Consider the following 1,061,042-nt stretch of genomic DNA (forward strand, 5'->3'; position numbering starts at 1 on the left):
AAAGCTCAACAAAGATAGGAACAGCACCAGCTTCAATTACGACTTGTGTTTGGGCGGCGCTTCCGCTAGCGATATTGGTGAGAGCCCAGGCGGCCTCGAATTGGACGAGAGTGTGGGGGGATCGGAGGAATTCGACGAAGCGGCTGACGACACCAGTCTCGATGACTTTCTCGATGGGCGGGTTGCGTTCTTTGGACAGGAGTTTCCGGAATTTTGTGGTGGCTTGAATCTGAGCATCGATCTGGTCCGAGAAGACTCCTTTGACCATTTCTGGCAGTTCGGTGCTCAACTGTGGACACCGTTAGACACAGGTTAAAGCGGGAGACAACAAAAGGATTTGTTCTCACCTCATTCTCAATATTGGCCGTCTCATCATCACTATCTGGCTCCGTGAGACCACCAATACCGATCTCGCCATTTCCGCGCTGGACTCCTCTTCGCTTGGCTAGATTTTCCTCTCTCTTCTGGCGACGAATTTCGACTTGTTGTTCTTCACGGCGACGACGCAGCTCATCGGGCTTGAAACTGCCTTTCGCCTTGTACTGGGTTCGCCGATGTTCGGGGATATATCTTTCCGCCATAATTCCAGTGACGTCTCAGGGAAGGCCTCAAAGACGAGATGTTTTTCAGAGCTGCTCAGGGTCGTAGTTGACCCAAGACACACCGCAGAAGATAGATTCCGGACTTGTGAAAGGAGGGGTTGCGCGCTGTGGCAAGTGAAGGCGGTCAGTGATGAGGCTGCGCCGGCTGTGGATAAATAAATGGAAGCAAATGAAACGGGAGTTGCAGTTTCGTAGGGTGGATGTCGTATGAGATGCAGTCACTGTTTGTCAAGGCGGAAAGCACATGCCACTATTGCTTGGCATTTATCACGTGATTGCGCGTCGCGCCTTGGCTCATGAAGCAGCCAGCAACACGTCGAGGACACGTCGCGACCCTTACAGCAACCTGGAGATTCATCAATGGCCAACAACCAGACCACAAACCTGAAGCCACTGCGGCTCTCAAAGTCTTCTGTTCTGACCCGCTCCAGGGCGCAAACCGGCATCAACAATGCGCTTCTGAGAAAATGCCCTGCACAATGCCTTTTGATTTCGTCCCCGTGCCCCCGAAGTTCATCGACCTCGCAAACGCCTGCAACATCAATCTAAATTCAGAACAATTTCACGTCATCGGGGTTTGTGTTGACTTTCTCAATCCGACAAGATGCCAGGGTGGTAAACGGGACTACAAAATCACATTCACGTTACACGATCCAGTATGGCCATATGGTATAGGGCTGCCCTTCGCATTCTTTCACAGGGAACTTGAACAACTTCCGGACATAAGAGACCAAGGTGATGTCGTCATCCTGCGAAATGTGAAAATGAATAAGCACAAAGGCCAGCTGTCAGGGTGGTCGAACTCCACATCCAGTTGGGTTGTGCTCCCTTTCGCCGAGTTAGAGAAGATTCGATCTATCCAAGATCTGAAGGACAAGGCCAGATGGCAGGGACGAGGATGCAAACCCAATGGCCCGTGGAGCAATTCTTTTCCAAGAGGTCAAGCATCCCTTCTCAACGAAGCCGAGTTGAGGTATGCCAAGTGGATTGCTGAGCAAGAAGACCCATGTCTGTGGACACAACAACAACCCAGAACACGGTTAGAAATAAGCAATACGATGGTAGAAAACGGCGGCACCGCTCCTGCCCGCAAAGAAAAGTTCCGTACACTGGACCAACTCGACTTGCCCCGCGGCAAAGATTATATATTTGCGGATCTTTTGGGCGAAGTGCGCAAAATATTCTCTCCCAACGACTTGACCACCGAGCTCTATGTGACTGACTATACGACCAATGACGGGCTCCGAGACTACAAGTGGTCCAACGACGACTGTGGCCAAGACGGTGATCCGTTCGGCTATATTGAAGACAAAAACTCAAGCGAATGGCCCGGTCCATGGGGAAAGATGACGATCCTGGTCACATGCTGGGGCAGGCAGGCTTCTGTCGCGACGCGCATTGCGAACGTGGGCAATTTTGTATACCTGCGTAATGTGCAAATCAAAATGGACAGGAATGGCTCGAAGTTGGAGGGCAATTGTCGAGATGATCGCAATTATCCGGAGAAGGATTTGATCGAAGTGGCGAATTCTGGCGATGAAAAGCGGAAGGAAGTGCTGTACCGCAAACGAGCATATGAGCAAAAGGTAGAGGCGGAAGGCCTCAGCTTTCTCCGAGTCCCTAACCAGGTGAAGAAGAAGCGGCAGAGAGACAAACCTACCGAGCAGCAAAATGAGGAACCGAAGTGCAAGAGGACCAAGGCAAGAAACCGAAAGAACAAGAAAGCAAAGTTCGAGGCTGAACAACGGGAAAAGATGGCTGCAGCCACAGTTGCGCGACACGAGCACTCCCTCCTGAAAGCCAACCCCCATATCCGATGCAACCAGTATGAGGGAGTGTCATGCAAGTCTATTATAGACATCCTAGACCCAGACATTTTGAACCGCACGACGGCAAAGGGCAATACCTTTCGACTACCCTTCCAGAACTGCACCTACAAGTCAAAAGTTCGGGTTGTGGATTTCTTCCCAGACAATATTGCCGACTTTGCTGCCCCACGAAAAGTCGACCAGTTTGATGATTTGTCCGACAACGAGGACCTTGACGAAAATTTGGATATCGATCTCAGTCGGATGAACGAAGGCGAGGAAGTGCAATGGGAATGGCGATTCCTCCTCCTTGTCGAGGACGCCCGCGCGCAGACAGGCACTGATGGGCGGCCGACCCAGATGGAACTGCTCGTGGCGGCCACGGATGGAGACTTCCTCTTGAACATGGACGCCTGCAACCTGTGGGACAAGGAGAACCAAGGCGAGCTGGCGACACTGAAGGAGAAGCTGTTTCACTTGTGGGGAGATTTGCAGGAGAGGAAAGAGGAATCAGGAACCACCGCCGAAGAAGGGTGCCATGTCAAACCCAGCGCAAGGCCCTTTGAGTGTCTGATCAAGGAGTACGGCACACCTGTTGTTCATCCAAAGGGGCAAGCCAAGAATCATGTTGTTTACGACCGACGCTTTCGTCTCTTTGGGACAGCCCTGGCAACTTGAATCTTAATCGACGATTGACCCCCTCCCGAGACGTTGTTCCACGTGCACTCTCCCCCTTTGGGATTTGAGCATTTCTCACCCCGTTCCGCATCGGTTTTGTATGTAACCAAATCCCCGCCATTGCTTGGCTCCGACGACCACTAGTCCGGAGTACGTAGGTACGGACTCTCGAGTCGACTCATGAGGAAGGAACAAATCCTGGACCCATGGGCAGCTCCGAGGAGGCTTTGCTTGGTGGCTTGCTGTTGGCTTGCTCGCTGCCACGAAAGGAGACAGCCTAAAGAGGATGCTGCTGCTTGGCTTGCTGTGGAGTACTGCTCATTTCTCGGTGACAGACGCCAAGGCCAAGAGGCAGTGACGAGGGTCAGGGTCAGGGCCAGGGGACAGGGACAAGAAAACTACGTGGAAATAAGGGCCAGGATCAGGACCCTGGGAAGAAAAGAAAAACTCAACGAGAGGGAGAACGCTTGGCTGGGCTGGACTGGACTGCCTCGATTGTGGAGGCAGCAAACCGATGTCTTGCATGGTATGATGGGGCATCCGTCTCGCCGTCCGTCCATCACATCCATCGCATCCATTCCTCAAGAACGTCTGAGCGAGCGAGCGCACGAAAGAACGAAAGGACGATCGAATGAACGAACCTACTCACTTACGCATGCACGCATGGACGGGTACGAAACTTACGAGTAGGTCATGTATGTTCGTCGGACGAAACAACCACGTACATCGATGAAGCCCATGCCTGTGGACCATCGTATACGACTAACTTCCGTGCTCTTAGGCGCAGAGTACTAAGTATGGTCCACATTGGTGGTTGGGGCCCCGTACCACCCACAACTCATGTTCTCGTATCGCAGGGGACGTTTTAAGAGTACTCCGTACCTACCTAGGCGTGGATGTAGAAGCTTCGATGATTTTCGAAGCGACAATTATGTCCAAGTATGTGGTTGGTGGGGAAAAGGGCTCTGCCAGTAGAAGTTCTGTATTTCTTCCCGTCGGAATCCCACGAACTGCCGATTTCCTCGGGCTAGTACGGTTGGTCAAGAGTGGGCTAGCCCGGACTGGCGATACGCAGGCTTGCCATTGTTTTCGCCACAAGATGGTACGAGTAAGCATCCTTACAGTCACGAACACCGACTGTCCCAAGTGGCCGAGAAGAGCTTTCTGGGTTCATTTGTCGTGTAGGTCGGGCCTTTAGTTGAAACACCGTTTCTGTCCCCGTGGACATTCAAGAAACGACATTCATGATCCTAAGGTGTGCAAGAGATGTTCATGTAGAGGGAAGGAGAAGTGCTGCCGGGCATTTGACTGTTTACTGCTCTGTCCTCGGTATAGGTACAAGCTGCTCGCAGGTGTGGTAAGGCGCCATATACGTCGCGGTCGGATCATGTGCGTTGCTAACTGAAAAGTCACGATATGGTAGACCAAATCCCAACAAAGCTGCGGACGTCGATAGAGACGAGTCGAGCCGCCCAAACCATCTGCGCGGTCCCCGTTCCCGCTTCAGCCATTCGATTCTCCCTACCTGAAACAGCGGGACCATCTTCGCCAATGTGGAGGATCCCAGCATAGAGTTTGGCAATTCCAAGACTGGGAAAGGGCAATTCGACTCTCCGTCGCTTTGTCAAGGGTTTCCTGCAAACGGACAGCCTTCAAGTCCCCCCATTCTAGGGAACCACAATATGTCTCTTTTCGCCACACTAACGGTTTCTTGTACTCGTACGGTGGTCTCTTGTAGACTCGACGGCACTGCTGCCGTGCGGGAGTTTGGCCGGTTTCCCGTCCGTTAGAGGGTGAGGTTTACGATGCTGTTTGTTGTTTTGTAATTCAACATGGGGCGCAGTGCGTCCGGAGTGGAATATGCTCTATACGATCCCATTCTCTGACGAGATTTAGACCTCCATTGTCCGCCGTTAGCTCCAGCCTTGCGCATGCAGCCAGGGGATCTGATGATGCACGACGTGGGCCGTCTGAACATTGAAGATGACTGGCACAATGTTCATGAGTTTGCCGGGCACAGTGAAGCGTTCAGAAAGGAGGATGATATGTCCGGCCACCCAAGGTTGATAGACCCCTCGACCCCTCTTCGGACACAACGCTGGCCCCTCCATGCACGTGGAAATAGTCTCGAGTACAAGGGATCAACGGCAAAAGGGTACTTTGCCCAAGCTAGTCTCTAGTTCATGCTAGCAAGCCACCCTACCGTGCGCATTGGTACGGGGTACGGAGTATGTTGCTGCCAACGCCTGCAGTCTCGCACAGGCCACTCGAGTACAATCGATACACAATCAGAGCCGCGTTCCTGTCCGAGTTCTTGCAGACAAGCATACTTTTCACTCGAATGTCCTCCGGAATTCCTCGAGGTTGCAAAAACACACATGCACAAGCCCATGTTCCGGTAAGGCTTAGAGTTAAGGGATCTTTGAGGTAGTGAGCGCTGGTGACGAACATCGTCTTGCACATCTGACGATCGTTGCCTTCAACAAAATGTAACGTCATTGAGTTGATTTAGATGCTTTTTGACCCGACACTCGAAAGGGATTTGTTGTTCCTTCTCGTTTTGTGGCCACAGATGAGCGTCATTGCGCAGACGTCATGTCTGTTGGATCGGCTGCATGAGGACCAAGCCGCTGATGCAGCACTGAGTCCAGCATGCCATCAAGCCCATGCCACATGTAGCAGGTAGAAACTCGGAATAGGGCATTCTAATTTAGAATGGATTCTAGTGATGGTCCTCATTCGTGTCCACGCTGCAGCCACCTCCGCATTCGTGGTTTGAGAGGTTTGGATCTCACTGAGAATCGTGTTACTCTGAAAAGCCACCTACGAAATGATGGAGACACTGTGGCCAGCAGTAGTTCAATGTCGAAGCGCGAGGTCGTCCAGGCATCAGCAATGTATCTCTCCTATTCGGAGTCGACCTAACGGGCGGCTTATGCAGTGTTCACCTAAATCCTTCATATTCTGGCCAATCGAAACATAACTCGCCTTGGGATTATACCGAGACGTCCGCAGCCTTCCCTTGGTCTTCACAAAGTTTCGACCAATGCTGCTTGGAGGAACGGTTCAAAACTCCTAGCGGCATTCGTGGAAAAAATGACGCCGAGGAACATGTCAGGTGCTCACTTTTGCAGTACTGGATTTCTCGAGACTGTTTGTTATTGGTGACGGGAGCGAAGTGAAGGCCGCTTTGCCGCTTTTTTTCTCTTCAAAATGTCTCCCAAACGCCCAGGGCGGATAGGACTCGTGGCCTTGCTGGATCTTCTGCAAACCTATTGGATGAGACCGCTCGTTCGAGTCAGGTCCCAAGACTTGGAAGTGCTTCCCGAGGTCGATGTCCCTCGAGGCTGAGAGATATTTAGCCAATGCAGACAAAGCTCTGATGAGGACCACGTAAGACGGTTCATCTTCCCAAGGCTCCAGAAGCGTATCGCTGCGATTGTCAGCATATTGACCCTCGCCTGGTCGCATCGGCAGACAACCTGGTAAGCGCATTGAGCAACCGACGAATCCTTTGTTGTATGGGGAGGGTGGATTTGCGGCAATTTTCAACACCTAACTTGGCGGCGACATATCGCTCCTTCGGCGAATTCCAACAGTAAGCGAAGGAGGCCTTTATGCCAACAAGTCTTCAGAAGCGCCTGGCACACCTCTGAAAGCAAAGGGTAACACCGCTGATTGTGGGGATGGGCGCCGTGAATTGACTATTCGGATCGGAGTACATCATTGATCGTGGCCGGCCTCATGACCACCCCAGATTTGCACGCAGTTGCGGATTAGCGCCGACACTCGGACCACCCTAAGGGAAGGGGGATTCGGATCACCAAATCTTCATTCGAGGTATTACTACTTGGAAAGCCCGTCCAGAACGCAAGTCGTATAGTACTCCGTTGATGCTCAACCCTCCAGGATTAGCAGATACGGCATCCTGTTTCTTCTGTGGCGACCGTCTAGACCCCAGAGCTAGATCACCGAGCATCTGCACGAAGATCAAAACAAAATATTTTCATCGATCCTTGAGGGCCTCAGAGGAGTAGGAGATCGATCAATGTTATAGCCAGTCTGGTACTCCCGGTGGAGCTCTCGAAGTGTTCTACCTAAGTAGCTCCAGAGGGCCCCTGCCAGTAAATAGTATCCGACGTTCGTCGTACCACCGTTATCGAAGGCCTCACAGACACTGGCGAATGCCAGCTATCCCCCGAACGGTTTGTACCATTATTAGCGCGGTTGACAGACCCTTCCGTCGTTGGAGAGTTGATGAGGCATGTTCTCGAAAGATGGTAATTAGATCAATCCCGGTCTCCAGGCAGTGACAAGAGAAAGCAGCCCCGAGCTAGGAAACGTAGCAGGTGCATTAAGTTGACAAGCGCCGGCAACAACTGGTGTAGAGACCCTTAATTATTTGGAAGACCAACCCGGCAGCAGGTTGCAGAAGGTGTGAGGGTTTCAAGGATGGGAGCAAATGATCCTAAGCAGAGGGAGGAGCTTGGGCCACTTGCAAGCTGGTGCTGAGGGTGGGAACGGCAGTGTGGATCCGCATCATCCATGTGTCGAACGAGTACGAAGGCGGGTTGATTTCGATGCACCATGTAGCAAGCACGTAGTTTTCTCTGGATTAGACGACAAGGATACTTTCTGTTCATACTTATGGGAGACGTTGAATATGTTAAGAGCTGGAAGGAATTTCCGGCAAAGTTCTTGTCCACAGCTAGTGAACTGTTATTAAAGCGTTAGTCACCGAGCTGATCGTGATTGCATTCAACGACACGACCATGATGGGGCCAGAGGCTGGTGATGCTCACCTGAAATCTGGGGGAGAGATTGACTCGAGTGACAGACAGACAGGCGACAGAGAGAAGACACCAGGATTGCGCGTTGATCTGAGAACCCTGGAGATGAGCTGCATGTTGGTCTATGCAAGAGGGAACGTTCCACTCTGAATCCACTTCTTCGTCCTCCTCCATCCAGCCTAAGGAGATGCCTTGACCTGGGTCACTTGAACTGGGGTTGTGCTTATTTTCTGCGCCACACATGGTTGGCATTTGACGGCGCCTGCAAGGAGAGAGACGCTGGGAGAAAAAGGACCCAGTGCTCAGTAGTTGCGCAGCTAAAAGGATCAAGGAACGCCGGGAAGGGAAGAGCGAGAGAGAAGTTGTCGCTTCGGGGCCTGCATGTCGCATTCCTTCCCGTGAAGCCGGATCTTGCCTCTGTGTTCAAGTACCGAAGTACATGTGCATAAAAACGGGCTTCGTGTCGACAGGAAAAGTGCATAGTACGAGGGATGTAGGGAAGAAGTTCTTGAAACAAAAGTGACTTGTGCGATGGAGGGTGCGGAATGGAGACCGGAGACGGGGGGGCCACCTGTACATACTGGGTACAGTGAGTAACTTGGGTAGGGTTTGTCTGCCAGTGTGGCGGCGCGCAAACTGTGGAACCGAAACCCACAGTGCTCGCAACCCAAGGAGGACGTAGAGTACGAATCTTAGGTCAGGGAGAGTCAGTCAAAGCCTACTTATTACTCTTACCTACCTAACCACCCATCGGGACCGGGTCATTCAAGAAAAAGGTACTTGTACGAGGACATGGACCTAAGCAAACAAACAAGTACCTATGGGTGGGCTGAAAGCAGAGTAAGTACTTGGTACATGCAGGCAGCTACCGGTTAGGTGCTCCGTACATGAACGCGCCCCTGCGACTTTTAGCTTATAGGCATAGGCGTGCCTGGATATACTCGGACTCGAGACACTGCAAGCTGCAACCCAGTAATTTTTTTTCTGTGTATCCGGCAGCAGCTAGCCTGTTGCATGTAGCTGGGGCCACCAGGTCTTGATCCCCATTGTGGATGCGGCAACAGTCCGCCCCCCGGTCCCCGGGTCACAATGGGCGCTGCCCAATAACAGTCACAGAGCCTAACGAAGGGCCTGTAGGCCTGTCCATGGGCATGTCGCTGGCTGCCGTTCGATTCGGTCGCTTCTGTCACTCCAGACTCCGGACTCCCACTAAAAGCTACTCCAGAATCTCTCCCACTCAACCTCTCCGTTTCTGCTGCTCGCCCGCTGAGAAAATCTCATTGCAAATGCACACTGTGCACCACCAATTCTTGCAACGAGAATTGTTCTCTAATCTTTCTTCTTTTTTTCCCTTTTTTCTTCTTTCTTCCCCTCTCACCCCCCCTTCTGCCATCTCCCGTCAATTTCCCGATCATCTCTTCCCCTAGCTTACCCATTCCCTCACCTGGTCTCGCTTTGTACTGCACCCTCGTCGCGCCCTTGCGGCCTGGTTCACTCAACCGAGTAAGAAAGAGAAAAGGGAAACAAAATCCAAGAGCAGAGAGAAAAAGAGACTTGAAATTTCCCCGAGTCTTCCCCCGCTTGGTGTCCTCTACTTTCTTCGCGCAACCTGCGTCAGAACAAACCGGCGTGGCTTGGACACCTGCAAAAGCTATACCTAGGCCCCCTCCCCCATCGACCATACCCGACGACAAACTGATCCTCGGTCGGGACTACCTTTCTGCTACTAGGGTCCCTCCAGAAGACGGCCTATCCTCTAGCCAACAGTGTTCCAGAACGGACAGCTACCTGCCAGAAGTGGTAGCCTACCAATCCCCTTGCTTCTTGGACTGCCACCCTGCACACTTGCGAACATCTGTGGCCGCCAACCACCGTTGCCGCCCACCCACCTGTGACGTGCAAAATCTTTGAAGGAGGGTTTGTCTCGCTTTTGTCGGCCTGTGGCCAAAGTATCTATTTTTCTCCTCGGTCCTCGACCTCGCGCATCTTTCGCGACTTTGTTACTCTTGGTGTATATTCTCAGGTGAGTGTACGAGCCTCGCAGCAGCGTTGTCGTTCTCTTAGAGCATGCTCCATGTCGCCAATCCGTTACCCCGAGTACTAAAGGCTGCATAGAATACTAGACTCGAGCTCTGTTCATGTACATGATCTCTTGAAAACTCCCGCCGGTCTTCCTTAATTGCCACCTTTCTGGAATCTTGTGCACAGTCTTTCACTATTTTTGTCTGGAACATCAGATTCCTCATTCAGAACCGCCTGGAGCGCGACAGTTCCTGCGACTCTACCAATCTTCTTGCCGTTAGGCGCACCTGACACTGTCCTCAAGGATTGGATACGGATGGCGAATTGATTTCGCCCTCCACCTACCCCCGAGGAACTTTTCAGAGTGTTACGTTAAATCAGGAGGGCCCAAGCGTACTACTAGCGACAAACCGTCCTCCGCGCATGCGACCTTCCCAATTACCTTCTCTCTCCTGCTCCACAGTACGCGAGGCTTCACCAAGTCGAGAGTGTGTAGAGAATTTGGTTCTCAGGCACGGTGCTCAGCGCCGAACGCAACAGACACTTGAAGCTGATGACAGCGATGGCGGAAGAGGAGAATAGCACACTCGTCGACAGTATGGAAGCGACTTCCCCAGAGGCACCTTCAAATGAGATCGAGGAAGGTGCCGTCCCAGAAACCGGTAAGTCATTTCAAGAGACAGCCCGACTATCTGTGTTGGAGGCTCATCCCCACCTCTCAGCAAGCAAGACGCCAGGCGACAAGACGTCGATCGACAAGGCTCCAGCCAACAAGACCCCATCAACCAAGGTCTCTGCTGCGTCCAAAAACATAGCGCCAAATCCGGCTGTTACTCCCCTGAAGACAGACAAGCCTCGTCCTCATGTGTGCTTGACTTGTATGCGTTCCTTTGCTCGCCTGGAGCATCTCAAGAGACACGAGCGATCTCACACCAAGGAAAAGCCATTCGCGTGTCCAGAGTGTACTCGCTGCTTCGCCAGGCGTGACTTGTTACTCCGGCACCAGCAGAAACTTCACTCTTCCACGACACCGTCAGCACGACCCCGATCTGGACGTAGGGAAAGTGTTGCGGGAGTCGCCAGTGGTCGTGTCCGCAAAAATTCTACCACGAGCGGCACGACAACAATGAGACCGAGAGCGAACACGGTCAGTCATGTGGATTCTACCACTAGGAGGCTGAGCATGTTATCCGATTCCGTCGCTCACCTTGGCCGTCAACCCTTAATCACTCATAACCACCACAACAGCATGTCGGCTCTATCGGGTATTCACCCCTATCAATACCGCGGTATAAATGGAAACCAGCATGTCTTTCTGCCCAAGTTAGAGACCCTTGGACTGCCGTCGGATACATCAGGCGGCCTCCGCACCGCGCCTCCCTTTGGAGGGTTTGGTGCCGAATATGGAAATGGGTTCGACTGCGACCAGGGAAATACTATTAACCCTCACGCACTACATATGACCAACCTACAAGGGCTGGGGATTGACCCCTCGGTTTCACCATTTCACCAGATGTTCCCCGGCATGACTGCCTCCCAAGCCATGGCTGAGGATGATGCAAACTTCGACTGGATGACACTGGGGTTCGAGAACCAAATGTCCTTCGCTCAAGCCAATGAGAACGCTATTGATGACTCCTCGCCCTCGGCCATGAGTACCAACAGTCCAGCTCCTATAAATGATATGAACGGCGACCCCAATATTGCAGCCATGCAGCAAGCTTCAGCCACTGCAAGCAATATGTGGTCTACTACTCTTGCGGCCCACGCCCCTTTGTTGAACAGTCCTATGAGCATTGAAATGTTGTCCAACTTCAACGATGTTGTCAGTGCTACAATGGGGACTGTGTCGCCGAAATCCTTGTTGGGTCAAGCAACCGCTATGGATATGAGTCTTCCAACTCCGCCGGATTTTGCCTCAATGGATGCTTCCGCTATGCACTCGACACCTCAATTTACCGGTTACCAGCTCCCCTTCGCTGGGGACGGACCTGCCTCTACTACATCTACCACCTCGATGGATAGTAGTCTTCGTCAGAGCTCGGTTACAACAATGTCCTCAGATTTGGTCAATGATCATATTCGGAATGTCTTGATTGCCGGTCTTTCTCAAAACGCAGGATTCGGACAGCGCAAATACTCCCAACCTGCAATCAGTTCGCCGCTGTCTCCAAGCTCCAATAGCCGCCCGAAAGGATTCAACGCCAGCACCTTTCCAAGCACGCCTGAGTTGCAGCGATATGTGTCTGCCTATATTAAATACTTCCACCCACACCTTCCCTTCCTCCACATCCCGACCCTCAATTTTGAGTCGCCGGACTATACAACTCCAATCAGGCTAATTTCCGGTCAATCTCAATTTGGCCAGGCTACTGTAGCCGGAGGAGGCAGTTGCTTGATCCTAGCAATTGCTGCCATTGGGGCTCTCTATGAGCATGAGGTGTCTCAGTCTAGAGAACTCTTCGAATGTGCCAAGCGTTTGATTAGCAGCTATCTCGAAGAAAGGCGCAAGGCTAACTTGACAAAAACCCAATTCGGCCCCCGGCATTCTGCTGAGCGGGAGGATACGCCACTCTGGTTGGTCCAGGCTATGCTGTTGAACGTAATTTATGGCCATAACTGTGGCGATAAAACAGCAGCTGAGCTTGCAAGTAACCATTGCGCTGCCCTAGTAAGCCTTGCTCGCGGTGCCGAGCTAGCAAAGCCTTCTCAGGGCTACAGCGGAACAGGGGCCAACGATACCAACGTCAACATCCAGATGGGTGGCATGCCGAACAACGGCTGGAGCTCAATGATCAGCGAAAACGACGATTCGGACTGGTTTGAGTGGAAGGTCATGGAAGAACGTAAGCGAACTCTGTATGCGGTCTTTATCCTTTCAAGCATGCTTGTGACGGCTTACAACCATCCACCGGCACTCACCAATTCTGAGATCCGACTGAATCTGCCCTGCGCTGAAGAACTCTGGGCTGCCGAGTCTGTGCAGATGTGGCGCCATTTAGGAGGAGCGAGCGCGGAGACGGGCGCTCTCACCTTTGCCGCGTCATTGACACACCTACTCATGTCCGCACACCGAAAGCGACGGCGGAACAGTAATGTAACCGCAGTCGCGCCGACAAGCGAGCTAGAGCTCACACCAAGTTCATTCGGCTGCTTGATTCTGATCAACGCGTTACATAACTACATCTGGGAAACACGACAGCGGCATCTGGGACGACAATGGACCGCAAGCGAGACGGAACAAATGCATGCACACATTGAACCGGCACTCACTGCTTGGCAAGCGGCATGGGCGAGCAGTCCTAAGCATAGTATTGAGCGACCCAATCCATTTGGCGACGGGCCCCTATCTGCGGACTGTGTCCCTTTGCTTGACCTGGCTTACATCCGCCTTTTTGTCAATTTCGGCAGGTCAAAGGAGGCATTCTGGCAACGGGACTACGATGCCATGGCGGAAGAATTGGCCAAAGGCTCAGAGGCGGTCCCAGGCCAGGAAACGGGCAAAGCGGAGCGCAACAGCAACTCTTCATCTCAAAATCCAGATAGCAAGAATCAAGAGCAAATGCCGACTCCCGTGGAAGAGGGCATGAAAGTGGAGCCAGGAGAACAGGAGCAGGAGCGGCTGCAATCGCACTCTTCTCGGCGTGAACGACACCTTCGGAAGGCAGCATTTTACGCCGCCGATTCCCTGGCCATGTCTGACAAACTCGGTCTGAGTTTCGCTGAACATACCTCTCGGGAGCTACCAACACAATCGGCGATGTGTGCATTTGACTGTGCGCAAGTCCTCGCAGAGTGGATCGCGACTGTACAGGAGCGGGTTGGCAAGTACCTGGGTGTCATTGGCCGCGACGTCATGAACCTGATAGAAGTACCGGGCATCCTTCTCCTCGAGGATGAAGACCGGTCACTGATTCACAAGATCGACGAGATTCTGACGAGCGCCGAACACAAGGTCGAAGCCCAGGGCGGATTTGATCTTTCGGCGGCACGAGAAGGCGGCCATGGTAGCAGAATCCTTGCACTGACGGCGTACATACTAGGAAGGGACTCTGTGTGGCCTGGTGAGTAAATGCCTACGCGTCGGGATACAGTATGCTAAGCCTTTGACACAGTCTTCAAGCTCATGGCGCGATCCCTGGAGACCCAGGCAGGGCACATCAAGGAGCGAGCATTAGCTTCAGTTTCGAAGTCGTAATGACATGCAGCAAACCCCAGACACCTATCTCGAGGTCACGTCGACCAACCTAATTATCTTTTTCTTTCGCAACTGCGACGGATGCATGGTGGATTGAGACACTTGTTTTAATTTTGACTCGAATCTTGACGATACCAGTCGATATGATTATCAGGACATATGATCGCGATATACCCCACAGCAACAAAATCTGTGATGCGAAAAGTCTGCGGAGACGAACCATTTCTGGTACAGGGACATTCCAAAAGTTTGGGAATCCTTTTGATTGCGGAGTACATATGGGACATATCATGGGAAGGCCGGACTGTGGATCTCTCTTGGTGGGAGGCTTGATTTTTACACGAGCGACGCAGTCGATGAAATGTAATTGTACGTTGGAGGAAGATCTTGATGGACAAAAGCAAAACGTCGACGGGGACCAGCTTGGGGGTCGCCCTGGTGAGGGTCAATGAAATTGGGATGGATTGATTTACTATTTGGGTGGCCCCCCCCCACCAGCTTTGGGTAGAAGGGGAGCCGTATGAGGATCTGGCAGTCTGCAGCCTGCAGCTACGACGAGGGCAAATTTATGCAGGGTCGAGCCAGGTCAACTGCCCGTATGCGGCCAGAGCTGGATGCTTTTTGTTTTTTCTTTTCCCAGCATCTGCAGGACCAGGTCATGCGCCGCAACGGCAGCAGGCTTCTGTTTCTTCTGAGGGATTGATATGCAGCACTGGCGGATCTTGACCACGAATGGACGATCGTTGTTATCGAGCATTGTCACATGTTTGCTTTGGATACCGTTAGGTAAATTCAAGCGACTGCCGATTTACCAATAAACGGGGAGTATGTTGAGGCGATACAGCCTCGATGTACGTGATTAGTCCTTGTCCCGTCGAGTCGGTCAGTCTCGTAAGCGGTCAGAGTGATCTGCTACCGGAAATGGCGGTTCAGGAGGTCTTGTAACTTCATGTAGCCAAGGCGGACCATTCTTCTTAAATCTAAGACCCTTGGAGGGAGACAACCAACCATGGGGCGCTGCTGTAGAATCGACGTCCCGCTCTCATCGGGATCGATTTGTACGGAGCATGGCCTCAAGGGTGGGGGAGTGGAACACCGAGCAGAAGCGGCCAGAGATAAGCCGGCCAGATGCAGCGGCTGAATGATATCTACATATCCCAATTTTGCCTCCTGTCGGGTGCCAATCATACCTAGGTACATGTAGACTGATGGGAGATGGATGGAAAGGAAGTACGAGGTACCGAGGACAGGGTACCGGGTACAGAGCAATTGTTTAGGTAGTACTCGGTACCTGGTAGAAGTGTTGGTGGTTTAAGCCGAGTGCCCGATTGCCTACCAAGTAGGTATGCGTGGGCATGGCGTGGGCGTGGCGTGGGCGTGGCGCAGGCTTGTAGTTGGTTCGGGCCCCGGCACCTCAACACTAACCCCATAATTCAAGAACGACACCAGGCCAGTGGCCACGCGCAGTGCCACGCGCAGTGCCATGCTATTCCCCCAGTGCCCCCCAACGCCCCCAAGACCGCCGGATCTGCATTCGACAAGGCTCGGCGACTTAATACGATCTCTGCTCAGCTAATTGCCGCCCTCGAAAAAAAGAACTCCTCACGTCAACTTGGCCTTGCTTGGCCGTTGCTCCTTCGCTATCACATAGACACCCAATACCCAAACAAGACTACTTCCAAGATTCTCTTTGCTGAGTGTGCTTCCTTCACTTGCTACAACAGTTTCTCATCTTTTTTGCCCAGTCTGCACGAACGCCGTACCAACAAGAGCCTTCCCTTCCCCACTCTGTCAACTCAGCATCGGAATCCCACCACAGTACATATAGCAGCCCTCCCCCGTGGGCTTTCATTCATCCCCTTCCGCCCCTCGATCCTTTCATTCGCCTACCGCCGTACTGTCCCTCTCTATTCCGGAGTCTCTACGCTCACTATCGAATTCCCCTGTCGCCGCACCCGATCGCCACCTCCCTTGGAGATAGACTCCTTACTATTACGCTGCTTCAACCACAAATGCTTCCAGACGCTCTCTGAATGCGGTGGGTTCTGCATCACGATCTTCACCAAAGAGAAGGAAACGACTGGGGATAGCACTGCTTAGCACAGGCAATATAACTATACTGTCGATATAAATCCAATATCTGTGCATATTCTAGAAATACATGCGGAGGGAATCTGTCGCTTGAAGCCCAAAAATTCTGGCTACAATTTCTCTTGCAAGCCGAATCTGACACCAAAGACTTTTGCGACTCTGTACGACTCCTAGGTTTCACGGCATCGGTCCCAGATGGCGTGGCACCAACTCAGCATAGACAAACCGCACTTGGTGTACATCATCCTGGGGGGTTTTACTAGCATATTCATGCTATGCTCGCTCTTCATCAAGGAGAAACTGTACATTGGCGAAGCTACCGTGGCTACAATATGCGGTGTCATATTTGGACCTCATGCCGCAAATCTCATCAACCCTCTGACATGGGGTAACACCGACCAGATTACTCTCGAATTCTCCCGCATCGTCCTGGTTGTTCAGTGTTTTGCCATCGGCGTCGAGTTGCCGAAGGCCTACATGGAACGACACTGGAAGTCGGTGGTCTTCCTCTTGGTTCCGGTTATGACTTTTGGCTGGCTGATCACCAGTCTGTTCATATGGTGGATGATTGTTCCTCTTAGCTGGCTGGAGTCGCTAGTCGTCGCAGCTTGTGTCACGGCCACGGATCCGGTCCTGGCTTCGTCGGTCGTGGGAAAGGGCAAGTTCGCAAAAAGAGTTCCCAAACATCTTCGAGATGTCCTGTCTGCCGAATCCGGTTGCAACGACGGAATGGCCTTTCCATTCATCTATCTGTCTCTGTACCTGGTGAGGTACCATCTTCGCGCCAGAGAGGTCATCTTTCATTGGACGTGTTACACTATCCTCTATGAATGCATTTTCGGCGCGTTCTACGGGGTCATGGTCGGGTACATGGGCCGTCACGCCATCAAATTTGCCGAACGAAAAGGTTTAATTGATCGCGAAAGTTTTCTCGTGTTCTATTTCGTCCTGGCCTTGTTCTGCGCCGGCTCTGGGAGTATGTTGGGAATGGATGACCTTCTCATTGGATTCGCTGCTGGAGTTGGATTTTCGAACGACGGTTGGTTCACCGAAAAGACGGAAGAGTCCCATGTCTCCAACGTGATCGATTTGCTTCTCAACTTGGCCTACTTTGTCTACTTTGGGACCATCATCCCATGGGATCAGTACAACGCGCAAGCACATGGCCTTACCCCTTGGAGGCTAGTCGTCATTTCCATCATGGTTATCTTGTTCCGTCGGATACCTGCAATGCTGGCTCTCAAACCCCTCATTCCCGACGTCAAGACTTGGCGGGAGGCTTTGTTCGCCGGTCATTTTGGACCCATTGGGGTCGGCGCCATCTTTGCGGCAATCCTGGCTCGTGCAGAATTGGAAACAGATAGTACGACACCGTTAGCCACGCTTCCTGAAGAAAACGAGGAATATCAGTTGATCTACCTCCTATGGCCTGTGGTCACGTTCTTGGTCATCTCGTCAATCCTCGTGCATGGTTCCTCGATTGCCGTGTTTACCTTGGGCAAGCGGATCAACACTCTGACAATCACTCTGTCGTACACTCAAGACAACGAAAAAGGCCCCGCATGGATGCAAAGACTTCCCAGAATTACGTCTCAGTCAAGATCTATGTCGCGCAGGGAGAGCTCGGAGCTGGACATTGACGAGAAGCTGGAAGTCCCTCCCGGAGAACTCCCGCCAATTGGAATTCCCAAGCTCCATCTCAGGCGACAGCGGGAAGACGAGTATGAGAAGAGGCCGGGCTCCAGGTCTTCGAGTCTTGGCAGAGCACGGAGACGGAGAAGGCGGGATAGAGATCTTGAAGAACGACTGGGAGGTCCCGTCAGTCAAAGTGCCATTGCCCCGTCAAGACTCAGTGAGCCTGCGCTCGTGCAACAGGAGTCCGGTTCGGATACGTTGTTTGACAAATCCGGCGAACCTTCGCCGCAAAGTCGCCAAGAGCGCCTCGGGGCTGTGTCGCCGACCTCTTCCCCAGAGCGCCGTCAGCTTGAAGCTGAGCGGGAGACTGGGGTTGAGCGGGTGCCCGTTCGCCGTGCGCGATCTCCGCCACCTGAGGGCGCAGCTGCAGATGTCGAGGCATATGAAGAAGGTGACAATATTATCGTCGAAGACGTGGAAGGAAACGTGATAGATACGATCGATGCCAGGCACATGTCAGCTGAAGAAAGGTCTGAGGCTATCGAGAAAGCCCGAAATCGCTTGGCCAAAGACGAATCCGGGAAGTTTACAAAACACAGCCACGAGCCACATGCCAGAAATGAAGGTGAGGAGCTGGAGGAGGAGATTGAACAAGCTGTTATACCAAAAAGTATGCGGCAGAGATTTGACCAGTGGAAAGGTTTCGGCAGACGGAAGGAGGGAGAAGCCGGACCTTCTGGCACCAAGCACCCTGAACGGAAGAGAGGTCCCGCTCATGCCTACCAATTTGGCAACACTGTCATTGTTGAAGACGAGGACGGCGAAGTTATCAAGACATATAACATTCCTAGCGAGACTGGGGGTGGCGACAAGACAAGGGAGCAGCAAGTGCGGGATGGGCTGCGCCGGATGAGCACATGGGTTGGTTTGGGCCGACAAGCTGGTCCCGCAGGCCCTGCAGGACCCGGTACTGCTGCTCCTGCGACGTCGGAAAAACGAGACAACTCCCCGAAAGAGGAAGCCGAGAAAAAGCGAGATTTCAGGAGGCACATTAGCGATGCATCCTCTGATGATGGTTTGAGAATGACCATCTCCAGGGCTGATCAATACGGTCTGACGGGTTTGCAAAAGAAGACTCGGGATGCTCCCGGGACTATTGCACTGGGGTCTGGCCGACGACTATCGACGAAAGACTTTATCAGGCAAATGCAACAACTAGACTCCAAGAATAAGATTCGAGAGGTCGAAAGGAGTGACGCTACAGAGGATATCAAACGAGAAGTGCGCAGGGTTGCGAAGATGGAAAGAGAAGGTCTTGACGAGCCGACGTCGCCTGATGAAAGGCCAGTGCGTGGCCGAACCGAGACAAGTATCGGAGGCACCGCAGCTCTTCGCCGCCCGGGCGTTAGCCGAAGAACTACGAGTGAAGAAGAAGCCGAAGACTATTTCAGCCCTCAACGGCGTCCGAGACCCGATCGACTGGCCACCCATGGCCGTCATCGAACTTTGAGCGAGGGGAGTGAAGAAGAGGAGGAAGAGGAAGAGGGGGAAATTCCAACTCATAACGTGAGGTCGAGTGTAGTGAAGCATGGCAAAGGTCAGACTGCGGCAGACTTTCGCAGGCGACACCTGGCGAGGATCCGGTCCGAGGGGGAGGAAGAAGAAGAGAACGAAGACGAAGGAGAAACCGCCGCGGAAAAGAGACGTCGGCTGGCCGCATTGGGTTTGGGTGGCGGAGATGAAGATTCTAGCAGCGAGGGTGACGAAGACGAGCCTCGTCGAACTGAAGCCGCCGTGCCAGAGCCCACCTACGAAGCATCCTCATCTTCGGCTCAACCTAAAGCGCGTATCCAATGGGGCGGTGAGAGGGGACGAGAGAAGAAAGACCCTTATGACATCTACGCGGGCGATCCCATTGTTGGTGCTGCAAGGAAACTGAGAAGGATGATGAAGAAGAAAAGTTGAGCAGTTTATGTACCCCTTTTGAAGGCTATCTGTCAGCAGCGGGTTTCACTATTTTTGTCGCCTTTTGGAAAGATGGGTCCATGACAAGCACGATGATGATGTCGTCTGTGGTGCACATATTGAGGTCTTGCAATTTGAATACGGTATATCTTGTTGGCTTTTTTAAGGAGTATGCATGTAATGCCTTTTGTGGCTAGGTAGCAAACCATGTAAAGTGGCTTGACGACTACGATGACAACAACATGGCCGCCGTATCGATCAGGCGGGTACGGATAATCTCAAAGACTAGAGAGCACTGGTTCAATGGATAGGCGCAGTGTTTATTATGAACGGCGATCGCCTCTAATCTAACCTGCCGCCATGCTGGTGGCTCCTCTGCTGCTGCGCTGTCCCTTTGTTGCGCCTGTTAGAAGTTCATTCTTGATGCATTCTTCAACAGAACATGTGTCATGAATATACCACCATACTCAGCGACGGGATCTTACACTTTTGTGAAATGAGCTGCTCCTTGGACCGGAGAAAAAAAGTCCAAGATGTTGGAGATATTCTCCACCATATTGGAAATACATTGTCCTCCAACAATCACTCCTTCATCCGGAGACGTTCGACAGTCATATTTTGAGCCGCCGCGCCCAGCGCCGTTTTCCAATCATCTAATGGGAGAGTCTTTAGACGCACCCAATTAGTTCGCCTGGGAAAACAGGGCATCTTTCTCCTCGTCTCGCGTAATCTTGACCGCATCGACGCTGGCAGTGGGCCATCCTTTCTGACGTGTGTCTTCAGCCTCGCCAGTTCCTGTTCATTTCGACCTACGGCAATGACCCTGGCGCCCATGGCAATGGCGACTTGCACACGGCACTGCCAACCTCTCCTGTGAACGGACAGATAACATTGGTCTCACCCGGCTCAAGCCTGATGTCTCGGGGGCCGCCGAAAGGCGCGAGGAGGTGGCTCATATATACCAGATCCTGAGCGCCATAGCCCAGGTCCTGGCATAGCCTGACTTCGTCAAGGGGCACGCAGTTTTCTAGGGCGACTTTGGTGAACTCGGCAGACATACCATCGCGCCAAACACCTTTCATGAGCTTGGCAGCGTTCGCATTCAAGGCCGTCCGGGTTCGCTGACAGAATGATAGCTTCGGGATTATCACGCCCCCGTATGACGCAGTCAACGCGAACCAGTTTTCCAGACTATTTGCGATACCGCATCTGGTCCTACTGCAGCGACTCGTCCAATGGCGCTGTACCCGCCAACCAGTGGCTTGGGAAGAGCATGGTCGCGTGTCCCGTCGCAGATGTCGCGTTGGTAGGAGAGCACGCCAGCTGCGAGGACGCGTCCGTTGTCGCGTGGTCGGCGTGACCGTTTTGCAAAGAGGCTGAAGAGATCCAATTGATGGTACGTATTTGAACCGAAAGCTGGGTAATACCCGAGAAATAGCACGGTCAGACGACGCAGTCTTGGTAACAAAGCAAAAGTGATTTGCAGGTTGATCGAAGGTGCCTTTCATTTGCCATGAGCATTTCGTTTACCTGGTGCGCTGGTCTCGTTGGGAAAATAGCGGTGCCCTATTCTTTGTCTATGCTGTTAGCTACATTGACATCAGCGGCCGTCTTGTCGTGGCTGAACTCCCTTTGGCTGCATTAAATACGGCGTGCATTTTGTGTCAGACTGGGTTTTGGCCCTGTGCTCAAAGGGAGCCCTGTAGACCTATCACAAGTTGACTAACCTGGCCCGCATCGGGAGTTAACAATCGAGTTTATATATTGCACTACCAGAAAACTTCGTAGATTCCAGCCACACAACTGGCCTCCATTCTGGTCGTATAGTGTAGCGGTTAGCACAGCGGATTCTGATGTTCAGAACGTTCCGCTAACCCTGGTTCGAATCCAGGTTCGACCTCATTTGTTTTTAGACATGTAAACTCTTTTTTTCCGGCTCCTTAAAAAAATGTATTTAGCTGGTTTTTTTTTTGGTTTTTTTTTTCTTTCATTTCATTTCAATTTTTTTCCTTAGTTCTTGACAAAGTAGAAAATAGATATAGTGGAGACAGGACGGGCTGCGGCGCAAGGAGACCTGATCCTCCAATCACACGACAGACCCTTCAGCCTTGGTGAAAATTACTGCAAATAAATTCAAGCATCAAGTTAACCTTCGTACACCTTCCCCCATTCCACATTTTAACATTGACCTCCTCGGCCCAAATCGTTTTATTTCAAAGTCGGAGTTTTTGGCGCAACATGATCATATCATGTCTGTAGCCAATGGAGAAAGATCGCGGAAACGGAGAAAGGTGGAAGCCGATGCTCCTTTGAATACCACTTCCATCAGCAGTTCAGATCAACTCCACCAGCTGCTCCAGTTTTCGCCTTCGACGTCTCCGGAGGATATAAAAGCAGGTATGTTTGGGTGCTACTTGTATAGGTAATCCCGGCTGGTAACAGGTACAGCGGTCAATCGATTTACAGAATTTCTCTCCAATTTTGCAAACGAGGAATCGCCAGAAGGGACTCGCCAGCTGAAGGTGTTGAAGAAGTACTGTGACGAGCAATCCTCAGCTTCACACGATCAACTCGATTTCGCCAATCTTTTGTCCGCATGGTCCAATGCCAGTCAGTCCAACGCAGAAGCCGTGCTCGCCGCCATTCCTCGTTGTCTTGCACAATTCTTCGAGACGATCTCGAGCCATGTCGAGTTTCGGGAATTCGGGATCTCCTTGTGCCACAGCCTGCTGAAACGAGACCAGCTGCGAATCATCGATCGAAGCTTATCGTCTCCAAGATCCAAGGAACATCTCATCACGCCGTGTCTGCAACTCTTGACAGAAATCATCAGTTTTGACGGTGGCGCCCTCGCAAGCAATGTCTTCAGTCGACGCGATTTCCTCTATCGGAGGCTCGAGGGAATCCTTAGCCAGACGCCAGCAACTTTGATCGAAGGATCCTCGGTAACTGCACAGCAGGTGTCTTTGGAGTTCATTCTAGCAAATCTTAGGTACCTTGACTCCACCTCCAAGTCCGAGCTCATTACGCATGGTAAAACAATCTTCTTGGCAGTCCGCAATTTGCCCAACTTGCCGGTAGATATTGTCATCAATATCTTGAAGGGCTTGGAGAGGTCGATCATTGGGGATGGGAATCTCAGCAAGCAAATAAAGATTCGATGCTTCAACTCTGGGGTCTTATCGGCGCTCGCTAAGCTGTACGGTTACAAGACCCAGGGAAATGATGGTCCTGCGGTAGAAGTACGGAATGCTCTTCAACAGCTGCTGTTGCAAGTTTGCACAACCCCAAAGGGAGTCTTACTTGCTCAATCAGGTTGGTATCCTACCGGGACAAACCCCGAAACTCCGGGGCAAGACGAGAATATGATTGATCTGGGCCTGGACTCTCCATTCTACTTTGATGACTACGCTGAAAAAGTACCAGTCAAAAATGGGGCACTGTCTGCTTTTATCCAAACTCTGAGACCCGAAAGTGACGTCCAGCAAGCTGACCTTATCGTGGCATTATTCAATGCCGCCCCTGAACTCGTGGCCGACTACCTCACCAAAAAGCCAAAATTCGTTGTCCCTCCAGGAGACGATCCAAAATGGCGCGGCCAGTTCGCTTTCCTGTTCTCCGTGGTTCAACTACCTGTGCCGCAGAACTGCGGCTGGGATGAAAAGCTGCCTTTGAACCCCCCTCCACTGTCGGTTGTCATTGAGAGTATCCTCCCACGACCGCTAGATCGAGCTACGATCGGAAAGTGCCTCCGGATGAATGACGAGATCATGACCATTTCGGCAACACGATTATTGACCATGGCTTTCGAAAAGCTCGACTCGGTTCTCAAGGTCTTCGAAAAGGCACCAGCAGAGTCCCATTTATGGAAACAAGCGTCCGGCAAACTGATCAGTCTTTTTGTCGAGCGTATCCCACCCCTTCAAGACGTCATTACCGCTCTTCAAAAGCTGGAAAAGGAAAATGAGCCAACACGCACGGTAGTACTTGAGTGTATCGCCGCATATCACACCATCCTACCTTCTATAACCGCGGGTTCAAAATTCGACTTCGGTGTACCTTTGAGCAAAGGGCTCCAATCTTTAGAATCTGACGCGCTGGATACCGCAACAAAGGACATCGTACTGGGCCAAATAGTGCATATAATGCAAATTGCGTACATATCACCCGCGACGAAGTGGTTTCACAAAGCCGCATCGGAAGATGTGTCACTGATTGTGCAGCTACTCAGACGTTGTGTCAAAAACCCCGACAAGCTTGTCACGAAAGAAGCCCTCCCTATTCTCAAAGGGGTGTTGACCAACAAGGGAATATTGAACACCAATGTCCGATCTACCGATGCGCTGATATCGAGCCTTAATGCGACAAAGAAATGGCAGCCAGAGCTTGTCGCTTATCAGTTTCTGGACAACTGCATGTCACGCACGGTGCAGAGACCCGTCAAGTATCTGGATCAGCTTGAACAAGCCCAGCAGTTTTTGTCCGATTCGACACCTCTAAGTCTCCTTGCGTGCTGCGTGGCAGAGCAGTGGATACATTTGTTGAAGAAAGAAAAGAAGCAGGGCATCAAGAATGTTGCGGAGTGGGTCGCCGGGTTTTTCTCTGCCCTTGATTCTGCAGGCGAGAATTATCGCGTCATGATGCACTTGAAGGAGGAAATGCTGAAGCAATGTGATGGGAATGAGAAGGCAAAAGAAACATTGGAAAAGGCGTTTGAGAAGCAGCGCAAGAGACATGTTGTTTTATCAGGGGAACATCTTGGCGAAGCAGATAGCAAAGAGCGCGAGGTCCCTGAGGGTGGTGCAGATGGCCCAGCACAACAGCAGCATGCTGGCGACCTGGATCTCGTTGAAAACTTCCCTCCACCGCCCGCCATTCCAACATCTCTGGCCGGCCTCGACCGCTGGACGAAACCGGATTTCGAATCTGAGATTCAAACAGGCCGCCTCGCCAATCTGATCCGCTCTCTCATCTCTCCTGAGCCCGAAGTCCGACTTCAAGCATTCCATATCCTCCAACATATCATACACGCCGTCCAACAGTCCAGCTACGACGAGAAGACACAACTCTACCTTCTTCTAGGCGAATTGTGCGAGACGATCAAAAGCCATGTCCTCTCGAACTCACAGCCCACAGCAACTGCTCCACCACCACCACCCTCCATAGTGGCGGAATTAGCGATCCACTTCCTCCCAACCATCTCTGACCCGTCGTCCCCATTCTACCGCAAAACCAACTCCTTCCTCCTCCGCGCCCCCCAATGGTCCGTGCCACACATTCTTCCTTACTGGCTCAAGGAGACATTCCTCACCGAGCCCGAGATTGATGATCCAGACATCCCCGCGACGTTTCAGCAAGGCAGTGGTGGTGGTAGCGGCGGAAATATCAACGCTCAAGCGCTGGAAATCGAGCATTTCCTCGACCTACTCCTCAAATCCCTCCGGACAGAGACGGACATGGACCTACTCCGTCGCGCACAGGTGTTCACGAGATTGTTTTCGCACTACCTTGCGCCTGTCTGCACCAAAGCCATCCGGACGAAGATCCTGAGGGTCGTCCACTTCGCCACGCGGATAAAAGGCGGGAGCGAGACGCTCATTACGCGCACGGGGGTCAGGGAGTGGCTGTCCGTCGCGAAGACGCTCAGGGGACATAGCGGGCATGGGATCGCGGGGTTTGGGAAGATGGACCACGAGCTGGTCGGGCTGGTGCAGGCGGTCGAGATGCAGGTGCTGGGCACTTCTGATGCTGAGGCGATCGCGCGGTGGGAGGCTGAGAGGAGGGTGTTTAGGGAGGCCGAGCACGCTGCGAAGGACAATAGAGAGGAGAAGCAGGATCTTGCGAGCAAAATCCGAGCGGAAGGTGCGCGTGGTGAGAGCGAGAGCGAGAGCGAGAACGAGAACGAGGATGAAGATGGACGATGAAGACCTGAGAGGAATGACGGAGCGGAAGAATGAACATATAGCAATGTCAACGAGACAGAAATCGACCTGCTCGAGCAAGATAAGAAGGCTGCTATACTAATACGCAGTGAGAATTGGATTAATATCCGCAAGCCTTACATGCTCCATTGGGATAGAGAGTGACTGGACTGGCTAGCAGGAAAACAAGGGCAGAGAGGAGAGAGGCAAAATGGAAACAAAAAGGCCGCAAGACTGAGAGAGAATGAAAATGTGCCATTCGACTTGTCGTCGTTCTCTTCCTCCTCTGCCCTTATCCCCTCGCGGCTCTTTCAACTGCTGCCGTCTTCATGGAGTCTTTCAAGAGTACCTCATCATTTGTTTCGCCGTCTTCCTCTTTCTTCTAGTATCAACAGCTCTAGTCTATAGTCTCTCTTCTAGACAGGACGGACCTAGGCTCTCATCTCATCTCTCCGCCCAGATTTTCACTTCTTCACTGCCCCAAGAGGGCGTCATAAGTAATCTTCCCGGTCAACACCGTCTGAGACCCTACACTGATCGGAATCATCGGTCTATCCAAACGCTTCTTTTCTTCGATGCGAAAGATTGCGATTGTTGTCGCTCTGAAAGCAGGGAGGCAACTGGGCGCATGGAGTGCAGCCGTCGGCTTTTCCTTGCATCGCCCTTAGGCCGGATATAGGAGAACTGTTCAGAAGCTCATCAAATCTGTTCAAGCCATCAGTCCTAACCCTCACTCAAGGCCACAAAGGAGAAACGGTTAGACTCACCTCTTCCAAAAAGTGCCCTCTTACTCCAATCCATCGCCAACAACATCCTCGTCCGAAAACTCACACTTTGCGCAAAATAAATACTCCTCCACAAGTAAACGGCCATCAACCCACCGCTGAAATTCAAACCGCCGAAATCGAAAATGGCCGCGTTTCCAATGTAAGCCAGCGAACCCATGTGGTGGTACTCGAAAGCCTTGTAGACGGCTTCGTCTAGGTCGCCAAAGTCGACCTCGTTGGCTTTGAACCCGGGGATAGCGGCTGCAATCTTGTTGAATTTCCGACCGAGGTACTGGCCTTGTTGATTTGCACGTTGGGCGGTGGCGGGAAGAGAAGTCAGTTTGGAATCGATTTGGACGAGCAATTCGTGCAATTCGCCGAAATCCAACGTGCCCGATTTATCCTTGTCATATTCTTGAAAAAGCTTGTCGAGGCGTTTGAGATGGCCCGCCGCTTGGGGAAACCTCTTGCGCACCTTTTGCGCGACACTTCGCCAATCTTGAAAGGTGATGTGCATTTTCTCTGGGTCTTTACCCTGTTCCCACGCCATCCCCCGCAGAAATGTGGTGAGGTGGTCGGCGATGTTGTTTTGGACCGTTGCGCAGTCCCCAATAGCGTAGACCTCTCCCAGCGGTGCTCCTAGGAGGCGCAGATGTGAATCGGTCTCCAGAGCGTGTCGGTTGTTCTGGAACTCGCCCAACTTTCCGGCGACCTTGCGGCTCAGGTCAGTCTGCGCGACACCAGTCGACCATAAACAAAATCCCATGGGTAGTTCCTTTGTCACCGGTTTCCCGTCCTCCATCTGTGAGAAGATGATTCGGTCAGAGGTTACCTCCTTGACTCGCGCATTTGTGAGGACTTCGACGTGATCATGTTCGAATCTCTTCTCGGCGTAGATCGACAAGGCTTCGTCATAAGTGTTGAGGATGTGCCCTCGTGACTGAATGACATGCACCGACACTTCGTTCCGTAAGATCCTGGGGAATGATTTCAAGAGGTCTTCGTTCAACATGTCGTACAATTCGGCGGCAAACTCCACACCTGTAGGGCCACCGCCGCTGATAACAAACGACAGCAGTCTTCGTCTTTCCTGATCAGAGGTGGTAGGCAGACAGGCAAGTTCGAGATTCCGCAGGACTTTATTCTTGATGAGGCGCGCATCTTCTATGGTCTTGAGGAAGTTGCAGTGCTCCAGGCCTTTGACACCATGGGCATTTGTCGTGGAGCCGACCCCAATGACCAACTTGTCGTAGGGAAGGTAGAAATGTTGCCGGTCGCCGTCCGCATCCACCTGAGCTACCTCCACCAGCCTTTCTGTGAAGTCGATGTCGACGGCCTCGGCCTTCAAGAAATGGCCCCTCAGTCGATTGACAATCCTGCGGACCGGCTCGACAAGTGATCGCAGTTCAAGGGTTCCCACTGTGGCAGACGGCAACATGGGGGTGAACAGGAAATAGTTGTCTGGGGAGACGACAGTCACATGGTAATCGCCTGGGTGAAGTTCTTTCAACATGGCGACACTTCCCCAACCTGTGCCGAGAACGACCAATTTAGGCTTGTCCTTTTGCTCTCGCATGTGGTCACAATCCTCGTCATCAACTAGCACCTCCGCGATGGGTAGGTTCTTTGGCCCTCCTCTTCTGGGTGATAGAGCAGCTTCCGACACGGCGATGTCGCCCGTCGGCTCTGGTTCTTCGCGGTATGTGGAGGCATCGTAAAGAAAGAAAGCGAGGACCAAGGTGCCGGAGAAGACGATGAAGATGCCCGTCCATGCGAAAATGCGGTAGCAAAGGCGAATAAATGGTCCCTTGTTGTTGGGGAGCTCCTTGGTAGAGATGTATCGAACCGCCCCGACAGGGGCACGATAGATGAGCGGAGACGGGAGCTTGGAAGTCCCCATGTGCGGGTTTCTAGAGGACAATTGAGATATGCGCAGGGTCGACAGGGGCCTTGAGGATTGCAGGCATGTTCTCAGCGGTTGGGGAGGCGCCAGTCGAGGAGAGATGTGGAGGGTGGGAACAGGGCGCAGGCGGAGCTGGAGCTGTAGATGTCGCCGGCCGCTGCGGGCAAATCGAGGAAGGACCTCCATTGTCGAGGGGAGAGAAGGGCGATTGAGGTTTACCTCATGTTGGAAACTGTGGTAGATATCCAAAAAGGAGAGAAGAAAAGAAGCAGAAGCAGAAGAGCTAGCAATACTGTAGGAAGATGGACCAAAATTCAAGAAGCCAAAAGGGAAAAAAAGAAACGGGCGGAAGATAGATATGATGCTATACGTGGATATGACGGTACGTATGACGGAATGACGGCGAGCTTATGTACCTGGTGCTGTTTGGGCTCATTGGGAGCCCGGGAAGGGAGAGCAGAGGGAACAGAGAGAGGGCCAGTGGGAAAACGAATCAACCTGCTACATACGTAGGTAGAACAAACAAGCCACAACACCGATCAACCACCCACTTGTGGCGCGATCGGAAGAGCGGCAGCAGGAACAACCTTTGGCTCCAATGGCGCCAATGGCTCCTGTCAGGGGACCTTCAAGATACTGTATGTATTACTCGGGAGATACATACAACTTTCTCATCGCTTATCAAATCTCTCAGCTCTTTTTACTGTACTCGATTCGGTCCAATCGCTTCCCAGGTCTCATTCTACTCTCTCCCCTCTCTTCCGGCCCTCTGTATCTGCAGTCCTCTTACCATCTGGCATCAAGCAACCACCCCGGCACCAATCGTTCCTCAAAAGAAAGCTCTGTGGGGGTATCATATATAAGAATGCAAACCCAGTCCCAGGCGCCAAAACACCTCGTCCCGTGTCCCTGCCGCCCCCCACCCAGCTTGTCCTCCAAACTCCTCTCTTTCATGTACCACAAGCCGTTGCTCCTTTTTCACTGTCCAGAGAAATTCCGTTCAACTGTCATCATTCATAATACTGATTCAGCCATCAAAATCTGCGTCAAGCTCATGGCCCACTGATGAGGCCACACTCGACGAACGTCTCGCGTGTCCATTCTTCTGAGGTCGACCTCGAGCTCTTTTCGGTGTCCCTCCAACTGACCCGGGTCCACTCTTGCGCTTTCGACCGCGTTGCGCACTCATGGCTTGCTCCGGAGCAACGTCCAGCATGGCGTTGATTGCCGCTTCCTCCTCGGCTATCTTCACCTCATCATCCACGGCCACAAGATCAACAAACTCTCGGCATCTTGCAATCATCGCGCTCGCACTGCTGAGTGATTCCAAAACTGCGTTGGAGTTGTGCCAGAACTTATCCCCACTGATTCCGTGCACCTTGACCGGTTCCTTTGCGACCTCCTTGGTTTGCTTGTTCTGTTGCATCGCCGTTTTAACATCTCGCGATACCCCGTACTGTCGCTTCAAATAGTTTCTCGCCTCGGAGATCAATGTGATCGCACAAGCGGCCGTCGCCAGTCTCTTCAACACGACCGGGTCCACAACCACGTCCGGGGGTGCTGGCCCCATTCCGACCAAATCTCCCGCGTCGTTGTCGATGTGGCTGACAGAGGCCAATCGGAGATCCGTCTCAATCGCCTGCGCAGTCTCGCCACCATTTCTGCCAAACGCCAGCTCTAGTTGTAGCACAGTATGCAGCAGCTCGTCCATCTTCTTATACTCAAAGAATGCCAGGTTCTGTGTCACAAACAGCACAAACAACAGATGTTCAGGAATTTCGTCCCCAGCCACATCCAACTTGGAGGAGTCGGTGTTGAGTTTCGAGATCAGGTTGCTGAGGAACTTCTTCACGTACTTCGAGCCACTGGTGCTGATTATTGCAAAGGCTGCTGCAAGTTTAGCTTGGTGTCCTGGAACAGTGCCTCCTTGTGGAGCCTTGAACACCTCATTCTGATACCGAAATGCGGCATACACGGCATTGATATACTCCCTTTCACAGACGGACTCGTGCTGTTGATGCAGGTGCTCATGGGCAAGCCGGGAAACACTGGAAACTTGGGGGTCTGTGCTGGTCTCCAGTGCCACAAACGCCGAAGTGCTTTGTTTCGGATGTATCATGCCCTGGTGGTCAATGCTGGCCAGTGTTTGAGCTGCGAGCAGCGCTTTTACACCGGTCTCGGACATCACAATTCGGAGGAGGAGGTCGACCAGAGTATTGGTGATGATCGAGAGGGCACTCTCATCTTCGCGCGTCTTGCTGTCCCCGCCAATGTTTTTCAACGCCTGGACTTCGACTTTCTTGGCGTCCTCTTTGACGGTGGCACGCTTCCTGTACAGTTCTTGGAGTGACTCGAGCACTGTGACCTGCATCCTCCCAATTTCTTTTTCGTCCAAACCGCCAAACGACGATCCCTCCAGGACTTGGAAGAATGTTTCGCGAATATGTCGTTTGTTAAATTGGCCCGGCCATGCTTGACAGACGAGGCCAAGGCTCTCCAAAGCCCTCACTCGGGTCTCGATAGGACGACCTTTGAAGGTGTGTTCCATAATGCAGTCCGCAATGAACCCTGCAACCGAGCCCGTTTTGTATGTAGGACAGTAGGTTTGAAATTCTTTGAAAGAACGTTCCAGATCAAGATGTTTCCCCACGGCGCCAAGCAGACGCAGGGATTGCTCTCTCATTTTGTCCTCTTTCGCTCTGAGTTCTCTTGATTTGCTTTCCTTCTCACTTGCCTCCGCAGTCTCCGGAGCCATCCCCGGTCGCTGCAAATTCCTTACTAGTGATGTCGTGAACCTAACCATCTTGGTGGCATCTTGCAAAACACCACCGATGCTTCTTAGACAAGACATGACCTCCTCGATAACTTCGCGTTGTGTAAGCTTCCCACTAGCTTTGAGAAGATCCATCTGAACCTCTTGCAGCAGCGGAGCTTGAGTGCTAGACAGATGTGGTAGAACTGAACGGAATATAGCCACCACTGAAATGAACTTTGGCATGTTGTCCTGCCTTGACAAGTCTTTCAGATAGCTCTTCAAACTGGTTAGGTCTGCAGGCACCACTGTCTCCGGTCGAGCCTCCACAAATGCTACAAGGGTCGTCAATTCTGCCGGTCCCACCTCTGAGCTATTGGCTGCGTCTAGCAGTTTCTTGACAATACGGGCACAGAGCTCTCGGACGTGATCGGCGGCCTTGGAATCCTTCAATTTCCAAATCAAGAACCCTTTCAAGAGGGGGGCTAGACGAGCGACTTCTGTGTCAACGCATGCAACAATGTGCGATTTGAGATCCCCAATCGCGACGTCCAGACGTGCAGACTCGGTTGCGGAGCCCAGCATTGTCAGGTGGGAATCAAACCAGACCTCTGCCAGAATCTTCTTAGCAAGCTCAGCCACGGAACTTTCTTGATCGGCAGTTCGTCGCAGGAATTCGACCGCAATGGCTACTTTCAATTTCGGTCTCTCTTCTTTCAGGTAGACGTCTTTCAAATGGCCCATGGCTCTTTTCTGAACTCCGACGTTGGGATCAGCAGTGCATTTGCGAAGCATCCCAAACGCTTTCGCTTGAAGTGCGGACCTTGGCATGATGAATTTGGCAATAAGAGACAGGGCAGAGTCCCTCACCAAGGAGGAGTCGTCAGAAGCACGCTTGAGAACTGCGTCCGCTAGCGATTGTTCCCAGTCGAGAAGACCCGAGTCAATCTCTAACATCGCGGCAATGCTCTTCAAGCTGCGGCTCCGGACTTGAGCCTGATCACTTTCAAGAGACGAACTGAGCGTTTTGGCAATGTGTGGGAACAAACAACAGAATTGCCCGTTTAGAATACTGAGCATGTAGGCCAGCTGAGCCTCTCGATCGGTAACTTCAGCGTAATCATCCACGACTTCATGATACTCCATTGATCCGGACAGCTGTTGAAGTGTTGCCAAGAGGGTGTCCGTAAGCCTCGCGTCGATTTTGAACTCCCGGTCTCCATCCCGTGGGTGTTTGGAAATTTGGTTCAACAACGTGGCATACTTCGCAAGGAGATATGCTCTCGCAGACTTTGTTCCCAAGCTCTCCCCTCCTTTTTGGCTCAAATAGGAGTTGATGATAGAAAATGGCCCACGCGCGGACACAAGTTCCTGAATTTCAAGCGAGAAATGAGGCCGATCTCTGACTGAATCCGACAGATCTTGGGCGATGGTAGTGGGGCGTAGTTCTCCGTCTCTGGTGATTGATGAAAGCAGGCTTCGAACAGACGCACGAGTCTGGGAAATAGCAGCCCCCATGACCCCCAATGATTCGAGAGCCATATTCTTGGTGGAAGCCGCCTTGTCTGTCTCGGCTAGTGTTTTCATCCGGTGAGCCAACACAGAAAGAAGCAATTCAGACGCTGGCCAGTCTGGTGATGGAAACACTAGGGTGAGGTCTTCGACGAACAGATCGAGAATGTTGCGGTAAGGCGAATCTCCAGACTTTGTGACCTTGGAGGCCTTATCAACCATCCACATCACAATATGCTGGGCACTGTTAAGCGCGTCATGCAGAAGATTCTGCGCCATTTGACCCAACTGTGATAGTGGATTCCTTTCATCTTCATCCACCCTAGGGGCAGAATCAACCTCCATGTCACTGGCCGATTCCTCACTTTCTTCTGGGCTGTCAGGATTCAACGATCCCGTCCGCGGCGGGCGCCGCAACTTGCGCCTCTTCTTCACGCCTGATTGCATAGCCGAAGTCTGAACCAGCTGCATGAACAGAGCGGACACCAGTTGGATATTTCTGCCAGCTCCAAGTTTATATTGTCTAGCGCTCCGGCTATTAGAAGGCAACTTGTCCAGGGATGTCAAGACCTCGTCCAATATTGCGGATCGCTCGTCGGGGAACGCTGCGTAAAGTTTGGCAACAGCCGCCATGGCATGCTTTCTCAATCGTTCGTACGCTTGGGATCCAATTGCTGATGCTTTGTCGTTGTAGGCATTCTGAACAAAAATAAGCTTCACCGCTAGGAATTCAGTGGAGTTGACGACGGGTCCGGCTCCCTTGATGTCCACACACAGTCTTGCAACAAGGCCCAGAAGTTTGCGGCCGGCATCTAGCAAGCGTTTCAATGGTTCACTGTGGACAGACGAATACCTGAAGAGTTGACCGCTTTGTCCATCTGGGCGGGCCTCGACAGTGGGGATCAAACAGTTCTCGAACAAGTTTACGAGCACGTGAGGTAGCCATTGTAGTGCTTCTAAACTGATGAGATCTTGATTGTGAGGAGCGCCGAGGACGGTGTAGACTAGAGTAGAGGCTGATGCAGCACCATTTTCCGCTTTGTGAAGTTTCGACAACCATGCGGAAATGTTCTCATCTGTTGGGTCCGAAGGGAGCTGCAAGTTGACTGTCTGCGCAGCTTCTATCGCTGGCTCACATATTCGTTGGAGTCGTCGAAGATATTCCACAGAAGCATCACCCAACCGACCAGAGGACAAAAGTTGGCTCATGGCCGACTGAAGTTGCTCATGTAAACGGATCGAAAGACGTGGCTCAGTGTCGTCTTCACCACCTGGTACTTCGAACACAGCATTGTTGATTTTGACTCGCTCTGTCGAGATGTGGGGGCCTATTTGATCTTGAGCTTCGAAAATGTCGATCAGATGGCTCTCAAAGCTCGCTAACAGCTGGTCGTCCTTCTGTTTCTTGGAGCTGGTCGCTAAAGCGCGCTTGGTGTGTGGTGAAGGATCGCTCACTTTCTGTCCTTTCGGAGAATGTTGCCAAGTGACATACTCATCTCTGTTAAAAGACGGAGGTGGCTTAGGTATTTCGACGACGAAGGCCGGTTTAGTTATGGGCATCTGGAGAGTTTTCTTCTTGACCATAGCCTGCGGAGCAGTTGTCGATGGTAACGCATACTCGACTTTTGACATCTTGAGGACCATGTTCTGTATGGGGTTTAGGTCTGTCTCGACCGATTTTTCATTTTGAACCGGCGGACGAGGGAATTTGATCTTAGATAGGCGGCTGGGGTCGAGCAAGACGGAAAGACGTTCTTTGGTCCTCGAGGAGTACAGTTCGCTTCGATATACTGCCTGACGTTCGGAGGAAGAAGTGAGGCGCAAGTCATTGAGGCGACCGACTTGTGGGATAGGGATGCGATCTGCGAAGTGAATCAGCGTGGGACCAACACTCGAGTGAAGTGGGCATACTGTAAGCGGGCAGAATCGACGTTGTCATGGGAGTGTATTGCAAAGCCTGATCCACCGAGAGTTGCCTCGCATTGGAATCACGTTGCGGCCGTCGCGGGACGACGACCTCTACGGTATCCCCCGTAAGATCCATGGGCCTGGGGCAACTTCTGAACGATAGATCTTGCGTCGATCTGCCGCCGCGGCTATCTCGACGACTTCGCGGGTGATGCGAGAGGTGTCGAACCGGGGAAGATTGGTATCAGGACAGAAGCCATCAACCGCAGATCCAACAAACAGTTGGCATCGGGCTGTGGACTGCCGGTGGATTGTCTTGACAGAAACCTCACCAGCCTGCCGCACAACGATGCGGAGGTGAAAGAGAGGCCTAGTTACAAGTTAGGACTGGGCAAGGACTGGGGAAAGGATGTCAAGGATCTCCAGATGGCGGTGATCCGCTCGGTTGAACTGCGGTTGGCCTTACCGTACTGGTCCCAGCCGAGCGGCTGCTGCAGGAACAGCCTTTTCCAATCCAAACCGCCTCGCTACCTTCACGGACTTGACAGTCAGCAAGCATTAAAATTTTGTTTCTCTACGATAAAGAGTCAGCCACGCTCTTCCCACACACTTTTGAGTGTCACAATGGTCGCAATAGGCAGCCTACTATTCTGCGACGCCTGTGGCTCGCTTCTTCCGCGAATAGTCCCAGGCGAAAACAAAGACGACATGGTCAAGTGTGACGATTGTTTCCAGTACACCAAGGACACTTCATCCAAAGTCATAACCTCAAAGTCAAAGCCCAGTGCCTTCCCATCTCCTCTGCGGGCCAAACATTCTGAAGTGCAAGCTATCAATGCCGAGGATCTGCAGGTCGAAGCTGTCATCTCCAGGGAGTGCCCGGAGTGCCATCGACCAGAAATGTTCTATCATACCAAGCAACTACGAAGCGCAGACGAAGGCACGACCGTCTTTTACAGATGCGAATGCGGGTTCAAGGATGTACAAAATAACTGAGTTGACGCCAGTCCATGTCTGAAACGCACCCTGTCCAAAGCATTACCCAATTATGCAGCAACCTCTGTTGGAATGGTGGCGTACTCCATTTCCCCGGTTTTCTCATATGCGGCCATATCAAGAGCAACAATAACGCTCTCACGAACGACCTGCTCGGGGTCATCCAGGAATTGCCTCAGCATATCCTCCACACCTGGCTCTTCTCCCAAACTACCCAGTGCCTCTGCAGCCTCATGCCGCACCATACTTTCTTCCTTGGTATTTTCGAGCACGGCCAGCAAAGCGGGTATTGACGCCGGGTGGGATAGTTGCCCGAATACGAAAGCCACCTCGTGTCGGAACAGGGCTGACGGATCTTTGAACCCGGAAGCAAGGGCGTGGACGGCGGGTTCTGCTGTGGGAAGGTCTGGTGGAGAGGCGAGATCTCGAAGCGCAAACATGGCACGATATCGCTGGAAAAGTGGTAATGACGTGTCGAGGAGGGCCGTCTGTAGAGTCGGAATTGAAGGTGTTTCTGAAGATAAAGGGAGAGGAGGCGCAGGATCGATAGAGGCAAAGTCGCTGGACTTCAAGCTTTCGGTATGCCGGCTCTGAGAATGTGCCCAATTAATGCGGTCGACAGCAATGTCACAAGTCTCCCTAACCACCACGGGCTCGCGATCGTCGTTTCGCATCTGTTTCATGATTTGTAGACTAGACAGGTCTCCCAGCGCCCCCAGCGCCTCCGCTGCCTCATGCCTACACATTGCATCCTCCGACCTATTTTCGAGGACCGCTCGAAGGAACGGTACCGCTTCTAGGTTCCTAGTCTGTCCCAAACAATATGCCAACTCATGTTTCAGGAGTGCTGAAGGAGAAGCAAAGGCGGCCGCGATTGCTTCTATTGCTGCTGTTGCTTGTGGCCCAGAAGCCTGCGAAGCAACGTGTTTGAGAGAGAATAATGCGCGAAATCGTCGGGCAAGTGGGACGTTCTCAGAAGTCAAATCCCGCCGCAGGACTGAGACGGTCATGTCTATATCCGAACTAGGCTCTCCAACTGCTGCCATTTTCAACTTTGGGCCCTCTGGCAAACACTGCGACTCCAATGAACGGCGCAAGAAGATAGTGGGATGGGCTGCAGAGGAGATGTGGTATGCAATCCCATAGTTCACTTGGCTCACCCAAAATTTTCGCGGGGAAAATCGTTATCGATAACACCAGCCACTGCCAAGCCTGCCGCTGCCACCGTCGCCTCGTCGTCACGTGGACGTTCGGGACGCATTCTTGAATCTTCTAAGCCTCCTCGCTTCTACTGTATTATTACCAAGTCCTCGTACAAGTACATATTTGGACTTGTAGTTGCGTGCTTCTTTAACAGTCTCTCATCCGCATCGAACCTCCTATTCTACCGCAGAAACATTGCAACACGATAGCCGCAACGGCCGAATCTCTCTACGGACATCTTTTTGGACGCAGCCATGGGTTCCGTCGTCATTCCTCACCTAGTCACCGGCTGGCACGTTGATCAGGCCATTCTCTCCGAAGACGAGCGCCTTGTGGTCATCCGCTTCGGCCGCGACTGGGATCCTGACTGCATGCGTCAGGACGAAGTCCTCTACAAGATTGCGGACAAGGTCAAGAACTTCGCTGTCATCTACGTCTGCGACCTCGACCAAGTCCCCGACTTCAAGCAAATGTACGAGCTCTACGACCCGGTAACTCTCATGTTCTTCTTCCGCAACAAACACATGATGTGTGATTTTGGCACCGGCAACAACAACAAGCTGAACTGGGTCCTCGAAGACAAGCAAGAGCTCATCGACATTATCGAAACAATCTACAAAGGCGCAAAAAAGGGTCGGGGTTTGGTGGTTTCGCCAAAAGACTACTCGACAAGATACCGATACTAGACAGCGGCCACAGGGATTGGTTCTCCTGCGAGACAAACAACCCGTGCGTCCTTTCCCGATGTTGCGAACATCTGGGTCAATGACGGACTGGACGAGCGCGGTCTGGCGAGATTAACTCAGCCTCCGATGGTGGTAGGCATCCTTCTGCTGACACGGAGAATCAACAAAAGATTCAACAGTTAGGATTTCGTATGGTATTCTCTTCGGATGGCACTGGCCACAAGTCGCACGGAGGAAACGATTCTTGAAAGTGAGAATGTGGAGTTTGGAGCAGCCTTGGTTTGTCTCACTTGCATTCAGACATTCTAATGAAATTTTTGCTGACACGACTTTGGACTCAAAGTCCACCATAAATATGCCTCCGGGAGTCAGCGATTGTCAAGTTCTCCTCTCCAGGTACATTTCCTCAGCTGCTTCTTCCCGATTTACGAGGGTCGTCGTCTCTGCCGTACAGGTAATAGCGCGCCCTGAATATCTCACTCGCAGGTTATTGCCCATGACGTCCGAGTTCACCTCTTGCAATGCTCGCGCCCTTCGCTGCCCTCTGGTATATCGAAGTTGTTGTACCGAGTATCCACGCTAGGAAACCCATCCGCGTGACTGAATATCGTCTGTGGCCACTGAGACTTGATGCTGAACGGGCGGGAATATCTCGCACAAGTCTCTGCTGTGATAGGGTCACTGTCCAGCTCATGATTTATTCCAACCGTCACAACTGTAACCAGAACAGAAAAGAAAAGAGGATATAAATACCACAGGACCTCGTACTCCCTCCTCCTTCACAAACGCTATCTCACGTGACCACAGCCTATCTCCCGGCAAAGGCTGTGGGTGATTTAATGATTTAATTTGGCGGCCAAGTGGGGGTGATCCAAGTGATCCTGGCTTGTTCTGGTGATATGGATGAAGCGAAACCATCCAAAACCCACCCCTTGCAACGCCGCTTCATTTCCATTTCCATTGCACCGTAAATGTATTATCCCGTCTATTGAGATCTGGCCACCTTTACCGCTTTTTCGTGTTCAAGTTCAATTGCAACTCCACCGGTTCATGCATGGCTCGCAACGACTTTTCCCGGATCGCACTGCCTCTCTGCTGTCTAGTTTCTATTTAATTTTACGCACATGAACCTTCCCACCATGAAACTTCGCCCGCTGCCGTCGTCACCTCTGTGCCGCATATAGGACTGGTTGGGATGAAACACTCTCGTCCTCTGGACTGCGTCAATCTTCTCTCACACTCTGCGGTACCGTTGCGCGGCGAGACTGCATACTGCTGTCGTCTAATAACACAGCTCACCGTGACTTCAGCGACTCCAACATGGCCTTTGGAACGATTGTTACGTTGACCGTCCTACCTGTCCTCATCTTCGCGCTTTGGCATCTCACCTCGACCATGCTTCCCCCTATGCCTGCCCTTCTACGCAACAAGCGTATCATTCTGCTCATTGCTCACCCGGACGACGAATCCATGTTCTTCTCGCCGGCCCTACAAGCCCTCACTCGGCCCTCCCTTCAAAACCATTTGAAGATCCTATGCATGAGCACTGGCAACAGTGAAGGCCTGGGCGCCACACGGAAACAAGAATTAGAGAAGGCGGCCATGACACTGGGATTGAGGCGGAAGGAGGACGTCTTTGTGCTAGACGATGAGAGGTTCAAGGACGGAATGAAGGAGGAGTGGAAGCCCGAGGAGATTGCGCTCGTGCTGGCCAGTGCATTTGCGCCGCATCTGAACTCTCCGTCTGCTCCAGCTGTCCCTGCCACCCCGACGCCGGAATCCGACAAGGAAAAGGACAAAGACAAACGAAAATCCAAATCACTGCCTTCGAAACACACCAAATCCTCCTCCCGAACATCCATATCAACCCCACCATCTCCGGCGCAAAAGGAGGCTGACGGACCCCGCGCAACCATCGATGTCCTTATCACCTTTGACAAAGGCGGCATCTCAGGTCATCCCAATCACGTTGCTTTGTACCATGGTGCCTCTTCATTCCTCCAGAAAATCATGAAAGGTCACTCCGGTTACGCCTGCCCGGTCACACTCTACACTCTACCCTCAATCAGCATTGTACGAAAATACTCCTTCGTGTTCGACGCCATACCCACCCTCCTCATGGGGATTTACGAGAGCATATTCGGCAATCTATTCGGAACGACGACGAAAGGCAAGACCGCTACGGGGAGCAAGAGCGCCGCAGACAGGGTGATGTTTGTGAACGACATTTTTCGGTATTGGAAAGCGCGCGAGGCCATGATACGCGGACACAAATCTCAGATGGTTTGGTTTCGATGGGGCTGGATCGGGTTAGGGAGGTATATGGTTGTGAATGATTTGAGGAGGGAGCGCATCGTTGCGAATTAAGAACCCGGAGGGAGGGAACAAAAACACCAATCTACAGAACAGACACCAGTAAATCAGGAGACGAATTGCCATTACCAACTTCTTTTTTTTTTCACCCCCACAGGCGGAGAAATGGAGCTCAAACGAGAAATCCTGGCAAGGGAAGGGAGGGGAAAGGAAAGGGGAAGGATCAAACTATTCATTTTCAGGAGCTCCGCGCCGGTCACCGGGTGGTTTGTGGATGCGCAAATGGGAGGGATATTTTTGATTGCTTCTTGTTCTTGCTTGTCTTGTCCATGATATCCAATTTGACTTCATTTTTCCTGTTTGGATCTTGTCAGAGGGAGCATTTCTGATCCGGGCGATTGGTCTCCTCTGCGAAGACAGGAATCTACAGCCAGTACTTACCTACAAAGGAAGTCGTTCGCGAATATGTACACACACATGATGGATGATGTTACATTTGATACACTTTCTGTATCACACCCGGCTAATCCGAAACTCCAGCGTCACATCACTCCTTCTGCTTTTCCTCCTCTTCTTCGTCCTCATCCCGATCCCCGTCCCTCGTCGCCGACCCCTTCCGCCCAGGCCCACGTCCCAACCTGCCCTTCCCCAAAATCCCACCCCAGGGCCTCCAGTCCTCGCTGTTGTGATCGGGTCCTGGTACTTGCGCGCCAACGACCTGGCGGTCATTCAACCTCTCTTGACGGACAGCCATCTCAAACCTGAGAACCCAATCACTCAGGCGTCCTGAGGAATCGTTGCGGACTTCATCTTGGAACTTCGCCAAAGCGTTTCCCGTAGGCCCGCGATGAATGAATCCAGCTGCGTGCCGGAGACGAGTTGGCGAATAGGAGTCGAGCAGCATGCGCATTGTGCCCGTCCTTGTCGTCTGGAGGGAATTCGCACTTTGGATGGCTGCGTGGCGCGACTCCCTTCCCCAGACACTCACGTGACCGGTGGGTGTATAATAGGGGACGACATTGGGCAACCAATCCGTCCACTCTGCGATGATATTGGGAATACCTCGGTGAGGCCAGTCTGTGCCTTCGTCATGCGACGTCCAGTCTTTACGCTTGATGGTGTTGCGCACAGCAATAGAGATGAGTTGGATGTGACATTCCAGCTGGAGGGAAGCAAGCACGTATTTGTGTTTTAATTCGAGGAACGCGGCGGATGGCAAGCCATCGTAGAAGATGTAATGATAATCTGCGTCTTCAAGGAGATGACGAATTTGATCATACATCTCGGAGAGGCGGGTGCGTTCTTCCTCGAGTAGGACCATGCATTCGCGGAGATCTTCGACAGCCTTGTAGAGCTTTCTAGCCTCGGACCTGGCTTTGACGCGAAATATCAGATCCTCAATTTTCGGTCGGACATTGTACGGTTCATTGTGAAAGACATGATAAACTGATTCGACCGCCCTTCGTGCTATGCGGCCTTCACCATGTCCTCTCTCGATCCTCGCCTTGCTGTGTTGGATTGAAAGCACAAAGGTCCACTCAAGCAAATGCGTCCAGATGTATTCCGGGATTTCCAGATTGTAGTTGCGTGAGATGTAGTCCAGCAGCATGCCTCCCAATGCGACTTCATTGTTCGTGCCGAAGACATGGACCACCGTAAACAGCAAACGTGCAGAAGGCCGAAGAGGTGAGCCTTCTTCATAGAATGTCGGGCTCTCCAATTCCTCCTCATCGTACTTGTCCAGGGCATCAACGTCAATGTTCCATGCCGATTTTAGGACGCTCTTGACGCTGCCTAGATCTCCTTCACGACCCATTGCGACCATCAGATTGCAAAAGGTCGCCTCGTTGCCATTCAACCCCCGATTCACGAGCTCGTTGAAGATACCCAGCGTTTCCAGCCTAATTGATTGTTCGTTTTTAGGATTTTTGGGTGAGGCAACTCCATGACCGAAGAAGCCGAGTGGTCTGTTCTCCAAGGACCGACGAAACATGTTATGCCGGACTATCCTTAATCGGTACCTTTCATGTCTGTTATATGCTTCGTTCCAGGTGAGGGCCTCCATGAAGTAGTTGTAACAGTCCAAATCAGGTTCGACATCGTCTTCTGGCATGGCCTTGCGGAACACATTCCTGGCAAAAGATCCCACTCCAGCGGCCGCTGTGCAGCGTAACAAATGGCGATATATGTCAAGGCCAAGGGAATAGCCATGTTTTTGTCGTTGGGTGACTAAAGAGTCGAGAATGTTTATAAACGTAGCTACACGCTCTTCCAATGATCTGACGATTCGAAACTTTGGCTGGGTTTCCAGACTCGGCTTTAGGTAGCGAAATAGCTTTCCATAAGGCACGATGAAATGTTCGGGGTCCAACGCGCATATAGCTCGTGCAAAGGTCTCGTCATCCGCATTTTCGATGAAATCGTCCCCGATCCGAGGAGTCACCAGTCCCAAGAGTATCCGATCAGGATTGTTTTCTTCCAACAGTGCTTGCATAGACACCAGTTTTCTAGCTCCATGAGTGGAATCAGCCGCCGAGGCCTCTTCGATCTCATATTCTGACGGCGCAAGGTCATCGCGTTCGTCCGGCAGGGTCGAATGCTTCGCTAATATGAAGTGAGAAAATGAAATGGTAGTGGACGATGAGCGCTTGAAACATCGTGAGTAGCGAGGATTGGGAAGACATAGTCTTGTGTCCCAATGCGCCGAAGAAGGGGACTGTCGACGAAGAATGTGAACGGTCAAGTGAGGAATCCGACTTTGTGAGGGTTGCGAGAAGCCATTGATCAACCTCACCAGAGGCAGGGAGCCATGCATCAATACACCGCGGATAGACGGCGACCTGGGCTAGAGCTAGAAAGAGTGGCAGCTAAGTCATTGAAAAAGTGTTCAAGTCCTGGAGTCGAAGGGAGTGAAATGCGCAGTTGGCCGCATTTCACTTTGCCAAACAGCTCAAATTTCAAATGACGCCAAGTCCACGACACAGGGCCGAACCCTTCCAAGCCCTTCACATAAGGATCAGGCTCTGCTATCTTTCAGAGCCCATACACCAATCGACACTGTATTTATTTAGCATAACGGAAGTCCAGCTTTGTCATGGCCGATTCAACGGACGAAGGCGCCAATGCGGTGTCTGAACCGCTTGACCTTGTGCGTCTATCCCTGGATGAGATTGTGTTTGTCCGGCTACGTGGAGATCGCGAGCTGAAAGGAAGACTACATGTATGCTGCATAATGGGTATTGCAGCGAAGTGATCCTGATACACCACTCCTTCTTAGGCATATGATAGCCATTGCAATCTTGTGCTCGGAGACGTCGAAGAGACAATCTACACGATTGAGGAAGAAGAGGACGGCGAAGAGGCCATCAAGGTAAGTTCTAACCAGCGCAAAAGTCAACTGAGCAGCTTCTCACTGCAGCAGACAACCAAGAAACAATCAGATATGCTGTTCGTGCGAGGTAACTGCAGGTCTAAGAAGCCATTATTGCCATCGCTGACAGTCGAGCAGGAGACTCGGTTGTACTCATCTCTCCCCAGCCTGGGTCATGAGATTGTGTGATCCACGTCGATCTGGATTTTGGATTTCAGGCAAGCAATAGGGCCGTTGAGAAGACTTTCAGAAGTCCGCTCCCAGGTCATCATGGGGCATAACAGAGCGTGGATTGCCAATCTCAGGGTCCCGGGCAGGAAAGTGCCCTTATAAATGAGTCACTGGAAGCTGCTGGTCGTGAATCGACTGAGAACAGCATGGGAACGAGGTCTCGCGCCTTGCTAAGCGCCCTGCCCGGCTGTAGTACAGGAGTCACTCGTCTTTGGCGGGTGATGGTGCATGAGGCTCCCAGGCTCCTAATTAGCGGAACCACGAGATGAGCGCTGCTGACGAGGCTGAGGCGCGTGGGTGGATGACTCGAGTAGACGCCTCAACGCCTCGCGGGTTCCCCGCTTGATACTGTCATGACTCCAACATTGCCTCCACTTCATCTACAAGTACATATGCTCAGTCCATACACCTCTCTGACCTCTCTCCCTCACATCTTGTGACTTTCCCCAGCAATCCTCTCTCGACAGTACCACTTAGGATGCATCATCAGCACTAGAGCAATGGTGCGCTTCTCTGCTGCTCACAGCTTAATCATGATTCCTCGAATACCTCATTGACCGCGGGGGCGAATCCACTACGACTTCCTTCCACCTCATCTCGCATTCAACATACCACATAAATATGGGCAGCCGTAACAAACAGACACCGCAAGATCGTCGGAAAGGGGAGCTGGTGAGGAGATGTCAAGTCATGAATCATTTCCGCCTCTAATTTGCTGTCAGGCGCTCTCCGATTTCGCGGATTATGTAGAGAAACAGCGGGCAAGAACGCGCATTCAGTATCCCGAGTCCATCGCTGGCGACAGCGGTTACGGTACCGGTGCACACTCGTCGGTCACCGAAGATCATGCAGAGCTCGACATCCTCGATCAGTTAGACCTTTCTGACAGTCCAAGCCGGGCAAAACTGAAAGACTGGCTGCTTGATACCTCGGGCGATGCATCTGCGACGCTTCAGGAATTGTCAGGGCTGGTGCAGTCCAGAATAGACGAAGGCCATGGCGAGACACTCTTTGATCTAGGACTTGAGGACAGCGGTGAATCAATGGGATTCACGAAAGAGCAGTGGGATCTTGCTATAAAACGCATCATTGAAGCGGCCAGCATGCTCAACGCCGCAGTCAACGTCCTTCTGACATACAATGTTGGCGGCGACAAGGAGGCTCAGCCAAGCACGACCAAAGACAACTCGAGCCACGGCAAGCTCCTCATTCGACAGACGCCAGCAACGGCTGAGGAGGTCATCGAGACACGAATAGCGGTGGTAGGCAATGTCGACGCAGGCAAGTCTACCATGTTAGGTGTCCTGGTCAAGGGAAACCTGGATGACGGCCGTGGCAAAGCTCGCGTCAACCTATTTCGCCACAAGCATGAGATTGAATCCGGCAGGACTTCGTCTGTGGGGATGGAGATCATGGGCTTTGACACCCATGGTGCAGTTGTCACATCGAGCGTGCCAGGTCGCAAACTCACTTGGGCGGAAATTGGAACTCGATCAGCAAAGGTCATCTCGTTCACCGACCTAGCTGGGCACGAGCGATATCTTCGGACTACCGTTTTTGGCCTTCTCTCTTCCGCTCCCAACTACTGCCTGCTCATGGTGGCAGCTAACAACGGACTGATCGGTATGTCGAAGGAGCACCTCGGCTTAGCATTGGCTTTGAACGTCCCTGTCATGGTTGTCATCACCAAGATCGACATCTGCCCTCCCCAGATCCTCGAACAGACGGTCACCCAACTAACGAGGATACTTAAATCTCCCGGGGCGCGCAAAATTCCAGTCTTCATCAAGACGTACGAAGAGACCGTTTTGACAGCCACACAGTTTGTATCCCAGCGAATCTGCCCGATATTTCAAGTATCCAATGTCACCGGGGAGTGCCTGGACCTTGTTCGAACTTTTCTCAATATCCTTCCTCATCATGGTCACTATGATAACCAGGCCCCTTTCGAATTTCATATCAACGACACGTTCTCTGTCCCCTTTGTCGGCACAGTGGTTTCGGGAGTCGTGAAGTCTGGAGTCATCCACGCAGGAGACACTGTCCTCGTCGGACCAGACTCACTCGGTCAATTCCAAACCACGAACATTCGATCCATCGAGCGGAAAAGAATACAAGTACCAGCATGTAGCGCTGGCCAATCCGCCTCCCTTGCTCTGAGAAGAATACGAAGGAAAGAAGTGCGCAAAGGCATGGTCGTGCTCCCAAAGATCGATGGCCTTCCCCCAAAGGTTTACAGAGAATTTGTTGCGGAGGTTTTGATTCTATCCCACCCTACAACCATACGACCAAAATACCAAGCAATGCTCCATGTAGGTCCCATAAGTCAGACCTGCGCCATTATTGAGATTGACCGCGAGTACATTCGAACTGGAGATCGGGCCACAGTGGCCTTTCGATTTGTGCAGAGGCCCGAGTTCCTTGCGGTTGGGGATAAAATATTATTCCGCGAGGGGAAAACTAAAGGCTTAGGGATTGTCAAGTCTTTGGAATATGAGGAAGGGTCCTTGAGCAAGCAAGTGCAACAGAGCGTACAGGGAACGGGATCAAAGGACAAGCAGGAGGCCGAGGAGAAAGAGAGCATTACCTCGAAGATTTCTGCAACAGCAATAACGGGCTCAGCGCTGAATGAAAGACGACCTAGGTAATTGAGCAACATAGGCGTTTGTGGTAATGTGCGAGGACACATTATGCACTTGGTGCTATGTACTGGAGGCTCTGTGCCGAAACACAACTATGTTTAAGCTAATCTCAATTTCTTGCTGAAACACTACGTAGTACAATATTATTTAACAAGAATCCGTCACGTCTCTTGTAGGCTCAAGGCCGCATGGTTGAAATGAACTGGAGGTTCTCATCCCAACCTGACGGGTGTTGTATGACTTGGGTGAGGTAAATAGACCAGCTCCCCACCAATCAACACGCGCCCCTTCGATTGACAGCCTTGTGGCAGCCTTGCGGGAGCTAGTGCTAAGCACCGTCCATCTCCACGCCCCGATTTTCGAGCTTCCATTATTTCAAAATGTCGCAGCAGGCACGACGACGCCCTGTCACTGGACAGCGCGAGAAGGCCCAAGGAGGACCCGGAGAAGGCCAAGGGATCCAGGACCGCAGTGACGAGGATCAAAGAAAAGGCGAGGGCGAAGAGGCAGGCGATATGGATCAGTCTCCAATCATCCGTGCACTGCGACGGCAGCCCGTCTGGATCGTGCTGGCCGTCTCGAGCGGAGCGTGTGCGGCCTTCAATGGCGTCTTTGCAAAACTGTACGTCTACGGGTTCTGGGCTTCTTGAAGTTACTCAAGCTGTCTCTCTATCTGGACTCTAACCCGGCCCCCTTCCTTGTGTCGCTCCTCCGGTGTCCCCCAATTCCGTACACCCAGCAAATAACTAACCCCCATCTCTGTCCGTCAAACGAATAGAACAACAACATCTCTAACATCCAACCTCTCCTCCTCTATCTCTACCTTTTGCTCGCTCTCCCCCAACAACACCTTCATCGACCTTCTCGTCCGGGGCACTTTCTTCCTCCTCAACCTCCTCTTCAATGCCCTTATGTGGGCTCTTTTCACCTCGGCCCTGACTCGCGCGGAGTCAACCACGCGCGTCAGCATCGTCAACGTCTCTGCGAACTTTGTCATCACTGCCGCGCTGGGTGCGTTGATATTTGGCGAGAAGCTGGGCGGGAAGTGGTGGGTGGGCGCGGGGATGCTCGCCGCCGGGAATGTTGTCATCGGGAGGAGAGGGGAGGGCGGGAAGCCTGGTGGGAATATAGGGCTGGACGAGACGAGGGAGGAGGCAGAGCGTTTGATGGAAAGAGAAGGAGAAAGAGGCGGCCGGCGCGGCGACGGCGATCTGGTAGAATTAGATGATCATGTTGAGGGACCAGGTGAGGGGGAAGAGCAGAGTAGGTTGAAAAAGGGAGAAGAGGTGGATTATCCGATCTGAATCTAGGGAATGCGTCTCGATTCTATCCTGTCACCACACTTCGAACCCATGATGAAAAGGGTCTTTTTTTTTTGGTAGTTGGGACACGATGGACGCTCAACGACGACAGCTTCCGTGAATGTTGTATTGTCGACCTTCAGCCGTCGAACATCTCCGGCGGAAGCGGCCGATGATATCTCGATACGAGTGTCGCCGAAGCTCTACAAGTACGTGTGTGGTGTTGCTCCCACTAACAAGTACATGTACGAGCATGTTCTCGACAGCACGGGCATACTCCGTTGTGCTTGGTGCCGGGAAGACAAGGCCCTTCCTGCTCTTGTAGAGCTAATCCGGTTTCAACTTCCGCCTCCAACCATCTCACGATAACCGGCCTCTCGAACAGAGACAGCACCACTTTCAAGCCATCAGGCCAGCACATGTACTTGTTACAAAGCATAACTACCTCGTGCGCTTCTTAAGTGATCAGGAGACGAACAAACCAAGAAGGGCTCCACGGCTGGCTGGCTAGCTGGCGTTAAGGACCTTCATGGTGCGCCACTTTACACCATCAGGCTACATACCAGTCATTCCTGGTCACACCGCACTACTCACACCACGGCATGGGAAGCTCGCCTTTTGTTCCTGAGAAATCCCGCCCATTTCATCATCAAGGCCGATACCACAATACAAGTAGCAAGTACTTGTTACAGGTTTTCGACATTCATATCCCGACCCTGAGAGATCTCGAAGGACGCCTGCCTGGATTGCATGCATCTTCAGGGACGTCCTTTCAGTACGGTCGGCGCCGTGCCTTGCTGATCTGGGGCGCTTTTGTGGCTCCTGACCTCACATGTGAAGATGCAGGGCTGAGGACTTTCGCAACTAGCTGTCGAGGTACTTTTGTTAGATGTATCAAGCATTCAAATCAAATGATCAAAATCAAATGATCGCTTAACTCTACAGTGTACTTGTGCTGGTACAGTACGACGGCCTACCAAGTGAGTAGCACGCTTGAACGCATCCTTGTGTAAATTCTAGTCCGCCAAATAGTCGCGGCTTTGACAAAATGCCGTGAGATTTGGTAGACATTGCAGTGCTGCTCGGCCTGGACTCTGAATATCTCTCAAACAGCCTGCATGCTTCGATACCTTCCTCATGACCCCGGCTCCTACATGCCGCTCGTGTCCTTCGTCAATGAGCGCTGACAAGGGAGAACCTGTTCGCGCCACAAGGGAGCAGGAGCTTCGGAGGCTCCTCTGCTGACCCATGACCCTTCGTTCTCCTTCGGACGAGGTCGATCGCTCTGCATTGACTAACAAGTACTTGAAAACGGCAGAATGTAACCGGCAGATGAGGAGTAAAAGTTGTCCATGTGACTGGTCTCCTGACAGTGCAGCTCAATTGGATCCCATTTCGAGCAAGGGACACTGTCCACACAGTCTTGGAATTTCAAGCTCTTTGACTTCGAAAAGCGATCATCCGCTTGCACACAGACATGCCCCGAGTAGGAATAAGAAAGCCGCAGTTCTGTAGTGTTGGCCGATATAGATTGCATCACTGAGTGAGATACCCGTGCTTCTAGAGGTGGAAAGTTTAGAGAGAACGGGAAACTGCCAGCTTCAGCCTCATGCCTGACAACAAAAGAACGGTCAAAGAGAAAGCTGCAATTACTTGTACACAGTGGGTAGAGTCGAAAGCTCTGCAACGAGAATCCGACAAGATGATTAAAGCACAACAGATTTCAAGCCGATCTCGATTATTACCTGGATGTCGCACCTTACAAGTACTTGGACAACTGGTGTTGGGGCACTGACTCGGAGGCATAACAAGTAGAAAGACGGATAACTCTCGGCAACTCCATTTTATGTCGCCCGAATAAGGCCGCTTGTGACATGCTTGTTAGTGGCAGCAGATTATGAGAGCAAGAAAAAGTTCACTGGTGCTCCTGCACTACAACATCCGGGGTAACGTGCTTGAGATGAACGAGTTTCTGGAAAGCGAGGAAGGAATAGCCGGCAGGGGAAAATCCTTGATCCGAGCGACTTTGTCCGCGGTATTTCGTACGATATACCTCGTATGTATTGTCTGATCTGCGTCAATGGCGCAAAAGGGGTTCACAGATTGGCGGCCGGCCGTCCACATCTCAGGGGTTGATTGGACTTCCTCCAGGCCCCGACACCCTCACAGCGTCGTCAGCGTCATTGGCGTTTGCTTTGCTCAGCCTGCAGTGCCCAGTGGAACATTGGTTTCGAGGCCCAGACTGGCCAATTCTGACAGCAAAGCCCTTTCCCGAACACCAACTCTTCTGGGGCATACGAGGGAGATGGACAAGAACGACCACGGTTTCTCCCGCGTGCCTTCTCTGCTGCCGACAACCGAGATGTTGGGAACAGTAAGAGCAAAAGTTTCTCTGTGTGCGTACTTGGTAGGTAGGCGTACCGAGTTCATCGTGGTTGTTAAGACAGGGGGAGATGAAGTCGGTTGTTGAGGCGCAAGGGGTGTGGGGTAACCGTGTCTGATCACTGAGACGAGCCATCGTATCACGCGACAAAGAGCAATGAGTTTGTACTTGTTACGGAATATTTTGTACCTCGTAGTTGTTAGGGGATGGTGTGTTCGGTTTTGGAACATTGAAGCATGCGCCGTCTTCGCAGTCTGCTCCTGTAGGGCTTTGCCTTCCCCGTCGTTGGAAAAAGCTCGGCCACGCCAGGCGCAGATAGCACAAATCGAGGCCGGAAATGCAGTGCTATTCCCTGATCTGCAAGGGCCAGACGCTTCTTAGAGCAGCTTTCACGTTGGCCGAAATAACCCATGCGACGCGAGAAGCGTCCGAGAACGAGGGCCAGGACAAACATCAAGCGGATTGGGCGACACGCGGCGTGGATGGAAATGATTCGTGCACCAGTTGAGTCGTGAGTGGTGAGATGCATGAGGGACAGGTGAGAAGGGGAAAGGGCTGCGGCGCAAGCAGCGATTCTTTCCACATCCATCATCGGAGGAGGGGCGCAGGGCGTGTACTGGGTACTTGGTAGGGACTCGGTAGCTACCTGGGAGCAGTAGGAGCAGCTACGAGGTAGCTGGCAGCTTCCAGGCCAAGTCTGGGGAGGAGGGTGGGCGGTGGTGGGAAAGAAACACGCGGGCACCTCGGAGGAGGCAGGGCGAAGACGATTCGTGCAGAAAGCGCTCGTCCCTAGGCTCGAAGAGATTAGCGGGATTGGCGTATGGTGGGTGGGCGACGGGTTAGGATCAAAACAACTCTGGCCCCGTGGCCGTGGTGGTCGGTCCCTGTGCTCAGAACTACGCACGGAGCAAGCACGCCTGCGCGCAGGGCGTTGGACTATTCCGAGACTGTGGAGCCGGGAAGAGGCAAATTTCATGGCAGCCCCCGGCAAATTGAAGCCCTCGTCGCGGCCTAGGGCGCATTAGTCGGCCACGCCTGGACGTTTTGGCAGCGAATGGGCGCCGCCGTTCCAGGCACCGCCAATAGGCACCAATGGGCACCAATGGGCACAAAGCGGGTCTTGTGCCCAAGTTTGTCCTGCACTTTCAACTAACAGCACTAGCCCTGGCTGGGGCTGGTCGCCCTGATATTTCCCGCCCTCGCCGGCTTCCTGCGCTCGTCCTTCCCACTCCCACCACCCACCTCTCACCTCTCCCGATTTCTGCCTTTTTCTCGCCTTCTCGCCTGTGCTCCCTCCACCGCCTGTTTGGCCAGCCAGTTCGCAAAATCGACCATCACCATCCCACCGCTGCTTTCCATCTCACTTACATTGCCATTATCTACAACCTGCCACCCGCTCTCGTCCCCCCTTCAGCCTTTTCCTCTCACGCCTTGTTCCTACTTCCTCCATTGACGCCTTTAACAACATTCCTCCCGACCCAGATCTGTTCAGCATAGAACCCTCCTGCGCTTGTTCCCAAGAGGCTCCTTATTGATCAGCTGACACCTTTGTTTTTTTTGCCACTGTTTGCTTAGCTGGCATCCCTCTCGACAATACAACTGTACCGCTACATTCCGTCCTAGACCTCTCTGCATCCTTTCCCGGTCGTCCTCATAGCTGCAAATCAGATCCAACTACCTCCGCCATGTCGACCTACTACTACACTGCCCATCAGCAACACCAGGCAACCAATCCGCAACCAATGCCCCAGACTCATAGCCACCACGGCCGGTCTCGACGAGCACCCCGATTATCGGCCGCTCAAAACTCCCATCGGCAGTTCCGTGCGCCCAAGGCGGTCAAAGAGATTGTTGTCACCGAGCCTCCAAGCATGACTGCATACCGGGCGCGGTTTGAGGCAGGACGGTCGTTTGATCTGGATGACGATCTAGAGTTCTGCCCAAACCTCTTGTCTTTCGATGAGGTGTGTGGCGAGCCTCTCTCCACAACTTCATCTCTTACTGACTTCTTCGCAAAGCGTCAGTCGGTAACGTCAGGGTCGTCGGATCGCTCATCGCTGTCAAGTGGCTCACCCGATTCGTCTCCACTCCAATCCCAAATACAACCACAACAAATAACACCCGCCTTGTCCATTTCCTCTGCCGCCACGTCTGCGTACATGTCCCCGCCATCCTTCATCGGCAACCACAGCAGTCTTAAAATCCATCAGCCGTCTGCGATCCGTTCTCGCAACAACGCCATCCCGATTGTGAATCCTTCCACCGGCAACCGCATCGCAAGCCCGCCGTCATCTATCTCGCCAGGCATGATGCAACAAACAACTGCCGCCCGCCGGTGGTAAGAGAATCTCTGTCCTTGGATTCCTCTACCTCCGTGCTCGTTGTCGTTGTGTCGCTGTATTCGTTCTGGCCGGTGTTATGATGTGTCGCTTGCCTTGTGCTTTCCAGTGCCTGACAACCTCCCTCCCACGCTACCTCCCTTCTCACACCCCCACTTTGCTTTGTACATATGTATCTCACGACGAGGAAAATCTTTGTTCATTTTTCAAACGAGCGGCAAGGCATAGCGATTCGACGAAGTTGACATCATGATACCAGCTATTTGTGGAAGATAGGATCAATGGGGAGTACGGTGGCACAGCGATTTCAAAGACACATTCTGATTTTAGCATGGAGTTTCCCGAGCATATCCAAGGTCAAGAGGATCATGATAGACAACGATCATCATCATCATATTGGCGGTTTTTATTTCCATGTTGTTTACGGGAGTTGGCACATTCGGCACCTTGGGCGAGGAAATGACAGATGAGAAAACATAAAAGATACCAGATGGGTTGATGCGGGTTTTCTGGTTGGGTATGTTGGTTCCACAAAGGATGGAACAAATGCCACATCTCACGGTTGACGGCTGGCTTAAAACGATATCGGACTTTTTATGGGCCACATTCTTGTCCAGCACAACGGTCGGTGGGGATATGGATATCCGCCGTTATGAGATGTATTTCTAGTTGATAGAAAGCTGAAAATTTTACGAATCTGGGTTCTGTTCAAAAGTGGTCCATTTCTTTGTAGGCCTTCACCAGGATTCTTGTCAATGGATGGCCTTTGTTTGGGATGTTCCCAACACGGTTGACTTCCTATGTACGGCGCAAGGCGGTACCTAGATGAAGTGTCTCATGCATAGCCTCGATCTTGTTTCCACGGTTCAGCTCTGCAAGGTACCAAACGCATGTTGACTCATCGCTTGTTATTCGGCGTACGTTCACCGGTGGCAGTGCAGATAAGTACCTCTGCGGATTCAAATCGAACAATTGGTCAGATTCCACTTGGGGTAATGAGGCTGGTAACCTCAGTGGGGTGGGAAATGTGGCTGGTGCCTACTATCTGCAAGACTTTCGTATGCCTACCACTCCCAACCGTCCCGCCTTGGATGGATCAAGTCACCTACATTCGAGAGCGTTGACATTTAGAGGGTGACGTACGAGGTACCGCCCAACTGATGATATGTACATATTTCAACGCTTGACGGGGCTCTCAATAAAGGCCTGAAAAGCAGGGCCAATGCCATCTTGGCGTTAACATTCCTCGTCAAAAACATAATCCCAATTCCTGACCCCACCGCTTTTTGCGCTTCAGAGACACCAACTACCTCTTAGTCAAGGCTGCGGCAGTGAGCCATGGCTCTATTCACGCGGAATGTCGTGCTCGTGCTCTTCCTGGGCTTGATGTTGTTTACCCTCCAAGCTCATGCATTTGGTGCTGGCAGTACGGTGACCCAAGATATCTGAGATTACCCTTCGCTGACGCTTTGAGCAGATATTGCCTCGATCTCTGCTGTAGAGGGCAAGAACTGGCGTCATGGCGATATTGAAGATGTCTTGAAGACAGTAGCGTGTATCCGCCATCACAAATGGAATTCGATGATGATCAAACGTGTTTACTTTGGGTATACTTTCGTTCCGTTTGGAGTGAATATGCCAGGCTAAGCGCTCGTGTCTAGGAACTGGCTTCGGGACTATTCCCAGGCTATGGATACTGGGGCTTTGAAGAAGGCACAACCAGAAACCATTCGCATCTTGGTTTGGCTGCTGTCCTTCCTTGGATTCGGTTATGCTACGGCCGAGTTCGAGGTCACCTCAGAGCGCTTAGGCGTATATCGACCTGAAGAGCACATCGAGTGTGTTACTCTCTCCGTCAGTGTCAAAAATAAATGCTAACAGAGTCCTCAGCAATCCCAAAGACTACAATGACAATGAAGACGCTCGAAAGTTCGATGTCCGCCTCCGAGGCCCGGTTAGAGACATTGAACTTCAAGTCGATATGGAGACCGGTATGAAGAACTATATTGCCAACGGGAAAGGTGACTGGGCTACCAGCGCGGCTTTCGTCAAGTACAGCTTCGAACGCAGTATCCACCACGGCCGTCTTTATACAAATGGCCACGGATTTTTTAAAGGGAAAGACGAAGATCTCGCTGAGGCTCTGAGATGCCTTGGGCAAGGGTTGCACACACTGGAAGACTTCGGTGCTCACACAAACTACGTGGAACTTGCACTTCGGGAAATGGGCTTCCACAATGTGTTCCCTCATGTTGGGGCGGCCACCGCCATTAACCTGCGTGGAAAGCACGTTTTCCCTCTTGTCACAGGCACTTTCGGAATGGTTGATTTTTATCACTCCGTCCTTGGGGAGGCTACTGACCATTTCACCCAGAGCGAAGTCAATGAAATGGACAACGCTCTCGGCACTGCTCAACAAGCGGCGCAGTCGTCAAATCCCTTGACGACATTGGTCAAACTTCTCTCCAAGGTCCCCGGAACCAAAGGTCTCTGCGATGAGGCCGAGCAGTTGCAGGCGAGCTCTCAAGCCCAAGCACGTGCTAATCAACAAGGAGGGTACGGGATGCAGGGCGGATATCGTGGAATGGATAATTATGGGGAGTCTTCAAGGGGCATAGATGGCTGGGAGAGTAGCCGGGCATCTCATCCAAGTTACCCCCCGCAGCCTCAAGCATATGATGCGAACGCTTGGAGCCAACAGCCTCAACCCAATTACCAACCCCATTGGGATCATAATCCACCTCAGTATCAACAGCAACCGCAATGGCATGATCAATCGCAGAATTTTACCAATCCGCCGCCTCAACATCAACCTCGGTGGCACGATCAAGGAATAGCCCAAAATTATAGTGCACATGACCAATATTCCGACGCGAATCAGAGTTGGCAGCAACCATCGACGGAGCCATGGCAACAGCAACAACCACAACATCCAGATCCTCATAATTCACAGCTCGAGCAATCAGCTGCTCCACCACAAGTGCCATCCCAATCATCACAGACTGGAAAACCTGCATCAAGCGCTCTTGAAGGCCTCCCCAACTTTGATCCGGCCAAGACGGTCGCTCAGATCTATCCGATCCTTGCCTTCCGCGACAAAGTTGTTCGGACGATCAGCGGTATCATTGAAAAGATTCCTGGCCTCGAAGCACTTGTCGACCGCATCACCGAGACTTTGACAGTCTTTATTCTCTCACTCTTGGCGCCTTTTGTGCGACCCATTCTTAACGCAATCTCGAAGGCGCTTCAAACTGGAAGTGAGGGTGTTCTAACTTCGTCTGCGAGACACCAATACGAGGTCTGGACGGACCCGCACTCCACCGATCCCACGCACTCGATGCTGAGTAAGGACCACTTTAGCAATATGCTGAACGAACCTGCCGGTAATGTGGCGGCCGAGATTCTCAAGTTCGTCGCTCCACGGGTTCTGTATGCTTGGGAACACCCTGATGTTCCCGTGCAACAGGTCATGCACGACGTCGAGAGTATATTTCATCATCCCGCCATCCGAAATGAAGGGCTCGAGGTTCACCGGAATATGTTCACTTCGGTCAGAAGATGGGTGGACGGCCTCCCTGACAAGGGGCACAGTCTCGAGACTTTGTTGAGTTCAGACGGGGTGCGGACAGGCAAAAATCACAAAGCTGGCGTCAATGAGCATATCCAACATTCCACTCCCAGCGCAAGCGGAGGGCACCAGACAAATGCTGGCCCACTAGGAGGACTTGCCAGTTTCCTTCCAGGCCAACAGCACCATGGTGGAGGCGGAGGTCACCAGCCGTCGTCCAACGCTGGGGGATTTGGTGGACTGGCCAACCTCATTCCTGGAGGAGGACATCAAAGTGGTGGCCACGGGAGCAATCCACTTGGGATGGTAGGTGACGTTCTCGGCAACTTCACAGGACATAAACCAGCACAGCAACACGGTGGAGGTGGCGGCTTGGGTAATATGCTGAGCATGGCCGATAAGTTGCCTATTCCCGGCGTACACGGTGTTACTGGCTCACTCAACAAATACACGAAGTTGATGGGCGGCTTCCCTGGAAGCGGCGCACGCGGCTTGGACGAACAGGATCTTGGTTCAAGTGGCAGTGAACTAGGTGGATCAAGGGAGTTGCACGAGGCTGCATTGCTGGGAGACCGCTCGGCTTCCGGTCACAGATCGCCCAGTCCCATGCCCATGCAGCCGCCGCCTGGATATGAGCAATACGGTCGACAGGAGGTTGGTGATTATGGATATGGTCAAGAAAGGCAAGACTATCAACATCAAACAGCCTATCAAGATCCATACCAGGCTCAGGGTCAGTACCCTGGTGGCGGCGAGAGCGCTGGCTATTATGGGGGACGTTGACGAAAAGAAGCAAAGTAGAAGTTATGAGACAAGATCCGTAGGCAATTCACCGTGTCATGAATGACCCCAGCCTTCCAAGAAGGGTGCTCACGTCATAGATGAATGAGTCGTTGACACCGGCTAGAACCAGCGAAACTGCATGGATCACAACTTATCAAATCCACCGTGTCTCCCTAGGCCCGCCGCAAATCGAGCAGCACCAGGGATACTTTCCGACTGCAACACCTTCACGCCGCGGTCATATTCATTCCTCATTGCATCTTCAAAAGTCGCACTGTTATATGCCGCATAATAGCATGAATTCCGATCGACATTCATACACCCGTTTGGAAATCTCAGCAACGACTCGGCGATCTTGGCGGCTTCTTCAAGCGCCTTGCCCTTGGGGACGACCCTATTCGCTAGACCCATTGACAGAGCTTCCTGCGCAGAAACTGGTCGTCCGGTGAGAATCATATCCAACGCCCGTCCCAGGCCAACAATGGCCTGCAAGCGGACTGTGCCGCCGTCTATCAGGGGCACACCCCAGCGACGACAGTAGACGCCGAATATTGCGTCCTCTTCGACAACCCGCATGTCAGCCAAAAGACTCAGTTCGAGACCCCCAGCGACGGCGTGGCCCGCCACGGCAGCGATGACTGGTTTCTTCACCTGCAGCCGCGAGGGACCCATCGGACCGCAGTTGCGATCTTGGACTGGTTGCAGATGATTCCTATCCAGCGGATCGAGCGTGGCCGGGTCTTTCTTGGATTGGGCCGTCAGATCGACAAGGTCTGCACCAGCGCAAAAAGCCCCCTCGGAACCGGTGAAAACGGCAACTTTCTGAGAGGCGTCTTCCTCGAAGTTAATGAAGGCAGCGTATAGGGCGCGGGCAGTGGATGGATTCACCGCATTGCGGCGATGGGGCCGGGTGATTGTGATTGTCGTTATTCCAGACGGGCTTTTCGACACAGCGATGGGCGATTCGCTCATTTTTGCAGAGAGGAGGACACTAGTGATATCAAGGGCAATACAAAGAGGAAATCAGGCTATTGGTCGCTCCTTGTCATGTTGACAAAAATGTTGTTGCAGGAGAGCTGAGTATTAGCTGGATCCACAGCCTTGCGACGTGCAGGAGGCAAAGGAGGTTAGAGGTTTCTTTTGTCCCGAGGCTCACAAGGCTGCGAGCAGAACGACTCAATTTACCTCGTATTACCGGGTACACATGCAGATGCACAATTTACGAGTACTCGGTAAAGAGACTACTCCGTACTCGTACATGGTCATGGAGATTTGAAAGGCTCGCATGGATGTTTCATGTTTCTCCAGCCGTTGAATTTCAGGTAGGAGCTTTGTGCGGGCGTCTCGCCTGTCTGTCGCTTGTCGGTAGGAAATGCTGAATCTGTCACCAGTCGATCAAGTGAGATGCGTGCTGCGCCACGAGTGTTGGCGCATTGCTACAGTTGGACAGGCCAGGATTGAAACCTGATGGCAGCAGCTGGTGGTATGTAGATGGCGGTTTGAAGCTTTGCCATGCGCCGCGCGCAATGCGATGTGGGCCCTCGGGCGCCAAACGGGCCGCCTAGACTAAAAGTGACCTAGGCGTCCCTAGGCGTCGCACCGCTGCTTGGACACGGCCTGCTGCCCCTGGACTGATTGGCTGTCGACGCCCCTGGCGCCCTGAAGGCCTCTGCGCGCGTTTGGCAATGCGCCCAGCCACGACGTCACTCCAAACACCTAAAGCATGCGATCCTCACACGTCTATCTCGATCTTGGTCCCTGCCTTCGATCGTCACAATACGTACCCTCCAAGCCCTTTATCCAACTTTGATCTTGCTTGCTTTGTGTTGATCTTTTCTCCATTATTCATTTCTTACAACTACCTTCATTAATCCTTCCCTTCGCTTTGTCCCTCTACTTATTTCGAGCCCCACGAAAGGACGGCCTCTTTGACCAGCAACTGCGCCCAGTTTAATACCGCCCTGACATTGACGTCGACTGACCTTCTCCTTATTCCAAGCGAGCACGCACGCCTTCACAAGAGAACCAGTCATGCTTCTACCAATCCTTCACAACGAGCCTCAATAATACAATACCTGTTTCCACAGATAAGAACAAGAAATCTGCAAGGGAATCAATCATAATACAAAATGTCGTTGAACGACACATTAAATCTGGGTGGTAATACCACCGCGGCTGAACAAAAAAATGGCCAAAGCGCAGGTCAATTTGCTGCTTCTTTGGTGACTGCCATAGCGGTGTTCGGCATCCAGGTCGGGTTATTTCTCGTCATCAAGGACCGCTTCGCAAGAATATACCAGCCCCGAACATACCTTGTTCCAGAAAGAGAAAGGACGAAACCCTCACCTCCAGGCTGGTGGAAATGGATCAAGCCAGTGGCTGCTACCTCCAACTCTGAATTCGTCCAAAAGTGCGGCCTGGACGCCTATTTCTTCCTGAGATATCTACGTACGCTACTCAAGATCTTTGTCCCCGCTGCGTTGGTCATCTTACCAATTCTCATCCCTCTCAATCTGATCGACGGTCGTGGGACTCAGTTTGCGCTCGGAAAGAACGTAAACGCAAGCAATGTCACGGGTCTGGACCAACTTGCTTGGGGCAATGTGGCTCCCAATCATACCGGGCGGTATTGGGCTCACTGGCTCTTGGCCCTATGTCTGATTGTCTGGATTTGCTATGTCTCTTTTGACGAACTACGCAACTACATCCGGATGCGGCAGGCTTACTTGACATCTCCTCAACATCGTCTCCGTGCTTCTGCTACCACTGTCTTGGTGAGCTCGATCCCTCAGAAGTGGTGCACAGTCGAGGCGCTCGACGGCCTCTATGACGTATTCCCTGGTGGACTTCGAAACATCTGGATCAACCGAAACTTCGACGAGCTCAGTGACAAGATCAAACGGCGCGATAAGCTAGCTGCAACTCTCGAAGCCGCCGAGACCGAGCTCATCAAGAAATGTTTCAAAAAGCACGAGAAGAACGTCGCCAAAGCAGAGAAGGGAGCTGGCACGAAACTCACCAAGGAGGAAAAGAAGCTGCGAGCCACCATTAGGAATGAAGCTGGTGATCGAGCAGCCCATGGCCATGGCACTACAACTGGAAACCCTCATCAGGTGGAGCATAACCTTCACGATGTCATTCATGGTCATCAGGCTGCCGCTCCCTCAGACTCGGGCGATGATGAGGAAGAAGAGGCCTCTAAGCCTCAACGGGACAGATTCAATATCCCCATTATTGGCGAAGGCATCTCCGCAGTTACTCACGGTTTGGACAAAGTTGGCAAAGGAATACTAGGTGGCATTCGTGGAGTCAACAAAGGAGTGAATGAGACTATCGACACTGCCAATGGCTTCGTGGCGACCGATGCGGAACAAAACGAAATGGGACGCAGTTCCCACGGCGAAGAAGGAGAGAGCGCTAGCCCAACAGCACCCAAAAATCGCAAGGTCTTCGGACAGCCGCGAACAGCAGGTGCCAAAGATACCTCTGCAAAGAATGAAAGCTCCTTTGGTGACCGGGGAAGATCAATGGAGAAATCGCCTCGCGAAGAACCACCACAGAGCCCAATCTCTCAAGGTAGTACAATGGGGGGTGAGAAGGCTCGACCAGCGAAACAACTGACGAAATTCGAAAAGTTCAAAAAGGCCATTGGCCTTGGCTCAGACGAAAAAGAACCAGTCGAATACCCGTCTGCGTTTGAGTGCAACTTCGAACACAACCCCGACGATGCAGTCTGGCGACGTTATTTGAATGAAAAGGAACGCGAAACTATGAGACTGCCAATTTTCGGCTGGCAATGGATGCCCTCGCTCCCTCTGATGGGAGAAAAGGTTGACACGATCGAATACTGCCGGAAGGAGGTTGCTCGGCTCAATGTTGAAATAGAGGATGACCAAGCTCATCCCGAACGGTTCCCTCTTATGAACTCTGCATTCGTCCAATTCAACCATCAGGTTGCGGCACACATGGCGTGTCAAGCTGTCAGTCACCATCTGCCCAAGCAGATGGCTCCACGCTTGGTTGAGATCGATCCCAATGATGTTATTTGGGACAACATGTCGATTCCATGGTGGTCAGCATACATCAGAACAGGTGGGGTTGTGGCCATTGTGGTTGGTATGATCATCCTCTGGGCCATTCCCATCGCCTTTACGTCGGCTCTTTCGCAGCTCGAAACTGCTGCTAAGACGTGGACCTGGCTTCATTGGGTTCTCAAAATTCCTGCTTGGTTCCGGAGTGTCCTTCAGGGTGTGTTGCCGGCGACCTTACTCGGTCTACTATTGTTTCTCCTCCCCCTCATCCTCCGATTCTTGGTACGATGCCAGGGCACACCGTCTGGTATGCTGGTCGAGCTCTCGGTTCAACGCTACTACTTTTGCTTCCTATTCGTCCAGCTGTTCTTGGTCGTCTCAATTGCCTCAGCCTTGACCCAGTTCTTTGCGCTGTTCACAAGTGTGGACGGCTGGACTAACGTTCCGAGTCTCCTTGGCACCAACATCCCTAAGGCCAGCAACTATTTCTTCTCCTACATGCTCCTCCAGGCCTTGTCAGTGAGCGCTGGAGCACTACTGCAAGTCGGGTCACTCATCGGATGGTTCATCCTTGCGCCGCTATTTGACACTACAGCGCGGGCCAAATTCAAACGACAGACCCAATTACAAAATATCCAGTGGGGAACATTCTTCCCGGTGTATACCAATCTGGCTTGCATCGGTTTGATCTATTCCGTTATCTCGCCTCTGATCCTGCTTTTCAACATCATCACCTTTACGTTGTTTTGGTTTGTCTACAGGTACAATACCCTTTATGTCGACCGGTTCACTCGCGACACCGGTGGCCTATTGTACCCTAATGCCATTAACTTCACCTTCGTGGGAGTCTATGTGATGGAAATTGCTCTGATTGGCATGTTCTTCCTGGTCAGAGATGAACATGGGAACGTCGCCTGCACGGGACAAGCGATTGGGATGATTATAATTCTCATCCTCACCGCCGGGTATCAATTGCTGCTAAACAACGCTTTCAGCCCATTGTTTAGATATCTTCCTATTACTCTTGAGGATGATGCGGTTCGGCGTGATGAGGAGTTTGCCCGAGCGATGCAAAAGAAACATGGCCTAATCGAGAACGAGAACGAAAATGAGGATCTTGAAGATCAACTGGAGCGTAATGAGCGACAGTCCGTGGAAGAAGACCGCCAACAACATGAAATCGAACTTCAAGACATTGAAAAGGATAAACAGGCCAGGCTCGGACGACAAAGGTCTCAAAAGTTGCCTGACCTTGAGCCGTACGAGTTCCAGAATCCAGAGATTGCCATGAATTTAGACCAAGAAAGCAGAGGCTTCCGAATGATGAAAGCAGCAGCTCAGATGACTGCAGGCAAAACCAAAGGCCTCGTGCCACGTACCATTTCGCAAAGAGGCCACCACAAGTCCTGGGCCGACAGGGACAACGCAAGGAATCGACACGCATCGAATTTTGGTGACTGGGAAAATCCACCACTAAGCAGAAGTGTGACGCAATCCGAAGGTGCGTCTGGGCCTCACAAGCGCCACGTGCAACAACCTAAGGACGTCTTTGACAAGCTTAACAACTTTAATCCTTTGACTGGCACTGAAAAGGACGTCGAAGCTCAACGAGCGGCTCGGAATCAACTTGCTGATGCACTCTTTGGTGGAGTCAACGATGAATTGGAGGACCTGACGCCTGACGAGCGCGATAAACTCGTGCAGAGGGCTTTCCAACATAGTGCACTACGAGCCAGAAGGCCTGTCATCTGGATTCCTCGGGATGAGCTCGGTGTTAGTGACGACGAGGTGCACCGAATGGGCCGCTTCAGCAGTCACCTCTGGGTCAGCAACGTTCGGCAAGGCCTCGATTCCAAAGGTCGCTGTGTGTACAGCGGCGCCCCGCCCGATTTCAGCGAAGTGGACGTGATCCAGCTCTAAATGCTTGCATTAGAGTATTTGACGAAGTTGGAGGATGATGCAACCGTTTACCAATATTAGCGAGGCGTTTTTTCCCCGGTGTCGGCGGGTTGATTTCGTTACGAAGCAACGGAAGCGAAGATTGATGTACTCAGTGAGGAGAGAGTGAATTGTTTTCCACTGGGAGACGATGTCTGCATAGAGCTGTGACAAGACCTGCCGAAACTTTGTAACGATATTGAGAATACATCAGCAATGATCAGTTTTTAGTTTTGTACCCTATACCTGACTGTACAGCCTAGTAAGGTACGGACGGATACTGAATGCAAGATGTTACCCTCACTCTGGCTCCTCGCCTTTAAGAGCCCAACTGAATGTTCAATGCGAAACTCTCCCTCGCACAAGGTGTGCGCCGCGAATGAGATGCCGAGCCCACAAGGATGTACTCGGAGCTCAGCTCAGCGATTAAAGAGGCGGCAAGGCCAAACAAAGCCTATGTACCGAGAGTAATTACTCCGCAGTCGTATCCCTTCAGAAGTAAAAATATCCTCATTGTGTCACTGATGTGGGACTGCGTTTGTTACCGGACGAAAGAAATAGAATACCATTACCCGTTCCTTATATCGGGATGAAGAACCTCTTGCTTTAGATTTGAGTGACAGCTATACTTTCATGCTATGATGGTATCCATACTCCGTACTATGCTCGGACATTAATTCCATCGCAACGTGCACGTCGCGCCAAAGGGGAAGGGGGGGGAGGGTTGCTAACATGTTACATCTCGACGTAAACACTCCCCAATAACTCCCCGCTCTGTTTTCTTTTCTTTTCTTTTTGGGTTTCTTCACGCTCCCAGCGAGGTGAGGACGACACAGGAAGAATTCGAAGTCGTATTGCAGACATTTGCCCTCCCTAGGCCCTTGAACTTGGGACCCGTGGGCCCGCTCACGTACTTGATCTGTCCGATCAGGTCGATCTGGCCGGTCGCGTTAAGCGGGAGCTGCACGTCTCCCCAGATGCCGTTGAAGTCCAGCCAGCCGGTGGGATCTAGCCCGTTGTACGCTGTGAACTTCTGCGTCGCAGTGTCGAACGAGTAAAAATATGCGTTGTCATTGGCGAGAGGGTCCCAGAGCGTGCCCGCGCTGGCAAAGTCGGTTATGGGCGAAATCGGAAGGCCGGTCCCGAGGTTGAGTCCTGTGATGTTTAGTGGGTGTGGACCAGGCGTGGCGTAGTTTGCGTGTGTGCCGTTGGCGCAGTACACGATGGGTCGCAACCCGTTGTTGAATTTCTGGACCGCGCCGAATGTGAAGGCCTGACCTGAAGAGTGTTGACTGTACCACATAGCCTGGGGAGTTTCGTTCTGAAACCGCACCATCACGTGTTCCCAGTCGCCGACGTGATCGCCTAATTCGAGGACAGGGAGTCCAAAGATCCAGTCGCCGCGGTTGTAGGCGTAAAAGAAGAAGAAAAAGGCGTCGAGGATGTTGTTGGGTTTACTCACGGTGACGACGGCGGTGGCGGTCGTGTTGCTAGCTAAGGAACCGTTGGTGGGTTTCGCACCGTTAAACCACAAAGGCAGGGCACGGATGCCTTGATTGGAAGTGAGAGACACGTTGGTGCCATTGTCGCCAAAGCTGTCCAAGGTGTTGAGATTGGACAAGGTCAAAGGGGCACGAGGAGTAATATTTTGCCCAGCGAAATCTTCGGGGTGCGTGTTCGCCACTTGTGAGGCAATGGAACTGGGGAAGAAAGCTTCCGTAGAATCGAGAAATACCACCGGAGCTTTTATGAGATTACTCTATCAGCTTTCTCTCCTTAAGGAATTCACACTCTTTCTTTCTCCTCCTCCGAAGACGTCAACGAGAAAGAGACTGAATCAAGAAATGGAAGATACATACCGAACTGACGGACGAAAGTTGGGAGTGTTGCTCGTTTCTGAAGTCCAGCCCCCGATGCGGAAGCTGCGATGAAAGAGAACAACACCAACGAGACTTGATAGACAAGCATTTTGATCTGTTGAACACGGACTGCGACGTTGGAGCGTCTCGAGAGAAACAGCTCAAGGGTGCGTTGAGGCATGCTTATAAGAAGGCGCATGCGCGCATCAGAAAGAGGCAAGGGATCACAAACCTGGGCACTTACGTCTGCAAATCCATTTCCGAGATGTAACTATTACTGGGTATGGTAAATCTGAATCTAGTCATTGCGCGGGTCGAGTCATCAAGTGAGGCTTGGCTTTGGCGTATGATACGAAGTATTCGTACTCTGGGGTTCACCAACGTCACAGGGCGTCGTTGGAAGAGGCTCAGCTGAAGCGCGTAGACAGAGAGTATACGACGTCTCAATAAAGCCGTGCTCACAGGTAAGTGACCGCGAAGGTGGAGTTGGGCGCGTTTGATGATAGTGGGGGCAGTTTCCAAAGAAACTGCCAATCACAGCGACCAAAAAGCATTGCCCTAAGCAGGGTGGTTCTTCCCACAGGGACAGCAATGCTAATGCTCGGGAAAAAGAGCATGACGCTTGGGGTCCTGTGTCGACGGAGCCCGAAAAGAGCCTCAGACTGAGACTCTTCCGAGGGCTTGGTACGGCCGAGAACACGTGAACGAAGCCGTAGATGCCGAAATCTCGATCACCTCTCGGTCAGCTGAAGCCCTCAATCGCGCTAAGACTGCAGCGGGAGATTTGTTGAAGAGGTTCTTGTCGGATGTCAAATCCAACGTGGAAGGTCGGGCTGGAGATGCTGACTTCGGGATCTGTCCGTGAATACAGAGTACACTTGGTCAAATCCACGACGTGCTGTGCACAGAGCATCCCATTTTAATGTTTGATGCCTATGTGAATCGTCCATTCAATGCCGTCGGTTGTAGGAGGACTGACATTAGTATGCACTCAGGTAGATCGCAGGGGCCCCTTTGCGGAACAGGGCAGGTTGAGCAGTCTCGGATTGGAGTCGGAGCGGTCGCAGCTCGACAGTCTTCGCCAGGTCCTTCTCTCCTATATCGTGCAGATAAGGGCCTGTTTCATGCTCTGACAGAGACTGCTCGGACTGGTGCAAATAAAAACTGCCCCAACGGCTTGGTGATGCCTCGGACTGCTGCTTACCGTCATGGTTCTTTGACACCACATGGTAAGAGGCTAATCCCCAGTAGGCGGACTGTCGTCAATGAATGCTGTTTTGGTGGTGAATGGCTTGACATGATATATCTGGAAAGAGAGAAATTATTAGGGTCGGTGAAGTTACCTGGAATGAGCCAGCGGCATGTGACTGAAACCACACGTGATTCGAGAGACGCCCGCGGTATGTGATCAAAAGAAAGGCTGAATCGATGGTAAACGCGGGAAAAGATGTCGCGATCTGTGGAAGAACATTTGATCAGACATATTGCATTGAGATAGAGATAGTAGCGGCTTCCGTGTATGCCCTCCATCATTGGAACTAGTCTCCTAGGTTTCCTGGTTGATGGAGTCGCTTCGTGCCACTCTCTGTAACCCGATGTATATGCTGCCTTTCCCCTCGCTGGCCCGCGATTGCTACGCTCGGCTTGCCCTATAACGGGCGTATTCCCTTGAACCTCTCACATTTTCTGGCTCCTAAGCCATTTCCCTGCCTGTGTCCCTTTGCCCCCTTCAATGTTTGCATTGACCTTTTGCCGGGCCTGCGAGTTTTGGAGAGCCAATGGATAATCCAAAATGATTCATAAGGATTCCGGTCGTTCGGCATGATAGAAATTACAGGGAAAGGTCCGTCAATTGGAAGGTAATAGCCAAGTCGAACGTTGTTGCCCGCTCCACTTCCTTCCACGCTTCAGTCAAGTCTTTCCCTTCCATGCCATCTCCCATGATGCCTGCTTCTTTGGTCGGAGACGAGCGCTGCTGTTTATGCTCTTCGGAGTTTTGTGGACTCGTGTGCTGCTCGAAATGCCATGTCGACTCATATACTCCGAACTCAAGGGCGATCATAGCCACGGCCGGGACAGTTGAACGCCGTTGTCGACGAGGCAGCAACCTGGTCGATTAGGCACCTCTTCTGATTGCATCTCATCTCTTCTTGCGGAATCTCCGGCTCGCTCCGAGGACTTTCAGTCGCCGACCATGCCTCGAACTCTCTCAATCCGGCTCACAGCCCTCTCCAACCGTTCCAGTCTCTTCCTCTTCTCAACATCTCTCTGCTCTAACACTTTGACCCTCTCTTCTAACTTCGCGCGGGCCTTCCTTTCATTCGCAACCATCTCGTTTGCCTGTCCGAATAATTGTGCTGTGAGTTCTTCCAACTCGGTTTGAGTCTGTGACAATGAAGATTCCGCACGTAGGCGGAGGGTGCGTTCTTCTTCAAGAGAGGATTGTAAAGATGAGAGGCTCACGGCTGATTGGATATTGTCTAGGGTTGAGGAGAGGGTCGGTGTAGAGTTATTGGGTATCGCTCCGACTCCAAAGAAGGGTGTTTTCGGAGGAGACAACGTGTTGTTGGCGTAGCCTGCGGAATTGCTCTGCGGAAATGTACCTGTTGCTGGTGTCAAGGGGATCTGTCCTCCTACGCTGGTGTTTGCTTCCCTTCTCCGTCCCGGAAGGAATGCACTGATGCTTGCCAGCCTTGACTGCTGCTGCGGTAGCGTTTGGCCTGGTGTCAAAGGTGCTATTAACGACCCTATTCCTTCCACTGGTGGACTACTCAGCCTAGGATTTGATCCTGCTTGTTGCTGCTGTTGGAGAGAATTGGAGTGTGCATCTCGCAGATATGCAAGTTCGTCCTCGTAGTCCGCAAGCTTGTCTGCTGCAGCAGTGGCTTTGGAGTTTAGGAGCCGTACCTGCGCTTCGAGATCACGAATACGGCGATTGGCTTCGACGGCTTCCGCAGAGGATTTGGAGGGCGGGGGGAGATGGTAGCCGCAATGCGGACATGTAGGGTCTGGAGAGGAGTGATATGAGGCTGTGGAGTTCGTAGAGGAAAGGTCCATGGGTGTGCTATTGAGAAGGATCGAGGTGGCCATGAGACATGCTTAATGACTCGAAGGGGGGAATCTGAAGACTGGACAAAGGGGAGTGTCATATGAGCCCCGTCTGGTAATTGCGGCCCAAGAATAAGAATATTTATTATTCAACAAAAATTAGGCGCCGTGAACAGCCACCTGAAGTGATGTTTGGCCTGCGTTGGGCGCCTGCGTCCGCCGGCACGTAGAAGGAACGAACGACTCGCAGGCCTATGCAACGATGAAAGCCAGCATTGGAGATTTTGCGACGCCAACAAACAGGAACTCGCACAAAGCTATGTGCGGAATTCCATGGCTCCGATAGTGTACGGAGCACCGAGTACGAGGTAGAGAGGAGGTATATTCGAAGTCCGTCACATGGCGTGTTTCAGCCGCAGTTGAGAGCCAAGTGACGTCCCTGGCTGGAGAGTTTTGTGGAACGTGTCGTTGCGCCTAAACAAGCCACAGGGACACCACGTGACTACGTGGCTGGACGTGGGTGGAAGTGTTCCTTTACCGGCGCGAGCGAGGCCTGATCGCTCGTTGATTGCATGCCGATCAACTCCAGCTGGCGGAGGAGGGTGAAACGGCGTCCTTCTATCGCCCAATCCCGGCCTTGCAAGTCGACAGGTCCAAGAAGGATATTTGTTTGATCCAAGAGCCGTTATTTTCTTCAACAACAAACTCGCATTTTAAAGGGTGTCTGCACCCCGTACTGGTTACAACGACCTGGCCAGCCCAACTGTGTTCTGGATCTCTGCATTCATCTGGTCGAAACCGACATCTGGTCTTTGACCCTGTTGAATACTTGGAGGACGGGGGACCGCCCGTGGCTTTCTTTTGAAAGGCAACTGTCAGACCATGTCCAACGACTAGTCAACCGAAAAGGGATGTCCGTCTTCATCCTCCTGTGCAATTCATCCTCAAAATTTGAAGCCCCCTCTCCTGGAAATTTCGACAAGTGGTATCTCAAGCAAGTATTTGAAAACAGAAGCGGAAATAAATGAAAGGTTCCTCTCAGAAAAAGTATGGAATTGCAGCGCTGCAAATGTTAGCACTCGAACAATAGTGGAGGTGGAAAACTCACGCTATAGCCAGTGTCGCCGTGACTCCGAAAATTGCCCTGGTCCTCACCTTTTCTCTCTTCAATTTCTCCTCCAACACTCTCGCCTTCTTCACAGGCTGTACTGGAAGTTCTGCATCAATATCACTTGGCTCTGGTTCTTGGGCTTTGCGCTTCTTCGAGACCTTCGGGGAGCTTTCTAGAGCCTTGGCCTCTTCGACCATCTTTCTGGCCGTCTCAAGCATCTTTTCGGTGTCTTCTGGAAGTGGTAATTCTGGGACGCCCACGGGCATGTCCACCGTGACGGTAGTGTGCGTAGTTTCCGTGGTGCCGTCAACTTCAATCGATTGATCTACTTCAACCTTGACCATCTCCGGCTCGGGGTTTGTCACGGGTTGACTAGGCAGAGCCGGTGACTCTGGTTTCGATTCTGTTTCGGCCACAGATGCGGCGTCGTCTAATGCTGACTGAAGCGTGGCGCTTGCAGCGTTTGCATTTGCTAGATTGGCCTCTTTCTGCGCCTTTGTTTGTCGTTTTCTGGGAGATGCTTTCACTTTCGTCGGGCTTGCAACTTTGGCTGGAGATGAAGACCTCGTCGCTCTCGAACGAGGCGCTTTAGTGGAAGCAGGGGGTTTAGCCTTGTCCGCTGGTAGCTCAAACTTGGGAGGCGCGGCAATTGGTTTTTTTGCACTTGAAGGCGTTTGCGTAATGTCTGTCGGGTCGAGAAGTGCTCGAATCCATTCCGATAGACCATACTCCTCGGCGAGCTCTAAAGCTGAAGATGTTGTTAGCCTGACGCATTTTGCTCTTACGCCCAACACCATACCAAATTTCGGGGCAACCCAGACATTGCCCGCCACTTCATCCTGGCTGGTTGTTTCAAGGCTCTTGAGATAGTCGCGCTCTTCCTTTTCCTCTACATGCGCCGCCCAAGGGAAAGCGATCTTGAACATGCCGGTCGCGCTCACAAAGCCATCTTTACTTCTCCTCTGCGAAAAAAGGTCAGATGCGGCGTGGGACGGTTTGCCGATTTCTTTCGTACCATGAGGAAATATGTTTCTGGATGAGCTTGGTTCGACTGGCTAGCAAAAATCTCGGAACCGGTGAGGTCTTCTGGCAGAGGAGCTCGTAGATGGGCGTACTCGAACGGGCCCAGATTCTCTGCTTTGGTTGCATTCGATGTTCCCACTTGGCCCGGCTTGACTGTCAATTTTGTCTTGCCCAGTCGCCGGCGACTGACCAGCTCTTCATCTGGACCAAATGTCAGTTCCTCCCACGAGATACAGTCCTCAAGCGATTGACGTACAGGACGGTGCCGCGCCGGACGCAACCAAAGGGTTTCTCTTGGTGGGCAAAGGTCGCATGGTGATCTCCGTGTGCGCACAATATACCGGCGGTGACTTCAGCGCAAGAGGAGTTGCACGCGCTGCTAAGAGGCGAGCTCAATGCGAAGACGAGAAGGAGAGCGAAAAATGGGTGCTAGGAGGACCGTCTGATTCAGGTGAAAATAGGTCGGTGTCAGAAAGACGAGATAAGAAAAGAAACGAAAAGGGATGAGTTGTCCACTTCTCAGTGGGTGGACGAATTGAACGAACACGACAACACAGAAATGGGAAGGATGGGAGAGCGCATTCGGAGAGGGAGCGGGAAAATGAAGTTGAAAATGGGGGGGAGGCAGAGGGTGAGGGAGAGAGCTGGAGCTGAGCTGGGCTGGGCTTGGAGCTGGGGAGGGAGTCTAGCAGTAGTGGCAGCTGGCGGCAGTGGGTGAGCGAGCCTCCCCGAGGCAAAGTAATTGGGTCATGATGACTTTGTTCTAGCCAGGTCCCCCAATCGGAGGATTTCTAGGTGGCTGGTAAGCAATCACATCGGTGCTGGTCACCGGCTTGTGGTGTGTTGGCTAGCATGACGCCCATCAGGGCGCCCAGGCATAGTGTACTGTACTTGGTACCGGGGGATGATTCTCCTGTCACCCTTCCTCGAGCAGTTGCATTGTCTCGCCCACCAGTTACGTAGGAGGTACTCGGTACATGACGGCATGAAAACTGTGTAAATGAGACTTCGGACTCTAATACCTAGTAGGAGATGCGCTCTTGCGCAAAAGAACTACCCCTTAGAGAGCTTGTTCGCCTTTGTTCTTCATCAGTCCACTTCGATTCTTCACCTTTTCATCCTCTCTCTCGTCGCCTATGTCAAGGATTTCATCACCACGATACTCCCAAGGACCAATCTCTCTTGGCCCATCAACACCATTTGGAGGCAATGCCCACTGTGGTGCAGGGCTGCGATAACTCCAGCTCCCTGCGGCCACATCAGCGTACGAGAGCGCATGAAGATATATGCCCAACTCATGAGGGCCGGGATCCGAGTACAATGGAGTATCGCACACTGGACATTTCTCCCCCGTCATCTTCTCTCCCTTCCGCTTGTTATAGTCGGCCACCATCTCATCGTGCGCTTTCACGAACGCCCCATATTGAGGGTCATTGTGCATGGCATCTTCGTCAGATCCCGTCAGAGATCCAGCATGCAATGTGCCTGCTGGTAACGGTTTGAAGTACGGATCCTCCCCTGCTGATGTAAGTGAGCGTGCTGCATCGCTCAGCTTAGCCGCCCCAGACACAGTCATTTGTTGCGTCTGGTCCACAAGTTTCGCAAGTCGCTCCTGCTCGTAGGATACGGAGTCAGAGACCTCACTTTTGCCCATTAGTTTCAGCTTCGCTATAATCTCCTCGTCCCTCTCTCCACTCGAATCATGCTTCGCAAGACTGGGCCCAAAGACAGCTCTATTGCTGTAGATTGGATCGTTGGTGATCGGATGTCCGAGAAACTGTAGGTGTACTCGAATCTGATGCGTCCGCCCGGTCAAGGGGAGACAGTGAACAATGCTATAGCCTTCATTCTCAGTGCCCGATATTGCTGGTGCAGGCTGGCCCATTGGTTGGCCGTCTGTCGACAACTCTTGAGAATTTGAGGTGGCCTCCGAATTCGTCGACGGTTGCGGTGTGTCAGGATAATATGCCACTCGTCTGAACAACGTCTTCGCGGATCTCCCGCTCGCTCGGGCTCGATTGAGTCCTACAATGGGACTGATTTGGAGGATACTCTCCTCGCATTTCACAATGCCTCCGCGCATTGGATCTTTATCCCAGCCGTCTCCGTCTGGGAATCGACCTTTGACCCTCGCGACGTATTCCTTGCGTACTGTCCGCGAGCGCAACTTCTCACTGATCGCCTCCGCTTCTTTGCTCGTCTTCCCAATAAACATGACACCACTCGTCAACCGATCCAGTCTGTTGCAGGGTAAGGGCTTGAACGAGAAATGGCGCTCGGCCTTCATGATCTCGACAACGGAATTGTAGTTATAGCGACCTGCAGGATGCACAGGCACACCTGCGGGCTTGTCGATAACAATCATTTCTTCCGTTTCGTTGATGACTCGAATCGGCTGCGCCGTCACCGGCGGCTCGTGTCTGTGGAGCGTATGTGAGATGACATCGCCATTCTGGACAATGGTATGGACGTCTTTACATGGCTTCCCATTGATCGAGATCTGGCCCGTCTCTATTGCCTGCTTGTAATACTCTCGCGTCCGGTCTCGGAACTCGGCCGCGAAGATGTCGAGGATTTCGCGTCCTCGCCATCGTTGTTTGCAGTAGGTGTTGTACGTGAAATGATAAGGGGCCACGCGCCGGAGGCCATTCTCGAGATAATACGGTCGAGGCCACGGATCGCAAGGGGTTATCGCGACTGATGGAGGATTTGTGAGCGGCTTCCTGTCATCGAAGAACCGGGGCGCCTTTGTTTCGGTCGCGACCATAGCCATGCTAGGGCTGGGATACCGACCGCGACTTGCCAGGTAGGCAAGAACGCGAGGTGAAGGAGCCAGCGATATGTGCGAGGGTGAAGAGACTTGGGTATATCCCTGCAGTCATGACATGGAGATCTGGGGGAAGTTCGGGGTGCCGTACAAAAACTTTTGGGGTGGGATGTCTCGACCCCGGTACAACTGATATTTATTTGGCCTTAGAAACCAGGCGGTCGACACTGCTACTTACACATGGATGCATAAATTCGACTCCCAGCAAAAGAGGGATCATCATTGCAGGTTGACTTGCTTATAGCAAATGCCCTTCTGATCGAGAAGAGCAATCTACCATCAATTCACGGTAAATTGCGCCCCCTGGTCATGAGAGTACCTATATTGCGGTTCCTCCTTTCCATAATCTCGCACAAGTCGTCGAGCGGGAGTGTCGAGTTGTCTCCTCAGCAAAGAACCGGTCTCACGCAACATCTAGAAACCCTGAAAAGGGGAAAAGAAAAGGCAATACTAGGAGGACCTAAAGACTAAGCACTGGACAAGACCAGTTTAAAACATCGAGTGGCAGACATCCAGCATAGGATCTTGGGCGAAGAAACAAAAGCTCAGATATAAGGCCGGGATCTGTTGGAGTCCTGAAATGGTATCGATTTTTGTTTGGTTCTCATACCGCCGGGTGCTCCTTGTTACGGTGCACACATGGGCGCTTAGCCATAGCAAGGTCGCTCTCTAAACCATCTTCCGCTGCTGTAGACCTGTTTCGCAATAAAACGTCGTGGCCAACTCTGATTGATTCATGTCCACGAACGGAACCACAATACCCACTCACTTCCGTGCTCATGATTCCTTTCTAATCTTCACGTTGGGGTTGGTAACCTTGACACTCAACGCCTTTGCCTTCGCAACAATCTCAATTCGCTTTCGTGATGAAACAGCAGACGCAATCTCGGCGGCGTATGTTCGGTTGTGCATGAGGAGGAGTTCGACGTCGCGGGCGTTGTGGACGAGGAAAGCCTTGTGACCTGAGGGCATCATGTGTCGAGTCTTCTTATTTGAGCCGAAACCGATCTGTACAGAAGTTCCTATCAGTAAAGTGTTCGCGTGTGCCATACAACTTCGCACTCAAGGGGTGCTCTGTGCATGCGCTCGAGGACTTCCTTCCCTAGCTGCGGATTCGAAGATTCGGACGTACCGATGGCATAACCATTTGACCCTTGAACCGTCGTCGAACTCGATTGTCGATACCCTTTGGCTTTCTCCATGCTGAAGGCACGCACTTAAAGGTGTCGGATTGGTGTCGGTGCCAGGCCTTTCTGTGTTTCTTGATGATGGGAACGTGCTTCTTTGCGGAGACCATCTGCGCGAACGTTAATTGTCGGCCAGAACTTCGGAGAGGGGACATCATCTTACCTTGTCAATTGTCTGGTCTTGACACCTGAAGCAGTTATGGACTTGTAGTGAGAAGTCGTCGACAATGGCGTCCTCGCTGAAAATCGGGGTCGAATTTCGCACATTGCCAAGAGTGACATTCTGTGCGTGGGAAGTATCAAACTAACTAGATATAGAATAGCGCCATAGCCAGCTTGGGGTCCTTGGGTCCTCACCGTCCCGCCTTGTACGGAGGAGCTATCGACCATTTCATGCTGTGATTTCAGTGTGAGTGGCTCTCCAACAAAATGCCAGCTCTTCTACAATTCCTGATATTCTAATTTGATGGGGACCCCTCCCTGCTTTCCACTTTGCAACATAGCTTCAATCAGCTCAAGATCTGCCAAAGCTTCTTCAGGAGATTGTCTTTCGTTGACCTTCCCAGCTACTAATGCCTCTCCCCACGCCCTCACTTCTCCCGGTACGCCTGTCTTTTCATCCTTGACCTCCTCAGTCTTATCATCATACGTTACCTTATTGCCGGAGAGGCTGACAGAGCCTTTCTCACATCCAACAGCCCATTCACTCCCCTTGTGAGTCGTCCCAAATGAGATGGATATCGTGCCCACGGTACCTTTCTTGCTCTTTGCTGTGGCTTCAACAGTATCAACTGGAGGGAGATGTTCTTGAAGCTGTGCAGAGTGAGCCGATAGGGTTACCAACGGATTATCTCTGCCCATCATCATTCGAAGCCCGGCGGTGAAGTGCACACCGCCGTCGAGCAAAAATCCACCCTGGTGCGTCGGACTCTTCCGCCATCTGCAGAGCAGTCAGTATCACTCGACGGTCCCGGAGCAGACGAAATGCTTTACTCAGTCTCAAAATACTTCCCACCCTGGACAAGCGTCTGCAGTCGGCATCTGAAAGTCAGCTGCCTACCCTTTGTCTCCACGACCTCTGCAGCACGAATAAAAGAATTCGTGTATCGAATATTTTCAGCCACGCCCCAGGTCACATTTTTGGGCTCTATCTCTGACCGATACCATTTAATCAATTCCGCAGCGTCCTTCACATTCTCGGCCACGGGCTTCTCCGAGAGGACATGCTTGCCCGCCAACAGCGCCTTGCGAATGTAGTCCGGCTGGTTCTTGATAGGTAAGGCGATGATGACCGCCTGGATATCCGATCGGGCCAGGAGATCGTCCAAAGATTTGCCAGCACCCGAGTCGTCTGAGTAGAGATCAACTTGTGCTACATCCACCTCGAGACTCTTTGCGGATTTTAATGAGCGAGAGTAGACGGCCTTCAGCGTCAAGTCCTTGGAAGCTTCCACAGCAGGCTATTGAAGCGCGCATCCCGGTCAGTAAGAAAATCGAGGACATTCCATTCCGCGCGCACCTTGTGCTCCTCTCGAGCGAAGATACCTATGTTCTATCAACATTGTGTGCCGGATGCATAGAAGAACCCAGTTCAGTCCGTACCTCCGCCTAAAATGGCTACTCCAATCATATCGATATAGCGTCTGTATTTGATGTCTCCCGGGTAATACTCCAGTGCAAAAGGTCAGATAAAAACTCGACTTTCGAGCGTCACGAAGAACGAGAGTCATTCATATCCCACCTCACGACTCCAAAAATTTCCATGGGAAGCAATTTAGGCTATCGGGCCCTCTCCGGCTCAATGCCGTTACACGGTTGCAGTTTGCAAGCGTGCTCGATTCATATCCGTATCACGTGTTCGGGTATCTTGTATCGTCACATCCGCGTGGTGCTTGTCGTTGTTGTTGTCGTCATCATACAGGAAAATTGGGTCGTTCTGGGATCCACAGGAACGCAAAGCAACTTGGATGGGCCCGTGTTTTGCATGTCCTGGAGCGGTGGGCAGAATAGGAACATTTCCTGGGAAGGCCCGCGACCTCGCGAGCTACAACATCGCCCTCATCCTATGTTATCATTATTGGTGTCACCATCTCCTTCGTCAATATTACGGTCCTATCTTACAACTACACTCCTACCAGGGCGCCCTCCTACTTGCCGCCATCAACAACGTCAACAAACTTATCCGTTCGTTTATGATCACCTTTTCAGGACAGAACCACGGAAGACACTCGACACCAAACATCAAAAAATGAGCTCGCAGTTCAATCAGGAAGAAGGCGCGCAGACTTCTTTAGCGGAAGAGTTGCGCACCACCACGCGACAGCAACACCACGCTTTGAACGCGCAGATCACTCCACGTCTGCCACTATGTCTGCCTCCAATCGCAGATAGTCCACTCATTTATGTTAAAGGTATGATAGTGTTTGGCCAGATATACATCGCCTTCGAAGGATTTTGGGAGACACAACTCGCTTTTCCTCAGTTAAATCAGCGACTGCTTCAGATCTATGAGAATGTACACTTTCCATGGCTGCTCAGGTCCCGCCAGTTACGACACGACATTGACGCCCTGAAGTCAGACCTCTTACGGTCTCAAATTCAAGAACTTGAAGTTTTAGTCGACGAGTCCAGGGGGTTTCGTCTGCAAGTTGAAAGGTCATTATCAGCGAGACCACATGTCCTGCTGGCTTATACTTGGACGATGTACCTTGCTCTTTTCAACGGCGGTCGTTGGATTCGAGGGCAGCTTGTCTCCGCAGGCCCAGAGTTCTGGCGTGGAAGTACACTTCCGTTGTCCTTTTGGGAATTTCGAAAGGAAGGAGAGGTCGATGTTGGCGATGAGCGCCTTAAAGAAGAGTTCAAAGAGAAATTTCAGGGCGCAGCTTCCATCCTCACCGAGGAGGAAAGTCGAAATGTCGTTGAGGAGACTATGAAATTATTCGACATGTGCTCACAAATGGTGGAATTTCTAGACAACAAGACCGCGACGTCCCCGTCCCAAAAGGCTTTTGCTGAGTCCCCGTCGCTTCTCACTGCTTCCCAACTCAAGGACTCAATTGTTGCGAACTCGACGGCGCCTTCTCTTTGGCAATGCCTGACCTCTGTTTGTTCCTCGATAAAGACAACGACAAGCACAGCACTGCGCGGTAAAGCCTCCTCGGCAGGCTGAGACCCGTGCACTGCTCTTTATGGACACCTTGAACCAGTCTCTCACCCTTTCATTACAGGTGAAGGTCCTAGCTCAGCTGACTCACAACCAACACGCAGCATGACAAAATGAGCAAAGGGGTGTGGAAACATTGGAACTGTGACGGATATCATTTGCGAAGGAATGAGTCAATTTTCAATCTGGCACGCCACAACACTAACTTGACCTGCCAGAGGGAAAAGCAATCAATCCAAGTCCGACGTGGGGACCAACTGGTTCTCGTCAAAGGGTGTGGAAACCTCGAGGAGGGCACAACCATGACACTCTGTTCAAGGGTCGACCTTTCTTAGGTACATTTCAACGGGTGAAGTAGGTCGGCCCGGGAAAATTCTGGGGACGAGAGCACAGAGGCTCGAGTCATACGAACGTGTTTCGACGATTAGACCCTAGAGAAGTTTTCGAGCAAGTCTGCACCTGAGAATGAAGTTTAAGCATTAAAGCACGAACATAAGGGGCTCCTCACTTCGACTTTGGTCCGTTTTGCGGTTACTGGTAGGGCTGAAACAAAAAGGATCAGACCATCTAGAATCGTGCGTTTGAGCAGTCGTCCTTTGTGATTGTGTCGGCCAGGGGCTTAAGAACTTTGATGCAGAATCTGGCAGACCCGCAAGAGGAGACCACAATTGCCTGTGTCATCTCGATGTGTCCCTGCCATTCTTCCAGAGGAATTTGGTCTTCCACCAGAATCTCGTAGTGGATCGTGCTTTGCCTTCCTATTCGGCCAGACAGACACACTGGCTTCTTTGGAACCAATGGAAAGTAGTGGTGCGTGCGCCGCGTGTTAGCAATCCAATACCACGCTAGATCCTTGCCCTTTTGCCCTTGCCCAGTTGACGGATCGCCCGAATTTCTTTTAGGTTGGCCTGGTGCGTTGCCACGAGAGCCACTAGGGAGGTGATCCGGGGGAAGGCCTGTGCACGATGAACACTTCGCCGGATCTTGGAACAAGATTTGATGCTTACAACGCCAACCACTCAGAGGTTATCACGCGCACATACATATCAAAGACATTAACATGTCAATTTCCTCTCCCATGAGGTGGTTGAACAGGATCCTCGTCTGCAGCTTTCGACGGCTGCCCGGGCTACGGGTACAGTACACGATTCTATCATTAAAAGTCTGGGCGCGCCCGAAGCAGGCGTGCCAGGATGCCGGGCCCTCACTTTAGAGATTCAGCTAAGCACTCCGTAGAAAGGTCGGGCTTGGCTGCTCTCTCTGCGGTGAAGGGGCGATGCCAACAAGAGCCGTAGCAGCTAACTTGGCAGTTCAGAGCTGGGGCGCAACCAGCTATGAGTGGACTATTTCATCATTGAAGATTGGTACTGAGTACTCCGTATGTATAGGCGCATGTCCTCCCTGCAAGAGTTGCAACCCAAGTACGATGGCGAGCTTAGAGAATTGCTAAGTATGCTGCTGTCTTGTCGGAGCCACCCAAGGGTTCGATGACTTTTCTGGCCCAGAGACATGCAGGTGTACTCGGTACTCCGTACCAGCTTCGAAATGCCCAACGTGGCTTTCCTTGTTTGCTCGGTTGCTCGCCGAAAAGCAGTTCGCTAGAAATGTCTGGGGGAAAAACCCTGGTCCGTGTGGAAGCTTTAGGACAAGGTTTAGAACGAATGTGTAGGAACTCCCTCAGTATGTGTCTCTGTTACGTATGCAAGGGACGGAGGCGCCTGTCAAAATTCAGTGTTCCCCGCGCAATTTGTCTTTGTCTTTAAGATTTCAGTTTCGTTCAAGATCATACGCTGTAGAGCCGTCCTAATGTGCCTCCGTCCTGGTACCGCTGGTATGGGCCGTAACACCGATGGATTCGTCAAGCGAGGTTGCAGAACGCCAGGTGGGTTTGACAGCTGGAAAATGCACCGAATCCGCCACGCCGCCAATGGTCGAGGCAAGAAATAGTTTGGAGATGTGCAGCAAAAGGTATGAGGCTAGAGTGAAGAAGGACTGGGCTGCTGCAAGTCGCCTGGGTATAGAAAATTCGACGGAGCTGGCCGCTGGCTGCTCATCCGTACTTCTGGGCCATCGGCGTAATTGGGACCGGCGGAGGAATCGTTGCTGATTATCTAGGTGAGCAGGAGTCAGACGGTGCTTGCGGCAAGTCGTTTACATACTTACCTTTTCAGCAGGTGGACAACGCAAGACAAGTAGGGAGTTGTCTGCGGCGCAGTTGTGGTTGCAGGAGGGATTCGATCGCAAGGGAGATCGAATACGGCCTGTTGCATGGTTAGGCATGAGCTGGTCAATGGAGGCGAGACGGCAAAAGAGTTCTCAAGTGGCCTTCCACATTAGCGGGTGTTGTTGCTGCGCGGGACAAACATTCATCTCAACGGGCTTCTGAAATTTATACTGTTGCAAGCCCATCTCTTGCACCGGATTCAGCAGCTTGCTGGGCCTGCTGGGTGCCTGTACGAGATAGTACCCAGTATTTAGCATGCCTGGAGCTGATAGGTGGCTCGGGGTGCTGGCAGTGCTGCCACGTACCCGAGGCCATAGCACCGGCGCTCTGGAGACGCCCAAGGACGCCTGGTGAGCCCCACCAGCTGCAGCGGGACTAAACCTGCACAGACCCCAGCAGCTCCCCGGGCGTTCCCCTAACCTTAAGCAAGCTGGGTACTCGGCAGTGCCCTTTGGGTCTCGGGTCGCTTCTGTGCAGCAAATGTTTCTTATGCCGCTTTCGCCGTGGCCTCTCTCCCCATAGGTGGTGTGATGAAATGGGCTCTCCTTGGTGCAATCCACTGCACCGACAGAACGGCATGGGGCACGGCCCCCCCCCCAACACTTCCCTATCTAAGCTTAACCCTGAACGCTGTCCAGCGTCTTACTGCCTAACTCCTTGATTCCCAGCCTGCATCCCCCCTCTGAAGCCCATGACTCTTGCACCCACGCTTTGCAGTTTCCACAAGATTATTAGGCTGGAGTCTGCCACTTAGCCCGGGCTTCTGTTGGCTGGGGCACTGGATTCCGGAAGCCTAACTGAGGTAGTTCGTACCCTAACTGCATGCCGGTTCCCAGACTCACGAGACTGTGGGTGCCAAGTGCTGCATCATCGTTGAAGCCGCAAGCTCAATGCTCGATGCTCACTCAGTCTTCAATGCTGCCTTCCCATTCCATTTCCACACACCCGCGCGTGCTTTCTCCTCTTTTTCTTCCCTTATCTCCACACTCCTCACACACCATCCAGCTCATCGTATCTTCTTCGACCCTTTCGCCTCTTTCGACCTCTTCGTCGCCTGTTGACGTCCCTTTTCTTTCCCAGCTATCATCATAGCATCGGCTGCCAAACACCACAACAACTGTCGACCGCTCACGTCGACCACTGTGAGCGCTGGGCCTTATAGGAGGGGATATCGCCCGACACCGGTACCTTTAGCCGTGGTCTACCACGGACGATCAGTACCGACCCTCAAATCAGACCCGCGACTCTGGCTAATATTCGATCTTCTCGCTGGTCTGCCTCAGCCTTCCCTCAACTCCTGGCTTCCATCCATCCTACACAAAATCACATCATCTTACGGTACCTCGCCGGCTTTCTGAAGGAGCCGCGGTGCTGAAGGTTGACTGGGCAAGTCGATGGACCGCAGCATTGGGAACAGGGATCTCGCTACCCGACAAGTCACATTCCAATCCACTCCTGCGGAATTCCACCACCAATAACTGACGCCTGGCATTTCTTCATCACCCTCGCAGTTCCAATTCCTTGGGTCAGCCGAACAACCAATAGTCGCACCATCAAGCCACCCGATCTTTCTCTTTCAGCCCGTTGTTGCGCTCTCGTTGATTGCCTTCTATCTCCTATGACACCATATCTGTCAGGCCATCCGTTCCACTCTGCCAATGGAAGCGGCGGAAGCACCACCGTCGAAGAAGGGAAAGAAGGGATTGCAAACGGTCTGGAACAAGTTCAAGGACCTCTTTAGAGATAAACCCACCTCTGCAGAAACACCTCCAACCGTCAGCGATACGCCACCTGCTCCCGCTGCTGCTGTCGCTCCACCGAGGGAAGGAGCTGTAGATAGTCCAACACCGTCAGTGGGATCCAATTTCTCACAGAACTCATCACTAACTCTTCCCAGGGAGCCTCTCGTCGAGCACTCGCCTGGACAAGAAGTCGACAATACGCCCAAAGAGCCTGAACAGCCTGACGAACCTGGCTCGGTATCGTTACAAGAACCTGTCGAGATCAAGGACTCCCTGGCCGAGTCACAGATGCGGTTCAGCAAAGCACAGGCAATCTTTGCTAGACACAACCTAGAACTGGATGAAACAGAATGGGAGCCGAAATACAAAGTGCCCCATGAAAGGGTGTACAAAAATATACGAATGAGGGTCAGATACACCTGTCACAACTGCTCAACGACGTTCGGCCGCGATCGAGTCTGCATTGGATGTCAACACCGACGCTGTACTCGATGTTCACGGTACCCGCCAAAGAAAGACCGCACGAAACATTCACAAGACTCCACAGCAGCTGGCCCTCCGGAACTCGTGACTGACGCACCTCGACCAAGCCCTGAGGGTGGATTGTGTCATGAATGCCGGAGTGGTTTCGAGGTCGATGCTGAAGAGTGCCCCAATTGCCATCACAGGATTTGCGAGAGATGTCTGCACGAAGCCACCATTACTGTTGAACCTGGTCACGAAGCCGCTCAGGAAGCAACCCAGGAAGTGTCTGAGGTCAAACAGCCTGAACAAAGGAACCCCATTCGACAAGAGTCAACCGCTGTCAGCTAGCATTAGTCCCTGTTCGCTTCTATCGCCGTTATCAGGGCAATAGCGCGGCCCCAACAGCGCGGCTTCTCTTAACAGCCTCATACTTGACATTTTCTGAGCATTTTGATGATGCGATGACGACCTTTCTACGACTACTTGTCTTTCTCGATCTGAGCGTTCCAGTCCTAATTCTCATGGGTTGGTGTTCACGGTGTTCCATTCGCAATATTCCCCTTTTGACATTACTTTTGATCCCTTTTGAGCGCGAAAAGCGAATATGTGTTCGTCCGGAGTTGGGAGTTGCTTTTCTTGAGTTGGTTCGATACCCTGCTAAAAGCAGAAGGGCTTGGTCTTACATTGGAAGAGAAAGAATCAGGGTATCAAGGGACGTTGAAAATGGGAAGTCGGCAAAAGAAACGGGTGATTAGGATCTGAAAGGTTCTGATGCGACCACCGTACAGCAGCAGGAGTACATTTCTAAGGGTACAAATTGAGGAAGGATAAGGATTGGGATGGATTAGAGCAATGGCGATTGTTGCTCAGCAAATTGGACGGCGACTCTGCAGCCTCGACCCTGTCCTCTTCTCGAGGCTGGTCTCTACGATACAAATGAAGAAATAACAGCGCCACTCCACTGCCTACACTACAGCCAGTTTTCCAGCTCCAGTCTGTTTCCAAGTTTTTTTTGTTTTTTTTTATATTTCTATCTTTTCCTCCCATGATACCGCTCTACTGACCGACGACTTGAATTCTCAACTCTAGTGTCTTAACGTTCTACTTCAGATTCTAAGCCAGACCATGGATTCCCGCACAGCACCATGGGGCCCGCACTACGATAAACGGATTCCAATGCTGTGAGAACCCAAGTTCGCGAGAGACCTATCGGAGTGGCTCACCACCTCGGGGCGTCATCAGGTTGAAACCATCTTCCCCTGTCAGCACTGTACGGAACGTGGGTTCCCCTTTCAAAAGGTTGGACGCGAAATAAGCAAGACGAGCACGTTTTCCGTCGAGTCCATGTCTGACAGAACAATCCGTCCGTTCAGGGACCCAAATGGTCGGCCTCGACATACGAACTCCTTCGCACGATGACAATCCCGGGCGTCGGCGGACGAGATTACGGGAAGAGATCATCAGGTTGCGCAATCATATCGTAGGGACAGGCACCGAGACAGGGCCATAGATTGGAGTGGATCTCTCGGTTCTTCAAGACGGACAGGACCGGTTGTCAACCTTGTCTACCATTCTACTTGTTACCATGGATCAACCACTGCCCGACTGTACACAAAGGACATGGGGATAGATACATGCTAAGGCGCTGGCGCTTACTCGATGATCAAGATATGCCGTGCTCACTCGCTTCCCCCTTCTAATACATATCCAAAATGATCGCTCTTCTCCTAGTGAGTGCAAAGGATTGCCCTTGAGAAAACCGGGACGCAGGCAGTCAGGCCATCAGCAGCAAACACTTTTGGCGGTTCAAAATGGCCGGCGACATTGTCCATGCTTGGAAACTGCGCGGCATTCGGCCAGAGGGAACATTGTGGACGGCCTTTCATCACCTGATACGTCACCTTACGGACAGAGAATGGCTACGATGAGGCGCATGCGCCAGAAGGACAAGTCCCTACTCGGTATGCTGGGGTGTGTTGCGAATATGAATGGAGACGTCGAAGTGCGAGACGGCGGCCCCCTAAAAAGGCCCGCGTAACTAGGACCGGACAATGCGAAGGTGCTTGACACGACGCGCCAAGCGGAATCTTTCTAAGACCGCCCTGAGCATCGTGGAAGATTACCAAGAAAGGGGGGGGGACAAAACACAAAAGGAACAAAACAGACGAAGTCTCTTGGGGCAGCCATCCCGCGTTATGCATGTCGAAACTCAAAGGGGCCCAAAGAACGAAGGCCTTGACCTTCAAAAAGACATGCTGGCTCGCGGCGACTGGCCTGTCAGCGACAAAAGATACACCCACAGGCAAAAGTGGTGTCTTTGATATTCGTCACTTCGGTTCCTCGAGGCGAGAGCATTGGCACCCAACTGGCATCGCTAGGCTTGCACTTAGCGAGACATTAGCGCTGGGCCTTGAGGGATGTTCGGCACGAAGCACAATCTTTTGGATTGGACAGCTCGCGTGGCGATCGCTGATGGGCACCTTTTGGGATGCTTTGGCGGATGGGGTTATTTATGCACGAGTACCGAAACTTGATTCCATGGATGGATCTTGTGGGCGGCGGTCAGGCCATCCAGCATCCTTGCACCTAAGGACGAGTTAATTTTCTCAGGGTTGGCCTGTATCGGCGGCCCCATCGAATGGCAGCAATGCGTTGGGAACAAGGTACTTGCACTCGGTATGTACTTGTACTTTTGTGATGGCGCCTGTTGGGGGGGGGGGGGGGGAGGGGGAGTTCCTTGTCTGTGGTAGGTGTCTTCCTCTCCGGTCCATTTCTGTCAGTCTCATATTATCACGATGTTCGGATGATCTACCTACAATTAGATAACTTTAAGTATAACTTCCCATCGACATTGATTGAGCAGCTCAGAACCGAAATTTCAGATAGCGCGTGCGGGTATCATGGCTCCGCTGCTACTGATGCTACTTCACCCCCTGCTCGAAACGAGGCTGATCATCCGGAGGATCTTCGAAAAAGAAAGAATACCTAAATAGGTAAATCCGTCTCCGAGTCTCCATGAAGAGACGATTGGATACCCTGAACAACGCGAGCACTCGGGACATACTTCTACACGTGCCAAGAGACCTTCCGGCGTTCAAGCAGCAAGGAAGATCGCTGCAAAAATACAGGGGCATTTGATGGATTGAAAGCAAAAGCTTCACACCACCAGAGTCCACTTGGGAGGAGATCAAGGCTTATCCCGATTCCTTTCGTTCCTGAAGGGGAGTATTTATGGCTCTCTCGCCCGTAAAGACCCGCGCTGATGAGATGAGGGACGAGATGACAAGGCTGCGCGAGGCGCCCCCTTCCTTCAGCGGTTCAACGTGTTTCAGAAAGGCTCCCACAAACAAAAGACGTACTTCGTATTACTGCTATCCCACCACGAACTCGGCATCGGGAGCATTTTCATTCCTGTTTTAACGTGAAAGAGATCCGATCCACCAGCTTACTGGCCACTAGGGTACTGCTGCGAGTCCTACCACTGATACCAGTACTACTGCTGGAGGCCCCTCTTTCTTGAAACTTCTTCCAAGCGAGATAAACCCGTGCTTTCTTTCGGCCGAAGAACCCAGAGAACAGAAAAATGCGTGTGCCTGTGTGTGCTTTGTGTCAGCACGGACCTTCGCAGCCCAAGCAGTGAGCAAACGGATGTGGAACAGACATTGCTTCCGGCCATATTCAGTAGTACACCCTTGCGCGCCTGTTCGTTGTTACAAGTCCTCTGTAATTACTCGGTGCAAACATGCTAGAACTGCAGCAGCAGCAGCAGTGGAGCTTCGGAGAGACCGTTTGTGGTTCTCCAGACGTTTTGCTCTCTTTAGCCTTAATCAAGCCCCCTTGTTGGCTGGGCTGGTTGGCTGGTCTTTGATAAGACCTCTCTGAACATGTAACAAGACTAAGCAGGACGCTTGTTCACCCCTCGTGCTAACAGGTGCGCGGTCGGCCTGCCCAACAGGACGAGTCTCCCCAATGAGCTGGGACCAAGAAAAAAACGGTTCAGACGCGATGATGGATAGGACCTCTCTTAGGCTCTCCTAAGTAACTACAAACACACCAAGTGGTTATGCAAGCGTGGGGGGAGAAGAACAACAGCACCGACAGCAGGAACGATAATAGCGCCAGACGGCTTTCGTTCGATGTTAGGAAGGGATCAACGTCCTTTTTCTCGACACTACACCGGGAAAATTGGAAACTAAAAGCGAAAAAGAAGCCCGCCCGAGGACCATACTGCATGGACCTCCTACTCCGTACACTCCCCTCTACCTAGGTACTGGTCAGTGGCCCTGTGCATAGATTACAATGATGCATGGGGAAAGAAATCCACATATTCTTCTTCTGCGTTTTCGTCGTCTTCCCCCTTCCCGGTCTGTGCGTCACCAACGGCAGTTGGAAGTTCCCAGCGCCATGGAACCCGATGGACGGACCGATCCTCCCGCTAGCAATGCTAAGGGAACGACCTCGTTGGTACGTACAAGGTACGTAGTACGGAGCAGTACGGAGTTATACCTAGGGCATGTACATACATGACGGGCCCCCATCCCAGCGACGAACCACTTTTGATACGGGTACTGTCTCGGTGGTCGAAGAGTTCCTAGAACCTGGACAAATGAGGCAGAAAACGAGATGGCCCTAATCATAAATCCATCATTTCGTGGAAATCGATCCACAGAACACAAAGCACAACCCCAAGTACATACTGCGCGAGTACAAGGGACAGGGGCTCCGGTCACACAGCTATACGCCCATACCATTGCTCGTGTGGGTATGCATCAATGAACATGAGCATGAGAGCGAGCGCGAGTACGAGTCCCTCCCACCATACTTTGCATGTCGACTCGTACCTTCGATCAGCTCGACAGCGCAGCCAGGGTCGTTTGCGGGGCCAGTTCTCCTATGAAATTACACTGCACTACACTAGAAGTTCGATCGGCTGCCTGCCTAGGTAGGGAGGGAGGGAGAGAGCACAGCGCCGAGGATGTCAAGGGAGTAAGTAGCTACTTGGACGAGGACATAGCACCCCAGCAGGTATATTCACAGGTACGTAGGTAAGTAGGTGGGCGGGCCGAGGGAACGGACGGGGACAATAACAAGAAGGGTAGCGACGGTGATAGGAGCGCAGAGCAAAACGGGGTTTCGGATCGTCTTGAAGGACGCTTCTTTGGTATGTATATACCTATGTATGTGACACCACGCGGAAATTCTTACTCTGCTCTGTCAACTCTTTTTCGGTGTCAAGCTTCAAGGGCCGAGTTGGTTTGCACAGAAAATAGAAAGAGATCATCAATGATCCACGAGCAGGATCGGGCACTGCTGCTACGAGAATTCGTCCTATATCGTTCGTGTGTCAGGAGGAGTGCGAGGCGATCAATCCCCTCGTCATTCCTCTCTCGTCTTCCTCGTCCTCGGTCTCCCCCTCGGTCTCTCCTTCGTCCGACTCCTCTTCGTCCGTCTCTTCGCTCTCGGTCTCCTCCTCAGTCTCCTCTTCTTCCTCTTCCTCTTCACTCTCGGCCAGCCAATCGTCCAGAGTTCTGGGCTTCGCATTGGCCTTAGCCGTCCCCGCCGCAACGACTTTTTCCAACCCGCGCTCCTTGACAGCCTCGTCCAATCTCCGACTTGCCGCGACAGAGCTCGCTGTCCTCCCGCTCATGGGCACATATTCTTCCTTCTCGCCGCCATCGGCTGCGTCGCGGAGTTTCGGGTCCGGCTCGAGGCCGTCGCTTACCCAGTCGGGTAATTGCTCGTAGCCCGCAAGTCCCAGAATGCCCGCCGTGTCTGTGCCCAAGACGAGTGTGGTGCTGCCTAGCATGAGCCCCCTTCGACTTTCCGAAGGTGAAGGAGAGTGCGGGACTGGTTTGGGAGCAAGGAGCAGGAGAGCTGCTAGTTGGGTCGATGAAGGATTGGCAAGCAAAGCCTTGAAAAGCCGCGCTCTGTCGCGCAGGTCGTACGACGTGTCATAGCGAGCGAGGAGCTGGATGTAATTCCATAGTTTTGAAATTGGGTGGTCCAAGTCGGCTGGGGCGTGCGATTCCTCTGCAAGATTGCTTTGTGATTCCGCGGGATCATTCTTTTCGCCGCCGGAAGCAGCGGTCTCCCTCTGCAAAAACAGCAGGTAGACTTTTGCGGCCAGTAGCACAATCTGTTGTTTGGCAGATTCACTCTCATCCGCAAACCCTTTGGCCAATATCCGAAGAACGTCAGGCGCTATGTTGTTCTCGGGGTCGAGGCTCGCGAATTCCCCTACAAGCCATATGATTGTAGCTCGAGCCTCCGGACTCGTGGTCTTGTCCAAGTTCCTGGCTAAGCGCACCACGGTCTTTCGATGAGAGGAAGGGTCCTGTTGGATCAAATGACGCATGACGGTGAGTACTTCAGAGACTAAAGTATTGTCGAAGCTGGATATTTGGTTCAGAAGTACTCGGAAGCATCGGTGGGCGTCCTTCGGGTCAGATTGTGCGCATCGCCCGATAGCACGGACCGATTCGCGCGTGAGCTCAACGTCCGACGAATGAGAGAAGTGCTCTAGCTCACTTAGAATGATGGACTTGAGATGTAATGCCGCGTGAGCAAAGATGAGAGTCTGCAGTTCGATCTTTAGTCTCCATATCTGCGGAGAGTCCTGTGTCCGGATCAGAAAGTGTGACGCATAAGGGACGAACAGATCTGGTGCAGACAAGGCAACCAACACAATGTTGCACAGTGCCACTTCCTCTACTTCGGGAGGCCCACGCATCAGTCCTATCAATGGCCCAACAGCTTCTCGAAGATAATCTGGAGTGCCTAGGTACAGAAAGCAACTGGTGACCGAGATGATAACAGCCGAGCTCCGGCTTTGTAGCAGCGGCTTGCAAGCGTTGAGGAACAGTTCTAGGTCTGGATCCAGTACCTCTATCACCTCGCCTGTTTCGACTGTCTCATCAGGCTCATCCTCGTAGAACCCTTGTTTGTTGACTTTGGTGACTTTTTGGGTCTTACGAGAGAAGCAACGTCGACTGTAAAACAGGAGTAGCTTCAAGGTTGCTAACTGACTCCATTCATCCATGTCAACCAGTTTCTTGACAAGACTCCTGTAATGCATGTGGACAAGGTCGATGCGGTCGGGACACACTTGGAGATATGCCTGGACTGCGGGACCAACAACGAAGTACTGCTTATCGCCTAACAGAGCAGAAATATAGTCGAGCAGTTGCGGGAGCGTGTTAGGGTCGAGGTTGTAGCACTTCGGGATGGCGAGAGCAGCAGCCTTTCGCACATGAGGGCTCATGTCACCTACGCCGCGTTTGATGGCCAGAGAAACGATCTGGCTGATTACCGGCACTCGCATCCCAGACATGGTGCGCAGGGCGAGGGCTCGGACCTGAGGATTCTGGTCTGTAAGAGACTTTTGGATAGCGTTGACAGAAAGCAAAGCCAGATCTGGATCGGACTCTGCGTAATGCAGTAAATAGATGTAGACGAGCTTCTTGACCTCAAGGTTGGGGTTCGCAACATTCTTGACGACCGACGAGAAGTATGGTAAACATGGCTTGTTTTGATAGATCATCTGGACAATGTAAGCGAGGGCACCGTTCGAGGCTCAGCAAGGAAACCGTACAGAGACTACTCTTTTCAGACCATCAAGGATATCGCGATCGCTTCTGCTGTCAAGAAGAGCCTTGAGTTTCGCAAACGGAATGTTATTCCGAGCAGATGAACTTCCTCCTCTGATGGCCTTGGATATGCTTTGGGCAGCCTCGACCGTCAGGTCTCGTGCTTTGGTTGGGTCAGTGTACTGCAACCAGGAAGGGTCCATATCAGCTGACCTGGGTCCATCAAGGACGAAATGCGAGAGATAGATTCCATCTTCGCAAGACCTAGGGTGTCAATTCTGTGTCACCAGAACATGTTTGTACAACCCGATGTCCCAGCGGTTGAGAAGGATGATGTGATTTCCTGGCCGATGTCGAGCATGTCGAGGACCTTCCCGCCGGCAAAACTCATGCCGAGCCTCCGGCACGTTGCCAAGCTCTGCCAAGAGCCCACTTCAACCTACTTGTAAATTAAACTCCTAGAGCGGCATGCCATTGTTCCTCACACGGGGCTGAAGCCGCAGCATAATTACCCAGTACTCCGGACTCATCTATATGCCCGTCACAGAAGGAGTGTTATAATCGCCAAAAGCCTTGAGAAACTCAAGTGGGAGCGCTCCTTGCACTTGTGAGAGACGATGGCCCAAACGACGAAGCGCGGCCCTCATTCCCTCACTCCTTCATGAACTCCATAATCCTCAAGTATGACTACGAACTCGAGCTGCTCGAAGATATCCTCAATCAGACATGCCACATACCGACAGACTTATTAGTATGCTCATCAAAGGCAGATTTTCTCGAACAACTTGTTGTCCAGCTTGGTCGAATAAGCATTCAGTCGGAAGCCCAGACACCACTGCCCCAGGAAGAGGCTAACACGCAGTTCGGGGGGCACTCGTGCAAACCCCAACCCATCCTCCTGTCGAAGACTCTGCATGCCTTGAGCGCAAGCCAACTCATCAGCCTGGTCTTTTGTCCCACGATTCCTCCTCTTCGAGGCTATCTCTCGGGCTATGTCTCAAGATCGGCATCTCCCTCAACCCAGTCTCCTGGTCAGATAATAATCCTGAATTTGCTGGCGATGCACCACGGGACTTCCGAATTCACCTTGCAGGGTCTCTCCCAGACGCTTGCCGCCGCAGTCTCTGCCGGTCACCGGACAGATCGCGTGCTAAAGCTAGTGGAATGCAAGGACGTCAACGACCCTTCAAACCCTAACCGAGGTCCGGGTCTTTGGAAGACCGAAGTCCAACTTCTCAGTGCGGCGATAAAGATAGGAGAGGCAGGTCAAAGCTGGGGTCGTCGCACCATATCGGTCATGAGGATTGCGTCAAGGTGGTTTAAGGCAGAGCAACAGAAGGAACGTCGCCGAGAAGAGCATAACCCGGTCATGCTTGCCAGGAATAGCCCTGAGAAAGAAATTCTTGTTTGAAGAACAATAGGGAACATTGCTTGCCTATCTGCAGCGTACAATCGAAACAGACAGCGGCCAGCCAACAACATCGGGTATCTTCAGACAGGAGCGCCATATCCTTCATAAACGTCGTGACAAACTGCAGCAAATCATATGCTTTGCTCCATTTCCGTAATGTACAACTTGATGTGAGACTCGAGTTTCAGATACTCCTCGTGCGCCGAGTGTACCTCCTGTTCGATGTTATCCTTGAGATCGGCCATCTAAAGAATCGTTAGCAAGGGTATCATGATAATTTTGGCAGCGAGACGCACCTTCTTCTCAGTTTGCTCGATCCTAACTTTCTTCCTCTCCATCTCCCGCCCCTTGTCGGCCCTCTCATCTCGGAGATGCTTCTGAATCTCCCTCAGCTCGTCCATTTTGGCCTTGTTGGCTTCATCTCGATCCTTGTGCTTCCGACGCAGCTCCTCTATGCGTTCTTCCCACTTTTTGAGCTGCCGCTGGAGCAGCTTCTCATTCTGTTCCACCTCGCGCACGTTATTTCCACGCTCTGCAAGAGCGTCGCGGTTCTTTGCCGCTCGGGCGTCTTCTTCCTCCTCCTTCTGCAGCTCCACTGCAATCTCCTCCAGAACTTTGACACACGCCTGCACGTCGTTTTGAACAACAGTAAAACTGTCACCTGAAGTCTGAAGGGCACGACATCTCCGCTCCAGCGCATCAATCTGGGCCTTCTCACGCACAAGGTTGTCCGACAACTCTGTCAGGGAGCTCTGCAAAGCAGCCGGGCTTTGCAACACGTACGGTCTTAGCTTCTCACTCTCTTGTCGCGCTCGCACGAGTCTTTCAGTCTTCTCCTCTAGCATTGCCTGCGAACGTGATTTCTCGGCTTTGGCGCGCTCTAGCTGCTCTGCCACTCTTTCCTGCCCTTTTCGGAGTTCCAACAGCCGCGCTTTCAATTCGTCATTTCGTCGCATCTTCTCCTTGACTGCCACTTCCATTGCCTTTCTATTGCGCCTCATCTCTTCCAATCTCTGCTCCATGTCCTGATTCTCAGTATACAACGTCTCGATCCTAGCCTTTGTGGTTTCTGCTTTGTTGAAGTTCTCATCTATAACGCTGGTATGAGTCTCTCGGAATCGGATGAAGTTGATGGCGTAAGAGAGGATCTTGACAAGGCGGTCATGGGTCGGGCGAACGAGGTCGTTAAAGGAGAAATCATGGATTCCGCACTGTTCAAGCATAGTTCGCAGTTGTACGAAGAAGCCCATCAGGAGCCTCGTCTCCACGGGTACTAGTTCAGGAAACTCTGAACAAACATCTTCGGCTGCAGCGCGCAGGGCGGGATCAAGGCTGTCTCTGGTGGCATTCATGACGAGCTCGCCGAGGTGCTCGAAGACCATTTGGATGACTTGCGGATTGGGTCTCAGGATGTCGGAAGGTTGAAAGGGGATGCCCATTTCGCTGATACATGATGCGATCTCTTTCTCAGACTGTAGACACTGTCAGCACATTCTTCCCGAGAAGTCGCGGACAACGAACCAGTCGCATAAAATCGGCGGGATCTTCTTCCTTCTTCTTGACTCGCTGTTGTTGTTGGAGCGAAGTGCGGTATTGCGAGTTCATTTCGATGGTGAGAAGAGTATATCTATGGCCTCGAATTGTAAGAATCGAAAAGGTACATAACAAAAGGACGATCAATCGAAAGGGCAGACAACGCTGTATTTGCTTTGTTGACATCTCCGAAACAGGAATAGGCGTGGGGGTTGTATCCCCCCACGCCAAGATACCAAATGAGGCGAGGAGGCTTCGACAGAGCCTTGCTGATTTCAACTGTCGAGGAAGCAGAGAAGCTAAAATACATGAGTCGGTCTCCCAACACCACGTTCAGTCAACAATTGAAGGTATTCTGCATCGGGCCGATGATATAAGAGTATCAACTCTGTATTCTGTCAACAAAGACAGTGTTCCGCCATGGCGTCTGGTAAGGATATCTACCACATTCGACTTTTCCCTTGCTATGACTCAAAGACTCTATATTCCCCTTCACACTGGTTTTGGCGCGAAAAAGGAGTATGGAAGCGACTTGGAATCTCAGAGGATGACAATCCAATACGCTGCTCTATGCTAGGTACGCCGCGCTCGATTTTCTGAATCGCTAACCGTTCCCCTTCTCAGCACCGCTATCAACACCGCCGACGACACCCAAGCTCTTAACAGCTGAAGAGTCGCCGTCAACGACATTCGACATTGTCGCCTCCTACAACTCGCTGATCGAAAGCGATCCAAATATCACACCTCCCATCGCGGCCATTGAGTCGCTGATCAATCTCCTTGCAACGTCGCCATTGACGACAATCTCCGAAACCCTCGCCCTGTTATCCAGCCACTCCCGCAAACTGCTCGAGTCGCAACGCAACCCGATACCGCTCTCTGCTGGAACAGAACTATTTCAGCGGTACTTGATCAGCTCGTTCCAACAACGCCCGTCATCTCTTGCGACCTCCGACTTCTCCGCGTTGCGCCATCACATTATAGCCCAGTCGTCTCTGTTCGTGAAACGTGCTAATGAAGCACGCCTCAAGATCGCCCATCATGCCTTGCCGTTCATCATAGAGGGCTCGACGTTCATCACTTACGGATACAGCCGCGTGGTTCATGCTGTGCTTACTGCAGCGGCAGAATCAAAGCGCTACTTCAACGTCATTTATGTCCTTCCCTCAACAGGCGTCTCGGCACCGCTTGCCAATGCCATCACCTCCCTCCACAACCTCTCCATCTCCACCACCACAATCCCGCTACACGCACTAACATATGCCCTGGCATCCCTCCCTCCCTCTCCATCCTCACCACCACAGTTTCTCATCGGTGCCACCGCGGTCCTAGAGAATGGCTCCATCGTCACAGAACTCGGCACGCACCAAATCGGACTCATCGCCCAGGCCTGCTCCATCCCCTTGCACGTGTGTGTGGAGTCGTACAAGTTCGTGGGCAACTTCCCACTGGGGTATGGACCTAGTGATCTTCGGAGGATGGGGGTCGAACAGGATGTGTTGCGCTTTTCCACCACCAGCGGGACCGCCGCTCCAAGTTCGGACGGCGGTGGCCAGAAAAAAGCAGGAGAGTCCTCCGGCTCTGGAGCTGCAGGGTCAAGCAAGGGGAAGCGAGCGGCGCCAGAAGATGCGGACGATCGAATGGTGGAAATCACGCCACCGGAGCTGATCTCGGCGCTTATCACAGAAAACGGCATCATGACCCCGAACGCCGTCAGTGAGGAGTTGATCAAACTGTGGTTCTAGTCTGATCTTGATTCCGAGTGTGCTCTTGCTCTGCGACCCGCGATTGTCCCCCTACCTGATCAGAATGATGCATATGCGTGGAAGAAACAGAGGCTCAACCATTTATCTCAACAGAGGGGAGACATGTTCAGCTTACATGCTGATTTAGACCAAGCTCAGCTTAGCTCTTTTCGCGTTTGCCCGGGGCCAGGACGGCCTTGGAGACAGCGGGGGAGGTGATCAGCTTCAAATGGTACGTTTATAAGACGTATCTACAAAGGTAAAATAACAGCTGAAGAAAAGGGAGCCCCAAGGGGGTAAAGGAAAGGAAGCTCGAACGGCTGAAGGAAAGGCATTCCCAGACAGGAAGCGCTTGGGGCAGAGGTATCATTGAATTGCGGAGATCCACCCGTCTAAGAGCCTTTACACTCGGCGGGCAAGGGGTGTGCCTACCTTGGAGTGATGAGCATCAAGCCTGGTCTGCTCTGGTCAGGTTAGGTCGGCCGCACCAGCACCACGGCCGCGAGACGTGATCGACCTGAAACTGGGAACCCCTGGCTAAACAAGTCCAATCCCGACTCAAGCCGAACTATTCAAACCCCCCTTGAATACGAATCGAACCGAAATGAAGCGCAGAAAGAACAGGGCGCTGTATGGCATGGCGTGTTGGGTGGTGATACCCACTAACTACATAGAGATTACATAAGAGTGTCAATCAAAAGGGCAGCAGGACTTCGCCGAAGGTCGAATACAGCAAGCAAGCGGGTTTATCACGGACAGGACAGCGAAGAAGAGCAAAGTGCCGTTCTACCTACACCAGATCGCACGGAGTGCTTCCAAGTCCGAGGCCCTTGCTGCAAGGGGAGGAGAAGAAAGGGGCAGACAAGTGCACGGGTCTGATATAGTTTGGGCGGGTGGCGACATGGAACTGTCTGAGAGCAATGACGGGCAAGATGCGGCGGCAGAAACATGTTAATTCTCAGGTATCCCGCCTCGTGGCCCAGCAATAGCGCATTCGCGTTTTGTACCGGGCTGAAAGGACTTCCATAACCAAAATCATCCCGGCTCTTGTGACGGGAACACCCACTGAGTGTAGAAGCCTAGATCGCCGGAGGGGACGATAGCTGGATATGTCGCCTTATCTGGTTTGATCCCTGTCTGCACACACACCTTCCGCAAATGATTGATGTTTCCTCCAGCGCCATGCTGTGCAATATGTACTCGTTAAACCATTCAGAATCGTGACACTTCCCCAACAATGTCCGCCTGTGGGTGTTTATCAACAAGAAACCCACAGCCGCGTCGATATGCAGTCCTATGATTCACAGACGTCAAGTAAGATCATCGATCTCCCGTTCTTTTGCACGTAGCGCCGCCCTCATAACTTCCGCCTCACGCATAAGCTGGGCTCTTCTTTCCGCTCTCCAGGCTATTCGATCTTGCCCAGTCGCACCTTTTCTATGATCTTCGGGTTGCTGCGTCGCTGTAGCGTCATCTTCCTGCTGACGACGACCGGCCTCCACTAGTGCGGGGTCAAGTTGCATACCTCCTGCTGCTGCCGCTGCCCGTTGAAGATGAATGGCATAGTCTTCATTCGTGTCACGGGCGGTGCGCTGGGCCTCATTCACGGCTGTTTGCGGCACGTATCCGGTATAATCCACCGTCGGAGGCGGCCGTCTCCTCTTTGGTGCAGGTGAAACGTCTGTAGACATTTGCTCTCTGGCTTCTGCTGGTGGGGTGGATTCTGGCGACGTCGACTGTTGCTGTTGAGAAGTAATGGAGACCGGTCTGAGAACATCTGGGTGTGCTGGTACAACCCTCTTCCGCCTCTTGATTGTTGACTTCTTCATTTCCACCGGCCGATGCGAACCATGTAATTTGTGATACAAGCCGCATGCATTACATATGGGATGGCCTTGTTCATCCCGCCGCCACAGAGGAGTCACTGTTGTTCCGCAATTCTTGCACGCAACGACCAAGGCTACATGTCCGGGAGATGCCCGTGGCTGTGGCGCAGGATTTGATGCACTTGGACTGGTTCCCGGACCAACCTCACTCTTTGCGTCGTTCCCGTCATCGAGTAGTAAGTTGGCTAGAGAGGATGTGTTGGTGGCGGTTCTCGCGACTCTGTTGTTGTACGCAGGGCATCCTCCACAGCCCTCAGCCCCGCCTGCCCCATTGCATTCTCCCCTACCTGGACATGTACCGGTGGTGTGCTCTGGAACTCGGTACGGGATGCTCGAGGGTTGACTTTGCGCTGATGCCGATGTTGTCGACGCGGCCGGGGATGTCGTGGTTCTCTGGCGAGGGCTGTCAGCGGCGGCGGCTGACTTTGGATGCTTGCTTTTTGTAGGCCTGGGGACGTTGCGCGACTTGAGGTAAAGTCCACAAGCATTACAGATGGTATGCCCTGTGGGAGACCGTCGCCATAACGGCGTCTTAGTCGTCCCGCAATTGCTGCAGGTCGCATCAGTGACAAACCCCGCCCAAAGCGAAGAAAACAGGTCGAGATGAGGAGGGCAAAGTGCTCGCGGAGATTAACATACCTGCAGACTTGGCCCTGTGCCGACGCATCCTCTCTCGGTCCAGGATGTTCAGCTGAGGACGATGGTGGTGGTTCACAGGGCTCTGGTCTGGAATCGGCTTGACCCACGGGAGGGCTGTCGGAGGCGACATCACTCGCATGGTTTTCATGGGTTACATGGGAACCGTGGCGTTCTCCAAGAGCGGAAGACACAAGTTGATGAGCCGCATCAAGGTCTTCAGCAGAGGGTTGACGCATCATACTCTGTCGCTCAGAACCAAACGGGGTGCGACGGCGCAAGGGATCCATAGCACCTCGTACGGCCAACATGCCGGTCGAACTTTGGGCGTCTTGTTAGCTGAAGGCACCCGCCATCCAGCGGAGAACGACAAGGAGGCGAGAAGGAGACGAGAATCGTCGCGAATCCACAAGAAGCGAGAAGCTTGGGAGACTCCAGATGGGATTGAACTCGTCGTTCTCACTTCGGCTTGTAGATACGAGAGGGAGAGTCTTGGCTAGGACGAATGTAGGTGACTGTGGAAGTGATATCGGTGAGAAGAGAAGCGCTGAAGAGCCGAGTGGTTCAGGCCGTGGGCTCTGCGATGAAATATTGCTGGCTGTGAGAGCGAGATTACTCGGCAGGTTGGACAGGGGAATCGGTGGTATGGTGAAAAGTCGAGAAGCTTGATCTATCCACGTCAAGCAACGGCCAGGCAGCCTCTGAAATGGAGGGAGTGACGGCACAGATGCAGTCCAGGTTGAATTCGTGAGGCGCGACATCCACTCTACGCATCCTGCTGGCGTAATACTAAACATCTGTCTTCTGGTTGGCTGAGACATCTAACTCAATCACGTGGGGACAGTGTGCGCCCAGAGCTAGGCTGTACTGGGTATTGATCACCACACCTAAAGCAGCACGGCCACGTGGTCCGAAAGTGCTCTAATCGGTATACAGCATGTCGCTTTTGCGTCGAGTAGAGTACACAGCCCTTGTACCCGCAACAGTGAGGACGGCCATGTCTCGATCCAACCGGACGACGTCCACAGTTGGATACCAGATTGCCGTCCTCGCCTCAGTTCGATTTTCATACTAGATTGGCTCTGTGTATCCTCCTTGCTGCTGCCTGTAGTATGTCAGAGCGTCCAGAGCTTCCAATACCTCAAGAAACCTGGACGACAGATACACCACTAAAAATGTCTTGATGATTTATCCATTCCAGGCCAAGTTGCGCTCTCCCCATTCCACTCTCCCAGCATCCCATTCCGGCGATGATTGGGACGTTTGTCCTCATAGTCGTGACCTACCAAATGTTTCTCATCTGGCTTTACTTCCCACCTGCTAGTCGACCAGACCAGACCTTGACCAAAATTAAAATACATCGACCGTGTCGATAGCCGTTCCTCCTTCAACCGAGGACTTGCAGGCGGGCAGTCTTAGACCTGTTCAGCGCCCCAGCCAGCATCGGCGTCCCGCATGTTGGATGGTGGCTCAATCGAGGGCGCAAACTCCAGCGCACAGTAACCGACGCCAATGACGGCAACAATGCTACCAGCAATGATTCGCAAAACGTGTCCCTCAAGGATGATGCAGCCAACGAAGATGTAGACTGCTGAATGTTAGGATCTCCAATGAAAAGGATCGCGAGGGGAGACTGACAGATGCCGCGACCGAGGAAGGAAAACAGGAAGCTGGCGTATTTGGGGAGGTATGGTGGGACTTGTGGCAACATTTCCAGACCGGCGACAGCTGCATGTACAGTCAATATTTTGTGAGCAGGTCTTTGAAGCGGTCTGTTTCATACCCAGCCCAAAGATGATTACATAGATGCCCACGATGATACTTCGGCTGTCGTAGGTTTAGTATTCGCGCAGAAGTTAACGGGAGGACAGAACCGACAATCCAATGGGAAAGAACTGGCTGATTCCTGTCGCCTTTGTTAGTACGCGTCCTTGGTGGCTGCGCCGCTGATGGAATTGGACTCTTTCATACCTCCAAGAACCATGATCGCCCCCACAACCAGGTTAACCAGCCGACTGTAGGTTTGTAATTAGCACGGGTTCTCGAGAACCTGCCAGCAGCGGGCAGCATGCGCCCAGGACTCGAAACGTACAAGATGTTGGAGAAGTCCATGATGACCGTTGAAATGCAACTTCAACAAGGCTCGCCCGTGGGAGATTTGCTCAGAGTTAGGAGCTGAGGGGACGTGCTCAAGGAGACAGAGATAGAAAAGGGTGTCTCGTGGATTGTCAAAAGGATTCTTGCTTAGGGAGGATGTTCGAAGTGAATCGTCCGTGGAGTTAGCAGAATCCAAACTGCGCTGCGCAGGCAGAACAACAAAGGGGAAGCTGCCGAGCGGCGATTATGGATCACTAGGTAACTCTTTAATTTACGTAGAACAGGCAAAGCTGGCAAGCTGGCAACTTGCAGCCCACACGTATGCCAAGCGACCAACTTGGCCGAAATCCTTCGACTCGAGGTCCGCAATACCAACGAGATCCTCCCCAGCTCCCCCGGCCGACCAGACGGCACCACAATGATCGAGCCGATATTCGAACTTGGATTCAATTATTATTCAATTAGCTCATATTGCCCGCTTTGCGAGTCAAATTGTAAGCCAGACTGGTGGAAGACTGGTAGCAAAATTCCAATGAGCCGCTCTTCCCTTTACCTTGTGACCTCGAGTGATGAGCTTTTCTAATAATGTAAGACCGTTTATCATAAATCATCTGTGATATCAATCACGGTCTGGTCTCTAATGGTCCATTCCGGACCGAAATTCTTGGAATCTGCCATGTGCCGCCGACGCTATGCTATGCTGGGGTATCAAAAAGTGCAAACCCGTGCTATGCAGAACACCTCACCAAGACTTGTTGGACAAGTAATCTCAACCTGTACTCCAGTAGAATCCCTATGCTCGCAATGTAGGTTTAGGCCTCTCGGCAACCGACATCAATCGTGAGCTGGACGACTCTGAGACAGCGGCGGCTGCTTTGTTGGCGACGAGATTGAGTGAGATGCGAGGCTGACTTTTGGTCGGTGGCTTCGCAGGATCGGCAACAGTCTCAAGATTAGTGCTCTCCTCCTCCGGTGTAAGGGGCTCGGCCTTGATCGTGGCGGGTTTGTTCTCTTGAGCCGGACTGTCTGATGATAATTCCGTTTCTTGTGTGCTTGGAGGCGTATCTGCACAAGGTGAGTCATTTGCCATCGGCGGAGAGAGATCATTGTCGGGTTCGGAGATTGCAAGAGTCATGTCTGCACGTCGTCTGGTGCTTTTCCGTCGATCTGCCCGTTTGCTTGCACGAACAGGCTCTCCATCCTCGTCCAATGATCTCTTTGAGCTCGAGCTACGTTGAGAAGAGGTCACAGAAGGACTTCGCGCGCGATATTTGTCACTGAGCTGGTCCAGATTGTTCTCGACATCTCTCTTGCTCTTTTGGAGGAAGTCCTGGAGGAACTCCGACGCGAACTCCGACCTGCTGCCCCGGATCGCTCTGGTACTAAGGAGGAGATGTGGCGAGGATGGAGAACCGACAAGGGCGTTTCGAGTGGTGTCTTGAGGTTTGAGGAGAGGGCTGTTCTTGTGCCTTGGAGTGGAACCGTCTCTGCTTCGGGCTGAGTCGTAGTGTGCTCGCGTGACCTCATCTCCGCCGTAGCAAATGTGAAGTGGTGGCACAGTATCAGGGTCCACTCGGTGCTCGTTTTTGTAGAGGATTGAGTCTCTGTCAAAGTTTTTGATACGTGGTAGGTGCACTGTGACATCCTGGTCGAAAACCTGACAGAATGCTACCAGTTCAGGCTCTCCGCCGTAGGTCCCACTGCGTGACATGAGAGACAAATATTCCTCAAACGCGTCCTCCGGCTCTTGACGGGAAGCGACTGTGGCTGAGCGGAGAGTACGTCGTTGTTGCACGTCATCTTTGTGAACATACTGTTCGAACAGCGGTCGATAGGTCCGCATGTGGTCAATGATGCTTGCACGTATTTCGGGGTGTTTTGCCGGCGTGCCGTAGAGTTGGTCCGAAAGAGAGGCAAACAGACAATTGCCTGAAAACGAGTCAGGTTGAAACGAACGTGAGAGGCGAGGAGAGAAGAGTACATACCGTCGCCTGCTATCTGCTTCTGATACATACCCATCTTGACCAGACCCGGCCATACAGCCTTGGGCTTTCGAACCATGCTGGGAAGCTGCGTGGATGCATGGTCAGCCATGGTCGAGCCAGATCCATTGACCCAAGCATTTGGAAGAAATAAAACAGAGGAGAAAGAGGTATTGGGTGATCACAATGACATGACGGGGCCTGCAAAAAGAGGCAGAGTTGAAATCGACAGAATGGTCGCCTGCTAGGGGCTTGCTTTCTCTGATGGATGATTTCAGACACCACGTCAAGCAATAACTAGGGGGGACGAAGACGGTCTTTCCCAATTGCACCGGAGGACGCAACGGGGCTTGGAGAGGGCACCAAGCCAGCAAGGGGGGAGCCACGCTGCACGGAGGGCGACGCAAAACACCGCCCGTTGTTTGGCTGGTCCGCTGCGGCTTACCTTCTGAACTGGCAACCACCGCCTAAGTTGCCCAGGCAGGTAAACAGGCTAGGGGGCCAGTAGCACTAGCCTGTCTTCGGGGTTCCGGGGAGACCAACACTTGCCTTGCGATAGGTGGGATTGAAGGAGGGGCTAAGCAAGGAGGTCGACTGACACCAACTGATAAGCCCACTATGCGTGTTATCGTCGCTCGACAGAGACCTGTACCTGAGAGAGTGGTGGGGTTCAAGTTGCAAAGAAAAGCTTGTGAAGCTGCGTTCTCCGTATGTGTCTGTCTCTCGCTTGAAAGTCGGACGCCCTGTGAGTATACTAGAGATGATATTTGTTGGCGGGAGATGCCACTTTATTAAAGAGCAGACTTGGAGCCGCAGTCCACGAAAAACCTTCACTTGCGGTCCTCATCCATTATATTGTCTACCTTATTGTGAGGCTGCAATAGCTAGTGCGGCAGAATTGGCCTATTCACCCATTCACGGTCCATCCCATTGACTGGGCGCCCGAACAATACGATCCGAACCACCAGGCCCTTCTGCCTGCCCATTCACTCTCAGGACCTCCCATTCATTCGCACTCTGACCAGTAACAATGGGTGAAAAAAACATTGTCGTTGTAGGGTAGGCATGAGTGACTCAAGCTTCTCAGTGCGAACGCAGCCTAACACCTCTACAGAGCGGGTGTTGCTGGTCTGACCACAGCCTTCCTGTTGTCCAAGAATCCGCGGTACAAGGTCACAATTGCTGCAAAGCACATGCCGGGAGACTATGACATCGAATATGCGTCACCTTGGGCTGGCGCAAACTATATGCCGTGAGTCGAGATACCCACCTTTTTGCAAAATTGTCACACTTCACTGACAGGCGAGACAAAAAGGGTGTCGGCAAAGGGGACACCGGCGCAAGAGTGGGATAGGAATACCTGGCAACCGTTTTTGGACTTGGCAAAGAACCATCCCGAAGCTGGTGTTCACTTCCAAAGAACAGAAATATACAATCGTAAAAAGGACGTCTCCTCAGCCACGGCTGCCTGGTTTGCTGACCTTGTCAGTCCCAATCCATGGTTCAGTACCCTCTTCGACGATGTGAGTTGCTGTACAGTTCCCCTTACCGAAATCAAGATACTCACACGGCTTTGATCAGTTCCGCGAGATCCCCAAATCGGAGCTCAAGGCCGGAATCGACAACGCCACGTGCTTCACCTCAGTTTGTATCAACACTGCAATATACCTGCCTTGGCTTGTATCCCAATGTCTAAAGAATGGTGCCATTGTCAAACGAGCGGTGTTCAAACATATCGCAGATGCTGCTGCCCCTGGCGTCCATCATTCAGGCCGCCCAGCCGACCTTGTCGTCAACTGCACCGGACTTTCGGCGGCGAAACTCGGTGGCGTTGAAGACAAGTCGGTTGTGCCTGCTCGAGGTCAGATTGTCATTGTCAGGAACCCGGCGCCCGCGATGTATGCCACGTCCGGGACAGATGACGGTCCAGATGAAGCCTGCTATATTATGACTCGGGCTGCCGGTGGCGGGACAATTTTGGGCGGTTGTTATCAAAAGGGAAACTGGGAATCTCAGCCCGACCCGAATCTCGCCATAAGGATCATGAAACGATGTGTCGCCATCTGCCCCGAGTTGACGGGCGGCAAGGGCATTGAGCACCTCGACATTATTCGACACGGCGTTGGGCTAAGACCCGTGCGGGAAGGAGGAACTAGAATTGAAAAAGAGAAAATCAACGGCGTCTGGACGGTACACAACTATGGTGCAGGCGGTAAGTGATGGCCGTGGCCTTCCCCCGTCGTTTTGCCTACCTCAATTGAAGTCAATCTCTTCGACCTGATCGTTGCTTGTCCTTCCCCCACGAGATGCCTAATTTTTGTTCTGTTTCGACTCGACTTTCCAAGGCAGATATTACTACTTTGATTGCTAATGCTATCCAGGTGCCGGATATCAGTCGTCATATGGTTGCTCTCAAGCAGCCGTGAAATTGGTGGACGAAGCTCTCGAGGATAAGGCCAGGCTCTGAGGGTACAGCGGAAAGTACAGTAGCAGTAGAAGTAAGATTGGACCACGCGCACGCCCTCCTCTCGGTACCATTGCCGGAGTCTCGATCAATGGTCTTGAAGGGTCCCATTTCCATGTGCAGATTAACTGATCAACCTAAATGCATGACAACCGACTTCTTTGTACTCTAGGTACTTTATAGGAGGGATAATGCTACACAAGGTCCGAAGCCCGCTTTCTCCACGCAGCATGGTTGTAGGGTGGCCTGCCAGCTGGATGAGGGTTCACAAAATGCAAAGCTTTTGAGGCCCGTAACTTGACTCGCCAATCAAGAGATTGCCGACAGGAGACATGGGCGGCGCCACTGGCGGCTGAAAATGCTCCGGCGGCGAGGCGCCACAGCCGTTAGCTAGCAGAAGGGTCTCAATCCAGATTTTGATTTTGATTCCTGTCTTCTTGGTTGCTTCTTCGTTCCTGCTGTAGTTTCTGGTCTTTTTCGCATTGATGCATTAATATCGCTGGCTTCAAGGCAGTGAGAGTGTGCAGGCAGGGCCCGGTAAGAACGGCAAGTGGTAGCGATTACTGGTCAGAATATCCGAAATAGATCACCGGTGTCTCGAAGCAGGGTTGTCGAGTCTGAGACATGCGCTTGGAAAGGAAGCGATCAGATGCAGGAACCCAGCCATCCACGCCACATCCATGAACTCGCTACCAACTAGCCAGAGTCCGCTGCGCAGGGATTGGAGGTCGATTTGACCTGGCAAGGCGACTTGGCTCGGGTACCTGGACGGTCTTGTCGAGCTATGAAGGTCCGTTGCAGGTTTGCCAGGAACGGAAAGCAAGGAAATACAGCAACGTTGCAGCCACCAACCACACTTGGTGAACGTCATCGAGACATGAAAGCAGGAACCACTGTGCATTTCGGTGATGCAAGCTGGCAGCACGGGTCGAGAATCATTCGGACTCATTCTTATCCATGCCTTGGAGAGTCACCACGGGCGCAGTGCGATTGAGGGCGTGTTGTGCTGAGAGGGTTCGTGATTTGTCCACTTGGCTTTCTCCAGCCCCGCGCTCTCACAACAGTCTCGGGGGCTTTCTCGCTGCAGGGAGAACGCTGACAGGAATAACTGCTGTGACTCGTGGCATGGCTTCGTACACTGCTGGATGATGGTTGTACCTGTGCCTTAATGTCTGTTGTGTTCCTTGCATGTCAGTAAGACGTTCCCTGACCTCCTGTCGCCTTCCCGTCGCGTACACCCTTGCCACGGGAACCGAGCCTCGTATTCTGACCAAAAGGCGTAGACTCTCGCTGACAACACACCGTATTCCAATGGGCAGTTTGGCATCGAAGCTCGGGTCCGGTTTCGACGAGAGACAGTTGCACCCTGGTTCCTGGCAGCAAGTTAGCTTGAAGCAAAGCTGCGAGAGGATTGAGACCGTCTCTGTGAGAAAGGCCCTTTGAGCCCTCGCAGTGGTCGGCACAGACGGCCACGAATGATTGGAGTAATATCCCCCGAATGATGGTGGTTGACCAATGCGAGCTGCCAGATCTGTTGTGATGCCGCTTCATGCAGATGAGGTTGATCTCTGATGGAATTGCTTGAAACAACAGGAGCTGTGATGCAAAAGGCCTTTTCCCACGCTTGATCTGCATCGAAGTTCAACTGATCATTCCGGAAAGGAAGATTGGCTGGAAACATAGAGGATCATCGATAGCTCCGGCGCTGTTCCTTACCTAGCTGGTGATGGATGCGTCTCGAGGCGAGGAGGAGGCGTACTTGGTAGGGCAGGCTGGTGGCTTGTTAAGGGCGGGTGGGTGCCTGTGAGAAAACCCAACACCCCCTCCTGCCCTCCTTCCCTGAAACGGTGCAGCTGTGGTGGCTTTTGGTTAAGGGTGGATGGGCTCCCTAGGCTTATTGTGGGCTTCGGGTCTGCCATGGCCCATGGGCATCAGGGGCTCCACTTCAGCCCGCATCGATCGCCTAACATTTCTCAGTAGCACACCGAGCAGATGTCCACCATGGCAGCCCGCCTACAAGACTAAATAGTCCGTAGCTTAAGCTGCCAAATCTGACTTACTCTTCGCCTCCAGTTCATTTTCTTTTTAGCACCTGCATGCCCCTACGGTAACCAGGTCGGTCCCCTACTTTGTGCTGCTGCCGCGCCCGCCACTCGCTCATCATTCGACATCATCGTCACAGTTCGTCACTGGCACCTGTGCGCTGCTCTGAAGCCACTCGCCATCCAGCAAAGCACCTGCGTCCAAGTTGCCTCGCTTCGTTCCTCTACCACGTTTTCCGCCCATTATTCATTCACGCTCATTCCTAGCTGCTCTACACTGCGGGCCCTCTATTTCCATTGTCCAGAATATCACTTACTCTATCTCAACCCATCGAATCCAGCCTCCTCAGCTTCGCGTCTCGACAGGCCAACCGTCCTTCTGCCTGTCACGACTCGCTGAGAACCCGTCACTTTGCCCCCCCTCTTCCAGAAAAGCAAGCATTGCGACCGCGACCGTGTGGCTTTGCCGCCCCTATGACAACCAAGTCGAAATAACAACATCGCATTTCCGGAATCCGTCTGTGCCACGGTCGGTTGACCTCGCCCTACTCCTTATACCGACATTGCAATTTGTCTTGTTCGCCAGTCCGGGTCGTGGTTGATGTCTCTAATCAGGGTTTGCGAACCTCCGCCTCGACTAAGCCCTGTCCCTTGACTGAGCCGTCCCTTTCCACCGGCCATCTGATCTGCTACTGTTGGGCTCAGCATGGGCTTTTGGCCATTCGGGGGAGGCAAAAAGAGCCGGATAACTCAAGGCGAAGACCAAGGACGACACACTCTTCTGGAAAAGACACGGACAGATCTCCGCGCCAAAAGAAACACAAGCTCCTCTCAAGAATTCGTGACCATGGGCCACACAGCGACTCAGCGCGGTCAAGACGAGAAGCCTCGAAGACTTTCGAAACAGCGGCTCCCTTCTCACCCCGGAAACGTCCCTCGGGCCCAGACGTTACCCATCACTGGCCCTGGACGCGAGTCGCTCGGCTACCAAAAAGGCTCCAACGGGGGAGGCGGTGGCATTCAAAGCACTGATATCTATTCGCACAATCCAATGTCACAGACAAGTATTGGCCCTGAAGATTTCACGGCACTGCCACAGGCTCCCACGCTGCTAGCGAGGCGTCCAGGATACGATCCGACACTTCATCGCAGAAAGTCGAGTAAGAGAAAGGCTGAGGACTATGCTCGTGAGAGGGAGGTGCGTGCCATGAGCTCTCCGATCCAAGCCCTGAAGAGGCCGATCACGTACTCAGGATCTGGGCCACTACGACGAGACACTAAACAGATTCCTGGCGACCTTAACAGGAGACTGCAACGGCCCACATCAGAAGTGTCTTTACCGCTCCCGGAAACAATACAAGAGTCTGAAGATTTTGCCAATCAAGCTTCTTTTAAGATTGGAATTCTAGCAGCATTGAGCCCCCGCCCCACGCTTACATACGTGGCAAGCCCTCGACCTTCGGCTGGAAAAAACCCCGCCAGAGTAAAGCCTTCCGTTCAGCAAGCTATAGAGGAGGAGGATCCTTCGTCGAAGAAAAGGATAAATGAGTTGGCGGACGAGCTCGACGCAGGAGGGTTGAGGGAGTTGATGGACAGAGATCGAAGACGCAAAGAACGAAAGAAAGAGGCCGACCGTGCTCGATTAGAGCGAAAGCTTCAGCGCAAGGCTGATCGGCAACGGGAGGAGGAATTGCGTGGTCGCCGGGTCAATGATGCCTCTGGTGATCTGACAGGCGTAGGTGAAGACGCTGAAAGAAGAGGTCGTGCAACATTTGGCAATTATGGAGAAACATCACAAGCAGCCGTGGCACGAAGGCCTCCAAGTCCTACACACAAACCGACTAATCCATTCGGTGATCCGGGAAGCTCACAGGCTCGCCCGGTCCAGTATATTCGAAATCCATTTGAAGATGAGAAAGATATTGATCTCACACAAGAATCATTTCTCCACGAAGAAGAGGAAGAAGAACCACCGGTGCCCGTCAGATCACCTCTCCGAACGGTTCCCCCCACCGAAGTTAGGATCGAGCAGAAAGCATCCCAGGCAACCACAATATCCCCTCCCATTTCTCCCGTGCAACGACCCATTGACCGCCAAAGCCTGTCTCAAACCAGCGGGTTGGCTCGTGAACTCACACCTGACATTCCCGAACATGGATTGATTGATCGACGCGCTTCGGACCAGAGCAGTCAACAGCTCAGCTCTTGGACCAGCTTTTTCAGACGTGGAGGGAGACGGAAGACCAGTAACACTGAACGCGGTCGAAGCACGCCTTCGGAGTTCTCGAACACATCACGCGAGTCATTTGCCGCTCGAAAGCAACAGCCGCCGCCTGTGGTGGTTCCTCGAACGTTTCGCAGATCTGACTCCTCTTCAGTTCCTCAAAGAACCATGTCGAAATTTCGGGAGGATCTGCCCGAGCTTCCGATTTCGCCCCCAGACTCTCGTGTTCAGTCTCCTGAAGTGATGACTAGTCCACAAGCTGGTCAGGCGTCCCGGCAACCGCGACACTCGCTGTCCGGGACACTGGATAATCGAAGTCTCGCCACCAGCTCGAGCAATGCAGCATTGGATCGTGGGGCAGCTGAAGCTCGTCAGGCTCAAGGTATTGACATTGAGATGAGCGGGACAACCTCCGGCCTGGTGTTGTCCCAATCACTGGCGTCAGTTGACTCCGAAGGATCTTGGTTGTCAGGCAAACCTCCCAAGAGGCATTCGGGCGGCATGAGCCACCCGCTTCGACAAAGCCAATCTTCCATTCCGCCACAATCCATGCCTGGCTCTTTCGAACCGGAGGATGATGACCTCGCAAACGATGAATACCTCAACAAGTTGTCTCCGGGCTCGAGTGGACGGCGAGATTCGGTTGCTTCTGCGGGTCGAAGAGCAAGCAGTAATGTGATCGACCTCGAGCGAGAACGCCAACAAAGCCCCGTTCCCAACATCCCTCCAATCTCTGCCGCCCCAGGTGGAGATGAGACATGGCACGCCGGCGTTGGGCGCCAAGCTACCGTGGTCCGGCAGCCTAATAGAGCAAGGTCGAAGGAAGGATTATTGAAGGAGACAGGCAAGGACGACACAGGCACATCTCGAAGAGCTAGCTCGGATGTGGAGGACGAGGGGGAACTGGCAGAAGGCGAGGCGGCTGGAACGGAATTACACGAACCAACGCTCTTGCGAGCAAGGAGTGTGGATTACAAAGGGCATGCGAGGCATATGAGCGCTGGAAGTGCGCGGTTACTGGACATTCGGCGGTCGTCGACGCAATCCGAACGTGCACCGCCGAATGCCAGCCTGCCCCAGATTGTACCACCAACCCGACGGGAACAGCCCACACGACTACCGAAAGAGTAACAAGGCTGTGCCAGCCACTGACGCATATCTCTTTTCCTTTGTCCATTTTCTTTGTTTTGCCCGCGGCAGCAAAAGAACTGGCAGGTGCGGGAATACCGTCAGGACGGTTGGTCAGGACATTCCTACGACATTCACGATGCGCAAAATTGATACCCAAGATCGCTCTTTAAAATTGGTTTTTTTTTTTTTTTTTTTTTTTTCACATTGGGGGACATAAGGCTTTTTCTATCTCTGTGGGCGGATTTTGAATTGGATCACATTAGCGGGGAGAGTCTGGTCGAGGGGCGCGAGCGGTATATAGTCCACAAAGCAATTGATTTGCGAGCAAAGGAAGGGGTAGTTAGCGGTATCAATTTCCAGCGAGCCGGATCCTGGGTGATTTGGCATCTTTTGACTTGGACCACAGGTATACAGCTGTACACAGAATGGGGAGCAGGGTGGTTAGATTGTGTACCTACAGTACAGTAGCTAGGTACTTGTGTAACAAGTACAGTACATACTTGGTCCATGGAAGGGAGATCAAATACCGCAATCAGCAGCCACCAGGATGTCACGTGTTGGAAAGATGACGTCAACATGGAATTGTCATCCGTTTCATGGCCGCGGCTTCGGGGACTACGAGAAGTGCCTAGTATGTGCTTCACTAATTAGCAGAATTCAAATATTTTACGAGGGCGCCTGTTGAACTGGATTTCTAATCGCGTCATCTTTTCTCATCTTCGTCTTTCCACCACCATCACCCCTCCTTGCCCTCCTTATCTCATTCACCATTCACCGTTCACCATTCACCATTTACCATCCATCCCGCTTTCCCCCCCATTCCAGACTCCCTCAGCCTCACGCCTGCGTTGCGCAGTTCTCCCTGTATATAACCTTCACCCTGGCCGCCTCAATCCGTTCCTCCTCCATCACACTTCAGCGCCTGTCGCTCACGCTCAAAACTCCACTTCGAACCAGAACAACTCCCTCGACCCGTTACTTCTCAACCACACCCTCAAAACCTTTTTCGCACTCGTCCTCCAAGATGGTCGTCCACAACCTTGCAGAGTACGTAGCCTATCATCAAGCAAAGCTGCGTGAGGAGCAAGCTCGCAATGCTCCCAAGCCTGCAAAAAAGTACGGTGTTAACCCCATCCACAGCAAATCCTCCTACACCACCTCCATTATTCAAGCCCCCGCCGACAGGCTCGTGGTCCTCGACTGCTTCGCCACCTGGTGTGGCCCTTGCAAAGTCATCGCCCCCGAAGTCGCAAAGTTCTCCGAGTCCGATGACTTCAAGGATAAAGTGGATTTTTACAAGGTCGACGTCGACGAGGTCCCCGACGTCGCTCAAGAACTGGGCGTGCGCGCCATGCCTACTTTCATGATCTTCAAGAATGGCGAGAAGGTCGGAGAGGTCGTCGGTGCCAACAAACATGCTCTGGAGGCTGCGATTAGGAAGAATTTGTAAATCCTTTTTCTACGGCCTCACCAGACCCGCACCTTACCTCTTTCGAACGAGTATCGATCGCGGTTCCTTTGTCCAGTCAATATTTTTGAAAGATGTGTCAACCTCACGCAGGTGAAAGTCACGAGGAAATGAAGAAAGACAAGCTGCACGGAGAGAAGACGAAAAGTCCACGGTGTTACAAACAGCGTGCTGGCTTGAGCGAAATGGTGCTGCTTCGCGTTAAACAAAACCGTAAAAGAATGGATATTTACCACAGGATTTCTAACCATTCCATTTCTTCACGTTGTCCTTGTCTCGGTGGCTCTGAATATCGGTGTATCTTCTTTGACTGGGCTCATTTTTTTTTTAAAGAAAAAAAAAAGATTCTCTGCCTGGGACCTGAATGATGAACTATGACTGAAGGCAAGGCAACTAGAAATCAAGGATGATCACGCATTCGGATGCAAACCTGCAACTGCGTCGAGTTTGGTCACACCCTGAAGCCTGCACGAAGAATAAGTACCCGTCCAACGCCAATGTCAAATCGCACCCTTCCTTTTTCCCAACGATTGAACTCCGCTGCACAAAAAGGCAAGTGTCGCAAAAGCAGGACGAAATTGTGTATCCGTACTGAGTACCCGGTCCTGGGAGAAAGGAATGAGCACTTGTAGAGTACTTGTTTTCCGTTGCATAGATATTCTTCCGGTTTTAGTCGGAAACACTAGTCCATCATGCCCCTGACCGAGCTCGGCCCTCCCCAGGGCCCACGATTTCAAACGCTCCAGTTGTTTCGTTTTCTGTTGTGTTTTCTTTCCTTTTCTTTCTTTTTATGGTGGAGGAAACTGAGCCTGATCTCATGCTGACGGGCAGGAGTCTGCTACATCGGGAACTGCTTCGAGTACATGAAATTCTTCGTGCTTTTTTGACTCTTAGAAGTGTAGAGATAGGAAAACAAATGGGGATTCCTGGGGGAAATTTGACACGAAGCCAATCAAAAATGCATGGTTTCTGGCCAGGGATGTATACAATTGTTCAGCCAGCCTAGGAACCCAGTGTGTTGGTAGTGGGATGTAGAAGTGGAGCTGGTGAAAGGATTCCGAATTAGGCGTCCCTGTATTACGCCGTCAACGTCTTTAAAGTGTACGGTAGAACTAAAGGGACGGAGAAGAAGATAGAGAATGTATGCCGTCTTGATTTTTATTTTGCTTGGACCTGTATAATATTGACATTACATTGATATTGACATTGTTGATACTTCGATATTCGAGAGCGAGAGACCTCGGGTCATCCCGAAAAGGAAGGGAGATTCGACTGGTTCCGAGGCGAATGCAGTAAAATCGCGACCAAGAGCAGCCCAGTAACGGGAATTCTGGAGACGAGGTGAGGTGTTGTGCCCATGCAGGTGACAGCCTTGCGTACGAAAGTAGACCTCGATCTGAGGTGGAATGGACAACTTTGGGTCTTTGAACACTGGGAGCTCGTCATTGATTTGGAGGCCGGGCGCTTGTACAGTAATTGTCACCGTGGCTCGACCTAGATTAGACCGTAGATATCCCTGTGCACGTGATCATCGCCCTGAAGCGGATACACAGCGAGACAGCTGTCTGAGCCTCGAGAAGTGCGTCCTTGTACAAGTACTTGGTAGTACCGAGTACTGGGTACACGTAGAGGTGTGCCACAGTCGAGCTGCCCCTTTTCCCCGGATAGTGTACGAAAACAAATCGCAATCATGGGTGACGGCAGCTCGTCGGTCTTCGGAAGTATCCAAGTCGTTAGAATTCGGGCATCTGGATATTACCTAGGCATGAACTCCGTACTAGGGACTGATCCCGGGCAGACACAAGCAACGAGGATGGAAGATTTAGGGATCTCGAGGGACTGAAGTCAATGTTGGTTTAGCGCATTGCCCGATGTGGCTAGCGGCTCACTAGGGGCTGGCTGCTCACCGTAATTTGGCATTTTGGAGATGACGCCGCTTCGTTGCGCCGCTTCCCCTTCTCTTCCCTTCTCCAAATGGAAGACGGAATCGGAATGCGGAAGCCCAGAAGCAGTCAATCCAGGCTACCTACATCAGCAAGCACTGTGCTTCCTTGCTCTCACTCACCTTTGCACATTATTCTCAAGCGCAGTCAACTTCTGCTATTCACAACATGCCTCGATGTCTGCGTCTAGCTCGTTTCGTCCCTGCCCTTCCCTCTCTGAACCCGGTCCTGCGCAGCCATTCAATATCCCGTCATCCGGTTCAATTCCCTACGGCGCCTTGAACTCCATGTGGCGACAAGCTACTACGCATTTGAGACTCTAAACACTGTATCGAGATGCTGGGGAGATTGATTCAAGGCTACGCCAGAGGCAGCCAGCTCGAGAGCGCTACAGAAGAAACACACACCCGCAGTCTGCTCTGGCCAGAATTTCACGCGGATGGACGTGCCAGTTCTTTATCACCGCCTACCACCCCATACGGCTCCCCCACGGCCCGGGTCTCGCCGTTCGATGATCGAGTTGGGCTCGACCTGAACGAATCCAAAGACTTGAGGTTAATTGTCGCCCAAGATGCTTTCGGAACGAATGACCGTCCTTTGCTGCTCTTTGACACCCACTTTGTCGAATCTACGGAGCCAAACTTGTGCCAACGCACAAATGCGTCCGCTGCTGCTGCCCCTGGAGCGCCTCATCGCGCTGGACCTGGCATTCCCATTCTCGGACATATGAGGAATCGAAGTTCTACCATTTCAGGAGCGTCGGCGGCTTGGGCGCGCCCTCACAAGGAGACGGAGCCGGCGGACCACCTCGGCAATGTTCTAGATTGTATGTTTGGTGTTAGCAGTGCCACGAAATCTGGTTCTAGCACAAAATTGCACTTCCTTCCAGGCGACCGAGGTCCTGCGAGCGACCTAAGTTCACGTACACCATCCTCAAATCTGCCCAGCACAACCCCTTCTCGTGCTCCCCTGTTGCGGGCGAGGACAGCTACGACTGCTGTCAACAACCAAGGCCAACACAACCCTCCAAGAGAATCCGAATCAGAGCCCCGGGACGCTATTCTGGTCACTCGCATGTTTTCGGTTGCGCTTCCCGACGCCCAGGACGATTTAAGACAGCGCCGAAGGTCTTCTGCTGATCCGTCCAGTTCAATCAGTCCGCTGTCGTCGCATGGCCCTGAGCACCAAGCGGGCTCTCCCGTGCAAAGCAAGAAACCCAAGCTCGTAGAGAAGAAGATTCCAGTCTTTGCGATCGGCCTACTCTTCTACTTGCCCCGCCCTGGCGACGCACGTCCGACCACTTCATCGGTTCGCCCACCTTCAAGAGCCTCATTTACGCCGTCATCGACTCCAAATTCTCAAGGATCGGGTTCCTTTTCGTCCTGGACATTCTTGAATGCCATCCCCGAGCACCTGTGGTCCAACGAGGCCGCTTCCAGCCAGTTGACCGACCGTGGCATCGAAATCATTGTCAGAAATTGGGAGGTCGTTCTCAGGAGTCTCGCTGTCGTTGAGACGCTAGCCCGCGCCGAGATTGCCGAGCTTTTGCAGGAAGTCAACTTGGCGTTGATAACCTCCGCTGCCAAAGCACCAAAAGGTCCTTCGGAGCAACGTACAAATCAGCGTAACGTCTATCTTCGCTCTCCAAATAGACTGGCGCAAGCGTCCGAGCTACAACGCGCCGCCCGGCATACTTTATGGAGAGTTTCGTATGCGCTGCGTATTCCTCGTGTTCTTACGGGCTTAGGTCTTGACAACGGTGGCCACTGGCTTGACGAAGCACGCTATCTCGTCCGAATCTGCGGGAATAAACAGCAAAACTTCTTTCTTTTCAATCTCTTGACTGCGTTTCTCGGAAATCATACCGAATGGCTCGAAAGGTTGGGGCCAGACTGGTATCGAAGACAATTCAGAGCTTTAAATAAAGGGAAAGCTCGACCCAGCAACCTCGCCTCTCGAACCGTCATAATCTGTGACAACCGATCAATGGCTCGCCGAATTATTTTTTTGCTGGCGTCGTTTTTACCACGGAATGCAATCACGAAGCTTCCAACCGAGGTCATGTCGCCGCTCCTTACGCCTGATATAAGCTCCTCTTCGCCATTCAACAGAATCCTCAACGAAGGGTCACTTCGTCGCCATGCTCATAGTAAGTCTCGAGATGGAACTGTCACATCTTATCGTCGTGATGGTGCTGGGTTGTCCAGTAGCGTCTCGTCGTCTGAGAGCGTTAGTGGCATTGCCCAAGCCTTTCGTGGAAGCTCTCGGTCGAGGTTCTCAAACGCCGAACTTACCATTGGCCTCAGACACGCATCCGTGTTTTCCCCAGCGGATAACGGTGGCCATGTCCACAAAACAGATGCCACTAGTTCGACAGCCACGCCTGGTATCGGTACACCTGTGCCGCACTTTGCGACAAAGGCTGATGACAGCTACTTTCCTGCAGGCGCAGTCATGGACAGTCCAGAGACTGGTGCCAGCGCTGACCTTGCGCGAATCTTGAGGCGAGACAGCGTGAGTCAGTCCCAGTCTCACCAATCGAGTATGAACTGGGGCTCGTTAATCAGTAATGTCTCTGGACTGTGGAACAAAAGACAAGACTCGACCGCTTCGACAAATGAGATCGCAAGCACGTCTACTACTGGGAGCTTGAGCGATCGCCGTAGACTTGCTCCTCGATCAGTACCAATCCAGGGCAGACGGCCAAGCCAATTGGAAGCCATGGTTGATGAAGTCGGTCGCCTCCCAAAGAGTAAAATGCTCAGTCCAGAAGGCGACCCCGCAATGTTGTGCCGGCCGTCCACATTTCCAAGTGAAGTACATCCACCACGGCTCACCGTTGATGAGAAGGACGGAGTTGTTGATGTGGATATAAACATTCCTGGTTTCATAGGCTGGAACGAAGGCAAAGGTTCTTCTCCTCCATCATGGCTGCATCATCGTTCCGCGTCATTTGCGAGTGCGGACGAAGCTGGTTCATCGTACAGCTCACAATCTTATCGCGGCGACTTGATGGGGTCGAAAACTCCAAATGTTGCAGGCTATCTAAAACGATATCATGAAGACTTTATTCTACAAGGAGTCAAGTCTTACCCCGAGCTTCAAGAGGAAATCAAACAAAGCATGGCAAGAGAACCAACTCCAAATGATGACATATCTACTTCACTCTCAGACACGCACAACGGAGGGGAAAGATGGGTTAATGTTTGTACGACATTAGTTGCTGACCTTCGGACTTTTAGCATTCAACGTCTGACCTTGAGACGGCTGGCGCACCAAGGGGCCGGAGGGGGTGCTCCTGCCAGTGCTCAGAACCAGTCAAAATCGGAGAACGCCCCGGGAATCTCAGTGGCATCATCTAGTGACCATTCAGGGTCGACAATAACTCAGCCGGAGCAGTTCGACAGTGAAATAGTTATGGACTTCGACACCACTCTTACTGATGCAATCGAACGTGTTCTAAACGAAACAGAGCCGGGGAAACACAAGTCGGTCGCCCAAAGCAGGACACACTCCCGGACTGTGTCTGCCGCCACGACTTCTTCTATCAAGTCATTGCCGTTAGAGATTTCGGGCTCCAGGAAAATGAGGGACTTGCCTCGCACATCTGTGCTGTCGCAGTCAGATTGCCGACAAGCAGTGGTAGGCGCTCTCGAGGAGGTCGTGAAGAGCGTCAACGATGACTTGGCCAAGCACAACAGAGGCCGAGACGCTGACGGACACGTCAAGGTTAATGGTGACGCCTTGAGTCAGGAAATGAGGCAGGACAATGTGTTACGCGAGGGAGTGAAGAAGTGGCTGCTCAACGTCGAAACGAGGAGCGTGTGGTAAGTATGCAGGAGGTAATGCTAGGGATGGACCTATGATGAGTAACGATTTTCTCCCACCCACAGCGACGATACCCTTTAGAGCGCATGTATTATTAGTGCCTTTAGAATCCTAGATGAACAAAAGATCCGATGGGTTGGAGCCATCGGTAACCACTTACTTGTTCGGCTAGCTGCCAAAATCTGCCGTGGTGTCACCACTGTCCTTTGTGTACTTGTAACCTCCTCTCGTGTCGTTTGACTCCACATAGCGCGAGTACCCAATATAAAGCGGCGTCATCTCCTCCCTAAACGGGGGGAGCGGGCGCGTCAGTTTTTATTGCTGGTCTTGGCACAGTTTCCCTTTCTCGACGACATGGAATCAAGTTCACATCATTTCGTCGTCAGCCGCTACACCATTGGTTCAAGATATACGAAGGCGAGCAATTATCCTACACCCTCTCCCGTCTTGACAACCTTCCTCCTCGCCTACGAGCTCCAATGCGTTTGCGTCCGCGCCCGTGGAGGATGAGTTGTCCATCTCCCCGTAGTTGGCGACTCGATTTGGGAGATGAAGATCAGAGTTTGAGAGCCCAAAACACCTAAGGTGCAGTACCTTCCTTTTCGCCACAGCTTCCAATATGGATCAAACCACAGCGCATCGAAGGACCAGCAGCGGCTCCACAGTCCGAGCAACTGCGAGCTCTCAGACAGGGTTGCATTCTGGCACCCAGTACACTCCGGTCACCCCGTCAGTTCGTGCGTCTCTCTGGGTACATGACGACGCATTCTCCTCTGAAGATGTTCTCATCAATGAAGCCATCTTGGCAGGCTCAGATATCCGGGAAGGCGGCTTGATCAAGATCTTCCCAGCTACCGAGACTTCAGAGATCCGAGATTTTCAATCACCCAACAGTGACCAGGCTGATTCCAGGCGCAACACTGGCTCTTTGACCGAAACTAGGGATTTATCTAGCCGAGATGACTACTACCTGTGCATCGCTAAGTTTGCTTCTGCCGAGTTCAAGGCAAAGCAGGCCAACCTGCAAGTCTCGATCAAGAGTAATATTGCGACGGCTTTCGGATTTAGGTCGCGCTCCCACGTGCGCATAGTCTCTGCTTCCTTTGAGGAATCCACGGCATCTCATGTGGAATTCAGCTTCAGGGATACCTACCTCGCAAGATCGGACATGTGGCGTCTCATTGGACAAGAATTGGCGGGCACGACAGTTTACGCCGGTCAAAAAATCACGTACTTGGGCAGCATCAAGCTCACAGTAAAATCTATTCATGTTCGAAACCACAAAGCGCCGACTGCATATTTTGCTGGGATCACGATCCCGGTCTTCCGCAGTGAAGCTGCACGGTACGTGCTCTTCATACAAATGTCCAGCGAAATGTGGGATTTTGATTCCGAGGGCAATGGCGAGATCATGTTCAATCGGGTCATTAACGGTTTTCTTCCTGAGCTTTTTAAAAAATGGACCGATTTGGATGTTCGACACCTTGTCAGCATCGTCCTTTTTGGGCGGCTGGAATACGACCGCTTTGATCTAGCACGGAATAAGGATAGAAGGCTAGAAACGGCACCAATGTCAGGGTCTCCCAACATGACGGCTCGCCAATACCAGGACTTTTACAGGGTGGTCGTCACAGATATGGCCAGTGCACAATGGACAACAATTTTGGACGAACTCAAAAAAGACTTTCGTGTCTTCTTAAGAGACATTTCCCTACACACTTCCAACAAGAAGGGGATCATAGTAGAAGATGCCAAGGCCCCCCCTACGCGCATTGCTGGCAGGCCAAGCGCCGCACTCAAGGGAAATATATTGGAAGCCATTAACATTGCCAGCACTCAGTTCGCCCATGACTTTGAGGACCGAGACCTGATTCGGACCGGTGTTTCAATCGTGGTCGTCACAGCTGGGACAGGGGTTTTCGAAGTCAACCGAGATTTGCTAAACCTAACGTCCCAGAATTTGACGAACAATGGTGTCGGCATTGACATTGTTTGTCTGTCTAGGATGCCTTTGCACTCTGTACCTCTGTTCAAATACCGGACTTCTGGAGTCGAGGAATCATCTCTGTCCTCGGTAGTTGAGGATTTTAGCGCAACCGAACACAAATACGGATCTGGGCCAAGCTTTTTCGATTCCAGCCAGCCTCGAAAACTCTCCCCAGCGCTGTCATCTACGGCCACGACTAGCACCCAGTACTTTGCGAGCTTTATTTCAGGGCGAAGTCATGAGAATTCCCAGGGGTGGAGCTACGGCATTCCGCAGTGGGTTGATCTTTCATACTGGTCAGCCGAGGCCGAGCCCTCAGAGACGAGATTTCCGGAGGAGGTTCCGAAGGATGTGGACGGTATCTCAAAACGCAAAAAGGGCTCTTTCTTGCCTCGAGTGAGGATGTACGAGATCCAGATGATGGGACTCATGGAACTAGGCATGGCAGACATGATCATCCCATTCATCACAGAAACTCAAGCACCGCCCCCGGGTTCACACAAACCCACCAACTCGAAACGCAAACGAGCAACCGGAAGCAGGAGTCTGTCGCATTCGCCTACTCTATCGCGCAAGAGCCGTCTTGGCCCAGAGCCTCCGCGGGTGGCCCAGGGATTACTGTCCATAAATGCCAAAGCATTGGGAGACATATTCGAACGTATGGACGGGTATGACTTAGCATTGTTTGAAGTACAGTCAACCGCAGAGACCAAGTCTAAAGCTAGGAAGGCAGCAAGCAACCGTCTGGCAGGGAGTGATGCCGCCTCCTCGACCCAGCCAAACAAGCTTGAGCCTGGGAACGCAGCACCAAAATCGGGATCTGGATTGACGAAGGTGCTCACCAACAAGTCTTTGAATTCGCCTTTCCGTCCACAGCTCCCGTCCCTGATCTCGGCAGATGCTTCAAGTCCTCTACTAGCAACTACGAAAGCCCGGGAAGCAACAAAGGTTAACCGGACACTGAACTATTCTTTGAGAGGGTTGGCTCCACCTATTCGTGCTGTTGCTAGTACCGAAGTAAATGTCACCAACGTAGAGGCTCACTCGCCATTCGGTAACCTTGGCCACTCGCGACCGACAGTGTCGACCTCCGCTGCTAGCATACGCTCGGTCTCCACGAACAGCGTACTTGGAGACAAGCATAAGGAAAACTCTGCTTCTTTGGAAAGGTCAAACACTCGGTTGTCTGGTCGGCCAGAAGACACGCCGTCTAAGCCAATTTCGATAAATACGCCTTTGCGGAAGATTCAAGACGATATCCTTGCTGGATCTCAAAGATCAAGTTCCACAACCCGGCGAGTTCAGAGCCATCTGTCCACTTCGAAAGATGATCTCAGATTGAACAAAGAAGCGGACAGCGAGTCATCACACTCTTCGGAAAGTGATGGAGGAGACGACTCGGATAGCGTAGAGCCGACTGAAAGTCAATTCGGAGCATCGGTCGCCAGTTCCGTCCCAAGAAGTACTCTCCCGTTTGTACGCAATGTCAACGCGTCAAATCCTCTGAAGCGACATCCTGAAAGAGAATCGTTCTTCGGCAGGTGGCAGCATCTATACCCTCGAAAACCACGTGCCGCTACCGTTAAGTGGAAGTCTCTGTGCACTCCTGCGTCGGTGCCTCTGACAACAGAGGATTTTCCGACAAAAGATGACCTTGAAATGGATTATGATACTGAAATCTACGACGTCATTTTGGCTAATCCCAACGACATGCTCGAGGAACCGGAGTCACGCGACATACTCCTAGGCGAGATGTTGGCCCTAAGGTTCGCTCATGGCTATCAACTCGTAGTTGGTCCGTCTTTACTCGAAGCCGTTGGCCCCGGTACGTGCGACACTTCTTCGTTCTTCACACCGAATCTTATTCGCCCTGATGGGTCCTTCATTGTCATGTCAATGGGGAACACGATACAAAAGCTGTCCCTTGAAATGAAAAATCGCATTCAGGTGACCAAGTATATTCGGAGACCACCAAATGTCCAGCCTCCTTTTCCCCAAGAGATCCACTACTATCCCAATATCAGGACCATTCTATCGGAAGCATACAGGATACGAGATATGCAGTTCAACGGATTTTCCGAGCAATACCCATGGGAAGCGGCCGACAGGTATTTGGCCGACTTCAGGAAGAAAAATGATGTAGACGTCAAAGCTCTTCGTTTCTGGCGAGCAAGATTTGTGCTCATCCCAGTCGCGCCACCAGCCAATTCCTGGAGGCCAACACTCTCCGAAGCTGAAGAAAGCGAAGAAGAGATCCACTTGCGCGGCATTCGAGCACTAACGCAGATGTGGCAAAAAGCACGATATGTGCCTCCAGACGAGAGAAGACCGGCCCACACTCGGTCAGCGACCATGAAACGGAAGGACAGAAACCCACTGAGGATCAATCTCGAAACTCTAAATCCATCTGAATTGGTGGCGACAGAGCTCGACAAGCTTATCGCGGCTGAAGAGGCTGGCGAAGTACAAACTACGCAGCTTCTACCCGAAGCCGAACAGTTCGAAAGGGACTCCTTCAGTCTCCCCAAGCTAGCCCAAGCCCTACAAGGTGAAAACGGGATTGAGATCAAGACACGGCGCTGGCATTTGCGTCTGTACTACAGTTGCTTCATGGGCGAAGATCTGACAAATTGGCTGGTGCACAATTTCAGAGACGTTGACACGAGGGAGGACGCCGTAGAATTGGGCAATGATCTTATGAAGGAAAACCTTTTCGAACACGTTAATAGCAAGCACAATTTCAAGGACGGGAACTACTTCTATTCCATCAAGCCCGAGTTTCGTACCCAGCGAACAGAAGCCAGACAGTCATGGTTTCCCGCCAGCCGACGCTCGGACCGATCGATCCCCCCAACCCCTGCGACAGAACATCCCACCCGAGAGTTGCTCAGTGGCAGATCACGCTCGGGTTCGAACCTCGCCAACCACGGACAGGTTGCCTCTGAACTTGCAAAGACGTTGGGCGACAAGAAAAGACGAACTGTGACCTTGAGCAAGATGATCCGAATCGACGTGGACACGAGAAAACGGTCCAACAGACCCGAGATCATCAACTTGCATTATGACAGACTCCACAATCCAGAGAACTGCTATCATCTCGAACTGTCTTGGTTCAACGTCACTTCGAAATTGGTCGATGACGCTATTGTCAGCTGGACTACACAAGCCGAGAAGTACGGGTTGAAGCTCGTTGAAGTCCCCATCGCAGAAGCGTATAAGGTACCTGAGCACGAACCATTTCGTGCCGCCTACCACATCAAGCTTGCTCTCGAGCCTCCGCAGCGCAGCTCGGTCAGCACCATGTACTTTACGGCTGTCTCCTTCGGGCCGCAAGCGCCAGTCAATCCCGATATTCACTTCTACCAAAAGGCTCTACTTAAGCGCTTCAATTTTGTACTCGATCTCGAAGCGCCCTCAGAGTTTCCAGAAAACGTTGAGATTAAGTATTCCTGGGGGGACTTAGACTACCGCTATACGCAATTCGTACACCGCTCAGGAATCGTCCTCGCCCAAATCACCGATGAAGGCGACATCCTCCTCCTAGCAAATAGGCTTTACAACTCTCGTCAAGCATCTGCAAAAGACACATCTTCAAAATTCGACAGCAGCAAGAAAGATCTCACGCCCAATGCATCCAGCACCATGCTAATGCGTCCTCAAACGTTGTCCTCGACCCATTCTGCGCCCAGCATGCAAGCATCAGGGATTATCGGATTGAACGTACAATCTCCCCACGCCGGACCCTATGCATCACCACTTATTCGCCCCCTAAAACCGACGCCCATTCCTCCAGTGCAGGCGGGAACAGATACGACAACATCCGCCACTGCCACGTCCGCTTCGAGCGTCTCCTTGCCCCCTCCGCCTACGACGCCGAAAGTCACAGCCGACGTGCTCGGCACGCGCCGGGCTCTCATTGCCTCCGGGTTCACGCACTATGTCACTCCCGAACAAATCAAAGATGATCTCGAAGCCTTCTGCGGCGACAAGGACCGTTTGGAACTCTTTTACCGAGAAGTCAGCGCGACGCTGCCGACCCAGCAAGCCGCGCTGAGAGAACGCGAGCGCGACCGAGAACATGGAGGGTACGTGGGAGGACCATCAATAGGAAGGGACAGGGGATACAGAACCGCCGGAACGGGCTCAAGCTTGCTCAGGCCGATCAGGGAGCCCGAGACAGAGAGGGCCATTCCGGAGTTTCGATTGCCGGACCCGTTGAACGTGGGCTTGAAGAGGAAGGACCGGTCGGGCTCCGGGTCTGGTGGCGCTGGCGCGACAACCAACTCATGATTATTTTGTCTTTTCCCCTCTTTGTCCTTTCAACACGCCGTTGAAGATGGATGGTGGATGGCCATACATGCCATGCATGTCATTGACGCTAGGGAACGTTGCACGGACGTTGAAGCAGAACATGGAAGTTCAAGTCGATGTCGATGTTGATATTACCTGCGCTAGGGATCTTAGCGCGAAATCCGGCTGCGCGCAAAGGTGCTCCTACTCCTCCTGCTCGTACTCGTACTATATGTACCACCACGCCACCGTGCCACTGTACCACTAGTCTATATTACCACACTACGGACCCCTATACCCTGCACCATTTGCTATTCCGTACTTATATTATATACTTGTACTCAACGGCGTAGCGGTTCATGACAAAGTAAGTATGCAACCATGGAGGTCCAAGGCACTGTCATGGAATTTCAATCACAGGATTCCTCGTCTTTCTTAGATAATAGTCCTTTTCTTCGGCATAGGGCTGTGGCTGAATTCTGTACATAGACTTCCGTACCGCCCTCTATTCTCTACCCATCTGTCTGTCCGTCTGTCTGTCCGTCTGGTGGCGGCTCACGTCGTTTGCTATATATATATATATATCTACATACATACAGATACATAGGTAGAAAGATATAGAGTTACAGAGCTTTCACCAAGAACTTCCACCATGTCCGGTGAGGAATTAAAGTGTATAATATCCATTGTTCGTCTTAGTATAGTAGATCAACAATTTTATTTTGGTATTCAAACAGACGAAAAAGACTTCGTTCTTCATCACATTATCCTGGTTGGGCTCCCACTCCTACTCTTGGACCGTCCATTGACACTCGCATCTCCGCCCGCCAGGCTCTCGCGACTCTCGGTCCTCACCACCAATCCCGCGCGGTCAATTGAATTCAGCGGCCTCAATCTTTCCGCGCCGTGGCGCTTGTTCTGGAAAGGCGAGTTCCTGCCCTGGGACGTCGGCCTGGAAGGGGTTGACTTGAGAAAAGCAACGTCAGGCTCCAGGGCCGCGATGTCATCGTCGGACATGTTGTCCAGCTCAAAATCGTTCGGGTCATAGAGCTGCTGTGAAGTTCCATCCTCTAGGTCACGATCTCTGTCGAGGTGCAAGACGCCGCCCTTGCGACGATTAAGGAGGGCATGGAGAAAATTGAACGGCGTCCTGAGTTTCGGAGTCGATGAGGGCGGGAATGTAGAGGACGATGATGGTCGAAGGGAAAGGTATATCCTAGACCGTCGTTCGCGGCCGCAGAGGTAAAAGGCCGCGATGATCAGGATGAGGAGAAAGAAAATGAATCCGGGGAGGCGGTGTGGGGCATCAGAATTGAAGAGAGTGTCGTGAATGTGGTCGGTTATGCTTTGGCCGTTTCCGTCACTACTACCAGCAGTCTCTTGTAGGTCGGTGGCAGGTGGTTCGGAGTGGTTACCTGGAGCGGCTTGGAGTAAGCCTCCACCAGGATACTGGAAGTCTTCGGGTATGCCCAGCATGTTGCTGCCAAATCCGACAGGTAAATCTCCATCAGAGGCCGGTGGAATCTCCGCGGATGCATATAGGAGCATTTTGCCCATTGTCCAGCTGACCTCCGTGGACTTGATTTTGTTCACGGCCTGGAAAGCATCGAGAAATCCTTTTCCTTTTGCACTCTCCAGAACTTCTTTCGTGTCATTTTGCGACGAGACATCGGTGTCTTCGAGTCCGACTCTGGGAATTCCAATACCATCATGAAGCATATTAATTAGCCAACTAGCCTTGAAACAAACTTCCAGTGCGCTCTTTTCGTCGACTTTATTGCCCCACATTTTGTCCTCGACACCCTTTTGAATATCGGACCAGTCTTGCTCGCAGAATTCCTTGACTCTTTTCTGATAGGTGTTGAAGTCATATGCTTTATCCTTGTGGGCCATCTCAAAAATCTCATGAGTAGTGTGCCAGTACTCGCTCACGCCAATAAAGTGATTGACTTCGAAGTCGATGGCAGGGACGTGGACACCATGAATCAAGCACGGCTCGTCTGGGCAGGGGATATCCTTCTCGAGCAAGGGAAATGTTCGTCTGAGACATTCATCAAATTTCCCGACTCCCCGTAGATAATGGTTCGAGAGCGAAGGACCGTCGTCTGATATGATGGTTCCATCGAAGTTTAGTCGCAGTCCGGTGGGTAAACATGGATCTGGAACCTCTAGGACACCATCAATTGCGTAGGATTCCTCGAGGTCCTCCACATACCTCCGTCGTGCCTCATTCGCGCCGAAACCAAGCCATGTTGTAACGAAGACCTTATACTCTTGCGGCATGCCGTTGATTGTGCGAAGCCGTAGTAGGGTGAGATCGTTGGCGTGTTTCTCTGCTTCTGTGGCATTCGGTGCAAAAGCAATCTGAGCGGACGCGCCGCCCATGTCCAGAAAGCCGTATGTATGGTGTCCCTTGCCATGATCGTGGTCTTCGGGCGAGTCAAATCCTCCAAGCAGATAATTTGCAGCAATCCACCCATACAATCCTTCTGTCTCCCCAGAAATTACTTGTACATGAACATCGCAGTCTGGTATTAAGAATTTCGTTTCGGATCGTATATAGGAGCAAATGTTTCGCAAAAGGTTCTTCTGTTCTTGGTCAGGGAGAAGGCGCATGCCAGCCGTGGCAAGCAGGAAAACAGGCGTGTTAGGGACTGCATCTTCAGGGATATATTTGAGAGCGTGTTCGAGTAGGAGTTTCAAGTGATCTGGGCCGACTGAGTCCGGTGTTTTGTCAAAGGTCGACACACCCGGGTGCACTTTTTTCGTCCATTTGTCCTTTGTCTCCAATTCTGGTAGCGCGTGCAGGGAGGGATGATCAAGTCGAGCGACCGAGTTAGAGAGCCACCGGTAGATGTATACTCTTGTCCCAGATGAGCCAGCATCCAGGACAACCCCGTACCGTTTATCAGGCCCGTCGACCATCGCGGGGACCGCTCATCGCATGATGGAGTGACAGACTAAAAGTTGAACCAGTCAACCGCCGAAGATTGGGGAAGAGAATCGTAGGAGTGGATAAGCCAGGTAGGGTATGCAAGAAGGAGCGAAGAGGGTGATCGCAGTCAATACTGTAGGAAAGTGGAAGAGACGGTTCGAGTGTTGGAAATTAGAACTTGCATTGTGCTGCTTGCATGAAAATGACAGCGAACAAAGTTACGTAGACACACGTGATTATTTCGGTTAACATCGCCGCTTTGAGGTTAGCGTACATAGTCTCCTTCAGCCTTGTCGAGCCTCGAGGCATGTTGTCGTTGCTTCTTTATGCTTCACCTGGGTCTGCACGGCTCAGAACCTTCTATGAAAGAACAGCTTCGGTAGAGGGGTTGCTTGTTGCCACGAAACGATCGATCGTAGATTGTGTAACACAAAACTCAAATCCTGATGTTTGTCCATCCAGACGTTTATCATGCCTTCCTGAAATGGGGTGTCATCAGTTCTGATGTATATCCATCCACATTGAAGGACCCCAAACAAATGAACTCACTCCCCCCAGCAAACAGCAAAGAATTGGTCTCGTGCATAGTTATCATGGTGCTCGGTTTTCAGTTTTCTGATGTTGTGGAAACGTCCATCACGCCTGATAAAGGATGGTACTGTTAGTGAGACAGACTCCTACGTCCAGATGGTCGTGAAGGATTTCTACGCAAATGTCCTTCCCGTGTGGGATTTCTCATGCTCAAAATGCAAGAGACCAAGTGCCCGAGTCGAAGCCGCAGATTCACTCAGAAGGCTTTTCACCTACCGGACAGTGCACCAGATTTGCACCCAAAAATGAACGAGGCTGCGCCTACCCAGTAAATATTTGAAAGCGACAGATGATATTTCAAGCTGTGAATGACATGTCCATCAGCCGCATCCTTCTGCATATCGTACTACTCAACGCCAGGTCAAGGGAGCCGGGCATGTGGGAAGCTCGGGGTAACCGATGAGATGAGAGGTTCCTCCTGTCCCCAAGCAAATTTGGCTGTTCCCGACAATGCTTTGTGCAGCCAGCCCCTGATTTTGCAGAAGCACAGACTCTGCAAGGAGGACAATAAAGAGCATTTCCAGGTAGCCTGCACATGCATCTCAACTGAGCGGCGAGAGGACTATCTGATCTAGGCCGCCCTTGTTGTCGTTGACCGTTGACCGTTGACCGTTGACGGTAGGTTCTTTGACCGTGCCTTCTGAAGGCGTAGCAGTGACTTGAGCGTTATTCCTCCACCTGGAAAGGGAGATCCGTATTCCACAACAAGATTCTCCTTTTCCAAGCAACTTCAGTCATTTCTGTATGTCCTGTGAATACCAATACCTTACCAAACCCTTACAGAAGTGACAGGCAAAGAGCGGTGAAGGGCGCCTATTGCGGGAAAGGCAGCTGAGAGTAGGCAGCATGCAAGGCCCAGGCCCCTGGGATCCTCTAAAACCTACCGGTACCTGCAGAAGCCTCGGGGAGGACAACCGCTTGTTTTGACGTCCTTGGAACCCCCCTTGCCCCCTTTTCCTTGCATGCTGCCAGCCTTGCATCGTCGCCACTGGCGGTGAGCATGTTCATGCAACCTGTCAAAGAACTGGTTTGACAACGCAAGCCGTGTGCGTGAGGCGGCACAGTGCATGGCCTCCTCTTCGGGCTTTCAGCTTCCGCGCATGTGAAACCACGACGGGTCGCCTACGGCTGGTCTGTTCGTCAGCAGGGAGTGGCAAAGATTCCAAAGTTCCAAAGAAAGAAACCTAGACCAGACATCAAATCAAGCACCGGTCGCAGCCCGGTTGCAGGCAGCAGAGCTGCAGCCTACCAGCGCAGTTGAGAGTCCCCCCCCCCAAAAAAATACAACGACGCGATCAGTTGAATGGACTGGACATGAGCCGCCTTTTCTCGCGATACGAGTCGATAGTGGATCGGCAAGGGGGAGGGGGTCGATATGTTCCCGTCGATGCAAGGCAGCATTTCGCTAGCTTCAGGGGGCGTTTGTTTCAAGTCTCCCAAGCGGAGGTCTCGCCTTCTCCCAAGGGCGCTTCCCGCCCTGCCCTGGCGTTAGGTGCTAAGGCAAGTACGGAGTGCATAGCTTTGAGCATTTCATGGTTCACGGAAGCGATTGGGCAACACGCCTCCAGTGATTGCGCTCGATAATCTCGAGTCATCCAAGGCAGCAGGATACGAGCGATCCAGTGCCGAGGCTTGAGGCTTGACATAGACAGCGTTTCACCATCTCGTCTGCCGTCTGCTCTCTGCCACAAACGCCCGAATTTGCGCGTGGCGCGAAAACCACCAATCACAGAGACGGCGAACACGACTTGTACTTGGTATGTATTCAGGCCCCTGGCCGCCTGACGCCTACCGCCAGGGGAGTCTTATCGTGGCTATCCTATACTTGCTATCTATCTACGGAGTCCACACCGCACTATACGTCGGGTTGCCTTTGCGATGGGCATGTGAACAAAGGCGCAGCGCTTTTGCGACTTACACAACACCAGCAACTATCACACCCTCCACGACCATTGGTGGCGAGCGGCCATGATCAGTAGTTCATGCACGTCGCTGGAAGAGTTGAGGCGTGGGTCACACAAGCTGAGTCTAGTCTCCTCTGAGCTCCTCGTCCAGCGTGTGTTGGCAGTCATCCGCCCCTTGCTCCTCGCGCAGAGATCCATTCCCACGCATACCTACACTACCTCGTACTCATGTCACACACGTCACGCGGGATCCAGCGGGTTTACCTGCTTGTTACAGCCGTGGCATCCCTTCGGATCCTTGATATGGCGACCAATCAATCCCCGATCCAGACCGATGCTAAGATCTGATTAATCCTGACACGCAACTCCGGACGCCTTGCCACTCCTTCCCCCCATGTTATTTTTCTTCCCGTTCATCCTATCACTCAGAGTTCAGGCCCTGGTAAGCGAACCAACGGCAAAAACCGTGGCTTTGAGTGCCCAATCACCCCTTCGTTCCCCCGGTCTCTTGCAGCCGCTGACGATCGCGTGCATGCTGCTTCTGTGCTTCCATGCAGTTTTTTTTGCAAGGGCCAGCTGGGGTTTGAAAAACCGCTCATCCTACTATTCCCCGTTGGATGTTCGGGTTAACAATTGGAGACTAGGGTGAAGCATGAGAATGGATTGGTTACTTTCCATGACGGCTTCCATACTTTAGCTGCGACGCTAACTGATGGACTATCTACCGTACATATTACTCGTTACAGGCACCTCTACTCGTTACGGCTGAACAATGAGCAACAGGAGGGGGGGGGAAGCTGCTTTTGAGGGGGCTCACTAAGCGCCCCGATATCTCTTTCACCCGCACCCCCATTACAGACCTTTGCGAGGGACGAGCTGGGCAAAAGAACAAGGGTTCCTTGCCTCCTTCCCTTCCCTCACCGAGGTTTACTATATTTGAATTCCATGTCGTTTGCCGCCCTCGTGGAGACGACAGGTTGTGATTTGTAGAGAGAGGGGAGGGGTCACGAACCCCGAGTTCAACTTTCTAGCTAGCTGTGTATCACCATGTGCCAGGAGGACCAACCGAATCCAGGTGATCTAGTATGTATTTGACTTTACAAATGCCAATAATTACACCCATTCGATACGCCCTTACATATGTACGTCGCTAGCAGGAGGACCTCTACGCGAACATCTCCTCGTTCTTCCACCTAGCTAGTTAGCCAGAGGGTGGCGAGGAGTGCTGAGAAAGAAAAGCTCAATAACTTGCTATTCCGATGCTGGCTTCGCTGCTGTGCCACACTGCGTTGCGCCGGTCAAGTTCTGAACCCGAGTACGTCGTAACTGGTCGTAATTGAACTTGTCGATGGAGAAGCCAACCCTGATGGACCTAGAAACCGACCTACACAGGCTGCCTGAACCAACCCAACCTGAGGTATTCATTCTAGAGCAGGTGTACACGAGAATGTCTCTTTCCGTGTATGTGTGTATGTACCAGGTACGTAGCACTCCTGGTGTAATGGAATAAGAAATGTGGATACGGCGCGTGGGCGGGGAAGGAGGGGCTCGGCCAGTTAAGGAGGGAGCGGGAAGGGCAATGGTCGCCGTGATATTGATCGTTGATGGTGATGGTGGTGGTGGTGGTGGTGATGGGGAGCTGGACAACTTGAGCCGGCACGCCTGAGCTTTTGTCCTTGTGGTTCTGGTAGTTTGTCCTTGTCCGTTGTTGTGACTTTCAGTCGCATCACGTTCCCCCACCCCTCCTTGCACTCCTGGACTCTACGAGCTGAGTTGAGCTGGACTAATAGGTAGGTTGAGTTGACTCGAGCTGGGTTCACTCCACCCGACTCTACCCCAATTGACTCCAGAGGCACTCGGTGAGTTGATTGATAGGCTTTTGACTTGGCCCCCATACTCGTAACTTCTATCCCTACCTAGGTAGTTTCTCACTTCGATAGTCAAGGACTCCTTGCATAGGTAGGAAGCGGATGCCCAGAAAACTCTAAGCAACTAACCACTCCGTACCTCGTACCTCCCTCCTTTAATTCCTACCTAGGTATTGCGGACTCGGAGCCGAGTCATGGTACATAAGTAACCTTTGACTACAAAAGGACGATGGATCTAGCCTGGAGGCATTCATTTAGTATTGGGGGGGGGGGGGGGGGGGGAATCCGGGTCCGCCAGCAGCAGCAGAAGAAGCAGCATCGAACTTCGCGTCAATCAAATTACATAAATGTATTCCGTAAATGTATCTGTATCTGCATACTCATACGGTGCGTGTTCGCATGACCATGTAACTAGGTATCTAGCTAATTCACCCGTGACGCCATTCCATCCTTTGGAAGTACGTTTGTAGCCCCAGTAGCCCAACAAGTACGGAGTCCATTAGTGCCCTCCCCAAATAGCAGCCCGCCAGCGAAGCGAGTACAACGCTTACAGCGCTTAACGAAGATTACCTACGTCGATGACGATGATGAGCAGCGCGACTTGATGACGGGACTGACCTACACTGCAAAACCCACGGACTTGCGTCGCGTGACTGACAAACCGTGCATCTACGTGGGTGGGAGGGAAAGGAAAAGGTTGTAAGATGTTGGCTGTGGGATTGCGACTTTGCTGAGTAACCGCCCAACTAAGAGACTTGCGCAAGTGAATCATCGAAGGGGCAGAGAAGGAGGAGGGTCACCCAAATGAGACGATAATCGTACGGTAGAATATGCACAAAGACACAGAGATCAACTCCCGAGGAACAGAGAGAGCAAAAAAAGACACTCCGCAAAATCAAGTGATATTAGTACAGAACCCTGCAATTACAACAAAATCACCCTTGTATCTGGTGGTCCATAATCTTCCAAGGTCCCGCGAGTCCTTGAAGTAATATCCTCCATGATAGCGAGAATTCCCCGCGGACCTGAACTCCGCCCGAAAACTCCAAATCAATGTTTATCCTTGTGACCTTGTGGCTTCTCCGAAATCATCGAAAAAGTCAATATCCCCAAACTCCCAATAGCCAAATATGTTGAATAAACCGATAGCAAAGCTGATGAGCAGTACATGAGGGGGTATCTCTGTGCCAATAAAACAAGAAGTACGCCAACAGAACCTTGACTGCCTTGTCCGTAACATGTTGATACAGGGATCAGAGTCATTCTGTGGTCATGTGTTCGTCCATCATGGCTTCATGACAGAACTTTTGGTGTCCCTTGAAAGAAAACTCCAACGAGTGTACATTTGTGCCCTGGCCGAGCGATAAAAGCGAATGACTCATAGCGAACCCTCCAATGCAATGCCTCAATGTGAATATTGTTACAGGTTGCCTAACCCATGAGCGCCAATGACCTCACAGAGGCCATGGCTTGGAGGTGGATGTAGTAGTGGTGATAGTAAGTCTTGTTGATGTCGAGTCCAGTTGGTTGTGGTGAGAGTGGCGACATGTGTGCAGTGTGGCGGAGGCAGTGTAAAAATTTGCCACCGTTCAAGTTCCTTGTTTCCAGCTGGCCGTCAATGGATGCGCTCGGCATTCCCGAGTCACAATCTAGGCAACAGAAGGCCGGCGTAACGTCTCCTCGCAGTTGACATCGAAGCGCATGTTCCAGAGACGGATCTGGTTCATGATCTTCTCCGTCGACTCGAGGTGGCGATCGCGACCGAAGATGGAGTCAACGAACTCGGTGCCTGCCCTCTTGCCCATGGTCTTGGTGCCGTCACGTTTGGCAGCCTTGAGCATGAAGTGTTCGCAATCCTTGAGGAGCGCCTTGAACTTTTCCCAGAGGCGTTTGCCACTGATGATGAAGTCCTCGACGGTTTCCTGTTTCTCAGGGTTGCGGATCCGGTCCACACATTCTTCGGCTCGCTTCATCTTGCCGGCGAGCTTGATGAGGAGAAGCCAGAGTTCGCCGGCAATATCGGCGATGGGAGTAGAAGCGCCGTGATGGAAGACGGTCCAATCATAGATCCATTTGCCAAGTGAGTTGGCATCAAAGACACTGCCCAGCAGAATGATGGGCAACTCGGTCGGATCCCAGTGCTTGATGGAGTAGCCGGCGGGAATCCCGGCGCGGATAGCGTCTTCCTCGGTCGCCTGCGGTGTTGATGATGTGGGCTTGGACTTCGGGGACGGCTTCGAGGTGGTCGAGGCACGTCGAGCCCTCGAACGCTTTGGCTGTTCGTCGATAATCTGCTCCTGCCCATAGTAAAAGTAGGTGTCAGTGCTTGGCTTCCTCGCATGCTTTGGCTTGGACTTTGGTTCTCGGTAGACGTATTCTGGCTGCACTCCTGCATATTCAACTTCATCGTCGTAGACATAGATGGGCTGATTCTGCTTGCGCGATGAGGAACGGGTATGATATCTCGAGCCAGGAAAGGTGCTGTAGCTCTCATATTTGCGGGTCTTGCCCCTTGCCTCACTCACATAGACATCCTCCCGCGGTGCAGAATACTGGACGTTGGGCTCATAGTATGGCGGTGGCGAGCCCGCAGGCGAATACCAGCCTCCGACTGGGGGGGACGGTGTGTAGCTGGTTTTTCGCGCGTGTTTCTTCGGTGTTGAATCGTACTGGGGAGCGTAGTGGACGTACTCGCCGCTGCTGTAGGGCGACGAATTTCCGTAGTATTTGGTGTAGTGCGACGGCGGCACGCCGTAGTGGTAACTCATTTTGATCCTGATAGACGGGACTCTGCTTCCGACTCGGGGCGTTCAACTCTCTCCTCACTCCTGCCCCTGTCCGCAACAATCTTCCCCCCGATCTGGGTCTATGTCGGACTGCTCTGGTCGGGTTATGTGTTGTCGAGAGAAAAGGTGTGTCCGGAAGATGTTGGACTGGCTGAATATCATAGCGTGGTAGGCCTCGAAAGGGTGGCTGGTTCAAGTCTGAATTGAGCCTGGCGACTCAATTTGGGACGTAAAAGTGGATAAGCTGCTTCGTTCGCTGCAGTGTGCAGGCTCTGCGATGACGCGGAAGAGGTGGTTGAAGTGAGGAGGAAGAGAGAAAAACTTTTCGATGGCTGGTAAAGGTTGGTGGGAGTATATGTTGATTTTCCTGGAGGTGGTTGACTAGGCCCCAAGGTTGTGTGGATTCCGACCAGGGGGGTCGCGGAGCAAGCCAGCCGGTGTGAGTCGACTTTGACGATGAGTCGACAGTGGACACTAGGGTCTGATGAAAAAGAAGGCTGTTCTTCTTGGAAACTGGAAATCCGTGTCCGCGCGTCTGAAGGTGATGAACGCGGCTGTACCTTTGCCGGTTCAGTGCTAGGCTAGTGTAGAAGCCGGTAGAAGGGAATGGGACCAACTGGAGCCAAAATGCTCAAAGTGGCCAATAAGCCGCGTTGCAGAAGGACGGAAAAGATCGTTGTTGAAGGGGAAATTGATAGCAGTGCTGGGAAATCAGGGGGGGCAATTAACGTTAAAATGGATTTTCTGTGAGAGGGAGACGATGGCCCAAGATGAGTGGATGCCCTTTTAGGTTCGACGGTATCGAAGGGGTCGAAGTGACAGAGAAGGAGAAGTGGGTGCAGCGGATGGCTTGATGGCTTGTCCAGACTAAGGCTGGTCCATGCTCCTGCCTGTGCGTGCCGTGATTCCAACTCTTTTGGCTGCGGTCAGGGATCAAGGGTTGAGGCCTCTTAGCGCAATGCGAAGGAAGCCCCTGGCGAGCGGGAGAGGCTGCGAGAGGATGGCAGGAAAAGAGCGAGAGGACCCAGAGGGGAGGCCAGAGGTGCCCACTTTGGAGGGGGAGTGTGTCGGTACAGGTAATGTACGGTAAATACTGATACGAGGTGAAGTTGATGGAGTTGGTGGGCGCGAGGCAGGAGGAGGCGAAAAAGGTGTGAAGGTCTTGTACCCAGTATTTGAAGGGAGTTGAATGAAGCGTACTTGTACTTGGTAGTCACGCTGTGATGGCGCAGATTGACTGTAGCCTAATCAGGTATCTTCCTGGTGCTTCTCTTTCTTCTTCTGTTGCTGAATAAACAAAGAGAGATGATGGAAGCGCCAGCGATGGTAGTGGCAACAACTTTGAACCCGAGCGTGGTGATGACGGTGGTGGTGTTGGTGATCAGGATGATTTGGCAGAACGCACGAGGGTTGCGGAGGATGGGCGCTCCGAGTCTTGGTTGATGTCGTGCCTTTAAGCACGTATAAGGCCTCGCCCAGGCGTCATAGGCAGTCGAGAGCCTCCGGCTTACCTGATCGCTCTCGCTTTTGTTTAACCAGCTTAACCACAATGGTTAAAGAGGGCAGCGCAGCCCATGCCCAAAACCCCTCAGTACTTAACAACACCTACCAAGTCCGGAACAGGGCGATTTCACTGCCACTCTCCCCGGGAGCCGCTGCTTAAGCCCGTGCGCACTCCCTTCTCCCTTCTGGAAGCCCTCGGGAGGGGCTAGATATGCCTAGAACCCACGGCTTTACGGAGCCCGGACCAACTTCTGGGCAACCTGGGCCCCCATCGACCTCACTCTCGGCACCGAAACGGGGTCGCGGGAACTGCGCCGCTTCCATGTAATGTAAGCTGACTGTCCGTCATACTTCCTCGCACATTGAGCAATCCTCGACGCCAATGGAACAAATAATGCACGACACAAGCTCCGATCGCTGAGCGTCGCTATACCCGAATCTGCTCTTTTTTGCGAAGCATGCCCTTGCACGATCCTTCATAAATAGCATCATCAAGCAATCCGCCATCACCTTCATCGTTCGTGACGCCTCTTCCTTGCGTTGCCTTTGGGTGGCTTCTCTCCGCGGCTCTATCTGCCGACGTATCCAGATACTCGACAAATTCTCTCTTCCTTCCAAGTGACTCAGTTTCCGTGGCTGTACGAGGTAAGTCCTATCAATTGACATTTGGCCCTCAGATCCAGATCGAATGCTTTCTTCGACGCGAACATTGCCCACCGAACGATTGGGGGTTAGCGACAAGGTCAAGGTTTTGTCAAGTTTGACGCAGGGTATGTCGGTCTACGGAGGGAGCCTTGGGAGTCTCAAACAAGCGGGTCACTCGGCCATGTTCAGCTCGCCATCTAGCAGGTTTGCAAACCAACGAGAAGGATTGATATCGAAAGATCTCCTGTAAAATATTCGCCTCCTGTCCTCTAGTCCAATGCTTGTCCAGACTCGCCCTGATTGGCGACATGCCAGCCAATCATTCTTCCGATGAGAGGCGATTTTTGTGTCAATCGATCAAACTGAGCTGAAATTCTCGACGATCAGATCCAATTATGCACGATCAAGCCTCGTCAGGCCTCGTGTGCTGTGGAGCTCACAGGCTGAAGTCGTCCTTCACCGACAGCACTTGGCCCCAATGTCTCCCGTAGGGCAGCTGAGTTTCCGTATGTCGCCGCGAAGGACCGGAGGTCGAGATCACCTGCGCCCTTGAAGCCTCGATTGGCTCGCAGAGATTCTCCTCAAGAAGCCTACATGACACAAGCAACGTGACTCGTGTTTGTGCTGTGCTGCCGTCCATTCTAATGCAGATGACACATATCACCTTTGATGCCCTCCTGCAGTCGGCCTTTCAATTGAGACCCATGAAAGGAAAAGGGTTGATCAGCCCGTATGGGGGGGAAAAGGATGACTTGTTGTCGAGTCTGCCCAGTGGTGCGGCAACGCGCATTAAAAAAATGAGCTTCCGTCCACCAGGGATGACGGTCCGTGAATCAAGTCCTCTTGAGTCTGTGTGCCACCATCTCCCACCCTTGGAAATGGTCCATCCATCCGTTTGCACTCTGCACTTCGCATTGCGGTGCGCTCTTCCGGCGCGGGGGGTGCCTAACAACCGTCCTTGTGGCTCCTTGTGGTCCTGTTGATAGGTACTAGGTACTAGGTACTGTATGTTCGGTATCAAAGCAGTTCTGAATATTACCTTACCTCGAGAAAGATTTGGATCGGTGGCCGACTCCTTCACCCAGTATAGGTTCCTCTGTTTGTCTTGGCTGGGTTGTTGATTGGAACGAGCGAGTGAGCGAGTGCCAGCGCATTCCAGCTTTACATTAGCCTTGGCGCTGGTTTCGGGCATCATTGTCATCGTCTTCCACCACTCCAGTCGCTCGTTTCTTACCGCCTCATTCCCGTCTGCTTCCCGCTGCATCTGAGAAGACGGCAGTCTTCCCATTGATCCGTATACTCTGGGAATGAGGCAAACTCGCATGATTCGGCTCCAGAAACCAGCAGCGCCCCGATCCGCTGGCTTCGACCACTTTGGGTATCTACCTGGTTATTCTGACGCACTTATGACTGTTGTTAATATCAATCGGCCACTGAAACTGAACAGGCGGAGCCTCTATCAGACTCCTAGAAGGTTCTGAATCTTGTAATCCTTCAGAGTTGCACCACCTTTACGGGCCCAAGGCTGTGTTGGGTAGCAAAATAACTTTGCACAGTGGAATCATATACTGCAATTTGCTAAGACTCGGTGTTGCCCCAAACTCGATGAGTTTGGCTTTCTTGCTACCACTAAAAAAAAATCAACATGGATCTGAGGCCTTGTGAGTTTGGTCAGAGCCTGGTCTTCCATTTCCAATTTGACTCATCAAGGATTCACAGCGTTATGGCTACTGGACCGGTGAAGATAGCGGATGGGAGGTCATCGAGAATCCCACTCACAACTATCACAATTTGTTGAGGAATTAGGAATTGGGTTTTGATCCTGGAGAGGCATTCCATCTGCAGTGGACTCTCCGAGCTAACGTTTGCGCTTTTTTGTGGCTTCGTTCGTGTGTTGCTGTGGTTTACTAGGGCCTGATCTCTGATCTTTGCGGACAGGACCTATTATCTCGAGAGACCAATAATGACTCATAGCTTCCAGACCGTATGAGACGTCATTTTCAACACGGTACGAAGGACACACGCAGGTGTAACAGAACGCAAAGAACGTGCTCAACGAAACCCAAGTCGAGGTCCACGAGGCTTTGGCATGGCGGGCAGACCCCTGCGAGAATAGAATTGGAAATTGCGGTGGCCCAACATAAACCCCGGACGGCAATTTCCTGCCCCGGCCGCACCACGTTTGGCACCGTCACTGACAGCCTGATGCCACCAACGCCGCAGGGACCATGGGATTGATGAGGCCTCGAGGCTGTAGTGGGGCTCTTGTTGATGTTCACAATACCTAGGCGTCTCTAAGCCAGACGCCAGATGTTTCGAAAGGTTGACTGAAAACACTTGTGGCTGCGGAGACAAGGGAGATCTCGGCATGGACAAGACCGGGCGCTCAAACAAAAGAGAATACTGGCGCCCGGAGATTGGTAGCTGCTCTTGTTTGATGTCTGACTTCTAAAATCACTTTCCCTATTACATACCTGCAACAATTGCTTCTTGGGTACGAGGTAGTGTCCAGCGTACCCAGCACTGCCATTTTTGCACCCAGTGGAGGTGGACAAAGGTGGAGCAACGCGGTGCAATTGATGACCGACCCATCTCTACAATATTAGCCGAAATCCTAGCTCTGAATAGTGCACAAAAGAAGTGGATAGTGTCTGACAGACCCCATTCTCTTTGTGGATCGCGCAGCACACGGGCTCGACGGCCCTCTGAGCCGGCGGGGCAGCCTAAGGGAGGAATAGATCGCGAAGAAAAAAAAAAAACACCCCAAAACTCGTCCTACTCAAGTAGCAGCTCGGTAGTTCTAAAAGCGCATAAAGGGCTCAGACGAAGAGGAAACCAGCTCGACGTTTGTCCTAGGTGGTAGTTGACCTTTCTTCTTTTCCTTTCCCTTATGAAATCCGGGATATGGAATACCGGGTACTGGGTATACTGCTCAGATTGATAATGAAAAATGCTGTTCTAACGCACGGAGTGTAGCCTTGTGTGAGAGGATGTTGGCCAGGCTAGGGCAGATTCCACCAATACTGCCTTGTGGTGCGAGTTTCTCCCGGCTCCAATCTTAGTGGTGGAAGAGTTCCCCAGCCCTGTCGGATTGTTTTCTGCAAGATAACAGCGTCACACCCAAAGAGGGTTTGTTCTGTCGACTTTGCCCAGCCGAGGAGCGCGGGAGGGTTGAAGCAGTCGAGAGTACCAAGGGATTGTGCCCGTAGATGGGGATACATAGTACATATGTAGATGGCTGATAGTGGTATCATGATTGTGGAAGAGTGCTCGGTACCTATGTACCTACAGTACTTAGGTGGGTATGTCAACGTCTGTTCAGTAAGAGAAGAGCTACTTATCTCCCCCCGCCGGCAGTCTTTCCCTTCTGGTCACCATGCAAAATAACTGCCGACTGGCTGGACAATCCAGCACGGCCTACGTACCGAGTACAAGGCCTAGACTGCCTATCAGTGGCATGTCCAGGTGGCAGTAGAGGCGATAGGGCCTGCGGGAGGCACCTAAGACCCCTAATAGAGGCATAGTGAGAGGAGGCAGAGGTGCCCTTGATTGGCCTCGGCGTCCTGTCGTCTCCCGCGCCCGCACTTGCGCACCACCACTGCCACCTCCTCTCCAGCTTTCAATTGTCCTCCCATCAGTGCCATCTTTCCGACCTTCCACGGCTTCGACGCCTTCGATCCATGACGCCGTTATCCTTCTCTGCATTGTAGATCCCTTCTTGGTGCGCACGCCCCATTCCTTTATGGGGTGGTTGGCTGCCCGTGGACTCAGCATTCCTTCCGCTCGTTCTTGTTTCTGTTTCTTTTCCTGTACCTTTCCTTGCTGCTTTGCTACGATCTCACCTATCTCCATCATCTTATGTCCTGGCCGATATATTCCCCGGAATGCAGATCTTGGGGTTTCACCCGCTGTTCGAATGAAGTTGAATTGAAATCCTCGACTCTGCGAATGACGTCTTAGCATTCTCCGTCTCACTCCTCCTCGTCACGCCAGTCGTCAGCTTATACATCGAGTCTACGATCGTTGTCATAATCATGTCCAGCTCCCAGTTCGCCGCTCAGCAGGATATTGCGTCTGCGCCTCCAGAAACCAATGCTTCAATCCCGCCACGAAAGAGGAGGAAACGTGCGCCTGCTGCTGGAGCAGCTGCGGACTGTTTCACCTGCACAAGTCGCAGTGTTGATTGCGACCGTCGGAGACCCTACTGCTCCAGATGCTTGGATGATGGGAAAGACTGCGCTGGCTACAAGACTCAATTGACCTGGGGGAATGGAGTGGCAAGCAGGGGCAAGCTGCGTGGCCTTTCACTGCCCATTGCTGGCACACAGAAGCTTTCGTCGCCCAGTTCACCACCGAGGCCAAAGAGGACACCGGTGCCGCCGCCGCCACCCCCGCCGCGTCCACCACAGCTGCATCACATTCTCAATGCTGCTCCAGAAGTCCTATCCGCATCCACTCCGGCTGTGCGATCCCCAGAATCTTCTACCACCGGCAATGCGCCCTTCCACTTTGGTCCACCCCATCCTCCAATTCCACCCTCTTATGCCGCGACTCCGAATTCGTGGAGCCCCCAACCAGAACTCCCCGGTATCAAAACAGCGCTGGGAGTGTGTCTGTATCCAGCTCCTTCATGGGCTGCCCATGAGGTACCTACCGGTGCTGGTCTCAGGCGGCCCAGTGCTGCATACAGCGGGAGCGACCGAGTGTCCCCCATGTCTCACTCTCCTCGTTCTCCCGATTCGGCATACTTTGGACGAATCTTGAACCATAACCCGCCTGGTATAACAGCGACTTTGCCTACGTATCCTGAGTCCCCTCAAGTTACCCCCTCATTTGGTGGGTCATATCCCGATCACGGGCAGTTTCCCATTTACCAGAGACAGGACGAGTCCGCCCGGGTCCTTCTACCCCAAGAAGTGGAACTAGCCCCCGCCCAACTCGTCGACGAAGCTGCTAATGAAGAGGTCGAGGAAGTTCTTCGAAATCCATACGAAAACGAATGTGCCATTGTTGAAGATGAGTCCATAGTAGGCTTTTCCCGGTGGTCGCTCCACGACTACAGCCTTTTGCTCTCGCCTTTTGCAGGTGTAACAGCTATCGGAGCAACGCCACGGATGCAATACCTCATACAATATTATACTGAGGTCATCTCGCCCGTAATTGTTGCGTTCGATGGTCCTTCAAATCCGTATCGGACACAAATTCTGCGGCTAGCTGGAAGGAGCGAAACTCTCCAGCATGCGATCGCCGCATTGGCGGCGAGTAACCTGAGACAACGGCGCGAAACAGGGCTATCTACGGGCAAAACTGATCCGGCGAGGCGGTCCTCTATGGCACATCTCACCCTCACGAAGGAACAGTGGCATGAAACGGGCTTGTTGACTCCGCAGGAGCAAGCACGTGAGGAATCAATGCATAAAGGGATTGCCATTCAATCCCTAAACATGCAGCTTGCCAATCCCATTCAACGAATGGACGATTCGATTCTGGCCACACTACTTATCTTGTGTCTGTTCCATATCTGCGACTCAGGGGTTGCTAAGTTCCGGACACAGTTCGCTGGAGTCAAGAAACTCCTCTCGCTGCGCAAGAATGATCCAGGCTTGAATACGAAGGAGGCGAAATGGTTTACACGGATGTTTACCTGGTTTGATGCAATGACTGCTACAGTCAACGATCGTGAGGGGCAGCTTCAGGGCTACCATTTGGACGTGTCCGCCGTTTCCGATGAGGAATGGGCATTGGAGAATCTTGCGGGTTGTGATGGGCACTTGTTCAAGATCATCGCCAAATTAGGCAGGCTAAATGTGTTGAGCCAAGGTAAATCTGTCGAAGAGTATCCTACCATTGTTTCTCGACCACCGCCAACGATCCCATCCGCACTGAATTTTGACTATAGCAAATTTGATGGCAATGGATGGATGCGGATCACGGAGGACGAGGAATTGTTCTCCAGCAAAGTATCCCAACCCGACGTGAAGACGCAGTTCTGGCGAGAATGGAGGGAAATTCGACAGTCATTGTTGGCTTGGCAGCTGGATACTACCATCTTCGACTACCCGAACCCTAGAGCGCCCTATTTGACCGGCGAGCAGCACGTGGATCTCGGCAATATATCTGAGTCCTTCAGGTATTCTGCACTGCTATACACGGAACGCCTAGCCCATCCACAAGCTCCCAGTACGGACTCAGCCATACGCGATTTGGTCCAAGTATGCCTCAAGTACATCAAAGCCGTCAAGTCGGACGTATATCTTCTCTGGCCGTTGTTCATCACAGGTAGCGAGTGCGTGGATGACCTTGATCGTGAGGTGATTCGCCAACGGTGTCTGGATATTCAAAAAGACAGTGGGTTTCTCAACAACAAGAGCTGTTTGGAGCTTTTGGAAAAGGTGTGGCGCAATTACGATGATAAGAAGAAACGACATGTGGCTGACAGTGAGCGCGGGAATTCCGAGAGAGATGTGGATGACGAAACTGGCTTCAGGTTCACGACTATCATGAAAATGGAGAACAACCAGGGCGAGTATATTGTCGTCTGATCAGGATATATAGGATTTGGAAAAGCCGAGGAAGCTCGCCGGGCCAGACGCAACTGGTCGTGATATACAGGAGAAGATTTGGGACACTCCTGACGAAGGGATGATGATATATGCTCATAATTGGTTGATGTATAGTACGAAAAGTTTTTCGAGGCTTCATCTACAGCTGTATATCCTTTACTAGTGTCAGTGGTGGACAGTATGAGGACAAAATGCGACGTTCACCGAAATATAGTCGAAGTCATAACAATATGATTTACCACTATCGGTCCATGAGTTTCCACATTCAAAGCCCCATCTCCAGGACATGCAAGGCTGAGCATTTTAGTTCCTGATTGGCTGACCACACAACGATGGACTTCCCGCATACTAACTTCATTCTTCTTTCTGTTCCTTCGCACCTCTTCATCCTCCCCCCCGTTCCGGATTGTCAACATGTCCAACTCCAACCCTCCCTCCGGTACCTCGACGCCGCGCGCATTCACTGCGCAGTCCGCCACCGCGGAGGACCTACTCAAATCGCAAACGGTCGGCTTAGTGAACTTGGCGGACTTTCGCAAGAGAAGGGCAGATGTGTTGGAATTGAAAGAGAAAGAGGCGAGAGAAAGGACTGGAACGAGGACACCGGAGAGTGATGGGTGAGTTGTGTGGCTCGTTTGCGCTGAGATTGTGGTCGTCCACTACCTTTTATTTCTTCGCTTTGCAGATTTTCTTCTTAGAGGGTTGCGAGAGTGGGGCTAATTTGCAAAGCACAGTGCGGCGGCGACACGAAAGACTGATCACGACGGACCTCCGAGTAAGAAGTTGAAGAAGAAAAAAGCTGCAGCGAAAGGGCTTCTATCCTTTGGAGGCGACGAAGACGAAGACGCAGATGGCGGAAGCGCGGTCTCGACGCCCGCGGCGCGAAGCCTCAGGACGTCCGCCGAACCGTCGCCTGAACCATCCGCGATTACTCGAAAATTAACGCCCAACCCAAAGTCAACACTCCCTCCACCCAGGGCAATCACAAAAGCCGCCTTGGCCGCCGACGCTCTGGAGCGAGAAAGACTCCGGAAGGAATTTCTTGAGATCCAAGAACGGGTGAAGGAGACAGAGATTGAGATTCCCTTTGTGTTTTACGAAGCTGGGGCGAATGTTCCAGGCGGGAGCGTGAAAGTGAAAAAGGGCGATCATGTGTGGTTGTTCTTGGACAGGTGCAGAAAAGTCGGCGCTGAACTCGGCGTCTCTGGGTCTGGCTCGGCATCTGGTGCTGGTGGGAGTGCCGCGCAGAAGAAGAGCAGGGAGGACTCGAAGAAACAGTGGGCGCGCGTGGGCGTAGACGACTTGATGCTCGTAAGAGGCGAAGTCATAGTACCGCATCACTATGAGTTCTACTATTTTATTGCAAACAAGATTCCCGATCCGAGCAGAGAAGGGAAGTTGCTGTTCGAGTACTCGGGAACAGCAGACGTCAGGAATACCAGCCCGGGCGGACAAGATGGCGAAAACATTGGCCTGTTAAGGGTGCCCAGAAAGAAGCAAGAGACGTTGGAAGGGCAGAATGACGATCCGACGTTGACCAAAGTCGTGGATCGGAGGTGGTACGAGAGGAACAAGCACATCTATCCGGCAAGTGTATGGAAAGAGTTCAAGCCTGGGATGGACTTTGAGGAGATCGCTAAGGGAGGCAGAAGAGATCCGCAGGGCAATGCCTTTTTCTTTGGCTGAACTGGACTCGGTTCTGAGGACGATATTCTCTGCGGAGATGGTGGATGCTGGATGGAAGCAATTAGGAATGGGACTCGCCAGAGTGAATATCACATGGAAGATGAGCTGGGCCTTGCGGAGACTCAAGACAGGAGGCAGGTGCGGACAAGGCTGGTGGGCTGACGGGCAAGGCTGATTGGGCAAGGCTGAGCTTCAAGGTCGTTCTGTCTTGGGCTGGACAAGAAAGTAGCCGACCACCTCCCTCCTCCCTCCTCCCACCTGCTGATTTTCTGACACACGGTCTCTGCCGCCTCTCCTCTGCCCGTCTCTCATCCCGCCGCGATTCAACCACTTGCCAGATCTCCTCTTTTTAAGCCGAAGCAATGGACCAGCACCTCCGGTGCAACAGCCAACATGGGGGCAGTTGTCGAACTGCGCTCACGACAGAAGCGATTGTCACAACTTGCGCGCATGTTCTCCTGATAATCACCTTGCCATCGTCATTCTGACATCTTCCAGGCACATCTTTTGCGTCCCCTGTGCCGAAAAGACTGGCTTATCTACCGCACCTCGGGACCAGCGTCGCTGTCCGGTCTGCAAAACCGACCTACCAAATGCCCATGACGCCGTCCGCAATCTGGTGAACCCCCCCGAGGACTTCAAGACCAGCGTCCTCTGTGGCCTTGACCCTGCGACTATCATGGAATGTACTCAGAGGGCGCTTTCGTTCTGGACATACCAGAATGCTCAGGAACAGTGACGTTGAACGCATTTGTCCATTGTGTGACTCTTCTGATAAGAGTGACAGTGCATATCAGCAACACATTGCCAGAAACCTGATGCAGAGGTACCACCAGCTCAATGCAGAAGTTGAAAGGATTGTTAATGATGCCAATACTCGAATCCAAGCTCTAGAGACGCAAAATCAGGGTACAACGTGCAAATTATGTCCGCTGAGAAAAAGCCCACTGACCTCTGCGAAGAACTCACTGCTGATCGACATTCAATGGACCAAAAATATGCTCAGCTTTTCGATCAGTATCAGGAAAAGAGCAAGAAGCAGGCACAGACTCAGAAGCTCTACGATATTCTGAAGCAGAAAGTCATGTTGGAGAAAATGCAACCACTCGCTGACGACGACGTGGCTCAGACGTTACAATCCATGGATGCCTTACCACATACCAAGAAGGAGCAGCCCATTATTGCCTCAAGACAAGCGGTTTATCCACCAGAGCCTCTCAACATTCCACAAAGGTCAATTCCTGACTACGGCCGACTGCAAGAAGGACCAGGCCGACTCCATCCTCATCAGAGATCCGGGAGTAGCGTCAGCGGCAGCGAGCAGAGAGGCATGCTGCCACCGGAGAGACCGCGGATATCTAGAATATGTACGTGGCCAAAGGTGACCGGTCTATTTCTACTAACCCGTCATAGCAAATCTGGTGACTACTTCAGGAACGCCTCTGCAACGAGTAGCCTTACCGGCTCACTCTCGTCTGGGTGTCAACCAAGCCGGCGTTCCAGCGACAGGGTCGCGTTCTCAGCTTCCGGCTAGCCATCACCTGCCAGGCTGGTCTCGTCGTCAGAACAACCACTCTAGCAAAGTCAAACATACAACCCGAAACTACAGTCCAATTATTTCAGGCATGAAAGTCGGTCGAGCAGGGACCTCTGGATCCCTAGGCTTGGGGCCAAGGTTCAGTGAATATGCTGTTATGCCTGACCCCCTCGGCGCGCACTGAAGGCTGACGGCAAATGGACAAAATCTTGTATCCGCCGCGGCAGAGTATGGATCAAACAGGTTCGGCTGTGCCGTATTCGGCGGGCTATGCTTGAGCTCAGATAAGGTGCGAAGTGCTACGACCGAGACAAGCAAGTCATACAAAGTTCTCCTGGCAAACGTCGAAGTTGTTCTTTCCGTGGAGCCGGCAAGTTGTTGCTCCTGCATTTGGCCTCCATCTCGGTTATTCACCACAAAGGCACGATCCATCGAAGAATCTGGCGCATTCCTATCTCTGCAGCGGCCGTCGATTGGTTTCACGAGTGTTGCGCCAACATAAGCTCGTCATCGTTCCATAAATGGCGCCTTCCACGAATGCTGTCGTGGAGTGACAACAAGGCTTTGGGCAGGAAATCATAGCCAGCGACAGGACGCAGCGATCGAGAGTTTCAGCCCCAATTCAAAACTATCTTCAGTCCGTTGCGCCATCAAAGCTCGCTTACAGGCTCCTCTTCGTGCCGATGTGGTGATGGCGGATGTTGTCAAGGTAGATTCAATGGATATAAATGGGAAATGTTTTGATCGGCTGGTTTCATTCGGAGGCAAGATTACGAACCTTGAGTGTGAAACAGTTCCACAGAGGCCAACAGGGATTGGTCTCCAAGTCATTTTCAACAATCCGATCTTGTTGTCCTCGTTCTGGATAGGAAAGACTACCCCAGGCTTGCCGAACTCGCAGCTATTATTCCTGATGTCGAACCATGGCCTGGCTGGAACCCTCCTACTCAACCTTGGTCCGTATGGACATAGCCTTTCGCCATCAAGGATCTTCCCGTTTGATGTCACAATCTGCGGCCACAGATACAACGACTTGCACCTATAGAATCCCCTCTGGCTTCGTACATTGAATGCGAATGGAAGGAACCGGTGGATGCGATGAGCTGGGGAGAGTGTGACTCGTCAGGGCAAGATCAAGATCTGCAACCAGAGCCCGGTCCAAATTCTGAGAGGGCATCGGAGAGAAAGCCTATAGAATAATTCGTCGAATGAATAGGCCACAGGTTGAAAATCAGAGATCTTCCCCGGCCGATGTGAAGAATGCCACACACGATTGCAGCTTTTGCCGGAGATATGTTCCTTCTCGAGCGATTTGATACGAGCTGTAGTACAGTTATTGGAAAGCGACGCATCTCCTGAACCATTGCTGGTGGATTTGCACGGGCTACATGGCTCTGGTCTGATGGTATGCTCGAGATGTGCTTGGAAACGTCGACTTGGTACGTCTCGCTCAGCATTTGTCTCTAGGAATATGGCCGAATAACCCCGCTCTGTCGAGAGTGCTCTGAGAATCCTTCAGCGGAGCTCTACAAATTCAAAGCAGCTATTATCTCTGCTCATCACGCACTGCGATGTTCTATATGCTCATCTAGTTGCAACGCAAGTTGAACGAGGCCTCTAACATCTATCCCGAAAACGCTCCGTCTGAGGCCACAGAGGTAGGCGATCCTAGTAGTTTATATGGCCGCACCTTTTTTCCCATGTACAAAAAGACAGGCACCGACTTGTCAAGACTTGGAGTGGTATACCTGAGGAAGAACAAGACCAAAGAATCTACTGTCTCTGGACGTCCCGTTTGGGACACATTCCGTGCAGGACGATCATGATCGCGTAACCGACCAATTGTCTCTGAACGGTGACCGTGCGTGCACTCGAGGTTGCAGTGGCCAGAGCATCAATATCCAAGTGATATCAATGTCCAGCGATAGACATCCACACAACTCGACGCGGGGTTTGAAGATGGGGCGCTTGGACGATGGAGCTCTTTGGCTCTTGCTCTTTGCATTTGAGCCCGCTCGAGAAGATCCGAGACGATCAATCTGCAGGACGAACCTATGAAGATGTGTGCATTGGCTTGGGGACTGTAGTACTAGCTCGCGACAGAAGCACAATCTATCTGTCGTACAGAGCGTTAACGAGGCTGCGTCTCACGTGGACCGTACCTACTTTACTTTAGGAATCCGATATTGATATTAATACCTACCTGTATCAGCGAAAGGGCTTCTACCCACTCTTTCCCCCCTTCTTCCTCCGTCTCCGTCTTCCGTCCTCTCCTGCTCCTCCTGTTTGTTTGGTATCACCGTCCTCTCTTCCCCTCTCCTCCTCTCTCCAGTCCAGTCCAGTCTAATCTAATCCCACCATCTATCTACCTCCTCAATCTGGGACTGAGACTCAGATATAGACTGAAACCGGGATCTAGGTCGGGCGTGAGGCAGTGGCCGAGGCAGGGAGACTAAGATTAATCGGCCCCTTTAGTTTATTCCGCGGATCGTAGTGCTTCTTCAGCGCGAACAGGTTCGGGAGGTGCTCGGCGAAGACCTAGGTAAATGGAGATTGTCAGATGTTGGGGGAAAAGGTGAGAATGGGAGAGTGGGTACGGGATCGAAGACCGTTTTCCCTCAACCCATCAATCAATCCACCGACCTACTGATCGGTCGGTTGGTCGATATGTGGGCGGAAGGATCTCGGATCTCGGGTTCCCAGACCTCCTCTGACTCTGGCTCTGCCTTCCAGAGGGCTTCCTGAAGGGATTGCATTTTTCGATTTGAAGACAGTTTGTCGGGAAACCTTGCCCGACGACACAGGTAGGGATGGAGTCTCGAAGGGGGGAAAATGGAGGGAAGGTGGTACTATCTGTTGCTAGACGCTTTTGGGACAGGAGGGGGGGTGTGGTGATGAATGAATCTAGGTCTGAAGGTACGGCATATACTCACGTCTTTCAGGTCGTGATACTCCTCCAGCGCATTCGGCGCATATCGGACAGGCTCGCCGCCCTCTTGTTGTCCGAGTATCATCACCGGCGCGTCCAGACAAAGCCGTCGCGCAGCTGCAAGGCCGTCGTCGTCATTGTCATGTTCTTCTTCTGTGCCTTTGCCGGCGGCATCGGCGTCGCACCCCGCCGCGCAGATGATTGTGTTTTTCATCCCCTTTGGCCTCGGCCAGGCCGACCCAGAAGGACCGCTCGCCGAGTCCCGCGTACACAGGCATTCAAATACAAGTTGTGCGCTGTTGGCTATCGCTCCGCCGGACGCCGCGCCGACGCGGTCGAGCCAGCTCACTGCATTGAGGATGGTTTTCTCAGTAAGTGTCGTGACGGTCAGGGGCTGCCAGTATGTTTTGAATCGGCCTTTGAGGGAGGTGACTTGTTCTGTAATTGTTCCTCCACCCCAGAACAAGACGCCAGGTGGAGGGGTTATGTTAGCTTTTTCCTCTCTCTCCCGGTTTCCATATGTACCTGTAGAGTTTTGTTTTCTTTGGCTGCATGCTTGGGTGTCCGTCTGTCTGCTGTGGAGCTCATAGCCCTCACTGCTAGACCCTGACATGGGTTGGGAAGAGTTACAACGTACCATGCATCTGTGAGACGCCCCGGAGATTGGTGACCTTGGTCATGTCCACCGCACCGGGGATCGCGAGCGCCCATTTGAATCCTTCCTCAGACCTTCCGTGCTCCTCGCCCAGGGAGTCGAATGCTTGTAAGATGAACAGGTCCTCCGTGGCGCCCATGTGCGCCGCTTGTTCTTTCCTCACCACATACAAGTCCATGGAGACTTGTGGGGCGAGGGTGGTCTCGGAGAGGGCGTTCATGGCCGCAATGCCCCTCACGACAAGAGGGAGCTGGCGGCGCGGGATGATGATGGGCCCGGCGTAAATGTCCTGGGGCACTGAATAGGCACGGAGTTTGAACCTGGTGACGACGCAGAAACTGGCTCCGGCGCCTCGCAAAGCCCACAACAGGTCAGGTTCGTGCGAGGCCCAGAGGACGGTCCCGTCCATCTTGACGACCTCGGCGTCGAGCATGTTGTCCGGGTCGGAAGTGTTGCCATACTGGCGGGCGAGCCAGGAGAAGCCGGCCGAGAGGATGCTCCCTCCGATCCCGAGGGCTGGTGTTCGTGCGGCGATCACTGTTCTCGTAAGACGGACACAATCTTCAGTCAGCCTGGAACCAGCTCATGTGGAAGGGGAGATTCCCAACTTTAATACATACCGTGATGATCTGGAGCCTCCCTCTCCATCTTGTTATAATAATCTCTCCATAGCTGTCCCGCGCCTAGTGTCAAAACCTCATTCTCCTTATCATAGTCAAATTCGTCAAAGGACTCCATATTAATGACCACGTCCCTCGCCGACGCCGAGCCGTACCCGGAGCTGCGGACGGCCATGTCTAGGTCAGTGTTTGATAGGTATCGTAGAACCTTTGAGAGAGATTGTGTTGAACTGGGCCGGACAACGAGGCGCGGATAGAGGTTCTTTTGAGCCGCCCATGTTGAAGTGTGCGACTCGTAAAGCTCTGATGACGGTAGTATGACTTCCGACTTGGAGAGCAGCGATCGAAGATGCTCCAGTTGTTCAGTTACGGAGTCTGCCATCGCCATAGATGTTTTCTCCAACACGTTGTTAAAAAGCTAGGTAAGGGTTGGGCTCGAGCGAAGATGAACGCAGAAATGGGCTCTGATAGTTCTCTTTGGATTTTCCTGAAGTTTTGTCGCGAGTTCAGGAAGGGCCTGAAAGGAACCGACATTGTGAGAAAGCTGACCCTTTGATTGTTATTGACAAGAAGACTAAATAAACTCTCGGTAGCAAGGCCCGCGGTCATTTTTGACCTCTGTGTTTGTAGAACTGCATGATTACAGCTCGTCGAGCCCAAAAGATCTGTGGGAGAACGAGCGTAACGAACGATGTGGGTGTTCATGAGCTCGACAAGCAGTTCAAGTGTCCCAAAAGGGCACTTCGAATTGTAAGTTTTGTAGAAGGCCATCTAAAGAGTCTCCATTGGGAGCTTGTCGCGCTCCGTTTTCTGTTACGTTGGGGCCTAGACTTTGCGCAACAAATTGTAGAATGGCCGGCCTGATCAGCTTACTCACTAAGAAGCTCGTTCCCGACAAGATATTGGGTTGACTTTACGTATTAGACGAGGCTATTGCCGAGGGGAAAATGCCTTATGTGGCCAACATCATCCAAAGTCGGGGCATTGCCTGGAGAGGGAACAAAGGGTGTGGGTGGATACAGCCTTGGAAGTGCACAAGGCTGAGATCGTTCAGGAGTCAGACCAAACGGCAACAAAGTAACTTTGAGCAATACACTCCTTTGGAATAGGGTGCTTTCTTTGTTGATACATGAGACTTAGTCTCGCTTCTTAGACCGCAAGCCGGGTAAGACCAAATCTTTTGATAAAGCCGGTCCCAACCTCAGGATATGGCTGTTGCGATGCCTTCTGATGAGCCAGCTCAACATATTACTGCGCGGTGTTAGAATTTCTACCTTGTTTCTCGGCGCAATTCGTTAGGCCTTAGAGTGGTAGCTTCTAAACCGTGGTAGCAAATCTGAAAATCGCCGACCCATATAGGCGCAGCGATCTATGAAGTTCTTTCGCCGTGTCTGAACCGCTTCGTCAATGCGTGCATAGTAGAGCTGGAAGCAAGCAGGGCGGTAGGACGACACAGCAAGTCGTGATCAGTGGTGGACGGGTGAGTCCGGATGACGAAACTGTCGCTACCAATTTCTCCTCCCGCCTTTTCCTCTTCCACGGCCACCAAATCCACCACCACCTCCGCCTTGATCGAATCCACCGCCTACTCCACCCCCACCCCCGGCAAATGAAGCAGAAGGCCCAGTAGGAGGCTGTGGCTGGCCCATCATCGCCGCTCCTCCACTTGCCATGAATTGCATGAACTGAGAAGGGTCCATACTCGTCGGATCCAGACCCTGGGATGTCATTGCCGCGAACATTTGCTGCATCTGCGCTTCATTGGGCATCGCCATTTGTGACATATCTGCTGCGGGCGCACCTGGCATGGGGGGCATTCCTGGTATGCCACCTCCCGGAATACCTTCTACAAATGCTTTCATTTGTTCTGCTTGCTGTGTGATCTCTTTCACTTCTTTGGGCATTTGTTGCTGCTTGAGGCAATATGATGCCCATGTAAATTCGTCAAATCCGTAGTTGAAGTAATCTGTTATATCTGCACCGGGCTTGCGCCACGGCTTGGAAGATTCCGAGGGAAAGTCAACGTCAAAGTCTGTGGATATGATGGGCTTGCCCGTGGCTGGGTGTACGGGATTCCCGTTCGGATCGATCTTGGACGTATGTCGAGCCGGGTAGTCGGTGCCAGGGCGTTCATTGGGGGGTTGGGATCCGCCTCTTGCATCTGCGGCCGTTCCTGCTTTCATTGCTGGGGTTGGAGTCGATGACGATTTCCGTATATCTGCCCCAGCTTGTCCAAGTCCAGGTAATCGCCTTGTCTGCGAACCTGGTGCTGAGCTTGGCTCCGTCTTTGGTTCATCTTTCACGTCAATGATGAAGTCGACATCATCCTGAGTGCAGTCAGCCTCTCGCGATCTCTGATTCCTGAGGTATATTTCATACCTCGTCGTCTTCCTCCTCAACTTCCTCGCCCTCCTCTTCGTCGTCCTCAGCATCCTCCATCTTCACCTCACCCTGGTTCGTATGTCCGTTCGCCTCGTCGTGCTCCGGGTAAATATCATCTTCGTCCGAGTCCATCATCTTGTCAATCGAACAATGCTCTTTGAAGGTGGGGAAAGGGTGGGCTGGAGGTTGGTATTTGGCTGGGAATTGATGAAGCGCAGGATGTTTGCCTTGTTTGCTTAATTTGCGCTGCGGCTTGGAAAGTTTGCGGCATTTCCTGTCCAATCATTATCGGAGCTCGATCGAGGAAAGTCTACCGAGTAACGAGCGGATGGTTCGAGAAAAAAGTCCCCGGAAACCTTTCAAAAGTGATCATCTGTTTACTTGTTACAGACCTTTGCGTGAATCTGCTCTCCCATACCATAGTTGATCCAGTTTCCCGCTGAGCCTTTCCAATCACGTCAAGATGGTGAGTTCTTTTCCCTCTAGGAGAAGCTTCGAAAGCTTCTGTTGCGACGCAGTTCCTCGCAAATTCAGTCGATTGACAAACACCTCTACAGACTACCGCACTCAAGAGCATCCGATCCCTCGTCCCTCTTCTCGACCGCGTTCTAGTCCAGCGAATCAAGGCCGAGTCAAGAACAGCTGCTGGTATCTATCTCCCCGAGAGCAGCGTCAAGGAGTTGAACGAAGCAAAGGTGTTGGCTGTGGGACCCGGTGGATTCGACAAGGAGGGAAGGAGAATGGCAATGAGCGTCAAGGAGGGGGACAAGGTTTTGATTCCTCAGTACGGCGGAAGCCCCGTGAAAGTGGGAGACGAGGAATACCATTTGTTCCGAGATCACGAGTATGTCCGAATTGTAGGTTTGTCAAGGATGCATCTTTATGCTAACGGTATCAAGGCTCCTCGCAAAGATCAACGAATAAAGGCAGCTCCGATACCTCCCAATGCCAGAGTCCGGCTCCTCAGACAAGCCCAATTTGCTGCTCCACGAGCATTGAAAGCACAGACTCTACATATGTACACCATGTATCATCATCGCAGTACTCCTGCGTATCAACATCAAGCTTGCGATCGTCCGACATGAGGCAATGCGGAAGGAAAAATTTTCAGTTCCAGCACGAGCGAAAAGCGCCAGGAGTCTGTTGTGCATTTTTGCATATACCTTGTGTAGATTCGAAAGTGGTACCAATATATTTGCCTTCTCCGCTCATCATGCATTTCCTCACGTAGCACTGCTACCCCCTTGGCCGTGACTTTGACCGGTTCTCCTCTCGGCTCCCTGCAGAAGCGCCAGTATTTCCTCCCTGCTTTCCAGTGCTTGGAATATCCCTGACCTCCAATTCTCGACCAATAACTTCTCTAAAATCTAGTCCGGAATCCCCCAACATCTCCCTCTCATGCTGCCACACGACGTCCATACATTCTCTCCACAACTTCCCTTGCTTCTCGATTGCACTCAACTGCCTCACTAGTAGTGTGTTAAACGTCTCCAAATGCATATCCGCCCATTTAACACACGCGCTGATCGTCAACGGCGAAAAGGCAGCTTGATAGATAAGCACAGTGTTTTTCACAACAGTGAAATACACGTAGGAGATGGAGAAGACATAGCGGTGCAGATCGCCTTCGAAAACGCATTGTCGGGCTCGTTTGGTCAGTGTCTCACTTCGAGCGTTCAGGTAAGCTTCTCTTGCGCGGTCCTCAAATCCAAGGCGGATGAGATAGCCGACCTTGCGTTTCGTGGCTTCCATGAAAGACGGGGTCTCGACCAATTCTCGACTGAGCACCGTGGCGAGCTTGCCGGCGCGCTCGTCAACTTTGACGATGATCAACTCTTGCGCAATCGAATTACCCTTCAAGCTCTTGGCGATCTTGCGCAGTTTCTCAACCTTTTCGACGGCTTCGTTGAAGCGTTGTAGGGAGATTTCAATGTCCAAATCGTCGATTTGTCCCTCAACCCAGCGAAAATTCTGTTGCCGGCCGTCCACCTCGATGAGGATGTCGGGCTTCTCCTTGGAGGAGTTGATGCTCTCGATGATTTCGGGATTTTTTGCCGACGCCGGATCGCGAGCTGCGAAGTAGTTGAGACTTTCGGTTTGGAGAGGCTTGCTTTGCTCTTCCTGTGTTTTGGCGGCTTTTCGGACATCTTCGGTTGCTTTTCTGAGCGCCATCAAGAGAGCCCCTTTGGCCTTTTCGTCACGCTTCTCGTGTCTGTAGGTGAGCGACCGCCCACCAGATCTGATCGCCAGTGCAGAAGCAATAGCTTTTTCCTCAGCTGGTGTCCCGGCCCCGCCATTTGCCACATTGGCCGCCATGTCGATGATTTCAATGTCCTGGAGCGGCCAGCATTCCTCTGCGACCAGTTTAGTAGGGGCGGGACCTTGTTGAGGTGAGTTAGGGTCTACCCTCTTGCGCTTCTTGGACGCAACAAGAAGATGATCGTTCAAAAGCACAATATGGACCGGCCGCTTTGGTTTCCAAGTGGCCGAGTCCAGCTCGATCCAGGTGCCCGTTTCTGCTACGATATGGCGGCCAGGTACAGCGGGCAAGAACTTTTGAGATTTCTCGATATTCTTCCATAGTGCTTGTAGCTGGATATTCCACATCTGCTCCAAATTTGCGACCGAAGTCCTATTCGTATTTCTTCTGGGTAGGGAGCTGCCATTGAGCTCGGGTGATAAAGGGCTGCTTGCAGAGCCTGTGTTCCCCGTTCCCAGTGTGCCGGTCAGCTCCGACATGAGACCCTGTAGGATGGCCATCTCAGCCTTTAACTTCTCCGCCTCTTTGCTGATCTTGATGAATTGTGTTCGGTTCTGATAGACGCTTTGCTGGAGCTCTTGAGAGTTGCGGTTCTTCAGCCGCTGCAAATTGTTCTGATATGCTTGAATATCTTGTTCTGAGGCATTGGAGAGGAGCTCGGTAACATAACGTTCATGTTGAAGGTTCGGGTCTCGAAGGGCGTCATTGTCGACGACAAGTGGCCGTGAGGTCGATCCTGCTCCCGGCCGACGCGGAGAACCACCTCCAGAACGGCGCTTGAGGGTGCCAGGACCAGGGAGGGAGGGGACAGCTGGGGCTGCAGCGTTGCTAAAGTTGGGGAGTTGGTTATATCTTGTCGAGTACCGGCGTTTGACAAGGTCGGATGTCTCGGTGGGAGCATCACGTTCTCGCGGTACAGTCAGGGTGTTAGCAGACTTGTTCTGCGAGGGGAGTCCTGGTCTGCCGATGCCTGGGCCTGAGGCATTCTGAGGTGCACTGATGGTTGGGCGGTCCTTGCGTTTCTTCCTCAACGTGAGACCTCTTGGATCCATCGCGATGATTCAACAGGAGACGAGTGTAGCCGAAGAGGCGTGGCAGGAGAGTGATTCAGAGCCTGGCGCGGGAGAGCGGACCTGCTCGGATATCACTCCGTCTTGAGAGGAGGGTGGCACCAAGTCATTTATTGATTGAGTATGCTGAGGTTGGGAGACTGCAAGCAACACATCCTCGTAGCCTACAAGCTCAGAACAAGGTACGAGGTACTCCAGAAAATGACACCGAGCGCACTTTGCTGAATCCATGAGAAGAACAGGCTGCTTTACAGGTGTGGTTACTAGCGCTTTTGCTGGAATTCATAACCCCCCACTAAACCCGCTATAGTGCATAAGTTCATAGTCTAATACTAACGATAATATGTACGTTTAGGTAGTCTTTATTCTGTGTTGATTTGCCTAGGCAGTGTTTTGTCCTTTACTATCTTTCGACTTTCCCCTTATTGTGTGAGGCGCCGCCTTAGATGGCCATCTTTGCCTGAAGCGCCAACGCCCCTTGAGGCAAGTCAACCGAACGAGACAACTTTACCGGGTAGGGATAAGGCTGAGTCAGGTCACGTGAACTATTAAAGAGGAAAGAAGTAGCTCGCATTCCGGACTCCGTACGGGGTGGAATGATACAGTAGAAACCGAGTCCTCCGTTCTGTAGCTACTAGCGGCCTTTCCCTGCCTGTTTTTGCAGGCTCACTTACAGGACCACGCGGCCTACTAGGGAATCCATTAGTCTAGCTGTTTTCCGCTCGGGATTTTGTTTGGCGCACAACGGCTGAAGAAGGATAATGACGCCTCTCCCTGACATCACGCTTTTTAGCGAAAGCTCAGCATGCATAAATGTCTCATCGTCGCTGTTCTGGCTGCGATCCTGGTACATACGGTAGGAAGTACTGGGTAGCCAGTAATGTACTACCGAGTAATGAACGGAGAAATAGTGGATGTAACTCGGGAGGCCCGCACCTTCCGCATCGGCATTAGGCCTTCTTGGCCCCCACAAAAAGATAACCTTAACTGGCCTTAAGCCACAACCATCGTCCCTTGGCAAGTTACCCACTTGCCCCCTTTTGGAGACAACAGCCTGTCGAGCATGTATAGTCGAATGATGATTGTCTGAGATTGCATCTGGCCAATGATTCGGGCAGAAAGCCTCGTAAAAGAAAGATCGGGGTTGCCATGCTAATGCCCATGCTACCATCCATGCAAACATTGAGGCTAAGTTCTTGCCTTGCCCTGATGCAGCGACTCAATCTCGTCCCCCATTCGCCCGTCGCGAACGCCTATCTATGCAGCTCTCGCGGGCGTAGATAGAGCTTGGAGTGCTTATCGCCCTCTAAGCTCAATGCTTGGTTGTCCTTTATCTTGGGCGACTCTACCCTCGTGGCTGAACTCCTCTGACCTTCACCTTTTCTCTTGAATTTCTAGAAAACCTTGGAACGCGACCTCGTGGAAGTGCCAAGATGAGCACCGGGAAAGAGAGTCTCTCTCTGCAGGATCCAGAGAAGGTGGCCAAGGCTGGTGATGTCGAACCGGCCAGTTTGGGCGAGCATTTGCGTGGGCGCCAATTCAGCGTCGATGCCCACGATGTAGCCATTATCGAAACCGATCAAGGCAAACTGCACCGGAATCTGCAAGGGAGGCATATGCAAATGATTGCCATGTGAGTCTCCTTTGCTAAATGGTTTCTCCTCTGAAAGGCACACCTGAATGTCGAGTTTTGACACTCTTTCGTCACTCGACACCCAATCCCCCTTTCGTCTCGAAGACTTGTACCAATGAAGACGCTGATTTGACTACAGCGGCGGCGCTATTGGCGCAGGTCTCTTCATCGGAAGTGGTGGTGCTTTTCAGACTGGAGGTCCTGGCGCCGTACTGATCGGTTTCATGATCATCGGTGAGTGCCAGACGATTCAACTTTCCATTGACAATTCTAATGTTTCATAACAGGTGGTATGATGTACGATTCACGAATTCCTGGTGACTGGTTTCCCGTGGCAATATTCTAACCATCATATGTAGATACCTCATGATGCAAGCGCTGGCCGAACTGGCTGTCATGTACCCCATCAATGGAGCATTTACCATGTACATCTGCAGATTCATTGACCCTTCGTGGGGATTTGCCTGTGGATGGGAGTACGGCATTGGTTGGCTCACTGTGCTTCCTTTTGAAATTTCGGCAGCTTGCAATGTAAGAATGATCCCGGGCATGCTTGATCAGATCTGACGCCAACAAGATCATACACTATTGGACAGCTGTAGAGAACGTCAACGACTGCGCTTGGATCATACCACTGCTGTTCCTCCTTACCGTCATCCAGTACTTTGGAGTACGAGGCTATGGAGAGGTGGGTGATCACACATATCGACGATCAGTATTCGCTACTTACCAGCTTAGGTCGAGTTTGTCCTCAGCGCAATGAAAGTCATTGCCTGCATTGGATTTATGATATTGGGAATCATCATCGACTGTGGCGGTGTACCAACCGATCATAGAGGCTACATCGGGGCCAGATACTGGTACGGATATTTTTGTGCGATTTTCCCGACACATACTGACTGGACGGACTTACACTAGGCATCACCCATACTCTGCATTCCTCAATGGCTTCCATGGATTCTGTACCGTCTTTGTCACAGCCTCGTTTGCCTTTGGCGGAACCGAACTCACTGGACTAGCTGCTGCCGAGACTCGGGACCCTAGGAGGGAAATTCCCAAGGCTTCGAGGCAGGTTGTCTGGCGCATTTGCATCTTCTACATCATCAATCTCTTCCTTGTTGGCCTGATTGTCCCTGCAAACAGTCCGCTCTACAGCGGTGAGGGAGCCGAAAGTCGGCACTCACCGTTTGTGATTGCTATCCAACTTGCAGGCATCAAAGCACTCCCGTCCATCTTCAACGCCATGATTTTGATTTCTGTGATGAGCGTTGCCAACTCGTGCACGTTTGCCTCGACCCGAACCTTTCAAGCGCTGGCTCAACATGGTAAGCCTTTCGACATTCAGGCCCAACAAAATCCCTGACGCTGATTGCTGCGAATAGGTATGGGCCCAAAGTTATTCGCCTACGTCGATAAGAAGGGACGTCCCCTTGTCGTCACCATCCTTCAACTGCTTTTCGGATGTTTGGCGTTCCTCAATCTGGATAAGACCGGAGGAGGCAACGTCTTCAACTGGCTCCTAGCCCTGTCCGGTCTCTCTTCGTTCTTCATTTTCGGCAGCATCGCGGTAGCCCACATCCGCTTCCGGGCCGCATGGTAAGATGGTCCCAGCCCTCTTTCAAAAACGTCAGTGTTTCAACTCCGCTCTAAATCTACATTTCGCAGGAAATACAACGGCCACAGCGTCGAGGAACTCCCCTTCAAAGCCGCGTTCGGCATCTACGGCTCTTACGTCTGCGCCATCATGAACTTCGTCTGCTTGGCCGCCCAGTTCTACGTCGCCCTCTACCCGGTCGGCGGGCCCTATCTGAACGCCAACCTCTTCTTCCAAGCCTACCTTGCAGGCCCGTTCCTCCTTTTCCTGTACGTCCTCTGGAAGGGCTATTCCTGGTTCAAGGTCAAGGAACACCGTCCGTTGTACGTCAAGATCAAGGATATCGACATCTACACGGGTATGCGCGAGGGACAGGCCGAGCTCATCAGTGGGCCGGGAGTCACGGAGGAACAGCGGAGGGAAAGCATCGTCGAGATTCAGGCGGAGCAGAAGAAGGGCGTCATGGATTGGACAAAGGCTGCCGTCAGAGCTGTATTCTGATTCCATCTCGGTTTCGTCAATACTAACTGCACTCTGGAACCCCTCAAATTGAGGCGGATCAAGGGTTTGAACCTTGGAGAGGGCAGGAGGTCAATGAAAACGACAGGGTCTTCTTAAGTCTTATCAAGATAGCCCAGAGAAGGCGTAGTCCACGATGAGGAAAAAGAGATACCGGCCGGGGGTCGAAAGCATTCAGAAGATTGCGAAAAACATACATACTCACATGCATACATATGCATATCTTCTCAGGCTGAGGATTTTAAATCCATTGTTCGAATTCAACAAAGATATTTCGCTCCTCCCAATTTTGGGTGCCGGATCGCATTCGTCACTTCCCTATCCCCCAAGGCCCTCCCTGGGCCTGGGGCATCGCCCTCGTGCTCACAAAATCCACCAAGTCAAAGAAAGCCTTCTTGTAGCTCCTCGCCTGCGTCGTCCTGTTGACGGCCTGCAGACCAAAATGCGCGCCGTAGTCGCCAAACTCCCAATTATCCGCGAAGCTCCACGCAAAGGCGCCCACGACGGGCACGCCGTCCTCCCATATCGATTTCAGGACTTCGGTCATGTACGAGAGGTAGTAGATGGAGCGGGGCGTGTCGTAGAGTTGGTCGCTCAACGCGGTTTTCTCAGCCTCGGCGAAGACGGGGAACCCAAATTCCGTGATCACGATGGGGCTGTGGAACGTGTTGTACAGGTACGAGAGGTACAGGCGCAGGTAGCGCGGCGCGATGTAGACGTAGGATTGCGAGCGGTAGCCGATGTTCCACCCCGTGGTGGTCAGTGTGCTTTGATTGACGCAGTAGGGAAAGTATGTGCTCGACGTGTTGGAGCAGCATTCGAGGATCGAGTCGGTGGAATTCATCACTGGTGGAGACACCACGGTCGCCTGTTCGAAACTCTTGTTAGCTCACAGCAGTGATACTGACGGCATCATAGGCCAAACGCTGAACGAGTGTGCTCGCAAAATGAGAAGGGGACTTACAGTGTATGGGTCAATGCCGAGAAAATCGGCGGTGCCATTGATATATGCCAGATCCTCTGAATTGAGAGGCACGTAATCTGGAACCGTCCGCTTGTAGCTTTCCGGATAGTCCAGTCCCAGGAATATCGGGTGACAGAACATGCCAAGTTGGAACGAGTTGAAATGATCGGCTGCGTAGACGTCGCTTGGATTGGCGGGATCACGCGGCACGCCAAAGTTGTCGTTGAATTTGAGGGAGATCTTCCCCGTCCCCTTGATCGATTCTTTGTAGAAATGATAAACCTGGGCATGAGCCTTGATCACATGGTCGACCGACAAGCCGTTGAAGGCATATATGAACGGCTCATTGAACGTGAACCAAATGGGCACGCGGTCTGCATAGTGCGTCATAACAATCTTTGCATAATTCACGTAGGCCTCGACGAACGTCTCGTTCTGATAGCCGCCGTTTGAATAGCCGATCAAAGGCTTCGCCTGGGCGGCCGAGAAGTTCGCGGCAAAGAACTGTGCTGGAGTATCGAAATGGAGAATGGTGACCACGGGGATCATGCCTTTCTCGAGCACAAAGTCGATCAGGTCAGAGTAGTGGTCGAGTCCCTGCTGATTGACAGGAGTTCCCGGTAGCGCAAAGGGCAGGATTCGACTCCACGCAAGACTGAAGGAATAGTACTTGACGCCCATCGAGGCCAGCCTTTCAATTTCCTGCTTGTAGTAGTAATAGTTTTCGTTTGTGGCGTAGTCCTTTGGTCGATCGTCCTGGATCAAGATGTCCATGAGCGAAGGGGATTTGCCTTCGTCAGCCGTGGCCCCTTCGATTTGAGCGGCAGACCCTGCAACACCAAATTGGAAATCGGCCGGGAAGTAATAGCAATCGGTCGGTCCGAAGTAGTCCGGAGGAGGCAGAACGAGCTCACTCGTTGGGATCGGAGTTGGTGAGACGGTGGTGCTGAAGACTGATGTCTCGGTGAAATTGGGAGGATTGGCGACTTCCATAACGCGGTCCACGCAGCATTTCCGTAGGGATTGTCTGTGTCCGTGGCCGAGACTGTGGCGTTAGGATCCCACTTGCCCCAGGTTGTGTAAGAAAGCGAGGAGATGAGGCTTGTGAGTGAGGCCGCGGGTGGCGCATACGTGGTGGTAGGGCCTGGCTGGACTGATGTGGCGGTCCGTACTGTCTCGGTCATGGAATATGCAAACGTAGAGTATGGCGAGTATGTGGGCTGGGAGTAGGATGGTGTGGCCGTGCATTGAGGCCTTGCTGATGTGCCTGCTGCTGGGATATAGATTTGTTGTGCAATGGCCGAGCCCAGCACAAATAGCAACAGAGCTATCCAGGGTGCCATATTGGATGAGTAGGGAGCTTTCGATTTGCTTCGCACACTCTTGGAGCCATGGTGGACGTCAAGGGCATTTGTATCTGCCTGGGCGACCAAGTTTGTGGTCTTGAGGCGGTGGTTGTTAGCAATCGTGCTGAACACAGCAAAGAGATTGCCGCCGCAGTGTAACCTTCTCCGCAACGAGCTGGCAAGACTGGGGCCCCGGATCCGGATTTTTCTGATCCAACAGCAACGACGTCGTCATGGTCAAGAGTACTTGGTGGACTCGCCCTGTCTTCAGCCGAAAAGGAGGAAGGCCGACTTGGGCTTTGCTCCACGTGTTGGGGCTCTCGCTTCGGAGTCCCTCATGCAGACAAGACGATCGTCTGGTAGCCGAGAGATCGACAACACGTCAACCCAAAAGTCGGTGTCTTTGAAGATCAAACCCATATGTCGGGGGAAAGAAAAGCGAGGTTGGAAATGCCACCGGCCCGATATGGTTCGCTTTTCGTTTTGCTGCTCTGCTCAATGTAGCTGGCGGTCGGCTTTGCACGGAACACGTAGATTTTCAAGGGGCAATAGTGATCCAAACAATAACACATCCTTGAATTAAGTTGTTGACGGTCTCCGCGGGCGATAGTGGTGGAATCTAGAGGATGTCTCTTGTTAACAATTTAATATATATATATATATAGCATACTATCCGGGCATTCCTGTTCTTGACGTACGTCCGCCTCCTAGCTACGTACTGCCTAGCCCAGTCTGATCCGTGTCCGTGTCTTCCGCAGCTCGAGCGGCCTCAGGAACACGGGGAAGTCGTTCTTAGGGGTCGCTAATCTGATCTGCTCGCACTCGTCGTCCCACACGCGGTGGGCGAGATTCACGAACCCGATGCGCTCGGCGGAAGCGATCCCGTTCCCGTCCCCGTCCCCGTCCTTGAGTGGTTGCTGTGTCTTGAAGGGCGATAGCACCACGACGCAGAGGTCTGTGAATTTGTTATCGTATACCTCATGGTTGGACCCGACCCAGCGGTAGTATGCCAGCTGGCCTAGCACCAGGCACTCCCATGACGACGACGAAGACGAAGGGGAAAAGCCGCTGGCGTCGACATCACCAGAGAGCTGCAAGGGTGAGTAAATCGCGTAGGAGTCGTGACATCGGACGTACAGCCCGGGCCGGTAAGGCCCATCGGGCGCGTAAGCCCAGGAGTGCTGGGGCGGGTCCACGAGCCACTCGAAGCGGAGGGGAACGGTGTACGCGTCGAGATGGAGGAAGTTTGACAGATTCGCCGGCAGACGGTCGGCGACAATCATGCCTCTGAATTCCTTCCATGGGATGAGAGCCCCATCAGAGTTCTCGACAGAGGCTTCCATGCTCTCGGCAGTGAACGTTGGATGGTACCAGTGCTGCACGCCGCTGAGCTCCAGGTACGAGATCTCTCCGATCCAGCCCGCCCACGACCAGCTGGGGAAACCCTGACGGCGACTAGAAGTTCTAATGTGATACCAGAGGAAGCTATGCTGCAACGAGCCGTCGTCGGCCGGGGAGCCTTCTCGCGCGATGACGGCCGGAAGCAGAGCGCCCATGTATTGATACAGCACTTTCGCGTGCGCCATGGCGTTGAAGAGGCCCTGCATGGCCTGGATCACGTCCGATGAGAAGGACAGCTGGCGCCGCGAGTAGTCGTTGAGCTTGTAGATCTCGTTGAACGCACTGGTCAGCGAGCTGTGCGTGTGGATGCGGCCGATGTTGCTGAAGGGGTACTCCCCCCAAGCCTCGGCGTGGAAGACGTTCCACCGCTGCTCCATGTAGACCTGCAGGTCAGTGAAGATCAGGCGCGATCCCGAGAAGATCATCTCCTGATACGTCCATGCTCGAGTGTTCCATTTGGATTTCAGGACCAGGGCCGGTCCATCCGGCATGGTCCAGGTGAGCAGGTGCCGGTCGACTTGTGCGCATGGTTGCCGGCCATTTGCCCTCTTCTTGGAGACACCGGGGAGCCCGTGGTCTGCGCCGTTACCTGCGGCAGCGAATATGGTCAGCGAAGCACTGCTGTAGATAGGGCCCATTTTCTTGATCTGGGCAGCCTTTTCCGCCAAGTTGGTTTGCGAGATGCAGTACCGATCGACCCACAGGTAGGGTATCCCAACCCGTTTAGCGACCGTGAGAGCATCCTCAACCACACGCGGCAAATGCTTCGGCAGCCGATCGTCGTCAGGAATAGACTCGTCTGACCGACCCCAGACATAGCTCAGTGTGGCGTATGGACATCCTTCGGGCGGCTTGACGATCTGACTGGTCGCACAGTCGATGAGCCTAAAGTGAGGGTTGTCCTCGAGAGACAAGCCACTCCAGGTCCTAGTGTCGTTCATTCCCCCTTGCTGTATCCAGCTCCTGACGAAGGTAAAGTCGACATGGTCGCCAACCAGCCCGACAGAATGATGCCCGATCGAACCGTGGGCTTTCGCGGCAGCCCGGGAAATAAACCCCGACGCCGCGCAGTCTGCATCCAGCGTGTCGAGAGAAGGTGTTGGTAGGACTGCCAGGCCTGTCGATTGATAGCTCCTGAACGCGCGGAGGGTATAGCGCGTAGTTTCATCGTACTCGGCAAGCTTGTTATTGTGTATGGTCATAAACAGACAGCAGAGGGCACATTGGGTCGGATTCCACGTCGCCGGCGTGTCCAGGGCAGCAACCTCCCAATTGGTGTCTCGCGAGCTGTAATCGTCTTCTGTCTTGCTGAGACGGGCTAGGCTGTCGCCGATGCCTTTGCGCAATCTCAGGCATCGTCGGCAAAGATCTTGCGGTTTGGGAGGATTCCCTGGAATGGTCGGGGTTTGGGGATGGTCCTCCCAATAGCGGATCCAGCGTCGATAGGTGTCGTTCATGGCTTCACCACCACACTGATTTGGGTCGGCAGAGTAAGAATCAGTCAGTGTCTCCCTCTGGGAATCCAGAGGGATTTAGAGCATTTCAGCTGGACGACCGTCGGATAACTTTGAGTCCAGCCGCAAGGGAAGAGATGCAGCCATGCAGCAATTGGACCACTGTACGTACATTGCGGAGCGCGGCTATCCTATTACTCCGGTCCACGTCGATGGAGCTGGTGTGTCGGGGGGAGCACAAGAGACTCAAGGGGGAATCATGGAAAGGAGAGTGGATGCCGCACAAGAGAATGGTTGTCAGAATACATAGCCAGAGAGCCAGTCTCTTTGAATGTTCCTCCTTGATTCGTAGATCCTTGTAGTTCGTCATTTAGGCATCACTCGGTCGATTTATATGGGGAACTCGAGGCCATTGTTACATTTCAACTAGAATTTGGCAGCGAAATGGCCCTGCTGCTGGTCCGATACACGGCAAGCTTGATGTGTATATATATACATATAACATTGAGGTAGTATTCTGTTTATGAATGTGACTGGCTCGCTCTTTGAAGAGAGCTTTGAAGCAACAGCCACGACACCACATGTATGCATGATATGATCGATTGAGTTGAGGACCTCTGCATCTATCTATCAGTTGACATGTTGACTTATTGGACCAATTGTTGACTTGACAAATCCTGCCCGCCATCTATGTATCCGTCCCCGATTCTATCAAACGTGATGGAGTTCTGTCTTTTTTTCCCAACACAGAGACCCGTCCCCGATATCTCTCTGCTCCACAAATAATTGTGAAGAAAACGTACTCCGCCCGTGGTCCAGCAAGATATCAAACACAGCACGACTCCACGATTAGAGTAATATTAGTACATGCACCAAACGAAATTCAAGCCTAGGCTTCAAGCCACCCACGACGGTTAGAACTGGGGTGCTGTAACGAAGCGTTCGGTGGTAGGTCGCTCTGTCGGCTCCACAGCAGCTTCCTCTGTTGTTGTTCCGGCAGACGATGCCGCGGCAGCTTCTTCTCTCTTCTCCGCCGTGTAGGAAGCCCCCTTTTCCTGATGAATAGATTGATCGCTCTCGGTGTCCGAATCATCCGTGGAGGGACTGGCGCGACGATCCTTCTCTGAACCACCAAGCACGGCGGTACCCTTCTCATCAAAGTTAGTAGCACCGACGACATGCTGCTGCTGCCCTTGGCTCGCATTGCTCAGAGTTTTCACCAATGCCTTGCTCTTATCTGCATCTTTGCCGCCCGCATATTTCTTCCCCTTCGGCACCCTGGCCAACCAATAAATCGTCACCGCCGCAAAGACATTAAAGGCAATATACACAAACAAAATTCCAAAGTCCCGCCATCTATGCGAGAACGAGATGCTGACCAATGACAAAAAGGTGTTGGTGTTGTCAACCGTGCAGAATTGACACTGCGTAGTATCTGAGTTTAGGAGATAGCCGCCCGCTGTTGAGATGAAAGGGTCGAGATATTGGCCGCATGTTTCGCCGGCAGGGGCCGTGAGATGGAGGTATTCGTTGGCGGCACATGTAACTGGTGCGTTCGCAATTCCCACACTTAAGAGTCCTTCGACCAGATACGTGAAAGGACTAGGGTTCACGAGTAAGCCTCTGTTCAGGTCCAAGAGAAAATGCGTCACTTACCTCACTCGATACATAAAGATCCAGAACCCGGGCATGGCTTTTGGACCAACCAAGACGCCATTGAACAGGAGACAGAGCGAAAACAAGACGTTTGCGATATTGGAGGCGGTCTCTGCCGTCGCAATCCCTGCAATCATCCTGCCTGGCTGTTAGCACTGGATTTCCTTTTTTGGGGAGGACGGCGGTAAAACCTCTTCCAACACTCGGGGGTTAGAGACTTACATATGGGCGAAGGTGCTGCTGAACAGGATAAACTCCAACACAAACAAGAATTGGGTTGCTCCGCGTGAGGCCACTGAATCGGTGTACGTTGCGTTTTGGTAAAGTCCAATGGGATAATACCAACAGAAAAACAATATCACTGCCCCCAGCGTTGCCCAAGGAAGCTCGACGAGGATATTCGATAGCATAAATGCCTTCCATGAGTAGGTCTTCGAAGGTCGCTCACGCACTTCGTAAAGGCTGCGCTGTGTGACGAAGAGAGGCATAATTTGCTGAACAAGCTGCGAGAATAGGACCAACAGCATGAAAATGCCAAAAAGCTGGTTTTGAAGCCCCTGTTGAGTATTTGGTGCCTTGAAGAGCGAGAAACCGATAAATAGGCCCTGCCGATGCAGTTAGTATCATGTAACTTAAAGCATAGGGCGATACACATACGGTGAGGCAGCAAAGTAAGAGCTTGGAGTAGATGTACTCCGGGGTCCGCCAATACTGCTGGAAAACCCGCTTTTGTGTTTCCCAAAATTGTAAGAAGAAAGGCGCAGCAAACTCGAAATAATCTGCCTTGTTCGAAGAAGTGGGGGCCACCAACTGAGATCGTTCAATCTTCATCTCCTCTAATTCTCGCTGTACCTCCTGGTACTCTGGTGAGTTGCGCCAGACTTGAAACCAGTCGATATCTGAATGAGACCCGGGCGCTGCACCAATCGCTTCGAGCATATATTCGGCCGGGTTGGCGCCAGGTGGACATTCATGAGCGCCATTTTTTTGGAAATAGTCAATCAGGATGCTGGAATCCTTGCCAACTGGACCGAAGTACACGGTCTTGCCACCGGCCGCGAGAAACAGGAGTCGGTCGAATCTCTGAAATAGAATAGCCGATGGTTGGTGAATAGTGCAAAGAATTGCTTGGCCAGCCTTTGTGAGCTTCTCGAGAAGGTTCAAAATGGACCAGGAAGTCTGCGAATCAAGTCCTGACGTAGGTTCGTCAAGAAAGAGAAGAAGTTGAGGTCGGGCAGCAAGCTCCACTCCAATTGTCAATCGCTTCCGCTGTTCCACGTTTAGGCCTATGATATTTCGAGTCAGAACGCAACGACAAACAGAGTCAGGGAGTGGTGAGGAAGAACAGATCGACATACCTTCACCTGGAACACCGACCACAGCATCGGCGTACTCCTGCATATCCAACAGTTTGATGACCTCTTCAACATAGGCAATCTTTTCATCTTGAGGCGTGTCTCTCGGTTGTCGCAAGAGGGCGCTGAAACGCAAAGCCTCTCGTACAGTGCTCGTCTCAAGATGCAAGTCCTGCTGTTGCACATAACCCGTCTTTCTCTGGAAGGACTCGTCGCGTTGACGTCCATCGACCAGCATCTCGCCCGTGATAACGCCCATTGTTACACGGGTTGCGAGACAGTCGAGTAAAGTGGTCTTGCCGGCACCTGAAACTCCCTGTTTGCAAGTGTCAGCGTATTTCGAAACTCAGGATTGACAAGGTAACACATACCATGAGCGCTGTCATTGTGCCTGGTTTGACCCAACCGTCGACATGATCGAGAATGCGACGCGGCTGGCCTTTAATCTTAATGTCGTAGCAAACATCCTTCCACTGGAAGATTGCCGTCTGCTTCTGAATCACAGCACTGACTTGTCGCGTCAACTGTTCGTCCTTCGTCTGCCTCCTCTCGAGAGCAACAAGGTTTGGATCGGAGCCTCCCGACTCCATATCGGACATGTGCTCTTTCAAGAATGCCGGCTTGTGGCCTCGGCGGAAGAGCAGCACTTCACCCTTCGACTTTTTCGCCGTCACCGTCTCGGTTGCAACCAAATACAGAACACAGAGCCCAATCATAAAGACGAACAAGATGCCGATGTTCCGCCATTTGTGAGCCGCAAAGTATCTGTAGGAAATGTTGATATAAGCGTCGCCATCGACAAAGGGTCGTCCAGCCACAGATCCAACGACAGTACATATTTGTGAGGTGGTCGACCCGTTTCCGAACTGTGGCGCTGGAGGGACGAAAGTCGAACACGGATAGTCACGATTGTGGAACTCATTCACCATGAGACTTTCAAATCCATACGCCGTCGGATTGACGTAGTTGATCCAACGCGCCCATCCATGCATATAGTCCACAGGAATAACGAAGCCTGATTGAGCGTCAGATCACAACCTTGCTAAACTCGTGTACAGGGATTCCGAAACGGGGATTAAAGGTACTCACCTGTGTAGACGACAATAGCTATCATCAAAACAGCTGTTGGGACCAAGGCTTCGACCAGTGACCTCGACACCGACGCGATGAACCGGAACAACATGCTCATAGTAAAGGTCAAGATGTATGAGGTGAACAGAAAGAAAAAGAAAGCACCAGGTGTCCGTCGGAGATTTGTCATGAAGTAAAGAATTAGGTTGAAGCCAATGGCGTTGAGAGTCTTTGAAGGGACGTCTGTGAGCATTGATGCAAAGGCCTCCGCTGACGGGTGGTAAAGTGCGTATCGCTGATGTTTTTCAACAATCGGGCGCTGTGCGTATAGCGTCAGGATCTCAAGAGCACTGCCAAAAGCGTTGAGCAATACTGCGAAAAAGATGAGTGAGCTTCTGGATCGCATTGAATCGGTATTCGCCGGTAGGTTGTAGAACAATGAAGAGACCACAAGCGCGTTGATACAATTGGCGAAAAGTTGTGTGAGAGTAATGGCCGGATCATCCATGAGTCGCTTGAAGCCCCGCCAAAGACACAGTCTGACCTGACCCGCATATGACAACGTGTATGGAGAAGACTTCCGTTGGGCTTTTGACTGTTGGACACGACGGGATTGCTTGAAGGCTTCCAGGTTGGGCCCACCGATGGGATTAGCTTTTTCGAAGGCATCCAGCTCCTGCAACATTTTCTGTCGTGCTTCGCTCTGTTGCCATCGTTCGGCGAATTCGTCGGGAGTCCGCGGCACTTGCGACTCGTATCCCTTCTTGACCAGACGTTCAATCGGATTGGTCATGGACGTAAGGAAATCCGGGACTGTCTGACGTTTAGCACACTCGAAGCCCATGTCCTCGAAGTATTTCTGAGCTTCGGTAGTGCGGCCGAAAAAGATCTGACGACCTTGATAGAGGACAAGAACCTTGTCGAAAAAGTCATAGGCACTTTGTGGCGACTGGTAGATGGCGACTGCCGCAGTCGTTTCATTCAAGTCGGTCGACGTCCGAAGAGTTTTGCAGAATTCGATGGCGTTGGCTGAATCAAGACCTCGAGTGCTATTGTCCCAACATTGAAGAGGGGCATTACTCAATGCTGCCTCCGCAATAGACACTCGCTTTCTTTCACCACCGCTGACTCCCCTGACGAAGTCATTGCCGACTTTGGTATTTATGGTGTGCCTGATACCGAACGTTGCCATCACCACGTCCCGTAAGTGAGCTGCATACATTGTCTTGGTCACGCCCGGGGGCAGCTTCATGTTCTGGGGTGTTCGAGCTCGGGCGGCGAAGAGCAAAGTGTCACCGACCGTCAACATGGGGAAATGGACGTCCTGTTCTGCCGTGTAGATAGCTTCGCCCTTGAAATTATTGTGCATCTGCCTGTAGCTAATGCCCTGGTAATTGATGTATGAATCGTCGCTGAGGTTGAAGCCGTGAGTCTCGCCCGTAATGGTCTTGAGGAAGGTGGAACAACCGGAGCCCGGGGGTCCAAGCACGACGAGCATTTCGCCCGGTTGCACCACGCCTTCAAAGTTGCGCAGAATATCCACCCGTTGGCCTTTGTGGCCTAATATGCCTCGCAGCATGTCCATCAAGGCCAGGGGATAGTTGTCTACCGTCTTCTGAAAGTCACTGCCCTTGGTGTAGCCAAAGGCGGAGAGGTTTCGAAAGGCGAAGCCCGCGGTCCGACCGACATTTTGGCCTGTCTGCTTCTGGAGCTTCAGCATGGCTTTCGTCCAGGCCCTGCCATTGAAGTTCTCCGAGCTGGGATCGATCTCGGTGCCGACGCTCGCTTCATCGAAAGGGTGGTAGCTAGGCTCTGCGGTGGTTGAGACGCGGGAATACTGCCGGGCAAGTTGCTGGATCTCTCTGTTCGCATCCTGGCTCTCGTCCACGACAGCTCCACCACCCGAAGACATTGATCGGTCCAGGTATGGGAAGTCTGTCGCTTGGTTATCGGGTGAAGCACCAGACATTCGACGGCTTCGGTCGTAGTTTGTTGTAATATTGCCGACGAGAGGGGTCGTCATTTTCAATGCAGTCGTGTCAAGTCATGGACAACAGTACTACGGAAGGTCGATTTGAGGTAGGAAATGGATGAAGCTAGGGAGGGATTGAAGTTGAGGCAGCAGGGCAATGAAATAAAAGCCTGATAAAGTGAAACAAGTCGACTCATAAAACCACCATCTGAATCGGGCAGAAGAGATCAAGGAAACCCGGGCGACCGGTGAGGGGAGAAGGGAACGACAGAGAAGAGGATAGAAGTGTGTTACTGAAATAATGCAGCGTGTATCACGAAGGATGTTGTTGTTGTGGTAGTCGGGGTGTTTTTTTTTTTTTTTTTTGCCCTTTGACGGGGACATTCGGTCGAAGTCGCCGCGCATTCACAGGCAGAGTGACGACAAGGGAATGTGGCACACACAGCATACGTTGCACGCGCATCAATCAATCCCAAGTCGATACTAGTTCCCGCCGAGGGGCAGCTTGAGCAAGTAACTTAGATACGTGATTTGCACCATGCAAGACTCAGTTCGCACCTTCGCACAAGAGGGCAAATGAACAAATGTCCTGCAGCCCATATTTTTACCGGTTCAAGGCAAAGTGCACCACGAGCTGGGCATGGTATACGTCGAATACGAAGCCAAAGCGCATGGATTTCCGTGGCCATGGCATCTGAGTGGCCGATAGGGGCGCCACTAGATGCTCTAGGCACTGCCTGGCTGGCTGCTTGGCGCCCTCGGCTGTGGTTTGTTCCAGGCATTGCAGGCACCGACTCTGCCTACCGACTACCTAATAAGAGACAGGCTCCATCCGAGCCCCGCAGGGATCCAGCAGACAGCCAGATGCCCGGAAGGAACCATCCCCACACCCGGAATCCCCAAACTCCCCCTATTCTGTTTGGCTGTAGCCTGTCTTGTGCAGTGCCTTGTGCCAAGTCGTTTGTTCCGGTGCCGAAGTTATTCACTCATTAGCCGTGCATAAGGAAGGTGCAAACCACGTGATCTCGTATCCCCTCGAATTCCTTTCCGAGATGTGCAACCCTGACAATATGATGGGTCTTAATACGCACTCGGCCTCCGCGGACTCCATCGAATGTTGCTTCGGATGATACTGGTTCCCCGGTTGCCTTTTCAGCCCTTTCAGCCCGTTCAGCCTCTTGCTTGTCCTCCCTCAATCCATTGACACGAGGCTGTCCGGTCTCACATCAAAGTGTCAGGTTGGTTATTCCTGCATTCTGCCCCAAATCATCCCCAGCATGCACCTCGCCGCAGTAAGCTATTGTCATGATGATTGATCTATGGAGTATCTGACGATCTGACGATTTGATGAGAGATGCCAACAAATGCTTAGCTGACACCTTCCTTCAGACCATTTCCAATTACATCTGCCGGATTTGCTACTTGTGAACCAGCGCTGTTGGGTTTGGTGGAGTGGCCCATCCTTGTCGCTCTTTCATGCGTCCGTCCTTCCCGTCTCGAACCCTCAGTACTTCTTGCGTCTTCGACTGCGTTCTTCTGCGTTCTTGAATGTGGCCAAAATATTTGCCCGATTATTTCAAGGTCTTTGTCACATCCCTATCTTGCCGAGAGCAGAAAGCAGATGCGTTGATCTTGTTCTTGAAGACACCGTGCTTGAATTGCGCTCATCGCTGCAATGCCCGATGTCTGCTGCCATGCGTTCACCACGTTGGTGGCTTCATCGGTACCAAATGGCAGCAACCGCAACATCGTGAACTTACCCAGATCTACACCATATCAGCTTCGGCTACGGATCGAGGTTGAAGAAGACATCACTCACTTCGAGGAAGATCGAATTGTCTGGCGCCTACGCGGTAGTATAAAGATTTCCTGCTGAACAGACGAGCATCGGATGAGGAAACAGGAAAATAGGCAGGACGGTTGAGATGTCGGTGAGTTTGTTGGCAATCACTGCTTTTACGTCATCTTGGTTTGATTCGAGGTTCAAACATAATGAGAGAAAGAGCTCTCTAATTGAGCTGATGGAGAGCAGCGATCGCGGCTTTGGATGTTTTTGTCTGTGATGTTGTCTGCGCAAGTCTGCTCTCCCTGACGATGTTCATCGCGTCTGATTCACAATCAAGGCTCTCCCTGAGCGCGCCTTCAAGGCTGTTGCCATTCGGTACCTCGCCCGTTCTGTCGTCGCTCTTGCAATTTTGAAGATTACTTCCTAGTCACGGCAAGACTTTGCACTCGCTAACCTGCTCCCTCCCTCTCAAGGCTTTATTTCGGAAGCACGAAATCATTCTTCGCGATGCCTCCTTTTTGCTCCCCTCCTGAACTATACATCCAGGATTCCCTAGCCCCATCGGCTCGAACGCCACGGTTAATGGCGGCTTATATTCAGCCGATCAGGGGAGCGAGCTACAGGGCGCAGGAGACACCGCCCTGCAATGAAACAACCCATTGCTGAGAGAAGCGTCTGCCTGTGTGTATCCTCTGCCAAGCCTACGTTAGACTTTCTTGCCTTCGAACCAAGATTGAGATTTGCTTCGTCTGGATGGGAGGTGGTGTGCGTGTAGGTTCTGTATGTGGCCATCAGAAACCGCCCGCCTCGGAAAGGACCGTTGTCGAGAACAACTCTTTACGTGTTGGCACCATGGGGCAGGCTCGTCAGCAAGCTGCTGCGACATTTGCGGAGGTCATGCATAGCATACGTCGAGCTGCTTCATCATGGCATCTCGCACATCTCGCACATCTCGCTATGGTGGCTGGGAACGAAACGGTGAGCGCGCTCATAACTCGCCCGGAGCCCGTGCCAGGATCCCTTTATTCGCTGTGACGCTGCTAGTCTGCACTCGAACCGAGTATGGCGCTGCGCGCTGCACACCAGCGTGGGCCGTCTCTGAACCGAGCCCATCGATTGCTCCGTCACCCGCGAAGAGACAGAGTGTGCTGTGGCCGGATAGTCGTTGATTTCAGTCTTCTCTTGGGGATGGTGCAAGTAGACAGAGAAAGTGATGGAAAGCGTGGAATCCGGGTGCCACTCCTCGTGTCTTCTGCAATCTGCACCGGTATGAAAGATGGGCGGTCATGACTGAGGTGCTCGTATCTACAAAAGCGGAGTCTTCCTAGAGCAGCGCCCTCGCGTAAGGCCATTGCTGCTTTAGCCAGAGTGTGAAATGACTCGTGTATCGATAAAAGCGGCAAATTATTCTAGCCCAAAGAGTTCCTCCGAGCCGTTCGTTTTGTGCAGTATCAAGTAATTGTTGCTTGGAGGAGGCAACCTTCAATCAACCATCCTCGGGGACTCTGAATGCAAGACTCGACTCGTTTCACGGTGCACAAGTTTCCCATTATTGTCGGGAGGGACAGTCCTCTATTGACCTGTCCTCGAACCAGACGTCAGCCGCACTTGGCCGGCCATGGCCAATGACCCCGACACAGGCCCGTTCCATACCCCAGAGAATGAAGGCTTTCCTTACCACGATGTGTATTCACCCCTGAACATGCAAGACAAACAGATACACTTAATCTCCCTCGCACCTGGAGTTGACGATGACTCGGTCTACTGCGAGGTGTTCCCATGTTCATTTCTAAATTCGCCACAATATGAGGCACAAGGAGCTAGCTCCCAGGGCTCTCCTTGGCCTGCCCGGATCATGTATCTCGATCACCGGAAAAAGTCTACAAACTCCCTGACGAACGATTTAGCCCTGACTGAAAATCTCGACCGCTCGAGGGCTTCATTCTTGACCTGTGCAATCTCAATCTGTTTCTGCAACTCCGCCAGTCGGCGCTGGTGTTCGGCATCTGTTTTGGCCTTGGCTGCTTGCAGTTGCATCTCCAGATATTGCTTCTGCATAGCCTCCAGACGCCTCATGTGCTCTTGCCGCTCCTTCTCCCGCTCCGCCTCGCGTTGATCCCAGAGGGCATCTGCTTGCGCTTGCATCTTCTTCCTCTCTTCGAGTTCTCTCCTGATGAACTCTTCGCGCTCCTTCCTTTCGGCCTCGAGCGCCTGCCGGGCGGCCTCATCACGGTTCTTGAGGTGTTCCTGCATCTCCTGCTTGATGTCGACAATCATCTGCTCATACTTCCGACGCATCTTGTCCATCTCGGCCTGCACTTCAGAACCTGCCGCGGTCTCTTCAAGGGTCTTTTTCTTGTTGACCATCTCATCTTGAATGGCATACACCGGCTTGTCTCGACGATCCAGGAGATACTGGATAATCGAGCTGCCCGACTGCTCCTCGAAATCATGTCGGAAAACCTGACTGCCACGGTTGACCATGTTGCCCCAGAAAGCAGGTGTTGTCTTGAGTTGGTCTTCTCGTTCTCGTCCTGTTTTCTCATCTACTTTGGCCCAGAAAGTGGTGGCGAGCACGACCGAGGCCAGGTTGCCATCGCCACAGAGCTTTTTGAACATGGATAGGTTGCGCATCGCAGCGCCGCTGAACCTTACATCTATGATTCTGTGCAAGTAGATGATTCCGGAAAGTCGGATATTTTCCGAATATGTCTTGGTAAGCCAGCTCGAAAGCTCGCGAAGTATCTCTTGGTCTGGTCGATTGCTATCATCAAACCCAGGCGTGTCGACGAGGTAGAATGACTCATCGCTGTTGGGCATCTTGCATGGGAAGATGGCCACTTGAGTGGTGACTTTGAGAGGTCAGTGAGGCCCGGTGTAAGTCTTGGTCTTCGAACTTCCTCACATGATTCTAGGTCATCACCCACTCCAACCGTGTCGGGTGTGAACAACTGAATGAAAGAGCTCTTTCCAACTCCAGTCATACCCATCAGGGCGATGACTTTGTCATCGGGGCTTGCGTGTACGGTCAGCCGCTGCGCATTGGAGCCGCCTAGAGTACGAACTTACGTTAGGGTCACAGCCATCTTCCCAACCACTGCTTTACTCGACGGCGATGAGATGGTGAGGATTGAAGAAGTTGTGTCGCAAACCACAGGTACGGTCGAGTCTTTCTGTTGGAATCAGGCTTTGGAAATCAGGCTTCGACGATGGGCGGGCCATATTACCCTCTACCGCGGCTGCCGAGAGCCTCACTCACCCGACCTTCCTCGCGTGTTCTCAACAATGGCTTGACAAAGACGGGACATGCATGGCTGCATTTGCCTTTTTTTGAGGCTCTGGACTGGGGGCCGTGCATGACACTTGTCTCGTTTATGCACTGCCACCGCCCATCTGAGTTCGAGCGAGCCAAACTTGGGTAGGAGATACAGCCAGGTCGTGGAGCAGCCGGGGGTTACCTTCGTAAATGTGGGCCCTAAAGCGGCAATGACTGACCAGACCCCGTTCGAGCAGGCGCCAGCTTCCGGTCTCGACTCTCTCGCAACCTGAGTGTCTAAGATGCCTGGAAACGTGGGCACTGGGACACGATCCAGCACTGCCAGCTTCCACCTTCGCGCCTGGCCCTGGTGCCGCTGTTGGCTCCCACGCCGAAGTTTTCCTCTACGGCGGATGAGTTCCCTCCTTTTTTACTCCAACCCCAGGATGCTGTCGGCAATCGAGTACATAGCGATCTGTGCCTTGCTCTTGGTTGCATGCTTTCGATCATCGGATGTTGTAACGTCGACCGTTGGTTTTTGTGAAGCAGCGTTGTGCGTGTTCTTTCTCTGCGCGCTATGCTTGGCACTCAAAGCAATTGCACAACATCTCGGAAGACTAATTTGGAAATCTGCAATGAAGACTCTGATATGCAGGGACGAGTTCTCACTAGACGACGGGATCGGCCTGCCTCCACCACTTCCTCCGCGAAAGAACAATGTTGTTATCGCAGTCATGGGACCAACGGGAGTTGGTAAGAGCTCGTTCATCAAAGCTCTTACTGGCGCCGAAGATATTGTTATTGGCCATGGATTGACATCAGGTGAATGACTTCTCTGACCGGCCTGTGGACCCTGCCTGCTAATGATATAGCTACTTCCAAGGTCCAATGCTACAACCTCGCCCACGAGGGGACAAACTTTCTTCTCGTCGACACCCCTGGATTTGACGATAGCAGTGGACTGGACAACGATGTTGTGCAAGAGATTCTGTCATGGTTGAAGTCATCCATGGGGGAAGGCTTGCTCTTGAATGGATTGATCTATCTACACCGCATTATTGACCCAAGGATAACTGGGACAGCGCGTTCTAATATGCGTCTATTCAGAGAACTTTGCGGAAGCGACAACTTGCACAAAGTCGTCCTGGCCACCACTTTCTGGGCAGCTGTCGACGATGAGCTGGGCCAGCGGCGTGAGGCGCAGCTTCTTGAGGACCCGAAATTCTGGAAGCCAATGGCCGAGAAAGGATCCAGGGCTTTCCGACTGAGGCAAGACCGCACGGCATACCTACAGATTTTGTCACACATCGCTCGAAAGAACGACAAGTTTTTGGTCCAAGCTCAGCAAGAAATGCGCCGTGGCCAGGAAGCACATGAGACAAGCGCCGGCAGGGCTATGAATCTTGGCCTTGAGCGTCTCAAACAAGAGTACGAAGCCAAAGTGGTCGATGAGAGGCGAAAGCAGCAGGCCGTGCTTGATGAGGCCGACCGTCGACGTCGTACAGAGCGCCGGAAAGAGCAACGTCGACTTGAGCAGCAGCGTCGTCGCGAAATGGAAAGACTGGAACGAGAAGCGAGAGAAAAGGACGAAGCGAGACGGGAGAGTGAAGCTAGACAAGATCTGCTTCAGAAGATGCAGCGCGAGGCAGAGGAGCGAGAAATGCGTCAAAGATTAGAGACGGCCGCTCAAGTTCTCCGACAGCGCCAGGAGGAGGCGGCCCGGCTCCGACAGCTCTCTTCCTATGTCTGCCAGAACTTCGACACCAAAAGAGTTCGCTGTAGCAACTGCAACACGCGTCTTGATCTCGTTGAAGGTGGCAAATGGTGTTACCGTGAGCACATCCCACCGGCCGCCCCTTTTCGGACTGAGCTAATATCATCCAGACTGTTGCCACTGCGATAATGACAGGCGATATCATTGCATGAGGTGTGGAAATCGGTGTCCGTGGAGCCACTTGCATCCCCCTATGAAAACTCGTGCTGTAACTCAAACGTTCATTGGGATTCTGCTGGGTTGATATATTAGAGAGAACAATCGGAATCGTTGCTTCTTGATAGATCTATCCCATCAATATATCAAAGAGGCTAGTACCACGCCTTCTCTTCAACTGTTTGTTCTTCTTTTTCAGACGATGTAGCTCGCCCCTCAACTCGTGACTTTCGTCTTCGTAACGGTTTATCATTTGTTGGATGGCCCGCCGGCTCTCAACACGCTGTTGCTGATTCTGTTGTACCATGATTTCCTGCAATCTTGCCATCTCGACCTGGTGCTTTCGTTCGGCTCTGACAAGTCTCTCTTCCAAATGAGTTCGTTCAGAATGCAACAGCTGATTCTCAGATCTCAGCGCCACAGAGCTCTCGTCACCTGAAGTAGACCTAGCGTCACCTCGGAGATTCCGCTCATAGACTTGGTCATGTAGACGTTCAAGCTTGACATTGAGCTGCGATTTCGCAATGAGCATGGTCTCTTTTCGGCGCTGATATTCCATTTCCTCGGCGGCCAAGGCCTCAGCCAGTTCGTGGTCTTTGTCCAGTAAGGCTTGTTGGCGTTCCTTCTGCAACTTCTCGACCTCAATTTCGTAGTGCTTTCGGAGTTTGTCATTGTCATCAGCGATGAAGCGCCCCGCTGCAGTGTCGAGCAATGATCGCTTCTCGTCCAAAATCTCCATCACGATCGCAAGCTTAGGAGGGGGGTCCCTTCTCGCGAGCAAGGACGAGATCACTTCCTGCGCCGACTCCCGATTCCCCAAATGGCGATGTGTGATCGCACCGTTGCGGATCAGCGTCGCCCAAAACTTATCCGTCGTCCGCAACTGGTCTTCGAGTCGGTAGGCCTTGTCCAAGTCTGGGCCGATCATATCGAACTCATTCCAGCGAGTCGTCACGAGACGGACAATGGGCATCGCCGAGGCACCCGTCAAGAGCTTGAAGATCTCCAGAGTCTTCAGCGCCGAACCCCCCATCCTCGGATCTGTGATACGGTGCAGATATATCATCCCCGAGACCTTACCGCCACGTTCATAAAGCTTGGTCAAAGACACGATGAATTCTTCCAGGATCTCAATATTCTGTCGCCCGGTGTCGTCGAATCCTGGCGTATCGACGAGCCATGCCTTACGGCCGTCGGGGCATCGAAACCTGTGCGCCGTGACATTTTTGGTTTCTTCGTACAGGGCGTTAGCAATCGGTCCGTCTAATCGGAATGGACACCGACTTACTCGACTGAAGCCCATGTCCAACTTCAACGGCATCCTCTGACAAGAGAGAGATAAAAGTGCTCTTCCCGGCCCCAGTAACCCCCATGATCACAAACAGCGGGTCGGCTGGGTTGAAGGCATCTTCGTCAGGGAGGCTCTCGGGCTTATCGTCATCCTCAACCGCCACAAAAGATTCCGGTCGTGCATTTGCGTCTGGCTTTGACGATCTGGACGGCACCGGCGGCGGCTCACGTTTGCGCTGCGTACTTGGTATCATCTGTCTGTCCGCCGTGGCCGTTGGTTGTCGCATCATTGCCGCATCGCTCCTGACTTCTTCGCCATCCTTCGGTGGCTCAAGGCCGCTCGGCCGGTTTGCTACATGTACCCTCGCGGAATCATCCCAAACACCATGACTCGAGGCTGGTCTTTGGCCATCTCGGGGTCGATCTTCGCGAGGCCTGGCTTGCTGCGCAGAGCCCGAGTCCCGATATGCAGTGGTAGCTGCTTGACGCGCTATTGATTTATTATCCATGAGCCCGTTTGAGCAGAGTCACGGTTCTGTGCAGCTGCTCGAAATTGTAAAGCCTGATTCAATTTCACTACGGATGTCCCAGATGTCCTCAGCATGGCCACAACAGTCGACCTCAGGCTGAATGATTTCACTCCATACGGTCCCTCTGGCCCTCGCTGCTTTAGTGACACGAAAACGTGGCTGCAGTAAAGGCCTCGCATTCTGCACGCCTTCCTGCAGCTCGGCACGCAACGGTGCCGCTGAGCGACACAAGCCAGATCAACCAGGTGCGGCTGAACGACGCAGGACCGAGGCGCAGCGGGAGCCTGAGACCTGCAGATCAGGCATCCAATTATTTCTTAGCAGGTGCCTCGGGGGCCGCAAAGGGCGCTCGTGGCCCAGCCGAGACCCCGGGGCTGGTCTGGGAAACTTCAGTCTCGTCCTTTTCACCTGCGCAGAGCCTCACAAAGGTGGATGGCAAATTGATGTGATAAGCCCCATGGTGAGAGCAGAGGGTGGGAAGTCAAGAACTGGTCGAACGCATGTTTCATCGATCGAGTCTCAAGCGAGCCCGTCCGACAGAAACTTGCACTATTCTATCCAGGCTCCTCTTATGGTCAGCGGAATGGCGACCTCACTTTACGTAAAATCATGAGGCTGGATGCAGAGCCATACAAACCTCTTGGTAGGTGCCTTTTGTGATGTAACAAACAATTTGTCCGCAGAGCGCCGGAGAAAAAGGCCCAAGTAACCAGGCCTTGACAAATGCCATAACACAGCCCACAGACAAGATTTCCCGAATTGGGGGCCAGCCTGATGCGTTGATTTCACTCTACCGCGCACTCTGGACCTCGTTCGCTTGGTGGTCAAATTGGCCATCTCGTCCCTGCGAGTATTGTCACTGACTGGACTTCCTCACGCTACTCCCGATTGCAGTAGTGGACTGCACACACGAGACCTTTTACAACAATTAACTTGGTTTGAGCGAACACGAGTCCAACGATTCCCAGGATGGACACAGAACCAGAATTGGTAGACTCCGCGCAAATTCTGAAGTGAGTAGAAGCAGGCTGAAGATGGCCGATTGGAATGCTCTGACAATCACATCCAGTCCCCAAGATGTCTTCATTGCGGTCATGGGCCTTACGGGTGTGGGTAAATCTACCTTCGTGACCTTGTGCACTCAAAAGGAGATCCAGATTGGCCACAAACTTGAGTCCTGTGAGACGCCCTCGCAATGTGTCAAACGCCCGGCTTGCTAAATGTCATGCCCAGGCACGTCCTCGGTATCAATCTTCTCATTTCGGCATAAGTCCAAGACTGTCCATCTCATCGACACACCCGGCTTCAACGACACCACGCGCTCCGAATCAGAGGTGCTGCAAGAAGTTGCGTACTGGCTGTCGACAGCATACGGCAAGGCCGACGCAAAGCTGGAAGACAGGTTCCGCCTCAATGGCATCGTCTACCTCCACTCCATCGCGGACGTTCGATGGAGTGGTTCCACGCGCCGAAGCCTGAATATGCTTCGTACCATCTGCGGCCCCGAAAACTACGATGCCATTGTCCTGACCACCACATTCTGGGACCAAGTGGACCGAGAGACAGGCAAGGTCCGCGAGGCCCAACTCATCGGAGACATGAACAAATGGGGCCAGCTTGTCCACACATCCCCCAAAAGCTCGGTCCGAAGACACGACCAGGGGTATAAGACTGCCATCAACATCATCGACGGCATCATAGATCGAGGCGTCAAGTACGAATTGCTCATCCAGAAGGAGCTCGCGAAACCCGGTGCCACGCTGCACGACACCACCGCCGGTCGCGAGGCCCAACTGCTCTGGGAGAAGGACATTGAGCGCTTTCAACAGGAGCTCGGCTATGCCAAGGAAGCAATGAAGGAGAGCCAGCAGCAATCCGACGGAACCCTCGTCACTGAGATGGCCAGGCTCAAATCGTCCATCAACCAGGGCCGGGCCGCGCTCAGCGAGTTGTACCTGCCCAAAAAGGAGCTCGAGAACCGCTGGGTGTCGAGGAATACTCGCGACGTGGAACTGCTCCAGCAACAGATCGTCAAGTGTCAGAAGACCATCGAAGACTTGTTCAAGCGATCTGCCAGCACTTTGTCCCCGTCTTCAAATGGCACTCCGCCACCGGCCTACTCGCGGCGGACGAGCGACGAGTCTACGGCGTCGTCGGCGAACAGCCTTCTCGAGCAGGAACGCCGGTGGAAGAAGGACCTCATGGCGCAGAAGATGGCAAAGCTGGCCGCGAGGAGCATGCATATCAATGTTGCGTCGGCGTTGTTTGGCGGCGTGTCTGCCGGAGTCGCCATCCTGCCCCTTTTGCCTTACTTGGCAGCCTGTTGCGTTATGTGAACTGATTGGAATGATGTGTGTACATAGGTAGGCTGGCGCGGGCGAGGATTCTAGCCCCGCGGCTGGCGGAAATTCTCTCGATTTGGAGTCCTTGCACAGGTGTATCTAATTTTGGTAGAACTTGGCTGCGAGTATGATTTCGAAACTGCCAGTTGCCGCGTGCTTCCTCTGCTAAGCTGGGGTGGCGCCGTGGGAGGCATTAGAGCAGAAACCTCGGTGCATGAGCCTAACGAGAAGTCCTTCGTGGTAATTTAAGCGGTTTTTGATCAACTGAGCTCATGGAGGCTGTTCCCCTTTGTCACAATGGTCGTGCCGGATTGGTGCATTGAAATGAAACAAAATGCACGGCATTAAGCATCTTTGGCCGTCATTGGTGCTGCGATGATATACTGTGCCACATGGACCTGAGAGTTATAGGTTCACTCAAATCGCTATAGCGCAAGGCATGCTTTGCGGGTGCCGGAAATGTGCAGTCGGAGCTGGAACATGTTGTCGCGAGACGTGCAGAAGTGGCTCGCAGAAGCCCCTCTTGACCGACTGGCATCATATGAAACAAACGGACGGGTCAAAGAGCCGGGGGGGGGGGGGGGGACGAGTAGGGTATGTTGAGCCGCGATAAAGTAGGAAAGTATTACATATGTACTTGTAGAACAGCCATCCCCGATCGGCTGTCATCGGAGAGGGTGTTTGTTAGCAGGCTTTGGAGGAGGATTTGTTATTAATAGAGAGGTCGGCGACTGGCACAGACTTTGGCATCGTTCGCTTGGAGATCCCCGCAGCGAAGAATGAAGACGCATGTTCAGTTCAACCACGCTCCAGAGATTCTAGAGATAGATATCTCTGCCACAGCAGCGCATTGATCGCGACGCTGAGTCAGTTCAGCTACCGGCAGAGCAGAACCTGAACTCGGGGAGCACTTCGAAAAGGAAGCCTTGCTCATGAGGAGCCTAGTGGGCATTCTACAGAGGATAAAATAAATAATGACGGCGGCCTTATTGCTGCGTAGGAGAGAATTCTGCGCTGAACTCGCACTAACCAGGATCATTCAGCCGCTTTGATCAGACGCACCGATTTACTTTGCGAACTTGTACAGCGAACCAGAGATACTATCGGTCGAGTCGGTTGAGCCGGTCTTGCTGTTCCTGTGGCCTTGGACTTTCAAGGTTGGCTGAGTGGAGCGCAAGGCTATTGTTAAGCTTAAATTGAGCCAATTAGATCGCGCCATTTGCAGATAGACGTTCAGTCTATACATCTACTGGGTACCCGCATCCGCGTCAGTTTTATGAATTCATTCAGTATTCTTTAAACCGTCACAATCGCCTTATCGAGGAGAATTCAAAAATTTAAAATATATTCCCAAAATCCCCAGTAGATATTATCCTTGTACGACTTGAGGGAGTTTGACTGCGAATTTTAGAGTTCCTCACTTCCCCGCAAGAGGAGAAGGAAATGCTTACCCAGTAGCTGAGTTCAGGGCCACTTTCACAGCGGTTGCACATGGGATATATCTGAATATGCAATCCAGTATTACATCAAGTGCACCGGAGCCCATTAACATGATTTGGCCCGCCCTTTCGTCCACATCGTGCTGATTTGTATCAAAAAACAGACATCCCAGAACGAAATCTACAAGGCAGCACGATGATGAGGGATATATGTCGAGGTGTGGGCCACCACCTTTGGGGGGGGGGGAGCCAGGTCTTGATAACGATGCAGCCTTTGACCTTTTTGGACGAGTTCTGTGCCACTACAAAAGGCCGAGTCCTCGAAAGTGTTTGGCAACATAAGGCAGATCAAGAGCGCCTAGGTCGAGTCCCCAGACGGCATAGATTTTGTTGTTCGTTCCATATGTGGCACGGGTTTCAAAGTTTCAGTGGATGGACACTTCATCCCAGAGATATCTCGCAGGAGATTTCTTGGAGAGCCCTCAGGGACCTTTCTCGTCGTCCGTGGTACGGACGCTGTTGGGTTCTGCAAGAAGTCGCCGTCTGGCCACGTCTTGTCCTCAATAGCAGGACCAGATTTTTCAGCTAGGACAGCCTCTTGGTATTTGGACGATGATTATGCATTCTGGAGGTTCATGCACGCCATCTTTGCCGAACACCTAGCGAGTCTCTGTCCGAGGTCCTTAATTCTCTGTCTAGGCTGAATGTTCTCGATGCCATCCGCGGTCAGAATTTCCATGCCTTCCTGGGCTCCAAACTTCTCCAAGCTCCGCTGCACAATTTGAAGCGATGACTGGATGTCGGCGCCGGCCAAGGCAGGCGGGACGGTGTTTACGCAACCCGTGTTTCTCGACAATGGTACCTTTATGAGACTCCCTGGCCTAGAACTGAAAACCCTGGACGGAGGTCGTGCAGCGAGATACGAATACGGCAAGGGTAATGCTGGGAATGAGACACTGCGAACCTGGGTCAACATAATACTAGCATATGTTCCTGAGTGCCCTGAAGTCTCAAGCCACTCGAGATTTCCTAGAGATCATCTCCCTCTCCAATCGGCCTTTACAAAGGGCGCTGACGCAACTCGACAGACAGCGGGATCTCGCAGGGCCTTGATCGATATTGTGACGGGCGTTCCGTTCCGTACCTCAGAGCATCTGCGCAAGTTCGATTCTTCCCTCTCCAAAATGGAACCATGAGCCTAATAGCGGGACATTCAGGGCCAGGAGATCTGATCTTCGTGCCGTGCGGCGCAAGATTCCCGATCGTGGTTCGAGAAACCGAGACACAGGGACGCTTCAATGTGCAGGGCATCATGCGCGGAGAGCTCTTGGGGAGAATCCTGAGGAGAAGTGCGAGATAATGAACGATCGACTTGGTCTAAGCTCGGTCAGCTCGGTCGCCTTCTCGCATAACTCGGCGAGGCTCGCGTCGACGTCAAGCGACAAGAGGAGCAAGATCTGGAATGCCGACAGCAGTGAGTGCCTGCAGATGCTCGAGGGCCAAAGTACCATGCCCGCGCGGTCGCCTTCTTGCACGACTCGGCGCGGCTCGCGTTGGCGTCAGACCTCAAGGCGATGAAGATCTAGGATGCCGGCAGCGGCGAGTGCCTCTAGACACCATATATTCGCACGGTACTCTACAAGAGATCATTCGACGCCATTAGCTCGTATCTCCTTACGGATATTGGTGCTATCACCCTTCAAGCTCCTTCGGGTCCAGATGTAACGCCGGATGGAAGAGAACCTTGAGATCCGCGATACTAAGGGATGATTGTGAGTTGGGACAGAGAATGGATAACATGCAATTCCGAGACCCTGATTTGGTTGCTACAGAGAGCAGTGCTTCAAGAGGATGCCTGGACCACGTTCTTGCCCTGTCAAGGAGGTTGATCGGACATTCCAGGTCGCTTGATGACGGTTGGGCCGCGGTAGGGGCTGGATCAGAACCCTGCTTGAGTTTGCGACATGTATCCTGCAAACATCAATCCACAAAACCCGCTCGGCACGGCTGGCCCTTGTCATTGTCTTTCGTCGCGTGAGCGAAATCCACTTCTGCAAACCAAGAGTCATGAGAGCGGTTTGTTGTTGTTCTTGTTGTGACCGGCGCATTCTTCAAAGGTAATCACAATGGATAGAGCCTGGACCTTGGACAGGCTGAGGGGCTCGAATGCCTGGAACGCCAGCGGGACGAGGACAAGGCCCAAGAGCTGCGTTTGCATTATTTGTTTGGACAACACGTGAGAATAAAATGATCATCTGCAAAAGGAACACGTACCTTAAAAGGCGATTCTAGCCTTCGGACTGGACAGTGCGGGATCCGACACGATCGTATGACTCGTGCAAATGCTCCAGGTGTCCTTGGATGTGCCGTGCCCAGTACATTCCAGACCCAGCTCCGGTACAGCTGAAAGATGATCCTTGTGATCCTGTTGGTTGATCTTCCTTGATGGTTGTTTGGGCCGTATGAACGTCCGTGCGACATTCGGCCGATCTTCGCGGCATCTCTGTCTCTCCTACCGCGGGCCATCTTTGGGATCAGAAATCAGGCTTTCCCGCTCGGAATAGAGCCAGGAAACTAACTCGTCGGGAGCAGGCTCAGAGTCTCAAGGCGACATACACCCGATGCCAACCGCCATCGACGATGAAATGAGACAAGGTGCAGAACTTTTCCGATGCGGAGAATCAATCCCCAACTGGGCGAGGCAAGTCCTGGCCTGCTTGCTGTTTAGTGAATTGTGGGGGTTGCGAGCCCGATTAGGGCTGTCGACGGCTGAAGGTCTGGAGAAGCGGGGAGTCGACATTTCCGTTGCCCCCCCCATCGATCTCGCAGGCACCTCCGCATCTAAAGAGAATAATCCGGAGAGAAGAATAGGCGCGCGAATGGAAGTGTTTGCCTCGCTACGCACGAAAGCAAGAATGTAAGCCCTGGAAAGGCACCTTTTGTCGTGCGGACAATGGCCGCCCGAGCCGACTTTCTGACCTCGACAACTAACAAGAGCAGGGCCAGTATGACTATTGATGATTGTTCGCCGTGTCTTGCCTGTCGAGACATGTGGTTGATGCCTGAAGCGACATGTGTTCAATCCTGCTGCAAGTCAGAGTCGTATGCTCTCTCACATGCTGATGTGCCAGCACATGGACACGACGCGCCTCCAAACGAGGCTCAGCTCGTGCCAATGTCAGCTGCACTTCGAAGGGCTGTGGTGTCAAGTCACGTTGGACATGTTGTGAGATGGGCTGGAAGACCCTGCATATCTTACAAACATGGCTGCATGCGCATCATGTGTCAGCCACGCATTTGCTATCTTGAGCGCAAAGATGTTACTCGAGGCCGGGGTCATGAACAACACCAGTATGTCGGTGCCGAGCCGCGGTGTGAGTGGGCTGACTCTGAACCAAGCGAAGGGTCTTTTGTTGACCAGACCGTCGGATTCAAGGCCGAGGCAGAGAATGAGAGGCAGCAATAGGAGTTGTTCTCTATTGGTTCGTCTCTCTTTTCGAAATGACCAGACTGAACCCCGTATTTGTGCGCCAAGAGTCAAAACGCGTTCCGTGGTCTAGTGCCGCGACAACTGCCACAGCTTGTGGACTGGGTGGTTTTATGCTGCTCGTAAAAAAAAAAAAGGACAGGTGTGAAAGTCAAAAGTCTTTGGTGTTTGAAGCGAACTATTGATCGTCTGTTCAACGCCGACAACGGAGCAGACTCTTTTTGTTAATCATCGAGGTAAGAGCTTAGGCCCGCGGCGATCAAGAACACTCCCCGTCGGCACCTCGGTTTGAGGAAATTGTCCCGAAGTCGAGTGGCTGTCGGAAACCTCAGCCATGAGAATTCGAAAAGCAAACCTTGTTTTGTCGGAGTGAAGAAAACTCGGAACAGCCTTTCGACACGAAGCATTAAGAGGGCTTGTAGCTGGAAACAACAGGTGTTGATTGGATTACAAGCGAGATTCGATACTGTGCCTACGATGAATCCGTCTCTCCCGGAGAGCTGGGCTTGATGGAGACCAACAGTGGGTAATATCTGACGGGGGTTTGAGATGGCACGGAGGGTCTGATGGCGGGTTGAGAGGTGGCGCCTTTGGGCACTTTAGCACCTCCGGCTTATGGGTCTTTTGGCTGATTTAGAGCATGGGGACTTTACCCAGGAGGCTGAATGGAGTCCGTGCTCTAGTCGGTTGAAGGAGTGGGAATATTGCCTGCGCCGCCGATCCACCATCTTGTTCCCCGTCGTAGCAACGCCCTTGAGAAATGTTCCATAATCCTTCTGGAAAATTGGTCGTTGCCACAGTACTGGATACTGGGCACGGAGTCAAGTACTTGGAGAACGGCCCTTGCAATGTCCCCATCGCACAGGGGATCCGAAGATAGGAGAATACTAAGTACAATCCACCTTGGTGTGGACTCTCTTTGATGTCACAATGAAGGAAAAGGACACCCACCAAGGGAAAAAGAGGAAGGCAAAGGGGCGACAAGAAATTTGCATTGATTGGCTGAAGTTCACCGAGGTATCTCCAGATGCGGTGAAGGTACCTCCCCAGCCAAATTTTGGCGGGAAGATACTTGGGGCTAGTTTCGGGGAACCGCGAGGCTCCCCAATGGTCTGAATAACGCAAAAACTCGACTTGTCGATCTGGCGGGCGCGGATGGAGGTACCCTGGACTCCGTCCTACAAGAAGGTAGGTAGGTACAGTATGTAGGTAGTGCATGGCGCTTCGTCCGTGTACAGTACTCCTCCTGAATATTTCGGTAGATTGCGTGTAAACTTCGGCTCCCTCTCCTGGTTGCTGGAGTAGGTAATTCAGTCCCCATACTGGGTAGGTAGTTCCACAACATTGGTGACGAAGCAAACGAGGCGCGGCAAGGCGACGCAAGGCGAAGAAATCACGGCAGTTGTTCGGTTCCGTAAATCACTATTGACTTTTTCCTTTTTGCCTGGTGTTGAGACAGAGGGACCAGGCAGTGACAATTGCGAATGTGTTTATGAAATCCAGTTATCAACCGTGGGACGCATATATTCCTAAGGCATCCATCCGGGTGCCATCCACGATGTATCGGGGGTTGCAAGTCACCGGCAGTTTTTTCGCCCTGGACTGCCCACGGCAAGAGCCCCGCGAAGGGTGGTTTTAACTATGATTTTTAAGTGAAGTTTCATTCTCTGGCGCCCGGAAACGACCGACCAGGGAGTGTTGGAGGCGCCGGTGAGTGGCTGCCCTTTAAGCTTTTGTTTTGGGCAGCAACTTTTGGATGCGCCCCAGATTTGGAGAAGCAGGTCCGGCACCGGTACCGTCTTGAGTCCTGACTCACATTGCCTTGATGTGCTGGCCATGAGGAGAGCCCCCAAAGACGGTCAGGGAGGTGATCTGGCATGGTACTGGTCAAGTGGACCAACAATGATTCCACGGTTTCTCGTAACAGCAAAGGACAAGAACAACCAAACACACAAGAATCAAGGAAAGTTCTGTTTGACCGTGGCCGCGTGGGATGAAGCAAAAGCCTTGGGCATGACGTCTGGTGGTTGTTGGATGGTGTACTGGCTACTCGGCAGGCAGTCGTATACCAACCATCCATCCACTGGCAGAATAATCAACCTTGGTCATACTTCCCAGACTCGTGCTAACGACCGGCATACAAGGCGAGATTAGGCGACGAAGAAGACCGCCTTGGCCTTTTTGTTGGTGTTAGTATTATATTATGTACCCTGTAGATGTCGAGGTCCTTCCCAATGCGGCAATCCCACAGCTTGGGGGCCGCTGCTCGCCAGTCTGCCGCCGGCTGAAGTAATCGTTTCCGGCGAGTGCCAGCGAACAGTTGTATTACCTGGTGTGGTGTTGTTTGGGAATGGCTAATGCCCTCTTACTCAGGGTCTAGAAGGGATGACAGACAGCAACAATAATGCAATGATGATGGTGATCATGAGAATAATGAGACATGAACTATGTTGAGGGAGCTAATTTTGGGGGTTGGGGTGTGTTACAGATTACTTGTTACACCAAAGAGTTATTGCGCCTTGCACATCTTTCGCGGTGGGATGGGTACGGCATACCTCGTATGTACCGCCGAGTCGTGTCGGCAATGTCGAAGCCACAAGGATGACCCGATCCCTGCTCGCCATAGCCTGCAATATGGCCGAATGCGGCATCATGCAAACGGGATGAGCATGACGAGTATTACTCGTATTCGCCGGATCCGTTGATGGTAAATGGTAGATAGTAAATGATGGATGCATAGCGAGCAGTGAATGCTGGAATACCCAGTACTACCCAGGACTCTAATTAACTGTGTGCCTGAGTCATCGCATCGCACACTTGTTTGGCTTTGGTCTTTCTTTGGCTGCCTACGGGTCTTGATTATCATTGTGCCTTCGTTTTGGCTAAATTGGGAACTTAGCAGCAGGGCAGTGAGGAACAAAAGTCCGTCTCACAATCAACACGCACTCTCCCTGGGATTCCTTCTCCGGTCGTCACCCATCACTATCCCCCTTCGCAAATTGGCTCCTGAATTAGCAGTTCTGAACGATGATAGGAAGGAGGGACGAGGCCTCAGCCAGGCTTTATCGCACGAATCTAGCCTTAACCCTGCATCCGTCGTGTGGTACTGGCCCGAGGTCGATTTTAGCCGGGGGCAGCTGTGACCCCGAGCCCCCTTTTGACTTCTTTGTTGGCGAGTCAGAGAGTCTCCAGCGGGCGTGGGGTAGCCTCCATAGAGAGCCTGGAGAGCCGAAGTAGAGGTAGAGTCCGGGTGCCTACCAGGACTTGTCCTTAGCTAGGGAGTCCCAAGGGGCAGTCTAGGCATTTCATCGGGACAGATCTCGGCTCCTCTAGGCTTCGGAACACTGACTGCACGGCCACCAACCAGCCCGTTCCAGTGCTACCAGTGCGAGCCCAGGCTCAGACTCTCAGGCTCCATCCCTCAGCTCCGGCTTCTCTCCCCTCTCTCTCTGGTCGCATCCCTTCTCCCCCCCATTCTCCATTCTCCCTTCTCCCCTTCTCCCTTCCTCCCCCCTGGTCACCGACTTATCCACCGCCAAATCCTTTTGCACGAAATTCCCCCCGTTTTCAGCTACTCTCATTTTCGTCGAACCCACGTTGGTGGCTTGTCTGGGATTCTCCCATTCGACCCCTTACCCTGCTTCTCGTCTAACCCCCGTGGCTTGCGCCTCGAGCCTAACTTGTCGCTCACTCGCCCTCACCCACGCTCGGTTGCCTGGCTGAAGGGTGAAGGGGCACGAATCGGTGTCACATTCACCCTTCACACACAATCAGAATCATCCCTTTTTCAGGCGGTCTACTGACCGACAGTCAGCGCCGCCGGACTGTGACAACAAATCATCCTGTTTGGGGGTTTGCCTTCTTCTAAGAGTCAGTGTGTGTTATAATCTGAGTTGCCTGCCCTGCTCTGCCTGCGTGCCTCGACAACTTCGACACAACTCTACTTCCTCTCCTCCTCCTCCTCCTCCTCCTCCTCCACTCCTCAAACCATCCTGGCATCTTCATCCAACGACTACCTAGGAACCGGTACCGGATCACACACTATCGACATCGACCCTCACTATCCAGCAAGCCACCCACCAACCCCTACGTCCGCATCACCTCAACGGTCCGCCGATTCCGACGTGCTCTGAAACCAGCCACTCAAACGCGGAACCGCTAGCGTCTCGCGGAACCCATCGATACGGTGCCAAAAGCGACAAACCTTTTACCGTTGCTCGCCCACCCCCCACAACCCGAAGCGTCAACGCTACAGCGCTACAACGTAAGACCCATACGACACAAGGGGGACAAGCTCCGAACCCCGTTTGTGTCTTTTCCCGTCCTAGGCCCGAGGTCGCACCGCTCCATCGGGTTTTCGCCATTCTCCATCTGCCCAAAAAGAAAAGAAAAAAGCACGGGGAAGGGTCAAAAACACTGACACGACTAATTTGCTTCTACCACCCTTGCACCCGCGACAGCATTAATAACTGGGATACTCCCCCGTTTGGGCTTCCATCTTGGTCACCCTCATACACCAACAACCCCTTTCACAGGCTCTCAGCACAGCCGCCCTGACGAGGCATATATTGACCACTGGGATTCCATTGACCTGCACGCTGACCGAACCGGGCCAACCACCGAGGCGAGCAGCAGCGGCAAGTCGACCGATCACAGTCTCCATCACGCCGAGTCACCGTTCTCCGGCCTTCTCCTGAACTCCAGGTCGTTTAGCCGACCCTCATCCGTCCGCCGTGGCCGTTGACTCGACACAAAACCATAATACTCGCGCGGATTGCATCACCACCCGCAACCAGCCCCAGTCGTCTTGCCACACTCCCGCACCTGGGAATCCGAAATCCCGGATCTGGCTGCCAAACAACACACCCATCATCATAATATCACGGGCCCCCCAAACTCTGTGCTTGTATATCAGACTCGACATCCCCGTCGCGTCGTACACAACCATCCACCGCCGTTCCACCCTCAAACACAACACAACAAAATGTTCTTCTCATCACCCACCTCTAACATTACCCCGGCCATGACATCGGTGGCTATGTCGCGTTCAGACTCTCGCGACTCCACCTCGTCCAACGCCAACTACTACACTTACGCGCCTACCTCTGCCTACACGGCACTCGTGAGCGCGTCACCCACCTCGGCATGGCCTACCTCTCAAGCCCTTGCTCGAACAGACAGCAACGCATCATCCACCTCTACTTCGACTTCATCACAGGCTCAATCCATTGCCATGCGCCGCGACAGCAGCAACTCAACGTGGATGCCTAGTCCTTACAGGTCATGCATGTCGTCCTTTGGCGCCGAGCCCAACTCTTACCTGTCTGATGACGACCTTCTCTGTCCCGCCGAGGAGCTCAATCTTCCTGTGGAGAACATTCCGGCGTTGGCTCCCAAGAAGGAACTCACCACCGAAGAGCAAATTGCCTTCGTGCGTGAACTACAAGAGAAAGAGGTCGCCGCCAACTACCCCCAGGCAGCAGCCCATTACTCGCGAGACGCGGACGTCAGACGCAGAGTCGTTCGCTTCGCCAACCAGGATGCCGCAAACAGCTCAAGCAAGTCGCGTCGACCCAGTGCCGTCAAGGGACGTCAGCCTGTCCAGCGACGTGGCACGCGCTGCCTGAACGGTCCTCAATGAGGAAATGAGTCTGGGGCTGGCCCTAGCCACATGATGTGTTTTGTGTGTGTTGTCTAGCAAGCGATTTTTTGGGTCCCGCGAGCGGCTACCAACTTGCTCCATTTGGAGCAGTTCTGTTTTGCATATTTTGCGAGCATGGGATACGGTCTACGATACCCCCGCCTTCATGGCTGATTGGATACGATATGAACATGGTTGAGTCCATTATGACTCCCTCTTCACCTCACAGAGGATTTCAGAGCTCCAGAGCCCTCTAGCTTAGTATTATTAGTTTAATCAATACCAACTGTTGAAAAACAGACACATTGCTGTCCTTCATGTTCTTCTGGTGACCCAAATGGCTGCTAGCCTTGATTGACTCACGCTCTAGCTTTAGGTGTAACGGGCAATTGAGTCGAAAGGGTGAAGCTTCTGCTTGTATTTCTCATTTTCTTGACGCATTCGCTGCTTCCTTTGTGTGAACACACCCAGAGATCTCGATGCTCATGCCGATCTCCCATTTGGCCGGTTGATCCCTAGGGGAGGGGGGCCGTAGTGAGCAAAGAGCGGTATGTACACTGGTGTCAACAAGGCCTTGTACCCAGATTGCCGGCAACTACAACCTCTACACAGCAAACACGACATGACGCAGTGGCCGTCAATACGAGTTCCTCCCTCCCGAAAGGTGCGAGCACCCCCCGGGGGAAAAGAATCGGCCGATTACTTCCTGGGGAAAAGAAATCCGCCGATGGATGGATGAGTGGACGAGTGGGTTGAAAACCGAAACTCGGCAGTTCCGCACCACTTTCACATGATGATTCTCGAGACTTTCACGGCACTCTATCTACCCAGTACCAGTATCTCGATTCCTAATGATGATGATGGTGATAATGTCGAGACGGTGAATACTTCTTAGTGTGAAGTGAATCAGGGTGGTGGAACGGGTGTGCGGTTCCCATTGAAGCATGAGCATGTCTCATTGAGAGCTTGCCAGGGCGACCGTCGCCTTCCATCGGAAAACAACTCCTGCTATTGCTGCTACTGCTGCTACTGCTGCTACTGCTGCGGCTCCGATTTTCAGGCTGATTCCATACGAGGCCCAGTCGTCACCATTGGTTACCAGGATTCCAATGAGTTCCAGGAGAGCAGAGAAGGTAGGTGAGGTCTTGACTCATCAAGAACTGTCCAGCACCATTTCCCTTCCTCCCTCTTCCCCCCCTGCAGTGATGCTCGAAGGTCGAGCTCCATCTTTCGCAATCATGTCGGTGTAACAAGTAGGATGGTTCGGGTGTCACGCTCCGGACACTTCAGCGGTTGTCTGTGGAAACCATTCTTTCTGCTACTCGATGAACCTTGGGCGATGCGAAGTTGCAGAATTTTCTTCCTGTCCCCGACAATTTGCACAATTTGCTTTTGGGGTCATCGGGTATTCCCTCAAACAGAGTTTGCCAGAGAAGCCAGGCCGTTCATCAAGCCTCCAATCATGTGGGATTGTTTCTCGTACGGAGTTCTGCCGAAATTTCGCAGCCTGGGTTCGCGCTTTTTCCGATTTGTGCTAAAGGCCCCCCTCTCGAATTCAGGAGGTCAAGGTTACGGCTTTTCCCCCCTCTTCCAGGTGGGTAGAACATCACCACTGTGCCTCGGGTATTGAATTCTTCAGGCAGGATAAACACTGCCGTGCTTGGAACATCTTACCTTGAGCTATTACGTGCGCTCCCAAGAGGCGATGGCGAAATCTTTGCGGGTGGACACAGTCAGAACTCAACTTCGGTGCCGGCAAATTCGTCATTCTTCGGGTTCCTTCAAGCCCGAGATCTCTAGGTGGTGTCGGCGACTCATGTCCTTCTTGGGTTTTGTCCGCGAATGAACCAGCGGAAAAAGCACCAACAGTTTTCGAGGTTGGTTGGTCCCTCCCCCACCACATGGCGTTGTCACCGTTGCTTTTGCGCGTCTCCTCCCTCACGATGATCGCCACAGATGGGCAGTCGAGGGAGAATGCGTCAAATAGTGCCAGATGCAGGGGTTCGTGCCACTACCACATGGCAAACTATATACCTCTGGTAAAGCATGCTACAGCAGGTAAGTGGACTGCCGATCTGAGTAAGTGGGAGGGTCACTGGGAGATTTTGGAGCGCTAGAAGGGGGGGGGAATCTTCTCTTGCTGCTACGGTGGGAGAGACTACCGGGTTCCAGGAACAATGTCCACTCACACACATCAGCTCCACGTGGATGGCACGGAATGTTACGAAGCAGGTGGGAGGATTCACTTCTCTTGGTCTGTCCAGCCACGCAACGGTCAGGGAGATGCCGAAATTCCTGCGAGAGAACACCGCCACAGGCTTCAGCCACTTCATTCACATGACTCGCATCGTTGCGTATTACTAATACGATGCCACTGATTTATCGGGGTGGCATCTGAGTGGCGACATTCCTTCAAGCCAATCATGGCATCATAGACAGGCCATGGTGTCCTTGTCGGCCTCATTTTTCGGTCTCATTTTTCGGTAGACCGATCGGATATATTTCCCTTTGGCACTCGAGAAATCAAGTTTTCCCCCCTGTTTCTGTCGTGGCGAATGCTGGCAGCAAATCTCGGAGCAGTCAAAGTTCAGGCATCAATGTATGGCCTTGCTTTCGTCCGGAGAGAACTAAGTAACTTTCCTGTAGACCTCCGGGTGCGGACTCGGAGGGCGAAGGAGGTGGATGCCTTTGCCACCGAGGCTGCTACTGATGCGACAGCGACCGTCGGGGTCTTGGCCATTGCCATCCTCCGAGAGAAAGCCGAGAAGAGAAATTGCAAGCTATTTTCGCCTGAGGTGTCGAGAGAACCGTTTCTTATGTTAACTAAATGTCGTGTAAATCCAAAATGTTCCTTGCCAAACAAGATACCAAAAAACCCAAAACCATGATAAACCCAGGAGGGACTAAGGAAGCCACTCTTACATGGAACATGAACGCAAAGGCTACGTGCTGGCCGACTTCCTACATACTCCTGCCACTCGCCAAGGTGAAAATCGGTACGTATTCGAACGTACTGCTCCTTGCTGTTGTGTGAATCGTTCCCTTGGACTCCCCGGACAGCATCTTCCGCTTGATTCTTTACGGTGAACCAGACCAATCTTACCAATGTCCATCGACCTTGCATGACGGAAGACCATCCGTTCCAGCCGACAGGCAACGGATCAGTCGTGCTCCGTATTGACACTCTTGTCTCAATTCAAAACATGGAAGATGATCACATCGTGTAGGTTCTGTCTGATGGTGACAACGAACCGTCCATGACCGAGCCTTCCCTTTCCACCAGGCCAGTGGTTCACCGGGTTTTGACCAAGTCTGTGGTCTTCTGGGGGCCACAGAGACTCACAGGAGCGTTCCGCGCCGAAAAGAAGACGGTTTCAAAATGTGGAGGAGCTGTTTCGTGAGGAAGCCAGGGCGCAAATTCCCAGATAGGGGACATCGTATTCTCGTTGCGATTGCCTCACTTGTTGTTGTGTACCTACCAAAACTTGACATCTTGCAAGCTGCATCGACCACGGGGCCGGTCAGAACTCGCAGCCCCATCACCGATTCCCTCTGAGGATTGACGCAATCCTTCGTGCGTGATAGAGATGAAATGCGACCGGTACAAACTATCACCAATCCTTCTCGGAGCACCAAACGCACACGCGCGGTTTGCCTGCCGCGACTGTTTCCCATCACCGCTTCTACTGATGGAATTCTTAGGCGATAGATACCACGCAAGGACCATGCACGAGCGTCGACCGGTCTCGGATGACAAGAGCGCTCAGTATTAGACCTCAGGGCCTATGTGGACACTGCAGGCGACTCATCATTCTGATATCATGGTTTAGGCTCAAGAAACTGGTCGGCTCAACGGAGGCGTCGACGCTATCTTCGAGAATGTCAACCACTCCTTCCGCCCGGACAGCCAAAACTCTGTTGGATGGTTGGGCATGCAATTCTGCAGGGGGAGAGAAATCCTATTCTGCGAGCCTTGATGATGTTGATCACCATTCCTCGACCCATGCAGCGCCATGGGTTTTTTGCTCAACAAACCCTGGTTTGCCTGTTGGAGACTCAATTGTGCAGCGGGCGCCAGCCCCTTGTTCGAATGGACCGCTTCTCGGGCCGATGAGCCCGTACAGCCCTGGTAGGTGGCCCCGCTGGCGCATACGCGTCGGCTCGCAGCATGAAAAGACGATGAAGGCACCTGTGCACTACGTATGCACCTCCCACGGATTGGCTATTCACGCAAATCATTGCGCAGAGCATGCCGAACGCCTGGTGCAGCGTCGCGAAGGGCGCCTTGCATGCAGCCAACACTCCCAGCGGGCCGGTTTACAAAGATCCGACGAAGCTGTTGCCATCAGCTTGAGCCGCATGAAGATGCATGCTAGACAAACTTGGAACAACGTATTACCGTTAGCAAGCAAGAAGCCAGCTGATTTTTGCACGAGGAAGCGGCAACTCATTATAGAACAGCTCACTCGTTTGCTCATCACCGACAATGCGGAACTCATCAAATCGCCGATGATCTAAGCAGCTTAGATGAGTGGTATTGCTGAATCTCCGTCCTGACTCTGCGCTCTCACGGGCTGCTGACAGTCATGGCACGCTGATGTTGCTAATGACGCCTTGTTGTAGTGTCAACGTTGACGTCCGCCCCAGGATCTGAGGCCATCTTTACCACATCCTCACTATTGTTTACCCGCGATACATGTCTAGTTGTCCACAGGTTTCTCTGGTAATCGAGGAAAATGCTTGTTCTCATCGTCCTCCTCGATCCGATACCCGCACCCGGTGCAAATCGGGACAGAAATCTGGCCGCCCTTAAGGACAATGACTCGATGCGCTTTCACCGCACTATACCGATGTAATAAATCAAGAGGGAAGCCGAGGTCAACGTGTCTCGCTTCCTCAAGAATTGGTGGCATCTCCGCAAATCCCCAGGATGCTATCTCCTATAGCGTCTTCCGGAATGCGGGAGATGGTGGGTTTTCTTTCTTACGCCTAACTGGCTTCTTAAAGTTTTCAACACCTTCTTTGTACCTTGACGTTCCTCATACCAAGGCAATAAAATCAAGAACGGAGACATCAAATCCTTGCCTCGTAGAAAGGTAACTGGTCAAATGGCATCACCCCAGGAGTTTCTCCCTACTACTGCTGCTGCTGCTGCGGGGCGAAAGAAATCTAGCGCTGCGACAGAAAAGCGGTAAGTTGAATCGACGTGATCGATGGAGGCATCCATACTACCAAATGCAATGCTGACCGCGCGATCCCGCTGGGCTACCTAGCAAGCTCCGCAACCGCCTCTCCCAGCAAGCGTTCCGCGCGCGGCAGAGTCTGGAAATCAACGAGCTTAAGCAGCGGCTGGAACTCTTTTCCGGCTCCGAGAGCGACCGCAACAGCAGGCTGGTCGAAGAGAACCGCAGATTGAGACAGTTGCTGTGGCAGTCGGAGAAGAAGCTCCGGAGCCTCCAGGCGACGCTGAAGGGCATCATCGACGCCATGGTAGAGAGCAGAGAGAGCAACTTTGTAAGTCAAGTTCTGTCTTGAATAGCTCGCCAGGCATCACATCATGGCTCAGCCTCGTGCAATCCCGGGTCCTTTTTCCAGGTCTCTAATGAGAAATATCTATCAAGGATGCTCATGCCCAGCACGCGGAACCCGGACTCGATGTAGGTGATGATGAAGAAGGACTGGATCCGTGGGCGACTGATCTCAACATGCTTTCCTCTGGCCACACTGACACCGAACCACTGTCGGCATCTCTTAGCGCGATGTTGGACACAAATACGTGTCCTGCCTCGGGCTCTGTCATCTCATCATCCAACGAGACGCCTCCCGCGGAGACAACATATGCGGCTGAGCCGCCAGTGCCGATATCGTCTAACGAAGACTCGCTGGGAGAGAGTGTCGATTGGACCGTCGGCCGGGGGGTGCAAGCAGTATCTACGACGACGTCGCTGCGACATAGTCCTCCAAACTCGGTCGCCTTCCCCATCTATCGCAATCTGCAGGTGATGGCCCGTTCTAATTACTCCGAACATATCCATGCATACGAGATGTGCGCCGTGACCGGCTATTTGGGCGCCAGACAAAATCCCGATCTGAGCAGGTACGTATTAGTATTCCGCGGCGGAGGACGCGGAGATCTGCTGCGATCAAGCTGCTGAGAAATGTGCTTTTATCAGTCTCAATCGAATGGTCTCCAGCCTCGTCTCGGCTTTCATTAAGGTCGCCTGGGGCGGCATGGAATCGTGGATCCAATGGACCAACGGAAAAGACACGCTGACCAAACTTGCGGCGTGGCGTATCTCCCCAGGCCCAGAGACGTTCGCAGCCATACCGCCGTCGATGCAGCCGACGCCGCTGCAGACGGCGGTGCCTCATCCGCCCGTCATCGACTGGTGCGTCTTCTCCTTCCTCCGGGACAAGCTGATCCAGTACCACTCTGCGGACCCGGCGCTGGACGACATCTGCGGCGACATCGGGCTGGCGTACGTTGTGCAGGCGGACCTGTCGGAATTCGTGCTCGGGGCCGAGCCGCTGACGGTCTACTTCAACATCCACGACATCATATCCGGCATGGAGAGGAATCCTACGTGGCTCACTTCTAACATTGGGCCCAAGCCCGAGGTCAAACTGCCCGCCCCGGACCTCTACACGCTCCTGCACTCGCGCGAGTACGCGCACGAGATGCACCGCCGGCTCAAGATCGGCCAGGGCGTCGAAGAGTACCTGCTCGACCCGGCCCTGTTCGTCAAGTACCCGCACCTGTACGAGCCGAGTCTCAAGGTCGCCCAGGGCGTGCCGCTCAGGTCGCGCAACAACATCTCCTGGCCTGCGCCCCGACCCCTCGACGACGTCGCCATGAGCTGGTACCGCAAGTGTGCGTCGTATCAGGACGGTCAGGTGCCAGCGCCGGTGCCAGCGAGGGCATATCATCGACACGTTCTGGAGGAGGGCTAACTGGATTTTCCTTGCCCTTTTTTGTGGCCACGTCTGTTTTCTCTCTGTGTCCGAAACAGCGGCATATCTTTTTTCCCCCTTTTCCCCTTTTTCTTTTCTCTTCTCTCAATCGACTGTGGACATGTCAAAAGATTGGGGGCAAACACAACTGGACGAGCGCAATCTACCGCCAATTCCATCCGGGTTCACTTACGCAAATTCCCCGCACACCGGGGAGTTGGAGGGGCATCTAGGTATGGCACAGCAGCAACAACAGCAGCAGCACTGTTTTCAGATCTACTTTTTCATTTCTCTTCTGCTTCTTCTTCTCCTCCGCATCAGGCCTGTTGCGGTAGGTCCTATCCCTTCCAGGGTAGAGGCAGATCCAAGCTCCACGGCACATCCTCGTTGCGAATGTACGGCGCCAGGTCGACTTTGCGAGCGCCGTCGTTTGCATTGTTCTCGTGTTCCCATTCCAAGTCCGTCCGGCCATTACCCAAAAACGCCCAGACGTTGTCGGCCTCGTAGCGCAGGTCGTAGTGCTCGTAGCGCGGCACCCGCAGCGTTTTCAGGTGGTGCAGCAGGCTGCCCGGCCAGATGTAGACGCGGCCGTCGGGCTTGTTGTCCTTGTACCACGAGCGGCACTCCTCAGCCCACACGCTGTACTTCTTGTGCCACGCGTCCAGGTGCTGGTTGATCTGCGTTGTCGGGCCCTGCCGCGGCTCCATCGCCCGGATCCCTTCCTCTTGCATCTTGCGGCAGCATTGCAGCGCGTATTCGAGCTGGACCTCGTGCTGTTTGTTTTGGCCAGGACATGTGAGCAAGGAAAACACGCAGACTTTGGGGTTGGAGAAGGGGGGGGGGGGGCGTTCCTTTCATTTTCTTTCCAAAGGACAGTAGACTGACGAGGCATTGTTAGGAAGGGCAAACAAAAGACTTGCTTACCGAAGGCAGGGCACATCCCTGGCCCCAGTTCCCCGTCGGGCCGTTCACGACAAAGTAATTGGGGAACTTTGGCGCTGTGATGCTGAGGTAGATATTGGGCGTTTCCTTCCACTCGTCCTGCATCACGGTCCCGTCCACGCCCGTGATCTTGAAGTGCGGCGTGTACGCAATGTCGAACCCAGTCGCGCACGCGATGATGTCAAAGTCCAACTCCTCGCCGGCGGCCGTCACGAGGCCCGTCTCGGTGAATCGTGCGATCTCGTCGTGGATCACCCTGACGTGGTCCAGAATCAGCGTCTCGAGATAGCCTTCTCCTGGCGTCAGCCTCCTGCACCCCGGCGACCACTGCGGAATGAATCGTTGCTTCAAATCGTCGTGGCCCGGCCCGATCTTGGCCAGCATACTCGCTCGCATCGACTCTCGGGCCTGGACGTTCAGCTTCGTGCCGCGAAGGAACATCGGGAACATCTCGGTCAGGGCCGACTCCAGCCTCTTCCGATACTGGAGATGGAACTCGGGGTCCGTGCGGAATTTCTCTTTCTCGGCTTCGATGTAGTAGTGTTTCCCGACCGCGGCTGGAGTCTGGCTGTTCTCGTCTATCTTTTGTTCGTCAGCGGCGACCTGAGGTGCGATATAGGTCATGTTTCGAGCAAAGACGGTCAAGCTATGGGACCCTGCCACACGGTACTTCAGTCAAATGTCTTTTAGATGTCAGAATTGTCTTGTAGTTTGTTACCTCTGGCCAGATGCGGCACCATTTGAATAGAGCTTGACCCTGTCCCCAGCACAGCCACCTTCTTGCCTTGCCAATCAATTGAGGTGTCCCAGTTGGCGCTGTGAGCGAGGGTGCCCTTGTAGAAAGAGATACCATCAATGGCGGGCCCTGTGGGAGGTTTTCTGTAAGATTCTTTACCAGACACTGTCTTTCGCGGGTTTCGAGCGAGTTCAAAACTCACATTTCCACTTGTTAACCACCCCTGAACCATTAATCAGGACATTGCAGCGATCCGTAAAAGTCTCGTCTCCTTTTTTGAGTTCAACTTCCCCTAGAATTTCCGTGGGTGTCAGACAGAATTCTAATCAGTGCGGCCGGCCCGGTCATTTCGTTGATTTACGTATATATCGCAGACTCACATTCGCCCCGATCTTCGAACCAGGTGGCGCTCAAGACTTCGGTGTTTAACCGCACATATTTCGCCAACTTATATTCGTCGTAAAACTTCTCGAAATACTTTTGTATCTCGTCTGAGCGCGAATAGAACCCCGACCACTCCGGGTTGGGTCGAAAGGTGTAAGTGTACGTGTGAGCGGGAATGTCGCAGGCACATCCAGGATATCTGTTCTCCCACCATGTTCCGCCGATGCTTGGATTTCTTTTCAGAGACAGGGATTAAAACAATCAGCTTTTACACCGATTCGGTGATACTATGGGCGGTTGGGAGTGTTTGTCTTGACATACTTTTCATAACAAATGAGCTCATAATTGCGTAACTGTCTCTCAGCCTTGTAGGCTAGCAAGAGCCCGGATGCTCCTGCCCCGACATGGATGATCTTGAGCTTTCGCGGTTGCGAGTGATATTGATCAAGGATCTCATACTCGCCGACCAGGTTTGCGATCATCTTGAAAGAATATGTGAATGTGCTCACACTCGCTGTACTAAAAAAAAAGGCAGGAAATATGTACTTACAAACACTCGAAGACAATATTTCAAAATATCAACCAGAATGAAGATGATCCCGAGACGGGTAGATACCTTCTCTTCCTCGGGACGATATGGGATGCTCCGCGCGGGCTAGATTGCCTCGGCCTTGTATCAGATTGCTGCTGACCGTGAAAGTCGCAACTGCCCAGAGCGATGTATCATTGGGCGCCAGGATCAGAAGCGAGCGATCACTGAGATAGTGCGCCCATTTGACTTTCTTTTGCCGTTATGGTTCAAGCCTCGAGGTGTCTCAAGTTCCTCTGGCCTGTGCCAATGAGGATGATAGTTGTTCTTTGAATGCCGCGGCAGGAAGTCATCAATTCCTGACTCGTCAAGCACTGTCAGAAATCAGTTACTATCCCTGTCCGAAATATCTCTGGGTCAAGTGGGACTCTGATATCAGAAGGTCGGTAACACTGCTCTTCAATCAGCTTGGCTCTATGCATCTGTTAGCTCGGGAGGTGTTAAGATAAACTTGGACTTGCAGCGGGATAAGTTGGGTTATAGAACAAGCGCCATGTATATCGTGCGGTTTGGCGCTTGGCACTTTGCCCAGTGCGTCTCAGTTGAACATTGAATGGGTAGATGTGAAGCATAGCTAGTTTATTGTATTTTTGAATCTATAGATTTTGTCATAGACTCTGTGCCCAGTTTCTAAGCCCAGTTGTTGACGAGGAGGTCGCTCTTCACCTCTTCGCCTTCATGCGTGACCTCCAGTAACGGAGAGTACTTCCCCCGCGACATAGCTGGCTTCGTCTGAGAGGAGAAAAGCAACGGCTGAAGCGATCTCAGAAGGTTTGGCGACCCTTCCAAGAGGATTGCTAGGTAACGTATCGAGGAAGCCTTTCTCTTCTTCGGCACGTTTGACAAAGGCAGCAGTCGCCGTAGCACCTGAACAATGTTGATCAGACATTTTACCAAGACAAGTGAGGACAAGGGGGTCATCTACCTGGAGCAACAGAGTTCGTCCGAATGCCGTACTTTCCAAAGTCCTCCTGCCAGGCGCGCGATAGTCCGATCACCGCATGTTTTGTAGCACAGTACACAGCGAGGCCACTCACTCCCCTCAGGCCAGCGCCACTGGCAATATTGACGATGCCGCCTCGTGAGCCCCATTCGCCTCTTGGTTCTTGCTTTTGCATAGCACGGAGTGCAGCGGTACCGTAATTCCACACTCCGCCGATATTGACGTAGATCATGCGATCATATGCTTCGTCGGAAGCAATTGGCCCTTCAGCTAGGCCGATTCCAGCATTGTTTACCAGACCGTCTAGTCTGCCAGCTGTGAAAACGACCTTGTCCATGTATGCCCTACATGTAGTTCGGTCACCAACGTCGATGCCGCCTTCGAAGTGCACTTTGCCTTTCTCGATCCATGGTTTCAGCTCGTCGGGGGGGGTTTGGGAGAGATCTACTGTCCAAACTATCGCGCCTCGCTCTGCAAGAGTCAGCGTAATGGCAAGACCAATTCCCGATGCTGATCCAGTGACAACAATATTTTTGCCTGTGAAGGTGGCCATTTCTGGCGTTCGCGCGCATTCAATCTCGGTATGCTTCTCGCACCAACTCCGCCTACCCCAACCTTTTGAAAGAGAACAAATATAGTCGGAGAATGCTATATTTGCAATTCATATCTGGGTGTGGCTCGTCGGAAGGACAATGACTCGAGTAGTATCCGGATTAGGAAGCAGGCTTCGTACCTCGGGCATATCGGATCTGGGGCGTACTGGGGCAAGTGTACTAGGTGTGGAGCAAGCACGTGGCCTGTGGAGAAGGACCACTGAGCCTTTTCATTGTCAGCGGTGGACGCCTGGCCAGGGCCTGTCAGCCTTTTCATCGTCGTCCCCCATGTGTCCGTTCGATCTCTACAGTAAAGCTGAATATCATTCCCCTTGTCAGTCACATCTGACTCGATATCAGACTCTAGCTGTCGCTGCTAATATGGATCTCGGAACGGAACAACGAAATTGCTTCTCTACTTCCAATTCGTAGCTAGGGACTTCAAAGAGATTACTCGGGCGAGATCCTGACAAATTTGCCTATGCGATCCAAACATTCAGGTACTTGCGCGCATTGAGATCCGCATCTGTGCCTCGATGGCTCATCCGCCAACCATAACCCTTGGCCGGTACCGGGGGGGTTGTCCCCATTACGTTCCAGCCTCGCGGTCCAAATCCAAGGCCTCCGAAACTATCACCGGGGCTTGACCCCATGGGGAAATACAAGGATACCATGCATTGAAGGCCCAAGCACTTGTCCTGGATGATATTTATACAAGTGGAACATCCCTGGGGCATAGGGAAGATGCCCACCTCTGTACGATTCCAGGACTCTTCCTCAGACCCGTCAGTAATACCCTCACGAGATTGCCAATTATTGAGCACTCCGTCCAGAACCATGAGCAGCACTCAAGACCTCGACCAAGACCTCGAGTCCAAGTTTGAGGAAAAAGACAGTCCAACAGTTACACGACACGAAATCGTCGACGTACAAGATGAAAAGACTCGGGTCGCCAAAGGTGACGACTCCGACGGACGCGTCAACTGGACATGGAAACAGGTCATTGCGACTGTCTCGTTGTGTGGAGTATACGTGGGTAAGCCATTACCGTCGACATTGTATGACTTGGAGGTTGAGTTCACTATACTGACAAGAGTCATTATTCAATAGGTTCACAAATCCCACTCTATTTCGTCGGAGGTGACCTCTTGACCTCAAGATTCCTTTTCGCCAGGGTACTGTAGCTAACAAGCAGAAGGCTCGCTCAGCTACATTGCAGCCGACTTGGGGTCCGCCTCGACTGGCTGGCTCCCGGTTTCGAACTCCCTGGCTCTTGCTGCTGTCTGCCCATTCTGTGGCTATCTCCAAGATATGTTCGGCAAAAGGAACATTTCCATACTGGGATCCGTCATGATCATGGTCGGCGTCTTGATCACCGCAACAGCAAAGACCTTCGCTCAAGGAGTTGTGGGAATGACCATTGCTGGCGGTGGTGCGGCTATTGGAGAGCTTACGGCGCTTGCTGGGTCAGTGTTGTGTCTGTCATGATCCTAGACCTGGTCATTCACCGACTAAAACCTTTTAGTACTGCGGAGCTGGTCCCTGTCAAAAAGCGTGGCATTTATCTAGCATGCGTCACCTTTTTCATCTGTGGGCGGAACCGTCTCAGAAAAGTTTTTCTGCAAGCACACTGACTCTATGTCAAGGCCCGTTTTTTCCGTATGTCTTATACGCTCAGCTCCTCTCTGCGAACGCGACATGGCGGTGGGGATTATGGATTACATTGTGAGAACATCCGATCTTGAATTGGTCCACCACGACTGACGACCAACCCCAAGCATCTATAACGGAGTCTTCTTCGTAGGGGTGGTTCTTTTCTATTTCCCCGACTCCCACATCCTACGCAAGGGCGACCTGAGCCGGGCAGAAATAGCCAAGAAAATTGACTATATCGGTGCTGTTCTCTCGATAACGGGAGTGATTTTATTGTAAGTCACCACCACCAGTGTCACCAATACCGCTAGCTAATTATGCGCAGCCTCGTGGCACTGCAGTCTGGGGGATCGTCTCACCCCTGGACAAGTGCATACGTCCTATGCATGCTCTTCATCGGCGCGGCACTCATAGCCGGCTTTGTCATGTGGGAATGGAAAGGCGCCAAATATCCCATGGTTCCAAGGGATCTCTTCGTCGGCCAGCGTGTCGTTGCTATCGCTCTCGCAGTTGCGTTTGTGTCGGGAATGAATTTCTACTCCATGATCAACTTTGCTCCACTGACATACAGTACCGTGTATAACCCCGAGTATGTGGCTCCCTTCAATCTTCTCTCGATACCTCACTAACATGTCCTAGTCCAATTCAAGTCGGTGTAAAGGGTCTTGGTTATTCGATTGCGATCACTGTCGGCGCTACAGTAATGAATGCTCTGCTCACCATCCTGAAGGGGAACAATCGTGAGCTTCTTCTGATCTCTTGCGTCTTGATGAGTAAGTGAGCCGTGTGGTCTCGATATGCACTCGCTGACACTACTTCACAAAGCCGCCTTTACCGGCAGTATGGCTGCTGTGAACCCAAATAACCCGGGACTTGCTGTGGGTCTGGCCACTGTTGCAGGGTTTGGAATTGGAGGAGTCATCGTCCCGTCCGCTACAATTGCGATGACTGCATGTCCTGATTCCCTGATTGCCACGGCCACGGCACTGACGCTGACTATCCGCTTCGTTGGAGGTTCAATTGGCTACTCCATCTACTACAACGTCTTTGCCGAAAAGCTCACCAACAAGCTCCCAGAGAGGGTCCTCGATTTTGCACTTCAGGCCGGTCTTCCCACGTCCTCTGCGACGGATTTCGTCCAGACGTTTCTTACCGTCCCTGCGAACGCCACCAGTGTGCCTGGCGTCACACCGGCCATCATCAACGCAGCAACCATCGGCACCCGCTGGGCATATTCAGATGCCTTGGCTTACGTCTGGTATGTCAGCATTCCATTTGGCGCGCTGTCCATCGTTGGATGCCTCTTGATCGGAGACATCTCCAAGTACATGACAAACAGAATTGCCGTCCAGATACGGCGCTAGAGTGAGGACCCTCCAAGACAGCTACAGATTCGATCGATGTTACCATTGCTCAGGTTGCTTTGGGATGTGGAAATAGTAGCAAGATCTTCAGTCCTCAATCAAGACAACTCTTGAAGATCTCAAGCGAGTGTGGCGCTTATGGAGTGGTCCTGTTCAGCGGATTGGTTCCAAATTCAGCTACCTCCGCTCAAGAAGATCAGGCTCAGTTTCGTTTCGAGCATGGTTCTAGGACGTCCCGCAGAGAAATCTAACTGCCCAATCTGTTCAATGTATAAAAAGAGCGCAACTTGATCTCTGTGTACTTTTCCCATATACCGTACCTCCAAAGTTGCAGACGAGCAAGAATCCCCTCGATATTGATTCCCTTTGGCTTGCGATTTGAGACATGCATGACCTAGGTACAACCAGCAGCAAGCTGTCACCGAGCGTATGAAGAGCTTTCAGCTAAATAGAGCCACCTGTATGATTAGCCTTAGCATATATAGGCACCTTGCTGACATATGTACTTAATTGCCAAGCAACCAAAGACGCTATTGTCGCTCAGCCTTACCCAGAAGGCTATGATCTTGCACCCCTATCCGGAACCACACGACAGGTTCAGCCTTGAGAGTGTGAATTTGGGACCTTGATATTCTAGCCCAAGAGTAATCTATAGAGATTAGTTGGAAAACACATTTTGCAGATGTTTCGTCGGCAGACTGCTGTAAGACTTCTTCAGCCCGGACTTGGCTCGGAGTTTGTTGCCGAGGCTGTGACTAGTAATCATTCTCAGAGGACTTGAAGTTCATAGCCTCGTGCATGTATAACCTAAGGTGGGACGATTCCGATTCGCTGCTCTGTGCTAGTGGAAAGGCAGTTGGAGTTTACCGAATAAGCCAACTCTGAGCCCTTCATTCTAATCAATCACTTTAAAGCCCACAATCGACCAGGAACAGAATGCAGTTCCTCCGTTTCCCATCCTGAGGTATCTCTCCCCATGACATACGTCTAGCGAAGCAAGCTTGCTCGTGTTTCTATGAACATTATAGATGCGCCAACAGGCACAGCTTCCTAACTAGTGTCTTCAGGCCAATCTTCACTCTCACTGGCATAAAATTCAGGTTTACTTCGTTCTGCGCCCTAGCACAACATCATCTACAGCTATATCTCGTACCTGAGAGATAAAAAGCTTTTGTGACATGGGGAATTTTCCGGAATCAGGGATTTTGGTGGAGGCCGAGGAGTTCGACGACTTTGGTGGTTGGGTCCTGGACTCCCAGTTCGACCTGGAGATGGGCTCACCTTACTTGCTGGCTCATGGGAACGGCAGGCCGGTCACAGATGCCACAACCGTAATTTCCATCCCGGAGGCTGCGAAATACAACATCTGGGTTCGCGCAAAGGATTGGGTCCCGGGCCATCATCCAGGAAGGTTCACGCTTGCGGTCAACGGAAACACTTTGAGGACTGTGTTTGGAGCAAACGACCTGGACTGGTCTTGGCAGTACGGAGGTAACATGGAGCTTCCACTAGGTAAAATAAAGCTCGTACTCCACGACCTGACAGGATTTTGCGGACGCTGTGATGCGATTTTCTTCAGTCGTGATGATGTTGCACCTCCCCAGGCGACACACGCGGCAGCAAGGGCATGGCGGCGCAAATTCCGTGGACTCCCCCAGGACCCCGTCGACATCGGCACCTTCGACCTTGTGGTCATTGGAGGCGGAGTACCTGGGGTGGCCGCGGCTCTAACTGCTGCCCGGCTAGGGGAGCGTGTTGCGCTGGTTCACGATCGGCCTTACCTTGGGGGCAATGCTAGCGTGGAAATTGGACTTCGCCCACGCGGAGTGACGGGGCCGCTGATAGACGAGCTCTCACAGCGCAAACCTGATGGCGATCTCTACGCAAGTGAGTTGCTTGATGCGGAAGATAATGCAACTGTCTTCCTGGAGTACGCTGTTTACAATGTGGTGCAAAGGAACTCGACTATCATCTCGGTGGATGCTCGCCATGCCCGCAGCGGACGGGAGGTCCGCTTGACGGCGCCAATTTTCATCGACTGCTCAGGAAGAGCCATCGTTGGGCTGCTCTCTGGCGCGGAGACTCTCTTCGGACAGGAGTCGCAGTCGGAGTACGGCGAGAAGCTCGCCCCAGCAGATGGCAACAACATGCACCACGGCAACACTGTGTTTTTCCGGACGCGGATGGCGCGCTCGCCTGTTGCCTTTCCACACGTTCCCTGGGCTACCGAGGTGGCCAAGGACTTCTCTGATCTTGGTGGTCAGCTCACAAAGCCCGGTATTGAAAACGGTCCCGGTCCTGCTGTCGCTCCGAGCTTTGTATCTGATCCAAACGTGCCCCGGCGAATGACAAGGCCTCTCACTCACTTTTGGGAGTACGGCCAATGGCTCGACCCCTATACTCAAGGCGAGCATATTCGTGACTTCCTTCTTCGTGCCATCTATGGCACCTTCTCAAACGTCAAAACAAAGGATCCTCGTACATACGCCAACCTCGAGTTCGACTGGGTCGCCTATGTCCCTGCACAAGGCGAATTCCGGAGGTACAAGGGAGATTATGTCCTTACTGAGAACGACATTCGCAATCACAAGCGATTCCATGACGCAGTGGTGCAGAACGAGGGAGCATTCTGTTTGCACTATCCAGGCGACAAGAAGTACGACTTTCGTCTTAAGTGGTGGGAATGGGATGAAAGGGATGGAAAGCCTTATGATATCCCGTTCCGTTGCATCTACTCTGTCAATATCTCGAATTTGATGATGGCAGGAAAGCACATGAGCGCAACTCATGTTGCATCGTCTAATACCAAATTCATGGGAAATGGTGGGCAGCACGCGATCGCAACAGCAGCCGCGGCTCATTTGTGCAAAAAGTACAGCACAACACCTCGAGGCGTCTACGAAAGCCATCTTTCGGAGCTTCAAAGAATCGCTGCGACCATAACTGGCACTGATTGTTCATACCCCCGGAGCCACCTATGAGAACGAGCGTCCAGGCATCTCAAACGCATGTCTTGCACTACGGGAGCAAATGTCGCGGATCATGTATCCGCGCCCTTCCGGAATGCATATTGTCAGGGTACTTCAAGCACCCATATATCTGTCATAAGACAAACATCTTGAAGAATCTTCAATCCTCTAGATTACTGAGCCGGTGAAACGACAGCATTTATATGTCTTACCCACATCCGCGAGTTGATCGGCAAGCAAAGCTATCTATCTAGAGCACTTAAAGATGTTAGAAGAAGGCTTGGTTGTTTGAAGAGGTGGACGAATGGCTTCCTACTGAAGAAGTGAACAAAGGAGGCCGAGGATTCAACTCCCCGTTTTCCTTACCCCGTCCAGGATGCAATAACCAGTTGTTGTCTGCCGTGGCGATCCACTACATTATGACTTCGAAGTCGGCCGACAAATTCGGAATTCTGCAAGAAAAATGAACACCAAATTGGTTGCCATCACCTATCTCTAGCCAGGGTACAAGAGTCTGTTGCCAGACGAGGACATGGCCACCAAGGACTAAATCCTCGAGCCAACCAGGGCTTTCCACATGGAGATAGCTGTGCATTGATGTGTCAAACAGGCGGCTTTGATCACCTTTGTGAGCCAATACATCTCTGACAAGTTTTCCAATTTTGCCTGACAAAAGTACATGACTCTAATGCGAGGCGCGACACAACTCTGGTATTTTCTCCAGAGCTCAAACTGCACTAGGCTTGTTGCATCTGAAAAGAAACGGGGCGTGGCTAGGAAGACTTCGGCTCTCACCATATATACATTGGAACTGTCCTGGAAAACGAGGAGCCCAGACTCAATTCTTTCACACCATTTCCAACTTAATCCACAGAGTATACTGTTGAGCGTCAAGGGCCTAGGATACACGCATAAAGCTCGTCGTTTTCTATATTCTGATACTCTTTTCTCCGACCGAACTTCAGGCGTCCCGCCGTTATCGCTACCATCTACATACACACTACATCATGGCTCATGGATCATCGTTCAACAATTGGAAAGGGGTCGATTCAACGAAGTACAACCCCTTAGTCTGATATGGTTAACATCTGTTGTTTGATGTTGTCTAATATCGTAAATAGCTGTGTTCAAGACGACGAAAAGCAAGAAAACCTTCACGTTGTGGCCGAAATACCTCGTGACGTGGAACGATCTCTCGTGGCTAGCTTTTCAAATTTTTCTAGCCTGGGTGGCGGATGGCTTGGACCTGACCCTTCCAACGACGACAAAATCCAACTAAGGAATTGGGCTAAAGATGCTCCTGAGTGGCGGATCGCAGCAGAGGGTCTAAGTTTTGAAGGTTGGTAATGATCCTCAGACTTCAGCCTTGAGAACGTTGGCAGTTGAGTTGGCTAACCGCTGGTCTCTAAAGCCCATTGCGAGAACACCTCTTGTCGTGCTTACAACCAAGGCTACGTTCTCGTCAGGTGGGGTTATAGCAATGGCGGGGTTTTTGACTTCTTCCGAAACAACAGAGATGTGAAATGCCCGATGTGTGCAAAGTATGTCCAAGTCGAAAACTTTGGCTTTTACAACACTCAGTACAAGGTGACTGGCTCCAAGAAGGACACCCCGCGAGGATTTTTCCAAGACGTGAACACCGGCTGGAAGTCGGCCTCTGCAGACTACTATACTACTTTCTTGGACGACCCAAACAGCTTGGTGTATTGGGGGCAGCTCAAAGTCGAGGTTCGAAAGCCGTGAACTGCATAGTGTTTCCTGGTGTCTTAGCACTGCTAGATTGTCATACAGTATCGGTACACATTCAACGTGAACTCAAGCCTGCCCGTGTAAGATACTTACTACACGAAGAGTACTGTGTGCTGAGAGAATCCCCTTCCTCTGTTCAGCAACCATTAACCGGCCCGAGGCGGTGACGAATGGTCCCGTATTCGAAAAGGATCAATGCGTGGCCGTGCACTTAGACAACCTCAATGCTCGCTAGCACGAACCGCTGCGCAATAAATGATTATTGGTTTACTCCTCCTCTGGCGAATAGAAAGCAACCACGCCCGATCTTCCTGCAGAGGTTCAGATTTGGAATCACAAGCTGTCTCTTAACATCGCCGATCTGCTCTGAGGGTTGAAACGTGGTGATAACGGAATCCAGTCCTCGCCACCGGTTTTGCGGCTCTTGTTTATTGCTTGCACCCACCACTCATGGCAGGTGGCAAAAATCTAAGGCTGAAGATTGGGTTGGAATGGATTGAAAAAGGGGGTCAGCTATTAAGTAGACGGAGGAGGATGTGGTATGGTCCAGATATTCTGTCCGGAGATTGTGGAACGCCTCGGATTCGCGGGCAGAGCGTCTTTTGACATAATCTCATGAACACCAGTTCCTGCAGGGTCAAAAATGCCATGTGATAGTCTTCTTGAAGAGGTTCTTCGCGGATGTCATCGTCCCTAAAGTGTAGAAATCTCAGTGAGTAACTCTCTCTCGAACATAGCTTTTGCCGAAATTGCGATTCTAGGGCGCGGTAACCAAAGGTGAAGATTTATGCATAAATGATGTGTTGACAGCCTCATCTTGTCATTTCTTTGATTTTGTTCCCTTAGATGTCCAACTGGCAACCCAGGAGCCAGAGAGTGATTGGACAGTGCTTTACTTGCCGGTTAGCATATGAAGATAGTGGAAGGACAGCTTTCACACGTCAGACCGCAGAGTTGGTGGTGTTTCCTAGATGGTCGTTGTGCATAACTACAGGGCGCCCAATAGTCCTTGATTGGGCATTGAGATCAAAGGTATATCTGGCAGTTGGGCAATACGAAAGCTTTGTAATGTCCCAGGTATAAGAATCAGTGTTACGAGCTCAATCCGCCCGTTTGTTTAGCTTCTGGATACGATCATTTGCCTGCATTATCATCTCCCCTATACCTTGACTAGGCTAAGGTCGACCACTTTGCGTCAACAATGTCAAACCAAACTCCCATTGCTGGTGAGACAATTCCATACTCGAACAAAGACATGGAGGATGCCATCAAAATTTTCAAATCCAAACAAATCCCAGTCTATGAACCTGGTGAGGATGACTATGAGCGTTATATTGCCACAGCCAACCTCATCTATCGCTTCTCGAGCCCCCCTTGTGTTGTTCGGCCCAAGTGTGCTTGCGATGTGCGAGATGTTATCAAAATTGCAAAACCCCGAAAAATCCCGATTACAATCAAGAATGGTGGTCACTCTTATGCGGGAGGATCCACGACGAATGTCGGGATCTTGATGGAACTTGGTCTGATGAATGAGGTCAACCTCAACTTGAAGTCAGAAATGGTGACCGTCAAGGGCGGTGCGTTGTGGTTTCATGTATACAAGACACTAGTTAGCAAGCATCTTGATGGTTTCGTCGTCAATGGTGGGCGCTGTCCCACTGTGGGAGTGAGCGGATTCATGCTGGGAGGTGGTCTTTCCCCGTTCACAAGAAGCTTCAGCATGGGCTGCGACACCGTCAAGGAGTTTACCATTGTGACGGCAGAGGGAGATGAGGTGACTGTTTCGGAGCGCGATGATCCGAAAAGGGACAAGGGTAAGCTGTTCTGGGCCCCTCGAGGTGCTGGTGGCGGAAACTTTGGCGTTGTCGTCGAAATGAAGTTGGCGCTGAAAAAGTTAAAGAGCAATGTCGTCGTCGCCGGACGATACACCTGGTTTCCGGAACGTCAAGCCATGGACCCATTCATGAAAACCATGAATAGCTTCTATACCAGGAGCTGGCCGGATGAAATGACGCTTGACACCACCTGGCTGTGCGACCTCTCGAACGTTAGGACCGATCTCGCAGTTAGGTTTCTGGTCTATTATAATGGCGGCCGGGGAGCTTTTAACAAAGTCATTGATGACTGGACGATCCCGAACGGCCCTAGTCAACATGCAGAGCTAAAGAAACAACTCAAACGGCGGTCATTGCAGGAGAAATCATCCCGCTTCCTTCACGAGACTCTCGCGGCGCAGTGGGTCGAGGAGACCAAGAAGTCCTTTCCCAGCAACCGGTCTTACCAGATTTATACTTCATTCGTCTTTAAGAATGCCCAAAGGAGCATTGAAAGAATCACCCGCATCATCAGAGACGAGATGAGAGAATTCCGGGAGCAATTCGCGGGAGAGACAGGCACTCTCCAGGTCACCTTTATTCATTCTGGTGGAGCGGCAAACCAGAAGCAAAGAAGGGACACGGCCTTCCGCTGGCGTGGCTGCATTTATTTCACATACATCATGATCCAGTGGGATGAAAAATGGCTGGAGATGAACATGAGAGGCTTCCTGGACCGGATGAGGGCGAACCTGAGCCCATTTGGCATGGTGCGAGGGGCCACATTTGTGAATTTCCCCGACGACTCGCTCAAGGCAGACGCCCATGAAAAGTCATACTATGGGAACAACTACCAGGAGCTGCGGCGCGTCAAGAAAATCTGGGACAGAGACAACTTTTTCAAGGGCTCACAGGGCATTCAGCTCCCCGGCACATCCGCACCGCAGACTGTCAGCATGGACATGGAGGACAACGACGGGCTCTTGGAGGATCTGTTTGCTGCCAGGGCATTCGTCGTGAACGAGGAAGACCTGACTGATGCGTTAGCAGAACAGCAATGGGAATCCTATCGCCCTCCCACCCCGACCGACTTTTACGGGAGTGGAGCCCTGCCGACCTTGGTCTACTGATGAAAACGAGGTTTCAGCCCTTTTTGTGGGAGCGATCTTTCTTTGATTCAGCTTCTTTCCCTAAGTCCACATGTAGGACGAGTTATATTCTGCCCATGACACCTAACATTGGCTCTTGTGTTTCCGGTCCTCTTGATTTCATTGGTTGGCTATGTCATTGACAGCGGGGACTCGTCGCATTCCTTCCGTTTCTGATCTCAGAAACGCTACTCGGTAGTTAGGGCTATTACGTCTCCACTTCGGGTCCACCAGGCGGCGGAGACCGTCACATAATGAGGCTGTACCAAGGCTGTACTTACGGGGTATGCAAAGTGACACGGCCGCGTAGACTCAATAATTTAAAGTCGACGGTTCTTCCCGCATTCTAGACATCTGATCCATCATCTATGGCCCCTGCCATGGCTTCACGAGAGTCTTGTCTGGACCTCGCAGAGCTGCGCCACGTCAAAGAATGATGACGCATCTGTGCTTGCACCATCACTTTTGCGTCCTCGAGCTCTGGCTGGTGCTCCTGCGTTGACCGAGTTTGGCTATCTGAGGAGCTGCAATATGCCCGTCAAATGTCAGTATGCTGGGCGAAGAAAGGTTTCGCAGACTGCTATCATCCGGGGAACCCGACCTTCAAGCCTGAGCTCCTGACAGGTTTGCCATTGCTGCTGTATGGCGATTTGCAGTCCAAAGGGATACCGCACGAGGAGATTATTGAAATCACCAGGCGGAGAAGCTCAAAATGCCAAATGGGTTCGAGGCCTATGGCTGGCCATCGGCGAGAGTCTCAAGGATTACTTTGAAGCGCTTTCGACAAGCGAATTCCCTCTGGAACTGCTCAAAGTTAAGAATATGGCACGGCTCCTGCTAGGAAAAGTCCTGCAACTTGGCAGCACTTCGACTACGCTTTGTGACTCGTTCTGGTTCGTCCGGGCTCGTGATATTTTACCTCAGACAGCCAAACGAGCCACCAAGCGGCACGACTACGTGCTCTCTGTCTGGGCTAACCGGCCTAGCTATCAGGTTCCTTACTCACATGGCTCGAGCTGTTTGCTGATGAGGTCCATCAGTTCAAGTCTGGCGATCATCAAGTCTTCGCACCGAGCTCCGGTTCTGCAGGTCTCCTCAGCTCTTCTTCAGCGCCCTGGAAATTCACTTGCAATCTTAGCAAAGACCCAAAGTAAATCAAAGACACTCATGACGTGTATCATCCCTGTTTCTGGCTCAATCCAATGCTTGGGACTTGCTCTGTTGTTCCCCTTCACGTTGAGCAGGGTTTCATTCGGCCGTCTGAGCCACAAATTGTGAAGGATTGGATCGATGGACTCCCAGCAAGTACGGTGCTTGATCGTGTCTTGGAGTTCAAGTAGAAAATTCGCGAGAGGTTTGTCGCAGAAGTCGTGAACTCTGGCGCGAGCAACATCATATATGACCCCTACTCATTGCGGGGAGAATAGCACTTCGAGGCTGATGACATTTTCGATTTTGTAGGCTTTTAGCCAAACCTCGACAAGACTGAATGCCAGAGTGCAAACCTCCAGCCCATATATGTGAAATGGGAAGTGACAATTCACTTTGGTAGTGGGAAGTCAGAGGCGCGCAGAACATTACCTACTTCAGACTCACAAATGGGAAAAAAACACGACGATGCTGGGCCGGGTGGCCAAAAAGTCCTGAGCGTCAACATTAAAAACGAGAAGTGGCAATTTTCTGAGGCTGTATTGCTGCCGGAACAGAACAATCGCTTCTCAACTGCCGGAGTCTGGGTTCTGCTCGCCAGCGTTTACGAATGCGAGTTGGGATGCATCGTAGGCGATGAAAGCACCCATGGCGATTTGGTGCAATCGAAGTCGAAAAGCTTTCACTCCAGTGGCCATGCCATTGCTAAGGTAACTTGATGGTATCGCTTTCCCTGCTCAGGACGTGGCAAATATCGAACTCGCTGGCCGTTTATCGAAATTGGGACGAGCCAAAGGCAGCACCAACCTCATCCCAGAAGGAAGCGGAGTCCTACTAGAGTGCTCAACGCAGATACCAGAACAGCATTAGAATAATCCCTACTCCATTGTAAGAGTCGCGATCTCGCCATTGTCATAAACGCCGGCGTTGAAGACCGATTTCCATGTCCGGACCAACTTGCGCTGATCATGCCGAGCTTGGTTGACACCTTGGGAGAGGTGGATGACATGGCTTCCGTTCATTGTCCAGTCACGCTGCTGCAGCTGATACATGCAGGTTGAAACTCAAAGCGTAGTTCATGTACCTCCAGTAGCAGAGAGATCCCCTTGTTGGAAACGTCTTTGAGAGCGATCAATCGACTCCATGGCGGTCAAAAAAAAATCCTCTTGGAATGCCTTCCTGAGTACAAGCCAGGAATTGTGCTCACCGCCGTCTTCTTTCCAGGTTGTAAGTTTCAAAGAGCCCTCCTCTTGCGTGCACCTTTATCATCGATGTAATTTGACACCTGAGACAGTATGCTGGCACTCGTTAGCCGACTTGTCCTTCGGGCAGCCAGTCTTTCTTTCAGAGTGACGCTGGACGGCGCAAAGAGGCAGTCCTGGTCGGCACTGCGCAGCCCACAAGACGGATTTGTCGACACACGGTACAACTTTGTGCTAGCACGAGCGGAGGAGACTGGACGCGGCAGAGACAAGAAGCGATTTTAATATTGAAAGTACCGAATACGACGTACAGAGAAGCGGACAAGGCTGGCCAATCAGCAAGCGACCGTTGTCTTCAATGGCGGGCTGTTTGCGACCTCTTCCTTGCTCTTCCCATATTCATCCCCAATACTCCTTCCTTTGCGTCTCAATCGGTCTCGGTTAGTTTGCATAGCCCACGACCAAATCCATACACATAGTGAAATAGCGACTTTGGATTTCCGCTCTCTGATCGACTCCAAAACACTGTGCCACTCGCCAGTTAGCTCGGTTCTCTTCCCTACGAATCTGCCCCGACACGTCTCTCGCAATTCCTCCTGTCGCCAACTCAAGTCCACGCACATGAGACTGACTCTCCACGGACACCAAGCAGTCTATACATAATTATACGCGCCGTGTCCAACGATTTCATCCCAGCCCACTACTTTCCCTCGACCCTTGACCTCCACGTCAGCCGCTGGCATTCGACGTTTTAGACTTCAACTTCTGAACGTCTTCAAACCCCGAGAAGGAATAGGGTCAGATAGCGAAGAGAAAAAAGCGAAAAAAAGGAAAAAATGATAACAGACGCTCAACTGTACAGCCTCGCCATCTTCCTCGGTAGCGCGGCGATGCTGCTGATTGTACTCTACCATTTCCTCGAGGTCAATGCACAGGACGACGAGAAGTTGGACGGGGAGCTGAGGAATGAGAAGGCGGGCGTAGGGGCTGTCAAGCCCGCGGGTCTGGGCGAGGAGACTCGGTGAGAGGGAGTGCACAGCAACCGAAGAGAGATAGACGCAGGGAGGAAACATCAACAGGATGCGCCGGGGCTCGAAATTGGCGGATCTGTCTTGAAGGGCACAAACTCGCGCACGCAGAAAGGGAGAAGATGACATCGATCACGGCTGGACACAGGGCAATGGCGACAACGGAGGATGCACGGAAGACCTAAGCAACGAAGATGGTAGAGGGAACAGAGCAAGAGGGACAAGAAGATCCTGCCGTTCAACCACACCGAGCTATGCAGAGCTACACCAGGTTCATCCAATACTTCCCTACCCACCCTGCTTGACCGACTGGAGTGTTGAGACATTACAGAAGCAGAAGCAGAAGCCTAGGTCGACAATTACCTACCCGCAGCATAAAGCCGCAGCCGACTCCAAGGCGTGGGCGAGACTGGACCCAAGTTGATAACCATCATGTAACCATATCGAGAATATGTACCACTACGCGCAAGCAAGTGAACGGCGCTTCAAGACCTTTAAAAGGGCCAGGGAACAAGCCGGGGAGGGAGAGTGAGCCTTTACCTTTGCCTTTGCCTCGTCTCGCTGAACCTGGCGTGCTCTGCCCTAATACCCAGTACCCACCTTTCCACCTCCTATTCGCAACAGGGCTTCAAAGTTCTTTCTCTTTTTTTTTTCTTCTCTTCCTTGTGGGATCTGGCGACAGAGAGACAAAGAGAATGGGGGAGGGGAGATCACTTCAATAGATGATACCAAATGGAAACCGCCCCCTATCACCTGAGTACAAGACGGGCAGTAGCACAAGTACAAGAAAGAGTGATGGCGGAAAAGAAGACTTACCACCACCGCTCCCCAAAATTGGTCAAAGGACAGCATAGAGTATCTCAGTAGCAAGTTGAAACTCAAGATTAAATAAAATGTGGATTTCCCAATAGTCACAATGATGTTTTCTGGCGTTGTAATTTGATGCTTTGATTTGCTGGATCAACCAGCAAGCCCAGTATCTGCGACTACGTAGGCAGCGATGTACCCAGTACACTGACTTAACCGCAGTGGTGGAGAAGATGGAAAGGCCGGTGCCCTGTTGTTTTGACCGGGCATCTCACATTGGTTGGAAAGCTCGTCCTCAAATCATCCATCACTCCAAGATGGAATAGTCGAACACGTCGACCTGTGCTGTGGCGAGGTCCATCCGCTAATGACGATCTCCCGTCACTTGTCTTATTGAAGCAACCACTTTCATTTGGTCAGGTTTGTCGTAAACATTGAGCGAGTCCTCGGCTCATGCAGGCTCTGATGTGTTCTCTCATCAGTAATCCTCATCAACCACCCTCTGAATCCCTGGGTTTTGAATGAGGGTAGCCCTCCTCGCCTCGTTCACCAAGACACAACCACCACGGTCGATTCCTGGTCCAATCTTGGCCTTCCTTGCCGCCATAGCCTTGAGGGTCTCTTCTGCAACAGCCCTCGGGCTGCTCTTCTCCATTCGATGTGTTTTCATGAAACTTTTTTGAGCCTGTTTCTCTACATCATCGTGGTCGGCTTTCAATAATGTCATTGTGTCGGCGTCCAATTCGTCTTGGACGGACTTGACCGATACGTCAGGTGTGGTCTTTCGTCCTTGTTCGTCCGAGAGGTAACGGGCCTTGTCACGGAGGAGTGTCTGAGGATCTGTGTGAGAAAGAGTTCTAGCCAAAGAATTTGACAGATGCTGTATGGGAGGATGATAAAGAAATCTTGAGACATCAAAGAGTTTCGGTCCTGCTCTGTTTTGCTTACCGATGATCTTGGTTGTTGGGCCATCCCCTAACTTAGCCGCAACTTCGCGCAAGTGTTGCTTCGCAATATGTGCGAGCCACTCTTTCGAGTTTTCAAATACCTGAGACGGTCGAAGAGAGCCTTCGCCGTCATCCTCAAGGTATTTGCACCTCTTCCACCAGCAGATATAACCGCCTTCTTCCTTCAGCTGCTCCGGTGTTGGCTGATGCACTTTGGAAACATGGTTTCGGAGTGTGTCAAGGTTGTGAAGGTGTGCGTGACAACCTTTCCAGCGGCATTTAAAAACAGGAAGGCTTGGCGAAGTAGGCGAAGGGATAGTGATTTCAATGTGAGAGAGCTCTTGCGCTGTCTTCTTCCGCGCTCCAGAGGTTGGGTGGACGTTTTTGGCTCCAGGAGGTCGCCCTCGTCTCTTTCCGCTCGAGAAGAATGCGCCCTCGCTCATTGTTTTCGATTTAGTTGGGGGAGTGACTTGAGTAGACGGAGGTCGAATCGATCGTGTTCGCTCTAAGTGAGGAGATCCGTTTGAGGAAATAAGACTTCCTCTTCGTTTCCGGGGAATTACTGGCTTCGGAGACGACTGCCGCACCTTCTTGGCCTCTGCAACTTGAGATTGTGGTAGGACACGCGGGCCTCGTGAGCGTGGACTCACTTTTGAGTCTGAGCTCCCTTGCACTGGTGGCGTGGGCGACTGGGGTTTGTGAGGTTTGGACTTGTCCTTTTGTCCTGGGGGAGGCGCAGATGCAGGCACGCGTGAAGATGCGGGCGCAGGCGGCAGTATTCCGCGCTTTTCCGAATCCGGCAAGCGTTTCTGTGTAGTGTTCGCGTCAGATGGCGGAGGCGGGCCTTGCCCCTTCGGGCGGCGGATTCCTGTTTCTCCCAGGCGATATCGAGGTGGCTCAGTCGGGACATCAGCATACGGAACTTGAGGTATCGGAGGCCCCCCAGGATCTACTGCATCCCAGTCAAAGGTGCTCAGATCAGAATCAATATCCACGTAACTCCCAAGGAGGCCTGCCAAGTGAGCGTTAAGCGGGCGCTCAGACGGATGTCTGCCAGCAGTGATTAGAATATCTCGAGCTATTGTCTTGGCATCATAGTACGTCTTGCGCAAAGCTTCTTCCTTGTTGACGGGTTTAGCAAGTATCTTGACCGACCGCTGTGGCAGCGGCTGCGGCACGGTCGGGGGCGGGGTTCGTGGGAATGCGGCTGGTGGATAATGAGGAAGCGGAATGTACCTTGGCGCGTATTGGGGGTAATTGGGATCAAATCGCAGCGGCCATAGGTATCCAGGGGCCGCATATGGTACCGGAGGCGGAGGCGGATAGGCAGGTAAGGGCTGATTGGGATACCCCTGGAACAGATTCGTCGGTTCAGGTGACTGGCTCTCGGCTCGCGCGTGCTTTTTCGCCATAACATAGTCCTCGTTATCACTCAATGCCGTTAGGTCGATCAACTCTGAGAAGTCGCTTTTTCGCGCCATTGCTTCCTTCGAACCGGGAACGGGCTCAGGGCGGGCTTGATAATGGTTTCTGGCAGGCTTTGACCGTTGCATTGGAAGATATCGAGGTGCCAAGAGGCGACTCTCGGTTTTGTAAATAGGGGGCTTTGCTGCCTGAAATGCCTTGCCGGAGTTTATGCCATTTTCAGGAGCAGAAGAAGCAATTGGTAACGACGCTGGGCGCGTTACCTCTGGCTGACTGGTAGCGACAGAACCTTCGGGAACTGGTGCTGGCACCGGCACCTGAGAAGGTGACAGTACAGCAGAAGCTGGAGGCAATGGAGTCTTTGCTGGCCCTCTCAGCTGTGGCACATGGTTCAAAAGTTGTCTCGCGAACTGGCCTCTGTGGAATTTGAGACCTTTTTTCTCGAGCATCAGACACAAGTCGATGTAGCTCGGATTCTGCTCCAGGATCCCGTGAATGTCTTTAGGGGAGATCTCAATCTCCGCATTTTCAGGGAAAGCTTTGAGGAATTTGACGGCTACTTCGGCAAGAGCATTTCGCTTGTCTTCAGGCCACATGGTCTCGCCAGTTGGCTTTCGGGGAGGGAGGCCTTGTGCAATGGGAGTCGCAGTTTTTCGCTCAGGAGCAAGAGGGACAGTCGCTTGTCCGGAACTGACGCCCGGCTCGACTGGGCTTGGGTTTGCGGTGCTCTGCCCAATAGCATCTTTCTGGGATGAAGTCCTGGCATGGTATGATGTTCTGATACGTCGTTCAGCGGGGAAGCGGCCCAAATCAGGTAATCGTTCTGGGTTGTTCTCAACAACCACTCTGTATCCATTGAGCCCAGCTCCTGGCGGAGCAATTGAAAGAGTCTCCGGCTCTCCTCTCGGGGTCAATACAGTCGGGGTCCTCTTAGATTGTTGCGGAGGAGGCTGTTGCGGTGGAGTTGTCTGAAGGGGCACTGGGGTCGTTGACGGTGGCGGATGGTTCTGGGTGGTTGGAAGTGCCTGCTCTGTTCTCACCTGACGGGAGGTCGAGGATAATAGGGTTGGTATTGACGGGGTTGATGATGTCTTTTGTATGTCGTCCCACAGCTTTTGAAAGAGAGACGGATCCCTGCTTCGAAACTCTTGCATTTTTTCCATCATTGCCGTAAGCCCAGCCGCCATGTCCGCTTCACTATCCACAGGTTCCGGTTGCTTGCCAGATTGAGGATCACTACCGCTAGGAAGGTCCTGTCGAGTTCGGGCTGCCCTTCTAATCTGCTTTTTCTCTTCGTTGGCCTCTTTCGTCATGGCCCAAGCTGTAGCTGCGGCAGCGGCGCCTTTTTCTCGATCCGTCGCGGAGGCCGCCGCAGACGCCATTTCTTCTTCGGCTTGCTTTTTCGCGGCGACCTCTTCTGCCGCTTTTCGCTTGAGTTCCGCCTCTACTTGAGCTGCTGCTTCCTTGCGCCTTCTTTCGTGCTCTTTATGGAACGGATTGAACACCTGGGTAGGGTCAATGTAATTCGGTATTGACTGCGGTTCAAGGGCCTCCGAGTATTGGGTTTGAGCCGGCTCCTCGGCTGAGTGGATAACAAGATTCGAGATGCTGTTCACAGGTTGAACTTGTAGCTGCGAATTTCGCTGCGCAGCGTCGTGACTCGGGGCCCGTCTATGCTGACCGGTGTTCGCAATCTGCTGGGCTTTCTGTTGATTGCTCGAGACTGCTGGATTGATACTCCCATAATTTTTCTGAGAAGTGATGGAGGACGGACGTTCCTGGGTCTGCGTCTTGGTGACCTGAGGTTGAACATACGGCGATGCAGATCCCTGTGAAGCCGGCTGACGTGTTGAGGCGAACTGGTTCATCACTGGCGAGGACGATAGTTTTCCTCTCACTGCTGTTGATGCCTGTTGAAAGCGGGCACCGACATTCCCAGCCAAAGCGGTTGCTGATCCTATCAAGGAATTATGTGGATTTTGAGAGGAAAGATCATTCTGGTTCCCATAATTGGAAGACTGGGCGGTATCGTATCGCGATGCGCTTTGTGTTGCGACCGGGGATTGTACGCGATTCACAGCAGTAAGAGGTTGGCTTAGAGTTGACACTGCAGTTGAGCGTTGCTGATGATGCCCGCGTCGCTGCAAAGCTGCGTCCTCTAGTCCTGACGCTAAATTGTTCAGACCCGAGTTATTCTGCGCCGCCATAGTTGAGGATGTGGAATTGTAAGAATTGTGCCCGCGGCCGCCACCACCAACTGCCGTATCTTGCGCCGGATAATTGCCCTTCTGCGTCTGGTCATCGTGGGAGGCGACCTGTGTCCTCCCACTGTCCCAGGCGCCGTTGTTGTAGGTTGCTCGTTGGCCCGAGCTATTCGAGTAGTTCTGATGGGTTTGATCAGACCAATCGTAGCCGGAGGAGGCATACTGTGGTTGTCGAACGTTCCCCGGATAGGATGCTTGTGTGGCATAACAATTGTTCGCGCTTGACTGTCTTGCATAATTGTAGAGGTCGTTCATGTTCATTTCTTGCGAATCGTAGGATCCTCCGGAGACTGTGAGCTGTGGATAAGCCATCAAAGGCCCCTAACTGTCAGACGATTATGGCGACCAGCTGGCCGTCTTCCGCCCATACTCTTTGCCGTATTCTGCTTCCCAAATCCATTTATCAGTCGTGTCGGCGCATACGGGTGAGTGGGCGAGGCTGGGTTGCACTCTGCTATGAAAGAAGAGTTTGTTGACTTGAGTGCGCTCAGTCCAGTGGTGTCGAAACTAGCCCTAATAATGGTGAAGGTCTATGTAACTTGCAGATGAACTAGAGTTCACTTGTCACAAAAAAGCACAGGGCGTAGACATGGGGGGCGCGGCGCAGGTGGGCACCGGAGGCAAGGCTGAGGCCGCGCTGGTCGCGCAAGCGAGTTAAGGACACGAGCGGCGAGTATGCGGCCGCTGTGCTGAATGCTCCGCCCTAATTAATTCCTTGGCAAATGCGGATTTCGCACCACTGGAAAATTCCCAAAATTCGGGCATCGCATCTAGATTGACGACCTCAGATCTCGTCCATTGTTCCACATTCCTTTTCCTTGCCAGAAATCCCCAACCATGACGAAGACGAACCATGGTGCGAGTCACCCCTCAGGGCGAAGAGTGACATGATAAGAACCGACATTGACAGTTTCCTACAGGTATTGCCTCGTCGAGGCGCAAGTCTCGCAAACTTCATTTCGGTGCCCCTTCCAGCGTGCGACGAACGATCATGAGCGCCCCTCTGAGCAAGGAATTAAGAGAAAAGCACAATGTACGAATTCTCGACCCCCTGCCCAAGCAATCGTCTGCATGTCTCTCCGCGAAATGAACCCAAGTCTGACGTTTGCTTTGAAATATCAAAACAGGTCCGTAGCATCCCGATCCGCAAAGACGACGAAGTCACCATCGTGCGAGGCTCCAACAAGGGCCGCGAGGGAAAAGTCACCTCTGTCTACCGATTGAAATACCTCATCCACATCGAACGTGTCTCCCGAGAGAAGTCGAACGGCCAATCCGTACCAATCGGCGTTCATCCCAGCAAGGTTGTCGTGACGAAACTTAAGCTTGACAAGGACAGAGAGAAGATTCTGGAGAGGATCGGCAAGGGAAGAGAGGCTGTCAAGTCTAAGGAGTAGACACAAACACGCATAGGGAGAGGCAGAGAGCGTGCGCACGTTATGGCCGCCACTTGCGAAGCGGATTCGTGCCAATGCTTGGACTGAGGTGGGAAAAACAATTCAAACGGACTCGGAGCATTCGTCAGCGGTTTCCACGAGGATCGTTATCAACACAATGAGTTGGTAGAAACAAGGGGCGTCATACATACCCGAAAACCCGGACGTCTCATTCGTGGCTTGAATGGAAAACAAAAAATCATTTCAAAGAGTAGGAGACCTCCAGGCCATGTTCACCCGCTGCACCCACATATCTTCTTCTTCTTCTTCTCCTCTTCCTCCTCCCTTCTTATACGCAAGAGCTTTGAGGTGCTCAAATAGCCTCTCGACACTTTTTGCCAGTATTATCTCCTTGTCTACCTCATTTCCCCGTGGTTGCCCAAGGTAAACATCTGGCGCAAATTGAAACATTTTCTTTCTGATTCTCACTTTACAAAAAGTGCGTGGAAAGGGCTCGCCGGCAGACTGTCGACAAGGACACGATCCAATGAGTCGCAGGATTTGATGGCGAGGGACAATTCCGCATAGCGCGATTCACCTCGTAATTTGGATTTCTCCACTGGGTTTTTTTCTCGTCGGTCCGAATTCTCTGATCAGTCTCCTTTTGCTCATTTCTCTGTTGCACAAACCCCTCCTTCGTTCCGGAGGTTTTCGATTGAAACAGCGAGACATTCTGTCAGACCGCCACTTTTGCTCGCTGGCGCGCCCAAGCTTTTACCGTGGCTTGCATGGCTTGCTAGGCAGCCTTCAGGCGATAATGACCAGAGATCATTGGCCGAGTACAGATCTTGGCATATTTGTGGAGCCTACCCACGGATACGCGGTCTTGAGGTAGTAGCCTAACTCGCCTAGTTGTACGTGAATATAAGGATGTACTTTGAATCAGAACGCATTGAGAGTCTGCTAGACTACATACACGACGCTCCCGGAGCGAACGTTGCTGTGAACATCCTCTCGCAACGTGTTATTACGCAGCGTCTCTCTCTTGTAGTTCAGAACTGCTTCTCAATAATGCCGTTCGCAGCATTCATGGCACCGCGCTCCGTCGCGCTGGGCACGTCCATGCCAGTGACCTTGGAGAGATATCTGGACAGTCCCTCCTCGCCCTCTTCGTGTTCAGCATGTCCCTTGTGGATCTTCTGCAGACTGTCCCGCATCAAGAACTCGTAGTACCCCGTGGCGAAGATGGTAGCGGGGATGTTTACGAGGATGGAAATCCACGAGTAGCCGTTGTCGAAGCTGAAGGCCTCGCCGCCGAAGAAGATGGCGGCGACGATCCGAGTGCCCAGGTCCCTTGCCAGGTTGGTCGAGATGCTGTTTCCGGCGAAACCCCAGACCATGGCTGCGTAGACAAGACCGATCGTGAAGGGCGCAGAGACCGGGCTGACGAAGGGGTTGGCGGGATCGAGACAAGCCCAGATCAAGATCCCGATATAGCTGTCCACAAAGAACTCCTGGAAGAAGAGATATCCTTGATTCGACTGGTCTGGGTTAGGAAACGTGCAGAATATGCTGGCTACTCCGCCGTTGTAAACGGCAGTACCGTGCTCTTTGATATCGATGGCTTTGGCAGCTTGTATCTGTGGCCAGTAGCACGCCATGAGAAACAAGCCGGCGATGAACGCCCCAAAGATCTGAGAGAAAATATAGTGCGGTACTTTCTTCCAAGGGAAGCCTAGTTATTGATAAGGTATCAGGCAAATATTCTGACTTCGAGGGGTAGAAGGGGAGCGGATGGCTCCACTTACCTTGCCAGATAGCAAAACAAATAGTGATGGCTGGGTTGAAGTGCCCACCGCTAGTGGGTGCACAGGTGATGATCGCAAACGCAATACCCATGGCGAACGCACAACCAATCTGGAAGAGAGACCCAAAGACCGGGATTCCGACAGCAGCCCCGACGCCATTGGTAGTAGCCAGAGTGAATGAAGCCACAGAGGCAATACCGGGAAAGACGTAGAAAAACACGCCAGTGCTAGAGTCCCGGTTAGCATGGAAAATCTTATCTGGATACGGGCAAATCTCCAAATCGAAGCCGTTGCAGACTGGATTGAGAGCGGACAGATGAGGCTACTTACGCTTCTGCCATCATTTCCCGCAGAATTCGCGGTCTCTTGTGCTCGAAATTGAGCTTTCTCTGGGAGACCGGCTTTGGGGCAACCACATGGCGAGTGATATGCCGCTGCAAAACCTCCGAAACACCGAGTTCGATGTCATGAGTGTGCTGTCGAGTCATCGACTCCGGAGAGCGATTAGCCATGGCTAAGGTGCACCTTCGCTCTGAATCGACTCTGATTAATATTCAGGAATCTGGGGATGCTGCGTTCGCACAATCTGGGGGAGAGACGATCTGGGGAATTGGATTGGAAGGGTAATCACGAAAATTTCTCAAACCTGGGGTGAATGGCCATAGATGTAGACCACGACCTCCTACCACGACCTTGGCCGTTGCCACGTTATTTCGTTCCACTTTGTTGATTCAGAACCAGCATACTTTCCGGACCTACCGTTGGTGCGCATTTCGCACTCGACAACTGCTTGGCTGGAAATTGAATCCACAAGTGGATTGGAGACAGATAGGGTCGTTCAATGACGAAGCCCGCAACGAGGGATCCGGTAGATGTGGTATCAGCAACGGATGCCGTTGGGGACAGGGCTCTCGGGTGTCATTATGAAGCAATGCAAGCGATTCGACCTGTCAGGAGAGATTTTGCGCCATGCAGGGGGGCATTGCTTGACCACAGACAAGCTTCGCAAGCACGCTACCTTTCCAGATCAGCAAGCTAATTTCCCCGATGGGGAATGGTTTTTTCGAATGAACGAAAGAGCAGAAGGCTGCGAGGCTAGAATACGAAGAGGAAGGTAGGCTCAGGTGGCCGGAGCCGCGTTGTTTGGCACCGCTGGCTATCGTTCGGCAACCCTGTCGACATTCCTGTTGAAGAGAAGCAATCAGAAACACTGCGATACCACGAACAGCCTCGGTGGAAAAGATGATGTGTGCGTCATCGTGTCTCCGTCAAAGCTGTGATTGAACGGGACGATCAGAGCCTGGGAGGAAGTGAGGAGTCTGGAGGGATGCATTCGGTGGAGGCGGAGATAAAGCGAACAGCGACTGTAACAATGTCATTGAACCCCGTGGATCGCTGGGGTCTCCATGTGGAGAAGAACATGCTTCGATTGCGTATGATTTGAGTACGGCGTGCCACTCGACTCCACTCCAAAGCACATGGTGATGCATTGTCGTTGTGAATTACACCGAGAACAGACGTCGAGACGTTTCAACATGCTTTTTCTTGCGACGATACGGCACCTCCCCGGTCGAGTCCGTCCCCTTGTAGCCTCGTTTGCTGGCCGAAGTTCCGAAGGCTCTGTCCTTTCTCCTGGATGTTGGGTCAGTAGCATTGGTAGCAATGACGGAATCGACTAATGGGAGAAGCTGAGCAAAGCCTCCAAAAGGTTTAGCCTGCCCGGAGACGCTGTCAAAGCAGCCGTGCTGTCCGCGAGTGCGGGTGAATAAGCCTGCGGCGGAACGGATACTGGGAACGCAACACACCCTCTTGCAAATTGATCCAACCTGCAAGATTTAAATGGCCAATAGTGTTATTCTCTCTGCGAGCCTAAGGCAAAATATAAATAAATTTCCCAGCGCCACCTCAGTCATTGCAGGGAGCGGGCAAGTGTCGTCCGGTGGCCTTGAAAGGTTCCCACCGTGTGTTCGGAACCGAGACCTTTCGGAGACCCTCTCGGACACAAGAGAGAGCGAGTCTGTGAATTGTCTGGAGCTGTTCGTCCTTGATGAAAATTCTTCGATCCGGAGAGCGGGCGCATTTCCGTTCCAGAAAGGGGCCCCAGAGAGGATCCAGTAGCCTCCACTCCACTTGGAGGGGGTGAGTCTCCAGATGCACTCGGCCCGAGTTGTGCACAGTGCTCCTCACCATTTCTCGACCGCAGGCCTAATGTCGATTTCGTTGGTGAAGCACGTCCTGGGCTGAGTATGCAGGTACCAATACGAGTCGGCGATGGCCTCTGGCTTGATCTTTGCCTCCGGATGGTCAAACTTGTACTCCTTTGTGCGCTCAATATCAATCACACCATCAATGATGGCATGAACCACATGGACACCCTTGGGTCCAAACTCTCTAGCCAGCGATTGTGCCACGGCCCTCATTGCGAATTTCCCGGCCGCGAAGGACGCGCACAAAGCGGAGCCTTTCATGGCTGCCGTGGCAGATGTAAAGATAAGGGTCGGTGGGTATTCTGCGTTTGTGTTCTTGAGGAGGAGTGGGAGGACAGCTTGTGAGAAGTGGAACGCTCCTCGCCTGCTCGGATGACAGTCACATCAGCAAGTTTTCGCTTCACCAAGTCTTCTTCACAACATACCCATTGGCTTCCCATCCACTCTCAAACTCTTCGTCCGTCAGTTCAAGAAACGGCTTCCTCACAAACCTGCCTCCCACATTGTAGATTGCGGCTGCGAGCGACGCACCGCCCATCTCTTTCTGCAGCTGCTCAAAAGCAGCCTTGACACTCTTGCCGTCAGAGGTATCGGTACTGATGCCGATCGCCTTGCCGCCAGCGGCATTAATCTCATTGACGATAGGTTCGAAGTTGGCTGGTTTTCGAGCGAGAAGGGCGACGGCATAGTTCTTTGCGAACCGACGAGCGACGGAGGCACCTCTGTCCAGGGTCAGTATTCCGGTAGATTCTCCAAATCATTTGCTGCGTCGAAACTTACGTGCCAGGCCCAACACCGGCAACCACAGCCCAGGCTTTTTGGGATGCCATTGTACAAGAAGTCAACCTATGGGCCTCAATGCGAAGCCTGTTGTGGGCAGTTTGTCCAACAGCCACTATCATGCAAATCGGGAAGAGATAGAAGATGAAGGCACCAAGTGCAATTGAAACTTTGGTCGGCGGCTGAGAAGAGCAGATCGTCGCAGACAGCGACGCGGACTCTTTTGGTCAGCCCCGTTCCCTTTAAGAGCTTATGGCCTTTTCTCCCAAGATCATCCAGCCCCGCAATGATGTGCTCGCGGGTTACAAATCGATGGTATGTGCGCCCTGATAACTAATCGCAACAAGTGACAAACAAGGCTTCCAGAACACGAGTATCAATGATCAAACTGCAAGGGCGCAGGCACCGCAGGCGTTTTACCCCGCTGCTTGCCGGCTGCCAGCCGAGCTCGCTATGGCACTAATTAGTCAGCAGACGAGGCTTCGCTCGGTTCGTTCAGCCTCTCATCTTGGCACTGTTAAGGCGGCGAGGCGGCTTGGCGAGATGGATCTTCCAGCCTCCAGGGTTTGTTGTCGGATAAATATTCAAAATCTGTCATGCCCACAGCTCCAAGCTGTTTCCACTCCTGCAAATCACATCTGGCACGCCTGTGTTGTTTGTTTGGGCTTCCCCCGTGGCTGTTAAACCGCTGATGGCTTGTACTGCTCCAGAGCCAGGTCCTTGGCCATTTCCTCAGTCAAGATATCGTCACTCACGCCCGGCTTGATAACGAACCGCTCAGCCTGAGTTGATGCCAGCTCTGCCCGATATCGAAAGGAGTTTCTCCACAATCCGCGAACATGGATTTTCATCTGCACTTCCATGTTGAAGGGTTTCAAGTCATGTTCAACGATGGCGACGAGCCGGATTGCGTCAGGTATCGTGGAATCTCCCCGGTCGTCGCCGCCGCCATTGTCCAGAACCCATCTGTGTGTCCTTCCAAGACTGCCCCTACCATGTTGCACTGTACTACCTCGAACCTTCCAGCAAACGTTTCCGTCTTGGATTAACTGCTTACCGTCTTCAACTGAGCAGATTTTCATCAGTGTCTGTCCGTCGGCACCCATTTCGGGGGCAAATACGCGGCCGTCTATGACAAGACAGCCGTTTCCCAGCCCGCACAGGTCACGCGGTTCAACAACTTGGCTCGCCTGCAACTCGCTCTGCGAACCGCGGGCCTCGTCCTTGTAAGTGATTTCGATGTCTGCGTGGTCGACAGAAGTCCCTTTCGGGCCGATGAGGGAAAGGTCCAATGCAATCAAAGTCGCCGATCGGGGCTTGGTGTCATATAATATCTTGCCGTGACGTATTGTGGAAAACGTCCCGTCGATTAGGGTTTCTCCGGCAGTGCTTGTTGACCCTGCCATACATTCTGTTATTGTGGCTATTTTAGGAGGACGGGAGAACACCAGCTCTCTGCTCTGCGTACAGGTGAGTCGAAAGCGTTCATCCTCTTTCGATGTTCGTACGAGCTCCGCAAATTCTTGGAGCGTTGACAGGACTTGATGTTCCTTGGCCGCCGAAGTCGTGAGCAAATCGCGCAGGACGCCGTCCAGAATCCTCAGCTCTTCGCGGACAGCGTCAGTAGACGGACTGGTTCCGAGCTTGTCTTTGTCTGTGCCCGGTTTCGAAAATTTGCGCAGAGCATCGCTAAGAACCCTGAACCTTTTCCAAGCGGTGTCGTCAGAGGGCGACCTTGTGTGGGTAGTTTTCGTCGTCGAGGGGGCAGCTCTGGCGGTTTCGGCCGGAAAGTGTTGTAGACTCTGATGGAGAGCTTCGATTTTGTCGACGAAATCCAGGTTTGCAACCTTGAGCGTTCGAGGCGGCACCACCGGGCAGCGCTTTGGCATTGCATCCAGGGACTGATGCGTGAGCTCGCACAACGCTTTCAGCGCGTTCCAGACGGCTCGGCAAAACTCTATGTGCGGAACATCACTGCAATGCTTGCTCATGTAATGCTCAAAGATGCTCATCATGGCGCCCTTGGCGTGGGGATCGACATGGCATTCGTCGCACTCTTTCTCTTGTCCTTGTGTGAGGTAGCGGTACCTCAACGCTGTCGAGAAGGATGAGCCTCCTTCCGCCGGGCTGGTGAGGGAGCTCGAATCCACCGACGGAGTACCTTTGACTGTCATCTTGAGATAGGCGAATATGGCAATACTCAATTTCTGGGGTTAGAGTCAAGGGCATGCATCACTTCCGCGAGTCGTTGGTGGTTGCGAGGCTTATAGCTAGTTTGACACGAGGCTGATGATGGTCACGCGCCAGCCTCTTCGGGGATCACACCACCGCCACTGGATGCTTGTTCCTTTGTAGACCCCGACCATATGATATTTGTGCGCCCAGAAGATTGGGCGTGGTGATCAGGGGATTCGACTCGACTCTGAGAGACCGACGGAGAACATCCTCGACTTGTCGTGCTTGGTCTAAGACAAGTATGGCACATGCGGGACAGCCAATTACATCTGCTGATGACATATTGATACTATCACCATAACCATGTGACACTATAACAAGTAGAGGAATACAAGTATAACAAGTACCGTACAAGTACTGTACTCCTTGTACAACTAAGTAGATGGCAAAAAAGCAAGGACCTAAAAATGACCTCCGCCCTTGACCGTCGAATCACAATGGCGTGACCTTCGGATCCTCAGGCCACATATTGGCAGCTAAACCACCTTAAACAAACTAGACAACCAGCCTCTTGGCTTGGGAAGAAATCGTCTTTTTGTTTCTGTTGGTTCTTAAAAAGCCGCTCCGCTTCCAACTGTCCCCCTTTCGGCCTCGCTTACAGCTTTCAGGCCCTATAGCCGCCCTTTCGATCCGAGCATTGAACGTACAGAGTCAGCATTTTCGGGAATCTCGAGGGCCTTTTGTGTCCGCCAAGTTATCTTTCTCCAGATGCACTTTAATTTAAGGGACTCAGGGTCTTTCTTCGATCCATTATACCTCACGTAGCTCTTACTGTTGCTTCTCGCGGTGCTACAGTTTGAGGGGCCACCAGTCCTCTTTACAATCCTATTTCTCAAGACGACGCCCACATTCGAGGGATCCCGGTGTGCAGGCATGATCAATGAGTGTGACTTATGGGCTTCTTGGGAGAACCGCTTCTTTAAAGTGGACATGGTCGCCATCCGATCGATGTTGTCTGGTGGCCCCCTTCCGCTAGATGTTGCTGGAAAGGGCTCCAAAGACGAGACAAACCCACGACGAATTGTGGTTCTAGGATGGAGTAGGGAGGCAGGCTCTTCAGCATCCAGGTCCAGAGTCCAGACGATGAGACACCAACCTGGGCTTGATCAGGAATGGGCCATCGACCGCGACCGTGGTGCGCATCATGATGCGCCTCGCACTGGACCTTGCTGTTCTGGTGGTGTAAATGAGGCGTGGGTTGTCAGTGCTACTTCTGCCCAATATCGATGGGCGGCGCTATCACATCTCTCACTCGAACAGCCGAGACAGGCGACTGGTAAGGGCATACAAAATTACATCTTGATATCATTTCTGAGCAAATCTTGATTTACTCTTCAAGAATATTATCATATGCTACTATTGGCGTCTACGCCTTGTTACCTTTGGTTGGAGGTTCGGCAAATTTGCCCCATATTCCCCCGCGCGTCGTGACTGTTAAAACTTGGCCTTATCCGCCATCGTTGAGATCCTTGATTTGCAACATCTTCGGTTTGCATAATCTCATCACAATTGCCAGGTCATACGTTTGCCTAGTCCGACCATCGCTCGTCCTCTGTTTCACAGCAGTATGGAAAGTTCACGCAGGGGCTCTTCAAACTACGCCCCTCCGCTCGCACTTACAGCGGTCTCTTGGGTCTCGATCGGTATCGCGGTCCTCGCCTCACTGTGGATCACATATGACATTGTCTCCTATAAACGATGGAAGCACATGATGGCTATTATGTGAGTTGTGTTGCTCAACTGGCTTTGTCTAAAAACCTCTGCTTCCTGCTCGGGGTCGCTGTCTCATACTCCTTTCCGAAGGATTCCGGTCTACATCATCAACGCCCTCTATCTATGGCCAATTACCGTTTGGACATATATTCAGTACGGGCGAGAGGGCATGGAAACACAGTCAATTGATGAAGCAGAGACCATAGAAGAGGACCCTCTCTTACACTCGCTGTCTCAACCGGACCACAGTGAAGATGACACCACTGGGGAACAACACCCAGGCGGGAGTCAGATGGCGCTTGACCATCACGATGCTGACGGCGCTATTGCGGAGGGTGGCCATCAAGGCCATGGTACAGAGCATGACGGAGAAGCACATCAACACAACAAGCACCAATACCACTCCCACATGCATGCAGTCCTTCCCATGTTCGCAACCGTCACCATCGCAACTTGCCATTGTGGTGCTGGCTGTGTCCTCGGCGACCTTGTAGGGGAATGGCTGATTTCCACTCTTGAAGTGACAATCGGTGGAAGGATGCTCTATGCTGCGTTTGTCGTGGGTGAGCCACACCCCTATTGCGAGTTAGATGAGCACCGGCCTTCGGCAGGGACCAGCTGACACGTGTACCTCTGTTTTAGACTTTGTATTCGCTCTTGCCTTTGGGATTGTCTTCCAGTACTTCTCCATCGCACCCATGGCCGGCGATTATGGTTGGCGCACTGTTGTCCGCGCTGCCAAGGCCGACTTCTTGTCACTGACGTTCTTCGAAATCGGCCTCTTTGGCTGGATGGCCATCTTTGATCTCTTGATCTTCGACCAGCAGCTGGGGATGAATACTGCAGCTTACTGGTTCATGATGCAAGTAAGTCATCGACCAGTCTGTGACATCGACCATCGTAAAAGACCCGTGGTCCTGATACGTTGTCATCTAGGTTGGAATGTTTTTCGGACACTGGACTGGATTTCCTATCAATTGGTGGTTGATCAAAGAAGGAATCAAAGAGCCCTGTGCTTGATTGAGGTCCCGGCTATCCACCGGAGGCCCCGAGGCACATTGACCCAAGGCATGGCGTGGGGCTTATCGCTGCGGTGAACCTGAGTCAAGCGCAGCAGGGAAGGATCGTTCTATACTTGACACAATCCCCAAAAGGTTCACGTCGTTTGAACCGCCAAGAAGATCCGGCTTTGCCAAAAGCTCTCTTGAAGCGGGCTGGCCTCCTCGGTCCCCTCCCAGTCGTGACACGCATCATGTTCCGCTGGGATGGTCTACCTGTTTTTCGGTCATTGATCTATTGCCGCCTGAAGCTCCAAAGCAGCCCAAGAACAGACTATTCTGCGGGGCTATTCTCTGAACCAGAGAGAGCGGTAAATATATAAACGGTCATGATGGGCAGCATTTCGGTTGGCACGGCACTCTCCTACGCCAACAAGCTTCTGGTAAGTCGTCTTGGACTCTTGGCAGATTGTTCAGCAATCCATTTCTTGGAGGCGGTTCCGCCCTTGATTTCTTGGAAGGCATGTTGGAGTCGTGGACTAGCAAACCAAGATGTTGAAAGCTCCGTCAAGCTCCCCCAAGGCCAAGAATGTGCGCCACCTTATAGCTTCTTGTCACTGCAGGGTATTTTGACCTCTCTGTCCAACCGCTTCCTTGCCCCGGTATATCAACCCCAGGTAGGTATATTGACCCACGAAATGCCCCATTTTGCGGGGAAGATATGCGACGTCCACTTTACAGGCAATATGGCAGTGAGCCTGTTATATCTCTTTCAAATCCGTCTCGCCCACCGTTGGCGTAGGGAGTTGACAACGCCCACTCTTCTCCACGGTGACCCCAAGCACTGCACATCTGGCGTCCCGTGAAATTCAGTCTCTGGAGAACAGTCATGGCTATCAGCAAGGAGAGGGTTACGCCCATCAAGGCAAACCTCAAGTGCCTCCTGATCTGCCTGGCGGTCTCTATGGCCAATTGTCAGTATGGATTCGACACGGCCACAGTTGGGGGGTTCCAAGCCATGATTGGCGTAAGTTCCTGTGTCTTTTTCAAAGACTGATCCCCTTCGACTCGATTGAACTCGACTCGCGCTGACATGCCGTTGCTAGTTTCTTGAGATCTTTGGATACCGGGATCCAACATCCAAAACCGGCTGGGGGATCGAGACACAAACACAGCAACTGATGACGAGTCTGATCAACGTGGGGACTATCGCGGGCGTCTTTGTCACTGCTCCTTTCGCGCGGTACTTTGGCCGTCGGCCGGGCATCTGGGTGGCTTCGATTATCAACTTTGTTGCTGCGGGAGTCCAGGTGGGAACTACTTCCATCGGTGGGCTCTATGCTGGCAGAGCTCTCATTGGAATAGCAAACGGCCTTTTCATAACGTACGCCAACATCTACGTTGCAGAGGTTGCTCCAGCCCATCTTCGTGGCCTGCTCGTCTCTTTCTTCGGAGTTTGGGTCAATATCGGAAGTGTTCTGGGGGCTGTTGCGGACAACTACTCGAAGCAGCATTTGGACAGGTTGTGCTACCAGATTCCGCTAGCAAGCATGTTTGCAGTGCCGTTACTTTTGAGCATATTCATGTTCTTCATCCCGGAGTCCCCGAGGTAAAATTGAACCCCCCCCCCCTTCTTTTCCCCAAAAGACTCGGATGATCAACATAACTAAGACTGCCTTTCCAGATGGTTGCTAATTCACAACAAGCCGGAACAAGCCAGAAGGGCTCTCGAGAGACTTCGGGGCAACTCTCTGGCGCCAGAGTTCTTTCGCGAAGAGTATGTCGAAATGGCGCGTGGCATTGAAGAAGAGAAGGAACTCGCATCGTCGGCGTCTTACCTCGACATCTTCAGGGGCACCGATCTGAGGAGGACGATCATCTGCTGGGGCACCATTATGTCTCATTCCGGCGCCGGGCTCTGGCTCATCATCGGATACGGCACGTTTTTCTTCCAGATCGCTGGCGTAGAGAAGCCGTTTGAGGCCTCGATCATCTCCACGTGTGGCAGCTTCGCTGGCGTGCTCGTGGGTCTGTATTTCACTACAAAAGTCATTGGGCGCCGCACTTCGATGCTCTTCGGCTCTGCCATGGCTTCACTCTGCATGCTGGCGATCGGCGTCGCGTATGTCACGGGAGGCACCTCCAAGCCCGCGGGCTCGGCGATCGTGGCCTTCATGGTCCTCTATGGGTTCTTCTACAATGGCTTCTCCGGCACGCTCAGCTGGCCGATCGCCACGGAGGTCTGCAGCTCACGGCTCCGCGTTTTAACCATCGGATTGTGCACGGGCGTCAATTACTTCTTCAATTGTGAGTGTCTCCTTGTCCTTTGTTGCGTTGCGAGGGGGGCGCTAGTTGCTAAATGATGGGTCTCCTTGCCAGGGCTTACATCTTATACCGCGCCTTACTTTATCAACCCGAACCAGCTTAACTGGGGCGGCAAATATGCCTTTATATGGGCAGGCTCGAATCTCTGCGTCTTCTGTAAGTCCAGTCCAGTCCATTCCATTCCAACCGCACATCCATTTCTTATGCATCGCCAATCGATCAAAAAAAGAGAAGAACCTTGTGGCAAAGACGAAGGCCCTACCTTAAGATTTGCCCATTCTGCGCGCAAAAAGAGAACCTAAAGATCCAAGTAACCAACCACTAACCGCTTGTCCTTTTTATTTTAACCATCCAGTCTTCTTCTTCTTCCTCCTTCCCGAAATGAAAGACCGCTCCCTCGAAGAGTTGGACGAGCTCTTCCAAAACCGCGTCTCGGTCCGTGACTTCAAGAAGTACCAGTGCGTCAGCTCCGAGAGGGCCAGGGAGGTCGCGCTCAAGGAAATGGGCGGGGGAGAAGGGGAGATGAAGACGAATGTCGTTGTCGAGACGGTCGAGGACACTGCTACTGCAACCACGGCGGTCGCGTCGAAGGTCTGACGTTGCGTGTCGTCGGACTAATTTGTTGCGCATCCGAGGTCCGAAATGTGAGATCTCAAATGGTCATGATCAGTGACCAAGGTCCAAGGCTGGCTGGGCCTCTTGAGTCTTGAATATTGTGAGACCCAAGGTGTAAAGGGCCGTGAGGAGGCTGGAGATGTGACTGAGAGATGTAGGAGAGTGAGCCATCACGGTGGCTAACGGTATATACCTGCTCCGCCAGCGGAGTACCTACCTAGAGACAGCTGAGAGAGCACCCGTCCATCCGGCTGTTCAGATTAACTTAAATCAATTCAGATACAGCACGACCTGGCATTGACGTGCTCGACTGTTCATAGGATTCTTCAGAAGAAATGTCTCCATCAAAGGTCGCGACAAGTTGGGCTCAAGACTGTCCCATGCCATCTTGCTATACCATAATGCGCCCTTGGTGCCGGCAAACTTTATCCCCCAACAGCAGCCTTATCTTGACCGGCTAAGGAGCCGAAATTGAAAACCGGTTGATTTCCTTCTAGATGTACATTCGAGAAAGAAGACTTTCGCATAATTCACACGTTCTCCCGTGGACGCAAAGCAAGGCCTTCCATCTCCAGAGCCTCCCAATCCTGGTCCCTCGACCTCCTCGCATCGACCCAGAGCTCCACCGCGGCAGGGTTGAGAACTATATCCAACCACAGGAACGACGACAGGCACTCTTCCACCTGCCGCCACGTCAAGATATCGATGGACGACATGACATCCGAGAGCTGCTCGACGAACCACGACCTCTCAGCCTCCGCGTCGATGACGCCGTCGTCAACTTGAATGCCACCCAGCACAAGCGCCCAGAGCAGCAGGCGCTTATACGTGTCGTCGGGGAAGAGTTGCCACGGGCTCTCGTTCTCACTCTGGATGATCACTTCTCTCAGTGCTCCTGCTAAGATCCTGCTGGTACCGCCGCTGGGATTCATTGGAAACAGGACCAGGTTACTGTATATCCGCAGCGACATGCGACTGATCTCGTAAAGATGCTCCGAGAACCTCTCAGAGCTCGAGGGCATCTCGCAATCGGCTTCGCTTATTGGTAGGAGGCTCAGCAAGAGATACTGCGCTTCGTTGCGGGCGTTGACAATGTCGGCGAATAATGTCGTGGGTTCTCTTTTACTCAGATAACAGTCGACCGCGGTGTTGACGACTAGCATTGCTTGGACGGCTTGAAGAAATTCGTACCTATCGGGCTGGCTGAATGGTAGATGACCCCAAACGCTGGTTTGAAGATTCCAGTTTATCCCCTCCTTTATCATCAAATGAGCCAAGTCTCGCAGCGTGGCCAAGGTGGGTGGACTCATTGGAATGATGTAGAGCTGAGAGTTGGTCTGAGAAGCATTGACTAGATCGCATCTATGTCAAAAATTAGCACTCTTTCCGAGCCGTCCCGATGAGAGAAGGCATTTTGAAGGCAGGTTTTTAACTGACAAGGAAACCACGCTGGCAACCCCTGGCGATTTGATTTCGGAACATCCGCCTTTCATGATCATCAGCCGAACCAACGCTTCCGAATGCGCGCTGGGGAACGGATTTGCGCTATACACGTGGAGAAACTGTGCGGTTCTGAGAGGAGAGTTGAATCGCGACGGCTTCGCGACTTTGAGAAATGTCCCCTTCGCGCGGCTGATAAAGCCCGCGGAATTGCCGGCGAGCACTATTATGGCTCCCAGTAACTCGTCAGATGGCGGACCCGTCATCTCTTCAATTTCTTGGTTGACGAGTTTGATCATCTCCACGCGGTAGGACAGACACAACTTTGAGAACGCCTTCGTTTTGACGTTGGTGCCGCTCAAAAGTTCGTAGTTTTCGGCAGTTCCAACCATGTATGCATAAAATGCAAGCGTGGAGCTCCGGATTGCCGCGAGGTAATCCTCGTTAACCGGGTTGGTCACATTTGGCGGTTTGCTTGGAGTTAAGCCCGGCCAGAAGAGCCGAACGGCTTGGGCAGCAAGTCAGCCTTCTCACAACATGGTTTGAAGGGTTGGTACCAGGATCGAAACGTACCATGATCAACCACTTCCTCTACCAAGCCAGGAATATCAGAGACGGCGTATCTTGCAAAAGGATCTCTCCTCCCTTGGCTGAGGATATCGAGTGGGTGATCCTGTGGGTGTTTGGATGGTATGACGGCGGCAGAAGTCGACTCGCGACCGTGCCGGTCTAGTAATAGCTTGCGGCGCGAAGGTGGCTCGCCAGCTGCTTTCCAAGCCAGAAACTTGTGGATGGTCTTTCCAGGCTCAAAATCGACAACTTTTCGTCTTCTCTGTCGCCTCGCCTTGGCCGTGTGAGAGGCTACAGCGAAGCGTGTTTCATCGCTAACCATATCCGCCGGTCTAGTGATTGTGATGAAGCTCTCCGGCGTTATGAGAGGCTTTGCAGCCATCTCTCAATACTCCTACTATCGAGGGCACTCGCGGGCACTCGCGGGCACTCGCGGGAGGATGCTGAGTACGAGCGTAGGAAAGAACTTTGATGTTGGTCGGCTTGTTTACTGATGTTCCAGCAGTACACAAATGAATGAAAAGATGATGGAATGAGCCCATCTCCAACTTTGGGGGCTCTGGGAGATTTTTGATTTTCATGATCCATTACAGAGCTCCTGTTGGGGCGACTAGGTCGGAAGCCCACCGCAACGGACTCTCCATGAATTGGAATGGCGGATTTGCGATATGTATTGGTTCAGTAGCAGGGGTCGAGTGCGGATTTAGGCGGCGCGGTCCCTCAAAACATGGTGGCTAGGTGTGCCTCGTCGAGACAGCCGTGATAACATGGGACTGCTGAAGCTGAGACCGTGAGGGGGTTTTCTGAGTTGCTCGTATTTTAAGAACCGAATCGAAAGTGAAGCTTGGCCAGGTACGAGGTATTAGGGTAGACTTGGTGGCTTTTCGCTTGCTGTGCTGATTAATTGCTGCCCTCTAGCTGCTCTCTAGCCTGGGTTCCAGACCTCCGCGGGCGCTGGTTGTCTGGAGTCGCTTCTGAGGCCAAGGCTGGGACTCCGTACCTGGGTATGTACACAGTACAAGCACGGGTGGTGAAGTGGTGCCCCGCCTGAATCCGTTTATGGCATATGGTGAATGCTCCTCGGAGCTTCGAGTATCTCAGATCCCAACTTCGCTTCCAGGGGAGAGCCTTGTCATTGGACTACTAGACACTCGGCCTTGGAGGTTGTAAACTGATAGTCTTGGATGAACACTGTCTTCCAATAGAGTCTCTTTCACTGCCAGTCCATCCCCTAAACCATAAGGAACAGGCGTTCCAATGAAAGCGGGCCAACAAAGACGGACGTGCTCACCTACTGCTTAAGATACGGATAGATACGGATCAATCATCCTGTCAAGATTCATTCTGCGCCGGACCCCAGCATCCCTCCTGGCGGTATCGATCTCCGATCTCTGCTCAAGCTAAATCTTCAGATACGACATAGAAGTGTCTCAATTCCTCGGCTAAACGGGACAGTTGCTGAAGCCTGGCAACCCCCGTTTTCCAGACGCCCAGAGCAATTTCCTCGCAAGTTGTCCGCAGCGACTGGTGCTGGATGACAAGAGAGCTGACTGAAGTTGATGCAGATGGATAGGATGGGCATTCGACCTGAACACACTAACTACATATCCCAGTGGAGTCATATGTGTCATAGACGCCAACTCCACACCTATAGTCCTCTTTCATCCTCAGTTCCGTTGGTGTTCGGCGGCCCTCCATGCGTTGGCACAGCTTTCCTTCGGGTCTTCACGATTTCTCGTCTCTGAAAAAGTCTGTTTCAGCATAGCCTCATCGTTGCCAGAAAGTCCGAGCTCAACAGACAATGCAATCACAAAGACGACTATACTTCCGCGGCGGGCTGCTTTTTCCTCGCGGATTTAATCCGGAAAATGGTCTGCCACTTCCTGCCGCAGCCTTGGGCAATGTGAAGGTTCCCTTATGTTCCGCGATGCCCCGCCTCATATTCTGCAGTGGTCATCTGGCTCTCGACCGGAATGACTTCTTTGGAACGCATTAAAATGGGGTTTCTCCTTGTATCGGTGGCAGTTACCTCTTGAGTGCTGCCTTCATGCTTGAGGCGGTCCACGGCACGAAAATCCCATCGTATTCTGACTCAGCCAGGCGGGGTCACTCGTAGAATCCAAAAGTAGTGGCTGTGTTGGGAGACGACTCCGAGCTCGATAGACAGCACCAAGCCCCGAGGATCCTGGCTGAGGTAGACAAGGTGCGATTTGAGAATGCTGTGTCTTGCGACAGGGGATAAGGGAAGTGGCTGTCAACTCCGTCAACAAGAGATCATGAAGGAACGAAGAGAACAATCCTGCTTCCGCTGCCGACTGAATGCCGTCATGCAAGGTGTTCTACTAACACATCGAGACCGACTGCGGCTGGGAGGGAAGGGAAGCCATGTTAGATTGGAGAAGCCCGAATAGATCGAGAAGTCACCAGACGAAGAAGGATGCTGCTTTTGTTGATGAATTGGGCATGTACACAAAGCTCGAGAAAGTGGGAAGAAAGGTACAAAAGCAGGAGAGAGGCGACTCAGTGCTTTGATAGACGGCCGTGAGGGCCGAGGTTCACAGGTAAGAGCCCGTAGTCAATGCCAGCTGTCGTAGCATATACCGAGTTCCGGCAGCCTTTGTTTAGCTGCATCACGCCGTCCTGATGAAAGATCTTCCAACAATCTATCCCATCGGGCGTCGAAGGTTCTGATCAGGCTGAAGCGAGACGGCATATATGCGACGCTTTCTGGGTCCGAAGGGGCATCCAATGCCAATTGTTCCGCGTGAATATTTGTGAATACACGGGACAAAGCCCCTTCCCACACCTGGGCCATCAAAACAGGACTTAGCATGATAACTCTGAACATGCTTCGTAAGGACGCAATTTCGACGACGTTCGGTGTCCTCATTAGATAGATTCGAGACAGCTACCAAGATGGCCAGTCATATTTATTGAAGAGTGGCTCAGGAATCATCCTTCATGCTAAAAGACGAAGGAATTCCAGCCCTAGAAACCTTTCGACTCTCGCCTGAAGAAGAGTACGAGGCATCCGAAATCGGGTTGAGTGCATGGCAGAACTCCATCGCTGTTTGTTGGAAGCCGAGCTGAGCGAGCTGTGGTTTCAAAGGCGATCGACTTTTTTCGATGAAGGGTCTCGGTTTTGGTCGAGAAGAATGTGTCTGTCTCATCACCCATGTCCTAGGAGGTAACCATATCAGGGCACAGTGCTGCGCGGCGCAGTTAACTTTCAGGAGGCGGCGGTGAAGTGTCACTGGTTCGCTTCAAACATCTTCCCAATTCTGTATACGAATGTTAGCTAGTCAGATTGCCAGCGCAGGTCAAGTCGCATCATTACCTCCAGCGCATCAGCTCTCTGCTTCCATCCAACGGGTCCTTTTACTCAGCTTCGACCAGAAGGAGAAACGTGCTTGGTGATTGAAGACTGTCTGGCAACGAATATCCAGGTTATATTGTCAGTGAAGAGTCTGGCCCGAATTGTCCGAGGCAAGAAACAGGGTTTTCACGTTCATTCCAGCCAGGGATGCGAAGTTGGGTGACAAATTTCGTGAGTATGCGATCGCTCTTGTAGAATTGCTTTATCCTTAGCAGCGGACATTTCGAAGATCGACAGTACCGAACCGCTCGGGAGCAACGCGCGGAATGGGACTCATAATTTTGAAGGCCTCCTGCGCTCCTTAACAGCCTTTTGATCGCCAGTCGGTACAGGCATTGCGTCATTTGCAAACATTTGCTGGTTGAGCCTCGCCGCCAGTGAAAGTACGCGTGTGGAGACAGCTGCTCCGTCGCGTCTATTTTTCCCTTCCCGACGGAATTGTGCGATCTTCTCAATAAAATCCCATAGGCGGCCAGATGCCCTCAGTTCGCCTGTCGTGGGATCTCTTTCGGGCGTCCACTCGAGAGCAAGCCGCACTGTAGGCTTTGCCTTCGACTCTGAACCCTTCGCTACGTCAATGATCCCTTCTTCCTGGAACCGCGTGTAGGCGTTTTTGAGGGCTTCCTTGTTGACTGCTTCAAAGTAAGACAGGTCTCCCTGGTGATACAGGGTGCGGCCAGCAAGCTGAGCCATATTCTGAGCCTTTTGCATATCGACCCAGCCCGCGGAAGTGCCTGCCGGAGGAACCAACACCAACAAGGAGACGGCTCCCAACCAGGCAGCATCCACAAACGGCCAAACAAGGAAACAATACAAGTCGTAATTCTCTCTGCCTGATTTCCGCTCAGCATCGGATATACCGACCATTCTTTCAGTGTCTTCTGTAACTTTGAGGACATCATCTCGTACCAACCCTTGCATTGCCTGTTCCAAGTTATGTCGCAAGCCTTGGCCAGCCGGGAAGATGAATTCACCTCTGAACAGCTGGGACAAGAATGTAACTTTATCGATCAACTCAACTTCGGTCATGCGTTGGTTCGCGCTTCCTCCGCCCTGTTTGACCTTGGTGTATAGGGCAGCCGCGATCAGCGCTTCTGAGATGAAAAGATGAATCGTCATATTCCTGTAGAATGATAGTTGAAAGCGGTCAACAGCATAATAGGTTTCCTCTGCAAGACCATCGACCGTTCCGACGAGCTTCGGCCCAAGGACCTCCAGGGCTCGCTCGACAACATATGAGGTGGGCATCCCTCTAAAATCTGCCACTTTGCCCCCATTTGCCCTTATACGTCTGCAGAGCCAATCAACTCGGCGAATTAGTTCAGACTTACCCACCCCACGGCCCCGTATTGTCAAGAGCACAGTCCCAATGAGTGCCGTTGGCATGATCACTGAAGCTGAATTAATGTCAGAGAGGACTCGATATCCAAGGGTCCGCAGCAGCCGAATTCTACTATCCGAACTTGAGGGGCCTGCGGCGAGAGTGGTTGGAGCCTGACGTGCTTGCTGTTCCTTGATGAACTCTTTCAAGCTCCAAGGTTCGTGAAATCTGCAGTCGATTCGACCAAGGTTCAGTGACAGAACAGACGACGCCGAGATGAAGTCAGCAAGATTTTCCTTCTGTTTGGGGTTTCCCAAGAGTTCATTGACGTATGAGTCAACCTCTATCACTTTGTCGTATTGCAAGGACACCGGGCAAACATAAGCGTCTTCCGTGCGACCCGAAAGTACGGAGTCGAGAAGGAACCTGAGGAAGCCGAAGCGAGGTCCTAATAGCTTTCCCGTGCGACTTCTTCCGCCTTCGATGAAACACTCCAGATTGAGACCCTGTTGGAGCAGAGTATCCAGATAGGCCTGTACGAGCGTCGTATACAGCTGGTCATTTCCGAAACTTCGCCTGATCCACATTGCCCCATTGCTTTGCAGAAAACTACCAACGAGCGGAAAGTTTAGGTTGTCGCCTGCCACAACAACAGGTAGAGTCAGGCCAAGGCGATAGCACACTAGGTGAAGAGTGACATAGTCAAGATGGCTCGTATGTCGGGGTAGAAATATGATGGATTGCTTCTTTTCGGCCGCCAACGTTGCGACTTCTCGGAGCCTTCTGACCTCCGCTTCCGAGACGTGGATTGCGCTGTAGGCTCTGGTGAGCAGCTGCGTGACTCCATAAAAAGCTGCTCGAATGTAGATCTTGCTTTCCATTTTGCAAACCATTTTATCCAGCATGTCGGCCGTGATCTCAACCAGTTGCGATGTGATTTCATGTCTTCGTTTTTCCCTCTCTGGCAGATATGTCGGGCTGGTGGTGTCCAAAAGATATTCCTTCTCTTCAACTTTCAAACGTTCCTCGGTCAACTCGACGATCTTTCGCCGCAAAAGCGGAGAAGCCATCACCGCAGTTTTGACATTAGATGTGTAACCCGGGTAGAAAACTGGCTGTCCGATGGGATTGTCGTAGGCCCGCCATCCAATGCCTCGGATGAAAAGTGAGATTTCATGCGCGAAGGAGAAAGGGTTGGTGCGGAAACGCTTCATGCGCGTGACGATACTGCGATCGGTAGAGTCATCTCGCGAGGCGGGCTTGCCCTCAGCCCGGACGAGCTCGGGCATTGATGAGACAGGCAATATGAAAGACTGTTCACTGTAGCCCGCACGAATATACTGCAGATGCAGTTAGTTGAAGGATGATCGAAACTCCCAAACCCGAGCAGTCACCCGAGGAGCAGCTAAGGTGGATAAACCATTCTTGACCATTGACTGGTTTGTTGAGCCGAGACCCGGAGCCCCACAGACCCCAGACTTTCTTACATAAGCAATATGCCACTGTTCCCATCAAGCCTTACCCTGTCTTGCCCTGTACAGCCTTGCACTTCCTTGCCCCGTGTTTTCCTATTCCTACCATCTCCCAACTCTTGAGAAGGCTGAATCTTCAATTTCCAGACTAAAAATATGCTCACAGCCTTAATGATGACAGAGACTCCGTAAAAAAAAAAATATCTCAGGCTTTGAGAAGGCCTTTTCAGGGTCTCAGTCGGGCACCGAGGCAGGGTCATCGTAACAATCATGAAAGCCACTGAAGGGAATGGTACCAACATTCTGGCTTACAAACGTTTTGAATCAAGTCAACCTGTTCCACATACTGGTTCAATACAGATTTGCGATCCGCTTGGCATCGGAGCTGAAGTCCGAGACCCTTGTCGATCCATGAAGCCTCATGGGCAGTGATTGACGATGAGAGAAAGTCTGACGTAGTCTTTGGCCGCAGGTCTTGACCTACTTAGCGATCGACCCCATCCCTGGATTCACATTGTGCACACTGTTATTCGTCCTCCTTCATCGACGGTTCTGCTGGCACAACAATACAATCTGACTTCATCGTTTCTTAATTCCTGATTAACGATGTCGACAGTATCGAGCCAGCAAGGAGCTGGCTCTAAAGAGAATTCACCAGGCCAAAGCTCGCCAGGTCCGTTCAGTAACGTCGTCCGTAACCGATACCTGGGCCAGCCCGAGCGGAGATAGAGGATATCAGGGAAGCCAAAGTCAGGTAAGTCCTCCCTCGAGACTCTGGGGTCATAAGTCCTTGGTTTCTTGACAGGATATTGTCGGAATAAGTCATCTTGCTAGCCCTCAGGTCGGTGTAACAGACGGATCGGCCAAGTTCGGTTAGCTTGGGTTCATAAAATGGCTATTGATCATCGGCGAACAGCTCTGCTAACGCTATACCCATCCCTAGACCTCCAATCCTGAGAAATCATCAAGCGAAACAGTAAAGACATCTGATGCTCTCAGTGGCCTCGGCTCCTCAGACGAAGGTGAAGGTACAAGGGGTACTATTGCGAGCGAATTTGCTGGAGAAGGTCCAAGTGTGCATAGCGAGGCGCAGCGGTCACTTGCCGAAGGAGCAAGCCATGGTTGAATAGCATCCGGCATTCGAAGGTTCAAAGCCTGCTCGAAATCCAGGATCAAGTAGGGGCGGAAAGTGGCAATAATTCCTATCATTGTCTGATGGCTTCCTCACCTGTGGTTTTCCCGGTTGCCTGCGATTTTACTCATGACTTTGACTTTAAGCAATTCTCGACATCATACCCAGCTTGCACGGACCCTCCGCGGTTCAAAAGGCGAAGATTCATTAGGAGGTGCTGTCGAAATGACAGTGCTTGCTAAGCAAAGAGCGTGATGGGAGCGGTTCTTGACATCTCTTAGTCCTGGAGGTAACAGCCTTCTTAAGTGAATAGCCACTTCTCGCTGTCTCTGTACGCGGATTACATCCACAAAGTGCGAACCAGGACTCGAGACGTCTTAGTCAACTGTTAGGAGCTGCTCATAAAATCCGCCGATTTGGCGGTCGCGATCTATAAGATGGATTTCTAGGATCCAATGCAGCAGCTGTCCGTCCGTGCCTGTGCGCCTCATCGGCTTCTGGCTGCCCTTGGTTATATAGTATTCGACTTTATCTCCAGGGATTCGCTCGTGCGGGAATTGACCGACGAGGTGTCCTGCGTGCGAACCGCCGAACTCCCACCCAGCCTCCTTAGCTAAATCGCAGGCGATCCTGTAGAGTTCCTCGCCTGTCATGTCCGGACTGTCCTGGAACCGCGACTTTACCTGCTTCCACAAGGGCTCTAGCGTGTCGCGCAGCTTTGTCTTGATCGGATCACCTCCAAGCACAAATGTCCGACCAAAATCTGCTTCCCATGCCTCGAATACAGGCCCTAGGTCAACGAAGACGATGTCGTCGGGTTGAATTATGCGGTCCGGAGGGTTGTCGGCATAGGGGAACAAGGTGTTAGGGCCGCTTCTGATAACCCGCTTGTGCCAGTGGGTTTTGACGTCGTAACGTTTAGCACCAAGTTCATGGATCTCATCACTTAGTTGCTTCTCACTGACGCTGGGGCGGACTATGGATTGTTCAATCTCTTCGAACAGCTTGACAGCTTTTGTCTGTGCCTCCCGGAGGTAAGCAGCTCGCTCCTGCTCCGTCGTTGGTGTGGGTTCGGAGGCCATTGTTGACAGGCGTTTACCAGAAGAACAGACGAAATGTTCTATTTTGCGCGACAAACTTGCAAGGCAACCAAACGATAGAAAGCCTGACAGTGTTCGAGAATACGTACTTTTCTTCCCTTTATGCGGAGAAGGATTTCTGCGGGGTCGAGGGCGTGCCAAGACAAATACGCCCTCGGTCCTTCGCTCTATTGACCCCCTTGGCCCGCTCAGCCTTGTCGAAACCTGGTGCCGACTTTCAGAATACCAGGTACCGCCAGATATCTCCAAGTCTACATTCTTCAAGGCTGACAGCAGTTCCGAGTATATGATTATTCGACGTCGCCAAGCTCTACAGTAGATTCACCGATATTCCGCTTGGTTGTTTGGTATATACCTAAGATGAGTGCGTACGAGGCTGAACCGGGTCACCGTCCCCGTCGGAAGCAACCGATCACTAAAGTCTCTGCCGAGGCCGCTTCTCGCTTGATCATGCTGCCAACCTCCTTTCAACTGGACTGGGAAACAGCTTCCAAACAGAGAGTTGTCCGTGCCACTTCTGGGCAGAATGCTGGTGCCCTGACATCCTGATCAAGAATTTATTTGGGCTAGCTGATGACCCCAGCCTGGCTGATTGTACCACGACTACATTAGCATAGCAACCACAATGCACAAACCTCGTATTGCTATTCACCGACCCGTCGCTCTCCTCTCTTGATCAGATGACACAAACTGAAGCAACGCGTTCTCCAAATATCACGCGAGGCATCTCGTGAAGCTCACAAAACAGTGTCTCTCCCTCCCCCCTCTCTCTGTGTGTGTGGTCGTTAGATCAATTCCATGGGTTTGAAAATACCTTCCAAGCCTCAATTGATTCGTGCCATCCCATTTCAACATGCTCTTTGTGCGCTCATGCAGGGATGCGCCGGGGAATTCTGTGTCTTCAACCCAGTATCAGCTGACTGACGCAAATAACCACATCTCTCAATTGCTGCTGGGGCTTCGAGAGAGGGTCGAGCTGGCAGGTGGGTCTTCAGTGATATTAACACTGCTGATGCAGAACCCTGCGTAGTAAGGCACTCGGCTGCGACAAATGAATGGCCGAAATCTCACCACTTTTGGTCGGCCTTTCAAGAGGACATATGTATACGCAGGCGCGACTAGCATGGACCACCCTGCTATTCTCGATAGTTTCCATTCTCGCAACACATGGTGAGGGAATCCCGCATTTTAAACTGCCTACCTTCAAGTCCATGTCTCAGCATACAGTGGCAAGCGAACATGTCATCATCAACCACTCAATGCTCTGAGCAGCCAGATACGGCAAACCTGAATTCCAAGGTCAAAGGTATTAAATGGTTCTAGATTTCAAAAGAACGTGGCTGATAAATTCAAGGTCGAAGAGCCTATACTGCATCAGCAACACCTCAAACATACGCGCCTCTATCTGCTCCAGGATGGCCTCAGGCACCGTTGCAACTCAAGCTCTCCTTTCGCCACCGCTGTTAGAGAGTTATATTGGACATTTGGCTCCTTCTTGTCTCACTTTTATTCGCAGGTTAGTCCGAAGCTGTATTTGGCTCTCTTGGTCCTGTTTAGAGAAATGCAAAGCTTATCCCACACGAGTTCTCGGTGGTTTCGTCATTCATATGAGGAACAAACCACAGACGCCATGGGCAGTGGAGGTTATCCAGGCCACAAAAGTAGCACCCACAATCTGGCCATTGGTATTTGCCGCCGTGGTAGGCAGCATGCTCAAAGCCAAGGCCCATGAGAAGGTTCAGCATGGTACCGCCATAGGCGTATGTGATATGAGGCACTCCAATGCGTGGGGTTTGTACTGACATTCAGTTACAGGTGCTTGAGCAACTACTCGGCAGCCAGACGGTGTTTGGCGCCTTGAAATCTGCTTTTATATTGCGCATATTTGGCCTTTCAACATTCTTTCACTTTCTTCTGTGGAGCCTCAATCCGGTTGGGGGCCAAGCTGTTCTTCGTGCTATCACTTTGGAACCAACCTTCGCCGAGGAGAATGTGGACATCAATTATATGGTATCCGACCCTCGAGTGACTCCGTGGTACGAGGCATTTCAGGGTGCATCGTCATACACCATGTATCGTCCACTGGTTTCGACATTATTCGGAGCAGCGTTGTTCTCGCCCGATGCAGCCTTGCAGTACTCCAATGGCACGAGTTCCGGCTCTAATTTTGCCAGCATTGTCGCCCAGCTTGGAGGCATTGATTCAGCGATTACAGGGTCAGTAACAGACTCCTGGGGAAATGTTCGAATCCCAGCGCTCCACCTGCTTCCAGCCTTTAATCCAGCCGACCCACAAAGATGGGTTGAAGTGCTTACGGATGAAATTCCCCCCCCATGAGTCCGTCATCGGAGTTCCCCTTCGGCAGCTGCCTTCTGGGGTAGCGGGAAATCCGAGCTTCACGCTAGAAACCAACTACTATGTGCTACATGTATGATTCCCCCGCTAGACTATCAACTGGTCGAAGACTAACTCATTTATGTCATGATAGTGCTCGGATTGGATTGTCCTCTCCGGAGCCAACGAAACGGCTTGGTTCCAGCAGTTTGGGCCCACGTTTCAGTTTTACAATGCACCCGAAAGTCCGTTCTCCATGATATCTACGGGGTTCTTTCTCGCCACTCCAGAGATGGGCTCAGATCGGTCACAGATATTTCACGATAACAATACCACTTCGTCCGCAGGTGCCAGGCAAATCCTTTTTGGATCTCGGGGTTATGATTCAACACCGGAACAAGATATAGCTGATTCCTTGACGATTTGCAATCTCACGATGCAATATGTCGAAGTTGAAGTGAGCTGCTCTCGGCACGCCGACAATGGCCAACTGGCATGTGTGGCAACAGCGGTTCGGCCGTCGCAGTTGCCGCACATATCCTCCAATTTGACCGAGTTTGGCTTCGTTCCCTCCGAAATGTATCTCAAACTAGACGCCATTTCGCTCATCTTCGGAAGTCAACATGTCACAACATCCACCCCTCAAGAAGTCTTCATGTATGATCCAACCAAGGCTTTCACCAGTGAAGCACTCCTTGAATATGCTGTTATGATGCACGAAATCCCTACTGGGGTCTTCGAAAAGAGACTGGCCTTGGTTTTCAACACCTTCTTGCGAGCGACAATAGCTCCTCCAATCATCACTGGCGGAAGCATCAACAGTACATACTAGGACAAATCGATCATGACCAAGACTAGTGCGAGTTGGCGATACGTGACGCCGCAGGTATACCGGCTCCACATTGGTTGGCTGGTGCCATACCTTGCTGCCGTCATTGTGCTTTGTGCCTGCGCGATTATCATCGTCGCAGTACGATTTCGGTTACAGGTCCCGGAAGTCCTTGGATATGTTTCAACCCTTACCAGGGACTCTCCCTTTGTTAGCACCGAGAGCGCTGCAAGTGCACTCGAAGGTAATGAAAGGAGAAGAGTGCTTAAGGATTATTAGATTCGACTTCAAGATATTCAGCCTGAAGCTCCGTTCGGGAGAATTGCGTTCAGCTCGGACACGTCAATTTCGATGGTCCCTCTTCAGAAGGAGAGACTTTACTTGTAACAGAAAGCCACACCTGGGAAGAGCGTAAGGTGATAGAAGTCAACCGACTCATCGACTGAAACAGACGTTAATGAGGTCATCGGTCTCTGTGCTTTCATTTCCACTGATAGTGCAGTGCGAACACACCTCCCCTTCCGCAAGCTAACTTTTCATCCATTTTAGGGTCCTCCTTGGAAACCGTGTGGGCCCGGACCTAGCGTCCCTGGTAGTCCTTATAAAATAAACACAGCTTTTCATAAAACCAATCTGGCTACCGCCATAATACCTGCATACTTGGTAGAGTGAGGTGGTGCTGATGCTTCAGCCTTACCCCACAGCCTTGTTTGGGGCCAAGGCTGGCAATTTTCAGCCTCGTGGAATCGACGAGGCTGAGGTGCTTCCCTGGCCAATCACATGTCAGTCGCAAAAATCTTGACATCCCACAGCGACGTCCAACCCGCGGCGGACTCTTGCAGTTGACAGAACCAGCCCGAAGCACTACAGCTGCCACAGCAATGAGGCTCACAGCGGACCTCATCCATAATTCCCTGTCCTACTTAAACCCTCTCAAAGAGCGTGAACTCGACCTCCGAGGTATGTCTGAGAAGAGCAGATGCTACACTTTGATTTCTCCGAACTGGCAAGAGCATAGTTGACCGCACGCGTCTTTCTTTGTGCAAACCGTATAGGTCATAAAATCCCCACCATCGAGAACTTGGGCGTTGCAGGCCCGCAAGATGCAATCGACTTTACCGACAACGACATCACCACCATCTCCAATTTTCCCCTGTCTCCCAGATTGAATACCCTGCTCTGTGCGCGAAATCGAATACAAAACGTGGACAAGAGAATAGCGGAACAAATACCCAATCTGACAACCCTCGTCTTGACGTCAAATCATGTCAAGGAGCTCGCTGATCTGGAGGGCTTGGCCGGCTGTGGAGCGTTGACCCATTTGAGTTTATTGGAGAATCCGGTCACCAAGAAAGAGGTGAGGCTGGACCATGAATCTAAAGGGTTGAAACCCTCCTATTGACTTTATTCTACAGCATTACAGACTTTACCTTATCTGGGCGATTCCCTCGCTGCGATTCCTCGACTTCCAGAAGGTGCGGCAAGCGGAACGTGAGAGGGCCAACGAGCTATTTGGCACCGCGGAAGCGCCCACCGAACTGGCTACGAAGATCAAGGGACTCAAGAGTCGGACCTTTGACGTTTCGACAACCGGGGTCAACGGCAAGGCCGCAGCTACTCAAAAGGGGGTCCGCACACGGTTGACCGAGTCAGAGAAGAAGAGAGTGGAAATGATGATCCAGAATGCCAAAAGTTTTCAGGAGATTGAAAGAATCGAGAGAGATCTCGCGGAGGGCAGGATACCTGCTGGCGCGGCGGATGCTGACAGGATGGTCCCTTAAGGCTTCCGTAGTGCATGCATTGCATGGACGGAGGAATTGGAGAGACTCGCGAGATGCACTCATGTATAGATACGGAGCATCGCTGTGAGTGTTTACAGCTGGAAATGAGCAGACTCACCGCCAAGGGCAGTCTATTTCTATCCACCAAGGCGTGAAGTCGATCCAACCCCGGATACGCTCCATCTCTACTATTCCAACAGGAACTTCAGAAATGCTTGACTAACAATCAACCCGTCGTGTGGCAGATCGACTTTCTTCATATATTCCTTATATGCCTTGTCATCGAAAATACCTGTAGCATGTCGCGTGTTGATGATTTCGGTCATGATTTCCTGATTGAACTCGGGGTGGCCCTGCACGGTCAGGAGTCGCTTTGGTGAATACATGACTTGGACCTTGCAGACAGGAGAGGAGCCGAGTGCCTCTACGCCTTCTGGATAGTAGAAGACACAGTCGCGGTGCATTTGGTGGAGGCGCTATGCAGCAATCTTGTCAGGGAGATGCGGTGATGTTGCGCAGGGTTTAGCGCAGGCAGCGCAGGTTACACAACATACAATCTTGTCAACGCCAAACACTTCCTTGCCCTTCTCCGACAGCTGGACATCATTCACAGCTGCCTCCCAGCCCTGGGGATTCCGCCCAACATCAGCTTTCAGAGCCCGCCCTACGATCTGGTGGCCAAAGCACACGCCGATGACACGGACGCTCGTTTCGGACAGGATCTTCGCTGTATAGTCGACCAGCTTGTTGATCCAGGGCGTGTCGGCGAAGGAGTCGTGTCCTGGATTGATGCTCACACATCAGCGCCGATCGCTCCTCAACCATCAGCATGTCGACCATGCTACGGGCAAGACGGAACATTGTGTTCGATTCTTCGTCCCGCTGTCTACATCCGGTCCCCTTCTCACAAGGGGACATCGCAACAATATAAAGACGACCATGACACTCACTGGAACCCGTAATCAAAATGGCATCAATGTCGTCGGGATCGGGATACTGGTCCGGGTTCAACTCAACCTGCCAGAAGGAGAACTCGAGGCGATTGTCGGGATCCAAGTCGGCTCGACCCAAGGCTCTGGCCCCTGACCGGAGCAAGAACTCAAACACACCGCCATAACCATGAAATCTCTTCTTAGTCTCCGGGAGCGGAGTATCGCACTCAAGGATGGCGATGCGCAGGGCTCGAGGGAGTTTCAGATTCATTTTGCTCTCCTCCTGACCCGGAACACGGTGAGGGCCCAGATCTCGAGATGATATCTCAAACGAAGTCAAAGCTGCAACGTGGTTACCGCCGCCATTGTCGCCCCCGGAGCGCCACATGAAGGGCGTACAGTAACTAGCATTTCCATTATCTAATCGCGGACATAGCAGTCGGTGCCGTCATTTGAAGTCGGCATCGCCGCCTCGCCTCCCGCTTCCTCGCATCGCTCTTCTCCATCCTCTCTATCTTTTGGCGTCCTCTGATTACTGCAGATGCACCCACGTTCTTATTGGCTATGTGCCAATCTCGGTTATCGCCTGGAATGCAAGGGGCAACCAAGGCGTGCCGCCAGATGATTTTCTGCAACGGCACTCCATACTTTGTAAAAGCTATGGTCTCCCCAGCGGATCTGCAAATCTGGTGGTCAGCCGTTCCCATTCGCAACCACCGTCTTGGAACAGTCACAGGGGCTTTGTACTTCTGAGATCAGAACATCAGCAGGCTCTCTGCGAAACTACACTGTTGATTATGGTATTTCAAGACCCTGAGCCATTTGCACAGTCATCCCGGCTGAATACCAGATGGGGCATGGTCAGCATTGTATTATTTCCAGCCCTATATCCCGCCACATGGTAACCCTCATGCGGCAGGCGCGCTGTTATTGCCCCTCAGCTGGAAGGATCGATTGTGGCCACCAGGGCCGCCCCTGCCTGCTGGTGCTTGAGGTTTCTTGGTGACTTTCATGACGTGTGACCTGCCAGCAAAATGGTTAAATACTATCCCCAGTCGTTGGCTGGCGTCTGCACTCACCACTGTACAGTTGACTCTGGGAGACTTGCCTGGCAAAAGTCACGCCAACCATGAAGAGGGACGACAACAGACCCTCAATCGACGCGGTGGCAACGCCGGGCCCATATATCGTAGCCGGCGTCGAAGAGCACACCGGTCCTCGGCCGACCGAAACGACCAGTTTGCTTCCCAAGCGGAATCACAGGAACCGCTCAGATGTTCACCATCGGGATTGCATCTCGGGCCCGCGCTTTCATTTTCTATTCTGGAGCATAATCTTTGGCTGCTCAATTGCGTTCTTTGACACTACCTTAATGGCTTCTTCCCACCCCGTCATCACTTCCTACTTCGAAGCGTCGAACGCTGCTTCCTGGCTTAGTACTGTGTTCTATTTGACCTCGACGGTGTTCCAGCCTGTCTACGGCCGCGTTTCTGACACTATCGGTCGACGGCCAGCATTGCTGTTTGCGATCGTCATGTTCTTCGCTAGCACCGTGTGGTGTGGCGCGGCTAGCAGCATTGGCAGTTTTATCGCCGCCAGAGCAGTAAGTGGATTGGGCGCCGGTGGTCTGGTTGCTCTGGGTGGAATCTTGACGAGTGACATTGTCAAAATCGAGTACAGGGGCATCTATCAGAGTTATTTCAATTTGGTACGTTTTCTCTATTCGGTGCGCAGCCCTCACTCCGCTGCTCTTATACCACCCAGTCTGTGCTCTCGAAACACGATCTCCTTCTCTGCTAACATTACGGCAAATTCAGGCATATGGAGCAGGCAATGGGCTGGGTGCCGCCCTAGGGGGCTTTCTTTGTGACTATTTCGGCTGGCGCGCTGCTTTCTTCCTACAGCTACCTTTCATCGTCGTTTACGGTGTTCTTGCCATTTTTTCTTGTCCAGATGACCTCGGTCCAAACTTTGCAAAGACGCAAGGGAAGACACTCAGCGAAGCCTTCAAGAGCTTCGACACTTATGGGACGATTGGACTGATTACCACGGTCACCGGCCTCATTCTTGGAGTGAACTTGGGCGGCAACGTATTCACATGGACACACCCTTTTGTCATCGGCAGCCTAGTGATCTCTGGCATTGCAGGCGCCTCCCTGATCTTTGTGGAGCGGACAGCCGAGCGACCTATTCTCCCTTTAAGGCTGTTTTCTACAGCCCCCGTTGCGAATGTGATTGGGAGCAATTTCCTTGCCTCGATGCTCACCAATACCATTCTGTTCAATGTTCCTTTATATCTCCAGGCAGTCCGACAAACATCACCCACCACTTCCGGCCTTTACCTCCTCCCTCCTTTAGTCGGTGCTAGCATCACCGGCCTGTTAGCAGGAGTCTACATTACTCTCACAAGACGGATGAGGCCGCCCATGGTGCTGGGTTCAATCATGGGACTTGGTGGCGCTATGGCTGTGATGTGCTTGTCAGCGGACACGCCGACCTCGCTTGTCCCCTACCTCATTCCTTTTGTCCAGATTGGCCAAGGATTCTTCTTCCCAGCAGGCACTATTGCAGTCCTAGCGCTAAACTCTCAGGAGGACCAAGCTGTGGCTACTACCACACTTGGTCTGATCCGCAATCTCGGCTCAATCATGGGTGTGGCCTTGAGCAGCTGGGTGTTGCAAAATGCGCTGCCTATATACTTGAACAAATGCGTCACAGCACCCGACGCGGCGACCAAGGAGCATATCATCCGTACGGTCAGAGAATCGATCCGCTCAATCCGAGATTTGGACCCGGTGCACAAGAAACAGGTCATTGTTGCGTATGCGTTGAGCCTGAGGGCAACATTTTTCACAGGGATAGTTTTTTCTATGCTGTCCTGCTTGCTCATTTGGCCCGCTCGCCTGCCCCGTCTGCAAAAGCAAGAGGACCTTGACAAAGACGAGGCAGCCGTCTACGCTCCGGGATCGAGCGACGAGGGAAATTGTGATGAAGAGGAGCAAGAAGAGGATGAGGCACGAGCGTTGCTGGCGACGCCGACCCTATCGATTGCTCGAACTGTGACGAGCGGCACAAATCGAAGCAAGAGGTCGACGTCTCTAGGCGGACACGTTGAGAGAAGAGCAAGTTTCGATATGAATTTCTAGACGCGACAACCTTGGGTTGGCAGGTTGGTCCGTTGTGCCTGAACTGGGCTTTGCGATGGGCTGGCTGTCCATGCTCCCCGGATTGCAGGTACGTCGTGGGCTAAAGTACCTACTTGTAGGTAAATCCTTCAACTTGTCTACTTGTCATGGATTTGCCGCTTTGTGCACTCAGACATCAAGCGACCTAGCTCAACCTCGGCTCAGTGTCAGCGTGATCTTCTTACGCGTTAGATTGCTTCACATCACGAGTTTGTAACCAGTCGCGTCCTTCCTTGTCCATTAGACAACAACGGGAGGAGCCCTCTGGTCCACCCTGCGGTTCCACTCCCCGGCATCCTGCAACTCACTAATAGTTAGGCCATGATCACGATATTTTCTTATTATTAATGCCCATCATTTACAGAAGCTCTTGCAATTCTTTCCATTAAATACCTAGATCAACAGGAAGCCCGCACGCGATGCACGCTGGCAAGGAATTAGTCTTGAGGTCGCTATTTGAATCCTGGTGACATGCCTGCAACCGCCTGCTAGCAGTTCGCTTGCCAACCTGCCGACGAATACGACTTGTTGCCTGAGCGTAGCACTACACATGGACAAGAGTTGTTGCCAAGCTTGAAATCATGACCGGTGAAGTTTGTGAGATCTTCCATGACGTGACACAAAATTACCCATTGTTGAACTGCAACTGTTGTTGTCATTATCATCGTCTAGCATCAATACGTTGCACGCATTCCTCATCCCTGCACCAAGGGGATTAACTTGCCACGGCGGAACACCTGTTTCTTTCTCTTTTCAATCCAAGAGGGCTGCCAGTAAGGGGACTGTCAGCCCCAGAGTGGTTGCGATTCCAGTACCAATGGCGAACCCAAGTGTCGCGTTGCGGCAGGCGAGACCCATTGCCAAACCTGCTCCTCCAGCAAGCGTCACGATGCCGATGACAAGCCCGTCGACATAACTCTTTTTCAACTTCCAACCTAGGACAATTGCGCGCTCCGCCGGAATGCCACCACCATCTTGTGTGTTGTGTCTTTCAAACCTTCGGTTCGCCTCTGTGAGATTGTTGAATCCTCTCAGCAGCTTCGGATCATGGTAGGCCGCAGAGAGAAATGGATCATGGGTCTTCTCGGCAATCTCAACCAGGGGAAGCTGCCCCCTGATGCTCGGCGTGCGACCAGGATCTCTGTGCACAGTCACAATATCAGTCCGAGATGGGCAAAACGTCGCGTCAGGGATAACTAACCATCTTGATTTGGGCGTCGAATATCGCCTCTTCGTATCCCATCAATGCCGAGACCATCTTCTCCAACCCTTTTGCGCCATATCGCTTTTTAAAGCGCATGATTGTCAGCGCCCCGCTCTCATCAACTCGGACGAGGAATGTGGACAGAGGCCCGAAGTTGTCTCTCAACTCGCGGACTGCGTTCCAAGAACGGATGCTCGTGCCAGCGACGTCTGATGGTGCAGCACCACCTGCTGCCATGGGAGGAGGAGCGAGTTGCGCCTGTCGGGGGTCGAATGGCTGAAGCTCGAAGCTAGGGAAGTTTGCAAAGTCGTGGTAAGCCGCCATATAGCTGCTGCTGCTGTTGTTGATGTCGAAGTCGAGGGGTGATGGCGAGGTTGCGAAGAGAAGCGGACGGTTGATCCATGACAAAGTGCAGGAGGTTAGAGCGTCTTGCTCAGATGGAGTTCCGGGTTGACGGCGAGCGGCAGCAAAGCCCACCTTCTACGGTGTAATCGTCGAAGAGGGCCCTGGCGCAGTGAAAGGAGCGCCAAACTCTGTGAGTCGGCGTCGGCGTCGTTGGACTCCATTTCGCAAAAGAACGAGTTTTCCAGCTTCCACATTGGGACCAATACAGTTGACGGCATGAGCTTCCAGAGAAGGCTCATATAGCCAGAACGAGATCCAGATGGCTTGAAGCGTGGATTGAAATCTCCAATCTTCAAGGCGCAGCCTCAGCAGCCCTCACCCTCGACGGCGAAGCTAGCGCCTTGGCTGCATTTCACTGTGCAAAGCGAAGAAGCACCTTGCATTGTGAATCAACATCCCTTCAACCTCCTAAACCGGCAGAACCACACACACACACAAAAAAAAATATCCCTTTATATTCATATTTAAGAGTCCTTCGCAGCCCTGCGGTTGGCGCTGTTCTTTTGTGCATGCGTCCGACTATCCATCTGCACCGACGCAACACCATTGTCGACGTTATTGCTGCTGATTCTTCTACTACTGCTTCTCGAATATACCGCCGTGACGAGAGATTCTACGTCTTACTATGCGGCGCAGGAAAGCATTCAATACCTTGGGACTCACGAGGGTCACTCTGGTCAGCGGGTAACTAGCACAAGTCATTGTGCCCAAGGACGGACACCGTCACGCTAAGAGAAAGGAGATACGCCAGAGCTGTTTACAACACCTGGAAGGGCAAGCAGCTATCTCCCGGGCCGGTCTCTGGAAAGGACTTTCCCCCCTCTTACACGCTTCTGACTTCGCCATACGCGCCCGCAGATGTAACGGTTCATCATCCTCTCCTCAGTATTCCATGCCCCCAGAGTCGTCGACCAAGTCGACACCCACCTCCCAGACTCTCTGGAACAGCCCCGGATCCATGACGGAGCCCGAGACTCCTCCGCCACAACTTAAGTCGGACCACGTCCAGTCGACGAAACAGAAACGAGCGAGGACCGGATGTTTGACCTGTCGCAAACGACGCCTCAAATGCGATAAAGGGTTGCCGAACTGCCGGAATTGCCAAAAATTCAACCGAAAATGCAAACGAGGCGTCCGTCTAAACTTCATCGACGTCCACTGCGAGAGGCCCCCGCGCCTGGTCCCGCGGACGCGCGATTGGAAGGTTTCTTTCCAGGATGACTCCCGCGACATTGCCTCCGAATATCAAGGCGGTCGGGAGAAGTATCTTGTCCTCGACCCAGAGCCCAAGCGACAAAAGTTAAGCCTGTCCGAGGTGACTTGCGACTATACTACGTCTCAGTCAGGCACATACGTGGCCCCGTATAGCGAGAGCTTGCTCTCTAAGAATGATGTCGAAGGCTCACTCTCAAATACAGGAGGGTTCACAGAAACAAATGCCAGCAGCAACTACTCATTGAAACGATACCTGGACTGGGACCAATCTGGGGATATTTGGAGTCAAGGAGGGCGACCTGGCAGACGCACCTGGTCACTCTTTGCGGTGTTAGATATAATTGTATCTACCTTTCAGCTCAACATTCAATCCACGGAAGTCTATGAAGCGACGGACGGCGAATTTCGACCCAACCTCGAGCGAGGACACTCAGCGGAACGCACAAACAGGTCGGCCTTTGAACATTTACGCCTCATGCATAGTTCTTACCGAGCAGATGGTCTGCCGCAGTACATCTCCAAGGATCAGCAGGGCGACTATCGAAGGACATATGCGACAAAGCAGCTACTTCGCTCTGCTTTAGCATATTTCTGGATATCGGGTAGACGCTCTTGTGGTTCCATGAGATGGCTCAAGACTCTCTGTGAAATCAAGCTGGTGGATTCTTTTGGCTATCACTTCATCTGTGCGACAAACTCGCAGGTCAATCTCGAATTGAACATCCTCCACATACGGTGCGTACGGAAAGTTCTATACTCTCCCACCTTGTTCGAAGTCCCAGAGCGAGATCTATGCCACGGAATCAAACGGGAACTAGCGCATGCAGATCAACCTGGCAGACGACAAAAACCTTCATTTGGCACATCATTAGAGCAAGGCGTTCTGCCTACGGGGTTTGTACACAACCGAACCACCCCATGCATGGCACAATTTCAACAAGGGCGCCATTCAGCGTTAGCGGCTGACGACGGAAGTACCTCATCCACAATTGTCGGCACACTGAAGAATAAGCGGAAACGAGACTCTTCAAGACCTACATTTCCGTGTCCTTTGTTCCACTTCAACCCTGATACTTACCCTGAATGCAAGGGGAGAGCCTACCTAAGCGTAAGGCAGGCATTTCAGGCAAGGATCACCCGTTCGGCAGTGCAACGGTTGTTGCACTCTTCCTACAATATCTTTGGAGAGCGCTAATTGTTGTGCACAGATTCATCTTCAAGTCCACATAGACCCTCAGTCTCGACCTCAATTACCGGGAAATGCAGCGCAGAGGGAACCACAAGAAAAAGTTAGTCACCACCAGATATCGTTCTCCCGATACGATGAAGCTTGGAATGCCCAAGTGAACACTAGGGGAATAGACAACAAGCAAGAAAACATGTATCGAGTTAAGTTTTGGAGGTTGCTGCCGATATATGCTCGCATCCCCATTAACACACGTAGGTATCTCTCAGCTCTCTGCTTAGAGGTTGCGTGCTGACACTCTTCCAGGGTACGGGGAGACGCTACTTCCCGAGAGCTATCGAGGTCAGGAGCGTGAGTTACAAGAAGGACAACAAGCTGAGCTGGAGACTAATCTCCAACAAAATCTCCTTGTCATTGGAGGACCTATTCAACATACACCGGCTCAAGGACGGAGGGTTCCCAGTGCTCAAGCCGCATTCAATCGAGACTTGGCTCAGGAAGAGACTGCAGTCGCACCTATTCCACAGAGTCAGTTTGTACCAACCCTGTTGGCTTCGCCCTCTTCTTGCGCAATAGCTTCCGCCCTCGGCATGCTGAGTAACGTCGACCGAGGGTCAAGACTCCGGTGTATTAATGGCGTTCCCGGCCTACGAAGATATACACAAGGCCTTCGGGAGATCGAGGAATTCGTCCGCAGCAGTCAGACCCCCGATCGTATCTTCGAATACTTCATGTGCATTTCGACAGGTTCAACCGTGGCTGCGCCTAGCCCACCGATGCAGAATACGCTTCTGCCAGGCCATACAAAATCATTGAACATGTTACGAGAAGCCACCAAGTGGCTGAGGGATGGATGGCAGGGACTGCAAGGCGACCCTTCCTTGTCTGATGATGCCCGACAATTGATGGACCAGCTGGGTGGTGCCGCGGACAATGCCGAAAGCCTCCTCCGCCACATTGAAAACTCTGAGGACGTCGTCCAGTACTTCGTGCGGCTCGCCAGTCAGCGCCCGGGCGCTCCTGCTCAGCTTGCCTCTCCTTTGGACCCCAGTATTCCTCCTAGCCCTGTTCCTCTCGTCCCATCATTTGTCAACGAGCTGGATCGTCGAAGACCTTCCACGCCTCCTGCCACGAATCCACAGACAACCTCGGCATCCAGTGGTACATATCCGCCGACGCCGTTCGATTCCTCCCTGCTGTTTGATTCCTCTCTGCGTTTCGCAGCCTTGGGATCTCAACAAGGGATTAATGTGGCTGACACGCTCGACGAGCCACTAGCTTATTTTAGTCGCGAGCAAGGAGAGCATTTCGACAATTCAATAGGAAAATCCCAGGAGGGAAACTTCGAGAGTCGTTGTCCTAGCATGGCATCGAGTACAGACGTGCGAGAATGAGTGAGCATGTCATGCGATACTCCATTGGACATATCTTGATTTCTTTTGTGGGAGTTGTGGTATTCTGAAGACATCGACCGTTATGCGCGTCCGTTCACAGAGCAATATTGCCCAAATCCGTTCCTAAAAGTTATTATCTACCTAGGGTGTTTTCCATGACCCTTTAGCTAGTAAAGTTCCGTAACCATGGCCAAGAGCTATTCGTCGCTCTTACTGTCGTGTCCCATCTGTACATATGGGCGGCCTCACGGTTTGACTATCAGCGGCGACACATTCCAACTCAAATCTTTGCACTTATGCTCCAAGGCAACGCACCTTATAATTGCTAGTCTAGCTGGCAAGGGGGCCAGCAGTCTTTCTTCGCCATTTACTGCCAGCCCTAGCTTGTCCCTTGTGCGATTACGGCGGCAGCAGCAACAGCCGCCCCTCAAAGCCTCGACTGGCGGCATTTTTCTACGGATCCAAGATCTAACCCAACGACTCCCCGGCCCTCTGGAAAACGACCTTGAATTTCTCAGGCACGTCGAACTTGCCCAGCCTGACGTCTACAAAGTGCAGCCCTCGACCCTCGCAAAACTGCTCGTCAGCAAGCAACCGGTCGAGATGCCGCCACGTCGAGATCTCGTAGCTTCGCGCGGGATAGTCGTCATCAGCGGGAATTGCTTCGGACGACAACGACGACGACGATCTTTGCGGCGTGGTCGGGGAAAGCAGCTGTGCCTCGCTCGCTCCAAATACCCGGGCCAGCTCTTGATAACGCCAGGGCGCCAGGTCGTTGTAGTCCTCGTGCATGCCGTGGATCTGTCTCTCGTAGGCGTATCCGGCATTGTTGATGAGGAAGATGGTCACGGGGATCCTGTAGCGGATCATGGTCCCCAATTCCTGCGCGGTGACTTGGAACCCGCCGTCGCCGTCGAGGAGGATGGTTCTTCCAATCCCACCTTTCGATCCCGGGAGTCGCTCTTGTTGTTGTCTTTGTCGAGCTAAACTCGCACCCATGGTGAGCGGGAGCATATGCCCTATGGAGAACCACTGGCCTGAAGCAGTGATCTGTGCTCCGTGAGGGAGGACCAGGTCGCGACCGCCGAGAATCGGGGTTGCATTGCCAAGGACCACGTTGTCGTAGGGGCGAAGGTACGCGCTCAGGCGGAGGTAGAAAGATGTCTGGTCGATAGGTGCGTCGAGGTCGACGCTGGCATTTCCGAAGGCAGGCGCCTGGATTGTTCGAAAATTGCCCAAGGATGTCACATCGGGCGAGGTGACGCCCGAGCGATCAATCCGCCGCGTCAACCGGGCAAGAAGCCGCTTCAGATCGATCTCCCTCTTCGTCCCGCCATTTGTGGGCCGGGTCGGGTCGTGAATGGAGTTCTTCTCCAGCGTGATCGTCCTCGCTGCGTCCGGCACGACCTTCCACGACAGCGTCTGCGTGTCGGAGAACATTGGCCCAAAGGCTATCACCAGATCCGCTCCCTGTACATACGGCATCGTGTCGATCTGTCCCACGGGGCCGGAGTGGACGCCGTAGTAGTTCTGGAGCGAATGCTCGACCATGCCGTTCCCAGAGGGCATGCAGAGAGTAGGAATCCCAGACGCCTTGACAAAGTCGTTGATTTCGGGCCGCAGTTGCCGGACGCCGCCGCCGCTGTCGACGAGCAGTAAAGGCTGTTTCGCGGAATATAGCCTTTGCAACAGATCATCGACAAGTCCGTCATCGCGGTTCTCGTCGCCACCACTCGATCTGTCGGCGTTAAGCGGCTGCTCCAGCCTCCCCCCTTCGACCTCCTTCCCCACCATATCCGCTGGCAGCTCAATATACACCGGCCGGCTCTCCCTCAGCGCGGCCTCGATCGTCATATCAATCTCTCTCGGCGCAGTGGCTTCATCAACAAGATTGGCTTGCGCGACTGTGACATGCCTGGCGATCTCCGCGAACACTCTCGGCCGGCCATCGCCGAGGGTATGGTGGACGTTCTTCCTCTCATGCTGCAGCCGCCGTTGCGGGGTCCCCACGATCGACACCACGGGGACATGTTCACTGAAGCTGCCCGCGACGGCATTGATGGCGCTCAGCTCGCCGACGCCATACGTGGTGAGCAGGGCGCCGAGCCCGCGCACCCGCGCATATCCATCCGCGGCGTAGCCCGCGTTCAGCTCGTTGCAGGTGCCGATCCATTTCACCCCGGCTTGGGGAAGGTAGTCGAGTGCCTTGAGAGTAAAGTCGCCCGGGACGCCATGGATGGCGTGCACGCCTTGCTGGCGGAGCCGGGTGAAGAGATATCTTGCTAGGGGGATTTTGTTGCTGCCGGAACTCACCATTGGACACAGGAATCGTTGTCCACCTCTTTCCTTTATTACCTATCTTGCCACTATCTAAAGAGGCGGGGAGGAGGAGGGGGGTTTTCTCCCTAGCCAAAATTCTCAATTAAAACGCAAGATGTAGGGAAAAACGCGAGGCTGCGAAGGCTGGGTAAGTGGCGCGGTTAAAAAAGATGCTAAATCTAGTAAGCTCGCTCCTCTGACGAATAGCGGTAAAGGGGGGAGACGATGCTCCGCTGCTTCCGCCGTGTAGGTGACTGCAAATCATCATCAAAAACTAATCCGTTGGTTGATTGAGGGGTGTCGTAATGGCATGCGTAGTAGGTATGTAAGCTGAGAAGCGTAGCAATTGCCGAGGTTTCTGAACTTTCCAGGCTCTGCTCACGGTAGGGCTGGTGACCCCGCAGCCTGGTGTTGACAGACAAGGCTGAACGCCCTTTTCCCTGTACACAATAACGCCTTAGGAGACTAGACAGACCAGCGCTACGGAACTTTTAGAGGGGGAAAATAAACAAAAACAAAAACAAAAACAAAAAAAATTAAAGTTAAGAGCATCGCAAAAATGGACGACGCTATTTGTGCATGCAAGCCGTGCCTTTGGAAGACTCCTCATTTCTCGTCTTCCAATGCTCACACTACGAGCCCAGATTTGCACTTATATCCTACGGACGTAGTCCCCAGTCCTCCCCCCGAAAAATGCCCGTTCGAGGCTGCTGACAGGCAAGTGGAGACTTGCGTGCCATAACGTATCCAAAGTTTCAGCGTCATATTAGCTTCAATGCTTTCGTTTTCAACAACTCTCGCAACAAGATGTGTACCGAGCGCGCTCCACCAGGGAAAATATCTTGAGTACCAGAGGCTTTGCTTGAACCTCTTTCTAAATCTTTTCGAAAATCTTCCTGGGGGACATTCGGGGCTGAAGAATCCGCGCCTGTGTCTCTCTACACGGTGGTGGAGATGGCCCATCGATGGCTGCCGTGCAAGTGCTTCGTTGATAGATTGGTTGAGCTTTGCTCTGCCGAGCTGGTTCATGGGCCGAGTGGTGACGACGTCTCCGCTTAGTGGATTAAGTTGGTTGGAGCTTGCTCTGGGAGAGGCTTACAGTCGCTTTTCGACGCGTCATTCACCAGGAAGTTGCGGTTTGGGGTGCTCGCAGGTTTCGAAACCTTCGCTAAAAAGCATAGCAACTTGATGTGTGGAGATGGGACGGCTTGTTGAGCCGTTATTGTAATGTTTCAATTGTGAACATGTGGCGACGTTGATGAGTTGATTAGAAGATATATGAAGTGGTTTTTGAAAATCAAACCACCAAGTCTCGTTGACATCCCGTGCCGAGCTGATATTAGGTGGCTCGCTCCCGACGTCAGTTTAACAAAATGGGAATATTGTACAAAAGGAGAGCAATCATGAGCCGGCCGGGCAGTCGCTGAGGCCAGGAGCGGTGGGATAGAACCAGGCGGCGACCGCAATGATGATGTAGAGAGTCATCAGTAAGATACCCTCGAGGTAGTGTGATTTGCCGTCGCTTATCAAGTAGTTGACAAGCAAGACGGCCACGAATAATACGGCGATTTGGAAGCCGTCAAAGAAAAGGGTCATGTCGTCTTTACCGATGATCCAGCCCAAAACAACAACAAATGGAAGCACAAGTAGCGCAATTTGCATGCTGGAACCCACAGCGACACCGATGGCCAAATCCATCTTGTCCTTGACAGCCACCGTTACCGCAGTTGCGTGTTCAGCGGCGTTACCGACAATAGGGAGTAATATGAGACCGACAAAGTTTTTGGAGATGCCGCCGCCACAGGTGATGGAGTTGATTGAATCGACCAAGTACTCGGCGTTGAGCGCGACAAGGACAGTGGAGATTGCCAGTGTAAGCAGAGCAACCCATACGGAGAGCTGGGGCTGTTCAGGCTCGTCATCTTCCGGCTCCAACATTTCAGCTTCTGGTGCCTTCTTAGAGCGCAGCTTTTCGGGAATGACCGCATTCTTGAACTTGGTGCCCACGTCTCGTGTCTCATTCTTCGCACTGGGTGCGTTGTAGATTGCCGAGTGACTCTTGAGCTGGAAAAAGAGATAGCAGGCATAGACAACAAGGAGAAGGATGGCCGTTCCTCTGCTCAGTTGTGCGACCCCAGGTTTGGCATTCTCGGTAGTGGCGGTTTCCGTGTTGCCAGTATTATTTCCAGTCCGAGCCCATTGCTCAAAGGCAGTGGGAATAATCAAGCTGCTGACTGCTAAAAAGAGCAAGCTGGAAGCAGTTTGAGCCACTGTAATGTTGAAGGCCTGCTCGACGCGATTGACTCCACCGAAGAAAAAGCACATGCCCATGACCAACAGAAGATTGGAGAGCATACTGCCAATCAGGGAAGTTTGGACGATCAAAACCTGATCTTTGGCCAAGGCGATAATGGAAACAATCAACTCGACTGCGTTGCCGAAGGAGGCGTTGAGCAGGCCACCAAGAACCTCACCAGTTCTCAGGGCAATCTCCTCGGTGGCATAGCTCAGCATTGCTGCCAGCGGAATGATAGCGATGAAGTTGATGACGAACACTGCGACAGGATCGACCTTGGCGTAGTAGACGGCAATGCCGACAGGGGACGCGATCAGAAGAACATTGATCCACGAATTGAAGAGCGTGGCCCGGATTTGGCTCCATGCGGTAAACTGTGGTTTGTCTTTGCCGTTGTTGTCGTCCTTCTCTTGCTTGGACTCGCCGCCGAAGAGGGCCTGGAGACCGTGCTTCTCTGGGTTTTTATCACCCGAGCTACGGTTCCGCACGGAACCTGCTTCGTCTGTTTGACCAGGCTTGCCGACCGTGTAAGTATCGCTGCTCATGCCATCTTCGTTGGACCCATTGGGGATCTCGTCTCTGAGACCTCTCTCCGAGTGAACTGGACTCAGAGATCGCGGCAATTCGACATCATCACCAGGCGAATATGGCTTTCGGGCCGATGTAGCATCTGGGGTGGTCGCTGCGTGTTTCTTTGTCGACTGTGCACTGAAGTCTTCGCCTCTCGCTCTTGAGGAAGAAGGGCGGTAGTTGTTTGGGTCATCTGTTTTGGTAGTAGTCAAGGGTGAGCCGCTACCTTCGCCATTCTCGACGCGACGCAGCGAATTTGACCTGGAGTTGGGTTTCCATTTCGCAAAGGGATTCATGATCGGCAAATTGGATTCATCATTGGGATCGTTGTACCACGCAGCCACTTTTGCCTGGTGCCGAAACTTGTCTGCGCCCAGGTCAGAATACGGCGCGCGAAAAGGGAGGTGTTGCAATTTCACTCACGCATTGTTCAAAACCTCAACCTCGGACGCTCAACAGTAGAATATCTCAGTTGTCTAGAAATGCGACCCTGTGGCTGTCATAGGATGCCACCGAGTTGTTTATGATACAATAGTGTGGCGAGTCAATGGGTCACGGCAGATGGAAGGTGGTGTCGGCCCCTGCCTTTAAAATACGTGGTCGATGGCCAACGGTTGCACAGCCCCAAATCAGCGGCGAAGACACAACAGCAACAATGGCGTGACAAGCGATGGAATTGAAGGTGAAGAAGCAGGATGATGATGTCCGCAAAACAGGGAATCGGGCATTAAAGCCACGGCGTCCGACCAGTTGAAAGGGGACAGTGAGAGCATCGGCTGCTTGGCGACACGGAGGAGAGATGAATGGATGAAAGCATTCCTGAGAAGGGTCTAGTATACGGTACTTGTCTAAGTAGCATCTGGGACCAGCAGCAAACGCGCAGCGCGCTCCGACAATCAGACAATCAATCTTCGAACCAGGGGGTTTTTTGGCCATGTTTCGCGAGGTGGGAATGTATGAAATCATGACTTTGTTCTCCCCCCCCCCTGGTCTCTCTGGTGTTTCTGGTCGCTTTCTCACCCTGCAAGCCACACTAACTCCACCGCTCTGCTCGCTCCCGGCCTATCGCAGCATCCCGTGTTGCCTCCGTTCCTGGGCGGATCATCCAGGCGCCGATCCAGCGTCATTGCTTTTTGCCCAACACCGCCCTGACAAGGTTGTTATTGTACTCGTCGGAGCAGGGATGATGGAATCCGTCTCCATCTCTCTCTTTCGGGTACCATCTGCGAGCCAACTGATCAGGCAGACGCAACAATGTAAGAATCCAGCTGGATTTGAAGGGAAGAAGCCATCTGGAGCCATCTGGAGCCATCAAGTCTTGGCTTGTCCATTGGCGGCTGGGCGTAATCCAACTGTGATTGCTTGGGACTTCTTGGGCATTCTTGGTCACGCTTGACGCCTCTTGGGTTAAGCTTGAATTGACAGCCACACATGTTCGTTGCTGTCAGCTGGTATAGGTACCTCGCAGAGCAAGGGGACCCGAACACCATGCGAAGTTTGATGCGAAGGGCTGCGGACTCGGGTACTTGGGCGTATTCGGACCGCTACACTCCCGTTGTTAGCGTGTTCAAGTAGGAGTAGGTAGCAGGACGGTGGCAGAGAATAAGGGGTACGAGGACAAGGACGGATACAGCCACATTGCACCGCCACTTCTCTCCGTCTCTAGTTCTCGTAGAGCCAGACGGTTTAGAATATTCCGTACCGAGTACGAGGTACATGGTCAAATCCCCTCCAGGCAGCACCCAATTCTCCCTCGAAGTCAAATAACTGCAGGCTGTTGCTCATGTGTGAATTTATCCCACGTAGGCTTTGGCCTGTCACCTGATGCCACGTGAGATCACGTGAAATGAGTTGCCGCAGAACCCAGGCTCGCAGGGGGACAAAGAAAGCACTCTCAAATTAGTCAATTAACGAGCCCAAATACTCACTCGACCCTGTTCGCGAACACCGCATCTGCGCGTAGATTGCGCTGCTTACCGTCGACCTCTGACATCTCTGGGATGGACAGGGTGAGCAATGTGCCACACGCAGGATGATGTTTTGGACTTCTTTTTTGCGAGGCTAGCTCTTCAGCCAGAGCTGTCGTGGCTCGATCAAATTTCACCCGGGTCATATCAATCCGTCTCTTCCTCTCATGGCTCGGGTTGTATCAAATCGAATAGCGAGCGTGGGGCAGCATTTGACCCTTTCAAGTTTCCTCGGTTCTTTCACTGAAATCTGGGAAAAGCAAGGGCTTGAACGGGACCTGAGGAGACCAGTCCCAATAGGTAAGCTCTACCATCTTTCCACCGTCTCTGTGCTGATAGATCCAGGCGTATGTGTCAGTGGAGGCCCCGACTCTATGGCATTGGCCTACTTGCTCAACCAGATTTCTGCAGTGCCTGGAAAGCACAACATTGCCGTCCAACCGTTCGCTTTCATTGTCAACCACAATGCTCGCAAAGAGAGCACTGGGGAAGCCAATTACGTTCAGTCACAGTTATGTCGGCTTGGTATGTTTCTCCAGCTCTGGGCAAGAACGGCACTTACAATTCCAAGGCGTCGAAAGCAGGATCCTCGAAATACAATGGCCTAACACCAATGACCCGGGGAGTACTACCGATTTCGAGATGACGGCTCGCCGAGCTCGCTATCGGTTGATTGCGGATGCAGCCATTCAGAAAAATATCAACCATCTCTTTCTAGGACATCATCAAGACGACCAGGTTGAAACAATCCTGATGCGTCTGGTGCGGAATGCTGGTACCTCTTTTCTTGGGTGGCAAGGCATGTCGGAGCATAGCAAAATACCCTGTTGCGACGACATTAGGGGTGCAAACGAAGCAGAGAACTACGAGAAATTTGCGGACTGGCTGCGTCCAGGCGAAATCCGACCAGATGAAGAGGGAATAAACCCCCAGCCTCTTAACCAAGGGAAAAGTGTTACACCTTCGCTACCAGGCGGGCTTCGGATCCACCGACCGCTGTTGCCATTTAAGAAGTCTGCAATCCTCGACTTCTGCAAGACGAATCGAGTTACCTATGTCCAGGATAAGACAAACTATGATCCTACGCTGACCCTCCGGAATGCTGTGCGATATATGAGGAGCCATTATGTATTGCCAAAGGCCTTGCAAGCGCCCTCCATCCTCGAGCTTCGAAAATCCTCTCAGCGTTCAGCTGCTTCCCTTGCCAGACGAGGAGACAGGGTCCTTCGAGGACTCAGGGTACTAAACATCGATCTACGGTCTGGCCGCGTGACCGTACTACTATCATCTGCTTTTGTGTCTCTGTGCGAGGCTGATCCCGAAGCTGGAGCTTATGCATTGGCGAGGCTCACAAGCGTGGTGAGTCCACAGTCGAAAGATGACGAGCCGACACTCGTACCTCGGCATAATCTGAAGCAGTTCCTAGACAAGAATCGGTCCCGGATGCGAGAACAGATGACAATACGGCAGGTCTTACTCGAGAAAGCGGATTCTAAGCCAGATGCGAGTAAGAGTTCGGTCTCCTCTAGTTTTGAACTCAGAGGAGAGGTGAATTTCGGCAGGAACTTGTCCGAAGAACGAGAGACTGTATGGACGCTGTCGCGACCACCAATGCGTTTGGCGGAGGTTGCGATTGCATCAAGGTCCTTCTCTCCTTGTGTGGGACCGGGCGAAGTCGAGAACAAAGGTACGGACTCAGCGGCCTGGAAGGACTTGCCTGAAGAGCACAGCCAGACGGGACTCTGGTCGGAGTGGATGCTTTGGGACCATCGGTACTGGATCCGTGTACGGACGGAAGATGCCAAAGCGCTCTCCCAGATTCGTGTTCGCCCTTATTCCGAGTCTGATGTACAACGAGTGTACGAAAGACTCCCCAAGACAGGTTCAGAGCTTCAGTCAATTCTAGCAGAAGCGGCACCTGGCAAGTTGAGGTATACCATTCCAGTACTAACAGAAGAGGGGCAAGTCTTGGTTTTTCCAACCTTGAACGTGACCGTGGACTGGGAGGATTCCATGGATGTCAAATCCAAGCTGACGGACCGCCCAATCCTAGAATGGGAAGTCTGTTACAAGGTCATCAACCACCCATTCATTAGAGAGCAACGGGAAATGATTGAGTGGAGGAATGCCCAGGTAAAACGGCGCACGCGAGCTGGTTCCTCCTTTAGAGAGGCGAGAAAGCAAGTCAGAATGAGTACAGCAAATGAGCCCCACAGGATTGATAGTGAAGGCTAATTGAGTATCCTCGCTCGACTACATCCATCCATGCTTGCAAAGGATCTTCGGCAAAGATTCGGTCAGGAGTTGCGTTGGATGTCATTGTTCGACAAGGGGAGCACGGAAATACCCCCAGAAGATGACCCAAGAATTGCCGAACAGTGTTCCAGCGGAACATGACCGTGAAACCGACACAGAGTGACTTACCGGGCGAAAGCGTTGGTTGAAGTTGGGGGACCTCAGGAAGTCAATACCGTCAATTTTGTGCTGAAGTCAAAGAAGCTGACACGATGTCCGAGAGAATGCCGAACGATCGACTGTAAGCTGGACAAAATAAGGGGTCGCTTCCTAGCCCCCTGCACCATAAGTGCAAAAAAACTGCTCTGCTTAGTTCGCCTCGTATTTCGAGCTGCACTGGCTATATTCGGCACCGCTAAAATGGAAAATGGAATAAAAAATAATAATTGAGAGGAGTGGGATTCGAACCCACGCGGGATAAACCCATGAGAAGACTGGTTTTCAGTCCAAGTGGTAAACTTGAGTCACACGCCATAACCGCTCGGCCATCCTCCCATTTAGCTCGAGGAATTTTCGAGCAACAATTCAGAATGTTATTTGACGTCAATAATATATAATTCTCTGAGCTTGAGACTAACTAAGTCTTGGCATTGTAAATTTGGCCTTTCCTACAAAGTCTAACAAGTATACTGGGTTTTCATATGAAATCCTAGCAATTGGTCAATAGGATTTTGAAAACAGAGGATTCCTTAACAGAAGCACACAACACAATTTTTTATAAGCCTTCCTATAGCGGTACGGAGATCGCGAATTGCCCCGTATCTCAAGGACCTCTCCCGGCGGAACTGATGCTGTGGAGGGCTGTAATGGCGTTTACAGCCGCTATGTAAGCGTTCCTTAGCGTGTTAGCCACTAGTCTACATCTCTCTCTTTTCTCAAGGCGTACGATTAACAGCGTAGCCATCGTCGGAGGAGGAATTGAGTAACTATAGTCTTCCGAGCATTTTATGAAGACGAGTAATCCGTCGATTTTCCTGATGAGGGTCTCTCAAGAGGAAATATTGATTAAACCTATAGCCGAGTGCTCGGGTCAGCAACAAGAAGTAGAGACCCAGGGCACCCTCGGGACTACTCAGGATTGAACAGCCAATTGGGATGATCAGGCCCTGAACAGAAATGGAACTATTTGTAGGATCACATTTGTCTTCCCCACAGCGGGCGTCATCATGGCGGTCCACCAAACGCGGAGAGGAGGTGGAGATAGCCGCCTCGGCCATAAAGCGAAGTCTATATAAGTATCGAGTACATTGCCGTTGAGCCGGGCTGAGTCTCGGTTGAATCTCACTCACGCATAAACAGTCTCAAACATCACAATGGCAACTCAAGCGGTCCCTGAAGTGCTGTCTGCACCAGCCCGAACGTTTGACAATGCTCCACTGTTCCCGGAGGATGTGCCAACAGCACCACTCCTGCGCCTCAGTCTGGCCAAGCTAATCGAGCGAGATCCCGAAGAGGTGAACCGATTCGTGCGGGCGTGCGAGGACCTCGGATTCTTTTATCTTGACTTGACTGGTCCGGGGGACTCTCTGCTTGCTGATGCAGATCAACTTTTCAAAGTCGGCGAAGAGTTGTTCGAGCTCCCGCTGGACGAGAAAAAGAAGTATGATTTCCAGAAAAAGAACTCGTACTTTGGATACAAAGGCTTCGGCGCCAACGTTGTTGACCGAGATGGTAATCTCGACCGTAATGAGTTCTACAATGTGAGTGTGACAGCAGAGTGGCGACTGCTAGGAAGTGCCTGACCACATGCAGGTGTCCAAAGATGACATTTTCGGAATCATGGAGCCCTTACCTGCCCCGGAAGTCCTCAGCTCACGACGTACCTGTTTCAAATCGTTTATGTCATCAGCTCATGGCATAGTTACGCTGGTTCTAGAACTACTTAACGACCACCTAAAACTGCCGCCAAACACCTTGCAAGATATGCATCGCCTTGAGGGCCATTCGGGAGATCAAGTCCGTTTCATCAAAGCTCCACCACAGCCTATGGACGACCGGCGAACGGCGTTGGGTGAACACACCGATTTTGGAAGTGTGACGGTCCTCTTCAATCGTTTAGGAGGTCTGCAGGTCCTTCCACCCGGACGCAATGCACAATGGTGCTACGTGAAGCCCCTCCCAAACCACGCCATCATCAATCTCGGGGATGCGATGGTGAAATTCACAAACGGGCTTCTAAGGTCTAACATCCATCGCGTGGTTTCTCCACCAGGCGAGCAGGCAGACCACACCAGATACTCGCTGGTTTACTTCAACCGACCGGAGAACGACGTGCTGCTGAAACGTTTGGAGGGGAGCGAGATGATTCCGCCATTGGAGAAGGACGCGGTCGAAGAAGAAATAAACAGCCAGGATTGGATCTTGAGACGAGCACTAGGACATCGAATTGAACTGTTCGGCAAGGACTCTGCTTCGGATTTTGAAAAGACTCGGGGTACGGAAGCCATCAGCCAACGTGCTTACCTGTAAGATTCGCAAGATGTAGCATGACGAACCTGGAGTCATTCTCTTCTCCATACACGATATATTGCTCATCGAGGGTCACCATGATTGTTTCACTGGCCGACGGTGACTCAGGTGTAAAAGCCACCAAGGCTGGGGGGGGGTGAAAAAGAACGCTATCTCCGAAATGTCCGGCTCACTAGCCTCCCCGCCTTCCAAAAGAGGCTAGACTCACTGCGCACAATGTGAAATTTCTCTTCATTTTTTGTGTCAATCTCGCAATTGCTCACCAACGGACTGCGCTGGGCCAAAGGCCTGGTCACTCGAGCTCCAATATTCGCCTCAGCCATATGTATCACTTATTTGTTTGGTTCATCCACCTTACGCTGGCCCATGACTCGAAAGAGCATCACCATCTGCAACCGCCTGTCCAGCCATGTTAGCCGCGCCACCCCAGGCCCGTCGGCCTGCGCTACCGACCAGCATCTCGAATCCTCTTCCTTCAAAAACCATGAGACCTCAGCCCATACAACGAAGATCAACCCTGAAGCGATCCATCGATAAGACCAGTTTTATGGAGACACCGTCGAGTCCCTCCAAACGCTCTCGCGTGACTTTCGATTCCGATGTCGAGATTGTGTCTGCGGACGATGACGAGGACCTCGATCCTCTGGTCGTCAAGGAGCAGGTGCGGAGAGCAATTGAAAGACACCGGTTCAGAGAAGACGAGGCATACGAACGTGTGAAAGGTTATTTCAGTACATCACCTGACAAACCAAACGCCCCGTCCACAAAGGTGCTCAAATTCCACCTTCAGGCTGTCCTGGCGAACGTCACGTCCCTTGATAAAGACTGCAGCGGTTTAGTCGATGCAGTTCTGAACAGTGAATGGGTCGGGAGAGACGAACAATATTATGCGATCTTTGTCAGATTCCTCAACAACCTGGCCGCTGCGCAACGAGGTTATCAGCACAAGATCATGTCGGTCCTGGTCGATCTTTTGGGACCGCAAAGAACACGGCGAATTGAAAGCTCAGCACCCGTCAGGCAGCCAAAGATCTATCGAAGAGTCCTGCAAGCCATTCAACATATCACCGTCAATGTTCCTTCCTCGCCTGCCGCTCTCGCCAATCGAGTCGCTTCCCGCCTCCAGTTTGATTTCCAAAAGGCGGATGAGCGCATGACATACATACGAAACTTTATGGAGATGATCAAATACGTGCCAGAGCTCACTTCGGAAATCCTGTCGTGTGTATTGCGGGAGCTTATCAAGCTTGACGTCTCCGTTCAGGTTGACCTGGATGAAGAGGAAGAGGATGCAGAAGACGACTTGCTCAGCCACATGTCCTCATCGCAAACACTGGTTGCACGCTCATCTCAGGACATGCTTATCGACGGTCTTGATGATCAAAGTGACGACATTAGCACCAGCGACGAATCCGAGATGGATGAAGATGAAGAGACTGATCCCGCCACCGTACGGCGGCGCAAACTGAAGGAAGACATCAAGCAGGTTGACCTGATCATGGACATTTTGTTTCAATATTACGCCAAACTCACCACATCTGCCGCGCTTCAAGCTCGCGACAACGCTGTTGAGCAGCTCATTTCCCAATTCCACACTCACATCCTTCCGACATACCGGGCCCGTCACCCGCAATTCTTGGTCTTCCACTTCGCTCAAGCAGACCCCATCGTCGTCGACCGCTTCGTCACTTCTTGTGTCGCTGTTCTCGTCGACAAGAAGCAGCCGCACCTCCTCCGGCACAGCGCCGCAGCGTATTTCTCGGGCTTCGTCGGACGTGGCGCCCATGTTTCCCCACAGGTGGTGCACGATTGCTTGGACTTGCTCTGCGACCATCTGACCATCCTGCGGAAATCCTACGAGCCCACATGTCGCGGCCCAGATCTGAAACGCTACGGCGACTTCTATGCCGCCTTCCAAGCAATCCTGTACATCTTCTGCTTCCGCTGGCGGGACATCGCTTCCGCCCATTCCGACGACGAATCCGACTTCGACGCTGACGAGGAAGAAGTTGAGACGTACCACTTCACCGAGTTACTTCGCGAAACACTTCGGGCGGCGATCTACTCACCACTCAATCCCTTGCGGGTCTGCACGCCAGTCATAGTTGAGCAATTCGCCAAGCTGACGCACGCGCTGCAATTGTTCTATGTGTATCCGAAACTCGAAGAGAACAGACATGTGCGGGTAACCGGCCATTGGCGCAGCGTGTCTGATTTGACCATTAGCAACCCCGATCGGGACTTGAGCTGGGTCGGTGATAATGGCATGTTGGAAGGATACTTTCCCTATGACCCATACCACTTGCCTATTAGCAAGCATTGGATCGAGGGGGACTATGTTGAGTGGCCAGGCATCCCCGGGGAAGAGGTCGAGGACACGGATTCTGAAGATGATGCAGGCATGGATGTTGGAGGGACGGATGAACATGACCATGATCATCTTGGTGACGAGTCGGGCGGTGAATGAGTTGAGTGTGGATATTTCTCTCCTGCGTCCGCGATATGGATTTATGTCTGTCATGATTGTGGAATGACACGTACAGCTCGCTAGCTCCATGGCGCGAACGAGCTTGGATGGATATGGTCCATGGGAAGAAGGAGCATTGAGAGCGAGAAATGGCCCGGCCTCAGTCTACGGGCCATGGTATTTAGCTGCTTTGATTCACGTGAGTTGCGTTCAAGCGAGCCCCTTTAGAAAAGAAATTGTTTGCAGAGCACATTTCACATGCCGCATCACGCGAAAAGCAAGAGCAAAATGGGGTGCTCACCATCACTTTAATATGGCGGTGGCCCCGGACGGACAGACGGACGGACGGAGTAGGTTCGCGCAAGAACAGAATCATTGGGAATTCTAGAGAACACGTAATAGAATTGACGACGACGGTCTGAGAACTGAATGGCACCCTTTGCATCGCTTCGCATTATTACACATCGCATCTGCCTGCCTGCCTGTTCCGAACAATATGATAGGAGATGGTATAGTATAGTATGATATGACATGATATAGTAGGTATTGTCTCAGACGCCGCCTCGCCTAAACCAGGCCTCCAGACCGGTCTTCCAGGCGCAGAACTCACCTTCAATCTGCGCGACGATCTCCAACGTTCCGGGCTCCAGCCCAAATCTCTCCGTCGCAATCTCTGGCTCCTCCATCTGCGTCTTGTAGTCTAGCTCATCACGTTGGAACCGCAACCCGCCGACGTCCCCCCATACCACAGGGCGGCTCAGTCGATGGCTCTCGGTGACTTTGATGGCGCGGACCTTGTCCATGCCCAGGGGCTGGACGTATGCGCGGACTTTGTCCAGGGCATCCACCATGGCCTCGGAGCGGCATTTGGAAAATAGCCTCTTCTTGGTCACGTCGTCGAGCGTCCATTTCAGGGACTGGACCGTTGCCGCCGGCGTCTTGGAGACTTGCGCCAAGAGGATTCCCAAGGGTTCGAAGTCTCGGAACTCGGCCTCGATCTCGACGCTCGCTTGATACTGCGGCGTCTCGCGGGAGAGCAGCGAGCCAGGTTTTTGCCATGAGTAGCTGCGGAAGGTGGTCACCGAGAGGTCGACGATGGGCGGCTGATATTGTATGTCGTCATTGGCGGTCGTGGCGTTGACTGTCGGGAGCTGGGGCGCTTGCAGTTGAGCGAGAGGTCTGAGTGTGGCCAGGACGTCGTCAGCGGTCTTGCGGACTTCATCGGCAACCTTGTCCTGCTTGGGCCCTTCGGCATTTATACGCAGGGAGATGATGGCCCGGTTGGCAGGCACAGCGATGCTCGACTGTCCTTCAAGGTGCACTGAGATGGGTTTTGGTGCGGAGAGGTACGAGGGGATCCCCAGAACGCAGAGGACGGTGATGATTGACTGCTTGAGCCAGGATGAGGCAATCATGGTTGTGGCAAGCTGGGCGGCGCTGAGAAGAAAGAGAAAGAAGTTTGACTGAAGTCAGTGGCTCCTTTCGAGCGTTTCGAATCTTGATTACGACTCAAGCCAGGTGGTATGTTTGGGCCCAAAGGCATATACCTAGTGGTTGGTGTTCCTCACCTCTAATTAACCAACAATACCCATGGCATTTTGTGATGCATTCATCTCCGAGGGATCCGATATCTTCTAGGTGGCTTCTTTGGATGCCTGGACGATGGCGGAAAAGGCAGAAGAAGCAGAAGAAGCCAACATGTTCGAAACATGATGGTCGCGACTCACTTCCCAGATTGGGAAGAGCATGTGACTGCCCGATACTAATATGGGAATGGTGTGGTATATACTTTAAAAGGGTATTGATACCTTCAAATGACACTAGCCCCGACATCTGTAAGACACTCACCATCCTGGTCCTTGGCTCAGGTGCAGCTCAATCTCTGGCATACCACAGACCACAGACCACAGACCACGGATCACGAAGAAGCATCCTCGTATTATGCAGTCCAGACTTGGTCACCCGCAGTACGAGCTCGTCGGTGGCTAGCTAGCTCAATCCCTTGCATACAACTTCAGCTGCGGGGTAGTTTGGGTAACCGGTTGCGCTGCGACTTCATCCACCTCCGACAGAGTCCTTTACACAGCTTCTCGATCTCGAAGTGAAATCTCACATGCCTCAAGGCCCGGTGAGGGGATTTTGCTGCTGTGCAAAAACAAACCTGCGATGACCCATGGATCCTCTAACCATCAGTACCAGTGCCGTAGCACTCATCACAGTTTGCATTCAAATAGTGCAGGTCATCAAAAAGACCGTCGAGACGATGAAGACGGCGAAATCGGAACTGATGAATATCCTCAATGAAACCATCAAAATGCGACTGCTCCTGGAGCAACTCCGGGGGCTGACGCATCAGTTGGGCAGTCAAAACAACACGATACTACTCGCGTTTGATGAAACCGGGTGCAAATATGTCCTCAATGAGCTCGAAAGCCTCGTGAACAAACTCGCTCAGGCCGACAAGTTTCTGGGCTTCCAGTTCTGGGTGCGACGGAGCAAGCTTGACACACTGGTAGCCGGCCTCAGGGTGCAGGAAGACGGGATTCGCACGGTGCTTCTGTCTGTTACGACGTCAGCCACTTCTCTCTGGAAGTTTCAGATACTTTGCTGATATGTTTACCAAGTGAAACAGCTCTATTTACTAGGGAAGACGTGAAACACCTGATCGCTGCAGCCAATGTACAAGCCATCGCGATATCCTCTATTGCGCATGGCGGCGTTGACACTGCCAACGACCTTCCTCCCCCTTTCTCTGAACAGGCGGAGCTACCGATTCGCCCCGCCGAACCCATCCAAAAAGCTGGAGCGACCGTGGATAGATTACCGACGGCCTACCCTGGCTCAGTAAAGGTGGAGGTGACACCAGAATCCCAAACTCAAGCTCACACCCAAGATACTGATGACCTGATCTCGCTTGTCGAAACCGAGCCGCCGCCGACCGCTACGACGGGCTATCCCGCAGGAGTCGGCACCAACGCAAAGCTCTTGTCAACGCTGGAGAAGGAGAATTCGACAATGTGGCTTCCCATTTCGAAATTGACTCCGTTGCAAACCAAAATAAAAATTGATACTCCCCTCAATACGGCGGCGATTTCGAAAATCCTCTCCCGGTCGCCAATATGGCATGGTCAACTTTCGCGAGACCTATACGATCAGCAGTACCTTCGGATGCGGGATCGACTGGCAGATGCAGCCTACTGGGGCAACTGGGCCAAAGTTGAAGCAACGATTGATGAGGCTCATGCGCACGGCCTGAGGTCATGGCCGAACTGTTACCGACTTGGGCGCCTCCCAAGTCCATCAGGCTGGACGCCGTTGCATCAAGCAGCCTTCCTCAGCGCTCCGGAACATGTAGTCCGGAAACTGGTCGATCAAGGCGCCTCACTGACCTTACAGACTCTGTGGGCCTCATCAGCAGAACTCCCATTTAGGAACATGACGGCTCTAGAGATGGCACGGTTCCTAGGGTTTAAGCACCTCTTCGACGTACTCTCACCTGTCCTCCACCATCTGGTTCCACATACAACGTTGGACAAGTTGCAACAACATTTTCACCGCTTGATCCAAGTCGACCTTGCTGGTCGACCAGAAGCTGCTCATCTCCGGCTGCCCGCTCTGGAGTTGCTCACGGAGCTAAGAAATCCGGAAATGTACTTCGCGCTGAAGTCTCCCAAAATTGCCATGGTAATCACACCCTCCCTCCTGTGCAAGTGAAGAAGGAATAGAGAATGAAAATCCTCAGCAACATACTTATTTCTGATACAGGGATATCTCTATCGGCTCGACGGTCGGGAGCTTTTGGTAGTGAGCCTCGGGATTTCGACCCCGGGACATACCAAGTACTATCGAATCACCGAGGAAGGGGCACACGAAATCCAAGATGCGATCTTGTTTGATATATAGAATTGCAGAGGAGCGTAGTACTTCTCCCCTATGTCTCTGGGCCTGGAGTGTTATGTACGAGAAGCTTACCTGGATTGCTCACGAACGAAAACATAATTGCCATATACGGTTTGGACCTAGAGGGTGAGCGAAGGCTGCTTTAACCCGAACTTCAGCTTAACTGAGCATTTGTTGAGGTCCTTCCCACCTGTCCCTGAGGCGAGCTGGAGCAGCAAACGGAGAGGCGCAGAACTCTCTCATCTCTGTGTGTAGTCGTCGCAGTCAACGTCGTTCATGGCATTGCGCACAAGAAACTTGCGAATTCAGCCAGGTGTCTTCCTTAGTGCCTCCGACGTAAACTGCGCCGTTCTTATCCTATGTTGTTCCGACCCTTCTGAATGTGCGCCCTTCGATCCTTGGGTCTTTTGACTTTCCCCCAGCAGGTGCGAGAACTCTGATCGAAGACCTATATGTCAGCTACTTCTATGGCATATCACCCACCTGCATCAGCCGCCTTCAGCTTCCGTTGCCCCTTTGAGGTCCAACGCACGAGGTACGAGTCTTAGCATATATGTGGCTATATACCCCCGACTAGGAAACTCTCGGCGACATCCAATTTAGTGTACCCACTAACATGCTAAGGATTAGTGTGCGGTGCATGCCCCCCAGTTTCCACTCAGTAGCCATGAAACGAGACGTTCAGGCACGAATTGAAATCTGGAGGGTGGCCAGCAAAAAGACACGGTAATTGTCCCTTTTTGCTGATTTCCGCCTCCTTCCTAAAAGGTTGTAAGCTGTTGGTCCTCGGAGGTGAATCCGCTCTGTGCATATCCACTCAAAAACGCTGTTAATAGTACTTTCATCAGCCGAGGCATTGCGGTATAATCTATGAGATGCCGGCTCCTGCTACGAAAAAGGACAATAGTGTCTAGACCCTATCCCATTCTAAAATTCCGTCTTCACAGTTTCCAGCTGAAATGCCGCTACATTGCGTGCTATCGTACTTTTTCATCGCTTTAGACTTGCTCGGTGTGGCGCGCCTCTTCTCCCTTCTCGGTGGTGATGGTAGCGCCCTTGGACGTGTCGACCACGGTGGCAGGGTGCGTTGAGACGCCCGCTCTACCGCTGACGACAAGCTCGTGGGTGTTGTGGTCGATGTGGATGTCTTCCGCGTAGACCATGATCGTGTCGGTGTCGCCAAAGAGCTTGGCTACTTCCTCGAGGGGGACGCCCTTGGTTTCGGGCAGCAGGAAATACATGGCGATGGTGCCGAGGCCGCACACGATGATAAAGACCTAAAGGATAGGAATCAGGGGTTCTATTCTGTTTTTTTTTTTGTTTTTTTGGTCTGGGGGTTCTTGCAACTTGGACTGGGATGAGTCCGAGGAGGAAAGGAAGAGGTCGTGAGAGGGGGTGAAAGGGCAGGAATCACTTACCAGGTAGAACTTCCAACCAATGTTGGCAAATGCGGTTGCTGTGACCTATAAATACACAAGGTCGGTGAGCGCAACCACGGCCATGGACAGACAAACAGCTATTTGGATGCAGTTAGCAAACGACATCGTTACACCCCGTCAAAAGCGTTCCCTTATCTTTCGCGCGCAGGTGGTTTGGAAACAACTCGCTATAAAACACTATCCCGGCCACGTCGACTCCACAACTGTAGATGACCTCGAACAGGAACAACGCTGCGACCCCCATGGCCAAAGCGGAGGTGTTGGCGGTCCCGGCAAAGTTGGCGACAATGGCTGCTTCGATAATGAGCCAGAAGCAGCATCCGCCAACCCCAAAGAGCATCAGAGGCTTGCGCCCAACGCGGTCCATGAAGGTTGCTCCAATTGCATTTCCGATAATAGCTGTGGTGATCCAACCGCACTGGAGCCGGAGTTGGTCCTCTGTGCCGTAGCCGCGACTCTTATACAGCGTTGGACCGTAATTATTGATAACGAGCACGCCCGTCGACTGGCCTACGAAGGCGAAACCAACAGCTAGCATGGTTCGCCTGCGATAGGATTTCTTGAAGAAAACGTCCCACTGGCGGTAAATGTCAGTCGTAAATCGGCAAGCGAAGGTGGAACTCTTGACTTGCCCATGAGACAGACAAGGTGCGATCGAACTCGGCTTGCTTCTGCATTTGGTAGAACTCGCCCCGCGCAAATTCCTGGTCCTCATCCCCAGGGATGACGTGGAGTCTCAGCACAATCTTCTCCGCCTCCTCTACGCGGCCCTTCATGAGCAGGTATCTGGGACTTTCGGGGATGAACGGGAGCATGGCGACCATCACAATAGGGAAGAAAAGAGCGATACCCAGTGGACCACGCCACTGGGCTTGGGCCTCTTTCACATAGAAGAAGCCCATACCAGTGTAGGCTGCCAACGAGTAACCGACTGCGATATTTACTCCGTTGAGTCCTACGAAGAAACCGCGGAGTGCGGGTGGAGCCAGCTCAGCGCTGTACGCGGGTGCTGCGACGTATGAGTTAACGACTTTTATCAATCGGTTGATGCATCTGCAACTACCTGACTGCAAGATAGCCCCAGCTTCCCATTCCGGCGAAGAACCTTGCGACAATGAACATGGCCGAGCTTTTCGAACCGCAGATCAAAGCGCCGCCGAGGAGGGACCAGAACGAGCAGAAGATGACCCCCGCTTTTCTGCCCCATTTGTCCATTATATAGCTCACCATCATGATGCCGAAAAAGGCTCCTGCCTGTGTCCATAGTTAGACGATGTATTTGGTTAACCAAAAGGCTCGAGGGCAAGGGGAGGCCATCAACCTGGAAAACGCCAGGCATGGCACCTTCGAGTTGGTCTGCATTGCTCGACGGCAACCCCGTTGTCGGGTCCAGCAATTTCATACACACCAGAAAGCTTGGTTCGCCTAGGGTCGTGCTAATGATGGAGGCAGGATAGCCAAACGCTATCTGGCCAAGCGAGACCAGCCAGCAGATCCAAAAATTATACCAATTGAATTGTCGAGCGTGAGCCGCCGCGGCCGCCATTCTGAAACTCTATTGACTTTGGTGTCCCCTTCCTCTTTTTGGTGTGAAAGTCTGTACAAAGTGGATTTTCGATACACAAAGATAGGACAGCTCCCCTCTAACGCACTGCGAGCAAGAGGCAAAGGAGCAAATCTAAATACCATTGCGTCTGCTGCCTGTATAGGTTAACCGAATCCCGCGGCTCCATCTGGGCGGTCGCAAAGCCATGACCGAAATGTTCCTGGGTCAGTTCAGCGGCATGCCATATAACACTGCGATGCAGGGGAGGAAAGATTTGAAGCTACTTTGTGGGATCTGATGCTGAACGAGCCTGAAGAACGTTGTTTGCTTTCGTACGCTCCGGTTGGTCAGACAGGGAACGTCGTCTTATGTAGTTGGACAGACCTCGCAGCGAGACCTTCGACTTCCCCGAGTGGGAGATGCCACCTGAGCGCGTAACTCACGAACTACAGTCGTCTTGAGGGGTTCACGCTTCCTCGTCCCATGAAACCACAAGCGCGCAATCTGGGATATCATGGCGGGAAAACCGTAAGATCAGTCTGTTGTCATTAGTCTCTATCCCCACCATTGACGGGAGCGAGTATGTAGACCCTCCCGCTCTCGGATTGCCGGCATGTTGAACATATTTTATACAAGCATTCCAGATTCAATGCAACCCGAAGCGTGGTGTCTACTGAAACTTGGTGCGCCAACGATAGACAATCATGATGATCGGCCATTTCTGACACGAACTTAGATTTCTCTATGCAAGACCGGTGATGATGTTCGGAGGGCTTTGCTTTTACCTACTGTACCCGGGGCGACCAGGGTCTTTCTGATGGGCTTTGGTACTCACAAATCCAGGGATGATTGAGCTTCCGTTGAAGATTGCTTCGCATGCACTGCCTCTCTAGGATTTCCCGCTGTCCGCGACTCCGGGCGGTGAGCCGCACATTGCCGAGGCCGAAATTCCTGAAATGAAATCCATTTCTGATAGGTCTTTGAATACTGTTCGCTCTCGTCGACCGTTGCGCAAATCCCAGACCAGCGAGCGTCTTCTAGCCCCGCTGCAATGGGGGTCCCAATCCAACACGGAAGGGAAGTACGGTTCTTGCAAAGCGTTGGGAAAATACCCCGTTTCCAATGTGGAATGACGGGATATCGTGGAGGCATAGAAATCGACACCGCTTATGACTGATTCTCCCAGATATCGGCCTTTACCCGCCCACTGCCTTCTGGGCTTGGGTCATGCAACGGAAGGGGGAGCCGATGGTGCCGAAAGACGGAACAGAAGAATCTGGGGATTTCGACGTATTGGTCTGCAGATGATTGACGACCAAATTGTAGGCGCAAAGCTGTTTAGCTCCTCCACGAGTGGTGAGGTTAAGGGTAGGGAGGTAATCAATGATCCTTGGCCAAACCTTTCCACGTTTCCCATCCAGTTGAAAGTAGCCCCGGCCCTGGTCCTCCACATGCCCTCTATGAACTTGATGTTGGCTGACGCTGAGGGGAGGAGAAGCAGTGACTAGATTCGTCCACACTCGACCAGCTTACAGGCGGACACAGATCTCAGTGGTTACGAATTTGTGGAACAGCAGAATCCCCAAATAGAAGAAAAGGTAGCGTAGAAAGAGATGTTGACTTTCCTGCTTATCACATTGCTAGTCATGTCCGTTTCACGATTCCAAGGGCGTCAAAGTTGCGCTGGTCGATCAGGGAAGGCCCGGAGGAATCCTCTTTGGGGTGGTATTAATTAAATGGAGAATCAGAATGGGTTTTAAGTTCTGCTTGAAAGAGATCGCAAAGATAGCTCTGTCTGACAGAAGACGTGGTCCACAATCGCCCGGTCGATACCTGAGGAATTTTGTCAGACAAGCCAATTTTCGGCCATCCAAATGGCTTTCGAGGCAAAATTTGATAGGCAACGGGTTGGCACTTTGGGCACTGCACTTCAGTGGAACGGGCAAGGATGGCAGCCAGTTCGTAACAATAGCTATTTATAGACTAAGCTCCTGAAGACGTTATCTAGTCTATAGCGGTATCTCTTTCTACACACCTTATTTGTGTCTAACATTGGTGCTCGAACACCTATTGCGGATCTCGACCCCCCCCACGATTCCATCGAATGTCAATGTCATCTAGTGTTTCCACAAGATATCCTCTAGACCCATGTCAATCCAGTTTTCACACCAATCTTCAATCTTTAACGCAGTGGGCATAATTGACTCGGCCTGGACCCGGCGCCTCAAGTTGTACCTCTCAGCCCGTGGGAGATGACTGACTTCTGACCTCCCTCGAGGAGGACTGGTCCGGGCTGATCCTCACTGGGTGGAGGCGCAACAGCATTCTTCTCACTCTCGAGGATCTCTACCGAATGATGTCTGTCGCTATCGCGGCCTGCAGAGAATCTTCGGCGGTTGCGACGGCGGCGGATGACATCGTCAATGTGTCTGCCAATGGCAAGGGTCAGGCCAAACGCCAGCACAGTGCAATTGACACTGAATGCACGACGGTATCGCGGGCGGTCGTCTTGCCGGAAAATTTGAGCTCCGTAGATCCCAGCAATGTTCGCGCCCATAATAACCCTGCAAAATGTTAGACAACATTCTTCATTCACACTCTGTGTGTGTGTGAGAGAGAGAAAGAGAGAGAACTACATGGCCATCGCAAGAGCTCTTTCTTCCGAGTCGTCGCAAGTAAGCGACATCCACGTGATGTTCAGAGGGTGTGAAAAAGTCCCAAAGGTTTGCGTCCAGACGACACCAAAGTATCTCAATCCTCGATTGTTGATTTCGGTAAAGATGCGATTGAAGATGTACCCGAGGAGATGCATGCTGAGGCCAGCAATGACTGTTTCTCCTCGCCTCGAGCTGTTGCGGGTAAGCACACAAATAAACCCATGCGAGTTTCGGACGACTTACAAATGATCCGACACATAACTGAATGTGAATGACACCGGAATCTGCAAAAATAGACCAACTGAGGCAAGGGCGTTGGCCGACAGCGAAGCAAAGCCGAAACTGCTGACAATCGTCGGAGCATAGGTGTCAAAGGCGCGTTGCGGTCCATTGTTCGCCAGGGTGATGAGAACGTGCACCCACAACCTCCAAGCAGAGAACTGCACACCGCGTCAGATCGAGTCAAATGGGAGATCATCATGGGTGGACGTACAGCCTTCTTGAAGGCGATTCGGCCGATGCGCTTCTTCTTCTTGCCCTTCATCGGGTCATCCAGCATGACTCGAGTGTTGAGAATGTGGATCTCTCTGTCTGTGAAGATCTTGACATTAGGTAGAAAAGTGCTGCGAGGCCGCTTGAAAGAGTCGGGGAGGAAGAATCCTAGAACGAGACCGCTGAGAACGGTAAAGCTTCCCATGAGGACGAATAACCAGAACCAGCCTGCTTTACCTGCAACGCCGCGCATGTGGAGAATACCATATGCCAGTAATTTTGCGGATGCTTGACCGAATTGGTTCCCGAAGTAGAAGATCATAACACGCTTCGCAGTCTCCCTTCGGGTGTACCAGGTGGAGAGAGTCCACAGACCACCTGGGATGAAGCCAGACTCTGTCATTCCAAGGAGAAAACGAGTAGTGATAAACGAGCCGTAGCTTTTCTGGAAGGCCTGGAATGTGCTCACTGTGCCAAAAAGGAACAATTGAAGGGTTAGCCATTTTCCAGGACCGACCCGATACAAAATCATGTTCGAGGGAATCTCGAAGAGCACAATGCCCAAAGACAGCATCTGTTGGCCCACGTTGAACTGGTTTTGCGTGATGCCAACGTCCTCCATGAAATTATCTGTGATGGCATTGGCCATATTCCCGCGGTCAAGTTCTGTGAAGGTTTGGGTCAGGGGGAGATTGGCGAGTGGTCAGGACACAGACGTACGAAGGCAAAAGAAGCCCAGCGTGAGGAGTGGCAGGATAATGAAGTCCATCCTGCAAAAGCAAAAGTAGTTTCGTCAGTAGAGTCCCTATTGTCGACAAGCTTGCGATGTAAAAGACTGACTTCCTTTTCGCTTTGACTTCTTCTTCTACTGTCCAGTCCCGCTCCAGGAGAAGAGCGTCGCCATTTTCGCCGACCTGAGGGATTTCACCCACAACTTCCGCCGACTTGGGATCAAAATCTGACATCGTCGCAGGTAATACTGAAAAATGATCCAAAAGGCCTTTGCCCTGCCACAGACTTCGAAAAGGAACGGTCCAGCATTCTTGTAGGGATTCAAACACTAACGGACCCCCATCACGCCATTTCGAACTCCGTCTGGATCATCAGAATCTTTAGATGTTCCTCCATCGTAGACAGCAAGCCAAGAACGCAAATGCATCGTGGCCATTGGTGTGCATGACAGATTTCAAAAACTTTCGGCGTTCCTTCAGCAAAAGTCGTGAAGCCAAGAGAGTGACTGCGTCGGCGGTGTCCAAGTGACGCCCGCCCAAGAACGTCCGCGTCAAGATTTGTCGCGGCGCCGAGGACACGGCTGAACATGGTGGTCCTTGTGGCATGGAGACATTAAATACAGAGCTCTGGGAGTGGTCGAGATAGCTTGGCAAGCCTTGTCGGTATGGCGACATCCTTGAGCCAGATAGCGCAATTTGAGCTACTCTCGGCGTTAGACCAATGCTTGTCAAAATTTCGACTCTAATTTCCATTGGAACAGTGGTCATGGCATCGGGAAACCTGCTGGGAGCTTGCTCTCCGCTCTATCCGTCTTGTCGAGTCGAGGCTGTGATGGTGTATAGATAACGGCCGCCAGAGGACTTGGCGACGACGAGCGATAATATCTTGATCTTCAAGCATTGGAATGCTTCAGAGCTGGCCATAAGAAATGCCCCGAGGAATAGCAAGACAACCAAGAACACTATCGTACTTGGCGTGATAGCTTGGAAATTGACAACTGCCACTGATGGGTAGTGTGTCTCCTGATCGTGTGTGCGATGTTCACATTCAGGAAGGACACCATCATTTTGAGATATTGTCGTGCCCGGCTACGGCCAACGTACTTGTAGTATATTTGCAGAGCCTGCACTGTGCTCGAGTATCTGTTCAATTTCTTAGCCTTTGTTAGCTGACCATATATTTGATCCTTTATGGAAGGGCACACCTCACGGATCTGCACCCACGATTATTAATCTCGGTGGATTCTGGTCATGCTAGAACAGACAATGACTTTGTTGAATGGTCGGAGCAATGAGAATGATCAAAACCGGGGCGCCAACGTGGTGAAGATCGTCCTCTTCACCATGACGGGCACCATCCTTGCCTTCTTTGGAACCATCGCCCTCATGGGGGCAATTCGAGTATATCTTCATCCAGAACGATACATGGCACGAAATCCAGCCAGCCAGTCAATGCGAAATCGAGCGAAAGGAATCACTCGCGCCATTCTGGACACAATTCCCATCGTCCGATTTGCCGACAAGACGGATATTGAGCTTGAGTCGGTCGAGCAGGGGAATGCGGACATCAACATGCAGAACCAAGAGGATATTGCGGGTCAGACGATAAAATGCAGCAGCGATGACTCGACGAGTGCTGCCATGACAGAATCGCATAGTGCTCGCGCCCTAGATGGAGAGCGATGCCTAAAGTGCTCAATATGCACAGAGGATTTCAGCATCGGAGAACAGGTCCGAGTTTTGCCATGTTTTCACAAATACCACCCTGCATGCGTCGATCCCTGGTTGCTGAACCTGAGTAGCACCTGTCCCCTTTGCCGTATCGATCTTGACCGCAAGGACCAACGGCAGAGAGATGGTCAGGTCCGAAGCGAAGCCTGAAATTCACGTTTAGGTCTGGCTCACCAGGCCATGTATGCAAGGGGCAATAGGCCCTTTTTTTGGGGATAATAAGCAGTTCCTTGATCATCGAAGGAATCTTTGACGTCGAGAATCGGATTCGAGCTCTCAAAAACAGACCAAGTGCTGGACATTATAGGAGATCAAGTCAATGGGTGGGTTCGAACGGCGACGCGGTCCCGAAGCAGCACAATCTAACATTGGCCTAGCCAGAGCACATACGAGGTATATATACATGCATATATATACACCATTGAGAGGACGACAGTAGCCCTGGAGTGCACGCTGTGAAAGAGAATAATGTCCTCGAGTCTATGACACTGGTGTCCGATTGAGGCAGAGAGACGGATATATTAATAGGAACAATGAAATAGAATGACCATTACATTAATACAGCTAAGGGCGAAAACTCTATTCAATCGGCAGTTTTGCCGAGCGCCACAACACCATTTCAAATACCACGTGCGCATCGACAGTGCAAGTATGAAGTATATAGAAAATAATTCCTCTATAAATACTATAGCCTATAGTTGCATATTGCCGATATATCCTCGCGCCGTCGCCGTGACTCAGAATCTTAGAGGCCACAAGCGGATTCACCTGACAAGAGCAGAGTGATTTGCTGTCAGATCGAAGATGGCCTTCATTCACCTGAGGAATAGCGACCCTCTGTCATACATCCTATACTGTCAATTACATTGAATATAGCGGCCGCTTTGACGTTGTTGAGCACTCTTGAGGTACATCAAGGTACGTATTCCGTGACAGACGGTGCCACTTATTTCTAACTCCGGCTTAGACGGTCAAGGACGGTATAACCACAGACTAGGAGGACCAACAATCGCCGCTACCGTTATCTCCACCAGCGTGACTACTACAGTATGTACTGTATCTAAGGTCGGCGTCGTGATATCCGTCACGCCGTGCCAAAGCGGGGTGAGCTGGCTCGCCGGCCGTAGATTTCCTAATTCTTGGCGGTATTTCTCCGCAAAAAAAGTCGACGGCTTGCGCTGTAGAGAATTCAATACTCGTAAATGCCCAAGCTGCCCTTTGACCCAACACAACACCGTGTGCCGCTCTGCTCTACGCAATAAAGCCCCGACCCATTCTCTCGTATCGCCCGATTCTCTCTCAACGACACTCTGCAACCGTTACTCCCCAACAAGCGTCCAAAATGCGCGCCCGCCGGAGCAAGAAATATCGCAAAATCATGTCCGCCTACCAGATGAGCTTTTCCTTCCGTGAACCCTACCAAGTCCTCCTCGACTCGCATTTCCTCAAGACATGCCACTCGTTCCACATGCCTCTACAGAAGTACCTGGAGAACACGCTACACGGGGAATGTAGACTTTTCGTGACGAGGTGTACCCTTGCAAAAATCATGGGTGACTGGGAGAAAGTGAAAAACAAGGAGGGCAAGGGGAGGGGACCTCCACGCCCGGAATTCCTCCCTCCCCCAACAGAAGTGCCCTTGCGGCACTGCAAGCACAAGGACGACGAAGGCCAAGAATTAGGTGTCGTGAGCGAGGCACGGTGTCTCCTCGATTTGCTGGCGGGCCAACCCCACGGTCACGAACACGCAAAAAATAAACAACATTACATCCTCGCCACAGCGGATGCAGATGACAAAGAGTCGCGGGCCAAGGGATTCGTTGATGTGAAAGACAGGGCCAGATTGATCCCCGGAGTGCCGATCGTGTATGTGAAACGGAGTGTGATGATCTTGGAAGAGATGAGCGGTGTCAGTGAGCGCTCTGTCCGGTCACAGGAGAAGGAAAAGTTCAGCCAGGGATTGATCGGTTTGTCATCGCGAAAGAGGAAGAGGGGAGAAGGAGAAGACGAGAGTGACGATGGAGATGATGATTTGCTCCCAGAGAAGCAAGGGCCCAAGATCAGAGGAATGAAGAAAGCGAAAGGGCCGAACCCATTGAGCGTCAAGAAAAGGAAGGTCAAAGTCCTATCGTCGAATGGAGCAGGCCGTGATGGAGCGGCCGTGGAAGGGGAGGTGCCGCGGAAAAAGCCAACGAGAAGGGGTACAAGAGGGCAGCGACAGGCGGGAAACAAAACGACACCGGACAATAATGTTGATGGAGAAGCCAGGCAGACAACCGCATCTGCAACTGCATCTGCTGGCACCGCAACGACGGAGGTACAGGCTCCAATCCACGAGGCGTAAGTCTTTTGGGTCGGAGGGACGTTTTGGTGTTTTGGAGCCTTTGTATTTTGAATGAGATACCCCATCATCCATTGACGACGTGGAATGCCAGTGTTTTATTTTGCTCCTCCCTTGTGGAACAGCCTCCGTACCACATTCATTCCTCTTGCCTCATCTCCCCCTACCTTCATTCCTTCCGGGCCTCACACTTCCACTCCCCCGTATCTTCCCACGGGATGCTTTCCCTTCCTCTTTCTCTCTCCCTCCCCCCCACAAAGAGAGACATCACCTAGCTCTACTTTGCCAAAAAAGCCCTGCCGTAAATGACGAGGCCCGTGGCCGCCAACACGCCGAGGCCTGCGGGGAGGGGCTTGCCCGTCCTGATGGCGCGCGGGATGCTGCTGCCCGCAAGCACCACCGAGGCCAGCAGCGCGAGCTCGACGCCGTATGGCTGTTTTCTCGAGATGCGGAAGCCGCCGAGACCGTACTGCAGGAGGGGAGGGGGTGGCATTGTTAGTCGAGGGCTGTACACGGAGGACATGGGGGCTGGGAGGGAGTGTCATACCAGGATTCCGACCGTCAGGCCTGCGGTGATGCTAGGCACGCTGCCTGTGCGCACGTAGCCGGTGATGCCGCCAATGGAGGTGAGCGCTGAAAGGATGTATGCTGGGAGTTCCAAGGCCTGCATCGCGCGGATTGACAATTGTTAGTTTTTTCTTTCGGAGACCTAGTTTTTTGGGGGGGGGGGGGGGGGGCTCTGGACCATGTTTGGAGGCTTCTGAACTGTTTCGCGTTCGCCGGCTGTGCTGAGTCTGTCTGAATACCAAAGATTCAATCTACACCATACGGAGGACTGGGAAACGACAACGTAGGAGACAGGGAGACAGGTACTCAGGTCGGCCGACGTCAATTGTCATCTGGTGATGTTTACGCTGTCGCACCACAAAGGCTACCACAACTTCTCGGAGCTGATGCATTCCGCCTTCCGACTCCGAGCCCGATGGAGCCCTCTCTCTCTCTCTCTCTCTCTCCACTGAATAATAACAGCCTCGTTATTGCGCTCCGAGCCTTTCGTTTTGGGACATATGTGCAAGTCCAAAGACCTCTCTATTGGGAAACGAACTTGAATATTAACGATTATAATTAAATCAAGGCTATTCCTGGACCTCTCGTGAACACCTGTCTATATGCATATATACTCCGTAGATCTGGGTCATCAAAGCAGAAGTCTGGAAGTCAAGTACAGGAATGCCACCGTCATCAAGAGTGGCCAGCAATTCAAAGAAGACGCAGCGTTGCTGTTCGTGCTGGTCGAACTGGTGTCATTTATCGTGGGAGGGACGTTCGTGGTGTTCAGGATGGCTGTGCCATTGCCGTTTCCTGAACTTCGACCGTTGCTTGAGCTAGTGCTATTTGTCGTTGAGTTGTGATGTTTTGTCGACGGAGGGGGTTGATTGTAGAATCCGCGGATAATGGTGCTTGCCTGTTCGGCCAGCCCATAGGTAGAGCTCATGAGATGCGCGGAGAATGACATGGGCGGTACGCTGGCGTCAGCGACACGGACGTTGGAAAGCCCATAGACGCGGAGGTTTGCGTCGACCACACCGCCCTGTTCAAGAGGGAGCATCGCGCAGGTGGAGGATGGGTGGAACTCTGTAAAAACTTCTCCGCGGAGCCAGTCTTCCCATTCCTGGTCAGTTTGGACGTCTGATCCAGGCCATGTCTCTTTTATCATGGCGCTGGCTAAGGGCTCGGTTTCGCCCAGGCGGCGGGCGAGCTTAACGCCTTCGCGGAGAATCTCGACGTCTGTATATGACTTGTCAGTTTCAGGCACCCAGTATTATTTGGGCGCACAAGCCGTAAACACATACCAGCTGGATGATTCAGATAATTTGGATTGATAACCGGATAGTCTAGAGGATTCGAGGAGTTGATGGAGATCTGACCGTGACTGAAGGGATGTTGGAGATTGGCGCCGATTTGAATAGCACCGTCAGTGCTCAGTCCAATTACAAGCTCTATCAGTCCGATCGGGCTGGTGAGAATGGTGTTCGCCGTTGTGCCATAGATTGCCTTGTAGCCGGAAATGACACCAGTATCTGAACTCGTGTTCGGTATGTACTGGTCGATTTCGCCCAAGATGTTGCTTTGAAGGCCGCTGACTCCGTTGCCAAACAGTAAAGAGGAATTCACGTAGGCAGTCGCGCTGTTAACATATGACAAGAAGGCAGGATCGTTCTGTGATAAGTCAGGAACTGAGCTGAAGCCCCCCCAGGAACACGTTGCACTTACCTTTTCGCTGCTGTTATCATTATAGATAGTGCCTGCCGTCTCCGCGTCGCTACTCCACGTTACCGTGACACTCTATTCTCGTTAGTAAAGGGTGCTTGTGACGCCTGCAAAGAGCAACTGACTATGTGATCCTGGAGATGCTGACCAACGCCAGGAAGGTCGGATAGAACTTCAACTCCTGCCGCATCCAGGACGTCCTTAGGACCGACGCCACTGTAGAGCAAAACGGTCGGGCTGCCAACAGTGCCAGCAGCAAGAATGACCTCCTTATTCACTCCCACTGTCAGCTTGGCATCACCTCCGTTCAGCGCGTACTCGACAGCGTATGCTGTTAGATTTCCTCCAGAGGTATTGTTGAAGAGGATGCGCGTAACCTGTGCGTTGGCAACCACACCGTAGTTACGACGTGGTGGCAGCGGATCAAGGTACCCAGAGCGGCTGTAGGAACGCGTCCAGTTGGCTGGGTTGATAGCTGACGTTGCAACGTACGCTCCCCAGTTCTCACCACCATAGGCGTCTTGCGTGTTATCTACACCGGCGTTGATCGCAGCACTGGACCAGGCGCCAACTAGAGGTAGAGTACTGGATACGTTGTCAGCGTGATAATCCATCTGCCGAAATGCAAAAAAAAAAAACATACAAGCCGGGGTAAGACATGTGGATTGGCCCTTGGCTGCCGTGGCTTGCAGGATTGTAAGTGATGGCAGCCTCTTGTTGAATTGAAGAGTCGACAGGAGGACTGAATGTCTCGCTCTTCTTCATCGCGGCGTACATGGACTCCCAAGACCAGTTTTCTGCGCCGTCCATGTCCCCGAGCATATCTTGCCATGCATTAACTTCGATTTCGCCCGGCCGATTCAGGTACATTCCGTTGATGGCCGAGCTACCTATGAGCATTATGTGTCAATACCTCATCGGGGCACATAGACAAAGAGGAAACGAACCTCCAAGAACTTTGCCACGAGGCCACGGGCACACGCTGTTATTCGCATTGGGTTGAGGAGTTGTTGTGAAGGCCCAATTCAGCTCCGTCGGCCAGAGCGATTCATAATATGCATATGCCGGAGTGTCTGTCGATTGGTTAGACCCTCGAGAAATTTTGTGAATTGCTAGAACCCAGTTCCGCACCTATTCGTTCTCGATACTCGTCTCCATTACCACCAGCCTCGAGGACAAGGACCGTATGGTTCGCATCTTCTGAGAGGCGTGCGCCGAGCACGAGACCAGCCAAACCTCCGCCGACAATGACGAAGTCGTATGAGCCCGCGATAGTCGTGCTATCGATGATATTGCGTGTACGAAGATGTGTTTCCCTTGATTCATGCGCATGGGGAGCGGCGGCCACTAACCCGGCGCCAACGGCCAGAACGACAGACAAAGAGCATCGCATGCTGTGACCTGCATGAATTGCGTGGAGTGCGAAGAGACGCGCAGGGCAGACGAAGAGATAAATGCAACAGCATATTGAGGGAGGCTAAACAGGCCTGGGTTAGCATTGACTTGACCATGGGATATACCTAGATTTCCGGAGAAGCTACGGACTAACCAACGCGTAATGGCAGGCTGGCAGCGCTTGATCGCCCAGCGCTCCAGCCCACTCTTTTTAAATTATGTATACAAAACTAGACTTACCTAGCACCAACCGGGGACCGTGTACACGTGCTCCATACCGAGTCAAGTCAAGTTGGCGAGGTGTGCCAGGCGGTGTGGAGCATAGTGCCGCCACCTTTGAGCATGTTCATGTTTTGCCGAACGGTTGATCTCTGACTCTCGAGCTGCCAGCCGCCATTTTCTCCCGGTTCACTGGCAAGGGAGTGGACTATTGAAAAAGCGAATTGATAACACTGGTGCTGAATTCTGGTATCAGGGGGTTGGACGATCTCCAGGATGCCATGCGAGTGGTCCGAAGGGTCTGATGATCTGAGGGACGGAGGGTCAAAGGCACCCACTGCAGGAGGGGAATGGGTGGTATGGACTGGGGTCGAGTGAGTGGAGTGAGCAGTGCACAGACACCACTGAGCTGGTGATATCGGGGTGGAAGCGCAGACGGACTTGACATCAAACGATCAAAAAGAAAGGGGTTGAGAAAGTCAAAAGCAGTTAAGCTCACGCCGTCTGAAGCTGCCAAGCCTGCACACACGTCTGAAGCGAGGCTGGCAGGGGCTCTGCTCCGTACAAAGCCCGAGGCTGTAGATAGGGCGGCATCTTCCGCTGGCCCGATCGAGCAGGGTCTTGCTGTCGCCCGGCCACGTTGGCTTCAATTGCTTGGAATGAGTCCTATGTTGAACCCCGAGACCGCCAAACACCCTCGATCGAATCAGTCCAGCTTCACCGACAGTCCTCGCAATGGCGAAGAGGCCTGCGGCCCAGTCTGCAGCCACGAAAACACCCGCTCCTGTCGCCGCCGCCAAACCTCCTGCTGCAACAACACATACGATTAAACCCTCAGGTTCCATCACCTCCAGTCCAGCACCGCCCACAAAGCCTGTACAGGCAAGCACATTGTCCCCTCGTTCATCGCCACAAGAGATCATAATCCATGTCTGGAACAAATATCTACAAGACACCCCTTCTCGAACTATGCTGTTGGATGTCTTCATGGCCTGGCTAGTCGTCGTTGGCGGTCTACAGTTCCTCTACTGTGTGCTAGCTGGCAACTACGTATGTCTCTCCGATTCAATTGCCAGCTTGTGCTAATTCATCCTGCAAATACAGCCCTTTAACGCCTTCCTCTCTGGCTTCTCTGCCGCAGTTGGCCAGTTTGTTCTTACCGCTTCATTACGAATGCAAACCTCCGAACGACCACCAGCAGGTGCATCCACGACAGCGAAAAAGTCGACGACCAAGACAGTCGAAGCTGTGACCGGTGAATTGGTCGAAGACAAGAAAATCAGTTCGGAAAGAGCGTTTGCTGATTTTGTCTTCGGGAGTTTAATATTACATGGATTCTGTGTTAACTTCATCAACTAGAAGAGAAGCCCACCACACGACCTGGGGGAAGAGCGCCTGAAGCTGTTGCCAATCTGTCATGGTTACGCGTGCTTCGCCTGCAGTCATCCGTGGTGCCTGCCTGTGGTCGGATGGAAGGCCAATAACTATCTTCATGTGGACGCATCGAGAGCTTCCTTCGGTGGCTAAGGACGACCGCCACGCCTCTGTCCTGCCGATTGTTCAACAGGCACATTCGGCACGGAGGATGCATTTCGACCGGTGACCGAATCTATTGGCCAGAGGCACAAAGTCTGCCAGTACGGGACAAGCCTGGACGAAAAAACATGCAGTGTGTACACGCAATAGATATGTATCATAAGAAGGGCCAAAGGAGGATTTGACTCTTGCCTAGCCTTCTAACTGGGTAGGCGATGCCCTCAGGAGCGTTATCTCAATGCAATCCTAATGCGTCCGCAAAGAGCCTCACGCCAAAACATAATCCTCATGCACGCGGGCAAATCATTCGCTGCCTTCTTATGTGCCCGTCATTTTGTCATTTCATCATCATTTCCGTCACCACCCTGATCACCCTCCTGACGTCCTTATCTCGTGTCAGATCATCTATGTAACATCACCTCAACTTCATCCTTCGACCAAAGTGCCTAGAGTGTTGGGTTGACCCCAAGCAATGTTTCCTGCTCCATACTTTACGAACTTGACGATGAGAAAACGCCGTCGTCGCCTTGTCCCAGTCGGGCGCCATTTGAGCGTAGAGTACAAAGTAAAGGGGATTGATCCAACCTGAAACACTCTTCAGGGCACAGTGTTTCATGTTCCAAGATGGCTCTCTTTGAATAGCTGACTACCACCAACAGGAGCCTCTTGCTCTTGTGTGAATTCATCTCTCTTCTGTATAATACGTACTCTGTATTCATCTTTGTTTAATTCTTAGTCCTGCTTTATTGTGCCAAGATGAAAACCGAGCTGGTCTCCTTATTAACGATTCTATCCTTTCTGAAACCTATCGTTCCCGCCGCGAGCGCACAGGAGGCGCCGCTGTCATTGGAAAAAAGCTCAATTTTTGACAGCGATATTGCCGTCGAGGCTGGGAGCGGAACCTACGGTGATGAATTTCTCAGCGGATCAGATCAAGCGGAACTCGCCATCGAGGGAGGTGATGCCACTTCTTCCCATGATCAACGGACCACGACAACAGATCATTCTCCTTGGTCCTACAAACCAGTCTGTACCGACTACCTGGATGAGCTAGGAGACCAGCTGTGCGTCTACACAGACACGACTTTCAGCAATGGCCGAGGTATATCCATATTCACGACGCCGCAAATCGCCCAGGAATTCGCCTCTCTTTTGCCCTTTCAGGATCCCTCTGCGCTTTCGTCCCGCGGCATCAACCCGGGCAGCGGCAATGTGGACAACATGCCATGGTACACGGCCCCAATCCCGGGCAAAGGGGTGGGCATGCTGGCTTCGCGGAGTTTGCAGCGAGGCGACCTCATCACGGCCTACACGCCGTATCTGCTAGCGCACATGGAGAACGTCCTCTCCACGCCCGAGCGCGAGAGATTCCTCCGGGTAGCTCTCGACCAGCTCCCTGCGGCCAGCCGGGACGTCTATCTCGGCCTCGCGAAGATCTACGGCGAGCCAAGCGTCGTGGTCCAGGACGTGGTGAAGGCGAATGCGTTCGAGATGCAGATCGGAGGGCAGATGCATCTGGCTGTGTTCCCGGAAGCGTCGAGGATGAACCACGCTTGTGCGCCAAAGTATGTTTGCCCTCTTTACCTTTTCTTTCCCATTTCCATCACATCACATCCCCACTCCAAACCCATCATACTCCCCTCCCTCAAATTCTTGCTATTGACACGCGCAAACTAACCTTCTCTCCTTTTCAAGCGCACAATACTTCCTCTCTCCAGGGCTGCTCACGCACTTCGTCCACGCGGTGCGCCCGATCGCCAGAGGCGAAGAAGTGACGATCTCCTACGCGCCGCCGCTGCGGCTGCACGCGGACCGGCAAGCGTATCTGCAGTCAACATTTCAGTTCACGTGCACGTGCGCGCGCTGCACGCACAGCGGCGACAGGACGCTCGAGGACGCGGACAAGGCGACCGAGGACATCATCGCGCTGCAGTGGGCGCTGTCGCAGTGGGGGTCTAACTCGACCGCCAGCGTCAAGAAGGCCGAGATGCTGGTGGGTCTGTACAGACAAGAAGGCCTCGACGCCTTCTTGGACGACGCCTACGGACACGCTGCCCTCACGTACAATGCCGTGGGCAGCGCGAGGGGCGCGAAGAAGTACGCAAAGTTGGCCGCCGAAGCCGCGAGGTTGAAGTACGGGCCTGACGCCGAGGCGGCGATGGAGTGGGACAGGATAATGAAGGATCCCATGGGGCATTCCAGCTGGAGAAGGAGGAAGACAGGATAGAGGCTGTGGCGTGGCATGTGTACATGATGTGTATTATATCGACTAGGATATCTGGAAAAGGTTTGGAGGATGCAGATCGAAGGTCCATGTTCCGCGACAGCTATTGTTCATTTCTCTGTTCCCACCCACAATTTCAACCTCGTCAACCGTCCATCCGCACATTTTCTCCCCACTGTGGCGTGCCATTTGATTTTGTCAAATTCCCGATCCAGATATGTTGGCTCTTATCCATCCCTCCGTCCATTCGTCCATTCGTCCATCCTTCGTAAAGCATATTTTCGTCCTCCCTTCCATGTCCTCCTTTCCCTCTTGTTCCAATAAGATGCGATATATAATGACAGCGAGTAACCCCTGCAAATTTGCGCATGAATTCAATGCCGGCGAAAGGTGTCGTGAGAGGAGACTGGTATTTGTGTTACATGCCAGTCCATCACTTCAGACATTGTGCCCAGCGAGATGTTGCATCCTTCCCGTCCATGCATGTAGAGGTTGAACAAATATATGGATTGCCATCATCAGAGAAGGCAGTAAATGTGCCCTGTTCGGTAAAGACAGACAGCCACAGCTGAAAGAAATGACGGACCGCCGTTGTGTATACTCAATTGGTAGAGACAGACAGCTCCGATGCACCATCCCACGTCGAAGGAAAACCCCGGATCAATGATCGCGCCCAGGACGAGGAATGGGCCATTCCGTCAATCCAGCTTGCCAACTCTTGACCAGCCCAGCCTTCGCATGAGATGTACGCATACTGAGAAGTCATTTCGCATTGGAAATGTGCCCTGACTCCACAGTTTGCACGGTCTCCATCTGCATACCCTTGCGAGTCGCAAAAGCAACTTCCATGCACCATGTCCATGCAGCGCTGAACAAGAAAAAGCAAACATGTATGCGTAAATGCCTAACCTGGAATTGATGCCCAAGTGGCAAGAATCGCCCCATTCCGAATGCCGTGTGCCATCTCGCCGACCCTTCGGTGATATATTGAGAGGGGTTATGCTGCAATCTTTGTGAAATACGTGACAACAATCGTAACAAAACTATGCTATAAACATGACGTGACTAAAGTCACAACAGATGGGGTATCAGATAGCCGCCTGCTTTAACACAAAAGAAGGAAAAGAGCAAACCCACGGAACCTATACTGAAGATCTTCGAACTCGACAGTAGCATGCAATTATAACATCAAGAAAGGTCGTTACTCTCTCGGGAGCGGTTTCATTCCGTGGTCGGTATAGTGAACCCAAAAATCGATACCTGGTCTCGTGTGGGGCTGCTTTCATAGGCTGGGCCGCCTGCTCCCGTGTTGCTCAGATTCTATAACCATTAAAATCAGGACCGGGGGTTGCTGTCGAGAGATGGAGTAAAGAGGCCGGCATATGCCGCAGCTGTCATCTTCGTAACCTAAATCTTGGCAGCGTTGGCGACAGTTATATGCTCTCGACTGTTTTCACGATGCAGGCTAGAGTGAGCGTGACCGTTGGAGTTTCCATAGAAATAGCCGTTTGACGTCAAACTGGGATCGTCTCTTGCCAAACTACCGGGGCCCACGATTTTGTCTTCATCAATGCCTCGAAGTTTGGAACAGGCATTACCCAGCAAGCCCGCAGCTTCATGAGTAAGCTCCCATCTTGTGCTCTCGAAGGACTCCTTCAAAATCATGAGCAACCCTAGGCATCGATTCTTGCCTTTCACGTTTTCAAGGTCATCGGGAGCCCGGACTCCGGCGACTCTCTCCAGATACTGCCGCATGTCGCGCTCTTTTTGCTCATAGGTCTCGAATTCTGCATCGGTTGGGGAGGGCTTGATGGGGCCCTCGAGCGCAAAACCATAGCACCACACGACGAGTGCTGATATGTACAGCACCCAGGGGCGGTTCAACAGAAAATCGTCACGAGCAATGTACTGGTTGTGTTCGAATGCTTGAGGAAGGATAGGGCTGGCGTGACCGTACAAGCGACCGCTAATCCCATCCAGTCCATCACCGTCTGGTGGAATGAGAACCTGAACAATAAATTTGAGGGCGTAAAATGCTGCATCCCTTGCCGACGCTTTTGTAGCCCACCGCTCAATCTTCTCACGTACCACACTGTAATCCTTTGGGGTTATTGAGCGTCCAAGGAGTCTGTTGGCGCCCGCGAAGACTTGGCAGTCGACAACATCGACATGAGCAGCAATGTGAGCAAGATGGTGCAGAACTGTTCGTGATTCGAAGATATTTTCATCATCGACAGGGCGCAAGATCGGGTGGAGGGGTGCCACCGGAGTTCGCAGCGGGGAGGACGGGGCCGGTGTGGCCTCTGCCAAAGCTTCGTCGAAATCTCGCTTCCAGTTGTCAAAGGCACGCAACAAGACTCCTTTCCATTTGTCTGGGCCTCCAAAGGAGTTTGCTGTTCGTGGCCCGAGGGAAGAGATTTGCAAGTCCCTTTGAGTCATATGCCAGGAGACCGATAGTAAACCCGCCATAATGATGGTACGGCCGAAGGAATTTGTGCGCACCCTCTGCCCATTTAGCGTTCTCTTTAGACCCTCAACAAACATGATTGGCTTGATTCCGTTGGTCTGCAGCGAGGATTGAACTCGAGCGGCCTCGGAAGGAGAGACAGCTGACCACAGACCTTCATCACATGGTAACGGTAGCCGCATCTCATGTGCAACCATTTTTGCAGCATGACCAAACATCGTTGCATGGATGGAATCAAGCACAAATGCTCCAAACGCGGCACGACGCGTTGCTTCAGTGGTGATCCATCGATGCCATGAGTCTTCCGACTTTGAGGCTTCCGCTCCGGAAAATGGTACCGATATCCTCCCATTGTCTTGCTCCCCTCGTAAACTGGGCGGGGAATCTGATGCTGAACGACCTAGGAGGGAGCTGCCACGGCGCATAAGGGTCAGGGTCGAGTCGTGGTGAATATGCGCCCTCTCATGCAGCGCCCGGGTTGCATACATCTTCTCGTATACCTCAATAAGTAGGAGGGTTTGGAAGACCCAGAGTTTTGCGGGGGGTCTGAAATCGACATCTCGGACAATTTCCCAGCGTAGATGCCAGACAACGAAGTTCGCAAACTCGGCTGCAGAATCCGTCAAAGTCGTGCCGTAAGCTTTGTCCAAAGTTGCAGCCCCGATTGCAATGACCATAAGGAGGAGGAGGTTGGGAGTCCGATCGGCAGAAAAAGTGGGCTTGTGTAAGATGGGCAACTGCGCATGTTGGTGATACCAATATGAACCAATATAAGTGTGCATCATTCTCAAACTCAAGATATGACCATCGTTGTCAAGGTCACCTTCGAACACAGAGTCCTTTCGCTTTTTCACCGCGTCGTGGGGACGTTCAACAAATTGAGTTTGCATCAGATCGAGGAGCTCGTGGCGTTTAGATTCGGACATTATATACTGGCTAGTGACAGTCGAATCGAGAATACTGGTAACACTCATAGGATGATGCAAGGGGGCGCTTGTGGAGTAGTTGTTGCCAGACGACGAAGGGCTCTGGGAGAAATAAGGACCCTGGACTTGCTGCTGCTCGTGGCCGCTGTAGCCAGGGACGTAGTTTGGCGGTGAGAAATCATTGGAGCCAGATCGGGCATCGTTGAAGAGCCATTGCGTAAAATCATCGGCTACTGTAAAAGGCGTCTGAGTAAACTCGTCACCACCGAAGACCGGAAAACCAAAACCGGTATTGATGTCTACGTTCGACATGCTAGTATTGAGCAGGGAGTATGGGAATGGGTCATTCCTCGTCAGTCCATGCGAGACCGCAGCGGCAAACGCAGCGTCTGCCGTTCGAGACACACCGGCAGCTGGATAGCCTGCAGAAGAATAGGCAACAGCGGAGGCCATGTCAACGGACTGCATATAACCATTATTCAACATACTCCTGTCGATAGTACTGTCAGAGTGTGATCTCATCGGTTGGAGAGGTGTTACAGAGGTTCCGGAGAACTGCCGAATAGGAGACTGTGGGACATGTTGTCCCGAGTTCCTGTCTCTTGCCTGCATCGACGCATAAGGCCCCTGGTCCCGCCTCTGATCCGCATTGTTGAAACTTTGTCTTCGGACAACTGAAGTCCAGGTTGCGTGCTCCTGTTTTTGGGGTGGACTCATCGGATTGCTGCCAAGGCTGCCGGTGCGATGTAAAGGGGGTTCTGGCCTGGCAGCGACGTTCTGCGGCGTTGGAGGATGAAATCTCGGTTCAGTGGACGCTGTCGATGGAGAGACAGTATTGTTGGCTGGGTGGGACTGTTGTCCGTAGTGGCCACCATCCACAGGGTGGCCCGAGGGCGGACCGAGATGCTGGCCTTCCTGAGCACTCTTGACGTTGGGGGCGGACATTGGATAAGCTTGAGGTTGACCGAGGTGGTGCTGGGGTGGTATTGCGGGCGTAATCTGGTTGTTAGAGGTGGATTGCGCAAAAGTATCCCGCTTGTGGAGTTGGGAGCCATGGGTTGTATGTCGTTCCCGATGTCGAATGCAAAGATCTTGTCGTACGAAATACCTACTGCAATCGGGATAGTCGCACCGATAGATGGTTTTCGGTGTATCTTGAAAGGAGAATTAGAGGAGGCAGAAGGAACTGGGTAAGAATGACTTACGGTTTAGCTGATGTCTATAAAGATGCTCAGCACGAGAATAGCTTTTACCGCATCCTTCGTGTTTACACTCGAATTTCTTGTCTGGATTCGGCTTTGCAACTCTCCTCCTCTTTTTCGGCGGTAGTCCGCCGACGTTTTCTGCGTGGCCATTCGGGACCTGGACATCGTCGGAGGAGCCGTTCTGGACGAGCGATTCCTGCTCCCTCTGTTCGACAGAGTCTAGCTCTGCCATGGTGCGTAACGGCCGGTTGTCACAGTAAGCCTGAGAGCCTGACACTGGTCCAGGCGGTGATTCAGGCAAGGAGTATCACGGGTTATGCAGCATGATCGGAATGCCCACGGTCTGCACAGCCAAGACTCACACTGGAAGTCGACGAGGGAGGCGCCGGACAGCCCCTTGATTCCTACCACTGGACTGTTGTTGCGATGGAGTCGGTGGGGGAGGGGGGAGGTATAACTGATTCGGTGCAGGTGGTACCTGTCTTCCCCCTTGTAGACTTGCCGAGGGCGGTCGCGACTCTCTCAAGTGCTCGTGCTCGTGTGTTTTTCCCCCTCGGATTGAACCCAATGCTTCGATAGACAGTCAAAGGAGGCTTCTGCGCGGGACTAAGATGGGCTAGATGGCGTCTGTGGGAGAAAGAATCGCAACGGATTGTGGGATGCAAAAATGGCACGAGCGAGTTTTCCTTCGAATGCAGGTACCAGGTCGCGCAGAATGAACGTTGTTCAGGTGACCTCGGGGAGTAAGGCTCGTGAGAAATGAGCGGAGGGCTTATTGCTTTTGCTGCTCCTCATGGCCCGTGGCGAAGAAAAGTGGACAGGCGAGAACAAGGCCTGGGCGTGATGCTGCGTGGGCGTCCAGACACAATCTAGAGTGCTGGAGAGCAATACGAAGGAAGGGTCTTCGAACGCAGCGGATCTTCGTTGCTTCTGTAAGGAGGCGGTACCGGGGTGATTGTTGGGGTCTAGGTTGCAGTTATGCTTGTCGCTGGCTGTAGTGCCGTCGACAATGGCATGGCGGAGTATCTAGGCTAGATATGGATCAGGCAATGGCAAGCCCAGTCGCGCAGAGCGGAGTGCAGAAGCCAGTCAGAGGCACGAGGACGGGGGATGGAGGTTGGGCAAGGTTGGGCAAGGTTGGGGTGATGCAGAGGACGCGGGATGAGTGTGGATGTGCGGCGTGGAGAGGATAAAGTACGATGGGAGGCACCAGAGCGAGGTTTTGCGGTCAAAAGAGAGGAGGAGGGGGAATTGGGTGCTTTCTGGTGGTTCGTGCGAACTGGTGACGAGCGAGACAGTCAAGAGGAATTTTCACAGTGTGGTGAGTGGTGCGATGGCGATGGCGCTAGGCATGATGTGGGCTGCCCTCCCTCCAGCGCTGGTGGGCTGGTGGGCTGGTGGGCTGGTGGGCCATCAACTCGACTACCTGGTAAGAACTCGCACGGACTAGGTACGAGCTCGGAACGGCGAGAACGGGTAGAGGCTTGCGGGCAGAGCGGGCAGCGGGCATGGCGGCGGGCAGAGCGGCGGGCTAGTACTCGGTAGGCCTACTTAACACAAGAGACCATTGGCATCTCTGGGTGCCAGTGACTGGGGCCCCCAGCAATACAGTACATTGATCATTTGCTGCCATCACCACCACCACCACCCACCTCTGCCCTTTGCCCAAACCGCTTGCGGAGGGCTGCCTTAACCACTGCTTAACCACCGCTTGACCACCGCTTTTCCCTTCTCGCTTCCATCTTTTCATCTTAGAACACAGCCTAGGCGGCCTTCTGGCGCCCCCCTCTGTCCACTCTCCACAAATTGGCGTGCAGATCAGCTTGCTCCATGAGGCGGCTCACCCCCAAGTCAGAAACAGCTTACGCCCGGGCGCCCAATTTCTTCTCTCAAGTGGTGAGGGGGATAAGCCCTGTCGAGAAACCGCCCAATTCTTACTCTACAAGACTTGCGTTTTCGAATTCGTTAACGTAAGATGCAGACATCTCCCAACGATAGCCCTCCTCCTCTTCGTCCCGACTCCGTCGCAAAGCGCAGGTCGTCACAGTCATCGCCGTCGTGTCATCGCAGTCACTCACCGAAATCACGACGGCCAACATCCCACCCTGCACCTTGCACCAGGGATTCCGTTCCCGTTCGGCGCGCCCTCTCCTGACCAAGCCAGGCCTTCCGGTTCGAGGAATAGGATTTATAAAAAAGTCGTCATCTGGGACACGTTGGGTGATCATCTGTTGCTCATCGTCGGCGGATTGAGGAGGCTGCCTGATACTTGACATTCCCCACGCTTTCGCTCTGCCTTGACCCTTGCAGGCAAGGCATCAACGCTAAATGGGACACCCAAGTGTCTTCGAGGAGAGAGCCAACCACCTGGGACCTCTTGACAACGTCCTCCCCCCTTCTCCGCACCCTATTTAACCGCGATTTCTCACCAGGAAAGCCCCGGCCCGAATCACATCATCGCGCATGCCTTGTGCCACGCACCACTATCTCGTGTAACCGCCCGCAGTCATCCTGTCGGCTTGATCCGAGGACAGCGCATGGTAAAATTTTGGTAATCGAGAGGCTCGATGTTCCCCAGCTTTTACGAGGTACAATGCATCAGGCAGCAGAACTCCTCGGGGGTAACACGGGGACTTCGCTTACTCACGGGAAACTACTGGGGTAGTAATGACACCGTCTGTCGAAAATCCAGGATTTAATGGCTCGCGCAGCACTTTACATTCTCGAATCTCGATATTGATCAGCCAGGTATAGTAATCTAGCCACACCATTTGTCGATCCAACGAGAAACGTATATCTTTAACTTCTACTTGCCCAACTAGTACTTGGGCGAACAAATCTGCTACTCTGCCTTCCTGCTGGGGGCAATCTTGCTCAACCGACCAGAGTGTGACTGTTCCGAAGATAGACCGTCGACATCTCAAGTTTCGTCTCCTAAGGCCACGGAAAACGGGTACAAACCCCAGATATCACCCCCGTCGGGTCCACTGTTCATGAGCTCTGTGCTCCTGGAGAGGGACAGGCTGCGTCATGATGGGAAAACATGGGCCCCATAAACAACGAGCCAGCTGCAACGTGGATCAGACGAAAGGACCAGACAGATAGCATAACCATGGCAGCAGACCACCGCCAAGGGTGAGTGAGGCTAAACAGTTTCATGCAACCCGTCGGCTGTCACTGCTTAGTCTGAGGAAGATCTTTTCCACCATTTCCAGACCCTTGCCTGAAGTGATGTTCTGGGAAGGCCTGGTGTGTCCGTCAGTTTCATCCCCCTCTTTCTTCGACCACCAGCTCCTCCGCCCACTTCTCCTCCAATCATGGCAATGGGGAGGTGAAGATGCTAATGCAACTTGTCTCAACCATTCACACGGCCGTCCATCCAGCTGTTTGTCACCCTAACTCCCACCTGTTCCCATCGACGTCTCTGATAAGACCAGCTTCACTTCCAACAGATTTTCTCGCTCGCTGAGTGGCCATCTCAAGTCGGAATCTCTTCAAAATTCACCGTCCAATTCCGCACGTGGACTAAGCGGGCTCCTTGGGCTCCCACACACCTCGGACTAATCTTTGTCCGTTGCCCGACCTGCACGTTGTTGAACGCCGGTGTCCGAAAAGGGTTCATCAGCATCAAAAGCACGCGACAGCAGGTCCTATGTGAGTCTCGTTGAAGCATTTTGTCCAGTGCAATGTGCAGGCTCGAGTCCTGTCATCGAACGCAGCATCGCAAAACATTCTCAAGCGGGCTAACCCTCTCCAAGCAACGCAAGGTGAATTCGAACGCAATCAAGGCAAGATGTCCGACATAAACAGCCCGACCAGCCCAACTCCGAAGCCAAAATCGAAGACTTATGAAGGATCGTGCCATTGCGGTAGAGTCAGGTGTGCAGGTGAATCCAGTTTCAAGGCGGCGCCAGCATACTGATCGGTACCAGATTCACCATGAAGCTCTCCCCTCCTGTGGAGGATGGTCCGGTGACCAGCTGCAATTGTAAGTCTTTTACGCGTTGCGGATCCGGCTTCAAAGGCCTGTTCCTAGCAGATTAGGTTGATTCATTCGCGTGCAGGCTCTATTTGTGCCATCAACGGATATCTCATGGTTTACCCTTTGGAGTCCAACATCACCTGGATCAGTGGTTTTGACGAACTGACCACTTACACCTTCGGCAAAGAGAGAATAGCACATTCCTTCTGCTCGACTTGCGGGACAAGCATTGGCGGGAAGAGCACCGATCCCAACTTTTTTGCTGATAACCGGGCGTTGAATGTAAGTACTTCAGTCCTCAATCCTTGACTTTGTTCCACCTATTTTAGTGACCTTCAACCAATTTCTCACGTCTCCTCTACTCTTGTTGTCACTTATTAGTCATAACGCGTCATCAAGCTAACATTTCTGATTCCAGGTGCGCACACTGAAAGGCGTTGACATTGATGCACTGAAATTGAGGAAAGTAGATGGTCGAAATGCATAGATCAAAGTTCCCTCTGATACACCTCGCAAATTGTCCCATTGATTCCTAGGGGAGTAGGCTACAAATTCGATATCGTCTCAAAATCCAAAAAAGGGGGCAAATGGAATCAATGTATTGTTGGAATTGATTATCACATCCTTCACTCATATTCTCTTTGCGGACATCATTCTGATTCTGCGTCTTCCATATGTACAGGAAAGTCAATGGCCGCATCATATCGACCCCGAACAAACAAGAGTTGTCGAAACCCGGAGTAATTCTCAATTAACCTGAAGCGTCTGCTTTGTTCGTCTCGCGTGAGCTCAAACACCGACCATCTCCTCGAGAGAGCAGGGGGAGAAGTGAGTCGTAGGTAGGGAAATGGAGGGTTCCTGCCGCTACATTCATTGATCAGAAGGATTTTGCGCAATTGATTTCGAGATCGAGCGGGCCGCTTTCAACAGGAAGTCCCGCTGGAGTGAACCTCTTCACCACCGACTAGGGAGTCAAATTGTTACGGCCTTTCATTCCAAAACTACCTGATGATGGCCTCCGACTCAAAGAGGATTTAATAATTTCAATCATTGATCTAAACAGTCGCCCATCTCTCCTGACCGAATTCACCCTGCATTTTCGTGATCACTTTACCCATGGCTTTTTCTTTTCAAGGCAGAATACCACACAAGAACTCCTCCAGCACCTGTTCGAAATGCTCGCCTTATTTCACAATCCTTTGTTTGACGCTTATATTGGAAATACCATTATCCCCATTGATGCCCGTGCTCCTCGGAAAATTCTCAACGACGCCAGACAAAGACTCTTTCTGAGCCCTCCTCTTGTTCTTTGCTAGGAGTCTCTCCTCCCTTACAGTGATGTTGGTAGCATGTACATCACCGTCCCCAGAGCCGTCAATCCAACTCCAGCCCACCACCATCGATCAGCATTGTAGATGTCGCCAGGTTGTTGCTGGATGATTTTCGAGTCCCCGTTCAACGGCTGGAGCACTTCCTGCTCGCCGTCTCCTCCGTCCGTCCGCTTGACCCGCGATTTCCCCGTCGAACTCGGTGCACTCGTGGGATTGAGTGTCTGCGTCGGGAGCATCTGGGGCGGGCTGTACATCAGATACATGGGCTGCATGGGGCTGCCGTCGAACTTGTATAGATTCAATCTGGGCACGTTGTGGAAGGCGTCGGTGAGGACCTGGTAGGATTTGAAGAGCTCGGCTTGTTCGTAACGGATGTAGATGGCGTTGTCGTAGGAACAGGGGGCGGATGTGAGCTGGCGGCCGTCGACGCCGAAGGGAGTGAGGACGATGGAGCCGTTGCCCGGTAAAGAGTAGGTGCCGTGCTGCCATTGCATTATGGAGGATGGGCATTGGGGAGTTGTTGCTATGAGAAATGTGTTAGCATGGCCTTTTGCTTGCTCTCTTATGTACCAGGGGTCAGGGCCTTGAGATTCCAGCTAGGGCATCTTCCATGCGAAAGGATACGGGGGCAATGCATACGATTTGAGACAGCCCGATAGTATGCCTCTTCATAGTATCCGTCGCTAGTGAAGGAGTAGGAAATTCCCGCCAGGTCGGGCTCGATTAACTTGTCTGCGACAGGATCATAGAAGCCCTAGAAATCCAGGTTAGAAATTCGAATCAGAAGAGTTGGCGACTACACATGTAGACAATGGAGACAACCCTTACCGGACCAGTGACGACCTTTTTGGACTTGGTCGTCCATGTGCCCACGAGCGCAGCATCAAACTGCGCTCTCACAAGGCCCGCCAGGCCAAGCGAGAGAGTTACGACCGTTTGTATCGAGGTGATCATTGTGGCATTGTCTTGCGAGATTGTGTGAGTGTGTCGAGGATATCGAGGTGGCACGGGAAGGGATGGTCGTGTGTTCCGCAGACAAGTACTAAGGAGAGAGAGGACGGACGTCTGCAGTCGTTGGTCGTTGATTCAATCTGTCTGACTCCAATCTGGGATTTCTCACCCTTGAGGCTGGCTCGCTGCTCACCTTGGGGGGATGTTGACGCGGAGGCTGAGGCGCATGTGCAGGGGTCTCGGAGTGTGGATTTGCATGCGGACTGGAGCTTGGTTTGAGGCTGGTGCCGCTTGTCAGAACCATCGTCTCAAAAATAGTTCTTCCGCTCGCTGATCTACCTATGTATCACAGTAACTCGGCTTTCCATCCATCAAGCACTGCTGCTTTTGCCATCGATCATACTACCTTCGCTTAAGGCTACGAAGCGCCGGTGACGAAATCAATCTAGAAGGTCGTGATGCACGAATGCAGCAGTCACTCTGGGGACGTTGCTCAATGAAATCGTGGTCGTCGGTTCGAGCTCTGCGGACAATGACAACCATGGCTCTGAAGGATCAGAAGGCAGCATTGCGAAAGAGAGTAGGAGAGGAGCTGAAGAAACTTGACTCGAAGGAAATTGAAAGACAATGTAGGGAGCGTCGCACTGCGGATATTGATCCTAGCTGATGATGAAAGCGGCCATCGTCACGGAGCACGTGCTGCAGATGCCAGCTTATCAAAGTGCAAAATCAATGGCTATATTCTTGTCGATGCCTGGCAGGGAGGTGTCGACTCGTGATATTGTCCTGCATGCCTTGGACAGCGGGAAGTCGGTCTTCGTACCATATCTTCATGCAGGCGAAGCCCCGAAGTCAAAGGTAATGGACATGTTGCAATTGCAGGATAAGGATGATTTTCACTCGTTAAGCCCAGATGCTTGGGGCATTCCATCGCTTTCCAGGGATTCAGTTGAAAGAAGAAGAAATGCTCTTGGTGGAATCGGCATCTTGAATCGCTCTTCGCAGGACCAGCAAGATCCTCCAACTCTGGATCTAGTATTCATGCCAGCGGTGGCTTTCGATCAATCCCACCGTCGCCTCGGCCATGGCAAAGGTTTCTATGACCGCTACCTCTCCAAATATAAAGACACTCTCGCCAGGAGCCAAAGTAGACGGCCAATGCCCCTCTTGAGTAAGTGGCCGACCACTCAGTATCTCCCAGTGGCTTCGCAACTAATCCCTCTCTTGCAGTGGGGATCGCCCTTCGCCAACAAGTCCTGCTGCCGGGGGAGACGATTCCTGCGGACGAGCATGACTGGACAATTGATCAAATAGTAGTTGCTGATGTCGAATGAATGCGCTCATGGCATCGTCTTGTCCAACGCAACTTGAATTTCGTCCGACTTGATGCCCCAGTAAATATGGCGCTTGTTGGATGACTGGAATAAGGCAAAGTGTCTCGCTCACTCTAGTCCCGAGACTGGATCAACGAGACATTGTCGCCCTTCAATAGGATTTGTCCTAGAAGTTATCAGCCGCAGCCCTAGCTCGAGAAGCTCAATTCAAGTCATACCCAGCTGCCTCCTCTTTTCTGGGGTATCTCTCGTAGCTAGTTGTACCTCAACTGCATCATCAATTACTAGGTTCATGAATTCGTCAAAACCCTGCTCATCGGTCAGTCGCACAGCTCCTCGAGCCCAGTGAAGGCACGCACCCTGATCTTTCCCTCGATGCGCGTGTGCAAATTCTCGTAGAGCCAAATGGAGACCGTGGAGCGCTTTTGCAACAGACTGAATATGAAATGGATGGGCGCAAGCAGAGTTTTGCGGGCACCACCGCCGCCGCGTCCAGTCATTGTGGGCACAGTTTGCGACGTAACTGTATGCTTTGGGCTGGATTTGTTTGGGCGGAACGTTTGCTCATAAGATTCTAGCAGTCTTGCATGCAAGGCGTTCAGGTATCAGCTGTGTTCGTGGAAGAGCTTTCGTGACCTTGACAAAGAAGTAGTTTTGGCGCAGGACTGAAAATCGAAAATGCGGAGCAAGGCTGAAGCGGGAGGCGAGGCTCGCAACCTAATCAAAAACTGAGGTCATTTCCAAAACATCTGATCTCTGCGGATTCGCAGCCACTGTCTTTCCTTTCACAACAGTTTTGCCGCGGCCCCTGTCTTCTAGGTCTACCACTTCTGCCTTCATCGTTTATTCTTTTTTCTCGCCGAATGACCAAAACCGCACTGTCACCTTCGCTGCCCGGCCGAGACGCCTGTAAGCTGCCCCTCATTTTCATCACATTCATCTACTTCAAACGCTATGGCCGATAAGGCGACCGCTGCGAGCGGCTATGCGCCAGTGCTTTCGGCTCTGGCGACCATGCAGAGCGGTGCTGCCAAAGAAGAGAAAACCAATGCCCATGAATTCCTTGAAAAGTTTCAGAAATCGGTTTGTGCTATTCCTACAGAGTCCATGAACAGTCATACTCATTTGGCAACAGTTGGAAGCATGGAACACCACTCATGCAATCTTGCAAGACTCGTCTGCCCCGGTAGAGGCCAGACTATTTGCTGCAACAACACTGAAGGGAAAAGTCTGTGCTCTCAGCCCGTCTGGCAAAATCCCGCACTGACCTTCCCAGATCACTTATGACCTCCATCAGCTCCCAGCCGATGCCCTCACACCTCTCCGAGACTCTCTCCTCTCTTTGCTTCAACTCTACATCTCGGGTCCTCGACCTATTCGGACGCAATTATGCGTATGCCTGGCGATCCTGGCAATTCAGTTGACATCATGGAAAGACGTCTTGAGAACAGTGGGAGCAGCTGTTGGCAACAGTAGTGACGGCGGAGACTGTCTGCTCGATTTTCTGCGCATCTTACCAGAAGAAGTCACAGAAGGCCGCAAGATCAACCTCTCAGTATGTTCGACCACGCAGCGTTTGATGCTCGACTCTGCCGCAACACCACCCTGGGAACCGATCACAGTCTAATCCAGCATTTTTGCAATATAGGAAGAGGAACTTGCCGATCGGACCAAGGAACTCCTAGAGGACAACTCCGCTCAGGTCTTGAGTCTTTTGGTCTCTTATGCCCAATCATCAAGTAAGGATCCGTGCTCTCGTCATATCGGAACCGCTGACATCGTTCTTTAGCCCAAGCTGCTCACAATCCTCACCTGTATTCCTGTATCGCATCATGGCTTCGGGAAATCCCCACAATCGACATTGTGAACTCGCCTCTTTTGAATGAAATCATCGACGCCCTCCAAGATAGTGATTCCTTCGAAGCAGCAGTTGATTGCCTTTGCACCATGTTCAGAGACACCCGAGATGTCGACGAATCACAAAGCGTTATTCGAATACTCTATCCGAGGATTGTCAAGCTGAGGCCCATGATCGCAGAAGCCGCTTCCACGGAAGACAACGACCTCATGAAAGGCATTACAAGACTTTTTGCGGAGGCCGGTGAAGCATGGGTTGTACTCATTGCACGCATGCCGGACGATTTCCGTGAGCTCGTCGAATGTGTCCTAGAATGTTGCGTACGTGACAAGGACCGAGAAGCTATTTCGGTCACGTTTATTTTCTGGTATGAACTCAAGCAGTCCCTGACTCTCGAAAAATATATGCCCGCTCGAGCGGCCCTCGCGGATCTCTACTCGAAACTCGTAGATGTCATGATCAAACATCTCGAGTTTCCCACGCCGGAAAACGGCGATGAGAAGGACCTCTTTGATGGGGATCGAGAAGCAGAGGACAAATTCCGCAGTTTTCGGCATAACATGGGCGATGTCCTGAAGGACTGCTGTGAAGTCATTGGCGTCACAGAGTGCTTGACAAAGGCCTTCTCTCTGATACAAACCTGGGGACAGAAATATGCCTCGCAGGTTTCAGGCACAACTGTACCACATTGGCAAGAACTTGAAGCGCCACTCTTCAGCCTCAGAGCAATGGGTCGCATGGTCAGCCCAGAGGAAAGCACCGTGCTTCCACAGGTCATTCCTTTACTTACCACGGTCCCAGATCACGAGAAGCTGAAGTTTCAAGCGATCATGGCCCTAGCTCGCTATACTGAATGGACTGCTCAACATCCGGAAACGCTCGAGGCACAGCTTAACTATGTCATCTCCGGATTCAGTCACAGCTCCCAGGAAGTTGTGCAGGCGGCAGCATTAGCCTTCAAGTTCTTGGGCACTGACTGCCAGAAGTTGCTGGGCGATCACGTCCCGCAGCTCCATAACTTCTATGAGAGCGTTATCGACAAGCTCAAATCGACAAGCCAGGAAGAAGTCACTGAAGGGGTTGCAGCGGTTGTCGCAGTGCAACCAGTTAGCAAGATCTATGAAACCATGAAGATGTTCTGTGATCCGGTCATGAGGAGAGTGGTTGCACTTGCTGCACAAGCAAGGGATGAAAATGCCGAGAAGACTGTCGCTGACTACCTAGGGCTGATGACAATCTTTTTCGAATGGGTACAGCCCTACGTTTCGCCATCTGAAGAGAATCCGGCAGTCAAATATTGCCAAGAAGTGCTCCCGGCTCTTTCACAAATGGCAAAGCACTTCACCCGGTCCATGCCAATCCTGGAGAGGGTTTGCAAGTGCTGGAGGTCCATGGTCATATCTTATCGGACCGCAACAGCTCCACTTCTGCCCACACTTGCGACTAGTATCGCCGAGGGCTTTGAAGCATCACGACAAGGCTGTTTCCTGTGGGCAACTGACGCTGTAATTCGAGAATTCTCGTACGGGGCGGAATTCGTTGACGAGGCGACGAGCGACAACGTCTATCGATTCTTTGCCCAGCAGGCCACGGTCTTTTTCAGAATCCTCGCAGAACTACAACCCGTCGAGCTCCCCGATGTTATCGAGGACTTCTTCCGCCTGGCTTCTGATGCGGTTCGATTCTATCCCCGGAAAACACTTACCTCGAACCTTGCCTTGCCGATGGTCAACGCGTCATTGACGGCCCTCACACTGCAATCAGTGGAACCAATTCAAGCTACATTGCACTTCTTGAGAGACTTCCTTGATTTTGGATTTGAGAAACCACCCATCTCCAACTTCAACGGACCTAATGGCGAACCAACATCCGGGAACCCACCAGAAGTCCAAGCAGCGGTGAGGCAAGTTCTGAGTTCTACAGGACAGGAACTGGTGCACCGAGTCTTGACCGGCATGATGTTCAGCTTTCCCGAGGATTGCTTTCCAGATGCCTCTGGCGTTCTCTTGTCTCTGTTCAGCTTGGCACCGCAGGCGGCAGCTCAATGGGTTCAAGGGACTTTACAAGCTTTACCCGCAGGCACACTAAAGCCAGCGGAAGCGAATAAGTTGATGAAAGGCATCAGTGACAAGCTACAGCAAAACGAACCACGAAAAGTGCGTGTGTTACTCCAGGACTTTACGAATTCGTATCGACGACGGATCGTGGCGCCGCGTGAAGGGTTGGGGAGGTTGGAAGCGGCAAGGTTCAAGTTCAGCGGCTGATCGACCGGATGGACGCCGTGCTGATGGACGATGGCACCCCCCTCGATGGGATATTTACTAAATCACCCTGTGCAGAACATCGAATTGAGTTGGTGCCATTTCTCGAGCATCTTTGGGCGTAACTCCTTTCAAGGCGACTTTGACTGGCAGGAACAGGAACCACATCTACAACTGATACCAGATTTCTTTGCTCTTGATACGAAAACAATGCAATTCGATACAACATGAATCCACCTGAAACCAAGCGTACGTATCTAGACAGTACTCATGACTTTTCACCAATGAGGACACCCATCTGCTGGTATGGATATTAGTGGTGAGGTTCGGTTCGCCCTCTTCAGCCAGCAGGGGCCGGCGGAAGGCGAGTACATAAAGCGCAAGGAGTCTGCTCAGGAAAAGGGGGGACCACCGACATACGCGACAATAAGGCGCGCCACGATCAGGGTTGGGACGACGATAGAGCCGAGCAAGCACCAGCATAGCTTAGCTTAGTCCATATAGCATAGCAAGCCAAAGCCCAGCTACAAACAGTTGGGAGTCACGGTTTCCTTGCCATGTAGATAGTTAGACAAGACGCCGGAAGGGGATGATGAAAAAAAAGGGGGAAAGGGGGGATGGGTTGGCAAAGGAGGGCGAGGAGTGCTCCACGGCGATCGGAAAAAGTCAGAAGGAGAGAAAGGAAAGGGCATGGAGAGGAAGTAGCTCGTAACGAAAACGAAGAAAAAAGGGAGAGAGAACTTGATGTGAAGCCATTATGTACCTATGTATTGATCCTTATCTCTGATTCTCATCCTCTTCTATCCTACATATCATATCCTATCCTGTCCTACCCCTCCCAGCTCCTTAATCACCACCACCCCTCTGCAATAAATCCTTTCCCCGAAGTTTAATGATTAGTAAGGAACGAGTTCGAGAAGGCCGTGTACATTCATAAATCCATCCTCCGTACTTAATAGCTCGCTACTTCCCTACCTTCGTACGTATCTATATAGATCTCTACACACCTTCGTACGTATCTATATAGATCTCTACACACCTTCGTACGTATCTATATAGATCTCTACACACCTAGGGATGTATATATATATATATATATATAAAATCCCCGAATAGACGTCGTCTATAACTATTTCGCTAACTTATCCCCCGCCGCTTTGCTCTCCCGCTAACGACTATTTAGTCGTTTCGCTCCCTCGTCCGCTCTCTTCGCCTCCCTTCCTCTCTTTCGCGCTCCCCTCCACTCCCTTCTGCTCCCTCACGGCTCTAACCCGCTCTGTGACTTCGTTATCGTGTGGGGAGGTAGAAATCTTTGGAAAAGGCTACAATCGATTCCTCCTACACCTGTTGCAAGCCCGAATCCGACAATGCCGACACTCAAAAGATGTATTGTGGAAGGTGGAAGTAGCACTCTTCGCACAGGTGTGGACCAGGTACATATCTCCAACCACGATGTACGCAATTATGTCGCTCTCGGAGTACCTGGGCCGCTTCTTGCACGCGGCCAATACGATTTGCGTTGTCAGCTGGAAGTTGAGGCATGTCTCGCTGAACGACTTGATTTGCCCGGCCTAAAAGACGATCTTTCGTTCCATTTAGGACATGCGCGGTTCTTCCAACGTACTCCGCAGACGTAGCAAAATTCGGTACCGCAGCGGCATCTACAAGCGTCAGTGACATATAGAGGATGGGACAGCAGGAAACAAACGTGAAGTGATTGCAACCTATATCCAGTTCAACCAGTCGTCGACATGAGGAGCAACGTTGCCAGCCATTTTCTCGCGCAAGATTCAATGTCGCCTGAAGCGCAATATCCTCGGGCAGTGGTGGAAGTTCGTAACTGCCAGTGTAGCCGTTGACATCTCCAAATTGGGCGCAGAGCAGCAGCACCGAACATGATCGAGACCTATAAAGTCTGTTAGGATCCCTCAAGTTTTCTATTTCTCTCTCATCTGCTTCAGACCCCATTCACATCCCCCGGCCCCAAAACAGGAAAACTTTTGCCCACCATCTTCGACTACAATGGCGGCCCAAACGTCCATCACCTTCTCAAACTCCACTCAACCTGGTCCGCCCCTCTCGATCCCCCTTTCCAAACCCCCCAAGGATGTACACGGCTCCGAGACCTCCACACCGGGCCGCGAAGCCTCCCTCATTCTTCTCGAGGCTGTCCCAGCCCACGAAGGCAACATCGCAACCTTCCTGCGAGACATCAACAACGGCGTCAACCAGGAACCCGGCACGGATCCTTGGCTCGATACCCGCTTCTCCAAGACCAGCTTCGCCATCTCCTGATGCTGAAAGGCGCCCACAACCATGATGTGGGCCCCGGCGGAAAGAAATTTCTCAGGCTTGACGAGTTGAAGAAGTGGCTGGTTTAGCCTGCGCAGATGTACAGGCTGGATTTGTTGCATGGGAAGTTTGGTGTGTTATTTGGTAAGGAAGTCGAGGGCGTCGTTGAGTGAGATGAAGGGTTGGGATAATATGTGCGAGGCCACGGGCTGGCTGAGTGGGCTGACTGTAGCTCCTGGCTGAAGACGCAAGTAGTTGCAATCGAGCATGTGCCCATCAATATACCCTGGTTTTAGGCGAATAGAGAGATCAAGCGCATGACCCCTTTTAAACACCCGGGGACGATCTGTTGCTTGAATTGTATGTGACGGACACGGGTCTTGTAAGTCCGAACCACCAACTAATCACTTGGTAGCGGCCTCCTGAACCATTTTGACAAATCTCCAAAAATCCAGATCCAACTTCACTTTAGACCCTCGAGCCAAGAGCATGCGTTTTACACGGAACACTTGGTCACCTGGCTTCCCGTCGTGAAAGGAGCCAGGCACTAGATGTTGATCGCGAAAAAAGTTTGCATGCATGGCAGTGCCGTTCCTCCCCCAGCAAGCATCGATGGCCTCTTCCCGATCGAGTAATAGGTCGAATTTCGCTTCTGTGTCGCACTGGGACTCTCTGGCAGCAATCCACAGTGCGCCGACTGGCTCCCTGGGATCAAACCGACACACCCACGCACCTCTGCTGGGTTTAGCTCGATTTGCCTCACCTTTTTCGATACTCGTGAAGTCGTGGTACGAGAAGGTTGTCCGATCCGGAGGCAGGGCATTAAGGAGGACTTCCACCACCTTAGCAGATGCGCCCTGCATGGCATGAATGATGTCTGAATCATGTATGCTGTCGTCAATGTCCAAAACGCTCTCAATCAAACTGACGTCAGAGCCGTCATTGGGTAGGTTGCCTGGCATTCCTGTAGTGTGCCTGGCTGCGAAACCAATCGCTGCATACAGAAGGTCTTTTCGAAGCCCAGGCTCGGTCACTGCTGCACCTTTCGAGCTAAGATTGGTGGCAAAGACCGGCTCAGCGCGACCTGCTGGTCCAGGTGTGACTCTCGCTTGCTCCTTTGTTTGTCCAGCACGGAATGCGTCTTTCAAATATAATCTGAGGCCGTAAAGAACAAGTAGGCCTACGATCGAGTCCGGCAGATTGCTGGCGTTAACTCCCACGCTCCCACAGCTCTCGCTCCCGTAGCCATATCCGTGCAGAGACAGGAACTCCGGGCATAAGACCTGGTTCAGAAGCGGCCAAGACGATATGTTCCTGTTCTGTTCGAGACACCTAGCGTAATACAGAATGTCTTGGACGCTCACTCCGTCTCTAGCATCTGTCGAATCGTCACTTTTCGGCGACTTGCGTCTGTAATGCCAGTAACAATTCTCTGATTTCGATTCGGTCAGGAGTGAGCTACAGTGTCCCTTCCAGTCTAGCCTTGCCCGATTGCGATAAAGTTTCACGTGCCTGGCCATGTGGCCATCCTCCAGAACAGTTGCAATGCAGACTTTCAGCCAGATAGCTTCGGGTTGAAATGGAGAGGTGCTCAGCTGTGCCCAGCCCTTGGCTTCGAGGTACGTCCGCACTGTCTTGTGCACGAGTTTGACTTCTCGCTCTTCGAAAGGGACTTCCACTGGTTCTTCATCTCCATCAGAGTCGTCCTCAAGCACTTCTGACGGTTGATTCGCCCATGGCGCGATGGTTGGCCCGACCATACTGATCGGCCTCCTCACGCGGATACGAGGTAATAGCCGTTGACGGTGATATGAAGGTCTTGATCTTTGCCCAAAACCATGAAGATCACCTTCTGTATCTTCCGACTGCTCAGATGTGTAACTCTCCTCGGAATCGTCTTTGGGGGGTTGCGCCGGCAATGCTACACCACTGGTTGGACTTCCTTGATCTGGGGAAGATGATGGAGGCGAAACCCGTAAACGATCGCGCATATGAGCAAGTACGAAATCATCAACAGAGATTCCAAACCCCACATCGGCACTTGCTGCGATGTTATTCTCCTGGTTTTCTGAGGTCTTTCTCATCGTCGCAGCGGCCCTCCGGGCTTGTCGGCGAGCTTGAGAAAACATATTTTGCATCTTCCTCCTGCTATGACTCAGACTGCCAGCTCGATAGAGAGTATCTTCATCTTCAGGTTCAACGAGCTCCACGAGGCCCATCGTGATGATGTTGAGGGCAATGAGTGGGGAAAGTTGTCGATCTTTACACAAAACTTGAAACCGGTTCTGTTGTGTAGGGAGCGCATGGCGTAGAGCAGCCAGAAGATCTTCGAGTTTGAGCGTCCGTGCAGAGAAGCAGACGAGTTGAAGCACAACACCGGTTTGCTCTCGATCTGCAGGTTCCATGCTCGATAACATCCTGGACCAGAGATCTTCGAGATCTTGGGGTAGTTCCTTGAGTCCCTTGAGAAGTTCGTCGACAGTACTATAACCTTTGAACCACAAGCGAGTCAGCTCTTTCACAGCGTAGCTTGCCCAGAGAAAGACGCCTTCTGCCTTTTCTACAACAGCCATCGAGATACGTTGCAGGCTCTCCGGGGATGACTCCAAAACTGGCAGCTCTCGAAGGATAGCTGCCGTGAATTGTCTAAGGCTTTTGTTGTTCCAGTCAGTCATCGACAGCGCCGGCAGGCCTGAGAACAGCCCGTTCAAGATTGGATGGAGTCGACTCGACAAGCAAAGCTTTGTCTGGCCAAGCGCACTTATACCCTTGAGAAACTTTGACAGCTCCAGCATGTCTCCATTGTACTCGTCCAGGCCGTCTACAAAGATGCACAGCGGCAATGACTTATCCGCACAAGCAGATAAGCCGGCTTGTAGAATGCGTTGGAGCTCTGACGTCGGCCACAGATGACATTCCTTCACAGTTTTCCATTCTGACTTCTCAATGTAAGTCTGCATCACCTTCAAATCTCGCTCCAGCTGATACAACAATGAAAGAAGGAGACCATGGAAAGAATTGGGAATCTTGTCCTCCTGGCGAAAATCGAAGAAGAAATAGATCAGAGTGTAGTTTGTCCCCGTATGAAGTGAAAGTAACTCCTTCGTATCGTCTGCATGGGCCAGATAGGACGCAAGAGTGGATTTGCCACTGCCTGGCTTGCCATGGATCCAGAAAATCCGGTCAGGGTTGGACAGCCACGTTGCGAATGGGGATGACCAGACCCATCTTAGAGTCGCGTCTCGGTGTTTCGTATCTCCAAGCTGTCTCTCGCGGGCTGTTCGGTTGGTGTATTCGAGACGCTCGAGGAGCTCTTGATTGGCGCATCAACGAACATGCTGCTAATGAAAGAGTCATGTGTATCTACTCACCCTCATGAGTCGTGCTCCTGTGGCCTGCTGGGCTGGGATAGTTGTTGATGACATTGGCCACCTGCCATCGCCCACCACGGGTCTGGTTGAAGTGAAAGTCACCGCCTGAGCCCTGGCGCTCCTCCATATGACTTGAGTGAATGTTGGCTACACTGGTCGAGGTATTTGGACGAGTGGAGAATGTCGACGCTGGCTATGCCTTTCAGGGTTGGGCCGCTGTCACCTGGCCGCTTTGTGCGAAGGCTTTGGACTTGTTCCAACGTTGGAGGCGGCTGTATAACGAAACAGTGTCATGGCGTGTAGTCCGGAGAAGAAAATAGGTCATGAGGGATGAAGTCGTTGCAATTGACAATGACGAGGAGAATATCCTATTGGATTGGAGGAGGGCGGGGCTCTCTCGTGTACGACTTCGTATTGTTGGGGGCTAAAACAAATGCGCCCCTCACCTAAGGACCTATGCCCCTGCCCATTTTAGAGGAAACCTGCAAGCCTTCTCAGCCATTACGCCCTTTGGTGCTGCGTGCGTGACACTACGCTTTAGTCCCTAAACTATTTCTGTCTCGCAATGCTCAGCCTGTTTCCACGCTCGCAGTGCTGGAAGTTCCAAATTGAGACACAAGCGCTTGAATCTCGCTTTCACTGACTTGATCTGCGTAGCAATTTGAGATGACTCCAAAAGTGTCATTATTCGGTGCGTATGGTTGTGTTCAAGTATACAGGCCTTTGGAGTAACTTGCTGGCGCAGGTCGCGAGAAGCCAAAGGCTTCACAAGACAAACAGGACAGGTAGGCTAGCGAGGCTCACCTACAATCTATAGGTCCCAGAGGCTCGAACACAGAGCTGATGATTCTATGCAGCGAAGTTCCAGCACTGATTCCTTCCCCGCCAGAGTCAAATGGATTCGATTGTTTCGTAGTATATCCCACTACATCGACACCCTACAAAGCCGAAAAATCGGAGCCCACTGTGGAGTGAGCGGGCCTGCGCCAACAATCCGGGGGTGTCATGTACTCAAACTAACTGCATCTCATCACAGCTTTGTCTTCATTCACGGAATCACGGGATCTCAAACTGCAACATGGACGGCCGAGAACGACCAAGGAGTGAAAGTACTGTGGCCGCGAGATCTCCTCCCTGACAAGATTCCCGACTGCCGGGTCATCATGTACGGCTATGACGCCAACGTCGTCAACTTTTGGGCCGAAGCGAGCCAAAATTGCCTCTATCAACATGCTAGAGACCTGTTCGTAAATTTGGGAAGACTGAGGAATGATACGGAGACAGTTGAGTGAATGGAGACCTGCGCACCGTTGCGACAAGCTGACCATTCTCCTTATATTAGAACAGCAGGCCGATCATCTTCGTTGTACACAGCATGGGCGGTCTTGTCGTTGCTGATGCCTTGCACCGAGCCAAAGACGCCCTGGATAGGTATGAAGAAGACGTCTACCACTTGACATACGCCATTGCTTTCTTGGGCACGCCTCATCTGGGGGCGGAACTGGCATCCTGGGCCTCTGTTGGTGCCAAGTTTCTCTACCCCTTCAAACGGACCAACGTACGCTTGGTGAAAGTACTGGAAACGCGATCCGAAGAGCTTCGGGATATTCAGCAGCGTTTCCATCTGATGCTGAGGAAAAGAGCGATGGCCTGCTCCAAGCAACCATCCGATTCGCCCTATCCAATCAAACTTTATTGTTTCTATGAGTCTGAAGCATTGAAAATAGTGGGCAAGGTCGTTGAAGAGAAAAGTGCCGTGCTGAGCGATTGGGGCTCGGCTTCCATCCATGCCAACCATATGGGGATGACTCGCTTTCCACATGAGAATGACGATGGATTCAGGAGAGTATGTGGGCGTTTGTCGGTCTGGGTTAAAGAATTAAGGGATCGACGCTCAGCCCAGGCCAGCGCACAAATAGCAGTCCAGACTGCCACTATGCCTGGTGCTACGCAGAGGTCCGAATTGGAGGTTTCCAAGACCCAAGGCGTAGAGGCGCCGACCTCAGTGTCGGCTCAGATACCTCCAGCCACTGCCCTGTCACCACTCCAACAGCATCATCAGCAGCAGCAGTACCAACCGCCCCGTCTGCCGCCCCAACAAGCTGCCGAGCCCCCGAGTGAGACACCAGACCCTGGGCAGGAGCAACCGACTGAACTACCGGATCGGCCGGCACAGCAGGGTCGGGGCGAGCATCCAAAACAGCAGCCCGCATATTTCCCGATTGGACAGCCAGTAAGAGAGAAGAAACACCCAAAGAAATCCAAGAAAAGTCAGAGCAGCGGCCCAACGTTCAACTTCAATGGGCCCCGTGGAGGCCAATGGCAGGTAGCAGGTGGTGATATAAACAATCGCGGACGTGCGTTTGGCGGTAAAACTAGCAATGTAAAAGGGGGCGACAGCAAGGAGGACGATTCTAGCGAAGAGTCGGCCGGCGGTGATTGAGTTTAGATGCTCGCAATCGTAGCCCTTGAGGCTTGTATGGTGACGAATGCACTACGACTGTCTCAGGCTCGTCTGCGGTTCTGTGGGAAGCTACTTCCTCACAAGCAGCGTGCCCACGTGTTGATCCGTTAGACCACGCGACGCACTCTATGAAGGACACATTGTCCCAGCCCGGCGGCCTTGCTGGTATGACGACCTCGATGATTGCAGACTTGGATTTGACACTTCTCGGCAGCCCCAGTCGAAGAGATCTCCCGATGTTGTTTTCGCCCCGTGGCAGACACAGGCGACCACGGTCGTCTGCATAATGAAGATGATGACGAAGACAAACGAAATGCGCTTTTCGATGCATGACTCTAAGCACTACAACACTAATGGATCTGATCATCACCTGTATCGACTTCAGAGTTCGGCACACGGACAGCGGCATCACTTTCTCCATGAGCGCCGTTATCATTGCTCTCTTTCGCAGTGGTTGAGCCCCGAGGATTTGGGCATGGCGATGTTGCATCGGCGTATGCGTCACTAACGTCGTGACTCGAGGCGTGCTTAGAGTCTTCGCAAGCTATACTGGAGTAAGAGTATGTCGTGCTACGGTCAAGTTGAAATCAATCTGAGGTGCAGCTTACCTCCCTGGCAACAACGTCGTTGGTAGCCGTCGCTACCCATTCCCTTGCGCTGCTCACTAAGCCATCCAGTGGAGGAATAAGATGGACATCAGAACGATGCTCGATGTACATGGTGACTGCCGAGAAGTCTGGCATATGCGCACAGCGTGGGTAGGGACACTTGTGGACTCAGTCACTAAGAGGCACATCAAGATGTTTGCTCGTCATCTAGAAGACCTCATCAACCACAGGGACTTGAAGAACAAAAAGTTTGAGAGTCCGGATGATATACCAGATGACTTTCGTCGACAGATCCTCGCGGAAGAATAGCAGAGGCGCGGTCCTGGCCCAGGTGCCACGAACAAGGCACCAGCCGGGGTGACTCCAATTACCATCAATTGGCCCGGGACACAGTAAGAGGTTGTACAGTCGTTGCCAGATGGACAGTTGTGCGGGAGTGGCATGTTTCGCCTCGAGGCGCAAGTTTGCGCTCGGCAAGCATGCGCCGAGTGGTAGATGTCGCCCTTGTCGCCTCTCCTTCCAATGTTACTCGTCTGGAAGTATGACCCCAAGACTCCAGTTGTGTCTGCACAACCGTCCAATTGATTTCGATCCCAGGATAATGTTTAGTCGGGTCTCGTTGTGAACGTTCAGTGACCGAGACGACGACGGTGCTGTCATCCGGGCGAACGACTTGACCGTCCTCACTCTTGTGCCGAACCAGGTCCTCTGCCCGGCCTTCCAAATATCGCTGCCAGTAGCAACCAGGCCCAAGCACAACGTCAGATACGAGACACAATCAAACATTGTTTCAGACTGATCTGCGCATGACGCGATGTTCCTACTGGTGATGTGGCCATCAAACTCGAGCACCGTTCGAATACACCATCGCCGCTACGCTAAGAAATTTATGAGGAGTTGCTTGGACGACCCAGCATCCCTCGAGTGTTCTGGTATGGCATTTATGCCATTGTTTGCCTGCGGATTTTGCCACCTACACGAACTAACTTACCTTCGTGGATTGTGTGACCGGAATCAGCCCGATTACAAATTCTGGAGGAACTTGTTCGATCCTCTCGCCGCAAAGGTTTCGAATATAATAATGTATCGATTAGTAACATGTTCCGGAAGAGGGCCCTTACGATGTGAAAATACCAAAAGCAGAGAACACAGGGGCTAAGCTGAGTGATCCCAAGTTCCCAACGCTAGGCTACTATAGTCGAGGCCCAAAGGGGACCCTGAGCCCGAACTGGCTTCTGAGAACGGGCATCAGACGGATACTCCCTGTGGCTCGCCCAGTGCTCGGGCGCCGTCCCCCGTTCTCTGCCGTGGCTCCCACGACGTTCTCCCGTGCTCGGCCGGGCCTCCTCGATGCTCCATCACGTGCCAGATTATAGTAGCCTCGATCCCTTTCCTGAACGAAAATAGTAAGGGATAAAGTAATGTTCGGGGTATATATAGAATATATATATATATATATACGCGTGTGCGCGTACGGATAGCCTAAGAGGTACCTACTGTGTATATTGTATATACGACCGTCAGAAGGAAAAGCGAGCGGCAAGGAGGGAGGAAAGAAGCAAGGATACGTAAAGAATCGCCAAACCCGAGCAAGAAAGAACAGCGAATCTGGGACTTTCGATTTCGAATTCCTCTCGCAGGTGTACGGGCGACGTATCTATGTACTCCGAATTTAATAGTATGCACAGGATATTCTTTCCTTTCCTTCCCTTCCATTCCATTCCATTTTTTGGTTCCTTCCACTCTCGCTTTCTTTTTCTTCTCCCTCTGGCAAGAATGTGCTCATGTCCTCCGCCCCGCCATTTGCCTCTACCTGTACCCGTACCTGGCGAGGCTGGCTAGTCTGTTGTCAAGGTGTCGAGTTGTTCGCCGGTTCGGGCAAGGGTGTGATATCATATCGCTCGCTCACATTTGGGGGAGAGGAAGTTATTTCCCAAAAGTGAAGCTCATTTTTTGGACCTTTTGCACGTATTGCCGTCTCTTTCGTCGGCAGGGCAAGTACCTCAGTCAAGCTTGATATCTTTAAAACCCGGAAGATAAGGATTAGACTCTCGTTGATCATCACGCCTCCGTCTTCCTCACTACCCCGATGACAACGGAGATGTCGTCCAACTTGCCCCCTTCGGCCGCTATGCCCTCGTCAAACGCCCTCTCCATGTACGGCGACTCGGCGTTGGGATCCATGGCGATCTCCCTGGCGGCATTCATCAGCCGTCGCGCGACGTAGATGACACCGTCTTTCTTGGCCTCCTCCAGCTCTTGCTCTTCCCTGTGGCTCGTCGGCGACTGTCGTCCTTCTACCGACCCGTGATTATTCCAGCGGGACATGCTCTTGCAGATGTTCTCGCAGATCTCGTGTTCCCAAAGGTTGTCCGTGACGCCGTCGCTCAAGACGGCAACCACGTCGCCGACTTCGACGTTGTCGATAATGTCGCACACGGCGTTCTGGAGCGGTGTGTCCGGAGAATTAGTGCCTAGTTGGCGCGGGCAGTCGAACCAGTGCCATTGTTCTTTGGAGTGATACAGAACGCGGCCACCGACCCCGGCGCCCTCTTCGCTTTCTGACTCGGGGGAGGAGGAAGAGGAAGAGGAAGACGATGGGGAATGCGAGGGGCGGATGAGCAGAATCTTGCAGTCGCCTAGGGTTGTCGCGAAGATAACCGGCGTGGGTTCTGTGTGTGGTGGTGAGGGCGGTTTGTAATAGAGCAGCGCGGACGCAGCCGTCGTCGTTCCGAGAATGTCATTTTTCGTGGAATCCTTATTATCCTTGCCTTCCTGGGAAGTCGACGAAGATGCAGAAGAGGCATCTTCATTGTCTGCTCGCTCGCGATCCCCATCTTCAAGCTCCGAATAGACCTCATCTTCACGATCCCTGTTCAACGTCCCCTTGGTGACTTTCTTGGTCGCGTCGTAGGCATCCTGCAGATTCTGGACTGGGTCGACGTCTCCCAATTTCACCGCATCCTTCCCATCCGGACCGGCGAGTGACTTCTCGACCTCGACATCCCAGAAATGCGCAATCAGTCGACTCCACAAGGCGGCGTGTCCCCTCTCTTTCTGCGCCCAGGCACCCACCCCGTCATTGACGGCGATGAAATTTCGAGCGGCGGATATGATTATCGCGTCGTCGCCATTCGTGATGCCGCGCACGAGTTCGCCGTTCACGGTCGGACGGCGGGGGCCCCGGGGCACGGACGAAGGGTTGTGTGTTGTCAGAGGGTCTGAGAAGGAGCCGGAGGGCAGCGAGACGAAAGGAGGCGGGAACGGGCGGGAGGGACGTTTGGCGAAGATAGAGTAGCCGGTTTCAAGGTAGAATGGATAGGATGGTCTGGAAGGGGAGGAAGAGGTGGTGGTGGTGGTGGTGGTGGTGGACGAGTCCGCGGACACCGTGCTCGCTGGGGGTGTGGTGGTGCGGCCTTCAGATATGAGATAGCGACGCAAGTGAGTGGCCGAGGTGCCAATGGCTCTTCTTGAGCTCGAATACTTCTCAGGTGGCCATACTCCTGCTGCTTGCTGCTGCTGCAGCTGCTGCAGAGATTGAGGGCGAGGTCGTCGAGGTACCCGCACAAACAGAACGAAGCAGCGGCTATTGTCGAATAGTCGTGCTACAGCATGCCTGGATGGTCGGGCCACCTGCTGAGCGAGCATGGAAAGGACCAGAGCGCTCTCATAATAAGAGACGCATACGTTCTGGGGGCAATAGAGAGTACGGCTCAGCAAAAAAGGATTGACAAACTACGAACGAGGTGTCAACAGGAAGGGCAAGTCACTATCAGGGGGTAGAAAGATACTCCGTGCTATTGAGCTATACACGTCAGAACAACGGACGGTGGGGGCAGTGGGAGGCGGTGGAGCCTCAGGAGCTTAGCGACCGGCAACTCTACGGCTGAGTTCCGGGCCCTTTTCTCCACACCGATATCAGGGATCGTCGTGCCGTTTCCTCCCGCTGTAAACCAGTATGTAGTATTTTGGCCCGCGAGCAGTAGAAACACGGTGACCATGGCCGAGAACGGTGAGGGACAGTAGGGAAACTTCAAATCGTGGAAAAGATGATCGGTTTCTTCCGCCTTGTGGCTGGACATATATACATGTATTTACTGGTTTGGCTCTTTGGCTTTTGGATATAAGTACATTATAGGACATGTTGTGAGTGGTGAGTGACTGTGCCGACTTCAAATGGAGAGCTTTTCCAATGACAAAATACAACTGCGTGTCGTGATGTCGTAGCAGCAGCAGGGTTGTGTGCGTTGCCGACGTGAGAACCTGCGGAGTGAAGACAATCGCCTTGGAAGAGATCAGAGGAGAGGAAGCTGAGCTGGGATATTGGATGCTGTACTCTCACACCACCGCCCTCTCCTCATCATGCCTGGAGACGAAGCGCTCTGCCTGTCCGATAAGCTCCTCATATACTGTCCAAGCGAGTGCCGAGCTCATCGCCTTCCTCCCCATTCTTAATGCAAGCCCATCGAAGAAACTCTTGATTCCATCCTCTTGAAGCATCAGCCGCACTGCTTTCAACGTATTCCCGTACTTCTGCGGCATCAACTGCAACCTTGTTTTTACGGCGTCGAATGGATTGGTGATGCTTGTGGCCAATCCTGCTGCAATGACGCCGCTTGAAGCGTTGATCGATGCCGAAGTGGTCGTCGAAGGTCGCCTTTGTCCTTGATCTGCGGTGGTGGAGTGTGACGTAAACATCTTGTTCAGGTGTGTCTTGCTTGCTTCATAGAAGAGCACGTACAGGCCTGCATACGGCGCGTCACGGATAGCCGTGGCACCAAAGCCGGAGAAGAAACCCTTGAGCCCTTCCTGCGCAAAAATCGACCTCGTTGCAGAGGCAAGGGATTTGTAGGCATACATGTCTGATTCGTAGCGCACTTTAATCACCGTCACAGGCATGATGATGAGTCCCGCAAACACTCTCGCCGTCGCCCCCGTTATGAGATTCTGTAGGTTTGAAAGCTTCGGCAGCACGGAGCTGCTCTTTCTAGGGATAGACGCTCCATCTCCGGACGCCTTCGCGGCGTTGTTGGCGAGGATCTGACGCAGAGAACTGAGCGAGGTGAAGTACAAGGCTGATCCGAAGCCGGTCCGCAGCGCTGAAGGAAGGGTTCCTCGCCAGAGGCTGGCCACGGGATGTGGACCGGAGAGGATCGATCGCAGGACCGTAGGGAGCGACGACGAGTGAGATTGCTGGACTCTGGTTTTCAGCAGGTCGGCCGGCTGCAAAAGCACAGCACTCGAGACGCCAGAGGTCAAGCCGGCAAAGAAGTGAAAGGTGGGATGCGCTCTTTTGGAGCTCTGGACTCTGTGCGCACTGCCATTGGACATGTTCCAGAGGATCCGAAAGTCGTGCGCCTGCACTTGCAGAGGGACTAGAGGTTGCGAGATGGATGGGCTGCTGTCCCGGACTGACTGTGCATGGTGGGTGCCGGGATGGATGAAGAAGAGTAGCTCTAACGCAGACCAGAACCTTCAAGTTGGAGAGGATTGTAGCTCAACGAGATGCATGAATAAGCATCCTGCACAAGAACGTCCTTCCTTGTTTACGAGTACGGGCAGTAAAGATACAAGTAGTCGCAGGCGAGGTGAAATGCTGCTTTCGTGAAGTTATTCCCCGAGATATTGCCGAGTACTATGTACCTAATACTGTATCTTGGTAGTATCTAGGACTCTCCAAGGACTCTCCTAGGCAAGTGCTCGTACTCGGTACAGTTCCCACAGTTTGTGTGCCTTGTACATCCATCTCACCGCTTATGCCGCCCACCAGACAAAAGGTCACCTTCCCCTGTTCGACACGACGCAAACACAGTCCTCAAGCACATCACCTTCCGCAAACAGCAATTCTCTCACTTTCCAGGCATAATAGTTTGGGTCGTGATGCTTCTGTTACTTGACTCTTTCGGCTCTGCATCAAGTCGTGCAAGCGAACCACAGATCCCCTTTCACTCATGTGATTCGTGTGCTTTGCCCACCAAAGCAGTCACTGCGCGGCCAGTAGGGTACACCTGGCCGAAACAGGAGAAAGGTCAGGCAAATGACTATGGTTCCTCTTTGCACCTGTGGCGCGCCACCCTTTGGCAATCCTTCGAAAGCGTCCCGCGACAATTGTTCGCTTAATCTGCTCTGCATCCTCACTTGTTCCCCCATACCTGTCCCACGAGCAAACTCAAACAGCCACTGACAGACCTCCTCTTGTGTTGAAGGCCTTGTCCGATACAAGACTTTCAGGATGTCAATGGTCTGCCCATGGCTCCTTGGGTCTCCGACTCGAGAGGATACGATCGCCCATGAGAAATCCGGCAATGCTTGACATGGCAGGCTTTGAAATCGATGATTCAGAGCCTGGAGGATATCCTCGTATTGTCCTGGATTGCTTCTTGAACGCCATCGCGTCAAGCCAAGCCACACCAGAACGAATAGCCTGTGGCAATGATTGCAGATCCCGGAACTCTGTGCAAGCAGATGTCCAAGTTCGTCCAGCCAGGGGATTGAATATTTTAGCGTCCAAGTTTGATCATGCTGGAGAGCCCAGGCATCCATCTGGGTGAATAGCGAGGCAACTTGATTGACTTCCGCATACCAAACATGGAGGGATTCCTGGCCAACGCTGCTTGCTTCGACGTCGTCTAGATACGACCCAAATCTGAGGCTCGTCATGATCATGGCCATTCTGACATATTGTTCCACTTGGAGTGAGAGATCGAGTTTGTCCCACCCGCCAACATGCGAAATGAAGTCCCTGAGACCGGCTGAATGAGGTCTATACGTCGTCGCTAGGTCCTTGCGGACGCCTCGATACCAGTGCAGATACCCATGCAGCAGAGCGATTATACCAGACAACACCTCCTCGCTGTGTCTCGTGTGCGGATCAGCTATGAGGGTTGCCAAGCGCCGGATAGCGGCGTGACGCCAGAAAATGGTGCCAGGACTGGCCACAAGCCCTTGGATCATATCGATGTAAGCACTCACTTGCTCAAGGAGATTGGGGAGTTTCACAGGGTATGAGAAGGACCAGGTAAGTCCGAGGGATGCCACACATGACTTGCCCCAATGAGATGATACAACATTTGTGTCCAAGGCCAAAGCTTGTGCAAATTTGAGTAAAGAGGCGGCTTGGCTGTTCAATGACACCGATAGACTGTCGAAGGGGTTAAGGCCAAGAAGGAGGCTGCTGGAAAATGGCTCAGGACAGAGTGAGGTGTAGCATGGAGTAATCGCTCTCATCCAATGAGGAGCTGGGAGGAATTTCGGGACAACTCTCTCTTTAAGAAGCCGGGAATTTCTCGACGCTCCAGAGCTCGCCTTACTGACACTAGCCACATCGTAATCCAGGGGTTTCGTCAATTATATCGGTATTTCATGATCTTCACGGGCAGATTGCGAGGCCGAGGCGTTGTTCAACCGCTGGAGTCGTCGCGATCTTTTCTGACTATGGGTGTTGATCAGCTTCCGCCGATGCTTACTCCCGGCCTGGTCGATCCAGAATAACTCGACCGGCGTGATAGATGGGTGTAGGGAGTCAATTTTGAAAACAACATTGGGCGCCATCGTTTTAGGTTTCAGATGATGCAGAAGGTGGCCCCCGTCATTCAAGGGCACCACAGAATCACTGCGTCTGTCTCTGCTCTTTGGCTGTCCAGGGAGAGACGTACCCGTAATGACAGGATCGCGGCTGGACACTTCACAGGTGAAGTCTGTCGCACAAGATTCGAACAGTAGCTTTCGTTCGTAGTAACAGGCAGGCAGTTTGCCAACTCTGATCAGAAAGTGTAGCAAAACGGTCGTTGCAGTTGCCCAAATACAATGTTCAGATTGCGGACGGCATTCCGTTGAAGGCGATTCGAAGGACTACTCACATATCTCATTGGTCAACAGCGCCATATCGAGTTGCCGCCATTCTTGCATCAATAGCCAAGCCCTGCTGCAGCTTGTGAAATGCGACTAGAGGCTGGAGCGCTGCAGTAGGGCGAGGAAATCCTCATTGGTAAGCAACTGACTCGAATGGCTTTGGGATGGAAAGGATAGGGCAGCAACCATGCAACGGCCTCATTTCTAGCCTTAGTGTCAAAATGCGGGCTCTTTTTCAGCGCATGCTATCTCCTGCGATTGAGAGACCGAGACTGCATGACAAATAGTGCAGACTCACTCTAGACCTCTTCGTGACGATGGAATCCTGGTCGGATAGGACAGAAACTTGACTTACGGAACACCGTCAGCAGTCTCCCCATATCATGCGGATGTAGCATTCCCGAGTGTCGAATCCAGCCTTTCACCTCTTGCAGATGATATAGGACACTTCGAAATTTCGTGTCTAGCCGCCACCGATGAGAGCGTCGGGGATTAGAGACTGATGATCACATGAGCGCAGAAGTCATTTCTGCAGTAGAACATCGATGCATTTAGACGATGGTAGCTTGTTCCGTCTGCGATCAGACCCTGGTGCCTGATTCATGTCCTTAGGATCTACCAAAGCGTAAGGTTGAGGAGGTCCAAACAAGCGAGCGGGTGATCCGGTTCCCTTGTGAGATTAAAACAGATTATCGGATGTCGAAGGTCGCCACTGATCATTCTTGGCCTTTTTCGTATCCCTCGGTTTTCATATCCTTCAATCCTAGATCCTCCATTTCCTCATCTGTCCTCTCATATTCCTCAGTCTTGACCTGTGGATCCTCGCCGGAATCCACATTCAACTGCACAAATGAGTTCGCCAGTGGATCCTCAAGGGTGATAGAGTATGGAAATTCGGCTTTGATAGCCGCATCGAGTTTGGCGAAAAAGTTGTCCCACCTTGACCGTGTGTCGGCCGTCATCGAGTCACCCCCGGCGAGGTCTTCATCCCCAACATCGAAGATCTGACCGTGAAGCTGGTCACGCACTTGGGTGAGTAGGCCCTCGACGGTAGTGAAACGGCCGCCAAGTGTGCCAGGCTGGACCTCCAACCCAAGATCATGGCTTTTTAAGACGCACGACTCTGACTTCAAAATATCCCTGGACATGTCTTCGATGCTCTTCACTTCCAAGGTGATCCGCTTTCCTTTCTCGGGGACCGCACCCCCAGTTTTGACATCACTGGTCCTAAAGCCACAGTAGTCACAGACTGTCGCCATGATGATAACTTCCTTGAAATGAGGAATATTAGTCTTTTTCATATTCACTGTGCATGGCTTTCCACAGGCGGGACACTCGGCGTGCAATTCATAAACTTCGTCGTTAACAATATCAACGCCTTCCATCCCGCCGCCATTGTCCGTGGTATCCTCATCGACCACGAGACCAAGCTGCACGTTCTGCTCGCGACTGCGGAAATAATCAGTGCGGGTGTATTTGGTGCCCTTGTCGTTAGGCGACGGTTCAATAAATGAATTACCCGAGATGTCGTCGAGCGAAACAGTGATTGGAAAACTGTTGCCTTGTAGCATTTCCCCCAGCTTTTGAATGACGGTTTCTAGAGAAGTATACAAAGCAGGATCCGCATCCTTCCTGGCCGCCTGATCACTTTCCAGGTCTGTTTTGATCTTCGAGATCATGCCCTCAAGATTTGTGAATTGGCCCGGAGCAGGCAGCATTTCAAGGCCGAGATCTTCGACGCGGAAGACGCCCGTATCAGCGCGGACAACCTGTCTCTGGAAATCGGCCATGTTGTCCAATCTAAAGGTAAATTTTGTCCCCTTCTCTTGAATCTGTCCTGCGCTTTTAACGGTATTGTTCTTCCAGCCACAGTGATCACACGAGAAGGACTCGAGAAGGATCTCCTTGAAATACGGAATTTTGATAGGAAGTATTCTGGTTATACCCTGGAAGAGTTAGCATATTTCTTCAAATTTCATGCTAGCAGACATACCTCATCGCGACAATTCATGCATAAACTCTCAATCTCGTAGACACCAACCTCATTGGGGTCGGCACGAATGACCGTAGGAGCCTCGGATTCAGCCATGTTTTCAGCATAAAAAAAGTGTTCAGGGCTGTGCAAGTGAGGTGTAACAATTCTGGAGTCAGAGAGATATTTTCACAATCCGGTGTTGTCTGAAGGCCAGGCGGAAAAGGACACTTCTCGAATCAGAATCTTTTCGAGCGACGCAGAAAGATCGACGTCTGCCAAGACGAAGGAGGGGCACTAATGCAAGGCCCGATATTGTGCAGCCTTGTTCAGCCTTGTGCAGTACAAGGCCGCGGAGCCTCGTCTATATAGCCTCGGCGCCCGGCTGGTGGCTCTGGGGTATCCCTCCAGGCATCCAATCCATCATTTCTTCATCAAGTCCATCAAGCTGAGGTTGGGCACACCTTGGGTCTGCATGCTCCTGTTTAGAAGGGCCTGCAATCCTTCCCGGTCTTTTCGTGCCTTTGCCCTTTTCTTGCTGCTGGACTTCGTCGCCTTTCCAAGGGCGCTACCTGCTGATTCTGTAATTTCCTCAGGGCGCTCACCGGAGACAGTACTATTGAGCTGCTCTTTCTTTGCTCTGTGACTCGAGCCCATGGTGATCACGGCCCTGGTGACGCGATAGCATAAGGAGCATCGCTGAGACTGTACCTTCCGCCGGGGCTTTCGCTTCTGTGGATGGCCCTTCTTGCTGGTCTTGGTCTTCGTATCGGTGATCTTTGTAGACGCTGTCCATCCCGGTAACAACAGGCTGCCACATGTCGTGCATGTGTCTCCTGGCCGGCGGTCTCCGTGCGATGACCCTCCATGCACAAGTTCTACGCTTTCGTGCAATAGCTGTCGGGAGGTGGATGGAGCAGAGAGGCATAACATGCGTGCAGAGTCCTGCAAAAACCTCACTCGGACTGCCTGTGGTTCATTCATTGTGGAATCGAGATGTAGCCGTCGGCGGCATGGAAGTTTTCACTCTCCTTGGCCCAGATCGGAATCTCTGTTTAGCAGATTTGGGCGCTAATCGGCGCCACGTTGAGCAAAGAGGAGGTGCGTCTGCAGCGGGGCAAATATGGTACAGTGAGTTCCTGCTGTAACACGATGGGAACGAGATGGGCAAGACAGGTGTCTTGTTCAAGGGGTGGAAGGGCGACGATATCCAAGGCACGATGGATTCTGACGCCAAGGCCCAAGGCCTGGCTCGGCCCCTTCTCACTAGCCCTTTCCCCGGCACACAACATCAGCCCCGCGCGAGTAAGAGTGAGATGCGGCTCCTAAAAGACTTGCGACATTGGGGAAAAGACCCGCAGTTACATTCATTTTCCTATGATGACGGGCGGCGACAAAACATCGCTGGGAGATTCCGACGACGTAGAATCTGGAAAACCAAGCGCCCTCTCTGATATTAGGCTGTTGCACGCAACGCGGCCAGTCGGGCATCCCTTCTAGCAGATGAGTCCTCCTCAGAGGTACTCGTTCGTCAACGCGCGCCCCCAAACGAAGGCCGAGAAGCGTCAGACTCGCACTGCAATCCGGTCGCACATCGGACGATGGACACAGGAGAACCAGCAGAAGACCGAGGGCAGTAGAAGTGCAGCGAGTACGAGAGCCTCGCCCGAATTATCACGGACAGACTCCCTCTCCCCGGGCGAGTCGGTGCAGTCACAATCACAGCATCATCCTCGGCTAAAAGTGGCAAGGCCGGGCGATACCGACAGTTCAAGCAGCGCAAGTAATTTCGATCAAGAAAGCACGAGCGACGACGTCGACGATGACACCGGACTTACCGTCACTGCTCCACCCCGGCTCCGTCCAAGGCTCTCTCCCGCTTCGAGGTCCACTTCGCATTCTTTTATTCAGGTGTTGGGATCAGGGGTGCTGGATCCATTTCAGACCTATCCCTCAGCATTTCCTTCATCGTTGATATCGCAATGCCACGAATATTGTAAGTTGGTTGATTTCGCTCTTGTTGATGTGGCCCATGGGGAGTGTGGCAGCAGAAGCTGACCGGTGCCACGCGCGATGTAATAGCATTGCAGGTAGTTTGGCCAGGCTTGACACCCCGGTCTGTGAGCGGCTCAGAATCTGCCGCTATCAAGGGCTGGTTTCCGATGGCACTCAACGATACGGTTGCGCTGCACTCGCTCTTGTTTGGTGCCCTCAGTCACCAAAGACTTAACCTGTTAAAAGGATCAACGCAACCTGATGACCCAGCGGTAATCCGCCTGGAACAGGATATGCGGCGATGCGAGGCTGAATCCATCACTTTAATCAACAAAGCCCTCCGCGATCCAAACAACGTTATCACAGATGCAATACTCGTCTCTGTCCTTGCAATGGCGACAAATGCGTGGGACTTGACCCTTCAACGCTTCCAGACTCAACCTGCCACTCAGCCGGTCTTTGATCCTTTGTTGAAAAGCCTTCAATGGCTGGACGTTTATGGTCTGCTCAGCGCTCACCCCATCCACGCGGCTGGCCTCGTTCAATTAGTCGCACTGAGGGGTGGCTTGAAGAACATCGAGACAACCGGCCTGGCTGCTATCATATCCTAGTAAGCTGATCTTTTTGAGTATCATTGGTTGTTGCCCTCCGTTCCCGTCGCTAACCGTCTGATTCTCAATGCTAGCTCCGGCGTTATTCAGGCGAGTAGGACATTGACTCAACCAGTCTTTCCTTTTATACCGCTGGCTGACGACGGCGATCGAACTGCAACGCTCTGGGGAATGCTGGGCACATGCCCAAGTGAACTTAGGGACGAGTTTACTTATAGTAGTCTGTTTAACCTGGGTCTCACCGTGGAGCTTGCAGTCGTGTGGGTTGCGATACAGCGATACGAACATGGCGTGGAAATATTCGTCGATGGTGCGCTTCCAGACCTGGATCTCTCTCGTTTGTGCGACCGGCGCAACTTGATTCAACACACTCTTTTATCGCTTCCCTCGCACACAGATTTAGCACCAGCTGCTCGACCACGGCCCATCTACGAACCGATGCGACTTGCCATGCTGATATACTCCCTTACTGTGATCTTCCCTCTCCCACCGCAGACTGCCCCAATAGCTCTCTTAACTCGGCAACTAAAAGCTGCGCTTCGAGAGTCCGACATGCGCTCTAGCTGGTCATCATCACATCAGGCCCAGCGCCTTCTGATGTGGATTCTTGTCATAGGCGGTGTCGCCGTCCGAGACGTAGCAGAAGAGCGGCTTTGGTTCGTTGCTGCCCTTGGGAGAATGTCGGCGCGGACCGGGATTAAGAAGTTTGACGATCTGAAGAAAAATGTTTTAAAGCGCATCCTCTGGCTGGACCGGGCGTGCGACGCGGCAGGGAGATCGCTGTGGGCGGAGATGCTGGAACTTGGTGGTTGATGGCATAAGATTGCTGATCAGAGGGCTGCCATCTGAAACAGCCTCAGAGACTTACAGGAAACTATTCGGTACGAGGATGAACGAAGTTGAATAAGCTGCTATTCTACGCACGAGAACATCTATACCCCGAAGAGGCCATGCTAGGGGCAAAGCGTCAATTACTCTTTCGAGGCTACGTGCAGATATATATTTCGTATCGCTGGCATTTCGGCCGCGGTCACTGTGCGGGAGATGGTGCACCGGTTCTTTGTTCTCTCATTGGAACCGGCACCTGGTTGTCTTCGGCCGTATAGGTCCTTTTCGTTGTACCTGCGGAGCCACACTGCACGCTAATAGGCGTCTGGTGGCACCAAGCTCGCCAGGCGACCGGTCACGCGTGGCTGCCGGTGCCAGCCTCATATGGTTGTAACCCGATTTGGTGCGCACTCCTCACCTAAGGGTTCCTTCCAGATTCAGCTTGGCGATCGAATCGAGATGGAATGAGGATGGCGCGCCCCGGACATGCGGCGCGATATCGCTACTCCGTATTTTTATGGAGAAATGCAAGTACATGCATCAAATTCGCCCTTGATCGGAGAACAAGTCCGATGGCAATCCTTCGCGCCGGTGGGCAACTCTGCAGGGTTGCTTACTTATGAGAAGCCAGCTCCGCCCAGCCTTGCTGACAGTTTTGTCACCCCGGATCTCGGGTCCATCTGTCTGCAGACTTCGTCCGCCCTAAAAGAAGGGTCTTGTTCTTTCCCTGTCGGGTATGTATTCACACGCTCACACATGGCTCCGCTCTGATACATGACCATGGAGGTGTTATCTTCTTACGACACAGCAGATGGCGTACTATTGGTAGAGCACGCCATATCGGGATGAACTGTGATGCCTATCAACCTACGTAGCAGTGTGCGACGAGGCTAGTCGCGAGGGTGGCGAATATATAAGCCTCGACTCAACTCGCTACCTGCACAGTCATCACCTGTCGCTGATCGAGAGATTTGCGTCGATGCTAGCGCCAGAATTTGTTTTGAATTGAGACAAGAGAACCATGCTTTCTTTTCATGAACGATCGGCGCGAACAGCGCCACAAGACAAGCCCGATGTAGTCCTTGCGAAGGGCGTGAGCGGCTCAGAGCACTGCATTGACTGCCGCCATGACTCGTACAGCGTGGCTGACGTTGGTGCCATGCCTTGGGGCGATGAGGAGTATGCCATGTGGATTCTTCCTGCGGTGCAGAGCCGAGAGCAGGCATTTGGTATGCAGACAGTATGCAGTCCTCCCTGGTCCCGTAGGGATCGAGTTGTGCTGATCCTTGCTCTAGGATCCACAGACATGGCGTGAGCCTGATTGGAGTGGAACTCCTCTTTCCACCATTCTCCCCACGAACGCCCCGCTTCAGGAGCCAGCTCCCTTATCTGTCGATGGAAGGCGGTCACGTTTGACGGCCCCTCGTGCTCAAAGTAGTGACGACGCGACTGAGGAAGTGCGGGCTCGGACGAGGTTGGTAAGTGCAGACAGGTCAAACGTGCAACAGGGAAAGCCCAAATTGACTGTGGCCATCTGTTGCCCCAGGAGCGCCGCCGGGCTCAAAATCGTGTGTCGCAGCAGGCATTCCGTGCGCGCAAAGAAAGGCACATCAAGGAGCTTGAAAGACGGCTCCAGGCATTAACAGCCGAGCACGAAGCATTGCTCAAGAACTTTACCCGCAGACAGGATGAGATTAATGGATTAAACACAATGATTGCGGACCTTCGTGTGGACATAGATATCCTCTCGGGTACTCAGACAGATTCTGAAGATAGAGCCCCGTTCAATCTGGAATAGGAGTGATCCCTGATACATATAGGAAGCGACTGAAAAGCGGATCATCTCCTGACACCGACACGATAAGCATGAATCATCACGAAGCCCTCTAAAGCAGGGCAACGAGGTTGCTGTCTGTGAAGCCGTTAACTCCATTTCGTATGAATCCTCTGCCCTTTTCAGAAGGAGGTTAGTGTAGATGCAGATGCAAATGTAAACGAAAGGAGCGGTCCACGCCTATCTCTTGGTACCTATTTTTGCCAGCCAAGGCAGCTGGAAATTGAACTCTGTCAGAAATCCGCCACCAACACTTCAGCCTGGTATTCATTTGACAGACCGAACCGAGCCAATGGACATACTTAGCATAACATTTGCCGGCAGTAGGAGTTGCCTGGGACTTCCTCAAATGGGTCAAACGTTGCGAGGCCTTGCCCCGGAGTTAGGAGATATCGCCGCCCTTGTATTGCCAAATATCGACTTTGTGCCTCCTCAGCATAGCGGTTCGCTTGTACCTGGGACAGAAGATGGGGGTATAAATACCTGCTATGAGCAGACCGGACGGGGGATCAAATGAACAGTTTCGGGCTCATTCTTCAGAGTTGCCTGTTGCTCGATCACCCAAGATGACAGCGACAACCCACCCAGAATACGACAAGGATACCGAAGCCTTGGATGTTGCGGAAGCATTTCCTGAAGCTATTCGAGGCAAGACAATCATCGTCACTGGAGTGAACCGCAAAGGCATTGGATTTACCACCGCGCAGGCTTTTGCTTCCCAGTCCCCTGCTCACCTCATCATTGCCGGACGAAACGCATCCAAACTTCAAGAATGCATGGATGATCTCAAGCAGCAGTGGCCCGAAGTTGACTACCGCCTGCTGATAATCGACCTCTCGAGCCAGAAAGGCGTTCGGACGGCAGCCCAAGAAGTCCTCTCGTGGAGCGATGTGCCATCGATCAACATTGTCGTGAATAATGCCGGTGTGGGGAGTATACCTGAGCGCACGATCACCGAAGACGGGATTGAGCTTACTTTCGCGACAAACCATATTGGGCACTTCTTGTTCACTGGCTTGATCATGCCAAAGCTCCTCGAGGCAGCAAAGGCCAGCACAAAGGGAGCAACTCGCGTGGTCAATGTCAGCTCGGGTGCAGCCGAATACAATGGTATCCGCTGGTCAGACATCAATTTCGACAAGAAGTCCACAGATCTTCCTGAGGATGAACGCCCAAACTATGCGATCCTCAAGTTATGGGGCATAAGCAATGGGCCAGATATGTCGTACATACCATTGGAAGCATACATTCAGAGCAAAGCTGCAAATATCCTTTTTGGAATTGGCCTTACAGCAAGATTGTATGAAACCCACGGCATATTGAGTGTCGGCGTCCATCCTGGAGTAATCAAGACGGAACTGACGAGGTACTCATCTAAAGAACAGAGAGATGCAGTCGCGGCAATGGCTCAGAAGGGGTTGTTCGAGTACAAAACCTTGGGCGCGGGGGCTGCAACGAGCCTGGTGGCTGCCACAGACCCCAAACTGGGCGCCATTGAGAGCAAAGACGGGAAAGAGGGATGGGGAGCATACCTGAAGGACTGTCAAATCTCGCACGACGCGTGTCCTCGCGCAAAATCGAGCGAGGGGGCCGAAAAGCTCTGGAAGCTGTCAGAAGACCTTGTGGGAGAGAGGTTTTCATGGTAATGTGATGGCGACATGGTTGATGAGAAGACGATCTCAGTAAGAGTCAAATAGCTGAATCTTCTATGGAGCAATTGGTGCTTCGCAGGCATTTGATGATATGTCGTCTCCATGCAATGGATTTGGAGGAAGGTCGAGAAAACAAAGGGCGTCAAGATTGCGAGAGGGTGACATGGCTTCATTATTATTAAAGCGGCAGAATCTGCCAAGCCAAACGCGGAAGTCTGAAGGATTCTCGGAACATTTCAATCCTGCCTTTTTCCCTTCATCGCTGGCTCTTTGCTCTCTCTTCCTGCAATGCAAGTAAATGTACAAGGTGCTCCTCTTCACGTCTCCGTTTTACCGAAGGCCATTCACTTTGCAGTCACGGGTCCGATGTTTGAATAGATGCGCAAACCCCGCACTTTTCACGACCTCTCTTCACAGGTTTCATCACTCTGGCTCCGAGTATCGAAACTTGAAGTACTTCTCAAAAAATGCGGTAGCCACAAGCCACGCTATTCCATCGTTCAAAAATTTGAAAGCGAAAGGGAAAATGTCGGGAGTCGAAGAGCAGAAGAAAGAAGGCGTCAGGATCGCCGTCGAGGGTTGCGTGAGTCCTCGTTGGAGTTGAAGGTGGCGATCTCTTTTTCTAATATTCTAGCTTAGGGTCATGGCACGCTCCATGCCATCTACGCTTCTGTAGAAGAAGCTTGCCGCGTGAAAGGCTGGGATGGCGTTGACTTGTTGATAATCGGCGGTGATTTTCAGGTCAGTATCACCGTGTGCAAATCCCCAGAAGGCTGATGACTGTTAGGCAGTAAGAAACCAACATGATCTTAATGTCACTGCCATGCCTGCAAAGTACAGGCGCATGGCAGATTTCCATGAATACTACAGTGGTGCCCGAACTGCTCCTTGCCTGACCATCTTCATTGGCGGCAACCACGAAGCGAGCAATCATCTCTTTGAACTTTACTATGGTGGATGGGTCGCACCGAACATCTACTACCTTGGAGCTGCCAACATTGTTCGATTAGGACCTATCAGAATCGCTGGGCTCACGGGGATCTGGAAAGGATACGATTACCGCAAGCCTCATTTCGAGCGTCTTCCGTACAACCAAGAGGACATTCATAGCATCTTCCACGTTCGAGAGTTGGATGTCAGAAAACTATTGTCTCTCCGGTCGCAAGTTGACATTGGTCTCTCGCATGACTGGCCACAAGGTGTCGAATACCATGGAGACTACCAATGGCTGTTCCGCAAAAGAAAAGACTTTGAAGCTGATTCATCTATTGGGAAGCTGGGGAGCGTGGCTGCAAGACAGTGCTTGGATCGACTGCGGCCGCCGTATTGGTTCTCTGCACATCTCCACACCAAATTTGCTGCTGTCTTCCAACATGACAAGGGCAACACATCCCCACAGGCGATCTCTAAATCCCATCCGACTGTCGGCAGAATCCTCGAAGAGTCAGATTCGGCGAAGACGCCATCAACGGCCTCGAGTGTGTTCACCCAACTTGGTAATGTGACCCCACGACCGGAAGACCAGCAGCAAGTGTCGGGCTGGCAACAATTTCATGCTCCGGCTCGACAAGAAGACGCCGAAGAAAGAGACGGAGTTCTCAGAGAGCGGGAGACCGAACCGCTTCAAGAGGAAAAGGCCGATGCCTCCTCCACTCCGCATTTTTCGTTTGATGAGACGTTTAAGAAAATCGGCAGAGGCGACGGCCTCGAGCGTACGGTAGTATCGACGACTCGAAGCCAGGTTCACTCAGAGGACCATGATCCTATTCCAAATCTCGACGGCTGCTTTTGCTCAAGGCCAGCTAAGAGGCAGCGCTTGGAAAGTGGACATCCAGACTCTATTCACGATGAAAATGACAATGATGTTCGACCAGATGCATCTGGAAACCAGATGGACGGTGCCAGTGCGAGATTTCTTGGGCCATCGAAACCTGCAGTCGCCAATCCAGATTCTATCGATATTGACATGAGTGACGATAGCGACACCACGGAAGTAGCTAGTCAAGATGCTGCCACGCCTCGAAGCAAACTGCTGTCAATCCCCAACGCAACGGCCAAAGTCACCGACAATGATCACTTGAAGAAGTCGTACAGCTCCCAGAGTCCATCAGAAGAGAGCGAGGACGGCGGTGTCAAGCTCAATGTGAAGGCTGCATCCTTCACACCAATGCCTAGTATCTCTCCCCTGCAAGGCGAAGCAACTCACTCTCAAGATTCGCCTACGCCTTCTGGGATTTCGTCCGAGTCGGAACTAAACCCACGCGCTCGACTATTCGATCCGCAGCCATCTCCCAACGGCGGTATTGAAGCCAGCTCGGTACAATCGATTATTCAAGCAGAACCAAAGAACGAGTCTCAGGTTGTGGATGGTAACGATGGTGTGCCCGAGGAGATCAGGGCCCAGCTAGCTGCCTTATCAAGCAAATTCCGTCCAAAAGAACCGACTGAAGTATCTCCGCCACTCCCATTCCCAGAAGAAATCACCAACAAAACAACGTACTTTCTCGCCCTTGGAAAATGCGATGCTTACCAAGAATTCCTCCAGCTTCTCGAAATCCAGTCTATGACTTCCCCTGAGGAAGAGATCCGTCGCCCGCTCAAACTCTACTACGACCCCGAATGGCTCGCAATCCAACGAGTCTTTGCACCCGAGCTTCAACTTGGTGGCATTGCAAAAGATAGAGTCCCAGCGCACCGCGGCGAGACCTACTACCGTGATCAAATTGCGAAGGAGCATGAATGGGTTATCGAGCATGTGGTCAAGCCAGGCAAGCTGCAAATCCCCGAGAACTTCAGCGTGACGGCTCCAGTATATGATCCGAGTCTGCAAGTTGCACCGGATGAGATGCCGCGCGAGGTGACGAACCCTCAGTCGAACGCGTACTGCGAATTGATTGGGATCGAAAACAAATTCGACGCGAGTGAAGAAGAGAGAGATTCCAGGATGCAGCAGGGCCCGAGGCCTGAGAGCGCAGAGTTCCAGGCACATCGAGATCGGCCGCGTCAGCATGGACAGGGCGGTGGGAGGGGTCGTGGAAATCACCGTGGGGGCGGCGGTGGTGGGAGAGGGACAGGAGCGCGAGGAGGTGGCAGAGCAAGAGGGCGCGGACGGCGGTATTAGAGAGGAGTGTTGGACTGTTTGGATGCTGCCAATAACAAGCGGGTTTTCACCAGCCTGAGGGCTTCGGTCTTTGCCGAAACAGCGGCGAGGTCAGAACCAGGCATTGCGTTGCACGACATTGCATTGCAAAGCAGTGCATTACACCGCGCCGTGTACGGAGTCCATGTACAACAACCGAATAAAAAGATAACAAACAAAGACCTACCTCAAAATGGTATTGTTTGATACCCAAAGAACAGAACGGAGCGGCAAGAAAAGAACTGGAAAGAACAGGAAAGGAAGGAGAAGACTGAAACGGGTTCATCCGTCTTTTCTGTTATTCTTCTTCTACTCTTCCAGCGTTGAGCGGCGAGAGAGAGCGGCCAGAGAGAGCGGCCAGAGAATATCATTCACGTCCATATATGATATTGACGATCAGGCATCGTTCATTCATTTCACGAGACAAGACCAACGCTAGACTTTCCGGCTTTGGTGCCCAGCTTGGACTTGGGCTTGGACGTTGGCATTTGATCCAGCTTGTCTAGCTTGAGGAGGAAGTGCTTCTTCCACGTCTCGTACGCGCGCGTCCGCTCTCCGCTCAAGAGGTCCATGAAGTCTTGCATCATGGTCGCCAGGCCCGGGAGCAGGACGTCCTCGGGATCATCGTCGTCGTCTTCTAGTTCCGTTTCTCTTTCCCCGGTTCTTCCTTGCGCGGGGTCTGCTGTGGTCCTGCGTCTCCTCCGCCGTCCCGACAGGATCGGGTCCTCTTCTTCGTCTTCATCCTCCTCATATCCCCTTCCAACGCTTCCTTCTTCGTCGCCAGTCTCTTCCGCGCCTTCGGCATTGGAATCAAAGTGAAAAACTTTCTCCGGGACGCTCCCCCACCAGTCCTGGCCCCGACAGTACCCTTCGCGATTTATCCTCCTGATCCACTCTTCCACGCCCTTCGCCCCGGGTTGGTACTCCAAGACTTCTACGGCCCTGGCGCACGTAAATTTGTACACTCGCGTTGTCATTTTTGCCGTTTGCATACGCGTCAACGTCATGATATAGAGTGCTGTCAAGAGACCAGCCACGGTTTCTCGAAAGGAGTCGTCGTCGGGTGCTGGGCCGTCTTCATCTGGGGGCCACAGACCACTAAGTTTCAGGACGATGCAGGTGCCGGTGTAGACGTGCGGAGCGAGCAGTGGTGTTGAGAATGTTTTGCAGAGTTTACGGATCGAGGGCATCGTGTAGCTCGGTGCTTCGCCATCGTTCTCGGCCTCGCTTTTCCTTTTCGCGCTTGTTTTGATCTTCCCGAGAAATTCGTTCCGTGCTATAGATTTCGACGGCGTAACTGAGTCAACCTCAACGGCTGTTCTCTTCAATGTCCCGTCTGCCGCCCGCTTCTTCCCTCCCGGGGTCGACTTGGGCGTTGTTGCGATGCCATCCTCATCCAACACCCTCTCCAAGAACGCCACCAACTTCTTGTACACGGCTGGCTTACAAGGTGCTCCGCCAGCCTTGACCGCTGGCAACCGACATTTCACCCTGAGCCTATTGCAAGCAATTTCACAGCAGGCATAGGCACGGGCAATTTCTTCCTCGGTTTTCAGATGCGACGCTCGTTGGCGGGATTGGGCGAGGAGCGACTCACAGAGGTGGACAAGTGGAGCGGGAAGTTTGGCGGCGTGGGTGGGCAGGAGGCTGCTGAGGGACTGTTGGATGGCGGAGGAGGAAGGCATCGTTCGGTGACGGGAGCAGTGAGAGTGAGAAGGGGAAAGCAGCGTTAGATAGGGGAAATGGTGTTTGCATCGGGTTTTCGCATTGACAGACGCTGGCAGAGAAGACGTCACCGTTCCAGACGCGTTGGGGGCGCGTCTCGGCGCCTCCAGAGCAGAGTGGGCGCTTCAGCGAGCGGAAAATTGCCGCAGCATACTGGGTACTAATTATCATCTGCAATACAAACACATCCATTTTCAGGACAACGACTGCAACCTCCGTAAAGGCGGATAGTTGACTGGTCTCGAATCACATTGCACATCAGGATTATGGCAAAGAGCAGGTTTGCACTCTAGTCGTTGGTCCAGCTACTTCTCCCCGAGTTTTCAGGCTCTGCCCCTGCAGCATGGAAAACGGTCAATTCCTGCCAACTCTACCCTTCTTCTCCTAAAGGTCTGAAGACTGCTCCGAACACATCCCCGGTCACTGCTAGAAGGCCTCGAGTCGCAACCTGCGCAGGGACGTTGTCGGAACCCGGGTAAACCAGATCTTTCCAAAACGGATGTTGACATGCGGTATCCCTGCATTACACCAAGAATCGCTGGAATCAGCTCGAGTCTCAGTAACAGCAGGGTCGTTCAGTTGAGGCTGAATGACGGGCAGGCTTCAAACCAGGGAATTAAGGGTTCAAAACGTACCGATACAGATCGACCTTAACGCCCTCATCAGGTCCCAGGGAGGCCCAGCCACCGTGGGACGTGATTATGGCGCATTGGTTGTAGGATGATGGGTCAACCGGTGTCCAGAAACAAGTCCCTCCCCAGTGCGGATATTGGCAGATGTAGATCTGGCGCCGGACAATTAGTGACAGGGCGAAGCCAAGGGGCAGGGAGAACTTACACCGTTGGTTGCTCGATCACTGAGTTTGCGTGGTGAACTGTCGGCGTTGGTGACGTTGAACTGGATGCCGTTCTTGAGCGCAGGATTGTCGCCGTCAGAGAGCGCTGCAACAAGAAAACCCACGGAGCTGATCAGCAAGCCGAGCAAGAAGGCAGAAACCCAGAAACGACGCGAACCCATGGTCGTTGCGTTGGGACAACTTCCGAGAGGCCTTCGAACATAATATTAACTATGGCGCGTGATGGACTTTCTTTAAGAGCTCTTGTGGTTCTTGGACTCCGCAATTGTCAAAGAGAAAAGGACACGGTGCCAGCCTGTGCTACACAGACAATGAAGGGAAAGGGGAAGAAATGAAACCCCTTGGCCTTGACCGCAAACGACGATGAGAACAAAGAAGACTTGGGGGAGGCGGATCACTCTGACAAACACAAAGAGCAGAAAAGGAGAAGCAATCACAACACATTTCGAACGATGTGTTGTATGATACTGGGTGTGCGTGTTTGGTCGTATGCCCTTGGCCGCCATGCTGCCATTGTCCATCGGATGGTGACAAATCTGAGCAAGGTGTGGAAATGCCCTCCTCTACCTCTACCGAGATAGACATCATCATGCCCAGGCACCTGCACAGAAAGGATCCATCGTGGCAATTGCACCCTGGCATTCTTCGACTTCGACTTTCTTTTCCCGAACTCTCCGACAGGTCCGTCGTTCGACTTCCTTTGCTCAACCTGAGTCCAGCCTTGTCCCACCCGACGTTCTGCCGCCTCGCAAGAAAGCCCGTGACAACGCTTCACACATGATATTCCAGTGGTAGTGGAAAAGAAAAGAAAGAAAAGAGAAAGGTAGTTGCAGGACTTTAGCGAATCACAATGTTTGGACATCCAGCAACACAACATTAGTCGCCTTCACGGCAGCGTGGCATGGCGCAATGCAGCAAAAGAGTGATAAGGAAAGCATCTTACTGGATTGATTGACTGTATCTGGGCTCTTCTACGGCATGTAGACGCTCATCTCCATCCCATTCGTGTAGGGCAGGGTCAGATTCCTAAACCCACTGCCCGGATCTCGCATATACTCCAGCAGATCCTTATACTTGGACGCCGAACCGATCGTGTTGTCCGCAACGACCACGGCTCCGCGCCGCATTCGAGGTTGACACAGTTTTAGCACCGGGAGAGCCATGGGAGTCCAGACTGTGCACCAGTGTGGAAGCGTCAGTATATAACAACAATAACGACACTCTCGACGTAAGGAAACCAAGAGGGCAACTCACTGTCCAGCAAAAGCAGGTCAATCTCCGGCAATCCTTCCTTCAGCGTCTCTCGAATATCTCCCTCGCGAAGCTCAATACAACCGGTAAGCTCATCGCCGACCTCCTTCCAGTGCTGCCTTGCCTTGTCGGCCTTTGACTTCTCGTACTCCGTCGCAATAACCACCCCTCCTTCACCCTCTCCGCCGCTCGCCGCCCTCTTGACGTTCTCACACACCGCCAGGGCGAGGTAGATGGTACTAACACCAAAACTTGTCCCGGCCTCGACGACCCGCGTGGCGCCGATGGCGAGGCACAGCTGGTAGAGAAACTCGGCCTTGTCGCGGTCTAGCGCGATGAACTTGTCCCGCATGTAGTTGTCGAAGCCCACCGCCTCAACCTCCGAAGCCTGCACCGCGTCCTCCTGCTCCCTGGACAGACGGTGCAGTTTGTCCAAAAGGGAGAGGACGTGCGGCGGGGCCCGCACCGGCGACGGCGATGGCGTTGGCCGATTCTGTGCCGAAGAAGCCATGGCGTTGCTTTGCTTTCCACGAAAAGAAAAACCTGACCGGAAAGGGGTACCCAGGTAGGTTCGAGGAGAATGAGTAAATGGTGCGAAACTTCGATGTTTAATCATGTACTTTCGAAATGCCGGATTTGGGTCTGAATGTTGAACTTCTGAGTCATGTTAACGGCTTTTTCGTACCTCAGCTCACCCAGTTTCGGAGGTCTACTAGACTCCCCAGACGGCGAGGATGGACTAGACACGGGCTATAATGCAATTGTTTTTTAGGTAAAAAGAGAGGCACAGACTCGCGTACATATGCCTAGGTACATGATTTCTCTAGCTCGAACTCTTTCTCGACGTGGAAGCGCGGCTTTACTCCGGGACAATGGAAGATGGAGTAGAATATCTGCTGAAGGGGAGAAGAGGGCAGAGTGGGACTGCACAGCCTTGCGTGGAGGAGGGAGTTCTCGGTATATGTGGACTACAACACGGATTGTAGTCATCGAGCCGTTCTTTCAGACTGTCGATCAAGACCTTGGACTTGGAATCCCCCAAACCAGTTAGCACTTCTACCATGGCCTTTAGGAACGCACGACCTCGCGCGTATACAACACTCTCGCGGTCGGAAGCTGCAAGGATCTCTTTGGTACCCTTCATGCCACCAAATACAGCATTTCCTGCAGAGCGGCAGTTCGAGATGGTGAGTATCTCACGGCGCACGATAAGGTGACGGTTGTATTGTAGACCAGCCAACCACTTTCTTGGAGGCCGAGTCCTCACGGCTAAATAGGGGAATTAGCTCTCGTTGCTTTGGCAGCAGAGGATGTAGACCAACGCTATCCAAACTGATGGGCCAACAGCGGCTTCCTTTTTAAATCTCAACGGATCGAGGCCGTGTCCAGCGTAGACGACGGTGGCCAGCTCGTCCTTTTTCCCATGATTATCGATGAGTTCGTAAGTCTCCTTTTGATGTGAGAGTCGTTTGGTGGAATCTTGAAGATGTCGTAGACTTGAAAGTTGAAATGCTTGTGAAAACATTCACCAAGCTTTTTGAGATCATCTTCGATTTGAAGGTGGGATTCCACTCTTTCAAACATGATCGGCAGCACTGAGGCCCTAGAGTCTCAACCATAGCGTTCTAGGCTATGATTGAGTAGCTCGGTGTTTTTCAAGCTCTTGACGAGTTCTTCATTTTTCTGGGATACCACAAGGCTCGAATCTTCCGATTTGTGAGGTCTGAAGGGTTCACTGACTTTCACACAAACGCTTCGGCCGATGTCTAGAGTTTCGCTTCCGAACAGCTTCCACGCTTGCGGATGGTTTGGAATAGATGGAGAGACTAAAAGATTGATTATAACTCAACTGTCGGATTGAGATCGAGACTGTCCACGTATAGGTCGTACATTCAGGCCTTTCCGAACCGAGAATTCGAAGGCAGAGAGCTGTTTTGGGTCGGTTGTTGACGCATGATGAATATTCTCTTGAGCCTCACGGGCCGGCACGTCCCAAGTCAATACGAGAACCTGCTTGTCTCAGCGGACGATGACCAACGGGGATAATTTCCTGAAATCGTTTTGCAATCGGAAGGTGAGTCGGCTCAGACCCCATTTGCTCGAAAACTGCCTGCCGACGGTGGCCGCTTGCTTGGTAGCTGTTGCCTTTTGATGACAGGGATGGTGGCTGCCGGATGGAGGACCCCTCACATTCTGGTGAAGAGCCAGCAAAGTTTTTATCTCAAAAGACCAGTAGTCCCCGGCAAATGAACCCATTGCATCACCTGGAAGAAGAAAACGTCCAAACTGATTTCCCAAACATCCCGATTAAATACTGTTCTCCTGTTCCTTTAGTAACAACCGCCAGTGAATATACAGCTTTAGGGTTCAGGACCCTCTCATCGCCCAAGCATAGCCACCACGTCTCGTCCAAGTGTAGACGGCTGCCGCCCAAGCGAAGAACTCAGCCCGGGTGAGCTGGACTCCTCAAATCAGCATTTCCCGCTGTTTTCAGATACATTCCAGATCACCGTCACTGGGTCCATAAACGATGACATCATCTGGGTTCTCCCTCGTCTCCCGGACCCATCTGAGACATTGATAGTCGAAAAGGTCAAGTTTGCCATAGGGGACAAAGGTGCCGTCTAAGCAGTAGCGTGTGTAAGGCTCAGACGCGCTCGCAATTCAAGCCCTAGCGCTGCTAGTCCTGTTGCATAGGGAAGGAACTCCATCACTGGTGGGAGGAGGTCGAATATCCCGGGCCCCAGAGGTGTTGGCATCAAGGTGAGCATGTTTGGTGCTGTGGGAACGGATAGAGCAGGAATAAAGATTGTGAAAGCTCTCAAGGAAGACAAGGTGGACACAGAACACATCATTGAATGCCCAGACGAGGAGACCAGGAGGACGAGCATTGCTTTGGGAAAGAGCGGCAAAAACAACATCTTGGTATATCCCGGGGCCAAGTACAAGCTCACTCCAGCCCAGCTTCGCACGGATCTTAGCGGAGGTCCGCCACATCTACTCATTCTGCAGATGGAAATCCCATTTGAAACCGTTGAACACGTGTACACGCCATTGAGAAGGCCGCAGCGGGGAAGATCCCGGTGTTGCTCAATGCGGCTCCGGTTCCATCTAATTTTCCGAGGGACATCTTATAGTCAACAGGCTCGAGGCTGAAGACCTCTTGGGCCGATGGTGGACAGAGAACACTGCATCGTTGAACAGTTAGAACAAGGCGGAAATCGGAAAAAGGAAATCGAGAGGGCAACAGGCTTGTGCAAGTCTTTGTTGGAGTCTGGCGTGAAGAACGCCGTTGTAACGATGGTTGGCCATGGAGGAGTAGCGGGTACAAGAAGACCAGACGGTGGATCAGTCTACATAGATTATAAGGCAGTAGAGGTTGAAGAAGTCGTTGACACCACAGGCTGTGGAACTGTCTTTATCGGAGCCTATACGGTCCAGTCCATCCGGCAGAAGCTCACTCAGAGAGGAGTTTTCGACATCAACCCAGCAGTGACTTAGGCGGCTAAGGCAGCAGCCTTGGCAGCAAGATCCTGAGGCTCTCTCAATGGAATACTATGGGGAGACCAGTTGATGAAGTGCGACTGAAAACGACCGAGTTGTTGTTATTTAGCGAGGTCGATCGTAGATGGCGTTTGTCATTGCCGAGTTTGTGTCATTAAATCGAGTTGTTTGAGAAGGACCCATGAAGCTTCTTTTGGCGTCAGATCTCTTGATAGGCGAAGGGTCTACCGGGGTATTTACATGAAAGAGGGCAAAAGAGGGATATTGTTGACAGCAGTTAACAGCAGAGCGCCACTGTGGCAAACCAATCAATCCACCAATGCTTCAACCGAGGCCTCTCTATAATAGCCTCGGTGCCACCGTTGATCAACAACGAGGTCTGGACAGATCTGGCCAGGTCCAGATCTATTCAGTGGATAGCTTCTTGCCACAGTGCAAATAGTATATAGACAGGCAGAGTCTCTTTGAAAAGCCAGGGGAGGGAACACAATCAATCAGATGAATCCACTCTCATTCTGTGTACAACAGATATGAAGATGGAAAGTGGAAGGAAGCCAAGGAAAAGTCGATGGTTCCACTAGCCCGATTAAGCTAGTCTCTAAAAGCTTAGCGCTGCTTGACCAACGGTAACCTGTCACCCTATTTAAACCCTCGCTGTCATTCCAGATAGATTCCTCTCTCTAGATCAATCTATCAGCCTCCCTGACCCCCAGTTTGGTTCAACAACGCTAACAGAATGCAGACTCCCTGCCTCTCAGTGCAATAATAAACGGTGATGAAGACTAACGAACTTGCTGGCTGGTGAGCATAGACTGATTTCACGATAAAGTGCCAGTCAGGGTGATATTCGTTCATCTGCAGTCTTCGCGCAATTCTCCAGGACATCCCAGAACGCATGCGTGTGCAACTTCCTAGGTATTCTTACGCCTTTAACAATACCGTCTGGCCCCGCCTCTGCCTTCTCGACGATAGTCCTGCCCACTTGTCCTCTCACTGAATCAAGTGGACTATGTGCACCATCTGTCACAACTCGGACATTGTATCGATCGCCATCATCCTCGTATATCCCGCTAGAATACCCAAACAACGCAGCAATGGCAAGCGGATCATGCAACGGAGGGCCCTCATACACGTCAAACCACTCGACATAACTCTGTGCAAAAAAGGCGAGAATCTCGTGGAGGAAGAGGCGCAGCTGACTCGGCTTCTCGGAGCCTAAGAACCGGTCTCGGATCTCTTTAGTTGCGAGGCATTGATGTGTCAGATCGAGTGTGACGAGGGTGGTTTTCGCTGATATGACGGGATTCGAAAAGACAGCTTCCGCGGCTTCGGGGTCACAGTAGATGTTGAATTCTGCCCAAGGAGTCTCGTTGCCAAAACCCTCACCCTGACCCAGGGTTTTGCCGAACTCTTTCGATATCTGAGGGCAGAAATCCCCCCCTACTGCCCCACCCATGATGCTCACACTGGCGAGAGTACGTGATTAGAGTCAAATTCTTGTCTTCTCAAGGACCTCGAAACGCTGTTGCCTTCCGGACGACAGATCTACAGCCATGTTCGACTTACCCGGCAAGGTGGCGGGCGACCTCGGGATAGGTCGAGAAGAGCAGGGCAGCGTTCGTGCAAGGCCCAGTAGCCACGTACCACGCTGTTTGAGGCGGCTCGGCCATGATAGCGTCGCGAGTGGCGACGAGGAAGTTCACATCCTTGACGATATTTTCCGCTGGTTGTGGAAGAAGACTCGTACCGCCCAGACCGGTGGGACCTGAATACGGTTAGCACAGGAGCATACAGCCCCGGACGCGAATTGATTTCACCGTGGATGTCGGGCGTCTCGACTTCTTCTCGGCAGAAAGGCTTCAGCGACCCAGGATACACCTTGACGTCTGTCCTGCCCACGGCGTTGAGGACTGCACTCGAGTTATTCGTGGTGTGGATTTGAGGAGCATTGCCATGGGTCGAGCTGACGCCGAGGAACTTCAGTTTTGGATGGTGTGCCGCAATGAGAATGGCAAATACATCCTGCAGTTTATGTTGGTCTCGTTGTCGCTGCTATGGTACAGGGAGGAATCCTACATCGTGCCCTTCGCCATGTCAACAGCCACCGTACTCCGACCTTGGAGGCAAACATGAATCCAGCTTACCTGTGTCAACATCCAACCAGACTGGTATTCTGTCTGTTCCGTCTGTCATCCCGTCGCTTTACCGTAATCTTCGGGAGCTCCGCAAGTCTCATCTGGTGAGCCTCTATGTTCTTGCTCAGGATATTTCTTTTGGGATATGTCTGTGCTCGTCTAGCTCGCGTCTGCCAAATTCAGCGCTCCGCGACTCATTCAAAAGTCTCGCTTATAGGCGACCTAGAAGCCTAATATTTCAGCAAAGACAGGAGTTGTGACAAATGGCCATTTTCCATTCTCGACACGTGGAGGATGGACATCCCCGCGTGCAGTACTCCGAAGAGGATCGTTAATGCAATACTGGACGCCGCGACCAGATCCTTCTTGTTTATCTCACCAGTTAGAGGTGTCATTCCACACACACGGCCGATCTCCTATCTTGGATGCAGTGAGCTAGCGCAGGTATCAGTGTGGCAAGGGTGTCTCGCCAATGACATGCAGTCTTTCTTCCAACAGAGTTCGGGCCCATGCCTGCCACTAGCTTATCGCGGGGTGAGACCTTCTTAAGCCGGTAAAGCCTGACGGCTCGAAGTCTAGACTCGATGTCGTTCAATCTCTTGGAGATAAGGACGGACAACGCGTGGCCGAGGCCTCCCTGTCCCTTGCATTGATATGTTTCATCAGGACCTTCACAACTCGAGGTGTCTGGCAGCAAACACCATCGGTATAATCACAAGAAAGAATCAGCATGGCTACCCACGAGTTGTCGTCGAGCAGCACCGAAGCAGCAGTGACTGATGATGTCCTCAACCTCGAGAGCTTTGGCTATAAGCAGGAGCTCAAAAGAGACTTCTCGCTCTTCGGAATGGTCGGCTTCGCCTTTTCAGTCTTGACATGCTGGACGGCACTGGGAGGTTCTCTAGTGGCCGCCATTGAAGCAGGAGGCCCGCCGGTCATCATCTACAGCTGGATTGGAGTTTCATTCTTCTCCCTCTTTGTGGCCTACTCATTCGCGGAGATCTGCAGTGCCTTCCCCGTGGCTGGCGGGCAATACTCGTGGGTTGCAATCTTGACGCCTCCGAAATGGGCGAGACTCACCTCCTACTTGTGTGGCTGGTTTATTGTCATTGGTTTCTTGTCTGCAGGAGCTGCAAATGGCTTCATCGGCGCCAGCTTCGTGCTCGGAATGGCACAGATTGCACATCCAGACTTCGTTATTGAGAGATGGCACACCTGCCTTGTTTGCTATCTCGTTCTGATCCTCGCTGCGGCAGTCAATGTCTGGGGTCGGCATCTACTCAACAAGATGGGCAAGATCATGATAACCTTCAATCTGCTCTCCTTCATCGTCGTTATCATTGTCATTTTGGCGAAGGATCAGCATAAAGCGAGCGCTGCGTTCGTCTTCAAAGACTTCAACAACAACACTGGCTTCGGCCGTTCTTACGCAAGCTTGCTGGGAATCCTCCAGGCGGCGTTTGGAATGACAGGATACGACGCAACCGCGCATATGACGGAGGAGATGCGCAATGCTAGACATGATGCTCCAAAAGCCATCATCTGGTCCGTCTGGATTGGTGCATTCACGGGTTTCGCCTTCCTCATTGCATCCTTCTTCTGCATCCGCAATCTCGCCGCGATCGAGACGTCCTCGACTGGTGTGCCTCTGATCGCCATATTCTACGAAGCTACCGGGAGTGTTGGAGGCGCTATTGGCCTTACCACCCTCATCACCATTATCGCCTTGGTCAGCTTGTGCTTCCTCATGGCGCAGAGTTCGAGGGTTGTGTTCTCTTTCGCTCGCGACCATGGGCTGCCTTTTTCCGGAACCATCAGCAAGGTTCATCCTACGCTCCATGTACCCGTCTACAGCATCTTGACCGTTCTTGTTGTCAACATGGCTCTGATGGCGATATACTTCGGATCGGTAACTGGATTCAACACCGTGCTTGGGATCTCAACGGAAGGCTTCTATCTTTCTTATATCATGCCACTCCTCGTTCGCATTTGGGGACGACTGGAAGGTCGAGAAGGAATCGACAGCGCCTACTCTCTCGGTCGCTTCGGTATGTTCTTTAATGTCATTGGCATTCTTTACCTGGCTTTCGCCGCTATCGTCTTCAACTTCCCCTCCGTCAGCCCTGTCCACGCCAACAACATGAACTACACTTCGGCCGCCGTCGGCGTGTGTGGTCTGATTGCTGCCATTACATGGATGACGACGGGACGCACTCGTTTCACGGGTCCTCAACGAGGTGGGATCTTGGATGGCCGAGTACCAAGGCATGACGAAGACATCCATCACGTCAAACCTGCTCCTAGCCCCAAAGGCCTCGAAGATTGAGAGTTTTACTAAAGTTTTGCGCTCACTTGTACAATATGCACCTTCCTTGTACAAGCACTTGTCCGGAATGGACTGGCGTATTTGTGGGATTTGGCAGGTAGCTCGTTCACCTCCATTGTATTGTACACCGACATCAAGGAGGCCCTTGTTCGGAATGAACTGACGACGACATGAATTGGTGGATTTGATGTTTTATGATACCCTCACCTTGTACTAGTATGATTGAGCGAATATGGTACGGGCACTTGACCGGAATGGTCTGGGGTACTACAGCGTTTTTTGCTATTTACAAGACTTTTGTCGCCCAGCTTGCGTCGTCGCATTCCGCGATGGAAACAACTGTCGACAAAGTAGCTAGTGCATTCCTTGATCAATACACTCATTTTGTACCATATCAATCATCTCATGTGCTCTCTGTCGCCATGATCAAGAAAAGGCCACAACTGTTTACGCTTTAAGATCTTTTCCCGCAACCAATCTTCCACCCACAAACACTTTCCGTATAGATCGATCGTCGCCCATAAACACCCACTTCTTCAACAGCGCCATATCGTCGTGCTCAAACCCGTTGGTATTGATGTTATCGTCCAAGCCCACGTCGACGAGAAGAGCGTCGAACGCCTTTCCGACCTCGAAGTTGCCCACTGTATGATCTAACGAACAGACCTCGGCGCCACCCATAGTGGCCAAATACACCAGCTCCTCAAAGTCCAGCTTCCAGGCTGGGTCGCCCGTGTGGATCGTCAGGTGTCTGGAGACGTTGCTTGCCTGCCTCATTGCGTTGAGGATCGAGATCGAGTATCCGGCCGAGCAATCGGTGCCGAGACCGACTTTGATGCCTTTGTCCAACAGCTGACGGACTCGACACCATCCGTCCGTGAGGCATGTGTTGCTGTTTGCATTGTGAGCGACGCCGACCTTCCGCTCTGCCATGACCTCAATGTCTCGCTCGGTCAGGTGAATGCAATGTGCCAGAATCGTCCGAGGTCCGAACAGGCCGTAGTGGTTGTACATGTCGGCGTAGCTCTCGAACCCGTCGTGGAGTTTGTGCATGTTCTCCACCTCCAGCGGCGTCTCACACATGTGTGCCTGCACCCGGATCGGCTCGCTGTCGCGACACAGATCGCCCAAGCCGGCCATGAGCTCTGGCGGGACGTACGATCCTGCTCGCGGCTGTATGCACGGCATCACGAGCTTGCCCTCCGGGTCGATCTTCCTGATATGCTTGACGACTTTCCTTTCATCCTCGATGCTCTGCTCTGCGTTCTTCTCCCAGTTGCCGTGCGTGCTGCCGACCAGGATACACAGCTTGCCGATAACCGTCCTCTGCCCGAACTCCAGGCACGTGTCGGCAAGCACGTTCGTCGCATCGGGGTGAATGCTTGAATTGTACGCCACCGTGGTACTGCCGTTCTCGAGCTCCTTCTGCACCATTTCGCGGTACACGCGGTGCGCTTTCGAGGTGTCCGCGTACGACGCTTCCATCGGATCCGTCCAGTTCTCGCACCACTCCTTCAGGTCGCCTTCCATGCCTAGCGCCATGTTCGGATACTGGGGAGCATGCATGTGCGTGTCGATGAGGCCAGGGAAGAGGAACTGCAACGGCTTCAGCGTCACCTTCTCGGCGTTTGCGAAGCCTGGGTGTTTGGCACAGGCTTCGGCGGCGGAGTCGACGTTGGCGTCGAGGAATTGAATGTTGCCCTTGTCGTCGACCCCCAGGCTAGCTTTGGGGAAGATTTCGACCTCCTTCAGAGACTTGCTGTGTATGATGCGTCCGAAGAAGACTCTGTTGAGGCTCTTACTCGACCCTGGCACCAGAGAACCGGTGTTGGATACTGTATATGGCGGAGGAGACGCCGAGTCACTCATGCTGGTGGTCCTGGTCCGGGAGCGGAACAGAGAAAAGGAAAGGCACCGCATGTCGACGGTTATCTCACTACCTCCACGAGTGGCGGGTTGTCGTCTTGTAGAAAGCAATGGCGAAAAATACCTGCCTACCTCTCTAACTGTGTTCGAAAGCTTCAAACGGCCAAGCTATATCAGAGGTCCCCTTCCAGTCAATAATTGATGGTTGAGAAGCTACGTACCCTCAAGATAAAGAGACACGTCAGCACTAGTGAGTTCTCTCGTATAGGAAGGTCATTTGTACGCCTTTCAAAGTCTCTTTGGCACACACTGGAGGAGCAGCACCGCATCGCACATCTCCGACGCAGCGGACAGAGCGCGAGCTCCAAGAAGGTTCCGTATGTTCGAAGCTGCCGAGCCATCCTGATTAATCGCACTTTTAACACATTATCTCTCAAGTGCGAGATACAGATATGAAGGCAAAGGCCACGACAGTGGGCCTCAAGGAGCTCACAGAGGGATCAGTGCCCTTTACCACCCTCGAAGAGGCATTCGGCGAGTCCTCGCTCGGCATCCTCGTGGTCAACAATCTACCAGCGAGGTACCTCGAGCTGCGGGAGAAGCTGCTGTCGTATTCGTCGTACCTGGCGCAACTCCCCGCCGAAGACCTGGATGCCCTCACCGATGCGGCATCCCACTACGAGATAGGATGGAGCCATGGCAAGGAGGCCCTCAAGGACGGACAGTACGACACCATGAAGGGTTCCTATTATGTCGATTGTCAGTCCTTCTTCCTTGAAAATCCTGTTGTCCCAGAACCGGGGAAACCGGTAACAAGAGGGGCGGGAACGAACTTGTGGCCTGCTGAATCTGCAATGCCGGGATTTCGAGCCACATTTGAAGAACTTTGCACGATGTTGATCAACATCGGAGTCCTGGTCGCCCGAGCCATTGATTCATATGCCACCACGAATATCCCACACTACCAGCATGGGTATCTCGAACACGTCGTCAAGACCAGCCACACGCCAAAAGCCCGTTTGCTGCACTATTTTCCGCCCACAGAGGCGCCGGCCTCGCCATCATGCTCACCCGTTGAATCTTCCAACACGTCGGATTCGGAGGATGATTCCTGGTGTGCCACCCATCTGGACGACGGCTGTTTGACAGCGCTGACGTCGGCATTATACATCGACGAGTCCAGCCCTCTGCCACCACTCACAGCCGGCTCATTTCCGTCCCTGCCGATCCTGCCCGCATCTCCGGACCCCAAGGCGGGGCTTTACATCCGATCGCGCGGCGACAAGGTGGTGAAAGTCGATATACCAGCTGATTGCATTGCCTTTCAAACCGGCGAGGCTTTGCAGATGATCACAGATGGCAGGTTCAAAGCCGTGCCACATTTCGTCCGTGGCCCCTGCGGCGCGAGCAAGGTCGCTCGGAACACTCTAGCATTGTTCATGCAGCCGGACATTGATGAAGTCATTGATAAGGAGAAAGGCATGACCTATGGCCAGTTTGTGGAGATGATCGTGCAGAGGCATTCTTAGTCGGAAAGAGGTTCTGATTCTATTTGGTAAATAGCTGTTTTACACCCGGCACTTAAAGTATTGTGCAGTTTTTAGTTGCTATGCCTGAAGGTGGTGATATCACCCTACTGAAATATCCAAATGTGGCAGTGTTATAGTTAAGGGTGTAGGCATTTAGGACCTCGTAGACGTAGGCGATCTTTAATATCAATGGGGCGAGCCTGAACATTTCCGCAGACCTCCCTGAGGTGAGGAGGGATGTCCTTTTCTAACCTGGCATAAATGTTTTGTGTTGTATGGATATTCTCACATCCTACTTCGATCAACTCGAGACCTAGTAGCCCTGTTTCCCGCTGCCCCAGGGGCTCCCAATCTTCGATCTCCCGTTGCGCCTATTTCTCCTGTATATGTTCTTCTATCGCGCCGAAGGCATCCAGGATTTCCGGTCCAGGTTCGTATTGACAACCGTCGCAAGGTCATCCGAGGCTCTTGCCGTCTCTGCAGGTTTTCACACAGGTAAGGTGGAAATGGAGAATCTGCCAGCATTTCAAACCCCGGAGCAGGCTTGGGTGTCGAAAGATCCAGTTCTTTCCATCGAGGCATTCCTCCGGCTAGCTCAAGAGCGGTTTCACACTATCTTCTCGACCAGTGGTGCATAGCGTGACGCGGAAGATTGAAATGAGACCCAATCAGCAACTATCGTAAGAGCTGAGGTAAATGGTTGAATGCAGATGCCCTGCACAAAGTGCTCACCATTGGAGACATATAAGGTGATGCATCTTCAGCGCAAGCGTTCAAAGAAGGGTCCAGAATACGGTCCCATAGTTTCGGTGGTCATTGAAGAGGCGGCTGTAGAAGTGTCGCTTTTCGATGTTTGCTTGGATCTGGTGGTCTGGGTAGATAGTCTGATAGCGGCCCTGCTGTGAAGGAAAGAACAGTCTATCGCAATTGGCCATTATCTGGAGATATGGATCACTGCTGTCTGTTGGCTTGCGATCGCATTTGAATCGACAAAGAGGGAAGGGGAATTGGATTCGGAGACATCAGAGACCCTGAGGTGCATTTAGACTGGCAATTGAGAACCCTTTGCGCGCAAGCTCGTGATGCCTGCAGAAGTGAAATGATTTCGGCGGTTCGTCGAGTGCCAAGGCGCTCCACCTACCGAGAGTCTTCACCAAAACCATGAATAGCCTCCAAATTAGTACTAGTGGATACTAAATTGAGCTACCTCGATAAAGGAGCCTATTAATTGGTGGTTGCGTATTCGGGTGGGTCCCTCCTTTAACAGAGGGGTTGCTATGACAAGTGAAAAACATGTTGGACATATATTTTACAGGAGTACTACACTTATTACCACCATTTGGAAGCAAAGTGTGCTTGCTTCCACACTGAAATACAGCTCTGAGTCTAGGCCTGTGGGTAGGATGGTGACAGTAGTGCTCCTGGCCGTCATCTCATTCTCAACACATCACTCATAGGCTATTTAGCATTCACACACTTTTTTTTTTGGGATTCATTTCCCAAAGGGTGACTATTTGTTATTTTGCTTAGTTGCAGCTATGTGTAGCCAACTTTTCTTTTTGAGGCATTCACTCGGATCCGCCGAGGCCGCTCTTTGTTGCCACAATGCTTTCTTGGTGCTCCTTGGCAGATCATAGACATTTCGTAAGGCACAAGTGCCTCACCGGCATCCTAGGTACATTCAGAGGCTTCATGCAGACATTTATAGAGTCCCTAGTAGCGCTGAACATAGCGTGAACGTCAGAAGAACGTAAACTGCTGTACCAACGCAATATAAGCTTGAACTTTAAATACGGTAGTTGAATACTGTGTCCTTTCCTGCCTATAGTATTTACCTTGCTGCAATTTTCTCCTCTTTCTCCCCCTACCTATGAGAGTGTAAGCACACGCGATATCGATTCCGAGTAAAGTCGCACAGCAGATTCACTTGATCCCGATTTTGATTCCACGTCCCATCGCAATCTTGTATCCCCTCAATTTCTGAAGCCTCTTAACCCTCGGCTATTTGGTATACGCGTACATGACGACATTCTACACTCACCTTAGTGCCATCCGTAGTATTCAACCCACTATACAGGCTGATAGACCTGAATGCCTCGGATGAGCCAGAAAGTTTCTTTGAATGCTTGCGGATTGTTGGCCACATAGTCTTGACAAGTTGGTGCCAACGCTGCGCACCCGGAGCCCGACCACTCTTCATTGGTCCAGTCTCCGCATAGAGCAGTGTTAATGACGATACTCAGGTTGGAAAAGTATTCGGATAGTGAGCTCCCGTTTGCGGACATGAAATGGGCGTCGGGAGTTCTCCAGGTTCCCGGACTGGGATTGCCACTGAAAGCGTCCGAAGGTACCTCATCACGCGCAAAATTCCAGATGGAGATCCAACCGGGGGCGAATTCGGTTGCCACGACTCCTCCGCCGTTATCGTTGAATGCCTTTCCGAAGGAGTTGTTTGAACCTGACACTGCACAGCCGGGATTTCCAGGAACATCAGCACTGCAATCAAGGCTTGTGAATGCCCCCCGCATCTGCATTTGAGTGGCATTCGCAACACTCGGATCTGAGATGTTCGAGATGGTGAGGTGTGCTTTCGTATGAAGGACCATCTTATTGACGGGCTGAAGCGAAATTCCTTCCATGATATCAATCTCCCCATCATCTGGCCACTTTGGCCCTACCAGCCAGTAGGCCGGCCATGACCCGCAAATACCTCCAGGCATATGCATGATGTCGGCGATATGCAAGGAATAGTTGAAGAAATCCTTAGATTGAATGCGTGTAGACTGCCTGCCATTCGGAGCCATATTAGAAGAGTCGACCCCAAGATAGATCACATTCTCGAAAACGTCGTTAGACGCGAAGCCTGCCAATCCAGTACTATTAGCCCCGGCCAAGTCCTGGTACTTAACGAACCCATGCGTCGGATCTGGGTCTGAGAAGAAGTCAAATTGATCGAAGAAGTCTGGGCCGGTGTAATTTCTTGAGAGTTGGTATTGCAAAGCTTGCGAAGCTCCAATAAAGAGTCCGACAAGTCGAGATGCGACAGACCGCATTGTGTCCAGAGTTTTGGGAAGAGAGTCCTCAGGTCTTGTGATGGTGCTGGTGGCGGATGTGGCAGCAATGATAGGTGGTTTATGATTTTGAAACTCGCTAGAAGGAATTTGGGGGATGCTGTCTGCCTGTGAAAAGAAACATACCTTCGAAATTGCGGTAGACATATAAAGCCTGCACAGAGAACAAAGACTGTCACAAGGCAGTACAAAGCACTGCGGAACATAGGAGTGTGATCTAGAGTGATAATGAGAGAGGTTCCATTGTCGAACTGCCTTGTCGAAAGCTTTGTATCAGACAAGAGGTCATCTGAACAAAGCAGCTGTTGTCCAAAGCAAACGATATCGCTCTTATGATCAAATGCGAAATCGGAGCAGGTTTATTCAGGGAATTTTGTTCCCTGAAAAGGGAAGCTGTTGCTTTCTCTTCCCAGCATCCACAACCCACTGTAGCGCACCACCGTTGGTATTCAACCCCATGTGACGCGAGCGGATATACGTAATTGACATATTCCATGATGTTGGTCGTTAGTTTGGACGTGAAGAGAATATTGTAGTGCGTGCCAAAGCCTGGACTCTTCCCCGCACTCAACTTCACCGACATCGAAGACGAGGGCATGTATCGCAACACCGTTAGCTGACAAACCGGGGATGGTAGTGAAGAGGAAATCAGGGAGCACATGACCTCGTGTTCTTCGTCTTCCTAGCGCGTCGGCGTGACCATCCACAGCCCAACTCGCTAGTAGCCTTGGCAGAAATATATATCCAGCCTGTGCCCCCAGGAGCGCCAACCTTTGGTTCCAAGTTTTCTTCACTTCACTTCTTTTCTCACACATATGAGATCCACTTTTCAGTGCTTTATATGTTATCATGGTGAAATATCTCATAACAATTGATCGGATCCTACCTGCATCAAGCAACCTAACTATAAATCCAAGAGTTGGGTTGCCACAACGCGGGCTCAAAGTACCACCTTGGTTACTACAGGAACTTGATTAGGTAACCCATCATTGTTACCCACCACACCACACCACAAATAAGGCCTCAGATCAGCGAGAGATGGGGGAGGGTGATCATGGGGTTGAGCGCTCAGGAGGAAGAAAGAGGAGGGGGTTTGAGCAGGAGGGGTCCGCGACGAGAGGGGAGAAGGATTCGAGTTCGAGTCCGGGAGTTGACAAAAAAAAAACATCCTTAGCGGGGTTTTCTCACAAGTTGAGTTTTTGCTCCATTGAATTTTTGAATCTTTTGCTTTAGTCATTATGGGATGGTGGAACTACTGTTGACTGTCTTGGCAGATACCCAAGGAACCTAAGGTGAGAGGTGCCGTGTCTGTGAGAAAGCCTACAGGGCGGCTACTTACACGATCAACTTAGAGACTACTTCGAATGTCTGGCATCTGTGATCTTCCCCTCCGGAAGACTTCCTTTGACTGCAATAGCTTTGTCCAAAATCTGTACCCCAACGTCCATTGGAATTCAAACTCTATGAGCGTTTGCGAAGAGACTGACAAAAGGCAAGATCCAGCCAGCTGCATTCCAATGAGAAGTTCTGCTCTTTGACACTCGGGACCCGCATGCTTTGAGGGCTGTATTCGAGGCAACTTGATCATCGCGAGGGGTGTCGAATGCAAGGCTTTCGAGACCGCAACCGCAGGTAAGCTAAGGAGTAAATAAGCGTCACGTCCTGATATTAGCTGTGCTTGTGGAGTGAGGTGGCTTACGAGAGCATGCAAGTGGCAGATGGGAATGATGGACCGTATCGAGAATTGGTCGCAGCATCATGCTCTCGTCGTGCCACGGAGTTGTATCCCTGCAGGTGTTAGGGGTGACCTCAACACAAGGCACAAGCCGAAATTTAGATGATGTTTGATGGATCCAGCAGCATTCATCTCATTCCAGATGCGTACTTTAGCCTCGCTGATAGTCTGTCATGGCTCCGCCTTGCGGCTTGCGGTTGACGTCCGGTGGCTCGAGATCGTATGTATACATGTTGCCCGGGTCAAACTTCTCTTTTCCTGCACCATAAGACATATTTGCTGCTCTTTGCTCTGGAGGTAAAGATGAGCCACGCGAGGTTGATGGGGGATCAAACTCAAATTTTGCCGCTGCCTCTTCCACCCAGACTTCCATTTGGAGCTCTCCGGCTTCAACACGGCGAACTGGATGTGTTTGCGGAGAGAGAGAGGTTGTTCCTTTATCATTTCCTTGTGATGCTGGGGCTGAAGACGATGGATCATTCGACAGAAATGGCTGTGGTTCGGCAGCTATCCACTTCCGCTCTTCCTGGTCGATCCGGCCAACAGGTCGGTCAGCCTGATCTTTAACTTCCATGGCCAACGTGAAACTGCATTCGGTAGCACCGGGTCCTTCTGGGAGAGGCCTGAGGCGCGCCGCTGATGTGCTAATCCGAGACAAGGTGGCGCGGAAGTTCGCTTCCAGGTCGGCCAGGTTGAGGTGGTGACTCAGTCGATCGTTGTCCTCTGATGGACTGGACTCGAATGGGATGTCTACCTCACCTCTAGCGACGGAAGGGAAGGAACGGAGATCAAATGTCCAACGCTCGAGGACACGGTTGCTGTCACACTCGTAGATGCAAAGCAAGACCTTTTCGACAACGTTCTTTTCGAGTTGGTCACGGATTGCGGAGACGGCATCGTTGACCCACGCACAGACAGCGGGGTGCCGGTTCTGACGAACAGGATAGTTATAAGCCCTAGCGGAGAGAAACGAGACTGGTGGGTAAAGTCGGCGAAGGTAGAGGATGTGGTGCGTTGTGACGGTGAGGAAAGATGTGAGTGTGTCTAGCAGGGCACGACGCGTAGATAGGAAATTTGAGACTGTAGTTGGGTTTGGCGGAGGGCCGGCCATGTTGATATTGTGCCAAACACTTTCGGCTAGGAGTCCGCAAGGAGGTACTTCGGCTCCGGGATGTGCTGAAGTAGTGAAGGGGGATACTACTGTGCAGAACGGCGAGCTAACGGAGGAATGGAGTCGCGAATGAAGTCAAAAAGGTGCAAACACGCCAAGCATCTCACTTTTGTTTTGAGTTTCCGTCTTCCGCTCCGCTTCCATTTCTTCCAAGGTTTTTTCCCTCTGGTATTATCACTCCAACTGCCCTGGCTCGCCCATACAACCTCCCGCAGAAACATTCTCTCATGCCATTTCCCAACCCGCAAGAATGCTACCATCCTATCCCTGAGGTGTTGGAAGTAATCTTGGTCCCCATTATGCGTCACGGATCATCCGTCCGACTCGCGGCCTACGCCACCTGCCGCATGCGCGTTCCTCCCGCAACACGAGCATTCCAGCTTCAATGCATGGCAGCGGGGCTTTGATCTGATGAAGATTTATTTGCGCGCCATCTGATTGATGGCGGCCGCAGCACTAATTATGGTTTCATTCTTCAGCTCGCGAATCTTGAGGTTGTCCAGCACCCGTCCGTTGTCCGGCAAGGCTTCAGACCTCGTCAGGTCCCTTATTGCTTTCTTGTCCAACGTATCCATTCTCTCATATCAGCTTTCTGTTCCCATCTAGCCCTTCCCTCGCAGTTGTTGCTTTCCTCGTTCCAGTCACTTATTTGCCCTCAGGTGAGGCATCCCATTTCTTCCAGAACGGCTTCCCTTGAGATCCTTGGAGTTTGGGTTTTGATTTTGCTATCCTTGTTGGCCATTAATACTGCCGCAGCCTATATTTCAAGTACCGTAGAGGAAAGAGGCTTAAAGCGGTCAACGCCGGGCAATCTTCGAGACATTTTTCGCAGAGGACACCAGAACTGCTCCGTCGAAGTCATTGTCACCAAAATATATCTCTTGGTCTCAGGAAGCAAGCACCATGTCGCTCAATGCCGGCTGGTAAATCGAGTCTTCACAGATCCACATGGATTATTATTTTCACGCGAAGACCACGCGAAGACCACACGGAGGGTGTATGATTACCTCACGCTCGACATCACCAATGCACCAACAAAAATCAATACTGTGTATACTGGAACGAGCTCCATGCTGGTAACACAATCCAACCAGAATCCCCAAGTCCCCCTAGCACATATAACGTGAGCACCCAGAGACTCTACTTCGACCAATTACTTACTGCCAAGGCCACTCAGCTCCCTCTTTCTCGTACGTGGAGAGTTGCTCGGTCACGCGGTCCATGATGGTCCTTGAGCAGCAAGGCAACAACCGCTTCAAGAAGCGCCAGGAAAACGTGTATCTCAGCGGGTCGGGCCAAGCTACAGATAGTTGTCAAAATGCAGTGGTTCACGATCTGGTCAATGGACAGCTCTTCGCGAACTCGAATGCGGGCGCTTTACAATTTGGCACCACATCCGGCACGACATATGCGAACTTTACAGCAACTTCCAATCCTGGAGACAGCACCACTGCCTTTTCAGTCGACATTCAAAAAAAAACCTCATGTGGAGTAATTCTGCGTTTTACAACAACAGGGCAAGGTTCTGTGTGCTCTCTGACAATTCAATAGTGGCTGTCTTTGGCGACCCAATGCTGGCCACCCAATGCTGGCGCCTAATGATTGGCTTTTCGTGAGCTTGAGCATGACAAGAGTCACTACATGCGCTGCAGCCGTGGGCGCACCAGAGTTGAGCGGACCTTCTGGTAAGACCGAATCATGCCAGTTCTTATGAGGCTGATGATCTCACAGGACCATCAGGGAAAGTGGGCTTTATATTCATCGATCTTTGTGCTGTGTATGGATCCTACAGAGCTCAGCTTTGGTCCGGACGGCGATTCGATGCGACTACCGAAGCCCAGTCTCTGAGAGCGCACAATGTTATGGGTGTGCTTATGCTGATTCCTTCTTTTTGGTAGTCCCACGGGCGTGCCTGGTGCAACTGGTAAGCACAAACCCTGCCCAACACCTTTTCGGCGTCTATACGTTCACGGATAGACTAACAATATCCGCTAAGGTGCACAAGGACCACAAGGTACCATCCCTCACCACAATTACATGCATTGCTTTGCTCGCGCCAGAAAGATCAAAACAACACTAGATTGAGACCAAACCATGCCACAGAAAAGGATTCCGGGCTTACCATTCTAAAAGGGGCATCTTTAGTGGAAGGCGTCGCATGATGACTGAGATCCTGATTCTCTATACAGTGCTTCTTATCGATCCTGCTTGGCTCCTTTACCCTCACTTAACATTCAGTGAACGAGAAATCCGCTGACTGAAACTTCGATCTACAGGATTGCAGGGAAGCCAGGGTATTCCTGGCCCGACCGGAGCTACCGGTAAGTCACTCTGGAAAAACGAATTCACGATTTAAGAAGCTCTTGTCTTCCATTTCTCGAACCTAGCCACTCCTTTTTGTTCTAGGAGCTGTGGGGTCGCCTTCGGGTGCGTCAGATCTTCCAGATGCCACCGGCCCGTCAGGTCCGTCAGGTCCCCAGGGTCCTCAAGGTGCTGTCGATATAACAGGTCTTTTAGGTCTTTTAGGTCTGTCAGGTCTGTCAGGTCCTTCACTGTCCGGTCTTCCAGGTGCCACCGGCGCAGCTGGCCCATCGGGTCCCTCAGGTCCGTCCGGTCCGTCCGGTCCCGCGGGGCCGACTGGTGCAACAGGACAGAAAGGCGCGGATTCGATCCAATTCGCCTCTCTGGGATGTTGGGCGCAGAGCTGCAACTCTGCCGGCACATGTGTCGCTCTGGGTAACTATAGCACAAACGGCGGCTTCAATTCTACACTCACAGGCAGTTCAACCGCCAATATCGATGCGCAATGCGCAAGCATCTGTATAACCGAGAACGGCGCCAACTTTTTCGGCACAGTCAGCGCTTCGTCAGGAGCCACAGCTGATTGTTACTGCGGCTCTGCAATCACTAGGTCTACGAGTTTGACGTCCAACTGCGTGCCGTGCTATGACCAGAGCGTGGGGCTCTGCGGGAAATATCAGATGTCAATTGCAGTCTATGCAAGGGCTTTCTAGGGTGACTGGCGATATTTCGGTCGAGGAATTGACATGGTAGGTTGGGGACTACTCTCAACGCTTTTCGCGGGAATTAGGGCGACTGTGGGGATTTTGTCTTCGGAGGTTGTTTGCGCCAGAACAATGTATTTTCTGTGTCGTCGCGACTTTTGATATGGAGGACTGGCCGCCATGGCTTTTGGTGTGCGAGATGTCCAACGACTCTGTCTCGATCGGGGACATGGAACTAATGTAATAATTAAATCGGCATGGCGAAATCGAAGGGAACCGCGTGGAAGATCCGGCTACATATGGGAAACGGGATCATAGTAAGAAGCACTGAAGGGCTACACCCTTTGCGACATCATAGATACGAACCGATACCTCGTAAAGAGCATGTGTTGTGCCACAGAATACACCGTACAGTTAGGAAAGCTCGGCCTCGAGGGTCCGAATTAACTGTTCGATCTAGCACACAATACTCCGGTGGAATCAGTGCCTTGGTACACGTGTAGCCAGCTGCAAGGCTGCGAGAATCCCCTACAAGTCCCCCGGAGGTTGTTCGGACCGTCGGCGCGTCTTGGCTCTACGGGGATGGTGACGTCGTGCAACGCATATGGGTGTATTTCCTGAAGCGCAAGTAACATTCAGCTCGAGTTGTGAAGTCTTTGTTAAAGGGACCCGAGATTTCCGTTCGAAGCGTCGGCCATGACAGGCTGTCGATAACGAAACATGGGGGAAAGGAGCCTGATCTTCTCCCAGTGATATGTTCGCACGGAGCCAAGGTGTCATCCATTTCGTGTCCTAACATTCGTACATTTCATTTGGTCTTTTTGATGTGTCCATTTGCACTCCCATTTACAGTGCCATGTGAAGTCCCATTCGCAGTCCCGTTGGCACTCCCATTGGCAGCAATAGTACCGTTTCCCTTCCTTTTCCCTTCTCCCGGCGGATTAGAGACTCGAACAACTTCCGGCAGTGTAAAGATGCTAGGCCAGACCATCTGGAAGTGTTCTTGATCCCCGTTCAGAATGTGTCGCAGGTGTATGCCCCATACAATGTAGCAATAAGCGCCAATTCCAGTCATAAGATGCCACCAGCCATGTCCTTCCAGGAGGAAGCCCCAGGGCATGCCAACACTCCGCCTCCAACGTATCAAGGTAGAACAGTAGAGGTTGTCAAGATTCCAGATGTAGAAGCCGCCAAGGAAGATGCTCACCCCAAACGCCACGAGGCACCACATGGTCCTTAGTATTTCCAGGTCTCTCTCATTCTCATACGCCTGTTGTTCTCTCGAGATGTCCACAGGCATCCCTGACCTTTCTCGCTCCAGACGGTGTCTCTCTTCCGACTTCCGCAAGGACGGTCGCAGACTCGTTTCCATACTGTAGACACTGCGAAAAACGATGAAAACAGTCAACAGAGCGTAGACAGTCTGGTGGAATACGGGATCTTGAAGGTAGTGGTAGTAGGCGGTGATGAAGGCGCAGAAAAGCACCAAGAAGACGCCGAGATAGATTTGGGTCTTTTTGGTTTGCGAGTAGGAGAGCGAGGCGTAGGCCATGAGACAAGTGGTGTAGATCATGTTGAGTTCGTCGACCAACTGCCACGGATCTGGAGACGGGGGAATGGGTCAGGTTCACTGATCAAAATGGGAAGCACTTGACCTTTGCGTTCGTGGGGACTCACATTTCAAAGTGGTATGGAACATGAAGCTGCCAAATCCAACAAGGAAATATCCAAAATATGCCACTTCAAAGACAGCATCATGCCCATGTTTCCTGCAGCTTTGAACGCCCTTATATGCTAGGTAAATGAACATCAAGTTGGTCAAGGTATTGATGATCTCGGCAGAGTAGTACGTGGCGTAGTAGTCCTTCTCATGTCAGTCCCGACAATTCGGTATGCTCTGAACCGGATAGATTGCCTTCGTACCTCCTCGCACCATTGCAGAGTGCTCGTGACGGGATGCCAGTACCCCGGCTGGCCTGGTGGGGGGTATGGAATGGAGGGGAGCCATGAAGCCATTCTGGCAACAGGGGGTGGCGCAGTACAGCTTCGCGGGTATCTCGAGGCTTGGGATCAAGGAGATAACATAGTGACAGAGAAGTACTTTCCGGAGTCTTTAAGAGGTATAGACTCCTGCCAGTTGCACGGAGTAAGGAGTTGACTGCGGATGCGGATGGAAGGGGTGGGTTTCGCAGTTGAGCATACGGAAGTGCTTACAACGCACAAAAATGGTCGCAGTGGAGCTGGGGCGATAAAAACTTGTTCAACTTGTTTATCTTAGGGGGCGGACAAATGACGTCGCCTGGCCCAATCCAGCCATGACAAGCAGCTAAGCAGCTAAGCGGACCGAAGGGGAGAAGCCTCAGGCAGATCATTTGCTGCCCTGACACGTGAAGAGGTGCCTGGGAGGTGCAGGCCGAGAGGCGAGCAGGCCCTGAACCGCCCAAGCCCGTCCGACGGAGATCCTAGCACCCGCTGGTGCCTAGACTGCGGAATGCCGAAGCCTAGGTAAAACATGACCAGCCGGGCAGGCGCGTGTCGTCCCAGCAAGCAGGTTATCCCTGGGCGCGGGCGCGGGCGCGGATAACTGTCATCCTTTACCCAGTAAGTTTCTCGGTGCTAGTAACCGGACTGAGGCTCAAAACCGAACTTCATCTTCAACCATCTCGCACTCAACACTCGTTCAACATGGCCATTCCCAATGCTGCATTGCAAAAGGTCTGTTTTTGCCGCGCGCCAATTCGTCATTTGCCGCTCACCACGTGCAGTTGCTTCAAGAAGTCGAGACTCAAGCGGTGCTTTCCCAGCAGAAAATCACGCAGACGCAGGCAGAGCTCAACGCCAAACGGCGAGATGCCCGACTCAATCAACTGACATCCAATGAGCTGAGATCCCTGTCTCAAGACACCAATGTCTATGAAGGAGTCGGAAAAATGTATGCAGCCCTCGGCCAAAGACCCAAACACCTGCTAGTTACCTGACACTACTGGCTCTCAGGTTCATTGCTGTCCCTGCGACGACCCTGAATAAGCGTCTGGCATCTGAAGCGGCCGCTCTGAGCAAGGATATCACGGAATTGGAGAAGAAATTGCACTACCAAGAGACGACATACAAGAACAGTCGACAACACATTGAGAAGATCTTGCAGACTGGTGGTCGATCATAATGTCACCCCTTCAACAACGACCTCCGCGCGTGTGTGGTTTCTACTAAAAATCAAAGCTGCCCGAAAGCCAATCCATCCATTGTACCTTGCCTGGAAGAGCCAGGTCACCAGCATTCCACCCTGCGACATTTCCCCCAGAAGACCGGGCTTTGATGAAATTGAATCGATTGGTTGTTGCATCGCGCAATGCCCGATGGAAAGACAAACAGGCAAATATGGCAAGAAGAATTCCGACACGAGAGGCACTTGTGTTGAATTCTGTCTTTGTAAGCAATGTCGTTACTCGTGCTGGCGGCCGAGATTTTGGACCCATTGCCTCTCTAGACATGTGTCTATGTGTCTGTCATAGGCATCTGCGTCTTTTTCAGACTCCCTGGCAAAGGATCTTAGCTAACCCAACAGACGAAAAGACTGTTGAGCAATCGGGAGATGGCCGCCATGGCCCAGCTAACACGATTGAGCTTGCCTCAGGCGGTAGTAGCTGGTAACTCTGACACCTGTGGGGAGACAAGTTCGAATTTACGGTGTGTCACGGGGACTATCGGACAGTCTTGGAGCCTCAAAAGGCGAGCAAAAGATCACTATTTACACCAACCTAAGCAGATCGAATGACGCATGCTTCGCCAGCCGTGAATTTCAGGCCTCCATGGCCCGAAACTTTCAGTGTCTCGTTACCGCCGATTGCTTTGGTCTAGGGGTTCAAACTTGGACGAACTTTTAGTGCATTCTATATACTGAACATAGATATCCGCCCCTTTTCCAATCGCCAGACATAGCAGTCAGGAATTCGTGTCCAGGAGAATTCTCAAACAGCTCTCAGACTATTGCACACGAGAGGACCTGCGGTACGACCTCGTGATTTGTTTCAGACGGCGTGGCCACGGCTATACGAGCCTGAAACCGCATTTGACAACGATCATTGGGTCGGCCGGGTTTGGACTGACTCAATTATTGGCAGCATACCATACCTGACAGCCGACCCTTTTCGTTCGCTGGCCCCCAACCTTGGTTTTGTGGGTTGCGATCCAGGCTTAGATTGGCAGCGCTGGCTTGCAGCACGAAAACGATAAAGCAAGCAGCCTCCCCACCACAAGCTGAATCAGAGTGCCAGATTTTTCTTCTTCACTTTTTGTCACTACCTCCAGGTGACGAAGACCAACACCATCGCTGCCCGTTTGGAGGCTCGTCTGGCAGTTCGGACCTTATCTCTTCGACTACATCGTTACGCCCGGAGACCCCATTGCAATCGGACGATTACCCCACCGCCACCTCCCCGACCATTTAATTCGTACCCTTGTGCTAGGGCTGAAAGAGCGCTCATTGGAGGGGTACGGCCACAATCGAAACATGGCCTACTCACGACGCTCGTCAGGCTCTGACCGTGAATATGTGTTGATGCCGGTGCACAGTGTTGCAGGCAGTGAATATGGAGGACGAGGCCGTCGAGTCTACGATCCACCCATTGAGGTCAACAATTTCCTCGAGGTGCCACAAAACCGCCCTCGTGCTTCGAGCCAAGGCGCAGGCGTGGCACCTACAATTGTCAATATAGGTGCTGGTGCCCTCTCCGAGCGAGGCGATCGTGACCGCGACCGCTCCCGCGACCGTGATCACAGCCGAAGTCGAAGCCGTCACCGCGATTACCGTCACCACCGATACCGAGACGGATCTTCCAGTTCCAGTTGCTCCAGCGACCGTTCAAGATCACGACATCGCCGTCCCAGCAAGAAAGAGAAAGAGCCAGAGCCAAAGCCAAAGCCAAAGCCAATCGAGGAAGACGATCTACCTTACAAATTCAGAAAAGAACTCGACTTCGCCCGTATGTCACACCGAGACGAGGAAGAGAAGAGGATCCAAGATCGGATAAAGAGGGATCGGGAGGAAGAAAAGAGACGATGGAAGCTAGAAGAGGAGGAAGAAGCCATACGCAAGAAGAGGGAAAGAGAAGCTATCCTCTATGAAGCCAAGTTGGAGGATGAGCGGAGGAAGAAGGAGCAGGAGGAATTGAGGAAGAAGATTCTCCGGGATGAGGAGGAGCGTCAACAGAAGGAGAAGGAGAAGAAGAAGGTCGAGGAGGAGGAGTTTGAGAGGAAGGTCAAGGAGAAGTTCATGAATGCTGGTATGCGCAGGCCCTATCGCCACTCTTACGATTACTATTAGTCGTCTCTGGCCACGCATAGATCTCGACGGGTTTTGCGATGGTTCCAGGATGAAGGTCATTCCTTTTGGGGGATGATTCTAGTTGATTGGTAATGGGTTGATTGTGGATTGAGCAAGAGGCTAATCTGTGTCGCTCTTTTGGGGAATTACAGGTTACAGCCCAGAGTACATCAACGAAGTGCTCCACAAGAAGAAAGCCGAGCGTGCCACGCTGGCTATCGACCTCCACCGTCCGACCTACATTAAAGTCAACCGCAAGTACCTCCTTCCCGACACGCTTGATCATTATGGGTTGCCTTGGGAGTGGGATCCGGTATGTACAACACCGTTTTTCTTACAGGCCACACGAGTTGCCTTCTCCCGGGTTTTTGCATTCGCTTTGTCCTCTCCTCCTACCTTTACCAGAGCACAGGGAGTTCTGCGTCACCAATTGGGCGTCGCTGTTTTGCTAATTCTCCGGCTTTGTCATTTACAGCGCGACGAAGAATTTATCATCATCAAGAAATACATCGACCATTCGCTGCAAGACGAATTATTCGAACACACGCGCAAAATCAAGGAGAGGAAACTCATTACCGGACCGTACATCAAGGAGACTAAGACGATCACGACTCTCACGCCGAACGAGCACAGTTTTGTGAAGAAAGGAGACAGGATGTATGTGGTCCGGGAGAAGAGCAAGAGTCGCAGTCCCTCTGGGAAGAGGACGAGCTGGATGTTTACCTGAGACGAATGAAGAACGGGTCAAGTATGAAACGGTATGAAGAGGAATGAGGATTGTGGTTTCCCGAGAGCGAAGATTTGGGGATCGGGTGTGACCACTGGGAACGGTTGCTACGACGAAGACGACGACGATGGCGATGATGGTACAGGGTGGACGACTTCAACTTATGCAAACGAAAGACGAAGTAATGAAATAAACGAATCGCACTGCATGGTGATCCACAGACCGGGTTTGTTCAGTTTGATCGGGGCCAGTTATATACTCTGCTCAGATAGTGATGATCCCATTTCAGGTTTTTTGAATACAGACAAACAGAATACAAGAACAGCGCAGCGAGATTGTACCTTTCGAATTTTTCCACGCATTGTCGTACAAGAAGCACGGAAGACAAATAAACTACGAAAGGATAAGCATGTACATGAATACCGCCAAGTCAGTCCCATCGGGGGATTCCAGCCTGGACCAGAGAAATAGTCCCGAGTACCGACTACTGTCGCAGAAATGAGAAAGGATGGGGGCGCAATTCCCAGTCCACTTTAACGCTTGTGTGTGAGAGATATGCACGGAGTCTTCCGTGATCAATACAGTAGGTACAGTACTTGGGTGCCTGGGTAGGGCATGTGTGAGTAAGCGGTTCAGAGGCGGTGGTCAGCGGGTGGGCCGTGGGCGGTAGTCAGTCAGAGTCAGGGTCAGAGGAAGCAGGAGGAGGAGGAGGAGGAGGAGGAGGAGGGGCAAGCGCATCATCGATTTTGGACATCAAGCAACATGCACATATGGAAGGAGGAGTCCAAGGAGGTATACGTACAAGCAGCACGAGAGAGGTACGCAGCTACATAGAGGTCAAGCTCAAGGTCAAGGCCGGGCTAAAGTTATTAACCTTGTTCTTATCAGACAGATAGATAGATCCCTAGGTACTGTATGTATGTACATACATAAGTACATAGGCACTTATCTAGACTCGTATAGTATACTGTACTTTGGACACCATCAGTCACTCGTGGTGGCGGGCACGAGATACTACTTGTTAGTAACAAAGTACAGTCATCTTGGCTGCCGAGCTTTATCCTCTTCGCCCATCTTGAGTCAGGCGACCCGGAAATCTTAAACATCCAAGGTTTGTGCCTGTTGTTTTGGGCGGATGAGTAAGGCAAGGCAAGGGAAGGGAAGGGAAGGGAAGGGAAATGCCCCGACCTAGGATCGAGCCGCTTTGGTGGTGGTGGCGCCAACCATGGAGAGAAGAGGGGGGGTGGTGACGAGTGAACCAGGTCAAGCCGGGGTTTCTTTTCTCATCAGCAGCAGCAGCACCACCACTACCACCACCAGAGGTCGAGAGCGTGGGAGGCCGTGCAGGAGCTCAACCGCAGAGAGGGGATGGACTGTGGACCACTGGCATTTCCTACTGGCGGCCAGGCTCGTCGGCCTGCAGGCTCTCTGGGTTTACTTAGGTACGTACCTTGTGGAGCTCGACAAGCGGCGGGCATGATTGGGGCAGCGAGGAGCTGGAATATTATGGAGCAGTCTGGACCTCCAACTATTCGCCTCTGATCTCTCTGGTCCTCTCGACCTCTCTGCCTTGTACCTGTCGTCTTGTCCCTCCCCTTCCTTTGGCCCTCTTAGCTCTGATCAGCGGTTGGACTTGGTAACTAGGGGGTGATCAACATTGTTCGATGAATGGATGGATGGTGGACGACTTTTTTTCCCTCGCAGATGAAGATCTCCTGAGATCTGCCAAAGTAGACCAAGTATCTATAAGATATATATTTACTCCGGTACCCGGTGGTACCCAGTACACGCGCTCGTCCTTACAAGATGGCCGTGGTACCTCATTCGCCACAGTAACTCTGCTCGGGACTGGGCCTGGGGCTGGGTGCTTGTACCTTGTACCTTGTACCTTTTGTACCTCCAGCCCAAACGGTACATACCACTGGAACTCCACGGGTTGATGGCTCGAAGCAAAAAAAGCTTGACAGAGCCCAACACCCCACCTGAGTGGCGATTTTTTCACTGCTGGGACATGAAACTCGAGCTCAGACTTCCCTGCTGGGTAGTCAGATGTCCTGATCTGGAGAGGTACATGCACCTGCGTGCATGGTGCGCGGCGCCGGGGACTCTGCCAGAGAAACGGCCGGTGGAGGCCAAGGTGAGGGGTGGAGAATGGGATAGGATAAGGATAGGATGGGTACAAAGTAGGTACGTGCGAGGAGGGGGGGAAGAGGGGAGGGGGGGGAGAGGGGGCCAGACGGGACACAGCCAGAGAAAAGGGTGGCGAATTGCGAAGAGAGGGAGAAAAGGGAGACAAAAGGAGGGGAAGTGACTTTCGAGTCTGAGAGTCGAGAGACGATTCGAGCCACTGACTGCGATGAATGGATTCAACTTCCCCCGACTGGCAGCGCCCGACGGTTTCACGGCTTTGCTTGTCCGTCTGACTAACCCCGTCTATCTCTTTGCCTTTCACTAAGGCTTGTGTAAACAGAGAACTGGTGGGAGAAGACACATGAACTGCTTTGTCCAATGCGTAGTCTAACAACTTTTAATGCTTTTGATTGTTGTTTCGTAACTCGTCATGTCTGATTATTTCTTGCCGTCTGGATCTGGCCATCTGCTGCAGGCACAAAGGAGAACAAAAACATGCAAGGCTATCATTGTCGATCCCTCTCGGTATGCCTCCCAATTCAACCCCAGCTGTGGGAGTAGAGGGTGTAAATGCCATGGAGATCAAGCCCCAAGATCCTTGTGTTCCATCCAATACATGTCCCATATACTCTCGTCATTTCCCCCTCGTTGTTTGAGGTCTCTCAGACAGCATGCCCTTGTGTCATGGCAGGATGACGTGCCAAATCCGGCCGGCTGAGTTCAGGACTCCGAGCATATCGCTCACTCTTGGGACTTTGGCTGTACTTCGAACTGGCCGCACCGGGACTCTGCGCTGTTCGGGCCAGGGGCTGGTCTTGCGGGAAAGGACTGGAAATGGCCAGGTGCATTTTTGGTGTCTCGGCCATGTTGGACCGCTCCGTGTTCTTGCGAGAGTAATACGAGGGCAGGGAATCTCTTTTGCCCAGGAAGAAGGACCGATAGTGACTTTTCCGACTCGGAGGTTTCGGAGTAGAAGCTTCCACGTCGGCTTTGTGGGATGCCACGGCGCCGTGAGACCGCACTTGCCGAGCGGTGAGATGCGCTTTGGTATCCCTGAAAATATAGCTCTGCGACAAACGTATTAGAGACGGGTTCCTCTGTGAATCCTTGCCGCCAGTTCACTTACGGCAAAGAGGTTGATAAAGCCCATCACAAACACAATGATTCCTGCCGCAATCACAAGCCGCCAGAAGGGCAGACCCAGACTTTCCTGACTTGTCGCATGTTTGTTGAGATTTCCGAGAAGACTGTTCCCCAAGAAAATCATGGCAGCCCCGAGCATGACAAAACTAGATCGAGCGCTGAAGAGAGGCCAATTCTTGGAGAAAAACGACTTGAAGAGAGAGAGCTCGGTGAGAATGAGGAATCCTGGAGTATCTTAGCACCAGGTTGCAGCCGCAACATCGCAGTGTGGAGCCCTACCGCTCATGATGACCCGAAGAACGTGCTCGCAGGCATCGAAAAAGAAGAACTTTGATACAATGAAGGTCTTGACCAGCATGACCGAACTCGCCGCTATGACGGCCAAAAGAGCGATTATGTTCATGACTCGCATGATGTTGAGCACAATGTAGCCGGCGCCGGCCAGGGTTTTGCCGAAGAAGAGCATGTTGCGGAAGAGAGGTGAAGAGATGTTGATTAACAAAAACTGGATTTCTTGATCTTGACTTTTGGGAAATTATTGCTGGGATAAAGTACCGCGATAGGGTTCAGGAGTTTGGTCCAAGAAGGTATTTGGAGGCTCAATTAACAGGCTCGAACGCTTTGATGAATAGAACAATAGGATGGCAGCAGGCTATTGAGCAGCCAGAGCATCAATAGAAGTGAATGTACACGGGGTAAAAACAGCAAAAGGCAGCAGTGACCAACACTAGAAGAGGGAGCGGCAGAAATGAACAATTCTTCCACGGCCCTTTTTGATCTTCCACTGACTGACCTCTGCGAGAATCCGAGTCTCAGAATCGCCGCTGCAATAAGCGCGAGCGCGAGATGAAACTGTAGTATCTGGGATGGATAACCCACGGGAAGGACGTGTCCATTGGCCAGATGGCGTGCACCGTCTGAGAATACTTCCTGCTCAGTTTCAGAAAGGAAGGCCCTCTTACCTGGGGCGTTATCCCGAAAGATCGAGCCAACTGATACCCAATTCAGGCCAAAATCATGCAGCAGCTGCAGATGCCATGTTTTCCTCAAGCTGGGGAGAGGGGATCAGAAAGAGTGGCTGTGGTTGAACGACGTCCAAAGGGGTGGCAGAATCTGAAACGCACTTGAGGCCCGTTTCCTTTTTCGTGGCCCTTGACGCCGGGGGCATTTCAGGTAGTGGTATGCTGCAGCCTTGTGGCCCTTTGGGAGAAACAGTCTGTCGCCGACCACAGCGGCACCGGATTGTTGACAAGATGATCAACAGCGCGAGTCAAGAGATGGTCGAGGATGTCAGTGAAGAAGCTGAAGAGAATGGCCTGAGGCTGAAATTGGCCCGAGCCCGGTGCGCGATTTCTTTTTGCCGACCAACAAACTGCGGCTCTCAGCGTGGCTCATCTCGCTCTCCCACAACCCATTCAAGGCTGCCACCAGCGGCCTTTTTTCCTTCCTCGTCTCTATACTACTCACCGACACAGAGCAACAACGCAACAACGGCTGTCTTTCGGACGCCCCGCGACTCGCGAACCTGAGACTCGACCCTCGCTTACCTGCCACAACCATGACTCGAGGCAACCAGAGAGAAAAGGCTCGTGAGAAGAACATCAAGGAGCAGTCTTCACAGGTTCGGACCATCTCTACCGAGCGTTTCGCCTCGATATAGCCGTGGGCTAAAATTTGTTGGCTACAGAAAAAGAAGAATACGCAGTCCGGGACCGAGTTCCAGCGGACAAAGGAAGCACAAGCGGCTATCATGCGAGAGAAACAAGCAAAAGGTGGGGTTATACCAGCATTGCACGCCACGTACATGAGAAGTCCATCTAACAGGTGCGACAGCGGAAGCCAAAAAGACCGAACCGGGGTCTGCCAATACAAAGAATAAATGACACGATTTGAAGCGCGCTGGAGGAGCAGCTTCGATCTGTGACTTGAGACGGCCACAGGAGCGCTTTTCGACGCTCACAACCACCTTGAAAGGCTTAGCGAGGAGTTGGCGCATGGCGCATTTGCCGAGGAGTGTTTGGAATCTGGAGTTGCCTGCGCAGTTTGGGCAGCGCTCCCACATCTTCGTCTAGCGTCGATCATGAAAGTGAACAGAGAAACACACGATCTGTCCCCCGTGCTCTTCTGTTCCGCATTGAGCTGCATCCTCATGTAATATACTATTACTGATCCATTAGTGTAATCCATGGAGGGTGCCAGGGCCAGCCCTCAAAGGGCTGTGCGGATGCGCTGTGGCCTTGTCAATGGCCAAGTGGGGGCGAGTGTACATCATGGCATGTTCTCTTCGCTCTATTGTCACGCGTTGTGGAATCCATCTACAAGGCTTGCTGATGCCTTGATCGTGGCCGAAATCATAGTCACGAGGCCGGCAAGGCTGTGCCATATTGGCCATATAACGTCACAGCCTCGTTAATCACCGGAACATCAATCTTCCGTATCCGAGTCAATCCTCTTTGATCCTCCCCGGGTTTCATAACCACCCTCCTCCCTTACTCCTATAACCACAGACCTCCAAAGACTCACCATCTATTTGTCGACATCTGACCTCTGGTAATGTGGTGTTAGATTTCTCATCCTCGGAGCAATGACGCTGTGGAGCAGGTAGGTACATTTTCCAGACCCCCCAATCCAACGCCATTTCCATCATTCCGTCGAAAAAACCCAGCGCAATCACAACGACCAGAAAAGATCAATAACATATCCGCGAGGGAACAATAAAGCATAAAGCCATTCTGGCCTCTCCTCTTCACATTCATCCTCCCCCGTGCGATCGAGTACTCCCGGGCGCTGAAGAGAGCCTACCGCACCAGACCGCCGCCTCGCCCCTTGTCGAAGCGGACCAGCCGCGGGCTGAACGCGCTCTTCGCATCCATCTGCGTCTTTCTGTACGCGTCGTGGCCCTTCAGGGGCGACGTCGTTTCTGAGCACAATATCTTCGTGGTCACGCAGTCGCGGCTGACGGTTCCTACGGACGTGCTTTTTGAGAGGCTGGCGCGGTTGCGCGAGCATGAGGTCCTATCTGTCGCCGACGAGGCTTTGAGGGCAAAATTGACTTCCCCAGCGTACGTTTCTGTCCCCCCTTTACCCTCCACCGGAAGTCTAGCAACCCTAGGATGACCACGTCCAACATCTCAATCAATTGATACTTACACGAGGCGCAATTTTGACTCAACTATTGATCGATTGACAGTCTCCGCCAACTGTACCTCCGCTTCGGGCCCGTGACGCTCCGAGACTGCCCATTCTGCCAGCCGGACGACCCGCTCTCGTACCTTTTGTACCACCTCCCGACGAACGTGCTGCTCCCGCACCTCTTGCACATCCTCGCTCTGGGCCTCGCGACCTCGGAGACTGTGGCGGGGTACGAGGCATCGACGTGGCGCCGCACGGCCGTCCTAGCCGCCCTCGTCCTCGCCGCCGCCGATCTATTCCTGACGGCGACGTACGCTCCGCCCGTGGCATCCAACATAACCGCGCCGGCGGGCACGTTCTGGATCGCATCCACGGCGCGATACCTGTCGCTGTGCGCATTCGACGCTTTGGCCGCGTTTGCCATCTACGCCTCCGCAACGGGGCGCTTCTTCTACCTTTTCCCCACAGCAACAGCCTCGATGTCCAATGCGGACCCGGACCTCGCGCGCCGCCGCACCGACGAGCTGCTCACCCAGACGAACCTGTCCCTTCAGATGGCCGCAACGAACCTGCGGGCGTACTCGATCGCGCGCAATGCCGTGGTGCGCAACCCGGCGCTGAAAGACCGCGACGACGCGTACTGGCGCACCGTGGTCGCCGTAGAGAGCAGCGGCGGCGGCTCGTCTGAGCCAGGAAGTGGCGGCGACGACGAGAGCCTGTACGAGGATGAAGAGGTCCAGGCTGCCGTGGCGAGGGCCTATGGGTCCGGAGCGATCAACATCGCGACTTTGAGAAGGGAGGCCGAAGGGTTTGTCAGGCATGCGACCAGGGGATTGGACGCTCCCGCTCCGAACAGATAGATGGATAGATTCCTGATAATAGATACATGGGCTGTCGGCTTACTTGGACGGGCAAGTTTGGGAATCATACACCCATTTGTTTCATTCATTGATTCGCGACATTTTTCAGCGTCATCATCATCATCATCATCATCATCATCATCATCATCATCATCATCATCCAGACCTGTGTATAAAACCCTGCCTGATCAATCAATCAATCAATCAATCAATCAATCAATCAGCCAACCAACCAACCAACCAATCAGTCCTCAGGCTCATCCTTGATGATAATAGCATCGTCGTCGCTCTTTTCTCTCTTGATAAAGTCCTTCTCGAGCACTCTCCTCCCATCTTTACCCATCACTTCAGTGGCAAACACCACCGTCTCCACGCCCGCGGGAACCCGCTCCTCCTCGCCCTCGGGGAGGGCATCGACGTCAATTTCCATCCCCAGGAGAGACTTCAGAATCACCTCTGCACCAGCTTTGCTCATCACCATATTCTTCTCCTTGCACCGCTCGTCGCAAATACATTCCGTACAGCCCTCGAGACAGTGGCATGCTGCAACCCTCGCGACGGCGCGTTCGAGCAGGATATCGATGAATTCAAACGCCTTTGCCGCTATCCCAGAGCCGGCAGGGCCACCTTTCGCATCGTAGAAGGTCAACCTGGCAGGTCTCTTTCGTTGAGTCTCCTTCTTTGCGAATTCTTTCAGTGCGTTTTTGCATTCGGTCCGCACGTCGCCGGGCATGCTAACAACAAACTGCGGCATAAGGGACATCAATGCGTGCTCTGCCGCGTGAATACCCGCCGCAAGATTTAGTCGCTTATCCTTGAGTATTTGCAATGCGTACTTCGGGATATCTAACCATAAGCCCTTGGAGTGAATGATGATCGGTGGATTTTCCACGGCGACCGCGTCGAGAATGCGACCTTTCTGGTCAACTTTGAAGAACCCGAACACTACCGCGTGTACTTTGATACGCCCAAAATAGGCTTTGGTGAGGGATTTGGCTGATACGCGGCGGACTTGTTCGGTTTCGATCGGATCCACGTCTGTATAGTCTCTTTGCTGTGTGGTCCAATCCACCTTGACGAGTTGAACCCGGGCAATTTTGCGTTCAGGCGAGAACTCTTTCACTATGTATGTCCGACCTTGGTGCAGGAAGATCCCTCCGTCGTACAATGTGAAGAAGGCCCGCGAGGCCTCGACTTCTTCGAGCACCACGTTCCGGCCGTGTGTGATGTCGACGACGGCAAAGTGATTGTCTTCGGTATCTCTAATGGGGACACATCTCGAGGGCAGTGGTCGAAACCTTTCGTTGCAGTGATAAAATCCCATGGGGTCATACGACAGCCGCTCCGTGCATATCTCAGCCAGCATCTTGCCCAAGAATTTTTCGTCTTCGTCTGCCTTGATAGGCATCTCGAAAGCAGCGCACTGTATATGCCCTTCCACCACAAGTTCGTTCTGTAGATCCACTTGGAGTTCACAGTTGGGTTTTGTGAAGATCTCGTCGGGATTCTGCATGTAGTACTGGTCCACAGCAAAACAGTCACCGACAAGAACAGAAAGCGAGTCTCTGTTCCGTCGACCCGCGCGGCCACTCTGTTGTCTCAGATTGGCAATGGTGTATGGAAAGCCCATTGTGACAACAGCATCAAGGGATCCGATGTCCACACCTAGCTCCAGGGCAGTGGTAGCAACGATCCCCATGAGCTTCCCACCAAACATCTCCGACTCTATGCGCCGGCGGTCTTGAGCTGAGTATCCCCCGCGATAACCCATGACCAAAGCAGCACATTCTGGTCTCTCAAGGTTTGTGAACTCGGCTTTCACTGCTGCCAGTAGGACTTCACATTGCTTTCGGACGCGACAAAAGGCAATGGTGCGAACCCCGCGAAGGATGAGATGGCAAATTAATCGGGCTGTCTCTGCGAATGCATCACCACGGCCTGACGAGGGATCGCCTGGGTCCTTGAATGGTGTATTCCAACAGATAAACTCCTTCCTCCCGGATGGAGAACCGTCAAAGTCGGTCAACTTGACTTTATCCACGCCGAATATCGTCTTCATATGCTCCTCTGGATTGGCGACGGTTGCAGAACAGGAAATGAACCTCACCCTGCGATTTCCCACCGCAGCACATATTCGCCGCAGCCGTCGCATGATGAAGGCCACATGAGCACCAAACAAACCATTATACACATGCAACTCGTCCACAACCACGAATTTCAGGTTTCGAAGGTATGTCCGCCAACCGCTCTCTTGGGGCAGAATAGTGATGTGTAACATGTCCGGATTCGTAAAGATTATGCGACCTTCATCTCGAATCCGATTTCGTTCACGCATGGGTGTGTCGCCGTCAAATGTTTCCACCATCATGTCCTCCAGGCCTGGAAGGTATTTCAGGAGCTCTTTCATGCTTCTGCGCTGATCCTGAGCAAGCGCCTTCGTCGGGAAGATATACAGGCCACGGCTTTCGGAGTCCTTTTCGAGTTCGTGTAGCATGGGAATTTGATAGATCAGGGATTTCCCCGAGCTCGTTGACGTTGACACAATCACATGGTGGCCGTCGTGCAGATTGTTGATTGCTTCGGCTTGATGCGAATACAACTGAGTGATACCTCTGCTGTTGTACAGTGCATTCACCAGGTTTTGCGACAGCTGAAAATGTAGGTCGCCATATATAGCTGGCTGAGGATCAAACACACGATGTCCATCTGGGACGATCTGGTGGGTATACCACTCGAGTTCACTAATTTCTTTGACAATTTCTGATATCGACTTTCGCTCCTTGGGTATGGCCTTCGGCAGACCATCATCCGGACCAGGTGTTGTAAGACGACTTGTGGAAGGAAAGGGCATATACTGCTGTTTTAAGTCTATTATCTGTTTAACAGGGTCCATTTGCTCTCCGGCACACTGATTGAGGAACGCATTGACGGCAGACGTGAATTTGGCATTGCGCTTCTCGATGAGTCTGAGCATTGATTTCTGGCTAAAGACGGGCATTTTGAGATCCTCGTTACGCAGCTTTTGGGTGGCTTTAGTGGGCTGCCCTGTCTTGGGGTCAACAACCTGTCTTTTCAGGTCGCCATCCACAAACTCGAACAGAAGAAGTTCTTTGGTCGGCTCCGGCCTGTCCCTTGGAGTGCTCTCATCCTGTTCCAAAGATCGGAAATGATCGGCTCTACCGTCTCTGACGCCATCTTCTTCGCCCATGAGCGTGACCATGAGGTGTTCCTCGTCAACATATGTGAAATTGATCGCCCGTGGCAACAAGGCCTTGACCTGCGCCACGTCTTCCTCGATCAAAGGTCTCTTGATATGGCCTTCCACTGCGCTCTTGATGTTGTCCCATGTGGTCGCGAAATGCTTTCGGGTGCAGCAAAAGGTGAACACAATATTCAAGGCGCGGTGCAGCTGGGAGAGATACTGGAAGTGATCCGGCCACGGAATCTCTGATTCAACCAGGCTTGAGGACGAACTTCGACGACTTAAAGCGGGCCTCGACGTGGCTTTCGGTTTTCTAGATTTCGAGCCTCCATCATGAGTTTTCGTGGGAATTTTGGTCGTGGCCGTCTCTGTCGGCAGTGGTTCCTGACCTTTGGAAGAGCGTTTCCGTTTACGATTGACGGGCACTCGAGAAACAGCTGCAGCCTGTAGTTTGGCCATGGAGGATGGACGATAGAGCCAGTTCAGAGGGCTGCGGTTCAATCGCCTTGAGCTGGCAAGACGAACAGCCAGATATCGACGGTAGCATTGGGTGTTGGAACTGCGGTGACAATGGAAAAGAGTGCAGGGTGCGGGCTGGGTCTGGGCCAATCGTGACGTACTTCTACAATATGCGAGACACGCGCGAAGTCACGTGGCAGCTTCTCCATTTTAATCAAGTTGCAGTCTATTTATGATGATGCCTCTTCCCGCTGTTGACCCGGCCTGTTGGTTTGGCCGCAACGAATCCAAACGAGAAGGATGCTGATGGAGCATCTGTCTCTGCTAGTTACACATCAAGACCCATCGTGCGCTGACGCAACCTACGAATAATCCTGAAGACAATAGTTAACCCCCCATCCAAGCGCATGTCAGTCGTAACCCTGGAAGACCGTTTCCATTCCACCAAGCAGTAACATCCTGTCCAATATGTCCATGGCGTTACTCCTTGACACCTATGCTCGATTGAAGGAACAAGAACGGGAGACAAGGCCCGACCTTGCCAACGTGGTCCAAAGTCCAAGAAGGTGCGTTCCCGAATAAAGAGCTGAAGGGAAGAATCTGTAACACATCCGTCCCTGCTGAGCTTGCTGCGCTGTGGTGAAGCTCGTATTCGTCAGTAACTGACCAAGCTCAAACAAAAGATGCCACAAGGTCTCAGTAAAACCCCTAGCATCCACATTTTTATAGTTGTTAGTACGAGATATGCGTTACCTGCCTCACCGCGGCGCCCCTACACCAGCAAAATCCAAGCCGAGTGTATGCAGCCGCGAACCAAATCCCGCCGTGAGGGAGTCGCGTACAACAACGACCCGTGAGTTGAAAATCAACGACGGAGCAAATCTCGACCAGCTTTCTTGCCAATGCCACTAGTAGTACTGTGAGGAACTAGAACAGTAGCAACGTGTGTCGCGGTTCGACCTTGATAGCCTCGGGCCGGCATAGAAGTAGCGACTGGCGGTTGAATAGCGTTTGCCTCGATATCTCTCCCAGCCGCGGGGGAGACAGGCCTAGCTCCGCCTGCAGGCACTCCAAGAAACTGGGGGTAGAGCAAGTTAATTGGCTGTAACATTGCTGGAGGAATTTGACGGCGCGCAGCGTTCACATTGGCAATTGTCTCAGAGCGATTCAAGCCTAGCATGAGCGGATGTGCTCCCCCAATGTTGAAGTCAAAGTTGAAACGCCCCAAAAGACCATCATTGATACCATTGGGCATGTTTCCAACAGGTCGAGCAAGGCCACCAGAGGCTGGCGCCGCTGGGGCTGGTCTGTTGAGAGCTGGAGGAACAAGAGGAGCGGGATTGACCGCTAGATGACGAGCCCCATTGAGAGCCTCAGGGTAATGATTATGCGCAGGGGGGTCAAGATCTGCCGGTGCAAGCGGGAATTGAGGTTGATGCCGAGCAAGATTCACGCGTGCTCGCCTGTAGAGGTTTTCCAGTTCCTGAATGTGGACCCTTGCCTCTCCTGGAGGACGCGCTCTGTCGTACCCGTGTGCGCTATCCATTGCTCGAATACCAGCCAGGATTTCTTGGAGCTCGCGATCTGGCTGCAGAGCTCGGAGACGATCGACACGGGCTTGCATGTTCTGAAGATATGTTTGACGGTCATTCAATCGAGCCGCACGGTTGTTCAAATCACGCAAAAAGGCATCGGCCCCAGGATGATTTAGTAGGGCCGAGGGGCGTTTGATGGGTTTGCCAGTATCAATCCGCAACTTATTTTCATCAAGCTCGGCATCCTGGGATTTGGCTTTGTTGATGGCACCTTTTTCTGCCTCGTTCGCTTCATTTTCGTGTCGATTGATCCCCGTGTCGTCATATAAGACACACTTGGCCCCAAAATGAGAGTAAGCATTGGCGCCGAGATGCGTTATGTCTGCATTGCAAATATAACACATTCTGCAGCCACATCGTGTGCAAGTCATTTTGTTGCATCCAAAATCCTTGAGGATCTTGGCTTTGCATGTTGGGCAGGTTCGAATGATGGCTTCTGATCGGGCCTCTTCTACCAAATGCCGCGCCGACAAGGTTTTGTCGCGATTATTCTCCTCACAAGTCTTTGGAGCATGACTGTCCTTCTTGCATTTTCGGCAGGTTGCACGGGCACACTCTGGGTTCTGGCAAAAGAAGATGGGGTCCTGTGCCACGTCGAGACAAATCGCTTTGTAGTCACAGCAGGGACACTGCTCTAGACCATCAATTTTGGCTGCCATGATTTCGGCCTGTTGTTTATTCAGTTCCAGCCGGTCAAAGGTGGTGATTGGGACCGCCCTGCCGACGTCTTCATGAGAAAGCTCAGCGGCACAGCCACTCGCGTCCATACAAAGCATCTCATGCTTCAGCAACCCCACCTGACTGTCAGCTAGCGCTTCGACACAGGAGAAGCAGAAGAAATGCGGGACATCTGCCATGCAAGGCACGATGCGGTTGAGGGGAGTCTCGGTGTCGAAGCAGCACTGGCATTCCATGATCGCGCCCGTCTTGATATGTTCCGCTAGATTCAGAGCTTCGGCTTCCTCCTTAGCCTTCTTGACCGCCTCCTTGATTGCCTCGCGGGCGACAAATTGTTTGGCAGCCTGCAATTCATTAACTTGGTTGGCATACTCTGCCGGGACGCGGTGACGGCCTAATGGGGCCAATTCTTTCAAGTCGAGGGGTGTAACGCGACGTAGATAAGGTCTGGGCTTGAGCGAATAGTACTGGTCCTCTAGCCTCTGCAAAGTAACGTACGAGTCGAATATGCTCTGCTTCTCCTCTACCACCTTGGCGATGAAGGGAGTGGGGACATACAGGAAATGCTTGCAAAGTAGAACGAAGGCGTCTTTTGTGTACCCTACCATGTCTTTTGGAGGATCTCTATCCCAGGTGATGGTAATGCCAGTACCGTCGACTGCAGCTCCTCTTCCATTCGCCGTTGAGGTGGCCACACGTTGTTTAGGATATGACTGTTCTTCCAAGATCTCGGTTATGATTCTTTCGGCAAGGGGTGAGGCCCCGATGTCGATGATCTCTTTGCCATCTTCGTCGACGTACTGGGGTTGTGGAAGCGCACCTCGAATCTTCTTTTCGACATATGCGCGTTCAATGTCTGGAAAGACATCAACCACACTAGCAAGGCATTTTTTCTCGAATACTGTTTTCCCCTCGCCTTCTGGTTCAGCGTCGCTTGAATCGGATTCGGTGCCATGGATCATATATGGCTTTCGAATTGCTTCTTTCAGTTTGGCCGCCTTTCTCTCCAGCTTGAGGAGCCGATCCGCATCCCACATATCACACAGCTCCTTATGGCCTTCCACAGTCCCGAGAACGACGGCAAAACGTTCGTAACCCGGGCCGCGGTACATTTTGACTTCGAGTCGACCGTCGACGTAGTACGGTGGTTGTTGCGCTGTCTTCTTTTGGTTCTTCTTCTCAGAGTTTGCCTTGTGCTGTTGTGTGTGATGAGTTGGGCTTGAAAGACTGGTGGCTAGTTTGGTTGCAGTGCCTTCTTTGTTGGGTCTCTGCTGCGTAGGTTGGAAGTTAGAGCGAGCTTCTTTCCCAGGCGTGACAATTAGAGCACAAGCGGGGCCAGGATTTGCACGTTTTCCACGATCCCGAGACGCAGTTGGCGGAGAGCTGCTTAAAGAGCTACCGGGGGTCCAGGTTCGTTTGAGGGCTCGAGCAGGATGGGCAAGACGGGATTCCAGTACAAACTCCATATCGGAGGTGTCGGCGTCGCTTCCCGAGCTGGGGGACAAAGTTCTGCTAGGTCGCTGTTGACGACGAGACTGCTTGAACGGCGAGACTTGAGGAGGCGGACCACTGTCAAAGTCGTCATCAGAGACCTCGATAATGGTGTTTTCGGTCTGGTCCAAGAAGCGCGTGGGAAATTCGTATGTCATGGTGTGAGCCATATTGCCACGGTCCTGTGGAATGTCATCCAGCCTGGAAATAAGTCGTTAGTGCCGGCATGATGTAGAACTGTGTAAGCCTTGTTTATAGAATAGGCTCTGTGGCCTCCGAACAGGCCGGGACCATTTTGACCATCACCAGCACAAGGCGGTAGAGCGGGAGAGACTCGCGCATGGGGGCGGAGCCAGAGACAGTTTGCTTACCGAGGGGTCATAGGCTGATAGGCCATCTTGAAGGTCAATTCATTCAGTTGGGATGGACCAAGGTTCACTCAGGCAAAGAGGCTTTGGATGTTTGCGGGGTTCAAAGTGCTGGTTGAGACTCTCAGCGTTTTCCGGTGGAGGAGCCTTGGATCGCACCACTTTGAATTTTTCCCAGAGCTCTCGACAACGCAGTTTTTAGGCTAAGGTTATGAAGTTGAGAGGAAAGAACTGTCGTTGCCTGCGCCAGTTCAGATGGTCGAGGCTGCGGCGAGGCGCAGTGATGAATTACGGGAAGGAAAACGAGGGACCACGGGGTGAGAGAGAGAGTGATGGCACCAGTGTGAAAGATTGAAGAGAAAGAAGAGAAAACGAAGAAAACGAGAAAGAGATTCTCGTGAGGAGAGACTTGTATGTTTATTTGGTTCGTGTGCAGACCCAACATGGTCGAGGGGTGGGAAGAGGCACCAGAGGTGAGGTCTGAAGTCGAAGTGCGCGGTCCAAGGCACCGACTGGCGAACGCACTGCACCAGGTGCTGGCAGAATTCAATTGGATCAACTGGCGCGCTGGCAGCAACTGGGCGAGTAGGAATCCATTGGCAAAGGGTGAGCGGTACCATCCCAAGACCATACAGTGACGGACGACATTGGCAGTTCTGAGTTCTGCAAGGGGTATACGCAGCAGAAGAGGCAGCAGAGCACGAGGCAGAAGAGCCAGAAAGAGCCAAAACAGGCGACAAGACCAGCGAGAGGCCGTAAAAGAGAGCAAAGAGGGGTAGTTCGCTGGAAGCCTTGTTCAAGTCCTGTGTCGACTTGTCCAAGGTGTCACGGTCAGGACAACCACCGTCCAGTCAGCAGTCTGCGGACGAGGCAAGGGGATACGACGGAAGGCTTGCGGTGAGGCTGAAAGGGATGCCTTGAGTCGCATCTTACCCTTGCCCCCTTTTTCTTTTCTTCAATCAAGCCAGAAGCTTCAAGTTGGTGCCCCAAGTCTTGCGCAGTGTACCGAGTACGAGGTACAGCTAAAGCGGTCAGAAGCGGTGCAAGAACAGTGCCGGTGGTGACGGGCCTTTCTCGGCTAAATCCAGGGGACGCAGCCACCGCAGCCTGCCCCCAACTGGAGCCTGGTGAGCCTCACACCCACCATCGAAGCCCCTCTTTGCCCCCTCGCAGGATTTTGCCAAAAAGAAAAAGAAAAAAGAAACAATAAAAATACGTCGTGCACCAAGAAGATGTTCTCTACACGCCTGACAGCTGAATGAGTCTATATTTGAGTCCCCGTTGCCTTTCCAGAGGATTTCCAGAAGTTTTGACACTGTTGCTTCTCACCGTAGGTCGATGCGCCTTGTGACAGGACCGCAGGAAGAAATTTACTCCCGTTCCTCTCATCCTCTACCGTCACTCACTCAGTTGTTTGCTCATTAGCACAGGCATAGCACAGGCATCGTTCGACATTAGGCATTATGGCTTCGACAGAAGTGCGGCCAACCCCGGATATCACAGCCTCAAAACCTCCTGCCGTCGACCCTGTTTCTCAACCACCAGCGCAGTCCCCAGATTTGAGACTTGTACCTGCGACCCCTCTCGAATACGTCCAGACCGCCTATCTCAATGCCGAGGAATGGCAAGGACCGCTTAGTATGGACCAATACCTCGAACGCGAAGTCATCCTCCAGGCAGCCGATTTGACAAAAGCTGGTCGTATCACCGGGTGGATTTTGACGTCTGAGGCTTTACCTGCAAACCTCGATGGTTCAAGACCCATCCTTGCCTGTTGTGAGAGCCTTCTGGTTCACGCGTATGTGGCCAGAGATGGCGAGGTGGAAAAAATCCAAGCACATGGTATTGCCTCGGTGTATACGCGTCCCGAATACCGCGGAAAAGGGTACGCGGGCAGAATGATGGCGGAATTGGGCAAGAGATTGGAGTCGTGGCAGGCATCAGCCGGTGCAAGGAATCCCTTTTCGGTCTTATACTCTGACATTGGCCAGAATTTCTACGCCAGATTCGGCTGGAAAGTTTTCCCCAGCAATCACATCCATCTCACTCCAATGGATCGAGCCATCTATAATTCAGCCAGTTCCGTGTTTCCTGCCGTCGAGGACTTGACCATGGAGGATTTGAAGCATATTCCAACTGTTGAGTACCTCGAGCATCGCTTGCGTGCGATATCCAACGCCAGACCAGGTACGGTTCATGTTGCGATCCGTCCTGATGTTGAGCACTTTGAATGGCACTTTGCCCGAGAGGAGTATCAGACCAAGGTCCTGGGCAAGAGCTTTCCAACAGTCAAAGGCGCGATTCATCGAGCCACTGGCCTAGCTTTGATCTGGTGTCGCGTTTATGCGGCCAAGGAATCAGAGTGGCAACTTCACATCCTCTATACTGTCATCCCCCCCTCGGTGGAAAATTCGGGAGATGCCGAAAACGCAATGGCGGCCTTGCTTTTGAGAGCACAGTTCGAGGCCCATGAATGGGAGATGGCAGCAGGGGTAGAGGTTTGGGATCCTTTGGATTTGGTAGTTGCCTCGGCTCAGAGGCTGAGAACAGAAGAGCAGGGCAAGGTGGAGATCATTTCCCGCGACAAGGAACATCTGTGCAGTCTCAGATGGGCTGCTGGACCGGCGGACGAAGTTGCATGGCTAGCCAAGGAGAAGTATGCCTGGTGTTGAAGGATAGGGATTTGAACTCCGAGCATAGCCGCGCCTTGTTCATATTGGGAGTTGGAGCGGATACGGAGATTTCTGGCCCCCCAGCCGATGTTGAGGTGAGTCCGATCGTCATCGTTCCTTGTTATCGTCGCAACTGGCATCGCTGGCGACGTCCACAAATCAAGGCCGTGAGCAATTCTTGAATATCACACAACTATGTAGCGAACCGACCTGCCACAGTAGCCGGTGCTCCAGCTTGAGGCCAGAGTGTTCTATCTACACGGGGTACGAGGAACAAAATCCTATATTCATTCCAAACCTCCTTGCGCCCTGACCTCACGCCAGCTTCTGGTGTTCATCGTATTCCACGGCGATCTCGCTCAGCGCACTATATCAGCGGAATGTCTAGCTAGGACTCCGTACATAGTTAGGCGGATGCTAGAAGGAGGTGCATTGTTTGGTCCTGTTGATTATTTTATACCCGGCATAATGCTGTTCTGGTAAGGGATAGTTGTGCCATATTACTTTCGTCTCTGACGTTGGCCATGACGATGTATTAATGACTGGGAAAGCCCGCAGCATGTCTAGAGCGTCTGTTTGTCCCTTGTCATGCACGGCGCACACATGCTTTTGATGCCCCCCATGAGGCAGACTCAGGCCCAAGGGGGGCCGACCACCTGGGCTTCCGTGTTCTTGGCCGAGACTCCCCTGAACAGAGATAGACACAATTTCTGACTGTGCCCATCGCGTCGCTGTCGAGGAGCCTTCTCAATAGCAAGGTTGTTGTGTCAGGGACTTTCAGTGCTCCTCGAGGAGGCCGGCCTGTGGAACAGGTCATAGAGCCGGGACCCACCGACCGAAAAGGGGTTTAACTGCTTACAGCCTTGCAGCTTAGATTCCTGATAGCCGAAAGGCCTTCCACTTCCGGCGGATTAGACGATGAATGAAGCTAACGGCAACTCTTTAAGAAGTGTCAATCCTTGCTGGTACTTGTAGACAGTAGCCCGTCGAATATCGGCTCGCGGCCTGAGCTCCAACTCGCAGACCGATAGGATAGCCTGAGCAACTGAATCGTCAGCTGTGAACACAAGCCCAGTGGCCTGATCGAGCCAACCGCGTCTATCTAGTCAGCCCACCAGCCAATATCCTTCAAAGAACAGTCTACTTTTCGGTGCCGTTATCCGGCTTAGCACATCGTGGCCACTTGAATCTCTTGCCTTGTCGCAAATCCCCGCATACAAGGTTTTGGAGATGGGTTCCCAGTACCGAGGTCAACCTCCAAAAATGGCTTCATCAAACAACCCTTGCTGACCAGGTCAAAGAAGTATAGACAGGTAGAGGGGGGCTGCTCAAGCGCTGTCTGATCGTTGACAAATATATATACTGTTCTTGTAGATCGTCATTTGGTGAACAGACCCTTGGACACACGACACAGGGTCGGGTTGTAAGTTCTCGCTTTTTGATATCCTCGGGTCCGATTTCTGGCTGCAACAGATCAGCTGTTTTTCTACGACCCAGATATGGCACCCTCAAAGGACGGCGAAGGCTTTTCGTCCAACTCAACAGGTGAGGTCTTCAACGAGCTCGGATGGATGGTCCAGAATGCCCGGGGATACAGGATCCACGAAGAACCATATAACACACCACGCAAGATAAGAGTCATCCACATCGGTGCAGGTGCCTCGGGGATCACGCTTTCCAAGTTTATGGAAGACCGATGTGAGAATGTCGAGTTGCAGATATACGAGAAGAACAAGGATGTCGGAGGAACGTGGCTCGAGAATAGGTATTTGCTCGCGCACTCTGGAACTCGAGTGGTGTTCTTGATTCGGAAGGGACAGAGTGATGATTGCTGACGTGGAAACTTCATCCAAAGATACCCTGGCTGTGCTTGCGACATCCCCTCCGCCTCATATCAGTTCACCTGGGAAAGGAATCCCTACTGGTCCCAGTATTACTCCGAGTCGCCCGAGATATGGCAGTATTTCAAGAACGTCGTCGACAAGCACGGTTTGATCAAATATGTCAAACTCGAGCACACCGTGACGGGAGCGTATTGGCAACCCGAGCAGGGCGTCTGGGAAGTGCATGTGCGACGACCTGATGGGACCGAGTTCGTGGATACGTGCAATGTCCTCGTCAATGGCGGTGGGATTCTGAAGTATGTTTCTCCGCTCGCCAGTTATCTGCTGCAGGGCGGTTGCTGATAAGGTTGTTGTGCATAGCAATTGGAAGTGGCCAGACATCAAGGGCCTACATTCCTTCAAGGGCATCCTCGTGCACAGCGCCAACTACGATCCCGAAATCGATTTGAACGGCAAGCGTGTTGCGGTGATCGGAATCGGGAGCAGCGGCATCCAGATTATTTCGAAGATTGCGTCGCAGGTGAAGCAACTGTATGCTTGGGTGAGATCGCCGACGTGGATCACGGCTGGGTTTGCCCAGAAGTTTGCTGGGCCGGATGGAGGAAACTTTCACTGTAAGTATTTCATGTCTTTCTGTTGTAGAGTCCGACGATAAGTCCCCTAATGCTGAGGGTAGATACTCCCGAACAACAAAAGCGATTTGCGGAGAATCCAGACCTGTTCCTGAGATATTCGAAGATGATCGAGTCCGAACTGAATGTCAGATTCAAGTTCATTCTGAATGGGACCAAGGAGGCCGAAGGTGCCAGAGAAGTAAGGCGATCCTTGTCAAGAGAACTGTGGAAGATGCTGAACCGCGTGACCAGTTCGCTCGAAATGAAATGATGCAGAAGCTTGGCACGACAAACCCAGATTTATTGGAGGCGATAATACCCAAGAACTTCGGTGTGGGATGCAGGAGGCCGACAGTAAGTTTGTTCAGGAGCATGCAGGATCACCCAGCTGATGGGGGTACTTCAGCCTGGAAACGGCTTTCTTGAAGCGCTGAACCAAGACAACGTCCGTGTCTTCATCTCGCCGATGAAAGAGATAAACGCCAATGGTTTTGTCGATAGCGAGGGCCAGCAACATGACGTGGACATTATCATCTGTGCCACAGGGTAAGCTCTCAGTTGCGTTGGCCTTTCAAGCGATGACTTGCCCCTAACACCACAGCCACCGACTCGGCTCGGATTGTTTGACTGACTAGTGGCATGGCAGGTTCAACACGAGCTGGATCCCAAGATTTCCTGTTGAAGCGAACGGGCACAGCATCGCAAAGATGTGGGCCAAGGAGGCCACATCATACATTTCTCTTGGAGTTCCCTACAGTATGAATCCCTCCTGGATACTTGCCCGTGAAAACCACTGAATCATGAAAAGTGCCGAATTATTTTATGATGGGGGGACCTTACGGTCCACTTGGTCATGGATCTTTCCTACCCATCATTGAGACACTTGCCAGCAACATCATCCAGTGCATCCAGAAGATGCAGAAAGATCGCATAAAGAGTCTGACACCCAAACCTGAGATTGCTGAGCAATTCAGGGAACACGCACAACTATTTCTGAAAAGAACAGCCTGGACCTCGGTGGGTGCACCTCTGAAATCTAAGTCGGAGCAGGACGCTGATTCTTCTCGTAACATAGGGATGTAGTTCGTGGTTCAAGCAAGGAAGAGTCGACGGACCGCTGCCAATGTTCCCCGCTTCTCGACTCGTGTATATGGACCTCCTGGCGGCTCCCAGATTCGAGGACTACCAGATTGAATATATGAACTCATTGAACATGTTTGAGTTCCTGGGCAATGGCTTTGCAACCCGAGAGTTTGATGGACGCGACTTATCGTATTACTTGGGGCTGTTGGATGGTGATGATCACCAAATCGACCTCGAGGGGGCTCTTCATGATGATCTCGCGGAACTGAATCTGATACAAAGCTGAGGCGATGAAGCTCTATTAGGTATATGTGCAAGAAGAAGCAGTAAATAGAAACAACAACCGAGATGGCGTCAAATGCATATTGCGCGGAGTGATGCTAGTAGCTTGCCGTAATGGTGAGTACGGTGGATCATATAGATCGACCGACATCCTCATTCCCGCGGTCTTGTCTTCACCCATTGACCCACCGAACTACGCACATTGACATTTTGTTCAAGCATCAATCAAACACTACCTTGCGGCCCGCAACTGCAACGCAAAAACCCGGACGTCGAAGTATAATGGAGATTAGAACCTGAGCCATGGGTGGCATGGGCGCGCTTAGGCCTGTCTCTGCGGACATTCCCACGAAAGGCGTGCTGCCTTCTGCTATACTCGGCATTTCAAGGAGTACACGAGTCAGCCTTACATCTGTTCTCCTTTTTGGACTCCCTACCGGGCGAACTATGAAACGCCTTCCTTTGCCTGGCTGAATTCCGACCCTTCTCAGTTGTGCCGTATGTCTGCGCCCATTCTTCTGCGTGTCCCGCTGCGGCTGCAGGTGGTTCACCCTAGCACCCCGATTCCCGCTTTCTCGCGCCCGGTAAGTGCTCTTGGCCTTATTCTCGACAACAGGACTGGAGGACACATGCAGTGTGAACTTGTGATGATTCGAGGTCGGTCAACCCTCGCTACCCTGGGTCCGTTGTTGCAGACCAAGTTCGGGCGCAGAAAGCATGTTGCGTCTGCGCCTTGTTAGAGTACTTTGAAGACGGGCTGACTTAGACCTCATCTTTCTCCCCTCGCCAACCCGCCCGGTGATGCCGTGTCAACGATCCATGGGTATCTGCCTGATAAAGCGGAACCCTGACGCTCTTTCACCAACTACTTCTTCTCCCTTTCGACGTGATGTTCCGTTCGAGGTACGTGGCTTGATAGCCACGAATTATATTTGGTTTTGCTCGAAATCAGTGCGTTCGATATGTCTTCCGTCGGGTTGAAAAGGGTCTCGCTGGGCGAGGCTGCAGCCTTAGGACGTCTGTATGACGCACGGACAGACTCCTTTTTGCCATATTCATTCCTGAACGACCTGCTTCCAGAGCCTGCAATCACCAGAGAGACTCGGTCGTCCTCACGATTGAGTGTTGTCGAGACCCATGATCTCAAAGACAGATTTGACGCTATCGGAGTGCATGCTGACCTTGGTGCCAGCATAATTTCCGGCCTGGTTGTTCCGGGAGGCTCTGCCGGCTCTCTGATGGATCGACACGAGAGCAATTTCACAGTCCAAATGTCCCTCCAACATCTCGTCACAACAGTTCACGAGAAAATCAATTTTGCAAGTCCCGGATTTCAGCAGTGTATTTCCCAAGAGAATATTCAGCTAGGCCAAGCAACACATGTGGTCTCAGAGACAACATGGGGTGCTCGGAGCATCCTTACAGCGAATTATCAAAGATCCGCTGGGGAAGATGAGAATGCTGTGAGAACCCTACTACGAGAAGAGTACGCCAAAATCGAACAAAACATCGCACAGAATGAGACCCTAATCGCAGACTTGTATACCATGCGTGACCTGAGTAAGTCACTTCGGATTCGTCTCCACACGGACCTGTTGAGAAGCAGTCCGTTCCAGACCGACCTCAAGGGTGCTTGCGAGTTCATGCGGAATATACCAAATCAGCTTTTAGAGACCAATGGAGGGTGGGGACAGCCTGTCATCTACACACTCCTCCCGATACAATGGCTCTCGCTGATATTATCCTTCGAGTCCACGGCCGAAAACATAATCGTCCAGCCCAGCGAGGATCATTTACAGGAGTACCTGAGAATGTTTGAAGAGATCAGGAGTGCACAGAGACGACTGAGGGATTACTGGTCCTATATTTCTCATCGGCGCCCTCTCGTGCCAGAGGAACATGTCCGCGAAGTTTCCGAGTCTTTTGATCGTGCAAAGAAAGCAGAAGATGCACTGAAGGTGCAATATGGCAGTACTCTCCGCGATGTTCGAAGCGGTCGGACAGGCTCGAAACAAATGGCGCAGGTACTCGACAAATTCAAGAATGGCCAATATTCTCCAGTGGAGCTTACTGCTGTGGCAGATGTATATGCCAGAAAGCTGGGTTTCATTGACCATGCGACAAGAAAAGGGGCAGATTACTTTCCAAGCGAGAGTTCGGCGCCCACGCCTCGCGGCCATGTGTATACTCTTTACTTCAGCCGCATCGCTATGGACGATAATACAACTTGGGGGCCGAATTCGCACCTGATTTTCAACTTGCTCCGAGACCAGGGCACCCGAAAGGCCGTCCGGATTGTGGACTGTGACCGGAGTGGGCGGTCTATCCAAAAGTCCAATATCACGTACCATCGCGATGGCACTCTGATCACAAATGACTTCAAAAGGCTGCAGGATTTCCTTAGAGACAAATGCCTGATGGGTTTCGATGAGGCTCATCTTGATACATGGGGAGTCAAGAAACCGATAGATCGGAAACCGGTCAAGCTGCCTTGTCCGGGACGAGGCTGTGAGCCACGGGCGCAGCTTCAGTGGATCTGTTCTCGGTGCTACTCTACCATCGACTATGGGCAGCGAGATCACTACTTGTATTGTGACTGTGGCCGTACCAAATACCGCTACTGGGGTTTCAGATGCAACGCACAGTGCCATGGACCAGATTTCGAGCGATATGATGACCGTCCACTCTTACAGTTGCTTGATGCCATGGATCCTTTTGAAGAGGTCAACATCTTGATCCTTGGCGAGACAGGTGTCGGCAAAAGTACGTGGATTAATGCATTCGTCAATTATCTCACCCACGCTACTTTGCAAGAAGCAATGGATGCAAGTCAAATAGAGCATGTCATTCCATGTTCGTTTGCCACACAAAAGATTGACGAGAATGATCCTCTCAAGAGACTTGTTCAGACCAGAGTTGAAATCGGCGCCAGGGACGAGCTTGAACACGATGCGTCCGATGGCCAGTCTGCTACACAAAAGGCCATGACCTACCCTATTTTCGTTGATTCGGTAATGGTCCGCTTGATCGATACTCCCGGTATCGGTGACACCAGAGGGCTGGATCAGGACAAAGCCAACATGGCGGACGTTCTGTCAGTGCTAAGCAACTACAAGGAGCTGCATGGGATTCTGATACTCCTCAAGCCAAATAACTCTCGATTGAACGTCATGTTCGAGTTTTGCATCAAGGAACTGTTAACCCATTTGCACCGCAACGCTGCTCGCAACATGGTATTCGGTTTTACCAACACTCGTGGTTCGAATTATCACCCTGGAGACACCTTTATACCACTCGAGGCTGTGTTGAAGCAGTTCCGAGATGTCAATCTAGGCCTGTTCCATGACACAGTCTATTGCTTCGACTCGGAAAGCTTCCGATACCTCGCCGCTCATAAGCAAGGGGTCAATATAGGCAGCTACGATGACTATTTCCGAAGCTGGGAGCAGTCTGCCACCGAGTCACGGCGGTTACTCAGTTATATTCGCCAATTAGAGCCGCATCAAGTGAAGAGCACTCTCAGTCTGAATGAAGCTCGACGCCTGATCCTTCAGTTGACGAAACCAATGGCTGAAATAGCACAAAAGATCAATGATACCATTGAACTGAACCAACGGGACAATGAACTCTTGCGGAACAGCAGATTAAGCAAGGACGAAATGCTCAAGAAGCTTGATATTCAGCAAAACTCGGTGGTGTTCAGTCCAGTGACTCGTCCAAAGACTGTCTGCACCAATGCGAACTGCATTAGAAAAGTCGACACTCCCGGCCCGAACGGGGAGGATACTGTGCACAAGAGTCTCTGTCACAACCCTTGTTGCCTGACTAATGTTCCCGTTGAGAGAGTGGGAACTCCAGAGTTGGTGAGGTGTGCGGCTTTCGCGGGCTCGCAACATTGTAAAATCTGCAGGCATCATTGGACAGAACACAAGCATATTCTGTACGAACACAGAGAGACAACAAAGACGATCAAAGATCCGAAAGTCGAGATGTTGTTGCAAGAAAATGCCAAGGTGACTACTGTTATCGAGGCAGCAATCAAGGCCAAAGAGGACACCATCGCAGAGTTCAGGCACGAGCATAAAGAGATCCAGAAGGCGGCAGTCCAGTTCAGCCTCTGGCTCAAGCACCATTCCATCACCCCATACAACGATGCCACGCTGGAATATCTGGACCATCTGATCAAAGAGGAGAAGTCCAAGGTTGCGATTGGTGGTAAGAGACAACGACTGGATGCCTTTGAACAGTATCGGCGCGAATACAAGGAGCTTGTCAACCTTTTCGAATCAAACTTTGATAAAGGCAGAAACGAAGAGCTCCTGGACGCGAAGGGCGTCGACAAGCTTGTGAAACAACTGTATTCTCTGAAGCATTATGGCGCGGACCTCCGCAAGCTGCGAGACGCCGTGGTCATCGCTCATGCGGCTTCAATCCGCGAGAGACCATACCATGTCAATGCGAGGAGAGGCTATGGGATTTCCGGGATTGGCACAGGATCTTTCCAGGCCTCGATCAGAAGTCGTGCTCCTTCAAATGTCGGAAATAAATCCTCCGCCGTAAGCTGGTTGCAATCCTCGGCGCCAGCTGTGACTGACGAGAAGCAAGTCGCTGAAAGAGGAAGTGAAGGAAGATGGTTGCCCGACAAGAGGCATGTAAGCCTGCCCAGTGGAAACAGCTCTGCTCCCCCGCCGTCCTATTTCGAGGCCGCTGTGGCCCCTCGGAATCTGCATGAGAGAATCACAAACAAACGCAGGGTGGTCCGATCGTTGAGCGGAAAACTGAGTGATAAGGTATCGTCGATTTTTCGATGAGTGGCCATAATCAGTACGACTGGCTGATGAAGGGTGAACTGGCAGTCAATATTTCGCCGGACCGGTTTATCCACTGTACTCTTGCGAGTGAGAGATGCCTTCTGGAAGTAATCCCTCGTTGGCTTGAGACCTGTCGGCTCCCAGCTGTGGAGCCTTCGATGCTTCGCGGGCGAAAGCGACGATATTATGAGTTTCCTATCAGTTCTTCTTGAATGATGGAATATTTGGCATGAATGGCTGTAGTAGGTCAATGTTAGAAGGGACTCTTTCTCATAAACTGGCATGACCGCTTTGCTTTGCGGTGTCACCAAAGTAGCCCTTTCCTCGACCACTGATGCAAAGCGGGCAGAAGTTCAGCAACCCAGACGCGTACATGTAGAAGTAGCCCAAGAGGAAAGATTCACATGCAACCAAGAGATGACAAGGAATGATAAGACCAAGACCGCGTATCATTTCTTGATCTCGCCCTGGCTACTGCGATGAAAGCAATAGGCGCATTGGACGTTGCAGCTGCTCATGAAGACATATTTCATTAAATCCTTTTCCACGAACGCATGCTGTCCACGTCCATAGTCCTACCACGCGCACATGACACGGTCCTTTCGATAATCCCTTCTCCCCGCCCACCATGTATTAAGCACCAGTCATGAACCCTCGTGTAACCGTCAACATATCCTGAATGACCAATAAACTGCCTGAAACCACGACATCCCCATGAGAGCGGATTCTGCCGACATTAGAGAAGGTTGAATTCCGGTGTTGTCTTTGCGTTTTCGCGTGCGTCGCGCAGGGCCGCCAGGGGACGGGGCTTTGGGAGCGTGGACAGCGCAGAGGGTGTCTGTGCCTTTGCCTTTTGCGGCATGTAGTAGACGGCAAGGAACGGCGCGAGAGCGGTAGCGGTAGAGGCGAAAAAAGTGCCGACAGTGAAGTGAGACATTTTTGTTTTGTTATGGCTTGAAAATGATTTGTTCTTTGTTTTGCCGATTCTAAGACGCGAATGCGTTCGAAATGAGAGTGGTTTTTTGATTTGGTGTACAGAGTACAGACTTGTCAAGCGCTGACCAAACGAAGGACGCAAGTGAAATCTATAAGGAATGTAAAAGCTCGAAAGGCGAAGGAAAGAACAAGTGCAACACAAGTTAATATAGGCAGTGGCGGGTAAAAAGGAGAAAAAGAAAACCACGCAGGCAAAGAAAATTTGACTTGTCGCGCACAGCGCGCAGTCTGGAAGCACCAGAAGCAAAAGGGGGGGTGTGCCCAGGCGGTCGCTGGTCAGGGGGCTACAGGCACCGAGACAGGGGCTGGAAGATGACACCCGTGAACTCCAGGCATCAATTACCCCGTACAGTAAGTGGGAGCGAGTGGCGAGCGAGCTAGGCCTAGTGGGCGTATATTTAGGCACAGCCTTGTTGCTGCACGAGGCTGCCACACTAAACAGGCGAAGCCGGCGGTGACATCACCCTTTAAAAGCTGCCCACACTGCTCTCCAACTGCCACTGATAACAGTGGCGAGTCTTCTTTAATGGTCCATCGTGCAAATTAGTCTTTATTAGTCGTGCCCACAGTCTACGGCCCTGCAAAACCCAACTCTAAGCATGCTTTCAAGGCCCAGATGGACTTGTGCGTCCTGTCTCCGGCATCAAGTGAGAAGCCAGCAGTGCCAGATCTCGACCTCCGGCCTGCGCAACGATCCTCGACCGATCAAACCTGGTCCTCAAGTGCAGCGCCACCCAGTTCAGGGTAAGCGACCATTCAGTGCTACCGCCCAGGTGCTCGAGGAAGCACCTAACCAACAGCAACAGGCCCTACCACTGGGTGATTTCTACACCGAGCTCCTATCAACGCCAATCCACAAGCATCCGCATACATTCTCAGACTTGCCCTCCTTTGTGCAACTAGGCGATGAGGAAAAGTTGGAAAGAGCAAGGAAGGTGTTTGGATCAGTACGGGGGTCGGGATATGAACGGCGGACTTCAGACACGCCGGACTCGACGTGGCGCACAATCAACGGCGTCGCTGTCCCTCCCAAACCTGCCGAGCCAGATAATTGCTGCATGAGTGGCTGCATGCATTGCGTTTGGGATGATTATCGAGACGATGTGGAGGCTTGGGCCGCCAGAGTTCACGAAGCGCAATCAAAGTCGCCAAAGCGTCGACGAGGAGCTCCAAAGATCGACATGGCAAGACCCGAAGTAAGCGAGGCTTCAGCAAGCATGGACGATGATGGCGGTGGAAGTGAAAGTCTCTGGACAAGACCCCAGGCAGAGGCTGATGAGGAGGACATTCTATTCCAAGGGATCCCTGTCGGCATTCGAGAGTTTATGGCCACGGAGAAGAGGATCAGAGACCGAAAGCATGCTAGGAAGGAGAAAAGGCAGTTGAAGGACGATGACTTCATGTGATTCTCTGTCACAAGGACACCTTTCCACCAGCTAGGTATATGGGGGCGGACCCCTCTTTTGACACGACAGCCAGCCGTGGTGAGAACGAAGTTGCGTTTTACGACCAGCTATCTAGAACTCCGCGGAAGCATGATTCCGACGCAACGGTAGCGGGACAACTTACTCAGAGCCCTTGATCAGAATTTATCGTCATAATTCCAACGCAGCATTGGGTATTGCAGGCAATGCTTCCATTGCGGCAAAGTGTGCAATATCGGATGTGCAAGATTATTCATCAGCCGAACCAAGAAGAACGAAGAACGAAGAACGGAAACTAGGATACAGAAGACGAGATATGATTCCTCTAAACCAACATACATGGCCTCACATGTACGATATTGACTATTGTTATACCCCTCACATTTGGTCGGTTGCCTAGATATGAAAACACGATTACGCTGATGTTATACGCCTTTCACAATGCTTTTCAACAGCAATATTCTGCCCAGGACACCAAGAGTTGAAATGACGATGGTCATCAGTATTGCATACTATTGGGGATTTTACCAGAGCCTTGGTTCACAGACACATCTTCTTTCGGGTCCACGCAATGATCATCAAATGACAAGAGATTGTGCAGTTTCCTGACCTCTCCACCTCTCCAACACCTGAAGCACCACCGCCTGTCCTAAGATTGACATTTGTCGGACCAGACGGTCTGTGGCCTCCATACCTAGGAGCAAGGTTGATTTGAAACTGGCGGGTGCTGCTTGCGTTGACAGGTGCACGAGCACTAGCATTAGAATGGGCGTCTACTACCCGCTGGCTGGGGCGCGATTGAATGACAACGATAAGCGCAAGGCGTGGATCTGGCTCCCTTTTCTCCCTTTCCAGCTACCGATGCAAGAATACAACATACTACGGGAGACAGCTCTTGGTTTCACCAGCAAACAACTGCGGCTGGCTACTCACGCTCTACACCACGTGAAGGTGGCTGCCAATCGTAGAGCTCCCTCCTCTTTCTTGCTGACTTCCTTTCTCAGTCTTTGTGTTTTTGTTTTTCTTTTCCGAATACAAATCACCAAAACCCAAATCTCCATCCAACCTCCAAAATTTCCTTCCCTTCTCCACTCTGGTTCTGGTTCCTCTGGAACCTCTGGCTACTCTAGCTCGTCCCAAGGCTCCCTCCGGTGGGACGGGGATCGAGAGTTCCTGTGGCCATAGTATTCAGGGTACCGCTGGCCATATTGACTGCTGCTGCTGGTGTGGCCCGAAACGTGGGAGTAATGCGAGCGTGAGCTTGGTGTTGAGCACCTCCTGGCCTTTGGCCTATCTGGGCGGGTTGACAGGGTGCTCCCAACAGTTGGTGTAGGGGAGGTGAGAGGCCTGACGCGTGCGGGAACTGCTGGCTCACGGCTAGCTTGGTGCTTGGAGCTGCAGCAACCCATGTTGATGCTTGATGCTTGATGCTTGATGCTTGTGGTGTGGTTGTGGTTGTGGTTGTGGTTGTGGTTGTGTTGGTTGTTGTGTTGTGATTGAGAATGTTGTTGAGTCAGGTTGTTGTGTTGGAGGAGGCCGTAGTGTGTGAAGTTGTGAAATCGTTTGTGATGTGCCGTTTGTTGACTTTGATGATGGGCAGCCCGCTGTGTGTATCGAGGAATTCTGGAGAGAAGAAAGAATGAGATGCCCCCGGGAGAACAGGGGTTTTATATATACTCGACAGCAGGTAAGACGGCCAAGGTGAGTTATGGCGAGCCATGAACAAAAGATTTCGTGCCAACTATACAGGCCACTCCGTTTCAATGGGTATCCAATCAGTTGCTGCAAGTCTTGTGAACAAGGTTTACGTGATTCACTGTTTCGCTGGTAAAGTTGTTTTCGGTTTCCTATCGAGAGCAGCATCACGATGGGTTTTCTACATATGTGTTCACAAAAAACTTTGGTTCGTGGCTGCGCATCTGGTCCGCGCGGCAGGGCGATCCCGCCTCAGTCTGCTCGAGGAGGAAAACTCTGATCTTGCACAGACCCATGGGTTCACGAGTTGATCTGTCAAGGGCGATAGGCTTTGTGTAATGATCTAGGGACTACTTGAAGTCTGATGAAAAGGAGGGAAAACAAGACCGAATTTTAGTTTTGCGATTTGGGGTGCCTGATTTCAATAATGCTCCCAAATCCCTCGACTGGCGATCTCGCCTACGTTGCCATCCAGATCACCGAAATACACGCTCTTTCCACCCCTTGGCCAGTCCACTCTTCCCAGGATCTCGACATGTTTGTCTTCGAACCACTTCTCCCAGGCCTGGACGTCTGCCGGCGACGCCACGGCCAAGCAGAAGTGTTGGTTCAGACGGCCCCGGATCTTCTCCACGCGATTCGTCGCGGCGGGATTTGGTGTTTGTGTTTGACGACCGGCATCTGGCGCGGCGGAGAGGAGCAGGTTGAGTACATCCTGCGACGGTCCATGGCCAGGAATCGTGCCGCGGTTGTCTGGCATTGGACTGTCTGAGGCGGTGGCTCCGAGTTGGAAAAGGAGCAGTGTTGTTTGGGACAACGCGAAACCAGACATTCGAGGCTGGCGTTGTTGGTACGTGAGCAGTGCAGACAGGAAGCAGGCTACTAACCGTGTTCATGAACGGTTCAACATCAAGCACATTTTTGTAGAACTCGGTCGCGGCGCCAACGTCCTTGACCATCAGACATGTCTCGAGAATATGGCTGATTTTGGGCGGTGTTGGGGAGATCGTCGAGCCCATAGAATGATCCGCCGAGTTGTGTGCCATACTGACCCTTGATGTGCTCAATCTTCTGATTGTAGTATCGCCTGGCCTAGATGAGAAGGGTGGTCGTTGCCCTTGCAATCTTCTTGCGACACAGAGGGATGCACGCTTCATATAGTCTCTTGCTCCCTGAGTACTTGTGTTTTCGCACACACATTCTTTTGCTCCGAAGTCGTCGTTGCGTGGTTTCCATGTCGTAATATGACGATACGCCAACTCGCTAGCATGGCGATGGGCTGACGAGGATAGGCGAGGATAGACAAGGATAGGCTGGGCAGACCCCAGATGTGTGTGTAAGCAGCGGAGGTCTAGATTCTGTCTCCTTTGCGGGGGTCTTGGAGGATTGGATAAGCAGCAAGACTCGGTCCTTTGGGTGCCTACTGTTGGTATATCCTTTTTTAGTTCAGCAGGTGTTGTCGATCCGCCCAAGGAGAGAGCGCTCCAGGGGCTTCCAAGTCCAGATGTCGCAATTTCTCCTGAAAGAAGGGTGGGAGCTGGTGAGAGGTGCTCCCAAGTGCTCCGTGCAAAGTGGCAGAGCTCTCGCTGTCAGACAGCTGCGTCACAGCCAGCAGACCACATCGCCTCTATCCGACAGAAATTTCCACCCACTTTTCCCTAGACAATAATAGATGATAGTGGTATCACTAAATAGCCCGTGAGCTCGAGATGATGCTTAAGGAATAAAATGTCCAGTGGTCACCTCCAATGTAGAGAGTAGAGGGGAGGGATACACTCTTAGGCCTAGCCTAATCGAGGCTAGACAGGATATCTCTTGGCACTGCGGCATTCCTCTCGAGATACTCGGTAGAACTTCTCTTCCTTGTCAATCAAGCAATCAACTTATTATTGGCCCCAGATTGGTTCAATACAAGCTAAGTCCACTATGGCCATTCTATCGCTGTGCCACTTCTTTTGTCATCTCGGTAGTCAGCCTTGTAGACGCCCAGGACGCCTATGGGCCAATGGAAGCCATTTTAGGCGATGCGCGAACTGCAGCCAATATACAGCCTCTCTTCCCTGTCCCTGACGGTGCCTGGATACAATATTGAACGGACAAAACTATGAACATCCCAATAGAGCAAGCAGGGAAAACAACCTTTCACCTTGGAGCGCTTCCTCCTGGGCTCAGCAGCGGACTCAAGAGACATGTGGCCGTCATTATCAGGACCAGCAAGTCAGGAGTCGAGGATCGGTGAGCAGCAAAGAGGTGACAGGCCTCCTTCTCCCGCTGCTAGTCTCTTTGGCCAAGAACCACAGAATAATGAAGTGCCGGACTAATGCTCTCTTCCATCGAGAAGGTGTCCGCGGCCAAGTGCCTGACTTCGAGGTCGATGATGGGTGGAAGATGCAGCTCTTTACCTCGAAGCCTACCATCACCTTCGGCTATTTTGAGGATGCATTTTTCCTCTCATCAACTGGAGCTGCAACATGCCGTCATCTCCAACAGTCGCAACGAGCCCTGTAATCTCGACAAGCTCTCTCAACCTGTGCTGGATGTCTACTGGCCCTTCTTCATAGTCGAAGCTTAGGATGAGTCAATGCTTGCTGTTCGAAACGCCTGCTCCGGCTTGACAGCAACCTACAACGGCGCTCTTATGATCTTTGCGGGAGCTGCGTAGGAATCACAGAGGCATTACAATGACATTAATTTTCTGTGGAGCTTGAGCAAAGCCGCCCAATCCTTCTCACTCGCCATCAAGGGCAGAACTATTTGTCTCAACACTCACAGCTCGGAAGGCTGTCTTCCCCATGCTTTGGCGGCCATCAGAACATATCGACTTGGCAATGACAAAGATATCGAGTCTGTGGCTACCCGGACCAGCAGCCTTTTGGTTTGGGCGGCAAACTGCAGACTATAATCAATAGGTGATATGTTGGCTGCCTTAAACAAGCGAGTGAAGCTCTGCAAAGACAACATGGCCCAGAACAGGCCATGTGATCCATCTGAGCTGGCCAGCTTTGACATGGCTCCCAGGAGTCGACCAAGCGTCATCAAAAGTGTGATAGCCGAAAACTCACTCCGATGGGCGCGGATATTCTAGTCTGGTCCGGGGAGAAGAAGAGCGGCATTGGACCGGAGTCACAATTGGTCTGCTTTGAATCGGGCAAAGCGGAGAAATTCGAATAGCGGCAATCGAGCATCACGACTTATTTCATTGACGTATCCTATGTATGTACGAGGCACTCTCTGCCCTTCTGGCAGCTTTGTGCCACCTTGCCACTATTCTAGAGGGGCGCTGTGATTACGACGTCTTGCGCGCCTGGAACTTTCCGGGGCGTTGAAGGTCTCCTTTCATCGTCGTCAGGGGGGAATGGAGACTCCACGAGCAGCCGCCGCTGGCATCGGCGGCCTGATTTTACGAAGACCGGGGTTGGAAGCTGGGGAAGGATGGGAGGACGAGTCCGGATCTGGGTCTCCCGCAGGATTTCCGAATCCTGATTGATTGGCTGATGGATATACATATGGAACCCCCTGAGGAGCTGATGCTCTTGATCAACCTTTTGGAAAAGGCACTTCACCCGCTATGCATCGCTTTTTAGCGACCTGCAGACGGATGTCTTGCTTGCGGTGTGATAACAGCATTTGGCCTGCATTGGTGTTGCATTATTGGTGGCTCGCTAAGCGCCAGGGGAAGCCACAGCGCCTTGACCCCGGTTGCGACCATGTCTGGCGCAACTAAATAACCACCATTACGCGCCGACCACGTTTCGGCCGGGGTTACACAGGATGCTGAGCTTGCTTTCATGTCTTGTGTGATGCAAGTGTACAACTCACCAGGCTCATTGATGCTTAACGGTGACAGTGAGCAACGGCATTCGCACGGTTCTTGTGGCAGCAACATGCGCAAAGGCTTGCGCCATCTGCATCTCCATTTGGTGAGGCCTGGCCTTGAAAGTGGGCAATACCTCTGGTGGCCTACAGGATACTGTACCGAGTGTATCTCTCCGCATCCCGCCTCATTGGGACTTGCAATTCCTGCCGAATTCACGCCAATGAAGCTTGAAGCTCGAAGCCAAATCAGCATATCACTCCCCACGGACGCAGGGGTCTCCTACCAGCCTCCCCTTTTCTATTTCATCCCCCTACTAGGAGAGGTGGCGATGCGTGCCAGCTTCTGCCCCGGCAGCATGAATGGTCTCTATCACGGGGGTCTATCACCACGGCGCTTGCAAGTATCTCATGCGCATGTATTTGCATTTGCGTGATGACGGTTTGCAGAGCATATGGGGTAGTTCTTAAACTCCGTCTCTCATCCCCAAAGCTAAAGAATGTCTTCTTCCCTTGCCACTGCTCTGCGACCTCTATCCCGAGGGCTCACTGGTCGCCTTGGGACAGTTCATCTCACTTTCACATTATATTACCACGAAGAAACCTGCTGTCCCGTCGTTGTCGATCATTGAGCAGTCACAACTATGTCAGCCGGCAGCGGCGTCAGTGCCGCTTCTACGGAAGGCGGCCTTCCTCCTTCCTCCTACGACGGGAGCCACCTGCCATGGAAGACGTTTCGTCAACAGGTGCTTGCGCAGCATCGAATCAGAGTCATAGACGCTGTTCCAAAGGAAAAGCTACCCACAAAGCTCCTGGCAATGATAGAATCCGAATTGCCCAATGTCGCTAAATATGAATCGCAGAAGGAGCAATTTCGCGATCAGGTCGACAAGGGACGAGGCTTTGGACCTTCACCACTCTTCCCCCCCAACCTGCTTCCGCCTATTGACGACGAACCACAACTTGCTCGCTGCATGGTCCCTTCTTTCGGCCGAGAAGCCTTGCCCGAGCGCGCGATCAATCAGATAGGGCCGCTCTACGAACTGAGCGTCCCGCGCAGTGGCCTAGGGTGCGGATTTGCTGGCTCCGCCCTGACAACTGAAGAGCTCGCCGTCCTACCTTCTTGGTTGGTGACGACCGGAACCATTGTCCACTTTGATACAGGGTACATCTCACCTGGTGCTGCACTCTATTGCCCTTTCCTGGTCTTCGAACGTACATGGGGCAACAAAGAACATCGCCTCGAAGCCGCTAATAATCAATGTGCCATCGGCGGTGCTTGGTGTGTCAGGGCGCTTCAGATGCTCTATGCCAAAGCTTGGAAAGGAGAGATGATGCCTGAACTACCCATATCCTTCTCTTGTTCGATCGACAACACATCTGCAGTCCTGAACATGCATTGGATCGACCACGGTCAGGTATATTGCATGTCTCCCCTTTGCAAGTTTGACCTCAGCAAAGACGATCACTTCAGCAGCTTCCTCGTCTGGATTGACTCTATCGGCAAATGGGGCTTGACCCACTTACTTCCTGTGGTCAAATCAGCTCTGGGACGGCTGCGCGCAAAGGAAGATACACCGCCTCCAACTCCACGTGCGGCCAAGCTGACTCTCGACACCGCATGTCCGAATGATTTGCTGATCAAGTCCCTCAAGACGACATTTGAAAACATTCCTTGGCGGTTCGACGATGACGAGTTCACGCCCGTTAGCAGTAGCACCGCGAGCTGGGGCAGTCCTATGGTTACCGACCTAACCTTCGGGAATCTTAACTATCCAACGGTGCCCGCCAGACCCCGTGGCGACACGCCAACTTCTGCTGTCCAGATGAAACAATACCTGGCAAATTTGGGGCCATACGCAACTCCTCCACCAGCATACCCTCAGAGCATCGAACTTGTTTGGCAAAAACGACTCAATCATGCTATGGATGAGATCCACGACCTGCAACGGCAAATCCAAGTCCTGAGGAACGATTTCAACCTATCCAACACCTCCCATCGTAGCGAATTGTCCGACGTCAAGTCGACGATGACCTCGGTGCTCCGCAAGGAAACCCTTACTCTGCGGAACAGATCACTTTCTCTGGGCATGCAAGAGACCTGGTCGATGCAAAATATTCCACGGAGCCCACTTGTCAATGAAGTCCTCCCAGACTTCGTGGTTGACAAAGCCACGATGTCTCCGCGGAATAGGTCACTTCACATTCCGCCGACCCCGAAACTCCTTTCGCCAAGTCTTCAATCTCACGGGCCTCCCTCGCCTGGGATGCCTTCCCCTGGTCTATCGTCACCTGGTATTCCCTCGCCCACCTTCTCAATCTACAGTGAGACCACCAACATCGTCACAGTCCCGCCAGCGCCGCCGAAACCGGCATCCTTGTTTAAATTCGCAAGTATCATGGTATCAGGACACATGGTTAGCATGTTTATCCCCAACGCTCTACTACGGATCTTCGTCTTGGGTTGCATTACCGACGTGTGCATTCTGGCATTTGCCAGCCCTCACCTGCCTAGCTCCGCGGAGTACCTGCTGTCTTTTTGGAGGGGGCGGTGATGATGGTCTGCATCCGCGTTATGTGCATAATGCACTAATCGAGACGTCTCTCTCTCTTTGTTTCTTTCCTTTGTACTTTCAGCGGTGGTGTTTGGTGATCCCTGTGAGCGGTTATGTCTACCATTTGCCCCTTTTTCGGGTACTTCTCAAACCTAAAAGTGGATACTGGAGGAGCTTGACAAAACAACTTGGGTGTTTGATCAATGACACGGCAAAGGAAGTCCCGCGGACCGGATTCATTGGGATCGAATCGGACACAGGATACTTCTCGAATAGGGAAGCAGAGGATCCTGTTATACATTGTACATTAGCAATCTTGACTGGTGTCGATTCAGTCAGTCAGTCGGAAACCATTTCTTAGAATAATGGAAAAATGTTGACAACGACATTGAGCTGTAGTCAGTGCTCTCCGAACACTTTCCAGTGGGTGAGCAGTGGTATATACAGTGGAGGAAGCGCGAAAAGACTGCAATGCGCAGGATCTTCGTCGCTGGAGGAGAGGGTCTGTGATGGATGCCTTCTTCGACGTCGCCAACGTCGCCTATAGGTACATAGGACTTGATAGGGTAATGAGGCAAGAATTAGAGACCTCCTCCCCAAACAGCATGCGTCCATGTATGGATGTCTCATCCCGCAGCACAACTTTCCAAGTAGCCATCCTCGTACCTACGTGCCGCTGCCCAATTTAGTTATCTTTCAACTGGACAGTTCCTGATAGAATGCTCCAGCCCAGATCAGCTCGTCACATCATCATCATCATCACCATCATCATCTTCAACCTCTTCGCCGTCGGTGTCGTCTTCTATTCTTGATCTTCTTCCTCGACGCTGCCCTCGTCAGCCATGGTCTCGAAATCCTGCTCGATCTCGCTGAGCAAGGTGCGGAACTCGGTACTGTTCCCCAGTGCCTCCTTCGCGCGGGCCCAGCAGTCGTCAAAGTTTCCTTCGCCCGTGCGTACGGCGACGACCTTGCCGGGGGTGAAGCTCTCGCGGAGCATGCTTCCCCAGACGGCCCTCCAGCTATCCCCCCCACCGAAAATGTTGTTGTTGTTCATAAAGGGGCCGAGCAGGGAGGCGAGGCGCGTCTCAAAGACCCACCAGTCCTCGTCGAATCTGTGTTTGGCGTTCCGGTACCCTCTCCCCACGTCGCCTTCGTTCCACCCCGTTTCTTCCCTCTCTCTGTGGTCGGCCGGCGCGCTGGCGTCCCAGTCTAGAGGAGAGCCCACGGCCCGCATCTCCGCCGGCGGCTTGGGGCACTCGCAGTAGACAAACAGGCGCTGGGCGGCACGCCAGAAGTTCGGAATATGCCGCGTGTGTCGCGGGTAGCCCTCGATCACCAGGCACGCGCGGTTCTGCAGGTGTTTTGTCTCTCTGAGGAAGGTGCCTACTTTCTGATCTAGCTGCCGGGACCCGACGTATGGCAGGGTGGCGTACCTGGGGCGGCGGTTGTTGCTGTTGCTGTTGTGCTCGAGGAGAAACCGTGCATCTGTTTGCTCCCCCTGCGCCACGTTGAACCGCTGCGAAATTCCCATGAAGAAGAAGCCGTATTCGTACGCGATTCGCTGCCCGATTTCGTGCGCGAATGACCCTGGTACTCCTGCCGTTGGTATAACGTGAGAGATGAAGCGTCAACCCAATCTATGCCTCTATCCATCCAGTATATCCGTCCATCCATGAAACTATACAGAAACGAGATCTCTCTCTCTCTCTCTCTTTCTCTCTCTTGCTTTGGGGAGTATTACTACCTCGAGGACTTTTTACGCAAGTTTGTGCCACAGAAATCAAAGCCATGAATCACATACCGACGATGAAGATGAGCAAAGGATATTTGCTGCTCAGTCTTGCTTCTGTTTCTGCCATCTTTTGGTCTCCTTTCCCACTGGTTTGGTTTCTTTCTCCTTTGCTGGGTCAAATTTGCAAAACTATACTAGGTATGTATCCAAGACTTGGACGGATTCGAAGGGAGTGGACGTTGGACAAGCGGAGTTTGAAGGACGACGACGAGGACAACGACAAATGATTATGACTAGATGTTTACGACGAAAGGCAGTACATCCGGGCTTTGAGAGGCGCGGTTGGCAAAAGGCGCGGTTCGACTATGGCGGATCGTCCTTCATCTACCGGCGTATACGTGTCTCTGTATACTGCCGCGCATAGACGACATCATACTGGCGAGTTTAAGAGGACGGTTCAGACTCAATCAGAGCGGACAACACGCGATCGGGGGCTGTGTGATGCGACCTTTGTGGAAATATAGATCCCCTGCCCCTCGAGAACTTGTGTGTTCGTCCAGACCGCCTGCTAAACGTTCAATTTCACCATCGTCAAGATAGAAGACACTCAGTCAATGTGCCTCCACGTCAAGACGATTCGCCTCCTCGCCGATAATCTTTGTTCCCTCCTCACTGGACATAATGTCGGTGTGAAGCCAGTGTCGGATGCGATGTCCAGCAATCATGAGCACAATGACCAGGCAGAAAGCCGCAAGCGACACAAAGGCCATCATGCCAAAGACCCAGCCGACGCCGACCTCGGCCTCCCAGCCGTCGATAAAGAACGGAATCGCGATGCCGAAGACCGTCCTGTAGAAGTTCATGATCGTCGCGGCCTCCACGGGGTACTTGGTGAAGCACTCGACCTCGTAGTTGACGATGACGGGCACGGCCACGTTCGAGGAGAAGTTGAGCAGGAAGTTGCCCACGGCGGCGACCATGTAGTGCAGGTGGTATTGCAGGGAGGCGCCGAACAGACCCAAGCCGACGTTCAGGCAGAAGAATGTCGGGAACCACAGCGCATGGAGACGGAATTCGGGCTTCCAGATCCCACCGGTCCTTCGACAGATCCAGAGGGGGAGCCTGTCGTTGAAGGCGAGGCCGTATAGTTGGCCAGTTATGCACCCAGTCCAGGCAGCGAAGGTGACTGTGCAAAGCATCAATCAGCAAACCGAGGCATAAAGGGGGCTGAGGCACTATGAAAAGCTCACTCACATTCTGCATTCTGATTTGGGGTGAAACCATACCCCTTTTCGCTCACGGGCGACTGTAAGAAGACCGCGAGCAAATTGTTGACCCCGACGCCCCTATAAAGATTCGCATCAGGACGTGGATATCCATAGCTGGTCTGCCAAAAAGAACTCACCATCCGAAAACGATCATCAAGAATAGCCCGCCTAGGATCCCAACAGGGTGGATTCCAATGCGGATGGGCATGGTAGCCAGATGGAGCTGAAAACGTCAGCAACGACATCATATAAACGAATGCAGCATACTAACCGCTTCCCTATTCGTCATCCCTTCGGCCACATTGGGGTTCCTAAACAGATAGACGTCGATGGATCGTCGAACGAACGAGGTGGCAGGTACGGGATACGCTGGCCTTCCAGGTCTCGTCCAGCCGGTTTCCTCCAGAAAGAAGAATATCAGGAGAATCACAAATCCTTCAAGTCCGACATTGTACCAGTATTCATCGGCCCAAGGAGCACCGTTGCCGACGATGAAGCCCGAGAAGGTCGGCCCTGCAAGCGTTCTGATATGCTAGGTTAGCAAAAAGAAGAATGCTGGTTGACATTCTGCAATGTCGAAATTCTTACCCAAGGAGGATCATCACATTGTAGAAAGCAAAGCATTTCCCCCGCTGGTGCAAGAAGAAGGTATCAGTGATGTAGCTCGCACCGACTGGCGATTCACTTGTGTTAGCAACAGTGCGAGTATTGACGACCGGCTCAACAGTCGAGCTTACCAGTCGTCGCGCAGGAGCCAGCTAAGCAGCCAAACAATCTGGACAGGACAAAGCTGTAGTAATCTCCAGGACCTGTGCATGTCGCCGCCCAAACAGTGCAGGCGAGTGTGAGCGCTGTTGCCCATAGGATGCTACCACCGCGGCCAATCCTTCTCGAGACCGGCGACCAGAAAAGAGGACCCGCGCACAGTCCGGCAGTGGCGGCAGAGACCTGATAAATGGGAGTCAGCGATACCGCCCAGACATCTGAACCTCCGATTTTGACAGGCATCTGTGTCTCACCGAATATGTGATCTCGACTGGAGTCTTGTTGTACAATGCCCCTTGCTGGAATACACTCGACACGTTGCCCACGGCCTGAAGAGTCCCAGTGAAACCGGCGAACGAAACGATGAAGAGAGTCAGGAGCTTCCTTCTCCTCGACCAGTTCTATCCAAAGACATCAGTCACCAGCACCAACGGGCAGGCGGGGTTGGAAAGGAACAAAGGGCATACCAGTGGATCGCGGGGGTCAGCTGAAGGCGCTGGGACCAGTGTGATGCCAGCCCTGTTGTGCGCAGCAGTGACCTTGGGGCTCTCGTGGTGCTCGGCGACTTCTTCTTTGGACATGCTGGATTTCTCTCCCTGAGCTTCACTATTCATTCTGTGATGATTTCGGTCTGGAACAGAACTTTCTTCGTGGTTCGGACGTTGAAAAGCGACCTAGAAAGGCTTCTGATGGCGGGCCAGAATACTCTCGTTGTCTTTTTGATCTTCAGCGCCATGTCTCAGAAGAATCATTGAGCCAGTTGTATAGGGTCTCCCACCTTCGCAACGCTCCACAAGAAGAGCTAGTCGCGGTGTTTCACGGGGTTCAGCATCGAGAATGCAATGTCCGGGTTTAAAGGTCCACTATTTCTGACCTCTTCCACTCATGTACATAGACGTTACATGGATGCAGCATGGTTCCCCGTGGGGAGATAGCGGTAACAGACTCCAAATTACCATCCACGAATCAAGCTGTAGCCTCCACATAACCGCTTCGGGTAGGTTCGATCTTGCTGGGCTGTTGCAGGAGTATTACGGTCTCAAGAGTTACACCGAACACCGGGCGGCTCAACAGATATTATGTGAGCAAAGCGCTATCGGGACTAATGAAGCGACCGAGAAACGGTACCTGCATGGTTATGTTGGGTGAGGACCGTATTGCCGGAATCCACGTATCCAGGATCGCAGGATCGCTTGGAAAGGGTCTAAGTTCTAGGGAAATGCTTGTCTGGCGAATTGTTGCATCCAAAACTCCCAGATCGATGTCAATGAATCGTTGCTTGTTTCCCTATTGCAAGCCCGAGTGCTCGGAACATGCAGACGACCATTCCGAGGACAAACTCTTCAAGCTACACGGTCGAACAAGGCGGCAAGCACGCTGACCGAGGTTTGCCTCTAATGCTCGGCGCAATTTGAGCATATCGGACTGCCAACTCCTGTTCCCGAGCGGTCAATGATGTTGAGTCAACTCCGATCAGCTTGTTCAAAGCCTGAGTGAGGTCTGGATAGGTCAGATTTGGAAAAAAGCTCGCAGGGACTGAAAGACGAACCTAGCATAATCGATCCAATACCCCAGTGTCTGGCGAACTGTGCAACTCCAAGGTAAACAACATCGCGGTTCAGGCTGCTAAGAGCAGTAGAGCCCTCAGAGCTGGCCTGCAAAATATGCATGGCTGCGGGCCCAACCAACGAGCAGACAATGAACGGCGATGAGTATGCAATGTAATCCGGTGACCACGCCTTTATCGCCCTAACAACTTCATGTGCATGCTGGACGCATTTTTGGGAGGTGGCTCGTTGTTCTTCTGCGCTAGGCGTCATGCCGGTTGGTGAGGCTGACGGCGACCGTGCGGTGTCTTCGCATGAAGAAATCGTGAGTGCTTCGTAGGTGCGTGCACTGACGTTCATTGGAAGTTTAGCATATACCACGTCTTCAGTAATGGCCAGGAGAGATGGCATTGGCTCGCACGACTCACCTTTGCAGAATGATATTCGTAGTTATGATCCAGTTGCTCCTCGCGAATGTCAGGTCGTTGAAAACAAAGATGCTAGGATTCAGTCGGAATTGGCTCGGCAAGTTCAAGCTGAAGCAAGTGAGAGCACTCTCTATCTCGGCCCTAGCTTGCGGAGAAACCACTCTCTGTGCTTTCAGATCGTATGCCAATGCCATCAGGAAGTTGGCAACGAGAAACCAAGCTCTTTCATCTTGGTTCGGCGAACCCTGCAGACTCTTCCATGCGGTTGCTGGAGTAGGACCCATTGGTGCGGATGCGATCGGTTGCTCATTGAACCATTGCTCATCAGAGCACGGAAGCAGGACATGCATTTTATTTCGATCAATCGTGTACGGCCGCCGGGCCACGGTGGATGCAAAAGTGTCAAGTTCCCAGACTGACCACCAAACACGTCGGAGTTCTTCTCGGATGACCCATTCTTCTGGCGATGCCCACTGATTTTTGAACGTGTTAGCCTGTTCGTAGATATCCTCGTCGATAATATCGATTCCCAAATCGTACGCCAGTCGAGTACAAACGCCTGTGAGTGTCCACCCGAATGAGTTGGATGAATTTGTGTTGTGGTAGAAGGATAGGAGGATGCAACCTTGCAAGTACTGTAAGGAAGGAGAGAACCCGTCTCCCTGAAGCCGAGTTGCATCTGCATAGATAGACTGAGCTTCTTTAGCAAACTGTTGGCCACGGCAAGGCGGCGCAACATTAGCAAAGCTGGCGGCATTTGAAAAGCGAGCTGCTAGAGACATAATGCCGTTCATAATGAGAGCAGTTTCCAGAGATAAATGTCGGCCGATCGTGTCTTCCCGTCTCCTGTGGAAGTACCGAGCATAGAATTGAGGTCGATGAAATATCGGTACGAAGCCACTCACACGGTCAAAGAAGATATCGACCCTGAGGTCAATTAGTCCAATGCTGAAAACGAGACTGGGCATTCTAACAATTGCCTCACAAGTTTGCCCGGAACTGTCAAGGTGTACATTTTGGATTCAGACGTCCGAAGTAGGGGAGGTCCTGCAGAAACCAGATTTGTCTCCGATGCTAATCGTCTTGTTTGAGACGCTTCTCGATTCCGATCGACATCCCGCGGACTAAGTGAAGCTCCTAGCTGAGTCTCAAGGCTTGAATATTGCTCACTCAAGTGTGAAAAATGTTGGCTAGGAAAGTCGACGTCGAGAAGAATTTCTGATAACGACGGGCTGAAGTTGTAGTGGAGGTTGTAATCATGGCCGAGCTGTGTGTTGAAATTTGATTTCTCGGTGTCTCTAGGATAAGCAATTTCCTCGGGGCCACCTACAGACAATGGGCTGGAAGTATTTGCAACCTGTTCCTGAATGGTCAATTCTGTAACCGTGCTTTCAACGCCATGAGCAGAGTTTGCAACGCTTCCCTCATTCTCCGCCGATCTGCTTCGGGGTTTTATCTTCACGCGAGCGGTTGTCGTAGTATCTACAAGGCCATCTACAGCACAGCTCACATTTTAGTCGCGTTCTTGACAAGACGTCACCGATGGTCTTACGGAAAGACACCTCTGGAAATCTCTCTGGACAAGTTTCCTTATGGCTTCTTCTCACGTAACGGTTCCCTTTGCCGCATCGCTCCGGTCGTTTTCTCTTGGTTGGGAAGATACATTGGCTACCAACCCGTAGACACAATGTACAACAAGGCCGTCTCATGTCACCTGAAAGGGTCGCGATGCGTCAGAGTTGAGAAGAGAGGAAACGACAGAGCGCCCAAGAACGCAGCTTGACAGGGTGTAACGACTAGGCATCGCCAAAAAAAAATTGGAACCCACATTTAGTCTTCTTTCTATACAAACAAAGGCATTAGCTGTTGGAAGAGTCCGTATTCGGCTATTCCCAGCTCACCTTTTGCACTCCTCACAGGCCCGACGAGGCCATAGAGGGTATTGGCAATGAATTTGGGGGTTCGACTCTTCAAAAGTGTGCTGTGCAATCAGAATATCGCCTGCCGGGTCAACATGAAATCCGTGCATGTCGAAAAAATGGGCCAGAATTAATTTTGAAGCTGAGTGTGGTAGTGTAGAGTAGTGAAGTGCGTAGGAGCAGAGCGGCATCTCGCATCGACAAGCTCAAGAACCTCCTCATCTTGTTCAGAAGATGCCGAAGAAGGTGAGTACGCCAAATGAAGTGTTCGCTTACAGGGGCAAGTGCGGAGAAGGACATATCCCATTTGCTGGAAGGTGTTGCCATGCGTGTACCCAAGCAGGATGAAATTCTCCTTGATCAGACTAAGCATCGACGGCAAGCGGGGGCTGGACTCAAAGAGGATTGGCACCGACCCGGGCATGGCTTGTGCAACGAGCTAATTAGAACCTCTCCGTCGCCGCTCGAGATCCACCAGAGGTGCCGATCTTCCCGTACCATGGGAACCACTTAAATGAGGAGAACAGCGGGGCGGCGCAACGAGTGTGAGAAAACAAAACATCGCAGAAGTACTTGCACTGTTGCAGGGTTGGTGCGAAGTAATTCTGAAATCACGAGTTTCGTCATGGAAGCAATACCAAGTAGATACATCAAGGTCTATCACGTGACGAGGCTGCAAAGCCCCTTTAGTCGTGGAGAAAAAGGGCGGGATGCTCGGTGGCCCAAAGTATTTGAGACAGATTGCATGTAGGATGTACCCCAGGGCAGTACATCCAATGTCCTTTCTATTTCCCTTGTTCCGAGAGCCACACTTCAAATGCTCGATTAGTATCTGCCACGGAATCGAAGCCCAACATCTTTCTTTGGTAATTGATATCGGCCCACCCCCACCTGGACGGCTTTTGCCAGTCCACTTCGCTCAGTTCTCTGTCTCGGGCTTCCTGTTCCGGCCCATCATGCATGTGATCTGCGCAAAGTTCAACATCAAGCTGTATGCAAGAGTTTTGGTTCCCAAAACTCTACAAGACTCACGAGCACTTACACATGTATCGGTTGGCCACGGCTCCTTTGACATTAACCGTTGTTCGCTTCTTCCGGAGCGACTCAAAGAGTCGAAGAACAGAGTTAATGCACGCTCGTTTCTCTTGATCTGGGACTCTGTCGCTGGCTTGTAGTCGGCCTAGTAGAAGCCCCAGCACCAAGCCGTCCTCTGCGGCCATTGCAGCCCCCTGCGCTTGATAGGGAAGGGTTGGATGGGATGCATCCCCAATGAGCACAATACTGTCCTTGACCCAAGTGCGGAGTTCTGTATCATCGTAAGTCTCGACCGTTATGAGAGAGTGAACGAATGTTTGCGAGAAACCGGCTGCAAAACTCCGAGACTGTTGGGGGATACATACCTTCATGATGACACAGCTTCCACTTCAAGACACTGTTGTGACATGATATGATTTTGGCGAGCCTGAGTAAATGTCAGTAGAAACCAGAGTTGAGCCGGTGAAGGGGACCACCAACACAGGATCCCAGCCTTGATACGTCATGCGCATCTCATCAATGTCACCAGCTTCTGTTCTAGACCCAGGAGGCAGATTATCAGGGCGACTGTTACCGTCAGCAGACAATCTGCATTGGATGGTTCCCATACTAACATGAGAACTAGGTTGAAGGAAGAGCCATTCTTCACTGGATAAAAGACGCTGTGCCGGTCTGGTCCCATCCAGTTGTATGTGCAGCGTGAGTTGATGAGTTCTTCGATCTGGGGATCCTGAAACGCTTCTAGTTGCGCTCTAGAAAACGTTCCACGGTATGCAAGGTCCCCGGTGGGCACTGGAGGAGAGGAATGCCCCAGAACTATATCTCGGATCGCGGACCAGAGGCCTGTAGAGGGTGATTGTCAGCACCCCGGACAGGATTTGAGGCGGTTCACATACCATCGGCCCCGACTATTACATCTGCATCGACAATTTCACCCGTTTGAAGGACCACGTGTGGATTTTCCATGGAGACTTTGATATCAACCGCTTCCGCGTTAAGTCGAAGTTTGCCCCCTAGTCGGACAGCTTCATCTAGGAGTACGCCATGATAGTCCGCCCGATGGATCACACTACAGATAATTCAGTAACGCCACCTCAACCGTGGATATTTGACCCAACTTACAACCATGGACCATTGAAATCTCTGACCATCTTCTCCCCACCTACCCTGCTACAGAGGATCTTGCCATCTTTATAGCGCTTGAGGTGGTTTGCATTTACTTGAACGGCTCCAGCGTCCCGAAGCTTTTGCTCGAGTCCAAAATGTTGAACGACGCGTGCTGCGTTTGGCGGAATCTGAATGCCGGCACCTATCTGAATGACACCATCAGAAATGTAGATAGAGAACCCCGAGCCCACGTACCGGGGATATTTCTGGGGCTTTTTCCAAAATTGTCACTTCGCATCCTCCCCGCAGACACGATATTGCGGCGGCAAGGCCCCCTGTGATTCATGAGATAGGCACCAAGGTCAAGACGATGGTCTCACCAATGCCGGCTCCGACCACCACAACCTTGAATGGCTGCTGAGTCTGCCAGGACAGTCAGCTTATTCCAGGATTATAGCCCAGAGAGATGGCGCACTGCGTTCTGTTTTCCGTTCATCGTTTCGCAATTGTGCTCACAATATAGAGAGATAATGGCATGCACAAATATAGAGAACCGAGCTTTAATTTCTGCTCCGAAAAGCGATGATGGATGGCAATGATATACAACTCTCAAAGGCCCACTGAGGGAAGAGGACCGTAAGACCCATGCTTATTCCGGGAGTTGAATTGTCGCTAATTATGTGCTCTCCACCTTGAAGGGCGAGTGGGTGGTGTGTTTAGTACCCCATAGTCATCGGCAGCTGGAAGTTGGTGTTTTGACGTGGGGAAACGGCCATCAGCTCGACCTCGGAACGCCGTGACCAACTTCCGACTCCCCGCCGTTCCTGTCTGGTATCTTCCGCATGCCATCACATCATTTGGATTGCGAAAGGTTGCGCCGTGGCGGTCCCAACCTGTCAGTCCGAGCTAAACCTGATGAGAGCTATTATATTCGGGACGGTCTCCATCATCGGGACTCGTGTTTCGATTTCCGCGCCGCTCTCATTCGCCCTTCAATAATGAGGTGTTGATGGATACTATTGGGCTTGTGATATTTACCACACACATGCGCGGCACGCTGGATCCTGCTCATATTCCGGCCAGTCTGCATATAGGCCTCTGATAGCGAAACAGCATCTGCCATGACGGCCACTAACGGAATCTGCCATGGTGAGCTTGGTTCTGAGATAAGATATGAATCTATTTAAGAGCTGACGCCTGCTACAAGATATTTCGACTCCGGTGCTCGTCGTAGGTGCCGGTCCTGCCGGTGCCACGGCCGCCCTGTTGCTCGGTCGCTATGGTATCCGGTCGGTTGTGATATCTCGCCATCGAGGCACAGCCAACACACCAAGGGCGCATATTTTCAACCAGCGTGCCATGGAGGTGCTCCGCGATACTGGAATCGAAGACATCGTGAAGACAGCCGCGTCGAACAAGGAGCAAATTGCGCATGTGGCATGGCTACACACCCTCAACGGCGAGGAGTATGGCCGAGTCCACGCTTGGGGAACCAAACCAGATCGCATTGGAGAGTACCTTGTTGCAAGTCCATGTGAGATGTCTGACCTTCCGCAAAGCGTGCTTGAGCCCATCCTAGTTGAAGAAGCCACAAAGCTGGGAGTAGAGTTTCGATTCTCTACTGAGTTCCTTTCGCAGATCCAACTACCAGATGGACGGGTGGTGACATCAGTCCGCAATCGGACGACCTCCGAAACTTACAACATCACTGCTCAATATCTAGTTGGTGCTGATGGGGCAAGGAGTTCTGTCATCTCCAGTCTCGGAATACCTGTTGATGGAAAACAGCTGAATAATGCATTTGGCGTCCACATCAGAGCAGATCTGAGCAAATATTTCACTCACCGTCCAGGATCTATGGTATGGATACTGAATCCGGACGCACCAGACTGGTCATCTCATGGGTCCATTAGGATGGTAAGGCCGTGGAATGAATTCCTTGTTTCGATGCACAATGCGAAACAAGACGTCAACTACGAGCCTTGTGCAGAAGATGTTATTCAGCGATTGCACCAGATGATCGGTGACAGCACGATCCGAATCGAGCTTTTGAACTTTTCACGATGGACTATCAATGATCAAGTGGCCCGGACATGGCAAAAGGGTAACGTCTTCTGCATCGGCGACGCTGTTCATCGGCATCCTCCAATCAATGGGCTCGGGTCAAACACTTGCATCAGCGATGCTTTCAATATTGCCTGGAAATTGGCGTACGTCTTGAGAGGCATAGCGGATCCTTCTATCCTTGAAAGTCTTACCCTCGAACGAAAACCGGTTGGTGATGGGATTGTGAGGAGAGCCAATGATGGAATGCTGATTCACAGAAAGTTGTGGACATTGATGGGCTCAACCAAGGAAGAGCGGGCAGTTGTTTCCGGGGCACTGCAAGCCGCAAGCGTCGAAGGCACGCGCCTGAGGAAGGAACTGCGCAGTATAATTGAGGAAACCGACGATGAATTCAATGCCTTGGGGATACAGATGAACCAGATCTATTCGACGTCTCCGCTCCTCTTAGTCGAGGATAACGACAGTCCGCCCGATCTTCATGGAGTGAACTTGCTGAAGCAACAAGTAATCTCAACCTTTCCCGGTCTTCATCTACCGCACGCGTGGGTGGTGAAAGATGGCCAATCTGAGCGGGTATCCACACTCGACCTGGCTGGACACGGCCAGTTTGTTCTCTTCACAGGCATCGGCGGCGAAGGCTGGTTACAGGCAGCAAGGGACATCTCGCGGGAAGACGGGGTACCTGTCAAAGGCTACGGAATTGGTAGAGGACTCGAATACTTTGATGCTTATTGGGATTGGGAGAAAGTCAGGGGCATCGAAGAAGACGGAGCCATACTGGTGAGGCCGGACCATTTTGTCTGCTGGAGATGCAAGCGTCTTGTCTCGAACCCCGGATCAAGGCTGAGAAAAGTGATGCATGTGCTTCTTCGTCCTCCGCAATAGATCCCCATTTCAAGCAAGTCACGACCTCAAGTTGAACAGCGCACTGAGAGAAGCCAAATGAGTATACTCATCCTTGAGATCTGTTTGCAAACCTGGAGCGTCCCATCCTCTTGCCGGAAATTATTCCATCACAGCCGCACCATGTACGAGTTACCACAGCATGCGATCTTCTCCTCTCCATCAAGCCCCGATGAAAGTGGGGAACCACCCTTGGCCGGTGAGAATTACATGGCCAGAGGGAAATAAGGACGGCGTTCGTCCAGAAAGGGGCCAATGCCGCGGCACCCCGTGGGGTAGTTAGACAACCCGCGCAGTCGCAGGAGTTTCGACCATCCACCGGATGTGCCGTGGATGTTCCGGGTCTTGGTCAGGACTGAAGCCTATAAGGATGGTGTGTGGATCGCGGTATTGCTTCCGTCTTAGTGAGATGCCCTCACCATTGTGCGGGCTGTGCGTCCATCAACGTCTTCGATCTTCTTTGACAAGGCTGACAAATTTTCAGATTGAACTCCGATGTTGAAAGCGTCTCTCTGTGAAGCATATCTCCCAGAAACAGCCGCTGCCGGGGCCCTTCTGGAGGAACAGAGAGAACCGATTTTGGCACGATAGTATCGATAATTCGTCCAGCAGATACAACAACCACAACAACAGCAGCAACAACAACAACAACGAAGATATACGATGCCCATCGCCCTGGAAGATGAGCGCGTCCGGCTCGTGAAGACGGTCTTCGTGATTTATTACCACCAAGATGTGCACAAGGCGTCCAAGTTCCTGCTGGACTTTGGGTTCGAAGTGGCTGAGCAGCGAGACGACGAGGTCATCTTCTTCAAGGGCTACGGACCAGACCCGTATTGTTACGTCGCGCGGCGCGCAGAGGACGGTGTCGCCAGGTTCGGCGGCGCCGCATACCTGGTCGAGTCGGAGGCGGAGCTCGAGAAGGCGAGCAAAATCCCTGGGGCGTCGGCCATCAGCAAACTCGACGCGCCTGGGGGAGGAAGCATCATGACGTTGACCGACCCCATCGGGCACCTGGTGCACCTGGTGCACGGGATCCGCGAGAAGCCCAGCGAGGCGGCGGCGGAGAAGAATCTGCAGAAGCTGGTGGTCAACTACGGCGACGAGAAGCGCAGAGTGGGCAAGTTCCAGCGCTTCCAGATGGGCCCTGCGCCCGTGCACAAATGGGGCCATTACGGCGTCAGCTATCCGCCGGGTAAGTACCAGGACATGGTCGACTGGTACACGGGCCACTTGTCCCTGGCGTTCAGCGACAAAGTGACCATCGGGGGCAAGGAGGCCGTGTCGTTCTTCCACATCGACCGCGGCCTCGAGTATACTGACCACCACTCCTTCTACATCAAGCCGACGCGGGGCGACGACGAGAAGCCCGACGTCGCGCACAGTGCCTTTGAAGTACACGACTACGACGTCCAACAGCTTGCGCACAACTACCTCGAGTCCAAGGGCTACAAGTTATCGTGGGGTGTCGGCAGGCATGTGCTCGGCAGTCAAATCTTTGATTACTGGTATGACGAGTCTGGGTTCGAGCTGGAGCACTATGCGGATGGAGACTTGGTGAATTGCGAGACCGAGGTGACTGTCCAGGAGAATGGGCCACATACAATGTATGTTTGGGGACCGCCTAGACCGGCGGCACGGGGGTAAGAACAGAACACATCCCCACAATCCTGCCCGGTTGTGGGCTGTCGTTTCATTCCTGCCGAACAAGGCAATAAGATGGACCATAATGTACCACAGTGCTCGCTTGAATCAGGCTGTCTCAATGTAAACCTCCAGACCTTTCTGATGGACAAAGAACGTGTTCCAGATAGTCAATTTCTTCTCGGGATCCACGAGTCGGAACTAACGGCATCATTTTTCGGTCAGCCAGCTCACGAGGGCCCGAGGTAATCTGTAGACGAGCAGATGAGCAGTGGAAGATAGACGACAACCTACCTTGAAGCGCTTCAAAAGAAGCGGCACCAACTTGTGCACTTCCAGCAGACTGATATTCTTCCCGATGCAGGTCCTCTTGCCGCTCCCAAAGGCCATGAAGCATCTCTCCATCTCGCCCTTTTCCTCCTCGTCGGCCTCCAGCCAGCGCTCAGGACGATACTCATCCACCGAGTATCGACGGCCGTAGACCCGCTTGTCCCTGTGGATGACGGCTGGATTGCACCCGACAATGGTGCCTTCGGGGAAGAAGTGGCCGCAGAGAGTGACTCCGCCTTTGGGGACTATTCGCTCCAGGATGAGGCCGACCGGCGTGTGGAGACGGAGTGCTTCCTTGATAACGGCACCTAGATATGGCAGACTACTTGTCTCCCGCCATTGCGGAAGGGGCGACAAGTCGGCCGAATTGAGTTCAGCCATCAGCCTCGCCATCGCAGAGGGATTGAGGAGCAGAAAATCTGTTTGCACATCCGGACATCAGCATTCATTCCCATATTGTCCCCACAGTCGCCGGCGCGGAAAACAACCCACGAAAGATTGCCCGTAGAGTGATTGCACTCGTGTCTGATCCTGCGTTGACGTTGCTGAGTGACCAGCCCAGCAATTGCGATTGCGGTATCGAACCATGGTATTTGTCAGAGGCCGAGATGAACTTGGCCGTGAAGTCGGTCCGGTCCTTGAAGTCAAGCGGAGACTTCCCTCCGCCTACACCAAGTCGTACCCGATCTGCTTCGTCGATCCGAGGCTTCAAGAACTTCAAGACAAACCGTGACACTCCCAGTTTGTCTTTTGAGAAGGCTGATCCCCAGAACCGGTTTTTGGCCAGCAGAAAATCTAGCCAGGGCATTTGCCCAACGATTGCCGTGTAAGCTCCAGACTTGTTCAGCGTCTTGATGATATTGCCGACGTCGCAGGATTGTTCAAGGAAGCCGAACCTGTTGCTGAATGTCATTTCGCCAATGACATCGAATGCGTACCACTGGAGCCATTCACCAAAGTCGCAAACCTTTCCAGTATCGGCAAACTGGGTTGCCAATTGTTCAACTAATGTTCGTGAAGTGCTGTCCACAAACGGTTCATAATCCAGCAGGCTTGTCATGGCGTACGCGTGAGCAATCGGTCGCTTTGCCGTCTTGTGTTGGTCCTCGTCGGTGATCATGAAGAGTGAGGCGACTGGTCTGCCATTGACAAGAGGCTGGGCTACTCGGTAATAATCTGACTGTTGAGCTCTTTCTGTCACTCCCTAGGTTTAAAACTAGATGTGATTCTTCAGGGCTGCCACACCTTCTGGAAAAGCCTTGATATACCGTAGATCTGCCTGATCTCCCTTGGATCTCCCACACTGACACAGTTTGGCCCTACCCGAACCAAGTCGCCATACTTGTCATGCAGGGCTTGAGAAACGAGCTCGAATCTGCCATTGTATACGGCCAGTAAACGCCAGAGATCAGTGAAAGAGGCAAAAAAAGGCCCAGGGATAGACCTCAAGCCGGACCTGAATCTTTGCTGTATGACGAACACACCGGCAGCGCAGAGAAATATCAGGCCGGCCACTGGTAGCCAAGTCCACCATGTGGCTAGGCCGGGACCAGCCATGTTGGGGGTGATTCGCGATGAATTCAGTCTCGGTTCTCAACGAAAAAAATGCTGCTGTATCGAGAGAGAGAGAGAGAGAGAACAAGCCGAGTCATTTCCTAGCATGACGTGCAAAAGAGAAGGGGGAGGCAAATGCCCGCTGCGTCAGCTATATGAGGATGATGCTTTGATTTCGAAGTCAGAAACATTGTATCTCCACATGACTCTGCCCTGAACGATGTGATGTGGGGGAGATAATCCAAGCAATAGAGACGGTGTTCCGGGGCCAATGGGTAGTGAAACGGCAATGGGCCTTTCCCGTGTAAATGCCGGGATTATTTCTCGAGGTTACAGAGAATCACGAACTGTAAGAACCCAGTTCTGATTAGTTAATGAATGATGTTTGTCGGCATACAGTCCATCACAGGAGATGAACCGAAACCCCTGGCCGTTGATTGTCTAACTACCTGGCCTCATCCTATTGTGGAGGAAGTGTGGCAGTTATAGCACTGACATTTTCCTCGCTGTGGCAGAAGCCACATCCGACGACCAGCGGCATCGAACAACACACATCATATGGGAATGGCTAAAACTGCATGCCCCTTTTCGTAACTCATCCAAATCATCCACCTCCAACTTCGTTCATAACTCCTCCATCCAATTTCAACACCTCTCCATTAACATATCCACATTTCGTGAGGAAAATAACCCCCATGGCCATCTCCTCGTCGCTCCCCGCACGCCCGGCAGGTACCTCATGCCCCTTGTCCTTGACCTTTTCAGCCGGCATGTGAGCTTTATTGCGCTCATCAGATTGTTTCATCGTCATCTCCGACGGGAAATACCCTGGGGCAATGCTATTCACGCGGACACCGGTTTTTGCAAATTCCTTCGACATCATCCGTGACAGATGCGCTGTGGCTGCTTTTGCCGCATTGTATGCAAAATGTGCCTGAGAATGGCGCATGAGGCCGGACATGCTGGAGATGACGATAACGCTTGCATCGAGATTTCGAGGTGCACGTTGGAGAAGAGGCAAAAAGGACACTACGGAGAAAAACACACTGATGACGTTGGTGTTGTACGTCGCTTTCCACTCCTCAACTTGTTCTCTCCACAGATTGTCTTTCATCTGCTTGGCATCGCTGGTGTCTGGATATCCCTTGGGGCCGGAAACTCCTGCTGCGGCGACGACAAGGGAGAGATATTTCTCCTTGGATTCCAGCTCGGCAGTTAACTTCTCCAGGGACTCCTTGGATGTCACGTCGCAAGGCCCAATCGGAATGATTTCGCCATTGAGAGATGTGTTGGATGACTGTGGGCTGTGCGTGCGAGCGGCATTCTCGAGGACTTCCTTTCTCCGTCCGGTGATGTACACTTTAGCACCTATGGCGAATTTCGGTCAGATGAGCTGGAATTATGTTATGATCCTTTCATTCTGGCGACATACCGTTTGCTGCTAGAGCTTGGGTGGCCATCAATCCGATCCCAGTTCCTGATTAAATTGGTCAGATTCAACCAAATCTCGACCCAGGCACTTCTTACCTCCACCTGTGACAAGGCAGACATGGCCTTGAAGCGAGAAGAGGTTGGAGATGTGCAATTGTCCAGTCGACGCCATCGAAGAGACCCTCAAGTAAGAACGCGGGTGCCGAGAGGGAAAATATTTTGAAATGTCTTTGAGGAGCTGAAATCTTCTGTGGAAGAAGACTTGAAGCTGCTCTGCAAGGCTCACAAGGAAACATGGCGAGAGGGATGGCCAAGAGGTCACCTCGTCACCTCGTCACCTCGTCACCTCGTCACCTCGTCACCAACGTGCCTGATATCGATGACGAGCTATGATGTCACGCGACCCTTGCCAGTCCCAGCCAATCACAGCCATTCCATGGCGATTGCCCTCCTTTCGCCCCTATTGTCCCCATCACACTCTCAGCCTCGCGAGAAAAGAGTCGACCCAAGGGTATTTGGCGGCCGAAAGCGTAGTTCGTAAAGTTATTGACCGGTGTCTACGCAGACTTCGTAACGTGAGCGAATCGAGTGGCTCGCGAATTTGTTGGACATGTCGGGGATACTGTTGGCGAGCAGCTCTATCTGGTCCTTTGGTAGTCCGTTGATCGGAGCTGCCGCTAGAAAACCACTATCAAAGCCCTCGTGCTGCGGCATTCAATGTGTGGAAAGGGGTGAGAGATCCAATTGAAGACCCTAATGCGATGGTTGAACTTATTCCGGTGGAGAAGGGACAGTGCAGGAAAGCCGGACTTCAGGAGACGAAAGGAGCCAGCTCGAATCTTGTGGAGATCTCCTAGTAATTGCCGACTTTACGATCTGCTCTCGCATTGCTTCGGATTGATGTCGAGTTTGAAGGAGCACCGGTCCACACATTCAACAGCAATTTATGTGGCGTCGTTTCAATTACGCCTGATGAAACCTTTGGTGCCATCCTGTTGCGCGATAAGTCCATGGACCTGCTTTTCGGGGCTTTAGGGGGCTTGAATGGACATGGTCCGTTTTACATACACATTCGACAGCATCGTATTTTTCAGCTCCATGGAAAGGAGTTGCCCGAATGCAGCCATTGAAAGATATCAATCATGCACATGAAGCGTGTGGACTGCCATGAGCATGGCCATTGCAACTGTTGACGCTGACTCAGCCCTCAAACTCCAGATCCGAAAGACATAAAAATGAGCTGAACCCCCAGGCTGATTCTGATGTTTTAGCCCATGGAGCAGCATAGAGAAAGATGATAGAAACTTGGACAGCACTGCGTCAGGCAGCCCATAGCAATGGATCTATTCACGATCCCGATCCCGAGATCTGCAAAGCTTTATAAGCACAATCATGACTAATCCATCAAGAGTCTAATTCGCGGTAAAACCTTGCATTTGAATTGCCATTTCCTCGAGCGACTTGCTTTCGAGGTTGGGCGGGTATGTAAATACCAAAGCTCTCACTTCGATGCTTTGTCTAGGAATGAATAAGGGAGGGATCGCAGGGTCCAAGAATGACGCATGTGGTGCACCTATTTATCATTAGGAAAAAAAAAACCCGTTGCAACAGTTGAAAATTTCAAGGCAATCATACAGGTGGCCGCTATCGTCTCTGCAGAATCGAAATTCTTGAATATCAAAACCTCATCCTTAGTCTGTCGGCTCATATAGAAGAATTTATGTCGTTCATTGTGCTGCAAGTACATTGTCGAGCCTGTGTAATGCCGTCTGACATGATCGGCCTCTACCATATCTGATGGAAATACGGTACTGCCATCGCACATTGCTAGAGGGTAGTCTCGAATGCAGTCGATGATTGGGCGCCACACGCTGGAAGATAGAATGTCAATTGCTCAGCAGCCTAAATGAGGGTGGATTTCTCCGCTTACTTGACGACACGAATGCGACTCTGTAGTAGATATTCAGCGTCCGAAGGAAGCTGCATTAGGATCCGTCGTATCACGGCCAGAGGACTCTGATCTGTTTGTTCGACGTCAGATTGACCTATTTGAAGGGGACCATTTCGCACACACCAACATGCACATGTAACGCCGGTCGTAGCCACGTCGTTGAGTCATTGAGGTCGATGACAGTGCCTTCGATTTCGGGGGCGTTCTTCCGTAGCTGGAAGAGGTCAGTGTCTCGTGGCTTTCGCGCTTCCACAAAGAACAGACCCTCCAGTCAAAGAAGAAGACGCGGTCAACATCCTCCACTTCGGCTTTGAGCAAGGCCTCCATCTCTGGGAGATACAGCTCTTCGACCTTCTTGCGATCTGCGATATGAGTTGGGTCAAACTTTTGCAGGCGATACATGAAGCCCTGCTCGTTCAGTGAAAAGTAATGTGGGGGAAAGTTTCGAACATCCAGGATATGGACCTCGACGTTATGGAAAGCAAGGTTGGTCGTGCGTTGATCTTGGGCATCTTCAGGAACATTAATGAAGACCTGGAAAGGTTTCTCGGTCTCGTAGAGTGGGAGCCACTTTAAAAATTTGAGAGGCGCAATGACAGCGCCCTCGTGGTGCGACATTGTGTGGGTATGTAGAAGTCGCGGCTTCCGCATGGACCAAAAGGTGGAAGTGTGCCTTGGCCCTTGGCTCCGTCCTCTTGAGATGCCTGGCGAAGAGTACCAAGACTCTTGTTATCAAGCAGCCAAGCTGCTTCCTTGTGTATTGAAGGGACACGAAGGATCATCAATCCCACCAAAGCTTCGATCAATCCTCACCAAGTCTGCGTCAGAACCAAAGCTTTGGCCAATGCTCTCTCCAAAGGTCACCTTCCACGGTTGTTTGCGTGTATCGAGGTCGGCGGCAAGTAGGGCTTTCCTAACCCACAAAGGGAACGGCGAGATCTCGCAGTTCCAAGAGCAGGCGGTGGTTTCGGAGGACTCGCTCGAGGGTGAGCTGGTTCGGGACAGTGTCTTGTCTGTGGTAGTGTCATGAATCTTTGTCAGCTTTCCGTATGGGCGGACGATTTGGACATACCTACCAGGCATAGCTGAAGGCACTGACAGACACAAGGGGAGATTTGTGCTCGTGCTGCGGTATCTTCAACTCAAATGGCAATGGGCTGCACTGATAGGTATCGATGTATGTCTAAGGTAGTTCCAAATTAGGGAGGTGGTGAGCCAAGTTGGAGAAAGTGTCTGGGGCTGAGCAAGGACGCCAAGGTTGGCTGGTGGGCTATTGTGGTGAGGCTAGTGAGGCCTAGTTAGCCACTAACAAGTACCTGGTACTTGGTACAAGCACATACCTACGTAGGCGCAAGTGCCACCACAAAAATCTTGCACAATGTAACCCCGCCCTGCCCCGCTCACGGTCTGGCCAAAATAAGTGGGTCACCCAATGTTTTTTTTTGAATGCGCTCCTACACCCTCTTTGTAAATACTACTACAGCGCATGCAATACTTTGTCATTTACCACCTAATTACCTATGATCCTTTAGTATACCTATATGCCACATATTCCTAATAAGCATTGGGACACTCCTAGCAGGGCTAGGCTTCAGGCGCAGGCGCAACTGATCCGTTCGAAATCTGTACGAAATGCCAATGGCAAGCCTCTCAGTCAACGTCAGCTTTTTGCACAACAACGCGTCCCTCAGACCTCTGGAAATCGAATCATAAATAGCGAAGACCCTCGACGATTAGCTCATAGCGAAATAAGATTGGAAACGCGTGGAAGGAAGCCAAAATTAACTGAAAAAGATGCACACCTAGCTAAGAGAATTCTTTGGCGAGAAGGCTTTAATGGACGCGCTTTACCTTGGGATCAATTAGTTATTGAGTCTGGACTTGATGTCTCTGGAAGAACCTTACGTCGCCATCTACGACAGAAGGAATATCGTCGCTGTTTATCCTACCAACGTTCCTAGGTATCACCAAAACTTGCTGCGCTTCGGGTCAACTTCGCTCGATTAATGCTATCTCGATATCCAACACCACAACATTGGCGAAACGTACGCTTTTCTGATGAAGCTCATTTTGGATATGGTCCTGTTGGTAGAGTCTGGGTTACCCGTAAACCAGGAGAGGCTCATTGTTCAGATTGCATTCAGCAAAAGGCGATACCAAAGGATAAAGATACAAAATGCGTTTATACATAGGGAGTAATTGGATATAACTATAAAAGCCAGCTATATCGATATTATACTGACAACTTAAATGGCAAGATGACACACCAAGTTTATATTACGTTGTTGACTTAGGAGTGTCTTTCCTGGCCGCCTGATACTGTTCTTGAAGAAGATGGTGATTCTGGCCATGGCAAGAGTAAATCGAATCCTGTTCGCACTTAGAAAACTCTACATAATTTACGACATTACTTCAACTGTTCTTACTCTCCTGATCTATCACCAATTGAGAATGCCTGGCAAGCACCAAAGGGCTTTCTGAGAAAGTTTACTCACTGGAACGACGAGATAGTATGGACGATTACACAGGAGGGGTGGGAACACTTATCGCAGACAACAATCAACGCCTGGGTCGACAGCATGCCTACCAGATTACAAGCAGTTATCGATGGTAAAGGCCAAATGACGGCCTACTAGTTAATGGGTATTTCATGTTATTTGACAAAGAATTGAACTAGTTCTAGTAGTAATTACTATACGGACTGTTTCTTGAGTTGAGACGAAAACATTGGGTGACCCACTTATTTTGGCCAGACCGTGCCCGCTTCAAGCTTCCCTTGCCCTCCCTGCCCATCTGGCCTACCCCCCCGCTCAGCTCCATGACCTCACCTAGCTTTCATTAACAAGTACTCGGTACTAGGCGGCTCGGTACCCTCAAGTGGCTACAGTAGCTGCCTAGCCAAGTGAAGATAACCTAGATGACCAGAACTAACACTAACCATGAACTACTGGAAATTGAATCTTCAATTAACCAATACCATATGCATCTTCAGTCAGAAGGCAATGCGCGTGCCGATGATGCCGTCACTGGTATGTACTTCGTTTGGGTCACGGGTAACTGAGACTCCCCTGAGCTGTGAGCTGGAGCACTGTTTCTCAGAAGCTGATTCTTTCCCCCTTTCCCTTTCCCATCCTTAAAACGCCGTCACTGCTACCAATGGGCCTCCCCACGAGCTGCTGCAAAGATGGTAAAGAGGCTGCACAATAGCCCGAGTCATATCTCTCTCGAACGACGGGTCCTGTGACTTCAGCTTCTTCGCGCCATAGCCTCCCTCTCGCTTCACTTCCTGGTACAGACAAGCATGGACCACGTTGCTATAAGCTTGACACTCCTGGTCGACCACGAAACCAGTGTCTAAGAGGTGGCGAGCAGTTAAGAAATCTTGCACATCACGGTCTGGGCTTGTTGGGCCACTTGGTTCCTGCAGACCGGCAAGACGCTTGCCAGAGGCCAGCTCTATCAATGCATAGCCTAGGCGAGCGAGAACTGGCTCAGGCAAAAGTATCCTGAGAGACTGAGGCGCCATTCTTCCGCCGGGCGCGCTTAATATATCGGAACCTCCGAGGGACTGGAACTGTTTCGTAATGAACAGACTGTCATCAATCAGACCTTGCTGTCGATTTGTGATTGCTGAAAAGTCGCTCCACGTCCAATTCGCGTCGATCCAAGGAGTCTGAAGAAGTTGAGTAACGCCCCATGCCAACTGAAGGGCCAGGTGGATCCGATGCCGACGTGCTAGTTTGATGTGATCTCCAGAAAACAAATCTTCCAGCGATAGAATGCACCGTGAGTCTCCCTCGACTATGGGCTTTGGAGACTGAAGCTCATAGCCAACGTCGTCAGTCGCTCGCAAGTACCCGAGGCTCTGCCTTTTGAGAAGAATATCTGATTCTTGCTCAAGCGAGCGAATGGACGAACATATGTCCACTATCTCATCACCGCTCCCTACTTCACATTCTGTCACCGACACCGAATAGCATTTCGGACTGAACACCAGCGTAACAGAGCTGGTGAGAGAGTGGTTGCTCTGCACGGATGACAGCGGATAATCTCCCTGAGAATGCTCGTTGTCGGTGTTTTGCGATTTTAATGAAGAGACTGATGTCTCGCCTGAAAAAGATAAGTTGCTCATGCTAACTGAAAGTGACTGAGCGCTGTCGTACTTGACTGAGGAGGTGTCGTCGTTGACGGAAAACAAAAGTTGCAATGGCGGCCTCCGAGCCAGAGTATTTTGATGTTCTAGATGCTTGATCATGGGAATTTGCAACCTCGTGGCGTGGGCACGTTGGCAACAGCATCGAAAATGACTTTCGACTGCTCGGAAGACGCCTGTGGCAAAGGTCGCGCATGAGGCAGTCGTCAGGGTAGGCACGGGCAAATGGCCTTGCGGGTATTTGCGCTCTGGAGCGGAATCGATAACCCGACGTAACCTCTCGTTGAGATGATGAATCCTCCTCACGCGCCTCTTGAGCCCTGAGCTGTCTAAACTCGACCTGAGCGCGGTGATCTTAGCCTTGACGACGGCCCTCATGTCGACCTATTGTTGTTAGCTTTGGGAAGATCTGGCTCCCAGGCCCCTTCCCCAGGCCCCTTCAGCGGACTCACAGGAACTGGGTTTATCCTCTCCAAGTATTGGTGAATGTGTTGCAACTCGGCATGGATGTCGATCAGAGTTGCGGCAATCGACTTGGTGGCTTCAGTGTCGCGCGAAGCCATCAGGCTCGTCAGAAACCCGTCATTCTCCCATAAACCGAATATCTCTGAATTCTTGTCCAAGATCCCCTGTAGATCAGTCCCTGAAAGCTGGGAGACGCAGAGATGTTGAATCCAGTTACAGAAGATGACTTTCTCGGCGCGAACCTCCTCCAGCAGATCGTGAATGATTTCTCCCGATCTCACTCTTCTGCAGTAGTCGACGGCATCGACGATGACCGGATACAGCCCTAATATCAGTCCGACCACTTCGAAGCCAGACATTTTCTTTGAAAAGGATACATTCGTACATTCACTCGCCGCTCCAGCAAAATGGGACGCTTCAGCCGTGAAAAGGTGTGAAAAGATGAGGTGCGGCTGAGCGTCGACAACGAGTTGCACTCCTGCAGGGTCTCGCCCTTTTTCTCACCCTCAGTTCAACCCCTCAAGCCACGCTCCGCCAACCATTCCCCCCCTCTACCGAAGCTAACCATCTGCAGGTAAAGCTGCCTGCAACTGACATGGGTCTGCGATAAGCGTGGGCAGGTTTACATAGGCCTGGGCCAGACTTTGCCACACTGTGCTGGCAACAACAGCTCGACAGCTTCGGAAGTGTTGGTCCTCCTCAGAGAGCCCCGCTACCCAGCCTCATTGTGCCATCAGAGGAGTGAACAACTTTAGCCATCTTCCGTCAGCAAAACATTACATTCATCTGGGTCAAACAATGGGCCCCTCAATACACCATCCTCGGAAGGAGCTTGGAGGTTACCATCAACATGCGCAGGTAGCTGCAGCGTACGAAGATTGCCGGCAGACCTTCGACCAGCTTTCTTCGGTTATGGAGGCGAACCGTCAAGTATGGGAGGGCAATGCTGATTTCTTGGAGAGCTTCAAAAACAGCCTGGTACATTGGGCCAACGTCCACCATGCCGAAAATGGCTCGCTTGACCATGCTCTGCGTAAGAGCTCAGATCTGCGAGATCGAGTTGTTGATCTCCTCGAGAGCCTCAACCACAAGCTGCAGAATGGCAAGTACCCTCGATATTCGTCGCTCTAGACTTAGCATGACGCTCTTCAATAAGCGAAGGGGCTTCGATTTTCCTGGGCTATGGGCGTTCAACTGACATATGCCATCCGTCCAGTCTTGGAGGACCTCCAGATCACCGCGACACCTCTACTCAGCCCAGCCCTCCTCGAGGAAAATTGGTCCTCCTACTTTGACCGGCAAAGCGACCTCACGACAGTTTCCAGATTGCCAGTCTCAGAAGAGGTGCTGAAAGAAAGACTTGCTCTGATTTCATCCGTCTTGGAAACGCTACAGGGGCTCAATGCGACTCTGAAAAATCCATTCCCTTCCGATATGTTCTCCAGTGACGTCCTGCTCGGCGATAACAAGGCTGACATTCAACTGGCTGCTCGTTTGTTTCCGAAAGCTCCCGAGCAGCTGAAGCAGAGGCTTGGACATGCAAATTGGCTTCGTAAGTGCTTTTTGAGAAGTCTGAGAGCCGACAGATATCCTGGAAGTCAAAAGAGGACGGATGCCACACTTCCACGGTCTGGCAGGACGCAAGATGGACTTGTCGGAACTCTTGATAACCCTAGAGGTAAGGATGGAGGGTTGCCACCGACATTCATGCTTAACGACCATAGGGCAGCATTGAGCCGACTAGCATCTATGACGGCGAGTGATACTGCTTCAAATAGCGGCACGGTGTTTTCAAAAGCTGATTCGGGATATAATACAAATGTCGCTACCTCAGTGACCGAGTTCGATGAGGGCCTTCGACCGGTAGCAATTCCAATCCCTCCTCCACCAACTCCACTGAATGCAGGTCGAAGTTTCTTGTGCCCATATTGTGCATTGCCAATAACTGTTGGCGGACCAAACTCAGGGACAGATCAAAGCCATGCATCCGAGGCTTCTGCAACCAGCCGGCGATTCACTCCAGGACATCCCTCTCATCCGGAGCACCAAAGGCTGGAAGAGCCTACGGTCATGGATGTCTCTACTAGCGCGGACTGGATTACACATTTCTTCGCCGACCTGGAGCCTTATGTGTGCACATTCCATCAATGCCTACAAGGCACAAAGACTTATGCAACGCAGGATGCTTGGATACATCATGAGCTTTATACACATTATATTCAATATGCTTGGTCATGCGAAATATGTTCCGAGGAATGGCTGGACGAGAGAGCCTTTGGCGAGCATCTAGCGTCGACTCACCATATACCGCAGGAAGGTATCTCAACAATATCGCAGCTATGTGTAAAGCCGTCAGACATGACCCCAAGTCAGATGCAGTGTCCACTCTGCCTGTTCGATTGTTCTTTCGAATCATATTACAAACATCTGGGTGACCATCTGCAACAACTCGCTCTTACCTCAGTTGAGACCGACATGCTTGGGACATCAGGCACTGCCTCCGTTTCCATGTATGGAGGAGATAAATTTACACTTCTGGAGGACTTCATCCAGGAGCAGTCTGAGAAGTCACCTCTTCAACAAAAGCAAAGGGGAGATTCATTGGCCACTCAACTTCAAGGTCTCTGGACAGAGCAATCAAATTTGGAACCTGGAGATGGTTCACCTTTAAAAGCCCGTGCAAGCCGGCCCAGGTTGGGTTCAAGGGGGCCTTCCTATACCTACATGCAGAGGGTTCGAGAGCTCAAGGTCGAAGAAGCGACGAAAAGCGCGGCCACCACTCCACTTGCGCAATGGAAGAGTGTTGAACCAACCGTGTCAGTTCATTCGGCTCAGGCAACAATCGGTGCACTCCAACCACCCTGGAACCCTGACTTCGTCGGGCGAATCGTTGATCTCGGGATGATTGACGATAGAATGAAAGAAGAAGGCCATATCACTGTGATTCGTGGGCCTGGTGGGATCGGGAAATCTGCAATCGCTACAGCTTACACGTGGAAATTTAAGAGCTGCTACTCGTACATATTTTGGGTCCCTGCGGAGACGGCCATGGTTTGTGCCGACTCCTTCTGCCAGATTGCTTTGAAAGTGATAGCAAATGCTGAAGAGGTGGCAGAGGAGGAACGACTGGTCAACATGGGGCGTGAATTCCTTGAACGAACAACGGGGCGGTGGCTTCTTGTGTTTGACAATGTGGACGAAGGATTTGATCTTCGCCGGTTCCTCCCATCAGACATGTCCAAGACGCACGGTTCAGTTCTCATCACTACACGAAAGACAGACCTCGACGTGTCACTTTTGTCCGACAAGACTTCTGCCATTGACTTGAATGCCCTTACCCTAGAAGAGAGCCGTGAGCTGCTTCTCAAATCTGCCAATCAAGGCGAACCCGTCGAAGATATGAGATCGCATCCAGAGTACAAGTTAGCAGGAGACATAGCTAAAAGAGCGGAGAAACTCCCACTAGCTTTGTCGCTCATTGCTGGATTCGTCCTGGCTTCAGAATGCACACTGGCATACTTCGTGGAGCTGTGGAATGAAAGGCAGATGTCGCGAAATGCACGAGATGCCTCCTCTGACGCCAATGGCGCTATGGAGATGGTGTGGAATATTGGCTTGAGAGAGGTCGAAACGGAGGCACGTCAACTTCTCAACATCCTAGCATTCTTTGACAGCGATAATATTCAAAAGGATTTGTTGGTGGGACCACATGAGGATCCGTTGCTTGAGATGCTACATTCACACTCACCTATGCGGTAAGCAATTCCAGCTAGGGTTTTCAAAGTCTAATCAAAGCAGATGGAACCGGATGACGAGCAAGCTATCGAAAAGGCGTCTTATCACAGTACGAAATCGCGATGGCGAAGAAGCCTTGACCATCCACCGCAAGCTGCAGGCGAAGATCCTGGAGGAGCTCAATCAACCCGATAACGTTGCAGAACGAGCCAAAGTCTTTGAAAGGGTCTTCTTGCTTATTCGAGGGCGGTTCCCCCATCCTTCGCCAATTCAGGTTCCTGAGCCCGAGAAATGGCCCATTTGCAGACAATATTTGCCCCATGTCTTGAGTATAAAACGATTGTGGCAGTCGGGGATTGTCGAGATTCCACCTTCAGTCAAGCTAGCCCGGCTTATTTCTGACGCCGGTATTGACCTGTGGGAAAGATGCCTGACAGTCGAAGGGCTGGAGCTTCTCAGATCAGCAGAAGCTATCCTCGACCAAGGCGGATTCCGAGAAGATCTTCTCCGTGCTAACATTCATGTTGTGGTCTCGCTCCTACTCCAAGACTCAGGGATAGCCCATCTGGCCGAATGTAGAGACCGCATTGCTAAGGTGCTCGACATTCGGGTCAAACATCATGAGAACTGCGATCCAGCTGAATACACGAAAAACGATGATATATTGCTTCACAACGCGTGGTCAGATTACGCTTGTGTCCTTTTGCAATACAACCAGTTCCGAGAAGCAGCGCGCATTTTTGACATGTGCTTCGAGAAATATCAGCGATGGGGACCCCCAGAAGAGATTCCGTATGAGTACGCAAAGTATTACCATCACAAAGCCTACTGCCTCATGTACGAAGGAAACTTTGAACATGCCGTTCCCATGGTCGAGCATGGATTGCATTGGGTGCAAGTTGCCACCGGACAATCAGCAGCCGCCAATAGATGGCGCTTCGACCTTGCTTGTTTGGTCCTGCAAAGTGGTGACAAAGAGCGTGCTCTGGATCTTCACAAGGAGGTACTAGAGGCTAGGCTAAGGTTGCACGGAAAATTCGGGTTGCTGACTTTCCAAAGCTATTACGCTGTTGGGGCAGCTCATAGGTGGTTGAATGAATTGAACGAGGCGGAGTAAGTGCATGATTTCTACGAGGTCTCTGAAAGGTTATTAATCGGTCACAGACTATATATGCGAAAGATTCTCGACATCGACCAGACTCGCCCAGGTATATGCACGGAGGCCGCTCTGGCGCAGGCTCAATTCAATCTTTCGCAGATACTTGCAGCTCGAGCAGAAAATTCTGGTGAGAGACCGGCCGAAGCATCTGCTCGCCTCCAGGAGTCAGCTATCCTGGCGCAGATGGCCCGGAAAGTACTCCTCAAGGCGCATCCCCTTGGGCCTTTGGAAACAAACACAGGTCAAGGTCAAGATGGACTGCTCACATCGAGTCCGAATACAATACCTCAGGACCACGAGCTAGCATTATTCGACCACCTTCAGCCCATTTTTGACGGCAGGTTTACCGGACCGCATCTTCTGAGATATCTTCGGTATTCAAGTTGAGGGATAACTACGTAATATCGCCTGCAAGTTGCTATAGGGTAATCACTTAGGAATCTTGATCATTGAAGGTTTAGAGTAGAAGTCTGGAAGGCTAGACTGTATTTGTAGGCTCAGGATAGAACCATCGAGAGAGATCTGTTTCTGCAGAAAAGGTTGAATTTGGAGTTTAGTCTTAGTGCTGTAAATTCGCAATGCTTTATCCAGACTTTCACGTATATTTATAGTAGCTTCAGCAGTTAGCAGTTGATTTGACATATGTATACGTTGCCCCCAAAAGCTGTTGAGGCAAATGGCCAATCTCGTCAAGTCCACCGAGTGGAAGCGGCTGCGGGCACGGCAGCGGCGCTCACAGTGGCTCTCAAAGTGTATACAGGAGGCGATCTTAGATCACCTAATAGATGAAATAGATACGGCCAGGCTGGTTATTTGTGCGTGCCTACTGAGGTAGGTTTAGGAATGGCTTTCTCGACACAGGCCGAATGTCTACCTAAATGGGAAACATCTCGCTCGAAGAGATAGAGGAACAGACACCCTGGATCACGGAGAGTACTTCATACAGTACATGACTGCCATTTACGTAGACAACTCGACATTTTCTTTAGTCCAACATATTCTCAGCATTGCAGAAAACGGAGTTCACCAAAAGAATTTCCCACTCCTACCGCCTGTTTTTAACGCTGTTGAGCCAACACTTTCTAGCCATCTTATTTCCGGTATTTTCAGCGATCTCTACTGTGAGTCTCGAGGAAAAGTCTTCTTAATAAGGGACAGGAACATTGTTAGTTTCATCAAAATGGCATGAAGAAATTATCCTGAAGATTAGGGTGTTTTTTTTTTTCCTTTGGGAAGGCCCCTTATAGGGCGCCCAAGTTGTCCACTCTTGCTGATGTTACTTCACATGGCTTCATGTAACTTTACCTATGGACTCGAGTCGTAAGTCCCTTGTCCATAGCATGCGCCGTCCACTGTCTGCACTGTGACATTTTTTGCAGCAACACTATCTGCCCCGAATCGCAACACATGGCCCTTTGTATAGTCCTGCCAGCCCTTCTGCTTTGGTCCGTTATGTGGATCCTTCATGAATGCCAGGAGGTAGTCCTGCATGATTTCGCTTGTGCGCGCTTCAAATTCAGTCCCCTTCCCATAGTCGTTGTACGACCCAAAGAAGAGCGGGAGATCATCTGTGTGGTAGGCTCCCAGCCATGGCAGAGGAGACAGGTTGGAGAAGTTCCCTGCAAACTCGTACCGGTATGTAAGTAAACCCGCTTCGGTCCGCAATTTTGAAGAATTGTGAGCAGGGCAAACGAAGTATCCTAGTGTCGCTTCATCTGCCAGTGTTTGGTTGGGTCCTGCCGTAAGGTTGGTAAATGGAACGAGAACAGTTCCTTCGTCGGACGCGGTTCCCACAATCGCTGGCACGTTAGCTATCAGACCTCTAGCGTATCGTTCAGTATAGTTGGAAAAGATGACTTTGTCGTCAGGAATCGGGACGAATGAAAGGGCTGGCGTAGTCGCGTTATCTGAGCGACGACCCACAAAGTTGACAATCGTTTCGACTGGTTTTTGACGCATGCAGTCGAGCTCAGCAGTCGCATTAAGACCTCCGCAGCCTAACTGAGACGCGACAAATGTGAAATTTGTGTGGGCAAAGTCATACGACACTAGCCCTAGTAACGCCGTTCCGGATTCCATCTTCGAATTTTTGAGATTAGCTTCTGCCTTTCAAACATGATAGATTTTACACAGGTTCGTTGAAAACCTTGATGCAAATCTTGAATTGGGAGGACTCACGACAAGCCCCTTCGCAATTGAGTTGTTGTAATAGGCGAAGCCGTGAAAATCGGTCGACGATGCACCAGCCGATTGCCCCTGTGTCTGTAAGCAGCGCAACTCCGCACTCATGTCGTTCTACACACCCAAATAGTAATCTTTGATGGATCTCCTCCAAAGGCTTGGATATTGTCTCGGACCCATTCGTGTCTAACGCCGTCAGCACCGATCGGTCATGCAACAATCAACAAGCGTACGCCATGCGTTGGTCGAGAATACCAAGATTCTGCGAATTCAAGCCGCGCGCGTTGGGAAAGCCCATGATTCCGAGACGGTAACTGAGGAAACATCAGCAAAGGATACCTCTGCAACATAAGAGACACAGACTTGATCGACACAACAATATGAGACTGGGTTCTCTGCACCCAATGATGCGGTAGCTGATAGGGAATATTGATGCCCCCGATGATGAAGCCACCTCACAGAGGTTAGCGTCCACTTAGGTAGGGTATGATTCTGTAGCGTTACCCCCAGTCATAAAAATGATCACTGGTAAGCCGGAAACATTCCTTGTAGGGGTCCAGATCGACAGGGACAGACAGTCTTCCCCTGTTGTCGGAGGCATGGTTGCGGGGGCCGCAGTGTCAAGCCCTGTAGGAATGAGATAACCGGAAAGCAGCTGATTGTATACATTGGGAGCACCCGAAAGGTACTGCGGACAGAAACGAGGGAAAGAAGTAGCATCAAGTATCGCGGATGCATTCGAGGTAAGCTGTTCCGGAGGTGCCCAGCGGCGAGATCCAACAGGAGGGAGAGCGTACGGCACATTCAGAAACTGACGGACATTTGGGACCGTGCCATTAATGATGCCAATGTAGGTCCCTGTGCTTGTTGTGACCTTGAGATTGTTCGGGGTGGACGTCTGTGCGATGGCAAATACAGCTGTGAGGAGCAGATACGAACTGAGATTGCTCAAACTGACATACATTCTGTCGGATCTTTGACGCTGAAGAAGCTACCAACAGTGTCGTGTGTCGTCCGAGAGAGAAGGCCAGACTCGTCGAAGTGAGACTTTATGTGCTGGCAACCTCGTACCGAATGGAGTTAAACATGCAGGATCCAACAACTTCCGCGTTTTCTCTTCCACTTTGGCTAGCGACGTGAAATGGCTCGTGGAGCAGGTCCTCAGTGTTCAGTCCTTTGACTTTCCAAGACAGACCATTACAACAGCTAATGATCGCACTTCTGAAAATTGACCAAGACGTAGGTCGGTGAGCATCTTTCGGCACTAGAAGGCCTAAAATGGGGCTATTTGCGTCGCGGTTTTAAGGTTGACGAAAGAGGTAACATCCTGATTGTAGCGTCGCCCTGGTTTCGCATAAAAGGGGAGCATCGGGGTGTCACGGCACATAAGAGGAGCACCAGGGGAGTGTCGGGATTTCTTGACAGCTTTTTGGACAAGCGATGCGAGGTAGTTGAGTTGCACTTAAATAGAGCTGAATTGAAATGTTTTAGCTTCAAGTTATGCATATAAAGGCCAAGAAATTATTCAACCCTCCTGCCCGCCTAGAGAATAGGGCGGCATCGCTCTTGTCCCTAAGGATGTGCTTGCTATTAATTTGCCTCATTTTGGCAGCAGGTTTAAGTACCAGAGCGATGGAATACGAGAGACAGCAAGCAGCGATTTCAAGAACTTGTACATAAAACCGCGAATCGGACGTGAGAAATCAAGAATTTAGCGGCAATGGACCCCTTTAAAGGAGAAAAAAAAAAAAATTAGCAACTGCTTAGATGAACACCCAGAAAGGAATATCACCTACAGAGGACATCAACGTGAGCAGGTTCTGCATTCTCGGATGATACATGCTTGCACCTGGTACTTTCTGCCGCGGTACCAGCCCCTTTATAGATTTGGACCTTGTCGAACGCAACCATACAAGTAGCAGGTGCTTCGCAATGCATGTGGATCGCCAGCAAAAGATGCGAACTCGATCTCTACCTCGCCGCACCGTAAATGGAAATGGCCGTCGCGCCACTGTTGGAGTGGTCTGACTGACGCAACGACGCTGACGTCGGCCACTTCTCCAACACCCAGGTCCACGGGCCGGAATCCGAGAAGCAGTCGTGATGGAAAATCGGGCAAGTTTGGGCATCCATAGACTTGGGCGACATATCTTCCCGGGCGTTCTCCAGTGTTCCTGATCGTTGCATGCACATTAAAGAAGTCCCTACCAGAGGCTGCGTCAAATTCATCCAAACGCATGTTGGAGACTGAGAAAGTGGTATATGACAACCCGAAGCCAAGGGGATACGCGGCTCGAACGCCGAGCTTGTCCAGGAGAGCTTGACCGAACCAGCGATCGTACTTTATCTCTGTAGCATCAGCATCAAAGTACGGTAGATGTGACTCGTCTTTGGGGATTGAGAACGGCAATCTGCCACTGGCGGGAACTCGACCGGTGAGAATGTCCAGCAAGCCATGGCCCCCTTGGCAGCCGGCATACCAGCTCACAAGTAAGGCTGGGACTTGATCTTTCCATTCTTCCATAATCACAGCGCCCCCGCAGACAATGGCGACGATTGTACGTGGATTGGTTTGCGTGACAGCACTTATCATTTGAATGTCATCAACATGAAGCCGGAGACTCTGCCTGTCACCCCCGCCGCCGGTCTTCCAAGCGTCTTCGGATTTGTCCTTTTCTCTCGGTCCTACGTTATCGAGGAAGCTGAGGACTTCCTTTTCTTTCTCTGTCACCGCTGGGGGAAATGTTGCACGCAGAGCTGGATCTTTCATCAGCGTAGGAGCTGCATATTCACCTTCGTCTTCATGAGTGTAGCCGACAACACAAATCGTCACATCAGCATTGGTGGCGGCTTGTTTCGCCTTCTCCACTGCGCCTGTATCTTCAAGAATGACTTGAGCATGAGGGAACGCAGATATGACCCCGTCGTAAACCGTGGCCACATGTGGTGACCAGACATGGGAAGAGCCCCGGTCGCCTGTGTTTGCAATGTTTGCTAAGCGGCCCACCACAGCTATAGTTGCTATCTTGCTCGGATCGATCGGTAACAAAGGATGGCCATCCACTGGCTCGTTTTTGAGGAGGACGGCTGAGCGTGCGGCTACATATCTTGCTAGTGCTCGATGTTCCTCCGAGAAGACCACAGACAAGTCCGGCTTGCCGTTTTCGAGTGTTTCGGCGAACTGGAGCTGCTTGCGTAAAATTCTAGTGCATATCTGGTTCACGGGTGCCCATTCCAAATCTCCAGACTCCAGTGCTCTTTTGATGTTTAGGTGTCGCTGCTGCTTGAATGGTGTTTCGATGTCCAAGCCGGCTTTCACTGAGAGGGTTGCGTCCCGCAAGCCCCAAATGAAGTCTGAAATCACGAAGCCATCAAACCCCCATGTTTGTCGTAATATCCCGGTGAGAAGCGCTCTGTTCTGGCCAGCCCATTCGCCGTTAACTGAATTGTACGAGGACATAACTGAGGCGACTCCTCCTTCAACCACTCGCCGAAAGTGTGGTAGGTAAACTTCGTGGAGAACGTCATCATCCACCTTGATATCAACCTTGAACCGAGCGTTCTCCATAGAATTCAGAGCAAAATGCTTGACGCAGGCCATAATATGTCGCTGCACCCCCTGGGTCAGAGCCAGGCCAAACTCTCCTAGAAGTATAGGATCCTCACTGTACACTTCTTGACTCCGGCCCCAAGCTGGATGCCGTGGGAGATTGATACACACTCCAGAGTAAAAGGTTGCGCCCTGGGCTTTGGCTTCTAGGCCAATAGCATGGCCTACTCGTTGTTCGAGGGAGGTGTCCCAGGTTGCACCACGTGCCATAGTGACAGGGAAGGCCGTTGACGCGCCCATGACAACACCGCGCGGTCCGTCAGAGAAATGAATACCTGTTATCGCAAGCCGAGGAATCGCTCCGAATACGTATGGAACCCGGTTGAACCGATCATAGAATAAGTTTCGGAAGCCTTCCCAGAACTCCTCGTCGCCGTCTAACAATGACAGACGCTCAGAATCATGCATCTGAGCAACGAGCTTCTCCGCAACTTTGGTGATGGGAGCACCGTCCCTCAATGCTCCAATTGCATCGCGGTATGTAAAGGCCGCGGTAAGACGATGCCCGTGTTCCTTGTTTTGCATTCTTGCACTCGTGGTGCTTGCCATCGTTGTTGTCGGATATTCTCGAGCGATCGGGAGTAACGTTACTACCCATATATTTTAGAACCCCTTGCTTGCACGTAGATACCTTCAACTTAAGACCTAGACGGACTGGACTCATTTAAAAGCCGGAAAGAGAAATAAGGCTTGGAGAGACCAACACAGCCTGGGTTATGGACTAGTTCCGTGACCCGACACTCCCCTATAGCTCCGAACTCAATGGGTCCTCAGGTTTAAGTTGGTCAGACTAGCTCCACTTACAAATTCCCTCCACCGCTCTAGTGATTGATAGTAGTGGCTATGCCAGTGACGAAGCATGCGACCAGTTTGACCATTCTTTGTTTCTGATGATAGGTTTCCTCTGAGAAAGTAAACTGTGTAATAAGCCAGAAAAGTTCGCTCGCGCCTTCTTTCTACAGCTGGGAGTAGAGAGCTTGGATACACTCAACAGCTTCCTGCAACTCTTTGACATATGGTTGCCAGAACTGAAGCATTTTGAGGGTGGCTTCAACCGGTCCACGCCATTGCGCCGGAAGCAGCCTCTGTGCAAATGGTCGCCTTGCAGCGGCAAGCAAGATAGAGGCACTTCGAGCACACGATCGTATCATGAGCCAGGTACCGTGATGCCTGTGATAGAATTGGATCCGGTGCATTAGCAATTTGTGCAAGTGGCATGAGAGTCCCTTCGCAGCCCATTCGCAAACCTTGGGTGACTCTGGTTCCGCGCCATCATGAATGAGTGCATAAACAAATGGCCATGAAATCATGTCCTGAACGTATGCAATGCGGGCCCTCAATATGAGTCTAAGCATGTCACTCTCGTTTTCATCGTGACTGGTAGATACTTTGAGAGCCAAGGAATTCTGCCATTGAACAGCTTGGTCCATCAGGCTGTCAGCAATCTCGGTCAGATCCACGAGACTACCGCCCCCTTCCACGGCGAATCCTGTCATCTCCTCCTCCACCCTGGTTCCCAGGCGCCAAGCGGATATTTCTGACAAGTAAAAATACCAGATGTATAGGTTCTCGCCTTCACAATCTGTTGGCAGGTTCGGAAATTGGTGGAGATGCTCGTGGCTGAAGCTCGCGCAGTCAGCCGAGGCCCAGAGCTCCCGGCACAGCTCGCGTTCTGATTTCCACGCAGAGCAGGATACGCTCTCAGCGGCTAACGTGTCGGCAGCATCGTAAGCCAGGGTCCTCTTAAACGTCCGGCACATTGCGAGAGCTTGCAAAAACATCCGCCAAGCATCGAAAGGCCGCAGCGAAGACATCAAAAAGACCCCAGCAAGGAAGAGACATTGCGCCTGCATGATACCTGTAGATGCTACAGCGTAGCCCAGTCGCTGTTCTGCGGCGAGGAAAAGTGCAGTAGCTTGATCCTGCCCGAATACTTTTTCAGGATGAGCTGGAGTAGGCAGAGGGTGACCCAAAGCGCCGTTGGCCAAGACAAGCAGGATCAAGGCCGATTTAGTGTCCCATCCTATCCCTCGACCTTGAATTTCTTGAGCCAGGGTCCGAATTTTCCCCTCATCCAAGATCGGATTTCTGCTGTGGACGTGAGTGAAAAACCGATGCACCAAGTCAAAAATTGGCACGCCATCAAGCACATTGCCGACCGCACGGCCAAATCCTTCTGCGCCTCCACAGAAGACCTCAGATGGCGAACTGCAGGACTGAGCATGTGGCGAGACCGAGAGACGCGCATGTTGAAAGACCGGCCATTTCAAGATTTGATCCAGATTCTGGTAAGAAATATGTGGGAGGCGTCCAGCTGGGAAAGGCTGTTGGTAGCATGACTCTCTGGGGATTGAGGAATTGGTAAAACGGGTAAATTCTCGTTCCAATCTTTCAAGTCGCTCGATGATTGCAAGACTGGCAGGATCAAAGGCGGATAAAGCTGGTGGGTCTGACACGCACTCAGCTCCTATGCTTTCACAAAATGAACAAGTCGGTTTTTTCTGGTCGCATTTGGTGCGCCGGGCTCGACAAACTTGGCATGCGATAACAGGGCGTTTGCGGGAGTACGCTGAACTTCCCCTACTGGTAGGGGCAGTTCTTTTGGACGTGCCCCTCGAGTTGGCATCGTCCTTCGTAGTTGGCAACATTGATAACCTCACGCTAGAACTTCGACTGGGAGTGTCGGGAAGGGAGAAGAATGAGACACCTCAAAAAGAGAGTGCCGCGAAATGTTGTAGTCCATTGATTGGGGGCTTTTTGCATTGCCCATGACCAGTCGATGTCCCCACTCTCCAGCTCCACCCGAGGGAAACTTCGGTATACAGGCCCTTGCAAGGCTTCATGTTCCCGACACTCCCCGTCGCGTCGAACCCCGGACATGGGGACTCCACATTATCCCCAGACTCATACTTGGTATCTCCAGACAAAATGACAAGGATTGGTCTTGGCAGAGTTTTGGGCGAGGAGGATAGAAATATTACATATTCACACCTACTCATGCCCGATGCAACAACTTCTCAGCTCCTGTTCTCCATCACATGGTCATCATTCCAAAATGGCTCACCAAGAAGCTGCCATGGTCGGATCTCAAAATTTCACAACACAATCGGAGGTTGACGTCAAAGCAGGGCGTGAGAAATACACCAAAGGAGAAGAGATCGAGACTTTGGTTGAAGAAGAACATACATTAACCTTTGTTGCCGTTTGTCGCAAATATCCCAAGATTGTCTGGTGGTCCTTTTTCTGGTGCATGACTGCTGTTGCTTGTACGTCTCCGTGCTTCACACACGACATGGTGTCATCAACTCATCCTTGTTGCAGGGGGCTTCGAGATGACGGTCAACAATGCAATTATTGGCGTTCCCGCCTTCCGTACCTATTATGGGTGAGCGACAGAGCATATCATATCATAGTCATGGTACTAACAGAAAGTCAGCAATGTCTTTGACGGAGAACCAGTCATTCCTGCTGAATGGCTCAGCGCTTTTGGCGTCTGCAGCTATTGTGGCCTCTTTTTCGGGGGATTCATCTGCAGCGCCGTTGCAGACAAATACGGTCGAAAGCTGGGGCTGGCCACTGGTATCATAGTTGCCACAGGTGGAATCATCGGTGAGATATTTAGCACCAACCGCGCCGCTTTCCTTGTCAGCAAGCTCGTCTTAGGCGTCGGTGTCGGTTTCTACTTGACCCTGGGACCTGTGACTTGCTCCGAGTTCGCTCCCACAGTTCTGAGAGGTCTCTCTACCGCTGGTGTGAATCTCGGCATTGGTGTGGGCGGACTGCTATCCAACTCTGTGACGAGAGGTTTCGGAACTCGTTTAGACCGATGGGCATTCAGAGCTCCCTTTACAATTCAGCTTCTCTTTTCTCTGTTATTACTTATCGGCACCATTTTTTCACCCGAGTCGCCCTGGTTCTTGGTGCGTGTTGGTCGACTTGATCAAGCACACAAGACGATGGAGTCGCTCTACAACTCTCAGAGGGAAGCAGACAAAAGAGTTGCAGACATCTCTGCCACCATCCAGACCGAAGCTCAAATGGAACAGCCTAGTTACGTCTCCGCCTTCAAAGGTACCAATCGCATCCGCACAATGATATCGGTGGGCGCTTTTTTCGCCCAGCAGGCTGTCGGGGTTATCTTTGTTCTCAGCTACGCGACTTACTTTTTCCAGCTTGCCGGTATGGAAGCGGCGCATGCATTAAATCTCGGTGTGGGAATTAGTGCTTGTGGCCTTGTTGGCAACGTTCTGGCCTGGTTCGTGCTCAATCGAATCGGTCGACGCCTCCTCTTCATTTGTGGCGTCGCAGGCTGCACAGTCATCTTATTCCTGGTCGGAATTCTTGACGTTGTTCCCACACAGTCTGCAAAATGGGCACAAGGAGCCTTGTGTGTCATCTATGCCTTCGTCTACTTCTTGACGCTTGGGGCGATCGCTTTTGTCCTGTTGGGAGAAGTATCTTCTCTTGCCCTTCGAGCACGAACTACAGCTCTTGCTACCGCTACCCAAGCTGTCCTTGGTATTGCTTTGCAGATTGCGATTCCTTATATGGTGAATCCTGACGCTGGCGTAAGTACGGACAAAGTGTCTATCCTTAACGTTGTGGGCTAACCTATGCTGCCAGAACTTGAAGGGAAAAGTTGGCTTCGTCTTTGGCGGGACATCTCTCATTGCGACCATCCTTTCCATTTGGTACATTCCAGAACTGAAAGGACGAACCTATGGAGAGATTGACCAAATGTTCTTGAGCCACGTTCCGCCAAGAAAGATGGGCTCCTACAGAATGAATTAGATGAATGGCACTGTCTACGATGCTGGCCAGCAGCAGCAATGGCAACCCCTGATCGATTCCAGAAGCTGCAAATCTCTATTTCGCATAAAAACAAACGATCAAGCCCGAGAGATCCCTGCGACGACGATCGAGAAATACCCCAAGTTAGGAATAAGTACTGAGCTATATATAGCACCACAGACAATGACCTGTCAGAGAGTTCCTTGTGTATTGCCCTGATGTTATAAACACTCCCATTTGGCCGTTCCTACATTGTTAAACACAGTACCACAAGCATCCCTCGCTCAGCCGACATCACTCCCTTCGCGTCAGTTAGCTGCAGGATTAAGCCCAGACCACCGAGCTTCTTAGATCGTCATAGTTTCGTGAGCGACGGTGCCAACGCCGAAGAAGATCCAGCAGGCACAAATGACGAACCCAAGTGGTTTCCAATGGAATCAAGGTCCAGAGAGTCGGTCAGTCGACTAGCGTCCTTTTGACGACTCCACTTGGGCTTATTTGGCATGGTGTCGGCGGTACCCAGTACTCCGTATCCCTCGGGGGATTCAGAGCCGAGCAGATCTGTGCTGGATTATCACGGGCGTCGTTGGTCTGGGCTGGCTGCTCCGTAATTCTGCTGGCTCAATCCGTCCTTGCATTTTTTTTTATTCTTCTTTCTTCAAACGATCGACTCATTTCCGTGACTGTTGCCGTGATTTTAAAATCCCTGATTGCGTTGCCTTGCTCATGGCCAAAAGGATCATTGTGACCGGAGGATCTGGGTATGCTGGTCGGCATATAGTTGCCTTTTTACTTGACCAAGGCCATGAAATTCTCAACCTGGATCTGGTACCGTTGCCAGAGCCTCTGGCTCAGCGGGTTCATTCAATGAAAGTCGACCTCAGCGATGGGGGCCAGGTTTTCAGTGCACTCTCATCGCACTTCAAATTAACCCAGCCATTTCATGAGCCCCTTATGACGCCTGCAGATGCCGTCATTCATTTGGCAGGTTATCCACGAAATATGCTTGCGCCGGACAGCGAGACATTTAAGATAAATGTCGTCTCGACACATAATGTCTTGGAAGCGGCGTGCAAGCTTGGAATTAAAAAAGTCATTCTCGCAAGTTCTATCTGCGTCTACGGAGTGACGTATGCTGAAGGGGATGTTGATTTTCCTTCTTTTCCAGTCGACGAAGAAGTGGATACAAACCCTATGGATGTTTATTCAATTGCCAAGGTCTGCGCAGAAAAGGTCGGACGAGGATATGCTAGGAAATATGGTATTGATGTCTACGCCCTAAGGATTGGCGCGGTGATCTGCCCAGAGGATTATGCGACATTATTTAAGGAGTATGTCAACAATCCGAGCGACTGGAAAGTTCATGGATGGTCTTACACGGATGCGCGCGATCTTGGCCAGATGTGCCACCTTTGCGTCGCTGTTGATGGGTTGGGATTTCAAGTTTTTAATGCAACCAACGACCAGAACACCACTACACTGGAGACCACGGAACTACTGAGGCGGGAGTGTCCTAACACGTTGTTTACCAGGGAGATGCTGCCCAGAGAGGCTCCAATGAGCAATAGGAAGATTAAAGATCTCCTTGGTTTCAGCCAGCGGCACAGCTGGAGGGACTACTATGCGGCGTGAGTCCACCAGCACCGGTGATTTGGCGTGGAACAAAGTCGATGTCTGAAGTCAAATATTGGGAGATCGCAAGTCACAGTAAAAATACGATCAATCATTCCACTCGTTTTGCCCCTACTTGCTTAATATACAAGTACGCTTCCGGTATTTTCTTTAATGCCGTTGCCAAAGAGCCGCTTTTCTAGCTTTCTGGAGATATTGCCGTAAAAGGAATCGTGTCGAGAAAACCCGCAATCCACAGACTCCACAAACGCTATATTGATTGGATGGCAAGTTTCGGTATATATCGGAAAATCGGCATTTCTCCAAGAGGTCGAGCCGATGAGAAGCTCATTGGCGGCACTTGCTTGCGACCCTAGGGGTAGCGGCCTACTTGTAGGTGGCGGCCTCAGGCTTGGGTAAAGACGTCTTGAAACGCATGTCTCAATTTACCACTCGGGACTTGTGTCTCCTTTCTCTATTCAGGCTCTCTCACCTTTTCCTTAACACCGTGAGGTTCAATAGGTGGGCACTCCGATGGCCTCCAATTGATGTTTGATTCCTGACGAGTATGCTATAGGTGATACCCTTAATTTCCTGGTGTAGCTTCTCCTTTGGGAGTTCAAGGGCTCACACGAGCATCAGACGTTCAAAACAAGCCGCCAGAGACCTCCATCACCACAGTCATCAGGCCGAGAAGCTCGAGGGTTCGATCCCAGGATTGCTCAGTCCACGCTCTCTAAACCAACAGAAGCACCAAGCTCATCCAGCACAGGATGTCAAACAGCGACGAGCTCTCGCTCGCTTTCGATGGCCGGATTGCAATCATCACAATCAACAGGCCTCGCAAACTCAACGCTCTCACTGGATCTCTCTATTTCGCCTTGGGGGAACTACTCCGACAAATTGATGAAAGGGACGACATTATTGTCACCGTCCTCACAGGCACCGGTCGCTTTTTCTCGGCGTAAGTGTAGGCACTCTGGTCTGTTTTGAGCACAATATTATTGAGGCAAGTCTAATATCGTAGGGGAGCGGATGTAAGTGCAGGTACTATGGAGGATGATGTCAACAGCAAAAAGAACCCTCGGCTTGCTGCATTGCACTCATTCGCCGCCGTGACACTAGACGTCACGCGAGCCTTTTATCAACATCGAAAAATTCTTGTCGCCGCGCTCAACGGACCGGTAGTGGGCCTCTCGGCAGCCCTGATTGCTCTGGCCGACTTCATATACGCTGCCCCGCATACCTACCTCCTCACCCTATTCTCCTCCATTGGATCTCTCGCTGAAGGCGCTTCGTCTCGCACATTTGTACAACGCCTCAGACTCGGCAAGGCCAACGAAGCGCTTATCATGGGCAAACGGATTGCGTGCGATGAGCTTGTGGCATCTGGGTTCATCAACAAGGTGATTTCGCCAGCATCTGGCAGGCAGAACGACAGTTCAGCCTTCTTGGAGGATGTCCTCAACGAGGTCAAAGAAAGCCTGGGCTCCCATCTCAACGACAGCAGCATCTTAGCAATCAAGGAGCTGATCCGCCGACCTGAGAGAGAAATCTTGGATCAACAAAATCTTCTGGAAGTGTTCGCAGGTACCGAACGTTTTGCTAAAGGGATTGTGCAAGCCAGTTTCAAGGCTCTCGCCAGCGGTGCGAGACACAAATTATAGCCGTATCCAATGGGGCCTCACCATCTATCGTGTTATATAGCTCGTCAGTAGTGATCTTAACCACGCACGCTGATGCTTGCCTACTTGCCAGTTTCTAATGTAATCGATCTGAAAGAACGAAATTATAATGGGTAGCGATGTCTAACATTGAATGTGTGCTCTTGCCTTATTATGTGCGCTCCACTAGTACACCGCAATTACTAATGTTATACATTTATTGGCAAATTTAGTTTTCGTGCGAATTCCTTGACCTTGACTCGCCCCGCGTTGTGTTATTGCCAGCGCAGTAATGCCGTACCCGTAGCCGCAACCGTAGCCGTGGCTGTACGGGTAGCCAATATTGAATCAGATCCCCAGTATAGACCGAATTAGTGTTGGGGAAGCGAATTCCCGACTCCATTGAAGCATAGCTTGGGCTGAAAAGCTGAATATCGAAAGTCGATGGTTAGACTCCCCGGCACCGGCAAGGCTTGATGAGAGAGTCTGCCAGCCCGAGTTATGCATTGACATAAGAGACACATCGTCCCACGGATAATGAGAATTTTATCGTGTCCACTCTCCGTCAAGGAACCTACTTTGTTGCGTGAATCCTTCAATCCGATAACATGGCCAAAGTACAAGCTTTCATAACCCTAGTTTATTCCTTAGCAAGACAAGCTTATTCATTGCACACGGCTAACACCACTCCTACGGTGTCCTGCAATCACTTAACATTGCCGTCACTACCAGGTCTCGAGATCTCCAGCATTCAAGCCTTCACTGCATACAACTGCACCAATTCTCTTGCTCCCGGCCTATCGCTTCACATTTGCAATATCAGTGTGAGCTATAATCACCAAGGAGAAGATGACATCACCTGGGTCAATGTCTGGCTGCCTTTGAACAATTGAAATGGGCGCTTCCAGGCCACTGGTGGCGGAGGTCTCGCGGCCGGACTCGGAGCTTACTATCTTCTCGGCGCAGCCCCCTACGGGTACGCCACAGGGACGACAGATGGAGGACTAACTTTGAACAACACAATTGACCCTCAGACTGGTCAGTGGGCACTGAAAAAGGACGGGTCTCTCAACGAAAGTCTCGTCAAGAACTTCGCACATAGGGCTATCCATGACATGGCCGTGATTGGCAAGGCACTGACACAGACATTCTATGGGAAGTCTCCAACCTACTCGTACTACACAGGCTGCTCAACTGGTGGACGTCAGGGCTATTTTGCTGCCCAGGTAAACCCGGAAGATTTTGACGGTATCATGGCCAATGCTCCTGCGCTGAACTCGCCTCAGATCTCACCCGGTGATTTTTGGCCGTCTGTGGTTATGCATAACTTGGGAGCTCCGCCTCAATGCGTTTTTGATGCATACTATAATGCCACCCTCGAGTACTGTGACCCTCTTGATGGGGCCAAAGACGGACTTATTTCAAACCTAGGAGCCTGCGACTATGATCCGCAATCCCTTGTCGGGAAAAAAATCAACTGTGGGAGTCAGACTATCACAATATCAGCAACTTTCGCAGATGTCGTTTCTCGCATCTGGGCGGGCAGCACTTCGAGAAATGGGGAAGCCTTGTTTCCAGGAAATCCTCGAGGTGCCAACTTCAGCGGCCTGGCAAACACCACCACAGCAAATGGCGTCATAGTGCCTGTTCCCTTCTCAGCTGCCGAGGCTTGGATCAATTACCTTGTGGTGCACGATCCCAGCTACCCTGCGAGGAATATGACATTCGCCGATTTCGATTACGTGTTCGGACAGTCAGTGATCGAGTTCTCCGGTATTCTGGGCACATTGTCACCAAATCTGTCGCATTTTCAAAAGCGCGGTGGGAAACTGCTGACATGGCACGGATTGGCGGATCAAATGATCACGCCTTACAGCACTATGTTGTACCGTTCGGCCCTTTCGCGCGAGATGTCTCTCACTCAGGCCCAGCTGAACCACTTCCACCGAGTCTTCTTCGCCCCGGGCGTGGCGCACTGCGCTGGCGGTATAGGGCCGCTGCCGACAGACCCTCTCGCCGTACTGGTGAGCTGGGTAGAGTCTGGCAAAGCCCCGGACACGTTGCCAGCAGCTATTGCTACCTCTCCATCTAGCAACATCACGCGAAACTTGTGTCCATACCCCCAACTCCTCACCTATGACGGACACGGTAATGTCAACGATGCGAGCAGTTTCTCCTGCATCTAGCAGCGTTTCCTTCTCATCGACGCAAAGACGCACGATGAAAAAAAATAGCTGTGGACTTCTCGATGCTTGCCCGAGCTCGAGCCTGATGGTGCACCTCCATTCATCAGTCCAAATAGTGAATATACGTGATTTTATGACCAAATCCTAGAGTTGCCATCGATAAAGGATTAAGACATGAAAATAGCCTCTACACCATCCACCAGACTTCTTTCTTGGAGCAGAGCATCCTCTCTGTGTTGTCATGCTGCTTTGCGCCGAAAGTTTCGGGGCTCAGTGGACCACTCTCCACGGGGTGTGTCAAAACAAATGTTGCCGGGGCAAGATTGCTTTACACTCTCGATAGCATCGTTGGATCTCAAAATACTCCAAGAGCGCACTCCAGCCGCAGTAAAGACCCCAGCGATATACTCAGTCACATACTAAGTCCTAGAGTAAGTTGTATCAATGCCTCGAGACCGGATGCACACATAAGTTTCCTTGCCCAATTCACTAGAAAGCCGCAAAAATCCGCCTACCATGTCTACGTAAGTCGTGACTACCAGTGAGAGTGGACTGACTTGAAGATTGCCATTATACGCGCCCAAAGTACGCGAGCGCTCACATATTTACGTGCTCTAGGTTGATGTGGAAGATGGCTCCCAGTGACGAACTTGCACGTTGGAAATAGCCGTTGTCGCGCAAGAGGTCATTCCTGACGGTCAACGATATTCAAAGTTTAAACAATTCAAATACGACATACAGGGCACAATTTGTACATTCGAGGACTAGCAGGCGGAGCTAGAGGAAGTAACAATGGTAGAAGCTCACACTTAATAATGGTGGCTTTCCGTGATTATCCAAAGTCTCACTCGCAGATGATCCCAAACCCGGAACTTTTTTTGGGAAATATGTTCCCAGCCACATCCTGTCATCACAACGCGACAGCAACTCTGTTGGTTTGGTACTTTTTGATGCTCGGTATGAAGAAGCAGGTGATAATCGCCAACACGCCGAAAGGGATACTGGTGACCCAAACCCACTTTAGGGACTCCGCGTAAGCCCATCTGGTCCCCAACTGAGCACCCGCTAGGGTCTGTGGGGAATATCCAGGCACTTGGGTAATGTTTGCCGGAGCAGTGAGAAATGTGGTAACAAACTCAGTGGCATATGACGCTGGTAAGCCAGCTTTTATGGCGTACTTCGCGATATTCTCTGGTTGTTGCTTGTTGAGCTTGTTCACGAATATATTGTAGTATATCGTGAAACCAATAGAGCCGCCGACGGTACGAATGGACAATGACAAGGCCGCAGTCGTCGCGAGCAAGGAATCCGGAACAACAATCAAAGCCACAGTGGCAGCGGGAACCAGGATACCGCCAACGCCGAAGCTTGCTATTGTTCCGAGGGCGACTGCTAGTTTAGGCGTTTCTGGCGTTGTAGCAACAAGACCGCCGATGAAGGCGGCTAGGCAGAGGTTAGACACAATAGCTCTGCTAGACTGGAAATAAACTAACTTACTCATTATAGTCGAAGAGATCATGAGGATATATTTTGCCGGCATCTTTGTCGATAGAAGAGCGTTCCAGAAGACAGCACCTGCTGTAGTTGAAATACCATAGCCTAGACCTTTCAAGCCGACTTGAACTGGCTCTGGGCTCCAAAGGGTTGAAAACGAGATCGGGAAGAAGTTGATTAGAGAGTAGAAGTCGAACCCCGCGATGAAAGCGACAAGGAATGTAAGTCCAACGACTCGTTGTCCTTGATAGAGTTCGCGTGGGATCATAGGATGTGGAGCAAATTTCCATTCCCAAGCTACCCAGGAAATGATGAGAAAGATACCGATAATCAGCTGTGCTAGGACGTAGCCGCTTGCCCATGGGTGAGTATATCCGCCGGATTGGAGGGCAACGAGGCTCCACCAGTTAGTCAGACATATCGACCGCTTAGCAGAAGAACACTTACAAAAGGGTGATTCCCACAATAGATAGGATGGCTCCAATATAATCAATACGCGCCAATATTTGTTTTTTAGACATCCCTTGTAGGCGGGGGTGTGATTTGGGGAAGTAGGTTGTTAGCAGGCCTACGAACACGATTCCGTTCCATATCCTTGTTAATGTTAGTCTTATATTTCATCAGCGATACTCAAAGACTCACAGAGCTATCCATTGCGTCCATCTCCATGTGACATATGTGGCAAGTAGCTGGCTAAAAGTTGTCAATAGGACAATAAAGTTCTGCTGCGACATGGTAACGCCTTACCTGTACATAACATAGGGTGTAAAGGGCAGGATTGACGCAGTCATGAGTGCCAATGTAACTCCACGCTGACGTACAGGTACGATATCCGACAGCCTAGTTGTGATTAGCAATCTGAACTGTACCATGGCTAATGATTGTCGTCATACCCAGCTAGAGCAGTCAACTCGCAGACGCCTGCACCAGCTCCGGAGAGAGTCATCCCGGTCACAGCCTGCCCAAAAGAGTGGGCACTACCGATCAAAGCGATGCCCACTATAATCACCATGGAGCCACACAGTGTGATATTGCGGCGGCCAAGTAGATCTTGCAAATACCCGACAAAGGGTGCAACAGCAGTAATGGCTAATGTGTTCGACACAGGAAGCCAGCTCCCCACTTTCTCGGCGCCCAGATCAGCTTCGATGAAGGCCAGGCACCCTCCGACGAAATAAAGCATGATCTGCGACCCTAATTGGCGTAAACAAGACGATGATATCGATGGCATCCAAACAACAAACCTGCGTATAACATGCCCAGGGACACTGCGGCCAAGGAGTGACGAAGAGTCCACGCAACCTTGCCATCAGAGTCGTCACCCTTGTAGGCATATTCATTGTGGATATGGACGTTGTCCGCAGCATCTTTTTCCTCCACTTCAAAGTGCTCCGCATTGGATTCTTTTAACCCGACATGGTTCTCTGGGGTAGGAGTTGCCGAAACTAGTTGCGACATGACTACGTGTCGTTGACAGGGCGTTCTGAAGTCAAAAGAGAGAACAACAGTGCGTCAGAAGTGATGAGAAACTTGAATTCTGGGGATCCCCATGTGGGAGCTTGCCGAAATATGAACCTGGGGACGTACTGGGGTGACTCGGTGTTGGCCAAGGTATAGACCGAGTTCCTATGGACTGATGCGCACCACCACCGGTATATTTCGGTTGTTTTCGGTAGAACGGTTAGCGCTGATATGATACTTTGCTCGGCGGCGCAAGTTTGATTTCCTTCACCATGGCCAGAATCACTGAATCAAATTGGCCGAGGTGGGCGACATTGCTGGGCCAGGCTTGCTGCTTTTTCTTGAGGCGGCGCGGACTCAAGGTTGAATGTTCACGTGTGAAGGTGGACCGCTATTCCGCCATTAAGAACATTGGTATGCTCTGAATTTGAAGGATAATAGACTCGGCAGCGCTCGCTCTTGCCTGGGAGCTAGGTGCCTCGCTCTCATTCCTCTTTCCAAACCCATTTTCTTTTTATGAAGCTTGACTACACGTGGGCTCTCTTCAGCAACTAGACGGTAAAACCGTGATGCCGACAGTCTGAAAGAGCTCCGCGCAGATTCGAGGCAATAACTCAGCTTTGAAACCAATAGATCTGAAGTCAACCAAGATACAAAAAGAAAAGATGCCATACCGATCTCGCTGGTCCATTCCGCTGCCGCAGTGCTCCTTTCCAACTTTTTTGTTCGGCTCCCCTCACAAAGATCCGGGTGACAAGAAAGCGTACGTCGACTCTAGGCGCCCAGAGGAGCTCTTTCTCACTCGCAAGGCATTCCGTCTTTGGTCGCAGCGTGTCGCGTTGGGCCTCCTCAAAAGCACCAATTTCCAGCCTGGAGATCGAATCTTGGTTTTCTCGGGAAATACCCTTGCCACGCCCGTTGCGTTCATGGGCATTGTTATGGCAGGAGGTGTCTTTACAGGGGCAAACCCGACCTTTACTCCCAGAGAGTTGGCATATCAGCTGCGTGACTCGGATGCGACTTATCTTTTCTGCTCGGACGCTTCCATCGACACCGGCATTGAAGCTGCCAAACAGGCCGGTCTGGATAAGAGCCGCGTGTATGTCTACAATGAGAGTGTGTTCTTATGTGACAAGGCCAGCCAACGGGGGTTGAAAGGGTGCAGGTCCTGGTCTGAACTGATCGCGCCGGCAGAAGAAGCTCAAGATTTTCAGTGGGATGAGCTGGATGTGAGTGAAGCTACGAGCATCTAAAGTCGTGTCCTGTCTCAAGAGACATGCGTCCGCTGACTGACATATAGGGAGACAAGTGCCACAAAACGATCGCCCTCAACTACTCCTCGGGCACGACCGGGGTGCCCAAAGGTGTTGAAGTGACACACTACAACTACATCGCCAACACACTTCAATACAACCATCTCCCCACCCTTGCCCCGAACTATGTCGAAATGAATGATAGATCCAGATGGCTCTGTTTCTTACCTCTCTACCATGCCATGGCCCAAACAATTTACATTGCAGGCGCTCTCCTTCGGGGGATTCCAGTCTACATTATGCCCAAGTTCGACTTTGTGGAGATGTTGGGGAATATCGAAAGATTCAGAATCACCGATCTCACGATTGTTCCTCCCATTGCTGTGGCTCTGACCAAGCATCTTGCCGCGAAAACAGCCGACCTGAGTAGTATCGAAACTATGAATTGCGGCTCCGCTCCGCTGGGAAGCGATATCTGCCGTGCGATAGAGAAGTTGTGTGGCGGCAATTTCAATATGAAACAAGGCTGGGGTATGACGGAAGTGACCTGCTCCTTGTTAGGGTGGGACCCGAACAAAATTTCCACGTCCTTTGGTGTTGGCGAGCCTAACGCTAACTGTGAAGCCAAGATCGTGAAAGTAATGACAGACTTCCGTGGCAATGAATCCTTCTCCGAGGTCACTGAGCGTGGCGCTGAGCACACTGGTGAGCTGTGGTGTCGTGGCCCTAATGTCATGAAAGGGTACTGGCGCAATCCAACGGCAACGAAGAATGCTTTTTCCCCTGACGCCGAGCGCTGGCTGAGGACCGGAGACATTGCTTACGTCGATGACGAAGGGTGCTTTTACATTGTCGACCGCATCAAGGAACTGATCAAGGTAAAAGCAAACCAAGTGGCTCCAGCCGAACTTGAGTCTCTGATCCTTGAGCATCCGGCCGTCGCCGACGTGGCCGTGATCGGCGTCCCTACCACAGACGGCGACGAAAGGCCCCGTGCATTTGTGCTACGGCAACCACATATCCAAGTTTCTGAGCAAGAGATTTTTGACTATGTCAAGGAGAGGACTGTGGCTTATAAGTGGCTGACGGCCGGGGTGCAATGGGTCGATGCGATTCCCAAAAACCCCTCGGGAAAGATCCTGAGGAGGCAGCTTCGAGAGGCTTCCAAAATTCAGTCCGTGCAAGCTAGATTATAGAGAGGAGTAGTGGGATCTCTGGCGGGATGAGAACTAGCATGTCCTACATGAAGATTACAGATAGTTGTCTTGACCTCTCATGCCCAATATCGAATGTTGTCAAAGTTTGAGACGTGTGCAGGATGCGGCTTAGTCTCGATTAACAGTAGCTTTTCCTTTGGGAAATTTTCCTCTCTTCTGACTTCGATGCGGAAGAGACTACTTTCCTTCCATGTGTGTGTGACTGGGAGAAGAAAGAATAGATTTTCCTGTCAAAGAAGGCACATACTGCTTACAGGCCTAATCAAGGTGCCAAACGATACTTTAGCCCGAAGATAATCCAGTTCAGGACTTGTGTCTTCCTGAGAGTCGTGGAGTCCCAGTGATCCCCAACCAGTTTCTGATATCGCGGTGACTTGATAAAATGTCCTCACAACTTTCACCTAAATTTCGATTTCTTCGTTGGTCGGTCAGCCTTGCGCGACCCATTCGGCGTGGTGGCTCATACCTTTGGGTGACTCTTGACAGTGGCGGACAAAGCTATTTCCAGGACCAAGATCTGAGCGAAACGTCGCAGATGTTAAGCAGCAGTCGCTTACTCGCCTGCAACGTCCATAGAACATAGCAAGATTTGGGACTATGATACGTCGTTGAGAAAGTCAGGAAACTCGTCGAGATCTGCTGTACTCTCCAGCGACTCAGGCTTCTGTATTGTGATTCCGCCATCACTGTAGGGATTTTCTGCTCGCTTCGACTCAGCCGCATTAGCTGGGAAGGTTGTCTCCAACATTGCATCGAAGGCGTCTCCTAGATCGGGCAGGTCCCAGCACTCATTTGAGATACAGGTACATGCGCAATGAGCGTTGCTTCCTCCGGGAGAGGCAAGCGGCCGAGGCAGTTCATGTTCCTCGGGATATTGTCCCTTCGCTAAAGCCTGCTCGACAATGAGCATCGTCCGCAAGAAGAACCGGGGCAACGATGTGAAGCTTTCTGCTCTATCACTATCGTTGGGCAGGAAGTCGCCGAGTGCATGAATGTCCAGGGGCAACGAGCGAGGAGTTTCATGTGCATCGAGGCAGGTGACAATCTGGCGGATGTGGTTCAGGACTCGGTCAACCCCTTCATATCGTTCTTTGAGCACATTCAGCGCGGAAAGATAGACGCTCAAGCGCTTGCGGGTATTAGCAAGCTGAAGCTGCCGATCCAGCTTGATGGTCAAAATATGCCAGACCAAGGGCATGGCGATATGCGCAACACTGGACCATTTTGTAAGCCGACGCTAACGGTTCTCGCAGCTCAGAACTCACATAGCAATGGGCATGAATGATAGCATCCTATGTTCAGCGATTTGCTGTAAACTTGCGTCGATGCCATGGATGGCTGTTTCGACTTCCCTCCCACCCGCTGGAAATTCTATATGCACCGGGCATCCCTTCGTGATCGAAACATAAGTAGCATGATTCCATAGTGCCATTTTGGCCGAGCTAGGCATTGGAGTCAGACTTATCCTAACAATGAACAGACCACTTACTGATAGTAGATGTAGGCGATGTTGTTTTGCAGCATGACAGATTTATCCACAGAGCCGTCGATGGGGCTGCTGGCTTTGGCTTTCGCAAACCATTGATCGAGGTGCTCTGAGCAGGCTTTTACTTTATCAATAGGCGTTGCCATCTCTCCGGAACCTGAAAAAGAAGGGTCGAGTGACAAGATTCCGAGGGCCTGTCTCAATAAGGCAGCTAGACCACAGAACATAGAAAATGACCTTGTCAAAGCCTGTTTCGTGTTTGTGTCGTACACCATTGATTCTTCTGCTTTGGTGTGAAGGATATTTTCCTCAACCTCAGAAAGAATACCTTCACCCGGATCAATTTGCATAGGTCTACGTAGTCCAAGTGCCAGGAGACGGTCTCGAAGCAGGCAGCAACACCAGAGCCTCTCCAGTTGAGTCCACCGTTGTAAAGAAGCTTTATTGAAACCATTGTGTCGATGCACATTAGCAGACCTAGCAAAATATATGGCGTTGCTTAACCAGTAAGTGTTGATCTTAGCATCAGAAGCAGAAACATATTGTGTGAGTAGCAAGGCTCCTTGAGCACTAAACAATGTATCTCTGTATGAGTCGAGGTGGAAAAGAGCCTATAAGGACACTGTTAATCTTATGTACATAGATTGTAGAGGATATCACATACTTTGGCTCGGCGGTAGAACGTCGCGCGAGCTGTTTGAAAGTCACCGAAGCCAAGCTGGTCAATGATAGAAAATGGAACAAACTGTGACATTAGCCAAGGTCTTCCGGGTCGATGTAAAAGAAACATACACTGCAAGCTGCAAACAGCATTGCCTGGAAGACGAAGATGGAGATCGTCATGGTTTGCATTGCTGATGTACTGGTATATGCCCGCCAGAAGTCACCTTCGTCCAAGATGGGTTGATGTGGATGGATATAACGAAAGTACGCCTTGACAAACTCGTCCAGAGAAGCTCTTGACGGTAATCGGTAACATCCAAGTCTCTCCAAATACTGGACATCCTCGAGCACGAGTTGAGATATCGCGTCTGCAGAGAGAAATGAATAGTATGAATAAATAACATCCGCCCCGTAGAGGCCCCGGTCTGCGCGTCGTTCAGGTGGCCTGAAATTACTCTTCTCGGAGTTCTTCATAATGTCGAATGAAGCAGTTGAATCAAAGACGCATGTGCTTGACTCTTGTGTCGATTGAACAGTTTTTGGCGGTCCATCTGGTATCTTGCAATCTAGGTTGTCGAGACTCGACGCCAAAACTACTGGCTCTTCCAGGCCGAGCACCTTTCGCGGCTGTGTGCATATAGGGCGTGCCTTGCAAGTGGAAAGGTCAACTCTCTCTTGATAGGCACCTCTGTGACACACACCGCATGTCAATCAAATTGTTGAAGCCCATGTAGGTGGGAAACATTGTCCAGTGGGATACTCACAGCTTTCTCACTCTAGACTTAACAACACAATTTGTGCTGTCCAGTTTACAGTTGGTGCATGGGACGCCATTTTGCGCCGCATCGCATCGAACCTTTCGTCTCCGGCAGAGCAAGCACGCCGCTCCAGCGCGTCGAAATCGATGGCGCGTCATACTTGACATATGGGGTCCTGTTGCAGCATCCGTGTCTTGAACGGAGCTATCGTTGGTAGAGTTAAGTGCGTTTCCATCGGCAGTGCTTGCCATGAGCAGAACAAACAGTGCGCAACCCTATGCCTTGAATGAGCAGCAAAAGAATAGCAGAAGATGTCGTCAGGCCCGCCTCGATCTAGGGAAGGAGAAAGGAGCAGATCATAGCGGCGTTGTCGCAGCCCTCTGGACCAAACTTTGCCTGCCACCCGAGTGTTGCACGCGCTCTGGTCGAAAGGGCTCAGAGCCCAGATGCGGAGGGCAAGCAGCTTACCTATGCCTTCAGCTGGAAATTGACCGGCCACATTACCGTCACGGGCATACAAGAACAAGCAGTCCAGGCTCGAAAGATCCGGTCGGATTAAGGGGTCCACCAATTTTTGCGCACCAACAGTTGGTCAGATTGTCATTTGTGGCAATGTGCAACCACCTCTAGTAGCATGAGGTACGACGCAATTGTACGCATAATCAGAGTTCTCTCGACCCGATTCAGGTCGAGTTTCTCCCATGGTCTGTCATCCGGCCCCAAAGACCCCACTTGCGTATAAGTCACGGCAATTTTCGGTATATCGGCTATAGTGGCGATCAGCCCACCTCTGCCATGATGCGGGTCGATGGGTCCAGACAACACGCGACTCACACAACGGACGCAGTCTTCCATGTCCTAGCTCTCCCAGGAAATCCTTCCCTCGGATCTAGTCTTGCACATATCCATAGACTCCATGTTAATTGCTTGGCAGCTTGAGGTTCAGTAGGGTCGTCCTCTCTAGAAACCAGGGGCAGCAAATCAATTCCGCCCCTCCAGGTGGCTGGAAAAGTAATGTCATAGCGCAAATTGAAGTAATGTTAGAGCAGTTGGCTTACAAGCTGAGCTTATAGACCAGTGAAAAGCCTACAGAATTAGCATTCATATCATGATTCTATAGTACATGTGGCCATTCGTTTCCCAATGCTTGAGTGTATAAGTCAGTAAAGGGATTAGTTGCATGGCTTTCCCGATTCTGTGAAGCAGCTATCAACGAAGATGGCTCCGATACGTGTTCGATAAAGTCCCGGTAGCCGACATTGGTCGTCTGTGCGGGGCTAGGCTGCAAGTTGTCCATCATGTTCTCGCCAGAGTCTAAACCATTCACTGCCATTTCAGCCGAGCGGGCAGCTGGTTGGAGAACCTTCAGAGCGTGCCCTGCGCTTGAGTAGGTATGCTGAAGGTGTCGAAGATAAACCATGCAATGCCGCAAATCATGCAAGGCCTGTCTGCGTATACTGTCGTCGGACACACTGCAGTCCTGGAGATGTACCACAACAGCAGCAATGATGTTGGCTACTGCTGTTGCATCCAAGTAGTCTAGCAAGCCCTGCTCGCGGACGTATGCAAAAGCACCGGATATTTGATGGGCTGCCCATCGCACGATCAGCCTGGCGTGGGACCAAGTCTGCGTTTTCGAGACTGTACCAGAGGCTTTTTGTCCAAATGCCTGCGGACGATGCACGGCGATGATGGCAGTATAGTAGATTGTTTGAAGAGTCACCTTCGAAATAATCAGGCTGCGATCCTGATCTTGGTGGCTCGAAAGTTTAGATGCCGCCTCATTCGGGAGCATCGCCATCCACAGGTCGAGATCGCGTGTGCAGTCCTCGATGTCCTTGGAGCCTCCCGGGCGATCTGAGTTCGGTGCCCCAATCCACTCTCCATGGCCATGCGAGCTGCTCCCTCCATACACCGTAGACACGATCCTATGAATGCAAACGCAGAGCCTTGCCTTTTCGACCAGTAGCGTCGCCAAAGTTATCAGTTTCGTGGGATTGTGCAAGTCTGCAGGGAGCACATGTGCGTAAGGGGCAGAAAGTGAAATTGCCGAAAGATCGCAGTCAGCGATGCCGATCATAGGCACCCGAAATTGGGATATGCGACAAGGTTTGCCTAGACCCATGGCCACGATGTGCTCTCGAACATAGCAACACCACCACAATCGTCTCTTTAGCTTCCGCTCATTACTGTGACCCTGTTGGCCGGCCAGATCGAGGTGCAAGCCGAGCGACTGGGCGATCGCAATTGCCGTACCAATCCAATACCACGAATCCTTATAATCTTGCACATTGCCACGGGGAGTGCTAAGAAGCAACGCGGACTGTATCAGCACTATCTTGTCATCCTCCGCGCGGAGATCGAAGAGCAACTAAAGACAATTAGTCCGAGAGCCCTCGTCTGGGGAAAGCAAGAAAAGACTCACCTCGGCCTTCTCTTGTAGAGCTGCACGCGCGGCTAGCTTCGAGGGGTAGCCGGCAGCCCTGACCAGCTCAACCTCAACGAAGGGAATAGCCGCAAAGATGACCGCAGTAAGTAGCAACAAGCTTGCTCCTTGGCTCGTCTCGGAAGGGCTTTTCAGCAAGCTCCTCAGAAACTCGCCCAGGTCTAGCACAGGCAAAACCGTATGCACGAATTCGATATAGCGAGACAAGCAAACATCGCGGAATGCAGGAGTTGGTAGGGTAAGCGCTCCCTTGTGCGACAGAAAGTCGATGTCGATCTTTCGCAACGACGCTGGCAGACGTCTCACGTTGACAGACTGCGCTGCCGCCTCATTGCCTAACAGCCCAACTGAATCTAGACTTTGTGATTCTGATGGGCTTGCAGGGAACTCAACCGTGACGTCAGGCAACCCGTCCCCATGCTGCTCAAAGACTTCGCTTGCAGCTTGAGGTTGGGCGACAGAACTCTGAGGTCTGACGGACGGTTGTTCTGCAGGCTGAGTGGATTGAGCCTGTAATGGAGTCGTATGCAGTAGCTCTTCAATAGTAACATGGTTGGCCGTGTTTTGTTCTTGGAGCGGTTGCAAAGGATGCCGGGTAGCCGTCACTGCTGCATCATTGGTTCCCTCACTGCCAGGAAGAACTTGCTTAGTCCTGAAGCATCGTCAGCAAGGTCTGTGTAGAGCGCACCGGGTTCCACAACAACGCTTCAAGAGGCCAACCTTCTGCGTTTGCTGGGCCCTAGCTCGCAAAGAACTTGATCTAGGCGGCAATTGGTGCATGGCGGACCGCCCTGGATCAAATCACAGCGAACTTTCCTCTGCTGGCACGAAATACATGCTCTTGTCGAACGACGCTTCCTCCGAGGAATGGATTGCTCCATGACTTCCAGGCAGGCCCCCGAGGATGCTCAATAAATTCGAATATGAATGATAGAAGCAGAGACGTACAGCCTCGGATATGAACAACGGGGCCCTAGGGAGACAAGGGAGGAAACATTACCGAGGAGGAAACATTGCCGAGGGAGGCGGCGGGAAAACAGGAATGGCTGTGACATTACCTCGTACCCAGTAGGGGCTTAGCACGCCCTAACTTAAGGATACTAACTCGCCGACTCGCAGAGTACCTAGTAAGTTGTGTTAGCGGATATAACAGGTACACGTCGGCCATTAGTCACATGGGCACCTACGACAGCAGCACGTGATTTGCAAAGTCTCGGGCTATTAATCAAATCCCTTCCCTTGGATTTAAGATGACACTCGTCTGCATTAACATTTCTATCTATATCGCAGTGCAGATGAGCCATCCCTATAGACATGCTTTTGTAGAACTCACTAATGCCATGAATGAGCGTCAGGCAAGGCGCCGCACTTCTCGAGGAGTGCGATTTCCCGAAGTCTTGACCTGGTCCTAACGGCTCCAAGTGGAGCCATCAAGCCTAGTCACAAGCATGCTGTCGTGTTTTCTTTGTTGGGTAGTTAATTTGCCAGCTCCCGGCTATCTTCGTTGTGATACTTGGGGTGTTCCTTTGGTCCGCTACTTGGTGTTTATGCCATGTTTGTCTGGGTGTCAATGTCAACAAGTCTCATATTGAACTGGGGCGAGGCTACTAGCCATGGGCATCAACTCGTACGGCGGTGGGATAGCCTCTTTACAGCACGCACACTCAACCAAAGGAAGTTCTCCCGTTCGTAACTTAATTGATTATTCTATGAATGATAGTCCCCGAGGACTATATAAGAAGAACCTTAGTCTAGCGTCGACGCCCCAGCCAATCATAAAGCTATCCACCACTTCAAACTTCTCCCATTACAATATATACCCCGTGTTATTTGTGCGCCGGATTTCGAGACCATTCCGAGAACGTTGTATATTTGACCACTGCCACTTGACTACATAACGGCATCCTATCCGTGTACTCGTTCTGGTAACCGAGGGACACCGGGAAACACGACCGCAGTCCAAGGGCATAATTATTTAGGACGACCCACATACCCTAGAACCCCAGACAGTCAACTGAAACCAAGCTTGCGACAAGATGGCGGTGCTTACGGCAACGAAACTCACAGCCTACAACTTGAAGTGTCTGTTCTTTATTGCTTTTGGAGCATTCTTCTATGGATACGATAGCGGTTGCACGACCTCCATCTTTGGCTATCCGCAATTCATTACGTTCTTCGGCTTCACCTCCACAACGCTAGGTGCCCTTGGCTCCTCCTACTATGGAGGAAACTTCATCGGCACCATATGCAACTTCTGGCTTCCTGACGCCATCGGCCGCATCCGTACCATCCAGCTAGCCTCCGTCGTCTCGATCCTAGGAGCGGCTCTTCAGATTGGTGCACATAACATTGGTACGCTGATGGCTGGAAGGGTGATTGGAGGATTTGCCTGCGGCATCGTATACAGCTGTTGTCCTCTCTACGCAAGCGAGATCAGCCCTCCCGCCTTTCGAGGTAGAGCTGGTGGCCTGTACAGGTAAGTAGATGCGACTACCCAGTATACCTACTTTCTTGGCGTAAGAGGTGCTGACGCAAGGTGTTGGAGTTTTAATGTCGGCTTCGCCTATATGTTCACCGAGTGGTTGGGCCTAGGCTTCTCATATATATCTGGCAACGCCGCATGGCGCGTGTTTCTGGGCCTACAGCTGGTTTGTCCTGCTCTCATGATTTTGGGCTCCCTCTACCTGCCGGAGTCACCTCGCTGGCTAGTACTAAAGGACCGCCATGAGGATGCCCTGATCGTGCTGGAACGTATCCACGGTGATGCCGACGGTAACAAGTCCTTCGCCCATGCCGAGCTTCACCAAATCAATGCGCAGATTGCGCTCGAGAAACAAGAACGAACCGGCATCACCGCGATCATCAGGCGGCCTTCCTACCGCAAACGCCTGGTCCTGGTCGTCATCTTCATGGTGGGCCAACAAGCCACAGCAATTATTCCCATGCAGAATTACCAAGTCATATTGTATGAGCAGCTGGGTTTCTCGAACAAGCTGGTGCTCATCCTTGTTGGCATTTGGGGCACCATCACAATCGTCGCCACAACCACGGGAAGTCTGCTTTTCGACTACACTGGCCGTAAACCTCCCGTGTATTTCGCCATGGGAGTAATGACCATCGCGACGATTATGTTGACTGCGTTTTGGGCGACGTTCGAAAGATCCGGCAGCACAAACGCCACATACGGTAGACTTGCCATTTTCTCCATGTTCCTTTTCAACTTCGGCTACGCCTTCATCATGAATTCATTCGGTTACGCGTACATTCCAGAGATCCTGCCGACGCCCGTCCGTGCTGTAGGCACAGCGATCATGATGCTTGTGTTCAACGGTATGATCATTCTGCTGGTCCAGGTCACGCCTATCGCTATCAAAAATATTACTTGGCGATATTTCCTGGTTTTTATCGTCTGTGATGTTATTTTCACTATAGCCTTCTACTTCATGTGAGTTTTCTTAGAGGTGTAGTCCGCCGTATTTGCTAATCCAGCACAGGTTTCCTGAAACTTCCGGAAAGCCACTCGAGGAGGTTGCTGCGCTATTTGGTGACCCGGTAAGAGTCCTGCGCCCTTTGTCTCCGCTCTTGGAGAAGGGTCCATCCAGAGATATCTCTGTTAATGGGATATTTATAGATTGCGGAAACACTTCAAGAAGCCGAGCTGCACATGCAAGAAAAGCCAATAAAAGTCCTAGCGGAGGAGTTGAAGACGTCCGAACACGAAGACAGTTCCCAGCATGTTGAGGTGCCATAACGTCCAGTATGAAGAGGGGGTTGAAACAAACACCTGAAGGCAGATTGAATGGACGGTGACAGCGAAAGATATGGCATGGCCACGAAGTATTAAGGAAAATAGGAAGGGATGTTAGCCGCAATCTATGTATTTACGGGTTCGTCAATTCTCAAGCGATTACCGTTGTTTTTAAAGCTGTTTTGAAAACCGACAACGTCGAACAATCAAGCCCGTGGCTTCGAAAAGTGGGAATCTCCTTCACCACTGCATAGTGCACGAGCGAATTAGCACGAAATTAGGGCGTTCTCGTGCTAGCTGGAATGTGTTACAGTCATTAAGTTTACCTTCAACCTGCGCGACGCTGATGATGACTAGACTATTTGCTGTGTAAGATGGCCAATGTTGTGTCTGGAAAATCATCTAACAAACGCGTGACACGGGACATTGATGGGCGTCAGCAACAAAAATCCTCAAACATTCCATGTGAATGGGGGTAACCATAGTATTGCTAAGCATAGAGAAGATCTTAGATTTTCGCCGAAAGCTCAGACCTCCCGACGGAAGCTAAATTTCCGTCCGTAACATCCTGCACACACACAAGCAAACCTTCGTTAACAGTTTCGCCTTCATGAAACTGGCATACCGAGTCGATAACTGCATTGTACGGAGCTCGTACTTCGAGCTCCATTTTCATTTGTTTGATAACGCAGAGCACGTCGTTCTCAGCAACCTTATCCCCTTTTTCAATAAGTATTTCAACGAATTGACCCGAGAATGGGAGACAGACATGACGGGGGTCGCTGATGTCGCCTAAGCGACGCGAGGGCGACGGCAAGCAAGTCTCTGTTGACGAATACACGGTGGCAATGCAATGCTTCGGAGTTGTGCTTGCAGCCGAAGATGACAAAGTAATATCCGCACGCACTTCCGTGGGGAATTTGTTCGTCCGTATCCGATCGATATTTATAAGATATTCTTCTGTTGTGGTGAGTTTTCCGTCTGTTGCTTCTTCCATTATGATCTTGAACCGATCTCCCTTCCTGAAAAGTGCGCATCAGCACTAAATGCATTGTTCAGTGATTCACCATGTCCAGATCCCGAGCCAAAGTCCCCTGTTCTCGAGTTGGAGTGTTTTGAAATAGTCTCCGAGCGTCTGTCTAGAATTGTCGATAGGTTAGCCTCCAGTCATCGTATCGAGCATGCGCCCCGAATGAAGTCTTCTGATTGCAGCACCCCTAGGAGAACTGGTATGTTGCTCTGAACGCCCGTTATCTGAAAATCATGCAATGCTCGGATAGCTTTCTGTCCTGTTGTCTCGGAGGTAGATGCTCTGACGATGACTTTAGCTAGCAAAGAATCATAGGCAGGTCCCACTGTCGTACTGTTGGCACGCCTGAGATGAGTATCCACGCGAATACCTTGACCTTCTGGTAACTTGTGATTGGAAATACGGCCCATGCTCAACGTGAAACCTTTTTTGGCGTCCTCGGCGGTCACTCGAAGCTGGATGGCGTGCTGTCGCATTGAAGAACTGTCATCCCACTGGCTTGAAGGTAGATCGAGATCTGGCAGAGGAATACCAAGCGCGAGAAGCAGCTGCGAACGCACAATGTCGATGCCTGCCACCTCTTCGGTGTCGGTGTGCTCAACCTGAACGCGCGGATTGACCTCAAGGAAGTAGGATTCCCCGGAGGATTCGTGCACCAAGAATTCAAATGTGCTGAGTGACTGATAGCGGATGCTGCGAGCTAGTCGTACGGCGCTATTGATCACTTCTCGAATAACACAGCGATCCTTGATCGTGGATGGAACCAGCTCAATCACCTTTTGGAACCTTCTTTGAATGTTACACTCACGTTTCCATAAGTGCGTGACCTCTCCGTAGCTGTCACCTATCATCTGAATTTCAATGTTCCGGAAGCCGCGAATAGCCGTCTTCTCCATGAAGACATTACCGCTAGGCGATTCGCCGCAGGCACGAGAAAAAGAGGTCTCAAGGTCCGCAGCTCCCTCGACCAGGCTGATGCCACGTCCGCCACCTCCGTCGACCGCTTTGATCATGACAGGATATCCCACCGAGTTGATGAAAGCCTTCGCATCTTGGATACACCTAGTCGTCGCGTCCGAGGCTGCAAGAACCAGGAAGCCATTGCGAAGAGCTAACGAGCAAGCAAGGGTTTTATCACTTGTTTCGCGTAGAATTTGTGCCGTTGGCTCAATAAATGTGATTCCGGCCTGTTCCAGGCGTTTCACAAGCTCAGGATTTTCTAACAGAAACCCATAGGGTGGATGAAGGGAATCAGCTTTCTGATCAAGGCAAATGAAGACTATTTTAGCAACGTCGACAAAGTCTTTCGGCGAGTCAAGAAGAATTGCCTCATCGGCGAGCGTCGTATGGTTAGGATCATCTTGAGTAAATATGGCAATCGTTGTAATACCGAGCTCGCGGGCGCTCAGAAGAACTCGAATCGCAATCTCACCCCTTTTGCCCTGTCAATTTCTCGCGTCGAATCAGTCCTGGATTGTCTGCTTAACGATTGGCGACGAGTAATCTGTTGATTATAGGTTTTGCCATTTGTGCGCGATCATGTCCATCACGGGTAGCTTGCTTCCAAGTTTCCCTCGACTTCCAAATAGGCACGGGATTTGGCGTCCGAATTCTCTCCCGACTGAAATCATAAATAGAGGAAACCTAGAGATCTCCTTGAGCCGTATTCCAATCATCTGGATCACTGAGTGTCGACCACATTTTGAACGACTTGGGCTGCTTCAACGAGTACCCACGCCCAACGCGTGCCCCGAGCGGTTTCGAGCAGAAGCTGGTATGGACGAACAAGGTAACAACCCCGGTAAAGACCATACGACTTCCAGGACGAATCCCGAAGTCTGCAGCCATTGGCTTTTCCGACTTCCGAGGTCCGATATGCTATGGCCAGGCGGGATCTACCAAGGAGAGGCAGTCAGGGGTTTTCGAATGCAGAAGATTATCGGTCTTTTCCAGAACGATATCTGGAGCAATGAAGGAGCGCAAAATGTTTCTCGATGATTCGAAATTAATTGCTTCGTCATACTCAACATGGGAAAACCAAATGACACTAATGCTACAGCTCAGATCACACAATCTGTCAGCAAAAAGGCGGACGCGAGATTAAAGCAGCTCACAGAGCAAGTAGAACCAAGCAGAAATACGAGCCGAAAAACACCTAAGTCAGCAGATGAACCGGCAGACTGGTCAGATGTGTTGGCAGAGTTCGACAGAGTACGCACATTTGCGCAGACTCCAAAAGCAGAGACCACTGGGAATAGGCGTCAGAAAGATGCAGGCAAACTCTGGGTCAGAGAGCGCATCGAACTATTACTCGATCCTGACAGTTTTCACGAGATTTGGAGCACTGCGGGCACTCACGTGGATCAAAGTCAATGCGCTCTCCAGGAATGCAATGGAAGCAGAACGACAAACGGTCACAGATTTCACACCAAGCAATAATGTTCAGGGTAGGTGTATATTCCCGACCACAAGGACGACACCGTGAGCTGACGGGAATCCAAGGTTCGGCGCTATAGGGGGTCGATGCGTCCTGCTCACCGCAGACGACTTTACGTTACGCGCTGGGCATGCTGACGGCGCCACTTTTGAAGAAGCTTTAAGGTCTGTAAGGGGGAAGTGTGTGTCAAATGTTCTCATATCTAACATTGTCACAGTATACAAGATCTTGGAGGTCCAAGCATTCATTGTGGCAATGGGGTTATCGATAACTACGCCTCAAACGAGAAAGGATGCTATGACCAAATCGCACAGTTTGTCACATACGTTCCAAATCATGGAGGGATCCTACCCCCGGTAACGTCCTTGAGTGACGCCGTCGATCGAGATTGTTCCAGCCTGCGATCGTCGATTCTGCGGCGACGTCAACGGATGTACCAGGTCAGACCTATCATTCTTTCAATTGTGGACAAAGACTCCTTCTTTGAAATTGGGCCTCACTGGGGACGGAGTGTCGTGGTCGGCCTTGCGCAGATGAATGGTCGACCTATTGTAACAAGGCAAAGTGGCTGTGCTGTGATGGGCTGTGCTGAGCTGGTAGAGCGGTGGCAGGGAGGAAAAGTTGTCTAGTCACATGTCAAACCTAAATGGGCTGGCAGAGGGGGGTGCGGAACAGTTTACAGTGCTGGCAGTGTGCCATTCATTACAGATTGAGCAGAGTATCATGAATTCCATGGCTTTTGGCGCCGTCTACCTCTATTCTTGAGTGTTTTATTAGTTCTGTCCTGTTCCTCGATGCTACCGCTGTGCTAGGTGTTCGTAGCCCTAGCCGCTGCCCTTCTGGGTGGTGTTGGTGGTGTTGTCTTGTCAGTATCAACCAGAAACGCGTTCTCGATTCCCGATCTGCTGGACAGGCCTCTGTGCGTTGTTTCACGTGCACGCCGAACCCTGAAGTGCTCTGTTACACTATGGGAATTGTTGTCAACAATTGCATGGTCGATGCCGGGGCTATGGACGCTGCGGGATATCAGAAACTATCCAAGCATCTCAGACTCTGTAATGTGATGGGTCTACCATTGGTCCAGCTGATCGATATTCCTGGGTTCGCAATTGGGACTGTTGTAGAGAAGTCCGGAGTTATGAGATGGGCCATGGAATTGTGTAAAACATATTTCACGACCACGATATCTATCTTCTCCGTAATCCTGCGACGTTGCTACGGCGTTGGAGGAGTGATTCTTTGCCTACGCACACTCCGTTGGTTTCTGAGGTGTACTAATTCCGAAATGAACCATCGTGCAGATCTGAGAAAGGCTGGAGACAAGGCTCAAGAGTTATATAAGCACCTTGAGGCTGAGTATATAAACCTTCAACATCCACTGCGGGTGTCCAGTAAATTCGGCGTCGAAGAGGTCATCGATCCGGCACACACACGCATAATTGTATGCGAGTGGACAGCGCACATGTACTTTCCTTCCTCCTGGCATAGCCCTTCTCTCACTGATTTGATGTCCTAGATACCAGGATACTCTCAAGGAAAGGTTGCAAGAACGCGCAGCTGGGAAGGCCAAGCCATCCTTTCGGTAGAGGCGTCATTTTCAGGGCCCTTAACTGTCGGGTAGATTTTCGTGAGACGATAAGCTAGTTGCATTGGCACGATCGCATAAGTCGAACAGGGTTGCCCTGCACGGAGGGCATCTGCATCATTCGGGGCACGATGGAAAGACATAGGTGATGGAAAGTGGTCACGAACGATTGAATGAGCTATGTACGAGCATAGGCACGGTCAGCTGTAGTACTATTGCCGTTCTCATAAATCTGCGGATCTCCAATTTTGAGCTTAACAACCTCGATTTGTTCCAATAGCTCGAGCTCACGACAACACTCATTAAAGCCGTTTGGCGGATGACACTGAGGCTCGACATTAGCGGAACTCAGCTCGCATTCCGAGGGGTCTCGGGACGCTGATTCTTGCCGAGGGGCTTGATTTGCCGAGTGTTTCTTAATGTCATTGTCATAAGGCTGTTCAACGTGATTTACTCGCACGCCTATCGCGATATGTCTTGTGGCATGTGACGACAATGTCAAAGTTTAGAACTTCATTCGGTTTCGACCCGTCGCGCGATGGAATCAGTCATGAAGTCTGCAGCGGCAGCTGTGCTCTCAGCTTCTGCTGCCGCCATTGCTGCTGCTGGTTTCTGGCTGGACTCCAAGTATCACATCAGGTCCGATATTGCCCAAATCCAGTGCTTGAAAGCAAACCGTACCTTCTACCAAAATCTTTGCAAAGTTCACGGGGAGTCTGACTGGTTCTTCTACCGCACGCTACACTCGACTCGCGGAAAGAACGATTATGACGAGGCCTTCATTTTCGAATCGCGAAGCTGGACTTATGCTGAACTACGGAGAGAGATTGGAAGATTGGCTGAGGTTCTGCAAGCTCTGGGGATTAGAAACAGAACAGTGGTTGCCATGTACGTTAATAACTCACCTGAATTTTGTTCGCGTGGTGGGCTTTGTATAAGATTGGAGCAATCCCTGCCCCAGTCAACACATCAATAACCCGAGAGCCACTGAAGCATTGTTTACGAGTCAGCGAAGCTGAGTTTCTGATAACCACATACGAGTTATTTGACGCTGCTACAACCAGCCTGGATACCGCAGCCATTGTGCCCGATGGAACTCCAGCGATGTATTACAATGACGCTCAATTACCCAAGCTCAAAAAGGTCATCAATTACGACTATGGCACCTACGACAGCATCTCGCAGTCTCTACCTGCCCTAGACCACAACACGCTCAAGCATGAGCGCCTGCAGCCGGTCACGCCGCAGTCGGCGGACTGGCCCAGCGAGTCAAGGCCTGTGGTGCGAGCCAGGCATACTTCGCAGTACTTGTTCACATCCGGGACGACAGGGCTTCCGAAGGCATCTGTATGGCCCGCAGCATACAGCATGATGGCATGTGGATCCCTCAGATGGCCGCTAATGTTCCAAAAGCCTCGCCGATTCTATATATCCACACCCATTTTTCATGGAGGTGCCGCGTACGTCTCGCTCTTCTCTCCTACGCATAGACTGACCGCTTTCTAGCTTTGCTGCCCTCCCTTCTACGCTTGCCACATCTGGAACAGTCATTCTGGCGAGAAGGTTCTCGGTCTCGAACTTTTGGAAAGACTTGCGCCGGAGTAGAGCTAATGCGATGTTCTATATCGGGGAGATGATTCGCTTCCTCGTCCAAGCTCCGCGAGACCCTCACCACCGAGACGAGAAGTCTTCTCACAGTCTGGAGCTGATATATGGCTTGGGATTGAATGCGACAGTAATTCGTGCATTTCGGGAAAGATTTGGAGTGCCGTGGATTGTGGAATACTACGGATCGAGCGAGGGAACAACCAGTGTTGCACATGGCACTCTACATAACGGAGACAAACCCGTAGGCAAAGTCGCCTGCTGGGGTCCATTGATGCGAAGCCGGTTCTTTGGACAAGACGCTTTCTACATCATCGAGGTAGACCTGGAAACAGGGGAAGTCTGGAGAGACCCTCAGACCGGCTTCTGCAAACAGTGCGCCTTTGACGAAGTTGGGAAGCCATCACACGTATCGCTCCGCCCATGCAAGGAACACATGATTATGTTGGAGAAGGTGGCAAAGAGGCCACAGAAAAGAAGCTCCTGAGAAACGTTTTTAGAAGCAGGGACTTGTTCTTCGGAATGGGAGATGCACTGTCTATTGTATGCGTCACCCCATCTTTACCGCCTCCCATCTTAGCCTTTTTCACTCGCTAACAGGAAGTTCGCCATATAGGATCGTAACGGCTATGTTACTTTTGTTGACCGTCTTGGGGACACGTTTCGTGCAAAAGGACACAATATTTCCACTGCTGAGGTCGAAGCAGCATTTTTGCATCACCCCTACGTTCGATCGGCGAATGTCTACTCAATACCCATGAACAAATATGGCTACGAAGGACAGCTTGGATGTGCGGCGATCACCTTGAGCCAAGGCCAAACCGAAGCCTCAGCTGCGCTGGAGAGCCTGAGGGCATTGGAGGGGTGGCTCATCAAAAGAAGGTGGCACAGCCCCATACGCAGTTCCTCGATTTCTTCGAGTCATGCCGACTTTCGCCACTGATGCTGTTGACTTGAACAGCAGTGAAGATCTGACTGGCGAGCGAGTGTCGACAATCATGAAAAAGCTCAAGACGGGCCTTAGGGCAGAAGGTATATTACATGCTAGCCCAATCTTGATGGACACTTGCTGATATTCTTGTGTGATCCTGCAGCTCTAGACCTGGATCCACTAGGTCGCGACAAACTCTTTTGGATCGAAAGAGGAAGCGGCTTCGTCAGCCTTGGCGGTGAGACCTTATGTGTGATAGCAGGAAGAGCGAGACTCTAGCATGACACGAGTCCTAACGGACATGTGGAATTCATGAGGGCCCGAGAAAGGTGGACATGCAAGAGGGTCGCGAAGCTTCAAGGCCGCTTCATTTAGGCCACTAATTAGGCTACATTGGAGTGGCTATTGCTCTTCTGGGCGGCCCTAAAATTTAAACCTCTTGTCAAAAGCTGCCACGGAGTACGCAGTGGGAAGAGCCTTGCAATTCCATTGAGATGTTGACGACATCCGACGTGAGATCAATAGAATCACGTGCCGGCGAAATGTGCTCGGCAGGTCTTTTCCTCGATTGCCGACTAGGCATCTGGCCAGAACGCTTTTTCTCGGACCAAGTTTGCCTTCGTCCAAGGAAATGGCCAGAACGCCAAGGTTATACCGGTATCTATTAGGCCATATCTCGGGGATTCCCCACCAAGCATGCATGCCCCAGCCCAGGGGCCCCAAAGTTCACTAGGTTTAGCTCGTGGGTTAGTTGGTCAATTAACTAGTCCCTCAAAACGCCCCCCTCCCACCCCAAGGGCCCTCAAATTCCTACTGAACCCCAGCAGCTCTCAGGATTTGATTCCTCCTTCCTAGCTTCCTGTCACTTCATCAATTCTCGATCTGTGGCGGAGGCTTCAACGCAACTCCGTTCAGTATCCTTGTGCTCGATTTGTACCTCTAAATCCCCATTCACACGGTGTTCCAAAGTGAGCGTAGCCATTTGAAGGGTTTGATCGCATGACAGTGCATTGTTGTGGTGAAGAAAAAAAAATGGCTTGCGGGAGCGGCTTGCATCTTGGGAGAGAATTGCATTTGAAGCTGTACCATGACGCGCAAGATCAATGCACTACGACCATCAAAAGCGTTGATTATGCCGCCAAAGGTCTCCTGGAAGACGCGTTCTGGACACAGGCGAATATATATCCTCCACTCCTTCGCAAAAACCAGATCGTTCCAGGAACCGAGGACTACTCGTTAACCCTGCATCTTGCTGCCTTAGCTCTAGGATTGCGCCATGCAGACTGTCGCCGCAGCGAACTGGCAAACTTCCGGCCAGAAGGTCGCGAGTCGTCCTTGCATCGCCTACTGCGAACCGTAATTGATAGTCAAATATCAGCCGCGGACACTCTCGATGTTATACAAGCCGTTGTTATATTATCCAACCTCGAATATTCGTCTGGAAGGTATCTTTCGGCGACGTCTTATCTTCATTATGCATTTGTGCGTATTTCGAATCCAGCCAACGATGGGATTTCTCACGAGCTGAGCTTTTCTGACGACAATGTACTCCTCCGACGAGCTGTGCTTAGAACCTGCGAGTTTCTGCAAATGCAATGGATGATCTTTCACCCAGAAACTCGTTTTGGACTGCACATACCGCCAGCGGTTACAGCGAGGCTGTCGCACAACTCCAAAACGAGCCATTCTTGGGTCAAATATGGTGGGACCAATGACACCTTCTCAATCCATCATGCCTTGCTCGACTTGCTCGCAGTTGTGCTATCAATCACGCAAATCTCTGCTCCTCCAGCAGGCAGCTACCACGAAACAGTCTTTGCTCAGCTTTGCAAACTGGAGACCAGGCAGGCACATTTTCGCCGAACAATCCCAGAACGGTTTCAGTGGTGCAAGGACACTTGGCGAACTGCGTCCGTCCCGATGTTCCTCCTGCATTTGCAACTTTGCGTGGTTTCAGTGCTGCTCTATGGAAGACTGGCGCAAGCTGCAAAACTCAACTGCATCGACGAACTTCCCCACTCTCTGGACGAAATATTGGGCAGGTACTACGGTAGACTAAAGCGAGGGGCTGATAAGTTGGCATGTTCCATCCCACGGTTCTTTGAGCGTTTCGACACCCACTTTGCCCCTGCAACCATGGTGATCCAACTGGGTGTCGCTCTGAACGCCCTGCTAGACGTGCGCAACGCTTATGGTGTCAAGGAACAAACTGCTGTCTTACCTGGGCTCAAGTCTTGTGTCGCAGCTCTCGACAAGCTGTCCGAACAGCATAAATTGGCCCGGGATTTGGCCAACCTAGCAAGCAAGCATCTCGCGTCACTCCAGTCACTTATCAAACACGCTTCCAAGTCCGCAGTGCCAGCCCCAGGGAAAAAGAACTCTTTTCCAGGGGATGCAGCACGTTCCTGGCAATCAGCAAGCCCACCAGAACTGACCATAAGTGATCCACTTGCAAATGCAGCTCGGCATGATACAAGCACTGTGAGAGCCCAAAGAGGGCCGCCTTTCACAATAACCTCGAGCGCGCCGCGGGCACAGTCTGTCGAGATGCCCAAACCTCTGATTTGGATAAGTCAAGCAGCAGTAATCGAAGATCCAATTTTTCCAGCGTATTCTCGAGAGATACTGGCACTTTTCAACATGTATAGTAATGAGAAGAATGACAAGCCTGTGGAAAGCTCCCGCGAGCCTCGAATTAGTTGGCTTGCCAACGACACCCACGAATGGCAGCGAAGGATAAGCCAACGAGACATTCCTGAGAAAGTTGCCTCGCCAACATTCGTAGCATCCGACTCCCAAACGAGCTTCAGCCCTCCAAATCCGATCGGAGATCAGGGTCCTACATCGGGAAACGTCTCGCAGTCACCAGATCTCCCAGCAACAGGCGACAATGATAACGAGTTTTCCGACCCAGCGGTGCTAGGATCACACGACTTTGACGTTGATGCTTTTTGCTCAGCCATGAACGGCCAGGATTTCAATCAACCAATGGATTGGATCCCAGAGCTTGATTTTGATTCGTGGATTGACTTGCCTGTGCCGGACATACTAGTTCCGCCGATATTCGGCGAAACGGGCACTCAGAATAGAAATGGAATGAGGGCATCATGAAGACCAAGTGCACAAGATGCCACCTCGGTGAAGGGCTCAGTTGCTGTGCCCAACGTTGTCAAACGAAATTGCATTGAAGGAAAACAAAAGCCCCTTGGTGAACTATCAGCGACACTGTCGCCAACGGCGCATTGGGAGACTAGGTATTTGTATATCGAATATAGCTAATGTATTGGGTACTTCTAGAATTCGTGCACAAGTCTACTAATCATGGCCAGTACAGTATCCATGTCAAGCGATACTCCATTGGCCACGATTAAATCCATATCATCCTTGTCTTACAGCCAGAGTCTCGCCATCCTCTTTTTCAAGTTATGCACCTTGGGAGCCGATATGCTCGGCCCGAGGAATCTTTGGGAGAGCCAGTGACAGCTAGAGAAGAGATGACAAACCCATCGCTTGTGCGCTAGTACCGGATCTGCAATGTTATAGGCCAAAGACTGCAACCTCAAAGAGATCCGTTTTTTCAATGTGGCTCGGACTACAACGACTTGAATATCTTCACATTTTATGTTGCCGGCTTGGCCTCCAGCCTCGGCTTTCACCCTAAAAAAGTCGACGTACACGTTCAACAGGCTTTTAAATGTTCTGAACAACAAAGTTTCCTTCGCAAGTTTCAGCAAAACTTACCACTGGCAAAACATTGGGCTTCAACTTGACAAAGTAATATCTGTGGACAGCCTCCAATCCCTCAATTGAGTTTTCGACAGTCTCGTCTTGTGTCCTGCTTCTTCTGTGGACTCTATGAACGATGGCAGCTGCAGGCATCACCCAGAAAACGCGCGACACTACCGTTGAAACGCCAACAGCAATCATCTCCCGCCATGGCAGAACGACCGAGAACTCGATGCCAGCCAAGGCCCTGGGCCTCTTCTCGGGCGAAGTCTGGCTCGATCTGATCCTTCGCTCAGACCAGGTGACCATCGGTCTGGTCAACTTTCTTCCCACTGGCAGAACCAATTGGCATCGTCACGAGAAGGGCCAGATCCTAAGAGTTGTGGGCGGGGCGGGCTGGCTCTGTGATCAGGGCCAGAAACCGCGACGCATTGCCGCAGGAGATGTGGTCTATTGTCCACCGGGTGTCGTCCACTGGCATGGTGCCGATGATGGAACTTACATGATTCACGAAGCGACCTCTTTCGGCACGACCGAGTGGTACGATGAAGTGAATGAGTTGGAGTATGCCGCAAAGGAATCATAGGTAGAAACTGAAAATCATCATTGGTTTTGGATGCGGCCGTGATGCAGCATGGCGTTTGCTGCCACTAGAAGACTTGTTCTCGGACACGAAAGTGGGCTGAGCATAGAGCCTTGGAGGCTAGACTGCAAGTATTCCACGATTGGCAGATGTAACCCATCCGATGTGAACCAGATTCCTGCCTAATTATCCGCGGCTTGACATTCCGTTGGTCGCTCTTGTAACGGTAGTTGCACGATACTATGGGAATCGTGTTACCCAGATAGTCCAAAGAGGCACCTCAAATGACACTTTCCTAGTGTCATTTGACCCTTCGTATTGCTGATTTTTACACAGCGTGAGGCACCTATTCAGGTGCCTGCCACATTATAATCTTTGCACTCCGACGCATATTATACCTGTTCACCTGCCATATCCATGGCATGAAGATATCCCGTCGAACTAACACGCAGCGGAAACGCTTGGCAGCGCATGGTGAATCCACTTGACATCACATCAGCCTATCATGGACGTCCCTCTCCCTTTGATCCCGCCCCTTGCACGGTGCGTCTTGGCAGAGCTGGGCACCCCAGTCCTGACCGATTCACCTTGCCAACGTCGCATCACCTCGGAGATCCATCTCTCCTCAATCATGCCACAAACATTGTCATGAGAAGTCAGAACCGAGGATTGAGTCTATCCGAGGAACGGACAGTTGGCGGCTTCAATATCTATATATTCTAGAGCTACGTCATCTTGAAGATGAACGGCATTTCTGCCTCAAACTCTACTGCATCATTACGGTAGCAATCATGAATTCGTACCAACTGTGGTGCCTTCTCTACTGCTCTTGTGGGGCCCTTTTCTACGGCTACGACTCGGGTCTAACGACCTCGATTATCGCCTACCCCGAGTTCACAGGATACTTCAAGTTCAAATCCTCTACCTTGGGCGCGCTCGGATCGGTGTACTACGCTGGGATCGCCATCGGCGCGGCCACGATCGCATACTTGGCGGACAAGTTCGGACGAAGGAGAGTCGTTCAGATCTCATGTGCGATTTCCGTAATCGGCGCTGCCTTGCAGACCGCCGCTGTCAACCTTCCTATGCTTCTTGTGGGCAGAGTCATTGGTGGGATCGCTTGCGGAATTATCTGGTCGTTGTGCCCCATGTACCTCAGCGAGTTGTCACCACCTCACCTCCGTGGTACAGTTGGATGTCTATACAGGTACGTGGACGCTGCACGGCATTGCTTCCCTGCTCTTGCCTCCGCATGACGAGCTAACCTGTGATGATGAATTTAGCATCACACTCAATGTCGGCTATGCTGGCAGCGAGTGGATGGGGCTGGGTTTCTCGTATCTGCATGGCGGTCAAGTCAAGTGGCGCATTTTCCTGGGGCTTCAAATTGTCTGCGCCGTCCTAATGTGTTTGGGGTCGTTCACTGTATGCGAGTCCCCAAGGTGGTTGATTGCGCAAAAGAGGGATGACGAAGCTCTACGGGTTCTGGAAAGACTACATCAAGGCAAGCAACAATCACTTGAGGATGAGAGAGAGCATAACAGAATTCCCTTCTACAGAAGAGAATTTAACCAAATCCAAGCGCAAATTCGCTTCGAACAGGAAAGCCCTCAGGTGGGAATTGTGGCTGCGATGGAACGACCGTCGTACCGAAAACGCATCTACCTTATTGTCTTCTTCTTCGTCTTTCAACAGCTGACGGCGGTTAATGGCCTGCAAAATTACCAGGTTATCCTCTACAGAACACTCGGGCTGGGGGGGAAGATGCCGCTTATCCTGGTGGGTGTTTGGGGCACTACATCGCTCATCATGGCCATTCCGTGCATGTACTTCCTCGACCGTTGGGGCCGTCGACCAAACTTTTTCATCTCCATGTCGATTATCCTCGTTTCCACCACTATGTTGATTGTCTTCTGGGCAAGGTACGAGAAGGGCCATAACACGAACCATGCGCTAGGAAGTTTAGCCCTCTGGAGCATGTTCATGTGGCTTGTTGGCTACGGCTGGGTAATGAATGCCTTCGGCTATACATATACCCCCGAGATTTTGGTAAGATGTTTTGTCACTTCTGGTGGACGTTGACTGGGAAGTGGCATCTGCTAACTTTTACAGCCCATGGAGATCCGCGCTACGGGCATGGCTTTAGGATACGCGGCCAAGACTGTGACCACAATCTGGGTGGTGCAAGTCACTCCCGTTGCAATCAGGAACATCAGCTGGCGGTTTTTCATCATCTTTCTTATCTGTGACGCCTTTTTCCTTGTGGTGTTTTACATCTTTTTCCCAGAGGTGAGCCTCTTTCCGCTACTCCTGCTGCACAATGCTTACGTTAGTAACAGACCGCCAATATCCCTCTCGAAGAAGTCGCTGCGCTTTTTGGCGATAATGTCGTCGTCAAGCTGGATGACGCTGAAAAAGTCCCTGGACAGATCGAGAATGAGATCGAATGCGCCAACCACAACGAGAATCCCGGTGCAACACAGCACAAGTCGATCGTCGTCGATCACGTCGAGGTCCTCAAGTAGGACCCATTAGGGGACACCAGAGCTTCGATGTCTTCGCAATGCTTGAGATCCAGTCGAAGACCAAAGTAATGTTGGCTTCAGCGCTTGCCTTGTGTGGGAGACGCTTTACAATCAAGATCGCAAGAGCCCTAAGCCAGTGGGATGTGTGGTGACACCGTCCTTGGGCTACAAGTATTGAACTAATGCGAGTCTAGTCTAAGTAACGTCATTCAATCCTTCATATTCTCAATCTTTGTTTGCAAGTTCATTTATCGGAGCGGGACTTAGCAGAGTGGAGATGGAGGCAAGATGCATATGTCTAAAGCTATCCGGGTAGCTTTATCAAACCAATACAGCTGCTAGGTGCATGTGCACGCATTTAGAAACACGCTCTGGCCTTGATCCTATATTCATTGGCTTGAACAAATTCCAGTGCCATCATTTCCTTCAGGTAAAGATCGCCGCCCTGCAATAGTTTAAGAGAGTAAAGTATTGTACTCTATACAAAATGCATCAGTTCACATTAAAGCTCAAGCTGATCTGGACAAAGATATTGAGTGACGACGATCCACTCCAGATCCAAATCCAATTTCCGGGGAGCCTTCGTCGTTAATAGGAGAAGGGCTGCTGCCCCAGTATACGGCATATCAATCAATTGCCAAATGCCAACCTCGCCAGTCACGATACAAGAGTTGCTATACTCCCCCAGCTCGTTCATACCTATATGCCATAGCTACGACCCGTTTATTTTTGGCCCTAGAGAGTCTAGCTCGTCGTTGATAAGTAACCAAACGACACTCTGATCAAGGGCCTACCGTCCATGGAAAAGGGGTCAGCAAACTGGGAAATAGAGGTGAAAGAACCACGAGAAGAGTCAAGATAGGCGCGTTGATGAGTACTCACCGCCGTTCTAGGGTTATCCGCCGCTTTCTGGTATAACGACACAGCCGCCTTGCCCATCGAAGGATAAATGCCGACATCCCAAGCAGCATCAATGCCAAGCGAGACGTCCTTAACCGACATCTTCGGCGCGAAGGTGAGCTTGAAGCCATTGCTGGAAGGAGAATCGGGGATCACGCCCGGAACGACGTGGTTGTGGTGCAATACCCACGAATCCCCGGACGACGCCGCGATACATTCGTACAGGGTGCGCTTGTCGACGCCCTGCCGGATGCCGAATGCCATTGCCTCGGCTGTGACAGTAGTGTTGCAGATGGCGACGTAGTTGTTGGCAATCTTGCTTACGAGGCCCGTGCCTAGTTCGCCACAGAAGTGCACTTTCTCAGGCATGCCCATCCAGCATACAATGTCGAAGACGCGTTTGGAGACAGGGTCGTATGCCGGGCCTCGTGGTCGACCGCACATGAACGATAATCTTCCTGCTGCCGCGCCGCCGATTCCTCCGGAGACGGGTGTGTCGACGTACACTCCTGCTTTCGCAGCGGTGATTTGGTGGCCGATGTCCTTGGCCGTTGCGACATCGATCGTGCTGCACTCTAGAAAGAGCCTATCGGGATCACCTTTGGCGGCGATGACTCCGTTCTGTTTGTCCAGGTAGACTGCTCTAGCGTGCTGGCCCATCGGAACCATCGACATCACGGTGTGAGACTTCTCAGCTACTTCCTTGGAGGAGTCGGCAATGATGACTGAGCCGAAGGAGCTGAACTCGTCTACAAAGCGTTGACAAGCGTCTTTGGAGATATCGTAGACATAGAGCGTAGCGGACGACGGCATCATCCTCCTCACATTGCCTGCCATGCCGAATCCCATGTTCCCGATGCCTGTATGCGAATCGTTAACCACAAGCAAATCACTCATAAGAACGGGGATCGTCACCGATGAATCCAATATCTTCCAACATCTTGACCTGGCCTATTACTCGGACAAGTTGAAGATGTGTCTATTGGGCAGTATCTCGTATCGACGTAGCGATAAAATTCGGTTATATTTCCCCACGTTTTCTTCTCAATAATCAAATTTAAAGGCGACAGCTCAGACAGTATCATTATAGTGCATACCGAAGAATAAAATGGCTTGCCGAGGACCGCCAGTGAAGTGGGTACCTGCGTAACTCTTCCCTGTGCCAAGTTCAGCTTTTCATCGTGGTCCGAGGTGAATCTCGATTTTCCGCGGTAATTGCGGTAAGGAGAATGCAAACCGATAGATATCAAGAGTTTCGTGTGGGCTGGTGCTGCTTGAGACAGGCGCCTCGCACCTCAAATCTTGGCTTCTAGAGGCTGTATTATAGGCGGTCCTATAGAATACCTAGGCATCTCCTACCACCTGAAATATGAATACAGAACTATTAGGTCTTTCTGGCCTTTCCGGCCTTTATGCTTCAGTGGTGATACACCGTGCCTTCGTTCAATACTGGACTAACCCTATGGAGAAGTGCTGCCAAGTACCGAGTACCGAGTACCTCGTAATGAACTAGATAATAAGAAGTATTAGACATCTCGTCCTACGCTTAATAATGTTTAGGAGAAACGGACACCGGTATCAGTTTTAACGAAACACAGTCCATACATATATTGATCTATCCTCGCTATTCTAAATCTCGCTGGCAACGATTCTCTACTGGCACAGCCTTGATCCTTCTGTGCATGCTGTCGCTGTTTTATGCTCGGAATATGCTCAGTTGGTCCTTCCAGCCTTGAGACCTCTCATCCACAGCCAGGATACTAACCCATTTTTGTCCTGACATGTGACCAGCCAAATCGCCTTTCTGCTACTCCCCCATACCAGGCTATTATCAGCACAGCACAGCCACTTTGCCTTGTTACACTATGACCTGGGAAGGAAATCTTACTCACCGTGACTCAACTACTTGGGTGATTTGCTTAGGTGGAATAGCGTTTACAGTCTTCTTAATGGGTCAGTAAAGGTGGTCAGGACGGACTGGTTTAGCACGACAGGCGGCTCAAGGTCTTTGATACACAAATGGTGACGGCGACGTCACAGATCTAGGATATTGAACTATAGGACTTTTGTGATTAGGAAAACTAAACGCCAGCAGCATTTGGTGGTGGCTGTTTCTACCAAGTATTCAAGCGAAGTCGCTCGAAGCTGCTGTCTGGAGACATTTCGGAATGCTTCCTGTAGGGAGGATTCCACGCGGCTGGCGGGGGGGCTGGTCGCTGCAACTGCAGGTGCCGCAATTTAGCCAACTAGGTTAGCCAACCAGGCAACTTAGGGTGGTCTTCGCTAAGAGATGCCATGCCTATGACGGCACCTAAGCCCCCTAGCCAGCCTAGTGGCCCCTGGGATCCCCTCCTTCTCCAGTCCCCACAAACTCAGGATTGTGACTCGGGTTACCATCATATCACATCCATTCCTTTCGTTCAGCTTCGCTTCGCTTGCTACGCATCAAGCAGTGCGCGTCAACTCCCAAGCCTAATACGGAGGGAGGGTAATAGATGTTTGGCTCTGCTACTTATTCTGTCTGAAACACCAGAACGCGAAACCCTTGCACTGATGGCATCGACCGAGGACACGCGCAGTGGGGAGACTGGCTGGAGCGCTTCCGATGTCACCTCTCCGGCTCAAAGACGGAAGCGAAGTTCAAGAGCCTGTCTACACTGCCGTGTACGAAAGGTCCGCTGCGATGTCACGCTAACTGGAGTGCCCTGTACGAACTGTAGGGCTGACGCACAGCCATGCGTTATTCCGAAGAGATCAAGAAAACAGTGAGCTCCTCCCGCTTCAACGGGCATGAAAGAGTTGAAGGTGTTGATTTCTTCATAGTCGGTTATTCAGCGACTCGTCGCTATACACATTGCAGCTTGGTGGTCAAGTTTCCCGCAACACTGCTTTTGCTACACAGGATCAAAACACGCGGCAAAGCCAAGAATATGCAGACAATGGGCTGCGAACATCTACCAGGACATCGATCACCCCGACACTCGAGGAAACATCACAGCACTATGGCCTGCAGGGCGAGAGATGGCAGCTTCTCCGAGAGCACCCGTCGCCTGAGGCACTTCCAACCACACGGAACGAGGCGCCTACAAGTGATATTCCACTAACGGCCGCCACTTCACAAGCTGACAATGCTCAACTTCCAGCGCTTGAAGTTCGATATTTGGCTTCTGGAAGGACGGCGAGCCCTCAGCAAACGCCTGGACAAAGGACAGATGTGGTACAAAACTTCCAAAGACCGAATTCGAGAGATCACATAATTCTGACAGACTATCCCTTCTTGGACACTGACTTCATGTCGCGCGTACCACCTGAGGACTTCGACTATCTAGACCACATTGGCTGCTTCCAGCTACCTCAGCGAAATTGCCTGGACGAGCTCGTTCGAGCGTATTTTCTCTACCTCCATCCACATTTACCGTTGGTCGATGAAGGCAAGTTCTGGGAGACATACCTCAACCGTCAATCTGTTGTTCACCTCACTTCTCGCGTGTCCCTATTGGTTTTTGAAGCAATGCTGCTGGTAGCATGCAGCGTGAGTCCTTGCTTGGTCCCGCTTACTCCATTTATCTGGGGGCGTTGGGCCAGAAAAGATGCTGATTTGGACAAAAGTTCGTATCCTCCTCTACGATTCAAGATATAGGCTTCCAAAGTGTGCGCGAGGTGCGCTCGGTGTATTATCGTCGCGTCAAGGTTGGTTTTGATGTCTCGCCCTAATTCACGTCCAAGCTTAATGTCTACGTAGGCCTTGTATGATTTTGACATCGAGAGAAGCGACCTGGCAAAGGCCCAAGGGGCATTATTAATGACCTTCCATGTGCCACTCAACAAGCCACAGATAAATACCTACTGGCTCGGCATAGCCATTCAGCTCGCCAGAGTGGAAGGCGCGGACCGATACTCTACATATGAAGCTAGAGACTCCGCTAAACACAATCAACTTAAACGAGTCTGGTGGTGTTGTATAATCCGCGACAGAACTATGGCGTTAGGACTTCGCAGGCCGATATCTATTTCTTCAGCATCCTTCGAAGAAGCATGGCCGCCGCTGACGGACGATGATTTTAAGAGCGAAATCGGGCGATCATGGGTGGGCAGCGTTCCGGCGAAGATGAAATTGCTACATTCATTGTCAGCGCTGTGCAAGCTTTGTGCTGTGCTCACCGACATTCTTCAATTACTATATCCGACCAATGGAGTTCAAGCCATTGGAGATCGTCTTGACTTTCTGAAGCGCATTTACACGTGCACTGACGAGTTGCATGAGTGGCATGACGGAGTGGTGAGCAACAGCGGACTACATGATCAACACGACAAAAGCTTTAATGTTGTCGTCCTCTTCACGAGTCTTCTCACCATCTACTTCCAGTAAGATGCCTTTATCCGTGTATCACTGACAGTATGTTACTAATCACGCTTCAGATCCGCAAAAGCTGCACTGTGCAACTATCGAATCAGACTTACATTGAACAAGCCTACGCAATACAACTTTGAACGGCTGCAAACAAAGAACGAACTTCAGGCTTCCCTTCGCGGCATTGCACAGTGCCTACGAGCGATCATCGATGCTGGGATGATAACCTACTCTCCCGTTAGCATGTGAGTTCTAAGATGTCTCCTGAGATGACTCAAACTAATCCACGCTTCAGGGTGGCTTTCCTCGCGCTGCCGTCAATCTGCTACAACCTGGATCTGAGCAGCCGTGCAAGCACGCAGAAAACCACCCACGGCCATGGTGCCAATATATACCAAGATTTTCTGCGAGTGCTCCAATTAAGATATGAAGGTACTGATAGGGCCCTTAACAACATGTCAAAATTAGTGGGTCATATGAACCTAGAAGATGCAACTTCGCCGTCAACTGCAAGATCTAGATCCGAACACACCCCAACAGGATTGAAGGGGTTGAGCCGCCCCTCCGAGACATCGGGTCCTGCCAAGAGCGCGAGCGGATTGGATATCGTGACCTCTGACCCGCAAAAGTACATTCAGATGAGCGACACGCTGGATTTCTTTCTGTCCCGTGGTCGGTTCCCTACGAAATACGATAATCCACCAGATCTTCTCTCATCATCGGACGAAGCTGATGGGTCACCTAGCCCAAGTTTAATGAACGACTTGATAGCCGGTAGAGAGAGAGACACTGTGAGAAAGACCCACAATCAGGCTGGCCCTGCGGAATTGTCCAGTCGGCCTGGCATTGGAGACCCCGCCTGGGCAGCCTCATCCATAGAATCGAATGACTTGATGGCATCAAGCGAGTTGGTGACAGGCAGTGCAGAGCTTTCCGCCATGCTTACGGATGATCCCTTTGGCCAAGCTGTCACCAATCCGGACGGATTCTCTTTCGAAGACTTCATGACCGACGGACCAAATTCGGGAATCGAGCGATTGCAGAACATGCTTTATACATATCCTGATTGGCCGTGACGGACTCAAGCTTTCATCTGCGGCATTGGCTGCCGCTGCTGGCCTTGTTCCCACCAGTTGAGAAGAATCACCATCGTCGGCACTTTTAGTCACTAATCACATATTTGCTCTAGGGCGTGAGTTTCGATACATAAGAGCTTTAGGGGAGCTATGCAGGATGTTGGCCCATATGAGTCAAATTTCAAAGCATCAATGGAGTTGGCACCTTCAGGACTTAATCTGGATATATACGTTGCACCAGAAAGCTCTCATTTACCATCAGGAAGAGACAGAACAAAGCAAATATAGCGGTGGACGTCTCTCTCCTCGGAAAAGACGACATATTTCAGAAGCCAGAGTCTCTGATCAAGGTCGAATAGTTCCCTTCATACCCGGGAAGGTCGTGGCAATGCAATTGGAGCAGTTTTCGGCTATAAGAAACTCCCAGGCATGAGGTACTTAGGGGTTGTTTAGATGCCTAGCGACTGACGACTCAGCTCAATGACCCACTAAAGATTGCGCCCTTTTGCTGTATCTATTTCCGTGTGGCTTTGCCGCATCAATAATTCTTCGCATTTCTTGTTGTTCCTCTTCCGTCAGGTCGATATCTCTGGAGGCCCAGTTCTCCTCCAGTCGTCCCGGCTTGGTCGTGCCAGGAATCGCAATCATTCCCTGAGCGGCAACCCATGCGAGGGCTATTTGAGCAAGAGTGCAGCCTCTGCGAGCAGCCAGCTTCTTGAGCGCTTCCACAATGGCTTTATTTTTGTAAAAATTGTCGCCCTGAAATTTTGGGGCTGAGAGAAGTAACGTCAGTATCTGATAGAGTAATATACCTACAAGAGTTTACCTGTACGACGAAAATCATCTGGCGCAAAGTCGTCCGGCGTCTTAAAGGGAAAGTCGTCGACAAGCCATCCGTGACCAAGAGGGCTGTAAGCCACGTACGCTACACCCAGTTCTCTAGCTGTAGCGATCAGGCCGTCTGATTCGTGCAAAGTCTCAAAGGCTGAATACTCTGCTTGAACAGCGTCGATTTTTGCGACTGTAGATAGTATAAGAGAAGGTTAAAAAATAATCACATGGTCTCTGCGACTCACTCGAGTTCGCCTTACGCAGCGTGTTGGCTGAGCATTCTGAAAGACCGATGTACTTGGTTTTGCCAGCCTTGCGGATCTCGTCCAGTGCGCCAATGGATTCTTCAAGAGGCGTTTCTAGGTGTATATCTTAGCAATGGAGACAAATCTTACCACCAACACACTTACTCGGGTCAATTCTGTGTAGATAGTAGAGATCGGGCGCGAAACCGAGTCTTTCAATCGAGCCCTCGATATATTCTTTGATGTGAGAAGCTGAATTCGTGACCGTCATATCCCCACTATTCAGACAGTTGAAACCGCACTTTGACGCCACTGACTGCGCATGAGTCGTGGCGTTTCCAATCAGTCAAATCTTTCTGTCACGTACGAAAAATTTTGTCCCGAGCGTTGTGCTTTCTAATGAAGTCACCAAGAAGTTTCTCGTTCACACCAGCTCGGTAGACAACCTGTTTCGTAGTCCTTCAACATCGTTGAAATCCACAGCAGCCCAACTTAGGACTTACCGCAGTGTCCCAAAAAGTGCACCCTAGCTCGAGTGCCTTCAGCAGTACCGGTTCGGCATCTTGCAGGCTCAAATTGGATCCCAACCCGAAACTGAGGCCCATCGCGCCAAATCCCGGGGAAGGAATTTGGCGGTCGGCGAACGACAGCGTTTTCACCATGACTATGGTTAATTGACGATAGTTGATTTCGTTCCGTGAGATATCAAGCTGAAGAGAAGTAGTGAGCAATCTCTGGTAAAATAAAATGAGGGAAATGTCACCGAAAAGCTGTTTTCGGATTTATTCACATGTCCGTAATAATGTCCGCGGAGCAGTGGCTGGAAAGGTCTACACAGCAGACCGATAACCAAAACTTTAATTTGAAGGGGTTAATACAGCCGAAACCAGTGGTGTCGATTGTCAAGAGCACCGTGTGGAGGAAATCATGGAGCCCGGGCTCCTAAGAACGTCATCTCGTCAGTACAGCAGCAATACTAGGTCCTGCCATTTTTTTTATACCTATTCGTCGAGAATGTGGTGAACTCGTCCTAGGTGTCATTCCATCAGAACCCAGGTGACCGCGTCAAGACCGGCCAATGAAAGTTTCCTCGACTTCCTTTGCATGCCTTAGCATAGCAAGCAAAAGTCCGAGAGAATTTTACAAACAAAACTTATCTAGACCGGAGCTTATAAGATGGTACATGGGATGGGTCGTCCAACTTCTTAATCAAGCAACAGGACATTCGTCTCCATTCAATCTGGATGGAACTCGGGAGTCTCGCTCCCTCGAGTTACCGTACTCCTACGAGCATCCTGTATGTTGATTACAGCTACAGCACCTCCCAGAGGCCGATGTGATACTCAGAGAAGATACATTTAGTAGCAAATCGTTTGAATCAGATCATGACATTTCTATCGTGCCGGTCGAGTCAGTAAAACAAACGCACACCTTCATCTAATATCCTTGCTTCAGACTCGGAAAGATCCCAGTGCTATCATTCCAGATTGAGAGGAGAAATCTATCTAGTTTGACAGCGACCCATGTAGCTCGGTAGGTGGAAAATTCTGCGGTGCCATCATGTGATGTGTTAACCTACCCTACAGAGTTAGGGCCATGCCAACATATTAACTAGAAAACTGCAATACTTCCTCCATTTGCGCTGACTTTGCTTCCTGTGACCCATCTGCCATCTCTGCCGCACAAAAATCCCACCACGTCTGCCACATCATCAGGGTTGGCCAGCCGTGGAATGGCCTGTCTACTGACCCAAAACCCTTGCAATTCCTCCCACAACTTCGGTCCAAACTGCTGTGGTCCCGACGTTTTCGCGAGACCCGTGAACACGCTGTTGGCGGTACTTCCGGCCATGAAGTCAAACGCGGGATTTTTCCCGCCAAATGCATTGGCATAGCAGCGAACCATCGCTTCATTCGCTGCTTTTGTCGAGGCGTAGATGGTGACTGAAGGGTCGCAGTTTAAACTCTCAGCGCTGCTGATGAAGACAATTCTACTTTCCCTCCTGAAGCATCGTCGCTTCACCAATTCGTCCACGATCATCGCCGGCGTTCGGATATTACATAGCAGCATTCTGTCTAATGTCTCTGCCTCGAGCTCAGCAGGGTATGTGCGTTCAGCCACTGCGGCATTGTTGACGAATATGTCTGTGTAGCCATCAAATTCGCACTGAACTGCATTTGCGATCTTGCGGTGTGCTTCAAGATCCGTCAGGGAGAGGACAAGATGCACCACTTTCGGAGGCTGCATGTCGGAGTGTGAATAGGCGGAGCTGACCTCGTCACGCAGTTTGTCGATATGCGTGCTGACGCCTGTGGAGGTCGCCAAAATGCCGGCACCACGCCTAGCAAGGTGAAGCGCAATCGCATAACCGATGCCTCGACTCGCCCCCGTGATGATCGCAACTCTGCCGGCGAGATCTTGCTCGCGGGCATGAGCTTGCGGATGCGGATATGGATATTCGGACATGTCACAAGTCTTGCTGGGAGGGAACAGCGCTCGTGGGAGCGGGGATTCGTACACAGAGAGTTTAACTCTGTATCAAACTGACACAGTGAACGAATTGGCAAACATGCAGGGGCAACATGGCTGTTAGATGTTAAAGGGCCCGGCCTGGCTTTCTGACTCCTATTTTACAGATCCAGAAGATGAGAATGGATAGATCCAATACCATTTGCCGTGAGGAAAAGCTGTCCTGCCCTGGGCGTTTCTCATCTCGTGTCGGATATAATGAGAAGACCATTTGAAGTGCGTCACGGAGACCGACATAATCGGGGATATGTGCGGTGGCGTAGACGGTCGAATACCCTCCGTGGAGCGCCTGGCGGGGTTAGCAGCGCATGCCGCCACCAGAATCCTGGTCCTGTTGTCGAAGAAGCTTGCCTCGTCTCCTTTTTTTACTCATTGCTTTATGGAACCGTGGAACACACCAGCGAGATCGGTGTCGAAGAGAGTGTTGGATCTAATTGTGGAAGCAAAATTCGATGACACTCGTTGGGAATTTCCTCAAACCCCACTTGGAATCAAAGAGATCAGGCACCTTGCAATCAGGCGTCATTCAGTGGAATGCCACTGCCGATTTTGGCTTTTTTGGCTGGGGAGTGATACTGTGCATGTTAAGAGAGTTCTGCGCCAGAAAAAAAACAGCAGGACGTACATCGTCTCCTTCTAGGTACGGAATGGCGAGTTCTTGGGAGAGATAGGAAGCGAGAGTGCTCTTCCCGGAGCCGGCTGGGCCGCAGACCACAAAAATCGTCTCGTCTTTCGCTTGCTCAGTAGTCATGCGCGGTAAGTGACCATCAAAGGTCAGTGTGTAGATCTGGTCTGAAGCGGGAGAGAGTGTGCATCGCCGGAGACGTTCTCCAAGCAGACAACACAGTGGCAGCGATGAGCTCGGAGGACAACGGGATCGGCAGCGCGCAAGCAGGGTGGAAGCAAATACTGAAGACGTCGATTTACCCAGGATGAACGGAGCTGGGAGGACGGCAACGCACCGGGTGGGAGAACGGGTATAGATTCGCATCCAAGCAAAGGTAGTAGCTGTAGTTGTACATACAGGATGATCAGAACAGCTGCGGGTCAAAGCAAAACTCCGGTTCAAGTGGCATCCAAGGAATCTCCAAGCCAATTCCGGGGAACACTATCGGCCAAAAACGTTGGACATCCGTAGTCGGACATGGAGAATTTCCACCCCAAAATGTCCGGATAATCTTGGATGGGATGGAAAAGCTCCGATCATGCTGTAGAAGCTGTTTCCGGTCAACGCCGGTCCTCATCGGATGGAGGAGTGATTCAGTATGCACTGGTATCGAACTGGGGTCTTGAGCCAAGGGGCCCCGGGTCGTGATCTTTCCGGTGCGCAATGCTCTTGCGATAGAAAACCTCGAGATATAGCAGTAGAAGCGACCAAGACGCGCCTCAGCATTTCCCAACTCCCATTTTGTTTGCTTGCCGCTGTAGTCGAATGACGACGGCAGTGAACAGGTACAAGATGGTTACTCACCCTCGTCGTCTCAAGATTGCCCTGATCGGCCTCGGCCGGCTAGGTGCCATCCGGGCTCGCATCCTCGCCTTCCAGCAGCCTCGCATCGAGCTCGTCGCCGCCTGCGACACCAAGCCCGGTAGTGGTGAATGGGCCGCGGCCAACCTTCCACCTTCTGTGAAGTTCTTCGCGGATCCTGAGGATTGCATGAACAACAGCGGTGCAGAGGCTGTCCTCATTTCCACCGCGACGGCTACTCACGCTCCCCTCATCTGCCGGGCTCTTGACCTAGGTCTCGTAAGTCTGCCAAAAATGGTCTATCTATATTCTGGAACCCTTAAAGCTGACTGCTGCCAGCATGTTATGAGCGAGAAGCCGATCTCGGTGGACATCATCACGACTGAACAGGTCCGCGCCAAGGCAGCGGCCAATCCTCACTTGAAGTTCCTGGTTCCTTTCTGTAGACGATGTGGGTGCCATGGGCCTCTGTGCTTGGGGTGTTTGAGGCTGACCTGTGTTAGACGATGACTCGTACCGTGCAGCTAAGCTGCTGGTCGAGAACGGTGCACTGGGCGAGATTCACGCTGTCGAGACCACCTGCCTTGACCAACAGGACCCTTCTGGTAAGCGGTTCCTCTGACTTTCGTACCAAGAATATCCTGGCTAATCATCCGATAGGCTTCTTCGTCACCTTTTCTGCGCAGTCCGGAGGCATCTTTGTTGACATGGGTGTTCACGATGTCGGTCTCTCACATCCCTGGTTGGATTACCTCGCTGACATAACACAGATTGACATCGGCCGCTACTTCCTGGATGTCAAGTCGGGCTTCACCAACCCCAGGAAGCAGGTCAACAGAGTCATTGCCATGGGTCAGCAGGCTGTCTACAACGACCTTGCCAAGTACGGCGACCTGCGACAACGGATGGGGTCTGGTTGAGTTTGCCAATGGCAAGGTCCTCACCACCCACCTGGGCCGCACACTCACCAATGGGTTTGAGGGCATGACCCGCGTGTGTGGTACCAAGGGTCACTCCGTCATCAATGGCAATTCTACATCGAACCGTGTCGAGATTCGTGACTCATACGGTGTGCGCACAGCCACTACCGCCGACGCGTTCATTCTCTACGATAAGTCGTTCATCAACGACCTTGCTGAGTTCGCTAGTGCCGTCCTCGACAACCAGCCCCTTACTTGCACTCCAGATGATGCCTATGAGGCGGCAAAGATTGCCACCGCATTGCAGTACTCGTTCCGCAACGGTGTGCCAGTCTACTTTGACGATAATGGCCTGCCTATCATGGAGGCTGCCAAGGTCAACGGTCACTGAGCTGGGGTGGCGATGGTTTTGAGCGTGGTTCATCTGGATTTTATGTTTATCTGTACGAATCAGGGCTATTCGCAACAACGAGCGCCAATACGACACTCTTCGACCAAGGGGGTTCATACTTCGCTGGAGTGCACATATCTTTTTCATCTCAATTGATAGATATATGAGAATTTTCACTTGATCAAGTCCTTATTTGAGCGGCATCTGGAGCAGCGTATTCCCACCAGGGGGTGCAATTGCCCATAAAGGGCTGGAAGGTCTATGAGATGCTATACTAGAAAAAGTTGAATGTTCACTCACATTTGGCTGGTCGTGGGGAGCTTCGAATATATCTTGCAGGAGCATTGGATCCCAGAACTCATGTAGCTGCGACATGTCAGCTCTGATCTTTAGCAGTCCAGATGTTAGTCTCACAAGGTCGTCCGTCGAGTCAGGCGTAACCAGAGGATGTATTGCGCTGAGCGTCGTCGTTTTTGCCATTCTCTGCCGACTTTGAGGACCCCCGAGGTAATTGTCGTTCGGCGGTGGGTTCGAAATATTTGTCGTGTGAGAAGAGGCCGGGGTCGTAGCAAGGGGAATAGTTCTGATAGTCTGACGTTCATGACCCGCCCGCTCGATGAGCCTGGTCCGCCAGCCGAGCAACTCTACATCCTCACCATCCTCTCTCTCCTCGCTACTTCTTCGCCGGTCCAGCTCAGCGTCTCGCTGTGAGTCGCTCTTTTGTGCGTGAGAGGCCATCGAGATCTTGGACGACGCTCGTGCGCGAAGCCTCACGAGCCACTGCAGGTTCCGGTTGTATCGGGGGGTACTGGCGCCATGTTGAATTAGGGAGGTGAATAAGCCAATAGCGGCATCAATCTGTGCAAGGACAAAATTGGCCATGGCATTGCCTGGATCGCGCAACACCAGCGTTCCTAAGCATAGAGCCGAACCGAATACGTGATACTAGAACAAATGTGAGCGTTTTCGGCTTCGGACGGAGGAATAAGTGCGTACCCAAAAGTTCCACTGCCTGGTGCTTACAGCCGGAAACCGTGTATGAATGTCTCTCACAATGCCAATAATAATCTGCCAGTATCAAATCACCGTTGACGGAGATTGCGAGGACGGCCTTACTGCGCAACGTTCTATCACTGTCAAGAATGAAGGTGCGTAGACAGACTTGACGCGATCAATGTCATCATAGAGGGCTTTTGCGTAATATGGTCGATGAAGGTTGATGATTGTCTCAGAGATGTTGAGTGCAAGATTCGTTTGCTAGTCGATGTCAGCTTAGAGTCAACCTTGATAGGATAGATAGATGGACTTGAAAGGAAATGGTCATCGACCTCCGGGATGGTTCTGGAGATGCTTCGTTCGCCGCTTCAACTTGAGGATACTGAGAGGGCATTGACAAGAATGCTGCTCGGCAACGTAAGGAGAAGGGGGTTTTGCGTTCAAATTCACAGCTAGAATGTTTCAGCATCCAGGGTAGTTGTCATTTGCAAATACATACAGCTTGAGATCCAAGTTGACGACGTCGGAATACGCTGGTTTCCGCACCTTCAATGCCATATGGAGAATCCTGAAGCTTGATCAGCTGTGACGCAAATTCCTGATTAAGGAAACACACTCAGCTGAGAGTTGTGATAGCTCAAATCGGAGTCTGGAATAGCTTTTTTCCCCATTCAGATTTTGTGGCTCAGAGGGGAAGGCGGTGTCGCAATGCTCGGGAATGATAGAAGATCTGTCTGACTTGAGCTCTGCCCAGGGCATGTGCGGGGCGAACCATACGGCCTTGAGAAACAATGTGCCTCGAAGATATCGGCAGCATTACACTCCCAAAACACCTTGCGCCTTTCCTCGACAACATTCTCGGGCAAATTCCAGCGACCACCGTCCCGATGCATACCCATCTATGTAGCTTATCAGCCTTGTGCCTTCACTTCAAGCGCTACGCTTACCGCTTGAACCAAACGCATGACCAGACCCCATAGCGGCCAGGCATTGTCACCGCGTCGACCTTTGTCCAAGTGCCTGTTAACCTGTCAGCGATGCAAGATGCTCCTTGCTAGCCTACCCACAGGTGCAAGTGCGCCATCAGATGCTGGAAATTGTAAGCGGCTGGCCAGAAGCGGTGATTCCAGGAACTCACAAGGGTTTGCACTCCAGCGATCGTGTTGTTTGAGAGAAAGTCCCCTTTGACCAAAGCACGTTCCGAGAGGTGCAGCCAATCTTCGGCAGATGAATCGAAATTGGGCATCTCAATGTTGAACATGGTGCCTTGAGCCAAGACGACAATCTCTTGAGGATGACCCGGAGGAGATAAAGAACGTCCCTCCGCAAGTGTATAGACACGATCAAACGTCGTTTCGAACGGTATTTTGGGAGCGACGTCATGGCTACACCCTGTCAACCGTTTGTCTGGCTTTTCGTCTCCAATACTCACTGCCAAGCACAATAGCGATAGTACGATTCGACTAGTGTCCACGCCTCGTCTCTTGGAGGAAGGCATGAAAGAAGATCCCGCGTGCTAATGCGAGCCGGCGAGGCGTTGAAAGGAAAGGCGATGGGAGTGTTGTTGGAAGTCTGATCAGGTACATAGGGATGTGAAGACTGGAGCATATCTGGAGAAGGAGCGCGAGTGATCACTGGAGTGTCCGCTACATCTTGTGTCTCCGACTAGAATGATTCAGTTTACTCCGCACCTTCAAAAGTAGATGGCAGGAAAAGTGGTATCGAATGTTCAATCACCCCGGAAGGATTTGTAGGAGTTATCCTGCAGTAGAGGAGATCGAAGTCGCTGTAAAAGGCCCGGGGAGTGTCGCAGTCGTGCTAGTATTTACCTTTTCGATGCATTCGAAAGGAGATATTTGAAAACGAAGCACCCAGCTCCTCTTGTCAATTATCATTGTGATGGAACGATCCTCTCTGGTTGTACACAGATCTATCTGTGGTATGTATGTATGTACGAGCTATCATTCTGAGAGATAACCTTCCACTGGTGCCAAGGCGCTAGTGGCTATGAGCCGTAAGGCGGCCAGCCACCCTCAGAATCGTGGTTCGGCCAATTACTCCCCGCCGCCTTTGCCGGGGGCTCACAATGGCGCCCGGCATCGGCTATCAGTAATGATTTGTTGCCAGCATGTTTGCCGACGCTCAAGCCAATGAGTAGCTTCGGTAACTATTTGAGCTGGAGAGCTGTTGACCTTGTTCCGCAGCAACCAGACTGTACGTGTCTGGAGAGCAAACATTCATTTTCCTTCTTTTCTTTCTTCACTTGAGTGCCCCATCATGGGCGACGACATATGCCGTGATTCAGCTATGTTGGGCGACAAGGTCCAAGTTGAACGTAAGGAGTTGGTAGAATTACGGATGCTCACCCACGAGGAGCAAGATGTCGAGAAAAAGCTCGTACGCAAGATTGACGTTCGCATCCTGCCGATAGTCTTAATGATATATCTCATGAACTACATCGACAGGTATGCTTCAGGCTTTCCTTATTCTCTCATGGACTAAGTTGACTTCACTAGAAACAATTACCCTGCCGCGCGTCTACAGGGTTTACAGGATGATCTGGGCTTTACAGATCAACAATACCAAACCGGATTGTCGATTTTGTTCGTTGGATATGTTCTAATGCAAATTCCGTCGAACATGCTTCTCAATTATATCGGCAGACCATCACTGTATCTCGGAGCTTGTACAGTAGCGTGGGGACTTGTGTCTGCCATAACATCTCTTGTTAAAGGGTATGGCTCAATTGCTGCCTGCCGATTCCTTCTCGGATTTGTCGGTACGTGGACCAATTTTTGTTTTCCAACCTCTGAATAGCATAGACTCCTAGAACTTTGATCTTGCTTTCTCTCCTTCCCTTGCAAATTTCCATTTTTTACTGATATCTGTCATAGAGGCTCCATTTTTCCCCGGGGTGATGTTCTACCTTAGTAAATGGTACACCAGAAAGGAACTGGCCCTTCGCATGAGCGTCTTCTACTGCGGCTCCTTGGTGAGCGGAGCATTTGGCAACCTTATTGCGGCAGGTATCTTGAGCGGATTGGCAGGAGAACGAGGAATATCTACCTGGCAATGGCTATACATCATTGAGGGTTGCGTCACCATTGTTGTTGGACTCGCTGCCGCAGTTTTGCTGCCCGACTTTCCCCACACATGGAAAGTTCTTCCTCCAGAGCAGCGCAACATCGCTAATCGGCGCATGGCAATCGAAGCCGCTGAAGCTGATCTGGATCAGGAAATGGGCATGAGTCAATGGCAAGGACTGAAACTGGCTTTCCAAGATCCCAAAACCTACGTTCTGGCCCTAGCCGACTGGGGTCTTGCGGTCGCCGGTAGCTTCCAGAATTTTTTCCCTACCCTGACGGCAACACTTGGCTATGGCCATATCGTCTCTCTGGTTCTCATCGCACCGCCATACCTGTTTATGGTCGTCTTCATTCTCGGACACTGCTACCTATCAGACAGATTGGGTCACCGTTTCTGGTTCTTCGTTTATCCCAATCCGCTAGCCCTGGTCGGCTTCATTATTTTTACGGCAATAAGTTCCTTTGGACCACGCTACTTCGCTTGCTTCCTATTTTGCTTTTCCTTTACAGCAATACCAACACTGTTGTCCTGGGCTTCGACTTCACTCCGACGAACACCCCTCAGTGAAGTGCATGAAGTAGTCTATTTTGACCATCCATGCCTAGAATAATGCTGCTTGGACTTTAAAGGTGAAACTTTTTAAGTTACTAGCGTTCTCGAGAAGATGTATTGCGATACATAGTTAGTCCTTCTGGCTATGAACTACTCGCACTACTGAGGAGAGGGGGAAGTAGGCTTGCAGCCACAAACCTGCGCTTTGGCATCTTTGACACGGGAGTCTTGCAGTCGCTTGGACTCGGTGTCCCGTGACAACGATTTGAGGCATTCGTTACGACGGTACTGGTAGGACTTACTCTCTCCCTGAAAGCTATCCTTATTCAGTGTTAAACTAAAGGTTGGGAAGTCACGTGATCCAGCCCAGCTACTCAGTACTATCTATATAGTCTACCGTAGTCCCTGTACTGAATAACGGGGGACAACCTTTTGATCACTCAACATTCAGCTGTTAACGACGAAAATACTGCACGGCGGGGCTGGCAGGGTAGAGCTAACAGGATAAACTACGCCGATACAAGTACGCTCAGGTCAGGTTTCTCATGTCCAATTGAATTGTGTCAGTTGAGTATTGTACGACGCTTTCCAATACGAGCAATCATAGTTAATACGTTGGAACTCTTTCTTAGTGGCTTACCATAATTTGTGTTGAGACTCCAACTCTGCCACATCGAGCTCTCCTGCCTAGACAGTTTAGCTGTTTGTGTTCAACTGTTTGGTCAATATCTGAGCATCTTCCGGGTTTCGATTGGCCATTTAGACTTTAATCCTTCTGTGAGCACTTGAGAGTTAGAGTCGGGAGGGATTGAGTTTGGTATAAAAAATAACAGAAATGCCTTACACTTTCTCGACAAGTGTCTTTGGTGACTGCATAACCGATGCCGCTGGCCACCCCCTACTTTTACCGTGTATCCAAATGACAATAAACACTCCATTGTCCTATGTCGCTACGACATTGCTGAAACGCCCACTGTCCGCTAATAGTCCCGGCATCGGAAGGGCGGCATGTGTCTATACTCGCGCAATCTTTTGTTAATCATCGCAAGGGCAGTCGAGGAATATTTTCGCGTTGCCGAGCAGCTGCCGGGTTGGCAATGCGGGTCAACCAAAAAGAGGCGGGGATGCATAATTGTTACCGGAAGATGGGTGTCTCCAGAACCGGATCCATTTTGCCCCTGCTGGGTCGGCTCCATCGACCCTGCTTGTCGGCGAAGCAGGACTTCGGGAGAATGCCTGCACAAAAACTTATATTAGGGCGCATGGAAGCACCGACAGACTCCACTAAGCAGAATACCCCAGACTTTATACCCTCTTCGAGGTTCATCTGACTTTTAAACACAATGGCAGACAAAGATGAGGTTGCGTGGATCGAAGAGCAAGCGGTCGCCAGCAAGGCTCACAACGGGCATGACTCCAAGGAAGTTGATGAGCGTCTTGAAGAGCTTGTCAGGACCGAAGTATCGCGTATTGAACTCACGCCGGAGGAGAAGAAGAGAGTTATTCGAAAACTGGACTTGTGGATAGTTCCCCAAGTTACCTTTTTTTACCTTTTGGCGTACCTTGATCGCGGCAACAGTGAGTTGTCCCCCCTTGCGCATGACCTCTCTTGGTATCATCCATTTCTCTTCGAAGTTAACTAATTTGGGATCCGTCAGTTGGAAACGCTAAAATTGCGGGAATGCAAACTGACCTGAATCTGATGGGAATCAAATACAACGTTGTGGTCATGGTCTTTTTCATTCCCTATGGCCTTCTTGAAGTACCAAGCAATATCGTCTTAAAGATGGTCCGGCCGTCCTTGTGGATCTCATTCCTGATTGTTGCTTGGGGGATTGTGATGACTCTCATGAGTCAGGTTCAATCTTACGGTGGTCTCATTGCGGCCAGATTCTTTCTCGGTGTTGCCGAGGTAGGGTCTCTTGTTCCATCTATTGTTCACGCTCACAGATGGCCATAGGCAGGACTCTTTCCTGGGATATCTTATTTCTTGACCATATGGTACGAACGATACCAGGTCCAAACGCGGTTTGCCGTTTTCTACGCTGGTGCATCTCTCGCCGGCGCGTTCTCTGGCCTACTGGCCTTTGCTATACAGCATATGGATGGTGTTGCTGGGCTCGCTGGATGGAGGGTGAGTGAATTAATGCCTTTTCTCTCATGGGTGAAATAGGATACTTCGAGGAAGGGGGAAAGACTTTAAAGCGGAATCATCGACTTTTCTAGACAGATAATCGTGCTAACTTCAAGCTCCTGCAGTGGATTTTCTTATTAGAGGGGCTATTCACAGTTTTATGCGGCTTGGTTGCCGCCTTCACCATCCCTGACAGCCCCCAACGCGCTAGGTTCCTCGAAGAGGACGAGAAGAAGTTTGTAGTCGGCAACTTGCAAATGCAGACCGGCTCGGGACAGGGCCGCGTCACCAACGATGAAAAGATCGATAGGAAATATATCATTGCTGCCTTCAAGGAGTACAAGTTATGGCTCGGTTGTCTCATGTGGCTCGGCAATGGAATTCCTGTCTACGGGTGAGGCTCCTGTTCTGAAAGACTGGACCAATTTTGCCAGGGGACTCACAGGGGTCAGATTCACTTACACAGCCCCGACGGTGGTCGTGCAATTGGGATATACCACCACAAAAGCTGTCAGTATACCCCTTATACTTGTCCTTGATCACTTGGGGCTAATCTTAAAGCCCACCAGCAACTCATGGTCGTTCCTATCTACGTCTGCGCAACAATTGTGACTGTGCTTCTTGCACTTGCTTCCGACAGAGTCAAGCAGCGATCTCCATTCGTGATTGGCGGTTTCCTGGCAGGAGCGTGTGGTTTCCTCGCTCTGATCATTATCCCACATCCCAAGTATCCTGGTGTGACATATGGCTTCCTATTCCTCGCCGCAAGTGGAATTTTCTGCCCCATTATGCCCGCCTTAGGTTGGTTCGGTAAGTTTCAGTTGCACTGACGCCCCTTAGCCACAAGTAAATTACTGACGCTGTCTATTTTAGCGAACAATATGGCCCCATCATCCAAGCGTGCTGTTGGTATGGCAATACTTTTAACAGTGGGCAATCTCGTCGGTGGTCTATTTGGCTCAAACATCTACCTCGAATCCACCAAGCCTCGCTATTTCCCGGGGTATGGGATCAGTTTCGCCATCATGCTAACAGCGGCCGCTCTCGCGTTTGCGTTGCGCATCCTGTATCAGCGCGAAAATACTAGGAGAGACCGTATGGATCCAGATGAGATTCGGGAGAAATACAGTGAAGGTGAATTGTTGGATATGGGGGATAAAAGTCCGTTCTTCAGATACACCCTTTAATGAAGAGGTTTGTTAACTAGCCTCATCTATCTATATGAATATTGAGATAGGGTATTATTGCTGCCAAATTCTGGTCGGCAATCACACCTCTATACTTGTGGCTGTACGACCTGAGATTGTGGAAGCTAGCCGAGACGATTAAAAGTCGGAAATTTTTATCCATGTAACAGAGAGTCAATCATCCCGTCCTAGCGGTTGGGTAGGTACAAATTTGAGGCATTTCAATAGCTGAGGCTCCTGCACGTGTCGTTCTTAAAAATGTTTGGAATCCAGCCTGAAAAGGGGTGGAGGTTTTTTCCACAGCAAGGCCTTTAGGGTCTTGAAGGCTTTCTTTCGGTCTTTTGCAGAGCATTAATGCTATTACCTTGTGAAGAAATGACCATATATCAATGGACTAGCAATGCCTCAGAGAAAGATCGTCGTGAATAAATGCCTCTCCGCCGCCTACTAGCAAAATGTCGATGCATACCAAAGCAGAAACGATGGAAGTAGGTGTTACGGATTCGCCAGTGGGAATCCAATTCAGATACCCGAAGAGTCGGGAAATGTTGCTAATTTTTCCTCGAATGCAGGTGAGTGAAAGCTCTCAATGAGCAAATGATGGTCTTAGAATCACTTCTCTTAACCCTCGAACGAGCCCCACTGGTATCAGAGATAGCATCGCCTCGCAGACGCTGTAAGCTGAATGGGATCACAGTGCAACCTTTGCCGTTGATACTGGACCTGTAAGCCATCAGTCTTTCCCCCTTCCCGATTCAAAAGCACCGAGCAGTCAACATTTCATGGTAGACACGAATGAGCGAACTTAGCGTGAGACATATTCTGAAGCATTTGTACAGGACCTTTTTCGAACATAACCTTGATGAGACGCATATCTCTTATGATCCCCAGACTGAGAACTGTACCTCAACCTTGGAATGTGTTCTTCAATGAAGACGGCATACGCTTTTCTTTAGTGGGTGCATGTTCATTCTCCAGAAGCCAGCCCTCATCAACGTGCATTCAGTGCGGTCGGTTCAAACGACCCTTTTTAAAATCGAAGTTTTCGTTGTTCATATTGAAGATGCTTCGGCAAAAAGGGCGACCCGAACTTTCACTATCGGCATTGAGCTGACTGAATGCAAGTCATTCGTTGGCTGAAGGCCATCAATCTTGAGTTGAGCACAAGATTTGAATTAGTCTTGCGCAACTCTCGCAGGTGAGAATATGTATAGGAAGAAAGCTCAATCATACTTTAATGTGTAACCTTTATCATCGGCTCTGATCACTAGTGTATCAAATCGACCAAGTTAGCTGTCAATGCAGTGTCAAAACCCAAGGTGCAGGTTTGCGATCATAATAAAGCTAGATGAATACTGCTCTTTGCCGCTATCGTAGTATGAATTTTTACTCTCCAATATGTATGGGCGTCTATCTCTAAGAAGAGAAGCACTATGTGCGGTAACAGTTATGCTAGAAAGGAGTGATGGATAGACGGGCGGACAATCTCGACCATCGATGTCAACGTTGCCAGAACGTCTTCTAGTAATGCCCACTCGTCTACAGAGTACTTCAAATGGCCTGCCATCCATGGTCGGCGCTGATGATGGCTCCGTTCAGATAGTCGGTATCATCAGAGCAAGCAAAAGCCACCAGCTTTCCCAACCGATCAAGATTAACCTCACCCGGATTCACTTCGGCCAGTTTTTGGCAGATCGCACCGCCCTCTTCGTTGAATCCATCCTTGTAAGCAACGCGAATGTTGGTCTTCATGGCGCCTGGCATGATGATGTTGCATCGAATACCCTTACTCGAATAGGATGACGCTGTGTTGCGGGTCAAGCCCACCAGAGCATGTTTCGCGGATACGTACGCCACACCACCACACCCACCCCTGAAGCCATTGATCGAGCCGACGTTCATAATCACGCCTCGATTGCTGCCCGCGGCCGTGGTGCCCGCTGCTTCCCCGTGGCGCAAAAACTCCTGTACTGCGTATTTAGACATTCTTGCCGGGGCTGTGAGGTTGGTGGTGATTACGCAGTCCCAGAAGTCTATATCGATGTCGCCAATGGGATCGAAGCGGTCCATGATCCCGGCATTATTGACCAGAATGTCCAACTTGCCATAGTGGTCCACAGCTTCCTTTACCAAATTCGGCGCCGAGTCGTGGAGTGATATGTCGGCCACAACCATGTGGAGTGCTCCCAAAGGGGACAACTCCTTGTGGCATTCCTCCAACATGGAGGCATTGATGTCGCAAGCGACCACTTTTGCGCCAGCATGCAGAAACGCTTTGGCAATGGCTTTTCCGAAGCCGCTGGCTGCTCCGGTGATGATGGCGACTTTCGAACCCAGTGAGATGTTCATGCCAGTGGATGCCATCATAAGTGCGAGAACTGAGGGCGAAATAATGGGCTGGCAGGACCCGGAATCAGATCTACAAGATATCACGAGCGATAGTGACTGTGCGGCAGATAATTTTGACTGCACCAGATCCCTAGGGGCTCTTTACGTCACTCGTACAGTCAATGGAGTTTTCCGGGCAGTTGGATTGCCTATATTGAGTGCCTCAATCTAATCTTTATGGTGTACATACCTCAGTGTTGATAATTCGGCGCAAGCCGTTCGCTTACGCTGACCCCCGGCAAGTGCAAGATTCGCCGACCCGCAGACCCCTGGAGCGGGATGAGGATCCACACAGTTTACCCGAGGGCGAGGGCCGACCGTTCACCGCGGGCCGGGCTACAACGAGGACATCCCCAAAGACCTCACCGTTGATGGCTTGGGGTCTAAAGCGGTATATAACCTTGAGTGATCTCCTGAATATGATCTTCCAAGTTTGCAAGCTTGACCATTGGCAGAATACCATTAAGATTGCGGACGCAATGGCAAAAAACGGGTTCAACCCTGAAAAACCCAAGCATGTCTCGACCACCTTGAATTTCCGCCTTGACCCTGCTTTCGGTGGCCACACAGCTTATAAAGCAGCCACAGCGGGCTACTTTCGTCTGAAGTTTGATGTTCAAGAAGTCACGATCCATGACGGCAGAGGCCGAGAAGGGGATTTCAGTCTCAGCACACACGGATTTCAATACCACAAACACTCACCCGCAAAAGTCGACTACCAAGATGCCGACCAGATCAAACAAGTCGTGTACCCGGAGACGATTGAGCTGATGAAGAAGGTGTACGTTCGCCGGTCCCTGGCTGTCCTCCGGCCTTTGGCGAGCTAACCCATGACATTACAGCACCGGAGCAACTGAAGTTCACATCTACTCGCACCTTGTCCGGCATGACTCTCGAGAGAAGACTGACGCTCTGATCAAAGCGCAAGAGAACCTTGCCAATGATGACCCAGCACCACAAGTGGGACCAGCGCGCTTTGTTCATATCGACGTGTCCGACGTCGGCGCCGAACAGATGTTATACCAGAACCTGCCCCCTGATATTGCGAAGAAGTTATCTTCAACCCGGTGGGCGATCATCAACCTTTGGCGTCCAATCAAAACTGTTACCAAGGATCCTCTTTGCCTGTGTGACATTCGTACTTGCCGGGATGAAGATCTGATTACCATGCCCGTGTTGCTCCCGCCCAAAGGCTCCGGCAAGCTCGCAAACGTCTCTCGAGGAGACGACGTGGAGATTATGGTCATGAAACACCATCCTGAACAAGAATGGCATAACATAAGTCGAATGGAGCCGGACGAAACTTTGCTGATTAAATGTTGGGATTCTTTGCGCGACGGGCACACTGCGAGAAGGACACCGCATACGTCGTTCATCAACCCTGCTACTCAGGATGACCCCGTCAGAGAGAGTGTAGAGGTTAGGTGTCTGGTATTTTATGAAGACCAGCCCTTGTGAACGACACTGCAGAGGCTTTTTCGACCCGACTCCGGGAAAATCAGTTACCCCAACACGCCTCTGGTCCTTGTGCGTAATAGCGGCTTCTATTTCTCGTCTCCTCTTTCGACAGCGAATGCTCGAAGTTCGTGCGTTTTCAATGCAAATCCCATCATCTTCCGGTATTCTACGACCCATTTCTTGGTCGCGCCGATGCTTCCATCACACTTCACACCGTAGCTAATATGATCCTTTGCATGAGGACGGCCGTACGAGCCACAATTGCAACTTCTATGGCATAGTCTTTACTATCACCATATGCTATTGCACTTGTCCCCTGGCCATTTCCTTCATCGCTTGATCCAATTCATCCATCTTAGCAATTTCGAAGTGCGCCTTGACCGTCCCTAGGGCTGCTATATCTAGTCTCGATTGCCCACTTTGTCTGATGATCAATTTTGTGGCACCCTTCTGAAATACTAACGCCGATTGAATTAGTGTGTTCTTCACCGTCAGGAATCGTCTTGCAAATTTGGAAGATTTGCAGCGTTGTGAAGAATAGAGTCCCTGAGGAATCGAGTCATTTTTAACCGAGCCCTAGTCTCGATGCGGGAGTCGATTCGAAATTTAGTATCACACTCAACCTACCCAGTATTTAGGCAAAAGTCTAGCCTAACTTAGTTAAGTGTCTCTCGAAGAAGAGGTATTTTGCCGAGGCGGCCAAATGGCAACCACGTCGTTGCCGACCTCGCCGAGAAGTTCCCTGGTCACAAGGAAATCCGGGAATGTTGTGCTCATGTCGACATGGTCCCCGCTCATTAGAGCAAGAGTAATGGCAAATGAACTGTGAAGACGGACCAGGGGCGCATTGCACAGAGCAAATACCTAATTCTTTGCACCGGATTACTGCATCGGAGCCACATCCCGGACTTTCCAGGATTGACCTCATATAAAGGGATCATTCACCACGCGGCCTTCTGGTCAGAAGACACGAACGTCAAGGGCAAGAAAGTAGCAGTCATCGAGGCTGGAGCGACTGCGGTTTAAGTAGTCTAGGAGTTGGCCAGAGAAGCCGACCAACTGACCGTCTTCATGCGCCGACCGTGTCTTGACTTACCGATGGGCCAATGCACACTGATCCTCCTGGAGTAAAAGAGCTAGAAGATATATTTTAAACTTATTTCTCGTGAAGGGCGTAATTCTAGGGCAGAATTTCTAGGCACGGTTAAAGTATGCGGAGTGTTTGACGTCTCGAATGAAGAGCGTGAACGACATTTCAAAAATATCTAAACGTGTGGAGAGTTTAGCTTTCTACTGACTAGCTACAATAACGTCGTGGTAGATAAAGCGGCCAACCAGAAAGTGTATAGCTTTTGAGCTAAGAAGATCAGAGAGAAGATCAAGAATCTTAAGAAACAGGGCTAATGGCTCCCAAGGAGGCGCCTTATTATGTCGAGACTCAGAGAAGCCCGTTGGGGCAGGATTACTACGAGATGCTGGATCACGACAATGTTGATATTGTGAATGTCAATGAGAGGCACTGAAGACGTTAAGTGAGAAGAGAATGTTGCTGATGGATTTCGATGTGGTGGGTCTTGCCATGAGTTTACTTCGTTTTCCTCGTCGTAAGTGTCTTTCCTCCTTCCCGTGGGATTATCATTTCGCTTACCGAAGGTAGGCTCACCCAGATGGGTCTCAAGAACAAAGATGGGGTGGATATTAAGGACGTGTGGCGCGATGGGATCCGGAGGTACCTTGGAATGACGCTCAATGGCTTCTCAAATGTTTCCATGGTGTACACTCCTCATGGTATGTCTAGCCATGTCCTTCAGGTCGATTCCAAATACTTATGATTCTGTTCTTAGCACCCTCGGCACTGGCCAACGGCCCCACCATAATCGAAGCGCAAGCTGACTTCATTCTCACGGCGATCAAGAAGCTCGAGTCCGAGGGGCCACCACTATCGAACCCACCAAGGAAGCAGAAGACGGATGGGACAAGATGATCGACATAATGGCTCGAATGACATTGCTTCCCTCGACGAATTCGTGGTGGAACGCGGCCAATGTTCCGGGAAAGAGGAGTCAGATGTTGCCGCATATAGGCAGAATTAAGATGTACGAGGCTCAATGTTTGGAGAAGTTGGACAAGTGGAAGGGATTTGAGGTGGGTTATGCGAAAGGAGCAAAGGAGCAGTTAGCCAACAGCGAGACGGAGGGTGAGAAGGTGAGCGGAGGTCGTGAGGTGGATGGAGAGGTCCAAGTTATCATCAGCGCTGTATCAAGTTGAGCGAATGGCCATGGGTTCTCGTCTTTCACGGTACATAGACGGTCTTGATGTACCTGAGCAAGGATGCAGGCAGCAAAATGTTTGCTCGAGTTGCTGAAAGTCTGACTGGACCGACTATGGTGAAATGCATAGGCACCTGGAAAAATACATCAACCCCCCCCCCCCAATCCGCCATCTGGCAGGGCACGCCTACCTATTGCTTTCCTTCCATTGAAGTGGGTTTTTCATAAAGGGTCTTGATCTCAGTCTTCTCGCGACGGAGGTTATGCAAACTATTAGGTACGTTACGGAACTATTCTAGAGGAGCCGAGAAAACTCATACCCGTTCGATGGTCCTATCAATCACAATGTGATTCAGACACCGCTGAAGTACGAATTTCGGACCATTGATGGATTGGCATCAAGCCACCATGCGTCCTGCCAGCCGGACCCATGTCCGCTCTAATCCCCTTCCTGTCTGCCAATTGCTCGTAATTGAGGTCCTTATACAAGCGCTTAAGATACTTCTGGAACGCTGTGGAAATCCTGAGCACTTCCTTGATATGATTCCTGGTGATCTTGGGGATCTCGTCAGGGTGCCCTTCACATTCTGCCTCGGCCAGCGCCACAACAGTTTGAAAGGCTGCCACACCGTGAGTGGATCATCCGTCAAGTCGTCATTGCTGCTTACCGTTGCGAATTTCTCTCCCGTTCCACTCTCGATCCATTACCTCTGCTGAAATTACGAACTTTTGAGCATCTTCGGTGATCCTGATCTTCGTTTCTTCAAGCCTCTTGATATTATTCTTCCAGATCTGTTTTCTGTCATCGTTAGTCAAGTGTTTGAAGAACAATGGCACATGAATCCTGGACACGAAAGCCTCGTCTAGCACTCCCAGTCGATTGGTCGTGAGAAAAAGGATTCCGCGATAGTATTCCAATGCACGGAGGAGAACTGGGAGGGGTCAGTCGTGAACAAGCAATCCAAGCTGTCTGCTTGCCTCGTCACCGTTTACTTACCTGAAACCAGACTATTCCGTGCAATGTCATTTGTTTCTCGGGCCTCGAAGTAAATATCTGCCTCATCAATCACCACGATGGCATTCCACAGCTCACCGAGCCTGAAGAATGTTGAAAGTTTTTGATCCAGCTCAGCCGTCTCAGTGCCGAGGTCGCCACTCGTGATTGAGAGCAGGGGACGCTTGGTGAGCTCAGCGACACATTCTAAATCCGAAATCAGCAAGTGATTATAGCATTGGAGGTGGAAAGGCGAACCTGCAGCACAGGTTTTCCCGACACCTGGTGGCCCATGTAAGAGAAAAACCAGTCCTTCCCCCTTGCCCCGGATGAAGTCTGCCCTAAATGGTTTGTCTTCCTTGTTCTCTGCTTTGCGGGCATTGTTCAATGCAAGTGATTTGATTGTGCTCTTGATGTCATCATTGATCACCAAATAGTCAAAAAGGTTCTCGTCGAATTTAGGTTCTTGGATGCCATCGATATCGAGCAGAACTGTTTTCATGGTTAAATACTTTTCCCTGGGGGCTAGCAGAAAGACTCACCAAAAATCCGCTCCTTCAGAGAAAATGCACCGACCGCACGGCATAAAAGCGAGAAGAAGTGGTCTTTGTTTGGTGGTTCGCCATTGGGATCCACATCTTCGTAATCTCTATATCGAGTCGGTGTCACCATCGTGCCCAATTTTGTACAATTGCTGCATTCACAGCCACGATTGCCCATATCGGCAGTTTCGCTGTTCCGGAATGGACCTCGTTTACGGCGGCTCCGTCTCTCATCATTGATGTGCCGGTCATCGGAGTCATCATGGTCATCATCGCTCGATTCGCTATCACTGTCATGAAGATTTATGACTCTCATTCCCTCCCTGCGAAGATCTTGGCTTCCCATGAAAGGTGTTTCAAGAGAGAGTAAAAAGGACTGTTCATCAATCATTACTCTTCCCTCAATCTGAGCAGGGTTAGAATCGACCGATCGATCAATACGGACACGAATATCGAAACAAGGGGGTTTCCAGATACCTTTGGTAATCTTCTTGGTACGAGGCAATTCCCTGAGTATTCCTTCAAGCATGGCCATCGAAGATTCCAACGCCTCTCCCCCCAAACTACGGTTTGTTCCTGGAGGGTTCTTCCATCTCGTGCGCTCTTCTCTGCCTTAGTATCCTTATGATATCCCTGCGGGTAAATAGGCAGGGACATAATTTCTTTTTCTCCATCAAAAGGGCGGATGAAGTGCCTGAGATCGCGCCTGTAGAAACGCATTCCATTGTAATCGATGTACCAAGTTGAAAGATGGTAAGGTTTCTCCTTGCGATCAACAACGCCGCCTTTGATTCTGTCTAGAAGACAAGAGTTTAAGGTCTTGGATACTCGGTCCTTGACAAATAGCCTCTCGCCTGGCTTGAAAAGCATCCAGAGATACTCAAATGTGGCGACTCCTTGGTCATGTCTGTGTTTCTCCCTTCTGACCTCCGGACCCACATACTTGTCGAGCAACCCGAGAAGGAGGTCAATGTGCTCGTTGCATTCTTTCTGGTATTCTGCCGTGTGTTGTGGAGGGTGGTTGGTCTTGTATTGTTCGAGCTTGTCCCAGTGATGAACGAGAAAGATGAATGGCTCGTTAAACTCAACCACGTCGCCTAATAGATCCTGGCCTGGATAATAATCAATCACTGCCCGAAGTGCATTTATCAGTTTGGAGGAATAAATCAGGAATCGCAAAGCTCCCTTCCTGCTCACAAGCGTGTCAAGGAAATTGTACTTTTGCTCTATGCTCTCCATTGGACGGGTCCGCCCAAAGTTCCCACCCCAGTGCCATTTTGTGAGAACTTCGATTACCCCGGGAGCAGCGTTAGTTGTCATTGTGATAGGCTCATCACCTAAGATTCTTCTTGTGACGGCACCTGTCATATCAACATATTCTTTGGTGTAACGGATAGGCCCAGACCAGACATCGGAGAAGTCATCATTAGGGCCTAAGAGCGAGATTCCACCTTGCCCCTCCCTGTCTTTAGATGCTCCCTTCCTAGGACAATTAGGTGATCCGCAGTTAGGCTGGCCATTTGTTGATGTTGGTAAGGTGGGGGTCGCGTGCATGCCTCCGTGTTGCATGCTTTCATGTAGATGATTCTGGGTGAGTGGCGTTGCACAATTTGGCGATGTTATTATTGCGAGCCTAGGTACTCAGAGAATCTTTTGTGAATTCAGTTCATTCAGCACGAAAGCCCCAGCGAGTAACCACACTTTGAAGAATGCTTTGGTTAAAGCTATTAACCTTTTGATCGGGTTGGAAATGCCTTAGTCAAGCCAGCCAAGGGAATCGGCGGTCTGGGACTTTGGGTTACCTACTGAACAAGTAGGTGTGACTGCTGAATAAATACACAACAATTACCGATCAATACAGACAACGTTTTCCAGGTGGTGCCATGAGGTGTGTTGGTGGCGTTCAATCAGAGTGGTCAAGACACGTGTCGCAAGCCACATTATCGCACGCGACGACCAGCCTACATGAATTCATGCACTATCACGAAAACTCATCTGACCATTCTCTCCTGACTTCTCGAGACTGAGCATGACCTAGAACGGCTCACAGATCGAACCACATATTTTGCTGCTCAGCATGGCAAAATACAGGAGTCGAGAGCAAGCGCGGCAGATGAAGAGACAGGTTTTCATCGCCTGATTATGAAACATCCTAAATTTTCAGACACGATAACAAGAATTCTCAGTCGATCACATTAGTAGACGCAAGTCAGACCTTAGCATGGGTCCCACAGCAGAACAGTCCATGATAATCACAGGGGGGTTCCTCCGACTTGAGAATGCTGAAAGCTTGGAAGAGCAGAGGAAGATTCTTCGAGTCGTCGAAGATGCCATAATTACCACGCCGATAAGCTCAAGCCCGAGGTGTCTTTGTTTAAAATGTTATCGAGACATTGGCTTCTCCCAAAAGTAAGTATCCAGCCACAAGATTTGAAGCGCGCTCACGCGAACGATTAGACCTGGGATGCAAGCGCTAAATGATGGCAAGAGTGCATTAGAGGAGAGCATTGAATTATTCAAGAAACAGTGGGTTGAATCAAAAGAAGACCGTCGTCTGAAGTTCTTCCGTAGCAGAGACAACTTCGACAAATTAAGCAAAGAAGCAACCTTTGAGGACTTGGTTGATGAACTCTATAAAGCTACGATTGTCTGGAAAGACAAAAAGAGCTCCTTTGCTGGGAGGATTACGAACTGCTTTAACTCGGTATGCCGGCACCTTAATGGATATCGGAATCTTTTGGCGGTGTTGCCACAGAGTTCTATTTACACTTCGCTCTTTTGTGGTGTCTCTCAAATGATAATACAGGTACGTTATTTGGGGGATTTGCTGACCCAACACGAGAGATGTGTCTGATTGATGAGGATAGGCATCGGTGAACCATGAACTGATTTGCCACGGCTTTGCAAAAGCCCTCAAAGAAATCAGTGATGAAATTTCTTCTGTGGAAGAAAATGCAATTTCAGAGAAAGATTTACGTACCCGAGCACTGGCATGTGACATCTATGCTCAATTTTTCGTTTTCTACAGAGACATATTGCATTGGTTCTCGGAACGGTCTGTGGTGAGATCATTGAAGTCGTTCAACCAGGATCTCTACTTCGATCTGAGAGAGTCAGTCATTGAAGTCCAGAGGATCGCGCGGCTGATCACTCGTCATGATCTTTGGCGACATGACGAAATCCAAATCGATATGCAAATGGTCACTCATCGAGGCCTTGCGACTCTCCAAGAGCTATCAAAATTGATAGTCAAACAAAACCGTCTCTTGCTAGACGACCGTACAGGGTTTTATCAGGGGCTCGAATATCTGGCAAAGATATTAGCCATCATGTTGTCCGAGGATCGACGTACTGAGCAATTCTGGAGAAAGATTGCGCTGATCAAACAACAATCGGGCTTCGTTTCGGAATTGACGGATGATGAGATCACCACGCGAGATTCCAGCGAAGCTGAGAATAACATACGGGTGAAGCAGGCCCATCCAGTTGAGAGTGATACACAAACCGTGGAGAAAAGGAGCAAGCAGCCTTGTCCGAGCCCCAATTCGGAAAACCACACGAAGGAGTTGTATCGTCGCGGAGACTTAAAGCTGTGGTCCAGAAGGATGGAAGACTACATAATACAAGACAACTGGGTATTCATCACAACACTGGAGTACCAAAACCCGCGACTGGAGCCCTCTACGATATCAAAACTGCAAGAGTGGGTCTCTTCGCCTGTGTCAGCATTCCTTTGGATCTCCAAAGACTTCGCCATCAACTACCCGTCTCCCTTGTCTATTGTATCCGCGAACTTGGTAGAAATGGCTGTGGAAATGCACTTATCAGTCTGCGCATTCTTCTGCAGCTGGCCAGCAGATTACCCGGGAGGAAGTAAAGAGGAGAAGGAGTACGCATGTGTGCGTGACTTCTTATACTCACTTCTTCGACAAGTGATCGACCTCCTGCCTCCACAGTTCGAAGTCGAAGGTGCTTGCGACATTACCTCAGAACGCCTGCTCGCGCTTGATGACCTTGGAAGCAAAAAGGCATGGGCCACAGGTCTTGATCTCCTGAAGAGCCTTCTGCCCTGCGTCCCTCAGCCAACGTTGATTGTTCTGGATGGTATCGAGCATCTCGACCAAACGTCTGTCGCAAACCTTGCAGCTGAGGTTTTGTGCGTGCTCGGCGACGCCATCTTCAAGAAAGCATCGGATTATAACAGCTCGGAGGGGAGCTCGTCGATGTCAAAGCATCCCATGAAGGTGTTCTTTACCACAGCAGGCGACTGCGACACGTTGTCTGCTCTTCAGGAAAATATGGAGGAGAGCCGTTTTGAGAGGGTGATTGAAAGGCATGATTTGAAACGACGCCAGCGGCGTTCCTTCTGAAATGCCAATGCAGATGTGCACTCCCTCGACTAACCAGCACCGATCCAAAGTCTGAAGGCCTGGAAACATTTCAGATTTGAAGTGAAATATCATTTCTGTCCAACAGGTTCTCGGCATTTTGGCGTACTGAGGTTTGGGTTTTCTCCAGCGACTGTATCTGAAAGGGACAGAAGCATAGTACAAATTGACGGAGGGAAGGATTAATTGGGGATCCCAAGAAGCCCACAGTGACAGGATTCTACGGCACTACTTCTTGACTAGTGATTTCATCAGTCTCGGGACCATTGACGAGCAAAACCGCCGCCGGGAGATATACAAGTGGCATCGACATAGGATGAGCCGGGTACAAGATATCATTAACTCTCCATTACAAGTCCCAGCAAAGTCGTGGACCACAGTAACAGATGATGATCTCATTTCCCATCTTATGTCCCTCTGGTTCATCTGGGCGCATCCGTGGTGGCATTGGGTGGACCAAAAGCAGTTCCTTAAGGCGATGCAAGCGGGTGACACTTCCAGCCTAATATGTACTCATTACCTGGTGAGCATGATCCTGGCAGATGCTTGCGTGAGTACGACCATACAAGTGCAGAATAGAAGCATTTTTGACCGACTCGGTCCATGACTATTTGCTTGATACTCTGGCGGAAGATGGGACAGAACCGGATTTGGAGCTATGACAACAGTTCTACAACGATGTAAAGAAGGGACTCGATGCTGAAGAGGGCCACTTCGTTGTTGCATACATGGCGGCACTAGGCGTACAATGGACATAGTGAGTTGACCTCTCCTGAAAACTTTGCATCGCCTGACAAGAGTCGAGCTGCAAGCCTCAAAACAAATGGCTAATATCAGCTAAGCAACGCTGTTCTGTTCCAGCAAGTCTTCCTAATCAAGAGTTTAGACAAATGGAGAGCAAAGATCAACAATGACCAATAGATAACGGAAGAACTCGTCGAGTCTGTTGACCTGTCACTCGGTCGACTTGAGTGGACGTTATATAACCTCAACCTCTTCGTTGGTCTTGCCCTGGAGCAGGTTCGACTCTTCAATAAGCCATCCAGGGCGAAACCAGTATGTGAGAACGGTGACACTTGCTATGAGCATGGAGAGTGGGCGCCCTATCCTATTCCACGTACACCCATCGATCGACACCCCAATTGCCATTACCTGGCATATATATGCTTGACAACATGGAAGGTAGAAATGGAAATGTCTTCGAAGTTCCAACTACTGCATCTCAAAGCCTTTATAATTGTGGTCTTTGACGTCGGTAAGTGTCTTCCGATACAATGGAAGGCCTCCTGCATAGTTGAGGGGCTCTCTTGGCTTTCCGGGGATGTTGGATCCGTTGTACCATGAATCGGTGGTATGACGTAGACCCCTGGCACTCAAGTCGTTGACAGTGATTCTCCATTCCTGTTCAGCATCATTCTGGGCGTCCACCCGCCGATACCCCATCTCGCGCATGTGTACCAGTAGGTCCACGAGCCAGTCTGCTTGTAGCTCGATGCAGGCCGGACCGTTACTGAACGCCGTAGGTGCCTGCGGACCGTAGGTGAAGAAGAAATTGAGGAATCGTGCCGTTGCCATTCCGAGATATGTCCAAGTCCCTTTACCCCATTTGGACGATAATAGTTCCTCATCGAGCCCTTTAATAGAAATATCCTTCAAACCACCCGTGATAGAATCAAAGCCAGTGGCTATTGCGATGACATCAAGCTTATGGAGGGTTCCATCGCTGGTACGAATTCCTTCGGGTTCAAACCGTATAATAGGGTATGTCTTGATATCGAATACATTGACGTTGGGCTTGTTGAACTCGTCATAAAACCCCTGTTCGAGCGCGACGCGCTTGGCACCGAAGGGATGCGGTGGTTCTATCGGCGCTAGCAGGTCGGCTTTTGCCAGATCTTTAATGCGAAGACGAACCTTGTCTCGCCAGAAATTATAGGCTTCTCGGTTAGCCTTGACGTCTCTCGTCATATCAAAGTAGTTGTTCATGAGGAAGCGAAAACCTCCCTATAAGAGATTATCAATGTCAGTAGATTCGAATGGATATCAAGGTCCGGGTTGTTATACCATCGTCCACAATTCCTCGTACAAAGCCTGCCTTTGCTCTGGGGTTTGGTCGAATGTCAAGGAATCCCTATATTGGTATAAGAAACCTCCATAGTTATTCCACCTTTGATTGAACCACTCTCGGTATTTTGTCTTATCCTCTGTCTGCTGTTCCGGAGTTAAGGACTTCTGCCTCATCGGACAACATAAGTTAGGTGTCCGCTGGAAGAGTTTGAGATCGCCAGTTTCACCAATTTCCTTTGCCCACTCTTGAGCGATCTGGATGCCTGTCGAACCAGAACCTAACACGCCCACCCGAAGTCCTCTAACATTTATAGGTTCGGTGGGCCAGAAGGAGCTGTGGTGCATAATGCCCTCGAAACTGTCAAGGCCATCGTAGTCGGGGATGTAACGTTTTGCTGCAAAGCCAGTACTTGCGATCAGGCATCGTGAATAATATATCTTTCCTGTATCGCACTTGATGGTCCACGCATCTGTCGTGGTATCGAAATCGGCAGAGGTCACTTTCGTCTTGAAGACGGTGTCCTTTTTGATACCGAGTTTCTTGTCAACATGTTGAAAGTACCGCTGTAACTCCTCCCAATCCGGAAACTCGGTGGTCCAATTCCAATCCTCGTAAACTTCAGGCAACGAGTAGCAATACACAGGGTATTGCGAATCAACTCGAGCACCTGGGTAGCGGTTCCAATGCCAGACGCCGCCAAGGTCTGATCCCGCTTCCACAGCTTTCACAGTGAAGCTTTTGTCCGCAGTTGGTAGAGTAGGTACACGCCAGCAAACCCAGCACCAACGATCAAAACATCAACATGCTCGTCTTTCGACGACGAAGAGATGGACTCATGGACGCCACTCACGGAATTCGCGCCATTCATAGTTCTCCTGTCAACGTTATTGCCATCATTTGGAATATGGCCTTGTTGGGGCTCTCCAATATCTCTGCGCATGTCAGTGTAGCTGAATTTGAGAGTGCAATAGTGGCCAAAGTTAGCACGCGATGATGGAGAGGCGATGCCACTTCATAGTCAGTCTAGCAGCAGGAGCCCAGCATCTTTTGATCACGGCAGGACATTGTTGGCTCCTCTGGAGCCGAGTTGTGCGGAATCTCAAACACGAATGTGCAGGGATCTAGGCGACCCCGGCAACTGCGCGCCGCGAACAGCACCTCTCCCGAAATGTTGGCCCGGCAGGAGTCGTGTGATCTTGCGTGCGAGGGTGTATGGAACCGACTAATGTCTCCCCGGTAATGGATCTCCCAGAGCATCAGCAGACCGTTATAAAAAAAATTACTGGTTGACTGGGTCTTCGATTCGAAGGGCCTCTGACCTGAACGTGACTCGATTACAGTTCAAAGAAATCCTTTGAGCGACCTGTTGCTTGCAGGAGAACAAGGTTCCATCAAGCCTTTTGCGATGTGTATTTGATTTGCTGATATAGCCGGGCATGTATCTTTCTTTTCTTGATCAAGTACCTTGCAGATTCTATCGCGAAAATTATGCAGCAATCCCAAAGAAATGTAATGCCATTTAGCGGCGTTGTAGAGCTGGGATTGTTTGCGAATTCTTATGATATCTCAATAACTGCAATGCTGATCTTACTCTACTTAGGCCTTATCTAAAAGAGATTGTTTTTGCCATGCTTGTGCAAGGCTTTCCCATGCCCGGTAACTGCACCTCCCTAACCAACGATGGCCCGGAGAGGTGGTGGGCTGCTACATGTGGTGGCACAATCCGCTGTTCTGCAAACGTGGATATATCTTCAGTTTTGCAGAATTTCGGATCTTGCCAGTACAATAAGGCATCGCCCACCGAGAGGGATATCATGCAGTTCGAGGAACTCGCTCTCTTTACTTGACTTGATTCCTTTGAATATTATCAAGCAACTTGTGACGCTGGAGAGCCAAGTCCCAGTCCCCGTACGGTCGATTGAAAGCGTATGCCTCGTATAGCCTTCCTACGTTCCTAGCCCGTCTCGGAAGGTCAGCCCAGAAGCCATCATCCAGCTGCGAGCTCTTGACAATGAGTTCCACTGACTCGGTGGCATGATCGTATTTCTTGACCGTGACCGGAAAGACCATCTGGAGACCTGCACTCTCGCAGGTAATCTCCAATTGACCCTTCTCGCCGTAGACATGCCATATCAGCTCCGGCTGGTCCTTGAACGGCTTTCCGGCACACATGTGGAACACGAAACTAGGATCTGGCTCACCTGCTGAACAAGCCTTCAGCCGACAAGAAATCGCGATTTGGTCCGGCGTATCTTTCTCTAGATGTTCAACCCGTCCATCACTGTGCTGGACATATATATGTGGCATAAGATTGTCCACCTGCGACTGAATGTAGGTGGGTTCATCATGGGCGTAGAACATGGTGTCCAAGATAGGCAACGGTCAGATGGTCAAAATGTTGCCGCCGCTTCGCTTGTCTGCAAAGTAGGCATACTTCTCTGGCATACTGACGTTCAAATTTGTGGCAACACCACATACAGAGACGCTGAAAATGGTCCCGAGGGTGCCGGACTCGATCAGATCTTTTATTTTGCGGATGGCAAGACTCATTATACCCTGCAGACCAATCATGGTTGCGACCCCTTTGACTTTAGCGAGACTGACAAGATCAAAAGCTCGCTCGAGATTAGCTCCCAGTGACCATTCCACGAAGATATTCTTGCCCGCTTCTATCACAGGTCTTGCGAGCTGGTAATGCGTGTCCACGCGCGTGCAGACAACCACCAGGTCGACATTAGGGTCGGTAGTTAACACATCGAGCGCCGAGAAAATACGAATTGATGGCGAGAGATTATGTGCTTTAATAGCAGCCTCCGCGGTCTCTTTGGCTCGATTGTATTACCATAGATCTCGTAATATGGCGATCCTACAAGGTATGGTAGATGAGCGCGGGGAGCCCAGCTGGTCGGAGTGGCAGTGAGGCCGATAAAGCCTAGACAGATCCGAACCATGTTACTAGCCCTGTGTGAAAGACAGCAGTCGAGAGCAGCTGCAGCTACCGCACGAGGGCTATTGTAAGAGATGTACAGAAAGACATTGATCTCCAGAGAATTCAGTTCTGGGCAGTGCACTCGCTGGCCATAAAAGCTTTGACAATTTGTTTGCTCCGTGAGTTGTTCCACGGGGTGCTAGGATAGATCGAAATGGACAGGTGTCATGGAGCACTTGTGTTGGACGAAGGTCCGTGATAACTTGATTGATTGAAGAGAGAAGAGAAATCTATCTACTGGCAGAAACCTTTGTGGGTGTAGAGTTCTGCTTTGCCGTCACGCGATCGGGAGACGTACCCTAGATGGTTAGGTTGGGCCTACAATTCGGTCCTCCAGCTCAACGGTCGCCAGCCATTTCGGCACCAAGTCCTTCGAAGATGGTGTTGCTGATACGCACTGCTTCTAGGTAACGGTTAAGTTGCCGAGAGTTCCCAGCCGCGACCTAGAAACGTGGCGCGGTATGAGGCTACAATGAGTTCTAGTTGACTGGGGCGGCTTAATTGGCGCACCCTTTTAAGTCGCCGAACTTGGGGACTACCATGGTTTTCTCTGCTCTTGATATTTGGAAACGCTGAGGAGACCTCACCTCTGTATCGCGAATCACAATATCGCATTATTTCGATCATCGCGAAGCTATAGTCCACATCCAGACTCCAGACCCGTCAAGATGCCACCTCTATTCTATCAACCACAAGAGCCGGTGGATTGCCTGGTTGAAGTGGATTCCAGCGCCCTCAAGGGCAAGACCTCCGTGATCACAGGAGGTTTGTCTGACTAAACCCGGTAGCCAACCTTTTCTCATGGCGCGATGACAGGCAGTAGCGGATTGGGCTATGCTTATGCCAAAGCGTTCGTGGAAGCAGGGTGAGACGCGGTTCCAGGCGCTACAAGCTTGTTTTCACTAATTGACATCAGAGCATTTGTGGTAATAGCCGACATTCAACCACCCCCAAGTCCATTCAAGGAGTCCGAGTACGTTGGCATCTTCCAGCTTGCCCGACCCTGCACCTTGTGATATGCTGATGAATCAGGGCGGTCTTCGTAAAGTGCGACGTGACCATTTGGGCCGATCAATTGGCTGTGTTCGAGATTGCGTCTCAACTGTCGCCAAACGGTAAAATAGACGTGGTGATTGCCAATGCCGGTGTTGCCGGACCCGATGTCTTGACAGGTGTGTTCTGTCCTCCGATGAAATCTGGAACCCAGAAATCGTGGCCTAAACTCATACATTGTTCAATGTCAAGGCCTCGACGACCCCACACCACAAGAACCAATGATGAAAATGCTCGATGTCAACGTAAAGGGCGTCCTGTATACCACGAAACTAGCCGGGTGGTACTTTCGCCACCATCATGACAATCCTCTGGACGGGTGCCTCATCCTCGTCAGTAGTATCATGGGATACATTGACACACAGAGCTCTGCTGTGTATGCTGCCGCCAAGTTCAGCGTGAGAGGCTTGATGTGCTGTCTACGACGGAAAGGTGTCTTCAGAGTAAATGCAATTGCCCCCTGGTGACTACACCCCAGAACTCCTCGTTATCATTGCGTTGTAACTTATTCGGCCAGGTTCATTGCGACTCCAATGATGAGTGAGGATTTCCTGGAGATGATTCAGACAGAACTTCGGAATATGGGTCTCGACCTCGCCTCGATCCAAGACTCCGTGAATGCAGTTCTACGCATCGCGACGGACGCGTCGATGAATGGTAGGTCGAAGCCCAGGACTGGAAGCCCAACATTTCTAACTATGATCATAGGCAGGTGTCTAGCGATTGTGCCTCGCCAGTTATCGCCCTCTGGCTATATGGATCTCGGTCTAGATGACATCGATGAAAGGACTCCAGCAGGCAAAATGCAAAAGGCAGCAAGCTCAATTCCGTACAACAAGTTTCGCCATGCACTGTCGTGATCTGATGGTCTGGTAGAGAGCGAAAACCCTCGTATGGAATCTCCAACGCCTCCTCTGGGGAATGCGCTAACCCTCTTGGTAGCACGTTCTAAAGGTCCTAGAGCCATACGACTGCGGAGCATCTAAAATTCCAGTAGACAAGGGCGCTAGCAGCAGCATTTTGATAGTCTTAAAAGTATTTATCTCGAGACGTTGCTGTGTGAGGCAACGCCACAAAAGCCTGAGGGTGCATCGAGGCCGAATGCGCTTCTTGGGACATTTCATACTGCCCGCACTTAATTTCGCTTTTAATCACGAAGCATTGAGTTTGTCCAACCTCAAGCCCTGCCAATATTCCTTCAAGAAAGCCCACTTTACCAGCTCAGCCCATCCTTTGGACTTCCAATCGTTTACCTGCTTCGGAAAGAAGTCTACCACATCCATTATCGTCCTATCGTGCGCGTAAATAAAGAAGACATCTTTCTGAGCGTCTGCATGTTGCAACTTTTCTATTGTTTGCATCAGTGCTGGAATATCATACGCGATGTTGCCGGTAAAGAACGGCTCATTCGCTTGTCGACCGCGTGACCGTTGAATATCTTCGAGGATATGACCAGGACATATGGCGTTCTGAATACTAGCGGGAAGGAATTGCCGTAGATTCATGCTTTCCGGAATTGGCAGAAATCGGGACGGACGAAGCTCTCCTCCGTCATGGACAGAGTCGGCACCCATTAGTATAAACGTGTCAGGAGTGGAGGTTGTGCGAACAAGGCCACATATGTGGGCGACCGTGTGGCCAGGGGCGTCCAGGAGGTAGAAGGAACCATCGCCGAAGAAATCACAAGCATTCATCTGACCGATCTTTAACGAGCGTGACCCTTGAAAGTCAATCTCTATCAATTTTCTTCCCCTAGGCAATGCAAAATCAGCATTCTTGCCAACAGACCGATGGATCCCGCAGTACTCAACTCGTAGTCACTTTCTAGGAGGATGGAGTCCTCTCTTGCGGGATAACCAGGCATGAATTCATCATTGAAGCCAGATCCAACGACCAACGCAACATTCTTGGGGAACAGTGCTGGATTTCCGATATGATCCCAATGATAATGGCTGCATAATCGGGCGATCAGCCAACTTGTCCGCAAAGCGTGACGATCACGACGATGCATGACAGCGTTGCGCTTACCTCCAGATCACAGCCTCGAAGCTAACTAGGCTGAACCCATTTTCCTCCAAAATTTGGGTAATATTCTTCTCGACAGTGACTTCCCAGCCCATCTTGACGAGCCGATTGGAAACGATTGGGGCCAGGTTCTTCCAGTCCTTCCGAGTCCCAAGATCGAAGAGGACTTTTCGTCCTTCTGCATTCTCGATCAGGAAAGACCAGACAGGACAATCAGGGACATAGGGAACTCCCTCGATTGCAGGGCCAAGTGTGTGAACAAAATTGACTTTGCTGATCAGACTTGTCGTGTCAATTATCTTAACCGAGGCTGCTGAACCGCCTGGAATCTGAAAGTCGGGCTGCGGCGCCATTGTCAACACCCCTGCTTGTCTAGTGTTTTGACAGTCCTGGAGAGTAAGTTGGATATATGCAGGAGGAATCGAAATTCCATGAGTACAGCCCACGCAGCAGAGTGGCTATGAAATGGACCTTTGCATACGCTCTGGCTCGGTCACATCACCAGCTACTCCTTAATTCGGTCAACTGGGTTTGCCGAGGAAGCCGAGATCAACTTGGAATCACCTACAGTGTCAAGCGAAAGCCTCCGTGCTCAGGTGGAGCAAGACGTCTTTTGGCTGTAGTGACCATGATCACGCTTGGCTGTGATGTGCGCTTTGAGTATACTCGAGTTACCGTCCATTCGCCCCGGGCAGGCGGCAAATTCGGCATCTGGACTCGGCCGATCTTAGGACCTACCATGACTTTGCGAAGATATTCTACCAAAATTATTGGTCGGATTGTATTGACGTACCCACATACTGTTGTAGAATCACAAGATATTGCGCCGTCAAAGAGTGAGCAAACAAGAGATGGGGAAGAGCCGGTGAATATAGAACATTAACGGGCCGTTGTGCGGTCTTCTGCCAACGGCTGCAAGATTAGGCGGCGTTTGCTGGATGGGCTGTCGCCGCTTTGTTCTGGAAGCCCCAACTCGAGCTTTCAGGGACTACCCATTTGCCGGTGTTGCGCCTTATTCCTGATAACGCGACTTCAAAAACTCCCCCTATTGCGCACGTGTCGAGCACACATTACCCGATTCATCCCCTCGATTTCTCCGAAAGGCAACGGAAACTTGGCCGTCACCGTCTGGGACGATATTACGATAGCATGGCAAACTTTTCGCAGTACCAGGGTCCTGTTGTAGAGTGGGAAAATTTTGTCCGAAAGACAGGCTTTGTCCAACCGCCGCAGCCGAACACCATCCCCCAAGAGTTTCGGTCTTTGACGAACGCGACTCGTGTTGCAGCAGCATAGTCTAACCTTAGGACTTTAGGTCAGTGGTTCTATGAGCCGTCTGAGATTTAGGGACTTTTGCTGATGGAAGAGACTTCCGGATGGAACAGGACTTCTTGACAAGGTTGTTTGGCAAGACTACTCCATTTTGACGAGGGATTGCCAGGATATAGTGGCTCGGGTGTACAAGCCTAAATGTGAGGTTGCAAACTCACTACTTCCAGTGTATCTCTATTTTCATGGTGGAGGCCATCTTTTTGGCAATATTGAGACCGAGGATGCCAGCCGTGCGCGAATCATTGCGGCGTATCCGAGCCCGGGCGTCATCGTGGCCAATGTCAATTATCGACACACGCCCGAGTTCCAATAGCCAACTCAATTCAATGATGTGTGGGACTCTTATGAATGGCTATCAAAACATATATCTCGGTTAGGTGGCGACCCTTCTCAGATCGTGGTTGGCGGGATTTCGGCAGGTGGAGGATTGGCAGCATCGGTGGTGACGAGACGCCATGAATTTGATGATGGCGGCCCAATCGTCTCTAGGATTCACACTCAAAGGCCAGGTCCTGTGCACCCCATGGCTCCTTCACCCGTCCGCCGAGTCCATTCTCCAGTCACGCTTCATCCTCATTCAACCAGAACTAAACGGCACCTATTCTCCCCTGGCCGGCTGTCAAGCTGTTCTCAGACCTGTTGGGTGCTGCGGCCTTGACCGACCCGTATTTCAATATAGCACTTAACACCAATGAAAAGATCAAGGGAATGCCGAAAGCAAGTTATCTCATTGCCGGGCAAGACCTGTTGAGAAACGAAGGACTATACTGTAACAGAGCCCTTCAGGGTTCGGCGTGCACGTGCAACAACGCACAGAGGCCTGTCCAGCAGGTCGGGAATCGAGAACGCGTTTCTGGTTGGCACTGACAAGACAACACCACCACCACCAAAACCACCCAGAGGGGCAGCTGCTAGGGCTACGAACACCTAGCACAGCGGCAGCATCGAGGAACAGGACAGGACTGATAAAACACTCAGGAATTAGGTAGACGGCACCAAAAAGCCATAGAATTCATGATACCCTGCTCAATACTGTAATGAATGGCACTCTGCCAGCACTGTAAACTGTTCCGCACTCCCCTGCCAGCCCATTTTGGTTTGACATGTGACTAGACAACTTCTCTCCCCCTGCTACCACTCTACCAGCCCTGCACAGCACAGTACAGCACATCACAGCACAGCACAGCACAGCACAGCCACTTTGCCTTGTCACAATACTACGCGGAGAGAATGAAAGAGAATGGGTAATGTTGCATCTCAGGTCCCGAGCTCTTCGTCGCTGAAGTATATCTCGAACAGGGTCCCCACCAAGGTTCATGTCTTCCCAGGGCTGCCGCACGGCTTTCGAAGGTTTACAGAGCTGCCTTCGACGGAGAGGTGGGAAGCTTTGATTGTGCAGTCCATGCAATGGCGTCTGTCTACGGATCTCCAATCCACGCTGGAGATGGAAATCCGACAGAACTTGGCGGCTGGTGAATAGTCCATATCCGCTGCTGTTTGACGGGCTGAAATGAGGCGAACCCGCCGAGAAGTGGTGTGAACCTCATCCAGTGCCAGCGGTATTTCGACTTCTCTATGTATGGGAACTGTCGTGGTCGACATGCTTCGAAAACAAAGTGCGCAATGTTCAGAAAATACTCAGGTCCAGGGAGGGGAGAGTCAAAGCTGAGAGTCAAAGCTGAGAGTCAAAGCTGCTGCAGCTTTCTGTTTATGATGTCCACTAAGCTGCGATAGTTTGTCAAGATTAGAAACTGCCTTTATCAATGATCGCAAGGATCTCTTGCGCTGCAAGGTGTGTCTAGTACAGCAAAGCGAAGATCAAAGTCGTGAGGTTCTCATAGCGATAGGTTGCCACTTTCCGATGGTCATCTCTGGATGCGAAGAACAGAGAAAACATGGTCAAGCACCGGCTCTTGCCCACATGCCCATTCGGCCAAGGTGAATGTCAATTTTTCGAGTTTTGTGATCTATTCCTCACTTAAAAGCCAAAGCCATGACCAACCGATTCCTCGTTCTAGAACCAAGAATTCCTCAATCATAAATGCTCGAGTATCGGGATGCCGAACCACCAATATCCCACAAGCCTCTATAATTCCTTCTGCATTTTACACCATCACTTGCTCACATACCACGACAGATCATTGGATTCGTCCAGTTCGTATTCCGTGAACCCATTTCCCATGAACCTAAATCGGTTCGGAGAGTTGTACTCGATGTTCCAGTCTTCTCCTCGGATATCCGAAATCATCCGCTTATACAGTAATGCGCTCCCAGGAAATGTAGCCGTGACCCTACCATCGACACGGTTCTTCTTATACCAACTCCGACACTGGCCTGTCCATGTCAATGTCTTATGGATCTCGTCTCCATAGGTCACAAAGTCATCCACAGCACTTTGCTTCGGCTCAACCGACCGGATATCTTCATTTGCTATCTTCTTCAGCCACTTGATCATATAATCGGCCGTCCAACTTAGTCCCTCGATCAGTGAGCCGTGACCGACAACAGCATTCGGACCCGTGAAGATGAAATAATTGGGAAAGTCCGGGCAAGCGACGGAGAGGTATGACTCGGGTTCATCGGCCCATTTGGCGGCAAGACTGACCCCGTCACGGCCAATGACAGGGTATTGAGGACGGTGAGAAACATCAAATCCAGTGGCACAAACAACTATCCCCCCAGTCAGTTCGTTAGAAATAAGGAAAAAATAGAATGTATGTGTACGTACCAACGTCAACAGGATAGACTTCTCCATCTACTGTGACGATTGAGGCTTCCGTGATCTCTTTAATAGAAGCCTGTTTGAGGTGGACATTCGGCAGTAGGAAGGATTCAAGATATCCTGAGCCGGGAGTTACTCGTCGACAGCCCAATTCCCACGTTGGTATCAACTTTGCGCAAAGTTCTGGATCGTAATTTAACTTCTCCGCCATTTGTTGTGCCGCGAACTCTTGGTTATCAATATTTTCCGGAGAACCTTTGACGAACTGTTATCTGGATGTCAGCAGGTTTCAAGGGGAAGACCACGGAGAGCTCTCCTTCGACTGACCATTTTAAATGCTTTATTCACCGAATCTATCAGCTTCTTCCGGTACTGGTGAAGCGCCTCGGGGTTTTCGCGGAAGAGTTTCTTATCTTCTTCGGTGTACTCAGGATTGCTGCCCAGGTCGGACTTTCCCAGAAGTTTGCCTGGGTCCATCCTGGCCACGATCCAGCTGGGGCCCCTTTGGATGCTGAGCACATCGGTGTCCTCGAGCTGGGCAAGCTTGGGTAAAATTTGGATTCCGGAGGATCCGTTGCCAATGATTGCGATTCGTTTCTTTGAATAGTCATACGAGTGATCCCAATTAGCGGAGTGCACTTTGTGACCCCTGAATTTGCCCAAACCAGGGATATCTGGCCAGTTCCACGCATTCAGAAACCCTTGGGCCGAAATGACAATCTCTGCGTATTCATCTCTTTGTACTCCGTTACACTCCACAATTACCTTCCATTGCCCGAGATCTTGCTGCCAGAAGACGCTGATAACCTTAGTGTTGAGTTGGACGTCGCGATCAAGGTCCCACTTCTTCACTGTCTTCACCATATATTCGTGGATTTCGGCTCCGGACGAGTAGAAACGGTCCCAATCCGGATTCGGGTCAAACGGGAACGCATATATGTGAGATGGCACGTCGCACTGGACCCCTGGATAGGTGTTTACCAGCCATGTGCCGCCAACGTCGGACCTTGCTTCAAAGATTGTGTTTGTCACTATGTTCTGCATTTCTGGGTGTTCATAACGGATCTTGTGGGCGAACATGAGCCCAGAGAAGCCGGCGCCAATCGTGATCACGCGCAACTTCCGCTGGACACTATATCCAGGGATGTTTATTAGCGGGACTACGTGCCTTGTATGGCCCGTCTTCTTCGTTGTCTCCGAGTGGTCATCGAGTAAACCGTTCGCGGACGTAGCTAGTGTTGCACCATCAGTCGACTCATCACTAGATGCCGTCCCGTTTGTTTTCGAGTCGTGGATGAAGGTGGTGGGTACCGAATCAAAGGCACCAGGCCCTATCGGAGGAGGTGAAGTGATCGGCTCCTTTATGACGACGCCGTCGTTAACGGCCGCTGGCACATCGAGCAAGGCCATGATGAGAACTACCAGATTATTTTGCGTGGAAACGTCAGTTACACTCAACGAGACTTGAAAGTGCAGTCGATACTCAGAAGGCTCAATCTGGAGCCATTTAACAAGCCAGCATTGGAGCTTTGTTTTTCCGTCGTGGTACCGGAGACCGCCGTAGAGCGTTGGGCTCGTTGGGATATGCTCGGTTAGTCAAAGTCATTACCGACCGGGGCGCAAACACATCTCAGCCGAGACCAATTCGCCACTGTCCAGTTCGACTTGCCGGTTTTCGCGAGGCGAAGGTTTTCTCAGGTCATTCCACTGACTCGGTAGGATTGCATCAATGGTGCCGGAATGGTCCCTCGTAGTGACTTGTTGTTTTCGTATGACTTTCTCTCCACGAACCACTGATGAATGCAGCAAGACCAGTAAACAATGGCGTCTTTGAGTAAGATACCTACGCTGTGTTCCAATTTCATTCTGCCTCTTAGGCCTTTAGTTTGTTCTACTCTGTCAAATGTACGCCATTACACTCTGCCTTCACGGAACCGTCACCCAGTCGCCTTGTATAATGATCTTAAAGACAAGGTAGCGTTGGTTACGGGAATCGGACAGGCTCAGCAAACAGTTGATCCCAGCCAATGGGGGAACGGCGCAGCAGCAGCCAAACTGCTAGCCAATAATGGGGTCAAGGTTTTTGGCTGCGACCTCCATCTTAAAGACGCAGAAAGGACCAAGCAAAGAATCCTGGAAGACAATCAAGATGCCATAGTGGAAGTTTGGGAGGCGGATGTCACTAAGTCCCACGATGTGAGCGCAGTGGTACAAAGGGTCCTGGACAAGTTCAGCCGCATTGACATTCTCGTCAACAATGTTGGGATGTCCCGTCCGGGAGGCCCAGCAGACATGTCTGTAGATGTAAGTCGGGTTCAGAACACTGTTCGCTATTTTTACCTGGGTCTGTCTGCATGGCAGTGCGAGGCCCGACCGTCATGCCCAGGATCCATTACTGACAGGCCTCGACAGGCATTCCGAAGCCAATTGGAGGTGAACTTGACCTCGACGTTTTTATGCTGCCACGAAGTTCTACCGATTATGGAAAAACAACGAGCAGGGGCTATCACGGTGACGAGTTCAATCGCTGGTCTAGGATACATCGGGAAGATGCACATTGGATATTCGACGACGAAGGCGGCACTTTTGAATTTTGCAAAATGTACTGCTGTGCAGTATGCGCCCAAAGGCATCCGGTATGACCGACTCCCCCGTATCAGGGTGCAGAATGACCTCGCGACTAACAAAAACTAGAATAAATGCTGTCATCCCGGGGCTCATTCGAACCCCATTAGTGGAAAGATTGGCAAAAGAGTATCAGGCGGGGAACTATGAGAAGCTGGTAAAAAGGCGAGATGAAGGAGTACCTCTAGGTCGACAAGGAACTGCCATGGAAGTTGCAAATGCCACTCTATTCCTGGTGTCTGATGCTGCCAGCTATATCACAGGCACCAGCCTTACTGTGGATGGGGGCGTGACTGCTGTGGTCAGCAATAAGGGCTAGGACGCAAGGAACTGGTTGAGGAAACAAAATGACGGGATCGAGCCAGAGTATTCTAGAACGGGTAGGCCCATAGATTAAGCAACAACCATCGGCTACCAAGGGCTCGAGTCCCAGGACTATATCACATCGATCCGTCCGTGAGAATGTCTTGCTGCATCTGTGGCAGGGCATCGAGGCAGTCAATAATGATAATGGGGAATGCACGACGGCCGCAGATTGGTGGGAGCAACTCACCGGGCCTCTGGAAGTATCGGATGTAACAGCAGCTCTGAGAAGATCACCATACGCGAATGCTTACACTAACGTTCCGACGAGGGATGTTACGCACGTCTCGAAAGAGCAGCTGACCAAGACATGGATAAGATGTATTTCATTTTCAGCGTCGCCCACACTATTTGATTGTCCACTTGGCTTATAAAGGTCCGTGGTGTCAGGAGACGCTCCGGCCTCCATCCACATTGAATGCTGAGCCACTATCTCAACTTGGTAAGCAGATTTTCTCGCAGCTGCACACAAAAGGACCGAGAATTGAAAGCAGAGCCAAGGCAGCGTGACCTCGGATCTCCTCGCTATTCCCATCATGTACGGGGGCCGGAAAAATTCTTCAAACTCGGAACATTCTCATTCCGCAAGGGAAATGCAAGGCCACTCACGTTATATAGGTTGCCTCATCAGATGCGAGGAAGCATACCATGTTTGCAATATCACTTGGCTGGCATAGCCGGCCCAAGGGAAGCGTGGCTAGTCGCTTTGCCCGACCTTCTGGAGTGTCTTCGCCACCTTGGACACGAGGAAGCCTATGGACAGATCAGCACAGGATTTTGTACTTAAGAGATCTGTCTGCATTACTGACATTGCCGTTTCTCCGATAGAGGGCCTTATCACGTTGAAACGAATACGGTGTTTGGCGTATGCTGCAGCTAGTCCTCGAGTTGCCTGATTGTAATGTTAGAGGTCTGCCAAAAGCCCTTTTCACCATTGTGGCGGCGCAGACTATCGTGCGGATTGAAAGTCGCACAAAGAACGCACCGCTGTCACCGCCCCCTTGCTCCCAGCGTACCAAACAGTGGACGGTCTGGGTCTCGCTTGGCTGATGCTTCCAATATTGATGAAATGTCCCTCAATCTTGTTCTCGATCCAGAAAGGCACGATCACCTTAGTGCTGAGATACAGCGGCTTCACGTTTACCTTGAACACATTGTCAAACTCACACTCGGAGACCAAATGGGGTTCTTGGCCGAGATGGACAACACCGGCGCAGTTGACGATGACTGAAGGAGGATGACCAAAGTGCTCGTTGCTAAGACGCAGCACATTCTGCCATGTCTCTTCGGCCGCCACATCTGCTGTTAACTGAAAGAACGTGCCATTTGGGCACAACGATGCGGTCTCCTCATTGTTCGAAGCGACGATGTCGATCCCCAAGACCTTAGCTCCCTCAGCGATGAGCTTTTGAACAATCTAGCGCGGTCATTTTGTTAGAAGCACATCTTTTTGAGGCACCCATGGTAATTAATAAGGGAGAGCAGAAAAACGCCTTACCGCTCGTCCGAACCCAGCCCCGGCGCCCGTCACAGCGATGATCTTGCCTTCAAGTCTACTCATTACACACTGGATCGACAAGATCTCCCACAGTCAAAAATTGGCCGTCACATGCAGAATTTAGGATCCGGAGTTTTGTTTGGTGGTTGGACTGCCAGGCCCCGTGTAATTCGAGACACTTGCAGACTTTCCGGGAAGACGGATGGCAACGTCCGCATCAAAGCTTGCAAGAACCCCGGCAGCCTTTGAATGCCTTTGGACCGATTAACAAGCCTAACCGAATGTGGAAGGTTTTTTTCCTTAAAGAGTAATATAAAGGATGGCACGCTATGAACTAATACGCGACTCGGTGTCGCGTCACTCTGGTCCGGCTTTCCAGTGCCGAGTATGTGGGGCTTAGGTTGCCGGGAAGGTGTCCGCCCAGTCGGCTATTAGAACAAAAGTTGCCGAGTCGGCAAAACTGATAGTCACGTGATGGTACCGAACGCTGGCAAGTTCGGTTGACAAAAACAGTAGTGGGCCTGTGACCTTGGCTTCGCGACAGGGCGACGCTTTCGACCCTGAGCTGGTTCCATCTGTTGGAGCCCAGAGAACGAACCTTGCAGGGGTCGACGACGAGTCTACTTTCCCTAGTCGACCAATAAACTTAATGGAAGGGCCTGGATGTGAGATTCAATTTCGCTCATCAGCGCGGAATAGTCCATGCAAACATGAGGTTAAAATACGCTCCCTGTACACCAAAAGTCCTTCCAAAGAGGTGGCGCAGATCTACCAGAAGATCCAAGCGCGCAGAGGGCCAGGAGGGCTGTTACCACTTGACTTAGGTTTGCTTCATTCACCGAAACTTGCAGATGGTGAGTTCAGACTCAGATGCTTAGGCAAACAAAATTTGACTTGTTCCTAACTAACATGCTCTTTCGAGGGTGGAACTCTTTGCTGGGTAACATACGAAAAAATGGCTGTCTTCCCGATGACCTTCGGGAAATTGCCATCTGCCGTCCTGCAATCATCAATCGTGCCTGGTTTGAGTGGAATCATCATGCGCCGATTTTGACCGCATCCCCAGGCTTTACAAAGGAAAAATTCGACGGGGTGAAACAGGTTGAGCCGAAGGATCAAGGCGCGTTAACCAACAAACAATGGGCCGTGCTTCGCTACAGTGACGCTATGACAAGACATGTCACCGTTCCAAACCTACTTTTCCAGGATCTGCAACAGGTGGGCTTTACGGACCAGAGATTGTCGAAATTACACTGACATGTGCGGCTTATAACATGGTGAGTCGGTTTCTTGTGGCATTGGACGTTTGAGAAGCCAATGGGCATCCTCCGCCATCGCTAGAAGGGGCGGTGGATTCGTGTCGATAACATATTCGTGCCACGAGCTTTGCTTCGTTCACAGGGGTCGACATGTCAATCTGCAAATCTCATCTGGTGAAGGGGTTTTCAGTTTCAGGCAGCCTCTACATATCGAAGGAGACTGGTGTTGGATCTTGGTGGATGTACTTAAAGAGGCATCGCTCAAAGGCAGTGGCCCGCCACTCCGGTTTTACAGGGAGCATTGCAGAACAGGGGGACATCAGCCGTATTGGCACGAAGCAGCCCGTCCATGAGAAAAAAGTCGACAGCAAAGGACTTGATGAGGCTTCTGGGGCGGTACGGCCCTTATTAAAGAAAGAATACTCTTGAGTCCTGTATGTACCTATCCCTGACATGGTATGCCACCATTCTCAAAAATAAACCTCGTGTCAGAATACATGATTTAGATTGCTCCGAAAGAATTCTCCGCGAAGTAGTCAAAGTTCAAAAGTGATGGGTTTGGGTAACATGGACGAGATTGTATATTGCATTATTTACAGGTGGCATTCATCCGATCTAATCGGTATCAGAAGTCGGCCGCATCGTTCCAACTCCCTCGCTTCGCCTATGACCCGTTTTGAACGCCAATGACTTTGACATCTGCTGGATCTTTGTGGCATTGTCCTGGAACTGCACCTCGAGAGATGGCTTTGAACTCTTCGGCGTCCTCTTTCATCGAAACTCCATGTACCCATTCCTCCCTGCCGGAGTACTTGTCAAGGTACCAGGTGTAGTCACGACCACCTTTAAATTCGAAATCGACAAAGCCGTTGCCCATGAACCCCCATCTATTGTTGTTGTTCCAATATTCAATGTCATAGTCTTGAAATTGCGGGTGCTCAAGAATTTCGAAGTAAGACATTCGAGATCCAGGCCACATAACTAACGGCCCGTCTCTCGTGCCCTGTTTAAACCAGCTCGGGCACGGGTCCGCCCAGCAGGTACGAGGAAGAAAAGTACTAGCGTGCTCAACGAAGTCCCGAACGGCCTTTTCCTTCGGAGATAGTCGCCGAATATGCTGTCGGCGCATAGTCTTGATGAGTTCGAGGAAATGGTTTGTTAACATGGATAGAATGGATAAGATCGATCCTTGAGCGACAGGAGTGTAGGGGCCTGAGTAGAGGAGGTAATTCGGGAAGCCATCGACACCAATACCTAGGTAGCTACTTGGGTGCTTTGCCCATTTCTCTGCCAGTGAAGTCGTCTTATCCAGACCGGTGATAGGGAATCGGGGTCGAAATGACGTGTCGAACCCGGTGGCACAGATGATCACGTCTACCGGGTAATCTATCCCCGTCTCAGAGTCGACCACCCCGGTGGGATTAATAGCTTTGATGTTCCGTGTGAAAACTGTCGTCTTTTCATTCACCAATGCTTCAAGATAGCCTTGCCCCGGTGTCGGGCGACGACACGCGACGTTGAAGTCTGACGGGATGATTGCGTTTAACAGATGTGGCTTCGACTTGAGGATAGCAGACATTTGAGCGTAGGCGTTCTGTCAGTGGGTCAAGCAGTCAGCATGGTCGCTTCGTTTCAGCTGACGGAACCGAGAGTCAACATACCGCATTTGCTTCGTCAGACTCCCGGGTGTTACGAAGTACGAGCCTGAACCTCTGATTAAGCTCACTTTCTATTGTTTTTTTGTAGCGGTGATACATCTCCGGATCGGCTTCGAATGCTTTCTTCTGGGCGGCGGAATCTGGAAAGTGGACGGTTTAGATCGCATAAATCTAGGCTCATTTAGCTTGTACTTACACGTGAAATTCGCCCCCCTTTCCCCAGCATAAGCCCGTCCAAAGGCTGCAGTGATCCACGTCGGGCTACGGACCCAAGTGTATAGATGATCGACTTCGGAGACAATCGATCCCACGACCTGGATGCCAGAGCTGCCCGCTCCAATCACAGCAACACGCTTGCCTTTGAGATCATAGCCCTCCTTATAGTGTGCGGTGTGAAACAGGTCGCCTTGGAAAGTCTCGATGCCCGGGATTTCAGGCCACTTCCAGGCGCTGTCGCTAAGCGTCAGTATCATGCTGGCAGCATGGAGAGTCCTTGTCACTCACTTCAGAAACCCTGTGCCGTTCAATAGGATGTCACATTCTTCCTCCAAGTGTAGAACCCCCTGTTCGTCCTCCAAGGAGGTCTTCTTTGCCAACTTTACTACCCACTTACTTTTCGACTCGTCCCAGTCGGCCCCGCATACGCTCGTGTTGAGGTGGATGTATTTCATCATCCCCTCGTCGTCGACCACTTGTTTCATGTATTCCCAAATCTCCTTGCCACTCGCGTAAAAGGTGGTCCAGGAGGGGTTTGGTCGCCACGGAAAGGTGTACCCCAGGCTAGGGACGTCGCACGCGCAACCCGGGTACCGGTTTTCATACCACGTTCCTCCTACTTCAGGATTTTTATCGTAGCACAGAATCTCGACATCCAGGCCTTTCAGGGCCGTGGGAGCGTAGTGGAGGAAATCGATACCGGCAGCACCAGCCCCAATCATGATGATCTTGAACGGCCTGCCGATCGGCGGCTCATTGATCATATGATCCGACACCACGTAGCCATTGGGCGATGGTTTGTCCCATTCTGAATAATGCACCGGTCGAACATCTGACGACGGATGGGAGCCTTGTGTGTTGCTCCCGATTCGAAGATCACCAGGCAAGTCGTACTTCAGAAAAACATCGTTGGGCTGGTGTTTGGTGTCGTCGTTGGTAGCCATCTTGGAATTTGAAATACGTTTCGTCGGCTGTCCCAAAAAAGGCGAATCTCCTCTGGACTGATGATGCAAGTCAGAGAAAGCCTGTCACGATTTGAATAATCTTGAAAGACGGATTATGAAGCGACAATTTACGATGTCGCCGCGAGTCAGGTCTTTCGCCAATTTTCGGCTCTTGATAATATTTGCTGTGATGGGCCATAGCGCACCACCGATCCAAGTAGGGACAAATTCCGAGCCACCGTTGCGCGTGCTTCGCGGCCGACCACATACTTTCTAGAGTTGGGTCTCAGGGACGAGACCCTGAACAGTCGAGCGAAGCCGCTGTGGTTTAGTCGAAGAATCTTGAATCCACGGACCGGTTGAGTCGGCATCTGCCATCCACGGCCCACCGGAACCGAGGTTCCCCTCCTTCGGCATCTACCAGTACCCAGTACACGATGCTAGATGGGATGCAAACTGGTACTACCGCTTGCCGAGACACCCTAGCCATAACGTGTATCGGCTTTGAGCTTAAAGACTTTTTGCTTTGCCCACAAGCAAAATGTTGAACCCCATTGCGGCTGCTACTTAGGCCTTTGGTCTCAGGCAGACCTCAACTTGACAGGGCGCGGCGCGGTACAAGTACAGACTCGACATCCGATCGACCACTTCCAGTCTTGGATTCTACTTGCTAAGTTTTCCCATCCGTTGAAAATGCTCCCCCTCCCAAGGTCCTCGGAATCGTGCCGAAGAACGAATGGTCACTGGCTGAATCCTACCATTCCGCAATCTCGTCCCATATTTTAAGGTAAGGTAGATATGGGCCCAGCCTCGCCAGCCTTCACCCCGCCCATCTCTGTTGTGGGGGAACAAGGACGGAGCAGGAAGACTGGGGTTTCGTTTGCCGTTCCTGCCTATACCAAGTAGTCCATCAGCCATCCCTGCCCTCCTCAAGCCCTAAGTTGGCAACTGTCTGCGGGCTCCTGTAGCAAGTGTCGCCGATCATTTCGTAACCTGAGACCAGCCAGTAAAATGAGCACTTAGAGCGGCTTCTCTTCTCAAGCTAAGGTAGTTTTGCAGTGGTTCCGGTCAGGTTCTCCACTCCATAAAAGCCTGAGGAACCCCAAGGAGCCCCAAGGAGCCCCGAGGAGCTCGCCGTTTATAACCACCCCACAAGCCCGCCGCACGTTGACCCGGGTCTGGGTTCAGTGTTTGTGTCTCTCTTGCTCTCGTGCCCGCCGTCTTACGGCTACACGAACAAATCCACATCCATGTATCTTGTTAGTATTGTCGATGCCGGCCCGATTGACAGTGCTTCCTTGCCATGGATCATGCCAGCTTTGAGGTTTCGCAGCAACCGGCTGTAAAGTCAGCAACTGCGCCAGCAGGCACAGGACAGTCAGGCACTGTGCGGCGCCGCGCTCGCCATGTCTGCCTGCGCTGCAATGAGAAAAAGGTGGGTGGTGTCTGTACCCGCTGGCATCTTCTCTCTGCCGTTGATGTTCGCCGAAGACGAGCTAACTGATTGCCGAAAACTTGACCAGATCAAATGTGATCTAGACTCGAGGGTTCGGAACCAAGGACCCTGCAAGAATTGCACGCGTACTGGCAGTGATTGCATGTTCGTGTCCCTATTCCCCTACTTCCCCTTTTCCGCGCCCTTCGAGCCTTGGAACTCCCACGTGCGCTCTTAGTATTACTACCTGGCAACCATGTGACCGTTGGTGTTTAGACTCCGTCGCCATGATAACAACGCACGCCGCCGGACGCTGGTCAACAAACAGCCTCCTCGACCTGAATCGGGCTCCAATCCGCTTCCTTCGCCACGGTCGCTGGATCAAGATCTCAACCTGACCTTTGACTTCTCCGTGCTCCAGGGTGGTCAGGTGCCTACGCCTCTCTACCCACCGGGCCGCCTCTCCGGCACGAATCAATCCTACAGGCCGGTTTCCCAGTCCGCCAATCCGTGCTCTGGCACGACCTTGCAAGCAGGAGCGCGGCAGAAATCTCTTCCTGAGGATCCTATATCTCCGGCACTAGGGCCCAGCGGAGTACTATCCAGCAGAGACAGGGTCGTCAGCGCCAACGACCAATCAGACGATGAAGCTGACGATGAAAGGGACGACCAAGCAGACGACCCAGCAGACGACCCAGCAGATGACCCAGCGGAGAATACAGCAACCTACGACACGGGTCATCAACCGGACAGCTGTGGTCAAGCGAGCTATCTCGGCGAGTCCGGGTATATGCCTGTGTTCTCCCAGCTTCGGTCCACCTCCAACGCCCGCCCGATCGAGCCACTGACCATCGACATTCACTACACCATTTCTCCTCTGAATCTGACCCTCCAGGTCTCTTATGCTGATGCGTTTACAAAAAGCTGCTATTGCTTCTGCCCCATTCTGGACAAAGCCACACTGAAGGACCCTAAATTTAGTGGGTCGCTGTTGCTCCAACAGGCCCTAGCGATGGTTGGAACCATTATCCAACCCTCCCTCCTGCACATCGATGACCCGGCATCGCACTATGAAAAAGCGAGAATCCTGCTGCATCGTGGCGTCGAGCCAAATCCTCTTGCTACCCTCGTGGCTGTCATGTTCTTCTACTGGTGGACTACTTGCCCTCCGAATGTGGTTAGTATGAATGGATCTTGGTGGTGGACGGGTGTTGCCATCCGTCAAGCACAAGAACTGGGCTTTCATCGCGAACCCAGGCCTGATCAGCGCATGCGCCCCGGTGAGACTGTGGGCCTGCGTCGTCGGATCTGGTGGACGTTGTTTGTGAGTAGCCAACCAACCCTAGCCTCGAAAACCCTTCCCTGTCCACTGCTAAATACTGGCATAGGCGCGAGAAAGACTCACGTCCCTCTGTCAAGGACGGCCGCCCATCATCAATACCTAGGATTGCGACGTCCGCGCACCCTCACCAGACGACTTTCCCGATCCTTCTGATCCTCGAGCTAGCATTTTCATACAATGGGTCCGTCTCTGTTCGATCATAGGCCGAGTGGGTGATCAGCTTCGTCGCAGTCCTCAGGCCAATGGTCAGGCCCACGGCCTCCTGAATGAACTCAAAGTCTGGGTGAACAGCTTGCCGTCCAATTTGCAGCTGCCTTTTGCCTCTTACCCAACAGAGGGGTTTAATCCTGACATCTCTCAACTACATCTGCCGTATCTGTCCAGTCTGACGCTGCTGCACATGAAGAAGTCATCGCGTAGTGTGCCTACCGCACATTCTATTGCAATTTTGGCAGCCTCATGCACGGCTCGCATATTCGAGGACCTCCTCACCCGCGGCTCATTGAAATTCCTCCAGGGCATGGCAGGCTGGCACATCGCCATTGCCCTTCTTGCTCTGCTCCATGCGCGCCAGACGAAGAGCCTCGAACTGGTTGCCGTTGCTCAATTCAATATTCTGCGGGTCGCGTTGAAGGAAATGGCGCGACGTTGGCCATCAGCCGGAATGTACGACAAAGGGATCGACAAACTTCTCGCGGCACAGACCCAGCTCGAACAGTCCGACTTGTCTGCAGACACAGATCCCATCACAGCTCTCGACAGAATCCAGCCACCCCAGGTGGTTGCTAATCCTTCTGAGACCATGCAAACTCCAGCAGGGGACCGAGAAGACATGTCAGCGTATTTTCCTTTTGCCACACCAGATACGAGCCCCCTTTTTGAGATCCTCCTGTCTCATGCGGAGCTGCCGCGCTTTTTGGGCGCCGACAGCTCCGGTGATGTGGGAATGCTCCTGTTTGATTTGTTCGACGAGCCATTCGGCGTGGGAAGTTTCGGCCAGGATAATTTTCCGTCGGTTTGGGATCCTAATCCTCAAGGTCAGATATTCTGAGTGCCGATATTGGAACCACTCATCCGCATCCCGGGCCAGCTCTCCGCTCGCAATCTGCGTTGATAGGTGGCAATATACCCAGTAGTCCTCGAGATCTTCTGTCAGGCTAGGCGCGGGTTGGTCATCGAATTTTCGTATGAACGCCTTTGTGTTACTGGTCTCATCGAATCCATCCCCGAATCAATCCGTCTCGGTAATATGATATTCAGGTTGCCCTGCAAGAACTAGTGGTTTTTCCAGATGGGTGGTGTAGATCTGGAGACGGCCATCTTTATAGGTGCTGCTGAAACTCTATGCGTCGTTGTCATATTCGGGTTCCTTAGCTCCGTGGTACTGCAGTTTATGCATCGCTCGGGCACCCACTGCTTCATCAATTAGAGCTTGTCTCTTTGCCGCATCCGCCTGTCCTTGCGCACTTTGCCCTCTATAAAGGAATTAGGAGCAGCCGGACGACAAGTGTTAGCCTTTAACGGAATGGTGTAATTGTCAACGTCAGCGCGGACGCGTGGATGGATGGCCGACGGTGCCGCTCCGTGATACACATCCGGTTTGGGATCACTGAGGTCTTTATCAAAAGGTGCAGGATTACTCAATGGGAGGTTAGCCTCGAACCGATGGTTCGTTTCCTTTCCAGCAACGAAGGGGAGCACCATGGACAACACCGTAGTCTCGCCAGAATCCCTCGCATATGCTCGTTGTAAAGCATCAAAGTCTACACCTGTCAATTGTGATGTTGACAGAGATGGTCGCGCAACAGGCAGTCTGCTCTGGATATTACTCAAACTCGCCGGCCTTCCCCTACGGCCATCCGAGTGTTTGTTGGGAGGGGGGGTAGATACGCCATTGTCAATCAACTTTTGCTCGAAATTGCCGTTATATAGCGTAGTCTTCGAGGTTTTAGTGGATTCTTTTGCTTGGATGAAGCCGCAGATCGTTTTCGGCTGTGGGAACTTGTAGGCTGGCTCATCGCGCCGTCAACCGAGGGAGGTAAGCTAGCAAACTATCATACTGACCGGCTAGCCTCCATAGTCCACATCTGTATTGTAAAAGTGTACTCCTCGAAGATGTGATAGATCATGACCACGGCGTCGAACAACTCTCTTGAGCCTTACTAAGAAATATGGACTTCAGCCGTCGGAACTTGAGAGCCCGGCACAGCAATTTGGTACCGGAGTCGGGACCCGATTTGGCATCATCTAGACATGTTAGCCGCAAGGTGCAAAGCTCGACATGTAGGGAAAGGGGATATAGGCCCTTACTGCCCACCCACCAATTCCCAAATTTTCTAAGCATTGCATGTACTGTCGATAGCTATGAAGGATCTTCAGATGATCCGACGGTTGGTCTCGGCCGTACTGAAAACCTATTTATGTCAATGCTCAAGTCCTTGAGGCGTTTCTACACGCGGGAAGACATAGGGAGGGGCCGATTCTCGTGTGAGGATGGAGGGTAGAATATGGTGCCTGGGTGAATCAGCCCCCAGAACGAGTGGCTCGAGCCTAGTAGGACTGCCAGACTCAATCGCCAATCTCACCGCAATTAAGGTATAGTCGACCACGCTTCTCCGGTACCGCTGTTCCGATGGTTGATCTCGACAGGAGATTCGCAATTCCTTCAAATTGGGTATCCGGAAAATACTCGGAAGAAAGACTCAAAGTTTTTGGCCACATGAAATAATCGAGGATATTGATTGACGAGGAGGTCGTTCGTCTCCCGCGAGCTATATTTTGACAAGGAAGATGTGGACGAGCTCGAGGTGTTAATACGAGGTTCATAGATGAAGGTGATTTCTAGGAACTAAGAGTGAAGGCGGGAAGATGTCGGTAGCATATGGCATTATTATGGCGACGTCTTTCACATGATTACCGATCCGAGCTAAGGCAACCATTCGCGCCCTGCATGAAAAAATATTGGTTGAGAAGCTGATCTCGATGTGCCTGAACAATATGAGAGCAACGTCTTGGGCTAGGGGGATTACGGGCAAGACGTGTTGAAGTGAGATCATCTTCCAGGACGTGGGACAAATGCATTCTCGAGTAAGCTCGGTTCGCCAGAAATTGGCGAAGGTGACTGGAGAAATTGCTGGCTCCGTAAAATGAAAGCTTATGTGTGGTGAGTTTCGGTGTTTTGATATGTGTAATGGTACCAAGGCTGGCCGGCGAGTATATCCCAAACACCAATGACGGCAGGTCTCAAAGGGTACACAGTAACAGAAGAACTACCTCATCAAAGACATAGTCGTCGCACATGACTCAATCGGGACAAAAGAGAAGTACAAAGGAGAGAGTACACCGTGAAAGAGCTCAAGCAGACACCGTGAGGAGCCCTCAGGACTCACCTGGAGAAAGGCAAAGTCTGTGGCAGGGCAAACGAGATATACCTTTCCCATCAGGACAACCTCTCCATGGATAACGTCGACGGGAAACGTTCAGCAATGGCTTTCCTGACACAGGCCAAATGTCTATGTAAACAGGAAAGAACTCGATGAAAGGATCTAGGGACGGACATCTCGGTAAATAGACGAATGCTGTCCATTTACGTCATCAACTCGATAGTTGTCAGTCTCATAAGAGACATAGCCCATGGGGTACCCAGTATTCGGGGGCTGTTTTAACCAAGACCCACTTTTCGCAGGCCGGGCCCCACACTTTAACCTGCTCAGAGCAGATTTTTGACCCACTCGAAAAGCCATCGTTCCTTCTAATCGAGAGGAACCAGAGCAGGATTGGAGTTGTTATGGTCAGTGGCATGGTTTCGCTTGTTTCCTGGTTTCTTTGCAGCCCAAATGGCACAGCGCAATGTATTCAGCAAAGAGTCGTGCTTTTGTCTCTTCAAGCTCGCTGACGTGTCACGGCCAGACCTCACCACAACGGTGCGTCCCACAACTCTGCCGTGGCCTTTTGTAGGGACTCTAATCATCGGTAACGTCTCAGCTTCCCAGCCAGAGCAATAGTCCCCCCCGCAGACCCTGACGACATTTCCCTACATGAGCGTCGGTATCAGCGAAGTTGGCTAGGAGCGACATTGGCTAGCCGGCCTAATCTCCTCGGGTTTCCCGAACAGGCACGGCTGGCAGTCGGTTCTTGGGGATGTTCACGATGCTCGTATCGACGATTACCCTTCCCTTGCTATAGGCTTTTGCTAAAGAAATACCTCGAAGCCAGGAAGCTGGGTCTCACCCCGGAAAGCAACAGTAATCGTATCCCCTTCGCAGTCCTTTCTCTACTACCGCTGCCGTCGGTATATTGGAGTGATTCTTTGTCCCCATAACTTTCGTCTCAGTCGATCCCGGCACTGAGCAGGTCGACGTTCGTGTTAGGTCAAGCTAGACACAGCTTCGACGTAGCTTTCGACACACTCCTAACTATCAGAATAATTATATTAGGACTAGAAATCAGTGCCGACGATCATCTATCGTTGGTGGGAATCAAGGCGAGAGACTAGCAGAGTTCTCTGGCTAATCGCACCCAAAAAGTAGATTATAGAGAGTACCCACGCAGCTCCCTATCGAAATATTGAGCTATCGATCTTAATGTTTTCATTATTCCAGGTAGGAGATGGGTAAGATTTCCCGTTCAGAGCCTACTTTTCCTCTGTCTGTTCTGCATCTGAAATTCATTCATCATCCTCCTGCCCTCTGCCTCGAAACCTTCCGCCTCGAAAGGTGTACCGAATTCCCATACTCCTGCCTCGATTGCTTCTCGCAGTGGAACCTGTTCCCACATCGCAAAAAGCTTTTTCTGGATGCGCAGGGCACGGGGTCCGTTCTTTAGCAGCCTGTCTACCCATTCTTCCACGGCTTCGTCCAGCTGATCAGCTTGGACGACCTTGTCGACCAGGCCCCAAGATTCCGCCTCCTGGGCTGAGATCGTGTCGCCCAGGAGCAGAAGCCTCCGAGCCCTCGCGGCGCCAATCTGCGCAGGTAGCATCGCCGCTTCAATTGTGCTGGGCACACCTCGTTGCACTTCAGGCATCCCAAAACGAGCGTCCGACGTAGCGATGCGCAAGTCCGCCGAGGCCATCACGACCAGGCCTCCCCCAAGAGCATGCCCATTGACACGAGCAATAACCGGGACGGGCAGGTTCCGCAGCGCTTTGCAAGCCAAATGGAGCTTGTTAATAAACGTCCGGCCAGCTTCGGCGTTGGAAAAGTCCTTCATCTCCGAGATGTCGGCGCCTCCAATAAATGCCTGCTGACCAACCGAACAAAGTCCTCCGGTCACAATTACGCAACGCAGATCCGATCTTTGAGCGAGTGGAGGGACACAAGAGAGAAAGGCATCGAGGACAGTTGTGTTTAAGCTGTTTAGCTTCCTCGGGTTCGAGACGGTCACCGTTGCGACAGTGCCGTTTGGGCGTTGAGAAAACGAGATTGTCGTGAGAGGGATGTCGCCGTGAGCTGAGCCTGCCATCATCTCCTCCGGAATGTGGTGCCCACGATATTCAGAACTGGGGACGAGATGCGGGCGAGATGAGGACGAGAAATAGGCAATCAAATATATTTAAATGACTTCTTGGCTTCAGAAGACGTACCTGTCGATTCACATTGAGACCATGGAAGTGGCCAGTTAGTTAGTTAGAGGCCCGGATATAAATCGGAGAGCTCTGGCACATGCAAAAGAGTGCAAACTACGGCCTCGGCACTCGCCGTCACTTTACTTGTTACAAGTTGGAGAACCAGTGGAATACTCCTCCGTATATCCTCCGTCCTCTCCGCCTTGAAGGCTTAGCTCTTGTCCTGCAGCGGAGGCGCACCATGTCCTATTGCATTGAAGAGGGCTGTATCCCGGACGTCAAGTCAGCAAGAGCTGCTGCTTCAATTTGGTATTTTGGCCTGTTTCTATCTGCTTCAAAAGCGGCTGTTCACAACATTGTGCCGACTGCCTCCACCAACGCCTGCATCCAAGCCAGCAATTCCGACGCAATGCTATCAAAGCTCACCACTTTGACTTCATCCCATTCACACCTCTGCTGCAATCCTCCTCATTTTTCGTGGCTCATCTTGGAGACTTTCCACGATCGTAGATGCGCCTCCTCCCGTTTTGAGACTTGGAGAGACGCGACCTCTCATCAAAGTCCAATGTTTCAGAAATCCCTTAAGATCGTCCATCTACTCTGGTTAGCATGGGGAGAAACGCCCTCATCAGAAGGGCGCGGCCTTGAAGCGGTAAAACCAGGAAATGCGCAAGTCAGAAAGCAGCGTTCAATAGGCTGACCTGGGACCAGCGGCGTATGTGCTTTTGGCAATCATGCCGACCAAAGCGTCATCTGGCAGCTTGGAGCAACACTTCGTCCCTTTTTTGAGGGTGAGGCAAGCTGTCAATCATCTGTTTCGCAACTTTGGGATCCGGGTGACCGGTTCTGTCATGGAAATCACGGTTTCTGTTCGTGTGCATCTGATTGGACCCAACAACATAGAGCATGATTGATCACCCAGCCAGAGCCAAGCCAGCCATGGCCCTGACACCAGCCTCTGTCTTGTGACCTCCGATGAAGCCACTCGCATGAACAAAGACTGCGCCATTCTCAACAGCATCGCCCAATAGAGCATCTAGCTCTTCATCCCTCACGCCACGCCACGGCTCTGGTAAGCTTTTTCGATTTTCAAAGCTTGAAAAGTCTTTGCTGACCGCCTGGATTCTCCATTTGGACCCAGGCTCCTCCTTTTCGGGATAGATCACGTAGAGAATCTTCTTCTGCGCAGGCAGTTTGTTTTCATCCTCAATATTGTAAAGGTGCTCTTTCCAAGGAACACCAGCGCGTGGCAGGACCAAAAGTTGACCGGAGGCATGTTCTTTGGTGCGGGACTCAAACGCTTCTTTGACAATGGCGCGTGCAGGAAGCCAGGCAGTAGCCGCGCCGTGGAGTTTGCGCAAGAAAACGGTACCCATAAGAGTCGATGCCTGTGTAAATCTATAGTCCTCCTCAGCTTGGGGCTGATCTTCAGTGGACCGTGAGGGCGCACCCAAGGTCAAGGGGTCTTCGTGGTTCAAGTCATTGACCAAACTCGCGAGTGTTAATCCACTGTCCTTGAACCTCTGCTCAATGCCTGCCTGTTCCAGTAGCGAGCCATCATATTTAGATACTCCGTTGTCGTTCGCATCAACCGCCTCAATGAAGTCATCGTACAGTTTGCGGTAGAGCAACTCGACGTCCGGGTGATCGATCGGGAGCTTGGTGTGTTGGGCAATGATGGCCTTGCCAAAATGCATGTACACCAGGCCAGCAGAGGACAGTTTGATCTTGTGGTCGGGAAATGCGGTGCTGAATGAACGTTGATGATGGTCATAGCGGTTCTTGGAGGCGTCATACTCGCCGCCGACATCAACAACAGTGTGGCAGGTCTCTAGGAGGGCGGGATCTCGAGTGCGTACGAGAGCGGCAGAGGCATACTCGGGAAGGAGACGAAGCATATAGACCGCCAGGGCTTCGTCGGCATGGAAGTGGCCATTGTGGGTGCCGATGATGAGGGGGTCGGGCTTGATCCGCTTTGTAGCAGTTTCGGCAGCCATTATAATGAGCCTCCGCAGCATACAAGGTTCGGAGTGGGGAGAGGAAGAGGTCAGTGTCGGTCTCAGTGTTCGTGGATGGGCTGTTGAAGGCATGAACAGCATTTGATCTCAGTCCAAAAAATCTGGGGAACATTGTCCCGGATTATTGTTCCACCGAGGTCCGAGTGGAATTATCCGAACAATCATGCGATGGGCGCAGGTGGCGCCGGCCTGCGCTGCTGGCTGGCTTCCCTCCAAGACGCAATCTGTCCTCATCTTTTCCATTTACTTTGCTGCCACAGTCACACCGCGCATCGACGGACCGCTCCAGCTGTTCTCTCATACAAGTACTCGTACATACTCCTACGACAAGCAGCCCGTATGAAGAGGTGGAAGGTCTGAGGCGGGGATCAACCGAGCCCGAACCTAACTGCGTTGGGCGTTACCGCCACAGCCAGAGCCCGGAATCCAGATCACAGTGGGGTTGAATTAGTTAATAGAAGATACCCAAGTGCGAGAATAACGACCAATCTGGATCTTGCGGTGAGAGGAATTGCTCAAAAGGAGGGCCGAGTTGTAGAAATAATTTCACCAGACTGCAGAGCCTTTTTGCCTTTTCAAGATACAACCAGCAAAATACCTGGTATCAAAGAGGCCTATTTCCAACCCCGGTGCCCGTCGTCGCTTGCCCTGGCACCTGACGTGGACTCGCTCAACTCTCTCTTCGCATCTTTCTTGGTTGCGCTGCGTTGCCTTGCGCTGCGCTTTGATTCCTTGGAAATCGAGCCCGCGTAGTGCACGCGACATCCTCTTTCCACCTCAACTCCTCTCCCTCATCTTCTCTTCTCTCCTCTTCACATCAAACCTCTCGAACCGCCACTGGTCCCTGGTCATCACCACAGCCAGAGCAAAATCTCCTCTCTATTGCTATCCGGAATGACATGTGAAAATCCAGACCTCGACACGACCACGGATCCCTCAAACCCCATCTAACGGAACGAGCAGCGCCGCAAGGCATCAAAGCAGACCGACCGATCAACAGTCCATAGACGCGGTCTACGCCAGTGGAAGTGACGGCGTCGTAACTGCGCTTCGACTCCTCCTTCTCATCGCCGAACCCCTCCTCCCACTGCTCTCCCCCCCCCAAGCCGACCAAATGTTCTTCCGCGCCCTTTCCGCCCTCCTCTTCCTCACGCTCATTATCGTATTAATTCCTCTCACGTTTGACGTCGGCGGACGCGATGCTGGCCTTGCCTTCTCCCTCTCCATCGCATCCTTCTACTTCTTCCTGTCGCTGCTACGAATCTCGACGCGGGATGAGCCAGGTTTTAGGAGGACCATAGTCGACATCCTGCGGGGACTCCAGTTGCTCGTCTTGCCGATCCTGTGCATCTGGGCTCTCGGAAGATTCTCAGTCGATGCAGACAATAGCTCGGGCTGGGTGGAAAGAACATTCCGCACAAGCAAGGATTTTCTCAAACCCAGCTCGTCGCTTTGGCTGTCCATTTTTGGAAGAGAAGGTCTGCTGGAGAATGTGACACTCGGTGGATGGGATGTCATGTTGCGATGGTCGTCGCCAATTTTTCAGCTTCTCGAGGGTTTCTGCAGTCTCCTAGTCATTCAAGCCATCGGGCAATTCTCTCGATGGTTGGTCAACAGGAGTGAATGGAGCGATGCCTGGCTTCTTGCCCTGCTTGCTGCTTCGGCCGGAGTCGTGTCAAGCTCGGTCTATTTCCTCTGGCGAGTCCTGCAGTTTCCAGACATCTCAAACCTCGACTCCACTCTCATTGGCATTGCCATTGCGTCGGCTATATTTCTCTGCGGCTATGGAGTGGTTTCTGGTCGTGGCACGGCAACTGAATCGTCTCTGCTCTTCGCCTACATCGTCCTGTGCATATATCAAATCTTCACAGACTACAAGCCCAACATTCCACACGCAGAAGCTGGCATGGCAAGCTCGGCCCCCGATTTTCCACCCTTCCCACCGATCATCATGTCTTCTTACACAGCTCTTATGGATGCACTGTCATCCCTTCCACGGGCCCTAGTTAACGCGCTTGACTTCATTGCAGCAGCTTTCAAAGCGGTCACACCATCGGTGCTCATCTCTCTGGGTTACCGACTGTTTGTCTTCTACTCTTCCACGCGCATCATTCCAGCGATCAACGAAAGTGGTGCCAGCGGGCTGAGTATCGAGCCGTCTCTGGAAGATTCCAATGCAGCGAACCAATTTTTGGCTTTTCTCTCGTGGTTCTCACCCAGTATTCTCATCGCCGTTTACACAAGCCTCCTCATGCAGCACTTCGCCACAACTATGGGTGGTTATGCCCCGGGTCTGACGGAAACCATTGGTGCTTGGTGGAGCGGCAACGGTCAACCAGTGATGAATGGCAATCTATGGAAATGGGTCAATTTGGTTGGGACCATGTCCCTCTATGCTATCGAGTTGTGGTTAGGCAAAGAAGACGATATGAATGGTGAACATTGGAAGGTTGATTGAATAAGGCAGGGTGGGAAAGAGTTCGATCGACTTTGCAAAATCGTCACGAGGAACAATATACGAAAATCATGCGAAGTGCCGAGCACGCTGTGACAGCCTGGGTTAAAGGCGAAAATGGGGCCCGGATAGATCGGCCAGATATTCAGGAGCCAATGCTCAATCCGTGACAATCGACTACCCAGCTCACTTCCAAAACCCAACTGGACAACTCTATGGATCGCCACAAATCGCTGACGCGTTGGCCACGGCATCGGGTACACTCTGAAAGAAGGACGAGATGTGGGAGGGTGAAAAGTCTGTCTGCAAAATGATGGGGAATAACACGGCCCCGGGGGAAAACCAACGCAGAGAGCATCCCACGAGGAGGAGCCCATGCAGTCGCTGATCAAATGATGGCCTTCTGAATTTTCACTCCGGGAGGATTTTGGCCGCCCGAGCAGTTCAAGATCCTCTCGAGGAAGGAGGGTACCCCGGGATGAAACAAGAGATGGAGAACGAACACGGCGCAACGGGAACTCGATCAAAGGAGATCCGACTTGAAGGAATAGGGAATATCTATCGTCCTTGGCTAAATGGAATGCTGTCCTTGATGTTGGATTGGCAGGCAGAAGCAGAACCCGGCAATTGGATGGGTTGTTGGACGATCGAGAATAGTAGCTAACAGCGATTCATACCTCTGCAAACATAATCTAGCAATACGAAACTATATCAATAAAGCCATGAGATCAACCTCACTCAATCGGCGGGCAAGCCCAGAGATGAGAGCAGTAATTTGCAGCCTACACAATGTACCTCTTCATGGTGATGGGGGCGATGGTGACTAAGAGCCATGACGTACTTCGATACTCGCATTTAGAGGTGGTCGGTTACCTAGTACCTATAATACCACAGTCCATCGAGGCACACAAGAACACAAGTACAGTTTATCCCGAGCGAGGAATAGTCGGAAGGGGAAAGAATGAATCGTAAATTTGATAGAAACAGAAAATGCTCTTGAGAAAAAGGAAGAGTACACAAGTCAAGTCATTGTGCCAGGGACTAGCATCCTCCCATCCTTACAGATAGTTACTCAGTTCTTATCCTTGCGTTGTCCTGTCTTATTTTGTTTTTGGCTTTTTGGCTTCTCTTTTTCCTTTTTTTTTTTTGGCAAAAATATTATTCCCCTGTGGCGCAATTTTCTTTCATCCATCCTCCCAGTTCCATGCCGATAACAAGGACGATGATCCCGTACATAGACTTGACCGTCGGGGCTTGTAATCGTAGGTAAAGCTAGCACGAACACAAAGTAGAAAAAGACCCGGGGTTCCGTAAGGACTGTTGGGGACTTATGTCGGCGTTGCGCTTCGCCTCCTTGGCTGCCATGTCAAATTGGGGGCAGTGTTCTCATACTCAGTGTGTCAAGGGATGATCGAAGCCGTACTCTGACCCTGGTCGATCCATCGATCGGCGGAGTGAGTGACGCCGATGTCTTCTGGTCCTTCTATGCAGCGCAGTGTCGTGGATGTCGTTATCGTCCCTCACTATCACAAATTTTTCTCGCCGTATCGCGCTCATCGTTCAACACCGAGTCTCCGCAGCGAGCTTTTTGTGCTCAACCACTTTCGCGACAAGATTTTGTTCCAAAACATGATGTGCATGCACACTAGCACATCATCTCCGAATCGGAATCCCTGCTTTCTGCACTGGCGGACTGATACTTCCCTCCATGATATTTCCCTTTCGTTGTTGCTGATTTCCGTCATTTTCATCCATACTCGCACTTCTCGCCAAAAAGCTGCTCTCCTTGACTGGGCTCCTGCTTGTCGCACCAGGCAAACCGCCGCCGGGGATCCCATTGATAAGGCCCCTATGGATACCGCCTGGCCCTCCGCCGCCAACCGGGGACAGTTGCGCAGCATGGCCCAAACCGTCCGGAGAAGTAGCAAGGCCGCCAGGTGTCCCTGAGGCAATAGAGTCAGAGCGTGAAAGGGTATGGGTGAGCGGAGACATGTGCGGGATCTCCTCGGCCTTGGGATGTTCGGTACCGATTGTGGTAACGCCCGTATCGGAGGCCTTGCCCGCTTTAGAGAGCGCGTAGTCACCAGAGTCGAAGTACTTGCGTTCCTACAGACAGGTTTCGATCAGAATGTTGTTCCTAATCGGGGGCAGGAAACCCCAGCCAGAGAACGGGTTACCTTCAACTTGTTCTGTAGGAGATCTTTCTTGTTGGGAAGTTTGCCATAGAGTCTGAACAGACGTTGCTCGTCTGCCGACAGTTTCTAATAGAAGCGTATTGTCAGTCTCATTGACCCCCACGATCTGGAACGAGTGTGGTGTGCCCTACGCTGATGTCAATCTTATTTTTCTGATGTGGATTCATGATGGGAGTCCCTTCGTGTATGTGTTGCTCCTCTAATTCTGGACTGCGGAGGATGTTGACAGTTGTTATGGGTATCTGGTGGGAAGGGAGCGACCCCTGCCAATCCAAGTGCCAGCAAGAGGGTGCGATCACTCAAACTCCTTCTTTGTTCTCGCCGAAAAAGGATTTGGGGAAGGTACAAGGTGGGAAGAGGTATTCGAGGAGAGGAGACAGGAGGTTGCAGAGACAGATATTGTCGGTGGTAGCAGTCAGAGGGATGATGCGGGAGGGGTCCTCCGTCTATCGACGGGGTCCGAGCGTCCTTGTCGTCGTTTCAGCGGAGAGGGATGGCAAGCAATGCGATGGACAGGGTGACGGCTTATGCTTCCGTAGCCTCGCACGAGCAAAAAAGTTGTTAGGGGAAGGCGTGTGGAAAGTGTCACAGGTTTGCCAATAGAGGAGGACTGCAGTTGGGTTTGGGTTGGTGAGCAGGAAAAGAAGTCGCTAGTAGTTTGTATGGGTGGGTGAAGGTGGGGTTCTGTGGACAAGTTGCCGTGGACTGAGTTTCCAGATAGAGAGGAGCGACTTGTCTGGGGAAATGCGGAAAGAGTGCACCGGCTCGGTCGACGAGTTGGAGTTCTGGAGCTGACACTTGGGATCGAGTTGCGCCAGGGTGCGCAGTGAGAGGGTGCGTGCTTGGTGTGTGTCAAGGGTGCGCACTACAACAGTCGAGACAAAGTGTAGCGGATGATGATGAAAGGCCGCTGCCAATCATGTCGCCTTGGCAGCTTCGGTTAGTCTTTGGCTGCAGCAGTGCCAAGACCGCGTAAACCTTCCCCGAGATAACCCCACCAGCCCCGAGCCCTGTCACGTGCCCCATGCCAGCACGAGGCCATCAATCATGTTTTTTTTTCTTTTTCTGTTGGTAGAGTCAATTTCCAAGTGGCTTCGACTTCGCCTATCGACGTCCTTGTCTTAGTAGGCGTGACACGGAAGTCATGTCCCACAACAACTACACCTTCGTCGTCGAGCATCTCGACCCTGAACTTGGCCCTTGGTCCGCCCTGGAGTATAAGACCATCGCACAAGAATCACGACAAGCTGGCTGCCACTTCATCCTATCTTCTCTTCCTCAATCCCTCCTCGACTCACGGGATCTGAGGGATCTAGTAACGCTGGGCGCAGAGGCTAGGTCTGAAAGCATTGAGACGTATTTCTCGAGTAAGAAGGACAAGATTTGTCTGCTCGATCCAGCCGCCAAGCAGGAAATGCATCCTGCCGATGCCGCGGAATTTGATGTCTTCGTATTTGGTGGCATTTTAGGTATGTAGCAATCACATCATGCATGGGCAATGTCCCTAACAATCGCTTATAGGAGATGACCCTCCCCGAGGTAGCTCGCCACTTGTTGTCGTTTCTGTTGAAGGTTATCTAATGGTCCTAGATCGCACCAGCGAGTTGCGAAAGAAGGGCTTTTCCGGCCGCCGCCTTGGTCCTGTACAGATGACTACAGACACAGCCGTCAGAGTTACGCGGATGGTTATCCTTGACCAAAGTAGGGAGGTTGACAAAATGCGCGCCAGATCTCTGTGTTGATACTCTATGACAGTTTCCCTCGATAAGATCCCTTATGTCGACTTTCCGGAGCTGAAGGTGGATGAGCATGAATTCACAGAGATGCCTTTCCGATATGTCAAAGATAATTATGGCAAGCCGGTCATGCCTGAGGTTTGCATTGACCGCATGTCATGAGATTTGTATCTAACTTGTGCAGGGGATGGTCGAACTCATCAAAGCAGACGCTGACAAAGCCTTCGATGATCTGGAGTTCGTGGACGAAGTCGACGGCATTGATCAGCTGGAAGTTGGCAAGCATTGAGATCGTGAGCTTGCACTGCACATCGATGTGCTTAAAAATACTTCGGCCCGGGCTCTTGATCGGAGATACCCGATGATCTTCGAGAGTGCTCCGTTCGATGAAGCGAGATTCGGCCCGACACAGGTTCAGACTTTAGTCATTTCAAGTTAAGTACCGTCTGGATGAGTGGCGTTGACAAAATACCCATGCCACGCGAACCTCAGACCAGCTAATATTCTGGCGACAATCCACAAATACCACAAAGCGCAATTCCAGCTGTTGCGCACCCTTCGACATTAACTTGTCGGCGCATAATCTTGCACCAAATAGTACTAGAAGAAAAGACGCTGAAATCGAGATGTTCTTCTTTTGAAGGGCAAAGGCCGGGCTAGATAGCACATCGGCCTGTCGCGAGATTTGACTTCATTCCGCAATTGGCCAGGGGCTTCATACCCAAACTCAGACGTCGGGCCATGGATCGACATCAGTGCGGATTTCTGATCGTTATTTTTTCAGTCAAGACACTGGGCGCCCAATGTCGTAAGTAAGGACTCTCACTTTGTTCTAAGCGGGCCGTGGTTGCCACGATCGAGTCGCGAGGCCGACTTCATGACTTTCATCGCCCTGAAAGATTTTCTCAACAGTCGAATTCGAATATCTTGCTCAGGGCTGGATCCTGCAGCGATGAGATGTGGACGTAGCGTTTTTCGAAGAGCAGAGCCACATCTTGATACTGTCTATAGCCAAAGCTCCGGGCCAGAATTCCGAATCGAACGGAAAACCATCGAACGTCTACTTGGTCAGCAGTATACAGCATCCAAAATGTAGGCTTGTTTCGAAGGACATGGGTCAGGGACACCTGCTCCACATAAGCTCCTATGCCGCAGACCCACAAGAGGTCCAATGCCCCCGGATGGGACTGATCAATCTTGTCAAGGTCAAATTCAAGCTTGCGCACGCATCTCAGTAGCATAACGTGCCACACTTGTATCGTGGAGAGCCAAGATTGCCGCAGGAGTGATGCTTCTAGACCGAAAGCAATGAATAGCTGCAGAGCCAGACAAAGACACATTTTGATCGAGGCATGGTGAACCGTCGTAGGAGTCGCACTGCCCGGGCAAGGTTCGACAGCTTTCGTGGGTTCTGTTAGATCACACCAATAGTTCAAGATTCGAGCTCTGACTGCTTGTCGCCGAAGCTGGGACCAGCGGAATAGCCTATTGATTTGTGCTAGGCGGTCGTCAGCCATCCGCTTCTTGAGATTCTCCACCTCCACCAGTTCACGTAAGGTCATGAAGATACAGGAGAAGTCGTCCGGTTTTGGCGATGAAAGACCAGGGGCCAAGTGGCTGGAGTCTTCTTGATTAGTCACTAGATCTCTCGGCTGGTCACAATGATCTCTATCCCACCACCACCCAGGATCCCAGCTTGAAGGGTCGAGAACGGTACGTGTACGTGTAGTCGCAGCCGCCCTGACAACAAGATAGATGATGATTTCTTTTCTTATCCAGTGAAGCCTGTCAACCCCTCCCATGGACTGGATGAGCTGCTTCAATCCGTGCAGGTGCAAAAAGAGTGCATCAAGGCGCGATCTGAACACGGATGCACAGCAAAATAATAGGACGACCCGCACAGCAACATCAAGCTCCTCACTTTTGTTGGATTCCGATACGACAAGTGGCTGCAATCCACGGATGCCCCGGACTTCATGGTCAAGTGCGTAGCGGTAATATAGGTCCTTCTTATGAGGATGCAGACGACCCATGACTGACCAGCAGTACGCAAAAAGAGCATGCATCACGGCTTCGTGGTTCAAGTACGTCTTGTAAACTCTCTTCTGTGCAGGTATTAAGACTCTGACCGCATTTGGTGTCCCAACTTCATCTGCCCAAATTGTCCTCAAAGATATTGGTTGGATTGTTGATATTACACTATACCTCAGTGCGGATAGAGGAATAGGTGTCGAAGAAAATGGGTCGCTGCTTCCTCCCTGGAGAAGCATTGACAGTGACCTGCCCTTGCCGACGGACAAAACCCCGATGGCTCTCGTCGAGCGTGCACGTTGTTGTGGCTGAAGGGGCCTCTTGATGGCTTTGCGATGGAAGAGTCTGCGCCTCTTTCCCTCAAGAACATGGTGCTTGTCTGTATCCTCTATCTGGCTGGTTTCTGACGGTACTTTTCCCTGTGATTCAAAAGGGTTCTGCATCGGCAATCTAAGTTTTGTGGACATGCAAGGCTGGATTGCACTTACCCGCCCATCAGAGGATCGTTCAGGCAGAAGCTGTGGACCATATTTTTGCAGCTCAAACAGTGACGAAGCTTGCTCCACCCGCTTTTTTGCTGAATAATGTTGAGCTCGGACAGCAATGATACTCTTCTGCTCGTAGTCGGAAGTCGATTTGAAGTTGCTGGGTGTTTTAGCATTGAGCCAAAGAACGTCCGGAACAATGACCGAGGGCTTGTTCGACTGCATCATCCGGTTTCTCGAGGAATTCCTCCCGCCTGAGTGGTTGAGCGCGGACACGGCTGAGACCCTTCAAGTGCGCATTGAAGACTCAACACCCGACGAAGAAGGTGTTCTTCATTCAATGCTGACAAGTCAGCCAGTCTCGATCAGCAATTTCAACCGTAAACTTAATCCCAGCGCAAACGAGAAGTGTTCACGAATTGAAAGTCATGTATAGGGGAGAGCATACACGCTAAAACCCCCAATTCAATATAAGCGAGTACTAGGGTAATCCATGGGTCTCCTTAGTGCTCCCATTCCTGCTTGTGCAATAGATACCGGTCAAGTATCCGAGCGGTGGCAATGCATACTGCGACCCCTAGGATGATCAAGGGTGCCGGTCAGCGTGCAGGCAGACTTCTCAACTTGGAATGAATTGTTAGATTTGTGAAATACGCCAAGACACTAGTAATTATGACTATAAAAGCAGCCTCCCCGACCAGATAGATTGAGAATAGTCCAAAACACTTTTACGCTTCATTTCACAGGTTTAAGAAATTAGCCAATTGAATCCAAGGTTTGAGCGAGACCCAGCAGACCGCTTGATAGTTTGATCACCACGAGACCTTATTAATACCTACCTATAGGTACTGTACATATACGGACGGAGTATTAACTACCTAATAGTTCGCTAGGTATGAATCGGGTACTTCGTAGTTGCTCGTAGAAAAAGAAGGGCTTGAGAAGGGCAAGGGTTACTATCAAATGCCTCTCCCTCCACCGTATAAGCCAAGCACCTTGGCATACGGTGAAGCACAAATAACCTCATCGCAATTGCGGGGACTTCCAGCGTCGCAGGCAACGCAAGAATTGGTGCAGCGAACTTTTTTTTTTGGCCGAGAGCCTCCCGCTCGCTGCCTTGTTCGGGCTGGATGGATTTTGAAAAGATGTGACTCCCACCTTGACCTGCAAAAGACTTCTCTCTTTTGCCCAATTTCGGCACGTCCTCTCATTCAACGCCCACGTCCTCTCATTCAACGCTCCATCAACTTGTCAGTTGTGCAACGGCCAAAATGGTGGAAAAGGTCTACGTGACGTACAATGAGGTTCGTTCCAATTCTCCCCAGCCCAAACGGCATGCGACCGACTTTCAAAGCCAACACTCTCCCGACTATGGACTCACGCCAGTGAACAGATCCACAAACTCTGCCAAACATCGGCCGAGAAGATCCTGAATGACTTCCAACCCAATCTCATGATTGCCATCGGCGGAGGCGGATACGTACCAGCGAGAATCCTGAGGTGGGCCACGGCTGGGGGATCGAGCGGAGGGAGGTGAGCACCAACTGACAGAATGAACCATTAGATCATTCCTCAAACGACCCGGTGCTCCTAATATTCCCATCCAAGCCATTGGCCTCTCGCTCTATGAACAACTCTCTGGTTCCGACCCTGTCGAAGCGCCTGGCACAAAAGTCACGCGGACACAATGGCTAGATCTATCCTCACTTGAGATGAAGAATCTCATCGGCAAGAACGTCTTGATCGTCGACGAAGTTGATGATACCCGCACTACGCTCGAGTATGCAGTAAAGGAGTTGGAAAAGGACGTGGAAATCGCCAGACAAGAACAAGGCAGATCCGAAAAGACAAAATTCTCAATCTTTGTACTGCACAACAAGGACAAGGAGAAGAAGGGGCAACTTCCAGAAGACATGCTCAATGAGAATCGGTATCTGGCGGCGGTCACCGTCCCTGATGTGTGGATCTGTTATCCCTGGGAGGCCACTGACATCGACGAGCACGACCAACTCGCCCAGGATTACGGCGTTAACTAGATCAAGCCACTGGCAGGATCATCGGTTTCTGGTATAGAGTAGAGGGTATGGTGATACCCGCAAGGTAGCCCTGTCGTGACCTCCGCGACAGAAATACATGCTCAATCCCAACGAATCTTCCTGGTGTCCAAACTTTTCCTTGCCTCATCCAGTTGTCCCATGAGTTCTGTGTAAGCTTCCTTTGTATCGTTGAATCGTAGAACACCCAGGCCGAGTCGTCCCAGCAGATATGCGCCCAGAGTAACGAGGGCCCAACAGGGGAGAACTGGTATGATTTCCACCTGAATTTTGGTCGGCAGGATGGAAGGCACCGGTGAATCCTCGGTCAAGAGCGGAAGGGCGAGTAGAAGGTACGCCTGTTACAAACATTAAGAAGTGCTCCCATGGGAAGCAGAGCAGAAACACCTACTGAGGAAATCAACAATGTAAAGGAAATGGTTTGCGCAGCGCGTCCCATGATTGGAATTCGTACAGGTTCGCACGCGTGGTTGGTCTAGGGCTTCCTTCAGAAGGGCTCGAGAGGTTTGACTTTGATGTCCACCGGTATACGGCTCCAACGATTCTAGGGTTGACGAGTTGTACTGTGTAAATCTCGATTGAAAAGGACAGTCAGGAGCGAAGTGCACTTTGTCGCGTCTTGCCGCAAGGCCTGCCGTAATATCTTGGCGCTCAGCCTTGTGCCCAAGCCAATTGCAACTTCCTGTCAACGACATCTCAGCCTTACCTTCTACGTATTTCATTTTGCGCCTAAGAGTCAGTGACAGAGCTTTAAAAGGTGCTAGCTGTTGGAACCTGCCGCTCTGTCCAACGCATTGATCCTGGTGCTTGCTAGAGGCTCTCTTATCAAAAGCAGGCAGAATAATTCTGGCTTCAACAAAGCCCAAACGCAAAGTGCTCACCCAACGATAGGAACAGACAACACCTCCGATCCCACGGGTACAATCGAATGCAGTATGGCAATCCTACCGCTTGGTGAGGCATGCTTCCGGCTCGCAGATATGCTAGAGCAACACTGGTCTAACGACCAGGGCTTGAATCGCAAGCATTCAGCCTTGATTTCAGCATTAAGATCCTCGTCAGATCTACAAGACGAAAAGTGTGGTGTCCTGACACTCATGCCTGCTCTTGTCAGCCATGTGGATGAGGTAATCCAGAAAGGACAGCCAGAAGAATTTAAGACTGCTGTCCTTTGCACTCTTGCAGATTCGACGCGAGAAGGACCGTCATGGCGGCTTCTATTTGGTCTTGAGGCTAAACCAAATAGCGCTGTTAACGACAACGAGATCAGAAGGGCATGCCCTCCCGACTGTATTCTCGAGATTGCAAGGCGCATTGTCTCTGGAAAGACACAGGCGTCAACAAGCGAACAAGTGAGGTCTGCCCTCAGAATTATCGCCAATTGTTGCGCAGACAACAATGTCAATCGGAACGTTATCATACAACGCGATGGCATTGAAGCAATGCTAGAAATGGCTAGACAGAGGCGAGAATGCGACCTTGTAATCCCAACTCTCTATAACGTCTGCGTTGACTACGATGAGCCCGCAAGGAATGCGGCAGGGGAGCCATGGGTCTCTCTCCAAGAGAAAACAGCAGAAGGTGCAAATGCAGACTCGGGGCCGGCCGCCAATGCCGCAGAACAAAGGCTGGGCACGTTTTGGTTCCCGGCCGAGAGATCGACATCGTTTGAGATTTTGCTCGAAACCAAGGATTACAGAGACTGCCCTGTAGCGACAGTGGCGGACCTGGTCGAAATGGCCAGCAGAGTTGCACTCTATGGGACCCAAAATTTCGTGCATAAGGTTGGTGGGCATAGGCTGGACGAGTCAGTCGAAATTAACACGACCGCCGACGTGGTTCATTCATTGCTGACGTACGGCATTGAGCTTGCGAAAGAGGATATTGACTGCCGTGTCTCAATTTGTCAAGCCATCCTCAACTTCCTCTCACAGCCAGACACTCACCACATTGTGGGAGGAGATTTACGCATGATTTGGAATCTGATTCACTTACCTTATACCATGAATGGGCTAGAATTCGAGATCGAGGCTGATGAAGATGAACACGCATTAGCCAGCTACCGAAAGGAAATCCTCAAGACGATCTACAGGGTATCGGCAACAGGAGCATATGAAAAAATTTCCGGATCTCAATCACCGCTCCTTCGCAATTGTTTTGATACCCTTGAAGTGGACAGGCCGCACGACTTCTTAGCCAGCATTTGTGTCCTCCTAGCTAACAGTGTCGTTTCCAAAGAACGCGCCCAGCAACTCATTCAGTCCTCACCTAGGAACGTCGCAAATTTCTTGTCCGACCTGATCACCAAGACCTCTGATTCAGGAGTTCTTCTTCCCGCTATCAGCTTGGCGACGCGGCTGTCACTTTGTCCTGAGGGCCAAGATGCATTGCACAAAACCAACATGATCTTGGCAATATCAGTACTGCTCACCTCACCTAGCAGCCATGTTGATACCTCCAAACTCGAAATGCAGTGGGACACGATCAGCCTTGTGAGGTTGATGATTAAGGGGCGCGTGGAATATATCCGTGATTTGGCATTCAACAGCGAAGCTTCGTCCCATTCCAATATCATGTCCGTGATGATTTCTATATTTGAAACGACAAGCCAAACAGAAATAAAAACCGAGATAGGAAGACTGTCAATTGAAATACTTCGCACGCTACTTTCGTCTACAAGGCAATCGACGCAGTCAGTTATTGCAGTTGAACAAGACGAAGCAGGTCGTATGGATCACAAAAAGGCCGAGTCAATCTTTCAATCCATCATCCCACCTCAGACAAGGCTCTCGCCGACAACCACGTCACCACCAAATCTAGTATCAAGAACCACAATTGCAGATACAATATCTTGCATACTAACACAGTCTATAAGTCAGTCCAGCAATCCACAGCAACGTTCTTCACACCAATCCCATCTTCTTCAAGCCGAAGCAGAAGCGTGGTTCGGTCTAGCCCTCCTCTCCACTTTTCCGTCGACACACAGCTCGATAAAAGCCGCGCTTGCGCGACACGACTTTCACCTGTTGAAACGGCTTCGTGAGATCGCCGCCACCAAGGACACCACCGCTTTGGATCCCGTTGGCCCTCACAACCCAGCGAACAGAAACGACGGGAATAATATCGAGGAGGAAGTAGCTGGGATCGAAAATGCGCCAGGAACAGCGAAGACGACGACGGAGAAGTTGGATCCGAGGTACGAGAATATCAAGGTCCTCGTTGCGAGGTTGGTCCGGCCGCAACAATCTCAACCCCAACTCCAGCTTCAATCATTGTGCCTCGACTCGGAGAGCCCCAGTCCAACTACAGCACAAGCGGGGATCGAAGCGGACAAACAGGTCCAAGCAGGCCTTGAGGCGGCAGCTGCGGAGATGGGTCTCGACTGGGTGTTGGTTTGACGGGTCTGTAGTTAGCAAGAAGGCGGGTAGCCATGAGAACTTTACAAACAGGCTTTCTCCTTCTCCTTCTCCTTCTTCGCTTCCTCAATTATACGAACGGCTAGAGATGAAGTCGTGCATAATCTCATTCATCTAGAATCTCGACTCTAGGCTCCTTGTCTACTCAATGCTCATATTGAAAAGAGCGACGCCGAAAAAAACAGAGATGGGCGAGAAAGAGGTCAAGAATGGACATAATAAGTATGTATGTAGTTAGTCGAAATAAAGCAGTAGAGATTCGACCGACATATGCGATTCGATTAATGGATTTCCACCCCCCCAGCTACCCGGTCACTCCTTTTTGCCTCTTCCATAGTGTGTGTGTGTATGTTGGTCCTTGGACTCGACTTCAGCCCTGTTCTGAGCCTCACTCACTGAACACTTGTTTCCATGAGCCCATCTTTGCTTGCGGCGGAAACATACTCTCGTCAAATCATGAACGTCGTCGATAAACGATAACAAGACAAAGAGAAATATGGAAATGCATTAAAAAAAAAATAGGAACAACATAATCGTCGTTATTGAAGTCGTCAAGAGATCTGGGAACTTGCGTCCCACGTCGTCAAAAGCCATACCCTGTGTGACCCCCGTCCCAGCTCCCAGGGACAAAGGGTTGTTGCCCAATTCGCACGGTGGCTTGTTGCAATACAGCTGCTGGCGTCGAGATCGGGACTTGCGTTGGGTGCTCCGGCATCGGGCCTTGAGTAGCGGTCTCGAATTGCTGGTGCATGACCAGATTCCGTGCTTGTGTTTGCATTTGCATAGACATGTGCAGTTGCGTCAGGTTCTGAGGGTGATAGTTCAGCGATGGCTCTGGTCGTCCAACCAGAGGTGACAGTGATAATGATTCCTCTGCTGCTCTTCGCTCCCGGGCTTTTTGGCAGTGCTTGCCTTGGTGCCTTGTAGCGAGTCAGCAACGGCCACTCCAGGACACGATCTTCATTCAGAGATCTGTGGTGGGGACAAAGGGGAGCTTCTCAACACGGGCAAGATGCAGGTGTGATTGGCAATTTCCAAATGCGAGAGATTCGATAAAGCATAAAGCGGGAGACAGCAGACTCACCGGTCTCTCAAATCCGCCCGATTGAACGGTTTGTCACAGTCGCCACACCTGTAGTCTTCGTAGTGCTACCAGAGCCCACAAATTAGCCTTGTAGCCCGATGTTTGCCGTGGCGCCATGTAAAGTCGTCGAACATAGTCAACTTACCGATTTGATGTGTCGGTTCAAGCAACCTGCAAACACGTATTCCTTGTCACATCCTTCTCTGGGACACTTGTTCTTCGGGCGGTTCTCGTCGTGACACTTGAGGTGCCTTCGGTAGTTTGCTGCCTTGGAAAACACTTTGGAACAGCTTTGGCATACGTATGGTCCTGCCTCGTGCATCTTCATGTGTATGGCGAGATTCCCTGCCTCAGGGAAGGTCTGGTAACACCTCGAGCATTTGACCTGATCGCCATGCTCACGCATGTGTTCGCGCAGAAGGGCTGGTTTGTCCAAGGTCTTGTCACATACAGGACAGTTGACAGGAGGACCCCTGACTCTTTTCTTCTTCAACCCCGGTTCTTCTGATGGCGAGGGTTCAGTCTCTCCGGTGGGCGAACAATTCGATTGTGCAAGAAGTCCTGGTCGATGCAGTGAGTTAAGATGATGTACATTGTAGAGCTAGACAATACCTAATGCAGCTGCGTTAATGCAACAGTCTGAATTTTCAAGTGACTCAACTTACCTGGCATCAGCGTGGAGTAGTGGCGTCCTCCTGTCTCGTCCCATACTGCTGAAGGGCTCGCCTCGGAAGAGTAACAGGTGGTAGAGGTACACATTGGAGACCAAGCATCAAAGGTCGAAGCGGTGTGAGTGATGTTTGGCTGAGTTACTGCGTTCTGCATGGTTGTAGCTGCCACTGCCTGATAGCACACCTGCCACGGCTGGGAAAAAGCGCTTCCATCGCGGCAGTTCAAGGCACAGAGGCCCTCAACCCCATTGCTGTCGATATCGAACGCGGCTGTTGCGCCCTGTTCCTGACCTGGAACGTACAGATCAGAATAGGCAGTCGATGGTCCTGAGCAGTCAAAGCGAGGGCAAGCGCAGGAGGGGTCGACGCATGATGGAATGAATGAAGGGGACATGTGATTGCCAAAAGATGGACCGAGCATATCCATGGTGAGCAAATACGTCCACAAGAAGCCTCTGGAGCGGGATCCTAGCTTTAGCACATCCGCGGGGATGGCAGCCGTTTAAGATTGTATTCGACTTAATAACCACCAAGTGACTGCCCAGCCCCATGGAGCTCATGGCGACCCCATGACAGCGCCTCGAGTCGAGTCTCTATCATCCTGTCCTGCATTCCAAAGAGCTGACTGTGTCGTTGTACCATTGGCATTACGCCACGAGCATATGCTGCGGCCCATGCAGCCGCCCAGGCATTCTCTGAGATTTCGGTCAGACTGCAACTCTCTATCTAGCGCAACGGCAAGACCGATACGATAGGGTGGCCGATGCAAGAAAGGATTTAGCCGCGGGGGGGGGACTCTGAGCCATGCCCTGCCATAGCTTGTCCTTCGAATGACGGCGGTGGAGCATTAGCTGCTTAGACTTTTGACGCGACGACGGTTCGCCATTCAGCGGCGAGCAATTCTGGACACCATTGCGTGAGCCGGGCCCTCCCCGCCCGCAGACATGTCGTAACAAAGAAGCTTATAAGCTAGCCTGTCTCATGAAAGACGTTTTTGACCGACGTGAAGGCGTCTCCGCACAACTAGCGCATGATTTTATTGCATGTGTCAGGAGGTCAGTCCCTCTGCTGTCCAGCGACCATTGCCGTTAGCCCATCGACTTGCTCACTCAACTTTTGAACCAAAGCAATCAACTCCATATTGTCAGTTGTGACGGCGCCCAAGGCAGACTTGGTGGTGGACGCGGCGGCCATATCGGGCGTCACGGTGATAGATGTCTCATTAAGCGCTCGTCGTGTCGTCGGTGACTTGACAAAATCTCGGGCCCCCTCAAGACTGAGCCGGCCTGCACTTAGCGGACGACTAGTGAAATGCGGTGCTCGAGAGAATGTAGGATGGGTGCGAGAGATCATGGTCCTAGAGTTCTCATACGCCCAAATCAGTGCCACAAAGGGTATGTGGGTGGCCTTTAGGACGAAGATCCTGATTCGACGAACTTCCTCTGAGGGCAAGACAAGTCGAAGCGGACGCAGCACAATCAGAGGGAATAGATTGAGCGGGGGCATGAAGTAGGTCAGCCGTCGGGAGGTACTGCTCTCAAGTACGTAGATGGAGTATTGGAACAAGTACTCTTCTCTCGCATGAGCCATGACCTAGCACAAAAAGAACAAATTAGCATTCGGCGCTTCTTTAGTCCGAGTCCGTGGCGCTTAAATGGGTCGATCGTTGGGTGGCCGTGGCCGAGGCCGTGGCGACAACCCAGTACATAACCAGAACCATAGCCAACACTTACCTCTGTCAGGGAGTTAGATACCAATGATACCAACGATGTGATGAGCAATATGTTGGTCAAGCAAACGAAAATCAACCTGCGAAATATGGGAGTCAGCCTTGAGTACCGCCAAGCACCTACGGGGACGTCTGCTGTCGACACTGCTGGAACCTCAGAGCCCACACCAAGACCTAAGTCTGTGGGGGATGAAATGAGGCTGTGGCAGCTGTTGGGGAGGCAGTGTACGCATACATCAAAATATATCCAAATAATGGCGAGATCTGAGCCGGTGAAGTCAGTCAATACCTCCGTCCAGTGGTTGGCCGCTTGCATACCTTGACAGCCATGTCGAATCCAAGATAACTCGATCTGGTGGACTAGTCAGTCATATTTCTGAAATACAGTGCCATTTTCATACCCAAAGAACACCTTGATCAACATCCAAGACATTTCGTTGAGGGACATCCGATCTCTGGCCAACATCGTAAAAGTAGTCAAGAATCCGAGATATAGCACCACGATCACAGGCAGGAATTTGCAGAATGCTTTTGTCTATGATGTCCTCAGTGTATGCTCTAGCGTGACAGAGGGGGGTGCTTACCATCTCCTTCAACACTGGAATCTTCGCCGCACATCGTCAGTTTGCCTTCACCACATGGAGGTGCATATCTTACCAGGCTTCCAAAGTATGGATTCAGGCTCATAACGGAAAATATCCTGCCCTTGTCAATATTTGTAACATGGCCATCCTCTTCGCCGATGCTCACCTTGGCACAAGGAACAAAGCCACCATGGACAAAATGTCAAAGGCCACGTCGATGATATAGTCGCTCTTTCTGAGGAGGCCAACAATTCCTGAGCGAGCTGTCAGTTTCAGCAGTACCAGGCGTGGGAGAAATCTCTGGACGGACGTGTAATCACAAATGCCGCACTAACACCGATGATCGCAATATCCCACAAACTCCAAAAGTCCGTCTGATAAAACATGAGGCCGGCGTCTTTGATCTCGCCCAACTCATCATAGGCGAAAGCGGCGATCCAGATGTATAACACTGTCTCTGTCGCTGTAATATGGCTCGGATCCCTCTCGACCAGAACAGCATAATAAAGCGCCAGAAACGAGAGGAAGAAGCTAATTTGAAACGCCTTTTGGTACTTGGGCACCCGCAGACGGGTAAAAGGATCGGCCACACGCTTGTTGTAAACTCGGGGCTTCTTGACGGCGTGCACCGAAAGACTCTCCCAAAAAATCACGTCGCCGTTCCAAATGTCCTCGACGATCTTTTGGACAGGCTTTTGTGAGAGGAATTTCTTGGCGTCGGCGATGGCGGCGATTTCCAAAGCGTTCATGCCCGCCATGGATTCATCTAGGTTGGCTCGCCGTGATGCATCGCCCTCGTCACCGAGGAACGTGCTTGATGTACCAGGCCCAGGGATGTGGTCGAAGGAGGCGCGTTTAGGAGGCCGCAAAATCGCCCCGTGTTCGGCGGATTGAGCATGTATGAGGGGTGAAGTTTCATCCGCGTGATCTTCGTCGACATGGCGATGGCTGCCCCTGACACCATTGGTGTGAGGAGGAGAGTCCGAGAGGGATGACCGTGCGTTGTCGTCTGTCCCCTGGGGTAGTTCATAGAGAAGGTAATCGATCAGCTCCTTCTCCGACAAGAAGGTCAGAAACTGCCACGCCACAAGCTCACAGGCGAGGGCTCTGGACTCGTTCAAACCGCTGTCTGAGTCCGCATCGGCATTGGTGAAGAGATACCTCGCCGCCAGCAATGCTGCAACGATGGCAGGATGGTGACAATCTCCGCTTAAAGACGTGATGAGAGGTTTCAATGATTGGCCAGCGCTCGTGGTGCGAAGTTGTTCGTAAGTATAGGCGGCATCGATGGCTTTGGCAATGTATGAGGACAATTTGAAGACGACGTCTGAAAAGCTCTCTCTCGAGTCGATGATGGGAACATCGTCTTGGCTCCAGGGCAGGTACTTGCTGGAGCGGGGCGTTTGAGGGTCGAGGTTTGCCATGGAGGCGTTGACGTAGCTTTTGAGATTGAAACGAAGGCCACGAGCGCGCATAGAGATAGCAATGATCCTATCCGGTGAAGCTGCTCTGCGTCATGACGAGAGAAAGGCAAATATATAGCTAGCTTGGAGGTTGTGATATTGAGTTCGAAGGTCGTCATGGGCACTTCAGTGCATAAAAGGCTTTGAATGAGGAGTTGATACAAACCGCGAGGGGCTATATACTTCCCCGTAAAGCGGCTGCGGCGGATCATATTCACACTACTGCAATTTTAAATGACGTCATCTACGGTTCCTCGTACATGTGTCCATATTTCCAGCAACAACACTCTGATAATCCCAGAGATGACCCATTTAACGGCCACACTGGCTTTATAAAAATGTCTGTATCCCTCACTTGGAGTCGATCGACTCCACAGTCAGTAAGCCGCCATCTCTTTTTATGATCTCAAAAAGATACGCGGAAGTCCCTGTGTGTTTGGTGCCCGGCCCTCCCTGTCGCCTCGACGGAGATCAACGACCTCGTTCATGAAGAGAAAGCCCTCTGAGCCCTCTCACCCTTAGACGTGACAATTCCAATATAAAAAAGCTCCATCCCTTCCGTTCCAACTCTCCCATCGAATATCAAGTCGATATCCTCACTCCAGCCCTCTCATTCCCTCTATTTCAACCACAATGTCTCTTCCAACCCCCTATGCCCCCAACGCCACCCACACCGTACCTGCCCGCTCATCTGTGGCCGTCCCTCTGTCTGCCTCGCAGAAGCTGACCGTAACAAACACCCATGGCACCCAGGTGATCGACTTTTGGGCGTTCGAAGTCCCTCCTGGCGCACCATCGAGTCCCGCTGCTACCAAACAGGAGTTGACGACCTACCTGTCCATGTCACACACGCGGGCCTCGCTGCTCAGCCTGAGCCCCATTGCGCCGTGCACGCTGTCGACGAACCAGCGCACCCCAATCCTCAAGTTCATCAGTGACAGCTCGGGCTGTATCCACGACACCCTGATTCCGGCGTGCGACATCCACCGGTACCACCAGCTGGGTGTTGCCCAAGATCAATACCACGCCAATTGCTCCGACAATCTACGCATGGCCCTGTCTCGCGACACCCCGGGCTACACCCTCCCGGCGCCGTTCAAGACGCCGACATCGACCGTGCCAGACCCGCTGAACCTGTTCATGAACATCCCCGTCTCGCCTCTTCCCCAGCCGCTGCATGAGAGCAACAGTTCCGCCGGCGGGGCCTTGAGTTTCCAGCCGACGGTATGCGAGCAGGGAGGCCAAGTCGCATTCGAAGCGCTGGTCGATTGCATTGTCGTCATGAGTTGTTGTCCGCAGGATCTGGTGCCGGAGGTCAACGGAGGGGTGATAAATGACTGTCATTTCGTTGTAGAGGGCTAGTTCCTTGCGGAGCTCAGGGTCACGGCCGGTTGAAATCGAGGATGACGGATGAATGAATGAAAGGGTCTGATATTCTCCTATTATGCCCAAAAAAGAGACTTGAAATTCCATGCTCGGATGCATCTTCGTGTGTCTCATATCATATCTAGCCCTCCTGCCTCCCATCTATCTATTAAAAAGAAGCTCGCTGCTCTCCTACTCAAATTCGTCGAGTTGGTCGTCGAATTACTCAGCTGCAAATTCCCAATCTCGCACCAATTGTTGATCGGCAGACAACTCAGATACCTGCACCATGAACACGTGTCCCGGTACTTGTAGAAGTTGTTCAGCAGCACGATGAATGCTACCAGGACCCCGATCAACGCTCCCAACCGAAACAGCCACCATGCCCACCACAATGGCTTTCGTCCTTTGAAGAACCCGACGGGCTGTTTGGCAAAGGCAGCCACATTAGCTGGCGCGGCGGTCGTAGTTGGCCCGGCTCTGGGAGCAACGGGAGATGATGATGAGTGAGCCAGCATCGGGTCCTTGGGGTTAATGCTCAGATCTGGCTCTGAGCCGACATTTCGGTAGGAGCTCTTGTTGATGCTGGTAGAGTCGCCAATGCGTTGACGGAGGATATTAGGAGAGTGGAGAAGGCAGATTCCCGCTGCAAGACCCATCAGGAAGCCTCCAATGTGAGAAAAGTTGTCCAGACCAGGCAACAGTCCGAGAACAAAAGAAATGATAATATCCACCATAATCCACATCAAGTCTTTGACAGGATGGCGCCGTTCATTCCAGCCGTATATCAAGTCCAGGAGAACCAAAGCGAGAATGCCGAAAAGACAGCCGGATGCTCCAGTCGATGCAATAGCCGTCGCCGCAAAATTCCCGCCCAAGACAAAACCGAAGATGCCCGAGCTGAAATACACAATCGCAAATCGAATGCTGCCAATCGCCTTTTCCATTTCACGACCCATGGTGAGTTGCAAAAGCAAGTTGAAAGCAATATGAATGAGACCAGCATGCAGGAACATGGGAATAATGAACCGAAACCATTGGTTCGGATGCGCGTTACTGAAGCCAGAAAACCCGCACAGCGCTTTGAGATCGCAGTGATTGCTTGGCGAATTTGGATCGGACGTAGTAGTATTAGGACATGGCCAAGTAGGAGGATCGGGACTGTCTTGAACACCGGGAGTAGTGCGCATACAAGGTACAAAGCGAGCGCCCATATTAATCTGCACATATGTCGAAGGACCGATCATGGGATTAAATTGAGGTTTGATCATGATGGGGGATCCTGTGATGATCGCTGGTCTCGGTCAGCACTTAGCCCCCACCTCCTCATCAGTTGCACTCACAATTCTTGATAATTTCAACAACAAAGACTGTGATCTGTACCAGACTCAGGGTATACACAACCCAGGGTATCTTGCCCTTGAAGAAATTTGCAAATGATCCCTCCATCTTCCTCCTCCCCTTTGAGTCTGGCAGCAATTGTGGGGAATTTGTGTCGGGAGAGGGCGGATATTGTGTGGATTGATTCCGCCAGTCGGGCGCATCCTGATTCGTATAAATTTTTGACTGGTGCTTCAGAGGTATCGAGTCCGAGTGTACGGACTGTCTTGTAGGGTCGTGAGGTTCATAGAAATTAGACATAGGTCTCGCGCTATACGCCTGAGAGGGGCGTGACTGATCGAGGCTTGAGGAGCTGTTTTTGGGATTATAGGCGAAGGCGATATGCGAGATCGGTCTCTCATTTTGCTGTCGGGAAGACTGTGTCGATTGGGCCATATAGGACTTTTGATAGTAATCGTTGGCAGCCATGGTTTGTGTAGAGTTTTGTGAGAGAGTGTGAGTGAGCGAGAGTAAAAGAGTGGAATTGCTATACCGCAGGAAGTGGAAGGAGAGCAAACGAGTGTTGGTTATTCACGGCCCAAGAGACTGGACTCTGCGAGGGTCGCAGATGAAGCCGAAGAGGCGAGATTGAAGCTAGATTCGAACCACCATCATTCCTGACGAGCTCTGAATGTAATGACGGAAGGTGCTCAACCCCAGTGATGTGATGAATATAGCAACAGCGATGGACTCGGCCCTATGGTCGGAACGTTGACAACCTGAGAAGCTTGACAGGTGGCCAAGAAGTGGATTGATCAGATCGCGGAAGGAGAGAGGATGTGTCTCCTGGTGAAGAAGCAAGGAGCAGCTCTTCTGGCGGAAATTTGAGGCTGAGAAGGGATACGATGGATGTATTACTCGAGCGAAAGCGTCTGTCGTTTAGAGCGCGAGGGCGTTCAAAAGAGTGTGGTGTTTTCAAAGAAACGCGGAAGGTGAACAAACGACAAGGGAGTGAGTGAGTGAGTGAGTGAGTGAGTGAATCAAGGTCGCAGTTGAGGGATCTTGGGATGATGGATGATGCGGTGCCTGGACGCACCCACGCACGACAACGTGGCTCAGAATAGGGCTTCGGCTGCACTGGTAGATGCTGGGTGAGAGACGATGGGCGGTGTTTAGGCGGAGAAAGGCTTAGGGGTGGAATTAGGTGTGTCTCAAGATCCAGGAACAAGCCTAGTCCAGCCTAGTTCAAGGGGCCACAGCCCGCACCAGCCCCAATCCAGGCCGTCACGCGGCCTTGGAGGGCGTGTGAGTGGCTGCTGGTCGACAGAAGCTCCTATCCTTCAATCGGATCTACTTGTTACATCAGTAGGTAAGGACCCTTGGACCCTTGTACAGTATTTGCGTGCTTCAAAAATAAGCAGACTCCACTACTTCTACTTCGCCTTACGCCTAACCCGCAGACAGAGAATGTCTGCGCCTACATAAACCTAAGCAAGCCCAAGTAATACCGACCTCGCCAAGAACTTCGGAAACGTTATAAAGGAATACAAAGACGAAGTACGAGGTACCGAGTACCAGATCCACGTCATGGCTTCTCATTCAGACGAATAACTCAATGGGAATTAGACGCGATTTCTTTGTTGGACATTATATTAGTCTATTATGGTCTGTTGGTAACAATATCTCTTTTTCTGTTCATGGGGCTCGTGACGCCTGCAAACGGCTCAATGCGAGGCAATCTTCCGAAAAGAACTGCCAGAAAATCGGAGAAACAACACCCCAAGTCAAGCGACATGGTGATTCTCGCCCCAACAACAAGATATACAGCTCGTCGCCAACGCCGTGCTCAAGCCCTGCTCTTCGTGATTTTCCCCACACAAATAACCTACCCTCATCTTTGCTCATATACAATCCGGACAACGGGTCGGCTTATTCCATTTGGCTCGTGTCAGTTGTCATCAAACCAGAATAGCGATCGTCGGAAGTCAGAGATAAAGTAAGTCCAAAATGGTGTGTAGCGAACGCATCGAATTCAGCCGCGGCCAAAATGTGAAGCATATCCTTCAACTGAGCAAGTGAAGGCAATGATGAGAGGACATTTCCAAGCGTGGATTCGTTGAACGAAGCTCGAGCTGGACGGACGCCGCTTGGGTTACGTTTTTGGAGAATCCCGCATGTTGATCTTCGTCGAGATCGGGCTCGATTCGCTCGAGGGTCACCACGGGTCGAGGTGGAAGTGACTCGATTTGTCGTCGGCGTTTCCCTCCGAGATATGCGGTCATCATGCAACGTTGCTCGCCCTCTTGTTTCCCAAAGCCAGTGTCCACTTGGGCAGTCAGTGATGTTGCTGGATCAGCCGCTGTCATGAGCAAAGTCGCGGCGCACTGGAAATGGATCCAGTAATGTAGTATATTAACCGGCAAAGTGTGTTGACAATAAATGGCTGGAACTCCCAGAAAAGCGCGTAGAGCAGGCCAGTGAAAGCGATGAGGATGACTGAGTTGAAGACGAGTTTCTCGGTCGGGGTCATGACATAGAGCCCGAAGGTGACTTCATATTGGTAATATCGTAGGCGCAGATAATTTGACAGCTTGCCCGGCATAGAGATCAGTGGCTTGCGGAGAGAGGAGTCGTGGGAGGAGGGAGAGCTGGAGGCGGCCAGGAGTTGGATGGCGGCCATGGCCATGGGGGAGGAGAAGTAGTTGGCCGAATTGGGAGGAGCCGAGTCGATAAAGAGCGGGAAGGGCTCGAGAGAATGGTGGAAGTCGGACGTCATGGTGAGAAAGGAAGAGGAATCGAGAGGGAAAGTCGGAGGCAGGTAGCCAGCAAGCAGGTCCCAGGTAGGGGCCGATGGATGGGTGCGATGGTGTGGCTTTGTACGAAGCAGCTCGCGTGTCGCAGCGCCTTTATCGAAGATTCGGGTGTGGTCACGACGGTGGTGACGGGGACCTGCTCCCGTCGGCACAGAGGATTGCCAGATGAGGAAGTGATAAAGCCCAGTCCAGCAGTGTGATTTGCTGCTGCGGCTGCTGGAATTATGGGACGAGAAGGCTATTGCTTGATCGATGCGCAGACCCCAGGTCCCGGATTGCCGTGAGGAATGTGGATGTGGTGATTTTAACGAGGCTGGAAAGGGAGAAGTGATCAGCTTGGGTGGGTGCGCGGGGGGAGGGCGAGTGGATGGATTTTGCTGACGGATCACAGGACAGATACTCTTACTGCACTGGTTAGGACCTGGGTGTGTACGGTAGCTCGAGGGAGGTGGACGGCGAAGGAAGCACCTATAAAGAGGGCAGAGGGATCTGAGGAGAAAGAGTTGTCGGTGGTTCTTCTATCTGATTTATTTGGGGCGATTTGGAGGGGGGAGCGTGATCACGATACACCTCGATGACCTCGTACAGCCGCGGCTTCCAATGCTCATGCGCCAAAAAGAATACGAGGGGAAAAAAGATGCCAAAGAACAACAGGACGCAGCTGGCCGGCATCATTCGGATTTGCGGGACTCGCTGGATGACAAACCATTGGTTCCGCCCCCGTGACCAAGCAATCAAGCGACCACCACCAACTAACTAGTAACAAGTACAAACCACCATGGAGCCAATATTCTTCCGGAAAATGCGGCTCAAGGTTGCGCAACCCCCCGAGCCAGCATCCGGTATCCTCTTCGCTCTTCTGCCCTTGGCGGCTATGGCCCATGTACTGGGTACGATGATGTTATCACCCTCTCGCCTCGGTCTTGTCCTTCTTTGCCCTCAGATGATGTCCAACTGGTCAAGTGTAAAGTTACCGTTTCCAGCACGCTGACTACATAGGTGCCCAACAAGCCCTTCGTCCCCATACGACTTCATCATGACTCCTCTCAGAGCAGCTGTCGGTGGCTGTTAATCCTTCCGCTTGATCCGGTGGTCGGGCACGCCTCTCTCCTCCATCAGAACGATTGTTCCTCTTGGCCCCTCGATCCTTATGCTCTTCGTCCTCCTCCTCCTCCTCCTCCTCCTCCTCCTCCTCCTCCTCCGTCCTCTCGTTCTCAATCCCCGGTTAGACCGGCCATTCCAGCAAAGAGGAGGTCCGGAGGGAGCATCTCGTCCACGAGAAAGAAACACCGTGATTGAGCATGATGTTCAAGAGTGGCCTCCATATCTGGGTTGCCCCATCTCAAGGTCCCATCTGATTATTCGAGGTAATACTTGGTGGGTATAGCCGCTACGCTTGTTTCGTCATGGATTTTGAACCATTATCCTGAAACTCGCGCAAGATCCACCCCCCGTTAAATCTTTTCTTCGACGTCAAACCCCCTTTCTATTATTCTTCCCGTCATGCTCCCAGTGGCGGCAGATTGAGGTCAAATTCTTCTTGTTCATGGGCAACTCTGCCCACGATGCAATACATTTCATTCGACGCAATCAACCCCGGAATTCGATCCGAAAGGCGGTGCGTCTCCAGATGCGCCAGGAACGCTTGCAACCCAGTGAATGTGGGCGTCACGTTGACCGTCGTCGTCGCTTTCTTCTCTCCGAAACCTCCCAGCCTGGCCAGCTGCGATGACACTCCATCCTCAATCCAGCCTTTGGCTGCTCCCTCCACACAACAGAAATAACAGCCAAAGACGTCGCCGTTATTCATCGCGTCGCCAATCATCAACTTCTTGGAGACGTGGCACTTGGCCAGGAAATTCCACCGGTACTGGATACCCCCTTCAGAGTACCGTACTTTGGTATCGTACGTCTTCTCCGTCTTGACCGAGCCTCGCCCGCCACTCGGCAGCGCCTTCGACACAAGCGCCGGGCCTTCGAAGTTGCATTTGGTGCATCGCCAGAAATATTCCTGTCCTTTGGGCCCCTTTCGGTGCTCGAGAGAGAACCCCTTTTTCCGTGTCCCAAGTTGCTGCCTCACTGCGCCTTTGCAGAACCCAGCAAGATTTGACTCGCTCGGTAAGTTGAGCTGCGATCGCGCTATTTGCAGTTGAGGTGAAGCCGATGCGAGTCGCATCGTAGATTCAAGCGACGCACTCTCCGACGTCGACTTCACCGTAATGCTGTCCGACATGTTGTCTATTGGCTGCCCCGTCGGCGAAGTCGGGCTGTTAAGGGTAGTCATCTGCTCATTGTCGGCGAGATCGAGCACCTTCGTCTTCACATAGCGAGGCAGGCTGTTGAATTGCGTCTCCCGTGTCGAGGGCGCAGGTTTGTGTATCGCATCAGCGATACCCGGTGGCAGTCCCTTGCGTATCGTGAAGGATCCCAGTCTTGATCCATTCGAACCGGTAGATCGAATCGAGAGCGGCCGTGGAACTGAAGGGATGGTGGCTACCTAGAAAACAAGAAAAATTTAGGTCCAGCTGGCGCAAGATGTGCTGGAATTCGACTTACTCTTTGCTGGGGGAGCGGCTCCGCGGCAGCAGGTATACATTCGGGCCGGATGCTGCTGGTCTGGGGCCTCGAGACGGGCGAGTTTGTGATCGGTTGTCCATGCAGCATCTGCTGGTTTTGATAACCATTCCACATTGATTGCTGCATTTGCTGCTGTATGGGGGAAGGTAGTTGTTGCCAGAAGTTTTGGTACTGATTGTCTGGTGCTGCTCGAGCTATAGGAGGGCGACTCCGAGAATCTAATGTTGCAACGTATTCTAATGTGCTGTAGTCAGGGTTCAATGGAACAGCCGGTCGTTGATTTGATGGCACATTCGTGGACGTATTTTGTTTTGTCACTTCCTGCTCTGGTGTTTGCTGGGTCTCGAAGGACTGACTATCTTCAAGTTCGTGGACTGGAACGGGTAGGCCGGGCACAGAGGCCTTGATATCACCTTCAATTCGAGGACTACGCTGAAAAGAAGTGTTCTGTGGTACATGACTATGCTGTCCTGCAACTGGCGATTGATAAAAACTGGACTCTTTCGGGAATTTCTGTCCCTTTTCATCAGTCGTAAAGACCGGCCTGGACAAGTTCTGTCGATACGGCGGAGGAGCCGCATTCGTGGGGGGAGCGCTGTCCTCCAGTTGCTCAAACAGACCAGAGCCATTGGGCGTAGTCTCGACAGAACCTTGACTCGTCTGTCTCTGCATAGAGAAGGGAAGGGCCGGGACATTATCTTCACCTGGCGTACGGCGCTTAGGCGGCTCGCTCGTGTAAGAGAAGGTGGAATTCATCGAGGTTCTTCGTTGCGGCGGCAAACCACCAGATGGTTTGCGGTCGTGACCTACGGCTGTCCTTGAGCTGTAGGTGGTGTAGGATGTGGCTGATCGATCGTCGTATGGTCTTCCGCCGAACGAGGAATGCGTACTGCGGCTGCTTGAATAGGCCAGGGACCCCGGCAACTGGACCTTGTCTGGGTCATCGACATATGGACGGGATATTTGTTTCATTGCCGCGGTTGCCGTCGACATACGCTGGTAAAGCTGGCCAAGGCATACTGTTGCATTCACCCGACAATCGTCCGATGTTTCCTTCAACATGTGGAGGTTCAATGTCGCTTCATCCATGAAAACCTCTCGCAGGTGTGAGATGACTGCTTGCTGGAGATTGATGAGAATGTCCTTCATCTGTTCTCGGGCAATGGCGTCCCCTCGAGCGTATGTCTCGCCAAAGCGACGAACATCATGGTCATACAAGCTCTGCACCGCGGTACATCCTAGTGACAGAGAGTCATCGAAATCTTTCGTCAACTGCTCTGGTAGGATGAACTCTTCCGACGTCTCTTGTTTGTGTTTGAGTCGCTGTACCAGCTTTGAAGCATCGCGGTATGCTGCAATGACTGTTTGCGAAGCAAGTTAGTGAAGAGTTCCGAAGACGATTAGCCCGAGTGGATGCAACAACCATAGGCTCGAACGTCAGGCACGTCGGTGACGCGCCGCACTGTTTCGGATCGTGATATAGGAGTGGTTAACCACCGATGTTGTACAGGCGGATCCCAGAATAGTATCTCTGGTGTAGCCTACTCGAGGTAGCAACCCCATGAGGCTCCGTGCGCGCATCCTCCAGCAGTCCGGAGAATTGACCAATTTAGGCAAGACGTCCGTCGTATGCAAGTGCTCTTGAATGAGGGATGGTGACCAGGTTGTGGGTCGTTCTTTTCGAGGCAGCAACAACATCAAAAGGCATGGAGAGGAACAAGCTAAAGAAAGCTTAAGCTCACCTGCTTGAACACATGCCTCGACCGACATAACATCCATGGCTTCCGGCCTCGATGCTCCAAGGCAATATTGGGTGCCAGAGTCGACGATCGGAAGGGAAATAGTGATCCAGTATCAGCTCATTGACTCGGCTTCAGGAGTTTTGACGCAGAGGAGAGACAGGACAGAAAAGGGAGAGAAAGCGAAAAGGAGGGCGAAAACATCAGCAGGAGAAAAGTCTGAGAGTCTGGGAAATGACTCGCTTCTTGAAGGCTGAGGCTGAGTTCAGGCTATTGGCAGGTACAGATCCTTTACGAGAGTCCCAAAAGGCATTTCGCACTTCCGGGTCTGCCACCCTGCAAGCCGGCTGCCTGCAGCGATAATGGCTCGTATTGACTTGTGCACCGTTCGACCAAAGCGATGCAAGCGAGCCCCCGTGCTGGATCAGTCTCACAGCGGTAGGTGCTGCGGATGGCGGGCTGTACCACGTAGCTCTTTATCGAGAGATAGACAGTCAGACAAGTCGTCAGCCAGACAGATGAACGCGGACTGGGAAACTGGCGGGGTCAGAACGAGATAAGGATTCAAGGCATCGAGCCAAGTCGATGGGTATTCATGCGCCATTTGACCGCCGGATGGCATAGTTCGCGGTTCAACCCCAGGGAGGCAGTCAACGCCGCGAACAGCAGACAGCGGCGAGCGGACAGCGGACAAGGCTTGCCGGACGGGGAACCCATGCGTGATGGGGAGGATGGGTTGAAGCAGGGCCGAAGATGGAGTTTTTCCCACGCAAGGGGCGGCCCAGAAACAGGGCGGTTCAATTGGCCCAAGGCATCTTTGGGTCGACCTTGGCCTGCAGGTGTAAAGCCTTGGGAACTTGGGGGACTTGGGCACGGAATGGCGTTCAGCGCTCTCAATGGCGCGAAATGAGAGTTTGAGCTGAAAAGGAAGAAAACAGGGTGGAAGTCGAAGAGGCGTCGAGGCGTCTAGACCGCGCCTCCGTCTGCGGACGGCGGGCTGCGGGCTGCGGGCTGCGGTCTGTGGTCTGCGGTCTGCCCCCTTTTGTTTTGTTTCCTCACCCGGCTTTTCACCCAACTTCCTTCAAGCTTCCTTCCACCAGGCCATGATCCCCCTCCGCTAATAATGGCTGGGGAAATTGCCAGTTCGTCAAAACTCAATCATTATTTCTCCGGGCGATCTACTGTATCAGTCCACGTGCGGAACACCCAGATCCTAGTCAATCTCTGTTTCCCCCCCTTGACAGATCCTGGCACGACGTCCGGATCAAGCTTCACTACTGCCACGCCGCTCGATGAAGTCCGGTCACTCCGAGCAACAAGCAATCCCCTAGTTCGACTGTATTGTGAGCCTATTCAACGCTATCAATCCTTTTGAGTCAAACACGTCGTTGTCGCGAATCGGAGCGAGTGGGGGCTTGACAAGCGAAAAGGACGAAAAAAAAAAGGGGGGGGGGGCAGATCGGCAACATGGCAAGGATGAAATTCCTCGTGCACGCTCAACTCCCATTCCAGTGTATTTATGGGGCATAAAGACCCCCCAGATCCATGCAACGCACTTTCCACGCCCTCATAATTGAGCCTTGCCGGAGAGCAGGCGCTGAATAGCTGCATCAGTCAGAGGCGTATACCCTGCTCCTTCTTTTTCGATCCAAAACATCCGGTCCTTGTTTCCCTCCGGTATCAAGAAGCCTGGGAAGAAACAATCAGCAATTTGGTACCGAGGTGTGTGGTTAATGACTGAGGCTCACCATCTTTCCGGAGACCGGTCTTCAGCTTCTTCATGATCGTCGAGACTCGTTCACTGCCACTGTCCCCGCTCATACCACCAGAGTCCTGTGGGGTGCCGTCGTGGATCAGGATTCTGACGAAACGCGGCACCGCATACGCCGGCAGAGCGCTTTCCGAGGTACGCAACCAGTGTTCTAGTTGCGACATGATCTCCTGGCGAGCTCGACCGGATTGCTCTGGAGACACTCCCTGCAAAGTGATTGCTGCGCACCCCAGCTGCCCATCATACCCATAATAGTTCATCGGGATGGCATACACATTGACGGAAGCAATTTGGGGATGTCGACTGAGCCATGCCTCGACCTCGGTGGTGGAGATGTTATGTCCCTTTGCACGGTAGGTGTCTGCCAGCCCACGTCAGCATATTGGGCATCGCGGTATCGGGTGAAGATGTCTCGTCGGCAAGACCTACCTCCAAGCCGGTCTCGAAACTGGATAAACCCATCCTCGTCCTGCAAGAAATGGTCGTCTTAGCATGCTCACTCTCCAACATCAAGCTTGAACTTACAATCAGCAAAGCATCCCCAATCCGAGTATACTCGTCCCCTCTCTCAAAAACATCTCTCAAGCTTTTTTTCCGGGTGGCTTCCACCCCGCCCTCTCCAACATAGTCGTGCCTCCTTTGGATGGGCGGAACGATCTTGCTTATCGCCTCACCAACCTCTCCAGGCTTTGCCTTGATGCAAAACCCCGTCTTGGGATCCCTCACCACTTCTCCAGTCTCAAAATCGGCTTTGATTATCTGAAACGCGCTCTGGCCGAACCATTTACTCCGCATTATGGGTCCCCAACGGGCTACCTTTCCCACTCCGAGATCATTCTTGTTTGAGTTGAGGAGAGAGATGGTTGCCTCACTTGCCGAGTAGTACTCTACGATCCAAGGAATCCCAAACCTTTCTCTAACTGCTCGCCATACACTGGGAGCCAATCCGAGACCAAAGGCCAGATCAACCCCGTGGTTCTTCTCGTCTGGAAACCGAGCATCGGGAGGAGACTGGACGAGATACCGGAACATCTCGCCGATATAGAGGATCGCATTCGCCTGTGAACGTCGGACATCGGCCCAGAACTCCCGGCGTGAAAACCGCCGAGCAAGAATTACGGTCCCGGAGGACGCCAATGCGCCAGGTAGGGCGGCGAAGGAAGCGGTCCCGTGAAACATAGGTAAGCAGATATACCATCTTCTATGGCTTCCCTGCATGCCTGGCCATCTCTGCGGGTTCCCGCTCAGGCGGTTATATCCAAGCGGCCAGATCAGAGCTTTGGGCATTCCCGTGGTCCCGGATGTGAAGAGATATTGCGCAGCGTCGGTAGGACCGACTTTCGGTCTCTTGTGTTTAGGGAAATCGCCCATTTCCGGGGTTACAGGGGGCAACTCCTCATGCTTCAGCAGAACATTTTTTTGAAGATCAGCTCGGATTGGAGCGTACGAGCTATAATCGTACAATATAACCCTTGGAACAGGCGATGACGCTGGCGTCGGTGAGCCTGGGTGACTCTCGTCTCGCACCAAAGCTTTTATCAAGGTGCCATACAGCTCGTAAGTCGTGATGCAGAACTCTGCCTCGCTAACTTTGAGACAGTGCTTGATATGGGTCCCAGTGATGGACGTGTTCACTGGCGCGGCGATGGCTCCGAGCTTATAGAGAGCCCACCAAGCGATAACGAACTCTGGCGAATTGTTGACGAACATTCCAACCACAGTTCGGTTCTTGATACCAAGCCTTTCGAATGCTTCGGCAAGTCGACCAATTTCCTCACGAAACTCGCGATAGGTCCAGGCGCGACCCTCAAAGACAAATGCTTCCTTGTCAGTATGGTGGTTTTCCGCATACGTCGAATGCAGGACATGATAGAAGGACCAGTCATCTTCCCCATGTTCTTTGTACAGGTCCTCGACGAACCTCTGTAGATGCTTGGCTCCTTGAAGCTGGGCGATGTCGGTTCGAATTGAGTACTTGGCGTCGAGATACATGCTGATTCCCGTGGCGGCTACTGCCGCGGCGCCGGCAGCTAGCAGTGCCATTGCTCGTGGATGACTGTGAAGAAGCGTTCAAAGGTGGTCAATGAAGAGATATCCTAGTCGTGAGGAGGCAAGGGACATATCCCTGCACCCAAAAAGCATCTCCTGGATGACCATTTTGAGACGAGCCTCGGATGTATTGAATGCGTGGAGACAGGGATTCGACTGAATAGCCGGAGTAGTGCGGATTTCATACCACGTCTCCATCAGGATAGAACGTCCTGTCCACTCGGCATCGTGTCTACGTGGGAACCTAGGTATGTTGGAGGCTTTTCCAGCCTCATCTGTAAGCGACATGGAGACACATGCGGGGAGGAACAAAATTGCAAGCTGCAAACTGGACAAAACGACGAAAATACATCTGCGTCTGCCGTCCCAGTACTCTCCCCTATTATTCTACAGAGCCTCTGCGGTGACACAATAGCTACAGTAGCGCGGTTTGCCTCGCAGACGACGAGGGCGCGTTTTCAATGGACTCAGTCTGCCGTGGATATTTTGTAGACCACCCTTTTCGCTGTTCTCTGAACCCTGGATGCCTCTGTTACCGTTACGTCGAGATGGACGAAAGCACAATCTACAACGACTCGAAGCACAGTCTTTTAAATTTCACGGGCCAGTCCTCGTCCGGGGTATCGCCTTTGGAACAGGAGGTCTTGGACGAATATGAGAGATTATCGAGAAACATGAAGGAGGTGAGTTTTTGCTTACCATGGTCTTGTTCTTCTCCTTCCTCCTGTTGTTTTTGTTGTTGCCTTTTTGATCCTTTTCAAATCCTGGGGAATTCGCCAGGGGAGAGCAGAGAGCAAAAGGGAACGAAACTGCCCCCGTCGAGTAGGGTAGCTGAGTGAGTAGGTAAGAGAGGAGGAGGGACGGCTCTCGAACTTATTTTCAAACCCGTTCTCTTTCTCTTCCTCGAACGCCAGATATAGTATCTGACCATCTCTTATCTCTGCTCAGCTCTCGTCGACGCTTTCCGACCTCTCCAGCGGTCCCATCACGCTCGAGATCGCAGAAGGTCTTCGCCTGCTGGAACGCAAGGTCGCCAGCGTGTACACCTTGATGAAGGCCAGTGTGTACAGTATCGTGCTGCAGCAGGGACAGGTCGAGGGTATGGAGGAAGGCGTAAGGGACAGACAGGACGACGATGGAGGAGAGGCTGGCGAGTAGAAGAGAGAGAGGCACACAGGGCTTGGTTTGTGTGATTGTGTTTGGTATCCATGAACGAGAATATTATGGGTGGACGGGACGGATTCAATGACGAACTACACGAACTACCTAATAACCCATGAGGAGGACGTGTCAGATCAATCTGCATTGTTAGAATGGGTGCCCTTCGCCGGTCGAAATTTGTTCACCCTGGTTTTGTACAGAACATGACGCAGACTCAGCGGGGAGTGCTGCATATGTTTGGTCCGGGATGATGATACTATACAAATCCCCCGTCTATGTTTGGCCTGCGTAATACACTTTGCGAACATCCACCAACTTCTTGCCTCTCGCCCTCGCGATATCCTCAGGGTGCTTCTGGCTCAACAGAGCCTGCACTGTGGCCTTGACCGTATTCATAGGATTCCTCGACCGTGTCACCCGGGCAGCCAGATCATAGATGCCCGCGCATCTGCAAATCTCCCAAATGTATTGTTGACAACGGAGTCCGAAGCCTGCGAGTGAATCAGTTAGCATTGTCATCTAGGCAAGGAAGCGGGCAAAGTGTACCTGGTGGTCTTGCATATAATTCCAGCTCGGTGGCGCTGACCTTGGCTTTCAGATCGCCGTAAATAGTTCGATTTTCGTACCGCAGAATAGGAGCCATATTCCGAATGGCACGATACTGGCTCTGAACGATAGCTGCAGATCCTTCCTGCGATTTTCCTTCTCCTACGCCGATGAGGCCCTGACCATTTCCCGCAATGCTTAAAGCGTACATCTTTTGAATCTTGCCCAGCCTCGTCTGATTCACAACGCGGTGTTGTATGACGGTCTTGACTCTGAGTTGCAGGATCTGTTTCTCGCTGTATCCGGTCATTTGCATCAATTGCAAGAGAGCAGGCGAAACCACTCTCTCCTTTCTCCCACTTCCCTCCTCGTCTCCTCTAGATTTCTTCTTCTGGGTTTTGGCGGGCTCCGAAATCCTCGGCAAGTCTGGAGCCAGCGCCGTTGGAGGACTCCTCTCCGCTTCCTCGCGTCCGACTGTCATGCGTAGGTTCTTGTCAAACTTGTCCCATAGCTCCTGGTCGTAGTCGTTTTCGTGTTTAGGTTCAGGAATCTCGTTGATGAACTTGACAAAGTCGTCTTCCAGCTCTTCATCTGTCTTCAGTCTCGACTTGTCATCGATATTGGTCATTGGTGCCCGCACTGGCTTGTCCACCACCGGATCGATTTTGGTCAATTCATCGTAGTATTTTAGCTTCCAGGGATCTGTCCGCATGCCAGTCTGCTTCTGCATTTTGTCAAGGTCGATGAGTTTCTGCGCTGCTTCGATGGCCGCACGCTGCTCTGGAGAGTATCGATCCGGGATCGTGCCATTTTGTACTGGAGGAAATTCTTTGGCTTGTGCATTGAGATCCACCTGGCTAATCTCTGCCTTCACGCTGGGGAAACGGGGTTTTCGTTTTTGGTGGACAGGAGACGAATGGAACTGGCGACGAGGGAAGGACTTCGGACGAGTGGACCGTGAAAAGAGGCAGAATAGGCATTCAGAGGACCGAGCGACACTCATAGTGCCAATGCAGCTCAAGTCTGCCAGACAGAGTTGATAGGCAGTGTGGAAGGTAAAGAGTGCAAGATGGATTGCACGCAAACAAAATTGCTGGGCGTCTCAATCGAGCTGGAGACACGCTAGTCTCTTTCGGTAATCTCGAGCGTGCCGCCTCACATTCTTCTTCCTCTTCCCTGTACCGAGTAGAAATGTAATTTTTCCTTCAACCACCCCCGTTCAGTCCCTCTACTCCGACTGATTGGACCCAGCTGCTCGCATTCTTTGCGGCATAGCACGGTTCTAAGTCACCCGAAATTCATTTACGGGTCAGGATTCGTGCAGCGTGCGACAATGGTCTGATGACAAGGCTGGCTAGTTAAATATTCGCCGATCAATGTCAAAAATGGAGCGACTTGAGGCCCAACAATCAACAGTCACGATCTCCTCAATCTCTTGCTAAACACGGAATCACGATCTTCTCGCTTGATCAGAATCATTGCCTGACCAGATCAAGATGGAAGAAGCTCCCAGGTTCATCATTGGGCACCATGACCCCAAGAGACCTATACCAGTCTCGATGGAGACCGTACAAGATGCTCATGCCGCAAATGTGAGGCCCGGTCTTTATCGATCTGCCGTATGTCGGCTGACTTTAGACCAACAAGTATGACATAGTGACGAGCCCCATCACGACGCCCCATTTCCATTCCCGGGTGTTAACTCTCCTCTCTTCATCCCTTCCCTTCCATTCAGAAGAAGACATCACCAAAACCAAGAGTGGTTCACCTGTCATTATTCCACCACTGACTCCGGCGGATACTCCATTGACGCCCGATGAGTCTATTAGCCAGACCATAGGTATTACAAGTTCCTGGATTGACCTTGGTTCTCCAGATCCGATCATCGCGGATGTCTCTCGACAGGTCCTGCAACTGGAATTGGCCTATGCTGCCTTCTGCGGGCTCACGTATGTCCTGATTCCAGGCCCTCGTCTTCGTGGTCAAGGCGTGTCTGACAGCGGGGTGGCTCAATGTGCGAGAGTGATCTTGGATGCCCTTGGCCAAGCTCCCTACATGCAACTATACATATGGTTTCCCATGATTGACCATTCCAAGGAACAAGTCGACCAGCTGGGCAATCTAGCCCTGTTTGTGCGTCCGCAATTTTTAGAGCAGGACGAGGCTGAAATCGAAAGGTTGGATCTTTTTGGAACCTGGGAGGCATGGAACCTGATCAGATCGATATGTAAATATCCTTCTAGGTTGTGTGTAGGTAAGCATAATACATTTCTTGCAGTATCGGTCGTCGTCTTTCTGCCCGATCTCTGACGCTGACAATCTCCAGCCTTGGCTATACCAAAGCTGCTCCCTCCAGTCCCCATCCAGTCAAGATGGTATTCCGAACCCATCCGGCTGCTCACCCTCGACAAGCAAATGTTTGCTAAGAATGCCAAAGGCTATCCCGTGCTGACTCGCGCTCATCAATCCTTCATTCTGAGATTTTCCCGGCTCCGTACAGCACCATGGTTCCTTCTATGTGACGTGGGGACTATTCCTAACAGCACCACGAATAGCAGCATGGCCAACCCAGCCGCGGCTGAGACCAACGCATTCCCTACGCTCGCCGAAGCAGCACAAACTCCAGACCTCAAAGACCCGACTCCCCACCTCTCGTACATGCGCAACTTGCAAACCAAACAACCACCTCAATCGCTTCTTGATCGCTTCGGGGCTGGCTATCAAGATTATCTACAGGCGCCGTTGCAGCCGCTAACTGTCAACCTCGAAAGCATCACGTATGAAGTCTTTGAGAAAGACCCGATCAAGTATGCGTGGTACGAGCGCGCCATCGCCCGCGCCTTGCACGACTGGATTGAACAAGGAAAACCGACCTCCAACCCGGACGGACGCGTTGTTGTTGCTGTGGTGGGAGCGGGTCGTGGGCCACTGGTAACTCGCGCACTCAAGGCCAGTCAAGACGTCGGGGTGGAGATTGACATGTGGGCGCTGGAGAAGAACCCGAATGCGTTTGTTCTTCTTCAGCGCCATAACAAGACAACGTGGCGTGGCCGAGTGAATTTGGTGAAGTCGGACATGAGGACGTGGAGGGGGCCTATTGGCGCTAGAAGTACGGCAAACCCGACTCGAATATACAACACCTCGCCTGACAGTGGTGATGATGATGGCAACGACGGCGACGGCGACAAGCAGAAGAAAAATGCGGAACAAAAATCAACTGCCCAACCGACATTCACGGGCTCACCCACCCTCGATACGACCTACCTTCTTGCGACGAGCACCCAAACCACCACGCCAACACCGTACAAGATCGACATCCTGATAAGCGAACTCTTAGGATCCTTCGGCGACAACGAGCTTTCCCCCGAATGCCTCGACGGGGTTCAGCACCTCCTGAACCCAGTCCATGGAATCTCCATTCCGGCATCATACACTGCGCACATCACGCCGATCGCGGCGCCAAAGCTCCACGCAGACATATTGCATGGAATGGGCAGTAATCCCAACGCGGGCGAGACGCCGTACGTGGTCATGTTCAACGCGATCGACTACTTGAGCACGAGGCTGTCCGCTGGTACAGAAGCCGAGCCGTCGCGCGGTCTGTCGACAGGTGCCGTTCAAAGTCATCCAACTCCAAGCGAGATGCAAAGTCCTACTTCACCACCCGAGACCTCAACCACAGTGGCGACGCCTTACTCGAGAGCGCACACGCGTCAACCCCAGCAACCCGTTGTTCCTCATCCTCCAACGCCGCCAACGCCAGTCCCCGTCATACAACAGACATGGGCGTTCCTGCACCCAAACCCAGCCTTACCAACCCTCAGCCCGTCCACCATCGGCACAACGACGACAGAACTCTCCCTCACCAACAGCCACAACGCCCGCTCATGCCAGCTGACCTTCCCGATCCCGCACCGGGGCACGTGCCACGGCCTGGCGGGCTACTTCGAGACCGTGCTCTACAAGGGCGTCGAGTTGTCGACGAATCCCGACACCATGGACCAAAAGAGCGAGGGCATGATCAGTTGGTTTCCGATATTTTTCCCGCTGAAGGTGAGTCACCTACCTACTTACTTACTGACCCTCCCCAACCAGCTCCATCTGATTTGAATACACATGTTAAACTCCCACTTTTTTGCACCGAAATTCGCTAAAACTAAGGGGGGAAATTCCAAAACAGACACCGCTCTTCCTCCCCGACAACTCGGAAATCAGCCTGACAATGTGGCGCAAGACGGACGACCGCAAAGTCTGGTACGAGTGGCTTGTCGACGTCTATCTCTACGTCCCTTCCTCTTCGTCGCCCCAGACCGCTCATGCGGCGCAGCAGCAGCAACCGCTGGGACAAGCTCAGAGCATGAATCTCGACGGCAGCAGCGGTGGTGGCGCTGGCGGCGACAACAACAACAACAACAGTAAGGGGAAGAGGAAAGGCCTCCCGGCATCGGCACTCATGACACCGCCAGCACCGCCAGCACCGCCAGCACTACATCTATCGACCGGAAGCGCTTCAGCACCCACCAGTACAGAGCGAGGCACGCAACCGCCCCGCTGTGCCGCTGTCGCAAGAGGTCGCCGGGTCCGGGTCGGAGGGAGCGAGCTGCATTCCTCGGAGAAGGAAGCCTGTTTGATGTAAATGGACGCCGTGCGATGCCTTGGATGCCTTGCAGTGGCGCTGTGTTGCAGCTGTGATGCGGTCTAATGCTCCGGGATATGATACGAGGGCGAAGCGAACCTACGAATGTGAAGGTCGTGATCAATGTGCTCCCAACGAAGACAAAAAGGGCCTTTCTATTTACGAGCAAAAAGGGTTTGGCCATATTTCCCTGCTTACTTTTCCTTCCCTTGTTTTCAGAAATGCCAGCCCATCGCAATGATAAAACAAAAAAAAAAATGGTGCCTCCCTAAGCCTGCGGCCTGGGTGTGCAATCTAGCTCCTCGATCCCTCGACGCCGCTTTTGGTCGGACACTCTGTCTCAGCCACCTCTTATGCTTTTCAATACCCTGCCCCCCAATTCGGTTGGCTTGCTTTTTCAATAGCGGAAACGATGCCTCCGATAACTCCTAGGTGTCAGACAAGCAGGATCGTGAACCTCTCGATAAACTGCCAGCAACCTGCACCGTCGCCTCATGCTGTCCTTCCTCCATTGACACGCCCGTTCGCCTCGCGGTTACCACTCTGTCCATCAGTTGGCTTCTGTTCGACCTTCTTTGCCGCCTGAGCAGCGTTGTGCATCTTCAAACCCTCCACCCCATTTAGCAACTTCTTCAGATCACCTTCGCCGGTCCCATTTTGCTCCCCTGTTATTTTGACCCCGGCATTAGGAGTACTTGTACCACTGATCTTCGCCACATCCTCCGTCAGGCCTCTCCTAATAGCAAGCACATTATCCACAATAACCGCATCGATCCCCTGCCTCACTTGTCTCCTCACCATGGCACTGTCATTGTTCAGTGTCCCGTAGCTCACACACACAAGCCCGCTTTCCTTCACCACTTTGACCAGTCTAGGCGCCGCGACCAGAGGTTCGGCAGCGCTTACTACCCCAAGCAAATTCCAGCGACTCGCGAAGCGGATAGCTTCTTGTAGTGAAGTGGCGCGGATATCACCCGCAGGACTCGTCCCGGAATCTGTCAGGAATAGGACAGGGATGCTGGGCTGCTTAAACGACAGCAGAAGACAGATGTCCGGGTTGAAACTCGAGAAGATGATGTTCCTTCCCTTGCCCAAGTCATATACTTTGGTAAGGACCGTATCAACAAACGAGTTTAGTTCCACGGCGTATGTGTCCATGTCTTCGTCTTCACTTTCGAATAGCATTGGATATTTCATCTCAATATTGAAACCCACATCTTGTGGAATTTTTTTGAACATTTCCTCGAGAGTGGCAAAGGGCGCTTGGATATGATTGCCTCGAGTGTTGCCCTTAAAGCCTTTCTTCTTGAAGTCGCGGGTATGTTTCATCCGCTCGTCCATCTCGAGAGACTCGTTGCTGGTGGCTCCGCTCACAGACATGGATCTCAGTCTGGATGCTCGTAAATCCCGATCGACGTTCTTCACACTGGCTGATTTCGGCTTTTCAAATGGTACAGGTGACGCCGGTCTGGAATGGCGGGGTGTTCGCATGTCGTTCACGTGGAGGAATTGTTCAAGTGTGAGAGTATGCACGGGTGCGTCGATGCCCGTCTCACTGACGAGGAAATCATGATAGATGACAGGTACGTGGTCTTTCGTGAGTTGCACATCAAATTCGACGTACGAGGCGCCCAGGTTTGCCGCGGCGATGAAGGATTGAATGGTGTTCTCGCCTAGCTGAAGAGATCGTCGACCGGCGGCAAAATTCTTGCCCAGGCCACGATGCCCAATGACCATGGTCGACGCCATGCTTCTCCAGTAGGTTTGATGTTCCGTTACCGACATATTGGGATGGTTGAAGGGGGTAATGACGAGGAAATTAAAGGTGACAGAGCCAATAACCTCAAGATCGCTCGCCGCAACAATGGGGACGGTCACATCGCCTTGTAACGACATCCTCTTCGTTCCGACGCTCGACTTGACACTTGATAGCAAAGCGACAGCACGCCCAACGACGCGTTCGTGAGAGCCGGCGTAAGTTGGAATGAGGTCAAAGTACAATTTGACTTTGGATGGATCGGCCGCGTGAAAGACAATTGGTTCTGTCGCAATATTGTCTTGGACTGGGAGGTCAATGACTTCGGGCTCGCCCTCGGCCGCTTTGGCTGAGACGACAATCGAAAGGGCGGTATCGAGCTGGGTTGAGTGAGCACTCGAAAGTGGTATCCGATCAAGATTAACCGCACGAATACTTTTACGAGTATCCATAGTGCCGAGACTGACCAAGATCATGCTCTTGTCTGTCAAATATCGATGACCAAAGGTCTTAACAGCTTCGGTGGTTTTGATTGTTGGCCCATTTGATCCCAGGGCATTGGAGTTTCGCTCGGTAAGGGCTGACGACAACGGGGGAGAGGTCGAGGCCACTGAAGCATCCGGCTCGGCATCCAGTTCAGGCATTACACTGTCGAGTCTCTGTGCAATATCGATGTGACCTCTCAAAGCTGCGTGCTCCTTTGCATTCCAGCCTGACGAATCCAGGCGTTCGAGATCAGCTCCGTGGTCGATTAGCAACTCCACAATTGGAAGATGACCGTCAACACAAGCGATGAACAATGGTGTCCATCCGTAAGCCTTTTCAAATAACTCGATATTTGCCTTCTGCTCATCTGTGCCGGCGAGAAGTAGTCTGGCACACTCCACATGGCCGAACCTAGCAGCCACATGGAGCGCCGTATCACCCAGCTCGTCTTGGTGATTGATATCAACCCCTGCTTGTATTAGAAGCCGAACGATTTCAATAAAATTCGCTTTTGTGGCCAAAGCCAAGACGATGGACAATTTGGCTGATCTCCGCTTGGGAATGAAGCCCATACTCTTCTCGGCGTCAAGTAAAGCCTTGGTAGTCAGAGGGTGACCGCCGATGGCGCTGAGATGTAAAGGTGCCCATCCTTCATCGTCCTGCCACTTTGCCCCGTCAATGCCCTCTGCGACATCGAACAATTTCCACGCTCTGAGATGCTCAATGATGATCTCGCACATGACCCTAATGCCGTATTCTGCCGCAAAATGCAGAGGTGTTCTCCCCGCACTATCTCTCGCCAACAAAGCAGGTTGTTGTGAAGGCTTCAGGTTCTCAAGCAGGAATTGCAGGAATAGAATAGCCTCGTCCTTACGCGTAAAATTTTGCACCCGCTGGTCTTCTTGCAAGATCGAACGCTTCAGGGCGGGGGAGGGATGCGCAGCAGGGGTGATAAAGTTGTGGAGATCTGCCTCAGCATCGGCCAGGGGTTCGGTGGCAGGTTCCTGGCTGGCATGCGACTGTTTGCGACCGATCGAAACTATCAGCCGATGGATGCAATTGCGATGATTGATGTCGTCGTGGGCGTCCAGAAAGACAAGGTGACGCAGCAGGCACGCTGTACAGGCCCGACTCCGAGAAGAAATTGCCCTCTGGAGGAGATTGTTCAACAGTAATTGCACGGCGGCCTCCGAGTTTTCAGTCCCGTGTTTTGATATGCTCATGATCCACTCTTCGAGGCTCTTTGCATCATCTTGACGAATCTTGGCTTCGACTTTGGCCAACTGCTCGACAGAAATGTTCAAAGAAGGCCGGGAGGTTGTACGTTTCAACGACCCCGAGGAGATGGAAGCAACATCGTCAGCGGTGTTTCTAGCAGCGGCCGCAACCTCTCCCAGCACAGAGATCCAATCGTTGATTTTGTTCAACGAGGTAAAGAGCTGGGTATTCGTCGCAAACGGCGACGGGTCCACCTTCAGTTCCAGGTATTTCTTCTGCGCATGGGCCGTGGGGATCCTTTTGTCCAACTTCTTTGTGATCTTGATAAAGCCCCTTCTGTTGACTTCTCCGTACCACTGTAACTTTCTCAGATCGCCACGCAGTTCCAAGAGCGCCGCGAGGAGGTCTTCGCCTTCGTCGGCATCGAGCTGCGTCGCAGCTTGCGGAGAGGTTCCGTACCTGTCTTCGAGTAGTTTCAGACGCCGTGAAAAATCTTGGAATTTCTTGTTGTAAAAGTGGTCTACGTCCTCGAGGTTGCGATCCAAGGTGTAGAAGAATCCTAGAACAAAACATGAGTTTCACAACGGTTGATTCTCATCTCAACCCCATCCTACCAGCCAGATCAGGACTTTCTCCGTCTTGCTTCTCTGCTCCTGAGGCAGCGGCCTTGATGAGCTTCTTGAGCACCTTGTAGTTGATGTAGGAGGATGCCCATTCCGGGACTTGGTTTCGAGGCAGATTTCGACCAAACTTCATGGTGTCCGAGATCTTCCTGGCTTTCTTGTTCAATATGGTCCCCAATCTCAGACCGACCTCGGCGGGAGGAAACGCGGGATGAAAGCTAGGTGCGAGAGAGAATAGGAGCCATCGAAAGCACAGGAGAGATCAACTACAGTGGAAGCATGATTCTGATTCGCACACGGAGGACAGCAATGAAGGGATGGAATCGGGAGCACTTGGCCATGCTCGTTGGAGGGGAGGAAGGGAGGAAGGGAGGAAGATGGCTCGAAGTACGGGGTAACACGTGGAAGGGAGGCGATGGCAAAATTTTAAAGCAACGGTGCCCGAGCTCTGTGTCACGCCGCTTGAGCTTTGACGCTTGCCTCTTCGACTGCGGGAGGAAGGATTTTGACTGATCCTGTCGGTTTTGTGCGACGCAGCTGATGACTGAAGTGAGTGAAAAAAAGATGGACTCGGGCAGGAGGGAGGCGTGGTACAGCCGCCAGAATTCATTGGCCCCCGCAGTGGAATTTTCTGCTGCTGTGCTGATTGGCGGATCCAGACCGCCTTCCCCTGAACGTTTGACCGCCAGTGCCGGTACTTAGACGCCGTTGGGAACCGTGGCGAGGCGTCTAAACGTCTAGGGCCTAAGATGCTCTTGACGCCTGTATCTGGTAGATCATGCGCCCTCACAAACCGCGTGTAAAGCCTTGTCAAACCCGATCGAGCACAAAGTGGAAAAGGTTTCCGCACGCTCATCCATAGTATAGCGTGTGATTGTGTGGGGGAGAGAGAGAGAGAGAGAGAGAGAGAGAGAGAGCTGGTAAAACATACTCCCTCCCCTTGCCTGTCTGCAATGGTCCGCTGTATATCTGTACATGCGCTATTTTTGGGAATATCTCGAAACGCCGAATATGCTTGGAGACCCTATAACTCACAGCGTTCTTTCATCTTCATCAAAAAGGACGAGTGAGCCGCTTGACCTTCGTGTCTCGTGACATATTTTTATCCTTTCCGAACGCCCCCAACGCCCACGCAGCACCAGTAATTGGCCACGGCGAAACGGGCAGCAAGCCTGCTAATGATTCCAAGAGCAAAAGGTTCGTCACCGCCCACTCTGTGGGGGTCCACTGTCTTGCATCACGATCGCATCTTCATCGTCGTGGTGCAGTGTCACGCTGTTGAATTCCAGGAACGGATCCGCAATCTCGCCTCCCGGTGTCGCCAGAGACGAATCCAATGGCACCCCTTTAAGTCGACTTGCCGGACCTCCAATGTCAACGCTGCCGCTATCCTTGACTGTTCTAAAATTGACCGTGTCGAGAGCCTTGCCTTGGTGGGGGATCATGGGCGGCTTCATATGGCGGAGAAGAGCCCATGTTATCGGGCGGAAAAAGGGATGGTTTTTGACGTCCGAGGCGCCTGCCCGAGAACCCAGTCGTTTGACCTCGTCTTTGATCAAAAGCTTCCGGATAAGCGACTTGCAGAGGCTGAGAGAGGTCAGCCCAAGATCCAGAGAATATCGCGGGGAATTGCACCTACTTGCTTACTTGTGTCGCGTGCGAATGGTCCGGGAAAGGCACTTCGTCCCGGAGGATGTTTGCAAAGGTTGCGTTCCGGTTTTTGCCTTTGAAAGGGGTCGTTCCAAACAGCATCTCATAGATCAGAATGCCCAGAGTCCACCAGTCGACCGCACTCGTATGTCCATTGCCTTTGATCACTTCCGGAGCAATATACTCTTCCGTGCCGACAAACGAATTCGTCCGGAAGTCGGCGATGCAAGACTTGGTATCAACTAGAGGATACCCAGTGGGATTCGACGCGTTGCGAGTGCCCAAGATCATGGTCGGGGCACCACCGGAATCCGACTGTTTGGACAAATCAAAGTCTGACAACATGATATGGCCTGACTGATGAAGGAGAATGTCTGAGAAAAGAATTCAGCACGCAGAGCGCAGTCAGAGGGTCGAAAGCACTCACTTTCCGGCTTCAGGTCACGGTAGATGAAGCCCATCAAGTGCAGATACTCCAATGCGGCTGTAACCTCTGCCGCATAGAATCGGGCATCTTCCTCGCCGACGCATTTGTTCGGACGAGTCTGCAATGCCCTGAAGAACTCACCCCCGCTACAGTACTCCATACATAGGTAGAGATGATCTTCGGACTGGAAAGAATGATATAGAGTGACAATGAAGGGATGATTGCTCGTGGCCAAGATCTCTTGTTCGGCCAGCGCTCTCTTGATCTTGTTACGCTTGATCATTTCCTTTTTGCTGAGGACTGCCAGAAGTCAGGACACGTCGGTTTGCCCCCGCAGGGCGCAGGGGGGAGGTATCGAATTGGCCGGACAAACCTTTCATGGCATACAGCCGGTTCGACTTCTTTTCACGGACGAGGTAAACCTTGCCAACATCACCCTTGCCAATCAACTTGATCTTATCGAAACTGTGAGGACCCACTTCGACATTGCGGACTTTGATCGAATTGGAGCTGTACGTTCTTCGAAAGGCGACCGACTGGCGAATCTGTCCTGGCAGCGGGATTTTGCCAGGTTTGGGCGGGAGGCTGTGGGTGCTCGAGTCCTCCTGAGGAATCATGCCCAGCTTTGGTGACGAGCCATTGATTACCGCCAGCGGCTCCTTTCCCAATTCTGCAGTCGACGGTCTCTCGGTAGTTGGCTTGTTCCCAGTGAAAAGACCCTGTGCATTCGGGGCCGACGCCACTCTTCTCAGTTTCCGCGCCAGTTCTTCCTTGCCCGCCGTGACCGCCTTCTCTTCCACGGCCGTGCCGTTGACATGGACCTTGGGTGTGTCTGGAGGGGAGGGGGGGACGCTGCCTTCATTGTGGTGGCGCAAGGCAGGAGGCCCTTGATGGACGAAGTAGGGGTTGGCGTGAGCGGTTGGAGAGGCGATAGCGTCGTCGAGGGGGTGTCCCTCGCTGGCAACGGTGGTAGATCTGTTTCTATTCAAGCCGGGCAGGAAGCGTGACTGCCTGACGGGTTTGGATTCCGTCTTGGGGGTGGGCAAGCCGTCGGAGCCTATCGAGGTCTGACTTCCACCGCTGTTTATGCGGAAGAAGTTTTTCAACTTGGTTGTAGTGGGAGTGTGAGCGCCGGAGCCCGGGTCGCCGTTCAGATGCTTCTTGGAGGAGAAGGACAGGGAGGAAAAATTGCGTTTCTCGGTGGTGGCGGCCATGATGCTGCAGGGTGCCAATTCAATGGATCCACAGAATCAAATGTATGCAAGGAGTTGAGCCCTCTGGACTGGGTAGAGAGTAGTATAGAGGGGGGGGGGAGATAGAGAGAGAGAGAGGGCCGGTTCAGGACCGACAGAGGAATGGGGCGAACAAAGAGCGGACTTGGGGCTGTTCTGAAGAGGTGAGGTTCGGATAGAGCGTTTGGGTTGTACGGAGGACGGACAAGAGACGAACAAGCGAGGGAGGATCGGGTGCGGGCAGGGCTATCTGTGGTGCGCCATGTCAGGGTTTTGTCCTCGGATGAAGATGGACGACGCTTGCCCGGGGCAAACGAATATGGTGGTGGTGGTTGATCGCCAGGAGGTTCCAAGTGGTCTCCCTTTTTCCTCGGTGTAAAAAGAAGGAAAGTAAGAACTGAGAGTTAGATTTTTGGGGGGGGTTCAAGGTGGAAGTGATATCGGCTTAGTTAGGTGCGGTGGAGGGGGAAGCAGGAGAGGAAGGAACCTTGTTGGAGAGCGAAGGCGGTAGGCGTCTGGACTGTGTGGTGGTGGTGGTGTTGGTGGTGGGTGTTGGTGGTGGTCGTAGGAGTAAGTAGCAGTAGCAGTAGCAGCCGCAGTCGCAGCTAGCAGTGAGTGGTCAGTGGTCAGTGGTCAGTGGTGAGTGGTTGGTGAACGGTGGAGATTCTGCTGCCCACCAGCCGCAGGCTCGCAGTCGCCGTCGCTCGGTAGAAACCTTGAACGCTTTTTCTCTTTCCCAAGGCGAAACCTTATATCTCCAACCCGTGGAGCGAGGGGTTCCTTTTATCAAGCACCGTTGATGCCGTGGGGTGCAAACAACAGTGCTATACGGAGTAGCTACCGAGTTCTGTAGGTGCCAGGACGGTACCTGGATGTCGACGTGTCTTTGCCTGTCCCTACGCCCCGTGTCTGTTTGTGTACTGGGTAGCCCACCAGGCCGAACAGAGCATTGCCTACTCGGTACATTCCATTCATTGTCACTCGGCCAAGCCTAGCAAGACGAGACACCACACTACCATCTTCACGAGGTTCCATCTACTCTCCCTTGGTTTTGCTTCACCCTGCTCTTCCCGTGATGATAATGTCTCAAATCGGAAGTCCTCCCTCGGCGTATCGTCACTGTGCATACTTGGTATGCACATCAACTCCATCTCCTGCCTTTGCTGCGGTTGATTTCTCAGCACGAGGATTTTCCATCTCGCCACCAGAAGAACCACCCATGGTTACCACCGTCACCAATGGGCCCGATCTCCATTTCCCATGGTCCTATCTAGTCTCGTTTCTTGCTCGACTCCGTCAACTGCCACCTTCCTCACCGTCCCGCCAGCTATCCTGCGTAGGCCTATATCCATTGCCCGAGCAGGAAAAGACAGGACGATTTCAAGTTACATATTATTCAGGCCTATCTGTATTTCGCAGATATCCTGCTGGCATTTGCTCGCTATTGTCGGTATCTTTCTCTTCACTGTGTTGCCTTCCAATGTCACCCAATACTTGAATACATGTGGATATTGTTCAGTTGTTCTCAGGTCGCCCGTCCCCCGATTGATCCCAGGCCAAGGCACCTTTCCACAGTGTCCCCATTATCATATTCACTAGGCCAAGCCCAATGACAACGTTTGTCTTCTCTCTGTCTTCCCATATTCTGTGACACGATACAACCAACCCTTATTAGGTACCAAGCAATGTCACCCACTAGACTTGTCCAATCCCTGTGTTATCATACACCCCCTGAAAAGAAACAGCCCCTTATTCAATCGGATTCCTACCACCCAATTTGTGGCAGACCTTCCATGCCCGTCGAGTCTTTCTTACATTTCCTCCTTTTTCGGAACTTGGGCCAGGAAACCATCGTTGCCTTCCATGGGGACACCGCGAGACTCGTGAAGATATGACTCATAAAATCCCTCGGGAGATAAGAGGACTGGACGCGGCGTCAGACGTGGACTGGCGGCTTTGCTTGCCGCAGAGAGCATCGATTTCGCCGAAAGTCTCTGGCCCTCACTGGTACCATCCAACAAGTGTGGCAGACGGCCCATCGCATGAATATTCTGGATAGAAACGGATGACACGCCTTTGCTGCTCAGAGCCTCCGATCCCGTCATTCGGCCGTTCCTCAAATGCTCGTTGGAGACCCATCCAGCTCTGTCTTCTCCTCGCAACCACATCGAGGGTGAAGATGCCGATGATTGCTTAAGGATTGACACACATGGCTCAGAACCAGCTGAGGGCTCAGCTGCGGACCTGTAGTCTTGGCGAGTAAATCCACGGACAATGTTCTGGCCACTGGAGGTTGTCAGTTTTGATTTCAAGGCGTCAAAGAGACGTTGCAAGGAGCACATACTTGGTCGCATCCTTGGCCACATTCTTATAATCGCTGCTATTACCGTTGGACGCTTCGGAGCTGTGGCTCAGCGACCCTTCTCTGGCGTTCTCTTTCATCTGGCTTTCGTTGCTAAGGAGATACAATTAGCGCGGATCATTCCTCTCGATTCCGTTGCCGGAAGAACATACCTTTCCAACCTGAGAGCTTCGAACTTAAGAGTGTCGACAATTTTCGGAACACCTTCACAAGCTCGTACCTCAACAAAATTGTTCCACATCTCCTTGGTCACGATGGGCTTCTTTGTCCAGTAGCGCTTCTCAAACTCGTCCATCTCAAACGATGGTGGACGCTGTAATCCACGACCCCGAACCTCGGTCACTGAACCATCTGGCAACCGCACTTTGCTCGTTACCCCGGGAGGAAGTCGCATGGCATCTAGCTGGAGCTCATAGCAAGCTTCCACAGTCGGTGGGGCACGACCAGGCTTAGTTGGCAGCCACTCCTCACTTTCTGAGCTGATTTCGACCATCGCCTTGGCCTCCAGGGCCTCAATAAGGTTCTCCTGAGGACTGACTGAATGGGAGCTTGGCTCCGGGGTGATGATGACTGCGTTCTCACCGGAGCCCAGAGGAGAGATGCTGGCTTCACGTGACAATCTTTCCAACATCTGACTCTGTTGGCGTTGGATCTCAGGTGGCGGTGGCCCGAGGCGGAGGCCCCATTCGTCAACCTCGATTGACTCAGTCTTTGATTCAAACTTCTCTTCGGCGTCCTTCTTTGGGCTTGGCAATTCCTCTGGAGGTGGCACAATTGGAATTGGACGACGAGCACTCCTCACATCAAACTTCGGCCTCTCAATCTCGAATTGCATGCCCTTGGGGACTAATCCGTTGCCAGTGCTGGCGGCTAATGTTTCAGGAGACGGGTGGGTCCTAAGCGGAACGTATGTAGCAGCTTTCACATTGAGAGTGCTGCTTGACGGACAAGTGGCTTTTTCCGGAAGCGCTTTAGAGTCGAGCCCCAGCTGCTTCGCCCAGTAGGTCATCATTGTTTTTGCTTCTGCTCGCAACTGGACGATGGCAATGCGGTGATCCCTCAGGGATGGGTCCGAATCCGTCATAGCGCGATGGCGATCGATGGCTTTGAGTTGTCGATCAAGTTGCTCAAAGTTTGCAGTGCTTTCAGCAAGCATATGCTGACCATATACGTTTTCGGGAAGTTGAGGCTCAGTGGGAGTCGTGGTGATACCACACGAAGGTGGAAGACCTAACATCTGGGCATTGGGGACATATGGTATTGGGAAGGCCAGGCCAACAGGGTTGTTGAAGCCGCCCAAGGGCATGGCGCCGCCTGCGTACATCGGAGGATTCTGCACAAGGTACGCATCCCCCAGTACCGCTGCATAATAAGGTGCAGATGTCACAGCTTGCAGGTAATTTGGCTGATGGTGGACACCGTCATAGGCGAAGACATTGTTTGGGGCTATGATATTGGCATTGGTGGCTGTCGTGGTCTCGCAAGCGTCCGCAATCCCAACATTGCCAGACACATAAGCATGTGACTGTGGCAGCAGCTGATGGGCGTTTTTGTCCGTCACAACTTCTTTTGCCTGGCTCTGGGTAGCGCTTGGCTTGGTGACCCCATTTATTTCGTCGCCTGCGTTGCTCTTGCGGTCTGCTTCTGGGCCTTGGTTGGCTTGTGGCAAGGAGAAGACGGGAGGGCGTGTTCGCTGTTCCATTGGCACGATCCGACCACCAGCAGTGACGCGTTGGTGGGTAGGAGAAGAGTGTTTTTTGAGGAATCGAGCGAAGCCCTCGTCTTGCTGGGCACGGCTTTCAGAAGGCGGGATGGTAGGCTGTCGTTCGGGTGCGTTGACGATGCGGTTGCCTCGATAAAGGATGACTTCTTCCTGAGAGCTGCTAGACTCTTGTGACCAGCCACGAGGCCGATCACTGGAAGTTCGTCGATTGGACATGACGCAGGCACCTAGTGGAGGGACAACCCCGGCTGGATTCGAGTCAACATTGTCTGGGCTTGCACTGGAGGCACATTGAGACTCACCCCGAGCTGCGTCGTATGTAAATTTGGACAGATCAAAATTGGCAGGCCTGGATTGAGGAGCAAGTTCGAGCAAACGCGACACGGTGTATCTGCGCTGTCGACGGGCTGGGCTATTTGTGCTTTGGTTAGTCATATTGACTCTATATCGTGTTTCGATTTCAAGCGCAAGTGAGAGTGCAATTGAATAGCCAAGGAGAGACCAAAATGAATTGCCACAAGAGCTTGGGACAACAGCAAAGCCGTCAAGGGAGTCATACAAGGGCAAAGGTGAGGGTGATGCGTGCTGCCTGTTTCAGGGTGTGCCGATGACCATGGACACGAGGACAGTCGCTTCCTTTCTTTCGAAGCGAAAGAGCAAACAGCAGGAAGAGAGGAAGGTGCGAACAAGGTCCATACTCACCGAGCAAGCTTGCGCGGAGGATTTCCGAGATAAACAAAGTGTGCTGTTGATGAGGTTGGAAGAAGAGAAACAATCATTGACGGCGAAATCGAAAAAGCTTTGCACCAGGAGAAATTCACAGACAGGAGAGCAGTGAATGAATGTTTGGGTACCAGTCGTCACCTCGTGTTTACTTTGTTTGAGTGATATTAAGGGTGTGGCAGAGCGCAATCAACAGAGTACTCTGGCACAGTCATTTCTCAGTCATAAGGCTTCATACATGGTTGTGCGGTGCCACTGGAGGCGTGAAAGGGTTGATAGGCATGTCGTCTTCTTCGTAACTTGGTCGTCGCGGCCGCATATCAGCTGGATTGAGGACTCGCCCCTGCGCCTCTTCTGCCTTGGCTTGGTCCCTGAGTTCCCAGCTTCCAACACGTTCATGGCCTCTAGCAGGAGCTGGATAGGCTGGGTCTTCGCTAGCCACAACAACAGCACCTGCACCACCCTTGGAGATTGTGAGATCTTGATCGCTGGCAAGTTTCTTCCCACCTTTGAATCCTCCCAACTCGGACCTGCGTTTGGTGTGGACCCGATGCAATCTCACCCCTCCAAGCAACATCGCCATACCAAACAAGAGAGCAGCCACCGCGAGAGTGACAACAGCCCCAATGACACCAGCCACCGCTGGGGACAAGCCATGGTGGCTGGGAGAGAATCCAGTGGTCGGGTTGAGGTTCCCGTCGGTCCCAGTGAATGCCGGGCAGAATACACTAAAACTATTGCAAGTTGTGCACCAATCCTCCACATTGAATATCATGAAGTTCTCCAGACCCGAAATGAAATCTGCTAGTGTGATGCTCGTCTGACTCGGGCTCAGTCCGAAGAGAGGATACTCCACGAGCGAAGCATAGGGCCCGGTTCCGTTTTGATAGAGGAATCTAACAAAGATATTCGACGTGTCTGGATAGGTGTCGACGCCTTCAGCCTGCAGGCCGTAGAGCTCGAAAATAAAGCTTGCACCCGGCTCCGGGACGTTGTAAAACGCAGCATTCTGGATTGAGACTAAACGAGCAAGAGCGGCGAATGCGACCATGGGCTCGAAGCTCCCAAAGAGCAGAGTCATCTTGTCCGAAGTCCCTTGGGTGTTGATGGTCGTATAGAAGGCTTGAAGGATCCGTGTAGCCAGTGCGCGGCCGGCTATGGCTCGTATGTGGTCGCCAGGAGTAGATCCCGAAACCTCAATATCGGCATTCAGGGCAAAGACCCAGTCATCAGAAAGGATCTTGGCTCTTGTTAGATCTTCCTCGGAAAGAAGCTGTGCTGCGCTAGTATTGTGGATCGAAGCATAGTTGAGGTAATCATAGATGTAATATGCATCATAGTAGCCCACAGATGCGTCCGAGAAGACTCCATTCAAAAATTCTGGTTGCAGACTTGCATAAAACTGTGCGGTGCTGTTTTCAATGCTCTCGAAAGCTTCGGTGCCATAGTAGTCATTTGTTGACGCCACATAGGCGGGGCAATTACTCATCCCACCAACCCAGATCGAATTGAGATCGTTGCTGGAGACTGTATTGATGTTCGGATACTGATAACCATTCAGTGGGGCCACCAGGTTCGATCCATTTTGGATCGTGCTCTGACCAGCAATGTATGTATAGTTGGACGACGTCTGCAGCGGCGGATACAACCCTTGGAGAAATGCTTGAGCTGAAGCGGACACATACTGATCGTCAGTCGACAAAATGGTCAGTTGATCGTATTCAAGCTGATAAGATGCGATTCCAGAGATTGTCGTCGACTTCGCTGCACCGTCGACCGGAACCAGATATCTCTGGCGAACTTTGTCGCCGGCCTCGAATAGTTGCTGAGCACCAAGAGGCGTCAAAGTGGGCGAGAGGGGAAGCACAGACGGTGTCCTATCGCCATATCTATTGAATGTCAGCACAATCCCCCATATCCTTCGGTGCAAATTGAATGTCTAACCTGGTGTAGATGAAGGTGCTTAGGACCTGCTCCTTGAGGAGCGCTTGGGCAGTGGCGGTGAAGCATAAGGCAAGGAGATAGAAACACAAGGTACCGAGGATGAACCTTGGATCCATCTGAACTAGAGAATCTAGCCTAACATACGACAGTAGGACCGAAAGCCAGCTACCAGGACTGACCGAGAAGCAGAGAAGCAGAAGAGAGTCCGAGACCACTGCGGGGTGCGGCGCGCATTATGAGGTGACTGAGGATGAGGCTGCAGGTCAAAGCTCCAATAGCTCGACCAGTTCGACCAGCTTATGACAACATTCGGGCTCGTAAAGCAAGCTCCAACAAGGCAAGCTTACTCACGATAGGGCCGAGTCTCATGATCAAAGCTGAGTTCTGGTAGCTAACATTGGAGGCGTTTGTATGGAACAGGGAGGGAGAGCCGGCAAGCAGGAAGAGAGCCTCCAGAGCAGCGCTTCAGGGAGTGGAGATGCTGCTCAGGTCGGCATTTCGATTCGCTGGGCATCAGCTGCAGAGCTGCGGGAGGCCAACAAGCCTGATAGCTCCTTGTAGCTCCCCTTACTTGCCATGCCGCTTGCCTACCTAGCGAAGGGTGCGGGCGATCAGCGATCTCTGCAAGGCGCCCGAACAGGGATAGAGGGGGGGGAGAGGCCGTGTTCAAGGTCATTGGACTGGACTCCTGTCTGTGCTATGTTGTGTTGTGTTGTGGTGTGTTGTGGTGTGCTGTGCTGTCCTGTGCTATGCAGATGTAATTTGAGGTCCAGGAAAAAGAAGAAGTTTGCGCAATCCGGAGCCCAGAGTACCCAGTACAGGGAACAGACAACAGCGTGCCCAAATGGGCGCAACTGGACGACGTGCTGTGCGAAGAACAGGCAGTACTGGGTACTGTACGAGGTATGTACTAGGCACAGTATGTAACAGGACTCTTGATAGCGATAACGGAATCCCTCGGCCGGCCCCCGGCTTCCTCATCGTGTATAAAGAAATCCTGGAGGCTGGGAAGATGTCGATATACTAACAGCTAGCATCAGACCTAGTAATTTAGGGTTGTAACCCCTCAGTGGATCCCAAAGCGTCTCCGTCACCATCCGCCCACACACTCAAGGCACTTACCCAACTTGCCCAACTCAACCCAACCGCACAAGATGCCCACGATGCCATATTATCCATCCCAACTTTTCCGTTATCAGCACGTGATGGCAGTTTCTCGCACCCGTTGCACCTAGTATGCGAACCCTTCCCAGAGGCAGGCGCCCCAAAAAGGCCTCAGATAAACAATGGCACAACTCTCTTCGACAGATCAGCCTGTGCAGACGCCTAAAACAGAACCTGCGTCCCGCCATGATGCAGGTGAGTATTGGCCGTGCAGTCCATCCGAGCTCAAAGTGACCATCGTTCAGATCGACCCCAACCCCCTTCTGCTTCGAAGTCTCCCGCCGCTCCTGCAGACATTGACGACAATCCGCGAAGCCCCAAGCGGCGACGGCTCTCCGCAGATGAGGAGCAGCAGATAATCAAAACAGAGGTTGACACATATGGCGCCGTAGGACAGCCTGTAGCTGCAAAAGATACCACAACCCGGGGGGGTCAAGATGGAAACCTCGAGACAAACCCTCCTCAGCAACCACCTCTTTCCGCGGATGGGGATCAGCAAGTCGTCAAAACTGTGGTTAAGGTGGAAGGTTCTGAAGGACAGGCTGCGACTGTGAAATCCGCGACTATACCCGGAGGTCAGGATGGAAAACTTGCGACACCACCTCCTCAGCAACAGTCTCCTGCGGCGAACACCCGCCTGGATAATCTGCCTATCCTGGACAAGCAGTCTGCACAACTTTTGTCCTTCCTGTCTCGGTTGACACCGGCCGAAGCAATGGGTTTGTCGAGCGCACCAAGTGCCCCAACCACCAAAGAGTACGCCGCCTTGCGCGCTTCGTTCGATCGGACCAGAAGGTTCCTCAGTCCTGGATGGCCCTTTCTGTCGCCACACGAACTGGGATTGCGCGATAGCAGTCAAATCGAGATCGTCCGCAGGGCCAACCAGGCAATCTTCATGTCCAGCATTTTCACAGGGGAGATAGGTCTTCGCGACATGGACAGGAGTTTCCTCGCCGTGTTCGTGCCCGAAAACGGTAAATTACTGAAGGCACAGGCTTCTATGTACCTCGAATTGAAGACCCAGGGCTTCATTACCGCCTGGAGAACAGGCGCTGCTCCGCCCAACGTTGTTATGGCCGACCTCTTCGGTCCCGACCTTGACAAAGCGCTGTTGGCGAGAAGGCCCGGCACAACCGGCTTGGCTCCTACTGAGCAGGAATTCCTCATCAGGCTTGCGTCCCGTCGTGACATTCTGCAGAGCCATGTCAGGACCAACACCCTGGATCAGCTCCCCTTGAAGTATAAGTGGGAAGATTTTAGCCGAGAAGTGTCCTCATATCTCATCAAGCATATCGAAAACTCCTCCAATTCTGGTGAGGGTGCCTCGAACGAGGGCAACGACCCCACTAGGAGCCTCCATCGAGATCAGATGGAAGGGCAATTCTCCATCCACGGTCCGCCGCTCCCTGTCTCGGCAACCGACTCCATTCTTTCATCAAAACCGCAGATCAGGCATGCGACTGAGCCGCCAGACGAGGGCGATTTTGTGGCGCAGGCGGCGAGGGCTGCAGAGATTGCGCTTCGAAGCACTCTGGGTTCGGCGTATTCAGACAAGATTCCGGAGGAGCCTGCATCGAAGCCCCCGACGGTACAGCACGACACATCTTCGACTCGTCCGCCTGCACCAGTTTCCGAACCTTCAGAGCCTGTCCCGGACACCACTCCATCAAAGTCACCTGCAACCGAACAAAAGCCAACCGCCGAAGAGATTCCTCACGCGTCCCAGACTGCTCCTACGTCAGTTCTGTATGAGAGAGCCCGGTTGGCGGCCACAAGGGCCTCGCTTGCTCTCGAGAAGAAGTCGTTGGCGCCGAGTCAGAGGCGTCCGTGGACCACGGAAGAAGAGAATGCTCTCATGACGGGTCTGGATCAAGTCAAAGGCCCTCACTGGAGTCAAATTTTAGCCATGTATGGGCCTGGAGGCACGATTAGTGAGGCGCTCAAAGATCGAAACCAGGTACAGCTCAAGGACAAAGCGCGAAACCTGAAGCTGTTCTTTCTCAAAAGTGGCATCGAGGTGCCATATTATCTCAAATATGTGACTGGCGATTTGAAAACGCGTGCTCCAACCCAAGCCCTCAGACAAGAAGCCAGGGAGCGCGACAGGCTACTGGCCGAAGAGGATGAGGTTGTGTTAGATGACTTGCCAGGTGAGGGCGACAGTGAGGAACGGCTTGGGGAAGACGTATTTGACTCTACGTTCAATCAGGAGTCACCTCTTACCAATGGAACCGGTCAGGGCACTCCTGCAGACGACTCGAAGAAATCCTTCGAGCCAAGCATGGCAGATGTCGAGGCCATGATAGCCAAGGCAACGGCACAGACGTCGCAGTCCATCCGGTCGAACTAGCCATAGTACCAAAAGGGAAAGGCAGAACTTCCCTCTTGGAGGAGGCTAATGCGATCATTTGGGTATCGCCAAGTCTTGATCGAACTCCCAACGTTGAAGGGGAGGTGGTCATGGTGTGATTGGCCGATACGATGCCTTCTCGTGGAAGCGAGAGCGCCTAAGAGCTGGCATGGATCTGCCCTCGGTGGAGCTAGAGATGTATCTTGGAGATAAAGAATGATCATGTTGTAGACTCCATGACCAGCTTAGATACTTAAGCTATTCCGACTTCCTTATTTTTGACGTCTCGTTTTCTCCCCCGGTGCAATGCAACGGTCGCAAGGCTGAAGCGCTAGCAAGGTCAACCCTCGGCTAAATGTTGACCGACATTGCATCGTGGATCTCCCTGCGACGCCTTTGAAGAGTCTGGGCCTCCACCTTGCATACAAGCGAACACCTGCACCCGCCTCCCCCCCCCCCCCCCAATCAAGACGTTCCTTCGTGTCCCAAACTCTACACAGTATATCGTCACACCACAACTGCTGCGTACATTCTTAGTCGGATATTCAGATGATAATACGACCATGTCATCCCCAGGCGAAGCAACAGGAGGCGACACGGCCCCAAGAGACATTGACGTCGACGCCGAGATGGAGGACGCCACTACCCAAGATGCGACAGCCAGACAGGATGAGAACGCTGATCATGATATGACGACACAGACAGACACACAGCAGCCTGGCGCGACGGCGACAACGGCGTCGGGTCTGCCGCATCATAACCGCAAGGATGTGACGTTGCGAGAGTTTCTGAGCAAAATGGACGATTATGCGCCGATTGTGCGTCCCTCTCTTTTTCACCATGCCCAGTCCCTTCTTCGATTCGAAAGATCAATTCAACTGCTCCTCTTTTATTGACCTCTGCTGTACTGCTGTACTAGATCCCCGATGCCGTGACGGCTCATTACCTCACCCTCTCGGGCCTCCCACCCCCATCTCCCGCCGACCCAACGGGCGCCAGCACGAACACCACCCCCCTCCCACTCGCTCGCCTCCTCGCTCTTGCAACCCAGAAATTCGTCGCCGACATCGCCGCGGACGCCTACCAATATTCGCGGATCAGGAGTTCGAATAACGCAATAAGCGGCCAAGGAATGGCTGGCATGGGCGGGGGAGGCGCGTCTACGTTTACAGGCGGCGCGTCTGGCGGATCTGGAGGCGCAGGCGCCGGGGCAGGTGGCGCGGGAGGAAAGAATCAACAGAATACGACGCTAGGAGTGCAGAGGAGCGGGTATGGCGGGGGAGGACAGGGTGGGAGCGCTCAGGGCAAGACCGTCTTGACAATGGAGGATCTGGGCATGGCAGTGCAGGAGTATGGAATCAATGTCAAGAGAGGTGAATTTTACAGATAACTCCACCAAAACGGTGACAAGGGCAGGCATTGGGAATTGGGGATTTTTCATAGTGGGTTTGTGGTGTGCATAGCGCATGGGAGTCAATGTCAAGGTACTGGAACGGACAACTACTCCATGAACATCGGCTGACAGATGGTTGGGCTGAATTGCAGGACCAAAGGATATCATTCGAGCTTCTCTTCATGGCGCCAGATACGAGCCGGTATGATGGACAAACCAAGACCACAGCTTTTAATGAACCAAAGCGTATGCTCCCCGACGAGTCTTCCCATCATAGATGTTCCAATTGAGTCCGTGTTCATGTGAGGGAGACATGCGCCTCCAGCGTTTTTGCTTCTCTTAGCTTGGGACTAGCTTTTGGGAGGAAATGCCGAAAGCCAGGTATGTTGCGATCGTCGGCTCAATGCGGAGGAAATCTTCGCGTTGGGCGGGTGTCGCATAATGACTTCTGAAGTCCCTTGCCTTCTCCTCGACTCGTTTACTTATTCTTGCTCATCTTGTATGTAAATCGTTTTCTTGTACTAGCGTCCAGTCAGCCACTGTTCTCGGCTGCTCTCTTTTCTCCAATTGCATTGAGAAGGGAAAGGCCTGGGAGGGCGACTTACGGCACAAATTCGCCCAATTTCCGCCCGACCATCTCCTCCGTGATGTACACATCTTGATATATCTTGCCGTTGTGCACGGCGAACTTCAAGCCGACGAAATTGGGTAGGATCGTGGCGGACCGTGCTTGGGTTTTGATGGTCGGGGGTGTTTTGCCGTGGACGACAGCAGGAAGTTCGGGGAAGACGAGGTTCGGGCCTACATATATATCGTTGAGGGCAGTGAGCATTCGATACACAGGTTGTAGAATATCGCCTCAGTCGATCATTTTGGGCAGTGGTAGCAATCAATGCTGCGCTCATGCGCTGGTGGACGGTTGGTTTCTCGTACCTTTCCAAATGGACCGCTTCAAGAGCAGAAGTGTAGCGCGCATCGTTACCGCAGGAGCATGGCCAGATCTTCTTCTCGACTGGGTGCGAACAACGCCGAGAAACAATCAAAAGGCCCTTACGAGGATTGATGGAGGGATAAAAAATAGTATGCGAGTACAGACCAATGGACGGAGTCGACCAGGGAGGCTTCTCTTGCCCTTTTCCGCCAGAAGCCAAAAGCCAGAAGCCAGAAGCCCGAAGCCCGCAACTCACTCGCGACGAATGAATCCCCATAAAAGTCTCTCTCCACATGCGCATCCCAATTTGGATCTCGCACTCGCGATTCGGAATTGAGTCGTGCCTTCTCTCGGTCAGGACTCAGGAGTAATTACTCCTCCTCGTTAATTTTGCGATCCTGGGGGAATTGCCCTGAATTTCCTCCCTTTTCTTTTTCGGGAATTTATGACAATTGGATTTCTGTGCTCCCTTATTTTGCAAAAGTAGGACATTGTCATGACCGCACGACAATAGCCATCGATAACTCTTTCTCTCGCACTTCCCGCCACGGACGACGGACCTCGCGAGACCTTTCTCTCTCTCCTCGAACGACCCTCTCGACCCTTTCGGAACCCGCGTCTCTTGCGAATCGCGCTCTTGCTAGGACACGGTATATCATCATGGCGCAAAGCGCGGTGGGATCATATTCGAATCCGCTGAAGAAATTCAAGTACGATGCGCCACATCTCTGCGGATATCATCGGTAGCATTCGGGGCTGACAAGATTTCCACAGGCTCGTATTCTTAGGTGAACAGAGTGGTACGTGTTAATGACTCCTGCTGGGTGAACCCATCATTGCGAGCATGGGGACTGTCATTCTCACGCAATGTTGCAAAAACGCAGTCGGCAAGACCTCCCTCATAACCCGCTTCATGTACGACTCCTTCGATACCACGTACCAAGCTACCATCGGTATCGACTTTCTCTCCAAGACAATGTACCTCGAGGACCGTACCGTCCGCCTCCAGCTTTGGGACACCGCCGGGCAAGAACGCTTCCGCTCCCTCATCCCCTCCTACATCCGGGATTCGTCCGTCGCCGTCGTGGTGTACGACATCTCCTCTCGCAAAACATTCGAACAAACACGGAAGTGGATCGAGGACGTGAGAGGGGAGAGAGGAAATGATGTGATTGTGGTTCTTGTTGGGAACAAGACCGATCTGGGTGATTCCAAGAGGGAGGTCACCACCCAACAAGGGGAAGAGGAGGCGAAGAGAGCTGGCGCCATTTTCATGGAGACCAGCGCAAAGTTGGGCCACAATGTCAAGGCGCTGTTTAGGAGAATAGCGCAGGCCTTGCCGGGCATGGAAGGCGAAGGGGAGCAGCAGCCAAATCCCCAGAGTAAGCACATTCCCACGTTCCGAGTAGAACGGGGTGGAGGCGCTAACGCGAGCGCGCTTGTCGCAGTGATTGATGTGTCAATAAACAACCAGAAACCGGCCGAAGAAGGGTGCGCTTGTTGATCACGAAGTGGGATTCCGAATTCGCATCCAAGCTACACCTCCTGCTGCGGACGCGCACCGTGGGCTCAAAATGTTGTTGGATTAGCATATGAGTGAGCCCACATCGAGTCCCGCGATCCGGAATAGACGTGTCATGATGTTTCTTGGAGGGCTTGAACCAGAACGGTAAGAATAAGATGCTAGCGAGCATCGCCTGGGAGACCTGCAGTGTGTCCTGTATATGTGGGCTGTGTCTATAGTGCGCTTGTCATGTTAAGTGTGGATCAGCGATCTATGGACAGTGTTCGCATTGAAGGGCGAGTGTGTGACAGAAGAAAATGAGGGCCTTTTTAGCATAGCATGGCGTTTTGGCTGTTAACTCCCAACATAGCAGGAAGGGAAGAGCGAAGGGAACTTCTCGACTAATCATCGAGTTAGCTGGTTGTGCTGGCTTGTGTATTGCCAGGCGAGGGAGAACTGTGGGTGTAAAAATGATATGGGACATCGGTCACTTCAATCTTCAAATCATCATCATCGCCACCGTCACCACCGTCCTCAGATCGTTGTGTTTCGGTCCGCAGTGTACATCGGATCATTCTTCCTTAAACACACGTTGCAATCCTTGCGCACGAGACCTCCAAGCCCTTGCTGATTCTTGATCCCTTCATCTCTGTTAAGAGGAATATGCGTGCACGATACCGCTGACCATGCAGCCATTTCACCCCGTCAAATGCGCCATCACCACGGGCCTAGGTTTTGCACCATAGTCCCGGCTTCGTGGTAGAGGTGAACCGTACTCGGCGCCGATGAACCACATCCCGCTGCGGCAATCTCTCCCGGTCCGTGTAGATGGGCTTAAGAGCGGATCGCTCGTGTCCTATCTCACGGGGATATATACCCATGCCTAATCGAGCAGGGGGCCTATGCGCCGGGTGTCGTCCTCCTTGCAAAAGGAGTATGTAAACACGTGGGACAGGCTGTGAGAGAGTTCCAGATTCGCCACGAACTGAACAGCGACAATCACATTCTCACGGAGATTCCACCGCATCGTGGATCCCGTGACGGTCCCTCCTTTCACATCTTCATCAACGAAATCGTTCAGTGGTTTGGCTAGAATTCATTTTGACAATCGAAGGTGGCGGTGCTGTTTCCGCTCCGCCTTTTTCAAGGCCATGTACATATAGTATCTCGGTCGAATCATGAGAGACAGACTGCCGTGGAGACACAGAGGTCCTCTACTATACTCAAGGCCTGACACAATATACCGGTTTAGTGCCATGTTCCGGAGTAGTCTGTCACTTGTCAGGTCAAAGCCCTTGCTAGATTTGCCGCTATAGGGTCCCTACATCACATTTTGGTCCTCACGACCTCTGGCATAAGAACCTTACACACAGCTGGTGGCATTCTAAATTGCAAACAAGGTTGATGAAAGAGAGAACCATGAATCCCCATCGACAGCGTGAAATAAATGCCGAGGCTCTAATGTGTCTATCAGAGCGGGCCTCTCATCATCACAGATCTACCTACGAGGCACCTAGTTCCAACGTCGAGATCTCGCATGAAAAAGAGCCCCTTGTGAACAAAAGCTAGTCAGGCCTCATAAGAAGGCCGATGAGACATCTTGTCGACTCGCACTCGTTATAACGAAACGTCTCTCCCCCCCAACAGGACCTTTGGTGGGTGTCTCCCTCTCGCTCAGACGCAGGAGACCAACCGCATACGGTAGGTATTGCTAGCGCAGGCAAGAAGGGACGAACCTAAATATTAATAGTCTCAAGTAATAGCCTCTCCAGGGCAGCCTTGAGGATAACGAGATTGGAAGGCAGCTGTGTCCTCAGATGGCGGCGATATGCTACGCTGTGGGCGACGAAGCCAGCAGACGCTGGTCCTAAAATGATAGGCATCGCTAGGGCCGGTACGGGAGAGTGAAGAGCCCTCCCAATAGATATGGCCCCCAGGGCTTACGGACCTACAGCAATATGGAATTGAATGAGCTGTTATGTTGTTAGTCACGTAGACAGCGTATATAAGGTCGAAAGGAAGGGTGGAGCCATCTACGGACCACAGTCCGTCCAAATCTTGACTCTTCGCTTCGAGATGAAGCTCTGCGCTTACGGTTCGGTCCTCGTCCTCCCGGTACCATCCGGACAGCTCGCTCCCTGACAAACACCTGTAGGCTTTGCTCACCATACCAGTAAAGCCCTCTTCCATTTCCTTCGATAACATAGCAGGAAACCGTATTCCTCTTAATAGTATATCATCCTCCGAATCATTGGCCTGAGCCCTAGCTCACCCCTTGAGCAAACGGACACGGTGATCCCTCCAAGTATCTCTTTCCCTGGCTGTGGTCCGCCACACAAGGCCCACCTAAATCTCATGATCGATCTTTGACGCTCCTGCTGGCGCCGGAATTAGCCTGTCATCTCTCCTGCTTTGGCTCCAACAATCCATTCCCGCCAGGATCTCGGCGATCCCAAGCAATTACACTTCCTCGGACCTCCACCGTGTCTAGGGTACGGCCCGCGTCGATATGTCGTCCTTGTCTTGGACAAACCGCAAAGGGCATTCCGTGTGCCGTCGGATATCACACATTTTAACACCACGTATCGTCTCAACTTTGATGTGGCTAAGTATGCAGAGGGGGCGTAACTGACGCTTGGCGGAGGGACTTGGTTCACGACACAAAACACCACAGACGTTTAGGTTGTTGAGAGGGAGCTAATAGTCGATCCATGCTTAGGGTAAGAGGCCGTCCTGGCGGTGGTAGTGGTAGTCCGTAACCCAACGCCCATTGCACTGCGAAGTCGTGATTGTCAAGGTTTCGGATGGGTTTTTTGGGAAGGGAGGTTTTTATTCACTGCCGTATTGTGTAGACATGATATTCATATACCTTGCTATAAACATGTACTTCCTCCAGCTACCATACTCATACTGAGTCGTAAACACAGTGCTTAGCACGAAACATTCGGACCGTTCCAATCACTGCCAGACTTACACTAGCCAGAAGGATCTTTCCCAGCCAATCTCTGAGTAAGGTACCGGCCTGCCCTCGCTGAGGAGATGCGGGACTGTGTATGGTGACCAGCGTTAGTGGGAGATACATACGCAGTCTCGCACAGCAAATCTCGTGTCCCGCCGAATAGGGAGTCGCCTGTAAAATCATATTACAACGACCTATGTGTGATGAACAAATACATATTGGTCCCTAAAGCGGCCCTAGACATGCTTAACTTGCTCCGAAACACTGTTGGCATTGTGATAGAGTCAAATCACATTTTCCCCATTTCTGGCAGCATGTCTGACGTGCACGGTTGCGTGGAGGCATGCGTAGCGACTACTCATACTCGGTAGAGCCTACTGGTCTGATCTGTGAGTGTCTGGTATGTAGTTAAAGAAGGCCATGGTCAGATTCAAATATCGGGTCAGCAGCTATCAACGCATACAAGCGGCCAGCGTTGCGTTCTTTTCGCAACAGAGCTTTGTAATCTATTACAACACGAGGTACTGTAAGATGAGGTTATTTGCATTGGGGTAAACATACTGATAGAAAGGGTACAACAAAGGGAGGAGGAGTGTCGTCAGTCGGCAAGCTGGGACCATTTTGCGTCATTGAAGTGTAACAACAGAGCAGTAGTACGGGGTAGTATGTGCGCATCTAATAATACAACCTCAAAGGGAAGCCTCAAATGGTATTAATTCGTTGCGTCAGCCTCGTTAGGAAGGGATTGGAAAAATGGGCCGGAACGAACAAGTTCCAGGTGCCCGAGCCCGGGTTTAGGGGAACAAATTTCGGGGCCGTGTGTCTCTCAAATACAATTTGTTCGGGGAGGGCGATGCTGCTCCAGGGGCCCCCATTGCTCTTGCGCCTTAGGCATCGTCCCCTGGAGCCTTGTGGCCTGGATGACGCCCATAATGCCCGTAACGAGCAGCTCCCGTGTGTTAAGCTTTGGCCTCTAGCCTCTTTTAGGAAGGCATTGCACGTGCCTCGAAAACTGACAGGAATCTCGACATGAAATTCCCTCAAGCACCCGAACATCGCCATCAGCTTCATCTGCACACCGGCTCCATCTTCTCGCCTTGGCTTCTTTGGTTGGCGAAGAGGAGCTTCTCGAGCTCCTAACTCTCCCTGCGAGCGGCCTGGGCTAACTGGATTTGTTAGTCATTCACCTGACTCGACTTGGGGCCAGCCTGGCGATTCGTTACTGCTCGTCTCCTTCCATCCTGCTCCGCCAGGCCACAGTTTTACGAGTACGAATTGAGGCCTGCCTGGGCGGGCTCGATATTTCTATCATTTCTTACAACACCTGCTTGCTCCCCTACAACCATCGATTGACACGCGACCGCCAGTAGACACTCCACTCCGAGTGTCTCGACATTCTCTTCCATCATTCCACTTTCTCAGTCTGCGCGTTCATTGACGGCTTTCGAGTCGTCAAATGAACCTGCTTCGTTCGCCTCTGTTCCTCTTCCAGACCTTGCTCTTCGATAGGAAGAGAATTTCCTCCTAAATGCCTTTCAAGCCCTTCGCACATCTTGCCCGTGTCAGTGTTGCAAAGGGAATCGCCCATACTTATGCTCCGTCTGTCGTCGCTGCTGGCCAGTCACTAGGACAATTTCAGAATTACCCTGTCACCAAATTCGCAAAGACCGCACAACTCCAAAATGCCTTCTCAAGTCCGTCGGGTTCTGGCGCAGGTGCGAAGGCCGGCTATAATACTCAATCAGGGGGCGGTGATGCTGGGTTAGCCCAGTACTACGCAGCCTGGCAACATGCGCAACAGACCGGTGATGACTCGGACTGGAAGAAGCATGAGTTCGCCCGAAGAATAGGTTGGAAAAATCAAGAGAGGGTTGTGCCTACCTCAAAACATCATCGGGTCGAGTCTTACCGGGCTGTCGACCTTCTTCGGCCCTCTGCCCGCCTCACCGTCTCGCGCGTCAATAGTGAACGAGCCACTCCAAAGATTCAGGATGCTGAGGAAGCTTTTGCGGAATCTGAAGCCCTTGCAAAGGTAGATGAGGAAATCGCAAAAGAGATTGCCTCCCGTCAAATAGAGCACATCGCTCCTCATGATGAAGCGGTCGGTAATCCTGTTGCGAGCACACGAGCCCCGACACCTTCTATTCAAGAGACTGGCGCAGCCGAGTTTGAATCTTCCACCAGCCTCGAGCACACATCACCGCCTACCGATATCACTTCACTTGCATCGGAGGAATCTGCCCTTTCCGACCAGATCGTCCAGCTTGGTTTCCAGCACCGATATAGTGAGATTCCGGCTCTCTTCGAAGCAATCATCAAAGATGGCCATGTCCCGACTGTGGAGGCTTATAATCATATCCTGGTATCCGCCATCAATCTGAGCCATGGCTACCAGCCATGGCCCAGAGCTCTCGAGGTCTACGGTGACATGACGAAGCGGGCTGTTGAACTCAATGGGACATCCTACGTGATCCTGCTACGGTTTTTGGCTGCCAGGAGCCTCGAGGCGTACCAAGTGCAGAAAAATCTTGGTGAACGAGCCACTCGATATGGTAGTGAGGGCGCTTTGGTCTTCCCTTCTGCTACCAGACAACAGCAGCTGTACGCCGCTGACACATCGCTTGCGTTTGCGACCAAGCTGTATAATATTGCTCGGGGAACTCTTGGAGATTTTCAACTCTCGGCCGCAGTATACAATGCGCTGGTCAAAGCCTGTGCCCAATCCGGCATGGTTGAGCATATGAATTCTCTTTTGGCCGATATGAATGCCCAAAACGTTCCTCTCGCGCCACAGTTATACACGGTTGTGATCGATGCGCAGGCCTCGGTGCAAGACATCCACGCCGCCCAAGGCCTTTATGAGGAGTATCGCGATCTCGCCATCAGCAGAGCTGCCAATGACCCTCTGGATTTGAAAGTGTATGCTTCGTTGATTAAGGCTTATTACGCTTGCGGGCTTGCTGAGACTGGCTTACGTTTCTATGAGAAGATCCTTCAATCCTTCAAAGGCTCAGTAAACGAGCAAGCTTTGTCGGATAGTTTGACAAGTTCTTTCGTACTGGATGGCCTTGTTCAGCATCACATTGAAAACCAGGCATACTCCACTGCGATCTCAAGCCTCGATGACTTCGCTCTGTTGCCAGCTGTACGAGATGAGGCGCTGTCAAGAATCTCTACTGCTGCAGCTGATGCCTCAATTGTCGACGAAGCGGTCCGATCCTTTGATGCCGTCAGTCCCACGAACTTGAAGGCCGAGGCCGTCATGGCGCTTACTGCTTTGCATCTCCGGAGTGGTGAAATCAACAAAGCCAAGTCGACTTGGAATAACGCTCGATCTCTTCCGATTGTTCCGAGCACCGACTTTACAGCAATGTACGCCTTGGCATTAATCAGCTCTGGTTCCATCGAAGAGGGTGTAGCTGAAGCTCGGTCAATGTTTCAACGCATCCGCTCCTCGGCCAGCACAGAAGCAAGCCGTCAACTCGCTGTAGCAGAAATCGATGAGGCAATCGTTCTTTTCGGTGAAGCCCTTTCGAAGCAACAGGCCGTGGTCTCTGCAACAACAAGCATCACGTTGTTGCGAACTATGATCGAAAATGGAGGCCTTGTGTCCCCAGTCGCTCAGCATGCGATTGCAAGCTTGGGCCCAGAATGCGTCCACCAACTCAACGCTCAAGATATCGCCTTGGCCCTTCATGTTCAAGCTCAAATGCTTATGTATCACGAAGTCGTGGACGCCGCCCACCCAGCCAGGTTTTCCCATCTTCTGGAGACTGTGCTCCACCGCGGGATTCTTATGGATCCATCAACAGTCCACGTGGTGAGCGAAAGCTTACCCAAAATTGCTACTGCTCGACCGGATCTCCTCCAACGCTGGCATGAGCTTCTTCACCCTGCTTCTCCCACTCCGGTGACATTGCCGCAATCGCCCTTGTCACCACATCCCGCCCTCGTTGATCTGTCAGCGAGCGATGCTTATGATCCCTATGCCCACACCACCGACTACCGTGCCTCTAAAGCGATATCCGAACTGGTTGAGAGCACCACTGGGCGTATCGAAAACCACCTCAACGACGGCCTTTCCCGGTTGAGAAATGTTCGTAGAGCAGGCAGAAATCTCCATTATTCTGCCTACTCCAAGTTGATTACCGCCGCTGGTAAAGCCAAACAACCGAACTTGATTCAAGAGATTCTGAGTATGGCACATGCCGACGTCCCAATGTCTTTGCAGATTCCATCTGTCCGCGCAGGCTGGATTGCCATCTTAGACTCTATGATTGCGGCTTGCTTGACTGTTGGTGACCGTCAACAGGCAAGCAAGTTCCATCAAGACCTTCTGGATATGGGAGCGGCGCCCTCTGCAAATACCTTTGGCATTTACATCACCACTCTTGAAGGTACTTTCGATGAAGCGACCGAGGCTGTCAAGATCTTCCAACGTGCCTTATCCGAAGGAGTTGTCCCAAGCGTTTTCCTCTACAATGCCGTTATTGGCAAACTCGGTAAAGCTCGACGTATTGACGATTGTCTCCGCTACTTTGGGGATATGGAAGGTCGCGGCATCCGGCCGTCATCTGTCACATATGGTACTCTGGTGAACGCTCTTTGCCGAACAAGTGAAGAGCGCTTTGCCGTTGACATGTTTGATGAGATGGAGGCGGCACCCAATTATCGCCCTCGACCTGCACCTTACAATTCCATCATACAATATTTCCTCAATACAAAGCGTGATCGAAGCAAGGTTCTCCAGTACTACGAGCGGATGAAATCCAAGAATATCAAACCTACCTCTCACACCTACAAGCTGCTCATTGAATCGTACGCATCTCTGGAGCCTGTCAACCTCGCTGCAGCCGAATCTATTCTCTCTGAAATGAAGCAATGTGGCCTTCAACCAGAGGCGGTTCACTATGGATCTTTGATTCATGCTAAGGGTTGCGTCATGCATGACATGCCTGCTGCACGGGCCGTCTTCGATTCCGTTTTGCAGGATGGAAATATCCGTCCGACCGACACATTGTATCAGAACCTGCTCGAATCAATGGTCGCCAATCACGAAGTTGGGAAAACTCCCGAGATTCTCACCGATATGGCTCGACGTAGGGTCTCAATAACCCCCTACATCGCGAATACGCTTATTCATGGATGGGCTGGAGTGGGCCAGATTACAAAAGCCAAAGCGATTTATGAGCAACTGGGCATGGACAAGCGTGAGCCCAGCACTTACGAGGCCATGACACGAGCCTTTCTCTCAGCGGAAGATCGTGCAAGTGCTAACGCAGTGGTGCAAGAAATGTTGAAGAAAGGGTATCCGGCAGCTGTCGCTGACAAAGTGCTTGCATTAGTGGGTGGTAACACGGCCTAAAATTCTGACACCAAAACTTCCGGTCGAGAGTGGCGATGATCGCTTGCCTCGAACGCTCCTCCTTTTCCTATGTTGATTGATAATGATACCCGAGGAAACGAGCCATGAATACATGGTGGATCTGTGCATCTTGGCGTTTGGGATCGGTCTGTCCATTCACCGACAGCGTTGTACATGGGGTTGTGTGGCTGGCGCATAAGGAACATGTTCAGCAAGCTCTGATGATTACCTTCTGGCGGAAGTGCTGGGAGGAGCTACTCGGGGCCGGTTTTCCCAGGGGAAACGGTAAAAGGGGGGCTGACCATGTACAACAGAACACCAAAGAATAATCTCTACTCGCTTCTTCGATAGATGATCTAGATAGCCGAGGTTTTGTCTAGATTCTATATGTAGTCCTCCAGATATTGGAGTTGACACGCGGACTACCGGCAAGAGCTGGTAGGAGGAGGGCTGGTGAAGAATCCAACTCTCTATGTTGAAACCTCCCTAAAGATCGGTTTCGCGTCCACTTGCTGTGCACTTGGAACCGTCCAATGCTGCTGCTGCGTTCGTCCATCCATCCTCGGGCTCGAGGTCCCCATCATCACGGGCTCAATCTCTCGATCTTCCATTTCGCCTCGCCACCTTGTCCAAGATCCCCTCCTATGCGTGTATACAAGAAACGGTCGTGGAGTCTACTTTCCCGCCCTTGCCAGAACTCGATCGTCTCTGGAATGATCCTCAGCCCACCCCAGAACGGGGGGACAGGGATGTGTTCCTGGCCTTCGAACCGGGCCTCGACTTCCCTGACCCGTGCTTCGAGGGCAGCTCGGCCGTCGTCCTCGTCCTCGTCCTCAGCCACCTCCTGTCCGGCTTCGGCTGCGGCTTTAGGGTCACCGTCTGCTTTCTGCTGTGTCGTTGCTGTTGTTGATGATCGAGGCTCCAAGACGCTTGTCTGCTGGCTAGCCCACGCCCCAATCCTCGAACCCCTAGCCCTCGTATCAAAATATAGCTGACTCTCCTCAGCACTTACCCTCTCCACCACGCCCTCGACCCTCACCTGCCTCTCCACGGGCTTCCACCAGAAGCACAGACTTGCGTTCTTGTTCGTGGCGATGTCCCTGGACTTGCGGGACGTGCCGAAATTCGAATATATGACGAAGCCGCGCGCATCGAGCTCCTTCAGGTAAACGATGCGGCTGGACACACGGCCGTTCGGCAACGAGGCTGTGGATAGATTCACGGTTTCGGGCACCGCGGCCTGTAGCAAGGGGTCGCTGAACCAGGAGTGGAATTGGACGAATGGGTCTGGCGAAAGGTCCGAACGGCGGAGCTTGGAGTGGCTGAATTGAGCGGCACGGGGCGGCTGGTCGCGTTGGAGCCCGTGGGAAGCGTCCGAAACAGGATGGCCAGGGGCGACTGGAGAGATGAAGGGCGTTAGAAGCGGTTAGATGTCTGCGAGCGTCTCGTGGCGACTTGATTCGCCGAGAACGCGTCCAAAGTGGGATATATGTTTTTCAAGTTGGAGAAGTGCCTCCTGTGCATATCGTGTCATATCAGGGAAGGTCTTGAAAGGAAAGACAACGATGGCAACATTTCTTCTATTTGCAACACCACTTTTCTCTTGTCCCTCATCTATTGTGTTGGGTTGGGTAGAAGTGGGGTTGGGACGTACATATCAGCTTGCCCTTTGGAGGCTTGGGAGGAGCTGCTTGATGAAGCATCGCGACGGAGCCGGGTCGAGGAAGAGAAGAAGAACGGGCTTTGAAGGCTTGCGATAGCATGTGACGAAGGGTGAGTGAGTTGTGAGTACCTACAGGAAGGCAGCTACATCGAAATATGCCTTGGGCACCGATCGAGGTGAATGACGGACCGGACCGAGGAATTCGTCATTTGATTCTGATGCGCTCGCACCGCCGAGCCTTGTACTCGGCGAGTCGGTAGAGACGCACGTGAGCTGCCAAGGCTACGATCACGTGGTTGGTGATGACGAGGACGGGGACTTTCGGCCCCCTTCAATTCGCGTTCCACCTCCACCTGGCATCCATCTTGTCCATCCTTCTTTCTCTTCCCCACCATCCAAGTCTCAAGATCACGCACCCAACTTGGAACTCGCCAACCTCAACAGCACCAGTGGCAGGGCATCAAATCAATCCTCGTGTTTCAGCTCTGTATTTCAGCCCGATATCCCAAACGCTCGGACACGATTCACCGCAGCCTATCCCTCAACCGTCTCGCTGTCTCACCATATTACCCAAACATCTGGCAGCCGTGTTTGGGCCTCGACCAGCTGTTCATTCGTGGCGCAGGCCTGTTCCAATCCTTCCAATCCATCCAGATCCCGGCCCAGCTGGCCTTTTGCCCACGCAAGTCAGGCACCTGCATCCGGCCTGCGGCTCACCCCGAGGCTGTCTCGTGTCCCCTTTGTTTCTGCGACGTCCCCCCTATCGCAGGGTCTAGGCTGTCCTCCCTCTAGGCAACTAGCGTCTTATCACCCTATATCTCAGCCTGTCTCTTCCAACGACTCTTCTTCCATATGCCACCCACACTCGAGAAGATCGATACCAATCCTCCCCCATACACGGCCAAACCCAAGACTACCATGGTATGTTATTCCCCAAGCTGTGTTGCCGTATCTCTGGGTCGAGCCTCCTCCGCTTCAAGCTGCCTCAATTTTGAGGAACACGTCAGGGCTAACCTTGGCACGCCTGACAGACTCCCGTCACCCACAAGCACATGTCCGACGAAGAGGTCAAGGCATACAAGGACGTCTTTGCTCTGTTCGTACGTAATCACCTCCTGATTCGAACAAAGGCATCCAAACTTATTCTTCTTGTAGGACAAAGATGGAAGTGGTAAGACTCATCTCGCCTAATCTGTTACGTTCTTCCTGCGGCGGAATTTCAGCCTTGTGGCGGGGTCCATCCATTCAATGGTCCAGAGCCCATTGTCTGTGCACAAACTAGTGACCATATTTGATGGTTGGGAATCACAATGCCACCGAGGTCTGACATTACGATGGACTAGGCACGATCACGGCGCATGAACTCGGTGAGATCATGAAGTCACTTGGCCAGAACCCCTCCGACTCGGAGTTGCAGGACATGGTAAGATTGCCCATGTCTCTGGTTTCAAAGGTCGGTATAGACTTTGGTCAACCCATTAATCCATCGCATTGCAGATCAACGAGGTCGACGTCGACCGCTCCGGCAGCATAGATTTTGAAGGCAAGCAAGCCCTCCCTTCAATCACTACCTTCCTTCTGCTTCCCATCCTTCCAACTCCCAATGCAATCAATCTGACAACATCCGTAGAATTTCTCAAAATGATGTCCACGACCGTCAAGGCGCAAGACTTCGCCCATGAGACCCGCGCCGCATTCAACGTCTTTGACAAGGACGGCTCTGGGACCATCTCTGCCGATGAACTACGTCAGGTGATGAAATCCCTTGGGGAAAACTTGACGGATGCCGAGATCGACGAGATGATTCGTGAGGCGGACAAGGATAATAACGGAACAATAGATTGTACGTGTCCCCCAATGCTCCCCCACCTTACCCTGGCTGTCCCTCCTCGAAGTTTCCAAATGTTCTTTCTAGCCTCCTGCATCAAAGAGTGAAACAGGATGTGGAGGCTGGCGGCGCCAAAATGGAAACGGCCTGTTGCCCAAATGGCATGAGCTGCCAGGTTGCATTGTTTGAAATGACTGGGCTTTTGAAAACATTAAATGTACCATGTGCGCTAATGCCTAACCCCGTGGCGCAGATGAGGAGTTTGTGCAGCTTCTATCGCCCAAACCATGAACAGAGCACAGGCGGAATCAACAAGTCTATGTCTCAACACTGCACAGGCTGTATCCGCTGCTGGCGGAGACGATACACGTAGCGACGACGATATCCAATGTATGACGGTTGAGATCGACACCTTTCCCAGAACACGGCAGCACCACTGCAAGCTCATATCCCTTCAGCGTATTTTGAACACAGTTTTCCACGCAACGCCTCCCCCGTTCACTTTGTTTTGTCCAAGATGGAGAGTGACGATTTGGCCAGGCAAGTGGTGGGAGAGTCTCTTACCACCTTTCTAGATGAAATTCCTAGTTTGCGGCGATCGTAATGGAAGCGGGGACTTTTGTGCGAAGGATAGGTTTCAGAGACTAACTAGTTATAACGGCAATGGAAGAACGTTGAAATCTAGTTACATTCTGTATTGATGTCTCCTCTGGCGACACATCGAAGCTCTGCCATGTAAAACCTAGAGGAAGAATGGTTTCCTTTTATCATCTGTTTTGCGTAGCGGTTGAAAAATCATGGGGCTCTACAGTGTTGAAACGATTAGTTCGTATTTCCGAAGTTCTTACAAATGGACTCGAACTCGAACTCGAATTTCACTTGAGAAACATTTCTGCTTTGTATTTAGTTTAGGCTCGAGGAGCCACACATCATGTGTGTGTTTGTGTGTCTCTACGACAACCCACCACCCACCCATGCAAACACCCATCTACCCACATTCCAAGCTCCGTGCAAAAGTATCTGGACATACTCGAAAGCAGGTCCTAATCCTCATCTACACTGAGCACTCACTGTAGAGCAAGAGTAGGAGCAGGATTTCCATGTCCCAGGCCCAGGTTCATTTTCAAACCCCCGCAAGTTACGAGTTGTTTCCTCTGTCGCAGAGAAGCTTCCAACCTCTTCTTGTTTCTGGAACGCTCAAATGAGCATGTGAGGACAGAATCAGAAGAGAATGGTTGGCAAAGTTCTCAATCGTTGCCCCGAGGCCATATTGTGCCTTCAAACTTGCATCTGCAAGTCATTGTGGAATGAAACTCCCGAACAAATACAGTACTAATCAGATTTCAAGCCATTATTTCGGAATTTCCAGCGACCGGTGCACTACCAGCGTCGGGAAAAAAAGAAGAAAAGGAGGCGATGTTGAGTCCTCTTTTCAAGGAGGGTCGTCTTTTGTGCCATGACCTGACTTCTCGCCTTGCAGAAGATGCCGTTACAGAAAATGTTCAATCAATGTGCCTTCGATGCTTGTCTCGACCGGGGTCCGCCTCTGTTTCGATAACTTTTGCCGCCGAAAGAACCTGACGAGCTGGGCGGGCCGCTTCCAAAGCGTTGCCTACCGCCATGATACGGCGCCGATGACCCTCGCACGGGCAACTCCTTCTTGATGGCTTTTGACGAACCAGGGAACTTTATAAGCGCGAATTGGGGCCCGTTGGAACGGTGCCGCTCGACCCAGTTAGTGACCATGAAGGGAGACACTGACGTAACCTCAGGTGATGGAGCCACTGCCCTTGAAGCAAAGAACGACGACTTTGGCAACATGGGCGTCTCCAATGGAAACTTGATGGTCGGTAATGAACCTAGCTCTCTGTCCTCAAACAGGTCATCCTCGCTCTCGACAGCCTTTGTTGTGACCGATGTATCGTTGGAAAATGTTGTAGGCCCCACTTCAACAGGGAGCGATACCGAGGCAGCGGGAACTTGCATATGTTGAACGTCAAGAGGCTCTCTAGTCGACGACGCAACTGCAAGAACTATTCCAGCAGGCTGAGCAGCTTCCCGAGCAGGGGAACTCTTCTTGCCTAATAAGCCGTTGAATCGTTCTTGCCACGAAGGATTCTGCACAATCGGAGTGGAGACTGCTCGGAGTGGTGCTGGCGGAGGAGGAGGTGCTGGCATTGAGACTCTTGCTGCCCAAGTCAGTGGCGTAGTTGAAGCAAGTTCGGGCTGAATGTGCACAGGGCTTGGGGGTGTGAGTGGCATAGCCGGCGGTAATTTGACAACAGGCTTTTGCGGAAAGTGCACTACTGGTCTGGTGAAGTCTCCGTCGAAGGCAGGGTGAAGGCTCGCATATTCCTCGGCTGGGGGCGGGGATGGTGTTCTCGGCGGTTCAGGATGGCTATAGGTAACTGCACGGCGATCATGAAGAGGATGATGCGGCCCGATGGGTTGAGGGAAGAACCTCGATCCACGTCCAGGAGGTCCATTAATCACACGTGGGCCGACATCCGTCGTAGGCAACGATCCTACGGCACCGAATACGTTGGACGCTGGCACGGATGACTGTGAGACGCCCGAAATTGATCTCTGTGCTTGATCGCCGACCTGGACCTGTCTCCAGGTCTCATTGAAGGTGTAGGCAGGGCCTTGCCGAACACCGGTCCGTATTTCTTCCTCCCGCCTGGCCATCATCTCCCGCTGTATTTTCTCACTTTCTGCACGTTCTTGCTGACTTGCAACCGCATGGAAGTTGTTCCAGGCGTCCACACCGTTTGGCCTCTGCCCGTTGGGCAGGCCGTTCATGCCAGGGTGAACTTGTTGAGACTGAGGTGGAGCGATAGGAGCAGGTTTCGTCGTGGGAAATAGCGAGTCGGCCTCGCTATCGGCCGCTAGCGGCCCCTGATCTGGGGAGGTCACTGATTGGTACGAGTACGATCGGTTATCTGCGAGAATGTGGTTGACGTGTTGAATCTGCGGCGAGCGGCCGGAGTGAGGCGTTCGACCATTCATCCAGCCCGCTGCTGTGGAAGACGTCCTAGACAGATCTTGTGGCGAATATCCTGCCAGACTTTGATCGAATGTGCCATTTCCGAGAGCCTTGTTGTTAGGCAGACCCCAGAGGTTGGCCGTCTGGGGTGGACGATGATCATGGCGCACATCTCCCCATCCGCTTCTTGCATCGCTGACGACTGCGCTTGGTTTCGGTAACTTGGGGCTCGGCTCAGAAACGGCGGTTGGCTCTTGACAACTCGTTCGTCGCGTATCTGGTACGGTCCTGACGCCATTTACGGTGGGAGAAGGAAGCTGTAGTGTCTCCTGTTTGGGCTGATCGGCTGGGCTCGTTTCGACTTTTTCTCGAACGGGTAATCTCTGCGACTCCGGTGGTCGAGGTAGCGACGTTGCCATCTTTTTGATCGAGTCCAAGGGATGCACTTTCATCATGCCGTACTGTTGCGGTTCGCCAGAAGCCAGCGGCTGAGGTGGTTTGGGTGGAGAGTGAGTGGTAGTTGCGGTGGTGCTCACAGATGGAGCAGTGACCTGCGGTGAGGGCTCACTATCCTTCTTCACTTCATTTTCGGGGGCTCCTTTTTCTTTCGCCGCTTCCTCTGACTTTTTAGCAAGCTTAGGGTCGGGTCCAAGTGACGCCAGCTTCAAACGAATACGCTCTTGTTTTTCGGCCTCCAGCCGTTGCTCTTCTTCTATCTTGCGCTTTCTGGCCCGTTCAATGTTCTCTTTCATCAAAGCTCTCTGTTGAGCTCGTTGAGCTTCAATGTCAGCATCTGTTGCGGAGGTAGCGCCGACAGACATGTAGTCGCCCATTCCACGAACCTGATACGTCGGTGTCTGAGTTGCAGAAAGAGGACCATCTCTTGAAGTTGGTCGAATTGCTGATTCGGCATCATATCTCTGGGCGTCAACACTTGGTGTAGGCAACTCGCCCGACTTTATGGACATCCGTCGACCAAACTGCCCGCTGCCTCCAGAAATAGTAGACGACGCCCTACGTCGTGCTTGGTCGGTGCTTGTTCGATTGGTCTGGAAAGCCGGTGAAGGTTCTGCGGGAGCGTGCACATCAGGTTGGTTTGGCCTCTGCAACACAGCAGGCGCTCGAAAACCTTGATCATTCCTTGACATTCGTCGTCGGGGTTCAGACACGGCTTCATAGCGACCAGATCCCGGCACGTACAACTCTCGTTGCTGACCTGGTAATGAATCCCTCCATGAGCGGTTGAAGTCATCCGCGGAAATCTCTTTGGCCGGCGACGGCGCCTTCAATGATGATGGGCTGTGCGTGTATGCGTGGCTAGGAGGAAATCGGCTTGATGGCGGTATTGGCTGAGGATTGATTGAAACTGGCGAAATCTTGTCAACGGGCGGCAACGGAGCCCATGGGGATTTCGCAGGGGCAGGCGCCGGAGTCGCCTTTGTAATGATTGACGGCCTTTCAGCGGGGCTCCTAGCTTGAAGAGTCGCAGCCTTCTGCGCCTGTTGCCTTTCGGCACTTGCGCCCAGTTTGAGAACGGTCGCGTTAGGACCGACAGAACTTGCGAACTGAGGTGCGGAGGCCTTCGAGGAAGTGGCTGGCGTTGACTTATCTCCGGATTCAGACGGAGTCGCTGGTTTCTCTGAGGTTTGAGGAGTGACATCGGCATGAGTCAGTGTGCTCTTGGTGCCGTCATTCCACTCGATTGTTTCTGGAGCCCAATCGTCTTCGTCGTCATCAATGTCTGCCCACTTCGCCTCCTTTCCTTCACTGTCTGCTTGAATTCGCGAGGTCAAATGGATTCCGTACTGCTGCTTAAGCTCTTCGTCGGTCAAATGTTTCGTCGAAGGCTGCGGAGTAACTATGACATGATCAACATCGGCTGATCGGAAAGCTGGCGGATAAGGCCATACCTCTGTTTTTGTTCCACACCTGCATGGGGTCCGGGCTTGCGCTTTGATAGGGCTTCGCCTTGGACTGTAGCGAGCTTGTGGTTTTGGCGACTAATCGTGGACGGCCTGCCTGAGCAAGGGACGAGGCTGAGGAATGGGGTGTAGAGGCTGGATTCGACATTAGTTACAACGTGTGAACAGCAACAGCGCACGTACTTTTCTCATTAGCTTTCGCCGCGGCGCTCGCGGCAATGACCTTGGGGACCGAATATTTTGCAAAGCTGACAGGTTTGGCAGCGAATTTCTTGAAAGGTTTGGGCTCTGTGACTTTGTCACCGGCTACACTCCCTTCGGCGCGGCTGGTATCTGTGTCTGAGCGGGCAGAGCCATCCTCGAGTTCTTCCATTTTGAGACTTGACACGGTATGGATTCCATTCTCTTTTGGCGCAATCTCTGCTTCCACCTCATTGCTATCCTTGCCAATATCGTCCCCAGACACTTTGATATCAGGTGTGGATGTGGTCGCAGGTGCGTCGGAAGGCGAGAGATCGCCCACCGACTGAGATTGGTTTACCACATCTTGTGCTCTCTGCTCTGCCATAACAAACTCGGATCTAGAGAAGGGCAAATAATGGTCAGGTTGACTGGTTGGTATTGATTTCGGTGGCGTGCGAGTACCTGTTACTGCGCGTAGTCTGCCACGGTAGCCAGCCTGTCGGTTTTGCCCGATAACGCACGATGGCGCTTTGAGGTCGCGGGAGGGTCTCGGGTACGGGAATCAAGTAGAAGGGGTAAAGAAACGAATACAACACCTCAAAGAGGGGTACGAGGGTGTAGGAGAAGAAGAAACGGTGGTTGTTGAGTCAGTTAAGATAGGAGAGGCTGCGCATTTGAAGTCGACGGCCCGTCTGTCGGGGGCGCAGCAACCTCGCCTTGGCATTCTACGCACCTCGCCGTCAATACGGTCCTTTCCGTCATCCTTAAACCTCTTGCAACCTCATTGCTATTTGCAAGTCTGCACCTACCATTTGCTATCCCGATGCAACCTTTACGTCCTAGGCTTTCATCATGGCATCCTCATACTCATCCCCGAAAACGCCCACCTCTCCTCCATCCGAAACCTCTATACAACAAGGAGCCATGCCTGCACGCCATCGGTCAGCTGGGCGAAACGTACACATCTACGACTTGAAAGATCCTACTACCACAATTGGTGGCCTACTTCTCCTACCCGGAGTCGCAAATGCAAACCTCTATACAATGATAGAGATCATTATTATATTTGGAAGCGATTTCTCTCTACTAGACGTGAATGAAACGAAGATAGAGAGAAACAGCCATCCAGTTCAACCCGGAAACTATCATATTGTTGCTACTCTTCCTTTCCAGCTTAATGACGAGTAACCCATCAGTCGAATGATTAGTCGAGCTACCGGAAATCGTGTTGTCACCTTCGCCGAGGCCGTTCATTCATAAGATCGTCAATGTATCATATCCGGGGACCCCATATCTACATTCAATGAAGCTGATAACTAGGTTAGCTTTGAGGCTGCGCATATTTCCTACTCGCTCACGAATTCCACTGAATTAGTTAGAACTACGCTCGATGGATTACAATTCAGCCAGTAAAAGGGGGATCTATTAACTCGGTACAGAATGGATTATTAGTTCGCTCCGATGTACCGAGTACATTAACTATTTGACTTATATGATATCTCGATCAATCCGGATGACAACTACAAGATTATCGCCTTTCAGCCTTCAACGAAAAATCTTATAGCCAAGCATCTTGATGGGGAGTTATTTACTCGCCCTGATGCACCCATTGATCAGCTTCTACGATGGCACTTTCGGCAGTCTGTTTTAACGAATATGAAGGGTGCTGGAGAGCCGCGCTTCAAACATGACTTCCCGCAGGTGAAAGAATAGAATTTGAGCTGTTCAGCCGTCTCGGTGCTCAAATGGAGTTGTTTCCGTCGACAGGTGAACATTAGGGGGGATAGGGGGCCGACCAGGAGTGCAATGCATAGAAGTTTGCTGCTCTACCAAGTCCACACTCGCACCACTCGGTCATTTGTAGTATTGCACGCTTACATCGCCAAGCGTGCAGTGGCAACAAACAGAGCATTGCATTCTCTGAGAGCCGCAATCAAGAAATGATATTTGCACTTCCCTGCGCTTCACCAATTGCGGGACCCACGCGAACGGAGCTCACCATAGCTTTGAACTCCAAAGACGGTGGAGAACATGGAACTACTTGTGCAAAAGGGACACGAAGGAGAAGCGATCTGTAGAGTGCATGGGAAGCAAGGAATTCTTGATAATGCGCCTTTCCGCGAGTTCAACTGGTTTATTTCGACGTTATGTACAATGTCAATGACCTAGAATCTCCCCCCTTTCAGTGCGATTTGATCAGTGGGCGTTGTTTTTGTGGTGTCCTACACGGGCAAGTCAGTCAGCAGCACCTCCAATGCTTTGCGCTTTAGCACATACTCAGATGGAAATAGTACTCCATGCTGTAGCCCATTGCCATGATTCCGAAAATGACGTGCCAGATGGCTGTTACCACAGGATTAGCGATTCATCGATCTCTTTGTAAGTATTATACCACGCGATAGGCACGTACGAGCTGCTGACGGATTCTTGCCGAAATATTTTGCTTGATACCAGCCTAGCGGTCCGCTCGGTGCTCGTTGTGGTGCAGATCCTTTCGGAAGCTTTTCGTAGAATTTGGCTATTCTCGCCATCCGTACGGCATTTTTGGCAGCTCCGATAGCCTGTACTCGCTTGTCAGGCCCTGTTCATCCACTGTGGTCTCTTCGCGAGTGGTCTCAAGCGATTTAGGTAACGGGGGACAAGCTACGCTACCCAATCGCTTCATGCGAAGGAAATTCGGTAGGTAGGTTCAGTGGTCGACTGCGGGCTTACCTCTGGGTTGGCAACCTATTCAATCCACGTCAGTGGAAGCAGTACAGACAGGATCAAAGTCGAGGTTTACCTTCGGAGGAACCAGGGTTGACACGGCTCGGCGGATGACGAACGACATTTCGAGCTGTTCAGGTTTTTGGTCAGTACTGTAAGCGCCAGATGTTTCTCGACACCTTACATGCGTCTCAAAAGCCTCCGGTAGTCTTGTAAAAGGGTGCTGAAGCTGTTGAATGAACTGATCCTGAGACTAGGAGCTCCTTCGTCAGGATCATTGCCAACCGATGCGCAGCCAAGACGCCTGCTTTGGCAACTTAGCCGAACCAATGACACGATTTGCTCGTTGGCCGTTCTTGGCTGTTTTCAAGGGGGGGTGACAACGGTTGTTCTTTATTCCTCTCGCCACTACCAAGGCACCTCTGCATGACCACAAATAATCTACCACACCACAGATTCCTCAGCTATTGCTCTAGAGTATTTGCATGACATTAGCCATCAAAATACACCCTCGTCTTGTGATGACCTTTCCGTCCATGAATGAATATTGCCCATCCATCTCTATGGTGACCAAACTTTGTGCTGACCTTCGTCCCAGTCCACTTCTTCCCCTGTTTCCGTCCCAATATGTCGACTGGGTAAGCAGTCATGGCAACGTCTCTGGGCCTCGAGGCCCGGGTAATGTGCGGGGTAACTGGTGTGGTGCAGATTGGGGATCTCCTCGCGCAGACTCCTGTGACTATACATCGCTCGTGTAGTTGGAATACCAATGACAGGTGTCTGTCTTGGAAGGCTTGCCTTGCGAGCAGGGACGGGTGGTGGCATCAATCTTGCAGGAGAAGCTAGTGTTTCGCTATTGACCGGGCCACTTCGTTGAGATGGACCCGTGCTGGAGATGCGGTTTGTACCTGTCCTTGGAGGGAAGAGCCTCGGGAAGAAGTGTTGAAGAGGTGTCCGTACCATGGGAAGATTGGCACAAATAACACCAAGGCCGGCCTCGATCGTCGTCCAAATTGTTGATACAAGAGAACCAGCCGTGATGTCATCGCCGTAGGCCGAAGAGTACAGCGTTGTCAACCTTGAGATCGATGCGGCGCAGACAATCACGCCCAACCCGAATATACAGGTCAGAGCCAATTTCTGCCGCATGGGCAACTTGAGTTTGAATATCACGGGCGGCACCATTAAAACAAGGAGGAAATCTGTCAAAATGTTGTACACGGCGTTGCTATACCACAAGGCATAGATGTCGACACAACTACCGTCGATCCTCCAGCGCTCCCATGCTCGTGGTATTGGATTGCACTGAAGAATTGTTGCGAGAGTGAAACTAATGCAAGCACAAAGCACAAAGGTGATCAAGCTCCAACAAGTTCGAATAAACCAAGGGCGATCGGTGAAAATGCGGAGATATAGGAAGAGCATCGACAGCTTGGTGCAGTTCATGGTAAGCTTGTAGAGTATTTGGAGGAGAAAGAAACACTGCCACGGCAAGGTCAGTGGTGCTGGCCTGGTTCTATGAAGTCGGGTCTTACCTTCAGGGCTTGCGCAGCTTGGCTTCTGCTGAGGAGCTCGAAGGGCCGGCCATATCCATGGTTCACTGCGGCAATGGAAGCACCACATTGGATCACAAGGAATATCTGCAAGATGGTGAGACCGAGCTGAATATACTTGAAAATATCAACTCACCAAAGCCAGAATAGTTGATGCATCGTCGAGGCCGAGTTTGCCCAGCATCCTCATACGCCAATAGATCCGGTTCGCTACAAGAACGAAGGCTAAAATGGGTGCAATCATCGACGGAACGACCAAATGAGCTCCCCGTCCACCTAGACCAACAGTCGTGAGGGGGCAGTCCGGGTACGGATCTGCCGACATATTGCTACTGCGGGAATATTTCTGGCGATCCGGCTTACTCTTTTGAACAATGGAAGTTGAAGCAGATCGAGTTCGATCAAAGTCTCGCGCTGCTGCTGATATAAATGCTATGTTTGTATCGACCAGGACGGTCTTCTAGGCACCTTCGGCAGGGACACGGCTGAGCCGTCGCGGAAACTGGGTAGAGATCGGATAGGGAAGGGATATGACCAAGCAGCAATCAGAATCAGGCCCCGGATATACCCAGACAATGATGAAAAGCAGGCCAGAGCTCACACGAAGAACAGGTCTCCCGACAGAGCCGTCCCTACAAAGTCAGCGTTTCAACACAGCTCCTGGAGGACTGGCTTTCATTTCTTTCACCCTACGTTGTCGGCCAGCGAGAGATATAGAGTTCGTCTCCAGGTGTTGTGGGGCATGTCAAATGCATGCAAGTCGGCCGTTCTGCGCAAATGGATATACCATGGGCTGCCACGCGAGAGTTGACGTGCGGGATTGCCGGTTACCTGCATTTAAAGTATTTAAAACTCTTTGAATCCATCCCGTGCGTCAGAAGTCAGGATGTTTGTAGAATGTTTGAGAGCAGGCGGATTAGAAAAGGTATCCTCGTATCCACGCCACGGGTCCATTCATGCTCGAAGTTTGCCCCGACTTGCGCTTTGCAAATAGGCCTAATGCCCCATTGCTGCAGAGGTTGATGGAGGCAGGGAGTTTGAAGATGATTGAGCCTCGACGGGCAATGCATCATGGATATCGATGACAGCTGCAAAACGGTCGAGAGGACTCGAGAATGAATTGCACGCCACGCAGGTTGCCGTGGGTTGCGTCGTACAGGTACACTCGCACAGCCCGAGGATGTCATTTTCAATCGGGACCAGGCTGTGCTCAAAAAGGCCAGCAGAATGAACGAAAGCCAAGGGGCCGAGTTTGGCGCATGCAGGTCCAGTTGCTAGGTTGTTTCCAAGATTGACACGGGTTTTGCATGGTTGATGAGCTCGGCTCGAAGTTGAGCGGGAATCTCGACGTCACTTTTGAAACATTCCCAATCGCCAGAGTTGGAAACTCCGTCTGGCACAATGAACCTGTCCATCAGCGCTCACTTCTGGTACATAAGACAAAGGCAATCGTGATGGACTATATCCCGGCTGTCTGCTTTTCTTGTACTTGATGCTCCCCTTGTCCCCTGTCCCTTGTCCCTTGTCCCTTGTCCCATGTCCCTTGTTCTATGCGCTATATGCAGGCGGATTGAGTCCCTGAACGGGCTGGGCACGAGGAGGGTCCCCTCGCTTCATGAACTCCTGGCCACAATACCAGGACGGGATCACAGAGATCGAGCTGGTAGGTGGCATTGCGAGCGGCGAGGAGACGAATATGGCTCCTCTATGTAACGTATGACATTTCAAATCTCTCGAGTCCCGTCCAACCTCATGTCTGTTTACTTGAACCACAAAACGTTTGCTCCAGAGTCCAGCTACAGACGAAAGAGCTGTGCTGAGCATGCTCCTCAGGATGACGCTTGAACTCGCTATCAACCCTTGCACCGGTTTCTTTGCTCTCATTCTTACATTGCAAGTTCTGCACGCTATGGCTATGCCGTTCAATCTTGCCAACGTGAGCGGCGTCCGCTCGAACAGCTGTGTTTGGGAATTCAGTCCGACCGTAAGTTTCTACCTATCCTCGAGAGATTCTGCCGTGTTTGAAGGACCTTTGGCTATCATAACCTGCCCTTATGTTCAGAGGTTGATGACCCTTGGCAGATTTGTGGTGAGGATGTGGGTTACCAAGAGCTTGCTTATCCAGAAAACACTGTGTGCATGCCTCTCACAGTTGGGATGAAGAACGTCTGGACAAACGAATGTTCAAGCTGGTTCGGTGAGTCTTAGCGAGTCATTGCTGTCCTTCCGTGGCAACTCCTTCCGCGAGCCAGCCCTTTACCTTGGCTCAACGAATTGGCGTGACTCAAAGCTAATGGAGTGGAAATGCGCAGGAGCATGTACAATGTGGATACAGCCTGATTGCACTGGTGAATGGTCGTTGAGAATCGAAGATCCAGCAAACACTCATTTGGGAACCTGCTTTTCGGAGTATTACTACATCATGGCAGTCTCTTGTGAGCCAACATGATAGGGATACACATTTTCGGGAATGACAGAAGATTTTTTGGGGAGGGGACTCGTTCAGGAGTTGCATCTGCTTCGACCTAGACGGGGTTGGATGGTACAAGGAGAGGGGAGAGCATGCTAATATGCACCAGGAAGGACATCAGACTAGCTAGGATAGAGGCATGAATCATTTGGTCTTCAGGTATTTTGTGAGAGATTCCAAGACAAGGCTGCTTTCCTTTCTTCTCGCGTTGATTGGCGAGCCTTGTCTCGAGCACGGACCACCTCGCCACCACCCCGACCAGAAACAAGTCTTCTTTGAACCACACTTGACCACATCCTTTATTCTTCAAGCTTTTCCTCCTTCGTCTGACATTGCTCCCAACCCGTCGTCGCCTGACGCACCACTTAACAGGAGGCTCCATCAAATGTCTTGCCCTCTGAGTGGAAATCCGCAGATGGCTCTCATCGCCACACGCATCGTAGCCATCGGTACTCGGTATCCTTGAACGGCAGCGAACCTCCAGTGCTCCAAGGAGACCACAGTTGGCGAGATCCGCTAACGTGAGTGCTCGCGGATGACATGCTAAATAATATACACCTATCGATCGGGAAGCTTTGATGTGGACAATGGCTATTGAATGCAAACCGATATCCAATGTTTGTGCGGGCAACCACAAACAGTTTGATCGTCTTTGCCTCATCTCTTCTCAACAAGGGCATGACTCTGTTCGTTTCAGAGGCCCCGTGAACCAGCACAACTGCTTATATATACATGAATGTACTGACTTGGTCTTGGTCAAGAATGTCCGGACACTCAGGATGCTTTGCCGGAGGCTGGATCTCATGCCTTCTCTAGTGCGACCAAACCAGGGAGCTGATGATGCGTGCTCAAAAGACATTGGCATTTGTCACAATCAGGGTCGCAGTGACCTTAAATCAACAGTTTGCCAAAACATCACTTGGATTGAGAACGACCAGGCCTGGGGAATGGACGGGAACTGGATATATGTTCGCAAGGCGACCGTCGACATTGATTTCTAGGATGCCCACCATCTCACAATACCGGTTCATATCGGGGAACGGCTGGCGCCAAATCGAGATTCCTTGAGGAAGCGGCACTGTCACCAACCGCTCTTCATTCATCACTCGACGCGTCTCGAGAATCTCTTCACCTTCACGTGCGCCCTGGCAACGTGGGTTCTGCAACCCTTTGAAGGTGAATGCGATGACTTCCTGAACGTGGAGACTTGGGCAGTACATCGCGTCTCGCGTCTCACGTCTCGCGTCTCTTAAATATCCCCAACCTTCGGCCATAGCACCTTCTCTCCCACACTTCTCAGTCTCGAACACTTGCTTTCGAAACATTCTCACTCACACAGTCACACAAGTCTTTACAATACTAAAACTTAAACAAGACAAACCTTAAAAGAACTGAAATCACATCCATCTCTCCTTCTCTCCCTTCTCCACCGCTCCACCCTCAAGTGCAATGGTGACCAATGATACTTCAGGCCACAGAAAACGCGAGGAAGAACCAGTACAAGGTCTTGAAAATGCCTCAGTCTTTTCGTTACCCTTGGGCTATATGTATATGAGCTCCTCCCATCCTCAAGCCTCTTTCTTCCAGACTCAGAATCGCGAACAATACTTGTTACAGACGCACAGCTTTCAACAACGACATTCCCTCCCGATATTCAACATCCACGCAAGTCACTTTGTGCCTGATGCATGCGAACATCGACCTCAAGCAAGCCTGAAAGTCCACGCTGCTGAATTTCTTCCAAGTTCGCCAGACAGCAATACCCCTGTAATTAACTCCAGAATGGACGGGGTTGCAACAGAATTGTTCTCCGTCAACCAACCTCCTCCTCATATCAATAACTCTACATCCGTCATTCACCACACTCTTCCTATGCTGCCGACTTATGAACTTGAGCAGCCTTCGAAGCTCGACTTTGATGTTGAAGGACTGTATCGTCAGCCCAGAGAAGAAGAGAGCTCCGAAGACGAAGAACAAGAACCCCGATATTATACCCAGGGTTTCTACTTTCCTACATCTTCGAACAGTTGCGACTACACCCCTGCTGTCTTCACAGCCTTCCGGGACCTCAAGAGGTTTCCTCTACCTGAGGCTGCCGAATATGAAGAGCAGACTCCTGAGCGAAATGAATCCAGAAGACGAGATTTCGTCCTGCTCATGCACGACGAATTGAAAGGAGTCGAGGACGAGGACAGCAATACCGAGAGCAGGTCTAAACAGACCAGAAATGGGGGTGAGGCCAAGAAGGAAGACAAATCCAGATGGATCCTCAACCCTCAGGGGGATTACTCGATGTTCACAATTAAGGAACTCCAGTGCTTGGGATGCATCCATCACTTTAACTATCTCGGTCGACCTGTCCTCGGCAAGTCGGCCACAGCTCCGGCAACTACAATTGCCATTCTAAAGTCGCCAAAGCACCTCAACGTCACCACTCCCAATGGGCTTTGGAAGAGCACCATTATGGAGTGTGCCACGCGGCTGCTGGACCCAGTCCGCTACTTCGGCAAGACGGAGATCCTGGAAACCCTTCGTGGGACCGATCTCGAGAATGCTTGCATTGGCCAGTGCGTGAAAACCTACAGTGAGCACGGGTGGTGGGTCTATGACGAGTACGACGATGAAGAATACCCTGTCGAGCTCGATTTTCTCCAACCATCGTTTGGGCCTGGTATTATGTTCAACGGAGTCACCAAAGGCCTTGCCCATCGCATTGACATAATCACTGCTGCTACCCAGGAGAAAGAGAAAGCGGACGCAGCCTGCAAGGCAGCATTCAATGCCAGGCTTGCGCAACCCCGCAAGCGATCGGGACTTGGTAAACTCTGTATCACCCATGAGGATGTTCAAGAGGTGCCGACCTTTACTTCTCAACGACGGACTACCTCGTCACCCCTCCGGCACCCAGTTCAGCCCACCGTCAAACTAGCGCAGCCAACCGCCGGCCCATCAAATGGTGTTGTCGTTCCCGATCGGTATACCACAGGAGGCTCGCTACCGTATGAAGAATGGAAGCGACGCCTGGCCGCGACAGAAGACGAACCTGTTGCGGCATGTTGGGCCGACGACGAAGACGAAGACGACGACGGAGAAGAAAACGTTGTTCCGACTCTTCAATATACGACAGGAAGCTCGCTACCACGCGAAGAGTGGCAGCGACGCCTCGCCGCAATAGAAGATAGACCTATTGCTGCTTGTTGGGCAGACGACGAAGATGAAGAAGAAGATTCTTCTGCCCAGCCCCAAACTGAGGCTGGAGCCCAACACATCAACATCAACAAAGCAACTGTTGATGAAGAGGTTGTAGACACGGAAGACCTCTATGACAATGATTGTCAAGGCGTGTCGTTCTCGTCAACATGTACAAGTGTCGATCACTCCCGGGCTTCGAGTGTCGTCCCCGTTGAGACCCCCGAGACCTCGCTCAACGTATCAGACAATGAAGATGTTGAACCAACGGCCGCCGCTGAAGACGAGAATATTCAATCCCGTCCTCCACCAGCCAACCGCCGTGTCCGCTTCGACTCTTCTCCGCTTACGTCCTCGCCAACAATCACCTGGTGTCTTCCGACCGAAGTGTCGCGCTTCTCGTCGACATCATTCGACGACGACTCCGAGGCGGAGAGCCTCGAGCAGAGTGGCGCAGGGGGGGAAGAAGACGACGAAGAAGTCCTCGGCCCTGTCCCCCATCTGCCAGCCTTCCAGCGCACACGCCAAGGCTGGTGGCACGCCAGCTGGCGCACCACGAGGGCAAAATTGACCAAGAGCCGACCGGCCAGGCACAATGCGCACGGGGTTTCCACCAGCGCCAATATCGGCGCTGCCTATGTCGAGGTCCCCGAGTCAAGACGCGGGAGCAACAGGAGTGCAACTAGCGCCCTTCGCAAGGCCAACGCAAAGTCCAAGGGTCTTCTAAAGAAGGGCCTCCAGAAAATCAAGGGCATCTTCACCAAAATGCATTGAGGCCAACGACTCTTTGCTGGCAGGGTTCCCTCGACAACCACCACCACCACCACCAACAATTTTCACGACGATACGACACGACACGACCAGCACTGCCTCTAGGCATTGACGACGGCTTTATCACGAACTTACTTCAAACGCGATCATGGATTATTCGGAATTTGGGAGGTTTTCCTGAAGGGGTTTCGGAATGGTATTTCGGCGCAAAGGGAAAAAGTTCAAGGGATTGCGTCGGCGAATGCAAGGGTACATGGGAAATGGAGCTAAGGATACACACGGCTTGAATGCGCAAATCAGCAGATTCACCAAGTGCTGGGTTCTGCTGTGTCTTGCGCGACGATTTGCAATTGGGGTTTTCAGCATTGGCGTTCCGGAATTGTGCAAAAGATTTGGGCTTCTTGTATGGGAACATTGACTAACAGAACAGAGGCTTCAGAGCGTTGGAAAAATTTGTATAGGGACACCCCAACATGGAAAACCGGCTTTATGGACAGTGCTGTTATGGATGAATTGATCGACCGAAAGGGATGATATCTTGGGGCACGGCATCGATACGATACCCCCGGTAAATGGGGATTGGCATTCTGTACAGATAGCATCAAGATGCAGACCTTGGGCTTGAAAACAATCATGCTCAACAATTGAGTCGATACTTGAAGGGCTTGCCGATGCAGCTTGGAAATCTATCTGACATACTCGGTACGAGGGTACAATACCCCGTAGAGCTGAATGTCACCCAGAATTCGGAGCTCCTCCTGGGTGTCTCCAAGAGCCAGCATCACCAGGGACTTCGAGACGGACGCAAAAATTCCATACTTCGATGCACATCATGACTAGGGATGCAAGTGCTGATCGGCTACTTGCCACGTTTCGCTAGGTCCAGTTTGCGAAAGCTGTCTTGAAGCCTGTAGCTTTCCAATCCATCCGAAACTGCGGGAGACAGGCTGCATTGGGATGGGGTATTCTGGCTCTCGAATCGTGTTTATTCTCTTTTCAGGATTGATGTGCAACCTGGCGAGCTGGGCATTGGAACGAGAGAATTACCCCCTCGCCCCTTAGGTTTGCTGCAAAGTACGGAGTACCTGCATTTCACTTAGTCCAAGCACCTGCATCCTGACATCAACGTGCAGCAGGGAGTTGCATTAGGGTTGGAGATGAGTATCCAATGAAGTGTTGAAGGTCTGCCCGAAGAACAGGTCATCCATCAGTAGCTTTCCGGAGAAACCTTGATGTCGACAAGGACGTTGAGGTTGACATTACATATGCGCTCGAATTCGAGGACAGAACCTTGTCGTGAAAGATAGACAAAAGATCGATGCTCTAGAGGAGGTGATCAGGTTGGGGGCGAGGATCGCGGCGATCTCAAAAAATGCCGTCAAGGGCAAGAAGCGCAACACAAGCCTGGAGAGGTGACTGGTCAGCAAACCGAATGAAGCCAACTGTTAACGGAGACTGGCACCGTCTTTGTTCAACGTTGTGGGCTTGATAAGTTACGGTCTGGTGTGGGTGGTTGCAACGCCATGTAATTTCCCCTCCACCAGGGCATCCACTGCGTCACAAACACCATCGAATCTTGACTTCAGACCATCCTCAAACGAACTGCCCTTCTGCCGCAAGTCTGGCGAGGTTTCGGGGTCTCGGCTGGACAAAGGTACGAGCAAGACGCTGCAGATGCTGATAGGTGGAGGCACAAATGAGGAGGCAGGGAGGGGTTGCGGTATGCAGCAAGCCGAAGCTACACAGCAGATGCTTCTTCTTCAGACTCATGGGCAATTGTACGAGGTCTGAGGTACCGAGTGCCGTGTACCTATACCCTCGAGTTGACACTGTCGAAAGCAGGCGTGCCCGAGAATCAGAGGAAAGGCGAAGATTGTCGTGTTTCAAAGAGGGGAGTGCAGTCAGGGAGGAGTGGGAGGCATGAGACTCGCAGGAGCAGAGGTCAAGGTGAAGCGAGTGCCGCGAAATTGCAAAGTGAGAGGAACAGGGCAAGCGCTGCAATTAGCCGGGGGCCACCAAGGGCCACCCAAGCACCAGCCAGGGCTTAAAGTGTGTGCTGGCGCGAGAGGCTGGTCCTGGTCAAGCGTTAGGACCCAGGCCTTACCTGCACCGGCTAGATGCCCCGGCTGTCGTCCTCTGTGTGCCGATCAACAAAGAACGCTGGGTGTCACGATCGCTCGGCCACGCTGCGCAACCCACCCTGCTGCGTGCCCGGCGGGTGCCCAGTGGGCGCCCAGTGGGCGCCAGGGTGGGCAGGAAGCGGTTAGCACGTCTTTGGAGGTCGCAGTTGCACCACTTGCAGCTGCCCAGGTGTGTTGTCGCCGTGGCAGGGACGCTCTTCTGCCGGGCTCTGCAGTAGCCACCGGGCAACACTGGGTCCCCAGTAGCCCTGCATCCCCAATCACGGCTGCGTGTTCTGCCAGCTCCCCCGATCTCTTACCTCTTTCCACACTCTCTCCATCTGCATCTTCTCACCTTGCTTTGTTTTTGCCTCCAATCCGCTCGCAGGGTCTCTCTTTAATCCGGAGCTTTTTCGACAGTCCTCTGACCAACAGTCGCTCGTTTCGCTGTCCTTCTCTTCTGCGTCATTCGACACGTTGGAAATATACAACTTCTTTCAGTTTCAACTCTTTCCTGTGCCTATTCCACCACTCCACCCTCCCCGTGACCCGAACCTGTCACAGCCCCGTCAGAGCTCGACGACCTAGCTTCCAGCTTCCAGCTTCCGGCCAACTCGCCGAGCCTTGAGCCTTGTAACGTGGCAGAGGGGGACCGATTGCGACAACAGCTAGAGCGGTCGTGGGAAGAATGGTGAGTTCAGCATGAGCTGGAGCTCGAAAGAGGTGGTTACATTTTGGATATTCGCATTGGGAAGCTTCAGTTGACCAATCCCTTCACCAACGGTTTACGGACGACCTTTCCCAAGAGCATGAAGAAACCCCGTTACTTGGGCGCATTGGCCCTCATTGCTCCCGGCGTCTCTGCGCAGAGCTGCATATCACTGGCTGGTTCTAAGACATGCCCTGCTTTCAACTCTTCCTCAATATCGACAGATTCTGCTTTAGTTGCCCTATAGTGAGTGATCTGCTTTCTCTCTTTGGTCCGAGGAAGAGAAGCCCTAACGTGATCCCAGTCCCTTTCTTGCTTTTGTGACGTCGACAGAGAGCTTCGATACCCAATTAAGTCAATATGTGGATGAGCAATATGTACAGACAAAATACATCAATATCTTCGGTTGTGACAATGTCAACCTGGGCAACACCTCCAGCTATTACGCCCGTTATACGATCAGCTTTCTCTGCAACGGCATCGTGCAGAACTCCAGGACGCCCTGCGGTCTATCCCCCGCCGACTCTGAGCCCCTTTGTGCCGATTCTTGTGCCGAATTGGCGCTGAGTGAGGAACAGATCGTCTCGAGCGACCTATGCGCGGGTCGCAATAGCGACTATGCCGACGAACTCCGAGCCGACTTCACCAATTGTGCTTTGCCAGCCAATTCTATTAGTGGCAGCTGTATCACAGGGGAGTCGAACGAACCTGACGACTGCGGGTTCGGCGGCAATCTGATGGGTCTTTGCAGTTTTTGCCGCTCAAGTACCCTCAATGGGACGGACTCCTGCTGCTTGACTTCCAACGCGACGGGTCGATGCCAGGATGTCACGCTTCCAGTCTTCTCCACCATTTCAAACCTGTTCTCGTCTACCGCCAGTGCTACGTCTTCGCCTACCGTAAGCCCAACAGCGGTTGCTAGCCATGGAGGCGGTGGTTTGAGTGGTGGCGCGATCGCCGGAATCGTCGTCGGGTCTGTATTGGGGTTCCTTCTCCTCCTTGCCGTGATCATACTCTGCTTCATATGCTTTCGTCGCAGGCACAACGATAGCAAAGCAGGCAGTGTTCTCAACCAGCCGTCGCCTCAGAGGAAAGGTGTTGTCTCCGCGTCCTACAACCAACCCATGTCGCAGCAAGGATATGAAGTCTTGCCTGGCGGACGCGTCGCTCGCATGTCTGCACTGCAAGATGATCAACCAGGCGTTGGACCTACAGTCGGACCACGAAATTACACGTCCCACACTGACCCGTATGGCGAGAGCCCCGAATCGCGCGAAAAGACGGTTGGCGCGGTCAAAACTAATGGCTCACCCGGCAGCGACTCACATGGATCGTCTCCGGGCGACTTCTCATCGCCGGAAGGAGTTGCAAGTGGACAATCAGAGCAGTTGCCGTTCTTCAAAGACTACTACTCTAATGATGATATTCACCCTGGAGATAAAGTCTCGGTGTTGTGGGCTTATCAACCTCGAGCAGGAGATGAGTTTGAACTGGAACGCGGTGACATGTTGAAAGTCGTCGGCATCTGGGATGACGGCTGGGCAACTGGAGTGCGTATCAACGAGCGGGCGGAAGATTACGATGGCAAGCATAAGGTGCAGCGAGACAGCGGTGTCTCGAACGGATCGACCACTCGAGAAGAATCTCCTACCCCGCCGGGGGAGATCAAGGCCTTCCCCCTTGTCTGTGTCTGCCTACCCGAAGCCTGGAAGAAGACGGTAGAGGGTGATACATCTACAGAAAGCGGCTCAGGTGCTCCTCCGATATGAGAAAATCGGCCCGGTCTCCAATCATGCTGATTTTACGACGACATGCAGTTAGCAAGGGCGTTTTCGGGATGGTGGCTCACGGTCCGGCGAAAACTACAGTACTCAATAATCCAGTAATAGATCACACAAAATGCACAACCCTGGAGTCGGTGTCGACTTGGATCGCAGAACAATGTCTTGTCAGCAGCGCTTTTGTTCGGTACCCGTGTTGGATCTCTGTTGGTTACGCGTTGTTGTCGGTTTTGTTATCTTCTATGCCTTCAGTTGATACCCATTGTGTACAGCCCCCGGCCGGCTTGGAGTACGTTATGCTCTATGCTCGATGTTCAGTGCTCAATGTTGACGTCGCATGGTTACGAGCAAGCGCGTTGGTTTAGTGAAATGCTTTCTGGCGAAGTTGTGTTTCCATTTTCGGTGTGCTTGGTGAACAGGACGACGAAGGCCGCATTTGGGAAAGGTTTGGAACAAGAAAATGAAGATGAGAAGAGACAGCATGAGAGCAAGACTTGTTTGGAGCGACGACTGGCAAGAGGAAGTCACTTGTGTTGATATACACTTGGTACTGCGGCTTGGTCGAGTCGAGAGAGAAGTCCGGAGAAAACATGACCAAAAAAAGCCAATCCAGCACGCAACGAAAGACAGGGATAGAGTCGAGTCGAGTTCCAAGCCCCCTGGTGGTCGGGAGTGAGCCATGAATACAGAGAGCGTTTAAATAAAACTCCTTTTGCCATTGTATCCTGCTTTCCGATGTACGGAGTATTCGGTACTGTATTGCTATTCGAACTCGATCCGCTGTGCAATATTTTGGTGAACTGCAAGGCTGCTATAGGAAGAGGGGGATAAAGTCTTCTCACCCCGCGTTCCCTCTGAAAAACAGAAGGAACCTTCTTCAGTCGCAGCACCTGCCTCTCTCCCTCCCCCGTGCTCAGCAGAGGTGAGGTATGTTACATACAAAGTCAGTTCGTTCGCGGCGTTAGAGTCTAGGGGGTGTCTTTCATCTTTATCGAAGGAGAACAAGCACAACAAGCGAGTCGGAGGCCAGGAAGAGGCAAGGGCCACCTGAGCATCTAACATCTATCTCCCTTCGACGCTATAATGTCGTACAGTACCGTATGCCATGTCTTGCGCACGCCATCTCCACACCACGCACTCCTGCGATGCGGAACTGCGGTTTGGTACAGTGCTGTAGGTTTTGCGGATTTTTGTCAAAATCATTTCATTCCATTCCATTATGGTAGTAGTTCCGTGCCGTGTGTCGTGTGCCACGTAAGAAATAAATAAAAACAGGTATCCTCTGGTATCTTCTGTTCTGTTGATCCGTCTCAGGGTGGTACCAATCCTTATGCTGTATCCTCGTCCCCATTCCCGTTGTGTCCGTCCCATATCGCCTTCCTCTGTCCGGTTCGTAATCCTCCCGGCCACCGCTATGCCATGACCAAAACCGCCTGGCTGGAGACGGAGCAGACGGAGCAAGTCCCGAACCGCTGTGGACTCGATGAACGCCCAAGAACGCCACCCGATTTTTTCCCTTCGTTTCCGTTCCTGTTTTCCCGCTTCTGTGCAAAACGATTTGATTCCCTTTTGAAAAAGATAGATGATGAGCGCCAAGAATGAATGGAAAAGGCTGTATTTCTTGTTCTTGAACGACAAGAATCATCGTGCAGCGAGAATCTCCCCATCCCGACAGACCGTCGCCGGGGCGACAGGGCCCATGTCCACGAGTCCACCCTGGTCGCACATATAAAACGACCTTTCCCCGTTGCAGAACAACGCACCGTTGGGTGTGCAAGGCCCGTCGTTCTCGCGGACGATTTGGCCATTTACGCAGGTCGTGCCGGGGGCGACGGGGCCCATGTGGATATATGTCGTTCCCGTTGTTGTGGCGATGCACTGGGAGAAGCTGAAAAGGGTGTTGCAGGTGAAAGTGCCGGGGACGCAGGGGAGGGGGAGAGATGTGGCAGAAGTGGAGCTGGTGCTGGTGCTGGTGCTGGCGACGCGGGCCAAGGTCGTAAAAGTGGTTGGTATTGTGTCTCTCGTTATAGGGAATGTGAAGAAAGTGCTCGTCAAGGTGCTTATAGCTGAAGTCGTGAGGGTCGTACTTGTAGTCGTCGAGTATGCTACAAAGTCGGATTTCGCAAGGTTGGATGCCGTGGTCGTGGCCGCTGTTGTCGCCGTCGTCATCGGGGAAGTCGTAAAAGTAGTAGAGTCAATCATGGTTTCTGTACCGTTCGTAGCGAGGTTATTTCTTGAAGAGAAGGGGGATGAAGTGGTTGTCATGGTTGTTATGGTTGTCGTCGCAGTCGTCGTCGTTGGGGAAGTCAATAAAACATTAGAGTTAGTCATGGTTCCTGCATCGTTAGTAGCGAAGCTAGTTCTTGAGGAGAAGGGGGATGAAGTGGTTGTCCTGTCAGCTAAAAGCAAGGAAGGGAATGTAGTTGCGGTTGTGGTTGTGACCAGAGTGGTGGAAAGATTGGTGAAGAACATCGCCGCTGACCCAGACCCAGTAGTAGTTGTGGATGGGGCCGTGCTTGTAGTTCCAATTGCCGTAGTCGAGGACGAGGGATTAGAGGTTGTCGTTGCGGAAGCGTCTAATAACGTAGATCCAGCGGTACTGGAAGCCCCAGAGTCTGAACTTGTGCTTGTCGAAATAGCGGCACCCTGGATGGTAAAGCCCGGACCCGGGCCGGGAACAATTGCATCCTGACCATAGACGACATCGTTACCGGGATCTGGAAAAACCACTTCTTGCCCTTCGATGGTCTGACAGCCATTGCCAACATTGCACACGAACATGTCCGGTAGCTGATCCATGGAAGAAGCTTGTCGTCTGTAGGGAGAAGCTCGGCGGTACCGCTGGTTCGGTCCACTGATGATCTGGACTCTGGCGCAGTTTTGATACATCTCCCTGTTTCCAACGAGATTGAACCAGGACCAGGAAAGCAGAGCCGAATCCGAAGAAGGCGCAAAGCTGGGAACCGTGAAGTTGTAGTTGTGTGTCAAGGGGCATCCGCCGATCATAGACTTGATGACTTTGAACGAAACTCCATTGTCGTAAGACAAAGATAGTTGACAAGAGCCTCCGTCGTGTTCGGTGGTCCCATTTAGCCACATGTCGTAGGTGCCGCCGGAAATATAAGTAGCTTTGGTCACGTATCCATCTGTGTCATTCTGATAATTCTTGCAAGGAAAGTTAGAACCGTCCGCCAACAGCGGGGATGTCATATCATAGTCTTTCTCGTCCACAGGGACGTCGGGGTCAAGGGGACTTCTCAGGGGGTATGGCCAGCTCATCTGCATATGGGCTTGAGTGCATATAGGTAGCCATACTATGGAAGAGAGGGCAAGGGAGAGGTGGAGGAAGCGAGACATATTTGTTCTCGGATGGGAAACGGGGGCAAGAGGCGACGAGGCAAAAAGGGGAGGTTCGAAGATAGCGTGACGCGTCTGGGTTGGTGGAAGAGGGATGTATAACAGGATCAACACACGTATAGCAGGGTCGCTTGCAGACCAAAGGAGCTGAATGCTGTTGCTGTGAAAGAAGCGACCAAGCTTGATGATGAGGTGGATGAGTGTGTGCCTTTGAGCGACCTGATGCTTCCCTTTTGTATATTCTGGCCGCCATCACATACACGTCAAGGTAACCACACCAAATAATGTCCTTCCTGCTTCAAATTTCTTGAGATGGCGCACTAACAATGCCTGCTGAACAAAGCTCAAGGATAAGCTTGTGTGGATACAGCTTGCAAGGAGGTAACCCCAAAAAATGACGAGGCTCAAGCGCGGTCTGGTCGCCAGTACCCCAGAGAATGTGTCCATCTCCTGCCCCATAGTGACATTCTTCAGGCCTTCCTTGAGCTCTCGGGTTCCAGCCTGCTAGCTTTTGTTGGGCAAGCACGAACCACCCCACAGTCGTTGTCCCGGTGACAATCGAGCACTGTCCGCCAATCTCAGCCACCAAAGCTAACCGGCTCTCGGCTCAACCATCGTACAACTAAAGGAATCTGGGGGATGTGACTGTGTACTGGGTATAATTTAGGTCCCTCGGGTTTGAAGCGCCAATGCCCATCGTTGCTCGAAGAGGGGTTTGAGCTGGTTTTGCTTGTCAACGATTGCGCGATCCGAGGAACGAGCGCGTCCTGTCCGCCTGGGGGGATATTGAGCCGAACCATGGAACATAGCAAGCTGTGGGGAGCTCTTCTGCTGGTGAGAAGCAAGTTCCAAGTCACGACTCACTGATTCTCTTCGTATATAGTACAAATTCTGTGACTGAATCAGCCTTGTATCATGGCAAAAGCGATCATCTTGGAAGGACTGATTCCCATTTCCGCGGTTGTTTTGGTTCCTGTGGGCCAAAAATTTTTTAAATTTTTTTGCCTAGCTGTGGGAAGAAGCTCCACGTCGCTGTCGACCTGTAGATTAGAGGTAGACGTAATCCCCCTCATCGATCTCGGCCACGAACGATAATGCACGAGCGACATGCGCAGCGCACCTACTATCCGGCAGTGCTCCACGCTGTTGCCGGGACGACCGTCTCGACAATCGAATATCCTTGTCATTCCATCTCAATTTATCGTAAATTCGAGTCTTCTGGATGAAGAAGGCATATGCTCCAGTTCGGCATGCATTGTCTTCCAGATCGATTTGATTTTTCCCATTCTGCCCATTTCACGCGCATCTCCTTCCGTTCTTGATGATCGGTAGCATGGGCAGTCCAGGTTGCATCCCGTCCAGCGGTCAGGAGTGGACCAAGCCAGCGATAGATGACAACAATGAGCCAAACTTGTCGTCTCCCAGATGCATCAGGTGAAAGACTTTCACGAGCCTGAAACATAAATTGTGTCTTGCAACCTCGAGTAAAGCAGGTGCCTTTACACCTTGCACCAGCGCGGCCGTCTCTAAACTCTCGCTTTGACTCGTTGATACACGGTGGGCCCTTGACCCCTGGTGGGAGGCGCTGGGTATTAATGCATGCCCTGCAAAATTTGCTAAGGATGTAGGGGTCACCCAGCTTCAAATGAGGGCAAAGCCGGAAATCGATCGCTTGGAGCGCGCTTGAAACGTCCTTGACCTGAAACACTTCTTTGTACATGCCACTACCACCGGTTGTTCTTGTGTTGTATAGAGGCGACGGCGCTTGAAGGAGGGCAACTTTGGAGATCAAAAGAGATTCTGCTTTTGAATTTTCCAAATCCATGACTGAGGTGCCTTTCTCCGGTCGGTCAGCAACAGACCGGTTGCGAATGGAGTTTCTGCACCTCGAACAGGGTTCAAGCGTCTCAACCCGAAATGGCGACTCCACACCGGCCTTGATGTTGCGGATCGTCTTCTGGTAACCAAAGTGACGGTGCGGACATAACCAGACCTGTCTGCAATCTCGGAAGGTGGGTTCCTGCTTGATCTCTGGGATAGGAAAAGTAGACCGGATATGCAGCGTTTGACACTTGCCGCACACCAACCTATCCAGTTCAGCGGGGTCCTGATCGCGTTCAGTCATGCAGAGAAAATCGAACAGCTCTTTCCCTGTCAAGACAAAAGATGGTGTGCTGTACAGATGAAAGAACCTGGAGCAACTATGACGGAGAGCGACCTCGCTGCTGGGGTTCAAGTATTGCTGGAGAAACATCAATAGCTCTGTCGGCAGTGACAGAAAGCCCGACTCGACATTGTTGAAGATTGTCCTTTCGGACCACCTCGTCCCAACCGAGGGGGTCTGTTGGCGAGGTGGTCGTTCGATAATTGCTGTGTCGGGAGTGAAAGCCAGTTTCGAGACGAGCTGTTCGTCCGAGGGTGTCAAAGATAATGCTTTGCTGGGCCATGGCTGCAATTTGGCCCGATTCTCTTCCACTACTTCAACTGGGTCAGGTGCGGACTTGGTTCGTGAAAGTTTTCTGCGAAAGTTGGCGAGAACTGGCATTTTGTAGATGTCCTTGGTGTATGATGCGCCGAGATATCAGCAGCGGGAAAGGCGGAGTTGAATCTTCCGAAATGGACGAGACAGAAAAGCACACAGTCAGTCAAGCAGGTCTTAGACAACCATCACAGACTACGGAAGTGGCTTGATGGATTTTGATCAAGTCCGTCAAACACAATCGGCGGCATGGAGACATGGATTGGTGCTGACTCTTCGCCACGGCTGGGAGATGGTCAGAGATGGTCAGAGATGGTCTGGCCATTTCAGTAGGAGGAGGAGGCGTTCTCAGATGGCCCTTGAGCGGATAAAGGGTTCGCGGTGTGGTGTGGTCCGACAGCATTGGGACCGTCCAAGGACTGTTTCCCGCAGGACAAATCAGAAGAGCCGGTTGCCACTGGGATGGGGTAGATGGCTGCAAATGGCTGGTAGCGAGGCCGTTTATCGATCCCTGCAGCGGGCGAGACCCTGTAGATTGGCTCGATGGTCCATGGGCGGCAGAAAAGGAGGATTAGCTGCTGTACCACACCATGCAATGACGAGCTGGCCATTTATTGGTGCCAATGCAAGGAGAGGGTGTCTTGCCTTTCCCCGATCGAAACAACGCGGGTGTGAAGATCGATCTCGAGAGTCGTGTGGACGAGGTGCAGCTGGCAGCTGAGCGAGGAGCAACAAATGTCAAACACAAAAGTCGATGACGTCGTGGAGAGGAGCTTGGATATGCTGGTCACTGCACTGCTGCCACCTGCAAGTGGAATCATGTACTGAGTATGTAGCTCGGTCACTCTCTCACCCAAAGTCAAGCCGAACCGCTCAATAGATACATCGCATGTTGAATTCCTCAGTTGCTCCTCTGTGTTCAATCCGAAGCGCTAGCAAATATCGCCTACTTGGTCTCAGACGCTTTACTGCCCCGACAATTACACCCCATGTCCGCCCTGGCTTGACACCGAGATCTGTATCGTTACCGCCAACTGCGATGGTCAAACGAAAGAGGTCAATCAAGGCCACCAAGATCACCAATGTCACTTCTGCTAGATCGGCTCCTGCATCACCTCGACGAACTAGTCCCAGAAATGCCTCTATTGCGGCCTCGGCCAGAATTGACACTAACCCAGACAGTTTCTGTCCTTCGCCAGACGCTGAGGAGCCTGAGGTTGACAATATGAAAAGCAAGAAAGCAAGGACCGGGAAAGAGGTAGTCGGTGGACTTTCCGAGACACTTCCCGCACCGACCGTCAATGTCAAAACCTCGCCGAAAGGAGGGGACGGGCTTGACAAGGAAGATCCTGAAGCTGAAGGAGACGTGGAAGCCAACCCTGAAGAACTGAAAGAAGCCCTGTCCCGACCGCCTCCAGTAAACAGCTCGTACCTCCCATTGCCGTGGAAGGGCCGCTTGGGCTATGCCTGTCTCAACACCTACCTCCGTGCTGCAAATCCACCAGTCTTTTCGTCACGAACGTGTCGCATCGCCTCGATCCTCGAGCACCGCCACCCGCTGAAAGATCCTACCCAGCCCGAACATCCAACCAAAAATCGACCAGACAAGGATCAGCCGGCGGACATTGCTCGGGGGCAAGAGTATGTGGAAGCCTTGGGTCTCGCCAATGCGCGGGATATTGTTAAGATGTTACGCTGGAACCATCGCTATGGCATCAAATTTCTCCGGCTCTCGTCTGAGATGTTTCCATTTGCCAGCCACGATGTGTACGGGTACCAGCTCGCCCCCTTTGCCTCAGAAGTGCTTGCAGAAGCCGGTCGCGTGGCTGCCGAGCTCGGTCACCGCTTGACGACCCATCCCGGGCAATTCACACAACTGGGCTCACCGCGAAAGGAGGTTATACAAGCCTCGATCCGCGACCTAGAATACCACTGCGAGATGCTCGAGCTGTTGGAGTTGCCGCCACAGCTGAATCGAGACGCGGTGATGATCTTGCACATGGGTGGTGTCTTCGGCGACAAGGCCGTCACTATCGCTCGATTCAAAGAGAATTACGTCAAGCTCCGACAGGGCATCAAAGACCGTCTGGTTTTGGAGAATGACGATGTTAGTTACAGTGTGCATGATCTGCTGCCTGTGTGTGAAGAACTGAATATCCCACTTGTGCTGGATTTCCACCATCACAACATTGTCTTTGATGGGGACAAGGTGCGTGAAGGTACACTGGACATCATGGGTCTCTATGATAGGATCACAGCCACATGGACAAGAAAGGGTATTACGCAGAAAATGCACTATTCAGAGCCTGTGCCATCGGCCATTACAGCACGACAGCGCCGGAAGCACAACCCGCGACCTGCAACATTGCCGCCCTGTCCGCCGGACATGGATCTAATGATCGAAGCCAAAGACAAGGAACAAGCTGTCTTCGAACTCATGCGCACGTTCAAGTTGCCCGGATTTGACACCTTCAATGATATGACACCGTACGTACGGAACGACGAGAATAAGGCATGGAAACCTCCGAGGAAGAAGAAATCCCCCAGAAAGAAGCGCCTGATCGAGGACGATGAAGAAGAACTGGTCGACAATGATGAAGATGCTGACAGAGAAGTTCCACCACTGCCTCTGATCCCAGATTCCGAGATCAGCATGGGTGGTCCCGATGGACGAGTCTACTGGCCTCCAGGCATGGAAGAATGGCTGCGTCCAAAGAAACGAGACGTCAAGCCTCGAGATCCAGCAAAGGCAAAGACGACGGCCGAGCGAGCGGCGCTAAGGCGGGCCGAGAAAGCTGCGTGGCAGGCTGCGAGAGAAGCGTCGGCAGAGGCAGATACGCCAGGCTCCGCGGCCCATGCGCACACTTTTGAAGTTGTAGACACGAATGCGATTCCTGGGACCAAGCCTAATCTCGCTAGAGCAAGGAGTGTGTACGGTGTGGTGAAGGCGAAGAAGAGGAAACCAGTCCGGGCTCCTCATTTGGGAGGAAGCGTGAAGAATAAGAAGACCGCAAATACAACTGTGCTGACCCCGAGTACAAGCGACCAAGAATCTTATCCCGACGACAAAGGGAAGAAGGACTCGCAAGACTTCGAGATGCCGGACCTTACGGATGCGGAGGAGGTGGCTCCGGCTGTTACCAAAGTCAATCGGCGCGCACCAACGCGAACTCTGAGCGGAAGGAGTGCTAAGCGGAAGGCCGTCAAGTATGCGGAGGGTGATGACGACGAGGGCGATTGATTATTTTTGAGTGATTGTTTTTAGTAGGATTTATGAGAGATGAAGAGATCCTCGGGGGGAGGGAGTCATGATCAGACCTGTGCCAACAGGACCTGCTGCCGCTATATTGGTTGAGCATCTATCGGAGATTCCAAAAATTCGGTGATCATATCCCTGATGGCATTTTGGAACAGTGGTCATTTCAGCAGCAAGATGGTCGAATGAGGGATCGTGACTGTAGCCTCGCAGCAGCTGTCCGAGGACCATTGTTACCATTCGGCGCTCCGCCATTGTTGCTGGAAGGAGAAATCGTCCTTTTTGCTTTCGGGTGTGATTCCCATTGGAACACCGGCCATTGGTGAGCGCTGCAATGGTGCGAAGTGAGGTGCAGGAAGATGGGTCGAATAATGCTTCGTCACTTTGGGGGACAGAGGACATCTCCTAGCCCTATCATCGTCACCTACATACGTAGTTGCCAGATCACTGCATACATAGATGGGAGGAAGGCGGTTCGGGGCATCAAAGCCCGAGGTGCAGCGGGCAGGGTGTCGTTGGAGCTCGGGACGCTCTGCGTGTCTGTACATTTATTGTCTGCAAGGGGCGCCGTTCGTTGTCCGATGGCGGCGGTCCGTTACGTGTGCCCTTGCTTACGAGGTATCGCCCTGTGCACGGCGTATCCTTCGGCCTCCTCGGTAGAATGGCCGGTTGGGAGGGTGGCCCTCATGGATTCGTGGGGTGGTGGGGGCGATGGGAATGAGCTGTATTTCCTGCGCCAGTTTACCTCGCATCGAGGACCTTGCTAAAGTATTAATACATTCTTGTAAAGGAGAGTGACTGACTTGACTTAACTTCACGACATGTGCGGCTGGCGGCCCATCGACATGGTTTGCAAAAGAGGGAGTTTTGTGAAGTTGGGTCTGGCTCGTGGCCGCTGGGATGGATGGCGCTGGGCCTGCTCAATGAGGGGATGATTCGCCGGAGCATTTCCTGACCTCCTAGTTCTCTCCCCTAACAAGTAACGAACTCGGTACCCATTTCTGGACTTGTCGAGGAATTTGCCGACCCATCGGCGGCAGTTTGGCCCGGTGTGGTGGCAGACGATGCCCGCTGGCCGTGTGCCAGTCGTTGTTGATGGTTTGCTCGCGGAGGAGTAGGTATTTGCAGAGTCGTCGATAACGTCACGATTGTGGAATGACGGTCGGAAACCATGTCGTTGTTGCATCATAGCCTATTTACCTGCTCCCTCGTGTCATTCTGCTCATTCTGCCCCGCGTGCGTGTTTGCGTCTGGATAAATTTGAAACTTATTTTCTGGAAAGAAAAGAAACGGATTTCTTTACCCAGCCCCCTTCTCTTTTCTGTTTCGCGTTCTTGTTCCTCTTTGCACGCGTGTTTTTCGTACACCTTGGACCTCTTTTCCTCCTCGAATTGAACTTCTGCCATATACCGTCTGCAGTCATGGGCTACCCCGATACTTTTGAAGGGTTCATGATCAGGGACCAGCAGAAGTGGACCGAGTTTCACAAGCAAGAGGTAAAATCTTCTCGCAAACCCGCCGGGAACCACGCTGACCCCGAACGCTGCAGTTCAAACCCAAGAAGTTTGGCGACCACGATATTGATATCAAGATCGAGTGCTGTGGCGTCTGCGGCTCCGATGTGCACACAATCAATGGTGGCTGGGGAGAAGCACCGCTGCCCATCTGTGTCGGCCACGAGGTAGTTGGTCATGCTGTCAAAGTCGGAGACGCTGTGAAGACTGTTAAAGTTGGAGATCGCGTGGGGGTTGGTGCTCAGATCTGGGCCTGCCTCAAATGCCCCCAGTGCAAGAGTGACAACGAGAACTACTGCTCACACGGGGTCGATACATATGGTGCTCCTTACCCGAAAGAGGTCGATCCAGACGAGACCATCTCCCAGGGCGGGTACTCCTCCCACATTCGGGCCCACGAATACTTCGTCTTCCCTATCCCCGATGCTATTCCCTCGCACCTCGCCGCTCCCATGCTTTGTGCAGGATTGACGACTTGGAGTCCCCTCGTCCGGGCAGGCATCGGTCCAGGCAAGAAAGTGGCGATTGTTGGCTTGGGTGGCTTAGGTCACTTCGGAGTCATGTGGGCCAATGCTCTGGGTGCCGACGTCACGGTCATCTCACATTCTCCCAGCAAAAAGGAGGATGCTCTGAAGCTGGGCGCAAAGGAGTTTGTGACAAATACCGAGAAGGGTTGGGCAGAGAAATACGCCTTTGCTTTTGACTTTGTGCTCAATACCGCCGACATGACCCACACTTTTGACCTGCAAGAATACCTGTCGCTCTGCAAGGTCAACGCCACATTCCATCAAGTTGGTCTGCCAGACGAGGCCCTACCACCTCTAAAGGCCCAGATGTTTATGAGCAATGGCAGCTCCATTGGTGCGAGCCATATTGGCAACAGACCCGAGGCCTTGGCCATGTTGAAACTAGCAGCGGAAAAACAGCTCTTCCCCATGGTCGAGACGGTTCCCATCTCGGAGAAGGGATGCGCAGAGGTGGTGTCTCGCGTCGCGGCAAATAAGATACGATATCGGTTCACTTTGACCGATTATGACAAGGTGTTTGGATCTCGTGAATGAGGAAGCTGGCAGCGCTGAAAAAGGTCACAACAGTTGTCCAGAAGCTAATAGGAAACCATCGAGAGGTGCCGAGGCGGCGGTCCTGCTATTTTGTTGTACATCTAAACGCATGTCCAACTTAGGGAAGGCCACTGTGACACAGAAAGTGCCTGTCAAAAAGCAGGTGTTTTCTTTTGCATGGTGTACCCATTCTGTTGCCGCAAAGTCTGGTCATCTTCATCAAACGCAGCACCTAGTCCCCTATTATGTAATATTGTCTCAGACCCATCGGCTCAGTTGCCTTAAGGGGGCAGGGCGCACTGGTTGGCATTCTTCGAATTTTGTGATTGGCCGACGCTTTAGCTCCCAGGCTAGCCAATAAGGGCGGGGTCCATCGGGCCCTGATCGGGTCTGAGGACTGAGGCTAATGTACCCAGTACCCAGTGATACCGAGTACCCGCCGTTGCGATCCGGCTTACCTTCCCAATTGCACCTGGCCCTACAATTGGGTTAGCACCTTGGCAAGACTAGACAATATCCCTCTATTGCCCTCTCTTACCCGTTCGCCGACTCGCCAGCTAGCAGGAAGAGATCAGTCCCTAAACAAATCGGATTCCGTACACAATCAACAAAGTGTGAAGAAGAGTCCTTAGCAGTGTATCTAGTTTACGCCTGAAAGGAAACACTGATTGCCCTACACTAATTGATACTAGAAGGTGTTGTAACGAGCTCATTGACCATTATCCAATCGCATGGAGAAAAGTCCAAATCTCGTACATACCATGTCTACATATACGAGATCATGCACAGTCCAGCCACACACCGGCACCTTCAGTCGTGATCCTCTGGCGTCGCCTCATCTGGAAATCAGGCAGAGATGGTCATACAATTATCTTGGACCCGTTATTGGCTTGTTGTTTACGCCAGCCAGTGCGGTCCTGTCAGAACACCAGGAAAAGCCTGTGGAGATTTAATTTTGAAGTCCCATCGCCCTGTGTGCCGCCTGCGAAGCTCAACAAGTGCGTACAATGTTTTGAAGATACCTAAAGATCTGTGTGAGAACGGATGAGTCTAGATCTTCAGTTGCAATTGATGAAAGGCAAATACAGTCGGCACCAGCAACATGTCTCAACAATACACTCCTCCTCGGACTGATGTCCTGAACTTCTTCATCTATACCTTCTCTGCCGCGGCGGGGTTACTGATTTTGAGCGGCCAGGATGTCAGAGTTTCACCATTTTATCAACATGTCATCTCCATTTTGCTGGGTTTCATTGTGTTTTTCCTTCCTGCGAGTATCTCTCTACGATTACTTCTACGGAGCATTCTAATGTGCCTCCACCATGGAAAAGTGCTAAGAAGGTCCTACTGGCAGAGGCAATTCCTGACATTGCAATGCTTGCTATCAGGCCTTCTTGGTCGTCGTAAAATACAGGTGCGGGCCACACTCCATCCGCACATCGGGACCGCCAGATCTACCCTGGCGGCTGAGTGAGACGTCTTACGAAGCTGCACGAAGCAAAGATTGTGCCATCCGCTGCCACATTCAACGATGATGTCTTCCTTGGCATATTCGTATTCATCCTCCTCGCGGTCACTATCTGGCTTATTGTCTACATCCACATATGGCAAGCAATCGTGCACCTGCTGTTGATATTGCACGTAACTTTGCTTTGCTATTTCGCTAGCGACTCTGCAGCTCTGACGAATCTGCTTTTGGGGGGTTTTCATCATATACGCGACGAGCTTTTATGGTATACTCGGAGACCACAGAGTCGAAAAGGCGGTATTCGCACCCGCATGCTTGTGGGGTCTTAGAGGGCTTTTCGAAAGAGCAATCAATGGTAACTACGACGCAGCAGTCAGCGATGACTATCTACGGAAAATCGAGAAAGGAAGAAAAAAAAAACAAATGCTAGCAAACGGAGGTATGGTGAGTTCTGCCGGTAACGCTCATAAAAGTATCACTCCGAAAACCAAGAGTTGTGGGGGGTCAGGAATAAATACCTCGGAACGTCAAAGAAGGAGCAGTTTTATCAGTCGAGACGAGCAAACTGACAAATGTGATCCCAAAGAACAACCAAAGCACGGTAGGGAAAAAGATCCTTCTCGCTGCGATCGTGATTCTCAAGAGTTTGCAAAAACACCAGAGCACGATAGGGAACAGGATCCTGCTCTCCACCAGCGTGAGTGCCAAGAACAATCAAAACAGGATATTCAACAGTATCTTGCTCGTTGCCAATGCGAAGCACCAGGCGATGAAATTGAGAAACGAATCTACTGAGTTCCCCTCTCTTTTACAATCATTACCACTCATATCTACAACGCCAAACAGTGTCGCGTTTGAGGAACAATCTGCTCTCTCGTGCCTAGAATCTGTTGATTCGAGCTTTCCCACGAGACTTCGTAAAGTCTTTCTCGACTTTACACGCTCGGGTGCCACGGACGGTCAATCTCATCCCAAACTGGCGGCATATCGGTCCATGGCGGATTTGCAGTTTAATATCTTCGCCAACCTCAAGCAAGTTATTTGCGAACCCGTATTACTCCTTCAACAGCCGTGGCATTAAGAATGACGGACGACCATCTGGTATTTGACATCGAAGATAATCGGCCGCCTGTGGAGTCAGGTCCCTTTCTGATGGCATTCGGAATACTGTACCAGCCTTTCTTGGAGCCGTTGGAGAGGGTTGTTGTTGGGCAGGTCCGTGACTGGCTGGAGGGCCGTTGGCGGGTGCGAATCCGAGGGGGCGGTAAGGCAACTGAGTGGTTGTGTCAGTGTGTCAAGGTGTCAGTCCTTCGGGCGGCGCTGGAGTCCCTGGCTCCAGAACCAGGGCAGCAGGGTCCCTGGCTGTGCTCGGACCATTCCACCTGCATCTTGTTGGTTAGCAGTGTTCTTTAGCGGGTGAATGTGCAGCGTCTCTAATCGCCCCCTTCCAGACACTTGAAGTGTTTGCCACACCTCCCCCGATTCCCCAGGAAAAGGACCCTGTCAAATGTTCTCCCTCCTGTTCTCCGGACTTCAGCACCTACTGCAAAGTGATCCGACTTGGCTTGCGAGCGCCGAGGTGGAACGCCTGGATGGGTCTTCGTTTCGAGATGGGAAGATCCCTGAAAGGCAAACGCTCGGACACTGATTGAGGGCGGGCGGAAGCGAAAAGAGCAGCTTGTACCTCATAGGCGTCGATCTGGTGGTTCGCTTCGCTTTCTGGTCAAGAGAAAAATCCGGCCACTGCAGCTCCCGCGTCCCGCCCAATCCACCGCAGAGCAGGACATTTTGTGGCGGCTCATGATCAATGGTGAGAGGCCCAAAACAGGCGCCTGGGCCACCTACCTAGGCAATGAGCTTACCTAGGCCATGGATGGGTAAAAGCCACCCGCCAGAGATCAGAGCTTCAACGGTTAGTGGGCTGGGCCTGCGGGTGGAGATAGGAGCGAGAGGAGCGAGGGGAGCAAGAGGAGCCAGAAAAATAACATCCTACAGGCTGCTCCATCGTCTTGGTTTGTGCAGGTGCCAACCCCCCCAATTGTCAACCCGCAACTTTCCACCCATCTGAGCCTATCGATGACATCCGTTGCAATCTGGGTACAATCCTTCCTCTAATGACATTATAAACTTTGCAAACCCGTCTCGCCGTATTTCCTTCGTGGCCTCAACCAACCTGCGACCAAAGCTCCCTTGGGGCATCATCCTGCCTATTCCAAGCCAACCCGCCTGCTCTTGGATTTGATCTTGGACCTGGTATGTGGAGGAATCATGACAATATAGTATCGAATCGCTGGTGAGAGGTGGTCCGTGACTGCATACGCACACCAGGAACTATCCTTGCCGCCCCGGCAACTCGGACCTTAGCCTGCGCACTCGTCGATCTCTGTTCCTTCTGCTCTGCACCTCCGAAAAGTCTGCTTCCACAATTTGGTTCCAGGCTCACTGTCTTCGTCCGCCGGCTTTGACACCTAATATGTGGTGGAGAACATTCGGGATCTTACCGACTATACATGAGCGGGAGACAAATTTGCTGCTGCGGCTGGCGGAATGACCCTCTGACATCACCATGGAGAGTGGTTTGAAGAAGTTATGGACTCGACGGAAGAGCAAAGGGAACGAGGGAAGACAGGAGTCGAGAGTGGGCAGTCTGAGAAAGATCCAGAGCACCGAGCACATCCTCCGGTCAATCACTACAAGCCCGGGCTCAAACCACACCCGGACTACCTCGACAGACAATCAATACAAGCCAAGTGTCAGTCACAGGGCTCAGTCTGCGCTGGGTGGTGGTATCGCAAGACCCTCAACCTCTTGGTCACGACCTGGCACGGATGGAAGCGGCAGTTTAATGAACGCCGTCACTCGAGCGGCTGACTCCGTTGCCAAAGCAGAGCAAGAATATCAGTATCCTGCAGATAGATACCCAAAAGACCAGGTCCGACCCAAAACCCCTCGCTACGTCGACATCTTCTCCCTCTCAACCTCAAATAGCCCAATCCTCAGACCTGGGTACAATGAGGACGTGGCCGAACGGAACTTGGATTTGGCTCGAGTTGCTCTCGAAGGCACTCACGAGTATGTACCTTCTTCCAAATTCCAAGAAGAAGTTGCCGCCAGGAATGCATATCCTAATCTCCCTGGAAGCGGTAGCGTTGATAGCTCCCCGTCTGCCCATCAAAGTGGGTTTCATGGCAGCCAGTCGCCTGTTCAGATGAGAGGGATATCTAGCCCTGCGAGCAGCCACCCGCGGTCGCCGCAAAAACCTGTGGAGCGGCCTTTTCCCCGACATACTCAAAATATCCACAATTCGATCGGGACGCATTCCCGACAACAAAGTCATCAATCTTGGGATTCTCAAGGACAGTTGCACGAATTGCCGGCTTCAAGACATAGTACGGAAGACCCCCGTCAAACACAATCACTTGCGAGCCCCGCAACGACACTAGCGAGCAGTTCTCACGAGCCTATGCTGGCTCATGGCCATCCTGGACATCTTAGCAGGGGTTCGGGAGACTTCCAGGCTCCCGTCTTTCCCAATGGTGCTCTCAGCAGCTATCAACTTTCGACTTCAGAAGTGACGCAAGTGAAGTCTAATGAACCATTTCCATTGCACCGTCAGGGAATTGTCACCTCTCCAGACCACTCTACGGATTCACAAGGCCATAGTTATTCGGTGCGGTCGCCCTCAAACTTAAGCAACGCGTCTTCCGTGAAGCGCACAATCAACCTCCCCAATCGAACAATTATGGATTTGACCGGTAATGATTCAGAGGTTTTCTCTGAAGGCTCTCCTCCGTCAAACTACAGCTCTTCTCCCGTCCTAGAACATGCGAAAGTTGATACAATGCGGAAAGGACAGGGAGTCGCTACGTTCGGGCCGTCTACAGAAGACGGGGAAACCGACATCGAGTTGACCCAGGCAACAAACCATTCACCTATTAGGGGGGAACAGCCAGCTGCTGCTGATGTTCCACAATCTCTTCAACCACAGCCAGAGTCACATTCAGAACAGCCCAGGTCAGAAAACCCTCCTGCTCGTTCTCATTTTGCCATCGGTTTTTCACCCATTACCACTATTGCATCCGCATCGCCTCGAGCAAGCGTTATTTTGGAAGCGCCAAATACATCTGACAAGACAGAGGAAACTCAAACCAGCTCTAAACCGGTCGAATTGCAAAACGACCAGGATGTCGCCGGGGTAGCTGCACACCCAGGGCAGCATGTGCAGCGCAACGAGCGCAGCCCTGATCATCCTTCGAGGAACAAGGTCAAAGAGATCGAGAAACAAACATCGAGACCGAAGATAGAGAGTGGAAACGAAACTATCGCTGGAGCCGATAGTGGGAAGTCCGTCGAGCCTGAAATACAAGAGGCACCAGCAATTCCGCCATTCGAGCCCGACCATGATATTGATCCGCTGTCATCGCCTCGTCCATACATTCACATGCCTCCAGAGAGTCTCAACTCGATCGAACCTGTTGATCCAGTTCGTCCCTCCAGCGTGAGCACAAGGGAATTTGCAAACACTCCTAGCAGATCAATGCTGACAAGTGTTCCCGAAGAAGTAGAAGTCAAGAGCAACGGCCACGCAAAGCCGCCAAGGAAGTTCGTGACTAGGACACGACCAACAGGCAGTCATCTGTACATTGACGATGACTTTTCCGAGGATCAAATTCGCTCTATTCCCGGGTACCAATCGACCTTTGACGAAAGAGAATATGCTCAAAAGCAAGCCGATGCTCGCGCAGCTCTCATTCGACTTCAACATAGTTTGAACGAGGAATTTCTTACACAGCCATCCCCTCCGCCAGAGTCGCCATCAACCAGATACAACCCTCCGAAACATAGTTACTCCTTCAGCGATGGGAAGCCAGTCGCACCGTCTTCCATCTTTTCACAGGTCAGACACTCACCTACCCCGGCAGATGCGATCGGCGAGGCTGACACACGGTTTGAGGATGGTAGAACGGAGACACCTTACCATCATTTGACGACAGTGTCACACGAAAGGGAGGCTGGAAAGGCTCGGAGAAAGAGATCAACCCGTAGTGCCGCTGCATCCCAAGAGCCTTATGAGAAGGGAAAACAGAGAGCTGAATCAGAGCTCAACGGGCCTGGTCCGTCCATCATCAATGATCTGGAGAGTCCGAAGCCACCTCTACACCTGCCGCCCCCCCTTCGCCTCAACGGCCATCCTATCAATCATCACCTGCAATATCAACCACCAAGTCCAGGCGAGGTCTCTCTATCAAACTTCCCAATACCTGTGTCTTCTCCCCGGCAATCATTCATTCGACCATCAGTAGCTGACGACGCTGAGAGGCAACAAACTCCGACTCCAACCCAACAGCACGCACCTCAGCACCCGCTGGCTGGTAGCGCCGCTGGGATGAAAGAACGCATCCTGCGCCGGCAAGCTAGCCAACGGAGTCAGGCAAGCGGCGGCTCGGCGTTTAGTATTCCTTTTCATATGATCCCGGATCGATCGAGTAGCAGACGAGATCGGTCAGTGATGGAGGCCGACGATTAAAGCCGTGGGATTCTTCTCTTTGTTAATGTTTCAGCCGCAAGACTTGAGCTTTGGTTATATCCGGGAGGAATTTGTTCCTTTTTGACGTGTTTTTCTTTTCCACTGCAGTTACTTCGCAAGCGACAATAGGTGGATGGGATTCAAGAAAAAGTTGTTCTTGTTTGTGCCATGCATGTACATATCAACGACCCGTGACGACGCTTGAGATAAGATATCGGTCCGATCTAACTTGTTTGTGTCCAGATCCTGAAATCTACATAATACTCTAAATACAAATACCCCTCCCTCGCTGTTGCTGCGGCTTCCGGTCAGGCTGGAACATGGAGAAAACGGGGGACTTTGTACATGAATGAAAGGTCTTTTGGCTCTTGTCGATGCCTTTGAGTCATTCGTTCGGGATGGTGGTCGCTGTCCACGCACTCAATCGTCGCTGTCGCCGTCGTTGAAGAGATACCACACGCGCGAATATCTATTAATGACAACAAACACCGTACGGTTCCTAAACTTAGATCCTTCTGCCCTCTCGATACGTATGGCTATTGCCGCTGCCGTTGCTGCAGTTCTAACGCAAGTAGGCTTGCCGTGTCCGGAGGGAGGTATATGTAAGACCTAGCCTGCTTTACGGGGCCGCAAGGGGCATGATATTGAGGGATTCTATCGTGCTTCCCGGATTGTGTCGCTATGGATGTACTAGGCAGCTGGATACCCTGTGTAGGTAGGTCGGGAGCTGCTCCATACTCGCTAGCCGTGGAGAGTGGTCTATTGCTCTGGGGAGGTAGTTCAAGTTCGAGTTCGAGTTCGAGTTCGGTATATTAGTTCTTGCACATAGATAATAGTCCAAGGGCATGGTCACATGTACGTGTATTACGCAGTAGATCACACATGCCTCTTGTCGTCTTTCTGGGGTCTGATTCACAGTCCTCCGTGTGGAGACTTTTATGCTGGAAATGCATACGTCGTGATTCCCTTTGTCCTGGCGAGGTGAACACCAAAAACATGATGGATAGATAGATGAACCCCCCCTTGCCCCTCATGTGGCCTCTATTTAGATCCTCATCTGTACATGGACACATTACGCACAAGGACTCCTATATGTACTTACAGGCCCCAGACCCTCATCCAGCCTTCTTGAGACTTCACCCAGCCTCTTTCGTGTGTGCGGCCGCCTTCCACGCCCCTGCTACTCTCCAGGACTTCCTCCTCGCCTGGGAGACGGAGCCATTCATCCACACAGTCGGGTATCTCTTCCTTGACGTGACTTACCACGACGAGGGCCTGGGAGGGCATGAGACCCGTGAAACGGACGCTGTGTCCTTGCGCAACTGAAACAGGGGCCTCGGTAGCGGTTGAGACGTGCAGGCTCGGTGCCTCTTGTGTCGTTGGTGCACCGTGTGGTCTTATCTTGTTCTCCCCGAATTCAAGCCACAACATGGCCTTGTCCCTCGTGTCCGCAGACAAGCCCGAGAAGGATTCATCGAGGATGATTATATCTGGCTGTTTAATGATGGCACGAAGGAGTAGGAGAAGGCGCTGTACGGAAAATGGGAGCGTACCGAAAGCGTGGTTTTGTTTGTCGGTTGCCCAACTCAGATCTGATCCGAAATGGGCACCAGAGGCATCGATGGCGTCTTGTCGAAGCTCTGGCTCCCACCAGCTTAGAAATCGATTCACCATGTCACTTCGCTCTGGGCTGAGATTGGGTTTCCCTGCGTAGGTCTCCGCCCATGCACTTTCTAGCACTCTCCTGACAACCAAGTGCTTGGGGAAGAACTGATGGATTTCTGGAGAAGAATGCCCAATTCGACTCTGGATCTCCCACAGACTCAACCCGGGGATTCCTCGCTCGGGATCAGGTAATCTTGTGCGGCCGAAGAACTTTATCGGCAGCGAGTAGGACTGTGGGTGGTCCGAAGTCAAGAGCGAGAGAAGGGTGGTCTTTCCGGACCCGTTAGGGCCAAGGAGCGCGAGGCGGGTGCCTTGGCTAATTGTCAGATTCAGACCCGGAGTGGTGTGCCCGGGTTGTGGGGGAGGATGGCCGAGAACGGTTTTGGATCCGTATTGCACGATGATGGACGAGAGTTCGATGAGAGGGTCGCTGAGCTGTCTATCTCTTTCACCGGGGGAGGGTAGCACGGACCATTCCTGCTGTTGGCAGGATGCTGTGGGTTCCAAGGCAGATCTGGAGGGGGTTGTGGGAGTAGCAGTGACGGCGAGGTTAAGCAGGTCATCAAGAGTCTGTCGATCACACTTCTTTATCTCTGTCCCATTTTCGAGAGACCGTCCGATTTCTCCCCTGTCTTTCGGTGCAGGACTGGATTCTTCAAGCATTTCTGGATGTCTTGATATCCCTGTCTCGCTCAAGACGTCACCCGTCACGCCAGCCGGGGGAAGGCCATATTCCCTTGTGATTTGGTCGACAAATATTTGGCTTGCGGTTGAGGTTTGCGACCCAGAAGCTACATTCACCCACCGACGTATATCGAATAACACTTTCGACTTTTCACCCATCAATGCCACAGTATGGTTATGACCAAGCACGACCAGATGGGTTATCCACTCTGGTATCGGGTCTTGAGGGCGTAGTCCGAGCATCAGAAGTGGGCTTGATCGGTACGCCAGCTTCTTTAACATAGGCGACAGGGTCACCAACGTAGGCGGATCAAGGCCCATGAAGGGCTCATCGAGCAAGAGAAGGAGTGGTCTGCCAAGTAATGCCTTTGCGATCCTAGTTCGTCTGGTCTGTCCATTGCTAAGGTTGCTTACTGGCATGTTTTTCAATTTTTCCAACCGTAAATCGCTCATGACTTTGTCGAGGAGGTGGCTGTCGACACCTTCATCTGGAGCTCTTTGTCCTGGATTAAGTTCTGTGTCGCCCTTGAGATATTGCATGACCGTCCAATCTGTTTCCTCCCGTCGACTCTCGTAGCGAGCACTGAGGTATGCGCCTCTTACTCCTCCCGATCCACCAGCCAGTTGTCCTTTCCCGCTATTGAAGCCCACATATTGAATCGCGCGAGAAGGAACACGCAGGCGGTGGTCCCTCCGATCATCGATGTAGCCGGAGGCCAGGTAAGGGTAGGACCTTGCATTAGGCGGCACACAAATGTGTGAACCCCTTAGGATCTCGAGAAATGTCGCGCCATCCGATGCACTGATGACGGCCCAATGCTCACTTGTCCTTTCGACAGGGTGACTTTTCTCGTAAATCGTAGCAGGTAGCTCGAATGTCAGGTCTGGGAACAGAGGTGGATTTGAAGAGTCATGGCGATCGGCTGATGGGTGTTCTCTGTAGAATGTCCCATTGCGAATCTGAATGAGGTTGAGTCGGCCACATTTCAAGGATTGCCTGAAGAGGCAGATAGCTGTCCTTCGCATGTCCGCCGCATGATTCTGTTGTTGTTTGTAGAGCTGGATATGTGAGATTTATGAGTTGGGAAATCGGAGAATCTACGTAGTTCCGACGTCTCATCTCCAATTTTTGGATGGGGACTCGGGGAGCAATCAACTACTCCGGAGCTCAATCAAGCCAGAAAAGGAATAGGAGGATCCAGTGTTGGTTTCAAGGTCATCATTCCAAGGCCAGCTCTATAACCAGCTCTAGATATCTGTTACATGCACGCATGGGCCCACCTTCGCGCCTTCGCTATGCCGGAATTCATGTAAAATGGCACCAAGCAAGAAGCCCTCCGTCCCTCCCAAGCTCATCCGCCCAAACCCAGTCGTCCTGACTGGCACTGCTGGGCCAATTGTTCATCATCATCGATCCTAAAGGAAGTATTCATTCCGTCCACCTCTTGATGGTGGAACATGTCGTAGCTCATCCTTGACGGCGCTAAAGAGCTTGAATGATGGTTTCATGTCTTCGCCAATGTCGCACACCGATGCCAGGTTTCCACATCTGTAGCAGTAATTCGGGGCACTCCATACCGTCACCACGTCTTGACTCTTGAAATGATATTTGTAGCCTTCATTGACTAATTGATGCGCTCTTGCAATGAGGTTGAGGCCGTTGACATGGCAGAATTCCTGACTGACTCGGTCTCCAAACAGCCACCCGGCTCCTCGAGGCGATACTGCCCAGGTTTCAACGTCTTCGGGGTCTGACCATACGAGATCACAGAATGCGCCTTCATGAGGGATTTCTTGTGCTCGTGCAACGACTCGCACCTGATCGAGCGTTCTAATTTCTGGAGAGAGACCGCCGTGCACACATAAGACTTTGCCATCTACTATGGCTCCTAGCGTCATAAAGTCAAAGACTTGACAGCAGGCTTTCCAGACTGAGGTGTTTCCGTATTTCTGTACACACTCTTCATAGAAGCCGTACACTTGGGTGATCTGGCGAGACTCGTGATTTCCTCTGACCAACGTAATCTTGTCGGGGTATTTTGCCTTGAGGCATAGTAGAAGTGTGAGTGTTTCGAGGGAGAAGTATCCACGATCGACATAGTCTCCAAGGAAAATGAAATTTGCGTTTTGTTTGCGTGAGATGACATTCCCTGACTCTGATCGCTCGTCTTCGATCTCTGAGTGTTGTGATGAGGGGACGTCTTCAGCATCGCTGATCTCGCTGCTCTTCTCGCTTGGCGTACCAGGATGTTCTATTCCTCCAAGTTTCAATTTCTTCTTCAGTTTCGGGTCTGTAATAGTAGAAGGTGGTTCAATGTCTGCGGAAGTAATGATGTTTGCGGGTGTGACAGGTGTTTCGGGTGCCGATTCATTAGGCATGCCTCCTGCAACTCGGAAAAGTTCGAGTAAATCGTAGAATTGCCCATGGATATCGCCGCAGATCGTGACCGGGGTAGACACAGGCTGGATGTTTGATTCTGATGATTGGGTCAGATGTACCTCAGGAGACTGCGGCATTGGATGTCAAACCTTCCATCATGTACTCCTTGACGATCTCGCAGAGCTGCTTCATGTGGTATTCTGAGAGATACTTGCAGTTCTTTGCCGCCTCAAGCCACTCGTCGGGTCCTGCCGATCGCTTGAGATGTGCTGGCCCTGGGACTGGGACCTTAATTGCGCCCATGGTGCTGGTGAAAAGGAGGTGATTTGGCTTGGATCTGCCCGTTTGTACGTAGATTCGGTGCCCAACTGGCTGGTTGGGGCTCTTGGGAGGTATCCAGGTGCAGGAGGAGTTCGGAGGGCCCTCACAAGGTCGACGTAGTTGAAGACCTTCGGCTTGGGCAGGCCGAAGAAGGCGCGGCGGTCGTTCTCGTTGACTTGGCGAGAACGGCGGCGGGCTGGTGGAGGAGGGGAGGTAGAAGGCGATGAAGAGGGCGAACCCTCAGGAGATTCTTCTTCGAAGACGGGAAAAGCTTCTGGAGCGTCCGCCGTCTCTACGGCGACGTTGGCGGCGTCCAAATTGCGGCCAGTGGTGGTGGAGGCGGAGGAGGGTGTGGTTGGCGATGTGGTCGCCGCTGCAGACATCGCGGCACGTGAGTGGTAGTCGGCAAAAAGTAAATCCGATCCGAGAGGACGAAGGAGATATTTATGGCAGGCTAATGCCCCTCCTACCGTCCTGTATTCACTATTCACAATATTACTTATTCACTTGCAGTCACATTGACTGTATGGTGACATTGTCTCTTCATGAATAGGGTGGTCGCGGTGACTCATTCACGGTCCTACAGGCTCAGATATCGATCTCTCATTGTTGTCTTACTTTCGACTTGGATTTTACAACAATGTCAAGTCACGCTAAGAGTCGCGCAGCAGCAGGCGTCCTGCCTGTGAATGCTGCGGCCAGGAAGAATACAGCTGCTCAGTCTGCGTCAAAGTCGTCTCCAAGGACGCCGGCACCCAGGCTGAGGCTGATCATCCGACGATTACCCCCTGGACTAACAGAAGCTGAATTCTGGACAATCCTCGGCGACGACTGGAAAGTCGGTAATGGTAAGGTTGAGTGGGCGGCTTATAAAGACGGAAAAGTGTCTAAAGAGTTGGGCGCATTGCTCCAAAATCAATTGACCCCGGGCTGACTAGATATAGTGCTGCAAAACCTTCGCGACCAGCCAGAGCTTATCTCAAAGTCAAGGAACAGTCACTGTTGGATTTGCTGTCCAAAGCGGTCAGGGAATCATCATTTCAGGATGCTAAAAACACTAGCAAGGATCCTTGCCTCCTGGGACCACCGTCTCTGGAGTTCGCACCGTACAATAAGATGCCTGTTCCTCGCATTCGACACGACGGTAGACAAGGCACCATCGATCAGGATCAAGAATTCATCGATTTCTTACAAAGTCTCACTGAGCCGATCAACAAACCAGCATCGAACGGAGCCGAAGCCACCGATGTCAAAGCAGACACGGTTACCATCACTCCACTAGTCCAGTATATCAAGGAGAAGAAGGCCAACAAGGCCAAAGAAGCCGCGCAGGCCAAAGCAGCGAAGCGGGAAAGTAAGGAGGCCAAACCCACTAAGAGTGAGCGTACTCCGACAGTCATCATCAAGGGCAAGAATACTCCGAACTCGACTGAGAAGGAAAGGGAGCGAGTAGCAAAAGCGACCCAAGATGCAGTGAAGGCGGCCAACAAAGCAGCGGCTGCTTTGCCGGGGAAGCAGACAACATCAGCAAAACTCGAAACTAAACAGGCATCAGCAAAAGGGACCCAGCCGCAGCCCTCCGCATCCACAGCATCAACACCTGCTACCACACCTGCGAAGCGAGAGCGCAATCGAGAGCGGGACAGCGGAAGGGCTGCTGCCCGCATGCTGCAGAGGGATCTGGGGCTCCTTGCGAGAGAAAACACCTCCCAACGCACTCCAAAGACTCCATCGTCGAGCACAGCTACCACAAATGACACTGTAGCTTCATCGTCCACAGTGAAACCGTCAACTCCTACCACTGCAGCGATGTCCTCAGAGCCTCCTGGAGAACAGTCCAAACCAACAACCCCAGCTCCAACCACCACCCCTGCAGCTCCTCCAACCGGTCCACGTGCTGCACGAACTCCAAATGCCACATCCACAAAGCTGGAACCACCAAACGCACCATCAGCGTCTTCGGCTCGACCTTCGTCCGTTCAACGCCAATCCAAAACCTCGTCTCCTCCGCAGCCCACCTCCGGCGCAAAGTCCGCTTTCCTCAAGCACGCGAACCAGTCCCAAGGGATCACGGAGGATCTTCTTCAGCAAGTGTTCAAAGAGTTCGGAGCGATAACCCGCTGTGAGATTGATAAGAAAAAGGGACTAGGTTATGTTGACTTTCAAGAGCCCGAGGCATTGAAGAAAGCCATGGCAGCGAGTCCGGTCAAGGTTGCGCAGGGGCAGGTCGTCGTGTTAGAGAATAAGTCCCACCATGGGAAGCGCGGAGGTGGCGGAGGCGGAAGCGGCCAAAATCAGACAGCATCTGGACAGGGAAAAGCAGGGGCTGCATCGTCATCTCCCGCAGCGGTTCCCCCCGCTGCAAACTCCCCCAAACCAGTTGGTGCCGCTGCACAAGCCACGGCGGCTTCACAGACCCCCACTGCTGCTGAAAGTCCGGCGGCTGCGTCCACCACAGCCATGCCCCCAGCAACACCAACCGTAGCAACCCCGCCTACAGCGCCGCGAGGGACCGCTCGAGGAGGCGGAAGCGGCGGTCGTTCGGGCGGACGCGGGAATAGTGGAGGAAGGAGAGAGGGTGCCCGTGGTGGCAGCGGGTCTGGCCAAGGCCAGGTCGGTGGGAGACAAGGCTATCGTGGTGGTGGCGGAAGAGGAAACTTTGGAGGTGGCAGACGCAGCGGCGGAGGTGGAGGTCAAGGAAACGCAAATGCAACTGCAACTGCTGGCGCTGGCGCTACCGCTACCACTACCGCCACAGGGAGCACTGGTTTAAGGGGTGCTGAGGGAGCTCCCAGCGCCGCCCCAATCCCAGTTGGGAAGGAAGACGGAAACAAAGATTGAGTGAGCATCGTCATGACGAACAATGGACTGAGCTTTGCGTGGAGAGTGAGAGTGCGAGTGCAACCCACTTTCGGTATACTCTCAAGTCACTGGTCCTGATTTTCCAAAGTCGCGAGCAGGACGAGCGCAGGAAAGAGAGCGTGGGAATGAAATGCTCGGATGAGAATCAATTCAACGGAGGTCAGCTCAGAGATAGATAGATGGCCGTCCAGCCCTTTCTTGAGCACATGCTTTGGCTTTGATATACGGTGGAGCCAGGACTCCGATACAGGACACCGCCCGAACCAGATTACGTTCGTTATTACATGTGGTAGAGTACAGAATCTATCAACCTTTTGTGGTGTCCTACTGATCCGACGTACCCGATTCCAGCTCCCCCCTTAGGAAATTTCCATGCTGTGGCTTTTCTTGCCCCGGTGCTCTCCGTCCAACATCTAACAACAGACTGTTTCTTTAACCTCCCAGGTACATTGATCGCATCATGTGAATGCTGATATACATGCCCTGACTTCCTCATCTGAGCTTCCCGCCTACTAGGCGGAGACAGGTAGGCCGGTAGATAGGTAAGTTGCATTGGCACCCTGATCCCTTTGCCAGTTGAAATCCCATTGCCTAAATGCCACAGTTCACCGCCTCCTCCTCGTCGGTCGCGCTGGCTCAAATGCGTCGTCGTCATCGTCATCAATCTCCTCATAGCTCTGACTTCGACTCGCACCGGTGCTCCTCCCATTCCCCAGGATGCTGTTCTGCGAAGTGGTAAAACTGAGGGTTGATTGCTTCTGCTTTGAAGCCGCGACGCGGGCTGGTGGCTTTTTCGTCGCTGACATCGTCGATGATGCGAAGGAGGCGGGTTTAGTTCTGGCTCCGCCTCGGGTTGTCGTTGTACTTCTGGCGGCCGGTGTTGTGTTGCGGGCCCGAGTACTTGTGGCGCTTCTACTCTTTTCGGGGACGAACATGGCTTGGGAGTCATCTTCGTCGTCATCGTCCATGACGACGTCGCCGTCCTCCTGGCCATCGTCTTCATCGTCTGGAATTGTGCGTTTCCGCCACCGCGAGGTAGTCGTCGTTGCGGCGGGTTTCTTTGCTGCGGTTGTTGCTTTGCGATTAGTTGTTGTCGCCGATGAGCCTGCTCGACCACCCCTTCCTCTCCCTATTCCTCTCGCTGCTGTTGTCCTTGGGGCGGGTGTTTCGTCCTGGACATCTTCATCCCCCTCGCCGTTTCTACTTTCCAAATCCTCTGAATCACGCAGCAACGCCCCAGGAGTCTCCTCCCACGGCCCATCTAGATCGCTATCCCAATCATCCGGCTTCGGTTTAAACCTCGCTTTACTCTTTGATGCCTTGAGCATGCCCTTTGCAAACATTTCCTCCATCATTGCACGCTGCTCTTGAATCTGGGTGGCCAGATCTTCATCATCGTCGTCATCTTCATTCGCGTCCGTTTGCAATCTGACTAGGTGCTTGATCTGATCTGCGAGGGACTCATTCACGAAGATTTCCATGGCATGTTTGTCGTCCTTTTCTACGTATTGGTTCACAGCGTCGCCGAAATAATTTTGGGGGAGGATGGTGAGGGACTCGGCTTGAAGGAACTCTCGGACAAGTTTGTCAACTTTGATGATTTCTTGACCTTGAAATCTGGCCATGATCTCCTTGTCTGCTTCAGCATCTCGAGCCGCGCGGGCTGCTGCGTTCTTCTTCTTGACATGGAATTGCACCACGTCGTTGGTGTTGGCGACCTTGTCAATAAACCTGTTCGAGAAGCGCTGCGGATTTTCGATGTCGAATTTGCCGATGCCGTCCGCCGAGGTCGTTTCAACGCGCAGTCTGATCAAGGGCAATGGGCATTCTTCCTGCTCTTCATCCGGGTATTCTCTTTCTTCTTGCGCCTCCAACCATTCTTCCCTGGCTTGCTCGATTAGTCCGTCCACGATCTTGATCATGTGGCGTGTCAGCTCGGCACGATGGTCATCCTTGGATTTAGCGATCCTAACGGCTTCCTTGTCGGCGGCAAGGGCAATGTCTTTGTACACGAATGGCCGAACAGTTTTCAGTCGAATTGGTTCGCATGTCATTTCCCGGCCGGTGATGGTAAGAATTGCGACCTGTTTAGGAGCAGCTTCACCCGGGATTAAGCTTGTGGCCACAGAGGAGCCGGGTTGCACAACCTTGAAGTTCATCTCTGGATTCAGTCTGGGCTCGATATCACACTCGTGTTCATGACCCCAGATGACAAGATCCAGGAAATCAGGTAGAAAGTTCTCGGGCAGGTATGATGTCTCGGCATAGGCATGGTGGTTTTGATGGACGCATATCAGATTGTACCAATCGCTCATCTGCTTGCTTGGCCGGTGGAATTTGACCTTGCCATCCCTGAATGTGCGGTAAAGTCGCTCATCTCGAACATTAGAGAGCCCGTACAGGGCTAGTTTCGTGCGTCCTTTCTGTATTAAAACAGGCTTGACCACAATATTATCACTCTGAGGCGTTTTCCCGTAGTAGTTGACCAGCCCGGAAACGGCGAGCAAGTCCAGGGCAGAGTAATGGCCCTCTCCGGTCGGATCATCATGATTGCCATGGATGGAGAAAACTGGGATTCCGACATTGATGTTGGCGTCTTCGTAGTTGACATGGTCGAACGTGGTGTCGAAATGCTCCGACTCGTCAGAGAGCATTTCGAGCTCGCAAGGCTTGTCGCCCAGACAGTTAAGTCTCAGGGAGCGCATGACATTGTACATGGATTTGCGTGAGGGCTTGTTCTCGTGGAAGAGGTCACCGGCGAGGAGGACCATATCGACATCTCGATCTTTGGCCAGACACATGATTTCATGGAACGTCTTCCAGGAGTCGTCGCCTCGGATTGGGTCTCGTTCGTGGGCCCCGACATGGTTGTCGGTGGCAACAAGGATGGTAATTGTGTCTGCCATGACGTCTGTGTTTTAACGAAGCAGAGAGAACCTGAAGAAGGAGTGTCTGTCAAGAAGAGTGCTGAGCAGAATGACGGCTTTGTGTTTTCTGGGGAGGCGAGGGCCGAGTGTCTATCTTTTTGGGAAATGGCGTGTTTGCTGCCTGTTGAGCGGAGCAGAAGTGAGCAAATGAACGGAGCGGAGGCACAAACAGTCCTGTGCTGGCAGACGGTGATAATGATGATACGTATTCTGACCCGAGCTTGAAGCAGATATATCACAGTATGGCAGCGCGTGCAGGGATGCAGCAGGGAAGTGAAGTTGTGGTCATTAGGTGGTCATTAGGTGGTCATTAGGTGGCTGTTAGGTGGCTGTTGGGTGGCTGTTAGGTGGCTGTTAGGTGGCGGTCTGGTGTTATTAGGTGGTCGTTAGGTGGCAATTAGGTATGGGTGAAGATTACGGGCGAAGAGCGTCGACGGAGCCGCGTCGCCACGTCCTCCCCATCCCGCCAGGATCAACAGTGAACTACGCGCCTCACCCTGAACTTCACCCTCGACGTCGCAGCCAACCCTCTCGACACATTTTGTTGGTTAAGCAGATGAAGACTTGACCATTCTTGGAGAGATTCTGGATCTATCGAGTTGTTCATGTTCATTGCTTGGTTGGGCGACCGACGGCGATCGATTCACAACCTAGAGCGAGAGCGACGCGACTGACACGACATTCTGGACATTTCACATGCCGCAGCAATCGAAATCTGATCCGGACCAGCTTTGTCCCGCACACTCTTGTTGTTCTCTGTCACAGAGCCACTCTTCAACGACCGACTACTCTTATGAAGTGACACTGTTGATCTGATTCCCTGTTTCCGCCATCCTCCCTCGCCGGGCCTTGCTGTCGGCCGAGGAACGACGTCGGCGGATGCAGCAGCAGCCTTCCGACTACATAGCTACACAGATAATCTCACCTGACGCCCAAACACCCATCACCTAATACCTCACTCAGACATACCACCGGCTTGCACTGGTCACCACACTTGTCTCGAAAATGCCCAAAGGTCCCAAGTCCATCGGCGTCCTGTGCGCGGAGCTGGGCATGGACGGTGTTGCCGAGTCCAACCTCCGCAAAGATGCTCAATCCTACCTCAAATCCAACATCGACGACCTTCCAAATGCACCCGATGAAGCTATTGAGCCCGTCGCCTCTGACTTTCTCCAGTCCGGAGGTGGTAACCGCCACTTCTCATGGGACGCTGCTCTGGTAAGCTCCCCTCTATTCGGGCAGGCACATCGATATTACTAGGCGCCCTTAGATTTGCGTAGCGGCTGACCTAGACATGCAGAATTATCAATGGGAGGCAAGCGAGCACCGTCAGACCATCCTCAACTACGTGACCGAGATTATGAAGATGCAACGCTGGTATACCATCGACCGCCTTCATAAGCGCATCAATGGTGCCGCCAACTGTCCCGGCTGCTTGTTGCACTCTCCAAAGCAAGGAAGCCCGGAGACCGTCGACGGCGAGGGTGCTGTGGACCGCGTCATAGTTTATGCCAACGAGTCTTCTGGTGGTAAGTAAACCCCCTATAGTGGCTTTGAGTCACCAGCCCGTTCGACCAAAGGGAGAACAACAGGCTGACAGCCATACCTATTTCTCCCGCTAGAATCCGATGCCGGAAGTATTCATCACGCTTCAGGCAGAGTTGACGCACCCCCACACAGCGAAAGCAGAAAGCGGCAACGTGCCAGCCGCGACCGCTTCAGTATTTCCGAGAAGAAGCAACGCAAATCAACGGGGCCGCAAGAAGAGACAGGCACAGTCGCCGGCCTGAGAGAAGAATCTCAAATCCAAGTCCCGCCTCATAACAACACAGTTTTCCCGAATGCGAGACCTTCAATAACCGGCTCAACCGCGCACGCGGGCTTCACACCAGTCAACCCAGCAGTCGTCATTCAAGTCCCCAGTCTATCTCAGCCTGAAGCTCAATCCCCCGTGCTGGCTCCTTCTCCAACGCTCAATTTCAAGGATTTCAACCTCTCGATGCGCTACCGCGGCAAGCAGTGGCACTTCAACAGCATCGCGCACAAAGCCAAAGTTCTCGAGCAGATCCTCCTCCAAGAAGAGAAGGACGTCGAAGCCTACCCAATTTTGGCGTTCTCAAAGGGGGTCAAGAAAGCGGCGTTTCGAGGCGATGAGGACTCCGATGGAGATGACAGTGCCTTGAAAGATTACTTCCGCTTTTACACGCATTTCATGAACGACAGATTCCCCAGCAACGAGAAGATATTGCTGGAAAATGGAGTGAGGCCTTCGGCGTAGCTTTAGGCAGAACAGAACAACCTGGGCTGCCCGCCATGTACGGAATAAATTGATGCAAGCAGGATCTACGGGCTGGTGTCGGCAAATGGTTGTTGGATTAGCGTAGGAGTTGAGGCCATCGTCACGATTCCCAATGGCTGCAATGGCTACCTGCCTCATAGCTAATTAAAACCCCTAGTAAATGTCTCCATTATTATTAAATATCCCTCTCTGTGGACTGCTGGCCCAAAACGGCTAGCAGGCTTCCGCCCCGAGATTGAACCATCAGTCGAATTAATCTGTGACAACACGCCTCAATCCTCAACGCCTCCTTTCTCTCTGATCTCGCTGCGATAGACAACTGACTCTCTCAAAACCCTTACCCGCGCAAGACTCTTAGACTGATCCAACCCTTGGCTCAGTCTTGACGATCAACCCAGCTTTCTCTTAGATCTTTTTATGCACCCTGCGCCTTCTGAAGCCTCCCAAAACGCGACTTCAGTAGAACACACTCAGCAACTCCCTTCACCTCCTACGCAGCATGGACTTCCAGACATCGAACACCAGGCCTCTGGCGGCCTGCTCTCCACGACTAGCCCCAGAGAGCCCAGTCCAGATCCGGAGGATCAATCTGACAATGTCTCCGTCCATTCCGGAAGCACCCAGCGTGGACGGTCCTCCAACTCCAGATGGATAAGCAGTCGAGATAGTTCCTCTCAAGGTTCTCCTGGCAGTCGTATCGACGAATATGAAAGGGCACACACGCGGTATCGGAAACCATCGGATGGCATAATCTTCCAGGTGATCCCATCTGCGAAAGACAAGAATCCGAGAGTTTCAATTGAGAACTTCCCGAATGGTAATTACGAGGAGATGATTAATTCGAATTCCGGCACTGACAAGCGACAGAGGTTCTCACTCACATTCTCTCCCACCTACCTCCAGAGACCTTGTCTTCCATGAGCCTCGTGTCTCAGCGCTTTCACAAATTGGTCACCACACCTCATGCATGGCGCATTGCATTTGCGAGGTACTTCCCTGGGCAAGAAGCGTTGGGCGCTGGGCCAGGCAAGGCTTCACAAGAGTCGGTGTCTGATGTTGACAGAGCACAGCGCAGGTCATTCGCGCGGTTATCAGCCCTTTCCTCATGGAGAAGCGAATATATCCTTCGAACACGACTGCTGCGCTCTTTGGGCCGCGGCCGGCCTGCAATCGAGGCAATCTCTCGCTCTGGTGCATCTCGCCATGCTAGTAGTGCGGCCGCTGCTGCGGTCACCACTTACGCTTCCGGCTTGTATTATCCCGTCAGCCATCTGCACGCTACGTTTGGGGTCGGCCTCAACAAGAAACAGCCCCTGTTCATGCATGGAGCAGTTGAGCAAGGGGGTGTCACTGTGAGCGACCCGGCCAGTGGTAAACCTGGCTCTTGGGGTCTAACAGATTTCGATGCTTTCAAACACTTTGCGGATCAGTTCCCGGGCGAACTGCCGTATGGCCTCGGCTCTGGGAATATGGTTGGGATGGCAAATGTCATGGATCTCAGTCAACCTTATGGTAAGGTATATGGAGAGGCTTGTCCCGGAGGACGTGTCTTCTACACTTCGACCAGCGAGCAACGGGGTCGGTTCGTATCCATGTCCTCGACGGCCAACCTTGCGCTCGGAATCCCTGAGACGACTATGATCGGTTGTGCTGTTTGCTCGGTCTGGATCGCAAAGTCCGAGTCGGTTCTCAAGGCTACTAGTGGTATATTTGGTTTCCTTGCAGGATTCTCGAACGGTGTTTTGGCAGCCTATGCCCTTGGTGTCAACCCCGTCCAAGATCGCCGGTACGACAAAGGGGAACTCACTGCTAAATGGGTTCTTTGCCCAGGTGTGCCAATCATTGCAATTTGTGTCGATGAGAGGGTATCCACTCGAAGATTGTCTGCAGGTCGAATCTGGGCTACCGTCTTGAACGCTCTCGGAGAGGTCTTTTACCTCACTGACGCCCCTATCAGACCAGATTTTGTCGGCAAAGCGTCACCCGATGAGCTCGATCGCCTTGCCTGGAAAACGGGGAGATGTGTACAGTGGTCGCTGGTCGAGGCTACGCGACGAACAGCGAAACCAGACCCCTTTGGCACGGCAAAGGTCGATGGCAGTTATAGTCCAAACATCTCGAGCGATGCATGCGGCTTAAGCAAAGACCAGATTATCGCTGAAACGAAAGAGGTCGAAGGATTTCTGCGGCACAAACCAAAGCATTTCCAGAATGTCTGTACCGGGTGGGATATGCAGCGAAGATTGATCGCTGATTTTGCGGGCGACGATGGCCACAATAAAGGGGAATCCATCTTCGTCGTAGATTGCGGTTTGTACGGGAACAATGTGGCTTCGGTGCGCCGTTTTACTAGGTGCATGACGAAGAACACCGTTGACTCGGAGCTGGACAGCTGGCCAACCCTCCAATCGGCCATGAAGCAGCCCTCGATCTTTGGTACGGGAAGTCCAACCCAGCAGTCTCCATATTCCTCCCCAGCGCCGAGAAGTGTCCCGCGATCGCGGACTTCTAGTCAAGACGACGGTGCGGGCTCGAGAACGAGAGAGGTTTGGCACATTTCAACCTTCTCGTTTGCTGAACATCGAAACATCCACATCTCGGCTTTGGCTTCTGACGAGTCAGAGTTCGCCACTCTGAACGTCAATGAGGATCCCTTACTCGGAATGTCTGGTGGCTCCAACACTTCCTCGCCTCTTGCATCCCCTCTTGGCCACACGGGAACGTTAAGCTCGACCTCGGAGATCCCTGGCCATCGTTCACGGCTTTTTGGAATCGGTACGACGTCAGGCATCGTCATGCTTTGGGACATGCGCGCTAGCCTGTCTCCCAGCCCTGAAGTTGTCAACGCCGTCTCGCCGGTCAGGGTTATTTACACAAAGTCTCCTCAAATTGCATCACTTGCCCTCACTTCATTGTACGTTGTGCACGGAGGAAATGAAGGTCTGGTTCAAGCATGGGATGTGCTGGCGTCCACAACTGAACCAGTCAGGACACTAAACTCTCGGTTCTCGGACCGGGCAAGACGTCGTATCGCTCAAGCCGAAGCTTCTGTGCAAGGCGTGGGAAACAATTACTACGCTGCAGGCGCAATCGTCTTGGACCCTGATCCAACAGTCTTGCGGGGCATGGTTTCTTTGGGCTCTTATGTCCGATACTGGTCTTACAGTTCCACTGCCGCCGATGCGTATAAGACGCGCAAGAGGGGCCAACTTCGTCGGCGGTCGGAGCGAGGCAGTAATTCTACACCAGCCGGCCAAAAGGTCAGCGCAACCGGACGCGGATTGATCAAGGATTACATCAGCAACGAGAGGCATGAAATGGAGCGAGAGAAACTCGCAAGGCAGAAAGAGCATGAACGACTGAGCGGCAGATTTGGCACTGATATTCTGGGCGAAGGCGCGAGTGAGGAGGAGCTGCTGGCCTATGCCACCATGCTCAGCGAGGAGGCATTTTCCAGTGAGGAGAGGAAGAGGAAGCAAAACTACGGCGGCGGTTCGATGGCCTCACCCAGTGCATCTCAGAGCGGCGCGGACCATGCGGCCGATGCCGAACTGGAGGAAGCCATCCGTCTAAGCCTGTTGGAAAACGAACAGGTGTCGTCTTCTCCAACAAGGAGCGCCAGTGACTTCGACGTTCCCATTAGGTATGCAAAGAGCTCAAGACATGGCACGCCCTTGAGAAGTGCGAAGGCCGGGAGCAGCAAAGCACAAGCAACGGCACAAGAGGAGGATGACGTGGAGTTTGCATTGCAGTTGAGTCTCGCTGAGGAACAAAGCCGTATGGCCAGGGACGAAGACTTTCCAATGCTTTCCAAATCCAGTAGTGGTGGATCTGAGGGAAGTGGGAAGGGGAAAGGAAAGTCCAGACGGCGTTGAGGAGAATTCTATTCTTGCATCCTTGTTGGGGCAGCAGCATTTCTTTGGATGAGCTGGGGGGTTCTTGTTTGGCACCACAGATTTTAGCCTCTATGGCGGTGGGACTGGATTCATCCGTCAGGGCCTTCTATTCTTGATTGACTGAGTCTTTCTTCCGGGGGATGGGAAGCGGTCGGAATCCAGCTAGATAGTATTTCTTCTATTCGGACCCAAACACAGATTTTCGTGGCACCTGGATTGATTCTACTCGATACCGCTAGAGAGAGAAGCCGGTGAGTGGATGTCGAACAACGAAGCCGGAGCCGGATCTCGGTTGGACACGGTCCGGCCTCTGGGTCAATTGTATGCAGCTCCAGCTTTTCCCCGAAATCGTTTGTTGCAGCCTCGGCCAACACTCCGCACGGCGCACGCAAACCTTCACTTCACCTGCGTCTGGCGATCGCAGTCAAGTGCTCACCATGCCCTCTGTGACCACCAGGCAAGCTCAGCAGCGATGACGGCGCCCGTCATGTCCCTCGCTCTGCTGCGGCGAGCTTCATCATCATCCCAACCGTTCTGCACTGCCATCAAGAGACACTTCTCCAGCACGGTCGGCAGGGAAGCTTCATGGGGCTTCATTGGCCTCGGTGCCATGGGTTTGTGCTCCTTCCCCTGACCCAAGCCACCATGTATGCTGATCGAGTCTCCTCAAGGCTACCCCATGGCGAAGAATCTACGCGCAAAGATCCCTGAAGGTGACTCGATGACCGTGTACGACGTCAACACTACCGCCTTGGAGAGGTTTTCTCAGGAAGCTACGCCGACGGGGGTAGTCGTGGCAAAGAGCCCTCGGGAGCTGGTTGAGAATGCTGTGAGTCAATTACTTCCGGTTGTGTGGACAGACCTGCATGATGAGCACTTTTGTTCTATCTATGATCTAAGTTGGGGGCATTTCCCTTTCGCGGGATTCGCCCCTGCCGTGATTTCCCTTTTATTTTATAGCCAATCCTCTGAAGCAATCCGACCCGTCGAGTGAAGCCAACCTGATGCTGCCCAGAAGAATGATGCACTAACGACCGTGACGCCACGACGGTTTAGGACAACATCATCTCAGCACTCCCCGAACCTCGACACGTCAAGGGCGTCTTTGAAGAGATCCTCGCCTCCTCCCTTCCCCAAGCCCCCACCGAGCAGTCAAGACTCTTCATCGACTGCTCCACCATCGACCCTATCACCTCTCGCGAAGTCGCAAAGATGGTCAAGGAGAAAGCTGGTGCCGGCTTCGTCGACGCACCCATGTCGGGCGGCGTTGTCGGCGCCCGCGCCGGTTCGTTGACGTTCATGGTCGGGGCCGAAGAGGCAGACATGCCCAAGATCGAGAAGATCCTGCTCCTCATGGGCAGGAAAGTGTGGCACATGGGACCGCAGGGGACAGGGCTGAGCGGGAAACTGGCGAACAACTATGCATTGGCGATCAACAACATTGCGTGTGCCGAGGCCATGAATTTGGGTATGAGATGGGGCATTGATCCCAAGGCGCTGGCGAACCTGCTGAACTCGGCCACGGGCAAGAGCTGGCCCAGTGAGATCAACAACCCTGTGCCTGGAGTGATCGAAACAAGTCCAGCCAGCAGAGGGTATGAAGGCGGGTTTGGCGTCAGTCTGATGAACAAGGACTTGAGGCTTGCTATGACCGCTGCACAAGAGGCGGGCGCGAAACTTGCGCTGGCGGAGAAGGCGAAGGAGGTATATGACCAGACGGAGAAGGAGTACAAGGGCAAGGATTTCTCGGTCGTGTATCGCTGGTTGGGCGGGAAAGAATAAACTGTTCCTGCATGATCGTAAAGTCGTCCTACATGCCTATGTATGTATCTATGTATGCATGTATGCATGTATGTAGGTATTACCGGACAAGGACAAGATCCGGACATGGAAACTATGATTCCTTGGTAGTATCCAGTGCAAAAGGACGAGTTTGTTGCCATATCAGCACAAGCACCGAGTATTACACGCTGGGTATGTATTCCGCGTGTCTTGGAGTTGGAGTTGGACTTGTGGATTAGGTACTTAGTGCTGCGTCCTCGCACTCATCCCTACGTACATACAGGATGCTGTGCTATTCAATATCACGGCTGTGCTCCGCTTTGTTTCCGATCTACAACATCATACCCCGTACACAGAAAGCATAGGCGGGAAGACCGTGCGGAGTAAATATATGGTACATAATATGCAGGACGAACAGATATGGACCTGCATATAGAGGATAGAGATGCAGCATCTCGAGTCAGTCCGGCATCCTGGACATGGCCCAAGAGGGCATTGGAAATGCACAATTGCAACCCAGCTGCTTGATTGATTTCCCTTCCGCGAGCTTCTCGTCCTTCCTATTTGCCCCCTTTTTCTTCTATGCATCCATGCATCCCATCCAATCTAATCATGTCTCGGATCTCGATTAGCGGAGACTTCCCGCTAAGCTCTTGAGACCAGACCAAAGCACACGTTTGTTTGTACCTTGGCTCCAGCGGTTTGAAGGAAAAAAGGGGGGGTTCAGCCACCCCAGGCAGGGAATGTCGGCGGGCGCTGCCAATAATAGGAGTAAGAATGCGACCGCGGAGTGTTATAAATGCTGCAGAAGGCTGACGAACAGCAGTGATCTCGGATGGGGGCCGAGTCTCACAGTGCAGACATTTTGCGTTGTGCCACATCTGGCGGGCTGCGAAAAGGGAGTAAGATGGTTCTTGGGATGAAAAGGGCTTGTTCCGTGTGCCCTCTTCGCCAAAATGTGACCGCGTAAGGTCCAACTGCTGTGTCATTTGGGCCCGTGCAGTGTTCACTCTTCTCCAAAGATTGCGTGACACGCACACCACCATTCCTCTTTGTAACAAGTAGGATCATCTCAGGGAGAACCCTGGGCCGGTCGGAACACGAACCGAGGCGATTTCCGAGAGTTGCCAAAGATTCAGATTTCGAGAAACTTTTAGACGTCATATCGTGGTACACCCTCCCTCCCGAGCTGAGAGTTCCTACTCAAAGCCGAAGATTCAGGGGGCTGCCGCCATTGTCATTTCAGCACTTGAGCAGTACAATTACTAACAGGAGGCGGTGACGCAGACCTGGTTGTAGCTGCCAGAGCGAAGGCAAGAACTCAAACCGGGTGTTCTTGATTCATCGTACGTTTTGTCGAAGCCTCTTGGTCGGTATTATTCGTGCTCCGAGACTCTGGGCCATCGATTGATCGACACTCGAGAATGACTCGCCTTGTTGTTGTCGTCCATCTGACTGACATGGCGGTAGTAGGAGCAGGGTTGCTCGGAAACGGCTTCTCGTTTATGGCTAGTCTGATTGTCAGACTGTTAGAGTTGAGCGTGTCTTTGTTCGGTTCAGAAGCCATCCGCGTTTATAGGATGACATTCCGAATAGCCATGGTAGCGATTCGTGAATCCCTCTCTTCGGATTCTCCCCTTTCCTTCCTCCTAACCGCCTCGTCGTAAGCCTCCTTCGCAAGGTCGCGAATGGTATCCTCGAAAAAGAACATTTTCAACTCCTTTTCCAACTTCTTCCATTGGCGAGCCTCGCCGTACTTGTCCAAAAATTGTCGCATGACCGTCGTCCAGCCACGGGGACGGATCTGGCCATGTTGTATGACGGTTCCGATCATCATGTTGGTCCAGAGATAACACGGGCGTTCCGGAGACTTGTGGCTGGGAGTCTGGTGCAGAGCAATGTCCGCTAGAGCTTTCAACGCTGTCTCATAAAAGCCAGTCAGATGGTCTTGGAAATGGATGACCCTCAACAGGTAGCAATATGCTACCAGGCCGTGGGAGAGAAACCTCTCCGTAGGGGTGGTTTGTAGGGTAGCGAGTCGATGGAGATCTTCGAGTGTCGTTTGGATCTTCCTTCTCGAGGTAACGCCGAATTCTTCAACTCGAATCGTATCCGACAATTTCGCTTTGACAGTGGCGAAATGGGACAAGAGCCGGATCATTTGGAGCGAAAGCACACCCGTCAACCCAATATCACAGAAGCCTTGGGGGAGCCTAGACAGCATCTCACAAACTTCCGGTTTGAACGGATGTGCCATGTAAACGGGGAACTCTGAATTCTGTAGAATTTGTCCCGAATACCGAGTTGACTTGTCCGGGGTAGAATCTGCAGCAAACAGAAACGACCATAGTGCCTCATAGGCATCGACATTGGCCTTGAGCAGTCGTTCCCACGGCGAGGTGCCCTTGATTCCACCCCTGAGTTTCATCATCTGCCTCATGCCGGAGACGTGCGCATAGGCGCCCGTGTGGTCTCCCAAAATATAATCGATCGTGCCCAATGTCGCCACGACTAGGATCGTAGTATCGTCCGAACATTGCTGAGGGTTTTGGAGTCGAGCGCGCAGTTTGGTCATGACATTGCCTCGGTGCCATACAAAGTGTCGGTCGCCGCGAGCCGACTGCCCCGAGGTGGCGAGGTATGTGGCTCGACATAGAGCGATCAGTCCTTCAAAGTAGATCTCAGACGTCAACGCAAAAGGCCAGAGCAGGCTCACGTAAGGATTAGAATGGCCGTCGAACGCAAAGGCGGTGCCATGCTGCGGAGCCCAGACCTGGACATCTAGATTCAATCAGACGAGATGGAACGAGAGATGCCAGTCATTTGCACTCACAATATTGGGCCATGTTGCCCACGCATCCGGTGCTTGGGATTGGCAAGGTTTGGAAAGGATCAAGCTGGAGTCCATTGGTGGGAGACTTCTTAATCTGCAGTTGACTGGCGATGGCCTTCGACAGGAATTCTTCCTTGGCCCTCCTGACCTTTGGATCCAGGTGCTTGAGAGAGATGACATTGCGACGCGGTGATCGAGGGATCCGTCGGCGCTTGATGGCATTTTGCTGCGCCCACGATTGCGGGGTGGTGATAGACACAGTCAAGACGGGTTCTTGCATGGTGACCAAATCCTGTGTAGTCCGTGTGTATCCCTCCCAATTGCGACGCAGTGCTATATCATGTTCGCTCAAGTGGAATGGGCGCAACTGACTTGAGGGCCGAGGTGAAGAGAAGGACGTCCTTTGGCCATATGAGTCGGGGGGGGAAAAGGGCGTCCGAACCAGTTTGGATTTCACTTTGCGCCCATCGGCCCTTCTAATGGCCCAGACAAAGAACCTTCCTGCGCCACTTGGACTTTTGCTGCTTACTTGATGCGCGGGATCCAAGCACCACAAGGGGGTGGGTGGTCAATCACGCTGAAATTGTGCCTTAGCGGTGAGTGTGGGTGTGGGTAAGTCAGACGGTTAATGGCTGTAGTTGAGTAGGGCAACTGAGGCGGAAGCGGGAAGCAAAGAAGGTGAGAATCATTACTTACTTGGTTCCTAAATCTCTGGTGTTTTCGTCGTTGACCCATGCACAGGGTGAAACGGGGAGAAGAGGGAGGCGAGAGGAGGCGCGTACGTAGGTCCTCGTGTCTCCTAGACGAGTGGCGGTTGCGGCTCCTAGGTACTGTAGAACAACCAGCCAAAGTGCCTAGGCTGTCGGGCGTCACCCCCGAATCAAGCAATCATCCAGGGTGGCTTCAGAGGGCTGGGTCAATGCTGATGCTCCTTCTTACTTAGGCTTGAAGGGGTGACCTATTTCCGCGGTGGGTGGCAGCGGTAGCTTAAAGAACCCTCTGAGGGCCCCCGCTAAACGAGCCAGTTAAAAACGGCCCTGATCCGAAGGGGCCACATGGCTTATCCGGGTCTCTTAGCTAAGGTTATATAACACGGCCTAAAGTAAAGAACTACTGTATCTTACTAGGGCTCACTAGGCTTGGCCGTGATCACCCACCCCGGGTAAGAAAAAACGGGATTAAATGGCGCCTAGGCCTCGGTTGATGCTCTCACAGTGGCACCGATACTTATTCACCAATCATGCCTAGAGTGGCTTGGGCGACGCCCTCTTGCTTGAATCATGAGCTACCCTCGCTACCGACGAGTAGTTACCTTGCATGCCGAGTACATATATTCAGCCCTGGAACGACGGGGGCAGCACTGACCTGCATTCTACTCAAATTCTTTCCCTCACAATCTCCAGGTCCCCATAGCTGCTCCCTACTGTGGGCACGCTGCGGCGGTATACACGGCACAGCAGCTGCGGACAAGTATCATGGCCCCCCCCCCCTGATGCCCTCCCAATGGGCATCCCGCTATGCCTCCAGTTCCAAGGTTTGCCCCCCCTCCCCCCAATGCCTGTTCCCCTTATCCAGTACAACGCCCCCCCTTTCTCCTAGTTGCCTTCATTCCTTCGCTGCCCACTTCCTGCCGTGTTTCCCAGCCATTCACATGCCTTGGTCGTGCCTTCCATGTATGGGGGTCAAGCAGCTCTCAAATGCCAACCTCAGCATTCAACTCACCGCATCCCAGAGTGTCTCTGTTGTCCCCTGTCAAATTGTCTGCTTGTCTACTCTGTACCTCATACGAGGTCCCATTGTCTGTATTGTCTGTATTGCCTGTGTTTTCTCTCTCGACCCCTTCCTTTCTGGCCATGGACCCTCGATGACCCGGTCAACATCATGATTCTGCGGCCCTCGAGAAAGCTCGCGGGGCCAATGTATCGTCGAAAGTCCGGGCTGATTGCGGCTCTACTCACCCTGTTTCTCTTCCTCCTCTTCCTTCAAACGCGAATTCACCATGAACCTGCTGAACCGCCGCCGGTCGCTCGCCCTGAATCTGCCCCCGAATCTGTGCCTGTGCCTCAATCAGATGTCGAGGCGAAACCGCCAGCCAAGATCAAGAATCCCCTCCTCGACAGCCAGGCTGCGTTCTGGCGAGATCTCTATCTGATTATCCTGAACAATGATCCCAATTGCAGGAATCCTCCCGACCTTGTCGTGCCCCAGAAGCTCGATATTGGCTTCGATCCCACCCACAATCACCCTCGACCTGATATTCTGTACATGGACACCGCCGACATTAAGCGCATGCGTGAGGCCCATTCGAACTTTGTCAATGATTTGACAAGCACTCCTCCCAAGATACCATATGAGCCGGGTACTCGTGGCATTGTCATGACCGGGGGCTTCAGCCAACTTCCTGTCCTGGTCATCTCAATCCTCATGTTACGACGAGCCGAGTCTGAGTTACCAGTCGAGGTTTTTGTTGCCGACCCGTCTGAATGGGACGAGCAGATCTGCAATGTTGTCCTACCTGCCCTCAACGCCAAATGCCTCCTCTTTTCCGACATCTTTCATGCTGCCAACACGGGCGTGTCGATCGATCGGTTTCAGTTTAAAATCATGGCCATCCTTTTCTCTTCATTTGAAGAAGTCCTTTTGCTTGATTCCGACGCCTTTCCTATACACAATCCTCTGCCATTGTTCCAAGAGGAGCCCTTCAAGAGTAACGGATTGATTGTCTGGCCGGATTTCTGGTACGCCTCTGAATCTCCGTACTATTTCGAAATTGCCAAAATCGACAGGATCCCCGCGTTGAATGAGCGAGCTGCCGTCGAATCAGGTGAAGTCATGTATTCCAAAGCGAAACACCATCTGTCAATTATGCTCGCCGCATATTACAACTATTATGGGCCTACTTACTACTATCCCTTATTCTCTCAAGGGGCCCCCGGTCAGGGCGACAAGGAGACGTTTGCTTGGGCTGCCACTGCACTTAAAGAGCCGTTCTACGCTGTCCACCAACGCGTCATGGCTCTTGGTCGACACGACACATCTGGCAACTACCTTGGTAGTGCTATGGCTCAGCACGACCCTGTCGCTGATTATACGTTTACAATGGCCCATGGCCCTCCCCACGAGCGAGTTCAAGATGTTGACACCGGCAAGGACAACCACTTCGATATCCAAGCTAGCGACGTCAAACCATTCTTTATCCATGCCAACTTTCCCAAATTTGATCCAGCCACCATATTCGGCCATGAAATAACAGGATTTTCAGGCCAAGTAACCGGCGCCGGAGGACCGACTCAAGACTCCAACGGCACCAAGGTCCGTTGTTGGATGGACGAAGCTCGTGCCATGCAGTTGTTCGGTTTCGATGTGGAGCGCAGGTTCTGGGAAGAAATCAAAGGCACTGCTTGCGAGTATGAGCACCAGTTTGGCACATGGAAAGGCAAGCAAGGAATCTGCGAGCGGACCCAGAAGTACTGGAACGAAGTGTTCGGTTCAGACCCGGCACTGGAAGATCGCCAGAACATGGGAACCTCAGTTGAATTGCCAGCTCCGCCCTGAAAGAACCGGGGGTTCGCAGCCACATCCAACCCCGTCCGACCTGTTGGCGCACTCTACCCGAACATGGAAGCACGGTTCCCCCAAATTGAAAATAGTGGGCTCATCAGAAAAAGCATCGGTGCATATAAGGGGTCAAGAGGTTTTGTACATTTTTGGGAGGAGCAATCAACGTTACGCTGAAGGTATCGGTGCTTTGACCCGGACACGACGGGGTTTTTGCAACGAGTTTATGACCAAGATACAAGATGTCCACATGGAGTACACGATACCATGTATTAAAAGAATGATATGGAATAATAAATTACTGAGCGACATCACACTGCCGGGTTTCATGAAAGCTTAGAGGACCAGATCGGAATAGTTTGGGCACGCTGTCAAGAGGGTTTGATGTAATAGAGTCTATCGTTATTTGTGAAAAGTGAGTTGTAAGCAGGTCGGATCTTAATCTGAATCGAACAACCCGTTAATACTGAGTGAAAAACGTTCCTTGAAAAGACCTTGCTTGTCTTAGCCGACATCATTAGAGCTTCATTGGATTCCATCACACGGCACAGATTGCTTGTGAGATATCTTGTGTCGTATACGGAGTACAGTGAATACACGTCTGTCCCTGCTCAAGGTGGCATTGAACTTTGACCTTCACCTACATACGAGGCGTGTATAGAGTTGCAACATGCCTCCCTCCTTGCGTGAACAGATGGATGGATAGATGAACCGGTGAATGGGAGAACGAAGGAACGAACGAATGAACGGATGGAATAATTTGCAAGAACTTGTAAGTTGTTGATGTATTGCCCATTCAAGAATACCAGGCAGGGCTCGAAACCAATTCTCTGATGTGAGTGAGTGATCCAACCAGTCAACCTCAACGAGGGTTTCTGAAAGAGGAACCCACTTATCCACAAGCACAACACAACACACCCTGGGGATCTTCGCTATGTGAACGGAGCCGGTAGCATTGCCTTGGTCTCTTGAACATACCCTTCCCCCCCTCCCTCCATCCCGTCCTTCTGTTAGGGCGCCGACCAAAGAAGATTCAATTTCTCCGAAACCTTGCGCCAAATTCTTGTTTGACATGTCAACCAACAGCCGATAATGCCTGGATTTTGAGCCACTATTAACACAGCGCACAGAGACAGTCGAGTCTTCCTCTCACAAGTACATGTCCACCCAAAGGTTGGTTGCCCAAACTATTGTCCTCTAATATGACTCTTCGAGTTCGGTGCTCCAAGCAGCATCACTGCCCTCGACCCTCACGGCGCCGGAATGTGCATTCTCATCTGACATCTCCCTGAATCTCTCCTGTGCATGTCGGTACTGCGAGGTCTGATATCCGGTGTGATGATTTTTCGCCGGTGGCGGCGCCATCTGCCCTGCAGCAGCAGCCCCTCCACTACCAGCACCAGCTGCTCCAATCGGTCTCTTCTGCCCGTTCGCGTTGTAGTTCGTGCCCAATGCATTGGCCATGTGGTTGTGGGTATGGGCTTTCGAGGCGTAGTAAATGTCCCGGATATCTCGTTCGGGTTCCATATCTGAGCCGTCGGAATATGTTTCCCAGTTCTCGCTGCCGCTGGCTGTAGTGCCAGTAGTCATGTTCGATGAGGTGTTCGAGGTTTGGCGAGAGACGATTGTTGAAGGTGGCCCTGAAGGGTTATGTCTTATGCCCTGACTGTGGCTATGTATGGAATTCGACGAAGAATGGGAAGGCTGATGTTGATGTTGATGGGGGACATGAGAATGATAGAATGGATCGGCTTGATGAGATGGTAGAGCTGCGTACTGGGTGTGCTGCTGTCGGTCACGATTCAGGAGCGAGGCCGACATGTACGACATTCTCTCGCGATCGTCATACACGTCTTCGGGGCTCATTGGTCGCACATAGCGACTGCTATCACTCGAACCAGAAGAAATGGTGCTTGCTGGTCTATTTGAGGGAGGCGGTGGAGCATGAGAAGTCATGGCTGGAACTTGAGTGGATTCTGGAGGTGGGACAAACAGGTCCCTCATCTTTGGTGGAGGTGCTCGTGGTGGTCCCATAGTTCTGGCATTCTGGGAATAGTTTGGTTGTGGTTCTGGCTGCGCGTTATGAGAGACTGGTTGAGGAATGGCACGGCGTTCTGGCGAGTTCTTCAGATTTCCGAGCGGAACGCGAGCTGGTATCTTGGAGGGAGACTTAGGTTGAGACGAGAGTACTGCGGTTGTGGAAACCGAAGTTGGTGCCGCTTGTTGTCTGATTGTGCCAGGCCTGCTGGTTGTGGGAGTCTTCGCAGTTGCTGACCGCGGCGGAGGCCCTTTCATCACACTGGCTGGTCTGGCTGGAGGCGCAGTTTTTGCAGCAGTGGAAACTGGTTTTGAAGCTGTTGCCGGGGCGGGAGTCTTCGATCTTGGAGGCAGACCATTTGGCGTCTTTGATCGAGGCGGCGGTGCTTTGACTTCAACTTCTTCGATCTCATCCAGCATTCGCTCACCCTGAACCAAGAACGGCCGACCGTATTCGTCCTCGTACTTCTCTAGAACCTTGGTCAATTCAGCTATGACCTTTGGTAGCTCCTTCGCAATCCTCTTCCTCATCTTCTCTTCTCTCAGCAACTTTCCAGGGTCGCGCTTCTCCCCCTTCTGGGGTTTCAGCATGAGGCGTGAAGCGTCATTGGCAGACGCCGCCAGCGCTTCTCGGTCGGCTACCAGAGACTTGTATTTCTCGACCATAGCCAGGATAGGTGCACGTTGCTCTCTTAGCGTCATGAGCCTCTCAATTTCTGCTTCGTGGGCTGAGAGCAGAGCGTCGCTGTAGACGTCTGAGAAAGCTGGGGTGAAATCGAGCATCTCTTCTTCGGAAAAGTACAATGAATCCCAAAGTTCTTGCAGTCTGACGCGAGCATCCTCGACGAACAAATGCAGATTCTGTCTCTTCAATTCATTGAGTCTTGTAAGTTCGTCCTCGAACTCATTGATGGTTCTTAGTCCACAACCTCGGTTGGCAGCCAGGAATGCTTTCCGATCCGGTGCTTCGATTCCAAGGCGGTCCCACAAAGTCTCTATGCTCCTCTTCATCTCGCTTAGCCGCTTCTCCCGGCTCTTCTTCTCGTCGAGGAGTTTATCGCGACGGCTCTTTATCCGATCAAGGTCCGCTTGGTGTAGACCTAGCTGCTCAGGCGAGTCGCGGTAATGTCGGACAATCAGAGAGTCCGTCTGTGCTTGGGGGATGCCCAGTTCAGACCACAGTCTGACAATTTCTTCTGCGGTTTGTTGCACAACTGCAACCCTTTTGTTATATTCGTCATATACCCTGGTAAATTCTTCATCAAGTGTTGTGACGTAGGAGGGAGAGAGGTCGAAGTTGGGAGGACAGCTGTTGGAAGAGGTAGGGGGTAGTCTGATCTTCACAAAGGATGATTCGAGATGCGAAGAGTATGATTCGAGAGCTTGCACAAGTTTCTTGACTTGTTCGAAACGCTCTCTGTGTAATCTACTGATAACATTGTATTTCTCTTTGAGGTCGCGTAGACAGTCGATCAGGGGATATGTGACTCGCAGGGCGTTGGTGTCCAGGTCGTAGCCTCTGTCCTTTTCGTCTTCGAGCGACTGTTCCATCTGTTTGATAGTCTTGATGATGTTCTGAGCTTCTTCGGTCATTGCATTCTTCTCACTGACGATAATGTCAGTACGTTTTGCACTGTGCAACACTGGAGGTTCCTTCATACGAATTGACCAGACGGAGCTGGTTGTGCAGAGCCTCGGACAGAGCTGCAAAGAGCTCTGTTTCTCTTGATTCGCGTTCATTCCGAGGGACACCTATCTCGTCGAATATAGCGTGCAGTTGCCCGATGATTGTGTTGACTTGGGTGGTGAGGTAGCTGGTGTCCATGGACGGAGGCATGCTTGCGACTCAGGCTCGTGGCCGAGCAGGTCTGAGAGATCGTTCTCGATTCTGATAAAATCAACCGAATGCTTGCATCGACGCTCTTGAAGAATACGAAGAAGCTCGCACTATGGAGAACGGAGGAATGGTCAACAGATGGCCATGGCGTGCTACCGAATCAGGTTGGAGGAGTGGACAAGTGTGGACAATGCCATCATCTCGAAAGATCTGGTTGTGTTGATGCGCGATTGTTGACAGAGCAACGGCAGGCGAGGCGCGCTTTGCCCTTCACCGCCTTGCAGCTCCCTAGTAATTCTCCGAGGGGAAGCGGCAGAATTGTTTCGCTTCAAACAATTCTAACAGCTGCCTGCAACTCCTAGTATCTCAGGCACAGCTTCGCTTCATCCATCGCTCGCGCATCGATCGGATCATATTCGAGCTTTCATACAGTGTCTCGAGTGTCACCTCTTTAGACTGCCCCGCCGCCATGTCGACCCTCTCAGCCTTGCGCAACTGGGAGGCCGAAAACAATGTCATCACCATCGACCCGTTCGAAAATGCCCTCTATAATCTCCCAGACCCCGCCGCCTACAGAACCTTGCAAGACTCCGCTCCATGGAAGAAAGATCCCAATTATTTCACTCATGTCCGCATATCTGCCCTGGCCCTCCTCAAAATGACGACCCACGCTCGCTCTGGAGGTAGTCTCGAAATCATGGGTCTAATGATTGGCTACGTCTCCGGTCGATCTCTCGTCATAACAGATGCTTTTCGGCTTCCGGTCGAGGGGACAGAAACACGAGTCAATGCGCACGCGGATGCTGATGAGTACATGGTCAACTTTGGCATCGCATCTAGAGAAGGTGGAGGTCAGCTGGAAAACGCCGTGGGGTGGTACCATTCTCATCCGGGTTATGGTTGTTGGCTCTCAGGCATAGATGTTCATACTCAAAAGATACATCAGATGGCCAACGACCCCTTTGTTGCAGTGGTGATTGACCCAGACCGGACCGTCTCCGCCGGCAAAGTCGAAATTGGGGCCTTCAGGACATACCCCGAGGGTCACCAGCCGAAGGACAAGCAATTTACAGATGACAGCGACGAGTATCAAGCAATTCCTCAGGATAAGATACAAGACTTTGGTGTCCATGCCAATTCTTACTATCCACTCGAGGTCACTCACTACAAATCCACCCTCGATACCCATCTGCTCGGTCTCTTGTGGAACAAGTACTGGACATCGACGCTCTCGCAGTCACCCTTGTTCACCAATCGCGACTTCACAAATAAGCAGATCGCCGACCACGCAGTCAAGATCAAGGCGGCAGCCACCAAACAGAGGACTGGTGCAAGCATGAGCCGACGAGGCCAAGAGCTGGTTGGACCGGGAGACAAGAATTTCAAGGTTGTACGGGATGGTACCCTGGAGCAGATTGTTCGAGGCGGCAATAAGATAGCAACGGAGGAGATCGCTGGACTGTTGGCAAATGAAGTCAAGCAAAAACTGTTCTGGGGAGTGGTCCAGGAGGCCAGGCACAAGGCAGCTCACCAGACGGCCCCTACGACTACAGAAGTGTCGACAGCGAGCAACGGCGGTTGAGAAGCTGCGCCATCAAATGACATGTTGCCGGAAGAGTTGGATGGCGGTACCGACTGAAGTTTGGGACAGTCCAGACCGTCATACAGCCAAGCGACGTGGCAGTCGAGACCTTTCTGAAATTAGCAGGCCTACACTATGTACCCATAGATAGGCTGATGCTCTGAGTTTTGGCAAATGCAAGGGGGCAGCGGCCATCCGGGCCTCGACGGGATTATGGTGACGACGTCTTTATGACAGGACGACTTGAGACGGGATGATATGTGAAGGCCGTGAGCGGAACTGGCGTGGTCCAATGTGAGAGGCCTCCCTCCCTCCACCCCTAGGCCTGACGACGTATGTACAGTAATCCGATCGAACTCAAACTGAAAGTACTAATGCATCGCTGCCCCCATGGGGAAGCCGAAAGTATCTTGGGCATCGAATGAGTCTAAATGAAGTCATTTGAGCGTGCCGCAAGGACTTCCATCCAGCCGGTCTGCCATGATAGGAGGACCAAGGATCATTAATGGACAACTATCAACCCCGTCCTGCGTCCTACATAGGTACGAGGTAGAGGGCATCGAGATTCTAAGTACGCACAAGCCCGTTCGTTGATCTTGCGAGAACTCTGATCTTTCTTTGACCAATTACTTTTTCCGCTCTTTCCTTTCTGCCGCCTGACGAGAGGAACTTCCCGTCATCGCTTCTAGGTCCAAGGCAGGGGAATACTTCGGTACCCCATGTGTACTAGCAATGGCTCATCCACCACTACTCTGGACACTTCGTACCCCGTACACTACACGTACCTACCCTCCCTCCCACCTTTCCAGTTGAGCGATCTATGGACTCCATAATCAGGACTCCTTGTCTCGCTCTCTACCTACATAACACAGCTGACATCAGGGGCACGAGAGCGCCATGCTGACGCTGGTAGGGTGGGGTTTGAAGTTCTCTTTTTTTCTTGTTTCTTTGCTCTTCGCTCTTTTACCTGGATCCTACGTATTATCCAGATCCATCCGTGCAAAGGGGGCCCCGTGTTTTGGGGGCCGGGGAAGGATTTTGGGGACTTTGTCAGGACCAGCTGTCTCCAGTGGAGTGCCGCCTACTTGATGTAGGTACATACGTGTAGGTAGGTACAGTAGGTACAAATGTAGGTGCCGAAGCAAAGATCAGGGCTAGTAGATTAGGTACATAGGAGGAGGACGAGTTCGTCCTCCGTCCTGTTGTAGGCTGGACAAATTGGCTCCGGCAAATCATTTTCGCTTCCACTTCTGATACTCCCTTGACACTTCCTTCATCCTTACGAGTCCTCTGTCGTCGAGTCAGGCCCCATCATGGGTACAACCCCCTTAGCTATGTAGTCCCTTCCTTGTCATCAGCACCGAATCGCTCCTTTCCCGGCAACCCACTCAGAGCGGAGCCTTCAGTATTAGGGAGTGACAGTTCCTCCCAATGTCGGATCTCGGAACCTCCCACCACCACACCTCCAACTCCGGAAGCGACCTGGGTTTTCCGCACGGTCTCGAACTCGGTAAAGTCAGTCTCAGGTCAGTGGCGGAAGATTCCGAAACATTCCACGGCAACCTCCATGCCCTGCCGCCCTCAAAACGAGAAACAAGACGCAGAGACAGAGGCAGCGATACGACTTTTTGGCATGCTTGTGACTCGAATAGGAAACCTCTTGTAGCTCGTAATCCTGGATGGGGGGAGTGAGCCTTCCTTGGCTGCATCGTTGCCGTCTGCCTCCCATTGTTCAGGCTCTCATAGAGGTCAAGACTCGAGGAACACCAATGCCGCGGGGATACTGTTAGGCCTGGTGGCCCCTACGAACTTCGGCTTGGCGGAAAGTTTCTCCTCAATGTTCTGGGTGCTAGGAACATGTACCCCAGAGTCATTGTGAACCTTGATTTTAGCACATTGAATCGAAAGGTTCCATGGCCTCAGGAATTGACGTATTCAGAAAGGAGAATGCTCAAATCCCACGGCCGTCAATAGTAAGTCCATAGCAGACATGTGTCAACGGAGATCATGCTCCATTCCTACCCGTGCTATTCACGGTCGGTCATCTCACGAGAAACTGTTGAGAGACGATATAGATATAGATATAGATATAGCGGGCGGAGGATTCCAGACCCCAAACAGTATCAACGCACAATACCTCATCCCATCCCTGGGCGCAGCGGTTCCACGAAGTATACACCCTCCAGTTCCAACCTCGATCTGGAATATCGAGGAACCATTAAACCCATGCCGCCAGTCATCCCAAAGCGGCCGTTACGATTTCTTCCATGCCATCACATCCTTTCCGTCTCTTACCATAATATCCTTCTTGATCGGCAGGCTTGTCTGCACGACCGAAATCCGGCCAAACTGTTGCGTGTTCATGTCGGCAAGCCCTGCGGCGACGAGGCTATTCACAAGCCGAACCGCTTGTGGCCCTAGCCTTCGTGACCCATTGCGGTTCGAAGTTGCATCACCACTTCATCTCCACCGCAGCAACATGAAATGCCCACTGACTTCCCTGCTCGTCATCGTCTTGATGGTCAGGGAGTCATTTGTCGAAAAGTAGTACCAGATAAGCCAAATTTCCCCCGCCCGCACCCGCCCTTGTCGATTTGGTCGCTCGCCTCCCGCGAGATGACGGCAAGAAACCAGCCCAACACAATTCCCGCTCAATTGCTCCCACATTCTCAAGGTAAGACAAAACACGCTGGAACGCAAGACAAAGCCGACAAATAAATAGACAACACAAGAAATTCTTTTTGAATTACAGAAAAGTTCTCCACCACCAACGAGGCTGATCAGAGCCTCACTCGTCGGGGGTTTGTAAGACGATACTGAGAAATGTCAACCACGATGGAACCTTGGTCACTAGCATCGTCAACCTCAATAGTGTCGCTTGCCAGACCGGCTGGATGGTCATCAGATGGAATACCAGGTGCACCGTAAAACCCATGTGGTTTCATACCCTCCAAAGACTGGCCAAGCGCAAGTGGACTCGAATCTCTTGTGGCACCAATTTTGGGTGTAGGTAGGCGATCTAGTGAAGGTTTAGTTGATAGAGTGCCGTCCGAATCACCGCATCCATGATTGAAGTCTGAGCCAAAGTCATCGGCTTGGGAAGCTTCTTGGCTCTCCTCTTGAACTTTCTTCAGAGTCTCTGCAGTCGCACTAGCCTGGACAAGGAGCGCGTCGAACTTCTGCAGCATAGACTCAAGTTCAGTCTTGCAGTCACCGTCTCGGAGGAATTGGTGAGCGGCCGTCTCACACAGTGTTTGGATCTGCTCTAGCTCTTTGTCCACCCGAAGAAAGCTCACTTCTTCGTTGGAGGCGGACGGATTCTGAAGAGGAGCCCGGGTTTTGCCTGCCAGTAAGGTGGAGGTACTTCGAGATATCATAGAACTTCTGATGTCGTCCAGCATGGAGATACCATGGCTGCTGCGAGCAGTTAACGTGGGAAGTCGAAATCCTCTGGCGGCCGCAAGAGCAGTCTTGCCTTTCCGCAGGTTATTCCGACCAATTCCGATCTGCTTCACCATAGTGTCGAGCTGTTCTTGTAGATATCCATCGTAATAGACGACAATGTGATGTTTATTCCTAAACTTCTGGGGCCCAGAAGCACCGGAGCGGATGGAAGGGCCTGGCTTTCTTTTCCTCCGTACCTCTGCGTACAGATATCTGTTCCCGGCCTCCAGAGGATTGATATGCCTGGTTTCAGGCGAAGACAAGCCATCAGCACTCTGGACCATGTGGTCGTGGTCATCGCCTTGTTCCTGGTCTTGAGTATGGATCGAGGAAATCGAGGGAGTCTTCCTTCGTTTCGGCCTGGCTTGGTTCACTAGCCGAGAATACTCTGCAGCGAACTCGGCATGTTTTTCAGTAGCGTGGACAGACAATGAGTGAATGCAGGCTCGCCAGGTAGGAAGATTGTCAACAAGATAGACGAAGCTCGAGTGGGCATCCATAGCTTGGGCCATGGCGACCACAACAGCAGAAGAGAGGTAGATTGGCGTACAAAATGGTCGAACAGGTTCAAGACATTGTTTCGGTCGCCCCAAGTCGTGCGAGGTGGTATTGCACAGACAAGAGGACGCAGACGGTGGAGGGAAACGAGATGTTTGATACGGTGTGCAGGTACTCGAGGTTGTCGAAGTGGCCGGCCCGCAGGGCAGAGCTTCGACGATCGCAGGAGGTTGCAGGTAAGGTCGAAGTACAACACACAAGTCCCAAGATTCAAGCTCGACAGCTGGACCAGACGGTATAGATATCGGGAAGAACGAAGGGGACGAAAAGGCCAATGCGACAGAAAGAGGGCGGCGGGTGGTGGACTCGAGGGGATTTTCGGTGGTAGTATTCGGGAGAGTGGCAGTTGGCGAGTGGAAGGAGTACGGGCTCGAGGAGAAGATGCGGTGTCAGATGCGAGCAATATTGTAACGCAACGTGGTTGATGGAGATGATGGAGCAAAGGCTTTTTCCGGAGGCAAGCGTCAAGCGTCAAGCGTCTGTGCACCAGGGTTCATTCCGTACAGGACCGTCAACAATCATACACTTGCAGCAACGACGCCGACTAGACCAGATTCAGCAGTCGCAATAGTGAGATCAACAGGCTGCTCGCTAGGTGCCTGTACAAGTAGTGCCTGGGCCACGCTTGGGCAGTCCTGGGCAGGTCCAACAGTTGCAAAAATATGGGGAGTTAGGCTTGCAAAGCGCAAAAAACAGGTCAGACGCAGCCTGAGGCCGCAGCAGCCTTCTGGATTCTGAGTGGAAGTCACTTAAATCTCTAGCGGCCTGGTGGCACCGTCCGTTCAGTCTACTTACTTAGTAGGTAGGTATGTGCCACTCTCAAGGGGGGACACCCAGGGCCCTGGCGAGAGAAGAGGCACCATGGCGAGGATCCTGGTGCCCAAGAAGCCTAAACCAGGTGGTCGAGGGTGCCCCGGATCCTCACCCACCATATCAGTTACTGCCTAAAGTAACCTAGTGAATTTTGATTTGGGCTGGTGATGCCAACCGACGGACCACCGTTTTTCTCCGTCACTCCTCACCTCGTTTGCATCCAGGCTAGAATGGCTTCATCCAGAGTGCGTCGACTCAATGGTGATGATCAGTCACGCGTCTGAATAACCTATCTCGGTCAAGTTCTCATTTCTCCTCCCCACCGAGTGTGGTTCTCACACTGGCCACTTTCGCCATCGCTTGTCGGCTCCAAGTTGGCCATACCAAGCACAGTTGAGCACGCACCCAGCCCATTTTGAGCAGGGAAACGACTCGAGTCGAGTCAACTGTGCTCGACTTCGATATTGCTCCACCATCTACTCCATGCCTCCTCCCACCTCCCGTTCGGTCCGTCTCGCAGCTTGCCCTGAATTGGTCTTTGCATCCAGGCCGAAGCTTGCCTCAACACCCAAGAGTTATTCCCGTCTCCATATTTGACGCCGTGGGAAAGCACCTTTGAGAACCAAGATTCTTCTCAGCCAGGGCCAGTATCCTGTGGCAAGAGGCTATGCTACCAAAACTTTCGGCTTCGGGGATGCTCAAATTCAAGATGGAACGCACATCGTGGGGGCTGTCGAAAATGGGCAACTCTCCCTTCTTGCTGCATCCCGCCCATGCACCCTTGTGACAGCGGAGACCCCCAGCAAAGTTCGGATAGGAAATCAAAACGAGAGGGGTGCTCATCCGATCGTGGCCAGGGAGCTATTGATCCACCATTCGCCGTTTACTGGGTACTTGGCCCTGGGTCAAATGCGTCTTGCGGCCGAAAGAAGTACCAACCAGGTCCCTTGGGCTGCCATAATCTGCCGTTGCGGTACCGGATCTTGGTCTGCAGGTGAGTCGAAAAGACAGCAGGAAACTGCCCATCAAAGTCGTGATGGCCCAACACTTGCAGCAATCACAGACTGAACCATCTCCAGCCGCCAACACATGTCCCGCCTGACTGAACAAGTTGTTCGACTTGCAGGGTCGATCAGTACACGAACCAATGGTACCTACAACCGGAGCAAAAACGTCATCTTAGGACGCAGATACACCTACCTATAGTTAATAACTGTGAAATATGTGCACCCCGCCGAGGCTGCTCTTCTGGACAATTGGTTCCTGCACTCCGGAATACCTGACCATTCGCCTTTTGGACCGCAGCTGTAGGTGTCACAGAACAGGAATCGAATGGTCTCTGACATACGGAAGACATCTACTTCGGAGATCAAGCCCACCTGACTCATTGTTCGTCTCACCGACTCTCTCGACTCTTTCACAGCTTCTTCTTCATCGCTAATACCGTCTGATCATCATCATCTTAGGGCATCCAATCACGTTTTGGCAAGTGGTCAATAGTTGAAGCCATCCCATTAACGATGGTTCCTCAGTGCGCAGATCATAGCGGCCGGTGGTTGCAGGGTGGCCTCGACGGGCACTAGGCTTCGCACAACGCCGCAATCGACAGCCCCGTAAACGCCGGTTCATCATTCTGGCTAGTATAATTTGGACATCTGCAAGTTTGCTCAACTCGTCCCGGGCTTAGGGCTTGTGAAACCAGAACATGGCTCGAGGATTTGACTCTATATCAGTATTTCCGTGTTCAACGCCTGAGTTACGCGGCAGACCAGTCTGAAGTCTACCGGAAGGGCCTTCTTCGCAGGAGAATGAGTTTCCACCAGGGGTCACCTTGGACAGTTCGGAGATGAAGTCCAACTAGTTCCTGGAAGTGAGCGAAGATGGAACTGCAACAATTTCGACTTTCGAGTCATGCCATGTACCCAAGACCTATGACGGAGACTCGTTTGCGTCTGAAGTTCCTTGTTCTTAAAGCAATGGACATGATTGCCGTTGGTTCCTTCAAGTCCTTTAGGATCCCTCGCCTTGCAAAGACTCCCTGAACAGTTTACCACAGAGTAGCGCGTCTAAGGTCCATCCACAGGGCTGCTGGGCAGTCGCCGAAAGCCCCTGCCGACGAGCATGCTTCCAGATGATCATCAAACACGCCGGTGCAAGCCTCGTCTAGGGAGGATCTCAAGCCACAAGCCCTACAACTACTCCGTACTTTGTGCTGTCACGCACCTCTCACAACGCCCTTCCCCCGTCTCGCCCTTCAATATATGCACGTCGAGTCAACGATGTCTGACCATTACCACCCGCCTTGGTTTGATGATCTTCATCGAGCGGAGTCAAATTCCATTCGTTGGCGCTGCTCTTTCTGGCGGGGTTACTGTCTACGTCCGTGCCTGACGATTATGCGGATCTTCAAGAATGTTTGGTTCTCGACCAAGATACAAAATGCGGAGGACAACTATTAGTCCCTTTCGGGCGCCCATCGTCTTCAAGCCAGAACCTGCCATGGCTACAAGGAGGACGGAGGAGGTACTTACCTACCTACTCATGTACAGTAGGTACACCTATTGCTCCTACTACTAAACGGCCCCTGTCTTTCTCAACCCACTACCTGCAAAAGTCAAACTTAAATCAGTTCAGGCCGTGTTGACTTTACGCCACCGCCAGTATTTCACTTCATTCACGCTTAGCTGCAGGCGAAGAGTTTCACTTCTCTGAGCCTGTCCCCCCACAAGCCCACTAATCTATCCTGGCTACACACTTACCTACGAACTGAACAATATCCTGTGCCACATTGAGAAGATCCCTGTCTCGATATACGTACATATTCCAACCTTGTACCCAGTAGGTGGACAGAAAAGCCCTTTGATCCTGCAGATCAGCGAGAGAATTATGTGGTGATACAGATGCGCTGAAGATCAGGACAATTCCCTACGGACCAACTTATCAGTACCTATGTTCTAGGGACATAGTTTAAGTCATCCAGCACTGCTACATAGGCGAATCTCGCCGATCTGGCAAGAAACTAAGTATTGTTTCTGGCGCGTCGCCTCGTCCCGGTTCCGCACCGTACCGTTTGCGAGAGCCGGAGGTCGGCGAACGCTGGATATGAATCACAGTAGCTTGCAAGCCACCAGCCACCACAGCCGGAAATCAGCCAACCGAGGCTCGCAATACCAAGAGGTATAGAGGAGGAAGGAGTCAACAACCGGTTCTCTGTCCTTGCGTTCATTTCAAATCATAATGTGTACTTTGTTCAACGGCCTTTGCGGTTGGGGGTTAATTCGCAGGTGTTCTGAAAGCTGTAAGTAATCCGGAATTCACGATGCGCATGACATGGCTAGGGGGCCTTGAAGACATAACTGTCAGGCACCACCAGACCGAGAAAGAACAAAATTCTGCAGCCTTGTGGGCTCAGATCATCACCTTACAACGATCACCTGTCGCTCCGGCAGTCTTTTCAGGCCAGGGCCAGAGAACGATCTGGAATATGTCGCCAGCTGACGGAACATCATGATAAGCTTGAAGACTTATCAGAGTACCGAGTACCGAGTACGCATATAACTCAATTTTGGTACATTTTAGAATGCCAACGGTGTTCCGAGACCAGCGCTTCCAGATCTGGGCGATGGATGACATGTCAGCCCGTTCCTGGACTTTCGCGTTCTGGTCCTGGAAAATGTGCCTCTGTCCCCAGGAGAGAAGATCGACATGAAATCGTCCGCCTCTACGATTCCATCATGATGGCCATGCGATTAGGTTCGTGTTTCAGCGAAAATATGGGAGGGATAGCTTCATGGTAAACTTCCGCGGTAGTCTCGTACGATCAACAATGCCGTGCTTCTCTCGGAAGGCACTCCATTGAGTAGTAGTCCGACATAGTTCTGTGGCGCAATTCAGATGGAACAGAGTGCTCAACATACCCCATTGACTATTTATTTGTTTGTATGTGTGCATGGTTCCATGCGGATGCTTCGCTCTTCATGATATCCACACAGGCTAGCAAAGCTATTCAGATAGGTCTCTCGCCCATCTAAGGTTGAGAAGAATCATCACTCCTATTTATATTCTCATAGTTCCATCAAGTTCTGGTCTTCACAGACTGTTCTATGTTCCTCAGGAGCGTGAGACTTGAGACTTGACTGCTGCAGGCAACGCCATGGCGTGAAGCAATCCAGTGCACGCTTGACAAATGCTCTCGTGTGTTACTTTATTACCTTCTTGGCCATGCCGGCACAATCCTCAACTCGATGCCTATTGTCTGCTGCATCGATCCGCCTTCAATGTGTTTGCTGTCTAGCGAGAGAGGTACCTATGATTGCATGAAACACGACAGTGGTACTCCGTAGAGCTCCGCTAACGTGGCTGCCAGCGCCAAGGCTATCGCCGCAGCTCCATCCCGATCTCCAACTTGAAGTCATTGATTGCGATAGCACTTGTGCCACGGATCGATGAGCCCAGTCTGCCCAGTTTGGTTGCGCGCAGTCCTCGCCATCATATCTCAGCTCAATGTCCAAGCCGCAGTTGATGTAGCCAACCTCTGCCCCTGCTCCGAAGTTATCGACTCGTCATCATGTCCCTGTTCGGTTCCTCGCCCACTGAAAGTGCGCCACTAAACTCCAAATCTCTGTTTGGCGACGAACCGGTGCACAAAACATCCACACCATCTCTCTTTGCCGACGATGGAGGCGACTCGCCATGGTCAATGCCTACTCCCAAAAAGTCGGCGCGCCAGAATCTAGTCAAGAATCTTCTCCCGGCCACCGACGTGCCCGAGAGCTATGTCGATGCATATGATGCCGTGTTGCATGCGAACGAGAGGACGGGAGTGGGCATTGGTTTGGCAGGCATCAAGCGCCTTCTACAGAGCAGTAATCTCAGTGAGCAGGAACAAACAAAGATCTTGAATTTTGTGATCCCGGGTGGCCAGGAAAGTGCCAATGGGGTCGGCAGGAGCGAGTTCAATGTTTTGCTCGCTCTGGTCGGATTGGGTCAGGAGGGTGAAGATATCACCCTTGATGGCGTAGATGAAAGGAGGCGAAGTGAGTCTGCGATGCCCCCAAACTCCCGCACAACACTGACATTCTCCAGAATTGCCCGAGCCCAGAATTGGATACTTGGATCAATTACGGGCAAGCAGCGCCCGGCCGCAGGCCCCCTCTCCCCCAGCAGCCAAAGCCACCCCAGTCAGACCACAAAAACCTCGAGAAGACTCATTTGGAAACGATCCAACGTCGGATCCCTGGGCGAGTCCGTCCAACCACAGACTGCCGCCCCCCTCCACCACTGCTCACACCATGTCTGTCAACGGCGCCTCTGACGATGGTGCTAAGAGCATTCCCAATGGCATTGCAAGAACAACAAGTGCCTTCACGACTGGAGCTAGCCATGGCAGTAATAACGGGAGTCCAACAAATGAGCGTCCATCCGAAAGTGCAGGTACTGGGTGGAACAGCTACAACGGCAGTTCGGGAGGCTTCTCAGAGCAACCCACTCTTGGTGGAGGGTTCGGGGATCCGGGAGACAACGAGCAATCAAATCGACAAGATCAAGAGCCACGAAGTGCGGTGGCACAAAGTATCAGTCTACCACTTGGGACCGGCGAAACCGTCATCATCACAACACTGCCGGAAAAGGAGGGAATGTTTATGTTTCAACATCGAAATTATGAAGTCAAGACAACTCGGAGGGGCAGTACTGTTGTGAGGCGATACAGCGATTTTGTTTGGTTGCTCGACTGCTTGCAAAAACGATATCCTTTCAGGCGTCTCCCGCTATTGCCTCCCAAACGGGTCCAAGGTAAGAATTCCGCGCTCTGGCAGAGATTCTGGCTGAATCGAATCTCTAGTGAACGGAGCTCATCTCACGGCAGATGCCACGGTCTTTCTCGAGAAACGCAGACGAGGACTGGTTCGATTTTCGAATTCACTTGTTCAACATCCAGTCTTGAGTCAGGAGACCCTTGTGGTGATGTTCCTGACCGTGCCAACAGTATGTGTCACCATCCACTACGCTGTTACCGGGACGAATAACTGACAATGTTCTCAGGAGCTTGCAGTTTGGCGAAAACAAGCTACTATCTCTGTCCAAGAAGAATTCACCGGTAAGGCTTTGCCGCCCAGTTTGGAGGACAGCCTGCCATCTAATCTTCCCGAACTTTTCGACCAAGTACGACAAGGCGTGCGCCGCTCGGCAGAGGTCTACATTAGTCTTTGTGTTTGGATGGAACGATTGGTGAAGCGGAACGAAGGACTTGCTCTGGACAGTTTGAAGTTCTCGAATGCCCTGTCTCATCTCACCGAATGCAGCAACGATACGTATGCAATTGATCCGAACGATGTGCCGCTCCTAAATGAAGGGATCAAGTCGACAGCCAAACACCTTGCCACTACCCAGACATTGCTCGAGGACGAGGCCAAAGCTTGGGATACAGGAGTGCTTGAGGATCTCAAATCGATCCGTGATAATTTTGTGTCTATGCGTGATTTGTTTGATCGACGAGATCGGTATGCCAGGGACAACATACCTCAGCTAGAGCGACGTATCGAAGCATCCGAAAATAAGTTGCAACAATTACGACAGAAGCCACCGGGACAAGTGAAGCCAGGAGAAATTGAGAAAGTGGAAAGCAGCATCATGTCTGATAAGGAGAGCATTGTACAACAACATGCTCGCGGCATCTTTATAAAGGAATGCGTGAGGGATGAGATTGTGACATTCCAGACGACCATCTATGCCATCAGCCGTATGCATCAAGACTGGAGTCAAGAGCGGGTCAAGTATGCAGAACTGCAGGCCAGCAACTGGCGCAGTCTGGTCGACCAGTTGGAGAGCATGCCGGTTGCAGAATAAGTCCCCCTCTCACCAAAGCGGAGGATCTCAGAGGATCGAGGAGGCGGAGGAGGACTGTACTTTTTCATATCATTCCCACCCAAGGACTCCTATATTATCGGGCACATTGATGGGCAATCAACGCCAGCAATACATAATCTTTGCACGCCATTCCTTGCGCCAGTTGTGCACGCCCCTTGGTGATTGTCACATTTCGAGAGACAGCCTTGTGTCGCCTGGAAGGTTGACAGGAGCCACTGGAACCGCAGCGTTATCAGAGTCTTGTTTGTTTGTTTTTGCTTGGTATATTTGCACTGTTTGACCTGTTACCTCCCGGCACCACCGGACTGAAATATAAATTCCTCGTCTTTCCGAGGACCTTTTTCACTCTATCATCTCTGAAGAAAAGAATCCTGCCGAGAAGTTCGACGTAATGACGGACCGTGTATTCAAAGCCAGACCATGTCTTCTGCTGGATTTACCGACAGAGATCCGTATCGAAATATATCGACGTCTCTTTGATGCCGCGCAGTTGTCGGTGCATAGTGGTCGTTCAGACTGTTGGGGGTGCCCATCTTCCATCTGTTCGTGTGCCTTTCCATGGCAGATTGTGAACACCTGTCGCTTGGTCCGATCTGAAGCCATGCCGTACCTCTTGTCCTCGACAACTCTTCGGATCTGCGGGTCGCCCAAAGATGTGTTGCCGCTGCCACCGAGCCATATCTCAGCAATCCCTCACATCGTGATCTTGGATGTCCGAGAGTTTTCCAAGCAGCCTCTGGAACTGGACCAGTTCTACAGCTTGAGGACACTAGAGCTGCGCAACATCGACGTCTGGTGCAAGTATCATGATGAAACTTACCTGCAGAGTGCGACGGCGGACGAATTCATGATTAACCTGGCTCTGTTCAACCTATACAGGATTACTCCTCGGCTTACCTGGCTATGCCTTGATTCGCGGAAGCCGTTTGAAGTACTGCTGTGTTGTCAATATATGATGCCATCCACAACTCAGGAGACGATTGTATGTCCCAAATTACCTGCTTGAAGACTTGTCTACTGACCCGGGATATAGCACGCCGTCATCGATATTAGTGAAAAGGTTTTCCGGCACAAGTCCAGAGGACCAGCCATCCGTGCCAGCAAATGTATGGGGGTGCTTCCACCGATTGACTATCCTGTGGGGTGATGCTTCACCCAGAGTCACGGAATGACCACCAAGGCAGTTCGCGCTTCCATCCTCACCACAGCTCAGATTCAGTCACGCCTCCCGGATTAAGGAGCTTCAAACTTGAACAGCAGGCCCGTTCCTTTGTCTCGATGCTTCCAATATATTTAATTACGCAGTTGAAGTCACCGAGATTGTTGAAGTTTTCCCGTCTACGCCGTTCTGGTTCTGATCTTTGTCTCGATACAACGCCACTTGGTAGGTCACACCTGCCCTACTCCAATAGAGGGATTCTAATGATTAAGCAACAGACTTGGAAAATTCACCACCACCGAGCCGGCGTAAGGTTATTGGTTCACATAGAGTTCGAATCGATAAACATTGTGCAGGACGAGGTATATGTTGATATTTGTTCTTGGCAACGGTGGGCCTGTAGCAAGTCCCAGACTATACCTAGTTGGCGACGGAATTGGAGAGAGACTCTTGTTGTTCGCTGTTGGCCCCATGTGTCATATATGGCCTTTCATCGTGTTGTACCTCTGTCTGTAGAGCATTGATCAGGCTGAGACTTTGGACCGCAAGGCAGCCAATCAAATGAAGGCACCCATGTGGTCTTGGCGGTTTCAAAGTGTTTACCCGTTTCAACCCATTCAACTCATTCAACCCATTCGCGTTCTGCAGCATTTGTTGAAGCTTCTCCCATCACCAGTTGGGTACAACTTTCTTCATATTCCTCGTGATTGATTCTGTGAGGATTCCGTCCGACCTCCAGGCCATTCGTGAAGGCAGACGCTTCCTGGGCTAGATGACAAGCCCGCCCTCCGCTGTGACCCTGTCACCAGCCTCAGCCTCGTGCTAGCGACAATGGAGCAACAGGTCCTCCATCTGCTCCAAGCAACGACGCGACCAGACACAACCGTCATTAGAGATGCCGAGCAAGGTCTCCTTAGTCTCTACCCCCAGCAAGACTTTCCTTTCGCGCTCCTGACCATTGCTGCACACAACGACATAGAGCCCGGCTGTCGCAAGGCCGCATTGACAGCTCTGAAGAATTATGTCTCTGCCACGTGGTCACCACAGTTTGATGAGACATTCACAGGAAACGTATACCTCAACGACGAAGCCAAAGCCAGGGTCCGTGACCGAGTCTTCACCATCTGCACGCTTGGAGGCGATCAAGTACCTAAAGATGCAGCCATCCAGGCACTTGCTGCGGGTGTAGCGAGCAAAATCGCCAGTGTCGACTTTCCGGATGCGTGGCCTTCGCTTTTACCCTCACTACTCACAATCCTGAATTCTTCAACAGACGATGCGCCAATCCATGGCGCTTTGCGCGTTCTCTCCGAACTGATTGATGAGGGCTTGACGGAAGAACAGTTCTTCTTCATCGCACGGGACCTGGTCAATGCCTTACAGCATGTTGCTGTGGACAGCGCCCGGAGCTTAATAGTGAGGGCGATGACTCTCAATGTTTTCAGGGCTTGCTTTGAGATGCTGGAGATGGTGATGGCTGATCATGGAGCTGCGGTGAAGGTGTTCCTGAATGAGTCGTTGAAGGCTTGGATGCCGTTCTTTATGGAAACACTGAAGCAGCCGCTACCTCCTTCTGTGAAACCTGAAGATGCGTCCTTCCGGGGCCTTGTAGCGCTGAAAGTCCAGGTCGTCAAGGTACACTGCTCACCAAAGTTATGAGGAAGGAGATGTCAAAGGCTAACCCAATACCAGACGCTCGACAAACTCCGACAAGTCTATGCACAAGCTCTCTCCCCGCATGCGATGGCCCTGTTCCAAACTATTTGGGAGGAATTGTCAAGAGTTGCACCGGTTTATGCTGAACTCTTTATTGACGGCACCGCCGAAGGCAAACTTGTCGACAGCGATAATCTATCTTGCAGCTTGGACGCGTTAATTCTTGAAGAGCTCGATTTCTTGCAAGTCACAATCAGAGCCCCTCCAGTACGCAAAGAGCTCACAGCGCAAATGCAGCAACTCGGTGACGCGCAGCATACTGTCCCCTGGCTGCAAGAATTGATTCGCGTATTGGTCCTGTATGCCAGGATACCAAAGGAGGAGGAAGCACTATGGGAATACGACGCCAACTTGTATCTCTGCGAAGCAACATCACTTACAGCAAATTACACACCCCGGGCAGCATGTGCGGAAGTGGCGGTGCGAAGTTTAGGAGAATGGTTGAAACAAATTCCCATCGCGGCAATGCTGCATTTCAAGCAGCATAGCCCGCCGAGTCAGACTTCGGGGTGGAAAGAACGCGAAGCACTTGTTTATCTCCTCAACCAATGCCTGAAAGACGTCGACGAAATCTCCGGAAAGCTCAGTCCTCAAACATCTTCAGCAGTACTGGAAGGACTCTCGGGTACACTCCAACACCCCAATCACTTCATGCGTGCGGCTGGGCAAATGGCCCTGGGATGTTTCTTCAAGGTGGCTACCGGCGACCAGTTCGTCGAAGCTGGCGCCATTTCATTCACCAATGCTGTAACTGCCTCATCCATGGACGAATCTGACGTGGTCAAAGTCGCGTCTCTGAGCATTTTGCATGAATACCTCGACGCCCTCCCTCAAAGCATGACACGGCCAATGCAAAACGCAGTTATCAACGTGGTGGGTGAATTTATCTCCTCGCACGATCTTCGCGACGATCTCGAAGATGCCGACGACGTCAAAGCGGCGTTAATCCAACTCCTTCGCGACGCTATCATGCTGGACACATCTACCATCACCGCTGAAGGAAACAACGCCATCGACTTGTTCTTCACGTTGGCATCGGACGGCGCGTCGAATTTCCAACTCTTCACTCTCCTCACAGAGGCATTCGAGGGAATCGTCTCGTCGGTGTCTTCTTCAGGACAGGAACCGTACGTGCGACTATGTGCAAGAACCATTCCATCTCTCACGGGCGCATTCGACATTGCCAACATGACCCAGGAATCCGCATTGACGAATCTGGCTGCTGAACTCGTCTCTGCACTCGCTGAGTTCGGTTGCGACCCTCTACCTTCTGGCTTCATCCAAGCTGTAATGCCGAAGTTACAACGTGTGCTAATGGAAGCTGTTGAGCCTGAACTTGTGCGCCCAGCCACCTTGGCGCTCAACCACATGCTATCAAAGGGCACACAACAGTTCCTGTCCTGGACTGACTCTCAGGGGAAGTCCTCGATTGAGGTGACATTGACAATCATAAACCGCCTACTCAACTCCCCAGACGTAGATGAGAATGCGGGCCAAGAAGTTGGCGGGCTTGCGTCATCTCTGGTCACAAAGTTTGGAGCTGATAAACTCGGGCCATTCCTGATGGACTTGCTCCGCGCAGTGGCTGTCCGTCTTGCAACTGCGGAGAGAATCCAGTTCGTTCAGAGCCTTTGCATGGTTTTCGTGGGTCTCTGCCTTGCGGCTCCCAAGGAAGTTCTCGATTTTCTGAGCGAGGTGAACATCAACGGCACGAACGGGCTGAGTGTGGTCTTGACAAAGTGGCTTGAGAATTCTGTGCACTTCGCCGGGTTTGACGAGGTGAGACAGAATGTGGTGGCGTTGTCAAAGATATTCGCATTGCGCGATCCCAGAGTCCACGCCGTGAGCGTCAAGGGCGATTTGATCGTGGACGCTCGACCGGGCGGACGCATCAAGACGCGATCACAAGCGAAGCTAAACCCCGATCGATGGACGCAGGTCCCAGCAGACCTGAAGATTCTGAAAATCATGGTCGACGAGCTCGCCAACGCCGCCACCTCGAGGTTTCCCAGCCTTGCCGCCGCCCAAGCGGCTGCGGACGCCCTGGACGAAGAAGACGAAGATGCCGAAGACGCAGACGAGTGGGAGGACGTCGGATCTGCTGGGGCTCTGGATCTGGCCAGCGCAAGCGTCCGAAACGAGCTCATGTCCCTCATTGGCGGCGGTGCTAGCGGTGGCGATGCTGCGGGTGACGAAGGACTCAGTCCCACGGGGTCGAGAGCGCGGGACGAAGAGACGGCCGAGTACTTGTTGCAGTGGTTCAAGAACGAGGCTGGACGGGACGGCTTTGCGGCGCTGTTTGAACAGCTGACCGAGGAGGAGCAGGGGAAGCTGAGGGAGCTGGTTGCTTGAAGTTTCGTCTGCCTTGACACCGAGGAACAAAGATAGAATACGCGGTGGAAATTCGAGCAAGGTCTGAGTGAGGACGCTTGGAATTGCCCACGTTGTTAATTGCATACCTTCTCGGCAGCTACTCAATAAAAGCGAAGCGAATGACGGATCGATTGCTCGATCGCTTATTTGATGTGTTCTGCCTGCCTCTCTGCTGGCTACTTAAGTGTCTGACTGCGATGGCCGGCTAGCCAGCTAGGCGGATGGCACGACGCATGGATAGACCATTACGTACAGGCACAAGCCACGGAGCTTACAGCGGTCTCTTTTCCCCATCACTTTCTCACTGCAGGAGCGGACCTCTGTGCGCCGAATTTCTCGTGCCATTTTCTCTTTTTCTGATTCTGGCTCTGCGCGTCTTTTGAGAGGCCAACACCACCACCACCACCACCACCACCACCAGCGGCGAAAAAAGGAAGTTGTGACGAAGCAGCACCCGCTGCCTCCGAGGCATGGTGGCTCGATGCGAATTTTAGGACCTCCACCCCTTCTCCGTCTCTGATCACGTCTACGCCATCGATCGATGAGATCAGACTGGCGACATCGCATTGGACTGCCCATGAATCTGGAAGGAGCTGTGCCCACTCGTTGACGAAATCGTCCAGGCGGATGATCCTCCTTTGACCATGCGGCTCTGGAGAGTCCGGAAGCGAAGATGCCTGTTTCCGCGCGTGTGACAAGAGGAGCCAGCGTCCGACGAGCTCCCGGCTGAGATCAGGGTTCAATTTCAGTCTTGTGCTGAGCGGGTGCTCCTCATTTACCGAATCCAGACTCAGATCTGGATCGAGCAGTGTGGGAAGATCGCGGAGCACGGCGTCGCTCCCATCTTCCACCGCATGCGTGAACCGGCGTAAGATAGCCGCTGTGACATTCAGAGCTAAAGAGCCTCCTTCGTCTGTCGCTTCAGCTGCTTTCAATTCATCGAGCACAGCACGGAGGTCTTTCCCTAGCAGAACACCGTCATTCTTCTCGAGGTTGACACCTGATATGGTGCATTGTTGCAGGAATTCTCTCCAACGCCGTAAAAGCAGAGTTGCGGTGGGGATGTACACCACTCCCCTCGGTTCCTCGCTCTTTTGTGTTGTCGGCTGGGACAGGGCGAAGATGAACGACTTCCTCATCGTATCCTGGATAAGCCTTGTCGGGGCCGGGATGTCGTCAAGCACATCTCTTAATGACACCGACTTTAGTCCATGAAGTCCGCGTTCATTGCCTAGACCGTCCTGATCAAGGAGATCAGCATCATCGTCCGGGTCATGGTATACGGGAACCATATCAAGAATCCTCGTCTCAACCTCTCGTCCATCCGGTTCGACCTCGATTAACTCGAGGATATTTTTGACCTGTGCTTTCGTCGTGATTCCACCTCTCCTGCTATCAGCCACAGTTAACTCGTCTACATCATGCGAGATGGCTCCGTTGCTATTCGCTTGGGCTTCTTCTGCCCCGGTCATAGGCGTATCGCCATCTCTGTTGCTGTCCCTTTCCCCATGGCCCTGCCGAGGTGGTTCATGAGGCCTGGAGCATGTCTGAGTGACATAGACGCTGTTACTCGTGCTGACTTGCTTGACAGCCCAGATCTTGTCGTCGGTGCAGAGGTGGAGGAATCCCTCTCGCCCCGCTTCTTCCAAGCCAACTCCACTCGCCGTTGTAATCTGGGAATCGGGGCCTCTGTTGAATCTACTAAGTGGTTGTTGTTCTCCCTTTGTCGGACCGGTATTCGCCGCCACGGAAGATTTGAACCACAGCTTCCTCCTCTTGCTCGGGCTCTTGACCTGTGTCTCGACCAGATCTAGCAGCTCCGGTGGCAGCTCGAGCAAGCGGAGACTCTGGTGTGGAAAAGTCGACGAGACTGCGACGGGAGGGAAGGTGTGGGGTTGTGAGGATGCGGACATGAGGGTGTTCGTGGTCTTAGTTTGTTCCCGTCACAGAGAGATAGGAGAATGTCGGATTATGGCCACAGAGATGGCCAAGTTAATAGCGGATGTCGACCATTAGCTGGTGAATTCTGCCACTGGGTACATGATGCCTTGTGTGTTGGTCCTCGAATTAGATCAACGCGTCCAAATTGGGACGCGTCGAGACATCTTAATTGAGGGCGACGTCATTATTCCACTTCGCCGTCTACAACACCACCACCACCACCCGATTACTGCTTGCCCAGAAGAAATGGGAAGAACCCAGGTCCATCATCACGCTAAGATGATGTATCTGTCTGGACTACTTGTCCGACGTATTCTCACAGTTGCCCTTGGGTCACGGCATCCGCGACCATGGCAAATCCTTTTCCTGGTAATGATAACCTCCCCAAGCAGGGCAGCGTTGGCCGCCGAGTGTCCCTCAAAGATATTGTGTACAGGTCAAAAAAAAAAAAAAGAGCCTCAGCCAATGTAGAGGTTGCCCAAAATCCTTGAGCCCCGAAATGGTTGACACAGAACGCCCCCCCTAACTCTCGTCCATGTACGCGCATCATGCTTTGCTCAAGATGGTTGGATCGCTCGCTTTCTATCCCATATCCCATGACCCATGATCTTTTTGCTTTTTCCTGAATTCAATGATCCTCTACCCGAGACCTCTGTATCGTTTAGCTCGGCAGGTAGCCACCCACCAGCAATGGTTGTTGCACAAAATCCATTCTTCGTCCTTTTCAAGTGCTGTCCTCGTCCGTGTCTTTGGCGGCTGACGCCTTTTTCTCGCCCTTTTCACTGTTCGCGTTGACCATACGCACACCTTCTTTCTTTGATTCTGCCGCCATGGCCTCCTTGTCCTGCTCCCACTGAGAACCCACTTGTTGGAACTCATCCTCAAGCTTCTTGACCTGTTCGGCGTTTTCTTTTTCCTGCTTTTCCCGTTCGCGCTTCTCGCGCTCCATTTCCTCCATGTGTCTGATGTCATCCACCGACGGTTCGTACAGATGCCACACCGTGTAATGCGGAAGACCGACGACGGAAAATCTCATGCGTCTGGCCATCTTTCCGAATCCTTCTGTCTCCGCGTGCCTTTCGAAGGAGAAGGCGGGAAAGTGTACTCCGGCACGGAATACTCGGGCTTTGGCGAGGATTGAGACCCCGCCAACACCATCAAGTTCCATCTCCACGTCGGGGTCTCCGTAGGGGTCGCGGAGGTATGCCAGATGAGGCCGCCATGTGGCATACTCTGCGTAGCCTTCCACAATGACAGCGTCTTCGTCGAGGGACTCGGCGAGGGCAATGGCAGTCTCGGATTCTTGCCAGGAGTTGAGGTCGTATGGCTGTTCACCCCCAAGCCAATCAGGCAGCGGCCGCCAGATATCTTTTCCTTCCGGTTAGCTTTGAGCATGACCTAGTTGTGGGGTAAGACTCACTCGGCACAATCACATCCTTGTCATGTCGCATGAGATCTTCAATGATGGTGTAGGGACACGTCTCGACGTCGGCATCGCGCCAATAGACCCAACTGTGATATGGTCTCAGAGCCGCGCTGAGCAGCCAATTCCGTGCTCGCGCCATCAGTTTTCTTCGGCTAGCTTGTGCCGCAAACCCATGTCTGCTTTCCACATCTTGACCGACTGCCTGCCCAAAATCCTTGTGGATGACTGAAATCTCCCCGTATGGCTGTGAAGGATCGGGGTCGGCCTGTTGTGCTTCAAGCATTTGGGAGAGCAATTCTTCAGTGTTGTCTTTGGAATCGGAAACAAGAAAGGCCAGGTCGATGAGGTGATGAGGGTAGGTGAAATTTCTTAGATGGGCGAAGAACATGGGCAAATGCGGTGCGGCATCGCGGAGGGGGGTGCATAGGAGGACTCGCTCTTCCCTCTCCCAGCCCACCGAGGTCCCCTGTACATCCTCGAGGTCATAGTATCGTAATGTCTCAATGTCGTCGTACTGAGATGAAATGCCCGAACTCGTCGATAATAGTGACAAGGTGGACGTGGAGGGAAAGAAGAAGTAGAAGGCTAAGGAGAACGTGACCAGGAGGACCAAGCCCAGACGGACCAGACGAGACCGGGTGTGAAGGGCTCGTTTTCGAGGCTCGAACCTGCGATTGAAGGAAGAATCTGGCTTCTCGTCCTCGACTAGATCAGGCATGCCCCAAATATATTTGCTCTCGAGGTCAGAGCGGTCGTGATACGGGTGGTAGATATCGTCATCTCGTTTCTTGTTGGCGGCGTAGCCATTGGTAAAGGCGTGATGCCTGTTCATCCCTCCAACTCATCACACCCCGTCAGCCTTGTATCCCCGCTGGGATGCAGCTCTTCCACCAGTGATCGTCTCGGAGGCACTGGGTCAATCGGGAAATCGGGGGTGGCGGCGGAACGAGGGAGGTGGGAGGTGGGAGGTGGGAGATCTTTGTTGACACGTGGAAGTGAGAGACTCGAGAGGGCTGAGATTGAGGTCGAGCCCGCTAAACGAGGAGAGGACAGGGTGGAAGGAGAGACAGGTCTGCGGGCAGCAGCGAGAGAAGTCGGATTGAAGGTGTGGTGGGTTGCTAGAAGGGGGAAGCCGGGAAGGTTGAAGCCAAGTGTGAAATGTTGAAATTCCCAGTACGTGGGATCCGGCAACTCGTGTGACAAAGATAAGTGAAGAAGCGAGGTCTAGATGGCCTCGCACTGGGTCAATGGAGTGGCTGGGCTGAAGCAGAAGCAGCACAGGAAAGCTGTCACATATTCACAATTGATTTCGGCGGGAAAAGTCCACAGTCTCCTCAGCCCATAATCATGCGCGCACGGTTGCAGGCGCAAGTTGGGGGTGCGCAGTCTGCACAGTCCGCTCACTCAGTGTCCGCCGCCCGCGAGCCCGCAGTGTGTATGACATGACGCGGCCGGCAACACTGACGAATCGCATGAATTCCAGGTTGCTATTTTCAACACCTCCAGATACCGATACCGATACCGATTCAGATTCAGATTCAGATGCAGATGCAGATGCAGATGCAGACGCAGATGCAGACGCAGAATGCAGAGCAAGAGCAGGTTCTTTGTGTATATGAACATACTCCCATCGGCCAGGTAAAACATCTACTCACATCGCGGTGTCATCTCGACCTGCGACATCTCGCATCTCAATGGAGGCACTTGGATTGTCAGGCCGCCAGCGCCGTCTAGGCGTTTCCTCTTGCGCCAGAATCCTACAGACATGATCAATACCTATTCAAATCTATCTGCAGCAGCCGAGACATCACGATATCGTCGATAACTGCAAGAATCGCTGCGTCCATCTCCAACACACCAGACACAATGTCCATGCGCGAGCAACTCCTCGACACTGCCAAAAAGTACCTCGACGCTCACAACTCGCGCGACTTTGGGTCCATCGCAGCTTGTTGCAGCCCATCCTGTACACATCGAGGCGGGCCGTCTTCAGTCAAGGGTCCGACACGCAACAACGACGAGTATGTCGCCTTCAATGTCGAGGTCTTCGAGATGATGCACTCCTACCATGCAGAGATGACAGATGCCATTGTCGACCAGGCCACACGCAAGGTTGCCTTGTTCTTACACGCCAAGGGAGCGGCCGATGCGGGCCAATATGACAACGAGTATATCATCACTCTGACCATGAACGAGGACGGCAAGTTGGTGCAGGACCAGTATGATTTCATCGACAGCCACACCATGATGCAGTGGATTGGGAAGTTGGGCCAGTCGGGAGAAGAGATGTGGGAGAAGAAGTGAGAAGGGTCATAAAGAAGAGATGCATGCCATGGGGGACCAAACTCGGATTCAAAAACAAGTGGTACCGTCTCTCACGGACTATATACCGCAAGAGTGTTCAATCACGTCAAAAGAGGCCGGTATTAACATATCGAATACCATTCACAGAACAGGATGAATGACAGAGGGCGGCTATTCCTCAAGATAACCAACGTGCTTGATGTGAATGAAGGACTTTTCAGTGTGCCACTTATTTTTTGAATCAAGCTTGCTTGACAGGTACGTAGCAACAGAAGGACAGAGGAATAGTGAGAATGCAATGACATGCGTGACACTGCCGTCATCCGTTCTCTCCGATTTTGTCTTTTGTCATTGCCATTCTTTTCCCTCCACTCTCCTCAAGCACCCCATCTCGGTGCCACTTTTGTCCATCCATATCTGCTGAAATAAAGCCTGTTCGTTCGCCTTCTGCCTCTCTTCCGATCCATTTTTCTCTCTTGTTCATCCCACATGTCGCTGCCGCCGCCGCCGCCGCCACCAGCGTCACCACATCCGTCTCCTCGGCAGACGGCAATTGGACCCCATATCCATTCGCCATTAGCTCTCTACCAAGCAGCTACCAAGCAGCTACCAAGCAGCTACCAAGCTACTCTAAGCTCCATTGCCAATGCTGACGGCGAAGCGGCTGGCCTGACAGCCGATGCCAAAGCTTTTATTTCATTCCTTATTGGATCCCCTGTGCCCATTTGTACCCCTCTACCGTCCCGCATCCCGCACTGCTTAGCCTCTCCCGCCTCTCCTAACGCCATGAATCTCCTCCTGTTTCTCCCGCTTAACCTCACCAGATCTTGGGCCATCTTCCATGGGTCCTTGTCACCACTGTGGCTTTCCCGATTCGCTCTGGTTGGCTGGTGGGATGGTCGATCGCCAGCCTTTTTCACAACTACCACGCTGCTGTCGTCACCATGCTGCGTGCTGTTTACCATCCCTACATCCAGAGTACAAGGGTCGGTGTGGTCTGTCTCCATCCTTTGCCCTCGCATGGCTTGACTGCATTCCCGTCCCTCTTCAACCTTGTCAACCTTCGCTCCCTGTCGAAGCTTTTCTTGCCCTGTTACATTGCAAGCTTGGTATTCATCCCCTCCCCCCCCCCCCCCCCATCAAAGCAAAAGGTTGGGCCTTAAAAGTGCATTTTCCTCGCTACTGAGACTCTGATCTCTCTGTATTCTTCGCCCCAAGAGTGGAAAGCTCTGGTCGAATCTTGATCTGCGCCTCTGTAACGGATATTTCCAGCAGTCACATGCAGGCGACAGCGCGTCTCAGTCCGGATTCTCTATTTTACACCTGTTTCATACGGGTCATTCGCGCGTTCAAGTGGCGGTGATCAATTTCTTCTCCTTGCTCTTCAACAACAACTGCAACGGGCATTGGAAAGCCACTGGCGCCAAAATGGCCGACTATGAAAAGAAAGAACCTGGCTTCGGCGAGGGCAACGTCCTAAAGCCTGATGATGCCATCGACATAGAAATGAGACGCGATTCCACCATGGTACATGGTCGCAAGATGAGCAGGATCGGTCCGCCCCCCAAGATCGGTTCTTTGCCCGATACATCAGGCTCGGAGGATGAGTACGGCAATTTGGTTGCAATGGAGGCCAATGATGCCATCAAATATAGGACTTGCTCCTGGCAGAAGGTTGATCATACTGTTCTGAACCATATGTCCCGGGAGTGCTGACGACAAGGCCAATAGACTGCTGCTCTCCTCTTCTCCGAATATATTTGCTTGGCCATCATGTCCTTCCCATATTCGTACTCGGTCCTTGGTCTGGTGCCGGGGATTATCCTTACAGTCGTCCAGGCTGCATTCGTTCTCTACACGTCTCTGGTTGTCTGGGAATTCTGTCTCCGTCATCCTGAAACAAGAGACGTCTGTGATATTGGACAGATGCTGTTCTGGAATTCAACATGGGCCTGGTACTTTACGGCTGTCATGTTCATTTTGAACAACACTTTCATTCAAGGGCTCCACGTCCTCACTATTTCGCGCTATCTGAATACCATGAGCGGTATGTATTTCGATCTACCGTGAAAGACTTATGCCCCGTTGAAGAGATTAAATTATGTCTAGGCCACAGTGTTTGCACCGTTGGCTTTGCGGCCATTGGCGCCGTTGTGTCATGGGTTTGTTCCATGCCGCGCACCTTTAGTGCTCTGTCGAAACTCGCCGCATTTTCAGCCTTCTTCACATTCGTTAGCGTCATCCTCGCTGCTGCTTTCGCCGGCGCAGAAGGCAAGCATGGTACAGCTGGCTACAATCCGGACCCGAACCACGTCAACGCGTTGGGGGTAAAGCAAGGCGGCGAGCCGCTCGTTCTCGCAGTCCCACTGGCCGGGACAACGTTCGTTTCCGGAATGAACGCTTTCCTGAACATCAGCTATACATTTATCGGACAGATCACGCTGCCCAGTTTTATTGCCGAGATGAAGAACCCCTATGATTTCCGCAAGGCGCTTTGGCTGGTTACCATCTGCGAAATCATTCTTTTCAGCCTCGTTGGCGGCATTGGTCAGTCCTTGTTCCTGATAATTCCCAGCACCTTTCGACCCGGTGCACACCACGCAGGCAGCCAGAGGAAACTGCAGTTTGACACTAACACAATTCTGTCCAGTCTATGGCTATACAGGCACCCAGTACAATACAGCGCCCGCGTTCGGCAGTCTCGGCAACGACATTTACAAGAAGATATCCTTCTCGTTCATGATCCCGACGCTCATTTTCCTCGGCGTGCTCTACGCCTCTGTGTCCGCGCGCTTCGTCTTCTTTCGCCTCTTTGACGGCACGAGGCACAAGAGCTCGCACACCGTCGTGGGCTGGCTATCCTGGGCCGCCATTCTGGGGGCGACGTGGGTTCTGGCCTTCGTCATCGCCGAGGTCATCCCCTTCTTCGCCGACCTCCTTTCTCTGATGAGCAGTCTGTTTGATTCTTTCTTCGGCTGGATCTTCTGGGGCGTCGCGTACATGCGCATGCGGTACGCGGATTTGGGACCGGGGTTTTGGCGGAAGAGGGGCATCCGTGGATGGGTTGGGTTTCTGATGAACATATTCATCATTGTTGTGGGATTCTACTTTTTGGGCGTGGGCACTTATGTGAGTTCTAATCCTCCCCAGGGTTTCCACAATCCTAGGCTCGCCTCGGGGCTGTTCTCGGAGACCATCAATCTATACCTTCACGGCTTGAGGACATTTGACTAACGTGAGAGATCGGACCTAGGCCTCCGTCGACAGTATTGTTTTGGACTACGAGAACGGAAACGTCAGGGGCGTCTTCACCTGCGCCGACAACTCGGTCTAGCCACAACACCCTACCACAGTCCTCCGTCCGTACAACCCCTGAAGACCGGACGGAACAAATCAATCAACTGGGAAATCACACGACCCTTTCCCTCTTCCCTCTTTTGCTTTTTCCCGAGGTGGGCAGAATGTGAAGGTTCTCTGGCGCCGTTGCCCTTCCACTCGCATTCGTTCAACAAAAGGGAACAAAAATCAGACCGGGGAACGGGAAAAATGGAGCGGCAACGACATGACCTACGCCCTTATTTCTCACCGAGTGTAACTGAATTCTCGAAACCCCACCAAACCGAATCCCTCATCACTTGTTATGGGGCGACATGGTTGGTGATGTGGTTATGCGGCTACGACACAAATACACACGCACACGCCGACATGCACGCACGCACGCACACAGGACGCACGGAAACACGAATGATTGTTTGAGTAATTAATTGATTGCAGATTGATGCTAGAAGAATACTCTAGAAAAAGGTGCTGACCAAAACTACTGGAATGAAATAAAATGGAAAAGGAAAAAGAAAAAGAAAAATCGAAAGAAATACGTTCAAATGTTCGAAGCAATAAATGAGAGCTGTACGGGCTCATAATCCTAAGTAGTGTGGTGCGTACGTGTGTATGTGTGCATGTGGGGGTGTGTGGGGGTGTCTTATTCACTCGCTCGCTCACGAGTGTGCTATCGAGGATACTTAGAAGAAACGCACGCTGGTAGGTAGGTTCTCGGTATCCGAGATATCTCGGTATGTATTTTAAGGGCATCAGGGGCATCTAGCGATCCTCGTCCTCATCGTCCTCGAGCATCTTCGCGTAATCCTCGACCGAAGCAAACGTGGGCAAATTCTTCAGTTTCTTCGACCTAGCCTTCTTGGCCTTGTTGCTGTCGACAGCGACCTCCTCCTGCTGCTTGCCCTTCTTGGTCTTCTTGGCGGCGGGGGCTCGTGGTGGTGGTGCGTCGGCGTCGGAATCAAAGCCCGCAAAGTCTGCTGATCCGTCGTCGTCGTCCTCGTCACCCTCGTCATCCACGGCGACGTCCATGTCCATGAGATCCTCGTCGTCGTCGTCGTCAAAGAAGGCAGGATCGATATCGACACCTTCATTATCATCATCTTCGGGTTCATCCTCGTTTTCCAGCCCGCTCAAGTCTTCGTCGTCGTCGCCTTCTCCTTCATCTGATTCCAAGTCCGCCAAGTCGAGGTCCACGTCATCGTCGTCCTCGAACTCATCGGCCTCCAGATCTGGTGCGCTCTGCATCATGGCCTTCCATATTTCGTCTTCATCATCCGCTTCGGAGTCGTCTGTATCACGTCTCTTTTTCTCCTTCTTCTGTTTGTCTCTATTTTCGCCCTTGCCCTTCAAGCTGGTGAAGTATTGATGGAAGAAGACATCCTCGGCGGCCACTTCCTCGCTCTTCTTCAGCCTGAATTGCTCGCTGTTCACCGCTATTTGCTTCTTCCCATTCGCCGTCCCCGCGATGAGGACAGCCTGCGAATTGTCCGTCGCCATGGGTTGCATGATGCTACTGCCTTTAAGACCCGAGCTCGATAACTTCGGGTTGCGGTAGACAAAGCGGTCGAGGAAGTGAGAGAGCGTGTGTAGGTTGAGGTCGGGTTTTCCGGGGAGTGATTGGTGCCGCAATACGTGGTCAGCGCTAACGGAGACAGAAGGATGGAAATGTGCGAGGAAAGGAAGGAGTTCCCAGAGGCACGCGTTGTCTGCGTTAGCATGTTCTGGAGCGCGTTTGTGGGCGTCGTAGACATGACCCCGTTGTAATTGCTCTGAATCTGAAGGACCATTCGTGGCAACTGGATCAGCTTGGTTGACATCGTCTTCATCTAGAACATCCCGAAACACCTCCACATCATCCCCTTCGTGATCTTCTGGCTCATCAATCAAGCTGCCTAGTGAAGGAAACGTCTTCTCGAGGTCCTGGATCAGGAAAAAGGCGCCATAGATGAACGACGGTTCATGCAGGCTCAACACCTGCACAAGTCTTTTCACAAATGCCTTTACTCTTTTCACGCTTAAATCGGCCTTCAAGGCACGATGTAGCAGGTTCAGGTAGAGTTGCTGTTTTGACGCGGTGATGAGGCGCTGGTCCAGAAGAGACTCGTACAGTACACGGTAGAAGCGGTCGCTTGATGCTTTGTGTTGGGAAGAGTGGGATATTTGTTGGATGAGCATGAGGGATTGGATGCTCGTATTGAAGTTTGCCGAATGGGCGATTTTGAACAGCGTGTCGAGATGGTTGGTGAAAGCTGTGTTGCTGCTGACGCTACTGTTCGTGTAAGGGTATGCTCGATTGACGCCAGTGAGGATGGCGGAGATGAGTTTCTCACGCAGTTCTTCAATTTGAGGCTGGGCCCGTTGGGACTGGGCCTTTTGGTTCCTTTTCTTGCGGCCTTTAGCTTGCAAGGAATCCGTGTCGACTTCATTCTTTGCGGTTCCTCTGTCGGTTTTCAAGAGGTTGGTAAATAGTCCAAAGTAGATGTCGAGGAGTTTTGCCGCTACATCTTCTTCCTTCCCACTCAATGCTGTCTGGTTAAGAGTAACGACAGCATAATATTTCCCATGCAGGGTCTGTCCGGGCCTGAAGATGAAATCGGTCTCGATGGCCGACACGACTACCATTTTCATAGCAGGGTGGGCTAGCAACAGTTGCATCAGTAAATAAGAAGCCTGAGAGGCGATTTTCTTGACAGGATCCCCCAGCTTATTGATAAGTAGACGCAGCAGGTTTGATTCCTGTTCCGGTCTTTCCTTGAGTAGCTCAAACACGTAATTGACGGCTCGAGCTTTGGAGAATTCAATCTCGTCATTGCACCATCCCTCAAGGATTTTGAGCACTTCGAAGTACTGCTCTTTCAGCCAGCTTTCAAAAGCCCACGACACGAGATGTCGTTGCTCAAGGCCCCGGGGCAGTTTATTCCCCCTTTTCCAGGATTTGAAACTCCCGAGCACAAACGGGATGGCAGGCTGGGCTTGAAAAGCGTAAAGCTTTCTCGACTCGGGAAGAAGTGAGCCTTGAGCGAACAGGTCTTTGAGTGCTCGGAGCACATCAACAGCTTGGGAACGACTCCGCTTTCGAGCGAGCCCGATCAGGGTTTCAAGGGCTTTGATGTTATGAATGGGTGACTCTTGCACGGCCAACGTCAGAGCTGATATTTTGTCCGACAAAGTTCCCGATGAGATGACAGTGTTGTAGAAGGCATTGGCTGGTGATGACTGTTGCATTTCCTTGAATTTCTGATTGTCCTCATCAAGAAGAGACTTGGCATATTCGTGGAGTTCGTCGATTGACCCCTTGGACACAGTGTGTTTAGGAGAATCCGCTGTGTCGACATCTGCGTCCGGGCCATTGTACCAGTCCGGCTTTGGTTCACATACAAGCCGAATTTTCTTGCCTCGTCCGCTTTTGTCTGCCTGTTGCTCTTGAGAAGCATGTTCTGCGGAGAGGAGATTTCCATCAGTTTCATTGTTTGTCTCGGGTCCGCTTGAGGCTTCCTCATCGTCGGTAATCTCCCCTTGGGCGAGAGCAATCTCTTTGAGGATATTTTTCATTCCCTTGTCTAGATTCTCTAGGCCTGACTTCGAGGTGTCCCCTTCGACCTCCGACTCGGAGTTGGCGTCTGCGAACAGTTCCAAGTCTTCAGCCGTTCCACCAAGAGCCTTCATTTCCTGTTCCAAGACGTCGTCCTCTGGTTCTCCTCCATTTTCATGAGCGGAATTGTCCTGCCGGACATCATCCTTGTGTTGTCGCACAAGGATCTTGCCATTGCGATCACGTTTTTTCCCTCGCTCTGCCACTGTTTGGTCACCCTTATTGCGACCATTCTTCTTGTTCTTCTCTTTGACATCGCCGGGGTCGGAGAGTTTGTAGCGTCGTTGGATAGTCTTCCGCAGATCGTCGACTAGGGAAGGCTTGTTGGTAGGCTGTCCAGGCCCATGCGAAGACGGGCCACCAGGACGCTGTTTGGGATTCGACATTAGGCTCGCAGAATCGCTGCTGGTCACTGACCAAGCGTCGCACCTTGCAGACAAAACTAAATTCAGCCAGTGCAGAAAATCTCCAAAAATCCGAAGGGCTCTGGGAATTTCTCGGCCGGATTTAAAGGCGCCAAGAGAAGGTAATCCGAGGGTTTGGGTATTAATATCTAGCTCGCTACTGGTACATAACCTGCAAGGGCGGCCAAGACATTCGTCTCCCTTTTCGATATCATTTGCATGTTGCAGACGAAAGCTGACATGACTGCGCGGTGAAGTGCCATGCTGCTGCTGCTGCTGCTGCTACTAGCAGTGCTACACTAGCCCTTGTGTGTGAGGCTATCTCTGGCCTATATTGTTACAGGGTTACGACATGAAGCACCCCCCTTGCGAGAGGATGTTCTAAAGGACAAAACCTCAAGGAATGCCCGCTCGGCCTATGAAACTGACAAGGCAGCAGAAAAGGGTTGGGTGATGGACAGTGGCCCGTCCTGGGCCAATTGGAGTCAATCCGATGAAGAAAGAACTACAAGGCTGAGTGGACCGATCCGAATTCCCTCTCAAGAACCCGTACCACACCGACGCATGGAGCCTCCAGGCCCTGGCTCATAAAGTATGTTATCGAAACTACACAATGTGAGGGTGGGGGAAGGGGCTAAATTTCGAGATTAGCTGTGTGGTATTCCGTTTCTGGTTCCCATTTTGGCTAACGATCCCCCTGAATCTAGAGGTAGAAGAGGCGTCTGGATGCCTCCCGAAATCAAGTGCCATCCGCTACAAGGCTTGGGAGTGGCATATTCCTGCCATGAGTAGGATCGAAAGGGAGATTAGCTTCGAGGAAAATGAGGACCCGCAGAAATCCACAATAGCAGAGATATATCACTATGAGATCGTGACCTGGTTTGAGCTCTATCCAGAATTTGAGCTATGGGGAAGTGACGAGAGTGATCGAGAGTAATGGGTCTGACGAGGCCGACGATGCTCGCCCCTCTCGGCCTTCCACCTATCACACCAACTGTGTAGACATTAGGATGTTTGGGGGCTTTCCGGTATTTCTTGTCGACATATTCCGAGAATTTGTCAAGTACTTTCTGCACGCATTCAGCTTTCCAGCGGTAAGGCGCAGAACAGCGCAATTTCAAACCTGAGGCGACCACGAGAAGTTTTGAGGGAGGTCGTTGAGTGGGTCTTGGTCAAGATAACATGCGATAGCTGACGGCTGTTGATCGTGCGTCGCTCGGGTCTCAAGCTTAGTTTCTTTTGTTCTTAATGAAATTTGGAGTAATGTGGGCAATCCTGATCACAGTTTGTGATCGTTCAGCCGCGAAAGGAAGCCTTACGGGCTGTAAACCTATTCACGGTAATCGCCGAGGACCTTTCCCGTATGCCTTAATTCTGGCTTCATAGTTGCTCTCGCATAAGAGAGAGATTCCGTTGCAATGACCCATTTCAATCCAGAAATTCATGAAGACTTGGAGTTGACCATTTCAAAGTCCGATTTCAGCACTCCCGAGAAGCACAAGACCTGTCAAATCCCCTTGAATCTCCACTGATGGGTCAAGTGGGCATGAGCGGCCAAAAGCCCCGAAGCATACCGCAATCCGGTGATTATAACAACAGAAGTCTACACTGGCAATGAGTATGGAGTAAGATAACTGAGCGGAAAGATCATCCAGCTCACAGTGGGGCGAATGGCGCACGTCCGCTTTCAGTAGGTCAGCCTCCTGTTCAACGGGCGTCTCAAACCCTATCATCACTGGAAACACGATGGGAGAGAAGACGATCACTCAAGGTTCGAAATAGTTTGGGTTGTAATACCCGTATCCCGATTTCGATGGCAAAATGTCTGGACCAGCCATTAAGAGGCAGCCCATCGCGATAGGATATGCCTATTATTATTTTGATTCATATATCCCATGCAGGTTGAGCCCGGGCACTAGCTAGATTTCTGCACGCCATATTTCTATCGTAAACTCTGGTTCGTTCCGTGTCCCGCATTTTGAGGACACTAAACAGCATGAACAACCCTGCATTAGTACTGGACGATTAGGGAAAGTATGAGGAGGCTGCGCAGATGTGGCGACAGACGCCGTAATTAATGAACGAATTGCTTGAATCACGGAGTTACAGTGTAGTGGTTGATACGAAAGGAGATATGCATTTCTGCTCCCATCTTGCAGTGCCTCAAGCATGTACTTACGTAGATGCTCTTGCACCGGACTATCCGATCGCCCTGTCTATTTACAACGGTTTCCATCTATTTCATTCACGTCTCTGTCCATTACAACATGGTCCACTGTTTTGCGACATCACCAGTCTTTCCAACCGCCATTGCTCACAGAAGGAGCCTCATGCCCAAAAGGGCCACCATGCTTCCAAGGGCCACCATCGAATTTCCTGCGGCCAAAGTGTAAGCAGCTGCGTTGGTGCTAGACGTTCTGGGAGTTGCTGCTGACCCACTAGCGGTAGCCGATGCGCTCGCGGAAGAAGAGGTCGACGTGCTGCTCAGGCCGAGCGTGTCATTCTCTTTGGGGACACCCTGCAGAAGTGTGACGTTTGCAATCTCAGGATAAGGGACAACGCCATTGTCTGGGTAGGCCGAGCAGTTTGCATTCGCAGCAAGGGGGCAGCTGTAGACATCGGAGCAAATGGTCTGGAGCTGAGGTCCCGCTGATGGAGGAATCACGGCTGCCGGGGGGATGCAGCGGTAGGTGAACGTCTGGTCGAGCGCCTCTCGAGTAAAGTTGACGTCTGGCTCTTCGAATCCGATTGACTTTCCGGCAAGCACAATCTGTTCATTGAAATAGCCAGCTTCCCAGACGTTGGGGTCCATGAATCTTGAAACCATCAGTGCTCAGTTATCGGGTCAGCGTGACAGACGCTTACTTGTGCACCTCCCACATGCTGGCAACGCCTTGGTAGTGGGGGAAGTCAGGGACCCCCTGCTGGGAGCATCCGTAAAAGTCGCCAAAGTACTGATACACGTGGGTAAGGAGTTTGCTGCAAAGTCAGATGTAAGCAAAGTACAGATGAAAGCTCTTTAGGGTGCATACTATTGATTAGAGGTCGTGGTGTTGGCTGGCTTGTTGGCAAGCAGTGCACCAGCTCCTCCATCATCCAGGAAGTTCTTTGCAACGGGCTTTCCATTTTCGTTGGTCGAGTAGTATCCACCAGTGAAGTATGGGAGAAGGTTGACGTCGTGGCCTTCGTAGGTGAAGGGGCCTGCAATGCCGTCCACCTTGACCCCCACGTTAGGAGTAGTGTAGTTGCCCAGAATAAAAATATGGGTGATTAACGCCATGAGTTCTTGTTGGTTGGCGGGTGTGTTCTCTTTCCCGAGCACGAGAGGAGTATAGTAGTCGCAGATGGATGTGGTGTTGGGACGCAAAGCTGCAACAACGCCGACAGCTACGACGAAAGAGAGGATGTTTGCGGACATAGTTGACGGCATCGTGAACGATGATGGGAGAATTTCAATAGGGAGAGTCTGGCTACTGTGCTTAGGAAGAGTACAAGATGCTGAAGAAGAGAAAAGAACCGATTCTCGACGAATCCTGCAGTTTTAAATGTCGGCGGGCCAAGGACATTTCTGTGTAGCTCTCCCCAGATAGCGCAGCTCTGAATATGACAAGCCACTGCATGCAAGATCCGAGGGCTTAGTTATCCAAGGAGAATCCATCAGACAGGGTATTTTCGAGGGCTTCCCGAAATATAGCAAGCAATGCACACTCGCAACTTCCATTGTCCAATTTCAGCTCGTGCAACACTTCCAAAAAGGGACATCGGGCGATTTCATCCTTGTCCGAGCATCGCGAAAGAGCCAATTGTGCCTGGTTGATTAGCCAGCTGGAGATCGGTGAATCTGTACCAAGAGGGGCCCTGCAGGTTCGGGCTACCATCAGTTGCGACGGATGTACCAGGAAGCGTCATTGCCAGCTTCATAATCTTGGAGCTCGCGGAATGTAAACAAGAACAGAATCTCTCCGCATACCTGTAGTCTCGCGACGGCCTATCACAACCAAAGTCCTTTTGCTGACATATGCAGCGCGGGGCTGATTCGCTCCATTGAGGTCCACATAAGAGTGCAGGATCTCAATCAGAGGGGCGAACCCGTTGCAACAGGGCAGATCGAGGCCAAAATGAGAATATTGTGCTTTGTAACCAGGCAGACTAGACACGGTCATTCAGTTGTGGAGGCAAGCTAGACACCGACTAGAGACGGACAGGAATGAGCTCGAGAAAAACAACGCAAAGCAGCGCTGGCCAGTGCCAAGACATCGCCAAGGCCGCTCCGCTCCGCCGTATCTGTCGTAACTGATCTGCTCTTCTGCTTCTCTGCTGCGCCTCTGCGAAATAAGAACAGCTTGGTGCTCCATAGGTGGGCTACCGTTCAGCATTCAATGTACAGACCAGTAGCCTCTTTTATGGCTCAAGCCATGGTACTCGAATCTCCTCAGCTTTAGATCATTCCCGAAAGAGAAACGATGTATATAGCCAATGTCAGAAGCTATGGTAGCGCAGCTAGGCAAAGCGTTAGTGGTTACTTCTCCATGAGGGCGATACTGCAGCAACAGGGCTCTAAACATCATAGGCAGCCAGAGCGGTTACCGTGTCAATGGCCGTCTTCCCGAGAGCGCACGTGGCCCCGCTGCCGATCCAGGAGTCCGAGCGAGGCAGCATTTTCCTGTGATGGGTGCCAAAGCTTAGTTAGAAGCAGTCGACGCACGGTTGATGGCTCAGTCTCAAAGCGGCGCGTGAGGAACCGTGACCTGCGCGAGATGAGTCTCTCAACGTTGACATTGAACGTCCTAATAATCTCTCTCAGCTCCACGTCGAGAGTCTTGACGACAGTCTCAATTCCGGCAGCTTTGACTGGTGAGGAACTTAGAGAGCAGATCCATTGGCATAGCCTCCATAAATCACGAGTCCGTACCCAAAATATCGATGTGACCAGTCTCGAAGGGCCTCGAGGGTCTATGGTACGAGACGCTGAGCTCCCTCCAGCGAGACGGCAGTCCTGGACGACAGGTTGCATGCCCTCCATCATCCGTAGTTTAATCAGCAAGAGCGTTGGTCCTTTTCATCGGAGTCGGAGACGTAGTCGTGAGCGATCGTCGCCCCATTGTAAGCCAATGTCACAAACATTCAAGCTCCAATTCCGTTCTCGAGGCCGAATCCAGTCCAAGTGGGGAGTTCGCCAATAGAGACAAAGCATCTTTAGATGTCGGAAGCTTTTGTGAGACTCTGGCTATAGCCAAAGCATGAAAAGACGCAATGAACAATTTATGAACACGAGAAATGATGTTGTGTTGGGTTCAGGGATGATATTCTATGGCGAGCGATCCGGGCGAGGCAAACAGCTGCCGCCCGAGTTATTTCGCGCGACATTCAACGCCCAGTGACTAGAGACACTGGTCATAATTTTTTACTGGCATTGGAAAAACGATATCGGTAAAAAAATCCAGCTGGCTTTTGTTCCCGCATAGACGGAACGACACAGGAAGTGGCAGCGGGCGCGATTAGGTCGCCTCCTGTAACGTAGGGCACACAAGGCGCCAAAAGATCGATCGATCGTTGTCCATGAATGTAACAGAGGGTTAGCGTTCGAGCATGACTTAGGTGGGATGCGCGCGCTTCGTCAGGAAGCATCGAACCGAGTGCTTTGTATATGCAGTTTGCTACGGCCGAAAGTCGAAACATGTGTCTCTGGTCTGCGGCAATTGAATAGTCCTGCATTATGTGGTCGACATCAAGGGAGAAGTTTTCAAAACAGTACCTGGCTCCGCAGCCATTGACTCCGTGGCCTGGCCGGCATCCGACAACATTATTTGCTGTAGCTGTTGACAGAGCAACGTTGCATCAGAAGGAAAGGGGGTGTGATGGGAGATCTTCGACGACCGGAACTGCCGTCGAGTCGCGCAGCTCATACTTCTCAATGCCATCTCGGGGACATCATGCAAAAGCTGTCACCATGCGTGAGCCGACGATAGAATGAGCGATGGTGATTGTGGTGGTGGTGGAAGGGTTTAAGAGTCTGTGAATGGCAGTGATATATCGAAGCAGACCGGAGCCCATGAAATATCAGAGATTGACGCTGACGAAGGCATGGAATGGGTAGGTTATGATTGGCTGCTTCATTTACCGTTCTTGGCTTTCTCATGTGTATTTGATCTGCCGCTTCGCTTCGTCGTCTGGCGTCTGCACACCAAGCAGCCCAAGACACCTCGCCTCGGGGCTACAAAAAGTCAGCTCTGCATCTCCGCAGGACAGAACAGCCCCCGCCAGCCAGTCAATGGCAGAGACGGTTTTCAGGGAAGTGGAGTTCCGAGTCAGATCTACCGATCCACCCCCTTGTAACTGTCCAGAGTGACAGGTTGAAGCCCAGGTTTGGATGGCATTGTGCGCGAAGTACCTTGAAGCCTCCGTACCGAAAGGTTCTACCTATGTATACTCGTACAGGAACATCGAAGCGCAGAACGGACCCCGTTCATGGGCTGCACCTCGAGGTGAGAGATTCCCTGCTAACCTTCGAAGCCACTAAGCTCTCTCCATTTACACGAGTATGACGGTCCTTTGTCCGCACCAAACACGGCGTTCTGGATCTGGCAAGGACTGGAATATCGTCCTTTTGGCATTTCCGAGGCCTCGGCTCCGACAGATGGGCAGAGTGTTTCCTGTTCTGGTGCACGCGTCGCGCCTGTACGAGGTGATCTAGTTACTACTAGCCTTTCGGCGGTTGGCTGGGAGGTTTCAGCATCGCAATACAAGTGGCAAAACAATATGAGCTTGAATCCCCTGGCGCCATTTACGTGGGAGTAAATAAAGGCAGTGGCATGGTCCCCGCAATGCAGAAGCATGGCGGCTTCGATCGGGCACCAGGACATGCGAGTCTACCTGCACCGGAGCTTTTCGAGCCGTCCACTTGACGAATCGACATACATGCTACGCGCAATCCCCGGGCTTCGCTCACAGGTGAGAGGAGAGCTTAGTCATTATCTTCCGCCCCGTGGAGGTACAAGATTCCATGAGCGGATGTCTCCAAGTCAAAGCCTCGATCTTTTGCGCTTCGTTGATCATGAGCCTAATTCCTATGGCTAACAATTCCATCCGCCACCAGACTCGAACGTGTTGCTAGACTCTGACACTCATATTTGATTTTTGGGTAGCAGTGAAACGCTCTGCTCTCTTATGCTTGCATGCGCTATCTGACAAAACTTGAAGTTCCTTTGGTGATGGAACGACCGGCGATTGTCTCGTCATGCCTTTCGATCGACCCAACGCCGCTGACCCTGCGCCCGACTTCAGGTTTGTTGACGATGGAGCCCTACAGTCGGTCAAGACTAAGCATAGCGAGACTGCGGCAAGACGAGCACACGCGGCCAGAGTCGCTCACCAGCGCCGACGTGAACGGCAACAGCGGGAGCAAGAGACGACATTGACAGGGAAACGAGGGTTGGTGTCTGAAAGCGAAACCCTGTACCTGTCTCCCAAGTCGGAGTTCAGTTTCGTTCAGGAAGTTGGGGATGAGGATGCTGGGAGTGGCCAAATCGAGAGTTCAACAAAGCAACCAGTGCGACAAATCCACCATTTGCCTACACGGCCCGCCAACCCTGTCAACCGCGACTTCACTGTTGCTCAAAAGACTCCGTCTCCTGCGTACACTGGCGCAAGCCTGGACCGCTGGCTTGACCCCGTCACGATTGATCCATTTAACCAGTTTGGTGCGGAAAGCCTGCCACGCGCTTTACGGCATACTCTCGACTACGCCTTTGACGTGTATTGGCCCGCGAACGTCAATAGTGCCCCCGGCGATCGGTCATATTCACTCATACTACGCAGAGGAGCTGCATTGTATCCTCATGCTTTCCATGGACTTGTGGCTTCTGCTGCAATGTTTCTCCAGAGAAGTACCCAAGACCGCAAAGTTGCGCTTGCCTGTTCTGCCTTGGTCAAGACGAATCGGGCAAAGGCCATCCAGCTGATCAATGAGGAACTTGATCAATTACAGGGCGGAGTACCGTCTGATGATCTCGTCATGGCCATGGTCGCCGTGGCTAGAGGTTCTGTCGCCCACTCAAGGGTTCCACCAGCCAGCTCGGTCTCAAAATCCCCATTGGCAAGAGCACAGAATCTTCATTTCTACAGCACTCAATCACTGGACCCTGGGTATATCAAGGCCTTTTTTGGCATCATTGATCTTAAGGGTGGACTGACTGGCGTGGAAACACCCTCTCTTGCGACGTTGGCAGAATTGTAAGCTTGTCCTCTTAAGTTGCTGTTTTGGAAACGTTATTGATGAGTTGTATGCAAGTTTCGATCTCACGGTCTCGACATTGACAGGCCAGCAGCCGAAATACGATTGGAGACATCCACGGCAACCATTGCTTACTTTTGAGATTGGTGGGCTGATAATCGACCCTATCTCTGTGATGCTTCTTAAAGATCTCGGTTCCGGCTTCGACAGGAATGTCCTTGGGGCCATCTATCCAACGCTCAGCATGATCTGTGAGCTTGTTATTGCTCTAGACCGACTAGTACGCAAGGCGGTGCCAGGACCTGCAATGCATGATTTAGTTAATGCCCGCAATGCTATTCAGCACGCGCTTTGCCGCATCCAACGTTTGGTCAACCCGGTAACCCTGGAACAGGCCATTCAAGAGACCACGCGAGCAGCTCTGCTTTGTTTCAGTGACATGGTCATCTTCCCTATCCCCACGATCACTGGTGTTCGATTGCGACTTGTCACCGAGCTCTACGCTGCTCTCTACGCGTGTGAGGCATTCGAAGCGTGGCGCCAAGGGTTTGAAGGGTTCAAAATATGGGCCACGACCATAGGCGCAATAGCAGCAATCAATCTGCCACTCAAGAGCTCATTTATTGACATGCTGAAAGTGCTCCTCTACATGCGCTTCTGGGCGTGGGAAGATCTCAAGATGCAGCTCGTCAACTTTATCTGGTGGGATCATTTCTGCGACGAGCTAGGGCAGACTGTGCACGAAGAAGCAATCCGGATAGCTTCTTTTCCAAGTCCGCCACCAGGGAATCACCAGACATTGATTTCTCATAGTGGACCAGACACACAGCCTCATTCTTGATTTCGACCATGGTTTGCTGATCGAGAGTATCACCGGCTGGTTCTGAAGTTTCTGCCACCTTGGGCACCGTTGAACTCGTCACCAGCATCACTGGTCCACGCCATCCTCCACAGGATCACATCCCAGCTGTGAAGAGGACCCTGCAATGGAGTTTTGTTTCTGTGGAAGGTAGGGACTTGGCGGTACCTGCCTGGGATTGGTTTGCTGGGCTTTCCCCAGCGGCAGTAAAGCACAGCGACGACGAATCGTTGTATACGCTTCCTGCCACCGTTGCCACAAAGCATACGCAACCAGTCTTCGATGGCGAGATCCAAATAGTGCCGAGCATGTTGAAGAGAGCCTCCTCAGTGCCGGGGGGTTATGCGCTGCTCCTCTGCAGGAGTGGCCAGTTTCTCGCCGGCCATGATCGTCTGCGGTTGGACTTTCAACACATTGACTGCTGGAGGAGATCGACACAGAGCCAATATGAGGCGAGCGGTTCAGAGGATAGTCGGCAGTCAAGACTGGGGATTCAAAAGTGGCCTTCAGAATTCAATCTGTCGTCGAATTTGAGGTGGGATTTGCTAGCAAGTGATGATCGACAGGTGGTGGTAACTTACTGGGCGCAGTATTGGTAAATGCACTGCTGCAAACGCCAATCCCGAACCTCTTATCTGTGAGCCTATCATCGACGTCTCATGCTGGGATAGCTGACCATTAGGCTGACTAGAGACTGAGCTTCCCGAGACTCTTTGGTTCTGCCGAACAGGAGGGAGCTATTGGTGATTCTCTTTGATGAAACACGGGTGCCAATCAAGACAGGAGCGACATTGACGACGCATTTCTCACGGGCCTCTGCCCCCGACTTCGTATTTGGCGGCCGCAAGCATCACCTGAACCAACTAACGGACCGAGGTCTAGTTAGTGGAAGAATTACTCGCAACCCCATAGGTGCCCAATGCAGCCTATGCTACTGTAGGCTGTTTGCTGACAAGCTATGGAGTATGTAGCGATCCATTGTACGATGCGTCTGGGCACTGAGTAGCCAGCAAGGATCCCTGGTCGTCCCACACTGAACCCGCTGTACCCCGGCCCCGACCACCCGCAGCAGCGTTCAGGGCATCAGCGATTAGTTGACTGCTTAGGCTGGTGAGGCACTGCTACTGCGTACTCCTTGCTGTGCAGTTCAGTCCCATCCCCCAAATTGGTGGTTGGCCTCTCTACAATGCTTCTCTATGCAAAAATTCCTCAAGAACCAGCAGCCGCTGTTGAGTCTACGGGGTCAGACGCATCTCTTCGGTCTAGTTGTTCTCATCAATACCCGGTTGCAGGCATAGGTTTATTTGGTCCACGCAGCGGCTAGAGAGTAGCTGAACAGCCACCATGCCGACATTCTCACGGACACCGAGGAGTAGAGGTTGTACACAGTGTATACAACGCCACGTGAAGGTCAGCCAGGGACATCCCCCCCCCTTCTTACCAGGACATCATTGACAGATATTGCATCTTCAGTGCGACGGAAGACCAGAGTATTGCAGACAATGTGCCCGCTTTGGACTCCCTTGTTCGGGCCCCATCCAAGGGCCCATCATACTCGACATGTCTGCCAAAGCCAGTCGTCCACACAAGAAACGGCGAGCAAAATCTAGCGGCCTGAGTGAGAAATCGATGGGGCTCCTTGCTTCCACGGACGATAGGAATACTGTTATACTAACAGAGGCCAGCGACGCGAGTCCTTTCACCGAGGATGATCTCTCAATGGCCTCGAGCACGTCGCCTCAAGCTTGGGGTATGGATATTGCTGCACAGGAAAATCCTTCACAAGATCAAAGCCTTTCACTGGTCATTATGGACGTACCGGACAACAGCAACTTCTTCGAACAATGTTTCGTGGAAAGATTTGTCGAACAAAGCACGAGTTCGAGGCTGGGAGTGAATCCGAACCGACCGAGATCATGGGTATTTGCCCTTCCAAGCTTGCTATCAAACACCCAGACACCCTCTGTCAGATTCTCCATTCGAGCCGCCAGCTTGATATACTTTGCGGTTGTCCAGGACAACAAGACCGCCGAGCTTGAGGCTGTGCGTTGGTATCTTGCCGGTCTCGAGAGCCACCGTGGATTTATACAAGGCTGCACCGGCACTGGTACAAAACTATTAACACACGAGCCAACTTCAAGCAGCGCGGACATATCTGTGCCAATGATGTTTCTCTATTTTGAGACGATGAGACGGACGTCTCTTGACGCCTGGGCTCACCATATTGCGGCGGCCGTTAGCATAGTCGAAACTCGAGGGCCGGATCATTACCGTGTCGGTCAGGATCATGCCATGTTTAGATCACTTCGCACGTATGCGGTACGTATGCTCACCAGAAGAAAGACTTATCCAGCCGAGCTACTTCTAACGGTCCTCACAGGCTTTTAAAGCCCTCCTCAAAAACGACCCCTGCAGCTTCGCTTCACAAGAATGGTGTGAAGAACCATTCAAAGATAGTACCAAGATCGCCTACGAGTATCTGATTGATATCCTCCTCTCCGTTCCTTACCACCTGAAGCTCACCTTGGCACCTGGTGGCGACTTTCGGGATTCCATCCACAGGATAGCAGACCTCGACGACTCGGACCGGCAAACGCTGGAAAGGGAGACGCTTGTTATCCTACAGCGCCTGCAGACGTTGTGGTGGCATTTCGCGCACGACACCGGCTTCGGTGTTGCGCAGCTTCATGCAGACCTGACAGACGATACCGCCGTCGTCGATTCACTCACGATTCCACCTACTTGGCAGTGCGTGTTTCCCGACACCCTAACTGCCAAGACGGTCTCGCTGTACAACTCCATGATGGTCGTACTCTATTCTGTGCTGATGTCTCTCGAAGAGTGCAAACCATCGTCCTATCAGGGCCTGTCGCCCATTCAGCGTTACCGATCCGTGATCGATTACCACTCATCTTCGGTGCTGGTGGCCGCGTCGTATCAGAACTGGCGCCATCCTTACTGTGGCGATGCACTGCGGACGGGGTTCTCTCTGAAGATCGTGTCGTGGCTGGGTACAGACGAAACGCACAGGGCGGAGGCACACAGAATGATGGCTTTGTGGGGGATGGAGAGTGAAATTGTGGGAGGATGAGACTTTTTGGATCCGCAAGACCAGTGTTATCTGGATCTCATCCCGTGGAATGTCCATGTCTTTCGTTGGGACATCTACGAGACGGGCAGTACGAATACCGCCGGACTACCTCAAGCCATGTACATATATATATCATGCTCATGTCCATGTGTCTATGGGAACCGGCTACCGAACAAATCATGTTTCTTTCCCCTCTTTCTTCTCAAGTTCTTGCCCGGAGATCCTCTTCGGCTTGGACGAGCCAGCCACCGATGAATTTTTGAATCTCCTCATTGTTGGCCTCGATGGCCATCAAGTGGCCATTCCCCCTGATGCCCCTTTCGGCGAGGTAGACGTGCTCGACGGGGACGCCGGCGTCTCGGAGGAAGTCGGCCATGAGGTGGTCGTAGCTTGTATGGTATGAGGCCTCGGCGGTGACGAGGAGGACCGGGATAGCGGCGAGGTTGGGCAGCTGTCTGGGCGGGTCTTTCTGGCGACATCCGCGCACCCTCGCCCGGTCAACGTCGTCGGTCTTGGGGGAGTTCGAGGAGGACGGTTTCTCGTAGCTGAGCTGCGTGGGGTCCTCGGGCAACGCGGGCGAGAAGTGCAGTGGCGTTGACGTGATGCCGAACGGATGCAGTAACGTGCCGACCAGCTGAGGCCGTCCGTTGAATGGCGCGATGTCCGGACATTCGAACGGCGGGCCGTGCGGCTCCAGCGCGACAATCCCCCTGATCAGCTCCGGGCACTCGTCTGCAATGTGCCAGCCCAGCGGGCCCGACTGGGAGTGTGTGACAAGGTACGCCGGGCCGGTTTTGGCGAGGAGAGCGCGCGCGGCCTGGCGCACAAGGGGTTCCATCACTTTGTAGTTTGCATTGTGCCCGACCTGGCTGGCGTAGAAGGCGTCGAAGAGCGCATCGCCCCTCTTCCCTGTGCCCGGCCACTGCGTGTGTAGCTTGGACGAGGGCCAGGCGCCGGGCCCCGGCGCGGTAAAGGCAGATTGTAGCTCTTCGACGGTGTAGTGTTTCAGCGGGCCCATGTCGACGCTGTGGTACTGTGACCGGCCTACGCCGACGAGGTCGACGACGTAGCAGTTCCATCCGTCCTGCGCCTGCAGCAGCGCCAACCCCGGCCTCCCATCCGGCGTGACTTCGAAGTGCGTCCCCGTCTGCGCGGCGCCGTGGATGAAGATGACCGCCGGGCGGCGACGAGAGGCGTCGGCTTGTTCTGCTTCAAGACCATCGCCACCACCATAATGCCGCACGCACATCTGTCCGCTCATGTGCGTCCCTTCGTTGTCCCGTATATACTCTCCCCCGACATAAAAGACGGGCGGGATTGTCCATTTCATCTGTTGCGGCGTCGGCCGCATGATGAACAAGGTTGGGAGAGTGTTTTTGTCCTCAAAATGGAAAAGGGTCAAGTGCATGCAATAAGTCCTCACACCTGGCTCGCATACCTTCCTGCTTCTGCTTTTATGACCAACACAACCCTTTCTTTCTGGTCGGACGTGGTAATCACGGATAAACCGCTTGGAGCGACCCCCAGCGACCAGTTCGTCCTCGTGGCGCCTCGACTCTTTTCCGCTACAGAGCCCACCGCAACGCTGGGGTACTTGCAATGCTTGCCACGACACCTGCCAGGGTGAGAGAGCATTGCCATAACCTCGAGAGTCCCCCCCATAACCCGAGAGCAATATCTGCGGCGACTGGAGCAATGATAACGGCAACTTGATGCCGAGCCCACTTGAGATGCAATCCAGCAACAGGAACCACCCCAGTTCGCCAAAAAGGGTAACTCTCACGACTGCTGCATATCATGGTCGCTTGAGGCGCGTTTCTCTCCCGCTTGTCAATTCCGCCGTGCCGAGGTTGATAGCGGTGGTGCTTTGAGTTTCCTTCTGGGGCAAAAGTTTCGAAAGGGACGCGAAACCTTTTGGAGGGATGTTCTGTGTACCCAGTATACGGTATGGCATTCCCAATGTGGAGGCGACAAACTCGTTCCAGGCCGGATGGGTACGCTTTCAACATAGATAGCTGCTGTTCGGCCGCTTAAGACTAGCAAGGAGCCCATGCTGGACCAAAAGGATCGGACCAAAAAGCTGCAACGCAAGGGAAGTGGATGAATTAACAAGAGAAATGAAGTTCCGAAGCAGACTGCATGTGATATTAAGCGAGAGAATCTTGACATCGACATTTATTCAACTAGCCAGATCTAGCAACGGGTTACGATTTGACATGGCCATCCTGTGTAAGGCCTCCCGTTGGGAATATAGAGTCTCCGCGAGGGACTGACAAGAGCTACTATGACGGTATCCGGATGACTCCCACCCCGTCCTCAATCGAAATCTTGGTCCCAAAGGGCCTTGAATATTCCACCATCTGCTCGAGAATGCTCTGGGCCAGTTCTGGCGATGGTCGGCGTGGCGTGCCCACCTCTGACCCTGGCCGATTCAACCCAAGATCAGCAGGGTAGAGGAGCACCTGAACCAGTTTCCCGCTCTCGTAGCTGTTGGCGGCCAGGATGGCCTCCAAGTTTTCGGGCCTCTGCAGCCACGCCCAACGGGACTCGTTCGTCTCTCCGTCACCGATGACGGGGCCCGTCAAGGTCACCGGTTGTCGCTCGGCGTCGTCGCGCCAGGAGCGGAATCTCTGGTTCTGAAACACGAAATTGTTGATCCCATAGAAGATGGGTTTTCCTTTGTATATCTCGACGCCCCTCAGTGTGTGGACGCCGTGGGCGAAGAACAGGTCGGCGCCGTTGTCGATGACCTCGTGCGCGAGCTTGATCTGGTAGTCGGCCGGGTAGTGGTCGAACGAGTATCTCTGGAACGAGTACCGGTTCTGGTGCCAGTGGATCGTGAAGGCCTCGAAGTCCGAGAATTGCTTTCCCGATCGGACTTCGCGCAGGATCTCCCGCTCGTCAACCTCGTTCATGTCGTACGAGTACTCTCCGGGGCCTGGGGTTACCTTGAAGTGCACGTCAAAGGCGTCCAGGGTTGGGCCACTGCCCTCGTCGCCTGCTATCTTGCGAAGCTGAGCCATTTGGGCCTCTGTGACACCTTGATAGACCTTTAGCCTCAACGAGTTGTTTTTCGAGGTAATGGGCCCTTTGGAGTTCAAATGGTGCTCCAGCCGCTTTTTGATGGAAGCGACCTCGTCCATGGCCGCGTCGACATCTGCGAGTTGGAAAACTCGGCCGAAGAGCAGTAGGCTGCCCTCTGGACGAGCTGAATCCTTGTCAATGGGATTGGGAACCTCTTTTCCCCTTTCGTAGAGAGACTCCTCCATCGCATGCAATTGTTCAAGCTGCTCTTTATTGACGAAGATCGGGTCTCCGCGCGGCAAGCCGTATATTTGAGAATAGTCCTCGACCTCGGCGTAGGCGCCGACGAAACCAACTGTCCCTTTCGGGAGGGCACGAAATCGAGCCAATCTAGCCTCGGTGAGATTGTAGTCGGTGCCCACATAGTCGATGCCCACGCGACGAAGCTGCTCAAAGTTCTGGATCAAGCCGGCCTCCCCGTTGTCGAAGGTGTGGTTGTTTGCCTTAGACACCATGGCGATGCCCATCGAAGCCCAGTCATCCGCAATCTCGGCAGGGGCTTCCATGTGAGAGATGGGCCCGCGGAACGTCAGTCGGTCGACGATTGTGTTTTCGTTGTTGGCCAGCGTGATATCCGCCTTCCGCATCACTTCGACGAGTGCCTGAATGTCTGGATCATCGCGGTTCGCAAAGGGCATCATCTGGATCAGATCACCGACGACCGCGACTGTGAATGGCTTCATGATGCGCATGGCCAGCTCGGCTTCCTTATCTCGGAAACATCGAGGAGGTCTCATTGACAGGGCGTTCGGCATCTTGATGGCTGATCGCGGAATTGACTTCCTCGCCGTTGAAACTGCCTAGGTAGAAACAGCGCGGCGATTCGGCGTGCGTGTCGAGTGATCGTTGCCAGATATCACACTCCTTGAGGTCGAAGCAGTCGCTCCCTCACGTCGCGCCATCCTGCACAAATATATAGACCCTGCTATCGAGCGACTTGCAGGTCATTGCATCCACAAATTTCGCAGTCTGACCTGCCAGTCGGAGCGCCCTCTGCTCCGTGTTGTGCCGTCCCTCCGTTCGCGGAGACCCTGACGCCTGTGCCGGCTTGCCAGTTGGGAGGGTCTAAATAGACAATGTCGGAGATTCCGACTCTGAGACAGGGCGTTCCGCCTGCTCCGTTTCTGAATAATTGTTTGCACGACTATGAAGCTTTGAGAGTCTGGTCAAAACGACATGCTGGTGACCTGGCGCTAACATTAAGTTCCCCATATCATGCGGGTGTCGTGGAAAATGCCATTTTGGGTCTAGTCAAGGTGGATTCCGAAGCCGGAACGGGAAATGTGTGAGACGCCTGCATCACGATTAGCATGGGCAAGTGAGCAAGCATGGGCCGATCCATGGCAACGGCAGCAGCCAATTCCAAGGCTAGGCAAGACGAAAAAGCTCTGCTGGCCAGCCAGACCGTCCAGCCACGTGCCGCTGCTCTCCACGCGCTGCTTGCATTCCGCCAGAATACGAGGCGCTTGTTCCGCCAACTTGAATTTCCGGGGAATCTGGGGGATTGGCGAAGGAAAAATGGGAAAATGGGAGCATAAAAAGGCCCCTGTTCCACCTGCAAGTATCTCAATGTTTGAAAAAGAGATACCAACAGGAACGGCAGCAGCAACAACGACAACGCCATTCAATCCTTCACCTTTTTGGACGAATCAATCCCTCGGCCGAGTCGCTGCCTCGTGGTTGCCGTGCCGTCGTGCTGTGTGGGGGTGTGTATATGAAAGCAAGGTGACACCGCATAGGGAACTGCCTTGACTCGAGCAACAAAACAATGGCTTTGTCGGTGGAGATGGAGAAGCTGGAAGGCAAGGAGGAGATCCGCGTCGAGCAATGCGTGGCCGACGATCCCAAGGAGGTCTATGGCTTCGTGTACGAGGACCCGAAGACGGTGCCCAAGAAGTCTCCAGAAGAGCGCAGGCTCCTCCTCAAAGCTGATCTGTTGATCGTCGGCATGACCTCGTTGGTGTTCCTAGTGAATCAGTGGGTGAGTCGTACCATACGTGCCTGTTGGGTACATACATACCATGCCCTGCCCTGCCCTGCCCTGCCATAAAGGCACATAATGGCACACTACTGCTCCCCAGTACCATGGCGAAGACCTTTTTAATTGACGACGAAGAACAGGATCGAGGGAACATTGGCAATGCCCGCGTCATGGGCTTCCAGGAGGACTTGCACATCAGCAATGGACAGTTCTATAACGCCATCTCCCTCTACTGTCTGCCTCTCTGTCTCACCCTTCCTCTCTGTATGATAGTTTGACGGGCGAATTGCTGACCATTGTAAACTAGATGTCGGATACATCCTCTCCATCCTGCCCGCGAGCTTGTCTGTCCGCTTCCTCAAACCGCACAGACAGATCGGCGGCTGTGTCATTCTCTTCGCCACGCTTTCGTGCTGCATGGCCGCTGCAAAAAACGCCGGCACAGTCCTGGCCCTGCGCATCATCTTCGGGTTTGCTTCGGCTTTTCTTCAAGCTTTGACGCTGTATATCAGCATGTGGTACAAACGGAATGAAATGGCAACACGAACTGGTGTGTTTTCTTCGTTTTTGTTCCCTTCACAATCTTCGTTCGTTCGGTCGGGGCATGCCATCTAAAGTTGAGATGTAGGCATCTTCTATTCCGCCGCCACCATTGCTGGAGGCTTCAGCGGTCTCATCGCCTACGCGATCCAAAAGAACCTTGATGGCGCCCTCGGCAAACCCTCGTGGTACTGGCTATTCATCATCGAAGGCGTCGCTGGTATCATCGTCGGTCTGGCCTGCTGGATTCTTTTGCCGCCATCCCCAGACCAGTTAAAGAAAAACCACTGGATCTTCAGCAATAAGGAAATCGAGCTTGCCATCAGCCGAATGCAGACGTACAACGTCGCGCATGCAGGCTTCACATGGAAGCAGATGTGGATTGCTCTGAAAGACCCCAAGACGGTTCCCTTCTGGTTCATAAGCGCGGGGATCTCCCTCGCGTTGGCTTCGATTAGTGCCTTCTTGCCCAGCTTCATAGCTGAGTTTGGTTACTCCCATGGTAAGTTTGACCAACCGTGCAATCTTCCCAAAATTTCCTGTGCGGTGTTGACATACCTTCAGTCCAAACGCAGCTTTTTTCAATCATCCCATATGCTTGTGCTTTCGTCACCTTGATTGTGGTCAACGTCGCCTCCGACCGGCTCAACCTCAAAGGAGTATTCCTGATGGGTCTCCTGTGTACCAGCATTATTGGATACGTCATCCTGATCGCTGTGCACAATGTCAAGGTGAAGATATTTGCGACATGTTTGATTACTATGGGCACTTTCCCTGGTGTGACGCTTATGGGAGCTTGGATGAATATCAACACCGGTGGCTTCACCAAACGCGCCACCACCTGGGGCACGGCCGAGATTGTTGGCCAGTGCTTTGCCATCCTCGGATCCCATATCTACACCGATCCCCCACAATACGTCAAGGGCCACTCGATCGCACTAGCCTTCCAGCTCCTTGCACTTTTGTCGGCTGTTTTCAACTGGTTCTGGATGCGGTGGCTCAACCAGAAGAAGGAAAAGGAGGCGTTCGAACACGCAGAAGCCGGGACGACGGACCCCAACCTCCACAAGACGCTTGAGGACATCCAGGACTATCATCCCTCATTCAGATATATACTGTAACGTCTACACCCGATGAGGCTGGATATACACAGGGCTATAGGGTTGTTTTTCGGGGGGAAAGGCTGACTGTGCTGCTATGTACATACCTTCGATCAGTGTGATCTGCCATCTCGATGGATCCAAGACGCCCATCACCATGAACCCGGAATATGGCAAGACAGTCTTTGCTCCGCAGCAGCCTACACCGCATATGCATGTTTGATTGAAGCTGTGATTATCGCCTGTGTTCATCAGTGGTGTGGGAGATGCTTGGGGAGGCGTGATGTGAGAGAATAAGAGAAGTAACGAGGATTCGCGAGAGATTGATGATGCCGCACATGCTTTGGGGATTCAGAAGCTGAGAGTGCGTCGAAATCTCATGATAGATCTGACCATTGACCATGGCGCTATAAAGGCCTCGATGGGCCTGAAAGAAGATGTGGACATGCAGGATCCCAAATTGAAGTGGAAGCTAAAAATCGAGGCTGTGCCAAGAATGATGTCATGTGGTTTCAATTACGCGTCGTTACAGCACTCGGAGTTCCAATACTTCGCCGTAGCGTCCTGTGTACTCCCAAAACTGTGGGACACTTTGACACTCCTCTGCACTCATCCACCTCCCTGCCCAGCATGGTAAATTCGAATTCAAGCATGTCGAGATGATGTCCCTCAGCCTATCTGTGACCAAGAATAAGTCCCCAGTTTGGAGCTGAGCTGGTGCAAACTTCATTATGCACCAAGGAAATTGGAAATGAGGGGAAGCGAGCGAAGCCCCAGCGGTTCCGCATGATCAAAAGCCAATCATCCGATGCTGCACTAAGTAAAGAACACGGGTGGTGTGAGAAACATGCGACCCAATAGGGCCTGGTAAGCAAAATGTCCCCCCGGCATTAAATCTGAACAACGAGGCTTTCCTCTTCACCGAAGCTTTCATATATTTGGCACTTCCCCCTCTCCAGGCCTGACGAGATAGAAAGCCCCGTGCTCGATTGAGGATGCTTGCCACCGTCGTGCGAAGCAGTGCCATTGGAACACTCAGAACACTTAAAACAGCTCCAAGATTCCGATACATGTCCACGATGATGAAAGCACTAGTCTACAACGGCCCGGGCAAGTGCGGCCTGGAGGATCGTCCTATCCCCAAGATCCAGGAAGCTTCAGATGCGATAGTGAAAGGTGAAGTCTCAACTTCTGATCATGAATTACATGGCGGCTGACTTTGCTCACAGTGGTCTATACAACAATCTGTGGGACAGACACGCACATCCTGAAGGGAGACGTGCCGACATGTACACCAGGTCGCATCTTAGGACATGAAGGTCGGCGGACCTCAGACTGTGAGAATTTCCCAGTGGCTGACGAAGGCAGGTGTTGGCGTTGTTGAGGAGCCAGGCGCTGGAGTTTCCCGGTTCAAGAAAGGAGATCGCGTCCTCATCAACTGCATTTCCAGCTGTGCAACCTGTAACTACTGCCGAAGAGGGATGCCCAGCCACTGCGTAAGTGCAGGATGGATCCTCGGGAACACGATCGACGGGACTCAGGCCGAATACGTTCGAATCCCGTACGCCGACAGTGGTCTACACCACGTTCCCAAAGGAGTCGACGAGAAGGCGCTTGTCATGTTGTCCGACATTTTCCCTACGGGACTTGAATGCGGGGTGCAGAATGGCAAAGTTCAGCCCGGCTCGACAGTCGCCATCGTTGGCGCGGGTCCCGTGGGCCTTGCAGCACTGATGACCGCCAGGCTCTACTCACCCAGTTTGATCATCATGATCGACCGGGATCCCAACCGTCTCAAAGTCGCAAAGTGGTTCGGGGCTCATCACACTGTGAACAGTGCAGAAGCATCGCCTCTGGAAACTGTCATGAGTCTTACGGACAACGTCGGTTGCGACACTGTGATGGAAGCCGTCGGCATCCCCGAGACACTGGAACTGGCGCAAGATCTTGTCGCGCCGGGCGGGACCATTGCAAACATTGGCGTGCACGGCAAGAGCTGTGAGCTGAAGATCGAGAAGTTGTGGGTCCACAACATCTCGCTGACTACGAGATTGGTCGACACCGTTACCACGCCCATGTTGTTGAAGCTGTTCGCGGCGGGAAGCATCAATCCTGGACAGTTGATTACACACGAGTTCCCGTTCACGGAGATGATGAAGGCATACACCACGTTCAAAGCTGCTGCTGAGCACGACGCGTTGAAGATGCTGATTACGATGTAAATACAGGTGTGAGGATTGGCTGCGACGTGCTTTCAGAACGCGTTTGAAAAGCGTAACGGTTGTGTTCTTTGCAGAGGGGTTCATTGGACATGGTATATCATGTTCGCCACATGCCCACAGCTCATGGATTCGATATCAAGTCTTAAAATCCCAGTCCCTTGACGTCAGGATCTCCCATCAGGGCGCTTTTGACTTCTTCCTCTCCTACTCGCAATCTGACCTTTCCTGCTCTTTCACCTCTACTCCTCAATTCCATAGCGATCACGCCCGCCTCTACCAGCGCCATTGCTGCCCCTCCCAAGGCAAGAATCCGGGGCATGACGGAGACAGAAGCGTTCTTTCCAGATACGCCGTCGTCCGCAAGCAGGAAGTCATGGATCGTATTATTTTCGGCGACATCAGCTATCCGCTTCGCTTCGACGACGATGTCCCCCATCGTGGACTCTGCGATGCCCGTGCGTCGACTGCGTGCAGATATCGCCGCAAGGAGGAGTTTTGCGGCGAGCGGTAAGGATCGCAGGTGCTGCGCAACTGGAGAGGACGTGGCTTCGTTAATGGCTTGTTTGATCGTCGCGATCGTCACCCTTGCTAGTCGTTTCGGAGGCTCTTCTTCCTCTCCAGCGCCGTTGCCCTTGTCCTTCGCAATGTGCCTGCCTCTACGAGTAGGTGTGGTTGCTGGGGTGTCGTCGCCGTTGCCGGCATCCACAATCGACGCGCTCTGCTTTTCCTGAGATTGCTCTGCGATTTCCACCGCTCGACGGCAGATGTCGAGCGCCCGTCTGGCATCGCCGGACACGGCTGCGACTTTCCGGCTCGCGAATTGTACAGCGTCTTTGTCGACGATGTTGCCGGGGACCCCTTCTAGCCTCGAGGATATGATCTCCATTAGTTGTGTATGTGTGTAGCCCGGAAACGTTATCCTCGTCAGCCCAAGTCTCGAGCTAATTTTGTTGGACAGCGTCCGCTCTGGTAAGTCCATGGTGTTGGCAACCGCCAGGACGATCAGTCTAGAATGCCGCATGGCCGGCCAGTTGAAGAAGTTGTACATGACACTTTGATTTTTTGTCACAAGCTGATCAAGCTCATCCATGAGCACGACGCAGGGAATGCGGCGTGGCGAGGGATGCGAGAATTCTTGCTCTAGAAGGCTCAAAGCATGATGCGGACTGACTCGGTCGCCCTTAAGCGCCTCCCACAGGAGTGAGTACGATTGATGCGGTTCTGTGACTTTCATACCGTTGATTTCGACAAAGTTGAAGTCGTCGAGTTCTTCGTTCGAGACTGCCTCGTGGAGAGATGCGACCACTTCCCGGACTGTGGCGGTCTTCCCGGTACCTGGTGTCCCCGAGATGTAGATGCATGCGCCGGAGCCGTCCACAATGGCGGAGTAGAGATGAGAATAGACGGTGTGAAATTCTTTGGAGCGGCAGGGGAGGGATGTCGGAACGGCAGAAACATGGAGGGTTGCGCGTGCGTGCGAATAAGGCGTCGACATATACTGCGAAGGAGAACGCACTCGAGTTCCTAAGGGGGTGATTTCAATAGGCTTCTTGATCATGATCCGCTTGTGAGTCGGCGTGCTGTATTTGGAAGCCTTTACCGAGGACTTTGGGGTCGAAATTGTTGCGGTCGTCTTCCTTCTCTTGTGAGGCGTTCGGGGCTCATCGTCGATTTCCTCTTTTTGATGGACATATTCAACGTCCTCCGATTTCAGAGTTTGCTTCTTCCGACTCTTCGTCTGCTCTTTGATCCAGTCAATCAGGTCCAAGAGATCTTCGGGACCTCTGTAGATCTCTTCCCACACGAAATCCTCGGTGAACCGTACGGTTCTCTGTTTGACCCCTCGCCGACACAGAATGGTCTTAGCATATCGATTAGCAGCCGACTTGGACTTCGGTGGGTCCCCGCCGGGATATTTCTGGAAGAAGGCCTCCTTTGACAGGACCGTTGCCTTTCCATTGATAGCAGTCAAGGGGTTCATGTTGAAGTCTGCGGTGATGTAGGATTCGTTGGGCAAGACATCGCCCGAAATTTTGGAGCGTTTTCCGAACATCAACTCTTCCGGTGTGCAGAACCATTGGATGCAGACACACATCTCGTCATCCCCGTCTTCGTTGGTTTCTGAGAACGAGCACGCAAGTCCGACCCAATCCTTGCCTTGCTCGGGAGACTTCAGCAACACCGAGTCCCCTATCCGCACCGAGAAGGCACCCATCCGCGCTCCAACTATGGCTGTCCTTTTCGGATTAAGAGCATTCGCTTTCCGCTTCCTTGAGGATATTGTCTCGTCGCCCTGGGGCTCACTCTGGTCTTCATCTTCATAAATCCATTGCCAGGGATGATCTTCATATCCGAGTTCATCGTCGGAATCTTCGCGTCGGAGGCCCCCTGTGGTTGAGTATCTCTTCTGCTTAGGCATTGGCGAGAGGCGCAAAGCTGTCGACTGCAAGATCCCTTCCTCGGAATGTTATTGCTTGTATCCTAGGTTCGCTGTCCGATGACTTGTGCGCAATCTAGGGGCTAGTCCACGGAGGCAAAACGCGTTAACGCGTCAGCGCGTCTCTATCGTGTTAGGAAATCAGCAGTACTAAAAGCGCTAGCTATAAAAGGTTAGGCTTTCTTGGCATGGCTACCGCGATGATTCGCCAGCGACCGTCTTCCACAGTCGTCGTTCTTTCATCTTCGTTCACTTCACTTTCAAAGGGACGTTGATGACAAGGAAGAGATTCGACTGCTCTCGCGGAACTCTCCTCTCTAATCGTTTGACAGTCATTGTCACCATCGACCTTCTATGCTAACTACGGTTGAAACTCAAGAGCTCACAGTGACCGTCTTGGACCATCAGGCTAGATCTGCAAAATCAGATATGCAAAACAACGTCTACAACTGACCGCCTCCTTGATGATCTGACGTCCTGTGGCTGCTGCCTGACGGCTTGTGTCGTACCAGATCTGATCCCAGGAGTGGCCCGGCTTTGTGTCTTGGGACAGGCGGGTAAGACTCTGTTGTTTGCTCTATGCCATTCGCCTTGTCACAGCTAGATCCACGGTATAAAGTCCTGAAGGAAGAAGAGTGCCCGGAGCTTAGAACTTTGCAGGTTTGTCACGTGGTCGTTTGGACGATTTATTCGCTTTACCGCCGCCTCTTCTGATTGTTTGAGAAGGCACTCCCTTGATTTCTTCACGTGTCTGTCTGCGTCACTGCCGGTTTTCACTATCATCGTCACTTTTGATCATAAAAACCCTTTCTGATCGCTCACGGCCTCGTCGCCTCTGCAGTCTTTGATGAAACACCCAACTACTTTCATGCTCAGAAGCAGCAACAACCGTCGTCATGAGCGAGTGAGGCTTCCCGAACTGGCGCTTTTTGTTTGCGGGAGCTAACTTGTCGACTTAGCCATGAGGGTGAAGGTCTTAACCTTGACAGTACGTTTCTACCTGAACGTCTCGCTTCCAGCCTCCTCTCTGACATGACGATTTGGGATCTGACTTCTTGTAGGATGGGAAGAGGCCAGCTTGCCTGGCGACTCTGTGTTTTCATATGCACGGTCCGATGTGTTCAACCAAGGAATCGTGACTGGTAACAGCAATTTCTATCCGCCGACAGGACCGGGACGCCGCTTTGATCCAAGGAGAGGCCCCCTAAGTCGACCTGTGAATGGTATCCGTCCGGTTGACGTCCGCGCACCGCAGCAAACAGCTCTCTTTAGCCAACCCAGAAGAGATGTTATCCCACCAAGGCAAATTCCCAGAGTCATTGTACCAGCTAAGAGTCCTGCACAAATCCAATGTGACGAGGGTCAACCACCGAATGGCGAATATGAGTTTGCTTCGAATTGGAGACACTTCCGAGCGATGGCGCTGAGGATCGATAGAGCAGCTCAACCACATCCGCTTCAGGTTCTCCGAGAAATCATGGTCAAAAAGGGTTCCTATGTAAGGAAACCGGAGGACGAAGATGTTAAGCTCTTCATCTGGGGTGATCGACATCAGGTGGCAGACACGAAGGTTGCGCTGGCGCAGTGGGAACGTGACGTCCAAGAGTCACTCTCGCAGCCGAAATCAGCTGCTTGGGCTAAATACAAAGCATTAGATGGCCGAGCTGAACATCGAGCTGATCGGCAGAGCCGAGAGAAGGCGTTCGAGCAGGCGTTGCGTAACGCGCAAATTGATTATCCAGTCGAAGCTGCTCTTCTGTGGCCCAAAGACCTGGACATCGAGGAATTTGAAACGGCCAACTCCGAAGCTCTTGATCAAATTGGAGGCAGCTTCCGCTGTCGTATCACCTTTTTAGCATCCAATACTCAGCATGTTTTGATAGGCGCCCAGTCTGAAAAAGACGCTCTCTCCGTCATGTCAAGATTGTCGAATCTGATCAAAGAAACAATCTCTCGCAGAGATCAGCTCCTCGCAGTCAACTTGGTGCATCTCCCGGCCGACGAGACATTCGGAGACCAAGTTGGACTTCTAAACAAAGATCCGCAAAGCGGTACTTTCTTGCCCACCTTGCACGGGAAGCCAGTCGCAGACAGGGAACAATGGGACCAAGAGAGACGTCAAGTACACATCAGCAATCGCAAGAAGATCAAGAAGGCAATTGATTCTTCAATCAAGGGGCTCAGAATCTCACAGCATCACGTGCGCATGAGAGTGGTCTTTGGTGAGTTAGGTTTCATGCTCTTTCAGAGGCCAGCAGAAGGGGCCGAGACATATACGTTTGGTGACTTCTACAACATGGTCACGAAAGGACGAACTACATTGGCTTTGAATGGCCTTGCTATTCGGAAAGGTGACGTTACCGACCTACCAGACGTGTTGAATTCGATGGGAGTCTTCTCGGAATGCACAGAATACTACGGAGCCTTCTTCGACTTCCCAGGGACATCCCAAAACAATATCCTTCGGCTCGAGACCGTCTTCTACCCAAGCGGCGAAAACGACACGGAGAGTCGCGAAAAGCGATGGATTGAGGTGGGCGACAAGGTTTCAAGACTTCAAGTCAGTCTCCTCAATTTTGAGAGACCAGACTATCAAGTCACCCTAGATGCTTTTCCTCTCCACGCGGACAAAGCCACTAAAGTACACATGTCAGCGTTCCAAGCCAATATCACAATGGAACGTCCGCCAAACGGAATCAAGACTCTTCCGCGACGACGAGTCAAGTACCCGCGCGGCCAACGTGGGCTGCAGCGTGTTGCAGAGCTAATCACCCTGAGTTGGAGGTTCAAAAACACCGACGGTGTCTTCGAGCTTCGCCGCAAAGATACCTACGATGAACTACCAGGTCGAGAAAGTCCTGCTCCAGCAGAGATCAAATGGCATGCATTGTACTATTATCCTCACTGGGATAGTTTAATGGGAGAGTATGCAAGCGTCAAGCCTGGAGAGGATATCCACTGGGTCAAGTCTGTGACGACGTTCATCCCTGAAGGTGGAGAGCAGTACGGGCCAGCTTTACCGAAGGGCTTCAAGAACTTCATCAGCGAAGTGGAGGAGATCCAGGATATTTTAGCGGAAGCTATTCGCCGTGTTGTGAAGGGAAAAGGAAAGGCAACGGAGGTTGATGGTTGATAGCCGGTAGGCAAATGAAAGGAAAGAATCGAGTTGGAGAGAGGACCTTGAGAATGAGCGACGGTGAGGACGAAGAGATTTCACCGATATCAGAGGCTGTGGGTGGGCGGTTTCAAGCCTGGCTGACCCAAAAAAGAGTCTCGGCATTTTCTAGGTTGCACCAGTGGGTTCGCTTCCATCGAGGAAGCACTCCTTAGAAGGCAGTCATGGGGTTGACGGACGACCCTCCATAACACCCATGTTATTCCATACGAAAATGTCCTTCTGTTTTCTTTCAAATCTTCCTATAATCTTCAAGATTATCCAGCTCCCTTGGACCCGCTGCCGCCTGTTCCTCCGGCCTGCCGTCCAGCACCAAATTGCATGGGCTGTTCCTCGACCATTTTCCTCCTGAGGGCATCTTCCACGACCTTCAAACTCTCGGTCTTGCCGCCCACGACCTTCTCGATGTCCTGCAGATTCTTGGTCAACTCTTCAACCTTGCCCTGGTAGAACTTTGTTGCGTCTGGGGGTGTCTTTTCCACGAAAAAGCCCGTGCCCACGTCGACCATTACCGTGGGGGATTTCGACGACGTTTGCGAAGAAGATGACGACGAGGAGGAAGAAGTAGAGAGTTTGGGCGCCGCCAGCGTGCCGGGCACGTAGAGGGACATTGTCAGGGGGATGAGCAGGGGCGTCTCTGTACAGAGGCGCCAGTTTCTCGTTAGCATTTTTACTCATTCGAATATCCATGTAATTTTTTTTGGTGGTCTCCCTCTTCTTCTTGCCTATTGGCGCGACAGCGCAGTTGGAGCCTCTCTCGCAAACAACGGCGCGAGAAGGGAAGAAAAGAGAAGCGTAGACAAGCCGAGAGCAACAAAGCCTGTGGGCCCGTGCAAAGAGTGTCTCGGGCAGGAGGGTTGGTACAGTTGTGTGTGCAAAATAAAATAGGGAGAACCCGCTCGTACCTCCACTTCTCCCCTGCACGCCATCCTGTATGCTGCGTATGCAGTCCTTGAAGCGCGATTGCGCGGCGCGCAGTCTCTGGTACGAGGAGCTCAGGTGCTCGAGCTCTTGGGACAGCCGCGCCTGCAGTGCAGAGAGTTGCTGTACGGAGAGTGTGTTGATGTCGACGGGAGTCTGCGCGGATTGAGACATAACTGTTTTCTCTCCTGGACGTAGTTCTCTTCTCGATGATTCTGCTGATGCTCTCTGCGTGGCAGGTTTTGAGCTGCGCTCTGGCTGCGGTCGCAAGGGTGCTCGGAGGGAGAATTAAGTGGTAGTGGTTGCTAAATAGTTTTCGAGCTTCGCGCCGGTTCAGTCGTAGACCGATGGGTCTGTTTTTCCCTCGATTGGAGGCGGGGAAAGTGGGCGCTGCGGGATATGAAGTTCAGCCTTGTGGACAAGGCTGTGAAACCTATCGAACTGTTCCCCTCTCAAAGAATATTTTCCAAAGCTCCTCGGTACTCTGTACTGCATATATATATCTTACATTGATGCGAGTGGGGTATCCTAGACTACAGCATGAGTATGCCTCACTTCTAAAAGTACATCAAAGCTGCTTCAATAGATCATGCACGAGCCCGACGGCATCACTGACGTTCACCTCTTGTTTGACCTTGAGTCTTCGACACTGTACCTCCACCTTCCCTTGCTCAAATCCTTTACCCACAACCACAATGACGGGGTACCCAATGGCATCAGCATCCTTCAACTTCCATCCTATTCCTTGCTCTTGCCTGTCGTCGAGGACGACATCGACGTCACCGAGGCTGGAAGAGGACAGTTGATCGCAAAGCTGCTCAGCAGCGCGTAACCTCTCCGCATGTGACGATTGAACAATGACAACAGCTTCGAAGGGCGCAATCGCTCTTGGCCAATTGAGACCAACGTCATCGGAAAGACATGATGCAACCGCTGCAATCAGACGAGACACGCCGATGCCGTGACAGCCCATCTCCACGGGCAATGCCTCTTTTCCATCACCTTGCCTAGCGACAAGATCGAGTTTGGAACTGTAACGGGTCCCTAGGTGGAAAGTGTGGCCGATCTCGATCGCTTTGTCCACTATCAGTCTGCCGGATTTGCATTCTGGGCAAGAGTCTCCGGATTCCTGCTTCAGCAAGTTTATTCCACCATTGCTGTCGTTCTGCGGAGCCTCAATAACGTAGGCGTCGACGTTGCGACTCATCGGAGGAGAAGCAACAATATGGCTAATTTCATCCAGCCGAAGGCGTGAGTCAAGGACATAGTATATCGATGGTCTTTTTGCAGGGGCATCCGCTGTGCCACTTGCTACGAGCTCCTTGAAACTCTCTGTTGGTCGCTCCAGCCCTGTATCTATTTCCAAGAAACCGTTAAGGGCTGCCTTGACGGCGTGTGCATTGATGGATCGTAATGGAGCTTTGTCTTCGGAGTTGCCGTAGGGGAGTAATGGTACAATAGCACGGACCAAACTCCGACGATCTGTGCTGAGAAAGTTCTCTTCAAGATAGGCTTGGCTAGGGTTGCTATCGGTAGCACCAACTTCAGGTACCTGAAGCGGTTGAGGTGGATACACCGGCTGCGAAACAAATTCTTCATTGCGCGCATAAGAGCATTCCGAACATGTGATCACAATGTCTTCTCCGGCGAAGTTGGGGAAGTGATACTCATGGCTGAGATTTCCTCCCATATCACCTGACACGGCTCTAGCCTCGACGTATTTGATCTTGAGTTCGTCGAGAAAGTTGCGGTATGCGCGTCTTATTTCGTCGTATGTTACGTGAGCATGTTCTGGGGTCGAGTCGAAAGTATAGAGATCTTTCATGAGAAATTCACGGCCCCGAAGTAGTCCGCCACGAGGCCGCTTCTCGTCGCGGTATTTTCGGCCAATCTGGTACAGACGGACAGGGAGCTGCTGTCTTGTCTGGATGATGTCGGAGAGCAAGGTGGTGATCTCTTCTTCGTGAGTAGGCGCTAACAGCCACCCGGTGTCCCTCCGGTCTTTAAACATGAACATTTCACCTCCACGTTTCAGACGTCCTGACTTCTCCCACAGCGCCTGCGAGGAGATAGAGGATAGCGAGACTTTAGACGCTTTGACTGATCTCATATGCTTGTCGATGAGCCGTTCTAGCTTCTCCTGAACTCGCAGTCCAAGGGGCAGCATCTGGAATATGCCAGCATAAGCCTGCCGAAGATAGCCAGCCCGGATCAGCAGTTGAGTAGCGTCTGGAGCGACATCGTGCTTTTGCACGTTGACTGTGGGAATCCAGAAGTCGGATATTCGTTGCCGCGCAGCAGTATGATTGTACCGAACACCAAAGCGGCTCCTTTGAGCAGGACGGGGCGCCACTCTCTTGGCTCTCCAGAACGGAACTGGAAGCTTCATATCTGACTCCTATCCCACTCCGACAGTTCACCCAGGCGCGCTACTGTTATTTCATTGTTGGTAACCCGACATGTTGTCAAGTCGGTGCTAATGACTCGAGGTTTCTGGATGAGGTTTTCTGAGCTCGCAGGTTGCACAGCAGCCTATCAAGCTGCGCTAGCCAAGGAGCTTAATTGCTTGCCAAGCGAACTAAAAAGCTTAACCTTTGGTTCACCTCTGAAATCGTTCACCTTTGAAATAATTGACTGCGAGGCTGGCATAGTTCTTTTCAAATATGGCAGCGGACAGCCATACTAGTCGTGCATTCCTGCAAAGTCGGAAGATGCAATGGATGATAGCTTCATCGGTGCCTATCTATCTACCCGTTCTAGAGACAAAATGGCCGTGAAGATGAGGTATGCTTCCAAAAATCTCAGACGAAATCTCAGAAGAAACCAGTTCCCACTTCCCGCTACATGCTTCATTCATTTGTCCCTTTGTAGATCGGTGGAGTGATACCACCCAGGGATGAGATGGACTCGAATCTGATAGGTTCACCAAATCTTGTCAATTGTTGGCGGCATGGCTCACCCATGGCTTGCCAGCCAAATCCCGTGTGAATCTTGTGCGTGTGTCAGGACTGCAGCAGTTGATGTCCGCCACATTCGACAACCGCTCACATCTTGACGACCTCATAACCCCCGACCTCTCAGCTTCTCAGCGACTTTCCATCAAGATAAAAAATGATTGTCTCTAGGCTCATCATCACCCTACCCGCCTTGTTATTCCCTTTCCTCGCCGCGGCATATCCTGCTACCGTTGGCAAGCAGGACGTTTTCGTCAACAATACCGTCCACTCTGTTGAACCACCTTCGCACATACTCCAAAAGCGATACAAGAACAAATCCTGGGACCCGCCATATAAAGGAAAACCACCCGCCTGGTCCTCACAAGAGGACGCAGCCTTCCCTATCCCCAGCTTTGAGCGTACTTGCGTCACCGACGCCCGCGTCGCCCTCTGGAAATGGCGCTACCTCTGTGACCGGGCGTTCGACGAGTCACTCAAGACGACAAATCCACGCACCCGGATCCAGTTCTGCTTTCATCCCTCTCCCTCCGCGGAACTCTGCTGTGACACGGATGGCAACGCCAAATACGGCCAAACCTGCCTCTCCTCGCCGCTGTGGCCGCAGGACGAACAACAGGCAGCATGGTGCAGCAACAACTGCCGCCTGTCGTTGGGGCCCTGCATCTTCGGGGAGTACGCGGAAATAAACAACCCAGAGAACGTGTGCAAATGCCAGTTCGAGAAATGTTATATACCAGACGAGTTCAACTGGATGGGCATCAATCCCGAGACGGACGGCAGTGGATACCCCGGCCTGAAGGTGGAATCGTATCTACACGAGGTGAAGACCTGGTATGCGCGTGGCCTAGGATCTCACCTGTCACCCGGCGATCACGTTACCAACACCGATCCGGAAGGAGGTTTATGGCTCTGATTCCAAGTTTGTCCTTGAGAGCCGAACTGGCCCTCTACGCTTTCATGGTGCGGCAAAACGAGAGGTTAGGTCGATTTGGTTGGCGATATTGCAGCTACCTAAGCATTCAGGTGTCTCGAGGGAATATCCGCTATAGAAATAGAATGACGCTCATGTAATCAGTATCCTTGGAGGCGGACGATGGCGATAGAGTTAGTAGTATCCCAAGAGATTTCTTTGAATCAGAACCCTACAAATCCACCACACGACATCAACTTTCCCAGGACCCAAAACACAGCGCAAGACGCTGAGCGCATGCCATTCTTGAGACATAGTAGTAACTCACACAGCACGTGCAACCTGGCAGGGCCCTCCACCCAATATCAATGTATATGTACATATATAATTCACACTCGCAAAATGATCTCCAAGAACAGCCTTCGACCTGGGTGAGCCCACTTGTGAGCGAGGATCCATTCCAAACAGGGCAAGCAGTTTCTTCAACCAAAAAACCCCCGGCTGTGCCTTCGCGGGCGCTGGTACTTCGAGTACCAGGTTGCGGCGTTTCTGACCTGGGTTCAGTTTTTGCAATTTTTGTCGGCGGATATATGGGTTGTTATTTGCTTTTCTTTCCTTTTCTTTTCCTTTGACCTTTTTGAGCGCAATACTATTTGATGAGAATATTTGTGTGGGGGTGAGGCAGAAAACTCTGCATTTGCTGTCTGGTCATATTAGCGATGCTCAGAGAGCACCGTCAGCATTGCAAGAATGGCTGGAATGGAGCGGGTCTGGCAGGCCGGTGGACAAATTCTCTGAGATTGGGTGCAAACCCGCACCAGAGTAGTCCAAACAAGATGAATTATGCAAGGAGGCCGATCATCAGCTAAGAATGAGTACTCGAGAGAGAGGTCCCTCGACGACATAGTCGCAATGAAATCCACCGCGACCTCGACGAGGTTGTATATCTCCTTCATGAATGGCTATTAACGCCATTTGAACCATCAATTCGCTCCTTCAACTCACGGTACTCCTCCTGTGCTTCTCTCTCCCTTCTCATCACAAAGTTCGCTTCATCCCTAAGCCTCTCCAACCTCCTTGCCAGCGCACCCTCTTCACCAATCTGCAGGGTCCTAAAGGCATCCAACTGCGCCCTCTGCTCCTCAATTTGTTCATAGACTGTGGCAATCTTCTGCTTGAGGGTCTTTTGCCGCGCTTGATACCCTCCTAAGTGCAAGGATAATTTTTTCTCGAGTTTATTGCCCGCTTCTGCGGCAGAGAGGAGGCCCTGTTGTGCGGACTTGAAAGCAGATAAGTATTCTCCTGCGGTTGTGTTCGCGGTGAATTTGAGTGGCAACGCGTTTCTTTCATTCTCTGAACTGGCAAGGGCTTCCACGGCGGCAACGTAGGCTTGGCGATCCGTCTCGTTTTGTGTATCTTTCAACTGCTGACGAGCTTTCTCGAGAAGTTCGTCAGGCAGGGATACCAACTGCGGAGGTTTGCCAATCACCTTGGAACCAGCAAGAGGAAACTTGCGCGCATCATTTGCCATGAGCAAGGCAGCTTCTCGGGCGATCATTGCTCGGATTGGATCAGTTATGGATGTAGCATCCGAGGCGAGTGCATCGTAGTCGACAGTGGTGGGTCGAGGCAGGGCTCGTTGATAGACTTGAGTCTGTCGTCTGAACTCTGCAGCTGCTGCCGCTTCCCGCGCTTGACGCTCGCGCTCGTCGATTTCATCTTGGTCCTCCCTTTCTAGAGCGGCACCGCCGGTAGCCTCTTCCTGTTCTGATGGCAGCACTTCCAGTTCCCACTCTGTCTCTTTGGGTTTGGGTAGAGAGGCGAGCTTCGCTCTGACTGATTGCCTCGCAGCATTCTCGGCTAATCGTATATCCCGTGGAGTTTGCGCAACAAACTGTCGCTCGCCTCTTTCATTGATTGTCAAATTATCACGGGGAGTGCGCAATGGAGTGGCCCCGGGGAATTGTCCCACAGCTTGCGCTTGACGCAAGGGTGTCGCCATTGGATTAGGAGTGACCATTTGCTGCCTTCGAGGAGCAATCCCCTCAAATCCTGTGGAGCTAATGCCCTCATGCAGCGGAGCATTCTCCCCGCCCAATAGCGATGATTGGGTTTCCGTCAGTGCTCTGATGTTTCTAATTTCATTTGCGATATGGTCTTCTTCCGCAGGCGCTCGAGGAGTTCGAATAGGTGTCGCTCCGATCATATTTGAATAGTTGGAGACCAGCCCTCGTTGGTCTTCGTCCTCTTGCCCGGCTGCTTTCACAGCCCGATAACCCGCCATGCCTATCTTGATGATTTCTTCCAGCTCGCTCTCGCTGACTTGAGGCGCAGGCAGGTTCAAGGCTCTTCGCTTGCTTTGTTGCTCAGCTTCCCGTAGTCGTTGCATTTGGCCAGCTCTCGCTGCAGCTGCTGCCATTGCAGACGAAGATTTATCTTTGTCTTGTTTCTGCCGTTTGGTATCGACAATATCTTCAGAATCCCCTTGTCTCTTTCGTGCTAGCTGCTGTTTGCGGGGGTCGAACATTTGCCGTTCGCGCTCATTCTTGGCCAGCTCCTCCTGCGTATCGTGGAAGCCCGGCGCAGCCTGCTTTTCAAATGGAATGTCTGCGTTGTAATCCATCTGACCCTTCTTGTGGGTGGTGACCTTGATATTAATGCCGGCATTTTTTAGCTCTCGCCGCTTCTGCAGCACGGCAAGCCTCCGTGATTCCTCGAGTTGTCGCTCGCGTGCTTTGCGCTTCGCTTTCTTCCCTTGTGTGTTCGCCAGCCGGGCGCGAGCCTCACTGAGCATTTCTTTCTCATCTTCGTCAAGGTCGATGGTGTCCGGTCGCGCAGGCTTGGATTCTGGGTCGGGGTCAAGTTCGCCGGGACGCAGTCTTCGAACCTGATCGCCTGTCGGTGCTGCGGTTTCTCCACCTTCTGGGCCTCCAAGGCCCAACTCATCGTTCTCGCGGGCCTCCGCTTCGTCGAGGAGCTTCTGGTAGCGTTCGAGGCACTGAGTAGCGGTTCTTCCAACAATAGGCGCAATTGTCCGCCATTGCGTGGGCATCAACTTTGCTAGATGTAACAACTTCTCATCCTCTTCTTTGGACCATTCGATCTTGCGAATGCCCGGGTCCAGCCATTCTGTCCATCTCGCCTTGCACTGTTTCGGGGTTTTCCGCGCTAGTAGCGACGAAACTCGAGCCCACTGGTTCAGTCCATATTTTGAGACAGATGCTTTGAGGATTTCATCTTCAATGTTGGTCCAAACACCTCCTTTGACGACTGGCATCTTGCCGCCGTGTATGTCGCCGCAGTGGGTAAGGACAGTGCTGGATCAACTGCGCGAGGTGGAATTTGCAGAACTTTGGCGCAGGCAACTTTGATGGAGGGTGCAGACGGAGGTGTACAACACCCGCTTTTAGCGTAGATCCATTTGTAGTTTAGCGCTGTCATTATAGTCTTGGCAATAGTTTTGAATATTACATTTCCGCCCCCAAATTTCACTTTTCCTTCTCTACTCATCACCACCACCGTCACCACCACCACCACGCCGCCGCCGCCGTCGCTCGGTAAGTGATTTCCTATTTATAGCCCTTTCGAAGCCTCATATCATCTATTTCTCAGCTCAAAATGAGTCTGGTTTGTATATTTTAGCCCAAAAATAGTGGTGCACGCTAAAAGCGGGTGTTGTACACCTCCGTGTGTAGTCTCGCTCTGATGTTCGAGCATCTCGAGAAAATAGTGGAGTCAAGCTTCGGATCGGAAGAACTTGGTGCCGACATAAAACACAGCCACGAAGCATCTTCACCACCTTGCCATCCTGGCCATCCAATCTCACCTCCAGGCCGTTCATTTATGGCTTTATTCTTATAAATCTGGCTGCATCTACTCCTTCGTATACTCACCGAATTGACATGCAGACCCGTCCTGGCCTTCAGCCTAATGCAGCATGCACGCTCCTTTCCGAGGGCGACTTGGCTCTCCAGCCCAATCACTTCTGCTCACTTCAACCATGGTTTCCTTGGTTCTCGTGAAAGAGTCTCATGAGCTGAATGCCAAATCTTGATATACGGGAGCTCACGGGGCTGGAAATGGGCAACCTGAGGTTGCCAAGGTGGGCTATTTTCCCTTCCCTATGCTACTTTGCTCTCGTTTTGTTTTGAATCGCAGCCACCAGACAATGGGTGAAACATCTCTTCTGGCCTCTCAAAACTATAGCAATGATCTTTCGAAGCAGTTTAAACCATTATCCGGAGTGGTTACTTTGCCTCCGAGTACAGCACTTCCCTGCTGCTGGATAGAGACGCAGGATCCGTCAGGCTCGGGCAGGCTTTTTTTACCGCAATCCTGCAACGGGTCAAAGATCGTGGACGAAGCCACTTGTGCGAGTCCTTCCGCCTGGCTGGATAAAATCTCAAACACAAGATGTGAAGGCCATTTTCATTCCCCTAGCGACACAGACGGGCTCCGTTGAGCGGGCTGGACGGGCCCTTTAGGCACAGCCACGGTCTATCACAACAGCGCCCGGCAATATAACAGCTCGAGCGAAAACGAACGTTGTCCGAAATTAGCTAGCTCCAATCCATTCACTGCAAAATGCCCTGGCCACAATGAGTATGAGTGCTGAGGAGACTAAACTGCCTGTACCTGAATCTGAACATGCCTACACACTCCATGAATTCACGGAACCGAACAATCCTCCTGAAAGTATCCTCGGAAATTCACCTCTGCTCTTGCTCAAACAACTTCTGCGATGGAACAGGTCACCATCTTTGGGGCAAGCCTGGCTGCCAGACAGGTCAAGATAGTTGGACAAACTCTGGGTCGCCGCAAAAAGATGCCAGAAGCCTCCAAGAAGGCTGTTGTTCAAGCCGGCGCCCTCAGCATCAAGACAGGCCGAGCGGTCAAAAGGTTAATGGGTGAAATGATCGATGTGGCTGACAAGAAGGGCAACTATAAGCCGAAATCCAATCAGGTTGTGCCTCTCGCTGGGCAAGCTCGACCTGGAGTTACTTACCAAGCGCCCACGTACGATATCAACAGCAGCAATAGATCGACAGCTTTCAAGATACGGAAGCGTATTTCTAGACATGGGGCTGTCGCTGGGAAAGGGTGGCAATGGTATCAGGAGACATTTCTGATCAACAGCGCATGTCCTTCCCACTTCGACCGGCCCCTTTCGCAGTCTCTGCGCATCGCAAAGCGCCCTTGATGTACTCTACCAGCTTTGCGCCGATGCTAGTATACGAATGTCATCGACATCGATGAATGCCAAATTGATTTGCGGATGTTAAATGCCAGAATACCTTAAACAGTCAACCCTGCTCCCTTGTGTTGCGCTTGTCCACTTTCCTCCCGTCTAGATGATGCAAATCTGCCGCCCACCGTCGGTCGAGTAAGTCCCCTTTGAAGATCCACTGCTTGGAGTCGAGGATTCTTCATCCTTTTTCACCGACTGCAGCCTTATCTCGGGAACGCGGCCTTTCGCAGGCCTTGTCACGATAGTGCCTAAGCTGCTGTCTCGTTTGGTAGCTTGATGAATCTCACATCCCATCGGGAAACCGGCTCGCTATTCTAACTTGATCGTTTTCCCTTGGTCAGTATTGCTCCTCTCCGCCTTCTTCGTCTCCTCCTCATCCTCCTCCTGCTGCTGATGGCGCCGCCGCGGCTGAATGAAGATTGCAAAGTGTCGTGGTGCCAGAAGTCCGTATGCAGCTGAGACAAATTCTCATTTTGTCTTTCAAAGTCTTCAGCTGCCTGTCAAGCGAATTCGCGTCGATCGGTTTATGATTCTCGCACCACTGGTTGATATTTTGCTCGATATAATATCGTTGCGTGTGACTTGTAATCGTCTTTATCTTTTCGATGATGTGAGATATGGGAACCTCGATCATTTTCAATGGCCCGTATTTGCGGTTAAGTTTCTCGTATTTCTCACTGCTTTCTTCACCCCAGCCGCAGTCACATCGGCCATTCATTCCTCTGATGATCAACTGACCAATTTCCGCTCGCATCTGGTTCCTTCGCTCTTCTAAAATGTCTGAGAAAATTAGCTCGCAGTTTAATATGCACATATAACATGTGCTCCATTCAAGGCCTTTCATACAGATAACTTTCCAAGGTATAAATTGACTGAGAAGATCATTGTCCAAAAGTGCCAAGTAAGTTTCTTTGAAGGAAATGGTGAGGTACAGAGCCACCTTTGCAAACAAGTCGGCATCGTTAAATAAGAAGGCTGTGGCTATAAAATATCCCGCGGCTTTCAGACTTAGAAAGTCTACCTCAGGTCTCAACCACAGCCCACTTGCGTATTTGAGGGCAATATGAAGATCGTACTTGTCGGTCACGATAGCGATTTGAAGGATTCCTTTCGCCGACATTGTCGAAGCCGCCGGCACGAGATCGTTGCGATGGTGGATCACGCAACAGATGATGCTGAAGGCACGGCCATCGTCCTCCGGGAGGAGAATTTCTCGCGGCAATGCCTTGGAATGGTCTTGATCCGTATTCCAGCAGGGTTCGAACATGGTGCTGAAGACTCTCGAGGCACATCGGAGAATTTGCGAATAGACTCTCAGCCGTATCTTCTCCGGCCCAACGATCAGAACGACATCGCCATCCGGAGAGATGTCTGCGACCGCAGACGACCTGCTGCTACGCTCTGCTACATCCATCTCGGGGCCTTCAAGGCCGGATGGATCGCGAGCGACACGGAAGAGCGGCCAGCAAGCTCTATACCTGTGACTTTCGTGCGCGAAGAAAAACAACAAATGTGTTAGACCTGAGGTCGCGGTAAGCGGCTGAGCGGTGAAGCTTGACAAGGCCTCCAGAATCCTTTACGACACCTGAGGCTAACATAGGTAGCTGGTGTCCTTGAACTGGAATGTGGTGATACGATAGTGATGGGCGTGACACGTTTCAGCTCAGCATGCTGTCTTTTCTGTATGTATTCAGGTATTTATTCGCTGCGTTTGTTGTGTTTGCTGTGTTTGCCGCATTTGCGATGATGTGAGGGCTCGGCATCGAGCTTGCCTTCACGTCCTTGTCTCGACGATGCTAGTCCTCATCCGCCACAGGATATTCTTTTCCCAGCTTCAGTTATAGTGTCCAATTTGAACGAATGGTGCCTTGACCTGGGTCAATGGTGAAGAGACTGAATTACGTTTTGAAAGCCTAAATGAGTACAGAGAAATGAGCATGGGGCATCGTCATTTTACTATCAATGCCCTCCGTGATATCTTCGCCCTTCGTACTCAAATGTCTTTCAACCAATCTCGCAACTCGTAGCAGTGGAAGACCGCAGCGAACCTCCGCCCACGGAAGCTGATACAAGTCCTTTCAGCATATTTATCCTCGTGAGTGCGCCTTGCTGTGAAGGCCTTCGCATGAAATAGCAACATGGTCTCCTCCTAGTTGGTCTAAACCATGTCTAGACGACTGCATCTTTGCCAGGAGAGTACGATTGCGGGCTGGTTTCTCTCTGAGCAGCCAATCTGTGTCCATCTTATCAGTCACATTTCAATAATACTATGCAAAACCAAACCCAGAAAAGTCGATCAGCAAATAACAAATCCGCCACTCACTTGTATTTCTCTCTCTTGTGCAACCACATGGTTAGTATAGCCAACCCGATCATCACCGGGCCACCGATAAACAAGACGGTTGCGAATCCGGCCGTATACTTTGGGGCATGGATTTGCTGCCAGATGATCAGAGGGAGCCAGATCTGGATCACGTACGCCATCTGGTTCATGCCGCCGGTGACCATGGCCCGCTCTTCATTGTCCGCAGAGCAGATTTCGTGAGCCCAACTACGAGGAAGAAACAGGTCAGTGTTCAGTGCAAGAACAACAACCATGTGCGCAGATCGGGTACTTAGTTCTTACCTCATGATGATCCCAGCAAGCGCGGCGCCGACTCCCATCAGAATGTAGCATGCCCACCGCCAGCCGTCAGGGATGTCCCATATCCAGAGTGATATGTAGCAGATGATGTTGAAGATCTTGGACACTGACTGTTAGACTCGGATCCGTGAATCTGCAGAAGCGTGAAGGGGGGACTTTGGTTGTTTGCCTCAGACTTACACCTCCAATGATTATTGAGGGCCATCTTCGACCTTTCAAGACAGAGTCGGACGTCCAGGCAAAAACCAGAGTGCAAAAGACTTGCACTCCGTACGTCGAGGTGGGATAGTTATTGATTTGTGGTATGCTGTATTTGGGGGTTGTTGAGTCCTTTAAAAACTGGGCAAAGACTGGTTGTCCAGAAGCACCGCCATTGTTCCAGCAGCTTATTGGAAACACTTGGTGTTAGCCCACAGACTGGCAGCAAGAGGGTGGAGATGGGTCTTTGCTTACACGTAAAGGGGTATGAGGCACCAGATGTGCCATGAAGTCAGAATCTTCCAGAACTTGGCTCGCGTGTACGGCTGACGAGTCGCTCGCCCTTCAAGTTGTATCCGCTTTCTTGCCAGAGCGATATCCTGTGTTCAAAGGGGAGATTAGAATATTAGGCCCCGCATGTCATTTTCATCCTGCGGGACCAAGAACCTGAGCCCTAAACTGACCTGTTCCGTGAAATACCAGGCACGAGTGATGTCTGGAAAATCGGGTATTATGAAAAACCCAGCAATAGCCACAGGGAGCGAGATGACGCCGTCCATGATATACAGCCTGTGTTTCTTGCGGTTAGGAGAGAGTTGTCAAGAAGCATAACCCACACGTCAACATACCATTGCCAGCCACGAAGACCTCCAACGCCGTCCAGGTGGTAGACGGCAGCCATCAGATAGCCAGAGAACATAGTACCGATGGGATAGGCAGCCTGAAAGATGCAAGACCTCTTGGCTAATTCATCCGATCGATACCAAGATCCAATGATGTATATCATGCCAGGATAGAGTGCACTTTCGAACAAGCCTGGATCAAAGTCAGTAACGATGTCTGGATGCGAGGATCTCAAAACGCATGCACATTGCAACAAAATAATCCTTGAGGCTTACCAACGAAGAAACGGATGGCGTAGAATTGATGAGCATCTCGAGCTCGAGAAGATGCCATGGTGCAAATAGTCCACAGGAGCTATAAACTGTGAATGATTGTCATGCGCAAGAAAAGAGTGTGTTGCCCGACCTCCATGCATGGAATAAAGATAGATGGCCTCACGCGTGTGAGAATCATATTGGTAGGCAGGCCGCCAATAACATATCCCGCAGAATAGCACGTCTGCATATAGTTCAATTGGTTGCCGTAAAGGTTGAGATCCTCTTTCCTATTCTTGCTGTTAGACTGCACCTCTACCAAGACCGTCCGCTTTTCCATTCTCACATTCCAGAAACAAATGCATTGTTCAAGTTTGCTTGATCAAGGTATTTAATAAAGTATCCTGAGATTCACTGTCATCAAAATGCTTGTTGCTCAACGTTTGAAAGACCTTACCGAGACAGCCAAAAGTCAACAGAGCGCAGTCGAGTTTGAACACGAATTTTCTTTCTTCTGGAGACTTGTCAAGTGAGTCCCAGATGTAACTCCTCCAATTCCTCTTTGCTGTAGGGGTTTCTGGGACCAGGTCCTCCGCTCGTGCTTGGGGGTCACAAGAGGGGGAGCTCTCGAGCTCTTCGACGTGTGGGTACGGTTTCGAATCCATGATTGAACCAGAACCGGGTTTCTGTTGCTGCTTGGGACCGCGGTCTGGAATAAAGCTGCGGTGTTGCATCTAGCAAGGGAAGGGTCTGCTATATATATGGAGGTGAAAGTGGGAAGGGGGGTGGTGGTTGGTGTGGATACCTGCGACTCTATACCCCATTTCGGCGAGGCTGCTTGTATGCGGGGGCCGGGGAACCGTCTGGGGGAACTCAACACTTCTGACTATACTGATTCTGTCGGTGAAATGGCGTGAGTCTCGCAGAAACTCCGAACATCTGATCTGCAGATTCGGAGCAAGTGCGAGGTTCCACACTCCCAAGGATAAATCGGCAACCCCTTCTCCACGAGGAGTTCGTGGAGATGGACCAGAGGAATTGTGGCGAATTTACATGTGGTGATTTTGTTGAGGACAGAGTCCAGTACATGGGCTTATTGATTGATTAAATACGTGAAAAGTGTGAAAGAGTCGGAGATCTTGATTGGTATTAATCCGGAATTTGTTCATATGGGCACAGTATATCCGAGAATGAGTGAATACATTGCTTCGGATATCGAAGGACTCGACGCTTCATGTAATGGAAAAGCCAAATGGGTCTATAGACGATGTGAGCATCCAGTCATCTTCAATCCCAAAAGCATCTGAGACGCTCTCACTGATTGAACCGTAGGAATTGTCGTCTATAATCGTGGTGATGTGGAAAGTATCGTCTCCATCAAGACGTGGTTGGGGCAAGAGTTTGGTCTTTAGCCTGGAGATCATCTTGCTCAATCCAGTTGCAATGTGGCGACATAAATGTCTTCGACTGGCTTGGACACTTGACATCAAATCCACAACGGCTTGAACAAGGTCCAAAACTTGACGTCTCTCGATGTTGAGCGAGGCGGAGTTCCAACTCCACACAACCTTGAGTAGAAAGACGGCTGCGAACGCTATCATGGTGTGCTTGAACAGGGTTACATGGGCCACGGCATTGCGGATATCAGGCTCATGAAGAACCAAGTTCATGGTCGACATAGCAGAAGCAATAGCTGAATTGGCCGCCTCTCTGCGATCTAGAGAGAACTGATGGTTTGGTGATATGGCCCGCAAAGCAAGAGAATTGAGTTGTAACTTGGCGAAATGGTAATGCAGTACAATGCCTTTTGATGGATAACTACCAACATATGGGTTCGGCGCTGACCCGTCAGTTTTCTCTCTAGTCATTTCAGCCCTGCAGAAATATCTCACCTATTCTAGGTTGCCATTTCATCCGCCACCCTTCCACTTCTAGGCAGAATGCTCTTAAAGTAGTGAAATCCTCCTCGTCCAGTGGTTGTTGGCTGTCAGACCCAAAGGTGTGATATGTGTTGGTCAGAGTAATGAACAGGGCCACCTGAGCCATCAGTCTCATATCTGCTGGCCCGGCTATTGGAGCATTCAGAAAGGCTTCATAGCCTTTGATTGCCGCATTGTCGTGTATGACGGGAGGACGACCATATGCAATGCTGTAGTGATGGTCACAAACGTAGAGGAGATACCATAATTGCGCTCGCTCATACTGATCAGGCTCACCTCGTTGCATCTTATGGAAAGCTTGGTGGAGATTGAGCTCGGTTGCGATGCGAACAGCCACACCGGATAGTTTCCAGCTGAGATCCGAGAGCCAAAAGGCACCGATGCAAAGAGCGCGAATATCGTCAAGGTTGTGGTCGCGACAAATGATGGACCCAGACACCAACGACACAAACTCGGCGTAGCAAAACTCAAAGATCTCATCCCCCTGAGGAATGTGCAGGGCTGCCACGGCGAGGATGGCTGCACAAAGGAGCGAGGAAGATCTCCGAGCAGACTCAAGGTCCCGATGAATAAGAGCGATTCCTCCCCACAAGATATGATTCATGGTCCTGTCAAAAAATGAAAACAGTTCCCTGGCCACATGGTGAGGGAGGGCGCCGCGAGATATCAGATCATCCTCCGGGGTCCTTGTACTCCTCTGCTGCGGCACGTCACTTCGAATGTTTCTCAGCTTGGTAACCTCGAACAAACTGCGCATTGGTGCAGAGACAAGCTCTTGTTCTGCTGCTGGCTCCTGTGAGGCCTCCCGAGTTCTACTCTCTCGATTGTCTTTGGCAGCACCAGCGGCAAAGCCCAGCCTGAGACGATCGCGGTTGCTCATCTCCAGAGGGCTGGCAGGGAATGAAGACAATGGCGGCATGCCATTTCGTTGGAGTAGTTCCGTCACCGCAGCTTGAAGTTGGATGATGTTGGTGTCGGCCCCCCTCTTCCAGCTTCAGGGTTTGATGAATTAGGGCTAATCGTCACACGGCCAGCGATGATGGATCTCACATACTCTTGGTCGTCTTCGATTATTCTCTCGAGCTTATTACTGCTGACGCAACGGTAGCTATACTTTCTGCATCGTACGCAGCTTGATTGTCCAGGAGACTGGTCACACCGGACCTTGTGCTTCTTACATTCTGTACCTTGGTGACTATAAGCATTGTTACCCATCCTTTAGTTTTGAAGAAGCTGGAGAGCACTTACAAGCACGGCTCTTGTAAGGAATCATCCTAACATACCAGAAGACTTCAATCAGAAGCTCACGGCCAAAATGTTCTCTTGCAGTGGCGTTGTCCTCATTTCCCAAATTGCTGGAGTTTGGACTGGCAGTGAGGTAGTCTGGCGCAATGCTGTCTAGTTCCGGAAGGTCGCCGTGATCGACAAGAGAAAGCAGTGAAGATCCCTACCTAGAGCATCTAAGCAGTATCTTGGGATTCAGGCGAAAACGGATACCGGCTTCTTCACTGGACCTGTGCGTTGCGACAAATCGGCTTCCGCCCGGGCAGAGCTACCAGTGGGAGGTGCTCCAGAGCCATTATCGAGTCCCTTGGAGCCGGCGTATGTATACGGACTTTAGGCTAAAAAGGTCAATCACAAACCCTTTCAAATTAGACGATTTGGGTGCTTGCAGCAAACCTGCGCGACGCAGGTCCCGTGAATTGACTGTCCATTCATGTCTCTCCGCATGATCCGTGCGATGTTTGCCGAGGTCATTGTCGTTTGAAGCGAGTATGCAGGATCGGGGGAAGTGCGAAATCACGGCTCGGGGTGGCTGTTGTTGTTGCAGCGGGAGAGGAAATGTGGTCAACGGAGGAAACCACAGCAGCTGTGGTCAAATCAATACTGTTCTGGTGGAAACTTTAAGTAGCCAAAAGTGCGAGTTCGAGGCAATTTTCCGGTGGGAGGAGCCCGAGCGACCTGCTGTACGCGGTACATATGTAATAGCTGTGAACTGGAGGCTGGAGCTTAGTATCTGTCCCCTTCAAGCTGCCAGTAAAGCATCAAGATGCCACTCAATGTGCCGATTACCATTCATGGGGACAAGAAGCTGGGACGATTTAAACCGATATACAGATTCTTCGGGTGTGACGAGCCCAATTATGTCTACATGAAAGACGGCGAAAAGTTGATCCGGAAATTGGGAAAACTTGGAAATGACCAAGTCTATTTCCGGGTACACAACCAGTTCACCACTGGCAAGGGGGTCCATGCCTTGAAATGGGGAAGCACGAACGTTTACACCGAAGATGAACATGGAAACCCCATCTACGACTGGACTATCATCGACAAGATCTACGATACCTGGCTGTCTCGAAATATCAAGCCTTACGTCCAGTTTGGTTTCATGCCTGAGGCTATGTCCACCAATCCCCAGCCGTATCAGCACTCATGGACACCGACGGCTTCGTACAAAGAAGTCTTCACTGGCTGGACATATCCTCCCAAAGATTACGAGAAATGGGGAGAGCTTGTGTATCAGTGGACGAAGCATGTGGTTGACAAGTATGGCAAAGCCGAAGCAGAGAGTTGGTACTGGGAGACCTGGAACGAGCCCAATATCGGCTACTGGCAAGGAACCCATGAAGAGTTCTGCAAGCTCTACGACTACACGGTCGAAAATGTGAGGAAGGCATTGCCCACGGCAATCGTGGGTGGTCCTGAGACAGCCGATGGCGGACCGGACTATCTTCGCAAATTCTTTGAGCACTGCCTGCGAGGCCAGAACTATGTCACTGGGAAGACAGGCTCTCCCCTCGATTTCACTTCGTTTCATGCGAAAGGGAAGCCCGAGTTCATTGAACAGTCTCAGCATGTTCGCATGAATGTCGGTCGCCAGCTCCGTATTATCGACGAGTCTTTCGGCGTCATTGCAGAGTTTCCAGAACTCAAAGACAAGCCTATCGTTATTGGCGAATCCGACCCTGAAGGTGCCGCAGCCGCTCAGGGTCCGCAGCTCGGATACAGAAATGGGACCATGTATTCATCATACACCGCAGCTAGTTTTATTCGAAAACAAGACCTTGCAGCCAAGAAAGGCGTGAATCTCGAGGGGGCTCTGACCTGGGCTTTCGAGTTTGAGAATCAACCATATTTTGCTGGATTTCGAGTTCTCGCAACCAACGATATCGATCTGCCTGTTCTCAATGTGTTCAGGATGTTTGCAAAGATGGGCGGGTCACGTCTTGAGACAAAAAGCGATGCACAAATCTCGTTGGAAAGCATTCTCGAAAACAGTGTGCGAGAAAGATCCGATATCGGGGCTGCAGCAACCTTGGATGAGGGCAAGCTCAGCGTCTTCGTCTGGCACTATCATGATGACGATCTACCAGGTGAGGCGGCAAAAGTTGACATCTCTCTGCAGGGGCTGGAATGGAATCCAACCCACGGCGGCAAAATGAGACACTATCGAATTGACGAGCACCACAGTAATGCATACACAAAGTGGAAATCGTTGGGTTCTCCACAACAACCGTCTGAGGAAGAATACAAGCAACTGTCCGAGGCTGCCAAATTGGCGACACTGGAGGAAGAAGAAACTGAAATTGGCACGAGAGGCTCCGGTACAACATTGTCATTCTCACTGCCTCGGCAAGGAGTGTCTTTGATTATACTAGAAGGAGTGTCCGGGGGATGAAACTATATTCATAACCACCACGAATAAAATTTAGGTAGTGAAACAAACTGTTAGCTAATTCTCACCTATTCTATCTGGCAAAAGCCTCCCTTCGATTTAGCTTCAATCCCAACACTTGTTCCAGCAACCCTGACAGCCGTAACCCAGTAGGCCATCACCGTCGCAACAGCCTCACCGGCTTTGCACATTGTAGGTCTTGAATTGCGACGATTCCGGCGCTAAGTACCATCGCAGGTCCCACAAACAGGACAACCTTCTCGTACTTACCGGCTCTGTAATCTACAACGACTACACTTTGTTCCAACAGCGCACCCCCAATCGGTCCTGCAAGCACATTCCCGACACCCCTCCCGAAGTTCAACAGGCCGAAAGCTGTAAAGGCGGCGGTAGGTTCACTACTAACTTTCGTGCCTATTATACCTACAAAGCAAAGCAGTATATCCGGCTCCAAAGGAGCCGTAAATGACAGCGAGCACTGCGAGAAGTGGAAGGCTATGCGTTAGGCCCCAAAACGAATACGCCGCAATGCCAGCGACCATCGTTGAGCTAGTAGTGAGGATGTTGAGTGGCGGTTTTCGATCGAAAAGGTAACCAAAAGTTGTCTGGCCCCTGACCTGGGATACGCTCATGATAGCTAATAAGAGAGCACCTTGCGTGGATCTCATTCCATTCGCTGTTGCGTACGAGGGCAAATATAGTGACGGGAACAAGTATCCCAAGCCCAGTGCAAGGTTGCTGGCACTGTAGACCCAGAACAGATTCGTCCTAAGGAATGACCAATCGGTCCTGCCAGGAGCGATTGGTCACTCTCTGGTAGGCGGCCCTTGAAACCTAGTAGCAACGGCCCAGTCAAAACGAATAACCCGTTCGCTATACTTCGAAGTGTCGTCTGGAAGCCATATCGCACGAGGAGTTTTTCGATCGCGAATGGGAATACCGCACCGGAGACGCCAGAAGCAGCACATACAAGACCGTAAGCCATACCCCGTCGAGCGATCCAGAACTCGTTGATCGGGAACCGTAGGCCATACATGACTCCCAGTGTGAGCACGAGTGTTTTGTTTGTTGTGGCGAAAGAGCCTGCGATAAGACAAAGGAGGAGGATGGACCCTGCGCTTGCAACCAGTGCTACTATTTGTTACAAGCTTGAGCCTGCCGCGACATACAGTCAATCCACACGATCCTGCATCGCCACCTCGCGAACCGCTTACTGAAAGGGATGATAATCGGGGCGGCCATGTAGGTCAGGCCAGATGCCACGATGCCGATGACAGAGACGTAAGGGTCATCTTTGAATTGAGGAAGTTGAGTGTAGTAGTTTTGGAAGACCCCAAACGAGAGCGGGAGTCCCCAGAGTAGAGCTTCAAAGACAAAGGCAGATAGAAGCAGTCGCCAAGCTGCCATTGCGGATCGAAGTTGGCTCGTTTGAAAAGTGGTTGTTCTCGTGGGAGTGGCCGTCATTTCATTACTCCCATCAGCCACAACGCAGCCGAGGTATCTGCCGCGCACATCTAAGAGAAGGACCAATTGGTCCACAATATCTCGGACAGTTGCAGATACACGTACGCGGGGTCACTATTTTAGTTAAGCGAGTCAATAACTTGCATGTTACATACCCAGTACAGGGTAGTTCTCCTACCAATCAAATAGCTGCTGTGTTCTGTTAAAAGGGTTAGACAGCCGACATACTAGCCGGTTTAGATCTAGGCCAGTGGGTCTTGGCACTGCGGTAGCCTCCTCACCTGTCACTGAGTATTTAAACCTCGTGCTACTCAGATAGATTTTCAATCAACCAACCTTTTCATCTTACAGAAACCATAGTAAGTCCCTGACCTGCTGCTATAGGCCCCTCCTTGCATCTTCTCTTCGTGCCCACACAAATCCCTTGCTTACCTGCGTCATTTACGAGCCAAAGTCTCCATCTATTAAGAGGCATAATCAGCGATCTCGTGCCACAAAGGGAAGCTGCCGCCGGTCGTGAAGTGTCGAAAGTTTGGGCATTAACTACTATCATGCCACTTCCTGTGGTTGAATGAAGATCTGGAAGATCAAAAAGCGATTGCCACAACGCATAAGTTGAGAGCATAAAGTCGTCGAGGATATCGAATGAGGCAATCAGGGAACGACAGATTGGGATGTCCACCAGGCGGAATGCCGAGAATCGTTCCCCCGGCACTGACAACAGGGCTCGACCTGCCAGTCATCAGTGACTGTGGCTAAGAGGGCGCGAGTTCGTTGAGCTGACAACCCAGGTATGGCCTGGCACCGGTCGGGAGACTGCATGGAAGTAGACCTGGATCTGGTTTGCTCAAGCATTTCACGCTCTGCCGCATGAAATGGTCTCTCCAGTGTCGATATCACCACCAGAGAGCCCCCTTCAGGCTCAACCGCTTTGAGGACGGTGCTGGCTCTGTAGCAGAAAGTGTCCTGTTTGTCAGCTAAGTATAACTGGGATGCATACGTGGCCGTCACATGAAAGATCTCGCTTTCAAGAGACTTGGTTAGCTCCACACCAGTGCATGAACTCGCTCGGGCAAGTACTTTGCAGACGACAAAGAGGATTTCCAGCATTCCTGAGGTAATATCTTCACTCACTCCGAATAAACCCGAACTCAGCTCTTGAGGTTGTTGTCGCCCGTAGTGAACCAAGTCCGTTAAGTTGCAATACTCAGCGGGAGACCATGCTTGCGGTGGGTAATTGCTCATGAGAAATTTGAGTAGCTATACCAGCTAGAATTTCCAACCAGCGGTGCACACATCGTTATCTGGAAACAGCCTTTCCTCCCCTCTCTGGGCTCGCCAGTAGTTTGTTGCGGTAAAGAGTTCCCAGCAGTCCTGGATGACCCAACCCCAATTTCTAAGGAAATCTTCTCCTACTTCCCAGTTGCGTGGATCCCATGGGTCTCCCCAAACGATCAGACCTGGCCGTTCACCGGGGCGTCCGCAAATTTCTACCATGTCGTGGCACAACGCATCCTCATCAAAGGATGGATCAGCTCGCAAAATGTTATCCCTCATTCTTGGTATTGGAAAGAGATCAATCCATGGATGGTGCTCGACGAGGTTTTGAAGTGTTGTCGGCTTGAGATATCTAGGGCAAGTCGACATTGCTGGCGACTCATCAACAAGACGGTCAAATCCGATTTGGGAGAAGGGAGAGACGGCATCTCCTTCAAGCCACCCCAAAGTGAATCCGAGTGCGCGTGTATTGTCCAAGAGGGCCCGAAACACGTTGAATTTGACCAGCGTGAGGAGAAGATCGGTTCGCGGTGAACCAAGGAGGGAATGTTGATGTACGGCTTCCTCGAAGCGGGCTAACATTTCCCTTACCGCAGAAGCACCGATATTACAAATTGAAAATGCCTCCGTGGAAACTGGGTTGGACGAGCTGGATTTTTTGGGTCTTCCGTCCCGATATTTTGGCTCTTGGTATGGCACACCATGCTTCCGGACGCTGATCAGGTCTGGAGCGTTGGCCTGCCGAACCTGGCGTCGTCCTATGGAGCAGAACACCAGCTTTAGCATTACTAATCAAAGACTGTGTGGGAGCAGCCGCCAAACTTACTCCATGCTCTCTGGTGCAAGCGATTTTGCAATTTCCTACGCAGTGCGGGATCAGTGATGCCAGTCCAATCTTCTTCCAGATGCCGTACTTCGACTTGCTGATTGGGAGGCAGTATGGTGGGGAATGAGATCAGGTCAACGGTCTGATGCATATTTGCTGTCGCCATATTGGTTTTTTTTGGCCAGATGACAGTCCTACAAGACTAGATGTTGGCTGAAGCTGTGTTCGATGTGGTTCGACGTGGATGAAGGTTGGTTAGCGGAAATGGTCATCTGATGACGTAAAATTCATTGTACCTGTAAGGTCTTGGGTGGAGAGAAAGCCAATTCAGAAACCTTTCTCATCCGTTCGGCTGCTTCATCCAATGGTAGCCCGGATATGAAGCAAGGGAGGCTGCAAAGCTGCAGGTTGCTTATGACTTGCAGCCCTTGGCGGTGAAATAGCGTCGTTCATACCGAAAAATTGAGGCTTCAACAAGCATCGTGGAGGCGGTTTTGGCTCTGGCAGGTTGTGCATGATTCGAGCGGCGGCTATGGAATCTTTCAAGCTAATGCAGACTGCTTATGACCTTACCGTCATGGGCCGGGAGGTGGTGGCGGGTTGCATCAAAGCCACCAGTCAAAATTTCACCGAGAACCACTTGGCATAGTTGTGGTGGTTGTTTTCAGCATGTGTTCAATGACTCCGTGAAGAGCCTTGAAATCCGAGTGATTCTTACCAGCTGCTCTAGCCTGCTCAACAGAGCCTCCAGCAATGCCAATATGTTGTTGGTCCCTGCCCAGATGTTGGGTCAAGTGCCAAAGTATATAGCATGCTTTGCCCTTTAGTCCCAATATCACTGAGTATAGTTCACTCAATCTCCTTCTGCACGAGCATAGGTTTACCCATATTTTTGGATATATTGACCTAAGAACTAATACGCCCTGCTACGAACACCCTGATGGCGTTCTTTGCACCTCCCCCAAAGCCACTGACTCCGCTGGCATATCATCGTATCCTATCACCCACAGCATCAGTCAAAGTCTCTCCTTTGTGTTTAGGCGGCATCAGCATTGGCAGCTCCTGGAGGGAAATCTTTGGGAAAAATGAAGACCCCTTTGCTCTTCTGGACGCTTTTTTTTCTCTGGGAGGTAATTTCATTGACACATCCAACACATATAACTCGGAGGATTCCGAGAGACTGATTGGGGAATGGATGGAGCTCCGAAATAACAGAGATCAAATGGTAATTGCCACAAAGTACTCTGCCGGTTATCGAGCCTACAAGCGGAAAGAGGAGCCAATGCAAAGCAATTTCACCGGGAATTCTGCAAAAAGTATGCACATATCCACAAGAGACAGCTTACGGAAGCTGAGGACGGACTATATTGACATACTTTATGTGCACTGGTGCGAGAACGTTCCATTGCCATAGCCGATACTAACTATTTCTAGGTGGGATTTTGCAACTTCCGTGGAGGAAGTTATGACCCATCTTCACGCTCTTGTTATGGCCCGACAAGTCCTTTACCTAGGGGTATCAGACACCCCTGCCTGGGTCGTGGTTAAAGCCAACGCGTGTAAGTGTTCTGTCCCATCGTCTTGCCGCGCCAGTGACCTGAAACTAGCTCCATAGACGCTCGCAGCCATGGTCTTACTCCATTCTCTGTTTACCAAGGGCGATGGAATGCTGCGTTTAGGGACATGGAGGCAGAAATCATTCCCATGTGCGAGGACCAAGGCATGGCGATTGTGCCTTGGGCAGCCTTGGGTGGCGGCCAATTAATGTCAGCAGAACAAAGAAAGCAAAAGGAGCAGGATCCAGATGCTCGACAAGGTTACACCTTCAGAGAAGCTGACATCAAGGTCTCCGAGGTGCTAGAGAAACTTGCGGAGGATAAGTCTACGACGCCGCAGGCAGTGGCAAGTCACCGGCTGCCCTCAAATTCCAACACCGGAAGAAAGCTAATCTCTGAACCAGGCTCTTGCGTATTTGTTCCAGCAATCCGCCTATGTCTTTCCTATCGTTGGTGTCCAGACCGTTGAGCATGTCGAAGCTATGCCGGAAGCATTGCGCGTCAAGCTCTCCAAAGACGACATCAAGATGATCCAGAATGCATACGTCTTTGATCCTCTCTTTCCGATGAACTTTCTCTTCAATTACAGGGGCGATCAGCCATACAATCTTGCTCTTACTGCTGCAAATAATCACCAGTACCAAATGGCTGCCTGGATCAATGCTCCCCCAAAACAGCCGGTATGTAAAGCAGCAAGCTAAATTTCACAGCTTCTCGAACTAAGATGGTACTCTACTAACACACGAACAGCCGTACCAACCCTAAGTATCAACAAATGAAGCTAAGAATGTGCATTGCCTCCCTGTTTCAATGTCGGTGGATTTCTTTTCGGCTAGGGGAAAAAGGAGGGGGAGTTGGACTGCCCTGGCTAAAGTCAACCAAACACCTGAACGACGAGGCCGGTGGAGAGCCTCAATCTTCCTCCTGACGTTCAGAGGGATAACAACCGCGAGACACGCGTGTTTCTCTCAACAAGATTGCTCTTTTCTCTAGGTCTTCTTAATTGGGTGGACTGGCGGCGAAAGTTATGCTGTTGCTGGATGTGTCAGTTGATTCGAGTCAGGGATATCTCATGCACTCCCCCACCGACTCCCCAACGCTTGGTAGCTTAGGTATTGTGGGCCTCGCACAAGCGGAAGCCAGTCGATTCCTGTCCAATCCAAGGATGCGGGGTCCAGATGGGACAATGCATGTCAGCCTTTCTGTGTCAAAGTCTGCCCCTAAGTCTGCAAACAACAAGCGCTATGGCTGCTGCCACCCCTCTTAGCCGAGGTCTTGAAGTGAGCCAGCCACGCGAGAGGTTGGGTTCAGGTACAGGATCAGGGCTTGTAGGCTGGTCTGCGGTGAATAAACAATCGCTGGATGTTGCTTAGACTTCCGTCTGTCTGGAAGTTCTTAGAGTGCACAAAATCTTGCGCGTTTGGCCGTGCAGGCAGGTAGGCTTCGAACACCTAGAGCTCCAATAAACAAACGCTGTTCTCGAGGCCTACGCTGCCCGTGTAGTAGTTTGGATTGTTGAGCACACAACCACACGTTGGTCTTTTCGATATGCCGTACGAAGGATCGAAGCTGAGTCCGGGTAAGAACCATATACTGCAGTGTGCTTTCCGGGGCTTTGTGCTGATCGTTCTCAGCAATACCCGACAACGTAACTATATGGACATGGTTATTCGAAACCACACACACATCCCCTGGGGTCAAGCCATCAGGAGGCTTTCGCGACGCGTCGACCGACCAATTCCTCTCCTTCGATGATATTCGACGCCTGGCAGTTCGACTGTCTAACATATTGTACCACAAATACGGCCTGCGCGCAGGAGATGGCATTTGCGTATTCGCGTCGAACACGATATGGTACCCTGTCACGATGTTTGCGGCGGTTCGGCTGGGGGTGGTCTTCACGGGTTCTTCACCGGAATATGGTCCGGACGAGGCCGGCTATATCATGAAGGCGTCGAGAGCCAAGCTGGTATTCGCGGATCAAGGCTCACTCAAAGCGGTCGCCCAAGGTTTTGACAGGGAACGAATTGTCCTTCTCGAACCTGCCCGGTCACAGTTACAGGATTTTGGCACTTTACCTTCGGTCAAGGGACTACTCGAAGAGGGAGACGTGGGTGGAGCTGTGGCGCCTTTCACAATTCCTCGCGGAAGCAAAAACGACCAAATCTGCGCGTACTTGAGTTTCACCTCTGGCACGACGAGTCGGCCCAAGGGCGTAAGCGTGCTGGCCCCTGGTCCGTGCAATGACTAATGTGGTGCAGGTCATGATATCCCACAAAAATGTGATTGCCCAGATCCTGCAAATGAAGTCGCTTGGTCGGCAGGATCTTCCAAGAGTTTTGCTGGGAGTTCTGCCACTGTTTCACAGTAAGTTAAACGTCCAGGAGTATTGGTGCAACATGCGACTAAGAGCACGCTAGTCACCGGACTCGTCCAGATCTTGCAGCTGCCGATTGTGCTCGATCAAGAAGTCGTCTTGATGCCAAAGTTTGACATGAAAGGCATGATGGACACGATTGCCAAATACAAATGCGATGAATTGTGGCTTGTTCCACGTAAGGCCCCTTTGCAGCTCGGAATTTGGAGCACTTGAGCTGAGCTTACTCTTCGGTCAACAGCCCTTCTAATCAGGCTGGTCAACGATCCCATCGCAGCTGGACATGACTTGCCCTTGGTCAAGCAGTTCAACACTGGGGCCGCGCCCCTGGCCCAGGAGATCGTAGACAAACTTGCGAAGCGATTCCCGCACATTGCGATACGACAGGCATGGGGAATGACCGAAAGCACGAGCGCTCTTACTCTAACACCACCCGTACTGCAAACTTATGAGAATGCTCACACCGTAGGCGCCGTCGTCCCGGAAACGGTGCTGAAAATTGTCGACCCAGACACCGGAAAGGAGGTCAAAGAGGGCGACAGCGGAGAGGTGAGTAGATGTGACAATGAGACGATGGTATTCTGAATCTTATACTGATGGCTCCTTAGATCTGGGCAAAAGGCCCTCAGGTAACCATGGGTTACCTTGACAACCCAAGCGCCACGTCGGAGACATTTGACCAAGAAGGATTTCTCCACACGGGTGATATAGGCTCCATGCTTCCGAATGGTCTGCTTCTAGTTCAAGACAGGCTAAAAGAAATGATCAAGGTATGTTCAGGGCCCGATGAACTCAGTCAGGGTAGCTGACACCGCGAAGGTTAAAGGAGTAGGAGTGGCTCCAGCAGAACTGGAGGATCTCTTACTTGGCCATCCGCTCGTCGTGGACGTTGCTGTCATTGGTATTCCCGATCCGTACTCGGGGGAATTGCCCAAGGCATTCGTCGTGCTCAGCGAAAAGGCGAAGCCTGAGCCTCAGACCGCACGAGAATTGCAAGAATTTGTGCGCCAAAAGAAAAGCCGGAGCAAGTGGCTGGGGGGTGGTGTAGAGTTCGTCGACCAGGTTCCCAAGAGTGCTTCCGGCAAGATTCTACGGCGAATGTTGAGAGATCAGGAAAGAGCGCGTGCGAAGTCATCTACTGTCAGAAGTCGGTTGTAAACCTCCTATTCCGCCGAAAGGGTCGGGTCAATAAAGCGAGAGGTTTCGAGGGTAGACTTGGCAAAGACTTCGGGGGTAATTAGACTGCTGTCAGCATCGCACATTTACACCGCGAAACCTCTTGGAGGAGCGGGTTGTTGAGATAGAGTCCCTTGATAGAGTTGGACCTGCTTGGGAAAGCACAGCTGCGCATATGTTATTCTCCTGACGACCTTACCACTTCCATAAACAGGAAAACCCGCCAAGAAGGGGTATATAAGCTTATCGGCTCTTCGAAGAGGTCTTCAAAATTCATGTTAGAAGGTCCGAGGCAAGGGGATCTCAACGCTCATGAGGAGGGCAGTAACGTCATTGAAAGGATTACATACCACATGTGCTTAAGAGATGTAGCAGGTAACCTCTTTGCAGAATATATCAGTCTTTTTTCCTCTATCCTAAGGTGCAACTTTACCCCTTACACGCCTGAATAAGTCCCCGTCGAGTAGGTCACGAATGTCCATTGTCAGCTGCTGCGAGCACTGGAATGGTGAGGATAAACCAACAGGCATAAAGAGAGACGCGTTGGCGAAAGAGAGGTAAATCTAGAGCGTCACCTGTGGGGCACCATCTCTGTATACATTTCTTACTTCAATTTTATTTTTTTTATTTTGAAATGGACTCCGTATGATTGTTCTTAATAGCTTAGCGGAAGAGACTCAATGCAGGCAGAGTCCAGGGCTTCTAGGGGAGAGTTTCCACTTCCCAGCCATTGCGACTGAGTTGTGAGATATAGACTGTGCAATAGCAAAGCAAGTTGGGGTTTTGATACGCCTTGACGAAACCCAAAATCTAAGCGAAGAGGAGGAGACGAGGCACCATCGACACCGCCTACCTATCTCGTTTATCCACCACACTTTGGTCCGTTGGTCGCCGCAGTATGGGCTGGTGGGCGAATGCTCCCGCCTATTTCAGACCCCATTTCAGACTAATGGGACCCCTGCAGACGTTCCTTTACCCGCCCCTTTTGACTCACCAGCGCCCTACTAGTGCCGGGTGGCCACGAAACCGGCCCATCTGGCTGGCGGCTACTGTGACAAGCCGAAGTTGTCGTGACGCTTGGGACGCACGAACCCACACGAAGAGTCTGCCTCACCGAGAGCCACCATCTCAGACTTGACCTGATGTCTTGCTCGACACCTAGGCGAGTGTGGCCTGTGTTGAATCCGCACCGCCTAGTCAGATAACACATCACGTCGACGGGTAGTAGTTATGGACTATGACCCAGGTACGGGAGTGTTTTCTGATAGACCAGAGCTCCAAGGAGAAATTGATGAGAATATTTTGGCGTGTGTGGAACCCTAATCATGACAGCTGTCATATTTTCCGATGCTCCAAACTAGCGGCGTTGCGGCAGGCTTACCCGAAGATTCTAGCAACATACGAGCTCAAGGCTCTGGAGCGAGCTACCGGACAAGTTTCGAGAGACCCTGATCGAAGATGCGAGATCGCTAGTGGATGCGTATAGCGAGGCCTATGAAGGTTGGGTTGAGGCTTCGAAAGAGAACTTGAGTCATGGAGGACCGTAGTATAAAGGCATGTCCATGTGGCGAATATGTTGGGCAGTCCTTTTAGCTATACTGATACCGAGGACTATCTCCACAGTTCCCGAACGTCATGGATTTTCCTCTGCCTCGACCTTCGAGACTGGTGCAGCTCTTGCTTCTCTTCTCTGCCTGCGCTTGCGAATTTGCTTGCCAAACGCGTACCACATCTCTCGTCCTGCAAGGATGCAGAAGCCACCCAGAAGGAAGGCCGCCACCGCCAGCACACTGGCCAATGTTGCGACAGTAAACCATGCGCCCAAGTCACCGAGTATGTCCCAGCTTGGTCGAGCTTGTAGCCCCACCTGCATACTGCCCAGTACCAAACTCCACATGCCAAAGATGAAAAGCAAAGGTGCGAAGTACTTAGCGAAGTGTTCTGCGTACGGCCACGTCGCCTTGCGGAAGTACAAGCGTCTCAACAGCGGTTTGGCCCAGAAATTGAGCCTTGTGAGTCTGAGTTCCCCGTAGTGATATCTGCCGGAGACTTGCCAGTCCTCGATGCTTCTAAAATCTCTTATGAACGCCGCCCAGGTTTCGAGGTCGAGGCATTGCGGGACGAGACACTCTCGTTGTGCGATTCGCAAATCTGACTCGTGCTGGATGAGGTGCGTATATGTGCGCACGTATCCCAGGGCGGCCTGCAAGATCTGCTTTGTGTGACATCGGCCGTTCTCCGACTCTGCTTTGCTTGAGAGCATGAGGTATGACCAGAAGGCATGAGAGAGAAGGTAAGTCGGTAGCGGCTTGACGAAGACCCTGTCGCTGATCCAGACGAGATGGAGCTCGGGGTCCTCGGCGACGACGATGTTTCGCCCTCGAACGATTTGCGCGTGCAGGGCGGAGACATGCGTGCTCATCGGTGTCGCCAGCAGCCATAGCCAAGGAGACATACGATTTAGTGACGGCGTTAGGAGATCTTTCTCCACGAACGGCAGGATCTCGTCCTCTTCCAGGGAAATCAGTGGGTGACTTGGAAGATAGTGCTTCTGCGTCTCGGCCACTAGTCGTCCATGATCGATTGACAGGCTGGCGCAGAGTTCATGCTCGCTTTGAAATGGAATAATGTAACTTTTCATGGCCGTTGGCGAGAGAGGTTCGCATCGGAGTGCGGGCAGGTTATCTGTGTTGTCAGTATTGTACTTCCAGCAGAGCTGTTAGCCCCAAAGATTTGAAAAGAGCCAGCTGATGGTGACATATTTGTATGGACTCTGAGGCTGTGTTGGCGAGTCTGAGACTCGGGAGGTCCGAGGAGAAATGGTCGAACCAGGAGTGGGGGCAAAGAGCAGAGAGACAGGCAGAGACACAGCTGCAACGTTTTGAGTTCGGCGCTTGAAGCCCATCCTCCTCGTAGGCTTAGGCTGGTGGGCGCTCTTGTGGCGGCTTGGGCGGCCCACAGGGCCAGGGGACCCTGGGCGGTTACGTATGAGAGGGCTGTGGTGGATGAAATGAAAGCTTGGGGCAGATCGAAGACCGAGCTCTACTACACGGCAATGGTGGGCTTGCGCTGAGCACCCCAGCACTTGCTCACTGAGCAACACGCCAGGAATGAGGAGCACCAAAGGGCTGGGTGCAGTATCCCAACCCTCACCGCTCGGAACTACGAAACCATGGCAACGAGTCAACTCCTGCAGAGCACGAGTATATTCTCGTATATCCTCGATTTGGGAAGATCTCCTTCGGGGTCTCAGAGTTCGACGATGGTTGCCGAAGACGTACCACAACTGGAAACAACTGTCGACGAGAAGAAGAATTCTCAGGATGCGCATCCAGAGTTGGCAATTACTGATCTCAGTGATCTGGAACCTGTAACCGGTTATTCTGCATTCAGCATATGGCAGAAAAGATGGATAGTCTTCATCGCTGCCTTTGCCGCTTGGTTGTCGACACTCACCTGGTTCGTCTTCTTTCCAGCCATCACGTCGCTCGCTCATGGTCTTGGTACTAGCATCCAGAGTATCAACCTTACCGCGACTTCTTACCTGGTTGTAGCAGGAATAGCACCAACCGTCACAGCCACTATGGCCGATAAAGCAGGGCGTAGGCCGGCGCTTCTGTTATCGTTCATCATCTTTCTGGCGGCGAATGTTGGGCTGGCATTGCAGAATTCATTTCCCGCACTTTTCGTGCTGCGAATGCTACAAGCGGCGGGCGTTGCAGGGACATTTGCCATTGCGTATGGAGTCCTGGCTGATATTACAACACCAGCGGAGAGAGGCTCTTATATTGGTGTCGTCGCCTTCTGGTAAGATGATTGCATACGACAGCGGCCACGGAACGCTGACAGAACCAGCACAAATTCGGCTCCTAGTGTTGGCCCAGTTATTGCTGCCGCTCTCAATGCCAACTTGGGTTGGCAATCAATTTTCTGGTTCTTGGTCGCCTGCTCAGGCACCTGGCTCTTGACCATTGCTCTCACGTAAACTGAGACTCTTCGAACCATCGTGGGTGATGGCATGGTCGCAATCAGCGGCTGGTATGCTGTCCACCTCCACTGCATGAGACCAGCATCTGCCAACACTAAGGGGCCCGCGAAAAGAGCACGGAAAAGCACCACGTCGGCGTTTGGCGGCGTCCTCACGATCTTGTGCCAGAAGGACAAAGCTCTTGTAATGTCGGCTATTGCAATTCTCTACATGGTTTGGAACTGCCTACAAGCCTCGCTATCCACGATGTTCATTAGGGTGTACCATTTCAACGCCCTGCAGGCAGGTCTAATATACATTCCTTTTGGCGTAGGGGTAGGCTGCGCAGGATTCGTGACGGGTAAGCATTGAGTTCTGCACACCATTTGCACCGAGGCTGACCATTGCCATAGGGAGGATTTTGGATCGAGACTACAGGTACATCGCGACCAAGCACGGCTTCCCAGTAGACCGCAAGAAAGGAGACGATCTCAGCGAGTTCCCCATCGAGAAGGCTCGTTTTCGTAGCACCTTCGCCCCACTGGCCGTTGTATGCTGTGGTCTGGTTGCGTATGGCTGGTGCTTGCATTTCAAGGTGCATTGTGCCATTAACCTTGTCCTTCAGCTATTACTTGGTATCAGCCTTTAGGTATGCTTCACGACCCTAAATACTCTCCTAATGGACTTGGATCCTTCGCGTACTGCTATAGCGCAGGCAGTGTCCAATCTGTTTCGATGCTTGCTGGCAGCTGGCGCTCTGGCAATCTTGGAGGTCTTGCTCGATCGAATTGGTCCTGGCGCCACTTTCTCTGTCATAGCCGGCGTCGCTGCATCTTGCTCTGCTATCTTTCTCGCCGAAAGATCGCGCGGCCACGACTGGCGGAGGGAGAGAGAGGGCGGAGATGGGGTCAGGCGCTGACGTAAAGTGAGCGAGCGACTTTCATGCATTCAATGGTGGATGAGCGTCGCACAAGACTCCACAGCGAAGTTGACGAGAAACAACTCTGTGCAGTCGTGATTGGGTTCAGGCTAGCGAGTCCCAAGATCTAGTTTGATCCCTGGATAGGACACCCGGAGCTTGATTGGTGCAGGCACAGGCCGTTGTTTTGATGAAAGAGGAGCAGGACAGAATAGGTAGAACAATCGAAACTTCCGATTAAGAGTAGCTAAGAATTGTACAAGGTAAGTAAAGTCACGACCGGTCGTTCAAGGGGCTCCTGCAGAAGGTACCGAGATGCAGCCACTGGCCTCTCTACAAGTAGACACCAATTCGGGATGCACCTCGCCTAGCCGCCTCCTTTGTCACGCTGAGTTATTGGCTCGGTCTTGCAGATGGCGACTCGCAGTAGCAGCACAACCACCCCCGCCACCGCCACCACCACACCACCGCTTTCTACCGCTCAAGGCGTCGCGCCTATCTGGCCCTGCCCCGTCCCGCTGTCACCGATGTCTCCAGGCTCCAGGTTCGTCAGGACGATGTCCAGCACTGATTGGCTACTACTAACATTGCACTCTTCTGTACTCACTACTCGCTTTCTCCTCGAGAGCGGGGCTCCATCTCTGTCTTGGGTTATTTTTGGCCACGACAACCTCACCTAGCAGCGGCATCAAAATCCTCTAACCAAAAGCTCATGTTGGCTGTTGACAGATGCCTACACGCCCCGTCGCCAGCTAAGTCTGAGGGAGCATGCTCTCAAGAGACGCCATGTTTTTTCGGGTATGGCTTTCTCTACCTGGGGCTGAGGACTGTCTGTTCTAACCAACGTGCTGACGTTTTCCAGTTTGGGCGGCGGAGGACATTTGGCCGTAACGAGAGCACGAATATCTCGGTACTTGAGGACTCATTAGCAAACATCTCTGTATCGCCTTGTGATAAGAATGACCTCAACCACGACGATGGCGACAGCAATGACTCTGTCAGAACAGGTCCGTTGGGCCTCAACCAACTGAGTTCCCCCCCTGAAGCCTTGGTTGAACTAGTCTTTGTTCACGGCTTAGGAGGCGGCTCACGCAAGTCGTGGTCTCATTCGAAGCACGAGGAGCATTTCTGGCCAAAGAGCTGGCTGCCACGAGACCCCGACTTTCAGAATGCTCGCATTCACAGCTTTGGCTACAAATCAGCCAAATCGGAAATTATTTCCACAGTTGCTGGCATCCCAGAATTTGCGGAGTCGCTTCTGACCGCTCTGCGGGATAGCCCAGTCATTCGGCGCAGTCAGAATGCTATTGTCCTTATCGGACACAGCATGGGAGGACTGGTGATCAAGAAGGCAAGTCTTGCGTAGACTCTTACCAGACTGCTATCTGACTTTGCCAGGCGTTTATCCAAGCCCACGCTTCAGAAACATTCAAAGGCCTGGCAGGCCGCATCCGGAGTCTCTACTTCTTTGGAACGCCACATGCCGGATCAGATTTCACGCAAACGTTCCAGACTCTTCTCAAGTTCTTCCCGATCATCCGTGAGACGGAGAATGTTGCAGATCTTGCCCCGACTTCACGCCTGCTAGAATCTCTCAACGAGAGCTTTCCACGCGTGGCAGAAAATATTGAAATTTGCTCATTCTGTGAGACCCAGCAATCAGACATCCTCGGAAAAAAACGTTACGTCGTACCGAAACATTCAGCTCGCCTTTATTACAAGAAGGAGGTGTGCTATTACCTGGATGCAAACCACAGGGAGATGTGCAAATATGACAAACCCGCGAATCCAAACTACATCAAGGTCCGGAACGCTCTGTCAGCCTCTGTAGAGACCATTGTACGGCAATACACGCTTCGAAACCAAGCCGCTCACACCAAAACGCTGCAGTCCCTGCGTGAGTTATTGGACGTTCTGGAACCCCCGGAAGATGATTTCGAGGATTACTATGAGTCCTGCCTTAGTGAGGATGCCTGCTCCTGGTTTATCTCCGGTCACTCGTACCGCGCATGGCGAGATCAAATACGGAGTGAGGTAAAGATGGATGCAATTGTTCCTAACCTTATCTTGATCGAAGCCGAGCCTGGAGCGGGTAAATCTGTCCTCACTGCGCAAGTGATCAACAACTTGCAGGCGCTGAATTACGAGTGCAGTTACTATTTTTTCGACTCCCAAGATCAGCAGAAATCGAGATTGAGTCGCCTCCTTAGGTCACTGGCGTTTCAGATGGCTCTGCTTAGCCCAAGTGTGCGGCAGAGATTGCTCGACCTTCAACAGCAGAATGTTACAATCCCAAGTGATAGTGACAAATCAATTTGGCGCAAAGTATTCACGAATTGCATATTCCAGTCTCCGCTGGAGCGACAACACTACTGGGTCATCGACGGCCTCGATGAATGTCAGCAAGCCACCAGCATCCTACAAATGTTCTTGAGAATTGACCCAGGTACACAACTTAAGATATTTATGACGACGCGGCCAGAGGAAAGTATCCACAGAGAGATATTGCCCTACAGCAATAAAGTGACTCATGTGCGTCTCTCAAAGACCGACACATTGCCCAGCATGCATGCTTACGTTGAGGCACGCACACAGCACCTGAGATTGCGCAGAGAGGAAGACAGGGTCGAGCTTGTCAGATCTATCCTAGACAATGCGGACGGATCATTCCTATGGGTAAAGCTGGTTTTGGACGACGTGAGCAAAGCAACCAGCCCTCAGCAAATCGAGAAATCCATTCAAAATATTCCCAGGGGCATGAATCGTCTTTACACAGACATCGTCGAAAGGCTCAATCACGAGATCCCACAGGAGGAAATACCTGCAACAAAAGCATTCCTGAACTGGGCGCTATGTGCAAACCCTCCACTGACAGTCGGGGAGCTGGAAGCGGCCCTGAAGCTAGAGAAGCTGGACAACTTCGTCGACAGAATGTGCGAAAAGCTCCGAAACTTGATCGTCATCGACCACGGCAACAAAGTGCGTGCGATTCATAAGACTGCTAGGACATTCCTCTTAACATCGGATATCGAATCTGACTTTGTAATATCGTCAAAGAATGCCCATAAAAGAATTACAGACTTGCTTGTCAAGCACCTTCACGCACGCCTGCGTGGAATCCGGAACGCAAATCATCTAAACCACTGGCATCAACGGAAGGCAGGGCTTGATAACTATGCTCTTCTCTATTTCAGCGACCACCTTCGCAGAACACTAGATCACAACGATTACAAAACACGACTACACGATGGCAGTTCACGAGGCCACGATCGCGACACATCACCAGAAGATCAAAATCTATTCCTCGAAGTCGCAGAGTTTTTCGCCGACTGTGGGAACAGTTGGATAGCGTCTATCGCTTCGACTGGCTCGCTGGTTCCGCTCATCAAGACGTCGCAGAACCTCCGATATTGGCTCCAAACTCGGGCGAAGAGCACGCCGCCGCTCGGAGAGCTTGCCCAGAAGACAACAAGAATGCAGCAGTGGACTGTAGACCTCGTCCGACTCGTGGCCAAGTTTGGCAGACACCTCTTGGAGTTCCCAGGCGCAATTTACGTATTGGTGCCATCCTTCGTACCCAAGGAAAGTGTTCTTTCGATCGACAGACCCCGGCAGACACGGGGTCAAAACAAGGTTTCAGTTACTGGTTTCAGCAACGAAAGATGGGATGACCGTCTCTGCAGCATGTTCTACCAAGGAACCACATGCACAGCAGTAGCAAGCGGAAAGCAGAGTTTCGCGGTTGCATTGAGAAATGGAACAGTTCATGTATATGACAACGTCACCTTGCAGATATCAAGGACTGTGCGTCATGGCGCTGTTGTCAAGCTACTGAAGTACGATGACACAGGCTCAATGCTACTCTCGGCGGGCTTCCGTAGAGTCAGAATGTGGGTGATCCCAGAAGGAAATCAGATGTGGGAAGTGGCAGTGCGAGACCCTCTGTTGGCGGCCGAATTTATTGACGAGAATCGCACCCTCATTTCTATTTCGTCGCAACATAAACTGATCAAGCAAGACGCCGCGACAGGCGCTATAATCAAAGCCACCCAAAGAAGGCCAAATGTTTTATTCGATGAAGGTGAGGAAACGCTTCCTTTCTTCCGACGCGAACTTCACTACGCTGAGTTTTCGGCACAGGCCGCCATGCTTGCAACAATGCAGCGTGAACGCCCTATCCAGCTCTCAGATATTGAAGACCGGTATGAAATTGGCATTGTTGAGCTTGAAATGAGCGACGACGGCGACTACGGCACCACCGAACAACCAATCACTGCAATGGCATTCTGTGCAAACCTTGATGTGGCACTGCTCGCTATTGCGTACCGAGATGGCATCCTCGCAGTTTTCGACCGTGATCTTCGTCTCATCGAGAAGAGGGGAGACAACAAAGCTGTCAGTCTCATAGCTGGGTCTCCTGATGGTCTAACCTTGGCTGCTGCAAGTGTTGAAGGAGTCATTACTCTCTATGACTTTGAGCATTTGATACCCTTGCACGTGATTTTCACTTTTTCCTATGAAAACATACGCTCTCTCGTCTTCAGCGGCGACGGCTATCGCATAATTGACATTCGGGATCGACAAGCGAACCTCTGGGCACCTGCAGCTTTGGTCAGCCGTGTGAGAGAAGATTCAGATAGTCTCTCGAAGTCCACGCTGAGTCCGACAGTCGCTACGAGCGACTGGACAGGACTGAAAGATGGTGTTGTGGACATTACCGCCGTTGTCCCGATCACAAACTCTGAGCAATTCATTTGTGGCCGCGAAGACGGTCGCATCGTGATCCACAGCACAGGTGACGCGAACAAGGAGAAGCTGCTATACACGGTCGCGGACAAGCAATGGATAGACAGACTGGTGTGGAAGGCGAAGAACCGAATCCTTGCATCCGTCAGTGGAACTTCGACTGTTACGGTCTCTGTGCTCGCCCCTGACTGGTCGGTCAAGACCGTTCTTCTACGGCACGTCTTTCTCCACCCCGTCTTACAATTACTCTTCCAAGAGACAGCCGAATGTCTACGAATGGCTGTAGTCACGACGAGAACAGTCAGCCTGTGGCTTGCGGAATGTCCCTTGACAGAGCAGTGCTCTCTAACGGAGTCGAGAGTCCAAACCTTCGATAATAATGGATTGTTTCTCGAGGATGCACCAGACCCGACCAGCGTCAGTCACTATGTAACCCTCGTGGAGCCAGACAGGCTTCGAAATTACAGCTGGGAAGACCTCGAAGAAGTCGGGTCTCGAAAACACCTTTCGTTCTGCCTACCGGCCGGTCGATCCCCGACAGATGCAGCCCAAGGCGGCCAAGAAAACATTATAACCTTTGATCGTGCAACCAGCTTGTCTGGAGAAGGTCACCGAATACTTCTCAGGTCCGTTTCCTCACAGACCACAACACTGTCACCCTCGGCATCGACGCCAACAAAATCGTGCAATCGAAAACGCTGGATTCTAGACCTCACACAGCCCAACCCCGCTACGATTGATACCCTCTCGCAACCCACCAGCACAACTGGCGCAGCACTTCGCGCCAATCTTCTTCCAGTCAGTCACCTGATTGAGCACGTCATCGGCATCCGCAACGAGGGCAAGCAGCTGATATTTCTATCCAAGGCTCTCTGGGTATGTTCTTACGACCTTGTTCTAGCCTCAACAAAAGCGAGGAGACTGTCCACAGATCACCGCGTGGGCGAGTACACGCGCCACTTGTTTATCCCCGACGACTGGATCAGTAGCAACTACAACAACGCGACCAGCCAGCTGTTGTTCGTCCTCGGCGGCACCAAGGAGGATTGTCTGGTGTTCGTCAAGAAACATGAGATCGCAGTCATCAGGGAGCCGTTTTCCCACGCCGAGAAGATTCGCATCTCGTGAAAGGCCGGCAGACGTGGTATTTCTTTGCTGCTTATAGTCTACAAGTAAACAAGCGGGGAAATGTTTGGATACATCTTCACTCCGCACGAGCAGCAAGGCTGTGCATCCCCACACTGCTCCGTACAACAAAACTCCAACGTCGGGTTACCGAGGAAAGTGGGATCTCGCTCTAAGCTGAATTCCCCCACCCCAGCCCGCTCTCATCCTGTGGCACCGAGAAGAGGAACCCAGAAGACTGGCCACTGCAAGCATCAGTCGTGTTCGAGCAAAGATTTGCAAACCATTGGCATATTTCGCAAAAGGTACAAAACTCGGAATATACATTCTCGTCATCAGGTCATCAGGTCATCAGCCGGTTCACGCCGTCATGAAGCTCCTTCTTATGCTGTTGAAGCATCCTTTACGCTCCCTTATCTTCTCCTATTCCTTCTTTACCCAGATCCTGCTGCTACTCCTGCGACGGGCCTTACTTCCACACTTCCCGATATACCAGTCTCTTAGGATACAAATTTTTCGAGCGTATCTGGCATCAGCCGCGCTAACCTTCCCCGACCTGACCCATAGGCTTCCAGTGGGCAGATTGTCTCTTCGACGAGCTCGCAAGATAGATGAATCCGTCCCCGCTTACTTGATCCCTGGCTCTCGGGATCTTTCCGAATTTGTCCTGCCCACGACAAAACAGCAACAATGTGTGGTGATTTATGCCCATGGCGGTGGCTACGCGCGCGGCGAAGCGAGAATGTATGTCAACTACATGGAGCGATGGGTCCGAGAAGCACGCAAAGCCAATCTTGACCTCCTCTTCCTGAGCGTTGAATATCGTGTGTCTATCTGTCGTGATGGAACACGACCCAGTGAGCTAATACGTCGCACAGCATTGTCCGTCAAAGAGAGTCATCCGGCACAGAGGAATGCATTCCTCGAAGTCTACAGATATGCTCTCGACAAGAATATTAAGCCTGAAAATGTTGTTTTTATGGGTGATTCAGCTGGAGGTACGAACTGGACGCTACTCATGATCTCATGCTTCTGCTGATTAACTCACTTAGGTGGAGCAAGCGTTCTTGCTGGGCTGGAGCTCAAAGGTCACAACCTTCCGCAGCCTGCGGCAACGGTCCTGATATCGCCATGGCTTGATATGAACGGGAAGGCCTACGAAGGAGGGAACGGCGCAGTCGAAACTGATTACTTCATAGTGGCTAATCAAGCCGTTCCAGCACTCGTCAAGCTATTCATAGGCGATATTCCTGCCGATTCACCGGAGGTCAACCCTCTTTATCATCAGCCCGAAGCGCTTGCAGGGTTGAGCCCGCAGTTGATCTTGACTGGAGGAGCGGAGTTTGCTCGATATGACTCTGAAAAATGGGCCGAGCTGTGTCGCGCTGCAGGAGTGGAATGCAAGTTGGTCATCGAATGGGCTCAATTGCACATCTATGCAGTCGGATCGAAGTTCATCTCCCCGGCTGTTCGCAAGAAAACCGATGGTCTGATCATCCAGTGGATCAAGGATCATGTGCGGGCGTCAGAAAAGACAATTGATGGCTCCACATCCACGGACGTCTGAATCCGGGTCCGGCACTGGAAGGAATTGGGGCTTCGTGGGAATATCCCATTCGTTAAGATCATAGAGTAGTCTTGGGTTCTTTTCGTAGAGCGCATTAATCAGAAGGCTGCAGATGAACGGGTACATCTTTGAGGAAGAGCTCAGGCATGTTATTCACACTTTGTGACTGCTGATGATTATGCGAACTGCCCGCAAGGCAAGATGGATTCCGAAATCATTTTATATCGTGTCACATGGCACAGGGCAAGTGGACAGCCCAATTGAGGGTGGCCAGGTGGATTGTCGGTGGAGAATATCAAGTAGAAACCTCCATCCGTCGAGCGCTCGATCTTCCTCGGCATTGAAGTAGCTCAATCTTCTCGGATATATCCATGAAACCACGTCTTCTCGTTATAACTTTGATTTTGCTTCAATGAAATTGATGCTGGCCTTGTTATGCTCTGCCACAGAAAGCAATTGGCCTGTCCGTTTGTCTCTCATCTCACCACGAATCGTAGACAAACGGGCTCCTTGCTGCAACACCTCACACTCGATGAGGAGGTCCATGTTCTGCCGCACAGGTCGAAGGTATGTAATCAACAAAGTTCTAGATACACCTCCAAACCACCAAAAGTCTCTCCTTGCTAAAGGTGCGGCAGCCATTGTCGTGCACATGTCGTGAATCATCGCCACAGCTCCGCCATGCATGTTGCCCATGCGATTTGTAAAGAGAGGAGCGGCTTTCATCTCGAAAACAGCGGTTGTCTTCCCTAGTGTGCTGGAGGCGCTTACAATCTTGATGTGGTCACGCATGAAAGCTTGATCAAATGTCTAGAGAGTAGAAGAGACTGAGTAAGAGCAGGGCCCAAAGAAAGGCTAGGTTTTATATTTCCCACAACGTACCTGCATGTGTGCCGTAGCGGCATTTCGATATGCATCAATGTACGCCTCTATCCTCTCCTTAGGATCCGGAATCGTAATATCAAATGCCATTCCAGGAGTCTTCAATAACTCTGTCGTATAGCGCTGGGCCTTCGGGGCCTTGGGGTCCTCCATTTTCAGCTTGCGCGGAAGTGAATTTCCAGTGGACCAGGACCGTGATGGCGTCTCTAGAAAGAGTCTATGACATTCCGGATGATACTAGAGGGCGCGAGGCCTTCATCGTGTCTGAAAAGTAACCGACTGCACGGCGCAGCAGGTCCTGATATAGAAGTCACGTTTCGTCAGCTTCTGACCACCTAACTGTGGTGCCCGGCGAGCCGGCAGGAGCTGAAATAGCCGAGGCAAAGCCAAAGATGGTCTTTCAGTGTTATCCGTCGTTTCTGACTCGTTTCACAATCTCGCTGCCCAACCCACGAAGGGAGATGGAGCAGCCCTTCGCCGTCCAAGATTTGTACTGAGCATGAAACTAATCCGATCTCAGAGAGAACATCTGACCCTTGCCGACGCCGAGCCAAATATTGGAGTTCGGTCAAGATTCCCAGCTTTCCCCCGAGAGCGGCGCCGAGCCCGAGACCAACACTCCAGTGCCCGACGTGGAACTTGGAAAATGCCCGGTTCAGGGCTTTCTGCTAATATACGTCTCTTATCGGTATGGATCTACCATCGGGTAAGAGGTATCCTATTCGAAGTTCGACCTAAGGCGACAAATGGCCGAATGGCGAAATCTATGGCGCCCATGCCGAGGGGATGTGGTGTTATCAAGAAGGTGATCTTCTAGAAATACTCGTTTATGATGTTCTCTAAGGTTCAAATTGTCAATGATATCCCCAAATACTCGTTTATGATATTCTCCAAAGTTCAAATTGTCAATGATATCCCAACATGGTACATTCCGTCGACCAGTTACAGGTAGTCACGGCGGCTGGCGTTAAAGAAGAAGCCATGAATACTACCACACTCAAACCTACACTGAATGGTGTCTTGGAAACCTCTCTGCAATCCTCAGCTGCAGAAGGTCCGAAGATGATCAATGGCAGTATCAAAGATCCATGCAATAATTACCAGATCCGCGAAAGTCCCATGGGCACGAAACGCAAGCTGAAGGTCATCTTCATGGGCATGGGATGCAGTGGGATCAATTTCGCCTATCAGCTTGGAAAGCAGATGGAGAATGTTGAACTGGTGATCTATGAGAAAAACAGCGACATCGGTGGAACCTGGTTGGAGAACAGATACCCTGGATGTGCATGCGATATTCCCAGCGTCTGTTATCAGTACAGTTGGCATTTGAAGCCGGATTGGGAACGCTATTACTCTGGGTCCAAACAGATTTACCAGTACTTCCGACAAGTAGCTGAGGACTTCAACGTGCTGAAGTTCGCGCGTCTGAACCACAGAATTATCCGAGCCGAGTGGCTCGAAGCTGACGGCCAGTGGAAAGTCACCATTATGCGCAACAATGATCCTACTGATACCTTTGTCGACTACGGAGATTTCTTCCTCAATGGTGGCGGCGTGCTCAACAACTGGCGATGGCCTCAGATCAAAGGCCTAAATGACTTCAGCGGTCCTCTTCTGCACACCGCTCGTTGGAACGAGAACGTGGAGTTGCAAAATAAGCGAGTTCTTGTCATCGGTGCCGGCAGCTCAAGTGTACAGGTCGTACCGACCATCATCGGCAAGGTTGATCAGCTCTACGTCGTTGCTCGGTCACCAATCTGGGTGACGGCAGGCTTTGCACCGACATATGCCGGCCCGAATGGCGAGAACTTTTACTATTCAAAACAGACGCAGCAGAAATTCACAGACGATCCGCAGTTCTACTTGTCGTACTGCAAAGCCATCGAGTCCGAGCTGAATATACGCTTCAAATTCTATATCAACGGCTCCGAAGATGCAAAAACAGCCAGGGAATACTCAATCCGCGAAATGCAGAAGAAGCTGGAGAAGAAGCCCGAGCTGATGGACAAGTTGATCCCGTCTAACTTTGGCGTAGGGTGTCGCCGCCCCACACCCGGCAATGGATTTTTGGAAGCATTGACGCTGGACAAAACTACCGTTCTCACAGAAGAGATTCAAGAGGTGACACAGACAGGATTCATCGATGGCAAAGGCCAAGCGCATGAAGTGGACGTAATTATCTGCGCGACCGGGTTCGACACAAGCTTCCGACCGTCATTTCCTATGTTTGTCGACGGTAAGAACCTCCAGGAAGAATTCGTAAACGGCGATGTCACAGGCTACTTAGGCCTGTCTATGCCTGCGGTCCCAAACTACTTTGTCTTCATCGGGGCTTACGGCCCGCTGGGCCACGGTTCGGTGATCCCCATGGTGGAAGCATACACCAACTACATCATCCAAGTCTTGCAGAAGGTGCAGGTCGAGGACGTCAAGAGCCTGCGTGTCAATCGATCAGTGGCAGAGGCGTTCACGCGCCACGCGGATCTGTACCTGAAGCGGACGGCATGGTCTGGTCCGTGCAGCTCGTGGTTCAAAAATGGCATCTCCTCCCGCAAGCCTCTTTGTTGGCCGGGTTCACGAGTGCATTACCTGACGATGCTGCAGAAGCCCCGCTTCGAAGACTTTGACCTGGACTATCTGTCAGACAATCGTTTCAACTTTCTCGGTAACGGGTTCGATGTTCGCGAGTTTGATGGAAGAGACATCACTTGGTATTATGGTTTGTTGGACGGTGAGGATAAGCAGCCTACATCATTTCCAGACCCTGTCTATTGAAGGCGAGTGCGGGAACGAGACAAACATCGCTTTAGAACCCCAACCAGCAGCTTTGAAAATATATATATATATATATATCACCATCTCACCCTAGGTAGACTCACGCATCAGATTTGCACAGAAATCCTCGAGAACCTTCAACAGCAATTTATTTCATAGACCTGGCCTTCCAGTATGCTTCATTGGCTGCCAAAAGATTGCCTTGGGTGCAGGCATTGTGTAGGATCGTTTCTGGTTAAATCATGAGCACAACTGAACTGCCAAATTTGGGTATACCGGTTCTGATACTCTCTGCTCACAGAAAATCGTTGAGGGGATCCATGATGTCGCTAGTATGCTCCATACCCAGCAGATTCTGCAGCCAGTTGTAGTTATCCGTTACCGGTAAAATGCCAAAAGCGTCGTCCGCCATCGACATGGAGAAATCTGCATCGGTACTCGCGGCAATTGACCCACCTTCCCAGTTGTCCATGCGTCCAGTTGGGGCTTGCTTCTGGAAGCCGGGAGTTCCATCTTGAGGGTTGGTTTGGGGAGTACCTTCAGTTCGATCCTTCGCCTCATTCGGTGACGCTGTCGTAAGACCGAGGCCTGTCCGGGCCACGACGGCTTCAAACATGCGTAACGTCCAGATCAGGCGACTCCAGTATTCGCAGCTCTCACGGAGATATTCAAGTTCGGCGTAGATCTGCGTTTTCGTGGCGAGAAGTTTTCGGGAACTGGTAGTAGGGTCGAGAGCGATTTCGATGCGCATTGCTAGTATTGTGGATGCACATGTCATGCTACGCGGTTTCTGGTCAGCAAGTGCGCGAACACGGATGGCGGCGCAGATATAATTACGCCGATTAGACATACAAGGACAGAGGGCAGAGGTGAAGCACCTCATGCATAGAGGCACGTTGAATGATCGTAGAGAGCTCAAACATGGCACTCTCTTGTCGCTGGGCTACTCGCTGCATAGAAGCAGGGTCGTTCTGAGTCCGATAGTGATCTTTGACGGCTCGGCAGAAAACGGCCTCGAGACGGAATCCCATCGCGAATAGGACCAGGACCCATATATTATCCGAAGACCACTCCTGAAAAGTACCGATCTGCATCTCTGGGGGTAATTGTTTCCGCCAGGAGCAGATTTCGTTGCTGACATGGGCAATCTCCTCAGCACTCGGTATTTTGTTTGGTGTTTTGAAGTCTCGGATGAAAAGACCACCTAAGGCAAGGGAATTAGCCCAAAAAAAAAGCCGAATTCGTAAATGATGAAGCGGCTAACTTATTATTGACAGTTTGCTGTACTCGACCATGAAAAGTTTCTGCAGCCGTGGTATTGGACAGAGGATATCCCGAAACTGTACCGGGATCTCCGTGTCTTCTTCCCAATCTGACTCAGTCAGAGGAGCGGTGTCACAGTATCTGTCATTAAACCTCCTCAGATTGTCGACGCCTGAAATCGTCAGAAGCGTGTCCCGGTTGTACAAAACCCACCAGATACGGCGAAACAGCCTTTTCGTCCGGGCGCCCAACGTTTCTGAGACGTAGTTTCGATGAAGTCCCATCTGAGTGGCGATTCTGACTGCATTGCTAAGCCAGTAGCGATAGTCTTTGTCTATTGCGTACGAAAACGATAATGAACTTAGCATGACGGAGCCCTGGAGTAGATGGAGCTGGCTTTTCTCACACCCAATGTCGTACAGCAGTCTCGCTTTGGAATATAGTGACCGTTGAGCAGCTACTCTATCCGTATAGCCAGCTTCTTGGAGAAGTTCTTTAGGAGCGTGAGGAACTGCATTTGCGAGGATTGATTGCAAGAGAAATGACGAATGGCGATCGGCTCGATAGTCTTGCATAAACTTCACACGGTCCAGGATAGGTGCGTAAGGGTAGACACAGGCAAAATACACACGAACAAGCGCGTCGCTAGTAATTTGTCAGTCTTGCAGTGGGGTATGTGTGGCCAACATAAGGACATACCAAATCCGAGGAGGAGGAAAATCAAGGGCACCTTTTGCTGCTATGTATGCCATATCGGCATGGTCCAGACCCGGAAAAGGTTGATGAGTGCAGACCTTGGACCCGTCGTTCGCGACAACAACCCGAACCAGACGATTTGGCCGCTGCCGGCCCAGAACTTCGCCAAGTATTGTCATCGAATTGATCCCTTCGTGCAGCTCGATCACCTCTCGACGATCCAGATTTTGCGCTTGATATGAAGGTGACATCGCCGCAGCCCTTGCTCGGGACATTTCTTGGCAGATTCGAAAATGGACGTCTTCCTCTCTTGTTGGCGCGTCACCACCGCCACCCGGTTCAGGTTGTTCGTCCTCGATCGAACAACCCATGACTGGCGACTGCCGCAGGTGATGCCGCTGATCGGGTGTCACACTAGTCACTTGTGGTGAGCTATATAGCCCGGACATCGACCCTGCATGTGGATGTTCAGGTGGTACCAGCTGGCCCGACGTCTGTTCCGAGAGATATTGGTACATGTAGAACGGCGGTGTGGTTTACCGAGAAGGCTTACCCCATAGTCTCCCGATGACAGTCCCTTGTCAACATCGACTGGCAACAGCGCTGCGGTCTGTAAATCCTGGGTTGTCCTTTGTCTCTTAAACTTGATAGCACTGGAAAGTCAATCTCAAAGTTCGTATGAATAGATAATGTGCGCGCGAATAGCCTACCTAGCGACACCTCTGTGCGAGCTATTGGCAAGCACACAAGTGCTTGCTTGATTCCGGCGCTTGCATCTTGTGCAGGGAACTCCGACTTCCCAGGCATTGCATCTGACTTTGCGGATATGGCAGTGCAGGCAAGCACGTGGCTTTTTAGCCGGGCGAATGTCGAGGTTGGTCAGCCCATGTTGTTCTTGAAAAAGCGAGGTCATAGTGTCTTGACGAATTCCTAATGAGATTGCGACACAGACCTGGAATGCGATGGCAAGCAAACAAATCTCAAACCTTGAGGGAGGATGCGAAAGGATCCCTCGAAATGCGGAGAAAAGAGGTGGCTAGGAACAAGGCTTATTTTCTTGGCATCACTACGATCCATTCTGGGGTACCTCGTAGACTTCTGGGGACAAACTAACCCTATTGAGGAATAATTTCAGCCTCGTGCCGAGGTTGTAAGCCAGCGCCTCAGCACCCCGCTCCGTTCCCACTTTCCTCATACCTCGTAGAAATGGCGAACCTCAGTGAGAACTCGGCACCGAGCCTTGGCGCTTTAAATTCCCAGAGCTCGGCGTCCCCTTTATTTCGTGTCTTCTAGTCCTTCGGTCTCCGGCATCTCCGCTGGGAGAGCGATGGTCACTCAGAAATCCCGGCTCTGCAAGGTAATGAACTCCTTGTTGCGCTATCCAATTGCGAGGCTGCTAAACATAATTGTCGTTACAAGGTACATGCGTCCGGAAAAGTTTTGGTGATGGATTCATAAGCCAACATACCAGAGGTGCTACACGATTCAAGTCTGCTGATTGCGCACATGAACTGAGCACCAGTCTCGACTCCTACACTCAGTAACATTGTGCTATCTAGGTTCATCCGACACCGGAGGTGCGTGGTAGACCTTTCACTGAGACTCGCAGAATGTTCTCAAATATAGAGAAAGCCTGGGCGGTTCTCCTTGTCGCACCCGTTGTGGTTTTACTGGCATGTTTGGCCCAGTTGGTATGTACGACAGTGAGATGGAAAAATGCACCACCAGGTAAATGGAACCGAAACAACCATGTTAATCATCTCCGCCATTCTGACCTTCGGGCAGGTCCGCCCACTCTACCGATAATCGGTAATCTTCACCAGATACCAAAACGCGACCTTCACCTCCAGTATCAGAAGTGGGGACAAAAATGTGAGTTGGTAGCGCCTTCGAATGTGACAGCAAAGCTGAGAAGTTGGCTTCTTCTCTTCAGATGGGCCTATTTTCTCACTGAAGCTTGGGTCCCAAAGTGTAGTAGTCCTAACCAGCGGTGAGATGATCAAGAAAATGGTCGACAAAAAGAGCGGCAACTACTCTGATAGGCCAAAGCTATACATGCAAGATATCTGGGAAGGTTCACGGATTATCATGCGGGGCTACGACTCCCTCTGGAAAGTGGAAAGAAAGCTCTATCACCAATTCCTGAATATCAACAAGGCTGGAAGATATATCCCGTACCAAGATCTTGAAACGAAGCAATTGATTGTCGATTTATTGGAAAACCCGGCCAACTTCGAGGACCTCATTACGAGGTCGACGCTGAGTATAGCAACTAGTATGGCTTATGGGTTCCGGGTCCTCGATACCAAGAGTGAAGTTATGCAAGAGTTATTTAAGAACACTCACGGCTTCTTCGTCATGGTCAACAGCAGTAAACTCCTGGATTGGTACCCTCAGCTCCGTCCTTTACTTCGACTGATGCCTTCATGGCTTTACCCAATGGCGAGAGAAGCAAAACAAATATTTTATCGCGAGAAGACACAATTTCGACAATTATATGAAGATGCAAAATGCGCTTCACAGATGGATAATTCGTTGCCAAGTAAAGACTCCTCCCAGGCTGGATGGACAGGCTGAACCATACTAACTAACGGGATCTCACATAGGTTTTGCAGCGGACATTAGCAGAGCCAAGGAAACCTGGAAAGGCACAGAGAACGGTAGCCTTCTTACAGACCACGCGGGTTCTTATATCGCGGGAATTGCCATGGAGGGTGCTGCAGACACCACGAGCAATACATTGGCTGGCTTGATAAAGGTCAGTGTCCGGCCCGCCCAATACAAGTACTAATTAAATATCTAGCTAACCTCTCTCCAGGCTATGATGCTATTTCCTAACGTTCAACAAAAGTGTCAAGAGGAGCTTGACGCAGTGGTTGGCGGTGGTAGACTCCCTACCATTAATGATTTTGAATCCCTGCCGTATATCCGGCAAACTACGAAGGAGGCATTGAGATGTAAGTGTCGGGACAGAATTCTCCCTGATTTTTCTGCGACCCCCTCGCACAAAATCGCTCAGGATGTACGCACTTAGGGCTCCCGACTGCTATCAGCGGTGCCATCCCGCACGCAGCGCTCTCCGAAGACATCGTCGATGGCTACCGCATTCCCAGCGGTGCAACAGTTGTCATGGCCGTATGGTCTGTAAATAATGACTCTAGCCTGTTCCCCAACCCACGCAAATTCGACCCGAGCAGACATGATCCGAACCTCTCGTTTTCAGAAGCAGCTGCAGCCCCGGATTTTCGGGACCGCGACAATTGGACCTTTGGTGCTGGAAGACGTATCTGTCCTGGCATCCACATTGCAGAGAGAACTCTCTTCCTGGCCGCTGCTCGGTTGCTATGGACGTTCGAGATTCGAAAAGCCAAAGACGCTTATGGGCGCGACATTGATGTGGACATGGATGAAGTCACTCAATCGATTGCCGCTCGCCCCCTTCCTTTCCCGTGAGTCGATCACCGTACCTTAGATTCTCATTGCTTGACTAGTCAGATTGACTGATAGTCCTGGTACAGTTGCAACTTCGTCCCTCGCAGTGACAAGCACGTCCGAGTGGCTCAGAAAGAATGGGCGGAAGCGCGGCAATTGCTGGATGAGCATGGAAATTACAAGCATAATGTACTTCAATAGTTCTTGAAAGCTGGCTCCTTGGCATGTCTCGTTCGTACATCTTCTCCTGGGATGTTGGCCCTTCGTCACTGGCACTTCAATCCAAAATACTACTTATACATTCTGCATCTTAATCTTTGCTTTGCTGACCAGTTTAAAAAAGCCGTTCTTGTCCCGTACGAATCGCAGCACGAACTTATTGCTGCAAATCAACGAGACAGAAATTAAGCCTAGATCACCCCCCTGTGCAGCACCAGTCCTCCATCACAGGGTATCACTGCGCCATGTACGAAGCTCGATTTCGGACTGCACAAAAAAGCCATGAGCCAGGCGACATCCTCAGGCACTCCGAGGCGACGGACCGGCGTGATTGCGACCAGTTTTGGCGGCGCGTCGGCAGGGCTCGTCTGGCGAAAGAGCTCAGTGTCGATCATGCCCGGACACACGACGTTGATTCGAACTCCACGGGGGCCGTAGTCCTGCGCATCGGCTTTGGCAAGCCCGATCAGCGAATGTTTGGAAGCACAGTATGCTGACATGCCGCTAGATGCATTCATCCCCGCAAGGGATGAAACCGTGACAATGCTCCCTCGCGTTTGGCCGTGACCTTCGAGAGGTGGCTGTTTCATCATTTGTCGGATCTCAGCTCGATGGCAGAGCCAGGTCTGGACAGGTAAGACTGGTTAGCAGTTGCGTGCCATGGCTTTATAATATTCTGAAAGGATGTGTGTGGGATAGTAACGCATAATTGTGCGAACCACACCTACTCCATGAGCATTGACATTGATCACTTTATCGTACGTCTCTAGGTCGACCTCAGCGATCCCTTTCCGCTGGGGAACCACACCAGCAATGTTGAGAGCATAATCCAGGCGGCCGAATACCAAGACACAAGCATCGACCATCTGCTGCACAGAGACCTCGTCAGAGATGTCAGTGCGTTGGATGTGGACAGCCGTCGAGGGATTGATCCTTTGGATTTGATCCTTGGTCTCTTCTAGTCCATTATAGTCGATGTCCGCCAGCAGCAGCCTTGAGCATCCTTCTTCTGCAAAGGCTATTGCGGTGCCGCGTCCGATACCTTTGGAAAGACATTGGCGACGCTTGTGCGAACGGATGTGGGTTTCTTACCTGAGGCTGCGCCTGTGATCAGACAAACACCAGGCAAGTTGAAGGTCATGTCGAGGATTGTCAACCTGAATGAAACCTTCTCTGCGAACACATCTGTCGCCTGCACCTTATCGTTCAAGTGATATGATCATTGATCCACCAACAAACCGGAGATGGCCCGGAGACCGCTGCGGAGGGAGATAAAATGCTCGGTATCGGCACCACATTATAATCCCGAGTACTAAGAGTACGCCGAGTTCTTTACGAGACCGAGGCCAGTGGGCACGCAGGCCCCGCTCTCGGGGCATCATAAGCGTATATGGGAATCTTGTAGTGTAATCAAGGCTTGGCAGTCTATTAAGAAGAGTCTCACACGGCGCGGAGTATGGCTCCCTTCCAAAAAGCTCGCCATGTCTATTTTGTCAGGTGTTGCACTGGTCATCGGAGCAGGCTCTGGTAAGTTTAAGGCTTTGCGTGTCGCTAACCAGCACTCATTATCTTAGACGACGGCAGCGCTGTTGCTCACTTACTGGTAAAGAGTGGCTGTCGCAGACTGATCCTGGGTGACCGGGATGTTTCAGCGCTCGAGAAGGTAGTGGGCGAATGTCGTAACTTGGGAGATGCCAGTTTACGAATCATCAGCGAGAGATGTAATACGAATGAACCCTCCGATATCGACCGGCTCATTGCGGCAGGAGTCAAAGAATTTGGCGAAATAAATTGCTGCGCGAACTGTGAGAGACCGAGGGGCATTGAAGGCAGGACAACGGAGACGCCACGTACACATTTCGTCCAGGACACCGAGGTTTGGCAGAGAGGAGTAAGTTGACATGAGTCGTGATCCATTAGTTTGCATGTCCGCTGTAGAAACTAATCAATGCGTTCTTCAGATCTGGCTGGCGATGAGAGCAGAGATCCGTCAGTTTTTGGCCCAGAAGGAGCAGGGAAACCTCAGTCTATGCAACATAGTGAACGTGGCCGCCGCTCATGGATTCGCGAGCGACAGAGGTTTTCCAGGATATTGTGCTGCGGCACACGGAATTGTGGGGATGACGAGGGCAACGGCCATGGACTATTTGGCCAAGGCTATTCGTGTCAATTGCGTCTGTCCAGGCCCCGTGGAGCCTATTGACAGCGATGCTATCTCCGCAAAGGGCTCATTACCGCCGGCACCGATAGGGCGGTATATTACTACCGCAGAAGTGGCTCAGGCTGTGGTCTTCCTTCTTGGGGATGGCGCGGCTGCTATCACGGGCATTGAGTTACCGGTGGATGGCGGGTGGTCACTATACCATCATTGACCCAATTCTCTGTGGTGAGTGGATTGATAGGGGTGCCTCAACCATCCCACCCTCGCGTTGAGAGCACAGAATCCGACTGAGTAAGAGCACAGATTGATACTTTCTCGCTTTATTCAATATGCGTGGTTAATCAGTGCGAATCCCGCTGTCTCGGTCTGGACTTGCGTTATCCTTATTACCGATAGCAGCTTGGCTTTAGCTACCATGTAGAAACACACCTTGGCCCAGAAGGTATAAGACGATGGCGCTGTGACGATTCTAGACTACAACTCCTTTACCTAACCTCCGCGTAAATGAATAGACCACCTCGACCCCGAGGGCCGATTGCCTCCAGGCTAGAGTGAAAATATGTCAAAATCATGCTCAGAAGATAGACTTAACTTTCCGAGACTCAATGGATGCCACCACACTCAGCGGCGAGGGTAAATTGCCATCTAGAAAAACACCATGCCATATTTCAAGCGAGAACGATCTTGCTGAACTTGTCTGAAACTGCAGGACAGCCTGAGTACCGGAGCCTCATTCCCATCAAACATGACAGCTACTCATACCTTAAAGCAGGGCGTGGATACAAACTTGAAACCTATCACAGTCAATGACAGTGGCTGGTTTCAATGAGCTAGGTTGGCTGGCAATTTGCTGGTAAGAGTAGATCTCTAAATCGGGGGTCGTCTAGTAGTTACTGTCGCAGATCAGTCTCGAATTGAGAAGTACCAGAGGGCCAAAGCCCGACGATGAGGAATCTAGCATTCTCCTGCAGACAGGTACCGGGGTGTTCGATTGTCATCCTCTGCAAATCGTAGCTAACCAACCTCATTCTGAAAGATCTCTTCAAAGGAGTGGAGCGCGATGCGTTGATGGATGCTCTCGCAGGAACCTCGACCCCCCGAGATCGAAAGGGCATCAGAAATTACACGGGGCCGCAGCTTGCTTTTATTATCGTTCAATTCAGGCTTTTGGATGATCGATTGTTGCACGTCTGAGGCCAGGAATCTTCTACATATTCGTCAGACAATCCGCCGCCATTCCCTTTCATTTGCAGGTTTCTCACGGCCATCATCTTGACCATCAAGACTGAACACGCCCCTGCACTCAACACGGTCAAGAAGAACCTAGAAGACCAAAGATTGGTCAATAGATCCATCCCTGGCAACACAGTACATCAACTTGTTTTTGCAGCTTTTGGCCTGGTCACAGCACTCTTCAAACCTTCGCTCGCCCCCAGAGCCGACAATCTCCAACTTGCGGAGCCACAGCCCAGTACGACTCTGCGGCGAGCTGGAACGTGGCATTCCAACGGCAAAGACATAGATGAAGATATCGTGGATATCTCTCTCTGCGATCTCTTGTTTCGTTTCTCTGAGAGCAACGAGGGCCCCGTACCGCGCCCTATTTCGCGCGACACGAAGGCCCCGCCACTTGTATTGTTGAATCTGAGCTACTATACCCTAGCGGAGCTGGCTGGTTTGCAGATCGAATGGATCGATTCCATATGCGAACACTTGGAACTGGATACTAGAAGGAAGACTCTCAAGCTGTTTCGCACCGCCATGCAGCCAGCAGGAGCCGAGGACGGAGATTTTGACGGAGAGAAGCGGCTGCGGTCGGCCCACTTCTTTCGAGAAGTGGTCTATTCGTATGGCTCTGTTCTTAGCGCAAAGTCGTCACAGCAGTTCCAAATTCTGGTCCGATCAAGGCAGCGGGCGATCGCAGCTCCCGGACCACAACGGCGACCCTCTGCTCGAAAACCTATACTCTACTGAATGGTCGACAGCTCTCATTGATGATATGGGTATCGGAGATGTTAAGTTGTCCTACAAGCCGGAGACGTATTTCCCGTTTTTCGCCCGTCGATTGGAAATATTGCAAGAATTCAGCCTCGCGCAGACGCCAAGCTCGTGGAAGCTTCTATGGAAGGATCGAAGAGACCTCAATCGGTTCTACACCTTGTGGGCTACTCTGATATTTGGCATTCTTACCTTGAGCATGGGACTGATTCAGATCTTACTCACTATCGCACAGGTTGTAGCAGGCTTCAGGGTCAACGGCGGAAACTAAATGCTAGTGAGACCACAGTTGCAGGATATCCCTCTACTTCGTCACGAGGAGTCTCGCCAGGATAATTTGTGTCTCCCGGATGTCCTATAATTGAGACAAAAGATTTGAATCTTTCGACAATGCCGGAGTCGAGTGGATGAATCAGGAATAATACGGAGTCGCCGATTTTGGCACTGATTGCAGGATTATAAGCGGCATTGGGTTTGGTGTCATTACAACATAGACCAAGAACTGGTGGCAGAAAACTTCCGATGAGAATCTGAATGTCACAATGTCTCAAGATCTCAATGCCCTAAGGCGACTATTCTACCCAAGGTCAAAAACAATTCTTACCGATCTGCCTTGTCCCAGACCTGTCTCTCAGCCTAAGTCGAACTTCCAATCATTGCAGGAGGTGGTGCGAAGGCCTCTGGGAATGGGTGTTCCCATGCCATCATGATTCGCAGCAATGCACGCTCATCTCGTGGACGAGCTATAACGTTTAAACCATGAGCTCTACCATTGAGGCGTGCGAAGCCCAATGCTACCTTAGCCACGGGACAGCCAGCAGCGGAAGCGACACTGACACGTCGAGAGTCGGCAGGCGCCATAATGACATCAACTTCGTTTTGATGGAGTGCATCCTCAACACCGTTGAGTGCTTCTGCTCTCACTCTTTTTAGTAAGGATTTGTATTCGGTTGCATTCATGCCTGGTTTCAGGCAAAATTCGAGTTGGCCTTGACTGGGATGCTCTGCGAACTCGGCAGCACAGTGTAGAGCTCTCGGTTCGCCTGTATGATTTAGCTCACTCGGTGGTAACTCTTGGTCGGCATGCTCCCTGTTAAAATCAACAAAAAATTCGAGGGTTGGAACTGTTGGGTTGTCAAATAATGCGAAGTGAGAGGCATAGACTCCTTGAACTTTGCTCCTGCGGGAGTTGTTAATGGAATTTGGGCACAAGACCGCCTATACGCACCCACGATGTCATCGAAACTGTTTGACGTCTTGACCAGATCTATGTTACGAGCCACGCGCGCGCCTGCTCTTTCAATCTTGCGTGCCGCAGCATTGCTCTCTGAGATCTGTAGTTCTTGGAAGCTGCATGAAAAAAAGAGGATAAGGCTGGGCTACTTACTGATTGCTGTTTGAAGTCCTCATTTGGCTCGGTGACGAAATCAGCGGGTTGCCACTCGTTGAACTCAATGAAGCCCACTCGCAATCCTTTCCACTCCAGAGACAGATCGCTTCGCGGAATTTGAGCCGATGGAGGGCCCAGTACAAAATTCCAGAGATTGAGGATATCAATGGTTGATTTCGACAATACACCGAGAGAGTCGAGATCAGGATTTCCCGGTTGCACTCCAGAAGTGTCGACAAGAGCGGGTGTGGCTTTCAACCCGAATATTGCCGCGCGACTCGCAGGTTGCACCTGTTGTACACAGAACAGGAGTGGATCTATCTGCTTGATTGTGTTCTGCCCCCCTGGCTATTCAAAGAGACTCTGCCCGTTTATATACACTTTGGCCTGTAATCTGAAGGGCGTTCCTGAAACCTCCTATTCCGTCGTCATCCTATCACAGATCAGCGAGAACAACGGCGTTGAGGTAAGTGGCACGGTTGGTGAAACGCCTAGCGGTCTCAGGTGGTTTGCCACACGGTGGCTATCTCGGAACCCTGTCAACGCCTTCCCAGCTTGCTAGGTAGGTATATCCAAGGTATATCTTAGAAATTAGTAGAGTCTAGCCTGGCATACAATTTGGATTAGACTAAGTACTGATAGAGCAAATCGGTGCCTACTTGTACCAGTATGTGATTAGCGCGTCTTTAGAGCTCAAAAGGCTCACTATCATAATTGCGTAAAATACTCGGTACGTCATATGATGTTTGAATAGAGTATGTAGACCGAACAATTATTATGTGCGCTTAGTACGCACCGCTTGCGGGGATGGGTCGCGAGGAGTTCTTCCTTGCCTTGGCATTTGCGGAGCACTTTTTGCAAGTGTCTAGCAAAATATTTCCCACCCTTGCGACGGGACACGCTCTCAATGCTTCAACAGGCACTGATCTTCACTTGCATTTGATTATTATCTAGCATAGCAAGCCATGCCTCCCACTTCAACCTCCATAAGGGCGCCCTCCCAGCCCACCCAGCCTTCGCGCAAAGGCAAAAAAGCATGGCGCAAGAACGTCGACATTTCCACCGTTACCTCTGGGCTCGAAACCCTCCGCGAGGAAATAATCCAGCATGGCCGGCCCCTGGCAGAGAAGGAGGAGAGCGAATTGTTTACACTGGATACAACGGGCTCGAAAGAGGAGGCATTGCGACGGGCAAAAGAGGCCAAGACGCACAAGGGGAAAATTTTGAAGATGGATGAAATCCTGGGAAGGAGGAGCGCTGTTCCCGCATTGGAAAATTCAAAGACTAGCAAGAGGCCGCTCAACGCTGTCGTGACCGACGGGGTGCTTGAGCCCTTGAAAAAAAGGCAGAAGAAAGACTGGGTGAGCAAGAAGGAAGTTGCCCAGCTGCGAAACAATCTTGATAAGACGTCCCATTTGGAGATTGACAACATCGACAACGCCACCTCGACTTTCGATCTTTGGGGCGACAGCAACCTGTCCGACGCCGTTCAAGCAGGAGAACTCGCACCCGAGCCTACTGCTACATCCAACTCCAACGCAACCAAACAAAATGAATACATCCCCAAACCCCGGGCCAAAGTCGCTCCCTCTTCCATCCGCCGTCCACCTGTCGCTCTGACATCAAGCGGTCTGCCCACCCAGGCCGTGCCAAAACCCGACGCAGGACAGAGCTACAACCCGTCATTCGAGGACTGGGATTCCCTCCTCACCCACGAAGGCGAGAAAGAAGTGCAAGCCGAGCAGCGCCGTCTGCGAGAGGCACAGGTCGCCGCGCAAAAACAGGCGCGGATCGACGAGCTCGCAAAGCAGCCAGATCCGCGGCCGGAAGACAACCAGGAAAGCGAATGGGAAGGCTTTGAGACAGAGGACGAGCATGATCACCAGGAACTTTTGAAGAGGAAGAGGCCCGAGCGGAAAACGCCTGCCCAACGGAACAAAATCAAGCGCCGCAAAGAAGCAGAGCGGCTGGCCAAGCACCAGGCGAGAATGGCAGAGCGGCACAGAAGGGGAGAGGACATGGTGAGGGCCTTGATCGAGAAGCACGAGCGCGGTGAGGAACTCGGCAATGCCGACCCATCGACAGCTGCAGCCAGCGACCCGGAGACGGTGGTGCTACGGCGGAAACCCACGCTGGGGCCCTCGAGCGCCTCGATCCCGCCCGCGCCGCTCGAGCTCGTCCTCCCAGACGAGCTGCAAGACTCGCTGCGCCGGCTGAGACCCGAGGGGAACCTGCTGTCGGAGCGGTTCCGGAACATACTGGTCAACGGCAAGCTGGAGGCGCGGAAGCCCGTGTCGTATGCCGCGAGCAAGAAGAGGAGAGTCAAGGTCACGGAGAAGTGGTGGGCAAAGGACTTTGCCCTGCGCGTCTAACTACTCGTACCCAGCTTTGTAGTTAGCTGGTCGTTGATAGAACTCAAGGAGCTGCTTTGTGATCTCTGGAAGCCAAATCTGAAATGGGTATCATTCATTAATGCAGGTTTTCCCAAAAAGTAGCGACTGTTTCCGTTCTGTTAGCCTTGGGGGTATCTTTTCTGCTCGTTCCCCAGAAGAGACCGGTCGTCCCGCCCGCCCGCCAAAATGCTTTGCCCTGCCATGCTTGTGTTCATATTTGTCAAGCTGAAGCAGCGGTCCCTTCCACTGCTGGCTTCAGACTCCAAAATATACGCAAGCCAAAGCGAATCTCATTTCATTTCAAGATCTCAACACCCACCCAACACGACTGGTATCGCGTCGTTCGATTAGTAATAAATTTTCTCTTCAAAGATTGGCGGCTGTCCACCAGTCTCCTCCTCATTCCAAATGATCTTTCCCGTCTTCTCATCGAAGCTGGCTCCTTCATCTGTCATCGGTGTAACCTTGTTGGTGTGCAGGCATTCCTGCCTCGAAACGCCCATCGGATCACGGGGCACCCACAACAGAGGTGCAACTGCATTACAAGCAGGATCTTGATATGCATCTCGTTCAACTTCTGGGGAATACCGGATCTCAGCAAACTCCTGTGGCACAAGTTTTCGCAGGATAGCGTAGCTGGCGTAAATGTCCGGTCGGAAGAATCGTTTGATCATAGAAGCGTGCTTGTTGCCTCCAGGTGGCATTGTCTCTTTCGCTACCCGTAGCTCCTCAAGCTGGTGCTTCTCGTGCATGGTTGCTCGTGATGATTGGGCTTCCGGTCCGGGCATTAAGGCGGATTCCGTGTGCAGGAGGGCGGCTTCTTCGGTTTCAAGAGAACGAGGAAGGTAGTGCAAGAGCGGATTGATGGCCGCGGTTAGAGAAATGTGGTAAAGGACCATTAAAATCAAGAACAACACCATGAGTACCAGAGGTGCCGGGGCGGCTCGGATCCCGAAGAGACCGATTAGGCAGATGGCTGCCAAATAACAGCCGACCAAAGTATGTTGAAGGGCTTTCGCGTAGACAAGGCCTTTGGTGTCGATGACGGAGCTGTCGACGAAAAGGAGATTGTAGCGGTACGCGAAATAGAAGAGTGCCTGGCCTATGGCCGCGAATCCGAGCATAAGAGGCGCGATCGGGGCGTATGCTATCGATATCACAGTCATCAACCTATTTTTCAGTCAATGAGGAGAGCGAGATCATGCGTTCAGGGGATATCTTACTCGACGATAGGGAAAACGCTACCCCAGCCGACGGAGGATAGGCTTGACCATCGGTTGTACATCTTCCGAGGGGTTTTGTCGAGGATCTTTGAAAGTGTGTTATATAGAACCAATCCAACGATGTTGAGTAGCTGGCCCGAAGAGAACACAAGACCTTGAAGGATGAAGTATGAGATGTAGAAGTTGGAGGCCAAGGGGAGGTTCTGAGCCAACAGTGTCGTTATGGACCCTGGCTGTTTGATGATTTGTGGCACTGCTGCGCTGGCTGCGCTGGTCATTGTGGTCACCAGGAAAACTTGGATTAGCTGGAACCAGAAATATGACTCGTGGCAGCGTAGTTCAACGAGCGACAGTGTCGGTATGCCAGCAAATTTGCCCATGAATCTCATGATTACTGCAAGCAGGCATTAGCACAAACCGAACTGTGCGTGATGATTGAAGAAACGGCCTCGACCGTCGTAATAGGCTCTCGAATGTGAGAGACGTAGGAGACGTACCTGGGACAAGCGACATGAGGATGGAAAGCATGACAACTGGCAAAAGATTCGTAATGACACCCAGAATGACCTTTGGGCAGCTGTTGATGAATCGAAGGAAAGGTGCAACCTCGGTCAAGTAGGATATCTGCGAAATGGAACCTACAACGGCGACTGGAATAGACCTAGTGAAGACGTCAGAAATGTCCACCACAAGGGCAGCCTAGTCACAGAAACTGGGCAGTAGTTCAAAGAAAACACAATCAAAGGAGAAACCCAGCATCCTTCTGCAGCCTCGAGGCGCCCACCCATCACCAGAGGAGAGACGCTGTATAAATCTAATATGCCGGTTTCTTAACGCTGAAAACGGACAAACTTACCAAAAAACGATCAAGGCGGCGACAAAAGCCAAAGAGATAATGTTGCGGATGGTGAGTGTTTTCCAGGTTATGCCGAGATTCGACCAGACGACTTCTTCTGGGCTGAGACCGACCACACGAGGAGACATATGCAAGGGCTGGTGGTGGGTGACCATTTGAAAAGCACTCTGCGCTTGAGTTTGATTCCAAAATTCCACGAAGACGGCATTCTTTGGCACGGCCTCGCCTGCACGGTATTTCTCCTGCTCAGCCTCGATCAGAGGATTCAGCCTCGCAATCTCCTCACGGCACCAATTGATGGTGTCCACTTTCTTGCCAATCAAAGGCTTTAGGCGGTGCGTTGGTCGGTCCTTTGGTCGGACCCATCGAGCAGCAGCAGCGCCAGACTCAGCTGCGTACTCATCTTCATCGTAATTGGCCGTGGGTGGTTCAGGAGCAGCATTCTTTCCCTTGATAGATTTCAAACGTGCATCGTTGGCCGATTTGATCAGTTTGGTCTCAGCCGTCTCCAGTTTAATGCAAGTCTTGTAACGCTCCTCCACCATTTCCTCTAATTTCTTTGCGTCCGAAGCAACCCAGACATTCTTGAGTTCGTCACCAAACATGCGGCGGATTTTGGTTTCGTTGGCGTATTCGTTGGGAACAGCCTGGAACAGCACCGTGCGCGAAGAAATCCTGGAGGCGTACAGAGGAGACAAGAGGTACGCCTGTCGCAAGTTGATGTAGTAAATCATTTCCCTAGTGACCAAGAAGAAGATAAAACCGATGAAGATCCACGCAATAAAGGTATGCGCCAGGTAGCGGTTCTTATCCACGATATTGCTAAAACTGAGGATGTTAAGTTGCGTCTGACCCCCTCCACCGGTTGCGTTCACGGGGAATAAGACTGGCCACGTAATAAGGCAGCCGACCAGGCAGATCACGATCGACATCTTGAGATAGCGCAGCAGAAAGTAGCCGTCGAGGGAGTTATGTTGGAGAACATACTCATCGGGCAGCTACTTGAGCCGATTAGACAGAACGGCCCTTGTGAATGAGGGATACTTACTCTTCTCATAAACGGAATCCATCCAAACAAGGTATTTGGGGGCGCGGGAGTTCGTTCTTGCGGACGCAGAGCGCCCAGGTAGGTCCTGGGGGCATATTGTCGAGGAAACCGAGTTCGCAAGAGCAGGAAGATGCCGAAATAAACGAGGGCGATGACCAAAGTGGGCACTAATGTGGATATGAGGCCTGAAAGCGAGGGAGAGCTGCTCCTGCTGGAGCCAATGTTCTTGTCGCCGTTCGCATTGGTATCAGGAGCTTGACGGGCGCTGAGCACAGCATGGAGTGCGTCCATGGCAGATTGGCAGATTGGCAGACTGCCGCAGCGCACACGATCGCGTGTGGTGTCGACCTTGACAAAAAGAACTCGCACGAACGGGGAGGGAGGGAAATGAAAAGCGAAGCAAGAATTAAACAAGGATTATGGAGCAGTCGAAGTCTCTCGCGGCGGACGAGCAGAAGTTGGGTATAACAATGCGCCTCTGGAGATTGTCCGGCTGTATTTACTATGATGTCGAAGTGCCGCGTTTGTCGACGCATCGGGCCTTGTTTTCTCGCTGAGATCTTCAGGTGTGACAGGCCCAGATGACGCCGACGTGCAGTTGAAATGGGGGTCGCAGGGGGTGGCCATTGGGGCTGCCGGGGCTACTGGGGCACCACAAGGGAACTACGGGCCACTACGGGGCAGCTAGGCCCGCTAATGGCTCGCCAATGCAAATCCCAGCTATTCTCCCCTGTCCGCCTGGGCGCAATTGTTTGTGCATAGTCCAGCTTCTACTGGGTACGCATATTCGTCTCGCCCTCTATCTTTCGCCTTAAAACCTTAAAGGCCCATGTTGATTTCCCTGGTAATTAGAGGCTTGCTGCAAGATGCATGGTAGATAACAAAAAGATGCTCGTCCCAGAGTTGGATCTTAGCTTCTCGTCACCTACTCGTTTTCCCTCAACGACTTTGATATCTCTCGCGACTTCATGCAGGTGAAAGCATCCGAGCTGACACAACAGGATTTTCATCCTCGATCTTCGCTTCCGACATCTAGATTTCGCCTAGCAGTCGAGGAATCCACCAAGCGGCCCCGCCAACCGAACTTCCAACGCACCAAAAGTCACCTTGCCAGCTGAAAAGGAAGATCTGGGCCTTGCTTTTCCCCTTTCCTGAAGCCACATCTCGGAACTCCCCCGTGTGAAGGGCGGTCTGTGGCTGTGCTAGAAATCTCTGTGGCCAGGTCGGCTGACCGACGCATCATCACCGCTGGCATGGCCTGCAAACACTCTGAAGTTACGTGGGAGCTTTGTCGGCGGCTTACGACGTGCCTTGGCTAAAAGGGGTTTTCAGACGTCCAGCTTGCGAAGGTGAGGTGATCCAGAGCCAACATTAACCAGCTCACCAGGAAACGCATACCTACAGAGCGGTCAAAAGGGATTCGTAAGGGGTACTGAAGAACTTCTTTGCTTTTCTGTGTTGTAGATAACTCCGATCAACAGCTCTATTTCAGCGGCTACAGTAGTTGTACAAAATGTTTTCTCCACGTTCGAGATAAACCACCCCTTGGCCACCCCTCACTTCTCGATAGCTAGCTTAAACAAGTCACCATCAGTGTTGCGGACAGTTCTTCTATTTCAGCTCTACCTATGTAGCTCCAGCTTCAACATCTTGCCGCATGATCAAAATTACCATTCAAGGTTTCGAACAAATATCAGGCACACGCCCAGATCACAAATATTTGTGCTGTGGTGTGATACTGCCTTGCCAGTCCCTCCTCCCGTGTTCTTCGGGATAGAGGTAACTGCCCCTTCTAAAAGGTGTGGAAAAAAAAAAAAAAATGGAAAACTGGACCATGTCCAGCTTGAGGGAGTGGTCGCGGTGTGTCGCGGCTCCGAAGAAACTCCATATTTCGCCGTTTCGCCATGTGTGTCAGTAACTGTGCCAGTCAATCTCCCAAGTCAAGGTCGTAAGGTCATGAATTCACCCAAGATCCCAATTTCTCGAGATCTCTACAGCCATGGCTTCGCCATCGACCCGAGCCTGTCTTCGAAGATCCCGCCATACAAGCCGGCGATTTCGTCGAGATAGTCTTCCACCTTGAACTTGTAGAGTCCCTTGCTCAGAATCTCTTGTTCTTCCTCATCCAGTAATCTTGCAGTAGCACCAAACTCTTCGGCGACCTCGTTCACTTGCGCCAGTTCTCTGCCAAAAGGATGGCTGCTATCCATAAACGAGTCGGCATTACTTCGGACGGTAGGCTGGGCAATGTTGACAGGAGGCGGCGACATACGCTGCATTGACCGTTTTTGTGACAACTCAACATGTGCCTTTTTCGAATGAGACGGAGCTCGCTGTGGGACAATAGGTGTAACAAAGGTTGGTGAAGCAATGGCGGGAAGAACGGGAGTGGTCTGTTTCATATCGAAGAATGATTTGGTGTCGTCGGTCGCAGGTGTTACAGGAGTTGCTGGGCCGCTGCTATCAACGGAAGAGCTGTCATTGGCTGTGCTGGTGAGAAAGCTGCGGTCAATGGTCGAGAAATCAGAGTCGTTGACCGACGAAACCGACCCTGACGACGATCCGGAAATGCTGCGAATGTCTGGGGCGGTCAATGCCTGGACGTTTGTTGTCGAGATCAGCTCGGTCGGCAAAGAGATGAGACTGCGATCAATAGTGCCAGGAGCATATTTGACTGTTGTGCCACGTTGCAATGCCCCTTGGTCCACAAAGTTGCGCTTGACGCGCTTGGTGAATGCGCGAGAGATAGACATTGTGGATGAGTTCTTGGAGACAATTGCGAGGGATGTTCAGGTATCCTTCACGCTCGGCAGCGGGCACGAGATCCCAGAGGTGTGTGCGCGCTCAGTAGTGCAAGGGCGAATAGGTGGTTTGTGCGTTTGTTTATGGCGTTTCGGTTTCCCCTTTGGTTTGGTGGTTGCAGTTGTGGTTATGTCGTAGAGTATATCCTCCCGATATCTCCAGATCGAATTGGAACGTTTTCTTTGTAAGGAATGACAGTGAAAGATTGTTGGAAGGCAAGACGCAGTCCGCTCAATTAAAGCAGTGTTGTTTGATGGTGAAAGGTAACGGCGACAAAAGGCAGCCGTAAGTAAATACTCGGTTGGTTGGTGAAAGAATGGATAGCTTCGACCTGTGCGGTACCACGACGAATCGACCGTCGAGTAATGAGTGTGACTTGTGATGGAAGGCGAGTAGGATGGAGGGTCAAAAGAATGACTGAGTGGGCGAGGTATTTGGGAAACGAAAGACTTTTTTTCTGTCGGGATTGGACGTTGGGGGGACAGAACGGCAAGGGCGACAAAAGGGTCGAAGCTGCAGGAGAGAGAAGAGAGGAAACGAAGAAGATACGGATGCAACGAGATGGAGCAACTTGACATTGATTGACAGCGCCTGCAGCCCCAAACAAACAACAGGGAAGGGCGAGAGAGGGCTCGAGGGCATGGCTAGTGGGTCTAGTGGGTCTAGGCTCCCCTCTGTCCCCTGGGTTAAGTGCCTAGGTGCCTAGGTAGGGCCTGCTAGGGCTGAATGGGCACCCACTGGAGACGATGTGAAAGGCTCTTACTGCCCGCAACCACGTAGCATCTTGGTTTGCCCCCGCTCACTTGAAGCCATGGCGCCCAACATCTCCATCTTCTCAGTGGCCACCCTCCACGCTACCAACTCCTCTATGCCCCTCACAGCCTAGATCATTCCCAATTACAGTGCAAATCCTTCCATTTGCCAGGGTTCTCGATTCTCAGGGGCCACGCGAGAACAGAAAAACCCGGACCAGTCCTCCACAGCCAGTCAGAGCCGCCAGATTGTTTTCAGAGCCGCCGAGGAGGTGATGTGAAACGACGACCCTATATTTCCTGCTCATGCATGAACCACTCAGGACACTGCCAGAGTTCACGTCAGGGCGCTTCTTCAAACTTCAGCAATGCGAAGTGACTTGGCCCCCCGGATTCGCCTGTGAAGTCAAGAGGGGGAGAAGATGAGGGAAGATTCAGAGAGAAACAAGACCCGATCCTGACCTCTACAAGTACGGACGTCTTTGATGAACAAGAACAAACGTGCTCGGTTGCCTCCAACTGGCTAGGGGCATCGATCTCAGCTCGAGTGTTATAATTGCGACATGCGCCTCTTTTTGTTCGTGTCCATTTCCAATTTAACAATGGGTATGACAAAGACCCTTGGATGGCAGGGCAGACTGGTCCTAAGCCCATGCATCATACATCTGCCTTGATCTACCCCAGCTCGACCTGGACAGATCTCCAACGCCGCCGTTTGAGAATATGGCGGTACGGGAGCACAAGCAGATGGCTAAGCGGAAACCGACCAAAATGCTTACCTACATCGGATATGCCTGTTCGGAACAGTCGTTTCAGAGACACACCACTCCGGGACTGGGACTTGGGGACCCTCCTGAATCCTTCCGAATCGAGCTCGCCCAAGTTTCATGTGCCCGATGTTTCGAAAGGCGAGTTCAAGACCAGCTTCCCCGGAGGCAAGGAGGTTCCAACTTCTAATACACGTGTGCGTAAGAGTATGTCACCTTTTCCTTGCTTTCATGCGTGGATAAACTACTCGTAGAGTCAGATGATTACTGAGTATGCTGTTGATCTCTCCACGCGACGCGTAGTCTTGCCAAGCCCAACAATTAAATCTCCGAGGAGCACCTTGTACGAGCGTCAGCCTCGCAAAATAAAATGTCATTCTCCGCATACACGGCAATCCGCAAAGGGATTTCCGGTCCCCGCGACTACTCGTAATCCTAATGCTCATGGAAATAGTAACAATATTCAACCTCGAAGTCGAAAGTCTCGCTGAGAGAGGGAAAGGGAGGGAATAAAAGACAATGGTCCGGATTAAACACCGTTACCTCCTCTTCAACATCCTCTATCCGTTCCCCTCCACACCCGAGCCCTCGACTTCCTCAGCTACCTCAGCACCACCACCACCATTGGCATCAACTCTCACCACGAAAGACGCAGCTCCACCGCCGCCGCCGCCATACATCCTCTTCCTACGCCCGTCGCCGAGCCACCTCACGCCGGCATTGCTGGTAACGCACCTGCGCAGCCAGATCCAGACGCTGTTCGGCGACCACGGCGTCTCCGTGACGCAGTCGTCGCTGCGGCTCGTGTACTTCTCACCCGCGACCTCGACGGGGATCCTGCGCGTGCCCCGCGCCCACTTCCGTCTCGTCTGGGCCAGTCTGACCTTCCTGACGAGCATCCCCGCACCTTCCTCGCTTCCTACTCCTCATCCTTCTGCCACCGGAGGGACACGCGCAGGAGGGAAACGAGGAAGAGGAGGAGGAACAGCCGACGCAGCAGCAGCAGGAGTGCGTCAGGAAGTGGCTTGTGTGGTGCGAGTGGTCCGGGTGAGTGGGACGATCAGGAAGAGTGAGGAGGAGCTTCTGAGGAGGGCGAGGAGAGAGGTTGTCAGAGTGAAGCTGCAGGGTCGAAGGGGAGGTGACGAGGGAGACGATGCGGTTCTGAATGCCGTGTTTGCCGGTGGGAACGGGAAAAGGGCCGCGAAGGGAAAGGAGAAGGCTGATGCCCTGAGGCTGATGGGTGACGAAGAAGAAAGCATTGTAGATCTGGACGAGGAGGATGAAGAAGACTTCGACAATGATTCTGGTTGAGAAAAGACATCCTCGATGGAAAAATGCTTGGTTATCTGCCAGCAGGGCGAAGCACCCGCTCAAGCAGGACGCGCTCACAGAGAGTCAAATGCTTCAACTAATCCAGGAACGCGTCACAACCGAACCCTTCCTCCGACATCTTGGGGCTCCGAGTTCCCTCATCATGGCCGTTGCATTCGCAATAGCTCTCACCGCAAGGGCAGCGACCGAGCAGCTATCTTGAAAGCCCTTCTCAAGCGCACTTAACGCCAGCAAGGTCACGAATGCTTCTTCCCACTCCTCACGACTTTTACTCCACCATCCTTTATCGGCGGTAAGCTCATGTCCTCGTCTCCATCCTCCTTCATTCTCATCATCCCCTCTCCGCTCTTCATCCACTCGTCTTCCCTCCGCTTCTGCTCCTCCTCCCACTCCTTTCTCTCTAACTCATCGTACTCTTCCCTCCTATCGATCCACCGTTCCTGGACATCCCTGACATCCATTTTACCAAGTCCCTCCCTGACAGCGACCTGCCAAACAGAATCATTCGCGCCCTCGGCGCCGCCAAATGCATACCCCCCCGCCCTGTCAATCGTGTGCAATAAGCTCATCATACTCTTTTTATCTTCGACTGCCAATGTCTCGAAGCCGACTAACCCATACTCTTCGACGAGTTGGACAATCGCCTCATTCAACGCCTGGAATTTCCCGCCGTGCTTGAACATCGGCGACTCTTCCTCGAGATAAGGGAGCAGGTACGATAGGTCTTGGACTTCGGTGTAAAAGTCCAGATTAAACGGTAAAGGAGGGTATTTACTGAGATTGTCGACTTTCGTGAGGACGTTGATATGTGTAAAGTCGAGTTGGAGCATGCTCCGTAGGGACAGCAGGAGAGTGGAGATGTACAGCGAGGGGAGCGTTAGGGCGTACGAGTCAATCAGGTTGACCACAACTAGCTGTTAACAAAAACAAATGAACAAGCCCGTCAGCCCATGTACTTTGCTGTCGGGAATGAGAGATAGAAAGCAAAATCAGAAAGACAACAAGCAGGAAGGAGAAAACATGGCGGATATGGAGAGGGGTAGGGCCAAAACACACACACGATACCCGATCTTCTCTAACCTGGCAAAGATCCTCCTCAGACTGCCGTGGTGGGTAAACAGCTCGACCTGTCCGGGACAGTCGAAGAGGATGTAATCGTCGCCGAGCCGCTTGAGCCCTTCCTCGAACCAGCCCGCAAAGTTCTCCTCGAGCTCTTCCAGCGCGTAGAGCACGCCGCCGTTGGGGCCGAGCCCGATCTCCTCGTCCCGCATGATCGTGTCGAGCGAGATGAGGTCGCGGATGTCCAGGGCCGGCTCGTAGGACGCGTACGAGGACGAAGGAACGGGGTCGTTGGCCGGGTCCAGATTCACGACCGAGCACTTGCGCCCGATCGCACCCATGAACTGCTGCATGCCGTTGCAGTAGGTCGACTTGCCGGCGCCCGGGGGGCCGATTACGAGTTGTGCAAAGGGCATTGTGCAGGGTAAGGAGGTCGTAGAAAGGAGAAAGAGAAACAGTCACACCGAGCGCTTCTTCAGGATTCGTTTATAGAGCTCTGGACGGTTCGATGGCGTTGGAGATGGTGGCGGCGCAGGGTGTAGTCGGTCAATGAGGGGCCGTCTAGAGTCCTTGAATATTATTGCCCTCAGCTGGTGAATCTCATGAGCTTGCAATAGTACTTGGAGCCTATCGGGTCGTGTCGGTCTGCGCTAGATGGAGGTATCCTAGCTATGGAGACTGCGGGTGAGATGGAGGGACAGAATATCTGCGGGAGGGAGCGAGAGCAGCGAGAGGCAACGCAGATACAAGGCGGCGAAGGCGGTGTTGGAGGGCAGAATCTCTTCCGACACTCCGCCAATCAAATCGCTCGGCTGTTCACTTCTTCAGCCTCGTCGGCGTCTTCTCATCCTGCTTCGCATCCCGAACTACAAAGACGCCTTTCGCACGATAGATCAATATTTCCATCGACCCGGGTATCAATAGAGATACATCAGAGTACAATAGCCTCCCATTTTTGTGCATCGATGTTGTCAGGATCGATCCGGCACAGGCCGTTTTCAGCACCAGCATCAATGGCTCATCTTGGCGGAAACAAGGCCTCAGTATCAGTCGTGCTCGATTGACGACCCCTTCCTTCTAATCTCAAATGAGTTTTCAACATTTATGTCCCACTTCCACCCTCCCCCTCTCGCGTCAGACCAACCTTCCACCCCTAGGCGGAAGAGAGCGAACACTTCACTCACCCAGCAGCTTCGCCCATTTCCGGCTTGCCTCAGTTCAGGGACATCGGCGTGCGTCGTTCCTGTTTCATTGCCAAGGCGAGCACTGTCCAGCATTGTGATGCCCATCATTTCAACATCAGACCCTTGCGCTATGCTCTTGTCGCGCTCAATAACCGTAGCTTCATCGCCTCGACGGCGGGTAAGGGTGGACAATCTAGCCAACGTGCTTTTGATGAGCGCTGACTTAGGTGACTCTGGCCCTTGAAGAGTCGATTCGCCTGAACTCGTCCTCCTGCTGTCATTAACGCTGATTGACGAGGAATTTTTGACAAAATCACTATGAGCAGGACGCTGAAACTCTGCTTTGACTTTCTGCTCAAACAACTCATCCCTGCAATCTTTTGCTTGGCTCTGTTGCTGAGCGCTGAAAAATGACAGAGGAACATATGTCAGATCCTTCTTACTCGGTGTCGCATGTATGCTTCGTAACACCCGAACTGTTAGCAAGGTACATGTTGGTGAGGGACTTGAACCGTCGCCCGGTCGACTTGCAACCCGGAATGCTTTAGCGGAGAATTTGGCCTGCATCATGGTGTCGTAGTCACCGATGACATCGACGAGCTTAACGAAAGTATTGTAAAGCTGCCATCGGATTTCGTCGCCAATTTTTGATACGCCTGACTGGTTGAGAAGTATCCTCAGAATCTCACCGACAGTGGAATCTTCAAAACGATCTAATTGGGCCAGCTGATCTTTGGATAGATCACGAGATTGCATCGTGACATAAGGCAAGTGGTCTTGAGAGGCAGCTGGCACCAGGATGTCGAAACTTTTGTACATACTCGGGCGAAGCATGAAACAGGCTAAATGCACACCGGGTGGTAGAAGATGCCTGGACGATACGCCCAATTTCATGCGCTCGATTTTAGCCACCATGTTGCCACGATCGACTTGCATGCTCTTAGCCAGTGGTTCCGCGATTTGCTCAATGGTAGCAAAACGGTATCCCAGGGAGGCAAATCTAGCTACCTCGCCCTTGTTTATTTGTCGATGGACGAAAAAGTACTTTCCTCGAGCCACTGTGAGCGGCGATGAAAAGCCTTTCTCCGCATCTACCTCCTTTTTGTAAGATCTGGCTGATAGCGGCCTGATGTTGATCCTCAACGGTGTGGACGCAGATGTTGTGCCCGTATCTAGATGTTCTTCAAATAGAACTCCTAATCTCTCCAGCGGTTCGTGGATGCGATTGGCTAGCTGCTGGGCCGCGACACAAAACAACTGCTTGAAGATTGGAGCAAAGTTGAGGGAGCTTGCTATGGCGTCGTGTGGTAAACTTTGGGAAGTATTGCTGGGCCGATATTTCCTCGCTGTCGGGTCGTTTTCGATATACTCTTTCATGCTGGGAATGAGGTCTCGCAGCGTTGTCCAGCTGCGGGATGCTTTAAAGATCCAGAGGTAGGCTGGATGAGACCTGCTGAGCTCGTCTTCTCCAAAGGTCTAACACGCCTCGTTATTATAAGCAAGGCTTGAGACAAGAGGTGCCTACCTTTTCAATGTAGTGATTTGTTATCTTTTCGCTAGGCAAGGTTCCTTCCTGGGTGACCATCACTTTGCCCTCATCATCGAAGTACGCGCAGGCCAACACTAGACGTTGTGCTTTGATTCTGGCAGTGAGCCTGTTGCGACCTCGGATGAAGGCCACCACAAGAAGGATGACACAGGATCCCATTGACTGGTAGGGTGACATGTCAGCTTCAGTTCCTGCGAGACAAGGGATTGGACTAACAAGAGCGGCTGCAATGACTGCCGTTTGCGACCTAGAGTTTCCATGAATACTCAAATCGCCTTTCCAATGGTATATTGTGCCAACCGCTGCGGTCCAATGCATGCCCGAGACAGCGGTGGCCAAAATGACGCCGCATAGGGCTCTTTTCCACCAGCCGTCTTTCCACGCGTCTCGTAACCGAAAAAAGATTCCGAGGGCGATAAAACTAGCCAACACGGCGATGATAGCGGCTCCAGCAACGTTCTGAGCCCGGTAGGAACAAACATAGTTCTCAACGCCGTATTGGCCAAGATAGTGCATGCCACAAACAGCGGCTCCAGTGAGACAAGCGGCAAGTGCAACGTGAAGCTGACGAGCGCGGGTGGGCATTCCGAGAGTGTAGAAAGCGAAAAGAAGGACCAGGATTGGCATGAAGAAGGAGATTGCCGTGAATCCAGGGTTGTAGAGTATCTGACGTTCGGGGTCTCCGTCTTGAAGCACGATAGCTCTATTACCGACGAAGTGCATGCCCCAGATGCCGATGGCACCCATGGTGATGGCGGATGCTACAAGGAGAAACCTGCAGATTGGTTAGTGGTCAGGAAGTTGATGGGAGAGGGGCGAACTTGCCAATTGTATGCTCCTCTTGTTGATGTACGCCTTTGTAGGAGTTCCAGGGTGGTGGTACACCCTATGAGCGAGGTGAAAAAGGAGAGAACGATATGGCCAGCATCATAAGAGACGGTGGTTTGGGAGGGATTATGGGGGCTGGCTCGGACAGCAAATTGATGCAGCGTGAAGAGGGCACCGTGATCCATTCGTCAAGGAGGATGAAGGCGCCCAGGTTCAATAATGATGTGAGTGTCGACCAGAGGTTCCCGGGGAGGAAGTAGTAGGGAAGAGAAAATGGAAGCGGTGAAGTGAGCGGAATATTGTGAGGTACAAGTGAAGGAAGAGCTAGCCGGAGGGCGGTCAAAGGAGCAGAAAGACTAGAGATGAGGATGGCGGACAGACAGCACACAAGGTAGGATTCAGGGTGCAAATGATAGCATTTTCAAGTGCGGGGAGGCATCAGTTGCAGTAGAGGAAGAGCAGTAATAGAAAGAGAACAGCGGCCTGGGTGGGAATTGAGGCTGCATATATCCCCCAGATGGAAGCGACGATGCGAACTAGGCCTTTCTTTGTCGTTCATATAGGGCAATGTGGCCAGGACTCAGGAAGCCGCATCCGATCTAGATGGCTAGTGCAGCTGAAGCCTGGGCGCCATGGTGGGATCCAGGATCTGGGGATCACATACAGCACCAACATGGGAGGAGGGAGAGAGGGGAAAGGTGTCTAAGGCCTGGGCTGGCAGCGGTCGAGGGCGACGAGGACGAATGAGGGAGACAAGTGGCGCGTCGGCACATGTCTGTCAGATATAGAGGGGGAGATGGAGGAGACGAACATGCACCAGCAAAAGGGACGAGCATCAGGATGAGGATTAGCACCAGCATCAGCATCAGACTGAGAGTTGAGCCTACAACCAAGACCAGGTCTGAGGTTGTCAAGGGACGGGCTGGACGGGCTGATAGGTTGGACAGGTTGGACAGACAGCTGCCACGCCTGCAAGGAGTTGACGAGCTAGTTGGTGAATGCACTGCAGGTCCACCAGCCTTTGGCGCATTGCGAAAGGCAGCAGGCATGTAAGGACAAAAGCACAGTGGGTAAACGGTTTCGGGGTAGAGCAGAGCAGAGTAGAGCAGAGCAGAGTAGAGCAGAGCAGAGTAGAGCAGAGCAGAGTAGAGCAGAGCAGAGTAGAGCAGAGTCTGCAGAACAAAAGAGGGCATCGAAAGAGACAGTTGAATCTGAGAGCAAAGTGAAAGAAAAGTGAAAATGAAGTGACAAGTGTCCTGACTCTTGTGGAACTCCATGTCCTCAATAGTTTAGACTAGCAAGCCACCTACTGTACCCAGTACCGAGTAGGTGCTCGGTGTTGGCTAGTCCGCCGCTAACCCATATCGGGAACAAGGCCCCGATCTCCTCCTCCACCTCGATCGCGAGATTCAAGTTGCTCCTTTTGCTCCAACATCTTCTCCTCCCATTACCAGCACCTACCTCAATGTTGCCCAGATTTTTGCCTCTCTGTAGTTGCGCTGAATCTTTCTGCTTGTTTGCTGGGTGAGGCTGAGCCGCTGCACCTCAAAACCCCCAACTAGTATGGGATCTCTCAATTTCTTGAGCAATGCGCGTCTTCTACTTTCCTTGTCGAACTTGGACAGCCACTGACTCAGTACGCAATGGCTGAAGCCCCTGCGGCCATGGGTATTGTCGCCACTTTTGCAGGGGTCATTAGCGCTAGGCTGACACGCTCGCGAAGCCTCTATGATTTCGCCCATATTCTCGGTTTAGCATCCGACGTCGAATCACCCGCAGCCGATGTCAGTTTGTTTTGCGCTGTGCTCAAGCAAGTACAGTCTACCTTGTCCCATACCAGGGCATATCGACTTTCGCTGCCTGCCTTAGCTACGGCTCAAGATATCATCGACCAAGGCAAGATCGTCTCTAACGATCTGGGTAAGGCTGTCACCAACTTACTGGGCGGAAAGTCAAGACCCGACTTCTTGATCAGCGTGAAATGGTATCTCAAATAGAAAGAGCCTTGCTTGTTCCATGAACAACTCAAAATTTGTGGAACTACCCTACGTCTAATGCTCAATACCATAGTGCTTGCTCAAAAGCTTGGTAGTCGACGGTAAGCCAATTCCTCTATGTCGGGAACCGAATTGCGTTGATAATCAAAGCCTCTCGTCGATCGGTGAGGATGATCATGACTCCCAGGACCGGTTAATGACACGTTCGTTGTTCACGACTCAACAAGCGGCTACTGAGCGTCTGGTAACCGTCGAATACCGGTTATTAGCTGAAGGAAGACAGAGCAGAAGATAAGCTGTTGACACCACCGCCGGGTGAAACCCTGCAAGGCGAAGAATATCGGCTGAGTCACAGACGAAATGGACCATCTGAAGCCATCAATGACTTTGTGCACGGCATAGATATGCCTCATGCTGGGAAAGTTCGGCCTGTCTCAACGACTATAGGAGGACATGTCAATCGCCTTGGCCTTATTCGAGACCATCGATCCTCCATCTGGCGGGGGTGGATGATCACCGTTACTTCATCTTGCAGACCGATGAATCGCTTCGACAATGGCTCCCAGACGTCTTGGTGGAAACATCAGACAGAGGACAAGAAGATCTGTGCCGTCCAAAATATCAATGTGATAACCTTCTTCGCTTCTCACACTTTCACACCGATTTCATAAAAAGCTCAAGTGCAAAATAAGAGTTAAACGTCTCTTCCCAAAGTCCCAGCCATAGAAGATTATTATAAAAACGATACAAAAATTGTCCAAGGTAGTGAGAGTTGCAATAGTGCTTAAGCAACCGCCTAGAACTTGAGCCCTCTGGCAATGCATCGCTGCAGAAACCTGGGTCGACTAGACGCTCCTTTTTGCGGAACTGATATTCTTTGTTGGCGTGAAACGCCGCCTGGAGCTTCCACGAACTGGTAGCATTCATAATTTTCGTGACAGATGGCCCCCATATGTTTCATGCCAATTGCTAAATGTAGGCATTGGTGATCTCTGTAGTTTACGTGTAGAGCTCTGTACAAGTGGAGAACCTTTCGTGTTTGGATCACAGGGCTTTGAGGGTGTGAAATACGCCAAGACGCTAGTAATTATGGCTATTAAAGCAGCCTCCCCGACCACATAGATCTAGAATAGTCCAATACACTTTTACGCTTCATTTCACAAGGTTAAAGACCTTCATTGGGGCTATCCACTCCCACTTTTTGTTGAACTAGCCTAATCAGGCAATATAACAGATCTCTTGGCAATGCGGTACCTTGCACCAACGTGGGTATTTTAGCCATTCCTATTTATCACTAATAGAACTTCTCTTTTCTTCTGAATCCACCAATCAACTTATTGGCCATCGATTGATCCAACACTCTTCCAAACCACACCGCTTCCGAAACTAATCTCCGGCGTTGACCCCAATACAAAGTCGATAGTATCAAGCCATCTCCTGCTATTTTCTGCTCTCTTTGGCCTTGTCAGCCCCTGGCAGAATCTCACACCTTAGCATGCTCTCGCTAGGGAATCTTCTCAGTACGGCAGCTCTCCTCCACAACGCCGTAGCTTTGCACCGAATATATGAAGAGTGGGAATGATCACGAGGGTGGCGGTAGCGACAACGGCGGCCTGGCAACCGAAAGAAACGTCCCATCCCGATTTTTGGCCCCAATCCTGAGAAGAAAGTCAGAATCATACTCGTCGCCAAGAGATAAACTTACCAATTGAAAGTATCTGTATGGACCGTCAGCGATGTGTGGCGAGTAAAGAAGTTAGAAAGACTTACCCGACAGAGAACCCGCCCAAAAGGCGTGCGAAATTGATGAGAGACGAGACTTCGCCTGACGCCGAAGGGTAGTTATCCAGAGTGTAAGCGGTAATTGCGACCGAACATAACATTGTACCAAAGGCCATCATCCCCCAACCAAAGACGATGGCCACCCAAAGCCAATGATTCCGAAGAGCTTCCCCTATGATGACTAAACCGGGGACCATGAGAATAAGGCCGACGTAAATCGTTGGGAGACGATATTCAGGCACAAAAAGCCCCTTGTGACGGTGGAGACTGCGTCGGAAGATGCAATCGTTGAAAAAGTGCCCGAAAATTTCTCCTGCAATGATGCCGGTGATAGGTGCGAAGAATAAAAATCCCACGGCGTTTTGGCCAAATCCATATCCACCTTCAGCGCGGGCAGTAGCGAAGAGAATACTTGAGGTCTGGTTAATACCAACCAGCCACATGAACACTGCCATACTGGATTTGTCAGCCACAGGTCATTCATGCAGTGAGGAGCTTACTAGTAAATAAAAACGAGGACCATAATCGGTTTGACAGCCACCGTGACAATACGCATGCAAGATCTCCTAACACTATCGAAATAGTGATGATGGACCCTGATCTGCCAAACGCCCAGTATTCTGCTCAGCCGAGTTCCCCGGTCTGGCTGCTCAGACATCTGAATATCGCGCCGATACCAGGTCTCGTCCAGAAAAGCGGCCATCATAAGGAGATTTGCCCCACCAACAGCAAATGGCAGCTACTGGACGATCCTCCAGCTCCCCGTCTGAGCAACAATAAAATTTCCGAAGAGTGGGCCGAAGTAGGGTGCAAAGAGGAATATAGCCGCCCAAACGCCAATTTTGCGGGCGTGTTCGTGGAAGAAAAACATGTCCTGAATGAAGGCTAGACCGGCTGTAAGTGCGGGTTGACATGTCAGGCCAACGAGTGCTCGAAGGGCATAGAAGGTGTCAAAGGATTGTGCACGGGCACATCCTATCTGCAAAAATGTGCTTATCAGAATCGACCAAAAGGCAACCGGTGCGCGGCCCCAAAAATAGAGGGCGGGAATGCCCAGGATGCCACCGATACCACTGACATGACAGTTTTCAGCGAAGTCTCCCAGATGTCTTTCTTGTAGGTGATACTTACGCCATGATGATATTCAAGTTTCCCGAGTAGTTCACCTGATTCGGGGTGATGTGCCACTCTGCTGCCTGGGGTATCAAACATGGAACACCCGATGTGGCTTGGAAATCTGCCATGAAGGCTGCAACAGCAAGAGTGATGAGCATGCACTGTTTCTTCGAATTGGGCCAGTTGAGGGGATCTTGTGCGTCGTCGGACGGCTGCGGAACCAAAACTGTCTGCAAAATGTATCGTTAGCGGCTGATACCAGAGTGTCGCGAACGTTGATTACATGTCCATCTTTTGCCAGCCTAATCGTTCGCTGGAATCCCTCTGCATCGCATTTGGCGCCAACGTCTAAGAGGATGGCACCATTCCTGGGATGGTCGTCTCGGGTTGTCTCTTCAACATGGGCAGGTTGCCGACTGTGATGCAAATTGGGAAGCTCATCCCAAACTTCAACTGTGGAAGGAGGTTTTTCACCTATTTCAGCCATCTCAAAGAGCTTGACGCTTATCTGGCTACTCAGGCAAAATACTCTAAGGTTGGTATCGACTTCGTTGCGGGGGCTACCCCGGATTAGATACATTTACCTCTTACAAACCCACCGTCTCTGGGGAAACCCGCAATAGAACCAAGGACCGCCTAGACACCGATTTAACCGAGCCCTACTCCGTAGATCTGGAACATAACTCAGGATATGATAGGAAAAGAGCCCCTAGCTATTGTAATGAGTATACATGGCCCAATGAAAAGGCCGAAAGAGCCAATCGGAGTTCTAGATTCATCGGGGGTGCCGGCGTCTAGGCATGCTCCGGGCCGGCATGTTTCGAGCGCCGAGCTGAAATTAACAATTCCCGTACAAGGTAGAAATTAGTTGGATGTGATTGTTACGGAGTCAGTAAATACCCGCAAGAGCACCACCGATTGGAGCGGCCGTGATCGTCTGTATCTTGGTGCGGTCAGGCTTTGAGGAGCGTGGCCAAAGATTCGCACTATTCTTTCCACTGAAGACACAAATTGAAAACTTTGGAGCGTCAAGCACAGCCCGGGCCTATTAGATCCAAAGTCGGCCTTCAGATTCTGCTCAAGCACCAGCATTTTGCCGAGCCACACTCTTCCTCGGTGGTACCATCATCCACGCCAACGAATTTTATTGCTTTGATTTCATACCACGAAGAGCATCCCAGAATACCTATGGCTGAATTGAAGGAAAGAGCGAGAACTTCACAGCCTACGGAATTCGATCCAGAGGACTTAATCAGATGACCGCAAGAAGGTGAGAGTGATTGTTCACTTAAACGTCGTGCGGTATTCGGTCCGCGAGGGTTGGATCTGGCTGCCTTGGGATCAGACGGAGTGCTTATAGAGTCAACATCCGCGTCAACTAATGCACTGGAACCCCTTAGTTGGGTTGACTCTTATGGTTCCAGGCGCCCTCTCAGGAAGCCGCGTAGTCAAACTTCGTTAACAATGTAACTGGTGCCTTCTGTGTCATACTGTTCTACATGAAGTACGGAGGACAGCCACAAGTAATGTATCACCTCCCTGAAGTTAGCATTCTATCCGAACACACCATCAAGTAAACCTACTTGACTCGTTGAACCACCACGCGTGGAACTGATCTGTAACACGCTCCTACAATATCTCCCATATATTCTTAGAATTCTAATTTTCTCTTATAGTCTCTTCCTCCAGCTCTATTCGATTGCCGCACTCGGCTAGCAGAAGATTTGCGAAACGCGCCTTGCATCTCCAGCCCTGGCCTCAGCAAGTCTGACCGGTGGCTTTTCAGCCATTAACAATGAATTACTCTCGAGAGAAATAAGATGGTCGTACTCGGTGCCCCCAACTTCAGCCGTTTGACGTAAGGAAATTCGTGTTTGCTTCTCCGTTCGCCGTTGTTGGTATTTAAGTGCCAAGAAAAAGGTCGCTCTTGGCTCGGAAGGAGACATAGAGACATATCCCCGGGGTGAGTGGTCTGATTTGCTACTACGGATTGCAACTAACACTAGTGCGTTACGCGCTAGTACCAATCCCGACAGAAGGCTCTGGACTTGACTTGGATCATCAAGACGGACGACTGATTGCTCTATTCCGCTGAGCGAATGGGCCGATGGTGGGTCGGGAAGTAAAATATTCGCAGAGGTCTCTAGATAAGACCTCGCCGGCTCTCAAGTGTCTTTTGCATATTTGACTACCAATCCAAATCCTGACCGACAAAGCGAAGATCGTTGGAAGCGCTTCAGGGAGGACGAGGCTGGCACACCTGCAAACGATGAACCACCTAGACCAGATTGCAAATGTCCAGTGACCGTCTCCTCCCTTGGCCTTGAGATTGCATTCATTTGCGAGCTGAGAACGACTTACGATAATATGCCATCGCTACTGTACCGTGGATTCACGGCTTTCAGCCTCCCAACGGTTGAGAAAACGAGCGACGCTCTTAGGTTCGGCATAATTGGAGCTGCGAAAACTGCGTAACTCTCCCGTCTTCAACGTTTATTCAGGGCACAGATGAAACTGAACTGCCCCTTGATCGTTAGTCACCCCTGCCAATTCGCATCCTGTGGTCATTGTGGAAGCATCGCGACGAGAGATGGTGGCGGGGATGGGGGATCCGCGAAAAAGCACGGTATCCCCGATGTCAGAGACTCATCTCAGTGATGGGCTTCACCCTTGACTGCGAGCTTCACAGACTAGTGAGCACTCATCATGTGTGTACTGAAGGGGTTCTCGATGACCCGAACATCGATGCCGTCTTTGTCCCACTGCCCAGCAATCTGCATATCGAGTGGTCGATCCGTGTTATCCGTGCTGGTAAGCATGTCTTACTTGAGAAATGGCCACCTCTAACCCCATCGAGGCCAATATCCTCCTCAACCTGCTGGCAATGTCCCGCCCTGATGCCCCAACCCTGCTGGATGCCTTCCACAACCGCTTTTATCCTTTCATTCAGCTGTTTCGATCCTTCATCAACCCCGCCGATGTCGTGCATGTCCAGATACAAAGCATGATCCCGCGGCTTCTAGGATCTAAAGGCGTCATTCCATTTTCCGAACGGCGGCAGGGGCGAAGCCACGAATACTGTGTGGGACCTCAATGATCTGGAAGCCCTCCGAAGCCAGGGTAGCGCATCGGGAGTTCGTGGTCAACGATAAGGCGCTCCTCTCCGCACAGGAAAAGGTGCTGACGCGACAGGTAACGGCTTCACGGATTCATGCAAATTTTCATCTGGCACCGTGTCGGCGTGAAGCACTCCTATGTGATCTGAAACGTCAGAGTCGTCGCCATCGAGATATGTCTCTGCAGAAGAGGAGGGTTCCTTACAGCCGTTGGCGGCTTCCTTTCTGCGGAATTGAGACCGTCTGGCGGTATTATTAACGCGTTCGAGATGCCTCTTGAGCCTAGGCTTTGCCCTCAACGTCTCTGCTATTCTGCCCTGGACGTCCTTGTTAGGCTGCCAGCCTTTTGGGCGTATAGCCTTGTTCAGGTAGGCGCATTCTCTAAACCAGTGGTTTTCGCCGCATACACAAGGCTGTGTTGGCTTGTCATTCTGCGGCCTGTGGTGCTTACCTTGGAAGGTAGCAAAGGCTCCGTGAGGGGCCCTTCCAGGTTGCGAGTTACGCTGGCTCTGTGTTTTCTGTCTGGCCTTGCAGAAGTTGTCAACTAGGTAGGTGATTGTTGGAGGACTATTGTCTGGAGCATCTAGCATCATCTGACGTTTGCCTCTAGCCCAGTCCTCGTCGACATTACTGACGGCGGCGATGAAGTCATATTGGGCCCTATCGCCGTGAACCTCAGGCAGTTTGAGTTCCTGGGCCTGCTGACAGACAGCCTGCCATTGGCTGATCCATTTATCGATATTGGTTCGCTTGCGAGCCTTGAGAAGGCCTTGATACTTATCACGGCAGTATTGCTCTCTGGTCGACTTTGATGGACATACTTGCTCCTTGAGAGCTTTCGTTCTGTCCCAGTTGTTGTTGATGGTTGGCCCTCGGAGGTAAATGAGGAAGACCTTGTCGATAGATTCGATGATAGCATCGAGCATTTTTGCCTCGTTACGATGGTAACGATCACTAGCCGAGGTCTTCATCTTATACAGTTTCCAGTCTTCTGTGGAAAGATCTTCTGTCTCCTCAGGAGGCTCTGGCCTAGTGGCCAGCGAGGGGTCCATATATTCCCAGTGCTTCAGGCGCTCAGCCATATCCCTGATCACCCAGAGCCAATCATCCCAGGTCTCTCCGCCGGTGAGTGTGACAGAAGTGGACTTGATTCGCGAGGTCTCGGAGTTCATGATAGTGGTTGCAAGGAGTTGCGGAACGAGACAGGTGGGTTGCAACACCAAGGAATGGAGCGATAGCGAGGTCGAGAGCGAGACAGAATGATAGGTTTGCAACGTGAACAGAATTGCCGGCGCGATCTAGAACCGCACCGGGCTCATAACTGTTGTACACAGGATGAGAGTGGATTCATCTGCTTGATTGCGTTCTGGACCTCTGGCTATGCAGAGAGACTCTCTCTGTTCATATACGCTTTGGCCTGTAACCTGAAGAACATTCCTGAAATCTCCTGTTCCGTCGCCATCCTACGATGTTGAGGTAAATGTAGGTGGCGCAGTTGGTGAAACGCCTAGCGTCTCAGGTGGTTTGCCACAGTGGCGATCTCGCGACCCTGTCCACATGTCGTCTAGCCGCCAAGGCCATGTCATCACGGGGCAAGGCTGCGTGGGCTGTGGGCTAAAAGGCAAAGTTGGTGAAAGAGACAGGAAGGAAGACCACTGCTCAAGAACCAAGCATCTCCATGCGTCTATCATTAAAAAAGAATACCACTAATTTTATGTCCTTTTGGGGTGGTCTTATTTGGGGCCTTCTTGCTCTCTCTTGCCACCACCGCTTGGAACCGCTGTATCTTCATCCTCACTATCGCTCGCGAGATCATAGTGCTGCGCTTCCATATTCCCATGTCGCCGCCTCGATTCCAGGTCGTCCAGCTCACTCTCGTCGAAATCCCCTGCTTCCACATCTCCGCGACCCTTGCGCATCGAGCCGTTCGCGAGAGGTACACTCATATACCCCTGACTTCGAGCTTTCCTCCTTCCTCGCCATACCCACCAGCCAAACAGCCCTGCTGCAATAAGCACGATCACCAAAGCCGCCTCACCACTGCGATAGTAGGCCTTGAGTTCGGCGTCTTTGAGCTTCTGGCTCTCATCTTCCGCCGGGACGGTGCTGTTGGCTGGTGCTCCAATGTCCGTTTCAGTGCCCACCTTTTCACCATCAATAAGGCTGTCGGTCGGCTCGCCACCAATACCCGTCGTGTCCACACCCATGAACCGATCAAGCATATCCCGGGTTCGTCGAGGGTAGTCGAACGGCACCATATGACTTGAATTATAGAATTTGACATAGGTGAGATTCCGCGCTTCTTGATAGACACCGGCCGGTTCACCTTCGAATTCCCAATCGCGCTTCGGTGCTATGACCCCAGGAGAGAGCTCAAAGCCCTTGCCCCCCAGCCATTCCATCTTGTTGACGAAATCCTCCGTTCCAACATGGTTGCAGATCAGGTCGTTGGCGCCACTGAACAATAGCACGGGAACACCTTCCTCGAGAATGCCTGGGAGCAGTTGAACACTTGGTTTCGAGTGACTAGCTCGGAACGAAGCAGAAACGGCGCCTGAACATTCAACCCACCCAGTCCGCTTGTCGGGGTTCACATGCAATGCTGCAAGCACATCGTCCTGTCGCAAGTACGGTGTCACCGTCTCCAAATCCGGAGGCCAGGCCATCCCGCAAGACGGCCACTTGTCTTTAAGGGTGACGTCGTACATGTTGTAACACATGCCATTTACCTTGGACACATCCAGAATCGTGGATAAAACAGCCTCACATGCACTGACGTCCACCCTTTCCGTCCCGCCGGGCTTGGCAAGTTCCGTAATGCACGATGACTGCACCGCCTCGACTCGGGCCGCATCAGGAGTCCCGCCTTGGATGAGATTGGCCTGATAGGCAAAGGTGAGGTAAGATTGGTATTGCTCCGCGGGTGAAATCCAACCATTGCCAATCAGAAGGCCTTTGATGTTCCATATCCCTTTCCCTTGACCTTGCGCTTTGGCGTTGCGATCCAAAAGAGCCCTGGTGATATAAGGGATGTATTGTCCGGCATATGATTCGCCTGCGAGATAGAGGTCGTCGTTTTCATACTGGGGAAACAGCTTAAACCATTTTTCCATAAATGCGAGGAATTGATCTGCCATCTCCTGTAGTTCATGGAGGTAGCTGTCCGTATTCACGTAGCTGAAGCCAGTGCCGACGGGGTTGTCCACGAACAAGACGTTTGCGAACTCATCCCAGGAGCCTTCATTGTAAACCAGTTTTCCTCCCTCTCTTACCCGGTAAGGGCCCAATTCCATCAACGCCCCGTCCATCGAGCTGCATCCCGGTCCACCATTGAGCCAGATGACGGTTCGCGGTCGATCGGCGATGTGTCGGTTCTGGTAGTGCCAGAAAAACATGTGTCCGTTGTGTTCGGGATTGACTTCAACATGTCTGCTTACGTCAATATCTCTTTTTCTCGAAGTGATGGTGCTGCATACCCGGCGTGCATCTTCAGGAGAGGACCATCTGGCTGTCCAGGCAGCGAATGAACAAAGTAATCAGCTGCGGTTTTCTCCGCCGCCCATGTCGAAGAGATAATGGCGAGCAGGGCGCATGGTGCCCAAAGCCTGGCCATACTGTAGGAGGAACTGCGAGAAAGGTGCTACCGCTCAGCTGACATCTCCGGGAGAGGTGGGCGAGGGAGGCGCGAGAAAGGAGAGAGGGCGCGGAAAGGCAGAGCTCCGTCAATTATTCGATCTCTGTGCCCGCGGCTTCTTCGACACTTTCGCAGGGAGAATGATCTGGTAGAGGATGATCTGTCTTCAGGACAACTTCAAGCAAATTGCCAAAGACGCGATATCGGGAATCGGCCGAAGGAGGGCGCAGTCTAGATCAAGTCAGACTTGCTCAAGGAAGATGTCCCAAATGCCGTCGGACCCGGGGAGTTCGCTTGGTGGGAATCACGGATTAGATAACGTTAGTTCTAAACAACTCGGGACGATAGAGAAAAAGAGAGATATTATCTCGAATGTAATTGACAGAGTTTTATTGAGAAACTGAAAACAGGACCCCAGCAAATCTGAACTCAAAGGCCCTGAAGCCCCTGGCTGAGCCAAGGTGTTGACGAAGCCTCCAGTCGCAGTCGGCGAGTCGGATCAGCGTTGCTTGGCCTGGTCAGTGTCTGAGGCGCCTTTTCCGCGCGGCACCAACTCGCCGCCTCGCAGCCGCATCTGCACGCGCCTCAGATCCAACATCCCCTTAACCACTGTTCATTTCCAAGCCTGAAACAGAGTCTGCCAGAAATTCCATCCCACAGTATGCTGAAAGCAGAAACTTCCATACCTGCTCATATCGGAACCCAGTCCATCCGTGCCTCCTTAGCTCCACAACTTAGTCTGGACCTCTTCCGTATTCCTCACCGTCGCTTCAGAAAAGGGCAGAAGAAGACAGGACATGTTGACATGAATATCCCCAGAGACTCGAGGTTCCTACCAGATATTCGAGGCTGTGGCGGCATTATGACCAAAACCAGCAGGCGATAGCGAACACCGATGATCCAGGCCAGCTGCGGACGCGGACGACTTGTCCAGTTGGTCGACAAGGTAAGTCCGTGGCTGACCATGACGACCATGCCATACCATCACCTTGGGACGGCACAGATGAGGGCTCCTTGAGCGACCAGCTGCTGCGAAACTGGCACAAAGTGAAGATGGCAGAGATAGTCGATATTTTCTGTCGGGCATCCCAAGCTTAATCGAGGATCGTATTGTTCTTTTCCACCACACCCTGATTCATTCACTGGTAAGAAAGGCAGAAATTTTTAATTGCTGCCCACCCATTCGCTCAATGGGGCAGTCACCGTGAAGAAATATCATGCGGCTGGGAGGATATGATTCCAGATCGGGACCGGTGAGGGTGAATACTTTCACTGATGGAACTCGAAATGTTTACAATGTCACTGCTGTCTTTGCTCTCACCTTCTCTACAACCCAGATTTCCTGGCAACTTCCATTGCGTTGTTGCCTGTGTTCCTGTATCCTTACTTGCTGTCATCTGAAAAAGCCAGCTGTGAAATCAAGGCTCGACATCAGCTCAACCTCTATCAACTGAGATAGGTTCATCAATTCGTCGGTGCAAGATGCCCGGCTTCAGTGCGCCTTACATGGGCTTGCCTGATCCTGAGAAGAGACCTGTGGAAAGCATGGAGACTTCGGTGAGCCAACCCGCCACTCCTGAGCGCCGCAGCAGGTCTTGGTACAAGAAGCTCGGCTTCAGGGCCAGCGGCACTGACGTGAGTGGTCGTTATTCCCTCACTTCGATGGACCTGAAATCCGAAGCAAGAAGCAAGGAAGCATATCTAAATAAACCACTCCCTGCTCTTCCGCAACCTCCATATTTCGAGTACCTCTTCGCGGATGCGGGTCTCAAGGCCATGAAGTCTAAGGAATCAATGAAATCATCATTCGAAGCGAACAGCAATGCACAGGGTAGTCTCTCTCTCAACCATTTCATTAACCTTTCTGACCAAGATTTCTATAGCTACCACTTCCAATGGCCCGGACGGAGGTTACATCCTTGACACCCCTGACATCACCCAGTTCGCCTTTGCACATGCAGGCGTGGACGTTACAACCAAGGGTACGGCGTTTCGCCGGAAATTCTTTTCCTGCCCGTAGCTAACCAACAAACCAGACATCGTTGACAATCATTTCGCATCTCTTGGCACAAGCCTCGAGGGCTATCTTAATATTGACATCAATGAAGAGCTGGAGAGGGAAAAGGCCACCGAATCCTTTTTCGGCGGCGTCGAGGCTAGAGAAGGACCAAGCCCCAACCATGTTCCCGTGGTCGACGAAGACGGGTTTGACGATCGACGGGAAGGTCTGGAAGACTGGCCTCAGCTTTGGCAACTTGACAAAGAGACTCTCACCGACTACGAGATCCCAGGATCCGAGAACTTCTCAATCCAATTCACCGAGACGCCAGCCCACTACAACGACAGCGACAAGCCCATCCTCAAGCCCAGGTCACAGAAGACTAAGGAGCAAGCCCGCCTCCAAGATCCTTCTTTTCCAGATTCATACCATACTACCGGGCGTACCATCAACGCTCTGGCTGTCCAACCAGTTCAAGCTCCTCGCCCATTGACAATTCGGAAGAAAGGTGAGTGTTCGATTTGCAATGCTCATCCATCTGAACACTCACATTATCTCTAGCCAAGAAGAGAAACGCTCGTGACTCGTTCGTGACGAAATCTACCGCAAGTGATCCAAACCCCGATGGTGAGTCTCTTACTCACCTTCACATTTTCTCATCCTATAACACCCCGATCACTGACACATTTCCAGACCACAACATCCATCTCCTCTTCACGAAGAAGATCCGCGTCGCAGCGAAGCTTGTTGACGAAGATGTCAACAGCAGCCGCGCGGTCTCAGTGTGTGGCTCCATCTCTGACGATTCTTCATCCGCTCTTCCCCTCAACGGCCGAACGAGCAGCAGCAGCTCCGCCACCGAGCTCACTGATGTCGATGATGACAGTTCCCATGCCGCTCTAGCTCTCAAGCGCAAGCGCCTCACCGCTGGATTGACTGGATACCCGGGCCAATTCGAATCCTACGAGGCTGACTACCTCCGCGTACGTGCCACGCGTAGCTCGACCCTCGGAGCCCCGACCCCATTCACAATGGGCGACCCGCTCCACCCAAACAACGAATTCACGCACACAAACTTCGTTGCGGACCCGACATACCCGTCGAAGAACTATACTAAAGCCGACCTGGACGCTCTCCCCGTGCGTGCTCTCGCGCTCACCCATGCAGAAGGCTGTGCCGCGCACGCCGCCGCCGTCAGTGCCATGCGCACCGACATCGAAGAGACTCTCCGGCGCGAAGTCCACCGTGAGTGCGCAGCCGCGCGACTCGAGGGCGTCTCGGTGGGCCAGTACCGATACTACCAGGGTTTCATGAGTCTGGAAGAGTACGTCGCGGCGCGCATCTGCGTCTGCTGGGATTTCTGCTGGTGCAGCAAGTTGTGCACAATCTACGCCGATGTGCTATGCCCATGCAGCGAGTGGATTGGCGTGCACGGCGATGACTAGATTACCGGGCGGCGCAGAGTGTTAGGAGCCAGAGAATGAGAAGGGGAAATAAAAAATCTCAGTACCTCCGCCAAGGAAGTTCGACGGCATGACGCTTCAGTCACTCAGCCACTCAGTCAGCTACCCATCCACACAGCCAACCGATCGGGACGGACTTGTATATGGAATGGTGTATGTCTCTATGCATGTACTGCATGGGCCTCCTGATTTCTTCACCTCACGAAACAATCAGGCAGCCTCCTCAGAAGGAGAAAACTCGACCGAACAGGGGGACCCTCAAATCCAATATCACCCTCCATCCCATTAAGCACGAGATTTTGAGCGGGAAAATCTCGAAGCGGGAGAAAGAGAGAAGGAAAGAAAGAAAGAAAGCAGAAAAGGAGGAAAAAGGAAAGGAGCAAAAGGAAATGCCACAAAAAAACCCCAACAACAGCAGCGCAAAGCCGTTCTCAAAACATGCATATCCACCGCCCCTTAGAGATATGACGCCCCAACTTCCTGTGGACTTGTATGGGCCTGCGCACCGGCAAGCTGAATTGACATGGTCGACATTGCCAATTTGTTCGCCGGTTCGCTGGTTGGATTTGTCAGAGCAATAATGGAGGGATGAATGGACAACGGCATGCGGCATGAGGCATGGACATCGACACCTACCCACCCAGACGTGCAAGGAACGCACGCGTGAGTAATTCCACTAATCAATCGATCGACCGGTCGGAAAGGGGCCATGCAAGGGCCAGCGCAACATGGCAGCGCAGCACATCACCGACATGACATGACTGAAATGGGCGATATGGGTTATGGGATGAGAAGATGACAACGCACTCCTCTCCCCGCCCACTCATATGGCTAACCACAATATAATGAAAAGGGCAGTGAGGGAGTGCAAACGAGAGAAAGAGAAAAACATAAAAGGGAGCCAAGGAATCATCGTCATAGTCCAATTGAAGAGCTATCAGATAACCGTCAAATATTCAAGCTCTTTTCTCTGTCTCTCTTTCTTCTGATATCTTGAGCTCATATTTCTCAAGTATTGACTTGAATGATGCAGTGCCCGCTCCAGCTTCAGCTCCAGGCCCAGCTCCGGCTCCGTCGTGATAAAAGCAGTCACGTCTCTTTTGAAGACCACCGCCCGACCTTTCAAGCGTCGTAAATCCCCCGTCTGCTGTGCTAATTCCACTCCGCTCTCAAAGCCTTCTGCTTAGAATCCAAAGCGAGCAATGCTGTTTCCTTTCCTTATATACCGCGTATGTCATTGCCTCTTTGCTCGCACCACACCTCTAGGTCTAAGCCAAGAGGCCTGCCAAGAATCGCAATGTATTTCCCATGAAGCCTGTGGAGAAGGAGTGAGCTATATGAATGAGTGAAAAGGTGAAGAAGAAAGAAATGATCAAAGCCTTACCTGGGCGCAGAGCTGATGAGTTGATAGGCTCCTGTTCTGCGCGAACACCTATGTTGGAGATGCTGTCTTCGGGCCGGATCTCGACATGGTCAGTTAAACCCTGTTGAAGGAGCCTGCCAGCAGAGTCTACAGTCGTGGATATGGTAATGGCAGACAAGGTGGGCGTGGCTGAGACAACAGAGCATGACGGATCCTGCTTACAGAGCATGCGGTCGACGGTTCCATTCGAGACCTGGGCCGGGTCTTCAGAAGAGGGTGTGAGGAACGCCTCGGACTTCAGGCTCTCGACGGAGACGCCACTGCCTGCATCGGCTCCTCCTTGCTCGTTGAATGTGAAGTCTCCGCTCAATGGAGTATTTGGGGGAGAGTGCTCGATACTGGGAAGTGGCCTGTCCGAAGGATGCATGCTGCACGTGGTCTTCACTTCGGCCACAGGAAGAGACTTTTGTCCAAGTTCGTCGGCGTTATTGGGTGGTGGCGCTTTTTGGCCGGCCGTCTTGGCTTGTGTCGCATAAGGAAGATTCCCAATGTACAATCGTCCGGCCACAGTAGTGGTTGGAGCAAGATGGGCTTTGGGAGGCAATGGCCGTGACTTTCGGTTTCGCTTTGCCTTCGGCTTCAAGTCGTCTCCAGAGTCGAGCATATACAACTCATCATCTTCGGACTTGATCGCCTCGGCATCGGCCACATAATCCTCATCGCTTTCCGCAGACGTGATCGTTGTAGAATCTTCATCTTTTGACAAGCAAAATCTGATGTCATATTTCAACTTCTTTCCCCGAGTCCGTCGTCGAGAAGAGGGTGTCTTGACATCAACATGACCGTCGACTTGAGGTGGTCCTGCATCATGCACATCGTCCTCGTCATCGACAGCATCCATCTTGCGCTTGCGAATTCCGCCGTTCTTCTTCTTTCCCTGACTAGCGTTCGGTGCCGGGGAAGGTTGAATTGATTTTGGTGTAGCTGGTTGCGACGGGGTTGTGTCGCCATCGATCTTCTTCTTGAGTCGTCTCCAGCGCATTTCCACAGCACCTCTTGTCGAACCCGTTGCCACTGCCACAGCGTTCCAGTCGATCTATCGGACATTAGTCGAGACACAGGGAGAGAGCTGCCGTCACTGTACATACCTTTCCATTAGAATTTTGCAGACAATGGTACAGAAAGAGGACGGTATCGTCAGCCTGGAAAGGAGGAGCCATATTGGTGCACTGGCGTTGGGTTAATTTATCCAGGAAAGGAAGATTGAAGCGCTGGGGGTGGAAGGGAAGAGTGTTGTGCTAATTGTACCGTGAAATTGAGAATGAGGGGGCCAGGGCGATGGTTTATAACACGGATCCAGGAGTTGATAGTCAGGTGAATAGAGGACAATAGAGGACAATAGTCGATCCAAGTCATTCGCATGTCAAATCTGATCTTCCAATTCCTAGGAGCATAGAGCCATTGAGGCCCAAGTGAGCTGGAGGTAAATCCAAGTCGGAATGGGTTTGATTTACCAGAAGCCCGTGGTCTCGACTCAGGTGAAGAGTGAGCATCATCTCAAGACGCCTCGTATCCTTTATTGGAATTTCCGACCATTCATGTATTCATCTCAACGTCATTTATTTCTCCCTGTCTGGTGTTTTTGAGTGCAATCTGACTTCTGGTCAAAGACTCCAGTAAGGCCTCGTTGAGAACCGTCCTAGCTCCTCGGGCGGCAGCAACGGCAGCATCAACCAGTCCGTCGAATCCAGTTGATGGAGTGGCGTCTTGGGCTGATATAGAACCGTTGGACCATATCTCGACTATCTCATCCCTCGAGGACAAATAGCCGACTACGCAACTCGAATGTATCTCATCGTGCTCGACAGCCGCCGGGTCCAGTATTCGCAGAGATTTCGAGTCAGGTCCAGGGACGACAGCGCCAACGCCTGCGGCCAATAGATCCAAACAGTCAATCTTTGCATCCGCCAGCGCCGCCATAGCCACGTTAATTGCTGCTGCGAGCAGGTTGAAAAGTCCGAGCCCAGCAAAGCGATCTCCTTCCTCTTGGTCATCTTCTCCCTCGAGCACTGTTACTGCGATATCAACAGCACTTTTCGGCCATCTGTCTGCCAGGAGGACACCTTTCAATGCATTTTCCAAGTGTAATCCGAGGTCTTTTTCGGTCTGGGTTGGAACGTAGCCTTGTCGGACACGGGTCGCAAAGGGGGCAAATTTCACCGATGCGGTCAACTGCAAATTCGGCGAGAATGATGCGGTTCTCGGTAATGGTTTCGGCCCATGCACAGAGCATGACAGTTTTATGGTGGAGGAGGTAGGTGCAAAGGCAGGTCTCGCGTACGGAGGAGTTTCGAGTTCGAGATAGGCTGATCCGCTGGCCGACGGTACGAGTCCGGTCTGTAGAACTATCCTTGATCAGTATAGACTCCTAGTGGGCAAAGAGGAACGTCGTACACATCTTGCGCAGTTCGTTTGGTTTCCTCAGTCGTCGTCGAGGTGGGTTCGCAGCCTGCGCGGAAGGCGCAAATGCCGGAGGGATGGTGGTGCCTGCAGGCCCATTGATTCTTCGTCTGTCACTCATGACATGGCAATTTCAGCGGAAAAATGAGTGGACGTCCTAGGAGGACCAGGACATGTGCTGCATTTGAGAACAACATCGGCGGTGGCATTCATTTCTCCTCGCCAAGAAAAAAAGTGCCAATCCTGCAGCACGGGAGATAAGCAACACGTCCGCAGACGGCTCGTCAGGCTGCGTATATTTTATCGTCGATCGCGACGAGCCAGACAATGATCTACTATTCCTAAGCGAGACATGAAGATGCCAGATGCCAGATGCCAGCTCCAGCAATGGATAATGCATCAAAGTCGACTTACGGAGCGACTTCAGCAGTAAGGCCATCATACATATGGCGGCAGGCTAAAATCTTATCCCTGGAAAGCAGCTCTCGAAGCCGCGCGGCACCACTTAGCGGTCGGGATCTAGGCGCGTCCTCGATCGAGGACGGCAGCCATCGAATTTTGAAGGCTCGTCTCGTCAACGTCGTCAGAGTGAGTCTAGTTGCACTTTATCCTGGAAAGACTTGGGAGATGGCTTACCGAGAGCTACTCTGAACTGCATGCCTGTTTGTACATTCTTGTGCTGGAAACATAAGCCCTCTGAAAGCTGGAACCAATCGGCGCTAGACGCTGAGTGAGAAGACCCCCGGCCCTAACAACGGACAATAGTAAAGATCGTTCGAACGAGACTGTCGGCAAATCTTGGGAACAGGATGGCTGGAGCATCTCGGCCGCCTAAAAAGGGTCTCGAGGGATGCATCGTGCCGTCTACGCTTCAAAAGCACCCGGTTATGCTGCCTATAACCGAATCATACGACTCACTTCATATTAAACAACCACAAGATCTTCTGTCTGTTGTGGAGTGAGGTCTTTCCAGAAGGTGTCACGTATCCACAGTCCAAATTCTACAAGCATGCCAAGTTTCACTCATACCGCTGCCTGCATCACCGTGCCAGAGCCGGTCTCTTTACAACTAGACAACCTGTTGCATATCTTAAAGGATACACGAAAAATCAAGATCCTCTCGCCTGACCGTGTCAATGGCCAAGGCGTTCAGCCCACCGAACGAGAAGCGAAACCCCTCCTTGACGAGATCCAATACCTAGCCGATGTTCTTGTGGGCGCAGGTCATCCAGCGGATGCCGCAGCCTTTCGGGATGTACGTGAATTGGCAATATTATCTACTGATTTTGGTGGATTAGGCCTGCGACCAGATTGTGAAAATCTCTCTGTACAGGACACATCTGAGCTACTATTCTTGATCTCTGCTCATCTGGAAGCGGTGAATTCCGCAGAAAGAGCCAGGTCACAGTTGCATCCATTGTCGTGGCGGCCACAGGAACGTCGGGGTATGACACTGGCCGAAAAAATCTTTGCCGCCCACGACATCGACCAGAGGGGTGAAGTCAAACCTGGCGATGTAATTAGAGTGGATGTCGATTGGATCTTAGCGTCTGAATTGTCGTGGAAGGTGAGTGACGCAAGCCCTCGAGGTTTCGTTGAGGTGTGTGAGATGGTCGCCACTAATTGAACTTGTCTTCGCCAGGGTATGGAAAGATGGTATGATCAACTAGGTCAGCCGGGAATTTATAGAAATGACCGCTTCTGGCTCGCAGGAGACCACCTAGTCGATCCCAGAGTCATCGATACCCCGAAGATCAGATCATTTGTCAAATCTAACGAGCGTGCGAGGAAGGAGTTCAAAATGACCGACAGCCAGAGGATGAATGTGAGTTGCCTTTCCACGTCTTATCCTCCTCACCTACAAACACCGATGCAGTTTTGTCTAACAACAGATATTCTCCAATCTCTTCAGTACACGATAATGCATACAGAGTTTTGCCGTGAGCGAGCCCAGCCGGGCATGTTTGTCATTGGATCAGACTCACATACCTGCTCCGCTGGGTCAGTCAGCTGCCTTGCGATCGGCCTCGGGGTGGCGGACGTTATCTTACCACTAATTACTGGGGAAACCTGGTTTAAGATACCAGAGACGGTGGAAATACGTTTCATCAATCAGCCCAAACCTGGTATATCGGGTAAGGATGTGATCTTATACGTCTTGAAGGAGCTTAAGCGGAACACTGTTGCGTCAGACCGTGTCGTTGAGTACACAGGCCCCGGAGTGCAGTATTTGTCCTGCGATGCTCGTTTTGCAATCGCAAACATGACCACAGTATGCTGGCAGTCCCTCTTAGGGTTAACATCTGCTTATCAAGCTCAACAGGAATTTGGGGGCGTTACTGGAATCTTCGTCCCGGATGCGATAACCCAGACATTTATCAACCGCCGCGTACAGACTAAGCATCGATCCAATGCATTATATTTTCGGCCTGATGATGATGCTACCTATGCAGAAACCCATATATTGGATCTTGCCCAAGTTGAACCGTTTGTGGCACGATATCCAAAGCCGGATGATGTTGTCCCAGTGACTGAAGTGGAGGGTTTGGAATTGCAAGGATGTTTCATCGGCGCCTGTACCACCACCGAGGAAGATCTGGTGCTCGCAGCACTGGTTCTTGAGAAGGCGATGAAACTTGGAGCAAAGCCTAGAAGTTCCGGAAAACGCAAGGTTGTGCCTGGCTCAATGCCTATCCTGCATAACTTGCGAAAACATGGACTTATCGACATATTTGAAAATGCAGGGTGGGAAGTCGGAGTTCCAGGATGCAGCTACTGCGTTGGGATGTCTGCCGATCAGGCTGGGAAAGGCGAAATATGGCTAACAAGTCAGAATCGCAATTTCGAAAATAGAATGGGTCCAGGTAATATCCATGACCTGTTCTTCACTTTTATGCGAGATTGAACTCACAGATTTAGTTAGGTGCCTTCGGCAATCTGGCTTCAGCAGTCACAGTCGCGGCAAGTAGCTTTGACATGAAGGTTACAAACCCGGCATCACTGCTGAATCTCATTGACATGAGTCGTGTGGATGCAATCTTGGACCGAGAAAGCAAACGAGATTCACCCGTTGGTCCGGACTTCGTCGAGCCTGGATCGAGATCAAGTGTGCACAGGACCTCGGATTGCCAACAGATGCTTCCAAATTTCGCCATTCGAGAGAGTCGCGAAGCCAAGCTCACGCTAATGGCCAAGAGCAATTCATATCCCATGCATAGCGACCTTCAAGTCAACGTAGATACAGCAACAACAGAGTCGATCACGCCAAAAGCTCGAAAGCTTGAGATTGCATCCTCAATAATCAGAGGAAAGGTGGCACGACTAGGAGACTTCATCGACACGGATGCGCTGGCCCCGAATGAGGCAATATCGAAGCCGAACATCACACGAGAACAGCTTGGGACATATTGCCTATACCATACACATCCGGAGTTCCGTCGGCAGGTCAGAGAGCTCGGTCACAATATCGTTGTCGCCGGCGAAGCCTTTGGCTGCGGAAGCAGTCGTGAGGATGCAGTCGGAGCTCTACAGGGTGCCGGAGTTCAATGTGTGATTGCGAAGAGCTTTGCTTTCATCTACGGCCGTAACCAGTCTAACCTAGGTCTTCTCGGATTTGAAATGAAAGATCCACGATTCTGGGAGGTCATTGCGGATGGCAGAGAGATGAAAATCTATCTTGATCGTTCGCTCCTGCAACTGGAAGTGGATGACAATGGGACCTACGAGACCTTCCACTTTGGATTGAGCCCGATGCAACGGCGACTGATGGAGTGTGGTGGCGCTGCGAAAGCATTTGGCCGATGGGGAAAAGGTCTCTGGGAAGCCTTGACATCGCAGACGCCAAACCATGACATTAAGAATCCGCTGACTGCTTCGGACTTTGGGACACTGGAAGAGGATAGAGAACAGGCAAAGCTGCAGTGGTGAGAGAATTGTGAATCGTCTAACTAGAACTTTCATACCCGGCTATAGCGTCTTTCCTACATGCCCGGATGGTAAGCAGATACATAAAACCACTTGAGTCTACTCGCCGTTTTGTATTTCAGCTCTACTGTCATTTACACATGGCCGCGAAAATTCTTGTGTCAACAGCCAATACACCCTCTCATCCTTTCAACTGGCCCCTAAAATTCGCCGCCGCCACGGCCATAGAACTGTCTCATGCGGCGGCAGGTCCGCCATGTTTCAGGACTTCCAAAACTCAACACTCCGTTAGGGACGTGAAGATGATTCGCGCGGTGCGGTGGTGTCGGCGACCTGCTGCACCGTACGCCGATTGGTTGCTCTCCATCTACCAACCACTTGTATTAAGAGCCTTGGGGCCAAGGAAGATCCATTTCGTCAAACCCAAAGCGTACGGGCATACCTCAAGCAAGCAAGTTCTATAAAATTGAGAGCTTTCGAAAAACCAAGGTTCCATTGTCGTTGAGCGGTGGTCGTTCATTTTCCCAGGCTGGGCTCCACTTTCTTTCCCACTTTGACTGCTGACCGGCCACAGAATGGCACAAACAAATGGACATGATCGTCCACAGCCTCCCTCAACAGGGGCAGCGCGGCTCCGCGAGTTGATGGCGGGAGGAAAGATAGTCGTCTGTCCGGGAGTGTATGACGGATTCAGCGCCCGAATCATGATCGAAGCGGGCGTGGATGCGATGTACATGACTGGCGCCGGCACGTCCATATCGCGACTGGGAATGGCCGACTTGGGGCTTGCCACCATGAACGAGATGGCTACCAACGCAGCCATGATCGCCGGCCTCGATCCGGTAGTCCCTCTCATTGCCGACGCAGACACTGGGTACGGTGGACCGTTGTCGGTGCGACGGACCGTGCAGGAATATATCAAAGCTGGTGTCGCCGGGTTACATTTGGAGGACCAAGTTCAAACGAAACGATGCGGCCACCTCGGCTCCAAAGAGCTGGTCGACGAAGAGGTTTACATTTCACGGATCAGAGCTGCTGTCCTGGCCCGGGCGGCGATTCCTAACGGAGACATTGTGATCATCGCGCGCACCGACGCATTACAGGGGCTTGGGTACGATGCCGCTGTTAGTCGATTGAAAAAGGCCCTTGCCGCCGGAGCAGATGTCGCGTTTCTTGAGGCCCCGACAAAGATTGAACAAATGCGTGCTGTGTGTCAAGACTTGGCACCGGCGCCGGTCCTGTTGAACATGGTCACCGGCAGTATCACACCTAATATCAGTGTCGACGAGGCTCAAGAGGTGGGCTACCGAATAATCATCTATCCGGCCCTTGCACTAGGCCCTGCTTATGAGGCAATCAGCGCCGCGGCCAACGAGTTAAAGGGGACGGGCACGGTGAAGCTAGGCAAGGTCATGGTCGGCGGTCCGAAAAAGTTGTTCGAGACATGCGGTCTGAACGAATTGATAGCCTTTGATCTGGCTTCTGGAGGCTCGGCTTATAAGAACGGCGTCTGAGAATGAATCAGAGCATTCCTGGAACACGCACGCACTTGGAGTGACGACTTTTGAGCCGGGTTTGCGTTGAATCGACGATTATGCAATATATACTCTTTTCCCTCTGGAATTAAATCTCAGACAGCAGGAACGTTGCTAGCAATAAATAGAGTCTCTACACGCTCGCTTCCCGGCAATTCATATATTGGGATGTTCATTTCTTGAGCATCAGGTAGTGATGCTCGAGAAAGACTCCATGTTGACCATCTTAATGGCAAAGAATTGTGAGCGACGCTCGAAGAGGAAAATTCAACTACAGTCCGGCAGCCACATGTTTGAGGTTGTCCTCCATCTCTGTTCTTCTCTCTCTGTCCTTCTCTCTCTGTCCTTCTCTCTCTGTCCTTCTCTCTCTGTCCTTCTCTCTCTCTCTCTCTCTCTCTCTCTCTCTCTCTCTCTCTCTCTCTCTTTCAAAGGCTGTAGAAATCATGAGAGCTTCACGTGCACCGCCTTGCATTGAGTCAACTCGAAAAGCTCTTCGAGGCCATGCTCCCTGCCCATGCCTGACTGCTTGTAGCCCCCGAATGGAATGCCGAGAAAGTGGGTGGTAACCGTATTCACCCAGACATATCCAGCTTGCATCTTCCTGACTGCTTTCTGTGCAGTCGCAATGTTGGAGGTGTATATCGCGCCCGTCAATCCGTATTCCACCGAATTGATCTGCCGCCATACTTCTTGCTCGTCTTTCCACTTCAAAACGCACATGACTGGCCCGAACACCTCTTCCTGAGCAATCCGCATGTCATATCGGACATCCCCAAAGATTGTAGGCATCATGTAGAAGCCATCTCGAGGCGTATCTTGAGCGGCTCCGCCTAGGACCAAGGTGGCTCCCTCGCTCTTACCAATCTCGATATATTTCTGAACCCTATTTAGGGCATTTCGGTCCACGAGGGCTCCCATCGTAGTGTCGGGGTCGAGTGGATTGCCGGGTCTGTAGCTCGTGCGGACCTTGTCTACCACAAGTTCGAGGACCTTATCATACAAGGACTCGTGCAGGAAGATGCGTGAGGTTGATGAACATGACTGGCCGCACCAAGCAAAGTTCATACCACGGACGATACCCTCGACAAGCTGTGGGATATCCGCATCTGGGTAGGCGAGCAGAGCGTTCTTCCCGCCCAGTTCAAAAGTGGTCAATTTCAGAGTGTCCGCACCAGCCCGTTGGATCAAACGACCGATAGGCACGCTACCGACCAGAGTAATCTTCCGGACGATTGGATGACTCGACAGCGTTGCGCCGCACTCTCTTCCACCTGCCAGCACATTGACGACTCCGGGAGGGAAGAGGTGTCCAATGAGTTCCATCATACGTAGCGCCGAGATTGGGGCTTGTTCTGCGACTTTAATCACCACGGTATTCCCCACCGCGATCGCACTAGCAAGCTTCATCCCAAGCATCATGACCGGGTGATTGTACGCCACGATTCGCGCGACCACTCCTAGGGGTTCTCGAATCGTGTAGTTAAATGTCTCCTCTGATAGGTGATGTGTGTCACCCGTCACGGCGGGTACGAGTCCCGCGAACAGATCGAAGTTGTCGGCGGTATATTCCACGTCCTGGCGCATGATTGCCACCGGATTGCCTACATTCCAGGCATCAAGTGCGGCCAATTCATCGGCATTGTCGCGGATCACTTGGGCCGCCTTGCGAAGGAGCTTACACCTTACAATTGAAGGCGTGGTGCTCCATGCAGGGAACGCCTTCTCTGCTGCTTCCAGGGTAGCCACCGTGTCCTTTGCACCAGCGAAAGCGACCTTGGTAATGGACTTGCCCGTACATGGACTGATGACGTCTCTGTATTCGCCATCAATGGGTTCTCGAAAAGATCCATCATAAAAGAGCCCAGTATTCTTGGGTAGGTAGGCGTCGACATGGAGCCCATTGGTTGTTCCAGCCATTTGGAATAACTGATTAGTAGTCTTGGATAGTTGAATTTGGACAATTCTGGTGGAGAGTGGGCGAGGAGGCTTGCTTTGACCTGATGTTGTATACCTCACCGGGAAGACCTCGAGTGCGGCCTAACTGCTTGCTACTTCCTGTAGGCCAGCGGGTCAAAACGAATGGTGCAGAGTCAGGTAGCTGTTGTTGCGCACAGGATAACTACAGCAGCTGTTGGACACGATTGTCCAAGCAGCGACCAGTCCCGGTCAGCCTATGACAGCGATGCCGTATCTGTGAACATGGACCAGCTGGGATTGGTCCAGGACTGTCCCTCGGCCCCGGTTCCCCAGCTTTTTACTGCTTGGGGCCTGCCCAATAGCATCTCGTTGTTGCGTCGCCGTTTTCGTCCCGACGAGAATCTGTCCAATCGCAAACGTTCGCAACAGATACATTGCAACAACCGCCTCAGGACGTTGAAGCATCTACATAACCATTTAATTGCATAGACATTTGGTACAGGGTCACTGTGAGCAAGCCACCAACACCGTCGCAATTCTGGAAGGGTTTCTCTGAGTAGTGGCCAAGTCTGGTCCGCATTGTTTGCATCGCCCCACCTATTTATAAGACCATCCTGTGATTCCGCCGAGTCATCAACGAGATTGAGCCTGATCACCAGGTGTTCCTCGGTGATATCCCCTTGTGTTCCCGAGTTATGGACAAGCTTGTAGCGGTGTCCCGGTTGCAAGGCCTAGCGGCGGTGGTCGTTTTGTGCCTTGCGCTGCTTTATCTTGTACGTTCATCCTGGAGCTCTGGAATAACGTATGTTCGATTGACTTTTGACAGGCCCGGGGTCTCAAAGATCCCCTTCGCTCGATACCAGGACCGTTTTGGGCCAAACTGTCTGGCGCCTGGATTATATTGCTGGATCTTTCGGGAAATCGAAGCACAACGATCCACGATTTGCACCTGAGACATGGCCCTGTCGTGCGAATTGCCCCAAACCAGCTGTCGTTCTCGTCCACTCGAGCCCTCAAGGATATTTACGGAGCCAATTCCAAGTATACCAAGGCTGAGATCTACGAATCATTAGGTCAAAAAGGCATCTTTACGACTCGCGACCGGGACGAATACCGAGTGGCCAAGAAACGAGTCGTTCCAAGCTTCTCTCAAGCTTCAATCGCCCAGATGGAGGACATGATTCACGGCCATGTGGCAAATCTAGTGAAGTGCTTGGACAAACGGCTGAACATTCCACTAGACGTCCTACCGTGGTTTCGAATATTTGCCCTTAGTGTTGTTGGTATGGCATACTTTTCTGAGCGACTGAAGATCCATGTCTTAACTTGAATCAATAGGTGACGGCTTCGCGGGTAAGAGCTTCGGCGGCCTCGAGACGGAAAAGACGCCTCAGTTGCTGCTCGATCTCGATGCCGTGTTCCCCTCTCTCTGGGTTTGGTGGATGTTTCCTACGACTTCCAAAATCTTACAGTACGCCCCAGTCAAAGCCATCCGCGACTTCCTCAGGGCTGGCGATGATTTCAATCAGGTGAGCACTGCGAAATTCTGCAACACCACTCGACTGTGGCTCAAGTAATAACAGTATTGCGGCAATGCATTCTATGAATACTTACTCCACGTCGATCCCGCGGGGCGACATGATTTGATCGCCAAGATGCTGAACGAAAGGGACGAACTCAAGGGAAAAACCTCAGACATCCCACGGGCCTTGACCGATAAGGGAATCATCGACGAAGTCACGAACCTCGTTTTTGCCGGAACCGACTCCACAGGAAACACCCTTTCATACTTGTTCTACGAATTGTCGAATCAACCTAAATGGCAACTGCGACTACGCGAGGAGCTCAAGGACGTGCCAACCTCTCACAGGTATAACGTCGTGGCCGAACTGCCGATACTTGAAGCCGTCGTGCAAGAGATACTGCGGCTCCGACCAGCGGCACCAGCCAGCTTGCAGCGTATTACCCCCGATACAGGAGGGGTAATCGACGGCGTGGTCGTACCCCCAAAGGTAAGTCCTTTCTGGGCTTCGATGCCCTTTCCACAAAAATACCCTCGCGAAATCGGGACCAGAATATCATCATGTCTCCAGACTAATTCGAGCTGCAGACGATTGTTTCGTGCCAGGCATTGACGATTCAAAGAAATCCGCTTATCTTCCCGGATCCAGACACATTCAACCCGCAGCATTGGCTAGATGTCGATGGACCAGAACAGTTGGAGACCATGCGCAATCACATTACCGTCTTCGGTAAAGGTGCCCGGGCGTGTTTAGGGAGAAGTCTAGCGACAATGGAGATTAAGCTGGCCACGGCCGCGTTGATCACACGATACAATGTTGAGATTGGCGGTGTAACAACACATAATGATATGGAAATGGCGTGCCACTTTGTGCTGGTTCCTAAAGGGAAACAATGTATTCTAAAGTTCACTCCAGTTTTATAGCTTGAATCGAGAAAACTTCTGCAACTCAAGTGGCAAGATCAAGAATGCGCGTGACGTTCTGGGATCACTACAAGCGTTTTCCACAAGCCGGACACTCTCAACGAGCTAAGTTCATCGTCCAGTGGCCTGGTGGAGCGATGTAAGTCGAGATAATCGTAGCATGTTTCATCTGAGCAGAATGGACTGCGTCTTGTTGTTCTCGGCACAAGTTAGGGCTGCGCCTGTCCCTCCTCCATAAAGTCATGACATGCAACAGTGATGACTAGCGTTATTGCACACATGATTGGTGCAGCAGTCAGTGATCAGGGTACTCATGGCTTCCCACAACAGTGTTCACCAAGTATCTATACACGGTGCCCAACAGCGCCCACAAAAGCATTATTAATAGAAGGCCTTGGGCGGTAATTGCTGGCTACACATTTTCTACGCAGTCATCTTCAAATCCCAGCTCAAAGATCAGACACCAACATGTTCAGATCAAATTATATATCTATATCTCCAAATAAAGACTTGACTTGGTTACCGACATGTTCTATTCTGCTCTGTCGGCCTGTGCCCAAACTCAAGGTCGATCTCAGTCATGACTCGTGGTTGGGTCCCACGCACATGAGGCATAGGAAGTGGGAAATTGGAGTTTTCCCATGTCCTCTGCATCGAGCTGAAAGTCGTAGAGATTTGCATTCTCTTCGATCCTTGAAGGTGTCTCACTCTTAGGCAGAGGCACATATCCCTTTTGTAAACTCCAACGTAACAGGATCTGCGCCCAGGTCTTCCCATGCTTCTGGCTCAGATCTTGTAAGACTTGTTCATCTTTACGCTCGCCCCGGATGACAGGGCAATAAGCCTCAAGGATAATATTTCTCTTCTCACACCAGTCGACGATATCTTGACGGGGAAGCCAAGGATGAAGTTCCCATTGGCCGACACTGATAACACTAGAGCTACCGGTGCTTTTAATATACTCCTCCAACTCCTCTAGGTGATGAATGCCGTAGTTCGATACGCCGATAGATCGAATCTTGCCCTCTTTTTGCGCCTCACTGAGTGCCTTCCAGGTCCCTAGTCGAGCTTCCTTGCCTCCGAACGGGGCGTGAATTAGATATAAGTCGATATAATCGAGACCGGTCTCAGAGAGAGATGCCGCAATCGAAAGCACCGTCTTCTCGTAGCCCATGTCCTGAGGGTGGACTTTGGTGGTGAAGAAGACCTGCTCTCGGTCGAGGCCTGAGGCCGAAATGGCTTTTGCACAGGGTTGCTCATTCTCATAGGCACGGGCTGAATCAATGTGTCGATAGCCAACGCGTAGTGCGTAGGTCGTTACCTCTTCGCACGTGGCCGGAGGCGTCTGATATACACCATAACCCAGGACGGGAATCTCGTGACCAGATTTCAAACGATATGTAGTATTGAGGGTGAACTTGGAGGGGTTGGACATCGCCATGTCGTACGATGAGTACTTCGTTGGAATTCGTGTGAGATCGCTGACCAGGCTCAATCTTTTAATTTGTTGGAATTGCGAAAGGTATCTATCTACACGACGAAATGTTGCCCCAAACCTTCTGCCCACGTTCACCGAGAATGATTATTTGGAGGGTTCGGTCGAGGCTCGGCCGATTCCAGTCAGGACGTAAGCTTTCGTAGCGCGGACTCCCTCCCAACATGCTCAGCTGAGCGCTCCAATCGGAGAACCGCATGCGCATCGGCCTGGGCGAAAAAAGCGGCCAACATGAGACTATAGGGCTCGCAAGATACATCTTTAGGAGACGGCTGGCGATACTAGGCCTGCTCCTATAAACCTTCTAGATGACCGAGAGGGCCTCTAACTAGCCCGGCGCCGCTTTCGCAAGCGTGTTACCCTCCAGCGACGGGCGGCCGCTTCAATAGAATGCGAGCGAGCAAGACGCAAGGGACCGTCTGGCCTCCGCCCAATCAAAGACTCGGGCAGCAATCTCCCCCTCTGATTTTGCGGAGTGCTTTGGATCCCTTCAACCCAGAGTCCGGGGAAGGGGAGTGCAAGAGACCATGACTCCACTCCGCCGATGCTGCAAGTCGCCTTGTAGCGCTCTTCTACCTCGGGTCTGGACTCGGTCTATGAGGTCGAGCTCGAGGCAGTCTATATATCAGACATGGTCGTAGAGACTTCGAAGATAACGTACTGTTTTCTAGCATGCCTCTCAGCTCCTGATACTGTCGACCTATCTATAGCACCCTAACACAGTCTCATAGATAGAGGCTTGCTCCTCAACATTGACCAGATGGCGAAACGTTCCAGCCAAGAGGGTATCCTCAGCCGACAGAAGGTCAACATACACACCGTTGTTGTGCTGGTTCTCCTTGGGTTTGGCTCCGTCACTGCTGGTTACTCTGCAGCTGTGATGGGAATCACCTCAGGTAAGAGATCCATTCGACCTAGATATCGATTGCCCTGGAGCAGTATTGACGGCCAGCAGGCCAACCATCCTTCAACGAATATTTCCATCTTGATTCACGTTCCAATGGCGCAGACCTCCTCGCCACCATGAATGGGCTGTTCTCGGCCGGCGGCGTGATCGGTACATTGTTGCTCCCCACCATTGCAGACAAATGGGGCCGTAAATGGGCGTGCGCTGTGGTACGTCGTGCCTTGCAGTGTTGTGTCGTTAAGCCATTTTTCTGAAGTTTTGCAGTCTGCCATTCTGACCATCGTGTCTGGTGCCCTTCTGGCTGGCAGCGTCAACGTCGGCATGTTCATCGCGTTCCGCTTCATCGCAGGCGCGGGTTCGTTCATGTCTCTTGCTGCAGTGCCTCTCCTCATGAGTGAAATCGCCCCAGTCCAGATGCGCGGTGCGCTGATCGACATTCACGCCTCCATGTTCTCAGGCGGATACGCCATTCAAGCCTGGATCGGGTTTGGTTTTTACTGGTGGACCAGTGAAAGCTCCAATGCATGGAGACCACCAATTGCCATTCAATGCTTTTGGCCCCTGATCTTATTAGTTGGGCTTTTTTTCGTCCCAGAAAGCCCGAGGTGGCTGATGATGCAGGACAGGGCCTCCGAGGCTAAAGAAATCCTGTTGAAGCTCCATCTAGACCCCACTGATCCGAACAACGACGCTGCCCACGCAGAGTTCTACCAGATTCAGAAGCAGATCGCAATCGACAAGACTCTGGGGAATACGTGGTGGCATATCCTGAAGAAGCCTTCTTACCGAAAGCGAGCCCTTATCGGGTGCGGTATCACGGTCATGACCCCCTTCTCCGGTATCTATGTCATCAATGTCTACGGCCCGACACTGTACAGGTTGCTTCAATATTCCACGACCAAAGCACTCCTATTCCCGTCACTATGGTCTACTTTCAACTTTGTGTGCAACGTCATCGCCATCACTCTTGTGGACCGCTTTCCACGCCCGAAATACATTGCTTTCGGGATGTTTGGATGCATGGCGAGCCTCATCGTCGAGACGGCGTTGATAGCCAACTTTGTCCCGTCTAACAACGGCGCGGCTCTCCAAGCCGCAGTGGCCATGTTCTTCATATTTTCGGCCTTCTTCAATCTATGTATCGATGGCACACAATTTTCGTACCTGGGAGAAGTCTTTCCCACTCATCTACGCGCCAAGGGTGTCTGTTTAGGCATAGCCCATATATCTTTCCAGAACATTCTCTGGCTACAGGTTGCGCCTGTGGCGCTGCGAAATATTGGGTGGCGGTTTTTCCTCTGTTTCATTATCCCCGGGACGATCGCCTGCATTGTCATGTGGATTTGGTTTCCGGACACCAAGGGCCGACCGTTGGAGGAAATCGCGGCGCTTTTTGGCGATGTCGACGAGGTTGCCATCTACCAGCATGAGATCGAGATTGACGCAGCAACGCACACCATTCGAGACCTCCACCAGGAAACCAAAAGCGCTGCTCAAACTCATTTCGAATGTATCTCACATCATGAAACAACGGGCTCCGAGAAGTATTGATAAGTCTTGCTTCACGTTGCACTCGCCACACATAGCTCTGATCAGTATTCCGAATACATATCTACGGCTTGAATAAGCTGCCGCATCTTCCAGTTCTTGTTCATAGATACAAATGTCACAGCAACTTCGAGGCTTAACGAAAGGTCTTAATGAGGGGATCATCTACATAATAGATGGTAGTAAGGTGGTCACGGCACGGCACAGAGAAGAATGGAAGATCGCTCCAAAGTCTGTGGATTGCAATATGATAGATTCTAAGCTGGAGAGAGAAAAGAAGGCAAGTGCGGTGGCTCGACCTTAAGGGTTCAAATACTCGAGGGATGCCAAGAGGTCTCTCCTCAACACCCTGCCAAGCATTCCTCTTTAGCCCACATACCTACCCAGTCACATGACTGAATAGGGCTTATTCGCTCAGACCGATGCCTTGGCAGCGCTGGACAACTGTACTGGGTACGGCCGTCTAACAAGCTAGTTTATCACGTGACCATGGTTGGGCTGGGGCCTAGTATCTGTGCCAAGTCATTGGCCCACCTTCCCTAGGTCCCCGCACCAGGCCGCATAACCGGTCGACCTGGGTGGTTCGTCACACTCGGATCAAAGGGTTTTGTGCCAGAAAAGCCCTAATTGTCATAGGCAGAACTGACCTGCCACCCATGTTAACCTCTCATCTTCACCTCACGTTGTTTCGCCGAAATCTGATGAAGCACTGTCAATTACCTTGATTTCGTTTGATGATACGCCTCAGCTCCAATCCACCGTGCCCTACCCTAACTTGCGTGATGGCTGTGCAAGCTGTGTCCCAGCTGGGTGGAAGTTATGGCAGACCACTTGCTCCCAGGGCCGCCACCGATTCAAGAACTCGCATGTCCCAGGCTGGCGTTCTGAGCGCTGGTGATACAAATCGCCGTAACAAGCGACCTCGCGTTGTTGCCTGCCAACAGTGTCGGCAAGCCAAGGTACACATTTCAGCCCAGAAAGAGGGGATGATCTCGCCCCGGAAGTCTAGGCCATCTCACAGTTTGTTAACTTGAGTCGTCTTAGTTACGCTGCGAGGGGTCGGAAGGCGGCCTTCGACCTTGCAACAGATGTCAGGAGCTCTCGACGCAGTGTGTCGTCGACACCCAGTATAAGCGCATCAGTAAGAGAACGTACGCTTCCCTTGGGGGCCAACCCATAAGCAAGGCCGTGGCAACCACGCTGACGAGTCGTTGCTAGAACTTTGAGCGAGATAGCAACCCAAGTTCAGCTGCTGAGAGCAGCTCACACCGACGACTCGGCGGTCCCCAGGCGCATTCAAGGGGACACGGCCAACTTGCCTCGCTCCCAGAACGCCAGCAACAGATCCATGGGTGCTCCCGCCGCTGCTCCTGTCGCGAGCAGTCCAACTGCCAACCTCAACTGGAACGGTGGTTCGTCCGAAGACTATGCTGCTGATTCAAGTGGCGACGCAACACTTAGCAGGCACCGACTTCCAGTCCCAGCCTTTGAACCGGCATCGGCGTTCCCAGCTTCGAGGGAGCAGACCATCCGATCCATCACTGTCAGTCCGGCAGAGATTCAGCATTTGTTTCAGGTGTAAGATTGACCTCTTCAGCCACTGTCTGGGGGTTTTGCTAAGGCTCGGCAGATACTTCACTCACTACCATCCACTGTTTCCCGTCCTCCAAAACCCCCCTTCAGCAGACCCGGTTGGCGAGGGCTCTAGGCTACTCTTCTGGGCCATCATCCTGACCGCAGCCCGCCACGACAGCCTCCATTTTTCTCTGCTGGACGCATTGCTGCCGGCGGTCCAGGATCTGCTCTGGTCGACAATAGCACATCCTCCTCACACGCTGTCATCCCTACAGGCGATGTCGATTCTTTGTGTCTGGCCCTTTCCCACCTCATCTATGCCCCTTGACACCACGTATATCTTGGCCGGCAATCTCAGATCGGCGGCAATGCATGCTGGAATGCATCGAGCAGACAATATCTCCGATTTCTCCCGATTACGGGTTTCTCTACAACCAGCGGAGCTTCGCGAGCTTGTCAAAGTGTGGTGTTGCTTCTACGTCGCCGTGGAAAAGTAAGTGCCCTTGACCTTTTCAGTCTCGCAGAAGCTCGTACTCTCACATTTTCGCGTGCAATGTCCCGCAACAATGTCCCGCAACAATCTATCTTCCGTCGAGCTAATGCTGAAACTCCTTCTTCAGTGCGGCTACCATGACCGGACAAGAGCCCTATTTTCACAAAGACGCCACTATTGAGCAGGCATCTGAAGCAACGAATCCATTGGACCTTCCCGAAGCGGTCCACTGCGCAGTCATGGCTCAACAATTCTGCAACAAGGTACATAGAGCCATGACTGAAGTCGAGAGGCAACAAGGACCAGTCCCCCAATCATCGAGAGTCTCAGTACTGGAGGACTTGGAACGTGATCTTCAGACGCTGGAAATACAACTAGCCAACGCCAAACATGGCAAGTCAACGACCATTTATCACGACTATTTCTGATATCTAATCATATCAACAGAAATTCACCTGCTTGCCGCGCGGTTTCAACTCCGAGCATACTGGCTGTTCCACGACGAAGAGTCGGCTGCTCGACGGAATGGTGTTATCAAGGCCTATGAAGACGCTACCAACCTTGTCTCCGGTTTTGCAGTCAGACACAGGACCGACAGTCCCTTCAAGTACTTACCCTTTGCACGATATCAGCTATGCTTCACGATAGGGGTCTTTGTATCTAAAGTCTCGTCTTCAAGTTACCGGCCATTCCTGGATGTCGAGAAAGGAAAACGAGCCTTGGACATATGTGTCTCATTTTGCAAGCAGTGCTCCGTCGAGGACAATGATCTCCCAGGCCGAACCACCAAAATCCTGGCGCAGATCTGGAATCTTCACAGAGAACAGCCGGACACAGGCCTTGACCCTCCACGTCTTTCAGTCAAGTGTCGCCTCTTGGTCAGCATTGTGTTTGACTCTCTGTGGCTATGGCGTGCAAAATACGCTGGACAACCAGGCAACGGAGCGCCCAAATTCCCACCTCCATTCATGTCACCTGCATTCACAGATATTTCCAACACGGCATCCCCAGGTCTGAGACACCCGTCCGCGGTTTCGCCGACACGCCACGGAACTGAAAGCACCACGGATCAATCTCCAGACCCACTCAACCTTCCTGTGCCATCGAGGGTGGTCCCTCCAATTCGTTCCACCGCCGAAGGGCCTATGCCCGACCCTACACAAGAAGCCTTTGAAGCTGTAACCGAAGACGATGGTATTATGTGGGACATCACAATCCTCAACTCCAACCTGATGTCTTTTGACGAGCTCGATCCCTACCCTAACCATGCAATCGAAGACGACAGCTGGCTACAGTCACTGAATTAATGCGGAAACTGGGCACCCAATATCAAGCAAGAAGCAGCGACGTTTTGAAAGCGGGACGAGACACGAACAGTCACGGCACGTCTTGGTTACGAACAGGCCTCGCAAAGTTTGGTCTTTCTACGACATGATGCCTCCGTCCACTGTGAACAAAGCACCCGTTGTGTAGGCTGCATCGTCACTGAGCGCAAAACAAATGGTCTTGGCCATATGTACAGGTGTGCCCCGGTCCTGTAAAGGGATATACATGGAGGCCACCATCGACGCTGGTGCCCCATCGGACAATCGATCCATCATAGGAGTTTGCGTGATTCCACTGTCGTCGCGTCAGTCTACAATGTATATCCGAGTACAAAGGACGAGGAGACGGGGGGTGGGCAAGACGTACGGACAAATTGCATTGACGCGGATGCCGTTGACGCCCACCTCTCGGGCGGCGGTCTTTGTGATGCCCACCACGCCGTGTTTGCTGGCGCTGTAGGCGCCAAAACTCTCTCTCCCAGCCAGGCCGCCCACGCTGGAGACGTTGACGATGGATGCTCCTTGATCCATGACGCGCAACTCGGCGCGAAGACAGTAGAACAGACCCGTCAAGTTGATGCCTAGTATATGGTTCCAGTGCTCGTTGGTGGTGTCGACAATGGGCGCATAGACGGTCCCGTCCGGGCTGGATTCCACTCCGGCGACATTGGCGGCACCGTCCAACCGGCCAAAATGCTGGACGGTCGCGGAAATCCACGCATCGACGCTGTTCGAGTCTGCGACGTTGACCACCGTCCCCACCACGTCGACTCCTCCTAGAGCGCGGATTTCTTCGACGACCTGGTCGAGACCTTTGCAGTTCACGTCGCACAAGGCCAGCGACGCCCCCCGAGCAGCGGCCGTAAGCGCCGTCGCGCGTCCAATCCCCGACCCGGCGCCCGTGATCGCAATTACCTTATCTTGGAGCTGTGCCATGTTGACGAGAATCCAAGGGGACAGGCTCTGTCAACTGTAGTTGGTCCTGTCGCATCGGCCATATACTAAAAGTGTGCGAGTCACGCTCTCGCAGTTGACCGCGCGACACCAAAAGATCTCACGGCGATGCAACCTGCTAGCAAGAGAAAGCGGTGCGTACTGTACTCTACTTGAGTAGATGTGAAGTAGGGTCCGATCGGTGCCAAAAAAAAAACAACCAAAAAAACAGGTAAAGAATTGTCCAAATGTGTCAGATTGACTCGGCGGCTTCATTAATTGGTCGGCATTGTGCTTCTCCCGCCCGAGTTCCGTCCAATTGGAGAGGAGGAGAGCAGATAGTTCCCGGCCCGAAAGCGGATCTAATGATTCGTCCTCCCGACGCCGTTTCAAGCCAGATGATGATTTGGCCGAGATCAAGAAGCGGTGGCGCTGCATCAATCAGGGCCGGGGTTCGAATGCATCTGGTAACTATTAGGGAACGGCATTTGTGTTAAAGGGGGAAGGGGAAATCCGGAGAGAACGGACGAAATTGTCATGCCTAGGTGACAAAGTGTTTGAAGCAAAAATGATTGCGAGAGGGGCAAAGTTACAAGGTCTAGAGCAAAAAGACCGGGCCTCTTCTGACCATGTAGACAGCCTCATTTCTAACAAGATACCCAGCATCACATGACATGACACACTAATTGGACCAATTGATCGATTTCCTAGGGACGGACGTACTACATGCGTACCTACGTACCGACCGAACTGAGGTCAAATCCTCGATAGCCGTGTTGAGAGCTCTCCAAGCATTTCTCCTTGTAGGCGGGCAGGCCGGCCATATAGAGCAGGGCTTCGCGCGGCTTGCCCGGGATGTTGGCACCGAAATACCAGCTCTGGGCCTGGTGGAACAGGCCTCGGCCGCCGATGTCGTCGACATGGGCTTTCCACTCACTCTCGGCTTCTGCCGTGGCGTTGATCGTGGTCAGGTTGTTCTGCATCATGTATCGGAGGCAGTCGACGATCCAGGCGCCTTGGAATTCCACCGAAACGGGCCCTGCAGAGAAGGCCGTCGGGGCCTGCGGCCCGTAGACGAAGAACATGTTGGGAAAGTCGTGCACCGTCATACCCAGGTACGTGTAGACGCCGTTCTGCCACTTTTCCGTAATGCGCTGGCCCGACGCCCCGCGAAGGTCAATCTGCGTTATGCCCCCAGTGATGGCATCGAACCCCGTGGCCATGACCAGAGTGTCGAGCTCGTGATTCACCCCGTCCGACGTCTGGATTCCCTCGGGCGTCATCTGCACAATCGGGGTCCCCAGGAGATTGACCAAATCTACGTTGGGTTGGTTGAAGGTTTCAAAGTAATCAAGCTCGAGGCTGATTCGCTTGGTCCCGAACGGGTGGATCGGGTTCTTGGGTGCCAGTATCTCGGCCTTGTTGGGACCCTTGATTCTGGGTAATGTCTTTTCGCGCCAGAACTGGTATGCGACAGCATTGGCAGCCGGGTCGAACATCATGTCGTTGTAGTTGCCCAGCTGGAATTGCAGCCCTCCGCCGCTCCAAAGTTTCTCGTAGACCGCGAGTCTTTCAGCATCGGACAAATCGGTCGTCTTTCCCTGCACGAAGTCGTAGAGGAATCCGCCAAAGGTAGTCAGCTGTGTCTTGCGCGATTCGACAAAGTTGTCCCGCAGGGCTTGGTTTTGTTCTTGATCCAGCGTGGGGTTGCGCATGGGGATGGCGTTATTCGGAGTTCTTTGAAACACGGTCAGATGAGCAGCCACCTTGCCTATTTCCTGTATGGCTTGGACTCCTGAAGCGCCGGTGCCAATTACTCCCACCCTCTTGTTCGTCAGGTCGACCTTCTCCTGTGGCCAGTGGGATGTATGATGTATAGTGCCTTTGAAGCTGCCCAAGCCCGGGTATGGTGGCATGAAGGGCTTGGCGGCGAAACCGGTGCAGAGGCACAGAAACTTGCTGCGGTAAAATTGCTGCTCACCGGCTTGGGCAACAATTCGCCACTGTGACATGTCCTTGTCCCAATGAGCACTTTCGACTCTCGTGTTGAAGTCAATGTCACTACGCAGCGCCCAGACTTTGGTAATGTGTTCAAAATAGGCGACCAGCTCGTCTCGGCCCGGGTATCGCTGCTTCCAGTCCCATTGCTTCCAGGTCTCTTCGGCCGTAAATTGATACTGAGGTACCTCCAAGTCTACACGGGCTCCAGGATAGGAATTCCAGTACCTAGATGGACATGTCAGTAACATGTCAAGAAAGTTGTACCCCCGTAATCAACTGACCAAACCCCTCCAGCCTTGGCTCCCGCCTCTAGAAGTCGGACAGAGTATCCTGACTTTCTGAGACTGTTCAACAAATAGAGGCCGCTGAAGCCAGCTCCCACAATTAAAACATCGTAGTACTTGTCCAGCGATATCGAACCCATCGAGCCAGTTGCGAGATTGAGGGTATGAAAACAACCTAGGCACGAAAGTGCAACTTGGGATGGATGTTGTGCATGGCTTCGCAGTCGGGAAATGGCCTTATAAGGTCACAAATTCTGTACGCTTTTCTGTGAAGATGGTAAACGGTATACAGCCTAGCCGAACTTTGACCTATCAACGGAGTTGTCGCTTGGACCGCTGAAAGTGGGTCCAATGACCCCAGCTTCCTCCACAGTTCCCCACTACATAAGGAGATGTCGGACGTAGCTGGGCCACGCTAGTGCCGGTGCGAAAACGGGGAAAGCATCTTCCCAATGACCAGGCGGAATCAAAATCTTGTAGCACGGGAAGGGTGCTCACGAATGGATGTTGAGCTGAAGGCTTCTCGGATGTGATGTTTATGATATATAACAGACGCAAGTGTACGCTGACAGCAGACGATGATATTAGAAAACACCTTCTCAATTTGTATTGCCCGATCCTCCTATTGATCCGTCCTAGTTGTCTTACGAGCAAGTCGTTAGTGCCTTCTACCTGCTTAGTGAATCGCCAGTAAGCGAACTACACCGATCGTATGGCCCGTCGACGTCGGCAACCAAGGAGCGAAATTGAACAATCAGATGACGTTCTTCAATTCCTGACCGGTCAGGAATCTTGTCAAATTATATGCAACCAATGTCGTGGGCGTCTGCGGCCTCCCTCCCGCCGCATGCGGGTTTACAATGGTGTTCTTCGTCTTCCAAAGCGGGCTGTTCTCTTGCAACGGCTCTGTCTCAAACACATCGAGTGCCGCACCACCGATCTCGTCATTGTCCAGCGCATGCACAAGTGCCTGCTCATCTACACTTGAGCCGCGGCCTACATTGATGACCCAAGCATGTTTCCGCAGCAGGTCTAGCCGCTCCTTGTTCAGAGCGTGCTTAGTCGCCTCGCTGCCTGGTAGAATCATAACCAGCGCATCGGTATTTGGCAGAAGCTCGACCAAGGCCTCTTCGCCGTAGACTGGGGTGCCGTTACGCACGCCGGGGCTACGCGCTATACCCTTAACCTTGGCACCTAGTGCATTCAGCCACGGCGTCAGCATTTTAGCGATATTTCCGAAGCCCCAGATTAGGACCCTGGCGTCTTGTAGCGTCGTGAGCTTGCCTTCGGGGCGGTCTGGCTGGGCGCCGCCTAGGTGCGACGGCCACTGGCCTCGTAATTGGTAATCGCGCATTTCAAATAAGCAACGCGCGGCGTTCAGGAGCAGTCCCAGCGTGTGTTCGGCCACCGTGTGGTCGTGCAGACCCGAACCTGTAGTGATCAAGATCCTGGAAACGTCGAAGCCCGCTTCCAGCACGTCGTTGGGACCCGCGGCCAGAGACTGGATCCAACGGAGCTTGGGGAGGCGCCGCGCCTCTTCTCTAAGGCGCGCCGCTGGGTTGACCCAGGTCACAAGTATTTCGGCATCGGTGTTGTTCTGGGATGGGCTGTTCGACGTCGTAAAAGATCAGTTCAACGGGAAAGGTTAGTAGTTGCGAGGTGTTGATGACCAGAGAGTTGGGGTAGAGGAGCTTCATGGTGGTGGTGAGGGTGGTGGCGATCGTCGTCGTCGTCTTCCTCAAATCGGTGGCTAGTGGAGGAGGAGGGCAGGGCGATAAGATCTCCATGCCGATGTATATATACGCGGCAGCAGCCTCGTGTGGACCGCCAGCCTCCCTCTCTCACACACTTGTCCAGCGCCATTCTCGGCAGTTGAGACGATCGAACCAATGATGATAGAGGCATGCAGTTCTAGTTGTCAAGCCTCAAGTGGCCGTTTCTCCGACTCACGTGGCTGCCTCGCTCAAGAGGTCTCAACCACTCGGGTTCAAAGATGGGAATGGAAACCATTCCATCAGCATGGCAATTTCGAACTGGCAATTCGGTGGTCATCCCCTGCAACAGCCTCCGGCCGCACAAGTTCGATATCATTTACAAGTGTCGGGGAGAAGAAAGTCAGCGGCGTTAGTCAGCCATTCACAAGATGATGGTCAGCGGCCTGTATACAAACCCCGTTGACAAATCCATTCCGTGCCACTTTGGACTATGAGTGGAGAATGTCGTGTAGCTCATGGACAACTCGATTCGGTCACTCATGAGGTGCACGGGACTTGCGGGTGTCGTGACTCATATCTTTGACCCGGAGACCCTGACTGTGTACGTGGTCGTCAAAGGATACTATAGACCTAAGAGTTCAAGAAAGCATTCGAGTTTAGAAGGTCTCTGCAATAGTGGCAAGGAGGTGATTCGAGTCCGGGACTAACCATGAACGGCTCCGTTCGGGGTTGTGTATTTGTACCGTCCACGTAAACAATCAGGCCCAAGTCCACCAGCCCGATGGGGGATTCCTTCTGCCACAGAGGGGTCAAGAGCGGATGCTATAACGGTCAGGATAGAGTTTTACCATCGAAGAAGACTAGGCTTACCTTGAGCAATTCTCTCGTAGACGCCGAGGATGCGGGGCGCAGAGAGGAACCCGACGGCGTCTGGGCTAGAACGCCACCGTTGGAGATCATCGAAACCGACGGTACCGTCCTCCTTGACGTACGGAGTACTTCGGCATCAACTCCATCACAACAAATGTAGCTCGGAGACCGCGATTGGCACCTGTGGGCTGTCCGATGACTTGACAATATTCTTGACTGGCTGGACGTGGGATCAGTCTTCGAGCTCCCTTCCCGGAACGGAATATTCACTGATCTATAAGAGTATGAGAGGGCTATAAAAGCGGCGCGGTCGGGGTGAGTCGCGCGTGTTGCGAACAGTTTTCACGACGCTCCGGCCACCAAGGAACCGCATTGGGGCGCCTTTTCCTAAAGAGGCAGTGCTTGGCTAAAACGAATGAGGGTGCAGCTGGCAACTATAGCCGAGGCGAGGGAGCCTAAGGGGGTCCCCTGCTGGGGGCCCGAACTTGCTTCGGGGGATCGGAATCGAGGGAGTTGTAAAAGCACCGAGTATCACTTTTTCCGCTCCGAGACAAAATTAAACCCCTCAGAAATCTGAGGTATAAACCTCAAGTTTCCGAGGTGTTTGACTGCAGTTCGTTCGGAATACGTGCATACTGCATTGTTCCCATGAGAGGAGTCACCACAGCCTCATGGCGGGTGCCTCGCGAACCCTCTCTGACTTGCATCGCCACTAGTCCCATTTCGGGCGCAAATGAATATGACCATTAACCATTTCGGAATTTCAGCTCCATTATATTCTTGTTGGCCCGACTTCTGGGTCTTGGAGCGGATACCTCAGGCGACCATAAGGCTCCGTCGGTTGGAGCAGAGCCTTATGAGCCAGCTCTTGCCAGCGTTGGTTAACTGGATAACCTTTTGGTGTAGGATTTTTGATTTCGATTGGACGCCATAATCAAATCTATGCTCAGTATCGCAATTTCCCCTGCCCCTCTCAGCTATTGGATACGTTATCTGTAGCAGACCGGTTTGGTCGCTCTCCGCAACTTCCTATCTATCCGCATTCAGCCTGAAACACAGGTTGGGCTTACTAGCCGAGAATGATGCGTTTTGTGCGAGTGTGAATCTTTCCCCAGAGACCCTTTTCAACTTTCGCTAACCCTCTTCTGTACGCAACATTGCCAATCCAATCTATCAGCATGATATTGTGACTCCTAATGTGCTTGCACGGCCTCTGATGGACGATCCGCTTGTTTTCACGCTCCGGTATATAATCGCGGTGACAAGGTTCGTTAGAAGTCGCATCGGCATTCGAAGAGAGAAGAACGAATTCGCCGGATCGTTCTCCGTTCCTGTCGAAGTAGTTGCTATCGACCAGAACCATTGCGATGTTCTCCCCTGATGGGATGTGGATACTGGCTGATACCCACCGAGCTTTTGGCCACCGCGGCAGCTGTATGTCTGAATTAGCAGCCTGCTGCCCATCAATATTTACCTCTCTTCGTATACATAGCTCTGCTACATGGGCGGTGAATTGCAGAAACCCGTATTCCATGATTCTTCGTTCAGAAGCAGACATAGCTATTGAAATATCAAACTGTCGGTCAACTTTCCATCCGGAGAGCCCATTGGAAGGAGTCGGTCCGGGATAGTTTGCTTCAGTCTGGAGTGGTTCATGCCAGGAGACCTCTGAGACAATCAGATCTCCACATCGATCGATAAATCGAATTTTAGCCGTTGTTGAGAGCCATGACCACGATGGATATGGGAGGTGGAATCGGTTTTCTTCCTTGATCCTCCTGTGTCGAGAATTACGTTTGTGCACGTTATGACATGCCTCATCATAGAGTGCCCCAATTTCATGCCAAAGAAGTGTGGTGTCTAACCGTTCATACGGTAGACCCCATATAAAACCTTGTGGGAACTGAGAGTTTAGCATTCTGAGGATGCTTATGAATGCCCAAATCACGTCTCTTTCTTGCGAAAACCTTCTGCCAGAGAATTGACTGGCATAATCGCAGTATTTCCGAGTGCGGCAGATCGTGTCCTCCGGCACTTGGGAATGGAGTGAGTTGGTCTCGTCGGCTAAGAGACATGTGGTGGGCGATTCGCACCATAAGTCTTCTCGCCAGATGTCAGTTTTACAGTTCCAGTAGACCTGTTCTTCCGTGAAAACGAGAAGACGCCTTGCAAGCATTGCCTCCCCAAACGTCCATCCGCGGGAATTCCACACGCTGTTGGCCAGGGCTTTTCTGATGGAATGCTTGACTGTTATGAAAGGAATTCCATTGACCGTTTCACTTCGCTGATATGGATGGCGCTTGCTTTCTATCCCAGCAAGTCCAGCATGAACATTATCACCAGATGCGGCCACTATCACGAGACTTGCACAGTAGAATATACGATCCATGATCGCGAGTTGTGCCAGCTTGTCGTTGTCGTCATCTTGTACGATGCAAAGGGTGTCAACCCAAAGATAGCGCTCGCCAATATCCCGGACAAGCTGAATAGCATCATGAATAGTCCTCCCGATCATCGAGTCCTGTAAGCTGTTTTGTGATGAATATCGTAGGACAGTGTCCCTTCTTAACATCGGTGCTGTATTGGAGCCCCACACATAAGACAGCGCGACGTATCTCTGCCGCTGAGTTGCGAGAATAACCCTCAGCTCTTCGACGTCTATCAGGCGGATTGTTTGTTCCTCTATCAAGTGACTCTTGTAATCTTCCGTAATATGGTATCCAAAGAGATTGCATTTCGTATGCTGACTTTCGCAAGAATGAATCCAATACTTAATGAGACTCAGGTCGACGGTAGGAAGTACAGTACGACCTCGAATCAAAAAGTGCTCGGTAGAGTCTTCAAGGTCGGAAATTTTCCCCTCGGGTTTAAGCTTGTCACCAAGTTTGCGGCAATCTGATCTGATGATTGTTCCAGTCGCTTTCGTTCTGCGCTGAGATAGATTCTGGGTTAGAGCTACGTCGATAAAGACACCCAAACACTCGGCGAGTTTTGCGAGGTCAGGACCTCCAACTCCTGTTGTTGGCTCTATCTCCTCAAACTGTCCACATGATCTCTGTTGCTGGGCGAGCAATAGTCTTCTGCTAATTGTGATAGTCTGTTTGCCTATACTTCCGCTGCTCGATTGGCTGGCGCCAACAGCGGAAAGAATGAGGCGACAGCCAGAGCAGAATGACTCAGAGGAAACATGTGATGCGAGATCAGTATGAAAATGCGCATCCTCTGGTTCGTGAGCACAGCCCTCACAGGTGAATCTATCGAAGTCAATCCCCTGGCATTGGGCGCAAAGTTTGGATGAGTTGTCACAAGATCTGAGCAGTGCTCTCTTTGCAAGGTCCGTAGAAGCCATAATTATCGAGCAGGAGATCTCATCCGAAATCAAATACAAACCTTTTTCCTAGGAAAAGACTCGATTCGCAGCAGCACTTTCCTCTTCTGCAAGGAGGACCAACAAGTTTATGAGAGAGAAAATACGTTGACCTCGGTGCCTGGAGAAGCAGGCTGTCATATTTCTACATTTGAGGCTAGATCAACGGAAAAATCTGTCTCGAGTGCCCTCAGCCTCTTACCAGCCCAGAGCCGTGGCCGCCCCCAAGTCAGGCGTCGCTCACGTCTCTAAGCGATAGTAACCGACATCCTGCTGGTGCCTGATAATACGTGGGCCATTTGCGAAATATAATTATCCAATGATGCTGCTGCGGCATTTTCTTGGGTACCAACGCATATTGAGGCGCAGTGCGTTGCAGCTATTTCTGCGTTCATAATTCGTTGTCAAGGTCATACTGAGGCGGGTTACTTAACCCGCTAGGCCATGCATGAAATATACGGGAGCAAGTTCTGGTATTGTAACAGAGCACTTTAGGGTTCGGCGTGTATGTGCAACAACGCACAGAAGCCTGTCCAGCAGATCGGGAATCGAGAACGCGTTTCTGGTTGACCCTGACAGCGCAACACCACCACCAACACCACCCCAGAGAGGCAGCAGCTATGGCAGCGAGCGCCTAGCACGGCGACGACATTAGGAAGTAGGAAAGGGCCGATGAAATACTTAGGAATAGGTAGACAGCTTTTAAAAGCATAGGATACCGATACTCTGTCTAATAAAATGCAAAGAATGGCACTCTTCCAGCACTGTAAACTGTCTCGCACTCCCCCCCACTAGCCCATTTTGGTTTGACATGTGACTAGACAACTCTCCCCTCTGCTACCACTCTTCCAGCCCAGCCCAGCATAGTCACTTTGCCTTGTTACAGTATATGAGAGTACTATCCTTCAACAGATAATGAGTCGGGTATCGTGCGCGTGGATTGACCACAACACGTGGGCGTAGTTGAAGCCCAGCGCTGCGCAACGAGCATAACCACGTGAATGACATGACCTTGTGTCCTACTGTCTTTATTCTATGAGCAAACTGCAGCTGAGGCCCAAAAGTGACCCTTTAGCCCGAACTGGCTCCTGTGGATTGGAATCGAGGTAATGCTCCTTGTCGCTCGGCCGCTAGTCTGGTGTACACTCTCTGCACTTCCTCCTGCTCGCTGTGGCTCACCCAGCGCCCCGTCAGGCGTCCTGATGCGCCGTCACGTGCCCAATTTATGCCCCCTCACTCCCATACCTCAACGGAAACGGCAACGAGCGAAAGCCAGTTCGGGACATATATAATACATAATCTTGTCTTGAACGTACGGAGCATGACGTTTTCCGCTCCGAGACAAAATCACACCCCTTAGAAAACTAAGGCATAAACCTCAAGTTTCTGCGGTGTTTCATTGTAGTTCGATGGGAATGGATGCAGATCGATCTTGCCCGGCCGAAAAGAATGAGTAGGTCTTGCTAATGGCTGAGATCTTAATGTCGCCCAAGGAAGTCCTGCGCCAGTGCAGACCAGATCGATCTTGGCTAAAAAGTGAGTGAATCTTTGGTGCTGATGACTTGTTAAGCCGAACCGATTCTTGACATGACCAAAAAAAGGCCAATGGGAATTAAACCCACAGATAATCAGAGGAAACATCTTGACATGAAGATGGTCCGTATGGGGATCGAACTGTATTTTGTGGACAGGTTTTTCGTTGGCGAGTACGAGGTAGTCTTGGTGGTCACGCGAAAGGTGCCAGTTTAGGCTAGTAGGCTTCCTTCTTGTTGTGATATCACTTCCCTACTTCCAGAGACTCGCCAACAGATGAATGACCGACTTGGGGCTCCAAGTGGATGGTCTTTGCTGCGTCGATTTCTTGCCTCTAGACAGAAGAAGAGTCCTCAAACCGTAAGTCTCATCGAAAGAGTTAGATATCCGTAAAATGACTAAGAACTAATGAAGGGGGCCACAAAAGGGTACAGCCGACGCAGCAGAGCAACAAGACCATTATGACCACAGTCCGCTCCTCGATCTTCCCAACGAGCTAATCCTCATGGGTGCGAGCTTTCTAGACCAGGAGTCTCAGCTCCTGCTGAGCCTGTCGTGTCGACGACTTCGTGCTCTTCTCAATTCCCACCTCGACTTGATGCTTAATGATGATAGGCCCACCAAGGTACGGTTTCCACAACTTCTGGAACTCGACCACCCGGTATATCTGACATGCCGCTCCTGCGGCCTTCTGTATCCCTGGCGGAAGATGGACTTCTTCCAGTACGATTGTCCGCGTGCCTTTGTAGGGATCGTCGACAAGATATGGCAGAACTTCGAGCAAGCCGTCACAAGCATGATAGTCGGCTCAGAGAAATTCGAAGTGTTCAAGTGTTCCTTCTGCGAGACTGGCCATCAAGTACACGTGAAGAAGGGCGAGGGGGTCCGGACAAGGATCGTTCTGAATGTTTAGAGAAACTACAGACAAAGGCACGGAAACAGGCTGTCAAATGAGCAGATCTTTCATCGAGCTCCTGTGTTGCGGCTTGATGCCGATACAGTCTCGCAGAGGGACGTACGAGCGGCTTTTGAGTCCAAAACGGGGTGTACTCTAACCATTGAAAACAAGGTCGCAAAGCATGGCTCGAAGACAAGGTGCTGACATCTTTCAACGTGCACGCCTGGCACACGTGAAAGTTTCGGCAATTTTGACAACTGTAGAACCGATCCTCTGCTTCAAAGATTCGGTTGCAGCCGTCACACTTGACGCTGACTGAGGATTTGTCGTGTCATGTATCCGCTAACGATGCCATTAGTTCAACGAATGAGACGAGGTAGGATACATTGGAGAGAAACCCTTGACAACAGGGTCGGGAAGAGCTTCTTGGAACCAAGCTGCATTACGCAGCCACCAGTCAAGGGCTGATCAGAGAGACTTGGGTCCGACGCTGGCCAGACGACCGCCATCTTTATCGACGTCCAAATGCAGAGATGCCGGAAAAATGTTACTCCGTTACTTGACCCCGTGCAACGCTTAGCTCGCCTACCTCGCAATTCTCTCGCACGAGTCCGAACTTGTTGCTCTGAAGACGGGCGCAAAATCGCCAAACTCTCATCTGTGTAGGAAATAGGCCAAGAGGAGGATGAGTAGAGGGTGATCGGAGGCGGAAAAGAGGGTGAGTCTAGGCACAGGTGGTTCTTAAAGCGGCACGCAGGGGGTGAGCTCTGCCAACGTCCAAGACCCTCGACGCCGTCTCGTCGTCGGTGGATGCGAGAATCTGCTTTGAGATCCGATAGAGCGAATCTATTCTCCTCGGCCACCTCCAGTTTACTTTCTTGGGAGGGGATCCCAGGGCCTCAGACAATCTCACCCAACACTGCCTCCCCGCCCTCTCCCCCTTTTCTTGCCTTCAAGCTCCATGGCGCACCCCATCACGAACTCGTCCCGGTGACCTTACTAATCCAAATCTCGGGATACACATCAGTATAATTCGCGACATCCTTGCCGGACACCTCGCTCCCCTTAGCGAGCGCCTCCTTCAAATCCTCGACCTTGTCCCACTCGATAGTCGCCGTGACCATGTACGGCGGCGGCTTGTTGTCGAGCGAGTCTTCGGCCTTGAAAGACGCGACCGTCCACTTGCCCATGCCGAACGGCTTCCAGTCGCGGTCGATGATCTCGCGCATGTGCGTTTTCAGATAACTGGCGCCGACATGTTTAGCGGTTCGCAGAAGGCAACATCAGTCTCGTGCTCGAACTTACTAGTCCATGTCGAAGCGGGCGGGCTTGCCCTCTTTTGTGGTCGACGGGTAGGCGACGACGCAGACGATTTTTTCGGCCATGTTTGCGTTCTACGTGCGTCGATGTCGGGTGTGTCGCATTCACAATTGATGTAAGTCTGAGAGATCTTTTACCAGCCGATCTGGACATTCGATATTTACCCTCGGCTATCTCATGGACCTCGGGCAGTAGAGGTCAGTCTCCCCCCTCCGGAAGCACAGCAACAGGGGAAGGCGTTGGCTGCTCTATCGCTTAACGATCGATGACTGTCTCTTGCGAGGTACGTATGTCTGACGATGTGTGGCAATTGTAAACCAGGTGCAGCGCAGAATCCGGATATGTTTTACCGCATCACGCAACCTCTCGGGATATAGGGACTCGAATGAAGCCGATGACGGCCATATTCTGCCATTGCGGTTCAACAACAAGCTATACAAACTCTTCAGCGCTCCAACCTGAATTCGCCTTCGTCACCCAATTCTTCCACCTCTTGTTCTACAACCCTTTCAATCTCACCAGCAACACTCAACAACCAATGATCCCTCTCCGCTGCGGCATTTGAACACCATGCCCCTGCGACAACTCCCAATTGCCCGACTCTCTTAAGCCTGGCTCTTGTGCGGCCTCTTGACCTTCCGTCGTCACCAGCAGAACCGCCTGCGTCAGGTGTCGAGCTTGCTGGAGCTGCTATCAAAGTACGACGAAAGTGATGAAAGGGAAGGTAAACTAGCCGAGAGAGCATATTGGCACTGCCAGTACTTCCTCGGTCACCGCACCGATACCAGCATGCCTCGTGAAGCCTGTGCAGGGTACAGATCGTGGCCAATGAGCCCAATCTTGCAGAAATACCCATGGGACGACTGTGGAGAAACTTACAAGCAGCCGTTTTGTTCAGGGCCAATACCAGGATTATGGAGCGGCTTGCTGGTACCTCGAAGTGGTCGAGAGCCGAAGAAATATATTTCAGGCACTCGTGATGAAGTCGCGGTACTGAGAAATATACCAAATGATCATGGTTCTACCCTTTGGACGGCACATGCTATTGATTCTCTTGAGCTCCCACATGAACTGAACTCAGAAAGTGCGAATTGGATTTCAGGGGATCGACAAAAGCCCCTTGGCTCAAAAAGCCACTTCTCTTCGAGGAAAACGAAAGTGGTCTGCTTTTCGAGAGCGAGTGTCTGCTCCTCTCCTGTCCTCGGACAGCCTAGAATTCGAGTGCCGAGACACCGCTGGAGCTTCCACTCAGGGAGATATTCTAGCACTGGCTTTTCTCGTCCATTTCCCCCTATGAAGCATTGTGTGTAGGTAGTCTTTGCCAGCATAGCGTGAGACTACAATCAACAACCCCACCAATCCCAAAAAGATTGCGAGACGTCTCTTCAGTCGTGCAACCAAAGCAACCGTGCCCTTCTCCAGCCATGATCTTGGGAAGAGGTGCGGAAAAGGCTCATTCGGAACAGGGACATTCAGAATCTTGCACAGTGGCTCCCACCCGTCCCGGACGTTGAAGAAGAAGAGCTGATTCGGCGGCACCACACTGCGAACGTACTCGGCATGCGCGTCGTAGAGTTTCTCTTGGTTGGCCATGGGCCAAGGTTCACATGGGGGCATGCCAACAGCTTGCGGCACCCGTCTCCAGAACTCGTAGGAGAAGACGCAGAAGCGCCTCAGACTGGGGGACAGCCAGGACCAAGGGTACAGGTCGTGAATGCCCTGCCACAGTGTCGAATAGCTGGCCCACCAGGATTCTCGCTCTCGCACAGTGCATATAACCTTTGCATCTGGATACAGCTGCAGCAGCTCCTCGAGGAAGTAACAGCCGGGTTGGTCCGAACTTGCTACACAGCCTTCGGTCAATTCGGCAAGGCGATACTGTACAAAGGTGCGATCGACCAAGGTCTTCATGGGGCAGTGCTCCGCGAGCTCCAGCAGTCGTCGTTGCATAGCGGCGTTGCCGGCGAAGGAAGCAGATCCCCCATCGAACACGGGACCCTTTAGAAGAATTTCAAGTGCTTTGGTCATGGACGTCGTCCCAGTCCGAGGCAGTCCGCCAACTATGACATGTAGAGTAGTCGGCTTCGAGTCAGCACCGGTGTTCGCCATATGCTCAAGGGATTCTTGTGCCTGGATGTCGTCGATGTCTTATTAGCGACGGCGTCGTGCAGCTTCGCTGTCCTTGTCAATGCTTTTTCTTCATGTGTTTCCAGGCCCACATCAATGGTGGTCTTGAGAGACTAGGTCATATTCAGGGTAAGAAGAGACCAGGTGAGACGAGGTCTTTTCCGCACGGCAACCCACCAATTAGTACATTCGGCCTTACGCGGAGTGTGCATCCACAACTGACGCAACAAAAAAGTCTTATTTTAGTCAATTGGTCAGTGAGACAAATAGTTAATCCCAGTCTCCTTGATACGCTGTAATTCATTCTATTTTGCAAAACTACTCAACCCACGGAATACAGGATTCGTGTCTCGTTCTCCCGTAACCAAAATCGCGTCGATAAATTTCCGCCCCGGTCCCTCAGCGATAGCTAACGTGGACATGGTCCCTTCCAAAATCATACGTTAGTCTGGGGATAATAGTCGCGTATAGGCGAGATCTTGCTCACCAATGATTCGCCGTGTTGTCCCCTCTATCGCCGTTGACGCAATTCGGAATGACTGTGCAGGACTGATATCGCCATTGACTCCAAGGTTTGACGCTGTCCTGACCATGATGCCAGATTCTCTGGCCCCACATAACGTATTCGAGGGAGAGGCTGCTGGCGTGATTCATTACCCATTCAGCGATTGGCTCGCCCGCAGTGGTTTTGACCTGTTCGAACAGTGTAAGACTTCGCTGGGTGCGCCGGCATAATCCTTATGACAGGAAAACGGCCAATAGAGGATAAAGCAGAGATACTCACACCACCATCGGCAACCATCATATCTGTAGCCATGCCCCTGCAGTGATCACTGGAACTCGGATCGCTGCATGTCCGAATACAACCTATGCTCTTGACCTTACCTGGAAAGGCCGCAACAATGTCCTTTGCGCCATCGATTCCTACCTGCTTACATCCCGAACTCGTGCTGGGGAATGTTGGTGTTGGATAGCCGCTGCCCGCTGGCATACAGCATTTGAAATTGTCCGGGCCAGGACACTTGTTTGTTTCGGTGATCCCGGAGCTGCAAGAAGAGCTGAAGCGACAGTTGCCTTTGTTGCCTGTGCCACATGATGTTTTCGTGCAGCACTTGATGTCCTCTGTGGTGCCCGGACAGGCGTTGGAGATATATTTGCCCCCACCGGTCGAACATGATGAGGTCGAGATGTAAACTCCTGGTGTACTACCGGAGCTAGTATACGGGCCGTTTACTTCGGAGCGAGGAAGGAGGAGCGACGAGGTATTACTTAATGTAGTAAGGAAGGAAAAAAGCAGGAAGAAACAACCGGAAAGCATTTGCGGTGAATATTCGGCGATGGTAAGATCGTTGAAAAATATTCCTCGACTGATTCTGGGTGGTGGATGGTGGACTGGACTTACATCTCATACACCTTCGTCAGGATATGGACATCCTTATATACCTCGATGCTGCATGTTTCCCACTCTAGGATCGCGATCTTGAATACTGCCTTGAGACTTTGTGGCACAATCGATCATAGCTGAATGGCGTGAAGGTCATTCGGAAATGGGGACGGCGGGTATATCTGTGTCACTTCTTGTATCAAAAGCGTTAATGTCAAAAGATGATCATCTCCCAGTCCTCAAGTCACGCGAGACTTGTTGCCTGAAAGTTCCGTGTTGAAACCGAATACGATTCGGCTCGATGTGTACAGACCATACGTGCCAATGCTTGGCCGGCGAAAGGTAAGGCTGGATCTTCAGCGACAGGGTACCAAGGGCTACACAGCCAAGCACATACAGCCCTCTTTTCATAGATATTTGAATTGCTGCCGGGAAGATCTCATCTGCATCTTGAGACATGACCATTTCGCTTCATCTTGGAACCAGTTCTGCAGATCATTTGCCCTATTAGAGTGCTGCGCCGAACAGTGTCCCAAGAACTTTGACAAGAATCAATCTCTGTCCCATTGCTTCTGAAGAAAACACTTCTTTTTGATGTGTTCCCATCGTGTGAGGTTTCTAAGGAACATATCTTGCGTATCGGTGGTGGCGCAAATTGGTTACATGCTATGAAAACACTACAATGGCCAGATAAAATCTTCCAGCAAAGGTAGCGCTCAGATTAAGAAAAGGAGGAAGAGGGGTCAAGAGGATTTCCTACAGGAGACCTACCTGTGTACCCAGTACCTCGTACCAACTCGTACTTATCCTTGTAGCTGTGGTAACTAGCGAGCTGGCTAGCCTCACGGGCTAACCTCGTCTGGTTGGTCTGGTCTCTGTCACGGGATCGCGGCTGCCAAGCCTCCGATATTTATCCGACGCCGAAACAATTTTGTCGCTTCAACTTTTGCTGCATCTCTCAACATCAGCTTTGTCGTTCAAATTTTGAATCACGAAAATCCCAATCGGGGCTATGATCATCCTCGATCGCTGAGGTCACAAATAGCCTTCCCCGAGCTTCTGTATTAACAGGATTCTGATGTGAGTTACACCTCGTATCCGTATCGTTCTCTCGTTCCCCTGTGTTACCTGATGAATTTTATCATACACCAAGTTCCGGCGACCCTTTTCATGAGCCTTGAACTCAAACATGCACTACCATCTGACCATTGGACACAACGGAGCTCAGTCAATGCCCATGCTCGATATTTAGCAAACTGAAGCTGATATGTGTCTCTATAGGAATGTCAATCAATCGCGGTTGAGACTGTTTGGTGGGTAGTGCAGGAGGTAAGATCTCGGTGATTTCTTTTCTTCTCTTCCCTCACCATTCCTATGATGATCAAAGGTTCTTATCAAACAGTTCTGCTTCTGATATCTCTTGAAGAGAGCATTACCAAAGCTTACCATATTATCTGACTTTTACCTACCTCAAAACAACGTTTCGCTCTATTCGAGGATTTTGCTTGGAGCTAACCAATGGCTTGCTCCCAGGGACACAATATGCTGCTCTGCCAGTATATACAGAAGCATGTAAAGTACGTCAGCGGCTTCATGCCCAGCCAACTCCACCGATATCTCTTGCTTCCCAGCTTGTCGAGCTTTCTGTTCATGATGATACCAAGTCTATCCATTCTCCGAGTTCTCCCCTTAAGAGACACCTTTCCCCCAAACGCGACTGCAACCTACCGATCGTGGCTATCGTTATGAAGTTGCGTTTCGGTCATGGTGCGTCGTTCCGGGGAAGGGTATGAGGTCGACGGCTTTTCTGATTCCCTTATGCGCCTTTTGCCGCCCATGGAAGTCTCGGCACGGTGGACGTGTGATTGTTCTAGGCATAGCATGGCTAACTAGAGTTTTATATAGGGTTTGTTCGATAGTGATATACTCTTAGCTACCCTGGATTCACTTGGGTCACGGCCATACTGTCTGTCGTAAGACCTGCGACTAACCGTAATGATGTTTCGTGCTGCATTCATTCATTCATTCATTCATTCATCAAAAGCGTCAACAAGGCCGACTGCGGCATGATCTCTGTCCTCGTCCTGCTTCATTACAAGACCATCGAGTTTCATGACTAACCGATCCACCGTCCTTGCCTGCCAGGGGATGAATTTGGTGGCGTTTCCGTTCAACTGAAATCCACTTAGACTCTCCTCGAGATTGCTAGTCATCAATCCAACTCCCGTCCGCTTCTCCTTCTCCATGTCACGAATTTTGTCCACGAGATCCGAGAGTGAAGTCTCTATCGATTTTCTTGTGCGGTCCATTTCGACGAGAACATCTCTCTCATCTTGTGCATAGTTTGAGAATGCGTCAAGCACACCCTCGTCCTCTTGGAGGTCCAGCCCCTCCCACACAGTCTGCAAGCGGGAAAAAAGAGCAATGAAGTGGTCAACCTGATTCAATAGTTCTTTCAATGTTGCAACGAAGGCAACATTCGTAAGGAATAGAGCATTGTTAAGGGCGTGCAGATATCGGCGATGGGCGTCAGCCATGGTTCGCGGATCTGTTGGAACCGTGGTCGCCTCACGGTTGGATAATCCGGTTGTCCTCTGGGCAGTTGATGATCCTGTGCCTGGCCTCGACGACTTTGCTGATGACGGGTAGAGTCTATCATTGCCGTCCAGCCATTTCCAAAATTGCGCCCAACTACTCTGGATCACTTCCCCTTGCAAAAATGCCTCGAGCTCATTGACCGTGAACAAAGCTCTGCTGGCAGTTGTCCAATGCGCCCTTGTCCTTGCCGATCTCCTAGCGTCTCGTACTCTCCGAGCTGCCAGTATCCTCCTCCCGGCTTGCGAAGCACTTCTAGGAGGCCCGATTGGAGAAGGATAACATCTGCGATGTGATGACAGCTTCCAGAGTGAAGACAGGTGCAGCCCTGCCCGATGGATAGAGATCAAATACGCATTAATGAATGCATACAACTGAACATCACTCGAGGACAGGAAGAGATGCAATGGCGAGGATGTGGGGATTGTGAAGTGTAGAATGGTGGGTGTAGGTAACAGCGTCGACACGAGACCCTGACCAAACTCATTCCTATCATCAATTGCCTTGAGAGACAATAATTTCTTCGCTAGGCCGAGAGTGTCGTCTTCAATGTCATCATCGGCTTGCAGCGCTGATAATTCTGCCATCGTCTTGTTCAGTATGCCCTTCAGTTCAGCTTCCTTGACTGCCAGTTCATCGAGTCTTCCAATCTTTCTGACCGGTCGAACAGTGTTTTGCGTTTGTTGGTGATTGGCGACCCTATCATCCGCATGATTGATCAAGGACACTGCAAATTCACCTTGATTGAGGAGCACGTAGCGCAAGATGACAAGAAGTAGCTGCATAATTAGCGGCCGAGGCAGGATTTGAGACAGGGCATTCTCCGATATAGATTGATTGATGGAAGACAGGGTACTCTCCAACAACGAGAGATTCAATGGGTATTGTAAGGACTCGAGCAACGCCAAATGTGTCGGTAGCAAAGACAAAGATGCATCACTCGACCCGCTCAGTAATGGTCCAAATGACACTGTTTGCGAATATAACTGACTCAGCGCGCAGCCGGCTGAAAGCAAAGCACTGCTTGCTCTTGGGTTCAAAAACTTTGGCGTCAAGGAAGGGTCGATCATGTATGAGTCCATGGCCGATGATGGCTTTGGATTTGGCCTGATGCAGAAATCCTCCGCTCCAGAAGTTGGAAGTCTCCCATAAAGCACCCACAGCGACGCTGCTCGCATCCATGCCTTCTGGGCAACGGTCAAGAGAGCAATAGCCATGTCCTCGATATCAGAGTAACCAGTATGTGTCTCGTTTTCCAGTAAATCCAAGATGCTGGCTCCGGAAGGCGAACAGGTCTTCGCATTCTGCTTGAATGGGGGGTCCAGATGTAGGACTATCGACCATAGCCACTCCAATCGTCTCGTCCATGGTGCAAATTCAGCCACAAGAGTACTCAAAGGCACAACTTCATAAGCTCCAACATAAGCAGCATCTTTTTGCAGTATGCAGGATTCCACCTCTACAATCTTATCCACAAATCTACCCAAGTGGACGTCTGCTATTGAAGCACTGACTGCTCGACAGACCATTGACCGGTGAGTTATGGACAGCCTCGAGGTGGCGCCCTTGATCTGAGCGTGTAAGTCATGGAGATGAGCTAGGGTCGCTAGCATAGCCCGCTCTGGGGGCGAAACATATTGGTTGAATGTCTTTTCGTCGCCTGATCCTGCTGGAGCCCGCACCTGCGACCAGATCGGTGACTGGAGACCGGATAAGGACAGGAGGATCTCGTGAAGCATTTTGCCCGTCTAACTCGAGGACGGGGCTGGGGATCGTGGCGCAAGTCGAACAGAGCAGGCGAGTCGTGCTGCCGCTGAAATTTGAGAATTAGCCGCCCGAACAGCTCGAAGCGACACATTGAAAGGGACAGAAGCCCATAGCGAATGTGAAATCTGGAACGCGGAGCTGAACCACGGTCAAAACGTGTGAAAGGAAAAGGCAGGGCGCGTCGGAGTCCGTTGCTTTGGTGAGATAGCTACCATCAAGTGAGCCTTTTAACGACAGAAAGCTCGCAGGGTTCTTTACACCGCGGCGAGAGAGCCCTACACAATTTCAACTCAGAAGCTCGTGGCGGGCGGTGACCAATCTCTTCGTGGCTACCGCAGGCGCCGTGGTCGTGGGGAACGCAGGCGGTCACACGACTAATTCTAGGTGGCAAGTGTGCCGAACGTCAGCCTGGTGGCCTAACTATTAAGTGGCTAGTGCCCAACTAAGACTGTAGGAGTTACCCAGTACTTAGCACCCCCAAGAGGCCTAGTTATTGCCTGCGATTGCATCACTGCCTTGGGTGTCTGCCTTCTCACTAATTACTCTCTGCATCGAACAACCAACTGCGGTTCGCGAATCTTCTTGACTAATATAACAAACAACCTTACGTTCGCCTTTGCCTCTTGCCTGCGCCATCGGCTTCTATCCTTTCTCCATAAATCAGCCTCTCGACGTTTTGTCCTCCTCGTCACTCATTTCGCCTCCCCCCTCTCATGCGCCTCCCCTCCTCCATCTGAAACGTCTATCTGAAGAAGCTGCTTGCGCTCTTCGGATCAATTCTACCGCAATCTGGGTCTTGCTTGAGGCAAGGCCACTGTCACCATTTCACCTCACGCCGAAATCCCAGACTCTATAAAGGCCGGTAGCAAAAGAAAGGCTTCCTCAGGAGACCTCGCCCGGCCAGAAAAAAAAGTCATGACGGACTCTGTGATGGAAGTTGACAACCCTGGGGCTGCCATTGTGGAGCTCCAGATTCTGGAAATCGATGAATCTCTCTACAGTCGACAGCTTTACGTACTAGGCCACGAGGCAATGAAACGCATGGGCGCCTCCAATGTGCTCATCGTCGGGCTGAAGGGTTTGGGCGTTGAGATCGCAAAGAACATTGCTTTGGCTGGCGTCAAGTCTCTGACCTTGTTCGATCCTAACCCAGTTGCCATTGCCGACCTCTCCTCCCAATTCTTTCTCCGTCCGGAAGACGTGGGCAAGCCCCGAGCAGAAGTGACTGCTCCGCGCGTGGCTGAGCTCAATTCCTACACTCCCGTCGCCGTCCACAAAGCCAAAGCCTTAACAGATGACTTGAGTCAACTCAAAAAATTCCAAGTCGTCGTTCTCACCACTATGTCTTTAAAAGATCAACTCACAATCTCCGACTACTGCCACCAGAATGGTATTTACCTGGTGATCGCTGACACATTTGGCCTTTTCGGTTACATCTTCACCGATTTCGGGAAGGACTTCACGGTGGGCGACGTCACCGGAGAGAACCCAATCAGCGGCATAGTGGCAGATATTGATGAGACTGGTCTGGTCTCCGCTCTGGACGAGACGAGACATGGACTTGAAGACGGCGATTACGTTGAGTTCGCAGAAATCCGAGGAATGGAAGGTCTTAATGGAGCACGTCCTCGGAAGATCACCGTCAAAGGCCCGTACTCCTTCTCTATTGGCGATGTCTCGGGTCTGGGTAGATATGAAGGAGGCGGCCTTTTCGCTCAGGTCAAGATGCCGAAAGTCCTTCAATTCCAATCATTGTCGGAACAGATCAAGAAGCCGGAATTTCTCATATCTGACTTTGCAAAGTTTGACCGACCAGCAATGCTTCATATTGGCATTCAAGCTCTCCATACTTTCAAAGAGAAGACGGGTTCTCTGCCCCGTCCACATAACGACGAAGACGCTAAGGAAGTCCTGGAACTCACCCAGAAATTGGCAGCGGAGAGTGCCGAGGAGGTGGATATTGATGAGAAATTGATCAAGGAGTTGAGCTATCAGGCGCAAGGCGACCTAAGCCCCATGGCTGCCTTTTTTGGTGGTCTCACCGCGCAGGAAGTTCTAAAAGCGGTTTCTGGCAAGTTCACACCAATTGTGCAGTGGATGTACTTCGATTCTCTCGAGTCTCTACCTTCATCTGTGAACCGAAGCGAGGAGCTTTGCAAACCCACAGGTTCGCGGTATGATGGCCAAATCGCGGTCTTCGGCAAGGAGTTTCAAGAGAAAATTTCCAACGTGAAGAACTTCTTGGTTGGCGCTGGCGCCATTGGTTGTGAGATGCTCAAGAACTACGCGATGATTGGGCTGGGTACCGGGCCTAATGGTCACATTACTGTCACGGATAACGACTCCATCGAGAAGAGCAATCTCAACCGCCAATTTCTCTTCCGAGCCAAAGATGTTGGAAAACAAAAGAGCGAGGTCGCTGCAGCAGCAGCTCAGGCAATGAACCCCGACCTCAAAGGGAAGATCACGACAATGACGGACCGCATCGGCCCTGACACCGAAGATGTCTTCAACGAGGCGTTCTGGCATGACCTTGATATCGTGACAAATGCCTTGGACAATGTCGAAGCTCGTACATATGTCGATCGGCGATGCGTGTTCTTCATGAAACCACTTCTGGAGAGTGGCACCCTTGGTACAAAGGGCAATACCCAAGTCATTCTTCCGCGCTTGACTGAGTCATACTCGAGCTCTCAAGACCCGCCTGAACAATCATTCCCCATGTGCACACTTCGAAGCTTCCCCAACAAGATCGAACATACCATCGCATGGGCTCGAGACCTATTCCAGTCCTATTTCGTGGGACCACCGGAGACCGTCAACCTCTACATGACACAGCCGGACTACATCAATACCACATTGAGACAGCAAGGCAACGAGAAGATGATCCTGGACAGTCTCAAAGAATTCTTGGTTACCGATAAGCCAAGCGACTTCAATGACTGCATTGCCTGGGCCCGGATGCAATTCCAGAAGCAATTCCACAACGCCATTGCACAGTTGCTATACAATTTCCCTAAGGATTCGAAGACATCGACTGGGGCCGACTTCTGGTCTGGACCAAAGCGTGCTCCGACACCTCTCACCTTCGACCCTTCGGATGAGACACATATGGGATTCGTTGTCCATGGAGCAGCTCTCCACGCTTACAACTATGGCATACCTGTTCCTCAGCTCAAGTATGAAGACTATGTTAAAGTTCTAGACAGCATGATCATACCCGAGTTCAAGCCAGACGCAAATGTGAAGATCCAGACGGACGAGAAGGAGCCAGACCCCAACGGGCCAGCGCCGACGTTTGCGGATGATGCGGAAGAGTTGGACAAGATCGTGGCTGAGTTACCCACTCCCAAGAGTATGCCCGGTTTCCGACTCAATGTTGTGGAATTTGAGAAGGACGACGATACAAATCACCACATTGACTTCATCACTGCGGCGAGCAATCTCCGTGCCATGAACTACAATATTCCAATTGCCGACCGTCACAAGACGAAGTTCATCGCCGGCAAGATTATTCCTGCTATCGCCACCACCACCGCCCTCATTACCGGACTCGTGGTCCTTGAGCTTTTCAAGGTAGTGGATGGCAAGACAGATCTCGAACAGTACAAGAACGGCTTCGTGAACCTGGCATTGCCGTTCTTTGGATTCAGTGAACCGATCGCCAGTCCCAAGGGCACGTACCAAGGCAAGGAGGGCGAAGTAACTATCGATAAGCTCTGGGATCGATTCGAGGTCCATGACGTTACGCTCACCGAATTTTTAGCACATTTCGAGAGCCTTGGATTGAGTGTGACGATGGTCAGCTCGGGAGTCAGCTTGCTGTACGCCAGTTTCTACCCACCCAACAAGACCAAAGATCGCCTGCCACTCAGGATGAGCAGATTGCTTGAGACCATCAGTCGCAAGTCGATCCCGGAGCACCAGAGGAACATCATCTTCGAGATCACTGCCGAGGACACGACCGAAGAAGATGTCGAGATTCCTTATGTGATGGTGAAGTACAAGATAGATTGAGGGCGAAGTCGAAGCTAGCTAGCATGCTGGAACTCTGATGGCGCGATTGAAACGGCGTTGGGCAGCATTGGGGGCGGAACTCCAATACTAGGCCAAGGCTCCTGGGGGATAGATCGTGTTTCTCTCACCACTGTACCACGACTGCAGGAATATTTTTGAAGGTGGACGTGGTATGCATACATTCAGCAGCCAGACCAGAATGGATTGATCAGACATAGCCAACACGAAAACCTTCGGGCCGCTGTAGCCGCAAGGGGGAAGCCCCTATTGCCGCATTGTGTGTCACCAATGTGTGCCTCTTACTGCATCTTTAGTCAGGATGCGTGGTTTAGTCATCCATGGCCCTCGTTAGTGTCCCTCCGTGACGCCTCTTGTCGTTCGCGAAAACCCCCACCATTGTGTCATCGACACTGTCGGCTTCCGTTCCGCATGTTGTCCATGGATTGAATAGCTGCACATGGCGCGACGAAATACAAAAGGTGCTCCCTCTTCCCTCTACCAATTCGGTTGCTCCAACTCAGTCGGTCCATGTCCAGCGTCCTTGCACGGGCTCGACTGCAGCTAGTACATCTGACCACGAAATCGAAACCGCAAGCACCGCCTTCGCAGTCGGAATCCACCATGTCATCGGTACGGAGCAGCTCTCTTTTTGCATCCTCTATCCTCGTTCTTCTTGTCTCCATTGTTGCGGTATACTATCTCGAACTGGGGCTGAACATAGACTTTCTGTCACAGGGCAAAGAAACCATTACAGACTGGGTGAAGCCGGGCGACAGCTCGGGCGAGTTCAAGAGACAGGTTTCGTCGTTTCGGAATTGGATCTCGAACGATCCGAATGCTGAGTTTCCTGCGGAGAAAGGAAGATACCATTTATATGTCAGCTATGCATGCCCTTGGGGTATGTGCGAGCCCTAGTTTGAACGTGAAAGAGGACGGCATTGTTGACAAGGGACGAAACAGCACATCGAACACTCATCGTGAGGAAACTGAAGGGCTTGGAAGACATCATCCCTTTCACCAGCGTGCATTGGCATATGGCCGAGAAAGGTATGTCCTCCGCCTCGGGATATGGCATCCTCACACACAGTTACCTGACCACTTTGTCAAGGCTGGCGCTTCGCAACTCCCAACGAAAACGTCCCTGGCGAAAATGTCACTCCTGACCCGCAACACCCAAACAACACCCACCTGCGTGATCTGTACTTTGCTGCAAACCCGAATTACGAGGGTCGCTTCACGGTTCCCACCCTCTGGGACAAAAAGAAACAAACGATTGTGAACAACGAATCCTCCGAGATCATCCGCATGTTCTACACTGCGTTCGACGACATCCTACCTGAAAAGTACAAAAACGTCGTGCTTTACCCGGATGATCTGAAGGACAAGATCGAGGAGGTGAACAAATGGACCTACGACGACATCAACAACGGCGTCTACAAGTCGGGCTTCGCAACCACCCAAGAAGCCTATGAACGCAACGTCCTCCAACTCTTTAAATCGCTCGGCCGCACCGAATCCCTCCTGGCCGAATCCTCCTCCCAGGGGCCCTACTACTTCGGCTCTCACCTTACAGAGGCCGATGTACGGCTATATACCACGATCGTCCGCTTCGATCCGGTCTACGTGCAGCACTTCAAGTGCAATATCAAGGACATCCGAAGCGGATACCCGAACATCCATCGATGGTTGAGGCATTTGTATTGGAACATCCCGGCGTTTGGGGAGACAACGCAGTTCGAACATATCAAGAAGCATTATACCAAGAGCCACAAGCAGATTAATCCGTTTGGCATCACCCCGGTCGGGCCCGTGCCGGATATTCTGAAGGAAGAGGACGAGGTCAGTGCTGTGAAGAAGTAGACCAGGATGGCAAAGTGTGACAAGAGCAGAAAAAGCAAGCACAGTGCGCGAGAGGCTAATGTCTATTGAATATAGCTATCTTTATGGACGAGGTCACTGGAAAGATCAAATGTTTGACTGCCCGAGCAACTCCTTTATCGATTTTTAATAGTTCAACGCCGGTTCGCATTGGCGACTCTGAACAGCCCCCTCCTGCTCGCAAGCGTCTTCTTTGCTCGAAACCTTTGCACTATTCCCGGCAATGCCGTTGAGTCTTGACTGACTCCAGGAAAGATCCTCATCTTGCATGGCCTGTTTGTCGGCGAGCCCTTCCGACACTTGAAACACATGACCCAATTTCTATCCATCTTGCACCCACCCGTTTCCTCCCCCGCCAGGTTGCCTGGATAATCCATCCATCTCTATCTCAATTCCCCAATGCGGCCACAACCCCACCGGCAATGACGCCAGGATTACTACTATTCCGACTATCGATCTTGCGCTTCCAGTTCTCTATCTCGGCGACGGCGCTGACGACGACCTGCTCGAAGAGCTTCTCGTCCAGCCCCTGTCTCCAGATCTCGATTATCCCGCTGCGCAGCTTGTCGCGCAGGACGACGGTGCAGACCGTCGCGCCCGTGCGGTCCGTGCACTTGAGATCGGCCTGTTGTTCATCCCCCCGGGTGACGGTCCAGAACAGCCGGCCGAGGCTGGCGCTCGTCGTGGCGGCGCCTGCGCCTCCCGCTGAGCCCCCCGTGGGTTCGAGGCTGTCCTTGTACGTGATTTGGCGGCCCGTAGCCGAGAAGGTCAGGTCGATTTTTCCGGGCCAGGTGTGCCAGTTTACCGTGGCCACTTGGGAGCTGGAGGCGGTGGCGATGAGGGTGATGTCCGGCCTCGAGGAGTAGATCAGCGGCCGGTTGTAGGTAGCTATATGTCGGGGTGGTGGAACCCAGGGGCGTCAGCGAGCGGGTATGTTTTTGAGGGGTGGGTTGGAAAAGAAGCATATAGGGTTTGCCTGGATGTTGTTGAGGAGGAGGAGGAGGAGGAGGAGGTAGCTGTTGAGGCGAAGGCTGAGCGTATCGATACTCTTGAGCCAAGGGAGGGTAGCCTTGCGGAGGAGGGTAATGTGGTGGAGGATAGTGTGGTTGACCAGGGGGATAACCTTGAGACGGATACCCCTGTGGCTGTGGTGGCAACTGATGATATGGACTTGGTGTGCGAGGCCCCGGAGGAGGTTGTTCTGCATATCCTGGATATTTTTGCGACATGGTTGGTGCCCCTTCTCTTGTCTCTGCTCTTCACTTCTTCTCTGGCTTGTTCCACCTTTTTTCTTTTCCTCTTTCCTCGAAGAAAATGCGTCGTGTAACTCACGAATGTCAGGCCCAAGTAGAGTCCCAAAAACCAAGAAGGGAAGAAAGCGCGTTGTCCCTTGTTCTGTAGATAAGAGAGCGAGGAAGAGGCTGGGTGACAGAGAGGGTGAGAGATCAATGACCGGCCAGCTTACCTACATAGGCAGCTGTGTATGGGTATATCAAATAGCAAAATCCAGTCTCCTAACTTACCGTTCCAGAAACCACTTAGATGCAGGTTGCAGCTACTGCAGCTGTCGATAGAGGCTTCCACACTCCCCACAGCACGATCTGTAATCGTTCCCAACATCGAAACGCCATCCCACAGCGGCGACGCGTCAAATTGTATGTATGTATAGTAATCCCAGCAAGTAAGAGCGCTCACCATGGGAAGAGGGAAAGCGGGTGGAGAGAGGAGGCATATTTGGTCAGTCTGATTGCGTGATCTTCTGTTTCATACCCGAGTCTAGCGCAGGCGAGAAAATACCAGATCTAGTAAATGCAATAGTAGTGGCGGACGAAGGGGGCCGAAGCGGTGCGCAGGGGGGAGGCCCAATGTCTCTTCCCAGGAATATTGGCATATACTGATATGCAGGTACTTGGGCGGTTCTGCACTCGTTTTCGATTGCTCGCGATAGCAAGAGGGATTAATCTACTCCGTACGTAGCACAAACCAAGTCATGGCGCTCTTATTTTTACTCAGGGGTTCAAGCTAGTGAGGCTGTCAATTAAAGGGGGGAAGCCTTGCTAAAAGCAGCCGGGGATTCTCATCGCAGAGAACGACGCAGCCCCAGGAGAAGACTTGAACCTCCGAGGCATCGACGAGGCCATCAAGAAAGCAATCATCACCCTTCCCATCTACTTTCATATTCTCAATGCCGCAGCTAGGTTGACGATGAGTCTTCTGTTTTGCAATCTCAATTCTTCCCACTTACAGAGCACATTGGCCTCGCCAGGGGTATCCGGCCACCAGGCAGAGCTGTAGCTGTCACAGAGTAAAACAGTAAATAAAGCCCGAGACCAAGTCTTCAACAATCGGGTTCGACATTGAAACCTAATTTATACGCGGTGAAAGTTTCGCCCGTCGAGGTTCGCTGTAAGTGCCTAGTAGCAAGCCGTCACAACTTTCTCTCTTCCTCTTTTCCAAATATCGCCATGATGAACCGATCATCAACTGCTATCAATCATCAATCATCAATCATTGTCATTTCTCGTAATGTAATAAATTGCGTCCGGCACGAGCCTCAAGTCCAAACCACACCCAATCATTGCCATCTTCTCAATTCTTGCAATGGTGAGCACCATCCTGTTTTCCCCCTTCTTCATGATCGGATCGCACTTGATGTTTTCCAGAAGAGTGTCATCTTGAACACTGTCCTATCCTGAAGAGTTTGGGATGCCAAAACTGCCCTCCCTCAGTTGATAGCAGTCGGTGATGGTCTTTTCCCTAGGGCGATCGGATGCTGCTCTAGTGCGCGAAGGTTTTGAAGGCCGAGCTGAATTAGAAGGTGAAGAGAGTCCCGGGTCAGGTGTCGCCGTGAGACCATGATTTCCAGACCAGGGAGGAGAGCTGTAGGATTCTTTGCGAAATCTCGAAGGTCTGATTTGTTGATTCTCTTGTACTTGCCCGTTGCGATCCGGACGACCAGCGAGCTGGCTTTGCAACGCTTCAAGTTTCTGACATCGCTGGCTGTCACAGGGAATGGATAGAGATATGCTGATGCCGAAGTCCCCGTCCCTCCTCCACCCCTTCCACTGAGGGAATCAAAGAAAAATCCCAACATTTGCGTCTCATTAAATCGTTGTTTTCAGAGCAAAGAGTATATTGCTTTTCATCTCTCTGCCTTCTTCCTTATCAATAGGCCACCACCGTCAAGAGTCAATCATTCCCGTCGCTGATTTTTCTGTTTCCACCCGAACCTTGTCATACCATATATGATCGCTTGTCGGTCGTATACTTTCGGACGCTTGCTTGTCTGTCGCTATTTCCAGTTGATAGATGGATTGATGAGTTATTTTTCTCCTCGGATTTGTATTTGCATATGCGGGACGTTCACCCCAATCAATCATCGACAATCCCGGGTATACATATCTAATATGGCTATGAGACAGGGGGCCTTCAACTAGTCAGGAAAACATGCTCCAACCACAAGGTCCGGATGCTACGGGGTCGGAGGCAGTGCCTCATGGACTGCTCTGCCTGCCTTCAAAGCCATACAAGTACATGCTTAGGACTAACAGATTGATAGCTCTTTCTCGTTTGGATGGATAGTCGTGCATGGTCCTTTCTTAGTTAGTGGCGCAGCGGGTGGCGTAGCGGGTGGTGTGAGCAACCCGTCCTTAGGACTGACAAATGGATAACTCTTCCTCGGTTGCATGGGTGGTGGTGCGTGGTCGTTCTTCGCTGGCGGCGTAGTTGCGGGCGTAATTTCGTTGTGTCTAACCAGATGGCTACCTGTTCGCGTCTCCGGCAGTGGTGGTTTGCAACGGCTCCTTGAACAGTCCCGTCTGCGTTGCGCTTTTTGGATTCTCTTCTTGTTGGCCGCTCTGTCAGCGAGATATGTAGGGCCTGATTTAGCTTTTGCCTGGCAAAGTGCCCACTGGAGAGCATAATTTGGATGTTCCTCTGTGGCGGTCGTAGGAAACTCTAGAGGCGAGATGCGCAATCCCTCTTTCATCATGTTGGTGATCTTGGTTATCTCAGCGTCCGTCGGTAATTTTGGCGTGAGAGGTGCTAAATCTGGGAGACTAGCCTTCGCCAACTGTTGTCCCTTCGCTGAATATGGCAACATCATGTCTTTTTCTTTGGCTACCTCTTCCAGGGAGGGTAGGCGACCATGTTCGATTGAAAAAAATATCACGACGACAGCCGTCTTCATTCTCTCCAAGAGGCCTTTGCCAATGACGGGCTTATACGGGATACAAAGATCTCCAATGAGCAATCTGTCGAGCAGGTCCCAGCATTCTTGGTTGAGAAAAGCACTCACAACATATGAATCCACAACAACCTTGTCCGCTTTGTCACTGTTTGCTCTCACAGGGACTAAGAGGAGACCCTTCGCATGCGCATAAGGTCCGTCATCCGAACAGTTTAAATGGGGCATTCCGTTGAAGGCGAATAATTCCCAAGACGATCCCAACTCGGGCACTCTCTCAGTTCCGTAGAAATACGGTTCTCTCCTCATGGCGATACACAGAGGGAGATTGCCTTTCCGGGCGATTTCAAATCTCCGGAGAGCGTACCATACATGGGCCAGCTCATGCACAAGAGTGATGGCGAGACTGACTAACATCAGGTCCTTGACATCATCTTCGAATGTGTCAAAGTGGAGGTGGGTGAAGAATGTCGTGAATTTCGAATTCAGCTGGACAGCAGTGGTTGCCATTTGTTGTTCACAATTCTTTGGATATACCCCGAAATAAGTAGATGCATATACATCTGTACGACTATCCGGGTGATAACCAGTAAAGAACTGGACATTGTGGAGATCGTCCATCAGATCTGGGAACGTTCGAGATCGGTGCTTCAATTTCTGGAGATAGTCATACACGATTTTCCCGTCTTCACGAATATCTTTTCCTATGTCCCCAAATAAAAGTATGTTGAAGAATTCAGACGTGTACTTGCAAAACCGTGTTGCCAGCACAAGCGCAGGCCGGATTCGGTCATAGAATATGTCGGAAATAGTCAATTTAGGATCAAGCCAGGCATCGATGGGTCGATCGAGCCCCCTAATTATGTCTAGTCGGCTGAAGTTGGACCTGTTGAAGATTCCGTAAATCTCGCCATCCGGATCTGGGGTCGAAGGCGTATGACATATCTTCTCGTGTCTCGCAGAAAAGGCTTGTTGCCATGATTTTAGATCTGGGTCCGGGAAGAGATCTCGGGCAGAAAATGAATCCATGTCTGTAACAGTTGCTGGATTCAAGGAATAATGGACTTCCGGCTACTTTTCCGAAGGATCAAAGCTCTGGGGAGAGTCTTGTTGGTTTGCCGAGAGGCTGTGCGTATTCCAGCGTGACGGGTCCCTGGGAGACAGAGTCAAGTGCTATATATAGCAGAAGCCATGAAGGAAAGAGACTTCGAACGTCACAGGTGTGCGAAGGATAGAGGAGAGTCGTCTTCTCCGATGTTGCAAAGATCGAGAGTTGGGTCAAACGACCGAATGGCGTTTACGCCGTTTAGTTAATGAGTAACTGCGCGAGGTAATCGAGGGTGACAGACGAATTTTTGTCGGGGGGCTGGTTTTGTGCGAGGGGTGAAATCCGAGGATGGTGAATATACATATATATGCGGTCACGGAATGAGCCAGGGATAAAAAGCAATGTGGTGTTCCAGTGGCCTTCCACGAGGACTTTGGGGTACTTCGTATTCCATGTAGAACACCATGTCGTGATTGGGTACCCAGGGTACCCAAAGGTCTATCAAGACCTGACTCCTGAAATCTTCCAGATTGACCCACTCGATGTCACACAACCAACGTTTCGGAGGGAGTGACTGAGGAAGATCCTGGAGTCGGCAGCGGGTCGGTCGCGGGAGTATCCGCGCACCCATCAAGGCGTTTTGATCTGTATGGCATCTTTTTCTCCCCCCAGCACCAAGAGAAGTCAAATTGCAACTCCACATTCTCTCAAGTTCCTTCCCCATCGTCAGTCAGGAATGATCCTTTGGCAGAACGACAGGAAGCCATTCTGTCCTCAGGGGCTCCCAGATCGCCGTCGTCCTTTCTCCAAAACGTGATCTCAACAACATGACAGGACCCTATCAGGCCGGCGTTGTGCTACGCAGTAGCCCTGCGGTCCTCTCCGGCGTCTATCAGTGACTCGGGCAAAACGGGAGTCAAAACTGTAGGTTAGAACCCCATTATCAAGATTTCCTGCACGCCAGGCATGAAAGATGAGAAATCAGTGTCGACCCTTCCAAAGAGGCACGATGACCCTCTGGTTTCGCCGAAGAAGAATCGTGGTTGATATGGAGAGAATTCGCTTCGATAGTCGAAACACTAAAGCGAGAAAGAGGCGAGCTTCCTCCCCAGGAAAAGACGGCCGTGTCTGACAGACGGTTCGTTGCGCTCAGATCGTTCGCAAGGCGATCGTATTCGCACCCAGGCCGAGCGGTTGCAAGAGGGCAATAATGGTGTGATCGAATATGAAGAAGGCACAAAGAGTTGTCCCAGACATATAAAACAAGGGACGCTCTGCGCGCATGTGCGCAGCAAACGGCACGCCAAGACGCAATATCTGCGATATCCGTTGTACAATCTAACTTTGACTCCACACTGCGAGGATGACTTTGTCCGATAAACGTCTCGAGACGGTCTTAAGCGGCGAGTTAACAAGGCACCCATCTTTTCTTCGACGCCTGATGCGATCACATTAAGCTTGCCCGCTGCTGTCGCTAGTCTTCTTGATGGCAGCTTCCTCGTCCTCCCCGGGTGAAGGGGTTTCAGTTCCGGCTTCGTCGCCTTTCTGAGGAGCGGGTTTCGCTCTGATATCTTTCCATTCAACGCCAAAAGCAAGCACAAATGCAACGATGGCTGATGCCAGCGAAGCATACTATTCGGTCATCCGTTAGCTGATGCCTTGTTTGCATCGACAATATTGTTGTTTTCTGGTGCGATACATGGAACTTACAAAGACATTCGTGATTGCTTTGTTGTATGCCCATAGTACAGGCTCTAGCTTCTCGGGGAACGAGCTTAACGTCGTCTTCCGAGCATGGCCTGATCCGGCATTTAATAATTGCTGCACTTGCTCGTCATTAAGACCCGCACGTCGGTGGAGTGACTTGACAAGCTGGTTCTGAAAGATTGCCAGGGCAATGCTCTGAAACACAGAAGCTCCGAAGTACTGGAAGAACGCCACCGTCGAAATGCCGACAGGAATCTGTTGAGGTTTTGACGCAAGGGAGGCTTGAACTGCGAGCAGTGGTCCTTGCATAGCTACTCCGCTCATGCCTTGGAAGACTAGGTACGTGATCCATTTTGCATGGGGCGTTGAAGTGGTGAGAGTAGTGTAGAGTCCTGCCGCAATCGCCATGAAGCCGACACCGACGAATAACCAAGGGTTATAGTAGCCAGTACGATTTACTGTATCGCAAAATCAGCTCCAATGGTCTCATCAGATCTCAAAGTTTGGTAAATTGACTCACTGATTAACCCTGAAATAGTAGCAGCGACAATCTGAGTGCAGACCACCGGGAGAGTCATGACGCCGCTACGGAGTGGACTGGCTCCCTTGATCACCTGGAACCATTCAGGCATGTAGTAAATGTTGATAATATAAGCACCAAACATGAAGGTGCTAAAGAGACAACTCAGTAAAATCGAACGGTGGAAGACGATCGAGAACGGGATCATGGCATCGTCACCTTTGCGATACTCCCACATGAGGAAGACCGTCGCAGATCCAGCGAAGCCGCACAACAGCCCTATCACGGTGGCCGACGTCCAAGGCCGCTGGTGGCCACCCCATTGTAGTGCCAGAAGAATCATAACGATGGTTGGGATGAAAATTGCGCACCCGACAATGTCAATTTGCAGGACCTTCTGCCCCAAAGGTGTTTTGTCGGAAGCTCGTATCGGTGGGTGGAAGAACAAGGCCAACGCGACTAGTGTTACCGCCCCTACGGGAAGATTGATGTAGAAGCACCATCTCCACGATACCTTCGTCGTTAAGGCGCCTCCAATGATTGGACCGGTGATAGTGGCGACTCCGAACAGAGAAGAGAGGGCGGCAGTGTAGAGGGCACGTTTGGAGAGTGGGGTCACAATGGCGAGGATGGACAAACTGCCAGAGAATATCCCTGCTGCCCCAGTCCCAGCAACCGCTCGGCCAAGGATGAACATATTAGAGGTCACGGCTGCACCACAGAGCAGTGAGCCTAGAAGGAAGACGCCGACAAAGACGAAGAAGGTCCATTTGAGGGAAAACGTGGCATACAGCTTTCCTGACAGAGGCTGCAAAGAGCACAGGCAGAGAGGGTAAGCTGCTCCATACCAGCCGATGTCTGTGGTAGCGTTGAATTGCACTGTGATTGCCGGGATAGCCTGAGCCGCAAGTTAGTCCTGACGAGAGATGTACATTGTCGGAGTGTAGGACGCACCGTAGAAATGACAGCGATGTCCAGAGCAAACAAGTAGATGGCAAGACCAAGGCCACCGAGAACAAGGTAAAGTCTTGAGCCAGTCAGATGGTGAGCAGTCTCCGAGTATTTGCTGCTGATCGATCCCTGGCTTTTCGAGATGGTGTCAACGTTCTCAGTGATTGAAATTGACATATTGGTGTCTCCCTCGACTCTTTTAAGCGGGACCATGTCGTTGTCTGAGCTGATGCGCAATTGATCGTCAAGTCCTAGAAGAGTGACAGCCACAAGGGTCAGATCGAAAGGGGGTCCTGATAGACAAAGTAGGCTTTGTTACCATTTTCAAGGAAGCAGAAATGAAAGGTCGAGGTCAAGATATAGGAGGGTTGAGGCTCCCCTGACCGCGGCCCTTTCGAGCATTGCACAGGCAACAATCTCGGGCACAAGCGGCGATAAGACGAGCCGGAGAAGAAGTGGACGCCATCTCCTTTTCAGACATTGATGTGACTGGAACAAAGTGGGCGTCGCAGAATCGAGGACTTGAAGGACAAGGGCGGGCAAAGGAAGGCAAGGTGAAGTACGGAGGACGGAGGACCTTGTATGGAAGATGTGTGATACGAGGAGAAAGCAAGAGAAAGGAAGCGGCAACGGACAAAAGAGGCCCCGGTCGTCTATGTCGTTGTATTGGTTAGGCCACGATTAGAGCCGGCACGTGATGCTACACGTGATAAGACATTCCGGCTGGAACGGAGATGTCCAACTCCTTTCCCGTTCCCTCTGTTGCCAAATGCATTTGTCCCTCGACATTTCTGTCAGCGTTCGCCCCTGTCCCAACAGTGACTCCAGACCGGAGCGGCAATGAACGGAATCGGCAATTCTGGAGCAAGACGGAAGGCTTGTGTTCGATGCGTTAAGGCCAAAGCAAAATGCTCCTTCAGTGGCGGGCAAGGTGTCTGTGACCGTTGTCGAAGACTGAGACGGGATTGTATGCTCGAAGAAGCTCCCCGGCGCCCGAAAGAGAAGCAATCCACGTATGACTGCCCGCGAAGAAGCCGACCCCGACCTCCTTCCCTTTTCATCGCACTCACAGGGGGCTAGGTCAGGTCTAACGGAGCAGTAGGAGAATCAAAGCACTCGAAGAAAAGGTCAACGATCTTCTGACATTGCTCACTCCTGACAAGAATGTTCTTGGAGATACGAATGTTACAGCCATAGCCACTACATCAGCACCACTGGAACAAGTGAACAGTGACAATGTCTCGTTTGCCTCGACCACGAATGTGCACAGCACCAAGACCTGTGCACCACCGACCGCGGACGAGAACCGACAATTCGACGTGATTGATAGCGGTGTGCTGACAATGGCAACTGCTAATGCCCTCTTGAAGAAATACCAACAAGTTCATTCGCAGTTCTTTCCGTTCGTAATAGTTGCTCCAGAAATCGATGCTGCTACATTACGGAGAGACGCCTCTGTTCTTTTCCTGGCCATCACGACGGCGTGTCTCGAAGAAGACCATGCGGTTCAAAGACGGCTTGGTGTCGAGCTGAAGAGGATGCTCTGCGAGCGGATACTGATCAGAAACGAGAGGAACATCGAACTCTTACAAGCGCTGCTCGTTCACCTCAGCTGGATCCATTACCACTTCCATCCCATGAACAACAAGCAGTCATATATGCTGCTTCAAATGGCGATCGGCCTTGTTATGGACCTTGATCTTGACCGGTGTCCCGCGCATCGTGATCAGAGAGTGGGGAGTAATTTCTGCAAAATGAATCCAGAAGCGAAGTTGCCAACACAATGCCAGAGGACGACGGCTGAAACTCGCGCCCTTCTGGGTTGCTTTTACCTTTGCTCTTCGTAAGTACAACTCCATGTATGGCCTTGACGAAGCCGGTCTCACCAAATCAAGCATGGCAATGACGCGCAAGGAACTCGTCATGAGGCACACCGAGTGGATCGAACACTGCTGCCATGTTCTTCGGGCCGCGCAGGAGACCGCCACGGACGTGTATGCAATAGCTTTTGTCGGCGCCAAACGCCTGGCGCAACAGATTACCGAGAGATTCTCATACGGCGATCACACCTTCATCCGATTCCAGAGCGATGCTGTGATACAGATGTCCCTGAATGGCTTCAAGAAGGAAATTGCAGAGCTAGGAGCGAGCTTTGCATTCTCGGCCGCACAGGAAAATTGTGAGTTGACCAGATTTTAAAAGTGTCTTGCCTATTCCTACTCCCAGTACCCACGAGGGGAAAGTGATTGCTAACGACGTGGGATACCGTTCAAAAAAGATGTGCTGATGGCTGAGCTGAGAGCTTTGCCGGTCATTATGCACGAGGTCGCCTTATATCGCGATCCGGCAATTGCATTACAGTCGACGATTACCACCTCCCATCTCTGGGAGCTGCTGACCTCGACCCGAGCCTTCTTGGACTATTTCCTGAGCGTACCGACAGACGCGCTGAGACATCTACCGGCCGCGTTCTTCAGCTTCTCCGCGTACGCGCTGATCGTCCTTTCGATGATTGCGCGCCTTCCCTCGACAAGCGGATGGGACAGCTCGATGGCCAAACACGAGGCGGACGTCCTGAATATCGCGCAACGTGTGAAAATCAAAGTCGGCGACGAGCTCACCCGGGCGGGCCACAGCGTGAGCACAGAACAGAAAGACGTCTGGGCATTCTTCGGACGTGGCATGGGCGGCTTGATGGCGTGGCATGAGAGGTGTGAGAAGGAGAGCGAAGGGACTGTAGCAGCAACAGGAGGCGGAGAGAGAGACTACGAGCTTCCGATCAGCGAGTCTGGTGCACCCTTGACCACGAGGTGTGCCGTGGCGGACATGATGACTCCGTTCAACGCATTGCGCTTCCGCAAGCACGTCCATCCGAGCACTGGTGGTGGTGTCCCGAACGGACCCCAAGGGGAGAATCCCAATGCTGCTTCAGGCGGAACTGCATTCATCGGCGGCGGCGTTGGTGGTGGCGCCGATACCCAGCCCACAGACATGGGGACCAGCTTCTGGGACGACGAGGTGTGGCAGTCCATTATGGATGAGTTTTCGATGTTCCCTACGAGTGCCGGCTTCCCCACTGGACCAAGCGTACAGCATCAGGTGGAAAGATTGCGGTGGTGAGCAAAGGGCTGCCCTACAACGGCAGACAGTATGCTGTACCGAGTAGTGTCCCTGGGTTTGCTTCAAAGGTGCAATTCCGCACTACCTAGAAAGTTCTCTCGGTGTCTCGTCACCTGCTGAGCAGTTGTGGTGCATGAAGAACTAAAATTACAAAGTAGTTCGCAGAAGAGGATACCGGTCCATCACAGAGGAACGATTCTATGTTCCTTCCACGGTCCGAGGCCTCAGTAACAATATACCTCACCACTTGTTCTCCTGCCAGTTTCAGTATATCATCTGGTAGCCCGCTCCTAGGATTTGCAGGGCCAAAAGCAGGTGCCTGGAAGGCGTTCGCAACCTCGATCGGGTTCAGTGTCACCTTGTGCCCCAGCTCCCAGGGAACCCCCCGTATGCTAGCAGGACCAACAACACACACACGCACCAGAGTAGATGCGACCGCACCAAACATCTAGCCTAGTTGCGTCTGGTAATATTCCTCGGTTTTATACCGAGTTGCTGGGACAAAAACTCCGGTTGAGTGTGAGTATGAATCCCATGGCTCATCTGTATCTGCCCGACTCTGACGGTTGGATAGATTATGTGCAATGAGGAAGGTCAGTGTGTTCACTCCAACCATAAGGTCGATATTGACCTCATGGCTTGGCCCTAGTTGAATGTATGTGCTGGTGGAGCGTTGGAAGAGGATTCCATCGATGATTGTACCCTTTTTGACGATGGCCGCAAGGGCAGCAATGTTGAAATACTTGACGTTCAACAAGACTGATGCAATACTGCTACCAAAGGCCCAGCCAGGTGTGGTGCAGATGCCGCGGCCATCGTCGCACCTTTTCATTGCTCTTCTCCACCAGGATACAGCAATCCCCTGTGCCACTTCAATCGCGATGCAGACGCTCGCACCACTGTTGCATGTGGGCAAGATGATATTGGGAGCGATTTGCTTAGACCAAGAGGAGGCGGGTGTCTCGTTGGAGGCGACTGAAATCATGGTCGCAACTACAGAAAATACCAGCACCATCAGGAGACATTGTAGAGGACACGGTGCGTCAGTGACCCAACACCGGATACAAATAACGCTGCACTATGTGAAAGAGAAGATACGTTGACTTTGCCTAGGGAGTCTCCATAATTTGATATCCAAAGGACGAGGGCGACTCGATCTCATCTCCTCCTGATTTGGGCCATTGACTCCTTGCCAATTCCTGACAGACAGCCTTCATCGCAGCTGGCTCCTCAATGGGCACGATATCACCAAGTATAGACCACGTCAAACAGGCTCGGGCCAGACTGATTTGGAGGACTGCCAATCGCAATTGCTGTCGATGGGAAGGCGCTCACTTGTCGCAAATGTAAATTGGCCACGCGTGGATGGCGTCGTCCAAATAGTCCGCCGTTGAAGACTCTGATGGCTTTGATGGCTTGCGAGCGAAAGAGCAGATCCCTGCCGGTAGCTGTCATGAGGTGTATCAGTATACATTCCTGTGCAAAAAGCAACAGGTGCGCTGATTGAGTGAGGAGAGCAGAAATCATGAGGGTGTTCACACAGTGGCTTCATCCTTCAGCTGAGTCTCCGCCACGCCAGTGCAATAGCTCTACATTCAGGGGTATTCAGAACCAGCCCTCGTGGCATCGACTGGTGGCTCTGAATAACAAGCGCCACTGCTCCTGCTGTCATTTCCATCATAGTCATGGCTCATAGAGCACTTCGGCGTCACCGGATGTCGCATGTCACAATCCAGAGGGTAGCAATGAACATTTTGGTCGCAATCGACATCCCGACTCCCAGAAATGCAAACCTGCAAACGGTTGTCCCAAGACGGTACTGGTAGACCTTGCAGAACTGACTCCTCTAGGCCCGCTATCCCAAAAGAGACCACACTGGGTTGGTATTGTCCCATGTTCATCTGTCTTGACCATTGAACTCCACCAGATGCCTAACAATATCAAAAATCCCACCATTGTCCTCTCTTTCAACGCCCACCTGGCCGGCAGGAGAATCGATTCTCCTCCTCAATTCATCATCCAACAATGCCCGTAACCTCGAAGCCAGAACACCAATCCTAGCCCACCCTCTCAACCTCAACCATCCATCGACTATAACCCCTCGTCCCGTTATATCGACCTCGATTGGCCCGCCAAACAACAACAGCCCATATGGGTTCAACGGCGTCAAATCCCGAATGAACGTTTTGCTCGTTTCCATCTTGGCGAAGTAACTCACAAAGTTTGCGTTGCCAGAGAAGCCTTGAGCGTCGAAAAGAACGCTGCTCGGGTGCACAAACACCCTCCCGTTTTCCTCGTTGAAATATTTGATCGTTTTGGCATCTGGGTCCAGTTCCTTTGCACCGCTCATGGATGCGATGTATTTCTTATCGGGCATTTGGATGCGTGCGATTTGAGGGTTTAGTGCCCCTGCGATTATGGCGCGCAGGAGCATGATGTTGCTTTTCTGTCGGTTGTGAAGGGATGAATCGCTGCGGTAACTGGCAGTTAACAGGCCAGTTTCAATGAGGGAATCGAGCAGCTGTCGTCGGGTTGAGTCAATGTCGCGGAGAATCTGCTGGGACAACCATTTCGACGAGCACCAATTCCGCACTTCCCCGTATCGCGAGGTCACAGATACCTCTTTCCACTGTTCCCATGCTCTGTAGTCGACAATGAGGTCGCCGTCCGAAGCGGAGAAGGACAATCTCGCCTCTTTTGCCTCATCTCTCTTGTCGCGCGACGAGATAAAAGGGCTTTTCGTTGCCAAGATGGCAGCAATTGTCAGACAGGGTTCCACACAATCAAATAAGACACCGAAGATGAGAAGTTTCGCGCAACGGAGGTCAGCGGGTACCATCGCCAAGTAATTCCCGAGACCGGTCAAGCGATCATTCTCCAAAGCACCCATACGCTGCAGGGTCTTCAGTGCGGTAGCGACAGCTCGACTGTCAGGCGGCGATATGGTGCTTGCCAGAAATTCTTCCACATTGCGCGCTGAACCAGTCGCTTTGACCGAAAGACACAGCTGCTCCAACGGCGTTCTGACCATTTCTGGTGCTGAAACATTCGCCATGTTGGCTTCGACATTCCTGGTGAAGAGCTTGTAGCATTTCCCCGCGCGGACTCTGCCTGCTCTACCACGGCGCTGTTTACAAGCAGCCTGGGAAGCCCAGACCTCTTCAAGACGCACGATATTTGTGGCAGGATCGTAGTGAGTCTCCTTGACTTTGCCGGTGTCGACCACGGCGACAATGTCTTCAATGGTGATTGATGTCTCTGCAACGTTCGTGGCGACAACCACTTTTCGTTTTCCCGCTGGCGGCTGTCTGAACACCAATCGTTGCTCAACAGGTGTAAGTGAAGCATGGAGCGGTAGACTATATATATTCGGCATGCCGGCAAGACTCCTAAGACAACGATCGATTTCCAGAGTGCCTGGCATAAAGATGAGAATACCCCCGTTTGAGCCGTCCAGCTGCTGGTCAATCTTTTGCACAAGAGAAGCGATCAGCTGGTAATTGATTCCAATTCCAAGGCTTTGGATTGCTTTGCCAATATGAGGTTCGTCGTCTGACTCCTGCTGTGATTCTCTTTTCCCGTTTCCCACGAGCCGCACGACGTCATCTAGGTAATAGTCCTGGACCGGGTATGTACGCCCTTCGATGTGGACTCTGCCAACTCGATCGCCACCAAAGTATTCAACAAAAGTGTCAGCATTGAGTGTGGCGCTCATCAGTACAATCTTCAAATGGGGTAGTGAAGGTAAGGCCTCACGCAGCAAGGCCAGAAGAAAGTCCGTATCAAGAGACCGCTCATGGACTTCATCGATGAAGACGTGGCTGACGTTCGCCAGGGCCGATTTGATACTGGGAGAGCTCTGGAGACGACGGAGGAGAACGCCCGTGGTTTGGAATGTGATTCTCGTTCTCGAAGAGACCTTTGACTCTCCCCTAATGATATACCCCACCTCCTGGCCTTCTTTGTCGCATCGCTCCGCGCTGACACGCTCCGACAAGGAGAGAGCAGCGACTCTCCTGGGCTGTGTACAAATGAGATTGACAGAAGAACCTCGCATATTCTCGATAGCGCTGTCCAGTATGAATTGGATTGCTTGGGTACTCTTTCCTGAGCCCGTTTCCCCTGTAATGAGAGTCACTTGCGAGTTCTCAACTACTCTAGCAATCTCCTCTTTTCTGGACCATGCAGGTAGAGTTTGCCGAGCTGCATTCATCGTCCGCTGTATTTCTGAGCTCTGACGGGTTTTCCAAGCCTCGAATATCGCCTGGTTAGATCGGTTCTCCTTAGAGTATATTCTTTCTGCCGTTCTCGTGTGAGTCGAATTGTTCTTCACTTCATTCTGGGTCTCCACTAACGACTTTCTCATCGGGCCAGGAGCTATCTCCAAGTCACTCAGCCTTCCAGGATCTTCGATGATGTTTGGCATCGAGCTCTCTAGCCATTCCAATAAATTGAATACCATCGAGTCACCGAGCAGATGTTCTTGGGCATATCTGACCGCTTTTTTGGTTGCACTCAGGCGAATGTAACTCGGTATTTGTGGTGCTTCGATTGAGATGACGGGTGGCTTGTTTGGATAACCGGAGGCCGGGCAGCGAAAGTGAAACGTGCCTGAGAAATTTGAACTAGGGTCAGCTCGGATAGAGCATCGGCCTGCATCTGACAGCTTGAACCTCTCGTCAAGGATGGCCTCTAAAGCCGTCATTTCCTCACCCCAAACGTGCGTGTTGCTTTCCGGCTCCACAATTGACTCGACCTTGAACGGCACAAGTCGTGACTGTAGAGCCTCTGCTGCGAAAGTTTCATTTCCCTCGTTGTCGCGTAGGGCTTGAAGACATAGCTGGCTCGGATATCCTCCTTCGCTCAGTCGCTTTACCTTGGCGTCCGTTGCAAGGTCGCTGGTAATGAGAGTGATTCCTGCATTGTAACCAGGAGGAAAACTCCATGTGGGTAGACAATCTTCGGGAACGTGGATGAGAAGCCACTCTAGTGTTTCCTCCCGCGTGCCACAGTTTTCGAGAGCTTCTTGGATGTGAGAAGGTTGAAAGCCAGATCGTGACAGATCGGACACAATAGATTCCCTATCCGCCTTGGAAATGTGAAGTCCGTTCTGGTTCCAGATACTTCGGCACCTGATCATTGACTCAATCCGTTTCCGAGCCTCCGGTCCTAGCTCAAGCCGCGGTGCTCGGTCCCATGCTTTTGACGTCCCATTATCAGATCCCGGACCGATCAAACTTGATGATCCAGTTTTGGGAGGTTGTCGCGCTTCTTCCTCTTTTCGTTTCTCTCTGGCAGCCTTGATTTCATGTCCCTTGGATTCTGCAGCGAAGGGGTCTGCATCATATTTCCATGCCCTACCATCTTTAACATCTTCTTCTTTCAGACGCTGGAAGTCGCCTTTCCAGAGGTCACGATAGGTTGGGGGTAATGCCATTGCCAAGTTCTTCATGCTAGACACGCGAAACAGAGCATAAGCCGCCGCGAAATGGCGGGCTTCAAGGGCTGTTGGCTGGTCTGCGAGATGGGCATGAGTTGCAGGAAGATGGAATGGGGGGAGTTTCGTAATAGACCCCGTCTTTGGATCTGTTCTTGACAGCACAACCCATGACCGGTGAAGCTTTTCGCCACTGCTGCCTGAAGGAACTTGCCGGCCCTGATACTCGGGCTTGTTCCATTTCTCTCGCTGGCAGTGCTCTGACAACAGATTAACGGGCAATTTGCCGGTCCATGAAGCTCCTCCGATAATCTTTTTCACATCAGGCCGGGGTGGAGCTCCGTCAGGTTCTTTCTGATCTTGTTTCTTTTTTTCATTTTTCTGCTTAGTGAAAACTATATGATCACTGTCTGGAACTGCAGGTGTTGCTTTTTTGGAAGAGCTACTCTTGCCGGGGGCAGAGCCTTTCTTAGGTGCCATATGGATCGAATTCGCGAGGTGACGGCTTCACAAAGCTGCAGAAGCCAGCAGCTCAGGGACAGGCGATATATGCCAGCGACTGACTTCGACAGTCCTTACCGTCAGCACGATTCCAAGGACTTCAGCAAGCGCGACGATTGTACAGCGAAGCACTATCACAAGTAGAGTGTTAGGAATCAGGTATTGATATCGGGCACTTTGCCATGATGGATTTTCATCTTCAGCCGCGATCCGGTGGAGGCCAATGTTCAGAATTGGATTCAGTTGACTGAATGAGAGCACAACTCCTGGCAAATGCGGTCGATAGCAAATGAGGCGAAAATTATGCCCCTTCTCGGAAGACCTGCCCAAAATAATTGCCAAGCAAAATCCTGACCAGGCTGTCATTCAGCTTTATCTGACTGGAATCCCCTCGCCCCCTCTTTGGCAGCCTCTCCAGCATTGGACTGTCGACTTCCAGGCACATACCGCTGGCTCAAGAAACTTGTTGTATTCGCGTTTCCTCGAGGTAGTATCTGCATTATCTGCCCTAAAGCATGTGTGTTGCCTAGTGATTATTGACCCCACTCTATCACGCCGAGCAACGCGGTGGTTTCCCTGACAATGTGGTCTCCGCCACATCGCTCTCAAAAGCAGAACACAAGCTGCGATGATGATGCCCATGAGTCATTCCAATATTCCTACAGAAGACCGAGAGGAGGTCATCCTCAGCTTCCTTGTTTTTTTGTTCTTCCGGTCACTCTGCCATGGATGCCAATTACTTTGTCATAAATTCGTGTGTTCTCGTCAATGATTCCCACCGAACACTGAGAAGCTCTAAACTGGAGACGACTGAATACTGACAACCGAGCCACAACATGCCTTCGATCTGATGATAGCACGAAAGCTCATCCAGCAGAGCGCCAATGATGTACTCCCAGCATGAAGACGTCGAAACTCCGCCTTTTGAGCGGACGAGTGTCTGCCGTTCGGCGAAAGACGGTTTAAATTATGATTTGTTCGAATGATGTTCTCCTCACATGCGAAGATAAGGAACGCTGTCGTAGAATGAAATCATCGTGGACTGAAGGAAAGATGACGGTGCAACCGCGTCTTCCAAGTTGAATCCTCTCTGGATTTCGGTCTCGACGAAGGCTGATGCTCTCTTGTAGCGTTTGTCGCAATATTTGTTGAACACTGCATTGTGATGTTTTCGCGGATCCTCACAACATTCCAGTAATAGACTGATCAGTGGTTTGAGTTGGGAGTACGTGTAACTGGCATAGTAGACATGATGAGCGGTCTGTGTCGATTAGTAAGGGTGGATTATCTGTTTGAGCCGCCGACTTACCCATGTGCCTTTCCGGAGCATGATGCGTGCGAGACAATGCGATGCCGCCGCTGTGAAGCTCGGGGGACTGCCGATGAACCGTTCATCCATCAAGGTCACTTCAAGGAAATATTTAGCGAGCGTCCTCGTTTCCAGGTCATAGTCGTCGGCCTTGCTAATCCGGCGCAAGAAACTCATGGGCCCGGGCCAGCCAAGTTCGAATTGAAGCATGGTAAGCATAAACCGCTCGGCTTTGAGAATCTCATCCACACTGTAACCACCATCAACCATGTATACAATTTCCTGGACCGACGGACAGTTGATCTCTTCGTATTTTGCCGCGATGAAAATGGCCGTTGCACCGACAAGCTGGAGTTTGCCGAGAGAAACAACCTTGCACGACAGGAACCGGTCGATGTAATTAACGGTAAGAAAGAGCGTCTCCGGTAGCAAGTTGAACCGGAGGTGAACTTGGACAAGCCAATCCATCAGAACCGCGCGCATGGACCACTGAATCTCATGCTGATTGTCCATGTAGTGGGCGTTGGGAAGCATCTTCACCTCGAGCTGTCTCATGTAGTCAAAGATCTCCTCCCCATATTCGGCAACCATGCTCGTGTCGTAGCTTTCATCTTCCACCTCCTCAGGAGAACGAGTGGCCTCGACCAACTGTTTTGCTGCAGCAATCTCCTTGCGGGCACGTTGGTTCATCTGCGGGAACAGGACAGTCGTAGCTCCGCCAGTGGTGTTGTCACCGCGTGATCGGAATGACCTGGCGGTCACATAATCGTCCTCTTCGTAGTTGTCGTCATCCTCTTCATCCCAGTACTCTTCCTGCTCGAGTCGTTGCTGAATGTAGGAATGGTGAGGACTCAGTGGAGGGATATTCTCGACAGGATTCACGAGACTTGCCACAGAAATCTGTTGCGATTCCTGTCGAACAGCGGTAAGATGGTGTTCCATGGACGGGAGAGAATCTCTGGGGAGAGGTCGATCGCAGAGCTGTTGGGAACGTTGCTGAGCAATATTGTCTGAGGCACTGCAGCCTGCATCTTTCACTTCTGTCTCGCTGGGCTCGCTCGATAATGCAGGACCTAAGTTTACACCTTCAATGCCAGGTAAGCTGGTATCTGAATGCAACTCTTGAATGTCTTTCACTGGCTCAGTGGGAACGGCAACAGACGGCGGTGAAGGGAGAAGGCACAGGCGAGACTCTACTCCAGCATTCGCTGAGCTTGGGCGCTTCCCTGTTCCTATCACATGCCCGTTGACTGGCTCACTCGACGTTATTTCCGTCTCTTGAAGCACAGCAAGACGATTGTCTTTGAAGATGGTGGTATGGCGTTTGGTCAATGTCTTTTTCGTCGCGGCAGGCTGCAGTGCAACTAAGGTTTCTGTAGAGGTGGGATTTGAAGAGGCTTTAGATGTTCCATAGGTAGTTGCTCCTGCAAGAATGGTTTTCAGCCCTTTTTGCGCGGGCCGGAGCAGCGCAATCGACCTTCTTTGCTCGAGGGGCTGGCTAGGTTTCACCAGGGCCTGGAGACTTGGCTTGGTCTGGAGTGTTGAATCATCTTTGCTCGGCCTTCCAGCAACAATATTGCTCACGTCCCCAAATGCAGTTCGCTTCGCTGCGGCCTTGAGCCCTTGGGCTTCAGCAAAAGTAGTTGTAAGTGCTGGACTCGATTTATTCCGATGATGGATTGTTTTGGTGACTTGGCCTTCGGGAGGGACATTCTCGTCGTTTCTGACGCGTATTGGCCGCAGTGGGCGCTGTGGCTATCAGAGAGGTGTATGTTAGCCCTGATGTTCCAAGACAAAGCAGTGTGGATTGCAGTGTCGGCAGAGCAAACCGCAGATCGACACCAAGCGAAGTGGTAGGTACGCAGCAGAATTGTTTTCCTCACCTTCACGTCCATGCTGAGCAGTCTGAATGCTTGTGACAGGATGTGGAAGTATTTCGAGCTGGGAAGGGCGATTGGTTCGTGACGCCCCTAGATTTTGCAAAGCGCGACGGAGTCGGGCACATTCAGTCGAAGAGAAGGGAAAGGAAGGAAGAGTGTCGTGAGAGGGTGAGGACGGTCCAAGACAAGGCAGGAGTATCAATGCAGAAGCTATGGCTGTGGAAAGGAGCACAGCATACGGGTTGGTCCTGGCAACAAACAAAACAGCATTATTATTATTATGGGATTATGCAAGGTCAAGGAACTTGCATGTAAACATTATTGCGATCGGCCATTGGGCTTCCGCCCACGGCTCTTGCCGCCCTTAGCTTGCCCCCAATCACACTAGTCCATTTTCAGACATATAAACACTTCGCGTCCTCTAAAGTGCTGCACTTTCAGCTTTTTTCGACTTTGACAGCGCCACTCGAGGCAAATTAGGTAGCAAACTAGGTCTTCAGTACTGATTAACGTGGTATAAGAGGATCATGTACATGTTTCTCCTAATCCATGCCGCAGCTTGTGGTGAAAATTGGAACAACTGCATTATGACGTCAACGCGTCGCGCAAATCGCGAGATCACGTGTGAAGGTGTAGAGACTGACAAAGCTGTCGGCCCCGACTCTCATTCAACATATTGATTAAGTCCCTCTCGCATTCTCGTAATCCTATCATCAGCGTGAAGAAAGGGTAATTCCGTTGGTGCATCGCCAGTGGAAAGAAGAGCCTACTTCAAATGGTCCCCCGGCAGGTGGCGAAGGCCTGCAGGGCTCGGACTTTCCTTCTAGGCGCTTACTCAATCTCCAACGATGTCATCGGACCGCAAAGGACCCAGAACACGGATGACATACGAGGTACTAGGTTGTTTGATACCGCACAGGATTTGCGCTGCCCGGCGCTCCATGTTCTGTCAGGTTGGCCAGGCAATGTTCGGGCTGATTTCGCGATATGGTTGACATTCAGAGCGATGCTGTATGATGACTGGGAGAAGCATTCCTTCCTTGTGGGCAGACTAACACACTACCGGGTAGGTTTCCCGTGACCTGTTTTGGTTGCTCATTGCGCTCCCATAGTTGGGTGAGATACTGGTCCAAAGCACACTTTCCAGAAGAAGCCCGAATTGAATATCCCGCGGACATATGTGCGACTCGAGATGCGACCAACCCGAGGTTTCGGAGTTTGTTGCGCAAACTCTGATTTTGGCGGTCCAAGCATGTCATTTGCAGGGCATGTGATGGCCCCAATCCCATTGATCCTAATTGCGCCGAATTGCGCTTACTACAGGCAGACTCCTATCTAGAATGTTTCAGCAACAGAGCCCATCAGTCGGACCCAATGGAGAACACCTGGGTCGCATTAGCATTGGGTCCTTTCCAGTTGGATGATATAGCCCATGCGAATGGAATGTGGGGGATGCGACCGAGAAAAATTCGTTAATCTCAGGCAAAGCTAGCGAGCTGAAAAGTAATGCGACCTCGACCCTTGACAACGACCACCATGACGCTTCTAGGAATAGCAATGGCATCCGGTTCGGAGGCTGCAGATTGTTGGACATGTACATACATATCATTATATCAATGCACAAGCACAAGCGCCATCACGTTATCAAGCAGATTGCGCCTCGTCTGAGGTCGCCGCCAGTTCCGCCATCCCGCCAAGATCCTGGTCGGTATGGGAACTTGCAGGTTGCAACATGGCAGATCGCGAAACGATAGCCATGTCGTTGCCGCCGTGGCGGGCTCGCAACGAGTCAAACCCTGAACTAAGACGGTCTTTATCAGCGGAGCCCAGCAAGCCATCTGGGCATTTGGTCAAAAGGAGCGAGGTTGACAGTGGGCAAGGGCTGCACGGAGAACCCTGTGAACATGGGAATGCATCCTGTGGCAACCACTGCGGCAGCCCACGTTCGAGTGGTCGAGGGGATTGGTCGAGTGACGGCGACGGATGCTTGCGTGTTCTTGACGACGGCCTCTTAAACGGCCTCAAACGGCACCACCAGACTCGTTGCCAGTTGGACGCTGGACTCCACCGCCAACACGGCTCAGCAAAACTCACAGGTCGCCAGCCTACAGGCTCAGACCGCTGACGCTTGCTAATCTTTGCCATACAAGTAGTGGCCATACAAAGCTCGCCAAATCCGCTACCGCTCCGGCCGCCTTCTCGAACATCATTTCAATCACCGAGCAGGTGAGGGGTTGGTCTTCTTTCTTATTCTTGTTACTCTTCGCAAGTTAGTTTCCAGCACATCGCCGGGCCAGGCTCGCCATTACTGCACTCACTTTGCCGAACCCTCAGCTCCAGCTCCGCCCGCTGACTGCCTTATGGTTCTACCCTCATTGCCCACCCTCCGTGATTGCCTGGCCTCGGCCCCGGCCCATACAAAAATCAAGGCATGCTCTCAGCCTGCCAGTCCCGAATGGCCAGCAAAGACACCGCTTCGGGTCGTCACCTGGCACGGTTAGCTCGTAGCCGGCAAGACAAGCCGTCACAAGATGGTGCTCATGAGCTCGAGACTGCTCAACTCATTCTGGGAAAGTCGTAGGCAGTCGGAAAAAAGACACGCAGTGCGCAGTGGAATGTTCTATCTCGTAGTCACCGTACTGTACATCAGACACTGAGGCTTCCTTTGCATTTTCGCTCTTGTCGCCATCGTTGACTTCCTTGTCGCAATTGATTGACTTTGGAATATATTTGTGACTTGTTCGGAATAAATCACCTTCTGCACAATACACAGTGCTTGGACACAGTGCGAAAAGCCACGTTCTTGTGGTACGAGTACGTACTGGCGTTTTGTTGGACCGGGGGTGGGCCACCAGGGCCTCGTTTCACACGCCCGTTGACTATTGCAGTATCCCAAGCCTCAGTCCTCAGGTCTCAGTCCGCACCTTGACTTCCTTTCTTCCCTTGGACCTCTCTCCTCCCACTACCTCTCATTTCCACTCATCCAACCGCTTCGAGCGCCCATCTGTGTACCAGCGAGAGAGGTTCATCGATCTATCTTTCCTCTCGTGCACTTTGTCGCCTGCCGGATCCCCCACCGTCACCGCTGCGAAACATTACTGCAGTCACCATGCTCTAGCCCTCGACGATGCCTTGACGGTAGAGCCGGATGCTGTTGCAACTGCCGTTGCGCTTCCTCTCTTCTATCTCGTTTTCGTCTTAGCATCATCGCAAGTGTTCGCACTTGTCATCTGAAGCCTCGACCTATTGTAGGTTGCTCCAAATTGGACTGGGGACTCAAGCCCATTGTCCTCGCAACCGACCTTCACCCTGCCTAGTCACCATGCTGAATTCGCCCACTCCTCTCAAATACCATAACCTATCGCTAGGTGGACTTCAGGCTAATTATTCCATTCAGTGCCTCCTTCGAACGAAGAACGTGCCAGGTCTCCTCCATAAAGCCCCCTTCGCCCGAAGCGAACCCTTGATGAGCCCTCCAACGGTGGCAGAGGTATAACAAGACAATCACCTATATCAAAACCATTGAGCGCTATGCAGGTCTCCAGCCTGCTCTCGGCCGACGACCACAAGACTTCGAAGATAAAGATGCCTCCCGCCAAGTCCATCTCCTTCGAGCTCCTGCTGGACGAGGGCTCCAAAACAAGGGCAAGAATTCCTCTGAGAGTAGTGCTCAATACGCATGACAGCACGGAGTCCATCATTACTACAGTCAAGAACTTCTATGGAATATATGATGGGAATGGTGTGAGCTTCGAAGACGCATGGGGCAACACTCTCATTGCCTCATACGACAATCTCGGCCATAACTCTACCGTCTATGTGCGCATTGTGCCGGCTCCTCAGGCAGCCTCGAATCCGTACACACATGGCTTACATGCCGGCGAGGGTGGCTACGAACCTAGACGTCGACCCAGTTTGGGCGAGCCCTTTCAGATGTTACCACCTCATATGCGCGAGCAATCGCACTCGCCCTCCAGGCCTGCTTCGAGAGTTGCTCGTAAGCGAAGCATTTCTCCATCCCAAGGGAGAGGTCGTCGAAGTGCGTCGCAACAGAAAGGACCATCCTATGCCAGCCGGGGCTCAAGCGCCAATGGAAGCTACCATGAGGAGAACGGATATAGTGACAGTGAGGCCGGGCGCAGCTCAATCTCGGGATCCAAGAAAGCTAGAAGCGAGCAATTTGCTAGCTCTGACATTAGTACTGCGAACGTCCTTCAAGATGGTCGACGTGGACAACCCATCTTCGACAGTTCGGTGAGTTCCCGGCTGTCACCTTCTCTCGGCTCCTTACTGACTTGAAATTCCAGACCCTTCCTCTTTTTGTTCCTCCCCAGGTCCCAGTGACTGCTTCCCAGTCCTCTATTTCGCCTCAGCGACGTTCGCTCCCACAGGAAGGCCCTTCACCCCTGCATCCTCCAGGCCAGAAAATTTATGGACTCCAACACGTCCCAATACTCTCTCCGCAGAGCTATGGACCTAGTCCCAATCCCTTTGGTGTTGGCGACCGGTCAGCGGGCGCGGAAGCCGTTACACCTATGCCCCAGCATGGTCACCGGCTGCGTGACCGATCTAGTATGCAGCAAGGGCATGGGAGACAAGGATATACCGGAAACGGAATCCTCCCAACCCCGGACCCCACCGTTGCAAGTTGTATCTCAGACGAGGACGTGGCACGTACACTCATTGCCTTAGGCGATGCATCCAACTACTCTCATGGGCGGACCTCCAATTCGACCATGGACGAGACCTTCAGTGGTGTTGCTGATGCGGCTTCATCAACTGGTGCAACAAGCGACAGTGATGAGTATAGCGATGCAGAAGGGGGCCTCCCCAAACATAGGAAGTATCTTGACGATGAGGATGAGGAGTATGCTCAAGACAGCACTAAGGGTGATCAAGAGGATTACGAAGGTCTGCCCAAAACCAAGAAGATCAAGACCAAGATGCATGATGGCCCATCTAATGGGTATCGACCAAAGACGACACCGTCAATGAAGCATGGGAAATTCTCTAAAGTTCGGCCAAACTCCCTTCCAAAGATTGCTAAACATCCGACGCAGCCGGGGCTTATGAAAGCACCGTCTGCACCAGCCTCCGCCGGCCAGGTCAGGAAGTCATCTAGTTCAAGCCTCAACTTCCAGCACCAGCTCGCTGCGGATGAGGAAGATCTGTCTTCGAAACCTCGATGTCAGCGATGCCGAAAGAGCAAGAAAGGCTGCGATCGCCAGCGGCCTTGCGGACGGTGCAAGGATGCCGGCATTGGAATTGAAGGGTGCATCAGCGAAGACGAAGGAAATGGTCGAAAAGGGCGATATGGCAGGCACATGGGGGTTCCGGTCAAGAAGGTTGCCGAGGGACTTTTACCCGAACAATCAGACTTTGTCATGGCTGCACCAAACATGTTAGCTGACTCAATTGGGATCCAAGGCAGTCCGGACAAGAATAAAAAGAGAAAGAGGTGAGTAGTAGTCAATGGGGCGGGCTGAGATTGTGTCAAAGCAAGAGTACAGGGGGGATTCGTCAAAACGAAAGGAAGCCAAAGGGAAGAAATCAGAGCCACCAGGGAATAGACTGGGAATTAAGGGTTGACAAAATTTTTTTGGATCCAAATAGGCCGCAGGGCCACTGTGTGACGAGATTGATGGACTGACAATGATGCGACCAGCTCCTTTTGTGTTTTTGAATTCGTGGTTGTTGAATGTTCCTTGACTCGAGAAGGGGTTGAGCAAAGCTCGTGTTGAACCAGCTCTATGGGGTTTCTTTTGTCTTGTCTCGTTTGGCGGAGGAAATGTGCGCATCTTTGTGATCTATTCTTCAACGCAAGGGGATTATTCCTTAACCACCGGGCTCGGAAGAATTTATGAATGTACGAAATGAGAAGGGTCCTGTATTTTCGAATGCTAACAGGAAAGTCGACTGCCTTTCAACTACCATTAGTATAAGTTCCCGATGCAGCCTCGTCGCATCCGATACCGTGGAGGGCTGAAGGTATTATTACCCCACCCACGTGACAAGGCTCTGAAGTATTATGTAATTTTTGCGGGGAAATTTCAAGGAAAGAATACCTCTAGAAACCAAAAAAAGAGTGAACTGAACAGTCAAGTTCTCGGATAGATGTTGCCCAAGCCAAGTTCTTTACAATACCTTGCGAATTCGACTTGAGATATAGAGCCGGACTCACTCTACTGGACGATCGAGTTGATATTGACCTGATCAACTCACTAATCCCACCATCAGGCGAAATCGGCTCCCACAATTGCTCCTCTCTGCCCTCTCCAACGTTTTCACTTAATGGCCTTCGGACGCGTAAGTCGGTAAAACCTCTTCGGAAGGCGGCGAAGCCCACCACAAGTCACTTGCCATGCCGGACGGAACAGCATCCACGCCTCCGACCGCAACTGCCAGGGCTACTCCTCGCGGCGGCAGCGCAAAACCGAGACCTCGCGCAGGAATCCAGCGGAAGACGAAAGCTGAAAGAGATCAGTTCGCGAAAGAAGAAGCCGAACGGCAAAAGGCCCGAGCCGCTGAGCATGAGGTTGCAAATCGCGGTGCGAGGGGAGGAAGAGGGGCGGCTCGTGGAGGCAGAGGTGGTGCCGCAGCTGGCCAAAGAGAAGGACCGGTGGGAGGCGGAGGTGTTTTTGGGGCAGGATCTAGCACAAAACCTACCGCCAAATCGAGAACAAGCTATGAAGGATACGGCGAGCTGCTAACAGGTCATCAAGATGTTTCAGCGCTGGGCAAGGATGCGACAGCAGGCTACGAGAGGTCTGGTCAAGCAGGGACTTCCACTGGTGGTAAAGGCGGCACATCAAGGACCGCAGAAACCCTCGATGTGGACACGGATGATGAGCCCGATGATGAGGGTAAACGAGACATCGAGCGCATCTGGATTTCTAGCGACGAAGATGAAGAGATCGTCGCATCAACCCTGAGAAAAGGGAAACAAAAAGCTACAAGCACTGGCAAACGAATGCCTCGCATAGGGCTGGGCCTGCGACCAGTCCGTGCACCTCGAACATTGGGAGAAGAGGAAGAGCAGGAAGGAGACACCGCAGGCTTAGCCAGCAAGAAAAGCCGCAGCGCTGTGGGGCCAAGAGCCGACACTGACACTCAAGAGCTCGATAAGCAAAATGAGCGAGATGAAGGTTCCGAGGACGAGGACAATGAATTACTCCAATTTGTCAAAGAACAACCCTCCAGCCCCGAATTGAAGAAACGGACGCTGAAAAAGCAACTTGCTGCCGGCAAAATCGGTCGGGATGTCAAGGGGTCTGCGACAGAGACGATCGAAGAGCGTGCGGAACGAATGAGAGCTATGCGTGACGTCCACAAATTGAGAGATCTATTCGTGACAGCACCGGCAGCAGATGCGAAGATGGAGGTCGACGACGAGGACGACGAGGAACAGCCCGTGACCAGTCTCAAGGACGGCAATCTGTTTCTCTTCCAGCTCCCACCACTAACACCCTTCCTGGTCGATTCCGCCGCAATGCAAACAAATGAGACAGTAGTCAAAGTCGAGCCGACCACTGGTGATGGCATCACGACTATCGACCTCGACGCTCCTGACGTAGGCGCAATGGCCTCAAACACCATCACCGATCCCGAAATCAAAGCTGATCCCGACGCCCCGGCTAGACCCAACCTGCAAATAGACAGCTTGCTCACGGCGTCCGAACCAATTCGTCTGCCCGCGGGAGTCGTGGGGAAACTCCATGTCCACAAATCCGGGAAGGTCACCCTGGATTGGGGCGGGACTGATATGGAAGTCCGCTATGGCACCGAAGTGAACTTTTTACAGGATGTCGTTCTCGTAGAGCCGGGGCAAAATCAAGAAGGCTCGGCCCAGGAAGGAGACGGGGCCGCAGACAGAGAGGACGAGTACGGGGACAGTGATCTCACCAAGGACGACGACGGTGATGATAATGATAGTGGTGGGAGGGAAAAGAAGAAAAAGGACATCAAGGGCACAGCCTATGCATTGGGCCAAGTAAAGAGGAAGATGGTCCTAATACCGGACTGGGCCAAGTTGTACGATTGATTTTTTTCCCTTCCTTTTTCTCGATTGATCCGACGAGTGTCTGATTGATTGACTGGCTGGATCTACCACATCTACTGAAATGGGATGAAATTCAGGTGAATGAAATGGATGGACGGATCAACGCACATGATCCCCCAATGTCCTGGTTCTTTTTCACGAGGGAAAAAAAAAAAAACAATCACCAAAAAAAAAAAAAGAAACATGAAATCGATTCGACTAATGAGAGGATCTTTCAAATGATAAAAAGCAAAAAGGGAGGAGGGATGGCAGGCAAATTGTGTAGCTTCCTGGACCTTTACCTATGTACCTGTACCAACCTACGTGGGGTGCTTGATTGCTCGATACCCCCGCTGGGAAATTTAGCATAGCGTGGCATGGCATAGCGTGGCATGGCATAGCAACGATGTGGGCAAGAACTTGGAATCCATGTACGGAGGATGTATCCGTTAAAACAAGTATTTGGCGACAAGTCAGCCTATATACAAGTATATGCTCCATCGTCCTGTGTCCGAGATCGTGGCTCCCTCCGCCGTACCCAATTCAAGCCTGTAACTGTCGCTTGACCTCGCTGCCAAAAAGATAAAAAAGTCCTTCCCTGAGGATCAGAATGTCGAGAGCACGAGAAATAGGCTCGGTATACCGCAGAGAAGTTCCTCGCTTGACTCGCCCGTCGCCAACGCCCTTTGAATTCTCATTCCGCCCTCAAAACAGATCCAGTAGTATATATGCAATTGTTCGTCTTCGTGTTTCAACATCGAGTCCCCCAAGCCCAAAACCGCCGCTGGGCATTTTGTTGTATATGTGTGGGATTGCTGTCATTTACCATCCTCAAGGATTTTGAGTTCTCCAAAGTTTCGTCGTATCACCCTCTATTTACAGATGACTCACGCACATTGTAGCAATGCCCACAGCCAGAACAGCCAGTGTCCCTGCGTGGGCAGCGCGGCGCGCATCGTTGGTGGCCAGAAGTGAGTCTGCCTCCTCCTGCTCTTTCTCGGGTGGCAAGGCATCCACGTAGGTCGTAGCGGATAATTCGGCGCCCTCGTCAAGCAAAACAGCGTGTTCTTCTTGCCCCATTGTCGGCTTCCCCATCTCCTTGTTGGACAACAACTCCATCATCTCCTTGCCCGCTTTCTTTAGCTTCTCCATCCACGGTGTGGTCTCTGGCCCTCCAGTATGTCTCTCATTCGTGTTCCCACTGCCTTCCTTCATGGTGTGACCCTCTGCCAAAGGAGCCTGGGTCGGCAAACTTCTCTTGCTCCTCACCTGGCCCACAGTGCCCGAAATGGTCCCCAACCCGATCGTGCCTGGACCAGCGCTAGTCCATTGATCCGGAATTGGCGCGAAAGTCTGGGTATACACAACAGGCACTTGCGTGAAAACACCCACAGCAACTTCGCTGTTGATGTAGTATGTCGTGATCGGACTAATTTGATTGATTGCCGTAGGAGCAGCGGCGGCGACGCCCTGGCCCGTTACTTGACGGACTTTTAGTTCAGGGACTGCGTTGGCGTCGAGACCGAGGGGGAGGATATGGTAATCATTTTCTTCTTTGACAGGAGACGGCGTAGGTGTAGGCACTGAGGATGCAGGTGAAGGTATAATGGAAAGTGGTGCGAGAGTTGCGATAGGAATCCAATGGACTGTGTCGAACTCAGAGGGCAGAGGCTGAATGTCGTCATTGTCGATGGGTGGGTGGATGTCCAAGGGAACGAAGGCACGGGTTGTGCTGTAGATGAGGGAAGAGAGAAGGAAGGTCGTGACAGTTTTGGTGGACATTGTGCCGCGAGAGGTGGTTAGATATGAGTGAACGACGTGCTGAAGGTGCAGTAATTCGCTATCGCTGTCTCGATTCACAGCATACCCGCCTTCTCGGGTAGTCGCTGGATTTGACGTCGTGTGTGTATCTTCGATAGGATTGCTGGTACAGAGTAGGAGGACAGGACAAAACAAAACCCCAAGTCAATGTGAGAGCAGAATTAGAATGTCGCGAGGCGGAAGCGAGTACTGGGTAGCTGACATCAAGTCAAAGCCTCCACGGTGGTCGGCGACGGCGCTGAGAGCGGTGTTGCAATGCGGACACTCAAGTCGGGGGCTAACAGCTGCTCACGGCCATGCATGTAACCAAACAAGAGGCGGTAGCTGCTGGTGAGGGACCCTGTGAGCAAGAAAGATGAGGAAAGGAAAGAGGCGTACAGGGCTCAAGCGAGGGCTGTACAGGACAAACAGGAACACAGAAGAGCGAGTGCTGACGCGTGGCAAGGAAGCCGGACGATGGAGAGAAGCAACAAGCGAGCAAGGTCGGAGGACGGGGAGGATTAGGGATTGGAGGCTTGGAAGAGTTATACCTAATTAGGAGGTGGAGCTCAGATTCGACCCAATCGGCTTCAAGTTCTCCTGGGATACAGCCGAACAGCCAATCGAACGTGGAGCCCATGTCGGGAGGTGAGATGAGGACTCCGGGCTATCAGACTAGTACGTATACGGATTAGTAATTGATATAAATTGGTATATTTAGTACTACAAATAGTGCGTTTGCAGTCTGTGGCAGAGCAATGCTTCAATTTGAATCAATAACGAGGTATACTGACATCGCTTCTGTATAGCGCAAATCAAGACACTCAACAGTGTTTATTCTGAATGGGCAGTTCAGCTGCAAGTCGGTGGCACAAATCCAACAGTCCATCCCATCGACCCCATGATCACCACCAGCAATGCCAATGCAGCCGCTACGCTGGCAACCCCATATATCCAACCATGTCTTCGACGAAGCCCTTGAATTTCCGCAACCCACGTGCTGACGGTCGTGAGGCACCCGCAAAACCCTTCCATAATTCCTTGAAGCACCGCACAAGCGTTTGACCCGGATGTGGCGATGGTGCTCGAGTGTTGCAAATCAAAGGCCATACCGAGCACCGCCGTTCCAAAAATATTGACTGCGAATGTGCCCAATGGAAAGGACGGTATAACAGCATTCATGTGCTTAGACGCGTAGAAGCGGAGAAGACAACCTGGGGGTGCAAACACCAGTGGGAACACCGCGCGAAACCTCCAGTGTATGTCATTCCCCGGCGGCCAAATCGCCAAAAAGACCGCTCCCAGCCAGCAGCCGAACCCGACAATGACGCCCAACGGATCCAAGACATTGCGACAGAATTTGAATGGTAATGTTGGCGTGACTGGTTGAAGTGCTAGAGCTAGTTGTGCGCCGACCATCAACCCTGCTAAAGAGATAGCTGGGTGGACAATCAGGATGGCTAAGAGAGCCAGGAATGAAAAGCCACCATTCCTGTGTGCGACAATCGGATCCACATGGTACGGTGCGGTCGGCGAGGGCGACTCGAGATCATTTGTCAAGGCCAAAAAGCAGTCGCGGAGGAAGGAGGAGAAGGACGTGAAGGAGCCACAGAAACCCGTAGCAAGGCCGATGTAGAGCGGAATGGTCTTTTTGACCTTGATATGGTCCAAAGCAGGTGCTCTGGGATCTCTTGATCCCCATTCCTCTCGAAACAGTTGGCGGTCTTCGGTGAGAAAGCCCAGGAAGAATGAGCCTCCAAGGTTGGCCCACAGGACTCGGCTCGCAAAGGGCGAATTCGGATACAGTGTAATGGCTTCGACCCCTAGGCGTGCCAACGTTCCAAGGAGCGAAAACAAGACCAACCAAGAAATAATGTATACCTCTGTCGCGACATATGAAGGGGTGCACTCTAGGCCCTTGGTCCCTTCCTCCCCCTCCTCCTCCTCCTCTTCCCCATCCTCTTGTTGTGCCTCCTCTAGACTCCTGCGACGCGCTCCACTTTCTTCATCAGTTGGCTTTTCCCCTGGTGCAATGGGTTCAGGTGCCGCTAGTTCCCCCAGTGCTTCACTGCGATCTGATGTATAGGGTCGACTGAGTCGACGTTCCACGTCTTCTAGCGATGGGCGTCTAGGGTCCTCTGGTTGGGCCGGGGGCGGCACAGCCATCTCAGTCAACTCCTCCTCATCACCGCCTCTTCTCTGCCTCTCCCCAGTCCTTCCCACATAGTGATTGTGCATTGTCGCCACCCCGGGTAGTTCTTGGAGCTTTCTCGCACCGTTCGACGGGCTATCTCCAGTAGAGGAACCCCGAAATTGATGGTATCGACTCCGATCTGACTCGGTCACGGAAGAATTGAGGCGTGAGGCGGTCGCTGGCACTTCGAGACCATCTGCATCAATAGCAGGATCATGACAGGGGCGGATTGGAGAAGAATGGGAGAGTTATCACGTCCATGCCCTTCCCAAGGGTCCATAAGTACTCATAATTAGAGAAGGAAAAGGCCCAATGTTTGAGTGCAGCGGAGTAACTGCGGATTCGAGAGCAAATTGCCGTCCGAACCGGTGAGGGAGAGCGCCGATTAAGCCTCCCATTGATACATAGATATGTACCGTGACGCGCTGTAACAAAAGTCTACGCCCGCATCCGTCTCCTACCAATTGGTTACCAGAGCTTCATTCTGTCTTCAGGCACATATGAGTGGGTTGACCAAACGTCTGGGACTCTTAACTTCTCAACAACTTGAGCTTGGACTGAAGGGCGTGTCCGCTAACACGAAGACGCCGCGGGCGCTGGGCATCGGAATCCGCAGTCCAACATTGCAGAGCCAGAGCGCATATGCGCCCCTTGATGCCCCTCTTCCCTGCCACTCCCCCCCCCCCACCATTCCTCATTCCTTGTGCAGCTATCAAGCTGTCCTTTGGTTCGGGACTGTGGCGGGTGCTTCGAAATGAGACTTGTGCAATCTAGAGATTCATAGTCAAAAGGACCCACGGCCATTGTTGCATCCTGCTCCAAATTCTACATACGAGTACAGTTGCATCCGTACTTTCTCTGCTTCCGCGTCTATCCTACTTCTATCCTCTTGTCGCATCTGCCTTCTCTTCATAGATATGGCCTCGTCTCTACCTCCCAATGTCCATCTCTCAAAACACCCTTGTCTTCGCGCAAAGCTCAGCCAGCTGAGATCCAAGGGCACCAACGCTCGCGAAACAAAGACCCTTGTCCATGAGATTGCCTTGTTGCTGGGGGCTGAGGCGCTGGCCCAACTCGACGTCGATCCGGATGGAACAGTGAGTCCCGTGTTTCTGTGTCCTTGGGAGCATTCGCGCTGATCGGGATCCAGACTGACCCATGCTTTGATGTAGGATGAAACCCCCATTGGATATGAGTATCCTTACGAGACCATCGACTGCTCGAAGCTCACCGTTGTCCCCATCCTGAGAAGCGGACTCGGTATGGTTGAAGGTATGCTACTTGATCTCCAGGAAATGTCGCCTTGGGGACTGATGCATAGCGCAGCAATCCAAACTCTTCTGCCTGATTCCGTTTCGGTCCACCATCTCGGCCTGTTCCGCGAAAAGATGACTCTGCAACCTGTTGAATACTATAACAACCTCCCCCAATCCCCGGGATCGGTAGCGAGGCTCGCTATTGTCGTCGACCCCGTGTGCGCGACAGGTGCGACAGCATGCGCCGCTATCCAAATCCTAAAGGATTGGGGTGTCGAAAAGATCATCTTCTTGTGCGTTTTGGGCGCCCTCCCAGGTATAGCAAGAGCCGCCGCGGAATGGCCAGAGGGCACACAGGTATGGGCAGGCGGTATGGACGATGGCCTGACTGATAAAGGCATGATTAAGCCGGGCCTGGGTGACGTTGGTGATCGTCTTTTCCTGACTATAGGAAAATGACATGTAAGGGCCCAGATTTCCCTCCCTTTGGAGCTGATGAAATTGCTGGCCTAGGAGGAGGTTCGTTTTTCCTGGATTTATCGGGTACCTTTGGTAGTCGTTGTATTGTGAGTCTGCACCCTCTCTTGAATGTTTGCGGGCAAATGAACGACCATCTTGTCACCTAAAGCAAATGAGTGCTTGATGTCCAAACACTCGTTCCACTGTGCCTTCTTGTTTCAGAAGCCCTCCAAGCCATCTTTTTGCACCATCGACCTCCTTCGCTCCAAATTTCACCAAGATGAAGCCTCTTGTATATGCTGCGGTCCACAAGATACCATCTTGCTTCTCGCGTTGTCTCGCTTGCTCAGCCTGGTCGACTCCATTCGCTTGGGTTATGCGTTCGTTCGCCGCCCAATCCTTAGCTCCAATGCGAGGTTGACTTGTAAACTCTTGCGTGAAGAACTCTCCGAGTTTCTTGAAGACAGGACCATAGATGATCAGAGTCCCAAAAATGCCCATGTTGTTAGACTTGTCGAATAGCCCTGTGCTTCCAAGTCCGTCCTCGTGGAGCATTAGTGCGTCGCGAAGCAGCAGTCTCCCTTTCGACCGCTCGTCGAATTCTCTGACCTCATTCCTGCCTTTCCAACTCCATAGCGTCCAACTCTCGCCCCTCGCGCGGCGGCCTTCACTCACCCAGTCAAGCACCAACAAACTGCTGGTGGCATCTGGTTGCACATAGAAAGTCTGTTTCTGTTCGTAGACACTCTCCGCGAACGGCTGAGTCGGATCTGGCAGATAGCACAGAGAGGCTTGGGATCCAATCCTGACGTCCAGTTGTTGTCTGCTAACGACCGACCTCTGAGGAGATTTGAAGATCTTTGTACTGCCTTGCGTGACGAGAACTAGCCTGGTGGCATCCTGCAATTCGACTCTCAGACTGATCTGGTCTCCTCCCACCAATCCGCCTCCATAGGTGAGAAAAAAGGCGACAGTCACGTGCTTTTCCTCGCTCGAGTGGTGAGGGTCCGGAGCAATGAGTTTGAGAGGGTATTGGTATGTACATCTCTGGAGAACTTGCCTCTCAGGTGGGAGGAGGGCCAGAAGGATTTCGCCGCTTCCTGCTCTGGAGGACGAGGCCGCGAACGGCGAAATTGGCAGAGACATACCTCGCATTCGCACACGCGACAAGCAAGAGAAGAAATGATCAGCCCGTCAAGTCTATCATTCTGTGTGACTGCTTTGGATACCGATCGACTTCAGGATTTGACAGAATAAGGGAGCCAATAGCTCCAAGCCCGAATCTCCCGTTGCAGGCGGTTGTTGAGATCAGGCTGCGTCTTCCAGATCAAGGATACAAAATCTGCTGGTGCAACCCACTGGCAGGCTGGTGTAAAGAGAGCTATGGGGGGATGGCATGGTGGGGTTCCATGTGTCTCCCTGAGGATGCCTGTATGCGGGCTCCCAATTTCTTGCATTGATGGGCATTGTATCGCTACCCATTACCCATCTAGGTACAAGTAGGTAGGTAATTAGGCTAGGGAGACTTAACTAAGTCGCGGCCCACTCAGCCCACTAGTGGGCCGCCGGGCCTGGGTACCTCGTACAGCCTGCCTAAATCTTCCCTCTGCCGCCTACCGCCACCTCTGCACCACTCCACTTCAAGCCTTCCTGCGCGTCACGCGTTTTCCCTACTTGTCACTTGTCGTGGGAGCTTTACCGGGTAACCAGTTCAATATCCCATTGCGCTTGAGTCGCAACCTGCGCATTTGCGCCCGTCTACTCGTTCGTCGGCGTGACCTCCAACCCATCCAAAGGCATCCCCTCTTTAGCCCGCCATTGGACTCGGAACCTATTCTCCTTTCCGAAACCCTGGAACGTGTTCATCCACCCCTCCAGTAGGACATCATGGAGCTCACCGCGAGCGCACAGAATAGCACACCACAAGCCACTCACAGTTCAGGCAGAGTACTGCGCAGACGCGCCGTCAAGTTGCACGAACATCGCGACAGCAGTATTCTCTCAAACGGTACCGGTAAAAGGAAACGAGTATCTGAAGCAACCAACGGTCAAAAGGAGGACGAAGACAGTGAGCCCGAAGAAGATGAAGAAGACGAGGATGAGGATGAAGAAGATGAAGGCGAGTCAGACGAGGAAGAACTGAAAACACGACGACGACGACGACCGCAGAGAGCAAAACAAGCGACTGCAAAACCAGCCACCAAGCGCACAAAGACAACCTCTAGACCGAGCACAACTCTCGCCATTCGCTCTGCTAATATTCAGAACAGACCTACATCAAAGGCATCAAAATCAAGCACAGCCCGCGCTCGACCCAGCCAAGCGCATCAGCAAGGACTTTACGCCGAAGTATTCGGGAGGGGCCAGTCGCCCGAAGACGCCGCCTCTTGGTGGTTTGAAGAAGTACAAAAGGACAACGTCAAAGCTCTGCAAGACCTGGTCAACTTCATCTTCAAGTGCATCGGCTGTAACTCCGAAGTCGACCAACAGGATATTGAAGACCTCGACTCGGTTCCTAGCAAGCTCGGCGATGTTATTCAGGAATATGAGCAGCAAAAGCCTCCAGATTACCCACTTATCTCAAAACAGAAACAGTATGCAGGGTTTCAGGACGTGTTGGAGGAATTCTTCGGGGCCATCATCAAGGTACTGCATACGTCCTCCGCTTTCTATGATCAACGCGAAATATATGACAACATCCACAACTGGGTGGCGACCATGTCAGGTGCGAACTACAAGTCCTTCAGACACACTGCGACGATCATCTCCTTGGCCATGAGTACTGCTCTCTGCGAAGTGGCAGAGGAGTTGCAGGCAACCATGGCGACATTGAAGGCCCAGCTTAATGCCGAAAAGAAAAAGAAGAACCCCAACAAAGGCCGAGTCAAGGCCATTGAAAAGAATTATAGAGCTACCGAGGATAAGCTTGAGGTTATCGACACTCAATTGCGAGACGCCTTTGATACCGTCTACGTCCATAGGTACCGAGATGTTGAGGAACGCATTCGCACTCTCTGTGTTGCTGCGCTCGGCAAATGGATGGTTCTCTACCGCAAAATGTACCTCGACGGTGAATTCCTTCGATATCTGGGCTGGGTACTGAACGATACAAGTGCCCATACTAGAATAGAGGACATCAAGCAACTGAAGAAGTTGTACAGCAACAAGAACAACATTGCCGCTCTCAGAGCATTCACTGATCGGTATCGGTCGAGGCTGGTGGAGATGGGCGCGAGGGATGCAGATATCAGCGTAAGGGCCGAGACAATTGAGCTGCTCGATAGACTCCGAGATGCGGACTTATTGGAACCTGATGATATCGATACCATTGGACGATTGATCTTTGACAGTGAACTACGGATCAGGAAAGCGGTTGCCAAGTTCTTTGTCTCCAATATCGAAGATCTCTATAAGGCCACGATTGAGGACTTTGAAGAAACTCAGTATGATGCCGCGTTCCCAGATGTGGGAGACGTGAAAGACTTTATGGCTCCCACGAAGTCTTGGATCAAGTTCAAATGTTTGGGGTCAGTCCTTGCTGGGTACAACAATGATGAAGAATCACTGGACGGAACGGCTGCTCAATCTTTGCCTATGAACTCGATTTCAGACTCCTGCTATACGCTGGCTACCCAGTCAATCTTCCCTCATATGCCAGAGTTGCACAAATGGGAAGAGTTGGCAGGTTATCTCCTCTTCGACCACTCTTCAATCCCATCAGCGGGCGATGATGATGACGTCGACCTCAACATTCAGCAAGCCTATAAGCTGAGTGCGGGTGAAGATGCCATCATTTTGGACGTTCTGTATGCAGCGGTCAAATCATATCTGCAGTCCATATTGAGAACCAACGCCACGAAAGATCAAATCCAAGAGAAACAAGAATCGGCAGCGCAGAATCTCACCACTCTCCTTCCTCAATTATTAAACAAATTTGGCAGCACACCACGGGCTGCGTCATCCATTCTCCGCATCGAACAGCTGTTAGATATCGGATTGATCAACGAGCTACAGAGCGGCGAAGCCAGCTACGCCGCAATCCTTGATGACATCACCAAACAATTCACGTCGCACTCAGACAAACAAGTGCTCGCAGCGGCCAGTGCAGCATTGAGGAATGCTCGAAGCTACGAACCGAGCAAAGAGGCCGCAAATGCGAAGGTACAGGAGATCTGGAGTGAATCCGTCGCAACGCTGGCAAATCTCCTCCGAGACAAGGCTGTCGGGACACGGGGAACGCTTGACAGACCTTCGCTTGCTGAGGTCGTGAACACAGTCATTCGTCTGGCCGAGCTCGCAGGTGTGCATGACTGCAGCCATGTCATTGAATGCAGATTGAGCACTGGATCGTCAAGGAAGGGAAAGGACAAGACCGGCAGTCAGAAAACTCTCCTCAGCCTGTTATTACAGCTCTTACACCGGGGCGAGCCAGACGAGGATACCACGCCTGCCTTTGCGGAGCTGGAGGATCAATTATGCGGTGCCCTCATCGAGCTCTTCTCGCGTTATTTTCGCTGGAAAATGTTCGGATTGAAAAAGGCAATCAACGCCAACGATGAGGCGCAGTTGTCGACTACATCCTTGACAGAGTTTGCGAATACGCGGACAGTGTTTGTGGATAGCATCGCTCCAGTGATTCGAATGCGCAAGCCTCTTGACATGGTGCGGTATCAAGCCATCCTGAATGTGTTGGAACTATTCGCCCTCTTCACCACAATAAGAAACATGAGGCCGGAGAAAGGTGACTTGGATGATGACATAGAGGAGAATCTGCGGGGTCTCATCACGTATGTCCCAGAGGAGATCGTCAAGGAAGTCATGATCACGCATGAAAAGATGGAGCAGTCTTTTGCGAAGCAGACGCATCGGAAGATCGAGTCCATCAGTGACAAACGAAGGGCAAAAGGTTCAACCGGCAGGGACGAGGAAGATGAAGACGATATCGAGAAACCACCTGAAGATTCGGACGATGAACGGGACGACTTAGATGATGATGAAGAAGAAGACGAGGGTGACGAGGATGACGACGAGGTAAAGAAAAGCAAGAACGCAAAGAAACAAGCGGCCCTCCTGGCAGAACAGAAGCTGTGCGAGTTGACGAGCAAAATCATCTTCATCCTCGTGGGTGGGGCGATCAGAGATGAAACGGCCGTGAGGGAACGGTTAATGCTGAATCGTACAAAGCTGGGCAAGAATTACTCTGTGTTGGTGGGATATCTGGATGAGAAGAAAAAGTCAGCGAAGAGGGCAGGTGGGAAGAACCTGGCAGGAAAGGAGAAAAATAGCAAGAAAGGGGGTAAGGAGACCGAGAAAGCAGGCAAAAAGCTTGTCTCGGAAGAAATGGTGCCGGAGGACGATGATATCGAAGATTCCCAGGAGGATCAGGAAGAGGCGCAACAACAGCACGACTTACAGGAAGACGAGATTGAGGATCATGGGAGTGAAAATGACGAGCATGACGCCTGGAAAGAAAAGGGAGATCAAGGAGAAAACGAGGACGACGACGAGATCATGGGTGATTGATGGGATGGAAGGGACTCTCTCTCTCTCTCTCTCTCTTTTGCTACGATTCGGATTCGGAATTTACTATTGCCCAAAGTACCTAGCTGTGTGTTCCAGAGCGAGTTGGGAAATTCATTCCCGGGGGAAGATGATGATATCGATCGGGTTTAGAATCCAGTCCAACTGTGTACCATACGCGATAGCACCAATAGTGTCAGTTCACATCTACATATGTGCTCATATCGTGCTTCTCTCCTGGAAAATTCACATGCTACGACTACATAGACACCCCGTGGTCCAGGTACTTTAGGTGCCGTGAACTGGGTTTCTACAGGGTTCAACGTCCTTTGCACTGATTCTCATATTTTGTATTCTCTTTTCTACGCCTTACACAACCATCGATCGGCCTGTCTGTCCCGTTCGTCTGGCTGTCTGACGAGGTTTCTCTCTCCCATTGACATCGCCAGAGAGTCTGCCTAGGTCTTCCGGCTTGTTGTCCTCTGGTCAGATTGGCCGCGACTTCTTCATGATGCATGCGCCTCAACATTTCCCGGATTTTTTTTGCACGGTCGGTTGGTCGAAAGACCCTGCACCGCTGCAATATGTAATTTTCCCAGTAATACTAGTACAGCATGTGAAGCGCCATATGCAAAAAAAGTCTTTTCGTCAATGCCTGCTTTTCGGTGCGATACTGACGTTCCATAATTCCTTGTGCTACTGCAAGTTTTTCTCCGTCGATTGTCCATCCAATGCTTCAGATGCTGTACCCTGTCGAAGTCTAGCAGGGTAAGCTCCTCCCTCTGAGGCTCAAAGTTGACCCCAGGCTTCTCCCAGCGGGGGCGACTCTACTCGGCCTTGCCACGACTCTTTGGCCTTGCACCACTCTTGACCCTCCTTGCCTCAGGTCGTTGAATGTGATGGCTCGGGATCCATTCCTCGTTGTATGCTTTGCCGCTCGAGACAGCCGGGCCATCGGAGTCCGACGTAACACCACTATCAACCTTCTTCGCCATGTCGCTTCTCTTGCCGCCCTTAACGGGCTTGCGCTTCTTGGGAAAGTAAGGGACAATCCAGATGGTATAGAAGAAGTAACCGACTCCAACAGCGCACGCGAGCAGGAAGAAGTACAGGAAGAGACTGGGCCATGTCATTAGTCAAGGCGGATGACAACGGTCAATGGGAAAAGGGGGTTATACTCACAGCTGAGGATCAAAGATGCTCGCGTCTGGCTCGACAACGGTGACAGTGCCATTGAACGCCTGCAGAGTGTAGAACGCATTCTGCGAACTAATGACGGCAGCCAAGTTGAGTCTCAGATCTTGTGGGTGAAGGTTCGTCTGGAAACGGTAGGGCAGTGTCTGCTTTTCGCCCGGCGGGATCTCGACAGCATATTGGGCCGTAGTGAGGTTTCGAACAATGCGAGGATTCGTGCCATCGAATGTCCATAGACTCCCCCCGACGAATTGAACCGTGACCGGCTCAGGCTCTTCGTTTAGAAAAGCGAGACGTGATTCGTAAGGTTTGCCGTTCGTGATCTTGATGCCGAAGATTTCCGCGTCAGGAAAGGTTGCTTCGACCGAGACGGCAAGGGCGGGAGATTGAGAGGGATTTTCGATCTCTTCTTCCACCTCCTAAGCACCACGTGTTAGCAGGTTCAATGGATAGTGGGGATGGCGCAGGTCGGTAGCTCACCGCATCAGCTTGGGCAAAGATGCCTGTGGCCTGAAAGCCAAAGAGGAGGAGAGCGAGATCCAAAAAGCGACCCATTGTAGCGAAGTGCAGAGACAGTCCAAGGGGGGAAGGGAGAGGTGGTTGCAGAAGTGGCCAGTAGGCTAAGAAAAGAGACAGAGTTGTATTTTTGCCATTGGGCTCAATCGGGGCAAGGTGAGCTTGATCCTCTAGCCCTCGTAGCCCTCGTCGCCCTCTAGCGGCGGCGGCTAGGCGCCAGTTGGATAGTCGTCTAGCCGCCACACTAACCATACTAGCCATCTTGGTCATGTAAGCGCCTGCTCACGCGCCAAAAGCACCTGCTGCAGCCTGCGGCAGCCTGCGGGCCACTCAGCGCCCATACCGCCTTCTTGGGGCTAGTAGGCGGCCCACTGATACCCACCGATGGCCACCAACGCGTCGCCCCCAGGAAAAAAAAGGTCGCCATGCACCTGTAGTCTGTACTTTGACGTGCGCTTCGCTGCATTTGACCATGCAGGCTCTCTGTCTCGCATTCACCGCCAACAAGCATAGCAACACAAAATCGCACGACTCAAATCTCCCTCGTCACGCTGTCCTTTCCTCTCCTCCCTCGTCTCTATTGCGGTCACATTTTCACCTTATAAATACCCAGCCATTTTGATCCGAAACGTCTTTGACTCTCACGCAAATGCCCGACATGGCGCGTTACGATCCGTTTTCACCTACTTTCGACCATCCTCTACTTAATTCCAGCCCAGATTACAGTTCGCGAAATGGTTCCTTGAGGTCGAGTCGTCCCATCGGCGACATGAGCGCTGTCACAAACCAGATGTCCTTTCGCGAACGCAATAAACGCCTCAGGAGCCTTGAAGAGGAGAAGAATCAGTTGATCGAGGTATATATGCCATATTGTTAGTGGTAGCCACAGCAGGCTAATGACAAATCTTAGGAACTGTTGTACCAGCTCGACAGCACCCAGAATCAGCTTGATCAACTACAGTTCGAGAACAGCAGAGAAGCCCGATATAACAGAGAGGGTCATCAGCGAGAAGCCGCTCTACACGAGCAAATGGTTCAGGTCAAGGCAATCATGGTACGGCTTCAGAGTGTCAATCTCATGCACGCTAGCAGCTAACTCCTCTAGGACCGAAATCCCTTCATCACGATCCTCCTCGATGGCGATAGTATGATTTTCGCAAAAGAGTTATTGTCCAAAGGTGAAAAGGGTGGTAAAGAGGCGGCAAATTTGATTTTCGATGCTGCGACGGCCTTTGCTGCAGAGCATCTCCACCATCTCGACTCTCCCAAGATCCTCACCCGAATTTATGCCAACATTAAAACATTGTCCGACACCTTGACCAAACTCAAAATCATCGACCGTCCGTCGTTGTTTGACGACTTCGTACGTGGCCTGAACAGCACTCAACTGTCCTTTGATTTTGTCGATGCCGGAACCCGACCCGATAGCACGAAAGAGAAGATCTTTGATCAGTTCCGGACCAACCTCTATGATTGCCATTGTCACCAAGTCATTCTTGGATGTTCTAGTGACGGCCGTTATGCAAAACTGCTTGAGGACACGATAAAAGATACCACGATACTGAATCACATCACTTTGCTTGAAGGTGTACCATTTGAGAAGGAAATTGCCACCTTGAAGGACAATTTCAAGACGGCAAAATTTGACAATGTGTTCTGCGTGACGAAGCTGGTAGCCCCATCTGGTACGTCCAAGGGGCCACTACAAGCAGTCACCGCCACCTTGCCCGCGCTGTCGCGTGTCGAGTCAAATGGCACGAATGGGTCGGTCTCAGGTTCAAGTACGCCTGCCCTGACCTGGGCCACGTTGACCGCGCAACCCTCAGGGTCGACCTCGAAAGCGCCCAGCACCACCCGGACGTCGACACCAACTTCAATGAAGAGCCCCGAGGCTGTTGTTGCGAAGCCGGTGAGCAAGACGATCGAGAGAAACCGCCATGGGCAACGCATCGACAAAATCGACTCCAGCATCCCGAATCACGAAATCCAACGCATCAAGAAACTCAAACTCTGCAATATTTTCTACCTCCAGGGCGCATCATATTGCACGAGTAACAATTGTTCTCATTCGCACACTTACCCTCTTTCAAAGGGCGAACGTAATGTGTTGAGAGAGGTGGCCCGCATGACTCCTTGTTACTACAAGCTGGATTGTACTGACCCCGAGTGCATCTACGGGCACCGATGTCCGCAGAATAAGCCAGACGAGCCAGACTGCTGGTATGGTGAGGATTGTCGGTTTTTCGGATGGGGGCATGGGATCGATACCAGGGTGGTTAAGACGACCAAAGTTTGAACCGACTACAAGTTGGTGGGGGTGGCGGCGGCGATGGCACTTTATTCACGACTCTGGTCTCTTATCTCTCGGTGGATGCTTCGCATCAATGGCGATGTGCAATTGTCTCAATTTAACCCCTTTTTATTTTATCCTTTCCATGGTCTTAGAGAGCAGAAGCCTTCCACAAGGCGGTCAGCATCAGCAGTATCTGGAATGTGATTCGAATCGGCATCATTTTTCCCCGGCAAAGGTCTTGTCTTGCAAGGGGTGGCAATTCCGAGATTCTCTCCCATGGATCCTAGGTACATTTCGGTCCGGAAGAGTCACTCAGGGGGTAAGGAAGGAGGACGGCGCGGGGCGATAATATGTACTCATATGAAACGGTTTCTTCGGGCCAGAAGGGATAGGCTCTTGAGGGAAAGGGAGATAAAGAGACCTTCAACCCAAAAGGAGGGAGCTGGGGCTGGAGCTGGAGTTGAGCTTGGTTTCGGCTTGAGTCATGAGATACCCGCATCTATCCATCCATCCCTCCATCCATTCCGTTGCTCTGCTTGCGATGCCATGAGTCGATTCCTCCATTACAGCCGATACATGTCCATCTACCATCCATCCATTCATTCATCCAGCAAGCCAGCCAGCCAGCCAGCCAGCCAGCCAGCCAGCCAGAAGTGTGTGCGTGCCCTCTTGTTCTCCCCTTTGCGCCCCAAGTCACACATTTCCGAGTAAGCAGTTCCAATGTTCACTCACAGCTCAGCCCAACTGTCAGTCCGGTGTCCATCACGCGCTCCTCTTCCCTCTTCTTTCATTTTTCTGTCATTTTCTCTCTTTGTTGTCCACAGACCCTCTCCTCCATTCCAAAACCACATCCGGGGCATCACGCCAGCATTGAGCATTAGGAAGCTGGGAAGCCAATTCTCAGGTTTGGCTCTCTTCCCTATGATTCCCGTCGCTGTTCAAGACAAGGGCCGTTCCCGTATCAATCACGTTCGGTCAAGATTGAGAAGGACAGTTTTTGTTTCTCCCCCTCTTTTCCTTGGAAACGAGAGTCCCAAAGGGTGAGGGGATCCTCTGTGTTGTACAGAAACCCCCTTAGACAGCTGTCAGAGGGTATAGAGTAGTGTTGTAGTAATCAAGGCTGAGCCTTATGGAGAAGGAGAGGAGGTTCTCGGCAAATCGTAATGAGTCGTAGTAGTAGTAGTAGCCATGGTTGGATAATCAGGAAGGGATGCGCAAAGTTAGCGGCGTCGGTCCATCTGTCTTTCATCTTCCATCTTGTTCTCGTCCTCGCCCTCGCCCTCGCCGTCGATGCCGTGGCCCACTCCCGATCACGGAATCCAGACATCGTCTCCATTTTCATCTCCAGCAGCCAGCACAACGGCATTCCCTGCCTCCAGTGCATTCTCTAATTCCTTTGTTGTCAGATCCCGCTTCACGAACCCGACCCTCAAGCCTTGGATTTCCTGCACCCGCAGAAGTTGACGACCTTCGGCTTTCTCGTGGACAGACAATGCCCCCCGGAGTCGAGCCCCAAATGGCCCGTTCAGAACTACAACTTTATTCATGACCACGGATGAAGCAAATCGCGGTGTTTGCTTCAAGTAGACACGGGGCAGCCTGTATCTTTCAGCCGTCTCGACCCAGACTCGGCCCTCTATGAGATCCATGAGATCATCCAGCTGGCCCCAAGCTTCCATCTGTGAGCCATCCGGTTCCTGGAAACGCAAAAAAGTAGCATCCTCAAATGGATATCTCAACGTTCTGGTGGCTGGAGCCAACACTAGTTCATTTACAGCGGAAAACAGTGGGTCTGTTACGAGTCCTCGTCTTAATGTAAAGAACGAGAGCCGCTGCAGGTTTTGAAGTCTGCCCTTAGCGATAGATGATTGAGCAATGGAAGCGAGATCTCGAAGATTGTTGGCCGCAATGGGATTTTGTAAGGGGGGTCTAGCATAGGAGAGGCGGCGGGTACTAGATTCGATGGTGTTGATGAGTATCGTACATCCCATTGCATCGTTCCTGGGCCTGACGTTTGTGTCCTCTGGGAATTCGACAGGGCTCGTATTAAAAAGCTCTCCACACAGTCTGGAAACCCGGAGACGCAGGTTGGATAACGAGGGCATTCTCTCTCTCAATGAACGACAGAAGCAGGGGTGCACCAAGGGTGGCAAGCATTGCTGAAAATCGGCATCACCAGCGTCGAGTTCCAAATGCTTCAGCGACTTCGGCAACGCTTGCAGGATCTCTGGAATTGTACTCTCCACTGCCTTGCACAATGGCAGGCGCACTCTTGCACGCGCTGAGGCTACCAAACTGAAACTCTCCAGTCGTACCATGGCCTGTACGATCTGAGGTATGGGCTGTATGACTTTCTTCAGACTGGCTGCCGAACAGACATCGAGCAATCTGTCAGGATTGCGGTAAGGCCATTCCGTGTAGGAAATGCGGATGCTAAGGGAGCGAGTGAATGCTTGACCGGCAGACGAGGATTCCACAAACTTTGCGATCTGAGCCCTTGTCAATGATATATCGGTATAGAGCAACTCATAGCCTATGTCACGCCAGAGCCTGCAGACAGTGAACGTCTTGAGGAGGAAGGGTTGAGGCCGAGACACATCGAGATCTGTTTTGACGTGAAGCAACACTTTCCGCACCAGTTCCGCAGGAAAGTTGTCGGCCATGACACTGCGCGGCGGCAAGACAATGGAAAGGGAGTGTGGGTATACAATGTCAACACGCCGTGATGTAAAGCCGCGCGGAGAGAGAGGGAGGGATGGAGGGAGAAAATAAGCCGAAGGGGTTTGAGCAAACCCAGGCAAATAGGTGGAAGTGAGAAAAGTGAACGAGCACCTTTCCGTGATTGCTTTGCCCACCGTGTGAAGCCTACCAAGCGCAGCCCAGTAGTTTCAGGATTGTACCGCGCCTCGATGGCTAAAGACGTCTCTTCTGTTCAGTATCGTCCTGGAAAGCACCCTGCACAGGTGAGTGTCCGTGACAGCCTCCCATGTATTGTCAACAAGTTTCCGTCTCTTGAAAAGCCGTTTCCATTCCCGGCGTCGATCAACAGTGTCGTTCGGCAAGCACCGAGGCAAGGCCTGTATTGGCGCGACGAGTTTGTTATGAGACAGGTTGCGTGCATATTCTAGGCGGGCTTCGACCATCCGAAGAAAAGCTAAGTTGGACAACACGGAATCTCAGAAAGGATAAGTAGAAATGAAGCTGGAGCGGTAATCCACTACTGCGGGGGTGGTGCTACTCAGTACCCAGTACAGGCTCGCCCAGTGCTCGTACCTATCGGGTCCGCGAGTGCCGAATCGCTTCGGGCGCTTCGACGTTTTACCACCGCTAATGGGGGCTGGTGGGCTAGTCACTAGGCCACTAGTTCTTAGCTAGGCCTTGCGGATACTTAAGGAGCCCCATGTCGAATTTCGATGCAGGGGGGGGGGGGGGGGGGGCTACGTGGCCTTGTGGGTAAGCAAAACACACTTCAAGTACGAGGTAGACTTCCGGACGAGGCATTTTTCGAGAGGCTTGCCTACGGCGGTGCCTACTCCATGATCATTACCATCATTACCATTATTACTGTATGTAGGTATATAAAAGTTTTATGGTGTTTGGGGAGTTTCTATGGGTCAAACTTGCCATCTTCAAAGGCCTTCTGCTCCCTTTCAATCTCGAGCATGACCCACACATAAGAAACAGCTGCCCAGATGGCGATATAAGAGAAAAGAACACCCAGCGAGAGTCCGAATGCGTAGTGGAATTCCAAGGTCCAGATGACGGCCGACACGCAGCCGATGTACGTACACACGCCCAGTAGCCACCACCAGGTCAGGTAGCGGAACATGAGTCGAAAGGCCTTGTTATTCTCGTAGCGGTCGTTGTAGCGGACGCGGAATTCGCGGTCCTGCAGGCCGTCGACGGCGATGAAGTCTTCGGCGGCGTAGTAAATGAACGGACGCAGCTTGGTGCCGCGAGGCTGCGAGTTGATCCCAATGGGAATCTTGATGGGGAGGATCTCGGTGATGAGCATCAGGATGCCCAGGAATCCCATGATGAAGGTCGGCGAGTAGAGGTAGAGATGGGGGAGCACCAGAGAGCTGCCGACGACAAAGGGGATCAGGGCCAGGATCATGGCGACCCCGTACACCCACGACGTGGCATCCAGCTCCCACTTGTTCCTTGACAACAGAGGGGCGCAGTCTTCGGTGTGCACGAACAGTCTGTACACCCGTGCAATCAAGATCCAAAGCTCGCCGGCGCCAAACGAGATGATGGCGTAGCCAAGAATGTTTTCGTCGTATTCAGGTTTGAGGATCGGACACTCCCGTGGAGTGCTGTTGAATTGCTCGCGGCAGTCTCTCTCCCAGCGGTGTTTGCGGGAGTTGTACCATGTGTAGTAGATGATGCATGGGACGATGATGTCGAAGAGTAAAATGGCCGGCAGTCCGAGCGTGATGCCCAGGTGCTGCATTGGGTGGGCTTCTTTTTGCATCATCTTCGTCTCTTTGCGCTTCAGGCGCGGGAGTGTGCGAGTGGATGAGGCATATGTGGTGGCTCTGTTTTCGAGCCCGGGTCGTGTTGCTCTCGCGGTCGACTCGTTGTCGGCATTGGGTGAGGGTTCAGAGTCGGGTTTTTCGTTCAGCTCATCACCGGGCAGCCCCAATGTCGTGCCGCTGTCGGGAGTGTCGCTCGAATCCTGTTGCTGTTCCTGGTCTTGTTGTCCCAGGATTTCTTTCTCCGGATCAACCACCGGCACCCCGTCACTGTTGTCCCGCCAGCTCACTCCTGTGACAGGCCGAGTTTCTGGCTCGTCGTTCTCCATCTTCAACTCGTATTTCTTTTCGCTTTTGTACTTTCACCAATTTCGAATGTCTCCACCTTCAACAGCAACCTTATGGTACTCTCCCGATCCTCGAAGAGACAGAATGCACATAGGAAATTAGTAGGGGGGCACGCTCATTTAAGACAGCATATCTCCTTAAAAGGGGGAGCGGAAACGGAGCGTTGACTCAGCCAACAGCATTATATAAGTCATGGGATTTGCGGCAGAAAATTTGAGCCTTTGGCGCGGAAGATCGGGCCCATGATCCACCTCAGACGCTTTCTATTCGCGCTCTTGGACACTGGCGAACGATGCCCCTGCAGATCTGCGCGCCGGGGCTTCCGCTTCAAGCCTCGATGCCCTCTGGGTGCCCTTCTTCTGCCGGCAGCTAGTCCGCGGCAACGTCATTGTTTACCTGTTCGAGGCAGTCGAACTCCAGTCCGGCTTTGAATTCAGCCACGCTTCAAAGTATTAGGCGCTGCTCCTGACTCAGCAGTCGGCGGAGGAAGCGATCGAGGCTGGAAAAGGAATCTGTGGAATAGGCCGTCGGTGGGCTTGATGATATATATCTGGTCCGGGAGAGGAGCAGGACCTGTCTTTTGGTCTGCACAGACAGTGAACAATTGAACCTCATACCGAGTACACGTCTGGAAAACACTGTGCACCGCAGTACGGAGTAATGGGTCTTGGTCCCTTCCACTGGCACCACCGTGCACATATGTACTCCGTGTTGCGTTTGACGCTATGAGTCAAGGGGACGAGTTAACAGATTGACGAGTCTGCTGTTGGCCGGTTCGCAGAGCATGAGGGCCTTGGTAAGGCTTTCATCAGCCTCTTGGGAGCTCTGGTGGAAAAATATGGAACCCGTTTCAGGACCAAAGCCCAACGAATGATGAGTAGAGTGTTAATAGCTAAGAGGCCGTGGCTGTTTTAGGCGTGTCGGACAACCAACCGCCTCCGTGCCGCTACGTCATCCTCATCGGCCTCGTTTCGGTCAATTCTTCGACAGCGGTATTTTTACAGAGCACCAACAATCAGGCAGGTATGTACCCAGTACCAAGGGTCCAAGGTACCAAGGCCCTGTAAATATGCATTCACCAATCCATGAACGTGGCTACATTACAGAATATTGTCCGTTGAAATTCTCTGCTGCCTCACAAGGCTGTGATCACGTCCATCAGCAACGATCGCCTTAGTTTCAGGGTCCTACCGTATCTGGCATAAACTGAATGTGCGCTTCTATCAAGTGGCTGCTGTTATGGCTACTGTTATCCTCTGGCTCTCCTTGTAGTGCGTCACCGCCAGACACATGACAATGACCTCCTCCATCATCGCACCACTTGTCAGGCACGGCGCCAGCATTTCCATGCTCCCACCGCGCTTCGGCCCCTTGTAGTTGGGCTTGTATCTGGCGATGGCCAATCCCTGGCCGTTCAAGAGCACCATGTTCAAGTCATCGAGTTTCTTCCGTGGCGTCCAGGTCATCTTCTCCCCGCCAAGTTCCGGGGAAGCGTACGAGTACTGGGTCTTCATGAACCCCGAAGACTCAAGCGACAGCGCCCGCCCATGCAACCTGATGTCGATCCGGGTCGTCAAGCAATGGAAGTCGACTGTCGCGACTTCGCCATCGTTGGAGTTAGAACGGATTGTCATCTGCGGCTTCCGGTATCTCGCATCCACAGTGTAAATGACCGTTGTCTGGTCTGTGTCCAGCACCCGGATGGTCGTGTGGTGGTTCCAATAATCCTGGTACTGGACGTGCAAAGTACGAGATTCTGGGCCTGGATCTGTGCCATTGAACTGGAAAGGCTGCTGTGGCTGGAAACCTGCCCACTGGTCGTCTTCGTCTTGGATCGAGTCGGATCCGACTACTTCGGTTTCCTGATGGCTCTTGAAGGGATTCTTCATTTCGTCGTGCTTGGGTGACTGGTCTTTGTTGGTAATCGACAGTCTCTTTTGCTTCTTGAGAGATCAGAGGAGAGCTTGCAGGGAGCGAGTCCCTTGCTTTTATGCTACCAGTAGTCCATGATGAAGTACTCGGGGTCGCCACCGGAGCGCTGCATAGAACCTATTCCGGACTAGCTTCAATAGCAATGGCAGCTTGGCAGCAAAAGGTGTCTGTCAAACTGCTCGCAGCTCCTTTGGGACTCACCCCGACCGCGCCGCTTTTACTGGGTACTGGGTATATCCGCCCACCTCACGACGCACCCTTCCCCCACCTTCTTCTCACCTTCTCCGTCACTTACTGCTGTACCCTGCTTCGACCCGCCTATTGCCCGTTCTGTCTTGGCAATGAGTTCCTTCCTCCTTGCGAGCGTCTCAGGCCGTGGTCTCGGGACCACAAAGTATGGCATCACATAGATGATGAACACCTGAACGGTTGCCAGTGGCCACTTACATGTTCCCACCCCCTGTGCGACTCGAACCATGGGAACTGTTCTGCGTTTCAGTTTTACCTCCACGACGTCCATAAACTCAGCCGGTCGCGACCGACGGCAGGAGCCAAATCCCGGGGGCAGTTCTCAAATGAGAAAGTATCCCCTCGCCAAGGCACTGGTGCAGCACAACCACATCGAAAGCGAAAGTCGCCGAGCGATTCTGAAGCCGTCGAGTGGCAGCCGCCACAGTCCCTCGACTCCATGACTACACCGATGGCGGAACCACTGACCGGCCCTCCTCTCAAGCGCCCACGACGAAGCCCACCTCCCACTTCAATTTGTCCCTCTGCCATTCAGATTCATGACGATAGGTCCAACGATGACGACGCCCAGAGCACCACGGTCTCTCCCGCTCTTTCTCCGCAAGGTCTCCTCGGCGACGACGATGATGATGATGATGACGGAATATACCTCGATTACGAATGTGGTCCATCTCTGTCTCATTGTACCACTCTCCACGAAACAACTCGTTCGCTGGAGCCAGCCCACTCTGACGACGGCATATATCTAGACGTTTCTGATCTGGACGCCATGTTCACACAATATCTCCGCTCACGCCCCTCTTCACCCCAGCCTCCCGCGTCTCCTGATGATGCGCGAAGTGAACACTGAGCAGTGAAACTCTGGTCAACGCTGGACTTGGCCCTTCTCGTGACACCCACCATATGGATGTCGAACCCTCTCCGAGACCGCCTCGGATGGCATACTAGCAAGTCAGGGGGACCAAGATCGGTCGGACATTGGCCAAGCTGTGAGGCGCCTTCGTATTCGACTGCGAGTGAGCCAGCCGAAAGCCACGCTCCGCCTTATACTGCGCGTGGCGCGTCAGCCTAGACAGGGAGCAAAAGCATGGAAGATGGGAGTGGGCAAGAAGAGTGGTAGACGCAAGGGGAGGGAGGGAAGACAAGATAGAATCTGAATCTCAAAGCGATGAATGCTACATTGAATATTATATTGGGACCATAGGACGCCGAGATTTGGATCGAGAGGTCGATATTTGGACATCTTCTCTGATAGTCAGGTTGCGTTTATGGTCAGATGCGGCGGAATACATGGACCACTCCGCAACATCAAAATTTTTTGAAGTTTGGTTTTTGCATTTTGGTGTGAGGGCACCGCCACGGTTTCCAATCCCCATACACATTTACTAGGAGAGAGAAAAGGGAGTAGTCGTATCGCATTGATGTTGCGGAGTGGTCTATGCCGTAGTTAAGGCCGGCCCTCACCTTCGGAACTCAGGGGTTCGTCCACTACTTCTCATCGCAGGACAGGGCCCGGGATGGGATAGAACATGGACCCCGGACAAGATTACAACGAGCCACACTTCAAGATCTAAATGGCCCATCGCGGACAGTTGCTTCATACATGGCTACCACACACAGTACAGTAAGAAGATACAGATACTCGGTTAAGTCACGTAGCCTTTTCGGGTCCCCTTTGTTCCCTTGGGGCTCTAATCTGCCCATCCCCCGAGAAAGACAAATGATATTCGATTTAATGCATCAAAGCACAAAATTCTCACCAGACGAAATAAGAAATTAACTCCATATAGTGTCCCCTTCCTACCGGAAGTATTCGACCATGTCCGGAGCTACATAAATCCAAAAATCGCTTAAGAGACTAGTAGACTAAATAGGGATTAAAGGGATATATATACGTAGTTATTTTATAGCTTTACTTTATAATTGACTTAGTTCACGATCATACCTATACGTTCTTAGGTAATATGATGTTAGACACAGCCTTAAGGACGACCGGTCACGAGTTGCACGAGCACGACTCACCACGCTCATCGGACACATGGGAGGATCCACAGGAGAACAAGGCTGAGTCACATGACACGCTCTGCTGGCCCTGCCGGGCATGTAGTAGAGCGGATAGAGCGCACATGTTACGGATGCCAAGACGCCATGGCACTAGAAAACCATATGTATATAGCACGGAGTCGCAGGTCATCCCTTTAAAGCTCCTCAGCTTCGAAGTCGCTGTCGTACTGCGCCTATAGATAGGCAATATACTTCTTAGATAGCTCGCTGCCAAGCCATCCCTGACAGCACAGAGCAAAAGCATTATATATACACCCTCATTAACCCTAGATAGTTTACACTCCCTTCGTAGCCAATTCATATTAGCTATTGAACCATACTGTTCTTAGTAACATCGACTGCTCATACCTTGCTTACTTCACATCCAGTTCTGTTGTACACAGAATGAGAGTGGATCCATCTTGTTGATTGTGTTCTGTGCCCCTGGCTTTTCAGAGAGACTCTGCCTATCTATATACTATTTGTACTGTGGCAACAAGCGATCCGCTGAATAGATCTGGACCTGCCCAGATCTGTCCAGACCTCGTTGTCGATCATCGGTGGCACCGAGGCTATTAGAGGGAGGCCTCGGTTGAAGCTTTGGTGAATTGGTTGGTTTGCCACAGTGGCGTTCTGCTGTCAACAAGTTCATACTATCAAGGGCCTAATACTGAGAAATCTACCCCAGTTAGGACACAGCAGCAGCTCTAACATACGATCACTTCGCTCTTAGTATATTTACTCGCTCTGTACTTAAGCTCCTAGGATATCTACTCTTATACTTCCCTCTTCTAAGGACCCCTACGTGTAGTGACACCTATGGTGGAGCGAAACATAACATCTAGTATGGTTAATTATTTTAAGAATCTTAATCTCTTTATATCTTATTTATTTAGGCAAGCCGTTACGGCAAGCGGAACTGACGACATGCACGAACCCATCATTGAAACGGCAGAAGCAGTGCGGCACAATTGCTTCAACAAATTTTTCCGCGTAGAGTGCCTCCGTGATCTAAACACGAGTATGTGTCTCGGCCATCGACTCGAATCGGGTCTGCGCTAGAGATGCAAGGTGAGAGACAACCAGTAATGGGGCACAGACTCCCCACAATCCGATCGCGGGGGTTTCGTAGTTCAGAATGCAGGAGTCCACAATAATTGGGCCATTGATCTCTGCCTTCCTCCCAAGTAGCTGTTATCACATTTCTAACGAATATTTACGTGCTGTGGGAAACCAGATCAGCTGGAAACAAGCACGGGTTCGTAGTACGTCGGCGTTAGGACCCGCGAAGGCTGAAGGGAAGATGTTGGAAAGGTGGCTGGCTGAGCATGACATGACGAGAACATAGAGTCACTCCTTTGGGACTGTGAGAAGAAGGGCGGTCACATGGGAGGATCGTTTAACTTCCAAACCTCGTATTCTTGGTCCTTGCACTTGACAGCGTCGGAGAGAATGGAAAGCGACGCGCCGACGCAGGCATTCTTAGTTTTCATGTCTAGACGGATTCAGCAAAGAATTCGATTCTCAGCACCTACTTCTGGCCTTTGATATCAATAAGGGTCTCTTCCTTCACTTGTGATCCGGCGCCTGACACCCCGAGCTGCAGCTTCACCTCATTTCACTTTACATTGACTGCATTCGTGGAGTAACCGAAAGGTGAATTCGGCAAGCGTTTGCCCACTCGCTCGCACCTAGGCAGTTTGCTCAGCTTCAGCATTAAGTTTAGCCTTATTGTCAACGTTTTGAAGTCTTCTTGCGATCCTCGAAGTAGACTTGTCGTCGAATGCCGGGGTCAGAAAGGCAGAAATGATCATCAGTCCACCGAAAGTGATGGATATGAGATAGACCATCGAAATTGACTTGACGTAGGCAGTGGTCGTTCCATCGCTGACAGCCTGGAGTATTGAAGGTGTCATACCGGGAACTGCTTTTATGGCCGAAGGATCTGATCCGCCCACCGCAGTGAATAATGACGGGAGTGATGATTGCGGCAGCCCGGATGCTAGCGCGGCATCTGCCACGTAGCTTGCAAGGTTTGATGTCAACTTGTTCGTGTACTGTCGATGGCGTTAGAACATGACAGTAGTATGAAGGATCAAGTGTGTAAAGACACTCACGACTGTGACACAAATGGATATGGCGATGGTGGAGAAGAAGTTGCGCAACATCATTTCCAATGCACTGGAAATGCCAACGTCAGACTCGTGCACCATCATGGGGCCACCGGACAAGACAAGGATCTCCATCCACGCTATAGCGACAACGATCAACAAGGTAAAAGCGACTGCCATTGCTTCTCGATTTTGGTCAATCACCGCCATACCACCAACGAGGGCTGTAAAGACGAGCGAGCAAAAGATAACTTGTTGCTTAGCATAGCGAATGCGATTCGCAAGCATGGCGGCACCAAGCTGTCCAATGACATTCCCGCTAGTCAGTGTAGACTGGATCTGATTAGTTTTGCGGTTCTCCTAAAAAATGTGACATCTTAAAAGCTCACCGACAACCAGCCGATCAGAGTTGGTGACTGTGTAAACAGTGCATGTATCTGACCCGGCCAGAGCACGCTGAGGGCATAGAAGACCATTGAGCCCGAAGAGCTACACATTGTCATCGTGACAAAGCCTCGGTTTCTGAATAGGTACATGGGGATCAGTGGTTCATCGCCAGCAAACTTTTCTTCTATACCCAAATTAGATGTCGCTCTTCCGTCTTTGCCGCGTAGGAAGCTCACGTACCATAGATCAGCAGAATGACGACTCCAACACCTCCGCTAACAATCGTGCCAATGACAGGTCCGGACTTCCAAGCTGTGCAACAAATGTCAGTGCATGGTGCTTCGAATTTGACGTGGGCAATAACTGACGATATCTTTGACCACCCCAGGATATCCCCAAGAGAAGACATGCGCCACTAATGACGAAAAGCACAAGACCAACAATGTCGAACTTTCTCAATGCCTCTCGAAGCGTGCGTCTTTTATGTAAGTCCTTGAAGGCAGGTGGGAAATAGAAGCATAATTGCAACAGCCCTGCCACTCCAGACAAAATGGCATTGAAATAGTAGCACCATCGCCAGCCTTGCTCGGTGTGGGCGACAAATGATCCAGCTATGGTTTGTCAGTCTTCTCGTCAGCAACAAAAGATAATATTTGCAGCTGCGCTCACCAATTGCTGGCGCTAAGGCGAGGACTGGCCCTAGCATTGCCGCATTGCACCCAATGGCAGTAAAACGGTGTTTATAGGGAACAAGTTCGGCGATGGCAGCGAATGGACCGAGATTCTGGACGCCTCCTCCTAATCCAGATAGAGTGCTCTTTTCAGGGGCACAAGGTCAGTGTGGAACTCGGATCAAATTTCAAATAGATTGAAGGCCTTACTCCGGCAATAAGCATAGACACGTTGGACGCCCGTCCACAGATAAGGAGGCCAATCAACGCAGCCACATTACCACAGATGTAAAACCAGCGTCTCCCAAAAACATCTGAGAGCCGACCCACAACAGGGAAGATTATGCTCTGGCACAAGGTGAATGACAGATTCACCCAGATGATATTCGGATCCGGGCCTAGGCACGGTTAAACTAATCAGCTTATCGTCGACTATTTTGTATCTGGCAGCGTTACCAATGTCAGGGTTGATGGCCGTGTACAGGATGTTGGCAGGCATCACAAACCCCAGGAAGCTGGCGCCGAAGCTGAGTCCAAAGGACTGAACTCAACGTCAGTAAGATTTCTTCTGTGACCAGGTGCTGAGGGAAGATATCTACCAAATAGGTCGCAATGAATTGAGGACTCAAGTAGTAACGGGGCGGCAACTCGTTGGTGGAGTCGCCTCCAATGGCGGCTTCAGCGACATCGGAATCACTGGCATCACCCATGTGGTCGTCGGCAGGCGTGACATATTCAATCACATCGTGCTCTGCGATAATATCGCCTAAAGTCTTCATGGTGACCAGCAACCGGATCCAAATGAAACAGCGTCAAAGTGAAGATTAGTGAGAGAAAAGGACCAAGCACCCCCAGGTAGAATCCTGGTCGTATAGATATCTACAACAGACCCCCGATTGAAGCTTCGATCCATATTCGCTCGGGCCTCGGGGAGCGCGGTAAAATGCGAGTTGAGATCTTTCAGTTCGTTAATGCGGAAGACCCTTTAACCCCATGGGGTCGGCGAAATGAGTAGAGCGATGCTGGTCGATGACTGGGCGTTCTGAATCTCGCTTTCAGGGGATAGGAGAAGTTTTGGGGGGGGGCGCAACTTGTCATCAGTACCATATGCAAAGTTACCTTCTGCTGTCAATTAGCCCTTTCCAATTTGTTGTCCATGAGAAGTGCAATCACTGGCAGGCGTGGAACTGTCAACGATTGACACCGTGAAACCTATATTCGCGGTGTATATTTCCTGTGGGTACATGTGTGTCATGGACAGTTGCAACAATAATTACATCGGTCTTTCGCAATCGTAGAAATGTGCAGCAGAGTTTCTCCGCAGCATAATGTGTAAAATTGTGGACTGGGATGGGTTCTAAACCGCTGGGTGATATTTTTCCACATTTGCCAACCTTCGCTATCTCCGATCCGCTTCGAGAATCCAACAAGCAACGATAAAAGGAAAGTAGGCACAAAGAAAACATCCCATGACACTGACCTCTGGCTCTAGTTTACAAGATCAATGGACTAGTCTGGCTCTTCTTACCCTGGGTGCCTGGCGGTAGAACACAATGTAATCCATCATATATCCCCAACAGGGGCTGTGCGGACCAGGCGCTCTGCCCTGTCCCGTCAGCAGTCCGGGGTAATGCCCTGTGAACTCTGAAGTACACGGTCTTTGATTACACGGCGATGCATAAAAATCGTCGGAAGACATTCGTCCCGTTGTATAGTAACTCACCTGGATATAAATTCAGATTTCCGTGAAAAGCGATCTCTTCACTTGATCTGCGATCTTTCATATCAAGCACATACTATCACAGATGCCTGTTATCGCTGTTGCCGATGGAACCGGTAAGCTTGGCTGTACTGTTGTTGACGCCATTGTCGAACATGGTGGATACGAGGTTGTCGTCCTTGCCCGAGCAGTGAGTTTGTCTACAGTTCAATGGCCGGACAACATGTCTCTGATTCATAGGTCTCAGGCCAGCAAAGCCAAACAAAAGGAGCTCGGCGTGCGTGTAATCGGCGTTGACTACAAAAGCGTGGAAGCACTTACTGAAACGCTCGAGAATGAGAACGTCGACACAGTGATAGCTACATTCGACTCGGCTGCGCCGCCTGACCCGGAGCTAGCCCTTGTCAAGGCCTGTGATGCATCCAGCAAGACACGACGCTTTATTCCCAACTGGTGGGGCATCCGATATACTGCAGAGTAGGTCATCCATCGCCAGCTCCGCCAAAGGGAATTGCACTGACGGGAGCCTCAGAGTCGCGGCCATCTTCCCCATTGCTGCATCGAAGATTGCAGTGCTGGAAACATTGGAGAAGACAAATCTAGAATTTACCACCGTGATCAATGGCTTCTTCGCGGATTACTACGTTCCAAAGATCCCATCCCGCATGGGGCCTTTCACTATGGCACTTGACATCCCCAACAACGTTGCCGCAATCCCTGGGACGGGTGACGTTCCTGTGGCATTCACGCATACCATGGACGTTGCGCATTTCACTGCTTCTCTACTCGGCCTTCCAGAATGGCCGAGAGAGTCATATATTGTGGGAGAGAAACTGACTTGGAATGAGTTCCTAGCTGTTGTAGAAGAGGCCAAAGGTTCAAAATTCAATGTTAGCTATGATCCTCTCGAGAAATTACAGAAAGATGAGATCACGGAGTTGCCCGGACACAAGACCATGCATGCCTTTGTTCCGAAGCAGGTATTAGATGGTCTTCTCGCGGTCTTTGGCATTCTCTTCGAGGAGGGGTATTTCGACCTCAAGCCCGTGAAGAGCATGTCTACATTCAAGGCAAGGACAGTCCAACAGATGGTGAAGGAAAATTTTCATGATCAGCCAGACTCTACACAGAGTACATGTGACGTCGCAAATTATCTGGGAAGCAAATAGGCTGGGTGGGATCAAAAGCCGTATGCAGACGTAAGAGGCAGTATCTGTGTGCGGACGAATACGAATTCGAAAGGTTGGGCCGACCAAATTCGATTTCCTGGACTGTAGAGACAAGCACTGAAACATGACACATACCGAGCAATGCCCTTGCAAGATCGGGGAAACCCAGCCCTTTTCTTATCGAATGGGGTTAGAGGAAGTCAGTTGGAATCCCATCGAGGGCTGCAGGCAATAGCTCCGGAGATAGACATGGGCAATTCCTTCATCAGTAACGCCCCAAGTCGCGCAGACTTTCTTTCTTCAGTAGGGGGAGCTCATGGGTGAACATTCGACTCCAAGAATGGAAGAAAGTTGTTTTGCATCTCCAGAAGGGTTGGCTGTCATGATTTGTGCTCATAGTGCGAGACGTGTTGCACAGCGGACAGAGGGTCCAAGTGCAGGAAAAGACGCGGGGTTTTGTCTTTGGGGCATCCAATATGATACCTTTGCTGCCGCTTTCATTGATGACCCAGGTGTTACGAAGCGAACTGCACAGTGCCATATCAAGAGAAGACAAAGTACCCATTATTTTCCCGGCTGGTAGACAGGAGCAATATATACTAGAACCATTGGAGCAGAAATTCGAATAATGAACAACCTTTCCTAGGCCGGCGCATGACCATGCAAAGTACATCAGGTTCGGCTCCTTGGTTGGCGTGAGTATCAGCTCTATCTAATTTACATCTGACACAAGCATGTCAAGAGATGGTAGTTGTGCATATGGGGCTTGCTTCGGGGTTTGCCCTTGGTCCTGATAGCTTCAAGCTTGAGATCTCTGTTCTTTGTGTGTATTCATACTCCGTAGCTGTGTGGATTTCACGCACGGCACACACCGCAGGTACATGACCAAAGGTTACTGCACTATGTTCCGACGCCGTCCAAATTCTTTGTCAGACTGTGCCAATGCCATCATGTTTCGTTCTTTGCCAATTCGCGACTTCTTGACGAGCACAGCGGGACAATCCATCTCCCCCAAGTAGAGGTGGATGAGTTGTGGTGTTCGGCTTTCGAGAACCGCCGGACACTGAAACACTTTTTCAAGCTCTTCGAACTCGCGGACTTGGTAATACTTGGAAGTCTGACATCCGAAAAATTCCAGCATTAGGCCGTGATCCCATCGAGCTATATCATTGTGTTGGAGAGTTGGCCCGTGGATGATGCGCTCCGTCGTATAGCCATTGTTGTCTAGAAGTACAATAGTGGGTGAAAATCCATGTCGAACAATAGTCCCAAGCTCCTTGGAACTCAAAATTAGCACTCGGAATCCAAATGCAATGGCGAGGGGCGGTGTTAGGTACCTGGACGGTCATTTGAAGGCCTCCATCGCCGGCGAGAAACAAAACTCGGCCGCTCGCCCCCTGCTCTCTTCTTGCGCACAGAGCACCAAGCAGTGCCGGCACAGCATACCCAATTGCACTGAAGAACATCTGCGTAAGGAAGCTATTTCTGGCACCGAGCCTCAATTCGAGAGCTCCATACTGCGCGGTGCCAACCTCGGCCACAATGCAGTCATCTTCTTTGAGATGACCGCTGAGGCATTTCCACAACCTCGCGTGATCCAACCTACCCTCGAAATGCATTCGGGTGTTCTGGCTAGCGGAAGTAGATGTCTCATTGCCCTGCCAACTCGGTCAGCGGCTCGTTTTACATATTTGCTGGGGAGAAGGCAACAGACACCCATTAGAACTTGTTTCTTTTCCATCAAGGCTCGAGCAACCCTTTTAACCACCGGAACAAAGCTGAGGTCATGTCTAATGCCATTGACTAGGATCCAATCTGGGTGCAAAACGATACTGTTCTCCGGGCTCAAATTCTGGGTCCAAACTCCGGTGTTCGAGTCCGATAGAAGTGGTCCAACGTGGACCACTTGGTCGGCATCCTCAATCCTTGTCTTGATCGAGTCCTCTGTCGTCAGGATACCATTGTAGATTCCTCCATAATTAGCCTTTGTCTCATCGTAATGCGACTTTGCCAGTGGCGCGATGAACGTCTTGTTCTCAAGTCAGGAGTGAAGAAGGTCATATTCTTGGGAAAAACTTACCGTTGCGTTCCACAGATCTGAGATCTGATTGACTTGATCAAGAAGTCCATAACGTTGCGAAAGGACGTCGACCAAGAGGGCTCCAGTCTTTGAGGATGACATAGCAGTTACAATAGCGTCCACGACCGCACCCTCTGCCTCTTCGCGCCCGACATTGATAATCTCTGTGTTCAAAGTTTCGGACTCCAGTCGATCGGAAGGCACAAAGATGTCAGGAGTGTCCATTGGAATAAACAGGTAAACTGGATGCCTCGTTTGATAAGCTCTTTCAATGACAAAGTCAACTTCTTCGGTGAATGTTGCGTCGTTTGTTAGGAAAACGGACGCTCTTCGCGCTGGCTCTGACATCTTTTGGTATATCGTATGGTCCCAACCATCGTCGCCTAGGGTATGATGGATTTTGGTACGAGCCTTCTGTGCTGCCCGCGTGGTGGTGCCAACAATGTGAATAATTGGCACATGTTCACTGTAAGCTCCTGCAATTCCATTGAGGGCGCTCAGCTCTCCAACGCCATACGTGGTGATAACAACCCCCGGCGTACCGTCGCCTTTGGTGCGGGCGTAGCCATCAGCGGCGTATGCTCCATTTAGTTCATTGCAGGTGCCCACCCACTTTAGACCTTCAGGATAGATATAGTCCAATAGATTCAAGGTGAAATCGCCCGGACAGCCAAAGATATGGTCAATTCCAAGCTGTTTCAGCCTGCGAAAAATATAGGAACCTAGAGTTACTTGCTTCATGGCTACAGCTGCGAGATGCTTGGTTGTTGACTAGTGACAGAATGCTGCGTTGTATTGATGGAATTCCACGTACCACAAAAGTCGAAATCTCACACAAACTATCTCCCGAGCCATTTTCCAATGAAAGGCGCTTGCTTTCAATCATGACCTTGGCTCCGAGACTGTACACATTTTTTTTTTCACCGGCATGCAAGGATATGGCTTGGAGCCACACGCTGTGTAACCAGATATGTTCGGCCCGAACCCCACCACACACCCCTCTTCGATCCTGAGCCGTTTCTTCCAAGAGGAGCTCAAGAAACGACGAGCTAGTGACCATTGGATACGAAGCGGACTGTTCTTACTAATTGGAGCTATTGGCATGGTGGGACCTGCATTACTTTACCAAAAGATCGCCAGGAGACATCGGCAGCGGGGCCCCAGCCACGAGATCATGGACACTGGCCATCCCAGCCTATTCGCAGCTATAAAAGTAGGTACATCGTATTTTGCAAAAGTTTCTGGCCATCACACAGCATATTTGCCTTCTCCCTTGTTCGAGCAGACTCCACGTCGCGCACCTCCCATCACCATCAACATGAAGCTCGCTTTACTTTTCGCCATCCTCCCAGTCACCTTGGCCGCCTGGTGTCCTCCAAAGCCTGCGAATTCCTGCGAACAGAAGCAAATCTTCGATTTGTTTGTGCGACGATTGCTCATCGAAAAGGACGTTGAGACTGCTTACTACGAGCACGTTCATCCTGACTATGTTCAACACAACCCAACGGTCCTCAGTGGCATTGAAAACAACATTGCAGTCGTGGGCGACATCGTGAAGCATGCCAACTTCACTTTCTATCACACCTCAGTTGGCAACGACATTGCTCTTCTCCATCATCGCGTCGACTGGGAGGACAAAGCCCGACATCCGACATATACCATGGCTGCAGACATATTCCGAATGGACGGTACTTGCATCATGGAGCACTGGGATTGCTTGATGGAGGCCCCTGAGTACGGCATCAACCCTGTGCCCTGGATCTCGAAGTAGTTTCACTATTTCAGCCTACGGCGACCCAGGGCCTGCGCCACCTTGGCCATGCCTCAACCCTGAGAAAACCAAATGTACATAGAACTTGAGGCTGGGATCTGACTACACGGTTAACCCAAAAGCCATCATTGGCATGGTGCGGCGAGAGATTATAAGATAGTTAATGTACCACATGGGCTCTCTACTGCCTATTCTACTCCGATCTGCTACAAGAACAACTCTTTCAAGGAATGGGATTATATTGCGGCGATCGTTGTTTCAGCGCAAAGACTTCGCAAGCCGGTTGAAAACTAGGCTTCCTGACAGAGCAAGACACATCTCCTTATTGTCGTATGATCTTTCTTAGCTTCATAATCAAGGCTCAGGGACAAGCTCTATATAGTTGCCATCTGGATCTTGGATGAAGACTACCGATTTCACCATCTCCAAGAAAGTTTCATTCCGTCCCTGCGTCTGAGTTTCCAATCCAATCAACGACCCAACTTCATCCAGTCCCGCAGTCGCATCGACATCTTTGACAATCCTAACATCAAATTGTCTTATATGCGCCACGAATGCGGACATGTCTCGAACTCCAAGGGCCAACTTCAGGAAGCCGGGACGAGGCGGGAATTTGTGAGCCGCAACTGGCTCAACTGCCTGGCATGAAGAATGAGGACAACAGACTCTAGGTGATAGGCATCTGGAACTTACAGAATTGATCAGCTCTATGGTAGTGCGTTCCCGCTGTGAGCCATTCACGACAGGATAGCCAAGCAACCATATCTCGAATGAGTCCTCCTTTACATGCATGGTCTCTTGGAGGCCAAGGACCGTCTTGTAGAACCATAATGATTTTTCAACGTTCGAGGGACGTATGGCAACGCTGTGGATGAACAGTCCCAGACGAGCTACTTCTGCCGCCATTGCATTTGGGATCGTGACTACCTTCGCGTCACTCAAGGTGTAAATCAATCTCACTCCCAAGGATCTCGAATGAATAGATACAAAGGGGATCTTTCTTACAGCACTTGTGAAGGACTCTGGCATGTGAAGATGACACGGGCCTGGAAATCACCAGGTGTCTTCTGGCGGCTGACGAAGAGGCGTGGCAGTGGCTTGCTGTCAGTTTGGCCGGGGGTGGGGGCTGGACGGGGCTATGTACTGCTTATCCACTATTTGTCCGAACCCCTTAACTCGGCCAAACCGATACTCGATAAATGCCCGAGCTAGATCTTTGCCAAGAAACACTCTCAACCGCGACCGTGGAGTTGCCTCGCGAAGTCTTGGTGGGCTCGGGTCACAGTCCCTGTTGTAAATGCGGCGAGGTTGAATGACACTGTCTGCTTGCCTGACCCCTCGGCGAACCACAGGACTGAGACCCACTTATGGTTGAGAGAACAATGAGCTTCCCCCTTGGCCCCTTGGTGGAACGGGAACTGGAGCGGACGTTCATCTCAAACGAGGGAGAAGTGGTGTGTCCTATTCCCATATCGCAGGTCGCGACTTACAAGCCTCAAGGCTTATCAAATATCCGTTGGTCTGATTCCGACTTGTTCATCACTGTCCACTCCCCCATCATATCTGAAACCAGTCTATTCAGGTAATCATGGGCTCTCTTACTCTGTCTCAACCTCACGGCCGTCGTTTGACCGGTGGAGATTTGGTCGCTCAATGTCTCAAAGCACTTGGGGTTGAAGTCGCATTTGGCCTCGGCGGAGGTCATCTGGATGCTGTCCTGCTTGGCTGCGAGGATAATGGTATCAAACTTTACGACACTCGACATGAAACCGTGGCCGTGCAGGCAGCGGAAGGCTATTACAAAACATCTGGCAAGGTCGGCGTGAGTTTCGTTACAGCAGCCAGCGGGTACGACTTTGAAGATCCATCCTGGACAAAAATTTGGGCTGATACATGACCAGATTCTCCAATGCTCTCCCAGGACTGTCATCAGCTTCGGCAGACAACAACGCGATCGTCCTCATCACGTCGTCGCAGCCTCAAAGGGACATTGGCACCAATGGGTTACAGGGTGCTCATGACCAAGTGGCTTTAGCAATGCCAATTACTAAGTTCGCTCATCGAGTGGTGCATGCCTCTGAAATCCCTAGAGTTATGGCTCATGCTTTCAGAATTGCCGTTGGAGATGGACCAGGTACGCATTCTCTTACGTGTAATATCGAACACGACCATTGATTTCTCGATCCAGGCCCCGTCATGCTCGATATCCCCATCGAACTGATGATGCTGCCGGTTGACCAGGAAAACATTTCCTGGGGAGCGATCGCAGATCCGCCCACATATCCGCCCGGTCCACATGAAGACGCCATCGAAGCGCTGGTCCAACTATGGAAATCCGCTGAAAGACCCGCGATCATAGCCGAGGTCATCGGACGCGGTGAAGGCAAGGTAAGATTCTTTAGCTCCACGCCGTGCTACTGAGGTGGTGGAGCTGTAATCTGATCACCTGCCCTTACAGTCTACTGTCATTCTAGAAGCTGTAGCTGAAGCAACATCCACTCCCGTGTTCCACAGCCTCAACTATGGTCCTGCAGTCCCTTACAAACATCCTCTGGAGGCTGGGCCAGCCAACCAGCTGGCACTGCTCCTCGGGTCCTCAAGCCCACGACCAGACTTGATCATTCTCATGGGCGCCAGGCCGAGCACTTTCACGGGCGCGAGAGGGGGCTTCGTTCTTCCCAAAGCCGAATGCAAGATCGTCCAGATCGATCCTGATGGCCGGGAAATCGGCAAAATGCACAGAGTCGACTTGGGCATGCAATGCGAGCCGGAACAAGCATTGCGAAAACTGAAGACGATCTTCCAGGCCAACAAGCTACCACCTCGAAAGGAGTGGCTCGACATTGCGCTAAAGCTGAAGACTAGTCCTTTGAAGAAATTTGAGAACTCAGCCCCTTCCACAAACGACGCATTGCATCCCTTTCACGCCATCTATGAGATCGCCAAGTCATTGGACCCAGGCGCAATTTTCATTTGTGATGGTGGCGAGGCATCCTGGTGGGGTTTGGATGTTGCACCAACGAATCAAGCACACCTCAGCATATATGCCTGTGGCATCATGGGATTTCTCGGGAACGGCTGGGGCTACGCATTAGGTGCTGCTGCTGCGGCGCCTAGTCGTCAGATTGTTCACATTCAAGGCGATGGATCGGCGGGATTTCACATCGCCGAACTCGACACCTATGCTCGATTCAAGCTCAATATCCTCACCGTTATCATGAACAACAGCTTGTGGGGTATGTCATGGCATGCCCAAGAAATGAACTGGGGGGCCAAGTTCGCCAATAGGCCGATGTCCATTCTAAGCACCAGGACCTCTTTTCAGGCCGTGGCTCAAGGGTTTGAAAATGGAAGCGACAGGATTACGCGGATCCATGATATCTCGGGAGCAGTGAACAAGTTTCGAAATCAGGAGGGCCCCTATCTCCTTGACGTCGTGGTTTCCGAATCACCCACGCACCCTGGCTTGGAGTCCTTAGTCAAGGGCAACATGGACCCGTCGAATCCGCCCTATTTTTGTACTTAAATTTCAGACGCAGGGTGTTGCTAAGGCCAGCGGTCATTGAAGCTGGGGGAATTCTTCTGATACTCAGCGCGACAGTGATTGAGATGGAATCAGAACCCACGCATAGTCATCTTGATATTCACAGGCCTCAGTTTGAGTCTCGGTGTAACTTGGTCAGGTGCGACGCTATCTCGAACGTGAATAGAAACATTCACAAGGTGAGAAGCCGAATCAGGATTCTCCTTTGTCAGTTCGATCAAGTTTGGCTATCCAAACCGAGGTGCTGACCCCGTAGGGCAGATGCGATCCACTTTCTTTAGTATAGGTCCTCAGCCAATGCCGCTTTTCTTCGTTGGGCCACCGCAATCGAAACGCTTCTTGCAGTCCATGCTCCCGGGGAACTTGCCACCGCCTGACAGAACATGCATTCATTTGGCCTATGCATGAGTTTTTCCTCGTATAATTGTGCACGAGGAGGGAGTGCTCCGCCAGGGGGGTTATCAAGGTTGAACGGGTGTGAGGCTACGAGCACCTCGGCAGAAATTCTGCTCTTCTATTGCTTCTGTCATAACCACGTCCGATCCTCGTGGCCGCAGTCCACTCTTCACAACCGTGTTTCAATGATCCTTCCGAGTTATACCACGAACGGCATCATTGTGGTTTGCCTTCTCCAAATGCAAAATGAGCTTCCTGGACGGGTTTACCGCCCACGTGGAAGTCCTCGCAAGGTAAGATGGCTGCGATCAGTCGCGCAGGTTGCTCCTTGGACGAGTTTGACCAGCGGTGTAAGGTGGCCCGCTGAATTATGTGATCCCTACCAGTACAATATCAGAAACTGATACAATCCCCAGTTCAGAGTAATACGAGAGGCTGGATTCTCACCGATGAACCTTCGCCTGGGGGAGAGGGGGGAGGGTTGCTGAACACTTACCCTGGATAAAGTCGAACCTTCCCTCCGCTCTCCAGCTCGTGATCTAGTTCGCCCATGACACAGATGGAGATATCCATGGACACCGTCCTGTGCCAGTGACCCACGGCACCGGGAATGACGTCAAGCACGTTGAGATTTACCCCCTGGGTCGTGCTGATACCATTCTTGTTGGCGGATGCTGGCATTGCGAAGTCTCTGGCCCGGGTGTGACTGGAGACGGTGTCATTGCTCTCGAACGCCTTGATATCCTCATCATCTTGGAGACGCGCGGGCAATGAGGACGTCGCATATGATCGGGTAACACATCCAAATCCAGGGAACTCGGCGTAGACATAATCTGGCGCACTCGCGTAGGTACTCCGTCCAGTCACCGGATCGTGAGTGGCAATGTACCGTTTTGACGGCCGTAGGCCTGACGGGGCAGTTTGAGGTTCTGACATTGTGAAGACTCCTTGACCCAGCGGATAACTTGCAATGGAGGACAAGAGTTCTAGAAAGTGACCAGGTTCATCGGCACATGGAAAATGGCAAAGGACATCTAGTCTCGGCCAAGTGAATGTGGCTCTAAGAATTTTCTGTTCCTCCGAACCGCCAGGGCTTTGGATTCGGTCAATTCCATCCCCAAACGGGACCAACCTAACCTGCCGGCCGATGAGCATATGGACTGCTAGTGACGGTCTGTGCGCTTGTGTTCCGGTCTACAGCTAATACGAAGGCGAAACAGCAGGGCAGTTAGTCTGTTGCAGTTCCAGAAGACAGTAAGGCCCAGGTTTGTTAGGTACCTGCTCTTGGTAGAAGAGAGCAAAATACCTTCTTCGAATTGGTCCGCCGATGCCCACTGTCGAGATACCTTGTTATAAGACAACCTCCGGTCGCATTACTTCAGTGTCGATCAGAATTGGGTAAATGGTGGCTGAATTTTAGAACCTGGCCTCGTAGAACTTTCCGTCTGATACTTTGGCCTTTTCCCGCTTGATCATATCCAAGATTGTCCAGTCGTCGGGAATATGTCCCTCCGACACGTTCGTGGATCGGAATGGTGTCCCATGCAAGACACGGGACCCGACTTCCTCGTACTTGTCATTAGCGTATTGCGCGGCGTTGTGACACTGAAGCCTTTTGGGCGGTGCATATCGAGTCTTTTACTGCCGCATCCCAGTCTGTACGGTTCCGTCGGTGGCACGTGTCACAGCCTCAGTCTTTGTGTCAGAGAAGTTCGTTCAAACCTGTAACTTCCAACTCTGGTGTAAGCTGGCTTGCTTATGAGATTCGTAGCGTACCCTGTACACTGAGGATCTCGTACGCCCGGAGTGCTAAGGGAATATTCTCTCCTCCTGCGCGTTCCAAGAGAGCCGCCACCGTTGGGGCGCCTCCGAAAGCTTGAGCACCGCCAGTGGCTGTCGAGGGCAGATGAGACCTTTCTTGGAGACGCACTCGCGGGCTGGATCTCTTTAGAGAAGTTTATAGTGGATCAGATTCGACCACCACAATATTTGATGAATCGAACACCGCATGCTGGTATAAAATTGACATCTCCTGTAACCCACGAGCGTGAGTCGTGTGCATTCCTCCCGGCACGTAGCTTCTGACCCCTCTGCGACGACCTACCCCGTCTGCTGAAAACTTTCATAGCTTCGATCACCTTGATATTTGCGCCACTGTTCCGGAGCCGATGGGAGCGGCGAGACCGCCCAATCAAACCGCTGATAGATCATTCAACGCAGACATGGTGGAATTTGGGCGAACAACATCAATCTGCAAACCAGAGACGTTAGTGGGGACCAGCCCATTAGGTGTTTCGGCCCCTGCTCGGTTCTCCAGTCGGCAATCATGCGAGGGTCAAGATTCGGGTGATCCGAACATGGACATGGTATTCTTGGGACGCATGCGGGATAACTCCGGACTAAACCAGTAACACAGCAGTAGTCACAAGCATTCTATAGACCTGGCTGACACACGTCTCCATTTCGCCGTCACCATTTGGCCTCCCATCATAACCTCTAACCTCGGTCAAAGACCTCTCGATGGGGAATCAGATGCGTGTTTCCTCCCGGAAAAGGGGGACTCGTCGCAAACAAAGCACTACATATGCCGAGCGTCGATCAACGCACCTGGATACATCCACTTACTCTATCCTGCATTGATAGCCGATGGGGAGTTGACATTGCGCTTCTTCCCCATGCTCCCCTCACTCGCCTGAGGCAGTACTCAATAAATACGCCAAACGAACGCTCTCGTCGTCCTATCCGGCTTTCTTGTGCATAACAAGCTACGCAGTAAGGATGCAAGTCTTTGCAAGGAAATTCCCTCCCCGGGGGGTTACTTCGTGTCTTGGAATACCGCGTTTGCGTATGAGAGTGGGAGATGGTGGAAGACACACCTTGCACACCACCGCCACCGAATTCCTCCAAAACAATCAACCAGACTGGACTGACTCAATGCACCAAGTCCGCGAAGCGATTTCCAAAATTTGTCGAAAGTACCCCGACGAATATTGGCTGGACAAGGATGATAAGCATGAGTTCCCGCTGGACCTTCATCGGGATTTGGCCAAGGATGGCTGGCTTGGTATCTGTATGCCCCAGGAGTATGGTGGTTCCGAGTTGGGTATTTCTGAGGCTGCAGTTATGATGCAGACAATATCGGAATCTGGTAGTGGGATGTCTGGGGCTTCGTCCGTCCACATGAACATCTTTGGCCTCGAACCTGTTGTCAAGTTTGGTACTGCGGAACAAAAAGAACGCATACTAGTACCACTAATTCAGGGTAAGGAAAAGTCTTGCTTCGGTGTGACGGAACCCAATGCCGGACTCGACACATTAAGGCTACAGTCTAGCGCCAAAAAGCAAGGAGACAAATACGTACTGAATGGTTCCAAAATCTGGACGTCGACGGCCCAAATAGCGGAGAAGATTCTTATCTTGGTCAGGACGACGCCTTTGGATCAAGTCAGCAAGCCAACACAAGGACTATCTCTCTTTTACACCGACTTGGATCGATCGGTGGTCCAGGTAACAGAAATTCCGAAACTAGGGCGCGCGGCTGTGGATAGCAACGTTATTTTCTTCGAAAATTGGGAGGTTCCGGGGGCTGAGCTTATCGGAGAAGAGGGTAACGGCTTTAAAATGATCATGTACGGCATGAATGCTGAGCGAATCCTCATCGGCGCCGAGGCATTGGGCCTGGGATTTGCAGCATTACGTCGAGCAGCAATTTACGCACAGGAGCGTACTGTCTTCAATCGGCCAATCGGAAAGAACCAGGGCATTCAACATCCACTAGCAGAGTCATGGATGAAGCTGGAGGCAGCAAGACTGATGCTCTATCTTGCAGCGCGCCTCTATGATCAAGGCCATTCCACGGGCGAGTACGCAAATACAGCGAAATATCTGGCAGCTGAGGCGGCATTTGAAGCTTGCGAAAGAGCGGTCCTTACACATGGCGGAATGGGGTATGCTAAGGAGTACCACGTGGAGCGATATCTGAGGGAAGCCATGCTCCCAAGACTTGCACCAGTCAGCAGAGAGATGATCTTGAACTATATCGGCGAGCGAGTGCTTGGTTTGGCCAAGAGCTACTGAATGACAGTTGGCCGGGTGTTTTAATGGTGGCAGAACCATCTCTTGATTGTTAGTGACATATTCTTTTTGGGGGTCAGGGGGGCGGCCAGCGCGACGTGTGATTAACGGCATCTCACCAATGGAGGCGGACTAATCAAGAATATTCTTTTGTGGTTATAGAACTGAAGTAGACATCATCTTGTGAATTCTTAATATGTCCATCTCCCGCCTCGGCTCTGCAGGGCTGCTGACTGGGCCATCGCGGCAGTTACAGAGCAACACCACATCGCCTTCTTGCATTCCCAATGACTATTGGGGCCATGAGAAAATCTAATCTCGAGCAGTACGTGGGTTCCCGGTGACCATGTCAATCACGTGCGGCATACGTGCTCGCTGAGGTGCACAAGGAGAGCGGAAAACTATTCTGATCATAAACCGTACGGCTGTCCTCTCGTTGAGCAGCCTCTTTGGCAGCGCATTTTGTGAGCGTAGTTTTAATGACCCCTTAGAATCATCGGCAGCGAGTCTTAGAAACTCATATTGATGAGTATTGCCTTAGGCTCAGTGTATGCCTTCAAGGCATACTCGCCGAATTCCCGACCGATACCTGACTGTTTACGGCCACCAAAACATACTTGCATATTCATGTACGAGACACAGTTCACGCCCACAACTCCAGAGTCGAGCTGCTCAGAGCAGCGCAAAGCCCTTTGAATATCGCTGGTAAATACACCCGACATCAAGCCATACTCGGAGTCATTTGCCCACTTCAAAACCTCCTCTTCTATTTCAAAGGTCCGAATTACTGCCACTGGACCAAATATCTCTTTCCTGTAGATGTCCGCGTCCGGTTTCGGGTTTAGAAACACAGTCGGCTCCATATAGCAGCCGGTTTCTCCGTGCCTAACGCCACCAACAACCAGTTCGGCCTCCTGCTTGCCTCGATCAACCATCATTTAGACGCGCTCAAGCTGTCCTTGATCAACTAAAGGACCGAGCTTAACAGATGGGTCCTGTGGGTCGCCCAGATCATCGGTAGCCGCCTTCATCATCTCCAGGTATCTGTGGATGAAATCTTCGGAAATGGACTTCTGAACGTAAACTCTCGTAGCCGCAACGCATACTTGACCTGAACGTGCCAATATGGCGTTGATGGTCCATTTCAGGGCGTTATCGAGGTCAGCATCTTCAAAAATGATGGCCGGGCTTTTCCCGCCCAATTCTAGCGTGACTCGCTTTAGGTTACTTTGGGCGGCAGCTTGTTGAATGAGCTTGCCTGTATTTATGCTGCCGGTAAAGCTGATCTTGTGCACCCTCATATGTTGAGCGAGGAGTGCCCCAGTGGAGCCATCACCTATGAATTTCAGGTATAGTTTAGCTTCATGCCGCGAGGAAAAAACCAAAGACATCGGAAAGCAGTGCCTCAAATAGAAGGCTCTTGCAGAAGGGCAATTCCAATTCAAGTCGCACAAAGACCGAATACAGCTGCATGTCCTCCCTGTCGGTTGTAATTGAAACTTACCGGGCAAAATCTGTAGGACGCCAGGTGGAAAGCCGGCTTTCTTAAATAATGGGCCCAGCGCGAGAGATCCCAGTGGAGTCTTCTCAGAAGGCTTCACGATCAGCACATTGCCAGTAGCCAGACACGGTGCTGCTTTGAAGAAGAACGTGGCAATAGGTGCGTTGAAGGGATTGATTGCGGCACAAACTCCCAGCGGTTCATGTCGAACGAGTTTGACAAAGCCTGCGGGTATTATTTTCAATCAGCGACGTATATTCAAGATGTGACCGGCATTTTTTCAAGCTTACCGTCGTCGGTGGGGAAATAATCGCCCTTCTGCTTGTCCGTCCAGCCCGAATAATACAAAATGCAGTTCACCATGTAGTTCTTTTCGCGCGTCGGAATTATTGAGACTGGATTGCCAGAAGTCTTTGAGTCCAGAGTGAGTATTGGAATAAGCTGGTCTTCCAGAAGCCCGGCCAGTCTGTGTAAACACTGCATTCTCTGCGATGCGGTAAACTTGCTCCAAGGTCCTCGGAAAGCCTCCTCAGCGTGCTCTACAGCAAGGTCTACATCGTCTGAATTGGCGATCGGGATCCCATCAGCGACAACGCTGTTGTCTTTTGGATTTCTCACGGTAAAAGTGTTGGACGACGAGGAGGAGACGTATTCGCCGTTGATATACATCCTCGTGAAAGACCATGGGTCCAGGTCGGGGGCTGACGAGGTCGAGTTCATGGTGGTAGCCCTTTTAATCGATGCGGCGGGCTTCGTTTGCTAGAGTTGATTCACTTAAATCCAAAGTCATTTACCAAACGAAGCATAATTGTGAATCACATGTGATGTGTTGCCGTGCCGAAAAGAAATAGTGCTCTGTTAGGAAGAGCGCCTGGAAATGGAAAATGCAACACCGTAGCCCGCCGTGTCCGAAACCCTCATCAGTACGTACTGCGCTCTCATGCCCGACAAGGCGTCGGACTACACGACACGGGAGCGAGAGTATCGCCGACCTGACAAGGTTAGCTTGAGGCAGCTCTGCAATGACCCTTAGGCAACGAGGACTACACCACCGAGGGCGGACCCCTAAAAGTCCGGAGATTTCAAGTGAAGTGGGTTCTGGGGCAGGAGTCAGTTTTCAGGTTGAGATGTCAGTTATCAATCTCGCGGGCCCTGAGACTTATATCGGTACGACCACCGCCTCGACTTGCGAGGGGATAAATACACTTTTACTTGCAAACTCCACCCGCAATGGGGCTCTCCTGGATCCTGCTCGCCATCCTTGGCGTCGCCGTAGTCCTGCGAATACTACGATATGGTCAACGATCGAAGGGATATCCTCCTGGTGAGATCCTTGAGGCATTGAATTGAAGAATTCGTAGCTGAATTTGCTCTGAAAGGACCGCCCACCTTACCATTCATTGGGAATCTGCATCAACTCCCAAGGAGCGGCTTACTCCATGAGAAATTCCAGGAATGGGCAGACCAATGTCAGAAACAATCTGAATTCACTCATTCATGACCACCTAAACTCACAAATTCAGATGGGCCGGTGGTTAGTATCAAGCTTGGGAGTCAGACCATGATCCTCTTGAATGACAGAACAGCGGTCAAAGAGCTCTTGGATAAGCGAAGTCAGAATACATCCGCCAGGATGGATATGTTCTTGGGTGAATTTGGCGGCCACAACCAAATTCTAATGCGCAAGTGAGTAGTCTCCACATCAGAAAGCGAGGACGTCACCATTGATATCCCCGTCAGCAATGATGAGACCTGGAGACGCCAGCGTCGAATGTATCATCGGAATCTGAATGGTCAGAACGCGGACGTGTATCTCCCGTACCAGGTACCCACACCTCTGGCCGATGTGAAATGGGTACGTGTTAACCTAGGCCGGGAAGGACTATGAATCGATTCAGCTGCTGGGAGATCTTCTGCAAACCCCCGCGAAGTTTGAGGACAATCTCAAACGTTACACCGCTAGCATCGGATACACCATCGCATATGGAATGCGCATAAATTCGATTGAGGAGAACAAAGCGGCGCGAACTCTGTTCGAGGTGAGTACAGACAGCAAATAGTAATGCGACATCTCTGTTACTAAAGGGCCCGGCCCAGTGGACGGCAGGTCAGGTGATAGTCGGAATGGGGCTGGCCATCACGGACTGGTGGCCCTTCCTTCGCATATTATTTCGAAACATGCCAACCAGAATCATCCCCTTTCTCGGAGAGATCGACAGATTGAACCGTATAGAGTCCGACTTGTGGGATGAACAGTACCAAATTGTTCGACGCAAGGTTGAATCTGGACATGTCAGACCCTGTACGCAGATTTCAACGGGGTTTCGTTGACCCTGGTCATCCACCCTCAAAACGAGGACCTTCTCTGACGCCACCAATAGGCTTTTGCAGAGACATGATTGTTAGCAACGATGTGAAAGAAGGGTTTCTGTCCGAGAAGGATCTCAAATTTAACGCTGGTCACGCGTGGGCCGCTGCAAGGTGGTATCATCCAGCTGAACTCGTGGGTTAGAAAATGCTGACCAGATCCCAGTGATACCCAATTCACCTCACTTTGGTTTTTTGTCAAGGCCCGTTTCGCCCAACACCAACCGTCCCAGCTGCGCTGACTTTTTTTTTTGGCAGGCTATGCTGCTCTACCCGCAATGCCAAAAGAAAGCGCAAGAAGAGATTGACGCCATAGTGGGAGCCGACAGACTGCCAAAGTGGTCCGACTGGGATTCCCTCCCATATACGCGCGGTGTGTTGAAGGAGACTATGCGTTGTAGGGCCTCTAGAGTTTGCCGCAGGCTTACCAGTTTCTATGCTCACCCTCAAATTTAGTCTATCCAGCCACCATTACTGGAGGCATGCCGCATGCAGTGGTCAAAGATGACATGTACTTGGGATACACCATTCCAGCAGGAGCAGGGCTGGTCAACAACGTGCGTTAGCGTCTATCCATAAATCCCCAAGCGAGACATAACAACAAAACAGGTGTGGGCGGTGAACAATGCCGTTGAAAACCCGCGCAATTTCGACCCTACTCGCTTCCTCGAAGATTCACAGAGCTCAATGGAGTCGGCCGTGCAGGCGGATGCCAGCAAGCGTGATCATTTCACCTTCGGCGCAGGACGTCGGATCTGCCCAGGCGCCCATGTTGCTGATCGGGGCTTATTCGTTGCCATGACCAGGCTTCTTTGGTCGTTTAATTTCGAGCCATTTCCCGGGGAGAAGGTTGAACAAGATGCTTTCCAACCCGGATTTATTACTTCTCCAGTGCCCTTCAGGTATGCACCCTCTTTTACTCCGTCCGGTGGTGACTTGGGAGTCACCGTCCTAGCACGAGTTCGCGAAGCTAATCAGCAGAGCTTGGCGTGCCCTCAGGTGCCAGATAAAACCACGGAGTGAATTGAAACGATATCGAATTACAGCACTCTGGGAGCAGTCAAAAAGCTTCCTCGACGAGAACGGTGACTATATTCAAGAGTTCTACGATAAGATGGTTCGCGGTGAAGGTGTTACAGTCTGAAGGAAGCATTGCGAGAGACTTGGATCTAAATGTACCGATCATCAATGTCAATATTGAACCAAGCGCAGAAATCGTCTTTGATACCGAGGCCGGAAACAGGTCATGTTCTGAAGAAACAGCAGCGGCTTTGCCCGGTATAATTAATTTCGTTCAAAATCGTCCAACACCAGTCTGTTAGCCCGTAGGTGGCGTCTCCGCGGCCCTCGAGTTGCCACTAGAACATCCTCTGGGAGGTTGAAATATGCTGGCCCAAGGCAAGCACAAACCTTGAGCTTGGCTTCGAAAATCGGATAGCAACTCCTCCCACTTTTGGCCACCCTACGCTACTCGGCCCCTCGCCCCAACCCCCGCGCCCAGACTCACCGAGAAAAGAAAGTGACCAATCAATATATTGCCGAGAGATGAAGAAACTCCGGCCAACCAGACCTAATGCTCTTCGTCGGACCGTATGGCTACGGCAAGTGAGGCGAGACACCCCTTGGGGCTTCCAGCGCAAGGTCTTGCAAGGCCTTAGGAATGGACTTTTTGAACAGGTGGAAGTCGTGATGGTTCCGCTATAACAGGCCTGTCATGGTAGACCTCGCGCAATCATCGACAACAATCAACGTCTTCTCGCCAAGTAGATCAGAATGTCGAATCTATTCGAAGGAAAAGTCATCGCCGTTACAGGTGCCGGCTCAGGTATGGGCCTTGAAACTGCCAGGCTCCTTTCAGCACGAGGCGCCTGTGTTGCCATGTGTGATGCCAATGAGGAAACACTTTTGAAGGCTCGAGATTCAATACTGGAGACGTTGCCTCTGAACAGCGGCTCCAGGCTGCGAGCCTCGGTGGTGGACGTACGTCAACGGAAGCAGGTCGACGACTGGATGCAGGATTGTGTCGACCACTTCGGCAAACTTGATGGAGCGGCGAACATAGCAGGGATATCTTTTGGAGGCATACCCATCGAGGCCATGACCGACGAGGTATTCAAAAGAGTAATCGACATCAACCTGACCGGCATTATGCACTGTATGAGGGCACAAATTCCAAAGATTTCACCCAACAGTGGAATCGTGAATGTCTCGAGTCTAGCAGGTTTTCTCTCTTTCGGAGAAGACTCACCTTACGTGGCTTCCAAGCATGGAGTCATTGGACTTACGAAGGCTGCCGCACAAGAAGTCGGGGACAGGGGCATTCGTGTGAACTGCGTCGCACCGTAAGTGTTTTCAAGATATCGCTTACAGTTCACTGCCAGCCAGCGTTTTATTCTTTGAAGCGGCTGACACAAGATCCAGGGAATTCACTCAGACACCGATGCTGGAAGCAGCAGGCCTCGTTGATGTCAAAGGGCTCAGTCAGCTTGCAATCAAGCGAGTAGGAAAACCTGCTGAAGTGGCAGAGCTTATAGCTTTCTTACTATGCGATGCCGCATCCTACATTACAGGTAGCGTAAACTTCATCGATGGCGGCTGGATGAGTTCCTAGGAAGTTGCCCCGGTAGGAAAATGCACTACAGACCCTTCAGTCACCAGAGCTTGGACCTTTCCTAATCCCGTACCGTGCAAAAAAAACACGTGCGATATGCTCGTATTTGGAGGCCGGAGACTTGGTGATTTCCCAGGTTTCGAATTAGATGATAAGCCTACCGTAGGTATCGCGCTTGACGCACGGAGAAAATGGCTGCCGCCTCGGGTCTGATCTGCTGAGTGGAGCTGCCTTTTTGGTTTGGTTCGGCTGGCCGTTCCCCTCGGCCCGTTTGATTCTGACAATCATTTGATTTAGATGCCAACTAGACCATCTGTTTCTGAGAAAACCATGTCCGGCTGCATCCTTCATGCCCGACAGTGAACTCAGAGATCATAGTTGATCATGGACAAGACTTTGAATGGGAAGGTAATTGCAGTCACCGGCGCTGCGTCGGGGATAGGAAAAGCTACAGCTAAGCTGCTCGCATTAAGAGGTGCGACAGTGTCCATCTGCGACATCAAGTCATCCGAGTTGGACCAGGTCGCCACGGAGATAACGAACGCTGGAGGCAAAGTATTATCCGCTGTGGTTGACATTCGAGATGACTCTCAAGTTGTTCAATGGATTGAAAAGACAATTCAGCAATTTGGTCTTCTCCATGGCGCCGCAAACATTGCCGGAGTCGTACCGAAGAGGTTCGGCATCGATCGGGTGGAGGAGTTGGACGAAGAAGACTGGAACTTCACCATGGAAGTCAATCTGATAGGACTTCTACACTGTCTGCGAGCTCAGATGCAGGCAATGTCGCATCCCGGCGCGATTGTGAATATGTCGAGTGTGATAGGGTTGACCGGCATGGACAGAAATGCGGCCTACTGTGCTTCAAAACAAGCCGTTATTGGGCTCAGCAAGTCCGCTTCGAGAGAATTGGGACCTCGCGGATCCAGAGTGAACGTGATAGCACCGTGAGTCCTTGGACCACCACTTCCTGTGGGAGATGACAGTATACTAACGGGTCGTGTGAGTAAGGGGTCCTATTGATACTGCCCTCTTAGCCGACCGGTACGTTCCGGATGATTTGAAGAAAAATACACTGGCACCCCGTGGCTCCTTGAAGCGGGTAGGAAGACCTGAGGAGGTAGCTGAGATGGTCGCCTGGCTACTTTCCGACGCGTCCTCGTATGTCACTGGCTCAGTTCAGATCATTGACGGAGGATGGATGCATTGAGCCCCAGGATCGATCACTGCCCTGGATTTTCGTTGTTGAGCTCTATAGAATTTGAGAAATCTGGGGACAACATTCACTACGCCAGGCATCATTGGTCTGATGACGAATACGGTACAAATCACCCCATTCTAGTGGTTACTGTGAGCACGAGTCTAGAACTTGTGCTTTTCTCTTGACATGTTGGTACACCTGCCATCGATGTTTGTAAGGAAGCTTTCATCTTGACCGATGATAGATGGTCCCGAGTAATTCTTCACTGGGGCGTCAGTTTGTTTCCAAATTGGCAGGTTGGAATACTACATAACATCACCATAGGTGATACATCGTACCTCCGAGAGTGACAGCTCTTCGACGTGAAATTCCCTCAGCCGATAATCAGCCATTGTGTCGAATGTGGAAGACAAACGTGGAATACGCTCCTTGATGTAGGAAACACGACAGATTGAGAAGTCTTTGCTCCAGCAACCACACATTTTGCAAATTAAAGCAAACCAAGGTACCGAGGTCACTGGTGAGGCCCCTAGTTCGGGACCAACAGCGCACTCTGTGCTACTCCTTTGTCTTGGGTACTCGTTCCTCTGCTCTCACCCAGAGACCATGCTGGACAAACACGCCATGGTTTTCATACTGGTCAAAAGGTTTCATGGCATCGACGGCAGTAAAGTTGAACCTCCTGATAAGCTCGAAAATTGCCTTGTGTAACTCGATCCTTGCAATCTTTTCCCCCATGCATTTATACCTCCCATAACCAAACACCAAATCATGTGCCTTCTCCATTCGTGCTAGCCTCTCAGGATCTGCATCAAACCAGCGTTCCGGCCTGAATTCGGAGTAGTCCGGGCCATAGGCTGAATTGTTTTTGAACACGTTCCAGCCACAGAATCCGATGGTAGTGCCTGGGGGGAGATACTTGCCCTCATGGTAGTCTCCATTTGGGCCAACCACACGCGGCAGTAGACCAGTTCCAGCTGGGTGGTAGCGCAGAGCCTCTTTGACGCAAGCGTTCAAGTATGGAAGCGTTGGACCCTTCGCGGCCGATATGATTTCCGTCAGAGGAACTCCTGAGGCATCGCACTCTGCTTGTAGTCGGGTGCAGACTCGTGGGTTTGTGATGATGTAAAACAAACCGGACCTCAGCACGGTAGATGTCGTGTCCGAGCCGGCGAAAAGCTGCAACATTCCTTCGTCCGCTATTTCACCCTGCGTCAGACCATTTTTGATGAAGCTTTGGATCATGTCCTCCCGGACGACTTTGTTTTCTCCGAATCTCTGGCCAACGATCTGACCCACTACGCCCTTGATTTTGCCCACACCCACCTTGGCTTTGAGCGATGGCATCATCATTCGTTGCACAATCGGGTGACGCATCAGATAGATGAAGAAGGGGATGGCGCTGACAAAGTTCATCAAGGGGAGATTCTTCGCGAGGGTCGTCACGTACAAGTACATGTCTTGGTCATTTTTGAGCCAACCTAGTGGTTGGCCCAAAGCTAAACAGGTAATAGTGTCCAGTGAAGTACTGTGCCGCGGCTGCTAAGTCAAACTTCTTCAGGCTGCTACCATTGCTGATGTACCGATCCTTGATGAGGGTGATGAGCTGCCAGAGAATGTCGTCCATGTCTCTTTCCAATGTCGGGTTATCTTTGCCGGCGTACTGCCAGAGTTAGTGGCTGCTAAACGCCGGGACGTGAGCGCTGCTCAAGGACATACTCCAGCCGCGACCTTCTTCCGCATTTCCACGTGCTTGACTTCATCGGGCTCAGAAAGCAGATTCTCCCGCTCTGCATCAAATTTGAAGGCTCTGTACCAGTCGCCACGGTGATACGTTGACCGAGCCGCATTAATCCTTCTGATCAGTTCTACATCGCAAGTAAGCAACGTATTGGGCCCGATGCGGGCCAAGGAACCTGACAAAATTGTCAACGCTGAGCTCCGCGTGGATGGACGTTACTCTCAACACACACCGTATTCGGTGCACACATCCCCGAGGATCAGATGAAGTTTGTACGTTGTGACTGCCTTTGCGTACCAAAGGTTGGTGAATGCCGCGAGCGGTGGGCCTTGGAATTCTCGTAGCCGCCAGTACGCTCTAACTGTTGAGACGGTGTACCAGATGAACAAGACAGCACCTGCCAAAAGAAAAACCGAGTGGATTGTCCAGTCATGATCCTTGATGGCCGAGGGTAAGCCGGCTAGAGAGTTGAAATTGCCCATGGAGTTGTCATACATCGCCAACAATTTCCCTTTCATCTTGTCGACAAATGCGGACGAGACTGAATTCTCAATGTGGAACACAAGGCACTACCTATATGAGATCGCCGTGGTGTGCTCTCCAAACCGAACATATTTTCGAGACCAATGGCATTGAGTGAGAACGTCATGCGGTCCTTAAACTCTTGGATCCCCCGCAGGACGGAGAAATACAGGAAGACCCCAGGAGTTCTAAGCCGACCAAAAGGGGGAATTCTTCATTCGCGTCCCACATGTGTCTGGACACGCTTGCAAACTACGACCGGCAAAACCTTTTCTCCATGGGTCACAGAGGTTGATCGAGTGTAGCCCATAAACGGTACGCAGAAGTCAACCGTAACGAGAGTCAGATGCAAGTAAGACTAAGTAAACAGAGACCAATTGACCGTTGTAAATACGATATGTGCGGTTATTCAGGAGATTGGGGTTTACGTGCTTTGCTGGAACAAACGACCACACCGTAGCAGCTCTCGGTAATCTCAAAGCCGTGATCATCTAATGGTCTAGCTGATCTGATCCAATCGCGACGCAAAGAACTGCGTTTCCTGCCATATCTCGACAGATGCAAACCTCCTGCCACTCAAATGTTGGACTCGCACTTTCTTCTCAAGGTATTGGCTACCGGCGAGTTCTTGGTCCCACAGATTGTCGAATTTTGAGTGAAGTTTCCGACTCTCCGCTTTCCAATCTTTGTAGAAGGTTTTCGGGATCAATGTCTGCACCTACTGGGTTCTCGACCCATTGCGGCGAGTTCATGAATTTTGTAGCGTCATTGGGGTCGTCGAAATTGTCGATTTGGGTTTCAAGTTCGTTTCCATCGGGGTCTTCGTAGTAAATACTTGTAGTTGGCCCATGATTGACGCTCCAGACGGGGTAGATACCAGCTTTCTTTCGCTGCTGATAAGCGGTGAGAAGGTCGTGTAAAGAGGCATATCCGAATGCAATATGGGCGAGACCAGAGCGCATATACACATCGCCGGGGGGGTGTGGTCGTGTGCCCTGACGACCAATGATGGCTATGCGATGGTGTTCATCATCGTAGGTGATGAAGCAGAGGAAGTCGTTCTTCCATACGATTTGGCCTCCTAGTGAAGTTTTCCAAAAGTGAATCATGGAACGAAACTTCTCGGGCACCGTGCGGATGACAACGTGGCACAGCGCCTTAGGGGAGAATACACTGTCTGCCTGCGAACCCATCTCCACAGTAATGATCCTCTGAGTAAGGCGAGTATGTACTCTGAGGTGCTTTTGGTGAGTCTGAAGTGAGATACCGGCTGACAGGAAGTGGAAGAAGAGATTTGTGACCTAAAAATCAAAAACATGGGAAACAGTGCTCCGATGTTGTTGACCATCCACAGGCGCAGCGGACCTGTTAATGTCAGCATCGCCGTACTCGGCCAAATTAGAGCGTGATTGCATACGCGATATGTGATCTTGGCCGAGCGTATCTAGGCATACGTGTCCTGAACGAATGAAGATGAATGCCCTTCCCTGCCGGTCTCGGGACTATACTGTATACTGCGAGGGCCAATGTTGTTCGTGGAGCTGGACTTGAAGAGTGCTCGGCGTTGTATAGGCCTATCCGCTCCGAGGCTGTGAGAATCCAAGCCGCTTCCATAAACGTGGGCAGAAAGCTTCATAGCTGTTCGATTAGGTTGCTGGCAGTCAGGAGGCTCCATTCAATCTATCTGGTGTTCCCGGTGGAATTACTCGGTACATAGTGCCGTATTGACACCCATAGTGGATCAGCATATGTACATAGTAACAATGAGACGCGCCGCGATGGAGGCCTCACCATTGGTCAAGTTCCGGATCCCCGAGTGGCACTGTCCCCCGGTGCCCAGCCACACGAAGCTCAGCAGGTCTGGGGCTCGTCCAAATGGCCCCGCTGTCGAGGACGGAATATTCACTGATGAAAGACCTCCTCGGTCAAAAGGCGCCGCCTCAGAACCTAAGCCGAACCCCCCAATGCTGCCGCCCGGCGCCTTCTCAACGGGGGACTAAAAACCCCGACTTGCCTAGGCCTAGCTGCTTGTTGGCGAAACCTCCAAACGAACTTCGTGTCTCCGCCGAAGCCTACCTAGTTCAAAGACAAGTATGCTAAGTTGCGAAGGATCGTAGACCTCGAGCGATAGATAGTAAACCTTACAACCTCTTGTTATATGTCCATCGGCACTTGGACTTCTGTGGCTACTACTCTTGATCCCAGGTCAAGCTGAATAACATGGCGCGCTCTGAAAAGGGTCATTTTCTGATCATAGGCGGCGGCTTTGCTGGGCTGGCTACCGCGATTGAACTGAAACGGAAAGGTTTCAGTGCAGAAGTGTTTGAAACAGCTCCCGAGCTAAGTCTTATCGGTCTGTGGTCTATGATATTTGTGCAGCCGTGTCTAGGCTCATACATCTTATAGGCGATGTAATCCAGATAGGATCAAGCGCAACTCGCATCATCTCGAAATGGGGCGACACACTGAAAGGCGTCACAGAATATTCCAGCCGCCCGAAAACAATGAGCATTTACAATTCGGCTGGCGAACTAGTTTTCGATTCTCCAATTTTGGCGGATTATGACGGCTTTCCCATCCTGTTTTCGAACAGATCAGGCGTCCAGAAATGCTTTTACGAATATGCGCTAAGCATTGGGGTCACAGTCCACTTGAATACGCGCGTCACCGAATACTTTGAAAACGATGAGTGCGCGGGAATTACCATTGGCTCCAAGGAATTCAAAGGAGATGCCATCATTGCCTGCGATGGCATCCACAGCTATGGTCGGCGCTATGTCACGGGTATCAATCAGATAGCACAGACCAGTGGCTTTTCTGTGTACAGGTCGTGGTTCCCGCTAGAGCGATTGAGCCACGATCCTCTGACCAAACATTTTACATCATCCACCGAGGAAGAATTGATCATGTGGGTAGGACGAGACACACACACCAATCTTTTGGTTTTGCCTAAGCCTCAGGGCGCTGTCGTCTTCGTAACACACCCGGTAATGTTGCCTCCGGATGCTCAATCAGCATTGGACTCTTACTTACCCCGCGCCAGGATACAGACAATGAGGCATCAGAGTCTTGGAGTCGAAAGGGAAGTATGGAAGATATGATGAAGAATGTGGAGGGCTGGGATCCTATCTGTCGTGCTGCTGTGGCGGCCGTACCACAAGAGGTGCTGATTGATTGGAAGTTGCTGTGGCGAGATCCAACAAGGAAATGGGTTTCTGACAAGGGTCGTGTGGTTCTTGTTGGAGACTCCGCTCACCCTCATCTTCCAACATCTGGCACCGGAGGCGTGCAGGCCATCGAGGACGCCGCCACATTGGTCGCAGTCCTGGATAGCTTGGGAAAGGAGAAGATCCCGCTGGCATTTAGAGTCTTTCAGAAGTTAAGGTGAGTTGTTGCCTCCACGAAGCCCAACGCTTCGAACGTTTGCCAACAAGTCATACCCTAGGTATGAACGCACCAGTCTCACCCAGAGAATGGGTTGGGAGACTCGACACCGATGGCATAAAACCGACTGGGAAGCTGTCGCTAAAGATCCAGCCATCATGAAGATGCCTCAGCCTACATGGATTTACGGCCATGACGCTGAGAAGTACGCATATGATCGAACCGCCGAAGCTGCTGAGAGTGTGGAGAAGGGCACCGCCTTCCAATCTACCAACATCCCAGAAGGACATGTTCATGAAGACTGGACGGTTGAAATGATGCTGGCCCTGGAGCAGGACGAAGTCCAGAAGAACTTTTACAAAGTTGCCAACGTTTAAAGTTGGGTGCAGAGAAGAAAATTTCTACCTTTCTCCAGATGCCCGGGTATTCTAAGCTACCATAGTCTCCAAGTCTTGAACAATAAAATCATTCACAACCATTACTTTTCTGAAGATCTCGTTTGCGACATTGTAGGCCTCGCATCCGAGCGGTCGAGCAGATACATTGCGAATGTCAACATACGTGTATTCGGTATGCAAAGTCATTGCCGGGAAATCGGCCTCCGGTTTAGGTTGCCTACCGCTTCGGGCATGGTCGCGCGCTGGGCGCACAGCCGCTTTTGACGGCTATAAGGACCAACTCGCCCGTCTCAACTCCCTCATGCCTTCCAACTTATTTTTCCTCTCTCGACTCTGCCCTCCCTGACACATCTGTCGGGTCGCATCTCGACACCGCTTGAATGTCTCACCTCCTGCCGCGTCAGGCCTCCCATCCTTGATCTCCCCTCAGCTCCCTCGAAGTCTGCCTCGAAGTCTGCCTCGCGGTCTGAATTTCCTCCCGTGCCGTATCGGGCCCCTTTCCATTCGATCCAAATTCTGCCTCGTCTCGATCATCCTCGCAATCTGCGATCGTCACACCTGCCCCCCCCTCTTGCGAGGAGGACCGTTTTTGGACCCTCCGTGCGCCGGATCCTTCTATGGCTCCCTTAGCTTCGCTAACCACGCAACGCACCAGCTCAGCTGACTAGATCCATCACCTATGCATGCCTCGACGAAAGTCTTGGGAGCATGGGTGTGACTGTCGACAAGTCAGCGAGTCCCCTTCTGCCATCTTGTGAAAGTTGACCCATGTGACGTGTTCCCTCAAGCGTCTGTTCCAGGCCCAGCAGTCCCCTCCCCCTCACCCACAGCAGGTTCGACTTCGTCGACCATAGCAAAATCGAATATCCTCCGGGGCGCCGTGGTCGACAGTCAATTCTCCACGCTGCACCATTTGAAAGGGGAGGGATGCTGGGTCTCGACTTTGTGGAGCGAGACATTGAAGGTGGCTGGAGCGCCGCGGATCCTTTGGCTCGAACCGGCGCACAGAGCTGGGCGTCTCACCCGGTACATCCAGTCGCGAAAGTGCCGCACAGGGTGGGTAGCAGAATGCCTGCATGGCTGCCTACGCTCCGTCTCGCGAAACGCAGGTTGACGGGGGCTGAGTCTTCGGCTTCAGCTCTCGGTATTTCTGCGGAAGAGAGTCATGATCTGTCGAAAGGGACACGTCAGCATGTTGCAGATGGTTCCTCAGCCGCTGTCTCTTCGTTTGATCTGAAAGAAGTACGGCGCCTCCCCTAGGAGGGGCTTGCGAACGGCACTTAGGGAGGAGGATATAGTGGGATTGTTGGAACAAATTTCGCTCCCACGGACGGAGATGTTGGTTCGCTGTTGTCCCTCATTCTCGAGACCACTATCACCGGGTTCAATGCCATCTTCGGGATAACGGTGGCCCCCGATTCGTATTTTTCGGTGGCATGACCCGTTCTACTTCGTTTCGGCCATGGTATTCTCCCTCTCTCGGCCCCACGGGGCCTGGACGCACCGACAGCAGCTTTGGGAAGCCAAGGATCAAACCTGGCAGCTGTGCGAGACTTGGAATTGCGCATTGTGAGAGAAGGGAAAGCATGGAGCGCATTAGGCCGTGGTGACTGTCTATATGAATAGCCCCGGTTCCCTCGCCGTTCTCTATAAAATCCGTTCTCTTGCTCCACGCTCCTCGAAATAGCACACTTCAATCATGGCGACTTTCATCGCGTATCAACCACGAGCAAATAAAACGTCCTTCAGAAACCGCGTCTTCGGCAAATCTTCCACAGTCGGCCTCCACAGTCAATTGTCGATCAGAAATAGCTCCAAGTATCCGCAACAGGAACGGCCTACGGACAATACGGGTTTCGTCGCTTTGGTGGATTTAACTACCTCTGCCCGGGACTCCGCTCGAGAATATCTAGTGGAGCAAGAGATTTTGGGACTAACAGCTCATGATCCCGACAGACGCGGCGTTCAAGTTGCCAGAGTCCGTAGCAATGACGCGATCGACAGTGACGTGGTTGAAGAAAGCGAAGAATGTGACAACCACGACAACATTGACGATAAAAGCGAAATCAGTAACCTTCTATCGCCCACGGCCATCTTTTCCCGAAGCGACTCAGGGTTTGGAGGAAGTGCCGGCCTTAGCAGCAAGGCTTCCACATCACCCATTTCCATTGACAGGATCGGCGAGGTGTGTTGGCAAGAGGACGACTGTTGAGAGTCGTGCCGGTTTTCCGCTATGGCTGCAGCAGGTAGTCCGCCCGGAGCCAGCCAAGGTAAGTAATAGAGATCTTATGTCTACGTATATTAGCCACGCATACTGATGTATTTCTCTAGACAACCCGATTGTGCTGGACGACGTTCAGCAAGTTGACACCCCCAACAATGCTGCCTTTGACGACGAAACCCTCGCCCTCAAGGTTACGGACGGTATCCCTCCCAACGATTCCTCCCTTTCTTTGTCTGAAGGAACTACAGAACTAGGCAGAGAGGATGGAAAGGAGGATACGGGCTGCCTGATAAAATACAGTATAAACAATCCTGCAGGCGACGGGAAAGAAGGAGGAAGCGAGAAATCATACAAAGCCAATGCTCTCCACATTCATATTCTCAACAGAGGCAATGGCAATGATAAGTGCGGTGACGCTGGCATAGGTTCAAATGCACCTGCGTCTGTTGGCTGAATCTATGATGTCTTTGCTAAATTTGAAGAGACCTTTGTCAAGGCGAAGCAGAGGCAGAGGATGGCGGTTGCGACTCTCCATGGCTGCCTAGACCGCGACGTTACCGTAGGCTCTATTCCACGCCTCGCCGGCCACGAAGAGCATCGGTCAACTCCAGACGATGGCGCCCTGGACATAGAGTAGCTTGTAGGAGCAGCGAGCGCTAACGTTGACCGCAATTGCTTGTCAAAGTGGGATCGCCTTCCGATCGAACCAGGAGATACTTATTGAGGACATTTCTATAGTGGCCAGCGACCGCTGCTCAGGTGGGTTCAGTATCGGCGTCTTCGACCTTTTAGTCTCGCCCGAGTTCTAGTATAGGAGACCACAGAAGGAGTCAGTGCCTTTACGGAACCATCGCCATCATCGCCTCTAGTGGCTGCGCATAAGGCTACTGAAACTAGTCCCGGTGCTGGCATCCAAGGAGCACCGACTCGAAAACGGACTCAATCATCTACCCAATCCGCTATTCTCTCCAACGATGGTAATCCTCCAAAACGTTCTTGCCGCGCAACGAAGGAGACGTGGAAGGTAAAAGAGGCCAAGGGAGGCACTGGAGGAGGCGGAAGCCAAGCGGTCCCAGACCTCATCGGATCGACGCAGAAAGAAACTGGCTCCTTGCGTTCCCCTAGATTCCGCTACAAGGGGAGTAGCTGGCGAGGTGGCGGACATTGAGGATGTCTATCTAGGACAGGATGGCTCCATCAAGTGTCTTATCACATGGAAGCTATTGTCGATCACCGTGGAGAACCCCTGTTGGCCAATAATTAGGGAAGGGACGTGAAGGTCTGCGCGGGAAGAGGTCTAGCCACCAGGAAGTGCAGAGATGGGCTGTGTGATCAAGTGGCAATCTAGGAAGAAATGAGGATCGGCTGGATCCCTTTTAATCTGGTTAGGAATAGGGGCTGGAAGATTAGCGGGAAGAGGTCAACCATCGTTTAGTACACAAGGATTTATAAATTCATTCTCGTTTTGTTCTGTGTATGAATCAATGTAGCCAAATGGCAAACGCCTTGTAGAGTGGTCCTTATAGGGCCTTTGTTGCCAGGGACTAGGCTGGGTTGATATCCAGAGCTAGTGAGCTGCGACAAACTGAACAGCCAAGTCCAGAGAACATGTGATTGGTGGTAGCGAGTTCCTAGTCAGTCGCGTCTGGTTAATGAGTGTAGCATTCATTCGCCTCAGATCGAGCAGGAGGCACAACCAGAAGGTCAGCGATTCGCGCAGGCTCTGAAAAAAAGAGGTGGACACTAGAAGGAAAAATGCCCGACTGAACCTCGGCATGGTGTTCCATCTAAACAGGCCACCTTAAAGACCGCCATCAACAATACTTGATAGAATTGATCACCGTCCTCATTGGCCACACAGACTATTGGATCTGACTGTGTATATACCATTTCCAATGCCTTCTTTACTTCGGAGAGCCACAGCTGTATCTTGAGCTGCTCGACTTTCAAAGAATGAAAGTCGTATATTTTCCTGCTTCAGTTTTAACTTCCTCATTCGTGCGGTTTCCAGATTTCCTCCCTGCTGTTTATTTCTCCGGGTCGAAACGCGACCGATGGATCCGGGTACGTAGGTGCTACGCTGCGCGCGCCTGCTCCTGCCATGGTCCGGAGGCTCAACGATGGCTGGCTACCAACAACTTCAAGGGAGGATGTTCACCACAATGACTTGACCTTGAGAGGTCGTTACGGCATTGACCTGTGTGTACAATGGTGTTGGCCCCCGAGGCATATTCCGCCCCCACCATATACCTCGCTGGCAAGGCCTATCTAAGTTCAGCCTTCTTCAACCTCGCAATATGCCATTGGCGCATATTGACTTTTCTGTGGCGTTTTCCTGTCTCACTCTGTTGCATTCCGTCTCAATCTGTTGCCTATTAGTTCAGGGACAATGCAAGGGATGCTACCCCTTTTTGCCTTGCAGACAGGTATATAGCTTGGACGGTGCCCCCGATCGATGGGAGGTACCAGAGCCAAATATTATAGTCGAATTGACATCAAATGGTCCTGCCATTTGAGTGGCGCAAATCTGATGCTCAAGGGATTTTGCCTCAAAGAATAGAGCATACTGACCAGCGCGTAATCTAGACCGGCATAGAGACATTGGGTTATTTAAATCGTGATGTATACCACCCTCTTACTCTATATCCGTAGGAACATACGCATCAAAGTACCCGGTACTCCTCCCCTTCTTGTTGGACATGGGCTTGGCACTGCGCAACACTCTCGCCAAATTAGGTTTAGCTTAGTTTCAGTAGATAGCGAGATAGATCTCTGTAGAGAGTTCTCCTGCAACTCTCTACAAATCAATCAATCAACTAAAACCTTTTCTCTATCGTGGTGCATCATCCAACAGAGATCAGCCACTGGGTCTCGCCATCAGACCATTGCCCCTTTTTATTCCGTCTCATTTGTTGCCTCAGCTCTTGTTCTCCAAGAAGGCGTTTGGCTTCGCGCAAGACGAACTCTGGAGTTCTGTCAAGGGATATCGCCAAGTCCACGGGAGATTGACCTCGCCGGATCCACAGTTCGATCTCTTCGTCTCTTGCCTTTCCAGGCAGTCTCTTGATGAACTCAATGGTCTTAGGTTTTCCTGTTGGATGCTCGAGAGTGATTTCGATGTTTTTGTTGCACTTAGTATTCTCTAGAATCTTGTCACCTTAGTTTAGAAGGAGCCTCTACGTAACGAGTCCCGTAATAAATCGTTAGAATGCGTCTATATACTTATCGCTTGTGGCGTATCTCATCGTCTCGGCGTACCTCTGTAAGACACTTATTAAGTCCTCTCGGTCGGGGATGGTGAAAGTCTACGCTACGTCTGCTAGTTCATCGTCTTCATAAAACAGGATAGAGATATATTCAGTTTTCTGACTTGTAGCTAACGGACCCATTCGGAGAGCTTCTAAATCGACATAGACGGGTTACGCCCAATCTGGACTCGTGCCACGGAGATAACAGTAAACTGTCTCGGGCTTTCGAAGAGCACATGTGTCGAGGTACTCGGGGTGCCTCCCAAATCGAAGCCTGCAACGGAAACTATGAACGTAAGTTACATAGACGGAAACATTAAGCGCCGGAAAGCCAGGTGTGTGACTCGACAACTCGGCGTCCACGTCTACACACATCTTCGAAATACAATGACTGACGTCCTGAGCCGCATCCTGAAACTGATGGAAGAATTGATTGCGCAGATTGGCAGACTTTCGCGGCCTACCCGGCCATATTCGTCTAATATGCTTCGAGAAAGAACGATTGATATTGGAATCCCATGTCAGGCAACGAGCACGTTTCAACTTCGGTGCAATTTGACCAGATGATTACCGCGTCGTTGGGGTCTGCAAAATAGGACATTATTCGGCTGAGGCCAGCGATCGTCTATCGTTCCCAGCTACTCCGTTTGTATAGTACCCAAAGTCATCTGGATCTCTGGACGTGATTCAAAACAGGCCCGGAAAATCTAATGCATTGGAATGAAATCAATTTCGCTTCCAACCATTGAGAAAGGGGGAAAACCCCCTCGTGGTCGATTCAGACGACAGACAACTCGGTAGGAGGTGCGAACATCAAACCTCAGCTGCGTACATGGCAACGATTAGGCTTTCTAGGACCAGTATGTACTGGACCATCAGGCGGTTCATACTGTATCTACGGCCAATTCGTCAGCCCAACCTCGAAATTTCAAGCGCTGTAAGGGGGTTGGCGAAGCAAGGTGAAACACGTGGTAACGGACTAATTGGTCAGACTTTGTTTCGGTTTGAACATCTCCGAAGAACGACCATCTGATTACACATGCTCGCCATCTGATTGGCCAGCCAGAATCGACGAATTGCTCGACGTCTGGCCGGTCGAAACATCGACGATGGAAGTTGATCTACAGGACATGTACAAGGATCTGTGGCTATATGTTGAATAGGAAAGGGAGCCTTTTGACACATCGCTCAATGCGAGATTCTGCTAGTCTTAGGCCAGGTGTCGCAGAGCAAAGCCTCACTAATATCATCATCTTGCGAATCGACATCAATGTCTTCCGAGCCCGTGGTCTCGAGACTGTTGCCCCATTGTGACGACTCCTAGCCCAGAAACTTGGACAGTTGTGGACTTTCCGACGACAAAGTCATGCTGTCCACGTTCCCGCTGGACGGGAGATCTGGTGGCCGGTTTGGGGGCAGCGCGAACCATGGGCTCTCCACCACATTAGAAGAGGAACAGGTAAGCAAATATAGGTACGGGAGTATAGGTAAGCGGACCTGGGTATGTGAACTTTTCCGACCCCGTTGAAGGCTAGGGGACGTCCCTATGGAACGTACCCAGGTCACGCCTACCCGTATTCGCGTACCCGTGTTCACTTACCCATATCCCTCTTCCTATGGTATCTCGACTTGAGAGGGACCCCACGCTGTGAATGTGGTCTAGACAATTTTGGGCTAAGCCGGTTCGGGCTCTCGCTGCTTGACCACGTAGAAAGAGGAATATGGGTAAGTGAACACGGGTAGTTTGGCGCGTGGAAAACCTGTCAACTCGTCTTCCGCACGTGACTGGGCTGGCACGGCTTTGCTCATCTTGGGCTCACTTTCCGCTCCTGGTGAGCTCTCGAATCCTCAATCAGAATGGAACGGACACGTGCTCTGAACCTACTGCGCCACAATAAATCAAAAGGGACGAGCTTTTTGTGCTGGGGCGTAGGAGCCAAAGACTTAAGCAGCCAAGCAACCCATCACACATCCGATGAGGTCTAGGCGCTTGGTGGCGGCTTGGATATTCTCCCAAAAGCGGCTCAGCGTCATACACCAACAAACGGCGTCCATCAGCACGATGCCGCGGCCCGCAAGGCCAAGCAAGAGAGGCCCCCTTACCGACAGTTTTTCTCAAGAGATACTCGCTTTTCGTCGAGCTTCTGTAGTAACTAGAGTGCTATCTCGCCCATAGCATCAAAGCCTAGAATTTAAGGGCCACCAGCTCGAGGTCTCAGTTTCTCACTTTTCTCACTTGCCTCCGATGTTTTAAATCCACTTCACCACTTCTAACCTTATCCCTAAGCTTTGACGAGGACTTGTGATAGAAAGTACATGTAAACGTAGTGCGATCCGACCGTTGAACGGATCCTGGTGCCGTCTCCAAGTGTCTTGCCTCGTCTTCACTCGGCTCAACAATGCTCGCTGAGAGAGTTCTTGTGGCTACAGGTGTAGCCAAATTTGCACCCTGGCCAGGCTCGACATCGACGTTTTCTCCATCTCGGGTTTCAGATTGACGTGGGTCATATTGGCCCGTGCTCCTCAAAACCAATGCGAGGGGCTGTCCTTCAGGCAAGACGGGGGCTTCAGTGGTCCTCGAATCCCCCGAGATGCGAGCAATAACAAGTGGGATAGACGCGTCGGTTCTGGCGACGTTGTCATCTTCGGTTGGTGTCTTAGGCCAGGTACCGAGTCAGCCATAAGAGATATTGATAAGTACAAGGCTGACGCTGCGTCAGAATGCACTCAAGAAGTTCTACTTGCCTCAATGCTGTCACTGACTGACGGCGTGGAGACACCTCTAGATTTGACTCGTGCAGAATTGGGAGGAGGAGAGCTGGTGCTGGAGGCGGTCGAAGTTGTCTTGGATCTAGAAGATATGGTAGAGCTCATGTAGCGGGGGGGGGAAGAAGTCGGCGAGGCCATGATGCGAATATCGATACTCAACTCTTTAGCCTGTTCGTCAGTTGAGAAGTATGACCAACCTTTCAGAGAAGAACCAAGTGCAACATGTAAGAGATATTTGTATCCATCCAGAGAGAATGAGAGATGGGAGGATGCATCCTGTACGACCCTCGATGAAGAGTATTTCATGTGATTTATGAAGAGAACGACAGACTGCGACTGATTTCGGGCTCAGACACGTCGATCCGGGAAGGTCTAAACGATATCTAGTTTAGTGCGGCGACCGGTGTGAAGGTGCTTTTGTAGCTGCATGCCCTGACTAAGCCAGTCAGCTGCCAGCTGAATCCCCGCACCTACTTGGGCATTGTCATACACCCACAAAACATCCTCGAGTCTCTTGAAGTTCGAACAAGATATACCGTCTCAGAATTTTGGCTTTGTTGCAGCGGACGCGCCTTTAGCAACCCATTTAATATTAAACAACGATACAATTCGGAACGTACCCTATGGCCACACGAGGAGCCTCTCCCTCTTACCAAAACGCTCCCACCGAGGCGGAATGGAGTTTTCATCAGGATGATATCATTCAATATTTCGAGAAGATGAAACTAAGTGAAGTGCGCAAAGTAATGGAGCGGGACTATGGGTTCGTAGCAAGGTAGGTGGTTGAGCAGCCGCGCCCCGGACCTCGGCACCGGCCTCTCACTGATCGTGTCGTAATTAGCAAGAGAATGTACGAAACGAGACTCAAGGCATGGGGCGTTCGCAAAAACACTTCAGCTATTGAAAAGAAAAATCTTCTCAGTCGGATCATAGTTCAATGTGCCAATAATCAATCGAGGAAGATAACCGAGATTGAAATATTACCAACGGACCTCCATAAGCTTGAACGATATGTGAATAAGGATTCCACCAAACAATATCCAGAAGTGCCGCACAATAATTGCCACATTGTTTTCGATGCTCGGTACCCTGGTCAACGGAGCCCGGCACACGTTCGAGTGAAAATCGCCATTTCTCGAAATCATACCAGTGGCAGACCAAAGATGAGAATGAAGATCCTATCAAGGCAACCAGATCAGCCTACGAGCCCCGGAAATGGAAGCTTTGACTATGATATATCGCCTTCTTTCCTCGCAGAGTCTGATGTAGATACAACTAACCCACCATGCAGCAAGGTTGTACCGGAAGATACCACTTGGAACGACCAAATTCATTATTACTGGATATACGAAACCAGCCTGCCACTAGACTCTCTACCCATCTGCTCGGATGAATTCAGTTTTGCGCTAATTTTACAGAGTGTCAAAAGCCACCTTAAATCACAATTCAGTCGTCAGGCAACAGACAGCATCGAATATAGAGATGGGGCATTTGATTTAACCGCAGCTGCATTCTGGAGAGACATAAAGTACGCGATTTCTCTACTTAAGAGACAGTCTCTCAAAGCGTGGGAAACGTTAAGAGAAGCTGGAAAAAAGGTGGATTTGACAATCAGTCCTGAGCCAAGATGTTTTATGGGTGAGCTATTCGCCACAACGTCACCCGTCAACACGAAAGTGTGTCCGGGGTTGCGTACAGTACTTTTGCAACTTCTCTGGAAAGAATCGTATAAAAAATTAGGAGTACAACATCCGTTTTCAATTGTCTGCTTTGAGCTCCAGAAAGGCGACACCCATCGAGGACAATCAGAACAGGCCATTAAACTGGTCCGAGATCTGTTTGCTCAACACCTGGATCCTTTGCACCCAGAGACTCTCCGATGGAAGCGAGCGGAAATCACTTTACTAAGGCGGGATGGTGAGCTCGATTCAGCTCGCCGACTGTGCCTTCAGCTCCTGGATGAAACAAGGTCAAATCCTAACACCTGTACGAAACAATCGAGGATCGTGTTGAATGAATTGATCAAGATGTACATGGACGCAAAGGAATATGACCTCGCCGCGAGGTGCTGCATTGAAGGTATCGGTGACGCAGTAAAGGAGCTAGGGGTAAACTTCCCAGACGACTGTGCTGTTCGGATGATGGAAGACATGGCGGACATAGCTGGACTGAGAGGCGATACCGGAGGTCAGGTTTTCTGGCTTCACCAGGCAAAACTAGGAAGCCAGAAGACGCGTTCTCGATCATTCACTACGGGCTTTATCGACGAAAGCTTGCAACAGCTTCAGCCTACATCTCCTGCGCAATTGCAGACGAGAGGTGCTCCTGTCTAGATGACACACCTACTTTCTCGCGTTCGGCCAAGTCTTCGGGCCTTTGCATTACTATAATCTATGGTAGTATGGATTATGCCCCTTCCCCTTGGCCCCTTCCCTCTCGTCCTCCTCTCCTTCCGAGTCCTTATCGTGTCTTCCAACTTGGCCCTCCACTTCATAGATTTCTCTATGCGGCCTCACTTGGTTGGAAGGACGATCCTCCCTATACTATGGAGTGCGATGAGACGCAGTCTAGCGATCTTGCTTTTCGCTTTCGTTTTGAGGAGTCGATTTGGAAAAATCCTTGTTCAATCCTGTGTCTCTGGCTTAGCGATCTGTATCCTGGTTTCAATGTTCTTATCCTCACTCACGTCAGATGATCTGGTCGGCGACAGTGATGGCAGCAAATGATGCCGCGCACTGTGTTTCTTCCGAGTTTGAGCGGCTTAGCCGTTCTAAAAGACGGCGAACTTTTTGCGGGCACCCAGCTCCTCCGTCGGAACTGACTGGCTGCTTGTCTGAAAGTTGATTAGCGGCAATTCAACACTGCTGAGGGCGGAATAGTTGGGCTGACATGGAGACAAGTATTGATCAGAACTATGCATGTCCGCAGTTGAAGATTCTAGGGGCATTATCTCGTGTAAATAGTTGATTCTTGAAGGAGGGTTATCACCCTAAGAGATGCATAATATCGCCATTCACGCGATGTGGATTCCGGCAGCTATTGACCGCACAGCCAATCATTAATACCCAGTATTAATCTCAATATCACGTGTCCAAAGCCGTGATATCAAGTTTACAAAGAGGAGCTGATCTATTCTTAGTGACAAGGTGAACGAAGAATTCCTTCACCATGGCTTCATGCATGTGTATATTGTAGCTTCCGATGGGGTAGACCGAATTGCTCGGTGTGTAGGGGAGCTGACTGGTCGCACTATTTTCCTGTCCTTTTCGAGGTCTCACCACCAATTTCAATGGGTTTGGGGAGTTGACCAATGTGTTTGGAAAGTACGCCAGTGTGTTTGGAGTACACACTGGTCAACTCCTCAAACACACTGGTGTACTCCGTACTTCAGAGGGCCGATCTTTCCCATTGAATCCGGTGGGGAGGGTCACGATCTCGAGAAGGAGAGGAAAATGTTGCAACCTCGGGGCCGATGTGGAAAAGGACCGGGAAATGGGTCTTGGCACCGAGGGAAGAGACCTCCAAAAGCGGCGGCACTGACCGCCAGATTCGGCGGGAAATTTCCCTGCAACCCGCGTTGTGCTGTAAACATTCTTTCGGCTAAAAATGTCAGCCAAGACGAAGTGGAGATGTTGCAAAAGTGAAATACGCCAAGACGCTAGTAACTATGGCTGTAAAAGCAGCCTCCCCGACCATATAGATCTAGAATAGTCCAATGCACTTTTACGCCTCATTTCACACAAACGTGACCAATCGCAGCCTTACTGACGGCTGTAGAAAGCGGTTCGTAGCCTTTGAACCATCAGCGAGGTTCTGAGACCTGAGGACTTATGAATTAACAGGAGCTGTGTAACCACCTCACCGCCTATACCGCATGAAGCTACACGCCTAGTTGCACAGCCATTTTAAACTGTTAGGCAGCACGAGAGAGTCTTCGCACCAAGGTGCACAAGGTGCGCAGCAACAAGGAGGTAAGTCAAAGTCTTTGTTGAATCACGTATATATTATCAGAGCCGGACCGCTTTTGTATACTTTGACTCTACGGGAACAGGTGCTAGCTCAGACCGTAGTCGAAAGTTTTGTGCTTCGCCTTTCTGCTCTCGCTATACTGTGTTGCCAGCTGAGGACCTTCTGCGGATCGAATATCTCCCAGAGCACATTCCGAGAATGCAACCTTTGGCTGAGACGCGCGTAGAAAGCGTCATACGTCTCGTGTAGAACATCTTTCGGAGTGGTCACCGCCCCACTGGGGTGTAAGAATGACCAGCCGTTCGTACATTCTTTTGCACCGAATTGTATCAACTAGTATAGTTGACCAGTTTGCCATCATTCTCGGAGATTAAAGCACCCCAGTATTCGTAAGTATAGAGATCCGGCAGGAAAGCGGACCCGTTGAAGCCCTGTAAATACGGGTCGTCATAGCTGTCTACGTTTATGACCACTGTAGAGCCTGCCTGTGTAGGACGTGTTATAGCCGGCTTCCTTCATCTACAAGAACAGATTGTTGGCATTCAACCTCTGGGATACGAATTTGTCGCATCCGCCATAAGGGGAAGCAACATCCGTGGCCTTGTTGTTGTGTGCCGCTTGGCCCGATCACAGTGGCGCCCTGGAGGGACAGCACACAGGAATAGTGCAAAAGTGACTATTGAAGGTTGCTCCCGCTTGAACGATGAGTTCCTGTAGTGTGCACATTCGTCAACCATGACCCGTTGATCAAGCATCCTGAAAGGCTCTATGGCTGAGATATGCCGCAGCTACTGGGTTGTACTCGCAACATGCATAGCAATGATCGCATTTCCTCATGCGAAAAGGAATCGATTTTTTATTGTGCCAATACTAGAAATCTCCACCTCTACAACATCATCCTGCTTCAGCCATACGGGAGGGTCCATGAATGCCCCGACGCCTGCTGGCGTACCAGTCATGATCACTGTCCCCTCACGAATCGTATTGTATCTGCTGAGGTGCGCCAGAATATCGCCAGCCTTGAACCGCAAGTCATCTAATCCAGACCGCTGTCGCTCCTTGCCGTTGACACGGGTGATCAGTTCGAGCTGGTCTGGGTCGACAACATCGGTGGCCACCAGAATTGGCCCGATCGGTGCGAACCCGTCGGCACTCTTCCCGTAATTCGTCCCAATACCAGGAACACGCTGCCACTGGCGGCTAGTAACATCGTTTCCAACTGTATAACCCAAAATGTAGTCTGCAGCATGTTTCGACTCAATAGCCTTGGCATCTTTGCCGACGACGAAGGTGAATTCGCCTTCATAGTCAATTTGCGGGTGAGACTTGCTGACACGAATGTCCGAGTACGGCCCCACCAGCGCATCTGGCGGCTTTATGAAGCTCGTCGGATACTCGGGGGTAGGGTACCCACATTCAGCGATGTGTTTGCTGTAGTTCAGACCGACGCCATAGACCAAGGGGCTTGCTGGCAAAGGACAAATCACCTATACACACTTAGGACCGTGGAAGACATCGGCTTCTCACCCACCTTGGCAACCTTTGCATGGGAAGGTGACTCGCGGAGGCTCCAAGGTTTATCACCCTCATATATTGCTACCTGTTGGCCGACCAGATTGTCTCCAGCAGGGGCCTCGCCAAAGAGAATATTGCCATCTGGGTCTTCGAACCGAACCAGCCGTTGGAAGGGAACTTTCATACTGACAATGTGAAATCGACCCAGCCAAGTTTTTGCGTTTGGCACTTCCACGCTTCGTGGAAGGTAGAACGGAAAGCGTGATAGCAAATTTATTCATCTAACTTAGTAGGATAGAGAGTTGCGCAACTGGCCTACTTGCTCGGCGGCCCGCCATCAGAGCTGGCGCCTTTAGAGCTCGAGATTGCTTACCAACCAGATCCAGCCCATTGGACATGGCAGGACGCCCGAACGAAAAGGGTCGGGGGAATTGTGGGTTCAGCAATCCACTACCCAGTACATGGATCCGTCTGGTCTTGGTCGTCTCCCTTGCTGACGAAACAGCCATCCAATCAATCATGCTTAAAACTGGAGCATCAAGACGCACCCAATGCGCGGCCGAGAAACCACCATGGCATCCGATTTCTAGCTAGTAATGATTCGCTATCGTGCTGGGACGGGGGACGGGGCCCCCCAGAAAAGTTTCATCTTCGCGGGGTACTGTAAATGCGGTTTGCAACTTTGCGCCACGTTTGCCATAGCCTTCCAGGACTCTGTTCCTCGACCGCTTCGATTCTTCTCTCTCCTCCCCCGGCTAAACGAAGTCTACGACCTATATCTGTCCCATACTGCTTCCTTCAGGTACTTATGAGATGGCAGGATACCAGACGAAGAGAAATGCTGTAGGAGAAATACGGGCCATCGAGCAGAAATGTACGGTGGCATGCGCCAGATGCAGGTCACGAAAAGTTCGATGTAAGCCATCGCGATCTCGACATATGGTTCTTGAAACACGGTGACAGACGCTGATATAATGCTTGCAGGTAACGGTGGTCTTCCGTGCCCAAATTGCCTTGTGAGCATGGCGTGATCTTGATCTGTCCGGGCTTAGAAGTTGCCTAACACACTACCTCCAGGATCGATCGCTGGAATGCAGTTATCCACAGATACAGCGTCGCGGCCCGCGCCCGGGCAAGAACAAATCCAAGCACAGTGACGCCCCTTCATCACATTCCGGTGTACAGCACAAGTCAGGTCCCGACTTCACCAAGGATGGTGTGAACCCACCGGCGAACAACAAAGGGAGCTCAGCCCCCGTAGCTGGTGTTTTATCCCTCTGCGAGCAAGACCCGCCACCCGGTTGTGCGTGGCTCAACTTTACACAACACTACCGGCCCCCGGCACAGGTATGTGAAGACGCCATCATGCCTGCAACGCCGACGGACAAATCAACCGCTCCAAGTGATTCAGATCCACAACAAGACGCCGCCAAGCTGTTGGACTCTGATACAAGCGCAACTCCATATGGCGTCCAGGCTCTTCCCGACGGAGAGGTATGTATACCGCGACGGCACTCTCTTGGCAGGCGATACAGATGCTGACATGTCCAGGTGAGCTGCGAATACCACGGTTAGTCTGCACCCGTCATAATGAACGATGGCCCCTTTCGCTGATCGCCTAATCTTAAGGTCCTGGCGCCATGATCTCTATCTGTTCCAAATCTGCCGTGACTTGGGTCTGCCAGAAAGCTGGTAACGCCGACTTTGAGAGAATCACCGCAAACTTCGCATCCGCCATCTCCAGACGCCTCAAAGTAGACCTTAGCCAACTCAGGGAACGAATTCCAGAACCACCCCAGGCCGTGGCTTGGTCGTACTGCCAGGCGTATTTCAATAGTGGCTCAGGACTCTGGTTCCAATCTTTAAATCAAGCCGCGTTTGAAGCGCGACTGGCCTCTCATTTTCGAGATGACAGCCCCGGAATCGGACACGACCCCTCGTGGTACGCCCTGCGCAACATTGTGTACGCCACAGGCTGCCGCAGCCTGAAATCCAAGCAAGTCTCGGCCGATTCCCATGACATGCAACGACAAAGCTGGAGTTATTTTTGTAACGCCATGTCGGTATATACGGATTTGCTATTCTCTCATACTGGGCTTTCGTCAGTCCAAGCTCTTACTCTCATGGTTGGTTGGTCCTGGTGGATCGAGCGAGCTAGTGCCTAACCTGGTGTTCCAATGAACAGAGTGCATTCATTGAGGGTATCGCATGCCCTTCGCTCGAATTCATGCTATCCTCCAGTGCTCTGCGACTAGCCGAGTCCAAAGGTCTACACCGTGGTTTGTCGTCCACATGTCTTGAGAAAACGACCGACATCCAAGCCGCTTCACATACGTGGTGGGCCATATACACCCATCATTGCGTTATTGTGGCTCGATCGGGAAGATCTCTGGTAAGTCAAGACCACGGTCTAATCCCAAAAGCGTTTCTTAGACTGTGTTCTTGTCTAGCAAATTGATGATAACGCCATCACCTGCCCGCTGCCGACCCAGCATCCTGGTGACAGCTGGAGCCAACACGCTACGATTATTGCCATGGCAAAGCATGCGCGAATCCTTGCCTCGGTCATCAAAACCCTGAATGTGATTCGTGCCTCCCGGTCGATGTCGGCTACAACGTTCACCATGATCCAGGAGCTGGATGACCGGCTTCGAGAGTGGCGAAGCGGTTTCCCTTCTTTTGTCCAGATGGACCCGCTGCCTGCTGGCGTCGCGCTCCCGAAAGGAGTCCACCAAGAACACTGTCTATACCTGGTCTACTCGTACTACGCTACACTGATTCAAATCCATTCAATTGTGATGTCTCCGTGGAATGCAGTTTACCAGGATAGCGCAACACTCGACCCGAGTCTTCGGCCTCAGATCTTCAGAAGTGCAAGTATCGTGGCTGAGGCGTCCAGGAAAATCATTGCCCAGCTACGACATATGACAGTTGGTCTCGGAACCCTGAAATGGTGAGTCTCGATCCGACGCCAGACAGGCTGTCACGGACAGGAGTGATATCAATTTAACCAAAATCGAAAACAGGGCCGTGTTAGTCTATCCAATGATTGCGATGATTCATCTGTTCATCTATATACTCGACAATCCCAGTCTTCCATCGGTCGATGCGGACATCTCGATCATGCACGAAGCCGCCGCTCACTTCAGTTTCCTCGAGTACCGGCTAGGCAAAGTCCTATCACTGCCGTTCCCGAGAGACTTAGCCAACCTGATTCGGGTTGTTGTCGCCGACCACAGGGAGAGCAGCAGCCTCCGGGTGACTGGCATGGAATGCGGCTCCTTCGACCTCGAGCCAGGCTTTGAAGGCCAGCAGAACGTAAGACTTCAACCAATTGCATTACTCTGCATTTCGTTGCTGTGCATTGTGTGCTCACGGTCGACATGACTAACACCCTTCTGAACAGGACTTGCCTGAATTGGGGAATCTCGAAACTGCCGACTGGGACGCGCTGATCCCTTGGGAGGAGGTGCTCGATGGTCTTGATGGATGCGACATGTGAACGGAAGTGGTTGAGACGTGGTCAGCTCTCCCGAAGCCACGACTGACAGGGTGGTGACACTTGCACACCACGCTACTATGCGGCCGACAAAATCCCAAGCAACGAACAGGCTGCATTCTGCTGCCTTGACCTCCAGTCTCACCATGGCTCACTTTTAGATGCAAGAGTACTCGAGTCGACGGAATCGACAAATATCCAACCACTTTTCGCCAGAGATCCCCGTTCCCAGACTGGATACTAGCTTGACCCGTCTTTCTGTCCGCCCTGCGCAGCGCAGTGTCTTGTAGCCAGACCGAGCAGGCGGACGAGAATATCCTGTTCCGCACTGAAAACCTAGTGTCGGAGGACTTGATACGATCAATGTTGACGAGCGATGAAACCCCTACTTTTGGAGGGGGTGAAGGGTCATGAAAGCGGCACCGGTCGGGGTGAGTCGTATGCACCCGCTTAGGAAATAGGGTGACACCGCCTTGTTCTTACAGCAACTCACCAAAAAGTGAGAAGCCGACAAACTACTGACGATGGTGTCCATGACATAGACAGACTTCCAGGCTACGCCGCACACCGCACGGTCAGCGAAGGGTGGGCCAATGGCAGACCGAATACCACCTACAAAATTTTTGGCGGCCCCAGGAAAGCCCCAGCAGGAGGGCTGTAGCACTTCCAGCAAAAGGACGAGGCCAACGTAGTCAAATCTCATAGTGCTTGGTGGACTGTCCGGGATTTGTGCAAGTTCCTGAAGGTCGGAGGAATGTAAAAGAAAATCTGTTAAGTACTGCCAGGGCCGAAAGGATTGCCATGAGATGATAATACCACCTCCAGCCTCGCTCGGTATGCGCCACCAGAGCATCCGCTTTCAAAACATTGGTCAGTCTGAGCCTAGTCTACTGAAATGCCAGGGGTCAGGCACAGACAGCCGGGGCCCATAAGCGGACCAAGAATCGCGAAGAAACAACCAGCGGCAGCATATCGGCATTTGAAAGTCACCAACAGGGCCCGAGATTTTGAGGTGCCGATCCTAGTCCGGCAATAATGCTCTGTATCATGGTCATCAGCAATGAGATCAACAACTGAAGTGTTGCCTGAGGGAAAGACTGACACCGCCAGTGAGCATGTTGACGTCGCTCGCTCGGCCGCAGACGAGGAATCCCGCCATGGCAACGACGTTACCAGTGATGTAAAACCAGCGCCCACCGAAGATATCTGGAATGCGGCCTGAGACGGTAAAACAACAGTCTGGCACAGAAGGTACACAGGAGGGACCCAGATGACATTTCCACTGGGGGCCTGCGTTTGGATGGAAGCGGTTAGCCCAGGTGGTCCCCACCTCGGGAACTCGATATGACTTATCAATGTCAGGATTGATCGCAGTGTAAAGGATATGGAGCAGTGAATGGATGAGGGACAAAGTGGTGTCCTTCTGTGTGCGCGTTTGGCCGTCTGTGGACCTGTATATGCTGTTTGCTAGCTTGATGAAGCTTCCCCGGATCGCTGATAGGACTCGCACCACCCTTGCATCACCCCGTCGAGAAACACACGAGTCATCCTATGTGGAAGGTGAACGATTGGATCAGGGCCTCACTACAATTCATAGCGAGTCCGAATACCAAAAGCCTAGGGTGCGGGAGGTACAAAATCATTTAGTTGGTGGGAAGAGGTACAGGATATACACGGGCGCAATCCGATAGTCCACCCTTGTGAGCGTTGAGGTTTTCTCTTCTAGCATGGACGGCGGAAAAATGATGAGGGCTTCTCCCGTCTTCTTCACATTCACTGTGTTGTCGTTGCGTTCCTTCATGCAACCCCTGGCTCTCCGGGCGCTCCACGGCCACTGGCAAACTATGGTAATCCATGCACCGGCGCTACTTCGTAATCACATCGTGCCCAAAGATGCTTGCTACGCTACAAGGGGATCAAGATCTGCTGGGCGGGGGAAATGTGGAGTTCTTCACCTCTTTAGTCCTTTCGATCGGCTGGAATTTTCCCGGCCTTTGGTAGAGTGGTATATTTCACAATGAATGTTTGATAAAACCCTCTGGGAGGCAGTCTGGGTTTGGGGAGGCATCACTACTTTCAAGTAGGGAAGGGCCTCGAGTGTTCATTTTCATTTTCCAACCGCAAATTCTCCTTCAAAATGAGTGCCACCATGAAGAATGTCTTGGTTATTCTAGGTGTTGGCGGTATGGGGAAGGCATGCGCTCATCGACTCGCCGCAGGCCGTTCCGTTTTCATCGCCGACTACTCCAAAGAAAACCTTGACGCTACAGCAGAAGCTCTTCGTGCTGAGGGCCGCTTAGTTCACACTTCCATCGTGGATATTGCGGACTATGAATCCGTTTCCAAATTCGCAGACTCTGCGGCGGCAGAGGGTCGTATCGAGACCATCGTCCACACGGCAGGCGTTTCGCCCATTGCTGGAGACCCAAAGACTATTTACGCGATTGATCTTCTGGGCACTGCAAATGTGATCGACGGTTTCTATCGCCACGCGACGCCTGGGACAACTTTGACATGTATCGCCAGTATTGCCGCCCAGGAGACTGCATTGTCAGGCCATATCACGCCCGACCTAGAAAAGCACTTGGCCACGGCATCCCGGGAGAAACTGCTCGACCATCCCGATCTTGCTCCTGACAGCCTTCGGTACGAGTCTTCCTATGGCATCTCGAAGAGAGGAAATCAACTGCGTGTCGAGATCGCTTCTCAGCAATGGGGAAGGAGGGGCGCCAGAATCAACACCGTGAGTCCTGGGGTCATCGCGACGCCAATGGCTCAGAAAGAGGCCTCATCAGCCGGTGGAAATCAAACCTTCTTAGAAAATATGATCGTAACAGCGGGCCTCCGACGGATAGGAACTGCAACAGAGATAGTAAACGCTGTCGCTTTCCTGGCGAGTTCGGAAGCCTCTTTCATCAATGGAGCGGACCTCCGAGTAGATGGTGGACAGGCTGGGTGGATGCGATGGCACTCAAAGCGGATTTAGTTTACAGGAAAAGAACTATGGGATATTACGCTTGATGAATCTTGGCTTGCCATCAAGAATTGCTTCTGCTTCCACAAAGCCATCCCGTTTGTCCTAAACAGATCGATTACCCCCCGCAGCGTTCTTGATGTGTAGGAGACAGCGGTGGAGATCTAGACTTTGAATCGAGAACCGGAAGGACAGAATCTTGCAACAATGCCCATGGGGTTGGAGCTTGTTGCATCGAAAATTATGCCTCTCGAAAAGGAAGATATCACGGCTCGTAGATGTTCTCACCCAGGAACTTTGCCTGGGGCTAAGACGGCTCACTTCATGATTTGTGGCAGCCGCGATATTAGAGGCCGGATCCCTTGGACAAGATGACTCGTTACAGGAGAGTGCATGCCAGACTGCTACCTGGGATACGGAGTACTGAATACTAGGACCACTTGCAGGTGCGTCTCATTCTGCATTTAGCCGAAGCGAGCGATGGTCTACATCGGAAGCTCGTTTGATCCAGCATTTGACCGAGGGTCCGGAGCGACCAGAGATGACTATGGTGGGGCTTGTACACTCGCGATCGCGCTCGGCACGGGACATCATTGGGGATCAATCGCACCAGACTATGATCTTCGGTCGGAGGCATTCTGCCAGGTAGATGCGCCGGCTAGACCAGGGAGAGACAGAGGGGGCCATTGCAAGTCGACGGTGTTTCGGAAGATGCACCAAATGAGATGACACCATAATAGTTAGCACCGCCGTGTTAGGGTGGCTGCCCTCTCCACCCCATCAGTTGCAAGTGCCTTCGTCGGCAGGATCTCGTCGTCGACCTCTACTGGTGCCTTCATATTACTTTTTGATCCACAAGCTCAGCAATTCTCTCGCCGGTATAACCAATCTCCTGGAGGATCTCTCTGCTGTGTTCTCCGAGCAGGGGTGGCTGCCGGCGGATTGTAGGCGGTGTCTCGCTGAACTTGACTGCGGATCCTACTTCCTGTTAGCTCAACCTATTCCTCCGGACTAGAGAGCCAATGCTTACCCAAAACTGACACCGTCCCCGATATGGCACCATCGAACTTCATCTCGTGGACCATTTCTCGGGCGTGAGTCTGTGGATGGCTGAAGACTCTCGCCATTGTGTTGATGGGAGCATAAGGCAAGCCACTGCCTTCGAATATCTGCATCCACTCATCGGTTGTCTTTCCAGCAAAGGTGGCCTTTAGAAGGGGAGTCAAGTCATCCCTGTGCTTGACACGGGCGGCATTGGTGGCGAAACGTGGATCCTCGGGCAATCTTTTGAGATCCAGCACGTCGCAGAGGATCCGAAATTGCTTGTCGTTGGTGGCACCGCATACAAAGTATAGATCTTTCGATTTGAACGCATCGTACGGAACGATGGTGGGATGTTGTGATCCCCACCGCTCCGCTTCCTTTCCTGCATTGAGCCAGGTCGAAGCCACATTGGTGAGAAGCGCGATTTGCGTTTCGAACAAGGATCCATCGAGCTTCTGGCCTCGCCCCGTGTGTAGACGTGTGTACAGAGCAGCTATAATAGCGCCATGCATGAAGAGTCCAGTACACATGTCTGTCAGGCCAAGTCCGGGGCGAACTGGCGGTCCGTTGCGCTCGCCGGTCAGATGTAGCATGCCACCCTCGGCACCAGCAATGATGTCGTACCCAGCGCGCAGGGCATATGGTCCGGTAGGCCCGTATCCTGAAACACTGGCATAGATGATACCAGGATTCAACTTTCGGACGACCCCGTAGTCGATGCCGAGCTTCTCCATCACTCCCGGGCGCATGTTCTCCACCAACACATCGGCGCCTTTCACCAGCTCGAGGAAGGCTTCTTTACCCCGTTCGTCCTTAAGATTTAGACAGATAGAACGCTTGTTGCGGTTTACGGCGACAAAATAGTTGGACATGGGTCCAAGGCCGGATTTCCATTGCGTCCCCTCGCCTGCTGCCCGTCAATGTCTTGTATCATCACCTTTCCCGACATCTTCGACTTTGATGACTTCGGCGCCGTAGTCTGCTAGGATTTGGGTGCAGAATGACGCAGCAAGCACACGTGAAAGGTCAAGCACCTTGACGCCGGTCAACGGTCCGTTTTTCCAAGCCTGGGATTCCGGGGTCGTGGTTGGGGTCGATGCCGAGTATGATCTGATTCTGGCTCGAAACGGTGAAAGCTGTCTTGGCGGCGTTCGGCAAGCGGCCGTTGCAACTAAGCGTACCGCCCAGTTGGGAGTCATAAGAAGTGTTGGAGGAAATGTTGATCTTGAGAGAAGAGAACCTTGTGACATGGCCATAGTTGATCCATAATCTAGAAGGGACTTGGGCCGGTTATAATCAAACCATAACCGGAATCTCCGACACCATGGCGCAGACTCTGGAGCTCAGAGTGCCTGTAATTCAAAGGGGCTACCGTTCCTACTCCTCGGCCCTTTCAGCAGCACTCGGCGTAAGTGCCCACCCGGTCTAAAGTGGGTGAATAGCCGGGTAGACCCTGAAGAAGTTCCATCTCGGTCAAACCGCCCTCTTTGCGTCGATGGTCTTGCAGCAAGTAGCAGTGACCATACCAGCAGGAACCAGGCAATTTGTATGGTGTATCTGTTGCCATGCCCAACTGCTCCTGAATTTGTTTGTTGTTATCTGTTGCGACAAAGAAATACCTGTCAAGGCCACGATGAAGGTGACTTCGTGTCGGCCGAATTTACGCTTGACCGTCATCGCCTCAGGATGTTGTCGTGCGCCGTTACTAGGCAGACGGGATGCACGACGTATCATCGCCAGGAACCTCTCGTCGAGCGTCCGCATCATTGAAGTTGGTCCTCGTGATGGGCTGCAGAACATCAAGTCCAAGGTGCCGCCGTCTGTCAAGGTCGACCTGGTCAACCGCTTGGCCGCAGCGGGCTTAACGGATATCGAGGCGACTTCCTTTGTATCTCCAAAATGGATACCACAATTGTCCGATGGCGAGCAAGTCATGGATCAGATAATGCCTCTGACGGAACAGAAGCCTGTCCGGCTCTCGTTTCTTACGCCTAATCTCAAAGGCTTCGAGAGGGCTCTTGCGGCGGGCGCGAAGGAGATGGTTGTCTTTGCATCTGCAACAGAAGCTTTTAGCAAGTAGAATCAAAATGCAACCGTCGATGAGGCATTGACGAGAGCACGAGGTGTGGTTGAGCGAGCCAAGATACACAATTTATGGGTAAGGGGTGTGGTTTCGTGTGTCTTTACCGACCCATACACCGGCCCAAGCGATCCAAAAGATGGAGTGAACGTTGTTAAGCAATTCTTTTGACATGGGCTGCGACGAAGTCGGCCGGGGAGACAATCTCGGCCAGGGAACACCTAAGAAGACTCAACTGTTGTTAGAGCTTCTTCTGAAAGACATACTGCCCGACAAGCTCACTGCCCATTTTCATGATACTTATGGCCAAGCAGTAGCCAATGTTCAGAGAGCTTACGACATGGGATTGAGGACCCTTGAGAGTGGTGTTGCCGGTCTCGGTGGATGCCCATATGCACTTGGGGCCAAAGGCAACGTTGCTACCGAAGACATTGTATACGCATTTGAGAATTTCGGGATTGATACTGCAGTGAATCCGTCAAAGCTTGCAGCCGTGGGCGATTGGATTTCTCAACAAGCCGGTCTACCGAACAACAGCCGTGCTGGTGCAGCTCTGCTGGCGAACCAGAAGCAGCATCAGGCTACATCACCATCCATGCCTGATGCGACATCCCCTGTTAGCAACTCGCCGTACGTACAGGTAGAGCGAGAGGACTGGCCTGGATGGATAACGACCATCACCCAGGCAGAAGGGTATACGGTGTCTCAAGCGGGCAGTGCGATCAAGATAGCCCTGAGCCGACCTGAAAACGGTAACGCTGTGACCGCAAATGTGCTGGAATCATTGACCCGCAAATTCCAAGAGCTGTCCGCGGATCCATCGATCTTCGACATTGTTCTTGCTGCCGAAGGCCGATTCTTTTGCACCGGCATGGATCTGACCGGCGACAGTGGAGGCGACATGTTGTACACAGAACAGGAGTGGATCTATCTGCTTGATTGTGTTCTGTCCCCCTGGCTATTCAGAGAGACTCTGCCTGTTTATATACACTTTGGCCTGTAGTCTGAAGAGCATTCCTGAAACCTCCTATTCCGTCGCCATCCTATCACAGATCAGCGAGAACAACGGTGTTGAGGTAAGTGGCGCAGTTGGTGAAACGCCTAGCGTCTCAGGTGGTTTGCCACACGGTGGCTATCTCGAGACTCTCTCAACAGATACCTACAAGTACCAAGCTCGCTAGATCGATCTTGGTCGATATTACATTACTCAGAACGTGCTCAGCCGCACGACTTCTACGTCCCGGTATGGGTATCCAGAGAGCAGTGCCACACAACTTTTGGCAGATGTGGGGAGCTTGCCTGCAGAGCCCCAAGCTGAATGCCCTGCTAACAGTGATTGTCACCTTGAGCCAGTCACAACGGCCTTACTACGAAACATTCAATGTACATAGTAATAGGGCTTACCAGGCGATGACCTCTTTCGCCATCGCCTGAACAAGTTGTTAACCAGTCAGCGACCTTTAAAGTCCGTCGTCTGGTGTCCAGTACTTGTTCCACCGTTCGTCTGTGGCGCTTGCCTCGACGTCTTTCTTGTCATAGAAGCGGAGATCAGTGCTCAACCGAATGCGACCGTGAGGATCGTTGTTAGCCGCTGCCGTATGAATCGTCTATGGCAAATGGAAGACCACATCGCCAGCCTCGAAATCAGCAACAAGCCAACGGAATTTCGTTTGCTTAGCGAGGTGCTCATGATCTTGCTGGAAAACCATTGGATCCATCGAGAGGACGCCCGCGGCGGACATGTTGCGATTGAATGCCGAGACCTTTTCCTCGAGAGTGAAGTCTTTCGCGCATACTTTGAAATCATCCTCGATGGCCTTGCCGAGATTGGTGCTGCCTTCCAGATAAACAAGACCTCCTCCTGTGGCCGTGACGTTCCCGATGGGCACCCAAGCGGTCAAGAAGAAGGCATCACCTCCGCGAAGGAAGAGCTTGTCGTAATGAACGCCAGTGCTTTGACCACCGGGGATATTGTGCCGAAGCATGGTTCTCTTGGCGAGGATTTCTTCTTCCCAACCCATGATAATGCGGACCATTTCACGCAACTTGGGGTGCGCCACGAAATCCAGGTAGGACTGCTGCACATGGGCTTTTACAAGACGCTGCAGTTCCTCGGTACCTATTGGACCTCCACCACCAATGCCATTGTGCAACGAGATGTCTTCGGCCATGTTGTAGATGCCGTCCATTGGATCTGTGTCTGGCTTCTGCAGGCCCAGGGATTTGAACTGGGAAAAGTAGTGTTCTCGCGTCTTCAGAACGTCATCTCGTGGTAGGAGACCCTTGACAAAGACATACTCATCCTCAAACAGGCGACGACGAATCTCTTCAATGGGGGCCTCGCTTGAGGTTTCGCGGAGCCAGCCGAGCATGGACTGGGGAATCGAGCCTTGGATGGCACGCACATTTGGAGGAAGAAGTTTGGTATCTGGTCTTGAATCAACTCTTGCCATCGCGAGTCCTGGTCAGGATGAAGTTTGTCTTAGACCTTTGACCCAGTCGAGTGTGAGATTCCAGGAGCCGGAGAAGGAGCGATTGCCATCTTGCTAACGGACGCCAGTGGGTGCCAGTCAATTGAAGTACGTCACAGATCCAGGGGAGAAATGCAGCGATCTTTAGGCATGAGGAAGTGGGAGAGTTTGGAGAGTCACCATGGGGGAGGAATTGGCTGGGTTGGACTAGATTCTGGGGCCATTCGGGGCGACACGTCGGGCCACTTCGGGGCCACTTGGCCATTTTTAAGCTTAAGCGCAGGCTGGTGAGGCCGCTGCGGCAGGACTTGGCCCGTTGCTACATACCCAGTACTCGCCGCTGCCTCTCACTCCCTCTCCTTTCTCCTCACATCTCATTCTCTCCTCGTTGCTCGTATAAGCCAACAGAGTCAGGGCTTCCAGGAGCACCACCAGCACCCTTTTCTATGCTGACAAAGACAATCAACCTCATATGAAAGCTACAAGATTCTGTTCCCGAATCAGCAGCCGACAATTCTCGATCTCTCATTGACTAGAGAGCCCTTTCGAATATAACCTCAGCGCGAGATTGGCACTCCGGTCCACATGTGACCTTGTGTTAGCACCAAGTAGACTATGCCGTGGACAAAGTTGAACAGCGTTCATAATGCTGATGCAAGCCATTTGCAGCAGGATTTGTAATACGCACAGGCTCAAGTTTCTTCCTGTCCGGGATCCGAAGCCACAAGGCAAAGAGGTAGGAAGAGGGCTGATCCAATGGTCCAAACATTGCTCAGTCTTGCGCCAGTACAGGCCCACCAACACCATCATTTGAACATGGACGCAGACCATGCCACGCGTTTCCGCAAACAGGTACCAGGAAAGCACTCCCCTATTGCCAGTGTCGGAACCTCTCTCGACCAAAGTATTACTCTTCCTTGACGTCGTTAATTGACCTAGAAATATGGATTGTGAGCCGTTTGTGAGTCTCTTCGGCCTCTCAGAGTACTCCAGCCAATCAAATACTCCAATTGCATGCCCATATCGGGTAGTAGTTCTAGATGTCGTTCGGCTCAATTGCAACGTCGCAGATCTTTTTGAAAGGCCTGAGAATGGGGACTGGCGGTCTGCGTACACGGGTTTTCAGATCTTGTCGCCCCTGTGTTTTAATTCGATGAGATATCATCAAGAGATCCAGGTCGTTCGTGGTACCGAAGCATTCAAATCCTTGATAACAGCTCGCAGCAGGCCCCTTTGGTACGGTTCGAGGTAGGAAAAGCGGTCGAAAAGTTTCGCAAGCTCATCCTCCCGAAAGGGTTTGTGAGTTGCTCGACCATCCGCACGATCCATCCGTAGAATTGCTGTGAGAAACCACCCTCGATCGCTTGTTCCCGCAGACACGGCACCAACGAGAAGGACCCATAGGTGGGCGTCTCCAAATTCGATCCAGTCTCTTGGTCTGATACCTTCGAGTTGAAGTCTCAGTTTCGAGGCGAGGACTTTGCATGTTCGTCGTCGACCAGTAACCGTCATTGCCATGAATAACCACACGATCAAGCCAATTCTGATGGCATCCACTTTACCATCGTCAACTTCGAGTTCCAGAAGTCGGTGCCTGAGTGCACTTGTTCGGAGAAGGAGCCAGTGAAGAATTGGTTTGGATCCAGCCGGCGCATTTCGATCTGACGGCGGTGGTCTAAACTGCCGCTGCATGGTGTGAATAGTGGTGGTAAGGTCTATGAGCACGCGCTGCATCTGCGTTGGCAGAAGGTTTTGATACCCAGGTTCTTGAACCCATTTCGCGGTGGTACCAGAATGGACGTGAACAACGTCCACGTGCTCCAGCTCCAGTTCGCCGGGGTCGAAACACGAAGCAGGAAACAGAGGCTTCTGGAAAAGTTCTGCTGCTAGATAGCCGTCTCCAATCACTATCCATTCCCGCAGTGAAGGGTCTATTCGTTCGATGCCCCCGAGCTGTGACAGAAGACTTCTGGCCGCTGTGAGATGAATGAGAGCAGAGTTAAGTTCGTATCGGTAAAAATCTGTAACGGCCATTTGATGTATGTCAAAGATAAGTCTTTGGTTGATAGGGGGCGACGATCTGAGATGCCGGCGAACAGCGTCGATTGCTTTCGTTACCATCTGACTTGTGGTGTCATCGTCTCGGTTCATCTGCTCGAAGTACTGCATTTGACTTGCCATGGATGCCAGCAAGGTGTAAAAATGCACCTCTTTCTCGAGGCATCCCTTGACCAGCGTTAGGACATCCCTCTGAAAGGTGTAAGTATGATCGTCCTGCACTTCAGAATGCCACGTCCTAGGATGGGAAACATGGATGAAATATTGGAGAAGACTATGAGCTTTGCGGTCGACGTTAACCACGGTACTTGCGAAAGGATCCATGACGTGCAATTCATCTGTCGGCACACGGGGGATGCCATGTACTGCACAAGGCTGTTTGGAAATCACGAGGCAGTGGCACAGTGCACTGGGGTCTAAGGATGGCGTCACTGTAGATGGCGGTGGTCTTTTGCGGATCCAGCATCCGCCCGTCTACGGGTGGTGCCAGATTTGACACCCGGGTTGACTTCAATAAATGGTGGTTGCTCGCTCTTGCTGGCGCCGTGAGTAAGCGACGACTGTCGGCGATGCATGCTGTCGATCTGGACATGACGGTGGATCAGCCGCCTTTCCTTGTCATCGCTCCTGGAGAATGACTGGGATTTCGGATCTTTGACGACGAAAAGATATCGAGAGACACCCTTGCTGGTCTCTCCCATGGCGCGAACCTTTGCACATTGTTGCTTAGAGACTGCCTAATTGTACCCAAGTGGTTGAAACGATGTGGGTAGTTCACGTTCGATGCAAGATGTATAGCGAGCACCGCCAGTCGCTCAGCAAGGAAATTGCCCACTCGGGAAGGGGATTGTTGGGCTCTAGGAGCATGTGGGATTTGTGAAGGAGAAATGGAGCTCTCAGATATCTCCCTAGGTAGGTAAATGATTGGAAGTACGAGCAACTGAACGAGAAGAGCGGAAGATTGGTGTGCGTTATCGCGATGCGAGTTTGGGAGCCTGGGAGCCTGGGAGCCTGGGAGCCCAAAGAGCCCTGACTCGGAAGAACATCGGCACACTAAGGTGAGAAGTAACACAAACCGATAGAGACCTACATAGATACCCCAGTAGAGGTCAGCTCGCGAGATGTATAGTGAGACTTGGGTAAGTTCCAAGGATGCAGTTTTCCTGGTTGGTGTCGTGAGATGCGTGACCTAGTTTGTCTGTTCAACGATGAATTAAGTGGAACTGCAAGGACTGAGTACAAAGGCGTCAAGCGAGCAAGCTCAGCAAGATCACGTGCCGGCCAAGAGCGCGACGCGTTCGAGTACCCAGTACCGAGTCATTTGGGCTTGAATGAGGCGCCAGGGTGCGCATCCCTCATCAACTCGACACCACTGACACCACTGACCCCAGACGAACAGACACTCCTTGCCATGACACCGACACTACTGACACCAGTGTATGTACTTTGTGCCCACTGACAAATCCTCCTTTCGACGATTCATACACAAACTGCCCCCTGTGTACCCTCGCCACCGTCTTTCGCCGGTCAAGTGTCCGCCGCCCGCTACCAGCCTCCAACCTCCACATTTTCGACCCCATCTCTCTCCAGCTTCGACCGAGGTTATATGTCGGAAATCGTTATCCACTCTGGCGGTCTCGACAATGCCTATCGCTCCAAGACCGGAAGGGTCCAAGAGGATGTATATCTCCAGCCGCCCTATCAACTGGCCAAAGTGCGGAGGACTCGGCTTTATGTTGGACGCCGCCCTGACGATTCATATTCTTCGAAAAATTCCTCCATTTCCGTCGACTTTACTCGGCAACCACTGCAAAGATCTCTAAACTGATCTACTCTCACTCAAGAATCGGCAGCAAAAATGCCCTACACATCTCCCCACCCTGCCTTGGATATTCCCAAATGCAACATTCTCTCATACGTTTTCCCTCCTGAGAAGACTCCCTCCAACAAACCGCTATGGATGGACGCAGAGAATCCCTCCAACAGCCTCTCGCCAGCCCAGATGCTGTCTTGGGTCAAGAGGTTCGCGGTTGGCCTCGATCGACTAGGCGTCAAACAGCAACAAGCCGTCATGGTCTTCACACCGAACCATCTCTACGTTCCCATGGCGTATCTCGCTGCCGCCGGATCTAAGCGCTTCTTTACCGGTGCCAATCCCATCTACACCGTCAATGAGGTCGCCCACCAGATGAAAGCAATTGAAGCTGCGCTTGTGCTCATCCATCCTTCCCTGCTCGAAACCGGTGTGGCTGCCGCCAAACAAGCCAATATCCCATTAGATAGGCTCTTCATATTCTCCGACTCCGAGAGTCCAACCACAAACGGCATCAAGGATTGGCGTTCAATAGTCGCCTCAGAGTCAGAGGCTGAGTCGTGGAAATGGGATCCTCTCGAGGGGGACGCTGCCCTGGAAACCATTGCCGCCATCAATTTCTCTAGCGGAACGACTGGCCTTCCCAAGGGAGTGTGCATTACGCATCGTAATCTCGTTGCCAACTCTGCGCAAACAATTTTCAACAAATACCATGGCACTCAGTACTCCGAGCAAGATCCCGGACCTGAGCGTTGGCTTGCCTTCCTTCCTCTGTATCACGCCTATTCCCAGTTATGGACCATCAACATTGCCTGCCGACTTCAAGTCCCTGTCTATGTCATGCCCAAGTTTGTGTACGAAGACTTTTTGAAGCACATTCAAAACTATAAGATAACAACACTACAATTAGTACCGCCGGTTCTTGTCATGTTAAGCAAACGACCAGAGACAGCCAAATACGATATCGGCAGCCTTGAACAGATCCTTTGTGGCGCAGCACCGCTGAAGAGCGATTTGCAAAATGAAATCATGACGCGTTTCAACGTGGTTGTGGTCCAAGGCTGGGGTATGACTGAGACTACGTGCGCCGGCATTATGATGCCGGGAATGTCCAAGGATCTGACTGGCTCGATTGGTCATTTACTGCCCAACACTGAGGCGAAGCTCATCGATGATGAAGGCAACGAGGTGACGGCAGAAGGCGAACCGGGTGAGCTCTGGCTGAGAGGGCCACAGATGCTGCTAGGTTATTGGAGAAACGAACATGCCACCAAAGAGAGTAAGACGGAAGACGGCTGGTTTAAGACCGGCGACGTCGGCGTCTGCAAGGGCGAGAAGTGGTGGATTGTCGACAGAAAGAAAGAACTCATCAAGGTCAACGGATTGCAAGTGGCACCTGCTGAATTAGAGGCAGTTTTGCTTGAGCATGATGATGTTGCAGATGCAGCTGCCGTGGGGATCGTTGTCCACGGCGAAGAGCTACCACGAGCCTATGTGGTTTTGCAAGAGCGTGCCAAGGACAAGACCACAGAGGAAGATATCAAGGCTTTCGTGGCAAGCAAGGTGGCTAAGCACAAACGGTTGGCTGGGGGCGTCAAGTTCATCGATGAAGTGCCCAAGCTAGCTAGTGGCAAGATTGTGCGCAAATTGATGAAGGAGTGGGCGAAGCGAGACGCAAAGGAGGTGGAAGGTACAGTGAAAGCAAGACTATAGAGGAGGAATGGGCATGCGCTACCGGTGCGTGTGCGGGATCAAAATGTCGACACATCACCAGTCTGACTCGACAAAGAGATCAACGCCCAGCCTCGTTCCGCGGGCTACGAATTTCAGCCTGAAGCTCTCACAGCGCGATCTGCTTCTGTGAAAAGCGCCTGGTATGGTTGCAAGAAATGGCAGAGAGATCGTCCCATTATCCCCAGTTCAGAGACTCGAATTCTCCCGCCTTTCTTGCGAATCATTGCCATACAAGCAAAACCACTTGCCTTTTCGAAGCCATGACTCTGGTGCAACGAAACACGAAGGAGTATTGACACCCAGCAGAAGGTACGTTCAAAATGATGATAAAAATGGGTTAGAGCATCTGCGATCTGGCTTTAGAAAGAATTGAGCAATCATCCCAGCGGTTAATACTACACTTTCTTTGCCTCCGCATTGATCTGTCCTCCTACTTTCAGTTGATCCTAGCTAGTCTTCCTTCTTCACTCTCGGCCGGACCACCGTCCTTCGACCCTGGAAAACGCCTCTCCGCCTCTTGAGAGTTCTCTCCTTTTGCTTTCACCTTTCCCTTACCTTTTCTTCCTCGCCGTGAAAAAAAAAATTCTCTCCATGCATCATCCTGAAGTCCTCGCCCACTCACTTACCAAATCCTTTTCTGTCAACCTCATCAGCCGTCGTTCTGAGCCACAATGATGGGCTACTTCTACAACTGTCGAGTCCGCGATGATGCTGGCCAGGTCCGTCGTCCAACTGGTTACGAACGAGTCGACATTTCCTTCAATCGGACGGTGAGAGTGCCCGACAACTCGGGGAAGTCCAGCCTGCCTCCAAATTTGGGTAACTTTCCTCTATACCAAGTCAAACTTTAAACCAACTCTCTTCCTCAAGAGGTGGTTGCGAGGGGCGGAATGTTCTTGCCGATGTAACCGTGTGTACCTTCTTCTTCTGCTAAGTTGGAGCTAACTTATATCTCAGAGCGGGAAGCATATGGATCAACTTCACTGTCAATTCGCCCTTCACCATCAAAGTTTATCCGGGTTCCGTTAATGCATTCGCGGGCGAACCGGCTGCCGAGGAGTTCTTTACAAAACAGCGCCGCCAAGTCCTTAGGTCTCAAGGAAAGATCATTCAAGAATACATTATCTTCCCGGGTTCGCGTTGGCTAGACGGGATTGCGTCTAGCAGTGGTGTAGTCAAGCAGTTCGTTGCTACAAGACTAGGAGAGGTTTGCACGGTCGAGGCTCAGATTACAAGCCATGAAACATCCGGGGGATTGCAGATTGAGATTACACCGGCCGTTGTGAGCCCTTCAACCCAAATTCGGGTGAGAGTAGTTCCCTGGAACAAAACGATCCACTTGGGTGTCCCTTCGGACTCGAACTTGAGGTACATTGCGGATATGGTCTACCGACTTGCAGGTATCAAGATTGAAATCCAGAGGGTCTTCTATCAAGGTCAAGAAATGCTTCCCAGTGGGCATCGTCCACCGATTTGATGGAACAAAGCTAATCGCATCCAAATCTAGCTGGACGACTCGCTGGCCAGGGGCACTGCGGACCGGTTCGCATATGCGCTCTCAAGTATCAACATCTCCCATGGAGCCTGCGCTAACACTGGTCGTAGCTTGAGACGGTTTACTTGGACGAGGTATTGACGGGAGGGAGACCTGGACCCATACTTCCCCGGAAGACTATTAAGAAAAATGGGGATTGCTGTCGGTGGGAGAATCAAACAGACACTCATCAGGGACTCCCGGCCACCAGGCACCTGGTATGAGACCGCTACCCCTGCCTTCAACGTTCAGAGACTGAACTGAACGCCGATGTCTTTGAGAATGTCACGGGTGTCCCAGCGCCAACTGCCCCAATCACGATGGAAACCTACGCAGAATTCGGCCTGTTCTGTTCAGGCTATACGAAGAAATAAGCAGCGTACACGGTTCGTTCGGCAAGGTTAAATTGATCTGCGAAATCAATGACGTTGAGGACCGTAGCTTCGCTGTCCTAGCCAAATAGTGGTTTCAACAGCCAGGAGCATTGGCGGGTTGGGGCTTATGAACAACGAATAGAACATACCTGGTTATCAGGAGGATGTGCTGGGAATTTTGAAGTAGGTATGAATTGTGCTCGTGATTGAGCGAGAGAAGCCATGGTGATGCATGTATCCAAGTCATCAACTCTGCTGATCATCAAGCATAGCACACCTTCAGGGCAGTCAGCTACAGCAGAGCCCATCAGTCATGACTCATTCTTGCGACATGCTTCTCTCGCAGTGAAGACCTTGCTAGCAGTCTCAAGGCATGAATTTCTCTTCTCCAACCCTCGTTCCATTCTGGTTCTGTCCACCGTTGTCGCTAGTCGTCTTCTTCTCCTTCGGCCTTCCTTTCCTATCCACCCTCTCATCTCTAGGGTCAAACCCACCATTTCCCCAAAGCGCCCACTCGGGGGTCTCCTTGCAGTAGTCTTCCGGTGTAAAGTCCCGTGCACTCTCTAACAAGTTGAAGAACTTATCATAGTCGATGAGGGTGTGCCACTTGGCATTGATGAAGAAGCGCTTGCTCGCGATCAGCACGCAGCAGCTGTGTGCATGCTCGGCCGCGATGCCGTATTCTAGACCTCTCTTTGCGAGGGCCTTTTCCAAGGCCTCGACGAACGCGACGACTTCCTCGTAGAAGGGGACGTTTTGCATCGTCAGGCCCGCCCCGGCCGAGGAACTCGTGCCGCAATACTGCCAGGGGAAAGAAAGATCTATTAGCGCATGGCTGACAATGGACGGATAGGGAGCGGCGGAAACACAATGAATGGCCCGCTTCAAATAGAAGTCATTCCGAAAAAGAGTCTTTTTCAAACGAGATGAGGGAAAAACTTACTGTGACGCCCTTAATTTCGACAAAGCAGGGTAGGCCTTTAGCCACTAGGTGGGCATACCCTTCTACTTCATCCTCAATGTTGAATCCTTTGACGAGCGTAAGCCGGAACACGGTGCGTTGCTCGAAACGCTTCTCCCGCAAAAGGTCCAGGCAGGAATTGAACCGTTCCCAAAAATCCCGATGTAGAGGTCTGTCGATCTTGCGTAGACTGTCTTTGTTGCTGGCGTCGATACTGACGTACAGTTGTGTGACGCGGCGCAAGTCACGCAACTGCTGCGGATGCTGGGCGTTGCAGACGAGGAAACTGGATATCTTCTCACCGTGCAGGAGTCCCACAAACTCATTAATGCGCGGGTAGAAGATCGGTTCGCCCACTAAACTCAACGCACAGTGTCGAATGCGCATCGCCTCTTCAAACCTTTCGGCGCGCACACCGGGGACGCCACGCATCATTTTGATTTTCCTGTAATGGCCTTCCTTCGCACCCTCGAAGATCAGTTTCGGATCATCAATTTGCCAGCGCCAAGTCGTCGAAACTGGGTTGGTGCCGTGCCTCCAGCAAAAGACACACTTGTTACTGCACGAAAGTGACGGAGTAGTTTCCATGCACAGATGGGAGGCAATGCCATAGAAGGAATTCTTGTAGCAGGATCCACGACCCCGAAGCGCCGATTTTGTCCAACGGCAGATTTTCACCCCTGAATGGGTGCCCACAATTGTGTACCCCTGTTTTATCAGAGCGGCGTGAGTCGGAGATTCCTTGGGGACCATGGCCTTCAAGGGCGTGGGTGCTGATGGCGGAGAACTGTAGGTCGTGAAGTCGATGGCCATTGGAGCCGCGTAGGAATTGGCCTTCCCGCCCACATCCTCGAGATCGGTAGTGTTGGCAAGCTTTCGTCTCTTATTGCGACCAGAGTCAGGGAACTCAACCTCTTCATCCACTTCCTCTGGCTCATCCTCGTCGTCGCTCTCCAGGGGTTCCCCGCTTCCAGGAACTCCTTCACCGAGGGCACCGGTCTTGCTCACCTCCTTGAGAATGTTGGATACGCCACCTATCCAGTCCTTCAGCGATCTGTCGAGATTGCTCTTCACGTCACCGAGTCCCACAGGGTACGCCCTCTTCCTGCCAGTTAATTTGGCCATCCACTTGTCGACCTCTACAGCTTGTGAGCAGAATCCCGTCTCTTCCGTGGGCCAGCCTTCCTTATCACCGATACCAAAGACCGTGTATCCTGCCAACATAGATAAAGGTGCGGTATCGATGCGGAAGTCATTGTGTGTCTCGTCTAAATGGGAAAGAAACGTGTTCAAAATGGTATCGATATCGTAGGATGGTATCAAAAGGAGGTAGAAGTACAAGATACCTGCATCCGGCGCAGGTGTTTTTGGTCCTGATATGAAGTAGTCGTCGAGATCAATGTAAGAGATATCATGTATTTGAGGCCTAAGGATGGCGGGCTGGGCGATTGAGACTTCCTCGAGGTCCGCAGCTACATTCTTTGAAAGGCGTTCAGTAGTTCCGGTCAAGGAAGAGAAGAAGATCAATGGCTGTATGCGAGACGGCTCTCTTCGTCTCTGTAGCGCTAGTTGACCTCCTCTCGATTTTGACGGCTTGCGGCCTGTCACAACACGGGGTGCTGCCACCGTTATTAGAGGTTTTCGAGCCTGGCCAGATGTGAGTGAAGGGGTGTTTCTTGGTGCAGTTTCAATCCTTTTATCCTTCGCAATCTGGAGACGGACATCATCATTTTGTGAAAGCCACTCTGCCTTCTCCAATGTTGGCGAACCGCGCTGTGCGATTTTGTAGGCATGCCTGCGCAGCACGATGACTGCGAGAACGCTTAGTCCGAGAACAATTGACAAAACGACGCGGTTCTCATGCCACGAAATCAACAGCCGGTCCAGCCGGTCAGCCAAAATGACTGGCGCCGCTCCAGCGTCACCGAAATCCATGGTTACAGGGTTGGCTGGTTACAGTCACTCGAGACGTTGAAATTCTCTCGGTATGGAGTGGGATGCGCAGGTCACGTTCCTCGAGATCCTTGGCATCCGAAGCGAAGGACCCACCCAGACCACGCCGCTTTTATACCTACCCACTTCGTCCCTTGGTCTCTTCCTCATCCGGCTCACCCACTTCTCACCTTCCACCTATTACCCAGCACTCACCCTTCACTCACCCTTCACTCACCCTTCACTTACCCTTCACTTACCGTCGTCTTGCCAGACCCCTTTCTTCTACGGTCCTCATCTAAAAGGCACCTCCAGGTCGCCCTTGTTCCCTCTCAGTGATGGCTCAGAGCTCCGGTCAAGTTTGCTCGCCACGATTGGACTATCTAGTCATCTCACAACGCCCTCCGCTGACTGCCTATCCTCGGGGTTCCAGCACGGATTTTTGCGGCCAAGAGCGAAGAGAAAGCCCTTTTCCTTTCCCCGGAGACGCGTCTCATGGTTGCAGAATGATTACAAAACGATCCATTGTGACCCACTGCCTTGGACTTGGTCGTTCGTGACCGGGAGTTGCACGGAAATTCCTACACCCTGTGCGTGAGGGGGTAGAATGATGGCCAATGCGTCAATAGATTGTCCTGTCTACTCCTAAGCATGGTTTTTTAATTTGGGCCATAGCAGCCTTCTCGCGTTCGCGCCAAAGATCCCCTTCCTCGTCTCGTCGTTGAATATCTCCAGCGCTCGCTGTTCCATGATTCCGCCCAGCCGATACACGGCCTCGGCCTTGTAAAAGGGATAGTCCGTCCCGTACAGAAGCCTTGAGGGCTCCGTGAAGCGCAGCAGGCCGTGAATCTGATCCGGGAATGGGTAGCCCGCGAGGTCAAAGAAGAAGCGCGTTTTGAACAGGTGTTTGACGTCGTCGCTGGTAATGGGCAAGCTGGGGCTGACCGTGCGCGGCATGTACCCAACACACCGCTCGATCACAGGCGGTAAGGCAGCGCCGCAGTGAGGGACGACGAACGTGATGGACTGGTATCGCGCCACAGTACCGGAGAGGATCAGGTTGCTGACGGCACGGGTGGTGTCGAAGAGGAATTCGAGCATGGGTCGCGGATACTGGGTCAGAGGGGCGACCGCTTGAGGAGCAACGCCGTTGGCGACTGGAAGATTTACTCGACAACAGGTCGGATGCATAAAGACCACGGCGCGTCGCGAGTTCAACTTCTCGAAGACCCTGTCCAGCGCTGGGTCGCCTAGGTACACGGCGTGTGCGTTCGTCATGACCGAGAAGCCCACGGCACCGAGGTGGTCCAAGGCATGGTCGATCTCGGCGAGGGAGCCCTCAATATCCGGAAGTGGTAGGCTTGCAAAGAACGCAAATCGGTCCGGGTGCGCAGCACAGATATCAGCGAGATCCTCGTTGGTTTCGCGAGTCAGCCTGCGAGCAAAGGCGTCGTCCCCTGGCTTCAAGTGCGTGCCAGGTGAGGTGATGCTCAATATGCTCTTCGAGATCTTGGCATTGTCCATGGTCGCAAGGTGCGCCTCGACGGTCCAGCCCTGGAGTTTGGTTCACTGTCAGTCCAACCGGTGGGCCTTGCTTGCCCAGGATTGGGTTGGATCTCTTCTGGGGTTGTTGTCGATGCACGGAATCCGCCTCGGTGGCTTGCTTGCTTACCTGTACCATCGAGATGCCGTCAGTGTCCCCATAACCCAGGTCCATACAATGCTGCCGCCATCGAGCAGGGATTGCATGGCTGTGGGTGTCGATGCGCTCCATTTCCAGTTGTGTTAACCAATTCACGTGGTCTCCAGGTCTACCAGACAATATTGGAACAGTGAACTGGTCTTGTTTGGCTAATCTTCGAAGCATCCCCTCCAGAACCAAGAAGGCCAGGTGGTCGCTCTTCAGATACTAACGGATTAAAAGTCAGGCCATGGCGGTTGACCTCGATATACATACCTCAGCAGCAATCGATCATTGCTTTGATAGCCAATCAGGCTTACCCTTATCCTATACACTAAAATGCGATGCCCGAGCGCCAATCTCCGACATGTGCCAATCGCCCAGATCCACTCTCCTCGTATGTTTAGGCTTGTCGTGAAGCACGGCCAACCTCGTGGGTCGAACACAACGGTGTCTCGAGGAATCTTATGCATGATCGAACATACCCTACTCGTACGTCGGCAATACCGACCGGGCTATTGGGATTTATAATCTCTTTTCCAAGGCAAACGTGACGCGCTAGGATGCCAATGACGGGAACGAAGCCGCGCCATTAGCAAGCAGGTCGTCATCCCAGTCGAAAATCCTGGCATCGAACGAGAACAGATCCTCCGGGCTGCCGGCATCGCCTATATCCACGAACCGTAGCTCCTGGGGATGTGCGGGACTAGGGTACAGCAGCCTCGCCAATTCCGCCTCCTGTTCTTGGGTATGTGCCGTCGAGACGGGTCTAGACCGCGTGAAAATGGCATCGAGTAGTGGACCCAGCAGTCTCTCGTAGATGGCCGCATACTCCAAGACTTCGGTCCAGCCTTGGCTCGAGATGGTCAGTAGGTTCGAAGTGAAGAGCTTTGTCATCTCAAAGATCTCGTTGGGGCTGAATTGCAGCGCGATCGCCTCGAAGTTGTGTCGTAAACAGAACAGCACCACCAGGGCCATTTCGAAGGTGTGATGAGCCGCAAGCCATGGCTGCGGGAAATACCCCGACAGGATCTGCCCGCGACAGCTCTTGGCCGACGAGCATGCGGCCTCGAAAGCCGTGGACATGCTCGTGGAAGATGGTAAGGGCACGCGAGATGAAGGTCTGTGCAACATTACCAGGCCGTGCATCAACGCAAACTCGGTCCATCCGTCGTGCGGGAGATCAGAATGATACCATTCCCACAATCGTCGCTCTGTTATCGCCAGCCACTCCTGCCATGTCTGTTGAGGGTCCAGCTGCCGGCCTTGGAAGTGGACTTCGATGATGGTGGATTGCACTCGTCTATATTCGATCCAGCGGATAGCCAATTTCTTGGTTGCTTGTCCCTGGTGATCGAGTCCATGTGAAGTGATGCACCGATCTTCGAGCACCGACATGACGCTCGTGTCGATTGCCGGGTCCGGAATGGACAGGGGCCTCTGGAGCGCCGCACAAATGGAGCGATCCATACAGTATGCGGCCCAAAAGATACGTCTGCGTAAATCGATAGTCAGGGGGTCCAAACCCATACTCTCCGACACTTCGCGATGCAGACCCAGCTCGAGACAATTGCGCATGGCGAACCCACTGAGGATCCACACATTTCCCAGCTTTGGATTAATGGATGCGTACTGCAGAATCAGCAACGTGACTTGGATCCAAGCCATGTCTGAAGGATACGCCGCATTCTGCGAGAGGTGACGAATCCCTTCCTTGAAGAGCGCTTCAGAGAAGGCCATGCACCGCGCGCCTTGCCCTACCTTTGCACTGCCCAAGGTTGTAGACACGGAGAGAATCAGGTAGATGACAAGGAAGTCGTAGTCCAGTCTTACCGTCTGTGGGCAAGTCTCTCTTCCTTCAGCTCGTGGAATCTTCAAGAGCACGCGGTCGAGCTGTTCCCATATCGTCGGCTCGTACAGAAACGGTTGGACGGGGAGCATGCGCTGCACGTACTTCTTGACCAACGTGTGGACGACGTGAGATGGCAGGCTTGCCAAGATCGACATATCGACCTCAGGTTCGCTATTGCGATTCTGGGCCGGTGTCTTGCTTTGGGCCTGCTCTTTCGCTTCAGGTGAGAGCACTAGCGACGGCGTGAGTCCCATCCGGACTCGCCGTACAACGTCTGTCAGCGACGGACCGACTGGCAAGGTCGCATTGATCATCGACTGGATTTCGGCGCTGGCGATCACCCGCTCCTTGGTCGCGTCTCGGGTGCTCGATGTTCTCCGATGGTGCAAGGCTGTATTCAGAGCGGGACTACTCCTCGCATGCTCGACCGCGACGCATTGCTCTCTGATCTCCGCCTCCAAGGAGGAGATCTGCGGTGGCTCATCGATCACAGCAGCCGTAGCGAGGACAGGAGGGTTTGTGTTTGAAGGCTCGTTGTGATCGATCTCTTCCTGGATTTCGAACTCGTCGCAGCCCAGTTCTGCTAATTTCAACTCAAGGCTGGCAATCTCGTTCTCGAGATGGTGTACGATACTTCGCGGAATAGCAGCGCCGCGGGCTGAGTTGAAGCCCCTGCATTCTGCGCCCACAGCGACGCACTGGGAACATGCCGGTAGCCGTCTGTCGCACTTTGCACATATTTTCGTCAGTCAAGATCCACAGTTTCAGAGACTCACTGGTTCCATCAATCATGTAACAAGCAAATGGTATGAAATACCTTGGATTTCCTCTTCCGACACCTGACGCACGACAGCACGCTGCGTCTACAGGCGGCAATGTTCGGTGTATTTGGCATAGTGGTCGAGGTTCTCCGGCCCATATTTGCGATAAGCATAAGAGTACAACGGCCAAAACGGCCCTCATATCTGTTATGTGCTCGGCGCACCTCCCCATTTTGTCAAGAGTCTATCCCTTCATAAGGTAGGCCCCTCGCTATCTCTAGATAAAACTCTGCACTCATTATACTCTAAAATTAACTCAGCCCTACGTTCTGGCGTCAATATCGTTCGTTCTTGATCGGTATCTGGTACGAGCATATCGGAGATTCACGACTTGTACGAGGCTGAGGCTTCAGTCGACGGAAAATTGACGACGAATTAAGGTTCGCAGAATGTATCCGTTTTTCACCGGATTGGGAAAGTTAAGCGACATTGGTGCGTACCTTGCCCCTGATTTGCTCTGATTTATCATCCACCAAGATCGGGCCGAGTCGAGAAAGTCCGACGCTCTTACTTCGATACGATTGACCAACATGATCGGGTTTCTCCTGCAGACAGACTCCGGATAGGCATGAGCGCAGTTGTGTGACAATATCGACTTTCTCAGAAGCCGACATGGCCTCCCTCCTGTGGAATTTTTACTACCTTTTTTCTTCCAGCTTCACCCGATCGCACTGCGATGCGTCGCCGGACAGGTTGGATTGCTCCAGTCAGGATGAGATTGAGGACGCATTTACTTTGGCCCGTTTCTCGTTTCGTACATCCTCATCTCATATATTAATATTCACATGCATTACTCGAGACTAGTATTAGAGTCGCGGGACACTCGTTGCTTAGCATTCGCCTCGCCATTCTTGGCGTGCTCCCTTCCCATGACTTCGTGTCTTTGACGGTTGAATCAACTGCCAGACATGGACTTCTCGTCCGTCCCCATGAGATTGCAGATTGAGCGAGATGCTGGCACCAGGCTGAAGGCAAGACATCCATCCCCGGCCACCGTACAGCACCTAACAAGCGTCTAGATCATTGTGGTGGGCGCCGGGCTTGGCGGGCTTGCGACGGCAATATCATGCCAGCTTGCTGGCCATGAAGTCACCGTCCTCGAATCCGCGGCCACAATGGGTGAGATTGGGGCAGGTCTCCAGACGTTGGCAAACTCATCCCGAGTTCTCACCTCTTGGGGAATGGGCGAACAACTCAGCAAATGTGCAACGACGCCGCGGCTCTGCAACATGATCGGATGGCGAGGTGAGGCCATATCAACGTGGGATATCCACAAGTCTACACGCGAGGAATGGGGCAGTCCATACTGGGATCTGCATCGCGTCAGTCTGCATCGATGTCTCTGGGACCGAGCGGTGGAACTGGGTGCCGAGGTGCGGGCCAATTCACGAGTAACCGATGTCAGGATTGCAGCGGACGGAAGTTATGCGACTGTGGTGGTCCAACAAGGCGAGCAAGGGACCCGCGCCTCCATGGACGCAGATCTCGTCGTCGGCGCGGACGGCATCAGAAGCCACTGTCGAGATCTACTGGTTGGGAGAGATGACCCTCCGGCCAAATCGGGGGATATGGCGTACAGAGTTCTCCTCAATACCGACGACATGCTAAAGGACCCCGAACTGAGAGATTTCGTGTTGGATCCGCAGGTCAACTACTGGATTGGGCCTGAATGTCATGTCGTGTCGTATGTCTTGAGAGGAGGCAAACAATTCAATATGGTCCTCCTGGTCCCCGATGATCTACCGGAGGACGTCGTCACGCAGGAGGGGAACGTCGAAGTTATGCAAGCTTTGTTCAAAGATTGGGACCCGAGGTAAGATCAATCCAGGGGCTGCAGCAGGCTCCCCCTGGTCAGACGTACACATGTACGTTGGACTAACCACTCAAACCCAACCTTAGAGTCCGCAAGATTCTGTCTACCTGTTCTCAAGTCAAGAAATGGCGCCTCTGTACCCGAACGCCCACCCCAAGCTCCCCGTCCTGGTACCACCCTAGCGGGACTTTCGTCCTGCTCGGCGATTCCGTCCACGCCACTCTCCCTTACCTCGCGAGCGGCGCCGGCATGGCCATCGAGGACGCCTCTGTCCTAGGCCTCTGCCTCTTGCGCATATCCTCCAGCTCCACGCCCCAAGAGAAGCTGCACGCTCTGAGAGTATATGAGACGTGCCGAAAACCGCGGACCCAGCGGGTCGTCGAGAAGGCGTATGAAAGCCAGTACTTATATCATCTTCCGGACGGTCCGGAGCAGAGGGAGCGGGATGGAAAGATGAAGGCCTTTGAGGACGCATATCGCACTCAAGGGAATGGAGCAGTACCCCAGGGCCTGAAGCAGGGGGACGATGCGTTTGCTTGGAGGAGCGGTGGGGTTGGAAAGTGGTTGTTTGAATATGACTGCGAGATGGATGTAGAGAGATGTTGGACATTGCTCCAGGCGGAGGGAGAGGCTGCTGCAAGGACAGCTGCTCGCTCAGACTCGAAGAAGCTCGGCTTAGGTCTAGCGGCAACTGCAAGACTGTAATGCACGACAGCCATCTAGCGAATATTTTGTGGCCTTGTACGCATAATATTTTCGTCACAGATCATTGACGGACACTGTGTTGCTTTTGGAACAGCAGCAATCAATAGGTGCCGATGAAAAGAAAAGATCGAAAGGAGAAATTAGAGCCTGAAGATCTTGTATAGAATATTGCGCTTCTTGTTCCTCCCTCCACTGCGAAGGCATGCTCTACCTCCCAATGCACCTCATTGCTATCTTAGTAGAACACGGTATTTAAAAAAGACATGAGACCTCCTGTCTATCAAAGCGTCCACAGAGTCCTCCAGCGCTTTCCCTCAGGATCCCCTTCCAACCCTCCCCGAAGGCCTATCGTCCAATATACTTCAACTCCAGGCATCTCAAACCGGGATAGATGATAGCCGTCCATGACGCGGCGACAGGCAGGCCAATCTGAGGACTAAAAGTTAACCACGACATTGTAATCCGACAGAATGGGCAAAGCTAGCAGAAAGTGGAGGTCAGTGGACTTACATCCGCACCGTCTCCGATCAAGGCAGCGATCGGGCCTGTGTAGTAGTCTTGGTCCATGCACATGATGGCCCCGACCCATCCGATCACGAAGGTTGTAATGGCAGCAAGTCCAATGGGGAGGAGTTCGCGAGTATTCCATGCGCTCCAGTCGTACCCGTTGCGTTTTCTGCGGAAAATAAATTCCTCTTGCAGGGTCATGGTGATCCAGATGATGGTCCAGTACCCAATCAGCGAGAGGAAGTTGATGAAGATCTGGAGCAAGTGGGCGCGACCCGCGATCGCGGTCACAGTGAAGATGACGGTGGAGACGGTACACCAGAACACACGTGGGACGCGGGCGAATCGCGGGTCAAGTAACTGGAATGATAGGGCAGCAGCATAGATTCCTGCGACGTTGTTGGCGACAATACCCAGAGCCAGGAGGACCGCGCAGAATTTGCCGAATTGGTTCAACGGCGCGAGGCCCTCGACGTACAAAGCGCCCGCGGAATCCGCGAAGGCGGCTTTCCATGTCGGGTTCTTGCTTAGACCGCTCCCCAGGCCGATGCCGATTAGTTCGGGGAACATCTTGCCCAAGCCGAGACCCACGGTTGTCCACAGGAAAATTTGCCAGCGCGAGGTCTTTGGGGGGAAGTAGACGAAGAAATCGCACGCACAGGCGGACCAGCCCAGGGCACCGGAGGCGCTGAGGAAGAAGTAAGTCAATCGGTGGCCGGCGAGGACGGAGCCCTCGCCTAAGCTGGCCGAGCTGGTGTCGAAGAGCGGGCCGGCCGTGCCCACCATGATGAATAGGACGCAGATTTGGGGAAGCCAGGCATATCTGGGAGGTGGTTTTTTGGTCAGCATCGACATCCCGGGATTTGTCGGTATTGCTCTCAACGAACCTCTCATAGATATGAAACCACTTGATGCCGAACGTGATGATGAGCCAAGTTCCCAATGCTGCAACGATAACTCCGATAATGACGGACATGCCTCCACCATTGACAGCGGATAAGATCAAGCCAGCAACCAGACAATCAACTAGACCCCACCCGATTTGCACGACGACGTTGAAGAGGGCGGCTAGTCGAGATGGATACCACCCCATCGTGTAGCGTGCGTTCACCTGGCCTCCATGTCAGTTCCACCGTTCAAATCAGGTCGAGCCTCACTGAGGAAATCGAAGCTGGGGAACATACTAGCGTCCGATTCCCAGACATGGGTCCGAAGGTACCAATGTATGCCGTGCACATGGCGCCAAATATGTTTCCAAATGCGCAGATACTGGTCTCCTGTTCAGCGCGCACTTCTATCGCTTCCCAAACTGCCAAAATCTTACAGCATGGCGTCCTTCAAGCCGAGGTGGAACTCGATCGGACCGAGAACACCGACGGTCATGTTGTTGGCAGTGCAGTTGGCCGAGAACCAGACGATGCCAATTTGGAAGAAATCCTTCATCGAAACCTTGCGTTGGCGACTGCACTCCGGCACGCGTTCGATGCCGCGAGCTTCGACGCTGGCACGAGTCTCCATCCAGTTTGCGAACTTCTGCCACGACGTTTTCGGCCCGCTATCTCCAGGGACTTCTATTGTCCCCAGCTCCGCAAACGAGGGGTCAACAGGGCGCTGGTCCGCCTGCATCGACGATTTCTCTTCGTCCATGATTTGCGTCGAGGTCCCCCTGGCGTCCATCTTCGCCAGGGACATGACTGTTACCGAGCTATCACGAGAAGAAATTCGAGAAGAAAGAGCAAGGGATTGAGGGCTCTTTCGAGAAATAGGCTTGGAAGACGGCCATGTCTTTGGTTTTGTAATATAGAACTTGTAGCTAGGCTAAGAAAATGCGTGAGTGTGTCGTTTGTGGCTTATCTGGGAATAGGTCGTGAATCTCCGAAGCAAGTGCGGCCTAGAGACAGGACGCACTATTGTTCCAGGCTTCGTTTGCACCCTTTAGTATCTAGCCAACTGCTGAGACTGCTTTGGTTGGAATTAGAAGACTCTTAGATACTTAGATACCTTATCGACACCTTCCGCGCCACCGGCGAAGGGAGCGACCTGATGAAGCGTCATGGTCATGGTGCCGTTCAAGTGCATTGGCACTCCGGGTTGACTTCCCCCAGACGCGGTGCCCGAGCCTTACCATTGTTCACATCAATCCAGTCCAGAATCGAGCAGCAGGACTTATCATTTAGCTCGGCCGATGGCAGGGACACGGCAGATAAAGGAGTAAGGTGGGATGAGGCGATAAGCACAGACATAGGACTTTCCCGAAAGCATGGCACGTGAAGGGAGAGCCTGTGCCACGATCCGCACGGGGTTCTCCTGAGACTTGAGTCGAGGATGGGGGCTGGCACTGAGCGCTGACAAGACAGAATGACTGAGAACAATGCACATTGCTGTTGCCAACAGAAAAGGAACCCGAATAACGCTTTGAGGCAGTGAATGTGTGGGAGAAAGGCGGGCATCTAAGGCAGCGAGGCTGGTTTTAGATGGCGGACCAGATAGGCACGTGACTACAAAGCCTCCAAGCCTTCTCGAGAAGGCGGAGGAGGCGGAGGAGGCGGCGCTAGTCCCAAATAGTCCAGGTAACCCTAAGCGCTCTTGTTAATAATATCATTGCCTCGTCTGTTCCCGCCGAAAGCCAGCGGCGCTTTCTCTGCTCACCACCCGTACAAATCAAAAAATTCATCAACGCATATGAGCGGAGAGCTGTCTGGCCCAGCCCCGTGACAAGTCATGGAAGAGCTGCATTATGCACTGCAGTCGCTGCCGTCTTGTCAACGGTGTCAGCGGCTGAGAAAGAGATGCGATTCCCAAATGCCGGCCTGTCGACTGTGCCAAAAGGCCAAGGTCGACTGCACCATTTTTGACCATGCACTACAGCAGACGTTGTCCCGAAAGTACGTTGTCTGCCTGGCCAAATGAAGGCCCCTGTCTCTGATTCGAGGTAGGTATATCCAGGCTCTCATCTTGCGCCTGGACAGCCTCAAGGCAAAACACGCCGCTATCACACTAGAGGCTGATGCTGGCCGGCAAGCTCTGCCAGAGGGTATTCCGAATCAGTTGAAGACGCATCAAGCGCAAAGCAATTTCCCTTGCCTCCCGGGATCAGTACCCGATACTGAACATGGGGGAGACTTTAACAACCATTTCCTTGTTCCCAGCGTCAATGGGTCGACTTCCCGATTCTATGGTTCGAGCTCCGTGTTTGCGCTTGCAGTCGAGGTTCTGGCATTGGCCTCCGATAAGAATCTCTTCAGCCCTTCGGGTCCATCGGAGCCTCTTCTTTCAGCCAAGGACGGCCACGACCGTGATTTGGATTCCGTAGCCCCCACTGCAGTCTTTGATACTGGAAGAGATTTTGTGCAGTCACTCATCGCAGATTACATGGCATCCATCAATGTCATACATCCATGTATTGACGAAACTCACCTGGAAGAGGACCTTGATAGGTTTTTGGCAACGAGTGGAGCTCTGGAGTTCGACGCAGACAAGCTGCAACGGATCGAAAAGTATCAATGCTTCCGCATCGCCATGATGTGTTCCATATCCTGCGTCGCTAAGGCGCGGCACAGTCCAAGCCTCGTGGCGTACGGCAATCAATTCTACGCACAGGCTGTGAGGTACGTTGAAGAAGTGACGGCGGAGGTCTCTCCCCAGTCTCTCGAAGCCCTCCTCCTTCTCGTGATTTATTGTCTCTTCAATCCCCGCAAAGGCAATATATGGAAGATCCTAGACTTCGCCTGTCGCTTGAGCGTCCAATTGGGCTATCACACTGAACAAGGGCATTCGGTATTGGAGAGTGAAGACAACAAAACCTGGAGGAGGACAGCCTTTTGGAGCCTCTTCTCCATAGAGCGATTGGTAGGGCAATGTTTCGGTCGACCTTCAGATCTGCCCAGCTCTATCGTCACCACAGAATATCCGACCGTACTCACAGATCCGGCACTTTTGGACGACGAATCAAGACAGAAGGTGTCAGCCGCTCAAGTATTCCACTTAATGTTCCTTCGCTCAGAAATCTACACGGACATTTACCTTTCCGCTACCAGCCCCCTCCCGAGGCTGGACTGGTTCCTCGAGCAACACGCCGCGTTGCGACAATGGCACCAGAATCCCAGCCAATGCTTCCTCATCAACGACAGCAAGAATCCCGCGGGAGTTGGCGAGGTCACGCGCGATATCATGTACCACGCCTCGGTTCTCTTCCTCTTCCAACGCCATCTTCTCGAGGCCCTGGCCACGATTCGGCACAATAATCCACCACAGCGAGACCTCTCCCAGCCAAACCACACCCTTACTATCACCTCGGAACCCTACCACTCCTCGAAGATTCTTCTGAGGTTATACACCCTCATTATCCGCTCGACGGCGTCCAATTCACTCCTATCCATATTTCCCGTAACTTTTCTCGCGGCGTACTCGATCTTCCAAGCGGGCATGACGCTTGTATCATACGCTCTTCTCTCTCTTGAGTGCGCCATCGAAATCCAAGGCCCCTCCTCTCTCAATCCTGAAGGCCGCCGAGATTTAGAGAGGGAAAGAAACGAAGAGACGGAGCTTGATTTCTCGGACCTGCTGAGCCTGTCGAACGACTGCCTAGTACTACTTTCCTGGTGTAAAGAGCAATGGCCTGGTATGGAGGGCATGGTAGACGCCTTTGCGAGATGTAGTGCTGAAACAATATGGAAGGTGCTGAGAGTGCAAAAATGATGAGATCGACGCTGCTGCATCAGAAGAGAGAAGACAGAGATGGCATCTGCCACTACACCCAATGACAGCCTTCGAAGTTCATCCTGAGCAGGTCTCATGATGGAAGATGTGATTTACGAACTTCGACAGACTTTAAAACCTGTGCAATAAAAGCGAGGAGTCATTTATGCTTTCGTGACTTCTGTGTTGTGGAACGGGAAGTCGACCTATTTTGCTATGCAAAAAGCCTGCCGCTCAATACGATCAGAGTGGGATTTTGTGGTTCGAGCCGGTCGAGCTCCGGACTTGGAACGAGGAGTGACGTGTCGTGTGCTATGCAGATGAAGACGTTGTCGATCTCCTCGAGCTCACACATAGCCTTAATACTCTCCACGGCGAGTTCTTGGTCGACGAACGTCGACTATTCCCCGCGCGACAGTTCGAAGAAGGGACTCATACGTGACCTCTCCATGTCGAGGTGTGAAGAGCGGACTTGATTCCAGGCATCAGCGCCCATCACCACGAAGTTCCAAGAGGGGACCATGAACCTGGCAAAGCTCTAGCTGTAATCCCAATGATCGATACCGACCCTGCAAAACCTCACGTCTTCCTTATAGCAGACTGCTACTAGTTCTTCTCTGGGTGGGGGAAGAAATTGCCGGGGAAATGGAAGAACGAGGCGAAAACCAGGAGCCTGGAAGCCCTCCAAAGAACGGTTCATCTGTGCACATCCATCACATCTCGCCGACTCGGCCTATTGTCACTGTTGTCGAGGACGACTAGTTTCCTCGACCGAACTTGGCGCTCGGAACATAAGCGAAACTTGGGATCCGAATCAGTTGCGTATCGTCCCTGGGCGGGCATTTTGGCAGGTATGCTATCTCACCTTTGAGACAAATGCTGTACTACAACTCGAGTTTTTCAAGTAATGTGCCATTTCGCCTTTGATCATCAACCCCTGAAAGCTCAGCGCGAGCACTGAGATTCTGATACGATCAAGCACCGCTGGCCTTCAGCATGCTTTGCTGTTTTGCCTCTTCCGCTAGCAGTGGATCCAGTCCTTTAAACACTCCAAACCCAGCAAGACTGCGATCGCCGTGCTCACCACCATCGGCGGAACAAAGAAGTAAACGTAGCAAAGCAGCATATTGGCGAAATTGCTGACAAACAAAATCCATTTCAACCTGCTCAACAGCTCCTCTAGGCGCTCTTCTTCCTTGCCTCTTATTACTACATTCCCATCACCCTCATCTACCTTCTTCGCCTCTCCTTTCATCGCACTTCGAGACGCAAAACGCTGTGCCGTGGTATGACCAGTGGTGCTTGGATGAACGCTCAAGACCCACGATAACGCGGCGCTCATGGACAAAAACACCGTAGCGCCTAAGCCAAACCCCATGTAGAAATCATGCAAGGTCCTCAAGCGGCCCATGAAATTGAACCGCACGGTCTGCATGGCGGAGAAAAGGGCGTTGCCCTCCACGCCGAAGTCGTTAGGGAGGAGGAGGCCGCCGATCGTGTGAGTGGTTGCGAAGAAGATGAGCAACGCAGCAGTGAGTTTGTACGTGTTCATCGCAAGCAATCTTGAGAAAAGCGATGACTGCAACGGAGACAGGGTATTTGACGACAGCGGTTCTGTCGAAGTAGGTTTGGGACGCACGGATTGGCGAGTTGAGACAGGCATGGCTTCAAGTGCTGGATCCCTTTAAGAAATTGGTGGCTAATATCAATAGAGAGGAACTTTATATATATCACGCTTTGAAGAGCGAGTTATTTCAGGGAATACTAGGCAGATTGTGAAGAAGACGATCTGGCGTGCGGTGAGACGAAGGTTAGAGCTGCATTCAAAACTATACCCAGGGAGGTGTAGCTGACTCCTCGTATTCGTATTTCTTTTCTCTCTCCGGGCTGTGTGTTCCCTCTCTTAGATTGAATTGCATATTTATGTACTCGGTACCTGTTACCAAGACATTAATACATTATATGTCGCGCCTAAAATCCCCAGTGGACATGGATAATGACGTTGAAGACGATGGATATTCGGACAAAGCTATTCGGCGGCTATCCTTAGATAAACCCGCTGAGTCAGCTCACAGCTAAGTATTCGAACCATTGTTCAGGGGCTGGCAGCCTCGTGCTGCAGTGGCGGCCTAATTTCTCCAAGAAACGATCACTCAAGCACTGAGAACTTCGAGGAGGAATGCGCCGTCTTCGACCCTGTTTCCTTTCCATTTATTCACACTGTATCTACAATGGTCTAATTTATAGCGATGAACTGCATTCAACCGAGCGATCCCCCCCCCAAACAGGAGACCCCTTTTCACAACTCCATAAGCGCTCCGTCATACTGACATGCTGAATCTTCTCTCTATGTGCATCTATCTTGTGTCGACTCGCCACCCTATCATGTACATATATATCACAAGCTCGCCGAAATTGCACGGCTACTTCGGCTGCGAATGCTTGGTCCCCACTTATACAGCACCCACGGAATGGGCACCATTGCGGCGGAACAGGCTCCCAAGATGCTGGTGGCTTTTCCCGTGCCCAAGGACTCGTACACTAAAATAGACACCTTGGTCAGTATGCTTGATCTATCTGCTCGATTATTCTACACTTACTTTGCACGGCAAAAAGAGGGAAAGCCGCTGCAAAGCCATAACGGGCGAATGCGTTTGCGGCTCCAGCTGACGCACCATATGTGGGTCCATAGATGTTTACCAGGTAGCTGATGGCGGAGGCCTACAAAGCAATGTCAGTTCTGGTCAACGTCATGGATAGTATTGCCTTACAAAGATACAAAGATTGCCCCAAGCGAATGGGATCAATGCACAAACGGGGCTCGCCCAATGGATATCTGGTCTGACAGTCCAGGCAAACCAGAACAGGCCGATCGGAATTCCGAAGCTGCCAAAAATCGCTGGCACGAGAATATCTTCGAGCTGGTTCGGCCGCAGCTCCTGAACACCTTTTTGCTTTCTCTTTAGAACCAAGTCTATGCCGATACCCGTGGCAGTGGCACAGAAACAACCGATTGCGATGGCAACAAATGCAAGCCCCGACTGGCCCTGATTGAAGTCATAGGTCCTAGACAGGGACCAAGGGACTGCCGGAAAGAAGTTGTACAAGATGCCAAAGCTAAGGGCCACGTAGAGACTGAGAAAGAGGACGATCGGCTCTGTCACCTGCATCTGGAGCGGCCTCCCTAGAGTGGCGGACACCCACGCCTTCAAGGCCTTGAGCATATCTGCAGCCTGGATAGACTCTGCCTGAGACTTTGCATTGGTGGTCAACTGCTCCCTTTTAAGTTTCTTCAAGATAGCCTTCTTGTACGTCTCAGACATTCCCAATGCCCAGATGTACGTCAGCAATGCGAGGAAAATGGAGACCCACTCAAGCCACCTCCAGCCTTTGTTTTCCTGGACGAAGCCACCTATTACTGGGCCTGCATTTTATTCTCGTATCAGTATTAGATTATCATCAATCAAGCCCGACATACCTAAGCTAGGCCCAAGGTTGGGTGCCATCACAAAGACTGACGCGGCTCGATTCCTGTACCGTGGCTGCCATATGTCTGCAATCGTTCCTCCACCGACACTTAAAGCAGGACTTCCAAAGAACCCAGCAAGGAACCGACAGATGAGGACCGACGCAAGACTGCCTGATAACGCAGCCCCCATCGCAAACAGAGCGGCTATCGGTAAACTGAGACGGTAGATCAGAAGCCTGCCGACCGTCTCGCTCAGGGGAGCTGCAATCATAGGTCCAAACGCCAATCCCAGACAGAACAGCGACACTCCTAGGAGGGAGACAGTCGAAGAGACATGGTATTTCTGCATTACTTCTCTGTAGCCGGACGAGTAGATGGACGACATAAAGGTGCTAAAGGAAAGCCATTAGAAAATACCCATCGGATCAGTTATGGTTGGATGTGCATACATGGTGAAAGCATACATTGCGCAGATGCTCGTGTGATAGAGTTTCTTGCAAAGACTCCAGTTGTTTGGATTGGCAGGGCTGGCGTTCCACTGAACTTGTTGATCATTGCCGTGGTCCGCCATGGTGGCCGGCTTGTCGTCCATATTGAGAATGTACGCATGAACTTTTGTCTTCGTTGCTCTCCAAGACGGTCCTGTACCAGGTCCGCCAAGTATTCTTTCCTCTACTCGAATAAAAAGAAATGGAGGCCAGAAAGCTGATAAATCGACCCTCGAGCCACGTCAACACTCCTGTCTAACCAACCTTCCAGCAATATGTCTACGCGCCTCAGAGCCCTTTCACCCCGCTTCAAGCCCCCGGTTCGGCAACAGTTATGGCCTGTATTGTGGTACAGGCCCGGCGAAGTCTCGGCGATGGTGCCATTAATGATTAGTATCGCAGGTGCGGGGAGTGACCGATATGCTTCGAATTAGACATCCGCATCAGTTGTCCCGACGCGTCCACTGGTAATCTTATACCGATTCGGCAAAGCCTCGATCGAAGCAATTGATTTATAAGCACTTGTCGATTTCAGCGCCGTTATTCCTCCACTGCGTTGCATACGGCCATGCAGAACTTCAGAGCAATTCACAGGTCCTGAATTCAGAGAGATCGGAAAGCGAGATTGATAGATGCGAGTAGTTCTTAAGAGTAGAGTAACCAATGCTACCTGTCTGATCTGTGAGCATATTCTTAGGCGACCAGCAGCCAGAGTGAAGCTGTGAGTATGGCAGGTCCTTCATTCCAGCATTTCAGCGTTTCAGTGCTACATGTAGGTTGTCGTAAGTGCCAGGAGTTACTGAACAAGCATGGCTTGCAACGTCCACTCAAAACTCATACATTCGCCCCTTTTTGCTCCTGAATGGTCGCCAGCCACTGTTTGAGAGTGATGACTTCCTCGAAAAGTGTTGGCCACACAACCTCTCCAGCTTCCTTGAGCTTGTTACTGAAACCTGCTGTACAGTCCGAGAGTAAAGTGACTTTGTAGCCCAACTCAATCGCCTCTCTGGCTGTCGCCTCGAGACAAGTATTCGCCACCATCCCCGCCATGATCAAATGATGTATTTCCCTCTGGCGTAACTGATAATCAAGATCCGTGTTGCGAAAAGAGCTGGAGTTCCAATGTCTGCTCACGACAACGTCCCCATTGCTGGTGTTGGGTTCCAGTCCCTCGACGATCTCGGCGCCCCAGCCAGCAAAGACCCTTTTGTCTCTGTTGCGAACGTGATTGGTGCGCATATGTAGCCAGCCGGCGTAGGTGCCATCTTGGGTAATTTGATGAAGGCCATAATAGATCGGAATATTCGCAGAACGGGCTCCGTCTACAAGTTGGCGGATGTTGGCTAGGGTACCGGTCGTGTCAAGGCTTTCTTTCAACAACCCATACAACTTCCCTTCTGGGTGTAAGAACTCGTTGAGTGGATCAACCAACACTAGGGCTTGACAGTGAGTCATCTCAGCTGCAGAATTGACACGATTGAGAGGCAAAGAAGAGCTTTGACCCAAGGTCTGTTGATTGAGAATAAAGGGCACGCATGGAGTTGAGTCTCTGAGCAAACCTGGGCTGACTTGGCCACCTTATACCCCCGAGGTGAACAATCGACGAAGGACCGGTTATTGAAATGATTAGTTTGTCAGCATATGTCAGAATCGCCGAGGCTGACACTGGGAAAGCGTGAATCGAAGCTCTTTTGCGGCTTGTTCTGTATGAGGAGTCCTTTTTTGAAACGACTCAGCGTCTTGGCGAATTGAAGTGCGCCATCATCTCTAGCGGTAAGTCTTGTCTTGATAGAACTCTTCATTTCATTGCCTATACCGATCAGAGCATCGACTGCTCGAGTCGGCTGTGGCTCCTCGCTGCACGAACCTGCACGGACCTGCACGAACGGAATGAGCCTGAGTTCAGTGATGATTTGTCAGCTTATTCGCCTTTCCAGCTGGATACCAGCAGCGCCTTTTATGAACCCACCCAGTCGTTTTTCCAATGGTCAGCAACTCATGGTATAGAAAGTGAAAGTTCCTTCACTTTCATAATTGCAAGCAGAAACAGAATGCGGTCAACTGGCTCCTATTATCTTCAGATTGCATTTGGTTCAATTTGGCAAGGCTGTCAATGTAAAGGGGTGGCCTCGCTCGGTGCCTCGGTGGAAGATCGATGCTGACAAATCACCCCTTCTAAATCTGGTCACGTGTGACCACCTGAGGTACGGGTCTGATTTATCTGAGACGAGAAATGCGACTCAGCAATTGATTGATCCTACGGAGTAGTAATCACCAGACTGAATTTGAACATTTTAAATCACGGCTCTGATCCGGGATCATATTCCCTTTCTTCGACCGTCCTTGCCGCGTGCTACTAATCTGGATGCGCAGTCATGGTCCCTGGCGGTAGTGGTAGACGTCGACACAGCGCAAAGCGCAGAAAGATTGACGCGACAGATACGGTCACAATTGACCTAGATAGAGAAAGTGGCCTGCTGAATGATGCTATGAAGGATCCCTTGCTAACTTCAGCAGTCAGATGCACGGAAACCGCGCGTGGAGCAGCCAGCCAGATTGCCAAAATCCCCTCCTCCATCGAGACCGCCGACCCATGCGGTGCCAATCGTCCGTCCTCCAGACGCGCCCTTCCATACTGGCGCGATACAGCTCTGGGTTGTGCGCAACTCAGAAGGCAAAAAGCAGCTGGTTTCAGAGAGGGTGCCGGGATGTCGACATTGGAGGAGTAGGTGCCACTCGAGACTCAGAGCCATGGTCAAGAATATGCTGACACAGTCTTTGAGTCGGGGACCCTAACGTGTCTTTCTGTTTCGAATGCAAGAAAGAGGGTGACGTGGTGGGATGTAAGACATGCAAGAGGTCATATCATATGGATTGTTTGGGTGAAAATGCGCCAGCAGGAAATACGTCGGCGAATGCATCCTACTGCCCGGCTTGCATCGAGCGTGGTTGGAATGTGCAGCCTCCCCCGGAAATCCTACCGCTGACGCCCGCCTCATCTCGTGAAACCAGCCCAGCGCCACAAAGTGCAAGAGATACAGCGGCCTCAGATTTTCGCCAGCAACCTGATCAAGTGGCAGCGGGACAGCACGAACGCCATGTGCACACTGATCCGGACCAGTCTACCAAGAATCTGCAGACTAGCTGCGAAAGCTCTGCTCCCAAAGCCTCTGTCACAGTTCCTGACCAGATACAATCACGACAGCAGCCTTCACAAGATTACAATACATCATTCGGAACACGACCCAGCCAGGTCGTGTTAAGCGAGCAACAACACCAGGAAGCTCTATTGAACCGGCTAAGACGAGACTGCTCCTCAGCGTCCTTCCGGTCCCCTATGCCCACTGACGGTACTGTGAATCAAACAACTGCCGCATCTAGGTCGAACCGGGCAAAGTCCAGGTATCAAACCATGCCTGACGAGGTGGACCAAGCGCTCACGGTCATATATCGTGAACTGGAGTCCATCACAGCTCTAAGGCAAGACATTGCAGAGCTTCAAGATCGAGTCAGGGCCGCCGAGCAAGCACGTCAGATTTCGGAAGGCCGTCTGGCTCTTGAACGCTCAAGCCGAGAGGCCACTGCCAGCAAGGATGCCGAAATAGACTCTCTGAAGCAGCACCTTGCTGACCTGACGCGGAGCCACGAATTGCTCGTGCAAGAGAATAATGCCCTGAAACAACGCATGCAGGACGAACAGACGTTCACTAAGGCGAGGCTGGAGGAGATGCAATCCCTGAAGGCGAGTCTTCGCCGGTTGCTGGGTGATTGAAAGCGTGCAGCCCCAACCTCGAGCAGCGCCCTCTTTATCAATGATTCACAGACTATGCCTCCACCATTGGGAAGTTGAAAATCCACAAAGGATAGGCAATGATACTTTGGAAAGCCTGAAGAAGCTGCTCCGACCAGTATTTACTCAATTGCTCGGGTGTGCTTCAGAAACACTCCGTGACAAACGAGGGAGCCGGAATTCCAGCTGGAGTGTTGTTGAACAACCAAGCGAGGGCCGGCCACTACGTCTATCAGGGTTGGCTGTGCTCGGGTGCTGGGATGACACTGACAACGTGGTAAAGTCCTTTCTTGCCATAAAATCTGTAGACCGTCGACCGTACTCGGGAAGACCTTGAACCTCAGCAATGATACATTAAGCAGGAGTTGCAAGATTCCCTGCAGAATTTAAGGCCCTCGCCGACGACGATATCGTACGACAAGTTAGACACCCTTTAAAATTACACCCAATCAACTCTACAACTCCAAGTCATTTCTATCGTTTCCACTAACATAGCCAGCTCAGATAATTACCGCATCATCTTAATAAGTTCGAAGGCTCAGGTTTGCGCATGCTTGGACTCAGGGCGAATGCTCCATGAAGAACATTTAGCAAGCACCAAAGCGCAAAGCGCTGTTCAGGGCACAAGGGCACATTGATAAGAGGAGGCTTGATTGGTAATCACGGATGGTCCCCTTTAATCAAGACTTGCTGGGTTTGACGGTTCCAATACTTACCAAACCGATGCGACTTTCTTTTTTGGTTCTCTATCTATGCAACCCTCGATGATAGGGGTCCATTCACCGCTTTCGGCCTCCACGCCGGTGTTACGATCTCAAATCAAGGAAGAGCCAGGCACTCCATCTCGACTTGTGCCCCGAAGGGGAGTCCAACGACTTGCACACACGTCCTGGTCTGAGAGCTCACGGGTCAGCAATCAACTTTGAAACCTCGTTCACCACGATCTTTGGCGCCCAAGATCTCCGAGGAAGAGGAGAGTGGGGTTTGGAAGAAACTCAACTGGCTGTGGATCCTCAAAGGCGCCCGTGTACGCCTCGTTCATGGCTTCGAAGTTGCGCATGTCGGTCACGAAGACGTTGACCTTGACCACCCTTCCCAGTCCCGATCCAGCCACCTCCAGAACGACTTTCATGTTCTTTAAAACCTGACTCTTCAGCGTTGGGGAAAAGCAAAAGCCGCGTCAGTCCCAAATAGCTCTCCTTGGGTGGAAAGGAAGAAAAGGAAGAACGATCATCAACACACCGTCTGCTCCTTGATGTCTCCAGAGACGAGGTCACCGGTGTGCGGATCTATGCCAACGGTCCCGGACACATAGATCGTATCTTTCGTCTTGATCGCCTGGGAAAACACGGGCAGCGGCTTCGGGGCAGCGTCGGTGAAGACCACATTGTTACGGCGCACATTGACACTCTCTGTCGTCGACATGGCTGAGAGAGAGACTGACGACGCTCCGGGTTGGCACACAGTTCGTGTTCTTAAATCGAATGTCTCTCGTCGGTTTGACAGAAAGAGTGTCTCTCCTTTCTTTGAATCTGTAAATGTGTCTCACAGGACTAGCAAGCGATGAGGCGAAGACCACATCCGCCGGGTGCGGGCCGCTGTTCTGCGTATTCGATGGGCTGCGTATTCGTCAACAACCGGCCCCGCTGCGTATAGACGAAAGCGTTTTCTGGACCACGATTTGTCATCGGCGTTTTCCGTTTCTCGGTGGACGCTCTCGCCTTCGAAATGGGCCTTCTTTCGTGATATTACTTTACTTCGCGGACAAAGCTCCGATTGCCATTGCCTTTTGTCCTCCCCAGATTGAACAGAAATCTATAAGGACTTTCGGCCTCACAGTCTCACTAGCAGTAGAAAGAGGCCTGTCAAGAGAGACAGAGAGAGATACGTCCTCGATACGATATGAAGGATAACCTTGATGGGCTCGTCGTGCAGATGACGGCCTTGACAGCCTGCAATGACAACGACAAGAGCGGCGAGCTTGCTCGAACCCCATTCGGCAGACCGATGAGGGACAAACACTTCCTCTTCGCAAGGGATTATACGAATCTCAATCAAGGTATTGTCCATCTATATCTGGCCCTTGGAAACTCTGTGCCACCGACATCCCAATCCTAACAATCAACTCCTTCGTAGGCTCCTTTGGCGGTTATCCTCGCCCGGTCCAGAGCACCCTCCGTCGCTATCAAGAAGCAGCAGAGGCGGAACCCGACATGTTCATCCGCTACACCTACCCTCAACTTCTGCGAAAAAGTCGCGCTTTGCTCGCGGACATGCTGCATTGTCCCGTGGATGAGCTGGTTCTGTGTTCCAATGCGACTACCGCAACGAACACGGTACTCCACAACCTCCGCTGGGAAGAAGGCGACAAGATCGTCTACACTTCTGGTGTTTATGGGGCACTGGAGAAGCTCATAGATTATCTCGTGGAGACAACTCCGGCTGAGAGCGTGAGGATTGAGTTGGATTTGCCTCAGAGCGACGACAAAATCGTGCAGCTCTTTCGCAAAACATTGATAGAAGAAAAGCTCAAGTGTCAGCAAGCCGGGAAAGGACGACTTCGGTTGGGCGTCTTCGACACAATAGTCAGCATGCCAGGTCTGCGGGTGCCGTTTGAGAGACTAGTGCAGTTGTGTCGACAAGAAGGCGTGCTGAGCCTGGTAGACGCCGCACATGGAGTGGGCCATATTACTCTGAACCTCACTGAGCTGGACCCGGACTTTTTGGTTACCAACTGCCATAAATGGTTGTTTGTTCCCAGGTCAGTTGCGGCCTTTTTCGTGCCAAAAAGGAATCAGCACTTGATTCGAACGACCCTTCCGACATCTCATGGGTTCCAGCCACAGAGGAGCAACCAAATACATGATCCGATGCCCACCTCCGAAGAGACAAACCCGATGGTGAAACAGTTCGAGTACTTTGGGACCATTGACGGAGCCCCATACTGTTGCATCGAGGAAGCAGTTCGTTTTCGCAACGAGGTCTGTGGCGGAGAAGCAGCCATTCGAACATATTGCACGTCCCTTGCGAAGAAGGCCGAAGAGGTGCTTGTGGAAGCTCTGGGGACAGAGACGTTCGACATTCCGGACACACATCGTGTTTTCTTTGCGCATGTTCGACTGCCAATATCCGTTGGGGAAGGAGCTGGATACGATGTCCTCCCAAGCGACGTCCCGGCCATCACCCAATTCATGAACAAGGAGTTTGCAGAAACGTATAGAACCTTCTTTTTTGTGTTGTTCTATCGAGGAGCATGGTGGGTTCGCATGAGCGCCACAGTATATGTTGATTTAGAGGATTGCAAATATGCGGCCTTCGTCTTGAAAGACCTGAGCAAAAGGGTATGTAGGAAGGAGTACTTGTCGACCAACGTAGCAAGGGAAGAGAGATGACTTTGTGCAATAGCTTTTGATGCTTCAGATCAGAGTTGAGAAGATGATCCGCGGCGAGCGGTATGTCGACTGCAAGAGCAACTTTCCCAGTGACACTGGCAAGGAGGAGTCGGAAGTCGGAAGCTGGTGCCAACATATTGCCGATGGCAAAAGTATCTCACGAAGTCCTTGGACCAGCTTCCATCTTGAGACGACATTTCTCAGAGGATGTTGATATAGGAGGGAATAGACTCCCTGACCAAAAGCTTCTGACTCGACTCTGTCCAAACTGACCGCCCGAATATCGCCCAAGCGTGAATTCCGTTTCCGAGAATAGCCCAACAGACATTATTTCCCTGGATCATACCTTTGTCGTCTATATTCCAACACCAGCCACCTGGCGCGCATCTAAAACGGCGTCCGCGATTGTAGACATCTAAAGCCACGATTCCCCAGCCTGACGATCCTAGTGTCTGATCTCTTTCTCTAAGCCGGCAGCGCGGCTCCCAAATCTCTAGCCCATCCCAGAGCTCCTTCGCTGAAAATCTCCCCGCTTGCACCCAAGGCATTCCCGCAATCAAGAAGGAGAGTCCGCACGATCGCTTTATTCGGATCCCGTTCCTGCACGTGATATATGTGGCTGGTGCACTTCTCACAATAGTAACATGACACGTTCTTGCCACTCGCACCTCGGTATTCATATACCCTCAGACGTTCACGGCCCTGAGATATGACCAAGTCCTCGCTGGGGATGATGTAGTTGCATGTGTAGGGGGCTCCAGATATCTTTTTGCAAGTGTCACAATGGCAAATCACATGTGTGGGTGGTTTTCCGGTAGGTGATCTCATGTAGAAGTCGATCAACCCGCAGTGACATGCGCCTCGATATGACTTGTAGTTATCACTCTCCGACTCAGGTCCATGTGCAGGACCAAGTAATGATCCGTTCACGAAGTCTTGAGTTGGACGACATGTCAATATGGAGCCCTCGATGCGTAACAGAATATCATCCAGACGTACCTACAACCACGGAGTCCTCAATCAAAGGGGCAGCATTCACACTAAAAGCGCGGTGAATGGGATCCTCTAACAGATAAAAGTCTCTGTCCTCGACATTGGCAAACTCCAGGACGATACAATGCGTCATTCCCTTTGCGAAATTTTCCCAACTGTGATTCTTCCCCATGGACATCAATAAAATATATGGTTTTCCGGTGGTAGCAGGCTTGACACATGTTGATTTCAATTTGGTCAAGTCTGCGAAGTGGTGCTCCAGTTCTGTCCAAGACACCGAAGAGTGATAACGGAACAGGACAATGTGTGTAACTCGGTGTTGGTCGGATACTGCCATGATGTAGCAAAATATTAGGGAAACGTGATAATGTTAGGCCTCCATGTTCGCCGCCGTAGGTGCATGTTTATATGTCCTGACATGTCTAAACGATGGTGCATGGCGATTTGGAGTATCATTCGCCGCTAATTTCCATTTTCAGACACGAACGTCTGCGTGACGCTTTTGGCGGCAGAAGAGCGTTCGGAATAACCTACTCCTATAAGCAGATCTAGAAAACAATGGCAGTGCTTATACTCCGAGGTTAGCATTCTCTAGATGTAGGAGATCCCATGGCACCATCAGCTCTTTGGCCCACAGGCGGCACACAGTAGATTCCAACAAAAAGAAAACCCTCCCGGTGCAGGACGACCTTGTGGAAGAGGGCAATTTTACCTTCAAGTCACGTACTACTTCTAAAGTCTCCGAATGAATGACCAGGAATTGTACGTGTAAGCAGTTTGAGGTTCGGAGTTGTGAAGAACCAAACGGGCTCGCTCTGCCAAGGCCATTGGTGCCTGACTCGCGGACCTGCGGATGGATGACTCGTGTGCCAATGACGTGCTTTCACTCAGTCCTTCAGCTCGTAGATCCTCATTTTGATTCAGGGCGGAATAGCCTACAACCTGTGAGTGTCTGAGCATCGCACAGACTGCCGCAAAGGCCTCGGACAATGGCGGACGCGGATGAGGATGTCATCCCTCCAGCCTCTGCCTCTGGTCCCGACGACCTCGAAGACGAAACCCAAGATTTCCGCTTCCTCAGCCAGTTGATATCCTCCTCAAAGACCGGTCAAGCCATAATCCCCAAGCGCGGTATAAAGGACTTCGAGCCAAATCCCACGCGGTCGCAGGCCTCAGCCCTTGATGCTTCTCTCCTGGCAATGCACACCGCCCTTAGCGCGGTGCGTGTACAGACAGCCAAAAACCACGTCGTGGGACAGTATCTCCCTGACGAAGACGATTGGAGATGGGATAGCGATGAATCGACAGGCAGAAACGGCCGGTGCGTTGTGGTGTACAAGTTCAAGAGCCCGCATTTGAAGGTGATGGGCCAAGCGGACAGGAATAACTGGGTTTGGCTGTTGCCTGAAGAGGCGCTGTTTCTGTTGGAAAGGGGGAGCCTTGATATCAGATGGCCGGATGTCAACGATGAGAATAATGGTGTGCTGACTGGAAAGGAGGATAAACCCTGCAACGTCGCCGCCGCAGAGGAAGATGCTGCAGCTCAAGAACCACCCACCGTCGCGCCAGAAAATAGGACGGATACTACAACGACTCCGAGCGTGGAGCCTTCCCCAGGCGAGCTCCCGATGAGTCTCCAGGGTGCCTACGCCAGTTTCATCGGCAAAGATGGATTGACATTAGAGCGCTATACGGTTTACGCAGGGCTCAAGAGAGCGGGGTATATTGTTCAGCGGGCCCCGACCTGGAACGATACACATCCTTCCCAAGCGAATGGACACGGCTGCCAAAGTGTATTGTCGCCCATTTCACCATCTCCACCGTCAGCCTCCGCTTCTGGCAGATCTCAATTTCGAGGGACAGTTGCGACCCTCGTCAACAGGTTGGTATCCTGGCTCTTAAAACCTAGTCAAGACAGGTCTTGTCCTTCACTCGGGCCCCTCGTCGCTCCAGGCCTGTACAGGAACTATGCAGATATATTTCGCGCGCTGGCATTAATTCCTTATCACGAGCCTTCTAGCACCAATGCAACTCACAACTCAGATCCTGTGTCCTCACCACGACAACAGGCCCCCGAGGCTCCTTTCCGCATCCACTTCCACGTCTGGAAGCCCAACGTCTCTGCAACTTACAAGAAGACCTCACCACCGCCAGAAGACTACCGAATCTGCGTGGTCGACGCTCGTTCGACGCCCTCGATGCCATCTTTGTCAGAAATAGGCCCTCTTCTGGATGCTCAACCCGAGGATTCTCTCTCCAGAGCGCAGGCGGGCAGATTGGAGACGAGGCTCAAATATGGACGAAAGAATGTGTTATTGGCGGTGGTGGACATGGGTGTCGTGAGCTATCTGAGACTGAGTGACGCATGTTTCGGAGCCGAAAAGCTGTACGAAGAGAGAACCAGGGCAGGGACAAAGGGCCGATCCAGGAGACCACACGGTCAAGGCCAGAGCCGGAGGCAAGGACAAGGCCGGAAGTAAGATGAATTCATGATGACTACGCAACAGCGCCTCGCTAAGTGCTTGTGGCGTCTTTTCTCGAAGGTTTGGTTTCTCCAAGATGGAGTTGCTCCGTGGCAATGTGAGTTCGAGGAAGAGCGAGGGTCGGACCTGGACGAAAGGAACAAATAGCTTCTTTCTACCTTTGCCGCTGCAATGATTGGATGCGCCCCGCAACTTGCATGAACGGACAGGGGAACGGCTTTTCTGCGAAACGGGCATCTCAGGAACAGGACTGGGCGCATAGATACTTAGACATGATACCCCACTACCAAATGATATATAGACGGCGTTTCTACAACAACTAGACGAGACGAGACGAGAGGACTCGACAAATGCAGTGCATGTACAGACCATGGTCCCATGTCTCGCTTTCCATGATCGATGATCGATCCGTCGGCTGATATACGGTAAATTTAACACCCAAAATCCAACAACAAGGCTCAATTATTATAGAACAGAGATCCGGAAAACCATTCAGAACAAGGAAAGGAATGGTTTGAGAAAAATCTGTCTCCCCGTGAAAGAACGTCCGCGTTTTTTCACCACGGCGAATAGGGCGAGCGGACTGCCTGATGATCTAGGGAATTTCGTCATCTTCCATCTTCTATAGACGTCGGCCTGTGGGAGCGTAGGCAGGTTCTAGTGTCGCGACGTATATGCTTGAGATGGGTATGGGATGTGAAGCAGGATGAGAGAAATTTTAGAGGGGAAGGGAACTAAACGCAGCTGATTTTTTGGTCTGGGAAAGCGAGAGGCGACGAAAGTGTTGAGCTGATAGGAGGAATTTGGGGAAGGGAGAGTGGAACAAGAAGCCAACCGAATATCAGTGGTGTTTTAAGGCGTGTCTGGGGAAATGGGGAGCAATCGTGCTGAAGATATTGCGACTGTCACGGGTCAGCTGTTCCTTTTTTCCCCCTTCTTTTTTTCTGTTTCCTGTAGTCTCATACAGCTCAGGCTCAGATAGACCTTGAGCTCTCTCAACTCCCCCCATTTGCGGGTTGCTCGAGGGACGGCGGGAAGCAATACTCAACATGCCTTTAGGTTTTACTTGGAAACACACTTCATCTTCCATTTATGAGTCCTCGCATAAGTCGTCGCATGGGACCCGAGCTCCACTGCTGCTGTCCTCTCGTTTTCGTGAAAGGGTCATCCACGACACGAGACGGAGTGTCGGACTGGATCCTCAGTGCTGGCACTAGACTCATGCAACTCCCAGTGCTGTACTGGGCCGACGGATGCTCCCGCGTTTAGCAGAATCCCCCAACAACATCGGCATCAGGGCTGAAGAACCAGAATATCGAAGCCCCGTCTCCACCGATGGTGCGGGAGATTTCGCTGGGGGGAGATAGTCCTGGGATTCGTAAGTCGTGCCACGATCTCGCCTTTGGGGCTATCTTTCGGGGTTATATCCCATGCTTCATGCGTGTCGCCCAGGCTGTCTGCATTCGTCCAAAAACACCATCTCGATTTTCTGTCGATTCCAAACTGAACCATCGTGACTCATTGTGGCATCATTGAGTCAACAGCAAAAAGTCGGCTGCCATCAGTAGCTCCAGACAGAGCTCCGAGGGAATATCCATATCTGGCACGCCCCCACTGTTCCGATATTTCTCGTTGTAGTAAAAGTACTCGACGACTTTCTCGAGGACGTTGCCGCCGATGTTCTCGAGGTGGCAGATCCCCGTCTGGGCCTCAGCGAAGTTACCTACACAAGGGCCTTTGCATTAGCTCCATCGGTTTCGGAAATTGAACGGAGAGGAAAACATGCAACGTACTCTGCGCGTCAAGCATGCGCCTGAGTGTGGGAGACACGCAGGCAGCCGAGCGGCGGACGTGGAATTCAAAGCCATCAGACGAGACCAGCGTCACAAAGGGCGAAGGGACGCCGTTGGCAGCCATAGGTGACAGATGAATTTGAGGTGAAAGGCCAGAAGATATTACTTGAGAAGTGCGTTACCGAGGACCGGGTCGAAGGTTCAGCAGAAGGAAAAGAAAACACACAACGTGAAATGAATGCGTGGTGAATTAAACCAAGGTGGTCAAGGACGGCAGAATTAGGTAGAGCACTAAAGCGGCGAGTCTTCGAACAGCAGAACGGGTACTAAATCTTCACCCAAACCACGAGACCACTCAAGGGCATGGATTCTGCCCGCGTCCATATCTGTCTTCATGTCTTCGTTCGTTTCTTCTCTTGTCATTGGTATATCTTCTGTTGAATTATCCCCCCGGAGGAGATCACGCCCGCCCATGATCTGTTCCAATAGCAAGCCGGCTCTTCCAATAGTGAGCTCCATGTCCAACAAGCTCGTCTTGAGATCACTCAAGCCCCATTTGCTCTTTCCCTCTGAAGCGAGCACTAAATGCCCTTTTGAGTCTAAAGTACAGGAGTAAGTGCTGGCAAAATCTCACCTGCTGTGAAGAGAACGTGTGAGATGTGAGGGCGAGGCGCATGCCGTCCCACTGGCAGTCATAAAGGACCATCGACATGACCCTCCTGGTCCTTCAGATCTGTAGGACGCATTGCCAACGACGCTCATGTGGTCATTCCTTTTTCTAGATGGGCCTAGTCGTCACCCGCGATCACAAGCGCCCCGTCATCCTCGTCAATTACGATTGCTTCCGTACCCCGATGATTCGTGAATTCCGCCGATGACATGCCTTGCAATTTCTTTGCCTGCGTAGCACTCTCGTCTCCTTCGTCGTCGAGGGGTCGCTTCCGCTTGCCTGCTGGAAGTTTAGCCGTGCTTGAAACACCGTTCATAATAACCAAGCCATCCGCATCATCATTTTCGACCTGGTCACCGTCTGGGACAGCTTGCTTCTCCGGTTTCCGCGGTACCTCCAATGCCTCGCCTTCCTTCTCGACCAGTAGAACGGCTTTGGTTTCGTCTTCTGGCTTCTTCACTTCGATTGCTATTTGGAGGTCGACTCGAGGATTATCGTTCTCGTCCTTGACAAGAATAAAACCCGCGTCCCCAATATTCAGATCGGATAGCTTTTTCTCCAGATTGTCTTCAAGGTCTGGGTCATATATCAGGCCGGCCTCACTCATGACGGTTACTTCCTCTCCATAGCCTAGTCTGGTTCGTAGAACGTCTTGGACCAAATCTCCGAGCGTGGCTTTTTCAATATCGACATGCACCCTTGCCATGGCAACGCTGCAAACAGGACACTCCGGGTTGGGTGGATCCAACTGATCGGTCCGCAGTGAACCAATCCCCAGCCAGAGCCACCTAGTCCGGGCATAGTCGTCTTTCAATACCTTGAACGCTTGCAATACGCAAAGACCGGCGACCATGGCATTTGTGGTGGCAATTGCGGGGATGATATTGCCTGCCATCTGCTTGATGTCGAATTTTGACTTAGGTTCGATGCCGAAGATGATCGCTCGAAGGTTACCCGCTGCGGCAACAAAGTCCATCGTATCATCGTCATCTTTGTCGAACAAGATCGAGGGTTGCGGTTCTCCAGATTTCGATGCAACCGCCTGTTCCTGTGATAGTCGTGTTACCAAACGGTCCAGGCTATCTTTGAACACAACAAAATTCTCGACAGCAGACCATACTCGTTGGCCATTCTGGGCGATTGCCTTGTCAACCACGCTTGCTTCTTGCTCAAGCGCGTCGTAGGAGAATGGTTCCGGCGGTTTCTTGTCTCTCCACATATCCTCCATCTTCGCCAGTCTTTCGATATCCTCTTTGAAGACTTTGTCGAACACGTGTTTTCCAAAGGCGCCTGAACCCATCAACGCTCTGATTTTCTTCAGGGCCTGTGCCTCCTCTTTTAATTTTTTGATCTCTTCAGCATTATCCGCATCTTCCGATGAGTCCAATTCAGCTGCCTCATCTTCACTCACACCGAATAACTCCGGCAGGAGATAACTTTTAGCCCATACGATGCAGTGGATCGGTTGACTTGGCGTAGAACGGATCGTGCAGACAGGGTAGGAAATGGGAGTGGTCTTGGGAGTGCAATCGTAGCAAGCAGTCTTGCCCTTCTTGATAACCTGCACTTGACCTCTGAAGCCCGTAGTGCCTGATTCGACCAGAGGCACATCGACAGCCAAGCACATTTTGTTGACATGCCGTCTGGCGTCCATGTTGTCGAGCGCATTGAAGACAATGTTGAAGCCCGAAAACCACTCCAGGTTGAATTTTTTGTCTTTTATATTGGCATGGTGCGCGAATAGTGTGACATTTGGGTTGAACTTCTGAGCGATGTCCTTCGCGACCAGGGCTTTGGGTTTCTTGATATGTTCATGTCGGAAGAGAAACTGACGGTTCAAATTGCTGAGATCGATCGTGTCAAGGTCTATGATGTGTATTTCGCCAAAACCGGTGAGGACGAGGTTCTTGAGCAGCTCGCATCCAATGCCGCCTGCGCCGACAAGGAGGACGCGGGACTGTTTGGTCGGAAGGTCAAATTCAGGTTTCTTCGGCGAATGTTGAAGAGCAACTCACCTCTTTCACGAGTCGTTGTGTTGCGCCCAGAGACTGGCGGGTATACTTGTCGCGAGGCATCGGGCTGGCTTGGAAAGAGGATGGAGTTGAGAACTGTTAGAAGCGAAAGTGGTGCGCTTAGGAATCGAAGGAGATCTAATGGAGGCCGACCATGTGAGAAATCTTTGACACAAGAATGAAGACACGGCTGAAAGTGAAAAGGAAATTCGAAGTAAGGTGGGACTCAACGCTCATTGACGCCGGCAAGGAGGAGGCAATCAGATAACAGAGCAAATTCTTGTCGGGGACAAGATACGGATGTGAGAGATAGGTCTATGTTTTGCTCCAGGACGGCCAGTATTTGAAGCCGCTGCGCTGCAGGCCGCAGACGCAGCAACGATGACTTCTGGGTTTGCGATGGGATTGTGATAGCTGAACCCTGTAGCAGCGGCTTTCCAGAGTTGCTCCAATCAGGGGCGGCTTGAAGGCTCCTTGGGGGGTCTCGATTGGGGACGCCTGGTGCCCCTCAGGCTAGTGGTTTAGGCCTGCGCTTGGGCTGGTGGGCTTGCGTTAGTGGGAGAATAGGGGCTAGTGGGCTTAGGGTCCCAAGTGGTCCGCCCAGCTGCACAATCTCGTCATGCACTGTGCAGCCTGCAGCAAATGTCGCGTGGGATCAGACCTCCGTTTGCCTCCATTTGGCCGGGTGAAAAACATATTAACACATTGAACCAAATTTTTTTTTATTCCGGCAAACAACTGATCGACAAGAGCCAGGGCACGAATGAGCTTCTTTACCAAGTGGTCGATGAATAGCATATCGAAAGCAATGATCAACATCAATGGCATGCTGCAACAATAACGGGCTTCTCTGGTGCTGTCGGTCAACTGTGGCTGGAGCAATCATCTACCATCAGTCTCAGGTCTGGTTCAAGCAGTGCCCATCAAACCCGGTATTCAGGCGTCTACCTTGAGCTATTCCAATCTGCACTGAACCACCCAACGAAGATGTCTGACGACGAAGCCGACCCCGAACTCCTGGCCCTCCTCCGGCAGTATTTGGGCCTGGGTGGACATGAACACGCCACCGCACCACCGTCGACGGGCGTCTTAGAGTCAGCGGAATACATCTACGACAACGCCATCGACGTCGCCATCTCCAGCACCGGCACCAAGAAAGCAGCAGAACACATCTACCGTCTCATGCAATCGAAAGGCTACTCCACAGGGACCTGGTCAACACATGAGCTGCATCCCAAACTGTCCGAAACCGGCGAAGAGGAGACGGTGGATTTCATATTTACCATGAACCTGCTGAATTTCTCCTTTTGGTCCGAGCTGCCTGAAAGTGAGAGGTTCGCAGTGGAGTACAAGGGCCGGAGGTGGACGGGATACTGGTCTCTCATCGCGGCACTGCAAAGAGCCTTGAATGAAGGGTATACGATCACCAGTCCGGACTTCTGGCAGGACCGTGATGCTTGTCCGGATAGTGTCTTTGAACACATCTTCCGGTCCTCCACGCAGGAGCCGATACCTTTGCTTAAAGAACGGATCGCCATCCTCCGCGAAGCCGGTTCCATCCTTTACGAGCACTTTGGCTGCAAACCAACGAACATCATCCGTCGCGCGAACGGCTCCGCGTCAGGCTTGGTGAGCATACTGGTCGAATACTTCCCCAACTTCCGGGACGTTGCCTGTTTCCAGGACAGGGAAGTGCGTCTGTACAAACGCGCGCAGATCCTGGTGGCAGATCTCTGGGCGTGCTTCCAGGGCACGTCCTACGGCGCCTTCTCCGACATTGACTCGTTGACCATGTTTGCCGACTACCGCATCCCGCAAATGCTGCAAGGACTGCATTGCGTGATGTACTCACCCCGGCTGGAATCAAGGATCTCCCGTCAGGAGATGCTGAAGACCGGGGCGGATATGGAAATCGAAATCAGAGGGTGCAGCATCTGGTGCGTAGAATTGATTAGGAGGGAGATTCTGAGAAAGCATCCCGAGGCCAAAGGAAAAGTCAATGCCATCTTGATAGATTTCTTCTTGTACGATACGTGTAAGGAGATGGAGAGGGGCGGTGAGATAGAGGAGTTATTGCCACATCATCGCACAAGGTCGATATTCTACTAGACATCTTGGGCTTCTTAGATAGAGCATTTGGATAGACTCAGGATCTCCGGCTCGAGGGGTGGAACTTTGGTAGCATAGGAGTTTCTTGGATAGACGCTGCTTCGACTGGCTGTCCCGCTTTGCAACCAATTCCAGTGTCTGTCATTTTAACACAGCATTGCGCCCGCTCTTGCCCTTCTCCCTTTGTGCCATACACAGATGTTGGATGTTGGATTTTCCTCTTGTCCAAGAACCAGGACCACATTTCCCAAATGTGCAGTTACGATCATTTTTCTCTCTGTGGCCACTGGACATTCGGACCGGAGGCGGTTCCATTCAAAAGTTCTTACAATCCTCAACCTCAGCCTCAACCGGCGTACCGGGCCCTTTCGACCTCGACATGGTAAAAGGTGCCAATACTTTCTTCGCCTCCCAGATCCGCCATGCCAGATTCTCGATTTTCCCGTCCGCTTTGACGACCTCTGCCGCAAATTCAATCCCGAACATCTGATGAATAACATAAACCACGCGCTTGGCATATTTTCCATCACGATCGACGAGGCTTCCAAACGGTTCTTGGGCTGTACGTGGCGCGATCTCAGGGTCGCGGTCAAAGCAGTTCTGCACGATCGGCAAGAGGGCACTTTCAATCGTATGGCGAATCATTGCATCATTCTGAAGAGACATGGGTGTCGACAGAGAGATGGTGGCGTCGAAGGACTCCAGATCATCGTCGCTGAAGCGTGGGATACGCACTTCGAAAGGGAGAGAGATAGCCATGACGTTGTGCTTGCCGTTGTGATGGTATCGGAATTCAAAAACGCCCTGAGTCCACCATAATTTGTCGCCAGAGAAGACCATTTCCCCAGTGAAGCATTCCTTGAAATCACCCGTTTCAGTAGTGGTGGTGCTCCTCATGTCGCTAGATATGATACCAACCTCGGAATTTAGGAGTTCGTACTCGTCACGGTTCGTGGCGATCCATCTTCCGGACGAGGACAGTCTTGTAACTTCGCGCGAGTTGTTATCTGACACCATGTACAGACCGACCCAGTCCTTCTTCCCATGATTGAGCGGTGCGGTCCATCTGACTTTGATGGGCGCACCATATTCGAAAAGGAGGGCTTTGAAATCGTTTGTGCGTTCTGCCGGAAGCCTGGCTTGTTCGGACTCTCTATCGCTCGAGCGTTGAGAGTAGACGAGAGAGGATGCCGGCGTTCCGTCGATCTCCAGTTTGTAGTCTTTCGGATCCAGCCCAGCAAGCTCCGGCTCCAACCGTGTCATGGTCAAACGATGTGGGTTCTTCGGCAAGAGGCTTTTGGTATCCTCAACAATGCTGGTCACGCCTGCCGCAAGTTTAGGTTTTGCCGCGTCAAAGAATTCTTCCAGGACATCAAAGGCGTCGCCCAGCATTTTGTCCATTCCGTCTTGCCATTGTCGCAAAGGTGGGGGAAGTGATCTGCGTAGACTCCTGACTAGGCCCGCATCTTGTCGAAGGCTCCTCCCGTACAGCTTTTGCATATGCGGCCTCTCCACGAATTGAATAAATGCCAAACTCAATGTATGGCTGAGTAAGGCGAGGCAAAACATGGCTTTGCTGCTGGTAATCAGAGCTATGCCCCAGACTCCTGCCGTCCCAAGGACTCGCTCTGGATTATTGAGGAAGCGGTAGATGCCGCCGTACGTCAACTTAGAAGATTGATCGAAGAAGAAGTCTCCAAAAAACCAACCAAACTCTCCAAGCTGGTCGTAGATACTGAATGAAACCCAAATTTGCAGAGCAATCAGTCCTAGTCCGATGACATGTTTTGGCAGTGCCATTCCGCCATCCCAGTTCAAAGGTATACGGTACATCTTCCAGGCAGCTGCGGCAAAACTCGCATAACAGACAGTCATGCTGAGGTGATAGATGCCTTTCCATTGTCTCCAAGCTTCGCCCGTGCTCTCACCGTACTTCAGAAAGTGGCGGGTCCATTTCTTCTTTGACGATTGTCTGTTTAGGAAATAGCCAATACCCACGGAGTACCAAATCCGCCAAACGGTGGCGTTGGTGACGAAAAGTGTCTGATAGAATCTCGTATTGGGTGTGAGGACGGTCAAAGCAAACAAATAGAACTGCAAAAGAAATACTGCAGTGTCTGTGGTTCGATAGAGATCGATGTTGTGTATGCCCAGTAGGTTGTGCGTTTGGGAAGGTTGCGCATGCGCTGGACTGGGCCACACTTCTGCCGTAGAGCTGTGATCTGCCAAGGATTTTTCCATTTGCGCAGCTGCCGGTAACTCATTGATCGCTCTTCTGGGAGGCGGAGAGTTGTAAGTGCGGTCGATATGAGGGCTTTCAACCATGATAAGGAATGCAAATTGAGCAGCATGAGCAATAATTGAGATAAAGAGAACCTTATAGCTAGCAGCCATCAAGGAGATTCCGTAAAAGCCAGCGTAACCGATGCTGTACATTGCTGAGAGTTGCTGTTAGCCGGACACCAAGCAGGGATGAAAATGTAATGATCGTGTCAGAACTCACGGTGGGGCGCCATCTCAAAAACTCCGTCAAAGGTCAACTCTTGATCGATAAGGAAGAAAAAGTCACCCCAGTACCAAGCGAAGTCTTTGACCACACGATGTGCGTCCAATTTCACCCAGATGTTAAAGAGGAACAGGGACATGCCTACAATCCATCGAAGCGTTGTGAGGAGGATCGGCTCGGCGGCAGGGATATGGGCGCAGGCTACAGCGAAAAGCATGTAGGTAGTGAAGTCGCACATTAGAATCAAGTCGACGAGGCGGCGGAAGATCAACCACGTGTTGTACTCTAGGGGAGCAGTGTCGAAATCGTAATCCGTGGGAATCTTGGTTTCCAATTCTCTCTTGATGAACGCGCGGAGTTTGGGATGAGGGTTTTCGCCATTGGACGCAACCGGGAACAGCTTCGATTTTCGGGCCCACCTTACCAGTAGCTTGTGATGAGATTGCATGTGAAGGAGGTAGCCAATGCCGATATTGTAACCGGCTCTCCAGCACAAGAAAAGGGTAGCAAGAACTGGTTTTCTCAAGGCTGAAGGTAGGTACCATGCCAACAGGGCGTGAAGCAACAGCATCAGAAGCACGCAGATGTCTGACAAGTTCTTGGGCTCTTTGGGAGACAGGAGCTGCGAAACCATGTCATGGGTATGTGGAACAGTGAAGACTAGAAAGACGTATGAGAGACTGAATCGATTAAGCAACGTAGCGCAATTGCAATATACGTACCAGTCCCATCGAGAGTGCGGCCAAAGGTCTTGCGATCTTTTTCATCTTTGGCTTCCTTTTCTTCGAGGGCGTTCAACTCAAGCACGGCTTTTCTAGCATCTTCTTGAGTATTTGCTCGGATGGGAGCGTTTCTCTTCCGCAGGTTCTCCGTTGCGGAGTCCACAGACGATGGTTTGGCCATGATTTCCGTCATGAGGGTGGTTGTTCACCGCTGATGGTGAAAATATTTCTTCCACTGCAATTGAGAGCGATACCAAGTGGAAGGGAGGGATGGCTAAGGCTGTTTGTGGATTGGGTCTTCACTCGAATCCATGTTACTGTCCACATGGACGCGGGGTTGAAGCAGGCATTTGAGAGGCAGTGACAGGTAGACCATGTGTAGTGAAGGAAAAGCAGAGGTTGGCCAAGGTGAGTTGAGTGAGTTGAGTGAGGTGTTCTCCCGCTCATTTGCGGTGTCCAATCACTGATGCCCGCAGCGTGCCCCCCATAAATGACGACACATTTGCCTGGTAAGCCCAAGATCTCCCTTGGATCTCCCTCACGCCGTCGGCCGCGTTGTGACGGAGACATCATCCAGACGCAATAAGAAAGCACACAATGTCCATGTGCCGATATACAGGGATGCCAAAGGATGGGGGGGGGGGAAACAATTCGACAAGTATTCCCCTGGTCCGTGGGGGAAAGAGGGCGAGAGGGGGTGGAAGATGAGGCTGAGGGGTGGCAAGGCTGCTGATCAGTGATCAGGCCATGCCCGCTGGCTTCACGGCCAATCGGCACTCCCCCAAGCCATTACCAATCCATCTACTTGTGCATAACAAGTACTTTTTGTCAGAACCACGCTTGCTCGAAAAGCTTATACCTTGCACCTCGATCTATACCTCCTGATCCGGTGTCCTTCCTCCCTGCCGAATCCTTTCGTCCCCTACGAATGGCGCCCTCCTTTGAAGAGCCGGTCGCCGAGGCTCTAGAACACCCTCTCAAACGAAAGCCAGATCTGGTCGCCCCAGAGCCAGGTGAGCGACTGTCCTTGTTGTGTATGTCTGATATACGTCTTGCTGACTTGGAGGCTGAGAACATTGCCCTGGTCCCGAATCCGAACAAGCAGGCAAAGGCGACGCATGTAACGGCTGCCCCAATCAAGCAATCTGCGCCTCCGCACCCAAAGGCCCCGACCCGGATATCCCTCTCATTACCGAACGACTTGCTGGAGTAAAACACAAGATATTAGTGCTGTCAGGGAAAGGCGGAGTGGGAAAGTCTACGTTCTCATCCCTCCTATCGCAGGCGTTTGCCGCCAACCCTGACTCGACAGTGGGCATTATGGACACGGATATCTGTGGCCCCTCGATACCAAAAATGATGGGCGTCGAGAACGAAACCATACACGTTAGTAATGCCGGATGGAGTCCGGTCTGGGTGACAGACAACCTTGGAGTTATGAGCATTCAATTTATGTTACCCAACAGAGACGATGCAGTTATATGGAGAGGTCCCAAAAAGAATGGTATCATCAAACAATTTTTGAAAGATGTCGAATGGGGCGAGTTGGACTACCTGATTGTCGACACGCCACCGGGCACATCAGACGAACATCTGTCGGTCAACTCTTTCCTCAAGGAGTCCGGGGTGGACGGTGCGGTGGTGGTGACCACTCCACAAGAAGTGTCTCTCCTGGACGTGCGGAAAGAGATTGATTTCTGTCGAAAGGCAGGGATTCGTGTCCTCGGGCTGGTTGAAAACATGTCTGGCTTCGTCTGTCCCAAATGCACCCACGAGTCTCAGATCTTCCGAGCAACGACAGGAGGAGGTCAAAAGTTATGTCAGGATATGGGCATACCGTTCCTAGGGTCGGTACCCCTCGACCCTCGGATAGGCATGGCATGCGACTTTGGTGAAAGCTTTATGGACAGTTTTCCCGACAGTCCGGCTTGCAAAGCCTTACGACAAGTGGTGAGATCGGTGGGCCAAATGATTGGTGAGGACCCCGACCAAGTTCTTCCCGACGGACCGATATAGGAGCACAGCCATCCACCATCCACCATCCACCACCCAGTACTATTCATAATACGAACTCTTTGCTCGGTCTGCAGCGGAACGCATGCGGAGGATTGTGGTTGACTCGCGCAGTCCAAAACCTCACCTTCCATGGTAGAGGATCGATCCCCCATCTGTCGCACAGGACAGCCTTGAGGCAGCAGAATGCATGGCGTCAATGTCTGGCGGCAGATGAAGCTACTGGGGGGGATGGGACCCTGTAAAGTGATGCCGCGTGTTTCTGGTGCACTGTTACTGTCACTCTATCACTGGACGCGTGCGCGTGCAAGGCCCAGTGCCGATGCGAGTTTCTGGGAGCCTGGACACCAACTGGGAACAATACTCTTGTACTACCGAGCTATGAGATCCCACAGAGCGTGCAGATGGGGACACCAGCACGAGGCGCGTGCCAAGCCACCCTGGCCCGTAAGGGGTTAGTCCCACATTCCCGCAGCGCAGCGGAAAAGTGGAAGATCAAGAAGATGAAACTCCAACTTCTGCGCCTTCTGTTTCAGCTACACCCTTTGACCCTCTCGACCCCCTTTTTCCTCTCTCCAGACCCGTCATTTCTCATCCGCTCAAACTGACAACCACTGATCCCATTCCTTGGTACCCGCTCCCAAGTCCATCAGCCCTTCAGCCTCGACAAGCAAGCCAAGCGACCTCCACAGCCAGTGACCTTAACGACACACTGCCACCTCCATGCACTCCTGTCCGCCCCAATGGTTGGCTCCTTCAAGGTACCTTCAGATCTGGCCAGTCGCAGATCCATGCCGTCGGTGGAGAGCTCCCTCTTTGACACCCAGATCCCCTCTTTGGCTCCAGCCCTCAATCGAGAGCTTGCCCGGTCCATCATTGACCTGTTGACCACAATCCTGAGACATGCAGATGGCGCGGCTCAAGACTGTCTAGCACAATTCGAGACGAGGCCGCGCATGTACGCAGCACTACTTCGACCTACCTACATAGCTACTATTACCGTGACTTCTTGTTAAAATGTTGGCCTTCCGTCCATTTCTTCACTTTTCCTATCCCTGTTGGCCCGCGAGCCTCGTTATTTTCCTTTTTGTGTAGTCTATCCTTTTTGTTTGGTTCATATCGAGGGCAGGTCCTTCACTGTATTCTTTCCTCAACCGCCCTCAAAATTCAACCTGACAGATTTGTGCCCAGTGGGCTGACCTATATCGATCCTTGTCATTCTACTTCTTATCCTGCTTTCGAATCGCTGATCGATATTTGCAATCAATATGCTTCAAATCCACCACTTTCTCTTGGTCATTCTTTTCTTGACAGCCACCTTTGCGAGCCCCGTTCAGAAAAAACAGAAACGCTCCTTCAAAGTCCCTCGGATACAACAACACAACTACAAGCCGAATGGCAAAGCCGCTTATCGAAGAGCATTGTTCAAGTTCGGATTTGGCGATATCGAGTTCTTGCCCGGTGGAGAGGTAGCTACGAGAATCAAAGCAGCAAGCGAGGCCCAGATCAACAACACGGCAAGCGAGAACGGCGAGACAACTGCCTCACCGACACAGAATGACGCCCAGTTCCTGTCTCCGGTGAAAATCGGGGGACAGACTCTGATCATGAACTTTGACAGTGGCTCGTCAGACACGTATGATAGTCCATTGTGTTTTCAATTTCTATTTTCATGACATGCTGTTACTGACACAGATATCGACGGACAGATGGGTCTTCAACACCAACCTCCCTACCAATTCCCAACAAGGCCACACAATCTACGACCCCAACCAATCGCCTACCTTCCAAAACACCCTGCAGGGCAGTACCTTTAACATTTCCTATGGCGACGGCTCCTCTGCCTCCGGTCCCGTGGGTGTTGATGAGGTCGACATCGGCGGCGCCACTGTATCTGCTCAAGCCATTGGCCTCCCCAACACCGTGGCCGACAGTTTCGTGACTGACTCTGCGTCAAACGGCCTCGTCGGCCTCGCCTTCTCGCAACTCAACACCATCCAACCCACCCAACAGAAGACCTTTTTTGACAATGTCCTCCCAGATCTCACGCTGCCGGTCTTCACCGCGCAATTGAAATCTGGCCAAGTAGGCTCCTACGAGTTTGGCAACATCGACACCTCGGCCTTCACGGGCCAACTGAGCACCACGCCCGTCGATTCCTCGAATGGGTTCTGGGAAGTCGATTCCACGACCGCCGCCGTGCAAGGCCAAACCGTCAACATTGCCAACGGCAGAGCAATCCTCGACACGGGCACCTCGCTCATGCTCGTGCAGAATGAAATGCTCGTCGCATACTGGAACACCGTGCAAGGTGCACAGCTCTCTCAAAGTGCGGGTGGCATCATCTTTCCATGCAACGCGCAATTGCCGGATTTGCAAGTCGCCATCGGAGCCAATTATATGGCCACCGTTCAGGGGGATGGGATGAACTTTGCGAACGTCGGCACGGACACGCAGACCGGCCAGCAATGTGAGTAGCCATATTTCTCTTAAACTCCCGTTCCTCGGTATTTCTTTTCCGCTCGTCATTCGACAAGTACATACCACATACCTGGACCGCACCTTTCGCTGGGAAGACGTCGTCACCGCTAACAGTTTCATGCGATGCCAGTTTGCTTCGGCGGTCTTCAGTCCAACCAGGGCCTCCCCTTCGCCATCTACGGCGACGTCTTCTTCAGGTCTCAATTCGTCGTCTTTGACGGCTCGGCACCTTCAGTCAGCATTGCACCGCATTCTTAGAACCTTTTTGGAACGCGGACGGACGATCATTGCATAGCGCTGGAGTTTGGATGCCATTTTGCATGAGGCCTCGGGAATTGTGGAGGACAAAATGAAAGTTTTGTCGTCGTGCGTCTCTCGTATTATCTAGCATTGCATTGCATCACGAACATAACACACCATGACACGGCATAGCATGGCCTCGCATAGTACAGCGATTTCCATCAGAAGGGATCTGCGTATGACTGGATGGGATAGACGGGATGGAATGGACGACCCAACAAAAAGAAAAGATATTCTCACGCATTTACTCCGTACTTTTCATAAGAGAGGGAGGGAGAGAGAGGCATGACTCTCTTTTCAAACTGAAATTTTCATTTCCTTCAAAAACATGTTCTTTCTTCATTCACGCGTGTGCATATATATATATATATATAGACATGCCGACCGACATGTATTCATACCACATGTTCTACATATCCCGTCAATGCAAGGGCGATTGTAGGGTTCACGTTCTCTTCACTCCTCCCCTTGTCCTCGTATTTCCTTTCGTGGTTTTCCTTTCGTGGTTGTAGGGTATAGAGAGCTAAAAAAAAAAATGAGGCCAAGTTTCCCTCTCTGTGAAACGCCAACGCTATGCAAAAAAAAAAAAGAGAAAAGCAAAGTTGTCATCATGACGGACGCTTCGTGAGACCCGTGCCATAATCAACTAGGTCACACCCATAAATATGAACAAGAAAAGAAAACAGACGTAGACCTCGAAACTCCCCACTAGAAATGACCCAGAGAAGACCGGGTTATGCAAATAGACGGTAGGGCCAATTCTTTCTAGATGTAAAATTTACCCTTCACTGGGTGGTCCAGCACCCGGTCACTAAAGCAACAGTGTCCAAAGCTGGTTCCGTCCTCGTCCAGATCACCACTCAGGAAGACATGCGCGTAAGGATCGTGGATACCCAGGTCCATGACTTTGCCTGCGCCTGGCACAGCACCCCAATTCAGTGGCCTGAGTATCATCTCGTCGCGCTCGTTCTGGTCGGTGCCGGGTGGCAGATGGCACGCGGCGCTGATGGCCATGGAATTGCTCCCTATAAGAGGCATCCCATAGGGAAGCTTTCTAAGCGCCGTGGCAAAGAGGAAGACGAGGAGAATGAAGCCCAGGAAGAGGAGAAAAAGCATGCCTATCGGTGAGTACGCCACCGTGGTTATCTCGTCTTGCATGGGCACTGTCCCGTCGCGAGGGATGATGGCGATATTTGCGAGGAAGACGCTTTGCGAGACAAGCCAGTGCATCAAGCCTGAGCCAGCAAGCAATGGTAGGCCATATTTGAAGGGCAAGTTGAGGAAATAGGTCGACTTTTGCTCGCCCCTGGCATCGCTGACACGCAGATACTTCCGTCCCCGACCAGCCGTGACACTGAAGCGCATGACTTCGCGCGAGAGGAACATGACTGTGAACAGGCTGTTGTAGCAGACGTAGAGGAAGGAGAACAATGTTTGCGGAGCGTTGGCGATGAGTGTAGATATTGCGATAGAGCTGTTGCCATAGCCCGGTAAGTTCCACCCCATGATCAGGTTCTGGGGCCGCACCGTGTTCAAACCGATCGACCACGCATTCTGGATCGATTTGTCGCCCTTCAGATTCTCGATACCAAGACCTAAGCAGACGGCGGTCCCGGTGCCCACGAATGCGAACAATCCGAAGAGAAAAGCCCACTGCTTCCAGGTCGCGGCTTCGAAGAACCGATGCTGTCGAGGGTCGTATCTCATGGGCATGGATCTATATCCAAGTTTGGAGGAGGCGACGATACTTGAGTGGCTGGCTAGACACATTCCCTCCGTGGTGGAGTCGGGATGACGCAGGAAAGATTGCAGTGCATCCCCAACGGTCACCAGGGGAGACTCTCCCAACCCGAAAGTAACGTAGGCGATCCCGACAACTTTGAGAATGTTAAAAAACAGGACGACTCCCATAAGGATGAGGGAGAAATGTAGATGGCATTGGGATTCGACGGGTTCAGAGAGGCAATGGTCGACTTCAAACCCGCCTGTGGACCACTGATCCGCTATATCGACCAGTTTCGGCGCGATCTTCGAACACGGGACGAAACCCCATTCATTCTCACAGCATGCGTGTGTTTGATTGACGACGTCGGGGTTGTCGCAGATCCACGCGAAAGCGTTGTACTTGCTGGTGATGACCTTGGGGAATTCATTGTCGGCAATCTTGAACAGTGAACCCCCACTTGCTGGAGGATTCTTGACCACTACGACCACGTTACGGCGATTCTCGACGAAATCCCGTGCATAGGCGTGAATGCAATCTTCGTTGTTGAGGACGACAAAGTCCTTGCTGGCGCGGGCTTGGATGTCGGTGACGTTGCATTCTTCGGTGTCAGGGAATTCGTTCGTGTTGTAGCTGGCACCCTGGACGAAACTTTCGGAGGCGTATAGGATGCTATAGTTGTTCGTTGCGAGGGCAGAGTAGAAAACGGAATTATAACTGGGATCATTAACTCTATGCAACCTGGCTTTGGGATCCTTGGACGAGACTCACACTAGATGAAGGGGAATCGATGAAACTCCCAGAAGCCACCACAGAATGACTTTCTTCTTTCGCAGGAAACCGAGATTTCGTATGCTTGGAATGCCAACGTCCAACCATTTGTGCTTCGCATGGGCCTTGTCCAGCTCGCTGCGGGTGGGGGACGAGAGCAACTGCATGCAGTAGTTTGAGCTTGCCAGCAAGACGGTGGCCACAACGTTAAGTGCCAGATGAACCCAGCTGTCCTTCGTTTCGGTCTTCGTACAGCTTCCGGCATAGACCATGTAAATGCCTGGGTTGTGTCAATACTCCGACCCAAGTCAAATGAGCAGCCCTTTCAGGCTTAAACATCAACTTACCGCCCATCATGTCCATGCCTGCCGTTACCACCCCAATTGTCAAACCGACATTAGCCACTAGGACCAATACTGCGCAACCCAACGCTATCCGCGAACTTGTCTTCCATCCTCCGGTTTGCCATTTCGTTCGCGCAGTACTCGACCTGCTCGGCGATTTCAAGAGTGGTTGGGGTGTGCTGGCCAGAGGATCTGGGGTGTAGGCTGTATAGCTATTGAGATCGGGACTGAAGAGGTTCGCGCTCGGCAGGCTCGAGCCGCCGGTGAGAGGAAGTGGAGTTAGTTGGACATTCTCTGTAGAGCCCAATTGTTGATAGGGTTGTTTGAAGGGCGGCCAATGTGGGATGTGTCTCCTGGGGAGGACCGTCAGTTACACTTACTAGCCAAGCTCACGGACTATCTCTCTCCGTCATTTTCTCTCACCTTTTTGCGCCAGACTCCATGGCGGGCGTTGATCATGGGTCATGAAGAACAGCAGATCACGGAGGGAGAATTGCAACAAACAACAATTAATGATCTCACAAGCAGCGAACTTACCAACAAGGTCATGGCATCACACAACATGGCTCAGGGCTGACACCGACATCCCGACGCAGTCAGTGTTTGCGAGTTCAGCCGTTCAGTTCTGGCCATGAAGTTTGGGCCCAAAAGGAGATAGCTTACGGCGCGGGCTGGGAGCGCAAACGATTGCGGTCTTCAGCAAGTGGGTTAGTGAGCCCCAAGATAGAACATCGGGCAGGGGGGGGTTTCTTTGGTAAGCAACTGCCTTCCCGCCTTGCCACCTCCCCCTGTCTCGACTCTCCAGCCTCACTACCCAGTACCCAGGAGCCCGTGGGCGCCGGACCGCCAGCTGGCCCCAAGCCCAAAAATCAAAGCCCAAATTGGCTGACACTTTTTACCGACCTGGTGATCCCGCAACGACTAATAACTAACCAGGCACGTTTCAGATCCGACACCTGGTTTTCCGTTCGGCGGCCTGAGGCGGACCCGCCATTGCATCCGGTACGCAGATGCTTGACCATGAGCAGGTCGGTTCTCCTCCGTCCAGACAAATCACCTAGGTAGGTCCATAGGTACTCATTTCACGCGAGCCCCAGGGAGTCCGGCTGTACTGGGTACGGCTACTTCCCCATACCCAGAATGAACACGGGAGTTGGTCCAAGGACGTTGACCTCTACGAATCAGGAACATGGATACATCAAACTGCGAATAGTATCCGCCAGTCCTCAGGCCTCCCAGAATGTGGGTTGAGATTTGCATCTGAAGATCCGGAACATCGCCGATCATGATTCACAACCTCGTTTGGAATGCTTGGAATTCAGACCAATAGCAACAGACAGCCTTCTCCTGTTTGCCTCGCTGCGAAATAGGTACTCCCCAGAGGGGGGGGAGGGGATTGATTCAGCCTCTATTCATTTCCCGCGTTTCCAAAATCCACAAGCTCAACTTGGCCTACAAGTCGGAAGGTGCCAGCAAGAAAGCGATCCCAAGACACTGTCCGTATATGATGTGGCTGCGGTTGGAACATCGGCCCAGGTTGAGCAGGCAAGCAGGTCAGAATTTGGGCTGCGCCATCTCTCTGCGAGCTGAACGACGGGGTAGTTGGACAGGTACCGAGTACCAGTGGACGTCGACACCCAGAAGCATCGTCCTGTTGCTAGTCAGAGGGAGCATTGGAGCTGACTTCTCGTACTGGGTACTTGAACAGGAATAGCCATTTTGCCATTACCGCTGCTCCACGGGGAAGACGGTAATCAAAATCGAATGACTCGTACGGGTTGCCGTACTTTCTCTATCATGTTCCTTTAAGCGCCGTTTTGTCCGACCTCCTTTTCCTTGTCAACCTCCTGTGTGATGATATGCCGGATGCCCGCTAGTCCCTCCGCCGCCGATACCTTCAAGACTTTGCGCTCCCTGTCACCTAGTCCGACGAATTCTTCTGGCAGAATCTTACTGAAGTCAAATCCCTTCTCTTCCTTCAAGGCCAGTTCAACCGCGCCAGCGAATTTGGCTGGATGCGCGGTCGCCAACGACACAACTGGCACGCTGTGAGCAGGGCCTGCTGCTGAGATCTCTCGCAAGCTTGCGGCCACGCCGATTGCAGAATGAGGATCAAGTACATATCCTTTTTTGGAGATGACTTGGCCTCTATAGCAATCCCGGATAGCCTCGAGAGTCTCTGGATTGCTGACCCTATAACTGCCAAAGATCTCGCGTGCCTTGTCCAGGACTTCCCCATCCACGGTGAAGGATCCAGTCCGTTTCAACTCTTGGAACCAACCATCAATCTTGGCCCCAGCGACTCTCACCGAAGATTCGACCTTGACATGGGGATTCAGGTCGAGCTGATGTTCTAGGGTCAAGTGCCAAAGAAGCCGTTCGAAATTCGAAGAGACAAGAATATCCATGGCAGGACTGTATGTCTCCTTGACGCCATCCTCATGCGCCTGTGCGCCATCATCCCTGACACCTTCGTGCGGTTCTCCTGCTGGCTTCTGCTTCTTCGTGTATGACCCCGTCTGCCAGAACCGGTGCAAAATGTCATTCTCGTTTGTCGCAATCACAAGTTTGGCCACCGGAAGCCCCATGCGTTTCGCATAGTATCCGGCCAGAATGTCACCGAAATTACCAGTTGGTACCACAAATTTGACCCCCTTCACGTCGGGTTGCTGCTGGAGGAGCTGAAAGTACGCATAGAAGTAATACGTGATCTGAGCCAATATCCGCGCCCAATTGATCGAGTTCACAGCCGCCAGGTGGTGGATTTTGTTCATTTCGGGATCAGCAAACAAGGCCTTGACATAGTCCTGGCAGTCATCAAACGTGCCTTGAACACTCAAGCAGTGCACGTTAGGGTCGAGCACAGTCGTCATCTGTGCTTCTTGGACCGGGGATACTTTGCCATCAGGGAACATGATAAAAATGCTGACATCCTTCTTTCCCCGCAACCCGTAGATGGCTGCTGATCCTGTGTCGCCAGAGGTGGCACCAATGACTGTGAGATGATGGCGTGCATGGCCTTTCTCCAGGTTTTGGTTCTTGCGCACAAGGAAGAATTCGAATAGATTCCCCAAGAACTGGAGGGCGACATCCTTGAAAGCAAAGGTAGGTCCGTGGAAGAGCTCCAGCAGATGGAGGTTCCTGTTCTCATCCAGCGTAACCAGCGGCACCGTCCTGGGGTGTTTGAAAGTCGAGTAACTCCGGTCGACGATGGACTTTAGCTCTTGATCCGAAATCTCATGCTCGTCGATGTATTGCCTCATGACCTGAAAGGCCAGCTCTGGAAAGGAGAGATCTTTCCATTCCAGATACTCTGACCTGACATTGGGCACCGCATGAGGATGGAACAAACCTCCGTCTGATGCCAATCCTTTGAGCACGACTTCCTCGAAGCTGAAGAATTCCCTTAATGAATGGTCATGATACCGGGTGCTGGAGTATTTCGAGGTACTGGCCACCATGGTGGAGGACGAATCACAATTTAGAGCGGTGGGACAATTCGAATAGACAGATCCAGTTTGATATTCTCCTTTCAGCGCCAATTGGACACCCTGCTACACAATCAGCTGGGCTGCAGTCCAAAGAACGAGCCAACGCGAGAAAAGGCGTCGTCGGGGGAGCGATGGTGCTGTCATTATGGTCACACCAGTGAGTCCCATTGTAAGAAAAATTTCCAGCATCGCGAGGAGTGGAACTCCGAACGAAGGGGCGCGCTGACCCACTCACGTGGTGGCCAAGGAGAGAGTGGAGGCTATTATGAGACTAAACCTCAAATAGGTAGCGTGCTTGGCGTAGCCGAAAAAATTTCCCTAGTATAAAAATTGGCTGCGTCTCCCTCAATTCAATCTTTTCTTTTCTTCATGTCGACTTTGTACGTTCACCCCTGCCCTTGCGGATGATGCTCAAATTCCCCTTTACAATGGCTTGCCTGCTAACAACCATCTTCAACAGACTTCATAGAATCATTTCTATAGTAAACGTCCTCTTCTGAGCTCTTCACACGAGCCACAGAATCCTCAACCTGGCTGACGAAATAAAGTCCTCGGTACCCTGGAGTGAAGCCTTATGTGTACTCTCGCTGCGTTCTTGTTTGCGGTCTTCGGATCAGAACAAGAACAAGAGAGTGGTGATGATCTTTGACCTGCGTTTGGTGACTTGGCTTCGTGCCGGCCTGCGCAGGAGGTACCGATGGATTTACTCTGACAGGCAATACTTTTCATGAGCTTGGAACCCTTGTTGGTTGGAGTTTGAGAAGAGTATCAGTCGTTGACACAATACAGAGAAATATGGAACGCACATTTGATGGACCCGTGGCCAGTTGAGCCGGTCGTGTAGGCAATTTCCCGATACAGCTCGCCGTCGGCTGCTGCAGTTAGCATGGATCCTCTGCCCATGCCCAAGGAGAGAGTCGTTTGACACGACCAAGCGTGCTACTCACGCAGACTGGACGCCTGCCTCTACATTCTGGTACCAAATAAACAGCAAGCAGATTAGCTACCCAGTACTGCAGGGTTCGCCGTTCAGGGAATGAGCATCTCATTATTGACGATTCACCACCCCTCTATCTGTGCCGTCCTCGCTCTACAGAACGAAGGAATGAATGAAAGATGCTGGAAGACGAAACAACATTAAGACAAGCTACATGAAGCCCACTCGGTCGATGATGGCACGATTTCCCCGGCGGCACAGGTCTCATAGCTTTCCCTCTCCCTCGTCATCTCTCAAAACCCACCTTACAAACATCTCAAGCTTTGTGCTCAATGCGTTTGCCGCGTCCACCAGCTCCTGCTTCGCGCCTTCATACCCAGCGATCAAAGAAGTAGGCTTGTACCACACGATCTTCACGCCTCCCTCGGCTTCCTCAACGAGGCACAACTCTACCGGCACACAGAGGCCCGCGCTGAGGTCGTGCTGCAGGATGGTGATGGCGATCATCGGGTTCCCCAGGACGAACCGCTTGCAGTTCAGGTTCTTCTTCTCCCCCTTGACAGTAACAGTCGAGCTCGGCGGCACGTAGAACGGCAGCCAGAGCCCGTGGTTGAACTCGTGGAAGTACATGAACCCGTGCGGGCCGACTAGCGACTTGACCCGCGCCTCGTACGACTCGCGGTCCGTCGGTCGCTGTGCCTGGCCCTGGGACGAGCCCGGCGACGGCCGAATGGATGAGCGGAGACGAGATTCTGCCATCGAATAGGGAATAGACGACCGGTAGACGAGACGCTCAGTCTGGATGGTCTGTGTTTCTGTGGTGAGGGTCATGGTTGCGATGGATGCAGGCAAGAACGGGATGGTTGGTTCGGCGGAGGCGCATGTGAAAGGTACAACTCCTGCTTTGATTCTCCCGTTCAAGGATGATTAGGAAGTCGTCCTCGAAGTTCGAGACGATGCTTCATGATATATACTCCCAACTTCGGTCTATAAAATCCTTCGGTCACGTCTCCACGTCGCCTACAGAGCAGGCCATTTGGTGAGTAATTGCGCAACCCGTTCGACCCTACCTCGAGACAGTATGGTTCACCAGAGAGTCTGCTCTATGTGGAATACCATCCAATTCCTCTGAACGCTTGGGGACTAACATGTCGGCAGCATATGGTTCAGTAATCCACTTTCCAGTTTTCTCGGCCGTTGCGCGCGGGGAGGAGAGGGGGCAACCCGTATTCCTCTTGTTTCATTCTGGAATATACCCTGAGAACCCACTTTCTCAAGAACCGGTTTCCTAAAATCTGCGAAAGCCTGCCCCGGAGCCCGCACAGAGAGGATTGTCGTTTTGAAACGTTCTGATCTCGGGGCGCGGGGGTGTGGATCGCGACGAGGTGTTAGTCGGAGATGGCACAGATTAATCGGATTAGTATTGCTCCGTTCGGTAGAAGTCCTTCGTGCGTCAGGCTGAGGCAAACTCCCAGTTTTCGGTGGCTCGACGGTTAGCTTTTCGACAAGGATCGATCCATGGCCATTTGAAACACGAACAACGTTTCGTGTTCCAGGTCGCCGCCCGAAAAGGCTTTATCATCATGAGGAGCCATCAGCGTCATCTTGCACGTCACCCGGCAAAAATGTTTTTCTCAATGGACTCAGCAAACCTGGCGAACCTCTGCTTGATTTTGACGATGTTGACCGTCGTCTGGTTCCTCGGGTGTTGATCAGCAACTTGGGACGGGACGCGGTGCCATCTTCGGCGTGCGTAATCGGAGAGTGCTCTTCACTGATGCTGGGCGTGTCGGACAGCAGAATCTCCGGACCTGAAAGCCGCCTAGAATGAGCTGAAGACTGCCTTGCCCTGGCCTCTTGTATATGGCGTATCCGATCATCCGCTTCCATTTTCGCCTTCTTCTTACTATCCTCCAGCCGCACAAGAAAAGGGTCTTTCACGGGAGAATTTTTGAATCCTTTCAACGCATCGTGCGTATCTCGGGAAGCTCGAGTTGCAGCGCCAGGACCATTGATTATCTCTTGAACCAAGGCATCGACACTATCCATCAAGTTGGCGTTGTACGGGGTGGCAATCGGCGGTAGGTGTTGCAGACGGTATGAAGTGGTGACGGCCAGTGGATCACATTCAAGGAGCTGGCCTTCTTTAAGGTCCTTATGGTTTATGTCGTACATAAGATAGTGGTACAGATCACTCTGCCGAAAATTGGATCTGTCCGAGCTTGGGGTTGACGTTGTTGGCGCCATGTCGTTGGCGGAATCGGGCTCACCCAAGCGGTATTCAATGTCAATGGTTTCGATTGGTTGATCTGGCTCATCCCACGCCTCAAACAGTTCGACGTCTTCTTGACGCTGGAGGTGCCATCTCACTCTCTGAAGAGTTTTGTAGTTCTCGTCGAGGTTCGTTGCTTGTATGAAACATCTCAGTGCATTCTCGTCATCACCACTAACGTCGGCAAGAAATCCCCTCAAATACCAGCATTTTCCAACCAGGGCCTTGCTCACAGAATATTGTCCTGAAAAGCACAGCAATACTGCCTCTTCCAGTACTTCCTTGCCTCGATCAAAAAGATTCTCCTGTGCGCCGACATCGTCGCGGTCTGAGTTGAAAAGGAGGAAATGCGCTCGGCTCAACGAGATGTCTGCATATAGCTCGAGAGCGGCGTTCTCGAGGGAATTGCCTTCAAGGCGCCGATCGCTCTCCGGCGAGAATTTGTTCTCTGGAAGGTCGGTAGCGGTGCCATTGACAGAATAACCGTGTTGGCTCGGTTGTCCGTGTGGTGGAATGTGGCGAGACGGTCTCACTCCGTCCTCATCCATAGTGGTGATATAAATGATATTGAGCCGTGTCCAGGAATTCCCTGAAGAGAGTTATTGCGACAATATAGATTATCACAGCTGAAAGCAGGACAGTAATGAATCACCTCATTGTTTGCGCCGGTACTGCCACCCGTCCGAGAGCGGGATGCTGGAAGGGGCCACAAAGACAACAAAGGAACTCTCCAAATGTTCGATGCAGGGCTTACCCACTCCCGCTATGTCTGGCTTGAGCCCTTGCGGTAGCTTGAGACCATGAGACGCGAATTCTCATTTCGAAACTCTCCGTCTCACACGTTTTTAGGATCTTCCAAGGCATGTTCAGCTAGGATTTGCGCAGAGGCACGGTCGATGCTAGGGATAGCTCATTTAAACATGGTGCTCGAGCCAGGCATGCAGTCTCAAAACGTTTGCACTCAATCTAACAACTGTTGTGCGAGTTATTCTTCAGTCATAACATATCTGGTTTCATAGCAAGTAATTATCCATACGAACGCTCTTGCTGATATAATCACAGACGGAAGTTCATCACCTCCAATCTTTACTGAGGCGAGAGCATGCCAAGGCTGTTCCGTGTTCCCGGACCACTGGTACGCAAATTCTAGCCTCCAGTGTGAAAAAAAATTCATGTATTAATATTCTCAACTTCAGTTCAACAATCAGCACAAACTGGCCGGATGGTGTAGTGTGAGTAATTCACCTGATCAGCTCTCGCATCTTCCGCCCACTAACTCCTTAACAGTGGTTATCACAGTATGTATCCGCCAATGTCATGGCAATAGATCAACATCTAACAGTCCAACAGTCTCCTTAACATCTTCCGATGAATCGGAGAAGGTCTTGAGTTCGAGCCTCAATCTGGTCATTTTTTTTTTAGCTGTTTTTGAAACATTAGAAACCCTTGATGCAAAGGAACATCCTCTAAAGGTTTGGTCCCGGAGAATGCCGAATTGTCCCGAGACATCGAAGGAGTAGCCATATAGAGAGTCTGGATGTACCTTGGTACATTTTTGAGCAAGTTTTTTGTTATCGGGCCAGTTGATCCAAGATCGTAATATCTACATAGCTCTATTTCTTTCTATATTTCAGCTCTGGCTAGTCTATACAGTCTCTAGGCAATACTATTTCTAGTCCAGGGTGATACTACCGTTAGCCAGCGGCTTATAGTCCTCCTCTCCAGCCCACTGTGCCTCATACAAGCTCTCATCCATTTGAGAAGCATCCATTCCAACATTCACTTCTCTGCCAAGCTGTCAGCAAACTGAAAACAGGTACTGGTACTGGGTCATCACATACTTGTCTTCTGCGAGGACCTCGAGGCCTGGAACGCAGTCAATCAAAGCAATGATCACGAATGATCCAACAAACGACCAGATGAAGCCAATTAACGCTTCGACGATCTGGACACCTAGTTGACGAGTGTTGCCGTCAAAAAATACTCCACCATCCACCTCGACCCCTCCATAGGCCGCCACTGTCTTCTGAGCAAAGAGTCCGGTAGCGATAGTACCAAGAAAGCCGCCGACACAGTGAGTCGCAAACGTGTCCCCGTTGTCGACCCATCGCACCCTTCGCGCAAGATCTGTGAACTTGATTCGCAAAGCTTGACGGCAAACAGCGGCTCCAAAGATCCCGAAGAAGAGCGAAGTTGGAAGGTCTATGAAGCCCGCTGCGGGAGTAATCATGACCAGACCGGCTATCGCGCCCATGAAGATCGAGTCCAACGACCAGCGACCGGTCTCGAAATAGGTGATTGATGCCCAAGTCAACGAACCTGCCGAAGCACACAGATTTGTCACGCAGAGCGCCATGACCGATTGAAAGCTGAGGGTGAGAGTAGTCCCAGCATCGAAAGCCAACCAGGAACCCCAGATGATGATCATTGCCAGTAACTGGCACATCGAGTTGTGCGGTCGGTGCAATTTGAGATGAGAAGGCGTTCTGACATCCGATTTTCGGGACCGGAATATCGGGTAGGAGAGGTAGAGACTGAGAGCACTGGCCGTTGCACCACTGCAGATATGCACCGGAGTTCCGCCAGCAAAGTCGAGCACACCAAGCTCACCGAGAAAACCTCCGCCCCAGACCATGTGAGCGAGAGGACAGTAAATGAAGGTTGACCAAAGCTGTATGGAGCCGGTCAGTAGGAGCCAATCAAGTGATCCAGTGTTGCCAGGTAACGTACGAAGATGAAGGGAATTAATGGAAGAATGCGGCCACGTTCACAAGCCCCTCCCACCGCTATGGCACAAACAGTGGCCAGAAAGACGAGCTGAAACTCACTGAACAGTACGGCCGGGATACCCCCGACCGGTTCAGCAAGCACACCTCGATGAAAGGCAAACTTGAGGTTGCCAATGACCCCTCCAGGGCCGTCTCCATAAGCCAGAGCATAACCAACGATAAACCACTGGATTGAGCAGACGCAGACCGTCAACACAGCCGGGATGAATGAAGCAAGCCCGCTTCGCCGTGTGGAATATCCGCTGTAGCCGAGTCCGACGGCAGGAATGATGGGCCAGCAGAAGACGGTACAAACCAGAATAAAGACCGTGTCTGTTCTGTCACAGGCCTCCCAGGCCTTCTGCACGTCCGAGACCATGGCACAAACGCGAGAAAATTGCCTCACTGGACGGAGGGACCGAGGACGATACGGACAATTAAATCTCGCGATGAGAACAGTTCACGAGGCTGCGGCCTGAGCTCTTATCCTCAGTCGCCCCCGTCTTATCTATCGCATGCAATCTGCCAATCGAGCCATGGTCTCGGCATACTGGGTCTGAATCAGCACGTCGCCCACGTTATTGGGCGTGCCAGGCCGGTTCCTCGCTGTCGCTTTCCTGCTCCACAATTAAGTTCCGAGATCCAAAAGTCTGTCACCACTTCGACGGTTCTGCAGTGCTGCTCTCGGTAGTGCTCGGGGACTACAAAGGTAAGGGCATCTGGCAGCGGCTTTTACTGGGGTACCTGCGTCGACGGACACATGGGATTTGGTCACGACGACACTCCTGCCAATAAGCCAAGCGGACGTTCTCCTTGACGACGGGGTTCTCCAGAAACCAAACAAGTCCATGACAACTTTGTCGTGTTGTCTGGCTTCTCCCCAATCCACATCCAAGATAGCTTCCAGGGGGCTAAGCAACTCTACAACGCCATGATTGGGTGCTGATAAGGGCCTAGTCTTGAGTCTTGAGGTCGGGGGGAAGCTGATACGAGAGCATAATCAAGCGCCCACCAGCCCTAGGCCGGAAGAGGGTATGTTTCCCAGTCTCCCATATCATACGAATGCTTTATCGCGCTACGCTTGCTTGCTCACCACCCCTCCCCCATTCCAGGTTTCTGATTTCGGGAAAGGAAATTCGCCTCCGCATCCTCCATGTGCTAGCAAACTCGTGCTTGACAACCTCGATAGCATGACCGAGAATTCGTCGTCCTAGAGCTTCGACGTTCGCAATAATAAGAAGCCTCGGCCCGCCCTGGGCTTCAGAAAAACACAGTTCACTTCTCGCCCTTGTCCCACCACCCCAAGCATACAGTACAGGTGTTTTGGTCCCGAGTCTTTGCCATCCACCATGACCATCGACGCAGAAAAGGCCCCTCCTGCGGGCGACGTACCTATCGTCGACGGCAGAAAGGGCTCTCTTCGAGCCGGTAGCGTCGACGACATCGTTGTCATGGACAAACTGGGCTACAAGCCAGAACTGAATCGCAATCGATCAATGGCAACGCTGTTGTTTCAGTCCCTGGCCATCGCCGCCATCCCGTACGGAGAAGGTGGTCCATTGATCTCGGCCATCTACGGCGGAGGTCCGCTTGCCATATTTGTCGGCTGGATTGTTGTCCTTGTTCTGGATGAATGCATTGCTCTCTCCTTGGGCGAGCTGGCTTCGAGATATCCCACCTCTGCTGGACCGTACTATTGGTCTTTTCAACTGGCAAGCAAGGGGAAGACCACCCTATCGTTTATTACAGGCTGGGTATGGCTCGTAGGGAATTGGACAATCAGTGAGTACTCTCTCGTGCGCCCTGTCTTCGGTCCTCCTGCCCGGCGCTGTCATTCCTTTGTGGAATGAACTCTGTGTCTTCTGGTACATCTGAATGGGATCCACGAGCGTCTGGTCTGTGCTTCATTGGAAGGGGTCGAGTTTATCATCACCATTTGGGTGACGATGACGACAACGAATGGGCCTTTTTGCATTGGCACGAGCATCGCGGCGTGGGAGGAATTTGGTTTATCCTTGGGGCTCCAAGTTTTGACGCACGGCTTGAGCTGACGTGCTGACTGTTGAAACAGCCCTCTCGGTCAATTTCGGATTCGCTTCGCTGATTGTTGCGAGCGTCGCAATGTATCATCCAGAGTGGGTTGCAAAGGACTGGCAACTGCTCCTGATTTTCTACGCCATCTGCTTGATGACCCTGGTCATCTGCACTTTCGGGAACCGATTCCTGCCCATGGTTGATACGATCTGCGCAGCCTGGACGGCGGTGAGCATCATTATCATCCTCATCGCACTCTCGGTCAAGGCGGACGTCGGGAGACACAGTGCGAGCTATGCGCTCGGCCACTACGACAAGTCTTTCTCCGGCTGGGGAGGATTCACCTTCTTTATCGGTCTGCTTCCCGCGGCATACACGTTCTCGGCTATCGGAATGATATCGGCCATGGCAGAGGAATGCTCAAACCCCACCGTCAAGGTCCCGACGGCCATCAGTCTGTGCGTGCCCGTGGGTGGCTTCGCCGGCCTGTTCTTCATTTTGCCCATCTGCTTCACCCTGCCTCCGCTGGAAGACGTCATTGCAGCACCGTACGGTCAGGCGCTCCCTTATATCTTCCACACAGTCATGGGCACACCTGGAGGTGGTCTGGGCCTCATCGTAAGTTGCTCCTACTCCTTTGCAAAAGACCTGTTCCGTTTATGGGGGCAACAATATCATTCTCGGGTCCGAGGAGCTAACAAAGCCCTCGCAGTTCCTCGTCTTGATGATCACCTTGTTCTGCAGCATCAGCATCACTGTGGCCGCGTCGCGGTGCACGTGGGCATTTGCTCGAGATGACGCCATTCCACTCTCTCGCGTCTGGTCCAAAGTTAACGGCAACCTGGGCGTGCCCGTGTATGCGCTGATGCTCACGACGGTGGTGCAGATGCTGCTCGGCCTGATCTATCTGGGCTCGTCGTCGGCCTTCCTGGCCTTTGTGTCCGTCGGCGTGATCGGCCTGGCTGTGTCGTATGCGATCCCGATCGCCATCAGCGTCCTGCACCGACGGAAAGAAGTCTCGACCGCGCGCTGGAACTGCGGCCCGATCGTTGGCCCGATCGCCAACGGCGTGGCCCTGTGCTGGATCACGTTCGAGGTCGTGCTCTTCAGCATGCCCTCCGCTCTGCCCGTCACGGTGGTGACGATGAACTACGCCAGCGTCGTCTTCGTCGGCTTCATGTTCATCTCGGCCGTGTGGTACATCGTGTACGCTCGCAAGGCGTACAAGGGCCCGCCCGCATCTGATGGGATTACCGCCGAATGATGGTGGCCTACCTGCATAGCCACAGGCCGGCCCGGAGCCGTGCCAGAGCTTTATTGTGAGAAATAGCAATCAGTAAATAATTGTCTGTCGCTGGCGAACTGAATGCGAGCTCGTTTTCGGCCAGTCCCCGAAACATGCCGACATCGCGGTCCTTTAGACTTTTTGCCCCTGAGCTTGTTGCCGTAGGGAAATACCTAAGTCCCTTGGTGCGGGCAGGACTTATGTACTAGTCGCAGCAAAAAGAAAACCACAGAGGGACGGCGAGGCGTTTAATTAATTTAATTGTGATTAGTATTTTCTGGGCGGATTCTTTTCCCATTCGGGGGGTTGTCTTCCCCTTTTTATCTTTACGAGAACTCGGTACTGTACCTGTGTAATCCTCCGTACTACGTACGTCTGAACAAGCGGGGATCTCGAGGCAAGACAAGGCCCGAGTCTTAAGGCCCAAATCCGCAAGCTCGAATTACTCCATCTGCGAATTTTGCCATCCCACCATATCCCACGAATATCGTATCACATACATCGCATTGCGTTATATCTACTCCGTGCCAGCCTCTGCTCTAGCGAGTCCGCATACAAAGAGAGAGGACGGAGAAAACATCGACGGACGTGCGTACGTGCGCATCTTGTATCCTCGCGTACAGCTTAACGTGGGTGAATAAGCGCCGTATCCATGTCCATGTCCCTGTCTACTTATGCGCCCCAAGCTCGGTTCGAATCATTTCGCTGGTGCTTTGATTTCGGTTGTGCATCTATCCATGCATACGACCGATATTTCGGTGGGCCGTCAGAAGGCTAAGGATTGGCGATGGCCAAGTGCAGGGACGTAGAGAAAGGTGAAGGTGGTTTGGTCGCTCAAGGACAACGATCTAGTGGTAGTACAGCAACAACAAGACCTAACGTACATCATGCGAACACACCCGTAGGATTTCACAGGCGGGGGGGAGTCAAGCATTCGTGTGTGTGAGAGGTATGTAAGTTTGCTGACCTTGTTTTGATCGTCCCTGTCGTCGTCCTTGTCCTTGCCCTAGTCCTAGTTGTCGTCCTCCCATCGGGCTTTGCTCCAAAAGCCAGACCCATGAATGAATGAAGGAATGAATGAATGAAAGATAGAATACAGCAATCAATAGACTGCATCGCAAGAATCACACAGGACTAGTGAGCTTAAGGTCCGTGAACATCCAGATGATGCGGGGAGAGTCTCCGAGGAAGGGAAACGCAAAGGCTTCGTTCGCAACAAACAACATGGCGATCGTCCTCCATTTTCCTGATTTCGACGTCCCTGCGCGAAGGTTTGGGACTTTTCGCGAGAAAATCGGTTAGGAGGTACTGGTTCTGGGGGGGGGGACTACTGCGTCGGACAAGGGACAGGGACCGGCAAGGATTTTTGGTCAGAAAAAGCAAAAACTCAAATACTAGTGCGGCGATCCCGTGGCGGTGGTTATTCTCCGAGTTTCTTCGTTCGCTGTGATCCTGGTTAGCCAGCTGGCCGGTGAACTGGATAGGTTGAGTGTCCTCGTAGGTAGCTTGGTAGGTAGGTGCGGTGATTTCGTCTCTGGTCAAGAACCCAGAAACCTCTTTCATTTGTAAAAGCCTGGGAAGCAACCAGCCGGATGGCCCGCTACTCCGATTCGTTTGCGCTTCGGCAACCAGGCACCACGCGCTGGTGTTGGTGTCAGGGCTGCTGGGTTGCTCGAGAGGGAAGGGGAGGGTCTTCGTCCAGGCGTCCGTTGGCTCGGTTGTTCCAGGGTGCAGGTTGCAGGTTGCAGGGGTGGCAAGCAAGCAAGAAAGAAGGGCAAAAAGCCCGGGGGCCATTTGCTAGCATTATCAGTTGGGAAAGTGATCTGCCCGCCCAGCCCAGCCCAGGCTGGCGGCTCTTCCGAGACGAGTCGATTCGAATCGAGTCGAAACTGGGGGCGTTAGTACGGAGCAAACGAAGGTCGAGATTTGGGTGGCCAGCAGCAGCAAGAACAGCCTGGGCTCCCCCTCGCTCGGGGGAGCAATACTCCGCTATACTCGTACTCGGCACTACTAGCATGAGTACTTACTAGGACGTGCCGTAGTTGGGACCTGGGAGGGTCACTAATCGGAGGCCTGTCGCCTTCGCCCATCGCCCATCGCCCATTGACCAGGCCGTTGGAACAATGATCGCCCAAGAGGAGCAACTGGAGGAGGAAGAGGATGGCTCCGTTGGTGCCGTTGCACAGCATGAGCATGCGCAAGTACCCAGTAGCGTGACTCAGTCTTCTCAGAGCCAGAGCCAGAGCCAGAGCCAGACCCAGACCCAGTCCTGCAACTGCTTCTTTGTCCCAGGCCTGGTACGGGGGTACTTCCAAGGCCAAACCAAGCCGTGGCTGTGTGGGATATCCTGTCCCAAGTACGGAGTACCTCCTGTACTACTTACTCTGTCATCCTTACTCGGTCCCGAGTACTGGGTACATTGGTAGGTATTTGGGAGGTGTCACGGTTGCGCCAGGGGATTTCCACAGGGTCCAGCCTCCTCCTCCTCCTCCTCCTCGTCGTTGTTCTCGTCCTGGTTTTTGGTCCTCCTGTTGCTGCTCACGCCTTCGGTACCAAGTAGGCTAATAGGGACTAGTAAGAAAGGGTAGGTACGTTCTCCTCAGATGCATGAGTGAATGAGTGTGTGAGTTGAGTACATAAGCGTTGTGTGAATGAGTGTCTCTGTCAAATCAAGCGCGCTGATCTCCGGATTTGTCCATTTTATTGGTCCAATGCTGACACTCTGTGTGTGCGTCCGCGTGGGAATACAAGCAGTAGCCGTGGTGGCACATGTGTATCTAAGGTGTGTGTGTATGTGAGTTGAGTGTGACGTAGAATGAGGACAGCAGGGCTTGCATTATCATGGGCCCTCTGCCACCATCCCTCCCCCCATGCCCATTCCCCATACAGTACGAGGTAGAGGCTTTTCGAGGCGCATCTGGCTGCTTTCTGCTTCCTTGCTTGCTCCTTGCTGCTTGCTGCTCAGCTCGAGCGGATGCGGCGTGGGGAATCGTGTAGCAAAAAGTGGGTTTCGCGGGATCCGAAGCTGGGACGAGGTTCGGATACAGCTGGAGGCACGAAGCACAGTAGTACAGTAATAGAGTAGTCCAGTAGTCCAGTAGTCCAGTAGTCCACGAGGTAGAACAAGAGACATGTTCCCGCCACAGCGGTTGGCTCGGTCGAGGGCACAGGGCGAGCTTCGTCTACGGAGTATACGGAGTAAAATGCAGGCTCTGGGGACTACTGTACCTCGCACTGGGAAGTGCCACTGGCCTCCCGAAAGTCTGTGGCAACCCGCGCTCCCTCGCTCGCTAGCTAATGGCATGGCTAATGGCTAAGTAACCAACTCGACCACCACTGGTAGCAACAAGCTTGCCCTGCCTTGCCCTGCCCTGCCTTGCCCTGCCTTTCCTTGTGCTACTCCAGAGCTGTCTCTGTTAAATGTAATTATATTTGAACGAGCAAACGACCAACAAGGACCCCTCCTCCCCCCCTCTGCTTTCCTCAATGGACTAAACAGTTCATGCCCACATCTTCTTCCATCGACGGCCCTTGCATACTCCACCAACTCACCTCGAAATGGTAGCCCAGCTACCCCATCCACCCTACCCTCTTCACCCCAGCGTCAAGGATAGACTGCATCCCGACTACGTCGCCTTCTACAACAAGTTCATGCTAAATGAGCAACAAGTCCATC

General features: G+C 51.9%; 408 protein-coding genes across 408 annotated transcripts in view; 196 read left to right on the forward strand and 212 right to left on the reverse strand.

Annotated features, from left to right (window-relative positions):
- Window positions 1-581, reverse strand: part of A1O5_01399 (importin subunit alpha-1) — a gene marked incomplete at both ends in the record, with an annotated part of 1,767 nt that extends 1,186 nt beyond the window's left edge. Inside the window, 2 exons of the mRNA XM_007742017.1 lie at window positions 1-289; window positions 348-581. The exon at window positions 1-289 is cut by the window's left edge and continues 221 nt beyond it. Of these exons, the coding sequence (XP_007740207.1) occupies window positions 1-289; window positions 348-581 (523 nt within the window). The remainder of the gene's footprint in view (window positions 290-347) is intronic.
- A 500-nt stretch (window positions 582-1,081) lies between these two features.
- A1O5_01400 (uncharacterized protein) lies at window positions 1,082-3,088 on the forward strand (the record flags this gene model as incomplete). Its single annotated transcript, XM_007742018.1, has 1 exon — window positions 1,082-3,088. One exon carries the CDS (start codon window positions 1,082-1,084, stop codon window positions 3,086-3,088), a length of 2,007 nt encoding a protein of 668 aa, XP_007740208.1.
- A 7,374-nt stretch (window positions 3,089-10,462) lies between these two features.
- Window positions 10,463-14,098, forward strand: A1O5_01401 (uncharacterized protein; the record flags this gene model as incomplete). The annotated part of the gene is made up of 2 exons (XM_007742019.1): window positions 10,463-13,964; window positions 14,016-14,098. 2 exons carry the CDS (start codon window positions 10,463-10,465, stop codon window positions 14,096-14,098), a joined length of 3,585 nt encoding a protein of 1,194 aa, XP_007740209.1.
- A 2,286-nt stretch (window positions 14,099-16,384) lies between these two features.
- On the forward strand, window positions 16,385-19,789 carry A1O5_01402 (CPA1 family monovalent cation:H+ antiporter; the record flags this gene model as incomplete). Its single annotated transcript, XM_007742020.1, has 1 exon — window positions 16,385-19,789. The coding sequence occupies one exon, from the start codon at window positions 16,385-16,387 to the stop codon at window positions 19,787-19,789; it is 3,405 nt and encodes a 1,134-aa protein (XP_007740210.1).
- A 682-nt stretch (window positions 19,790-20,471) lies between these two features.
- A1O5_01403 (uncharacterized protein) lies at window positions 20,472-20,871 on the reverse strand (the record flags this gene model as incomplete). Its single annotated transcript, XM_007742021.1, has 3 exons — window positions 20,472-20,555; window positions 20,603-20,634; window positions 20,691-20,871. The coding sequence occupies 3 exons, from the start codon at window positions 20,869-20,871 to the stop codon at window positions 20,472-20,474; spliced, it is 297 nt and encodes a 98-aa protein (XP_007740211.1).
- A 1,167-nt stretch (window positions 20,872-22,038) lies between these two features.
- Window positions 22,039-25,713, forward strand: A1O5_01405 (uncharacterized protein; the record flags this gene model as incomplete). The annotated part of the gene is made up of 2 exons (XM_007742022.1): window positions 22,039-22,186; window positions 22,238-25,713. 2 exons carry the CDS (start codon window positions 22,039-22,041, stop codon window positions 25,711-25,713), a joined length of 3,624 nt encoding a protein of 1,207 aa, XP_007740212.1.
- A 720-nt stretch (window positions 25,714-26,433) lies between these two features.
- On the reverse strand, window positions 26,434-28,377 carry A1O5_01406 (NADH dehydrogenase; the record flags this gene model as incomplete). The annotated part of the gene is made up of 1 exon (XM_007742023.1): window positions 26,434-28,377. The coding sequence occupies one exon, from the start codon at window positions 28,375-28,377 to the stop codon at window positions 26,434-26,436; it is 1,944 nt and encodes a 647-aa protein (XP_007740213.1).
- A 1,030-nt stretch (window positions 28,378-29,407) lies between these two features.
- On the reverse strand, window positions 29,408-34,688 carry A1O5_01407 (uncharacterized protein; the record flags this gene model as incomplete). The annotated part of the gene is made up of 2 exons (XM_007742024.1): window positions 29,408-34,506; window positions 34,556-34,688. The coding sequence occupies 2 exons, from the start codon at window positions 34,686-34,688 to the stop codon at window positions 29,408-29,410; spliced, it is 5,232 nt and encodes a 1,743-aa protein (XP_007740214.1).
- A 488-nt stretch (window positions 34,689-35,176) lies between these two features.
- A1O5_01408 (DNA-directed RNA polymerase I subunit RPA12) lies at window positions 35,177-35,548 on the forward strand (the record flags this gene model as incomplete). Its single annotated transcript, XM_007742025.1, has 1 exon — window positions 35,177-35,548. The coding sequence occupies one exon, from the start codon at window positions 35,177-35,179 to the stop codon at window positions 35,546-35,548; it is 372 nt and encodes a 123-aa protein (XP_007740215.1).
- Window positions 35,549-35,598: 50 nt separating this feature from the next.
- Window positions 35,599-36,594, reverse strand: A1O5_01409 (deoxyhypusine monooxygenase; the record flags this gene model as incomplete). The annotated part of the gene is made up of 1 exon (XM_007742026.1): window positions 35,599-36,594. The coding sequence occupies one exon, from the start codon at window positions 36,592-36,594 to the stop codon at window positions 35,599-35,601; it is 996 nt and encodes a 331-aa protein (XP_007740216.1).
- A 411-nt stretch (window positions 36,595-37,005) lies between these two features.
- Window positions 37,006-37,437, forward strand: A1O5_01410 (thioredoxin-like protein 4A; the record flags this gene model as incomplete). The annotated part of the gene is made up of 1 exon (XM_007742027.1): window positions 37,006-37,437. The coding sequence occupies one exon, from the start codon at window positions 37,006-37,008 to the stop codon at window positions 37,435-37,437; it is 432 nt and encodes a 143-aa protein (XP_007740217.1).
- Window positions 37,438-38,757: 1,320 nt separating this feature from the next.
- On the forward strand, window positions 38,758-39,804 carry A1O5_01411 (uncharacterized protein; the record flags this gene model as incomplete). Its single annotated transcript, XM_007742028.1, has 1 exon — window positions 38,758-39,804. The coding sequence occupies one exon, from the start codon at window positions 38,758-38,760 to the stop codon at window positions 39,802-39,804; it is 1,047 nt and encodes a 348-aa protein (XP_007740218.1).
- Window positions 39,805-40,297: 493 nt separating this feature from the next.
- Window positions 40,298-42,244, reverse strand: A1O5_01412 (uncharacterized protein; the record flags this gene model as incomplete). Its single annotated transcript, XM_007742029.1, has 1 exon — window positions 40,298-42,244. One exon carries the CDS (start codon window positions 42,242-42,244, stop codon window positions 40,298-40,300), a length of 1,947 nt encoding a protein of 648 aa, XP_007740219.1.
- Window positions 42,245-42,844: 600 nt separating this feature from the next.
- On the forward strand, window positions 42,845-43,299 carry A1O5_01413 (small nuclear ribonucleoprotein; the record flags this gene model as incomplete). Its single annotated transcript, XM_007742030.1, has 4 exons — window positions 42,845-42,970; window positions 43,028-43,120; window positions 43,172-43,208; window positions 43,259-43,299. 4 exons carry the CDS (start codon window positions 42,845-42,847, stop codon window positions 43,297-43,299), a joined length of 297 nt encoding a protein of 98 aa, XP_007740220.1.
- A 673-nt stretch (window positions 43,300-43,972) lies between these two features.
- A1O5_01414 (uncharacterized protein) lies at window positions 43,973-45,999 on the forward strand (the record flags this gene model as incomplete). Its single annotated transcript, XM_007742031.1, has 2 exons — window positions 43,973-44,023; window positions 44,074-45,999. The coding sequence occupies 2 exons, from the start codon at window positions 43,973-43,975 to the stop codon at window positions 45,997-45,999; spliced, it is 1,977 nt and encodes a 658-aa protein (XP_007740221.1).
- A 374-nt stretch (window positions 46,000-46,373) lies between these two features.
- A1O5_01415 (uncharacterized protein) lies at window positions 46,374-47,297 on the forward strand (the record flags this gene model as incomplete). Its single annotated transcript, XM_007742032.1, has 2 exons — window positions 46,374-46,615; window positions 46,772-47,297. 2 exons carry the CDS (start codon window positions 46,374-46,376, stop codon window positions 47,295-47,297), a joined length of 768 nt encoding a protein of 255 aa, XP_007740222.1.
- A 4,065-nt stretch (window positions 47,298-51,362) lies between these two features.
- On the forward strand, window positions 51,363-52,019 carry A1O5_01416 (uncharacterized protein; the record flags this gene model as incomplete). Its single annotated transcript, XM_007742033.1, has 1 exon — window positions 51,363-52,019. The coding sequence occupies one exon, from the start codon at window positions 51,363-51,365 to the stop codon at window positions 52,017-52,019; it is 657 nt and encodes a 218-aa protein (XP_007740223.1).
- Window positions 52,020-53,354: 1,335 nt separating this feature from the next.
- A1O5_01417 (uncharacterized protein) lies at window positions 53,355-56,367 on the forward strand (the record flags this gene model as incomplete). The annotated part of the gene is made up of 4 exons (XM_007742034.1): window positions 53,355-53,442; window positions 53,494-53,623; window positions 53,678-53,854; window positions 53,907-56,367. 4 exons carry the CDS (start codon window positions 53,355-53,357, stop codon window positions 56,365-56,367), a joined length of 2,856 nt encoding a protein of 951 aa, XP_007740224.1.
- Window positions 56,368-56,511: 144 nt separating this feature from the next.
- Window positions 56,512-57,339, reverse strand: A1O5_01418 (enoyl-CoA hydratase; the record flags this gene model as incomplete). The annotated part of the gene is made up of 1 exon (XM_007742035.1): window positions 56,512-57,339. One exon carries the CDS (start codon window positions 57,337-57,339, stop codon window positions 56,512-56,514), a length of 828 nt encoding a protein of 275 aa, XP_007740225.1.
- Window positions 57,340-58,496: 1,157 nt separating this feature from the next.
- Window positions 58,497-62,318, forward strand: A1O5_01419 (uncharacterized protein; the record flags this gene model as incomplete). Its single annotated transcript, XM_007742036.1, has 1 exon — window positions 58,497-62,318. One exon carries the CDS (start codon window positions 58,497-58,499, stop codon window positions 62,316-62,318), a length of 3,822 nt encoding a protein of 1,273 aa, XP_007740226.1.
- Window positions 62,319-63,141: 823 nt separating this feature from the next.
- Window positions 63,142-64,376, reverse strand: A1O5_01420 (uncharacterized protein; the record flags this gene model as incomplete). Its single annotated transcript, XM_007742037.1, has 2 exons — window positions 63,142-64,079; window positions 64,196-64,376. The coding sequence occupies 2 exons, from the start codon at window positions 64,374-64,376 to the stop codon at window positions 63,142-63,144; spliced, it is 1,119 nt and encodes a 372-aa protein (XP_007740227.1).
- A 2,000-nt stretch (window positions 64,377-66,376) lies between these two features.
- On the reverse strand, window positions 66,377-67,285 carry A1O5_01421 (uncharacterized protein; the record flags this gene model as incomplete). The annotated part of the gene is made up of 1 exon (XM_007742038.1): window positions 66,377-67,285. One exon carries the CDS (start codon window positions 67,283-67,285, stop codon window positions 66,377-66,379), a length of 909 nt encoding a protein of 302 aa, XP_007740228.1.
- A 996-nt stretch (window positions 67,286-68,281) lies between these two features.
- On the reverse strand, window positions 68,282-69,691 carry A1O5_01422 (uncharacterized protein; the record flags this gene model as incomplete). The annotated part of the gene is made up of 5 exons (XM_007742039.1): window positions 68,282-68,306; window positions 68,352-69,102; window positions 69,154-69,316; window positions 69,370-69,578; window positions 69,634-69,691. The coding sequence occupies 5 exons, from the start codon at window positions 69,689-69,691 to the stop codon at window positions 68,282-68,284; spliced, it is 1,206 nt and encodes a 401-aa protein (XP_007740229.1).
- Window positions 69,692-70,437: 746 nt separating this feature from the next.
- A1O5_01423 (pseudouridylate synthase) lies at window positions 70,438-72,150 on the reverse strand (the record flags this gene model as incomplete). The annotated part of the gene is made up of 1 exon (XM_007742040.1): window positions 70,438-72,150. One exon carries the CDS (start codon window positions 72,148-72,150, stop codon window positions 70,438-70,440), a length of 1,713 nt encoding a protein of 570 aa, XP_007740230.1.
- An 831-nt stretch (window positions 72,151-72,981) lies between these two features.
- On the reverse strand, window positions 72,982-73,501 carry A1O5_01424 (60S ribosomal protein L32; the record flags this gene model as incomplete). Its single annotated transcript, XM_007742041.1, has 2 exons — window positions 72,982-73,212; window positions 73,337-73,501. The coding sequence occupies 2 exons, from the start codon at window positions 73,499-73,501 to the stop codon at window positions 72,982-72,984; spliced, it is 396 nt and encodes a 131-aa protein (XP_007740231.1).
- A 331-nt stretch (window positions 73,502-73,832) lies between these two features.
- A1O5_01425 (uncharacterized protein) lies at window positions 73,833-75,021 on the reverse strand (the record flags this gene model as incomplete). The annotated part of the gene is made up of 4 exons (XM_007742042.1): window positions 73,833-74,331; window positions 74,385-74,851; window positions 74,911-74,936; window positions 74,994-75,021. The coding sequence occupies 4 exons, from the start codon at window positions 75,019-75,021 to the stop codon at window positions 73,833-73,835; spliced, it is 1,020 nt and encodes a 339-aa protein (XP_007740232.1).
- Window positions 75,022-75,639: 618 nt separating this feature from the next.
- A1O5_01426 (uncharacterized protein) lies at window positions 75,640-76,560 on the forward strand (the record flags this gene model as incomplete). The annotated part of the gene is made up of 1 exon (XM_007742043.1): window positions 75,640-76,560. The coding sequence occupies one exon, from the start codon at window positions 75,640-75,642 to the stop codon at window positions 76,558-76,560; it is 921 nt and encodes a 306-aa protein (XP_007740233.1).
- A 3,876-nt stretch (window positions 76,561-80,436) lies between these two features.
- Window positions 80,437-81,333, forward strand: A1O5_01427 (uncharacterized protein; the record flags this gene model as incomplete). Its single annotated transcript, XM_007742044.1, has 2 exons — window positions 80,437-80,627; window positions 80,676-81,333. 2 exons carry the CDS (start codon window positions 80,437-80,439, stop codon window positions 81,331-81,333), a joined length of 849 nt encoding a protein of 282 aa, XP_007740234.1.
- A 4,996-nt stretch (window positions 81,334-86,329) lies between these two features.
- On the reverse strand, window positions 86,330-88,774 carry A1O5_01428 (uncharacterized protein; the record flags this gene model as incomplete). Its single annotated transcript, XM_007742045.1, has 2 exons — window positions 86,330-88,525; window positions 88,577-88,774. 2 exons carry the CDS (start codon window positions 88,772-88,774, stop codon window positions 86,330-86,332), a joined length of 2,394 nt encoding a protein of 797 aa, XP_007740235.1.
- A 458-nt stretch (window positions 88,775-89,232) lies between these two features.
- On the forward strand, window positions 89,233-89,982 carry A1O5_01429 (uncharacterized protein; the record flags this gene model as incomplete). Its single annotated transcript, XM_007742046.1, has 1 exon — window positions 89,233-89,982. One exon carries the CDS (start codon window positions 89,233-89,235, stop codon window positions 89,980-89,982), a length of 750 nt encoding a protein of 249 aa, XP_007740236.1.
- A 131-nt stretch (window positions 89,983-90,113) lies between these two features.
- A1O5_01430 (kinetochore protein nuf2) lies at window positions 90,114-91,587 on the reverse strand (the record flags this gene model as incomplete). The annotated part of the gene is made up of 3 exons (XM_007742047.1): window positions 90,114-90,227; window positions 90,279-91,454; window positions 91,504-91,587. 3 exons carry the CDS (start codon window positions 91,585-91,587, stop codon window positions 90,114-90,116), a joined length of 1,374 nt encoding a protein of 457 aa, XP_007740237.1.
- Window positions 91,588-91,935: 348 nt separating this feature from the next.
- A1O5_01431 (uncharacterized protein) lies at window positions 91,936-93,260 on the forward strand (the record flags this gene model as incomplete). Its single annotated transcript, XM_007742048.1, has 2 exons — window positions 91,936-92,092; window positions 92,140-93,260. 2 exons carry the CDS (start codon window positions 91,936-91,938, stop codon window positions 93,258-93,260), a joined length of 1,278 nt encoding a protein of 425 aa, XP_007740238.1.
- Window positions 93,261-94,570: 1,310 nt separating this feature from the next.
- A1O5_01432 (uncharacterized protein) lies at window positions 94,571-96,072 on the reverse strand (the record flags this gene model as incomplete). Its single annotated transcript, XM_007742049.1, has 2 exons — window positions 94,571-95,696; window positions 95,786-96,072. 2 exons carry the CDS (start codon window positions 96,070-96,072, stop codon window positions 94,571-94,573), a joined length of 1,413 nt encoding a protein of 470 aa, XP_007740239.1.
- A 1,125-nt stretch (window positions 96,073-97,197) lies between these two features.
- A1O5_01433 (uncharacterized protein) lies at window positions 97,198-97,894 on the reverse strand (the record flags this gene model as incomplete). Its single annotated transcript, XM_007742050.1, has 6 exons — window positions 97,198-97,370; window positions 97,421-97,510; window positions 97,566-97,609; window positions 97,661-97,688; window positions 97,754-97,797; window positions 97,875-97,894. The coding sequence occupies 6 exons, from the start codon at window positions 97,892-97,894 to the stop codon at window positions 97,198-97,200; spliced, it is 399 nt and encodes a 132-aa protein (XP_007740240.1).
- Window positions 97,895-98,672: 778 nt separating this feature from the next.
- A1O5_01434 (uncharacterized protein) lies at window positions 98,673-99,973 on the reverse strand (the record flags this gene model as incomplete). The annotated part of the gene is made up of 2 exons (XM_007742051.1): window positions 98,673-99,808; window positions 99,865-99,973. The coding sequence occupies 2 exons, from the start codon at window positions 99,971-99,973 to the stop codon at window positions 98,673-98,675; spliced, it is 1,245 nt and encodes a 414-aa protein (XP_007740241.1).
- Window positions 99,974-100,891: 918 nt separating this feature from the next.
- Window positions 100,892-102,328, forward strand: A1O5_01435 (D-amino-acid oxidase; the record flags this gene model as incomplete). The annotated part of the gene is made up of 5 exons (XM_007742052.1): window positions 100,892-100,920; window positions 100,976-101,113; window positions 101,177-101,384; window positions 101,443-102,073; window positions 102,243-102,328. 5 exons carry the CDS (start codon window positions 100,892-100,894, stop codon window positions 102,326-102,328), a joined length of 1,092 nt encoding a protein of 363 aa, XP_007740242.1.
- A 2,745-nt stretch (window positions 102,329-105,073) lies between these two features.
- A1O5_01436 (uncharacterized protein) lies at window positions 105,074-107,722 on the forward strand (the record flags this gene model as incomplete). Its single annotated transcript, XM_007742053.1, has 1 exon — window positions 105,074-107,722. One exon carries the CDS (start codon window positions 105,074-105,076, stop codon window positions 107,720-107,722), a length of 2,649 nt encoding a protein of 882 aa, XP_007740243.1.
- Window positions 107,723-108,746: 1,024 nt separating this feature from the next.
- A1O5_01437 (thioredoxin 1) lies at window positions 108,747-109,172 on the forward strand (the record flags this gene model as incomplete). Its single annotated transcript, XM_007742054.1, has 1 exon — window positions 108,747-109,172. The coding sequence occupies one exon, from the start codon at window positions 108,747-108,749 to the stop codon at window positions 109,170-109,172; it is 426 nt and encodes a 141-aa protein (XP_007740244.1).
- Window positions 109,173-111,469: 2,297 nt separating this feature from the next.
- Window positions 111,470-114,964, forward strand: A1O5_01438 (uncharacterized protein; the record flags this gene model as incomplete). The annotated part of the gene is made up of 1 exon (XM_007742055.1): window positions 111,470-114,964. The coding sequence occupies one exon, from the start codon at window positions 111,470-111,472 to the stop codon at window positions 114,962-114,964; it is 3,495 nt and encodes a 1,164-aa protein (XP_007740245.1).
- Window positions 114,965-115,580: 616 nt separating this feature from the next.
- Window positions 115,581-121,238, forward strand: A1O5_01439 (uncharacterized protein; the record flags this gene model as incomplete). The annotated part of the gene is made up of 1 exon (XM_007742056.1): window positions 115,581-121,238. One exon carries the CDS (start codon window positions 115,581-115,583, stop codon window positions 121,236-121,238), a length of 5,658 nt encoding a protein of 1,885 aa, XP_007740246.1.
- Window positions 121,239-121,997: 759 nt separating this feature from the next.
- On the reverse strand, window positions 121,998-124,163 carry A1O5_01440 (apyrase; the record flags this gene model as incomplete). Its single annotated transcript, XM_007742057.1, has 1 exon — window positions 121,998-124,163. One exon carries the CDS (start codon window positions 124,161-124,163, stop codon window positions 121,998-122,000), a length of 2,166 nt encoding a protein of 721 aa, XP_007740247.1.
- A 6,022-nt stretch (window positions 124,164-130,185) lies between these two features.
- A1O5_01441 (uncharacterized protein) lies at window positions 130,186-131,304 on the reverse strand (the record flags this gene model as incomplete). Its single annotated transcript, XM_007742058.1, has 1 exon — window positions 130,186-131,304. The coding sequence occupies one exon, from the start codon at window positions 131,302-131,304 to the stop codon at window positions 130,186-130,188; it is 1,119 nt and encodes a 372-aa protein (XP_007740248.1).
- A 6,200-nt stretch (window positions 131,305-137,504) lies between these two features.
- Window positions 137,505-140,012, forward strand: A1O5_01442 (uncharacterized protein; the record flags this gene model as incomplete). The annotated part of the gene is made up of 1 exon (XM_007742059.1): window positions 137,505-140,012. One exon carries the CDS (start codon window positions 137,505-137,507, stop codon window positions 140,010-140,012), a length of 2,508 nt encoding a protein of 835 aa, XP_007740249.1.
- A 435-nt stretch (window positions 140,013-140,447) lies between these two features.
- On the forward strand, window positions 140,448-141,719 carry A1O5_01443 (uncharacterized protein; the record flags this gene model as incomplete). Its single annotated transcript, XM_007742060.1, has 2 exons — window positions 140,448-140,650; window positions 140,768-141,719. The coding sequence occupies 2 exons, from the start codon at window positions 140,448-140,450 to the stop codon at window positions 141,717-141,719; spliced, it is 1,155 nt and encodes a 384-aa protein (XP_007740250.1).
- A 393-nt stretch (window positions 141,720-142,112) lies between these two features.
- On the forward strand, window positions 142,113-143,440 carry A1O5_01444 (uncharacterized protein; the record flags this gene model as incomplete). The annotated part of the gene is made up of 5 exons (XM_007742061.1): window positions 142,113-142,171; window positions 142,218-142,454; window positions 142,507-142,628; window positions 142,682-143,086; window positions 143,133-143,440. The coding sequence occupies 5 exons, from the start codon at window positions 142,113-142,115 to the stop codon at window positions 143,438-143,440; spliced, it is 1,131 nt and encodes a 376-aa protein (XP_007740251.1).
- A 2,665-nt stretch (window positions 143,441-146,105) lies between these two features.
- Window positions 146,106-147,842, reverse strand: A1O5_01445 (uncharacterized protein; the record flags this gene model as incomplete). Its single annotated transcript, XM_007742062.1, has 3 exons — window positions 146,106-146,710; window positions 146,823-147,377; window positions 147,461-147,842. 3 exons carry the CDS (start codon window positions 147,840-147,842, stop codon window positions 146,106-146,108), a joined length of 1,542 nt encoding a protein of 513 aa, XP_007740252.1.
- A 1,123-nt stretch (window positions 147,843-148,965) lies between these two features.
- Window positions 148,966-149,977, reverse strand: A1O5_01446 (uncharacterized protein; the record flags this gene model as incomplete). The annotated part of the gene is made up of 2 exons (XM_007742063.1): window positions 148,966-149,787; window positions 149,840-149,977. The coding sequence occupies 2 exons, from the start codon at window positions 149,975-149,977 to the stop codon at window positions 148,966-148,968; spliced, it is 960 nt and encodes a 319-aa protein (XP_007740253.1).
- A 328-nt stretch (window positions 149,978-150,305) lies between these two features.
- A1O5_01447 (hsp10-like protein) lies at window positions 150,306-150,766 on the forward strand (the record flags this gene model as incomplete). The annotated part of the gene is made up of 3 exons (XM_007742064.1): window positions 150,306-150,308; window positions 150,400-150,686; window positions 150,742-150,766. The coding sequence occupies 3 exons, from the start codon at window positions 150,306-150,308 to the stop codon at window positions 150,764-150,766; spliced, it is 315 nt and encodes a 104-aa protein (XP_007740254.1).
- Window positions 150,767-151,078: 312 nt separating this feature from the next.
- A1O5_01448 (uncharacterized protein) lies at window positions 151,079-153,154 on the reverse strand (the record flags this gene model as incomplete). Its single annotated transcript, XM_007742065.1, has 1 exon — window positions 151,079-153,154. One exon carries the CDS (start codon window positions 153,152-153,154, stop codon window positions 151,079-151,081), a length of 2,076 nt encoding a protein of 691 aa, XP_007740255.1.
- A 1,451-nt stretch (window positions 153,155-154,605) lies between these two features.
- Window positions 154,606-156,900, forward strand: A1O5_01449 (uncharacterized protein; the record flags this gene model as incomplete). The annotated part of the gene is made up of 9 exons (XM_007742066.1): window positions 154,606-154,805; window positions 154,945-155,039; window positions 155,093-155,102; window positions 155,165-155,336; window positions 155,383-155,493; window positions 155,544-155,665; window positions 155,724-156,130; window positions 156,188-156,401; window positions 156,471-156,900. The coding sequence occupies 9 exons, from the start codon at window positions 154,606-154,608 to the stop codon at window positions 156,898-156,900; spliced, it is 1,761 nt and encodes a 586-aa protein (XP_007740256.1).
- A 328-nt stretch (window positions 156,901-157,228) lies between these two features.
- On the reverse strand, window positions 157,229-159,225 carry A1O5_01450 (beta-glucosidase; the record flags this gene model as incomplete). Its single annotated transcript, XM_007742067.1, has 3 exons — window positions 157,229-157,786; window positions 157,883-158,927; window positions 159,014-159,225. 3 exons carry the CDS (start codon window positions 159,223-159,225, stop codon window positions 157,229-157,231), a joined length of 1,815 nt encoding a protein of 604 aa, XP_007740257.1.
- A 725-nt stretch (window positions 159,226-159,950) lies between these two features.
- On the reverse strand, window positions 159,951-162,086 carry A1O5_01451 (uncharacterized protein; the record flags this gene model as incomplete). The annotated part of the gene is made up of 1 exon (XM_007742068.1): window positions 159,951-162,086. The coding sequence occupies one exon, from the start codon at window positions 162,084-162,086 to the stop codon at window positions 159,951-159,953; it is 2,136 nt and encodes a 711-aa protein (XP_007740258.1).
- Window positions 162,087-162,997: 911 nt separating this feature from the next.
- Window positions 162,998-168,188, reverse strand: A1O5_01452 (ATP-binding cassette, subfamily G (WHITE), member 2, PDR; the record flags this gene model as incomplete). Its single annotated transcript, XM_007742069.1, has 7 exons — window positions 162,998-163,685; window positions 163,740-163,877; window positions 163,962-164,344; window positions 164,397-165,025; window positions 165,098-165,410; window positions 165,466-166,109; window positions 166,184-168,188. 7 exons carry the CDS (start codon window positions 168,186-168,188, stop codon window positions 162,998-163,000), a joined length of 4,800 nt encoding a protein of 1,599 aa, XP_007740259.1.
- Window positions 168,189-171,789: 3,601 nt separating this feature from the next.
- Window positions 171,790-172,913, reverse strand: A1O5_01453 (uncharacterized protein; the record flags this gene model as incomplete). Its single annotated transcript, XM_007742070.1, has 2 exons — window positions 171,790-172,775; window positions 172,829-172,913. The coding sequence occupies 2 exons, from the start codon at window positions 172,911-172,913 to the stop codon at window positions 171,790-171,792; spliced, it is 1,071 nt and encodes a 356-aa protein (XP_007740260.1).
- A 901-nt stretch (window positions 172,914-173,814) lies between these two features.
- Window positions 173,815-175,082, forward strand: A1O5_01454 (uncharacterized protein; the record flags this gene model as incomplete). The annotated part of the gene is made up of 2 exons (XM_007742071.1): window positions 173,815-174,001; window positions 174,052-175,082. The coding sequence occupies 2 exons, from the start codon at window positions 173,815-173,817 to the stop codon at window positions 175,080-175,082; spliced, it is 1,218 nt and encodes a 405-aa protein (XP_007740261.1).
- A 157-nt stretch (window positions 175,083-175,239) lies between these two features.
- Window positions 175,240-176,686, reverse strand: A1O5_01455 (uncharacterized protein; the record flags this gene model as incomplete). The annotated part of the gene is made up of 2 exons (XM_007742072.1): window positions 175,240-176,342; window positions 176,398-176,686. 2 exons carry the CDS (start codon window positions 176,684-176,686, stop codon window positions 175,240-175,242), a joined length of 1,392 nt encoding a protein of 463 aa, XP_007740262.1.
- A 1,277-nt stretch (window positions 176,687-177,963) lies between these two features.
- Window positions 177,964-179,265, forward strand: A1O5_01456 (uncharacterized protein; the record flags this gene model as incomplete). Its single annotated transcript, XM_007742073.1, has 2 exons — window positions 177,964-178,108; window positions 178,163-179,265. The coding sequence occupies 2 exons, from the start codon at window positions 177,964-177,966 to the stop codon at window positions 179,263-179,265; spliced, it is 1,248 nt and encodes a 415-aa protein (XP_007740263.1).
- Window positions 179,266-189,181: 9,916 nt separating this feature from the next.
- Window positions 189,182-189,838, forward strand: A1O5_01457 (uncharacterized protein; the record flags this gene model as incomplete). Its single annotated transcript, XM_007742074.1, has 1 exon — window positions 189,182-189,838. The coding sequence occupies one exon, from the start codon at window positions 189,182-189,184 to the stop codon at window positions 189,836-189,838; it is 657 nt and encodes a 218-aa protein (XP_007740264.1).
- Window positions 189,839-195,543: 5,705 nt separating this feature from the next.
- A1O5_01458 (uncharacterized protein) lies at window positions 195,544-196,789 on the forward strand (the record flags this gene model as incomplete). The annotated part of the gene is made up of 2 exons (XM_007742075.1): window positions 195,544-195,935; window positions 196,012-196,789. 2 exons carry the CDS (start codon window positions 195,544-195,546, stop codon window positions 196,787-196,789), a joined length of 1,170 nt encoding a protein of 389 aa, XP_007740265.1.
- A 338-nt stretch (window positions 196,790-197,127) lies between these two features.
- Window positions 197,128-199,333, reverse strand: A1O5_01459 (uncharacterized protein; the record flags this gene model as incomplete). Its single annotated transcript, XM_007742076.1, has 6 exons — window positions 197,128-197,562; window positions 197,714-198,387; window positions 198,450-198,596; window positions 198,670-198,759; window positions 198,848-199,086; window positions 199,173-199,333. The coding sequence occupies 6 exons, from the start codon at window positions 199,331-199,333 to the stop codon at window positions 197,128-197,130; spliced, it is 1,746 nt and encodes a 581-aa protein (XP_007740266.1).
- Window positions 199,334-200,116: 783 nt separating this feature from the next.
- On the reverse strand, window positions 200,117-200,936 carry A1O5_01460 (uncharacterized protein; the record flags this gene model as incomplete). The annotated part of the gene is made up of 2 exons (XM_007742077.1): window positions 200,117-200,307; window positions 200,366-200,936. The coding sequence occupies 2 exons, from the start codon at window positions 200,934-200,936 to the stop codon at window positions 200,117-200,119; spliced, it is 762 nt and encodes a 253-aa protein (XP_007740267.1).
- An 877-nt stretch (window positions 200,937-201,813) lies between these two features.
- A1O5_01461 (uncharacterized protein) lies at window positions 201,814-203,993 on the forward strand (the record flags this gene model as incomplete). The annotated part of the gene is made up of 9 exons (XM_007742078.1): window positions 201,814-202,012; window positions 202,087-202,116; window positions 202,172-202,442; window positions 202,502-202,566; window positions 202,623-202,701; window positions 202,755-202,904; window positions 202,955-203,218; window positions 203,269-203,402; window positions 203,455-203,993. 9 exons carry the CDS (start codon window positions 201,814-201,816, stop codon window positions 203,991-203,993), a joined length of 1,731 nt encoding a protein of 576 aa, XP_007740268.1.
- A 1,178-nt stretch (window positions 203,994-205,171) lies between these two features.
- Window positions 205,172-206,974, forward strand: A1O5_01462 (uncharacterized protein; the record flags this gene model as incomplete). The annotated part of the gene is made up of 1 exon (XM_007742079.1): window positions 205,172-206,974. The coding sequence occupies one exon, from the start codon at window positions 205,172-205,174 to the stop codon at window positions 206,972-206,974; it is 1,803 nt and encodes a 600-aa protein (XP_007740269.1).
- Window positions 206,975-209,912: 2,938 nt separating this feature from the next.
- On the forward strand, window positions 209,913-211,655 carry A1O5_01463 (uncharacterized protein; the record flags this gene model as incomplete). Its single annotated transcript, XM_007742080.1, has 1 exon — window positions 209,913-211,655. One exon carries the CDS (start codon window positions 209,913-209,915, stop codon window positions 211,653-211,655), a length of 1,743 nt encoding a protein of 580 aa, XP_007740270.1.
- A 3,205-nt stretch (window positions 211,656-214,860) lies between these two features.
- On the forward strand, window positions 214,861-215,049 carry A1O5_01464 (uncharacterized protein; the record flags this gene model as incomplete). Its single annotated transcript, XM_007742081.1, has 1 exon — window positions 214,861-215,049. One exon carries the CDS (start codon window positions 214,861-214,863, stop codon window positions 215,047-215,049), a length of 189 nt encoding a protein of 62 aa, XP_007740271.1.
- A 1,288-nt stretch (window positions 215,050-216,337) lies between these two features.
- Window positions 216,338-220,756, reverse strand: A1O5_01465 (uncharacterized protein; the record flags this gene model as incomplete). The annotated part of the gene is made up of 1 exon (XM_007742082.1): window positions 216,338-220,756. One exon carries the CDS (start codon window positions 220,754-220,756, stop codon window positions 216,338-216,340), a length of 4,419 nt encoding a protein of 1,472 aa, XP_007740272.1.
- A 576-nt stretch (window positions 220,757-221,332) lies between these two features.
- Window positions 221,333-221,892, forward strand: A1O5_01466 (large subunit ribosomal protein L26e; the record flags this gene model as incomplete). The annotated part of the gene is made up of 3 exons (XM_007742083.1): window positions 221,333-221,351; window positions 221,416-221,528; window positions 221,623-221,892. The coding sequence occupies 3 exons, from the start codon at window positions 221,333-221,335 to the stop codon at window positions 221,890-221,892; spliced, it is 402 nt and encodes a 133-aa protein (XP_007740273.1).
- Window positions 221,893-222,923: 1,031 nt separating this feature from the next.
- A1O5_01467 (uncharacterized protein) lies at window positions 222,924-224,191 on the reverse strand (the record flags this gene model as incomplete). The annotated part of the gene is made up of 3 exons (XM_007742084.1): window positions 222,924-223,606; window positions 223,680-223,906; window positions 224,010-224,191. The coding sequence occupies 3 exons, from the start codon at window positions 224,189-224,191 to the stop codon at window positions 222,924-222,926; spliced, it is 1,092 nt and encodes a 363-aa protein (XP_007740274.1).
- A 1,671-nt stretch (window positions 224,192-225,862) lies between these two features.
- A1O5_01468 (7-alpha-hydroxysteroid dehydrogenase) lies at window positions 225,863-226,716 on the reverse strand (the record flags this gene model as incomplete). The annotated part of the gene is made up of 3 exons (XM_007742085.1): window positions 225,863-226,250; window positions 226,312-226,608; window positions 226,667-226,716. 3 exons carry the CDS (start codon window positions 226,714-226,716, stop codon window positions 225,863-225,865), a joined length of 735 nt encoding a protein of 244 aa, XP_007740275.1.
- A 630-nt stretch (window positions 226,717-227,346) lies between these two features.
- A1O5_01469 (uncharacterized protein) lies at window positions 227,347-228,840 on the reverse strand (the record flags this gene model as incomplete). The annotated part of the gene is made up of 1 exon (XM_007742086.1): window positions 227,347-228,840. One exon carries the CDS (start codon window positions 228,838-228,840, stop codon window positions 227,347-227,349), a length of 1,494 nt encoding a protein of 497 aa, XP_007740276.1.
- Window positions 228,841-230,468: 1,628 nt separating this feature from the next.
- Window positions 230,469-231,634, forward strand: A1O5_01470 (uncharacterized protein; the record flags this gene model as incomplete). Its single annotated transcript, XM_007742087.1, has 4 exons — window positions 230,469-230,623; window positions 230,705-231,177; window positions 231,257-231,480; window positions 231,551-231,634. The coding sequence occupies 4 exons, from the start codon at window positions 230,469-230,471 to the stop codon at window positions 231,632-231,634; spliced, it is 936 nt and encodes a 311-aa protein (XP_007740277.1).
- Window positions 231,635-232,501: 867 nt separating this feature from the next.
- On the forward strand, window positions 232,502-234,534 carry A1O5_01471 (uncharacterized protein; the record flags this gene model as incomplete). The annotated part of the gene is made up of 5 exons (XM_007742088.1): window positions 232,502-232,639; window positions 232,719-233,221; window positions 233,297-233,919; window positions 233,992-234,093; window positions 234,293-234,534. 5 exons carry the CDS (start codon window positions 232,502-232,504, stop codon window positions 234,532-234,534), a joined length of 1,608 nt encoding a protein of 535 aa, XP_007740278.1.
- Window positions 234,535-235,082: 548 nt separating this feature from the next.
- A1O5_01472 (uncharacterized protein) lies at window positions 235,083-236,944 on the reverse strand (the record flags this gene model as incomplete). Its single annotated transcript, XM_007742089.1, has 3 exons — window positions 235,083-235,914; window positions 235,990-236,500; window positions 236,566-236,944. 3 exons carry the CDS (start codon window positions 236,942-236,944, stop codon window positions 235,083-235,085), a joined length of 1,722 nt encoding a protein of 573 aa, XP_007740279.1.
- A 3,267-nt stretch (window positions 236,945-240,211) lies between these two features.
- Window positions 240,212-242,548, reverse strand: A1O5_01473 (acetyltransferase; the record flags this gene model as incomplete). The annotated part of the gene is made up of 1 exon (XM_007742090.1): window positions 240,212-242,548. The coding sequence occupies one exon, from the start codon at window positions 242,546-242,548 to the stop codon at window positions 240,212-240,214; it is 2,337 nt and encodes a 778-aa protein (XP_007740280.1).
- A 1,692-nt stretch (window positions 242,549-244,240) lies between these two features.
- On the reverse strand, window positions 244,241-244,945 carry A1O5_01474 (uncharacterized protein; the record flags this gene model as incomplete). Its single annotated transcript, XM_007742091.1, has 1 exon — window positions 244,241-244,945. One exon carries the CDS (start codon window positions 244,943-244,945, stop codon window positions 244,241-244,243), a length of 705 nt encoding a protein of 234 aa, XP_007740281.1.
- Window positions 244,946-246,570: 1,625 nt separating this feature from the next.
- Window positions 246,571-248,129, forward strand: A1O5_01475 (uncharacterized protein; the record flags this gene model as incomplete). The annotated part of the gene is made up of 4 exons (XM_007742092.1): window positions 246,571-246,723; window positions 246,779-247,183; window positions 247,236-247,391; window positions 247,452-248,129. 4 exons carry the CDS (start codon window positions 246,571-246,573, stop codon window positions 248,127-248,129), a joined length of 1,392 nt encoding a protein of 463 aa, XP_007740282.1.
- Window positions 248,130-248,174: 45 nt separating this feature from the next.
- On the forward strand, window positions 248,175-248,513 carry A1O5_01476 (uncharacterized protein; the record flags this gene model as incomplete). Its single annotated transcript, XM_007742093.1, has 1 exon — window positions 248,175-248,513. A coding segment is annotated over one exon (337 nt), but the record flags the coding sequence as incomplete, so codon positions are not given.
- Window positions 248,514-249,007: 494 nt separating this feature from the next.
- A1O5_01477 (U2 small nuclear ribonucleoprotein A') lies at window positions 249,008-249,907 on the forward strand (the record flags this gene model as incomplete). The annotated part of the gene is made up of 3 exons (XM_007742094.1): window positions 249,008-249,086; window positions 249,182-249,483; window positions 249,542-249,907. 3 exons carry the CDS (start codon window positions 249,008-249,010, stop codon window positions 249,905-249,907), a joined length of 747 nt encoding a protein of 248 aa, XP_007740284.1.
- A 188-nt stretch (window positions 249,908-250,095) lies between these two features.
- A1O5_01478 (uncharacterized protein) lies at window positions 250,096-251,110 on the reverse strand (the record flags this gene model as incomplete). Its single annotated transcript, XM_007742095.1, has 3 exons — window positions 250,096-250,383; window positions 250,462-250,688; window positions 250,858-251,110. The coding sequence occupies 3 exons, from the start codon at window positions 251,108-251,110 to the stop codon at window positions 250,096-250,098; spliced, it is 768 nt and encodes a 255-aa protein (XP_007740285.1).
- Window positions 251,111-251,968: 858 nt separating this feature from the next.
- Window positions 251,969-253,985, forward strand: A1O5_01479 (uncharacterized protein; the record flags this gene model as incomplete). The annotated part of the gene is made up of 2 exons (XM_007742096.1): window positions 251,969-252,547; window positions 252,657-253,985. 2 exons carry the CDS (start codon window positions 251,969-251,971, stop codon window positions 253,983-253,985), a joined length of 1,908 nt encoding a protein of 635 aa, XP_007740286.1.
- A 792-nt stretch (window positions 253,986-254,777) lies between these two features.
- On the reverse strand, window positions 254,778-255,465 carry A1O5_01480 (uncharacterized protein; the record flags this gene model as incomplete). The annotated part of the gene is made up of 2 exons (XM_007742097.1): window positions 254,778-255,131; window positions 255,226-255,465. 2 exons carry the CDS (start codon window positions 255,463-255,465, stop codon window positions 254,778-254,780), a joined length of 594 nt encoding a protein of 197 aa, XP_007740287.1.
- Window positions 255,466-256,591: 1,126 nt separating this feature from the next.
- A1O5_01481 (uncharacterized protein) lies at window positions 256,592-259,428 on the forward strand (the record flags this gene model as incomplete). The annotated part of the gene is made up of 3 exons (XM_007742098.1): window positions 256,592-257,956; window positions 258,057-258,288; window positions 258,341-259,428. The coding sequence occupies 3 exons, from the start codon at window positions 256,592-256,594 to the stop codon at window positions 259,426-259,428; spliced, it is 2,685 nt and encodes an 894-aa protein (XP_007740288.1).
- A 468-nt stretch (window positions 259,429-259,896) lies between these two features.
- A1O5_01482 (uncharacterized protein) lies at window positions 259,897-261,744 on the reverse strand (the record flags this gene model as incomplete). The annotated part of the gene is made up of 1 exon (XM_007742099.1): window positions 259,897-261,744. One exon carries the CDS (start codon window positions 261,742-261,744, stop codon window positions 259,897-259,899), a length of 1,848 nt encoding a protein of 615 aa, XP_007740289.1.
- A 1,404-nt stretch (window positions 261,745-263,148) lies between these two features.
- On the reverse strand, window positions 263,149-264,909 carry A1O5_01483 (Ca2+:H+ antiporter; the record flags this gene model as incomplete). Its single annotated transcript, XM_007742100.1, has 1 exon — window positions 263,149-264,909. One exon carries the CDS (start codon window positions 264,907-264,909, stop codon window positions 263,149-263,151), a length of 1,761 nt encoding a protein of 586 aa, XP_007740290.1.
- Window positions 264,910-266,747: 1,838 nt separating this feature from the next.
- On the forward strand, window positions 266,748-268,815 carry A1O5_01484 (uncharacterized protein; the record flags this gene model as incomplete). The annotated part of the gene is made up of 3 exons (XM_007742101.1): window positions 266,748-266,880; window positions 266,926-267,105; window positions 267,152-268,815. 3 exons carry the CDS (start codon window positions 266,748-266,750, stop codon window positions 268,813-268,815), a joined length of 1,977 nt encoding a protein of 658 aa, XP_007740291.1.
- A 1,373-nt stretch (window positions 268,816-270,188) lies between these two features.
- A1O5_01486 (uncharacterized protein) lies at window positions 270,189-271,344 on the forward strand (the record flags this gene model as incomplete). The annotated part of the gene is made up of 2 exons (XM_007742102.1): window positions 270,189-270,575; window positions 270,628-271,344. The coding sequence occupies 2 exons, from the start codon at window positions 270,189-270,191 to the stop codon at window positions 271,342-271,344; spliced, it is 1,104 nt and encodes a 367-aa protein (XP_007740292.1).
- A 484-nt stretch (window positions 271,345-271,828) lies between these two features.
- On the forward strand, window positions 271,829-273,811 carry A1O5_01487 (uncharacterized protein; the record flags this gene model as incomplete). Its single annotated transcript, XM_007742103.1, has 1 exon — window positions 271,829-273,811. One exon carries the CDS (start codon window positions 271,829-271,831, stop codon window positions 273,809-273,811), a length of 1,983 nt encoding a protein of 660 aa, XP_007740293.1.
- Window positions 273,812-274,362: 551 nt separating this feature from the next.
- A1O5_01488 (uncharacterized protein) lies at window positions 274,363-275,226 on the reverse strand (the record flags this gene model as incomplete). The annotated part of the gene is made up of 1 exon (XM_007742104.1): window positions 274,363-275,226. One exon carries the CDS (start codon window positions 275,224-275,226, stop codon window positions 274,363-274,365), a length of 864 nt encoding a protein of 287 aa, XP_007740294.1.
- Window positions 275,227-275,984: 758 nt separating this feature from the next.
- Window positions 275,985-277,525, forward strand: A1O5_01489 (uncharacterized protein; the record flags this gene model as incomplete). Its single annotated transcript, XM_007742105.1, has 2 exons — window positions 275,985-276,382; window positions 276,436-277,525. The coding sequence occupies 2 exons, from the start codon at window positions 275,985-275,987 to the stop codon at window positions 277,523-277,525; spliced, it is 1,488 nt and encodes a 495-aa protein (XP_007740295.1).
- A 1,184-nt stretch (window positions 277,526-278,709) lies between these two features.
- On the reverse strand, window positions 278,710-280,696 carry A1O5_01490 (uncharacterized protein; the record flags this gene model as incomplete). Its single annotated transcript, XM_007742106.1, has 6 exons — window positions 278,710-278,988; window positions 279,130-279,174; window positions 279,251-279,727; window positions 279,792-280,146; window positions 280,211-280,404; window positions 280,472-280,696. 6 exons carry the CDS (start codon window positions 280,694-280,696, stop codon window positions 278,710-278,712), a joined length of 1,575 nt encoding a protein of 524 aa, XP_007740296.1.
- A 2,224-nt stretch (window positions 280,697-282,920) lies between these two features.
- A1O5_01491 (uncharacterized protein) lies at window positions 282,921-284,494 on the reverse strand (the record flags this gene model as incomplete). Its single annotated transcript, XM_007742107.1, has 4 exons — window positions 282,921-283,260; window positions 283,333-283,545; window positions 283,597-283,793; window positions 283,847-284,494. 4 exons carry the CDS (start codon window positions 284,492-284,494, stop codon window positions 282,921-282,923), a joined length of 1,398 nt encoding a protein of 465 aa, XP_007740297.1.
- A 1,348-nt stretch (window positions 284,495-285,842) lies between these two features.
- A1O5_01492 (uncharacterized protein) lies at window positions 285,843-286,457 on the forward strand (the record flags this gene model as incomplete). The annotated part of the gene is made up of 1 exon (XM_007742108.1): window positions 285,843-286,457. One exon carries the CDS (start codon window positions 285,843-285,845, stop codon window positions 286,455-286,457), a length of 615 nt encoding a protein of 204 aa, XP_007740298.1.
- Window positions 286,458-287,649: 1,192 nt separating this feature from the next.
- A1O5_01493 (uncharacterized protein) lies at window positions 287,650-288,651 on the forward strand (the record flags this gene model as incomplete). Its single annotated transcript, XM_007742109.1, has 1 exon — window positions 287,650-288,651. The coding sequence occupies one exon, from the start codon at window positions 287,650-287,652 to the stop codon at window positions 288,649-288,651; it is 1,002 nt and encodes a 333-aa protein (XP_007740299.1).
- Window positions 288,652-288,925: 274 nt separating this feature from the next.
- On the reverse strand, window positions 288,926-289,318 carry A1O5_01494 (uncharacterized protein; the record flags this gene model as incomplete). Its single annotated transcript, XM_007742110.1, has 2 exons — window positions 288,926-289,117; window positions 289,196-289,318. The coding sequence occupies 2 exons, from the start codon at window positions 289,316-289,318 to the stop codon at window positions 288,926-288,928; spliced, it is 315 nt and encodes a 104-aa protein (XP_007740300.1).
- Window positions 289,319-289,846: 528 nt separating this feature from the next.
- A1O5_01495 (uncharacterized protein) lies at window positions 289,847-292,312 on the reverse strand (the record flags this gene model as incomplete). The annotated part of the gene is made up of 7 exons (XM_007742111.1): window positions 289,847-290,436; window positions 290,502-290,868; window positions 290,923-290,994; window positions 291,045-291,504; window positions 291,563-291,805; window positions 291,863-291,992; window positions 292,051-292,312. 7 exons carry the CDS (start codon window positions 292,310-292,312, stop codon window positions 289,847-289,849), a joined length of 2,124 nt encoding a protein of 707 aa, XP_007740301.1.
- A 956-nt stretch (window positions 292,313-293,268) lies between these two features.
- A1O5_01496 (oligosaccharyl transferase complex subunit OST4) lies at window positions 293,269-293,892 on the forward strand (the record flags this gene model as incomplete). Its single annotated transcript, XM_007742112.1, has 2 exons — window positions 293,269-293,583; window positions 293,638-293,892. The coding sequence occupies 2 exons, from the start codon at window positions 293,269-293,271 to the stop codon at window positions 293,890-293,892; spliced, it is 570 nt and encodes a 189-aa protein (XP_007740302.1).
- Window positions 293,893-294,825: 933 nt separating this feature from the next.
- Window positions 294,826-296,296, forward strand: A1O5_01497 (uncharacterized protein; the record flags this gene model as incomplete). Its single annotated transcript, XM_007742113.1, has 2 exons — window positions 294,826-295,634; window positions 295,765-296,296. 2 exons carry the CDS (start codon window positions 294,826-294,828, stop codon window positions 296,294-296,296), a joined length of 1,341 nt encoding a protein of 446 aa, XP_007740303.1.
- Window positions 296,297-297,700: 1,404 nt separating this feature from the next.
- Window positions 297,701-301,123, reverse strand: A1O5_01498 (uncharacterized protein; the record flags this gene model as incomplete). Its single annotated transcript, XM_007742114.1, has 2 exons — window positions 297,701-300,840; window positions 300,892-301,123. 2 exons carry the CDS (start codon window positions 301,121-301,123, stop codon window positions 297,701-297,703), a joined length of 3,372 nt encoding a protein of 1,123 aa, XP_007740304.1.
- A 3,707-nt stretch (window positions 301,124-304,830) lies between these two features.
- A1O5_01499 (uncharacterized protein) lies at window positions 304,831-305,360 on the forward strand (the record flags this gene model as incomplete). The annotated part of the gene is made up of 3 exons (XM_007742115.1): window positions 304,831-304,879; window positions 304,956-305,155; window positions 305,292-305,360. 3 exons carry the CDS (start codon window positions 304,831-304,833, stop codon window positions 305,358-305,360), a joined length of 318 nt encoding a protein of 105 aa, XP_007740305.1.
- An 843-nt stretch (window positions 305,361-306,203) lies between these two features.
- Window positions 306,204-307,158, reverse strand: A1O5_01500 (uncharacterized protein; the record flags this gene model as incomplete). Its single annotated transcript, XM_007742116.1, has 3 exons — window positions 306,204-306,727; window positions 306,844-306,958; window positions 307,033-307,158. The coding sequence occupies 3 exons, from the start codon at window positions 307,156-307,158 to the stop codon at window positions 306,204-306,206; spliced, it is 765 nt and encodes a 254-aa protein (XP_007740306.1).
- A 538-nt stretch (window positions 307,159-307,696) lies between these two features.
- A1O5_01501 (uncharacterized protein) lies at window positions 307,697-308,489 on the forward strand (the record flags this gene model as incomplete). The annotated part of the gene is made up of 3 exons (XM_007742117.1): window positions 307,697-307,784; window positions 307,832-308,326; window positions 308,386-308,489. The coding sequence occupies 3 exons, from the start codon at window positions 307,697-307,699 to the stop codon at window positions 308,487-308,489; spliced, it is 687 nt and encodes a 228-aa protein (XP_007740307.1).
- Window positions 308,490-308,696: 207 nt separating this feature from the next.
- A1O5_01502 (small nuclear ribonucleoprotein E) lies at window positions 308,697-308,989 on the reverse strand (the record flags this gene model as incomplete). Its single annotated transcript, XM_007742118.1, has 2 exons — window positions 308,697-308,798; window positions 308,849-308,989. 2 exons carry the CDS (start codon window positions 308,987-308,989, stop codon window positions 308,697-308,699), a joined length of 243 nt encoding a protein of 80 aa, XP_007740308.1.
- Window positions 308,990-309,443: 454 nt separating this feature from the next.
- Window positions 309,444-312,611, forward strand: A1O5_01503 (uncharacterized protein; the record flags this gene model as incomplete). Its single annotated transcript, XM_007742119.1, has 5 exons — window positions 309,444-309,572; window positions 309,625-309,717; window positions 309,766-310,044; window positions 310,138-310,228; window positions 310,279-312,611. The coding sequence occupies 5 exons, from the start codon at window positions 309,444-309,446 to the stop codon at window positions 312,609-312,611; spliced, it is 2,925 nt and encodes a 974-aa protein (XP_007740309.1).
- Window positions 312,612-314,630: 2,019 nt separating this feature from the next.
- On the forward strand, window positions 314,631-314,903 carry A1O5_01504 (uncharacterized protein; the record flags this gene model as incomplete). Its single annotated transcript, XM_007742120.1, has 1 exon — window positions 314,631-314,903. One exon carries the CDS (start codon window positions 314,631-314,633, stop codon window positions 314,901-314,903), a length of 273 nt encoding a protein of 90 aa, XP_007740310.1.
- Window positions 314,904-315,304: 401 nt separating this feature from the next.
- On the reverse strand, window positions 315,305-318,398 carry A1O5_01505 (uncharacterized protein; the record flags this gene model as incomplete). The annotated part of the gene is made up of 2 exons (XM_007742121.1): window positions 315,305-318,213; window positions 318,272-318,398. The coding sequence occupies 2 exons, from the start codon at window positions 318,396-318,398 to the stop codon at window positions 315,305-315,307; spliced, it is 3,036 nt and encodes a 1,011-aa protein (XP_007740311.1).
- Window positions 318,399-319,114: 716 nt separating this feature from the next.
- Window positions 319,115-320,714, forward strand: A1O5_01506 (uncharacterized protein; the record flags this gene model as incomplete). Its single annotated transcript, XM_007742122.1, has 3 exons — window positions 319,115-319,242; window positions 319,308-319,518; window positions 319,614-320,714. The coding sequence occupies 3 exons, from the start codon at window positions 319,115-319,117 to the stop codon at window positions 320,712-320,714; spliced, it is 1,440 nt and encodes a 479-aa protein (XP_007740312.1).
- A 1,439-nt stretch (window positions 320,715-322,153) lies between these two features.
- Window positions 322,154-322,342, forward strand: A1O5_01507 (uncharacterized protein; the record flags this gene model as incomplete). The annotated part of the gene is made up of 1 exon (XM_007742123.1): window positions 322,154-322,342. A coding segment is annotated over one exon (187 nt), but the record flags the coding sequence as incomplete, so codon positions are not given.
- A 1,062-nt stretch (window positions 322,343-323,404) lies between these two features.
- On the reverse strand, window positions 323,405-324,991 carry A1O5_01508 (uncharacterized protein; the record flags this gene model as incomplete). Its single annotated transcript, XM_007742124.1, has 1 exon — window positions 323,405-324,991. The coding sequence occupies one exon, from the start codon at window positions 324,989-324,991 to the stop codon at window positions 323,405-323,407; it is 1,587 nt and encodes a 528-aa protein (XP_007740314.1).
- A 690-nt stretch (window positions 324,992-325,681) lies between these two features.
- Window positions 325,682-326,674, reverse strand: A1O5_01509 (solute carrier family 25 member 38; the record flags this gene model as incomplete). Its single annotated transcript, XM_007742125.1, has 1 exon — window positions 325,682-326,674. The coding sequence occupies one exon, from the start codon at window positions 326,672-326,674 to the stop codon at window positions 325,682-325,684; it is 993 nt and encodes a 330-aa protein (XP_007740315.1).
- Window positions 326,675-329,910: 3,236 nt separating this feature from the next.
- Window positions 329,911-331,283, reverse strand: A1O5_01510 (zinc finger protein; the record flags this gene model as incomplete). The annotated part of the gene is made up of 2 exons (XM_007742126.1): window positions 329,911-331,140; window positions 331,188-331,283. 2 exons carry the CDS (start codon window positions 331,281-331,283, stop codon window positions 329,911-329,913), a joined length of 1,326 nt encoding a protein of 441 aa, XP_007740316.1.
- A 306-nt stretch (window positions 331,284-331,589) lies between these two features.
- Window positions 331,590-332,150, reverse strand: A1O5_01511 (uncharacterized protein; the record flags this gene model as incomplete). Its single annotated transcript, XM_007742127.1, has 1 exon — window positions 331,590-332,150. One exon carries the CDS (start codon window positions 332,148-332,150, stop codon window positions 331,590-331,592), a length of 561 nt encoding a protein of 186 aa, XP_007740317.1.
- A 519-nt stretch (window positions 332,151-332,669) lies between these two features.
- On the forward strand, window positions 332,670-334,585 carry A1O5_01512 (uncharacterized protein; the record flags this gene model as incomplete). Its single annotated transcript, XM_007742128.1, has 3 exons — window positions 332,670-333,162; window positions 333,249-333,771; window positions 333,847-334,585. The coding sequence occupies 3 exons, from the start codon at window positions 332,670-332,672 to the stop codon at window positions 334,583-334,585; spliced, it is 1,755 nt and encodes a 584-aa protein (XP_007740318.1).
- Window positions 334,586-335,621: 1,036 nt separating this feature from the next.
- On the forward strand, window positions 335,622-336,398 carry A1O5_01513 (uncharacterized protein; the record flags this gene model as incomplete). The annotated part of the gene is made up of 3 exons (XM_007742129.1): window positions 335,622-335,840; window positions 335,896-336,078; window positions 336,147-336,398. The coding sequence occupies 3 exons, from the start codon at window positions 335,622-335,624 to the stop codon at window positions 336,396-336,398; spliced, it is 654 nt and encodes a 217-aa protein (XP_007740319.1).
- A 602-nt stretch (window positions 336,399-337,000) lies between these two features.
- On the forward strand, window positions 337,001-338,080 carry A1O5_01514 (uncharacterized protein; the record flags this gene model as incomplete). The annotated part of the gene is made up of 1 exon (XM_007742130.1): window positions 337,001-338,080. One exon carries the CDS (start codon window positions 337,001-337,003, stop codon window positions 338,078-338,080), a length of 1,080 nt encoding a protein of 359 aa, XP_007740320.1.
- A 532-nt stretch (window positions 338,081-338,612) lies between these two features.
- Window positions 338,613-341,207, forward strand: A1O5_01515 (uncharacterized protein; the record flags this gene model as incomplete). Its single annotated transcript, XM_007742131.1, has 3 exons — window positions 338,613-338,669; window positions 338,726-338,827; window positions 338,874-341,207. 3 exons carry the CDS (start codon window positions 338,613-338,615, stop codon window positions 341,205-341,207), a joined length of 2,493 nt encoding a protein of 830 aa, XP_007740321.1.
- Window positions 341,208-341,641: 434 nt separating this feature from the next.
- Window positions 341,642-342,910, reverse strand: A1O5_01516 (uncharacterized protein; the record flags this gene model as incomplete). Its single annotated transcript, XM_007742132.1, has 1 exon — window positions 341,642-342,910. The coding sequence occupies one exon, from the start codon at window positions 342,908-342,910 to the stop codon at window positions 341,642-341,644; it is 1,269 nt and encodes a 422-aa protein (XP_007740322.1).
- Window positions 342,911-343,566: 656 nt separating this feature from the next.
- A1O5_01517 (uncharacterized protein) lies at window positions 343,567-343,967 on the reverse strand (the record flags this gene model as incomplete). The annotated part of the gene is made up of 2 exons (XM_007742133.1): window positions 343,567-343,734; window positions 343,788-343,967. 2 exons carry the CDS (start codon window positions 343,965-343,967, stop codon window positions 343,567-343,569), a joined length of 348 nt encoding a protein of 115 aa, XP_007740323.1.
- Window positions 343,968-344,777: 810 nt separating this feature from the next.
- Window positions 344,778-345,568, reverse strand: A1O5_01518 (uncharacterized protein; the record flags this gene model as incomplete). The annotated part of the gene is made up of 2 exons (XM_007742134.1): window positions 344,778-344,980; window positions 345,061-345,568. The coding sequence occupies 2 exons, from the start codon at window positions 345,566-345,568 to the stop codon at window positions 344,778-344,780; spliced, it is 711 nt and encodes a 236-aa protein (XP_007740324.1).
- Window positions 345,569-346,003: 435 nt separating this feature from the next.
- On the reverse strand, window positions 346,004-346,665 carry A1O5_01519 (uncharacterized protein). Its single transcript, XM_007742135.1, has 2 exons — window positions 346,380-346,665; window positions 346,004-346,326 (listed from the first exon to the last, which is right to left on the reverse strand). Exons 1-2 carry the CDS (start codon window positions 346,580-346,582, stop codon window positions 346,254-346,256), a joined length of 276 nt encoding a protein of 91 aa, XP_007740325.1. The 5' UTR covers window positions 346,583-346,665; the 3' UTR covers window positions 346,004-346,253.
- Window positions 346,666-347,826: 1,161 nt separating this feature from the next.
- A1O5_01520 (uncharacterized protein) lies at window positions 347,827-348,213 on the forward strand (the record flags this gene model as incomplete). The annotated part of the gene is made up of 1 exon (XM_007742136.1): window positions 347,827-348,213. The coding sequence occupies one exon, from the start codon at window positions 347,827-347,829 to the stop codon at window positions 348,211-348,213; it is 387 nt and encodes a 128-aa protein (XP_007740326.1).
- Window positions 348,214-349,396: 1,183 nt separating this feature from the next.
- On the reverse strand, window positions 349,397-350,692 carry A1O5_01521 (uncharacterized protein; the record flags this gene model as incomplete). Its single annotated transcript, XM_007742137.1, has 4 exons — window positions 349,397-350,027; window positions 350,128-350,326; window positions 350,379-350,613; window positions 350,672-350,692. The coding sequence occupies 4 exons, from the start codon at window positions 350,690-350,692 to the stop codon at window positions 349,397-349,399; spliced, it is 1,086 nt and encodes a 361-aa protein (XP_007740327.1).
- Window positions 350,693-351,426: 734 nt separating this feature from the next.
- Window positions 351,427-353,022, forward strand: A1O5_01522 (uncharacterized protein; the record flags this gene model as incomplete). Its single annotated transcript, XM_007742138.1, has 1 exon — window positions 351,427-353,022. The coding sequence occupies one exon, from the start codon at window positions 351,427-351,429 to the stop codon at window positions 353,020-353,022; it is 1,596 nt and encodes a 531-aa protein (XP_007740328.1).
- A 447-nt stretch (window positions 353,023-353,469) lies between these two features.
- On the reverse strand, window positions 353,470-354,891 carry A1O5_01523 (uncharacterized protein; the record flags this gene model as incomplete). The annotated part of the gene is made up of 1 exon (XM_007742139.1): window positions 353,470-354,891. The coding sequence occupies one exon, from the start codon at window positions 354,889-354,891 to the stop codon at window positions 353,470-353,472; it is 1,422 nt and encodes a 473-aa protein (XP_007740329.1).
- Window positions 354,892-355,340: 449 nt separating this feature from the next.
- A1O5_01524 (uncharacterized protein) lies at window positions 355,341-356,417 on the forward strand (the record flags this gene model as incomplete). Its single annotated transcript, XM_007742140.1, has 1 exon — window positions 355,341-356,417. The coding sequence occupies one exon, from the start codon at window positions 355,341-355,343 to the stop codon at window positions 356,415-356,417; it is 1,077 nt and encodes a 358-aa protein (XP_007740330.1).
- Window positions 356,418-358,486: 2,069 nt separating this feature from the next.
- A1O5_01525 (uncharacterized protein) lies at window positions 358,487-359,470 on the reverse strand (the record flags this gene model as incomplete). The annotated part of the gene is made up of 1 exon (XM_007742141.1): window positions 358,487-359,470. The coding sequence occupies one exon, from the start codon at window positions 359,468-359,470 to the stop codon at window positions 358,487-358,489; it is 984 nt and encodes a 327-aa protein (XP_007740331.1).
- A 1,904-nt stretch (window positions 359,471-361,374) lies between these two features.
- A1O5_01526 (uncharacterized protein) lies at window positions 361,375-362,334 on the reverse strand (the record flags this gene model as incomplete). The annotated part of the gene is made up of 1 exon (XM_007742142.1): window positions 361,375-362,334. One exon carries the CDS (start codon window positions 362,332-362,334, stop codon window positions 361,375-361,377), a length of 960 nt encoding a protein of 319 aa, XP_007740332.1.
- A 1,284-nt stretch (window positions 362,335-363,618) lies between these two features.
- A1O5_01527 (uncharacterized protein) lies at window positions 363,619-365,408 on the forward strand (the record flags this gene model as incomplete). The annotated part of the gene is made up of 3 exons (XM_007742143.1): window positions 363,619-363,885; window positions 364,679-364,715; window positions 364,801-365,408. 3 exons carry the CDS (start codon window positions 363,619-363,621, stop codon window positions 365,406-365,408), a joined length of 912 nt encoding a protein of 303 aa, XP_007740333.1.
- A 799-nt stretch (window positions 365,409-366,207) lies between these two features.
- Window positions 366,208-367,415, reverse strand: A1O5_01528 (uncharacterized protein; the record flags this gene model as incomplete). Its single annotated transcript, XM_007742144.1, has 3 exons — window positions 366,208-367,001; window positions 367,077-367,263; window positions 367,323-367,415. The coding sequence occupies 3 exons, from the start codon at window positions 367,413-367,415 to the stop codon at window positions 366,208-366,210; spliced, it is 1,074 nt and encodes a 357-aa protein (XP_007740334.1).
- A 669-nt stretch (window positions 367,416-368,084) lies between these two features.
- A1O5_01529 (prefoldin subunit 1) lies at window positions 368,085-368,562 on the forward strand (the record flags this gene model as incomplete). Its single annotated transcript, XM_007742145.1, has 3 exons — window positions 368,085-368,114; window positions 368,165-368,331; window positions 368,394-368,562. 3 exons carry the CDS (start codon window positions 368,085-368,087, stop codon window positions 368,560-368,562), a joined length of 366 nt encoding a protein of 121 aa, XP_007740335.1.
- Window positions 368,563-369,909: 1,347 nt separating this feature from the next.
- On the forward strand, window positions 369,910-371,449 carry A1O5_01530 (uncharacterized protein; the record flags this gene model as incomplete). The annotated part of the gene is made up of 3 exons (XM_007742146.1): window positions 369,910-370,681; window positions 370,875-371,035; window positions 371,198-371,449. 3 exons carry the CDS (start codon window positions 369,910-369,912, stop codon window positions 371,447-371,449), a joined length of 1,185 nt encoding a protein of 394 aa, XP_007740336.1.
- Window positions 371,450-374,241: 2,792 nt separating this feature from the next.
- A1O5_01531 (uncharacterized protein) lies at window positions 374,242-375,188 on the reverse strand (the record flags this gene model as incomplete). Its single annotated transcript, XM_007742147.1, has 3 exons — window positions 374,242-374,646; window positions 374,706-374,947; window positions 375,002-375,188. 3 exons carry the CDS (start codon window positions 375,186-375,188, stop codon window positions 374,242-374,244), a joined length of 834 nt encoding a protein of 277 aa, XP_007740337.1.
- A 1,092-nt stretch (window positions 375,189-376,280) lies between these two features.
- A1O5_01532 (uncharacterized protein) lies at window positions 376,281-378,714 on the forward strand (the record flags this gene model as incomplete). The annotated part of the gene is made up of 5 exons (XM_007742148.1): window positions 376,281-376,343; window positions 376,410-376,494; window positions 376,556-376,580; window positions 377,443-377,784; window positions 377,913-378,714. The coding sequence occupies 5 exons, from the start codon at window positions 376,281-376,283 to the stop codon at window positions 378,712-378,714; spliced, it is 1,317 nt and encodes a 438-aa protein (XP_007740338.1).
- A 244-nt stretch (window positions 378,715-378,958) lies between these two features.
- A1O5_01533 (DEAD/DEAH box helicase domain-containing protein) lies at window positions 378,959-382,375 on the reverse strand (the record flags this gene model as incomplete). Its single annotated transcript, XM_007742149.1, has 1 exon — window positions 378,959-382,375. The coding sequence occupies one exon, from the start codon at window positions 382,373-382,375 to the stop codon at window positions 378,959-378,961; it is 3,417 nt and encodes a 1,138-aa protein (XP_007740339.1).
- An 865-nt stretch (window positions 382,376-383,240) lies between these two features.
- Window positions 383,241-386,536, reverse strand: A1O5_01534 (uncharacterized protein; the record flags this gene model as incomplete). The annotated part of the gene is made up of 2 exons (XM_007742150.1): window positions 383,241-386,340; window positions 386,511-386,536. 2 exons carry the CDS (start codon window positions 386,534-386,536, stop codon window positions 383,241-383,243), a joined length of 3,126 nt encoding a protein of 1,041 aa, XP_007740340.1.
- Window positions 386,537-387,970: 1,434 nt separating this feature from the next.
- A1O5_01535 (uncharacterized protein) lies at window positions 387,971-389,179 on the forward strand (the record flags this gene model as incomplete). The annotated part of the gene is made up of 1 exon (XM_007742151.1): window positions 387,971-389,179. The coding sequence occupies one exon, from the start codon at window positions 387,971-387,973 to the stop codon at window positions 389,177-389,179; it is 1,209 nt and encodes a 402-aa protein (XP_007740341.1).
- A 1,499-nt stretch (window positions 389,180-390,678) lies between these two features.
- A1O5_01536 (uncharacterized protein) lies at window positions 390,679-393,006 on the forward strand (the record flags this gene model as incomplete). The annotated part of the gene is made up of 9 exons (XM_007742152.1): window positions 390,679-390,944; window positions 391,035-391,319; window positions 391,384-391,637; window positions 391,700-391,836; window positions 391,890-391,991; window positions 392,044-392,183; window positions 392,284-392,393; window positions 392,446-392,654; window positions 392,713-393,006. The coding sequence occupies 9 exons, from the start codon at window positions 390,679-390,681 to the stop codon at window positions 393,004-393,006; spliced, it is 1,797 nt and encodes a 598-aa protein (XP_007740342.1).
- Window positions 393,007-393,964: 958 nt separating this feature from the next.
- A1O5_01537 (uncharacterized protein) lies at window positions 393,965-397,658 on the forward strand (the record flags this gene model as incomplete). The annotated part of the gene is made up of 2 exons (XM_007742153.1): window positions 393,965-397,558; window positions 397,608-397,658. The coding sequence occupies 2 exons, from the start codon at window positions 393,965-393,967 to the stop codon at window positions 397,656-397,658; spliced, it is 3,645 nt and encodes a 1,214-aa protein (XP_007740343.1).
- Window positions 397,659-398,549: 891 nt separating this feature from the next.
- On the reverse strand, window positions 398,550-398,750 carry A1O5_01538 (uncharacterized protein; the record flags this gene model as incomplete). Its single annotated transcript, XM_007742154.1, has 1 exon — window positions 398,550-398,750. One exon carries the CDS (start codon window positions 398,748-398,750, stop codon window positions 398,550-398,552), a length of 201 nt encoding a protein of 66 aa, XP_007740344.1.
- A 658-nt stretch (window positions 398,751-399,408) lies between these two features.
- On the forward strand, window positions 399,409-400,215 carry A1O5_01539 (uncharacterized protein; the record flags this gene model as incomplete). Its single annotated transcript, XM_007742155.1, has 1 exon — window positions 399,409-400,215. One exon carries the CDS (start codon window positions 399,409-399,411, stop codon window positions 400,213-400,215), a length of 807 nt encoding a protein of 268 aa, XP_007740345.1.
- Window positions 400,216-402,349: 2,134 nt separating this feature from the next.
- A1O5_01540 (uncharacterized protein) lies at window positions 402,350-402,974 on the reverse strand (the record flags this gene model as incomplete). Its single annotated transcript, XM_007742156.1, has 2 exons — window positions 402,350-402,766; window positions 402,816-402,974. 2 exons carry the CDS (start codon window positions 402,972-402,974, stop codon window positions 402,350-402,352), a joined length of 576 nt encoding a protein of 191 aa, XP_007740346.1.
- Window positions 402,975-406,385: 3,411 nt separating this feature from the next.
- On the forward strand, window positions 406,386-408,296 carry A1O5_01541 (uncharacterized protein; the record flags this gene model as incomplete). The annotated part of the gene is made up of 1 exon (XM_007742157.1): window positions 406,386-408,296. The coding sequence occupies one exon, from the start codon at window positions 406,386-406,388 to the stop codon at window positions 408,294-408,296; it is 1,911 nt and encodes a 636-aa protein (XP_007740347.1).
- An 802-nt stretch (window positions 408,297-409,098) lies between these two features.
- A1O5_01542 (uncharacterized protein) lies at window positions 409,099-409,827 on the reverse strand (the record flags this gene model as incomplete). The annotated part of the gene is made up of 1 exon (XM_007742158.1): window positions 409,099-409,827. The coding sequence occupies one exon, from the start codon at window positions 409,825-409,827 to the stop codon at window positions 409,099-409,101; it is 729 nt and encodes a 242-aa protein (XP_007740348.1).
- An 812-nt stretch (window positions 409,828-410,639) lies between these two features.
- A1O5_01543 (uncharacterized protein) lies at window positions 410,640-412,642 on the reverse strand (the record flags this gene model as incomplete). The annotated part of the gene is made up of 8 exons (XM_007742159.1): window positions 410,640-411,214; window positions 411,283-411,374; window positions 411,434-411,519; window positions 411,568-411,820; window positions 411,885-411,969; window positions 412,034-412,244; window positions 412,316-412,462; window positions 412,529-412,642. The coding sequence occupies 8 exons, from the start codon at window positions 412,640-412,642 to the stop codon at window positions 410,640-410,642; spliced, it is 1,563 nt and encodes a 520-aa protein (XP_007740349.1).
- A 1,390-nt stretch (window positions 412,643-414,032) lies between these two features.
- Window positions 414,033-415,051, reverse strand: A1O5_01544 (uncharacterized protein; the record flags this gene model as incomplete). Its single annotated transcript, XM_007742160.1, has 2 exons — window positions 414,033-414,963; window positions 415,011-415,051. 2 exons carry the CDS (start codon window positions 415,049-415,051, stop codon window positions 414,033-414,035), a joined length of 972 nt encoding a protein of 323 aa, XP_007740350.1.
- A 1,689-nt stretch (window positions 415,052-416,740) lies between these two features.
- Window positions 416,741-418,395, reverse strand: A1O5_01545 (uncharacterized protein; the record flags this gene model as incomplete). Its single annotated transcript, XM_007742161.1, has 8 exons — window positions 416,741-416,922; window positions 416,998-417,261; window positions 417,356-417,417; window positions 417,471-417,557; window positions 417,605-417,833; window positions 417,887-418,059; window positions 418,113-418,299; window positions 418,353-418,395. 8 exons carry the CDS (start codon window positions 418,393-418,395, stop codon window positions 416,741-416,743), a joined length of 1,227 nt encoding a protein of 408 aa, XP_007740351.1.
- Window positions 418,396-419,218: 823 nt separating this feature from the next.
- Window positions 419,219-421,049, forward strand: A1O5_01546 (uncharacterized protein; the record flags this gene model as incomplete). The annotated part of the gene is made up of 2 exons (XM_007742162.1): window positions 419,219-419,246; window positions 419,305-421,049. The coding sequence occupies 2 exons, from the start codon at window positions 419,219-419,221 to the stop codon at window positions 421,047-421,049; spliced, it is 1,773 nt and encodes a 590-aa protein (XP_007740352.1).
- A 681-nt stretch (window positions 421,050-421,730) lies between these two features.
- Window positions 421,731-422,714, forward strand: A1O5_01547 (uncharacterized protein; the record flags this gene model as incomplete). The annotated part of the gene is made up of 1 exon (XM_007742163.1): window positions 421,731-422,714. One exon carries the CDS (start codon window positions 421,731-421,733, stop codon window positions 422,712-422,714), a length of 984 nt encoding a protein of 327 aa, XP_007740353.1.
- A 105-nt stretch (window positions 422,715-422,819) lies between these two features.
- A1O5_01548 (uncharacterized protein) lies at window positions 422,820-424,598 on the reverse strand (the record flags this gene model as incomplete). Its single annotated transcript, XM_007742164.1, has 5 exons — window positions 422,820-422,912; window positions 423,006-423,460; window positions 423,534-423,678; window positions 423,724-424,241; window positions 424,310-424,598. The coding sequence occupies 5 exons, from the start codon at window positions 424,596-424,598 to the stop codon at window positions 422,820-422,822; spliced, it is 1,500 nt and encodes a 499-aa protein (XP_007740354.1).
- A 601-nt stretch (window positions 424,599-425,199) lies between these two features.
- A1O5_01549 (uncharacterized protein) lies at window positions 425,200-426,198 on the reverse strand (the record flags this gene model as incomplete). Its single annotated transcript, XM_007742165.1, has 3 exons — window positions 425,200-425,963; window positions 426,028-426,072; window positions 426,123-426,198. The coding sequence occupies 3 exons, from the start codon at window positions 426,196-426,198 to the stop codon at window positions 425,200-425,202; spliced, it is 885 nt and encodes a 294-aa protein (XP_007740355.1).
- A 1,240-nt stretch (window positions 426,199-427,438) lies between these two features.
- On the reverse strand, window positions 427,439-428,595 carry A1O5_01550 (uncharacterized protein; the record flags this gene model as incomplete). The annotated part of the gene is made up of 5 exons (XM_007742166.1): window positions 427,439-427,599; window positions 427,662-427,897; window positions 427,957-428,047; window positions 428,101-428,191; window positions 428,242-428,595. 5 exons carry the CDS (start codon window positions 428,593-428,595, stop codon window positions 427,439-427,441), a joined length of 933 nt encoding a protein of 310 aa, XP_007740356.1.
- A 2,515-nt stretch (window positions 428,596-431,110) lies between these two features.
- Window positions 431,111-432,954, reverse strand: A1O5_01551 (uncharacterized protein; the record flags this gene model as incomplete). The annotated part of the gene is made up of 2 exons (XM_007742167.1): window positions 431,111-432,514; window positions 432,583-432,954. The coding sequence occupies 2 exons, from the start codon at window positions 432,952-432,954 to the stop codon at window positions 431,111-431,113; spliced, it is 1,776 nt and encodes a 591-aa protein (XP_007740357.1).
- A 439-nt stretch (window positions 432,955-433,393) lies between these two features.
- A1O5_01552 (uncharacterized protein) lies at window positions 433,394-433,726 on the forward strand (the record flags this gene model as incomplete). Its single annotated transcript, XM_007742168.1, has 1 exon — window positions 433,394-433,726. The coding sequence occupies one exon, from the start codon at window positions 433,394-433,396 to the stop codon at window positions 433,724-433,726; it is 333 nt and encodes a 110-aa protein (XP_007740358.1).
- A 51-nt stretch (window positions 433,727-433,777) lies between these two features.
- A1O5_01553 (uncharacterized protein) lies at window positions 433,778-434,358 on the forward strand (the record flags this gene model as incomplete). The annotated part of the gene is made up of 3 exons (XM_007742169.1): window positions 433,778-434,147; window positions 434,182-434,273; window positions 434,320-434,358. The coding sequence occupies 3 exons, from the start codon at window positions 433,778-433,780 to the stop codon at window positions 434,356-434,358; spliced, it is 501 nt and encodes a 166-aa protein (XP_007740359.1).
- Window positions 434,359-435,319: 961 nt separating this feature from the next.
- A1O5_01554 (uncharacterized protein) lies at window positions 435,320-437,447 on the forward strand (the record flags this gene model as incomplete). Its single annotated transcript, XM_007742170.1, has 2 exons — window positions 435,320-436,350; window positions 436,391-437,447. 2 exons carry the CDS (start codon window positions 435,320-435,322, stop codon window positions 437,445-437,447), a joined length of 2,088 nt encoding a protein of 695 aa, XP_007740360.1.
- A 1,347-nt stretch (window positions 437,448-438,794) lies between these two features.
- Window positions 438,795-440,634, reverse strand: A1O5_01555 (uncharacterized protein; the record flags this gene model as incomplete). Its single annotated transcript, XM_007742171.1, has 6 exons — window positions 438,795-439,568; window positions 439,668-439,745; window positions 439,793-439,856; window positions 439,904-439,984; window positions 440,034-440,124; window positions 440,175-440,634. The coding sequence occupies 6 exons, from the start codon at window positions 440,632-440,634 to the stop codon at window positions 438,795-438,797; spliced, it is 1,548 nt and encodes a 515-aa protein (XP_007740361.1).
- Window positions 440,635-441,549: 915 nt separating this feature from the next.
- On the reverse strand, window positions 441,550-443,805 carry A1O5_01556 (uncharacterized protein; the record flags this gene model as incomplete). Its single annotated transcript, XM_007742172.1, has 1 exon — window positions 441,550-443,805. The coding sequence occupies one exon, from the start codon at window positions 443,803-443,805 to the stop codon at window positions 441,550-441,552; it is 2,256 nt and encodes a 751-aa protein (XP_007740362.1).
- Window positions 443,806-444,236: 431 nt separating this feature from the next.
- On the reverse strand, window positions 444,237-445,928 carry A1O5_01557 (uncharacterized protein; the record flags this gene model as incomplete). The annotated part of the gene is made up of 2 exons (XM_007742173.1): window positions 444,237-445,729; window positions 445,865-445,928. The coding sequence occupies 2 exons, from the start codon at window positions 445,926-445,928 to the stop codon at window positions 444,237-444,239; spliced, it is 1,557 nt and encodes a 518-aa protein (XP_007740363.1).
- Window positions 445,929-446,335: 407 nt separating this feature from the next.
- On the forward strand, window positions 446,336-448,071 carry A1O5_01558 (uncharacterized protein; the record flags this gene model as incomplete). Its single annotated transcript, XM_007742174.1, has 4 exons — window positions 446,336-446,546; window positions 446,602-446,665; window positions 446,717-447,848; window positions 447,904-448,071. The coding sequence occupies 4 exons, from the start codon at window positions 446,336-446,338 to the stop codon at window positions 448,069-448,071; spliced, it is 1,575 nt and encodes a 524-aa protein (XP_007740364.1).
- Window positions 448,072-448,797: 726 nt separating this feature from the next.
- On the forward strand, window positions 448,798-449,703 carry A1O5_01559 (uncharacterized protein; the record flags this gene model as incomplete). Its single annotated transcript, XM_007742175.1, has 1 exon — window positions 448,798-449,703. One exon carries the CDS (start codon window positions 448,798-448,800, stop codon window positions 449,701-449,703), a length of 906 nt encoding a protein of 301 aa, XP_007740365.1.
- Window positions 449,704-450,455: 752 nt separating this feature from the next.
- On the forward strand, window positions 450,456-451,349 carry A1O5_01560 (enoyl-CoA hydratase; the record flags this gene model as incomplete). The annotated part of the gene is made up of 2 exons (XM_007742176.1): window positions 450,456-450,646; window positions 450,710-451,349. The coding sequence occupies 2 exons, from the start codon at window positions 450,456-450,458 to the stop codon at window positions 451,347-451,349; spliced, it is 831 nt and encodes a 276-aa protein (XP_007740366.1).
- Window positions 451,350-451,954: 605 nt separating this feature from the next.
- Window positions 451,955-453,532, forward strand: A1O5_01561 (uncharacterized protein; the record flags this gene model as incomplete). Its single annotated transcript, XM_007742177.1, has 2 exons — window positions 451,955-452,215; window positions 452,255-453,532. The coding sequence occupies 2 exons, from the start codon at window positions 451,955-451,957 to the stop codon at window positions 453,530-453,532; spliced, it is 1,539 nt and encodes a 512-aa protein (XP_007740367.1).
- A 910-nt stretch (window positions 453,533-454,442) lies between these two features.
- On the reverse strand, window positions 454,443-456,484 carry A1O5_01562 (uncharacterized protein; the record flags this gene model as incomplete). The annotated part of the gene is made up of 7 exons (XM_007742178.1): window positions 454,443-454,975; window positions 455,030-455,424; window positions 455,474-455,620; window positions 455,669-455,719; window positions 455,774-455,866; window positions 455,920-456,220; window positions 456,271-456,484. 7 exons carry the CDS (start codon window positions 456,482-456,484, stop codon window positions 454,443-454,445), a joined length of 1,734 nt encoding a protein of 577 aa, XP_007740368.1.
- A 668-nt stretch (window positions 456,485-457,152) lies between these two features.
- On the forward strand, window positions 457,153-458,936 carry A1O5_01563 (4-coumarate-CoA ligase; the record flags this gene model as incomplete). Its single annotated transcript, XM_007742179.1, has 2 exons — window positions 457,153-457,716; window positions 457,788-458,936. 2 exons carry the CDS (start codon window positions 457,153-457,155, stop codon window positions 458,934-458,936), a joined length of 1,713 nt encoding a protein of 570 aa, XP_007740369.1.
- Window positions 458,937-459,552: 616 nt separating this feature from the next.
- On the reverse strand, window positions 459,553-461,580 carry A1O5_01564 (uncharacterized protein; the record flags this gene model as incomplete). Its single annotated transcript, XM_007742180.1, has 5 exons — window positions 459,553-460,171; window positions 460,223-460,399; window positions 460,447-461,054; window positions 461,108-461,188; window positions 461,236-461,580. The coding sequence occupies 5 exons, from the start codon at window positions 461,578-461,580 to the stop codon at window positions 459,553-459,555; spliced, it is 1,830 nt and encodes a 609-aa protein (XP_007740370.1).
- A 1,398-nt stretch (window positions 461,581-462,978) lies between these two features.
- A1O5_01565 (uncharacterized protein) lies at window positions 462,979-465,090 on the reverse strand (the record flags this gene model as incomplete). Its single annotated transcript, XM_007742181.1, has 3 exons — window positions 462,979-464,235; window positions 464,290-464,962; window positions 464,999-465,090. The coding sequence occupies 3 exons, from the start codon at window positions 465,088-465,090 to the stop codon at window positions 462,979-462,981; spliced, it is 2,022 nt and encodes a 673-aa protein (XP_007740371.1).
- Window positions 465,091-466,346: 1,256 nt separating this feature from the next.
- On the forward strand, window positions 466,347-468,061 carry A1O5_01566 (uncharacterized protein; the record flags this gene model as incomplete). The annotated part of the gene is made up of 4 exons (XM_007742182.1): window positions 466,347-466,786; window positions 466,856-467,755; window positions 467,805-467,862; window positions 467,942-468,061. The coding sequence occupies 4 exons, from the start codon at window positions 466,347-466,349 to the stop codon at window positions 468,059-468,061; spliced, it is 1,518 nt and encodes a 505-aa protein (XP_007740372.1).
- Window positions 468,062-469,225: 1,164 nt separating this feature from the next.
- A1O5_01567 (uncharacterized protein) lies at window positions 469,226-470,936 on the reverse strand (the record flags this gene model as incomplete). The annotated part of the gene is made up of 2 exons (XM_007742183.1): window positions 469,226-470,522; window positions 470,821-470,936. 2 exons carry the CDS (start codon window positions 470,934-470,936, stop codon window positions 469,226-469,228), a joined length of 1,413 nt encoding a protein of 470 aa, XP_007740373.1.
- Window positions 470,937-471,357: 421 nt separating this feature from the next.
- A1O5_01568 (propionyl-CoA carboxylase beta chain) lies at window positions 471,358-472,154 on the forward strand (the record flags this gene model as incomplete). The annotated part of the gene is made up of 3 exons (XM_007742184.1): window positions 471,358-471,535; window positions 471,605-471,689; window positions 471,743-472,154. 3 exons carry the CDS (start codon window positions 471,358-471,360, stop codon window positions 472,152-472,154), a joined length of 675 nt encoding a protein of 224 aa, XP_007740374.1.
- Window positions 472,155-473,660: 1,506 nt separating this feature from the next.
- A1O5_01569 (uncharacterized protein) lies at window positions 473,661-475,202 on the forward strand (the record flags this gene model as incomplete). Its single annotated transcript, XM_007742185.1, has 3 exons — window positions 473,661-473,998; window positions 474,121-474,570; window positions 474,617-475,202. The coding sequence occupies 3 exons, from the start codon at window positions 473,661-473,663 to the stop codon at window positions 475,200-475,202; spliced, it is 1,374 nt and encodes a 457-aa protein (XP_007740375.1).
- A 1,476-nt stretch (window positions 475,203-476,678) lies between these two features.
- Window positions 476,679-478,757, forward strand: A1O5_01570 (uncharacterized protein; the record flags this gene model as incomplete). The annotated part of the gene is made up of 1 exon (XM_007742186.1): window positions 476,679-478,757. One exon carries the CDS (start codon window positions 476,679-476,681, stop codon window positions 478,755-478,757), a length of 2,079 nt encoding a protein of 692 aa, XP_007740376.1.
- A 751-nt stretch (window positions 478,758-479,508) lies between these two features.
- Window positions 479,509-479,958, forward strand: A1O5_01571 (uncharacterized protein; the record flags this gene model as incomplete). The annotated part of the gene is made up of 1 exon (XM_007742187.1): window positions 479,509-479,958. One exon carries the CDS (start codon window positions 479,509-479,511, stop codon window positions 479,956-479,958), a length of 450 nt encoding a protein of 149 aa, XP_007740377.1.
- A 788-nt stretch (window positions 479,959-480,746) lies between these two features.
- A1O5_01572 (uncharacterized protein) lies at window positions 480,747-482,480 on the forward strand (the record flags this gene model as incomplete). Its single annotated transcript, XM_007742188.1, has 4 exons — window positions 480,747-481,162; window positions 481,239-482,004; window positions 482,068-482,244; window positions 482,295-482,480. 4 exons carry the CDS (start codon window positions 480,747-480,749, stop codon window positions 482,478-482,480), a joined length of 1,545 nt encoding a protein of 514 aa, XP_007740378.1.
- Window positions 482,481-483,192: 712 nt separating this feature from the next.
- Window positions 483,193-484,229, reverse strand: A1O5_01573 (uncharacterized protein; the record flags this gene model as incomplete). The annotated part of the gene is made up of 2 exons (XM_007742189.1): window positions 483,193-483,270; window positions 483,363-484,229. The coding sequence occupies 2 exons, from the start codon at window positions 484,227-484,229 to the stop codon at window positions 483,193-483,195; spliced, it is 945 nt and encodes a 314-aa protein (XP_007740379.1).
- A 2,443-nt stretch (window positions 484,230-486,672) lies between these two features.
- On the forward strand, window positions 486,673-488,807 carry A1O5_01574 (uncharacterized protein; the record flags this gene model as incomplete). Its single annotated transcript, XM_007742190.1, has 5 exons — window positions 486,673-486,912; window positions 486,990-487,070; window positions 487,123-487,745; window positions 487,800-487,976; window positions 488,027-488,807. The coding sequence occupies 5 exons, from the start codon at window positions 486,673-486,675 to the stop codon at window positions 488,805-488,807; spliced, it is 1,902 nt and encodes a 633-aa protein (XP_007740380.1).
- Window positions 488,808-489,284: 477 nt separating this feature from the next.
- Window positions 489,285-490,545, reverse strand: A1O5_01575 (alcohol dehydrogenase; the record flags this gene model as incomplete). The annotated part of the gene is made up of 6 exons (XM_007742191.1): window positions 489,285-489,580; window positions 489,634-489,828; window positions 489,884-489,997; window positions 490,049-490,195; window positions 490,251-490,329; window positions 490,387-490,545. The coding sequence occupies 6 exons, from the start codon at window positions 490,543-490,545 to the stop codon at window positions 489,285-489,287; spliced, it is 990 nt and encodes a 329-aa protein (XP_007740381.1).
- Window positions 490,546-491,494: 949 nt separating this feature from the next.
- A1O5_01576 (uncharacterized protein) lies at window positions 491,495-492,349 on the reverse strand (the record flags this gene model as incomplete). Its single annotated transcript, XM_007742192.1, has 1 exon — window positions 491,495-492,349. The coding sequence occupies one exon, from the start codon at window positions 492,347-492,349 to the stop codon at window positions 491,495-491,497; it is 855 nt and encodes a 284-aa protein (XP_007740382.1).
- A 1,522-nt stretch (window positions 492,350-493,871) lies between these two features.
- Window positions 493,872-494,800, forward strand: A1O5_01577 (oxidoreductase; the record flags this gene model as incomplete). Its single annotated transcript, XM_007742193.1, has 5 exons — window positions 493,872-494,159; window positions 494,220-494,331; window positions 494,384-494,485; window positions 494,541-494,602; window positions 494,651-494,800. The coding sequence occupies 5 exons, from the start codon at window positions 493,872-493,874 to the stop codon at window positions 494,798-494,800; spliced, it is 714 nt and encodes a 237-aa protein (XP_007740383.1).
- A 64-nt stretch (window positions 494,801-494,864) lies between these two features.
- Window positions 494,865-495,191, forward strand: A1O5_01578 (oxidoreductase; the record flags this gene model as incomplete). Its single annotated transcript, XM_007742194.1, has 1 exon — window positions 494,865-495,191. One exon carries the CDS (start codon window positions 494,865-494,867, stop codon window positions 495,189-495,191), a length of 327 nt encoding a protein of 108 aa, XP_007740384.1.
- A 181-nt stretch (window positions 495,192-495,372) lies between these two features.
- On the reverse strand, window positions 495,373-497,795 carry A1O5_01579 (uncharacterized protein; the record flags this gene model as incomplete). The annotated part of the gene is made up of 13 exons (XM_007742195.1): window positions 495,373-495,441; window positions 495,492-495,557; window positions 495,606-496,136; window positions 496,188-496,259; window positions 496,308-496,448; window positions 496,498-496,639; window positions 496,687-496,755; window positions 496,804-496,917; window positions 496,965-497,086; window positions 497,135-497,207; window positions 497,255-497,277; window positions 497,326-497,572; window positions 497,620-497,795. The coding sequence occupies 13 exons, from the start codon at window positions 497,793-497,795 to the stop codon at window positions 495,373-495,375; spliced, it is 1,845 nt and encodes a 614-aa protein (XP_007740385.1).
- A 669-nt stretch (window positions 497,796-498,464) lies between these two features.
- On the forward strand, window positions 498,465-499,884 carry A1O5_01580 (uncharacterized protein; the record flags this gene model as incomplete). Its single annotated transcript, XM_007742196.1, has 3 exons — window positions 498,465-498,652; window positions 498,704-498,966; window positions 499,082-499,884. 3 exons carry the CDS (start codon window positions 498,465-498,467, stop codon window positions 499,882-499,884), a joined length of 1,254 nt encoding a protein of 417 aa, XP_007740386.1.
- Window positions 499,885-501,169: 1,285 nt separating this feature from the next.
- Window positions 501,170-503,147, forward strand: A1O5_01581 (uncharacterized protein; the record flags this gene model as incomplete). The annotated part of the gene is made up of 7 exons (XM_007742197.1): window positions 501,170-501,404; window positions 501,485-501,738; window positions 501,787-501,960; window positions 502,086-502,354; window positions 502,413-502,470; window positions 502,530-502,770; window positions 502,834-503,147. 7 exons carry the CDS (start codon window positions 501,170-501,172, stop codon window positions 503,145-503,147), a joined length of 1,545 nt encoding a protein of 514 aa, XP_007740387.1.
- Window positions 503,148-504,698: 1,551 nt separating this feature from the next.
- On the reverse strand, window positions 504,699-505,511 carry A1O5_01582 (uncharacterized protein; the record flags this gene model as incomplete). The annotated part of the gene is made up of 1 exon (XM_007742198.1): window positions 504,699-505,511. One exon carries the CDS (start codon window positions 505,509-505,511, stop codon window positions 504,699-504,701), a length of 813 nt encoding a protein of 270 aa, XP_007740388.1.
- Window positions 505,512-506,014: 503 nt separating this feature from the next.
- A1O5_01583 (uncharacterized protein) lies at window positions 506,015-506,993 on the forward strand (the record flags this gene model as incomplete). Its single annotated transcript, XM_007742199.1, has 2 exons — window positions 506,015-506,316; window positions 506,378-506,993. 2 exons carry the CDS (start codon window positions 506,015-506,017, stop codon window positions 506,991-506,993), a joined length of 918 nt encoding a protein of 305 aa, XP_007740389.1.
- An 825-nt stretch (window positions 506,994-507,818) lies between these two features.
- A1O5_01584 (uncharacterized protein) lies at window positions 507,819-508,019 on the forward strand (the record flags this gene model as incomplete). The annotated part of the gene is made up of 1 exon (XM_007742200.1): window positions 507,819-508,019. A coding segment is annotated over one exon (201 nt), but the record flags the coding sequence as incomplete, so codon positions are not given.
- A 641-nt stretch (window positions 508,020-508,660) lies between these two features.
- A1O5_01585 (uncharacterized protein) lies at window positions 508,661-508,977 on the forward strand (the record flags this gene model as incomplete). The annotated part of the gene is made up of 2 exons (XM_007742201.1): window positions 508,661-508,781; window positions 508,838-508,977. 2 exons carry the CDS (start codon window positions 508,661-508,663, stop codon window positions 508,975-508,977), a joined length of 261 nt encoding a protein of 86 aa, XP_007740391.1.
- An 8-nt stretch (window positions 508,978-508,985) lies between these two features.
- Window positions 508,986-509,261, forward strand: A1O5_01586 (uncharacterized protein; the record flags this gene model as incomplete). The annotated part of the gene is made up of 1 exon (XM_007742202.1): window positions 508,986-509,261. The coding sequence occupies one exon, from the start codon at window positions 508,986-508,988 to the stop codon at window positions 509,259-509,261; it is 276 nt and encodes a 91-aa protein (XP_007740392.1).
- Window positions 509,262-509,599: 338 nt separating this feature from the next.
- On the reverse strand, window positions 509,600-510,929 carry A1O5_01587 (uncharacterized protein; the record flags this gene model as incomplete). Its single annotated transcript, XM_007742203.1, has 5 exons — window positions 509,600-509,883; window positions 509,932-510,195; window positions 510,261-510,464; window positions 510,516-510,749; window positions 510,800-510,929. 5 exons carry the CDS (start codon window positions 510,927-510,929, stop codon window positions 509,600-509,602), a joined length of 1,116 nt encoding a protein of 371 aa, XP_007740393.1.
- A 433-nt stretch (window positions 510,930-511,362) lies between these two features.
- On the reverse strand, window positions 511,363-512,119 carry A1O5_01588 (uncharacterized protein; the record flags this gene model as incomplete). The annotated part of the gene is made up of 2 exons (XM_007742204.1): window positions 511,363-511,432; window positions 511,539-512,119. 2 exons carry the CDS (start codon window positions 512,117-512,119, stop codon window positions 511,363-511,365), a joined length of 651 nt encoding a protein of 216 aa, XP_007740394.1.
- Window positions 512,120-513,996: 1,877 nt separating this feature from the next.
- Window positions 513,997-515,169, forward strand: A1O5_01589 (uncharacterized protein; the record flags this gene model as incomplete). The annotated part of the gene is made up of 1 exon (XM_007742205.1): window positions 513,997-515,169. One exon carries the CDS (start codon window positions 513,997-513,999, stop codon window positions 515,167-515,169), a length of 1,173 nt encoding a protein of 390 aa, XP_007740395.1.
- Window positions 515,170-515,470: 301 nt separating this feature from the next.
- A1O5_01590 (uncharacterized protein) lies at window positions 515,471-516,357 on the forward strand. Its single transcript, XM_007742206.1, has 3 exons — window positions 515,471-515,675; window positions 515,770-515,944; window positions 516,000-516,357. The coding sequence occupies exons 1-2, from the start codon at window positions 515,504-515,506 to the stop codon at window positions 515,847-515,849; spliced, it is 252 nt and encodes an 83-aa protein (XP_007740396.1). The 5' UTR covers window positions 515,471-515,503; the 3' UTR covers window positions 515,850-515,944; window positions 516,000-516,357.
- A 42-nt stretch (window positions 516,358-516,399) lies between these two features.
- A1O5_01591 (uncharacterized protein) lies at window positions 516,400-518,195 on the reverse strand (the record flags this gene model as incomplete). Its single annotated transcript, XM_007742207.1, has 3 exons — window positions 516,400-517,191; window positions 517,252-517,990; window positions 518,020-518,195. 3 exons carry the CDS (start codon window positions 518,193-518,195, stop codon window positions 516,400-516,402), a joined length of 1,707 nt encoding a protein of 568 aa, XP_007740397.1.
- An 899-nt stretch (window positions 518,196-519,094) lies between these two features.
- On the reverse strand, window positions 519,095-519,616 carry A1O5_01592 (uncharacterized protein; the record flags this gene model as incomplete). The annotated part of the gene is made up of 1 exon (XM_007742208.1): window positions 519,095-519,616. One exon carries the CDS (start codon window positions 519,614-519,616, stop codon window positions 519,095-519,097), a length of 522 nt encoding a protein of 173 aa, XP_007740398.1.
- Window positions 519,617-519,637: 21 nt separating this feature from the next.
- Window positions 519,638-520,206, reverse strand: A1O5_01593 (uncharacterized protein; the record flags this gene model as incomplete). Its single annotated transcript, XM_007742209.1, has 2 exons — window positions 519,638-520,075; window positions 520,126-520,206. 2 exons carry the CDS (start codon window positions 520,204-520,206, stop codon window positions 519,638-519,640), a joined length of 519 nt encoding a protein of 172 aa, XP_007740399.1.
- Window positions 520,207-520,912: 706 nt separating this feature from the next.
- Window positions 520,913-522,157, forward strand: A1O5_01594 (uncharacterized protein; the record flags this gene model as incomplete). Its single annotated transcript, XM_007742210.1, has 7 exons — window positions 520,913-521,013; window positions 521,065-521,109; window positions 521,161-521,217; window positions 521,277-521,425; window positions 521,490-521,760; window positions 521,815-521,954; window positions 522,006-522,157. The coding sequence occupies 7 exons, from the start codon at window positions 520,913-520,915 to the stop codon at window positions 522,155-522,157; spliced, it is 915 nt and encodes a 304-aa protein (XP_007740400.1).
- A 291-nt stretch (window positions 522,158-522,448) lies between these two features.
- Window positions 522,449-523,675, reverse strand: A1O5_01595 (uncharacterized protein; the record flags this gene model as incomplete). Its single annotated transcript, XM_007742211.1, has 3 exons — window positions 522,449-523,049; window positions 523,109-523,249; window positions 523,326-523,675. 3 exons carry the CDS (start codon window positions 523,673-523,675, stop codon window positions 522,449-522,451), a joined length of 1,092 nt encoding a protein of 363 aa, XP_007740401.1.
- A 1,100-nt stretch (window positions 523,676-524,775) lies between these two features.
- A1O5_01596 (uncharacterized protein) lies at window positions 524,776-525,198 on the forward strand. The gene has a single exon (XM_007742212.1). It carries the CDS (start codon window positions 524,837-524,839, stop codon window positions 525,029-525,031), a length of 195 nt encoding a protein of 64 aa, XP_007740402.1. The 5' UTR covers window positions 524,776-524,836; the 3' UTR covers window positions 525,032-525,198.
- A 1,569-nt stretch (window positions 525,199-526,767) lies between these two features.
- A1O5_01597 (uncharacterized protein) lies at window positions 526,768-528,786 on the reverse strand (the record flags this gene model as incomplete). The annotated part of the gene is made up of 3 exons (XM_007742213.1): window positions 526,768-527,324; window positions 527,383-527,641; window positions 527,704-528,786. The coding sequence occupies 3 exons, from the start codon at window positions 528,784-528,786 to the stop codon at window positions 526,768-526,770; spliced, it is 1,899 nt and encodes a 632-aa protein (XP_007740403.1).
- Window positions 528,787-529,197: 411 nt separating this feature from the next.
- Window positions 529,198-530,320, forward strand: A1O5_01598 (uncharacterized protein; the record flags this gene model as incomplete). The annotated part of the gene is made up of 3 exons (XM_007742214.1): window positions 529,198-529,680; window positions 529,789-530,012; window positions 530,071-530,320. The coding sequence occupies 3 exons, from the start codon at window positions 529,198-529,200 to the stop codon at window positions 530,318-530,320; spliced, it is 957 nt and encodes a 318-aa protein (XP_007740404.1).
- Window positions 530,321-530,969: 649 nt separating this feature from the next.
- On the reverse strand, window positions 530,970-531,925 carry A1O5_01599 (uncharacterized protein; the record flags this gene model as incomplete). The annotated part of the gene is made up of 4 exons (XM_007742215.1): window positions 530,970-531,117; window positions 531,174-531,256; window positions 531,350-531,781; window positions 531,863-531,925. The coding sequence occupies 4 exons, from the start codon at window positions 531,923-531,925 to the stop codon at window positions 530,970-530,972; spliced, it is 726 nt and encodes a 241-aa protein (XP_007740405.1).
- Window positions 531,926-532,783: 858 nt separating this feature from the next.
- On the forward strand, window positions 532,784-533,172 carry A1O5_01600 (uncharacterized protein; the record flags this gene model as incomplete). Its single annotated transcript, XM_007742216.1, has 1 exon — window positions 532,784-533,172. A coding segment is annotated over one exon (336 nt), but the record flags the coding sequence as incomplete, so codon positions are not given.
- A 613-nt stretch (window positions 533,173-533,785) lies between these two features.
- On the reverse strand, window positions 533,786-535,939 carry A1O5_01601 (uncharacterized protein; the record flags this gene model as incomplete). Its single annotated transcript, XM_007742217.1, has 4 exons — window positions 533,786-534,715; window positions 534,783-534,919; window positions 534,976-535,229; window positions 535,284-535,939. 4 exons carry the CDS (start codon window positions 535,937-535,939, stop codon window positions 533,786-533,788), a joined length of 1,977 nt encoding a protein of 658 aa, XP_007740407.1.
- Window positions 535,940-537,345: 1,406 nt separating this feature from the next.
- On the forward strand, window positions 537,346-539,767 carry A1O5_01602 (uncharacterized protein; the record flags this gene model as incomplete). Its single annotated transcript, XM_007742218.1, has 3 exons — window positions 537,346-537,539; window positions 537,651-538,698; window positions 538,820-539,767. The coding sequence occupies 3 exons, from the start codon at window positions 537,346-537,348 to the stop codon at window positions 539,765-539,767; spliced, it is 2,190 nt and encodes a 729-aa protein (XP_007740408.1).
- A 195-nt stretch (window positions 539,768-539,962) lies between these two features.
- A1O5_01603 (uncharacterized protein) lies at window positions 539,963-540,681 on the reverse strand. Its single transcript, XM_007742219.1, has one exon. The coding sequence runs from the start codon at window positions 540,418-540,420 to the stop codon at window positions 540,142-540,144; it is 279 nt and encodes a 92-aa protein (XP_007740409.1). The 5' UTR covers window positions 540,421-540,681; the 3' UTR covers window positions 539,963-540,141.
- Window positions 540,682-540,871: 190 nt separating this feature from the next.
- On the reverse strand, window positions 540,872-541,616 carry A1O5_01604 (uncharacterized protein). The gene has a single exon (XM_007742220.1). It carries the CDS (start codon window positions 541,540-541,542, stop codon window positions 541,285-541,287), a length of 258 nt encoding a protein of 85 aa, XP_007740410.1. The 5' UTR covers window positions 541,543-541,616; the 3' UTR covers window positions 540,872-541,284.
- A 1,726-nt stretch (window positions 541,617-543,342) lies between these two features.
- On the reverse strand, window positions 543,343-544,179 carry A1O5_01605 (uncharacterized protein; the record flags this gene model as incomplete). Its single annotated transcript, XM_007742221.1, has 1 exon — window positions 543,343-544,179. One exon carries the CDS (start codon window positions 544,177-544,179, stop codon window positions 543,343-543,345), a length of 837 nt encoding a protein of 278 aa, XP_007740411.1.
- A 1,017-nt stretch (window positions 544,180-545,196) lies between these two features.
- A1O5_01606 (uncharacterized protein) lies at window positions 545,197-546,279 on the reverse strand (the record flags this gene model as incomplete). The annotated part of the gene is made up of 1 exon (XM_007742222.1): window positions 545,197-546,279. The coding sequence occupies one exon, from the start codon at window positions 546,277-546,279 to the stop codon at window positions 545,197-545,199; it is 1,083 nt and encodes a 360-aa protein (XP_007740412.1).
- Window positions 546,280-547,414: 1,135 nt separating this feature from the next.
- A1O5_01607 (uncharacterized protein) lies at window positions 547,415-548,758 on the forward strand (the record flags this gene model as incomplete). Its single annotated transcript, XM_007742223.1, has 1 exon — window positions 547,415-548,758. The coding sequence occupies one exon, from the start codon at window positions 547,415-547,417 to the stop codon at window positions 548,756-548,758; it is 1,344 nt and encodes a 447-aa protein (XP_007740413.1).
- Window positions 548,759-550,408: 1,650 nt separating this feature from the next.
- On the reverse strand, window positions 550,409-551,117 carry A1O5_01608 (uncharacterized protein; the record flags this gene model as incomplete). The annotated part of the gene is made up of 3 exons (XM_007742224.1): window positions 550,409-550,861; window positions 550,933-551,016; window positions 551,082-551,117. The coding sequence occupies 3 exons, from the start codon at window positions 551,115-551,117 to the stop codon at window positions 550,409-550,411; spliced, it is 573 nt and encodes a 190-aa protein (XP_007740414.1).
- Window positions 551,118-552,094: 977 nt separating this feature from the next.
- On the forward strand, window positions 552,095-552,975 carry A1O5_01609 (carboxypeptidase D; the record flags this gene model as incomplete). The annotated part of the gene is made up of 5 exons (XM_007742225.1): window positions 552,095-552,419; window positions 552,472-552,489; window positions 552,541-552,651; window positions 552,706-552,824; window positions 552,871-552,975. The coding sequence occupies 5 exons, from the start codon at window positions 552,095-552,097 to the stop codon at window positions 552,973-552,975; spliced, it is 678 nt and encodes a 225-aa protein (XP_007740415.1).
- A 616-nt stretch (window positions 552,976-553,591) lies between these two features.
- A1O5_01610 (uncharacterized protein) lies at window positions 553,592-555,427 on the reverse strand (the record flags this gene model as incomplete). The annotated part of the gene is made up of 1 exon (XM_007742226.1): window positions 553,592-555,427. One exon carries the CDS (start codon window positions 555,425-555,427, stop codon window positions 553,592-553,594), a length of 1,836 nt encoding a protein of 611 aa, XP_007740416.1.
- A 1,046-nt stretch (window positions 555,428-556,473) lies between these two features.
- On the forward strand, window positions 556,474-557,238 carry A1O5_01611 (xanthine phosphoribosyltransferase 1; the record flags this gene model as incomplete). Its single annotated transcript, XM_007742227.1, has 3 exons — window positions 556,474-556,506; window positions 556,596-556,702; window positions 556,767-557,238. 3 exons carry the CDS (start codon window positions 556,474-556,476, stop codon window positions 557,236-557,238), a joined length of 612 nt encoding a protein of 203 aa, XP_007740417.1.
- Window positions 557,239-557,339: 101 nt separating this feature from the next.
- Window positions 557,340-557,695, reverse strand: A1O5_01612 (uncharacterized protein; the record flags this gene model as incomplete). Its single annotated transcript, XM_007742228.1, has 2 exons — window positions 557,340-557,594; window positions 557,648-557,695. 2 exons carry the CDS (start codon window positions 557,693-557,695, stop codon window positions 557,340-557,342), a joined length of 303 nt encoding a protein of 100 aa, XP_007740418.1.
- A 496-nt stretch (window positions 557,696-558,191) lies between these two features.
- A1O5_01613 (uncharacterized protein) lies at window positions 558,192-560,654 on the forward strand (the record flags this gene model as incomplete). The annotated part of the gene is made up of 1 exon (XM_007742229.1): window positions 558,192-560,654. One exon carries the CDS (start codon window positions 558,192-558,194, stop codon window positions 560,652-560,654), a length of 2,463 nt encoding a protein of 820 aa, XP_007740419.1.
- Window positions 560,655-561,255: 601 nt separating this feature from the next.
- Window positions 561,256-562,581, reverse strand: A1O5_01614 (uncharacterized protein; the record flags this gene model as incomplete). The annotated part of the gene is made up of 4 exons (XM_007742230.1): window positions 561,256-561,592; window positions 561,757-561,821; window positions 561,902-562,317; window positions 562,422-562,581. 4 exons carry the CDS (start codon window positions 562,579-562,581, stop codon window positions 561,256-561,258), a joined length of 978 nt encoding a protein of 325 aa, XP_007740420.1.
- A 902-nt stretch (window positions 562,582-563,483) lies between these two features.
- A1O5_01615 (uncharacterized protein) lies at window positions 563,484-566,164 on the reverse strand (the record flags this gene model as incomplete). The annotated part of the gene is made up of 9 exons (XM_007742231.1): window positions 563,484-564,020; window positions 564,161-564,236; window positions 564,392-564,420; window positions 564,475-564,508; window positions 564,558-564,691; window positions 564,741-564,761; window positions 564,814-564,856; window positions 564,907-564,994; window positions 565,051-566,164. 9 exons carry the CDS (start codon window positions 566,162-566,164, stop codon window positions 563,484-563,486), a joined length of 2,076 nt encoding a protein of 691 aa, XP_007740421.1.
- Window positions 566,165-566,836: 672 nt separating this feature from the next.
- A1O5_01616 (uncharacterized protein) lies at window positions 566,837-567,565 on the forward strand (the record flags this gene model as incomplete). The annotated part of the gene is made up of 1 exon (XM_007742232.1): window positions 566,837-567,565. One exon carries the CDS (start codon window positions 566,837-566,839, stop codon window positions 567,563-567,565), a length of 729 nt encoding a protein of 242 aa, XP_007740422.1.
- A 134-nt stretch (window positions 567,566-567,699) lies between these two features.
- Window positions 567,700-569,377, reverse strand: A1O5_01617 (uncharacterized protein; the record flags this gene model as incomplete). The annotated part of the gene is made up of 2 exons (XM_007742233.1): window positions 567,700-568,862; window positions 568,912-569,377. 2 exons carry the CDS (start codon window positions 569,375-569,377, stop codon window positions 567,700-567,702), a joined length of 1,629 nt encoding a protein of 542 aa, XP_007740423.1.
- Window positions 569,378-571,250: 1,873 nt separating this feature from the next.
- A1O5_01618 (uncharacterized protein) lies at window positions 571,251-571,664 on the reverse strand (the record flags this gene model as incomplete). Its single annotated transcript, XM_007742234.1, has 1 exon — window positions 571,251-571,664. One exon carries the CDS (start codon window positions 571,662-571,664, stop codon window positions 571,251-571,253), a length of 414 nt encoding a protein of 137 aa, XP_007740424.1.
- Window positions 571,665-573,202: 1,538 nt separating this feature from the next.
- A1O5_01619 (uncharacterized protein) lies at window positions 573,203-575,841 on the reverse strand (the record flags this gene model as incomplete). The annotated part of the gene is made up of 3 exons (XM_007742235.1): window positions 573,203-574,198; window positions 574,258-575,630; window positions 575,724-575,841. 3 exons carry the CDS (start codon window positions 575,839-575,841, stop codon window positions 573,203-573,205), a joined length of 2,487 nt encoding a protein of 828 aa, XP_007740425.1.
- Window positions 575,842-577,584: 1,743 nt separating this feature from the next.
- Window positions 577,585-579,831, reverse strand: A1O5_01620 (uncharacterized protein; the record flags this gene model as incomplete). Its single annotated transcript, XM_007742236.1, has 4 exons — window positions 577,585-577,706; window positions 577,766-578,149; window positions 578,218-578,257; window positions 578,314-579,831. 4 exons carry the CDS (start codon window positions 579,829-579,831, stop codon window positions 577,585-577,587), a joined length of 2,064 nt encoding a protein of 687 aa, XP_007740426.1.
- A 554-nt stretch (window positions 579,832-580,385) lies between these two features.
- Window positions 580,386-580,995, forward strand: A1O5_01621 (uncharacterized protein; the record flags this gene model as incomplete). The annotated part of the gene is made up of 2 exons (XM_007742237.1): window positions 580,386-580,520; window positions 580,786-580,995. 2 exons carry the CDS (start codon window positions 580,386-580,388, stop codon window positions 580,993-580,995), a joined length of 345 nt encoding a protein of 114 aa, XP_007740427.1.
- A 276-nt stretch (window positions 580,996-581,271) lies between these two features.
- Window positions 581,272-582,547, reverse strand: A1O5_01622 (small subunit ribosomal protein S5; the record flags this gene model as incomplete). Its single annotated transcript, XM_007742238.1, has 2 exons — window positions 581,272-581,489; window positions 581,545-582,547. 2 exons carry the CDS (start codon window positions 582,545-582,547, stop codon window positions 581,272-581,274), a joined length of 1,221 nt encoding a protein of 406 aa, XP_007740428.1.
- Window positions 582,548-583,040: 493 nt separating this feature from the next.
- A1O5_01623 (protein arginine N-methyltransferase 5) lies at window positions 583,041-586,180 on the forward strand (the record flags this gene model as incomplete). Its single annotated transcript, XM_007742239.1, has 4 exons — window positions 583,041-583,136; window positions 583,192-583,798; window positions 583,871-585,597; window positions 585,725-586,180. 4 exons carry the CDS (start codon window positions 583,041-583,043, stop codon window positions 586,178-586,180), a joined length of 2,886 nt encoding a protein of 961 aa, XP_007740429.1.
- A 492-nt stretch (window positions 586,181-586,672) lies between these two features.
- On the reverse strand, window positions 586,673-590,396 carry A1O5_01624 (uncharacterized protein; the record flags this gene model as incomplete). The annotated part of the gene is made up of 2 exons (XM_007742240.1): window positions 586,673-590,199; window positions 590,255-590,396. The coding sequence occupies 2 exons, from the start codon at window positions 590,394-590,396 to the stop codon at window positions 586,673-586,675; spliced, it is 3,669 nt and encodes a 1,222-aa protein (XP_007740430.1).
- A 1,069-nt stretch (window positions 590,397-591,465) lies between these two features.
- On the reverse strand, window positions 591,466-593,554 carry A1O5_01625 (AGC/RSK/RSK-UNCLASSIFIED protein kinase; the record flags this gene model as incomplete). The annotated part of the gene is made up of 4 exons (XM_007742241.1): window positions 591,466-591,850; window positions 591,903-592,287; window positions 592,341-592,640; window positions 592,714-593,554. The coding sequence occupies 4 exons, from the start codon at window positions 593,552-593,554 to the stop codon at window positions 591,466-591,468; spliced, it is 1,911 nt and encodes a 636-aa protein (XP_007740431.1).
- A 1,829-nt stretch (window positions 593,555-595,383) lies between these two features.
- Window positions 595,384-597,873, reverse strand: A1O5_01626 (uncharacterized protein; the record flags this gene model as incomplete). Its single annotated transcript, XM_007742242.1, has 3 exons — window positions 595,384-595,858; window positions 595,917-596,027; window positions 596,087-597,873. The coding sequence occupies 3 exons, from the start codon at window positions 597,871-597,873 to the stop codon at window positions 595,384-595,386; spliced, it is 2,373 nt and encodes a 790-aa protein (XP_007740432.1).
- Window positions 597,874-598,612: 739 nt separating this feature from the next.
- A1O5_01627 (uncharacterized protein) lies at window positions 598,613-600,440 on the reverse strand (the record flags this gene model as incomplete). The annotated part of the gene is made up of 2 exons (XM_007742243.1): window positions 598,613-600,269; window positions 600,325-600,440. 2 exons carry the CDS (start codon window positions 600,438-600,440, stop codon window positions 598,613-598,615), a joined length of 1,773 nt encoding a protein of 590 aa, XP_007740433.1.
- A 1,170-nt stretch (window positions 600,441-601,610) lies between these two features.
- A1O5_01628 (uncharacterized protein) lies at window positions 601,611-603,838 on the forward strand (the record flags this gene model as incomplete). Its single annotated transcript, XM_007742244.1, has 2 exons — window positions 601,611-601,683; window positions 601,734-603,838. The coding sequence occupies 2 exons, from the start codon at window positions 601,611-601,613 to the stop codon at window positions 603,836-603,838; spliced, it is 2,178 nt and encodes a 725-aa protein (XP_007740434.1).
- Window positions 603,839-604,401: 563 nt separating this feature from the next.
- A1O5_01629 (uncharacterized protein) lies at window positions 604,402-605,228 on the forward strand (the record flags this gene model as incomplete). Its single annotated transcript, XM_007742245.1, has 2 exons — window positions 604,402-604,656; window positions 604,758-605,228. The coding sequence occupies 2 exons, from the start codon at window positions 604,402-604,404 to the stop codon at window positions 605,226-605,228; spliced, it is 726 nt and encodes a 241-aa protein (XP_007740435.1).
- Window positions 605,229-605,709: 481 nt separating this feature from the next.
- On the reverse strand, window positions 605,710-606,063 carry A1O5_01630 (uncharacterized protein; the record flags this gene model as incomplete). Its single annotated transcript, XM_007742246.1, has 2 exons — window positions 605,710-605,752; window positions 605,837-606,063. The coding sequence occupies 2 exons, from the start codon at window positions 606,061-606,063 to the stop codon at window positions 605,710-605,712; spliced, it is 270 nt and encodes an 89-aa protein (XP_007740436.1).
- Window positions 606,064-606,822: 759 nt separating this feature from the next.
- On the forward strand, window positions 606,823-607,666 carry A1O5_01631 (Ras-like protein Rab-6B; the record flags this gene model as incomplete). The annotated part of the gene is made up of 4 exons (XM_007742247.1): window positions 606,823-606,872; window positions 606,937-606,962; window positions 607,047-607,544; window positions 607,611-607,666. The coding sequence occupies 4 exons, from the start codon at window positions 606,823-606,825 to the stop codon at window positions 607,664-607,666; spliced, it is 630 nt and encodes a 209-aa protein (XP_007740437.1).
- A 4,487-nt stretch (window positions 607,667-612,153) lies between these two features.
- A1O5_01632 (uncharacterized protein) lies at window positions 612,154-615,990 on the forward strand (the record flags this gene model as incomplete). The annotated part of the gene is made up of 1 exon (XM_007742248.1): window positions 612,154-615,990. One exon carries the CDS (start codon window positions 612,154-612,156, stop codon window positions 615,988-615,990), a length of 3,837 nt encoding a protein of 1,278 aa, XP_007740438.1.
- Window positions 615,991-616,573: 583 nt separating this feature from the next.
- A1O5_01633 (uncharacterized protein) lies at window positions 616,574-617,693 on the reverse strand (the record flags this gene model as incomplete). Its single annotated transcript, XM_007742249.1, has 2 exons — window positions 616,574-617,388; window positions 617,645-617,693. 2 exons carry the CDS (start codon window positions 617,691-617,693, stop codon window positions 616,574-616,576), a joined length of 864 nt encoding a protein of 287 aa, XP_007740439.1.
- Window positions 617,694-618,505: 812 nt separating this feature from the next.
- A1O5_01634 (calmodulin) lies at window positions 618,506-619,588 on the forward strand (the record flags this gene model as incomplete). Its single annotated transcript, XM_007742250.1, has 5 exons — window positions 618,506-618,574; window positions 618,685-618,753; window positions 618,809-618,824; window positions 618,997-619,076; window positions 619,151-619,588. 5 exons carry the CDS (start codon window positions 618,506-618,508, stop codon window positions 619,586-619,588), a joined length of 672 nt encoding a protein of 223 aa, XP_007740440.1.
- Window positions 619,589-620,987: 1,399 nt separating this feature from the next.
- Window positions 620,988-624,957, reverse strand: A1O5_01635 (uncharacterized protein; the record flags this gene model as incomplete). The annotated part of the gene is made up of 3 exons (XM_007742251.1): window positions 620,988-624,325; window positions 624,378-624,524; window positions 624,573-624,957. 3 exons carry the CDS (start codon window positions 624,955-624,957, stop codon window positions 620,988-620,990), a joined length of 3,870 nt encoding a protein of 1,289 aa, XP_007740441.1.
- Window positions 624,958-626,850: 1,893 nt separating this feature from the next.
- On the reverse strand, window positions 626,851-627,136 carry A1O5_01636 (F-type H+-transporting ATPase subunit F; the record flags this gene model as incomplete). The annotated part of the gene is made up of 2 exons (XM_007742252.1): window positions 626,851-626,915; window positions 626,983-627,136. Coding segments are annotated over 2 exons (219 nt in total), but the record flags the coding sequence as incomplete, so codon positions are not given.
- A 984-nt stretch (window positions 627,137-628,120) lies between these two features.
- On the reverse strand, window positions 628,121-629,015 carry A1O5_01637 (uncharacterized protein; the record flags this gene model as incomplete). The annotated part of the gene is made up of 4 exons (XM_007742253.1): window positions 628,121-628,186; window positions 628,239-628,760; window positions 628,814-628,918; window positions 628,968-629,015. 4 exons carry the CDS (start codon window positions 629,013-629,015, stop codon window positions 628,121-628,123), a joined length of 741 nt encoding a protein of 246 aa, XP_007740443.1.
- A 1,650-nt stretch (window positions 629,016-630,665) lies between these two features.
- Window positions 630,666-631,039, forward strand: A1O5_01638 (uncharacterized protein; the record flags this gene model as incomplete). The annotated part of the gene is made up of 2 exons (XM_007742254.1): window positions 630,666-630,815; window positions 630,914-631,039. 2 exons carry the CDS (start codon window positions 630,666-630,668, stop codon window positions 631,037-631,039), a joined length of 276 nt encoding a protein of 91 aa, XP_007740444.1.
- Window positions 631,040-633,083: 2,044 nt separating this feature from the next.
- A1O5_01639 (uncharacterized protein) lies at window positions 633,084-635,264 on the forward strand (the record flags this gene model as incomplete). The annotated part of the gene is made up of 1 exon (XM_007742255.1): window positions 633,084-635,264. The coding sequence occupies one exon, from the start codon at window positions 633,084-633,086 to the stop codon at window positions 635,262-635,264; it is 2,181 nt and encodes a 726-aa protein (XP_007740445.1).
- A 2,926-nt stretch (window positions 635,265-638,190) lies between these two features.
- Window positions 638,191-639,859, forward strand: A1O5_01640 (uncharacterized protein; the record flags this gene model as incomplete). Its single annotated transcript, XM_007742256.1, has 2 exons — window positions 638,191-638,336; window positions 638,395-639,859. The coding sequence occupies 2 exons, from the start codon at window positions 638,191-638,193 to the stop codon at window positions 639,857-639,859; spliced, it is 1,611 nt and encodes a 536-aa protein (XP_007740446.1).
- Window positions 639,860-641,512: 1,653 nt separating this feature from the next.
- On the reverse strand, window positions 641,513-643,228 carry A1O5_01641 (uncharacterized protein; the record flags this gene model as incomplete). Its single annotated transcript, XM_007742257.1, has 1 exon — window positions 641,513-643,228. One exon carries the CDS (start codon window positions 643,226-643,228, stop codon window positions 641,513-641,515), a length of 1,716 nt encoding a protein of 571 aa, XP_007740447.1.
- A 1,198-nt stretch (window positions 643,229-644,426) lies between these two features.
- A1O5_01642 (uncharacterized protein) lies at window positions 644,427-645,773 on the reverse strand (the record flags this gene model as incomplete). The annotated part of the gene is made up of 1 exon (XM_007742258.1): window positions 644,427-645,773. The coding sequence occupies one exon, from the start codon at window positions 645,771-645,773 to the stop codon at window positions 644,427-644,429; it is 1,347 nt and encodes a 448-aa protein (XP_007740448.1).
- Window positions 645,774-646,746: 973 nt separating this feature from the next.
- A1O5_01643 (uncharacterized protein) lies at window positions 646,747-648,948 on the forward strand (the record flags this gene model as incomplete). The annotated part of the gene is made up of 1 exon (XM_007742259.1): window positions 646,747-648,948. One exon carries the CDS (start codon window positions 646,747-646,749, stop codon window positions 648,946-648,948), a length of 2,202 nt encoding a protein of 733 aa, XP_007740449.1.
- Window positions 648,949-650,384: 1,436 nt separating this feature from the next.
- A1O5_01644 (alcohol dehydrogenase (NADP+)) lies at window positions 650,385-651,538 on the forward strand (the record flags this gene model as incomplete). The annotated part of the gene is made up of 2 exons (XM_007742260.1): window positions 650,385-650,459; window positions 650,513-651,538. The coding sequence occupies 2 exons, from the start codon at window positions 650,385-650,387 to the stop codon at window positions 651,536-651,538; spliced, it is 1,101 nt and encodes a 366-aa protein (XP_007740450.1).
- Window positions 651,539-655,572: 4,034 nt separating this feature from the next.
- Window positions 655,573-658,533, forward strand: A1O5_01645 (uncharacterized protein; the record flags this gene model as incomplete). The annotated part of the gene is made up of 1 exon (XM_007742261.1): window positions 655,573-658,533. The coding sequence occupies one exon, from the start codon at window positions 655,573-655,575 to the stop codon at window positions 658,531-658,533; it is 2,961 nt and encodes a 986-aa protein (XP_007740451.1).
- Window positions 658,534-659,631: 1,098 nt separating this feature from the next.
- On the reverse strand, window positions 659,632-661,908 carry A1O5_01646 (uncharacterized protein; the record flags this gene model as incomplete). Its single annotated transcript, XM_007742262.1, has 1 exon — window positions 659,632-661,908. The coding sequence occupies one exon, from the start codon at window positions 661,906-661,908 to the stop codon at window positions 659,632-659,634; it is 2,277 nt and encodes a 758-aa protein (XP_007740452.1).
- Window positions 661,909-662,298: 390 nt separating this feature from the next.
- Window positions 662,299-663,565, reverse strand: A1O5_01647 (protein phosphatase; the record flags this gene model as incomplete). The annotated part of the gene is made up of 2 exons (XM_007742263.1): window positions 662,299-663,359; window positions 663,412-663,565. The coding sequence occupies 2 exons, from the start codon at window positions 663,563-663,565 to the stop codon at window positions 662,299-662,301; spliced, it is 1,215 nt and encodes a 404-aa protein (XP_007740453.1).
- A 658-nt stretch (window positions 663,566-664,223) lies between these two features.
- A1O5_01648 (uncharacterized protein) lies at window positions 664,224-666,424 on the forward strand (the record flags this gene model as incomplete). Its single annotated transcript, XM_007742264.1, has 2 exons — window positions 664,224-664,477; window positions 664,528-666,424. The coding sequence occupies 2 exons, from the start codon at window positions 664,224-664,226 to the stop codon at window positions 666,422-666,424; spliced, it is 2,151 nt and encodes a 716-aa protein (XP_007740454.1).
- A 626-nt stretch (window positions 666,425-667,050) lies between these two features.
- A1O5_01649 (double-strand break repair protein MRE11) lies at window positions 667,051-669,351 on the reverse strand (the record flags this gene model as incomplete). Its single annotated transcript, XM_007742265.1, has 1 exon — window positions 667,051-669,351. The coding sequence occupies one exon, from the start codon at window positions 669,349-669,351 to the stop codon at window positions 667,051-667,053; it is 2,301 nt and encodes a 766-aa protein (XP_007740455.1).
- Window positions 669,352-670,377: 1,026 nt separating this feature from the next.
- A1O5_01650 (uncharacterized protein) lies at window positions 670,378-671,650 on the forward strand (the record flags this gene model as incomplete). Its single annotated transcript, XM_007742266.1, has 3 exons — window positions 670,378-670,590; window positions 670,673-670,901; window positions 670,995-671,650. The coding sequence occupies 3 exons, from the start codon at window positions 670,378-670,380 to the stop codon at window positions 671,648-671,650; spliced, it is 1,098 nt and encodes a 365-aa protein (XP_007740456.1).
- A 938-nt stretch (window positions 671,651-672,588) lies between these two features.
- Window positions 672,589-675,546, forward strand: A1O5_01651 (uncharacterized protein; the record flags this gene model as incomplete). The annotated part of the gene is made up of 1 exon (XM_007742267.1): window positions 672,589-675,546. One exon carries the CDS (start codon window positions 672,589-672,591, stop codon window positions 675,544-675,546), a length of 2,958 nt encoding a protein of 985 aa, XP_007740457.1.
- Window positions 675,547-676,054: 508 nt separating this feature from the next.
- A1O5_01652 (3-hydroxyisobutyrate dehydrogenase) lies at window positions 676,055-677,349 on the forward strand (the record flags this gene model as incomplete). The annotated part of the gene is made up of 3 exons (XM_007742268.1): window positions 676,055-676,181; window positions 676,239-676,396; window positions 676,624-677,349. The coding sequence occupies 3 exons, from the start codon at window positions 676,055-676,057 to the stop codon at window positions 677,347-677,349; spliced, it is 1,011 nt and encodes a 336-aa protein (XP_007740458.1).
- Window positions 677,350-678,922: 1,573 nt separating this feature from the next.
- Window positions 678,923-680,462, reverse strand: A1O5_01653 (uncharacterized protein; the record flags this gene model as incomplete). Its single annotated transcript, XM_007742269.1, has 2 exons — window positions 678,923-680,130; window positions 680,183-680,462. The coding sequence occupies 2 exons, from the start codon at window positions 680,460-680,462 to the stop codon at window positions 678,923-678,925; spliced, it is 1,488 nt and encodes a 495-aa protein (XP_007740459.1).
- A 1,601-nt stretch (window positions 680,463-682,063) lies between these two features.
- Window positions 682,064-683,737, forward strand: A1O5_01654 (uncharacterized protein; the record flags this gene model as incomplete). The annotated part of the gene is made up of 1 exon (XM_007742270.1): window positions 682,064-683,737. One exon carries the CDS (start codon window positions 682,064-682,066, stop codon window positions 683,735-683,737), a length of 1,674 nt encoding a protein of 557 aa, XP_007740460.1.
- A 1,200-nt stretch (window positions 683,738-684,937) lies between these two features.
- A1O5_01655 (uncharacterized protein) lies at window positions 684,938-687,602 on the reverse strand (the record flags this gene model as incomplete). The annotated part of the gene is made up of 2 exons (XM_007742271.1): window positions 684,938-687,383; window positions 687,439-687,602. 2 exons carry the CDS (start codon window positions 687,600-687,602, stop codon window positions 684,938-684,940), a joined length of 2,610 nt encoding a protein of 869 aa, XP_007740461.1.
- Window positions 687,603-688,083: 481 nt separating this feature from the next.
- A1O5_01656 (COP9 signalosome complex subunit 5) lies at window positions 688,084-689,196 on the forward strand (the record flags this gene model as incomplete). The annotated part of the gene is made up of 1 exon (XM_007742272.1): window positions 688,084-689,196. The coding sequence occupies one exon, from the start codon at window positions 688,084-688,086 to the stop codon at window positions 689,194-689,196; it is 1,113 nt and encodes a 370-aa protein (XP_007740462.1).
- A 2,780-nt stretch (window positions 689,197-691,976) lies between these two features.
- On the reverse strand, window positions 691,977-693,152 carry A1O5_01657 (uncharacterized protein; the record flags this gene model as incomplete). The annotated part of the gene is made up of 1 exon (XM_007742273.1): window positions 691,977-693,152. One exon carries the CDS (start codon window positions 693,150-693,152, stop codon window positions 691,977-691,979), a length of 1,176 nt encoding a protein of 391 aa, XP_007740463.1.
- Window positions 693,153-698,578: 5,426 nt separating this feature from the next.
- Window positions 698,579-700,857, forward strand: A1O5_01658 (uncharacterized protein; the record flags this gene model as incomplete). The annotated part of the gene is made up of 4 exons (XM_007742274.1): window positions 698,579-699,047; window positions 699,097-699,804; window positions 699,854-699,996; window positions 700,054-700,857. 4 exons carry the CDS (start codon window positions 698,579-698,581, stop codon window positions 700,855-700,857), a joined length of 2,124 nt encoding a protein of 707 aa, XP_007740464.1.
- A 622-nt stretch (window positions 700,858-701,479) lies between these two features.
- A1O5_01659 (uncharacterized protein) lies at window positions 701,480-702,025 on the forward strand (the record flags this gene model as incomplete). The annotated part of the gene is made up of 2 exons (XM_007742275.1): window positions 701,480-701,860; window positions 701,912-702,025. The coding sequence occupies 2 exons, from the start codon at window positions 701,480-701,482 to the stop codon at window positions 702,023-702,025; spliced, it is 495 nt and encodes a 164-aa protein (XP_007740465.1).
- An 843-nt stretch (window positions 702,026-702,868) lies between these two features.
- On the forward strand, window positions 702,869-706,105 carry A1O5_01660 (uncharacterized protein; the record flags this gene model as incomplete). Its single annotated transcript, XM_007742276.1, has 2 exons — window positions 702,869-703,672; window positions 703,730-706,105. The coding sequence occupies 2 exons, from the start codon at window positions 702,869-702,871 to the stop codon at window positions 706,103-706,105; spliced, it is 3,180 nt and encodes a 1,059-aa protein (XP_007740466.1).
- A 314-nt stretch (window positions 706,106-706,419) lies between these two features.
- A1O5_01661 (uncharacterized protein) lies at window positions 706,420-708,039 on the reverse strand (the record flags this gene model as incomplete). Its single annotated transcript, XM_007742277.1, has 1 exon — window positions 706,420-708,039. One exon carries the CDS (start codon window positions 708,037-708,039, stop codon window positions 706,420-706,422), a length of 1,620 nt encoding a protein of 539 aa, XP_007740467.1.
- A 752-nt stretch (window positions 708,040-708,791) lies between these two features.
- On the reverse strand, window positions 708,792-710,325 carry A1O5_01662 (mannan polymerase II complex ANP1 subunit; the record flags this gene model as incomplete). The annotated part of the gene is made up of 2 exons (XM_007742278.1): window positions 708,792-709,435; window positions 709,488-710,325. 2 exons carry the CDS (start codon window positions 710,323-710,325, stop codon window positions 708,792-708,794), a joined length of 1,482 nt encoding a protein of 493 aa, XP_007740468.1.
- Window positions 710,326-711,359: 1,034 nt separating this feature from the next.
- On the forward strand, window positions 711,360-711,797 carry A1O5_01663 (uncharacterized protein; the record flags this gene model as incomplete). Its single annotated transcript, XM_007742279.1, has 1 exon — window positions 711,360-711,797. The coding sequence occupies one exon, from the start codon at window positions 711,360-711,362 to the stop codon at window positions 711,795-711,797; it is 438 nt and encodes a 145-aa protein (XP_007740469.1).
- A 1,428-nt stretch (window positions 711,798-713,225) lies between these two features.
- Window positions 713,226-715,131, forward strand: A1O5_01664 (uncharacterized protein; the record flags this gene model as incomplete). The annotated part of the gene is made up of 5 exons (XM_007742280.1): window positions 713,226-713,471; window positions 713,529-713,844; window positions 713,907-714,344; window positions 714,448-714,926; window positions 715,051-715,131. 5 exons carry the CDS (start codon window positions 713,226-713,228, stop codon window positions 715,129-715,131), a joined length of 1,560 nt encoding a protein of 519 aa, XP_007740470.1.
- Window positions 715,132-715,895: 764 nt separating this feature from the next.
- Window positions 715,896-719,111, reverse strand: A1O5_01665 (uncharacterized protein; the record flags this gene model as incomplete). Its single annotated transcript, XM_007742281.1, has 1 exon — window positions 715,896-719,111. One exon carries the CDS (start codon window positions 719,109-719,111, stop codon window positions 715,896-715,898), a length of 3,216 nt encoding a protein of 1,071 aa, XP_007740471.1.
- Window positions 719,112-721,443: 2,332 nt separating this feature from the next.
- On the reverse strand, window positions 721,444-722,547 carry A1O5_01666 (uncharacterized protein; the record flags this gene model as incomplete). The annotated part of the gene is made up of 3 exons (XM_007742282.1): window positions 721,444-721,945; window positions 721,995-722,108; window positions 722,162-722,547. The coding sequence occupies 3 exons, from the start codon at window positions 722,545-722,547 to the stop codon at window positions 721,444-721,446; spliced, it is 1,002 nt and encodes a 333-aa protein (XP_007740472.1).
- Window positions 722,548-726,366: 3,819 nt separating this feature from the next.
- A1O5_01667 (uncharacterized protein) lies at window positions 726,367-728,203 on the forward strand (the record flags this gene model as incomplete). Its single annotated transcript, XM_007742283.1, has 2 exons — window positions 726,367-727,361; window positions 727,420-728,203. 2 exons carry the CDS (start codon window positions 726,367-726,369, stop codon window positions 728,201-728,203), a joined length of 1,779 nt encoding a protein of 592 aa, XP_007740473.1.
- Window positions 728,204-729,781: 1,578 nt separating this feature from the next.
- A1O5_01668 (uncharacterized protein) lies at window positions 729,782-731,312 on the forward strand (the record flags this gene model as incomplete). The annotated part of the gene is made up of 2 exons (XM_007742284.1): window positions 729,782-730,540; window positions 730,602-731,312. The coding sequence occupies 2 exons, from the start codon at window positions 729,782-729,784 to the stop codon at window positions 731,310-731,312; spliced, it is 1,470 nt and encodes a 489-aa protein (XP_007740474.1).
- A 202-nt stretch (window positions 731,313-731,514) lies between these two features.
- Window positions 731,515-732,663, reverse strand: A1O5_01669 (uncharacterized protein; the record flags this gene model as incomplete). Its single annotated transcript, XM_007742285.1, has 1 exon — window positions 731,515-732,663. One exon carries the CDS (start codon window positions 732,661-732,663, stop codon window positions 731,515-731,517), a length of 1,149 nt encoding a protein of 382 aa, XP_007740475.1.
- Window positions 732,664-733,594: 931 nt separating this feature from the next.
- Window positions 733,595-735,151, reverse strand: A1O5_01670 (uncharacterized protein; the record flags this gene model as incomplete). The annotated part of the gene is made up of 1 exon (XM_007742286.1): window positions 733,595-735,151. One exon carries the CDS (start codon window positions 735,149-735,151, stop codon window positions 733,595-733,597), a length of 1,557 nt encoding a protein of 518 aa, XP_007740476.1.
- A 1,013-nt stretch (window positions 735,152-736,164) lies between these two features.
- A1O5_01671 (uncharacterized protein) lies at window positions 736,165-738,038 on the forward strand (the record flags this gene model as incomplete). Its single annotated transcript, XM_007742287.1, has 5 exons — window positions 736,165-736,377; window positions 736,449-736,611; window positions 736,685-736,927; window positions 737,006-737,419; window positions 737,482-738,038. 5 exons carry the CDS (start codon window positions 736,165-736,167, stop codon window positions 738,036-738,038), a joined length of 1,590 nt encoding a protein of 529 aa, XP_007740477.1.
- Window positions 738,039-739,087: 1,049 nt separating this feature from the next.
- A1O5_01672 (alcohol dehydrogenase) lies at window positions 739,088-740,239 on the forward strand (the record flags this gene model as incomplete). The annotated part of the gene is made up of 3 exons (XM_007742288.1): window positions 739,088-739,193; window positions 739,247-739,336; window positions 739,386-740,239. The coding sequence occupies 3 exons, from the start codon at window positions 739,088-739,090 to the stop codon at window positions 740,237-740,239; spliced, it is 1,050 nt and encodes a 349-aa protein (XP_007740478.1).
- Window positions 740,240-740,381: 142 nt separating this feature from the next.
- On the reverse strand, window positions 740,382-742,658 carry A1O5_01673 (origin recognition complex subunit 1; the record flags this gene model as incomplete). Its single annotated transcript, XM_007742289.1, has 1 exon — window positions 740,382-742,658. The coding sequence occupies one exon, from the start codon at window positions 742,656-742,658 to the stop codon at window positions 740,382-740,384; it is 2,277 nt and encodes a 758-aa protein (XP_007740479.1).
- A 1,435-nt stretch (window positions 742,659-744,093) lies between these two features.
- Window positions 744,094-745,809, forward strand: A1O5_01674 (uncharacterized protein; the record flags this gene model as incomplete). The annotated part of the gene is made up of 1 exon (XM_007742290.1): window positions 744,094-745,809. The coding sequence occupies one exon, from the start codon at window positions 744,094-744,096 to the stop codon at window positions 745,807-745,809; it is 1,716 nt and encodes a 571-aa protein (XP_007740480.1).
- Window positions 745,810-746,108: 299 nt separating this feature from the next.
- Window positions 746,109-746,946, reverse strand: A1O5_01675 (uncharacterized protein; the record flags this gene model as incomplete). Its single annotated transcript, XM_007742291.1, has 2 exons — window positions 746,109-746,488; window positions 746,757-746,946. The coding sequence occupies 2 exons, from the start codon at window positions 746,944-746,946 to the stop codon at window positions 746,109-746,111; spliced, it is 570 nt and encodes a 189-aa protein (XP_007740481.1).
- A 394-nt stretch (window positions 746,947-747,340) lies between these two features.
- A1O5_01676 (prolyl-tRNA synthetase) lies at window positions 747,341-749,161 on the reverse strand (the record flags this gene model as incomplete). The annotated part of the gene is made up of 1 exon (XM_007742292.1): window positions 747,341-749,161. One exon carries the CDS (start codon window positions 749,159-749,161, stop codon window positions 747,341-747,343), a length of 1,821 nt encoding a protein of 606 aa, XP_007740482.1.
- A 722-nt stretch (window positions 749,162-749,883) lies between these two features.
- On the forward strand, window positions 749,884-750,642 carry A1O5_01677 (uncharacterized protein; the record flags this gene model as incomplete). Its single annotated transcript, XM_007742293.1, has 1 exon — window positions 749,884-750,642. The coding sequence occupies one exon, from the start codon at window positions 749,884-749,886 to the stop codon at window positions 750,640-750,642; it is 759 nt and encodes a 252-aa protein (XP_007740483.1).
- Window positions 750,643-751,591: 949 nt separating this feature from the next.
- A1O5_01678 (pre-mRNA-splicing factor cef1) lies at window positions 751,592-753,916 on the reverse strand (the record flags this gene model as incomplete). The annotated part of the gene is made up of 1 exon (XM_007742294.1): window positions 751,592-753,916. The coding sequence occupies one exon, from the start codon at window positions 753,914-753,916 to the stop codon at window positions 751,592-751,594; it is 2,325 nt and encodes a 774-aa protein (XP_007740484.1).
- A 1,464-nt stretch (window positions 753,917-755,380) lies between these two features.
- Window positions 755,381-755,839, forward strand: A1O5_01679 (uncharacterized protein; the record flags this gene model as incomplete). The annotated part of the gene is made up of 1 exon (XM_007742295.1): window positions 755,381-755,839. One exon carries the CDS (start codon window positions 755,381-755,383, stop codon window positions 755,837-755,839), a length of 459 nt encoding a protein of 152 aa, XP_007740485.1.
- Window positions 755,840-756,260: 421 nt separating this feature from the next.
- On the reverse strand, window positions 756,261-757,301 carry A1O5_01680 (uncharacterized protein; the record flags this gene model as incomplete). Its single annotated transcript, XM_007742296.1, has 2 exons — window positions 756,261-756,667; window positions 756,734-757,301. The coding sequence occupies 2 exons, from the start codon at window positions 757,299-757,301 to the stop codon at window positions 756,261-756,263; spliced, it is 975 nt and encodes a 324-aa protein (XP_007740486.1).
- A 905-nt stretch (window positions 757,302-758,206) lies between these two features.
- Window positions 758,207-760,272, reverse strand: A1O5_01681 (uncharacterized protein; the record flags this gene model as incomplete). Its single annotated transcript, XM_007742297.1, has 10 exons — window positions 758,207-758,438; window positions 758,514-758,629; window positions 758,712-758,916; window positions 758,985-759,109; window positions 759,194-759,299; window positions 759,359-759,545; window positions 759,629-759,707; window positions 759,759-759,897; window positions 759,954-760,011; window positions 760,065-760,272. The coding sequence occupies 10 exons, from the start codon at window positions 760,270-760,272 to the stop codon at window positions 758,207-758,209; spliced, it is 1,455 nt and encodes a 484-aa protein (XP_007740487.1).
- A 567-nt stretch (window positions 760,273-760,839) lies between these two features.
- On the reverse strand, window positions 760,840-762,466 carry A1O5_01682 (uncharacterized protein; the record flags this gene model as incomplete). Its single annotated transcript, XM_007742298.1, has 2 exons — window positions 760,840-761,447; window positions 761,500-762,466. 2 exons carry the CDS (start codon window positions 762,464-762,466, stop codon window positions 760,840-760,842), a joined length of 1,575 nt encoding a protein of 524 aa, XP_007740488.1.
- A 1,131-nt stretch (window positions 762,467-763,597) lies between these two features.
- A1O5_01683 (uncharacterized protein) lies at window positions 763,598-765,226 on the forward strand (the record flags this gene model as incomplete). Its single annotated transcript, XM_007742299.1, has 1 exon — window positions 763,598-765,226. The coding sequence occupies one exon, from the start codon at window positions 763,598-763,600 to the stop codon at window positions 765,224-765,226; it is 1,629 nt and encodes a 542-aa protein (XP_007740489.1).
- A 154-nt stretch (window positions 765,227-765,380) lies between these two features.
- Window positions 765,381-765,855, reverse strand: A1O5_01684 (uncharacterized protein; the record flags this gene model as incomplete). The annotated part of the gene is made up of 2 exons (XM_007742300.1): window positions 765,381-765,598; window positions 765,651-765,855. 2 exons carry the CDS (start codon window positions 765,853-765,855, stop codon window positions 765,381-765,383), a joined length of 423 nt encoding a protein of 140 aa, XP_007740490.1.
- A 32-nt stretch (window positions 765,856-765,887) lies between these two features.
- A1O5_01685 (uncharacterized protein) lies at window positions 765,888-766,630 on the reverse strand (the record flags this gene model as incomplete). Its single annotated transcript, XM_007742301.1, has 2 exons — window positions 765,888-766,354; window positions 766,438-766,630. 2 exons carry the CDS (start codon window positions 766,628-766,630, stop codon window positions 765,888-765,890), a joined length of 660 nt encoding a protein of 219 aa, XP_007740491.1.
- A 1,326-nt stretch (window positions 766,631-767,956) lies between these two features.
- Window positions 767,957-768,957, reverse strand: A1O5_01686 (uncharacterized protein; the record flags this gene model as incomplete). The annotated part of the gene is made up of 2 exons (XM_007742302.1): window positions 767,957-768,723; window positions 768,792-768,957. The coding sequence occupies 2 exons, from the start codon at window positions 768,955-768,957 to the stop codon at window positions 767,957-767,959; spliced, it is 933 nt and encodes a 310-aa protein (XP_007740492.1).
- Window positions 768,958-769,731: 774 nt separating this feature from the next.
- A1O5_01687 (uncharacterized protein) lies at window positions 769,732-771,112 on the forward strand (the record flags this gene model as incomplete). Its single annotated transcript, XM_007742303.1, has 5 exons — window positions 769,732-770,180; window positions 770,226-770,350; window positions 770,407-770,690; window positions 770,752-771,027; window positions 771,098-771,112. The coding sequence occupies 5 exons, from the start codon at window positions 769,732-769,734 to the stop codon at window positions 771,110-771,112; spliced, it is 1,149 nt and encodes a 382-aa protein (XP_007740493.1).
- Window positions 771,113-771,895: 783 nt separating this feature from the next.
- A1O5_01688 (uncharacterized protein) lies at window positions 771,896-773,882 on the forward strand (the record flags this gene model as incomplete). Its single annotated transcript, XM_007742304.1, has 7 exons — window positions 771,896-771,926; window positions 771,982-772,562; window positions 772,609-772,714; window positions 772,768-772,902; window positions 772,966-773,273; window positions 773,333-773,494; window positions 773,544-773,882. 7 exons carry the CDS (start codon window positions 771,896-771,898, stop codon window positions 773,880-773,882), a joined length of 1,662 nt encoding a protein of 553 aa, XP_007740494.1.
- A 1,651-nt stretch (window positions 773,883-775,533) lies between these two features.
- A1O5_01689 (uncharacterized protein) lies at window positions 775,534-776,541 on the reverse strand (the record flags this gene model as incomplete). The annotated part of the gene is made up of 1 exon (XM_007742305.1): window positions 775,534-776,541. The coding sequence occupies one exon, from the start codon at window positions 776,539-776,541 to the stop codon at window positions 775,534-775,536; it is 1,008 nt and encodes a 335-aa protein (XP_007740495.1).
- Window positions 776,542-779,572: 3,031 nt separating this feature from the next.
- Window positions 779,573-784,660, forward strand: A1O5_01690 (uncharacterized protein; the record flags this gene model as incomplete). Its single annotated transcript, XM_007742306.1, has 3 exons — window positions 779,573-779,584; window positions 779,649-780,125; window positions 780,185-784,660. 3 exons carry the CDS (start codon window positions 779,573-779,575, stop codon window positions 784,658-784,660), a joined length of 4,965 nt encoding a protein of 1,654 aa, XP_007740496.1.
- A 367-nt stretch (window positions 784,661-785,027) lies between these two features.
- On the forward strand, window positions 785,028-786,224 carry A1O5_01691 (uncharacterized protein; the record flags this gene model as incomplete). Its single annotated transcript, XM_007742307.1, has 3 exons — window positions 785,028-785,481; window positions 785,536-785,655; window positions 785,710-786,224. The coding sequence occupies 3 exons, from the start codon at window positions 785,028-785,030 to the stop codon at window positions 786,222-786,224; spliced, it is 1,089 nt and encodes a 362-aa protein (XP_007740497.1).
- A 390-nt stretch (window positions 786,225-786,614) lies between these two features.
- On the reverse strand, window positions 786,615-787,259 carry A1O5_01692 (uncharacterized protein; the record flags this gene model as incomplete). Its single annotated transcript, XM_007742308.1, has 2 exons — window positions 786,615-787,034; window positions 787,107-787,259. 2 exons carry the CDS (start codon window positions 787,257-787,259, stop codon window positions 786,615-786,617), a joined length of 573 nt encoding a protein of 190 aa, XP_007740498.1.
- A 768-nt stretch (window positions 787,260-788,027) lies between these two features.
- On the forward strand, window positions 788,028-789,881 carry A1O5_01693 (uncharacterized protein; the record flags this gene model as incomplete). Its single annotated transcript, XM_007742309.1, has 1 exon — window positions 788,028-789,881. One exon carries the CDS (start codon window positions 788,028-788,030, stop codon window positions 789,879-789,881), a length of 1,854 nt encoding a protein of 617 aa, XP_007740499.1.
- A 295-nt stretch (window positions 789,882-790,176) lies between these two features.
- A1O5_01694 (uncharacterized protein) lies at window positions 790,177-792,211 on the reverse strand (the record flags this gene model as incomplete). The annotated part of the gene is made up of 4 exons (XM_007742310.1): window positions 790,177-790,660; window positions 790,734-791,085; window positions 791,146-791,789; window positions 791,844-792,211. 4 exons carry the CDS (start codon window positions 792,209-792,211, stop codon window positions 790,177-790,179), a joined length of 1,848 nt encoding a protein of 615 aa, XP_007740500.1.
- Window positions 792,212-793,835: 1,624 nt separating this feature from the next.
- Window positions 793,836-795,473, forward strand: A1O5_01695 (uncharacterized protein; the record flags this gene model as incomplete). Its single annotated transcript, XM_007742311.1, has 5 exons — window positions 793,836-794,382; window positions 794,447-794,598; window positions 794,659-794,797; window positions 794,875-795,289; window positions 795,359-795,473. The coding sequence occupies 5 exons, from the start codon at window positions 793,836-793,838 to the stop codon at window positions 795,471-795,473; spliced, it is 1,368 nt and encodes a 455-aa protein (XP_007740501.1).
- Window positions 795,474-795,682: 209 nt separating this feature from the next.
- On the reverse strand, window positions 795,683-796,632 carry A1O5_01696 (uncharacterized protein; the record flags this gene model as incomplete). The annotated part of the gene is made up of 3 exons (XM_007742312.1): window positions 795,683-796,117; window positions 796,220-796,533; window positions 796,584-796,632. 3 exons carry the CDS (start codon window positions 796,630-796,632, stop codon window positions 795,683-795,685), a joined length of 798 nt encoding a protein of 265 aa, XP_007740502.1.
- Window positions 796,633-796,972: 340 nt separating this feature from the next.
- A1O5_01697 (uncharacterized protein) lies at window positions 796,973-797,863 on the forward strand (the record flags this gene model as incomplete). The annotated part of the gene is made up of 3 exons (XM_007742313.1): window positions 796,973-797,018; window positions 797,066-797,382; window positions 797,453-797,863. The coding sequence occupies 3 exons, from the start codon at window positions 796,973-796,975 to the stop codon at window positions 797,861-797,863; spliced, it is 774 nt and encodes a 257-aa protein (XP_007740503.1).
- Window positions 797,864-799,413: 1,550 nt separating this feature from the next.
- A1O5_01698 (uncharacterized protein) lies at window positions 799,414-799,921 on the forward strand (the record flags this gene model as incomplete). Its single annotated transcript, XM_007742314.1, has 2 exons — window positions 799,414-799,499; window positions 799,534-799,921. 2 exons carry the CDS (start codon window positions 799,414-799,416, stop codon window positions 799,919-799,921), a joined length of 474 nt encoding a protein of 157 aa, XP_007740504.1.
- Window positions 799,922-800,286: 365 nt separating this feature from the next.
- Window positions 800,287-801,060, reverse strand: A1O5_01699 (uncharacterized protein; the record flags this gene model as incomplete). Its single annotated transcript, XM_007742315.1, has 3 exons — window positions 800,287-800,774; window positions 800,879-801,000; window positions 801,038-801,060. 3 exons carry the CDS (start codon window positions 801,058-801,060, stop codon window positions 800,287-800,289), a joined length of 633 nt encoding a protein of 210 aa, XP_007740505.1.
- Window positions 801,061-802,005: 945 nt separating this feature from the next.
- Window positions 802,006-803,412, forward strand: A1O5_01700 (uncharacterized protein; the record flags this gene model as incomplete). Its single annotated transcript, XM_007742316.1, has 1 exon — window positions 802,006-803,412. The coding sequence occupies one exon, from the start codon at window positions 802,006-802,008 to the stop codon at window positions 803,410-803,412; it is 1,407 nt and encodes a 468-aa protein (XP_007740506.1).
- Window positions 803,413-803,780: 368 nt separating this feature from the next.
- Window positions 803,781-806,851, reverse strand: A1O5_01701 (uncharacterized protein; the record flags this gene model as incomplete). The annotated part of the gene is made up of 5 exons (XM_007742317.1): window positions 803,781-804,603; window positions 804,657-805,050; window positions 805,154-805,317; window positions 805,513-806,510; window positions 806,561-806,851. 5 exons carry the CDS (start codon window positions 806,849-806,851, stop codon window positions 803,781-803,783), a joined length of 2,670 nt encoding a protein of 889 aa, XP_007740507.1.
- A 1,700-nt stretch (window positions 806,852-808,551) lies between these two features.
- On the reverse strand, window positions 808,552-809,313 carry A1O5_01702 (uncharacterized protein; the record flags this gene model as incomplete). The annotated part of the gene is made up of 1 exon (XM_007742318.1): window positions 808,552-809,313. The coding sequence occupies one exon, from the start codon at window positions 809,311-809,313 to the stop codon at window positions 808,552-808,554; it is 762 nt and encodes a 253-aa protein (XP_007740508.1).
- Window positions 809,314-811,400: 2,087 nt separating this feature from the next.
- A1O5_01703 (uncharacterized protein) lies at window positions 811,401-812,192 on the forward strand (the record flags this gene model as incomplete). The annotated part of the gene is made up of 1 exon (XM_007742319.1): window positions 811,401-812,192. The coding sequence occupies one exon, from the start codon at window positions 811,401-811,403 to the stop codon at window positions 812,190-812,192; it is 792 nt and encodes a 263-aa protein (XP_007740509.1).
- Window positions 812,193-812,449: 257 nt separating this feature from the next.
- On the reverse strand, window positions 812,450-813,688 carry A1O5_01704 (uncharacterized protein; the record flags this gene model as incomplete). The annotated part of the gene is made up of 2 exons (XM_007742320.1): window positions 812,450-813,127; window positions 813,272-813,688. The coding sequence occupies 2 exons, from the start codon at window positions 813,686-813,688 to the stop codon at window positions 812,450-812,452; spliced, it is 1,095 nt and encodes a 364-aa protein (XP_007740510.1).
- Window positions 813,689-814,318: 630 nt separating this feature from the next.
- On the reverse strand, window positions 814,319-816,752 carry A1O5_01705 (uncharacterized protein; the record flags this gene model as incomplete). Its single annotated transcript, XM_007742321.1, has 3 exons — window positions 814,319-815,932; window positions 815,982-816,167; window positions 816,222-816,752. The coding sequence occupies 3 exons, from the start codon at window positions 816,750-816,752 to the stop codon at window positions 814,319-814,321; spliced, it is 2,331 nt and encodes a 776-aa protein (XP_007740511.1).
- A 1,724-nt stretch (window positions 816,753-818,476) lies between these two features.
- Window positions 818,477-818,830, forward strand: A1O5_01706 (uncharacterized protein; the record flags this gene model as incomplete). Its single annotated transcript, XM_007742322.1, has 2 exons — window positions 818,477-818,621; window positions 818,703-818,830. 2 exons carry the CDS (start codon window positions 818,477-818,479, stop codon window positions 818,828-818,830), a joined length of 273 nt encoding a protein of 90 aa, XP_007740512.1.
- Window positions 818,831-820,347: 1,517 nt separating this feature from the next.
- A1O5_01707 (uncharacterized protein) lies at window positions 820,348-821,315 on the reverse strand (the record flags this gene model as incomplete). The annotated part of the gene is made up of 4 exons (XM_007742323.1): window positions 820,348-820,488; window positions 820,536-820,548; window positions 820,601-821,068; window positions 821,113-821,315. The coding sequence occupies 4 exons, from the start codon at window positions 821,313-821,315 to the stop codon at window positions 820,348-820,350; spliced, it is 825 nt and encodes a 274-aa protein (XP_007740513.1).
- A 36-nt stretch (window positions 821,316-821,351) lies between these two features.
- Window positions 821,352-822,215, reverse strand: A1O5_01708 (uncharacterized protein; the record flags this gene model as incomplete). Its single annotated transcript, XM_007742324.1, has 3 exons — window positions 821,352-821,685; window positions 821,744-821,958; window positions 822,012-822,215. The coding sequence occupies 3 exons, from the start codon at window positions 822,213-822,215 to the stop codon at window positions 821,352-821,354; spliced, it is 753 nt and encodes a 250-aa protein (XP_007740514.1).
- A 2,346-nt stretch (window positions 822,216-824,561) lies between these two features.
- On the forward strand, window positions 824,562-824,825 carry A1O5_01709 (uncharacterized protein; the record flags this gene model as incomplete). Its single annotated transcript, XM_007742325.1, has 1 exon — window positions 824,562-824,825. One exon carries the CDS (start codon window positions 824,562-824,564, stop codon window positions 824,823-824,825), a length of 264 nt encoding a protein of 87 aa, XP_007740515.1.
- A 45-nt stretch (window positions 824,826-824,870) lies between these two features.
- Window positions 824,871-826,016, reverse strand: A1O5_01710 (uncharacterized protein; the record flags this gene model as incomplete). The annotated part of the gene is made up of 1 exon (XM_007742326.1): window positions 824,871-826,016. The coding sequence occupies one exon, from the start codon at window positions 826,014-826,016 to the stop codon at window positions 824,871-824,873; it is 1,146 nt and encodes a 381-aa protein (XP_007740516.1).
- A 561-nt stretch (window positions 826,017-826,577) lies between these two features.
- A1O5_01711 (carboxypeptidase D) lies at window positions 826,578-828,457 on the reverse strand (the record flags this gene model as incomplete). Its single annotated transcript, XM_007742327.1, has 2 exons — window positions 826,578-828,273; window positions 828,321-828,457. The coding sequence occupies 2 exons, from the start codon at window positions 828,455-828,457 to the stop codon at window positions 826,578-826,580; spliced, it is 1,833 nt and encodes a 610-aa protein (XP_007740517.1).
- A 1,503-nt stretch (window positions 828,458-829,960) lies between these two features.
- Window positions 829,961-831,922, forward strand: A1O5_01712 (uncharacterized protein; the record flags this gene model as incomplete). Its single annotated transcript, XM_007742328.1, has 5 exons — window positions 829,961-830,309; window positions 830,362-830,460; window positions 830,515-830,985; window positions 831,039-831,104; window positions 831,171-831,922. The coding sequence occupies 5 exons, from the start codon at window positions 829,961-829,963 to the stop codon at window positions 831,920-831,922; spliced, it is 1,737 nt and encodes a 578-aa protein (XP_007740518.1).
- A 1,286-nt stretch (window positions 831,923-833,208) lies between these two features.
- Window positions 833,209-834,523, reverse strand: A1O5_01713 (uncharacterized protein; the record flags this gene model as incomplete). The annotated part of the gene is made up of 3 exons (XM_007742329.1): window positions 833,209-833,255; window positions 833,325-834,399; window positions 834,452-834,523. 3 exons carry the CDS (start codon window positions 834,521-834,523, stop codon window positions 833,209-833,211), a joined length of 1,194 nt encoding a protein of 397 aa, XP_007740519.1.
- Window positions 834,524-834,899: 376 nt separating this feature from the next.
- A1O5_01714 (uncharacterized protein) lies at window positions 834,900-835,884 on the reverse strand (the record flags this gene model as incomplete). Its single annotated transcript, XM_007742330.1, has 2 exons — window positions 834,900-835,708; window positions 835,758-835,884. 2 exons carry the CDS (start codon window positions 835,882-835,884, stop codon window positions 834,900-834,902), a joined length of 936 nt encoding a protein of 311 aa, XP_007740520.1.
- An 888-nt stretch (window positions 835,885-836,772) lies between these two features.
- A1O5_01715 (uncharacterized protein) lies at window positions 836,773-839,690 on the forward strand (the record flags this gene model as incomplete). Its single annotated transcript, XM_007742331.1, has 5 exons — window positions 836,773-837,330; window positions 837,406-837,588; window positions 837,676-838,035; window positions 838,087-838,627; window positions 838,687-839,690. 5 exons carry the CDS (start codon window positions 836,773-836,775, stop codon window positions 839,688-839,690), a joined length of 2,646 nt encoding a protein of 881 aa, XP_007740521.1.
- A 572-nt stretch (window positions 839,691-840,262) lies between these two features.
- On the forward strand, window positions 840,263-841,201 carry A1O5_01716 (methylisocitrate lyase; the record flags this gene model as incomplete). The annotated part of the gene is made up of 1 exon (XM_007742332.1): window positions 840,263-841,201. One exon carries the CDS (start codon window positions 840,263-840,265, stop codon window positions 841,199-841,201), a length of 939 nt encoding a protein of 312 aa, XP_007740522.1.
- Window positions 841,202-841,663: 462 nt separating this feature from the next.
- Window positions 841,664-843,139, reverse strand: A1O5_01717 (betaine-aldehyde dehydrogenase; the record flags this gene model as incomplete). Its single annotated transcript, XM_007742333.1, has 1 exon — window positions 841,664-843,139. The coding sequence occupies one exon, from the start codon at window positions 843,137-843,139 to the stop codon at window positions 841,664-841,666; it is 1,476 nt and encodes a 491-aa protein (XP_007740523.1).
- Window positions 843,140-843,834: 695 nt separating this feature from the next.
- On the forward strand, window positions 843,835-845,585 carry A1O5_01718 (uncharacterized protein; the record flags this gene model as incomplete). The annotated part of the gene is made up of 5 exons (XM_007742334.1): window positions 843,835-843,912; window positions 843,966-844,422; window positions 844,478-844,668; window positions 844,723-845,151; window positions 845,250-845,585. The coding sequence occupies 5 exons, from the start codon at window positions 843,835-843,837 to the stop codon at window positions 845,583-845,585; spliced, it is 1,491 nt and encodes a 496-aa protein (XP_007740524.1).
- A 574-nt stretch (window positions 845,586-846,159) lies between these two features.
- On the reverse strand, window positions 846,160-847,026 carry A1O5_01719 (alcohol dehydrogenase; the record flags this gene model as incomplete). The annotated part of the gene is made up of 1 exon (XM_007742335.1): window positions 846,160-847,026. One exon carries the CDS (start codon window positions 847,024-847,026, stop codon window positions 846,160-846,162), a length of 867 nt encoding a protein of 288 aa, XP_007740525.1.
- An 814-nt stretch (window positions 847,027-847,840) lies between these two features.
- On the forward strand, window positions 847,841-849,538 carry A1O5_01720 (uncharacterized protein; the record flags this gene model as incomplete). Its single annotated transcript, XM_007742336.1, has 3 exons — window positions 847,841-847,976; window positions 848,036-848,196; window positions 848,252-849,538. The coding sequence occupies 3 exons, from the start codon at window positions 847,841-847,843 to the stop codon at window positions 849,536-849,538; spliced, it is 1,584 nt and encodes a 527-aa protein (XP_007740526.1).
- A 1,940-nt stretch (window positions 849,539-851,478) lies between these two features.
- A1O5_01721 (uncharacterized protein) lies at window positions 851,479-852,910 on the forward strand (the record flags this gene model as incomplete). The annotated part of the gene is made up of 3 exons (XM_007742337.1): window positions 851,479-851,603; window positions 851,731-851,951; window positions 852,051-852,910. 3 exons carry the CDS (start codon window positions 851,479-851,481, stop codon window positions 852,908-852,910), a joined length of 1,206 nt encoding a protein of 401 aa, XP_007740527.1.
- Window positions 852,911-853,027: 117 nt separating this feature from the next.
- A1O5_01722 (uncharacterized protein) lies at window positions 853,028-853,864 on the reverse strand (the record flags this gene model as incomplete). Its single annotated transcript, XM_007742338.1, has 2 exons — window positions 853,028-853,223; window positions 853,296-853,864. 2 exons carry the CDS (start codon window positions 853,862-853,864, stop codon window positions 853,028-853,030), a joined length of 765 nt encoding a protein of 254 aa, XP_007740528.1.
- A 731-nt stretch (window positions 853,865-854,595) lies between these two features.
- On the reverse strand, window positions 854,596-856,286 carry A1O5_01723 (uncharacterized protein; the record flags this gene model as incomplete). Its single annotated transcript, XM_007742339.1, has 2 exons — window positions 854,596-856,087; window positions 856,144-856,286. 2 exons carry the CDS (start codon window positions 856,284-856,286, stop codon window positions 854,596-854,598), a joined length of 1,635 nt encoding a protein of 544 aa, XP_007740529.1.
- A 614-nt stretch (window positions 856,287-856,900) lies between these two features.
- A1O5_01724 (uncharacterized protein) lies at window positions 856,901-857,843 on the reverse strand (the record flags this gene model as incomplete). Its single annotated transcript, XM_007742340.1, has 2 exons — window positions 856,901-857,743; window positions 857,817-857,843. The coding sequence occupies 2 exons, from the start codon at window positions 857,841-857,843 to the stop codon at window positions 856,901-856,903; spliced, it is 870 nt and encodes a 289-aa protein (XP_007740530.1).
- A 1,957-nt stretch (window positions 857,844-859,800) lies between these two features.
- On the reverse strand, window positions 859,801-862,080 carry A1O5_01725 (uncharacterized protein; the record flags this gene model as incomplete). The annotated part of the gene is made up of 1 exon (XM_007742341.1): window positions 859,801-862,080. One exon carries the CDS (start codon window positions 862,078-862,080, stop codon window positions 859,801-859,803), a length of 2,280 nt encoding a protein of 759 aa, XP_007740531.1.
- A 2,002-nt stretch (window positions 862,081-864,082) lies between these two features.
- A1O5_01726 (uncharacterized protein) lies at window positions 864,083-864,733 on the forward strand. The gene has a single exon (XM_007742342.1). It carries the CDS (start codon window positions 864,137-864,139, stop codon window positions 864,542-864,544), a length of 408 nt encoding a protein of 135 aa, XP_007740532.1. The 5' UTR covers window positions 864,083-864,136; the 3' UTR covers window positions 864,545-864,733.
- A 770-nt stretch (window positions 864,734-865,503) lies between these two features.
- Window positions 865,504-865,914, reverse strand: A1O5_01727 (uncharacterized protein; the record flags this gene model as incomplete). Its single annotated transcript, XM_007742343.1, has 2 exons — window positions 865,504-865,774; window positions 865,835-865,914. 2 exons carry the CDS (start codon window positions 865,912-865,914, stop codon window positions 865,504-865,506), a joined length of 351 nt encoding a protein of 116 aa, XP_007740533.1.
- A 1,183-nt stretch (window positions 865,915-867,097) lies between these two features.
- On the reverse strand, window positions 867,098-867,958 carry A1O5_01728 (uncharacterized protein; the record flags this gene model as incomplete). The annotated part of the gene is made up of 1 exon (XM_007742344.1): window positions 867,098-867,958. One exon carries the CDS (start codon window positions 867,956-867,958, stop codon window positions 867,098-867,100), a length of 861 nt encoding a protein of 286 aa, XP_007740534.1.
- Window positions 867,959-868,375: 417 nt separating this feature from the next.
- A1O5_01729 (uncharacterized protein) lies at window positions 868,376-868,974 on the reverse strand (the record flags this gene model as incomplete). Its single annotated transcript, XM_007742345.1, has 4 exons — window positions 868,376-868,403; window positions 868,464-868,669; window positions 868,761-868,809; window positions 868,913-868,974. 4 exons carry the CDS (start codon window positions 868,972-868,974, stop codon window positions 868,376-868,378), a joined length of 345 nt encoding a protein of 114 aa, XP_007740535.1.
- A 2,416-nt stretch (window positions 868,975-871,390) lies between these two features.
- Window positions 871,391-873,694, reverse strand: A1O5_01730 (uncharacterized protein; the record flags this gene model as incomplete). Its single annotated transcript, XM_007742346.1, has 1 exon — window positions 871,391-873,694. One exon carries the CDS (start codon window positions 873,692-873,694, stop codon window positions 871,391-871,393), a length of 2,304 nt encoding a protein of 767 aa, XP_007740536.1.
- Window positions 873,695-874,637: 943 nt separating this feature from the next.
- A1O5_01731 (ubiquitin-activating enzyme E1) lies at window positions 874,638-877,739 on the forward strand (the record flags this gene model as incomplete). The annotated part of the gene is made up of 1 exon (XM_007742347.1): window positions 874,638-877,739. The coding sequence occupies one exon, from the start codon at window positions 874,638-874,640 to the stop codon at window positions 877,737-877,739; it is 3,102 nt and encodes a 1,033-aa protein (XP_007740537.1).
- Window positions 877,740-878,360: 621 nt separating this feature from the next.
- Window positions 878,361-879,599, forward strand: A1O5_01732 (ubiquitin-activating enzyme E1; the record flags this gene model as incomplete). The annotated part of the gene is made up of 3 exons (XM_007742348.1): window positions 878,361-878,637; window positions 878,700-878,786; window positions 878,848-879,599. 3 exons carry the CDS (start codon window positions 878,361-878,363, stop codon window positions 879,597-879,599), a joined length of 1,116 nt encoding a protein of 371 aa, XP_007740538.1.
- A 3,562-nt stretch (window positions 879,600-883,161) lies between these two features.
- A1O5_01733 (uncharacterized protein) lies at window positions 883,162-884,832 on the reverse strand (the record flags this gene model as incomplete). Its single annotated transcript, XM_007742349.1, has 1 exon — window positions 883,162-884,832. The coding sequence occupies one exon, from the start codon at window positions 884,830-884,832 to the stop codon at window positions 883,162-883,164; it is 1,671 nt and encodes a 556-aa protein (XP_007740539.1).
- Window positions 884,833-886,303: 1,471 nt separating this feature from the next.
- A1O5_01734 (uncharacterized protein) lies at window positions 886,304-888,206 on the reverse strand (the record flags this gene model as incomplete). Its single annotated transcript, XM_007742350.1, has 4 exons — window positions 886,304-886,483; window positions 886,562-887,016; window positions 887,079-887,976; window positions 888,033-888,206. 4 exons carry the CDS (start codon window positions 888,204-888,206, stop codon window positions 886,304-886,306), a joined length of 1,707 nt encoding a protein of 568 aa, XP_007740540.1.
- An 838-nt stretch (window positions 888,207-889,044) lies between these two features.
- A1O5_01735 (uncharacterized protein) lies at window positions 889,045-891,149 on the forward strand (the record flags this gene model as incomplete). Its single annotated transcript, XM_007742351.1, has 4 exons — window positions 889,045-889,109; window positions 889,132-889,762; window positions 889,794-890,208; window positions 890,308-891,149. The coding sequence occupies 4 exons, from the start codon at window positions 889,045-889,047 to the stop codon at window positions 891,147-891,149; spliced, it is 1,953 nt and encodes a 650-aa protein (XP_007740541.1).
- Window positions 891,150-891,597: 448 nt separating this feature from the next.
- A1O5_01736 (uncharacterized protein) lies at window positions 891,598-892,134 on the reverse strand (the record flags this gene model as incomplete). Its single annotated transcript, XM_007742352.1, has 1 exon — window positions 891,598-892,134. The coding sequence occupies one exon, from the start codon at window positions 892,132-892,134 to the stop codon at window positions 891,598-891,600; it is 537 nt and encodes a 178-aa protein (XP_007740542.1).
- Window positions 892,135-893,046: 912 nt separating this feature from the next.
- Window positions 893,047-897,066, reverse strand: A1O5_01737 (uncharacterized protein; the record flags this gene model as incomplete). The annotated part of the gene is made up of 1 exon (XM_007742353.1): window positions 893,047-897,066. One exon carries the CDS (start codon window positions 897,064-897,066, stop codon window positions 893,047-893,049), a length of 4,020 nt encoding a protein of 1,339 aa, XP_007740543.1.
- A 1,015-nt stretch (window positions 897,067-898,081) lies between these two features.
- A1O5_01738 (uncharacterized protein) lies at window positions 898,082-900,291 on the reverse strand (the record flags this gene model as incomplete). The annotated part of the gene is made up of 3 exons (XM_007742354.1): window positions 898,082-898,348; window positions 898,397-900,151; window positions 900,280-900,291. The coding sequence occupies 3 exons, from the start codon at window positions 900,289-900,291 to the stop codon at window positions 898,082-898,084; spliced, it is 2,034 nt and encodes a 677-aa protein (XP_007740544.1).
- A 3,570-nt stretch (window positions 900,292-903,861) lies between these two features.
- A1O5_01739 (uncharacterized protein) lies at window positions 903,862-905,738 on the forward strand (the record flags this gene model as incomplete). Its single annotated transcript, XM_007742355.1, has 2 exons — window positions 903,862-904,530; window positions 904,584-905,738. 2 exons carry the CDS (start codon window positions 903,862-903,864, stop codon window positions 905,736-905,738), a joined length of 1,824 nt encoding a protein of 607 aa, XP_007740545.1.
- An 899-nt stretch (window positions 905,739-906,637) lies between these two features.
- Window positions 906,638-908,317, forward strand: A1O5_01740 (uncharacterized protein; the record flags this gene model as incomplete). Its single annotated transcript, XM_007742356.1, has 1 exon — window positions 906,638-908,317. The coding sequence occupies one exon, from the start codon at window positions 906,638-906,640 to the stop codon at window positions 908,315-908,317; it is 1,680 nt and encodes a 559-aa protein (XP_007740546.1).
- Window positions 908,318-909,190: 873 nt separating this feature from the next.
- Window positions 909,191-910,096, reverse strand: A1O5_01741 (uncharacterized protein; the record flags this gene model as incomplete). Its single annotated transcript, XM_007742357.1, has 1 exon — window positions 909,191-910,096. One exon carries the CDS (start codon window positions 910,094-910,096, stop codon window positions 909,191-909,193), a length of 906 nt encoding a protein of 301 aa, XP_007740547.1.
- Window positions 910,097-910,966: 870 nt separating this feature from the next.
- A1O5_01742 (uncharacterized protein) lies at window positions 910,967-912,280 on the reverse strand (the record flags this gene model as incomplete). The annotated part of the gene is made up of 1 exon (XM_007742358.1): window positions 910,967-912,280. One exon carries the CDS (start codon window positions 912,278-912,280, stop codon window positions 910,967-910,969), a length of 1,314 nt encoding a protein of 437 aa, XP_007740548.1.
- Window positions 912,281-913,225: 945 nt separating this feature from the next.
- On the forward strand, window positions 913,226-914,023 carry A1O5_01743 (uracil phosphoribosyltransferase; the record flags this gene model as incomplete). The annotated part of the gene is made up of 3 exons (XM_007742359.1): window positions 913,226-913,405; window positions 913,481-913,580; window positions 913,635-914,023. 3 exons carry the CDS (start codon window positions 913,226-913,228, stop codon window positions 914,021-914,023), a joined length of 669 nt encoding a protein of 222 aa, XP_007740549.1.
- A 159-nt stretch (window positions 914,024-914,182) lies between these two features.
- On the reverse strand, window positions 914,183-915,169 carry A1O5_01744 (uncharacterized protein; the record flags this gene model as incomplete). The annotated part of the gene is made up of 1 exon (XM_007742360.1): window positions 914,183-915,169. One exon carries the CDS (start codon window positions 915,167-915,169, stop codon window positions 914,183-914,185), a length of 987 nt encoding a protein of 328 aa, XP_007740550.1.
- Window positions 915,170-915,910: 741 nt separating this feature from the next.
- Window positions 915,911-919,546, forward strand: A1O5_01745 (uncharacterized protein; the record flags this gene model as incomplete). Its single annotated transcript, XM_007742361.1, has 1 exon — window positions 915,911-919,546. One exon carries the CDS (start codon window positions 915,911-915,913, stop codon window positions 919,544-919,546), a length of 3,636 nt encoding a protein of 1,211 aa, XP_007740551.1.
- Window positions 919,547-920,370: 824 nt separating this feature from the next.
- On the reverse strand, window positions 920,371-921,292 carry A1O5_01746 (uncharacterized protein; the record flags this gene model as incomplete). The annotated part of the gene is made up of 3 exons (XM_007742362.1): window positions 920,371-920,662; window positions 920,726-921,156; window positions 921,218-921,292. 3 exons carry the CDS (start codon window positions 921,290-921,292, stop codon window positions 920,371-920,373), a joined length of 798 nt encoding a protein of 265 aa, XP_007740552.1.
- A 619-nt stretch (window positions 921,293-921,911) lies between these two features.
- On the forward strand, window positions 921,912-923,549 carry A1O5_01747 (uncharacterized protein; the record flags this gene model as incomplete). The annotated part of the gene is made up of 3 exons (XM_007742363.1): window positions 921,912-922,109; window positions 922,164-922,307; window positions 922,359-923,549. The coding sequence occupies 3 exons, from the start codon at window positions 921,912-921,914 to the stop codon at window positions 923,547-923,549; spliced, it is 1,533 nt and encodes a 510-aa protein (XP_007740553.1).
- Window positions 923,550-924,856: 1,307 nt separating this feature from the next.
- A1O5_01748 (uncharacterized protein) lies at window positions 924,857-926,209 on the reverse strand (the record flags this gene model as incomplete). The annotated part of the gene is made up of 1 exon (XM_007742364.1): window positions 924,857-926,209. The coding sequence occupies one exon, from the start codon at window positions 926,207-926,209 to the stop codon at window positions 924,857-924,859; it is 1,353 nt and encodes a 450-aa protein (XP_007740554.1).
- Window positions 926,210-927,153: 944 nt separating this feature from the next.
- Window positions 927,154-928,353, reverse strand: A1O5_01749 (uncharacterized protein; the record flags this gene model as incomplete). The annotated part of the gene is made up of 1 exon (XM_007742365.1): window positions 927,154-928,353. The coding sequence occupies one exon, from the start codon at window positions 928,351-928,353 to the stop codon at window positions 927,154-927,156; it is 1,200 nt and encodes a 399-aa protein (XP_007740555.1).
- A 1,242-nt stretch (window positions 928,354-929,595) lies between these two features.
- Window positions 929,596-930,261, reverse strand: A1O5_01750 (uncharacterized protein; the record flags this gene model as incomplete). The annotated part of the gene is made up of 1 exon (XM_007742366.1): window positions 929,596-930,261. One exon carries the CDS (start codon window positions 930,259-930,261, stop codon window positions 929,596-929,598), a length of 666 nt encoding a protein of 221 aa, XP_007740556.1.
- A 4,026-nt stretch (window positions 930,262-934,287) lies between these two features.
- Window positions 934,288-936,544, reverse strand: A1O5_01751 (uncharacterized protein; the record flags this gene model as incomplete). The annotated part of the gene is made up of 9 exons (XM_007742367.1): window positions 934,288-934,653; window positions 934,714-935,040; window positions 935,097-935,278; window positions 935,335-935,406; window positions 935,463-935,705; window positions 935,764-935,911; window positions 935,976-936,163; window positions 936,222-936,306; window positions 936,365-936,544. 9 exons carry the CDS (start codon window positions 936,542-936,544, stop codon window positions 934,288-934,290), a joined length of 1,791 nt encoding a protein of 596 aa, XP_007740557.1.
- Window positions 936,545-937,570: 1,026 nt separating this feature from the next.
- A1O5_01752 (uncharacterized protein) lies at window positions 937,571-938,654 on the forward strand (the record flags this gene model as incomplete). The annotated part of the gene is made up of 3 exons (XM_007742368.1): window positions 937,571-937,675; window positions 937,733-937,962; window positions 938,018-938,654. 3 exons carry the CDS (start codon window positions 937,571-937,573, stop codon window positions 938,652-938,654), a joined length of 972 nt encoding a protein of 323 aa, XP_007740558.1.
- Window positions 938,655-939,546: 892 nt separating this feature from the next.
- On the reverse strand, window positions 939,547-941,475 carry A1O5_01753 (uncharacterized protein; the record flags this gene model as incomplete). The annotated part of the gene is made up of 4 exons (XM_007742369.1): window positions 939,547-939,930; window positions 939,992-940,312; window positions 940,369-940,683; window positions 940,735-941,475. The coding sequence occupies 4 exons, from the start codon at window positions 941,473-941,475 to the stop codon at window positions 939,547-939,549; spliced, it is 1,761 nt and encodes a 586-aa protein (XP_007740559.1).
- A 229-nt stretch (window positions 941,476-941,704) lies between these two features.
- On the forward strand, window positions 941,705-942,505 carry A1O5_01754 (uncharacterized protein; the record flags this gene model as incomplete). The annotated part of the gene is made up of 2 exons (XM_007742370.1): window positions 941,705-941,947; window positions 942,020-942,505. 2 exons carry the CDS (start codon window positions 941,705-941,707, stop codon window positions 942,503-942,505), a joined length of 729 nt encoding a protein of 242 aa, XP_007740560.1.
- A 354-nt stretch (window positions 942,506-942,859) lies between these two features.
- Window positions 942,860-943,411, reverse strand: A1O5_01755 (uncharacterized protein; the record flags this gene model as incomplete). The annotated part of the gene is made up of 2 exons (XM_007742371.1): window positions 942,860-943,144; window positions 943,199-943,411. 2 exons carry the CDS (start codon window positions 943,409-943,411, stop codon window positions 942,860-942,862), a joined length of 498 nt encoding a protein of 165 aa, XP_007740561.1.
- A 682-nt stretch (window positions 943,412-944,093) lies between these two features.
- On the forward strand, window positions 944,094-946,031 carry A1O5_01756 (uncharacterized protein; the record flags this gene model as incomplete). Its single annotated transcript, XM_007742372.1, has 4 exons — window positions 944,094-944,353; window positions 944,407-944,639; window positions 944,694-944,893; window positions 944,964-946,031. 4 exons carry the CDS (start codon window positions 944,094-944,096, stop codon window positions 946,029-946,031), a joined length of 1,761 nt encoding a protein of 586 aa, XP_007740562.1.
- Window positions 946,032-946,661: 630 nt separating this feature from the next.
- On the reverse strand, window positions 946,662-947,381 carry A1O5_01757 (uncharacterized protein; the record flags this gene model as incomplete). Its single annotated transcript, XM_007742373.1, has 2 exons — window positions 946,662-946,824; window positions 946,942-947,381. The coding sequence occupies 2 exons, from the start codon at window positions 947,379-947,381 to the stop codon at window positions 946,662-946,664; spliced, it is 603 nt and encodes a 200-aa protein (XP_007740563.1).
- A 1,911-nt stretch (window positions 947,382-949,292) lies between these two features.
- Window positions 949,293-950,522, forward strand: A1O5_01758 (acyl-CoA dehydrogenase; the record flags this gene model as incomplete). The annotated part of the gene is made up of 1 exon (XM_007742374.1): window positions 949,293-950,522. The coding sequence occupies one exon, from the start codon at window positions 949,293-949,295 to the stop codon at window positions 950,520-950,522; it is 1,230 nt and encodes a 409-aa protein (XP_007740564.1).
- Window positions 950,523-951,028: 506 nt separating this feature from the next.
- On the reverse strand, window positions 951,029-951,454 carry A1O5_01759 (aldehyde dehydrogenase (NAD+); the record flags this gene model as incomplete). Its single annotated transcript, XM_007742375.1, has 1 exon — window positions 951,029-951,454. One exon carries the CDS (start codon window positions 951,452-951,454, stop codon window positions 951,029-951,031), a length of 426 nt encoding a protein of 141 aa, XP_007740565.1.
- Window positions 951,455-951,457: 3 nt separating this feature from the next.
- A1O5_01760 (uncharacterized protein) lies at window positions 951,458-952,740 on the reverse strand (the record flags this gene model as incomplete). The annotated part of the gene is made up of 3 exons (XM_007742376.1): window positions 951,458-951,855; window positions 952,024-952,245; window positions 952,311-952,740. The coding sequence occupies 3 exons, from the start codon at window positions 952,738-952,740 to the stop codon at window positions 951,458-951,460; spliced, it is 1,050 nt and encodes a 349-aa protein (XP_007740566.1).
- A 510-nt stretch (window positions 952,741-953,250) lies between these two features.
- A1O5_01761 (uncharacterized protein) lies at window positions 953,251-955,410 on the forward strand (the record flags this gene model as incomplete). The annotated part of the gene is made up of 9 exons (XM_007742377.1): window positions 953,251-953,344; window positions 953,400-953,489; window positions 953,544-953,706; window positions 953,761-953,845; window positions 953,901-954,059; window positions 954,106-954,346; window positions 954,533-954,784; window positions 954,844-954,944; window positions 954,997-955,410. The coding sequence occupies 9 exons, from the start codon at window positions 953,251-953,253 to the stop codon at window positions 955,408-955,410; spliced, it is 1,599 nt and encodes a 532-aa protein (XP_007740567.1).
- Window positions 955,411-956,160: 750 nt separating this feature from the next.
- On the forward strand, window positions 956,161-956,998 carry A1O5_01762 (uncharacterized protein; the record flags this gene model as incomplete). The annotated part of the gene is made up of 2 exons (XM_007742378.1): window positions 956,161-956,729; window positions 956,809-956,998. 2 exons carry the CDS (start codon window positions 956,161-956,163, stop codon window positions 956,996-956,998), a joined length of 759 nt encoding a protein of 252 aa, XP_007740568.1.
- A 384-nt stretch (window positions 956,999-957,382) lies between these two features.
- On the forward strand, window positions 957,383-958,208 carry A1O5_01763 (uncharacterized protein; the record flags this gene model as incomplete). Its single annotated transcript, XM_007742379.1, has 2 exons — window positions 957,383-957,945; window positions 958,010-958,208. 2 exons carry the CDS (start codon window positions 957,383-957,385, stop codon window positions 958,206-958,208), a joined length of 762 nt encoding a protein of 253 aa, XP_007740569.1.
- Window positions 958,209-958,757: 549 nt separating this feature from the next.
- On the reverse strand, window positions 958,758-959,657 carry A1O5_01764 (uncharacterized protein; the record flags this gene model as incomplete). The annotated part of the gene is made up of 1 exon (XM_007742380.1): window positions 958,758-959,657. One exon carries the CDS (start codon window positions 959,655-959,657, stop codon window positions 958,758-958,760), a length of 900 nt encoding a protein of 299 aa, XP_007740570.1.
- Window positions 959,658-959,664: 7 nt separating this feature from the next.
- Window positions 959,665-960,458, reverse strand: A1O5_01765 (uncharacterized protein; the record flags this gene model as incomplete). Its single annotated transcript, XM_007742381.1, has 3 exons — window positions 959,665-959,862; window positions 959,919-960,115; window positions 960,173-960,458. The coding sequence occupies 3 exons, from the start codon at window positions 960,456-960,458 to the stop codon at window positions 959,665-959,667; spliced, it is 681 nt and encodes a 226-aa protein (XP_007740571.1).
- A 618-nt stretch (window positions 960,459-961,076) lies between these two features.
- A1O5_01766 (uncharacterized protein) lies at window positions 961,077-961,655 on the reverse strand (the record flags this gene model as incomplete). The annotated part of the gene is made up of 1 exon (XM_007742382.1): window positions 961,077-961,655. The coding sequence occupies one exon, from the start codon at window positions 961,653-961,655 to the stop codon at window positions 961,077-961,079; it is 579 nt and encodes a 192-aa protein (XP_007740572.1).
- Window positions 961,656-962,682: 1,027 nt separating this feature from the next.
- On the forward strand, window positions 962,683-964,223 carry A1O5_01767 (uncharacterized protein; the record flags this gene model as incomplete). The annotated part of the gene is made up of 4 exons (XM_007742383.1): window positions 962,683-962,815; window positions 962,869-963,449; window positions 963,506-963,846; window positions 963,908-964,223. 4 exons carry the CDS (start codon window positions 962,683-962,685, stop codon window positions 964,221-964,223), a joined length of 1,371 nt encoding a protein of 456 aa, XP_007740573.1.
- A 1,720-nt stretch (window positions 964,224-965,943) lies between these two features.
- On the forward strand, window positions 965,944-966,456 carry A1O5_01768 (uncharacterized protein; the record flags this gene model as incomplete). Its single annotated transcript, XM_007742384.1, has 1 exon — window positions 965,944-966,456. One exon carries the CDS (start codon window positions 965,944-965,946, stop codon window positions 966,454-966,456), a length of 513 nt encoding a protein of 170 aa, XP_007740574.1.
- A 21-nt stretch (window positions 966,457-966,477) lies between these two features.
- A1O5_01769 (uncharacterized protein) lies at window positions 966,478-966,922 on the forward strand (the record flags this gene model as incomplete). Its single annotated transcript, XM_007742385.1, has 2 exons — window positions 966,478-966,514; window positions 966,576-966,922. The coding sequence occupies 2 exons, from the start codon at window positions 966,478-966,480 to the stop codon at window positions 966,920-966,922; spliced, it is 384 nt and encodes a 127-aa protein (XP_007740575.1).
- A 2,533-nt stretch (window positions 966,923-969,455) lies between these two features.
- On the reverse strand, window positions 969,456-970,126 carry A1O5_01770 (uncharacterized protein; the record flags this gene model as incomplete). The annotated part of the gene is made up of 1 exon (XM_007742386.1): window positions 969,456-970,126. A coding segment is annotated over one exon (239 nt), but the record flags the coding sequence as incomplete, so codon positions are not given.
- A 2,982-nt stretch (window positions 970,127-973,108) lies between these two features.
- A1O5_01771 (uncharacterized protein) lies at window positions 973,109-974,818 on the forward strand (the record flags this gene model as incomplete). The annotated part of the gene is made up of 2 exons (XM_007742387.1): window positions 973,109-973,260; window positions 973,327-974,818. The coding sequence occupies 2 exons, from the start codon at window positions 973,109-973,111 to the stop codon at window positions 974,816-974,818; spliced, it is 1,644 nt and encodes a 547-aa protein (XP_007740577.1).
- Window positions 974,819-977,287: 2,469 nt separating this feature from the next.
- Window positions 977,288-978,153, reverse strand: A1O5_01772 (uncharacterized protein; the record flags this gene model as incomplete). The annotated part of the gene is made up of 2 exons (XM_007742388.1): window positions 977,288-977,941; window positions 977,986-978,153. 2 exons carry the CDS (start codon window positions 978,151-978,153, stop codon window positions 977,288-977,290), a joined length of 822 nt encoding a protein of 273 aa, XP_007740578.1.
- A 1,181-nt stretch (window positions 978,154-979,334) lies between these two features.
- On the forward strand, window positions 979,335-981,471 carry A1O5_01773 (uncharacterized protein; the record flags this gene model as incomplete). Its single annotated transcript, XM_007742389.1, has 7 exons — window positions 979,335-979,463; window positions 979,521-979,539; window positions 979,599-980,095; window positions 980,155-980,361; window positions 980,420-980,922; window positions 980,996-981,287; window positions 981,376-981,471. The coding sequence occupies 7 exons, from the start codon at window positions 979,335-979,337 to the stop codon at window positions 981,469-981,471; spliced, it is 1,743 nt and encodes a 580-aa protein (XP_007740579.1).
- Window positions 981,472-983,605: 2,134 nt separating this feature from the next.
- On the forward strand, window positions 983,606-984,454 carry A1O5_01774 (uncharacterized protein; the record flags this gene model as incomplete). The annotated part of the gene is made up of 1 exon (XM_007742390.1): window positions 983,606-984,454. One exon carries the CDS (start codon window positions 983,606-983,608, stop codon window positions 984,452-984,454), a length of 849 nt encoding a protein of 282 aa, XP_007740580.1.
- An 823-nt stretch (window positions 984,455-985,277) lies between these two features.
- A1O5_01775 (uncharacterized protein) lies at window positions 985,278-986,736 on the reverse strand (the record flags this gene model as incomplete). The annotated part of the gene is made up of 3 exons (XM_007742391.1): window positions 985,278-985,420; window positions 985,473-986,393; window positions 986,424-986,736. The coding sequence occupies 3 exons, from the start codon at window positions 986,734-986,736 to the stop codon at window positions 985,278-985,280; spliced, it is 1,377 nt and encodes a 458-aa protein (XP_007740581.1).
- A 383-nt stretch (window positions 986,737-987,119) lies between these two features.
- On the forward strand, window positions 987,120-987,566 carry A1O5_01776 (hydroxymethylglutaryl-CoA lyase; the record flags this gene model as incomplete). Its single annotated transcript, XM_007742392.1, has 1 exon — window positions 987,120-987,566. The coding sequence occupies one exon, from the start codon at window positions 987,120-987,122 to the stop codon at window positions 987,564-987,566; it is 447 nt and encodes a 148-aa protein (XP_007740582.1).
- Window positions 987,567-987,738: 172 nt separating this feature from the next.
- On the forward strand, window positions 987,739-988,569 carry A1O5_01777 (uncharacterized protein; the record flags this gene model as incomplete). The annotated part of the gene is made up of 1 exon (XM_007742393.1): window positions 987,739-988,569. The coding sequence occupies one exon, from the start codon at window positions 987,739-987,741 to the stop codon at window positions 988,567-988,569; it is 831 nt and encodes a 276-aa protein (XP_007740583.1).
- Window positions 988,570-989,173: 604 nt separating this feature from the next.
- A1O5_01778 (uncharacterized protein) lies at window positions 989,174-990,019 on the reverse strand (the record flags this gene model as incomplete). The annotated part of the gene is made up of 1 exon (XM_007742394.1): window positions 989,174-990,019. The coding sequence occupies one exon, from the start codon at window positions 990,017-990,019 to the stop codon at window positions 989,174-989,176; it is 846 nt and encodes a 281-aa protein (XP_007740584.1).
- A 1,182-nt stretch (window positions 990,020-991,201) lies between these two features.
- On the reverse strand, window positions 991,202-992,419 carry A1O5_01779 (uncharacterized protein; the record flags this gene model as incomplete). Its single annotated transcript, XM_007742395.1, has 1 exon — window positions 991,202-992,419. One exon carries the CDS (start codon window positions 992,417-992,419, stop codon window positions 991,202-991,204), a length of 1,218 nt encoding a protein of 405 aa, XP_007740585.1.
- A 1,534-nt stretch (window positions 992,420-993,953) lies between these two features.
- Window positions 993,954-995,621, forward strand: A1O5_01780 (uncharacterized protein; the record flags this gene model as incomplete). Its single annotated transcript, XM_007742396.1, has 1 exon — window positions 993,954-995,621. One exon carries the CDS (start codon window positions 993,954-993,956, stop codon window positions 995,619-995,621), a length of 1,668 nt encoding a protein of 555 aa, XP_007740586.1.
- A 695-nt stretch (window positions 995,622-996,316) lies between these two features.
- A1O5_01781 (uncharacterized protein) lies at window positions 996,317-997,119 on the forward strand (the record flags this gene model as incomplete). Its single annotated transcript, XM_007742397.1, has 3 exons — window positions 996,317-996,461; window positions 996,513-996,546; window positions 996,600-997,119. 3 exons carry the CDS (start codon window positions 996,317-996,319, stop codon window positions 997,117-997,119), a joined length of 699 nt encoding a protein of 232 aa, XP_007740587.1.
- Window positions 997,120-997,916: 797 nt separating this feature from the next.
- On the reverse strand, window positions 997,917-1,000,446 carry A1O5_01782 (uncharacterized protein; the record flags this gene model as incomplete). The annotated part of the gene is made up of 2 exons (XM_007742398.1): window positions 997,917-998,351; window positions 998,494-1,000,446. 2 exons carry the CDS (start codon window positions 1,000,444-1,000,446, stop codon window positions 997,917-997,919), a joined length of 2,388 nt encoding a protein of 795 aa, XP_007740588.1.
- A 642-nt stretch (window positions 1,000,447-1,001,088) lies between these two features.
- Window positions 1,001,089-1,002,217, reverse strand: A1O5_01783 (uncharacterized protein; the record flags this gene model as incomplete). Its single annotated transcript, XM_007742399.1, has 2 exons — window positions 1,001,089-1,001,997; window positions 1,002,116-1,002,217. The coding sequence occupies 2 exons, from the start codon at window positions 1,002,215-1,002,217 to the stop codon at window positions 1,001,089-1,001,091; spliced, it is 1,011 nt and encodes a 336-aa protein (XP_007740589.1).
- Window positions 1,002,218-1,002,682: 465 nt separating this feature from the next.
- On the reverse strand, window positions 1,002,683-1,004,871 carry A1O5_01784 (uncharacterized protein; the record flags this gene model as incomplete). The annotated part of the gene is made up of 2 exons (XM_007742400.1): window positions 1,002,683-1,004,704; window positions 1,004,794-1,004,871. 2 exons carry the CDS (start codon window positions 1,004,869-1,004,871, stop codon window positions 1,002,683-1,002,685), a joined length of 2,100 nt encoding a protein of 699 aa, XP_007740590.1.
- A 1,041-nt stretch (window positions 1,004,872-1,005,912) lies between these two features.
- On the forward strand, window positions 1,005,913-1,007,315 carry A1O5_01785 (uncharacterized protein; the record flags this gene model as incomplete). Its single annotated transcript, XM_007742401.1, has 2 exons — window positions 1,005,913-1,006,610; window positions 1,006,697-1,007,315. 2 exons carry the CDS (start codon window positions 1,005,913-1,005,915, stop codon window positions 1,007,313-1,007,315), a joined length of 1,317 nt encoding a protein of 438 aa, XP_007740591.1.
- A 345-nt stretch (window positions 1,007,316-1,007,660) lies between these two features.
- A1O5_01786 (uncharacterized protein) lies at window positions 1,007,661-1,009,499 on the reverse strand (the record flags this gene model as incomplete). The annotated part of the gene is made up of 5 exons (XM_007742402.1): window positions 1,007,661-1,007,744; window positions 1,007,826-1,008,645; window positions 1,008,710-1,008,933; window positions 1,009,007-1,009,091; window positions 1,009,147-1,009,499. 5 exons carry the CDS (start codon window positions 1,009,497-1,009,499, stop codon window positions 1,007,661-1,007,663), a joined length of 1,566 nt encoding a protein of 521 aa, XP_007740592.1.
- Window positions 1,009,500-1,010,624: 1,125 nt separating this feature from the next.
- A1O5_01787 (uncharacterized protein) lies at window positions 1,010,625-1,012,520 on the forward strand (the record flags this gene model as incomplete). The annotated part of the gene is made up of 2 exons (XM_007742403.1): window positions 1,010,625-1,010,707; window positions 1,010,759-1,012,520. 2 exons carry the CDS (start codon window positions 1,010,625-1,010,627, stop codon window positions 1,012,518-1,012,520), a joined length of 1,845 nt encoding a protein of 614 aa, XP_007740593.1.
- Window positions 1,012,521-1,013,541: 1,021 nt separating this feature from the next.
- A1O5_01788 (uncharacterized protein) lies at window positions 1,013,542-1,014,183 on the reverse strand (the record flags this gene model as incomplete). The annotated part of the gene is made up of 1 exon (XM_007742404.1): window positions 1,013,542-1,014,183. One exon carries the CDS (start codon window positions 1,014,181-1,014,183, stop codon window positions 1,013,542-1,013,544), a length of 642 nt encoding a protein of 213 aa, XP_007740594.1.
- A 735-nt stretch (window positions 1,014,184-1,014,918) lies between these two features.
- A1O5_01789 (uncharacterized protein) lies at window positions 1,014,919-1,016,581 on the reverse strand (the record flags this gene model as incomplete). Its single annotated transcript, XM_007742405.1, has 5 exons — window positions 1,014,919-1,015,061; window positions 1,015,121-1,015,241; window positions 1,015,292-1,015,944; window positions 1,015,999-1,016,381; window positions 1,016,439-1,016,581. 5 exons carry the CDS (start codon window positions 1,016,579-1,016,581, stop codon window positions 1,014,919-1,014,921), a joined length of 1,443 nt encoding a protein of 480 aa, XP_007740595.1.
- Window positions 1,016,582-1,017,311: 730 nt separating this feature from the next.
- On the reverse strand, window positions 1,017,312-1,017,932 carry A1O5_01790 (uncharacterized protein; the record flags this gene model as incomplete). The annotated part of the gene is made up of 1 exon (XM_007742406.1): window positions 1,017,312-1,017,932. One exon carries the CDS (start codon window positions 1,017,930-1,017,932, stop codon window positions 1,017,312-1,017,314), a length of 621 nt encoding a protein of 206 aa, XP_007740596.1.
- Window positions 1,017,933-1,019,346: 1,414 nt separating this feature from the next.
- Window positions 1,019,347-1,020,249, forward strand: A1O5_01791 (uncharacterized protein; the record flags this gene model as incomplete). Its single annotated transcript, XM_007742407.1, has 1 exon — window positions 1,019,347-1,020,249. The coding sequence occupies one exon, from the start codon at window positions 1,019,347-1,019,349 to the stop codon at window positions 1,020,247-1,020,249; it is 903 nt and encodes a 300-aa protein (XP_007740597.1).
- A 952-nt stretch (window positions 1,020,250-1,021,201) lies between these two features.
- Window positions 1,021,202-1,021,692, reverse strand: A1O5_01792 (endoribonuclease L-PSP; the record flags this gene model as incomplete). The annotated part of the gene is made up of 2 exons (XM_007742408.1): window positions 1,021,202-1,021,417; window positions 1,021,510-1,021,692. The coding sequence occupies 2 exons, from the start codon at window positions 1,021,690-1,021,692 to the stop codon at window positions 1,021,202-1,021,204; spliced, it is 399 nt and encodes a 132-aa protein (XP_007740598.1).
- A 477-nt stretch (window positions 1,021,693-1,022,169) lies between these two features.
- Window positions 1,022,170-1,023,873, forward strand: A1O5_01793 (uncharacterized protein; the record flags this gene model as incomplete). The annotated part of the gene is made up of 3 exons (XM_007742409.1): window positions 1,022,170-1,022,326; window positions 1,022,404-1,023,608; window positions 1,023,673-1,023,873. 3 exons carry the CDS (start codon window positions 1,022,170-1,022,172, stop codon window positions 1,023,871-1,023,873), a joined length of 1,563 nt encoding a protein of 520 aa, XP_007740599.1.
- Window positions 1,023,874-1,024,124: 251 nt separating this feature from the next.
- On the reverse strand, window positions 1,024,125-1,024,989 carry A1O5_01794 (uncharacterized protein; the record flags this gene model as incomplete). The annotated part of the gene is made up of 2 exons (XM_007742410.1): window positions 1,024,125-1,024,594; window positions 1,024,659-1,024,989. The coding sequence occupies 2 exons, from the start codon at window positions 1,024,987-1,024,989 to the stop codon at window positions 1,024,125-1,024,127; spliced, it is 801 nt and encodes a 266-aa protein (XP_007740600.1).
- A 652-nt stretch (window positions 1,024,990-1,025,641) lies between these two features.
- A1O5_01795 (uncharacterized protein) lies at window positions 1,025,642-1,027,132 on the forward strand (the record flags this gene model as incomplete). Its single annotated transcript, XM_007742411.1, has 1 exon — window positions 1,025,642-1,027,132. One exon carries the CDS (start codon window positions 1,025,642-1,025,644, stop codon window positions 1,027,130-1,027,132), a length of 1,491 nt encoding a protein of 496 aa, XP_007740601.1.
- A 1,532-nt stretch (window positions 1,027,133-1,028,664) lies between these two features.
- On the reverse strand, window positions 1,028,665-1,029,052 carry A1O5_01796 (transcription elongation factor B, polypeptide 1; the record flags this gene model as incomplete). The annotated part of the gene is made up of 2 exons (XM_007742412.1): window positions 1,028,665-1,028,858; window positions 1,028,929-1,029,052. The coding sequence occupies 2 exons, from the start codon at window positions 1,029,050-1,029,052 to the stop codon at window positions 1,028,665-1,028,667; spliced, it is 318 nt and encodes a 105-aa protein (XP_007740602.1).
- A 664-nt stretch (window positions 1,029,053-1,029,716) lies between these two features.
- A1O5_01797 (ubiquitin-like 1-activating enzyme E1 B) lies at window positions 1,029,717-1,031,673 on the reverse strand (the record flags this gene model as incomplete). Its single annotated transcript, XM_007742413.1, has 2 exons — window positions 1,029,717-1,031,555; window positions 1,031,614-1,031,673. 2 exons carry the CDS (start codon window positions 1,031,671-1,031,673, stop codon window positions 1,029,717-1,029,719), a joined length of 1,899 nt encoding a protein of 632 aa, XP_007740603.1.
- Window positions 1,031,674-1,032,597: 924 nt separating this feature from the next.
- On the forward strand, window positions 1,032,598-1,033,719 carry A1O5_01798 (uncharacterized protein; the record flags this gene model as incomplete). Its single annotated transcript, XM_007742414.1, has 1 exon — window positions 1,032,598-1,033,719. The coding sequence occupies one exon, from the start codon at window positions 1,032,598-1,032,600 to the stop codon at window positions 1,033,717-1,033,719; it is 1,122 nt and encodes a 373-aa protein (XP_007740604.1).
- A 315-nt stretch (window positions 1,033,720-1,034,034) lies between these two features.
- Window positions 1,034,035-1,037,128, reverse strand: A1O5_01799 (phosphatidylethanolamine N-methyltransferase; the record flags this gene model as incomplete). Its single annotated transcript, XM_007742415.1, has 3 exons — window positions 1,034,035-1,036,157; window positions 1,036,223-1,036,885; window positions 1,036,948-1,037,128. The coding sequence occupies 3 exons, from the start codon at window positions 1,037,126-1,037,128 to the stop codon at window positions 1,034,035-1,034,037; spliced, it is 2,967 nt and encodes a 988-aa protein (XP_007740605.1).
- A 747-nt stretch (window positions 1,037,129-1,037,875) lies between these two features.
- A1O5_01800 (cytosolic Fe-S cluster assembly factor nbp35) lies at window positions 1,037,876-1,038,963 on the forward strand (the record flags this gene model as incomplete). Its single annotated transcript, XM_007742416.1, has 2 exons — window positions 1,037,876-1,037,960; window positions 1,038,020-1,038,963. 2 exons carry the CDS (start codon window positions 1,037,876-1,037,878, stop codon window positions 1,038,961-1,038,963), a joined length of 1,029 nt encoding a protein of 342 aa, XP_007740606.1.
- Window positions 1,038,964-1,040,228: 1,265 nt separating this feature from the next.
- On the forward strand, window positions 1,040,229-1,041,699 carry A1O5_01801 (aspergillopepsin I; the record flags this gene model as incomplete). Its single annotated transcript, XM_007742417.1, has 3 exons — window positions 1,040,229-1,040,596; window positions 1,040,670-1,041,430; window positions 1,041,572-1,041,699. The coding sequence occupies 3 exons, from the start codon at window positions 1,040,229-1,040,231 to the stop codon at window positions 1,041,697-1,041,699; spliced, it is 1,257 nt and encodes a 418-aa protein (XP_007740607.1).
- An 807-nt stretch (window positions 1,041,700-1,042,506) lies between these two features.
- On the reverse strand, window positions 1,042,507-1,044,507 carry A1O5_01802 (uncharacterized protein; the record flags this gene model as incomplete). Its single annotated transcript, XM_007742418.1, has 3 exons — window positions 1,042,507-1,042,584; window positions 1,042,648-1,044,181; window positions 1,044,236-1,044,507. 3 exons carry the CDS (start codon window positions 1,044,505-1,044,507, stop codon window positions 1,042,507-1,042,509), a joined length of 1,884 nt encoding a protein of 627 aa, XP_007740608.1.
- Window positions 1,044,508-1,046,384: 1,877 nt separating this feature from the next.
- Window positions 1,046,385-1,048,040, reverse strand: A1O5_01803 (threonine synthase; the record flags this gene model as incomplete). Its single annotated transcript, XM_007742419.1, has 1 exon — window positions 1,046,385-1,048,040. The coding sequence occupies one exon, from the start codon at window positions 1,048,038-1,048,040 to the stop codon at window positions 1,046,385-1,046,387; it is 1,656 nt and encodes a 551-aa protein (XP_007740609.1).
- Window positions 1,048,041-1,049,271: 1,231 nt separating this feature from the next.
- Window positions 1,049,272-1,049,838, reverse strand: A1O5_01804 (uncharacterized protein; the record flags this gene model as incomplete). Its single annotated transcript, XM_007742420.1, has 1 exon — window positions 1,049,272-1,049,838. The coding sequence occupies one exon, from the start codon at window positions 1,049,836-1,049,838 to the stop codon at window positions 1,049,272-1,049,274; it is 567 nt and encodes a 188-aa protein (XP_007740610.1).
- A 750-nt stretch (window positions 1,049,839-1,050,588) lies between these two features.
- Window positions 1,050,589-1,051,827, reverse strand: A1O5_01805 (uncharacterized protein; the record flags this gene model as incomplete). Its single annotated transcript, XM_007742421.1, has 1 exon — window positions 1,050,589-1,051,827. The coding sequence occupies one exon, from the start codon at window positions 1,051,825-1,051,827 to the stop codon at window positions 1,050,589-1,050,591; it is 1,239 nt and encodes a 412-aa protein (XP_007740611.1).
- A 1,124-nt stretch (window positions 1,051,828-1,052,951) lies between these two features.
- A1O5_01806 (uncharacterized protein) lies at window positions 1,052,952-1,054,426 on the reverse strand (the record flags this gene model as incomplete). Its single annotated transcript, XM_007742422.1, has 3 exons — window positions 1,052,952-1,053,066; window positions 1,053,121-1,053,950; window positions 1,054,010-1,054,426. 3 exons carry the CDS (start codon window positions 1,054,424-1,054,426, stop codon window positions 1,052,952-1,052,954), a joined length of 1,362 nt encoding a protein of 453 aa, XP_007740612.1.
- Window positions 1,054,427-1,055,396: 970 nt separating this feature from the next.
- A1O5_01807 (uncharacterized protein) lies at window positions 1,055,397-1,057,345 on the forward strand (the record flags this gene model as incomplete). Its single annotated transcript, XM_007742423.1, has 3 exons — window positions 1,055,397-1,055,829; window positions 1,056,119-1,056,699; window positions 1,056,794-1,057,345. The coding sequence occupies 3 exons, from the start codon at window positions 1,055,397-1,055,399 to the stop codon at window positions 1,057,343-1,057,345; spliced, it is 1,566 nt and encodes a 521-aa protein (XP_007740613.1).
- Window positions 1,057,346-1,060,924: 3,579 nt separating this feature from the next.
- Window positions 1,060,925-1,061,042, forward strand: part of A1O5_01808 (triacylglycerol lipase) — a gene marked incomplete at both ends in the record, with an annotated part of 1,203 nt that continues 1,085 nt past the window's right edge. The window contains one exon of the mRNA XM_007742424.1: window positions 1,060,925-1,061,042. This exon is cut by the window's right edge and continues 289 nt beyond it. Coding sequence (XP_007740614.1) covers window positions 1,060,925-1,061,042 — 118 coding nt within the window.

The sequence above is a fragment of the Cladophialophora psammophila genome (genome assembly GCF_000585535.1).
Source record: "Cladophialophora psammophila CBS 110553 chromosome Unknown aczJe-supercont1.2, whole genome shotgun sequence".
Classification (NCBI taxonomy): domain Eukaryota; kingdom Fungi; phylum Ascomycota; class Eurotiomycetes; order Chaetothyriales; family Herpotrichiellaceae; genus Cladophialophora; species Cladophialophora psammophila.

Excerpts from the sequence above, each read along its gene's own strand:
- A1O5_01726 (XM_007742342.1), top strand. The coding sequence starts at position 864,137 with ATGGGTGCGAGCTTTCTAGACCAGGAGTCTCAGCTCCTGCTGAGCCTG.
- A1O5_01590 (XM_007742206.1), top strand. The coding sequence starts at position 515,504 with ATGAGCCGGGTACAAGATATCATTAACTCTCCATTACAAGTCCCAGCA. Across the intron at positions 515,676-515,769 it reads CCTTAAGGCGATGCAAGCGG|CATTTTTGACCGACTCGGTC; the intron begins GTGACACTTCCA and ends GCAGAATAGAAG.
- A1O5_01603 (XM_007742219.1), bottom strand. The coding sequence starts at position 540,420 with ATGGTGCTCCCCTTCGTTGCTGGAAAGGAAACGAACCATCGGTTCGAG.
- A1O5_01519 (XM_007742135.1), bottom strand. The coding sequence starts at position 346,582 with ATGTTTTCACAAGCATTTCAACTTTCAAGTCTACGACATCTTCAAGAT. Across the intron at positions 346,327-346,379 it reads GGCCCATCAGTTTGGATAGC|CCGTGAGGACTCGGCCTCCA; the intron begins GTTGGTCTACAT and ends TCCCCTATTTAG.
- A1O5_01604 (XM_007742220.1), bottom strand. The coding sequence starts at position 541,542 with ATGAACCTCGTATTAACACCTCGAGCTCGTCCACATCTTCCTTGTCAA.
- A1O5_01596 (XM_007742212.1), top strand. The coding sequence starts at position 524,837 with ATGGTGGAGGCCATCTTTTTGGCAATATTGAGACCGAGGATGCCAGCC.